Source organism: Triturus cristatus, chromosome 10, assembly GCF_964204655.1.
Source record: "Triturus cristatus chromosome 10, aTriCri1.1, whole genome shotgun sequence".
Lineage (NCBI taxonomy): Eukaryota > Metazoa > Chordata > Amphibia > Caudata > Salamandridae > Triturus > Triturus cristatus.
The window spans coordinates 499,310,010-500,463,442 of record NC_140593.1 but is presented as its reverse complement, the minus strand read 5'-3'; the positions used below and the strand labels follow the sequence as shown (position 1 = coordinate 500,463,442).

General features: G+C 46.0%; 2 protein-coding genes across 6 annotated transcripts in view; one reads left to right on the top strand and one right to left on the bottom strand.

The window, feature by feature from the left end:
- ESYT2 (extended synaptotagmin 2) overlaps positions 1 to 233,106 on the bottom strand; it is a 769,824-nt gene extending 536,718 nt beyond the window's left edge. The window contains exons 1-4 of one of the 3 annotated variants that reach the window (XM_085631951.1): positions 232,225 to 233,106; positions 84,431 to 84,472; positions 52,556 to 52,690; positions 11,585 to 11,661 (exon numbers count right to left, since the gene is read on the bottom strand). In XM_085631951.1, coding sequence (XP_085488077.1) covers positions 11,585 to 11,661; positions 52,556 to 52,690; positions 84,431 to 84,472; positions 232,225 to 232,581 — 611 coding nt within the window. In that variant the 5' untranslated portion in view covers positions 232,582 to 233,106. The remainder of the gene's footprint in view (positions 1 to 11,584; positions 11,662 to 52,555; positions 52,691 to 84,430; positions 84,473 to 232,224) is intronic. The other 2 variants (XM_085631950.1, XM_085631949.1) reach the window with 2 other exon arrangements.
- A 177,602-nt stretch (positions 233,107 to 410,708) lies between these two features.
- On the top strand, positions 410,709 to 921,413 carry DYNC2I1 (dynein 2 intermediate chain 1). 3 transcript variants are annotated; one of them, XM_085631946.1, is made up of 25 exons: positions 410,709 to 410,855; positions 477,805 to 477,858; positions 485,513 to 485,909; positions 499,446 to 499,519; positions 500,790 to 501,176; positions 554,774 to 554,841; positions 568,172 to 568,229; positions 587,301 to 587,366; positions 591,153 to 591,239; positions 635,411 to 635,588; positions 652,510 to 652,612; positions 672,821 to 672,950; positions 753,076 to 753,187; positions 769,765 to 769,859; positions 782,913 to 783,042; positions 784,923 to 785,095; positions 796,858 to 797,020; positions 805,836 to 805,949; positions 827,532 to 827,593; positions 862,747 to 862,798; positions 876,657 to 876,717; positions 889,900 to 889,999; positions 896,653 to 896,784; positions 905,053 to 905,276; positions 919,880 to 921,413. In XM_085631946.1, the coding sequence occupies exons 1-25, from the start codon at positions 410,841 to 410,843 to the stop codon at positions 920,049 to 920,051; spliced, it is 3,207 nt and encodes a 1,068-aa protein (XP_085488072.1). In that variant the 5' UTR covers positions 410,709 to 410,840; the 3' UTR covers positions 920,052 to 921,413. The 3 variants fall into 3 exon arrangements, with proteins under 3 accessions (XP_085488072.1, XP_085488074.1, XP_085488073.1); XM_085631947.1 differs by lacking the exon at positions 410,709 to 410,855 and adding an exon at positions 440,268 to 440,516; XM_085631948.1 differs by lacking the exon at positions 587,301 to 587,366 and having other exon boundaries at positions 410,718 to 410,855.
- The last annotated feature ends 232,020 nt before the right edge of the window (positions 921,414 to 1,153,433 follow it).

The window sequence follows — 1,153,433 nt, the reverse complement described above, 5'->3', positions numbered from 1 at the left end:
GTAGTCCTCCGGGTGCAGATGCCAAGAGTCAAACTCCCCTTGCTGACTCCTAATGCGCTGCGTCTCCCCCCATTGCAAGTATTCAGACTTGTCCATAAAACGTTTTTCCAATTATGACTCTCCTGTGCTGACATGTTGTGCTACACCAAAGCCGTGACTCTACTTCCGAAAGTGACAGCCCCATATTATGCACCAACCGATGCCCTGCATCAGTTACTGAATTTTTTTCCGCGGCTTACTGAGGCGTGCACAGAGGAACCAAGATTGCCACAACAGCACCAAATGCAGCACACAATACATATGGATACCCTGGGGTATTATTAATGAAGGCATCCTCAAGAAGGAATATATCCACCAGAAAAATCATTGTAGAAGGTAAGCGATTTTTTAAATCTCATGGCTATATCTTCCCACAGAAATCGCACCTTAAGAACAACTCCCAAAGCAGTACCTCCCTGGGAGGTGGGTTTGAACTGTACCGGTTATTCAAAGGAATAATGCAACTTAGCTCAGGCAAAGAACCCATCACTGCCTGCCTGAGATGCAAGGGGTAGTATATTGCAAAAGTATGGAAGGTGATCTCAAAAAGACCAGAAGTTGTCTGATCCTGCGAGCAGAAGTAATCACCACTAACAGAACTATTTTTACAGTCAGAAGCCAAGCCTTCAACTATACATTGGCTCAAATGGAGATGTTATCAAGAAAGTCAGAACAAGATTCAAATCCCACTGAGGCACTATCAACAGATTAGGATGGTACAAGTAAAGCAAACCTTTCAGAAAACATGCCACTAATGGTAACTTAAACACGGAAGGTTGATTAGCAACCTATATAAATGCATAGAGAGCTAGTAGAGGAGCCTCTAGATGTAGCCACTGCTAGACCCTGCTGTGGAAAGGTCAAATCAAACCGCAAGACACTGGACAAGGGAGATTTAAAAGGATCAATACCTTCTGACTTGCAAGCAAAAAACAGTTCCAGTAACCTCTGTAGAGGGATTTGGTGGCAGGCTGCTGGGCTGCCAGGATGGAGACTGCGGCCTCATCAGGAAGGCTAAGAGAGTCTAGCTGGCACCGCTCAATATCGTAACATGCAGCTACAGCGCGGCTGATAAAACCAGCCCAGTAGCACAGCAGCTTTTGTCTGGATGTCTCACTGACCAACTTCTGCTTACACAACCAGTTACTCCTATTGATAAGGTAAGCAAACCCTTACATTGCAATCAGGCTAATTTTGCCCTGTTTATTTACTATTCACTAACAAAATGTGCATGTTTACTTTCCAGAGTGTGACTGCAGAGGTTTCCACAATATGCCCTCGGCGGGACCCTCCCTCCCTCAACAAATAATCAACTACAATGAGCATTATGTGTGAGGCACTTTTACTTGGGAATTACACGTTTTTACTTTATCCACCAGGGTGTTGTTGTGAACCCAACTGGCATTATTCAACAAGCTACAGCTCAGTTGCAAGCTTATGGTGAGCAGTGATCATTCTAACTATATATGTTGTGTGTGAGACACCTGCAATTGCACCACTCACTCAGCCTAGTAAATGCATAGTATTATGGTAACTAGAGCGAAGGAAGGTACAGAATAGGGACAGACGTATTGCAAAAAGCCATAGACCTCATATGAGGCTTGATCCATGTGGCTCAAACATGTTGACCAGAGGAAATGAGGATCCTCTGTAGGCCCCACTTTGCGTTACTACTACCAAAGGTAACCAGAATAAAATAACTCACAGCTGACCTGTAAGTTATTTTAATCTTGTATGTTGTGGATCCCATGTCTATTTACACATAAATATACAAAACAAGATCTCCAAATAGGGCTTCTAGTTGACAAAGCCCACCTGTACTACCAGAAATGGAGTTCGGATTAGGCCCACCGCGGTGATGAAGCATGCCACCAATGTAGGTGGCTGAGGATTCACATTCTTTTAACAAAGATACTCAAAAAAGTATGATTTTGTCTCCTTTCCTTTTTCCAAATATTTCCAATACCTCTTTGAGGATTAAGTTCTTGTGATCTGGAGTGTCTTTTTGAACTTTGTAGCTTAAAGAAGGGAGGATACACTTCAGATTGCCCCACTCTCTGTCCTCACATTTTTCAGTGGAGAGGACAGCCTGACCATTCTGCTGCGAGAACAGTTCTGCGGTGAGCAGGAGGGGAAGAAGTGGTCAAAGAGGGGGAGCTTCTAGATCTGCCCAGCAACCAACTACCCCTACATGGATGTCTGCACGGAATCTTCATTAATATATATCCTTTTGTCTCCCGCTTTGTCTTAATTTGGGAACAGAATGGCCTCAGGGGGAAACCCCACTCAGGAAAACTGTATTTTTTTTTCTTTTTCTTCAGGGGTTTGAGGGGTGTTCTGCAGTTTTATGAACGTAACCAGAGGGCATTAGAGTGCTTTACCAGAAAATGTTAGACATTTTTACACACATGGGGAAATAAAGTGATTTTCCCAGAATTACAGGACTTTGAGCTGAGGGAGGGATTCAAAATGGTTTCCCCAGTTCCAAAGTCTGCAGCTCTGGCCATAACACCACACATCCTCCCATGGCAAGTCGGCTTTAAACCAGTGTTTCCTAAACTTTTTAGAATCACAACCCACTTTTTATAACAACAAACTTTCCCAACCCACCTAGCGTTAATGGATGCGTGGAGGGTGATTTTTTTAATGCATCTAAAGTATCATGTGGAAGCGCACTGTCATTTACAGAAATCACATTTTCCATTGAAATGGGCACTACATTTGCACAGGCATACAGTTTTACTGATAAAATTATATAACACACAAATAAAAATGTGTTGAAATCACTTTTCAATGAATATTTATCATCTGTGCGTCACAATGTAAAATGTCTTGATTTATTTTGATCCTATTACAATCTTTGCTTCCATCGCACTTGAGATTTACATAAAATGTGCTTAATTGTTGTTCTCCTAACTGCGGAATGTCTACAGTTCATTTACAGGTATTGTCATTTTGTTGTGTGTTACAAAAAAGACATCCCACAGTCTTTCTTTTCACACACTTTGTATCCCAGCAAGATTGTCACATAATTAGCTTTACTTTCTTTCTCTGACTGCAAGTGAAAGGAGTTTATAAACACCAATCCCCTTGTTAAAACAACATAAAAGCAGCAATTTGTCAGAAGACATAGCCTGACATTTGACCTCTGTCTTTGAAGCGCAGCAAATGTGACAAGATAAATACAGAATTTATTTTTTGCTTGGACTTTCATGACCCACCAAAAATCAGCTCGCATCCGACTCACAGTTTGGGAAACACTGGCTTAGCCCATTTGATATCTGTCCTTGTGCATTTAATATGTAGGGTTTGGGACGAGAGGACCTGCACTGATCGGTTCAAGTCTGGGATTTTGAACCTTACACGCCTTTTAAATGGCCATGGATCTCGTCTGTACCCCTGAACAATGCCCTGAAAAGTCTGTTTTGTGCTTGAGTGCATTTCATAAAGGTTCTGCAGTACTAGCACAGAGAGAGAGGTCTGACTAGAATTGTTTCCTACTACTGTGGCTTATTGTGAAAAGTGAGGGTCTCCTGTGTTGTAGAAGAGAGGAGGCGCATCTCCCTGAGAACAAGAGCAAGGATCAGCTGACTGAAGCCTCCATGAATGATGGTTTCAATGACCGGGCCTAACCTGTGTGACGGGTTCGAAGGACCTCATGATAGAGATAGGGAAAGTGACCCTCTATCTTTGTTGCAGAATCAGGACTGGCCCTTTAAGGAAGACGCGGACTCTGAGGAGGCGGGATTGACCCCCGTGACGTCGGCCTTTGTCGACCTATCCTTGGTCTCACCATCGTTGAAGAGGGACGAGCCGGAAGACGCCAGCGCGAAAGCCGTGGACGCCGAAGAAGAGTCGAGCGAGAAGCCGGAAGAGCGGAGGAGAAAGGTGCACGCCAGGGACGACGGAGCGGACACTGGGACCAGAGCGGGACCACCAGGAGAAGGGCCAGGAGGCCAAGTACACCGCGCATCGCCCGGCCGCACTTCAGGAGAAGTGTGGCTACCAGAGGTACGGAGGAGAATCCGGGGGTTTTTCTCATTGCAAGGGGGAAGCGGGTGAATTGCGGAAGGGACATCCCAGGGGGAACGAGGAGCATGACTACGTAGGTTCTCTCTCCTTAGGGAAACACGATAAAACCTGTCACAGTTGGTGGTGGTCTCTGGTGAACTCGCAATTCCCGCACTCCCGTCCCTAAACATTTATACAGACCCCGTGAGCATCCCCCTAAAGCCCTGTTCACTTTCTTTGTTTTATTTATGACCTCGCCTCCACTGCCGGCCGTGAGGAACATCGGAGAATACGAGCAGGCGGGAAGAGCGGAGGGAAATCGGCAAGAAAGAAAACCCGGATGGGAGCTGCCTGGACTGTTATATTCTGTTTACTCCTGCCTTAAATAAACCACCTTCGTAAAACTCGCCCTTGTATTGGCTCCTTCCCTTCTTGTCCGCTCTACTGGGTGACAAGTGGCGAGCCAGATAGGAGTACTCCGTAGGTCAAAATGGAGAACCTGTTAAATCAGATGAGGGAAGGACAAGCCAAACTGGAATGGGCTGTCGAACAGTCCACTAATCAAGCAGACCAAGACAGATTAACTTTCTCCACCGCCATCCAGACGCAAGCCGACAGCCTATCGAAATTGGCCGAAGCTCAGACCCAGTTGCTGGCCAACCTCAGCCAAACGAGGTCCGCCGCTCCCCCAGGCGCGGTGGTTCCGCTTCAGAAATACATCCCAGGGGACGACCCTTTAACCTTCTTTTTGAACTTCGAAAAAAACGCTAGGGCCAGCGCATGGCCTGGAGAGAGGTGGCCATTCTATTTAGCTCCCTTACTGACGGGCAAAGCCCAAGCTGCGTACCAACTTGCCAATAGAGATGGGACAGGCACCTATGGACACATTAAGCAGTTTGTGTTAGACAGGTTAGGGGTGGACGATGAAAGTCATAGATTGAGGTTCCGCCAGGAAAGGGGTACCCCAGGAGACACACCAAGAACTCTCTTCTTTAAACTCAAAGACGCGGCGGATAGGTGGTTGAAGCCTTCAGAGTCCACAATGGATTATGTTATGAACAAGGTCTATCTAGAGCAGTTCCTAGAGGCGCTGCCCTATGGAACCCAAAGGTGGCTCAGACAACATGCAGGACTGACTCTAGAACAAGCCATTGAGATGGCTAATTCCTATTCTCGAGCCCAATCCCGGTATACATCGAAAGAAGTAGATAAAACGAACAAACCCACCACTCTTCTGAAACCCGAGAAAAAGAGTTTTAAGGCCCCCCTTGACATTCCTACACGACTCAGAGCCCTGAAACCTGAGAGTCCAGTAGCTACGGGGCCGCAATGTTACGAATGTGGCGAGTGGGGACATATATCCCGATACTGCCGAAAAAGAAAAGAAAAAGGAGAGGAAGAACCAATGGATGTAGGATATGTACCCCGAACCATCCTCTATGCTCGCAAAACTGGACCCGCATTTTATGTAAGTCTTCTTCTAAATAACACTCCCATTAGGGCACCATTGGATTCAGGGTGTAGACATTCTGTGGTAAAAGAGGGTCAGGTCCATTCCTCTTCTCTATTGCCAGGGCGCACGGTTGGGATACGATGTGTACACGGGGACGTCAAAAGCTATCCTGTAGCCCGGGTAACCATCACTACCACCCAGGGGGATGAGGTACAGTGTGAATTAGGAGTTCTGACAGAACTGCCAGAGTCCCTTATTATAGGAACCGATAACCCCTGCTTTTCAAGTCTTATGACTAGGGCTCTCACGGAAGCAGGGCTTCCCAAGGCAGGATTCCTAATAACGGAACCATGGGCCACCGACACACACTTCAGAACTGCCCAGTTAAATGATGCCAATCTTGTTCCCGCTTGGCAGGACGCTCAGAAGAATAAACACGTAAGGGCACTGAGCTACCCTTGTTTTATTGAGAAAAAGGGTCTCCAGTATAGATTAGGAAGTGAAAAGGCACGCCCTCAACTGATAGTACCTACTGACTTCAGGGAGCAAATTATGTTTTTTGCTCATGCCCATCTATTGGCCGGCCATTCAGGTACAGAAAAAACCACTGAGTCCATTGTTCAAAATTTATTTTGGCCTGGGATATACGCACAAGTCAAGAAATATTGTCAGGAATGTAGTATTTGCCAAAAACAGAACCCATATCTACCACCCAAGGTTCCTTTGGTACCCATGCCCATTATTGGGAGACCGTTTGACAGGGTAGGAGTAGACATAGTGGGACCCCTCCCTAAATCAACAAGAGGGTACCAATATGTCATGGTGGTGGTGGACTGCGCTACTCGTTATCCAGAGGCGTTTCCATTAAAAGCCCCCACCTCGGCAGCAATAGCCCAACATCTAGTGGAACTTTTCGCCAGAATGGGGTTCCCAAGGGAATTGGTCACAGATCAAGGCACACCCTTTGTCTCACGATTGATGAAGCAAATCTGTGGATTGTTGCACATAAAACATCTTCGCACGTCGGTTTACCACCCTCAAACCGACGGGCTGGTAGAACGTTACAACGGTTCCATAAAAACAACTCTAAGGAAACTACTAACAGGGGACGGAAAGCAATGGGATCAACTCCTTCCCTTAGCGTTATTTGTACTACGAAGCCAGGTCCAGAGCAGTCTGGGTGCCTCCCCATTCGAGCTCCTGTTCGGTCGGAAACCCCGTACCCTCCTGGTAATCACGAGGGATAGTTGGGAAAAGGAAGGGGCTCAGGACGCCCAGGAATTGCTTAACTATTCTAACCAATTGAAAACCCGACTACACAAACTTAGGATTTTGTCACAGGAAACCCTAGAAAAGGCCCAACATAAGCAACATAAGCAAAAAAAATGGAGGTACCTAGACGTGGGTGATTGGGCCCTTGTTCTCCTACCCTCTTCGACTCATAAACTGAGAAAGGAGTGGCAAGGCCCATATCAAATAAAGCGGACTATCGGGAAAACCACTTATGAGGTACAGTTGACTCCTTCCAGATTGCAAATATACCACATTAATATCCTTAAAAAGTGGTTAGGTCCTCCTCCCTCCTCTACCCAGCCTGTAGCCACCGCCATTACTGTCCATGTCCCTAAGTCTCACACAGTAGGGACCACGGTTATCAATCCTGATCTCACGGAACCAATGAGGAAAGAATTGTTAACGGTCCTTCTGAACCACAGCATGATCTTTTCAGATCAGCCAGGTCGTACCAACTTGGCTGTCCATTCTATCCCCACGGTAGAAGGTAAAGGGATAAAGCAAAAACCATACCGAATACCCGAAGCCCGCCGTTTGACTATGAGAAAGGAAGTCGAACAGATGTTAAAGGCAGGTATCATAGTACCCTCGACAAGTAACTGGTCCTCTCCGGTTGTTCTAGTCCCAAAACCGGACGGCACAACCAGGTTTTGTATAGACTTTAGGGCAGTCAACAAGGTGTCAAAACAAGACGGGTACCCCCTTCCAAGGGTAGACGAGCTAATAGAACGCCTTGGTGAGGCTCGATACATCACGACAATCGACCTCACCAAGGGGTATTGGCAAGTGCCCCTTAATCCGAAAGATCAGGAAAAGACCGCCTTCATAACACCAGACGGTCTTTTTCAGTTTACCGTTCTACCATTCGGGTTGCATGGAGCCCCAGCAACCTTTCAGCGGCTCATGAATACAGTCCTGGCTCCACACCACGAATATGCCTCAGCATATCTAGATGATATTGTAATCTTTAGTCGTAGCTGGTCTGAACACCTACACCATCTAGAACAGGTCCTCACGGCCTTGCAGAACGCAAACCTGCACATAAATGCCAAGAAATCAAGAATGGCCTTTACTCAGGTGAAATACCTAGGATACGTTTTAGGCGTTGGTCACATAACCCCGCAACAAGAAAAAGTGAAAGCCATACAAGCCCAGCCCTTCCCCGCCACTAGAAGGGATCTAAGAGCCTTTTTGGGGTTGGTGAGGTACTATCGTCGGTTTATTCCCCATTCCGCCACTCTGTCCGCCCCCCTGACAGATCTCCTTAAGAAAAATGCTGCCACGTCCCATCGTCTGAAGACGCCACCTCCCGGGGCCTCCATCGCCTTCCAAGCCCTTAAAACTGCTATAACATCAGCCCCTGTGTTAATGACCCCGGATTTCACGAAACCTTTCTTTTTACAAACCGACGCCTCTGGGGTTGGCCTAGGGGCCGTCCTTTCCCAACTGGATGCTGACCATAGTGAACGGCCCCTGCTCTTCCTGAGCCGTAAATTGTATCCCAGGGAAACAGCCTACCCTACAATCGAAAAGGAATGCTTAGCGGTGAAGTGGGGCATTCAGAAACTTCGATATTATTTGGAGGGTCGACATTTCACACTGTTTACGGACCATGCTCCCCTCACGTGGTTACACCACAACAAAGGTCGGAACGATCGCATCTTGCGCTGGTTTCTGTCTCTCCAGCCGTACAATTTTTCGGTTCACCATCGGAAGGGTTCCGATCAGACCAATGCTGACTTCTTGTCTCGTTATCGTCTTTCTCCCGATCGGAGAAATCCTAGGGGGGAGATTTGTGACGGGTTGGAAGGACCTCATGATAGAGATAGGGAAAGTGACCCTCTATCTTTGTTGCAGAATCAGGACTGGCCCTTAAGGAAGACGCGGACTCTGAGGAGGCGGGATTGACCCCCGTGACGTCGGCCTTTGTCGACCTATCCTTGGTCTCACCATCGTTGAAGAGGGACGAGCCGGAAGACGTCAGCACGAAAGCCGTGGATGCCGAAGAAGAGTCGAGCGAGAAGCCGGAAGAGCGGAGGAGAAAGGTGCACGCCAGGGACGACGGAGCGGACACCGGGAACAGAGCGGGACCACCAGGAGAAGGGCCAGGAGGCCAAGTACACCGCGCATCGCCCAGCCGCACTTCAGGAGAAGTGTGGCTACCCGAGGTACGGAGGAGAATCCGGGGGTTTTTCTCATTGCAAGGGGGAAGCGGGTGAATTGCGGAAGGGACATCCCAGGGGGAACGAGGAGCATGACTACGTAGGTTCTCTCTCCTTAGGGAAACACGATAAAACCTGTCACAGTTGGTGGTGGTCTCTGGTGAACTCGCAAATCCCGCACTCCCGTCCCTAGACATTTATACAGACCCGTGAGCATCCCCCTAAAACCCTGTTCTCTTTCTTTGTTTTATTTATGACCTCGCCTCCACTGCCGGCCGTGAGGAACATCGGAGAATACGAGCAGGCGGGAAGATCGGAGGGAAATCGGCAAGAAAGAAAACCCGGATGGGAGCTGCCTGGACTGTTATATTCTGTTTACTCCTGCCTTAAATAAACCACCTTCGTAAAACTCGCCCTTGTATTGGCTCCTTCCCTTCTTGTCCACTCTACTGGGTGACAACCTGGAACCGCAGGACTTTGTAGAACAGGTGGGCAGATCTGCGCCCACAAAACCTCTGTGAGATGGGTACCATCTTAGGGCAGAGGACATTACTGGACGATACAAGGACTGTGCCTGGTGGTGAGCGGACAGTACCTCGACACCGTCCTGACTTTGTGTGAGCCTACCTCAGCTTGTTTCTTGCCTAAGAGTTACACACATTTTCAATTTCACCCTATCTCATTGGAATGTGTACTATTTGTGGAGACCAGTTGTCTTGACTTTGGAACCATTTCCACCATTCCGCATAGGTATTTGATTTTGAATATTTAATTGTTTGAATATGTATCCAACCATAATTTCTAGAGTTCCCCACTCAGCAGTGGAAACCAATGACCTATTGGAAGCCCCAGATTCTGAAGTTGTTGACGCCTAAACACTTGAACTACCGACTTATGATGTTATTCCCAGTAGCTTCACTGCTGGAAAGCTGGTGCTGGAGACCTGCTGAAGCCATTGACATGCTCTGCCTTGCCACAATAACAAAGGGAGGCCTAGGACAAAGGGCAGACATATCACAGTACACTTGATCAAACTGAAAACATCTTGTCTAATACCTGGTGCCATTGAAATACATTGCTCATAGCAAAGACCTGAGACTCAAATGGTTCTGGATATTTTCAAGGACTAGCAAAGCAATACCCACATAATAATATTGTACAAAGACACCAATGTTATTTCGAATATAGCGCCTTTCTCTCGAAGCACTATAATACTTGTGGTCGTATTTCAGCCCTAGAAGGTGCTTTCTGCGTTTAGCTGACTTCTAATTGCTCTTTGGAAACAAACTGCACATGAATTATTTTTAAAAGTAATATCTATGACTAGCCATTGAGTTTACAATCTAAGATTACTATGTCAGCTTATACATGAGTAACAAACTCACTATCTGCTTTTTATTTTATTTTTTACGGAGTTTTATATAGCGCGAACTTGACCCGAATCGGGTATCAGAGCGCCTTACATATCACCAGTTGCGTTACATGAGGACACATTTTTGTTAGGCACGTGGAGATTAAGTGATTTGCCCAGAATCACAGGATGTTCACCGTCATTGCAGAGACTCGAACCCGGTTCCCCAGAAGAGAGAAAAGACCAGAAATGTGGAATGTCTTAAAGTACTTCTGCAAATATAGGCTCCCGCCATCATAATGCGGTGGGAAGTCCCACCAACATCATAATCAGCCCCTTAGTTATCCACCTAGAGGGAAATAAACCCGAGGCCTTGAGACACCAACGGTATAAGGCAATACGCACAAAGAAACCTGTACAATAACCCCTGATATCAGTGAAAAAACCATGACACCTACTAATAACTGCTAAAAGCCTACAACACCACAAACAGTTGTACTATTTTCTATGCTCACTACGCTGCTCACAAATATCCTGCATTCAAAAGCCTTTTTTTTCCCTTTCTTTTCAAAGGCATTTAATTCTCCAAACCGTTTAAATTTCCTCAAAAGGAAAAGTATCTACAGAATATTCCTGCTGTGTCATTCTAGATCACTACCCTCGTCAGCCATCTTGGAACGCACAACTGATTCCAAATGTATCATCTCACCCAAGACATAGCAGTGATATTAAAGCAGAAGTGGTGTTCAGGCATACAATTTAGTACTCTTCTACTGTGCCAAATTCCAAGCTTACTCCCATAACATATTTAAAACTGCATTAAAGGTCTTTCGTGTGGCACTGCCATGCTACACACCCTGTTGAACATATTGGTCATGTTGGGTTAAAATCACAGTGACTACCGCTGGCTCTGGGCATGCTTTTTTCTATAATGTGATCTGCACCTGCCACTGGTGTGGCCTTATACCGCTGTGTATGATATCAACTCTATAATATTCTCTTCTAGTCCTTTACTGTTCAAGGGACATGAGGGTACTAGGACCACAAGAGAGTTGTAATGTTGGCAGCGGTTTTATATTCTTTTCCAACCAATCTGTATACACATCCCAAGCAGTGATAGCCAAAAGTTATCTCTGAGACACAAGAGCTTTAAAATAGTGGAAGCTTGAGAATAAAAGTATGCAACTGTTTAGGAATTCCACATCAGCAAACTGCAAAAGGTAGACATTTGTAATGAATATTACGCATTGCTTACTAAAGCGATTTCAAACGTACCTTATTTGCAGATCTAATATGATTTGCCTCTTGTCCACATTTTCAGTATACACCTTTACACCATTTATTCTCAGTGGCTGAAATAAAATAAAGAACTGTGAATATCCACTGCAAGGCTGAGTCAAAGATACGTCTTACTGGAAAAAGCAGAACTTTTTGCAGTCATACAGCGGTCACAGAAATGTAGGAGTACAGTTTGTATATTGCACATGTCCAACGACTATTAATAAAGTCAACAGGCCCAGCTTGCCTCTTCAGTTAGAAGACACACCTACTGGAATGACCAATTGGCATCTTTTGAAATTTGTTTTGATGAACGTGAGCCAATGCGTCTTACAGCAAAAAATAAACGACTGCTTTTTGTACACAAGGAATATATGAAATAAATAATTAACTCCATCAAAATGAGTGAGGACTGAAGGTACTATTGAGATGTAAAACAGGCTTGCATGCATTCCAAAGGGGACAATTCCTAGGAGGCAAAAGGACACGTCCAAGAAGCCCATCGCATAACAGGGAGATTAGAATCCTCCCTGGAATGATTGAAGATATGATGCCTGAAGCAAATTACTAAAAGGGGGCTCACTGAAGGAAGCCAATGGCTTAAAGTGGGCTGACACAAAACCCACTCTCTGAGGACAGGGTACTGTAGATGTGATTCAACGGACATAAAAAAACAAGCATTAGCAATGCAATGGGTTTCGCATTTACGAGAGTTTAAGCTATTGTCATTTACAATGGCAATAGCTCAAACTCTTGTAAATGCGAGACCTATTTCACTTCAAAGAAGCGGCCGCCATTGTCCGGGGTTGCTTGAAAGTGAAAGCGCGCATGTTGTGGAAAGTACGTCGTGCCTGCAGTAGGAGAAACTCATTAAAGAAAATAGTGCTTACAGACTAAATAAGACATACTGTGCCCCAACAAAAGTAAAAGGGCCAGTCGCCATGGTAGGTTACAAACGCAGACAAGGCGGTACCAAGTCGGGGACTAACACGCCTAATAAGACTTAGAAGCCAGCGTTTACAAAGGACAATGACACAAGCCTATTAAAAATATGGGTGGAGAGTGGCCGGGGCTTTAAAGCCATACTACACTACTGCATGCCTCGCAGCAGCGCATGCGCTGCCCAGGCTCGACCTAAAAACGAGTGTTGATAATGAGACTCTAAACTTTACTGGATCGTGATGCATGTTTGTTTTATATCAAGCTATATTCTACGATTTTGTGTCACAAGATTGTTTCATTTACACTTTTATAGTCAGATGAATAGTCTATATTTTTCCCCAAGTAAAATAGAACATTGAAATTACAGTTAGAAACAATATAATTCTATATTTAGCCTCAGAGAATGAGCAACATTCATACTTTTAGTTGCTTTGACGTTAAAAAACATATTTCAAGAAGATACTTGTGACTGTTTTATGGGAATCAGAAAATAAAACATCCTTTTGTGATGCCAACTTTTCAGGTAGGCATGTAGATAAAATATCAACAACAGAGAATAATTTGCTATTCAATTGTCAATCCTCCAATGTCAAATATAGTCATTCATTTGTGCTGCTTTTTTGCTTGTAACACAATAGCACTAACAGCTTCTAGGCCTCTCAGGGCTTCTTTATTATCAGCTGCTAAAGCTGAGGAGATGGTGTCCTCAGGTGTCCAACTCAGAATCTGATGAAAATTGTGCATATGTTTATTACTGCGCTATTCGATACCACTATGTAACGGGTGAGCAATGTGCACCCGGATTTTGTGGCCCCTTCGTAATCGAGCCCTGTGATTTATCAACTCACACAGCATACTCATGCAATACTCTTAATCACACCCTAATGATAGCTTAACCTGAAATTATTACTAATATTATCTTAACTTTACCTTTACCCCAAACGTACCTCTAATGGAAGTGCTGAACCTACTCCCTGTACCTAAATTAATGTTTACATGAATCTAAATTTTACCATAACTCTGTCCATAACCCTAGTATTAACCCTTACCCTAATCCTTTTTAGGCCTCGCCTAGCGTTGCAGCGCATGCGCTGCTCGCTCGGCGAGACAAATAGTGAGAGGAGATTACAGAAGGGGACTTGAAGCCCCGCCCATCATTTTCATTGGGTGGCATCAGCGTTTATTCTAAACACTGGCTTCTCATCGAAAATGATTTTTTTGGGCCATTGCCCTTTCTCCCTTTCATCCGGCCCATATGGACTGGATCGTCTGCTTCACGGCTGGCGTGAAGCACTTTCTTATCTTTAGGGAGGGCCATCTGTTTCTAATTAGCATGGCTTTAGCGTGGCCATGCTAATTAGAAACAGATGGCCCCCACCTAAAGATAAGAAAGTCTGCAGGCACTACCCTGCACACTGAGCCTCTCCTCACTTTAGCCCCCCACACCCCCACCTCGGAGCACACGTAACTTGTTTTCTCTGCCTCCCCTCCCCCTTGTACTTTCCGCACCTCCTTTGTTCGCCTGCACACTCGAGGGAGCTCCGACCTCATCAACAAATAGATAAAGCGACGCGTTACCCTGCTTCCCACTAACACCAGGGAGCAGGGCATCAGAGCGGGACCTCTGCACCCCCACACCCTCTCCGACTGCCTCCCTCACGCACCCCCCTCACCCCTGCACGCTCACAGCCTTCCACTGTCTGGGTCTCATCTGCCGCGCGGCTGGGCCGCCACCGAACGGAGAAGGTGTCTCGGGGTGAGGGGGTGCAGTGTGTGCAAAACAAAGGGGAAGCATCCGTTTACCCGAAGCCGCCTGTGGCTCGCGCTGCCCTGCACGGTCTCGGTGCAGTGCTGGGTGCGCGCGCAATTGCTATTCCAGGCACACACACACACACACAGGCACTGAACACTCGGGATATCACACGGGCGAGCCTAGCCTCCCCTCCCCACTTCAGTGTAATAAAACCTGCCCTCCAGGGTGCACTCCCACCCCCTCTGAAGAGACTTCATTGCACACAGCCCCCCTGGGACCGCTCTGCATCCCTGCGCAGCCCGGTGTGTTTGTGTGCGTAGCGTTGACACCCACTTCTCCCCTACCTCACATCTCCGTTTCGCGATTTCTTCGGTTCCAGTGTGTGATGGCCCCTCCTTCCGTCTGGGACTGTCCGAGGCTGGCGATGAAGAGCTCTTCCAATTGCCTCTAAACACTTCACTGTAAAGATACCTGCCAAGAGGCCCCATGTTATGTGCTTCCCCCTGTGGCAGACTCAGTCCTGACCTCCTCGCAAAGTGCGCATTCCTTTCTGTGACTTGAGACGTCAAAATTTCAATTTTAGAAAATGACCCATGATGGCATCGTCATGGCTCGGGACCACTTGGACGCAATGTTTCCAGTTATCAACACTCTTTTATAATAGGGAGAGCCAACGTACGTAACCACGAGTATATTTATATATTATTTTCAGCATGTACTTGTTTTCATGTTTCCTCGTATGAGCATGTCATTTATCATCTGGATGTTGGAATAAATTTGAACCCACTAATACGAGTTCCGAGCGTGAACAGGACATGCGTTAAATACTCCCACATGTGCCCTGCCATGTAGCTCTAATTATGTGCACCAGCCCCACCCCCAGAAATCAACCCGCAGCCACATGTAAACAATGCACACTATTTTCTGTCCAGCAAAAACGTATTTCTATTTTTTTTTCAAATACGAGTTCTAAGCGTGAACAGGACATGTGCAAAGTAATTCTCTCTAAATACTTCGAGGTAAACACACCCGTCAAGTGACCCATTGTTATGTACTTCACCATCGCTTTTTGAAAATTCAATGTTTGTTTATGTAGGCCCTTACTTTCAGGTTATTGAAGCAATCAGTTAAGGCTTGCTCTTGACAGTGGTGTCTAACGGAACAACTAGGAATCACTGAAGTAAATGTAATGAACAAGTAGTTTGATTCTTCTGTACATATACAACTTCACTTGAGTAAATATGTTTAGGAATGATAGGAAGCTGTAGCATGCTCTGGCAGCCACTCAGACATATACACACACTTGTACTCCTCGTGCTCACCTCTTGCTGAATTCTCATGTGTTCACATGCACTTGTTCTTACACTAGTCACTTTCTTACACAACTCTCGCTTCTCATACCCCTACATTCACACATCACTACCCACACCATCCTGACATGGAGTGGGGGTGCACCCCATTCTGCAGGGGCTGGCATCGTTTTGGTTACGTCACTGGACCAGGTGCTTCCTCTTGGGTTCCCGAGTCCCCATTGTTCACATCTACAAACTCAAGAAGCGTGTTAACGACATGGAAGGGATGGCAGGGCACGGACAGTGTCATATGTGGTTGAAGAGCCCCCTCACGTCATTCCCTGGATTAAAATCAATGTCCTCAGCGGCTAATACTAAATTACTCATCAGAATTTATCAGTATTCTACTAAGTCTATCATCCAACTCAGTGAATGTCTTGAAGGTATGCAATGTCGGATGGGAGATAAGTCCCTAAAATTTAAATCTGGTAACATGAGGGGTCTTGGTGGCCAGCAGGGCTATGGTCATTATCCAATGGCCATGAAAAAAGTGCCTTATCATTCTTACGATACAAAAAAAATCTTTGGGTGGTCTCTTATAAATCGCTCCCTTAATTGCCACGTGAATGCAGTATTAGTAGCCTGCTGCCTTTAAGTCTTTTACAGAAAACCTTCCTGTTCATTGAAAATTAAATTTAACTGTAACATGCATCTTGTTACATTTACCTGTATGCCTGCTACCACTGTCCAACCTGAAAAAGAATCAGCTGACTCAGAATTTGACCATCCGACTCACATGCAATTAAATACAATCATGTTACAAAAGGCTGGTCCCTCCTTGTGCAGGTGCCCAGATTCTCAATGGGTCTCAATAAAGGTCCTTTGTCTAATTCTTTGACTCCTTCAGTGGCAAAGGATTCGATTTATATGGGATATTTTCACCACCTATATGCCATCCAGACTCTTCTGTTCAGGCTCATATCTGCTTCTGTGAGTGCCTTGTTATAAAGGGTAAATTATAGCATTGATCATTGGCCAAAACTGAAATGCTTCTTTGTGGCAGCTGTGGTGATCCATGATCACCCGGCTGTCTCGAAATCTTTGAAAACCCATCCTTCTTATTACTATTTTCTGCTTCATTCACTCCTCTTGCCTTCTAGACCTCCATAATATCAAAAATATAGTAATTGTATATATAAAAATACACCAAACGACTTACTACACTTCAATAATCTTTATAATAGAGTAACTGTATCCAGACAAATCAATAAGGCAATTGTATTGGCCATACTATTTATCACGTCCAAAAAAAAGCAGCATTATCATCAGATTTATATTTTTACTCGAATCGGGAAAATGAACAGTATGTGAGCTAAGATCCTGTAAAGACAGTCCCGCAATTTGCAGTTTTTATCTTTAACTACAGTAGTTCACGTGTCAGTTACTTCCCCTCATCGAGAGTCCCAACCCATTCTAATTTTTGCACAGAAACGTCACACCCTGGAGTCTTATTAGCACTGTGATAAAAAAAAGTGTACCTTAGAAAGGGTGAAAAACATATTGATGTACAACGTTTAAGTTTAAAACCACGGGCCAAATCATACTTGTACTCAACTGTTGTGCGATATCTTTTAATTCCATTTTCATTTATATTTTTGAGCTGGTACACAATAGAAGTTCTGTTTTTGAGGATCTTCAGAATCTTCAGAGCAGAATGTAATGTAAATCTCATATTTAGCTTTCCTATCCTGGGTCAGAACTTGTGCAAAAATACTCAGCAGTTCTCGAAGTATCTGAATCAGACTAAACCAGTAACCTACAATCTGAACACATCTTTTAACAACCATACCGCTAAGACCCAGATCCAGTCACATACCCTTCGGTAAGGTTCCTTGCTTTAAGACTAGGCAAGACTTCCATAGATGCCCAACTTTAGAAAGGGCCAACAAAGCAATACCTGTTGTACATTTAAAGCATGGTGCACCTTTGCTGGTATCATGGCTGTATACTCCTTAGTAGGAATACCTAGTCAAGTTTTTTTATTGCTTTAAAACCCTAAACAGTCTCATGCCAATATAAGTGGTACTGTACACTTGTACAAGATTTGAAAGAACAATTATTTGTCAAAGCAATACCAAGGTATGGACATTTCTTCAAGGATTGGAATTTAATTACACTTAAACACCATCCCTGTGGGAAATGGTCCCACTTCTTCCAAACGTCATTGTTTTGGTTTTCGGTGGCTACAATCCAAGACTATTTGCAGATACATACTCTGCCAGTACAGCTAGTTATCTACTGAAAGCTCAACGGTATTTGTTGTAGCAAGACTATTATGTAAAATGCATACATAACAATTGAAGTAGGGGTACCACCCTGTGAGGTAGAAAATGTTGTAGCCCTGAACACATGTGCAGTGAGATCAGATATCTGTACAAAGAAAAACAGGTGTTAAACAACACATCCCTTTTTAGGTCAGCTGTTTGGTTTGCTAACGACATTCTGGGGACTTTCAGAAAGTTGAAATAGGAATGCATTGCACCCATTGATTACCATTGACTTTGTGGTTTCTAATTCACATTTTCGAGCATTCTATTTGCAGGCTTTTTTTGCTTTAGGCTCTCCAGGTTCAGTTCGTCTCCCCTATTGCCTAAACTGTGTTTACTGTATTCTTCCACAAACTCCCTTTCTGTAAACAGATCTTTAAATCTTGTTCTTATCTTGTCACATTTGCTGTGCATTCAAAGAACGAGGTCAAAGGTCAGTCGCTATCTTCCGAGGGCACTTGTTTGCTTTTCTTTCTCTGACTTCAAAGTGAGAGGATTTTGGGAAAATCTTGCTGGATACTGGGGGTAGGGAAGAACATTTAAATGAACTGTTTAAGTATTTCAGAATATATCTGAATTAGGAACACAAATGAAGCACATTTTTTGTTCATTTCTGAAGAGTTCTGGAAACAAATACTTTAATATGATCAAAACAAATCCTTACAGTAGATGATGCAATTTCCACACATTTTCGTTTGTGCACTGTAAAGTTTTGTTGGTAAACCTGTATGTCTGTGGAAGTGTAATGGTCATTTCAATAAAAAATGTGTTGTCTGTAAAAGCAGTGCGCTACCATGTCATGCATACTCCGCTCTACGGTACTATGCACCACTGCACTCTACTCTGCACCACTCGACACCACTGCACTCTACTCTGCACCACTCCACTTTACACCACTCCACGCCACTCTACACCACTCCACTGTATGCCAGTGCACTCTTTGCCACTTCAAACTACACCACTCTACTCTATGCCAATGCACTTGTTGCCTCTCTACTCTATACCACTCCAGTCAAGCCAGTGCACTCTATGCCAATGTACTTTACTCTGTAACACTCAACACTATGCCCCTTCACTCTACGCAAATCAGCTGTACGCCATTCTAATCAATTCTGCACCACTGCGCTCTACACCACTTTATGTCGTTACACGTTATGCCACTCTCCACAACTGCATTCTACCCTGCACCACTCCACTCTATGCCACTTCACTCTACTTTGAACGAATCAACTCTACGCCACTGCACACTACACTACTCCGCTCTGTGCCACCCTACTCTTAAGCACTGCACTCTGTCACTGCACTTCACTCTGCATCACTATACTCTTTGCCACTATACACCAGTGCACTCTATGGCACTAGACTATACTATGCACCACTCTATGCTGCACCACTCTAAACTACTGCACTCGATGCCACTCGAATCTACTCTGCACCCTACGCCACTGCGCTATAATGCTATTCAACTCTACTCTGCACTACTGCCCTCAGCATCACTCAACTCTATGCCGCCCCGCTCTGCATCACTCCTCTACACCACTCTATTCTACCCCACTGCACTCTGCGCCAACCACTTTGTACCACTTCAATCTGCGCCATTCTACTCAACTATGCACCACTCTAATCTATGCCACTGCATTCTACGTTGCTGCATTGTATGCCACTGAATTCAATGCTACAGCACTCTACACTACTAAACTCTGCAATACTCTAAGCCAATGCACTCCACTTCAGTCCACTCTACTCTATGCCCTCCAGTATGTGCCTCTCTATGCTACTCCACACTATGTCACTCCGAAACACAACACTTTAATCCAATCTTCGTCATTCCACTCTAAGACACTCCACACGACTCTCCTCTACACCACCAACATTTAGCCATGCTGAACAGCAGCCACACTTGTGTACAACATGGCTAAAACACTTTGACTAAGCCAATAGCTCTTGCATAGGCAAGACCTATTGGGTTTTTGCCAATGCTTGTTTAATCCATTGCTTACTGAGATCTTACTGGTGAGCTCGCTGCTGTACATCACCTGGGTCCAATTATTGGAATTCAATGCAATGTTTACATTCAGAAGTTCTGAAGGCTCCTTTTAGATTATTTCAAAACAGTAAAATTAAATACCAGTGTGGTAAAAATGTTACACATGTTTGAAGGTTTTGTAATGGAGCTACTCCGTGCCAATGCCTGTACCGAGGTTGCTGGGGGCCAATACTTTAGAAGTTTATGTGCGGGCGATTAATTCACACTGGAATACATCTTTAACAATGTCTGAATAATGGGTCTCAAAACACAGTGGTATGTTGCTAACAAATTAAGTTAAAAAAATTATATATATATATATATATATATATATATATATATATATATATATATATATATATATATATATATATATCCACAGTAACACCTCCGAAAAAGGAGCCCCCGACCCTTCAGGGCGGCCTCTCAAAGGCGGGCACGGAGAAGCCTGTCACTTCAACAACATGAGAACACAACAGAGGCCCATTTCTGAGGACAAAGCGCTTTATTCCAGGCAAATGCAGCACAAATTCTTCCAAACGTCCAACTAGTTTCGGCATTTGCCTTGATCACGGACTGGGAAGCGGGAAACCAAGTGCGTACGTGCCTGCATTTTATAGGTGTATTTAAGGTCACATGACTGTAAAGCATACAACTTCCAGAATGCCACGGGGGATACAGGTAAGTGCTGACATTAGAAGAATAGTTCTCATAATTCTGGCAATCGTTAATCCTTTGCTCATGGCAGCCATCCCGTGCATTACACATTAAATAAAACCAAGTGGAATACAGTCACGGCAGTTTGTATGTCAGAAGGGCTGAATATACAAATGTCCCGGTAAAAAAGCTCCCGTCCCCAGAACGATTGGTGCCGGAAGTCATCCACACCAAATCCCTTCCAGCGTTGCAGTAACTCTTCGCTCAGTGGCATTTTACCTTGATAGGTAGAAACTGCATCGAGTGGGTCATGCTCCTTGGTTAACATCCACAGTAACACCTCCGAAAAAGGAGCCTCCGAAAAAGGACATTTGTATATTCAGCACTTCTGACATACAAACTGCCGTGACTGTATTCCACTTGGTTTAATTTAATGTGTAATGCACGGGATGGCTGCCATGAGCAAAGGATTAACGATTGCCAGAATTATAACTATTCTTCTAATGTCAGCACTTACCTGTATCCCCCGTGGCATTCTGGAAGTTGTATGCTTTACAGTCATGTGACCTTAAATACACCTATAAAATGCAGGCACGTACGCACTTGGTTTCCCGCTTCCCAGTCCGTGATCAAGGCAAATGCCGAAACTAGTTGGACGTTTGGAAGAATTTGTGCTGCATTTGCCTGGAATAAAGCGCTTTGTCCTCAGAAATGGGCCTCTGTTGTGTATGTATATATATATATATATATATATATATATATATATATATATATATATATATATCTATCAAAACTGCGGGAAAACAACTATTGGCTTTAGGACTCTCCTTCTGTCCTGAAAGCTCATTCAACTATTCAAAATCTAGGACTGATGTATATAAAAGTGTCAGAAAACTGAAGCTTACAAAATATCATACACAATTGAAAAAAGCAATACATTCTGAAATATCTTCCATAACAAGTAATTTACCAACACAGTAAAAAGAGATGGACTCCAACATAAATCAGGAGTCACAAGAACTGAAAAATGCTCTCTATGACTTAGTACAAGAAGGCAATCAGGCAAGTGGAACCGTGGATGAATGCACAGAAAGCAATTCAACTATACCAGGAACAATATGTAAGACGCCCTTTAAACCACCATCTTCATTCTATCCACTGATGACAAAGGACACGATTGATATGTTCAAAGATCAAGTCATCACCGATCTAAAAAACTTGAACAAAACGACACATAAAGGGGCAATAAAAGGCAAGAAGCATATAAAAGAACTCCAATACCATCAATTAATGACCAAAATCAAAAACAACAAAGAAATAGTGGTGAGAAACGCGATAAAGGCGGGAACGTGGTACTGTGGAAAAGAGAAAACTACATTAAGGAGGCAATGAGCCACTTGGAGGATAAATCCTGCTATGGAAATAGCAATAAAATAACCTGGAATGCAATACAATCATCATTCCGAGTGAAACTAATGGCTTGGCGAGAAAAGGGCCTACTAACAACTGAGGAATATAAATATGTGTGGACAGCAAATCCAACAATCCCAATATTGTACTTTATACCAAAAGTACATAAGGACAAAACAAATCCACCAGGAATGCCAATTATATCAGCCAAAAACAGTATATTTGAAAATACTTCCAAATATGTGGACTTCTTTTTACAAGACATGTTCAAAACTTAGCCTCCTATATTAAGGACACATGAGACTTCTTGACAAAAATCAAAAATTTCCAATGGCATGATGATTACTGTTTAATCACTCTAGACGTAACCTCACTTTATACATCCATCAAGCACAATGATGGACTACGAGCCTTGAAGTACTACTTGGCAAAGACAGGAACCCCATATGCAGAACATAACAAAATGATTGTCAACATGGTTGAATTGCGTCTAATGAACAACATCTTTATGTTCCAAAATGTAATGTATCAACAATTGCGTGGGGTGGCGAAGGGGGCCAGCTTCTCCTCCAGCTACGCGTGTTTACACATGGGCTGGTGGGAGGAGCAGGTCCTCATGGCCAAATACACGGAAACACTAACAAATCATGTAAAATGTTGGTGGAGGTTCATTGATGACCTGTTTCTGGTGTGGCGAGGTACAGAAAAGGAAGCAAAAGAGTTTATTGATTCTCTTAACAAAAATGACTTAAATCTGTACTTCACCGCCAATATGAGTAAAACCAATGTAGTATTCTTGGACGTTGAGGTATACATAGATCATGGTATTGTGGAAACCAGGTTACATAGAAAACCTACGGCGGGAAATGCAATCTTACATGCCAGTGGTGCACATCCCAATCACTTAATACAAAGCATTCTTTATGGCGAACTACTGCGCATAAAACGCATATGCAGTAATAGTGAAGCCTTAAAGTTAGCTCAACAGGAATGTATCAGTAGGTTTAGAGCCCGAGGATACAGCAACAAATGTCTGGAAAAGGCTCTTACTAAATGTAATCTGACTGATATGGAAAAGACATTGGAAAAGAAATCAGAGCAAACCACCCCTAATGAAACTTCAAGTGATTTTAGATTTATTCTAGACTACAATCGACAGCAACTAGCAGTAAGAAAAATTATCAACAAAAATTGGTATCTCATAAAACAGGACCCCATTATAGGGAAATCGGTCCCCAAAAAACCAACTATAACATACAGGAGGGGAGCATCTATGAGAGATATGCTAGTTGACAATGACCCATGTGGTATGCCAACAAAGGGATCTTGGTTGGCGCAAAGACAAGGATTTCATAGATGTAAGATCTGTAAAGCCTGTCAACATGGGGTTTCCACCATCAACTACTCTACTCCTTTTGGTGGACCCAATAAAGAAATAACTAAGGCTTTAAACTGTAAAACAGATCATGTGGTGTATGTGTTGGAGTGCCCGTGTAAATTAAGATATATTGGAAGTACCATCTTACCGGGGCATAAACGGGTGCTCCAACACATACGAGCCATTAAAAACCATGATCAGGCATATCCAGTGGCGCGCCACTTTCCAGATAAACATAAAGGCAATCCCAAAGATCTTAAATATTTCCTCATCGATTCTGTTCCGAGGAATAAAAGAGGAGGTGATAGGGAAAAGTCCCTTAGATTATTAGAGATGCATTATACCCTAAATCTAGATAGTAAACACCCCAACGGACTGAACAGTTCGGAGGAACTACATGCAAGTTTGAAAGTCATGGCGAATGCCTTAATCCAAAATTGGTCAGTCAAGTTTTGTCCACCAGTAACTGTAAGAAAAAAGGAAAACAACTTTCAAAAAATAAAAGATCATGATAACAGCTTAGATCGCACATAAACGCATATAAGATCAAAAAGAATAAAATCCGCCTATAAGTATTTATACAGTATATAAAAGAAAGTTTCTCCCCCAAGTCTTTTTAAACTACCATATTTTTTAACCTGGCACAATTTGCACAATTTTTCCAAAAATTCCCCTCCCCCACCCCCTTTCCCCCTTTTCCCTCTCTCACTTTTTTATGTGTCTCGACAAACACTTTTCTGCACAAATACAATCATAATTAGAGATGATGACCAATGCCGGTCATAATTAGTTATAATGTAGATAATAAATTGACCGCATTAAACATAAAAGAAGGTACAAGGAATAATTGACAATAAATTGAATAGACAAACAAAGGCAATTTGATGATTATAGATGGGTCCAAATAAAAAGGCGATGTATCTAAGAACAAATTGTGGACAGATTTAATAGGGATTTATCCCAATAATCTCAATCAAGTGATATGGCCTTGGACTCGTTGCAATTATATATGATGAGGTGCAGATAGATTTAAAAAAAGCATTTTCATACTGCATGAAGCTATTTATTTGAGTATTTGTTCAAATGTTTATGGTGATTTTATAAACATTTATTTATCTCATATTTATTATATATAGATGTTTATTTATATATTTATAGACGTGTATATGTGTTTATACATATTTATATATATATTTGTGCACAGAAAGCATTGCCATTCAACAACACATATTGAGTATAAAGTAATAGTTTGGTCAATTATTGTGTCAAGTAAAAAACAAAGCCCGATTTTGGTTCTTATCAAATTGTATTTATACAATGTATTAGCAAGTGGTTTTAATACCTATCTCTGCCGTGGGAATTTTCCCGGTATAAAAGAGTAACCATGACAGAAATGTATGGATGCCGAACTGTATTTTTAAATGTGAATTAGTAGACACAGAGCACCTTTTGCACGATAATCACATGGTGTATTTTTGCCCAATCACAACGAACAACATAAAACGAAAAAAAGTGTAAACCTTTAAATTGAAATGCCATTGGTAGAACTGCGTCATGTGATCAAGTCCCCAAGGAGGGATGAAACGCGTTATGGCTGCCGTTTGTCTGTGAGATTCTCCTGAATAAAACAAACGGGTATTGAACAAGAATCCTGTGGTCCGTGCTCTTTCTGCTCCAGTTGTGGGAACCACGAGAAAGAAGAGTGCTCTCAGATATATAGATATATATACACACTTTAATTATTGTTTTCTGCGTACAGGCAATTACGTCACTTCACAGCAGGTCTATGCCAATGATAGCAGATATCAAATGTGACACTACCCACTGTTGAAAGCAGGAGGATAATACACACATACACAAGGATTAGTGTGCTGTTTTCAAGGAAAAAGTTACATGGGAACCAGCTTTACTGAAGCTGTCAGTTACGAAGTCAGTGGGGTCTCATTAGAGGTTGAGGGGGAGAGCAGGTGGTATTCCAGGTAGTCTGGGTGTTGGGGCTGTTTTCCATCCTCGCCCACTCACCTAGGCTACTGTTATGCAGACCTAAAGAGACCACATGTGATGCTTTCATACAGCCGGAGAAACTGGAGAGATGCATCAATATCTCTCCTCACCGGTCAGTGCCACCACTACACAGAATGGCATCAAGCTTTCGGAATGTGGAGATTTAAGCGGACACCTAAATCTCTATGCCAAGGTCTCTCCATGTCCCCTCCTCCTAGTAGTTGGGAGTATGTAGGCCCATGACAGTGCTCCCAAGCCTATGTGGTGATCTGAGTTTACAAAGGGAGGTCGTTTGACTTCTGAGTACATTTCTGAAAGGCCTCCTCCCAGGCAACCAGTGTCTTCTGGCCCAACCCCCTAGTCTAGGTCATGTCCAAGACAGCTATTTCCTCCTAAGCCCGCCCGATTACATCAGTGCCAGGTTGCTTGGGAGAGGACTTGCACAGCCCTCAACCCCATGGCAATACTCCATTCAATGGCCAGTTGGGAGAATGCACTGAGACAACCACAAGTTTACTAAAGTATTGATGCTAACAGTATCTAGCTACTATTATCAAATAAGCCCCGATAAGAACTGGCGACTGAGATGGGGTCCCTAAGACAAAATCTGTGGCTCTAGGTTTACTAATGAGAGTTGTCTCTAAGAAGATGCCATGAGCAGGTCTTTACCTTGTTTGAGGAGCATTACTAGCATTGCCTTCTTAGTGATGTGTGGCAGTATGCCTGTGGTCTTCACCTCATTATATAGCATCAGTAACTCGGGCATACTTGTGGTGCAAAACAATCATCAAATCCAAGAGTTTTGCGACCAGCCATACCACTTTTGACAGCCACTCTCTCTTGAAACGTAAGCAGTAGTTCCAGAGTTTCCATTATTTCTTGAGCTAACTTTAAGTATTGTCCCTTGAACAGCAGGGTATTCATCTATGAGTTCAGGTAAGTGACAGTGACATGTTGCATCACCTTCTATAAGAACATGACTGGTAAATGTTTGGGGGTATAAATACAGACCAACAGCGCTGAAAGGCCATCTAGTAACGACTTGAGTATTACATAACATTCCTCCAAGTCAATCATTGTCTGTACTATCACAGGTGGGACCCTCGGTTTTACCCAAATCAATATTCCTTCTGCGTAGGAGCCATAGGCAAAAAACATCCCTTCCACGTATTGTGTACTATACTTTCTTCCAGCTCACAGAAGTGGGTCTCTTGTTTGTAGAAATGCAACATGTACCACGCATAACTTTGGTTAGGAGAGCACTTAATCGTGCTTCTGGATAGATGCAATACCCCTGACATGACAGTTTATGAACTTGTGTCGTGATTGTAGTACCATGATCGCAGACGTGTTTCGTGGGTCGCCCCGTTCCATCCCACAGGTTTCTGCTAGCCTTGGTCTCGTATCCCCAGATGTGCATCTTCTTGTCCCTTGAGTTCATCCTTCGTCAGGAGTTTCTCTACCATGTCTGAGTGACCCCGGCTGAAGACCGCAACCTCCTGCTCGCCCTAGTTGGATAAAACCTGGGTCCGTTACGATAAGAACACAACAACCCTGAACCAATCATAATGATGAAACATCGCCCCTCCCAGGGCTGAGAAAGTTGACCTCCTGACCCACTGCTTTTATATAAATGACTACCATGTACAAGTAATTTATGGTTACAACAATCTGAAACAGTAGTCTTCAACAAATGCTATATTTTAATGCTACACTCTAGGAATAAACGGTGTTTTGCTGCTTTGCCGGAATGTTCTGTTCAATATCAATTGATTTTATTCAAAGTCTCACATCCTGTGACGCTTAATGAATGATGGGCCTACCAAGAACACGTATTCATCATCGGATCCGTTTGTGATGCTGCAAAGAAGGTAGGTCCGTCCCCGTGAACAGACAACAGCACCAGCTGAACAAACTTCAGTTATTTACGTTGCTTGAAAGGGGCACATTCATCTAAATAATGTGATGGCGTTGAACTCGACAGTTCCACGGTGTCAGCTAGATTTCATATTTCAGTCTGTGTACACAGGCGAGCAGTTGTCGGAAGGCGCTGATAATAGCAGAAAGAAACTAAGCACGGGGTCGATTTTGTTAGCATCAAATTCCATCTAGACCTTTTAAAAAGAGGTATGACAGAGTGTGCTGACGAATCACTCTCTCTTATGATTGACGAAGCAGAAACAGGCACTTTCAAAGACGTGTCCTGCTCTGTTCCTTGAAAGGGACAAACGGCTCGAGGAAATGAGAGACGAGAGAAAGAGAGAAGGGACACGAGAGAGACAGAAGAAAACTTTGAGTGAGAGAGAGAAGGTACAAGAGACAACAATGGAGAGAGAAGTGAGGACGAAAAAGAAAGGAGAAAGTCAAAGAGAGAGGGACTAATAGGGAAAGATAGCAAGAGTGTGAGCGACAGAGAGGCAACAATAAGAATGTAAACAAGCATTTGCAATGCAATAGGTCTCGCATTTGCGACAGTTTAAGCGATTGGAATTGTAAATGGCGATGCCTTTTATTTAGGTTGGAAAAACGAATACGTAAATAAAAAGGCATCGTCATTTACAATGCCAATTGCTCAAATTCTCGCAAATGCGAGACCTATTGTATTACAAATGCTTGTTTAGTTTGCTTGAGATCAATAAATCTCACGTAACCTGGCTTGCCCTCTCTCTTGCTCGATTAGTAAGATAGGTATATAGACTGACTGACTGACTGACAGACAGACAGACAGACAGACAGACAGACAGACAGACAGACAGACAGATAGATAGATAGATAGATAGATAGACACACACACACACGTATATCGCACCTTTATAAAAAAATATATATAGTTGGAAATGAAGAACCATACTGCCTTCTTTTGGAGATGTCATGAGCCCTGGGTGGCCCTGCAGCTTCCTCAGAGCGCTTGGTTGCCCCTCTCATTAAATGCACCAGAGCTTTGCTTATGTTTATAACCCAGGCAGACACGAGTGACCCAGTCCTGCACTCCAAGACCATCCTTGTATGACCCCTGGTTAGGAGTCTGGCAGGGGGGGTGGGGGGTGGGGGGGAACGGGTGAGGCCCTCTGCGCCCAGGGTCCGGCCTCCGTGGAATTGTTGTTGAAAAGTTTCTTGGTGACTGTGTTGGTGTATCAAGTGATTACATGGGTCCTGGGCACTGTGACAATGAAGCACTGAGAGCACACGCGCACACGTACATGCACACAGTTATTTTTACCTGTGTGAATGCAAATGTTGTAAATGACTCGCCTCAGATCCTAAAGGTGATATTAACTTTTTCTTTGCAGAAAAAGTACTCATTTGCGGGAACACTCGTTTTCTCTCTTGCCCGCTTCTTTGTACCCTAGCTAGTTCTATTGTTCGTCTGAACAAAATACAAATACATTAGGATAAAATAAATATGTATTTTATATAATCATTAATATGTAGAAGTTCATTCAGAATGAATAACCTTTAATAAATGTAGGTGCCTTACATTAGTTTTAATAAAATACACACAGTTGAGCTGGGTCACGGAGGTGGCAGCAGACACGATAGATGCCCCCTTTATTTAGCTCTCTATGTGGGGGTGCCCCTGTGCCCCCTCCACAGACAGGCACGCGCGCCCCTTCTGGCTTCTGCCCCTGTTCCCCGTCAGCCCCCTCCACAGGCAGGCTTGCACGCTCCTTCTCCTGACCATGCCTGAACCGACTCCGCTCCCGGGAAAGTGTCCAGTGATTTATTTGGTTGCATTTTCGATTTCTCTGGTCGGCTCTCCTTTCTTCTCCTTTCAGCAGAGATGTCAGCTGTTATTACTCGGCATCTATCTCTTTGCAAAGTGAGAAGTGAACTATAATTAATGTCAATTCCACTGGCTGGATCAATAGCCGGATCAAGAGCCGGAGGTATTTTAATCTGGATTTGCACAAAGTGCTAAATTAAAAAGATTCCACGTGCATGATGGAAGCTGGGGTTAGCCCAACCCCCTGCCACATTAGATGTGTCGCGGGGGCCCAGCCCGCGGCCTGTCTCGCTGCCTGAAGTCGGACCCCAGCTGTTCTGCTCTGAGGACCCGGCCGTCTTGGGCAGTCGGGTGGTGTCATGTGTGAAGTTCGACCTGATCCTGCCTTCTTCAAGAAGAGTCTGTGGGAGCCGTGGGATGATGCGATGGAGGGCAGTGGGTGTATTGCTGGCCTTGTGAGATTTTTAAAGTTTAGACCCCTGGTTAAGGCAGAACCCGTCCCATTGGGCGGGGGTGCTGAACTTAAAGGGTGTTAAACGTTTTACTTCAGTATGATTATCTTTGTGTCTCCGTTTCTCCACGCGGCTTCCTTTTTTGGCGATGTGTCTTTCCCCTGTGAGAGTGTCTGTTGCTGAGGGCTACGAAGTGACCAGTCCTGTCCCCGCCGCTTTTGTGGCTGGCATTTCTCCATCTCCCCGCGCTACTCACAGGCGTATATCTTACACTACTCCTGTGCTCTAAGCATAGTGCGCGCTTCACCATTCGTGCAGTGCACAGTATAGAGATTATGATATTTGCAATTTCGCCCAAGAATCTTACAAGGTCTCCATGTGACGTACGGAGGTGGCGAACGGTGATGTGTCCAGCTGCATCACGAATAAGACCGTGGAAACCTCCAACAGCGCCTAATAACAGAGCCTAACACGGCAGTGGTAAAACACGAGAAATACCGCTTCTAAAACCTGGCGGGGTGACTTGTCTAAACGACGTGAAGTGCAGGTCTGAGAGTGAAAAAGGAATAGCATCTGCAACAAAACTTGAAATAAAGCAGAAGCAATGTAATGAAGCCCTGAAAAAACATGCAGTGCGCAAGCAGAATCTCCAATCAGGGTGGACGGGGCCTAAAGGAGACAGGGCGGACACAAACCCCGCTTCCGGAGAACACAGACAGAAAAGTAACGACCATAGGTCTCGCCAAGGCGAGCAACGCATGCGTTGCAACGCAGGCGAGACCTAAAAACAAGAGCAGGACTAGGGCTAGATTACGAAGCCTTTTTGAGGTCGCAAACGGCCCGATTTGCAGAATAAGGCCGTTTGCAAACGCAAAATATCATTTTCATATGCAGAAACTCCAAACTGCAATTCAGTAATCTGTTACCGGATCGCAATTTGTGATTACGAATCGGTATTTGGAAGGCGCGTGTTCAGGGCGTCCCTTCCAAATACCGATTTGCATTGGTATGCACAAATGTTTTGCAACCGAAATGTGGTCACATAACATTCACACTTTACCACCACCTGTAAAGTTGGTGGTAACCTATTCTCCCTTGAGAATGGTTGAAAAAATATTTTTTAAGAGCAGGCAGTGGACCTACTCTTAAAAATTAAACTTAATCCCCAAAAATGATTGCTTTATTTAAAAGCAACCACAGACATGGAGGTCTGCTGTACCCACCAGGCCACCATCCCTGTGATGGCAGCCAATCATACAACTTACCTCATTCATATTTATGAGGTAGGTCTATTTGCAACCCACTATGAATCTCTAACCTAAACTCAATGAGTTTCATACATTAGGAATAGCGATTTCCTAATTGTGATTTGTAAAAAATCCCTAAGCCCTAAAAGGAATAGGATCACGGAGAGAGACTGGCTAATAGAGAGTGCTGCACAGCCTTAGTCTCAAGAGAGACTGAGGGGCCTAAGGACATGGAAAAAAGGAGAGAGAGCAAGACAGAGAGAATGAAAGAGACAGCGAGAGAGGAAGAGACGGAGAGACGAAGAGTCAGGGAGAGAGGAGGGCAGAGACAGAGAAAATTAAAGGAAAGAGTACTAAGAAGCAGAGAATAAGAGAGAGAGAGAGAGAGAGAGAGAGAGAGAGAGAGAGACTGATTAACAGAGATAGCTTGAGCTTGCGTCTTCGTTTATTGCATATTTTCACTTGTATCTCTGTGTGACATTCCAGACATAAACAATATGCAGCACACTGTTCAATATGGTGATTGTTCTGTTGCAAAATAGGGCCTTCTACTCCGGAGAATATGCTTCTGATTAGGAGCGGAATAGTGGCCTATATAGTCCACGATATCACCGACAAACAATGCCAAGGAGAGTGTAGGTTATAGCTCCGTATCTTGCTGCTGCCCATCACAGGTGAGCACCTTGTGGTATGAGCAGGAGAGGCAGTACTGGTGCCTGTAGTGGAGAACCCTTGGAATGTGGCATGCCTGCGATGCATGCTAACCGTTCACTGCCTCCCACCTGGAATTGTGCTAGAGATAACACAGTACCTCAGTTTGACATAGGAACAGCAAAACCAAACTGCTACAGAACAATCATGGAGTCATTTGATCTGGGGTATCAATGCCTTTACTGTGTGGACTAACCGGACAAGGACAATATCCATCACTGATGTAAAGAAGGGAAACCCTTTCGAGGTATGCATCTCATATGAGGTCTTAGGGAAACTCAAATTCTACCCCCAGTCCCATACACAAGTGGTCAATCGTGCAATCCATTCACTCCGGCCCTGGGACCTCACATTGACCATAAGACTATCATCACAAAAGTGGCAGAAGGTATAAGGCAAGAAATCACGTTCCACAAGAAATTCTTGTCTTCTATATTGAATCCAGAAGTCTGTGGCAGCATAGTCTTTATAGAGGGTTATTATGTTTAGTTACCTTCCAGAAACTGTCAATGGTAAAACATTAGGGTTATCTCACATTCCATTGCCACTTTGGGAAAAAGGACTGCTTCAATTTTTTCCGTTCAAGAGACAAAATAAATCAAATGTACCTACAAAGTCTGTGACTCACTCACCCTCGTGGATGAACGTATTGCCAATAACAAACTATTTCAAGGGTCAAGTGCTTGGAAGAGTTTAACTAGTGCCCCTGGAGATGAAATGAAATGGAGAAAAGTCTTTATCACCAAACAGACCACCAGCAGCTCCAGCGAGGACGCATCTGTGAACCCAGAAGCTGGGGGCAGTGGTGGGCTTAAGTAACAACCCATCAAAAGGTTGAAAGGGACAATTGGCGAGTGCAAATCCTGATAGTTAAAGGTTTGAACCCAAGCCTTATATGTTGGAACCACAATTTTTACAGCACCAGTGCAGGGCACTGATCCACAGTCAGGTGTGTGGCACCAACAGGATGCACAAGGTCATGAGGCCCGGCAGACATAAGATATGCAGGACTGGGATTCAGGTTTGAGTCAGAAGCATTGGAATCAGCTTACAAATATCGATATTCTGATAAGAAAAAGTCTTTGTGATGGTCATGTACAGCAGTTTTAGGCATGAACAGTAACAGCCAAGTCATGGAGGAAAGTCACTGAGTGCTGAGGGTGTTCCACAAGTGCCAGGGACTCTGCCATCACCAGCCAGTCATCCATGTATGGAAATACAGGATTCTTCACTGTCAGAGTGAACTGCCAGCACTTCTGATAATACACATGGTAGTGCAGTCATCGGACTGAATGGTAGGACCGTGAACTTACTGTGCTGAGACCCGGCTGTGAATATCGTGTAACACCTGTGGAGGGGAGGATTGGCAGATAGAAATATGATTCCTGGAGAATATGGCATAGGAATACAAAAAAAAAATGTTTTTTTATCTGTTACACTCCCTTGCCCCACACACCACAGTGCCATATTATAATTAGACCAATCAGGCATCCCCATGTATGTTCGAGTGTCCGACAGGCTTAGTGCCTCCATTGAGTAGCACTCCAGTGGTGTCCCAGTCTCAGAGAGAGTTTCAAACCTGCCTCACACCAAGTTCCCTTCTGTGTTTCTTCAGAGGCCCCACACTTTCTCAAATTTGCATGAGCATCTGCGAATTCAGTACACCACCTCCTCGGCTCACATACACCAATTTAGATTTGACTAGGAGTTGACCACTTTCAGGATCGTGGTCGCCCCTCCGTATCCAATTATGTTCCCCCCCAGATCTCCAGCACCACCAATTGATGGGTCAGGCTCAGTGTGTGGTTAACAAACTGGGATATCTCTTACCACCAATCTTCTCCCAGTAGTCACTCACCAGACAGAGGGCAATCCAACAGTGTGTGTAGCACAGTACCCCTTGTCTGGCACCCCTGAGGGACAGGTAGTCATTGGTTCTACCTATTTTAAATAGTTGTATCCTTGTAAAGTAGGCCCTATGGAGTGTTTCCAACTGTACCAACCGGAACCCCGCCCCTATGGCAACCTCCCTAGGGTACCAGGACGCCTCTCCCCATGCTTCATCTGCCAGGACTCCCAGGGCATGTTCCTATTTGCACCTGACTGTGTAGAGTGGAGGTAGTCTATTGACCAGGAGCATAGTGTAAATTTGGGATCCTCATTTTCTAAATTTCAGCAGTGTCTCCTCTGAGACCTCATGCAGTAGGTCACCATAGCCCTCCAGTATGTGTTTCACACAGATAGAGAAGAAATTGGCCCCCAGTCAGCTAAAATTGTTGCAGAAGCTATGCAAATGCTATCATTTCCCCCTCTCTCTTAGACGTCCCCCAGTTTTGTCATGAATTTAAGGTCCCATAGCCCATGTCCCTCATCTGCCCACAGTCTATTCAATGCATCGGATTCCCTGAGAGATGACTCTAGTGTAACATTCTCCTTCTATCCTAACGGGTCTGTCGCCGAATGCCAGATCTTTACCACTGTGGCTGTCAGGGTCGTTAATGTAATGGTCCCATCCGTCCTGTACAGTTGTCTCAGGTTGCTTCCCGGGTCCATGGCTCTTCTGTCTGCTAAAAGAGAAGGCTCCTGCTGAATCATGAAGACCCAGTCATACACTACCAGCGACTAGGCTGTCCAGTACTACAGTCACAGGTTGGGGAGGGTTGCACCACTGTCATTAGGCTTTCTAGTCAGAGAGGTTAAGGCTATTCTTGTGTCCTTCCGTACCAGAGCAGTAATCTTGCTACTGCTTCCATTTCTCAAAAGAAGTGGTCTGGCACCTCAAACTGAGTATTTCGATAGGGATACCTTGTCCCGTACTAACCCTGCCGAATGAACAGGTTAAAGAGACAAAGGTGGCAAATGGGTCTCAAACCACTGTCCTTTTCAAGGACCAAAATGTTAGGGGAATAAAACCCTGAACAACCTTGTTCTAGAGGCATGAACTCTATGGCCTCTTTATCCGATAGGGCGTGGACTTTTGCCTCTAAAATCGGGCAATGCACCAGTGAAATGCATCCAAGTGTGGCGGTGCCGCTGTGCCCATAGACTCAACCACAGTGTCCAAAGAATTCAGGCTGCACATCAGGATTTCTTTGGAGCCCTCCGCCGACCAAGTCACAAAATGGCTTTTTTGCGTTGCCTGGCAAATTGATCATCCTTACGTTTTAACTGTCCCAATGTGGCATGAGCACAGTGTCCATACGCAAGATGAGGCTGCCAGAGGTGAAAACGTTTCCTTCTATTGAGTTCAGCTAACTTGACACTCTCTAAGAAGGTGTTGTGGGAAAAGCATTTGGGTTCAGCGCTGAGGAAAAGCTTGGACTATCACACTTTCTTGCTAAGATTGCGACAACAGTAATTGTGAGTGAGCAAGTGTAGAGCTTTGTCATCTGATAATTTGTCTAGGGTTGCTGGGCCTGAAAAAGCTTTCTCATACACAGCAAGGCTAGATTCAAGAACAGCCTTATTGAAGGGAAGGTACAGCTGTAAATTTTAATAAAACAGCTGCCAGATTTTTATCAAAATATTAAGAGTTCTCATCCGCAAAATGCAGCAACAACCAGAAAGCGTCCACTATTTTTTGAGTCACAGTGGAGAATACAGAGATTTCTTCAGAATGAGAGCCAGAGTGGTAAGTGATGTCCCATTCTATTGAAGAATCCAGGCAACATGTGTTTTGTAAATTAAAAAATATAAGCCAATATCAGTATTATAAGGGGTAATTAGGTTATTAGCCTCTAGGTCATTATCTTTGGTGCAGTAGTAATTCATAATAGGGAAGGCAAAGGCCTGCAAGTCAGACCCTAATAGTTCTTTCATCCAGGCAAATCTTTGGGCCTTAGTAAGGGGCTATGACAAAGGCATATCATAAAAACATGTTTTCAGCTTTCCTCATTCTTTGAAGGTGCTGCCAAAGATGACCCAGAGGTCAGCCTCTGTCTCATTGTCGAATGTAAAGCCGACTGAATGGGTGAAACTTTGGTTTCTTCTGGACATAGGTCCGATGCCTGTGGAGGCGCAGAGTTGGGAGGCACCTGCAGAAGTCAAATAAGTCCAACAAGGATATTTTGTTGTGGCACCTGTGACAGGGTTTAAACCTTGAAGTCTAAGGAGGAGACATTCGACCTAGTTGCTTTTGAAATGCCAATGTATTTCTTCAATGAAGCCCTGAGAGAACTTCAAGCCCCAGCTTATGAGGTGCAGAAGAACAGAAACTGATGCCAGAACATCTGTGGGCACCGGATATACTCGGACAGAACTGTAGATGAAGCAGCAGGGTGGCATCCTGTGACTCTGGAGTGTGATTACTGGGGAAAGGTTTCCAGACCAGTCTGTTGCCTGTAGAGTTATTTATAGGTTGAGGAATCTGTAAGAAGATGCAGCTTTCATAACAGCAGGCAAAATTGCGAAATTCTCCCAAATATCTGCAAGGAGATGCCCAACTTCCTATGTGATGTTGAAACTGTGTCTATAAAGTAGTCCTTTTGTGGATGAGGACAGTGACCTTTTCAAGATCAACAAGCTTCTAGCTAGGTGTTGATTTCAACTCCAAAGTGGGGACAGGGAGTGGGGGTGTAGGAGTCTCAACAGAGCAATATACAAATTCCAGTCATGCAACAGCATGGTAGGCAAAACTCTTTCTATTATCCTATGTGATGAAATCTTGCATAGTGCCAACACCTCATTTCCCTCATTACCTTTAATCTTACAGAGGTGCGTTGACCTCACATGACCATTATCAAAATGGTCCCAAGAAAGGATAAACAAGCTTTGACAGGAAATGGATCTCATGGCCCAACTTCCACAGGGAATTAAAAATGCTGCCGTGCACATCAGCTTCGATACATCCACTAGAATAAGCAGCAGAACCATTAGCATAGCTCAGAGGTCTGCTCCATGCTGCAACAGTATTGTCTACTGACATCAATCCTTGCTGTGATATTGGCTTGATTCTCCAAACTCATCTGTTGTTTTAAGTCTAAGAGAAGGACTCCCATCCACGCCATTAGGTTAGTGCTCGCACTGAGCCACGCTAATGTAATCCACAATGTTGCTACTTTATGATACAAGATAAAGTCTCCATGGGTTGTTTTTTCAAGATTAATGAAAAATTGTAATACTTAATGTTGCATTTGGAGGACAGGATCAAAAGCATCTGGAGCCACTCAAGTGGGAAAGGAGTTCATTATTCCATGTAAAGCCCTTAGGTTACAACAACAGCAGGTAGGTCCTGTCAGGGTCATGTTCCTGGCTTGAGAGACTGGTCTTAAAGACATCCTACCTGATGTGGCAATCACTATCTTGAAATGTATACAAAAAACATATGAAGGTGTGGGATATTCTGCAGTTTTTAGGTCTCGCCTACGGAGCGCGCATGCGCTACATAGGAGACCTTTAGCCGTCGTGCAGCTCTTTTTTAAAGCACATACTCGTGCTTGTGGCGGCATACACCTTGTGGGAGTGCGCAGCAGCGCACCACAAGCACGAGTATGTGTTTTGAAAAAGAGCACACTGTGCGATCACTTTCACTTCCACGGCCGCAAAGCCGCGTCACTTTCACAGCCGCGTGGCCAATGCTTGTTTTCATTCCCCCCTCACTCTCTCTTTCTCTCGCACTCTCTCTTCTCTCTCTTTCGCTCGCTCGCTCTCTCGCACTCTCTCTCTCTCTTTCAACGTGGATTACTTTTTTAAAGAAAAAAGATATATATTATACATACAGATAAGGGATTTTTGCCGGACCGTTTGCCCACTGGTCTATTCACTTGTCAATCATACTTCACTTCTGCCCGCCCGAGCATGCAGCATGGGGCAACGATAACCCCACGTCAGCAACGGGGTCTCCACTGTGAGGGACAGCAGCTTGTTTCTGGGTTTGTGCCCTTCCAGCTACAAAGAGAGCACCTCAGAGCCCGGCTGCTGCTCTGTCCCACAGTTCCGTCTCCAGAAAGAACGACCTCGGACTGAAGCTAGTCACTGCCCGCTCCCGAGCTGCTCTTCGCTGCTGCTGCGGCTGTGTGCGCTTCCCTATCCCACACACTTGCTGCTCACCCACCCAGAGACACTTGGCTGTGTGCTGGAACCTCAGCGGCGCAGGACTCCTGGGGCCCAGCAGGTCTGCACCACTTTTGTCGCCATCTACCGCTGGTGCGTGCATGGGCCCCACCCGCTCCCGTATTGGTCACTTCCTAACCAGAGCTGGGCTGTTGTCAGAAGCGTGTATGCTCTACACAAGAACCAATGGGCCATAACCGTCCCATTTTGTGTCCTTCCCCACACCAATGGTATTTTCATATAGTTTTTGTTTGTTAAGAACCAGGTGGCTGCTGCAAAGATTTTGCGCGCTGCACAGGCCCCCTCTGGCCTCTCGCTTTCCTTTTTTCTCCCATGCCAGGGATGCTCAATTATTTATCTATTTGTTTTAATGTTTTCCGCTTCCAAAAACGAATAGACTTGGTGTGCAAATAACTGGGTGAACACTGACGTCACTGCACCAGCAGAGTAGGTTTCTTCCCATCAGTCGCAGGATCGTTGCAAGAGGCAGAGCCAAGCACACCTGAAGTCAACCTCGCTGCAGATTCTTCACCTTGCAGTATCCACAGGCAACAGACGGGGTCCGGGCGTTTCTTAGCTCTACAAATACCACCTCGCCACAGGAACAGACACAGCAAAGTCGTTACTGGCGCCTTAAAGAGCCCACTATAGCACACTCACGCGTCAGTCCCCTGTACATTTTTACCATGCACTTTGAGGCATTGAAGGGGGGGCATCCATAGTGGCAGGGTAGTGAATCAATCTAAACTAGGAGCTTTTCAATATGGCCCAGCCAACCCTTAAGAACAGAGAGGTGGGTAGGATTAGTGTGGAAACTGCAGGTAGACCGAGGATCCACCGGAAGGAAAATGTTACAATATAAGCATCTGATAATAGTGAAGTAGATTTACATGCTCTGCCCACTTCTGCTATCTAGTGTCCGGTTCTGATATCTGCAAGTTGTTTTCCTTCAAACAAATATTTCAGGTCACAGGATGCACTGCAACTCCTCCCTTATTGGGCAATGTGCTTTGACTGTTTTTTGCACACCCGCCGAGTATGGTGCACTATGTGTAATTCAAGTGTAAAATAGGTGCCACATGGTTTAAAAACAAATATTATTATGAGGGATACACATGCCCGAGTATGCCCCTCATTCCATTCATTGGCAAAGGAGTACCGCGCGGATTCGGTATTCAGTCCATGCAATGGTGGAGAGCTGCACAAGCCGTTGCACCACAACGCATGCAAAAGGATGCTACTAAGGGGATTCTTGAGGATATCCAGCTGTCCACAACCAAACAAACCATGTCTTCTCTCTTTCCTGCTTCCTGTCCCTGATCCATAAAACCTTTTAGGGCTTCTTTCCACCTGTTCTGATCTGGTATCTTTAGCAGTGCACAGGTTGTTGGGGCATCCATCACCGATCCACACACACATGCACTTTGCCTTGCCAGGCTCCATGAGGGCTGAGGCCACCCAGCGGCCTCCATGCTCTCCAGATTGGCAAAGGGATCTCTTCTGTTCTGGTTACCTGTTTGACCCAGACTTTGCAAGCCAACCTGGTTTATCGGGCACCTGTACTTGGTTCGCAATCCCGTGGAGCAGAGCTCACAGTTCTCTGCTACAGATGCAACTGTAAAAGCTGTGCTTAGCCCTCCTTACCAATGGGCCCTCCTTACCAATGGGTTGTTACTTCAGCTATACCTACAGCCTTGGCCAGGAGGTGTCACTGTGACGACCATAACATGGTTTCTTTCTCCATTTGATCAGCCGCTCACCCATGACTAGCAAGTGCCAGTGTAAGAATTGGATTTTTGTTTTTGTTATCCCAAGCACCCAATTGGTTTCTTTTATCTTTGTCTGATTCACGGGTTGTTCCACTCCTGCGAAAAACCCGGATAATTGTGTTGATCTTCACAGTGATTATGCCATACCTGGGCTAGTTTAACATCCTATGTATAGGATGTTTCAATACATTTCTTGACTTACTGTCTAGAGAGCCAAAAACACACAGCCCCACTCCCGTGCATCCTCTTTGACAGTGCCCGCACTGAAAACCACATCCAGTCTAAACAAGCATTGGCATAGCCAATAGGTCTCGCTTTTGGGACCTTATAAGTATTTAGTTATGCAGCACAATATCCTTGGTGCAACAACATCAACTGTTGCATGGCTAAACATTTATAAGGTCCCAAAGGCGAGACCTATTGGCTATGTCAATGCTTGTTTTACTAGGAGCTATCTTGCATACGGATCAAATGTATCTACACACAAAATGTAGGTGGTACGCTCAGATTTAGGTACAGCACAATTGTAAGTTTTTAATGGACTATCTTTAGAATGTAAATGTAAATACATACTAATTGGACTAGGTGAATTGCTGCTGCTAGGGCGGGATTCATAAGAGCTGCCACTCCGCCACTCCCGTGCTCTAGATATTGAAATAGCACAGCATATGCTCTTTTATTGTGAGTGCTTAAATGCAACCAGAGAACATTATCCCACTCAAACGTGTGAAAACAGAAAACAGACGGAGCATGTCAGGCACTGCGTCACTTAATAAAAAGCCATGACAGGATCATTTAAAAAAACATATGGTTTACTAATTTGCCAATATTTTTGCTCTTACTGAAGAAGCAACCATTAACTAAATGTTCTTTGCGTGTGTTTTAGATTTCCTTTAACGTTTATATGGTTTATTTTAAACATAAGCAAAGTAAATATTTAAACGCAAATCTGAACACTAACAGGCTGTCACGCATGGGCACACGTCACGTGTGGTGGAGGTACAAGGAGCCCCAAGCCTGCACAAACCACCCATTCTCAGCTATATATGCACACTGAGTATATGTTAACACGTCAAAGGAAAACCCAACAACGTGAGACAAAGTCAGTAAACTTTGTGGCCACACTGTGGGGTTGAGCCGGGACGGCCCCGAAAAAGGAAGCCAAAGAATAGGCCAGAAAATGCTGTAGGGAGCTGGACAAGCCTGTGGGTGGGTCAGTGAAACACCAGTAATACAACAGGCACACTTCACTGTAAAACCCTGTAAAGACTGGAATACCCTGTAAAGACTGGAAAACGCACTCAGCATTTCCTTCTGCCCCTTGGTGCATGGGGGAACTGGCCTTATCTAAATGAAGTTGTAACATCCTAAAAAGGAAGCGGAGATGTTCTTACAAATGTAGAAAAGCACTCCATAGGTGTAAACTATGCTCCTATAAAACATCCGTACAACACAGCTAGGCTAAGTATCGCTAGAGCTAATCAAATCAGCCAAGAACCCTAGAGTTCCATGTACAACTCTCTTGATCACGTGGCAGGGATTACCGCCCCTACAACCCCGTGCAAGAGCTTTGCTCTGAACTCTCTGAGTTCTTTCAAAACATGATTACACAACGTTTGCGTAGCTTTTCATCTGACAAGAACATACAACCTAGACATATTCCCTCTGCAACGCTGCCTGTCCCCTTCTCTCCCCCCGGATAACCTCTGCTCCAGTCAATCTAGATGACGTCATTTCCAAACTCAATCACATTTACACCTGCTCGCCTTTGGATCCCTGCCCAGTAAAAGATGTTAAGGGAGCTCAGTGCCTGACCTCTTTCGGTAATACGTCTTCGGCCTCAGTCACGGTACCAGCCTTGAAAGGGCCCTCACAATTCCTCTCTTAAAAGTCCAACATAGATCGCAACCGGGATTACAAGGCTGTCACTAAGAGCCAAAGACCAAGAGCAGCTGCGGTTGTGGCAATCGCCAAAGGACAATCATCAACCGAAGGAAAAGAGCCCAAACTGTCTAGGGTCAACTAGGCGGATCTGAAGGACCAATGGGCACAGATTAGTGGAGCGGTGCAAAGAGAACAACTGGTGTCCCTCTTCAACGAGTCCCAGGAGATTCTCCAGACAGGCTGAGGTCCATGGGAGACTAGCCTTGTCCTTTCCTGTAGAGTAACCCTATCTGACCTTGACCTCCCAGACATTAGATCTATAGGGCATTGAGCGGACAACAGCCCTAAACCCACTAAGCCCACCAAACCCATCAAACACAGATAACCAAACGAACAAAGCAACAAAAGTGGAACGAAACAAGTCAAGAACAGAACCAAATCAAAACACAACCAGAAAAGAACCAAAACACAAGAGCAACACAACACGCAGTGAACTGCTAAATCATTGTGTGATCATTGCTGCCAGGAGCAGGAACAGGCCCAACAAGGCCACGACACCAGCTGGGTACAAATTCTCCACCATGGCAGAGAGGGAGTCGAGGCTGCAACAGCAACAAAAAAAGATCAAGGGAGAACCGGTGTTATCTGACTCTCCACTCAAACAGAAACCAGATATCAACAGCACCCTTGACAAGATCCTTAAAAAACTAGCCGATGTGCACGACCTGGCAAAGACCACGAAGCACACTACAGACGCGATACAACTTGAGATCGCGGCGATCAGAGCGGACCTGAATACCGTGAATAACATGCTGGAAGTAGCAGAGCAAAGGATCAGTGGCGTTGACGACACCACCCACACCACAAGCCAAGAGCTGAAAGCGCTAGCCAAAATCACCACATCACTGCAGAAACAAGCAGCGGAGCTAGAAGACCGCAACTGACGGGGGAACATCCGGATATTGGAAGTCCCTGAGGGAGCAGAAGACTCAGCAGGCTCCTGCGCCGCCTTCTCTTGAGGACCTGATCCCCAAACTTACTAACCTAAAATTTGACAGGCAGTTCAAAATCGACAGAGCGCATAGAGTACCTTCGTTTAAACCTACTACAGCTAACCAAGCAGCCCGCCCTATCATCTGCAAACCATTGAGATCACACCACACGGATGCCATCTTTAGCCACGCACGCAAGAACCACCAGATTCCATGGAAAGGTCACAAGATCATCCTCACGCAAGACTACTCTAAGCCCACGGTCGACACCAGGAAGGATTTCCTTGCCTTAAGAAATAAAATCAAGAGCAAAAACATACTGTTCTCTTTCGTGGCTCCAGCCAAATACAGGATAACCAACAAAGGCAGACACCTCTATTTCACTGATCCCAAGGACCTCGCTGCTTACCTGCAAGGACCATCTACGCAGGGCATGGAAACAGCACAAGAAGACCGTCACCGGAACCGAACACTCTCTAAAGCTCTCTAAGGAACTACCTCACGACCAGGACAAACTAACCTTAAAGACTCGACAACACAACCATTATCTGCCTCACCTTCTACCATATTTGCACAGTATGAAGGGACTTGATCTACCACCACTACATACCTCACTAGCTCACGCATTTCCGCCCGTAGTGGCGGTGGCAGACAAAAAGACAATTGAACCGAACCATGCTGCTAGCCCTTTGTGTCCTTTGGAGACAGTTGTATCGCTTTTATACTCAGCTCCGCCAAATAATGTGTGGAGGGGGGGGGGATAGAGATAAGGTCCTAAAACATAGTGGGACTGCCTCCCTAGTAAGAATTCAATAAGGATTTCAACGAAGTAGTAACTAGTAAGGTATTCTCCGAGGGGCGGGACGATGATCCTGTCGTCGCACCTCCGACATACGAGTATTATCGCGCGCGGGGGGGGGGGGGGGGGGGGGGGGAATCCGCACTAGGGTTTACCGGTTCTTGGCTTCCTATATTCTCTTTCTTCCCTTTCCTTTTCACCTCTTCTTTACCTAGGAAAGGTACTCGACAGGCCATGATAGCCAATTCCCTTAGGCATCCTGAACGACAGGAGGGCCCAGTGGTGTCACTCACAATACACGCAGAACCCCTTGGGGGGAGCAAATGCACAGAACGCCGTGTACGGATTGGGGCGGGGGGGGGGGGGGGCCTTACAGTTCATCAGGTACAAAACCAGAGACAGCGTCCTTACGTTTCATGCACACAGAACAGAGGCTTTTAGCACATTACACCCAAATGTCAGCCCGCAATAACTCACCCACCCTCATTACCGACCATAACATAGTATCCCTTAATGTCAAAAGTCTCAACCACCCTATTAAGCACCGGAAAGTTATAGATTACCTTGCCAAAACCAAGGGCGATATAATCCTTCTACAGGAGACCAAACTATCCCTGGAGGATTCAAACCTAGTGAGGGGTAACTGGATCTCGCAGGTAGCTTGCTCACCCGCCGACAAAAAGAAACGAGGGGTCATGACACTCGTATCCAAAAGATCCAACATTACTTTAGAATCACAGTCCCAGGACAGCGAAGGTAGACTACTAGTGACAAATCTAAGAGGAGGGGAGGAGCTAATCCATGTTGCTAACATATACAGCCCCAACGCAGACGACCCATCCTTCTAGACGGAAGTGGCTAACACGGTAGAGAACTTCCCCAAAAACGATCTGATGGGGGTAGCAGGGGACTTCAACATCCCATTGGACCACATAACTGACAGACAATCCTCCTGTCAATATCACCCCACTAAATCGGACACAGTACTCCAAAATATCTGCTCTAAATATGCCTTAAAGGATGCATGGCGCCTTCAACACCCGGACACTAGAGACTACACTTTTTACTCCATCCCTCACAAGACCTTCACCAGGAAAGACTAAATCTTAATCTCTGGATCACACACACGCCTAATTGAACACTCAGACATGGCCCCAAGACTAGTATCAGACCACTCATGCATTAGCCTAAAACTGAGCGGGTGCCACAATGAAACCGTCCCACAGAGATGGCGCTTCAATAACGATGTGCTAGCGGACCCCGCAAACAAAAATTAGATCGAGGAGGCCATCATAGATTACCTCAAGCACAATGACATCCACGAAAACAACCCGGCCACACTCTGGGATGCACTGAAAGCAACCATTAGAGGCACAGTAATCGAAATTATTATAATTATTTTTTTTAACAATATGTTTATTGGTTTTATTGACAGCCATACAAAAATAGGTAGACAACATTTATCAAGTTAATCAGTACAGTACATATGCATACAGTGATTTAGGTGGATATCAAAGATTCCCAACCCTCTCCGCCTTCCTGCGCATCTCCAGTTCTTTCATAGGGGACACACAAATATCTCCACGATACTCATTCCACTTTGATCACTTCCGATCCCATTTTTGGGGGCACCCCCTAGCCACGAAGACTTCCGACTCCACCAACATGCACCTATCTAGCGCTTTAGCCCACACAATAGTGGATGGCAGGTACGCTCCCCCCCTCATCTTGCCAGTTCCCGTTTGACTAACGTGTACCCAGTGTTGTGAATTGCTGTTCCACTTCAGTGAGATCGGTTGCATCCCATATGTTCAGCAGTTCCAGTTGTAGCGTCAACACTATCTCCTTTCCCAAGGCCGTCTGCATGTGATCCGAGGCTCCCTCCCAGAGAATACGTAAGGCTGGGCAGCGCCACAGGATATGATAGAAGGTGGCTTGTTGTCCGCATCCTCTCAAACGAAGGTCATCAGGTCTAGATCCTACTTTCGCCAAGGTTTTCCCTGTCATTTATGATCTGTGAAGTATCCTCAGCTGGATACGTCTAAATTTAAGTGTGATAGCCGCCTCCCTGGGGGACATAAGAGCCAATTGCCATTCCTCATCACTTATCGGGCCTAGGTCATCCTGCCATCGCTCTCTAAGCTTTGGAAAGGCATCTGGCAGATTATTACTCAACTTTTTATATGTGAGAGATATCGCTTTAGAGAGTAGAGGCCCATCCAGCAAACGGTCCTCCAGTGGGGACGACTCCGGTAAGTCTTTAAGGGTCGGGAACGCAGCCTGAATTGCGTGTCTTATTTGCAAATATCTGTATATTTCTCCCTGGGCCAGGTGATATTGGCTCTGAAGGTCTCCAAATGTAAGTATCGAACCCTTTTTAACCAGGTCTTTTACTGCTGAGATACCTATCAGGTCCCATTTGTCAAACCCAGGCTGATAGCACAGCATGCCCAACTTCTGCGTATACCATAGCGGCGTTGCTTTAGAGAGGACACCCGCCCATCCCAAACGAGAATTTGCTATGCGCCATATTTCTAGTGTATGTTGGGTGGGCCCAAAGAGTTTATTTTTATTCTTCCTGTCCCTGGAGTATAGGGCCCCTAGGTAACCGGAGCGATCAATCTGATACCTATCTAAAGTGTATGCCGGGTCATCAGGGGGTGATATATCCAGTGATTGACAGTCACCAACTGAGCCGCCCAATAATAGAGTTGCAGCCTACAGTAATCGAAATTAAATCGAAAATAAATAAGAGCGTAAACCTGAGACTAAATCAGCTGGAACAGGAAATAAAAAGGTTAGAAATGGCACACACAAAGGCCCTGCACGACAGTAAGACCCTTGCGAACGTAACACAAACAAAGTATGAGTACTGAGCCAGAGGGCAGGTCTATGGATACATAAATACAAAGCCCTTAACCTCTACGAGGCCAATAAGGCAGGGAAACTACTTGCCTCCTACCTCAAACACAAACGCAACTAGACTGCCATCGCATCCATCGCTGACTCTAAGAACCAAACACACACAAGACACAAGGATATACTAAGAACTTTTCAAGAATTCTACCAAGAGTTTTACAAAAACGAACAGAACCTTAACATAGAGGAGTGCACAAAATACCTTGATAGACCAGGCCTACCAGAAATAAGCGCGGAGGACTCACTTAGGCTCGGACAGGAGTTTAACTGTTCCAAAATAGAAATGGCAGTTAAACCACTGAAAGATAATAAAGCCCCGGGGCCGGACGACTTTACGGCCGCTTTCTACAAGGCCTTCTTAGTTCAACTCAAGACTACCATGAAACAAGTTTTTAACCAATCAGCAGCTGGAGGGGCGGTATAAAAATTCAGGTCAGAAGCCAACATTATAGTCATCCCTAAGGAAGGGAAAGATCAAATGTCACAAAAAAACTACAGACCCATATTGCTCATTAATGTAGACTGCAAAATTTACGCCAAAATACTAGCAACCAGACTAAACTCCGTTCTTCCAAAACTCATAAGCAACTCCCAGGTCGGCTTCTCACGTACTAGAATGTCTAACAACAACATCCAACTCCTCTGCCACATATTGGAACACACGGCCACAAAAGCAGAACCGGCGGTAGCTATCACATTAGATGCGGAAAAGGCTTTCGACAGAGTCTCGTGGGCCTTTCTAGAACGATGCATACACACATTCAAGTTAGGGGCGGGATACATACGGATGGTTATGGCCCTATACGGGGAGCCGTCAGCCCGTATCGTGGTCAACGGCTCCCTTTCTGACCCATTTACACTACAACAAGGCACGAGACAGGGATGCCCCCTCTCCCCGTCCCTATTCCTACTTGCACTAGAACCCCTTATCCAAGATATCAAAATAAACACGAACATAATAGGGATCGATATCAAGGGCATTGAAGTAAAATTAGCTGCCTAAGCAGATGACATACTCATAGTCGCCGAACAGCCTAAGACATCAATCGAAGCCCTGATGGAGACGATTGCAGAATACTCCAGATTCTCAGGCTACAAGCTTAACAAAGACAAGTCAGAATGCAAACCACTAAACATTCACTGAACGAGAGACACCCTGGGAGGATCAGGGTTAGCCTGGCAAACAGGATATATCAAATACCTAGGGATACATTTAGGCAATGACTTAATAGACATGCTACATCGGAATGAGAAACTCCTATTAGAAAAGATTAAGAAACTCCTAGACTCCTGGTCCCCAAAATTCATAATGTGGTGGGGGAGAATCGAAACCTAACAGACTAGTTCCACCGCAAGACTGACATCCTGATCTCGAACTTCCTGTGGCGAGGGAAAAAGGCGCGTATAAGCATCAAGAAACTAAGATTGGACAAAAATCAAGGAAGGGTAAATCTCGCAGACTTCAGAATATTCCAGCTAGCATTTTTGGCCAAACAAGGCACTTACTGGATCTCACCGCAGCCGACTATACGCCGGTGTGGCTACAGGTAGAGAGGGTCGTCCTGAACAACCTAACAGCCCTGGCCCTATTAACTGCAAATAGATACCCCCACACAGCCAAATCTATTTTCAAGAACACAAAAATGGCACTACTAAAGTAGATAATCAATCAATCAATAAATTATTGAATTTATAGAGCGCGCTACTTACCCGTAAGTGTCTCAAGGCGCTGGGGGGAGGGGGTGCTGTTACTGCTCGAAGAGCTAGGTCTTGAGGAGTTTTCTGAAGGTGAGAAGGTCTTGGGTCTGCCGTAGGTGGGTGGGGAGGGTGTTCCAGGTCTTGCTGGCGAGGAAGGAGAAGGATCTGCCACCAGTGGTCGTTCGTTGGGTGCGGGGGACAGTGGCGAGGGCGAGGCTGGCTGGGTGGAGCTGGCGGGTGGGGGTGTAGAAGCTGAGTTTGTTGTTGAGGTAGGCTGGTCCGGTGTTGTGGAGGGCCTTGTGTGCGTGGGTGAGTAGCTTGAAGGGGATCCTCTTTTTGACGGGGAGTCAGTGTAGGTTTCTCAGATGGGGGGTGATGTGGCTGCGGCGTGGGATGTTGAGGATCAGTCTGGCGGAGGCATTTTGGATGCGTTGTAGTCGTCACAGGAGTTTGGCCGGGATCCCTGCGTAGAGTGCGTTGCCGTAGTCTAGTCTGCTGCCAACGAGGGCCTGGGTCACAGTTCTCCTTGTTTCAGTGGGGATCCACTTGTAGATCCTGCGGAGCATGAGGAGGGTGTTGTAGTTGGAAGAGGGGACTGAGTTGACCTGCTTTGACATGGAGAGGGAGGAGTCGAGAATGAATCCCAGGTTGCGTGCGTGGTCCGTGGGCGTCGGTGCTGTTCCTAGTGTGGTGGGCCACCAGAAGTCGTCCCAGGCAGAGGGGGTGGGCCCGAGGATGAGGACCTCCGCATTGTCTGAGTTCAGCTTCAGCCGGCTGCTCCTCATCCATTCGGCGACGGCCCTCATGCCTTCGTGGAGGTTGGTCTTGGCGGTGTGTGGGTCCTTGGTGAGGGAGAGGATTAGCTGGGTGTCGTCGGCGTAGGAGATGATGTTGACATCGTGTTGGCAGGCGACGTGGGCGAGGGGGGCCATGTAGATGTTGAACAGCGTCGGGCTGAGGAACGAACCCTGGGGTACGCCGCAGATGATGTTGGTTGCTTCGGAGCGGAAGGGGGGGGGAGGCGGACGCTCTGGGTTCTTCTGACGAGGTAGGATGTGGTCCAGTCCAGGGCCTTCTCCTGGATTCCGGAGAATAGCATAAAAGGATCGAAAATGGAATCACTATGGGCCAACAGCAAGTTCCTGTACAAAGGGAAAAGCCTTACCTTCGAGGTATGGATTGAGAAAGGTATTCATTTCCCCTACCAACTTGAAAACGGAGCGTATCCTATTACCTTCACAGACCTGAAAACAAGGTACAAACTAGAGGATTTTGAACTCTATAACTTCCTACAAATCAGAGCGGCCATCGCTAGAACCAAATTATCTGCCTCACAACCATCAATCTCCCAGTATGTTGCAAACATTAATAAATTGGGCCACCAGGTCTCTCTCACACCTATACAAACTCCTCCGCCCCAAATCCTCTAAGCTAAATGTTAAGACGGCCGCATACTGGGATGCACAAACAGACAACAAACATAGCGAACAACAGTGGGCCACTATATGGAGCTCGTCCTCTTGTAACAAATATCCCCAGTTCTCTCAAACAAAATTTTGGTTGCTCCATAAGGCCTTCTGGACCCCGGCACGGCTATTTCCACAAGGCATCAGGGAGGAAGCGTTATGGTGGAATTGCGACAGAGAAACCGGGGACCTAGCACACCTCATACTACACTGCCCAACACAACTCTTTCTGGGAGAAAATATTTGGGTTTATAAACAGTTTGTTTGAATGTACACTAACTAAAGAATTCTCCACACTGACCATGGGTTTCATGGACACAAACGTAAAAACCACACACGACAAAGACCTACTTGACTTGTTGCTAACTGCGGCAATTACAATGGCCCTAGCAAACTGGAAAGACACTAGCAAAACCACCTACAAAGGCTGGTTCAACTGGATCACGCATCTTAGAGGCGCGGACAACATTGCACTCCGGAACTCACCTTGGAAACCAACATCCAGGAAAATGTGGAACGCACTGCACACGTACCTGGACTCCTATGAACCCCCGTGAATATAATGTTCCATTTGCAAGCTTCCTGCATAGATGCCAATCACACCACAGAAAGCCATGTTGCACAGAAGCCACAGGGAATATTGAAGAAATGTAACTTTCGTTGCCTGTCTCCTATCTCCTCTCCCTCCCTTGTATCTATCCCCTTTCTGACCCCTTTCTTTTCCTCCTTCTCTCCTTCCTCATCTTCTCTATTAACCGCCAGGTGGGTTTAGCTAAACATTGGGGACTTGCACGTCCCTACATATCAAAGTATAAATTGTGCCTGTAACAATTTAGCTAACCCTGTAACAGAACCGCCAAAATGTTCATGTAATAAAAAAATTCTAATAAAATATGAGAAATTAAAAAAAACTTTTTTAAAAAGCCCAACATAGACTCTGCTGTAGTATGCAATTACCGACCACTTCTTCATTGCCACTGATCGCCACAACTGTGGAAAGCTGCGTTAACCAGCAGCTGTGCAAACATAGTGAGGAACATTCCCTTCTAAATGTTTATCAGTCAGGTTTTCGCCCTATTCCGATTACTGCAGCAATGGCACCAAAATGACCATAGACGCGGGGCGCTCCGCCACCCTCCTCTTATTAGACTTATCTGCAGCTTCCGATAGTTTCTCATGGCATCCTTTTCGACAGGCTCACTGGCACAGCTTAAATAGCTTTTGGTTGTTTTTTTTTTTTTTTACAAGGGAGCTGTTACACTGGAGAATTTTCGGTTCACTGACAAAAGCATCAATTGTGGGGTTCTACAGGACTCTTTGAGACCTAATTCCATAATCTCTATGTGGAACCACTTGCCGCTGTTATTGCATCTTGTGTTTTTCAGCTTTATGCCTATGCGGATGATACTTAAATCATCCTAAGGCCTGAGAGAGATCTTGTTATTCTTCCGAACCAGTTTAAAAATGGACTCAGCTCTGCATTGACCTGAACGAATGCCAGCGAACCCAAACTTAATACAGACGAAACCAAGGTCCTAATTTTTGGAAATCCTTCCATCTGGACCTCAATCTGTGGCCCGTTAATCTTGGTGCCTGTTCTGTTCCTTCTTCTAAAGCACGCAATATAGGTTTTTATTTTTTACTACAATTTTTTGGGATTCGCACGTACTAACAAACTCACCGCGACTTGCTTCTTTATGCTAAAAATAATTAGGAAGATCATCCCTTTGTCGCCCGCTGCCCCATGGGAAGCTCCTGTCTAAGCCCTTTCTCCAGGCTGGACTACTGCAGCTCTGTTTTCGTAGGGCTGCGGTCTTACCTCATTCGCAAACTACTACTAATACAGAATGTGGATGCTAGCCTTGTATTGGGCCTTCGCAGGAATAACTGCACCTCTACTCGTTTTTAGGTCGAGCCTGTGCAGAGCATTAGCTGCTCTGCGAGGCATGCTGTATTAGAGTATGGACTTGAATCTCCGCCCACTCTCCGCCCATATTTTTAATTGGCTTGTGCCATTGTCCTTTGTAAATGCTAGCTTCGGATTCGTTAGGATAGGCTTGTTAGTCCCTCTTTAGTACCGCCTTGTCATCATTTGTAACCTCCCATGAGGACTATCCCATGGTTTCATTACAGCTATGCGGTCTGAAACTAGATCAGTAATACACCAATTCTAATTTTGTTGTGAAACAGTATGGTAATAACTTTCTAAAATATCTTTCCTAGGAATATCCTTCCGTAGTACTGGATGATCTGTACGGCTATGAGTGGGTCTGGGTGAAGCATTATCCATCTACGTACAGGTGGGATGTGAACCCTTGTTGGAAGAGGCATATTACAATGGTGGATCGGGGGACCTTGCCCACCAATATTATAGCTTTGAGGGGCAGTGATGATGTAGGCAAGGACTGCAGGAATGGCCATTTTGATAGTGCTTTCTGGCAGTGTTTTGGTAGTCTCTGGGGAACAAATTTTGATCAAGGAGCACCTCTTCCCTTAGCAATAATATAACTCCCCAGTCCTTCTGTCCCTAGGACCAGATTACTGAGAACTGTTCTGTCCCTCTCTCTATTCGACCTGTATTTTTTGCGCAAGACTTTCAATAATTCCCAACTCATATTTTGCACAGTACTTATATCTTCTAAGTTAGATGTGCCCAATGACAATTTCAGCGGCAACATACACACAGGTATGGGGTCAGTAAGAAAGAACCACCACCTTAAGAGTAGAATGAAGGGGTACAATGAAGGCAACGTCAAAGACTCAGCATTGATTTTATAGGACGGTTGTCCCAGTGGTGTTAAGTTGAGGATTTCTATCTACATGGTATGGAAACTGATTTTTTTTATTGTGCCCCTGCACACAACAGCATTTAACATATTTATCAATTATGTAAAATTGTTCCACAAGCGTAGAGGACAAAACGTTTTTAATTTGCACTACAACATTTTTATTCTAAGGTACAGTCTTGTAACCCACTTTAGGCACTAGGCTATTGACCTGTATGGGCTCCTTATTATTGTTCCCTAAGATACGCAGTTATTTTCTAAAAGACAATGGATCACTGTTATAAAATTAATACTTTTACTGAAATTGTTCCTTAGTGTTTTAGCATTTTATGTTTTTCTAATGACTTCCAATTCTCTGTCACCCCTTCTTTATGGGGAATGACAACTTTCTCAATTAATTTGCACTTGAGTATTTACTCAAAATCCATGGCCTCAATGAAGCAAAAGCTTGAATAAATGGACTTGGTAATAGAGAACATTTGTGGCATTTACACAAACCATAATATTTTAACAGGTGAATTAAATATGTAATTGACAAAATCCCTTATAAAGATGTGCTATTAAGTTTTGCATTGTGTACAACATCTGTTTGAGTTACATTAAAACCACAAATCCTCTCAATTTTACAATGATTTAGGAGAAGTGTAAAGGCAGGTAGATATTTTGCTTTAGGAAACTGACCTGATGGCCCATGTCGATCTTCGTGAAATTGAATGTGCTAAGGTGGCTGGTTGCTCCTCTCACCGCTGGTTCAATTGTCTCCCGAAATAGTTTCTCTATGAACTTGCAGATGAAAGGCCACATATGCTTCACTGTCTTTAGAATAAAATAGAAAAAGTTCAACTATTAAACATGCAATCACATTGTACTATAGGCATCAAAAGGCATTATTGAAATTTACTTTAATTACATAGCAATTTTATAATGTATATGTGAATGTTCCCAAAACTAGCATTGCCAACAACCAAAGGCAAGAATTCAGCTTTATGGAGAATTGGAGGGATACGCTGAAGTCAATTTATGATCTTACACATCTCCCACAAATTCACAGCATTCTCCATATGATCCAATTGACTAAAATAGTTAGAATAGGGAGAGTTTCTAATCTTTTCATGCTCTCCCGGATCTCACTAAACTAATTAGTAACACAAACTAAATTTGCATATTTAAATGGGCATTCAATACTACCTGTATTTTCATCCAACCATTTTATAAGACTTTGCCTTGGAGAAAAATACATTCAGGATATATTTATACAGCAAGAGCATTATGAATATGTCCAAAACAAGGTAATATTTAATAGTCTAAATTCAAGCAAAAATGATGGTGAAGCTAAGCCCAGCTATTCCTGTACAATGGCAGAAGGAATGTACTGATGTCACGAGCCTACGTAAAACCAGAAACTAAACATGATCAAACAAGATCATTAATCAATTTATAATTCACACCTTCAGTGGTGTTTATAATTATTTTCGGTGCATCCACACCTTCCTGTCCCTGACCAAGAGATCTCTGCCCTCCCAGCCAACTCTGGTGCATCTCTCCTTGACTCGACCAGCATGTTCAACAATTAATGTATTTAGTCCCTTGCGTATCAACACATTTCTCCATTGTAAGAAACTGGCTCTATATATACTGCACCAAAGTGCTGACTACGAGGAGGAAGGACGGATTCATTGACGACGTGGAGGAATTACTTGTTTCCACTTAGTCGACATATGGGTCACGGTGCAATACACTGTACCCTCTAAGGACTTAGTATTGGGCCAACTCTTGCTTCTGCAAAGATTACTATAGAGTTGTATACCTGGTCGCAGACTTCTTCCTGTGTAATGTTCCTATCACGGTCGGATGGCTTCTTTCCAGATATCCAGTGGAAATATTTGCCTATCACAAACAGTACTTATCTGGTTACTGATTCTGTCACACGGGGTCGTTTTATCGCATTGGGACCCCCTCTTCCAGGAATTCCAGTGGGAGATGCTTTCCTGTTAAATACAGGTTTACATTGGAGTACACTGCTCCATGAGAAGAGACCGATTTCCGTACATCGACAATTTACTTTTTTGTCATTTTCATGCTTTTCGAAGGGTACGCTACACGTAACATATTGTTTGCCCTGAGGAAGTTCCCATTTTGGGAATGAAACGCGTTGGCTGGATTGTCTTAATTCAATGAATTTTTAAGGAATTTTTTTTTTTTTTTTTTTTTTGAAACCGTTTATTGCAGTTCGTAAAAGTTACAGGTATGGGCCTACAACCATCCGGCCGGCCGCTAGAATGACAAAAACATATTGCACACATACAGTGAAAGTCTCTAGGCAGTGCAGAGCAGTGAAACAGGAGTAATCAATGGTGCAGGCCACACAGCTCCAAGCCCACAGTACGGTTCCCTTTTCTTGAAACAAAACAACACCAAAAAACCACACCCGCAGGGCAACCCGTGATCCAAAATAACAGCACGTGCTCCATAAGTGGGGGATCCAAACCAGCAGCAGAACTCTGGAGAGGGGAATGGGAATAGATCAGGGACTGGGGGACCGCGCGCCCGCGGCTGAGGGAGGGGGGCCATCTAGGGAGACGGAGCAGGCGAGGCAGCCGGTAGCAGTGGTGGCTCACAAATACCCCCGCGGTAGGCGTTCCAGGGGCCCCAGAGTTTCACCCACGCCCCAGGCTTACCTCTCGCCACATACACCACCTTTTCACGAAACATACACCAATCCATATGCTCTTTCCAGGCCGACACCGCAGGGGGCCTCTGGGATCCCCACAATTGAGCAATGTCGCGCTTGGCTATCATGTATCCCAGAGTCACCCACCGCGTCTGCGGGACCGAATAGTCATTCGGTTCCCATACATTCAGCAAGCATCTCCTCGCTTCAGGCAGCAGCGCAACACGCGTCACCACACGCAGGACCTCATGCACACCACGCCAGAATCGCTCCACCTTCGGGCACTCCCACAGTATATGCATGAAAGTCGCCAACGCACCACAGCCACGCTTACACATTCCGTCACCAGCAAAACCCATACGCAGAAGCCTTGGCCCCGTCACGTAAACCCGGTGAAGGATCTTGAGCTGGACGAAACGAAGGCGAGCCGGGATGGCCACCTCTTTCGGAGAGGCCACCGCGGAAATCCAATCCTCATCGTCCAGCTCCAGCCCGTCGGCAACCCAAGCCTCGCGGAGACTAGTAAGCAGGCACGATCTATCGTTGATCAGTTTTTTGTATATGAGGGAGATCGTGCTGTCCGGGACATGGCCATCTAGGACTCTGTCCTCCAGGGGGGAAGACTCCGGAATGGATGCGACATCCGGGAAGACGGAGCCCAGCGCATGGCGGACCTGTAGGTACCGAAAGTACTCACTGCCCTGCAGCTGGAACTCCGCCTGCAGCGTCTCAAAAGTTTTGAATCCCCCCCTCGTCCAGAGATCTCCCACCGTGCTGATTCCGATCGTGTCCTACTTCTCGAAGCCCTTCGACGTCCACAGGGAGCCCAACCTCTCAGACGCATACAGCGGTGACGCCCGGGTCAAACGGTCCTTCCACCCCATAGCTGCATTAGCCGCGTGCCAGACACGCACCATGACACGCGTCGGCCCCGTCAAACGGGAGTCGGGCGCGCCAGCGTAGAGCGCTCGATTGTAATCGCCACCGGGCAGGAGCATCTTATCCATCTCAAATGCCGGGTTCAAGGCGGGCCCGTAAAGGCCATGATTAATTGCAGCTAGTTGGGAGGCCCAGTAATACCGTTTAATGTCAGGGAGGGCGACCCCCCCATCGTACCACGGGAGCGTCAATTTAGCCAGAGCAATGCGCGGCCTCCCGTCCCAGAACAGGCGCCGCTGGAGGCCCTCCACCTCACGGAAATAGCGTGCCGGGACCAAGTCCATAGTATTCTGGAGGGCGTAGAGGAAGCGTGGCAGGGACATCATTTTAAACAAGGCCGCTCGGCCGAGCGGCGAGAGCGGCAGACGCCGCCAGCGCACCACGTCCTCCCTCAAACGCCGGAGGGGGGGTAACAAATTCCGCTCATAGCGGGCCTCCGGGTCAAGAGTGATATAGATACCCAGGTACCGAAAACCTTGGGAGGCAATCTGGATCGGACAGTCCCGTGGTAGGGCCGGAGCCTCCCCGGAAAGCACATATACACAGGATTTCGCCCAGTTGATGACCAGGCCTGAGTTGCAACCGAATGAACGCAAAACATCAACCAGGACGATCAGTGATTTACGCGGGGAGGCGAGATACAGAAGGATATCGTCAGCATAGAGGGACACACGGTCCTCATGCTCGGGGGTCCAGCGGAGACCACGGATAGAAGGGTGCCACCGCAGCCACTCCGCCAGGGGCTCCAGGGCCAGGGCAAACAGGAGAGGCGACAGGGGGCAGCCCTGTCGCGTACCCCTCCCCAGCGCGAATGGGGCCGAGACTCGCCCATTCACTACCACCTGCGCCAATGGGCCCGAATATAGCAATTTGACCCAGCTAATGAAACCCGGGCCAAACCCGAATTTTGCCAGCATCGCCCAGATGTATGGCCATTCAAGCGTATCAAACGCCATGGTGGCGTCCAAGGACGCCAAGATGGCCGGCTCCCGCACAAATGGGACACGCGCGAGCACCCCGTGCAAGCGCCGCAGATTGAGCGCCGTGTTGCGGTGCGGTATAAAGCCAGATTGGTCTTGGTGGACCAAATCGCCCACCACGCCAACCAACCTGTTGGCCAAAACCTTGGCGAGGATTTTGGGCTCCGCGTTCAAAAGCGAAATCGGCCTATAGGATGTGACCCGTTCACGGGGCCTCCCCTCCTTGTGGATCACCACAATTGTGGCTAGACGCTGGTCCGGCGGGAGGGAACCCCGCGAGTGGGCCGCCAGGAACATCGCGCGCAGGTGGGGCGCCAACACATCCGGGCGTAGCTTGTAGAGCTCGATGGGAATACCATTGGGGCCCATGGCCTTGCCGGATGCAACCGAGCGAATAGCCAAGGCAATTTCGTCCGAGGTGGGAGGGGCGTCCAGCGAATCCCTGTCCTCCACCGTTAGGGAGGGCAGTGCGATGTCCCGAAGCAGGGCATGGGAGTCTGCCTCCGAGCAGGGGGAAACCGGGGAGTAGACTTCGCGGAAATAATCCGCGAAGCAGGAGACAATGGCTTCCGGCTCAGTGACACACGCACCATCAACACTCTCAATCAAAGGCACCACACGGCTCGCTCTCTCCCTCTTATCCAACCACGCAATCAATTTGCCAGCCTTATCACCCACATCATACAATCGCCCCTGCTGCTCTCTACTGAGGCCCCTGGCCGCCTCCGTGACGAGGGCCCGATAGGCCGCCTGCTTTAGGTGTAGAACATGCAACTTGTCGTCTGTTACCCCGCTTCCCAGGTCACCCTCCAGTTCTGCAATCTCGGCCTCTACCCGGGTCACCTCCTCCCGCTCGCGCCGCCGGGCATGGGAGATAAAGGAGAGGGCCTCCCCTCTAAGGACTACCTTGAAAGCCTCCCACAGGGAGATGGCCGAAGAGACCGACCCCACATTCTCATCGAAATATCGCTGTAGGGATTTGATCAAATCAGCACGAATGGTGGGGTCGCGCAAATACCATGCATTGATTGGGGCCACCCTGCCATCCCCCCTCGGGAAGACATCGAGATGCAACAACAATGGGGAGTGGTCTGAGATACCCCGCGCCAGATGGCGCACCTCCCCCACCCTCCCTGCGTGGGCCGCCGGGACAAGGATGTAATCAAGCCGCGAGAGGCTACCATGGGCACCCGAGTGGAAGGTGTACTGTCGCAATGCAGGATGCTTTAATCGCCAGCAATCCACCAGGCCCAGCGTGTCCAGAAGGCCGGGCAGCCACGCCTGTGCCCGGGGGAGGTCCCTAGGGGGATGGCGATCCATAGACCCAGAGGCTACCGCATTAAAATCCCCTCCAACCACCAGCAGGCCACTCGGAAGGTCCAGAAGGAGGCGCCCCAGGTCCGCAAATGTGGTGGCTTGTAACCCAGGCGGGACGTACACTGATATAAAGATAAACACTCTACCCTCCATTCTTCCCACCAGAACCGTGTAGCGTCCCCTCTCATCATGGCGCACCTCATCAATCTCCAACGGGAGCGAGTTCTTGATCATAATACCCACCCCCCGCGAGCCCGAGGTGAAGCCAGAATGGGCCGCCAAACGATATCCCCGCCGGTTCATTGCATGAAAGGAGTTACCTATAAGGTGCGTCTCCTGCAGGAAGACAACATCTGGTGAAATACGTTTTAAGTACTGCAGGACCACACCACGCTTAATCCTATCCCCCAGGCCGTTAACATTCCATGACAACACAGCCAAATCCCTACCCCCCATCATACGTCGAAACAATCGGTCGTCCCCCATCGAGCATCCTAAAAACAACAACATAGTAGCGGGTTTGCCCTGCGGTGCTAACAAACAACACACCCCCCCCACCCCCCGGTCCCAACAAAACTCCCCCCTCCCTGCACCCCTGCATGAGCCCAGACAGCCCCCCCAAAGTGCAGTGTGCCTGTCGCCCCATAGCTAAAATACTAACTAGTCCCCCAGAGGAGGAGGGAAGCCCCCAACAGACCCCGCACGACCTCCATAGGAGGGGAAAATACGCAATCAATAAATGGTGAAGGAACAACGTCCAGAGCAAGGCCTATGCAGTCACCCCTCAATTCTGCTCCGGCGGGCCCTCCTCGCCAGCCGCGCCCCCCCCGCCCCCCCGGCCCCGATCTCCAGGCAGAGTGTCCAGCCAGTCCCCAGCCGCCTCGGGCCGGTCAAAGAAGTGCGTGCGACCATCCACCTCTACCCTCAGCTTAGCTGGAAAGAGCATTGAGTACTTGAGGTTCAGGTCCCTAAGGCGACGTTTAACACCAAGAAAGCTCTGCCGCTGCTTCTGGACCGCCGGGGTAAAGTCTGGGTAGAAATGTACCTCCATGTTGTCAAGCTTGACCGGTCCCTGTTGTCTGGAGGTCTGGAGGATAGCATCTCTGTCCCGGAAATTAAAAATCCGGGCAATGAGAGGCCGCGGCGGGGCACCAGTCTTAGGTCTGCCCCCGGGGACCCGGTGAGCACGCTCCACCGCAAAAAGCTTACTCAGGCCCCGGGGCTGGAGGTGGGTCAGGATCAACTCTTCCACGAAAAGATCCGCCGCCTCTGCCTCTCGTCCCTCCGGCACCCCCACAATACGGACATTATTCCTCCGGGCCCGACCCTCGGAGTCCTCCAGTCGCCGGTCCATCAGGGCGCTCGCCTGGCCAAGCCGGCGCACCTCCTTCTGGAGGGCCACCACGTCTGTCGTGAGGCTCGTTGTGGTGTGGGCCAGGGAGTCGACTCGGTCGTTTGTTTTGGACAAGTCTGCCCTCACAAGGCTCACATCCACCAGGACCGAATCTATTTTTTGCGCTAAGGTGTCGAAACGCTGGTCCACCGAGGCCTTCATCTCTGCGATGGCGCCCATGACGTCCCGGAGGGTCAGATCCACCGGATGAGCGGATGCCTCCGTCGGGCCCACCGGGGATGCACGCGATGTCTCCGGAGAACCCTTCTGGAGCGTGTAGCGGTCCATACTGTTGGCCTGGTGCGCCGTGCCATGGCGGGTCGTCTTCACCTTCGCCCGGTCGCCATCTTGTTTGGTGGACATGCTGGCTCTGCCACCGTCGTGCCAAGCACCCCAAACGGGCCGCTATACCAAGTCACGGGTGCCAGGGGGGGGGCAGGGGCGACCACCGAACCGCGGGTCAACCCACCGCCGGCGGGTCAGCCGGGCTCCTGGACAAGGCCACACCACCACACCCCGCTCCGCAGTCCGACCCCGCTTGAGAGCTAGGAGGGCGCAAAAGCGAAAGTGAAAGTGCGGGGTACGCCAGTCGCCCAGCCCCGTTCGCCGCTGTTATTCACTTTGTCCCCGGATCGCCCCACTACTCCAATCCGGGGGGCCGGCGAGGAGAAGGCCACAACCTTCGATCGATGCTCCCACCGGCGTCCGGGGTCCGATTCGAGCCCAAAAAACGGGTGGCGCCTCAGCTCCGGTTCCCCAACACAGTCCCCTCAACAAGGACAGGATATCGCCAGGATTAATTCAGGAGGTCGCGGAGGTCCTCGGGAGCCTCGCACCTACGCGGCCATCTTGGTTGCGCGCTAGGCTCCTCCCCTTTAAGGAATTTTTTAAATAAAGAAGTTATTTTTCTACCTATATACTGACCTATTGGACTTTTTGAGCTGTGCACCCCCACTTGTCTCATTACTCGCTGATCTGGAGCACAGTGACGTCACTCAACGACTGGCGCAGGGGTAGTTTGCACAGCAACCATACATATAGGAACTGGCACGAGGTGCGGCATAGGAGGTCCGTCGTTGTTGCTTTGTGACATTTGTACAATGTGTATGGAGTCCAAGGGTCTCCAAAGGTTTGGCAGAGGATAAAGTTAAATAGAACCTTACTCTCTAAAGTGGTAGCTTGGTCGAGCAGTAAGGCAATATCAGAGGACAGTGTAAAGCATTTGATGTACACACTCAGTAAGCAAATGGTCTCACACACTCAAGTACTGAACTCTAGGCCAATTGTTTTGTATAACAAAATATACTGTTGTTTTATTTCTAGAACCAAGCAAGCCTGGTACAGGTACGCATATAAATAATTTGCAGTAGTAAATTACTTGTATGAACACAGTTCAAAATTGCAGTATGACTTGTACTGGTTTTGGTTACAGTTTTAAGTAAGCTGTTTGCAACACATTGCAGGTATAGTACATTCAAATTAATGGCCCTTTTAAGAAAAATGCAGTCAATTACTTTTCAGATTACTTTTGCTAACACAGGACTGGATCCTAGATTCAGCCCTTGGACATTTCCTGAAAACAGGTGAGTAAATGCATTATCGTTAAAGGTTCGATTTTTAAGGAATATTATTGCATTTCAAAAAGTTGACACTTAGAAACTTTTTCACATAGAATCACCAATGTTATCTTATGGGAGGAAATTCACTTAGCGGGTAAGTTACTTTTGCGTTACTTTTGTAATCCAGTGCTGGACTCCTAGATTCAGCACTGGGACATCTACTTAACACAGGTAAGTAATTACATTTTTGCAGTTTGTACGATTTTTAAGGAATATTCTTGTATTTCAAAAGTTGACACAAAAACTTTTTCACTAAGAACCCCCAATGTTATCCTATGGAAGGAAATTCAATTCACAGGTAAGTCACTTTTTAGTTACTTTTCTTACTCAGTGCTGGACACCTGGGTTCAGCACTGGGACCTTTCCTGCAAACAGTTGAGAAAATTTGGTTAGATTATTTGTGAGATTTTTAAGGAATATTCTTAGTTTTCAAAAGTCGACACAAAAACTTTTTGGGAGAAAAAGTGTCAATGTTATCCTATGAGGAAAAGTGAGTTATCGGTCTCGAGGTAAGTAATCGGTCTTTTGAGTTAGTGTTCTGGGGTTAGACTCCGGGGTCTCCCAGGGTCAGTGATGCACTGTTGTTGCACCCCCAGTGGCACTAGGGCGGCCGGGTGCAAAGTGTTGAGGCCCAATGTTATCCTATGGAGGATAGGGGGGCTCCGGTTGGTGGCAGCTGGCAAGCAGGCCACGGGGTTGTGGGAGCAAAGCTCCTAAGGTTAAGCTCAGGGCAAGTTGGGGACCAAGTTAGCACCAAAAGGGCACCCTCAGCAGAGCTAGGGCAGCCGGGTGCAGGGTGCTGTTTTGAGGTCGGGTGGCCTGTTGATTTCAATGGAGATTCTCCAGGATAAAGAAACACTGCAGGCTCGGGGACGAGGATCTTCCAGGAGTGACCACCACTTCAAGGGGTAAGTTGGGATGTAGAGGGATGGTTAGGCACCACTGGGTTGGGCACACAAGGCCGTGGGACGTCGTGTGCAGGGGTGCCTTTGGATGTCGGATTTTCTTACCCGCTCTGGTCGCGGTAGGGGGGTCCTCTGGATTGAGGCTGCAGGTGTCGTCTGGAGGCTTGAGGCAGGTCAGGGGTCGCCGGATCTCGGGTCAGGATCGCCGGGGGGACCTCCTCGTGGTGTTTGTTCACTCAAACACAGGCCGGGCTCAGCGGGTGCAGATTGTGCTGGATTCGCAGTTCCTGGCTAGCACCAGAAGCTGCAGTTTAAACACGTCCGGTGTTCTTGGGAGAAACAGCTTGGAGAGTGAAGGCAGGCAGGTCCTCCGGGGTTTTTGAGGTTGCTGGCCGCTGGACACGCCGGGGTTTCGCAGGAGCAGGTTCGAGGGGAGACAGGCCTGTAGGGCTGGGGCCAAGTCAGTGGGCGTCATCCTCTTGTTAGCTCTGCACGGCTTTTCGTCCTTCTTCTTTTCTTGTGGTTGCTGGATCTGAGGAAGGAAGGTTCAGGATGCCCCTAAATACTAAATGTAGGGGCGTTACAGGTAGGTAAAGGGCAGGGACCAATGGGTTCCTTCCCTGGGGTGGGTACACCCCCTATTCTGCTACTCTCCAGTGGGAGGGGGGCAGGAGCCTGTCCCTGCTTGGCTGGGTCCCCCCATCCTCAATATGGCGGGGACTCGAGGTTGTGCTTCACCTCGCCTTCCCCACCTTAGGGGTGGAGTTGGCAGAGGTGGGCACACCTCTCTTCCTCAATTGTTTTTCCCACCGGTTCTCCCGCCCAAAGTGGGGCGTAGAACCAGTGGGGACCAGTTGTTGAAAGCAGCAAATGGTCTGGAGAGGCTCACAAAGGCGGCATGCATTGAAGCTTCTCCTTCGTGAACCCTGCCCATCCTGGGGAAGGAGGCTTGGCACCTCGTCCCAGGATGTGCATTGTTTCAGGCCCCCCGAGAGCAGCAGGCTCACGACCCAGGGGTCCAGAAACATGTCTGGTGGTGGCAGCCTGCACAGCCACTCAGTCAGGTCACTGGTAGTTGGTTGTTTTTCAAAAGATGCCCTCTGTGGTGCATTTTACATTAAATCCCACATTGGCATCAGTGTGGGTTTAATGTGCTCGGAAGTTTGATACCAAACTTCCCAGTCTTCAGTGTAGCCATTATGGTGCTGTGGAGTTCGTAATGACAACCTCCCAGTACCATATACTCTTAATGGCAGCACTGCACTTACAGGGCCCAGGAATGGACCTGGGCACTGTAGGGGTACAGGGCTCATGCACCTGTACCCTCACTACTGGCATAGGGCACCCAGCTAGAGGGGTGACTGATGTATGCCAGGGCAGTGGTTTGTGGGCATGGCACACAGGGATGTGTGCCACGTCGACTCTTTGTTTTGTTCTGCACCCAGACACTCAGCCTGCAAAGGCAGTGGGTGTGTGTCAGGGTACAGGGCCTCTAAGGGGGGGAACAATAAGTGCTGCAGTCCTTAGGGGCCTTCTCTGGTCACAGTGCCCTGGGCACCTATGGTACCATTTACCAGGGGCTGACATGTGACCAGAGATGCCAATTAGGTGTTGTTTTGGGCAAAGAACACAGGCCCTGGGGTCCTGATTGGCAGGGCACCAGAGCACATCAAGTCAAAGAGCATCAGTAGTCTGGCAACAAAATAAGAGGGGGGGGGGGTTACTGCAACAGAAACCCACTTTCTCACATCCATTGACACAGAATGGGTAAAACTATTTGATACAGCAGGTCCATAGTCCTGCATACATTAGCCCCGCTCTGCACTTTCACCACCCTAAGTTCACAAGAAAGCCCCTTTCAGGGAATGAGGACCTGCATGCACACCCAAGCAGTGAGTGAAAGATATGCATCCTTGATCAATGTTGCCGCATTTTGTTTCAATTGATTTAGCTGCAGTTGTTAATTGGTTGAAATGTTTATACAGTGCATTATCTCACAGGAGCAAACAACAATACGTTTGGTCCAGTCATTGGCTGTTGTCAATTGTTCATACACAATAAGGAGCATAAGAGGGAATTATCAATCAGGTCGCCCACCACTCAATTAAATCACAATATACATAAGACCTGATTGTACTTGAACACCAACCATATTTAAGAATTCCAGGGGCCGTGTAATGATATCTCTGCTTAGATGCTGGCTTCTAAAGAATGGCAAAGAATGACACAAGCACTCTTTGTGCATTCTTTCAGATATCACTTCTGTCTCTTTATTTTTCTTCACCTCTCGAGCATTATTTTGACACTAATTTCATTTATTCACCACGGATGAAAACGTGAGCAAACTGGTGAGTACCAACCAGCAGCTGCCTTGGTGATGCTTACGTGAGGTACTTTCTGACCTTACACACATTTATTCTTCTTGATTACTTTAACAATAGGATTTGCATTGTGGTAGATTGACAAACAGTGAGAATTGCACACCCAGATCCGGATGCGATTGGCATTCTTTAGAAGCCAGCATCTGAGCAGAGATATTATTACACTGCCCCTGGGATCCTTAAATATGGTTGGTGTTCAAGTACAATCAGGTCTTCTATATATTGTGATGATGTCAATTGATGCCAATAATCTTAAAAGGTATTTGGTGTCAAAAGGCAGGCTTAACTTCACTATGTGAATGGTGTATTTAAGTTGTACAAAATATCAAAGTTATCACACAAACACTTAAGGATCTGACAAATGAAGCAAGAACTATGTTGCTGTATCAAGGAGCTGTTTAGTTCATAGAAAATGAAACCATCAAAAGTAAATCTGATAAGCAGTGATGGGGTAAACTGGGGAAATAAATGTGTTCATTGAGATTGTATTCTTATAGATTCCTTTCAGATTGCTGCTATTATTTGCAGTTTACAGCTATCCAGTTACAAATATTATATATTACTCACTTGGCAAACTATACTTAAACTTGTATCTCTTTTGGTGTCTAGCAAAACTCAGCTAAAATTAGAGCGTCCTGTTAAACTTTACTTGAGGCTTAGCATCTGTGCCTGGCCTGCTTTGTGAGTAGACGGTGTTGCAGTTTCAGAATAAAATCTTTCAGGTCATCCTAAGAGTGAATCATTGAACACACATTAATAGCATACCTCCCCACTGAGAGTAAAGCAGATCACAATCATTCATTGACATAATTTAACAGTGGAAGAAGCCAATTATCTCTGGAAAAATAGAGAAAATGAGACTCAAGAGTGACCTACATGTCCTAATTCCCGAGAGACCAAGGATTTAAATGGTTTGGAAGCTGATACACAGAGCTATATACAGGTCACCATTCCAGCGAGTGCAGTGATGTAATGAGCACAGAGACTAAAACCTCCCATCACCCATCAGAGGTAAATCTCCCATGTGAAGATCAAGGAATGAATTGGCTTTAACACTCTCCTACACGAAAGGGGATATCCTCCACGAAGAGGTCAAATCAAAACTTAACAGAATATGAGGTTTGCTCTACACCCCCCAAACCCCTTCCGCCCACTATACATTAATCCATTGTGGTACAGGAAGAGGCAAAACATATTCACTGGGCGTGAATCTTGCACCCACACCTGAGATTACAACATCTCAACCCTCAGAGAATAAATTTCAATCTTCGAGCGATGTCACTAGTCTCTAAGGACACAAAGTTAGTATGGTTGCAAATAGGTTAGTACGGCCACTTCACATGTCTCTGTACAACCTGCAGATCCCAAGATTTAACCTACGTGGAGCATCCATCTATCACCGTCATCTTCCCAAAAATTCCAAAAACCAAGAAATACCATTCAGATGGTGGCATATTGTTTTCCGTTCCAGCACCCTCCCTTGGGGACAGCTTTACCATGTAAGCTGAGAAAGACTGAAAACAAGACAACCTTGAGAAAAAAAGTGCTGAAAACCTTCCTCTTTCCTCTAAAGGAAAACAAATGGTGGACAAAATCTCAACAAATTAGGCAGGCGCTGGGCTACCATGACTCTTCAGCACCAATAATATATGCATTTTTATTGTCAATTACACCAAGAGGCCCTCAAGCATAGATGAGAGCTTAACATAAAATAACATAACGTAGTAATATCTGGAGAATCATGTTTGAAAATTTGGTGACCCCAAAAGCATTCACTGACGCTAATAAAGAATTATTGGGAACCGTATATCAAGATGATTGCCATCCCTAAATAAAAAAACTAAGTTTATATTCCAAGTAGCAGTATGTTTTTTTGAGAACCCAGAAGCCAATGATTTTGCACGCGTTACTAACCAACAAATTACCTGTTTGCAACGATGAATACATATAAAGGCACAACTTGGTATTCTCTTGCACAGTTAACACTCAGATTTTTTTTTTTTAGGTTTGTTGCATTTCTCGGTGTATTAGATTATAGCTCAATCATCAAAACGTTCGACAGCACAATTTTTGGTTAAGGTATAAGAAACAAGTTATTTTCAATGAGCTCTGGTTTTTAGGTTAAGCGTAAAGAAAGCCTTATCTGGATGGACTTCTTACAAGATGGAACACAAAGGCTTTGGATTGGAGCTCCAAAACAGTGTTTGCTAGAAGGGTCACTGACATTTTGGATCCAACCACAGGACCACCCATTTGTCGTTGGAAGTGTCGGTCATTATGTCAAAGTCAGCCAGAGGGAGACAAAGTAGCGCGTCACGTATTACTCTGCATACTGGAGTTATTTGTAGCCTAGATAGCAGCATGGACCTCACACATAGAGCATAACTCCAGCCTTATTTCAGGTGCCTGGCAATAGGAAAGCCTATGTGCTGCTCTCCGGCACAGAAGCCGCGCCAGGCTGTACCTGCACAACTGGCTGTCTTTGAAGAGCCTGGCACAGGAATCTGTCTCCAGCCACTGAACGGCAGCAGAATTGAGCGCTCTGCCTCTATCAAGCAAGTTTATTTGTGGCCTTGTTTACCAAATACTCTGCAACAAGTATTAGTCTTTAGGGATGGGTAGTTAGTGGTGTGACAAAAAAAATGACTTTGTTTGGGTTTAATGTTTGGTAATAGGTCACAATCAAGATAACTGTTTTTCCATCAGAATAACAAAAAAAGCAAATAGTACAGAATAATGTTGCATAGCACAAAGCCTTTAACCAATAAGCTGCTGTTTGTCGGAGTTGCATTTTCTATCTCCTCCCATTCATTTGAAGCACACCCTCTTTCACCATGGTCTAGTCGCATCAACCTTCATGAGGGGTGCCCAGCGTGCTAAGTTTATTTTGTCGCTATAGCTGCTGCTTAAAGCCAAAACAAGAACTGCACATCCTGGTAGTTCCAGAAGCGCCACAGCTGCGAGCTTTACTTACAAGCTGGAGCTGCACTGTCTCCGCATGTAGCATTCACCTTAGCGCAGTGGTCTTAACCTATGGTCCGAGGACCGCAGGCAGTACATGAAGCCTACTCTAGAGGTCCTTGGAAAACATAATAATATTAACAAATAAATAAAGGGCAAGATTCCCAAAAGGCCTCCGCGCTCATGACAGAGGGCACACACTCGTGGGGGGAGCGCACTCATAGGAGGACCTCCACACTACAGTGACTCATTGCCGAGGTCCCGCCACTAGTGTAAGGCCCTGCAACGGGTGTGGGCCCCTCCCGCCCCAAGTGTGGGCCCCCCTGGCATGAGTGCAGAGGCCTTTTGTGAATCAGCCCCATCGTGTATCAAGAAGCAAAATGTACTTCTGAAAATGTTAAAGCTTTTTCATCATCAATATGAAAGAATCTGATATTGGAAACTAAAAATTAAGGTAGTACACTCAGATTGATTCGTGGGAGCAGTGCAAGTGCATCAAAAATAATCTAGTATGGGCGATTAGTGGCAGTAATTTAATTTAGAAAAGCTCCTACCTTCCTATTAAAATTGTGATTGTTTTATATTTATATTTGATCATAAATTAAATAAAAGATCTAATCATTTGTGTATTTGTTTGATAAATGATTGTTTCTGTAGATATTGTGTATTTTGTGTATGGTTCAAATCATCAAAAAGGCTTTTGCGGGGTCCTCGGCTTCCGGAATGATTAAGTGGAGATCCCCAGATTCTGGATTCCAAAAATAATTCAGTGGGGGTGCCTGGATTCAAATAATGATTAAGTGATTGTGCACAGAAGTCAAAAAGATAAGAACTACTGCCTTAGCGTATGTGGCATCAACTCTTGAGCTTGAGAGGAAGAGCAGTATCCACTGAAAGGCCATCCATATAAGTTTTTAACCACACCACAGAGAAGAGGAACAAAAAGCAGAGCTATGTCTGAATAGCCTGAGTATGGGGCATGCTGGCCTCCTGATGGTTTTATGATTTTACAACGTATTCCGTTGCAACGCATGCCTTTACCACGCATGCGTTACAACGAGAATGCCATTAGTACGCATTACCTTTACCTCGAAAATGCCTTTACCACGCATGCTTTTACAACGTTTTTCGTTGTTAAACCATGCATATTAATTGCATTTTCTTGCTAAAGGTTATCTCCCATCCCTTCCCCTTTTCCATATACTGCTCCGATTTCCACCCACAAACGCTTTTTTTAAATACCCCTCCCTTTAACCCTAATATTTTATCCCTTCTCTACACATCCCCTTCATCCCTTTTTTTTTTTATTAATTACTAATATCCCCCTTAGGGGCCATGGATTTCTTAGACATCCCTGAGGAGGAAATACGTCCTCCTCATTCTCAGGTGAGACTTCACATTTCTCCTCCAAAAGTGCTGGAGGGCTGGATCCATCTGTTGTTTAAAACCTGGGCTCACTTCACAAAGGATGCATGGATTATGTAGATTGTGAAAGGATTCTGCCTGGAATGGTATGACACACCTCATCAAACCTCTAGAGAAACAAAGGTTTATATACCATGAAATGCTCTCCTTACTTCAAAAGAAAGAAGTTTACCTCACAGTACGCATCCCAACACAATTGTCAGCGATATTTTCATTGTAGACGAAAAGGCAGGAGGCTACAGGTTCGACATCTACCTCACAGACTTCAACACATATATACTTTACAGACACTTTGGAATTTGGAATGGAGGGTATCCATCTCTTTTAAGTTTTGGGACTCATGACATATTAGACGAAAACCCTTCTGACCCTGACCAATCAAATCAAACAAACCAATCAAGTTATTAGGGTTTCTCTTCAATCATGTCATTGCTTTCTCTTCTGGGTCAGAAGTTCAAAACATAAGAGAAAGAAATTCTCAGAGTTCTAGCGAAAGACAAAGTCGCCTTATGCTGGATTGCACGCCTTGTGGACTTACGGCCTTCATTCAAGCGATCTTCTCTGGGCCGTTACACTACACAGTCTTACAGCAGCTGAAGTTCGTTCACCTCCACAAGGGTCTTTCTTGTACTCAAGTAGTCCCGCTATCTCATGAGGTGAAACAAGAGTTCAATGGCAGATAGCCCACATGCAAGCTTGGAATGGTAGAGCCATCTTGGGGATATCTCGAGTTAGAGTGATTAAAACAGGGGCCTGCCATCTCAGCTGGGGCGCTAGATGAGGAGAAGATCCCTGTGGGAGGCTGATGGTCCCAAAAGGAAATGCAGCTACACATCAACTGCCTCGAACTTTTGGAGTGATAATTTGCACTCCGTTGGCTGACCCCCAAACATACTTCTTCAGATGGACAATGTTTCCTGGGTTCAATACATCAACCGCGTGGGTGTAACCAGATACACTGTAACAGAGTATGGGCAATTCTGTCTGACCACCAACATATTAGTACTGGTGGTTCACCTTCCTGGAAAGGACAATCAGATCGGTGATTGGAATTCTCGTTTCCTCCACGATTCAAACAAGTGGAAACTATATCCATCATAGAGTCTGATAAACAGAGAGGGGAGGCCTGCAAGGTAGGTCTTTTTGCCTCCAGATTGACTTACCAGATTTCCTTATTTTACAGCTGGAGGTCAGACCCTCTAGCCTTGAAAGCCAATGCCTTTCTCTAGGAGAAGTTAGGACAGAATTATGCCTTCTGTTCCATTGCCATGAGCCTCAGAATAACTTGTCAGATAAGAAGACAAGCAGCAGAAGTAATACTGATAATCCCTTATGGAGGACAGAACTTTGGTTCCCGATCCTGTTAGACCTGTTGTGCAAGTCTTATTTTCATCTTTCTCCTATTTCAAATCTCCTTATGGACCGTCTAAGCAAGCGAATCCCCTGTGGCTTCAGAACCAACTCCAGCTGGTAGCATGGCAGTCTTGTTGGCAAGTGCCATGACTTTTGTAGCCCTACTCTTTTTTTCATGGACAAAGTCTGGCAGACTCCATCAATGGAAGTTATCGATCAGAACGGGATAGAGAAGCACAATGGTGCTCTGAACTGAATCCTGATCCCATAGCGACAGAAGTGACTTTTGCAGTCAATTTTCTTGCGATGCTGGCAGCCTAAGGTCTTTCTTACAAAACAGTCAACTTCTACAGATTGGCCATTTCCGCAGGGTACACACCAGTGGCGGATCATACAGTAGGTGAACATCCTTTGGTTTCCAAACTTCTCATGGGAGCTTGTTTAGTTTCTCACACTACCCAGATAGGCATTAATATCTCCATCTTTGGAGTGCACTCTGGCAGAGGAGACAGGGCTTCTAAAGCCTTCTTCTCACTGGGCAAGTTTACCAGCTATATCATGTGCATGGCTGATTGATCATCAAAATCCACTTTCAAACAATTCTACTTTAAGCCTGTAGGCAATCATTTTTCGATAATTACTGAATAGTTTTTAACCATCAGTATTTGAAGTCTCCAGTCCTGCCACATAATTGATAATTTTCTAGCATTCCTCAAGAAACATTTTCAATTCTATGAAAAACACAGAGATACGGCTTATCCCATCCTACTATCGGTTATAAAGACATTCATAATGAAACTGTATCGTCATGTACATGTTTTATTGATTACAGTCTTTGCCGGCTGTTGTTTATGTAGATGACTAAGACAGCTTCCCCTTTCTTCAATTGCAGATCAAAAGCAGGAATGATCTCCCAGGGCATGTGATGGAGTCATTGCAGCAAGAAGAGGCGGATATACAGTTGTCATGAATGTTTACATATTTTATTGGACTGTGATTGGTGGATGGACTCCCACCTTGAGAGTGGTAGTTTTTCTACAAAGACCTATAGGCTGTGTAGTTTGTTTAATTTATTGTGGTTTAATGTTATTCATTTCTGCCTGCTGATAATAAAAAGCAGGAAAGAAACTGCATAACCCTCACGTCCATGCCCTTACTAGAATTTAAAATTCTTGTTCACAAATGTTAGAAAAGTTTTGATTTTAATGTACTCCACTCCAATCAGAGCCCCCCTTTCCCTTTAAATAATATTGCTATTGTAAATCAAACCTCCTAACTTTGGGGTGAAATTCACACACTTGTTTGTTATATGGTGTGTTTTTCTTGGTATTCTAAGTAGCATGTTAAAAGCATACCTGCTGGATATTGGATGGTGGTCTGGTTTGAGGGTAACAAAAAGGTGCATACAGAAAGGGTGATAAAATTTTTTAATTACAATATGAACCCTTTGCTCATGGTATCATATTAATTTTATGAATTATTGTGATTTTACTCAGAACAATTGCGATCGACTGTTGAGATGTGATGAACTATCTTTGAGAGAAAAAGATTTTCTCATGGAAATCTTGGTTAGTGGTCCAGAGGCTAAAAGGGAGGATAACATTTAAGTATCTTCCTCATCTACGTGAGAAAAAAGTCTGACATGATGAATAAAACCTGTACTACCAACAGCTGCAGCAGCAGTCAGTTGATTCCCCAGTGTTCTTCTTGCAGCTTCAGACTTCCAATGAACAACTAGAAAGCGAACATTCTACAAGGATGACAAAATGGACGCCATTTGCTGAAATAGGAGCTGCTTATTTTAAAGAGTTTCCTATGTAGCAGGTTGACGTATATGAGAATTGAGGGGCTGTTACTGCAGATATGAAATCAGCTGTTTCAAAAATATGCAAGGGGAAGTAAGGTTTCTTAGTCATTTATGGCATTATGTATTTTTAAAGAGCTAAAAACAGTTAATCAGAGAGAGCCCTACTTAATGCCAGCATCCCCTTTCCACATCTGTTCCCACAGGCTATCCATTATGTCTGTTGCTTAATACCGTCTTAATTTTAAAATACAATCACTGTGGTAGGGATCCAAAGTTTTTTCTTTTAATCTTCCATTTTAAAGCATGCGAATAGATTCAAAGGTATATTAAACTATTTTCAGAGAGAGCTGAGATTTCAAATTAACCAATCTGTTCTTCTCTGGATATAGAGACACTCTAAATGAGTTGCTTTTAAATTTCCTTTTTATTTCTCCAAATCCTTTTGTCAGCAGTTGCGTCTCCCTGGCTGAATGTGCAATGACTTTGAAATAATTATTATTGGGAGTTAAATATAATGAAATTATAAAATATATTTACAGATATACATTTATTGCCTAAAAAGATGTCTATTTACCTTGACAACTACATCCAAAGGTAATTATTGAAAATATTTTATAATAACTAACATTATAAATCAGTCCGAACAATGGGGCAACTATTTCACAAACAGTGAATATTGCCACTCCACAATTTTCACAGACAGGAAACATTTGAATATAAAACAAACATTTGAAAAGGAAGGCACCTTTATTTCAGAAACAGGAGGCTAACAGACCTGTTTCACGTCCATATTGAGCCTTTTGGTTGGGAAAGTGAATTATTCTAAAGCAGTTTTCTACAGAAAACATATCCCACCACAGGTACATTCTGTGAGCAAAGTAAGCATTTTACTTCTATAGTATTACTCAGAGATCTCCACGAGCTAGGCGTAGTGATATGTGGGTTGATACTTATACATGCCAACATTTTAGAAGAGGAAAGTGGGAGATGTTAGAAAAAGAATCGGGAGAATGTATTTCTCCCATAGGTTTCTCTTGAATCAGAGGCAATCGGGTTTATTGGCATGTATGTCAGATACTGCAATAAAGTTTGCCATACTATGCAGAAGCCAAGTCAGTCAACAGACAGACTTTCTTCCGCTTTACAGTATTTATTTATAGTTTTATATAGCGCGGACTTGACCCTAGTAGGGTATCAGAGCGCTTTACGATTGGTTGGGAAAGACAAAAATATGACAATCAAGCACCTACTTTTACAAAGCATGATTCAAGAACATGTATTGGCCGGACTCACTAAGAATTGTAACTGGTTTAAAATGCTTTTAAATAAAGTAAAATAAATACTGATCACACAATAGCTGTTTGTATGAAGCTATTTCTGTTTTTACCATCTCTATAAGGGTCATCAATGATTGGCTCTCCAAGTAATTATAGGCTAGGTGAAGGTAATTATAAGGAAGAACTGAAAACTAGAATTATGTCACATTAAGTCACACTATGAACAGTCACACCAGCTGTTTAGCAAATCACAAAATACCTGTGTAATTCTTTGAAGTCTGCTAAAGTGTTAGTTTCTGTGTCTAAAACATATTCTTGGGTGTTTCCCTTTTTGTTTCGCCAGTGTAGTTTTCAGTTTTAGTGTCTACACATCATTACGCGTCCAATCGTCTCCAGTACATCTTAATGTGCCTAGGCTCATCACCAATAGCCCTGGTCCAGGATGTGTTTATTTTGCCCAATTCCTGAGGACCCACATTTCTTCACAATAAGCACCTGCCCATCAGGGTGTTTCCTGCTCCTAGATGTGTGGCACTGTTCAACGCCAGGGCCTCACACAAATGGGAAGCTAGAAGGGAACAGGATGCACGACAATGCGACAGGAGCTTATTCTTGCTCACTTACTGGTCTGCCATTTAGAATTTTCTACCGCAAAATAGCAGCAGTAAAAATTATTTCATGCCACAAAACGTCTGTTTGTGTGCCATAAAATGTCATGATAAATGCTGCAATGCCTTAGGGTCTGCATGAAAGTCGCACTACAGGGCACCACTGAGGTAATCGTGTATGTCATTCCACAGGAAGACAGTTTTACTGTCAAAAACAACTTGTGTGACTTACTCTAACTTCAGCGACTGAAATTCGTACCAATTAGCTTAGTGAACTAACTTTAACTTGCGCCTTCTGTCATGCACTGCTTATGATCACACATAGTATATCAATCATGACATTTTAAATGACATCAATCATCGATGATATCATTCACATCTCAAATGACATCATTGATGACATTATGCCGCCATTATGACATTGTTCTTTTGGGGTTGTGGGCTTGAAGTAAAACAACAAGCTACACTTGTGCCTAATTTCTTATCACCAATCAAGTAATAGTGGACATCCGGTTTAACCACATGCTGGACACACAGAATACCTATTAATTCACCCGCATTTGGTGGATATTACCGTGAGTTAGAGATTTCTGAACTGCTAAAGTACGTGTATGGAGCGGTGTCCATGTACTCAATCACCCATGTTCAACTTTATGGAATAGCTTAAAACTCGGCTCTACCTGGTTTCATTTCCCTTGAGGGAGATGCAATTTCTGTTGATTTAATCTCTTCAGCACCAAGAAGCTAATGTAAAAGTAAACTTTCCAAACAAGCAATTACATAAAGATAGCACGATTCGGGATTCCACTCTTGATCACCACCCTAAAGGATAGAGGGATCACCAGCCCTGACATCTGTCAGCTCTCTCTGGTTTCTACTGATCAGGAACACACAGTGATCTATCTGTATGTAACACCCTTTGTGAATGTGCTCCTGCTAGGTGACGACAGCCAATTAGAGGTGGTACCTGACACTAGAAAGATAACCTATAGCTGCCTTTCTAATTTCAAATAACCTCCTATATAAACAAATCGCAACAGCTGTACCCACAATCACACAATCAACGAGTTAGAAAAAATGCGGCAAGTAAAACACACTTCACCTTTACACGAGATTACAACGCCCAGGGTTGCTATTAATAGGCTCAAAGACATATTAGCAAGGCGTGCACCTTCAGAAAATATTCAGCTGCACACACCATTATTAATCACTTATTGGCCTGAGTACTTTGTACAAAATTGCCAACCAATTGCCCTAGAACTAGTTATAGTCTACCTACACCAGAGTATGTTGGTTCAAGACCTCAAGTGTTAAGTTTTGCCCCCCCCCACCAATGTGAAGCCTTTATTTGACATTTGCACACGCTCACATTCAAAAATCAAAACAGTGTTCCTTTAACAATCGCTGTCCAAGAAAACTCTGGAACTTTTACCATAGCATTTTGGAATTACCGATACATAGATCCTGTACTTCTTTTGCATATTACTTCCAAGCAATGTCAAATGCGTCTTACATGTGTGTTTTACACATGCCATTTGCTGAAAAACAAGCTGTGCCGCAAATGGCACCATCGATTCTTTTGTTCTTTGACTATACTAGTACCAGGGCAACTGAGAAAAACCGAGACCACAACTACGTTCTAGTTCACATAAATATGAATTAGTGGTAGAGGTGGCCATAAGCTCAAGATTTTCATATTTAAAAAAACATGTTTTTAGCTCAAATGTATCAAAAGTTACTAAAAACCACTGCACAAGGAGAGCAATTGCAAAAACAACAAGGTGATGGATGGAATGCCACTGGCAACCGCTCGAGCCGCATCCCAATCCATCATTTTTGTGCCCACCATGCCACCTCAGTTTGGACCCAGCCATATGTAAATCAGTCTTGAACCTGCTCTTCATGGGACCAGTCCAGCCCGAACTGCCAACGTCCGTCCCTAAACCGAAACACAAGCAACCTAGGACCAGTTTAGCCCTAGTTAGGGATCTTCAGCCAGGTATAGCTTGGTTCCACTGGCAAAGTGAGCCCGTGACCTACGTCTGGGTATTTATGGCACACTTAGGGTGGCAAATCCAAAGACAACAAGGCGAAGGATGGAATGCTCAAATTAATCTCAGCCACTGGCAACCGCTCGGGCCGCATCCCCAATCCATATTTTTTTTGTATACTTAAGTGGAGCAGTGCCAAGCCTAACACTTTGCAAAAATTAACTAGCTACATGTGGGCAGTTTATTGCTCTATTCGAGTAGTTAATGAGATCACAAATTTGCCTAGATAGTGCAAACACCCAATTTTGATGGCCTAAGAAAGGGTTTTTGACTGCAGCAGGAAACAAACATAAAATATTTAAAAATGTGACTCAAACAGGGTAAAATAATGATCCCTTCTTTGCCACTAAATCATTTTTTTTACTAAGGGCGGCTCCTCCATTGGGAGGAGGAGCGTCTCACAGTGCGAGAAGCAGAAACATAAAATGGGATTATAAATACCATTTTATGTTTCTGCTTCTCGCACTGCGAGAAAGCAGAAGAAGGGTTTGGTTGGTTCAGTCCTGCTCAAGGGGAGGGGAGGAGTGGCTAGCGTAATGTTGCAGCCCTGACTGTCATGTGCACTCTCCATTTTCTCAATGTAGGCAGCCTTAATGGAGAAAATGGCCTCCCCATTGACACCTGTGCGGTCGGTGTCCCAGCCAATCACAACACTGCCACTGCAGCGTTGTTACTGGCTTAGGGAGGGAAGCTGCCTGCTTCCTGTTCCTGCGGAGGCAGGAAAGCAGGAGCAGACCCAGCAATGACAATGCGGGACCCGGGAAATGTACGTTTTTGTTTAATAATAATATTATTATTATTATTATTATTATTTAAACCCCCCCGTGTGACCCTCCTTCCCTCACGACCACTTGCCTGTACACGACCACTTGCCTGTACACCCCCACTCACCCGCACACCCTCCCTGCGCGACCCGACGCCAGCCCCCACCCCCCTCCCCACCCGTGAACCATGCCGACCTTGACTGTCTTTTACACTAGACATACAAATTCAGGTTTGTATCACAGGCAGCGTTTTCAAAAGTAGGTATTAGAAGAGAGAACTTAGATTTTAGAATTGAAAATCCTGTTTCTTAAATCCTATATTTGATGTATGCAAATATAGTATGTTGCTCCGCTGGGCGGTTTGTTAAAGGGAAGTCCTATACACTTCATCAACGCAAACAGGAATACATATTTTGAAAAGTAATTGGGATGCGCCTAATAAATGAAGCACACATTTTATTAAAAAAGAAATGTGTACATGTAGTCCTGTTTCTACTGGCTCAAACATTGCATCTATTTTACTCGGGGAGGTACTAGGGACGGTGTTTGTTCCTCTACTTTCCTACAAACAAAATTATTCTTGAATTTTTAAATAGGATCTGCAAAATTTGTATAGTTTCGTCCCAAGAAAACTATTTTAAAGCACTGGGAACTCTTTTAACTCGCCGAGTTAAAACTTAAAAGATCAATGTTCATCACTGTTTTACAGGTTTAAAATTTCTTTTTTTTGTTGGGGTGACCATATATAATTACAAACATTTCGTGAACAGATTAGGGTAATCTAGAAAACTATAAAAAGCCCTAACACTCAATTCAGGAAGGGGTCTCTTGTATAATTGGCCTTTAGAAACATGCCATTGTGATGTATAAGATGAACAGGGAAATAAGCCACTTTAAGAGCCACAAGGCAATACGAGCCCAGAAAGAGAAGAGAGGCAGGGCCGTTAAAGACAAACTACACACCATAAAGGCACTTAGGCAGATTTCTGGATAAAAGTCCTGGCTTCCTTTTTCAGGAGAGTAAGCTTTTTTTCCCTTTTTATGTTTTTGTACATCCCAGGCGTTTATTTTACAAAGAAAAACACACAGACTAACAGGTGTTTTTCTGTAACCCACCCCCCCCCCCCCCATCCATTCCCTGTATTCCTTAGTACAGAATGAATTTGACGGATGAGCCTCCCTGAGGGGATAAATGAATGCTACAAGGGTCGAAGCATTGCCATTTCTCCTAAGGGACTGAGGGCCCGAACCACGAAGGTAAACTTAGACCTGAAGCCTAACTGTAGACTTGAAGTCTAACTTTAGATTTCTGAAGTCGAAAGTTAGACTAAGTTTGTGGATTGGGCCCTGAATTTTTTGAATAACTAAATAGAAGATTAAGGGACAATTTTAGCTTTACGCACCCTCTCTATTTTTTCCGCCTTGGCATTACTTTACTGTAGTGTTCCTTTGACATCTACTCACCCCCTGCACACTTTCTTGTATGTACAAACATATTCCGTACCATTACACAACCCGCTAATACCAATGTATGAAGATATATATAATATAATTTAGCAGCAATACAAATGTTTTTGAACTGAAGTTTGTTTGTCATTGTGAGTTCTATACTGACTGAATGACGTTTTTACTTATATCTCGTACTGTGGGGTTAGAAGAAAAAGTGCATTCTCCAGGATAACATGCATATGAGATCGGTGTACCGTGTGCCATTGAAACTTAGATTTAAATACATATAAGTGAATTCTAAGGAACCATTATTCTTCATACTTAGAAGCAACTAATGTTCCCCTGGAATATGGGTCAGCTGTGTTATATGCTGTATAGAAATTCAGGATCAACACTGACAATGTAAGAAAATTCCCATTTAGAATCGATGTATATAGTTATCTTGAAAATATGGCACGGTTGTGGCCTTTGTTACCAAATAACAGCCTACTCTGCACAGAAACAGCTCATCTCTGGGATTGTGGCCTATAGCTCAACCAGGGAAAGGAAGTAAAAACGGGTGGGCTATATTTAATGTGGTCCAGCATACATGCCCTGGAATAATTAAGAAAGAAAGAGTATGCTGTTCCTCCTGGTCAGGGGAGGTTGTGTGAAGTGTACACTCTACCCCAAGATGAAGACAAAGTGAAAGATGATGTCTAGACAGCCTGAGGACTTAAAGCACGTGGTGGGTGGGGGAACCCACAAGGGGGGAACTAAAACCCTCACACACCCAGCAAGCTAGGTGTCATGCTTCATCATCTGGGTTTTGCTCCTCGTCGGGTCGGCGCTGCAATTCCCAACGGGCACCCAAAGATGGGGCTCTTTATCGGAGATCTTTTGTTCCTCGCCGAAAGTTGAGTGCAAGTGAGGGCCAGGTAAGTGTAGACGTTGGTGAGTGTATTTAAAACAGGGTTGGTTAGTCTGAATAACGAGTTTATTGGGTCAGTAAACCACCCTATTTAAAAACGATATGAGTGGCGGAAGTCTGGACACAGTGGGTCAAAGACTCGCTCCGCTCAACTCAGATGGTCAACATGTTTCTCGCCTAATGGTCAGGAGGATCCAACGGCAATTCATCAGGACCAATGTGGTGTAAACTATCTACAAACGTGAGGGTGTATAACAGGATATCAAATTTATGTGTTTGTGCCTGGACAAATCTACCCTATGAAAGTGTGGAAAAATCTAACACTTCCGCATAGGAGTGGCCTAAAGGAAAGGGAGAGAAAAACATAACAGGCCAACACGAAACATTAAAAAACACTTTGTCGTGTATATACATGGTAATATGGAGCCGAAGACTCCTCGTATGCATGCCCTATACATGAAGCAATTGCGCTCGAATATAGTGATCATGCATAAGTGGATGCAGTGTCAAACAACGTGTCAAGTGATCTAAAAGACTTCAATCCAGGGCACCCCGAATTATAGTAACAAGGTCTAAAACGCTCACCTAAAGATTGAGCTAGTACCGCTCCAGTCGGTGCGTGGCGAGCCTCTTGGGATGGCGTAGTAGCCTGCTGTAATGTGCATTAAAACAAGAGACTCAACTGAGTAGGTATATTAATACAATACACCTGCTGAGTGCTAGGTGCGGTCAAGGGAACAGGTAGGCACGATCCCCCAGACCCCCGGCAACCGGGAACCACTGCTCGAGGAGCGATCCACCCCTGAGCCTAATGCGCCGCCCACGGAAGTCGGCAGCCCATGTCAGCGCTAGGGTCGGTCAGTCACATGAACAGCGGTCACCCGTCTACCCGCGTCTAGGGATCCCAGACCGTTCGATCATTGTTACGTGATCCAGGCAGTTGTTTACTTACGATTCTGTTGCCCAAGGGTGGTTTATGAACCTACCCCGCTCCGCCGAAACCGGGAAGTGGTGTTCACTATCCAGTGCTCCAATAAGAACCGGTTGGGACAAGTGTAGGTGTACACTGATTGGGCGTCTAGTGTCATGTGACTCGTGTAGGAAGACCCACCCAAGTATTGTAACTATGAGCGCCATCTTGGAACGGGGTACTGAATCAGTATCAGGTCGCAGTTGGTATCTCTCAGGGGCTCAAAGAACCCCAGAAGGAGTAATAATACTCACTTCAGTAAGGTCCTGTGTAGTATAATTTATAGGGTATGGGTCAACTCGACAGAGTAGGTAATGTGGGTTGTATGCATCGTGGAAAAGACCATGTAATGCGAGTTGGACCAAGGTATCTCCGGAGTTATTGTTACACTGTTCACGCACCAGGGGAGTCCAATTATTGGTGCGGGACATTCGGAGGTCACTTCCGTGACAGTAAATAATTCGGTCCACCCATTATCTATCAGGGGCAGTACAGGGCTGTGGGGTCATTGACAATACTGTGGAAGAGTGTTGATATATCAGTGTGTTAGTGTACCCCACGGTATGTCGTCATTCAAACCTCTCCTATCAGATGAAAGTCTGTAAACCCATCTTTGTTCGAGTTTGAACAGTGCTTGTGCTGTAATTCTCGGATGTGACTCCAAAACGACCCATCTAAGGGAGTCCGGTGTATGGTGTAAACTCTTAAAGTGGGTATACAGTTTTGTGGTCTCCTTCAAGCATCTTATATTACTCTTATGCTCGGTGATGCGTGTTTTAATAGCTTGTGTCGTCATCTCTATGTAGATCAGTGCACAGGGGCATTGCAATAGGTAAATGCAGTTGGTGGAATCACAATTCGTGTGGCGTGTCAGTGACCAAGTGAGGGTGTCGGACAAGGTAACCTCCTTGGTAGTGATCGTCTGTTTACAGGACGTACAATTGCCACAGGGGAAGTGTCCAACAACTGGTGGAAGCCCCCATAGAGTGCCCTGGGGGTTCTGTATTTCTTTTCTGGCAGGACTTGTATGGATCAATATGTCTTTCAGATTCTGTGTCCTCTTAAAGGCGAATCTGGGTTGAGGTAAAGAAAGTTCACCAGAAGATAAGATACTCCAGTGTTTTTTGATCAACTTTTTCATTTTATTGGAAGAAGGGGTAAATGAGGTAACGCAGGTCAGGATGTCAGTTTGTTCCCTAGTCCTGGTCTCTAGCAGTGCTTCTCTGGGATTATTCCTAGCGCGTTTCATAGCTCTTGTAATTGTGTTAGTTGGATAACCTCTTTCTTTTAAATTGATTGCTAGGATATCCGCCTCTTTTTTGTAGTCCACTACTGAGCTACAGTTTCTCCTCAAACGGAGAAACTGACCGAAAGGTAAGTTATCCCTCAGTGCCTTGGGATGGTGACTGCTGTAAAGCAAGAGGCTATTCCTATCGGTTGGTTTTTTGTAAAGGCTGGTTGATAGAACCCCAGAAGCCAATCTGATGTCTAGGTCCAGAAATGCTATGTGAGTCGTGGAGATGTGATTAGTAAATTTCAAATAAGGGTTCTGCACATTAATCCATTGACAGAAATCATCACATAGTGTACACGGTCCTTTCCACAAGATGAGGATATCATCTATAAAGCGTCTCCACATGATCAAGTTGTCACCAAAAGGATTGGTGGGGCTCCGGATGATCTCCTCTTCGAATGCGGCCATGTATAGGCAGGCCAGGCTAGGGGCAAATGTACTACCCATTGAAGTACCCTGGCATTGGTGGAATAGCTCATTCCGGAATTCAAAAAAGTTCTCCGTCAATGCCAGGGACGCCAGGTCCATGATGAATGACACAGGTGTGGGTGATGTCCATTCCTCATTGCGTAGGGCCGCTTCAATCACTGTGAGGGTTGCCTGTTGTGGGATATTAGTGTACAAGGCCTCCACATCTAAAGTAACCAGGAGGCTAATCTCCCCATTAGGTTCAAACCCTTCAATAGTTCTGAGGATGTCACTGGTGTCTTTGATGTATGACGGTATTTTTTGGACCAGTGGTTGTAGGAAGTGGTCTACAAATCTGGACAAAGGCTCAAGAACAGAGCCTATCCCGGACACAATAGGTCTGCCCGGGATCGGTGAGGTTCCTTTGTGGACCTTGGGCAACGTGTAGAAATATGGTGTTACAGGATCACGAACATTGAGGTAATCTGCTTCTTTCTTAGTGATCCATCCATTAGTCTCTGCCTCAAGAGTTAGACTAGTGATGGCATTCTTCAATCTTGGCGTAGGATCTATTGTGATTGGTGTATAATACTTGCGATCACATAGTTGACGTCGACATTCTGTCTCGTAGTCAGAGGTGGACTGGATGACTGTAGCACCACCTTTATCTGCCTGTTTAATCGTGATCGATTGGTCGTCAGCCAGGGCCCTGGCTGCATCCATTTCCTGTTTAGAAAGGTTGTAAAAAGTCGACCTGTCTTGCCCCATAGCTAGATCTTTAAGAATGGCCTTTTCGAAAGTCAAGACTTCAGGGGGGACCATGCCCGCACTGGGGGTGAAGGTGGATGGTCTATGTAGACCAGTGTCTGTATTGTCTGAGTCTATAGGGGATTCGTTATGAAAGAAGGCCTTCAGGCGAATCTTTCTAAAGAAACTGTGAAGTTCGCATGCTTCTTTGAATTTGTCAACCCTGGGGGTGGGTACGAAACCCAGTCCCTTGCGAATCACTCGTAGCTCAGTACTATTGAGTGGTCTATCCGATAAATTGATAACTAAGTCCTTTTGCCCCTGCGTTGGCTCCGGGTCTCCATCGGGGGCTGAGGTTGGTCCTGCCACTGTACATGCTGTGTTCCTCGCCTTCGCCCTCTTCCTCTGCCCCAGCCTCTGCCTAAAAAAGGTTGGGGGTTAACCCCTGGGTAGAATTGGGGAGGGCACGGTGGGAACATAGGGTATTGCCAAAACTGGGGTTGTGGTGGACCAGGGAACATTGTTTCCCCTTGATTTTGGAATGTCCGGTTGTTCTTTCTTCTCTGGTTTGGGGTGTCCCAACTACCAGAGCTCGAGTTACTGTTATTGGAACCCCTCCTGCTGTTGTTACTTGACTCCTCATCACTTGAATAGCTATTCCTAATAGGTGCGAAATCAGGTTTCAGGTAGGGGAAGATCTTTTCTTTATCGAACCTCGAGATATCTTTCTGCAGTTTGGCAATCTTTTGTTTTAGAAGGTACTCTCTATTCTCTGCTATTTCTGAATTGAGCTCTGCCATCTTGGTTTTGAAGATATTGTTATGTACGGTAGATTTCATGGTTGCCTCAGCAGCCTGTATACGTGTTAACAGGGCATCAGCAAGTCTCTTGGCAGTATTGATTATCAAAACTAGGAGATCTCGGGTACACTTCCATGATACTGAGGACCAATCCTTCTTAAATGGGGGATCCTCCAGGAATAATCTGGGGAAAATATTGACAATCAGACCATTAGGGGCGATGTTAGCCCTGAGGTACTCAGTCATTAATGCTCCATGCATCGTTATTCTGAGCCATTCTTTCTTTAAGGAGACCAAGTTGGACCAGTCTTCCGAATAGGACACGGTTGCTGTATTCCCGTCTGCTCCTAGGAGTGACGGTGTTCTTAAAATGTCAGTGACTGCATCTTCGCCATAGCTAATTCCTAGTTCTCCATCCATCTTATGGAGTATAGGGATAGTGGCCACTAACCCAGGATTTCTGGTTAGTGTGTAGTAAGTGTGGGCCTACCAGTATCTATTAATACTGTAGGTAACCTCAATACGTTCCTGCGGTTGTCAGCCGCGCTATATATCTCAACCAGGGAAAGGAAGTAAAAACGGGTGGGCTATATTTAATGAGGTCCAGCATACATGCCCTGGAATAATTAAGAAAGAAAGAGTATGCTGTTCCTCCTGGTCAGGGGAGGTTGTGTGAAGTGTACACTCTACCCCAAGATGAAGACAAAGTGAAAGATGATGTCTAGACAGCCTGAGGACTTAAAGCACGTGGTGGGTGGGGGAACCCACAAGGGTGGAACTAAAACCCTCACACACCCAGCAAGCTAGGTGTCATGCTTCATCATCTGGGTTTTGCTCCTCGTCGGGTCGGCGCTGCATTTCCCAACGGGCACCCAAAGATGGGGCTCACCAACGTCTACACTTACCTGGCCCTCACTTGCACTCAACTTTCTGCGAGGAACAAAAGATCTCCGATAAAGAGCCCCATCTTTGGGTGCCCGTTGGGAATTGCAGCGCCGACCCGACGAGGAGCAAAACCCAGATGATGAAGCATGACACCTAGCTTGCTGGGTGTGTGAGGGTTTTAGTTCCACCCTTGTGGGTTCCCCCACCCACCACGTGCTTTAAGTCCTCAGGCTGTCTAGACATCATCTTTCACTTTGTCTTCATCTTGGGGTAGAGTGTACACTTCACACAACCTCCCCTGACCAGGAGGAACAGCATACTCTTTCTTTCTTAATTGTGGCCTATAGAAAATCAGCATTTTCCGGTTTGAGAAACCTCCACGTAATATTTACCTTTGGATCACACTATACCCTTTCGGCACCCACACAAGACTGGACAAAAGTAAAAAACGAATTTGACATTTTTAGCTTCAATAAACAGGATTAGCCCCATATCCTGGAGCGTCTTTCTCTTGGCACTGTGTTCTTGCACATCTGTATACAATTACTCACAGCCCGCACGTTGTACAAAGCAAACTTAAAATAATATTTACACTGCAAAAGACTCAAATATTCTACAGTAATATTTGGAGGAAGGTCTTACCTTGTTCAGCCATTCTGCCCTTTCTACGTCTGGAAAGTGAACCTGAAAAAAAAAGGCAGATCATCAATGAGATGTAGAACTATAGAGAAAACAGTTAAGCTCTATTTATTTCATTATATCTCACTTTATTTTCAATCACTAAAAACCCAAAATATACCTTCAGAAAATTGCAATAATGATGATGATTAGAATATTGTATGCTCACAAAATGCAGACAGCTTTAAACATAAAATATTTCTAAATTACAACAAAAAATAATGGTTTAATAAAATGTTAGCCTTCATATGTTTACAGACCAAATTATCTGTGCGGTGGAACGGAATGGGTTGTTTACTACACCCGGTAAATATCAATTCCCTATTGTGAGGTATTTTCATGGAGCAATAAAAATGCAGGTCAGAGCCGTACGGAAATCCAGACATGAGTTAGCCCTGAATGGCTAATTTAACTCATTGAGCTATTTTGGGGGAAAGGATTAGGTCAACAAAGCAGAGATTTGACCAGTACAGAGCATAGGGACTTGTCACTTTTCACATGGTGGCAAATCATACAACTTATTCCTACTGAGCAAATCATATTAGTCTATTTTTCCTTGAAATATTTTCTGATGTGAAAACGTCATAGATGGCCTGATTCCATATATGCCCTCAAGAAATTTTGGGTTACTCCCACTCTAAAAAATCGTAATCTGGAATCAATCATTCATCCTTTCAGGTTTGTCCGTCCCACCACTAACATTGCATGCCTGAAGAAAATTTTACATTTCTCAACTGCAATAATTTGTTTACAGTTAAAAGGGCCTCTTTCGTGATTTCTTTGTAATAAATACCCCATTATAATGGTACCTTTTATCAGAAACCAGGGACGTTAGACTGAAAAGTGGGTCCACTCATTCTTCAATAACCAAATTGCTAGAATCCAAAATAAAACCATCGCAGCTTTCTCACTGGTTCAAAAGGGATAACCTTTCTACTCTTGCTTTTAACACATATAACATCCTGTTGGCATTCCGGGTTTATTTTCACTTCTATGCCAACAAGACAACATTCCCTTGATTTTAGCAACAGACCTTTATTCCGCCTAGATAAATATTATCTCATGCACAGCAGAAAAGAAGGGCAAAGGCAGGCTGGCCGAGCCTAAATAACACAAAAATAGGGCTTCTCCTTCCAAGCTCAAAATAAATTTTTTTTAAAAAATACCTTTCTCCATAAGACTATTTTTTAAAAATATGTAGACTATTTATCAAACCATATATCACTTTAATTTTTGCCAGCTGTTTTTTCACTTGTTCACCAACATTACATTTACCGCAAATATTTGACACAGTGTATCACTTTGAAATTCAAACCTTGACTTTTCCTCCAGACAAAATGGGACAGGGAGAAATGTTAGGCTGACTTCGAGAATGAAGTTGAAGGCCACAGCAAAAGCCACTGGGTAAAAAACTATACTTTTTCATCGCGCAATTGTGGTGCGAGATTAGTGCTTTCTTAAAATAGTTTTTCTATTCTCATCCAAAGCCAGCTTTGCTTGTTTTTGCGTTGGTGGGAAGGAAGCCCTTTATTTTTGGGCGAAACACTAATGTCAAGTTCTGAGGTTGAAGGCATTTATTTGCCCGCAGGGCACTGTCACCTTAACTGGTAATGAGTGGCACACTGGCCGCCAGTCATTAAAGTAAACATTTTTAAAGATAAATCAATGGCACAGTCAATAGCTCTGACTTGTTGTAAGATGAAGAATTTAGGAACAACTGGAACATTTTGTGTGCATTCTACCCAAGCTATCCCAGCAAGAAAATACCTGGATGAAGCAACATTTTGGGCCAGAACAATATGGAATCTGGTAGTAGGGTCCATTTCCTTAACCGAGTGCATCAGCATACTCAAGTTGAAGAGTCATAAAAACATATTATCAAGTCAAATATGCATGTATAGAGCGCAAAAGACCCACTGATAACTATGCGATAAGAACCTTAAAAGAAACATCAAGTTCTACAAATAATAAAGACGTCAGCATCTTCCTAAAAGGTTGCGGCTGTTTTCTCAGGTTTACAGGTGAGTCGTTGCACAACAAGGAGTCAGAAGATTAACTTTGCACTGCAAGTGATGAAATTAAAAGGCATGGCTCTACACAGGCCTCAGCACACATACAAGCGTCGCTTTGGACACACGGAGGACTGCATGGACCGAGGACATAGGTAGGGACTTGACAGATAAAGAGTGTGCAAATGTGCTTGAACATCCAAGAAAAACATAGAGGAATGCGAAGTTTAAATTTATTCAGGCTATGGTGTTACATCGAGCTTACCTCACTCCGCATAAATTGGCACGCCTACTTCATATGCTATGGACTTGCCCGAAAGTGCGGGGGTACTGGGACACCGTTAGGCAAATAACAGGAGCAGCTGTACACCATGTAATATTGGACACAGTAGAGGTATGCATTTTAGGTCTGCATAAACAAGTGTCTAAATATAAAGTACAATTTCGCTTTATAGACCTGGCGCTTATTTCAGCTGTTCGGGCCATCACTATGCGATGGAAATTGCGAAAACCCCCAGCTATATTAACCTGGCACACAGAGATGCTGCGTTGGGGCAGTGCTGAAAGCTCCGCACTACGCAGGGAGGAACTTGGAGGCTTATGCAAGACCCCAATACCGTTGGAATGGGACATAATGCTTGAGGCCATGAAATCCACTGATATCGCTCAGGAACGTCCATGAGTCATGCAGCTGAATGCACATAAGAGACACCCATACCCTGAACGCAGAGCATAGACAGTGATTTTATCTATACATGTATAGACTCCTTATGAGTCCGCAACACCTAGTATGAACTACCTAAGATTTTTGTGTGTACACTTGAGACCAGGGAATAAGGGAGGGGGGCGTTGGGGATATGTTTATTGGAATGTTGTTATTAAGCATAGCCAAGAACTGAGATTGGTATCATAACACAAGGACTATGGACAGTTGTCACGCTACAAGAAGTATTGTGTATACCGCCATATTGGATGTAATGAGGTGATATCATGCTCATATTTAGCGTATCAAGTACTGGTTTTTCTCAGATGTGTCATTGGACGATGTGATATATAAACTGTGTAAAATCAATAAAAGTATGTTTAAAAAAATGAAATTAAAAGGCATACAAAACAAAATATTGCATACTAGACACTTTTGACAAACAGCAAATATTTTTGTTTGATCTTTAAAAAGTCAAAGTGTGCATCTGCCTTAGTTTTGTGATATACAAAACTATTAATTCAACAACAAGTAATCATGACAACAGAGTAGAACAAATGAAAGCACAAGGGTGATTACTGAATAGCACTGTGTATTTTGACATGAGGCCTCCAAACAGCAAACGTTTCCTAAACAAACAGAAGTCATAAACCAGCAATTAGTATGTTGATGTGTCAGCAAAGTAAATATATCAAAGCAGGAACACTGGCTTAACATAAGAACCACTTAAGACACATCACCAAAACCTACGAGGAACACAAATCGGATATGGTACCCAACCACAAAATGCCATCGCTGTGATGGATGGCCCTGCCAAATAAGTGCGAACCATGAAAAACATATAATAACCAATGACTGAAGGATGCTGGTACAAAGCACACTCTCCTCTGTAACTCTTGTATTTTTTTAAGAACTGATGATGGGAGTTCTTCTACATTTTCAAAGCTATTCTGCAGCCAGGCCTAAAAAGGCAGTCAGAACTAAACAACACTTTTAAAGAAAGATAAAACAATCACTTGGAAAGACACTATTTATATTTTGAAAATACATTCCGCAGAAAAGTAGTATTTCAATACAGATTATTTATCTAGTCACAGAAAAAATAATCCTAAAATAGTACTGCCTATTTCTTATAAAGATCTTTACCTTTTTATGTATTTTTTTTTTACAGATCAAAAGTAGTGTGAGAAGGTTTGCTGTTTGCCACTTATAAAAGTTCCCACTCTCAATGATTCAACGAAAAAAGAAGCCTACTGGCATCAAAGGGCACCTAAAATTAAATAAGTATTATTTTGGCACCTGCCTTCTTACAGAAACTGCCTTTTTATGTCTTGCTGGTGAAATTCATAGTGGTAGCAAAGCTATGTGCCATTTTGAGAAACTGCTGTGCCCGCATCATCACAACTGATCTTAACAATACAACATATAGTAGATGAATTTGTAGTCAACAGAAATTCTAGAAATGGATTTTTCTCAACATACCTGGCTTCACAGATGTGTAAGATTCGAGAAGGATTAGGTCCATCCAACTCAACATAATAAGATTGTGCATATGTGCTACATGAATATATTACAGGTCATAAGAGTGAGTAGTCTCTTGAACTTGAAAAAAACTCAAACTACAAAGAAATTAATACAAATATTATCATTGTTAATGATTTTAAATCACTGTCCTCTGCTTTGGAGAATTTTTACAAGATACTGAACTGCTGACTGGATGACTGAGTTCAACACTTGGGGTTGCAACAAACAGGGATCTGACAGTTAGGGGTTCCTAATCCAGGAGTCCAACTCAGCCTTCAATCCTTCCTAGGTTAGTAAATTATGTACCATTAAATAAGATCATCAGAACACCTGTTATTGAAAGTGCATAAAATTGCAGTACTAAGTTATTATTGTAATCCACAAGTCTTAAATGGGGTAGGGGCAAGTGGGGAGTCCAAAAAATTACACAACATTGATTCAAGAATTATTTTTCAGCATTAGCTCTATAAGTGATCCTCTTGTAAGAAGAATGTTGTGCTATCTGGAACAGTCAGAGCTAAAATCTGGGCTCCTCAAAGTTTCCACGGGTGAAAGAATACCATAAATTCAGAAGTCAGCCATTTATGGATGTGTTTGGAGAGCATTTGGAAATTGTGAAGTAGAGTCACATTGTGCTTCTCTGCTGAATACCTTCCCAACACTGAATTCTACGCAAACCTGCCTAAAAAAGCACGTTAAAAAAGTCGTGAACCGAAGCATATGACTTACATGGTCAGTAAAAGCCCAATACGTGGCCATATTAAGAATATTTGCAGATGACCAATGACAACAGCAAAAAAAAATAAAAAATCTCACATAGCAGTCATTTTAGTCTCACCTCTCAAATTACTTCTCTGCTTCTCTCCAGTACCTGCCAATTTATTTTACAACAGGGTGCACACCACAGCTTTTCCCATCCCTGTTTTAATTCATTGGGCCAGACATGGAGTATGCCGATTGCCTAACTGCTCAGCAAAGCAGCAAAACAGTTGCTCCAGATTCACCACAAGTGTATAAAAAGGCCACTTTATATTTCATTTTCAATGTCTTTTAAAGACACTCATGTAGATAAATGTATTTCCATCACTCAAAAAATAAAAACGAATTTTCTTGTGAAGCGATGGGATACAGGTAATTTTTTTCTCTGAAATGAAAAATGATACAGTATGCGTTACTTCACTTTTCTTATCCAGCCATTTTAATGGGAATACCACCAACCTGGAGTCAGAATGTTGACACAAATCATAAAACAAATAAAAATGTAAAACGTTTAAAATTATGATAGAATCAGCAACTAAAAAGATCATAACCACACTTAAAAATGATTCTACCAGATTTTAATTTTAAGAGATTAAACAATTGTAAAATACCTCAGACACATAGGGAACAGAAGAAAAAAAAGGAGCCTAGTTGGAGATAAGGTTATATTGTTCTTAGGATATTAAGTAGTCACCAAACGAAGAGGATCATTTTGAGAGGATATGGCCATTTCTTCAGTGTGGTGTTTCACAATACAACGCCAGAGTTATTCCTTTTCAAGGGGTAGCCAATTTTCTGTGTGACAAAGAAGCAGGCAGGAGTGCGGAGAGATAATCAGATTGAAATGCTAACTAGCAGATTTCTACAGTCAGTAGACATCAGAATCTTCATGCACAATTGTACTAGTAGCGGTTCCGAAGGTTTGCTCTTGGTCTAGCATGCTGCAATAAAAAGTTTTGGATATTTTCCAAAATTTGTATTATGTATAGTGACTCTGTTGCTTATGGCAGCATGGAAAAGTGCAGCTTGGCGAAGTATACATTTTAGGATTGGCAACTTGTTCTCTCCAAACGATAATGCATGCAAGCTTTCATATTGTCTCTTGCATTTCACCCAGATCAAAGCTGATGTGAAGTAGAGTTATCAATAATCTTAATGTACATAGTGATCAACAAAATGGGTCTGAAATTTTGACATCGCATTGATGTTGGCCGTTATCCGGTATTACTCTGGCTCTGTAAAATTCTGCTAATAAGGCAATCCTCTCTTCATCCTCTTGAAACACTATGGCGAGTCGAATAATTGAATGTATCGCAAAATTATAAATGCCTCTCTGTCCTATCTGCTAAATGTGACAGATATAAAAAAGAGATATTTGACTATTGTACCATATATTTTGTAGTGGTAAGTTTTAAATTAAGTAATTTTAGTGGTGAAACCACTCCTAAGTAGCAATATTCTTTCCTGTGCTATCTGCTGCTCCATTTGTGATGATAGCTGTGGTCCTGCTTTTTTTCCACTGAGCTTTAGCTAGTATGACACAGGAAAAATCTAAAAATATTAAAGCCATATTCAGCATTGCAGTGACTGATGCAGTATTTGGTGTCAGAGACCTTAAGAGGACATCGAACAGGCTTTCTCATCACATGTGCACAAATCTGTGTAAATTATTTTAACTAGAGGCTGCTTGTAAAAATATACTTCTGATGTAAGTGTTGGCTGCTGTCCATATCATCTGTGGTGAGAACAAATTCTTGTTCAGGTCTTGTGATTCTGATATGTGATTTCAGTTTATCCTTTTCTGATAATTTTACAAAGTTGCCAGCTTTTAAGAGCATTCCAGTCAACGCAGTTCCTAAAGATATAGTAGAGTTATCCATGATTCCTGCTTGCATAATGTCACGTCGCAATGACTGTAGACTTAGTGAATGTTAGTCTAGTCCAACAAAGATGTTTGTACACACCACCTGCAAGCATGTTCCCTTGCTACTGGGTACAAAATGTGCCTTTGTCCAGTTAAACCATGATGCAACATGATTTTGCATGATATCTCTGTGCTTACCTGGTCCTTAATCCCTGAAGGAGAAGGTGAAATGCTTTGCTCCAGTCTTCTGCCAGTATAGTCTGTGTTGAGAAGAGTAAATAATCCAGGCATTGAGCCATTTGCCAAAAAGACATACCCCAGTAATTTGCTTGCTTTCTGTAATCCCAGTTTTGAGAGACCTAATCAATCCTTCACCATCTATTGTGTCCAACTTTGGCAGTTCAGGATTTCATTAGTAGGGCAACAACACTGCAGTTGTTATTATTCTCACAACTGCTTTTCCCACCAAGTCTTTTTTCATTTTTCTGCATTTTGACCATTAGGTATTTTTCCTGAATTAACTTACAATTAGATTTGACATCAACATTTTTTTGTAAAATGTATCATTAAAAATAATGAATCTTTTACGGGAAGCAATACAAATTGTACATTATCCATACATCACAACTGGCAGAGCATATCTAAGATATCTCATACAATGCAAATAATCTTATCAGACGAGTACATTTTACCATTAAAAAGTATGTTTTATCACCTGAGTGGATAGGTATTGACATCAATAAGATTTACTCAATAAACCTTTCCAACGCTATAGAAAATACAATAGCAAGAAACTATTTCATCTAAATACAATCATGGATCTCATAAATCAGCTGAATTGTAAAACGTAAGGAAGCTTGCGCTTCGCATAAAAGCTTGTCCCTTAAACAAGGTACCCTGTATTATTCCTACATGCCCCATATTCCTGGTCTTCTTAGAGACAAAATTAAAGTGTTCCTTTTAATATGACAATAGGTGTCTGCTTAGGCAGTCATCTGTGACATTTTAACATAGGCTGTCTAGTGTAGAGGCAAAATTTGGTAGTAGGTTGATGCAAACGACTAGCTGTCTGGTAACCACCCCAAGGACGTAATGTTGAGTTGTCAAAGTACATACATCTATTGGACCTCTTATGGGGTTTCAATTGACTATTTATTAACTAACTAACTTAACTGACAAGAACAAGGAATGAGAGGAAGCTCATGGAATACTAGCAAACACCCACACATTTCTGAAAGCACTAGAGAAAAATGATGTTACTGAAAACACCTCTACTCAGCAACTAAACACTACGCGTATCACTTTATAATGTAATTATCTCTACAGGGCTGCCATATTTCTGAGTCCTGAGCTCCACAAGCGCAAAGGAATGAACAACTCTTCAGCAAAATATTGCAGATATGCAAGAGATAAGAGTGATAACTCAGGAAATTATAGAGAGTGCATATGGAAGATGGGCAAGAGCACAATGACCAAGACTGACAGTAGAGAGAATGAGGGACCACCAAGGTAATAGCGTTCAGGGAACAAGAGCGAGCACACATTAAAAGGAAATCAGCTTGCACATGTGGAATGGGAGAGAGACACCACCTACAGTGGGATTGAGACCACACAGGAAAATGCATAATTGAACAGAAAGCGTAACAGAATAGAAGAAAAGATACAAAAGTGTGTGTCCGAAATGAGGGCCATCACGGAGCTAATATCTTTGGCAAACAAAAGCGTCAAGTGGTTTACAATCAGCACAACTGTTATGTGCATGTTTCCTCAATTAGACGATGAACATAACAATTCCCGGCTCAATTAAAGTGAGGACACTTAATGAAGGAAAAAGCAATTTTCAGCTATTACCAGCTGGCGATAAGGTTATTTGAACCCATCACCCATATCACCCAACACATACATTGGAAGACGCCCACTGTCTTTAGCTACGCCATGTCCCTGCTTCATGCTCTCAGTGGATTTTTAACACAGGCAAGAATAGTTATTGTTTCTAAGCAGTCTGACTGACAGGGCCAATCGGAGCCTTCCACACAGAATGTTGCATTTAGTCCCATCCAATGAATACTTTTGTGAGTGAAATAGTGGATAGTTTCCATCAATATGATGAAGGATACATATAGTTTGTGGACCATTCCATGAGATGTTTTATGCTGTGTATGCTGCATACTTGTTCATAGCACTTTACTAAAACAAAGAAAGATATTTCTGTGGGACACACACTGTGCTTAATGTGTGCTGGTGGTTCCAGGCCGTGGAAACCTACAATGACTTTTGGTGACCGGGACAAATGTTACAGCATGTCTCTCTTGCCCTGGGTCAAAGAATAAAAGAGGGAGGAAGTGAAAGATAAGAAAAGAGTGAAAGAAGAAGAAAAGGGCAATGAAAAAGAACATGTGAGGGTGAGATAAAGAGACAGGAAGGGGAGGGTGTTTGAAGAACAGAATGAGGGGAAATGAAGACCAGCCAGCCTTGGTATTCGACAACCATGGAATTCATCAGCACTGACAGCGACTTTCTAAGAAAAGCATTGACCCCTGCACCCCCTCCTCTATATATGTCTTGATACATATAAATAAATGCTTATAGATTTTTTAACATACTAAGCACTGCTCACTACTGGAGCACTGTGCTTGTCAAAGATCTAGCCTCTCTTTGAAGCAGACTGTTATAGCAGAATTGCTTTTGACATATTAACTATTTATTTGAGAAAAACAGGAACCCTACAAAAAAATCTTTCGGGCAACAGTTACACGTCAGCCCATGCCTGTGTGATCCCAACGAATTGCTGTGAATATAACCCATCAAAGAATGTATGGGGAATATTTTACTGCACAAAAGTGACCTCACAGCGACGCAGAAGGTACTCCCGGTAATATACTATAAGCTCACAGAAACACACTGTAATGTATTTCTATAACAGTAACTCTTTTACCTAAGTGGCTCTAGCATTAATATCATATAGATCAGCTTATCGAATAAAGGTCCACAAGGGAAAGAGCCATGCCAGATTTCCAGGATAATCACTCACTATGTAAATGATTTCCATTTTTTAGCATATTTGTCTCATCAGGATACAGTAAAACTGAGACAGGGCCTTCAGACTTCCTGAACCAGATTTGGACCAATCACATGAAGTCTGGAGAAGTGAAGTGAAAGTCTGTTGTAAGAAAGTAATGTCAGCACTGACCGCATTAAAGCTAAGCAACTGCAGTTGTACCCTACCGCGGGGCTGATCCAGCCGCCACAGTTTTTACAGGTTGCCTTGCGTGGGAAGGCATCCTTTGAGGCAAAAAGAAGGATGACAAATACCTTCCATGCAGTTGTGAAAACAAAGAGACAGAAGGAGATGACAAATAGATAAAACCACCAGGGGGCTGAGCAACTGTTTTGAGAGTAGAGCTTAGACAACAAGGGCAGAAGGAGAAAGCCACCAGCAGGAGAGAGGCAAACACGAGACAAGTGGGCTAGAAAGCGTTGATGAATGGCAAGACGGAGGGAGCGGCAGGAGTGAAGACTAGGATGCTAACAAAGTCGAAGGGGATGTTTCCTTAAGATCTGGTTAAGAGAAGTACACATTACCTGATCTACTATCTGCAGCAACGAGGTGTAAACCCACGTTACTGGAGTTAAATTTCATTTTTCAGTGCAGCGCTCTGTGTGATCCAAACAAGTCTACAGGCTCCTCGAAAATAAAAGGATACATTAAAAAAAATTGTAAAAGTACTTTGTTAGGGATTCTTTCATTCAGGAAAAAAATGTGGGATCGAGTTCATTAAGGCCGTCATCTCCACGTACCGAAGTATCCTTTAGGAACAATATTTACTTATTTTGACCCCTCAAATAAACTATGTAAACTGCACTCCATATTAGAGGCCTTGTCTTGGAGTGCATGTGCATGTAGCTCTAAAGCGACCCTCTTTTAGAGGGTCAGAATCTCATTTCCCTAATTTGTCATAAAAAAGATCAGTTTCTGAAGAAAGACACAGTACTGCTACTCGGGGAGGGTCGCCCATTCCGCCAGAGGCTGTCATATAGCGATAGAAGTTTGTTGTTTTTTGTTTGTTTCTGTTTAAAAAAATGTAAGTTAAAAAAGTAGTAATGAGATCACAGAGCACAACTGAAAATAGACTATTGTGATGGTGAGATATTAAAGGTCCCCAGAAAATTGTACCAGAAGTATGGCCTCGGTTACATTGTAACTTCAATTCCTTTGCGGCACCTCCTAAGGCGAGCTGGGAACGGCGCCAAGCTACTGTTTACAGATGGGTAACGATATACTGATTGATATATTGATGCTTGTAATATGATGTTTGTACACTGATCCTCACATACATACTACCAATAAAAAAAAGTTTTAAAAAAAAATCAGTTTCCAGCTATTACTCCCCAAAATATTCATCCTGTCCAACACAGTCCCAAAAAAAGGTGCAGGTTGGTCCAACCTCCTCTCCGAGGACTGTTATTAATTACAATATGGACCAGTCGTGAGCAGTGTATGCCTATGTGCCATTCCCTTTGCATTTCTGGATCACTTGAATGCACCTTGGTTGGGGCCGTGACTTAATTCAGCCGCATTTTGAAGTAAAGCATGGAACTGAAGTCAAAGTTAACAAATGCAGAGATGAGAATTAGGGTCTTGTTTAGAGCTGGGAGGAAATGGAAGATCCTCAGATGAAAGGCAAAACTGCAAAATAAAAAGGAAACATGAGGTTCATTTGATTAAGAAAGTACCACAAGCCTTTTATAGTTCAGCATTTCCTCCGTATCACCACCGCACTGCATTTGATGACGTAGGAAAACAGAATAACCTAATGAGAAATATGTAACTGTCCCTTTTCTTTTACTCAGAAATGATGACTCTCAAAACCATAAAATAAACTGAGAAAGAAGACAGCTAGCATAAACATTCTAGGCACATCACCCTACTGCCCACTGCACAGCTGGAAAGCAGTGAATATGGAGTAATGGAACATTACAATATTTCGCCTCCAGATTGTGTACCGCAGTGACAGCATCTCCTGCCAGCCCAATCCATTAGAATGGGAGCGTGCTCAACACAAATGAGATCCACCTCCGGTGTCCAGTAGCACCGCAATGCTCTGCCGGATAGCAGATCCAAAAAAGACAGGGGCCAATCCAACTCAAACAGTGTCATCCTTTGGTTACTGTTATTCCCGGCAACAGAGGGTGTGGTGGGTGCGTGGAGCAGAAGGTCCCACTGAGATCCTCCTTGGGATGGAGGACATTTCATCTTTACCGTATGCAATAGGTCAGCCAATATTTACAGTTCAACGCTGAGCTAGGTGCACTGTAGCAAAACCCCACTACCATTTTGTGAGATAAACATGGTTCATTCCAATAAAAATATAAAATGATCATACAAAAGACACTCCATTGACTTATGGAGTTCAACAAGCCACTTCTACTTCTATTGTGATTTAGTGCACATAATACATTTATTTTTGATTTTCTATACCAGGATTGGGAGTTTACTACAGATATATTTACTCCAGAATGGTAATGTATGGGTTGAGTGTAAAGACCCACTATTCAAGTATGCTTCTCCACTTTTATTCCACAAATTATTTGGTTTTTCATTTGAATAATTTATAGTTGCCATTCTAGGGGTGACAAACTTTCTGGCGGCACAGACATTTTTCGCCAAATTCTTAAACGTATTCTTGGTCTCTGCAATATGACAATCCCATACATTTCTTGTTTTCCAATGTTGCTTACTTTACACATCAAAATATTCACAGTGAGGCTTTGTAAGTTTCAGTAAGGAGCATTTGATACTTGAATGCTTAATGTAGATCTACAACTTAACAGGGATTTAATTAGAGGGTACATTTTGTACTTTGGCAAGTAGTTTTACATTTTTAGAGGGCCTTGAGAATGAAGTCTGTGCACTTTCTTCAGCCTCTCTTAAGCTGAAGTAGAGGTCTACACCAACAGCTTTTCTCTTGTGTGTAGTCCAAACATACTGTATTAATCTTATCACGCCAGAATATAATTTTGGTTTCAGCAACAGCAAGTGGTACACAGCAAGCAGCTACATGTAACCAATTTTTAAATGTGGCCATCGGTTCTGCCATTTTATTTTCAGTTGGTATGGCTTTTCATTGAGGAGTAGGAGTTCTATAACATACCATAGAGTGCTGTGTGTCTGGTTTTCAGGTCTTAAACTGATGTCGTTTGTCCACGACTCAGCTGCAACCTGGTCAAACTTTAAGATTTATTTCCTCTTTCTTTCATGGCAAAAGACTACAGTTATGTTCAAACTAGGAAGAAATGTAGGATGGGTATTAAAAAAAGATGGAAAAATAATTTGAACTTCCATAACAACGGGCACATAACAGAAGTGAAACAAAGCACTAGCAAGAGGAAACAAAAATAGTTGAAGTGCCTGTTAGTGTGACAGTGGGTGTAACAGATCAAGCTTCACCTGATTTTAAGTTACTTTCCTTTAACAAAAAATTAAAGAGCCAATATCACAAATAATGGATTAGACCAGGGGTCTCCAACCTTTTCTGTGTTGAGAGCTACTTCTGCTCAAGGAAAGTCCTGTTGAGCTACTAGCATATGTATCACTGTAAAGTAGTGGCAACATGTGTTAACATTACACTATGACCACTCTAAGCAGGATTGTCAGTAGTAATCACCCAAGCATTCAAGACAAGGTTACCAGCAGAAATAGCAGGAAAGCATTTCTCACTATTAAATGCCACCCCCTCACTAATGAAGTTACATTAAAATTATCACATGCTCTGTGGCACAGAGGACAGAACTAGAGCAGCAAGTCTCCCCCAACTCTGCTTGAATTAGCATTCGGCTATCAACTTTAAATGTGTTTTAGAAATAAAATATTTTGTCTTCGTCAGCATATTAGTTATTGTAAATACGCATCTTTTTTTCTATCAAATACCACTTTACATTTTGGGCAAACAAACGCAGTTTCCAGTATAAAAATCTTTTCTAAAAAACATATTTGCCATTATAATATCAGTTTTCAATTTTAGAAAACACACAATCCACAAATATCAGTACTATCATGTAAACATGCCTCACATCCACAGATTCTGCTTCAAGTGCCCAGGTATTACAATCATAGGTAATGGATTTTCACCATAGCACCAAGTATGCTTTTGTTATGCGAATATGCCCACCGTTATACCAGGGCCAACGTACAAGGCTGGGCGCCATAACATCCAGGATGCCCAACGTATATCAGTTGTGGACATTTGTATACTAGAAACAGTCACCATTTTGTCAGAGGTGGCTAAACGTAGGCCAGTCAATATGTCAATGATGGCAGCTGGTATGGGAAAACTACACAAAAAAATACCCGTAATAGTCAAGGATGACCATTATTACAGCCATGCCTATTAGGCCATTAACGGAAACAATTGCACTAAAGATAAAACCCTTATGATGCAGGCCAGCATACACATTTGACGGTCCTTGACTCTAGAAGTAGCTTCCAGGAAACAACACTGTTTATTAGGGAGCGACACCTTGTCAGAGAGACGACACAAAAATAGATGCAGATGAGGCTATTATTTTTTATTTGCTTTGGATCCATACACTGCTCCTCTCAGCTCTTGGGTTGATCATGCTCCTAACAAATTTTCTCTCCGGCTCCTACAGTCCCACACTTTGGTGGGTCAGCACTGGTTACTACTGTCATTCTTTGATAGTGCATTGTTCACATATGTGCTGGGACTGAAAGAGCAGGGCGTATAACATGGCCAATCTCCTTGTGATTTAGAGTTAGAGTGGATACAGATGGTCATGTGGCAGACCCGTAATCCAACTCAGTTTGTGTTTGAGTGTTATTAAAAGGGTCTGCTATTGGTTTTGTTGGCTTTCAAGTGTTTTGAGATGAGCGGTGCTGCCTTCTTTAATATGCATAGACTCTCTGAGATTGTCTTGGCTGGTCTTCAACTCTGAGAGCTACTTTCAGGGTACTGGCGAGCTACCAGTAGCTCCTGAACTACTCGCTGGGAGACCCTGGATTAGACCAACATTCGAACTATTTATGTGCATACCTCAGGAATTAATATGCACATTTAAAAAATCCTGCACAACAACTGTCACCTGCTTAACACATATTGCTACTGTATTTGAGAGGCATGGGACACACTGATGGTTGCGTAAATGAAAATGGTTGCAAAAAAAGATGATACACTTTCTCAAGTTTGTACCCAAGAGAAATCATAAGGGCCACTACTGAGCTATAACAATTAAATCTGACAGTAAACACAAACAACACTGAGATACCTTTTTTTTTAAAATAAAAAAGACCTCTAGAATGGATAGTATTTAGATATTCCTCATTGAAATTACAGTGCAGGGTGGTTCCTATGTTATAGTTATCTAAATTTGGAGCACTAAAAAAGAAATAAAAGCTTACAAAGGATCAATTTGGTTATGTATATATATATTAATATAGGCAACTGTTCGTGAGCAACATCACATGGGATATACTGATATAAAATTGGTAAAAAAATATTGCAAAGAGTGAAGAAAACTAAGTATAAAAGTATTTAAATTGTTTTATACTTTACAGAATGATGTAACATAAAATCTTTGAAAGTTCGATATTAAGGCTGACTTTGTTTTGTCTTAAGTCAAAAATGTTTTGCTTTGAGAAGGCACATGGGCAGCCTCCCCGAGGCTTAATTTGTATTGGCATCAATTGTTTTTACTTTTATGCTTAGAGATGATTAATCTTTTCATGAGAAACATCCAGCAAAGTTTATTTTTAATTTACCCCAGGTCATCCATTATGCTAGTTGCGCTCGAAACTACAGACCAACTTTGGCCAGTAAAAGAATAACAGATGTCGGTCATTAGCTTGAAAGCAGGCCAGACTCAGAAGTCTGTACATGAGTGCTTGAGAGATCACCAAAGAGTATTTTACAACGTTGTTTGATCAAGTTAAATGTTACTTAATTTGGTCAACTTTCAGAAACCTGACCAACCTGACCAAGAGCGCACACACAGCAGATCATGATCAACAAAAGACGATATCCGAAATACAATTTCCTGTGTGACGAAATATCCGAGGAAAACATGTACAAGATTGCTTCAAACTATGTCATAAGTTTATTATAGCCTGATAGCCTGCTGTGGGGGGGTTATACAGGTTATTAAAGGCCCTGAACCAGAGTTATAGGCCCGAGCTGCAGGTGAGGGCCTTTAGTGAGAGACAGGGTCTTTAACTATCGTATTGGTCAAGGCAGAAGGGCAATAAGGTTATTACTACATACCACACCCACTGTGGGTAGACTGTTCTAAATTAAAAAGGGAGAAACAGAAAGCATTGGAATGTTGGAGCAGAAAGCTTTGCCAGCCATTAAAAGCCCAGAGTGTAGAGATGCAAAGACTTGCTCCTTACTTTTGGGATCCAGAATGATGTGTAAATTGCCCTGATCCCACCAGCCCAGCACAGAAAGACCTTTTTTGCAACATATAGTTTACAGTGTGACATCCTATATTTAAATTTGAATGTTAAAAACCTGAAACCAAGGATTTCAATTTTTCTTATTTTGTTTACAGACTTCTCTTTCCAAACCTTCTAATCAACAATGGTGTAGAGTGAACCTGAATCGGCAAAAATGCTTATACCCACTCCACCAATTGTCATCCAACATGCATCAATTGTCTTGCACGACTGACCATTTATATTTAATGTCAACTTTTCTATTACATCCCAACCATATTAAGTCTGTCACTATCAGAAGCCTGATCTGATTCATTCCTTTTAGCATCCCCAGACTACTCATACATGCATATAATCACAAAAGACATGGGTATTTGCTTTAGGATCTGCACATCCACAACAATAGTTTGCTCAACGGTGTCAACAATACCCACCCATCAGGGTATCAACGCATTTAGGACAAACCCAAATGCTACATGCACTTTACACATTTCTTCCTTTTACATACTTTCGCAGAGTAACTAACCCTTGATTCCGCAATTACTACATTTCTGGTTTAGTGCATGACAACTTTTGCTGTAAGCAAAGTATTCTCTGTTATCGCATCTATAACACTTGCTCTTGTCTTTTTCTCTAGGTTTGTCCTTGCTTCGCTCAGGATAGGGCTTTGCACTACCCCTTTTGAAAATCCTGTTACTGAAATGCCACTGTCATTTCTCCGTCATTTCTGCTTTCTGTACTATTGCTAATATGGTCTCAAGTGATGAGTCTCCATGTATCGAAAATCTCTCTTGTATCACGGGATTGAAAGCATGCACTACGACCTGATCCCTAATCAAGCCTTCTTGCAGGATACCAAATTTGTAAACAGCAGCTCATTTTTGTAGTTCTGCAACATACTTGTCTATTATTTTAATTCTGGTCTGCTTGCGTTGAAAGAATTTGTATCTAGTGATGCCCACACACACCTCAGGAGCAAAATGTTTATTTAATTCGACAGCAGCTAAAAAGACATTAATATCACCCACAACAGGCATTTTTGATAATCTGGTGTACATGTTTAATCCCCTGGAACCCAAAGAATGCAGTAAAAGTCTTTTGCTCTGCTGAAATTTCCTCACATTCATCAATGGCAGAAATGTAATGTATAAAATAATCCTTCCTTTCTGCCCATCTCAAGGGTGGTTCAGAACCCGCAGCCCAGAAAGGTTGAGGCAGGCGGATGCTGAAATTCTGGGCACTCATTCTTTTTTTAATAAAATGGGCTAGTTCAGTGAGAGTTACACTGTCCATTGTTCACTATTAAATGCTGTGACCGAACTTGATATAACAACATTTACTTCTGCGCAAGTTTACTTAAATCCATGTGCTGTGGTCATAAGAATCCTCTTCTTCACCTATACAATCGACCGACATCCGTCATTCACAAGTAGTTTGTGCGGCATTGCAAAAGTGATAAAAATGCCAAAACTACATGGCGACCACGTGGAGTCACGCACCAAGACCTTGTAACAGCACGGTGACGTGGCAGCTAGTACTTGCGCGTTGTAGAAGCTTGAGGCATCAGATCGTGGCCATGAAGCATCGGAATGAGCTTGTCAGTAGGTACGCGAGGTCAGCTCGCAACTAAGCAGCTTCAGCATGGGCTTGCGCAGCTACAACGGTAACGCTACAGTCACAGTAACGGTGGGCCAAATAATTAAAGCGGCGCATGCCTTAACTTTCCTCTACCTTAAAAATTTACAGTGTAACTTATGATGTTTCTTCGAATGCCACAACAGGATCCAATTGTTTCCAATAAGATGCCGCATAGACCCTTTCTTCTGTGGCTCTAGCATTCCTGTGTTCTCATTCATCAGAAGGGCTCCTCAACACAAGCTGGTCCACCTCTGTACTTTGAATAGCTCATTGTCACAATTTGTAGAGATGCAATCCACACAGGATACTTAGGTAACACTTTATTTCCAAAGTACAGAGCCACATCAATAACCGTCCTCACAGCTCTGTAGCCTTCCAACTGTCCCCCTTAGAACTTCCCTTACATCATTAGAATTCGAACATTAAAGAACAAGATAATACATACCACGAGCATACAACACTGAGCCACTTCAGTGCTTTCAAAAGAGCTCCCAAAATGCAGTGATCTAATTATTGAAATTCCCCAATAGCCATTGTTACCCTGTGCTTGATTTAGTGTGTGTTGTAATGGTTCGAAGGAATAATTACAAAAAAACAACAAACTGTTACCATTATAAATAACTATAAGGAAAATAAAGAAAAAAAAATATTATAAGCCACAGAAAAACATACAAGGTTAAAGAAATCATGAAAAGGTACCCATAATCAACTAAACACACTTGCGATTACAAAAAACACGTTTTTTTATTAAAGACACCAAGGTAAATACCGTCATCCATGTCAGTCCATTAAAGGTAGACATGAAATAACAGCACCCAAGTTGAGCTCAAGGATTAAACCAAGACTACAAAATTCTCGCTAAAATTCTAGCCACCCGTCTTTCATTATTAGTTGATACTATATTATGCCCTTTCCAAGCAGGCTTTGTTCCTAGTAGGTCCACGACGATCAATCTGCATACAGTATTCTCGGTGATGAACCAGATAGAGCCGACACTCCCGGCAGGAGTTGTGCTCCTAGATGCCGAGAAGGCATTTGATTCATTAGAATGGTCCTTCTTATATGCAGTAATGCAAAAGCTGGGTATACCCATGTTTTTTTTTTATTTGGTTTGCCTTCTATATTTCAATCCAATTGCCCGGCTGAGGGTGAACGGGATAATTACAACACAATTCTCTTTGTAACGAGGCACTCGACAGGGGTGCCCATTGTACCACCTCTTGTTCATTGTTGCTATGTACCCCCTTGCCCGCCACATACAGGAGCGTCATCTCCACAGGGGCTTGCAACTACATACTGGCCCACTCACTGCTTCCTTTTACGCGGATGACGTGCTGCTATTCGTTCGGCACCCAGATGACAACCTTCCCCCATTGCTGAGGGAGATAGTGCACTTTGGGGTATACTCCGGTTTGGTCATAATTTGGACAAAGTCGGAGATTTTTCCGGTAACTCCTGCAACTACCCAGGTAGATATAGAAATCCCCTTGCGTTGGTGTACCGATGCCCCTAAGTATCTTGGTATCTATCTGCATTGTAACACTGCAGAGGTCATCCGCCTTAGTTACGGGCCGGAGATTGACCAGCTTACAACTCAGGTCGATAGATGGACTAAATTCCCTCTGTCTATAGCTGGACGGATTGCCATAATTAAAATGGTTGTTTTACCGCGACTGCTATATTTATTTTTAAATATTCCAATTGTGGGGGGCGGAGCTTGCCGGCGCCGAAGATGGCTGCCTAAAGGAAGGGCTCCGCACTTACCCTACATGATCCTGCAAATATCCGGCATTAGCGTGGGGCAGAGGCTTCGCTGAACACAACCCCGCATTGTAGAGCAGAGCCGCTGGCTGCAGAGCCCTCCAACTCTCGTCTTGGAAGTGTGGAAGCGCAGCATACATTGAGCAGAAGCGGCGTGCTGACCAGGTCGCACATCCCCACAAAGCCGGCCGGAAGTGAGACCCGGCTGGGTGCACGTGCCAGCACGATCCGGGAAGTTGGAGCGACGCGGCTGCACTCGGACAACAGCAGCTGGCTGCGGAGAGTGAAGAGCACATAGCGGACAATTGTGCAGGTGCATAATACGATCGGCGGCATAGGAGGCTGGAGGCAGAAACGATAACGGGCGAGACACAATACTTGCTCCGGCGACCTATTGAAGGCAGCGATTGAGGAGCGGAGTACGTGAGGAGTGGACCCTACACACTGGCCTGGGCTCTGAGAACGCAAAATCCTGCAAAGCGGCCTCTCCCTTGGTGACCTGCATCGGGAGCCTGAGGAGGAGAGGGAGTGAGTGGTGCGCTCCCCCACCCCCTCGCATGTGGTACCTGAGTGTGCCAGCACAGCGGGGTCTAACTGACTTCAGTACTACCCATGGGACTAGTATGCACCAACATCACGTGCACTCTCAGCGCCTCACAGACACCTACAGCCCTGACCGCCTAGTTTCTGCGGTGTTCTCTCCTGGGAGATCGCTTAACCACCCTGGGTGTGCGTCGCCCAATGTGGAGGACTTAGTGGAGCGGACGGGGGTGCCCCCTGACACGTTGATACCACTTCTGGTCGATCTGGATCTCTGAGGGTGACAGCCCTAGCTGTACTGCTGCATCTGAGGGAAGCGAGTCTAGCAGTGCTGAAATTCACCCCTTACAAGGCCTATACCTGCCACGCTCCACATTGCAATCGGTGGGATCCGCGTTGGTCCACAGGTCTCTGGTGAGTGCAATAGCGGGCAACCACTATGGGCAGAACGGAGAAAACACAGCAAAAATTGTCATTCGAACAGCGCAAGCCCAGGGACCGTGCACTTTCAGCGGATGACATACTCAGGCAGGGAGAGGGAGCTGGGTCGGCAAGAAGGCGACATTAAGACCATGCTAGCCTCAATGGAGAAGGGCCTTCAAAGCTTGTTAACAGTCTTGGGTGCGAAGATCGATTCCCTCTCTTACCGTATGGATAGGACGTCGGAAAGAATAGACAAACATGCGGAGCGCATTGACATGGCTGAACGTCGCATCACGGAGGCGGAGGAGGTGCAGAAGGACATAGACACAGGCAGCAAAAGTATGGAGAAGACGCTTCAGTTGCTGCAGGACAAGGCTGAGGATTTAGAGGCAAGGTCCCGGAGAAGTAACCTGCGGATCACGGGCCTGCCGGAGTCAACACCTACTGGTAACATGGAACAGTTTGTAGAGAAATTGCTGGTCACGCTGCTGGGCAGCGATACTTTCTCGTCCATGTTTGTGGTCGAGAGGGCGCATTGTTCCTTGGGCCCAAGGCCGGCTCCGGGCGCTCCTCCACGGCCAATAATAGCAAAATTACTTAACTATCGCGACAGGGATGCGGCGTTGAGAGTCGCCAGGGAAAAGCAGACTCTGAACTACGAGGGATCTACGCTTGCCTTGTTTCCCGATTTCACCATGAAGGTTCAAGAGGCACGACGTCAGTTTGCCCCTCTAAAGAAGCAGTTAGAGGACATATACATTGACTATGCGATGCTGTACCCGGCTCGCCTCCGAGTCAACCGTCAAGGAAAGTTGCTTATTTTCACCGATCCCAAAACTCTGCAAAAAGCTATAAAGGACTGGTCCAGAGAACAGCGGCACAGGCCGGACAAGGGTGCTTGGTCCGGAGCAGTGGGAGGCTCATTGGAGGAGCAGGACTGAATGCCAGATCGTCCACGATTCAGATAAGACACGTGTGCTTGTGGGGGCTTATGATTAAGATATAGACTGCTGCCTTCCCCGGACATGGGCGGAATCTAGGGGCCTATTTTGGGTACCTATTTGCTTGTGCTGTACCACAGCTTCCTTGAGCATACCTCTTACCTCAGAGAGTTGGAAGAGCTAAGGCACGATAGTTGGGCTGGCAAAGCCATCTGTTTGATAATATAACTATGCCGACTGAATGATACGTATTCTTCATGCTAATGCATAATATTTTTTAGTTGTAGTGTGGAGGTGACCGTTTATTATTAACGGTTGGATTGATAACTCACTGTTGGCAACCTCTGCCTGCGAGTGAATCACACACTGGGGAGATTGTTATTGCTGCATTTTGGTGGGAGGGTCAGCGGGAGGAGGGTTTAATTTGATTTGAAGCAGTAGTATGAAAGTTTGGTTTTGTGGGACATGTTGGGTATTCTTCCGTCAGGTCCTGATTGGGGGGGGCCTTGATGTGGGTGGGGGGAGGTAGGGCATGGCTCTGGTGCGGATACACTTAGAACACTTACCTGGAATGTCCGAGGACTAAATGATCATAGAAAAATCCGCAAAGTCCTATCATATCTGCAGAAGAATTTCATTGATGTGGCATTCTTGCAAAAAACGCATCTGCCACTTAATTCCCCTATGTTGAGCTATAGAGGCCTACTTGGCAACATCCATGCTGCAGGCTTCACAACGCACGCGCGAGGGGTCCTCACATGGGTTAACCCCAAGTCAGCTCTAGCCTTCACTCCGCTGGCTACTGATGCTGACGGCAGGTATGTTCTTACTAAGTGCAGTGGGAAGGGCATGGATATACTTCTGTTCAATATATATGGCCCGAACTTTGACAACCCGAAATTTTTTTCTGTGCTGGCCCACAGAGTGAGCGGTCACTGTGGGGACCCACAACTATGGAGGGGGGACCTTAATTTGAGCCGAGACCCCAGTTTGGATAGATCGGGGGGCCCAGTGAGACGCACTACAGCAGCTGCTAGGGAGCTTGAAAGTTTGTAAGTTAGGTTTGATTTAAATGATATGTGGCGACGGACACACTCTCACCAGGGGGGCTATACACATTATTCTGCATATCATAATATACACACGCGTATAGATTATTTGCTTGCAACTAGTTCACTCTGTGATAGGGTCCGTGCATGCCAGGTGTTGCCTCGTACACTCTCTGATCACTCTCTGGTTCTCCTGGTGCTGGACATGCCTCACAGATGCGTTCCCCCATTCACCTGGCGGTTCCCTCCCTATTCTCTACTAGACGCAGTTTTCAAAGAAGAACTGGCTGAGGCTATAGAGACCTTTTTTGACAAAAATGTGGGCTCTGTCGATGACTATCAAATTGTTTGGGAATCCTTTAAAGTTTAAATTAGGGGGATCACCGTTTTGAAGCATTCGGTGGTACTTAGATCCATACGTAACCGACTGAAAGACTTAGAGGGGAAGATTAGGATCACTGAACGCCGGCTCCTGTCGGGCATGGATAGTATGGCAGAGAAGGAACTTGCAGAATTACTAGGAGAATATAATGCGGCAGCGGATGACGAAATTAAACATCTGGGCAAATGTGCCGCAGCTAGGGCGTACGGAGAGAGTGAGAGACCAGGCACGGTATTAGCACAGTTACTCAAAAAAAGGAGGGAAGCGATGCAAATGATGGGGATTCGGTCAGCTGAGAGCACGTGCTTAACGAATGACAAAGAGGTAGCGGATAGATTCCGGCATATTATTCAGAATTATATGCCACCCATGACACTGTTCCGGAAGAAGACATACTTGATTACTTGGCACATATCAAACTACCGTGGCTGTCCAACACTCACAGAGAATTCCTTATGAGACCTATAGAAAGAGATGAAATGCTTCTAGCCTTATCCAGCATGCACGCGGGGAGTGCTTCTGGCTCTGATGGCCTTACTGTCACGTTCTATAGGACATTTATTGATTTATTGCTCCCACAACTGGCTACGCTCTTTGATGATATGTGCGTCACCGGTACTATGCCGCCCACTATGTCAGAAGCTGTGATAGAAGCTCTACTTAAGCCCGGTAAGTCCCCGGAGGAATGCGCCTTGTATCGTCCTTTGTCCCTGCTTAATGTGGACACAAAGTTGTTTGATAAAATCCTTGCTAATAGACTGGTTCCACTTGTACCGATTTTGGTCGCACCGGAGCAGGCAGGGTATGTCCCCGGAAGGAATCTAACTTATAACATACGTACTGTTTTCTGGGTCCTGCAACATACTAAACCAGAAACACCAGCAGCTTCGGTCTTCCTAGACTTAGAGAAAGCATTTGACTCCGTCGAATGGCCGTTCATGTCGCAGGTACTGAATAGGATGGGAGTGGGACCTGTTTTCCTCCAGCTACTGGGCATTCTTTATAGTAAACCCACGGCCAGGAACATAGTCACAGACCCAATACGTATCTCCAGGGGCACACGACAAGGTTGCCCATTGTCACCATTACTTTATGCATTAGTGGCAGAGCCATTGGCTTGTGCGCTACGGGAATATCACTAAAACCGGGGAATATCCTTTCCGCGCTATAAAATTATAGTTTCCACATACGCGGATGATACACTTCTTTATATCAGGCATCCGGAAACCAACCTCTCTTCAGTACTCCGCGAGGTGGTACGTTTTCGAGTATTGTCTGGCCTGCACGTTAACTGGCTTAGTCCATCATCTTCCCACTTACACCATGCACTCCTCAGTTTGATCTAGATTACCCTCCCTTATGGTCCACAGAAGCAGTACAGTAGTTGGGCATCAAAGTACACTCTGATTCCGAAACATTATCAGGGAAAATTACGGGGTGGCCTTTAGCAAACTTGAAGATGATGTTGAAAGATGGATTAAACTCCCTCTATCCCTCCTAGGTAGAATATCCATTATGAAAATGGTGGTATTGCCACGCCTATTATTTTTATTTATCAATATTCCCATGGTGATCCCCGTGTCTTTTTCAACCGTCTCACGACATTGATGATTAGATTGGCATGGGCTGGTAAGCAACCGCGGGTCAAGTGGAAAATACTGGTTTTACCATATTCTATGGGTGGTCTGGGAGCACCAGATTTTGATTTGTATTACAGAACCGCACAATGCGCACACGCCCACTACTGGATACATGGTTTCTCTGACATACCACATCTTAGAATCGAATCGGAGGTTGCAGCACCGCTCCCATTGCCAGCTATGCTGTTTCAGACCGCAGACCGGAGAACATGTATTCTTGACTCTATCAATTCCACAACGCATGCATGGCAACACCTATTGCAGCAACAAGCTGGTGCAATTGTATATTCGCCAAAAGCCCAACTAGAATGGTGCACGTGGCTCGCACCTTGCAAAGAAAGAGGAGTCACACGCACACTTAACACTATGGGCGTACACACAGTTGGGGATCTGTTTGAAGGAGGGGTTGCCAAAAGATGGGAGGAACTTAACACAGCTGACTCAGCGCCAACCACCTTGACGCAATTCCAATTTTACAGAACGCGCACAGCACTGAGAAAATTACTAGGGGATGATTACCTTGAACCTCCAGGGGCTACTAGCTTTAACATACATTATACGTGCAACCTCCCCAAAGCGCATAGTATCCAAACTTAACAACATATCTATGTCACATAGATCGAATCACTATACAAAGGCCCGCTTGGCATGGCAGCGTGATTTGTCCATATAAATGGATGATGCTACGTGGACCTACTGTTGCACCAGCACCAAGCATGTTTCACTTAATGGTAGACACCGGCTGGTTCACTTTAAATATCTAAATCGGGTATATTACACTCCTGATAGGCTACATAGATACGGGTTAAGAGATAACGGGACCTGCGACCGTTGTCAAGGGCACACAGCCGACTTCCTCCACCTTTCGTGGGCTTGTCCTGGCAGTGCAGCATACTGGGAATCTGTATTTAAGGAATGAAGCCACATTACTAAGATAACTCTAGAGCCTGACCCTGCTCTGGCATTATTGGGTTATTCTAAGTTAATACCCAAAGGAGTTCAACGTTTGATCGATATGGGAATGTTTCTGGCTAAGCGCAGGGTGGTGATTAATTGGTCTCGAGGTCCATTACCCACGATCCAGCAGTGGAAAAGGGACATGACATATTGTAGCACGCAGACAGACCTCTACAGCGACCTTCTCCCTCCACGAAACAGGCCCAAAAACTTCTGGGAATTGTATAATACTTACCGTCATATTGCCTCAGACAACAACAATGATGCAACAGACTGATAACATGCAGACTGTGAAATAGAAATTCTGATTGCAGTACTTATACTTAGAATGTGTATATCATAATTAGCGTGTGGGGACGTCTCAGGGGGTCATGACCGACTGTAAAATTAACATGTGCGAAATGTGACCAGCAGTAGAATGGGTCTTCTAGGTGTTTGTAGCTGTAATCTGTATAGTTTGAGATTGTAATTACTGGCCGCCACTAACAAAGTGCATTAAGTGTATGTAACATTGCTCAGTTGTGTCTTGCAATTGACTGTTCTCAGAAATTCAATAAAATAAATTTACAAATATTCCAATTGCATTGACGGCGTGGTTCTTTGATACCCTACGCTCCACATTGACGCAACTGGTGTGGGCAGACAAACAACCCCGAATAAGCTAGAATACGCTTACAATGCCATATGAGCGGGGATTTCGGAGTTCCGGATCTTTATCTCTATTACCTGGTGGCGCAGGTTCATTTCACATATTATTGGTATCATCCCGACTCTCGCATACAATATCTCAGACCTGAGAGATCCCAGGTGCATCCGAACTCACTCTTGTAGATTCTGCCGCAGGGGCTCCCATGTTGCCCCGCTGACAGCATTACTGAGGTATGTCAAACCCATTAAGAGATGCATTAGGAGATTCTCTGCATTTGCTCTCCTCCTGGCAAAACGTCAAGTCTCCCTGCACAACTATAAGAGACTGGATTTGTGACCTTATTTATTGCAATACAGCTAGTGACACTTATGACACTACTACCTATGGCCTCTCGCCCTTGTGATATTTGGGTGCCACTTAAGGACTACCTGCAGCTTCATCCTGTAGACGAAACATTAGGGAGAACTGGGTACGTTCTGGTGTGATACACTGACTGGCCGTTTGAGCTGTTCAGTCAGATGACCAGAAACTAGATATATGTTTATTACATACATTGGAATGAACCTTATTTATCCATTGATAATATCTGGATTGCTACGACTCCACAAATGCACTGTACTCTATATTGTAATACTGTTCTAATATGCTCCTATGTTCTTGTGATTTTTGGTTTATAGCAGGAGAGTGACATGTCCTTCGGTGCAGTGTACCATGACTGTACAATTGGTCTTCTCTCTTTTTGTCTTATGTGTGCATTCTCTTCTGTTTGTTTTTTGTAAAAAATGCAATAAAAAAAGGTGAGCTCAAGGATTGCAGGTGCCTCCAGAGGGGATGAAGTGGCTATGTGAATGACTGAACTATCAACCAGACCCGGTAGAGCACTAGGTAAAATTAAAGACTGGATCAGACTTTGAATGAGAGTGCCACTGGGTCTGATACTTAGAGACCAACTGGACACTAAAGGGTTCCTAAATAACTGAAAATTGCATATTCATATTTACCCACAGCTCTCACAGAAAAGAAATTAAATCTTATTTGCACCTCTTGGAGTCCAGCTAAGGTAAGAAAGCACCACATGGGGCATGTGCTTCAGGCATGATTCACAGTGTAGGTCGAAGAGCCTAATTCACAAAAAAATATTCAAAGAATCATGACTAGTGGAATCAGAATCAACTTTAGTATTATATTGCCATCTGAAATCAGATCATGTTGTATTATTGCCATGTAAACAACCAGACCAAAATAAGTGGCATGTTCTTCCATCCATGACATTTATAGGCCACTGATTAATTCACAAATAAATCTCTCATAAAATATGACCAAAATTAATAGACACGGTAAACTGATTACTGAAACAAAGGTCAAAACAGCAGCTTGTTTATATGTTTGCAGACATGATATGTGGCTTAATCATCCATTCAGATGCGCATTCTAATGGCAGAAGTAAACTTACTGAACCCACACACACTGTTGTTTTTGAAAGAATCACAGAAACGCAGTGCTGTCAATCTTTTCCAAGACAGGAGCTAATATTAGGATTCAGTAAAAAATCATGTGAGGTGGTCTGTGCCTTTTCATAAATAGAGTAAAACCCACATACAAAACAAAGGGATTCAACAAATATTTCGGCTCATAAAAATACAGCATTGTTACCAAACCGAGCTCGTTGAACATGGACAAAAAAGGGCACACTTTGCACAAATTAAGTGTTGCTAATTTAGGACCTGGATATACACGATTCTTGTACAAACATTCTCAAAGTTTCATACTCCTAGTTCAGTGAGGCATGAAAACAAGAAGCTGAGCATTCACTTAACAGAAACAGATTTAGGAAATACTTCAGATTACTGCACAATAATTTGTAAAACTTAGTTAGCTCCCCTGATGCGGTCCAGAATTTGGGTATAGCGTGAACACCCTGGTTACCACAAGGTGACCTTGTTTCATGAGGAATATATGTTCACTGGTCGCTTAGGAACCCTAACATTACTGTTTGACACTGGCACTAAATGAAATCCATCTACAGTTTCTTCAGTGTTGTAACATCCCTACAGGTGTCATTAAAGATGGACTAGAGCAGTCACACATCTAGCTTCTCAGAAAACCAGATACACTTGACTACATCATCAGCGTAGAGGTCTTCCTGTGTCTTCTAATGAGGTGCCCAAAGCCAGCTCTAGGATCATGTGAAGCACAAAAGAAATGTGCACTGTCTGTGACAAGGGCACTGGCGAAAAGGCAGAAGGCTAAGACAACCTAACAAAGAATGAATGAGTGAGATTGAACAGTCTAAACAACATATTGAATCAACCCTAGGTGCTTGCTAGGAACATTTCAAAATGTTCATTTTGTGCAATTCTAAATAAATATATAGTTTGAATAGTATTATGAGGGGCAACTAATTTGAAGATTAAGAGGTAGAATATCTTACGTTTTGAGGCCTTACATAGAAAATCTACAGACTCCCCTTCTAGGTAATAAAACGGCTATTAGAATGGCAATTTAATTCCCTTGCAAACACAGCTGCTCTTTTATCTGCCATACAAAATAGCAGAACTGACGCATAGTTTACCACACCTTGTTAGTTTTGGCTCACACAGAGTAAGGAATTCACCGGTCTTAGGTTGAGTATGGGTTGGCAAGGCACAGTAACTTATGTGGCAGTCCAGGTATTTTATTTCAAATATTTGTCTGAGTGGTTTAGTTGCCAACTTTGTATTCTCAGAACCTAAATTGTAATCCTAACAGTTACATTTAACCAAAAATTATGAGGTTCAAGTTACACACACTATTCTTTTCAGCCACTCCTCATTGCCCGCCATGGCATTCAGAAAGCTGGCTTCCACTTGACCCACACATTCAAGATCTATGCACAGCATCTCGCGAGGTGCTTATGTTGCTTCGGTAACATGCCATATTACTCTTGGAAGGCAGAACAAAGCCGTATCAAACACTTAGTATAAAATAAATAAGAAATACTATAAGGATAAAAAGAGGCTGTTACCACAAGGCAATTTATGCATTCATCACATGCCCGAAAAAACAGTCTTGGCAGAAGCTATTAGATTAATATCCGTTCTTCAAATTGGAAGAAATAGATTCCCAAACATGGTCATTAAACAGGAGAAAGAGAGTGGAGTTTAAAATACCTTACACCCTTATCAAATATTAATTCAGCTAATCCCACCAATAAACATTGGAAGGAAGCAGCACACAAGGTCACCAGAGCATCCTTGTAGAACTAGACTGAAAGCAAGATTGCTCTTACCAGGTGATATTAAAAGTTGAAAGATTCAGTTTCACCTGTCTAGCTTTTAGTGGACCAATTGTCATAAAAAACGGTCAAGCATGTTTGGCTTCTCCATCAAGGTGGATATTTCATCAAAGCAAGAGAGTGTAGGTTAGCAATGCAAACTGTTTTTCTAGATATCAAATCGCCAAAAAAGTAACTTTCATGCAAACTATAAATGACTATATGAGGTCCATATGAAGTCAAAGGAAAGGTGCCCAGCAAGCAAAATGTATAGAGGTTCACAGGAAGACAGACAGGCTCATTACCCATCTCTTTATCTCAAAAGAAGGTAAAGAGGAAATAACAGACCACGCAAACAAAGGCAACTTCAATCTGAATATACACTGACCCCGGCTAAAGTTAGACTCTTGGCTCCACTAGGCAGACAGTAGAAAGGAGGAGTTTCTAAGTTTAAGTTCAGTGTCCCTCTCAACTATTGAAAGTGTGCACTGCCCTAAACATCTTTACTATGGTCTTTTGTGTGTTGCTGCACTTGATGGAAGGGGTGAGGAATGGTTTGTTAGTCCGGGTCTACCCATAGAGAAGGTGGTTAGACTAGAGTTTCTGTACAGTGGAATAGAAGAGAGCTGGGAAAATTACAGTTGCAAGAGCAGCTGAACTGGATAGTACGGTGTTATACTACTATAGTGCTGCCAAACTGTTTAGGGAGCAATACCAAAGGGAATGATGGACGGAGCGTTTGAGCAAATCAAATCAAGGTGGAGAAGTGTGGCTCAATGATTAGAGTGGCAGACCCTGATGCAGAGGTCTAGCCCGGGACCAGGGTTCAATTCCCCGCCTCGGCGGGTCTTGGGCTCAAAAAATTCCACGGACCTGATAATTCTCGCCTCGGTGCCTATTCCAATCATGGAGTCCCACTCTGCAACTCTGGGCAATAGCTTGCTTAATCTCCACAACGGCCCCCACAACGCTAAGGATGCCTGGCCTCCACCTTGGGGGTGCCCAGGAGTGGACGCCTCACAGGGAAAGCCAGGATGGGATCCACAGCGGTATTCGTACAAGCGCCTTGAGACCCTTGCGGGTGAGTAGTACGCTATACAAGTATCAATTTACAATTTACCCCCAGTCAACTGATCTGGGTTTAATCCATCATCATTCTTTAGCTCTCGCAACCACCCCAGTTCAGGAATGGCCATATGCAAATCAGTCTGACCCTGTGCCTCATGTTTAGGGAAGCATACAAGAAATGCTGCTGAAAATATAAACATTTCATATTAAAATATAAAAATACATGTCTGTTTTTACATACGGAAGGAAGTTGCAGGTATTAAAGTACCCATTTCAAAGGCAGCAGCAAGTGGTATGGGCCCATACAGGTCATAAAAAGGCCTCATGTAGATTTAAGTAATGTAACATAACATAAAAGAAAATGACAAAAATAGTATTCAAGAATAAACATCCATAACAACATTTACAGAGGACAGTCCTTTTATAAGAGTGAGAATACAATGCAGCACATTTCAGTGCTGCACGTATTAAAAAAATATACGAATTGTTCTATGAAAGTGCAAACTTTTCAAAGTAGAGGAGTGCGGTGGTTCATTGCTACGGCACATAATTCCTGTTCCCACAATCAGTGCATGCGCACAGATGTGAGGGTTTGCAGAGCAGCACGACAGAAACACAACAATTTTTAAGACAATTCCAAGCCCATGAAAACCTATCAGCAAGCACATTTGTGTGCAAATGGTCTTGTGTTTCACCTGGTATTTATGGGCGAGGCGGTCTAAACACTGATTTTTTCGTCGTAACAACTGGGCAACAGGATTGTGCTGAACTAATCCTCCATCCAACAAGCAGGGACAAGCAGAAAGGCTGCATTTTTAGCTCGAAATAATCCCACGTGGGCGTTGTTGGGAACCCACCAGCAAACTCAAAATGCGAAAGAGGCAAGAACTCCCAAGAAACTTATCAGGCGGACCAGAAAGATAATCACAGAGGTATTCAAACTATCCAAGCTTGAGGACAAGACAGAGGTTTATCAGACACTTCACCGGAAGAGCACACACATTCAAGTGAAAGCAACTAGGGACACGTACATATATTTGTGCTTAACTTGTCCTGCGGACCCCGCAGTCAGTGCGCTTACATTAGCTCTACCCCAAGGCACGCTGGCAACGCTGTACTCTCCGGTCGTGTGCATGGCCTGCAGCTTGTGTGGGAGGAGACAATGTGCAAGGACCCTTTGTAATAGAGTATACACCGAAACAGACTGAGTGAAAAAGCAATCAGCATGCAGTCATCATGCTTTGCATGAAGGCACAAGCAGGGGTGGGCTTTGTAAACAAGTCGGAGGTTGAGAGAATGGTGTGTGCAGAGTCAGAGTGCAAGGTCTGGCTGTGTTAGTACTGGCGCATATCAGTACAAGGACAGAATGGGTGTGCACACACATAGGTGCACAGACACAAACACAGGAACACAAAGGCACTGTTTACTCTTGAGGGGTGGACATCACAATTCTGCTGGGTTTACCATGTTTCACAAAAAGTTTAGCAAACTCAAGTTTTCAAGAGGAAACACTATAAGTATCAAATGCAAGAGAAATCAAGTAAAAATCCATAAAGTGTGAAACGCCAATAAGCTCGCTTTCACAATACCACATGCTGTGCACACTCATTAAAAGAAAAAAACAAAGTATTGTATGTCAGAACATCGTAGGCAGAAATATTATCTGACAAATATCGTATCCTAAAGTTTGTTTACCACAATATTGCCCCATTTGGTGTATCTTTTCTATCATTAACTCCAATTAGGTGACAGTTTTGTAAACTGTACTTAGGATGTGATATTTGTAGAGGCAATAGCCTGACAACAACATCCTAAATACAATATTCTGGTGCCACACCTTGCTAGAGAACTGCTCATGACAATATACATCGCATACCGCGACCCCATCTTCAGTGACATCTGATATAACAAGCCACACACCTTTTTAAATGACAATCATTTACATCAATGGTATGTGTGTCATCATTCACTCTTTCACAGCTGACGTCAGTGATGGTATCACCTACGCAATCACAAATGCCAACATGGCGGACATCTCCAAAGGACTCATCTGTGCCATGAGTAAAGCAACGCTGATGACAGAACTGGAGATATTGTTCGTTGCAATCATGTAACTGATGAAATAATGTAAGGTGCAAGTAATGATGGTGGTGGCCCTAGTGACTACAGGGTATGGGGCATTTAGCTAGGTTAGCTGAAATTGTAGCTACCTGAACAAAATATTAGCTATAAATGTCAGAAGTGGTGCTTCAATATATTAATGAGGTGAGTTAACGTACCTTAACACAGAATTCACATCATTTTAGAATTCGGTTGTATAAAAGTATTGCCTTTGTTACGTTTTCTTCCCTTTATACAATGGGACAAGATCACCACAACATTCTGCTGTGTGTTTGTTGTTGGGGCCTTATGTAAATGTTGAGGGTGCTGAGTAGAAGCACAGCAGAGACGCTTCGACTTGAACAGATTGGAGATGGAGACAGGGTAGTTCCTCATAAGTGCCCTTTTACAGTCTCCCAGTGGCTCAGAGCCATGGACATCCTTACAGAAAAAACACAAGCATTGGCATAGCCAATAGGTCTCGCCCTTGGGACCTTATAAGTACACTGTGAGACTGAGAGGATGGACAGAAGACACAGGTTTGGGAGAGGAGACCGGATAGGAAAGTTTAGAGTTAAAGCAGAAATGATTCAGTGTTAAAACACAAGAGAAAAGGGAAACAGAGCAGGAACAGGGAAAAAGGGATACGAACGTTAAGATACGGGGTCAGGAGGCGTGGAGCCCAGACTCGGCACATAGGACCATTGGAGCAGCCCCCGACAGAGCGCACCGGGAACGGCCGGCAGCAACCCCAGGTAGGCAGCCTGGCACCCTGCTGGGACCATGGAGCTGGGAGAACCGGGCACACGTGGGGAGGGGCACATGAGGTACACAGACAGAGGCTCGCAGGACATGGGCACATGGGACAAGCAAACGGAACAGAGGGACGGGGGGGGGACATGGGATGGGGGTACATGGGAGAGTCACACAGGATATGGGCATACGGGACAGACAAGTGGGGGAACAGGAGCACCAGAGGCTGAAACACCGGGACGGGGTCACGGGGACCGAACAACAGTCAACGGAGGCTAAGAGAACACATAGCACTGAGGCGGGGGGCACCTGCGCAGGGGCAAGAGGGACTGACACCCTCGGTTCGAGTCTACGGGAGGCTGAAGCATCCTGCGATTCTGGGCAAATAGCGTAATCCCCCCCCCCCCGCCTAAAAATAAATAATGTGCCCGTCTGTAATGCAACTGGTGCTTATATAAAGCGCTCTGACCCCTTCTGGTGTAGCTTACGCTATATAAAACTGCAAAGTAAAAATCACTCTAATTTACTGCTGAAAAATATTAAATAGCACCTTACCGTTGATAAATTCAAATAATGCCTACAATTTTTTACACAGTACGACCAATACACCTAACAAGCTTAAAAAAGAAATGCGCACCCCAGAGATGCATATACAATCTGTGTTCACAGATAGCTGCCATGTGCATCATCCAGGTACTGTCAACATGGCTCGGCTGCAGATAGCATAATCAGGGCTGACGAGTAGCCCCGTCACACCTGTTTGAAAGTAGATTACCGGGCTGGATGAGGCAACGAGAAAAAAATACAATGAAAACACCAGCGAGTAACAGGCAAGATTAGAATGAACCTGGCACCGCATTGTGTCGCTGCAGAAACATGTTAATAAACATGCTAACCGTGTCCCACGGCTCACGGTATTAAACATGCTAACCGAGTCCCACGGCTCACTGAACAAGCGCTGTTTACAGAAAACCGTGCCCGGTTGCGCAGCTGCAGGCACAAAGTGAACGCGACGCAAAGCCTTTGAAATACGATACCGAACAGATGGCGCAGAGCGCGCACATGTTCGTAACCGCTTGCTTAGGCCGTGGGCGGATACATGCTGACGCCTTTGACCAATTGCGTGATGTCTTTTTTTTAGAAAGACACACGCAAAGACCAATGAAAATAAAACACAGGCACGAGCGTCTGGAAAGCCCAGAGCGATTTCAAGAAGTCGTTTTCCTAAAGCAGCGCATGCGCGCTGCACTAGGCTTGACCTAAAAAAACTACTGAAAGTGGAAGTCAGGCAAGGGCTCTCAATACCTTTCAGTTGAAACACATCTTTACAGAGAACACTAATCTGCCAAGCGCATTCACAATCAGATAATAAGTGAATCTGAATGAAAGATAAAAAGGAGTGAGACAAAAAACACCCAATGAATAGTCAGTCAGCTGGAGAGCAATCCCCAAATTCCTACTCCTCCTTTATGATGGGCGCCTGTGTGCAGTCATTCTTTCTAGAACGTTCCTATTTAAAAACATGTGGTACCAGAGGCTAATTTGTGAGGGTTTGCAAATTACAAAATATTACGTGCAGCTAATTGCAGAGTATATTTGAGCAAGTATGAGTTACCTTAAATTCAATATTTGCACATAATTACACACTAATGAAAACAATTTTAATTAGAGATAAAAAATGTTGCTTCCTAATTGTCCCTCGTGTGTTAATTTCACATGAACCACAAAAAGTATTTTCTCCTGTATCACGTCCCGGACTGCAACTCGCTCAGGGGTAACAACATTCAACAGCCATTAAATTTCAACACACAAACTCAGCAGAACAGGAAAGGGGCACACGCCGACAAACACACACTACTCTCTGCTCCTTAGCTTGTTTGAACTCAATACACAATATGCACCGGCAAAGCCAATAGCTTTGACTTTAATGTGCAAAGCCATGCAAACTGCATTTGTTCATACCTGTGTTCAAAGACATGAGCACTTGAAACTGAGACACATTTCCTCTGCAGATGCTTGCTTTAGCTATGAGCGTCTTTCATTTACACTCATACTAACTTAAAGGGCTGCAGTCTCATTTCCAGCTAGGCTCTCTCGTGTGAACAAGTGGAGGTTATGGATCTGGTGCTCTATATGTACTAACGCCCAAGAACCTCCTGGGAATGGTGAAGGGTGCCAACTGACGCCAGCAAACTCCTGCACTCGTGCCCATGTCACCAGCTTCGCTGTTCTGTGGGCCTTAAAGAGCCCGTAACTGTCAATGATTGTACTGAAATGTCCACCTAACGGGAAAAAATGTAAACCTGTACTCCCCTAATTGTGTATTTCACGAGCGTGTACTCCCCTAATTGTGTATTTCACGAGCGGTGGATGGAGTGTGTGGTCGGTAATGCAAATAGGCCAGGGTATATCTCTGTTCCTTTGCCTGCATTGCACTTTCCCTTTCAGAAACCCTGCACTGGATCAAGATTCCCAGAAGCTAAATGGATGTGGGCCAAATGCAGATTCAAGCACATCGCTCTGTGAATGAAAGATGAGCTGGATTCAGACGACCTTAGACAGGTCTCTTACTGCAGAAAGTGAGGGCGGAGTGGGGTTTGATGTGTGTCCATAAGGGACTTTGCGCACCACAGTTCCCAATTTGCGCAGGTACAAATTCTCTCTAGGTGGCACAGATCTGGAAAAAGGGTTTGAGAATCAGGATGCAAGTTTAGTTTATCTGGTCAAAGCTCTATGAAAAGGGAACGATTCATGTAATTAATGGAAGATTGGGATTTCAATAGAGCTGTGCTGGACATCCCGCTTTTCTTTTGCGTCAATCTATGGTCCGCATAATAAAGGGGGCGTGAAATTCAAACAGATCAAGCCCACTCTTTTTGACCTTCACTAGCTTCAAGGGTTTTTCGGAACACAATATAAACTTGAACTTCAAGGCACCAGTGATGCAACAACTGGTTTTGTAAGCTTGTAAAGTCCATTTCTGGTGGTTCCATTATTAATCGGACACAGACTCTTTTCAGGGTGAGACAAATTTTCATACCAAACATCATCTGTACCCCTGACCTATCTCTAATACTCTCAACTGCTTGGGGATAGCCAGCTTCTGACAAACTGAAAGGTCTTTTCATATAACGTTGAAAAATATCAATTCACTTCAAACATATCCACATTATAGTGTTTTGGGAATTAATAAGCTTAATGATGCATGCTACTTCCCTGACAATTATATTTCACAGTGAATTTGCCTTAGTTTTTTTTACTAATAGTTCAAATGAGCTGTCAAGTTTGATATTTAGAGATCACATTTTATAAATCTAAAAAATAAGTACATGTATGTATTTCTGCACCACACAAGTTGTCTTTCGACATATAATTTTGTTATGTGGGCTGTATTCTAGATACCCTTTTCAGAGCAAGAGTACAAAGGAATCACAAAATGCCAATGATAAAACATATGCATGTGCGATCTAAAACTAGTGAATACCAAAATGTATGGGCTATCGTTTGAGATCCAAATAGACACTCTGCTGATCTCATTCTGTGCCTTCGGTTATCGCAAGTTATTCAAAGGTGGGTTACTCTCATCTAGGTAGTCAATCAGCTAAGATACGAAAGTCAATGTCATTGCAAAACTCAATTTAATGCTGAAAGAGAGTTCTAATTTTTTTAAATAAGGGTAGTAATAAACCCTTCATGTGCATACAGATAATCATGGATTCTTTTCATGTACACTTGATTTTTTGCAACATTTTACGGTTATGCTTGTCAGGTTAAAATGTGTTTTCAGATTTATTTTGATCTTACTTGCAATTGATTTAATATTCTAAAATATAGAAGAGGGATTTTGAAGGTTGATCTGACTAAGCATTTGTCAATCAGTTGTTGGCCCTGTAGGTGAATATACTGGAGAACATACAAGTAATAAAGGAGCATGACATGATAAATAAATGGAGGGAGGGGTGACTGATAAGGCGGGAACATTTTCTGGTTGGTTTAAATTGGTGAATTTGAATTTGTTTTAAAATACTGCCATTCTGGTCATGGCTGTTAAAAGAAATTGTCCCACATCAGTGTAATACATATCACAAAAACTCTGAGAGTCTGCATTTCACTCTAGCGTTAATTGATGTACTCCAGATTCTGTCCCAACAGGGTGTTTGGCTGTGTCAAAGGCGTGCGAAACTTCTTTAAAGTAGAAGCAGGAGCTTCCTTAAAGGAAAATGGGATGCATTTAAAAAGAAAAAAATGAAACGTTTAAGTTTCATTTTTGAAGAGCAGGCATTAGTTTCTTGGACCACTGCTTGCTCTTAAAAATATTTTTTCAACAATTCTCAAAAGGGCACCCCTTCCTATTTGCGAATGAGTTACCACCAATTTGCTAATGTTTTGCGACCGCATTTCGGTTGCAAAACATTCATACATACCAATACGAATCGGTATTTGGAAGGGATGCCCTAAACATGCCCCTTTCAAATACCGATTTTAAAACCACAAATTGCGATTTGGTAACAGGTTAGCGAATTGCAATCAGGGCTTTGTACATTTATTTTTATTAAACATTCATCGACATAAAGTATACAATACAGAGGAATCAAGTACATTTCAATCAGTGAAGGCAATAATAGACAGACTTTTGCATCAGTGCACTGTAAGTACAGTTTACGGGGGGGGGGGGATCGTCCGAATCAATGCTATGTGGCGGGTTGCAATTATACCCTCGGTAGGAGTTCCAGGGGTGCCATATTTTGGACCATTTTTTAGGGCAGCCCGGGCTGTATAAACAGTCTTTTCTCTATACATACACCAGTCTAGGTCTTCTTTCCAGGCCTCTACTTTAGGCGTTTGCGACGCTCCCCACAATTGTGCAATGTTCCGCTTTGCCAACATTAATCCCAATGTGACCCACTGCGTGTGAGGACTATTAGATCTGTAGGTTCCCATATGTTCAAGAGGCATCTACGTGCTTCCGGGTGGAGAACAAGCGTGAGCACTTCACATAGAATGTTGTGGATTTTGCGCCAATATGATTGTATGTAGTCGCATTCCCATAATATGTGTATAAATGTGCCTTCTTGACCGCATTTTTGCCTACAATCTCCTCTTTCAGGGCTTTGTACATTTGAAAACGCCTTTTTGCCTTTGCAAAGGGCCCGATTCTGCAAATAGGGCTGTTAGCAACCACAAAAAGGCTCTGTAGATATAGCCCATGGTCAGCAATCAGTACTACTAAAATCCAATAAATGCCTGGGTTTCTCACCCTATGGGTTATGGTTGTTTACTTCAATCAGGGCACAAGTCCTAAAAAAAGAAGTGGGGGACGCTGATGTCACGACAGGAAGTGACGTCACGAAAGGTGGCTTGCACCATTAGACTCATTGCCTCCCCTCGCTCATCCCTTAGATGCGATTGCATCAGAGAAGCCAGCGCGAGAGCAGCGTTCTGATTGAGCTCCGATCTCGCCCCAGAGAGGCCAAAGAGTGAATGCGTGGCTCCAGTTATCGAGCTCCGGGTAAAATAAGTGGGGGGGGGACGTCCACCCACGTGGTACCCCGACTGAGCCCTGACTTCAATGCTACCCAGAATTCCTGTTTACTTTTCAGAGTATCATTCATAGAATATCGTCCTTCCTCCCACTGGCATCTGTCACATCTTCATCCTTCACTCATTTCCCCAAGACCCCCATCACACCACCTTTATAAACAGGTTACATAAAAGTCGGACCCCCATCTGTTTCCTTTGCAACATCAGTAGGATAATGACGTTATCAGGCCTGTCGCAATAATACTTGGTTTCATCAATAAAGTGCAGACTAATTTAAAAGCCATTGCCTTCTTCCATACTGCAGCAGACACCGTGAAACCTACCGAAATCAAATTATGTTATATTATCATATGTATATATAGATCTTTCTACCTTGCGCCGATTTACACAAATTGAGCATTATAAAAAAAAATACAAGTCTTGCCAACCGTCGGCAAGAATATCCACGTGACCGCGACATACTTAGCAGCAGCTCCGCAGGCTCCCTGAAAAGCGAGCATGATTACAGTAAATGTCAGACATGTGACGGGTTGCTTCGTAACATCTCTGCATTACAATGGCTCCGGGATGAGGAAAATAAATTGCACCAGCGGTCGCCTTTCCCTGGAGGCTCCGCAGTGCCATGTGCCGGGCTGCGCTGGGAAATCAACAGCAAATGACACACATAATGTGCCATTATTTTGCTGGGCCGCTCCGGCACGGAGTAATGTGACAGGCCGCGGCGCTGCTGCGTCTGTGGCGCGCGGCCTGTGTCAGCGCTTCTGCGCCATCGATCACTGAGGCTTCCAGAGTCAGCTGCGCCAGCTGCACGCGCACCCACCGCGAGACCACCGTGACAAGGAGCCCTGCGGTGCAAAGGTCCAGGGAAGGACCACATATCCCCGATCGGCTATGAGCACAACTAGGGCTTTAAGTAGGATGAAAATAAGTGAGGAGTCCCCGAAAGTGGTGGGGGCCTATATAATTAAGTGGCTTAAGCTAACCATACCCACACATTTGAACAGAATCACAACTGCAAGTGACCAGGGCGGTTTGCAGAGAGGCCAAGAAAAGGATGGCCACCTGTTCTGAACACCTTTTGCCCACTGGCACAGAAAGTAACTCAAACTGCCTTCTGCCACAACTCAATTGTGCCCAGTTATAAACACCTGGATGCGAGCCAATTAAAATTATTCACTAGGTGAGAGTAATATGCTGCGTGAACAAAAACCCTAACACCACACCCTAGAAAATGCAAACACTCATAGGTCATGCAAGATTAAGTAAACTCAGCCGACTTCTTAAACTGGTCACCAGTGGCAACTACGGACAGTGTCCAGCAGCGCCAGCTTCTCACTATCGAACCCTCCACTAACTTTCATACCAGCAGCCGCTGCGCTGCCTCCTTGCTTGTCACACTACCCAGTAATTCCAATGCCTCACAATGACAACCAGTGCAAGTGCCTCGTATGACTAACCATTCAGTGCCTCACACTGTTTACTAATAGTTCCCGCACACTGTTCACCAAGACGGGCTTCTCACACCGCCAACTTATTTTTCAGCACCTCAGTAGCACCTCCATTCATTGTGTTGAAGTGCTGTCTCCTCACACTACATGTCTGAGTACCTTAGCCACTGTCCCAGCCTCATCTAGTCTGGAGGGTAAAGAGCCCCTTTCCACAGCTTGAAACTCACAGTGGTTATAGAGGACCAGAGTCTTTGTTCCTTAGGTCCACATGCAGCAGATCGGAGAAATCTACATTCTCAACAAATAGGGAGAAGTAAAAACAAAAAAAAAACGATCCAGCAAATTAACTGCTTCAGACACTGAGTAACAGTGTAGCAAGCGTCTCCAATCAGAGCCCAATAAAGTCGACCAAAAAGTCCAAGCTAAACCACACAGGGCCGAAACCGTGGCGCCGAAACCAGAAGTTCACCTCCAAGAAGCTAGTTCTCAAATCAGTGATTCGCTCTAATACATCTGAGACAAAACATTCACAAAGCACATAAACAAGCACAGAAGTGACTTCGAAGCACACTCACACATCACACTAGGATTTAACAGGCACAAGCCAAACAAAACAGTCACTTAGGGAGTGTGGAGGATCACACAGTGCCAGCCAATCTGCACCCTTCACTAAACCATCCACGGAGAAAATCACTTCTCATTACATTCTTGTACTTGTTTGACAGATCCTGTCCTACAGGGCACTAAACTTGAAAAAAAAAGAAAAACGTTACATTGCATGTCACAAAACACATTCGGTTTTACGTTAACAATTTCATTTTTCAGTATGGTTAAAAACATGCATGCATCTTCAGGTAGAATAGTGGAAAGGTATTAAAAAAAAGTTATCACAAGAAGAGGACTTTGCTAAATGATAAGAAGATCTGAAATCTATTTCGCATATCAAGCAGCCACACATGTAGCACTTCTTCCCACCAGTTAGCGTGACTGTTTATAGCAACCACATTATACAATGGTGCAAACTGTAATTATAATTATATAGCGCTTACTACCCCTGATGAGGCATCTAAGCGCTTTTTCAGCGAGTAGCATGCTACTCTGGAACGCATAAATGATTAGTGGTGAATTAGTATAGTGAAATATGAAAGTAATTTGAGTGGTGGATATGTTAGTCAGTTATTTGGATTGAGAAGGATGGTGGAGGGATAGAAGAGGAAACAAGGTTTGCATTTATACAGCACTTGATACCCATGTTGGGGTGTTGAAGCGCTTTTTCAGAGAGTAGCACGCTACTTACTGCGGAACCCATAAAGGATTAGTGGTGGATTAGTGTAGTGAAATATGAAAATAATATGAGTGGTGGATATGTTAGTCAGTTATTTGGATTGAGAAGGATAGTGAATGTGCATATTGCAGTATCACCTTACACCTACAGACCTGGTGGTCAACTGATTAAATATATCAGCAATAGACTGGCCTACTATTTGATTTTTAATTGCTCAGTTTGCCTTCGTCAGCTTCCATTTGTTGCAGCAAGGCTAACACCAGATCTAGAATGTGGCAGTGGGGCTGGCATAAAGGACACAAGATGGCATCGGAAGCAGCCATCTCAGCTGAGCCCAGTCATGAGTCTGTTGAAGAGTACCTTAGAAGAGGTAGGTTCAAAGGAGTATTTTGCCTGGGGTGTAGCGCGAGAGAGTTGTTTGACTCCTCTGCAAGGCGTCCACAGACATCGGCTTCAGCCGGTCAGTGACTGCACCCACATGCAAGTGGATGTCGGGGTGGTCCATAGGACCCCCTTTCTCCCCTCCAGAGGGCTGCTCTCACGGGGCGCACTGTGAGTGCGCACCCTGAGAGTTTCTTTGCCTCTGCGCCTGCAATACGGCGCGGACGCAGAGGCACAGGAATTCCCTCCTTTGCATAGGGCATGCCCCTAAAAAAATGAAAGAACACCCCTGCTGAAGGTTGCGCTGATGCTCTAAGAGCGCTAGCGCGGTCAGTATTACTGAAGGACACACACAAGCGTCTGAAACCCCCTTCTGTAATCACAAAGTGCCCCGGGGGCACGCAAAGCAGGCGCAAAACGTCCGTTGCACCCTCGTGGCACTTACTGTAATACGGCCCAAGATGTTAAAAAAATTCCACTGCCTTCCTTCTGATCTGTCTTTTGCCGGTTGGTGCTTTAACAAGGTCCTCCAACCGCTGGTTGCCAACATAAGAACCAGAAATGTCTGCTGCATCATCTACTTAGACAACACTCTTTTTTATACATCAATCTCTCTTTCTTGTCAACTAGGATTGACAATCCCCATTTGCCAGAATCTGGCTTTATTGATCAACTTCAAGAAGTCCTCTTGCACTCCCCTCCAAGAACAGACTTCCTGGGCTTCACCATGGACATGATCTTTTGCACATTCAAATATCCATACAAAAAATGTAGCCTTTTCAGATGGGAATTTAGGTTTGCCTTATCAATCCCTGCCTCCTCCCCCCTCTGTGATCCCTAGTACTCTTTAATGGTCTCCTCGCAGCCTTTATTTAAGTTTAAGTAATGTGTTCAGCCTCACTGCAATAGTGGGCCATTAATTGTAGGAAAACTCACCAACTCCATCAGGGCCTTTCCTACTCAAGACCAAACACAATAAGGAGCTCTAGGGGCAGAGAACAGGTCATCCCGCACTCAAATACTTATACACAACAAAGGACCTGTTCACAGGGTGATTATAATACTCGAATCCCTAATTCACTTGTTGTCATACATTTAGACAAATCTATTAAACCAGAGGTTATATATATACCATCTGTACTGGTAGGGATTGCATCACCAAATTTTAGAAGCATTAAAATCTGTCTGTTGAGTTGGTAACCCGTGTCTCCCGACTTCCCTTCGTGTAGTGAGCTATAACTAAAACACAAAGAAGCGTGAGAAAAATGTGAGAAAGGATTGGTGGTGCCTCATGGTAGTAACACCAAGGGGGTGAGCAGGAAGGTACTCGCCTGCTACCTCAGGTTCTCATCATCAGCTACCTACTCAAACCGGGTCACCCTAGACAACCAGTCTTGTTTGGCTCCAATGGTGACTCCTAAATTTAGGAGACTTGATGGCAAAGCCATCTTCGTTTTTTCCCCAGATTTGATTCATTCCAATCAGAGCAGGTTTTGTTGGGGCACCGCCCCTGGGCCCGTAGCTACTGTAGGTCTTTGGTTCCCGGCCGAAAGGAATCTTTACATCAACGCCCTACAACTACTCTCAGAAACCTCTGCCATAAGGAGCCTCACTAAAAACCGATTCCACTGTTGTATTGTGCTCCGCATGGACAATATTTCAGCAATAAGATACGTCAACAAGCAGGGTGACACAAAGGCGAAGACCTAAATGGACCGCTCACAAGATTAATGGGGACACTGTGCTCACTTCTCAGTGATCGTGGAGCATCTTCCTGGTCTTTCCAATTCTGCTGTGGACTAGTTCTCCAAACATCCCAGAGTTCAGCTATTGGATGTTGGACCCCGCCATTGTTCACTCCCTGTCCAATATCTGATATCTGGGGGCTCCTAAAAATAAATATTTGTGCCTATTTTACTACCTCATTGTAATGGAATACAAATGCATGGGAACCATCTCCTTTGTGTCAATTCAACTTCTATTTAGCATATTTTTAGGGGAATAATGTATAATGCAACTGTACAGCTGTGTGTCATCCAGCGATTGCTGTGCTTAACATTAGGATTGTCAGAGGCTCAACGTACAATTTGAAGAGTGTGGAGTTGATTAAAGATTTCTAAAGAACTACATAAGGTATTGAAAAAAGGTTGAATCAGGAGTCCACCATTTTGATAGGCTGGAGTAGTGATGCTGGAATGACATGTTTGCCCATGGATGCCTTTGCCTTGATCATGAGGACAGGCTGGTCGATTGCGAAAGGCTGAGAGGTCAAGTTGAACATGGAGACACGTGACACTGAGCATTACACTGAGCATGTCATTGACAACCTGCAGCAGGTATGCTTCTATGTTTGAACAGGGGTAAAGGTCAACCGGCTATTTCACAATCATTCTTTTACTGGAAATGTGCTTACACCAGCCCTTGCTATACTGAGTGCGTGTGGTGAGTACGTTCAAATGTCTCTGCTCCTCAGCCTTGCCTTCCAGGGATCTTCCTTGTATCCACTTTGGTCCAACCAGCCCTGCTCAGAGGAGACATATGTTTCAAAAATTTTTGCTTGGAACAGTAGGTTTATGGTAAGGACTTGAATGGTCAACATTGGATGGGTCTATTGAAGGGTTGTGAGCAATTAGTTACCCAGTCCACCTTAAGGCTGAATGGGAAGACTTCCTAAGAGAGTGATAGATTCATCATGTTAAGCCAAACCGATAAGAATGAAAGAATGGCAGAGAGTAGCATTATTTGGATATAAATAGTCGAAGATAGCATCTAGAAAGCAGTTTTTTTTTTGTAGGTCAACTTCTAATATCATGGCTCCAATACAGTGATCATCTATGCCAGAGCCAGAAGCCCCACACAATAACAAATGAAAGATTAACCTATTAAGATGGTGGTACCCCATGAGCAATATATAGCTTAATGGAAGGAAGATTTTATAGGCTGTGCTGTTTAGAAGAACAAGTTACTTACCTTTTGTAACACCTTTTCTCGTAGATACTTGGTGATGCACAAATGACAGTCACTGAAATCCGATTTCGATACATTATCTTTTGTGTGCATTATAAAGTTGTATCAGTAAAACTGTGTCTGTGCACATTTAGTGGCCATTTCAATGGAAAATGTGTTGTCCGTAAATGTCAGTGCGCTACCACACGATGCTTTAGTTCCAGTAAAAAAAATCCCACATCATATTCAGTAAAGCTAGATGACTTGCAAAAGTTTGTTCTAAAAATTGGGTGGTAGTTCTTAAACATTTGGGAAGCACTGTTCTAAGGTAAGGAATCTGTGGTTAGAAGTCTCTTCCAGAAAGAAAATTCCAAAAAAGTGGCAGTATACACCAGCCAGAAAAGAATAAGCATTAGCAAAGCCTATAGGTCTTGTCTATGCAAGAGCTGTTGGCTTTGCCAATTTGATTTAGCCATATTGTACACCAGCATGGCTACTGTTCAGCACGGCTAAAAGTTTGTGGTGTAGAGGAGAGTGGCATGGAGTGGAGTCGTGTAGACTGGAGTAAAGTGTTGGAGAGAGGAGTGTCGTAGAGTGAAGTTTCCTGAATTGAAGTGGAGTGTCATGGAGTAGAGGGGCATAGAATGAGGGAGTAGAGAGGAAAGGCATAGAGTGGAAGGGCATAGAGTCGAGTGGAAGGGTGTAGAGAGGAGTGGCGTGTTATAGAGTGGCACAGAGTGAAGTAACGTAGATTGGAGGGGTGCAGAGTGGCATAACATAGATGGAGTTAAGTTCAGAGTGAAGTGACGCTGTGTAAAGTGGAGTAAAGCGTCACAGAGTCAAGTGGTGTACAGTGATGTCACGTACAGTGGTATAGAGTGTCGTGGAGTGTCAAGAGTGCGGTGCATAGAGTAGAGTGGCGTGGAGTAGAGTGTTGTGGATTGCAGGATCGTGGAATGTAGAGTCGTGTAGTAGAGTGACAAAGTGAAGAGGCGTAGCGTAGAGTAGAATGTCGTAGAGTTAAATTGAGTGGGGTACAGTGGAATGGGGTGGAGTGTCGTGGACTACAGTAGAGTGTCAGAGTAGAGCGGCGTGGCCAAGAATGCAGTGGTATAGAGTGGCATAGCAAGGCGTGGAGTTGAGTAGAGTGGCATAGAGTGGAGTGGGTGGCATGGAGTTTGTGACATGGAGGCGAGTGGCATGGAATACATTAGAGTGTCATGTCGTAGAGTGGAGGAGCGCAGAGTAGTGTAGAGTAGAGTAGAGTACAGGGAAGTGGAGTGTCGTGGAGTGACAGAATGGAGGGCCGTAGCGTGGCATAGTATAGAGTGGAGTAAAGTGTTGCAGAGTGTAATAAAATGGAGTGGCATGGAGTATTGTAAAGTGGAGTGTCGTAGTGTTGAGTGTCGTGGAGTGTCATAAAGTGGATTGGCCCAGAGTAAAGTGTCACAGAGTGGAGTGGGGTGAAGTGGTGTAGAGTGGAGTGGCGTAGTGTGGAGTAGAGTGGAATGGAGTAGAATGTCAGAGTGGAGTATTGTGGAGTGGAGTGACGCAAAGTGGAGTGGCGTGACGCAAAGTGGAGTGGCGTGATGCAAAGTGGAGTGGCGTAGAGTAGAGTGGTGTAGAATGTTGTATCATAGACTGGAGGGGCATAGAGTGCCGTGAAGTGTCGGTATAGAGTGATGTAGAGAGAAGTGGCATATAGTGTAGTAAAATGGCATACAGTGGATTGATGAAGAGTAGAGTGGCAAAGGACAGAGTGGAGTAAAGTGTCAGAGGGGAGTAGAGTTTCTTAGAGTGGAATGGCGCAGCATAGAGTGGAATATCGTAGAGTGGAGTAAAGTGCCAAAGTGGAGGAGCGTAGCATGAAGTGGCGTAGCATGAAGCGGCATAGCATGGAGTGGCACAGAAGTGGCATAGCATGGAGTGGCACACAGTTGAATAAAGTGTCGTAGAGTGGAGTTGAAAAAAGTGGCGGAGTTGAATGGCGTGGAGTGGTGTAGAATGAAGTGGACTGGAGTGGCATAGAGTAGAGTGTGAGTGTGGAGTGGAGTTGAGTGGAGTGTTGTAGTTTGGAGTGGTGTAAAGTGGAAAGGAGTAGAGTGGCCTAGTGTCATGGAGTGGAGTGGCATATAGTGGAGTAAAGTAGAATAGCGTAGAGTATCGCGGAGTGGTATGGAGTAGAGTAAAGTAGAATGGCGTAGAGTAGAGTGTCAGAGTGGAGTAGAGTAGAGTGGCATGGAGTAGAGTGTAGTAAAGTGTCAGAGTGGAAAGTCGCAGAGTGGCATAGAATAGGGTGAAATGGGGTGGAGTAGCGTAGAGTGGAGTAGAGTGGACTGAAGTGCAGTAGCGCAGTGAGGACTAGAGTGTTGTAGTGTGGAGTATGCATGGTGTGGAAGCGCACTGTCATAATAGACAACACATTTTCAAATTAAATGACCATTGTATTTGCACAGACATACAGTTTTATTGATAAAACTATACAGAGCTCAAACAATATTGTGTGTAAAAGGCATCACCAGGTGTTGTGATTTATTTTACCGTATTAAAATATTTGTTTACACCTCACTTAAGAATTACAAAAATGTGCTTCACTTGTGCTTTCCTAATTCTGAAATACTTGCACAGTTCCTTTACAGACATTTAAATGTTGTTGTGTTCTAGAAAAAACAACATCCGTTCCTCTGACATGGGTACCCAGCAGGATTGTCATATAAATCTTCTCAATTTGGAGTCAGAGAATGAAAACTAAACACCAAGCTCCCTTGGAAGATAAAGCCTGACATTTGATCTCGGGCTTTAAATTTACAGCAAATAGGACACGATAAGAACGAAATTTAAAGCGAGCACTTGTGGAGGAATACACGGAGCGATCGTGAACAGGCTTTTCTTCACGTGAGAAACAAAGATATGCTGGGCAGCCTAAAACAAAGCCAGCAAAGAGAAAGCCAGGAAACTGAGCTACAAACCATAAAACAAATGGCAAGCAATGGGCGAAATGAAAACGTTTGTTGGAGGTATTTGTGATGTTGTGCGACACCAGTTAGTATTTCTGCTGGGCACATCAGTGTACTAATCTGTGTATTGCTAGCTAGCAGGAAGCAGAAATTCCTCTCCGTCTTAAAATGTTCAAGGTACCAAGCCATTAAAGCTAATTTCAAAACCGCTTAAAACCAACATTATGAATTAGTAGGGACCTCCTATTATGAGCAAGCGGCGCTCGTGCAGTGTAAATCAAAAGCTTTGCCCTTTTCCTCCACGGTAATTATTAAAAGAAAATTCAAAATACTTCCAGACTTTGAAATCACTTGCTGATAATCCCTAAACTAATATGATTCGAAAGATTAAAGTATAACCTGTTATAATCTTTAATTATAGAGAACCGATCCTTGGTAATGCCATGAATATGTAAATGGAGCTTTGCTTGCAATAGGGAGCTTTAACGTCACTTACATTTAATCTCCCTGCATTTAGTAGTTCACACATTGGAAATTAATGTGCCAGCTTCATAGACGCAGGATTTCAGGCCAGACCAAAATTTCAACAAAGGATGTTTAATCATTTTTATTTCCAATAAATAATTTGAAAAACAGAAGCAATGTTCTAAGACTTTTCTATTTCACTGGAAATTTAAACAAGCATTTACAATGCAATGGTCTCGGCAATATTATAGGTAGAGCTATTGGTATTGCTCATTATTTTTTTATCATTATTGTATCCCTAAATAAATGGCATTGTCATTTCTATTGGCATTAGATTTTTTTTTTTGCATATGTGATACCTATTGCATTAGCAGAGAGAGAGTGAGGTAGTGAGATAGAGAGAGTGAGGTATTGAAATAGAGAGTGAGGTAGTGAGAGAGAGTGTGAGGTAGATAGAGAGTGAGGTAGTGAGATAGAGAGTGAGGTAGATAGAGAGTCGAAAAAGAAACAGCATAGTTGGGAGTTCTCTTTAATAATACGAATCGATTTCTAGCCAAATTAACCCTTTTTGCAACATTAATCAATGTTCTAATAATGTATACTTTGCAGTGTGTATGCAGTTCTGGGATGAAAGTTAATAGCTCACCATTCTATATTAGGACTTTAAGTTATAAATGGTAAGTAACAGAAGGATGTCTCTTTTGAAAGCAGTAATCTGTTTACATCATATGCACCCTGTAATCTACTTAGTACACGTTCTATTAACCCTCTGCACTAACTTCATATGAGTCAAAACCTCAACTATACAAAATGCTGCTCGCTCTCCTGGAAGATAATTAATCACACGAGTTTTCTCGACATTTATGTGAGGCCTGGTAAATGCCGGCGGAAAGAAACGCTGCAGCAGGTGCTCTTGGGGCTGTCTAGTCTCGTGGACGGGCCATGCGCCTTGTTCCAGAGCCCAGCGTTCCGTGCTCAGCCATTACGGAGAGACGGTTTCCCTGATGTGCTGGTCGGGTTTGCTCCAGCTCCTATCTTGAATAAACGTATCCCGATAACTGCACCGACATCGGCTTCATTATTTATTTCATTTTGGCGACAATTGTTATCAATGGAGCAACCCGCCAGCAAGTGAACCCACGCCACGCAAGAGAGGATCGACCCCTGCTTACCAGGATGTATGTATGTATAGCAGCTGTCAACTCGGGCAAGGTACGTGACGAGTTCCCGCTACGCAAATATCCTGCTTCTACTGCTTACTTCCGTGCAAAGCCTTTCTAATGTCTGGGCGGTGATTAGCAGAAACCCGCTTCGCTTAAAGCGGCAAGGGGCACTTTGACTTAAAGTTAACGGGGCGATCCCAAGTCTTCCGGGGGAACATTGATATTGGCATTACTGATTTGAATTAGCACTTCACACAACAAGCGCATACCTCCTTGCAGAGCTATTTGTTGCTACGAGAAAACTATAGCTCATCCACTTAAAGTGGCAACAGTTTCTGGGTCCCACCTTCAACGACCCTTAAAGTAACTGTTTCAGTTAAAGCAGCAACGGCAATTCTGGGCACCACTTTCAACTCCTTAATATTGAAAACTGCTGGGGAGCCTCAGTTAGGCTACACTGGCACGGACACCTTAGGATCCTATGCGGCTCGGGCAGGGGGGACGAGACCAGAGCAGCAGCCAACACGGGAGCCAAAAGCAGGGGGAGAGGACGCCATGAACACCGCCGCCTTTCTCCGAGGCAAAGCAGAAATGCCTCGGAGAAACGCAGCGGCGTTTTCAGATTCGGGGGCGTGTTTCTTTTTCTCTCCTCTTGCCATTGGCTGGAGGAGAGAAAAACACGCCTGAGAAAGGGCGTGGCTAAAAAGTGGAAAGAACTACACGGAACACGCCCCCGAATCTGAAAAAGACGGAGCCTATTTGGAGGGACGGCTCTCTCCTCCAATGGCTGGCCTCCGTTTAGGAAGCCAGCCAATGGAGGAGAGCCAAAAAGAGAGGCGGGCTAAAGAGCCACTCTCAGAAACATTAAATCTCCGACTTCTGGTTCTGCCTTCGGCAGACCGGACGGTCCTCGACCTAAAAAGTAAACCCACTGAAAGCCAAAATTTGAGTTGTCATATTGTCATATGCAAATAAAGTAGCAATGGTTCGGGATGAAAGGATCAAAAACAGTTTCCCAGTTCGAGAAACCTGATGCAAGCCTGCAAGAAGAACGCGTTGAAATGTGCATGCTATGGCTATTACTAAGTCTCAAGAGAAAAAGTATATATTCTTGCTTTACCACCCTACAAAATCCTACCACTTATCTATAACTCCTAAGAGGCTGTGCAGATACTGCCAGAATGTGAGCAAGCCATATCTGCATCCGTTTTAGCACTAGCAAATGTGAGCTAGCCATATTTACATCCATTTCAGCACTAGCAAATGTGAGCTAGCCATATCTGCATCCGTTTCAGCACTAGCAAATGTGAGCTAGCCATATCCGCATCGGTTTCAGCACTAGCAAATGTGATCTAACCATATTTGCATCCGTTTCAGCACTAGCAAATGTGAGCTAACCATATTTGCATCCGTTTCAGCACTAGCAAACGTGAGCTAGCCATATTTGCATCCGTTTCAGCACTAGCAAATGTGAGCTAGCCATATCTGCATCCCTTTCAGCACTATCAAATGTGAGCTAGCCATATTTGCATCCGTTTCAGCACTAGCAAATGTGAGCTAGCCATATCTGCATCCCTTTCAGCACTATCAAATGTGAGCTAGCCATATTTGCATCCGCTTCAGCACTTGTTTAAAGCTGCACTCTTATCGCTCATGCTTACCACTAAAGGCCGCAAATCTGCAAAAGAAAATACTAAACACTACAAGCAAAACAGGTGAAAATACTGTTTGTGCCCACTACACCCCATTTGTGTACGCATGTGTTAACTGGGCTGCACAAATGTAATTGGTGAAAAGGGAAATTTGGCACCCAGTGTTATGAATGCACAAGTCTACATTGTCTCATTAGTGTAAAAAACGCGGTTATTAAAAATGCATCTTCCTCATCTGCATGACGCAGGTCTTATCTCTTTCCAAATATGTAACATGGAATTAGATACTTAAATCTTTTGTTTAACCTTTTTTAGGTCTGCCGTTAGCCCCAACCTTTTGCTTTTACTAAAATTATATGTATAATATACTTAGAATAGCTATCAGCCAGCACTCCTCATCCCCTGATCTGTTTTTGTGTCAGTCACTTTTTGTTCTGCCCACTGCAGTATCCAAAAAGAACAGATGATGGATGGATGGAAAGCTGAACAATCCTTTCACCCCCAGTCACAGATCTAGGTTTAATCCAGTGTTTTTTGCTCAGCACGCGACCCCTGTTTGGACTCAGACATATGCAAATCAGTCTTGACGCTGCTCCCCATGGGAATAATCCAGCCTGAACAGCCAGGCCAGGTCCTCCATGGACCGCAAACAAGCATCCTTGGACCGGTTTCGAGGTATGACTGCTCATCATCCAGGCTAGCTTTAATCCAGTGGTACAGTGAGCATGGGACCCACATCTGGGCATACCCTTCCAATTTAGGGCGACAAAAGCAAAAGACGAGATGATGGATGGAATGTTAAACAAACCAAAAATTCATACCCCAGTCACAGATCTGGGTTTAATCCATTGGTTTTTTTTTGCTCACCACGCCAATCCAGTTTGGAACTAGCCATATGCAAATCAGTCTTGCCCCTGCTCCCCACAGGAACAGTCCAGCCTGAACTGCTAGGCCAGGTCTGCCTGGACCGGAAACAACCATCCAGCATGAAGTATTGAGTGTGGAAACGGGTCAGCCCACTTCAGCAATTCGCTAACTTCACTGGGAGTAACAGCATTCTGCTCTTCCATATGGAGCACATCCAACTTCATTGCCAGAGACTACTATGGCAACATGTGCTTTTTTAGATCAAAAATATTTCTGCTTTCAGACAACTTTTTAAAATATTAGAGAGTGCACAGCAACTCCACCAACAATAAAGTTTTACAAAGATCATGACAAAACAAAATAAGCATTGGCAAAGCAAAAAGGCTGGCAGCCAATGCTAGACCTATTGGCTTTGCCAATGTTTCTGTACTGTATTGCATTATTCTCTTTTTCTTGTTATATTATTCTTTAATTAAGTTTGTATCATATATCCAGGAAGGTAGCAAGGCCTCTACTGCCTTGCACGTATGTCCTATCAGTTGTGGCATGATTTTGGAGATTGCCGAATTCCAGGGAAAATGGCTGATCGATTGAATGGGTTTCTCATGGCCCGTCTTCTGAGTAGATGTGAAATACAGTGTACTTCAGCTGGTTTCGTTGTTGCAAAGCCCCTCCACAATATGAAATAATTGAATGGTTATTACTTAATTCACCCAGAAGCCCCAGCCTTTTTATCAATTTAGTTTTTCTGCTTTACCCTTCAAACCATTTGTCAAGTCCAATACATTTGATCCTAATTTAAGGCTGGGCCAACATTTCAATGCACCATGACACTCAGCTGAGGTCGAACAAATTTGCAGCTGTCCACTCCTCCGCACCATACACAATACTGATGTTTGCATTGATTTCTAAATTTCATTTATAGTAAAGTAGTATTTTTGTGATCTATTCTACTTTTCCACAGAAGAAGATAGTCCATAGTTGCATCACCGCGGATGAATGCTGGATTAGAATGCATGTCTGTGCATTTGACAATCTGGCCCACCTGAAATAAAACAGAGAATTCTCCTGTATGGATAACAAACTAAAGAGATGACGGTGGCGTTTCTTTCTCACATGTCCACATTTCTGTTAATTTTCCTCTCAATTGTGAAATGCCAAACACTTTCTGAAAATCAGAGTAAAATGTTGGAAAGGGTTGGCCTTAGCTTCGGGATTAATGGTCTTGTATTATTTTACACTCTCTGGAACAAGGTTTGAAGATCATACTGGAGGCTTGATGAGTAGAAAAAAACTGACAGGCATTTTTGCTGAGGGACTCTGCACTAACCTGTGCCTGCCTGTGTCCGCCTTGTCTCCCTCCCGCCGCCGCATCCTACAATTTCGCAGCCGCCGTGGGGAGGGGGACTTCAATCCCCAGGCTCCCTAGCACCGGAAGCCGGCACTGCATCATCCGCGCCTGGAGGCGCTTTAAATATCATCACGGCCCCGGTGGAGCGGGCGCCGTAATCAGTCTGTGGCATTTTTGCTGAGGGACTCTGCACTAACCTGTGCCTGCCTGTGTCCGCCTTGTCTCCCTCCCGCCGCCGCATCCTACAATTTCGCAGCCGCCGTGTGGAGGGGGACTTCAATCCCCAGGCTCCCTAGCACCGGAAGCCGGCACTGCATCATCCGCGCCTGGAGGCGCTTTAAATATCATCACGGCCCCGGTGGAGCGGGCGCCGTAATCAGTCTGTGGCATTTTTGCTGAGGGACTCTGCACTAACCTGTGCCTGCCTGTGTCCGCCTTGTCTCCCTCCCGCCGCCGCATCCTACAATTTCGCAGCCGCCGTGTGGAGGGGGACTTCAATCCCCAGGCTCCCTAGCACCGGAAGCCGGCACTGCATCATCCGCGCCTGGAGGCGCTTTAAATATCATCACGGCCCCGGTGGAGCGGGCGCCGTAATCAGTCTGTGGCATTTTTGCTGAGGGACTCTGCACTAACCTGTGCCTGCCTGTGTCCGCCTTGTCTCCCTCCCGCCGCCGCATCCTACAATTTCGCAGCCGCCGTGTGGAGGGGGACTTCAATCCCCAGGCTCCCTAGCACCGGAAGCCGGCACTGCATCATCCGCGCCTGGAGGCGCTTTAAATATCATCACGGCCCCGGTGGAGCGGGCGCCGTAATCAGTCTGTGGCATTTTTGCTGAGGGACTCTGCACTAACCTGTGCCTGCCTGTGTCCGCCTTGTCTCCCTCCCGCCGCCGCATCCTACAATTTCGCAGCCGCCGTGTGGAGGGGGACTTCAATCCCCAGGCTCCCTAGCACCGGAAGCCGGCACTGCATCATCCGCGCCTGGAGGCGCTTTAAATATCATCACGGCCCCGGTGGAGCGGGCGCCGTAATCAGTCTGTGGCATTTTTGCTGAGGGACTCTGCACTAACCTGTGCCTGCCTGTGTCCGCCTTGTCTCCCTCCCGCCGCCGCATCCTACAATTTCGCAGCCGCCGTGTGGAGGGGGACTTCAATCCCCAGGCTCCCTAGCACCGGAAGCCGGCACTGCATCATCCGCGCCTGGAGGCGCTTTAAATATCATCACGGCCCCCGCGTCGCGGGACAGCGCGCGGGCAGCGCCGGGCTAAGCCCGGGCAAAGGGCGGGCCCTCTGTGGCCCTCCGAGGCCCGAAGAGACTGGACTGGGCCAGGTACTTTGCAGCTGTGTTCCGTACAACAATTATAACTCATAGCTGTGTATTATTACATGTTCTGGTAGTCTATTTGAGGGGGTTATTTATCCCACTATATTTGTGGGCTTAGCGGGCTTGCCTTGGGTGCAGTTCCTCTCTTCTCTTGCCTGATTGTAATGACCGACGTCGGCAAATTACCTGCCCTGATGACTAAGGGCAAAGACGAGAGGCATTTGCACACCACAGGCCCTATGGATAGCTATCTTATTAAAAAAGTAAGTCAGATTAACACTGATAGGAGGGCCTCCTTGGGCAAGGTGAGTCCCATTAGACTTCTTGAAGACATAACCCCTCCCTTACTGTCTCCGACTATCATGACTAGTAATATCTCTTGTGGAGCAAATAAGAGTACCACGATTACCGCTCAGGTGCATAACGCTAGGCATTCTAGTGCTACTTCGCAGCTCCCATTGCCACCTGCTAAAACGGCTAGAAAACATACAAAGGTAAAACGCAGACATAGGGGGAAGCATGCACAACAAAGTTCAGCAACCCTTAAACAAAAAGTTTGCTCCCTAATACAGTCTCCCTTGGATAAAAACCCTGCCTCAGGGCATTTGGATGCAGTGCCATTTTCTACGCTCCAACCAAATAATTCTCCTTTATTTCCTACTTCACCTCGTAAATCTGCTGTTGAAGATCTTACAGGGTCAGGCGTGGTTAATTGTTCTGTAACTGATTCCCCCTTAAACACGCCCATCAATGCCTCTGCATCTCTGCTGAGCTTTTGCTCTAGCAGTGTTGATGAAGGCTCTCCAAATTTGCTCTGCTTTTCTCCTGTCTCACCCCCTATATTAACTAATGGGGAATCTGAAGGGACTAATTGTGACAATGGTTCTGAAGATTCAACTTTAAAATGGCTATCCGAGAACCTGAAGAAAATTATCACCCCAATTTTGATGGCCACGATGGCCCAAGTGTCTGTTCTTAATCAGCCTCTAAAGACCAATTATGGTTGCACGACTGCGACCGACACTTTGGCCAAAATCGACCAAGTGATGAAATCCCTAATACAGCCCCTTCTGGATAATATTTTACTATTAAACACTCGCTTGGATTCTATAGAGAAAAAGCTGGCAGATAATACTCTTGCTATTTCGGGCTGCGTGTCAGGTTTAAAAAACATCACTTCTTTTTATACACCCGCTAAAGCCTTGACAAATACTAGCTCTGGACCTCCAAGCCATCCTACTATTTTACCATCTACTCAGAAGGGTTACTTGCCATCTCATCCTCTTTCCCCTATAATACCCACACTAACGAATAACATTGCACACAGTAAAACATCTGATAATTCAAAGGTTAATCCAAGTCTAGACTCAAAATCAGTCCCACCACAAAGTCTTGATAACCCAGCCACTAAAAACTTTGGGATTGGAAGTGACCTTAATAAAGACTGGCAAAATAGCGCAATAGTGGACCTTCCTCCTGAAGCTGCCCCGTACGTAATCATTTTAGCTGGCGTTCCCGAGCTCCCTAGTGGGACTAGGGAAGATTTTCAAGGTCTTCGGAACAAAGTTGTTTACTGGTTGCGTAAAAACAGATCCTTGCCTGCTTATATTAATGGGGAAATATTGCACGTGAGGCGTTGTGAATGGGTGGGGGTGCGTCCCAAAGACAAAAAAGGGGACGTAATTATTGTGAATTTTAAAGATCATAGGGCAGTTAGGCACATTGGGGACTGGTATGTCCACAGTAGTAGTGATGTTATCTCTACACATTACTTGAATTATTTTTATCCATATGTGCCAACTCCATCCCCTATGAACCAGGCGGATAGATGGCAGACAGTCACTAGGTCTGCTCGTATTCATCATGGTCATAGCCGGACTCCCTTTGTACAACCTCGTGGTCCATACAATCACCATCAGTACTTCAGACACCCTTACCCCTTGCATAGAGGCCCGAATAATTATACATGGGACGGGAATGACATTGCCCCGTCCATTTATAATTTGCCTACTCAAAACCATTTTGATGTTTTTTCAGGTTTGGAATTTGTGGATTGACATAGGAAAACTGTATGTGACAATTCTTCCATTAGGCTAGGGCCTAAACTCGATAATGTCCCGTTGATCCCCAAAATTCAGGCCCCCTTACCTCTCACTGAGGACGCTACCCCGGTACAAATTACCCAGACTTTGATTAATGACAACATAAGCGAGGTTAGCTGTAGTAACACTCACAAGGCTCTCTTCTTACTCGAATCAAACGTTGAGGGACCTATTGGTGCCTCTACTTGTATTCAACCTGAGGAAACAAAGGTATCTTCCTCCCAAAGTAATCAAGGTACTAAAGTAATCAGGAAAGCCTGTACATTCTTATTCTGGAATGTGGCCGGTTTAAGGGAGAAAATCAACAATCCATCATGGGGCTCCATTATTGAGGGCCATGATATCCTGGCTTTCCAGGAAACCTGGTCCTTGGATCCGGTAAATATTAATGGATACAGAAGTTTTTTCACCCCGGCTGTGGGGAGCACCCATGGAAGAGCTAAGGGGGGTCTATTAACCTTAGTTTCCAATCAGCTTAAATACGAGGTTATCCGGTTTTCTCCTAAATCTAGTTTTTATCATTTAATAATTTTAAGGAATAGCAAGGGACTAAATGTTGCTGTAATTAATTTCTATAATAATATACCAAGGAAAGAAATCCCCAGCGTTCTATCCACGCTGAGGGATGATATACATTATGAAATAGACAAAACCGATAGAGAAGTTATGTTTGTTTGGGGGGGGGATTTTAACTGTAAACTCTGCACTAAAGGTAAACAGGGTTTATGCGGTTTAACTATCGAACAGGAAACAAATTCAACTCATTTTGAACATTCTCTGATTGGGGATTTACTAAATGACATATTGTTTATGTATGATTTAGGTTTTGTAAATGAAATTGCTCAAATGCCCTCTATCTTTGTGCCAACTTTTGTCGGTAGAGGAGCACTGTCTATTATTGATTTTATTATTGCCTCTAATAGCTGTCGCCACAATATTATTAAGTTCAACATTATAGACCAGCCAGTGAGTGACCATCTGCCTCAGATTATGGAAATTGAAAATCTTTTTTTGGACCAACAAACGGACGCGCCTTTGCTTCATGTAGTTTCGGACGTGGTCCTTGGTAGACAAAACGGGTATAGCTTAAAATGGAATAAGGTGGTCCCGGAAAGGTTTTTAGATAAATTACTGGGTATCTGCTCTACCAGTTTTGCCACATGCTTGGACGATAATTCTAGTCCTGATTCTATAATTGAACATTTTAACTTAATAGCTCTCACTATTAAGGAAGATTTATGGGTTGTGGCAAATGAGAGGGCAAAGGGTAAAAGGAGCTGGTTTGACAACGCTTGCACCAGCTCCTTAACCTCCCTGAAAAGAGCTATCCACCAAGTACCACGTAATACTACTGAAATAAGAATCCGCAGGAAAGCATATAATGAAGCCCTAACAAATAGGAAAATGGTTATAAAAAAGGAGGCCCTGGAAGCGCTATGCGAAGCGTCACAACAGAAGGACGCGTCTGCCTTCTGGAAGGCTGTTAATACCCCTCTTCTTTATGATAACACCAAGGCGCGTATAGAAAATGCCATCACTGAGGAGGATTGGGTTATGCATTTTTCTTGTCTTTATACACCGCATGACAATCTTCATATTACTGATATTTCTCCCGGGGTCCATATAGCGCACAAGGCAGTTAAACTGGTTGTAAATTTGGAGGAAGTCAACTTGGCTTTGAATGCAACGAAGGGTGGCAAGGCTGCAGGGCCTGATGGTATCCCTGCTGACCTGTTTAAAGATAATGTTGAGCTCTGGGGCCCCATGCTTGTGCAATTATTTAATGCAGCTCTGGCTTGGGGCCTAAATCCGTCCTGGTTCACCTCCGTGATTGTACCTATCTATAAGAAGGGCGACAGGCAATCCTGCGCCTGCTACAGACCAATTTCTCTATTAGATTCGTCCGTTAAGATTCTTGGGAGAATCATTTTGGTCAGACTGCAAACCTGGGCAGAAGAAAATAAAATAATGAGCGATTTACAATATGGTTTCCAAAAGGGTATTGGAACTCAAGAACAGTGCCTAAACTTAATGATTATACAATCAAAATACCTGAGGATCAAGGGGGAGCGCCTCTATTTCACATTCGTCGACCTTTCATCGGCGTTTGACTGCGTCTCCCATGCTAAATTATGGACCATTTTAAGAGAGATAGGCGTGGAAGATTCCATTGTTTGTTTTTTGAAGGATCTTTATTCAGGTGCCTCAGCTTCGGTCCGCTACGGCCGTGAGGGCCAATGCACAAGGTCATTCCAGGTTGGCCGGGGCGTTCGCCAGGGCTGCGTCCTGGCACCCTTTTTATTTTTGTTGTATATTAATGGCCTTGAGCGTCATCTTCTGCGTGATCGCGGGGATATACCTAGGGTTGGGGGGAGGTTTATCCCCGCACTCCTGTATGCGGATGACGCAGTTTTAATGGCCCGCACACCCGTGGCTTTACAAAATTTGATAAAATCTTTTGAGTGCTATATGTCTAGTCTAGACTTAAAAGTTAATTGCACTAAAACTTTTTCAATGAACTGTGGCACTAAATCTGGTAATCATGCAAAAAGAATGTTTTTAAATAACGTTCCATTGGAATCTACCTCTATCTTCCCTTACCTTGGCGTACTGTTCCATGAAACTGGGGCATGGTCTCACGCGGTAAAGGCAAGAACTCTCCTGTTTCAAAAAACTACAATGGCCCTAATGAATTTTATTAAAAAACTGGGAAAGAAACCAATTAAGGAAATTTTAACTATTTATAAAGCTACATGTACCTCGGTTGCTATGTATGGCTCGGGACTCTGGGGCCACACTAACATTGATCTACTTCAGAAAGCTGAGAATAGGTTTCTGAGACATGTTTTGAGAGTCCCCCAAAGTGTCGCGACCTATATTTGTCATTCTGAACTTGGTCTAAACTATATATCTGATTTGATCAGAATTCAACCTATTCTTCTGTGGCACAGGGTTTGGACAACTGATGAGTGCTCCCTGAATCGAGCCATCCTTCAGGATGTTATAAAACTGGAAAACGTGGACCGTTTAGATTGGCTAAACTACATCAAATCATTTTTTGCCAAAATTGGTCGCCAACACCATTTTGCAGATCCATCCTCAATGGAAGGTTTATCCAGGAATCTTCTGTCCAAACTATCCCTGGACTACCTTATAGAAAATAGAAGCCAAGAGGAATTGAAGAAAAAAACTGTGTCTCTGCATTTTTCCCTTCTAACGAGCAGTAGCCTGCAGCCTTACTTAACATTGCCGATGTCTAATTATGAACGTTTTATTCTGACTCGTTTTAGATTGTCTATTGTTTTTAGATTATTGTCTTTTCCAGTTATGAATTCTTGGCCATCGAGCCTACCATTATGTCCGTGTGATGACTTTTCATCCCAGTCAGATATTCATATTCTGTTTTTCTGCACTTTTTATACCTTACCTCGTAAGACATATATTATTCCACTCCTCAAAGAATGGAAAATTAACAAATGTCGCTTGGCTTTCTTAGAGCTTCAGAGAATGGACACTGTTCTTACTGTTACCGCAGTTTTAACTTATTTAAAAAACGTTTTTAAACTTAGGAAATCACTGAGTCTAGATGTATTTTAAGTTTACCTTTCTCCCTTTTATATCTTCTTGTGTCTGTATTTAAATTGTAATTTAATGCTGTAACTTTCATGGTTTTTTGTCTTTAAAACCGAATAAAGTATTCTTGACTTGACAGGCTAATTGGAGATGACCAAGGATAAGATGTGGCAGCTTTGATAATCTATGAAGAAGGAAACAGTTGTCTAAAACAGGTGTCAAGAAATGTTATTCATACTCAAGATAACCAAGAAACTGGGAGCTATGACAGCACCTAGAACCTAGATTTCCTGTGTCATACATATGCAAACTTCCTACAAGAGTCATTCACTTGATGTCAAAGGCTCGGGTGTGATGCAATCTGCAGCCCTCCTCTCCGGCTCAACACAACTCAATGAGGTGTAAATTGACAACTATAGGTAGGACCGCTGCTAGACTGCAGGCACAATAAACCAAGAAGAGGATTGCCACATATTCTTAGCACATATGGCCTCCTCTTTACACTATGACAGCCAGAAGAGAAGACTCCTCTGTTCCACTGCTAGATGATGTACATTTGGATACTTGAGCATTGGACAAGGACAGTCCTGAATAAAACTCCCATAACCTTTGAAAGCTCATCTCAGCTCCTGTAATTCTGCCCTTCACTGGTCCACTTCTGAATTCATGCAGAGAAAATCACTTTGTGGCCTTTTAGATTTTTAACATGCTGGTGTGCTTCCAAGTTTACAGCTCAATGTAGCTAAAACAGAGTTGTTATTCCAAGAGAAAGTGCAGTGAAGTATAAAAAGATAAATGTTTATTCAGTAAAGATGTGGGTTTAAAAGGAAGCTGCTTAGCCAGTTAAACAAGACCTACCTATGAAGAGTTATCTCGTCTCCACTTTTTTATAGTGAGGACACTTACCACTTTTTCTCAAAGCTAAACAAGCCAAAATAGACTGTCCTATGTGCATCCTCTATTAAACGATTTACATGAGATGTGTAGATTTGGCAGAGAGGATATCTTAAAAACCAAGCATGGATATGGCCACCCTGGATGTAGGTAAACACCTGTATTTGAAACCAAAACACATACTGTAATACAACACAGCAAGTGACTACTCCTCTCAACAAAAACAGGACAACAAGAACCTAGAACCCAATATGAAAGCCGTACTAGTGTAGACTTTTGAAGAAGATTACTCATAAAATATACTGAGGTCATGGAAAAAAAAGATGTTCACTTCATCCATCAAATTCTTTCTATTGACAAGCACTATGAGAAATATATGCTATGTTGTGCTTTATCTGGCAGACAAATCGACTTGTACAGGCGCCATGAATGATTGAATACTGTCACAATGTCTTCCCATGATAAGTTTAAACTTTCAACTAGTGTTATGATAAGGGGGAGTACAGAAGATGTGAAGAATTGACCAGGGCGCAGTTCATCATCATAGCATGTAATGCTAAACAAATCAGATTGTCATCCATCGGACAGTGGTAATTATGGAGGCTGCCAAATCAACTGCCTCAACTACTTCAATAGCAAACAACTATCAAACCTTTTAACAAGCATTGGCATAGCCAATAGGTCTCGCCTTTGGAACCTTATAAGTATTTAGTTATGCAGTACAATATCCTTGGTGCAACAACAACATCAACTGCTGCATGTCTAAACACTTATAAGGTCCCAAAAGTGAGAACTATTGGCTATGCCAATGCTTGTTATTCTTCTCATCTGTTTTTCTAAAATAAACAATAAGTAAAAATGGGACATTTATGGCAAGATGTTTACTTTCTGCAAGCTATAAGGTACTACAGAAACAATCAATCTCTCTGTATGTTTCTAGATATTCTGAGCTACAGCGTTTTTGTTTCTTAACCTGGCTAAAATAATATTGAACACAGAAAAGGTGAAGGGAGGAATGCTTGCATTAAGAGTAACCATTGGCAAGCTTGTGGAGGGCACCATCCAGAGGCAGACAACCAAAGCACTGGTGCGATGTTAATTCAAAATGAAATCCTTTAATTCAAATAAAACATTTCAATTCTTTAATTAGCTGGAATTCATTAAGAAAATAATAGAACACAATTGATCTTTTCAATAAAAATGAAAATATAACCGATCTAAAAATATTTTCCCCTTCTGTCTAATGATCTTTCTATATGGTTTTATTCACTCGCATTTTAAAAAACAATAGCAAACCATTCAATGAATAATCTTACTTTTAGGGATAATCAATGCTAACAATATAAATTCGATGAAAATATGTTGGTACAAATAAAATGGCAATATTTGCTAACTTCCTATAATTTCCAGCAAATCTTTGGATTTTTTGCATTCAAAACGCGCCTGTCTTTTAATTTACGTGAAAATGATAAACTCACAGACTGGCTACCATGGACATGCGGTTTGAAAGGTTTCTGCTCCATTCATGCATACAATGACTGCCTTCTAAACAAACATTTTCATAAATTACAGACGAGAAAGAAATAGAGGAAACAGAGGGATTGTGGTACGAAGTTTTCTTCTCTTTCCCTGGGAGGAATTAATACACCAGTGCTCACCTCACCGCAAAAATAGAGCCATATACCAAACTAGTATTGTAAACCTCACACTTGAAATCCCTAAATTGAAATACACAAAATATTGGGCAAGTTTACTCATCAGCTCCCAAAATATGGAACATGCCACCAGACTATCCAAAATTATCCAAAATCGCCCAACAAATTGAGAACGAATCTGGACAAAGAATCTGCTATTCAATACATGCTTTGTGACAATATCGATATCATTTCACGAGTACACAATACATAAACCAGTCTCTAATCACAAAATTATTGAAGGCATAGGGAAATTACAGGTCCACAACCACACCTCTCCAAAAAAGAATTTCCTCCTACCTATTCCTAGAAACAAGACCAGCCACTAGAGGTAACGTACAGATTTATAAAATATACGAAGCGTTTATTGAAAACTAGAAATGTATCTTTTATATTTCCACAAACTGAAGAAAAATAATTCCTTCCCAAAAAGTAAAATATCTAATGTAAATGAAATTGTACCCCAATTCAACAGGTCTTCGGGTACTGTATCTTAATGCAACTATACCGATTGACTACTAATAGAACATAAACAACTCCTATAAGCACTCACTACAGGCATTCTCCTATAAGTCTTTGCCGTTGCACACGCCCATCTGGATTTCAGCCTAAGGAGTTCCAGCTCATCTGGTTGGCGACAGAAGCCCTTTCTCCTTTCCAAAAGGCTGACTTTGTTGACAAGACACGCTTAAAGTGAGAGCATTTAGTAGGCAAAATGCACTTTTAATTTCCGAACGGTTAAATGAAAGTAAAAATAAGACAAAAAAACGGAACACGTGGTTAGTGTCCGTCAACCACTGGGAGCATGACAGATGTGAAAAAAAATATACATTCCTCAAGCTTTCAAAATGAATAAAGTTGTTGAAACCGCACCACTGAACGTACAAATAAATATCCGAGTTTAAAGGGAAAGTTACACCAGTGCGATCCAGCGTACGTGAGACTATCATGGAGCCATTTTCTACGTGAAACCTGGTATGAAATGTCCCCGGGAGACCAATAACTAATATTACCCACCAAAAAAACACCACAAACGAATGGTAAATTACAATTTAATTGCATTTTCTAATTACAGTTCACGCTGGGGCATATGGCTTAATAGGTCTGCTACTCTGAAGGGCATGTATGGGGTTTAAACCAGTGAGCGTGGCTGAGAGGGCGCCTCCTGTGATCGCCACACGAGATGAGTGCAGGCAGCATGTGTTGTGAGTGCGTGCGCTGCTGGCGGGGATGGTGCCGCAAGAGGAGGGGGGAGGGGTGATTGCCGCCACAGCCTCTCGCCGCCAGCCCTGTCTCCCGGTGGGAGAGGAGCTGCTGCTCCACAAGGGGCCCCGCCGCCTATGGTCATGTGACCCTTTAACGCAACTGGACGGGAGGGGAGCAGCAGCACCGGCAGTAGCCGCCAACCGCAGTTAGCCGCGAGCACCGGACATATGGCAGTATGGAGACCCGAGGAGTGATACGAACACCCTACGCCCCCCAGGTAAGAAGCAAATAATCTCTGGGGGTGAGGTGGCGGCACGTGCCGCGGCCCCGGTACCGAGACGCTCAACCCCCTCGACGCCTTGTCCTCCGGTGGTGGTATAGGAGCCTCGCTGCCTGGTGCGGGGAGCGTCTGAGACCTGTGGTAAGGGGAAGTGGGGGCTTCGAGAGATTTTGGGACAAGATTGGTGAAGTAGCGGGTGAAAACAGACTACAAAACAAGACGCAAAGTAAAACAAGATGCGTGGCCGCGAGACACACTCTGTGGTGGGGGAGGAGCATTGAAGCGCAAGCAAGACGGAGAGGCGGAGCGAGGCACGCGTGCTTGGGATAGCAGTCTGCTCTCCCAAGCGAGAGGAAAGTCAGATGGCGCCTGTGCGCGTAACTATGCGCGTAACCGCACGCTCTAGGCCACACAAAATGCGTGTGGTCGGATTTTTTAAGCCCACTTACTTTAAGTCTCGCCAGAGCAGCTCATGCGCTGGCTCAGGCGAGACCTAAAAAGGGCAGACCTTCCTCCAGAACTTCACTCGTGAAGGGTCTATGATGTCCCCTTTCTGCAATGACTTGTTGTCTAGGAAAGGAAAACCTCTACAACCAAGTGCTGATGTATACGGAGTGCCACCTCTTAGCTAATCATGCACAAGCATCATCAATAGGACACTGGAGCTTTTCCAATATGCTATTCTGGGAAGCAATGCACATACAATAAATAGGTTTGCACATTTCTTAGCTTAGAAGAAATGTTATTATCAATGCTCACTGGTTTTTAGATTGGTGCTCTCGTACTCAGAGCAGGTTCCAACAATGCCCTAAAAGAAGATCACAATGCAAAACAGCTCACCTGCCACAGAACCACTGTCAAAAGTATATTTTTAATACACTATAGTAAAAATAAAAAAATACATGATTCACATCAATCACACCTACTATTCAATTCCAAATGTTCCATTGTAAAGGAACGGAAATAAATGCATGATGCAAGCAATGGGTCCACTGAACATGCACTATGACGTATGAATAAATATATATGGCAAATATCTAAAAGCAAGTTCAGCTGTGTTTTGTATTGATTTAACCTCTTCAGTGCCCATGACGAGATAGTCTCGTCATGGAGCACGGTCGCGCTGTGCCCATGACGAGACTATCTCGTCATGAACCCCACCCACTAATGTAACGCCCGGCACAGGAGGGGGAAAGGGCGTGGCACAGAAGGGGTTAAAGGGGAAAACCAATATTATCAAAGGATTCTCTTGTTGGTAGAACATATTAATTGAGCAAGTTCAGCAGAAGCAAATACCAGCGGAAGACAATCTCTAGTATGTTCAAGAGAGAACGATGGCAACTCCCTCTTATATGAAGTATGGCTCATCTCAAGTCAACTTTTCCAGTGGTAGGGCTAGTATCTAGAGTGAGTAAATACAACCCTATTACTCCTGTCCTGATCACCTTAGATAAAAATAAACAAATGTATTGTTTAATAAATAAAAGCACTACAAATAGATTAACATACCACAAAAACATTCTCATAACAATCGTATTAAGACTTCAAACATGTATTTTTTGCTATAGTAAAAAGTATGTTACTCCTCTTAAAAGCATGCTTTGCTAAGCTGATTGATTGTAACGTCTATATATTTCACTAAACTGCAGACAGGTTATTTTAACACCTGTCTCTTGGAAAAACATGCTTTTTTCTTATGAGATTGCCCTGATATTCATAGACTATATACAGGCCAGAATAATATTAGCTTTTAAAAAAGAAAACTAGGGCAAGAGCATCATAAATATGATAATAGTTTCTAGATTGTATCCACAGAATCTGCAGCTCCTTTCTAAAGGCCTTGTGTTAGACTACCAGTGTCCTTTAAATTCTGTTTGGGAATAACAAAAAGCTGAAAAGAAGCAATTTGGAGCTTATTATTGATTTTATGTTTGATTCCAGATAGTATTGCAGCTCTACATTTCCATAAGAAGTTGGTATGTATTTTGTTCACTTCTACTTTCTTTTGAGGTTATCCCCAAATGATTTTCGCTTCAGCTCTTCTTTTACTTTTGTTTTTAGTTCTAACAGACCTTTGTTGTTGGACCAAACTTCTATCACGTTGAATTGCATTATAATTCTATCAAGATTGTGTGCGCAAAGAGATTTCTTTCTTAAATACTGTGTATTGATCTCATCCCAATTATTATTATTATTTTTAAATTAAATTCATATATGGTGCACAGCTACCCGGAGGTTTCCCAGCGCCTACAGACACGCAGTTCAAGGAGGCAGGGACCACAGCTCTACTGATTAAAAAGCCAAGTTTTTATATCTTTGCGGAATTTAAGGTAACTCGTTTCGTAAATGAAATGGAAGAGAGTTCCACAGGGAGGGAGCTAGATAGGCAAAAGAGCGTCCGCCCATTCTAGCTCGTTTGATCCTGGGAACTTGGAATTTTAATTGATTAGAGGATCGTAGTAGGCGTGAGGGACGATAGTGGTGCACCAAAGCACCTAAATAGTGGGGAACAGAGCCCATGTTTATCCTATGCATGTAGTAGAGAGCTTTACATTTCGCGCGATTGTCTATTCTCAGCCAATGTAGTTCATGGAGTGAGCCTGTAGCGGAAGTCATTCTGGGGAGTTGGCAAAGCAGTCTAGCCGCAGAGTTCTGGACCACTTGCAGCTTGCAAAGCACTTCCCTACTAGCACCCAGATAAAGCATGTTTCCATAGTCTAATCTGGACACGATCAAGGCCTGGATGACAGTTTTTTGCGTTGAGGATGGAAGCATCTAGAGAATTTTTCTAAGCCACTTTAGAATAACAAAACAGGTAGAGGCTACCTTGACCACTTGCTGCTTCATAGACAATTGGTCATCAATAATCACGCCAAGGTTGCGGGCCGATTGTGACGGAAGGGGGAGATCGCCCATTTGCGAAGGCCAGTGTTGGGGGCCCCAGAGAGTTTTGTTTCCCCCAAAGATAAGTAGTTCAGTTTTCCCACCATTTAGTTTCAGTTTGTTTGCGTGCATCCAGTCGTCTATCTTCTTTAGTCCCGACTGGAGAGATGATCCCTTCAAAGTCTCTTTGGCGGAGAGAGAGAAAATGAGATGGGTGTCATCCGCATAAGAGTATATTGTAAGCGCTGCTTCCTCTGCTATCGTAGCCAAGGGGCTGACGTAGATGTTGAAAAGCAATGGGCTGAGTATGGAGCCCTGAGGGACTCCATATGGGGAAACATGAATCTGGGAGTTAGCAAATGAGGAAAAGACCAGAAAGGTCCTGTTAGACAAAAAACTGGACAGCCACTTGAGTGCTGGGCCACAGATGCCTCTCAATTGTAGGATTTTTAAAAGAGATGTATGGGAAACAAGTGATAGCTATTAAGGTATCTTTCTCTGCACTCCGTTATCGATGACAATCATTACCTTATTAAGTATTGATGATATAGATCATGTCAGGTTGGCCAAACTTTAGGTGTAATTGCGCTGGAGGGGGTCGAATTAGGCAGAGAAAAATATTTCTAAGTACTTTATTTATAATTGTTTTCCATACCAAGTAGTCTTGGAAGGTAGAAGTACCACAGGTCATTGCTGGACTTAACTAAAAAATCTGTAAGTAAAGAAACTCCTGAAGAAATGTTTAATTTATGATCTACACCTTTTAATTCAAAATGAGGTTTGGATGCTTTTACTATCAGGGCTTTAAACGAGTATTAACCCATGATCTATGGTCTTGCCACATTCCAAGTTATTAATAAGAATCTGTTATGGCTATTGGTAGGGATTGTTCATCTAGGTCTCTTGTTTTTCCCGTACATAACTTTTTGTTCTACTAATGTTTACTTTTAAATCATGTTATCATTATAATCCTTTAATACCTTCAGTGAAGTTTAAAGACCTTTTGTTGTTGAGTCTAGTATGACAGTGTCATCAACATATTTTAAAATGGCTATATGTAAAAAGATTTTTTTTGGGGTAGAAACCTTTTGATCATTTTAACTCTCTCAGGTCTGCAGTATATAGATTGAAAAGCAGACTGGCAAAAAACATCCTTGTTTGAGACCATGACTGGATTGAATTTTCTGTGTAATTCTTGATCCGTACCCAATTTTTATTCATACCCAAATATTCCTTGATGTAGATAAATGGCATATCAGGTATCCCCCACTTGGTTAATTTATGCCATAAAAGAGCTCTGTTCACTCTATCAAAAGCAGCACTATAGTCCATGCAGCAGACGTAAAGAGGTCTACTTTCCTGCATAGCTTTGTGAGCATGAATGTTTATTGACAAATTATTTGCCGAATGTCTCACATCCTTTTCTAAAATCCATCTGACACTTTAAATTAGATACCAATCAAGGCAAAAAGCCAGTTTAAAGTGATCTGCTTTACCTACAAAGCTAACCACATGATATTCCCAAACTATGTTGCCCACAAATTGTGCATCTCATGCAAACAGTGATCCCTGAGAAGCTTGGACACTTGTATTGGAAACACCATAAACAGCCTTTAAGAAAGAAACAAGCATTGGTAATGCCAACCGGTCTGGCTTTGTTAAAGTGTATGTAACTCATTTTAACACCGGATGTCTATTCATTCACCCACTGAATTGTTTTTGCATTAATCCACTTACAAAAGCACAATAAACTAACACGCGAACTCCACAACGTATGCAGGGTAAATTAAAAGAATAAAAGTAGAAATAGAAAACATGCTGCTACTTAAACATGGCAAATGCAAAAACAACAGTTGATGGACAGAATGCAGAACAATGTCATACATTCACCCCAATACAGAGATCTGGGCCTAAATCCATCGTTATTTTGCTCACCATGCCATTCCAGTTTGAACCCAGCCATATGCAAATCAGTCTTGACCCTGTGCCTCATGGGAACAGTCCAGCCCGAACTGCCAAGCCAGGTCCTCCCTGGACTGGAAACAAGCATCTGCATTCCATCCATCAATTGTGTGTCTTTTGCTTTCTCGCCCTAAGTGCGCCAGGCATCCCCGGACGTGGGCTCACTGTGCCACTGGAATTAAGCTATCCTGGCTGAAGAGGGGTGAAACTCCAAAACCTGTCCTAGGATGCTAGTTTCCGGTCCAAGGAGGACCTGGCTTGGCAGTTCGGGCTGGACTGTTCCCATGAGGCACAGGGTCAAGACTGATTTGCATATGGACAGGTCTAAACTGGGGTGGCATGGTGAGCAAAATAATGATGGATTTAACCCAGATCTCTTGACTGGGGTGAATGTTTTGATTTGTTCTGCATTCCGTCCATCAATTGTGTGTCTTTCACTTAAACATGGCAGGCATATGCCTGCAATAACAAAATCTAACATAGTAGAAAGTGGCAGTCTTGTATTAGTATTGTTCATGGTATTTTGTTGTTTTGAAGTTCCTTGCCTACAAAAGTGGTCTGTGAGATTTCATGTAACATAATACATCTGTAAATCTTAAAGTTTCACATGGTACAATAACAATCTATCCTTAAAGGCTTATTGGTCAAACTCTACATATGTGTGTAGGCCTATTGCCTACCATGGTAATCTGTGAGATTCAATATAACAAAATACCTGCGTACAGGCTTTGCCCACAGTGTAAAACCAATCCACTGTTAAAATCCTATTGCCATTAACACATTCTTTTCATGATAAGTAAGTCAGGTCTGCTACCTTTGTCATAATGTTTTTTTAATAAAGAGATCAGACATATAACTTTTATAGTAAACGAATCCGGCCTGTACCCTTTATCACTGGTTTGTCACCATAACCAACTCAGGACTACTGAAATGAGAGCAAGCATTCAACACAGCAACCATCAGGCATACACTCACAAAATTAGAAATCTAAACAACATTACAGTTGGCATAGGAAAACACTAGGGCTCCTAAGATGACCTAAGAAGGATTATCACAGTGCATGTCTTCTATCACCATGGTTTGTCAGAGGGAGTAAACCAACAGTGAAACCCTTGCCTGCTATTGTAAACTGTGGCTTTGCTTGATATCTTTATGCTGGTTAAAGCAGCTGGATAAACAAATGATCACAGCCGGTCGAAGGATAAGCACTTTGTCTGTGGAGGCACACAGCTGTCGACAGATCAATGTTGTGCTCAGAGGGACCAACATCTGGTGGGAGACACAGACTCCTCTATAGTACTTCTGAAAAATATTTTTGATCACATATGTCTGATGACAACTGCGCTATCAAAGCCAGACCTAAATAGTATAAAACAATAATTTTCAGGAAATGCCCCTAAGATCTAGAACTCCCTACTTTCTTCAAGCAAAACTCTCCTCAACTATGAATTATTCAAAGAGAAACTAAAGATTGTACCAAGTCTATTCTAAATTTAAGGACCCTTTGGCTGCTATAATGTGGAGGGACCCACAGAAAGTCTCAATGTCAACAGAGGGCTATATTGGATTCCCAAAGCACCAATCAGAAGATACTCATAATGCTTATGCTATCTTGGAAGGGGGCCTATACCAATCGTTTTGTCTAAAACTGATGCCACTGTAGTTCTTGCATCATGATAGTTAGACTTTCTCCAATGCTTATTTATGATGAAAGTTCTTTTATACACTAATTGTTTTAGACTGATGTTACCCTAGGTATGGAGCCTATTGAGTATTCAATCCGTCCGACATCTTGATAGGACTGGTTCATGCTATATAAAACTGCTAAACAAATAAACATAAAATAAGCACAATCACTATGTTGCTTACTAGACAACAGAGAGGACTAGTGGCATCATTAATATACATATAAAGAAGTAAGAACCATCTACAACCATTGAGAATTCAAAAGACAAAGAAAGACCTGACTTTTCCTGAAAACAGGGCCCACGTGATTTTAGGGCCACATTGTTTAACCTCTACCATGCTCATGACGTCTCCCGGCCGTCATGAGTCACGATGGGCGTGTGCGGACGACGGCCGGGAGACGTCATGACCACGCCCAGGAATGGAATGTCAGCACTGCGGCAGCGCTGCGGCGGAATTTGCGCCGCAGCGAAGAGGCTAACTATTATATGCTGATTGCGATCTTATCCTAAAATACCTTTGCTCACAAGACGTGTTAGATGTCGGTACATGCTACATCAGCAAATCTGGAGAAGGGGCTCGGTGGACTCAGGCACAACCACCAAAACTCAACACTCTTAAACATCCCTTCAACCAAACTCTTCTCCCATCCATGCTTCAATGATCTAGCACTCAACTCACCAGAATACTTAGAAAGTGATTTTAGAGCATTGACAAGAGTTTGGATATTGTTATAGAAGTGCTACAATGCTATACACATAAAATCTCTTTTAGGTTACACTGTATACTCTTTGTGTGGAAGGTTCCCACCTTTAGTATAGCCATGATCCCTACAGAAAGAACGGCATGTTCATAGACAGCCAATCGCTCCCAGTTGCAGATCAGACATAAGGGGAAGAACCGGTCCACTTGCTTTTGTCTAACAATTCACTTCCCAGGGAAGCAAATCACATGATGGCTGGAGCTGGTCTAAACGCTGCCGAATGACCATACAATATGTATCATGGTATCCCACCAAGGTCAAGATTTCATCATCACCACTTTGGCATGAATGAATATATGGGAAACATACATGGTAGCACCAAAGAAATCAGAAAAACATCTTAAACTCACAGTTGTTCCTCCTCTGAGAACCTCTACAGGCAACACCTTGCAATGGCACTGGTAATGAAGATAGCCATGGTCGTACATTTCAATTCCAAATCTCGCTTACATTACTTCAAACACACTTGAAGTTACCTAAATGACAGTCCGCCGAAAGAGGTGAACCTCAACATAAATATTCAACTTAGCACAGTGCACTGTTTATGAAGCAGAATCCCAAACTACAGCCACAATCTCCTTAGACGCAGGTGAACAATGGATATCCCCGGGCCTACTTATGTAAAAAAACTACTGTCATTTTGAACACACATTTTTTGAACGAAGGGAAAAGGGCCATGACAACTAAAACAAGCATTGGCATAGCCAATAGGTCTCGCCTTTGGGACCTTATAAGTGTTTAGCCATGCAACAGTTGCATCACTAAATACTTATAAGGTCCCAAAAGCGAGACCTATTGGCTATGCAAAGCGTCCGTGTGCGGCCGCGAAAGTGAAAGTAATCGCGGTAAAGTGCGACGCTCGCGCCCGCGCACATGCACTGTAACTCTAGGCTGGCCTGGAAGCACTTTTTGGAGCCCTTTCAATGAGTCTCGCCAGACCAGCGCATGTGCTGGGTCAGGCGAGACCTAAAAATTAACCATTAGCAAGAGCAGGCACTGAGAAATCAAAGCATGCTTCTAAATAAGCAGTTGCACCAACACAACCTAGACCTTCTTACTGGCAGCATCACATAGCAGTGTAGGGAAATGATGAAAAGCTTAAATCCACCCTTAAATGCCTATTGACTTTAACATATATTTTTCACAATTAATAAGTGAGGCCCACTGACTTCATTGTAACTTTTCATAATAAACACATCTAGCTGATACCATTGGTCATTGGCTTGCCACAATAACCACAAAGCCCTGCAGTTGTGAGCATAAGGTTTCACACACAGTAACCAGAGAAGAACAAACATCATAATTATGTAGGAGAAGTTGTGCAACAGCATCACAGTGGTATTTGTTTTAAATTAATTATTCTTACAATACTGCATGGAAATTAATGTGTTTTCTTTCTCCTCTCGCTCTTGTACTCTGCTCTCTCCTCACAATTCTGCACTCTCTGTGTAGCTTCCCAGCCCCTCCAAACCTGTCTTTTGCTTTCCTCGCCTCTCCCAGTCCCGCTAAGCTTTTCCTTAAACCACACCAAACTCTTTTGCAGCTCCCCCCCACAACCCTGTTCCGCGTTGCTTGCTCCGCTTGGCAGTATTTACTTCCCCCAGCTTACGTACCGCGACGGGGTACCGACGGATAGAGCGGGCCCCCTTCCCTGAGCTGCCGCCAGGTTGAGGTGAGGGTATATATCCCAAAAATTGGGTATATCCAGTATTACTGAAAAATACACTGGGTTACTGGTCTAGTATCCTTAAATTGATGTTCTTGCACATTTGTTTTTTCACTTTGACAGCAGCTTTGTAGTTTATCTCTATGGTCCTGACGAAAGCTCAGATACCTACTTAGATCATTGGGGCAGAAACATGTTGACCGTGTGTCATAATCCAGCAGTCTATTTCCATACTGCTGTTTGCACTGCTTTTTAACTCTGCCAGTGATAGCAAGCGAATAAAGTTGGATCATTTTTGCTTTCGCTACTTTTTTCTTGTTTTGCGCTGCAATTTTTCACTAAATCCTGATCACCATGGGACTTTAGGATCCCCGAGAGGGTAGCAGCTTCTACATAAAAACATCCCTGAACTCCTTCCTCACAGTGAGTAAGTAGTAGCCCTCAATGGAACTAGGCTTTCCACTGGGAGGAGATACCAAAATGATGAAGCATGTCACCTATGGTGAGTGAGGGTATTCGTCCTTAAAGGGATCTCTCCCCTAGTGAGAGTAGACATCTAAATGAAACCTGTTACAGGGATTAAATATTATTATTATAGACCCGAGGAGTTGTAGTGTTATAAATATTTGTAAGTAGGGGACTGTTCCCTGGCAGGTCTTTAAATAATTATTGTCCCTTGGACCCTCCATTATCTGGTTTTTCTTGTTACCAAGCTCTGGAACTCCCTGCTTTCTTCAAGCAAAAGTAGCGCCAGCTAGTTTTGTCACATCCTCCTGTCATGTTGTGCCCCATGGTGACAACCTGCGCTTCTACATGGCCCAATCTGGATTACAGAAATGTCTTTCCTTGCCTGTTCATCCCTCCCTTAGAGCATAGCTTATTTAACATCTTTTTGACCGGATAACCTGTATCTTTCCACAACTCCCCATCAGGGAACTACTGTTTTATTTTTCTTACAATACTGCATGGAAATGAATATGTTTTCTTTCTCCTCTCACTCTTGTACTCTGCTCTCTCCTCACAATTCTGCACTCTCTGTGTAGCTTCCCAGCCCCTGCAAGCCTGTCTGTTGCTTGCCCCGCCTCTCCCAGTCCCGCTAAGCTTCTCCTTAAACCCCACCTAACTCCTTTGCAGCTGCCCCCACCACCCTGTTCCGCGTTGCTTGCTCCGCTTAGCAGTATTTACTTCCCCCCTCTACTTCCCAGCACCACCACAGTTGCTGCCTCGCACCTCCCAGTCAGGATCGTTAAAAATAATAATAATAAAAATTGATAATTGTTTGTAGGGCCCTGCCATGTTTGAATCATAAATTTAAAAGAAAGAAAATGGCTGAGACAGTAATGATACATAAGTGTGCATGTGTGGTGATGTATGCATAAGTATATGTCATCACTCTAAGGCCGCCATGGCACATGCACATGCAACAGCAGTTTTCCTGTTTTTTAACCAATGTTATTCAGCATCTGGAACAAGCCAAAAGACAATTGAGAAACAGTAGTGGCGGAGCTTACAACGGTGTTGGGCTGGGAGGTAGAACTTACTCCTAAATTGCTCTTGTTGGGGATACTGGAGGCACGAGGGCGTACAGAGCCCTGCTTGGCACGGCCACCATGGTAGCCAAAAGGGACATAGCGGCTCATTGGAAATCAGCAACACCTCCGACAATCAATTGCGAAGAGGGGTGGACTGGTGCGCCCAACAGGCAAAGCCGGTATCTGAAGCTAGAGATTGCCCTGCCAGATATCAAAAGATTTGGAGTAAGTGGTGGGGGAAGTGGATATGGACTGGATGTTATAAAATTACTGAAGTCGTACCGGTTGACTGATCCCAAGACACTGTTCAGACATTGTGGTGAAACTGAGATCGGTTTACTCTATTCTACAATTGCATTCGATGGAAATGTGCTGATGGTTCTTTGTGCACTTGTTTATATCATGCAACTGTGAAACTAATAAAAAAAATTGGTTATAAAAAAAAGCCAAAGATCTAATGACTTTGCCAATGTTTGCAATACTAGATGATGTTCAGGAACCACGTGATAGTCCCACCTCATCCGGGTTAGGTGGAAAGACATCTACTGCTGCGTTCGGAGAAGCTGTGCGATTTATCCTCCAGCTGAATAAAGTAGGACTGCTCTAGACTTTCAGTCGCGTCACACTGTGAAGTGGAACAAATAGTGAGGTGTGAGGGATGCAGAGACTGGGTACTTGTAGCCACCTCACTCCCAAAGAGCTACCAGGCCCTACAAAAGGCCCCTCTACCACTCATAAGAATCTTTGTCTCGTCCTTCTTTTGTTCTCCTTGAACTTACTCCATCCTCAAGGCGTTTAAGGAGTTTCACAAATGTATTAAACACCACAGAAATAAACAAAAATGAAAAAAATGTTCAAGGAGGGAGTTCTAGAATCTTGAGTATCACTTTCCCTAGTTTTGCAGCTCCGAACTGGACTGATCGGTTGGGTCGCATATTTCTGGATGCTAATCGGGTATAAAGAAACCTTGACTTTACTCGGGTTTGTTGTAAAAATTACAAATTATAGAAATATAAAAAGTACAGTATAAAAACCTGGCGAAAAAACCTGGTCTGAACATATACAAGAATGTAAATAAGACATGTGATTTTGATGTATACACTGTGAAAGACTTAATAATGCAGGAAGCCGCGGAGAGCAGAAAAGGGGTTGGAGGACAAGGAATTTCAGCTATGGTGAAGGGAAAGAATTATAAGAACTATTACAGGGAATTTGGTAGACGGCCTGTAGGAGATACAGCATACAGGAGGGCAGAAAGAGTGCACTAAAGGGAGCAAACGCCCCAGCCATGTTTAAAGAGGAAGTCAAATAGAGAAAATAATGCTAGAAACAATCTGAGGGTTGTATGGCAGGATGCGTTACCTTGTCCTTGTGTATGCCAGTGCCTGCAATCTGCTGCCTAAAAGTATTAACGTGGAAAAAGAATAAGAGGGAAAGCACGAGATGGACAATTTTTTGTTTTACAACTCATCCTTCATTGTTACCGTGAAATAAAGAAAACCAAACGTTCAGTCCCAATATTTTCCAGGGCAACATTTACAGAAAATATAGTGAATTAGAAAAGGAATATTTAAGAGCAGGGCAATGTCACTCTAATAGCGATCCTCGGCCCCTGCCTTATTACTATTATGCCTAATTACTTATTACTGCCAGCACGAATCGTCAGACTGCAGTGCTGCTGGGTGTGCAGGCAGGGACTGACAGCCTCGAGTCCGAGCAGAGAGAGGTTGCTATGGATATCATGGTATCTTCTCCTACCCATTCTGAGCTGCTGTGGACCATTTTATTTTTTGAGCTAATGACGTAAAAGTGTGCTGAGATTTTGGGCTGCAGAGTTGTGAAAGGCCAGTCAGCTACTTCTGAGCTCAGCGGTCCATGTACTTTTATGTAATGTTCTTTTTTGTCCACTCTACAAGGGCATAATTTGGCCATTTACTTTGGGACCTCTATGATAATTTTTGTGAAATACTATGACAGTGATACTCGTTGGCTTTATTTCTCTGTTGTGTAACTTAACATTTTCTCTAAGGTGCGAGTGTTTAATTTGTAGAGATGGGAAGCAGCAGTTGTTTACTTTCCCTTAGCTTGGATTCCTGCTTTATGCAGGTGCTTCTCACCGTAGCAGTTAACTCTGGGGTAGCAAGATATCCCATTTCCCTTTCGGTAAATGCCTTTTTAGGTTTCGCCTGGGACAGGGGTGAAATATATTCTTAACACACACACAAAAAAGCTTACAATTGTTCATTGGTTGGCTTCTATGTCACTCTTGTTTTCTTGCTTCTGATTGCTCAGTGCCTTCTGCTCCTTCCGGCTTCTTACTTCCTCCTGAGACTTCAATGTTGTCCCTGCTGTGGAGAATAGAGCTAGTATAGCTTCCAGTCTGCTGCCAATGTCCTTCCACTGGTTGCAGGCTCCGGCAGGTACTTTTTAAAAACTTTGATGCGCACTGTAGTAGAGTGCATGTGTCTGCAGTCAGTCTCCCTGCCCCGCCCCTCCCTTTTTTTGCTTGTCCCCGCCCACCGCCCGTTATGTTGCTGCTCCCTCCCAAACACCTACTTTGTGTTGCTTGTCCCCCCCCCACCCCCACCCTCCTCTCATGGTCCATTGTTGCTGCTCCCTCCCTCCTCCCCTGCACCTCTCTTTTGTTGCTTGGCTTTACCCCTCACCCTCCTCCCACTGTCCACTGCTGGTGCTTCCCCGCAACACCCTTGTGTGGCTTGCCCCTATCGTGCTTTTTCTGACACATTTCACAGGAAAGCAATATGACTTAAAGAAAAAAAAGCACCCCCCATAAAAAATGTTAAAAAAGACAAAAACGACAATCACGGGGCATACACTGGCGTCGAGAGACTGTCAGTATTTGCCCTGCGGTGAAATGTCTGCCAATCTGTTTTACACATAAGGTACTGAATTGTGACACATAAGCACATTGTAAAGAGGGAAATGTCACACATAAGCAAAGCCAAAACTTGCCATGGCTCTTCTAGGCTACATGGACAATGACCCGCAAGTAGGTTTTTTTAAATATATTTTTTTAACGTGATGGCTTCACCGAAAGCCATACAGTCCCATACAAATGATAGCACATGCTATGCTTTTCCATAAAGCATAACTTCAAGAAGTCTCCATCTTGTCGGGAAATGTAGACACCATAACGTGAGCATTGATTGAGATCGGAGGTGGACCGATATTCTACCTGTGAAAAACGAACTTTTATTGTGAAAACGAACCTTTTAAAAAAATTGTGCTTTTAAAATTGTGTTACAGCTGATTTTAGTGTTGCATATTGGGGGGAACAGAGCTGTGTTCAATGCTCCGAAGCGCGCCTCTTTCCTCTACACTTACGCTTTGCTGAGTGCCAGGTCAGCATTCTAGTGGCTGTACCTGGGCGTCTCCTTCCTCCCCACTTTGCTTCAAAAGCGCGTGATGACGCGACCGCGCAGCGGGCGCGCCTAAGGCAAGCCCGTCTGCGCCCGTCCGCGCCCGACAGGGCCCCGGGCCGGAACTCCTGCTTCTTCCCCCTCTTGGCATTACCACTACTCTTCCTACCAGCTCAGACAGTTTAATAGAACCCCTGACACCCTCTGTATGCATTCCATTGCTCCCGAAGAGTTCCACGGACACTGTCCACATTGCCATCTCACCCTTACAACTGTCCGTTTTGAACCCCCTACTCGTTCTGACCACTTCAGAATTCTTTTATTAAACTGTAGATCCCTCCCTAAACACTCTACAGAGATCTGGATGCTCCTGACAGACTTCGATCCAGACGTTCTATTCCTGACGGAAACCTGGTTGAATACCAGCTCAGAACCTGATATCATTCAATCCCTCCCCCAAGGATTTGCCATTCAAAGAGCAGACCGTTTAATAGGCAGGGGTGGAGGGATAGCAGTTATCCATAAAGACATCTACACCTGCCGCCTGCTCGGTAATCCAGTCACTGACTGTGAGAAGGCCCATTTTATTATAGAATTTTCTGCCCTCATATCTTTTTTCCGGCATCCTTGTCTATCGTCCCCCTGGCCAACTAGGCTCCTTTCACCAATCTATTTTGGAGGTTGCATCCAATCTAGCAAGCTCTGCACCCAACATGACTGCACTCGGTGATTTCAACCTACACTTTGATGCGAAATCTACCGCTAACGCAACCGAGCTCACCAAGGACCTCACACTGCTCCAACTAACCCCCAGAATCACACTTACCACTCACGTGAAAGGCCACCTTCTAGACCAGGTATTCTCTAGTTTAGAAAACCTTCAGGGGTCAGATCCCTCTCCTCTCCCGTGGACAGACCACTTGCTGATTGACCTCTCCTGGTCCCCGCAAAATATTAAACCGCCCATACTTTCCTCCTGGACACTCGGTCGCCGCTGGTCTAAGCTTCCCCTAGAGGAATGGATCCAACCACTGGAACAAACTAAACCCAAACCCAATGCTTGCCCTCCTACAGCAAATGATGATTTTCATAACTGGATAGACCTATCATTGGACTTAGTCCTCCCCAAAACAAAACTCAAACAGACAGAAGGACCTCACAACTCTCCCTGGTTCACCCCTAAACTTCGTGTCCTAAAACAACAATGTAAAATCAAGGAAAGACAATGGAGGAAAGATTTCCTTCCGTCAAACAAAACTGAATATAGATCAGCCAGTCGCAAATATAAAGCTGAGATTAAAATAGCTCAATCATCTTACTACGAAGAAAGGATTCTAAAAGCTCAGAACTCGCCCAGGGAAACCTTTGTCGTAATTAAGAAACTTCTCAAACTTCCTGCTCCCCGTATAACACTAGACCCCACTGGACAACGCTGCAATAAATTAGCGCAATTCTTCAATGATAAGGTCAAAGCTATCGTTGAATCCCTTCCTCAGAGGAACACTGTCCCAAAGCTTCCTATCAAGTCGGCCCCATCTAACACTATGCCCATTCTTGAATCCTTCCCCCCCCCTGTCCCTGGAAACTCTTATGGCCCTGTTGGTCTCCATAAAGAGCGGATCTCCCAGGCACTCAGCCCCCCTGAATATTCTGAAGCAGGCTATCACTACCCTAGCCCCCAACATGCTCCAACTGATCAATACGTCGCTTAGTTCTGGAATAGTCCCCCCGAATTGGAAAAAGCTATGGTTAGGGCCCTTCTAAAAAAAACAAGCCTTGATCCTACCGACCTAGGCAACTACCGACCAATATCCCTCCTCCCTGGAATTAGCAAAGTGACAGAAAAATGTGTCAACCTTATTCTTTCTGATTTTCTCGAATCTAACAATCTCCTTCACCCTTCACAAACTGGATTTCGCCCCCATCAGAGCACAGAATCCGCTCTATTAGCAGTCACAGAGGAATGTAAAAAAATCCTTGACGTGGGAGGCTCCACAGCGATTATTCTCCTCGACCCAAGCGCGGCATTTGACACCGTAAACCATTCAACTCTTATCCAGCGCCTAAGGAAAGTTGGTGTTACGGGCACCGCCCTACTAGGGCTCCGCTCCTTCTTAGAAGTAAGAACTTTCCAGGTCTTTGAGGAAAATATTCTGTCCCATCCAGTTCTTCTACCTAGCGGGGTCCCACTGGGCTCCTCACTTAGCCCGACACTTTTTAATGTTTACATGTCCCCCCTGGCTGACATCGTAGCCCCCTCAGGAATCCGCATAGTGACCTATGCGGATGACACACAACTAGTGGTGGCCCTTAATCTTCTGGATCCCAAGAGTAATAAACTCCATTCTTGCCTGGAAGAAATCTCCAAATGGATGGATTTATCCCAGCTTAAACTAAATGGGGGAAAACGGAGATTATGGTATTAGGGAACCCACGCTGCTTCCAGTCCCACCTCATGTGGCCGTCCATCATGGGCCCCCCTCCCTCCCCTAAAACCGAGATCAAGAGTCTGGGTATTTGGTTAGACCAGGGCCTGAGCTTTAGGACTCAGGCCAGGAAGACTGCAGCTACTTGCTTCAGGTTGCTCAGAATGGCACGTAAAATCCTCCCCCTCCTGCCACCCCAGCAAAAAAGGTCATGGTACAGTCCCTCATTCTTTCAAGGCTGGACTATGGAAATGCTCTTTATCTGGGCGCCCCCGCATCTGTTATTTCCAAACTTAAACTAGTCCAGAACTGCGCAGCCAGATTACTTACAGGATCCTCGATTAGACAATCGGCCAAGCCCTCAATTCAATCTCTCCATTGGCTCCCCGTGTTGGAACGCATCAAGTTCAAATCTCTGTGTATTGCGCACAAAACGCTGCTCGGGATTGGCCCTCCCATTAATTCATCCCTCATCAGCCTCTATAAATCCAACAGGGAACTTAGATCTGACAATTTACATCTCGCAAAAGTCCCAAGAATAAAGAGGTCCAGAAGCAGTGGGCGGCTCTTCTCCTATAATGCCTCCAAACTCTGGAATTCCCTCCCACTCCAACTTCGCACAAATCCCAATCACATGGCCTTCCGCAAACAACTAAAGTCTCTGCTATTTCCTTAGTCCGCATCTGCTCTTGATCAATTCTATAGCGCTGGGACACTCCCGGGTAGCCATGCGCTCTACAAATGTCTTTTCATTCATTCACTTAACAGGAAGAACTAATGTTGGAAGAGATTACAACGACACTGATACCAAATCTCTGACTGCGATAAATGTATCAGATATTACATTGTAGAACGCTGTCGTAATGTAATATGTATAACTCCCATTGCCCTCGGAGTAGTGCAAGCTTTCCTGAAAATCAATAAAAACAATTTGGAAAAAAAACCAGGAAGAGCTAAAGTGACTTTATGAAATTCATGAGTCAACATTTGACTGCTGGAGGATTTTCGTGGTTACTTGACCCTTGATAGCAGTGCTGACACACTAAATAAATAAATTACAAAATGCTGACTGCTTTACAATAAAGCACGAATGGCAATTGGGCAATAATATTTTATTAAAGATATATTGCGTTTGCACGAAGCCGTAAAACAAATATGTTTTCACGACTGGAAAAAATGCAAGCTAATAATTATTGAATACTACTCGTGTCTTAGAATACTAATCAAATCGCGCTGTGGGGGTTTTGAGCAGAATAAGTGAAAACCCTCCCCCTACGATTTCATCACAGTGGTTCATCCCCTACCAGCGATTCGAACGGCCGGGATACACTCATGTACATCAAAAGGGGGGTCGTACTTGTAACCTGCAACATGACCAGGTACACCTAAAATAGCTGCAGCGATAACCTCGTAACCCAGCAAGCCCCAGAACATGTAATCGGCCCATGGGCTTCACATTACCCGCCTCATTTCTCTGTGAAAGCCTTCACAAGTACCTGAAATCAGTTTAACGGTGGTGTAAATGCTTTTAGAAACGTGTTTATTTTACTTCAAACATACAGTCATCGTTTCCGCGGAGGAAAAAAATGATGGGCCGCAAAATCTAATGCACCATAGAAACCATCTAAAAAAAGCCAAGGTCGACTGAGTAGACTTCTACATTTACATCACCGAGGGAGAGGCAGGGCTGAGATTTATAGCGTCTGCTTCCTCCAAACTGCTTTGTCAGGGTACACATTTCAACTGCAGCCGCCAGCACGTAGAGGGGAGAGCAGTCGGCGTCATGGGCTGCTGGAATGGTCATAAAAGGCAGCTGGCCCCAGGAGCAGCCGAGAGGCAAGAAGAAAACTCCTTTCTAGAAGAACTGCCTGTCAGATGTCCTGACTGAAACACGTTACCAATTTCTCCAAATGCATTTTTTAATGAATGTCTAAACCAAAAATTAAAAGTAATACCACACAAACATGAGGCACTTTGATGCATTAACTACTGCTATAAATTCGCAGATAACGGAGACTGGCGCAGCTAAGGGAAAGTGTGAGTAGAGTAAAGGGGAAAACTCGCGCCAAACGCCTTCACCGCCAGTCTGCTTGATGACGTCAGTAATCCGTCTGAAAACATATTCTTCCCACCTAACCTCTAATGCTCCTCAAGGCCCGCATAGCTCAGTGATAAGCCCCATCAACAGAGCCAACAAGAGACTTACACCTTTGACCTCTTGCCCTAGATAGCTTTACTTATAGCATTGTTTACATTCAGGGAAACCCACCATTTTCACAGATCCCCCACGGAGTCCACAAGAGCTAGGAAGGAAGCAGACCGAAAATGTTTATTCCTTTTAAATAAATAGCCATGATAATATAACTTGATAATTGTTCACTTTAATAACAAGAATACAGAAGCATATATGCACGTGTCCTGTAGATGTAACTTTATTATGAACCCCAGCTGCATGTACTCTTTTGCAATGCATGTCCATATGTAATCAAACGAACAATGATGGCCAGGGGAACATACTATAGCACAGACTCGTGTAGTTTAAGTCTTCAAAAGGACACCAAAACTAGTTTACAATTGCCCACCTCAGAGTATGGTTTGCCGCCAATAAAACACAAATATTAAGCATCAAACAGAAGGCTCTAAGAGGCAACATAAACAAGCAATCAGAGTATATACAGCACAAATGCCAAACACAAGCACTTTGAACGAGAGTAAGTCTTTGAGTTTTTGATCCTTTATTTCAAATGTTTGAGCAAAAAGCAAATACAGCCAACGCGTTTCACTCGTGGGAGAAGTCCTTAATGCGAACCAATCCAGGCAAGAGCAAACTTTATTGATAGATGTCAGTTTCAGTTTTTAACGTCTTTATTTCGAATATTCTTCATAAAAGACAAAATATTTACATACATATAAATAATAACAATATTACATAATCAATGATATTATATGAAAATTAAGCGTAAAGAACAATAGAACAAAAAGAATTAAGAATTGATTAAAACCTCAATTAAATTAAATATGTGCATAAAGACGACAAGAGAAGATTATTATTGAACAAATGCATATTAAAAGACACAACATCAATACTGGTCGGAGACACAATCTAGTAAAGTAACGTACTATATGGGTTTTTCATGACGGTATGTTACAAACTGTCTTAGACCTTAATAACCAAGCCCATCCAAGGAATTTGGCCAATCCAATGGAAAGACATTCAGAGGTGTTAGTTCTTAGAATGAGCAAGGCTTCACTGCTCGACCGGGTCTTTAATCTATAGCATATAGGCTTTAGCCACTTGTGGCGTGGTTCACGGTAAGCATTACAAACAAACAAGAAATGACCTATTGTTTCTTTATGGTCAGTACAACATGGACAAAGTGAAGTCGCCGGCTTCTGCCAACCACTGGTGAAGGCCCGTAATGGCAATGTACCTAGACGGAACTGAAAGTAAAGTTTCCTATCTAAGGTTTTGACAATTACATCCCAAAAGCACTCGGTATGAGGGACTATTTTATGTAGCAGGAACAGACCGGTCAGGTTCGGTTTCTCTGAAAGAGCAACGTGTTCATCTTTAACCATAGACCAGAAGAGAGATTTAAAATCTTTCTTAGAGGGAAAGATGTGAGAGCCCGGCTCAAACCACAACTGGGGGAGGCCCATTCCGATAAGAGTGTTTCTAATTGACTTAAACCATGGAATTTCACCTGCCCCCTGTTGTGATCTAACATCCTGAAGCTCTTGGGCAAACATGGCAAGTTCCGGTGTGGACCATATTCGTCTCCATAACGCCACCATCCTGTACTGGGCTTGATGTTTAATTGAATGGAACCCCATATCCATCAATAGTGGTAGAGCGGGTGTTGATGGAGGAAGACTGACTAGGTTTCGGAAAAATTTGTTCTGTATCCTATCAAGGACAGCCAGGTCCACACAACCCCATATATCAGCCCCGTATAATATGGCAGAGCTGATTTTTGCACTATATATTTTAAGAGCGGGCAATACCCTTTTGGTCAGAGAACTACGCTATGAACCCCAGCTGCATGTACTCTTTTGCAATGCATGTCCATATGTAATCAAACGAACAATGATGGCCAGGGGAACATACTATAGCACAGACTCGTGTAGTTTAAGTCTTCAAAAGGACACCAAAACTAGTTTACAATTGCCCACCTCAGAGTATGGTTTGCCGCCAATAAAACACAAATATTAAGCATCAAACAGAAGGCTCTAAGAGGCAACATAAACAAGCAATCAGAGTATATACAGCACAAATGCCAAACACAAGCACTTTGAACGAGAGTAAGTCTTTGAGTTTTTGATCCTTTATTTCAAATGTTTGAGCAAAAAGCAAATACAGCCAACGCGTTTCACTCGTGGGAGAAGTCCTTAATGCGAACCAATCCAGGCAAGAGCAAACTTTATTGATAGATGTATTCCCAATAAAGAACGTCGCGATAATGCAGCAATAATGGAAATTTTTCAGGCGGAGAGCCAGTTCTGGGTGAAGTACGGCCCAAACAGCATTAGAAGTGTGGAACCGTCCTCCACATCTTAGAGTACACCCGTCAAGATTTCGGGCATTACGACACGGCAGAGTCAATTAAAAAATATCAGCCATTACAGGCTCTCAGCTAGAAAAATGTGCATTATTGCAGCATTATTGCAACATTCTTTATTGGGAATACATCTATCAATAAAGTTTGCTCTTGCCTGGATTGGTTCACATTAAGGACTTCTCCTGGTATACACAGCCCTGAAGAAGCCCGCCATGGGTGAAACGCGTTGGCTGGATTTGCTTTTCACTCAAAGATTTGAAATAAAGGATCCAAAAACTCAAAGACATTCTGTCGTTCAAAGTGCTTGTGTTTAGCATTTGTGCTGTATATACTCGGAATGCTTGCTTATGTTGCCTCTTAGAGCCTTCTGTTTGATGCATGTCCATATGTGTATCAATACAGTTTGAAACGACCTCTGTATGTTGAAAATGTTTCAAAATGCTATAAAGATATTTAAACAAAAAAATGATAATACAACTAGATTTTTCTGTACCTTTTATTTTGGTGCAAATGGGACTAAAAATAGTTTTTGTTTTTTAATTTGTATAAGGGCATGTGCAGCAAACAGCAGGAACACTTTCCTTACTCAGTTTTTTCTTTACAAATGCATCCTATTCTTAGTTGAGATGCACCTGGCCCAGGCAGGATGGCTCAGCGAGTTATACTCTCAACACGGTCATATGAAGTTATCTGCAGGCCAGGAGAATAAATCGACACAGGTCGCCCATCACGGAACTCACAAGTGCGCCCGCCATATTAGTAAACAATCACAAAGTACATCAGAACACAAAAACAGTCTCTGGCCTGTGACAGACTCCCCAGACCTTTTGTGTGAAGGCACCTGAACCCGAAGTTGCTGCAAAGCCATACTAATGGCAATACAAAATTATAAATATCACTAATAAAAAACACTAAAAGAGTTTAGCGGGATTCGGTCTACAGTGGCATGGTGAGTGAAAAAAGATGGACTAGAATATAGGCCCAAATGATCACAAGTGACCGAGCTTAGTTCAAACATTCCATACTTTTACTTGTTTTTGTTGTAAAATATTAACTTGATCAGCAATTTAGGACTGCAGTAGGAAAGATGCCTTTGGCTGAACTCTTCAAAGGCACAATGTAACAATTTGTGTACTTGTGCTAGGATGGTATTTTCTGTGGCTACAAACTGCGTCAGAAGCTCTATGTCGCCAGTCACAGCTGAGGTCACTGTTTTAGTAAAACACAATGTTCAGCGAACTGAGCTTCCAACAGCTTTGTCGAATGACTTAATACCTGTCCTCATATAGGCCGCTGCCATTGAAGTTTATTTTTCCAGCAGCTGGAGACCTTTCAGTCACACCATCTTTAAGTGCTCCCCCTTAAAATAAGTACCATAGTAAACAAGCCTGGTCACTCTTTTTGAAGCTGCGCGTTTCCAAACGAAAGTTAAACAGTGAAATACTGCCCTACCACTCTACTTTTGAGTACATTTAGAAGGGAGGGTCTCGTTAAGCTGTTCATCACCTCTGACGCATAAACTATAACAAGTAGAGAAGAACAAGATTGCCGACGGTGAACGTAATCGTGAAATTAAAAACAAAAATGAGAATTAGCATTAAATTCTGAGCAACATTAATGCTTCCGTGATAGGTTTTATTGATGCCAAGTTACTCAGATTGTTGTATGTCCTCATTGATTTTGCTCTCTATAAAGAAAATAAAAATTTGTTTATCAAAAAAAAAATTCTGAGCAACATCTGTTTTTCATTGCATATCTTTTTGGGAGGTCCCCGAGTTGTGCTTTCTTATAACATCTCATTTTATTTAAGCTACTATAAATAGCATTGCTCGCAACAACAAAAACATCACGAAACGAATTCCACAATGACTCAACACAGTTTCTAAAAATGGTCAGTGAAGATAAATAGCCTCTTAAACCTAAAATCCGCATGCATTCGAGACAAAATCAAACATACATGCCCGAAGCTAAGTCCACCAGACTTTAAGTGCAGGAAAAAGGCAAAGTGCATCTGTTTGCACGGTTTTCACTAAACTTACTTGACATCACCTCAGTGCTTAGTTCGTAAAAAAATAAAAAGTATCAGTGCCCTCCTCAGGAGGTCACCGCAGTTTGCGCCACACATTACCACTGTATACTAACTGCTGCCGCACATTACCACTGTATACTAACTGCTAACCATCACCCTGCTACAAGTGTGACAATTCAGACTGCTTGAGGCCGCCAATGCTTTAAGAATGGCTTGAGCGGCAGGTATTAGTTACTTTTCAAAGTATATTGAAGTAGCAAACAACTCTTTTTCTGCTTTCCTTTTGCATTTCACAAACAGCGCCACTATGTGGCAGCGGTTATAAGTGCGGGTGCTGGCAATTAAGGAGCTCATTACGATGGCGACAGACAGGAGTCCGCCCGCCATCGTTGGGGTGTTTGGGACGGCCCGCCAGTCATGCGGCGGTCCCACCACTGTAATCACAATGCGCCCGCCAGTATCGCGGGCACATCCAGGGAGGGTGCTGCTGGCTGCAGCACCGTACGCAATGTCAAAATGTAATGCTGTGCATTTCCCTGCATTATGTGGCAGGTACCATGCGGTGCTTGCCACGCAGTGCAGGGAAATGCAGGGGGTACCATGGGTACCCCCCTCCAGTGCAGCAACACTCCCCCCACCCCCCACCCCCAAGACAAGGGGGGCCCCATCACGGGCCCCCAAACCCAATCCCCGCCAGCCTTTCCATGGCGACATGGCGGTGTTTCCATGGCGGCATGGCGGTGAAAGGCTGTCTCACGCCAGCATTGTAGTCTGTTCGCTCCGCCAGGCAATCCTAACGATTGACTGTGGCGGAAACGTGGCGGGCGGTCTTTGCAACGGCCACGCTTGCAGAACGATTCCCCCCTCCATCGTAATGTGGGGGGGCAAAATGGCAATCAAATGGCGGAGGGCCCACCACCGCACGGCTGGCGGTGGTAGGTCTTCCGACATTCTAATGACCCCCTAAGTGCGGGTGTCGAGCAAAGGAAACCACAGGCTAAAATTAAGCACTGCATCACCTGTATCCAAACCAACAAACGGTTAGGTTCGACATTTGCAAGTGAAAGACGGGACTTCACAGCCACAAAGCACAAATACAGCAAATGATCTAATTTTCGATATTTCCAGAATTGAAAAAAAGTGATATCCTTCCGCCTCGTGTCCTATGACCAGTTATTCTGAGCTGAAGTAAAACTAGTCTCCTCATATTTCTTGTGGCGCTCGTTATGGCGCGTGACATCAGAGTACAGCGCTCAGAAACACCGACATTATAAGACAGTACAGTGGAAAATTGTTGTATGAAGTGGCTCGAGGCAGAGAAATGTCACAGTCATCCTGTTACATACTAATAAAGGTTACATCATTTAAGAGAGATTCGACACCCAAGCGGAACACCAACCCGCTGCTGCGACGTGTTCTTCCTTCTGAGTCCTGTACCTCAACTTTTTGTTTGCTTTATGCATGGACTTAAATTTAGTTGGGTAACCTCACTGGAGATGCTCATCCCATCACCTTACATTAATATTAAAATTAAATGTAATTAAAATGAATATTAACATGTTAATATTGAATATTTTTAGGAGAGACAGTTTGTGAATGAATGAATGGATCAATCAGACATGTATGCCTAGAAAAAACACTTAGATGAATTTTTCCCAAAAATGAATGGTGGCAAGTATTTGTATAGGGAATACAACCATCGACTGTGGTGTGGTCAAATCATAATTTTGAAATCAATATGTGGTGGTAGTTTTAATTACTACTTTGCGGCTTAACAATGGTGGTTTGATACCAGTCTACTAACTGAGGTACTTTTCGCGTGCCCAAGTCGTGTTCTCTTCTTTCCAGCCTCATGCGCGCCTGAATTTGTACTTCAGGAGCACAGATGTGCTTTTGTGCATACCTGGAGCTATTAATCCGTCTACAGTTTGCAGGCACACGCCCACGTGGCAACCTTAAGCAAACGAATGAACAAGAATTTGGCAGCTTATACTCAACGAGCCACGACTATTACAAATTACATTTATACAACTCAAGCCAATGAAGAGTTTTGTTTGCGGAAAGTAAGGACAACCACAAAAAACGACTCATTTTTGTGTACAAAAGGATTTATTTTTACAGTTTGAAAATGTGCTGATGGCAGTCTGCAGAGTTCAAGAAAACCATGCAGAGGGAAACTGTACACCCATAAGAGAAGCCTGGGTTCTCCCACTTGTCTATTCTTGGACGTCCTCAACGTGAAGCATTCTATCTTTTGTAAAAAAACAGAATATGTATTTTCATCACAAATAAGTACAGAAGTTCACGGATGCTAAATTTGATTGCTAAGCTCATTAGCATTGGAACTGACTAGGCATCTGGGTAAACCATTCCTTTATATGTGTTGGCAGGCAGTACCCGCCACTAGGTGTAAAACGCACATTCGATTTCCCGGAATAAAAACAAAGCATGCATTCAAACATCTACTGAGTTACCACCACATCCTGTGAAGGGAAGTCCCAGCCTGCCATCACCACAGTAAAACAGGCACCCTGGTCTCCAGGTCCTCTCTCAGCTACTGACTGAAAGGACTTAAGATTGCAGTGAAATGCAACACACAGAGGGCAGACCTCAGTATACATGTGTTCTTCTGAGCTGTACTTTTCCTGAGATAGAAGTGAATGCTAAGAAAAACATCGCCCAATCCATGGAACGATTTTAGGTTCGACTAGGCGGTGACAAATCGCAAAGTAGTGATAAAGAAAGATGTGATTTTTAGCAGTGGTTCTTAACAGTGGCGGCTGTCAACTTCGGCGAGTGGCGAGGCGGGCAAATGGGGGTGGGTGGGTGGTTTTTAGGTCTCGCCTGATCAAGCGCATGTGCTGATCTGGCCGCGACATTTTGTATGCGGGATTTCCAAGTGCTGCCTGTGGCCTAAAGCTTGCGTGCACGTGAGCGTGCACGCCCGCAGCCGCCATGTGTCTTACTCCGCCGAGCGCTTGATCGCGTCCGCGATCACTTTCACGGGCCTCACGGCCGTGTCATTCTCACGGCCGCGCGGCCAAGGCTTGTTTGTTTTGCCTTTTGCCCTGCAAACTTTCCTTTATTTCTCTCTTCTCCTTTTTCCCGGCTTCTGCCTCTCTCCCTTCCTCTTTTGTCTGCTCTGTCTTTTATCTCTGTCCTTTTTCCTGGTATCATACTTTGCTGAACTTCTTTTATTGACATTTCACCCCAGATTCCTTTTTTTTTTCATCGTTCTCACTTCTTTTCCTTTCTTTCCCTTCTTGTAAGCTCACACTGTCCCCCTGCCTCTCTTGGCACCCATTCATTCCACACATAAACTATTCATCCCTTCTGAACCGTGTCATTTTCTGTTCTTCAGAGTGATCAGAAGTGTGGCATGCGGTTGTAGGTCAGAAGAGCAGTGGGTGAATGCCTTTGTTGTATCGCTGTACTTGGTTGTTTAGTTGGACCAGTTTCAACGCTGTACGGGGAACATCACACAGGCGTTCTCGCTTTGCAGGGCACATTGCAGGGAGCTGAAGGGGGGAATGTGATCAGAGTGACAGTGAAATAAGTCATACGTGCTAGGGCTGTTCTAATTAGCCTGTCAGTGCTTTCGAAAACTATCTGGGAAGTGTTTTATTTTGCCCTCAAACTTCCCTTTTCTTGTTTCCATAAAATGGACCTAGTACCCTTGGAGTTGTTTTTTCTTGAACCACGCGTTTTGTTTTCAATGGAAACCGCCGTGCTTGATCGCATCCGCGATCACTTTCACGTTCGCGGGTCGCGCGGCCGTGTCATTTTCACGGCCGCGCGGCCAATGCTTGTTACCTTTCCGAATATGGACAGTGCAGCCTGCTGCTTGATAACCGCTGATGTTGCGTTGCATAATGTTGTTAAGTCGTTTTTAATATAGAGCTATTGTGCAAGATAGGTTAGTTGGTTAATGCATGCAAGCAAGCGCTTTGACGCCTCGTCAGGGGTAGTAAGAGCTATATAAGTGCAATTACAATACAGCAATGTGTTTCAGGCGCTTGTGCAGTCTGGAGGTCCCGGGTTGGCTTCCAAGCAGGGCTGAGTTTGCTTTACCTCATTCTGAGATGGGTAAAATTGAGCTTATAAATAGCATTACAAGAGCGTGGCGCCGCAGAATATTCTGCTCCTGTGGCGCGCATAAAACGTTAAAAAATCTGTTTTCTTGCGGGTCAGTGGACATTATGTCTAATAAGCAGAAAATGGCATTTCATTCAAAGTTTTTAGAAGTCAGACTTTTCCTCACAGTTATACTTACTCTCCCTTGTGGTTTTACCTTCCTCAGACCTTGCTTCCCAAACTTTGTCTACGTGAAAGCAAATGTTTATACTGGGCGTCCTGGTTTGTACTTTCCCAAAATAGTCCAGCGCTGTTGCAGTAAACACTTGAAAACAGCTTCGGTTTTGGCTCTTGAATAACAAAGCCAACCCTTTCCAGCACACCTGGGGATTCTTTGAAAGAGTTACTGATATTCCAACTTTGTCACCAACCGTCCCTAGCAGTTGTAAAAAAAAAAACAAGCATTGGCATAGCCAATAGGTCTCGCACGTGAGAGTTTGAGCTATTGGCTTTGTAAATGGCAATGCCTTTTATTTATACATGTTGGTTTTTAAAACATAAATAAAAGGCATTGCCATTTACAATGCCAATAGCTTAAACTCTCACAAATGCGAGACCTATTGCATTGCAAATGCTTGTTTAAAATGAAAACAATGAAGTAAACAAGATAAAAATTTACTTAACGTGGGTGCTGCTGCTTCATCCTCGCTCAGTCTTCCCTCGTAACTGCCGAGATGCAGCTAACTCTCCTAACCAATCTTGGTACTGCTCTGACATCATCAGAGCAGCACCAGGATTGGTGGGAGCAGCCGCTATCAACGCTCACAAGAGCACTAAAGGTTTTTGCTTTCTCTAGCCCACTCTCTGTGAAGGAGGGTCAAAATTAAGTTGGTCTCCATAGCTTGATTAGTGCCAGCAGCACATGCGCAGTAGACAGAATTTAGTATGAACGATTGGAGGGCTCAACTGAAACACTGGTCTGTGTGGACAAAAAGAGAGCAAGCAATAGGAGCAAAAAAAGAAAATAATATGCCACGGTCTAGCAGATCGCTTTGTCTTTTGGAAAACACAATAAATATTGAAAAGCTCCACCTTCCCATTAAAATCTTAATTTTTGCATATTTTTTGTTTGTGAGGTAAATAAAATATTTCATAACTTGTGTATCTGCTTAATGCACACCTTTACTGCATTTTTGTGTGATGTTTGAGGTTAAAATTGTGGAAATTGCTCAGGCCGGGGTCCCGGATTCCAGTTGAGATTCATAGGTAGACCATAGAAGCCAACACGTTAAGAGCCACTAGTTTAGGAAGCATGAGCATTTAGTTTGTTGCTTAGTATTTCATTTAGAGCTAAAGGGAGAAATGCAGCTTGAAGAATACATTTCAAGCCTCAAAGTCAAGCACAGTCTTGATTCAATATTTGTATAAAATATTTACACAATAACTTTCAGATCAACACACATGTTGGCAAGTTGGACATCTCTTGACTCCAAATGGATTTGGAATCTGAGCAAGGCTTGTGCATTCATTTAAGGTCTCTACCAGTAGGGGCAGCACAGAGTACTGTATGCCGTGTGGGAGCTATAAATACACTTCTTGCTTGTGGGGTCGGGCTAAGGACCACACACACAATTTTTGCCTTTGGCACGGATCATCCTCGCACCGTTTCTGAACCCAAGAAGATGTTTACTATAGGTACACTTCTTCTGTAATAGGAGACCTCTGAGGGCAAGCCTCTCATTTGTAATAATAATAATTCCTATTTGTAAAGCGCGAACATATCACCCCCTTAAGGGTTTTAAGGCGCTGGGGACGTCGGCAAATTAAGTGAGCTATTGCCCAGCGTCACATGATACTGAGCTGAGCTGCAGTTGGCGATTGAACCGGGAGCCCCACGCTCCGGAGTCAGTCGGTTTGGCCGCTGCGCGACACCTCTCCCATTTCATTCTTTTTCTAACTGATTTTATGCTGACAAATGCAGTGAGATGTGGTCTGGGGCTTACTTATTTACCTTCGATCCCAAAGAGCTGGGATCTAATCCTGGTTGTTGTATTTCACCAGAAAACATTTATTACCGAGCAAATAATTTTCTCCTTCTGTACCTCAGGTCCTAAAAATATGTAATTCCTGGACAAGACATTTAGAGACGTTGGAAGACGATGACTGGAGGGAGGCAATACAGAGCCCAAGGGAGGTGACGATAAGGGCAAGATTTCGGTTGATACAGTTGCGCATACTGCACAGATCATACACCTCTACGGTGCTACTACACTGGATTGGGTGCAGTGATACTGACCAGTGTACATGGGAATGTTGGGAGGCGGGCACATTCTTTCATACAATATGGTCTTGCCCCAAGGTACAACAGTTTTGGAAGGATGCCATACAGGTCATGTCAGATCTAACTGAACAAGAAGTTCCATGTGAAGCCAAGTGGCATATTCTTTGTGCAACGGGCGAAGTACAAGGGCCAAAATACTCTAAAATATGGCTGACGACAGCAAGCATAGTTGCTAAACGTAACATAGCAACGGAATGGGTGTCGAGCCAACCGCCGAGCGTATTGAGATAGCAGGAAGATCTGGACTGGTGCTGCAACGATGAGAAGGTGGTGAACCAGGGGAGGCGGTGCCCAAAGAAATAGGACAAGATTTGGGGAGTCTGGGTACAATACAAATAATTCTAACTGTTGGCTAGCTAGCAGTGTATGGGAGAATCAGGGTCGACTAAGTACTGTAGTATATTGATATGTACTAGACCTCGCCTTGTTACAATGGTTCTGCAATGTATGTAATAGATGTTGATAAGCGATCTTTGTAACGATACAATTGTCCAGAGCGTACCTGTTGTCTGTCAAGCTGCCAGGTTTTGTTTACTTAATAAACAGATGTTTAAAATATATATATATATATATATATATTCCAAACGCAAAGGTTGCCCTCTAGGAGATGCCACACGCATCGGGGTATACACACAAATCACCGCAGGCAGTAGACAGGTAGCAGGCTGCAAGCGTTCCAATGCCATACGCGTTTCGAGCTCTTACAGCTCTTGATCACTGGCGACAATGAAGGATACAGCGGGATTGTATGAACAACTCATTTATTCAAGTAAGAGTCCCGCCACAGTGGGCGTCACCCAAATGGCATGCTGGTAATAGTAGTTCAACTTTAGCCAATGAGGACTCAATGTTCTTTAACCAAGTGGACTCCGCTGTTACCTCATATTAAAATAATGTTCCCTGTAGGGTGGAAAACGTTGACAGCATCGGCCATCCCTCTACCAATATATTCCTGTGGTTAAGGCCCCCTCTGCCCATGAAGCACTCGTGTTGTCAAGTGCTTCAGAACCGCTGCGACAGCGTCGGGGCACCTCCGCGGCCGGACCAGCCGCTCAAAATTCCAAACGCAAAGGTTGCCCTCTAGGAGATGCCACACACATCGGGGTATACACACAAATCACCGCAGGCAGTAGACAGGTAGCAGGCTGCAAGCGTTCCAATGCCATACGCGTTTCGAGCTCTTACAGCTCTTGATCACTGGCGGCAATGAAGGATACAGCGGGATTGTATGAACAACTCATTTATTCAAGTAAGAGTCCCGCCCCAGTGGGCGTCACCCATATATATATATATATGTAATTATGTGTGATGTACAAATATAATGCTTCTGTTATATACTCTCCCAATTACATTTTCCATGCCCCCTTCTCGATCACATCTTGGTTTTTAAAAAAAATCTACTTTCAACTGGGCCACTCACAACACTGCTCTATGTACAGAACCTACCGCTTGAAGGATCATGCCGCAATAAACAAATGCTCTCTGGCTCTGCAGCTTCCTGAAGCTTCTCTTACACCACATAAAATACAGAAAATAAAATTAAGAAACAATCACAAGCTCCATTCATTTTCATAGATCAAATAGGTTTAAACCGTCGCCTCGATTTACAGTGGAGAACACGCGTCTGTGTTTTACACCTTCACTTTCTCGCTTTACTGAATGTAAAGAGGTTTACCACACAATTTGTGAACTGGTTTTAGATTTGATTACGTGGCCACAAATCACAAAATAGGGACATGAAACCCAAAAAAAGCTAGATACCACAGGCCAGCTAGTTTCCTGCTTGAAGACCAAAGGAGAAAATGCAGCCTGAAGAATGCACTTCAGTTATCAAAGTTAAACATATTCTAGCTCCTCCTAAAAGTGAGTAAATATTTGTAGAGAGAATAGTTGGGCAAGAATTTTCAGGTCACACCCACACTCACCTATTGCATATATCTGGACTCCTGCAGGGTTTCCAAAAAAAACATTGTGTGATGTAAATGCTCAATCAGCAATGGCACCTTCACAAAAGAAAATGATAATAAATAAGCAGTCCTTTGGCATACCCATACATGCACAAAGAGGAGGAGTACAAGGACTATCGGCCCTAAAGGCAACATGTATTTTTGCCTGTAATGTGCTCTGCCCTCACAAAAGGCTGGGTTAAAATCCTCCAGCTGTAAAGCAGTGCTCTTAGCTACTCCCAATTGGCAGACCACAGGGAAGCAGCCGTGGCCCGTGCAGGCAAGAGTGGGGGGGGGGGGGGGGGGTATGGGAGATTCAACAGACCACGAGAGAAAATTAAATAAAGAATTAATTTTTCCTCATCCCCGGTCTTAGCTCCGCGGGCCGCGGCTGCAGGGCGGCTGCATTACCTCGGCTTGTGGACCAGTTGGCCCTCGACAAAAAGGGCGCTATGTCTTTACATGTAAACTACTAGGCCTCAAAGGGTTGAATATTTTACAGACTCCAACTTATTCCTTTCTAAAGGCGCCAAAGACTATTGTCCGTTCCATTCACAATTAAAACAAAAACAATATTTTAATTGCTTGGTATGGTTCCATTGCAAGCAAATCTATAAATGATAGGGTTTACAGTAAGCATGTCTCAAATATTGCCTGCTGTTTCTGCTGCTGGAAACCTAGTCACCTCTAGAAATTTAGCACATAATTTGAGCTCCTTAGTTATAGGTGGTGCATTTTCCTTGAGGTGGGTTCCCAGCAAGGAAGGCCTTAGCAATGTGCCTTAGGGAAACAACAATAGCTAGGCACTTGCTGCCTATGGTGTGCTTCTGGTGCTCAAAGGCGATGCCCAAGATGCACATACTAATATGGCAATCAGCTAAATTACAAAATAGATAGCATAAAACTATTCTGAAATTACAATTTAAGAATATGGGTGTCCAAACTGAATATGAAGAGGAGTTCTTGTTTGGGTCAAAGTGGTTTTATCCCATTAAATGTTAAGTTGCCATCTTGTTATAGTCCTGGAAGCAAAGAACTCCTGTCTTGTGAATTTGTATGAGATACACTTGAGATTTATTCAAGGACTGAAGTATATACTAGTCACCTACATTTCAAATATACTGTGTGGCTCCACGGGGAGCCAATGGAGATGCCAAGTACCAAAAAGAACAGGTTACTTTGTAAAGTTGTCTGCAGGCCTTTCAATCCCGATGAAGAGGTAGGTAGGATCTTTGCAGTTGTACACCACCTGCCTTTTCTGGTTTAGGCGACCCCGTCTGTACTATTTATAGGAGTGTCACTTGGAATTCAGCTACCCATCTTCTGTTTACAAGAAGTACTGAGCTCACATTTTCTACACAACACGGGGGGACATTTAATGCTAGGAGAGCTGCAACCTATCAATTAAAGTCAAGGAGGTAAGAAAAAAAAATATCAAATATAATGTGAGGCGTAGACATGACCACAGTGAAACCTCTACATTACACGTTCTCTTCCTATCCGTTTAGTGAACATGGCCACATGGATGGTACCCTGTAAACAGTACCATGATCTACCTTTGCAACCAATACTTTTTCTGCAATTGATTGCAAGGTCTAGGGCAGATGCAAGTAGACCAGTCGCCGTCCTAGACGCTAAGCATTTATAACAGATAAAAAAATCTATTTACTGATGGGCTGTGCACAGACCTTCATGAAGAACTGAGCAGAACTATATGACAAGAGCTGAAACTATGTCCATGCCTTGGCTGCTGTATTTGTATGCTTGGATATAAACCATATTCAGCATTTGAGCATTATTAATAATGCACTAAATATCACTAGAGCTTTTTACTATTTTATAACATACAGGCATATAACTGCCTCCACATACTCATTCTGCCATCTGTTACTGGAAATGCATCCTACTCCATTCGTTTGTTGTGCACTGAATAAAAAGGACTCAAATTCAGAGTTTGTCCATGTACCTTAGCACTAAATAAAGTGTTTAATAATTAGGTTGTTTGTCTTCTGTTAATTATTGTTAGAAATGGGGTTTCTGGTTGACTAGGGTATGCCCCTCAGCCAGGCAGAACCCACCACTCTAGTCAGGGCAAGGGAGTTGTTGCACACCAAAGATAACCTGTGCTCACCCTCTGGTAGCTTGGCACAGAGCAGTCAGGCTTAACTTAGAGGCAATGTGTAAAGCATTTGCACAACACACTCTCACAGAAATGCAATGAATACACCACAAAAGAGACACCACACATGAGTATATAAAAATATGTATAGTATATTGTACATAAATCAAGGCCAAAATGACATGCATCATAAATACTGTGCGTACTATGCAAATACTGAGATAGTACTCGTTACATACAAGAGTCAAAACAACATACACCTGTAAATGCTTTGCAAGTTATGCAGGTTATTTTTAGAGACACTCAGTTATTTTGTTGTAAGACACTATGAAGCAGTAAATACTGTGTGAATTATGCAGTAGTCAACATTGCCTACATATATCACTTTAAATTTAAGGAACGCCCAAAGACCTCCCCAGGTAGGCACTTTTAACGTAGAACTTCAGAGGTATCCACAAAACATGGTGCATAGGAGCACCTGCGTCCTATTATGACTTCTTTGGTACTTTCTGAGAGACTGGGATTAACCCGGAGGACTTCCCCCACTGGAGAAGGGAAAGAAAAATTCTCCCGGGTCCTTCAAGGGAAAACGTGTCGTTACCACAGAAGTTAAACTCCAGTCACCTACCCATGTAGAGCGGCTGCCATCAATTACTGTGCCCTACTCGGTGCCGAGTGGTTCCTTCGCCTGGGACACAGAGCCTTCCTTCAAGTGCGGCCGCACGATGTGGTGTACTGCTCCCTGGTGCCAGGTAGAGGCTGAGCTGATGCAAGTTCTCCTCATTGCATCAGCAATGTGTGTGGCACAAAGGCAGCTCGTTGGTTCGCACTCACACTGCCTAGGTGGCACAAGTCGGGACGATAAGGAAACGTTGTCACCTGGAAAGTCGTGATTGATCCGGCCTCCACCACTGAAGTTGCGCGAGTTGCCAGAGAGACACGTCAGTCCCACGGCAGCGCCTGACTCCTCCTTCCACAAAGCACTTTCCACAGTACAAGAGGCACTAAACATGAGCTTCTAGCAATCAGAGCAACACGCACTCCCACCAGCGCCGGAACAGACCTCAGCAAAAACGATATCATGTTGCAAAAAAAATGGAATCCTTTAGTTAGCTTGAATTCCAGACAAACGGGAGAGGGGAAGAAAGCCAACCAGCCCCTGGAGAACACTGAATAGCACAAAAGCAGGGAGGCAGGCAGCAGATCAGCACATGAGGCAGATTGCTAGGTGGCAGTCCCTCCAGCAGCCCTAACAGGCAACAGGCCAGCACAACAAGCAAGTGGTCCAAACGAGGGTTCCTCCTGGAAGCACAACAATCCTCTGGCAATGAGGAGGTTGTAGAGCTAGCAGCGTATAGTTGCAAGTCCCATGCAGCATCTAAAAACATGGGGTCAAAGACCCTGTACTTATACTCAAAAATTTCTTTGATGAAGGGCTGATTTCAAAGGCACCCTTAGAAGTGCGTAACAATCCCTTTCAAACCAGTAAAGGATCCAGATGATCAGTAGTGGGCAAACCAGCCCTTTGAGTGAGGGCAGAACACAACCTATACAAATGTAAAGTGTGAACAACCTCTCCCTCTCTCAAGCCCAGGAAGACCATCAGTATGCAGATGAATGCAACCCGTCACACCCAACCCTTCGTGTGTTGTGTCGGTCTCTAAAGTATGCGCCAAGTGTAGCTGTCACCCGGCCCTAGACGTGTATTGGAATCGGGTCTCAGAGCACAAAGAGACATAAGCACAGACAAAGGCCCACTTTCTAAAAGTGGCATTTCTAAAATAATAATGTAAAATACAACTACACCAGTAAGTAGGATTTATCACTACCATTGTAAACATACCAGACATGGCAATGCCACTTCTTTCTGATGAGGAATTACCCCTTAGAAGTATATAAGGGGATTCCCAATGCTAGCATATGAGAGGAGTAGGCCTCACAGCAGTGAGAAACAAAATAAGCTGTTTGCAGCTACCACGACATGCCACACATAAAGGCACACGTCCTACCTTTTACTTATACACCGTCCTGCCCATGGGGCTACCTAGAGCCTACCTTTGGGGTGACCTATGTGTAGTAAAAAGGGAGTTTAAGGCTTGGCAGGTAGTTTTAAATGTCACGTCAATGTGGCAGGGAACTGCGCACTCAAGCCCTGTGGTGGCAGGCCTGGGACAGGTTTAAAAGGCAACTTCTGTGGGTGGCACAAGCAGTACTGCAGGACCACTAGTAGCAATTGATTTACAGGCTCTGGGTATATGGGATACTACTTTATAAGGTACTTACAAGTAAATCAAATATGCCAAACCGGTGTAAATCAATCATACGTTGTTTAAAGGAAAGAGCACATGCACTTTAGCGCTGATTAGTAGTGGTAAAGTGCCCAGAGTCCGAAAGCCAACAAAAAGGTGGTCAGAAAAATATGTGGAGGAAGGCATAAAGTTTGGAGATAACCTTGCAAAGGGGCCAGGTCCAACAATTATGTAATTCTAAACATGCTCTCGACATAATTTGCTTTTAAATATACTTTTACTTTAAATATCACATTTTTCTTCATCTTTGTGCAATTAGTTCCTCTAGTGTTCCTCGGCTGAAATATGGGGAACATTTAAGCAAAACTGTGGTACCCAAGCAATTGCTATCTAAGCCTGCATTTAGCAATATAATTACTAGAGTTGTATGGCATAGCCCGAAGCTATCTTCATATGATGCGCATAGGTTCTGTATTTTCAACATCGTTTCTTCAATAATTTTATCTTTACAATGTACCCATTCAGCCCAATGATTGTAAGCATGTGAAAACAGCATGAGCAGCATTATCACATAGAAACACTCTACAGCTCTTCAAACCCACACCTACAACATAACACGCATACGTGGAGCACAAGTTCACCTTTCAGTATCTGTTGGAGCTATAGGACCGATAACATGCTTACTGTTGTCCAACTCAATGATACTCATTTCATCCACATGAGGAAGAGGAAAGGCTGAGTATACTGGTCTCAACTCAAGACTGCCCACTGGATTAAATCCACTGCAAATCCAAGCCGTGGATTCATCTGTTCACCAAGCCACCAGGCCTAGCAAGCACGATGGCGGTGGGCGCAACGGAAATGTGCAAAGCGGTTGCTGAAGCCCCATTTGTGTGCCAACCACTTGATGGTGCGCTTGCCTCTCAGTCATTGCTCAAAATAAATTGTTCATCTTGGGTTTCCTTCAGCCAGCTCATCACTTCAGGATATGACACTCAGCGCATTATGAATGTCACTAACTTGACAAACGACTTGCAAGTGTTGGCCAAAGAGCTATCCTGTTACCAGCCTGCTCACAATTGCTCATTGTGTTTCATGGGCACAGGGACAACTGTAACATTGTGCTTTTATGTTTGCAGATCAAACTTTAAGATTCCCTGTTTACATTCCTAGAATTCCCTAAATAGTTTGAATCCTAGAAGTTTTGCTGTCTAGAATGTTTGCAAAATAAAGACTAAAAGCTTGCCTTAGGCAATGTGATATTCATTGACGCGTTGTCTATCACTGGGTTTGGTCTCTTCCTTGTAAGCGAATGACTACTACCCAACTTAATGAGATAACGAGGCTAATTTGGGAGTGGGAATTAGGCGACCCAGGTCCTGATGATGATCCTAAATTGACAGGATCGAAACGCCGTCGATCACTATCCACCAGCCCAAATGTCTTTGGCGCATACAAACCTGGTTCATTGAAATAATGAAAAATACGTATTAGACCATTGAGTTAATTGTTATATGAACCTTTTATTGTATATATTGCTTCTTTTGCGCCTCTTGCTGTGGTTTTTTCACGTTGTCACTTGCGCCGTTGTTTCACTAGCACGAGCATTTTGTACACCTTCTCCACTAGGGTTGCCTGAGTATTTATACCCTGTTGTGCTCTTACTACTATTATTCGAAATTCTTTTTCTAAATATATGACGCCTATTGGCGCCTTGAAAGAACAACCTTAAGTCTCCTCTCTTTTGTTTTTTGTAATGTCTTGTACATACCATTTTAAATAATTCCAATATATCCTGCTGAGATATTGTCGAATTTACACAGTATTTACCCAATCTCAGTTGGGTCTACGGGTATTACTCCTGTGATTGTTCCTCATACCCCTGACAGGCATGGGCATCATTTAGGGGGTCGCAGCTACGACCCTTGGCTTGCCCCTCACGACCTCTGGTACTGCCTTTGCGGCCCCTGGCCTCAGAGGAGACAAAATGAGTGTCTGGAACACAGGGGCAGCTCGTGCTTATGGGCCACGTGGGGCTCCACTCTCCTTTTTTTCCCAGTCATTTTTTTTAATAACACTAACAGTTTATATTATCATATTGCTTACTATTAGCGTAATAAAATATTGATAGCTGGAATATGACCCTATCTGGCAGCTGAGGTAAGTAAAACATGCTTTGTAATGTATGATGTGAGCGTGCTGGCGGGTGAGAGCATGTTTATGTAAGAGAGTGGGTGGATGAGTGAATGTATGTGTGAGTGAAAGTAAAGGTCAAATGGCGTGTGATTTCACTTCCACTACCACTGGCATTTTGGTGAACTGACGCCCATACTGACAAGTCACAAAGTGCCTATTGGAAAACCTTCAGAGTTTTAAGTCTGCCCTTCTTTGCGTCAGCATAAACTAAAAATAAACAACTTTATAAATAAATAGCAGGTATTCCAATTTAATATAAAAAAATTATTAAACCAATTTAAACTGGATTTGTCATTAAAGAGAGAGGACTATTTTTACGTGGATGTGAACAATATGCGCAGGCTTTGCGTAGTCACTCAAAGTGTAAGGAGCCAATGGACAAAGTTAGTTGACCCACTGCCCTATCCTGTATGGTGGGGTGGGAGGGAGCAAAATGTGAATTACAATTAAACAGACCGATGGTTGATGGCCACTGAACCAAAAAGGCCCATATGTATGAACATTATGTATAACGTTTTGGGGAAACAATGGTCTAATAAAGCAGCAAAAGCGGTCTCAAAGGCCAGACTTGAAAACTGATAGAATTGTAGAATACACGTTTTAAATAAATAGCAGACAATCTCAGCAAGTAATGGGTTAACTCATGTTGAGCTTTAATGATCTATATATATATATGAATTCAGGCAAGACTGTCCATCCGGTTCCAAAAAAGTACAAACTAATGTTCCTAACCTCACTGATTACCCCCTATATCACTCTAAACCCGCTTATACCATTCTCATACCTGCCCTCCCCTCCCAGCTTTTCCAGCCTACCCCTGTCCTTTCTAGCTGGGTACATATTGTCACCAGCTGAGAAATCTCATACTCACACCCCACATGCCCCTAACATTATTGACTAAGATATCCCCTTGGGTATTATAGATTTGTAAAAGCGGGTGGCCTAGCTTTCGCTGTCGCAAATAGTCCACAATACTCTAATTACTTCGGCAATCTAAGATTTTACAGGGAAAACCTTGCCATGTAAATACAACTTCTTAAAGTTCTCTCCCTGGGGAAAGAATGTGGCTAACGGCTAGAGCTGCCGATTTTGGATTTGGGGAACCGGGTTCGAGTCTTGGCATTGGCTCAACATCCTGTAATTCTGGTCAAATTACTTAATCTCCCTGTGCCTATCAAAAACGAATGAGTCCATGTGAAATGTAACTGGTGCTCATGTAAAGTGCTCCAGTACCTTCGGGTCAAGTTTGCGCTATATAAAAACTGCAAAACAATTTTAAACAAGCATTTGCAATGCAATAGTTCTTGCATTTGCGAGAGTTTAAGCTATTGGCATTATAAATGACAATGCCTTTTACTTATCTGTTTTGCTAATTAACACATAAATAAATGGCCTGGTCGTTTACAATGCCAATAGCTCAAACTCTTGTAAATGTAAGACCTATTCAAAGAAGCGGCCGCCATTGTCCCGCCTGATTGGAAAGTGAAAGCATGGCGCTCTGAACGTTGCAGGAAAGCATGTCATGCCTGCAGTAGGAGAAACTCATTAAAGAAAATCGTGCTTACAGACTAAAAAAGACGTACCGTGTAACAACCGAAGTAAAAGGGCCAGTCCTCATGGGCGGTTACAAATGATGACAAGGTGGTACTAAGGAGGGACTTACAAGCCAATTAATGAATCAGAAGTCAGCATTTACGAAGGACAATGACACAAGCCAATAACAAATATGGGCGTGGAGTGGGCGGGGCTTCTATTCCAAACTCCAATACAGCATGCCGCAGAGCAGCGCATGCGCTGTCCAGGCTCGACCTAAAAATGAATATTTCTTTTAACTATTGAACAAAATGTGCAACAGTGAACGGGCTTAATGAAGAAATTCAATTATTTTCTAAAGACCACATTTATGACCACAGTACTATAAGAAGTCACCTTGAAGCTGCTTGGCAGTCACGATTTTATTGTTTTGAATTGAGTATTAGGTTTTAATTAAATAATACCCTAATTGGCCATCAATTTTACAAGAATCTGCTAACAGAAAGCTATGGCAACGTTGTTTGCATGATCAGTGGTTCAGGCGGAAATGTTATTACTTGCAGACCACACAGATTTATTATACAGTTCTGTCCAAGGATAAACAGTGGCAAATCCAGAGATTAAAGTTGGAATAAATTTGTCACAGACTTAAAGGACAGTTTCAGTAATGTAATATTTAATGCCAAAAAACTAAGCATAATGTCATATATACAGAAAAGGGGTATGCAAGTCTCTTCAGCTATCCTTAATTGAAAATACTTCGACTCGATTTAGAGCTGGGTTGTAATGGAAAATTCTCAGACTTCCAGGGGAACTGCTATATCTGGGAGGAGGAAAGGCGGTCAGAGATTCCTGCCCCAAAATATCCCTAAGGATGAGACATCCAATTGGTCGATTCTCCTCTGCATCTGCCACTACACTGACACACTGGAACAATTGCCTCTCCTGCTTATCTCTGAATAAGGCCTATGTACCACCTTCATTCACTGTCCTTCATGAACAAGTTTTAACCCAAATTCTCCGAATCTAGTCACCTCTACCTGGTCTCCTAGGAATCACTAGCAACAAAAAAGCAATTAATCACCAGACTTTCATTAGCTGGCACCTGGAGGCATCAGGACCACAAAGCTCTCCTGGATGCTTGTGTGTGTTTTTTTTAAACAAGTGGTTTTATTTCAGGCTTTCCCTGAGGAAATTCTTGGCGTGCGCTTGACAAACGCCTGTCAAAAGAAGGATGTGAAATCAATACATTATTCAAAACTCGACAATTCTTGCAAGGTAATATTGGGGGAAACTGGGACCCAGTCTGCACAAATGAGGACAGAAAGGTAACTGCTGTTTGTCTGGCTGAATGGAAATTGACGCAGACGAAAAATGGGATCTAGTAATTTAGGACGTTTCTCCATAAAGACAAGAATGAACACAAAAAAAAAAAAAAAATCAAGGTGCGTCGCAAAGAAAAGCACATTGCAGTTTTGGGGTCATGCAAGGACAGTGCATAGGCCAGAGGTACTCAGTTGGGTCTGTTTTCCATGCTTTCCAGTTGGGTCTGTTTTCCATGTGTGTCCCTTCAATTAAAATCGCAATGGATGACCCCAAAAGATCTCTTCTCACTCCCTGCCACCACCACAAATCGCTAAGGAACATCAAAGAGCAGAAAAATCACTCTCGCCCAACGAGTTCAGTCTTTGTGTGTTGCAAAGTCCGCTTCGTCGGACACAGTGATAGGAGGGATTTTCAGTTGGCACTAAACAAAGGCGGGCGCTATAGCAAACTGATATTTGTCCGCCCTATGAGGCGCCACTAGTGAGGAGGTGCCAGATCGCCCTAGTAACTGCAAAATATCGTCACATTGCCTCTTTTCACGGGGCTCTCAAAAACCTGGCAAGGTCCCCGTTGACAGCACTGGAAACAAGAAGAAATCAGGATTGTTGCCTTGCATGTATGCACGTATGACTTTGTAGTGCCACATTACCACCAGGGGGCTTTGGAACCATTCAATAAAAGAAGGCAGCTCAGGGCTTGCTTTACAACTGTAAACCTTTGTTCAGCAGATTTCTGTGGCTTTGGTTTGCTTAACGTCAAGCGAAGGAGAAATCCAGCAATAAGACCCATCCTCCTGACAGCAATCTGTTTCTAGAAACATGCCTTTCTTCTTAACTCCTTCATGTGGTATTCTGCCAGGCGTTTTCCTCGGGTAGGGCTCGATGCTACTAGCTTTGGATGATGTCATGTAGTTAGTCATCCACCAGGTGTGCATGATAGAGGGTTCACTCAACAGAGAAATCTGATTGGTGGTGTAGTCCTGCTGCACACGTTCTAGTGTTCCGCTTTGCATTACACCCACACTGTACAGCATGTGGGCCTAGGGCCCAACACACCACAGGTGGAAGGAGCTGAGAACATCCTGGCTCTCAGTCACCTTCTTTTACAGTGTTTCTGCTGAAGTACCATGCCAACTTGAAGAACAATCTCATGGTGTGAGGAGGGGCAGGGCCTTGAAGGGGGCGGGGCCTCGTGCTGCAAAGTACCTACGAGACACTTTTGAACCCTACCCTGCCCCCAAGCACCCTCCTCCCCACCAAATCAAGCTTTCTGAGGCTAGTTCCGATGTCCTGGGGTGTTTTCACACATCTTAATGGACGTCGGCAGTTAAAAGTCTCGTAAAACGAGCTGGAAAACCACTATTTACAGTAGTTTTCAGCTCGATTTCCTGGTCACTGAGTGATCCTCACCGGAAGACCGTGATGGGAGCCGATATAGTGCGTCACACGGTCGCACCGTGTGAGTTTGCAGGTATGCTACCTATTTGCAGAAGAGCAATGAACACTGAAGAAGACTGCTGTGTCCTGGTAGTTGGGTGAATGTGTGCAGTTGCGCTAAGTTACTGTGTCAATCCTTGGCGCTGGGTACCTGCCCTAACCAGATCCCTGATCTTCCATACCCATGCAGAGCTCACCTGCCATGCGGTAAAGCATGTGCCACCTCACTGGCAGTAGCCCTCCTACACACCCTAAAGAAGTGGCATTTCTGCAGGCCCAGAATGGAAGGATCAATGTCCTATTTTCAGGATAGATACCCACATCAGATGATTTAACATATCATGAACTTAATGGTATTAAATATATAGTGGTTACTGTCCCTGACAAGGTGTTGAAGCGCTTACATTACAGATGCATATATAATCAGTGGATATCCAGAAAATATGTTCCGGATTCAGCCCCCCTGGAACTACTTTGGACCCCGCTGCCCTAAAACGCACCATCTACCAACCTAGTCATCTACACTAGCACAGACAATTCAAAGACAATGACAATCATTATGCATAAACTAAAAACTAACATCACACATCAAGCATTCAAGTTAAATAAAAACATCTGTGCAAACTGAAGACTTTTTTCAGGTGCATTATGCTCTAGACTCAGATAGCCTTATGTACAAGTCAAGCAGTCACGTTGCTACTAGCCAGGGAAACAAAAAAAACGAGCATTCAAGGATACAGTAATTTGTTCCTTCGATTTTGCCTAGGATTAGTTCTAAATGAAGGATTCACGCAGCATAAAGTTTCCAATTTTTCCTGTTCGTGATCATTTTCACTTTAATGGCACTGAGCCACGATGCAAAATGTGTGCAGACTTTTCCCTCTGTATGCGGACTTTTTCTTTGAAAATGTTCTGTTTGAAGCGCGTCTTCCGCTCAATGTAAAATGTATGCAAAATTGTTTTTGTCAATATAAATTGTTGCAAAACTCACAACTATCACGCAAATGTGTGAATGCATAAAAGTCTGCAACTTTGGGAACTCTGCAAAGTAAAAACAGTCGACGTTTCCTAAATGCTTATTAGCACCACCCATATCCAATGGGGGCCTAGCTTTACCCAACTTGGCACTTTAAAGTAATTTAAAAACGCAACTCCGTTTCTTGACAGAATAGGGTACAAAGGTGACGACTGAAAACCATTGCTTAATTTGAGCGTGGTTACAGTCGGTGCCCACTAGCCCTCATTTTGGGAGACCTGACCGGATGGCAAAGAACCTGTAAGAATGAGAACAAGCATTGGCATAGCCAATAGGTCTCGCCTTTGGGATATTAGAAGTCTTTAGCCATGCAACAGTTGATGTTGCACCAAGGATATTGTGCTGCATGATTAAATACTTGTGAGGTCCCAAAGGCGAGATCTATTGGCTATGCCAATGCTTGTTCCTTGCTGTGCCTGCTGAAATGATAGAGGAATCTCATCCGGTCCACATGCAATCCCAGAGTGTTTTGAAAGTTCTGCCTATCTCCTGCCCCAGTCCTGCAGCAGCCTGCCCCTTCCCCCCGGGCAATACATCGCAGGTGCCATATGGCTTGGGAAGTAAGCAACATTTTACCTGCCCTCCTGCCATATGTGTTGGGGGTTATAGATGAACAGATGTGTAGGTGAGCACTGCATCACTGTCTTTAAAGGTTGGGACCAGCTTGTGACTGTCCTCGATTGAGGACTGCGGCGGCGACACTCAGTTCAGACTACAAACTGCACTGAGCCACCATGAATCTGTAAAAAAACAGAGGATCTGCGCCTGCCTATCAGCGTGCCACCAATTTCAGTGCATCAGTACTTAAAGAAGCAATAAAACAAGGCACTGCTAGAGACCACTATACCGGACCTGCAGCATTTCCCAGTTGGTAAGTGAGGATATGCATATCGGTCAGGGCTACGAACTTCAGAACTAGTGAGCCAGGCTCAAATCTCTGCGTCGACGCTAAACTCTGGGCTCTGTGACTCTGGGCAAATCACTTAATCTCCCCTTGCCTAAAATTGAAAAAAAATAATGCATACTTGTGTAGTATAACTTGTGCTCATATCAAGCACTCCAATACCTTTAAGTCAGCTTCATGCTATATAAAAGTGCAAAAAAAAGTGCCCAGTCAAGAAGGGTCAAACACTGCCAGAGAGTGAAGCCTGTTTGGAGCGGTTTAATGTGGTATGCGCAAGAAAGGTTTCACGTAGGGGTTTGAATTTAATGATAAGTGTAGTTCTGGTAAGGTGCATGTAGCCAAACATGGTCTGGAAATGTTACACCAGAGACAACAGTGTGGCCTGTCTGTGGTACAGCAAGTAGGTGCACTGGAGTGCACGTAAAAATATAGGATGTGACAGATCAGTAGGTCATTGTCCTAGATTTAAGGTGTTTTGCGTAGTTGCAGCATCTTTTTAAAGGCTCTCATTGCTCAAGGGGGGGGAGAAAGGCAATGCAAACTAAGGTGGGAGGGGGCAGGAAGAAAGTGAACACAGACAATGGGAGGGGCATGAAGAAAGGCAACACAAACTGCGGTGGAATAGGGGCAGCAATCCATAGTGCTTGGTCTGGAAAAACTCAGGATCTAAAACGAAACACGGCTGTTGGGGTTGACTAGACTAATAGGAATGTATTACTACCCAACGGAACCGTTTAAAACATTTTTTTATACCGATCTCAGAATAAGGTTGAGCAAAATAACAGGGATTTCCTAAACCTATGCCTTCTGGTTTCCCTGCAGCTCTCTGATGTTATCACCCCTGATAGCAAGGGGCTTTGCACCGTGATTCCAGAAATATATGCATGTGGCCGTTGTCTCAATTCAGGGTTATTTTACACATGAAAAGGAGGCAGAGGGGGGTAATTTCACGGAGTGTTTTTTCACAGAGTGTTATGCCAATAAGATGCGCAAAGCACCTCCTTGTCCCTTTACAATGTCCAGAGTCGAAGCATCGGCGGTGTCTGTATTTCCTGGTGTCGGTGGTGCAGACGCCGCAGGGCCTCTGAGGTAGTCAAGTACCTACGAACGGCCTGGTATTGTGAAGTCCAGTGCGCCACGGCGTGACGTACGAGGTGTTAATGTCCCAGGTGATGGTGCTGCTACACAGGAGGATGACCCCAAAGAACAAATAATTAAATAGGCCTTCCCATTTGCCTCTGTTTCATAGCTGCCAAGGTTTCAGATTGCAATGTGTGACATTTTCATAATTCCAGTGTAATTATGAGTGACATTTCAACACATTTGAGTGACACTATCTTGCGGGCAAAAATTGAGCAATGAAGATGAGAGGCACATATAAATATCCGAGATTCTACCCATTAACGCTCTGCTGGTTTTGCTGCAGAGGAGACTGGCCTCAGAGGACAACGATCTGCTCTCTAGGTCAGACCGGCTGCCTGGGACCAAAATTATGTTTGGGGGTGGGGCGCAGTCAGCACTTCGGTAATTGCGACGTAGGAGAAAAAACATCCTGCCAACCCCACTTAAGTTTAGTGGCAAGGACAGCCTAAGGCAGCTCGGTAAAAAGAACCAAACTGCCCATTTCCGTCTGGTCTGAACCTCATGAAACATGAAGCGCGGTGCCGTGAAGCGGAGAGGTTGCGAGAGAGAGGGGAAGCAGGAGGTGAGCCTGCGAGTGGTGCGCGCGCGCTTGGGGGAGCAGTCTTCACTTTTCAGCACTGCACTCGTGCTTGTGGCGCGCCGCTGCTCGCTCCCGCAAGGTGGATGCCGCCACAAGCACGAGTGCAGTGCTTGAAGAGTGAAGACCGATGGTTAAAGGTCCTCCTAGAGTAGTGCATGCGCGCTGCCTAGGCGAGACCTAAAAAGGGTCATGGAGTGTAATGGTGAATGAACGAGGCATGAGGTGGACTCAAGAATACACAGCCTTGGAAGTTCAGAGCCCACCCTTCAGCAGCTCCGGTGGCGGGCTTCTAAGCAAAATCTGGGCACCGGCACTTATTTATTTATATATATATATTTTTTTTTTACAAACTTAGCACTGCTGACAACGAGAGGAAAGTTGTCTCCCTGTGGTCCATACAATGGCTAAGCTCAGCCCAGAGGGGATGTGCACTCTACTCCTTCTTTGAAATGAGAGTAACCCTTCATGTGTGGGATAGGCTTAGCACCAACCCGGGCCTCAAATAGTTTCCCTTGTGGCTCACTCCACATGTGAAAACCCACACGCCACTCTGGATCTGGATAAGTCGGCAAACAAAATCTGTAGAAACGGAGGATAATGATAGGTCCCTCTTGTCCCATGCCGCTTTTAAATCCTTTGAAGAGGTAAAAAATAATGTTTGGCTTACAGGAAAATGAGAAGCTCCACTACATCCAAGTTCGACATTGGTTAAATTTAACCACATTGGTTATTATGTTATGGGGCAGCACCTGGCAATGTGATGTTTGAGGGTATGTGAGAGATAACACACACAAATTAGAATGTAAGGACTAAAAATACATAGGCTGCTACTGAGCACCAGCATGGCCATACGGGCAGCAGAACGCTCAGTGCCTGTACACCTAGAAAGGGGCTAATCAGAGAAGGCCGAATAATCCAAATGGCAACATGCAGCGGGCAGAGATGGTGTTGAACGAGTATAAGAATGTCAAAAGAGCAAGAACTAGAATTGGTGATTTGAGCAGTAGCCACGCACTTTCTAAAGACAAGGATGATGGCTACTGCTGAACAAATAAATCCCATGAACACGGTAGAAGAGGAGCAATAGCAGCAGACAATTAGACCAGACCCTACATCATTTTTTTTAAGTCCCTTAGTCCACCTACTCCCACTAGGTGCTTGGAAGCCAGGTTTTCAGCAGGGGTTGGCATCCCAAGTCTCTCTCAAGCTCCCAAAGGCAGGCAGGCACCTGTCGGGTGAACCCTAGTCGGATTGTAACGGAGACCCTATTCAGGTTAGCACCCTGCACGTGTGAGGGTGAGTGAGAAATCGCCTGGTTGAAATAGTGAAGAATTTATTAACGTTGAACTTGCATTCAGTGAAGCTTGTTTGAGGCACAGTCGTGGCATAACCCAAAATGATGGCACTGTCCTCTCCTGCAAAGAGCAATAAGACGTCTTTCAAGACCGTGGCATGTCAAAGACAACAAAAGATAACTCAGAAAGATTGGGCCCGCAACCTCGGCATCATCCTCGACACCGAACTCTCCGTGAAACGACAGGTCAACGCCGTCTCCCCAGCCTGCTTCCGCATGCTCCACAGAATCTTCAAGTGCTACCAACCTGCACCAGTAAAACAGTGACGCAGGCCCTCATCACCAGTCTGCTAGACTACGACAACACACTCTATGCAGGTACCACTGGTAAACTCAGGCGAAGACTCCAGACCATCCAGAACGCAGCAGCCAGGCTGATCCTCGACCAGCCCAAAAGAACCCACATCTCCCAGCACCTGAGAGACCTCCACTGGCTTCCCGTCCAAAAGAGATGCCACTTCAAGCTCCTGACCCACGCCTACAAAGCCATCCACGACTAACAAACAGCATACATGAACCACCGCCTGAACTTCCACCAACCATCTAGAAACCTGCGCTCGACTTACCTCGTCCTCGCTCAGGCACTGCGCATCCGCCGCATCGGAGGATGATCCCTCTCCCACTTTGCATCCAAATCCTGGAACACCCTTCCCTCCACCTGTGAACAACATCCTCTTTGGCTGACTTCAGGAAGGGACTTAAGACCTAACCCACGGCCCAGCACCTGGATAGCCTCACAGGTGATAAGCAGCGCTTTATAAGTTGTTTGGTTGATTGATCGAAAGATACATGCAAACTTTAGGATGACTAGGGTGCTCACTCAAGGGTGGGGAAACCCTTGTGTGCAGCAATTACAAGGGCCAGTGTTACAACCAAGGCACACTGATATCTACCTTGATGCGCCATGAGGGACTATAAGCTTTCTTGCTCTTCAATGGGGCATCCTAGCTCTAAAACCACAAATGAAATTTAACTCAAATAAATTAGAGGCATCCAGTTCATGGAATGCTACACAAGTAAACACCCACTAATATGTTATGAAGGCGTCACTCCATATCAATACCGACGTGCAAAGCAAAATAAGCTGACATGTGCTTCCTGCCTCTAATATGGCATGTCTTATTTTCAATGCCAAAGATGTGGTTAAGTCTGTTACCTTTGTTTTGCAAACTCAGTTTGTGCCAGTCCAAATAAAAGTGTATGTAGTACACAGAGTTCCATCCCAAGTCAATAATATAGGAAAGCTTTTAAAATGGTCCCAAAAATCTAGGCAAATGCTTTAATTGGCAAATTGCTATGCTTCTACCTGGCAACAAAACAATAACAAAGGTCAAGAAAGCTGATTCTTTAACATTGCTTTATTTTCTACTGGAGCAACAGATACATTTTGATGAAATATTTCTGCTAAATTCACAGCCATCACTTTTCTGTCATAACAATGATTGTTCACCACACATATAGTTTTATACACTGATGACATTCCGTTTTGCAGTTGCACATTCAAGAGACCATAAACCGTATAAACACACTGGGGAGATTCACAACGGAAAATTCAATCGTAAACCTAAATTTATGACCAAATTTACCTTACATATTTCTTCTAGGAATTCACAAAGAGATTCCTGGAGCGCGTAAGCCCATTTACGGGTGCGTTGATCAACACTACGAGTGCAGAGCTGTCCCCACCTGAAAACTTCAATTAATAAAGATTGTTTGAGAAGAGTAAATATACTTCCCCTTTGTTAGATTTCAGTGTAGTGTGATGCCACTTTAAGTAACGTCATTAAAGGGCAAAGGTCACTGCTGCTAAGTTTCTCATGAGATGGTGCAATTACCAATGCTATTTTAAGAAGTTGGACCAGTTTACTGTGTATAAGTTCCTCCAAAAAGAAAAGGGTATTTCATGTAAGTAAGCACAAAGATGTCAGTCGTTTGTACAGATCATTCTTTTTCTTAGCCAAAATGCTGCAATTGCTGATGCGTTTTGCTGATACATTTGGGGCTGGAAAATCAGGGTTGGTGTAGAGTAGCTTACTATTGTGATCTACATACAAACCTATAAAAAGCAATGGCAAAGCAGACAATTTCAAAAGAGTCCAAGTTGGTCTCCATGTTCTTTTTTTAAAAAATATTTCTTTAATCGTTATTTCAGTTGACTTGAACAAACAAAACCAACAACAGAATCATAAAACCAACAACAGAATCTTTACATAATCAAAATGTTTTGTTGTTGGGACTATACACAGAAAGAACAAAAGAGAACATGCCGGGAAAGGACAATGCACAATAGGTTCTGGTATGGAAGTACATTCCAGTATGGATAAGAAATGGTCTCGTCAGAAATACTAGAGTGTAAAGCGTATGGTCCATCAAATAGAGGGTCACATGAAGAGGTACCTGGACGAGAGGTGTAGGGTGTTTCTTGAGGTTTCAATCGTCAGGAGCAGGGATCTAGGGGACTGATACCCATGGTTTTAATGACAAAGCAGTTATCTTTCTCTTGGCCAATCAACAAAAGGTTCAGTTATAGGGTTAACTCCGCGAGATCAGTGGGACGGATGGAAGCGGTGGCAGTAGCTTGGGACTGGGGGTACGTTAACCATCAGAAGACATCAAGAAGCAGGTTTCAAATCCGATGCTTTTTTTCCACAGCTCTACAATGGCGCCCGATGCTTTCTATGCACCTACCAAACAGAACAAGCTGTCTAGTTGCAAAAAAACCTACTGTTAACTAATAGTTTGGTTAGAGCCAGTCGACTGCCTACCATTGCTTGGTATTGTCACTATCATTCGCTTGCCTTTTATTGATTGCCTACTGTGGGCTTGCCTCTCTCTTTTGTGCTTGTCCCTCCCCGGGAGCATAGCCTCTTTACTTGTGTCCTTCCACTGCTTGCTTTTCGGGGACATTTTAGTTTTTGGTTAAGTACTCCCTACGAGTGCATGTATTTTCAAGATGTCTCACTCGTGTACTTCTCTTACTACCTCCGCCAAGTTCCATGTTGCTCTTTCGCCCTTGTGATTCTCCCCGCCCCATGCATATTGCGGTGGCCATCATATGCTTCTCTCCCCCGTGTTTCTTTCTTCCTCATGTGCTTCTTCCACAAGAGTGCTTTTCCCCTCCTTCACCTGCTCCACGATGTGGCCCCCCCCCACTCCTTATTGCCGTCCCATGTCACCCTTCTGCTTTCTGTTGCTGCCTCTGTCCCCAACCAGTGGTCTTTCTGTTAAGAATTTATTATTTTTTTGTCAAAGGACAAGACTGCACATTGTTGCTGGCTAGTCTGCACTAAAAGCTCTTTTGCTCTACTTTTACTTCTTTTTTTTTTATTTACCGATCCATGTCAGATCGGCAAATAAGTACAAAAAAGAGTTGTCCGTTTCATTTTGTAGCAGAACAAAGGGATAGCTCTAGCAGGATAGCTATATTACATTTCAAAGGGAAGCCCACTAATTATTTGCAGCCTCGCTAGGACTGAAATTACCCTTTAAGAAGGATCCTCTGTGTTCAATCTCAAAATACAAACATTATAAGAGGCATTGGTGCGCTACATTCTGGAAAGACAATTACACCAAACTCCTGTTCACATAACCATGTTTACTTATTCAATGTTGCTTCTATACTTTACAAAAAACTTTCAAAGTTAATTGCTAATATATATCATAAGCAGTAAATGTCAAATAAAAACATTTAAATGCAGGTCAGCATTAGGACCGCGATGACAGACAATACACCATCATTAAAAGGCGACAAAGAATTGCCGTCTCTAGGTAAAAACACCAAATAATAATAGATCTGCTCAAATAGTGCACAAATCAATTACATACAACTATAACTCAATCGCAGGTCTACAACAAAATTTAAAATCTCAGTTGTTTCTTCGTGCTTGGTGTAGATCCTAGGGGGTGTGGGTTGATGTGTTTCGGCCTTATGATTAGTGGCCTCTTCAGGACTAAGCGGAACTAATCTCACCCAAACACTTTGGTTTGTACAACAAAGCGGGCAGAAGGGCTCTGTTGACGAGACATAGTCAGAAATTTGCCGTCAGCGCTCTTCAGGGGAAGCTGTGAAATCGTAATGTGCAATTAATGTCGTCCCTTCTTTAAAGTTCACAGCCTGCGTGACAAAATGTTAGGGAAGGTACCACAGGGGGCAGGCCAACTAATGAAACTGCCTAAATTGAACAGGCTTACTGATACTGGCCAGTCTGCACTAAAAGCTCTTTTGCTCTACTTCTATTTATTTTTTAAAATTTACCGATCCATGTCAAATCGGTGAATAAATTAAAAACAGTGGAGCATATTTCATTTTGTAGGCAAGCATGTATAATTGAACACTCATGCGCTTACAAAATGATGCATCTGTGTCACTTTTCATTGGTTTGCTCCATGCTACACATCATCTTGGTGAGGGAGTATACAGTATGGCTAAAGCACACTGGCAAAGTCAAACAGTCCCAAAGGTAAGACCTATTGGTTTTTCCAATGCTTGCTGAGCACTGGGTCTGATGTACTAATCTGGCACGACACAAACATTACATTTGCAAGGATTTGCAGAACCCCAGCCTCATTAATAGTTGTGAAGCAGGAGCCCCTCTAAGAATCCCTGCAGATGCCTGTGAATGCAGCGCTGGGGGCCTGCAAGGACATCACACCTTCATGCCATATTGAATCTGCAAAATGCAGTTATTTCATTGTCAGGGAATGACTTCGAAAGACATGTGGCACAATGTGAAGGGACCACTGTGAGAAGATGTCTCAATTCAAGAGGACTCCTGTTGACCATCACATATTGAAAACTGTTCCCTAAGGCCAGTTCCCACTTTAAGATAGGATGCAGATTCCTGAAAAGAGATGCTATCAATAGTTTGCAAAAGCAGAAGCGTTTGCAAACCACTGACATGTATGCTTGCAACTTGGAAGGAACGTAGAGCGGTGCTTTTTTCTTGTCCCCTTTTACTTCGGATTCACAAAGATTCGCAATGTGATATTGAGACTCACAAAGTAAATTCTACCTTTACTCTCTAGTGCACGATGTTTGGTTTTTTTTCCAGTTAGCAGTGTGGGCGTGTAAAATCTAGTAATATTTTTCACAAAAGTAAAAAAATAAAAAATATGGGTCATTGTGAGAATGGCACGAAATATTTTCTGGTATCTCTCGTGCAAGTTTCATGTGAGGGCATACCTTTCATAAAATAAAGTCACACTAGCTAGCAGCAGGAGACTGGTTAGAACATAAAATGGTTCTCAGTGAAACATTTTCTACTTATACCAGTCACAAGCTCACAAAAAAGCATGAAATTGCAAAATGCAAAACTTAGTAAGGGCATGCCTTGAGTTAAAAAGTCACAAGATACTGGCAGAATAAAGTCCGAGTAGAAAATATCTCTTGGCAAAACACTTTCTGCTCGTACCAGTCACTCTCTCACGTAAGAAATTACACACATTTGTAGAATGCAAAACTCAGTAAATTTCGCACAACAAGAAAATCACAAATTTCTCAAATTTGGAGAGCATAATTAACATTTCGCCATGGGTTATTATGCACTAACAAAGTCTATTAATTGGTTTTGAGAGTGCAAAAACGTTTAGTACATCTGGCCAAGATGCATTATGTCACTGGCCAAACACCACATGTTCTACAAATCACATTATACAGCACAGAAGTACATGATTTCGTTAGAAAAATTGTGATCAAAATCTTGACCTTTCACACTAGGCATCAAATTAGTAACGCCATTTTGCAGGAAACTCAAAGTGTATCTGCTTAAGTTGCATTGTCAATGCTAAACATTAGACTGTCCCTCCCTCCTTTTGACTCATCCGTTTACCCTTGCAATGTTATTGGTTTTGATATTCTGATGGGTTTGTGACTTATGTAAGTGCGCACAGAGAACAGTACTTTATCTGCTTCGAAAAACGCAGTCAATTTACAATTTTAAAAAAATCGATAGTGTAGTAAACATGTAATTAAGGTTCAAAGCTTCCGCATAAAGGCACATATGCTTCCTCGAATACACAGGGGCGCCATTAAAGATGGCGATATGCTTCTGCGTAAATGGAGCCCCGGAGATAAGGCAAGATTTTTATTATCTCATTTTCTTTCAACTGAAGCATATCTTCTTAATTAGAAATGGAAGTAAACTCGGCTTACAAGGACGGCTGTATTGTAAGTCACAGATAGAAAAGAAAAGGAGGGTCAACGCATAGACAATACACTTCTATCCACACGCGCACAGGGTAGCCAAGATATCCGAGTGGATAAGGGCTCCAGCGCCTCGGATTGGGTACCACGAGCTACTAACGCGCCATTATACAAAACTAAGGACGAGGTCATCTCTGACGTGCGGGTTACGCATTCTTGACATGATGCGTGGTCGTCACTACAACAAGACAAGTGTTGCCACGTGACTCAAAAGTACCAAACATATAATTGGGGCGCTTCAGAATTAGTTGTTTTCAGTAGGTGCATTCTGAGAGATGGGGTTACAAATATGAAACATATGCATAATACGTGACTAAACTTCAGCTAATGACCCTGCTAATGTACACAGAGGTCCCTCTAAGCGCGGAGAGGTGCGACCAATAAGAAACAATGTTAGGTTTACACTTCCTTCACTTGGACTAGGCTACGCCTCAAATAATACACTATATTTTGACTCTCTGGACGCAGCCATTTTGGGTGGCCTGGTCGAGCACATTTGGCCACAAACACTGTAAAAAGTGCTACGGCAACAAGAGAATATGATGAGAAAACAATAATGAGCTAAAACGGAGTTGAGTAGATTGATGTTATCAGTACACTTTCGAGTACATTTTATGGAAGCAAAACAAGGAGATCCTTTTTCCCTCAAAATCGATTAAATCACAGTAACAAACCGGTCCTCAGACTCCTCTGAGATCATTCTCAATTGCCATATACCTCAGCAGAATACTAAAACTCTTTAAGAACACATTCTGCTCCTAGAAAGTGTACGAAGCAGCACAATAAACCAGAAAAGACAACACATAACTTAATAATGATGGTTTCTCTTGAATGCTCCCTACAAATAATAGTGCGTAAAAAATATCAGCAATGCACTCTCATAACCGATCACCTTTTTGAAAGAGAATTATTGTATGTTATGAAGATGCTTTCTGATAGCAAATCGAACTGCTATCAAATTGTAGGATTTCCCTGAAAGTTCTAATGTCTAAACTTTCCATTGTATGTCTCTTCTCATATTCTTTAAATAAATTAAACACACTTCTAATACTGTGTTAAGGACATACAATCAATACTAGAGGCTGGAACCCTTTCTTACTTTGTTTTATGTTGATGCAAAAAACACCCTGTCAGAGTGCCTCCGAATCAGCCAACACCTACGGTCCCTACGCTGGCTCCCGGTCAAGAAGAGAATCACCTTCAAGCTTCTCACACATGCACACAGGCCCTCCACAACACCGGACCCACCAACCTTAACCACCACCTCAGGTTTACCGCTCCCCAGCGCTCTCTCCGCTCAGCCCAGCTCTCCCTCGCAACGGTACCTCCGATCAAGAAAAACAGATCAGGAGGGCGCTCCGTCTCCCTCCTCGCGGCCAAGGCATGGAACTCCCTCCCTCTCTACCTCCGACAGACTGCATCGCTCCCTAAGTTCCAAAAGGACCTCAAGACCTGGCTCTTCGATGGAACCGAGTGATCCTCCGGACACTGCAGTACTCCCACTCCCCCCAGCGCCTTGAGACCTGTTTCCGGGTGAGTAGCTTGCGCTTTAGAGACCCTGATTGATTGATAATACAATACATAACATATGATTTACAAATGGTGTCCTTGTTTCAATAGAAGTGGGAGGACAAAAGGGAAGCTTACAGTTTAATTGTACTCTATTTACAAAAGCTCATTAATGAATGAATATGCTTTAAGGGAATACAAATAGTTTGTATATTTCCAAGTATGTAGTTCAGCAGAAATGACATACAAGCTCAGATTGGATTATTAAGGATAATGTGGCCATTCAAAAAGAAAAAAACACTAAAATATCAAGTGCCATGCTATTTCTAGAGCAAGGGCATGGTCAGAGCGGAGATAGGTTGAAGTAGTTGAACATTCTCATTGAGAGAGGTAAAGAGATCAATAATTAAGGCACAAGTCCTGAGAATTATTACAAAATGGGATTGCACTGCAGTTTTTACATCACAGAATTGTAGAAAACGTTTTGCAGTTACAAAGTAATATGAGTTGGATAAATTATCCCGTCATCTAGATTTTTATTGTGGGCTTGAAAGTTGAGTTTCTTATCTAATCAGTTCAACAATTTTAGGCTGAAAGCCTGGAATCTGGAATCTGGATCATATTCATCCCATTTTTATTCAAGTGGAAGTCAGGGTTTGGTAAGAGGAAAATAAATTCTGTTTTAAGTTAATTCAGTTTAGTGCGTCTACTTTTCGTCTACTCTTGTATGTTGATTAAATAGGACAGGATTGAGTGCCAGGGTTTGGGTTCGCTTTAAAGTATACCTGGGTATCATCGGATATAGATGATACTGAATCCCTAGTTCTTCTAGGAGAGACCACTGGAGTTTAATAATGAAGACTGGTTTTAGTAGCAAGGTTTCGTAAGATCAGGTCGGACTTGCAGCTGGGGCAGTTTGGAGAATTCACTATGTGACTCTACTGTCACTTGTCTAACATGGATCCAAGTTTCTTAGCGATAGTGATGCCAGAGATATCTGAAGAAGAGTATAATTTCCATCTGACCAGACAGACTCCATTGAGGAAGAACTTGGCAAAGTGATCTTATCTTCGTGTCCTAATTTCAGGTGTAATCACTGGAGTCCAGCGGTGTAGAATTTAATAAAACATCCACTTGCCCATGGGACAGGTTGCTTCATAAATCTACTTGTCCTGTAAAAATATCTACTTGTCCCTTTGGTGCCATGTAGTCCGGCGACAAATTGTGACAGCAATATCATTATATAAGAGCTCTGATAATATTCTCTTCCTGACAATGCCAGGGTCATACTATGTAGGGTTTTAATACTAACAATTTCCTTATTTTGTCATCTTTCCACAGATCTATGTACTGGGGCTGGAGGTAGCGGTAGGCAATAGTTCCAGGGTTGGAATGCCCTTTTGAGTCTGAGCAAACATACTAACTTGCATGTTTTAGGGGTTTTCACAAGCTCCTATTTAATCTTTTACCCATACAGAGAAAAGTTGGAAATTCACTCCTGACAAGAGCAGAAGTAAAACTTCTTCCTGGGTTTTGGGATAGTGGTTGGGGAGAAAATGAACTTGCAAACACTCAACAGATTTTCGAATGAGCAAATTTACACATGCATATTTGCTCGTGCTAAAATGCAGTTCACAAATATATTCTAGGAGTACAATATCCTGGCCTACTTCCGTACATTTCTATGAATTCATGAAAGCTATATATCTGCCTTAACTCAAAGACATATCCCATGGATTCATTTTTGTAACTTTCTTTAAGAATTGGGCACCCTAATTAAGTCTGGTGTTAACCAAGACCTTTTGTTTTTATTAAAATTCTCTCTCCATCTATCACCTGGCTTTGCTGCTAGTGACAGCATTCTGCTTTTTCACAAAGAGCATATTGGCACACAAAGTAGTTTTGCTCAGTGCCAGGAACTATTGTGGCAATGTGTGCTTTTTGAGACCCAAAAATATTTTTACTTTATGCCAATGTTTGTTGTAATGGTTAAGGCCTGTCAACTCCCACAACAATACAGTTTTCCAAAAACCATGTTAAAACAAGACACAAATTGACAAAAACAAAAGACTGACCACCAATGTCGGACCGATTGGCTTCGCCAATGCTTGCTTATTTTCATGTTTCCCATAATCTTGACAAAACTGGTTACACTAATTTAATTTTCTATTATAACTATTTTTGGGAAATACAGGCATGCATCAACACATTTTACTAAAAGATGCTTCAAAGAAATGGTACCTAAAGTTTCACTGTAGTTTAGCAAAACATTTTCTTCCGAGTTACATTTTGTGTGAGCATTATAATTTGAAAGCACAGATTCATCAATCTTGCCTTCAACCTTCTGTAAATATTTGCATCTAATCAGAGAGCACTGTGGGAGCATTATATGTAGCATCATATTGGTAAACTTTGGAAACACAGGTACACATTTTTATACAGGAGCCACTGAGTAGTGCAATCTAAGCTTAAAACATTTCCTTAGAGCGCTCACCCTTATAATAAAGGCTTTGTATTAATGAACCATATATACAAGTTTGAAAAGCGTTAATATATGGATACAAATATTACCTTAACTGCAGACAATGCCCTTCCCTGGGCCATAATGTGATACTGTAAACTGGTAGCCAAAGGGTTGAGTTGGGCCTATTTTTCCAAGGACAACATAGACTTGAAAACATGTTGTCCTTCACCACAAACAACATGTCCTGGTCGTGGGGCTATAGGAATTCCACACCCCTGTGAGTGCATACGTTTTTCAGTATTTGTAACAGTTTCTTAGGACTGTGTGTCCCCTCATTCAGCTTGTTATTAAAGTAGCTAACATAGGCCAATGGAATATTTTTCTTGTATGCTGTTCCTTTAGGTATTAAGGTTTGTCTGTTTAAGGCAGCGGATGGTTTACTTCATTTCCTTCAGTGCCTTGAAGGGTTTTATCTTCCATTGTTAAGATTAGCAGAATACCCAACAGCAGTGTTTTTCATGCTATTTTCCAATGTAAGTGGATATCTTGTCAGGTACGAATAATGCAAGGTCACTTTATCAAGGAGAAAAGTGAGGAGGTGTGCTCATAAGACACATCTGCCACCTTTGGTTTGGCAGAAGTGATATCCTGTTACATCTGAATTGTCTCCAGTACATTATCCAGCCCTGTGATACTTTGACAAAGGACAACCTTTACATTGTCTGTGAGGTATACTTGACATGTGCAGTTAGCAGGATGAATGTTACCACAGGGCGATTGACCAGTACACTGCCATGGAGTCGGCGATAATAGGTTTTCCAGTGAGGATGACAAACATGCCTCTTTGCTGTACGTGGGATTTCCAGCAAGCTGTAAAAGTTCATGATTCTTCATGAAAGAGCTTACATTTTGGTTTGACAGTCGTTCAAGTTTAAAGTATCTGGGAAACAAAATGCTGCTTTTAATCAAATGTTGGCTTCTCATGTATTTTAGGCAATTAATCTTGCTTTATGACCTGATGGTTGATGAAAGATAAGGTCCTATTTGAGAGTGGACATCCATGTGCAAATCTTAAGAAGTATGAGGGGTTATTTTATTATTATTTTTTAATGGGGGGGGGGGGGGATAGAACTACTATTAAGAAGCGCACAGTATAATTTTCCACCATCGCCCTTTGTGAGTGCCTCTTGGGAGATTCTGACATGAGTTGGGTTTGGAATTTTAGTTTGTCTTGGCTACTTAAGACAAATTTTATACATCTGTGTGTAATGCCTTGTATAGATTTGCCCGACATATTTCCAGTGTCTACAGATTGGTGTGTCTTTTGTATTTTCAGGAACTTCTCCCCTCAGGCCACAGATGGTCATGAGTATTATGAAACTCAACAATTCCAAAAATATAAATAAAGCCCCTCTATACTGAATAATCAACTGACCTTCTCACGACCCAAACTGTTGAAGTCATCCATAAAGCAAAAATGACAGTCTAATTCCAGATCAGAAAGTGGTCAGTTCATCCCAACTTTACCTGGATCTACTCTGGTCATTCTTCTGTGCATCTTACCTTCAAAAGATTAAGAAATATTATCAGTTTACAACTTAGCTGGGCCAGCTCATTCTAAATCTCTTTGCGAGAAAACCAAATCCCCCATCTGAAGTGATTCCAAACATCACAGTCAGACTGGTGTCAGTTAAGAATTCCTGGGGCCCAAAATCCCTTCCTTGAAGTCACTCCTCTTACTCAGTTAACAGCCTGCTTCTATTAGTTCCCAAGTATCCCAAGAACAACATAAAACACTATCAGGGTCACTTAGAGATGGCTGGTAGGGCTAAAACTACCATAAAAAGGTGTTTGTGTCTATCTTGGCACTGGTGCCTATTAGGACACGAGTGCAAGTTGCACTTGCTCGGTTTAAACCGTGGCAATTATCACGATCTCCCTGGTGATGGTTACTAACTTCTTGTGCAAAAATTAAGAAAATGGGGTTGAAGACACACAAAACAGGGACAATTTAGATTTTCACGTTATGTCTCAGTTTTTTGACCACCAATGTGATAATCAGGTACAAACACACAATGAATGCCCAGCCAAAAAGTTATTCGCAAAAGGGTGTTTCTGTACCTACAATTAACATATTAATTTAGGTGAACCTATATATCTCTATGCATCCACTGCACTCATACAGCCAAAGGCTAGTCTTGTTCACAAAACCATGCTTCATCTTAAAACTATGGTGGGATTATAATAGTCCAGGGGGTTTGTAACACAAGCACAAACGCCTATCCCTTCTCTTTCCAAAAAGTCAATCAATCAATCTCCACCATCTCAAAACCTCTGTTCAAGTTCATGAGTCTAAATAACCCTGAAGGGACATTACAGCCATAACAAGCTATTTAATCAACTGCATATTTATGATACAAGACTCTAAGAACAATGACAGTAAGGGAACACAATGTGCGCAACTAACACATACAGTACCACCCAATTGAAAAATGTTAGATGCTCAACTTCCTGTGGTTCACTGTCATCAAAACCACAATCAATAAAACAAAGTACAGTTAGGAAGGAACATCAAAAAATAGAGTCCATGAAATCTTTCCTTCAGGTTTCAGTAACCTTTTATTTTTTTATTTTTTCAAATTTGCTGATTCTTCAACGAGTTGCTTCAATCGACAATATCACAGTTGCATTTTCTATAGATCAACAGTCTTTCTGCCTACGCGTTTCGTCCTACCCTTAGGACTTCATCAGGGCTTGTATTTTATAGAGAAGAATTCTCTTCTTTTTCTAAACATCGAATACTTTGTGTCATAAATTTGCGGCGCGCAACCAGATATCTTGAATTCCATCAATTCTTATTTCTCATAATTTCTTCAATACTCCTCTTTTCACTATGTCCAAAAGATAATCACTTGAAAATAATCAATTATTATTTTTCTGAAATCCTTCAGTCCTCCACCTTTCACTAAGTTCAAAATCTTTCACTCTATCAATCTTATTTCACAGCGATCCTCTCTCCTGCCGCGGGCCGCCGGCCGGAGAGAGGATCGCTGTGAAACACTAACTTAAAATGAAGACACAACAGCAAAGCCAATAGGTCTGGTTCATAGTTAGAATCCCGACTAAAATATTTAAAGAAAAGACCCGCTGTCTGGAAAGAACAAACCAAAAACTATTGTTTTCTGTATACAATGTATCTATGAAATAAAGAATGTATAGTGTGTGTTTCAGGGTAGTTTTGGGTGTAAACCAGATGCCTAAGTGTTGAATGTAATCACTTCATAGGATACGGAATGATACACAAAACAGTCACTGGTATGGGGTGAGAGGGATATACTCGTCTGTGCAGAGAAAAATACCACTGTATGTATAGGTAATACAGACACCCATAGTGTCAAGCCAGACCAAAAACGTGAACTTTGATCTCAACAGTAAAACGAGCATTTGCAACGAATAGGTCTCGCATTTACGAGACTTTGAGTTATTGGCACTGTAAGGGTCAATAGCATAAATTCTCACAAATGCAAGACCTATGGAATTGCAAATATTGTTTGTTTCCAAGCGCCCCATGCCACTCTTGCACTTAATAGAGGCCACGCCCCTTTCTTTAGACAAGCTGCGTCTAAAGAAAGGGGCGTGGCCTCTAGTAAGTGCAAGCGCAGCATGGGGGGCTTGGAAACAACCCACAAAAACAATATTTGTAAAGCAATAGGTGTCGCATTTGAGAGAGTTTAAGCTATTGTCATTTACAGTGCCAATAGCTCAAACTCTCCTAAATGCGAGACCTATGGCATTGCAAACAAGGCCGCCATTGTCCCAGCTGCTTGGAAATTGAAAGCGCACATAGTGCACTGAATATAAGAAATGCACGCCGGGCTTGCAGTAGCGCAAAACCCATTAAAGTAAATAGTGCTTACAGAGTAAATAACACAGACGGTGTAACAACCGACGTGAAAAGGCCAGTCCTCATGGGAGGATACAAATGAAGACAAGGCAGTACTAAGGAGTGATTAACAAGCCGATTACCGAATCAGAAGCCAGCATTTACAAAGGGCAAAGACACAAGCCAATGAAAAATATGGGTGGAGCTTCAAGTGCCTACTCCAATACAGCATGCCTTGCAGAGCAGCGCATACGTTGCCCAGGCTGGACCTAAAAAGTCACATCTTCACAGTAAATATGCTGTGCTTTGCACTCAGAATAATATCAGAAAACTAACCGCGGAAAATCCTTTATGGCGTTAGACACTAAAGTGTGGAACCAACTGTCAATGCGTCTTGGATTTATAAATTCGGAAGAGGCCTTTAAAAAGACTCTGAAGACGTGGCTTTTCCAAGCCCCCGATGTGCCATCTCACACCCTCAATCTAAATTGTTTCCATTCAGGCCTGACCAGAGTTCACACTTCTGCTTAGCAGAGCGCCATCAGCTCATTTCCGAGTGACAGTGCGCTTTAGAAATCCACCATTCATTCATTCATTCATATCCTGTCTGACCGGTTTTGGGATTTAAATTTCATGATTCTGGGCACTCAAACAAGTTGAACAGCTTACCGTTTGGACAGGAAAAGAAACATTTGCCAACAAACAGCCGCCTTTTCTTTCAATGTTGGCATTCAAGCTGGTGTTTTTGATCTTCAGTCAGAAAGCACCGATGCCCACAGTGCAGCAGCACGCCGCCTCCATGGAAGCACATGTCTCCGCATGTCTCCTGGGCTGAGCTGATCTCAGATGATGTCACCTAAACCATATTATTTTAAGACATTCTGTTCCCTCCTTTGAAGAGTGGCTGGAAAAAGGATAATTCCACAGTGATGCCCCGCTTGAAATTCACAGCAAATGTGAGGCACTGAAATGTCCTGCAGCTAGGCTGCTGACCAACTAGAACAGGGGTGTCCAATTAGGTCAATGCCATTTTTTTAGGATAACCATTGATTATGTAAACTGTATCCATTAACTCTATGTACATTTATTTTAGGTGTGTATGCTGAAAATTCAACATGGACCACGGCCGCTTAGACCCATGAGCAACACCCCTGAAGTAGAGAATGTAGTGCGGGTACACTGGGCAATGCACTTCTCCACTTCAGAATACTTTTCAAAATTAATGCACACATACCCACCAATCAGACTATGGCTGGCCTCACACAACTCCTCCGCCCCCTGCACATTCCTACCGGTTCGATGGGATATCCATGCATTCAAAAGACAACCCTCTGCAAAACCGGCCTACCGCCCCTTTCACTAGAAAATGGATTTTGAATAATTATGGAACAGCAATGAAGTAATCCCACTCTAAATATACGATCAATATAGATACACTGCACAGGAGCGTCGTCCCCTTTAGCAGCTGCAGCGGGGTGGGATTTTTGATGGGCCTCATCTGTCTGCAACTCAGCAGACTAAGGCTCATAATTAACACAAAAGGGTGGGAAGATGGATGGATCGGTGAGGGAAGAGGTGGATGGACAGATGCATGGATGAATGAATGAAAGGATAGATGTAAGGATGGATAAGTGAAAGGGAGGAAGGATGGATGAATAGATGGATCGATGAATGGCCAAATGTGTGAAAGGGTGGATGGATGGTGAGAGAAAGTATGGATGAATGAGTGAGTGAGTGAAAGGATGGTGATCAGTGAAAGGATGGATGGAAGGACGGAAGAGTGAAAGAATGGATGAATGAGTGAAATTGAGGATAGATGGATGGCTGGATAAAAGGGTAGATGGATCATTAAGTGAAAGGGGAAATGGATGGATGAATGAGTGAAAGGATGGATGGGTGAGTGAAAAGTGGATGATAGATGAAAGGTGAAAGGATGGATGAGTGAAGGGGAGGAAGGATGGATGGATAAGAGAATGGGTGAATGGATGGATGAATCAAAGGGTGTATGATGAGAGAAAGGATGAATGGATGGGTAAATGGATGGATCGATGAGTGAGTGAATGGATGGATAGACTGAGTGAAAGGGTGGATGAGTGAAAGGATGGATGAGTGAAAATATCGATATACGGATGGGTGGGTGAAGGAATGGATGGATGAGTGAAAGGGAGGTTAGATGGCTGGCGGAATTAAAGTATGGATGAGTGAAAAAGTGAAGGAATGGACAAATGAGTGAAAGGGTGGATGGATGGATGGATGGGTGAGCAGATGGATGGGTTGAAAGGTGGATGGATAAACAAAAGGAAGGATGGATGACTGAAAGAATGGATTAATCGATGTAAGGGGTGGATAAGAGAAAGTACGGATGTTTGATGGATAGATTTGAAGATAGGTGGTTTGGATATGGGTGGGAGGATTAATGGACAAAATGGTGACAGACTTAATTTGGATGAAAGACTGAATGGATGACAGAATGTGAAGGTGAATGGTGATTATCAGCGGTGGATATAAGGATGAAAAGATGAATGGATAGATGCTGGAATGAAAGAGACCAGCAAGCTCTTCTGGGGAGGGTTGCGATGACTTGGTGCGCTTGCTTGGTGCCATAAGTGCTTTGATTCAAAGTGGGGCAGGGATGTTTAAATTTTCTGGCTACTCCCTTGCCTCTGCATGTTGTTCTAAAGGTTACCTATGTTACCCACTGTTCTCTCTTCCCATTATAAGCTCAAAAGCTACTGTGATGCAGTATGAGCGGTATACAAAAACAGTCAATGCACCGATATAACTACTCTGCATCATCTTCAAAACTCATGCAGCATACACCACAAAATGCCTCCAGTCGAAATAAACCCTTTAGAGAATCCTGGGATCCAGCAAGACTAATCAATTGATTCAGACCAAACTCTACTGTTTTTTAAAAAAATATATTTTATTACATTTTTCATCAGTGCAGTGAAACCAACAACAGAAAAAAAATAAAGGACTCAATTCTCAATGTATATATCAGGAGAAATCCGTACTTCCCGAGTTTCCTCCCTAATGCCCCAACCCTCCGCCCTCTCTACCCCCACCCCCACCCCCCCTGCCAGTGTGCCCGCGTCAACCCCTCCTTCACTGCTGCCGGGAGGGACCCGGGGTCCAGGAAATCCGAGCCCAGGGCAATCAAACTAGCCTGTCCACTGTTCTCAAGAGACCGGAGACCCCCCTCCTCGCCCCCCATCCAGATCCCAGCCGCCCACCACCACTATTCGACAGTTACCAATACATTGTGCAAACGCTGAGTCCTCCACAGGTGTACCTAAATGGCCCTATTCAGGGAGGTCTCCCCAGTCGCCCCAGGGGGCCCCACCCCGGGTTCCACACTCCTATCCCTGTCCACAGGATCCCTATCCTCCTCATTCAACTCCTCCAAGGATCTAAGCCCTTCCACCAGAGCTCCCCACGCCCGTGCCGCCTCCAGCGCTTTGTCATTAGACGTGCGTCTGGCCATCTGCAGGCGCAGCGTCCCTTCGCTCCCCGCCCAGGACAAGAAGCTCGCCTTCCATCTCCGAAAGCTCGGCCCAGATCTAGCCTTCCAGTGCATAGTGAGCTCCCTCTTCGCCATTATCAATCCTAGATCGTAAAACTTGCTTGTAATTTTGGTTTTGGGGATGTGCGGAAACCACAACAACAGGCAAGTCCCCATCTCCGCCTCCAGCTCTCGCTCCGTCATTTGATTCAGGCACGCCACCACATCTACCCAATAAGAGCCCAGTCCCACACAGGACCAAAACATGTGACCAAAATCAGCACCCTCCACTCTGCACCGAGGACACGGCGATTGGGAGCCTCCGAAGTACTGCAGGAGTTTAACCGGAGTTAAGTAAGCCCTGTGTAAGGTATAGAATTGGACCAGTTGGAATCTGGCATTGCGCGTGCCCTTCCAGGCCCGCCGCACCAGCTGCGCCCACGTCATCTCAGGAATGGGCCTACCCAGATCCCCTTCCCCATTTACCCCTCAGGGCATCCCGAGGCGGCACTTTCTCCGTGGACAGCCGCCTGTATAGACAAGTGATAGCCTTGAACGTACCCGCCGCCATAGTGACATACTGACACCCCAAAGAAATCGGGGGCTCCGAAAGCCCCATCCTCCACTGTTTCTGGATCGCCGCCACCAAGGCGGTGTGCAGAAGATAATCCCCCCTCAGTAAATCATACGCCCCTTGCAAGTCCTGGAACGGCAACAATACGCCATCCCTATATAAATCCCCAATCATGTGCACCCCCCGCTCTTCCCAACCAGCCAACGCCGACCAATCCCCGCCACGAGGGAGGGCCGTACACATGCCCAGTGGAATCTCCGGGGCATACGGGGCTGGGAAGCCTGCTCGCTTCTGACTCCGAATCCAGCACAAGCGGAGTGTACGCTCCTCGAGGGTAAGCTGATCCAGCCGGAGGCTCTGCCGAAGCACAATAAAGGACAGCACATGCCGTGGAATGAGCCTACCCCCCGGGCCCTCCGGGCCCCGAAACTCGCGCGCCACGGCCTGTGTCAGCCACTGCAGCTGCGCCGCCAGATAGTACCATTCAAAGTCCGGGGCCGCCAGTCCCCCCTCTGCTTCATCAGGGTGGACAGGGCCACCCGCCGCCCCCCAGTTCCCCATATAAATCCTGTCAGCAAAGTCCGAAGCGTCTTAAAAAAGGTGATCGGGAACCAAACTCTACTGTTACACCCACTGTGGAAAGTTAATCACATTACGAGAGCGCAGCTCTGGAACACTCCGAGTCCTAATGTGAAAATTAACCTAAGTTGGCAACCTTAAAAGAGAGACTGGAAACCAACCTCTTCAAAGAAGCCACCCTAACCATCCAGGATGAAAGCAGAGCAACCCTCTTCAAGGAGGGACACCTTCACGTGCACTTCTATCTGAGCCGAAGTATGGGCTTCAATGTCTCACTGAATGAAGAAAGGACGAATAGTCTACAAAAACTGCATCCTTATTTATTTTATCTCAGTGCTACGAAGTGGAAGTTCGTCACAATCCAGCACTTTACAAAAACTGCCAAAAAAATGAATGAAAAACATACAAACTACATAAACCGGCAACTAAAACAGGACCACCGGCACCAAAATCCACAGGACCAAAGACGCTCCAAAGCAAGCGCTGTACCACTCCAACGAGGAACATCTTGTTTGTTTACATTTGCCTTTATATAGAGTGCATTATTGACTTCGGAAACACAGACTGCAGATGAGGACTGCCAGGAAAGGCCTGTCCGGATGTACACAGTGAGCCATAACTACAGAAACAATCAATAACTGTACCATTTCTCGACTCCTACCACACCTGAGAAAGGCTTTTAGCTTTGACTAAGAATGCCAAGGCAAAAATAGAGATTAAAGGGCCTTCGACTTGTTAATGTTGATTTTAATTTTTTATTCTAGTAATACCCAGCATGCGATTAAGCCTGAGCAGGTTGGTGAAACACCACCAAAAGATGGTGGCTCCTCTTATTGTGTTAAAAGTTAACTTGTAGATTTAACAGACCTGATTATCAATGATGTGATATGCATCGTATACGAATAAAACCCAATAAAGGGCAGTGAGAAATCTCAGCATGTTGTCTGGCTGCTGCTAAGACTAGTGCACCTGAAGCCTAGGGAAAGAGTACCAATGAGTTGGCCAATAAAAACACCTACTATTCAGGAGCAGATAGAGAATTCGATTTGCCGTTGATACTATACAAAACTATAATATTGGGTCCGATTCATGCATGTATGGGTACAACCCACTCTTTAAAATTCAGGCGCAAGTCAGAAGTTCCTCACGTTACACAGAGAAAAATCTTGGCAGAATTAGTTTATTATTTTGAGTAAAGTATTATGAGTGTAACCAATTTATAGTCCAAAAATAGCCACGTCTAGAAAACCCATGTACCATTGTGTGGTAAAATTCCATATTTTACTCATTTGCACCTTATGAGAGAGTTTAGTCACACTGATATATACGTGAAATGTTAAACGTCTTGCTCTCTTTCCATGATCAATACTTTTCTTTATTCATCTTTCCTCCTTAACCACATCATCGTTCTGTTTTTCTATACCCTGTTCAGACCACATGAATTGCTTATCCTTCTGCTTTAGAAAAAGGAATTACATTAAAATATAAGAAATTACTCCTCCTTTGTCACAAATTCAATTCTCCCATTTATGCTTTTAAATCTGTACTTCATTTGCGTCCCCACCAGACTCTACCATGTTAGTTCTGTTTTGAATACTTAGAAACACAACAAACATCCAACACAGATCTAAACACAATAAATTCAGTTAAACAACTCTTATCAGTGCATCCAGGAAGCTTTTACTTTCCTAATACACTAAAAACAACATAACAGGCCAAACGAAAACAAGCACCTTTGATGAATGCAGAACGAAAAAAGTTAAAACAACAAATTGCAAAGCTGCTAAGCAGCTGGCTCAAAAAAAAACAATCAAGACAAACATCACCTATACAAACTTAACAGAATATACAAGTCAACAATCAGAAAAATCTAAAAAAAAGGTACTATCCAGACTGAATTCAAAATGTAAAATGTGCAAATAAAGAATTTCATAAAAATCTCTCTGAATTTCATCAACCTAAATGCACCGAAGGAACCCATACCATTTCTCACGAATTTACTGACAAACTGGCAAATCAGCATACAACCAAAGCAGACCTACTGGCCTCCTATTTAAAACAACGGAAAACCACCAGCACCAACCCATTTCCAACAAACCCCTCTAAGAGTAGCCCAACCCAGCCTCGACATTCCTTCAAACAATTATCAGAAAGTGAATTTATAGATCTTGCCAAAGTAAGCAGGCCAGCCACCTGCCCTTCTGACCCTTGTTTACCACAAATCTTCAAGAACATTATTTTATTTTAACTACCTCTGCTGCCACACCAGTCAGAACAGAAATCAATAATTCTTTAACTACAGGAGTCTTTCCAGAAGACTTAAAAAAGACGTGCATACGGCCCTTATTAAAGAAACAAACCTGGACCTATATAACCCAAACAACTACAGACCAATCATAAATGGCCATTTGGTCTAAGTGATAGAAAGAGCAGCATTTACCCAGATGTCGCAAGTCATTGAAGATAACTGACCAAACAGGACTTCCTGTTCGACTTCGAAACAGTATTCCTTCCAAGAAGCGGCACATAATCTGCCCTCATCGCCAACTGGGATTACCTTAAAAGCACAGTAGCCTGTAACGGGGTCGCTGCACCACTTCTCTTGGATCTTTCAGCTGCCTTCAACACAGTTTATCATGACACTCTAATACAAAGGCTCAATGAAACCGGCATAAAGGGAATTGCTCTCGACTGGATCATATCCTACCTTCAAAAAGAATAAATGTCATTCATAACCCCCCACTTTCCCATCCAAACCGTACTTCACAAAAGCAGGGGTCCCTCAAGGCTCAATCATCTCCCCCATGCTTTTCAACATCTACATGAAGTAATTACCTACAATAATCAATTAATTTGAGCTCACATGCTAAAACTACACAGATCATTCACAAACACTTCTCAAACTGGAAAGCCTCAAAGACATTGTAAACTCGAAAATCTTCAGTTGCCTCTGAGCCATTGATCAGTGGATGACATGGAGTCATTTCAAACTGAATATATCCAATACTGAAATGCTCACCTGTGGCAACTGGAAAAGGCATGACCCACTCTGTGCGTGGCATGAACATTTGGGACCACCTCCTAAAGTATCCAAGGCAGTAAGAAACCTTAGAACTATCATACACTCCAAGCTATCAAAAAATGCACAAGTGGATAAGTTAGTAAAATCAAGTTTCATTACTATGAAAACTCTATAACTCATCTTCCCCAACCTAGGACTTCCACAAAAGGTCCAAGCCACTTTCTTTTGTGTACTGTCTAAACTTGATTACGCCAATGGCCTCTACCACGGATCACCTTTATCAACTATGAAAAGAGTATAACGAATTCACAACTTGGCTGCCAGACTACCGCCAAATGGAAAGGCACATGCACACATTTTCCCTGCCTTGAGGACCCTACATGTGTTAATGGGTGTCAGGAGATACACCTTCAAGCTGTTTTGTATCACCCACAAAGCAATACTTGGAGCACAACCAATTTTCATCAGTAAAAAAAAATCATCAAATACATACAACACAGAAACCTTGGCTCCGGATTAGCACCTCATCTCAAACCCCAACATACATGAAAAAAAACACAGGTGATATATCTTTCTCTGTTCAAGCAAACTATGAATTTCACTACCGCAAACAACAGATACACAGATAACTAACTTATCTTCAGAAGACTACTCAAGAGTTGGCTCTTTTCTCTCTCCTACCTCACGACAATACTCAAAACACAAATGTACAGCATATGCCTGTACATGTTAACATGTATATATATATATATATATATACATACACACACTACTTATAGTTTGAAATGCTATCGATGTTCTTATAGGACTCTTTACCAAATGTATATATTACTTCTTGTTAAAATATATATATTATTTTATGCTCAACATGTTAGCAGGTCACTACATAGTTTACATACAAGTTAATTATATGCTTATGGGTCTCTGTTTTGTTTTATTAATCACAATGTGCAAATATGATCATAGAAATTGTATCTATAAGTGCTCCACTATTGAAATATAGTAGAAAATATAAAAATTAAATAAAAATAAATAAATAAAAAACGAAAAGTTTAAAATATATACATACTAATAAAAATACATAAATTAGTTAACTTTATGTACAGGAACACTTGGAAGTCCGTTTTCTAGCTATTTACCCATAAATGTACATATGGGACTTTATATAATACAACTATATCTCTCTTTATTATTTTCCATAAACATGTATACCATTCTATGTAGTCATGTATCTATATATTTATTACTTTACTCCTATTGTAGAACAAAAAAACCTTCAACTCTCTCCAGTTCACCACTCTGTCTCATCCTATATCTCTTTCAATATATCCTCTACCTCCACTCTCTGGCTTATCCCCCAAACCTCATTGTACTACTACGATCTCCCTAATAACCCTTTCTAGAATATTCCTTCCTCCAACCCTCCTTTGACTAATCCCAACCCTAATTTTACTACTATGATCTCCCAAATAACGCTTTCTGGACTCTTTACTTCTCTATCCCTCCTTTGACACAACCCAAACCTCATTTTACTACAATGATCTCCCAAATAACACTTTCTAGGATCTTCCCTCACCTATCCCTCCTTTATCCTATTCAATCCAACAAACAAACTCCCATGTCCACTGCCTGAATTAACAAATTATATTTGCCTATACTAGTCCACCACTAATCCATTTTAGGTACCGGAGCAGCATGCTACTCGCCGAAATGCACTTCAACGCTTTGTCAAGGGTAGTAAGTGCTATATATATATACACAATCACCAAGACGATCCAGGGAGTGAAATTGAGGGGTGGGGTGCAATAATGAACTTCTGCTTGTTCTCATTTTGAACCTAGAAAGAAATCTCATTGTGATACCCAAGAGTGCTGCTTTTTGTGCACAACTATTTCCTCTTTCTACTTTGCCATTCCATAATAGAGATTGGTCCGCTTTCTCTGCAGTTGTGGAGTTTGGATGCACAAAGTAGCGTGCAACAAAAAGGAAGCCCCACCCACACTCCTCACCACCGCATCTCACTGCTGCAGTCGCTGGTCCGTGACTGCTGGGAGGCCGCAGCCTTACGCGGAGAGCCAGTACAGACTTGCCTTGAGAGCCATTACCCACTCCCTTTACTCGCCCACATTCAGAGCATCCAGAGCTTGACGTTTGGCTGCAGCGGGTGGCCAGGGACTTAGTGTTTCTAGCAGTAGCACCAAAACAGGTGTGGGGGGTGGAGTGAGTGAGGCACAATGGGCACTGGAGAGCGTGAATCAGCCCAGCAGGGAGTCCGTAGAGGGAGGCGTCCTGCCTCTTGTCCTGACCTCAAATAGTTTGGGCCAGGGTCTTCTCCACTAAATGGTAGGAGCAGGCAGGTGCTAGCAACCAGGGCCAGGGGGCGTGGGTGGGAACTAGTGCTCCCTCCTAAGGGTAGAGCCTGTGGGGGCGGAAGCGGCCTGGTTAGGACTGTGGTGCGACTTGCTCTCCAAAGTGTGCTCTCCTGCACCAGGCCAAACTATTCCAGCAATTAAGAGCAGCTCCCTAGCACTCACCAGCATCGCTTCAATGACCAACGTCAGGGATCGATCCAGGGACTGTACCAGTCCACAAATGATGGTAATAACTTTACCATAGCAGGTGACTTGGATGACCCTGAGAGTTCTTTGGGCAGAGCCTCTCCCTCGCACAGCTGGTGCGTGCTGTTGTAACGGACTGTAACCATCTGCCCACCGCCACTGCCCAGCACCCAATTACTAAACCATCCTCACCACTTAAAGTGTTCCGAGCAGCCAGCTGGGTGATCCATCCATCCAGCGTGGAAGGTCCTGTGAAGCCTTCCTGCGTGTAGCATGCTCCTGCCTCTCCTCTCAGTACAGTTGGTTGTCTGTAGGGCACGGTTGCTGATCGGGAAGTAAGGCGGCGCTGCTATCATTTTTCCTCACCAAGCTCACTCAAAACGTTTTAAATCAGCTTTCCAAGCCAAGCAATGTTTCCAGCAAAGATCCAGCATTATACCCAAAAGAAAAGCCTTGCCTCGGAAAAAAGCCAACACTCTCCTACTCCTTCACACGGTCACTGACATCTGCCCCCAGGAGACAGAGCTTTGTGCGTCATCCCTTAATACATTGGGAAACCAAGGGGAAGGAGATTAGCCAAGGAGATACACCCATGACCTCACTTATGGCCGCAACACCTGACTCGAATGTGTCTCATGGGCTGATCAGCAAACATTTTACAAGATCCCTTTCCAAGGAACTCAACCACCGTCCCTACTGGGTCCATGGGCATCCGACAAGCTTTCAACAACCCTACACAATGAAGGCTTAGAGGCACCACCTGCTGTTGGGCTGAAAACTTGCACATCACACTTCTGCCCAGAGCTACGCTGGGAGGACCAACGTAGCAAGGAGATAACTCTACTCTGTCCTCTACCAGGTGATAAGGAGATGCCAATTCAGGGATTTGCCCCTGAGAGATCAGCAATGGAGAGAGATAACCACCTCCCCGGCCCGTCCAGCGAAGACGCTTGCGAAATTGAAGATTCGGGTAGCAAACAGTGCTCGCGGGCAGTAACGGTGATTGTGCAAGTGAATGCAAGTGCGACTGTCTCTCGGCCTCGGAAAACACTAATGGAACAAGAGTCGGGAAAAAAAACACATCAGAGGTTAATTCCACTCAATTGCCCAAAAAGTAGCCTAGGAGGGAAGCATATCTATCAGGAAGGAACTGGGCAACTTATCGGACCGCTTTCTCGTTACACTAGAAAACCCAAATCGAAGCATCGCTAGCACAAACACCAGTAATTGGAATAAAGCTCCAATGTAGGCCCATAAGCCCCATACAGACAGGGTCACACGCACCTCCCTTTACTGGGCCTTGCAGCACCTATTTGCCCTCTCTGGCCTCTATTATCATCATGCAAGACACGATTGTCAGGGCGCTTTTATGGCAATCTCAAAACATTGGAACTTCAGATAGATTTCGTCCAATCCATCGCCTTGAGCTTAGTGGACCTGGGGCTTAGATTAAGCCAATTGGAAAATGTTATTGGCTGCGTGGGGGCAGACAAACCTTGCTCATGCTCTACATTGAACTAAGCAATTTGCCTGAAATACAATGGTCACTTTTGGAAAGCATCAAGAGCAAGTTCTGCTGACCTGGAACATTCCAGAGCCCAGGGAACCCTTGACACCGGCAATTACAAAAAGCAATTGCCTCTTTCCAAACTGAAGCATCAGCATTAAAATCTGATGCCATTCCCTATAAGTCAGGAAAAGGACAATCAACAGGCACCAGCTGGACACTTTCTCTTTAAAGTTCTTGGGCATATTGCTGCCCTTGAACAACTCCTATTGGGTAGGGGAGCGACAACCATAGCCTCCAGAGGCCATCAACAGACGAGTGTGCAGAGACATTTTGTGCATGCTCTTCCTAGGTTTACCAGTAGCCGACTTTAATCAGGTGTGGGCCCATCCGGAAGAGGAGTGGGCGTGCAGACTATGCAACTTCAAGCGGGAATCATGGTTGCGCCTCCTGTGCTGCCGTCCCACTCTTGACGCCATCAGGAGGACCCTGCTAAAACCAAATTATTTGATGCAGGCAGCTTGCACTTTCCTGGAGGCCTCATCACTATGCTTCTCCCAAACCGACGTAAGAACTCTATCGGGGTGCAGAAAATACATTAAGGAAATCAAGAGTTCAATTCGACTCCGAACCGTTGACCCCCTCCCCCAGTCTGCACCTTTACCAAAAAGCTAATAACGGACCACTACACGCAGAAACCTTAAAATGGAAAATCAGTGCGGCAAGGGGTTCTCAGTGTATGTATTGTATGAAGCACCTTTGTCATTATGGGGGGCAAACTGAGATAAGACTGCTAATTTTTATATTTCTCTTGTTCTTAGTCGTGGCTTTCAGGAGATAGCCCTGAGTGAAGCAATCCTATGTACCAGGTGACGCACTCCCCCCTTGACCCGACCCCATCTAAGCACTTTAGTCCAAGGGCCCTTTTCACAGAATGGGTGCGGGGGATGAAGGGTTTACCTTGATTTAAATAGCCCAGCACTGCTATAACCCAAGGGCACTCAACCCTAACCTGGTACTGTTCCTTGTAAATTAAGTTAACATCTTGCACTACGCACTTTAACCACTCAGGGCTTGGTTTTAACCCCTTCTCTTGTTCAAGGAATTTTAACTTATGAGTGTTTAGCTAAACAAATTTTATTCCCTCTATTGTCACAGAGTGGACTCAGAGTTTTAGAAATATTTTTCATGGGATAGTAAATTATGGATTTCTTAGCATTTTTTGAATCTGGATGGATGTCGTTACTCAATACCGTTTGTATGTAAATCCTTATGGTTTTTACTACCCAAACAATAAAATTGACATGGACATTGATACCAAGTGTTGCCATCAGATTCTGTAGTAAACATCTGTAGATGTTTTCATACACAACTGGAGTAAGTAGTCTCTTTTCTTCTTGTCACAAAAGTCAAAGTGGCCTTAATTAAGGCAAAAGTTTAAAGTACATTTGCCAATTTAAATTGTTTAAATTATGTTGAAAGCATCACTGCCACATTGCGCTTTAGAGCTTCTTTGGCATGACTTTGTTATAATCATAATAAGAAATAAAAAATGTATTTGACTTTTTTATTGAGCACTTCTTGCTTTTAAAATGATGGCCGTTTCCCAAAATCAATGTGAGGCATTTTGATAAAACACCAAAGTGGCACATTTGCATTTTTGCAGCAGTACATGTACTCAGTAGTGTACACAAACATACCGCCGCATGAAGAAAATTCAATTTAAGGTACCACAAACCTTAGCGGAATAGATGCAGTGCAGTTAAGATATAGGAAGACGAGGAACTGTGGTCTCCAGTAAGGAACAATATGTAGCAGAATTGTTTTTAAGGTGCTTTGGAGCTTCCCCCACCCCCTTACTTTCTATTACATTTTTTCTGGTTACCTAACAATGAAGGAAATAGTTAAAACCCAAGTAATATTTTTTTAAATATGTAAATCATTTTTATTGTTTTCAATTAAAAGGCACCCTCTCCATTTTCCATGTTATTGTTTAAAGAGCAAGTTAAGACATGCATAAGAGACAATGTGTGTTTTTAATTCATATCTCTCTCAGTTCCTGCATCAGCAAATTGAACAGAGGGACCACATTTCCCATTGGATCAAGGAGTGGGCAACTTAAGTGTCCTGCACTTTCTGACACACTAAAGTTGTTTAGGTATTTTTAAGATATTTTATGGGGTGTTAGCTGCATGGCCTGCAATGGCATATGATACTTCATCTTGAAGTCTGGCCTCTCAGACTCCACAGTGCCCCCCTCCCCACCTTAATGCATTATATATGCTGCATCCCATCCAACTCAAGCCCTGAAGAAACAGAATAACATCACTTATATCCTGATGGAAATCCACTTGTTCTCCTTGCCGGCCCACGCAGTCTTCAAAGCCCACGGCATCATTTACAACAAAGCCATCATGACTTGCACACCAGCCTATCTGATTGACAAGCTCGCCGTCTCCAGTGGCTCTCACGACACTGCAGCAAAGCCACCATCAGACTGGAGTCAAAGAATTGCCAAAAAGAAAACAACAAGGCAATGTGGTTTCTCAATCTATACATCCAGGATGCGGAACAACATCCCTGTATCCATCAGGACTGTCTCAACCCTGGTTTAATTCAGAAAAGAGCTAAAGAGTCCTCTCTTGAAAGACTACACCTCAATACAATAACAGTACACATCTGCTTACAGAAATCAGCTACCTCTTCAGTTACTCAATGGGCGGAGCTTTACCTTTCAGCCTGTACAGTGCTACGTTGCCTTTTGGATAGGTTTGCGCACTACATACCCCACATAAATACATATATATACAGAAAGACTTAATAAGTCATCTTCAGTCAAAGTGGCTCTTGATAACAGCAAGATTAATGGCACCAAAGAGCTAATTTCAGCTCCTGCGACACAAATGCATAGTTCGACCACTGCTTTACCATCTACCTTTATGGTCAATTACGATCCATCTAAAACTTGCCATGAAATACACCTTTATCCTTCTTGTGGGTGCAAAAACCCCTCGAAGTAGCTTCAAATGGAGCTGTTAGGTGCTATATAAGACAAATGAATAAGAATCCTATAGATATGGTTACCCGTGCTGAATTCTTGCATTTGTGTACAACATTCTGTATCGGAGAGGGACCTTTCGTCACGTTTAAAACGCTACCAAGGAACATCTGTATCGATAAGATTTGTGGTGCGCAAATTCTGCACTTTATTAGTCGCATGAAACGCGTAGCGCATTCGAATAATTCTACATGGAAGATAAAGCATTTCTGAAGATACATTTTTGTCCACATTTCTAGAAGGAAAAACCCCAAGCTCTGCTGCAACATCTCTGTTGGATTGCAACAATTAACATTTTACGTTTTAATTATGAGAAAATAGAAGTATTTCTTTTGAGAGCCCATATCGAGTATTTTATTAAAAAAGGGGGAAAGGGGCTAAGTACGATGCAAAGGCTAAGCACCAAGGCAATATTACAAGTTGATACACTAACATAAAATGAAGTGAGTGTTCAGTTTCAATTTAAGAAAGATTTGAGACTAGACCTAACAAAGGCCAACAAATTAATTTATACAATTCTACTTACAAGAGTTCTTTACGACAAAAATGCTAATTACATTTTAAATCATAAAATACTTAAGACTTTTCTAAGTTCAGAAGAACTGAAAATATTTAAAATCTGTACATGGATCTGTAGATGATACTCGTGGGCGTACATCATCAACTGCTGCTTATGCACTTGAAAAATGATTACTAAAATATATTCTGCATAAATATTTCCTCTGAGGTGACTTGAACATAAGACAAATGAGTAACAGTTGTGTGAGATCTGTTTTCTTTTGAAGTAGAGAGCCTGTCAGAATAGGGGATGTTAGTCCAACTACCTAAAAGTAATTGAACAGGTATTCCCTTAGCCCTTCAGTAAGATAAAATCTACAAACTTCATTAATAACTAAAACCTGCAGATATGATTGACACTGTAGTCAGGGATACCCTTAAGGCTCTTGTAATTCATCCGACAAGTCTTTCTACTGTACATGAGGCAAGTTAACTGCAGGTGCTGTTGTATCCGTTTTTGCGCGCATCTATACAGGATTAATGACTTACCAGTCATTCATCCACCTGTACATCATGGTAGAACTATACTGGTGGCTGTACGCATGTACACACAAACATCATCTTCGGTGCATTATCCGTGTGACCCATTCACCCAGGTAGATGCCTTTTTGTATTCTTCTAGTGTTTCTGGATAGCATTAATGCAGCCATGGCGGTGTTTCAGAGAGCACTTGGAGATGGGAGGGGGGTGCAGCTGCAAGGGAAAGTAGAGGTAAAGAGCCAGGAGTTTATGCTACGTTAAGTCTATTTGCTTTGAGGGCGTGGTGGTTCTATTGGTGTTTGGAAAACTTCGGAGGCCCTCCTCAAATCGAAGAAGTGAAGGTAAAGAATTCCAAGGGGCTGAACCTTGTGAACGAAGGGATCGCCCTCAAACCATGCGTAGGCTGAGCTTTGCGTGACAGGTGGTTCTCGGAGGGCTATGTTAAGTGTCTTGTTAGGAGGTATGACAGCAACAATTTGAAAAGGCGCTGTGGGATGTTGCTGGCCAAAGCCTTGTACACAAGGCAGGTTTTTTTTTTATTTAATTAGAATCTCTGCTTAACTTCCTGCCAGAGAAGCGACATTGGTAAAGACAAGGATCAGGTGGGCTATGCAGTTCTGTGATCCTTCAAGGTTGTTCATCGTTTTGAATTGAACCCTCTCAGATTCTGTTTCAATAATCAATGCAGAAGGCAACACCGAAGATTAAACTAATAAGTTGGTAAGCTGACAACAGAGAGGAGACAAAGATTCTGAAATAGGTTTTGTGCCAGGTCTAGAGTCAAAAGATAACCCACAGACATGAGAGTGAGGTTGAAGATGTTGAGACCACCGTAGGGTCGGTGGGCCTGGTGGCATGATCTTTGATTTTGTTCCATATAAACACATCGAGTTGGACCTACTCATTCTTGCATTTGTAAGAAACAGTGAGTAACAGCATTAGTTCTTTTTATTTTGAGAAGGATCTGGGTATCGATCGTTGGTCAACTTCCCATGTTACGACTGGCCTCTCTGAAAGACATATTGATGTCTCATAAGTGCGGATCTTGGGATGACCTTTATCTGATAAGAGTCTTCAAGGAATTATTTCCTGTAATACAAGATCAAATTATGGAGGTATTAATAATTCATTAAGATCTGGAGCTGTACCAACACAGGGTGGTTAGGCCCATCATAAAGAAGCCTGGTCTTAATAAGAACAATTTTTAAAATGCTAAGCCTATTATTCTAGCCCACCAAATGCTTAAGTTGGTGGAAATGTTCCTCGTGGCTTGTTTCCAAATTTGCTTGAGGAAAAATCCATTTTAAATAAATATGAACCAGTTTTTAGGCCCACTCAAGAAAACGAGATATTGCTAGTCACAGCCTTGGATCAATTAAGATTGTGGCACAGTGAAGGTATTTGCAGAGTGATTAATTTATTGGATCAATCCACAGCCTTAAATACAGTTAACCGTGACCTGCTAATCACAGGATTACGTTCCATCAAATTTAGATGGAAAGGTCATTTTCTGGTACTCCGTTCTGAAAGACATATCAGAGTCAGTGATCCTGTCTGCTTTTTTGATCGCAAAAAACTTTACGCTCCTGTGTGGTTCCTCAGGCCTCTGTGCTGTCACTGATTCGATGTAATATATATGTGCAACCTCTGTGGACACTTATACGATCTTATGGCTTTGAGTGCTAGTCATAGGCTGACACACTCCACATACGTTAAAATGTGATCAAAGGTCCACTAATTTTGATTGGCGAGCTGAAAGAATGTTTCCTAGGAAATCAAAATTGCATGCCAAGGAATTTTCTAAAACTAAAATGGAGAGAAGAGATGGTTGCTGAGTATAGATGACAACCATTGGCCTACTGGTTACTCAAATTAGGAGACCCCCCCCCCCCCAAAACACCTGGCCCCTCCCAAACCAGACACGAAAGTAAAGAACTTGGGGGAGATTTTTGATCAAAGCCTGACCTTCCTGACCCAAATCTCAAAGACATTCTTAAATCTTTAAAAATATGACAGTCCTTCCTCCTGGAAAAAAAGGTTTGGCCATGTAGTTCCCGCACATTTGTTACAGCAAAGCCATCTACATGGGCCTGCCCAGCACTGCCTTAACGAAACTTCAGAGATTAAAAAACATGGCCGTCAATATTGTGACAACATTGAAAAAATGCATCACATTTCAGCAGCGAGGCTAGGATGGCTGACAGTAAAAGTAGCTTGCCTGGCACATAGGATAAAGCGTAAAACCATATTTCTCACAGACCTGATATCCCCCTAGTTTCAAGGCAGCAACGTCCAATTCAGCAACTCACTGCTGTTGAAGGTCCCTCATTTTAAGAGGCAGCCAGCGGGAGGAACATCAATCTGGATGCTGGGCCCAAAGCCTGGAATCCCCTCAATATTTGATATATTCATAATATCAGAGCCTTTAAAATTGTGGTGCGAATCATTCTTCAAACTTAGCATTGTTTTTTTGACCTAGCCTTTAATTGCTTTCATGTACTTGCTCTCTTTTAAATTATATTTCTCCGCTATGTCAACTTTCTCCTATCTTACATCCTCTTTTGACTAATCCAATTTGGCTTCTAGTGTCAAGATGCTACGGTGAATGGCAGCTTAATAAATGTAATCATAATTTAGGTGACAGCCAATGTGATAACTAGGGATGGTTGTGAGGGGTGCCTTGCAGGCACTGAGTAGGGCTGGACGCAGTGAAGACACCTGAAGGACACCACAGCTCACTTTTGTGATTTCAGGGTAGAAAGCCCAGTTTCCCCTGCTGTTTCTGGCACTACTGGAACGCTGATCCTTCAAATCGCACAAGTGATCCCCAAAGGAAAGATGAAGATATGGTGGTCTATGGTGTGGAAAGGCTAAGAAAATAACAGGGAGGATTAAAACGCATTCTTCCCCCTGAGCTCTTGTACTGAGCCACTTTCTAGTGGCTCTTTATAGTCATCTTGGTCACCTGAAGAGCCTGAAAAGTACTGGAAATCAAGAGGGCTGCGTCGGATTCCAGGTCTGCAGTAGAAGTGACTACTGTTTCAAAACTCTTTGCGATGGCAGGTACCTTGGATAATGGCCTTTTCAAGAAATTTGATTCTAGACGAGTTTCTTTTAGTAGCAAGTTATGGTGACATGCTTTTGATTCTGCGGAATTGGACCAGAGACTCCCATCACTGATCTTCTCTGGACCACTTCACCAAATGAGGAGTGTGACTGGCATCCTCATTGTCTCCGAGAGACATGAAAGGTAGAGATGACCCTTACTTTGCCTCATATATATCGGTGAATGGATCAATGTACAGTCATGTATACACAGCCTACACAGTATTGCCGACTACATCGAGACACTAGGCCAGCTTGTTATATTTCAGTCTAGGACTGAACTGCAGTTCAACATTAAATATTTCCCAGACACCCATCCTCCAACTACACATGTATGAAGAGAGGATGGGTGTTTGGTGAAGGATTTGATGAAGGCATGCATGGGCGAATAATTGTTAGTTCAGTAGATACATTTGATAATTGGATGAATGTACGTATGAGCGAATAACTAATGTCAATTGACTAGATAGGTTTGATGGTTGAATGGAACAGAATGCAATACCGACAGATCCAGCGGCACTGCTGAAATGGCTGGTGGTTTATTTTGATATTTAGATCTTGCCCCCTGAGCACTGACCTCTACACATCAAATATAGGAAACTAGAGCTCATATGTTTTAAAAATTGCTGAGTTTACCCAAGAACAAAAGTAAACCATCAACTTAGTGGTAGAACAACATGAGAAACTAGCCGGCATGTGCATGCTGGGGGGCGTTTACACTTCATTCACAGAAGAGCTCGAGGATTCAAGGCAGTGGTCATTCCTGGTGAGAAGAGAGCACTTTGCCACTGGATTCAAGCAAGCCTGGCTGAAGACGGCTGAAATGCCAGAAACCGGTCCTAGGAAGCTTGTTTCCGGTCCAGGGAAGACATGGCTTGGCAGTTCGGGCTGGACTGTTCCCATGAGGCACAGGGTCAGACTGATTTGCATATGGCCATGTCTGAACTGGGGTGGCAGAGAGGGCTAAAGAACGGTGATGGATTAAACCCAGATCAGTTGACTGGGGGTGAGTGCTTGCAATGTTCAACACTCCGTCCATCATTCCCTTTGGTTTTGCTGAGAAGAGAGGACCCCCATAAGAAGTTGAAGATTTGGGTTTTTTACCAGTAGTCCTTGTAGGCCCTAGGTGTGCCTAGAATCACACCTGCTCAGCGCCAGGACACTCTCCCGGGTGACAGTGCGATCCACAAGACTGCATAACATAACTGCTGGAAGGGGAGGGTTGAACTCGTAATGAGCCTCGGAGGCAACACTCGTGGGCTTGCTTCCGTTTCTGCTTTTCCCTCCTTTTCTGAGCAGCCAGTATTGAACAGCTGGTTTCCATTTGCATGAACAAAGCATGATGTCAGTGGCTGCTTAAAGTTGCCAACCAAAGGGGGAAACATTAGTCAGCAAGAATCCGTTTGGTGAACGCAAACCTTTTTAGTTTAAGTTTCTTACAGGAAAAAGCACGGTGTGGTTGATAACGAACTTTTTTAACAAAGAACACGCTGTGTAAAGACACGTGTGTGCACACGGTCGGGCAGAACACCAAGGAACACATTATGCCATGCAGCTCCGGTATTTGCAGCTGTGGTGACTGACTCTAAACGTCGGCTGAAAGCGGAATTAAAGAAGCCTGGATTAACTGTGAATCATAAATACTAGACCAACAGTGGTTAAACCGGGCACAAGGGCCGCTCCTCATTAGACTGGTCTGAACTGAGAGAAGTGAGCAAGTCATTAGGGGGTTTTGGTTAAGAATTTTTTTTTAAAATGGCAGGCCAGGATTTGCTAACCTTGCATTCACTGCAGTGTGTTTAAAACATAACTTCTAGCTATGGGGCCTTATTAAAACCGCCCTCTGCCTCTGGTGGCCAGACTGGCACACACAAATTCAATTCGCAGGGCTGTTTTCCGTGTTGTTTTTAGATTTGAAAAACAATGAGCAAAAACATAAAGGTCTGGCATTTCTTCACCCATGTGATGACCCCCTTTTGTTTTATTTTAGGAGTAATTTACTACCGACGAAATGCAGGGCAGGAGTTATTAATGGATGGCATCTTATTCCAAACTTAATTAGCAATTATTTGTTTGCCTTGAAAGGGGAGGGGTCTGTGAGCCTGGTGTTTTTGTTTTCCCCGAGACACTGAACTGGCCAGCCTTTCATGAAGGAGGCAGAGTGTACAAATCGGACGGTGTGACTCAGCTCGACGTGGTACGTGAAGGCGTGGAAGGAATGTGGGCCGTGCAGGGAGTGGAAGTCCTGTGTAGGAATGTCGGGGAGTAGCCAGGGCCACACGTGAGAGCAAAGGGGAAGCCTGTGGGGGTGGGCGGAAGAAGTGTCTTAGGACGTGTGATCTGGGCACTGGATGAGAAGGTGGAGGGGCGCTGCACTGCAGGGTGGCGTGGGGATAGCATGGGAGGAGTTGGTAAAGGGATGGCACTGGGTAAGAGTGTAGGCGTGTGACTGCGACGGGCGTATGAGGGCGCATTAAACAGGACAGCAAGGAAACTTCAAGGCGGAGGGCGTTGATCATTCGAGGTGGGATACACGGGCTGATGATGGAGGTCAGAAATCGCAAGGAGACCAGGGCACCAAAGGAAAGTCAGCTAAGGTTATAAATATAGGGAGGCGAGGAAACTTGACGGATCATGACGAGGGCTAGGCATGGAGGTACATCATGGCCCAGGTTAAAATAACAGCATATAAGAGAACCAGTGGAATTTATTGTGAACGGAGTGTTTTTTAAATGCCGGCAAGGGCAGGTGGCAGTGGGCACTGTTGGGCATTGAGCCCAGGGGTGCAGTAATGAATTAGATGGGCAGTAAACCCAATGGAAGCAACAGCTGGAGAAACGGGTAATTAACTAACAGGCTTCGTGGTATCGGTTTAATTAATGCCCATTTCGCCCGCTTCTCAGTCCCACCTCATGTCAATACTCGTGTCACCTGCCCTGACATCACCGCGCGTGCAACAGCGGAACCAGAAATACCAGAGTCAGTACAAGTCTCGAACAGAGCAACAGGTTGGGCAGGCTGGGCGGCGGAGGTATCGACTTACCCAGGGGGGCAGCTCCGCCGTGGAGATGCTGAGCTTCACCGACTTCTCCTCGTCCTCCAGGAAGGCCAGGGCCCGCGAGAGCCGGGAGCCCTTGGCGAGCTTGTTCTTCCGGCACCAGAAGAAGACGGCCAGGGCGACCAGCAGCCAGCTGAAACTCAGCCCCAAGTAGCCCAGCATGTACACCGGCAAGATGAGCGCGAAGGTCTTGCCGAACTGGGTCGCAAGGCCCACGACGTCCACGCTGAGCAGAGACTTCTCGGGGTCGCCCTGCAGGTCAGGGGGGGTCCCCGGAACGTCTTGGGAGGCTGGGTCCGCGGGACGGCTCCCTTCTGTATCTTTGCCGTTTAGTGTTGCCATAATACCAAGTTTTGTTTTCTTAGTTTTAAAAAAAAAACAATACGTGAAGATATAAAGTCCAAAGCACACAATTCCGCAGAAACTTTACCTAAAAAATAAAAATAAACAAGGCGCTGAGGTACTCCAGCGATCCCGTTCGTTTCCCCAGCTCAGCTCCAACTATGAGGGCAGCGGAGACATTCCTCCGAGGGATCCTGTCTCCAGGCAGGGGGGAGAGTGGTGTGGGTCAGACCTGCATGTCCGATTGCAGTTTCCAGCATTGGGGCAGGGCTCAGCGGTCTCGTTCCACTGCCTGTCCCTATCGGCGCATGCTGTGAATCCGTGCCTGCTGCTGCGCGGGAGGAGGGGGCTCTGCGGCTGGTCAACCCCTCCCAGGCTCTGCCATCCACCGGCTGCCGCAGAGGAGTCTGCCCAGCCCTGCTGCAGTCTCTGCGCGCCCTCCCAGCCGCCGCTTCCCCGTGGCAGCCCGGAGCTCAGCCGATCGCCTCTGGGTTCAGGGTTCAGCCTGCACGACAGGAAACTGTCAGACAAGAATATAGGTCACGGACGAGGAGTTTCACGGGAGCAGCGCCCTCTGCTGGGATTACCGACCGCTGGCACTATTGGAGCAATGACTGGGCGGCTACTACTACCCGAAGCATCAAGGCCGCCCGGTAGATAGTAGTTTTGGAATGAGATACATACAGTACGCCACTGAACTGCAAGCACTCGTAACTAGCTCCATGAGAGGAGTACATATTATTTTGCAGGTTTTCATGTCCCGAGTGCATTATACTGCTTAATAGGAGACCTAGACGTTACACGTGTTTTTTTCATAAACACAGAGAGATTAACTATTTTGGACAGAATAATATGATGTTTAGCAGAGACTGGGTTTTGAACTAAACTCCCAAATTCCAAGGGTGGCAGCTTAGCCGCTAGGCCACATCATTGTAAGGGCCCAACATTTTTCTTAGCAGCCCGCACGGTGATATCACCGAAAACTGTGCTTGCCAAACACTAAGGCTGCCTCGTCTTCATTTGTTCTCATACCACTTTCTACACTCACTCTACACTTCCTGTCTCTTTCTCTCACTGTTGCAGGTTCTTTTTCGCCTCTTCCTTCTTATGTCGCTTTTTTCTGTCTTTATCCGTTTCAAATACTTTATTCGACAATTAAGTCGTAAAAGTGACATATGACAGTCGCATACAAAACAGAATAAATCAACACATAATATCAATACAAAATTACATTTATAAATCAGCATTATAAAATAGCATATAAATAAAATAATCAATACACAGGGATGCAACGATAGAACGACCCACAGAATATGACAAGCCTGCCAATGGCCTAATCGCAAGTCACTTTAGCATTGATCAATCTAGACCGAATTGCCCAGGCCCACTTTATGTATTTTGACACTGCAATTGAGATAATCGGACTTGGGTCAGTAGACAAGATTCTCATAGCCACCTCATACCTTCGGGTACCCATTAATCGGCAGACAGGTAGTACCCATTTCTTACGTGGGATGGTATAGAGCGGGCAAAAAAGAACAAAGTGACTCATAGATTCATTCTTGTCACAGCACCTTGGGCATCTATCTTCAGACCCTACTGCCCAATTGGATGTGAATGATCGTATCGGGAGTGTACCTATCCTAAACTGGAAAAAGAGTTTACGATCAGACGGTACTTCAATTAGGCCCCAATATGGTTCCAGTCTGGCATAAACCTTAAATTCCAGAAATCTGCCGGTTAAAAGGGATGAACACCCCTTGGTGAATAATTCCAAACCGTTCATCTCCCAATATCTGGTTTTCACAAAGTCTTTTGAAGGGAAAACCGCATTATAAGGATCATCCCATAGTTCTCTCAGCCCCATACGATAAAGTAACAATTTTACGGACCTCAGCCAATCTATCTTGTGGAAGGAATCCTTTTCTATGATTTCCTTTAGGCCCAGGGCATAATGACTAAGCTCATTGGTTGTCCATACCCTACACCAATACAGCAAAGGACGCAGATAAGCTACATCCTGTAAAGATTTCAAACCAAGATCCCAGAAGAGGGGTAGCAAGGGAGTACTTTGCGGGACGCCAACAGCTTTCCGGATGAACTCGTTCTCCATGGCATTCAATCGCTGTGGGTTTTTGCCATGCCCCCACAGCTCAGACCCATACAGAGACGAGCTACGAATCTTCATTGTATAGATCTCTAGAAATGGTTCCATTGGTTGAGACTGCGAGGTTTTAAATCGTTTCAATAAAATACCAGTCTGTTGTTGGTATTTCAATAATGAGAGATCTATATGGCTATTCCAGCGCATGTTTTTCTGTAAAGTTACTCCCAAATATGTAAATGCATCAACCTGTTCTAGTGAAGATCCATTCATAAGAATTACACCTTTGAACGGTCTATACATTTTATTGGGTCTAGGGCCATTGAGCACCATAAACTTGGTCTTTGCGACATTAATTTCTAGTCCACGCAATAGGCAAAACTCCTCGAAGCGCCACAAGGTAAGCTGGAGGCCACTCGGAGTTTTCGAAATCAGCAAAGTATCATCCGCAAACATGAGGACTGGAACGCGAGCTCCAGCCATAGCTGGAGCATCTGTGGGGACCCGGGAGAGGAACTCGGCCACCCCGTTAACGAAGAGCGAGAACAGGGTAGGTGCCAAGACACAACCCTGCCGCACTCCCCGCTCCACGGGGAAGGAGTCCGTAACCTTTCCCTGCCTACCCCAACGTACCCGAGCGAAATTGTCCTCATGTAAGCGAATGACAAGTGCCAACTACTCCGGTGCCATCCCCAGTCCCTGAAGTACTTGCCACAGTTTGCCACGCGGTACTAGATCGAATGCCGCCCGCAGGTCAACAAACACTGCGTACAGGACGCCTTTTTCTAATACCTCTGTCCTCCAATACAGTATCAAAAACCTAAAAACCTGGTCAATGGTGCTGGTCTTGGGACGAAAACCAGCCTGTAGAGGACTCAAGATATTACCATCTTCCATCCAGGACTGGATTTTGCCCAAGACCAGCCGTCCCATGACTTTTTGTATAGCATCTATTAGGCTGATGGGCCTGTAGTTGCTGGCCAAAGACTTGTCCCCTTTTTTGTATATCGGGACAATTTCAGCGCCTTTCCAAGATTGAGGAATGGCCATGCCCTGGGAAATAGCATTGGCCAAGTAAGTAATATAAAGGCGCCAGATCTGCCTGTCATATACAAACACATCTGCAGGAATTAAATCCATACCAGGTGCACGACCCGGGGTCACAGTGTCAAGCGCTCTGTCGACCTCCTTACTACTAAAAGGTGGCTCCTTATAGAAGCCCCATTCCTGGTAGGATGAACTGATATCCTCTGCATCCTTTGCATATTGGCATTTAAAAAACTCTATCCAAGAGTCCTGGGGAACACAGTTGTGTGGACTTTCAATTATTTCCCCCCTTTTCCACTTAAAAATATCCCAGAACTTCTTCTGGTTCTTTCCACTACATGCTACCTTAAGATCTTGCCACTCACTCTCTTCCCAATCCTTTTTAGCTTTCCACTGTACCTTCTTGTAATTATTACGAGCTAATTTTATTTTATTCAGATCCTTTAACTTAAGCGCGACTCCTAGCTCTTCCCGGGCTAGTTTACAGGTGGCATTAAACCAGTTCTCTAGCTTTCTTTTGTGAAACCGTTTTACTAAAGTTGGTCTGCAGAAATAAGTTTTAAGCTTAGCAAAAAATATATTATGTATATTCTCTACAGCTGAATAAGGTTGACTATTATTACAGACAGTCCTCATTGATATCAGCGCCTCATCGAGATTGCTTTTAATGCTGTCCACAAGGTCGGGGTGCTCTAAAACTTTTTCCCACTTAAGGTGACGTTCATCATTTGATAGCTGAGTAGTCAGGCCTTTCATAGCAGATGTCCCTTCCGATCCTTCCCCCATGCCCGATCTAAAATAGGCTACTAATGGGTTGTGATCGCTTTCAATTCGAGGTTTGACCATCATGTCCTCAAGACCATGCCACATCCCAAGATGGACCAAGATATAATCTATAGTGCTAGACCTAATGCCATTGTCATAGGATTTACACAGCGCCCTGTCAGAAGGGGTCCTGCCATTTGCCGCCCTCAATTGGTTGGTCAGGCAGAACCCCTTTAAATTCAGGGCAGCCTCTGTCCATTTGCTTGCTATCATTATCTCGAGCTGCGGAATGCCCCATCTTAGGTCCTCCTCCTCCGTTAAGAACAAGTCATGATGACCCAACGGTTCAAAGGTCGTGTTAAAATCACCTGCTACAAGTGGGAACGCATCGGTAGATCTTGACTCGACAAGGGAGTTTAATATTGATACCACCTCCGACTTTTTACCACCTGGTAAACCTCTAGCATAGACATTATAAATGTCTATGTACAAGTTTGATGGAAAATGTAGCCTAATTCCTAAGATGTCATTATTCTGATTTGGGATAGGTTGGATTTTGCACTTTATACATTGTTTAACCCATATAACCAAGCCTCCTACTGGCCGACCCTTTGGCCTTTTGACTGCAGGAGCATGAAAATTCAGATAGCCTAGCCTGAATACAGGCTCTACCGACCATGTCTCCTGGAAGAGGCAGATATCATGGTCGTCGATGAAATCTGACCATAGGGGTGACGCTAATTTAGATCCCATACCCGCCACATTCCAGGATAAAAACGTTGTGCAGCCCACAGTATTAGGAGTCCCTTTAGGTTGTCCTATGTTTACAGCCAAGGGTGTGATAGCAGATATTCTTTGTCCAGGCTCAAGGCAAGAGCCTTGCTCCACATCCCTAATAGTTTTTTTTGCGACAGACAGCGCATTTACAACGCTGTCGCCACCAGGGTTCGCTGTTATGGACATCCCACCCAGTTTTTTTCCTTTTTCTATCTCAGGGACTACATATTCCATTTCAAGGCTAGGGCATCCACTACTGCACTTCTGTCAATCACAGTCAGTCAATCCGGACAGTACATCAAATCGGTTAAAAGACCTAATGTCCCCCACTGGGTGACCCATTTGCATGACTCTCCCTCCAGGTATCCCAAACAAAGGCAAGGGGGCCGGTGCATAAAAGTAAGACAATGGTACAGTACTAATTAGAGATGGAAAATCAACATCCTGGGACCATCCACAGATATAATCAACACAATGTCTATCCCTAAAGTTGATGATGACACAATCCCCCTTGGTTGTCTTAGGTTTACTGCCCACCCAATTTACCCTCCTAGCAAACAAGATTTCGGCTCGCATATTGGCCGGCAGGGGACGTTTAGTATTGAGACAAAATATACATTTGTTTTTTAAGGCCCTATACGTTTCCCTAGTACCAGTTACCAGAGGTGGAACCCCGGTTAGAACAACCACATATGGGGCAGCCTCTGGGGGAAGATGTATATCGATCAGACCCGGAAGGGCCTGTCCCAGAGGTTGTGCCTGTGCGGGCTGTTCAACATTTCTTACTGCAACAGGCAAGATACTATTGGGTCCGCCACAGGCTGGATGATTTTTTCCGCTTTGCTGATTATCGTTCTTCCCTGTACCATGTTGCTCATGGGAACCTAAGGAACTGATATTTACAGCAGCGTTAACTTGGTGATTCGTGGTAGATTTGATCTTACTACATTGGGTTGCTCATTAGTGCATTCCAATTGGGAATTCAGTCCCCTTCCACCACCCCGTTGCTGTGCCGTGGCCAATGAAAGTTCCATACACACAAGTCTACTTTCAATAGACCCCAGCCTATCATAAATAGGAGCACATGCGTTTTTTAAGATACTATCCAGTTTTTTCCAAAACGCTTTGTCCCCCTGTTTCGCAAGGTCATCTCCCTCGGATAGTGGTAGATTTGCCCTTTCTTCGCTTATAATAGTTTGGGGGCATAAAACAACGTCTTTTCCTGAACCAATCACGGGATCAGGATTCACATTTTTACCCACCACGGTCTGCTGGCCGCCTCTACGTTTTTTTTTCCAGGTTAAGCCTGTGTGCTGTTTGACAGGACCCCCCTTGGTGCTACTAGCAGAACGGGTCTTAATAGTTGATAAAGGCTTAGATTGTAAGGCAATAGTACCAACTGACGACCGTTCTGCCGTTTCACCCAACATATCAGATAAAGGGGAGGTAGATAATGTAGCATCGTTATTACACACCTCCCTCAAGGAGGATTCCAGGCCTGTAGTTGCCTGCATGGCGGACTTGTGGCACGGTGGAGATCTAGAGTTGACAATAGTTCCCAAGGAAGACCTCTTGTCACATAAGATATCTAATGACAGCCTTTTTTCAGTTAATTCTATGTCCTTAGCTAAAACTGATTGGACACGCACAAGGAAATTATCAAGGGTTCCCATTAGGGCTCCTCCAGTTGACAACGAGGATGTCCCTTCTCTATTTCCAGGCTTATTCATTATTCAATGTGTGAAATTGGACTCAAGGGATTCAAGGGTCAACTGTTGAGCACGACTCGGGGTCCCTCCTGCAAGCTGGTCCTCACCATACAGACCTTACTCCGCAAATGTTAATAAGTGGGCCCGGCCCGGACTCTATCGGTCTCGGACGGGCTCAGACGGGCCCGCCCTTGGCCCGGGCTTCGCCCGGCGCGCGCCCGCGCGCGTCCCGCGGAGCGGGGGCCGTGAGTTATTTTGTAGCGTCTGGGCGTGGCGGGAAGAGAACACAGCTGATGGTGATTGCAGGGCTGCTGGTCCTCGCAGTCCCGTCGTTTATACCTTCCCAGCAATAGCGTGCAAAACCAATATTCTCCTGAGGCAAGTGGAAAGTTCTATAGCGTCAGCACCAGGACTCTTAGGTATTCACAAGTAAAAGGGTTCAGGCGCTCTGGCTCTCATTCACGAACGGCTCCCGCGGAGCGGGGGCCGTGAGTTGTTTTGTAGCATCTGGGCGTCTGGGCGTGGCGGGAAGAGAACACAGCTGATGGTGATTGCAGGGCTGCTGGTCCTCGCAGTCCCGTCGTTTATACCTTCCCAGCAATAGCGTGCAAAACCAATATTCTCCTGAGGCAAGTGGAAAGTTCTATAGCGTCAGCACCAGGACTCTTAGGTATTCACAAGTAAAAGGGTTCAGGCGCTCTGGCTCTCCTTTACGAACGGCACCAATTTACATTACTGCAACCTGCTAGAGCTAGCTAGTCGACAATAAGATTGCAACTGGCTGAATGCCTTGTTTACACACTCTATCATTCAGTGAGATTGTCGTTGTTGCGGCTAGCTGTGTATGGTCGACGCGTTTCTGAACCCTGTTTTCATTTAAGGGTTCTCTTCAGGACCAGGACTTGGCCGATCTCTTGTATATTTCGTCAAAGCCGATATTTCAATGAATTCCTATTGTCTATATTGTAAGCGTTGATCCAGATTCCTGTGTGGGAGCGGGTATGGTCGCATCAAACGCTGTGTATTTGCCTGAGTTGTTTTCACAGTTTTCCAATATTATCCCTCTCCGATTTCATACGTGTGGCATCTTGGTAATGCGCAAACATCCCCTTCTTCTTTCTCTCTTTTCTGTCTCCCCCTTCCCATGGACTTGCCTGTCCTGTGCGTTGACCACTGCATCAGGTTTCTTGGGGGAAACATAGGTTCCTTGTTCCTTTTTGTGTACACCCTGCAGCACTCACATCGACCCTTGTAGCGCCTTGCTTTTAATTTGAGGGCACGCCACCGAGCACCAGATTACACCATGGTATCATAATAAAATGCATGAATTGCGCATTAATCGCTTCATAATCAAAAGTTACACATGTTACGGGTAGTGACTGGTAACTGGGACCCCTCCGGCATTAATCACACACGGAGCGGCTGTATATTAGGACATTGGTGCCAGAAATAGGGGCACTTGTGGTGTTTCCAATTTGGATAACCGACTGAATCACAACACGTGATCTTTAAGTAGTATACACCTTGTGGATGTTTGACAAAAAGAGACCATTGTTTTCATTATACAGCTATGTGTGTCTTTTTCGTTTCGTTTGCAGAGTCTAGTGGCCTTAGGAAATCCCAGAAGGCCGCATAAGTAAAACCGTGAGTTTTAATGTTCATAACCCTCCACTGGTTAGGGTACACCGTAGCGAGCGTATACCTCCGTGGAGTGTCGGTCCTGATGAATGCTTAGCATAATTGCACTGAAAAGCAGAAACATGTCGACCACTTTTCACTTCTCTTACTAAACCGGACAGGTCTGGTTAACCTAATCAGCCTGCGCACGTCCGTCTCACTTGATTTTAACGATTGCTGGTTTTCCACCATTAAAATCACTTTTGGATAAAACCAGCCATCTTTTAATTCTGCACCACCCTTTGCACTCACATCCTTTCCCAAAAAAACCTGCTCCGCTGTAATTCAGGCGTCGAAGCACACCAGGGAGGCATTCGGCCTCTCTGGTGGGAACCCAATGATGAAGCATGTCACCAACTAGGTTGATGAGTGAGGGTTCTTTTAAACAAAGAGGTTTTTCCTCGTGCTGTCTTATTCCTTAGTGCCTCTTCCTTTGGAATTTTATAGTCACTCTCTTTTGTTGTTTTGAAAGGAAACATAGGTTCCGCAACAGTGCTAAAATGCACTGTTTTGAAAAATATACGCACAGAAAAAACACAGTTAAAAAAAATAAGTTCTATTTCTTCCCAAACATACAAAGCCACTGAAATTCGCCAGTTATGAGTGCCAACGCACACAACACACTCCAGACATTGTGCCACCTTCCATGTTCTCTTTATAGTTATTTTCTTCGTTTGAGTGCTGTAGCAAAATTAGTGTTTCGAGCATGGCAGTTGGAGTGATTTATGACTTGTGTTAGGGTGGCATGAAGTCTCCAAAGCCCTAGAAAAGTGTCTCATTCTATGCAAAAAAAATCAGCGTTCCATTAACAGCACCACCAGCAGGTTGATAGGCATATCAGGTGAGGTTAGTTCGAGTTCCAGTTGGCCTCCAAAGACAATGTGTAAACAAGGGTTTTACTAGTGGTGTGATCGGATTTAGCAATGTAAGAGGGTTATTGAGGACATCACTCTTTAGAGTCATTCATGAGATTTGAGGCACTAACTGGACTTAATGGGTTCCAATAGGAGCTGGAGAACTGGAAATCTATGTTTTAAATCCAGCAGTACTCGAACAACCTTCTGGAACCATGTTATTCCTTGGGCTCCTTGAAGATGCCAAAATGGCATTTCGTGTCTGTGGTTTTGTTTAGCTCAGTCGCTGACCCGTGCTTTAATTCTTGTAAGGCAAGTGTAGAACGCTCTAAAGAAATTCCCTATTTGATGGAAACCACTGAACCTATGTATTACCTTCAGGGACCCTCCATTTTACCTTTCCTGTCTAAACTGAAGCCCAAGAATAAGAGGAAAAACAACAGTTGATGGACAGAACGCAGAACAATGTCATACATTCACCACAGTAAAAAGATCTGGGCCTAAATCCATCGTTTGTTTGCTCCCCATGTAATTCCAGTTTGAACCCAGCCATATGCAAATCAGTATTGACCCTGTGCCTCATGGGAACAGTCCAGCCCGAACTGCCAAGCCAGGTCCTCTCTGGACTGGAAACAAGCATCCTAAGACCGGTTTCGGGGTTTCACCCCTCTTCAGCCAGGATAGCTTGATTCCAGTGGCATGCAGAGCACGGGACCCACGTCTGGGCATACCCGTACCACTCGGGGTGACAAATGCAAAAACAACAGTTGATGAATAGAATGCAGAACAATGTCATACATTCACCCCAGTACAGAGATCTGGGCATAACTTCATTGTTTTTTTGCTCACCATGCCATTCCAGTTTGAACACAGCCATCAGTCTTGACCCTGTGCCTCAATTGTGTGTCTTTTGCTTTCTCGCCCTAAGTGCGCCGCGTATGCCTAGACGTAGGTCCCGGGCTCACTGTGCCACTGGATTCAAGCTATCCTGGCTAAAGAGGGGTGAAACCCCGAATCCGGTCCTAGGATGCTTGTTTCTGGTCCAGGGAGGACCTGGCTTGGCAGTTCGGGCTGGACTGTTCCCATGAGGCACAGGGTCAAGACTGATTTGCATATGTCCATGTCTAAAGTGGGGTGGCATGGTGAGCAAAAGAATGATGGATTTAACCCAGATCTCTTGCCTGGGGGAGAATGTTTTGACTTTGTTCTCCATTCCGGCCATCAATTGTGTGTCTTTTGCTTTCTCGCCCTACGTGCGCCAGGTATGCCTAGACGTAGGTCCCGGGCTCACTGTGCCACTGGATTCAAGCTATCCTGGCTAAAGAGGGGTGAAACTCCGAAACCGGTCCTGGGATGCTTGTTTCCGGTCCAGGGAGGACCTGGCTTGGCAGTCCGGACTGGACTGTTCCCATGATGCACAGGGTCAAGACTGATTTGCATATGGCCAGGTCTAAACTGGGGTAGCATGGTGAGCAAAAGAATGATGGATTTAACCAAGATCTCTTGACTGGGGGAGAATGTTTTGATTTGTTCTGCATTCTGTCCATCAATTGTGTGTCTTTTGCTTTCTCGCCCTAAGAATAAGAGGAGTCAGGTTACAACAGTTTCCCAATCCAAGGTGGTAGGTGAAAGATCTCTAAGACTGCAATCCTGTCTGAGAAGTCTGTCACATTATTTTTGATGTTACTTCCTATTTCTACAGTATATAAGACAGCTAAATTCCCAGAGAAGCTCACCGCAAAATATCCTATAAAATTTTGTGTCCCATTCTTCACCATTTGTTCAAGATTTTTGTTACATTAGTTTTTCCTTTTTTACATTGTTTCCCTGAATTCAAGCATCTCCAGCAAGATTCCAGATCCTTCTCTAGTCAGTTCTGGGTAGTTTAGTGTACTACATTTTCCTCACAATTACCTTTGCATCCTTCTGATTTGGAATTCCGCTTCTCCTAATCACACCTGCACCATGACTTCTTTTTGGCCTATTGTTTTCTTTCCTTCTTTGCAACCTTTTTATGGAGGCTTCTGCTGACCACATATTACTCAGAACTGCGTAGGTGGCACCATGGCTACAGGAAGGAGTTGTCCAGTCATCTGGCAGTCCCGATATCTAAGGAAAGAGCAGTGGGTGGAGTCAAGATGGTGGCAAGGCGAGACACGTTTGTCTTTCCTCTGTCCAGGCCGGCCGAATATGCAATAACACAAAACCAGACATAGAGACCAGAAATAGCCAGTGGGAGCTGGGGCGCACTCTTCCAACAGTGGACCGAAATCTAATTCCGAAACAAGCAATGAAGCATGATGATTACAGGTCTGCGTGACCTTGGGAGCTAAACAAGAAAGAGCCCTAAGATGAGACCCATGCCTGATGTGCTTGACTCGGACTGATCAGGGCCCTGGGTATGGGGCAAACTGAACTAGTGTTGGGTCACCTGGTAGGCTGCGGTCTGAGAGAAGCAAGACCGTGGCAAACCCTCCATAGTAGAGGGTGTGGCATGGTGGATTGGCATGGTGGATTGGCGTGCCTGAAGCAGACCCCAACACAGAGCACAGACGGCTATGACACCCTTGATGGACAGCTCTAATGTAACCAGTCTTGGAGAGGCAGGGCAACAACTGCTCTGCAAATCAAGATGATTGCAAGGGCCAATCAAGACTGACAGAGGGAAGGATTAGAGAGTGGGCCAGCTACGGCAATGTGAGTTATACTGTAAGTGAAACCCAGGATAAAGAGGCCTGCCCTCTGATCCTGCAAGCGACCTGGGCTCCTAATTGGTGGTGGGGCCTAGAGCTAGAAGCAGAACAAGGGGAGCACTTAGATACATGCCTGGCAAAGCAACTGAGAGTTGAAACTGCTAACACACAGAGCCTTACTTTGCCTAAAGAGAGAGTCCTCCTTCTGAACACCTGTGAGACAGTGGGGCTGCTAAAATAGTGTGAGCTGGAGCCACTCTACCATACTCACCCTATTAGCAGCAAATTGGGGCTACGGGAACACAGGGGCCTCCAAATTTTGTGTCAACTTGGTGGCCCTTCACTGTTAATCATATCGCTGTTTCCCATACTGCACAGTGAACTGATGCCCTGTCGGTGAGATATTTTGCAATCACTCGTTGAGGATCACTTGACTAGCCGTAACCACTGTGATACACAACGTGTATAAGATAAGTCCATACATTCCAGATTTCACTGACCCTGACTAGGTGAGGTTAATATATGGGAGGAATTGCAGTGATGACACTGTGCACATTCTGCAATGTGCATGTAATGACACAGACTAAGAAAAATATGGTTCTCCTGTTGGTCAATGCAGAAAAGGCTTTCAACAGGGTGCACTTACTATATCTTGAGGAAACAGTGAATATGTTAGGACTTGGCCCCACATTTATATCTTGGGTGTTCAGCACATATAGAAACCCCTTTGCTAAAGTTAGGACTAACTGGATCTCCTTGGGGATTCGACATATATGGCAGGAGACAAGGCAAGGATGCCCCCATCACTTTTTCTGTTTGCTCTGTATAGGGAGCCAATGGCCCAAACAATACAAGGAAATACTGATATTAAAGGGGTAACAATCTGGGGAGATGTATAAAGTATGTTTTTTTTGCCAATGACATTTTATTGACCATGGCAGACTCCATATCCTTTCTCCCTAGTGCATTGATGGGATTGGGGCATTTTGGCCAAGTGTCTCATTTTAAAATAACTATCCATAAGCAACAAATTCACAACCTAATGGTGCCAAGAGAGCAGCACACACTGCTTCAAAGCAGACTCCCTCTACGCTGGGCTGAAGATAACATCCAATACCTGGAGCTCAAACTCAACAAGACACCAGATAAAGCAAGGCACATGAACTATACTGACCTTCTACATGCAATTGCAAAAACACTCATATGGGAGGTTTGGCATGGATGGGTAAACTGGCAACAATTAAAATGGCCACCCTACCGAAAATATTATATATAAGGCAAACTCTCCAGCTGCAGTCTCCCCAGAGCACCCTACAAAAACTTCAGAAGATGGTGGAATATTTTTTGTTGGAAGGGAAGAAAACTAGAAGAGCAGGATGAGTCGCCAACAGATCTCCAGAAAAGCGGGGTTTGAGAGTTCCCAGTATACCACACTGCTAGACAGCCGCCCAGATTAGATATAAATGGAAGTCGAGTATAATGGACTTGGAAACATATTTCTGCTTCACAGATCAAACAATTAAGGGCATACACATTTAGAAAGTACCATGGATCCAAAGGAAAAACAGTCTGGTGCCTATATTCATCCTCTATGAGTAGGGTCACCCTGACTGCTTGAGAAAAGGAGGCTAATGTGAACCGTCTGGCCACAATGCATGGCTTAAGGGCCAATAATAGCACAGAGGCCACTCTACTAGCTGTATCTGACAATATCAGATCTCTAGTTGATCAAGGCAGAGTCGTAGCACTGATCCTATTAGATCTTACGGCGGCTTTTGACACCGTATCACACACTAAACTACTTCAAATCCTACACAAAAAAGGATCTGTTCTAAAGCCCTGTCATGGTTCGCTTCTTTTCTGAAAGATCGAACCCAAACAATTCAAATGGGATCCTGCACCTCCACCTCAAAGAGCATTAAGTATGGAGTCCCACAGGGAGCTACCTTAAGTCCCACCATTTTCAATGCATATGTATCATCTCTGGTGGATATAAGTAGGAAGTGGGGTGTTATTCTTCCTGGATAGCTCTCTCTGTGTTCCTGTTTTCGTCGCGCTGCCTCCACCTACGGAAATCCATCCTCTTCGATTACACGCTGTCCTGAAAGAGAAAATAAAATAAAAGACAGAAAGCTGCATTACTGGCATGAAGGTAACAGCGCTTTGCACTGCCATTTATTTCTATTATTCTTGCCCCTGCATATACTTATCTGATCCAGTGTTCCTGACGCCGTGGGTATCCGTTCCTTCTCTCTCTGGGATTTAGTAACCTGTACAAGAAGAAAGAAAATACATTAGATTTATTACCTGAATATTAAGGCTATATTTATTTGGCAATTATACACATTTATTTTTTATGAGGAACATTACTCATACAGAAGTCTGGTGATTAAGGTGGGTTCTTGCTAAGGGCTTTTTTATTTAATTTCATTCCTTTTATTTATCTCCCTCTAACTAGTAGTGCTCTATTTTTTTTCTACCAGAACCAGACACGTGCCTGACAACCCTAGCTATTTGAATAACTAGAAGAAGGGAAACCTTAAGGTATGAAACAACCCATTAAAGATAGAGATACCCTACTACATACTTACCAGATTTGTTCTTCTGTCTTGTCTACAGTTGTTGTGCCTTGTCCTTGCCTTGTCCTGTTGCAGCCTGGGGTTAGACGTGAGACCCTTATCTCTCCTTGTTTTGTTTCCCCAGGTTACCGTTGTCACTTTTACCTAGTTGCAATAGGTGATTTGGCGAAGTAGTGGACCTTTCTTCATGTCCATGACGTTCCTGCAGAAACATAGGTGAGACCTGACAAGGTGGTCCAGAACGCCGCCGCAAAATGTATTTGCAATAGAAAAAAAATAGAGTTCAGCATCTCACTGCTTGAAGGAATTATACTGGCTTAACAAAGAAGAATCCTACAGCCGACTATTGTCGAGCACATCAAATCTTATAGTCCCATAAAATAGAAAAGTCCTGTGCCAAGCGTCTCCAGGGCCCGCTGCAGATAGGCCCTACTGAAAAACCCAGAAGTAAACTCTTGAAGAAAAGTGGAGGCGGCACCAGGGATGAAGTTACATATCCAGACAAAATCTTTTATTCTTTATTCATCTTCTTATAGTTGTAGGTATATACAGGACAATAGCCAACGCGTTTCGTTCCAATGAATGGAACTTCATCAGGGCTGGAAAATGACATAGGACAATATATAAAAATTGACAAAGATAACATATAAATAAGACAAAGACCGTACACATGTATACATAATTTAACTCCTGTAAGCTCACACAGAGATACAAAACAGCACCATATATAGAACACTTAATAGTAAAGACAAAAAACATAACATTCAATAAATATATGATAACACATATGACTCCAGACCGTCTAAAAACATGAAAATGACATGATTACAAAATTAGATCAATGCTATTGATCATTATGCCATATAAATGGTTAATTGAAAACCATTCGTATTAACCTTCACTATTAAGTGTTCTATATATGGTGCTGTTTTGTATCGCTGTGTAAGCTTACAGGAGTTAAATTATGTATATATGTGTATATATGTGTAAGGATTTTGTCTGGATATGTAACTTCATCCCTGGTGCTGCCTCCATTTTTCTTCAAGAATTATACTGGCTACCTGTTCGCCAGAGAGCCAGTTTCAAGCTCCTTTGTTTTGCACATAAAACCTTGCATAAAAAAGGACCACACATTTTGTAAGATAAGCTACAATTCCATGTCCCTTTGCGTAACCTGAGATCATGTCATTAAGCTCTCGCCTCAGTTAAACGTACATCCAAGGTCAGGATGGGCGACCGGTCCTTTTCCAAATTAGGTGCGGTCCTTTGGAACAACCTACCCCTTGATCTTCGCCTGACAGATGACTACTTGCTGTTCAGGAAAAAATTGAAAACCAGCCTGTTCCCTAGATACTGATCCTATCAAAGACCAACTCGCAATACACTAAATTTCGTCAGAGCGCCGTGATGTCCCCGGGGATGAATGATGCGCTTTATAAATACTTATAAATACAAATACAATGTTCTCACCACTCACGCCTTTTATAGGCAACCCAGATTCTTTACCCTCCTTAGCAGGAGACGCGTATAACAAGTAACATTCTACAGTGTGTTTTGTTTTTTGTTTACATTTTTTGTATTGGGATTTTGTATTTCATTACATCAATCTGAATATCAATAAGAAACATTGCATCGTGAATTACATTAACATATGTCTATTATCAATCAAGAGATCACTTTAAAAAGAACAGCATTCATCGCTCATTACATGTTCCGACAGTGCAGACATCATATAATAAACATTCTGAGTGTTATCCTGTGCCCGACCACTGATTTGATGATAATATATGTACTAGCCGTCGGTTGGGTATGTCAATATTAATTGGGGATCATTCAGTATTCCTTGCGTGTTCCTTTGTGGTGTGCTCTCGCTTGGCGTTGTACTTGTGTGTTCCCATTAAGATATCATTGGGTTCGGAACCACCGATGTAGGGGAAGAAAAAAAAAAAAAGAAAAAAAAACATTAACCTTAGGAGTGAACTGGGGAAACTGGTGCGGAGCTACTAGTGTAATATGGTTATGTGTTTGGTTGTGGTTGCAGTCTATGTTACGATATCAGATATATGGGGGGGGGGGTCCGTGGGGATTTGGCTCTATGTGTCATTCTGGTGTCTGAGGTCGTCCCATTGTGGTGTTCGTTCTAAGTGGCTGTGTCTGGTCGTATGTTATCTTCCGTCGGGCTCTGGGGGGGATAGAGGTGAAATCTGTAATTGAGTGGCTGTCTGTGATAATGGTTGGGTTGTTTCGTGGGTAAATCGGTGCATCAATTGTGCCCACTCTAGGGAGATTGGGTGCTTCCGTATTCCCCTCACTTCCTCATCCCATAGTACCTCTTCCTCTGCCGCGCCCCATTTCTTCATGGCTCCTATCCAGGCTGTCTCGGGGTGTCCTCCCAGGGCACGCCAGTGCATGGCTATACCTCTTTTTGCTCAGAGAATGGCTAAGGAGGCGAAGCGGTACTATACCTTCTCGGTTTTCCGCCTGCGAAAAATGCCGAGGGCACTGCCTTCCCATGAAGACATGGTCAGAATGTTAGTCTTCTCACGGAGTGTTTGGTGTATTCTGTCCCAGTATTGATGTACAACGGGGCAGTCCCAAAACATATGTTTAAAGTCCGCCTCGAGAGTCTTCCATCGAGGGCAGGCAAAGTGGGTATCAGGATAAAAACGGTGGAGGCGTTGTGGGGTGAGGTATGCCCTGTGGAGTATATTGAACTGAATGTTCCTAAAACGTGCGTTCCTGGAAACTTTTTTGGGGTACTCTAGGGCTTTTTCCCATTCTTTATCATTGAATACCCAACCCACTTCATCTTCCCACGTCTGTCGTAGTGAGTCCAATGGGCGGAGAATCAGTTCCCGAACAGCTTTGTATAGCCAGGTTACTAAATGTCTACCTACCCTCATATGCAATATAGTGTGTATTACCGGGTGTGTAGGGGGCTCCCCCACGTTTAGGTCCCAGTATGGACGGCTGCTGTCTAGTAGCTGCCGATGTAGTAGAAACTGACCTAGGGGAAGGTCATATTAGGCGATCAATTGGGTATATGTCATTAACTGTCCGTCCTCGAACAGGGACTCTATCTCCTTGATTGAGTGATCGGTCCATACTTGGAGGGTGCGGGTTGTATAATATTTGTCATTGCAGGGAAATCCCACTAGTGACAGTAGGGGTGAGTAGGGGGGTTTTCCCTTGGACATGCAATGTATTTTTAGCATGCACGTGCGTGCTATGGTCACTTGCAGAGGGTAAGTGCGGAGGGGTTTGGTACCTGGCATCAGCAGTCTCCAAATGGCTGGGAGGGGTATCCGCCCTTCTTCCGTGATTGTTTCTCCTATATAACGTTCCGCTGTCCAGTACGATAACCACTGGAGTTGCGCTGCCAGAAAGTATGCTTCAAATGACGGAGCTCCCAGCCCTCCTTGAGTTGTGGGTAAGTAAAGGGTGGTTAAGGCCACTCTGTCTTCCTCCTCCCCAAATCAAAGTGGTCAGGAGCGTGTCCAATTCTCGAAAAAAGGAATGTGGTGGTATCACTGGAAGGTTGGTGAAATGGTAAAGGAGCCTGGGGACCATTATCATCTTTGCGAGGGCTACTCGTCCGATGAGAGCAAGAGGTAATGTCTTCCAGAAGTTCACTGATGTACGTAATCCCGCTAATACCTTGCAGTGATTTCCTTCGTACAAATCTTTGGGGGAGTGAAACAGTCTCACCCCCAGGTATCTGGGTGCAGCCGTGCTCCAGGTGAGTGTGTGGGCTCCCACCGATATGTCGAGTGGGGCCAAGTGTGGGCTCAGTGGGAATATCGTGGATTTGGCCCAATTGACCTTGAGGACAGAGGCCATTGCAAAGTCGCTCAGCATCGTCCAGATGAGGGTGAAGTCACTTATGACATCCCTGGCATAGATCAGGAGATCATCTGCGTATAGTGATACGCAGTGCAGTGTGTCTGCAATCGGTATACCCCAAGCGTCACCCTCCTGTCATAACCTGATGGCTAGAGGTTCTACTGCTAGGGCGAATAGGAGGGGAGATAGGGGGCACCCCTGCCTAGTCCCTCTTTCAACCGGGAAGGGAGTGGAGATGCATTTACCTATCCTCACTCGTGACGTTAGGCCCTGGTAGAGAAGCTTTGTGTACTTTATCAGGATAGGTCCCACATTAAACCTATGAAGAACAGCGAATAAATACGGCCACAGCAGAGTATTGAAGGCTTTTTTAAGATCTAGTATTAGACCCGCCGCGTTAGGGAAATGTATTTTCGCCCTGTTTTGGACATGGAACATTCTGCGTATGTTCTGCGAGGTGTTACGCCTCGGAACGAATCCACTTTGGTCGGGTTGGACTAGCGGCACTAGAATCTGGGTGTATCGGTCCGCCAGGATTTTTCCTAATATTTTACAGTCTGCATTTAGCAGCGTTATTGGTCTGTACGAAGCAGGGAGGGTGGGGTCCCTATGGGGTTTGGGAAACGTAACCAGAATGGATTCTCGGAGTGAGCCTGGGAGTTCCCCTCTATCTAGCGCATCCTCATACATGGCTGCTGCCCTGGGGGTTAGGTGAGCACAGAATGTACTGTAATATTCAAGCGGGAATCTGTCCATTCCCGGGGCTTTGTTTCGCGCCAGCGCTCTGATAGCGTGGGTGACATCTGGGGTTTTGATCTTTGTCTCTCTTTTTTGTCGGCGTGTGGTATACGGGGAATTTGCAGCGGGCGAAGGAACTGAGTGATTACATGCTGATTTGTTTGTGCCGGGGCCCGGTAAATACTGGAGTAATAGTCGTGAAAAATATGCAGTATCTCTACTTGCGAATGTCGAGGGGTTCCCGTATTGTCGAGTAGTTCCGTGATCGGTTTAACGTCTATGTCCTGCTTTGCTAGCCACGCTAATAGTGTGCCTGCTCTGTTGCCCTCTCTATGTACTTTAGCGGCGTAAGCTCGGAAGTTGTATTTGCGTATGTCTTTCATTGCTTCCACATGGAAAGTTTTGGCAGCTGCTATATGGTCGGGGGTGGCACCGGCAGTATCCTTTTGTTTCGTGAGAGCTGCTAGCGCCATCTCCTAGTTTTGTAATATTCTTTTGAGTATCTTACGTACTCCCACTATTTGTTGTATGCAGTGTCCTCTAGCCGCAAGTTTAAATGCATCCCATTCCATTAGCCTAGATGGTGCCATACCGGAGTTGAGGGCGAAGTGTTCCTGAATATAATCCCCGTGTTCGTGATAAAACACATGGTCTGTGAGGCAGTCGCGTGGTAGTTTCCAGGTGGGTATTGGGGGGTGTGGGGGCCTCCACCTGAGAGTCAGTATGTGTGCTTCATGGTCTGAGAGGACCCTAGCCAGATAATCGGAATGTTGTAGTCCCGGGAGCATAGTTGTGGAGCAGAGGAATCTATCGAGGCATACTCGTAAGTTGTGTGGGATGGAGTGGAAGGAGTAAATTCTAGTGTCTGGGTTCCGTTCTCACCACGGGTCCGCCAATGTCCAGTGTTTCACCCATGTTTGATATTGGGCTGTCTGCTTGTGCGCTGGGGAGTGCATCGGTGAGGGATGGGACCTATCGAGATGAATGTCTAAAACGCAATTGTAATCACCCCCTAGGAGCCATAGGACTGAGGTGTGCCGAGTGAGTACTCCTGTGAGGCACTTCCAATACTGGTCCTGATCTACATTGGGAGCATATATGCTTCCTAAGAGAATAGACTGGCCCTCCAATATCCCCTCTATCAGGGAGTATTGGCCTTCTTTATCTACGGTACGTGCCTGTTCCTTAAAGGGGATCCCGGGCCTAATCCAGATTAGTGTGCCCCTGGCAAATGCTGAGTATGTGGTGGCACAGACGATACCCCGCCACTTCCTACATAGACGATCTACCTCAATCGGCGATAAGTGTGTCTCCTGTAGGAGAACTATCTGTACTTGTTGTCTTTTTATATATATGCGTAAACAGCGTAGCGCTTGTTAGCTGTCTGCATGCCCCTAACGTTTAACATAATGATTTTTATATCTGTGTTGGGGACTTTAGTGGTCATTGCGTTCGGTGACTATGGGCAATTTGTGTTTTTGTGTTGCCCCACCGCCCCTTCCCGGTCCCCTCCCCTACCAATTGTCGACTGCCCACTTGTGGCATGTTGTCTCATGAGTTTGCTCCGCTAAGGGTATTTGGGGAACCTGAAACAAGGGAAAATTAAACTTAAACAATAGGGAGTATTCCCAACAGAGGGGACATGTCGTATGGGACGATATGTCCAAACTGTACTCATGTACTGTTCTTCGTGGGGGGTGGTTGTGCGTCATCGCCCGTCTCTGGCGTCCCGGCTTCCCGCTTTGTGATGCCATAAGAGCCCCCTGTACCACTGATCGTATACCGCGACCCAGTTCAGTGTGTCATGTTAAGCCGCTCCTGAGTTCTGCGCTCGTTGCTCCATGTTCTTGCGACCTCCTTCATGGTTCAGAGGTTGATGTCGACATGTGCAGTATGTTCTTGTGATGACTTTGTGATCGATTGGGGTCTATATCAGCGTATCTGCCGTTTGTCAAGTGACTATTGGGGGTGTGACTGAGCCATCGCGGGAGGAGTGTGCATCGCTCACTTCTTCTTCTGAGGTGAACAGGTGGGGGGCTTAATCTGCATCCGAGCTGTCCTCCGTTGATCTGACTACTGCCGCCGCTTGCAGTGCTCTTCTGCGTTCCGCTATAATTTGCTCCAGGTCGGGGGAGTGCTGCGCGAGGGAATCCGGTCGTGGGCTCAACTGCGTGAGGGTAATTTTCTTGTGTTGACGTCGTTTGCGGCCAGCGGGTCGGTGGCTGTGTGTATTTCTGTGGTCGTCTGGCCCAGATAGTCACTGCTCCACCCACTCTCTTGCCTCCGTTGGGTTGGTGAAGAAGTGTGCAGTTCCATTATGTAAGATTTTAAAGCGGGCCGGGTAAAGGAGAGTATATTGTACGTTCCTTTGTCGTAGAGCTCGTTTGACTGCTAGAAAGATGGCCCTTTGTCGCTGGACGGCGCGGGAATGATCTGGGAACAGCATTACCTGTTTGTCTTCCACTTGAAGTGGTCCTTTCTGTCTGGCCACTCTAAGAATAGTGTCTCTGTCCTGGTAGTGGAGCAATTGTAGAAGGAATGGTCGAGGCGGAGAGCCCGGTGGTGGTCTACGGGCCGGTACTCGATGTGCCCTCTCTATGGAGAAATCTGGGGTCAGGTCTGTTGTTCGCGTGAATGTCTTGATCCATGTTTCAATGTATCGAATGGGGTTGGGTCCTTCCGATCCCTCCGGCAGGTTTAAAATGCGGATATTACTTCTTCGAGAGCGGCCCTCCAAATCATCCGTTTTGCTTTCTAGAGATTTTACTCTCAATTGGAGATCTTTTATGGCGTCTTGGTGTGTCTGTATTTTGTAGTTTGGAGTGTCTTCTCGCCCTGTTTGACTTTGTCCGCTAGTTTCCAATGGTCATCCCGAAGGTGGTTGAGGTCAGAGGCCAATTCTCCGAATTTGTTTTCCATGGTCACCCTGGAATGATCGATGGCCACAAGGACCATTGTCCAGCTTCGGGGCCTGGTGTCACCCCTGTCAATTCCTGCTAGGGTAGCAGGTCGCCACTGTGAGGAACCCTCCCATGAGCGTGAAGCTGCGGTGTAGGAAGTCGTTCCCTCAAGGTCCCTGGTTCCTTTAGGCCTCCCGCCAGGCCCAATGTCGCTCGGGGGGGGGGGGGTGTTTCCACCACACTGATGGCTAATGGCGAGTTCGGCGCTTTGCAGTGGGGGGTTGGAGATCGCTGTCAGCTGCTTTTCTCACTGCAGATTGCTGCTATGGCCTTATTGTCGCTGTGCACTTTCTTGTGGGCGCGAAGTTCCAGTGCCGGCAGGCACTTCACAGATGCCCCTGATACTCTGGAGCCTCCCGCCACGCGCCTTGAGACCCAGCGCCGAGCAGAGGGAGGGGGAGTTTCACTGTGGTATACTGTCGTATATTTATGCTTGATGTATGGTGGGCTGGTGATAGGTTTCTAGCTTTGATGGAGGGTTAGTATTCACCGTCCGGCGGGCCCTATGTGAGGGCCCTATGTGATGAATTGCCGTTAGTATTGGGCGGTTCAGCCGTACTGCCAGTGGGTGTCTTCTTGTGGGCGCGTATCTCTGAAGATGGCGGCTGCCCCTTTGACAGTTCGTCTGGGCCTCCCGCCGCGCGCTTCGAGATCCAGCGCCGAGCAGAGGAAGGTCACTGTTTTGGAACGTGGGCAGTTGGCGGATGCAGCTCCTTGCGGTGGAGGTTGGCAATCATTGATAGTTGGACTGCTTGTTTTAGGCCGGTGGCGAGCTTTCCGGCCTCACCCTCGCCGAGCGTCTTCCCATAACATTCTACAGTGTGTTATGTTAAACAATTTATAGAGAGTGGCGATTACCTCTGGGGGTGTCCTGGTATTGTACAGAGCAGATCTATACGACCAGTAAGAGAGCAAGAACTATGACCATTATAGAAGCAAGAAAAGGATAGATGTACCCTAAGCCTTGAAGAGTCTGGTTTTCAATGCCTTTCTAAACAAGAGCTAAAATAATTCGCAAAGCAGCAGGCAATTTATTCCAGAGATTTGCTGCTGTAATTTAGAAGCCTTTGCCCTCTGTGCAACTACTTTTGACCCTAGTTTGAACAAGCAGCCTCGACTCGACCAGGCCCTGCATTTAACTCTTCCCATGGGAGCCACCCCTCGGAGAGCAGCCAAACTCTCCACTGGGCACATCTATTGGCAGTGAGTGGCGTGGGGTTGGCTGCAGTAAGCCACTGCAGACACTCCGTTTCAGCCCTATTTTTTAAACTATATTTTTTAATCTTGCAAGGGTCCTGCTGGAGCCAGCAAAGCCCCTGCACGCCCGTGGAAATTCTGCGGAAATCCAGCGGGTCTTTCTAGCTCCAGCGGGATGCCCAAGGGATCACAGAAACCCCCCCCCCCCAAAAAATTATTTTTTAATTTGGGCACAATTCACTCTGGATATGGTTCAGTGAGTCAGGGTACCCCTACATTGATCCCCTTCGACTTGATTATTTAAAAATGCTCAGGATACATGGACCGAGTTTACGTGTCCTGAAATGGCGGCCATAACGCCCTCTGTCAAAATTGTTTTTCAGCTATTGCTGTTCAATTTTCCTGTAGCAGAATGAATGAGGAAATTATGTTTTGGTGACTCCTTTTTTTCATTTCCCCCGCTTGACCGATCACCCTGAAACTTTCCAAAAAGGAGAAGAGGTGGATGATCTTTTTTTGGAAAGTTTTGTGAAGATTTGTCAAATGGCACCAAAGTTATTAGTGAACTAAAAAGGTCACCACTCTGTAATTAATATATGTATAGGGGTGTATATAAATTGCAGTTTTATATAGCGGGGACACTGCTCAAGGAAGAGCTTTACATGAGCAGCAGATTACATTACATATAGTCATAGTCATTTTATTTTTACCACAAGTGATTTGCCCCGAGCCAACACTGCGACTCAAACCTGATTCTGCCATCTCTGGCCGTTAGGCTACATCCATATTTCTTAATTTATTTGTGTGGGGGGATTATTGTGTAAGATCATATATATTGAGCACATTTTCTGTGTAAATCCCTCTGTGAACCAAAAACACAGCAGCAAAAAATACTGGAAGGTTCACTTGCAGTCTTGCCTGGGAATACGTTGCAAGGGTTTGTTTTAAAACTGGACTTGGGGACATAATTCAGCACTTGAACTTGTAGTATCCTTTAGTAGATTACACTATGGGTCTTTGTTTTGAACAGTGCTTCTAATTACTTTATATGCAGATTCGCATGTTTTCTTCTGGCTATTGGCGAGTTAAAAAAAAAAAATAACTACAGATGAGTGCATACTTTATAATGGCATATCCACAACAAATCAGTCAACCATCCATGTTTCTGCTGATAACGGGCATACCAGCAACGCAATGGAAACAATTTGAGAATGGCTATTTGATAATTTGAGAATTATCTGATAGCCATGGATGGCAAAAACGTTGACAGAGAAGGAAGAAAAAAAACGATGAATTAACTGCCTGGGTATGGCAGGACAGTTTGTTTTCAACATCTTACATGAACTAGGCGCATGGGATGTATACAAAAGCAGTAGTGAGGCCTGAAAAATAATATGAAGAATAACCCAATGTTTTGTTAGAAAGGCATAACTGTGTAAAAAGAAAGCAACAGAAAGTTAAAGACTATATACATGAGCTTAAAATTTTAATTGCAAGTTTGATTATGGTGAACAAATGTATGTTTATTAACATGACCAGTATGTTTTTAACAGTTTTTCTAAAAAGAGAGAGTGCTGCATTGCGTCAGTCCACCTGTGAGTGAAGTCATAGACTTGGCCAAAGGTACTTAATGGTCAAGTGCCTCTGTAAAAGTTTTGGCAGCTAATGAGATGTCTGTGGCTGGTATGGGACTCAGTTATAGCAAACATATAACAAGAAAAGTAACCAATGTCTTTTTCTTTATAAGTGTACTTTAAGGGTAACACGAGCAGTGGCATAATTGTCCAAGAGTGGGTGCAACTTCATAATTCCGTGTACCATAATTATGTGGAACTGCACAAAAACTATGCAAGACTACGCAGAAATATGTGAGATACGTCTTGCAAACGTTGCATCAGAAAAATTAGGCAGTGACCGCATACGCGCTCAAAATAGTGTGAACAGCACCATTTTGTTTACTCCAGCCTGCTCCTGCTTAGCCATCTCCTATGTTTCCTGATCCATAGGCCCTATCCACCCAATTCTGCACCACACGTTATTCTTTTTAGGTCTTGCGCCTAGCGTTGCAGTGCGCAGCACGAGACCTCTTGTACGGGCTTCAGAAAGCTGACCACACGCTTGTGCGTGTGGTTTTGCTTTCGCAGCCTGCAATTGGCTTTAGCGTGCTTTTTAAAAAAATGCAGCACGCAATTGGGCAAAGGTGGGAGCATGTCCCGCCTTTGCTCCGCCCATTCCCACCAGTGTCTATAACGCGCATCAGCGTGGCACAGACAACAGGCTCCCTCAACCCCGCTCCTCTGTGGTGCGCGCGCACCACTGGTTTGTAGCCGAGTGTGGCGGTCCTACAGGTCCGGGAAGACGAATCTAGCTGTAAACATCAAAAGCACAAAGCCCTGCGCGGGCTCGAAGCATTGTGCTGGCTAGTGATCTCTGCCTGCGTCGATACTGTGCTCTAAAAAAATCAATCTTTAAAAATAATTTATTCTGTTAACTTGCCTCCTTCGGTCATAGAGTGTGTGTATTGGGAGCGGAGGTACTGCCCAGACACCACGTGCAAGGAGTACTGCTGCCCGGCGCCCCATATGGGGTGGCTCTGCCCAGGCACCATCTGTGCGTCTGGAGGTGAGAGGGATTACTGCCCCGGGGACAGTTTGTCAAGTGTGCTGCCTGTGGTAACGGAGCCACCCGGCCCGTTCCATCACGCTGAGCACGCACCCACGCACCCGGAGGGCGGGCACGCCCGAAGGCATAAATAAACGGGCGCGAGACCGCTCGTGGTCTTCGGCCCACTACAGTGACCCTGGCTGTTGTGTCCCTTTATTTGCTGCATAGTCCCCCATGCCCCTAGGCCTGCCCTGCCCCTCCAAACACTACATTGGCGACGAGAGCGGAGCCTACCCGCGCCTCGCCCCTCCCGCGCACCTGCTGTGCTGACTGGCGGTGTCCGGCGCTCTCCGCGGAGGTGGAACACAGCGGACTCGTCGAGCGCGCCCTCGCGCTGGCTGACTGGGCCGCGCGCGCGCCTTCCTGCTGCCCGGTGGGGAGTCCTGAGCCGTGCGCACTGCCGGTGAGCTCGTGTCGGGGGGAGGAGTCGGCCCTCGTGAGCCCGGCCCGTGCCTGTGCTGGGAAGTGAAGAGCTCGTCGTGGCTCTGGAGGTGAAGGCCCCGAGGGAGACGTGTAGCACGGGGCGTCCTCAGAAGTGCCTGCGGGGGAGATCGTGCCAATAAAGCCTGAACAACAAAAAAAAAAAAGAACAAGTGGTCTCGCCCACGCGCAGCACCAGCCAGGCGACCTGCCTGCGTCAAGGAGCTTAGCAGTTGGTCTCACCTGCGCGCAGCGCCAGGCAGGCGGCCTGCATCAGCCCGGAAAGGGGAAGGAGTGTGACGGTGGTCTCGCCTGGACAGCAGACCTGCAGCCACGGCCTGGCAGGTGAAGGTGAGGAGCGACAAGCATGACCACCCCTGTCACCAGCGGAGGAGGCGCAGCGCAGCCGCCACAGCCAGCAGCCGCCGCGCAGCCCGCGGCCGCCGCGCCTGGGCACAGTGCGGTAGCCCCGTTGCCGCCGTTCAGCGAACTGTCGGACCCCTCCACGGCGGCGGTGCGGTGGCGCTCATGGATCGGACGGCTGGAGCACTACTTTGTCGGGGTGCGGGAGACGGACAATACTGTCAAGAGGTCTCTCCTCATGTGCTACGGGGGCGAAGAACTGTACGACCTCTTCGAGACCCTACCAGATAGGGGGAACGCCAACGACTATGCGGGCGCCATCAGGGCCCTAAACCGCCATTTTGATCCCCAAACCAACCCCGACTTCGAGTGGTTCAAGCTCCGCCGGGCGCGACAAGAGGAAACAGAAAGCATCGACGTCTTCTATGCCCGCCTCCGAAAACTCTCGCTGTCCTGCGAGCTACCGGACCAGAGAGCAGAGATTCGGGCTCAGCTCATCCAGGGTTGCAGGTCGGTCCCGCTGAGGCGCCTTATCCTACGGCAGCCAGGCATCTCCCTAGATGACATCCTGATCCTGGGCCGGTCTCACGAGCTGTCCAACGCTCGGGCGGACGAGATGGAGGCGGCCCTCAACCGGCCAGCGACGGCCCCGAAACCGCCGGCAGTCAAGGATGAGAGGGTGGATGTGCTGCAGAGGCGACCGAACCAGCAGCGAGGAGCCGCGAGGGCTCCGCAGGGCGGCGCCTGTGGCAACTGCGGCCTAGGTCACCCGCCTGGCGGCCGGTGCGTCGCAATGGGACAAACATGTCTGAAGTGCGGACGGGCAAACCATTTCGCGAAGGTCTGCAGAGGCGGCAGAAGGGCGCGCGGCGGTGCCTCCGGCCCGCGAGGGGCAGCGGCGCGCGTGCACCAACTGACAGTGGTGGAATCCGCCGCCCTGCGCGAAAACACCAAGACAGAGTTCGATGAAGAGGTGGAGGAAGAAGAGGTATTCTTCGTTTCGTTCGTGGGCCGGGAAGGCACGAGGAGAAGACCGCCGCCCATGTGTGACATCATGGTGGCCGGGTCCCCGGTGAGCGCTCTCATCGACACGGGGGCGTCGGTGAACGTCATGGACAGCTGCCAGTATGAGAGACTGTCGCCACGACCACCCCTGAGGCCCTCCAAAGCCCAAATCTTCACATATGACAGTGACAAGCCACTGTCCCTGCGAGGGGTGATCGACGTTGAAGTCGTCAGTGACGGCAGGAAGCTGGCCACGACGTTCCACGTGGCGGAAGGCAAGAGGGGCACCCTGCTGAGCTGTCACACCGCCGAAGATCTGGCGCTGGTATTCTTCGCGAATCAGGTGCATGACCTGCATGCCAGGGAGATGTTGAAGGACTTTCCAATGCTGTTTCGAGGTCTAGGGTGCCTACGCGGGAAGCAGTTCAAACTACACGTGGACCCGACGGTCCGGCCCATGGCGCTGCGTCACAGGAGAATACCATTCCTCCTGAGACCACGAGTGGAGGAGGAGTTGAAGAAGTTGGAAGACCTGGGGGTGATCGAGAAGGTGTCGGGTCCCACCCCGTGGGTGTCCCCCCTAGTTGTGGCGCCCAAACCCAAGCAGCCGGGCGCCATCCCTTTGTGTGTGGATATGCGCCTCCCGAACAAGGCAGTCAAGCGCGAAAGACACCTCACGCCCACCATGGACGATATCGTAGCCGACCTCAACGGCGCGCAGTGGTTCACGAAACTGGATCTCAACGTGGGATACCATCAGCTAGAACTCCACCCAGACAGCCGCAACATCACCACCTTCTCCACCCATGTTGGCCTGAGGAGGTACAAGCGGTTGAGTTTCGGTATTTCGTCAGCGGCCGAAGTGTTCCAAAACGCCATACGGGAGACTCTCTCGGGACTCCAGGGAGTCATCAATTTGAGCGACGACATTTTGGTGTTCTCAAAGACTCTGGAAGAGCACCATCGGCATCTGCGAGACACGCTGCAGCGGCTGGCGGATAGCGGCCTCACCCTGCACGAGGCCAAGTGCTCCTTCTACCAGGAGTCGGTCGAGTTCTTCGGCTACATCTTTTCGAGGGACGGCCTGAGAGTGGATCCGAAGAAAGCGGAAGCGATCCGAGCTGCCCCGAGGCCCACCTCCGCCACCGAGGTCAGGAGTTTTCTAGGGATGGCAACCTACTGTGGACGGTTCATCCCCAACTTGGCGTCCCTGTCGGAGCCGCTCCGGCTTCTCACGAAGAGTGGTCAGCCATGGACCTGGGCGGCGAAGGAAGATCTGGCGTTCCAGGCAGTCAAGGACGCGCTGATCGACGACAAGGTCATGGCGTACTTTAGACCCCACCGGCGGACAGAGGTGGTGGTGGACGCGAGCCCCGTTGGGCTGGGCGCGGTCCTGATGCAGGAAACGGAGGCAAAGGAATGGGTCCCGACCGCATACGCCAGCCGGGCCTTGACGGCCACGGAGATGCGGTACGCGCAGATTGAGCGGGAGGCGCTGGCCATCAAGTGGGCCTGTCAGCATTTTCATCTCTACCTGTATGGTCACGACTTCCGGGTGGTCACCGACCACAAGCCCCTTGTCCCGCTTTTCGCCGGCACAGCGCGGCTAGGGCCCCCGAGGATCGAGAGATGGGCAGTCCAATTGCAAGCATACAGGTTTGAGGTCGTCTTCCGACCCGGTGCCAACAACCCGGCGGACTTCCTGTCCCGGCACCCAGGGCAGGCGCACCCAGATCAGTCGGATGAGCGAGGCACGGAAGAGTTCATCCGGTTGGTATCGCAAGCGGGGTGCCCGGTGGCACTCACGCTGGAAGACATCGGAAAGGCCACGGAGCTGGACGACTGCCTCGTCAAGGTGAAGCGCACGCTGGCAAACCGCCACTGGCGGAACTTCCTGGACGGGGTGCAAGCCCTCACTGAAGAGGAGAGAGTCTTTCGGCAGCAAATGTGGAATGCGCAGAGTGAACTCAGCGAGGGGCCGCATGGCGTGGTCTTGAGAGGAGCAACACTCGTCATTCCGAAGAGTCTCCAAGGAGAGGTGGTTAGGTTGGCACATCAAGGGCATCAAGGCGTCTCCAAGACCAAGGCCAGGCTGCGGAGCAAGGTGTGGTTCCCTCGGATGGATGCACTGGTTGAGGAAGTCATCCGCAACTGTCACTCGTGTAACATCACCGTGGGCGAGCCGGCACCTCATCCGGTGATTACGGAGGACCCATGTCTGGAACCCTGGTCCAAGTTGTGTGTGGACTTTGGATCTTTCCCGGATGGGCGACACACCTTAGTGGTGGTAGATTCGCACTCCAAGTTCCCGGTGGTGGAAGTGGTCTCCTCCACAGCATTCAGCCAGGTGCGAGCGGCGCTGGACCGCGTATTTGCCATGATGGGCCTACCTGAGGAAGTCCGGTCGGACAATGGGCCACCGTTCCAAGGACGAGAGTTCCAGGACTACTTAGCAGCCCGAGGGGTCAGGCACAGGAAGATCACCCCACAGTGGCCCCAGGCGAATGGAGAGGTAGAACGGTTTATGCGCACGATGAACCGGGCTCTGAGGATCGGAGTCGAGCAAGGGGAAGATGCGGAGCAATGCCTCTCACAGTTCCTAAGTGCGTACCGCCGGACACCTCACTGTACTACTCGGTGCGCGCCAGCGCACCTTCTGTTCAAGAAGGCCCCCAGAGACAATATCCCGGCGAGTCACGTGTGGCAGCCTCGGCCGCTGGACCAAGAGGCGGCTCAAGGGAGAAGGCGGACCTCCAACGAGAAGGCCAGTATAACGAGGAGAGCCCAGGAGAGGAGTCTCCAGGTGGGAGACGGGGTCATCCTGAAAGACCGTTACCCGAATTGGAAGTATCGCACCCCGTTTGAACCGGAAGTGTGGGAGGTGATCAGGGTGCAGGGCACCATGGTGTCAGCCCGGAGAGGAACACGGACAGTGACTCGAAATGCGTCCTGGTTCAAACGAATCACCTCAGTTTCCCCCGAGACTGACCCGCAGGATGAGGAGGTCGAGGCCAGAGAAGGGTGCAGCTCACCAGGAGGGCAGGCGAGCACATCGCAGAGCGCACCCTCACCGTCCGGCGCGGGAGATCGAGAGGACGGGCCCTCTGAAGAGGCGGGGCACCCAGTGACAGAGGAGCTTGCGGAACCGGACGAGGAGACGTCCCCCGGAGCCAGCCGTATGGCCTTCGGCCAAACCCAGCCCCAAGTAAGAGACTCAGAGACTTTGCGTGGTGTGCGCAAGAGCAGAACTGTTCCGTGATAAATGATCTCTGGATCTGAAAGATTGGAGGGATGTGGTAACGGAGCCACCCGGCCCGTTCCATCACGCTGAGCACGCACCCACGCACCCGGAGGGCGGGCACGCCCGAAGGCATAAATAAACGGGCGCGAGACCGCTCGTGGTCTTCGGCCCACTACAGTGACCCTGGCTGTTGTGTCCCTTTATTTGCTGCATAGTCCCCCATGCCCCTAGGCCTGCCCTGCCCCTCCAAACACTACACTGCCCTTCCAGTGCATGAGAAAAGCAATGGGACCGAGCAGCCGCGGTGGGTACTTTGCATTGGGTGCAACCTGCTTTTAGTTAGTGGACTAAAATTGTACCAGTCACGTGACCGCTAACAACATAGTACAGTACACAGTGTAATAACGAGACTAAATCGTGCAAATATCCACCTTTCATTCTAATTTGTCACTAAATGAATTGTTGGAACTTGCTGTAGCTCGGCCACGATATTGCCCCAGTGCTCGCTGAGTGAATCCTTCGTGCCTGCTTGTTGGAAGACGGCGTCCACTCCGAAGGCGTACACTGTTAGTAAGGGGCACTCTTGTCCCCTGCGCACTGTCATCCCGCTCCCTGCATCGACCATGCACCCCTGTGAGGCCGCTGCTGACAGTGTTCTGAGCCTCCTAGTCTGCACATGCAGGAATGTGACTGCCTGCAGCTCACCCGGCATGTCCCTTCGTCTCTATTAATCACCACAGGTTAAACGTGAGGCACAAGGTGGAAACATGCACGGCTGCCGCTGGGTGGAAGTGCGCACACGCCAACTAAACAGGGACGGAGAACAAGCATGTGCCGTCCAGAACTCCGGCCATGTCCGCTGCAAGCGCAAATGTGTGTGTAGAGCAGGCAGTTCTATGGACAATGTGCTTAATTTAAAGGCCAGGGCTGCACAGCGCATGGTGTGCGCGCAAAAGGCCTAAAACATTGTGCTATGTTCCCTTCCAGAAGCCTATGTGCCATCCTCACGCCCACTGGTATGTATGTGCCTTGCTTCGTTCCCTCACTCACAGATAGGCACAGGGCAGAGGTCCTAAGAACAAGCATTTGCAATGCAATAGGTCTCGTATTTACGCGAGTTTGAGCTATTGACTTTGCAAATAACAATGCCTTTTATTTTGGTTTGTGTATTAAAAACATAAATAAAAGGCATTGTCCTTTACAATGCCAATAGCTTAAACTTGTGTAACTGCGTTTTGTTAGAACGGGTGTTGATGATTAGACTATTTGTGGATTCAGGTGACAAGCAGCATTCGCTATCTATCCCCCGAGCCAACATGCAAGCCTAATTTCAGTACCAGGGCCCATTTTGGAATAGAAGTCCCTCCACAGGGACACCTAGTAACAGCCTGTGGTAGTGTGCCCTTTCCTTTGTTCGTGGATTTTATTTCAAAACTTATACGGCGGTGGGATATTATTTCACACAAAAACATTTATCATTTGCAACAATAATAGCTCTAAATTTTACTAATGCGAGACCTATAGCATTTCAAATGCTTGTTTAACTATATTGTCAATTTATTCCTTAGTTTTCTACTCTACCCTGTGTTTTATTTTAAATTTTTGTTCCCTGGTTTTGTCAATTTTTACTACACCCCACCAACCCAGTGTAGTATGCCACGTGCCTGTGGTGTGTCTCATGGCATGCTCGCTCTCTTCCTTGTGAGCTCTGCCTTAAGACACACCACCATAATATGTTTATGTTTATTGTGTATACCGCATCGCCCACGACGAGCAGCAACCAGTCAGCTGGGAGTGTGGAGTCAACTTTCAGCACAATAGAAGACCCACTAATCGGCTACCACCGCCACGAGCACAGTACACACCTATTCGAATCATATCAACATTAAACATAAAGATATTATGGTGGTGTGTCTCGAGGCTTAGCTGCCCGCATCTCCATTTCTTCACGTTGGCGCTTGGGGCTGCTCAACATATTTTGCGATCACTTCCAGAGGACCGCCCCATTGTCCCTGGCAGTTCCGCTGACTTCCCCTCATGTCAGCGGCGCTTTGAGCCAATCCGAATTGCGGGCATTTTCAGTCCGCCCTCAGCCAACGTCAGTGACAGCTCTTCAGTAGCTTGCAAAGCATACAGTTAAAGTGAGTTTTGAAGCAGGATCTGGATTAATACAGGTACTTTTGCTAATAATATATTTTCGCTTGGATGTTTCTTTACATTTAATGCTGTGACTAAAGTAACGTGTTTGAATGGCTGCCTCTCATCAAATTACACAGCCTCCACCTTTCTTGTCCTCACCTCGGAAACTATGTATAAAATGGGCACATTGGTTCCATTTATTTGAGAACCACTTGGTGGCTATTGAGGCGGGTGGTTATTCTCCAGAGCGTAAATTAGCACTTTTGTTTGGAAGTTTAGGTCTCGCTGCTCAACAAAGTTTTGATAATCTGCCTCCTGCAGCAAGACCCCATGGTCAATCTGGAGATAATCCTTGAAAATTGAATTGGAAGCTGTTGAAAGATTATGAAAACAATTCACTGAGGAACCAAGCATCATTTTAGAAAGGCATAACTTTGTGAAATGCAAACAACTTCCAGATGAAGGAATTGAGGAATATGTTTCATCACACAGAATTCTACCTGCCACATGCGATTTGGGTCAAACGTCGACACACACACATTCGTGATCAATTCATTTTCAACTGTGCTTCAAGGAAGATTCAAGAACGTCTCTCTCCTCAGTGGCAGAAATCCTGCATTGTATGCAGTCCTAGACCTAGCTAAAAGCATTGAAAATTCACTAATATATTCAAAAGCACTAATTTCTTCCCCATCAGTTAGTTCGATTTCATGTACATCGTCTAACATTGAAAATGACACTTTGTGCACAGTATACAACAAGGGTAGATTTAATATGCAAAGAGCTCCTACTAAGAAATCTCAATCATATTGCTACCGGTGTGGTTACACGAATCATATTAGCAGTCATCCTGCTTGCCCCGCCCTTGGGAAACGATGCACATCATGCAATAAACTAGGTCATTTTCAGGTGCTTTGCAAAAGAGGCAAGAACTCTCTACAAATTAACAACATAGATACAGAACTTGACACATGCACTGAATCAATCAGTAATGTTGTTTTAAATACTAACTGTATTTTGATGTACACTACTGTGAAGGGCCCCAGTTGTGAAATCTTTTGCAGGTCCATGACAGATTCCGGTTCACCCATCACCATCTTACGTGACACAACATTCTTTAAGTTGCAGGGCAACAATAAGACTCTGCATGCACCTGATGTTGATCCTTTGGCATTTTGTGAAAAACCTATTGACCTGCTAGGATTTTTCAATGCAAATGTACAATGTTTAAGTTGAGAAACACCTAATAAGGTTTATGTTGCCATAAAGGGTAAGAATATTGTTGGTTGGCAGAATTTTGCCAGGAGGGGTTTATACTTGGTACCTGGTTGAGACAATCCTATTAGAGTGGGAGATCTCCACACATAACTGTAAGTAACATTGAGAAACCATTGAATGTAATTTTAGATAGAGACAAAGTCCTTTTCTCAGATAGAGTTGCTATTGTCAAGGGTTTTGTCCATCAAATCAAACTTAAACCCAATGCCAAACTGTTATGGGCTAGGCTATGTAAGTGTTCACCTGGTCCTGTTGCTGGGTAGCACCATACTATTCCACTCGCTATCAATGACCACACAATGGTCTGCTTTGGCTTGGAGGGGCTAGTGAAGCCAAGTGGTAGTTGGAGCTGTGCTGCTGCAGAGGCTGGTGGTCTGTTTACTCTGGCTTGAATAAATACTTCAAGTGGACTTTCCTATGTCTGTTCCATTTATCTTATTACTGGCGACGAGTTGTATCTGCTGGGGGACAGGTATTCTAAGACCATCGTTTTCCCCATGGACCCACGAAGACTGCGGCAATTTTAAACTACCGACATTGATCTTCATCGTATTTGTGAAGATTCAGGTATTTTACGGAGTATGTTGAACTTGCGAGTGCTTGCCCATCGGTATGTTATTTCGATAATTTACTTAATTGGTGTACATTAGCACTCGACTTCAAGATTCTAATGGGCGCTATCTTTTAAATGGCTTGCTCGTGGTGTGCTGTGACTTTGTGACGTACCTGCTGAGGATCTCTATGGTCACGGTCATACTCACCACGCGCCTCTGGATTTGTTGGACAACGGAGCACTCAAGCTTTACCGTGTTCATGTGAGGCAGCTTCTCCAGGCGTCTCCGGAGATCAACGAGTATCCCGTCTAATTTCCAGATTTCCGGGTTGCCGAGTGTTCATGCTGAGTACCGGGTCAGGGTCTCAGTTCAAGCATATGTGGTGATGCGCGCACCTTTCAAGAGATTGGAGCTTATTTATTCTGAGGGTGCACAGTGAAGCGCTCACTTTTCTCCTGTTTTCGAGTCCAACTTTTGGTGATTCTTACGGAAATCCTTGTTTACAAAAGCAGCGCGGTGACGCGCATACCAAGAGGTACTGTATGCTACACAGGTACTTGTGTTTATGTCACGTTTTGAGCAGCTCTTTTTTCTACATTTTGCTTCAACTTTGTAACAAAAGCAGCGCGGTGACGCGCACACCAAGAAGTACTGTATTTAGCACAAATAATTGTGTCCTCCTTCTTTTCTCATGTAGTTTTTGTCCCAATTCGTTTTCATTATTTTTTTTTATATATATAACTCATTATAAGGTTATTATTGTACTATTATGGCATCATCCAGCATGTCTCAACCACCTCAATTTCTTTCTGACAAGGGGGACCCAATTTTGCCATGGAACAGATGGAAACCTGTATTTGATTCCTATTTACTTGTCATTGGTGGCAAAAAACCTTTTGCATTGAGGAAGCAAGCTGTGTTGTTACGTAATCTGGGTGTTGAAGGGAGGCATGTATATCAAAGCTTAGATTAAATAGTTTTGGGGCGTGGTGAAGGTGAACCTGACAATGGTTTTGATTTGTCTGCTATGATGCTGAAGAGACACTTTGGATCAAAAATTCATGTTGTGTTGGAGAGGCACAAGTTTTCTCAAGGGTATAGGGCAAACAAGAAAAAATTGGCAGTTATGTAGCAACTTTAAAAATGTTAGCACATACTTGTGAATTTGAACAACTCCCGGATTATCTTGTAAGAGATCAAATTGTCAGGTGCACAAATGATGTCAGGGTTCAGCAAAAACTCCTTGCAAAAAATCCTGATTTGACAGAGACCTTAGCTATTGTGGAGGGTATGGAGAACACCAATATGTGGGTGCGAGAAATGAGGGAGGATAAAAGCACTGACACTTCCATGGAGAAGGTTGTACATGAAATCAAGAAAGAGAGTGGAAAGGGGAGTGAGTTAAAGAAGCCAATTTATAGTGAAGTGGATAACAAATTGTTAGATAATGAACATGTGGGCACTAGAAGCAACAAATGGTTTTAAATGTTTCAGATGTGGCAGTGAAAGTCACTTGTCCAATAGCCCCAATTGTTTTGTGAGGTTTATCACGTGCAATAAGTGTGGCAAAAAGGGTCATTACGCACGTGTGTGTCATGGTGTTAAAGGGCAAGTTGTGCATAGTGTGGAAGAAGAGAAGAAGTACATGTTGAGTGTAAGAGAGGATGGCGTGGTTGATGGAGATAAATTGGAGATGTCAGAGTATGAAGTTTTGATTGATGGCAAACAGTTCTCAGTTCTTGCTGATTCTGGTTCACCTTATACTATGGTTGGTGACTGAATTGGGAGGTTGTGTTTGGTCAAGATAAGGTTGAATTATTCCCACCTGACATCAATCCTGTAGGTTATGGTGGTGTTAAGATTGATGTTTTGGGTTATGTTGTCAAGAGAATACAATTCAGAGACCGGGAAACTGTAGGGAAGGTATATGTGATAATGATCTTTCCTGTATGTCCCAGATTCGGCAAGGCTCCTCCTCTTGCTTGTGGAAACTTCGAGCTTTGAGGAAGTTCCTCCATTTCCTCCTGTTGGACTGTAGGAGGATGGTGGTTCATGCCTTGGTCACCTCTCGTCTGGATCACGCAAATGGTCTCTATTTGGGACTTCCAGAAAAACTGATCCGCAGACTGCAAATGATTCAGAACTGGGTGGCCAGACTGATCTGTAAGGTGCCCTACCGTCATTCCATTCCTCCCCACCTGAAAAGCCTCCACTGGCTGCCTGTCAGTAGGAGAATTGAACATAAGACACTCACCCTGGCTTACAGAGCCACTAGGGGTCGAGGTCTGGCATACCTGAGAACCAGACTACAACATGACGGGGCCATGAGATCGAACCATTTGAAGTTTCTCACTATTCCCTGCTTTTGTAAGGCTAGGGTAGGCGGCAGGGCATTCGCGGTAAGGACCGCAAAACTCTGGAATGCCATGCCTCTCTCTCTTTCTCTCTCTCTCTCCAATTGACGGAACCCGAATCAGCCTTCAGGCGAGTTCTAAAAACCTGGCTCTTCAATCGTTCCTAATCCTCTGAGTGCCGGTGTGTGATTCGACTGCCTTAACGCCGGGACACCTCTATGGGAGGTAGCTGTGCGCTTTATAAACTTCTAAAATAAATAAATGTGGCAAAAAGAGGTGATAACCTGCTAGGATGGAGACACCAAAGGGATATGGGGATCACCTTAAACCCCAATTCACTGGAAAAAGTTTTACTTTTGTCTAGTGGTCAACTGCCAGTGGATGTGTCCTCGAAGTTTCCAAAAGTCTTTAGTGATGATTTGGGATTGCTCAAAAATTTTGAGCATAAAATCATTTTGAAGCAAGGGGCTCAGCCTTTCATCAGCAAAGTGAGGAAGGTACCACACATGATGACGGAGCTTTTAAGTCATGAGTTAAAGAGGTTATTGGGAGCTGGCATCCTTGAAGAGATTGAGTGTTCGGAGTGGTTGGCCCCGATTGTTTTGGCATCCAAGGATGGGGGTAAAGGGATCCGCATGTGTGTGGACTTGCGTGGGTTTAACAAGCATTTTTGGGTCGATAGACAGCCTCTACCGAACATCTCAGAAACTCTTCCTCTTATCAAGGATGCAACATTTTTCAGTGGCATGGATTTGTCCTCCGCTTACCACCAGGTTTTTCTTCATCCAGATTCAAGACATTTAACATCGTTTATGACTCCTTTAGGTGCTTTCAGATTTATCTGTATGCCTCATGGGCTAGCATTTGCTGCTGCTTGTTTTCAAAGGGTAATGAACAAAGTACTGGATGGATTGCTTAAAGTTCCTATCTTTCAGGGCGATATCCTGGTCTATGGAAAGGACTAACAAGAAATAGCATGACAAGCAGTTATGGAAAGTCTTGCAGCGACTCCAGGATGCAGGATTGGTGATAAAGAAGGAAAAATGCAAATTCTGGGTATCGTCTGTGAATTATTTGGGTCACACGATTTCTGGGGAAGGGATTAGTCCAAGATTAGATTTGGGTGAAAGCATTGTGAAGGCACCTATACCTGTGAGCAGAGACCAAGTGCGATCCTTTTTGGGGTTAGCTGAGTTTTTCTCAAAGTTTGTTCCTAATTTTGCCAGCCTGTCTTTACCGCTAAGACTTGCTCAAGAATAGCGCTAAATTCCTGTGGTCTGATGAGTGTACTTTTGCCTTTAACAGCATCAAATAAGTTATTGGTGGTATACCTACTGTGGGACATTTGGATGCCTGTAAAAAGACAGTGTTGTCTATGGATGCTAGCATGCATGGGTTGGGAGCTGTGATCTCATAAACTGTGGCTGGTGAACCCAAAATTGTTGCTTTTGCTTCTCGTTCACTCAAGGGAGCTGAGGAACGTTACTCTGTGATTGAGCGAGAAGCACTGGCTGCCTACTGGTCTATTCATCATTTCAAGTTTTACCTTTGGGGCATACCTGTGGTGGTTAGATCTGATCACCGTCCACTCTGTCAGATCTTTACATGCACAGAGATTGAAAATGTGTCTCCAAGAATTAAACAATGGATGGAGGGATTAACTGAGTTCAATTTTAGGGTCGAATATGTGCCTGGCCCGAAGAATGTAGTTGCTGATTGCTTATCTGGGATGCCTTTAAACCAGTGTGGTGAGGAAGTTGAAAATTCTCTGGTGGCATGGATACATGAATCAGTGGTAAATCTGGAGGAATGGTCTTTGGCTTCTCAAGGTGACAAGGATTTGCAGATGATTAAGGAGTATACTGTGAAAGTATGGCCAGTGGACAAGGAAGTACCAGAATACTGGAAGGGTTTTCTAAATATGATGGATGATTTGTGTGATTGATCAGAAGTTGTTAAGAGGCTACCGGGTAATGCCTCCTGGTGGTTTGAGATATAAGCTTGTTAACTTGGCCCATGAAGGACATCCTGGGAGGAATTTAACTAAAGCTAGAGTTCGAGAATGGTACTGGTGGCCAACTATGTATCGGCAGATTGAGGAAGTGGTGAAGGATTGCTGGGAGTGTGCTAATAGTGACCAGAGCAAAAAGACACGCACCCTGTAATGATTGCGAATGTTCTGCAGGAACGCCTGGAACCTTGGAGAAAGTCCACAGTCGTCCCCCACGCTCCTCCGACTCTATCAAACACTAGAGTACGAAGGACACGCTGGGGAAAACAGGGAAACAAAACAAGGATAGGTGGGGGAAACACAGGCAGATCTTGAAGGATGATTCTGGCAGCCGAGACAGCAGGCAGGTGTTGTTCTTACAGGAAAGAAATTAACGAGCCTCTCCGCTGTAACACAAAGGCAGGTAAAATGAATACTACTACAACACCACCCTGGAGCTTTCTTTACCGCATTCCCCTCCCCACACCTACCGGATTTGAAGTCAGCCTCCTGGACTATGGCCTACAAGAATAAGTAGGTACACTTCTGCAGAACCCCCTTATGATCGGTTCTCAGAGGAAAAGTCAGATGTACACTGTGTAAGTCCCTTTATAGGCTGAGAACAATAAAGATAGACAATATAAAAGAGGCAAGGGTGTAATTCCTCATATGCGTATATAAGTGTAGGAAGGTTGCGTACCGTGACTTTAAAGTAGGTAGGTGGAAAACCTAAATCCCTGCTCAATGGTCCTCGCAACAAATCACCCTAGAATGCCTGATGCGGGCTAAAGAAAACATAAGGTAGGGACCAGTAAGGTATGCGCCAGGGAGGCTCTTGATGCTAGAAATGGGGGTGAGAGCACCGAGTAAGACTCCAACTACTGCACAGGACGTGGAGTCGCTCCAATAGGGGGCATAACCACAATACAAGCCTGAGACTGGAATAACAGGCTGACACACAACACGACACAACACAAGCCGGATAAGCAAGGGTAGGGCTTAACAGACTTACATATAACAACACACAACTTTAGCCGAAGGGAATCAACAAAGGGGTAATGCCGGCTAAAGGAAATAACAAACAGCCCACCTCGAACTCCGAGGTGAAGAGAGACAAGTGACGGGATAAAACCCCGCACTACTAATACACAGTTAGACCTTACTTGGGAAGGCTAAACAAGCATGGACGCCTTGGTGGAAGTTGCGCCCACGAGTTTGGCGGCTCAAAATGGAAGGAGCGCCTCTGCAATACGCCAGCGGGAATGGCTGTAGTGATCCCGGAGCCGGGACGCGTCTGAAGCGACTCGTCCACGGCTTCACTCTAGCAAGCAGGAAGTACAGGAAACCGGAAGTCAGGCAACAAAGAGAAAGACGGAACTGGGGCTCAGAGCTAGAACGCGAAGCGGCGTCTATACGCCCTTCGTCGTTTAAATACCCACTGCACCCAGGGGCTGGAACGCGGGGCATGACAGCACACTCCCCCCACAACGCCCTCCCTCCGGTTTGGGTTTATGGGGGCACCTGAGGTGAAACAGCCGCACCAATCGGGGAGCATGCACGTCAGAAGCTGATACCCAAGAGCGTTCCTCCACCCCGTATCCTTTCCAATGCACTAGATACTGGAGGGTCCTGCCCGATAAGCGAGAATCTATGACCTTCTCAACCTCATACTCGTCAGAATCTTGAACCGAGAGTGGAGCAGGCCTCTTGGGGACACGAGTACCAGGTTCAACAGGCTTAAGCAATGACACGTGAAATACCGGATGGATCTTAAGGGACGCAGGTAGTTCTAATTTCACTGCCACCGGGTTGACCAGCTTCACCACCTTGTAGGGTCCGATGTATTTGGGATTGAACTTGCGAGGACCACTGAGTTTAATGTATTTCGTGGAAAGCCACACCTTATCCCCTGGAGCGTATATAGGTTCCATCCTCCTGTGTAAATCAGCCCCCTCCTTGTATCTCACCTTGGCCAACTCTAGATCTGTCAATGACTGTTCATGTATGTCGTGTAACTTTTGCGCTAAATCAGTGGCAGCGGGAGTTGGGCTGTCAATAGGAATCCCTAGAGGTAAGAACCTGGGATGAAACCCTTGAGAGCAGAAAAAAGGGGTTAATTGGGTGGAAGAATGAGGGCTGTTGTTATACGACATTTCTGCCATCCATATCCACTCATCCCACTCAGCTGCAGATTGTAAAGCTTGAATCCTGACATATTGTTCGAAGCACTGATTAACCCTCTCAGTTTGGCCATCCGACTGAGGATGATGGCTGGAAGAGAGTCTAACATCAATCTGTAACATCCCACAGAGATCCTTCCAAAACCGAGACACAAATTGAGCCCCCCTATCAGAAATTAAGACCGAGGGAAGACCATGGAGACGGACAATATGTTGCAAGAAGACAGAGGCCAACACTGCTGCTGTGGGCAACCCCGTCAAAGGGATGAAATGAGCGTTTTTTGTGAAATGATCCACTACTACCAGCAAGGTGTTATTAAGCTGTTTGGTCAGTGGTAGTTCCACGATGAAGTCAAGGGACACTGTGTGCCAGGGGCCAGGTGGAGAGGCGAGAGGGAGCAGCAAACCCACTGGTTGTAGATGTGAGACCTTGGATTGTGCACAGACATGGCATGACTTCACATACTGTTCTATGTCCCTCACCATATTGGGCCACCAAAACCGCTCCCGTATGACCTTGGTGGTTTTCTTAATGCCTGGATGTCCCGACAAAGGGTGTGAATGATACCACTCCAATACCTGAGTCTGCAAGTCAGAAGTGGGCACCACTACTCCTCCCTGAACACATACCAGACCCTCAGTCTGAACCCACTCCTCCGCCCCCACAAAATCACCTATATCCACAGCGAGTTGACCCGCACGAAGCTTATCCCGAAAGACCTGCTCCGTGAGTATCCCCCCTACAAAGCACTTCTCAGGAAGGACCAGGGGCACAGCAGTGGGCACCTCAGGAAGCTGAAAACCCAACCGGGACAGTGCATCGGCTTTACCATTCCTTCTCCCTGGGCGGAATCTGATGGTGAAATCGTACTCACAAAAGAACTGAGTCCATCGGAGTTGCCTCATGGACAGGGCTCCAGTTGATTTCAGATATTGGAGGTTGCGATGGTCCGTGTACACCACAACCGGGAAACGAGCACCCAATAGATATTGCCGCCACTCATCAAAGGCTGTTTTGATCGCCAGGAGTTCCTTGTCTCCCACCGCATAGTTATATTCCGCAGGAGTGAATTTATGAGAAACATAGGCCACGGGATGGCATGCCCCCGTCTCCGGATCGGTTTGACTCAGGACCCCTCCCACTGCCACTTGGGAGGCGTCAACCTCAACCACATAAGGCAAGGCTGGATCCGGATGACGCAAGACTGGAGCGCGCGTGAAGGCCTCTTTCAGACTCCGAAAGGACGAGTCAGCAGCCGCCGACCATACATAAGGAACCCCCTTCCGCAATAAGGTAGTAAGAGGATGTGCCAACTCCGAGTACCCTTGAATAAAGCGCCGATAAAAATTGGCGAAACCCAAGAATTTCTGCAGGTCTTTAACGGTATTCGGTGCCGGCCAGGAAAGGACAGCCGCAACCTTAACTGGATCCATGCTAAGTCCCTGTGGGGAGACAATGAATCCCAAAAAAGGTACTTCACGCGTATGGAAGGTACATTTCTCTAGCTTGCAGAATAAGTTATGAGCCTGCAACCTTTCCAGTACTTGTCGAACGTGGTCAACATGTTCTTCCATAGACGCGGAGAAGATCAATAAATCGTCTATATAGGCGATGACATGGCGATCCAGCATATCCCAGAGTACTTCATTTATGAAGAACTGGAACGCTGCAGGAGCGTTACAAAGCCCAAAGGGCATTACTAAATACTCAAACAATCCGTATTTAGTACAGAAGGCAGTCTTCCATTCATCCCCCTCCTTGACACGCACTAGATGGTAGGCGCCTCGCAAGTCCAGTTTGGTGAAATATTTGGCATTGCGTACTCTGTCAAGGAGGGAGGCAATCAGAGGCAACGGGTATTTGTTCTTAATAGTTACCTCGTTCAATCTTCTATAATCGATGCAACACCTAAGACCCCCTTCACGCTTAGGAATAAAAAACAGTGAAGAGGATGCTGGAGATCTGGAAGGCCTGATAAACCCTTTCTCCAACATCATGTCTAAATATTCCCGGAGATATACATTCTCTTTCTCAGTGAGGGCGTACACTCTACTGCTAGGGATACGTGCACCTGCCTCCAGATCTATCCGGCAGTCATATACCCTATGCGGTGGAAGAATGTCTGCCTCCTTGGCATCAAAAACGGCACTCAAATCCCTGTAGCAGAAAGGCAACTCAGTTACGGGTTCCAGCTGCTCCCCCACTACGGTTGGGTGCGCAGAAGCAGCGGCAATCCTAGACTCAGAAAGTGCGAGTCGCCGGAACGTGAGAGTGGCGGCCTGCCAATCAATGATGGGGTTATGTGTCTGTAACCAGGGGATGCCCAAGAGCACTGGTATTTGGGGGGAATGGATCAGGTCGAATTCGAGAGTTTCCTGATGGTCGGGATCTATGTGCATATGGAGACAGACCGTCTTGTGGGTAACCGGACCAGAAACAAGAGAACGCCCATCTATCGTAAAAACCGTATTGGGAACCTCTTTCTTGATGTATGGAACTAGATTGTCCTTTGCCCATCTTTCATCCATAAAATTACCCGAGGCCCCAGAATCGATCATGATGGCTACATGTAGCCCTAGCTGTGCTACCGAGAGATAGGCTGACACGTAGAAATGATTAACAGGTCTGGGTTCAAGTTCGGAAGTGGAGACTGTTAATTCAGATTCGCCCAAGATTCCTGTCTCCATGCATCCTAGGCTTTCTAGTTTCCCGAACTCTTAGTTGACGTTGGTTTTACAGGGCAGGACCGCAAAAAGTGACCGGCCTTCCCGCAGTAAAGACAAAGCCTGTTGGTTCGTCTTCTTTGCCTTTCCTCTGCTGTTAATGGCCCTCTCACTATCCCTATTTGCATAGGTTCACTCTCATCCAGCCCTTTAACTGTTTCCACCACCTTGGTTTTAGTGGGAACATAGCGTGATTCTCCCTTCCCTTTTTCTTGCTTCCGCTCCTGAATACGGTGGTCTATTTTTACCACAAGATCTATCAATTCAGGACAGGCAGTGGGGAGGTCCACAATTTGCGAAAGGGCATCCTTTAACTCGTCACGCAACCCTCTATAAAATAGAGTACCTCGCTTTTCCTCAGGCCAATTAGACTCTACCACCAATCTCTGGAAAGTAGTGATGTAGGACACCAGGTCTTGAGTACCCTGTTTCAGAGCCAACAACTCAGAGTCTGCAGAGTGTGTATAAGTGTGTTTATCAAATAGTTTACGAAACTCCCTTTTGAAGGATTGGTAATCATACAGCAAAGGGTCATCACGGTCTACTAGAGGTATGGCCCAGTCGGCGGCCGCCCCACTAAGATAGGAAATCATGAAAGCGACCCGGGCTTGATCAGTGGGGAAGCAGGTGGCTTTACAGGAAAAATGTAACTGGCAGTGACTGAGAAAGGCAGCGCACCGAGATGTATCTCCTGAGAATCTTTCGGGCGGAGCCAATGGGATGGAAGTAGGAGTGGTAACCTGTATCACAGGGTTGGTGGCGTCTACTCTCCCTCCCGCGGCCCCCATGCCTGGACTGCGCTGGAGGGTATCTAGTCTAGCCGACAGGGCCTGGGTTTCTGCTTGTAAACTGCCGAGCATGCCGGCAACATCAGCAAGAGTAACCACTCCAAGTTCCATGACGCTCGGGCAGAATATACTATTAGGCTTCGCGTTCTGTAATGATTGCGAATGTTCTGCAGGAACGCCTGGAACCTTGGAGAAAGTCCACAGTCGTCCCCCACGCTCCTCCGACTCTATCAAACACTAGAGTACGAAGGACACGCTGGGGAAAACAGGGAAACAAAACAAGGATAGGTGGGGGAAACACAGGCAGATCTTGAAGGATGATTCTGGCAGCCGAGACAGCAGGCAGGTGTTGTTCTTACAGGAAAGGAATTAACGAGCCTCTCCGCTGTAACACAAAGGCAGGTAAAATGAATACTACTACAACACCACCCTGGAGCTTTCTTTACCGCATTCCCCTCCCCACACCTACCGGATTTGAAGTCAGCCTCCTGGACTATGGCCTACAAGAATAAGTAGGTACACTTCTGCAGAACCCCCTTATGATCGGTTCTCAGAGGAAAAGTCAGATGTACACTGTGTAAGTCCCTTTATAGGCTGAGAACAATAAAGATAGACAATATAAAAGAGGCAAGGGTGTAATTCCTCATATGCGTATATAAGTGTAGGAAGGTTGCGTACCGTGACTTTAAAGTAGGTAGGTGGAAAACCTAAATCCCTGCTCAATGGTCCTCGCAACAAATCACCCTAGAATGCCTGATGCGGGCTAAAGAAAACATAAGGTAGGGACCAGTAAGGTATGCGCCAGGGAGGCTCTTGATGCTAGAAATGGGGGTGAGAGCACCGAGTAAGACTCCAACTACTGCACAGGACGTGGAGTCGCTCCAATAGGGGGCATAACCACAATACAAGCCTGAGACTGGAATAACAGGCTGACACACAACACGACACAACACAAGCCGGATAAGCAAGGGTAGGGCTTAACAGACTTACATATAACAACACACAACTTTAGCCGAAGGGAATCAACAAAGGGGTAATGCCGGCTAAAGGAAATAACAAACAGCCCACCTCGAACTCCGAGGTGAAGAGAGACAAGTGACGGGATAAAACCCCGCACTACTAATACACAGTTAGACCTTACTTGGGAAGGCTAAACAAGCATGGACGCCTTCTTGGAAGTTGCGCCCACGAGTTTGGCGGCTCAAAATGGAAGGAGCGCCTCTGCAATACGCCAGCGGGAATGGCTGTAGTGATCCCGGAGCCGGGACGCGTCTGAAGCGACTCGTCCACGGCTTCACTCTAGCAAGCAGGAAGTACAGGAAACCGGAAGTCAGGCAACAAAGAGAAAGACGGAACTGGGGCTCAGAGCTAGAACGCGAAGCGGCGTCTATACGCCCTTCGTCGTTTAAATACCCACTGCACCCAGGGGCTGGAACGCGGGGCATGACACACCCTGGTCCAAGTTGGGGTCGGATATCGCTGGTCCTTTTGAACAGTTTGCACATGATGAGCGATGTGTTTTTGCTGTTGGTAGACTATACTTCCAAGTGGGTTGTGACCAAGCGCGTGCCTGCGGTCAATACTAAAACAGTGATTGAATTTCTTTGTGAGGAGTTTTCTAGAGAAGGCATTCCCAAGCATCTCATCACGGACAATGGAGTTCAGTTTGTCTCCCATGAAATTAGTTTTTTTTTAAGGAATTGTCCATTACACATTACAAGACAGCTTTGTATTCTCCACAAGCCAATGGTTTAGCCGAGAGCATGAATAAGTTGTTGAAAAGTTGTGCTCAAAGGGCTTTGCAAACGAAGTCCTCCCTGAAGAGTATGCTCAGAGAGACATGGTGGGTTCATCGTAACACACTCAACTGTTTGACTTTCGTTTCTCCTTTTACTGTTTTTAGGGGTAGGAAACCGCATGATAAGTTAAGTACTGCATGGTTAAGATTGGGTGTGGCAGAGGAAAAGAAGGCGTTTTTGGATGAGCAGCTTGTGTTAAAAAGGAAGTTTCACCAGGAGAAATATAAGGACAGGTTTGACAAAAGGAACTGTGCTCGAGGCATGATTTGGAGTGTGGGTGATGAGGTTTTTATCAAGAATCCTGGACTCTTGAAGAAGGGTCGTTCCAGATTTAGGGGCCCTTTTGTTATCATGGAAGTGAGGAAGAATGTTGTGGTTCTGAATTCTTGCGATGTGTGGAGTATGTCTAGGTTGGTCAAGTGGAATGGTGGTTCACAGGTTTCTGATGGTGCTGTTCCAAGTGAAATATCCTGTTTTAATTCAACCAATAGTAAGAATACTAGGAGGTTGCGTGTTACACACATAGGAATGCCCCGCTTAGTTCCCGACAGGTCTGGAGACAGAGACGTACCTGTAGGCGAGGGGGACTCTCCTCTGTTCACTCGCTGTGGGGATATGTGGTCTTGGCTAGCAGGGTGGTGGAATCAAGGTGGGGGCTCAGACACTGTGAACAATCCGGAGGCGGAAAGGCGCAGCAACGCGATCTGCGTTCTGCGCTGAGACGCTAAAACTACATCTCCCATGGAGCTTAGCGGAAGTATCCGCGATAGCCCAGATCACGTGGGAATACAACCGGAAGAGGAAGACCGGTTAAAGGCAGCTTCGGGCAAGGAACAAGCTGCTGGTTATTCTCTGGTTGAGCAGCACCTGCCGCGCTGTGGATTTTTGCTTCAAACTTGAGTAGGGAAAGGGTGCACATGCACCACCTCGATCGGGAGCTTCCCGGTGTTACCAATTCAGCGGATACTATTGTTAAGCAACTTGTGGGGGCATAACAAGTGCTTGTTACATTATGATTTAACCTTCGTGATTACCTAGATTCCCGCTACTAAGGCACCCATGTTTTCGTCTCATTGGCGTATGTTACGCTACATCGTTCTGACTACTACCACTGATTTAGGTATATAGGTTTCGTTGTGAAGGAAGTGGTTGTGCTTATACACATGACTATCAAAAGACTAATTACTCCATATTCAAAAGACGTTTTTTGAACATTATTGTTTGGTTTATCTTAACAGGGGGTTCAAGAGGCGGCCTTCTGCTCTTCCCCTGTGACGTGGAACCTTGTGTGTGTACTGGTGTGTATGTCTCTTTTGCGCATAGCAAAGCTAGCTACACTGCATGTATGTTTGGGCTCCATACTTTATGATTTCCTTTGTACCTCTATCCTTTTCATAGCGCACTAACCACCAATGCTGAACTAGATACAGAACTGTTTTTCCATGCTTACCCCTAATGGAAGGAATGTTATTATTTGTTTTACAGGTATGGGTTGCTCACTGGCTTAGATAAGAGATAACAGTATATCCATATGTTCGCTGATCTTTTGAGTATTTTGCCTTTCAGGTCTCCCTCCCTGCTGACCCCTTCCTTCCCTTTCCCTGCTTGATCATCCTATTCGCCTGTGCTATTATAGCATTAATGATTGGGACTGTCGAGAGGTGGGCCCCTTTTGGCATCGAACCGTTCCCGAGGAATCACCGAGCTGACATTGCAATTCAGACCTATATGGCATCATGATTATGATAGGTCTTGAAATGTTATAATGTTGTCCTTTACGGTGTTTTACATTTTTCTTCATATTTAGTTTTTTTTTAGGTACAGTGTCTCTATCATTATTGTTCACTTGTTTATGGTTCTGTTTTTCCTCTACTTATTATTTTTTATGGGTGGAAGATGTGTTATGGGCTAGGCTAAGTAAGTGTTCACCTGGTCCTGTTGCTGGGCTGCATCATACTGTTCCACTCGACATCAATGACCACACAATGGTCTGCTTTGGTTTGGAGGAGCTAGTGAAGCTAAGTGGCAGTTGGAGCTGTGCTGCTGCAGAGGCTGGTTGTCTGTTTACTCTGGCTTGAATAAAGACTTTCCTGTGTCTGTTCCATTTATCTTATTACAAACCTTTTGTGCACAATGTTCGCCAAGTTCCATTATCTGTCAGGGAAGAATTAAAACAACTTCTTAAGGACCTATGTGCTCAAGGTATCATAGAACCTCTTAAATCCTCTCCATGGGTTGCTCCAATTGTGGTAGCACGCAAAAAATCAGGTGAGATCTGCCTATGTGCCAACTTGAGGTGTCTTGATGCCAATTTTTTGTTTTTTCACAACTCAATGTTATTGTTGAAAGACAAAACAAATCCGATATCTCAAAGGACACCAGTAAAGGATAATTACAAGCGGCACTGATTTCAACATTTTCATAATACCATATCTGTGTTGATATAAAACACACAAGAAAAAAGAAAAAGAGCAATACAATTATAACAACAAACAATAGTGCCATAACTACATCGCTGGAGGCTTCCAACGATCTCGGACATGTATATCGATGCAATTTAGTACACATATAGATTAGGTCTACATCCAAAGCGTAGCAACATACCATTAAACCAGCAATTCTTCGACATTAGAGGCAGAAGGAGGGGTATCTAAGTCTAGTCCCCCGAAGTCTGCCCACCGCTTTCATATCTTATAATGATTCTGGTGGTTCCCTCTCCCTGTAAAGACCAGGATCTCTAGGCCCATACAAAAGTCAAGTCCTTTCTTCCAGGACGCAGTCAACGGCGGAGACTCACTCTTCCACATCCTAGCCACATTTCGCTTAGCCAGTGTGAGGCCGAGAAATGGTAAGTGGCGTTTATATCTTGCCACCTATTCCCTTAGTGATATGAAGCATAAATTATCGAGGCATGGGTTGAATATCCCAACCCAGGACTTCCGAAAGGCAAGCAGCAACCCCCCTCCAGAACCGCAACAAGGATGTGCACTGTCATATTGTATGAAAGAAGTTTCCCTCAATCGCCCCACATCTCAAGCACTCAGGAGACGCAATCAGCCCGCCTGCCACAGCTTATATCTGGTGAAGTACACCCGATGCAGGTACTTGAATTGGATCAGCCGCAGGCGTGCAGCTATTGCCGGATATCTGCATAACTATAAGCAGACGCGGGCCGGTCACATCCGGTCTGGTGAGGAAAAACAGAACGTTGTCCCCGTATAATGCGATGCGGTCAGACACCTCCCTTGACCACTCAAAGCTCTTGACCTGGGCATCTATCCTCACCCACGCCGCCAACAGTTCCATGGCCAAGGCAAAAAAGTAAGGGGGCAGCCCTGGCTAATACCCCGCGCAATAGCAAACCTGCCCGAGATGGAATCTGCTATCCGGACAGTCGCCAATAGGTCAGTGTATAACAGCCTAATGAGTGTTAGCAAGTGTGGGCCAATGTTTAAGTGATTAAGCAGGCCGAAGAGATAGACCCAACTAAGCGAGTCAAAAGCTTTGTCCATGTCGGCCAGAAGTAATGCCGCAGGCTTCCCCAGTATGTCCACCGTCGCTTTAGCATTGTGTGCTCTACAGATATTCTGGCGTGTAGCCCGGCTGGGCATACATCCCGCCTGATCATGATGTATAAGGTCTGAGATGTACGGAACAAGGCGATTTGCGATTACCTTGGCTAATAGCTTGGCTTCCACATTTAGAAGCGAGAGTGGACGATAGGACGAATGGAGTTCCGGCAGGCGACCTGGTTTGAGGAAGACTACTATTACTGCATGTCTCCAGTCTTGCGGGAGGCAACTGTCTCCAGCCGCTTCATTAGGGCCCACTAGGTAGGGTGCCAACAGCTGGGATTGGTTATATTTGAGAAGTTCACAGGGAAAGCCGTTAGGGCCTGGCGCCTTGCCCGAGTTCATGCTAACAAAGGCTGCCTGTACCTCATCTACCGACAGCGGGGCATCTAAAACGTCCCGTGCCATGTCCGAAAGGGACCGTGGGGGAAGATCAAGGAATTTACATACAATGTCTCCCGAGAAGCATACAAGGCGGCAAAATAGGAAGCAAAGCTAGATGCTATGTGCTGTGGATCCGTAAGGGTCACCCCTTCAGCATATGGTATCATTGAGGTGGCCAGGGGCTGCACCGATAGCTGACACAATCGATGCAGCATGGCACTCGACTTGTCACCCTACTGGTAAATCCGGCTACGCGTCGCAAGCCAGTAATGCCGTGCCTCATCTAGGAGCTCACTTGCATACGTTTGTTGAGCACTAAGCAGCTGTCTACGCGCAGCGCTCCCCCAAGACCCCCGACTACTATGTTCCAGATCAACTAGCCTGGCTTCGGCCTGAATTAATGTCTCTCGATGTTGTTTACGCCTACCTGCGCAAAAGGCTATGTCCATCCCTCTAAGCGTAGGCTTCATAGTCTCCCACAATGTCATAGGGGATATAACTGTCCCGGCATTGAGTGAAAAGTAGTGTGAGTGGTTCGGGATGACGACTCGGAACACGGCGTCTAGTAATTGAGGGTTTTATTCTCAGAGGTAAGTTTATGCTCTTTTTATCCAGGATGTGATGTCTCTTTCCCCAATTGTTCTGGTTCACAGCTCCCGTCGGTGTGGATTGACGAAGGGTCAGGTCCCGGGTGTGGAGGTCTGAGGACTCCCGATGGCGGCCACCCCAACACAGGAGAGAAAAACAACAGAGGCGGGGATCAATAAGATGCTTATAGTAAAGTAACGACCAGGGCCGGGGAAGTGAAGGAGACACTCCGGTGCTCTCATGTCAAACCTGCTACACTCTCTATGTGCCCGGTGTGCGCAGGGAAAGTAGTGAAGGTGCGAGGGGGGGTTAAACGGATTGGGTGAAGTGCTCTCAGGATTTACAAGTGAAACGGCGGGTGGCTTTTAGATTCTTTCTCTGCCTTCTCCCTCCTCCCTACCCAGCCCGTGAAACGTTCACGCACCTGGGTCAGCCGCGCTCCTCCGTGGGCGCGGCTCGGCGAAACGTGGGTGCGGAGTCCTCCCTTCTCCGACGTCTCCTTCGACGTAGTCTCTCCCGTCTCCGACCTCTCCTTCGCTGTAATCTCTCTCGTCTCCGACCTCTCCTTCGCTGTAATCTCTCTCGTCTCCGACCTCTCCTTCGCTGTAATCTCTCTCGTCTCTTCGGTACTCGACTCTCCTTCTCCCGCTCCGGTGTAGCCACACACCACGGCTCTATCGTCCTCCGATCTTATTGGGTGATCGATTTCCACGTCATTGTAGTGGGCGTGAGTACTAGGGAGCGGATTCCAGTTAAAGGGGAAGACGTCCGTGTATACGTCCTCCGTTGTGGTCGATTTCCACACGTCTTCCTGTATATCACAAAAGACACTGTCCGTGACCTCCTGAACCTCCCACCAGTCCGCCCAAGGTAGTTTGTCACCCCTGCTCTCCTCGTGACAGGTAGTCAGTAATATTTGTGTGGATTTGCAGCCGATACTGCTTTTCCTGGAGAAGCCAGGGTGAAAGCCGCCAACAGAAGAAAGACCGCCCCGGGCCCAAGTTCAACTGTATACATACAGGTGAGGGATCCAATAAACTGCGTGGCAATATCTTGGTGGATTTCAATCTATGGGAATAGATTTCTGATAGAAATAGATAATCAATGCGGGAGAATGACGCATGCACGCTGGAAAAATATGTGTATTCGTGGGCACTTGGGTGCATAGCCCACCAGGAGTCCATCCAACCCATGCCCTGAATTATGGGCAGCAATTTAGATTCTCGGGTCGATGGTGGCCTCCCTCCGCTACACCATCTATCAAGCGCCGGACACAGCACATCATTCCAATCGCCTCCCACTACCGTGAATCCCGACGGGATCTCGGTCCATCGTGCTGTCAATCTCTCTATCAAGTTCCATGCCAATGGGGGGGGCGTACACGCTACCAAGGGCCAGAGGTTCACCATATAGCGATCCAGAAACCACAATATATCTCCCCTGGGGGTCAGACCATGACTTACTGTGGACAAAGGGTACGCTTCGATGAATGAGGACCGCGACACCTCGGGAGCCCCTGGCAAACCCAGAATGAAATACCTGAACAAATCTGAAGCACGCCAAGCAGGGTGTCTTGGTGCCCAATAGGTGGGTTTCCTGCAGTAACAGGACATCTGCTCTGTATCATTTTGCTTGTCGCAGCACCACCCGCTTAATTTTGTCTAAGAGACCACGAATATTCTAGCTGACAATTCGGAGCTCGCGGCCCTCGGGCACTCCTCGATTACTTGACTCGCCTGACATGGGACTTGCACAGAAAGGTGAAGGCTATAGATGTGGTTGACCTGTCCAGGACCGTGCACCAGTGGAGTGAAATGGCACTAACCCAAAATAATAACAACAAAAACTCCCAAAACCTACCATCCCACCCCCCACCCCAATACATCATGAACATAGAAGTATCTATCGCGGCATGCAGTGCATCCGACCCCAAACGTTGGGTGGTAGCAACATGCAGCCAATGGATCCCCTGAAACGATCCCCTACACATCACAGGGGCATATGCATCAACATTGGCATTTGCGATTCCTTATTAGCGAAAAATAAGGATTCGCTAATAAGGAATAGCAAAAGGCTATGCATGTAGGAATCGCTATTCAAATAGCGATTCCTTAACTTTCCTTAATTGCTACTAGCAAATTGCGAGTAGCAATTAAGGAATGCCATCCCAATCATTCCTATGGGCCTCCAGGCCCATAGGAATGAATTGGAGATTGCATGAGCAAATAGCGAGTACCAGTAGGTTCTCGCAAATTGCTCATGCAATTTCAAGGGTGCAAGGGTGTCAAAATGACACCCTATTGCACCCCTGAAATTGATATGTGCACATATGTTGCACACACACATGCTCTAAGGGCATGTGTGTGCGCAACATGAAACTTTGAAAAATGCACAAAAGTGCATTTTTCAAACTTTTAGCAAATTACCATGCAGTTCATCTTCATGGTAATTTGCTCCCCCTATTAGCGAATTCGCTAATTTTTTAACTTTCATGCATTGCATTTAAGGAATCCCAAATTGAGATTCCTTAAATTAAGGAATCTCAATTTGGGATTCCTTAAATGCTATCGCTATTTAAGGAATCGCTATTTAAGGATTCCTTAAATAGCGATTTTTGCTTTTAGGTTGATGCATTGGGATTGGGTATTTTTAACTCAATACCGGGAGCTATTAGCGAATCGGTATTTTACCGACTGGATTTTGGCTTGATGCATGAGGCTGTTAGTGTCTTATAGCAGAGGAGTTCTAGTACGTAGTAGCCCAAATGTATGTGACATCCCATAATGAGAGCAGGTCGCAGTCATAGCAGATCACGACAGCATTCAGGATGCAGATGGCCAAGGTTGGTCTTCTGTCAGGCGCTGGCGAGACCGGCTACGGGTCCCGTATCGCTTCTTAGAGCGCAAGCCCCCAGAGGAAGAATCCGAGTCGAGTCTAGAGAGGGTGTTTGGCTTGAGTTTGATAGTCTCGTCGGTCCAGCGAAACACCTCTTCAGGTGTTTCAAAGAAGTGAGTCTTTGACTGGTAGATTACTCTAAGGCGGGCAGGGAAGAGCAGTGAGTATTGGATCTTGAGGCTGCGGAGACGCGCCTTCGCCTCCGTAAATGATTGCCTAAGCTGCTGCACCTGTATAATATAGTCCGGAAAGATCATAATGCGTTGGAAGTCAAAAACCAGACTCTCTTTTAGGTGAGCCTGTCGCAATATGTTATCTCGGTCTTTGTAGTTGAGAAGTCAGGATTATCGGCCGGGGACGTGCACCAGGCGGTGGTTTCTTCATTAGCGCTCGATGCGCACGCTCGATTATAAAACAGGGAGAGACCGTGCCCAGGGACAGCCACTCCAGCAGCCATTTGGTCAGGAAGTCCCTGATATTGCTGCCCTCGCATCCCTCCGGAAACCCAATGAAGCGGAGATTGTTGGGGCGAGCCCGCCCTTCCCCGTCCTCCACTCTTGTTGCCAGGCCTTTCGTAAGTGACTCGAGGGTATGAACTTTCTTTTGGAGGCCAGTCACTGTGTCCTCTACAGTGGAGATTCGGGACTCCATCTCTCTGATCCACTCCACAGAGTTTTGAAGGTCCTGCCGACGGCCCTGATCTTGGCCTCTAGGGTCTCCCAAGACTATGTGATGGCCGCCAATAACGCTGCATTATTATGCATAGCTGCGTCGGCACCCCACTGGCTCGGCCCCTGCGACACAGTCCCAGCGAACGTATCCATTGTACTTTGTTTGGACGCCATTCCAGTTGGTTTATCCTTAGCCATTCTGTGAGGAGAAGTGGGTCACAGTTTCCATGTGCCTGTGCTCAACACTGTCCACCCACAATACGATTTAAGGTGGGTCACAAGCTCCTCACAGCTTTTTTACCTGAGGGAGGCGGCTGGGGGGGGAGGGGCTCCATGTCCACAAGCCGATGGTTTAGCCGAGAGCATGAATAAGTTGTTGAAAAGTTGTGCTCAAAGGGCTTTGCAAACGAAGTCCTCCCTGAAGAGTATGCTCAGAGAGACATGGTGGGTTCATCGTAACACACTCAACTGTTTGACTTTCGTTTCTCCTTTTACTGTTTTTAGGGGTAGGAAACCGCATGATAAGTTAAGTACTGCATGGTTAAGATTGGGTGTGGCAGAGGAAAAGAAGGCGTTTTTGGATGAGCAGCTTGTGTTAAAAAGGAAGTTTCACCAGGAGAAATATAAGGACAGGTTTGACAAAAGGAACTGTGCTCGAGGCATGATTTGGAGTGTGGGTGATGAGGTTTTTATCAAGAATCCTGGACTCTTGAAGAAGGGTCGTTCCAGATTTAGGGGCCCTTTTGTTATCATGGAAGTGAGGAAGAATGTTGTGGTTCTGAATTCTTGCGATGTGTGGAGTATGTCTAGGTTGGTCAAGTGGAATGGTGGTTCACAGGTTTCTGATGGTGCTGTTCCAAGTGAAATATCCTGTTTTAATTCAACCAATAGTAAGAATACTAGGAGGTTGCGTGTTACACACATAGGAATGCCCCGCTTAGTTCCCGACAGGTCTGGAGACAGAGACGTACCTGTAGGCGAGGGGGACTCTCCTCTGTTCACTCGCTGTGGGGGTATGTGGTCTTGGCTAGCAGGGTGGTGGAATCAAGGTGGGGGCTCAGACACTGTGAACAATCCGGAGGCGGAAAGGCGCAGCAACGCGATCTGCGTTCTGCGCTGAGACGCTAAAACTACATCTCCCATGGAGCTTAGCGGAAGTATCCGCGATAGCCCAGATCACGTGGGAATACAACCGGAAGAGGAAGACCGGTTAAAGGCAGCTTCGGGCAAGGAACAAGCTGCTGGTTATTCTCTGGTTGAGCAGCACCTGCCGCGCTGTGGATTTTTGCTTCAAACTTGAGTAGGGAAAGGGTGCACATGCACCACCTCGATCGGGAGCTTCCCGGTGTTACCAATTCAGCGGATACTATTGTTAAGCAACTTGTGGGGGCATAACAAGTGCTTGTTACATTATGATTTAACCTTCGTGATTACCTAGATTCCCGCTACTAAGGCACCCATGTTTTCGTCTCATTGGCGTATGTTACGCTACATCGTTCTGACTACTACCACTGATTTAGGTATATAGGTTTCGTTGTGAAGGAAGTGGTTGTGCTTATACACATGACTATCAAAAGACTAATTACTCCATATTCAAAAGACGTTTTTTGAACATTATTGTTTGGTTTATCTTAACAGGGGGTTCAAGAGGCGGCCTTCTGCTCTTCCCCTGTGACGTGGAACCTTGTGTGTGTACTGGTGTGTATGTCTCTTTTGCGCATAGCAAAGCTAGCTACACTGCATGTATGTTTGGGCTCCATACTTTATGATTTCCTTTGTACCTCTATCCTTTTCATAGCGCACTAACCACCAATGCTGAACTAGATACAGAACTGTTTTTCCATGCTTACCCCTAATGGAAGGAATGTTATTATTTGTTTTACAGGTATGGGTTGCTCACTGGCTTAGATAAGAGATAACAGTATATCCATATGTTCGCTGATCTTTTGAGTATTTTGCCTTTCAGGTCTCCCTCCCTGCTGACCCCTTCCTTCCCTTTCCCTGCTTGATCATCCTATTCGCCTGTGCTATTATAGCATTAATGATTGGGACTGTCGAGAGGTGGGCCCCTTTTGGCATCGAACCGTTCCCGAGGAATCACCGAGCTGACATTGCAATTCAGACCTATATGGCATCATGATTATGATAGGTCTTGAAATGTTATAATGTTGTCCTTTACGGTGTTTTACATTTTTCTTCATATTTAGTTTTTTTTTAGGTACAGTGTCTCTATCATTATTGTTCACTTGTTTATGGTTCTGTTTTTCCTCTACTTATTATTTTTTATGGGTGGAAGATGTGTTATGGGCTAGGCTAAGTAAGTGTTCACCTGGTCCTGTTGCTGGGCTGCATCATACTGTTCCACTCGACATCAATGACCACACAATGGTCTGCTTTGGTTTGGAGGAGCTAGTGAAGCTAAGTGGCAGTTGGAGCTGTGCTGCTGCAGAGGCTGGTTGTCTGTTTACTCTGGCTTGAATAAAGACTTTCCTGTGTCTGTTCCATTTATCTTATTACAAACCTTTTGTGCACAATGTTCGCCAAGTTCCATTATCTGTCAGGGAAGAATTAAAACAACTTCTTAAGGACCTATGTGCTCAAGGTATCATAGAACCTCTTAAATCCTCTCCATGGGTTGCTCCAATTGTGGTAGCACGCAAAAAATCAGGTGAGATCTGCCTATGTGCCAACTTGAGGTGTCTTGATGCCAATTTTTTGTTTTTTCACAACTCAATGTTATTGTTGAAAGACAAAACAAATCCGATATCTCAAAGGACACCAGTAAAGGATAATTACAAGCGGCACTGATTTCAACATTTTCATAATACCATATCTGTGTTGATATAAAACACACAAGAAAAAAGAAAAAGAGCAATACAATTATAACAACAAACAATAGTGCCATAACTACATCGCTGGAGGCTTCCAACGATCTCGGACATGTATATCGATGCAATTTAGTACACATATAGATTAGGTCTACATCCAAAGCGTAGCAACATACCATTAAACCAGCAATTCTTCGACATTAGAGGCAGAAGGAGGGGTATCTAAGTCTAGTCCCCCGAAGTCTGCCCACCGCTTTCATATCTTATAATGATTCTGGTGGTTCCCTCTCCCTGTAAAGACCAGGATCTCTAGGCCCATACAAAAGTCAAGTCCTTTCTTCCAGGACGCAGTCAACGGCGGAGACTCACTCTTCCACATCCTAGCCACATTTCGCTTAGCCAGTGTGAGGCCGAGAAATGGTAAGTGGCGTTTATATCTTGCCACCTATTCCCTTAGTGATATGAAGCATAAATTATCGAGGCATGGGTTGAATATCCCAACCCAGGACTTCCGAAAGGCAAGCAGCAACCCCCCTCCAGAACCGCAACAAGGATGTGCACTGTCATATTGTATGAAAGAAGTTTCCCTCAATCGCCCCACATCTCAAGCACTCAGGAGACGCAATCAGCCCGCCTGCCACAGCTTATATCTGGTGAAGTACACCCGATGCAGGTACTTGAATTGGATCAGCCGCAGGCGTGCAGCTATTGCCGGATATCTGCATAACTATAAGCAGACGCGGGCCGGTCACATCCGGTCTGGTGAGGAAAAACAGAACGTTGTCCCCGTATAATGCGATGCGGTCAGACACCTCCCTTGACCACTCAAAGCTCTTGACCTGGGCATCTATCCTCACCCACGCCGCCAACAGTTCCATGGCCAAGGCAAAAAAGTAAGGGGGCAGCCCTGGCTAATACCCCGCGCAATAGCAAACCTGCCCGAGATGGAATCTGCTATCCGGACAGTCGCCAATAGGTCAGTGTATAACAGCCTAATGAGTGTTAGCAAGTGTGGGCCAATGTTTAAGTGATTAAGCAGGCCGAAGAGATAGACCCAACTAAGCGAGTCAAAAGCTTTGTCCATGTCGGCCAGAAGTAATGCCGCAGGCTTCCCCAGTATGTCCACCGTCGCTTTAGCATTGTGTGCTCTACAGATATTCTGGCGTGTAGCCCGGCTGGGCATACATCCCGCCTGATCATGATGTATAAGGTCTGAGATGTACGGAACAAGGCGATTTGCGATTACCTTGGCTAATAGCTTGGCTTCCACATTTAGAAGCGAGAGTGGACGATAGGACGAATGGAGTTCCGGCAGGCGACCTGGTTTGAGGAAGACTACTATTACTGCATGTCTCCAGTCTTGCGGGAGGCAACTGTCTCCAGCCGCATCATTAGGGCCCACTATGTAGGGTGCCAACAGCTGGGATTGGTTATATTTGAGAAGTTCGCAGGGAAAGCCGTTAGGGCCTGGCGCCTTGCCCGAGTTCATGCTAACAAAGGCTGCCTGTACCTCATCTACCGACAGCGGGGCATCTAAAACGTCCCGTGCCATGTCCGAAAGGGACCGTGGGGGAAGATCAAGGAATTTACATACAATGTCTCCCGAGAAGCATACAAGGCGGCAAAATAGGAAGCAAAGCTAGATGCTATGTGCTGTGGATCCGTAAGGGTCACCCCTTCAGCATATGGTATCATTGAGGTGGCCAGGGGCTGCACCGATAGCTGACACAATCGATGCAGCATGGCACTCGACTTGTCACCCTACTGGTAAATCCGGCTACGCGTCGCAAGCCAGTAATGCCGTGCCTCATCTAGGAGCTCACTTGCATACGTTTGTTGAGCACTAAGCAGCTGTCTACGCGCAGCGCTCCCCCAAGACCCCCGACTACTATGTTCCAGATCAACTAGCCTGGCTTCGGCCTGAATTAATGTCTCTCGATGTTGTTTACGCCTACCTGCGCAAAAGGCTATGTCCATCCCTCTAAGCGTAGGCTTCATAGTCTCCCACAATGTCATAGGGGATATAACTGTCCCGGCATTGAGTGAAAAGTAGTGTGAGTGGTTCGGGATGACGACTCGGAACACGGCGTCTAGTAATTGAGGGTTTTATTCTCAGAGGTAAGTTTATGCTCTTTTTATCCAGGATGTGATGTCTCTTTCCCCAATTGTTCTGGTTCACAGCTCCCGTCGGTGTGGATTGACGAAGGGTCAGGTCCCGGGTGTGGAGGTCTGAGGACTCCCGATGGCGGCCACCCCAACACAGGAGAGAAAAACAACAGAGGCGGGGATCAATAAGATGCTTATAGTAAAGTAACGACCAGGGCCGGGGAAGTGAAGGAGACACTCCGGTGCTCTCATGTCAAACCTGCTACACTCTCTATGTGCCCGGTGTGCGCAGGGAAAGTAGTGAAGGTGCGAGGGGGGGTTAAACGGATTGGGTGAAGTGCTCTCAGGATTTACAAGTGAAACGGCGGGTGGCTTTTAGATTCTTTCTCTGCCTTCTCCCTCCTCCCTACCCAGCCCGTGAAACGTTCACGCACCTGGGTCAGCCGCGCTCCTCCATGGGCGCGGCTCGGCGAAACGTGGGTGCGGAGTCCTCCCTTCTCCGACGTCTCCTTCGACGTAGTCTCTCCCGTCTCCGACCTCTCCTTCGCTGTAATCTCTCTCGTCTCCGACCTCTCCTTCGCTGTAATCTCTCTCGTCTCCGACCTCTCCTTCGCTGTAATCTCTCTCGTCTCTTCGGTACTCGACTCTCCTTCTCCCGCTCCGGTGTAGCCACACACCACGGCTCTATCGTCCTCCGATCTTATTGGGTGATCGATTTCCACGTCATTGTAGTGGGCGTGAGTACTAGGGAGCGGATTCCAGTTAAAGGGGAAGACGTCCGTGTATACGTCCTCCGTTGTGGTCGATTTCCACACGTCTTCCTGTATATCACAAAAGACACTGTCCGTGACCTCCTGAACCTCCCACCAGTCCGCCCAAGGTAGTTTGTCACCCCTGCTCTCCTCGTGACAGGTAGTCAGTAATATTTGTGTGGATTTGCAGCCGATACTGCTTTTCCTGGAGAAGCCAGGGTGAAAGCCGCCAACAGAAGAAAGACCGCCCCGGGCCCAAGTTCAACTGTATACATACAGGTGAGGGATCCAATAAACTGCGTGGCAATATCTTGGTGGATTTCAATCTATGGGAATAGATTTCTGATAGAAATAGATAATCAATGCGGGAGAATGACGCATGCACGCTGGAAAAATATGTGTATTCGTGGGCACTTGGGTGCATAGCCCACCAGGAGTCCATCCAACCCATGCCCTGAATTATGGGCAGCAATTTAGATTCTCGGGTCGATGGTGGCCTCCCTCCGCTACACCATCTATCAAGCGCCGGACACAGCACATCATTCCAATCGCCTCCCACTACCGTGAATCCCGACGGGATCTCGGTCCATCGTGCTGTCAATCTCTCTATCAAGTTCCATGCCAATGGGGGGGGCGTACACGCTACCAAGGGCCAGAGGTTCACCATATAGCGATCCAGAAACCACAATATATCTCCCCTGGGGGTCAGACCATGACTTACTGTGGACAAAGGGTACGCTTCGATGAATGAGGACCGCGACACCTCGGGAGCCCCTGGCAAACCCAGAATGAAATACCTGAACAAATCTGAAGCACGCCAAGCAGGGTGTCTTGGTGCCCAATAGGTGGGTTTCCTGCAGTAACAGGACATCTGCTCTGTATCATTTTGCTTGTCGCAGCACCACCCGCTTAATTTTGTCTAAGAGACCACGAATATTCTAGCTGACAATTCGGAGCTCGCGGCCCTCGGGCACTCCTCGATTACTTGACTCGCCTGACATGGGACTTGCACAGAAAGGTGAAGGCTATAGATGTGGTTGACCTGTCCAGGACCGTGCACCAGTGGAGTGAAATGGCACTAACCCAAAATAATAACAACAAAAACTCCCAAAACCTACCATCCCACCCCCCACCCCAATACATCATGAACATAGAAGTATCTATCGCGGCATGCAGTGCATCCGACCCCAAACGTTGGGTGGTAGCAACATGCAGCCAATGGATCCCCTGAAACGATCCCCTACACATCACAGGGGCATATGCATCAACATTGGCATTTGCGATTCCTTATTAGCGAAAAATAAGGATTCGCTAATAAGGAATAGCAAAAGGCTATGCATGTAGGAATCGCTATTCAAATAGCGATTCCTTAACTTTCCTTAATTGCTACTAGCAAATTGCGAGTAGCAATTAAGGAATGCCATCCCAATCATTCCTATGGGCCTCCAGGCCCATAGGAATGAATTGGAGATTGCATGAGCAAATAGCGAGTACCAGTAGGTTCTCGCAAATTGCTCATGCAATTTCAAGGGTGCAAGGGTGTCAAAATGACACCCTATTGCACCCCTGAAATTGATATGTGCACATATGTTGCACACACACATGCTCTAAGGGCATGTGTGTGCGCAACATGAAACTTTGAAAAATGCACAAAAGTGCATTTTTCAAACTTTTAGCAAATTACCATGCAGTTCATCTTCATGGTAATTTGCTCCCCCTATTAGCGAATTCGCTAATTTTTTAACTTTCATGCATTGCATTTAAGGAATCCCAAATTGAGATTCCTTAAATTAAGGAATCTCAATTTGGGATTCCTTAAATGCTATCGCTATTTAAGGAATCGCTATTTAAGGATTCCTTAAATAGCGATTTTTGCTTTTAGGTTGATGCATTGGGATTGGGTATTTTTAACTCAATACCGGGAGCTATTAGCGAATCGGTATTTTACCGACTGGATTTTGGCTTGATGCATGAGGCTGTTAGTGTCTTATAGCAGAGGAGTTCTAGTACGTAGTAGCCCAAATGTATGTGACATCCCATAATGAGAGCAGGTCGCAGTCATAGCAGATCACGACAGCATTCAGGATGCAGATGGCCAAGGTTGGTCTTCTGTCAGGCGCTGGCGAGACCGGCTACGGGTCCCGTATCGCTTCTTAGAGCGCAAGCCCCCAGAGGAAGAATCCGAGTCGAGTCTAGAGAGGGTGTTTGGCTTGAGTTTGATAGTCTCGTCGGTCCAGCGAAACACCTCTTCAGGTGTTTCAAAGAAGTGAGTCTTTGACTGGTAGATTACTCTAAGGCGGGCAGGGAAGAGCAGTGAGTATTGGATCTTGAGGCTGCGGAGACGCGCCTTCGCCTCCGTAAATGATTGCCTAAGCTGCTGCACCTGTATAATATAGTCCGGAAAGATCATAATGCGTTGGAAGTCAAAAACCAGACTCTCTTTTAGGTGAGCCTGTCGCAATATGTTATCTCGGTCTTTGTAGTTGAGAAGTCAGGATTATCGGCCGGGGACGTGCACCAGGCGGTGGTTTCTTCATTAGCGCTCGATGCGCACGCTCGATTATAAAACAGGGAGAGACCGTGCCCAGGGACAGCCACTCCAGCAGCCATTTGGTCAGGAAGTCCCTGATATTGCTGCCCTCGCATCCCTCCGGAAACCCAATGAAGCGGATATTGTTGGGGCGAGCCCGCCCTTCCCCGTCCTCCACTCTTGTTGCCAGGCCTTTCGTAAGTGACTCGAGGGTATGAACTTTCTTTTGGAGGCCAGTCACTGTGTCCTCTACAGTGGAGATTCGGGACTCCATCTCTCTGATCCACTCCACAGAGTTTTGAAGGTCCTGCCGACGGCCCTGATCTTGGCCTCTAGGGTCTCCCAAGACTATGTGATGGCCGCCAATAACGCTGCATTATTATGCATAGCTGCGTCGGCACCCCACTGGCTCGGCCCCTGCGACACAGTCCCAGCGAACGTATCCATTGTACTTTGTTTGGACGCCATTCCAGTTGGTTTATCCTTAGCCATTCTGTGAGGAGAAGTGGGTCACAGTTTCCATGTGCCTGTGCTCAACACTGTCCACCCACAATACGATTTAAGGTGGGTCACAAGCTCCTCACAGCTTTTTTACCTGAGGGAGGCGGCTGGGGGGGGAGGGGCTCCATGTCCACAAGCCGCACTGGGTCTCATCCAGCCGCTTCTGTGATCCGGACGCCCCATCCTCCTGTAGCGGGTGCCTTCTCCCTCACACAGACTCTGGCAGATACCTACTCAAGAGTTCAGGGGGGAGAACGACTGAGTGCAACTGGGCCCCTCGCGCCACCCCTCCTGGGGCTGTAGTTATCCCGCAGTCGCCCCGGTCAGCACGCCAATGTACGTGTTTATAGGTAGGTGGGGCACAGGACCAGTCCCCCCCATCCAAGGCTCACACAACGAAAAGTGTAGTAGGGTCCGGTGTCCCACCCCCTCCACAATATCCTATAGGAGAGAGGCCGGCATGTCAAGCAGGCCATGCAGGAAGATGCCCCCGGTTTCTATCTGCCTTTCAGCTGGGTATTTCACTGGGGCAAGCCCCACCCCAACTCGCAACCACTAGGAATATGAAAGGGGCCTCCCGCAGCCCACGGTGGCAGTAGTGCACCACCACAGCCCAGCCCAGCTCTGAGTGCGCCGGCAGCACCCGGGGCCACTCCAGTGCCCTTCCACCACTTCCAGCTGGTGGCACAATAAGCAATATCGTCCGGCCGTCCATCGCGGCCCAACCAGGCCACCGAATCACAAATTTAGCCGGCGAGCAGCAAGATCAGGGCCTCACACCACGCTCAGTCTTCCACGGGTCCTCAATAGAGAGCCATCCCACATGAAAAGAAAAAGGGGGAGGGCCGGCGCGCATGGTCCACCGCACCTTCCAGGACCCAGGGGACACCGGGGCCAACAGAAATCCCAGTATGTGAGGGTCCCACGACGCCCCCGCAGGCCGCCTCACCTGTATGAGCGCGGCTTCGGCCGCCACCCAGGAACTGCGCCCCAGTCTTCACTCGCCAGTATCGTAGCACGGGGAATCACCAGCCTCGCCGAGGAGGCCTTACACCACCGAGTCCCGCAGCGCCCGCCACAGACCCCGATCGGCGCTTCAATACCAGCAGCGAGTGTCGGTAAGGCGCCGCAGAGTTCGAGGGGAGATGTAGGATATTTAAAGGATTAATGTTGGGCTACAGGGAGCTCGGCTATGGCGCGTTCTCTATGTTAGACCGCCAAGCCATGCCCTCCTTAATGCCAACATTGTAATCGATTTTCACCCACTGCCAAGAATACATTAAATGTTGGCTCATTTAGGAGGTGCTAAATGGTTTTCAGTTATAGACGTAAGGTCTACGTACCACCAAATTGCTTTGGATCGCACGCCTCAAGAACTGACAGCTTTCGTCACGCCCTTTGGTGCTTACAAGTGCCTTAGATTACCTTTTGGGCTGGCGTCAGCTGCCGGTGTCTTCCAAAAATACATGAATGAATTTGCTGATATGCAAAGTGTACAAGCCTACCAAGATGACATTTTGTTTTTTGCAAATTCCTTGGAGGAGCACAATGTCATCTTGGACAAGGTGCTGACAATACTCATGCACAGAGGTATGACTCAGAGAGAGAAATGTAAATTTGCTACCCAGGAGTTAGAGTATTTAGGGCACACCATCTCTGGGTCTGAGATTAACCCCAAATTATCTTTGATTAGAGCCTTCAAGGACATGAGTCCACCCACAGAACGTGATGCACTTCGCTCATTTCTGGGACATGCAGAATATTACGCAAGATTTGTATCCGGTTATGCCCAAGCAGTTGAACCACTCAGAGTCTTGCTTAGTAAAGGCCAAAAGTTTGATTGTACTGATGAAGTTCAAAAGGCATTTATCAAAAAAAAAGTTTTAATTGTGCAAGCTTCTGCTTTATCGGTATTTAGAGAAAGTTGTTAATCTATAATCACAGTAGATGCCAGCATCCGAGGTCAAGGTGCAGTTTTGAGCCAAAAGGTAAATGGTAAAGAACAAACTGTTGCATTTGCATCTAAATCACTAAGAAACTTTGAGAAGCAATACAGCACGATTGATCGTGAGGCTCTAGCATGCATCTGGGCTGTGTAGAAGTTTAAAATGTATCTGTGGGGCAGGTGGTTTGAACTTCCCACAGATCACAAACCTTTAGTCTCTAATTTTACAGGAAGTGTCCACAGTAACATATCAGACATGTTTCCAAACTACATGAAAATACATTTACAATAAGTCATGTGTCAGGCGGAAGGAACTTTAGAGCTGATTGTCTTTCCCGCATGCCCCTGTCTGATTTTGATAATGAAAATGATGACATTGAATGTGTAGCAATTATAGATTACATTCTTTAAAAAAAAATATATATTTTTATTAAACATTCGTCAGTTGCAGTAAAGAGTGTAACAGGTGCATTATTAATACTCAGAATAATTTACATGTCAATTTTTCATTCCGCTATTGCATTATATATTCTGGGTAATATCCTAATTAATCATTTAGCGACAGTTAACATACCTTCTTCTAATATCATGCTGTTTGTACCCATTCTCCCTTTCCAGCCCCCTGCCCCTTAAATGTCCCTTAAATGTCCCTATATTCCAACCATCAGATCCATATTTATTCCCATTTCCGTGTGCAAACTCTACTCTCGTAAACCACCTTTTCCGTTGCACTACACCAATCTGAGTCGGACTTACATTGTCCTACCTTTGAGGGGAAACTTGTTACTGTAGATGACATTCTTGCTTTGCAAAATGAGGATGTTGTTTTCTCTGCTGAAGAATGGGAGACAGAGTATCAGGAAGGTGAAATATTGAAACAAGTTGGTACATACATCACTGTGGGTTGGCCTCTTGTTCGAGGTTTACACAATAAATTGAAAACTTTTCCACAGGTTTCCAGTGAACTTTCTGTGGTTGATGGTTTGATCATGAGAGGTCACATGCATGTTCCTCCTTCAAAAATTTGCCCTTTTATTATTACCAATGCACATAAAGGGCATCTTGGGGCAACCAACACATGCATGCGCATCAAAGAACACTATTGGTGGCCTTCTTTAGAAAATCAGGTAAAGCTCACTGTTGACAATCGTCCTGAATGTCTGGTATCAGATGAACACTGGAAATCGAGTAAAGTTATCTTACACACAGTTGCTCTTCCTTAGGCTCCTTTGGACAAATGAGGTCTTGACTTCTCAGGACCATATGTCAATTTACCTTGGAAGATGAAATATGTTATACTGCTAGTGAATTATTTTACGAAATGGTTGTATTTTTTTTCACAAACGCTGCTTCTTGTGACTCAGCTATCAAATTTTTAGATCAAGTTTTTTATATAGAAGGCTCTCCTGGGTCTTTTGTCACTGACAATGGGACGCACTTTCTATCTGATCAGATGAACCAATTTTTGGCTGAACAAGACATCAAACACTTCCGAGTAGCGTTATATTCACCTTCCTTCAATAGTCTTGTTGAGAGAGGAAGCAAGATGATTACAGAAGGTATACAAACGGCCATTTCAGCTAGTTTGGATGTGAAATCCTTCCTTAAAGAGAAATATGGGAATATAACTCTTCTACACATTGCACCAAAGGGCTTACTCCATTTCTTATGTTAACAGGAAGAAAACCTCATTCTGCATTGTTTCCTAATTGGTTAAAAGATCAACTGGGTCTCAATGTCAAGACCCCAATGAGTTGCAGTGTAACAGAGTCCTTAAGACAGGCAAGAAAAGTCAAATACCTTCAGGTTCAGCATTATCCTTGGTGGAGAAGAGGATATCTCTGCAATAAGCTATGGATCAGTTCATTACTTAAAAATGTTCAGAAGAGACATTGTGAGAATTTCAAGATGGCCGCCGAAATGGTTGGAGTGAGTAAAGAGCGGTCTAATTGTTCAAAACCATTCAAGTCGAAGTGCGCGCGTGTGCAGAGCACGGCGCACTTCAATCTAAATTTCTGAAGAGAGTGGTGGCGTTTCTCCAAAGCGCTTGTACTGAGGAGATTAGTGTCTTCCCAGCGCGTCAGTTTAAAAGTAAATAAGGCCCGAGTGTTATCGCTATCATTTATGGAGAGAGAGTAGCGTTCCAGAGTCTCCAAGTAAACGGCGAGTCAGGAGTAGTGTCTCTGACACAAACTGAACACAATCACAGAAGCGTTTATGTTAACAGCCGTCTTTTGAACTGTGTATCTTGACAAGCACCAAAAATAAAGTTATAAGCGTTCTGTAAATGACTATACCTGATGGTTACATTGAGTAAAAATTTACCAATAGAGACTTATTAAAGAAAATAAAAAAACTTGAAAGAATACCCTGGAAATAAGGAAATATATTAAGGAACAGACGAAAAGCAATACCATGGAAAACTTCTTACTGATAAATAATAAGAACAATTTGAAGTGTATATTAACAACCTGACAGCTAGAACAATAAGTTAAGGAATATGTGATGTTACATCGCAGTCTTCACACCGCAATACTTTTACAACGCAGGCATTACAACGCAAGTCGTTACAATGAATTGCGCTGGAGGGTGCTGGACTTAGTATTAGTATGATTTACTATTACAACTCCAGCCTACGTTACAGTAGGGAAGGCGTTGGAATAGTAAATCATACTATTCCTTAGCTTAGAGAGACATCCAGCGCAAGTCGATGTAACGAATTGCGTTGTAATGCCTGCGTTGTTAAGGTATTGCGGTGTGAAGACCGCGATGTAACGGATGTCTCCCTAACTTAAGAACAGGAGATATGAAGACATAGTTCTTACTCAACTACTATCAAAAAGAAAATACTTACAACTTATACTTAGAGAGAAGTACAACTTCAATAGTTAGCAAGTAAAAGAGTATGAATAGGTGAATAGAAATTATAGAGTTGAAATGCATTAAATCTTGAAGAGAAGTAAATCTGTATGTCCCTAGTAATTGTTCTCACCTGTTTTTTAGGGTAAACTCCAGTTGTCTGCAGAATAGCTGAAGCCTAATTGAGAAGGAGACCAGATCTATTGAGGAGCCTCTCTTTATCCCATTCCTCTTGCCCCCTCACTGGTATTGGAGATAGATATTCAAAAATCTTCTGTCTCTGATAGTTGTGGTGGTGACTGGGAATATCTCTTCTGCTCCTGTGCAATCAGTGCTTCGGATAGTGACAGATTGAAGTGCCACTCAAAAGGAGGGGCCCCTGATATATAGTAAAGGCAGGTAGAGCAGGGGAAATAAGAGAAACCAATAAAGAAAGCTACCTGCCAAGATAATTCAAAAAGGCCCTGTAAAGGGTCCGGGGATAAGGAACCACACACCGTGGACAGACCAAGACAAACTTCAAGTAAACAGCAATGTACTTGAATCACACTCAGCTTTATTGATTTATTTAGTGTGATCAAACTTTTTTACTCGAATTGATAAACAAACATTTCAGAATTCACAAAAGAGAAATAACTCGGTCCCACACATCTCATTCACAAACCACAATCATACTGACACACATTCCACATTGACATCATCGTTATGACAAAAACATGTAAAATATAGATTTTTTACACATAAATAAAAGCACATTAGGATCGTACGACTGCCATAAGGTGGTTAAATAGCAGTTTGATAGTTGACATCCACAAGATGTGGGTAGTGGCGTTTCAGCTACTCAGTGATCTAAGAAGCGCCAACGCGCGTTTCGGTGTCAAGCCCCAGCTGGGGCTACACCTTCATCAGGGCGAAGATAAAAAGGTAGTGTGGGACAAACACACCTAGGGGTTGTGTACTTTTACGAAGGTCGAACTACAACAATTCCACAGTCTATGTAGTATACTCCAAGGACAATCGAAAAGCCTGCCATGTACCAGCGTAAACCAATGAAAAATGTAATCTGTTTCCAGAATAGTGGCTGCGCATAAGCGTGATCTCATCAGGGAATAAGGTAAGCAGTTTATTCCGCCAATCAAGCGCTGTGGTTAAGATAGGTGCCTAAAAAAGCCCTTGATGTATATCCTTTAGAGCCTGAAAAGCTCGACCTTCAAGGTGCATCCTTAATCCAAGCATCTACCAAGGAATCCTCTCCAGCCTACATGAGGAGATACCGAATAGAAACGGAGGGGGGAGGTGGAACCACATGGAATGGACAACACAGGCAGGATCGGCTAAACGGAACACCAGGAAGACATCATATGAAAAGGACTGCAAAAAAAGCGGTACTCCTCACTTCAAGTGAGGAGTACCGCTTTTTTTGCAGTCGCTGCAAAGAGGAGTTTATAGAAGATTTCAAGCTTCGATGCTTAAAAGGTTCATTTGCAGTTTTTCTGGTGATTTTTCAAAGCAGGAGTTTCAGGAAGATCGTGTATATCGAAGGAATTCAGTTCTTATTATCCGCTATCCTTTTCATATGATGTCTTCCTGGTGTTCCGTTTAGCCGATCCTGCCTGTGTTGTCCATTCCATGTGGTTCCACCTCCCCCCTCCGTTTCTATTCGGTATCTCCTCATGTAGGCTGGAGAGGATTCCTTGGTAGATGCTTGGATTAAGGATGCACCTTGAAGGTCGAGCTTTTCAGGTTCTAAAGGATATACATCAAGGGCTTTTTTAGGCATCTATCTTAACCACAGCGCTTGATTGGCGGAATGAACTGCTTACCTTATTCCCTGATGAGATCACGCTTATGCGCAGCCACTATTCTGGTAACAGATTACATTTTTCATTGGTTTACGTTGGTACATGGCAGGCTTTTCGATCGTCCTTGGAGTATACTACATACACTGTGGAATTGTTGTAGTTCGACCTTCGTAAAAGTACACAACCCCTAGGTGTGTTTGTCCCACACTACCTTTTTATCTTGCCCTGATGAAGGTTTAGCCCCGGCTGGGGCTTGACACCGAAACGCGCGTTGGCGCTTCTTAGATCACTGGGTAGCTGAAACGCCACTACCCACATCTTGTGGATGTCAACTATCAAACTGCTATTTAACCACCTTATGGCAGTCCTACGATCCTAATGTGCTTTTTGTCATAACGATGATGTCAATGTGGAATGTGTGTCAGTATGATTGTGGTTTGTGAATGAGATGTGTGGGACCGAGTTATTTCTCTTTTGTGAATTTTGAAATGTTTGTTTATCAATTCGAGTAAAAAAGTTTGATCACACTAAATAAATCAATAAAGCTGAGTGTGATTCAAGGACATTGCTGTTTACTTGAAGTTTGTCTTGGTCTGTCCACGGTGTGTGGTTCCTTATCCCCGGACCCTTTACAGGGCCTTTTTGAATTATCTTGGCAGGTAGCTTTCCTTATTGGTTTCACAGATTGAAGTGCCACCCATAATTGGGAATACTATTCTACCCGAGCAGAATGGCAGAAGGATTAGATTTAAAAACCTTGACCACCATTTTAGAAGGCATGCAAAAACAATTAAATGAGATAGCAGAAGCAAACAAGGTTTTGAGGGACGAGTTGAGGAAATCAAGTCAAGAGTCCCATCAGATGAGACAAAAAACATGGAGTGAGTAAAGAGCGTTCTAGTTGTTCAAAACCATTCAAGGCAATGTGCGCGCGTGTGCCCTTCAAATGAATTTCTGAGGAGAGTGGTGGCGTTTCTCCAAGGCGCTTGTACTGAGGAGATTAGTGTCTTCCCAGCGCGTCGGTTTAGAAGTGAATTTCAAGAGAATAAGGCCCGAGTTGTTACCGCTATCATTGGTGGAGTTAGAGTAGTGTTCCAGAGTCTCCAAGTAAACGGCGAGTCAGGAGTAGTGTCTCTCACACAAACTGAACACAATCAGAGGAGCGTTTATGTCAACAGCCGTCTTTTGAACTGTGTATCTTGACCAGCACCAAAAATAAAGTTATAAGCATTCTGGAAATGACTATACCTGATGGTTACATTGAGTAAAAATGTACCAATAGAGACTTATTAAAGACTATTGAGGAGCCTCTCTTTATCCCATTCCCCTTTCCCCCGCACTGGTATTGGAGATAGATATTCAAAAATCTTCTGTCTCTGATAGTTGTGGTGGGGACTGGGAACATCTCTTCTGCTCCTGTGGAATTGGTGCTATGGATCTTGACAGTCAAGGAGCCAGATGTTAAGGGAACTGTCAAGGACAAAGTCTTACCAAGAGTTCAGATGAAACAAGTAAAAATGACTAGAAGCAAACACAATCCTTGTAATAATGTCAAGGGTCTCAAAATGGGAGATTTTTGTATTGATCAAAAAAACAGTAATGGTGAGAAAGGGAGATTCTATCTTTTCTTCTCCTACTAAAGTGTTCAAGGTTAGAAAAGGATCAGTGTTACTGCAAAACAAAGGTTGGTGGAATCTTAGGAATGTAGTCAGATTATCTCGCCAACAGGCTCAAGTAATTAACCAAAAGAAAGTTACAAGGTCTTCCTCAGATTGGATACAGTTGGTTCAACCTCATTTAGAAAAAGTAAGTATTGAAAGGAATGCTCACGCAAACGCAGACGTCATTATGACTCCTCGCACAGTTTCTAACATACTGCGTACCAGGTCTCGTGAAATCAGGAGACCAAATAGATTCAAAGATTTTGTAATGTGTTAGCATTATTGTTGCTTATGTTTTGTTGCTGCATTGCTTCCTATTTTGTTTGAGGGGGAAGGTGATGTATTATGCCACGTGCCCATGGTGTGTCTCGTGACATAGTCGCTCTCTTCCTTGTGAGCTCTGCCTCAAGACACACCAACATAATATGTTTATGTTTAATGTTGATATGATTTGAATATGTTTGTACTGTGCTCGTGGCGGCAGTAGCCGGTTAGCGGGTCTTCTGCTGTGCGGTCAGTTGACTCCACACTCCCAGCTGAATGGTTGCTGCTCATCGTTAGCGAAGCGATATATACACAATAAACCATTTCTTCTTACAACAAGTTTCCTTACCACACCCAGCTAGGGCAGAAGGAGGCAGCTTGGCCGTGATGTCCGGCACACCCTGTGGACGATAGCTGCATGAGAGGGTGGCACCCTGCTGTGTATTTTTTTTATTTAGGCGGAGGTGGCAACACTAATTTTTGTTGCACAACGCCACCTCCCCTGCATGCTGGCAGCAGGTTGAGCAAGGGCTACTGCCTGGCAGAGAGACTGCTGTCGTTGGGAGAGTGCAGCACTCCATACATTGCCACAGCATAGTCTCCCGCACACAGAAGCAGGTGACGCACTACTGGGCCAAATTCCTAGACCGGGAGCAAGGCCAGCTCCACTTGTTCAGTGCAAAAAGGAGGTGCTAGGTGAGAGATGTCATGAAAAATGTGTTTTAATATTTATATATATTTCTTACTTTTCAAGCAGCATGATATCACCAATAAGTTTACGTGATGTATATTATATATATATATAGATATATATCAAAATAATTGATAAATTATATAAATATAATTGTTTATTTTATAATGTATTTAAATATACTTTATAAAAATATACACACATATTCACAAAATGTATATAATAAATGTATATATATTACGCATACATATATTATCTATGCACACACTGATATATAAATAAATTATCATATTTAATTATATATATATATATATATTTTTTAAATCTGTTGTAATTTATTTATTCGACCACTGCTTTTCAACAAAGATTAGGGACCCAAGTGCTGTCTGGCGCATAAAAGACATTTATTTTATTTATATACGTGGTACGGTGGTTGCAGTGAACAGGCCAGAGGTTTTTTAATGTTGGTGTGTGCCACACACATAAACAAATGCACTTTTTTCATCAAAGAGGGCCAACATCCATTATCTTTGTTTCAAATCAGTGGGCACATAATATGTCAGGGTTTCTCTATACACTTTGGGGAGTTCATGTAATGCTGAGTAGTTTGGCATGTTGGCAGCCTAATAGGAAGGGTGTAGAACTGGAGGATTGGGAGTGGATGACAAGTGAATCATACTGCCCGAATATCATTTGTAGGTAGTAAACAATGTGCAGGACTGTCAGGATCACCAAAAACTCCGTCAAGAGCGAGATTCTCAGTGAGTGTAATTGCGCTGAGAAACAAGTCAAAGCGAAGGAAAGTTAAGCGTATGCCTGGCCTTCCCAAGATGGCTGTTTGTGAGGCAGCTGAAGAGAACTCTGTGGCGCGTTCTAGCTATTAATGCCATCGTTATCGTTCAGGTGTTTAGCTCGCGCTGAGGCGCACTTCACCTGAACCGTTGAGGAAGAAGACACGCAACTGAAGATTTCCGCCTTCATCCTGAGGAGTTTGTAGAGCGTATCAAAATTATCCCGGAGGGTCGCGTCAGGAAGCTGAATCTATTGAAGTCTGCAGTAAGACTGTTCCGTGATTTAGTTTCTTTGAGCGCATGAGGAAAAGACTAGCGTATCGTTCAAGAATGCGCATTTGTATATTTTGACTTAGTTAAAGGAAGAGTCAGCACAAGGGACTTTATATGCGCATGAGGAAAAGACGAAGAGTTTAGTCACCGAATATGCACATGAGTTCTTTGGGACAACAGTTCTAAAATAAAAGAGAGTCAGCACTAGTTACTTTTATACGCATGAAAAACGAAACGTAGAGTTTAGGTATTGAGTTTGCGCAGGAGTTCTTTTGAGGCAATAGTTTAAAATAAGAGAGTAGCACAAGTAAATTAGTATTAGAATTTAAGCCTATATTAAAGTTACTAAATAAATAGTATAGTGGAACTGTTAGAAACTAGTACAGAAGAAGGGTATCTTCAAGTACATTGGAAAGGTTCCAGATACAAAGTTCTTAGCGAAGAAAATTATTAGAGACCAGATATTTGGACACAGAGAGAATACTTACCATCAATAAGATAATGCAACAGCATAGACCTAATAAGGTAAGGAATCAGTGAGGAGCCCTGGGGAAAACAAATAAATACATAGATTAATTAAAGTATCAATTTAACATAGAAAGGTAATCATAAATATATTCATTTACAGAATTCAAGGTCAAAGATAACAAATTCAATACGAAGAGGAGTAAGTTCACACCACTACAGGGTAGATAGAGTTATAGAGGGCTAGTTGTTGGGAAGGTATCCTGAGTCTTCAGTTAACAATTCAATTTCTTGCAGCAACAACTACATGCCTGAAGAAGACGAGCAGCAGGCGTCTGAGGCTGAAGAAAGAGTCAGGCGGGTGTGAGCAGTCTCTTCTCTGTCCCATCCCCTTTCCCCCCTGTGGTTCCCTTGGCATTGTGTAATTTGAAGTTGCGTGTTGCTGAGGAACCTAGGTGGGGCATTGGGAGTTAGCGACATTCTGCTCCCGTGCAAGTGGATGCAAGCTACTGACAGAGTGAAGTGCCCACGTGATAGATTAGCACCTGAGCAGAATGGTGGAGGGTTTAGATTTCAAAAAGTTAGGGGAAGTTTTAGAGAGTATACAAAGGGAATTAATCTTGGTAAAAGAGGAAAACAGAGAGCTTAGGAAAGAAACTGCAGACCTGACGTTTAAAATGAGTAATCTTATGTCTGAGCCCAGTTTAAAATATTCGACCTCTCAAGAAGGAAACTCAAGTGAAACTTCTATCTCTCAGCCCAAAATAACTACTCAAGTAATTAATTCTTTATCACCTGTGATCCCATTAGCCCCACCTGAGCATTTTAATGGGGATCCACAAAAGGCTCAAGTCTTTCTGACACAGCGTACACCCCATTTCATGTGTCGCCCAGCACTTTTCCCCGATGCGCAGTCTCGAGTGGCATTTATCCTATCATACTTAAGCGGAGATGCCGCGTCATGGTCAATGCCAATGGTGACAAGAAATGATCCAATATTATACGATCTTGATGAATTCAAAAAGGAGTTTCTAAGAACTTTTGATAGACGAAAAGCAACACAGGCAACGGAAAATGAGCTACTGGAAATTAAACAGGGGTATCGTGATTTGATTTCTTATTTGGCTCAGTTTAATAAACTGGTAGTAGAGACAGAATGTCCAGAAAATAAGAGAGCAGGGGTGTTCTATCGAGGCTTAAAAGATGAATTAAAAGACGCACTGGCTCAAGTGCCAAATAGACCTTCGGAAATTTCGGCATTAATTGATTTAGTACTGGAAATAGACTTTCGTCAAAGTGAGAGAAGAGGTGAAAAGAAGAGGGAATTTCGTTCCAGTGTTCCGAGATTTGATCGAGTCAGGGTGGAGAATACTAAGGAAGCTGACACGGCCCAAAGAGGAGAACCAATGCAAATTGGAACAATTCGAGGCCCCCTCTCTAAGGAGGAAAAGGAACGAAGAAGAGTTAATAAACAATGTCTTTATTGTGGTGGCAGCGGACATTTTGTTCGTAATTGTCCAAAGAAACCTAAGCCATCACCGGCGGAAAACGCCTTGCACCACCAGTAAATGGAGTTGGACTGGTGGTTGCAAAAGTGGAAACAACTCCAGATACGCATACTTTGGCCAACACATTAGAGTCTGCATCCCCACATTTAGTAATGATGATGACATTGCGATTCAGAGAGGAAATTTTGACTCAAGTAACTGTGATGGTTGACTCAGGAGCTACCGGCAATTTTCGCGATTTGAGGTTTGCAGAGAAGATTGGGTTAAGAGCTATCAAGAAGGAATGAAGTGAAGCAGTTTGTGCGGTTGATGGCACCAACCTTTCATCTGGCCCCATTGTGAGACATACTGAACCCGTAGAGTTAGAGTCTGAAGAGGGACACCTGGAAACATTGCAGTTCAATTTAATTGATGCTCCGCAGTTTCAATTGATATTGGGTCTGCCATGACTCACCGAGCATAATCCGATAATTGATTGGGGCTCTAGAACTATAGCATTGAGATCGAAATATTGTAAGGAGAATTGCTATCAGAAATGTTCAAGAAATCATATGAAGTCACCAACGTTTCATAAAAGTGAAAGAGAGGCAACAGTTTGTGTGATAACGACTACTGAATTGCCTGAGGAGTACACAGAATTTCGAGATGTTTTCAGCGAAGTAGAAGCAGAAAGACTCCCTCCGCATAGAGATTTTGATTGTAAAATAGAATTGGAACCAGGTGCCAATCTTCCGTGCAGCAGAATTTATGCTCTAACGGAGAGTGAAGACACCCACTTGAAGGATTACTTGCAAAAATATCTTGAAAACGGGTTTATACGACCATCTCAATCCCAGTCTCTTCACCACTTTTTTTCATTCCAAAGAAAAATGGAGAATTGAGAATCTGTGTAGATTACAGAGGAATCAACCGGATCACTATTAAGAATAGATATCCTTTGCCTTTAATCTCTGTCCCTTTGGATCAGGTCAAAGGAGCACAAGTATATACCAAGTTGGATTTGAGGGGGGCATACCACTTTGTTCGGATATGAGAAGGTGATGAATGGAAAACCGCCTTCCGAACTAAGCATGGGCTTTTTGAATACCAAGAGATGCCCTATGGCTTATGTAATGCTCCTGCAGCATTCCAGCATTTTATAAATGATGTGTTGAAGGAGTTCATTGATCGAAATGCTATCGTGTATATAGACGATATACTGATTTATTCAAACACAGTGGAGGAGCATGAAGGACATGTAAAAAAGGTGTTACAAAGGTTATGTAAGAACAGTCTGTATGTAAAGTTGGAAAAGTGTGCATTTAACGTTTCCTCTGTAGAATTCCTAGGTTTTGTACTCTCTCCAGATGGAATCACAATGGATAAAGACAAGATAAAGGCAGTGATGGATTGGGAATCCCCTAAATCAGTGAAAGAAATTCAAATTTTTATCGGATTTGCAAACTTCTACAGGAGATTTATTCAAGATTTTTCTAAAAAATGTATTCCTTTGACCAGATTACTGAAGAAGGGGGTGAGCTTTGAATAGTCAAGAGAGGCAGAAGAGGCCTTCTCATTGTTAAAGAGAGACTTCACTTCAGCACCAATTTTACTTCATCCAGATCCCTCGGAGCCATTCTATGTGGAGACTGATGCCTCAAACTTCGCCTTAGGAGGAGGGTTATCTCAAAGACATAAAACCACAGGGCAATTGCATCCAGTGGCTTTCCGTTCACGAAAGTTAGCACCAGCTGAGATAAATTATACAAGAACTGAAAAGGAACTATTGGCCATTAAAGATGCTTTTAAAGAGTGGAGACACTACTTAATGGGAGCCAGGCATGTGGTCACAGTTTATACAGACCATCGAAATTTGAAGTTTCTAAAATCTGCTAAAACTTTAACCCCCAGGCAAATACGTTGGTCTATATATTTTGCAGACTATGATTTCATCATCACATATCGGCCAGGTTCACAAAATGGTAAGGCTGACGCTTTGTCTAGATTGGGTACAGAAGATATTTCGGAAAACATTGAGAGACAAGAAATCATCCCTGTAGAACGAGTAATTGGTGCAGTTTTAAAAGAGGCATTAGAAGGTGAAAATCAGAGTTCAATGACCCAAGAAGAATTTGTGAATTGGATAAAAGAAAATCCTAGACGAGAAGTTAAAGGGGGTTTACTGTATCACGAAGGAGCCCTCTACTTACCTACGTTGGAGATGCAACAAAAGGCCTTAAAGGAATGTCATGATAACATATTAGCAGGACATAAAGGAATCTTGAAAACTGAAGACCTGATTCGAAGACGTTTTTGGTGGCCAAGTATGATCAAGGATATACGCCAGTATGTAACCACATGTGAGACTTGCGCGAGGGGAAAACCTGAGAGACAAGCTCCCAATGGTCTTTTGCAGCCCATGCCCACTCCACCCTATCCTTGGCACACAGTCACTTTAGACTTAATTTTAGAACTCCCATCAAGTCAAGGGTTTGATACAATATTAGTTTGTGTAGATGCATTTTCCAAGATGACAGAGGACCACTAGGGAAAATTAATTAAATAATTAGTTTTCCCTTGTCGTCGTCTGTTAAAATCCTGCCCACCACTCTTACCTGCACGGGCCGCTGCTGCTCCACACCCATACCCATTTCTGCTGGTGCTACTGGGAATATGTACAATCAAATATTGGGGTTACTCTGTGTTCCTCAGCACCTGGGTCAAGTACAGTACATCACATAGTGGTTCTGTCAGAACAATTTACAAACAGACCTTTTTACTACTATAGGGAAGTGCAACTGATAGATCTGCCCTTTAGTTCAAACAAAGTACCAACGATTGACATATGCGCATAGGCAAACTGTTACATAAATAATCTATCTTCTCTCAACACAATCCATTGCACATTAACATTTGGGGAGAGGATGTGGTCTAACTGCTAGGGCGGTCGACCTCAAATCTGGGGAACCGGATTCAAGTCGCAGCAACGATGCTCAACATCCTGTGATTCTGGTCAAATCACTTAATTTCCCATTGTCTAACCAAAAAAATGAATGTGTCCTTATGTAATGCAACTGGTGATCATGTTTAGCGCTCTGATACCCGACACCTTCTGGTCAAGTTTGCGCTATATAAAACTCTGGGAAATAAAACCATAACAAGTGATAGGACAGGTGCTCCTTGTAAAGTGAATGTTAAGTGCTTGTGCAAATAGTGCTTGCGCTATTTACGAATAATACTGTACAAATAATTTGAAAATTATTAATTACACTATCCTTATCATGATTTCAGAACCGATTGTGGCTGTATATTTATAAAATCAAAAATAAATTACAGACGGTCTTAATGGTACAGCAAAGATATAGTTGTCAACGTTGTGACCCCAGACATCCAAGGTGTATCTGACCACATCCTCTGGGGTCTTCATCAGGACAACAAAGGAAAGTGAGCTATGTGGAGGCACCCTAAAGATTAGAAACCAGAATTACTCCTATGTACATCGGAAAACTGCTACGGACAACTCAATGCTCACATCAAATTATCAACTAGACATACAAGTGAGAGTCTTTAAAAACTGGGGTTCCGAGAGGTCACCAACGGCCAAATTGACCTTATACAAAACAAGAATTCAGCCCACAGCAGCCAAAGACAAATTTAGTATCAAAATGTAGCTACTTTGTTCCTCTATTGCATTTATCTCACAGAGACAAGAGGGAATACATTACACTGACCTTACTCACAAAAGTGGTGAAAATGCACTTCCATCCAAGGTAGTGGCTATGGGATGCATCTGTAAAGAGACGTCAATACAGAGAGTTTCACCACAAAGGGTCAATACAGGTTTCAGAAACAAATCGCCCAAAACACAAAAAATGCCTTAAAACTAATGCTCCCTGTTTTCCGTTTTTACTGACTTTTACAGATATACAGACAGAAAACCATTTATTTTCCTGTCTGTATTTCTTTTTAAATGTGGGTAAAAACGGAAATTGGATTCTTTTTTGAGAGATTTTAAATGCTGTCAGTCATGATTGCCAGGCTAATACCTGTCCGGAATGACATGGGGAGGTGTTTTACTCAGCCCTGACATTACCTGTTGGGGGAGCCGCTGGTGCCCTGGTGTCAACTGGTCCATTCACTGCTGGTGCAGTGCTGGTGCGTCTTCCCGCCGTAGCCGCCGTCAGACCTCTTCACGGCTCGGTGAGGGAAGACTACTGCTCCCAGGCGCCCTAGCGCGACAAGACGTCACAGAAGCGCCCGGAGGCGTTGAAAAGACGGTCGCTTCCTCCGCGTCGCGGGATCGCGCGCGGGTCGGCGCCGGGCTAAGCCCGGGCAAAGGGCGGGCCCTCTGAGGCCCTCAGAGGACTGAGGAGACTGGACTGGGCCACGGACATTGTATGTATTGCAGACAGTCACTGTGTAGTATTTATTTATAGTTGTGTAACGTGGGTTGAAGATATACTAGAGGGATATATAGTCCCTGGTAAAAAGAGAACAAAGCGCTTGGTTCCAAGGATTACTGCTAATATGCATAAGGCCAAGACGAATAAACCCACTAAGGGGGCTGGCACTATGGATAATTACCTGGTGCAAAAGGTGACCCAAATCAACAACACCCGTAGAGCGTCCCTTGGGCGAGGCAATGATGTTGCCGAACTATCGCCTCCCTTGATAGTGACAGCTCCCATAGATGGCCTGAACGGGGGAAGTGGGGCAGCTATAATTACTACAGCGCAAATACATATAGATCAGACTGTAGTTGACCCTGAAGGTGTACCTGAATTGATAGAATTAACTGAGGAAGATTCATCACCCTTATCTCCCCTCTCACCAAAGCAAAGACCGATAAGGATGTGCAGGAAGGTACAAGCTAAGCGCACGGGCAACCACTGCAAGAGTAAAACCGGTAGGGGCAATAGAGTCTATAACAGTGGGGGACAGCAAAAGAATCTAGGGGAGGGTAGTGGCATGGGCGGATTGAGCTCTAATATCGCCCCTGAATCATTAACTCTCCTATTTCACTCTCTGGAGGGAAAATTAGAGGAAAAAATTGTAGAGCTGTTGCAACCACTGCTAGATAAATTAGATACTATGGCCTTAGAAGTTGATAGATTAGGTGGCTTGTTAAAAACCCACTTGGCTGGTGTATCTGGTAAATCAGATGCAGCCATTAACAATCCACTTGTGGCTGACCCGGGATCATCAAAAAGTAGTGTATCTAATATCCCACCAATTAGGCAGATCAACACACAGAATAAAGTGGTTGCGGCCGACCCTGTCTTATCAGGTCCCATGACAATAACATTGCAGAATACCACTAATACGAGATCTCTTGAGGGAAATTTGATCCATACCCACTCAAAGAAAACTCGTCATGTAAACCTTCCTCCTGATTGTGCTCCCTATGTGGCTGTGCTTACGAATGTCCCTCCTATTCAGCCCCAAGCGCACCAGGTGTCTGAAGAAAATCACGACTCTCTAAAGAATAGGACAGTTTTCTGGCTTAACAAGAATTGTGGGTTTCCCGTTAAGTATGCAGACCAAATATTGACGACAAGAAGGGTCAGCTGGATTGGATCGTCCAGCAAGACAATAAATGGTGACTGCATTATTATTAATTTTAGGCATCCTCAGCATGCTGCTACAGTTCTACTTAGAGCTGCTGCACTAGCCAACACTCCCAGCAGTATTTGTATACGTCCTCTGGGGTTCTTTTATTCCCATTTTATTAGAAATCCACCAACCCCTGGCCCATTTAGAACACGTATACCCTCACAGTCTCTGCCCCTTAATGATGGGTTTGATTATAACGTGGGGCAACAGAGAGGTAATGTCTTCAACATTGCAACTCATAACAGATTTGATGCCCTTTCGGGATTAGAGCTATGTGACTGACAGGCGGTATCGGGCGGGCAGGAAATTCATGGCTCTAGGGATACGGAATGTTCGGAACGTAATTCGGCTGTCAATATCTCTAATAATATAATATCTTGGAACATTGCGGGTCTTGGTTCCAAAATGGAGGATTGCAATTGGATTGAGTATATTAAAAAGTACCAAATTATCTGTTTACAGGAAACTTGGTCAATCGATTGTAATTACTTCCTGGAAGGGTTTAAGGCCTACTACGTTCCGGCAGTAGCAACAAATAGGGGCAGAGCTAAGGGGGGCCTGGTTGTGTTTATATCTATAGCTATATGTTGTAAGGTTCGGAGAATTGCAACTAACCACACTGGTATTATTGGCTTAGTTTTAAATGGAGAAAACTGCACGGCCGGTCTGGTTAATTTTTATAATTCCACTACTTGTAGCACCAATTCTAGCCAGATAGTTACACTGCATTCTTTTATCAGTAACTCCATGAAGGGTTGTCTTCACAACCTCATGGTGGCTGGGGATTTTAATGTTCATCCCTGTGGAGACCCTCTTTTTAAATTGATCACAGAAATTAATTGTCCGGTCTGTGAGAATTTTCACTTTGAGCATACAACTGAGGGGGAACACTTGAATGATATGCTTAATGAATTAGAATTAACCCCTATGATGGCATTGATGGCCCCAAATAAGCGCTTTGATACCCCAACGTTTAAGGGGAATGACAGGGCAACTTTCATTGATTTTATTATGTTAACTTCTGCCATGCAGACTTTTGTAGGATCCTTCTCTATTGAAGTCAGTGAATTCAGCGACCACAATCCTCTCACTGCTCTTTTGAGGGGTCCACTGATAGCAAAAGAAAGAGTGGAATCTCTCATTGGTAGGGTGAATACCACTGATGGCAGACGCCGTCTGAGATGGTCCATGGTAACTCCTGACCAGTTGTACACCGAAATAAAAACTACCTGTGCTGACGAGATTTCGTTATGCACGCAAGTAGATGCACTCCCAAACATTGTTTTAAATGCCTTCAACCGGTTAGCTATGAAGGTATCTCAATTACTATCAGTTCCTATAAAAAACTCAGACTCCCTAAAAGGTCCAAAGTGGTTTAATAAGGACTGCACTCTAGCAGCCAAAAACCTAAGAGTAGCATTGTCATCTAAGCCTAGGATAAAAGCTGATGTCCAGCAATGTAGAAAGATTTATAAAAATACCATTGCAAGACATAAGGAACTTCTAAGGGAAGAGGCGTGGTTAGCGATCTTAGATCCTGCCACCCTTGGAAGTAGTACAGCTTTCTGGGCCCTGATGAGAAAACCATTTCTGACACAGGACCCGGGAAATGGTACTGAAAGTTATATATCCAAGGAGGAGTGGGAAGAGCACTTTAAAAAATTATATTGCTGTACAGAGGATAAGGATACTAGTACTGACTGTAGTAAAACTAGTGTGCAGATTGTTTTTAACAGAACCGAGGTCTTAGAGGGCATACAGGGAATCACAGGGGGAAAAGCTCCTGGTCCGGACGGGATCCCCCCTGATTTGTACAAATCTGATCCGAGTTTCTGGGCACCGATTTTAGAATCAGTTTTTAACGCAGCTGTAAAAGAAGGATGCCCACGATCTTGGGGTGTTTCCACAATCGTCCCAGTTTTTAAAAAGGGCGACAAGGGCAGCCCACACTGCTATCGCCCGATCTCTTTATTAGATTCTATGGTCAAGATTGTAGGAAGAATTGTACTGCAAAGACTGATTGAGTGGGTGGAGGAAAAGAACATTATGTCTCTTTCGCAGTACGGTTTTTGTAAAGGCCGATCTACAATTACCCAATGTCTTAATCTCTTCCTGATCTTAAGTAAATATACCATAATACAGAAAGGTACAATTCATCTTGCCTTTATGGACTTGTCTTCAGCGTTTGACTGTGTCAATCGGTGTAAGCTGTGGCAATCCATGAGGTCTAAAGGGGTTGATAGCGGTTTGGTTGATTTTTTGGTTGCCCTGCACTATAATACCAGTGCCAATGTAAGATACTCCTTGGATTTAAGTGTATCTAATAATTTTAGTATCGGAAAGGGTGTCCGGCAGGGCTGCATCCTGGCCCCCTTTCTTTTTAACTTTTACATTAACGATCTGGATGGGGTGCTTCAAGACGTTCATGCTGATTGTCCTAGAGTTGGCAGGCGAGGAATTCCAATACTTCTCTATGCAGATGATGCAGTACTTATATCTAGGACCGAGAGGGGTCTGCAATCATTATTAACAGCTTTTAATACATTTATGAGAGATAGAGACCTCTTGGTAAATAACTCTAAATCCTTTGTGTTACAAGTTGGTCAGCAACCAAGAAAACCCTTCCAATTTAGGATTGGCGGAGAAATAATACCTTCAACTAAAACATTTTGTTACCTAGGAGTTCTCTTTGATACAAAATTAAATTGGGAACCCCATCTTGTAAAGAAAAAAGGTGAAATGGTGAGGGTTAATGCATCAATATTTAATTTCGCAACTAAATTGGGAAAAAAGCCTATCTGTGCAATGTTGAAATTGTACAATGCTAAGTCTGTGGCGACTGTATCCTATGGTAGTGAACTTTGGGGGTATGTTAATGGAGAGCATTTACAGATTGTTGAAAATCGTTTTATGAAGCGTTTATTGTGTGTCCCATCTGGTACAGCTAATTTCGCCGTCCATGAGGAGTTGGGGTCCCAATATATATGCGACTTGCTTTCCTTACGCCCTTTGTTGTTTTGGCTTAAAATTTGGATAAATGAGAACATACCCCTAACACATTTAATCATTAAGGACTTTATGTCACTGGACAAGGCATTGAGTTCTCCTTGGTTAAGCTATTTAAAAACAAATTTGGACAAACTTGGTCGCCCTGATCTTTTTTCTAATCCACAATCAATTATCAGGGGAGATCTGGAGCAAATAAAACACTTATTTTTGTGTGATAAGAGGACTACAAGAGAAGACATAGAGCTACAGAAACCAAGTGTGAGAAAATTTGTTATGCTTAAGACTACCTTGGCCATCGAACCATATTTGGAAGGGTCTTTTTCTTCACATGAGAAATTTTTACTGACCAGATTTAGGTTTAACCAATTTCATCATCTGCTTATTAGACCCAAAGGTGACATTTTTAACAAATTGCCAGCGCCCTGCGGCTGCGACGGAAAGTCTCCGCAGGATATGCTGCATTTTATCTTTTTATGTAAATTTTATGAATTTCCTCGCAAATTATATTTAGTGACTCTTTTAAAAAAACTTGATTTTAAACAAATCAGACCGGCTCTTTTGTACTTGCAGCTTTTGCACAGTGACAGTGTTCTCCAAATGAAGGAATTTTTAAAACTATGTATTAGATTGAGAAACTGTTTGGACCAGTGAAACCATGCCCCTCGCTCTGTTTCTATATTTTAAATAGCAATATTTTTCTTGCACTAAAATGGTTGGTGTCTCTGTAATAATGAATTGTTTATTTTATGTATGTCTTTTATGGTTAGCAATAACCGAAATAAAGATTTGATTTGATTTGATTTGATTTGATTTGACAGGTAGGGGTTAAGAAAAATAATGGACTTTTAGGAAAGTGGCTTAAACACCATTGGATATGCACAACCTTGACACTAAAATGTTCATATTTTCATAGAAGTGCACTGATTTATCATCTGTGAGTGTTCCTATCGTTGGAGCCTAGCAGGCGCTCAAGCATATATGCACATTTATCAGTCACATAAATGAGGAAATATACTAGTTTCAACTTCATTTATTCATATAACTCAAAATAAATACGGATACATAAGATAACAATAGCAAAAAATAAATATGGATAAATACAGACGGAAACGTCTAAGAAATAAATACCATAAAACCGGAAGCTCTACGGTTAAAACTAACCTTAAAAATCCTTAGCGGTACAAAAGGAGTGCATTTTCTTATCAATATTTTGTCTCGCATCCACCCTGTTTCGGTCCTAAAACTGATCAAAAACAAAGAATTACCTGCATGGAAGCATCACAGGTCGTATGAGTTACATGTAACAATAACATTCACAACTAACTACTAGCCGCCTATGTCAAAACATGAAAGTTCGTACCTCTGCGCTCCCGTCTGGAAGAGAGGAACACACAAAGACAAGGCAGTGATGACTTGGAAGATATAGGTGTCTACGTGCACGGGGAGAGAACCTCTTCCAATATGGCGACCATCTGTATCTGTCTTGTTTCACACCCATGGGGGCCCGCAATAAAAACATATAAATGGCACAGATAAATCGCTATTTGCAGGAAACTTCTTACACAAATGAGGACCCTGTGATCAGATAGCTAATGAAGTGGTGTACAACAAGACTATATTACAGACCCTCTCAGGGATGATAACATATCAAAATAAAATATCTGATAGAAAGGGTGGAAAACTCACCACTAAAATGCGTGATAACAGAGGGTGAGGTCAGACCAAGGCGACCTTGCATTTTGCGGGTCGTAGTACAAATTGCATACACGTTCATTTACATTTTGTTCATAGAAAAATACTAATGAACATACATGATTAATATATATGTTGTATACACATCAGTATCTCTCGTGCCACATAAGCAGTAGTACATATGAATAATACATAAATATCATTTTTGCTCATGGATGAACATCAGAAGGACAATCAAACTGTTCTCCTAATCATCTTAAGAGGATATGCATGATTTGCAAGGGATCGTAGGCTGTAGAGACATTTAAATAATACATACATACAAATCTGAAGGAACGGTAGTAACCAAACATTATTGAGGTGTTGTTTTTGTAACTTTTATAACAAATGGTTACAGGTATTGAAATATGTGCGTTTTGTCTATATCTGGAATTACTTCAGACTCCTGAGAAGGAGGGCAGGGTAAGAGACCACTGTCCTGTATTGGCCTTTCCTTTCTCAATCACAACCACTGAGTTTGTTAAGGTATTCCTTTGTTTCTTCCAAACTAAGTTAGAAATCCTTTTACAAATTATCCATCCTCCTTTTTTCTAGTCTCATCCTCACTTCAATTTGTGTCCGGTGCCCACTCACCAACCACTTCCCCCATTCTTTGTGTCCCAGCCTGCCGAAAATTACAATTCCACCTTGACATGTGCCATATTTTACCCACAGTTTCTACCTAAGTGACTACTTTTCATGGCTTCCATTATTGTTCCAACTTCTACCTTCCATTAACCATGCAACTAAACCTACTAGTACACGAGTAGTCTGATACCCCACAAGTACAGAGCCAAACCTTTACCTAGGCCATGTCCCAAAATGTTTATAACTTACTCTCCCTAGCTCCATTGCAGAGGAAAAAGGTTTTTGTACAACATTATTCAGTGTGATGTGGGATTCAGTGTGAAACATGCTGCTCCACCGGTATTGCTTTAATAATGTTGCACATATATAGTTAAGTACATTGTATAGCATACATTTAATGTGCCATATCAATGGTCATATGTATTTATGCTTGGCAGCTAATTTATTTATTAACAGTCACCCACACTGTGTATTGCAACAGTAATCTTTTGAAATCATTTCAACATCTCATCATTTATTTTGATAACATAAAAATCTATTTTTGATTATTGTGGTGGTCATGGATTAATTCATACCACATAATTCTACAGCATTACATGAAGAACGTATTGGAAAAACTTTGACCCTGTGTCCAACAAACGCACAAAAAATGTTCAAAGGCCCTAGGTGGCTAGCAATGTTCTGCTTTTGTACAACTGTATATAAACAAGTGTTTTAATTGAGTACTACACTTTATGTTCTTTTCTCCTTTCTGTTTAATAGTAAAATATAGCAATATTTGGTGTTTAGACGAGTTATGAGATCTTTTGCACCTGATGCACCATTCACATCATGACCCTATCACCCATAAGTTAACTGCACTTGTGACTGCCTATTAGTAGTAAAATATTGCAATATTTGGTGTTTAGAGGTGTTCCTAGAGCTTTGGGCCCCGGTTGTACTGCAGCCGCTGCACCATTTGAATCATGACCCTATAGCCTGCAAGGTAACTGCACTCATGACTGCTTATTTAGTAGTTAAATATAGCAATATTTGGTGTTTAGAGGAGTTATGAAAACTTTTGACCCCAGTGCCACTGCACCCGCAGCACCATTGAAATCATGGCCCTAGTGCCTGTTAGATAATAGCACTTGTTACTGCCTGTTTAGTAGTACCATTTAGCAATCTTCTGTGTTTTGTGGGGTCCCTAGAGCTTTTGACCCCAGTGCCATAGCACGTGCTGCACCATTCGGATCAAGCCCCTTTTAACTGCAAGATAACTGCAATTGTGTCTGCCTGTATAGTAGAAACAATATAGCAATTTAGAGGAGTTCTGGGCCTGGTGCCACTGCCCCTGCTTCACCTGTCAGGGTCCCTCGGAGGCTTCTCAGGATCGGTTCGTTGCTCAATAGGGTCCACCTATTTACAACCTTAATTCCGAGTTGCCGTAAAGGCATGGAAGTTTAAGGGGGTCAATCGGGGGAAGGAAAGGAAGGGAACAGCGGGGAGGGAGATCTGTAAAGAAAAAAGGTTTGGTTAACACACTACACTGCAGAACACACTTACTGACCAGCTTGTTTATTCACCTTAAACTATCAGGTCTACCTGTAAACAAAAGAACCAATTCTGGCAGTTACCAGAAGAAGGGCGATTAATATTTTGTCAAAACCTCTTCTGGACCACCTAGTTTTCTCTATGGTGTAGAAGTTCTGTACGTAATGCTCAGCTTGTAGAACTGTAGATAAACAAACAACATATAAACACTAGCCCACACCATATGGTAACATACACTCTGCAGGGACGTATCACAGTTACCCACCCGAAAGGGTGTGTGCGTAGACTTCACTGGGGAAGATGGTTTTATGCTGCAGCCTAGCGACCACTCTACAATCCCCAGCTAGAAGACGAGACAAACACACACTTATCACACATGATTATGTTGGCATCATATGAAGCAGCTGGCATTATATTGATAACGTAAGTATAAGAAAAAGACAGTCCTGTCTCAGGAATCCACAATGCGGTATGAACAATATACCACCTGGTAATGTCACCCAAATTTGTGTTCACCACGCACAAAATCAGCAAAGATAATAACCAATCCTCAGGGAACCCACGTATTGGCAGCTGGCGCTGGGATTCAAAAGAGAACGCTAGCGAAGGAAATGCTAGCGTAAGCAAAACGAGTCTTGGCGGTGTCACTGACACCCTTACCACACTCTGGAAACACGGCAGTTGAATTCCCCCCACAAGGTTCTCCGGCAATCCAAAATAATCTGCGGGCATTCCCTCTCCGGCTCCGGCTTACGTAGCCGCCCGGACCTCGCGCCGCGTCACTTCCGGTGCGCGCGCATTTTCAGTTGCACAGGCCGCTGGGAGCTGTAGTTGCCTGGCTCCAGCGGCAGCCTTCCAAGTGTCCCGCATCTCGTGGAAAAGTATGGTGGCCTGTTTCCAGAGGCCGACCTCCGCTGCAGGGGCCAGGAAAAGTGCAGCGGTCGGGACCTCGGACATGACAGCACATCCCTCTCCCCGAGACCGCTGCCATGAGCCAGGTTTGTTGGGAAACCGGGCATGGAATGCCCTCACCAGTGGTGGCTGGTGACATTTGAAAGTGGTGGGGCGTAAAAAAAGGGTCTAAATGTGTTTTGTGTCATAGCGAGCCTGATTGACTAAAGGGGAACTGCAGGACCCTCACGCCAAGGAAATTTTGAAGAACAAAAAAAAAAGGCCCAAAGGATGCAGGTTAAACCACATTTCAGAAAGCAAGAATATTTATAAAAGTAGGTAGGATATGTAGACTTGAAATAATTAAACACATTTAAAACTGTCCCATATCGTGCTTCATTCCTGCTTGCACCCGTGCCATCCATTTAGCCTGACTGCATTATTTTAAAAGAAAAGGGAACATTGGCGTTAGCCGCCTGACCTTATTGCCAAAGAAAGATGAACTATATGTCACCTCAGGTCTCCATTAGGGCCAAAGATTGGGTGGCGAAAACAGTGACCAAGTCTCCATAACCACACTCTCTCAGATGCATTGAATTAGTTATATAGCGCCACTCATACCAGTGCAGGGTGTCTGAGCACTTTGCATCACATGCATATTACACACAGACATTCAATCATACATGTGTAAATCACTGTGTAGGAAATGTTACGTAAGCCAAAGGACTAAAAGTGTAGGAGTCACATCATGTCATCCATACTGGTAGGCAGCATAGTTTAAGAGTGCTTGGTGTGGAGAAGCACAAACTCAGAGTCGAAAAAGAAACAGCATAGTTGGGAGTTTTCTTTAATAATAAGAATCGATTTCTAGCCAAATTAACCCTTTTTGCAACATTGATCAATGTTCTGTACTTTGCAGCGTGTATGCAGTTCTAGGAAGAAAGTTAATACCTCACTATTCTATATTAGGACTAAGGACTTTAAATTATACATTGCAAGTAACCTGCTGATCTGTTTACATCTGTAATCTACATGGTACACGTTCTCTGCAGCAGGCATATTAACCCTCTGCACTAACTTCACCTAAGTGAAAACCACAACTATACAAAATGCTGATCTCTCTCTCCAGGAAGATAATTAATCACACGATATTCTCAGAGAAGAAAAGGTCTATTGGTGTGTGTATGAGGTGACGTAGACGCCTTCACGCGCGCACCGCTCCTCGGCTGCAGCCTTTTCCATCCGCCAATACAAGCGACACAACTTCCACACAGAGCTGAAATTCTGAGAAATGAACCTTTGTTTCCATCAGAAGAACGCGCCATCACTCTGGCAGTTTTTTCCAAAAAGCTTCCATTTACAATTCTTTGTTATCGAAACGGAATGGCTTGATGAGAATTAGAAGCAATGGCGGCACGAGTTATCTTGACATTTATGTGAGGCCTGGTAATTGCGGGGTGAAAGAAACGCTGCAGCAGGTGCTTCAAAGGCATAATAAACTTTCAAACACGGCGCCCCCAGGATTCCAGCACCCGGTGCGGTGGCACCGATCGCACCGCCCTAAAGCCGGCCCTGACTGGCATTGATACGGCACCGGAGGGTCTAAAATAGTAATGAATGTACATAACTATTTTAGGCCTAAGGAGGGCCTAAAATAGTTTTGTACATTCATAACTTCACAGTAACGGCCGGCATGATGGGGGTGGGGGTCGTCACGGGGGTGGAGGCGGGTGGGAAAGAATATTATAAAACTTACCATCCTCGTCCTGCAACATCTTCTGGATGCGTTCCAACTCCCGCTCCGTCCTGCAACACCGCAGCTTCTGGATGCGTCCAAACTGCCGCTCCCGCCGTCCTGAAGCTCTCGTCGTCATGTCGTCATGAATGAAAGGCAGCCTCCCTCCCTCCGCTCTGCCAATCACAACGCTGAGGCGCAGTAGAGAGCGCCCCAGCCGGGACCATTTTCGCTATGTAGAGTGGGCGCCGTGGGCGGTGCTGCTCGAGGGCATGGGGGGAGTGGCTTGCCCAGTGTTGTGCATACGGACTGTTTGATCGGCCCCAGGGCCGGCCAAACAGTCCCTATGCACAACACTGGGCAAGCCACTCCCCCCTGCCCTCAAGCAGGACCGCCCACCCCCGATCAGGCACTTCTGCTTTCTCGCAGTGCGAGAAGGCAGAAACATAAATGGTAGTTATTACCATTTATGTTTCTGCCTTCTCGCACTGCGAGAAAGCAGGGGGGCGGCGCCCAAACGCCCGTATGGAGGAGCCGCCACTGGCCCTCACACACCTGGGAGCATGCACTCCCTTGGCAGGCTCCCACGAGTTGTCCTCCATTCCGTACCCTTTCCAGGACACTAGGTACCAGAGTCTGGATCCCCTCATTTTGGAGTCGAGGATGGCCTGGACTTCGTACTCTGGTTCGTTGTTGACCCAGATAGGGGATGGCTTCTTTTTTATGGGTGTGTATGACGGTTTCAAAAGAGATACGTGAAACACCAGGTGGAATATTTGCGTCCTCGGAAGAGCCAGTAACATGGCCCGGGGAGAGACTACTCTCTTTATTTTGTAGGGCCGATGTATTTAGGGTTGAATACGCTGTATCTCCGGAATCGGATGTTCTTGGTAGACAACCATACCGCATCTCCTTTTGTATACGTAGGATTTGGCGTTCGGTGCTTATCCGGCATGGTTTTGTATGTTATTTTTGCTTTGTTCAAGTTCCTGTACGTGCTTCTCAGGGTTTGTTGTATGAGCTTGGTTCTGGCATGTACTTCTGGTACATTTTGAGTGACTGCTGGGTGGATCAGGAATGTGAAACAGGGATGGAACCCATAGTTACTGTAAAAGGGTGTGTATTGCGTGGATTGATGTTTGGCACTGTTGTAGGCCACTTCGGCCAGACTTAGCAAATCCACCCAGGTATCTGAATTGTCTTCCACATAGCACCTCAAACACTGTTTGAGGGTTTGGTTCAGTCGCTCTGTCTGTCTGTCGGACTGGGGGTTGAAGCTGGTGGATTTGGACGACTTCATATGTAATGCTTTACACCACTCCTTCCAGAATTTAGCAGTAAATTGAGGGTCTCTATCGGAAACGATATTAGCTGGAAGTCCATGTAGTCTAATCACGTGTACTAGGAGTAATCTGGCCAATTGCCCGGCTGTGGGTTCTTTGGCACATGCAATGAAATGCCCCATTTTGGTGAGGCTGTCCACCACTACTACGATCGAGGTACAGCCTTGATCCTGTGGAAGACCTACTATAAAGTCTAATGAAATGGTATCCCATGGTATCAACGGTGTTGGAAGGGGTTGTAAGAGCCCTGGGGGTTTTCCATGGTTTGTCTTGGCTTTTACACGTTTCACAGCGGTGAACCATGTTCGTGGTGTCTTCTACGACAGTAGGCCACTAAAATTGTCGATAGATTCTGTTGAGGGTCTTTCTGATGCCGTTGTGGCCAGCGCTGGGTGTATAGTGACACCATTGCCATACCTCCTTATGCAAGGCCTGGTTTGGCACAAGCAATTGTTTGCCTTTCATCGGGAGGCCTTTGTGGATTTTCCACTGGGGATGTTCTTTCAACCAATTCTTCCAATAACGGTTCTTTACTCCTAGGGCTACCTTTTGGAGGAAGGTATCCGTATGAAGCGTTCCTATGACCTTCTGAGGATCTAGGATAGAATGCTGCTGTTCTGTTTTGGTTTCCGCTGGGGTTTCCTGTCTAGACAGAGCGTCTGCTTTTCGGTTTTCTGTCGTAGGACGGTAGGTAACGATTTAGTGAAACTCTGAGAAGAATAACCTCCAGCGCAACTGTCTGGGAGACAGCATTCAGGTGGACCGCATGAACTGTAAGTTGCGATGGTCTGTATATACCGTGACCACATGTTTGGCTCCTAACAACCAATGTTTCCAATCACTGAAGGCTTCCTTTATGGCTAAGAGCTCTTTTTCCACTATGGTATACCGCGTTTCGGCCTAGTTCATTTTGCGGGACATATAGGCAATAGGATGGAGTTGGCCAGTGGCTTTATGTCGATGCGACAATATAGCTCCTATAGCTACATTGGAGGTGTCCGCCTCTACTATGTAGGGTCTTTTCGGGTCAGGGTGAGCCAGAATGGGAGCGGTAACAAAGGCTTCTTTAAACACTGGAAGGAGCACTCCGCTTCATTAGTTCAGTGGAACGGTTAATTTTTTCTCAATAGTTTGGTGATGGGAGCCACTACGGTAGAAAACTGATGAATAAACCTGCGATAAAAGTTCGCAAATCCATGAAAACATTGGATGTCTCTCACATTGGTAGGTTGTGGCCACTCTTTCACAGCTAAGATCTTCCTATCGGACATCTCTTGTCCAGTGGGTGTCAGCATAACCCCCAAGAACTCCACTTTATCCACGTGGAACTCACATTTACTGAGCTTGCAATACAGCCTGTTTCGCCTTAGAGCATCAAACACTTGACATACATGCGCACGATGTTCCTCTACTGATGAGGAGTAAATGAGGATGTCATCGATGTATGCCACCACGAACCTGTCCAAAAACGCCTGCAGCACCTCGTTTACGAAGTATTGAAATGCCGCGGGGGCATTGCACAGGCCGAAGGGCATCACTGTATACTCATATAGTCCATACCGTGTACGGAAGGCCATCTTCCATTCGTCCCCCTCTCGTACTCTTACTAGGTGATAAGCCCCTTTTAGGTCTAGATGAGTGTAAACTACTGCTGTTTTGACCTGTTCCAGTAAGACTGGTATCAGTGGCAAGGGATATCTATTTTTTATCGTTATGTTGTTCAAGGCCCGGTTATCTATGCATGCTCTTTTTTCGCTGTTAGCCTTAGGAATGAAAAAGAGAGGAGAGGCCGCTGGTGATCTTGAGGGGCGTATGAACCCATTCTCTAAATATTTATCTAAGTATTGTCTCAAATGCGTGTTCTCTGCCTCCGTTAACGCGTACAACCTTCCACAAGGTATCAACGCACCAGGTACCAGGTCTATCCGGCAATCATAATGCCTATGAGGAGGCAGTACGTCAGCTAGCTTTTCGCAAAAGACGTCCCGGTACTCTGTATACCATAAGTGAAGTTGAACATCAGTTTCGGCAGCAGTCGCTAGGTTATATGAGGAGAGTACACTAAACTCTTCTTTCAGGGGTTCTCCCACGCAATGGGCTTTACACCAAGAACCTCCAAACACCACTCTTTTTTCCCTCCAATCAATAACAGGGTTATGTAACCTTAGCCACGGAAGTCCCAGTATTACCTCGTATTGAGGAGCCTGAATGACACTGAAGTGTAATGTTTCGGTATGTTCTCTCACACATTTCATTTCCAAGTGGGTTGTGCGGAATTCAATGGGGCCTGTACTCAGTTTTTTTCCATCGACCGCCAAAACATCCTCTGGTTGGTCTTTGGCCAGCAGCACGAGGCATAAGCTCCTGGCCACGCCAAGGTCCATGAATAGCCCTGTGGCTCCTGAATCAATCATGGCGTCTATTTTCTGCCACCCTTTGGGGGTCTTTAGGTTAACTGAAAGAAAGAAATGTTGGGCAGACTGTTCGGTCTGGTTCCTTACTGAAGGGATACATACACCACTCAAGGATTCACCTTCTACCTTCCTTGAGTGAGTTAGTTTCCCTGGGGGTCCTCAGCCGTACGTCCTGAGGATCTTGTCACCCCAAATCCTGATCTGGGTTTGGCTAAACATTCCTTTCCGAAATGCCCCTTCTTTCCACAATACATGCAGAGGCCTGATTTTCTTCTAGTTTCTCTCTCTGCTTGGGTTAGCGGGGCTCGTACGGCACCTATATCCATAGGTTCTACGGAGAACCCCGAACCACCTCTTAAGCCTCTACCCTTATCAAAGCGCATTGGTTGTCTCTCTACCCTTTTTCAATCCCCCCGACGTTCTCCTATACGATAGTCTAATTGTAGCACTAGATTAATCAGATCAATACAAGTTGAGAGTTGAGGATCTATCTGGGCTATCACATCTTTCATGTCGTCCTTCAACCCCTGATAGAACAGGGCAGCCCTTTTTTCTTCGGGCCACTGGGTTTCAGCCACCAGCCTCTGAAAGGTATTGATGTACATTACCAAATCTTTGTTACCCTGTTTCAGTTCTAAAAGCTCTCTATCGGCCGTAAAAGAGGCCGCCCTGCGATCAAACACTGTCTCGAACTCCTTCCTGAACTCCTCCCAATCATACAATAATGGGTCATCTCGCCGTACGTAAGGTACAGCCCACTGAGCTGCCTCTCCAGTTAGGTAAGATATCATAATGGCCACTCTAGCCTGATTTGTAGGGAAGGCTTTAGGTTTGCATGTAAAATGTAGCAGCACCTGCGTCATAAAGACTTGAACCTTGGACGCATCTCCCTGGAAACGTTCAGGGGCCGCCAAGGGAATGGGTGTGGGCATTTCTACCGTTAACGGTGTAGGAGCCGAGGAAATCCCAAACTGAAACGGACTCCCGCTAGTACCACGCCCAAACTGAGCGTCAAAAGGGTTCCTCTGTAACCTATTTACTGTGTCCTGCAGGGTGGCTGTTTCAGCCCTAGAAGCCGCTATCTCTGCTCTGGAATCAGTGATCTCTTGTTGTAGGGTCACTAAGGTGGCTAATACGTCTTCCAGGGTGGCCATGGTAACAACGAACCGACCGGGAGAGGTATATTAATGTAGGGCAGATTATTCTGTCAGGGTCCCTCAGAGGCCTCTCAGGATCGGTTCGTTGCTCAATGGGGTCCACCTATTGATAACCTTAATTCCGAGTTGCCGTAAAGGCACGGATGTTTAAGGGGGTCAATCGGGGGGAAGGAAAGGAAGGGAACAGCAGGGAGGGTGATCTGTAAAGAAAAAAGGTTTGGTTAACACACTACACTGCAGAACACACTTACTGACCAGCTTGTTTATTCACCTTAAACTATCAGGTCTACCTGTAAACAAAAGAACCAATTCTGGCAGTTACCAGAAGAAGGGCGATTAATATTTTGTCAAAGCCTCTTCTGGGCCACCTAGTTTTCTCTATGGTGTAGAAGTTCTGTACGTAATGCTCAGCTTGTAGAACTGTAGATAAACAAACAACATATAAACACTAGCCCACACCATATGGTAACATACACTCTGCAGGGACGTATCACAGTTACCCACCCGAAAGGGTGTGTGCGTAGACTTCACTGGGGAAGATGGTTTTATGCTGCAGCCTAGCGACCACTCTACAATCCCCGGCTAGAAGACGAGACAAACACACACTTATCACACATGATTATGTTGGCATCATATGAAGCAGCTGGCATTTTATTGATAACGTAAGTATAAGAAAGAGACAGTCCTGTCTCAGGAATCCACAATGCGGTATGAACAATATACCACCTGGTAATGTCACCCAAATTCGTGTCCACCACGCACAAAATCAGCAACGATAATAACCAATCCACAGGGAACCCACGTATGGCAGCTGGCGCTGGGATTCAAAAGAGAACGCTAGCGAAGGAAATGCTAGCGTAAGCAAAACGAGTCTTGGCGGTGTCACCGACACCCTTACCACACTCTGGAAACACGGCAGTTGAATTCCCCCCACAAGGTTCTCCGGCAATCCAAAATAATCTGCGGGTATTTCCTCTCCGGCTCCGGCTTACGTAGACACCCGGACCTCGCGCCTCATCACTTCTGGTGCGCGCGCATCTTCAGTTGCACAGGCCGCTGGGAGCTGTAGTTGCCTGGCTCCAGCGGCAGCCTTCCAAGTGTCCCGCATCTCGTGGAAAAGTATGGCGGCCCGTTTCCAGAGGCCGACCTCCGCTGCAGGGGCCAGGGAAAGTGCAGCGGTCGGGACCTCCGACATGACATCACCATTCAAATCATGACTCTGTTGTGTGCAAGGTAGCTTCACTTGTGACTGCCTGTTTAGTGGTAAAATATGGCAATATTTGGTATTTAGTGGGGTGCCTAGAACGTTTGGTCCTGGTGCTACTGCACCTGCTGCACCATTCAAATCATGGCCCTATTGCCTGCTAGATAATTGCACTTGTGACTGCCTGTTTAGTAGTAACATTTAGCAATCTTCTGTGTTTAGTGGGGTCACTGGAGCTTTTGGCCCCAGTGCCACTGCACCTGCTGCACCATTCAAATCAAGTCCCTTTTAACTGCAAGGTTACTGCAATTTTGATTGCCTGTTTAGTAGTCAAGTATAACAATTTTATGTGTTTAGAGAGGTTCTGACAACTTTTGGGCCCTATGCTACTGCACGTGCTGCACCAATCATATTCTGACCCTGTTGTCTGCAAGGTAACTGCACTTGTGACTGCCTGTTAAGTTGTAAAATATAGTAATAATAGGTGTTTAGTGGGGTGCCAGGAGCTTTTGGTCCCGGTACCATTGCACCTGCCGCACTATTGAAATTATGACCTCAGTGCTTGCTAGATAATTGCACTTGTGACTTCCTGCTTAGTTGTAAAATGTAGCAATATTAGGTGTTTAGAGGAGTTATGATAACTTCTGGGCCTGGTGCCACTGCACCTGCTGCACCATTAAAATAATGACCCTGTTGCCTGCAAGATAACTGCACTTGTGACTGCCTGTTTAGTTGTAAAATATAGCAATATTTTGTGTTTAGTGGGGTGCCCAGTGCTGTTGGTCCTGGTGTCATTGCACCTCCTGCACCATTAAAATCATGACGCTGTTTGCAAGGTAAATGCACATGTGACTGCCTGTTTAGTTTTACATTTTGGCAATAATCTGGGTTTAGTGGGGTCCCTTGAGCTTTTGGCCCCAGTGCCACAGCACCTGCTGCACCATTCAAATCAAGTCCCTTTCAACTGCAATTGTGACTGCCTGTTTAGTAGTCAAATATATCAATATTATGTGTTGAGAGGAGTTCTGACAACTTTTGGGCCCAGTGCTACTGCACCTGCTGCACCATCCAATTCATGACCCTGTTGTCTGCAAGGTAACTGAACTTGTGGCTGCCTGTTTAGTAGTAAAATATAGCATAGCTCTTGTATATTAGCTTTATTTTTAATGCGCAATATTTATTACAACATTTATACTTTGATCTTAATGACCAAATTGAATAAGTTAAAAAAAATCAATCCGATGATGCCAACAAAGTGCAGAGAAAGGTACTGAGGCATGAATAAGAAATGCCACAAATGCTCTAAAGCTATACCATCTGCTTTATACAACTAAGTAATGAAAAGGAAGCATTCCTGTATACTGTTAGAAGGTGTCTGCCTTTTCCGGGGGAAGAGATCTTATCTTGACAGTGAATGGGGCTTAAACAGTGTGAATAGCTTTAGTAGAAGTATCGTAATGCGTGCAGCCAGGGGAGGTTAAAAAAAAGTTACACACAAAAGCAAATGAACACAGTAATTCAGCAATAGGAACTGATAAAAGCCCCATTGTAAGATATATTAAATACAAGAGATTTCACGAGCACAGCGCAAGCTCTGTGCAAGCGAAACCTAATGATACTTTATACAAATGGATGGTGCAGCTGCATTCTTCTGGTATTGTCTGTCTGGTGCAGGGCTAAACTGCAACGCTGGAGCACTATGGAGCATTCTTCTTACAGAGGATATGATCTGAGGAATGCAGAAATAAAATGTCAATATTGGAGAGTCAAGTTAGGCATGATGGTGCACAAGGAGCAAGAGGCCAGAGTGTTGTACTCTGTATGTGAAGACACTGGTAGCCATGTTGTAAGTTTCTAAGTTCTCTTTATTGGTTCCAGTTCCATATAATATCAGTCTTAGTTCAGCCATGTACCAGCTCCTACACCAACCCCACCAGGAGCAGCCTGCCTAGCTGCTCAGCCCATCTCCAACTGTCACCACTCATCCACACAGGCACCCAGGCATTCCATTCATCACAGTCACACCAACATTCCGTTGCCATCTCTCACTCTGGCTGAGCAACTAGGAAGACCTAGGTTAATTACAAGTAAATGTAATACTCAGGATATAACATTATCCCTTTCCTTTTAAAATGAAAACAAAGATTACAATACTAAAGCAGAGAACTATACACAAGATAAGCAGTAATGTTCATAACTCAAGGATGCAACTAAAAGTAAAACATCACAAAAGAGAGAACAATGCAAATAAAGAAAAGATGGGCAAAATACGACATATAATAAACATGCATCAAAAATTCCCCATCCTCCCTCATGAAGATTATTAAGTCATATTAAATCACAAACCATGTTAAAACGCAGAGAAACAGACTAACACTGCGTACTTTTGGGAAGGAATATAAATTGTCAATCAATTTAAATTACAAACAAGCAATAACCCCATCCTTCCCCATGAACATTTGAAAATCATGGGTGAAGACACCCCACGACAAACACCCGAGGCCAGAAACAGACAACAAGGGTGAACTAACACTACAGATACACGTGTACCACAATATGGAACACATAGAGGGTACACACAGTGAGGCGCAGGGCGACTTACACACGACCACATCTGAAGCGCGGGGCGACTTACACAGGAGAACACGTGATGCGCAGGGCGACTTACACACAACAACTGAAGCGCAGGGCGACTTACACAGGACAACATGTGAGGCGCAGGGCGACTTACACACAACATCTGAAGCGCAGGGCGACTTACACAGGACAACATGGGAGGCGCAGGGCGACTTACACACAACATCTGAAGTGCAGGGCGACTTACACAGGACTACATGTGAGGCGCTGGGCGACTTACACACAGACAAGACGTGCAGAGCAAGGCGACTTACCAACACATCAGACCAACGTGCAATGTAAAACGACTTACACACACAACACAAAGAAGATGGGAACCACCCACCAAGACCAGAACCACCCTCAAGTGGAGGATAACCTGTGATGTTCACCCACCAGGAGACTAGGACGTCCCAACCAATTAAACAGCATAAAACTGTGGGATCACAAAATAAAAATGCTGTAAAAGTTGAATGTCTAACTTAAACTTTAAACGAAGCAACTACATTGCTAATACAGAGTAAATAGATTATGTCATAGAACATTACGACACTACAGGAAAATCAAACACTGCAGAACACTAAGCTGCCATACTTGAGGTATCTTTGCTGTAATGTAACATGTAGAAGTCCACTAACAACACTTGCATTAGCTGCAAATAAGATACAGCGCTAGTGTCACACAAATCCACTGAAGTACGATGTAGAAGAGATTCCATTTTTATGGCACCAAGTATCTGCAAGATGTATAAGGTGACTGCCTCACGATTAGATTCCATTTTTATGGCACCAAGTATCTGCAAGATGTATAAGGTGACTGCCTCACGATTGTGCCCAATGTTCAGACTTAACCTCACAACTATGCCCAATGTTTTTTTGTTGTTACAGCAACATCCATCACCAAGATTAAAACTACAGTCGATATTGCCAACCCACACAATGAAACGGTTCAAAGCCAGGGGGTCATAGGGAAAGTTTTTAAGACCACACAGGGTTGGATCCCCAACCAAAGTACCCAAAAAACAGTGAGAACCCTGAGGTCTAAACAAACATGAATGAATTAGGTGAAGTATATAGCACGGACTAAGCCCAATTGACTAAGTCAAAGGGCAATCCCTTTTGAGGACGTAATCCCTCACTCACCCTAGGTGACATGCTTCATCATATGAGATTCTCCTCCCAGAGAAAAATCCTAGTTTCTCTGGGGGCTACAACCCCCTCTCTGAGAGGGAGGAGCTCAGGGATGTTTTATTGGTACACTGGAGGATGGACTAAATCCACATATGATGAGCTAATTGGTATGAGTGAGGGGTGCAGTGCTGTTAGATAAATAATACAGTGAAGAAAGTGTGTTAAAACTAGTCCAGGGACGACAACTGAAATATGAAGATGATTGCTGAATTTTTTTTTTATCTCTTCACACAGCCATATCTATCCCAGATTAAAATAGTGCACACCAACTGTCAGCAGTGTAGACTATGGTGAATCAACAACAAATGATGGTCAACATGTTTCAGCCACAGCGCCTAACAAGGCTAGGCTTTCATCAGGACCACATAAGCTACTGCACGAAAAGAAAGCTGTGTGACTCCTACTGTAACGCCCTGAACGTCTCAGGATCGTTTAACAGACACGATAATGAGAACGCAACCACTTGTGAAGGTTTAGTTATTTTAATGAAGGCAAAAATAATACAAGGAATAAACAAAGGTTATAGTCACTGGAATCCTCCAGGCTAAGTACGTTACCAGCCCACAGCACGGATGGTCCTAGCCGTCCTCTGCATATACGCCGATCCCGGCGTATGCCAACAGAAGGCAGAAATGAAATGGCCGACAATGCCAATCGGTAGGCTGTGAGGGGCACGAAGAGTGTTGGGGAGAATCGAGGAGTCAGGGAAACACCCAGCCGGGGTCTCTACCTGAAGGGAGCAGCCGCTCAACCTCTTCCTCAGACTGCACCGGGACGCGGAGTCACCTCCTGGTGATGCGTCACCGATACCCCAATCACAAGCAAAGAAGACTGAACCGAGAGCAGCCGCTCGATCGATCCTGTGGACTTCCGAGTCTGTAACGCGGCAAACACCTCCTGGTGTGCGTTACAGCTGGCAGTCCCTGTATCTCTGGTCGGGCTGGGAGTTACGACTCCAACCAGCAAAAGCGCCACTGCGCTTTGACTCAGCCGAGTCAAAAAGCGAAGCTCAATGGTAATCCGGTAGAGCTTCCGGGTCCTTCACAGGTGACGATGGGGCAAGACACGGCCCAGGGAGTAACGACTCGACCTACCTCCGTTCTTGCCTTACTGGAGCACCACTCCGGAACACTGCTCTTCACTAAGCAGGTACGTCGGTGTAAACACAATATCCGACAGCGTTGTACCTCCCGGTTCCTCCCTTTATAGGGCGTGTTTTCCTTGAGTTATGTAACAGCTCTCCTGTTTACATAAGGGCGTGTTTTCCTTGAGTTATGTAACAGCTCTCCTGTTTACATAAGGGCGTGTTTTCCTTGAGTTATGTAACAGCTCTCCTGTTTACATAACCTCTCAACCGCTAAGCATCCTGGGAGATGTAGTCCGTTTTCGCTGGTTACCGTTTTCCTCCCCTCGCATGACAGGAATTCTTGACAGTACATCCTCCCTCTCAGCGGCTCCCCACGGGTCCAGCGCTGGCAGGAAAACGCCGATGGAACAAGGAGACCAAGCGCGGAGCATGAACCCCTTCAGCCGGTTCCCATGACTGCTCCTCCGGGCCATAGCCTTTCCATGCAACCAGGTACCACAGCTTCCCCCCGCGCCATTTGGACGCCCGTATGCCCGACACTTCATACTCCACCTCCGACTCCACGCATACCGGCCTAGGTGTCCCAGACGGCTTGGAGGGCGCTGGTTTGAGCAATGATACATGAAAGACAGGGTGTATCCGCAATGACTGGGGCAAGCACACCTTCACGTTCACGGGACCCATACACTTGGTAATTCGATAGGGGCCCATGTACTTGGGATGGAACACACTGTTCTTTCGAAACCTCATGTTTCTTGTGGATATCCAGACGTAGTCTCCAGTGCGGTACAGTGGCCCGGGCCTTCTCTTCCTGTCTGCCGCAGCCTTGTATCTTCTCTTGGCCTCTATTAGGACAGCCCTTGAGCGCATCAACGTGTCTTTTATGTGTGCCACCCTGTCCGCTGTGGCGGGAATCCTGTCCTCTCTGAACGGATGTAGAAATGGCAAGAACCTGGGATGTTGGCCATAGTTGCTATAGAACGGAGATGCCTGTGTGGAGCTGTGAGTGGCGTTGTTATAGGCTATCTCTGCAACCCATAGCAAGTCGACCCATTCTTCCCTGCCCTGGTCCACAAAACATCGCAGATACTGTTTGAGCGTTTGGTTCAGGCGCTCGGTTTGGCCGTCCGTTTGAGGGTGGTAGCTGGTGGACAGGGCGGTCTTAACATGCAGCGCAGTGCACCAAGTCTTCCAGAATTGCGCAGTAAACTGCGACCCCCGGTCCGACACGATCACCCCAGGTAATCCATGCAGTCGTACCACATTCTTTAGGAGTAGTGACGCCAATTCCCCGGCCGTAGGGACTCTCTTGCAGGGGATGAAGTGCCCCATTTTCGTCAAGTAATCCACCACCACCAGTATTGCCGTCATCCCCTGGTCTACCGGTAGGCCCACCACGAAGTCCAGTGATATGCTATCCCATGGTCTATCCGGGGTCGGAAGTGGATGTAAGAGCCCTTGGGTTCGGCCATGGTCGGCCTTCATGGTAGCACACGTAGGACACTCCTGTCCCCACCTCCTGACATCCACTCTCATGGTTGGCCACCAGAAATGCCGTCCCATGCTAGCCACCGTTTTTTCAAAGCCCAAATGACCTGCGCATGGAGAGTCATGGCACCATATGAATGCTTGTTTCCTTAGCCTAGGCGTGGGTATCAATAGGCACCTGCCCTTCAGGGGTATCCCGTCCTTCAGCTGCCATTCTCTGTGACTGAGGAGCCACCTCCGCCATGCGAATGACCTGATCCCTCTCTTTATTCCCCTCAGGAAAGTATCCGGTTGGATAACCCCCAATACCATCCTCGGGGAAATGATGGAATGCTCGGTCGCAGGCAATGGTTCCTTAACTGCAGATTGACGGGACAGGGCGTCCGCCTTCCGGTTTTCCGTCCCCGGCCGATATGTGATGCGGAAGTTGAACCCCGCAAAGAAGATCATCCACCGCAGCTGTCTGGGAGAAAGGTGTCTTGTGGCCGTCATGAACTGTAGGTTCCGATGGTCCGTGTACACCGATACCACATGTCTTGCCCCCATCAACCAATGCCTCCATTCGGTGAAGGCGTCCTTGATTGCGAGAAGCTCCTTCTCCGCAATATGGTAGTTGCGTTCGGCGTCGTTGAGTTTGCGGGACATGTACGCAACGGGATGAAGCACCCCTGTGTCGTGGTTGCGTTGGGACAAGATAGCCCCCAGCGCCACATCCGATGCGTCCGCTTCCACCACGTAGGGGAGATCCGGATCGGGGTGAGCCAACACCGGCGCCTTACCAAAGGCGCTTTTCAGGGCCTCAAAGGCTTTGTTCGCTTCAGGGGACCAGACAAACTCCTTGGACTTCCTCAGTAGCTGTGTGATTGGGGCCACCAATCCTGAAAATCCATCTATAAACCGCCTGTAAAAGTTGGCGAAGCCAATGAAACTTTGGACGTCCTTCACGCTTTGGGGCACCGGCCATTCTTTCACTGCCTTGATCTTTCGTTCTGCCATCTCCTGTCCCTCTGGACTCAGCATCACTCCGAGGAATTCCACGGATGTGACGTGGAAGTCACACTTGCTGAGTTTACAAAACAGCATGTTTTCCCTCAGCTTTTGGAGCACAGCTTTGACGTGGTGTACGTGCTCCTCCACACTGGACGAATAGATGAGGATGTCGTCGATATATACGACCACGTAGATATCCAACTCCTCTCTGAATACCTCATTCAAAAAGTACTGAAAGGCTGCCGGGGCGTTGCACAGACCGAACGGCATGACGAGGTACTCAAAAAGGCCGAACCTGGTCTTAAAGGCGGTCTTCCACTCGTCTCCGTCCCTCATGCGCACCAGATGGTATGCCCCTTTCAAATCCAACTTGGTGTAGATACGAGCTTTCTTGACCTGTTCCAGAAGTACACTGATGAGAGGCAAGGGGTACCGATTCTTTACGGTTATCGCATTCAATGCCCTAAAGTCCACACAGGCTCTCAGCTCCCCATTAGCCTTCGGGATGAAGAAGAGTGGCGAGGCGGCCGGAGACTTGGACGGGCGGATGAATCCTAGCTTGAGGAGTTTATCCAGGTACCCCCGGAGATGCACGTTTTCAGGCTCCGTCAGGGCATACAGCCTGCCGCTGGGAACGCTGGCCCCTGGCACCAGGTCGATCTGGCAGTCAAACTGTCTATGTGGTGGTAGCACTTCCGCCTTCACCTCATCAAATACATCCTCAAAACTGTGATAAGCCTGGGGGAGAGCCACATCTTTTTCTGCCGCTGTAGCCACCGTCTGACTCCCGCTCTCATCTGCGTCAAGGGATTCCGTTCTTATTCCACAATGCAGGATGCAATACGGTGACGTCAGTTCGATGCGATGTGTTGGCCAATCCACAGAGGGGTTGTGTTTCTGTAGCCACGGCAATCCCAATATGACGCCATATTGGGGCGCTTGGATGATGTTAAAATCGATTTGTTCCAAATGGTTCCTCCCACATCTCATCGGAAGGACCCCCGTGTGCTGCCCGATGGGCCCCGTCACCAATCGCCTTCCGTCTACAGCATAGACGTCTTCGGGTACAGCTTTGGGAAGAAGCACTAGCCCTAGCCTGCATGCCTCGTTGTGGTCCATAAACATGCCAGTGGCCCCTGAATCCACCATGGCCACAACGGGTATCCACTGGTCATGCACTCCCACGTGCACCGTGAGAAACAGGTGTCGTTGTCCCTTAGTGACCGAGTTGGAAAGTGAAGGGATGGATGAGTGACTCCGAGATGCCCCTTCTTTGGTCTGGGAGTCCTCTAGTTTTCCGCCGGTACGTCCACCACGGCTGTTACCGACCGGTTGGCCCGATAACGTGACGTCTTCGGTTTGGCAGGGCATTCACGTACGTAGTGGCCTTTTTTGCCACAATATAGGCACAATCCTTGTTTACGGCGTGACTCTTTCTCCGTGGCTGTGAGGCTCGCTCGTATTGCGCCGATGTCCATGGGTTCTCCCTTGGATGCGGTGGAAGTTTCAGGACTTCCCACTGTCACATAGGATGGACGGGAGTTTCCTTTTCTCCCATGATCCCCCTTTCTTTCACTTAGCCTATGTTCCAGCCGTAATACCAGGTTGATAAGGCCCTCACATGTCTTGGGTTGTGGGTCAATATGAGCCACGGCGTCCTTGAGCTCATCGCACAGCCCGTGATGGAAGAGCGCCGTCTGTTTAGCAACAGGCCACTTGGTTTCCGCAACCAGCCTTCGGAACGCGTTGAGATACTGCACCAGGTCGTTGGATTCCTGTCTCAACTCAAGCATTTCACGGTCCGCCGTGTAGGAGTCAGCCCTTCTGTCGAAGACTTTCAGGAATTCCTCGCGAAAAGCACCCCAATCACATAAGATGGGGTCGTCCCTGCTCACCAGAGGTACGGCCCATTGTGCCGCGTTTCCAACCAAATAGGATATAAGGAAAGCCACACGAGCCTGACTCGTGGGGAACGCCCTTGGTTTGCACGATAAATGTAGCGCCACTTGTGTGAGGAATACCTGCACTGTGTTAGGATCCCCACTGTACCTCTCTGGTGTTGCCAAGGGGACGGCTACCGGCATTTCCACTACTACCGCAGGGGTCTGGTTCGTGAGGGAGGTGCTGGGCGTGAGCGGGTCCAATTGGATAGCATCCAATCTGGCTTTTACATCGGCTGTTTCTTGCCTGGAGGCAGCCAATTCAATTTGCACGGTCGCTAAAGCAGCCAGCACATCATCAAGTGTTGCCATGTCTGTTATCGACCGGGAGACAGTTAGTGTTATTAAGGTCGGATATTTTGTAACGCCCTGAACGTCTCAGGATCGTTTAACAGACACGATAATGAGAACGCAACCACTTGTGAAGGTTTAGTTATTTTAATGAAGGCAAAAATAATACAAGGAATAAACAAAGGTTATAGTCACTGGAATCCTCCAGGCTAAGTACGTTACCAGCCCACAGCACGGATGGTCCTAGCCGTCCTCTGCATATACGCCGATCCCGGCGTATGCCAACAGAGGGCAGAAATGAAATGGCCGACAATGCCAATCGGTAGGCTGTGAGGGGCACGAAGAGTGTTGGGGAGAATCGAGGAGTCAGGGAAACACCCAGCCGGGGTCTCTACCTGAAGGGAGCAGCCGCTCAACCTCTTCCTCAGACTGCACCGGGACGCGGAGTCACCTCCTGGTGATGCGTCACCGATACCCCAATCACAAGCAAAGAAGACTGAACCGAGAGCAGCCGCTCGATCGATCCTGTGGACTTCCGAGTCTGTAACGCGGTAAACACCTCCTGGTGTGCGTTACAGCTGGCAGTCCCTGTATCTCTGGTCGGGCTGGGAGTTACGACTCCAACCAGCAAAAGCGCCACTGCGCTTTGACTCAGCCGAGTCAAAAAGCGAAGCTCAATGGTAATCCGGTAGAGCTTCCGGGTCCTTCACAGGTGACGATGGGGCAAGACACGGCCCAGGGAGTAACGACTCGACCTACCTCCGTTCTTGCCTTACTGGAGCACCACTCCGGAACACTGCTCTTCACTAAGCAGGTACGTCGGTGTAAACACAATATCCGACAGCGTTGTACCTCCCGGTTCCTCCCTTTATAGGGCGTGTTTTCCTTGAGTTATGTAACAGCTCTCCTGTTTACATAAGGGCGTGTTTTCCTTGAGTTATGTAACAGCTCTCCTGTTTACATAAGGGCGTGTTTTCCTTGAGTTATGTAACAGCTCTCCTGTTTACATAACCTCTCAACCGCTAAGCATCCTGGGAGATGTAGTCCGTTTTCGCTGGTTACCGTTTTCCTCCCCTCGCATGACAGGAATTCTTGACACCTACACAGAAAAAGGATACTGCGAACACACACGGAATGCTTGATAGGTGTGCGTCAGCTTATTGTCTCAACTTCACCCGTGAAAACTGGGTGGGACCATAACCTCCACCTGGCAACCGCTCAGGAAGGGAACACCGCTCTGTCCGTCGGGGAACCGAAGCTTAAATGAGCCTGTAGCCGGAGAATCCCATATGATGAAGCATGTCACATAGGGGGAGTGAGGGATTACGTCCTCAAAAGGGATTGCCCTTTGACTTAGTCAATTGGGCTTAGTCCGTGCTATATACTTCACCTAATTCATTCATGTTTGTTTAGACCTCAGGGTTCTCACTGTTTTTTAGATATTGCCAACCCGACATCCCCTGACACCTTCAAATTGCAAAAAAAACAGAAATGCGCCCGAATGAAACAGTACGATGTTTCAGCTCCCATGTGTTTTGATTGAGATCGCTGAAAAGCTCCTCTGCGCCACTGACCTTTAAAAAACATTTCGCTACACTAGTTGCAGAAATGGAGACTCGTGTGTCGCAACTTCAGTCCTCCCCACAAAAGTCGATGCGTCCACAACGTACAACTCGCGCTGTCCCCAGACCGCATGACGTCATGTGGAAACTTTATTGAAACTCAATCAAAGCACAAACAGTGCAGCGTGGTTGGCAATTACAACCGGAAGATAACAATAATGTAGAATGTGCCAGCCCCAAGATGGCGGCACGCTTTTGGCATTGTGTCGGGTGGCTCACGGCATGCCTGTGCACTCAATACGAGTGAAGCCAGTACAAGGAGCAGAAGCAAACAAGACCGTCACTGCTGAATATTCCAAAATCGTGAATGCAAGACGACGTCACTGAAGAGTCAACACGCGGCACCCATGTAGGTAAGAGTGCTCGTGCAGCTCATGGCTTGTGCCTCTGATTTTAAATCACGCGCGTCAGTTAAACTGGCAAAGATGCGAGGAGGCCTCAATTGAAAATAAAAGACAAATAATGCCTCACCAGCTAGGACGTGTTGCTCCTGTTAACACTCCTTGGAAAATAAATGCATGCCAGTAACACACCAAGTGAGCAAGTCCCCAAGCTCTCCTCAGAAAGACTCTTCAAGTAGGGCTCTTCATGTCCAGGTCAGCTAAGTAATGGTAGAAATAGGACACTTCACAACACAAAGAAGTAAAATGGCACTTCTGTTCACGTGCCAATAGGCAAACATTGCGCAGACCCATAGATGAAGACATCTGTTGCAGCGCTTGTGGATTTCACGGGTCCGTTAGGTATTTCTTTGAAGAAAATAGATATCCAGGCACATTACTCCTACAGTGTTAAATGAGCATACTTGTACTTTCTATGTGCCAACAAACTCCAATGTCTGCAGAACCACACCGCTCCTCTGTGGTACATGTGAATACATTCACTGAGTTAGACCATAACTCATATCTTGAAAAACCACAATTCCTTTAGGCAGTGGATACATCCATACGGCAGATTCAAAAGGAAGTGGTAGGGTGAAAGTTAGTCCATTCATACCCTAACATACAGACCATACCTGTGGTCAAGTTCATGGAGCAAGATCAGGCAGGACACAGGTTGGGGTCGTCCGGTGACAGGACACTGGTGGGGCTGGCTTGCCTTTTACTCCATTCTGCTTCATGTATTTTTCTTTCTTTTTTCTTTGTAGTTGCGCTGGTTACAATGGTTTCTTTGTAGTCTCTGGGTTACTGTTCAGTCCTTAAGCACACTTGGGTCCAGGTCCGCTCGTCGCCAAAATTATGTTGTACTCTGTATGTGAAGACACTGGTAGCCATGTTGTAAGTTTCTAAGTTCTCTTTATTGGTTCCAGTTCCAAATAATATCAGTCTTAGTTCAGCCATGTACCAGCTCCTACACCAACCCCACCAGGAGCAGCCTGCCCAGCTGCCCAGACCATCTCCAACTGTCACCACTCATCCACACAGGCACCCAGGCATTCCATTCATCACAGTCACACCAACATTCCGTTGCCATCTCTCACTCTGGCTGAGTAGCTAGGAAGACCTAGGCTAATTACAAGTAAATGTAATACTCAGGATATAACACAGAGGATAGGCTAGTGCAGAGGTGTGCTACTAACAAAGAAAAGAGAAGAACCAATCTTGTAGTCCCACCAATCCCAGAAAGCTAGCTGCATGTACCTGGCTAATCATAATAAAAATATTTTGCTGCGTTTAGTCAAGCAAACCACACATCAAACAATTAGAGTTAGCCATTTGAGCCACTACTCTGTGTTTTCCAAATCAACACACCTCTCTCAAGTCTACAGAGGTAGGCCTCTTTAAGAACGGTTTCCCTTAGAAGAAGAGCTGTTGACAACGTTGCTTTGAAGATTTCACCCAAACTAGATATACCTTTAGTGCTGAGCAAGAAGATTAAAAGAATTTGAGGATTAGTTTAGTCTTGGTAGATAAAGTGACTGGCCCAGAAGAACCTAGAGATGATGGACTTAAGCAAACAAAAGGAAAATTAAAGTAAACATCCCAATAAAATTGAAAGGTAAGTAATGATGCAGAAGGATCCCCCCAAACATTGCATTCATTATCAAGTTAAGTTTACCAGACCCTTCCTAACAACGCAACATGAATCATATTACTTGGTATTACTCGCTGGTGCAAGAAGTTACCTGTTTAAAGTGAGGTTTCGATTTACCTATGTATTTGTCTTCTCCATGGAAGTGATACACAAGATAGGGCAGTCTTTTAAATCTTCACTGGCAGCCCAGGAAAGGAATGAAACAAAGGATAAGGATGAGGGACAATTTCTTGTTAGTTTTAGGAAATAGAGGCTTTCTATTACAGCAGACTGCCACCATTTGTTAAGTTCAAAGTTTACAGCTGAATGAAGGTTGAATTAGCCATGCTCAGCTCTCACCACTCCGCCAGCACTGGCCAAATAATTGCTGTGTACTCCTTGATTAACTGTTCAGCAGACCTGTCCACTCAATTTCAGTTTATTTTTGTACAATAGGGGGTGTAAGCCGCTCAAACTAAGGGGGTCATTTGGAAAATAATCACTGAGATATCAGAACAATTGCCTTCATCATCCTCAGTTGTGACAACTACACCAACTGCACTGAAAAAATGCTCTGAAGACTCATTGGTTGCCAGACATGCTAGATACTTTATTGCTAGCCCCCTGAGCTTTGGCCACCTTGCACTCTTTCCATACCAAAAGGTCAATGGGTTTTGATCCAGGATCATCATCTGACTTGACATTGCTGCTGCCACATGGGTTGCCTGTGCCTCTGTACTTTACCTAAATCTGAATGGAACTAACGGATTCCAGAGGTTGGCAGTGAACTTAAAGCAGTTGATGCTGTGGGTTTTGGAGTAGCTGGTAATGGTGTTGGCTGCTGCAGCAGAGACTGTGAGCCAATAGCACCACCCTCTCTGGAGGTTGAAGGCTTTACTTCAGAACTTTTGTCCTGGGCTCAAATTTGCAGTTGCTCTTCATGATCACTCACTTTACTGATGATACAAGTCTTGTCAACTAGGACATCTGTTTGTGTAAAAGGAAAGAAAGTGTCCATCACTTTTTTTGTACCGCGGATTGAGTATCGTGGCACAGCTATAGTGTTTGGCGGATATAATCTCTTTATGTAGGTTTGATTTACATTCAAATGAAGGATTAAACAAGCCACTAATGAAGCTGCCTCTTTACGCTGGTGAACATTTCCATTTTTTTCAAATGATCCTGTTGCAAATGCAACACAGGGATTGATTGGCTCATGGTAGTGACCTCTTTGCTGACTTCCTGTGTCATAATCTTGAAAGGAAGTAACATTTGTATCAGGAACTCCTCTAGCCATAATTTGTTCACCTCAGTTGCCCTAACGTTGGCAGTTGCATCCCTCTCCTATGAGTTATTTAATTGTTGGTAGACTAGTACTGCTGACAAAGGCGTTGCAGTGTCGCGGAAGCGTCAGCGTGTCAGCAGGATACACTACCCACTAACCTGAGCCAGCCAGCAGGAACGATGCTTGCGATGAGAATCCCCCCTCTTCTCCCCTTCGCTAACGCTCCCCCCAGAAAGGCCACCAGAGTAGGGAGAGAAAGCGGTTGGGAGAAGGGGGAGGGAACCAAAGATGACCACCGGAGGATTTGCAGGGCAACCTACTGTCCAGTAGGTGGGTCAGGTAGAAGTTCTATGAGGGTTCTTGCGTCGGAGACTATGGACAAGAAAACAGAGGACACGTAAGCCACTACCGTTACCATGAATATCCCCACCCCCTGTCCCACGTTCTAGAACTCACAGTTTTCAAGGAGGGTGGTCCTGTAACTGGTATCCGGTAATCGTCCTCTGGGAGTAATGGGTAGTCGGTTGTGGTTCAGCTTAAAACGTACAGAGTCTTCAGTGGAAAGGGTAGGTTCTGACTCTGTGTTCTGCGCGGTGAAAGTAGATATGGAGTGACTGTCTGAAGGGAGACAAGGGAGGGCTCGCTGACCCCCTACAATCCGGCGTCTTGTCTACCTTCCCTCCCAACGTCCTTGCGTAAAAGAATGAGTGCTCTCCACTGTTACGTCACAGCAGGGCACCCTGGTCATGAGGAGAGAAATCCCTTCTCCTTATGCTGGCACACGCTGTTGCGCTATCACGGCAGTCGTGCTCTGTTCTCTCGGAACCATAGAGCTCTGCCAGGTCTGATTGCTTCTCCGCGGTTCCGTCACCGCGGGAGCCGTCTCCGAAATTAGAGGCTTAGGGAATACTTACTCCGGTTCCTGTTGATCCGGTGAATCTAGCGGGACGCCGTAGTTCTCCCACACGGCTTCTGCGGTTGTCTGCTCGAGGGGTGGTTTCTCCGGTTTCGTGGTATCCGTGATGTCCAAGGGTTAGCGCGCACACGGCGCTCGTTGCGACGAAGGTCTCGGAACCAATACCGGAACTGGGGCGAGATTGTCAAGCGCCTCCTCTAGGGGGAGGTGGTCTTTTATTGCTGCGAAATATGCGACCCTGGCTGACGCGAGTTCTGTTCGCCAGCCCCAGGGTGTTCTGGGCAATGTAGTTCCTGGCCGGTGTTCGCGTAACCGCGACAGAACCCCCTCTCAAGGACCGCCGTCCCGGCGGACGTCCCGGCTTCCCCGGATGTGCTCTATGGAAGGAGTCCACCAGGTCGGGGCAATGGAGATTGTGCGCGGGTTCCCAGGTCCTGTCCTCCACTCCAAACCCTTTCCAATCCACTAAATATTGGACCCTTCCTCTTACTAAACGAGAGTCCAGTAGTTCCTGCACCTCATATTCTTCCTGACCATCGACCTCTATGGGTGGCGGTTTCTCTGGGAGTCTCGTACTGATAGGGCAGGGTCTTAATAACGACACATGGAACACGGGGTGTATATGCCAAGAGATGGGAAGGGACAGTCTCATGGCCACAGGGTTTACCACTCTCTCTATGCTGTAAGGTCCTATGTTCCGGGGCTTCAGTTTATCAACCCCTTTTAACTGGAGATTGCGTGTAGAGAGCCATACCTTGTCCCCCACTTGATACATTGGTTCCTCCTCCCTTCTCCTGTCGGCCCATTTTTTATGCGCTGCCTGAGCAGAAGTTAAACTGTTTTTTGCTTCGAGCAATACTGCTCGGAGGTGCGCATGGTGTTCCTGGATACTGGGAAGTTTGGATTGCACGGGCCATTCAAAAGGGAGCATGTTGGGATGGTGTCCGTAGAGGCAAAAGAAAGGGGAACAGCCCAACGTGGAATGCTCAGCGTTATTATACGCGAATTCCGCCATCCATAATAAGGGAAACCAGTGGATGGGATTCTGTAAGGTAAAACATCGCAAGTATTGCTCAAGGGTTTGGTTTAAGCGTTCTGTTTTTCCATCGGTTTGAGGATGGAAGCTCGTGGATGTTCGTGCGTCAATGGCGAGAGATGTACAGAGAGTTTTCCAAAACTTAGATGTGAACTGGGATCCCCTGTCCGTAATTAATACACTCGGAATTCCATGTGCCCTGACAATGTGCTGTAGAAAAACAAGAGCTAGTTCCGCAGAAGTGGGGAGTTTTTTCAAAGGAACGAAATGCCCCATCTTTGTTAGATGATCCACCAATACTAGTATTACTGTATATCCCTCACAGGGAGGCATTTCAACGATGAAATCCATCGAAATGGTGTGCCAAGGTCGAGGGGGAATAGGAATAGGTCGTAGGAACCCCGTAGGTCTTGTGTGACTCGCCTTACTTTGTGTACACACGGAACAGGTGCTCACATACTCGTGCGTGTCTTTTCTCAGCGTATCCCACCAGTAGGATCTCTCTAAACAGGAGATGGTCTTGTAAATACCCAAATGACCCCCTAAAGGAGTATCGTGCGCCCACGCAAGCACTTGTTTTCGCAAAAGAGGATCTGGAATGTACAGTACTTGGGAATGATACAGGAGACTGTCTTTCTCTGTTCTTTTTTCTGGGCATTCAGCTATCCATTCAGGAGCATCAATATCTGCCACAGCTACTCTCAGGTCTTCTAGGAAATCTTGCGAGATTGTTTGAGCTATGATTTTGACGGGATCCTTCTTAGCAGGGAGGATAAAAGGAGGTTCTTTCTCATCCGCTTCCACGTTCTCCTCAGTGTCCTCCACTCTAGACAGCGTGTCTGCCTTCCCATGCTGAGGTCCAGGGCGGTATTTAATCACAAAATCATACTCAGCAAAAAAAAGTGTCCATCGCAACTGTCGGGGCGTCAGAGCCTTCGCCGTTTTCAGGAAGAGGAGATTGCGATGGTCGGTGAAGATTTCGACAGTGTGTCGAGCACCCAAAAGGTAATGTCTCCATTCCTCACAAGCCCTTTTTATCGCCAACAACTCCTTATCAGTGACGGAATAATTGACCTCACAGGGGGATAGCTTTTTGGAATAATACGCCACTGGATGGAGTTGTCCTGTTGCGGGATGGCGTTGAGAGAGAACCCCTCCAACGGCATATTGTGAGGCATCCGTCTCAACGATAAACGGGAGTTGTGTATCCGGGTGCCGTAAGATGGGAGCTTGTGTGAACCTGTCTTTCAGGGCCTGGAATGCTTGTTCTGCTTCGGTTCCCATCGAAAAGGTGTGTTCTTTCTCAGCAAGGTGGAAAGAGGGGTGATTAGTCTTGAAAAGTCCTTAATGAATCGACGGTAATAATTTGCGAATCCAAGGAATCTTTGTACTGTCTTGACGTTGTGGGGTGCCTTCCATTCCGTGATTGCTTGAACCTTGCCCTGCTCCATCTGAAATCCACGGGAGTTAATTATGTACCCCAGAAAAGCCACCTCCTCTGCGTGAAACAAACATTTCTCCAATTTGGCATATAAGGAATGCTGTTGCAACCTGTCCAATACCGCTGTCACGTGCTGCACATGGTCCTCTAGCGTGGTGGAATATACCAAGATATCATCGATATATACCACGCAAAACGTCTCCAGGAACCCTCGAAGTACCTCGTCCATAAAATATTGGAAAGCTGCCGGGGCGTTACATAGCCCAAACGGCATCACCATGTACTCATATAAACCGAACTTGGTTCGGAAGGCGGTTTTCCACTCATCCCCCTTTTTGACACGGACCAGGTGGTAAGCTCCTCTTAAATCGAGTTTGGTGAACCATCTTGCTCCCTTGAGTTGGTCCAAGAGCACGGGTATTAGGGGCAGGGGGTAGCGGTTTTTTATGGTGACTCGGTTTATGGCACGGAAGTCTATGCATGGCCGGAGCTCATCGCAATCCTTCTTAGGTATGAAAAAAAGAGGGGAGGAAGCAGGTGAAGAAGAGTGCCTGATGAATCCGGAGGCCAGGTTGTCCGCAAGGTATTTTTGTAGGTACTTTGTTTCCGGCTCTGTGAGGGCGTACACCCTACTACATGGAATTGCGGCTCCAGGAACCAGGTCAATGCGACAATCATAAGTGCGATGCGGAGGGAGGCGTGTGGCTTTCTGTTTGTCGAACACTTGCAGGTACGGGTGATAGACTTCAGGTAAGGTAAGAGAACAGCAGTACTTTATTTCTTCACACCCGGAGGCCAGTAGGCTTGCTTGTGTCTTTTCTTCCCCTATCGGTGATAGGGGTTGGTGGTTGCAATGTTCTAAACAGTACGTGGAAGTCAAAGAAACGGTACGTGCCGCCCAATGTATGACGGGATCGTGCAAGGTTAACCAAGGCATACCCAATATAAGCCTGAAGTGCGGGGCATCGATGAGGTCAAACCGTATGTATTCGTAGTGGTCACTCCCCATGTTCATGAGCAGAGGAGAGGTGTGACTTATGACTGGCCCAGAGGACAGGGTAGTGCCGTCCACGGCCTTGACTTCTTCTGGATGTTTCTTCATCTCTTGGGGGACCCCTATGGTATGGGCATAGTTTAAGTCCATGTAATTTCCGGTTGCCCCTGAATCCAACATCGCGGATATGTCCACGGGGATGTCTGGTTTTATCCAAAGCGTAATCCCTACATTGATGTGGGCCACGGCTGGTTGGATGGTGTTTGCAACGGCGTGGGAGATCACTGTTTGTTTCTCACCCGGTTCAGGGATCTCCTCCTGACTCGGGTGTGCTAGTTTTCCGAGTTCTCGTCCTGGTGCACAGTGGAGATATGCAGTCTCGGGATGTTGGTTTTTTCTGGGAGTCGGGTACGTGCTCGGCATTCCCGTATAAAGTGCCCGCTCTTACCACAATAGAGGCACAGTCTCATCTTTCTTCTTCTTTCCCGTTCGTCGTTTGTTAACGGCCCCTTGACTCCTCCGATCTGCATCGGTTCCGTGGGATCTGCGGATTTCGGTGATTCCTCAAGGGTTTGGCGAGGTCTTACATAAGCCATGCGAGGGTCCCCTTTGCTTCTATCTCCCTTTCGTTCAAGAAGACGATGCTCCAACTGCACTGTGAGCGTGATGAATTCTTCGCAAGTGGGAGGGAGTTGTACCACCTGGGCAAGAACGTCCTTCAACTCTCCTCTCAACCCTTGATAGAAAAGGGAGGTGCGCTTCTCTTGAGGCCAATCAGTCTCCACCACCAAGCGATTGAAGGAAGTGATATATGTAAGGAGATCCTGAGATCCTTGCTTCAGGGTCATTAATTCTTTATCCAAGGTAAGCATGTGCGATTTTCTATCAAACAACTTCCTCATTTCAACGCAGAAGTTGGAGAAGTTATGTAGCACAGGATCGTCCCTTTCCATTAAAGGGATAGTCCAACTGGCCGCGTTCCCTCCCATGTAGGACATAGTGAACGCGGTTTTTGCAGCCTCGTCTTGGAATACCAATGGCTTACAGAGAAAATGTAACCTGCATTGGTTGAGGAAGGTCTCAAACTTTTTGGGCTCTCCGTAGAACCTCTCAGGGGGAGCCAGTGGTATCCCAGTGTTTTGCAACACATGTACAGTAGGAACAGAGTCTGTGACCGGAGTAGGGCCTGGGGGGGAAAAGACCCCTTTTGGGGGGTCTGGTCGATGCACCATACTAGGAGGAGGGAGAGTCCAGTCTCTTATGTAACCCCCCGCTTTTCTGGATTCGGGTTTGCCTTGACGAGATAAGCCCGCTACTTCCCTACGGAGGGTGCCTACTTCATTTTTCAGGTCTCGGTTTTCTGCGCGGGAGGCTTGCACCTCTACCTGTAACGCGTTGAGACTGTCAAGAAGCGTGGCCAGTACTACATTGGTGTCCATCGTTCGGGCTGGGGTACTATCTTGGGCTTGACAATCTGTCGCGGAAGCGTCAGCGTGTCAGCAGGATACACTACCCACTAACCTGAGCCAGCCAGCAGGAACGATGCTTGCGATGAGAATCCCCCCTCTTCTCCCCTTCGCTAACGCTCCCCCCAGAAAGGCCACCAGAGTAGGGAGAGAAAGCGGTTGGGAGAAGGGGGAGGGAACCAAAGATGACCACCGGAGGATTTGCAGGGCAACCTACTGTCCAGTAGGTGGGTCAGGTAGAAGTTCTATGAGGGTTCTTGCGTCGGAGACTATGGACAAGAAAACAGAGGACACGTAAGCCACTACCGTTACCATGAATATCCCCACCCCCTGTCCCACGTTCTAGAACTCACAGTTTTCAAGGAGGGTGGTCCTGTAACTGGTATCGGGTAATCGTCCTCTGGGAGTAATGGGTAGTCGGTTGTGGTTCAGCTTAAAACGTACAGAGTCTTCAGTGGAAAGGGTAGGTTCTGACTCTTTGTTCTGCGCGGTGAAAGTAGATATGGAGTGACTGTCTGAAGGGAGACAAGGGAGGGCTCGCTGACCCCCTACAATCCGGCGTCTTGTCTACCTTCCCTCCCAACGTCCTTGCGTAAAAGAATGAGTGCTCTCCACTGTTACGTCACAGCAGGGCACCCTGGTCATGAGGAGAGAAATCCCTTCTCCTTATGCTGGCACACGCTGTTGCGCTATCACGGCAGTCGTGCTCTGTTCTCTCGGAACCATAGAGCTCTGCCAGGTCTGATTGCTTCTCCGCGGTTCCGTCACCGCGGGAGCCGTCTCCGAAATTAGAGGCTTAGGGAATACTTACTCCGGTTCCTGTTGATCCGGTGAATCTAGCGGGACGCCGTAGTTCTCCCACACGGCTTCTGCGGTTGTCTGCTCGAGGGGTGGTTTCTCCGGTTTCGTGGTATCCGTGATGTCCAAGGGTTAGCGCGCACACGGCGCTCGTTGCGACGAAGGTCTCGGAACCAATACCGGAACTGGGGCGAGATTGTCAAGCGCCTCCTCTAGGGGGAGGCGGTCTTTTATTGCTGCGAAATATGCGACCCTGGCTGACGCGAGTTCTGTTCGCCAGCCCCAGGGTGTTCTGGGCAATGTAGTTCCTGGCCGGTGTTCGCGTAACCGCGACATGCAGCATGTAAGAGGTAGAGATCGAAGGTGTTGGCACCTCCTGTATTAGGGCTGTTACAGGTAATTTTTTAGCACGCTGAAAGATCCTCAACTGTTTCTGGGTTTTTATCGAATGACTGAAATTAGTGTGTATTCTTCAACAAATGACCAGGATGTTTCTCACTACATCTTCAGTTTTTTATGAAATCCCACACAATTAGGTTGATGCAATGCACTGGACATAGAACTCTGAAATATCCACCGTAAGTCATGTCTTTGACTATAAAAAAATGAAATTCATAGTGGCAACAAAATAAATTGTGAGACCTCTGGGTTTAAGCCATTTATAGACCTTGGCTTTAAACTCTCCCAAGATGTTGGCAGCTGTTTGTGATTTCTCTAAGGCAAATATCGCAACTGTTGCATGCGGCAGAATGTCCCCCCAAAAACATAATCAGTGGAGAGACCAGCATCTAGCCTTTGCCTAACTCCCTGGAAAGAGATCCAGCGTGCAGTGATGCACCTGTAATCTGTTGGTTGACAACTGGTGCGCCTTTCTGTGATGAAGTGGATAAACTGAACAGTGCCTTGCTTCGTAGTGTTGCCAACCAATTGCAGCACTTCATGATGCCACACTGGCACAGCAACTGTGGCAAAATAGGTCTGTTTGGGAACCTTCTATTTTGGGTAGAGGGCCTCTGCAAATTCCAGAAAGCCTACTCCTCCCACAAACAAAAAAGGGAGGAGGTTAAGCATTAACATATTAGCCAGCTTCCCATTGTAGAAACTGGCTTTTTCGTGGTCTTGGTGGTACAGTTACTCCTTGGTAAACGCATCCTTAATAGTAGGCTGTTTTTGTTGTGGTACTACTGCCACAAGTGACATAGGGTAATAGCAGCAGGTAGGCTGCTTGGGTGCTTTGGGGTGCAAGTCGCAGTATGCAGCTGTGCATAGTGCCATGCAGAATTTGCTGTGGGTGAGGATTGAACACCATGGGGGAGACGTACAAGGCTGCTTTGAGTAATGGTGAGGCCTCGAAAAATCATAAAAATGTCACTAGACATGCTGGTCCAGTATCTTGAACAATCTACTCGACCTACCTGTAATGCACTTGACCCGTTAAGTGGGCTCATATTGTGTGATCATTGGCAAATATTTGATTTTACAGAGTCGCCTTTTTCTTCATTCTCACATTTAAGTGCACCTTCAAATATGGGAATTCAGCATTTCTGCTGTACAAAACAAAACACTTTTGTTTGATTAAATAGACTGAACGTTTGCTCCATATGTAATAAGAATCCCCACATATAGGGTACACATGATCCCTGACTTGCCTCTCAGTTTACCAATAGCATTGACATCAGGGCAGGGGCAGGAGTGTTCCTCAGTTCATGTTTAAACACTCACTTTTAATAAATATATTACTAAAGCATGATGTGGTAGCACACTGTCATTTACAGACAGTACATTTCCAAAAAATTGCCAAAAACCTTACCACTACCATACAACTTTACTGATAAAAGGGTAGAGTATTAACAATAATCTGACAATTAGGTTTAAATATTCATATTTTGCACAAGTAAAGTGTTCTGATTTGTTTTTCATCCCATTAAAATATTTTTTTCATCACACAGAAGTACCAAGATGTGCTTTCACGACTACTGAAATATATTTTGAAATGTTTGTACAGTTGACTTATTAGCTATGTAAATGTGTTTTAAGAAAAACCTGAACCCTGCAGCCTTTCATTTGACACTTCATACAGCAGGTCAGACAGTTCACTTTTCAAAATCCTGGAACTCTGCAGTCAGTGAAGGAAAAGTAATTGTAAACTGACTTCTTACCTCTGTCTCTGAACAAAGAGAAAATGTGACAAGATAAAATTGTTTAAAGGCATCTTTATTGCTTCTTCACTTTCTGACTCAACAGAACAGATGCTCTTTGTCAACTCACCAGAACACTAGTAAGACCTAAAATATAGATCGACCTGATAAAATCTGACTCGCCATAGTAAGTGGACGAGTAGATTTTTCAAGGCCTGATGGTGTTGCTGGCATCCTCTTCTTCTATCTTACCAACTTTTTTCTATCACTTCAGCTGCTGTTTCTCTCTCTTGACCAGCAGCTATGTTTTTAAGATGCTCTTCCCACATGATTGGATGTTGTTTTTTCTAATGGGAGAGTTAGTCTCTGGCATTGTAGTGCCCACCTAGTTTACCAAGAAGAACGTTGTCTTGGCAAATGGAGCATATTGCGTTGTTATCCTCATGCTGGCTAAGTGTAAAGAAGTCCCGAGCCTGAGAAGAGAGCTTTTTTATTGTGCCAAAGCCTGAAAAATGTCTGGAAAAGCTATGTGGTTGTGCTGTTTGCCTTTCTGTAAGGCCTGTTGCAGCTGTCATAGTGTTAGTGGCTGCTTGTTCCTGGGGTCTTTAAAATATGAGAGCCAGTGATGTTGGTGGAACAACATGCCTCGGAGCAGGCTGAAAAGAGGTGAGCCATAACTCCTCTGTACCACTCTCCACACTCACAATCACTGGCTTGTCATCATCATCACCTTCCTCACTTGCAAGGCTTTCAGGAATCTTCCTTTTCCTTTGTCTCTCGAACCCAGCCGGAGTCCAATCAATATCATCAGAAGGGAAGCTTTGAGAAGATGAGGGAGTACTCTTTCTTTTCCTTGCTGGAAATCGTAAAGCTAATCGGGGAAGAGCAGTCTTCTCAACAATGTCTTGCTCAGCAGGACTCTCGACCTCCCGTTCTCTCCTACTGCCAGAAGATCTGTTGTTGACTGTGGCTCCCGTAATTGACTTTCTTGCGATGATTAGAGGATGTAGCCTTACGGCTAGAGCGGTCGACCTCGAAGCTGGAGAACCGGGTTCGAGTCTCAGCAACAACGCTCAACATAAGTGAGTGCAAGGGGAGGATGTTCCCATGTGAGTGTGCTGGAGCAGGGTTTTCTGTTGGAAATTTATTGGGTTTTAAGCTCCAGTTTTGTCTATGTGTCATAACTAAAATAATTAATTTGTAATCACTAATTATCGTTTTTTGTGACAAACTTTGACTAATCAACATTATTAATAAGAGAAACTACATGTGGGAATGCATATATGTTGCTCAATAATATGTGCGTTTAAATAAATGACGAGAGTGCTATTTGTTTTATATTCATGCTTTTTAATAACGTGTACTAATGCTTAAATATGTTGCAGATGGCTAGATAATTACATACACATAAGGGTATTAGTGGGAATTAACACTGTTTAATCATTGCGATGATGTAGTAACGTTGTTTGTGTTTCTTTCAATTAAGATGGTCCGTTTTGGCCTAAATGAAAATGGCTGCCATTTACAGCCTGCATTCAAGTGAATGAGATGTGACGAAAGGTTTTGCTGAACATGGTTGAAAGTCACCTGATCACAGCCTCTGCACAATTTGAAAAGCTTCTATGATGACAGCGATTCCAGGCAAGTTGTCCTTGGTTGAGAATGAAGCCACAATGAACTATTCACAATTGTGATGGCTTTGCTATGGTTCTGAGGAAGAGCTTCTATTAATGCAACATTTGCCAGATTGAGTTTCCTTCTTCCGTCTTTTTATTTTTGTGATTTTTCCTGAGCGGAGGTTTCTTAAATGTAGCGATGCTACATCTTTTCCTGCTCGCTCTGCTTAGCGGCTCAACGGATATTCAGAACTTATTTGTTGCTATCATTTTGCAAGTTTCATTATAAATATTGTTAGACTAGGGAGGGTCTAAGGCCACTTTTTCCTGAACCCATGCTGGTGAGGATCGATGCTGTGAGGACGGCGACTCGAGAGACTTTACTGAGAGACCTGTCCTGACCCATTTATGACATTTAGCTAGAATAGGTAAATATGAGAATAACGATTTGCCATTGATTGACTTTCACTTGAACTAATTTTTAGATAAAATTGCTTTATGTTTGAATTACAGTGTCGGGTGGTTATTTCTTTGTCAGTTATTGAATTCCTTATTGTGACTATTATTGTTTAAATCATGACTCAAGGCAATATCAATTTGGTCGCATTGGCCTCAGTGTAGATGCAGAGTGATCAAGGAGTTTCCTCTCAGGTTCAGTGCGGATAGAGTAATTGAGCGTATGTCAGTGTGATGGGCCCTAGTGAATGAAGAGTGTGTGTGCGTGTATCTGTGAAATTACTCTATCTGTGGAAGTAGGGAGAATTTATATGCTCTGATCTGCAGCAATTTCCTGGTAGCAGAGGATGGTTTTGATTATTGTTTTGATTTGATAGGTTGCTTGTACATAGGCTTTTGGTTTCATTAATTATTGATTGATGTTGATATATGTACTAATACTATATGTTGAAGTCGTTATGTTGAGTCTTATGTAGTGCTTCTGGAAACTTGGGAGCTGGTGACGGTTCCGTAGTAGGGCAGAGGGAAGTGTGTGCTGCTCTCGGGAAAGACGGGATTCTTGGAATTACCTGTACGTATGCAGGAAGAACGTGTGACAATTGAAGTTGCGCGTCACATTGTCTGGGTTCGGAATTAGTGACATCGTCGTGTGTTACTACTAGAGATATTTCTGTGTATAAGAGGAGTGTGTATGGTAGCAAAGGTTATCTGTGAAACTCTGGTCTTAAGTCCCAGGGATCCGTAAGGTTTGCCGTTAAAGCTTACCACTGGAGAAGTAATAGGTATACTCTGAGCTTGCTTGAAGGACTGGGCAGAGGTAAATGCTGCTTGGTTAATGTGTGTTATAATTCTGTAGCGGGACAGATTGTTCGCTGTTCTGGGAAAAAGCAGGATTCTGTGTAAGTATACTATAATTTCTTGTGTGAAAGTGCGTGTATCTGTGAAATTACTCTATCTGTGGAAGTAGGGAGAATTTATATGCTCTGATCTGCAGCAATTTCCTGGTAGCAGAGGATGGTTTCGATCCATCGACCTCTGGGTTATGGGCCCAGCACGCTTCCGCTGCTTGACGTGATTGTTTCTCACAGCATCGATCCTCACCAGCATGGGTTCAGGAAAAAGTGGCCTTAGACCCTCCCTAGTCTAACAATATTTATAATGAAACTTGCAAAATGATAGCAACAAATAAGTTCTGAATATCCGTTGAGCCGCTAAGCAGAGCGAGCAGGAAAAGATGTAGCATCGCTACATTTAAGAAACCTCCGCTCAGGAAAAATCACAAAAATAAAAAGACGGAAGAAGGAAACTCAATCTGGCAAATGTTGCATTAATAGAAGCTCTTCCTCAGAACCATAGCAAAGCCATCACAATTGTGAATAGTTCATTGTGGCTTCATTCTCAACCAAGGACAACTCAGCGGATTGGCAGCATGCCTGGAATCGCTGTCATCATAGAAGCTTTTCAAATTGTGCAGAGGCTGTGATCAGGTGACTTTCAACCATGTTCAGCAAAACCTTTCGTCACATCTCATTCACTTGAACGCAGGCTGTAAATGGCAGCCATTTTCATTTAGGCCAAAACGGACCATCTTAATTGAAAGAAACACAAACAACGTTACTACATCATCGCAATGATTAAACAGTGTTAATTCCCACTAATGCCCTTATGTGTATGTAATTATCTAGCCATCTGCAACATATTTAAGCATTAGTACACGTTATTAAAAAGCATGAATATAAAACAAATAGCACTCTCGTCATTTATTTAAACGCACATATTATTGAGCAACATATATGCATTCCCACATGTAGTTTCTCTTATTAATAATGTTGATTAGTCAAAGTTTGTCACAAAAAACGATAATTAGTGATTACAAATTAATTATTTTAGTTATGACACATAGACAAAACTGGAGCTTAAAACCCAATAAATTTCCAACAGAAAACCCTGCTCCAGCAATCCCCCCTTTGGTGATATTATCACCAAATCAAAACCCCCCAAAAAATGTTTTGTCCCAATTTAGGAGAAATTGAAATGTCTCTTTCTTTCTTCCGAACTTTACACACCGGACTCCCTTTCATCATCCCTTTTTGTCTCCAAGTAAACACTCTCTCTCAATCCTTCTAATTCTATTTCTTGTGGGTCTCTTCTTGACCTCTTTTGTTTCTTTTCAATATTAGCTCTAATTCTTTTCTTTTTCCCTCCTCTGCTTTTACAACACAAACACACCAATCTTATTATCAATAAGGCAACAATCACACATGTCAAAGGAAACAACACCTTACCTATAATAGTACTACCTATTTTAGCAATAAAACTCTTAACAGCTATCATCTTATTAGCTAATTTAATCCAGATACTTTCAGCTTCCAGTGGTACTAATTCCTCATGCAAATCAGTAATATTTTTGATGTAGACCTTCAGGTCTTTATTTTCGTCAGGAATGTAAGTGCAACAATGTTGGATTTTCAGCATTCCACAGACTCCACCCTCTTTGGCCAATAAAATATCAAGGGCAAGTCGATTTTGCATAGACATGGCACGTACAGCAACCATTTCCGTATTTATCAAATGAAACCCTCCAGCGGTACTTGTCGATAAGCGATCCACCACTGTTGACAGTTTCCGAATTCCATATGCATTTAGCGAAATTCCCACTGCTGGAATTAAAGCTCCAAAAATATCACCTACTATTTCTGACCAAGTCTCTCTCTTAAAACGTGTTAGTAAGTTAATATGTTCTACATCTTCTATCTTATCTATATGAAAAATCTTTGGGAAGACCAGACCAACATAACATGTGCCATACCAATGGTCAGGCAACCTGTAATAAGCCTTATTCCCACAAATATAATACACTCCCGGAAAAACTGGATCTTCTCCTCCTCTGAATCCCCATCCCGTTGCAATAAAGTATGTATCATGGCACTCACTAGTCCCTACAAAATAATTATCATATTGGGATTTCCTCCTGGTAATGCATAGTTTACCCTTCTGTGGTGCATCTAAAGCCAAAGTTGGACTAGCCCCATTCCTCAACTCCTTTCCCATTTCAATGTCCCAAATTGTCTCACTCACTTTATACTTCCCTGCCTTCTCATGCATGCTCATTCTTCTTTCCTCTACCATGTCCAGGAAAGCTTTCTCTTCTTCTTTCAAACTGCAAGTTAAATTGTTTCTAAAAATGTAATCTAATGTTAATTCTTCTTTCTCAATAAAAATCTCACCAAAAATGTTAGCTTCTTTAGCTGGATTCAGCTTTTTGTTCATAGGCAATTGCCCAAAAATGTTGTCTTTGTTAGACATCTCATAATCTATTTTCCCTAACAAATAAAAAACACTAATTAACACACTACATGAAATTCCATACGTAGCTGGTAAATGATGATAAGTAACACCTTCTGAAACGGATGCAGGTAATTGCATACATACGTAGCAATCCCTAACTTCCATTGTCTTTACGTATTCATACAACAACTTTGAAAAAACATTATTAGAAAAATCATTAATTGACCTATCTTTATGTATGTAAATGTTACTAATTCTAGTTGGAACTATTTTCTGTGAACTTTTCCCTACATTAGTCATATTCTCAGTATGTATTCCAAAAGTGTCTATTGTAACCCTAAAGGTAACTAATAAAGCAAGTACACACCATAATATTACTAATAAACCAGTACAGCAGCAGCACATTCTACACCATCTTTTCAAAAAGGCACATCTACTTTGATTATTCTCTGTGTTAGCCATTTTACTACTCTGGCAGTGTCTTTTGGCTTAGCCTCTTCTACTCCACTACTGAATTTAGAACTCTAAATTATCTCTAAACTGCTAATTTTCAAATTTTCTTCTTTTCACTTTCTCCAAGTGACTCCTTCAGTTCACTCAATTTGGATTTTCATCACTTTTCACTTCTTCTTCAGCAACATCGAATTGTATCAGATCTTCAACAATTTCCTGTGCATCCGACTCTTCTCCAATATCAGTCAGGATAACTTTTAAGATTCCAACAGACTTTTCCTCTCCCTCAACCACTTTTCTCAAGATCCCCTCCGGATTGTCTTGACTCTCCGCTTCTTCTTCTTCTCCTTCAGACAGTGCCACATAAGACCATTCCGGTGATCTGTACTTTTGGTTGGGTTGTCTAATTCTCTTGATTCTTCCTTGTTCCTTCGATTCTTCTTGTTTTCCACCCTTTGTTTGGTTTTGACTCGACACTTCGTTCACCTGTTCAGCTTTTGACGAATCCACTCGTGTCAGTCTGTACCTCAGCCTCTTTATCTTGTTAGGCCAAATATCTCCTCGTACAGCCTTTTTCGGTCTCACTTCTTTATTGTTTCTTTCTCCAATCCAAGTCCTTTTCCTCAGAACTCGACCCTCATGTTTCTCATTCTCACTTTCATCCGATTCTGTTTCATCTGCCTTTTGTCCCTCAGCAATTCTTTTTTGCTCCACAGACTTCTTTTTCACCACTCGAGATTTCCCTATTCCTGTCCCTCCTCGGGTCTCCAACACGCAATCTTCTTGCTGTCTACTTGTCCCTTCACCTAGCTCATTAGAATTGTTCCCTACACCTCCTCGGGAGTCTTCCGCAATCTGTCCCTCTCTATCTTCTTCTGACCCTGCTTCTTCAGGTGTAATCTCAAGTGGAATTTCAACCTCCTCATCTGATACAGGAGTTTTCCCTGTGGAATTGCTCTTTTCTTTTTTTTCTTCTCCACTGCTCGTTGGAACTTCAGGCACTCTTACAGAATCTGATCTCTCCTCTGAAACTCTCAATGCTTGCCTTGAAGCCTCTTTTGGAAGGAAAGAATCACCTGACTCTCTTTCTCCTTCAACTCTTTCAGGATTCTTTTCCCTTCTCACTGGCTCAGTTTCTTCATCATCACTCGAATCTGACTCTTCAAAATACTCTTTACCAGTCCCTTCTTTTGGATTTGGAACTCTCAGAGTATGACTTGCATGCACCCAGTTCTTCACACCGGCACACTTTACAGCAGTTGTCGTAGTCAGAATGACTTGCCTTGGTCTTCCCCACCTTGGAACCAAGCAATTTCTTCTCCTGTGCACCTTTATCCTCACCCAATCCCCTGGACTCAGATCATGGGCTTGCTTCCTTTCAAGTGTAGTGGCGTCTTCTCCAACCTGGTGAAACACAGAATGAACTGCGTCAGCCAGGCCTTTACAGTAATCCAAAATCATGTCATCAGTTATTGTCATCAACTTGTTGACAGGCACAAATGCATGTCTCATCGCACGTCCCATTAGGATTTCATGCGGACTCAAACCTGTAGTTCTATCTGGAGTAGACCTAATAGTCATCAACACTAGAGGCAAGACATCAGGCCATTTCATTCCAGTAGCTAAACACATCTTACCAATTCTGTTCTTGATTGTGCCATTTATCTGTTCAACAACTCCAGAAGCCTCTGGTCTGTAAGCACAATGTAACTTCTGCTGTATGCTTAGTGCTTCACAAATCAAACTCATGAGCTCATTATAGAAGTGTCCACCTCTATCAGACTCAATTGTTACTGGAAACCCGTACCTTGGAATCAGTTCTCTTAACAGTAACTTTGCCACTGTTATTCCATCATTTCTCCTAGTTGGATAAGCCTCCACCCATCTCGAGAACAAACAGACTACCACTAGAACATACCTCAATCTGTTCACTTGGGGCATTTCAATGAAATCTATTTGCATTCTGGTAAAAGGACCTCCTTCTCTACCTATTGTTCCTAGGCTCACCACTGTCTTCTTCCCAGTGTTGAATTGCTGACAAATCAAACATCTCTGACAGATACTTTCTGCAATTAGCCTGAACTTTGCATTATACCAGGTCTGCTTAAAAGACCTAATCATTGCATCCCTCCCCAGGTGTCCCTGGCCATGATACATTCTTGCCATTGTCGACAGCATACTATTTGGCATGACTGGTCTTCCATCTTTACAGACCCAAACATGATCTGATTCTCTCGGAGCACAACCTGCCTTAATCCAATCTTTCTTCTCTTCCTTTGCTGCCTCATCCTGCAACAGTTTCACTTCATCCCACGTTTCTAGGACATTAGTAAACATCACAGAGCAAAAAGACATTTCCTTTTCTCGTTCCCGATTAATCGATTGGTTATTCTTTGCACAACACTGTGCTATGTCATTAGCGAATCTATTACCAAGGGTAACAAAATCATCTCCTTGTCCATGAGCAGCACATTTTACAACTGCTAGTTCTTTAGGCAGCTGTATCGCCTCAAGCAACTTCCCAATCACTTCAGCATTCTTTATTGGAGTTCCACTCGACGTCAAGAAACCTCTCTGTAGCCACAATTGGCCAAAATCATGCACGACTCCAAAACCATACTGACTATCAGTCATCACAGTCACTCTTAGATTCTTTCCAATCTTGCAAGCTTTCGTCAACGCCACCAATTCAGCAACTTGAGCAGATCTTACTCCTTTCAAAGAAGATGCTTCCATCACTTCTGAAACTTTACATACTGCATATGCTGCACTCAGCACACCATCATCAGTCCTCAGACAAGATCCATCCACAAACAATACATGATCACTCACATGTAGAGGAAGATCTCTAATATCTGGTCTTGGTTTCGTACAGTAGTCAAGTACATTCAAACAATCATGATCAACTTCATCCTTCACACCCACATTTTCAGCATCAGGTAACAATGTCGCTGGATTCACATTCACACATCTTTCTAAAGTCACATTTGATGCTCCCAGAATGATTTTCTCATATTTAGTCAGGCGACTATGTGACATATATTGAGTTCTGCTTCTTGTCAAAAGAATCGCCACATTATGAGGTACAAATACCCTTACAGGATATCCCATGATAATACCCTCACTCTGTTCCAAACTCCTGCACGTAGCAGCTACTGATTTCAAGCAACCTGGTAAACCCACAGCTACAGGGTCAAGTGTCGATGAGAAGTACGCAATAGGCCTTCTCAGTTGTCCATGCTTTTGTATTAACACTGAAAGTGCACATCCATTTCTCTCACTGCAGTACAACTCAAACTCTTTCTCATAATCAGGCATTCCCAAAGCAGGGGCTTCACACATTCTGCTCTTTAACTCTTCAAATGCTGCCATTTGTTCTCCATCCAGCTCCAATGAGTCTCTCACCTCACTTTTGGTCAGCTTAATCAATGGCTTTGCTATCAGGGAAAAATTACTTATCCACTGACGACAATAACCCACCATCCCCAGAAACATCCTCACTTCTCTTTGGGTCTTCGGGGCTCTCATTCCTCTAATTATTCTGATTCTGTCATCAGTCACTTTTCTCAGACCTTTTTCAATATTGTGTCCAAGATAATGCACCTCTTTCTTGCAAAATTGTAATTTGGCTGGAGATACCTTCAACCCTCCATCTGCCAGATGATTCAGTAAAGCTATGGTATCTACTTCACAAGCTTCACGTGTCTTCGATGCCACAAGTTAGTCATCAATGTACTGCACTAGTACTGAGCTTTAAGGCATAATTAAACTCTCCAATGATTTCTTCAGCAACTGATTGAATATCGAAGGACTCTCTGTATACCCCTGTGGGATACGACACCATGCTAAAATACGCTGTCCAAACCTAAATGCAAAAATAGGCTGACTGTCATGATGCAATGGAATTGAAAAGAAAGCATGACATAAATCAATCACTGTGTACCATTCAGCATCATGTGGAATCTGATACAAAATCACTGACGGATTTGGCACAATGGGACAACATGCCACCACAATTTTGTTAACCTTTCTCAAATCCTGTACAATCCTGAACTTCCCATTAGGCTTCTTTAGCCCCATTATCGGTGAATTACACGGACTACTCAGTAATTCTCTCAAAACTCCTTGCTGGATCATTTTCTCAATTATAGGCGTTATTCCCTCAATTATTTCTGGTGTCATTTTGTACTGAGGAATATTAGGATAAGTAATTCCCTCTTTCACTGAAATTTTTACTGGATCTACATTATTCATCAATCCCACATCTTCTCCAGTAAAATCCCAAACTGCTGTTTTCACTGTGTCTCTTAATTCTTTAGGCAAGTCATCTGGATTAAAGACAGCATATGTACCCACAATTTCACTCTCTCTATTATCTAGAGTCATTCTGTACAAGACATCCTCATCCGGTGTCTCAAAAGCTATTCCATCTGGAGTACAAAAAATTGTACAATTCATCTTGCACAATAAATCCCTACCTAACAAGTTCACTGGACTGGTGTCACAGACCACAAATCTGTGCATGTCTGAAAATTTCCCTATTTTTACCCTCACTGGTTCAGTAAGACGAGTCTTAATCTGTGTGTTGGCTACACCCACTACTTGGATTGCTTCGTCCGACAGAGGAAGATTTCTCACATCTGCTGACCTGACAGTTGATCTCGTTGCACCTGTGTCTACTAAAAAAGTAACACTTTCTTCATTTATTTTCCCATCCACAAATGGTCCTGCCTGGTCTATTTCTAGAGTTGCACCAAGTATGCACTCTTCCTCCTCTCCTCGGCACCGTCAATAATCACCCTCAGACTCACTCCCTTCATTCTTTAACCAGTACTGCTGTACCGGGTTCGAACGTCTCTGTTTGTTTACCTGCTCATCATTGTAGAATCCCGAATCCTGGCTGTACTTTTGAGACCCTCTATTCTGCGGCAAGGGCGGTTTGGGCTCTTGACTCTGCTGCCTAACACCCTTCTGCTGTTGCTGCTGATGATTACACCCCTCGTTCTGCACCTGTTGATTTAAAGATTTATTCTCATTACTTACTAATGGTGGATTCGTACATTCGGATCTCCAATGTCCCAGTTGACCACAATTGTGGCAAGGGAACTTTTTCTTGGCCTCCTCCAAGCTTCCCTTTCCCTTTCCTGCATATCTGGGCCTATTTCCTTGATTATTTGCCTGTTCCACCAACTGTGCTTCTTGTCTCTCTGCAACTTTCACCTGTGCCCACATTGCCTTCTCTTTTAGCTTCCTTTGTTTTGCTTCAATTTCATCACTGAAATACTTAGCATGTCTCAGGATTTCATCAATTTTCTTACTCTGCCAATCAACTGTATGCTCACAAATTCTTTCACTAATCTCAGGTCTTAGGCCATATACAAATCTGTATACAAAATGACTCAAATCTTTGTCACCCAGGTGTTCATCTCCACTGAACTGTTTAAAAGCTAATATCAGCCTTTCATAGAAAGCATGAACTGATTCTTTTGCTTCCTGATGTGTTCGATCTATTTTAACCCAGTCTGTCTCTTTTGGAGGTACCTTTGTTTTCAGAAACACAATAACCTGATCGTATTTCCTCATAACTTCTGGATCTGGAGCTCCTGTCTTTTGATCTCTTGGGTATTCCTTAGCAGCCCAATCTATGACTATTTTACACTCAGCCCACAAGTCTGCCGGAACAATTATATCAAACAGACTGTTCAGGTCAATCCACAGCACTTTTGACAATTTCACAAACCTGTCTACCTGCCTATACCACTCGACGGGCTTTTCTCTCAGTCGAGGGAAATCATTTGTAAATGACAAAATATCCTGTCTAGTCCATGGAACATGTACATATCCTCCTCCAGGTATTTCTCTCATAGGATAAGCATCCACTGTTTTCTCCTTTTCTCTCACTGGAAATGCTGAATAAGTCCTGTCCACTGATTCTTGCCTTTCCTTGTACCACCTGTCCTTCCATCTTTCTACATCACCCCATTTCCGCAACAAGGAAATCATTTCCTTAATTTGCCCTGTTCTGCCAACATTATTCAAATTCTCTATGTCCTTTTCAGAAAAATCCACTCGATAAGGTTTCTGCAAAGCCTTCACTTTATCCATGTCAACTCCCAATTCACTCGCTATTCCTCTTAACCTATCATGTGTACTTTTAGCCCTCCAGGTGATACTCTTGCACATATATAACAATTCACCATCATGATGATCTCTCAGTATTTCCATAGAAACTGTTCCTGCAATAAGCTCCTCCAATTCTATGCGCAATCTGGCTACATCAATTGCTTGAGATTTTTTCTCCTTCTTTTGAAGAACTTTCAACCAATCATTCAAGTCCTCAGCTGTTATTTCCGTAGACCTTTTTACTGTGCTCACTGGTTCTGCCATCTTCTGTGGTTCCAATATTGGCATTCCTACACAACTGGTATTCAATCCTGAATTAGACTGTACATTTAACTCATCATCACCTATGGTATGCCTCAACTGATTTTCTCTCGTCCTCATTCCCGACTCTCCCGAAGAACCAGACAATCCATTCCCTATATATGGAACCGTTAAACCACTTTCACCCGTCCTCTGCTTATCAAAAACAGGCATAACCGGACCTATGGTTACAGGTACCGTAACAGCTTCTAGATTCTTTGTCAGCTCTCTGATCTTTTCAGTCAGCTCAGATGTTGTTCTGGCTAATTCTCTTGTTTTCTCATCACTAATTCGATCCTCTCTCTCTCACTCTTTCTCTCTTTCCCTTTCCATGAAAGAGCTACCACCTTTCAAATCAGGAGACACAACTTCTGTCTCAATGATACGCAAAGTATCTCTTATTGGAGTAGCCACTGCCGTGTTCTCTTCTGATTCTGGTCTATATGGAGGGGGTCTCTTGTAAATCATGTCATCCAGGACCTCATCCTCATAATCATTAGCCCCAAACCTTTTCACTTCTGTCCTCATAGGGTATAATCCCTCTGTCATACTCGCATCTCGCCATCTCCTCATTCGATCATGATGAGTTTCACGATCATATTTCCTCCCAAACATATACCTATATTGGCTCCCACTTCTCTGTTTCTCTCGAAACCGTTTATCCGTTGGTGATAATTTAGTATATTTATGTGATCTGCAGCAAGTGCACAAGGAGGGGTGTGCCTCTGTGAGTGAGTAGCGGTCTACCCAGGTGAGTGCAGGGTGAGAGGGGTGCCTATGTGAGGAGAGAGAGAGTGAAGTCAGTGTGTGTGTGCAGGGTGAGTGGTGTGCCTGTGTGAGTACTGGGTGAGTGGTGTGCCCACGTGTGTAAAGTGGGAGGCGTGCTCGCCTAAGTAGAGGGTGAGTCATGTGAATTCAGGGTGAGTGTGTGACTGTGTGAATGCAAGGTGAGAGGCATGTCTCTCTGAATGCATGGAAAGAGGAGGGGCTGGGTGAATGCAGAGTGAGAGACATACCTGTGTGTAATGGAGTAGCCAGAAAATTAAAATATCCTACCACTTCGAACCAAAGCTCTGATGGCACCAAACAAGCGCAGCAAGTGAGTCCAAAACACCCTAGAAGTGCTCCTCTGTCTCTTCCATCCAAGCATCTATTCATTCATCCTTTCACCCTCCTTTCACCCTCCAATCCACCTTCTGCTATCAATCATTTCACCTTTACATTCTGTCATCCATTCATTATTTCATCCAACTTTCAATCGTTCACCATTTAATCCATTGGTCATTTTATCCATCCGCTCTACCATCTTTTCACCCTTCCTCAGATTTCCATTTACTCTGCCATCCACCCATCCTCAAAAATTTCCCTTTACTCTGCCATCCATCCATCCTCTAAAATTTCCCTTTACTCTGTCATCCTTTCATCCACCCATGTATCTATCCTCTCACTTACTTATCCTCTCACATAACATATGTATTTGTAAAGCACACGTTCATGCAGAAGGGTATCTTGGCATTGAATAACAGATGTTTATTGTTACCCAACTCAATGGTATTCATTTTATCGACCCCAGAAAGATGAAAGTCTGAGTGGACCTGCCGGGATTTGAATCTGTGACTATGAGGTCAAACACAAGGCCCTACAGTTGACGCATTAGTTCACTGAGCTACCAGACCCATTCATTCACCTAACCTCTCACCGGTGACATAACAATAGCCCCCGCACAGCCAGTGGTGCAGGGGGGCCCAAGCTCCAGAGCATCCCCTCCAGCACTGTGCATGAGTGGCTGGCCCTTGGCCTGAGAGCTCTTGAATGGGTCCAGAGCGTGGGGGGCCCCTTGTACTTTGCAAGGGGGGCTCTCAAGTTTCGTTTCGCCACTGGCCCATGGGGCTGCCCTGGGCCTACCTTGGGGTGACTTACATGTAGTAAAAGGGAAGGTTAGGGCCTAGCAAGTGGGTGCACTTGCCAGGTTGATATGGCAGCTCAAAACACACAGGCATTGCAGTGGCAGGTCTGAGACATGTTTGCAGGGCTATTCATGTGGGTGGCATAATCCAACAGTGCTGCAGGCCCACTAGTTGCATTTGATTTACAGGCTCTAGGCCCATCTGGTGCACTTTACTAGGGACTTACTAGTATATCAAAATATGCCAATCATAGATAAAACAATCATAAATACAATTTACACATGGAGCACTTGCACTAAAGCACTGATCACCAGTGGTAAAAGGCCCAGAGTCCTAAAACCAGCAAAAACAAAATGCAGCACACAGTCAAACAAGCATTGGCATAGCCAATAGGTCTCGCTTTTGGGACCTTATAAGTATTTAGTAATGCAGCACAATATCCTTGGTGCAACAACATTAACTGTTGCATGGTTAAACATTTATAAGGCCCCAAAGGCGAGACCTATTGGCTAAGCCAATGCTTGGGGTTTAGAGGTAGAGAGAGAGGTGTGGAGAGAGAGAGAGAGAGAGGTGTGTGTAGAGAGAGAGAGGGGTGTGTAGAGAGAGAGGTGTGGAGAGAGAGAGAGAGAGGTGTGTGTAGAGAGAGAGAGAGTGAGAGGTGTGTAGAGAGAGAGAGAGAGGGGTAGAGAGAGAGGGGTAGAGAGAAAGGGGTAGAGAGAGGTGTGTAGAGGTAGAGAGAGATATAGAGGTAGAGAGAGAGGTATAGAGAGAGGTAGAGAGAGAGCGGTAGAGAGCGGTAGAGAGAGAGGTAGAGAGAGAGAGGTAGAGAGAGATTGGTAGAGCGGTAGAGAGGTTGAGGAAGGAGGTATGCAAAACAAACATGTCCACTGTCTGAATAGAAATCCCCTTTGTTATGCCTCTGACAAGAATGCATTACTGCAAGATATTTATTTCCATAACATTCCCAGCTGCGGACACAAAATAATTAATCTTTCTATTACCGGTTTCCTTTGTGCCTTTCATATTATGATAAAAATACAAAAATGCATTACTCGAAATATATTTTGAAATGCTTGCAAACAAAAAGATAAGTCTTTCTCAGCCGGTCTGCTTTGTTCTGTTCTAATAGAACGTAATAGCTGTCACAGTCTTACATAAAACAAACAGAAAAAACGGGCAAACAATGTTAAAAACATTCTAAAGTTCTAATTTGAGAATTGTCAAATGCATTTTCAGCGCTGAAAAAGTAAGCAATATAAGCGGACTCCTTGCATGTCAACAGCAACTTCATTTGAATCCTTCAAGATGGTGGAAAGTGACTGCACACAACAAATGCGTTAGAATTGAAGAAATTGGTTTGGCAGTTTTAAAAAAACGAAAACTGAAAATCAAGACATGACATACGAAACAGCAAATATTGTGCTGCAAATACACTGGGCAGCATAGATTCATCATAAAAGATGGAGCCTTACATGAGCGCTCCTCCCATACAAGGAAGAAGGCTCTGTAACTATGGGCAGAAAGGACAGCAGCACTGAAGTGAGAGCTTTCAGAGGAGCTATTGCAGGGAGTCCTTGAGAGAACAGAGGGGCAGAGAGTATGAGATTGGATGTCAAGAGTGTTGGATGAGAAAGGTCTCATTTATCCTTGGTGCCTTGGAGCGAACAATAACACCCACTGCAGTTGTAGGACATAAATGGAGAGGCCAACAGTCCTGCGCTGCATTGAAACAACCCCCACTGGCTCTGCAGGAAAGGGAAACAGAAGTGCAAACACATAAAAGAGAAATAAAGAAAAAAAAGAAAATGCTTACTTCAACACAGCCACAGAGCTGACTAAAGTCTTCGCTAGCTCAGGCGAGTCTTAAAAACAGGAGGTCAGAAGTAAAAAGACAGGGGAAATCATGCCAAAGATGCCAGGTCTAACAATGTTGGTCCAGTGTCGGCAATGTGCCACATGTGAAACCATCCAGCCTTTCAGCCTACCCGGTGAGGAAAGTGCCAGTGGGTGGAGAGGGCCAGAGCAGAGCATCAGTAACACTGGCGGCGCCTGGGCACAGTCAGCCCACCAGCATTCACCAGGAGAAGAGCCCTGTCACCTCCCACTGAATTCCCGCTGCACTAGATAGCATCCGCCAAAGGGGGTACTGTGCAAAACGTCTCCACCAAGCATGAAGAAACCCCGGGCCTGCAAGCACTACCATGAGGCCCCTCCGTGCTTGTGCAGCAGCGCTGTGATGAGTTTGTTCCCCCGCCTGCCTGTCCACACTCACTGATGAATGAGGAGAGGTTAAAAATGTATTTGCAGTGAGGTGAGAGGACAGATAGCACTCAGCAGGCACACATAAACAAGCATTGGCATAGCCAATAGGTCTCGCTTTTGGGACCTTCTAAGTATTTAGTTATGCAGCACAATATCCTTGGTGCAACAACATCAACTGTTGCATTGCTAAACACTTATAATGTCCCAGGACCTATTGTTTTTTTGTGGAACTTGTTGGAAGCACAGTAATTTGTACTATGCAATACATTTTACTTGGTTTGCCTTGATTAAAGTATCATTTGAATAAAAACATGTTTATAGAGGTTAGCAAAATATGCGCAGACAGCATGAAATAGCTGAACCCTGGCCTTTGTGTGTGTGTTTTTTTTGTGTTTTGTTTAAATTGTCTATCAGAGCATTCATAAAATAGTTAAACTGGGTATACATGTTATGGGTTAACCATTCTTGTCTCAAATGTCATTAAATCCCCACTACCCATTTCCAAGCACCTAGTGTACGTGTATTTTGCCATCCACCGATTCAATTGATAAATATGATAAGTGTGAGAGAGACAGCAGTGTGTGTCCCCTAGAGAGAGCATGGTGTGTAAGAGAGACAGCAGTATGAGAGAGACAGCAATGTAAGAGAGGCAGCAGTGTGAGTATTTTGCACTCTGTGCATGTTTTACTTGTGTGTAAATATACAATTTACATTTATAGTACACGGACTGCAGGCCAAAACATAGTACTTTTATTTACAATCAAATATGAAATCAATGAACCCCTAAACGCTGTCATATTTGCATGTATAAAATAACGCTTTATGTGTACTATTTTAATAAACCTAGGCAAGGGGACTTTTGTGCGCAGATATTAAGAGTAAGGCCGGCCTTGCACGCACTCACACACAAGCACATGCTATGAAATGTTTCCGTACCAGTCGGATATGAAAGTGAAAAGTGAACCCGAGAAGAGTAGCCCCAAAACGTCTTTAGTCATTTATAGAAATAAAAACACATTCTAGAGGGCTCTTTACATCAAAGTCGTCTCTAGCGATAACATGATTATTGCATCACTAACTGCTTACTATGTATGTATTTGAGAATATGCTGTGTGGTTCGCACCTGAGTGCATGGACGTCCAGTAAAGATCGCGAGTGTGTAAAAGGGGTGTAAGCTACTTACACCAGGAGAGACGCATTCACTGCGATTGTCTTCGAAGGGAAGTCGTTTGCTGTGTGTGTATTTATATATATATTTTATATAGCGCAAACTCGACCCGAATATACGCGAGCGCTTTACATTAGCACCGATTACGTTATACAAGAACACATTGGCATGGACATATCGTTATGTTTACGACTACTCACAAGTGTGTACACGCAGGCGGGTACGCGCACACATGCACACGCCCCTACTGTGTTCCCTTCACAGACAATGAGTGTGTGGTTGCAGGGCTCGCACCCCCCCCCCCAGCAGTGAGCAGCCTCTGAAGTGCTGTGAAGCACTTTGCAGTGCGCAAAGGGCCTGCTCGGGACGCAGTGCAAACAGGAACTCCTAAAGGCAGGGCCCCCAACACCTTCTGCTCCCTGGATTATTTTCTGGAGCAGACTTTGTTGGCTTCAACTTCCATGCCCTGGGCTGCGGCCAACATCCCTGTGCTTCGAGCAGGGTGGGGGAGCAGGAAGCGCCCCACACAAGTGCTTGTGTTTGGGCACATGGCACACAGAATTCAAGCCATCATCTTCACAGCACAGACATGAGGCTGGGGTGTCGCCGGTGAAGCAATTAGAGGGCCAGTGTGAATGCCCCGCCCCCCCCCCCCGCTGCACTGGGCTTCCCCGATGGGCAGAGACTGCAGGGGGTCTCCCCAGACCCCCTCTCCTTTGCTAACAGGTCTGTTGTGGATTTGTGTGGTGTGAGTAGACCAGCCTGTTGGTGCTCGGTCGTGAGTCGGGGCACTTTACTAACAAGCACAGAACATTCATAAATAAGCGCCCTGCTGGAGGCCTCACCCCTCCTTATCGGACCAGAGCTCTGTTCTGGGGAGAGGAGAGGGTGGGGGGTCTGTCCGTGGAAGGGGGAGGGGAAAGTGCATCAACTGAGCAACTTTAACACAGCTTGTGGAGAGCATTTGACGGCCTTTCACGAAATCTATTTTCAACAAAATATGCGTGTAGTTTATCGGCAGCCCTGAATAAATGATTACACAAATGTAATTTTATAGATTAAATTTACAACCCCAGTCCTCCAAATTTGGAGTATTCTGTAACTTCAAGACGTGTTTAGCAAACAGTGAACCACGTTTTCTATGAAAGCACTGCCGTTGTTATTGTTGTCTAAACACACAGGTGTTTTTATGTTACACACTCTCCTTTCAGAACAAGGAGAGAAGGAATGACAGGAAAAAAAAGAGCGAAAGGCTCACATGAAAAGCTTTGTGTGCCAAATGCATAACATGTAAATGTAGCTGTTGGCTGAAGTCCCCCTACTCTTCCGAGCGCTGTGTGAAGGAGAACAACAATGATAACAAGCGGCCGTGAAAGTGAAAGTGATCGCAAGTGATCGCAATGGCGATCACACTTTAAAGCGCGGCTGTGTGACAGGCGAAAGTGAAAGAAAACGAGTGCTTTCAGGCCTCCAAATGGTGCGCGCGACCGGCACACATGCACTGTATTTGGAGGCCTGAAAGCACTCGTTTGCACTTCCAAAACTCGCTTACTATAAGTCTCGCCAGGGCAGCGCTAAAGCGCTGTCTCAGGCGAGACCTAAAAAGTAAGGCCAAAACAAGGGCAGTGGGTGCTGCGTGCCCCCCTAGTGGCAGTCTGCAACTACCACGGGAAGAGAGAAGGCTGTTTTGTCTTCTGCAGCAACCACTCAGCACCAGTTTTGCTTCACCCCAGCAGGAGAGAGGAGACATGCATGCAGTGCAAAGAGTGCTGCACTAGCATTTTACAGGGGGAACAGCACAGCAGGGCAGAAGCCGGGATGGATACACAGAGCACTATTTGCCACTTTTTGATGGCCTGATGCCACTGGAAGCAGTGGCGGCTCGCAGAGGGAGTGCTATGGGGCGGTTGGGAGGGGTGGGGTGGAGGGGTGGGGTGGGGCGGTGGAGGGGCAGGATGGGGGGGTAGTGGAGTCATGTAGACAAAGGAGGGACTGATGGGCTTTTATTTAAGGAGGTCCAGCATACATGCCCAGTAAGTTATATAGGAAGGAAGAAGTATGCAGTTCCTCAAAAAGGAGGGGGAGTGTAAAAGAAAAGAAAAGAAAAGAAAAGGAGAGACCGTAAGGAAGAGGAATTCCTCTTTTCGGAACTAGGGTCCTCACACACCCAGCAAGCTAGGTGTCATGCTTCATCATATGGACCTGCTCCTCGTCGGGCCGGCGCTGCAATGCCCGACGGGCACCCTAAAAAGGGGCTCTTTGGCGAAGTTCTTCAGTTCCTGGCCGTATGATGCAGTGTGTGTGAGAGGGACCTAGTGGTGTAGATGTGAGTGCAGGTAAGTGAATTAAAACAAGTTAGAGAGTCCAAAAATATAATTTTATTGGGGATGGCTCTCTACCTGAATAAAAAGCGAAAACAGAATGGCAGCTAGCTGATATTATGATTCAGCTTGGCTAAGCTCATCTGTACTGGTCGACATGTTTCTTGCCTATTGGTCCTAGTGATCCGTGGCAATTCCTCAGGACCTATTTAGAGCTGTCAATAATCTACACAAAGCGGTAAGTACAGCTGTTACCTACCACCTGTTATATGGGAACGGTCTCGCCATATGCCTAGGGGAACCTATTATGGTGTAGTACCCTGCTCCTATCCGTGGCCGTGGCGCCACCTGGACACCAAGATCCTGGTGTCTCGAAGGTTGTTGCCGGAATGGGCTATCAACCTACCCTCGCGCCACTCGACCCGGGAATGCTGAGTCAGACATACGACGGCCTGGAGTAAATAAGTAAATAAATAAATAAAACTATTTACCTTGCGCTCGCTGCATCGCCGAATTGGCTGCCACTGCCATCGCACCTGAGCTACGCTGAGCTATCAACTGTTCCCTCGACACAGCCACATTCCCCGTTAACTGGAAGTGTGCCGACAGCGACCCCCTCCTAAAGAAGCCCTCCGCAGACCTGATGGACCTCAAGAAATTCAGGTCCTTCTCACTGCCTCCCTTTGCTACTAAAGACATTGAAAAGGCCGTAAACACCCAGCTAGCACACTTCATAGAAACCAACAGCATCCTAGACCCTCTCAATCCAGATTCCGCACAACCACAGCTTCGAGACCGCCCTCTTCGCCGCCACCGACGACATCCGCGCCCTCCTTGACCAACGCCACATGGCAGGCCTCATCTCCTGGACCTATCAGCAGCCTTCAACACTGTCTCCCACCGTACACTAGCCACCAGACTCCACGACGCTGGCATCCAAGGAAAGGCCCTAGACTGGATAAACTCATTCATCACAGGCAGGAAACAGAGAATAAGACTCCCGCCCTTCCTCCCAGAACCAACAGAGATCAGATGCTGAGTACCCCAGGAAACCTCCCTCAGCCCCACACTCTTCAACATCTACATGGCCCCCCTCACAACCATCGTAAGATTCCATGGGCTCAACATCGTCTCCTACGCCGATTACACCCAGCTCATCCTCTCCCTCACCAAGGAACCCAACAATCTCAGGCACAACTTCCAAGAAAGGATGAAAGCTGTCCCGACCTGGATCAGCAACGGCTGTCTGAAGCTCAACTCGGAGAAGACAGAAGTCCTCATCCTCGGTTCCACCCACTCCGCATGAGACAACACCTGGTGGCCCCTGCCCTTGGAAACCCACTCCCCCAACAGACCATGCACACAACCTCTGCATCATACTCGACTCTTCACTCACCATGAACCGCCAGACCACTGCCGTATCCTCCGCATGCTTCATCACCTTCCGCATACTTCGCAAGACATTCAAGTGGATCTCCCCGACTCCAGAAAAATGTCACCCACACACTCATCACCAACAGACTGGACTACGGCAACACCCTCTACGCCGGAATCAACAAAAAACTCCTCCGCAAACTCACTGTCCAGAACGCTGCAGCCAGACTTATCCTCGATATCCCACGACACAACCACATCACCCAACACCTCTGCGACCTCCACTGGCTACCTGTTGAAAGAAGAATAACTTTCAAGCTGCGCACACACGCCTATAAAGCCCTCCACAACACCAGACCCCAATACTTCAACGACCGAATCTTCTTCCACGCCCCTAAGAGAAACCTCCATTCAGCTGACCTCGCCCTAGCCACCGTCCCTCGTTCCTACAGGAACAGAGCTGGTGGAAGATCCTTCTCCTATCTCGCAGCCAAGACCTGGAACGAACTCCCCCTTCACCTCCGACTGAGCTCGACACCAATTCAGAAAGGACGTAAAGACCTGGCTCTTCTAATGACCCCAACAGTGCTGCTCAACCCCCCTGCCCTCCTCCAGCACCTTGAGACCCTCACAGGTGAGTAGTGCACTCTACAAAACACTGATTGATTGAACCCCTTCATGCCTGCCCCTGTCTAGTGCGTAATCACTAACACACATGGAGTATTGAACAACCAGAGTAGAGTCCAACACCGTCATCATGCCTACAGGCAAGAAGCTCCAATGATCATCAGTCAACAAGCCTACCTGCTCCCCCTCGCCTGCATCCTGATCTTGGTAGCGAGCGCATGTTTTGACCAGGACCCATCTAGCTTTGAGGTTAGGCAGGGGCTCCTCAGCGGTCTTGCAGTGGCCGAGACATAGCACATATATTGCCCCAGCGCAGACCACTCGCAGGCCTGGGGCAAACCATCCAAAGGGCCTCCACAACCACGAGAGATGGACCTGACACTGCCCCACCAATGGATACCAGGAGGTGGCATGGCTTTGCAGCGAGGACCTAAACAGTTTGAGCACAACAAGACTGTCTTCAGCGAGCCAAGCAACATCACCAAAGTATGCTTTGTGACTGATTATTTGCATTTCTTATTATTTTTGCAGATTTATATAGCGCTAACTCGACCCGAAGGTATTTAAGCGCTTTACATGAGCACCAGTTACATCACACAAGGACACATTCATGTTTTTGGTAGGCACGGGGAAATTAAGTGATTTGCCCAGAATCACAGGATGTGAAGTCGACTCCGATGCTCGAACCTTGGTTTCTCAGCTCCAAAGTCGGCAGTCTACCCGTAAGACGACATCCTCACCCCTAATTGGAGTCTGACAATGCTCCTGACGCACCCTGTTATGAATTGTTGGCCTCAACCACCAACCATCCTGTGCATCAACAAAGTGGAACAACTCCACACAATACATGACTCCAGCCAGCTTCATCGGTCCATGTGTCCACTGCTGTCCTGCTGATTAACTCTAGAGACTGATGGACTATGTGGTATCCAGTTTGTGATTTGTTTCTACAGGCTGGACTTGTTTTTTTTGGGAGAAATTAGTTGTTCTGCAGGACACGCCATGCAGCAGCCCGGTCCTAGGGTAGTCCTACCACTCATCCAACATAGTCGTCACCGGTCATGTGACCTTGTTAAGAAAAGGGCCTGAGTGAAAGTGCTTGTAACCAGTTTTTAACCCACCACAATAGTGTCTGTGTCCTTACTTTACTCATGTCTTCTCCTTCATCAAGTGCTGCATCCGGTCTTCCACTGCACGCACTAAAGCGGCATATACACTTAAAGAGCTGTGCAACTGTTTTCACACTCCTTCTAGGCCATTACACTACACTAAACTGGGTCATTTTTTAGTGTCCCACATTATAAGAATTAAAGAGTCACTCACAGATTCACCCAATAAGAATTACAATGTCACAGATAAGGACACTGAAAACATGGGCATGCCACACACTAATAAGATGAAAACTTGGCAGCTTTGTATCTGTGTGATGTGTCCTGTATAATAAATAAATGGACTAAAATGCAAAAAGGGATGGAGTGGAGCGACCCTGGAAGCTGACTGCCCTCCCCCTGGGGCAATATTTTCAATTTCTACCGCGACACATAACATCGCGAAATAACAACAATCCACTCTCCGTTATTGTCTTAGCAGAAAAGGTCACTTTTATTAAGACAGGTAAAACAAATATTTTCCTTATGCAAAAACTATAAACAATCATTGTCATATCAACCCCTTTTTGCATTATGCTTCAACAAAACCCCAAAACCTTTTATCATAATAAACCCAAATAGTTCCAACAAAACTTGCAGAAATACACCCCATGTAATGCAAACAATCCCATAATTTCCTTTCCCCTCCTTTGCTTATTGACCTTTCCCCCCCCTGCCCCCACCCCAGAGGGATGGATATGCCCGCTCCAGACAATCCAAACCCCCCACAAAACGCCTACTAGCAAATAAACTTTTAAAAGGAAAAAACTGTTACCTGTCCTATAGTGACGTATAACTCTTTTTTTTGTGTGTATATATATATATATATATATTCACTGAAAAAACCAAAGGTTTCAGTGGCGTTATAGTTAGGATTTGGCATTTAAAAAACCTTAGAAATTCACTGAAAAAAACATAGGTTTTAGGGGCGTTATAGTTAACTGGACATTTCCCTCGTACAAAACCCAAGAAATTCCCCTGTTATAGTTAGTTCAGCTAACTATAACTCGCGCCCCCGCAATGCACTGCTGATGACGTCACATATTACATCACTCATGACATGGTCAGTGACATCACTGATGACATCTCAAATGACATCACTGATGACATCATCCAGTGAGTATGTGTTTCTGTACAGTTTTAATATGTTTAATATATATAGGGAAAGGCCTGTTGAAGAATGAGTGGGTGTACAAGTGTGTGAATGGATGATTTTCTAGGTGCGTAACTGACTCTATAAGTGAGTCATTCAATGTATCTTACTGCAGACTAGAGACTAAACTGTGTGAATGTCTGTATGTGTCTGTGTGTTGGTGTATAAGGGGCTGCATGGTTTTGTGAATAGCTATATGAGTATCAATATGGGTTATTGATTGGTTGTCTGAGTATCTGTATGGGTGCCTGTGTGTTTGTGTGGGTAGGATGTGTGTGACTCTGTGCATAGATGTGTGAGTGGGTGATTCTATGGGTGCATGGTTTTAAGAGTGCAACTGTGATGGATTGTATGGTTGGGTGAGTGTATGTATGGGTGTGTTAGTGATTGAATGTATATCTCAGTTGTACATGTGTCAGTAACTACATATGTGAAACGCAGTGTATATGTGTGTAAGAGTATATAACGATCTATATGTGAGAGTGTGTGATTGCGGGAGTGGCTGTATGGATGAGTGTGTGCTTGTATTAGTAATTGTATAAGAGCGTCAGAATTTGTTAGTATTTTTATGAGTAAGTGAACTTGAGTGTGTTTAACTGTATAGGTGAGTAAATTGGACTGTGTTTAATTATTTGCATGACTGACTAGGTGAGTCAGTACCTCAATGGATGATTGGCAGTGTGTGAGTGTCTATATAGGTGTAGAAATGCATATGATAGTCTTGTACGGAGTGACTGTAAGTATGAGTGACTGTACAGGTGAGTGAGTGGAGATGTATGTAGACCTAAGAGTCAATGAGTGGGTATGTAGTTATTGGTATTGGAGTATCAATGGTTTTCAAAATGGCCGTCTGAAATTTTGAGTCGGTGTATCAAAGGTTATATTAGGGTGTGAGAAGGTGCACTAATTTATCACATGGATGACGTCATCAGTGATGTCATATGAGATGTCATCGTTGATGTCATCAGTGATGTCATCAGTGATGTCACTGACCATGTCATGAGTGATGTAATATGTGACGTCATCAGCAGTGCATTGCGGGGGCGCGAGTTATAGTTAGCTGAACTAACTATAACAGGGGAATTTCTAGGGTTTTGTACGAGCGAAATGTCCAGCTAACTATAACGCGCCTGAAACCTATGGTTTTTTCAGTGCATTTCTAAGGTTTTTTAAATGCCAATTCCTAACTATAACGTGCATGAAACCTATGTTTTTTTCAGTGAATTTCAAAGGTTTTTTAAATGCTAATTCCTATCTATAACTTATCTCTAAAAATATCATGTTTAATAATTTTCACTGGATTTCTATATTTTTCAAATTCAGTGTGTCAATTTCATTAATTATGTTATTTTTAAAAATACTTTTTTATCACCATTTTTTAAACTTATTTTTTCAATTAATTCTTTTAAAAATTAAAAAATATTATTTGTTTTTATTGGTTTTTTCAAACATATCTTTTTAACTATATGTTCAAAAGTTTATTTTATATATATTTTTTCCATGTTTTTGGATCCGCGCTCCCTATGCGCACCGTTCTCGATCCCTACGCGTTAGCATCCGCGCATGGTATGCATTGGGTACGTGTTTAGTGCGCCCGGTACGCGACTCCAAAGCCTATACGTGTAGCACTCACACGTACTCTCACCCGCAAACAGGCCCATCATCATACAACCATAGGGTCCGTTTCCGCGTTTCCTCGACGTCAGGGCCTCCAAAACTACAACTCCCTACAGGCACTGGGGCGCATCAAGAGGCCTGCACTACATAAGCACTTCAGCTGGAGGCGGAAGGTGCTTGTCAATCAGAGACCACTCGGATTTTCAGGGCGGAAGGTGCTCCCCGCCGGACTCCAGCGAGAAGCATTTCCGCATCCTTTCCAGAGTCGGGCCGAGTCCCGAGTTCCAAGAGGATCAAGCCTTTCCTAAGTCGGATGAGAAGCGCCACTGAAACGGGAAGTCTGTGGCACAGGTATTCTGGGGGCGAAGAGCGTGTGTGCCTGTTTTTGTTCTCAACACAACTTTATCGAGACTGCTCAGGGCAGACAAAGTCCCGGTGGGCCTTTTTCCCATTCCCCCGTATAACTTTATTAAGACTGCTCGAGGCATACAAGTCCCGGTGTGCCTTCCTGCCTAGTCTGTAATTTCTCCACGCAACGCCCGAAGAGAGGATACCCCTTTGTTTAGATGCACCGCGACCTCGGTGATTACTCGGTCGCGGGTGCTCCCATTTTTGGTTCCTTTCATCTGGCCTCTGAATGAGCTGGTGTGAGGAGTATATCACATCACGAAGACGCCAGTATCAGTGCAACTCACGCTACACCCCAAGGGCTATGGTTCGGAACAGTAACCACACACTTCTGTGGAAATAACAGGAACATTGTGTCAGACCTTGGTCGGGGTATTTTGTACTTGGGGCAGTCAAAGTAGCTAAAAGGGTAACAAGAGCGCAAGGCGAGGGATTTGAGGTAAAGTCCCAGGATACAGCTGCCTGTTTCATTTAGATAGAAAGGAGTTATTTATCCTCGCCAGGAAAGAGACAATTGGACTGGGGATGGTTTTCTACTACCCACACCTGGCGGGAATAAACGTGGCTCCTCTATAATACAGCACTGGTGGGTAGAAATAAGGTGTATGTTATTCTCTAACGAAAGGAGAGAATTCCCATTCTCATCCGCTGTCTCTCTCCTCCTTGTTCTGCAGGCATCCGTTTTCCGAGAAGATTACTTCCCCGCCTCATACCCTGAAGAGCCCCTAACACTGGCCTCATCTTTTTATGTTCTCCACTCCCCTTTTTTCCCCCAGGCCTGATCTCACGCAGCTAGGTTGTCTTCCTCTGCTGGGGATTAGGCTCTCGGGAATCAGGGACTTACTCATCTATCCTCGCCTCTGCTGGAATCTCGGATACAGGTTAGTGGCGTTGTATTATGACATGTCTGCTGCTGACAACCTGGCATTTCTGGCAGATTGACAAGCCCACGTTTACGCCCAGCCCAGACGATGGATACTAGTGTAGTTCTCGCCTAGCTGTTGGAAAGCCTGATGGCTCTGTAGCAGGAGGTTCAGACGTCCCGACAAGAAAATCAGAACATACAGAGAGAGGTGAGCTCCTTGCGGAGGGAGGTAGCGGGTCTTTCTCGCAAGGGTCTGGGGGAGAGTTCCTACATCAGGCCAGCAACCTTACCCCCTCCTGTGTCTACTCCACCTCTCCCTACTCCTGGAGGGGGGTTTTTCGCCACCCCTTATTCCCCTGCACCAACAGACACAATTCCTACGGTTCACGTGTTACAGAACGTCAGTATTCCTCTAGCCCCCCCTGAACGCTTTTATGGGGATCCCAAGAAATTTGAAACATTCTTAAATCAGTGTAGGCTTAATTTCCTATGCAAACCAACAGTATTTCAGGGAGACGCCGCAAAAACGACGTTTATGATGTCGTATATGGGGGGCAACGCCGCCAGCTGGACCATCCCATTGATGGAAAGAAACGATCCTGTCCTCCACAATTTCCCGGAATTCTGCCTTGCCTTAAGGAAATTGTTCGATAGAAAATCCCATATGGTGACGTTGGATCGGGAATTGCTCACATTACGACAAGGATCCCAAGACTTGCTAACCTATATAACGACTTTTAATCGGTTGGTGGTGGAGACAGAGTGGCTCCCTGAAAAAAAGAATAACCCTGTTTTATCAAGGACTTAGGGGGGAGCTCAAAGATGTACTCACCCAAGTCGTGCAACTGCCAAAAACATGCGAAGAAATGATAGACTTAACCGTCCAGTTGGATCATCGCCTCCTGGAGCGAAAAGGAGACAGGAACAGAGGAGATAACCGGTTTTCCTATACTCGGCCAAAGTGCTCCATGGACGAACCACCGAAGACCTTAGAGGGAGCGGAACCAATGCAACTAGGAGGACTCCGAGGCCCCCTTACCCTGAAGAGAGAGAGAAACGACGGAAAATGAAACTGTGCCTATACTGCAGCAAGGGTGGCCACTTCATTAGAGAGTGCCGTGCTAGGACTCCGATCAGCGGCAGGACTCCTGTTTCTCGAGTACAGGCCACTACGAAACAAGACGACCCGATGGAAAACTAAAACGTCCAAATCAGGTTGAGGTCTCTGATTTGGGCGTACCACGTGTCACGATCTCATCGGTGCTAGCTAATACTCTGCAACCGGCCGTAGCTCATCTGAACATTGGGGTGTCCCTATGGCTCACTCCCAAGAACGTGTTAGAAGTGGACGCGCTGCTGGATTCTGGAGCCACGGGAAACTACATAGACCAAGAGTATGCCCTAAGACTGGGGATCTCCAGCAAAAAGAAAGACATCCCAGAGCACGTAAAAGCAGTAGATGGAACTACCCTCTCTTCGGGTCTAGTGAAATACCGGACGCGGCCCCTTCGGATGACAGTGGGCCCAGACCATCACGAGTATATACAATTCGACCTCATAGATGCCCCTCAGTTTCGTCTTATCCTAGGAATGCCGTGGTTGACGTTACATGACCCTGTAATCAGTTGGGTAGAACGCACCGTTAGTTTGGCTTCGGTTTATTGCCAAGAACATTGTAGACGCCAAGACGGAGGGAGTATAGAGGGAGAAGAAACACCAGCCACGTATTTAGCGACCGCCTGCACACAAGAACGATACTGTTGTTCCACTACCCTGCCTGACGACTACCGCCAGTATCGCGATCTGTTCGATAAACAAAAGGCAACTAACCTACCTCCCCATCAGGAGTATGATTGCCGTATTGAACTGATACCTGGATCACACATTCCATGCAGCCGAGTGTACTCATTGACGGAACCCGAAACACTCTATCTCAAGACATACCTCGAAGACAATCTAGCATACGGATTCATCAGACCCTCCTCCTCTCCCGCATCCTCTCCACTTTTCTTCATACCGAAGAAAGATTGCGAAGAATTGAGGATGTGTATCGACTACCGTGCCCTAAATCGGATAACCATAAAGAACAGGTACCCACTTCCTCTCATACCGGTAATGTTGGACCAGTTAAAAGGGGCGAGATATTTCACCAAGCTTGACCTCCGCGGAGCCTATCACCTCGTCAGAGTCCGCCAGGGCGATGAGTGGAAGACCGCCTTCAGGACCAAGTTCGGTCTCTTCGAGTACAGGGTGATGCCTTTCGGGCTCTGCAACTCCCCGGCAGCCTTCCAGTTTTTTATGGAAGAGGTGCTACGGGGTTACCTGGACACCTTCTGTGTGGTATACATAGATGACATTTTAATCTATTCAGCAACCTACCAGGAACACATAGTCCACGTTAAGGCAGTATTAGAGCGGTTACAACATCATTCCTTATATGCTAAGCTGGAGAAATGCCTCTTTCATGTTCAGGAGGTAGCATTTTTGGGATACATCATCAACGCCCGAGGTTTTCAAATGGAGGAAAGCAAAGTGGAAGCTATCACTCAATGGCAAACCCCACAGAATGTCAAGGCCGTGCAGAGCTTCCTCGGCTTTGCCAACTTTTATCGGCGCTTTATTCAAGACTTTTCAAAGGTGATACGCCCCATCTCCAGCTTGCTACGAAAAAATGTTCCTTTCGCTTGGGGAGAAGAGGCAGCACGATCCTTCCAGGAGTTGAAGGATAAATTCACGCACGCCCCCATCCTGCGACATCCTGATCCACAGCTCCCTTTCATTCTTGAAACGGATGCGTCACAATACACTGTGGGAGGGGTGCTATCCCAGCGTCATCCTGAAACTGGACAATTACACCCTGTCGCGTTTTATTCCCGAAAACTCACTCCCTGTGAAGTCAATTATGCCATCTCGGACAAGGAATTGCTAGCAATAAAGAGAGCTTGTGAGGAATGGCGACACTACCTCGTGGGGGCGCGACACACGGTGGAAATTTACACCGATCATAGAAACCTGCTGTTTCTGAAGACTGCAAGAGCGCTGACCGCCCGCCAGTTACGGTGGACCTTGTTCTTTTCGGACTACGATTTTGTTATAAAATACCGTCCTGGGCCCCAAAATGGGAAAGCGGATGCTCTTTCCCGACTGGGTGAAGCGGACAACCACACGTCACAAAACCCCGATCCTCCACCGTGTATACTCACTGAGAACAGTCCTCCCAGACACACTATAGCACTACTCACCTCATCGGACTTCCTTGAAGACGTGAGGGTTTCCTTAGCGGAAGTGGACGTGCAAGCCTGGATTCAAGAAGAACTAGAACACAGGTCAGAAGTGGAGGAGTTGGCATATCACTATCATGCGCTGTATATTCCTCACCCAACTCAGCAGCAACAGGTCTTACAATGGGCCCACGACTCCGTTTTGGCCGGACACCTCGGAACATACAAGACAATCGCTTGTGTGGAACGGTCATTTTGGTGGCCCGGACTGCGAAAAGACGTCCATGAATATACCAAGAATTGTGCTATCTGTGTGCAAGGAAAAGCCAGACATGTAAAACCAGTAGGCCTACTCCGGTCATTGCCGATTCCCCCACGGCCTTGGCACACCATATCAATGGACTTTATAGTTGAAATGCCCCCCTGCGAAGGGAAGACCGTAATACTGGTGTTGATCGACCATTTAACGAAGATGGGTCACTTCATTGCCCTGGTACGGTTGCCCACGTCAAAGGAACTAGCTTTGGTTTTTCTCCAGCATGTCGTCCGTGCTCATGGGATCCCGAACGTCCTGATTACTGATAGGGGGACTCAGTTCACCTCGCGCGTCTGGAAAGCTCTCTGTAAAACATTGGACATTGATGCACGACTCTCCTCTAGTTACCACCCCCAAACAGATGGCAAAACCGAACGCCTAAATCAAACCATGGAACAATATCTCCGCTGCTTTTCTATGCAAAATTCTATACATTGGCCCACCTTGTTATGGATGGCTGAGTTTGCATATAACAACGCTACACATTCCATACTAGGTTGTTCCCCGTTTTTTTGTGTTTATGGTCATCACCCCAACATGCTCCCGTTTGAATGGCCAGTCCAATCCTCATTTTTAATTTTTAAACAAACAAGATCTTTATTAGTATCGCGGGCAATACAACTCATCCACTGCCTACATCCCGTCGGGCCGGCAGGGCTAAAGTACCAGTGCTGGGTGGTATGTGGGAGGAGGTAGAATACACAGCAAGCCGCCTACAACCCCATGAGGGGCCCAGTCCAATCCTCATTACCCAGCATACACGAACATCATGCACACCTTAGGGCAGTGTTAACAGAAGTCAAACACAACCTAGCCAATTCCCAGGCCACTCAAAAGACCTATGCAGATAGGAAGAGAACAAGAGAACCCGAGTATCAAGTGGGGAACAAGGTATGGCTCTCTACAAAGAACCTACATTTAAGGGGAGTGAATAAGTTCAAACCAAGATTTGTAGGGCCATATAGCATAGAGGAAATCATAAACCCTGTAGCCATGCGGCTGTCATTACCTAGCGCCTGGAAGCTCCACCCGGTCTTCCATGTATCCCTACTTCAACCATGCCTAACCAGTACCAGATTGCCAGAAAGTCCTCAACCCATTGAGATAGAGGGTCAAGAAGAGTATGAGGTGCAAGACATTCTCGATTCCAGGTTAGTCCGAGGGAGGGTTAGGTATCTAGTGGACTGGAAAGGATTCAGGGTGGAAGATAGAACTTGGGAACCCGAGGAGCATTTACATTGCCCAGAGCTGGTAGAACGGTTTCATGAGGAAAACCCAGGTAAACCCGGTCGACCGCCGAGTCGTCGGTCCTTGAGAAGGGGTACTGTAGCACTCACACGTACTCTCACCCACAAACAGGCCCGTCATCATACAACCATACGGTCCGTTTCCGCGTTTCCTCGACGTCAGGGGCTCCAAAACTACAACTCCCTACAGGCACTGGGGCGCATCAAGAGGCCTGCACTACATAAGCACTTCCGATGGAGGCGGAAGGTGCTTGTCAATCAGAGACCACTCGGATTTTCAGGGCGGAAGGTGCTCCCCGCCGGACTCCAGCGAGAAGCATTTCCACATCCTTTCCAGAGTCGGGCCGAGTCCCGAGTTCCAAGAGGATCAAGCCTTTCCTATGTCGGATGAGAAGCGCCACTGAAACGGGAAGTCTGTGGCACAGGTATTCCGGGGGCGAAGAGCGTGTGTGCCTGTTTTTGTTCTCAACACAACTTTATCGAGACTGCTCAAGGCAGACAAAGTCCCGGTGGGCCTTTTTCCCATTCCCCCGTATAACTTTATTAAGACTGCTCGAGGCATACAAGTCCCGGTGTGCCTTCCTGCCTAGTCTGTAATTTCTCCACGCAACGCCCGAAGAGAGGATACCCCTTTGTTTAGATGCACCGCGACCTCGGTGGTTACTCGGTCGCGGGTGCTCCCAGTTTTGGTTCCTTTCATCTGGCCTCTGAATGAGCTGGTGTGAGGAGTATATCACATCACGAAGACGCCAGTATCAGTGCAACTCACGCTACACCCCAAGGGCTATGGTTCGGAACAGTAACCACACACTTCTGTGGAAATAACAGGAACATTGTGTCAGACCTTGGTCGGGGTATTTTGTACTTGGGGCAGTCAAAGTAGCTAAAAGGGTAACAAGAGCGCAAGGCGAGGGATTTGAGGTAAAGTCCCAGGATACAGCTGCCTGTTTCATTTAGATAGAAAGGAGTTATTTATCCTGGCCAGGAAAGAGACAATTGGACTGGGGATGGTTTTCTACTACCCACACCTGGCGGGAATAAACGTGGCTCCTCTATAATACAGCACTGGTGGGTAGAAATAAGGTGTATGTTATTCTCTAACGAAAGGAGAGAATTCCCATTCTCATCCGCTGTCTCTCTCCTCCTTGTTCTGCAGGCATCCGTTTTCCGAGAAGATTACTTCCCCGCCTCATACCCTGAAGAGCCCCTAACACTGGCCTCATCTTTTTTATGTTCTCCACTCCCCTTTTTCCCCCCAGGCCTGATCTCACGCAGCTAGGTTGTCTTCCTCTGCTGGGGATTAGGCTCTCGGGAATCAGAGACTTACTCATCTATCCTCGTCTCTGCTGGAATCTCGGATACAGGTTAGTGGCGTTGTATTATGAAATGTGTGCTGCTGACAACCTGGCATATCTGACAGATTGACAAGCCCACGTTTACACCCAGCCCAGACGATGGATACTAGTGTAGTTCTCGCCTCGCTGTTGGAAAGCCTGACGGCTCTGCAGCAGGAGGTTCAGACCTCCAGACAAGAAAATCAGAACATACAGAGAGAGGTGAGCTCCTTGCGGAGGGAGGTAGCGGGTCTTTCTCGCAAGGGTCAGGGGGAGAGTTCCTACATCAGGCCGGCAACCTTACCCCCTCCTGTGTCTACTCCACCTCTCCCTACTCCTGAAGGGGGGTTTTTCGCCACCCCTTATTCCCCTGCACCGACAGACACGGTTCCTACGGTTCACGTGTTACAGAACGTCAATATTCCTCTAGCCCCCCCTGAACGCTTTTATGGGGATCCCAAGAAATTTGAAACATTCTTAAATCAGTGTAGGCTTCATTTCCTATGCAAACCAACAGTATTTCAGGGAGACGCCGCAAAAACGGCGTTTATGATGTCGTATATGGGGGGGCAACGCCGCCAGCTGGACCATCCCATTGATGGAAAGAAACGATTCTGTCCTCGACAATTTCCCGGAATTCTGCCTTGCCTTAAGGAAATTGTTCGATAGAAAATCCCATATGCTGACGTTGGATCAGGAATTGCTCACATTACGACAAGGATCCCAAGACTTGCTAACCTATATAACGACTTTTAATCGGTTGGTGGTGGAGACAGAGTGGCTCCCTGAAAAAAGAATAACCTTGTTTTATCAAGGACTTAGGGGGGAGCTCAAAGATGTACTCGCCCAAGTCGTGCAACTGCCAAAAACATGCGAAGAAATGATAGACTTAACCGTCCAGTTGGATCATCGCCTCCTGGAGCGAAAAGGGGACAGGAACAGAGGAGAGTACCGGTTTTCCTATACTCGGCCAAAGTGCTCCACGGACGAACCACCGAAGACCTTAGAGGGAGCGGAACCAATGCAACTAGGAGGACTCCGAGGCCCCCTTACCCTGGAAGAGAGAGAGAAACGACGGAAAATGAAACTGTGCATTTACTGCGGCAAGGGTGGCCACTTCATTAGAGAGTGCCGTGCTAGGACTCCGATCAGCGGCAGGACTCCTGTTTCTCGAGTACAGGCCACTACGAAACAAGACGACCCGACGGAAAACTAAAACGTCCAAATCAGGTTGAGGTCTCTGATTTGGGCGTACCACGTGTCACGATCTCATCGGTGCTAGCTAATACTCTGCAACCGGCCGTAGCTCATCTGAACATTGGGGTGTCCCTATGGCTCACTCCCAAGAACGTGTTAGAAGTGGACGCGCTGCTGGATTCTGGAGCCACGGGAAACTACATAGACCAAGAGTATGCCCTAAGACTGGGGATCTCCAGCAAAAAGAAAGACATCCCAGAGCACGTAAAAGCAGTAGATGGAACTACCCTCTCTTCGGGTCTAGTGAAATACCGGACGCGGCCCCTTCGGATGACAGTGGGCCCAGACCATCACGAGTACATACAATTCGACCTCATAGATGCCCCTCAGTTTCGTCTTATCCTAGGAATGCCGTGGTTGACGTTACATGACCCTGTAATCAGTTGGGCAGAACGCACCGTTAGTTTGGCTTCGGTTTATTGCCAAGAACATTGTAGACGCCAAGACGGAGGGAGTATAGAGGGAGAAGAAACACCAGCCACGTATTTAGCGACCGCCTGCACACAAGAACGATACTGTTGTTCCACTACCCTGCCTGACGACTACCGCCAGTATCACGATCTGTTCGATAAACAAAAGGCAACTAACCTACCTCCCCATCGGGAGTATGATTGCCGTATTGAACTGATACCTGGATCACACATTCCATGCAGCCGAGTGTACTCATTGACGGAACCCGAAACACTCTATCTCAAGACATACCTCGAAGACAATCTAGCATACGGATTCATCAGACCCTCCTCCTCTCCCGCATCCTCTCCACTTTTCTTCATACCGAAGAAAGATTGCGAAGAATTGAGGACGTGTATCGACTACCGTGCCCTAAATCGGATAACCATAAAGAACAGGTACCCACTTCCTCTCATACCGGTATTGTTGGACCAGTTAAAAGGGGCGAGATATTTCACCAAGCTTGACCTCCGCGGAGCCTATCACCTCGTCAGAGTCCGCCAGGGCGATGAGTGGAAGACCGCCTTCAGGACCAAGTTCGGTCTCTTCGAGTACAGGGTGATGCCTTTCAGGCTCTGCAACGCCCCGGCAGCCTTCCAGTTTTTTATGGACGAGGTGCTACGGGGTTACCTGGACACCTTCTGTGTGGTATACATAGATGACATTTTAATCTATTCAGCAACCTACCAGGAACACATAGTCCACGTTAAGGCAGTATTAGAGCGGTTACAACATCATTCCTTATATGCTAAGCTGGAGAATTGCCTCTTTCATGTTCAGGAGGTAGCATTTTTGGGATACATCATCAACGCCCGAGGTTTTCAAATGGAGGAAAGCAAAGTGGAAGCTATCACTCAATGGCAAACCCCACAGAATGTCAAGGCCGTGCAGAGCTTCCTCGGCTTTGCCAACTTTTATCGGCGCTTTATTCAAGACTTTTCAAAGGTGATACGCCCCATCTCCAGCTTGCTATGAAAAAATTTTCCTTTCGCTTGGGGAGAAGAGGCAGCACGATCCTTCCAGGAGTTGAAGGATAAATTCACGCACGCCCCCATCCTGCGACATCCTGATCCACAGCTCCCTTTCATTCTTGAAATGGATGCGTCACAATACGCTGTGGGAGGGGTGCTATCCCAGCGTCATCCTGAAACTGGACAATTACACCCTGTCGCGTTTTATTCCCGAAAGCTCACTCCCTGTGAAGTCAATTATGCCATCTCGGACAAGGAATTGCTAGCAATAAAGAGAGCTTGTGAGGAATGGTGACACTACCTCATGGGGGCGCGACATTACGGTGGAAATTTACACCGATCATAGAAACCTGCTGTTTCTGAAGACTGCAAGAGCGCTGACCCCCCGCCAGTTACGGTGGACCTTGTTCTTTTCGGACTACGATTTTGTTATAAAATACCGTCCTGGGCCCCAAAATGGGAAAGCAGATGCCCTTTCCCGACTGGGTGAAGCGGACAACACCACCTCACAAAACCCCGATCCTCCACCGTGTAAACTCACTGAGAACAGTCCTCCCAGACACACTATAGCACTACTCACCTCATCGGACTTCCTTGAAGACGTGAGGGTTTCCTTAGCGGAAGTGGACGTGCAAGCCTGGATTCAAGAAGAACCAGAACACAGGTCAGAAGTGGAGGAGTTGGCATATCACTATCATGCGCTGTATATTCCTCACCCAACTCAGCAGCAACAGGTCTTACAATGGGCCCACGACTCCGTTTTGGGCGGACACCTCGGAACATACAAGACAATCGCTTGTGTGGAACGGTCATTTTGGTGGCCCGGACTGCGAAAAGACGTCCATGAATATACCAAGAATTGTGCTATCTGTGTGCAAGGAAAAGCCAGACATGTAAAACCAGTAGGCCTACTCCGGTCATTGCCGATTCCCCCACGGCCTTGGCACACCATATCAATGGACTTTATAGTTGAAATGCCCCCCTGCGGAGGGAAGACCGTAATACTGGTGTTGATCGACCATTTAACGAAGATGGGTCACTTCATTGCCCTGGTACGGTTGCCCACGTCAAGGAACTAGCTTTGGTTTTTCTCCAGCATGTCGTCCGTGCTCATGGGATCCCGAACGTCCTGATTACTGATAGGGGGACTCAGTTCACCTCGCGCTTCTGGAAAGCTCTCTGTAAAACATTGGACATTGATGCACGACTCTCCTCTAGTTACCACCCCCAAACAGATGGCAAAACCGAACGCCTAAATCAAACCATGGAACAATATCTCCGCTGCTTTTCTATGCAAAATTCTATACATTGGCCCACCTTGTTATGGATGGCTGAGTTTGCATATAACAACAATACACATTCCATACTAGGTTGTTCCCCGTTTTTTTGTGTTTATGGTCATCACCCCAACATGCTCCCGTTTGAATGGCCAGTCCAATCCTCATTACCCAGCATACACGAACATCATGCACACCTTAGGGCAGTGTTAACAGAAGTCAAACAGAACCTAGCCAATTCCCAGGCCACTCAAAAGACCTATGCAGATAGGAAGAGAACAAGAGAACCCGAGTATCAAGTGGGGGACAAGGTATGGCTCTCTACAAAGAACCTACATTTAAGGGGAGTGAATAAGTTCAAACCAAGATTTGTAGGGCCATATAGCATAGAGGAAATCATAAACCCTGTAGCCATGCGGCTGTCATTACCTAGCGCCTGGAAGCTCCATCCGGTCTTCCATGTATCCCTACTTCAACCATGCCTAACCAGTACCAGATTGCCAGAAAGTCCTCAACCCATTGAGATAGAGGGTCAAGAAGAGTATGAGGTGCAAGACATTCTCGATTCCAGGTTAGTCCGAGGGAGGGTTAGGTATCTAGTGGACTGGAAAGGATTCAGGGTGGAAGATAGAACTTGGGAACCCGAGGAGCATTTACATTGCCCAGAGCTGGTAGAACGGTTTCATGAGGAAAACCCAGGTAAACCCGGTCGACCGCCGAGTCGTCGGTCCTTGAGAAGGGGTACTGTAGCACTCAGACGTACTCTCACCCACAAACAGGCCCGTCATCATACAACCATAGGGTCCGTTTCCGCGTTTCCTCGACGTCAGGGCCTCCAAAACTACAACTCCCTACAGGCACTGGGGCGCATCAAGAGGCCTGCACTACATAAGCACTTCCGCTGGAGGCGGAAGGTGCTTGTCAATCAGAGACCACTCGGATTTTCAGGGCGGAAGGTGCTCCCCGCCGGACTCCAGCGAGAAGCATTTCCACATCCTTTCCAGAGTCGGGCCGAGTCCCGAGTTCCAAGAGGATCAAGCCTTTCCTAAGTCAGATGAGAAGCGCAACTGAAACGGGAAGTCTGTGGCACAGGTATTCCGGGGGCGAAGAGCGTGTGTGCCTGTTTTTGTTCTCAACACAACTTTATCGAGACTGCTCAAGGCAGACAAAGTCCCGGTGGGCCTTTTTCCCATTCCCCCGTATAACTTTATTAAGACTGCTCGAGGCATACCTGTCCCGGTGTGCCTTCCCGCCTAGTCTGTAATTTCTCCACGCAACGCCCGAAGAGAGGATACCCCTTTGTTTAGAAGCACCGCAACCTCGGTGGTTACTCGGTCGCGGGTGCTCCCATTTTTGGTTCCTTTAATCTGGCCTCTGAATGAGCTGGTGTGAGGAGTATATCACATCACGAAGACGCCAGTATCAGTGCAACTCACGCTACACCCCAAGGGCTATGGTTCGGAACAGTAACCACACACTTCTGTGGAAATAACAGGAACATTGTGTCAGACCTTGGTCGGGGTATTTTGTACTTGGGGCAGTCAAAGTAGCTAAAAGGGTAACAAGAGCGCAAGGCGAGGGATTTGAGGTAAAGTCCCAGGATACAGCTGCCTGTTTCATTTAGATAGAAAGGAGTTATTTATCCTGGCCAGGAAAGAGACAATTGGACCGGGGATGGTTTTCTACTACCCACACCTGGCGGGAATAAACGTGGCTCCTCTATAATACAGCACTGGTGGGTAGAAATAAGGTGTATGTTATTCTCTAACGAAAGGAGAGAATTCCCATTCTCATCCGCTGTCTCTCTCCTCCTTGTTCTGTAGGCATCCGTTTTCCGAGAAGATTACTTCCCCGCCTCATACCCTGAAGAGCCCCTAACACTGGCCTCATCTTTTTTATGTTCTCCACTCCCCTTTTTCCCCCAGGCCTGATCTCACGCAGCTAGGTTGTCTTCTTCTGCTGGGGATTAGGCTCTCGGGAATCAGGGACTTACTCATCTATCCTCGTCTCTGCTGGAATCTCGGATACAGGTTAGTGGCGTTGTATTATGACATGTGTGCTGCTGACAACCTGGCATATCTGACAATACGCGACACGTTCGATGTACGTAACGCGACGTTTACACGCTTCCGCGATGCGTCATCTGCGTCTATGACGCGGTAGGTGCGCGGATCCCGCAAAATATTTAACATTTAAAAAAACATATATATGTATTTCATGTGAATATTAATTGAAGACAAACGCTAATCTAGTCTTAAAAGTAATATATTTTTACATGTAATCCTATATTTTTTTAATTCAATTTTGCGGATGCGCGCTGGGTGCGTGATGCGTAAGCGCAGGGTGCGCGGATCCCATGTGACCTGCAAAAAAAGAGATTTGATTGGAAAGACCCCACCCAATTCAATCATTCTTCTTTCACCTTCTTTGGAGGAGCATCTCTTTGCAGAGAAGAAGATTTTTTAGACTTAGTTTACACTTAGCTCTAACTTTTTTCAACTAAAAATGGCTTCAGGGCAGCAGGCATCACCTGCATCTCCTCATCCGAGGATTAATTTTTGGAGGAGGCACCACCCACACCACGTTTTTCATCTGTGGTGTGGAAATTTTTTACGTATCCTGAGGGTCAAACTAAAAACAATGCCACCTTGGTCACGTGCAAGATTTGCAAAAGACTGCTGTTGCGAGGGGATCCTAACAAGAAATACTCGTGCGGCACGGCAAGTATGATGAAGCACCTAAGAACTCCTCACCCACCTACCTAGTAGGTGGCATGCTTCATCATCGGGGCCCAACTGGATTGTCTAGCACAATCCAGTTGTGCTACAACGCCTGAGATACAGCGGAGCAGGGTTATGAGCAGTGAGTGAAGTGCTATATGTGAAGTGATTAAGAGTTAAAAAAGTCTCTGGGAAATGCCCTATGAAAAAACTTTAATTAAAAGGGGTCCCAGGACTAATGTAAAAAAAGGTAGGGGGGATATAAAAAGGAATGTTATTTTCCTTGTATCCCTAGAAACTAAGGTCAACTAGTTTCAGCCTTCAACATAGTTCTAGAGGCTTTCGTCAGGACCAGCCAAAATTGAAGAAAAAATAATTTTGGTGAATGGCCGTAAAAATAATATATAGGCCAAGTGTAAGTATCAGCACACACCCTAAAGTGTGCTGTGAGTGTTGTGATGAGGTACTCACAGTAACTCCGTTTTTGATTACTTGAGTAGAGAGGTAGTTAATCCTCTGGATTTAGAACGCCGTGTGGTTCTCCGCTTGCAGTTTGAAAGGGAGATCAGGTCCGAAATACCTAGGGCGGCGATCGGTTCCGCTTGTTCAGTCCTTCCTTTCACGTTGTTTTCAACAATCTCAGCGAAAAAGTCTGCTTTGAGTCATGAAACTTGTCCATTTTGTTTGATCATATTGTTCTGGGGAAGAGGACAAGTTTTTCTTTTCCTCGCTCTCTTGTTGTTCTTATTTGCACCTAAGAACTCTTCATCCGAAAAATCTTGCACGAGAAGAGTGCAAACGGATGAGAAACACTCCTGCTAAATATGTTGCAAATCTATGCTTCTCTCTGCACGGCTGCTTAAACTGCAGCCATGTGGTGACACAGGCACCCTTGCACCATAGTGCAAGAATATCTGTGTCATAGGCTGCTTGTTTTTCTGCAGGAAGACACACCTTCCTGCACAAAAACAATGAGAAAATGCATTTTTCTCCTTCAATGTATGCTGAACATTTCAGCATGCATTGAAGATATAAAAATGTGGAGAAATGAAAACAATTCTCCTTGTTGTGCTTTCCTACACCAATTTTAGAATGGTGCAGCATTCACACACATATCGAGATTTATGATTTCTGATAAATCTAGACATGTGTCTTGTTCTATGAGTATTCAGTACAATCATGCACAACAACACTTATAGAACACCCTTTCAACGCAAAGTGGTGTGCATAATGAGTTTGTATTTACATGGAGTATAAAAAGTGCACAGAGTGCCTTTTCCTCTCTTTGTAAATATGAAAGAGTGTCTTGCGCAATAATTATGTTACAAAAAGTGACATATTTCCGGTTTTCAAATTCCTTGCGAATGATAGAAGGTAAGCACAGAGTTTTGTCTACAAAGATGTTCAAAGAAGAATGATTGAAATGATTGCGGTCCTTCAATAGGTACAATGGGAAATATGATGAACCCCTCAAATCTCTTTTTTTGCAGGTCACATGATATCTGATTATGGTCAGATTTCAAAACTACATAGGTATAAACAGAGTGTTTTTAGAAACATGTTTAAACTTTGTAGCTTCTTGCAGACCTCCTCATTCTGCATATTGAGACTTAGTTAAACTTACCTTCACAATAATAGGAATAAAAAATGGTATACATTTTTTTCAGATTTTCATTGCAATCTAAATTCATATAAATTGCTTATTTTAAAATTTGGATCTGTGAAAGAAAAGAAAAAAAATTATAACATGTAATAATACATTTTTTACAACACAGCATAATTTCCACAAAGTAATTTGTTTGCCTTTTTTGCTGTTCTCAGAATATATTGAATTTTACTAGAAATAGTGATTTTAATCGTACTCATCACTTAACAGCGGGCCAAAAAAAAACAATCAGAAAGATTGTTAAAAAAAAAACACCATGCTATTCTTAGTAAAATACCACAAGATACAAATCACACATATATAAAATGCTTATGGCTAACAAAATTTTATAAGTTTAACTTACAAAAACTGTAAATGTTGCCGCTTTAAAATATTCACCGAATCTAAGGATGAATTTTTGGAGGAGGCACCACGCCCACAACGTTTTTCTTCAGTGGTGTGGACATTTTTTACTTTTCCCGAGGGGCAAACAAAGACCAATGCCACCTTGGTCACATGCAAGATTTGCAAAAGAGAGTGCTGTCGCCAGGGGATCCTAACAAGAAATACTCGTGCAGCACGGCAAGTATGATGAAGCACCTAAGGACCCTTCATCCGAACAATCTTCCACGAGAAGAGTGCAAACGGATGAGAAACACTCCTGCTCCTGCGCCTTTCTGAGTTTCTTTTCTTTTTCTTTTTTTTCTGCCATGATTTCTCTATTTTAACGTTGAAAAACAGTATCTGTAAAAAAGAATCACAAATAAATGTGTATTAATAACTTTCAAATTTATACTATTCCATTACTGTACAAACACATTTTATATAAAAACTGACTAAGAAACTATAGCCCTGAACCACAAGTGTGACGATGGTTAAAACACTACATGCATAGTGCATACTACTTTGAAGCAGTTCATGCCCTAAAGCCTACCTCACTAAGGGCCTCATGTAGGTGGCATACACTTTACCGATTCTAAAATACCGAATCATACCGAATCGGTATTTAAGAATCGGTAAAGTGTATGTAGGTAAAAATTCGGTAAATGTTACCGAATCGGAGTGAGTCGGTAATTACCGAATCGGTATTTAACGATTCGGTAATGAGGCATACCTTCCCATTGATGGGAAGGTATGCCTCATTACCGAATCGGTAAATACCGATTCGGTAATGGGGGGAACACATGCAAGGGTGGCAGGGTGTCACAATGACACCCTGTTGCACCCCTGAAACGGCCATGTGTGCACATGTGGCACACATACATGCCCTAAGGGCATGTATGTCTGCCACATTGCACACTTGTAGGCGCCTTGAAATGCATTTCTACATCCATTCTTCATTTACCACCAACTATTAGTTGGTGGTAAATACCGACTCTAAACATCACCCACACACTCCCCCTACATCTCATTTCTGTATTCGGAATTTACCGAATCGGTAAAATTACCGAATCGGTAATTTTACCGATTCGGTAAATTCCGAATACAGAAATTGTCCCCCTACATACCAAAAGCCTAAATACCGGTCGGTAACGGTATAATTACCGAAAATCGGCCGTTACCGACCGGTATTTGGCTACCTACATGAGGCCCTAAAAGACTACATGCTAACCAACTGAATGATTACAGTACTATAAGGAGACACACTGGGTGAGTAACAGGGTGTTTGCTAGAAGTGTATGAATACTGACTGGGGAATTGAAGGTGTGAAAGACAACTGTGTAGGTGGTTAAGAGGACTGCATACATAGTGGATAGGCATTTGAAGCAATCCATGTGCTAAGGCCTGGCTCTCTGCATGAGTACTTGGGTACTGACTGAATGATTAGAGTACAGCAAGGAGAGTGCCTGGGTGAATTTATAAGTGGTTGGCTTTTGGCACTGTGAATGGATTAGTACTTGGTACTGAATGGGTCACTAGAGGAGTGCAAAGGGAGTGACAGGATGTATGCTGGACTGTATGGATACTGACTAGGTAATTGAAGGTGTGAAAGACAAGTGTATAGTATGTTAGAAGACTGCATGCATACTGCATAGACCTTTGAAGCAGTCTATGTGGTAATGTATGGTTCACAACATGAGTACTTGGAAACTGACTAACTCATCAGACTACTGCTAGGACAGTGCCTGGGTAAAACTTTTAAATGTTCAGTTCTGGCGCAGTGAAGAGAATAGTACATGGTACTGCACTTTAGTGTCAAACCCTGACTCATTTTATCAATGCAGAAGCAAAGTCTAGCTTCTACTGCTACTAAAACTTGACAGCATGACCAGTTTTAAAACAGTTATCTGTCAGCAAATACACGATGTTACCAAATGCTTCTCTCACAATCCTTACCCAAATGCACACATACTCACAGTGTGATTTTAGACAAGCAACACTATCCTAGGAGTTTACCAAAACTCATTCACTAGTCTAGAAGAGGTAAGGGTACTGCACACAATCTACATATTTAAGTACTGCACTTTAGTGTCAAAGCCTGACTCATTTTATCAATGCATAAGCAAAGACTGGCTTCTAATGCTACTAAAACTTGACAACATGACAGGTTTTAAAACAGTTATCTGTCAGCAAATACACGATGTTACCAAATGCTTCTCTCACAGTGGTTACCAAATGCACACAGACTCACAGTGTGATTCTAGACAAGCACCACTATCCCTAGGAGTTTACCAAAACTCATTCACTACAGTGGAAGTGGTAAGGGAACTGCACACAATCTACATATTTCAGGACTGCACTTTTGTGTCAAAGCCTGACTCATTTACTCAAACCATAAGCAAAAACTGCCTTCTAATGCTACTAAAACTTGACAACAAGACAGGTTTTAAAACAGTTATCTCTCAGCAAATACACAATGTTATCAAATGCTTCTCTCACAGTGGTTCCCACATGCACACAGACTCACAGTGTGATTCTAGACAAGCAACACTATCCCTAGCAGCTTACCAAAACTCATTCACTACTGTGCAAGGGGTAAGGAGACTACACACAATCTACATATTAAAGTACAGCACATTAGTGTCAAAGCATGACTCATTTTATCAATGCATAAGCAAAGACTGGCTTTTAATGCTACTAAAACTTGACAACATGACAGGTTTTAAAACAGTTATCTATCAGCAAATACACGATGTTACCAAATGCTTCTCTCACAGTGGTTCCCAAATGCACACAGACTCACAGTGTGATTCTAGACAACAACCACTACCCCTAGGAGTTTACCAAAACTCATTCACTACTGTGGAAGTGGTAAGGGAACTGCACACAATTAACATATTTCAGGACTGCACTTTTGTGTCAAAGCCTAACTCATTTAATCAAAGCATAAGCAAAAACTGCCTTCTAATGCTACTAAAACTTGACAACAAGACAGGTTTTAAAACAGTTATCTGTCAGCAAATACACAATGTTACCAAATGCTTCTCTCACAGTGGTTCCCAAATACACACAGACTCACAGTGTGATTCTAGAAAAGCAACACTATCCCTAGCAGCTTACCAAAACTTATTCACTACTGTGCAAGGGGTAAGGAGACTACACACAATCTACATATTAAAGTACAGCACATTAGTGTCAAAGCATGACTCATTTTATCAATGCATAAGCAAAGACTGGCTTCTAATGTTACTAAAACTTGACAACATGACAGGTTTTAAAAAACAGTTATCTGTCAGCAAATACACGATGTTACCAAATGCTTCTCTCACAGTGGTTCCCAAATGCACACAGACTCACAGTGTGATTCTAGACAACAACCACTATCCCTAGGAGTTTACCAAAACTCATTCACTACTGTGGAAGTGGTAAGGGAACTGCACACAATCTACATATTTCAGTACTGCACTTTTGTGTCAAAGCCTAACTCATTTAATCAACGCATAAGCAAAGACTGGCTTCTAATGCTACTAAAACTTGACAACATGACAGGTTTTAAAAGAGTTATCTGTCAGAAAATACATGATGTTACCAAATGCTTCTCTCACCGTGGTTCCCAAATGCACACACACTCACAGTGTGATTCTAGACAAGCACCACTATCCCTAGGAGTTTACCAAAACTCATTCACTACAGTGGAAGTGGTAAGAGAACTGCACACAATCTACATATTTCGGGACTGCACTTTTGTGTCAGAGCCTGACTCATTTAATCAAAGCATAAGCAAAAACTGCCTTCTAATGCTACTAAAACTTGACAAGACAGGTTTTAAAACAGTTATCTGTCAGCAAATACACGATGTTACCAAATGCTTCTCTCACAGTGGTTCCCAAATGCACACAGACTCACAGTGTGATTCTAGACAAGCAACACTATCCCTAGCAGCTTACCAAAACTCATTCACTACCGTGCAAGGGGTGAGTAGACTACACACAATCTACATATTAAAGTACAGCACATTAGTGTCAAAGCATGACTCATTTTATCAATGCATAAGCAAAGACTGGCTTCTAATGCTACTAAAACTTGACAACATGAGAGGTTTTAAAACAGTTATCTGTCAGCAAATACACGATGTTACCAAATGCTTCTCTCACAGTGGTTCTCAAATGCACACAGACTCACTGTGTGATTCTAGACAAACAACACTATCCCTTGCACTATACCAAAACACATTTCTTCATCTAGAAGGAGTACTACATTTTAGTGTAGAAACATAACTAATTTCACAAATTCATAAACAATGACTGGTTTCTAATTCTACCAAAATATAAAAACAGCACAGTAATCTGTCTGCAAACACATGAAAAACACAAATGCTTATCACGGAATGGTTTCTACATGCACACACACTGTCAACAAGATTGCAGAGAAAAAAAGTACTCCCTACACTTTAGCAGGAGAAATACATTAGTCTGATTAAAATCAAAATAGTCCCCTCACAATTAAATAACTCACCTTTCAAGTTGTTTTGTAGATTAAGAAGTATATCAGGCACACACCAGATATCAGTCACACACCAGTTTTTCTTATACAGAATCTCTGCACTGTGCACCTGTCAGCAGAACCAAAGAATGGCAAAGTTTCCCTCTCATTTCCCACACATATACATGTAACCATCAAATCACATTCCTTCCCACATAAATTCAAAGGCAAACACACATTTCTATTGGTTAAACATTTCAACCCTTTCCAAATGACATAAATTTGAACCCTTCCCCCAATCTGCCTTCTGCCCGTTACCATAGAAACAGGTCATGGCACACTGTACTGAGCACACAGGTCACAAGTTCAGCACACAATGTTGCTAATCAAGACAGCAAGTGTGCTTGATTTTTCAACATATCAGCTTATCATATATAATGTTCCTTACAATCAGTTTTTGTTAACCAATAAGAATCATGCGTTTAAAAAATAGAAATATACACCCTACCTTTCAGTGTAGAAGGTTGTCAAACAACCAATGATTTCTTGTCTTTTTTCAAAACTGCATCTTAGCCACCATTTTAGAAACATCTTACTTTCCAAACTGCCATTTCATTTACAGAGACCATCTGAGTGCATCCAGACCTCCTTTCAAGATGCTTTGAGTGTGGATTGTGGGACACAGCTATATTTTCTGGAGCCAAAGGTATGCAGAAAACAAAGGCATTCACAAAGACCTAGGTTTGCCAAATGTAGACATTAAATGGATTGGACAGAGAGGGTTAAAGTGGCACCAATTGATGCCATTGGTGAAATCCTTCATGCATATCCAACACCCTGACCTCATAATAGTGCACTGTGGTGGCAATGACCTAGGCACTTTGACTGGGGTAGGTCTGGAAATCCTTATGAAGGACACCTTTGCAGAACTGATTTCACTTTCCCCCAAAACTGCCTTTGTGTATTCTAACATATGCCAAAGGCAGAAATGGAACTGGTCCGATCATTTTCGTCCACAAATTGAGAAAGCTAGGAAACATGTTAATAAATCTGTTTCTGCTTTTCTCCGACACTATAGAATGGGGTCCATTTACAATAACAATCTGCGCTTTCATATGCAAGAGATGTATAGGAGAGATGGAGTACACTTTACTGATGAAGGAAACAGAGTCTTCCTCAACAACTTTAGACTCTGTATAGGTACTTACTTATAAATACCAAAAACTCTCAATGAACACAATGGCTCTTTTTAGAGCCACTCAAGAACAAAACACTTAAGCTTGATCTTTATCTCCCAAAAATTTCATTTTTTTTTTCCTTGGATCCGTGCACCCAATGCGAGAGAATCCGTGCACCCAACGCGCATTTCGCCTTCTGGGACCCCCTAAGCACCTCTAGAGGGTCAGAGTATTTCCACTCTGCCCCCTTTATATGTTTTACACACTATTCCCCTTGCTTCTTCAGCCTCGCTTCTACCGAGACAGAAAATGGCCACCAACAGTTCCTGGTTTCGAATGTAGACAGACACTCGACAGCCAATTAGCATTCAGCGCGCGATCGGGAGGGTGCACGCTCGGTTCGGGGAGGGTGCGCTTACGGTGTGGGTAGGGTATGCGGATCCTCCCCAGCCATAGATATCACTAACTTTTTTACCCTAAATTTCTCAGGAACTACTGAACAGATTCACACCATTTATGCAAAAGGCACGAGTCTGAACTGAGGACTACCTTTTTGCCAAATTTGGTGTCATTCCGTTCAGCGGTTCAGGCTGTAGCTGCGACAACAGATCCTATGGGAAATTGCATGGGGAAAACGTGTTTTTGGACACCCCTTTTTTCTCGGCCCCTGCTTGACGAATCACCACGAAACTTGCAGGGTAGGAGCGGAGCGGAGCTGGCCAAAAGTTTGGAAAATTTCGCGAAGATTCGTCAACCGGCGCCAGACTTATTGGGAATAGAATGTTGCGGATTTCCTATGGAAAATAGGTCCTAACTATAACTATCTACTGGCGACCACCAGTAGATAATATATATATATATATATATATATATATATATATATATATATATATATATATAAAGGGTGGGTGGGTCAACAAAAGCTATCACCGTTACCTAACCACAAAGAGTGTCCTCCCGCCAAAAGCACACCTATTTAATACCTACCTACAAGTCCCGCCCCCCAACCTACCTGCACCTATCGCGCCGCGTGGATTGTTCGACCGCGTGAAAAACCCTAGGAGGACAGTGGCTCACGCTATGCTCCCCCTGGGTCCCCATCGCGCAATAACAACAATCCACTCTCCGTTATTGTCTTAGCAGGAAAGGTCACTTTTATTAAGACAGGTAAAACAAATATTTTCCTTATGCAAAAACTATAAACAATCATTGTCATATCAACCCCTTTTTGCATTATTCTTCAACCAAACCCAAAAACCTTTTATCATAATAAACCCAAATAGTTCCAACAAAACTTGCAGAAATACACCCCATGTAATGCAAACAATCCCATAATTTCCTTTCCCCTCCTTTGCTTATTGACCTTTTCCCCCCCGCCCTCACCCCAGAGGGATGGATAAGCCCACTCCAGACTATCCAAACACCCCCAAAAAATGCCACCCAGGAAAACCACAAAGTTTTCCTGACCCCACCCAAAAGGCTTGCTGAAAGAGAAATTTATAAAACACTTTTATTGCACCATAGATTTTCGTTCCAAAAATTTGCCAGCAAATCCCTCATCTCCAATAAATAATACGCTTGACCCAGCTGTAATAAATGAACACCATCCTCTCTGAAAAGACGATCTTCAGCAACTGTGATATTGTCGTGTGATAAAACTTTAATACCCATAGCCTGGCAAAAAACTTTCATCGCCGGTTAAGCTTCCTTCTTGCCTTTTCAATCGCAGCGTGATTACGTGCCCCCCACCAATGTTGTCGGTAAATAAACTCTGTCCACACCAAACATGAGCCCGCCCAATTGTTCTTTAGTACTGCAAGGTCCAACTTCATCTACTTAATAAGGGATAAACCCGACAAAGGCACTTAGTCATTTTCACCTAAATGTATAATTAACATGTCAGGAAAGCCTTGTTCAGAAGACAGCTCCTTTAACATGGGAAACAAACCCGCCCACCTCATACCACCTTTTCCTTTCCAGAAAACTTTGTGCCCTTTGCTTGGAAGTCTGAGTGCTCTGCCATATATGCGTTGTTCAGCAAAGACGGCTGCCCATTTAGTGAAAGAGTGTCCCACTATCCAGGTGTGCATTTTTGTTGACAGTGAACCCTTCACGCAACCTAGACGGAAAAACAAAATTAGAAGGAAGCAAATATACAAATAACAAACTTCAGTTCCTGACATAGCAAGTACAACAGACTGATTTCCAACTCCCAATCCTCTTGATATCCTCCCAATCCCAACCCAACCTGGCCGCTTCAGTAGCCGCCCCAATACGAAAAGAGTGTGTCCCAAACAATAAAGTGTCTTTGCCAAGTTTAACCAAGGCCTTCCTTAACACAGCCAATAGATGGGCACTAGAAATCTTAGTCCCATTCAAATGAGAAAATATGACACCAGGCCGGAAACTAGTAGATTTAGAGAACGACTCCCACTCCATCAAAGGACAGCAATACATTACCCTGCTGCTGTTTAGATGAACCCACATGCCTTTACCCAGTTGATCGGTTTTTGACCTCCTCAACCAGATCCTCAGTTTGTTACTGTGTAACTGAACCTCGCTACTCTGAATGCCCACCTGATCCATTAAGCCCAATATTTCGGAAACCCTGAAAGCACCAAAGAATAACCAGATCATGCATAATCTAAAACGAGAAACCTCCCGATCATCACAACAGCAAACTGGTAATTGTGACAACAACTGTTGCAATGGAGCAAAAGTAACTGACTCCCGTAATGGCAAAGAATAAGTATGTTCTCTGCTAAAACCTTTCAACATTCTTAACAAAACATCCTCCACTGGGTCCTGACCCCACCATAATTGGCCATAAAAAGAAATCCCAGCCAATTTCCCGGAAATGGTCGTGTGTGACAAGCCCTTGTTAATCAAATGTAACACAAACTGTAGAATGAAACGTTTGTTACCATCTCAGTTCCCACCAAAACTTTGAGAGTTTGCATAACTTAAAAATTTGCTCCAAGCCTGTTGATAGTTTCGTCTGGTGGAAGGAGGTATAGATTTTTCCACGAATTTGACGATCCTCAATCCCCCAGTACCCAGGTGCTCTGCTAAATCGGAGTTTTGAAGCTGTCTACCCCTGGCGCCAAGCTGCGGATTTTCTTCCAATTAAAGCGAGACAAAGCGTCTACTATAGAATTGTTAATGCCCGAAATGTGCCGTGCTCTGAACACTATATTTAATTTAAGGCTCTGTAAAATGAAAACCCGCAACAGGCGTAACACACGTAGATCTTTAGCTCTTTGATTATTAATAAGATCTACCACATACATATTGTCGACGTGAAAAAGCACACATCTATCCCGAAATCCTCCCCCCAAACCAGCAAAGCGACAATCAGAGGGAATAATTCCAGGAAGGCAATACTGCGACCTTGCTGAAGCCAATGAGGTGGCCACTTTTCTGCACACCAGCAACCCTCCCAAAACAAACCGAACCCATCTGAAAAGAGTTGGATCTGCCAAATGGTATTGTCCTCCACAAAAAAGAGGGAAACTCCATTCAAATCTTCCAAAAGCTTTAGCCAAATGAAAAGGTCTTCCTTGATGGCCTAAGAAATTCTAATCCTGTGGTGAGGAAGGTACGCTCCATGTCCAAACATCTGCAAAAAGTCCTACCTGCCCTGACCACCCAACAGGCAAAGTTTAGATAGCCCAGTAAGCGCTGAACCTGCCAGAGATTAATCTTGTCTTAGAAGATTACACCCAACAAAAAGGACCTGATTTCCTGGACCTTTTCAGATGGCAAACGAGCCATCATATTCTGTGTGTCGATTTCTATACCCAGAAAAGTGAGTTTAGTGCTAGGACCCTCAGTCTTTTCTGGAGCCAGTGGGACACCCAACTCTTTGGCCATGTCCTGAAAAATGCCTAGAGCCCTGCAACACTGATCTCAATGTGCGGCTCCAATGAACATAAAGTCATCCAGATAATGGCAAACATATTGATGACAGCTTCTCTTGGTAAAGCACCATTGCAAAAAGTACTAAACATCTCAAAAAGAGCACAGGACACTGAGCCACCCATAGGGAGAACTCTGTCTACGTAACATGCCCAAAAGTTCAAAATCTGATGGATGTATTGGTATTAAGCGAAAAGCTGACTGAATATCGCTCTTCGCTAATTCAGATCCAGTCCCAACCATCCTTACCAATTTTAATGCATCATCTACTGAGGCATAAGACACTTTAGAATCAGCAGGAGAAATGAAATCATTAATGGATTGACCCTCTGGCCAAGATAGATGGAGAATTAAATGAAATTCCCCAGCCACTTTATTGGGTACTAATCCCAAAGGCGATACAATCAAGTTTACCAAGGGGCACTGCCAGAATGGACCCGCTATTCTGCCTGCTTTCAATTCCGCATCCAATTTCTTGTGCACAATCTGTGGTGACTCCTTGGCAGATTTCAGTTTATCAGCCTATCGATTATACCTTGGCCCCTGATAACCAATCTTGAAACCGGCCCTGAATCCCCAATAAAGTTTGGAAGCAACTTCTTAATCTGGGTACTCAGTCAGCCATGATTCAAGAATCTACAGCCTAATTGGGGTATGAGCCCTTTAGCATAGGTTGAAAAACAGAGCCCCGTCCCCTTTGAAATCTCCCTTGTTCCCCAAACCTTTGATTGGTGAAACATTGTGTAATGGCATGTTTCCCTCCACATTGGAAACATTCATGTTTAAATCTACAAAAATGTTGGGTGCAGAGCCCCCGGTTAAAATTCCAACAGGCTCCGGATACTGGAAACTGTCCCCTACCGAACCAACCCGCCCCGATTTGGGGGGGGGGGGGGGGGGGGGCGAGGCTGAAAGGGCCAGTATGTAATTGGTATACCGCTTGCTGTATGCGTCGTTGCGGGCGGTTGGGTAGAGGACTACCACTGAAGCCAAAGCTCCGCATCAACGTCACCCCAAGGTTTATCATGGAATATACTGACCCTGGCTCTAAATTCCTCGTCGTAGCTGAGCCACGCAAAACCACCAAAGTGCATTTGGGCCTTACGAATAATGTCCATGTATTTGAACATTGCAACTGCCCTATCTTGATGTATTTCGCAATATACACTCGCGTATATCAAGAATGCTGACGTCCAATTCTCGATGTTCTTGGGGACCCTGGGACGTTTAGCAAGCTCCCATTCCTCTTCTTTGGACCCTTCTTTAGCCTGAATGTCCCTATGAAGTAGTTTAAACACATCAACAAACTTGTGCTGCCAAATCCTGTTTTTTGTCTTATCTGAAAGATGCATCCCCAATGGCATAGCTATTCCCATATAAGGGAGCTTCTTATGAATATTATTAGTAACTTCCCCCACCTGCACATTACTGGAATTAATTTCACCATCAACCTTTTTATCTTGACTTGTATCCTTGTTTACCATAGCAACGCTACTAACAGTTGGAGACTGTGCAGCCACATTCACCACAACCTGCCCAGTAGTCACCCCCAAAGCATCAGACAATGAGAAATCACCCACACCCACACAACGTGTATTGCGCTTTCCACCCAAGGGTTGTGACCAAGAAGCCCACCAATGTGGCTTACCTGTTGATAACTGAGCGGAGCGTTTCTGAAATTCTTTGGGATCATCACGCTAACGATGACCATGTTGCTGTTCCTGTTCCGTTGCGCTCTCCGCTCCTGACTTCTGCAACACACTATTAACATTGGTTGCTCCTGACCCACACTTTGAAAACACATTATCCTGCATTATCAAATGTACATTACCATCCACAATTCCTTCCCCAAATCCCCTTCTTCGAGATCATCATAATCATCCCCATAATCCAATTGTTCCTCATGTATTTCCAGATCAGTGTTACTACTTCTAGGCAGTTCCCCATCCCCCACACCCCATCATACAACCTCCAATTGGTCACAGGCATCCGCTCCGAATGCCCGGCCGTACAGTGAAAATCCGTACGTGATCCGCCTTGTGTGCCTGATTTTTTACCAAAAGCCGCAAAATGCTCCGTGCTCAAAAGACTGGAGACTCCAGTCGCTGTCTGTGATCCTGCTGATGCTGACACATTCAAGCGCTCCTGCCTGAAAGCGCTGAGAACTCCAAACTGTTCCCCCCAGCCCCCCGTTCAGAGCTGCCACCCATATCCAGCGGGGCGTTAGAATGCTCCACCCACACCATTGCCCAGTCTGAGACCCAAAAGATTAATCAAAATTAAAGTGAGGCTGACCTGGAGGAGAGCGAGAGGCAGGAAAAATAAACTCACACCCAGAAGAACCCCCTAACTGTTCAGGCGTTGAAGCAGCATGCTCACTGTGAGGAACAAACTCAACAACCTCAAACTCCTCATGAACAGCATCATGCACTGATGACTCTGTGTGCTCAAAATGTCCTGTTGCAAGTGAAACCCCACTTGACAACTGAGATTTACCACCAGGAGGGCCTCTGGGCACAGGGGACTGCACAACAACAGAATTGTCCCCCACCAACACTGTCCCAGGTACCTTGAAACTCCTGCATGATTGCTTATTTTCCACTTGTTTGAGTGCAGAGAACAATACCTGATCCCCTAAAACATTTTCCCCACTGTCGCTTGAATAGTCCACTAAGGAAGCAGAGCGCTTGCCTAAAACCACTTGAGGCGCTATATCAATTGGAGCGCCTCCCATATTAAAATATGAGCCCCTCGTGAGAACATGAACTTTCCCTTTGGCCCGTAATGTAGGTGAGGGGCTCGAAGGCAAAGAGAGAGAAATTACGTCCCTTCCATTGAAACCCCGCCCCGCTCCCTCCCTCCCCGAAGGAGAGAAGCAGAATGTGTCCGAGGGGCAACCCCACCCCTCAGCGAGGCTCTTTTTCTAGCCAGGCCCACACAAGGGGCGGAGACTGCCCCCACCTGACCTGCCGCCCCAGCAGAAGCCGAGGAACACCGCGACGCTGCCAGCCTGTTTCTGCTGCTCCGCCGGTAAGGACAAAGCAATACCAAAGGGGATGATGGACAAAGCGTTTGAGCAAATCAAACACTCAACCTCAGTCAACTGATCTGGGTTTAATCCATCATCATTCTTTAGCTCACTCCACCACCCCAGTTCAGACATGGCCATATGCAAATCAGTCTGACCTTGTGCCTCATAGGAACAGTCCAGCCCGAACTGCCAAGCCATTTCTTCCCTGGACCGGAAACAAGCATCCTGGGACCGGTTTCGGGTTCATAACCCTCATCAGCCAGGCTATCTTGAATCCAGTGGCAAAGTGAGCAAGGGACCCACGTCTGGGCATACCCTGCCAACTTAGGGCGAGCAAAGCGATACCAAAGGGGATGATGGACGAAGCGCCATGAGGCACAGGGTCAGACTGATTTGCATGTGGCCATGTCTGAACTGGGGTGGTGTAGTGAGCTAAAGTATGATGATGGATTAAACCCAGATCAGTTGACTGGGGGTGAGTGTTTGATTTGCTCAAACGCTCCGTCCATCATCCTCTTTGGTATCTGTTAGATCTGGCACCATTGGCATGGGTCTCCCTTCCATTTGTTTATGTTGCCTTGTGTGTTTTTGCTGGTGTTAGATGCTTTGGGCACAGTGCTCCCTACTGTAAATGAATGTATTAATTGGTGACTCCGTGATTGACTGTTTGGTTTACTTGTCAGACTCTAGTACAGTGCATGAGTGTGCCCAGGGCGTGTAAATCCAAATGCTGCTGGTGGGCTTGCAGCACTGGTTGTGCCACCCACAGAAGCAGCCTGTAAAAGTGCGTCTAAGGTCTGCCATTGCAGAGCCTGCGTGCAGTCTGGTACTGTCATGCTGAATGGGCAAGTGCACCCATGCACCCACTTGCCAGTCCCTAAACTTTCCCTTTTCTTCATATCAGACACCCCTATGGTAGGCCCAAGGGCAGGGTGCATTGTAAGGATAAGGTAGGACATGCCCTGGTGTGTGTGGCATGTTCTAATAGTAAATTACGGCCATTTTCGTTTTTCACTATTGCAAAACTACCTGTTCTCCAGAGGCCAGAATGGGCAGTTTGGTTATTACATTTTATAATCCTAACTGACTCAGGGAACATGGTAGAAATTCGAATTTAGTATGCCTGAACTCAGAATGATAAAATACATATTTTAGTAAAGTTGTTTTTAACATTCTGTGTTTGAAAATACCACTTTTAGAAAGTAGGTATTTTCTTGTCTAACCATTCAAACCTGCTGTGTATTCCCTGTCTGGAGTTTTGAGTGACAGGGCTGGGGAATTCCAGGAGACAGGGTGAGGTGTCCCAGTGGTGAATAGAGAGATCTGCATCTAGATGGGTGGGAGGAGTAGCACCTGGGACCTGAATAGGGCTGTGCCTTCCCTCCACAATGCTGGCTCCAGCTCCTGTGGTGCGTCTAATGTCTCTGCCCTGCACTCTGAAAGGAAGGAAGGAGTCATGTCAACAAAGTGCTCTAAGACTGACCAGAACTGGTTTGAACAAGGCAAAGGCCCCTCTGCCCTCAGAGGACAAAGGATTTGGGGGTATAAATATTGGGACCCTGATCCCAAGAAATTAGATCACTTTTGGACTACAAGAAGAAACCTCTGCTGAGGAGAGGAAACTGAAGAAACTGAGGAGAGACTATTCCTAAGCTGAAGTACTGCTTAGGGGATTGGCCTGCAGTGGATGTCTGACTGCCAAAGAGAGGAGAAATAACTTTGTGTGCTTTACTTTCAACTTGTGAAGGATCTCCAAGGGCTTGGAAAAGAGCTTGCCTCCTGCTGAAGTCTCAGGGACAACAGACATCAACCCCCAGCTCCCCAGAGTCCTTTTGGAAGTGTCTGCTGCTGTTGTGGGCCTTCTGAGGGACTGCGTGTCGCAAGGAGTTGGAAGCGCGACTCAACGAAGAAGAAGCGTGTCGCCGTCACTGCTGCTGCCGTCGCATCTCTGAACAAGGGTGTCGCCGCAGGAGCTGTCGCACTGCACCGCATCGAGAGAAGCGTCTCGCAACGAGGAAGAAGCGTGTCGCCGTCGCTGCTGCTGCCATCGCATCTCTGAACAAGGGTGTCACCACTGGAACTGTCGCACTGCACCGCATCGAGAGAAGCGACTTGCAACGAGGAAGAAGCGTGTCGCCGTCGCTGTTGCTACCGACGCACTTCTGAACAAGGGTGTCGCCGCTGGAACTGTCGCATTGCACCGCATCGAGGAAAGCGCCTCGCATCCCAAGAGAAGTGATGAAACCCAGATCAGTTGACCTGGGGTGAGTGTTTGATTTGCTCAAACGCTCCGTCCATCATCCCCTTTGGTATCGCTTTGTTCGCCATAAGTTGGCAGGGTATGCCCAGACGTGGGTCCCTTGCTCACTTTGCCACTGGATCCAAGATAGCCTGGCTGATGAGGATTATGAACCCGAAACCGGTCCCAGGATACTTGTTTCTGGTCCAGGGAAGACATGGCTTGGCAGTTCGGGCTGGACTGTTCCCATGAGGCACAGGGTCAGACTGATTTGCATGTGGCCATGTCTGAACTGGGGTGGGGGAGTGAGCTAAAGAATGATGATGGATTAAACCCAGATCAGTTGACTGGGGGTGAGTGTTTGATTTGCTCAAACGCCGGTAAGGACGGCCACGGCTCCGCTTCAACGCCGCCTCGCGTTCTCCATTCACCGGCGTCAGCGGAGCTCGGCCGTGCGACAGAAAACATGCTGCTACCGCCTCCAAAACTCCTCTCGCCGCCTTCCTTCTTGGGCATCCCGCGCCCAGAACCACAGCAGCAGATACCCCGGGCCTCAAAAGGTCCTCACGACCCGCAGCGCAAAGAACGCGCAGCGCGTCACTCACTGCCTCACCCTCCGCCATATTATAGTCCTAAAATTACCAAAACTAATCCACACCAAAGGTGACAAACTCTCTGACTAGAAATGAACCTGTCAACAGAAACTATCACCGTTACCTAACCTCAGAGTGCCCTCCCGCCAAAAGCACACCTATTTAATACCTACCTACGAGTCCCGCCCCCAATCTACCTGCACCTATCGCGCCGCGTGGATTGGTCCACCGCGCGAAAAACCCCAGGGGGACACCGGCTCACGCCATGCTCCCCCTGGGTCCCCATATAAACACGAAATTAATCGACACCTGAATAATGCAATATCATCGCCATCTTAGAAATAACTTGTTTTCTGGAATTTTAGTAAACCAAATAAACAAATCATTAATAAACACGTACGTTTTTTCAAATTCCTGCTCTTTTGCGAGCATAATTGCCACCGTAATATTCTTCTTTAGTATAAACATTATATACCTATAATTTTCACTAAAAATATCTCTTTCCGTTCATATTTACTTAACATGTGGTAGTTCGTTTCGTTTTAATGTTGCCGACACTCTAATCTCGATAGAAAATCGACTCAATCAACCTAAATTCGTGGTTTTCCAATTTTCACCACTACCATTCCGAGCCACAGTGGTGCCACATTCCCGTGATCTAGACTGCGTCTCGATCGCTCTAGAATCGGCATATTGCCCTTGTTGCTAGGACTGTTCTGACGCTTTGAGCTACACGAGCTCTAGTAACGCGCATGCGCTATTTCGCGGATTCTGGTGTCATGGCGGCCGGTGACAGCAACAGAGAGGTGGATTACGCCTGGTAACAGCAAGCAGCGATCGCTAATCCCATACAACTGCGAAAGGGTACCCCGAAGTCATGCAGTCTGATAAGGTAGCGGACAAAAGACTGGGTCCTGTGTTTGGGTACATTAAAAGTATGAGTTAAGTCGCGCACGATAACATATATTGACACTCAATATATGCTATCCCAAAAGAAGGAGATTGTCCTAAAGAATGATAGTTCTGTTTGTTCGTTGAGTGGCGTTGAATTCGATTGTATTTAAAGAGTAAAGAATTGTTCAACCTTTTTAATAAAAGAAAAGGTTTCAGCGTTAATGCTTCTGCCATTTTTGGTATCTCCGTGTAGCAGGTTTACCTAGTTTCCCGATGGATTACTGTGATGGCTTGTTGCGTTTGAATGTTCAATATAATTCTATGAGGGTGACTGACACCCTACAAATAATAACTAGTTGAGCGTTGTTGTTTACATTGGGGTCCCACGTGTCGTTTTTAAGTACTTGCTGCAATCTTTTTTTACAAAACTCCGCCATAGCTGCAGAGTGAACACATACTTTACAACGATGCAGGAAAAACCGCAAGCCCTAAAATACTACATACTATTAGCTAAAAAGCCACGATGGGCTGAAACTGTTACTCGGGACTTGCGGGGCAACTGATAATACCGTTTTCATTTAGCTCGTCATATGTGATTTTATTGCCTATTCTAAATGTCAACATTTCAACAAATTACCCCTTAAAAGAGCCCTTTAAGGCTGCGACATCATTGGGAATAGGGCAGAGTAGGAGACCTGCCTGCTTTTGAGTGCTTGTACTATCAAATCGAGGGTTGTTGTAGAGGTGGGAAAGCCAAAAGATTAACAAGAACAGCCATGCCAGAGCCGAGTCAAGGGACTGGCTTGGCTCTAAGAATCCGTGCGCGAGTCGAGCCTTGAATATAATATTTCACATGTAAATCACGCAACACACATCATGTGAAAATATGATAACGCTTCTTCATAATTCAAAACATTGTATTTCTTTACCATGCGGTGCGTTTCATTTTAGTACATCAGATTTTATCACTGCATTGAGAGCTATTTTTTTTAAAAGAAATTGTTTTTAAACATGAACGTAGAAACATTCCTGTATCTTTCCCTGATGACAGTTCCTTTAATGAACTGAGAGGAAAGTCAGTTGTCACGTCTGCCCTATATGTTGCCTAGATTCTTGTTACAGATGGAGCAACATTATGATCTAGTAAACATGAGGGTTTTGTCTTGCGCACATCTTGAATTCACATATTTAAAGATGCACTTATGTGTGCTCATGAACGAAAAGGAGGCTCAGTGAAATAAAATATTTGGCTAGAATCACACAGTTTTGTCAAGTGGGGAAGCCGGGATTTATCTCAGGTTTTCTCCTTTCTCATTATACAATTCAGCCACCAGATTGGTATTAAATTCTCTATCCTTTTTATAACAAAAGGTAATGCTACTCCTTTAATTCTTGGCATAGGAGGCCAGAGTGCGCGTGGCAAGAAGAAGCCACATGAAAGCTTGTTTCATTTTGGCCTTAGAGGACTTCGAGTAGGTTTCGCCAGTGTGATTTATAATAAGCTGTTTTTGGTTGTAGTTGTACAATATACGTTGCAGAAAGTCTGTTAAAGTCTTATGACTTGTTTATGTACAAAAAGACAATATATTGTGCTACTAGTGGTATAGAGCGGGTAAAACATTTTGAAAAAATAAATAAAAGAGGAATATAATAGAATTAATTGATGTAATAGCAATATTATGAGTTTTGAGGAGTTCTGACAACTTTTGGACCCGGTGCCACTACATCTGCTGCACCATTCATATTGTGCCGCTATTGCCTGCAAGATAACTCTATTTGTGACTGCCTGTTTAATAGTAAAATATTGCAACATTTGGTGTTTAGAGGGGCTCCTAGAGCTTTTGGCCCCAGTGCCACTGCAGCTGCAGCACCATTGAAATCATAGCACTAGTGCCTGCTAGATAACTGCTCTTGTGACTGCCTGTTTAGTGTAAAATTTAGCAATATTCTGCGATTAGTGGGGTCCCCAGAGCTTTTGGCCCCGATGCTACTGCACCTGCTGTACCGTTCAAATCAAACCCTGTTTAACTGCAATATAACTGCAATTGTGCCTCCCTATTTAATAGTAAATTATAGCAATATTTGGTGTTTTGTGGAGTTATGACAACTTTTGGCCCCAGTGCCACTGCACCTGCTGCACCATTCACATTATGACCCTAGTGCCTGAAAGATAACTGCACTTGTGACTGTCTGTTTAGTTGTAAAATATAGCAATAATAGGTGTTTAGTGGGGTGTGTAGAGCTTTTGGCCCCGGTGCCACTGCACCATTTAAATCAAGCCCCATGTAACTGCAATGTAACTGCGATTGCGACTGCCTTTATAGTAGTAAAATATAGAAATATTATGTGTTTAGAGGAGAACTGATAACTTTTGGGTCTGTTGCCGCTGCACATTTCAAATCATGACCCTGTTGTCTGCAAGCTAACTGTACTTGTGACTGCCTGTTGAGTTTTACCTTTTAGCAATAATCTGAGTTTAGTGGTGTCCCTAGAGCTTTTGGCCCTGTTGCCACTGCGCCTGCTGCACTAATCAAATCAAGTCCCTTTTAAATGCAAGGAACTGCATTTGTGACTGCTTGTTTAATAGTAAAATATAGCAATATTATGCCTTTAGAGGAACTCATAGAACTTTTGGGCCCGGTGGTACTGCACCTGCTGCACCATTCAAATCATTACCCTGTTGTCTGCAAGGTAACTGCACTTGTGGCTGCCTGTTTAGTAGTAAAATATAGAATAGTTTTCGTATATTAACTTTATTTTTAACATGCAATGTTTATTACAACATTTAGAATTGGATCATAATCGCGGAATATATTAAGTTGAAAAAATCGATCCGATAATGCCTAAAAAGTGCAAAGAAAGGTACTGAGGCATGAATAGGAAATGCCACAAACGTTCTTAAGCTAAAGCATCTGCTTTACATAACCAAGTAATAAAAAGCAAGCATTGCCGCATACTGTTAGAAGCTGTCTGCCTTTTCCGTGGGAAGAGATCTTATCTTGACAATGAATGGGGCTTAAACAGTGTGAACAGCTTCAGTAGTATTGTAAATGCATGCAGCCAAGGAACGGTAACAAAAAAAAGTACCACACAAAAGTGAATGAGCATAGCAATTCGGCAATGGGAACTGATAAGAGCCCCCTGTAAGATATACTAAATACAAGAGATTTCACAAGCACAGCTCAAGAGCTGTGCAGGCAAAACCAAAAAAACGAAGTAGGGGACTCACCAAGTTAGGCAGAATGGGTGTGACATCGCCGCATGTGACATCGCCCTGTGTGACATCACAAGAAGTGAAATCATGGCGCATCACAAGAAGTGAAATCATGGCGCGTGACATTGCATGTGGCATCACAAGAAGTGGCATCACAACCCATGACCTCACAGGAAGTGACATCAGATCTTACGACCCCACATATGTTTAGCAGGTCTATCATGAGTACATTTGGGTGCATTACAATATTAATAAAAATAGATTTTGCTTTGGGATTGTGCCAAAATATTGACGCAACTCCGATGCAAAATCTGGGCCTCAACGTGTATATATATTTTTTTAAACCCTTCTAAAAATAAATTGGCTACAAGGAGAAAGGTGGCAGGAAATCTGTTCTTCTTCATCGGTTGCAATGTCTGTATTTTAAAATATCCTATGGGGTTATGGCACCTGCTGCAGAGATCTTTGTGTGCCAGCTGAATCTCAGGGAATAATAATAATGGTAAGATAACCCTGGAGGATAACCTATTTGCTGAAGAGATCTGTGCTTTGTCTAGTCCTAGTTTTGAATCTAAGTAGCATAGATGATTAAATATGTCTCCTGCAAACCACCTTATGTAACACGCAGATGACATATTTTTATTCTATGTAAATAGGTAAGTGGGTTACTTCTTTTAAGAAAGAGATCCTTTTGTTACTTGCATTTCATACATTGTATTCCTTCTAATATAGCACAGTGAGGTATAAACACATTGTAATCCTCACTGTGTTATGTAACACATCCTTTGTATTGATATTCACACATATGTGGTACTGTAAATATATAGTCTGTATGTGTGATGTAAAGCATTCTGACGCCCTGCATTTGGATGAGTAATACTAAAGTGCAATAAAAGAAATAAAAGAAAATAGTGGTATTTACATTTTTTGTGTAAATAATGGGGCAAGCAACCCATCTGACAATCTTATAGTGTATGCATATCTCTTATATACAGGGACTGAACAATGTCAAAAGCATTTCTATCTTAAATACCTGTGAAGTGATAAGATGTGAGCCTTTGTTTCCCGTCCATTACATCTAGGTCTGAGGCTCCCGATTGTTCCCAGCCAGGATACTAAAAAATAAAACCCAAGCATTGGCTTAGCCAATAGGTCTTGCCTTTGGGACCTTTTAAGTGTTTAGCCATGCAACAGTTGATGTTGTTGCACCAAGGATATTGTGCTGCATAACTATATACTTATAAGGTCCCAAAAGCGAGACCTATTGGCTATGCCAATGCTTGTTGTGGTAAATTCTATGGTGGGGCAGAGCTATGGCGGACAGCGAGGACATTCGTAATGCTATTAGAATCCTCTGTGAAGTAGGGAGGGAGGATTTACTTAAGCCGGAGGTGCCAGATGAAGCTTGGGTGGGTCTTGAAAGGCCTAAAAGAAAAGCAGCGAAGGGCGTCACGGCTGCGGTAAAAGCTTGCTTGACGTCAAAAGATAAAACTAAGAATGCGCCAGCGTGTGATAAAACTTCCAGTATTGTACCTGTGACAGGGAATGTCTCGGTATAGCCCGCTGTGTGTTGCGCTATGCCTCTGGTCTCCAGTTTGTCTTTGCGGTCCGTGGGAGGTATTGAGCAGTTACCGCAAGTCCTGGCAGACTCCCGCAGTGCGAGCGAGCTGGGTGGTTCGAAGAAGAAAAGCGGTGTCAGCGGGGCGGAACAGTCAACTGCGGCACCACGTGGGAGGGGAAGGCGGGCCAAGAGCGCGGCCGCAAGTGTTCATACACCCAGGCTGCCAGTTGAGGAGGGCACCTCCCCTGCAGGGCGGTGCTCTGTATTTGTTGTTGACAGTAAGGGGGAAGTTTTGAACGCACCCGGTCAACATTATGTTTTGAAGCCTGAACTTGATGATACGTGCGCATGTTTTTTCTTTAAACACAATTTTAATGTCGGTCCTGGAAGAGGGGAACAATTTAGCTAACAAAGTTATTTCAGCCCTGAAGGAGTGTTTTATGATGCACCCTTCACGCAGTGGGGAATTTATTTTGCAAAGCCAGTTTGGGGAAAGTGTCACGTTGTCAAAAGTACCTATTTTGGCTGAAGCAGCAGCAGTGGTTACAGTTAATTCAGGCAAGGCAGCTGACCCGCAGTTGCTGACAAGGCGAGGCTTGCGGCCTTATAGTGCACCGGTAGTTAACAAACACGTTAAGTACTTCAGGGTTTGAGGGCCCATCAGAGCAGCTTTATTCAGGCTCTGTTTTTAGGGCTGGCGGAATGCAGGTTCCACAATAGACGATCTGAACCTTGGGGTCCCTGAAAAAGAGCAAGGGGGGCTGGGTGGACATTGGGTTTGAGTGGAAAACACAAATACGGCAGCGTCAGAAAGTATGAATAACATGCTGACTAAAGAAAGGGTTTATGGTTTAGTGGAACAGTTAGGGCTGGGCGGCTTGAAACGGACGGCGTTGTCATTTAAGTCATCTAAAATGGCAGATGAGTCCGGATTGTCAATGAGCACGAAGCGGCTCTAGCATGTTGGCCCGATGAACAAGAGACCCCCAGAGGCAACCCGGCATCTGGAAGCACACGAGTGGTGCGCGTGCAGCAGTAATCACGCCATATGGCGCCTCTGCTCAAGCGGGTGCCCGCGCTCATGCACTGCAAGCTGTGGCCGGCGGTAGCATTTTTTGAACCCCTTACTTAAAGTCTCGCCAGATCAGCTCAAGCGCTGGGTCAGGCGAGACCTAAAAAAGATGCCTAATGGCCCCATAACTCCGGCTTTTCTTATGGGCGAAGCTGGAATCTGATAAGCCTCTTCCCTGCCTGCATGTTGCTGCTCGGAACAAAAGCAGACAACATGCAGGCACTACTGAACGTGTCCCGTGTCAGAAAACGAGACCGGGACGAGTTCAGCATATTTCTCTGAAGTCCGGGAGAATGTGGCACTAGGCTCAAAGTGGCCAGCTTTACAGCAGGGTAGACGGCGTCTACCCGCTGAAAATAGTGTGAAGACGGCGCCTACCCTCTACTCGAGCCCTGCCTTTAGATAATTGTAGGGCTCTGGGATGAGGCCAGTCAGTGCCGGTGCAAGGCCAGAGTTGTTGCTGAAAAAGGAAATATTCATTTTTTTTTTTTGTTTTAAAAAAAATATATTTTAAATATTATTTGACAAGCAAAAAACAAACATCAGCAGTTACATGGTCATATGGGAGGGGCAGACCAATGGGCATCAGCGGTGCAGAAGGCAATACACAAAATACAATCGAGCATGGTGGAATGTCTAAGGCAAAGGGGGGATCGTCACATGCAGGGGTTAAGGGGGGCTGACAGATATCTCCTCTATAGGAGTTCCACATGCCCCACACACGAGACCTTTTTTGGGGAGATCCACGTGACACATATACAGTCTTCTCTCTGAACATTGCCCAATCCATGTCTTTCTCCCAATCCCGTGCCGTGGGCGGATCCGAAGCCCCCCACCGCTGAGCAATATTCCTCTTGGCAAACATTAGCCCCAGAGTCACCTACTGTGTCAAGCAAACATTCAGGTCAGTCGGCTCCCAGATGTTCAGGAGACATCTACGGGCCTCCACTCGGAGCTGCGCTGACAGAACAGTGTTGATAATGTCATGAATGGCATGCCAGTAGCATTGGATCTGCGTACATTCCCAAAGTATATGGAAAAAGGTCCCCTGCTGGCCACAACCGCGCCTGCAGGCGCCCTCTTCCACCCTTCCCATTCGTACCAGTTGGGGCCCTGTTACATAGACACGGTGGAGGATTTTTAATTGAATGAGACGGAGGCGAGCTGAAATTGCCACAACCCTGGGAGAGGAGACTGCCTCCTGCCATTCCTCATCATCCATTTCTATGCCATCCCTGGTCCACTTTTCTCGGAGAGCCAGGAGGGGATCCGGAACGTTATTTACCAGTTTCTTATATATTAGAGAGATAGTGCTGTCAGGGAGATGGCCATCTAGTACCCTATCTTCCAGTGAGGAGGATTCAGGCGGCGTGGTGCTGGGCAATAAGTGTGTGCGAAGCGCATGTCAAACCTGTGTGTATCGGAAGCGCTCAGATTCGGCCAGGCAATATTGCTGCTGTAGCGATGCAAAAAACTTAATATCAGATTTATCCCACAGATCCCCTATGTTTGCAATACCTATGAGATCCCATTTGGCAAATCCCTTACTCTTCCATAGATCACCCAGTTGCTCGGAATCCCATAGCGGCGTTGCAAGCGTCAACTTCCTTCTCCAGCCTAAGCGATTGGTGGCCGCATGCCAAACGTGTACTGAATGGTTAGTGGGGCCTGTAAGAGGATAGCGCCGAGGCCTAGAATAAAGGGCTCTACTAAAGGTCCCTCCCGGGAGGAGCCACCTATCCATGTTATATCCCGGGTCCCATGGCTGACCAAATGTGCAGTGGTTAATGGCGGACAAATGTGACGCCCAATGATACAATCGTATGTCTGGGAGGCTGATGCCACCGTCATACCAATTTAGGGAAAGTTTACCGAGAGCGATGCGCGGTTTACCGTTCCAGAGCAGATCTCGTTGGAGGCTCTCGACCTCTCGGAAATATGACGGGGGTATCAGATCCATGGAGTTCTGAAGGGCATAGAGGAATCGGGGTTGAGACATCGTATTAAAAAGAGCATCTTTACCTAACAAAGAGATGGGGAGCGCCTTCCACCTGGCGATGTCTTTGCGCAGCTGAAGCAGGGGGGGCTGAAGGTTTCGGGAATAACGAAGAGAGAAGTCTAAACTGAGGAAGACACCTAGGTAAGTAAACTCCTCGGTACAGATTCGCAGTGGGCACCCAGACGGTGGAATCGGGGGCTCACCCGCCACCACAAACAGGAGGGACTTGTTCTAATTTATGGAGTAGCCAGAGTACCGTCCAAAGGTCGTGAAAATATCCAAGACCGCTATCAGTGAGTTCCTTGGGGAGGACAAGTACAAGAGAATGTCGTCCGCATAGAGAGAAATCCGGTCCTCCCAGTCTGGGGACCAGCGCATACCCCTTACACACAGGTCCTGACGTATCCACGCTGCCAACGGTTCCAGAGCTAGGGCAAACAGCAGTGGGGACAGGGGGCAGCCCTGACGGGTCCCTCTGCCAAGCTCGAAGGCAGTCGACTTCTTGTTATTAACCACCACTTGGGCCATTTGTTGGGAATATAGTAAGTGCACCCACTGTATGAATTTGGGGCCGAACCCAAATTTCTCCCACACCGCCCAAAGGTAGTTCCATTCGATGATGTCAAAGGCCATGGCTGCGTCTAGGGATACTATCACCGCCGGCTCCGATATTGTGGCCGCCCTGCCCAGTACCCCGTGGACCCTGCACAGGTTCAGCGCCGTGTTACGGTGCGGTATGAACCCTGATTGGTCAGGGTGAACCAGAAATCCAATCGCTGTCAAGAGCCGGGTAGCCAGAAGCTGAGCCAAGATCTTGGGTTCAGCGTTCAACAGAGATATCGGTCTGTATGAACCACATTCATTTTTGGGTTTCTCCTCTTTGTGAATAGTGATGATTGTGGCAGTACGTTGGTCTAATGGTAGTATTCCCGCGTGCCTCGCGTCCTCATACATGGCCCTCAGGTATGGGGCTAACTTGTCTGGTTTGAGCTTGTACAGCTCAACCGGTAGCTCGTTTGGGCAGGTGGCTTTACCAGGCTTGAGCGATTGTATGACAGCCGCTATTTCGTCGTTGGCCAAGTCCCTTTCCATGAAATCATGGTCGACCGCCGACAGCCTGGTTAAGGTGATGTCAGTGAGCACCTGGCGGGAGTCCTCAATAGGGTAAGGGGCTGTAGAAGTATAGACAGCCTGGTAGTGGGTCGCGAAGCAGCCCGCAATTGCTTGCGGGTCCGACAGGGAAGTACCCTCCCGTCCTCGAAGCTCAGGCACCAGTCGGCTGGCCCACTCTTTCTTGTCCAACCAGGCCAAAAGTTTCCCGGCCTTGTTGCCCACCTCATACAAACGCCCCTGAACCGCTCTCCCCATGGCCTTAGCCTGATCCGTCGCAAGCACCCTGTATTCCTGCTGCTTGAGTCCGAGTACGTGGAGCTTGTCTGGTGTGACCGCTACGTTTAAATCTGAATCCAATTTTCCCACCTCTACCTCCAGCGCTATCTTTGCGTTGTTCCTTCTTCTTCCCAGATATTAAGGAAAGGGCCTGACCCCGTAGCACTGCCTTAAATGCCTCCCAGAGCATCTGCGGGGATCCCACCGAGCGTACATTCTCGCTGAAATAGTTATCCATGGTCCCACCGAGCTCTCGGCGGACACGGGGATCGCGAAAATACCATGGATTGATGGGGGCGACACAACCCTGTTGTTGGTGACCTAGCACCACCTGGAGCCAGACTGGTGAGTGATCCGAAATGCCCCTTGCCAAATGCCTCACTTCTCGATGTGTTGCCGACCAAATGTGTTTCTTGTAGCAGAACAATGTCAGGGGCGTGACGCTTAATACTCTGAAGAACGACACTATGCTTGATTTTGTCCCCCAGCCCGTTGACATTCCAACTCAACAGTTTAACCCCTCTGTCCTCCACTGGTGCCATATCGATATATATATCAAAACTAACTGCGGTCACCCCCACTTTCCGGAGCATTGTATCACTAGCAGTTGCTGATGTAAACAAAAACTTCAAGCCAAACATAAAACACTCCCACCCAACTACCCCCCACCCCGCTGCCCTGCCCTCTGGGCTTAGAACTGCCCATGAAAAACCTGTCGCCCTAACAACTGTTCAAAAGAGAAAGAAAAAAAGCCCCAGAGGGGGGAGGATGTGGACCGCCCCTACCCAGCCCAGCAAATCTACTGTATACCCATCTTACTAAAATCATAACGGCCCATGTGAGTCCACGTACCAAAAGGCAGAAGCACCAGATGTCCCCTCCCACCCCCCACCCACCCAATACTGCCAGAGGTAAGAGCCCGACCCCCGGACAGTTCTTGTCTCAGGCCGATGAGCTATTATCAATGTCCCCCCCCCCCCCCCCCCCCCTCGGTGAGTCAGACTCCTCGCACCTCTACTCTCAATCCAATCGGGCAGCTGCCTCGGGATGGTCGAAAAACCACACTCGTCCCTCCACCTCAACCCGAAGACGGGCAGGGAACAGCATGGAATACTTCATTCCCCAATCCCTGAGGACACGCTTGATCGACACGAAGGATCGTCTTTTTCGCTGCACCCGTTGGGTAAAATCTGGAAAGAAGGATATGTCTGAGTTCTCAAACCGCGGGGGGGCTCCGGCTCTGGAGTTCTGAAGGATAACATCTCTGTCTCGAAAGTTCAGGGCCCGCGCCAACATGGGCCGCGGGGGAGCGCCCGGCTTGGGACAGCCGCCCGGGATCCTGTGGGCACGCTCGACAACAAAGAACTTACTGAGGCCTTTGGGTTTCAAGTGGTTGAGAATTAGGTCCTCAACAAAAAGGTCCGGCGTTTGTCCCTCCGAGTTTTCCGGAACCCCAAGAATGCGTATGTTATTGCGACGCAAGCGGCCTTCATAATCGTCCAGCTTGAGGGCGGCATAGGTGCGGAAGTCCTGAAGTTCCTTGACCGCCCCTTGGAGTTGTGAGACATCGTCCACTAAGCTAGCTGTCGTAATTTCCACTTGCTCAACCTTTTCATTTAGTTTACCCATATCCGCCCTAATGAGGTTAACATCTATAGCCACCGTGTCCAGAGAAGTCTTGACCCCAGTGATGGCAGCCATAACATCTTTGAGAGAGATTTCTTGCTCCTCCTCACCCGGTCCTCCGGAGCCTGAATCTCTGGGCTCATGGGTCTGTTCTGCATCTTTGGGGACAGTATAGCGATCCAGTTTGTTTGATTGCGTGCTCTTGGATCCACGCGGTCCCGTGGTCTTGACGCGATCCATTGCGGCCCGCCCCAGCTCACACCAACCAGCCAATTCCAGAGGGGCGGCGAGGACTCACCGGAGATGGTGCAAAGCTGTTCAACACGGGTATGCAGGGGCGGCAGAGGCGAGAGAAGCTGAGGATATACACCACCGCTGAGAATACGCCACCACCAATGACCACCTCACGGCCCGTGCACCCTCCTGGCAAGCTGCTCTGCGTTCCACCACTCCTCCAGCACGCCCCAGCCGGGCTCAGTTCCCCTCCCTGCCTCCGGCCCCGCCGATCCCGGACGCCGAAGTCCACTGCTCCGTAGTGTATTCACCAGTGGGGGCACTAGAGCGCGCTCCCGTCTATGCACTGGGCCCGGGACCGCCGCCGGCCCGGGCCGGAAGGAAGCAGATTCAGCAAGTCACACCCCACAACCCGGGCAGTTTTGCGCACCTTCTGGATGAGAGGGGGGGGGAGGAGCCCCCAACACAAGCCCCACACTTTTCACCGGCCCCAGTCCAACTGAGCCCGCTCCACTCCGAAACCCCAGTGCGACCAGTACCACAAGTCTTGCTGGCAGTGCATGTTCAGCTCCCCAGGGCCTGCCCGGCTGCACCAATGTCGTGGCTCCTCTTACATCCATGGCCCCGGACCAACAGGCCAGAACAGGAAGGGGGGGGAGTGGACCTTCCAATCAGGGTGTGTCCAGGGTCATAGCGTTGCCGATCTAGAGCTCCGCAGCCCAGCGGTCATGGTGTTGAGAACCCAGCTGTGCGCTGAGTCCGTGCTTTGCCCCCGCAATGGAGGATCACCCCCACCAGCAACTCACCTGGGGGTGCAGGCAGCAGGGGGCGTGTGTCAGAAAAGTGCAAGCGGACCCCAGAACTCCCGGGGGCAGACAGGTCAACCTCCGTAGCAAAGATCGCGGGAGGCAGTGAAGATCAGGGACGCGCTGCCGCCATCTTGCGTGTCTCGGCCAGCGTGCCCTGCATCACCGCTGCAGCTTGTCTCTCCCCTCTTCTAGAGCTCCGCCAAGGCTCTGAGTGCTCCTCCGCCACAGCCTCCTTACACAAATGAAATAGCCTCCTAGGCGGCCGCCACCTCGGGCGCCCCCGCGCCCGCTTCCAAGTCGCTGGGTCACCACCGAATTGCAGAGGGCCGGGCGGAGCCCCACAGTCGGCCGGGCCCAGTACTGTGGGTCGTGGCTGCAGGCCCTGCCGCGGTCCGTTCTTCCGGTGGCGATTCCTCCGCTGCTGGGCACCCCACGATCACCGGAGCCAGCGGGGTGGGCTCCGCTCACGTTCCGATTCTAGAAATCTTTAACGGGCAAGTCGGATCATTAATCAGGATAGTCGTTGGCCGGGTAGGATGACGGAGCTCCCTCACAGCACAGCCATCTTCAGCCCGTGCTTGGCCACGCCCCAATTATTTGTTTTAAAAAAAATCTATTTTTATTATTATATTTTCATTTGAATCCCAGTCAAATAGGGTAACTTGGATCTAAAGGCAATTACATGGTAGGAGGGAAAAAAAAGAAAAACAAGGGAGAGTTGAGGGGAGACAATAGATCCTTACTGCAGCAATTCAACTGGAGTATTAAAGAATATTTTTTTATCTAAACAAATATACTAGCAATTCAAAGTTTTGACTAGAAAAATGGTCTCTTTGTGGGTGAAAGTTTATTAAAGGAGAAGACAGTAAATCTACTGAGTCATGATACAAGGTGGCAACTCAAAGTGAATAATGATGTAGCTTCTTCAAGAACGGGCCCCAAATATGGTTGAACAAATCTTGTTGATCCGTCAGTCAGTTTGTCGACCACATTTTTCAGATTGGTTGTGTGTGACCACTGCATGTTTTCATTTTACTTACAAGTGACATACTAGTGCCAAATGTGTGATACTTTGATTGACACTTTGCCCCACATAAAACCACCAATGAAGCCCACTTAAAAGATAAATATCAGGAAAAAAACATCATTTTGTCAATGAGAATCTCTGGAAAGATCTTGAAACCGCTGCAAACCTCTGAAATGTAGGGTCAATAACCTACTTGGGACCTCTGTACAATCAGCCCCGTTAGTTGCGATGTGTGCTGTAACCGCTGTTATTCTACATATTGCAGTTGTAGCTTTTATGATAAATATCGGCAGGTCAAGCCTGCAGATATTTCTCAGGGTGAATATGCCTGGTATTTACCAGAACATGAAGATTTTGGTGTAGTAAGTACGAAAACCTTCATGTTATTCACCAAAAACTCGTTATTAAGAACAGGCATATCAAGAGGTTGAAAGTTTGTTGCATTATCTGCAAATCATTTATTTCCTCCACCCTCCATCCCTGATTGATGCCATAATAGCAATAGTTTAAATTATATCTGAAACCCCACTCGACAACCGTGGATAACATCTTGAGTACTGGGAATGCATCCTGCAATCAGACACCTCTCCCATCTTTCTCACTGCTCATCTTTCACTTTCAAGCTGAGGCTGCACTCACAACTATCACATAGCACTTACACTGCTCACAATGCACTCATGCCATTCACCTTCCTCTTTCATTGCATTCACACGATCACACCGCTCACCCTACACTTACATGGCACTCCACTTACTTGTCATTCTCACCGTAGTCCCTTCACTCGCCCTGCGCTCACAGGGATCACACTGTACTTATACCTCTCACCATGCTCTCATGCAGTTCTCTCTGTTCTAATGGCTTTCAGCCTCCTTTTACTCTGCACTTTTCGAGCTCACTGCTCACTCTGCATGAACATGACACTCCACTTATCTGTCACTCTCACCGTTCACTCTGCAGTCTCACTGATCACTCTGCAGTCTCACTGATCACACAGTACTTACACTGCTCACCATACACTTACACTGTTCACTCTCCACTTACTCCATTTACCCTCCTCTTACCATGCACTCACATGAGCACACCACTCACCCTGCATTCACATGACACTCCACTCACCTCTCATTTTTACTGCTCACCCTGTAGTTTCACCACTCACCCTGCACTCAATCTTAAATAAGCATGTCACTGACCATACATTCTTTCTTCACATTCTGCACTTTCACCTGCACCCAAACTCAAATGAGCACATCACTCACCCTGCACTCACTCCTCTTACCCTGTTCTCACATGGACACATCACTCACCTTGCACTCAGATAGGCACTCAGACAGTTCACCCTGCACTCACACGGGTACAATGCTCAGTCTGCACTCACACATGCACTCCATTCGCTTTATTCACTCATCACTCATGCAGCTCACCCTGCTTGCACACAGGCACAATAGTCTGCCAGAACTCACTGGGACACCCTACTCACAGTGCACTAACTCTTCTCACCAAGCGTTCACCAGTCACTCCCGCAGCTCACCTGTCTCTTTCGCTGCTCACCCTGCACTCACATAGGCACATTGGTCCCTCTGTTTTTTTACATTGTAAGTTGGGGCTGAAAATCCCAACATGCAAAGTGTTACTGGATAAAAAAAACATGTTCGCCAAAGGAGTCAAGCATTTCATAAGATCAGTTGAATACTGTGATATTCGTTTTTAGGTCTCGGCTAGCGAAGACTGCGCTTGCGCAGTCTCGCTCGTGAGATTTTATGTTTTAGAAATGGGGCTTTAACCCGCCCCTCTTCTTCCCTCTTCTCCATTGGCTGGCCTCTTAAATGCTGGTCAGCCATTGGAGAAGAGCTTTTTATCTCTCCAAAGAAGCCCTGTCTTTTTCGGATTCGGGGCGTGTTTTTTAGTTTCTTTCTCTCCTCTGGATTGTAAACATTCCAGCCAAATGGCAAGAGGAGAGAAAGAAAAACACGCCCCGAATCCGAAAACGACGCTGCGTTTCTCTGAGGCATTTCTGCTTGACCTCCGACAAAGGCGGTGGTGTGCTCGTCCTCTCCCCCTGCTCACTGCTCCCTCGGTGCTCCTGTGTCTGGCTGCTGCTCTGGTCTCCTCCCCCTGTCCTCTCCGGCTGGCTGCTGTAGATCAGCTTGTAACAGCTCACAGGTGGCACTATCTACAAGGGCAGTCCTCTGTTCCCTCGTGTGCCCCTTCCCAGGGCAGCTCCAGAGGCCCCGCCATTAAAATCAACAAAACGAATTACAGTGCACAGGGCTGGTGGGCAGGAGGCCGTCTGAGAGGTGAGGAGACATGTTCAGCTGCAGTACAGGAGTGTGAGGGGCATAGTGTTTTTCAGGAAACTTTGTTTCCGTTTCCTTTTTAGTCACTCTCCGTTGCTTGTTTTCTTTCTTTACCAAGGCTCCGGCCGTCGCACTTCATGTTTGCCATTAATCACCTCATCTCCCCGTGGCATCCCCCACCACCTCCTGCATGTCGCTGCTGTTCCGACAAAAGAAATCAGATTGTATGTGCTCCATTTGAATCCTGAATCACGTACAGAAAATACAACGGTGAAGGTTTTTGTAAATTGGTCCCTTTTGGAAGTGCTGCTGCAGAAGGAAACAGGCAGAGACCATTGTAAAATGCATATTTGCAGGCCCTGTTTAAACGTCATTTCACTTTTAATTTTCAGCCCCACTTCATCACAGTATGGCGGACGCTTCAATAGGCTGAGCACCTTTCTGTTTTTTCTGCACAGCGCCTGCTGCTAAACTATAGCAGGCTGCCTACACTGGCTTCCCCGGCTGCCAGCAAGGAAACAGGCGCTTTCACTTCGCATTTTTAGCCGTATTTCATCACAGCATAGCAGCTGCTTAGGGAGGTCGCATACCTTTCTTTGGTGGTTACAAAGTCGGCGAGCTCCTGCGGGGTCCTGGGGTCCATAATATGAAAAATCAATAAAAAGTGTTCTTAAAGTGGCCAGATTGGTTTTATTCAAACCCCAAAAACATTAGCTTCACTTTACTGAGTTTTGCAGTGAAGCGCTGTTCGGGGACGGGCGGGGAGCAGAGAAGGAAAAGGTCTCCCCGTCTCTTGCTTCCTGCCCGGACGAGACAAGGAATTTGTCCGCTTCTGCCGCTGGCAGCTGCCCCCCCCACTCTTTCTTACTCTTATTCCCTCTCTAACTCCTCCTCACTTACCGAAAACCATGACTCAAGAAATGGTTCTCACCCTCTCTTTCTTCCTGTCATTCATTTGTTCCCCTGTGAAATGGATGCAAAAAAGAAAACTTTTGCTGGAAATGCAGTTTGTACATTTTTCTATTGCAAAGTGCAGCCACAGAAATAAAAGGTTCATAATATGAAAAATCAATAAAAAAAACAAGACGGAGTGTTCTTAAAGTGGCCAGGTTGGTTTTATTCAAACCCCAAAAACATTAGCGTCACTTTACTGAGTTTGCAGTGAAGCGCTGTTGTTTCCCTGGTGGGGAAGTGCGCCAAACCTGGAGGTACTGCAATACCTGGTTGATGGGTGGATTGGAAAACAAAATGTATACGGCGGCTTTGTGTTCACAAATGTGGTCTTTTTAAACCATACTGCTTACTTTTTGTAAGCATATAAGCAGTGGACATTGAAATGGGTCCTTACTGGGCCCTGTAGTTTTCAGGCAAAAATACTCGTTGATTTCTGCATTATGACTGTAAAAGCGTTAAGTTCACCATGTTGTTTCTGCTTACATTTTACATGCTTTATTTAATCTTTCATTCCCTATGAGTGTTTGCTTTTTCCAGGATGTTGTTTCTTTTTCTTTTAGACAGCATATTGCTCTTGCCTAGTGCATAATTTGAATTGAGCCGCATCCGGTTGTTTATAGCAGTTCAAATTTTGCCCAAAACAAATATTTCTGCTAATTCGACCGGAATACTTCCACGTTAGAATACTGATAGCGGCCATCTTGGATTGGAGCATTTTTATAGTTAAGGCCGTACCTGCACCCATTTTTTGGAATTGTAACATTCTCTCAATTAGTCTGGCATTTCTTTCTATGCTGTCAGTATCGCATAGAGGTTGATGGACAATATCTCAAGCAGAGAATGACCACACAACGTGTGCTTGCTTCCCTGATGGCCAGACTCAGCAACGTGAGGTCTTACCAATGTGCTTTGCTATTAGCTGCTTTTGCTGATCTGCCCTATGGCAAACGAAAAGGGCAGGAATGCACTATATCTATCAGATACGACGCATTCCTGTCCTTTTCCCCTGCACTGGCGCATGATGGGCTGCCGTGTGCCAACACAGGTACCTTTGTACCATGGTACAAGGGTGCCTGCGTTGAGGGGATGATTATTTTTGTGCAGGAAGGAAACCTGCACAAAAATAGGTCTCGCATTTGAGAGAGATTAAGCTATTGACATTTTGTAAATAACAATGCCGTTTCTTTAACCCCTTCCATGCTGCGCAAATTCCGCCGCTGTGCTGACGGAATCTTGCGCGGGCGTGGTCATGACTGAACGGTTCCGTCATGAGCACAGCTCAACCGTGGCTCATGACGGAACCGTTCCGTCATGAGCACCGAAGGGGTTAACCTCTTCAGCGCTGCGCGGATTCCCGCGCAGTGCTGAAAGATCTGAGCACGGGCGGGGCCATGACGGAACGGTTCCGTCATAAGCACAGCCCAACCGGCGTGCATGACGGAACCGTTCCGTCATCGGCATCGAAGAGGTTAAATGTTTTAAAAACAAAAACATAAACAAAAATAAGGTCATGAGCAATGCCAATAGCTCTAACTTTAACAATGCCGAGACCATTGCATTGTAAATGCTTGTTAAAAAGTGGATTGATTAAGAGTTTCTTCTTGATTCACTTGTGAAACTAAATATAAACCCATTACAGCTATTTTAAGGAAGTGCACTTTTTCATTCACATCATACTTGTAACAAGCATTGACAAGATCATAAGTTATGATTTCTGAATAGTGTATGGAGAACATGTTTTACTAATTTTCACTAAAAGGCAAGACACAAATAGCCAGGGCAGCAACAATGCAAGCCTTTCAAACGCAATACAAGCAGATTTTAGTAATGGGAGTGTGAGCGGCAGCATGTGTTGTCTGTGAGTATAACAGAGCACAAATGTACAAAAGAGTGCAAGAGATATAATGAGAATGAGTATGAGTGTGTAAAACGGAGTGTGTGAACGAAGAGTGTCTGTGAGAGAATGTGTATGTGTATGAGTGCATGTTTGTGTGTGAGTGTATGCTACAGGGATTTGTAAAGCGCACAAATACCCGGAGATGTCTAGGCTCTGCCCTTGATAAAGCGTTCCGAAGCCCAAATAGTTGTTTAAAAACCAAGTTTTTATAACCTTCCTAAAAGACAGAAGATCAGGCATGGATTTGATGTGCACAGGAGGGTGTTCTACAGTTTAGAAGCACACACCACAAAACATCTCCCGCCCCATGAGGAGCATTTGAATTTGGGGACAACAATGTTTTTGGCAGCACTTGAGCCTAGACGCATGTCGGGATAATACCACTTAAAATTGTCTTTGAGATATTTCGGGCCTATATCATGCAGTGCTTTGTACATGATGCACAAGGCTTTAAAGCAAATTCTTTGTTTAATAGGTAGCCAATGAAACTTCCACCAAGCAGGATTTGCTGATTGAAATTTAGGTATCCCCAGCAGCAACCTTGTTGCTGCATTTTGAAGGAATCGGAGCTTGTTTGCAAACTGCAGTTGCATATTCAAATAAAGCCCATAGCAGTAGTCTAATTTTGACAAGACTAGAGCGTCACAACAGTTTTTGTTACAGGACTGACAGAATATAATGGAGCATTCTCTTCAATATCTTCAGTGTGTATAAGGAGGAAGAGATCGTGGCATTCACTTGATCCCCAAAGGCGAGCTTGTTGCACTTTAAGACATCTACATTTTTTACCTTCCTGGCTGGCAAGGGGGGAGTTCCTAGTTCTTGAGGTCACCAAGCTGGTGACCAAAAGGAGAAATCCTTCCCGAATTGGAGGGCCCCAGTCTTCCCAGAGTTTAACTTCAAGCTGTTTTTATTCATGTAATCACTGACTGCTAACATACAGTTATAGAATTTGTTACTGTGGTTGTCATCATTACTTGAAAGGGAGACTTCGATCTCAGTGTCATCTGCATAGGATGTAAGTGGGAAAATAAATGATTTGCTCAAGCCGGGTCAGTGCCGTTACATATACGTTAAATAATGTCGGGCTCAGCGAAGACCCCTGAGGGACTCTGCAAGGCAGGGAAAAGGGTTCTGATTCAAACTCCTTTAAAGATACTGTTTGCGCTCTCTCACTGAGAAAGGATCTCAGAAGGGCCAGTGATGGGATGAGAGCTGCTCTCTCACCCTTATCAAGAGTAGCTGTGATTTCCTCAGTGGCCACTATCAGCACCGTTTCCGTACTATGGCCGCTCCTAAATCCAAATTGAGTAGGATCTGGGAGCTGATGCTTCTGTGTGTTGTGCTCACAAGTGTACTGTCAGTCTTGCCTTATGGATGAGGGCACTAACTGCATACAAATGGGAAGTGTTACCCATGGCATAATGCAGGCCTGACATGGTGTACATAATTATTAGCTTATGGTTCTAGTGGCAAAATTCGGAACCCTGTATACCAGAGGTAATTTTTGTAGGTACCCATGACTATGTAGACCCGTGTAAGTTTGCTCAGCTGTTAGCCCTGTGAACGCCGATCCTGGCTGCTAATTATTTTGCTTTTTGCACATTTGTTTGTACTGTAGAAACAAACTGAAATGATGCCTTTTAAAAATAATCTTTTGGGTGTCGCGATGCTTTAACCTGATTTTTAAAATTTTTTAAACCTGCAATTGAAATATAGAGTACGGGGGGAATCGAACAGTGATTGGAGGGAACAGGAAGTGAGGATTTTCTTTTGTTGAGACCCGCCATTTTGGTTAAGGCGCGGTCTAGCTTACTAAACCTGGAGGAGATGAAACGGGACGCTGCGCGCAGCGGGCGCGCCCAAGGCAAGCCCGTCTGCGCCCGTCCGCGCCTCGGACGCGCTGGACTATCATGGTATTAGCAATAGAGGTAAGATGCCTATCAGCGCATATAATCCTCGGATTAGTTATAACACTGGGGATCTTAAAGATCTAAATATTGGTGCGAAATGTTGTCCCCACTCTCTCTCGGTGGGCTCCATGAAAGCATGGAGTTGTGAAACATGCCATTGGACCCTCCCCCGGCCACCGCTGATATATCCTTTCCAGGGGAACGCATGCTTGATCAACTCATTTTTTCCAATCAGCGAGTAAGCAATGACTTAAAATTGATGCTCTTGAATACTCGCTCTATGAAACAGCACGAACATCAAATTTTCGACCTTCTTTCTGAATCTAAGCCTGATGTGCTGTTCCTTACTGAAACATGGCGTCATGAAGGGTCTAACCCTACTATCGCCAATGCCATTCCACCTAATTATCTTACCATAAGGAAAGATCGTGTAGAGGGACGTGGTGGAGGAGTGGCGATTATTTATAAAAATACGTTCACTTGTATTACCCTCCCCTATTTTGTTTTAGAGAATACTGAAAGCTTGAGTTTCCTCTTAAAAATATCTCCCCATCATTCTATAGCAGGGGCTTTAGTCTATCGGCCTCCCGGTCAGGCTAAAAGCTTCCTGGAAGGTTTGAATTTCGCTATTTCCCCCTTGGTTGCTAAATATGAACAGTGTTTAATTTTAGGTGATTTTAACATTCATATGGATCTTCCACATAATTTGGACTCAACGAAACTGTATGAATCATTAAATATGCTTAATTTTCTTCCATATGTCACCCATCCCACCCAGGAAAAGGGTCATATATTAGACCAAGTTTTCTCAACTAAACTAATTGAAATGGCCTTACCTTTCCCCCTGGTCTGGTCAGATCACTATTTATTAACTTTTAGCATTAAGAAAACTTTGGCCCTACCCTCCAAGTCTTATGCACTACGGACTAACAGTTTTAAGTCGTTTAAATCAATGACCTTGGCAGCCGTAGGAGCTTTTCTGGAAGCACATCCTGTTTCGTTTATAGATAGTCTTGCTCCGGATGTATCTTCCTTAGAAAGTTGGCTCGAAACTTGTGTGAATAACATTGCCCCTCTCAAAACCCGGGTAGCTAATAGAGGTAGACATTCTGCTCCCTGGTTTACGGAAGATCTCAGGAAGAGCAAGAGCCTCTGTAAATGTTTAGACAGGAAATGGAGACAGGATTATGACATACGGGCCAAGCAAACCTACAAGACTTCACTAAAAGCTTACTATAATAAAGTTCCCCTGGGAAAAATGAACTTTCTCAGCGAAAAAATTGAGAAAGCAGGAAATAAAAGTGAAGAACTTTTTTAAGTTGTAAAAGATTTTACGGCCCCTAATGCCATAAAAAATCCTTTTACTCCAACAAAAACTTGGACTGACAGCATTGCTCAATTTCTTTTCACTAAAATCGACTCTTTACAGGATACTTTCGTAGCAGCAGGCCCCGACTGTCATGGGAATCTGGATAGGCTTTTCCTACAGCTACCTCCGTCTGTGAACTGAGTACTACATATTCCTGAACTTTCATTAGAAAAATCCTTACATCTTCTTCGCTCTCTCAAGTCAGGATCTCCAGTAGATCCTTGTCCGGCAAAGATTCTGGCCTCGATAGCTGAGGTAATCAACCCGGCAGTTAATCGGGTGCTGAACCTTTCATTATCTATGGGGACAGTACCGGATAACTGGAAAGATGGGAAAATTCTTCCTCTTTTAAAAAAACCCTCTGCTGATCCTTGGACAGCTGGCAATTACAGGCCCATTTCACTGCTCCCTGCCTTATCCAAGATGCTGGAGAAATATGTAAATCAGGTTCTCGAAGAGTTTGTAGAATCCAACGGTGTCCTCCATGCTAGCCAGTCAGGCTTTTGTGCCAACTATAGCACCAAAACAGCTCTCCTCGAGATATCGGAGTCTGTAAAAGTCACCTTGGATAAAGGTGGGAGAGCAGTATTGGTATTGCTGGATCTATCTGCGGCCTTCGATACCGTACCCCATGACCTTCTTTTCGATCATCTTTGGAGGTGCGGCATTGGGGGCAATGCCCTACAATGGTTCCGGTCTTACCTAACCAATCGCCAGCAAGCTGTTTGGCCCCCCCCCCTTTTGAGGCCCCCATTCAATCTATGAATGTGGGAGTTCCCCAGGGTTCCATCCTGAGCCCCACATTGTTTAATGTGTATGTGTCTCCCCTGGCAATGCTGGTTGAACCTTTTGGTGCTAGAATCGTCTCTTATGCGGACGATACGCAACTACTGTTCACATGTGCCAAGGGTGAAGCATTGGATGGGAAGATGATTAACCTATGCCTCTCGGCGGTGTTTAACTGGTTTAATGTAAACCATCTTCGATGTAATTCTGAAAAATCAGAAATGATTTTTTTCGGTTGTTCACCGGACGATGAATGGCATCTAATATGTCTCCTCCAGCTGTTCTGGCCACTACGGTTAAGAACCTGGGGGTTAAACTGGACAGTAATCTTTCCATGAGTGCCCAGGTTCAATCAGTGGTGGGCACTTGTTTTGGACTACTTAGGATGATGTGAAACTTCTTACCACTACTCTCTATATCCCATAGGAAGGTAGTCGTGCAAGCCTTGATACTTTCTCGGCTTGATTCTGTGAATGTTCTTTACTTCGGCCTCCCTGAGTATCTGTTTAATCGGCTTCAGGTCGCTCAGAATGCTGCCGCCCGAGCAATTTTTTTAGCTGATCGTCGTACTCCCACGACCCCTCTCCTTAGAACACTCCACTGGCTCCCAGTCCGTAAGAGGGTATCCTTTAAAGCACTGGTATTGGCCTTTAAGGCCTTCCATAACGTCGGTGCTCCTTACTTAAGGGCTAGATGCCAGCAGTATGTACCCGCACGCAATCTACGGTCCTCATCCTCCTGTTTGCTACTTACCCCTAGGTTCTATCGTGCTTGGCTGGGAGGTCGATCTTTTCAGGTACTGGTATCTGCACTTTGGAATAACTTACCTACTGAGTTGCGCTGGGAAAATTACCTTTTGCGCTTTCGTCACAAACTAAAAACGCTGCTGTTCTCACGATCGGTGTCCTAGGTGTCTGATCGTTGAGGGTTTTTTGTTGCGGGTTCCATGTTAGCGCCCGGACACTCTTGGGAGTAGCTGTGCGCTCTATAAATACCCAGTAACATTAACATTAACATTAACATATTGGGTAGAGTATACATGGAAAAATTCTAAAACTCGCTTGTATGTAATCCTTGGCATAAGGGGCCAACCTACAAAAGAATGCAGACCGTGGCATAGTCAAAGTCATTTTTGACTTATGCCAATTTAAGAAATGGGATCTACTCCTTGGGAGGCCAGGCTTCTCGCACAAACTTTGAAAGTACTGGCATATTTCATGAATCCCCATTCAGGGTCTGTGGTGTTCTAGCAAATGTGACCCCAATTTTGTTTTTATTCTTTTGGGAGAAGCCCTTCCTCCCCAAAACCACCTACAAGAAGTATTTTTACTCCTTTTGCTTGCTGGACTTCATGGGAAGTATCACCCACCCCCACCACTTACATAGATCTTTAGCCCACACTAGTGAGCAGAATTGGCCGGGTGCAGAGGATGCAGTTTAAAAGTAGAGTGAACACCGTGTCTGCTGAAAGGACAGCAGTAGAGATTTGGCAATTAAATAACCGCATTTTCTAAAAGTAAATTGGATATATTTGCTTACATTTACAAAGTGGCTAAGCTTGCTGCTCTCTTAACCTACGTGTATTTCTTCCTGATTTATAGTCAAAATTGAGCCATGTGGTCTGACCTACCCTAAGAACTCACTGAATCTGCCTCCCATGGCTGAGGGAGCTGGCCAGGCTGCTGCAGTTGGGGAGAGCCAACTGAGACAGTGGGTTGGTGCAGGAGAAAGGATCGACATGAGCCTGCTGAGGCTGCTGCAACTGGTGTGTTTCTCTGAGTACTAGGATGGGAGGGCAGAACAAACTGTGTATTCAGCATGACACAAACGTAAACGTAGAAGAAAACAAACTTGCACAGATACTTTTGCAGCATTACGGTGGTTGCCACACCCATTTTGAAAGCATGACCATCCTTATTAAGAAGATCTATTTGCCAATATGATTAGCATATCAATACAAACATGGTCCACACTGTAATTAATATACACATTGAGCATGTCATCACACTTTAGCAATATTATTAGCCAGTACAACAGCGTGGTAGATGAGTCTTCCCATTGTCAACTTCCACATCGTTACATTCTTTTAGGTGACCAAACTCCCTTCAGGAGCCAACAGGAATACGACAACCACTGTTTCTCAGTGGCAGCACACACCTTTTGCCCAATGAAATACTGTACCCAAGGTAACCAATATGTGAGCAAGGACAAAGCACCACTCTCAGGTGTGCTTCTTAAAGATCCCTTTTGTTTGATCACATAAGGTCAGGTGACTGTTGCAATGTGAAGTCGGACTTAAAAAGTAAATCTCTGAATCTCAGAAATTCTATAACACATCTATTAATTATGGTGCTTGAAATAAAACTTGTCACAGTGCTATACAAGTATCTTAACGTTTTCAGACTGCCTCATCGATTTACATCATGGTTTGCCATGAAATAACTCATTACCCAGAAGCAGTGCAGTGGTTTCATAACACTCTCAGTTTTTTTTAAAAACCCATTGTGCCTTTGACTTCCATTGAAATCTTAGTATGTGAGTGACAGTGACTACATGAGCTAGATAGTGCACAGTGCACACTTGTCCTGTTGGAATATATATCCTTTCTAGTAGGGAGCGTATTCATGCAACATTATATTCTTGCTAATTTAATATGGACTTTATTTATGGTTTGTTCACTCCGGACATGTTTAGTAGACTCCGTTAAATGTGTTATTGCATGGATAATAAACTGATGTATATTTGTGTCTCAATCTAATCATTAATGTATAATCACTAAACTCAATATATATTCTTTCCAATAATTGCCAATGTCTATACAGCGCACATCTACAGGAATGGGCCCTGCTCAACCTTTATATGCTGAGCAGCAGGATGTATCATTTTCTTTTCTTATGAAGAACTACAGGAGTAGGTAGCAGGGAAAGATGGCTGGAGCAAGGTACCCAACGCCAGCCTTACTTCAGAGGAACCTGCCCTATGTCGTGGAGAGTTGAATTTCGGCTGTAGAGCAGACCGTACTGAACATGAGACAGGAGATCGGAACAGGGAGAGCTGATGATGGGCTTCAAGAGCACAAGAACAGACCGGATAGATGAGTTCACATGAAAAAGGGTCCTCTAATCATAGTACCTGAAGTGGCAGTACCTTAGGACATCCTGAAGCCTTGGCAGCACAGTCAAAGGCACACCTGCATTACTTCCAACCCTCCAAATGATTTTAGACCCCTTGCTTCCATCTCTGTTGCTCAACCATTGCTCAATCCCAATTCCAGTTGTGCTGTGCAATTTACTAGAGAACACATCATGAAAACAATCACAGTTGCTTACCTTTAGCCTTGTGAACACAGGACCTCAAGTCTGCAAAAGTTTGTAGGCCACCACAATCACCGGCAGATCCATGTCCCGCTCATATATGCATGAATATACTCTGACACCTCTGCATCTATTCCAGTCAGAGGTATCAACAACTCTTTGGATAAAGTGTCTTCTCAAAAGTGCTCCCTTAAACAAAGAGGGCTTCAAACAAGGGCTCTTTCTAACTTTCGGCCAATAACCAACTATTTCTATACAAAAGGATTGAAAGATCGATGTCAAAACAAATACCTACATTCATCGAAGAACATAACCTTCTCTTAGATTACCAAAAATGATTCTGGTATGGCTGTGGCACAAAAGCAGCACCGACTTTCACAATTGGGTAAACTAAATTGGACCTTCTGTCATTAATGGGAAGGGTGCCTTTTTCTGGACTTGCAGTGATGAATAAGCAAATTGTCCTGCCACAGAAGGGATCAGTGAATTGACAAAAAGGATGTTGTGTTGAAATACGTTTGCAATAACTTTTCTTATGTGTTTTGGATTAAAAATTTTAAATGCAGTTTTTTCGTTTTCAATGTACTCTACCTGCTTTTTAAAGATTTCTGTAAGTTGCTTAGGAACAGTGTCAAATCTACAAAAACATGTTCGTTATAATTACAGGTTTGTCTAATATGTTTAAATTGCAAGGTTTGTCACCTCTTTTCTTATATTAGCTATGAGGATAGATCCGATCCCATTTTTGGAAATGCTTGTTCTGCCCCATTGCTGGAAGTGTTTCCCCCCCTGAAATTTAGGTCTAGTTGCACCCCTGAAAAGCCGGTGTCTCCTAAATTTCGGGTTATTATATCTATTTTGTATACTCCTGTAGGATTCACCTGGTTTCCATTACTGTATATATTTGGTGACTAGGCCACTTAAAAATGAGGGCACCTTAGACCTAAAGAATTCCCCAAACTTGCTTAGCCTAATTATTAGGGCAGAAACATGTTGGCTTAGAGAGACGGTTTGAGCCATTGTTCTTAAAATACCATCTTGCTTCGTTTTTTAAACGTACATGAGGTCTCCAATATTAAAGATGATACACCGGGGAACCGCAAGGTATTTTTAGTTTTGATGGATCCTGCAATTGTCCAGTAGATTTTATCTAAGAACTATCTACTTCGTCCAAGTCCATCAGGAGGTTGAGTCCGTACCAGAGTGTGGAGTGATTGCCAATGATGAAGCATGACACAAACTGTGTTTGAGGCTTCCTCTTTCTTAAGAATGGTCTTCCTACATATCCCAACAGTAGTTCTGGGACGTCCCGAATGTACTCCTAAATAGGGAAACAGTCAATCTCTCTTCTATGGCTTCCAGTGAAAAAACGAATACTGTTTAAAGCCATGTGTGTCGTGCACAGGTCACTTCAAGGCAAGGGGCCTACCTACTTTTTTTTTTTTTTTAATATTGAAGTTTTTTAATACCACCAGGAAAACCCAGAGATGCCATCACATGTACAGCTGGGAGCAATTCTGTGTAACAAATCAATAAAAAGCATCAAAGTTTTACAAACTCTACTTCTCCATTGATAACTCTTTTTTTTTTTTTTTAAACCTTTATTGTGCCATCAAAGTGTACACTGCTGTTCAGCCAACAACCCGGAGGCAGGCAGCTTGTGTTCGCAGCATCCCGCCGCTAGCTCGGATCTAAGTCGTACTCTTGAGCAAAGTTCCATCAGCATTAATGTCTTGGTTTTTTTTTGTGGTTTTTTTTTTCACTTTTTTTTTTCCCCTTTTATAGAAAATCAACTAAACAAACTACAACAGCGGCTGCAAACGAGATATGTAGGAGAGCGAACAAGCACCTGGACAACGTCTCCTACAGTTAACACCCAGCGACCATGTAGTAACATAGCTGCGCGGTCACGAGAGCACGCGCACACACAAATCTCATTCTATCCGTCAAGACAATCACATCCCTTCCCCCCCACCCCACCCATCAGCTCCTGCAACTTCACGCGGGGGGGTCCACAGTGGCCTCCCCTCCCGCCAGCCCTACATTGCGGCCTCAAGCCAGCCCTGCTACAGTGCCACACATCCAGCAAACCCACTCAGTCACTGTCGGTCACCTCTGCCTCCGCCAACCAGGCTACAAGCGGCTGCCAAATGTCCGCAGGCCTCGAACGCTGCGGCATCTGATCCCAGTAGGCAGTCAATTGCTCTTTACAATACACCGCTGATCCCACCCACCCCGAAACTTTCGGCGGAGCTTTCATCTTCCAGTGTAATGCTATTTGTCGCTTAGCAAGCAATAAGAGAAGGGCCACTAACCTACGCGATGCACTGGGCACGTTCATCACAAAACCCAGGAGGGCCACGAGCGGGTCCGGGACAATCACTTGTCCCACTATCCTCCCTATGGTGGTGAAGACTGCCTCCCAAAAGCCATATATCGGCCCACACACCCAGACTAGGTGGTGGAATGTAGCCTCTTTTTCGCCACATCTCCAACAATTCGCATCAGCCTGTAAGCCCATTTTAAAGAGTTGCATGGGTGTACGATACGTCCTATGAAGATAATTAAAGTGTATAAGTCGCAATCTATAATTAGGGGACAGGTTTTCAAGTTGGGTGCAGCAGAACTCCCACTGTTTCTCCGTGATTTGAATGTCTGCCTCCTTCTCCCACAGGGCCCTCGAATCCGCGTGTGCAATAGGTGTTGCGTTTTGCGTAGCCCTATAAATACGCGTTATCAGCTTGCGCGGGGAGGCGTTCGAGAGTATGTCTTCTAGTGCTGCCAGCGCCGGCGGGGCCTCTGGGAATCCGGGGTACCTGTGCTTGCACGCCGCCCTCAGCTGGTAGTATAGTAGCAGTTCTGATGCCGTCGGCTCAGACGCCACGGCCATGGCCTGCACGGTTAGAAACGTATCGTCTGGGTATAAATCACCCGCTAATTTCAGGCCGCAGCTCCGAGCCCGTTGCACCACCGCCGCTTCAGTCAGCGGTCCCAGCAGCGGATTGCCCTCCAATGGCATACTCGGGGCATACAGGTCAGACATGCCCGCTCGCTTCGCAATGTTCGACCAAGCCCAACGTACCATCTCCACTGTGTCAATGTCGTCCTGGGACCTCTTGTATCTCTGGTACACCGCCGTCTTGAGGGGGCAGGGTAATGCCACATCCAGCCACGTGGGGCTGGAAGGGGATCGGATGATGCCAGTAGTGTAGATATTGGGCTTGAGCACTGTAAGCATACAGCTCCATGTCCGGGGCTGCCAGACCCCCTTGATGGAAGGGAAGTGTAAGGAGGTTCCAGGCCACCCTGGGCTGCCTGCCCGCCCAAACCAGCTCTATCATGGCAGAGCGTAGTCGGCGGAAGAACGCCTTCGTCAGCGGCAGGGGGATGTTCACAAATCGATAGAGAAACTTAGGCACCACAACCATTTTTAGGGCTCGCGAGCCAAAGGCTCAAGAGACATTTTATATCTGGGCTTTTTCAAAGTGCTGCCGTGGCCTAAAGCTACAGTGCACGTGAACGTGCACGCGCGCAGCGCCATGTGTCTTTCCTCCGTAGATCGTAATCACGATCACTTTCACTTTCGCGGGCTCCTCTGTTGCTGGCATTCCCCCCTCCCTTCTCGTTTGTTTATTTTCTCTGGCTGCACGCATAGAAACAACTGTGTTACATTCCTGATATTTTCATCATGACGCCATTGAGGACTATTCATTTGATCTCACTCTACATTTTATGTGGGCTTAAATTCTTGAACGATTTTATAACTTTGTTTTCGGCAGTTATATTAGAGTGCCTGCTCGAGCCGTGTGACGATTTTACTTCACTCTCTCCCCATATTGGAAGACCTGGACAACACTGCCATCTACTGGTTATTTTTTTAATTGAATATAAGAATTGCTCTTGTTTCTACCTGACACTTTCTTGCCTCTTGCCAACGACTCACAAATGGCTTTCAGTCATAGGCGCAGCAAGGGTGCCATGGGCCAATCGTGTGAGCAACGACAATGGCCCCGCCTCACCTCTGCTTGGAAAGTTAGATTCTTTAATAGTCAGGCTACAGTGAACATCTAAGGCCTCTGGGCCCCTGGTGCAATCGTACCTGCTGCAGCATTGGTAGCGACGCCCCAGCCTTGGTAAGAGCAGCCCCTTCGAGGACCGAACTGCAAGGACCTGCGTTTCTGCAGCCACACTCGTGCTCGAGGTAATAATTAACCACGCAATTAACTCATGCCTGTTCCCACCTTCAATGAGCAATGGGTCGTTTTAAATTTAGTGCTGAACAGGTGTAATCCTTTTCCTGGTGTCTGCAAAGCAATGTATTTTTCTTGAGGAATAATTCTTTACTCCCTAGGTCTCGTGCCTAGTTCGCCCCGTTTCTCAGCCATTCCCCCTCCCCCACGGGTATTGCTGTTCCAAACATGCATCTTCCCCCTACCCGGCGCCCCCTCAACGGCTCCTGTCAGACTCGTGCCCCCTTCTCTAGCTTTCCCCCTCCCTTCCCCCCTCCAGGTGTCTGCCTCTCTGTGGTGAAACGTCCTCGAGTTTTCTTTGCCCGTGCAGCTCCTTTTACATGATTCCTTCTAATCTTTTATGTGCTTTTTTGGCACACACTGCATGGAGTCACAGAGAGCAAACTATCCTGTCCGATCGTTTTTACGAGCGAGTGATAAAAACGACAAGCTGTGTAGCTGCAATAAGTGTTGAATCTTTACACCTCTCTAGTGAAGACTAAAATGAAAGCATGTGCCTGCGTGGCCCTTCAGAGTTGTATTTCTCAATTCATAGACTTTTTATTGTATTTTCTTTTTTTCTTTTTGTTGTACGAGGCCCATCACACCCCACACAATTTTTTTCCAACCAGTTTAATTTTCCTGACTTGAAACTCTGCTTGCAAGGTACCATTTGAGCTTTTAATTGCTGCTTGTATTTTGTGTTTGTTTTTCAATAGCACAGCAAGTGGCTTTGATTGCCCTTGAGAGGCAGGAAGGCTGCTCTTAGCGTTCTTTCTGAAAGAGAAGCATGGCCTGCAGTGTTTGTTTTGGAGAAGGTGGACCTTTGATTGGTGACCAGTGTCTGGTGTAACTGCCGGTGATTGATTGTTTGGGCGCATTAGTGGTGCCTCTGTGTATTCTCTTACTGCTTAGGAAGCCAAACGAAGAGTGTGCTGAAAGTGAACTGTCTGCTGGGATTTGACTTTCAAACGCGTTGTGTCTGGAAGGAAAACAAGCATTGGCCAATAAGTCTCGCCTTTGGGACCTTATACGTGTTTAACCATGCAACAGTTGATGTTGTTGCACCAAGGATATTGTGCTGCATAACTAAATACTTATAAGGTCCCAAAAGCGAGACCTATTGGCTATGCCAATGCTTGTTTAAGCATGAAATGCGTCCTTGCGTCTAAGTGATGCGACGATGCATTCATTTCATTCTAAAATATGGGATAAATGATGGGGGAAGCCCCACAAGAGGTAATTTTGTGCACTGTGGAGTCAGTCGTGATCCTGAAGCAAGGAGTGAGTTTTTTTACAGGAACAGGCTCTAAAATGGTGGAGCTCAGTTCCTCTGCAGTAAGGCGAGTGTGGTTACTTAGCAACGCTGAAAAAAGTACAGTTCTTTGTAAAGGAATTGGGCTGTTTACTGAGCAGACGTTATGGATGTTTTCTATTTTGCCCGGTCTGTTATATTAATTATTACTTTATCAGTATTGCTAAGCAACGCTCTTTTTAAGAGTTCGAATCCCGAGATTGCTGAGCAGTTGTCACTTTTTTCTTGAGCAGAAATACCCCCAACAGTTGCTCCCTAATGCTAAAGTTCGGATGGGCCTTTTGTCTGCTGGAAGCTCCCTCTTCAACTCTCCATCCATCGCTGTGCTTGTCAGCCCTCTGAATACTAGGTGCATTATCACCAGGGCCACTAGGTTTATGCGGCAGAAGAGCACCAAATTAGTCGATAGGATTGACTAAATTATGCGGTGAGACTCCAAATTATGCAGTCCATTTTTTTAAATAGTTTTAGTTTACTAATTGGTAATGTTTACACATGGTAATACTGTCTCGGCAAATATTTCAATTTATTAGTGTCAGGTGCACAACTAAATATAGAAATAAGCAAATGACCAGCTAACCTTTGCAAAGGCCTTCTACTGTGTGTGAACACATGTCCTTGCCTCTTTAGTAACCCATGATCCGTTTGAGCTAGAAACTAGATTTTATTTGTTTTAATCTGCAGATCATGCAGCAGATAACGGATTATGTGGCAAATACAACATTATGTGAAAAAAGCAGAGGCAGCAAAATGACATTATTCCAGTGACCTTGCTTATCACTTAATTGTAGGACTGGTGTGTGGCCTCCCAGAGGCGCAACTAGAGCCAAATTTCGGGGGGGGGCTAAGAAAAAATTTCGGGGGGGGGGCTGAAACTTTAAGCAATCGGTAGAGTGGAGCTGCAGGGGCTCTTAGAAGGGGTGAAACAACAGCGAGGCCTCATTAACATGCAAATGGTCTTTTAAGGACCTGTGGCTGTCTCAGCCCGGGCTGCCACACACGAGGGGGGGGGGGGGGCTGAAGCCCCTTGAGTCCAATGGGTGTTGCGCGCCTGTGGCCTCCACAAGTTCGGAAGCACACTCCCGCCTCTGGTCCCAGTGGTGGTGTCTAACCTCTGTAGAAAGATGGGTGGGGTGGGGAATCTGAATGGGGTGTGTGTGTGGGGGGGGGGGGGGTTGTGCCATTTCTCTACTCTTCCCTCCCGAATTCTAGAAGTACTGTCAGTTCACTGCAAATGTGGGTACCTTTTACCTCGCAGCTCTTGAGCAGGCATTGCTGTGCAGGTTGGGAGTGTTTCTACCCTTATAGATGTGGTATCTCTCCCTTAGAAGCCGAGGACACCCTTTCAGCGCTCAGTCGTTATCAAGCTAGAGGCTGCTAACTTCAACATCCCCCCCTCCCCCCCTTCTGAAAGTGGTCACTATCATCCCCAAACGGCAAGCCCCCATTGGAGATGCCTTCCACATCATAGAGCTTTAGTCAGTCCGCTGCAGATTGTAATATGCTCACTACCTCTTCTAGAGTGGTGTTCCTATCCAAGTAGAGACTGGCCCCTGACCCCCAGCTCCCACCCCAGCCCCCTTTCTGGGGTCTAGAGCTGCTTCTTGTACCCAGCAGTCTGAAAGCACCTTCGAAGATTTGACTTAAGTCCTCTTTCTCCTTTCTAGTTTTGCAGTTTGCAAAGTGGAAACCGCACCCACCATCAAGGACGGGTACTGATGATGAACGATCCATGCCATATGCAGGGAGACACTTGAAACAAGCATTGAAAATACAATAGGTTTCGCCTTTGATTAAGTTAAAGCCATTTGCTTTGCTAATGGTATTGTATAGCAAAGCAAATGGCTTTAACTTAATCAAATGCGAGACCTATTGCATGTTTAATGCTTGTTATAATGGCTATGCGGCCCGTCAAAGATAAGGGCAGCATTTTCCATCTCTTTACTTTACTTTCGAACCATTCCATGGCCACACCAAAATTAGCCAGTCCTATCTCATGAGTAGTGCGGCTTATAGTTATGCCTAAGTACTTGACCTCGTCTGCAACCCAATGTATTGGGAATTCAGTGTGGCAAACGGCCGTGCCATCCGTCAGAGGCAACATTACCGATTTAGACCAGTCTATGTCTATGCCAGTTAGGCCGCCGTAGCGTACCATTTCTCGCATCAGCGGGTCAAAATTGTCCGATGGATTTATCATGTAGATGGTGATGTCGTCAGCGTACATGGAGATGAGTAGCCCACGCGACGTAAAGCCAATGCCACGCTGAGCATGGTGCTGTCTCATGCGGGCCGCTAGTGGTTCCGTCGCGATGGCAAATAATAACGGTGACAGTGGGCACCCCTGCCTGGTCCCTCTCGTTATGGGTATTGGAGCAGATGTCTGACCATTCACCCGTACCCGGGCCGACGGAGCGTTATAGAGTATGCCAATACTCCTGGAAAAAAGCGGGCTGAAACCCATGCGGGTGAAAAGCGTCAAAAGGAATTTCCACTCCAGTGAGTCGAATGCCTTGGTCGCATCCAACAATGCAGCTGCAGCCTGTACCTTTGGATCGAGGTAGTGCAGGAGCCCAAACAGTACATGCAAATTATGCGAAGTGGATCTCCCCATAACGAAACCCGACTGGTCAGATAGCGCTATTTGCGGCATCATGTATTTTAAACGGTCCGCAAGTAGCTTAGCATAAATTTTGGCATCGAGATTAATTAATGAAAGTGGGCGATATGCGTCAGGGCAAGTGGGGTCCTTCCCTGGTTTCAGCAGGGCAATTATCATTGCTTCCCGCATCGACGGAGGGAGGACACCTGTTTCTACTGCCTCCTTGTACACCCTGTGTAGTTTCGGGACCAGGATATCCGCATATTCTTTATAGAAGGCCGCCGACAGGCCATCAGGGCCCGGCGCTTTGCTCAACAGCATACTCGCTATTGCGGCCCGTATGTCGTCTTGCGTGAACGGTAAGTCCATATACTGTCTGTCTCTATCATTGAACCACGCTAGAGCTATAGTGTCCAGGTATTCGTTGAGCACCTGGTCCTCCGGTGTCACCCTAGTTGTATATAGCTCGCTATAGTAGTCTGTCATGGTTTGAAGTATGGCCTGTGGCTCCCTGACCATCTCACCCTCTTTGCCCTTCAGTTCCAGTATGTAGTCCGACCCTCTTAGCGCTCTCAACATAGCTGCTAGTGTGCGTCCGGCGCGATCCCCCTCTCCGTAACGTCTAGCCCGACTGTCTTTAGACAGATATGCTACTTCTCTGTCTGCCTCCTCCTGATACTGATTAAGTTTCATCCGAAAGTCTGAACGTAGTCTGTCTGTTGGCGCAGCCAACAGTGCAGATTCAAGCTCGGCAAGGTCAATTTCCAGTTTGCCCAATGAGTCTCGTATGGTTCTTAGCACCCCTGTTTTTAGCGACATGCAGTATCCCCTAATCACCACCTTACAGGCCTCCCAAAGCGTGCCCGGCGAGTCCACCGTGCCCTCATTAAGTTCAAAGTACTCCTCTAGCTTTTCGCGCAGCGCCTGCTGAAAGACTTGGCCACGCAGCGCCCGGGAGGGGAATCTCCAACTAAACGGTTGAATGTACTGTGACGGAGTGGACAATGTCAAGCATACCGGGGCGTGATCAGACAAGGACCGCGGCAGGTGCGCCACCTCCAACACCATAGAGTGTAAATCCCGTGAAAGCAGCCAGTAGTCCAGCCTGGACCACGCCGCTCTATGCATTGTGAGGCAGGTGCCAGCGCGAGTCTCGGGGTGTAATCTCCTCCAGGAGTCCACCAATTCCGCCTCACGCATGATGTCACCCAACGCCTCTGATGCTCTAGGGTGGTGCACTCTAGCCACGCCCAGCCTATCCATATTATCCGAAAGTACCACATTGTAATCTCCCCCCCACATAATCGCGGCCGGGCCGCAGGCCTGCACCTTATGCCATAGATCGCAGTAGAATTCGGGGCTATCGTCATTCGGGCCATAAACGTTCACCAACACCATTCTCATACCGCACAGCGTGCCCACCAGCATTATGTATCTACCTCCAGTATCCTTGATTTCCTCATGCGTTGTCCATTGCAGACCCCTTCTGATCAGTACCGCCACCCCTCTAGAGTAGGTAGAGTAAGCGGAATGCACTATCTCACCCCACCTGCTATGACGGAGCAATTGTACGGCTTTATCAGTCAAATGGGTTTCCTGCAGGAGGCAGATGTCTATGTCTTTTCTAAGCAAAAAGGCCTGCACCAGTCTGGCTTTACGTCTGTCATTCATGCCACGCACATTCCAGGTAAGACATTTAATTTGCTTCACGGCAGCAGTGACAGTATCATACCCTGAACCAGCAGCGCGCCAGTATCTCGCCACAAATCACGCCCCCAACCACACACACACCGCGCGCCATGTCGTGTCAGCACAACGTGTCTCTGCGCATAGAAATTGCCATGACGATGTGAACAATGACCTAGGCGTCCTCGTAGTGCATATCGTACAGTATGCGATGCATCGCAGTTCCTCTCTACATCCAACCTCTCGCGGCCAGCCGAGCAATCAACTACAGAACCCCCCAAACATAAAGTATGAACCCCTCCTGCTCCAACCCCCCAATTAGGTTGTGCATTCTCCCCCCAGGTCACCCTCCCAGTCTCTACGACTTCAACTAAACACATGAGTGGTAACCAATGATTGGGAATCATCCCTTGGGGAACGCAGGTCAGCCACCAAATACCCCGTACTCTTGACAGGGTGATCGAGCGCCGGCCTAGCATGTCAGCTCAAGGACCACCCGTACCCCAGCACTCGCATATTCAAATCAACCCCACCTCCGCAATCAGTTAACCCCCATTGAAGCAAGCAGGCAGACCACCCCGACCCAGCAAGGGAAAAAATCACCACAGCGCAATGACAAGACCTTAACCCCTGCGATCACTCAATATCGCTCAGTCTGTCCTGGAGTTCCGGGCCCTCTGCATGCGGTCAGTTCTTTTGATCTTTTCCCAGTTGCTTAGCATACTGCAGGGCCGCTTTGGCATCGAGAAAGAAAGTCGGTTTCCCTGGGCCCTGCACTCTTAGCTTCGCGGGGTAGATTAGAGAATATTTTGTGCCCGTTTGTTGGAAGACTTTTTTCGCTGGCAGAAATTCTCTTCGAGCGGCCTGAACCTGCATGGTGAAGTCCGGGTATATGGCGACGTGGTTGCCTTTATACTGCACGTCTTGCATTTCTCGCGCCATGCGCAGTTTCGTGTCTCGATCTCTGTAATTTAAGACGCGCGTAATAATGGGCCTAGGCGGAGCCCCGGGCTTAGGCCTCGGCCCCAATGTCCTATGCGCCCGTTCAACGAGGAACATCTGCGATAGCCCCGTCCCAAAGAGGTCTCTCAGCATCTGCTCAACATATTGCTCCATGTTCGTCATGCCCGTAGTTTCGGCCACACCCGTGACGCGGACGTTGTTGCGCCTCGAGCGCGCTTCCAAGTCCTCATTTTTTTGTTGAATGAGCGCCAGAACCTTGTCCATGCCACGCATTTTTTTGTCCAGGTCCGAGTGGCATTCTTCGGTGTCAGTTACTCGCGTTTCCAGCGCGCCCACTCTACTGTCTTGCTTATCCATTCGAGCTGTGAGGCTGTCCATGCGGGCCGCAGTTGCGTCCATTTTGTTATCTATGCCCTGCAAACTCACTTTTAGTTCTTGGAACATTGATTTAATGTCCGCCTCGTGAGCCGCCCTGCGCCACCACTGTTGCGTCCGCATCTCGGTGTTCCTGCTCCGTCTGCTTCTGTTTGGATTTATCAAAGGTGAGCCTCGGCTGCCTCGTGTCCGGTTTACCCATCGCTGCCCACCAGCACAGACTCAATTGAGGGCAGCAGCAGCCAAGGGTCCCCCCGCGTCGCTGGGCCTCACTCACCGGGTGCCCACCGCAGGTGTTAACAAACGACTCACTCAGCCAGTGGCCCCAGAATAGCCGTAGCCCGGTGGAGCCGCGCGGCAACAGGCGACCCCCAACGGATCGGGTCAGCCGCAGTGTAAATTACTGGGTACGGGCCGTCTTCTCCGCAGCAGCACCACTGTCACCCCATGCAGAGTAGCGCAGCCTCCCAGCACGCCCGCGACGGCACTCACGGCCCAGGGCCCTCAGATCCGGCAAGAGTCAAGATGGCAGTGCGCGCCTCGTGACCCAGGCGCCGCTAGTGGGTTATTCTCTCCAACGCGATCTACTTAGACGCGGTACCAAGTCGGCAATCCGTTGCAGCGGCTGCACACTGTCCCAAGCTTCCGCTGCGGGGCCCCCTCAGCGTAGCCAGCAATCCACCCACTAGCTCGATCAATATGGCCTCCCTTCGTCCACTTTCGCCAGGCCCGGCCCAAGCTGCGCCGACCACTATGGGCCACGTGTATCTCGCGGGGTCAGGGCCGCAGGCCTCCCAGGGGGCTCGGGCACCTCTCGCCCGTGCAGCACTCACCGGACGCCAGACCAGGCCCACACCGCTCGTCACCAGTGGATCTTCCAGGCGCTCGGAGCTCCGCACCGCGCCGAGACCGCTAGGCACTCCGACTCTTTCTGGGCAGCAGTCCCCCGTGGCACCGGTCCCGTCTCCACTGCTCGTAGGTTCCTCCGGCGCGGGGAGTCCAGCGATCAGGCCGCGCCCCACGGGCGAGGTATATCGTCAGTCCGCCACTCAGCCTAACAGCACTCTCCCGGGCCCGGCCCTACGCAAGCCCCCGGCTTCCACGGGTGAGGCAGGCCGCCTCGCTACTGCCTGCACGTCTGCTGGAATTGTACGGCAACTTCAGCCGCAGTTCAGGGGGGTGTCGTCGGGTAGCACGAAGGTTCCGTACTTAGTGCGGGGGACGAGTGGACGGAGTCAAGACGCCAGGTATGCTGATAATTGCCGGATTAATGTGCTCGATCGGCGGAGCTGCTGTTTCAGGCAGCCATTCCGCTTCACAGCCAAGCCACGCCCCCCCGGGGCCTACCTACTTGACTAAGCACATTCGGTGGTATGCGCCCAGAAGAATGTTACGTTCCTCTGAGGCAAAATTGGCCTCAATCCCTTTGGTAAAAAAAGCTAATTGGGGAGGACGAAGCTTTTTAGTTGGAGCAACTAAGGCTTGGAATACTCTGCCACGATACCTCAGAGACACTTCAAATCACCTGAGTTTTAGGAAGGTACTGAAAACCTGGCTATTTGCGCTCTAGTGGCAATGTTCATATCCAACTCAACCTAAGGAGGGACTTCCTACTATAGCTCCAGGACACCTGCGGGTAACAGCTGCGCTCTATACATTTTATAACATAACATAACATTGGCACTATCTTACCCACTTGTGATTTAGTGTCTGACTAGGATGGACATACAGTGGCCTGACCTTCCCTCCTCCACTCATGCATTAAAAGTGATACATATCTCTCTAATTATTGAGCCGCTCACTATGAAGGCCTTGGTGATTAATGCACTTACTGGATAAATCTGTATGCCACAGGTTTCGTTGATAAAACATGCAGCTCACAGATTTGTATTTTAGGTAGACTGCTCAGTGGATTACTGCTTTACTGCAAAGATTATTATATTGCGCTCAGGTCACAATTTATAGTTATTGTAATTGCTCATCGAGTTATGAACAGCATCAGGAGCTGCACACAAACTGCAAGTCATAGGTGTAAAACTTTACCTTTGCTAAAAAGAGTTATATATATGTGATCAAGCCACTCCGGTGGCGAAACGCGTCATGACAGAAGGGAGACTCTTATACTTTTTCAAATAAAGAGTGTTCACCGACGAAGAGGAGTTCGTGTATTCTTGTTTGTGGAGAAAACTGATGAATACTTCGTGCCTATATATATATATATATATATATATATATATGACTGCTCCAGGTGCCCCTCTCATAGAAATGCACTCGAAAAAGTTGGTGTTGCAATCCTTTATAAGGCAAACATCTCACAGCGCTGATGGCATTACACGTGGCGGGCTATTTACCTGTCCTCATGTGTGGGAGTCTGTTGATGGCGCAGGATGCATCTTCGCACTGGGGCCCATCTGTGGGCTTTGATTATGGACAGCAATGAAATAGTGATGCGCCCATATTGGGTGTAATTTGATGGACGCACTACAGGGCCCATAATGCTTTGCCCTATGTGGGGCGTGGGATGAAATTTAAAACTGTGGGTGTGTCCTCTTGCATTTGTCAAGCCTCTGAGGAAGAAGCAATCTAGCTTTGAAACGCGTCAGGCTTTTTGACATGCTGTAATGCCATCAGCGCTGTGAGATGTTTGCCTTATAAAGGATTGCAACACCAACTTTTTCGAGTGCATTTCTATGAGAGGGGCACCTGGAGCAGTCGTCGAATACGCGGCAGCCCTCGCCGCGGGGAATGCACCCTCCTGATAACTAGGAGCTACGGGGCGGGGTATTTACCCGGCCTCATGTGTCGAGTGCATTTCTAAGAGAGGGGCACTTGGAGCAATAATATATATATATATATATATATATATATATATATATATATATATATATATATATATAACATCATCTATTTGAACATCCTCTGTTTATTTGTAATATTACAATCAGATTTTTCTTTTTACAATTAAAATGAAAAAGTTAAAATGACTTTGGTTGTGTCCCCTTTACAACAACTGTATGTTTAGGTCTCGCCTGACCCAGCGCATGCGCTGGTCTGGCGAGACTTTTTGTGAGGGCTCAAAAAAGTGCTACCACTGTAGCCTAGAGCTACAGTGCATGTGCGCGGGCGTGCGCGCCTCACTTTCGTGGCCACACGGCCGCTCTGATGTTAGATCGCGATCACTTTCACTTTCGCGGCCGCACTGCCGCTTTGATCTCCGTGAGCCAGTTTTTTTTCTTCCTGTTTATTACTTCTATGTAGTAATGGTGGCACCCGTGCGCTGCCATTACTGCAGAGAAGTTATAAACAGAAACAAGCATTGGCATAGCCAATAGGTCTCGCTTTTGGGACCTTATAAGTATTTAGTTATGCAACTGTTGCATGGCTAAACACTTATAAGGTCCCAAAAGCGAGACCGATTGGCTATGTTAATGCTTGTTTTAATTGGTGGTGGGGAAAGGATTGTGATTTTCCTTAAAATTGACACTCTATGACCCAATAGAAGGCTCCGGCCGAAACGCATAGGTCAGTTTTGGTTGCTATGCACCTCTGCACTTTGCTTGCTATGGCTCCATGAGGTGTGGTTGCTTACAGAACTTCAAATAAAGCACCTCGTCACTAAGGATTTTTTTGTGTCGTTCTTCTGTTCGCCCTTGGAAAGTGGTGTGCATTACAGGGCAATTCTTTACAGAGGTTGGAATATATATATATATATATATATATCTTCAGTCGGCTGTCAAAGTTACCTTGGTATAGCCAGCTATTGACTCAGTGCTGACTGGGTCGTATGGCGCTGGTAACTTGGCTCTGAACCTCTATGGGAGCTTTACAGCTGCTGCACTTGGACCCAGTTGACGACGGGCTCAGTCTCTGACTGTCAGTCAATACCCTTCACTGCCAGTACCCACAGTCGCAGACAGGCTGGTCAGTTGAGCTGCACATTTTAAATCAGTGCAGGGCTCGCATGATGTACCATACAGATGTGTCTCCAGGTCCGATGCCCTGAACAGACATGGAGGCCAGCAGTTTTTTCTAGCGTATACCCTGACAGCAATGGAGCTGAGTGGTGGAGAGGGAGGGAGTGGAGGGGGGAAGGGCAGCGGGACAAAGCAAGCATCCTGCCTGGGTGCCAGAGCATTTGAAAGTGGCACAGAGGTATCGCATGGATGAGAAAATGCACAGGTATGGCAAGGGAAACCAAAGCTGTTGCCCACCTCCCAAGATGCCAATCACTATGTGTCTTTGATCACAGTGGGATGGTGCCTTGCCTCAAAACAACAACAGGCAAGGTGTGCCCACAGATCTACGTGCGGGTGCACTGCCGGCTCCTGATAGGATTTTTATAAAGCCATGTGCTGGCTCCAGGACCACATGGTAAAATTGCTGAAGCAAGAAGCATGTCTCAGGCTGAAGCACCAGCCCGGCCGTGGCACCAAAATAAACTACAATAGTTCTGTTGTCGCTGGCCTCTGAATAATCAATATTATTACGCCACAGTGTATATTAGACAGCATCCACAGGTGGTAAAGAGCAGCACAGCGCGCTATCTTTAAATAAATGCAGCTCCATGTTGTTTAGCGCCTCGCACAGTATTGTCTCCCAGAGCGCTATAATTGAGGGATTGTTGGAAATGGGCCTTCCTCCAGGGTCACCCTCCCAAACGTTTTGCCTTAGTCCTCCCATTTTTGCTGAATTTGTTTTTGTTAGCGTTAGGACTCTGTGCACTTTACCACTGCTAACCCTTGCTAAAGTGCTTGTGCTCTCTCTCTAAAACATGGTATAATTGGTTTACACCTGTTTGGCATTTAAAAAAAAAAAATCTCTTTATTCACAAGTTGCAAATAATATGGTACACACAACAGGATAAAATAGAACCATCAGGGTAATGCCCGGAGTCAGACCAAAAAACAATCAAACAGATCTGCAACATAGTAGTATTTCGTCTCCGTGGGGGAAGGTGGGTGTTGGACTGTCGTCTAATATGGGTACTCCACCTACGCTGAAGTGGAAGGAGGGGGAGGCGGGAAGACGGGGAAGCGACATAATATCACGCACACAAAATTACTGACACACCGTGTCCAACCGTCTGCAGGATCACAGGGTGGTGAGGGGGGTGCTCAGCAGCGCTGTATCATGCAACCATCGCATGTATTAAACACATCACTCACCCACCCAGCCACTAGAATCCTCCGGCCTCACTAAAGGGTTGCTACAGCCAAAACCCTCATTGAGCTCGGGGCAGAGACACCATCCACTGCTTACTGTCTTCTCCCAGAAGATCTACCAATGCGCTTCAGATCTCTAGGTCCCTTTACTCATCATCTGAGTGGACCTTCTGGAGTGGAAACTCTGCAGATACGACCCTCTCCAATAGATCAGACCTCCATTTACTCCTTGTCGGTGGTACTGGGCTTGCCCAATGAATTACAGTACATCATCTGGCAAGTACCAGTTCCAGCTGGGCAAATCTGTATCTCATCTTGCTACCTTTTTGTGGAGTGGCAACAGTCCCAGTAGGCAATGTGAAGTTGTTAGTTCAGCTTTTCTCCTGTCGCTCTCTGCACCTCAATCTCATCCTAAAGAGTTCTCACTACATGGCATGTCCAAAGACAGCCAGGGTCATGCTGCACCTCATGCACCTCATGCACCCAGCAGAGAATGATAAATCCTATGCAGACTCTGTGGTGTCAGATATGCTCTATGTAAGTAGTAAAATTGTGTCAACTTAAAGCTGGCATTTATTTATTTATTTAAAGATTTTATATAGCGCTGGCTAGACCCAGGGGTATCGGAGCGCTTTACAAGACTATGAATATAGTACAGAAATAGCACAATTGTTCATAACATGGAAATCAAACAGGGCTAGATTAAAAAGGGCAAATAGAATAAATACAATGTACATATGTCAGAAGGCTATCTACATAAAAGAAATGGATACAGGTAAATATATTTTGTACAGTAACACGAGAAGGAGGTAAGCAGAATGGCGGGAGGAGTAGAACAAGTGGGAAATGGAAAGGATTATGGACCCCAATATTTGGTGAGCAGGTGCAGTTTGAGGTCTTTTTTAAAGCTGATGTAGGAGGGGTTACAACGCAGGTCTTTTGGGAGGGCATTCCAGATGTTAGGGGCTTTTCCGGAGAAGGAGCGAGATTGTGTGTTTTTCTTTTTTGACAGAGGTGGGATAAGGATGAGAGCATTGGTGCTTCTCGGAGGTCTGGAGCAGCCCCCTTTGTTAAGTTTATTAGTGAGATCCAACGGAGCATTTTGATGAAGGGCTTTGTGCGTAATGCATGCATTCTTGTAGGAGGATCTGCCTTCGATCGGAAGCCATTTAAGGGCTTTAAGGGCTGGGGAGATGTGGTAAAAACGTTTGCAGTCGGAGATTAGTCTGGCCGCATGGTTGAGCACAGATTTGAGTGGTGCTAGGTGAACTTTAGGAGTTCCGGAGACAATAGCGTTACCATAGTCAATTCTTGAGAGGACGAGAGATTGGACAACCGATTTAAAGTCGTCAGCTGGAAGGAAGGGTTTAATTTTCTTAAGATGGCAGAGAGTGAAGAGTGCTCCTTTGGCCGAGTTTTTGATGTGGACATTAAGAGTTAGGCAATTGTCAATGGAGAAACCAAGGTATTTTACAGAGTTGGATAAGGAGAGCGGACAATTGAGGGCATTAAGGTCAGAGCTCCATGTTTGGATAGGTAGAGGATTGTTTTTTGGAGAGAAGAGAATAATTTCAGTTTTTTTAGGGTTAAGTTTGAGATGATTGGAGTGGAATCAGGATTGGATCTTAGACAGGGTGTTGTTAAGATGCAGAACATCAGAGTGGGATTTAATCTTGTAATAAAGTTGTGTGTCATCTGCATAGAGGTGGTAGTTGATTCCTTCTTGTTTTAGAATGAGGGTGAGGGGTTCCATAAAGAGGTTAAAGAGAGAGGGAGAAAGAATAGATCCCTGGGGGAAACCTAGGGAGACAGGTGTAGGGTTAGTGAGGCAGTTGTAGATTTTGATTTGTTTTGTTCTGTTTCGGAGGTAGGGGGATAACCATTTGAGGACAGGACCATTTAGGCCAAAGCAAACTTTGAGTGCGTTAAGTAGGGCAGGATGGTTAATTGTGTCAAACGCGGCTGAGAGATCGAGGAGAATAAGTAGGCAGGTCTCGCCATTGTCAAGGGAGTGGTGGATGTCATCAACTATATTTAGTATGGCAGTTTCTGTACTGCAGCCTTTTCGGAAGCCAGATTGTTGGGAGTACAGTAGATCAAAAGTTTCAATGTGTTAGTCCAGTTGGAGTAGGGCACATTTTTCAAGGGCATTAGAAAGCAGGGGGAGGTTGGAGATAGGGCGGAGAGTGTTCAGGTCATTAGGGTCGGCATTGGGGTTTTTAAGAATGGGAGTGATTTGACTGAGTTGGAGGGAGACAGGGACACATCCTGAGGAAAAGGAGGAGTTGATGATAGTAGTCTAATAAGGGGTAATGATGTGCTTTAGCTCATAGACAAGGTTATAAGGGAGGGGGTCTTTAGTGTGCGAGGAAGGTTTGAGTTTAGAAATGATTTTAGAGACTTCAAGCTCAGTTACGGGGTGGAACTTATGCCAGGAGGCATTGTTTTTAAGTTGTGAATTTGAGAGGCAGGATTCTGGAGGGGTAGTGGCAAGAAGGTGAGAGAAGGAGTCGGGGTGGGGGAGAGTTAATAGGGAGGGTGATTTAGAGGTAGAGTCAGCTGTAGGAAGGGAGTTGGGAAGGATCTTAGTTACAAGGAAGTATTGATCAATGTTGGCGATTTTATCAGAGAAGAAGTTTACAATTTCGTCACATCTTTCAGTTGAGGCCATCAATTTAGGGGGGGCAGAAGAAGTTTGATTTCGAACAATGTTGAACAGCTCTCTGGGTTTGTTTTTGGCCCGATCGAGTTGTGTGCGGAAGAAGGAGGCTTTCTTAGAGAAAATGTGTTTCTTGTAAGAGGATCGAGTGGATCTGAGGAGGTCAAGATGGACAGGAAATGGGTATTGTCTCCAAGTTCTTTAAGTTAGTCTAAGAGCGGTCTTTCTTTGTTGAGATTAGAATTGAACCACGATTTGGAAGGACTATTTCTTAGAGTTTTTAGTTTGAATGGAGCAATTTGGTCTAAGACATCAAAGACAGTTTTATTCTAATGCTCGGTGAGTTCATTTGCATTTTGGGAGAGAGGGGTGAGAAGAAGTTGTGCTTGGAGTTTAGACTCCAGTTCACCGGGGGGAATACGATTAAGATTTCTGGTCCATTTCTTGGATTTGATGTTTTTGGTGGGGGGTTGTGGGGGGGGGGGGCTGGAGCCGTGGAGGTGATAGAGAACAGAATGAGGTGATGGTCAGACCAGTCGATGGGGATGATGTTGGAGAGGGAGGCCAAGTCATTATTGGCAATGATGGCATTGAGACTGGCCCCTTTGGTGTGAGTTGGAGAATGGAAGAGTTGTTTGAGGTCACTGATCTCAAGAAGATCATTGAAGAGGAGTTAGTGAGTGAGGATTGAGTAGGAAGGTTGGATAATTCCTCAGAGAAAGGAAGTGGGTCACCAGGAGGATGGTGTATATTATGTAGTCGAATTGGGGGAGAACCATGAAACTTGAGTTCAGCTTCAAGGTATTCAAAGGTTGAGCGGTCAGAGTTCTTAACAAGGGAAAGTTGAAGCTCATTTTTTAAGACTATACTAATCCACCCCCTATTCTCTCAGTTCTGTCCTTTCTGATGATAGAGTAATTGGTGGGTGAGAGTAAGTCAAGACAGGACGTTGAGTGGTCATTGAGCCAGGTTTCCGTGAGTAAGGCGATGTCAATAGCTTCGCTAAGGATAGTTTAAGAAATTTCGATAGCATATCGGACAGCTGACCGGCAGTTCACAAGCATGCAGGCAAGGGGTTTAGGAATGTCATTTGGGATGGAGCTCGAATGGATGGTGGTAAGTTCGGGTGGGGGTCTGGGGGGAGAGGTGAGAAGAGGGGATTCTGCTTGCCCCCAGAATACCGGTAATGCTAGAATGAGGAGGGGGAGGATCATTAATGGAGGAATTAGGAAGGTAAGAGTTGCAGAGGTCAAGAAGGTCGGTAGAGGAGAAATGACGCGAAGGGCGGAGGGGCCTATGAGTACGGCGGCGGAAGGGAGTAGTACTCCAAGGTTTAGGATTAGAGATGCATGGTAGTCAAGAACTGGGGGTTGTAGAACGAAAAATTAGGGATCTGGAGATGAGGGAGTTGAAATCTTCTCTAAGTTGTGAGATTTCGGTCGTCAGGGTTGAGAGATTGCGTTCTATGTTGGACAGTGTCTGGGTAAAAAGAAAGAAATGAGAAGCTGATAGCGTTGCTGTCAGCTTCCTGCACTTGCTCCCGGGCACTGTCTCCACTCTTCTTCCGATAGGGGGAACTCCCTATCTCCATTCCATTTATCTCACGCAGACGTTACATCTGTCTTCCTTTCATTCTTTAGGGCAGTATATAACTGGAGATTATAACCCTGGCAGACTCGGGGTCTAACCTCACTCTCAGAACGTGTGATTCACTGGGTTCGTCTGGGAAGGTCGTCCACAGCTCCCGTGCTGTGCGGGATACACTTGCGTATTGCAGAAATTGCACCAGACCTATGCCGAACGGTATCCCTGCCTCAGAAACAGATCTCCCACTCTCTCACATCCACCCTCTACCCGACATGAAGCATCCAAGGAGTTTCGTATGCGTGTGAATGGACGCAACCACCATATGGGGAGAAGCTTAGAATATGGCGCTTGCCTCAGAACTTGAGTAACCGCTTTTCCCATGCTTGTTTGACCTGCAAAACTATAAAGGGGAGAACGACTGGCAGTCTGCAGCCTCGCATGAGTAACTTGGGGAGGTCGTCCGCAGCAGCCGATCCCTTCAGTAACATCTTTTCCCTATTGGGACTGTCTTCGCACTACAAAGCTGCACATTGGAGCAAACCAGACAAATTATAGCTTAAGGTCTGGGAGGCCTAGTCTGCTCTCTGCGTGGTCTAATTTTAAGACCCCCAGACGGACCCTGCTTCATTTCCCTGCCCACACCAGGGACACCAATAACCCATCAAGGCGCCGAAAATAAGGAGTTCGGCAGTACATAGAACAAGTTCTGCATAGCCTAGAGACACCAGGGCAGCACGACCATTTTGTTTCCAGGCCTCGGCTGGTAGTGTGGGGACATTTTAGAGGGCGATGAGTTGCTAAACATCCTGTTATAAGAGCCGCAAAAGCCATTCATTGAGCATCCCAGCACTAAAAGCTCAGTCAGGATCAAAACTGTGAACTTTGAGTAAGGGGCACCCGTTGCTGCTCTGGTGGGGTTCAGGAGAACCACAGGCCCCAGAGTCCGTTGCGCAAAGCCGCTGCCCACTTTGCTGCTTTGCGCCTGGAGGCGCATTCATCTGCTGGTTGGGGCTCTCTCTGCGCGGGATGCCCGTTGCTGCTCTGCACAGGTGGGGGGCAGGGCCCGGCTGTGGCCGACAAAGGCCGGGCTGGCCCACATCTCTTGGTTCCTCCACAGGACTAAGATACTGTTTTCCTCTTTTTATTAAATCCTGTGGCGCTCTGAAGGTGGCTTCTTGTAGGCTATACAAGTGTTTTGCCCTCCCTTGTTTTTCTTAAGAGCATTATATATCCTGATGTCTGGGTGGGCCAAACAGCCGATCTAAGGCAACAAGCCCCACAGCGTGGTGTAATACACGTCTTTTCTCCGTGATGCCCTATCCACTATCAAACCTGCGCAAAGCTTGCAGTAATGGGCAAAAGGAAAATGACCTCCAGCGAGACACTGTGACCACTATAGGCTCTTTCCTAGCTAGTGTTATCTCTAAAGAGATAGCCCTGATCGAGAGGAGGCTTTCTCTTGAAATGGAGAAATGTACTCTGGATTCTATTCCCTTGGACAATCGTGAGGCAGCAGGGGAAGCAGCTGGTTCCTGGTCCCAAGTAATATCATCAGCTCTGAATGACAAGGCTGGGGAGTTAACAACAGAAGATGACATTGCTCCATCAGAACCCCCGGGCAAAAGGAAGAAGGCTGGGGGAATAAGAGCAACTCAGACCTAATCACAGAACAAGGCTTCCACATCAGCCAATATTGACTTGGAGCAATTTTCGGACAATTTATTTCCTAGGTTCGAATGCCTGTTTAAAGCCCTGTTTGCTCCCATTTTGTTACGGCTCGAAGGTATAGAGGCCAAGCTCAGTTCTTTTCCCCTGCTTGCCCCCTGGTGCTTCAATTTATGGTACGAAGCCTGTGGGGAATAGTCGTGCGGCCGGGCTCACTTCCACAGAATCACTTAGCTTAGGGAGGCCATTACAGGAGCCCAGCCGTCCAAACCAGGAGAGTCAAATCAGTACATTACCCACTCGGGCAGGGCCAAGGGACAGGGGTCACCCCTGTCACCGAGATCCCGGGAACCAGCATTCAGGTGGATCCCCTACAAGGGGCTCAATCAACAAATGTGAGTAAAACTCATACATCCAATTCGATCAGACCCCTTACGGCCCAAGCGGGAACTCCGACCTATTTGGAGCTTCCCACAGAATCAGCTCCTCTAGTGGCCAATGCTATTCCACTGTCCAGCCGGTTAAGGGAAAGAATCAATGGTGGGGGACTTTTGTGTTTGAGTAACTAAGCCAGCATTCGTCCCTGCTGGTCTCCCTCCCTGTCTAGCCACTGTCTATAATTTCTCCACACATGACAATCTAATCTGTCCTAGGTGGTTGTGACCTGCCTGTGTGCCCCTGTCAGCTCTGCATCTCCAGTTGCCTGCCCTACCGCCCGACGATGTAGTCAAGTAAGGATTTCCTCCCTCTCCTTCAGCTGCTGCTTAGTCTCTTTGTAGTGCCATAGGTTTTACTGAGGCTCTCACCCCTAACAACTACCTTTAAAGATCCCCACTCCATTCCGTATGACCCAGAAGTGTTACAGTTGGTGTAGAAGTATCTCTGCAGTGTCTGTTGCATGTCCACCTTATATTCCAGGTCCCCCAGTGACTCCGGCTGCAACCTCCACAGTGGAATGTCTGATCTGCAGTCCCCTCAACCCTCACTTCAATAACAGAGGGGCATTGTCCGTAAAAAAAGCACTTGATACTTAGCCTCCTGGACATTTAATGTGCCATCGTTTGTTAATAAGAAGCGGTCCAGCCGCCTATGAACCCTGTGCGTGGGCTGATATCAAGAAAATTCCCTTGCTGTGGGGTGGAGGTCCCACCAGGCATATTTAATTTACTTGTAAGTCCCCGTGTAGAGTGGTATACCATATACCCAGGGCCTGTAAATTAAATGCTACCAGTGGACCTGCAGCACCTATTGTGCCACCAACTTACGTTGCACTCTAGAACTTGTCCTAGGCCTGCCATTGCAACCTGAATGCAGTGTCACACCGCCATGTCGACTTGGCATTTCAAAACCCATGCCAAGCCTTAAACTCTCCTTTTACATAAAGTCATCCCTAAGGTAGGCTCTAGATAGCCCATAGGGCAGGGTGCTGTGTAAGTAAAAAAAGTAAGACATGTACTTTTAAGTTTTACATGTCCTGGTACTGAAACACTCACATATTCGTATTTTCACTACTGTGAGGCCTAGCCCTCTCATAGGACAACATTGGGGATTCCTTATTACATTTTATAAACTGTAATTCCTAATTGAGAGGAGGTGAATCTGTCATGTTTGGTACCTATGGAATTGTAATGATAAATCCTCCTCAATGGCAAAGTCACATTTTTCATTACAATTGTAAAAATCCCACTTTAAGAAAGTTGCAATTTTTCTGCTGTCAGGCCTGTGTGCCTGCAGCCTGTCTCTGATATATGTCTGGGGAGGGTGACCACTGGGCTTAGTGTATTCCTTCTAGACAACCACACACAATGGGAGCTTAAGTGTGACTTGATGGGCCTCCCCGGGAGGATGAGAGGGAGGATCTGGGCATAGCCTCACGCACACACCTGAATAGGCTGTGTTCTGTCCCCACACAAAGGGCTGCCTACCACCCTGTAGGGAGTTTGGAGCCAGCAGCCAGGGCAGGAAGGGAGGACCTCTTTTCACTTCAAAGTCATTTCTTTGGAGTCTCCTCCACTTCAAAGGTGCCACTGAGTATAAGAACTGGACCTCTGACCCTACCACTTCAGTGCACTTTTGGACCTGTGGATACTCTGCCAGGAAGAAAGACTGCTGTGCTGTTGAAGGACTACCACTCTGCTGGACCGCTGATCTGGAAGAATTGCTTTCTTGCTGTGCTAACCTGCTGCCTGCTACCCTCCTAATTTGGTTGAGAAGGACTGGACCTGCATCACTTGACCCCCAGAACCTAGAGTGACTCCAAGGCCCAGTTGGCTGGCCTCCAGATCTGAAGTCTCAGGGACATAAAAGACTTCCAACTATCCTGCTTCTGCACCTGGACTCTGCCATCTGTGAGTCTACCCTGCCAATTAGTGCCACCCCAGTCGTGGACACTTGGAAGTAGACCTAAGGTGCTTGCTTAGTAGAACCAATGCATCGCTGCAGAGACCAGAACCAGCGCATTATCAGCACTGCGTGGGTCAGCACTGATGCATGGTTGCTACTGTGCAGATCGGAACCGGCGCATTGCCCCTGTTGCGTGGGCCAGAACCGTCACATTGATGCTGTTGTGTGGCTCAGAGACACCCCTCCAACTTCGAAACCACCACTGCCCGTCACTCTTCTAAAGCAGAGTCCTCGCCTCTCCATCGACAACAGCCTCGACGACGACGTTGGAACTCGGCATCGCAGCAACCCAGTCATCGGAGCCGATTCATCTTCACTGTAGCGCGACCAGGAACAGAGCATCGCTATGGACCTGGACACCGACGTATCACCGTCTCTGCTCCCTGCATCCTTACCATCGACAGGATCCTCAGTGTTGATGTAACCCGGACTAAGATACTTTTGCTCAGTGGGGCTGTCTGGGTCCCTGTAGCTGGCCCGCTCTCCATCGTGGTCAGCCTTTGAACGTTTGAATTTGACCTGCTCCAGCACAACCAGATACCCATTGTTGGCACTTTGTGCTTTTTGGCTCTAGTTATTGGATTTTTGTCATTTTGGAGTTTTATTTATCAAATTAAGTCCTGTTTTTATGACCTGATGTGGAATCTTTTTGTATGCTGTTTTCACTGCTTCACTGTTTGAAGTGTTGCACAAATACTTTACACGTTGTTGGGAAGGTAATAATAACCCCAAAGGTTTATGTGAATTATGCAAAGATGGCCAACAAGATTTGCTTTACGTTTTACTAATATGTCCCAATGTGAGTATAATAGCGGCTCGACTATGTTATATTACCCAAATTCAATTAAAGTATGATGCATTCTCGGCCCAAGATTTAATTACATTGTGTACCTCTCCTGTTAATGAATTTATTTGCCATAACTTGTTTAAGTTTTTAAATAGCTGTTTGAAGCTGTGTTAGGTTATAAGCACAATCCGAAGATTTTATCTTATCTTATTCTTATCGAATGTTGTATGGGTAGGTGGTAGAATATTGCTATTGTACCATCTTATAGTGAGTCTAAAAAGCAAAAGTTTTTTATCTAATCATTTTTATGAGTATTAATAATAATTTTAATTCTGTATTTGTTGATCTCAGTTGAGGTCTGGATCAAATAAAAATGTACCGATTACTGATTTACTTTACACGTTGCCTTCAAGTTAAGCATGACTGCTCTGTCCCAAGCTATCAGGGGTTGAGCACAGGTTAATTTGGGGATTGCTGGTGTGTTACCCTGACTAGGATTCTGGTTACTGCTTGACCAGGGCTCACACCCCAGTCAACCAGGAACCCAATTTCTAATAGTGATTTTTGCATTTTAGTGCGATGATGCGAACACCAGTATTAAATGTGTTAGTCTAACCCCTGATGTGTGGTACTTGGTAGGGCTGAGGCCATTATTTCATTGAGGATGCAACCAATGTGTCCTTTATCCAATCATCATTTGTGTGTCTTTGGGGGGCATAAAGGGCTTCCTCTTTTTCATTATGCACTTCTTTGCCGCAGCCTGTGAGGTATCTAGTCCTCTTTTCCAGTGGTTCATTACACCCACTAGTTTGGTGGTGTCATGAAGTATGGGTAACAATGAGAAATAGGTTATGTTTGTCCCATCCACTTCTACAATGGGCCCATCAAATCTGGTAAGTTTGGCACCAGGGTTTTGTAAAACTGGGAGATTCCACCTTTCCTCTTATGGCCCATAAGCAGGCGGCCCTCACGTGGGCTATATTCGGGGATGTCCTCCAGCTCTCCTTTGTATTCCAGGAGTGCATGTCGAAGTTGTAGATAGAGATAAAACTGTGATGCAGACTTGTGGAATTTTGCATGGAGGTCCTGAAATGACCTAAGATGATCGCGCTTCCAAACGTCTCTCAAGCAAGAAATCCCTACACAGTCTGATCTCTAGAAGCCTTCCTAGGACGATACCTGTGCCAGCCAGTGCCCTCCCACAAAGGGGGTCTGGAGTGTGAGTTTATGGTCCCAACCCATCCATCTCGGTGCCGCCCTCCATGCCCAGAAGACCACTTGAGACATTTCTGGACGAGAAGATGGACTGGGTGGCCCGTAAAGGATCCCCACCACCTGGTTTAGGTCATGTAGGGACAGTTCTCCCTGGTATGTTGAGACCCACCACAATGAGATGCGGTCCTCCGTTGCCAAACCCAATCGAACCCCTAAACCTGCACTTCACAGCGGACCCAGGGGCTCACTCGCAAGTGCGAAAAGGAGAGGGAAAAGAGGACAGCCCTGCCTAGTGCCCTGCCTGATGGGAAATCTGAAGGACAGAACTCTGTTGACATGCACCTGCGCCTGCATGGTAGCATACAGAATTTTAACATAGGTTTGAAACTTGGACCCTAGCCCCATTTTGATAAGTGGTTCCCCTATGACCGGCCAACTTAAGGTATTAATTATCTTTTCTAAATATACCAATAAAAAGGCTGCTGTGCCCCCATGGATTTACTCTGACTTAACGCCAAGTATGCCTTACGGACAAATTGCCTTGCACTGCAACGAGGGATAAATCCGCATTGGTCTGAGTGGACTACTGAGGCAACACGTGTAAAAGGCAGTTGGCCCGGAGTTTCCATACAGTTTAACATCCGTGTTAATAAGGGATATGGGGATATATTGAGCACAAAGGGACTGCAATGGTTCTTGTTTAGGCAGGACGACTAGGGTGGCAAAATCGATGTTGTGTGGTAAGTGGCCTCTGGTGCTATTTTCATTAAAAAGGTCCAAGTGATGGGGGGGTTAAGGTGAGGGGGAGATATCATGTCTTAACTTCCGGTAGTATTCCACTGGATAGCCATCTGGCCCTGGTGTTTTCCTGGCTTTTAGGTCCGCTAGAGCTTTCCTTACTTCCTCAAGTGTAAGTGCCTGATCCAGGCTCTGTTGGTACTGTTCAGGCTGGGCAGCAAAAGATCTGGCACCAGGGTGTTGGTGGTTTCCTGCGCGGGTTGAGCCTGGTGTGCATTCTGCGCAGCATGATATGTGGCTAAGACCACGGTGGCAATCCACATGGAGTCTCCACCATCCGACCCGACCCGAGCCGTCTGTTATGTGGGGTATTACCGTGGATTTCACCTCCTTCGTTGCTAGGTAGTGCAGGATTTTGCTTGACTGATCCCCCCATTCATACACCCTCCGAGCGGAGGTCATCCAGCATTTACGTGCTTCCTTCATACACAGCTGACGTAGGGTAGTCCTGTCAATCGACATTTGGCACAGTGCGGAAACCGACTGTTGGCTCTGGTTCAATTGTTCACGGTTTAGGATAGACACCTCTAGGTTGTGAATGTGTTTCTGCTTCTCACGGTCCCTCCCTCTAAATTAGGATCAGGCGATCCCTATTATTGATGCTTTTCATGCCCCCACAACACTCTTGCCGACTCCAAAGATACCCTTATTATTAGTAAGGATTGCTTTCAATTCCCAGAGTAGATGGTCAGTGAACTGTCCGTCAGTTAGGAGCCAGGCATTGAGTTTCCATACAGAGCAAGCTCCAGCTGTTGGAGTCCCAAAACAAGTTATTACCAGTGATCCAATATGTCTCAGGATAAAATATGGGACCCTATGGTGTGCAGGAGGGTTGATGCTGGCAAAAAGAAATAATCAACCTGGGCTCTTGAGCCATGTCCTGCAGATGTGTGGGCGTATTCCCGTTTCCAAGGATTTCAAATGTGCCATGAGTAATTCGACCCCAACGCCAGCCCCCTGCCCAGTCTGCCAGGCCCTTCCTTAATCTCGGGGGTCCGTCTATCAGTTTGTGTCAGGTGTGTGCTTTCATAACGCCATTGAAATCCTCACCTATGATTGTGACACCGTGGGGTGAGGCACTGACCAGGTCCCTAAGGGCCGACAATGTGGAGTGGTGGAAGGCTGATGAAACATACACGCTAAGTAAATTATAGGAGACATCCTCCATACTGCCAAAAAAACTACGTATATACTCAGGGCATCCCTTATGACCTTTGTGACCACCAGGGGCGCAGACTTACGCAGGAGGATGGACTTCCCCTGTGAACCTCGAGTGTACCCTACATGTTATATTCTGTCATAGCCCCTCCTTGCTAGGAACGGGCAGTTGTGACCCCGCAGATGTGTCTCTTGGAGCAACAGAATGGCCATATTGTGTCTAATTCCGAATTGTAGGACAGCTCCCCTTTTAATCCAGTCCGACAGCCCGTTAACGTTCCACGTCATTACCGAGTGGACCCTCATGTTAACTGTATGAGTTTGGTGCTAGGCATCATCTCCTGCAGTGAGGGTCCCGCATCATGAGAAGGGCCCAGTGGGACCCATGGAGGCCGTGCTACGGAGGAGCAGGTGAGGGGCGAACTTTGTAACCACTCATGGTGAGCGACCAACCCAAACAATTAACCCAAAAAACGCAATAAAACAACTGAATGCACAACCCCCTCAATTCCCTCCACCCTGTACTTCCCATCCTGAAAAGCATATCTCGCCCATGCCTAACTTAATACAGAACTAACTTGGGGATGGTGTTAGCTAATGGTTTGGATGGTGCGTCCAACAGCTTTCTCGGAAGACTCATGTCTGCTAAAATCCCCTACAAGGATACAGTGACGCTGGTGTGATAAAAGGAGAAAAGAATGAAAATCCCCCTATTCCCAGGTGGTCATGGAGAAGTGCAAGGCGTTATGCGGGCCCGGGACCACACCTTCTCCCTTATTATTCGCCTACCAGCTTTGGACGGGGTAGCCAATTGACACTGTGGAGGTTGGTTCACAGTCAGGGGGTGTTGCACGGTAAGCCAAGTCCAAGCCCTTTCCGGGCTATAAAAAAAGATGCATTTGGAGTTGTGGATTATGCACAGCCTTGCAGGGTAGTGGAGCATGTACTTTATCTGCATAGCTTGCAGTTTTTTGCTTCACTCGTTCGTAGGATTTATGTCTTGTCTGGACCTGTCGGGTGTAGTCAGAGAAAACCAGGATGCGGCCTGAAGTGCCGAATGACTGCCCCTTTAATCGTGTACCCCCTCAGTACTGCGTCTCTGTCTCAGTAATTCCAGAATTTTGTTATCATCGGCCTGGGGGATAAGCTAGGGGCAATTTAAAGGCCAACGATCTGTGTCCTTTCAAGGAAACGAGAAGGGTACAGCGTAGTGATCAGACATAATATGGTAATTGGGCAATCTGCCCTAAGACCCTTAGGGTTAGAAAAAGGGGGTCCAGCGGATGTACAGCACTACACCTTGGGGCATCATTAATCAAGTGAAGGTTAAGAGTTCTGAAGTCCTCTATCAGGGAGGATGCAAAGCCAAAAGTAGCATCCTCAAAGTGAATATTCAAATCTCCTCGAACATTAAAATTAGCATACTTAAGGATAAGGGGGGAGATTTTGAAAACAATAGCTAATCATTGCTTCAATGTATTATATCATAATCTAGGAGCACTCCAGGAACATTATACATTTCCACAAATTGTTAAATTTTACAAACATTTTTCTTTTATATTGGAACCACTGTCTGCAATGCAAACTAATGCAAGCTGAGTTAACAGGTAAATGCATTTTCTTAGTGTGTTCACCCGAATAGTAAATACTTTCCCCTAATGACCATAGAAACAACTTCATACATCTCATATATATTGGTGCAGACATTCTTTTTTCACACAACCATACTGTTGTACTGGAAAAATTATTTGTGCTGCAGGGGTTGGTCCTACTTATCCAATGTACAATATAAACATGAACATTTGTTGACCTAGACCGCGAACAATACGTCCTGAGCCCATGTCTGAATACCAATCCAAGCCCTGAACTCACCCTGACACCTCAAGGTGACTTTATTTGCACTATATGTTATAAAAGACTCATATGGAGCATGAAAATCAAAGTTACAGAAACATAACATCTGGGGAAAGGAAATAATTACATATGTCATGGAACATGAAGTAAAGGATGTGAAATGTTAACAGAAAAATCATTTCTGACTTGGACTACCTTAAATGCTCTTACTCTCTTTATCAGGAAAAAGATGGGTAAATTTAAGGACATGAAAGTGTGGCCCAATAGGAAGATGTTTCAACGTCAGATGTTTAGGTCTCGCCTAGGCAGCACTTGGACTGTCTCTGCGAGACATGCTGGATTCAGGATGTGGGCATTCATAGCTCCTCCCATTTTCAAGGACTGCCCTTGTTACATGTGTTGTTACTCAGTTTGTGAGCACTAGTTTCTTCGCTAAGTTGGAGCACTCGAGACCAGTGCTCATGGTTTACAGAGCTCTGTTGTAAACAAGGCTGTAAATCTTGCTGTTATCTACCTTTATTTATTTATTAACAGCGCCCATGTGATTTACTTTTTCCTTTGCTTGCCTGCAAATAATACTCCTCCCAAACAGCATCGAGCAGCAATCGCCGTGGCCTTTATTTATTCATATAATATGGCGCCCATCTTGCCTTGCCTCAAAACCACCCCCTCCCATCTCCATCACAGCATCCAGCAGCGCTTTCCATGCGCCTTTATTTATTTATTAACACCACATGTATGATTTCTTTTTTCTTGCCTTGCCTGCAAAAAACACCCCTCCCACCTCCCAAATAGCATCGAGCATCTCTCACCGTGCAACTTTATTCATTTATTTAATTAATTAACGGAGCCCGCATGCTTTTTTTTATTGCCTTGTTTTGGTAGAGCTGCTATTTCAGTCTGAGGTGGATTTCTGTATGTCAGCCTCCCAGCCAGAGTCCTATGTTCATGGAGTGCAATCTACAAGACCTAGGCGGGCAAGCCAGCAAATTCAGAGAGCGAGCCAATATCAAGTTTGGCTTGTCTTTAAAGCCAAAACACGAGCCTAGCTATCGAAAGATTTTCGGCATGTTGAACTTTTAAACAATTGTGAAGTTAAAATATACTTCTTTTTTCTCTATTAATTCACTTTTGTAACAATGGCGTGCCGCCATTACTACAAAAGTCAATGAATAAAAAATAGTTTTAAAAAACGTTGCTTGCCCACCTTATTGATTTTCAATTTGCGAAGCCAGTAGCTCTGCATTTAAATAATGCAAGACCTATTGCATTGCAAATGCTTCTTTTACTGCAGGTGCTAAGCACTAGATAGACCTGTCCCACTGAAAACCTTGATTACAAGTCACATGCAAGTCACATGCTTATTTGTATGCTTTCGTGTGGAAGGTCTTTCGGTTGCACCCTGCTGTACCAGTCCTTATATTTTGTAATGAGGACTTCCTGATGAAATGTGCCATGCTATCTACACGGAAATAAAGGGACTGTCCTCTTTAGGAAGCCTACAATGTTAGTTCATCTTATTGTTTGGCAAGTCCTACAGATTTGTTTGCGGTTACATCGTACTTTGACTGGGTTTTAAAGTGATTTAACTGGGTATTGTGTCTCTATTGCAATATAATTGTAATCCCCAATCGTGACAGCCATTGGATTCGGAGTTACATCTTAAGTCTCTGTAGAATTGTGCGCGGTACATTCACATTTTATCCTCATATTTTTCCATTTTTATTTAGGATTTTGTACACAACCTTGGTGTATATCTATCTAATAAATTCAGTTTAGTGCTGATTGAGACTTCTCGTGTTTGTCTGTATCACTCCTTATGATGTAACCGCAAACAAATCTGGAACATTAACTAGAAGAATTATATATCCCCCAATGCATCATGGTGTGCGAATATGGGCCAGGACTATAAATAAAGAAACGAAGGATGGACTCACATTTACCGTGAACAAGACCCGGAAGGGTTGAAACGTGTAGGTGGTGGTTGTGGTGGTTAATTTGCACACTTGAAAATAAAAGCTTAATGAAGATTCTCTTGGTGTGCGGTGAAATCCTTTGGTGGATATTTGGTGAGAAATAATTTATGAAGAGCAGTTCGCCCTCGATACCGGCAACCTCTGTGTGAAGAGCGCGTCACCACGAACAAATTGGTGGAAGTTTTGTTAATTTGGGTGACAACGCCCGATGTCGACAACGAGGATTCATGTGAACTGTGATAGCCAAGGAAACTGAGGAGCTGGATGCTCTCACTGCCACACGAGATAGAGGAGAGAAGTGTGGCTGACTGATCGGTTCGCAGAAGATTGCTCCGGCCGCAAGATGTGCATGATTCCTTGCCGCGGGGTTTGAAACTGCCCGTGTACACGAAGCACCAAACAGAGCTTTTCCAACGCCGAACTAGGGACGTGCCAGTTGAGCGGGGTCAGAGGACGCCACAAGACTGACACTGAAGGGAGGTAAGCAGTAGGCGGGAAGTGCTTCGTGGGTACTAACTGATGAGAAACGACTTCGCAGTATAGCGACTTAACTGACAAAGTTAAGAATACCGCTTGGGGAATTTTAAACGTGTGCAGACCACAGACAAAAACATTGCACCACCGTATGTGAGGAGTTCAACAGAAATTTTTGTTATAAAGGTTACAAAAGTAATACTGAGAGTGAGAACAGTGATACAAAATGGAAGCAAGGGCTGCCAAACGTATGCAGAAAGCCGAAAGTATGTTTCAAAAGGCAGCCCCATCTCTAAGTAAGGAAGAACAAGGAGCCAACACTAATTTGGGCAACAAAAGTATGAAACAACTATTCTTGCAGCTTGAAAAATGATTGAAAAAAAGAAATTGGTAAGAGTTGGGAAATCATAACGCTAGAGAAATACATTGAACTTGACCGAATCCCAAGAGGCCTAAGGATTTTAACTTTGCTGAATCATCAGGACACTAGATCCGAAATGTTGGAGGACTGGGGTCGGAATAGCATGCAATGTTCAAAAAATATGGTATTAATAATCATAAAGTATGCAAAGAAAGATATAGAGGAATTACATACTGCCATTGGAGAGATTGAGACTCAAATTAACGAGATGATACAAGAAGAAGTGGTAAAACAACTAACAAAGGAAATGGAAAAAAATCTTGATAAACACGAAACAGAGGTTGAACAAAGGAAACAAAGACAGTTTAAAAGGGACGAAAGAGATTATGAAACCGGAGCAATACTAACCTTTGCCAAGAGATTTGATTTGTGAAAAGCAACAAATACACTCAGGGAAAATGACAATGGGACCCACAATGACTGCAGTAACTGCTGGCACAAGTGAATTTGAATCTGACATGAGTGAGGAAGAAAGAAATGTGCGAGGAGGAGGACACCCAACTACTGTTTTAGAGGAGATGAAATTAACGTACATCGATCAGAGAAATCCAAAAATCCAAGGAAGAGGACGGGCGCGAGGCAGAGCAATTGGCAGAAACTTTCAGTCAAGTTCAAGAAGTGAAGAAAAACCCGAAGAGGGAGTGGAAAAAACAAGGATTATCCCCTACTAAATCGTTTACAAAAATAAGTAACAGCAAAACTGATATAAGAAAACAAAATTTAATAATCAAGTTATCAGATTATGTACTGAATCGAGATGAGAAAAATGTACTAAATAAAGGACTGTCTTTTTGCCTGGAGAGATATTCTGATCATGTCGACACAAGAGTTGACATATATAAATTTATAAGAAAACTGAAACTCGCCAAATTCTTTGCCAAATCTGAGCATCACTGTAAAAAAGAGAAAATGAGAAACCAACAAGAGAAACCAGTGGCAACAGGTCTCGCAATATTGGATATACCGATTTTAAGAACTTCACATGATCTCATGCAGAATGAAAATGACAATGTAATGACAGACTCACAAATACTGGAAGAAATGGACATTAGGAGGGATAAGATCAACAGTAAATTTGAACCTAAATCAAAGTTTTGTCTAGTTCTGAGTCCCGGAAACAAAATAGATATATTTCATGACCTAGTGGTGTCGGATTTAGAGAAAATGGAAAAAACAATGAATGAAAACAAAAAAGAAAATCTGACTAAAGCAGAAAGACAAGCAATAGAACATCTAATGAATAATGAAGATCTGATAATAAAGCCTGCAGACAAGGGTGGAAATATTGTGCTGCTAAACAAAGCCGACTACATCAAAGAAGCCATGAGACAATTGGACAACAGGAACAATTATACTAAAGTGATGAGAAATCCACTAAATGATCTGACTCTGGAGTTGAAAGCCAAAATAGAGACGTGGTAGCGAGAGGGACTATTATCTGAAGACGAAAAATTGTTTCTAATAAATGAAAGTCCTGTAATGCCTATGATGTACTTCCTACCTGGTCGATAAGACCCTAAGGAATCCCACAGGAAGGCCAATAATTTCCAGCTGCAACTCACTGTTTGAACATCTATCGGAGTACGTGGACTTTTACTTGGCACCAATGGTAATGAATTTAAGCTCCTACATTAAAGATACTGGAGACTTCCTGCAATTACTGACAGACACAGAATGGCATAAAGGATACCACTTGGTAACCATAGATATGGTGTCTCTCTACACCTCAATCATCCATGAGGTAGGCCTGAATGCCATAAGCTACTTCTTAAAACAGAGGAACATACAGGAACTAAAGCACACAAGGATGTTCACGGAGATGATTGAGTTATGCCTCAGAAATAATATCTTTCTGTTTAACAATCAAATTTACTCCCAAACGTGCAGAACCGTAATGGGAATTTCCTTCTCTCCAAGCTATGCAAACCGTACAATGGGTTGGTGGGAGAAAAACATAGCTTGGAGAGAGGAAAATGAGAAACACACATCCACGATTGGAGTATAGGTTTGATTCACAGACGATCTGTTACTGATCTGGAATGGCAGCAAGGTAGAATTCAGGGAATACATGGGTATCCTGAATGACAATACTGTGGGCCTACAGTTTACATATAACATCAGCGGCAAAGAAATACAATTCTTAGATGTTATAGTGTATATCGAAAACAACCAAATTGAAACCAAGATATAAAGGAAACCTACTGCAACAAACAGTATCCTGCACGGGGAAAGCTTCCATCCACAACAGCTGAAGAGAAGCATCCCCTACGGAGAATGCATAAGAATGCAAAGAAACTGCTCAAACCATCAGGAAATGGAAAAAACTTTCTAGGAAACCGAAACCAGATTTCTCCAAAGGGGATACAAATATAGATATGTGAAGCAAGGGAAGGAAAAGGCTAAACAACTGTCTAGGCGGTCTCTACTTATGGGTAATAAAGAAAACAATCAAGATAGTGAAGACAAAACCATCCGATTAATATTGACATACAGTAAGGAACATCACAAAATAATAGAAATTCTGATTAGACATTGGAGCATTCCTGAAAAAGATCTGGCCTTTGGCAATACATTTGGAGAAAGACCAAGCATAATATACAGGAAAGTTCCATCACTAAGTGACAAATTAGTGAAAAGTTACTTTGCTGCCAATGTGAAGAAGAACTGGTTAACTAATCAACAGAACGGCTTTGTACACTGCACCAAGTACAAGGCCTGTAAGATAGGCAAAAATGTCAAAGAAATGTTGGACTTCAGAGGCAATATTTTCAAGATTGATGAGAGAATAACATGCGACTCAACGTATGTGGTATATGTGATCGAATGAACTGCGGAATGAGATATATAGGCAGCACAATTTGCCCCCTAAGAAAGCGAATTTTGGAACACTTGCGAGCCATTCAAAATGGGGACCTATCTTATGCAATTGCCAAGCACATGACAAATCACAACAATGAAGACCGAAAGAACATCAGGTACTTTGGATTGTCTACTATTCCAAAACATGAGAGGGGGTAACGGGACCCTCAAACTGAGAAGATTAGAGTCAAGGATGATTATTAGATTCAGGACAAAGACCCCGTACGGATTGAATGGGGATGAAGAACTGTACGTGCACTTAAATCTGAGGGACCAATGGGAATTAAACTACAAATAAGAAAATAGCAGAAAGAAACAAAGTGTAGAATAGAGATATAACAGAACGAAATGCTTAAGAAATCAAAACAGAAATCACAGGAGTATCCTCTAAAGATGAAGATATCACAGAAACAGAAACGTTTCTCAAAGGGATGTACAATCAACTGATCAAAAAATATGTATCAATTGGGGCACCAGGCACTTAGCCATAAGGAGTGATACAGAGAAACACGACAAGTTCCAATCAGTACTATACTGAATTTATTGGATAGATCTATACCAAGGATGTGTACAAAATCTTAAATAAATATGAGGATAACATTTGAATGTACCACGCACAATCCTACGGAGACTTAAGATTGTAACTCCGAATCCAATGGCTGACACGAATAGGGATTACAATTATATTGCAATAGAGACATGATACCCAGTTAAATCACTTTGAAACCCAGTCAAAGTACGATGTAACCGCAAACAAATCTGGAACATTAACTAGAATAACTATATATCCCATAATGCATCATGGTGTGCATATATTGGCCAGGACTATAAATAAAGAAATGAAGGATGGACTCACATTTACCGTGAGCAAGACCCGGATGGGTTGTAACACATAGGTAGTGGTTGTTGGTTAATTTGCATGCTTGAAAATAAATGTTTAATGAAGATTCCCTTGGTGTGAGGTGAAATCCTTTGGTGGATATTCGCTGAGAAGTAATTTACGAGGTGAGGAGCAGTTCGCCCTCGATACCGACACGCTCTGTGTGAAGAGCGCCGCACCATGAACAAATTGGTGGAAGATATATATAATATTTACATGCATATAAATACATCCTTAGGGTCTCTACATTTTTCAAATGCCTGAGGTTGGCGGACTTCCCTGGATGCCATCTGACACCAGGCCCACATATTGCAGACAGCCCTTATGAAAGATGATCCAGTATATGAGTTCCACATTTCTGCTGTGCAAAAAAACCTATTTGGTTTGATTTAGTAGACTAAACGTTTGTTGCATGCATAATAATAATCCAGCCCTCATATAGGGTACACATGACCCCTGACTTGCTTCTTAGTTCTCTAATAGCATTGCCATCAGGGCAAGGGCTGGAATGTTTCTTCATTCATGTTTAAAAACTCACTTTTAATAAATATATTACTAAAGCATGAGGTGGTAGTGCACTGTCATTTGGAGATCGCACATTTTCTATTGAAATGGCCAAACATGTTCCCTCTAAAATGCAGTTCTACTGATAAAACTATATAGTTTATGAACAATAATCCGTGGAAATTAGGTTTCAACAATAATATTTAGCATTTGTTCTGATTTGTTTTCATCCAATTAAATTATTTTTTCATCACACAATTACAAAGCAAGGGCTTTTCGTAGCTACTAAAATGTATTTTGAAATGGTTGTACAGTTCATTTTTTAGCTATTTATATGTGTTAGAATAAAACATGACATCCTACAGCCTTTCATTTCACACTTTTTGTACATGTTTGTCAGACAGTTCAGGTGACATAATCCTCCATCTTTCCAGTCAGAGAAAGAAAAGAAACTGTAGATGTAAATTGACGTTTGACCTCTGTACACAGAATAAATATGACAAGTTAAACAAGATTTAAAGGCATCTTTAACACTCCTTCTTTTTGTGAGCAAACAGAACACCTGTTCACAGCTCACCAGAAGGGGCGAGTAGGGCCTAAATATAGCTTACCCTGATCAAATCTGCCGTGCCATAGTGAGTGGGCTAGTAGAAGTGTAGAGGCCTGCCCATTCAGGAGACCCGGATAAGCACAGGTGGGGTTCAAGCCTTGCAAGGGACATGTTACTGCACAAGTGAGGGTGAAGGGAGACACTAAGAAATCTAATAAATGTAATGTTCTGTGTGTTCTACTGTAGTGTAGTTCCTATTTCCCTAATAAGCTCTGCGCATTGGAATAATATACACTATAGTTTTGGCATAGGACTGAGGTCAGTATGCCCCTATCGACTATATTAAACTTAATTACTTTGTGTGCCAGCTAACTCAGAGGCCATTAGAAACTCCTTGTATAACAAGAAGGGAGTAGTTTCTGGCAACCGCATAAACATGACAACTTTGTTTCCCTTTACTCATACGATGCATTCTGTACCTAGTTCTACCCCAGTGTACTTAAGTGTAGGACAAGGTAAGAAGTAGGTGCTGTATTCTAGAGTATGGTATGCTATAGTTTGTATGCCAAGAGTCCCTCTAGGTTCTTGTCAGCTCCATACCTTAGAATGAGTGAGATGGGAATCTGTATCCGGTTTCCGAACTCTAACACCCCGCAAAGGGAGTCTGAACACTGGAAGCTGGATTCTATGCGAGCAGGGATGACAGCGATCTTGTCAGTGCATCAGGCCGGGACACGGGCTCCTCTAAGTCGAGGTCTCCTCCTTGCTTGCTGTCGTGTCGAGCAGTATCAAGTCTTGCAGCCGAGCCGTGGTTTCCCATGGTGCGGGAAGGTATATTTATACCTGGAATGTGTTTAGGAATGTTTGCATTGACGTGAAGTCGGGCAGAGGAAGACGTCATGAATGAACCCTTAGGGTATAGCGGTTCATGCATAAAAATGAGTTCTTGGAGAAATCAATAATCCTGTGCTAGGGAAACTCCCAACAGCTTAAGGGTCTGTTTTCTAAGAACTCGTTGTGACGTTGGGGTGGACAGATGTAGGTGACCATGCCTGTATTTGGATAGCATGGCTAATGCCTAAATAAGGACTGGGATCCTATGCCTATATAAGGGCAATGCCAATTGTGCCTATATAAGGACATGTATCAGGAAAACCTATATACGGACACCTAAAGCGGAATACAATACTGCTTGTCAGACTGCCAGGACAATAGAGGTCAGGTTTGCAACAATAGATCCCTTAGATCATGCAGAATTTCATTATAGTCCTAGGTTTGATATGTCAACAGAAGAACAGAGCACCAAAACAGTGATTCTGCCACAATTTAGTGATATGTGCTAATATTGGATAACTGATTACTTGGATTAAATTCCTTAGGAAAACCTACACGTTTTTGATATTGTCAGTTTTCAGACATTCATGACAATATTTCCTTGGTTAGGGTTACGGAATTTATGATTTTCCTTGAGATTACAATAAAATATTGTTCAAATTTCATTAAAAATGAGGAGATGTATATATATTTTTAATTGTATCTTCAGGGTGCAAGGTGAAATTGATTTGGTATTTACACCAATGCAAAGGCCTGAATGGGCAGGAAAAACAGCATATAGTTTGTTTGGCTGCAGAAAGAGGCCAAAGAGGTACATAAGTTTTAATAGCCTAACCCCTATTTTTATTAAAAAGCTGCCACGAAAAACTGTGGAAACACTACAGCAGTGAAAGGGTTAAACATGGTGCCTTCTAGACAGATCTTCAGTGCTGTGGAGAGAGCAACAGCTGCTGCGGTGGACCCTTTCACAGCACAGAGATCATTGTGAAGCATGCAGTTTCTATAAACCGGGTTGGGTTGACCAGGTCTCCCACTTGTGGATCTGGGACTGCCTCTTTGGTCTTGTAGCCTACCCAAAGTATGTCCGGCAGCCAAACTGAGGGCTGCACCACCATAATTGTCAGTTCCCTCTGTATAGCCTAAAACACATTCATTTTCCAGTAGCAATGCCTATTCCTCAAGCTATGTCAGCCTCTGCTTCTGCGAATTTGCTGTTGACATATCTGATTTTTGAGTCCCCAAGCAATCCTGCCATTGTACCTTCTTTTGTCACTTCCCCATCCTTTTCTTTCGTATGTAGGTTTACACCTCTCTTTATCTCTACCCTGTGACTGTCCACACCCAAGTACACCAAAGATCCATAGTTTAGCTGCTGTTCTCAAATGCTTCATCTTATTCAGTCTCACTCAGCGTCTTTAATGGATTCTACTGCATAATTCTGATACTCTTGTAGCCTTTAATTTATCAATCCTATTTCAGTGTCCTGCACTGTAACTCTTCAGAACCTTCATATGTGCCCCTGCCACTTTAAAGCTCGTCACCTCCATTTTCTTCTTCAAACCTGTCGTTTTGGTATTTAAGGTGTTCTCACTTTCAATAGAGGGCCTTGAAAAAAGCTAAGATCTCCCCCCCCCCCTCCCAATTATTGAGTACAAACAGCTCTTCTTTTCTTGAAGGGTAAGTTAGTGAATAGTGATTCTGTTGTAGTGGAACTTCAAGGTGTGAAAAAGTATTTCCTTCTCAATAATTGGGGCTTCCTTTTTGTGAAAGGTCTATTCTTTTTCATTCTTCAAACAAGCTCTGCTGCATGTCCTTTGCTGGACTGTGGTAGCACTTTAATTATGTGGCATCAGGAGTTCCATTTCTGCCACAAGAAGTACCCTCACATGCTTTACCTGCCTGAATCTGTGAGGGTACTGGTCTCATGTTGGAGCATAGTCACACCTCCACCTTGCTCCCCACCATGCAGACTTCAGCCTTCACAGCCGGTTCATGGTGTTGCTGTTATGCATATGCCCTACACCTGCTACAGCTCCACCCTCACAATCCTGTTATCACACTCGTCTTGCTCCCGTATCAAGATCGAAGATGATCCGCCGCTCGACTCTTAGCTTGTTTTTCCTGCCATCCTGGTTGTGTGTTCAAAGCATCAATTCTCTGCTGTGAGCCAGGGATGATCTCTAATGACGGTTCTTTATGCTTTCTGTCTGTTAAAACTTTAGCCTGCAGGAGCCCTAGCACTGTTTTTTTGATTATCTGCCTTATATGGCATAGAGACCGACCAATAAGTGGGCATTCCCCATGAAGCACTGAAAAAGAGGACATTTTCTGGCCTGTTCACTTCTCCTCTACCACTCCAGACAGATTTAATAAATTGAAGGTATTATTTGAATGTAACTATGCAACATTGTACTTAAGGTAAGGAGATGTCTCATTTGTGTGATCCTAAATGCACCTTTAAACTGTGAGCCTTTTACTAGGTTGACCTCCGTGTCCTATTATGTGTCTAAATTGTGGTCTTTTCTTTTTTCAGAAAAAATCCAAGGAAGATACATGGACAACAGAGGAGCTTAAAAAACATGTAATGGTAGGTTTTGCTTTTTTCTTTCACATTGACAATCAAAGGCTAGATTCAGCAGGTAAAAAGCATTTATTAATACTCTGTTGATGTCAGTGGGTTGGCTTGTACTTTCTTCACATTGCACTTACTCGGAGGGGTTATTTCTGAATCCTTTTCAAATCTTCTGCTGTATGATGTTATATAGAAAGTACAGCCTACTTCAACATTTGCTATACTGTAGGTTTCAGGTGCCAACAATTATTCTCTGTTGGGTTTTGAAGAGATTATTGGAGCTCGGGGTTTTGTTCCTGTTATTTCACACATACAAGATCCAGTATGAGCTTGGTCAGGGGATTAGAAACAAAAAAATGTATTACTGACAAAAGCACACTTTTTGTGGTGGAGGATTTTTTATTTGGGGGGCTAGATTAATGAACAAGTGTGGTAGAAATTTGAGCATTTATAGATGGCTTCAAGTAATAATTAGAAACATTGGAAAGTGATATACAGGACATCCTTGGGGTGATGAATAAACAGGATTTGGACTATATGTGAGATCCAGGAGGAAACTGGGACAGAGAGAAGCTTGGATGACAGATGGAATGATTTCTGAGAAAGGACAGTGAAATGGGAGGACACGCTGATGTTAGTGGGGGAAAATGTGACACTGAAAGCTGGAGGAAGATAGAAAACATGGGGCCTTGGATCAGACAACGTAGCTCTCGAATGAGATGAGAATTTCACTTCAAGATATGTAAGGAAAGGAAGAGTCAAACAACACACATAAGGTGCTGGAGAGCTGAAAAAAATAGGGGAATTAAGTGAACTCTTACACTGTTGCTAATATGAAGATAAGCTTATTGTAATTGAAGTCAGTTATTTGTGAAATATTGTGAAAGAATTAGAGACACCCAAGTAGGTCTATTGAAAACCACCCTAAGAATGGTTTGGAGACTTGCAGTGAGGGATGAGGCAGATGGGTAGAGGCCAAAAGGGGGAGACATAGTTTTGTTAAAGTTGAGTAAAAGAGTGCCTCCTTGTTTTTAGAAAGTAATTGCAGACACAAACTAAATGCAACACTATAGTGAACTTTAAGTATAGCTAAGTCCTGAAAAACAGATGTACGAGTATTAAGGCTGCGCCCAGAAACATAAAAGGGTACAGGCTAACAGTCAACATTATTATTGTGATGATGTTGCAGATGTATTTAATGTCTAATTCTCCGCGAGTTATATATTCTTATCTAACAATCCATTGTTTCATAAAATGCGTCTGTGTACCCAAGGTAATGATCATTACACATGACATTTCTCTAATACACATTGTACCATGTATGAGCTCAATTAAAGAAAATGCAACTAAATATTACTAGAAAAAAAGAAGTAGGGTGAAGGGAAGCACATCACATAAATTATAGAAGGGTGAAACTGTTAAAGGAAAGGTGGTGTAACCAGAGTAATTGAACTCAGACTGTGGAAAGTGCATTAGTACTGAATAAAGGTCATGATGGGGTGGTCCACTGGGAGTGGAGAGACAGTGTGATGAGAAAGGCCCCCACTTTGACCCATTTTTCTGTTCTGCTAAACATATGTTACTACCATCACAGAGCGAGTAGTAGAGGAAAGGTGGTTGAAAAGAACGCTTAACCCTTATCATGTACGATGGGCGCTTAAAAGCTTTACGAGAACAAACACAACTTTTTTCTGGAATACAAAAATGTATGTCTTAATGTTTAATAATGACCCTGAACTTATGCAGATGATGGTTGAGGCTAATTGTGAGTGAATGCATCTTTTAAACCATTTGCCAGAAACTCACGTAAATCGGTCCTCACTGCTCACACATCATAAGGTTGAAGTTTCCAGATTGATGGACTGCTTTAGGTTGCTCTCAATAAATCAGAAGGTGCCTGTCAGCAGAATCAAACCTTGAGCGATATGTTTTGCATTTGCCCTCAAGTGCAGTTCTGGTAAGCTGTATTTCATAATAAAAATATTAAGGGGTACAGAAAATTAAACTAAAGCCTATTTTTTATTTCACAACACTGTGGCTGGTACTGTCATGGCTAAGTATCCAAAGATTGAACAGCGAAGAAGACGCTTTCCCTGTGATAACAGACAGATTGTAAGAGCACAGTGCTGCCTATTGTGTAATGAAAGAATTTTGCTTGGAACCTTGGTACCAGCGAAAGCTGTGATTATACAGATTTTCATGGAGAGACACGCTAATAGCCTTCAAGAGGAGGAGCATTTTTATAAGAAATGCCGAACAGCGTAACATAGATCATTCTCAGCATTTGATGAATTCGCATATAAAGAAGATAATAGGTATGGTAGCTGGTGAATGATCACAAAACCCAAAACTACATATGATGTACTATATTTACAGTAGGGTAAGGGCTAGGCGGTTGTCAACCATTGTTATTTTCTTGAAGTAGGCTGTGTGCTTTAGAATAGGCTTAAATTCAGCCTTGAATGTTTGAAGAAAGGAGTTTACACATAGAGCTGCAACCATTTAATGCTTGTTGAGCATGGTGTCTTTGTTTTGGCTTTATGCAGGTGCCGAAAAGAAGATTAGATTACGTCCGCAGCAATTTGCAGCTTAGTTAGGCAAACTGACTGAGAGCTGGAAAGACGTGCAACACCAGATCGCGTAATTCATCCGACTGGCCTAAATCCTCTAAATCTAATGTTAGAAATAATCCACTACCTTCATGACTCTTGACACAATTAAGGCCACCACCTGATTCATAAGGACTTCCACTTGACTGAGACGCCCTTCGCGCTCGCAGATATTCGTGAAAATCTGCGTTTGGGCTGTTTACCCATACCCATTGTCCTGAGGAAGACCCGCCGTGACGCTTATTAAATTTTGCGCAGTACACGGGGTCGAAACTAAAATTAAAAGTTCAATTTTATCCCTGAGGGTGTGGTCAACATGTTTCTGCCTTTATGAGTGGTAATCAGGCTTTCATCAGGACCTAGAGTGTGATGTTGAATTTTAGTTCTTTATCCCTCACTTTATTTATTTTACTCATGTCTGATTGGCAAAACTAATAAAGTATTTTTTTGACACAATCTGGACATTTTTAAGTTTCACTACTCACACTTCACGTAACATCAATTGAAGCTCCGCAGTAAACTGGCGTCGCAGCACACTAGGGTGGCATTCGGCCACTCCTGGTGGGGCCCAATGATGAAGCATGTCACCAACCAGGTTGGTGAGTGAGGGCTTTTCTAAAAAACCTAGCCGGTTTTCCTTTACAGTAGATTATTACTGTGATTGTTTACATGCTTGCTCTTCTTCATCTGTTTCTTTTTCCCAATTTTGGCACACTCCTTTGTTGATTGGTTGATTTAATTCGAGGGGAGTAGGAGTGTTCCTGCTTTGTTCCCTTCCTCTCCTGTTGATTTCAGTATGAGTAGAAACAAATAGCGCCAGCCAGGGCTATCTGCTCGCTCTTGACAGGGTCAAATCCAAAGGTTTAGGCTGACCATAATGATTTGCCGGTCGTATACATGGGCCAGCCATGACCCACTGAACACTGCCTTGGATGTGTCGATGTCCAGGGCGTTGCGGGGAGCAAACAAGGCGATGCATCATCGTCGATCTTGCCGATGAAAGCAATGCATCGGCTCCGAGCTGCACACTTTTCAGGTTGCGAAGAACATTGGGGAAATGTGTCATCATCGAACCGCTGGGCTGTAATCGATGAAAGAAGCAGGAAGTGATGCTTTGATGCCAAGCTGCGCAAAGTAGGAGTCGAAACTGGAGATGATGCATTGTGCAGTTGGTGATGTGGCGTCCACGGTCTGTGCAGCAGCAGTGTTGCTTCGGAGTCAAGGGAAATCCGCCTGTTTTGACTGACACAATGTCAACTTTTTTTTTTTTAAAGATGCAGCACTTTAAACTCACTTCCAAGGGCCCAGGAGTGAATTGGCACCACTTGACAAGGCAGGACTTACAGCAGACAAAGATGCTGTTTGCAGGTTACAGAGAGAAGTCTTTGATATCCCTGAGACTTAAAACAGGAGGAAAGCCAACAAGCCCTTGGAGATACTTAGGCTCTGGGATGTAGAGAGCAGGTTAAGTCCTTCTCACTCCCAATGCAAAAGGTTAGCAGGCCAACACAACAAAGCACAACAAAGCAGTTGAGCAAAGTGGCAGTCCCACCAACAACACAGCAGTCCTGCCTCCTTGGAGAATGCCCCCAGTGTCAGAAGTGTTCTGGGTTGGTGGCGTCAGAAGTCCAGTACTTATACCCTTTTGGGCCTTTTAAGTGGAAGAGACTTTAAAGAGATGCTTTTGAAGTCCACAAGTCCCTTTCTTTCCTGCTATGGCTCCAGACCACTACAGGGGGGTATGCAGCCCTTTGTGTGGGGACAGGACATAGCCCTTTCAGGTGTGTCAGCTCCTCCCTCCCATTTTGCCCAGGATGACCCATCAGGATGTGGATGTCCCATCAGTTAGACCTAAGCTCCCTTTGTGTGTCTCTCTCTAGAGGAAATGCACAAAGCCAGCTGTCACCCACCCCAGGTGTGTATTCCAGAGACAGGCAGAAGGCATCAAATGGTTACAGTGAGACAATAGCAAACACAAGGAGATGATGGACGGAGCGCTGAAACTTTTCAGACACTCACCCCCAGTCACAGATCTGGGTTGAATCCATCATCGTTTTTTAGCTCACTTCGCCACAGTGAGAAAATGCCAACTTTCTAAAAGTGAAATTTCGAGAATTGCAATTTAAAATCCAACTTCATCATAAGTTGTGTTTTTAAATTGTAAATCCAGAGACACCAAAGTCGGGGTCCCATTTCTTCTCAACTGGAAATTACACTTATAAAATGTAATAAGGCAATCCCAATGTTATCCTATCAGAGAGATGGGCCTTGCAGTAGTGAGGAACGAATGTATGAGTATTTCACTACCAGGACATGTAAAACTTGAAAATAAAAGTCCTACTTTTTATATACGCTGCTCTCTGCCCAGGGGCTGCCCAGGGCCTACCTTAGGGGTGACCTATATGTATTAAAAAGGAAGGTTTGGGCCTGGCAAGTAGGTTAACTTGCCAGGTCAACATGGCAGTTTACAACTGCAGACCCAGGCTCTGAAGTGGCAGGCCCAAGTCCTGTTTAAAAGGCTACTTAAGTGGGTGTTCAGTGCTGCAGGCCCTCTAGTAATATTTAATTTACAGGCCCTTGGCACGTGTAGTGCACTTTACTAGGGATTTATATGTAAATTAATTATGCCAATTGTGCCTGAGCCAACATTACCATGTTTGACGTATAGAGCACATGCACTTTAGAACTGGTTAGCGATGATAAACACTCTACCCGTGGAAATAAGAACAGAACCAGTTGAAATGACCTTTCGCAGAAGACTAAAGACCTGGCTCTTTCCACCTGCCAGCCTCTAGACCTTCCCGCAACCTTTTGTCTACAGGTGAGAGGCAGAGCTCTGTCTCTCCCTGTCTCTATCCCTCACGGTTCGGATCTCTGTTTGGCTACTAGCGCGGGGACACACCGGTGGTGTAATTAGGCGCTCTAAAAATGGCAAATAATAATAATAATAACAACAATAAAGTGCCCAGATTCCCGATTCCTGAAGTCAGCGAAAATAAAGGCAGCAACAACAGTAAAAACAGTAGGTCTGAAGGCAAAAAGTCAGGGGAAACCATGCCAAGGATGCCAGGTTCAACAGTAGACAAGTCATATGACCTCTCTACCTCACAATTTAAACCTACCTTTTTGAAGGCTTGCATTTCTGCAGCCTTTCTGAGGTCAATTAAATGTCAATTCTTCAAATCCCAATTTGCTAAACCAAAACTCAACACACACTAAGCAAAACATCTGCTTCTTGGAAACATGATGATGCCTGTTTTAGGAGGTGTCCAACCTCAATACTCTAAAGGCAGCTCTCGCCAAATGCTAGATAGCAACGTTTGTCTTTCATTAAAATAAATCTTCATGTCCTCTAGAATTTTCAAAGCCATCAACCAACTGCATTATTGTTGAAAAATCCCTTATCTTGGCTGTGTAAGAACTACTGCCCACATATCTTAAGAACTTCGCTCCAATCTAAAAAACTTGTTCTTGGACAAGGTACTTAACAAACAATTCTTGTGGATTGTACCACTGTGGTAAAAGGTGTTTGTCTATTGATTTTAAACTTTAATTTTCATCAGGTAAAAAGCATATGAAAATGGCCCATTTATGCACTGCCCCAGTTTGTATCCCAGTATCCTTATGCTGCATCTGAGGAGATTGCTCTGTGGAGAAAACATGCTATCCCACTCTCAAGCAAATTACTTTCAAGCCTTTCTTCATAACACTAGTCCTAAAGAGGCTTTCAATGAACTCAGTCACAACTGGGACCTTTTGAAGAGTTGGAAGGGCTATTGCAGAGTAAAATTCAGTGCTTTTAATCAGGTTATGTTTCTTTGCCACAATGTTCTGATTAGTTTGCCATCTGCAGTGGCTGACACAGCTTACTCTTTACAGACACTATGCATTCCTCACTAAATATGCTACAAAATATATGTTCATCTGAGCATAATGACATAGACCAGCTCTGTGACTAAAATGCTTTCTTTTTACTTCACCAGCTCAAACGGCTCCTCCCATTCAACCCTAAATACCTGCACCCCTCTGTGGTTGGTTCTCTCAATTCAAAACTGACAACGTTTTCTATATTGATCTACCAGAATACCTATTGACCAGAATGCAGTGTCTTTAAAATGTAGTTGCTAGATGGATTACTATGGATCTCTGCCTTCCCATCCCAGAGCCTCCATTGGCTACCTGCCTGAACTAGAGTTTGTCTCCCTCCCCTAAAAGTTCCTGGTCAGTCTCGCATTCACATACCTTTCCATAAAGATGATCCCACTAACACCTGCTCCTCCTTGCGTTCCTCCAATGACCTGTTCCTGTCTTTTTCCATCTCAGATTTTGCTAGAAGAATAGTTTATTACTTATTTATTTATTTATTTATTTATTTTAGGGGTTTTATATAGCGCTGGCTGGACGCAAAGGTATCAGAGGGCTTTGTTGCGTTGATGCTATGTAAACTGTTTACCCTTCTCATAATAGTTCTGACTGAGAATCAGAAAGATTCACAAAGAGTGTGAAAATGTATCATATACTGGAAAATATGTTCCTCTGTTTTGCCTATTTCTGTTATGGTTGTGCTTGGAGACTGTTAGCTTTGAAGTATGTGTGCTATGAGTTTTCACAAACAAGTAGATAAATGAACTGTTTTGACTTGTATTAACCCTTATTCTTCTTGACCTCCTTACTTAAACCCGTTACGCTACCATGGCCAGCTCAACCGCGGTCATGCTGTTATATATGATTAATGAGAAACTAAGTGTGTGAGGTATCCAAGAAATGCCAGCTGAATTTGGGATTGGATGTTTGTTTATTACAATGAATGTCAGAGTATCATTCCATTGATAAGGCACATTTTAGATTTTGACTCTATATGCAAGTAACTTAGTGGCAGAAATAACTCATTATGTTGGCACTTGAAAAGATCCTAATGAGCGTAAGTGGCAATTCGAGCTGCAAAACTGGCCCAGAATTTGTATATAGTAAAGGCTGAGAACAGACGCCACTCAGATAACAAATGAATTATATACTGCTTTAACACTCATTTATTTTCATTTTTGCATACATTTGTATAGGCTGGAAAATCAAATGCTCATCTTGAAGACAAGAGGTTGAAAGAAAGAAGACATGGCCGGGAAGGCAGTTCTAGCAGGAAAAAAGCTGACCGAGATAAGAGAGAAGAAAAAGTTATTCATAAAACTACTGACAGTGACAATGAGAGACAAAGAGAGAAATATAAAGAGAAGGATAAGGATGGTCAAAGAGAGAGAGATAGAAGAAAGGAAAAAGATGGGGAAAGGGTGAGAGACCTCAATCGAGAAAAAGGTCCAGCGCAGGAGAAACAAATGGAGAATGAAGCAGAAAAGAAATCAAAGCAAAGGGATATGTATGCAGAGTATGAACACAGTGCAAAGATTTATGGCTACAGAGATGAAGAAGTACTTCGTTCAAGACAAATCAGGGAAGCATCAGGTACAGTAAAGCCTACTACATTCACCAAAATATGTTACTAAGACCTGGCAGTATTTACTAAGATTTTCCATCAGTTCCCATGTAAGGTAACAGTTACCATAGAGTTTCATCAACATCATCAAAAAATTGTCAGCAATGAGCAGTATGGCATGCTTCAAAACCCTTGTTTTTGAAATGCAGGTATCTCGGAAAAAAGAGAATTCTGTTGGATAAGGTGAGAGATTACACTCCTTTGTAGACTTTTGTGTCTCCATGACAAAATAGACATTAGATTTTGTTGACCTTCTTGACTTTTATAAAACAACTCTCCCCCATTTAACCTATCAAATACATGATGTTAATGACTACCGAAACATGTTTGCCTAGAGTTTTCATGAAAATGATAAAGTGCCTAGTGTTTAGTTTCATATTTTCTCATTGCATTCATGCGTGTCTTGCATCCTGTCCTTTTAAGACTCCTGGATCTTTGAAGGGACAGTTTTTTTTGTTTAGTTTTACTCTTATGATTTTATAATCTGAGCCCATCAGGCTACATATATCTACATTACTTAGATGTGTAGGCAGCAGTTTGTGTTACAGAGGTTGTAATGTAGGTTTGGGAAGGGTGTTTTTTGAACTACAAAGAAACAGAATTCAGAAAATATTACATGCAATAGGCTTTTGAAGGGCACTCTGCAACATACGGACCTTTTGGACTCTTTTCCCTTTCTACTGATTCATGAAGTTATGTATTGATATAAGTGCTCATTGTGTGTTGTGTAGGAATGATACAATATGATAATGTGTGTTGGAACGGGAATATCTCATTGTCTCCTGCATGGTATACAGGTGTGTACCCGCGCCCTGAGAGCACATTTGCACATGAAACTGGTTTCCTGACATTTTTTTTTGCCCTCCCTTTACACTAATTTAGCTTGTGCACAGAGGCCTAGACCTGTCCCTGGGAATGCGAGGTCCAGAATCTATTTCTTTGACCTGAAGAGTCGCACCAGGTATGCCCTCATAGTGGGTCCACACCCTTCGTAAGTCACACAAAGAGGTGGTGGCAGCATACATTTTTTTTGTAAGTCTTTCGTATGACCAGACCATTTCTGTGTGAGGTCTACTGACCGCACCAGTATAAAGTTTGGCTTTAGTCGGAACACAGACTGTGTGTTGACATTCCATTTTGTGTGTGTGTGTGTGTGTGTGTTGAGTGCATGTATTTGCAGGGAATGTGTAGCACATGGTTGTTTGTAAGTCTCTGTGAGTGGTGAGTGTCTGAGTACTAGGACAAGTGGGATCCATTTTTGATATCCTCTTGTCTAGCAATGCACAAAGATGAAGGGCAGAGACAGTTTCCCCAGAGAATTGACGTTTATTGACTGCATTCCAGTTGCTGGATTGTGGAGACCCTGGCACTGAAATGTGGAAGGGTGGAGCAGGGCTACACTTATAAATTAATTAATTCAATGAGACCCTTGTTAGTAAAGGGATACTGTTTTGTTTTTCATGGAGCACTGCACTTTGAAAGATAATAGGGCTGAGGTCTGGGGCTGCAGTTGCCGTTCAAAGAGAGATGGTGTTTTGGCAGGGCCAGCCCCTTAGCCTGTCCTTTATTAGTGCTTCAGGAAGGCCGATGACAGCTAGGTTCAGAGATTTCACAGTCAATTGTGCCCTTGTTTTGGATACTCCTACTTGGAACCAGCATCAGTGCCACCCGCTATGAGAACCATCACTTTGCAGATAGACTCTGTGTGAGGAGCAGCCAGAAAACATTTTCAAGAGAACCAACCCAAAGCTGTTCTGGAGCTTTAGACAGTGGATCCCCATCCCCTGTCTAGAACATTAGATTAAAAAAAAGACTGAACCAAGCAACCCTACTTTGTTTCAGTTTCACGTTCTTCTTGTCCAAGGATGGGAGTGCCACACAGAGTACTCATAGGTCTGCTGTGTGACCAGGGCTGGTGTCTACATGATAGCAAGTCTCCCAGAGGCCAGGGGACATTACCTGAAGTCTCCAACTTGTGCATAAATCTCAGGTGCTGCCTAGAGCCTAGAATGAGGGACTCAAAGAGGAGAAGCATGGAAACACCCAAAAGTATCTGCAGCCCTCAGGGAGTTAAGCCATTGTTGATCCGAATAGGGAGGGTTCCCCAATCCACCAGTATATTTCCAAACTGCATGAAGATGTTGATAAACTAGAAGTCATCATGCTGCTCAGCTATTCTGTTTCAGGCCGCCAAAGATCTGGTGCTGCTTCACCTGTGTGGAGCTTCTTCATCGGCCTGGAGGCTGCAACTGCTGAAGATGAGCGAAAGACTACATCAGCTCCCTGGACCAGTAACAAGCATCCTGGGACCTGTTTCGGGGTAACACCCCTCATTGGCCAGGCTAGCTTGAATCTGGCGGTGTAGCGTGCAGGGAACCCACGTCTGAGCATACCCTTCTCACTTAGGGCGACAAATGGCAAAAGAGTAGATGATGGACAGAATGCTGAATTAATCAAACATTCACCCCTAGTCAAAGATCTGGGTTGAATCCATCGTTTTTTGGGATGCCCGCCTCACCAGTTTAGACCCAGCCATATGCAAATCAGTCTTGATCATGTTCCCCGGGAGAACAGTCCAGCCTGAACTACCAGGCCAGGTCCTCTCTGTACCAGAAACAAGCATCCTGGGACTGGTTTCGGGTAACACCCCTCATCAGCCAGACTAGCTTGAATCTGGTGGCGTTTCGAGCATGGGTCCCACGTCTGGGCATACCCTTCCCAATTATGGCTACAAATGCAAAAAGAATAGATGATGGACGAAAGATAAATTAATGAAACATTCACCCCCAGTCACAGATCTGAGTTAAATCCATCATTCTTTTGCTCACCATGCCACCCCAGTTTAGACCCAGCCATATGCAAATCAGTCTTGACCCTGTTCCTCACGGATATAGTCCAGCCCGAACTGCCAAGCCAGGTCCTCCCTGGACTGGAAACAAGCATCCTGGGACCTCATTGGGTGAGCAAAAGAACAATGGATTGAACCCTGATCTCTTGACTTGGGGTGAATGTTTGATTTGCTCTGCATCTTTTGCTTTCTCACCCTAGGTGCATTGGGTATGCCCAGACATGGGTCCCGGGCTCACTGTCACTGGATTCAAGCTAGCCTGGCTGATGAGGAATGATGCCCAGAAACCGGTCCAAGGATGCTTGTCTCCAGTCCAAGGAGGGCCAGGCTTGGCAGTTCGGGCTGGACTGTTCCCATGAGGAACAGGGTCAAGACTGATTTGTAAATGGCTGGGTACAAACCAAGGTGGCATGGTGAGCAAAAGAACAATGAAGTTAACCCAGATGCCTTGCCTGAGGATCAATGTTTGATTTGCTTTGCATTCTGTCCATCATCTGTGTGTCTTTTGCTCTAGATTTATGTGGTCCTATGGTAAAACTAGGAGAACAATTCCATTTTTGCCTCTGCTCAGGGAGAGTGGGTATTGGGCTTTCCCAAATGTTAAATTCTACCTGTTGGCCGCTGTTCTTCAGCATATGAGAACTCTCATGGGAAACAACGATGAAATGTATGAGTTGATACAGGGTGTACTTTCAATTTATGAGGTATTAATGGGACCTGTGGCTAAAGGATGTCTGGTACTGTTGGTGGAACTCAGCTACTACAAAAAAGTTTGTTTAGGGTGCTGGGGGTGGCTTATAAAAACTGGGTGGTCGTCCGAAAGAAAGTAGGCTTAAAGAGTTTGAACTGGTATACTCCAGTACAGAGAAACCCTTTATTGCCAGAGATATTCCAGGATACATGCCTGTTAAGATGGGAGGGGCACGGTTTGTCAAAACATGTTTTTTACCCAGGATCAGAAACTGGCATAATTCAAGGAGCTTCAGGTAGGTTTGATCGGATTTATAGGGATTTTTTTGACTGGTGGTGAGATTCGAAAGGGTTCCACTTTTGGGGTTGCTGTTAGGGGAGGGGGAATATTCTATAAGTTCCATGAATGCTAAGTTGTCTGATGTTGTGTCGGATGATTTAGAGAAACATAATATCAAATGGCAGCAAAGATTTAAATTTGACAATCTTAGTTTTTACAAATCTTTGGAACTAAGTCGCACTCTACTTTGTTTCTACAGGGCAACAGGCACAACATTACAAAACAATGTTGATTTATATTTTAATCCAGCTAAGATTGCAAAGTGTGGGGGTGTACGGATGGGTTTAAATGTCCTCGATGCCGGGCCCCCTCAACGGATTTGATTCCTATGTTTTGCACATGCCCACCGTTAGATATACTTAGGTCACAGATCTCCAAATTTTTGGGAGATATACTTAATACTAGTTTGGTTTTAACTCCTCTCGAATTACGCCATTAGGGGTAGATGGGACTTTGGATTTTTCTGCGAGATAGCCCTTAATATTTATTGCGATGGCCGTATGTTGACTCTATATTGCCTCCTCATGGCTGGATCCACAGGCATCATCCTTTCAACAGTGGCAAGGAAGATTTTTCCTAATGTTTAATCTAGAGATGGTCTTATAGGAAAACAAAGGAAAGAGAGCCAGTCTGAAGGGGAGCAAGATCTGGGGGGCCTCTGGTAGAATGGTTACGCTCTCGGCAGAAGGCAGTTTATCAAATGGGTGATCAATTGAAGGGTTCTGAAGCTTTGCTGTTGGGAGGCTTTTAAAGGAGGTATTGGTCCAGGTAAATGTACTTTATTGTTATCGCATTAGCACTTTCTTCAGTAGCAGGAGTACACCAATATGAATTTTGCATATCCTCTGTCTTTTATCTATATTGTGGCTTTTTATGATGATGAAGTATTATTGATTGTAACATCTTTTATCACAGTGTCTGTTTTTCTCTTTTCTCTGTAAAACCTTCCCTGATTTTGTAAGTATGAAATATTTAAAAGCATCAATTAAAATATTTAAAAAGAAGGGAGGAGAAGGTGCTATAGAGGGTAATTACACTTCTTGGAGCTCGTGGGTGAGATCGCAGCGCTTTAATTGAACCATCTTTGGACTGTGTAACCTGGGCTGGACAATATGTTATTGTGTCTGTTGTTTATCGGTTGAGTTTCTGAGGTCTTGCCACCCTTCACCTCTCTGAGAAGGCTTTGACTGCTAACCCTTGTTTACTTGATTGTGTGAAAAGGCTGTACTTGGCTGAGTTAAAATAAGATGAAACCCAGTACTACACCAGTAGCAAATGAACTCACCACAATGGTTTTGGCACAGTAGCCCATGTCTGCCCTGTGGCCTTGTGAACAATCTGACAGTGCATTGCTGGTTGTAACGGTGAAAATAAGCAAAAACATCCCTTCCGGGGAGGGAGAGGCTGATAAAACCACACCACAGATTTTTGTGGGTTAAAGAGTGGTACACTTGAAATTATGTTTTCTATTTTCTGTGACAGAATTCAGCAGTAGCCAAGGTAAGCATTTTTTTTATATACCTCAGGTTTACTTAACTTGATTCCGGATTATCAGGGTGGGGTTAAGTGCTGTCTGTGGCTATCAATATAGTAAGTCTTCTATCCTGGTCTGTACAAGCCATGTCCTGGCCTGTAATTGCAGCTGTGCTCTTGACCACCATAAGGAAATGGGATTTGCCGTGAGAGGTCCGTCCTCCTTATGTGGGTCAAAAACACAACGAGACTGCCTAGTACAGGACCTCTGTGCTCTGCAGGTCCTAGAAAATATCAAACCTCATTTTGCCATCAGTCCCCCATATAACCTTTAGCAGACCTTTGGTAACTTTAGCAGGCTCGCAAACTGTTAATCACCCTTAAAATGTGGGTAATTTGAAGGTTAAACCAAATTTGAGCACTTAATAGTACTCAAAGACAACATCTTCAAATAGTGAATACATTCTCTCACAGCCTCTTTTGGGCTTTACCATCTATTCCATAAGTTCCAAAGTGAATCAGTGCCATATGTGTATCGCAATCTGGCATATACTATACAAGAGAATTTTTCATGTTTCTCTGGCACACCAAATCAAGCTGCTTGCCAAGTTGGATATTCTTTTCCAGATGCATTAGACACTACTTTCTTGTAACCTACTGTTAACCAGCTTGTTAAACCTTTGACAACTGAATTCTTTACCCAACCATGTGACATTCTTTAGGGACACTAGAACATTTTCCTTTTACAGTAGTTATTCTTCAAGGAGGATCATCTTGTTAGTTCATCTGTTGGTTGATCCCTTATTTGTTATATTTTTGTGAGGTGTTTAATATTGAGTGGACTTTCCACTGATCAGCAGCGGACCATTAAAAAGTAAACTTTTATTGTAGAAGGATTTTCTCATACAAGAGGTGTTTTACATAGAAAGTATGGTGCTTGGGGTGAATTTTAAACAAGATCACCGAAATCATTAAGATGTGAGCTGAAAAGAGGGGAGAACGTTTGATTGCGGCATTACCCTGAATAGTATGTTTTCCATTTTTTACATTACACATATTTACACTTTGAGGTATTGAGAGTTCAAGTGATTTGTTCATACCATACATGTTTGGTCAAGTGCCAGAGGCGGAATTAAATCTGTGTCGAAAGGTTCCACTATATAATTCAGCCAGTAGCTCTTAATTTTCCTTGATGCATTATTCTTTGCCCCTTTCCTATTACATTGAGCAAAATACGTTTTTAGTACTGTAATATGCATATTTCTTGGTTAGCGCCAAACCTCAGTTCTTGCTAGGCTACAGATGTGCACAATACAATTATCTTCTAAACCTTTGATAAAGACCGACAAGGTGTTTAAAATGCCTCTGCCTGCTTGTTGGTCTTCTGACTGCACACTGAGAGTGCAGTTACTTTCTTTCTGGATTTTTGGGAAAATGTTCACTTAATGTTGCTTCTGCGGATCTGACTATGATAGAGCACTGGTTATTGCTACACAAGTTTCCCCTTGCTTCGAACACTGGTGAACCATTGGTATTTTGGGCTTTGTTATACGCTGTCCGAGTTTATTTTTTAATTATGGAAGAGACCGACTGAGTGCTTGCTTATCCTTGAAGCTGAAAGGACTGTGTGATGCTACTTTAACAGAAGCGATAATTTCAGACAAGGCAGTTTTTGTAAATAATGGCTACAGGGTGCAAAAGAACCGTTACTTTATTTCAGTAGTTTTTATTAATTTTTCAGGTTCAGAAAAGTACATATGCCACAAGACTTACTCCTGAGAATTCATCGTATGCCATAGTTTCTTCCCCATACAGTTCCTCATGACCTGTGAATTTGGAGTGTTATATGTGCTTCCTGTGAATTTGACCTCACTCAACACGCATGGACCAATAAGAGTTTGAAGTTTGTCCATTCTGAAAGAATTCAGTTGAACCCATACTGGTCATAAAACCTAGGAGGATAATATAATCTTTCCAAAGCTATGAGAACAACGAGAGGAAACTCCCAAGGATGGTTGAAGGAAGGTCAGAGGGTTATTCAACGTTTAGGATATTTTTTATGTATTCTCTCACCTCAAGCCAAAAAGGGTTAAGAAAGGGGCAATGTATAATCATATGCCTGATGTCTCCTGTTTCATTAAAGGGCTCCAGCATTTTTCGTTGTCAGTAATGCCTTGTTTGTGGAGTTTTGAGGGAGTCTAGAAATGTTATGGGCTGACCAGACTCTGTAGGAAATATGTAGATGAGGAGAGGACCTTGAACATTTCCGGCCATGGAATATTAGATAGTGGTGTTTTGTTAGAAGGGTTAAAAGGGCCTGCAATTTGTCTTGTAATTTGACACTAATTTTCAATACTTTAGGAGGTAGAAGCTCGTATATCTGAACTGGACTATGCTTTCCCCAGAGGAGTTACAGTGCTAGAGTGGGGTCAGGTTTGTGTGGAGATTGAGTTTGAGAGAATGTGACTTTGTATTTCAAGAAATTGTATAGCTCATAGTAATCTAAATTGTGTTTTGCCTGGATGAATCAGAAAGTAAACGGGATCTCTTTAGAAAAATACTATCCCTTCTGTAGCCCAGTCTTTATGTTTTCCTTGCAGCTTTATTTCTTTGTTTTGCCATAGAAAAGTGAATGTTTCATTTTGTCTTAGAACTTATTATCCAGAATGTGTGAGCATTAAATATAACTGCTGATTATTTATTTATTTATATAGCGCCTGAATCGACCCCCGAAGGGGTATCTCTGCGCTTCGGACGGGAAACGGGAAAAGCTAAGCTTCTACAACATAATCAGAGACAGAAAAGAATAGTCTCAACCTGCTTTCTGAATTGTAAGTGGTTGGGCATTGTCTCAGATGCAGAGGTAGCTTATTCCAATAGAGAGGGCCCATGTGGGAGAGAGCCTTCCCACCCAGCCTGGCTTTCCTGACTTGGGGGACCACAAGAAGAGACTTAGATCCATAACGAAGGGACCTAGATGGGCAGGTATGGTGTAAATTTCTCGGAAAGATAGGCGGGCCGAGATTGAAGAGAGGCTTATGAATGGTTCAGCAAACTTTGAACTTAACCCGTTCACGTATTGGGAGCCAGTGAAGCTGACAAAGGAGAGGGCAGGAGGCAGTCCTGGAAGGAGCATTGAGGACCAATCGCGCCCCGGTGTTCTGGACTACCTGCAGTCTGCTGAGCGAGGACTCATTCGCAGAGACTAGAAGGCCATTGGCAGTAGTCCAGACGGCTTAATATGAGTGCCTGAGTCAGGGTCTTCCTAGTTGAATCGGGAAGCAAGGTAAAGACTCGGCGTAGTAAGCCCAGCATATGGAAACAGGAGCCAGCTGTCTGAGCAGTGTGCTCCTTAAGAGTAAGATCATGGTCCAGGCGAATGCCCAAGTTCTTAACAAGGGACTTTGGGGCAGGGGGAGTACCAAGGTCCGTCGGCCACCTTTCGGGGGTTCATAATAGGGGGGGCATCTCCCAAGAGCAAGATCTCGGTCTTCCCAACATTACATTGGAGGAAGTTACTCCTCATCCAATTTGAGTTAACTCTCATACCACAGGAGAAGGCCGACTGTACCGATGGAGTAAATTTATCAAAAGGAAAAAGCATCTGTGTATCATCGGCGTAAGAAATGGGGATAAACGCACAAGTCCTAAGAAGGTTGGCCAAGGGAGCAACTTAGATATTAAACAAAATGGGGCTCAAACAGGAGCCCTGGGGCACACCCTTGGTCAGTTCCATAGACGCTGAACGATAAGGGCCAAGATTGACGGTCTGAGAGCGAGAAGATAGAAAACTCGTCATCCACTGGAAAGCAGAGTCTCTAAGTCTGATCTCCTTCAATCCCCTGAGCAATATCTGATGTGAGACCGTGTCGAACGCGGCAGAGAGGTCCAACAGCACCAGAATCGTAGATTGGCCACTGTCTAGGGTCATCCTGATGTTATCTGTGACCACTAGCAGGGCTGATTCTGTGCTGTATTTGGGCCTAAAGCCTGACTGGGAAGGATCTAAGCTACCAGTGAGTTTGGTGTGTAGTGTTCCATTTTAGTGTGTTCCATTGTGTTGGTTGATAGTAAACTCAGAGGGTGGACCAAGTTTTGTCAAATCGAGTGTCAGGTGGGGGTACTACGATTGTTATTCACTAACCACTGGGTGCCTTGTCTCACCGGAAAGCTATATGAGTCAGCCATATGCCATCATGCTGAAACTGCTACACTTATAGTGTTTTCTCAATCAATCAATCATTGGACTTATAAAGAGCACAGCTACTCAGAGAGTGTCTCGTGCTAACTAGGTCTGTAGACAAATCATACACAAACAGGTTATCTAAATGCTTTGTCAAACAGCCAAGTTTTCAAATGACGTTTGAAGGAAAATTTGTCCTCAATTGAGCCGAGCTGCAGATGAAGAAAGTTCCAAGTGGTTGCTGGAGGGAACGAAAAGGATGAACCGCCCCACATTTCTCTCTTGGGGCCTCATGTAGGTAGCCCAATACCGGTCGGTAACGGACGATTTTCGGTAATTATACCGTTACCGACCGGTATTTAGGCTTTTGCAATGTAGGGGGCACATTACAGGATTCGGTAATTTACCGAATCGGTAAAATTACCGAATCGGTAATTTTACCGATTCGGTAAATACCGAATCCTGTAATGATATGTAGGGGGAGTGTGTGGGTGTCGTGTGGAATCGGTATTTACCGATTCGGTAATGAGGCATACCTTCCCATTGATTCAATCAATGGGAAGGTATGCCTCATTACCGAATCGGTAAATACCGATTCGGTAATTACCGAATTTCTACGATTCGGTAATTTTTACCGAATGAATACCTACATAGCATTTACCACTTCATAAATACCGAATCGGTATGATTCGGTATTTATGAAGTGGTAAATGCCAGGCCACCTACATAAGGCCCTTGGTCCTTGGGACCACGGCCAACAGTGCATCAAAAGAGGGCAGAAGTCAGGCCAGCTGATAAGGCTTAATCTTTTCCATAAGGTACCGAGACCCAGAGTGGTAGAAGGCTCTGTGAGTCAGGACAATACCCATAAACCCTACTATATCTTTGATGAGAAACAAGCGTAACTCCTTAAGATACTGCTGCATGTGGCTTCTTTTAGCCACTTTTAAAAGATGCCAAGCTGCTGTATTCTGGACGGCCTGCAGGCTTTTTAGTTGGTATGCTGATAGTAGGCCCCAGTAAAGTTTATTTTTAAAGTTACTTCACAATAGTAGCTTTGCCATTTATCTGCTCTGCACCACTAACACAAACATCAAACATGGCCATCAGTAAAGAGCAATAATTAAGCCAGCAGATTAGTTGACTCAGTTGCAGGAAAGGGGGACAGACAGATGATTCGGTGGCATCTGTGGGCAGATCTGAGACAGCATGGGTCGCTGGACGAAGCCTTGGTATTAAATGATAACATGAACACAATCCTGTCAGGTATACACTTCAAACCAGAATAGTGTCTCTACAGTTAAATATTCAGGCACAAGTCCAGTTCAGGCATCGGTCTCTAGCAGGTCCATGCTCAGTCTGCCGCTGCCATGTTGATCAGTGTGCATACTGAGATGCTCTAACTCCAAGGCAGAGAAACTCCGATGTTGCTCATCAGAGGGGTCAGGACAATGGGCCTAATTGTTGAGGGGTTCAGAGAGGCACCCTGTCACTTTCGAATCTGTAGAATACCACTAGAAAGAAAAAGCCCAGTGAAATATGGAGGTGGGGTGCGAAGCTCCACTACAGTGGTAATTTTCTCAGGTTGGGAGTCATCCATTCTTCCCCAAAAGGAACAGTTTTTAAAAAAGTGTCCACATCATTAGCTTCTGTAATAAACAAAGGAAGCTAAATCCTCCTTGTTCACTTTATCACTTGCTTCACAAGAGGAAAACGGCCACTGGCATACTCCGAAGGGACGGGGGGTGGGTGTTGACTGTATCCAACTTTCATGCTGGAGTACTGAGACCCTTAGCATGTTTACAGGATATCCACATAAAATAAATTTACCTGCAGCGATGGGGATCTTTTACTTTGTGAGTTTCCTGTAAAATCTGGCTTAATAGTGGTCATCAAGAAATGTACTTGAATATAACCTTGTGCTGAAATGTGCATGAGTCTTTAACTAGAATGGCTTGATAAAACAGTGATGCCAGTAGACTGGGAATGTACAACAATGTGCAGTTGTCTTCCAAAGCCTTGTCTGTCCCTCATCTGGTGATAAACTCTAAGATTCTTTATTTCCCACTAAGGGCCTGATTCTGATGCGGTTAGGAAAGCATTCCCACCTAGTGCCTGATTTTGATGCGGTTAGGAAGGCCTCCTAATGGCATTTGCTCCTTCCAAATCGGATCAGGAAAGTGTTTTCCCGACCGAGGGCCCAATTATGATGCGGTTAGGAACATATTCTCCCATTGAAGTCAATGGGAGTCCAACCAAATCGAATCTGGAAGCATCCGGATGCATCGTACTCCGCCGGTCGGACTCTCCCGATCCGAGTGGGTCGGAAACTATTTCCCATCAGATTTTGTCGGAAAGCTTTTCCAACCCGCATCAGAATCGGGCCCTAAATGAGTTGACCCTCTCTTTTCTTGTTTATTTACTTATGTCTTTGTTGGGGAAAGAATGCTCCATAATTTCGATGTTCAGAGATTTACTGCCCTAATTAATCAAGGATGAAATAATACAACATCTAGGCAGGTAGATGTAGTATTTGTACAAAATTGTTTAGTCCACGTTATTTTGAAAAAAACGGTACCCATACTTTTGTTTAGAGAATTAACATTCAGAAATGTATAGAAGTTTATCAAATTAAAAGACTCGTTTATCAAAATACTAGAAGAAATAGGGGCAGCATTCACGTGTCCGGACTTGTGTACAGGGCCTGATTGACTCGGCAAGTCGAGTAAGGTGCAACGTGAAGGGCTCTTTTGACCCCTGAAAAATTGCACAGCGGATCAGGACATGCACAGAAATGGGAAGTGAGCATGCTGGCATCATGTGGTCAATAGAGATGGGGTGGGTCAAACAGCCATTAAAAGTATATTGAGAAGAGCGGTCATAGCCTCATTAAAAACCACAACATAAAAAAACAACAAAAATGATTGAACACATTTCTCCAGTTAACCAGTGTAAAAATTTTATTTTCGGGCAATAATGATTTACCCAAATAGTTTTTTTACCAGTAAAAACACATAGATCAAATCGTACTTATGCAGATTAACTTTACACAGCATTGGTTTGTTTATAGTGGAAGAGCATTTTCTAGAAAGTTAGTGAAATGTTTGAAACAACATATACGTTATCTTTATACCATTGTTCTAATACATTGCTAATCTTCTACTGTAAATTATCCCTATGACAGGGGGACATTGCCATGGCATGTAAATTATTGTTGCAGCTCGGTAGAATTTTATTTTGCCTATTTTAAAATTGATCTATTTTATGAGCATCAGAAACGAAAAATGCAAGTGATTAATACTTTAGCTACAAAGTTTTCCATTTAACACATCTGATCTTGTGTGTCCACTCCAAAATTAGTATGATTGAGCTATCTGGCATCTCATATCTGTCATATTATGTTGTAATTTCTATAATAAATGTTTAACAAAAGAATCGGCGCAAAAACCAAAGGAAATGATGGACGGAGTGTTGAACATTGCAAGCACTCACCCCCAGTCAACTGATCTGGGTTTAATCCATCACCGTTCTTTAGCCCACTCTGCTTGGCAGTTCGGGCTGGACTGTTCCCATGAGGCACAGGGTCAGACTGATTTGCATATGGCCATGTCTGAACTGGGGTGGCAGAGAGGGCTAAAGAACGGTGATGGATTAAACCCAGATCAGTTGACTGGGGGTGAGTGCTTGCAATTTTCAACACTCCGTCCATCATTTCCTTTGGTTTTTGCTAACAAAAGAATCAGATCATATAATGTTCTCGCTTATTAGTGAATATTGCCCAAATCTTATTTGACCCCATTGGAGTTCTGCCAGTAGACTGGTTTGCATAAATTGCAATTCAGTATTCCTTTAACTGTTTCTACATTCATTAAGTGGAAAAAGAAGAAATTAAACATGAATTTCATTATTTGCCTGGTAAGGATGGAGAAATTTAATGTAAATTATTCTCTTTATTAATATTTTAACTTCAGCACGAAAACAACGAGTTGATGACCGAGAGAAACGACACCATGAAAGAAAAGAAAAAGATGAAATCTATAGAGAGGTAGGTTTTTTCGGACTTTAAGTTTAAATGTCTTTATAATGATCACACTTTGCTTGTTATAATTTTATAAGAACTGGCTTTGTTGTAAAATATATTTGAGAGAATAGGCTAGACAAAAATGTACTTAAAAAATGATTTAACTTTGTTTACTCAGCCGCCTTTTCTTAAAGACTCTTATGACGCTCTTTCTGCAGTGATTGAGTTTACAAATGTTTTTGTTGCATATAAAAATAATTAAAGGGGAGCCCATTGATGAATGTGGCAGCCAAACTCATTCCCTTGTGTGCCCACTGATACCCAGTTGCTTTATTCCGCTCAGTGGAGTAGCTGTTTCCCAATACTGCATATGGCGTTCTAAACGTAGTTCACAAAGTCACCTCTCTTAATCGTTTTCATATTTTTTCTGGTGCCACATGCCTCCTTGTGTAGTTGTTGGGTAATCTCTCTGTACATCCAGTCTCTTTTACTTCTTTTATATTTAATTAACAACAAAAAAGAAAGTAGACTTTTAATTAAAATTTCCTTTTTGTTTCTCCATTACTGTTGGCAACTCATTTTACTTGTGTTCTGCTTTTGGCCATAACTCAAATAATCCTAGACACAAGTTATTGTCCTCAGAAGAATAAAAGTACTTTATCTCCCTTTTTGTTTCTTTTTGTAACAGTGTATGCCAATAGTTTAGTTTCTGGCTCCCTTGTCTTATATAGCCATATCATCTCTCCCCACCGCTCGCCATGTCTCCTTTCCTGATCCCCGCTACTTATCTTATGGTTCAGTCATCTTTCCAGCCTTGTGTGCAGCTGTTCCCACACAGCCCCTTCCCTCCTACATATGTCGGACCTTCCCATTGACTGCTAAGCAGCTACAATGCCTGTAGCCACGCCTTCTCGCTACAGAGGGTATTTCCAGCCTTCACTCTCACTTTACTGTTCAGCCATGCCCCACACCCTTACCCACAAGTACAGGTGTGCTTCTGTTCATTGTTTCCTTTTGCAGGTATCCAGTCTTTATTCTCCTACCTCAACTCCTCTATGGTTCTGCTCCTCTTTAAGTACATACAATTAAGGCCTTATTCCCTATAACCATTGAACAGAAAGCAACATATCTCTGAAATCTCTTTTCTTTACAAAGCCATAGTATTTTAGATAGGCTGTGTCCCTTGTACTAACATTGTGGTTATGAGAGGCATGATGATTATAAATAGAACGTTGAAAAAAGTAGCGTTTTTTTATTGAAACACATTGAGAAATGCTAATGTTTTGTCCCACAGAACAGTGGAAATAAGGACAAGTACAGAAGATCTTCGGAGTATAAGGATGAAACACGTGAAATGAGGCGCAGAAGTATGACAGAGCAAGATTTGATCTTAGCAAGTAAAGAACGGGAAAAGAGGCACAGAGAAAGGAAAGATCAGGAAAATGCAGATAAAGACAGAAAGCAAAGACACAGAAATGAGGACAAGGAGCGTCATGGTGAGAAAAAATCAATGGTTTTCAAAGATGCACCCCTGAACCTAACTGACAATTTGAAAGAAAAAAACAAGGAAAGAAAACATGGAGATAAAACCTCACTCGATGTAGGCAGAGAAAGAAGACAAAGGGAAGACAGAGAAAAGATTTCTAAAGAAGAATATAGACGGAGTAAAGACCAAGCTGGGGTATGTACTTTGGAAAACAAGGGTCAGTTATGTTTAACCAACATTCAGCTTAAATTGCAGAATGAATTGTTCACATTTGGTGTAAAAATATTGTATTTTCTGAATTTCCTGGTAAAGTATCCTTGAGGACAGGTTGAATTTGTTTTTCGAATACTACTCTGCACCGCATTCCAGTGCTGTCGATGGTACCTCTGTGCAAAAGGAAATACTTTTTCACTTGTACTTGTTGAAAATCAGATTCCAGTGTGCTTCAAATGTTTTAACTTTGTCAATTCTTTTGTGTTTTAAAGAACAGGATAGTTGAAGAAAAGACAAGGGGAGATCACCTTAAAAAAGAGTTTAATCTTTTCTCCACACACATACTTTAATCACTGCAACCTTTGTAAAACCTCTTGAGGACCCATCCACCGGAAGTGATAATCACTGGCATTTGCTATGAACTGTTGTTGGCAGCTACCATTAGGCTTTGTTAGGTGCGCCTATTAATCTGTGGTGCCTCTATTTGAATTCCTCCAACCTCCTTGTATACTTTCTCACCCAGGGAGGCATAGCCTGAGTAGCATCGACCGTGCCCACCATATTATTTGAATGCTTTTTTATATAGGCGAGTATTAGGTGGAGCACATCCAGTACTCAACAAATCAGTCATTAAGGAGACATTAGCAAGTGTGCCTGTGGGAGCTTGAATGCGACTGTGAGCTTGATTCGGCAGCAGCTGGTATTGCATTACTCTTGCATAAATGGGGCTTGGTGCAGACCGGTGTAGTATGCCTTCCAGTTTGCTTTGCCATTTGGAAAGGGTCATATGCATCAGGGTTTTTGGATGCAATCGTGGCACACTGATCCTCTTGAAGGCAGACTGATTTTTGCCTTTCTGTGATTGTCTGGATTCCTTCTGTGAAATAGGTATTTGTCTTCAAAGAGTGAGTTTTCTTGAAGTCTATACATACAGCCAACATACAGCCATTCACCTACAAGAAAATGCAATATTAATGGAAACAAACTAGCTGAAAATCCTCTTGGTTTTTCCTATTTGTTTAATTATTAAGATCATAATGTGAAAGCTTTTATATTTTTGGCTCTCTTCTGTAAATGTATGTTGAAAAAAAATACAAATACTTTAAGTATAGGAATCCACCTATGGCACCAGTGTGTAATGCTGATTCACTTTTACAATGCTATATGAGGGAATAGTGATCTGAAAGGTCTGTCGGAACCCCGAGCAAGCTATAATGGAAAAAGTATGTGTAACTGAAATTGTACTCACTGTCAAATAATGAAATAGAAAATAAAATGTAATTCAGTGAAAAACTTTCTGTTGACATGATTAAATGGGGGGGAAGATGGTAGGCGTTAAACTGCGGCCGTACGGACCCTCCTTCCCGCCTGCTCCTTTGGGAATGTGCATCAGCATGGAACTGCGGCATCTCCTGCTGCAAGCAGTGCTCATGGGCCGTGCAATGTCCAGTTGCTGCAGATGCTGCGGGCCGAAGTTCGTGGGGATACTACGATTCTTGAGAACCGCTTTTGGAGCATACTATATGTGTGTGGCTGGACAGAGGTCACAGAGGACTTTGTCGCTTATTGATGCAAGGATGGGACCTAAGCCAGCAGGGGCCCCGAAGACCCGGGTGGCCAACTCCAATAGCAGTGCGGCAGGGCGAGGCAAGCCCCTCCCCAAGCGGGAGCTAATGGGAAGGTAGCCCTGGAGAAGGCCGGCCCTGGGGATATGGGTTCTGCCAGGACAGTGGCGGATTTTTTCAGGAAAGCGGACCGAGGGCTGGGACATGCGGTAACCAGCAGAGACTCTACTCAGCCAACTCCAGTAAACTGAGGTACTGCCAGATTAACGGCAACAAGTGTATGGTGGCATGAATCAAAACACGGTCGGCACAAAGGAAGAACTAAGCGGCATAGAGACTGCAGCCTTGACAAACGTGAGTACTGCAGCACAAGTCTGCACGTGCGCTTTCCCAAACCGGTATCAAGGCTATCAATATAGGCATGGGGGCTCAAGATAGTCCTATTCTGTCACTGGTAGCTACTGTGACAACAAACAAGGGGTCGGATCTCAGAGAACTAATAGGGGATATGCACAGGTTATCTGCGGGAGTGCAGGATGTACCCCTCTGGTTGCGAACGCCTAGCCAGGCATCAGGACAACCTACTTCTGGGTAGGCCTGTGAGTGCAAGAGAAGAGTGCCAAGCAGAAGTAAACATCAGTCAACGCAGGTGTAGCGGCTGACAAGGTAGAAAATGTTTTCTCACTTTCAGACCAGTCTGATTGGACTGAGGATTACTCGGATGGGGGGTTGAGAGGAGGCTCGAGAGGCAGTGTTGAAAGTTGCACCAGTAATCCAAGTGAAGGAAGGGATGGCTCGGGAATAAAAGACTCCTGGCAAACTATCAAAAAGGCAATTTCATTAAATGAGGAATTGGAAATTACAGCTGGATTTAAATGGGACTGCTCAGCATTGCCAAGCCTGGAAGGAAACACTTGAACTGCGCAAAGGAAGGGATGTGGGGGGGGGATGGGGTGCCAACTCAACGTGATCTGGCAATACTAGAGGCTATACACCAGGGGATTATTGCCCATTGTGAGGGAACCATACCAGACAGCTGTAGGGCACAGGCTGCTAATCGGAAGCTACAGGATGCCATGCAAAAAGTGGCAAAGGTCTGTTTAGAGTTTTCTAACAAAATGTCTGAGATGGAGAATAGAGTTACCACCTTAGAGACTGATGTGGTTGCAAACACGAAACTAGGAACAGAGCATGAAGCACGCCTTACTGATGCCCAGTGGAAATACGAGGCGTTTCAAAATAGACTAAGGCGCAATAATCTCAGGGTCTTGGGGTTCAGGGAAGGAGTTGAAAAAGATGACACCCGATAGTTTATTATTGGCTTATTTAAGAATGTGTTCCCAGTGTTGACGGAATGGAACTGGGATCTGGGGATACAGAGAGCACACAGATTCCCTTTTAGGCAACATCAGTGCTAGGGACAAGATGGGGGCAAGCCAAGAGCCACTCTAGTATTCTTTGTCAATTTTCTTCTGCGACAGGCCATCTTTGAAAAAGCTTGCCCTAATTCAAAGCGGATGGCTGATGGCTGCATGTTTTTTGTGAGGACAGACTTTTGCCACATTACAGTCGAAAGACGATGGCGCTTGAGGCAGATGATACAGCCTCTACAGTCAACGGAAGCACAAGCATTTTTGCTAAACCTGGCAAAGCTGAAAGTTATCTTTCAAGATGAAACATATTTTATTCTTCCGAGGTTAAAGCAAAAATATTCCTGGATAATCTAGGGTAGCATGGGGCTTTAGACTCCAAGGTTTATTGCTTCTGGTGTTGTGCTGATGATGCTAGGGGATGGATCTGCTTCTTTAATCTGAAGGGGGATGAGAAATGTTTGCTGCACTGTGGTTGGTGATTACTGAATCTGCTTTCTCAGCTTGTGAGGGGGACGAGAAATGCTTTGCTGCATAGGGTGTGCTGGAAATTGTTTGTGGTTACTTGGTTGGGCTTTTTTTCTTGACGGTGTTGTTTCTATGATATGTCCACATAAATTGCCAGGATGATGGTGTGTAGGCGCACATGTTAAAAGGTTTTTGAGATTAAGTGGGAGTTTTCATTTTTTAAGGGAGCATGTCTGGGGGGAGAGGCGCACCTCCATCTACCGACCATGGTTGATCCATTTGCCCCATCGGGTGTGAGTTTGGGTAGGGGTAGGGGTGGGCAGGCAGAGGACTGGGATGGAGGGGGGAGATTTGGGGTAGAGAATTTGAGAGGGAGGGTGGTGGTGACAATGGTATGGGCTAAGGAGGTTTTAAACTGCAGAAGAAGGTGCTAAAGATAGGGCAAACCATGTCTAGGTGAGTGTCAGGTGATGGCTCTAAAGGATACGTATGAAAGATTAAGAGAGATAATGAATTTAACTCAAGGTTAAGTCAGATTAAAGAATTACAGAATAATCTACGTTTCTGCATGATAAATGCGTGTGGCGTGAATTATAGACTCAAAAGGGGTAGAATGGGACTAGGTTTTAGGGCAATGAAACCCGATATTGTCTGTATTCAGGAGACCCATATCCCGTGGGGGTTAATGAAATGCTGGCAAATATGGTGTAGTCGCTACTCTGTACAATGCAGGGGATGACTTTTAGGGGATAGCTACTGTTGCCAGCAAGGCTGCTGGCACAGTAGTCAGGAGCCAGCCTTATAAAATGGGGAGGTGGGTCATAGTGGATCTTTGTACTGTTATGGTAAGGTTCACCTTGTGGTTGGTATATGGCCCTAACCTGGACGACCTGGCTGTTATTATTCATTTCAATCTAGACATTTCAACCTGGACAGCCTCCCTTATTCTTTTTGGGGTCCTTAATTTGAATATGGCTGTGGGAAGGAAAGTCAGGGGCTGTTGCCCATATACCGGCAGGAAACCGCTGAGCAGTTCAACAATCAGTCAAAGATCATGGGCTGATTGATGTGTGGGATAGATTAAAAAAAATCCTGACCCTGGATATACATTCTTCTCCCACAATAAATTGGTGCGCTGTATTATTTCTTTGCATCTGCATCTCTTGCAGGGCAGGTGGGAATTGAACGTTTTCCTAGGGTACTGTTGGATCTTAATCCATTAGTGCTTAAATGTGCAATTACTGGTTTTGTGAGGCCATTTGGGATCTGGACGTTCGATAGGAAACTTCTGCTAGAAGAGGAATATAAAGACCACATGCGTAAATGGCTGAAGGAGTTTCTTATAGTAAACAAGGGCACTACTGTCTTCAAGATGGTCTAGGATTCCCTTTAGCCAGGGATGGGGGAGGACTTAGTTTTAGCCTTTTTAAACAGAGGCAGAAACGCAGCTAAATACAGGGGCTGTGTATGGTGATCTCTCCTATCAAGAGGCAGAATTGGCTAGGCTTATAATGGAAGTGCGGGGTTGTGGTGAGACTGCACAGAATATCGTGGCACTCAAAACCAGAATTAACCAGTACTACAGCAAGGAGGTGGCTACCAAATTTCACAGTTTTAAGACCGAGTGCTATGAATATGGGGAAAATACAGGCAGGCTATGAGCACACAATATTGGACAAAGGGAGGCAGAAAGAAGGGTTGAGACTATTATAAATAAGCAGGGCAGAAGACTGAAATTCCTTCAGAGATCATCAGGGTATTTAAAAACTATTATGAAGGACTCTGTTCGGAAGACATTTTTCCTTGGCCAGATGGCTATGGAAACTCCCATAGTACAGTAAATGGGAACACCCTGAGTGATGGAGAAAGGGCTTCACTTGAACTGGCAATCTCCCCTGAGGAGGTGGCTGAGGCAGGGAGTTCCCTGGCTATGGGGAAAGCCACAGGATCAGACAAGATTCCTTTGGAATTCTATAGGACTTTTCTCCCTGAGCTCCTGGAAGTCATGACCACTACTCTTCTATGCACTCAGATAGAAGGAGAGACAGCCACTTCGTGGGAGTATACCAAGATTGTGGTATTCAGGAAAAACGGCAAGCCTCCTTTAAACCTGGGGTCTTACAGGCCCATATATCAGATAAATGCAGAAGCTAAAATTTAGACAAAGATATTTGCTTAAAGGCTTGAGAAGGTAGTTGCTAACTTGGTGTTCCCCTGGCAGCATGGTTTCATCCAGGAACGGGGAATGATCGATCATGTGCGTAGGGTAATCACTCTTTTAGACATTGCTGAGGTAATAAAGTTACTTATTGGATTAATATTGCTGGATTCAGAGAAGGCCTTTGAGTCTCATGGGAATATCTATGGGAAGTTTTAAGGTGGAAGAGACTCGGTCTAGGCTTTATCAAAGCCATCAGGCTTTTTTTCAAGCTCCCAAGGCCAGACTTCAGATCATGGGTAAGGGGTCGGAGTAGATTTTATTACCAAAGGAACAAGACAGAGGTATCCGCGCTCACCCCAATTATGTGCCTCAAATATAGACCCCTTTATTGCAGGATTGGAGAATAACAACAGGATCTCGTCTGTTTCGATGATAAGGCAGAGGGATTATAAAGTATTGGCTAATGCAGATGATATAGGAGAAGTCACACCCGATCCCTGCAATGCTCTGACTGCGATTGAAAATGAGAATAGCATTTTGACGCCATTGCAGGATGCCACCTTAACGAAGGTAAGACGCAGGTAGTTTGCATCAAAGAAATGAATTCTGGGGATCAGCATTGGGTGAAGGATGCACCTTATTTGGGAATGAGTATAAAACCTACCCTTGAAAAAGTAGTGTAGTTAAATCTAGCACCTTCTTACCATGAAGATCCAACAGCATCTAGATCGAATTAACAGTCAGCCCTTATTGCTGGTGGGGCGATTTAATGTGTTAAAAATACTTATCTTCCTGAAAGTGTTATATATTTTAGGAGCCATCCCACTGGAGGTCAATAAGAGCTGGCTGAGCATGCTAGAAATATTGTGTTTTATTTCTTTTATGGTAGTTTAAAAAAACAAGAAGGGCGTCAAGATTTATGATTCTTCCTAGAAGACGGGGGATGGGCGGTCCCAAGTTTTGTGTTGTACTATTGGTCTTGCATGCTGCAGCATTTGGGTATTCTGATCAAGGACAGTACGCACAGTATCAACCCTGCTGAGACACGATCTATATATCGGCTCGCACTGGGGTCTGGCGCCAAGAGTTTCTTCTTGAGAAACCTGGAAAGGAGCTACTATAAAAAGACCAGGTTTAAGACAGTGGATGGGGCATTCAGTGTCTTGCGGCTGGTAAAAAGAAGGAATAATATCACTAAATGTAACCACTACACACACGTGGGGCTCTCCTGCCTTGCTGTGCATATTTCATGATGGCAGGGGTAAAAAGTTTGAGATAAGCCATATTTCAATAATAGGGGATTTTTATGATGGTGACCAATTGTGCTCCTTTGGTGAGATAGAGGACCAGCTTGGTTTGACAAAGGAGAAGTTTTTCAAACATCTCAACATCTGAGATTTTATTAGCAAACTGAATAAGAAGCAAATCTACGTGTAAAGTACCCAGTTATAGAAGCTGTAGAGCGGGGAAGCAGAATTGGGCAAATCGATGATTTACTAATACAGGGTCTCCCGGGTGATTTAGAACCCCAGAATGCTGGATGGGAATCGAGATTGGGGGTATAAGGGCCACTACTCAAATGCTCCCTGGAGATCTCTACAGAGACTCTTTTGACTGCTGGATTGAAAAGCCAGCACTTTAAAACAGTGTTTGACATGGGTTATACGCCCAATAGGATTTTTTAATAGGGTAAAAGAACAGACTCAAAATGTCATCGGTGTGGAGCAGAGCAATATTTTCAGTGCATGTCCTGGTCTATCTAGCTATCTCCAAGAGGTCGGGACCTTCATTGGCATGATCTTTAAGAAACAGATCATGGTTACCCCTCAAGTAATATTGCTAGGGTTTGGTGAGGATCATGAGCTCTCCAAAGGCGAAACATATCTGATCTTTGTGGCTATGGCAGTGGCCTGCTTGTGCAAAACCTCAGGACGGATAAGTCCTGATCCTCCTAAATTTGTAGAATGGAGGTCATGCTTTTTAGCTGTGCACAATATGGAAAAAGGTCTATACGAGTGAGGCCAGAGGGCTTGGAGACAGGCGATTTAATCTGGTCAATCAGGGACTGTATAATATGTTTTTCTTGGGGCCTGTTATAAAAGGCGGGTAGTGGTGGGGTACCTTAGGGTAGTTGAGGGATCTGATCCACTATGTACAAGTTCTGATGACGCACGTATGCACTTTAATATCTGGGATGTCCTTGTTTGACCCTGTCTTTGAACTGTACAGAATTGTTTAGCTAATTTGAGAAGCTATATGTATTGTTTTTTTATACCTCACTGGGTAGTATACTATTCTATTCTATCATTATGTACTGTATTTCTTTTATTATTCTGTTGCTAAGGTCATTTGGATCTAAAGTCACTGCTGTAACTACCAATCTGCGGAATCTGATCATGTATTGTTTCCCATATCTTAAAAATAAAAAAAAGGTTCTGTCAAAACTACATGGGATTTAAATGTAACCCATCTCTCCTTGAAGGGCGAAGTCAAAACCACTGCTCACCGGCACCCAGCACTTCTACTCTCAAATACATCTCCTGTGTTTTAGGGGTGAAGGTATCAGTGTAGCAGGTGCAGAGTTACCTGGGTCTAAGTGCCCACTGTACCCAAATAATGGTTTTCATTACTGCCTAACCTGATGTTGGCTTGCCCATTTTAGTGCCTTAGCTTAGGGCCCATGACGTTCCTGCTGCAACATTTAGTAATGGACAGAGAAGAGTAAAGTTCCATCCTTGGAGGTTTAAATAATATAATGGTAGCATTTCACATGCCTTAAGACAGGCAAACTTCTGAGCATCCATTATGTTATTTTGTTAAAACTTGTAAAGTGCATGGCTACCCCAAGGGGGCGTCCCATCACTGCAGTGGCCCAGTGCCAGCGTGAATGGTAATTTAAATTTACATCTCTTTTAGTTTGCAAATTTAAATAAGTGTTTGAATGGTTCCAAGAAAGATACCGAAATGAAAAAGCAGGCTGTCTCATAAGGGAAACGACCTTTAGGACGAAGCTGGATTCACGCTGTGCCTTCATAGCGCCGGCAACAGAACGAATGGGCCTTTAGCACGCAGTCGTTCTGCGTGCAAGTAGGTACAACTACTTGCTTTAGGGGGCGCAATGGTGGAGCAGTTTTGGAATTAAAGTCCAACACATTCCCTACTGTTGTGCAGACTGGAGTTGGAATAGTAAATTAAACTATTCCAATATCCAGCGCCCCCCTAAGGCAAGTCATTAAAACAACTTGCGTGCAGAACAAATGCATGCTAAAGACACATTGGTTCAAATGAAGGAGTTCCTAAGGCATGCGTGAAAAACGCATGCGGAATTCCGTCATATATTCGCCTCATAGACGTGGAGCTACACACTTCCATGCTTTCATTAAAATTCTTTGGAAACCTAATCATGTAGTACATATCAGTCTTTTGGCGGATGTTCATAAGGGAGAAACATGAGGCATTTCTGTTCAAGAGATTTTCTTGGTGCCCGCACATAATCTAGTACTAAAGATAAAATATTACATTTTCACTTTTGAAGCACGTAAGACTTAGAACAACCAGTATTGTTGGATATAGGTTAGATATTGAGAATAGGAATACAAATGTGGTGTCCGTGACGTAGGACGGGATGATGGAGTTGGACGGGAACATACATTTACACGTTAACGAGCTCAAGAAAATGTAAGGGGTTGGGAGAGTGGTAGATTGTGTAATGAATATGGATAAATACGCAGAAAGGATGGAATAGGTTATCAATATACTGACATCTTCAAGCATATGAAGGGAAACTATAGGTTGCAGGATTGGAAAAGGTAGGAAAACATGGCGCCTGAAGCTGTTCACGGGACCATAGAGCAGAGACTGTCATTAGCCTTGCCCCAGGTGTGGGCGCAGAACCAGCCTTCATTTGGTGGGATCTGTACCAGATGAAGGACTGTGACACGTGACTGACATGAAGTGCGGGAACTTTTTAATTTAAAATCAAACTATGCCTGTTTTGCTTGAGTGCATGTGCGGGTGGATCAGAGCACCAGAGTTGTTTGTTTCAACCCTCAAATAGAAGGGAGCACTGTGTGTGTTTGTAGTACGATTGAGTGGAACCGTGATGGGAGATGGAAAATTGCTATTTTAAATTAAATAATGTCCATTGTGCTTGGGTGCATGTGCAGGGAGATCACAGCACCGGAGTAGGGTGCCTCTCCCCACTAATAGAAAGGAGCTCTGTGTGTGTATAGTACGATCGAGTGGAACCATGAAGAGGGATGGAAAAAGAGTAGCTCTGAATGTATTGGGAGCAAAAAAAAAAAACCATGACAACAACGCAAGTGTAATAAGGTTTTGATTTAGGGATTATAGTGGGATATCCATTGATTGAATACATGCCTGGGGATGATTATACAAGTTACCTCCTGTCATGGCAGCAAAGATTGAGGATTAGTAGGAAACATCTTCTCCGGATAATAAGGACAGTGTGCTAAGAAGAATAGTTTGTTAATAAGCTTGATCTGCTTGTATATATATGTTGGAACAATACTTCTTTTATATTCCTATCAGCAGTGTTTTTAATGGATACAATTGATGAGAACCGAAAGGATGACATTACAAACAATTAGTTATAAAAAGTTTTTTTGTAAGTAATGGATTGGTCCTCCGCTATACCATATTTACTTGGATATACATCACAGTGGGAAAGGAATATAAGCACCTATTTTGTAACTGCCAAGATCACAAGGGAACGATTGGGTTAGGATGTGTATGTAATTCGGCACACCAAAATTTGTAAGGCATTCAGGTTGAACATGTAAAACTGGGAAAATTCGGATTAAGGCTCCAGGCAGGTGTACAAGACATGCCTGTGATATATTTTATATAAAATTTGAAAAGTTTAAAACAATTAAAAAAAAGCTAAAGGTTTGTAAAAAGAAGAAACTCAACAATATCGTTAACATGATTTTAGCACTGATTATGTGTATATGTAATTGTTTTAGGCCCTGATGAAATCCCTATAAGGGATGAAATGCGTTTACTAGGTCTGCCAAAAAATGATTGAAAACTGGTTAGTAATAAAGAACATTTTGAAAAAATTCCAATTCTTGGAGAATAATTCCCAACAGAAGGAAAGAATTTGATTATGAACTTTTGATCTAAAGTGAATACAGCAACATACAAACAAATCATGGATCTATAAATGAACTAACAGAATTTTTTTTGCCTTCCTATTAAAAAGAGTTTTTGATTTATTGTTGAGTTTTGCGGGCAGTCGAAACTCTAGCAGTAGGCACAAGATACATAGGAATTTTGGGATATTGGCCAGTGCAGTTTGGAGCATCACTACTGCCATTGTTTTGAATTTCTAGTTATAACAGATTATGCTACCCACTACCCCGCAGCCACCCCCCTCATTCAAACAACTGCTGGCTAAATAGCTACTGGTGTCATAGAAGTGTTTTCCGAATTGGGTTTCTGAAAGAGATACTTACTGACCAGGGTAGTTATTTCATATTTAAATTGATGAGGGAAGTCTGCTGTGAATGGGCATTAAGCAGTCGAGAGTATAGGTGTATCATCCACAAACTGATATTCTTGTTAAACAATACAATGCTACTTTAAAGATAATTTTGAAGAAAAGTTGTGAGCTCGAAGGGCGAGACTTGGATACAATTCTTCCCTTAGCTCTCTTTGCTATTGGGCGTCAGCAACAGTCTAGTCTAGGGTATTAATCATTCGAACTATGGTTAGTCTGAAAACCCCAGACACTTCAAGAATCGACTAAGGTTGCCTGGTAGAATAAGCTAGAAAAGACAAGACCTTAATAGAGTTTGCTTTTCAATTAAGAAATAGACTGGCAAAACGTAAAGAGCTAGCTGCAGTTAATTTGGTGAAGGCAAAAAGTATTTAGCAACACTACCTTGATTGCAACACCAATTTCCAGAGAGTTTATGGTAGGGTATTGGGGGTTACTTCTTGTACCCTCCAGTGGTCAAAGATTTGTAGCACATTGGCTGGGACCATAAAAAATGTGCAAAAGAGTTAATAAAGTAAACTATCAGGTGGAGATCCTAGGTAAAAGAATATCAAATAAATGTTTTCAAACAAATGCTATAATTTACGTTCCTTCTGATGGCCTAACTAGACGGCAAATGTAACCTTACTGAGGGTGAAAGATTGGCTTTAGAGAACACCTTACAACTTTTTTTATTGAAACATCTCAAACACCTTCAGTAAGACTCAAATAACATAATTTTATCCACACAGAACCAGGTTGAGTTATCAAACAGGAACTATTGGCCTGATTAGGATGTCGGTCGGACTTGCGTCTGAACTCCATCCAATCGGCAGTGGGACCGCCCGACTAGCTGTCTGTGGTCCCGCAACCGGTACCACGATGAGACCGCCTTCAAGGCCTTCGCAATGTGAATATTTTGTATTACGCCATGTGTTGTAGATTGCAGCACCCACCGCAGTTCAAAATATACACTCTGTACATATCCCTGCACTATTTGGCAGGCACCATGCTGTGCCTGCCACATGGTGCAGGAATATGTAGAGGGTCACCCCTAGGGCCCATGTCGGAGGGCCGGGGGAAAGGGCGTCCCGCTATGGGCCCCCAGTGTCCCTTTCCGCCTGCCTATTCATGGTGGGTAAACTGCCATGAAATGGCCGTCGGGAAGGAACATCGTAATCCCTATGGCGGTGCCTGGCAGGCACCACCACCATTGTAGGGATGGCGGTCCCTCTGATCCGTGGCGGTTGGTCTCTCCGACCACAAATCATCCGCCCGCCATCATAATGCGGCAGGCGGTAATGCAGGGTCTGATGGCGGTGGGACTGCCACCGACGGGCTGATGGTAGCTATCCCACCGCCATCGTAATGGGGCCCTAAGTTGATAAGACAAGGAATTGAGGAAGAATTTGAGAAAAAGTTAAATTTAAAGTTATCAAGCCCTTCAGTAGCAATTGGAGTTCACCTATTGTCTGAGTACCAAAGCCAGATGGAATAATCGATTTCTGAAAAAATCCATCAAATCTCAAACTTTGATGTGTTTTCCATTCAAAGAATTGCCGAACTTATTGAGGAATTAGGGGAAGCTAAATACAACACTACCCTTGAGTTGGCAAAGGGCTATGGCCAAATAAAATGAGTCTGATTAAGAGAAAGCAGCTTTCTCCACTTCAAAAGGATTATATCAGATCACTTTCTTACCCTTCGGATTGCATGGAGCCTCCACAACATTTCAATGATTAATAAATTGGTTGCTTAACAAACATCAATTCTATATCTTTGCATACCATGATGATATTGATATTTTCAGTAAGGCCTGGCTGGAACATCTAAAACACATCAAAGCAATTCTTACGGAATTGAAAGATGTAGGGCCCAACATTAACCCAGAGAAGAGTAGAATTGCTGGGTGATCTCTTATGGAATGGAGAGATCAGACCACAAGAGGAAAAGGTTGCAGCCTTACACGCCGAACCAGTACAAAAAAGAAGCTTTGGCAACACCTATAGATGCATATGGTATGGTATGATATGGTCTGTCTTTGCATGGTATGGTATAGCTTGTCACTGTATGGAATAGTATCACTTGTCATTGTATAGTAAGGCCTGCCATTGTATGGTATAGTATGGCCTGTGATTCTATAGCATGGTATGGTATTGTATGACCTGTCAGTGTATAGTATAGTATGGTATGGTATGGCCTGTGATTATATGGTATGGCATGGTATGCTATGGCCTGTAATTGTATAGTATGGTATTGTCTGTCATTGTACATTATGGTATGGCCTATCATTCAAAATAATTTCCCTTTTGTAATGTTGATTGCTCCTATGGTGAGAATATGTAAGTACTACAGAGAACCAAAGAAAAGGAAATATTCACCCAATTTATTTTTTAAATAATTTTTTCTACTAAATTAGGCAACACGTGATCTGAATATATATTCTTGTTTCATTAATTATACCTTTGTAAAAAAGATTTTCTTCAATGTAGTATCCGTTTAAAAACACTTTACATTACAAATCATTGTGTACATTATATGAACAAACATTTGAAGATAATATCTTCTACTATAATTCTTTGTACAGTTAATAGCATTAATCCCAATGAATTTTTCATAAAGCTCACAACAAATCATTCATATGAAAAACAAATAATTGTAAAACAAATTCCCTGTGTCCACTTGTCGACGCGTTTCGGTGTATCTTGTGATGAAAACACCTTCTTCAGGACCACAACATAAAAACAAAATGCTCTTAAAATCAAATCAATAGATCTAAAAGTAAAAAATACATACAGTTGGGTACCAAACGTGTGCCAGAAAAAGAATATAATATAATTTCTTTGGTTCAATGTAATTCCTATTAATAAGAATATGACAAATAATGCACCTCAAAACTATTGAACCAGTGCATTAATTCAATCATCAGAGGTAAAGTTACATCTAGCAGTTTATGGTACAGAAATTACCAATGGCTGCCCTTCATAAGGAATTTAAGAAAAAATATACTAAAGTGATGCAATCCTGTACTGTAGTGCTATTATATTATTCTGATTCCACAACCATCTCGGGTTACTGTAATAAATCTATCACCAAGAGAATGGTGTCCTATACCGATTATGGTTCAGAAAATAAAATTGATGACTGGTCCTCATAGGGCTTCAAGAGAGAGTATAGTAAAATATTGTGGTACTATACTATGAATCATATTGTATGTTATTTTAAATTCTGAGAGAATCAATAAATTTTCTAATTAAAGTACAGTGCATAATATATATAGGGTACACAATGGTTTTACTGTACTTACATCCATTATATTGCTTCAAATACTTGAATTTTAGAAGGTACCAAGGTGTATAGATTTACTTCTTCCTATTTGGTCAAACAATACATAAGCATATTTAAGATTTTTTTTTTAAAGTAATTAGTCCACATAAAGCTTATATCTAGATTCTTAGTTTGGTATATCACTCACCCATGGAAGGCCAATACAGTCCGTGAAGTTTCTAGTTTGTTATCTTTATCTTAATTAAAAGTGTATGTTAGGAACGGATGGGGGAGTACCGATTTCCTTCACCCTATTAAATCAATGAATGTACAATTTAGAAAGTTGTCTCGTATTTCAATTGATGTTTATCTATAAATTCAGGATTTGGAAGATTACACTTACCCGAAAAAACTCCGATTTTGTCAAATTATTTTTATATTTATTTTTTTACATCCGGTGCGATATCCCTCTTTGGAAGGTACTAATGCCTTTATTCAATTGATCCAGAAGTAGATTCCTAGAATTAAGATGAAAGTCAAATAAGTAATTTCAATTAATGAATGAGTCCCTGTTTAATGAACCGGGCTTCCCTCAGATGTTCATACAGCTAATACGAGTCTTTTCAACCCGCAATTTCTAAATAGTACAAAGAGTTAAAATTACCTCCTCAAGGTTAAATTCAAGATTGATACCGGTTTAAAGTTTACAACCTAGCTTTTGCCAATAGATAGAATCATTTATTTCTCACATCTTACATTAGCAAATTAAATTAAATAGGTCATCCCGGTGCAATTATAATTTAAATGACCCTTTTGTCTCTAATATAGTGACAATGATGATTTTATTGCGTTTTTTTTGTAAAACCGTTACATTGATAAATGGAATCATTTATTTCTCGCATCTTTGACATTAGTAAATTGTAAAGGGCATCCTAATACAGTTATGATTTGAATACCCCTTTTCTCTCAAACATATCGACAAACATGATATTATTACGTTTCTTCTATATTATAAAGAACATTGCATCTATAGGCCTTTTGTCTAGTTACTATCTACAAATCATTCTCATCATGGTAATACCCACGTAACTAGACTATATTAAGTTACGGTTAGAATTGCGAGAAGGTCAGTTTATAACTAACAGATGGCCGGCATTATACGAGCTATCAGGTCGATAATACTCCACATTTACTTTAGTTGCCGCCTTTAGATCATTACTAAAAGTTCTCCATTGTTACATCAAAGGAAATGTATATTTAATTAACTAGCGCCTTCGTATCGACAGCCCAATCAACTACCTGAGAACTACTCGATCTCCTTACCGTGATTAACGCTCAGCGTCTCTGCTCCCGGGGTTCCATTTGAGTAATCAAAAACATCCCCGCCATATTGCTCATATTTAAAGGCTTTTCCTCTACGTTCGCCTACGTATAAACGTTATGTGCCGCCATTTTCGTAGTTTCAATTCATGAGGAGTCAAACATCACTCTTAAAACTTTATTTAGCCAGATAGAACGCATACAACTACAATGTATTTGCGTATATAGAACGTTATATGTAGCCATTTTAGTAGTTTACTTTAATATACGTTTAAAGAAAAACGCTAAATAAACTTTGTTGAGATCGAAAAATAATCGCACGACAAGCATCTTACTTTCATTGATGATTTTACAAAATTACTAAAACTCGTGTGATTATGACTAAGGACACAATATTCTTTGAGCAATTAAATTTGTATCAAAATATCTAATTTTGCCACCCACAAAGTTATGGCGCAATTTCCAATTGCATTCAAGGACATTAACGTATTAGCCATTTTAGTTAGCGATTACACTTTTCAAACCGATATTTTGGTTATATCTCTCTTAATATTGTAACAGCGTCTATCATTGTTACATCCTAACTAAAGAAGCCAAATATTGTCCATCAATTATATGCCTCAACTACCCTTGACATTTCTATAATTGATATTATTATATCTCGTATTATGTTTAATGTCTAACCTGAATGGTAATATGTAATCGATCTCTTATAATTTTCATTAATTCATTCACCAGAACTTCAAAGTTGAAATAACACATCAACCACCCTTGACATTCCGGTAGTTACTTTTATTTTTACCATATCTGTCGGTCATAGTCCCATTCCTCAGAATTATCAACTGTTAATACATAATCAGACAACTCTTCTAATATTATATATTTATTTTATAACTATCTCTCGCTTAGCTCACATACTGTTATTGATTTTTTATTTATAATGTTCTATTAGAATAAACCATTATTAGGAGTTTGTTTATGACCAACAGTACAACTGTCGATTTAATCTAATGGCAATAAAAATGTTGATGTTCCGTGGGAATTCACGTCCATAACGTCAGTATTAATGTATTCATCTAATGAGTCTTTCCCATTCCTCTCTATTATTGAGACCTTGGTGATAAGTTTTAAATTTTGACATAAAGAACTGTTCTCTTTGTTTCCTTTTCTTGTCAATATCACCACTCATACTGATACTTTCATTTTTTCCAAGATGAACCGCTTAAAATCTTCTTCTTTGTGGTTCATCTCAAGCCAATGTTCCACAAGTGGAAAATTTTTCTCATTATTTTTCAATGCAGACCTGTGTTCACTGGCCTATCATTGTACTGTATGATATGGTATGTCCTGCCATTGTATAGTATGGTATGGTATAGTATGATATGGTATGGCCTGTCACTGCATAGTATGGTATGGTTGTACCTGTCATTGTATGGTGTGGCCTGTCATTGTAAAGTATGGTATTGTATAGTTTGGGCTGTCATGGTATGGTGTGGTTTGGCCTGTTGTTGTATAGTATAATATGGCCTGCCATTCTATAGGTCTGTCATTGTACATTATGGTATGGTCTGGCCTGTCTTTGCACAGTATGGTATGGCCTGGCCTGTCATAGTATAGAATAGTATAGTATGGTATGGTATGTTATGGCCTGTCATTCCATGGTATGGTATGGTATGTCACTTTAAAGTATGGCAGGGTATTGCCTGTCATCATACAGTATGGTATGGTATGGACTGTCATGGTATGATATGGTATGATATGGTCTGTCATTGTAAAGTGTGTTATAGCAAGACCTGTCATTGTATGGTACTGTATGGCATGGTCTGTCATTGTATGGTATGGTATGGCCTGTCATTGTATAGTATGGTATGGTTTGAGATGTCATTGAGCTATAGCTGCAGAGGTAGTCTGGGCACTGTTTGTATGGTGGATATTAGAAGCTAAACGCTAACCAATGAAAGAAGCCTCAAACTACAGTAGTTATTGGTAGTAGTTGTGACATGTCAGTGGCTGGAAGATAATTAGTACTTGCAATGTCAGTGGCTGGTGACAGCGCTCTAATTTTATGAGATTAGCTGCAGTGTAAGCCTCTACACTTCTGGAGAGCTGTGCTCACGCTCTTGTCCCGCTCTATCTTGACCTTCTGGGTGAGGCTCCTCTGGATCCTCTTGCTGAAACAGGATTTTTCCTGCAGCACAACAACCGTGTTCTCCTACTTCCACCCAGAGTCAGCAAATCTGCCCTGCTTCAGACCAGGGAGGGTAGGGTGGTTGGAGACCTGCAGAAAACACCTCTGTTTCATTGCTGCTATCCTTAGCCAACAGGTAGAAAATCCATTAATATTTCAACTTGACTCAGCATGAGCCGCATCTGCAAGTTGAGATGGACGCAGAACTGAATTGCATGCCCATGAGATGATTGGGAGGCAAATCTGTGCAGTGGTTCTCCAGTGCAGAATTCTTCCTTTGCTGCTGCTTGGTTATTGCAAACATTTGCTTACAATCAGTACTGAGCAGTGCTGCAATGTCAGTACTCCATTGAAACACTGATGTCCATAGACATGCAGCTTGAGAACCTTTCAAGCATTGGTCCAACCAGCCGTAGACACTAAAGAGGTTCTAGCTGTGCCAACACTACTTTACGTTCCAAGTGCTGTTATTCTCCAATCACAGCACGCGGTGTATGACTACAGAAGCTCAAAGACCTTTTGTATAAATGTCCTGCAATGTTTTTATTCTGTTTGTTTTACCAAAATATTGTTTTTATCTCCTGTTAAACATGTGGGTTTAAGTATGATACAAAGTTGCTGAATCCGAGCAGCGGAAGGATGGTAATAGAGCCATGTGTATGGTGGTGGGTGTGTTGGTGGTCAGGGTGTTTTGTAGGGTGGTGGCATACTGGTGATAGTAGGGTGGCGGTAGTAGGAGGGTAGTTGGTTGGGTGGTGGTGGTTAGGGTGGTGGTATGGTGTTCGTGATGGTAGGATCTGTCAGAGAAGCGGAAGGGTGGTGGTTAGGGTGGTTCAGGAGAGTGGTGGTGGTAAGTTAAGGTGTTCATGGTGGTGGGAGTTAGGGGGTTCATGGTGGGGTAGTGGTGGTGGGAGTTAGTCGTCGATCTGGTGGTAGAGAGGTAGATAGAGTGGTAGGGGTAGGGTGAAGTGGTTAGAGTGGTAGGGAAGGATGTGGTGCTGTTAGGGAAGGGTGGTGCTTGGTGGTTAGGGTGGTAGTGTTTAGCATGGTGAGCAGGGCGGTGGTTAGGGTGGTGTGAAGGGTGGATAGGCCAGTTGGTAGAGTCGTGTGGGGGTTAGGGTGGTAGTAGTGGGTAGGGTGGAGGTGGTCTGGTGGTTAGGGTAGGGTGGTGGCTAAGGTGATATGATAGGGTGGTGGGGTTGAGTGCTGGGTAGGGTAGTGGTGCGTGTGGTGGTAGGTTGGGTGGTGGTGGCAGGATGACTAGGGTGGTTGTGCTGGTTAGGGTGATATTTCGGGCGATCGTTAGCTTGTTTGAAAGTAGGCTGGTGGTGGGTACTGTGGTGTCTATGGTAGTGGTGTTGGGTACGGTGGGAGTGGGTAGGGTGCTGGTGGGTAGGTTGGTGGTGGGTAGGGCGCTGGTGGTAGATAGGGCGGTGGTGAGTAAAGCAGGAAGTTCCAGAAGCCAGCATAATACGATGATATTAAGGCATCAGCGGCAGGGACAGTACATTCTGTACAGATCTACAAAATGAAGGTGTTTTTCATACACGCCTCATGGGTTGTCCATTACAGTTTTGCTGTGTCTATTGTCTCTGCCAGATAATTGGTGAAATTGTGTCTGCGGGTGTCCCTGCGCTGTATTTTGTTGTCTCTTTAGAAAGAGTATAATTTGATGCTTTAAGATACACTGAAACACCAGCATCTGTAGCTTAATGTTGGTTCTTCTGTATCTATTTGTGGTCTTCTGCTCTGTAACATACCCACCTCGGAGCACTTGAGGGTTGCGGAAAAAGATAAGCGCTTACACAATTGTAATACACTTGGCCACTAAAATGGTGTGCCAATTTCTTGTTTGTTGTAAGGTTCTTAGCAAACGTCTAATGAAGACCTCTACTGCCTCGCTGGGTTTCGGCAACTGGCAAACCTAGATGAGAGTCGGGTAAACTTCAGATAGATCTTGGCCTACCAAAAGGCAGCACTTCTGTTGCACAGTGTGAGACGGGCTGTGACAGATTCCAGAAGGTGGGGTCTCAGTTGTGCAAGCACTGGCCACCATGGTTTGGATCCAGGTGGGTGTCTGACCTTCATGTCCCGATAAGTCACCTAGCGCCTCACGGACAGTACTTTTATAGGATTGATATAAGCTGAGTGTGGCATGACTCTGCATTTTTGGGGGCTTTTGGCGAGATCTGTGGATATTGGATTATAAAAGGAGAGTCAAGAGGGGACTGCAGTGAACAGCAGCAGGATTTTGTGCTTGAATTGCAAGAGATGACTCAGAGGAGTAAGGAAGAGTGACCTAGCAAGCAACAACGACGACAACAGGGAATATAAGCAATGACGACAGCTGAAACGATCCAAAACAAAAGTACCTCAGTCCAACAGAGAGAAGCAGAAAAAAACAATAAAGTAATCAAAGTCTGCCTGGGACTAGCTGACCAATAAGATGCAAGGAAATGAAGAGGATCTTTAAGTCTGCCAATGATAAGTCACTGGCGGGCTCTAATCCCCTTTCTATCTTTTTAAACAAACAATAGACTTGCAGCGACAGAGCATGTGCTGTTTCAGGCAAGATCTAATAAGAGCCTTCTCAGGGTTCTTCGGGTACTACAGGTGTTTTGTATCACACAGTTTTCTCAGATTACAGCCCCCCTTTAAGACCTATTAAAACAAGCATTTGCGATGTAATATGTCTCGTTTTTGTTAAAGTTAGAGCTGTTGGCATTAAAAATGAAAATGTATTTTACTTTTATACCAATGCAAATGTGAGTCCTATTGCATTGCAAATGGTTCTTTACGTAGACATGTTTCAGGGTGCAGTACGATATGTGGCCAAAAGAGGTCGAATGGGACGTCTTTTGGCCACATATGGTACTGTCCCATGGAACACGGCTAGGTAAAGAAGCATTTACAATGCAATAGGTCTCGCATTTGTTAAAGTTAGAGCTGTTGGTGTTGAAAATGACAATGTTTTTTACTTTTGTTTGTGTATTTGCAGTTGAGTAATTATATTTGCGTGGTGCTATTGCCATTGGTATAAAAAGCAAAAGTAAAAAACATCGCAATTTTTAACGCCAACAGCTCAAACTTTACCAAATGCGAGATGCAAATGCTTGTTCTTTCTTGTGCCTCTGCTCTAACAGGCAACACCAGTTCTTCATTACATACACTTTATCTAATGACCTCTCTTCTGAAAGCCAATTCTCATATGGGCTGTCACAACTGGCTCTTTGACTTTGTAGCATATTGCAAAGGCCACATATCGGCTTCGTATAACTCAATACAGGACTAACTTAGTTTTTCCCAAATATGTCTTCTTCCACCAGAGTGTACCTAGACTCTAATTCAACTAATACACCCACCAAATCTCCAACCAAGCATAATTTCAAATAGTGTCACAGAATCTGTGAACTTCCAATACTAAAATATTGATTGAATTGCATATCTCTTGCATAAACTGCACGCATCCTGTGCCATTCCTATTACACACTCAGAAGAAATACCCATCTTACCATGTTTAATGAAACAACTCCATCCACGCACCACAGATAAAACTGCTGGCTAACTCTCACGGAGCCTAAAAGTGATACCCTTGGTTACAGGGGCTGAAAAACTGCCCCAATAATTAATGAGGAGCTCTCGCCATTTTGTCTTCTAGATATTGCCTATGGGATTAAAACTTGCAATAATAAGTAAGACACAATCACTCTAGGTGTATAATATAATAAGTCGCATGTTGGGCCTATCACTGATAATGCCATTCACTCTTGGACTCCAGAAGCGTCACCGAGGACTTTCCAATAAATAGACAACCACAGCCGCCATTCAAGTAAAAGCGTGGTGTGGGGCACTTTTACAAAAAAAAATTGTTTGTTCAAACAAATGCTTTTTTTTTTTATAAAACCGCCCTATGCCCCGCTTTCACTTTAATGACGGCTGCGCCCCTTTCTTTAGACGATCCGCGTTTAAAAGAAAGGGGCGTGGCCGGCATTAAAGCGAATGCTCGGCATGGGGCGCTTTTACAAAAAGAAGCATTCTGAAAGAAAAAAAAAGTTTTACTTACATGATGGCCCACTTCTTCTGAGCATTTAGAAGCGGTGAAAAAAGGCTGGTTTAAAAAAAAAAAAAAAAAATGGTTTTGTGAGAGCATGTCCTGCCTGCAAAAGCTGGTAGGAGAAAGTCCTTTGAGAAAATAGTGCTCACAGTCTGTAATTAAAACATCCCGAATAACAACACAAGTAAAAAGGCCAGTCCTTATGGGAGTTTACAAAAGTAGAAAAGGCGATACTTAGGAGGGACTACTAAGCCTATTGGCAAATCAAAACCAACCATTTAGAAAGGACAGTAACAGGAACCAATTGAAAAGATGGGCCAAAAATTGTCGGAGCTTCAAGTCCAAACCTGAATACAGATTGTCTCGAAGAGACAGCGTAAGCCCTGCCTAGGTGAGACCTATAGAAGATCCCACAAAGTTTTGTAAAGCTAAAAGTAAGTTTTCAGACTCTTAAAACATATTATTTAATCGAAACCAGTCTACAATTCTCCAACTTTTCAATATCCTTCATCCTACAAACCGATGCTTCTGATTTCAGAATAGCCATTGTTCTCTCGCAAACCACTTTAGAGGGAGGTATGAGACCTAGTCTTTTTATTAGTTGGAAACTCTTTGAAATAGTGAGTACTATCCCACTATTGTGAAGGATTGCCTTGCTACTAAGTGGGTTATGATTATTATCTTGATAATAGAAATTTTATTTGCTTTACTGATCACTGTAATTTAACTTTGTTGGCCACAACAGAGGAAATCATTTTCGGGTACGTTACTTGTTCCTTTCACTACAACCGTATCACTTTCAGGTTACACTTAGAAAGGTAAAAACAAAGGAAATGTAGACTTCTTCCCAAGATTTCCATACAGTCTTTCCGAGCCGAAGAATTTAAGGGGAGAGGTTTGGAAAAAGAAATTACCTGACAGGGTGACAGCATGAAGGCAGCCAACCATGTACATGCTACTGCAATCTTGAGAGTAAAAGGAAACAAAAACATTAGTAAAGGAAGAAAGGCTAGATCAATAAGACAGCGACATATAACAAGGACAGGAAAGAATACACATGAAAGGAGGACACAGTATTCATGTATGCACGGTCTTTTAAAAACAGGATCCTGAAGTGAAGAAGAGGGCAGCAGAGAGGAGCAAATAGGGGGGAAGAGAACACCAGAGAGCATGCTGGAGCCTGCTTGGAGAGGTGCAAAAAATGCAAAAACTGCAGCGATGTAACAATACTATCCACCAGGGCCCATAAACGTATTTGGGGGTATAATGTAAATATATATTTCTTCTTACACACCCTCTTTGTTTCAGAAAATAATTACATTCTCTACTTGAGTTGTACCATGTGTATTTGTCAAAGAACAAAGTTTGCTAGTCATGAAATTTAACACACTTGTGTCTCCATTTACTATATATATATATATATATATATATATATATATATATATATATATATATATATATATATATATATATATATATATATATATATATATATATATATATATATATAAAAGGGTGCCCCCAGGCGAAGTGCACTCACGCAGGTTGAAAGATTTTTATTGGCAAAACCAGCTCCGATTAATACACACCACAAGGCAGTTCCATGTCTGACACGTTTTGGACTTGACGTCCTTTCTCGAAGGTGGCACGTGAAATACTGCAACTTTGTTACCAATATATCCCCATGATTCCACATCAGTCTCAGGTGAGCACATACTTAGTTCCAATGCAATGTGGGAATGGGAGTCCAAATATTACCCTCATGGGTTTGCAGCCAAAACACATGCCAAAATAAATTTCTTACTGCCAATGTAAATTAAATCAAATAGATTTAAATTCTACCACAACTTGGTTCCGTAATTGCTGCTTAAATAAACATGACACGGACCCGCTATTCTTTTCACAATGGTTCAACTTCATGGCCGGCCGTATTGTATCCAGAAAAGGGTGCCCCCAGGTGAAGCGCACTCACGCAGGTTGAAAGATTTTTATTGGCAAACCAGCTCTGATTAATACACACCACAAGGTAGTTCCATGCCTGACTCATTTAGGACCTGACGTCCTTTCTCGAAGACGGCAAGTGAAATACTGCATCTTCGATCCCAATATATCCTCATGATTTCACATCAGTCTCAGTTGAGCACATAATTAGTTCCAAAGCAATGTGGGATTGGTAGTCCAAATATTACCCTTGTGAGTTTGCAGCCAAAACACATGCCAAAATAAATTTCTTACTGCCTGAGGCTGATGTGGAATCATGAGTGATGTAATATGTGAGGTCATGAACAGTGCATTGCGGAGTCGCAAGTTATACGGCTGAATTTCTCTGGTTTTGTACAAGTGAAATGTCAGCCTAGCTATAACGTCCCTGAAACCTTTGTTTTTTTCCGTTAATATCTAAGGTTTTTTTAAATGCTAATTTCTAACTATAACGTCCCTGGAACCTGTGGTTTCTTTAGTGAATTTCTAAGGTTCTTTAAATGCTAGTTTCCAACTATAACGTCCCTGAAACCTGTGTTTTTTTTCAGTGAATTTCTATGGTTTTTTAACTAGCACTAACGTTTGCAGAGTGGTGGAGAAAAGGGGCTGAGCCTCCAGCCAGCCCTCAGGAATCCTGCTGCGTAGGACTTACAGGAGGGTTTCTTGGCCCCAAGGTGCCGCAGGAGCAAAGTGGACTTCATCCCCCAACCAGGAGTCGCGTTCGCAGAGGGGTGGAGAAAGGGGGGCATGGGCTCCGAAAACAGCTTAGCAAGCCCACTTTGTGGGACTTACTGGAGGGACCGGGAGATGTAGTTGGCCACCAAGGACGTCCTTGGGGTCAACTACCCCTCATATTACCTTCAGTAAGTCCCACACAGCAGAAGTGTGGGGTTATGATACCAAGCCACGCCTCCTTTGTCCACCACTCTGCTAATGGCTCTCCTGATGCTCTCTTGGTTGGGGAATAAAGTTACCTTCGTTGCTGGGGTCCTTAGGGGCCAACTAGCCTACCTGTTACGTCCAGTAAGCCCCACACAGTGGGATTGCTGAGAGGTGTTCACAGGCCACGCCCCCTTTTCCCACCACTCTGCAGACGCGCCTCCTGGGGAGCTCTTGATTGGAGGATGAAGTCCCCTTGCCTCTTGAGGGTCCCTGGGGGCTCACTAGCCTTCCTGTTATCTCCAGTAAGCCCCACACAACTGGGTGGCTGAAAGGTGGTCAGAGGCCACACCCCCTTTTTATACCACTCCGCAATTACACCTCCTGGTGCACTGCTGCTTGCCCATATTTCAATATCTGAGAAATATTTGAATTTCAGAGGGAAATACTGAACTGATTACACCATTTAACAAAAAGAGTGCTTTCTGAACCAAGAGCTACCTTTTTGCCAAATTTTGTGTAATTCCGTTCAGCAGTTCCGGCTGTAGCTGTGTGTGTAGGTTTTTATAATGTTAATTAGCATGGAGAAAAAACGTTTTGGGACACCTCCTTTTTCCTTGGCCCCCGCTTGACGAATCACTCCGACACTTTTAACACAACAGCTGACCTGACCGCCCCATTTATTTTAAAAATTTCGCAAAGATTCGTCAAACGGCGCCAAATATATTGGCAAAAGAAAAAACGTGTTTCCTGTGGAATCTAGGTCCTAACTATAACTATCTACTGCGACCACCAGTAGGTAATGTATGTGTGTGAGCTTGACCGCATTTGATAAAGTCATTGACGAAACGCGTCATGCAAAGGTCACAATAAAAAGCAGCCTTTTGGGAGACCCGTGTGTGCTCTACTTTCTTGTATCCCAAGGGAGTGTGGAGTGAATGTTTAGGTGCGGCCACAAGCACCAAGGAGTACCCACCCCCAAAGCAGTTCGGCGGTGTTCTGTGGCAAATTGTTGGAAACTCTAAAAGTACTTTAGAAACGCCGAACCGCCGCTTACCTGTGACTGTGCCCTGCCATCGCTGAATGGATTGCGACTTCGCAGGGGGTCGCCTCTTACTGAAGTGGTGCCTACGGGTGAGAACCGGGATTGTTGCGGTGGCGTGAGGGTCCCAGAGAGCTGCTTGCCGCCACATTGACATCTTGACCGGCATGGTGAGAGGAGCGGACACGGCCCACTGGGGGCAGTACTCACGTGAGTTGTCCGCTCCCACTCGAACTTGGATTTCCGAGTCCGGGTCTTCCCAAGCAACAGGCAGCTGTGCTCCGGCCAATCGTAGAGGGGCATGGTATTTTTAAAGTGTGGACTGGTGAATTAATCGTGAGCTGACCGCATTTGATAAAGTCATTGAAGACGAAACGTGTCATGCAAAGGTCACAATAAAAAGCAGCCTTTTGGGAGACCTGTGTGTGCTCTACTTTCTTGTATCCCAAGGGAGTGTGGAGTGAATGTTTAGGTGCGGCCACAAGCACCAAGGAGTACCCACCCCCAAAGCAGTTCGGCGGTGTTCTGTGGCAAATTGTTGGAAACTCTAAAAGTACTTTGGAAACGCCGAACCGCCGCTTACCTGTGACTGTGCCCTGCCATCGCTGAATGGATTGCAACTTCGCAGGGGGTCGCCTCTTACTGAAGTGGTGCCTACGGGTGAGAACCGGGATTGTTGCGGTGGGGTGAGGGTCCCAGAGAGCTGCTTGCCGCCACATTGACATCTTGACCGGCATGGTGAGAGGAGCGGACACTGCCCACTGGGGGCAGTACTCACGTGAGTTGTCCGCTCCCACTCGAACATGGATTTCCGAGTCCGGGTCTTCCCAAGCAACAAGCAGCTGTGCTCCGGCCAATCGTAGAGGGGCATGGTATTTTTAAAGTGTGGACTGGTGAATTAATCGTGAGCTGACCGCATTTAATAAAGTCATTGAAGACGAAACGCGTCATGCAAAGGTCACTATAAAAAGCAGCCTTTTGGGAGACCCGTGTGTGCCCTACTTTCTTGTATCCCAAGGGAGTGTTGAGTGAATATACATATATATATATATATATATATATATCAGAAACACTTTCCCAACTCTTCCCGCTTCCCATCCGGCAAACTGCGAAGAGAGAGTCACGGACACCAGTTTTCTGGGGCAAAGTCAGGTCTTTATTTTAAGTTTGCAGCTTTCGACGCGTTTCGGATATCACAGTATCCTTGTTCACATGCGGAAGTGCAGTCCGCCAACAGTTTTTATACCCGTATAGCTTTTTTTTGTGTGTGTAGGTGTGCGTGCAAAGTCACGTGATGATAGACATAGACAACATCCTCGATAGCGCTACTCCATTATCATTTGGTTTGTGCAATATGTGAATATAAATTCAAATACACATTGTTATGACAGTGAAAAATTACAATTACAAGTTGCATACATTATTGCTATATGATTGCATAAATGCTGTGTATGTTCCTCTATATATTCTTTTCTCATTAAAATATCTGAAAACAGGATAAATCCTATATCTTGCGAGAAAAGCCCATTTAGGCCATCAATGCATTGATTATAACAGCATAAATGCTGATTCTCAAACAATAGCATATGAGGATGACTTGTATAAATATAGTTCATAAAATGAAGACATGGGCAAAAAACACTTGTCGTCTGTCAAAATTGTGCAAAATTACGCATATATGTAAACCACTAGAAGCTCCCATATTATCTAGGGTATGCTGAAAAAGTGCATAAGCGCTAAGTCATATAAGGTGCTGGAAGTGTAGTGCAAATAGTGCAATTATTTATAAAATCATTACATTATAGGTTCCTAAAAAAAAGGGGAAATTTAAAAGCTGGGGGGGGATGGATATGTGTATTAGCAGCTGGGGATATGTATGTGCAAAAAGGCGTAAGTGAATGTAATATAAAAATCATCTATAAAGACCCTCCATAACAAACTCTCATAAAAAGAATTATCATAAAAGGTCAATACAAAAAAATCTTCATATAAAAACATCATGCCAAGAGATTTATAAAAACTTATGGAGATCTTCAGTGTTGTTGAGCCCATTTGGATGTTTTGTATCAAGTTCAACAATCAGTCTTGATTCTAATTGCCGCAGCAATCTTTCCCGATTCCCCCCTCTTGGTAGGTTTGGGATAGCAGCAATTACAAAATATTTCAAACATTTAAGATCATTTCCGTGTGCTGCTTTAAAATGCCGGGCGACTGGGTATGCTGCGTCGTTGTTGACAATGGCACGTAAGTGTTGTAAGATCCTGACATGCACCTGTAGTTTTGTGCTGCCTACATATTTGAGGCCACAGGTGCATGTCAGAATGTACACTGCATACTCGGTTTTACAGTTATAGCTGCCTTTGATCTTGTATTCAATGGGACTAAAGGGGGTCATCTATTTGGTAGTTGTTTCACCAAATCTACAGGCTCGACACGAGGTACATTTATAAAAGCCTTGTCTAGGTTGTAGCCAGGTAGATTTTTTGGCTATAGTCTCAGGACTTTTTCTGACCAACTGGCACCTCATAGACATACCTCTCCTATACGTGATAGTGGGATTATTGGGAAGGTCAGGAGATAGGACGGCATCAGTCAAAACTATGGGCCAATTACGTTTGATTATAGATCTTATTTGGCGTTCCTGCTGATTGAAGGTTAAGATTAGTCTGGGAGTGTTGGAGTCTGATGTTTGCTCACATCCACTGCTGGTACTTTCTAACAGCGATTCTCTAGACCTTAGGGCTACCTTAGTTCCTGCTTGTTTGAGAGTGTGCGCATTTCTGTTGGATACATCTGCCAGTGGATTCCTCACCTTGTGAATATCCCCTGCGCCAGCATTCCACGGAACTTTTCTTCCCCAGCATTCCACGTCGACGTGGGCGACGTCACAATACATCGGCTCCGCACGCGACTCCGTACGACGTCATCGGAGCCATAAGAAGCCCACGTCGGCGTGATGACGTCAGTTCCCTTTTTTCCGCGCCGTCGACGCGCAACGGTTTTTTCCCAGTGCTCTCTAGATACTTTGTAATCTAGTGGTGTATTTTTGTTAAAATCGGTATGTCTTCGACGAGGAAGTCGGGCTTTAAGCCCTGTAGGGAGTGCGGAGGCCTGATGTCCATGACGGATCCGCATCAGAACTGTTTATGGTGTCTCTCCTCTGATCATGACGTGGATGAGTGCGGGTGCTGTAGGAGCATGAATCCTAAAGCGCTGAAGGAGAGGAAGACCAAACTCTTCATGAAGAAGATCGGTGAGGAGAAGAGAGGGAGGAAAAAGGAGAAGTCCAGGCGGGAGTCTTCGACTTCGAGGTCGTCGAAGTCGAAGAAGCACCATAAGAAGAGGAAGCATTCTTCTCGGCGTCGGTCCTCGAAGTCTAAGAGGTCGAGGTCGGCTTCGCCTCGTCGACGTCAGAGCAAGGTCTTGTCTCCTTCTCCTGATAAGTCTTCGAAGTCTCCCTCTCCGAAGCGGACTCCAGCTCGTTCCCCGACGCCGTCGCCGGCGCCGTCCAAGGCTTCGACTCCGGGTCGGGTGGAATCTGATGTGGAGCAGGAGCAGGAAGAGTCTGTTCCGGTGCCTGGTGACTCCGCGGCTCCGGTGGAGGATTCTGAGGAGCCGACGCCGGTGACTCCACAGGAGGATACAGGGGCAGTTCCTTATCCCCAATTCCCGGCTCCAGGTACGGATCCTTCGGGATTTCTGAATGCCATGTATGGCATTTTTCAGAGAGCATCCTTCCCATCCGGAGCACCAGCAGGTCCCGTGGGTCCGATGGCGTTTTCTCTGGGAGTGCCGCAGCAATACGCTCAGGCTCCTTTTCTGCCTTTTATGCCGATGGCGCCTTCTTGGCAGTTTCCGGCGCCGGTTGGGAATCCGGCTCGACCTCGGATGGATCATCAATCTTCGGAGCCTTCTCTGACGCCGAGGCCGACTCCATCGACGCCGCATCCGGCGCCGCCGACTCCACCTGTGGCGCCTTCGACGCCGCGCACGACGTCGTCGACGCCGGCTCCCCGGATCCGATCGAGGCGGGAGGCCCAAAGGGTTTTGGAGGAGGATAGATATCGGGCTGAGGTGGAGGAGGGTGAGTGAGCTTCAAGCTCTTAGTTCCAAACCTCCTTTTCTTACCTTACATGCTGAAAGGATGGTTCTCAGGACCAGGGCTGCTTTCCTGCCAAAAGTTGTTACTCCTTTCCATTTGGGGCAGTCTATTACCCTCCCTGTTTTTTATCCACCCCCTCATCCTTCCAAAGAAGAAGAAAGACTCCATCGCCTTGACCCGAAGAGGGCTATGAGTTTTTATTTGGACAGGACCAAGGACTTTCGTATTGATGACCAGCTTTTTATTGGCTACGTTGGTCGTTCTAAAGGTAAAGCGGTGCACAAGCGCACGCTGTCAAGATGGATTATACTGACCATCAAGATCTGCTACGCCCTGGCTGGTAAGACTCCTCCTGAGGGTATTCGTGCTCACTCTACTAGAGCTAAGTCTTCAACATCTGCTCTGGCCCGGGGTGTTCCTGTGGCAGATATTTGTAAGGCCGCGACTTGGGCCTCCCTCCATACTTTCGCAAAGCATTATTGCTTGGACTCTGAGATGAGGAGGGAGGGCCACTTCGCGCGTTCTGTCTTGCAAGACTTTCTGGTATAGAAAGGTGGACACCCTCCTCCGGGAGTGGGGACTGCTGTGGGAATCTATTCACAAGGTGAGGAATCCACTGGCAGATGTATCCATCAGAAGAACAAGTTACTTACCTTCGGTAACGCTTTTTCTGGTGGATACAGTATCTGCCTGTGGATTCCTCACTGACCCACCCGCCTCCCCGTTGTCCACCTTTGTATACCATGGAATAGGTCTTGTTTGAAATGTTTGTATATTCTCTTGTACATTGGTAGGAAATGCTTGTTTGATTAGCATTCCTTTGTTTTTGTATGCTATGTATATGTATTGGTATTCTGTATACTGTGTATACTTGGAGTTGTCGTTGGTTCACCTGTTCGCCTCGAAGGCACGGAAAAAATGGGTGGAACTGACGTCATCACGCCGACGTGGGCTTCTTATGGCTCCGATGACGTCGTACGGAGTCGCGTGCGGAGCCGATGTATTGTGACGTCGCCCACGTCGACGTGGAATGCTGGGGAAGAAAAGTTCCGTGGAATGCTGGCGCAGGGGATATTCACAAGGTGAGGAATCCACAGGCAGATACTGTATCCACCAGAAAAAGCGTTACCGAAGGTAAGTAACTTGTTCTGTAGCCTCTTTGTTTAAACCTTGTAAGTGCCTCATTGGTACATTTCTCCTGTTGTTCCGTAGAGCTACAGATTCTTTTTAACCTGAGAAGTTCCCCATAGGGGATGCTTTGTATCAAGTGTCTTGGGTGGGCGCTTGACGCATGCAGCGTTGAGTTCCCTGCCGTTTCCTTTCTGTGTAGGGTGGTGTTAATTATGCCCTCATTGATAAACAGTTTCACATCAAGAAAGTCAATTTCCTTTTCACTGATATGAGAGGTAAATTTAAGGTTCACTTCATTATTATTGATGTTATTAATAAATGAAATGGCTTCCTCTTCACTACCTTGCCAAATGACAAATACGTTGTCAATATATCTGAACCAATACTTGACGTAACTATTATATTGTTCAGCCCAAATTTTCTTGAGGACCTGCTCCTCCCACCAGCCTACCATCAAACAGGCATAGCTGGGGGAGAAGCAGGATCCCATCGCCACACCTCTTGTTTGTCTGTACATTTGTGACCCAAACATAAAATAATTGTTGTTAAGACACCAGCGAATACACTTTAAAATGATCTTATTGTGTTCATAGTATTCTACAGATCTTGTGTCCAAAAAATGCTCGGTCGCCACTAGCCCAATATCATGCTCAATGCATGTATAAAGGGACTCAATGTCCAGGGTGATGAACCTCATATTTGTTTCCCATTGTATGTCTTTGATTTTGTTGAGAAAGTCACCTGTATCTTTCACAAACGTTGGTAGATTCCTGACCAAATCCTTCAGAAAATAATCAACATATTGTGAAATGTTTTCACCCATACTATTGATGGCGGAGATGATCGGTCGTCCGGGAATTGGGTTTATATTCTTGTGCGTTTTTGGTATGAAATAAATAGATGGAATGACTGGATATTCTATCCACAGAAATTTAAATTCCTCTGTCGAAATCATGCTGTCACGCTTGAATTGATGAAGCAATTTGGTTAACGACTCTTTAGCTTTGTTATAGTCATTGATGCTGGTTTGTTGGTAACATTGTACATCCGATAGTTGACGTTGTGCCTCCTTGATGTAGTCACTTTGGGGCCATAATACGATGTTGCCACCCTTGTCAGATTGTTTGATTATTATTTCATGGTTTCTGCTCAATTTGTTGATCAACTCATTGTACTCCACCTCCTTGGTAGATTTTTTCCGTCGTCTGTGTTTGACCTGATGATATAACTTCTAGATATCTTCCGCCACTCTTTCATGAAAAATATCAATTGCGTCTTTCGGCATTTGGGGGATAAAGGTTGATTTCTGTTTGCAGGGGCTGCTGCCTGCCCCTCGTTGACCAATGTCCGCTTGCGCCAGCAGCTCCTGCGTTGATGCAGTGGCGTGGGAAATGCTGTTATTTTCATCATTAGATTCACGAAGAATGGATTGTGCGGCCAAAACTACAGCAACATCCAAAACTTGTAACGTATTGGTTTGTAATTGTTTTGATTTGGATGTAATTGCCGGATTACTAGCATTGCCATTTTTGATGGTGTAGAATTTCATGAGTTTGAGTTTCCGAATGTAGTTAAATACATCGATCCTAGCTTGAGGATAGTCGAAATCATTTGGCGGACAGAAGGAAAGTCCCAACATGAGCACTTGCTTTTCTTTTTCAGTTAGCTTCATGGTGGATAAATTGATGATGGTTTTATTCTCATTCAAGTTTATTTTCATTTGCGCCAATACCTTCTTTTTGGCTTTGAATTTCCTCTTTTTGCGTCTTTCTCGCCTTTTTGCATTTCTGTGTTTCCTTGAGGCTGTGTTTGTGTCCGCGGTCTCAAGGTGTTGCGCCGGTCCTCGACTAAAAAATCGATCTCTTCTCCAAGATCTAGCCTCCTTTCTTCTCTGATATTGTCAGCACTTGAGTTGCTGTAATCCGAACCTGTATCGCTGGTAAGCGAACCTTCTTCCGATATCGGTTCCGTAGGAGGGACTGCCTGTTGTTGACTTGTGCTGGCAACTGTGGGTTTGAATTTGAGTTTTTTCGCTGTTGCATACTTTCTGGCAAACGTGTAAATTTGGCCTTGTTCATAGTCTGCCCGATCTCGTGCAAATTTGAATATTTTTCGTTGTTTAATCTTTTCTTCATGTTTGCATAAACGTTCTTGTATTTCTTTTCTTGTTTTGGTTATGTATTCGTCTGGTTCCCGTTTCGCCAGGGTCTCATTAATCTCATCAATCTCTTTCATGATTTTCACCCGGTCCGTCTCAGCATATTTGATAAGAATGCGAACTAAGTTCATCGAGGCGTCTAAGTTGCTTTTGCCCCATTCTTTCAACATTGCCGGGTCCGGACTTTCGTAGCTAGGGGCCAGGAGTATTCTAAGCCCCCGGGGTACTCGCCCTGCTTCTTCGTATTTTGTAAGTAACTTATTTTCCCACCATTTGGTTATCTCTGTGTGTATGTATATTTATGTATGCATGTATACATACACACAAACGTGTTAAAGTTCATTTCTAGCAAACTACGTTCTTTGACAAATACACATCGACCCTCTCAAGTAGAGTATGTAATTAGTTTCTGAAATAAAGAAGTTGGTGTGTGAGAATGAGCAATCCCGGAGTTTCAAACTATGCAACATTGCCTGAAATACTGTAGCACTGGGGATTTGAGGGACCCTATGTACATGGCTGCTTCTAATTCTTTTATGTGGCTCAATGGAAACTGTGTTCTCATGCTAATCTGAACAGATTCTGTCCTCCTGTACCCTCAATTTGTTCTTACTATTTGAAGTTGCTATGCTTATTCCTTAACATCCTGAAATCTGTATAGACACTCTGTGGGCTATTAGCCAAAATAATATGGCATTCTGGTACTTGTAGTTCTATGTAGGAAACACTTGTGTTTCTGCACCTCACCATGCAAAGTGCTGTTGATTTGAAATCCAGAATTGGTTGATGATGGCACACTACATGGACCCTTGCAGGGGTAATTCATAAAACCTTCCAACGTGTATGATGATGCTGAGATAGAGAATAGTTAGACTTCTAAATTGACCAATTTGTAAATATGTGTTTGCTTCCTCCCAGCACTTATTTGTTTAATCACTGTGAAGCTGTAGACCTTCACATGCTCCTGCTGCCTCTCCTCTGTGATGCCCAACATCTCCTCACCTGAAAGGAGATTACGGATTGTGAGTGTTGAGGAGTGCAGTGCACTCTGGGTCTCCACTCAGGTGTGCAGGTGGTGAGCAGAATGTTTTATGACCTATAAGATCTGTTTCCTAATGGCGGAAAGAATGTACTGCTGTTATTGAGCTTTACATCTTTGAGGGAGAGGAGTTTGCACTGCTGTTTCTGTGCTGTACCTTTTCTCTGATGCCAGATGGTACCTATTCTTTGTGTACAAGGAAAGCTTGTACTGCAGCTGTTCCCTGTGTATGAAGGAAGTTTGCACTGCTGAATTCTGTGTGGTGATAGTTTTGTTTATGCAAGAGATGCTTGCACGGCTGATTCTCATCTGTCTTAAAAATGCATGAGAAAACCTTTTGACTCTGTTGGAGTCTAAACGAATGGCATTGTCAAAGCTTGTTGTTCGGTTTTGGATCTGCATGCAAAGATCTGAAGCTATCCTCCTCTGTTATTCTGAGTAGATAGCTTTGGTTGGCTATGTCACAGGTGATTTCTATGGCAGAGGTTCTCCTTGGTTTTTTGGTCCATGGTAGGATTACCAGGCATGTACCAGCCTTCTGGGTCGAGGGTGACTAGTTGGCTTCCCTAAATAAAAGCAGTGGACACGTTTTGCTGCTCACTCCTAACACTTCACGAATCTGCAAGTTCAGAAGTGCAGTACATTTGCTTTGTTGTCTCTGTTATGAAGTGGCGTACTGTTTGTTAGGTCTTGATGATTAAGTATTGGGAAGAGGAAATGCTATGACATAGTTATGTCTAAATTACCTATAGGAAATCCTGACTACACTGCATCATACGCTTCTTCATCCCAGTTCTGCTCCTCCGTTTCTCACTTTAGATTGGAGATTTATTTATTTATTTATTTATTTTAACAACTTATAAAGCACACAATTACCCGGAGGTGTCTCGTGCTATTGCTCATCTTTTGCTCATGTTTATTATTTGCCACAGAATTTGGTTTAGTTGGTTGTTCGCGTTATACCCAATGCCATTGAGTAGTACAGTTTTTAAAAATGTTTCAGATCAGGCAACTCTTGGAGACGACGGAGCACCCTCATGGGTAAGAAGTGAAAAAGGAACAGAAGGGCTTAGCGTATCTCGAGTTGTACGTAACGTGTATGTCGCTGTTGTGTACATTAGCTCCCAATTGAAGGAAGATGCACCTTCAAGACAGCTTGTATCGTTCACAAAGCCCTTCATACAAAAAACCTCAAATACCTTGAAGCCAAGCTATTGAGAGCAGGAAGAGGCTCGACACTGAGAAGCTTCAACTCACTTCTTCTCATACCTTCAAAGCTGAAGAAAAAATCATCGCAGGTGCGCTCTTTCTCAGGGAATGCTCCTAGAATTTGGAACTCCCTACCTAAGGACCTACACTGCATCCCCTCCTTAATGGATGGATTGCTTGAATTGATGTATGCCTCTGGTAATTACTTGGGGGTGCATCTCAATCCATTCTTATTTTGCACACCATGACTCCTCAGTTTGACACAGCTATATGTAAATCAGTCTTGACCGTGCTCCAGTAGGAACAGTCCAGTCCGAACTGCCAAGCCAGGCCCTCCCTGAACCGGAACACAAGCAATCCAGGCATGAATTCACCCTAGTTATGGGCTCATCAGCCTGGTACTGCTTGGTTCCACTGATGCATTATGCACGGGACCCAAACCTGTACATACCCGATCCCCCTTAGGGTGACACATCAAAGTTTACAAAAAAGTAATGGATGGAATGCTTGAATCAGTCTCAGCCACTGTTAGTTACTCATGCCGCATCCTAATCCATTGTTATTTTGCACACCTTGCCATCTCGGTTTGGACCCGGCTATAAGCAAATCAGTCTTGACCCTGTTCCAGTGGAAATAGCCCTGTCCAAACTGCCCAGTCAGATCCTCCCTAAACCAGAACACAAGCAACCCAGGACTGTTTTTGCCCTAGTTATGGGCTCATCAGCCGGGTACAGCTTGGTTCCTGTGACAGTGCGCATGGCATTCATGTCTGGGCATACCCGTACCACTTAGGGCGACACATCAACGTATACAAAAAAGCGATGGATAAAATGCTTGAATTAATCTCAGCCACTGATAAGTACTCAGGTCGCTTCCTAATCTGTGGTTATTTTACAAACCATCCCACCTCAGTCTGGACACAGCTATCTGCAAATCAGTGTTGTCCCTGCTCCTATGGGAACAGCCCATCCTGAACTGCCAAGCCAAGTCCTCCCTGAACCGGAACACAAGCATCCCAGGGCCGAGCTCCAACTAAGTAGAAACTGGTCCTGGGTTGCCTTTATTCTGGTTCATGGAGGACCTGGCTTGGCAGTTCGGGCTGGTCTGTCCCAATTGGAGCCGGGTCATGACCTATTTGCATATAGCTGGGTCCAAACTGAGTGGCATGGTGCGCAATATATCGATGGATTGGGATGCGGCCCGAGTAATTACCAGTATCTGAGACTAATTTATGCATTCCAGCCATCATTTTTTTGTATACCTAATTTTCATCTTTGGCGTGGCTGACATTTGTTATTGCTATTCAGAATAGCTTCTACTTTTTTCTAGCCGTTATGTCAGCTTCGTGGGTGTGGAACATTCCACACCATGTTATTTTAACACTCCTATTATATTTTGTTTTTCAGGACCTATTATTGAAAATCTTTTGTATGTCTTATAGAATCATGGGCCAGTTGTACACGCTCAAAATAGCGCCTCGCAAATTGCGAGTCTTTTGCGACTCGCAATTTGTGAGACGCTATTATGCATGTACAACGGTGTTATTACACTGTTTTGCGTTTCCCAATGGGGGTCGCAAATTTCGAGGCTCATTAATAATAATGAGTCTCTCGCAATTTGCGAGCCCACTGGAAATGCCAACCCTCCCAGGGATTGTGGCCTGCTGGGCTCAGCAGACTACCATTTCTGGGACTGCTTTTCAATAAAGCAGCATTTTTTAAAAAATGCAGCCCGTTTTCCTTAAAGGAAAACGAGATGCATTTAAAAAACTTCAAAGATGAAACGTTTTCGTTTCATTTTTTGAGGGCAGGCAGTGGTCCCTGGGACATCTGCCTGCCCGTAAAAAATATTTTCCCCTGCATTTGCAAAGGTGAGGGGGTCCCCCTGGGACCCCTTTCCTTTTGCAACCCCATTACCACCCTCTTGAAGAGGGTGGTAATTTGTGACTGCAATTGCGGTCGCAAAACATTTGTATGCCCCTTCCTAATAACGACTCGCAATTCCAAAATAGAGAGTCGCAAATAAATTGCGACTCACTATTTTGGAATGGTACATACCCCTATTGGTATTTGCATGCGCAAACGGGTTTGCATACCCGTTTGCGCATGCAAAAACCATCGTACATCTGGCCCCATGTTCTTTAAAAAAAAAAAAATAATAATCCTTTATTGATAATCACAGTTAGAAAGGAGAAATAGGTATTCAAATTCTTCAGGACAATTTCATCATTATAGATAAAAGAAAATAGAAAGGAATACACAATAGTATAAATACCCATACCTGGCGAAGTCTAATTCTGAACCCTGTTCCTATCTATGACCTTCGCTTAAAACCTAGCACAGTAGAATCATGTTCATTATTTTTTATTTTCTAATTTCTGTTTTCCAGCAAGTAGCTCACTGAAAACTGTCAGTGTGACCTGAGTCTTTGAGATTTGCTATACTGTTATAATTACAATTTTATTAGCTTTTACTCTTTCCACTGCCTTATACAGTTCCTTTTTTGCATTTAGTACTTCAGCAGTCTGGTATAGGCAACTGTTGGAGTCCTTCCAAATGGTTTTTACTTTAGTCTTCAGAAATGTGCTAATTGTATATGTCACAGAGTAGCCAAAGGTTGATCAGTCGTATTTGCTCCAAACTCTGCAAACCTATCTTGTATAGAAACTTATTTGATTGATTTCTGTGTCATTTGTTACCTTTTTATGTCTTCAATACCCATGGTAACTCGTCCTAGGGGTTTAACTTTCTGTTCTATACAGGGTTTTTTTAAATAATGTACATCCAATAGGAAGGGTTGCTTACCTGCACTTTTTGTTTTCCCTTATTTATATCATGATTAAATGTATAATGACTTGAGCTGGTGGAGGAGCAAGATGGCGGACTGACATCGTCTGAGGAGAGGCAGCACACGGAGGAACTCCTGGGTACCCGCACCTAATCCACTGCAAAATTAAAATGCTATAGCTCCTTGCTTTTCGAGGAGGTGAGCGGGGAGCCAACGCGGTAACACGGCAAGAAATGCAGGCTTAGAACTACAACTTGGGAGAGAAAAGAATACCTTTTCGAGGGCTTCACAAGTGCTGCTTTGAAAACTCCAGGAACGCGACGGCGGCTAATGCAGTATATACAGGCAAACATTTAATGCTGTATATTTTGTGGAGTGTACTGGCTTGAGCTACAATTTGGGGTGGAAAGAACATACCTCCACGAGTGCTGCGAGTGCTACGGTGAAGACTCCTGGAGCTCGGCGGTGGTGGCTTATGCAGTGTATGCAGGCAACATTCAGTGCTGGCCGGCGTCTGCCTGCACATTCTTTGGAGCGTCCGCTGGGGGGCTGGATATTACTCGGCAATCAGCTGGCTGAAATTCTCGAACCGAGAAACCAGTATGGCTCCTCCCAAGAGTATACGAGCGGTGCGAGCAGGTCGGGTGCCGGTATGTGGAGGTACTAACACGCATGAGGACTCTACGGATGAGTCAAAAGGGGGAAACACCGGTAAGGGCAATTCGAAAATTGGAAAGCCTTTGCTTCGCTTCTTGCAATCAGGCAAGGTAACGGAAGTCTTAGAAGCAAGTGTGCCTATAGATGATTCCCTTGCTTGCAACAATATATCCAGTGTACTTTGTGAGGCTATTCCAGTAATACACTGTAGCACTAAAGAGACAGTTGTTAGTCCTGAGTCTCTCTGTCGTATCTTAAGCCCGAATAGCTGGAATAGTACATCTGAAGCAGAACAATTAGAGCAAACAAAAGACGCTGAGAGCGAGGCACATCATATAAATGAAGACCCAGAAGATATAAGACCAAAGGAATCAGTATTAAAATGTATATTGCCAATTTCATTGGAATCGACGGCATCTACAGAAATAGAAGAAAGCCCATCGGATATTTGTGAAGGAGAGCGAGAAGTGACTGAGGGCCAGCTCGGTGAGGGGGAAATCAATGCTAAAGATTCTGCTACTATATTCTTAGAGGTATCCCCACCTCTTGCTCTGCGTAATGAGAACTTGCTAATGGAAGAAGAGGGGCGAATGGTTCAACAACAACTGCCGCTGAGAGACTGTGCGATAAATGGTGCAGTAATTATTAAAGCTCAAAAAGGGCAAATGAATCAAACCAATCAAGCTATCTTACAGGTGCGTAAGAAAACTACTGCAAAAAAGACAGCCCAGCAGTCAATCTTTCTAACAAAAGTAAGATTACTAGAGCCAAAACACTGAGGGAGTTAAAAAATCCAATATTGGCCAAGATAATCTTAATTCTTTGCGAGTCAGAGACAGTCCTCTTCGTCGCTGGGTTCAAGTTAAAGGCGGGGTCAAGTCTATAATTTCAAGGTTATCGGAGGCTAGTTCCCCCGACGTTCTAGGGGATGATGAAATTACAGAAATAGGTACGGATACCTCAGATACAGAGTCCCCTGCTTCATGTTCAGGTACGCCCCAACAAGTGATACATCAGCAAAAAGAGAAGGATCAGTCGGAGAAGACTCAGGACTTGGAGCAAGTATCGCTTTCTTCGATCTTTCAAGCTCTGCAAGATCAACGTACAGAAGTACAGGAGTACTATGTTCAAGCTAGAGCTGATAATCAAAATATTCAACAGTCACTGAAGGAGGTGAATGTGAGGATTGGGACACTTACTAATGATATAGTGGAATTACAACAGAGGGTGGCGACCACTGAAGAATCCAGTGCTCAAGCTACTGTCTCACTGCAAAAACACTAGGAATGTATTTCTGCCTTGCAGCTTAAGGTAGAAGATTTGGAGAACCGCCAGCGGCGTCACAATTTAAGACTATTTGGGGTCCCAGTGGATGAAGAAGGGTCAGACCCGAGAGCATTCATAGTCCAGCTCCTACAGACCGCCTTCCCCGATCTCGGGGACTGGGATTGGGACTGTCAAATACAAAGAGCACATAGACTGCCAATGGTAAAATCCAAACAGGGATCACGGTATCCTAGGCCATTTCTGATTTTTTTGGGAAATTTTTTGTTACGTCAGGCTGTATCTTTAAAAGCTCGTCCTAGCTCTCCACTATCTGCTGGCGCTTATACTATCTTTGTTCGGTCTGATCTATGTAAGGTATCAATGAACAGACGCTGGAAGCTGCGCCAACTGATTAATACACTAAAGGCCAATGGAGCACAGGTTTTCTTGCAGGAGCCTGCCCGTCTAAAAGTTATACGGGAGGGTCAATCATATTTTTTTTATCCGAACAGGAGGCAAAAGAAGCAATCCATCGATGGCAAAAAAAAAACCTCAGATTAAATTTAGGTATGTATGTGCTATCAAGGATTAAGAATTTGGGGGAATGGGGAATGAAGGGGAGTGGAGGAATAAGGACTTTAGGACTGTTGTTTGGATAGTATGATCATAATCAATTATAACGTTTTGATTCCTCCCCATTCTACCCCCTTTCTTCCATGGACCTCCTGCTCTCTATAGGACATTGTTGGGTTTCAGATACTTACTTATAATCTAACTATCTATTGCTGAGGGTGTGGGTGCAACTAGGGTAACACCGCGGGGTGCTGCCTCCCGTAGCTGCCATTTCAGCGGCAGCATGTGAGAGGGGATAATTCCTCCTCTACAATACAGGGTGGGCGAGGGGTCTCCTCAGGAAGGGTAGAGAGGGTGGGGTGGGTTTAAAAGACAAGAAAAAGTCAACAAAGGGGAATTTGGGAAAATTAGAAATTATGTAGAAGAAAACGAATTGATTATAAGAGCAGAGGGGCAAGAGAAATTGGGCAGTATGATAATAAAAATGAATCACACTTATTATGGATCGGATTAGGTGCCTTGTTTAGAATGTTGCTGGTCTTAATAGTAGAATGAAACGCCAATTGGTTCATGAAGAAGTAAAAATGTATAAACCCCAGGTGGTGTTGTTAACAGAGACACATCTTGGATATAAAGACCGTGGTCTTTTTTAAGCAGTTGGGTTATGAGACAATAGTTTGTACAACACAGGCTATTTCAACAAGGGTACTGCTATATTAAAGGACAGACAATTTAATTGTACAGTATGTAGGACTTTGGCTGATCAGAGGGGTAGATGGGCCTTGGCACATTTAGAAATTAGGGGAAAGAAATGTGTCTTCTGTTCATTCTATGGCTCGAATTTTGATGATCCTATGGTTATTGATACTTTAAATATGGAATTGCTAGATTGGGAGGGGGAGCGGATGGTAATGGGCGATTTTAATTGTGTTATGGACTATAATATAGATACTACCAGACAAGGGGCTGCTCAGCAAATGCGGAAGACTCGCGCAGCAATTGTAGAACTGGTACGGCTGCAATCCATCAGAGATCTCTCGAGGTACCTAAATCCAACTATCCCAGGGTATACGTACTACTCTGCTCCGCATAAATTGTACTCCAGAATTGATATGGTATGGATAGCAGATTACATTTTAACATTACTACCAGATATAGAAATATGCCCACGGGTCACCTCTGATCATAATCCTTTATTATTGTCGTTTGAGCTGGAGCATGAAGGCCGGACACCTAGACCTTTTGTGTTCCCTAGATATGTCTTAACAGATAAAGAATATTTGGATAATATTAGAAATCAGCTCAAATTATTTCTCATAGAGAATGTAGGCTTGGCCTCCCCATCTATGTTTTGGGATACTATGAAAGCTTTTTTAAGAGGTATAACCCAAAAGTTTATATTGCAACAGAATAAATCAAGAGCGAAGGCAAACAAAGATGCTGTCCAGGTAGTCCGAAGAGCTGAGTAATTACATTCTACAGAGATTAATCTTGGATCTAATGACCGAGATCAGATGCTAATGGCATTGACAGATTCTAGGTTAAATATAAGGAAGACACTCGGGGAGAAAAACGTTGCTGAATACTATAAGCAAAGGGTGATACAGTATGAATATGGGGAACAAATAGGCAAAATCTTGGCTTATGAAGTAGCAGAGGATCGGGCCAAAACTCAAATAAAGAGTACAAAGGGAACTAATAATATACAATACTCTAAGCCTATAGAGATATTAGAACAATTCTCTCTGTTTTATAAGGAGCTATATACGCGAACTATAGACCTTGGAGAAGAGGAGATGCGGCATTATTTTCAGGATAAAACCTTCCCAATAGTAACTGTCAATCAGTAACTGAAGAAACATCAGATTTATTAGAGAGAGATATTATAGTGGAGGAAATAGATCTGGCATTATCCTCTCTTCCAACTGGAAAAGCAACAAGAGAAGATTCTATACCTATAGATATTTAAAGATATTCTGAATCCATTGTGTAGAATGATCATACAAAGAATAGGGGTAACCGGGAAGGTACCAGAATCCTGGCGTTTGACACAAATTGTGTTTTTTTATAGAAAAGGGCAAGCCGGCTGATGAATGTGGCTCATACCGGCCCATCTCATTAATTAACGTAGATGCCAAGATGTTTGCTAAAATCTTAGCAAACCGTCTTTCTTCATCCATGCCTGGGCTAGTCTCACCTCATCAACATGGGTTCATTCAAGGTAGGGACACTACAGCCCATGTTAATACGGCAGTTGGCGCATTTGATCTGGCAAAGAGACTGACAATCCCCTTAGGTATGATTCTTTTAGATGCCGAGAAGGCTTTTGACAGCGTGAGATGGGACTTTTGGTGGGCTATACTCGACAAATTCGGGTTTAAAGGCCAATTTAAGCGTTGGATACAAGCCCTATATGATAAGCCCCAACCAAAATGATCATACTTAGGCACCCAGTCAAAAGCCTTCCTGATTTATTCTGGCACTAGACAGGGATGTCCCCTCTCTCCCTTATTATTCACATTATATATAGAGCCGTTAATTTGTTCCTTGCAATCACAAATCCATATTACTCCCTTAGTATCCAGTGGTGTACCCCTCAAGGGCATCGCTTATGCAGATGATATAGCGTTTTTTACAACTGATCCAATTAAAGCTATTCCGATTAATGAAGAAGAAGCTGCAATGTTTGGTAGTATTTCAGAATATAAATTGAACATAAAAAAAACCAAATACCACTTAATTTTAAACCTATAAGAACAATTCCCGGGGTCTGCATGGTAGCCACTTATCTGGGGGTTAGGTTATCAGCGCAGATAGACAAGATATTTTCATTGAACTATGAATTTTTATTGAAAGACACAATTAATAATCTTAAGAAATTGCATAAACATCCGATTGGTATAATAGGACGCTCTAATACTATTAAGATGAAGATTCTGCCCAAATGTTTGTATTTATTTATATCTATCCCTATGCGGGTTCCAAATTTATTTTTCAAGAAATTAGAGGGAGCTCTGAGTAGTTTTATACGGGGGTATGAAAAAAGCTAGGCGAGCTATTGCTTTGTTAAAATTACCGTTTGAACAAGGAGGACTTGACTTTCCTGATTTCAAAGATTATTTTTGGTCTGATTTTGTAGCCCGTTTTCGTAGCCTCTTAATGCCTGAATACCATTTTTTTCCATCAGTTTATACTTGGTAAGGACAGTAACATGTACATATATAGGATTAATGACCCAAACTATTTTAAGAAAGTCAAGTTTAAGACTATATAAGGGACCGCACATTCGTCTGGCGCACTATGTCCACTAGATATTTCATTTTACCACGATAAACTCCCCTTATAGGAAAACCCGATATTTCTAGAGATCTTCCTTGAATCTGTTAGTAAACGGTGTATTAGATATGGGGTGACTTGTTTGGGAGATCTCTATGATTACAATGGATTTGTCTCTTTCAATAGCTTACAGAGGGTGCATAAACAGCCTGACTACATGTTTTTAAAATATTTACATATTAGGGAATACTTGGTTAGACACTTAAATCTGACCAAAATAACTAGCTCTAAGGTTTGGGAATGTCTATATAGCGGGAAAATGAAGTCTGTGATAAGCGAAATGTATAAATGTTTACAAAACTTAAGGAAAAATGACTCTGAAAGACTAGCGGGGCGATGGAGTATAGTCTTGGGGTCAGAAATTACACCAAATGCAATAGAACAAGCGCTGAATATTATAGCTTGCTCTGTGCATTCTGTAAATCTGCGAGTTCAGCAATTTCGCACTATATATCTGCTATATTATACACTGGAAACAATTTCTAAATGGGTTAGGCCAGGCTCGGCTAGTGATAGGACAAAATGCCCCAGATGTGATTTATACACAGCGAATATCACTCACATGTTTGCAACCTGTCCTGAATTAGCAACATATTGGCAGCAGATAGGCCAAATATGCTCACAGAGGCTGGGGGTACTGACATCAATTTACGGTTATAGAAATCTTGTTAGGATGTAAGATAGTAGATGGCAGACTTTCGCGATTAGTTTTGATACTGCTGGTTGCTGCTAGGCTAGCAATCACCCGGGTATGGATCTCTTCTAAACCACCTTCTGTAAATTATTGGTGGCAGCTGGTTAAAGATGCGTACGAAATGGAAAAGGCCTTGGCTAAGGCAAGGGATATACGTTCTATGATAAAGCTAGAAACTATATGGGGGCCGCTGTTTTAAGCTACGACATAAGGTGTTTGTTTTTTTGGAGGAATATATCATCTGTACTGTTTTCTTTTTTGTGGGCTGGTATTGTTTCTTTTATGTATGAAAATTGATGTAATGTCTATACCCCATTGGTTGACAATAAAAAAAAAAATATATTACAATAAATAAATAAATAAATGTATAATGAGTTCCCCTTCCTCCTGAAATGCTGAAATAGTAATAGGGATCTTATATCTTGCAGGTCAAAATAAACGTATTCTGCGTGTAACCATACTGCATTCTATAATGCTGTGTCAGCCTGCTTCCCTTCAGTGCAAGTTTTCAACTCTCTCTTTACTGAAGCTACTTCCTAACAGTCCATCATTTCTTCTGAGTTCTTTTGAAATCGATCGTATTAAAAGGGTTTTTAAACCAGAAAATGTTTTTTTCTGTTATAAATTCTAATTGCTGTTCTACAGACACTAAGGGATAACCTCTTTTTAGTTAGGCTGTGTAACATTATTTCATTTTAAAGCACGTTTCTGTTCTAATTAATTATTTGTGATATCTCACTCAGAGGAGAACTAGAATTACAGATCGATTATTTTCTCAGTCGACCTCCTTCCAATCACTTTAAGGAACATTTTATTGCGTTATTTTTTGCTGAAGCAGTGACCAGTTCACATCTTGATCTCTGGTGCGAAGAGCAACATGTATTGGCTGGTATTTTTACCAGCTGGAAGTGTTAAACGGTAGCGGCAGTTTCAGTCGATAACCTTTCAAGTATTGCCCGGCGGTAATCGCCTCTTATACCATTCGATAATTTACCAATGAAAGAGGCAGGCGCCGGAGACTGGAAGGCAGGAAACAAAGTTTTGTTCCGTCGGAGCAGAACACATCAGATCAGACAGCAAGGTATCGTCACGAGGTGCTCTAACTGCATCTCTGAGACCTGGTCTCTTATACACACGTTTATGACTTTATTGCAGGGTTATCATACATGGCACATTCTTGAGATCACTTTGATGTATGAAAGAACATCCTCGGAATCCCCACTTCGAGCTCGTTCCCACACATATCTACAGTGGAAGTCCCCACCCCACCCACAGTAGGAGATGGCTATCACACAGCTGGACATTCCGCCAATTCCCGGGGGTGTGTGCAACCGGTCGGGTCTCAGGGGGTGAGGGCCTTGATCTGCTGTAATCCCTCTGATGTGGGGTGTTTTCCTTACAGCAGGGGCAATAAACTGCATCCGTAGGGCTAGGTGATGGCCTGGGATCGGTTCGGATAATCGGGCGCGGAGGATGGGGGTTATCAGGAAGGATGTATGACCATGTATGGGATGAAAGGAGGTGTTGGTCAGGCACGGGGTGTGATTCCATGGCAGGGTCGCGCAGAAGGAGAGGGTTTATGGCCCGTGTATGAGAGAGCGGGGGTGGCCGGCGCGGGGGATGCTTGCAGCGCCAGGGGAACGCGCTGGCGATCGACAATGAGCCAATGAGCGGGGGAGAGAGTGGGGTGCCTAAAATGGCGGCCGTGCGTTCGCTGTGCGTGGCGCTGGGGAGAGGCAAGATGGCACAGATAATGTTCAGTTACAAGCTAAATTTCCACAGTCCTCCCTTTTAACATAACTCGCCAGCTTGCCTGGCCGACATTCACCTTTGTTAACCCTTTAGCTATAACACCGTGAATGTTTTTCATGCATTCCTTAAAGGTACAGAGTTTTTAGGACAGGCAGGAGTAATCTGACACATTTGTACATAGTTACATACAGTTGATAAAGTAGGCGAGGAGGTAGTACATACAAAATTACATCAGCTGTGCCGCATGTCAGGCCCAGGGATAGGAGGAGGAGAGCTTGTTTGAGCACAAACATGATACTGTAAAGCAAAAAAATGTTTCTGGCAAAACAAGGGATATTTCGTACATTACTTAAGGCCCAGACTTCGTGTGGATCAAAAATAGTCAGTATAGTCGTGTGCATGGCTGGTGTTGTATGAATGTCATTATAAAAAGTTAGATTTTCCTAACTTCTCAGTGTACAGTCGGAAGTGACTGACGCAACATCATGAAAACTCGATAGTAAGATAGTTAATATAAAAAGGTGGTTGGGAGAGGAATTCAACTTAACATGAGTTACAGTCGTGGGAGGGAGTTCTTCTTTCCAGTGTCCTATTATAGAGAGCCATCACTGGTAAGCTCTTATTGTTCTTCTTCTTGTGTTGGCACTGTTAAGCACCGGCGGTGGAGCTAAGGTCCAGCTCAAATCCAAGTTTTCACGTAGCAGGGTGTGACCATTCGTTGTTCTCGGATCACAGTCCTGTTCCCTAACACATTTTATCACAGGTACCTTGTGACGGGGTACCCGCATTTTGTTCTTTTGTAGTTCAAGTCAAATTCAAAATCCATGTAGAAGAGAGAGAGAGAGAGAGAGGTGGCGTGCTTTGGGAGGCCGAGGGAAGAGGGGGTGGAGTGGGATCGGATCAAAAAGCGGACCGAGGAGAGCAGAATCTTTCAGCATTGGGCCCATCAATCGGGCCCGACGGGTTGGGACTTCAGGCACGAGCTGATCAGCGAGCAGGGGGCTTCGGGATAGCCTTTCGTTTTATTGCTTTCCATGCTGAGAATGGTGCCTCGTCCCGCATCCTTTTTGCTTCGTGGCTCCTCCTTGGTCGATGCCATAGATGTTCCATGGTCCGTAGCCAGGCTGTGCGTCACGTCCGACCCCTCTCTTCCGATGACCGCATGTTATCTTTGAATGAGCACAAGAAAAAACAAAATCTTAGAGAGCTGGTAGGGAAGACATTTACGCACTTCATTCTCTCTCCCAACCACCAAGTAGTCGGGGAAATGCTTTTATCGCTGTATGATTGATGTCTATTAACTCTTACGTCAGTGTGTGTTACTAATTTATTAATCACTGCTGTGGTGCATGTTTCTGTGGGTGTTCCTGCAAATTTCCATCGTCTGGTCTGTTAGGTGCCGATTCCTGTACCTTGTAATCGCGGCAGGAGGCCTGACATCTGTCAACTTTCTGGTCTATCAAAATTCGAACCGGCTTCTTCGGTAGAGACTCGTCCTTCTTAACACAAGTTCTGTTAATACACATTTTCCTCCGAGGACTGCTAAGTTTATGAAAAAAGTGCGAGGTGCTACTGTCATGGGTTCACAGGTATCTATTTCGGGGAGGGACATAAGCTAAACATTTTTCTTGCTGGAGACAATAGGTAACCCTTATCAGCTTAGGCAATGTATCTTTAGAGAACAAAGTCATCAGTTGTTTTGCTCGAAATACTCTGGGACGGCTAGTACAGAGCTGGGGTGATTCTGGGAGGACGGGTGCTTGGACATTCTAGTTCGGGACAATCGGGCGGGGGCAGTTCTGGGCGGTGGAGATGGTGTCGTTAAAGCTCTAAGAACGCAAACCACTGACATATAGTCCCCGTGATGAGGGCCAGATTGGGAGACATCAGTCGTCTTACCTGTCCTTTCTTTCTCAGTCAATTAAATTCAACATTTTGCAGAAAGGAGAGGTAGTAACGTGGTAAAGTACGGTCATTTTTGTTTCTGTCAATTTGTTCGAACACCGCCGTGTTTCAGGCCAATTATACACAGACTGAGGAGGTATGTGTCGTGTAATTTATTCAAAAAGGAAGAGGGCAAGGAAGCCTTCAGTGAGGGAGGGAGAGAGAGTAAGAGAGAGAGAGTAAGAGAGAGAGAGAGAGTAAGAGAGAGAGAGAGGGAGAGGGAGAGGGAGAGGGAGAGGGAGAGGGAGAGGGAGAGGGACGTGCGCATCAAGTAGGCTATTTGGCATACGTACGACACAAAACGAGAGAGAGAGAGAGACATGTGTATTATAATAGGCTACTTGGTGCACACACAACATGGAGTAGCATGGGTCAGTTCTATGTAAGAAAACACAAGCGGGGGAAAGACATAAATTCGGTGATCACGCACACACAAATACCGGATAGGGTGTGACAGTACATGCATCAAGCGCAGAAACTTAAGACGGAGATACAGGGTTACGTTGAGTATGGGGGCCTTTCCTTTCTTGTCCTCTTTCCTATGCATGCTGCGTATTTTCAGTATTTTGTAGTCTATCTTGAGGGGGGGGGGCGTCGGACTTTTTACTCTCCTCCCTTTGATTGATAGACAAGCACTTCAATCATACGATGACGCTCTCTTCAAGCGACCCAAGCATGAAATGCATACATATTCATGCCGCATAATCATAGCACACACGCACAAGCATATCATACAGTTCATCATGTTCCCAATGGTGGTCTGCACTTTGCGCATTTATCCCACAACGTTTGTCTATGTTTTTCCCTATATTGAACACGGTGCGGTCCATGTCCACTCCCTTCTTCAGTCGGAACTTCGTCGTGACCTATAGAGAGGGAAAAGAGGGGAGGGGATGTGCAGTATTCAAAGTACCTTAGCGCGCGTAGACACGAAAAAGTTCTACTTACCACGTACCAGGCTAGCCGCAGGAGTGGGTAATACCACAGACCTATTATTCTTTTCTTCCGGGGAAAAGATGCTCTATTTCATTCATCTCCTAAATTCGGGTTCCCTGGTCGTACATGTATTTCTCAATCGGTCGTATATTATGGTGCAAGATACCATACCTTGCATTCGGCATATACCTTAAGCTATAGTCGACCATTTTCTAACAACTCTTGGAAAAAGACAGGTGTGACGGGTACAAATTCCGTTAATCAAAAAGATTCAGGTAAATGGGGTCTGCATTATCTGTTTTCTATTGATTGGGAGTAACAATCATTTATTAAAAAAAAAACCTTTACCAACCTAGATGATTTGTCATGACACTGATTCCGTAATTCCTTTAAGAAGCCCTTTATTTAAAACAATGTCAGTATACAAATACGGGCCTACAACCGCTATAGGCCGGCCACGGCGTGAGAGGCGTCGAGTATCATGAGCAACTCTACTTTAGCATAAAATCGGTACCCTCCCCGTCCCCCCGACCATCATGTGTGGAAACATCGCATACATATCTCTTTTTTAACATAAATGTCAAGTAATCGGGACGCCATAAGGAGCTGCAGGCCCCTCCTACATTGGCGCCATTTTGGGGCGAGGTCGGGTGGGTCCAGTGCACAGTCTATGTCTTTCCACTAACTAGCTGCTGGACCAGAATCCCTTTCGGTAGTTCGAGAACTTTTGTTAGCGCCAGCTTGCGTCAGCATGACGTCACCACGATCTCGCAGCGATGCCGTGATCCATCCTCAGGGCGGGACAGCAGGCAGGTCTCGCTGTCGCCGCCTTGAATCAGTCTCTTTCATAGCATCCGGCGGAGGCAAGGTGGTTGTCGCCCGGGGCAAAGAACAATGGCGGCGGCTTGCCCTCACCGGAAGTCTGCGGGAGTCGAGTGCCAATGACTCCTGCAGACTCTGCAAAGCTGAGGGGGCGTTTTGTCAAGGGTGGGGCCCACGCCCAAGCAGACAAGCTTCCGAGTCCAGAACCGTCCTTTTAGCGGGCCGGGCCTGAATCCGGAGAACCAACCGCCATCTCGGGAGTCCAGTTGCAGCGACAGCAGCAGTTCGATGGTATCGCCACCGGGGTGGGTCCCCCGATCACTCGGCTGCGGGGGCCAATTCCTCGAGTCAAACGCTAATAGCAATCTTAGTGACCCTGCGCCTGAGTGGTTGCCCAGCAGGCAAGATGGCCGATGAATGCAGGGCGCCAACCCCGCTGGACGGCGAGTAAAACGGCAGGGTGCAACTCAGCAGACCGATGAAAGAGACGGCTGGGGTGCCCTCATCTGCTGGCGAGCCTCCACCTGGGGAGGTGGGGGAGGTCCGTCCGCGTCGCTTCCCCCCGCCAGGGCACCCTTCGTTATTGAAGGAAGAAGAAGAAAATGGGAAGATCCGCACGACGTGGCAGACCCACCTCGGCGTTGCCAGGGTCTTGGCGCCGCGTGTGGCTTCCGGACTATTCGCACAGTTGTCCGCCACTGATGTCAATGGATTTTTGCATGGCTTTTATAGCCCAAGGCCGACTAAAAGGACCGCCCAAAACAGACCAATGTTGCAACTTCGAGGAAGGAGAGGCGAGGACGGTGTCACGTGGACGTAAATGCTTTGGGATGCAGGTCGCAGCAGACTGTCATGTAAATAGTTGTTTAAAACGTGTTTTAACCTGTTCACCTCGTCGGAATGTTGTTATACCTATAAGTTATTAAAATGTTTAATCATACTACTTTGTTGGAGTGTTGTACATATTTGCAATCTAGTTACAGTGTAATCGGAAAATGGCATAGTCCAATTGTGCGTGATCCTAGTCAAGTTCGGTGACGTCGATGGTGGGTATCAACAGGCTTCCGGTTGTGTGGGATTTCGGTCGTGTTTACTGGGCGGGGTGGGTGGTAGGGCAGACATGTTTAGGCAGCGAGAGCGATGGAGCCGGGCTACCTCGTGGCCGTCTTGACCGTGAGCTTGGCTCCTTCCCTTAGTTCCATATATCCCACAAAGGGCTATTTCCTAGCGTTTTTTTAGTTATGTAGGGTCCAAAAGGGATCCCACAAGTGGCCACTGACTCTCGGGGTCCCCCTTTGTATATTTTATGCCATAGCTTGCTACAAACTACGGCGATTAGTTCGTATTTAGTGAACATGTCCTTATTAGGGGTGCCTTCCAGAGGAGCCGGATGGTTCACCTCTAATAAGCGGTCCGGGCAGAACCAACTACCAATCAGTGGGGAGAAGATAGGCATGACGGGTTTCAACGGGGACAAAAGTCAGCACTACCTATCTTTTCACTGCTTGCAAAGACTAGACAGAATATCTCTATTCCTCGTTATTTGTAAGCAGAGAATACCTCCAAAGAACCAATATCGAACAGCTAGTGTTCGGACAATCAATCAATCAATGGGGAGATAAAGATAGGCACGACGGGTTATATGGGGACAAAAGTCTGCGTTACCTACCCTTCACTATTTGCAAAGACTAGACAGAATATTTCTATTCTACGTTATTTGCAAACAGAGAATATCTCAAAGAGCACTATTCTTCAAAACAATCAATGTTCGGACAATCAATCAGTGGGGAGATAAAGATAGGCACGACGGGTTACAACGGGGACAAAAGTCTGCGTTACCTACCCTTCACTATCTGCAAAGGGAGAGAGAGAGAGCGAGAGAGAGAGTATTTCTACTCCTCCCCGTTTGTAGACAGCGAATATCTCAAAGAGAACAATCAATAAGCAATACTAGTATTTCAATCAATCAATCAATCGTTTCGCAATTTGTCGTGTTTCACGACCTTACCCGGACCGCGTGGACAGTTTCTCGTCTTCCGCCTCCAGCGCCCGATCGTCCTCTACTCTCCGTATTTGCCGCGGCACTCCTGATGGTTCCCAGTCAGGACCATAGATCACTCGAGAGAGGTCTGCTCGGAACCAGTGAAGTTCGGATGATCGGCTGCCAGACGAGGGTCTATCGGGCAGGAGCTCTCCCGATCGTTGCAGTCGTTCACTCTGTCGTCGGGACCTCTCCCACTGGATCCACGTGTCGCTGATGGGCCCCACGCTTGGGACGCCAATTGTTAAACGGTAGCGGCAGTTTCAGTCGATAACCTTTCAAGTATTGCCCGGCGGTAATCGCCTCTTATACCATTCGATAATTTACCAATGAAAGAGGCAGGCGCCGGAGACTGGAAGGCAGGAAACAAAGTTTTATTCCGTCGGAGCAGAACACATCAGATCAGACAGCAAGGTATCGTCACGAGGTGCTCTAACTGCATCTCTGAGACCTGGTCTCTTATACACACGTTTATGACTTTATTGCAGGGTTATCATACATGGCACATTCTTGAGATCACTTTGATGTATGAAAGAACATCCTCGGAATCCCCACTTCGAGCTCGTTCCCACACATATCTACAGTGGAAGTCCCCACCCCACCCACAGTAGGAGATGGCTATCACACAGCTGGACATTCCGCCAATTCCCGGGGGTGTGTGCAACCGGTCGGGTCTCAGGGGGTGAGGGCCTTGATCTGCTGTAATCCCTCTGATGTGGGGTGTTTTCCTTACAGCAGGGGCAATAAACTGCATCCGTAGGGCTAGGTGATGGCCTGGGATCGTTTCGGATAATCGGGCGCGGAGGATGGGGGTTATCAGGAAGGATGTATGACCATGTATGGGATGAAAGGAGGTGTTGGTCAGGCACGGGGTGTGATTCCATGGCAGGGTCGCGCAGAAAGAGAGGGTTTATGGCCCGTGTATTAGAGAGCGGGGGTGGCCGGCGCGCGGGGGATGCTTGCAGCGCCAGGGGAACGCGCTGGCGATCGACAATGAGCGGGGGAGAGAGTGGGGTGCCTAAAATGGCGGCCGTGCGTTCGCTGTGCGTGGCGCTGGGGAGAGGCAAGATGGCGCAGATAATGTTCAGTTACAAGCTAAATTTCCACAGAAGAGGAACACCAGCATTTTGGTACAGTAGCGTCTGACTTGTTTTTTAAAGTTTGAGACAAAAAGAGAATATCCAAATATTTTGCTATCTGTGTGTTCAAGCCCGATAACACTGCTATTAGAATGGAAGCACCTGAATGTATCGGTACTATTTTTGAAATTCTATATTTGGTGTCAAGAAGTTTTAAAAAAAAAAGCTTAACATTTGAGTATATTTCTAACTCTTTCAGGAAATTAAGCACAGAAATGTTGAGAAACGTGCCGGTCAAGATGCAGATTCTGGTGCTTACATTGCAAGGTATGCAATTGTTCTCTAATTTGTGATGTACAACTAATTGAATGACTAATGTCATATAACCTCAATATTCGTAGAGATTTATCTTTCATTGCATTAATTGTGGAACACACCAGCAGAATTAGAACGAAACCTAAAATTGTATGCCACATAATACTCATTATCAATGAAAACACAGTCTCACTGTTGCATTTTGGGACCTACAGAAACTGCTTACATCTATGCATACAATCTGTATACCACATTTTCATGCATAATACCAAAAAGAACAAGTCAGTTATGGAGTCATTTATATTTTTTTGCACAGATGCAAAAAATTAATTGTCAATCAATTTGTCAGAAAATCTGGTAGGCAGATCATTTTTAATTAGCCACCCTCCCACATATGAAGTGTTTTCTCTAAAACTTTGGAACATATATTTTGTTATTTCTTTTGAATCAAAATGAAATTGCAGCAGTTTACCATCTTAGGCATGGTCCCAATAAGCTGAGAAGCATGTAATAAAAATTAATTTAGGTTTAGTACTTTTCTATCAGTTATAGCACTTAGAAGTAAATGTAGGTTCAATAATTTTCGCCAGTTGCATTACTTCAATTCATTTATGTTAAATCAGTTATAAATAATGAACATAAGGTAAGGGCTTTCTCGATAATTAATGTTTAAGTAGGTTCCTCCACTATGATGAGTTTTCAGTGAGCTATGTAACTAACCGTATATCTCGCTGAATAAGGACTTTGCAGACAGGGAGATGTTTTGTTCAAATAATGCTCGCCCATGTTGCTTGGGGGGGGTGGGAATGCAAAGTTCAGATGGGGTCAGATGGTCGCCAGGAGTTTATTAAGGCGTGTTGGTATTGTTGTGTCCACCGGAGCTTCAACGCCGTGTGGCCATGTCGGTTGGCGGTTTGGCCACACCCCCTTAAAATACATTTGTTCATTATAACAATCAGTGTTGCATAAAAAGCAACACATTTTGTATATACTGAATGCAATATTTGTCTATTTTGGGGGGTTAGGCAGTTGAATAACCATTATTAAAAACTGATTTCAAAATGTTACACAATGAAAACTCCACTGAAATCCACAAAAATAATTACTGAAATGAGGAAACCATAATTATAACATTGTATATCATTTGTACTATATTACAAAAGTGTTGCCCACGGTGCAACAAGGAATATAAATGTTGATATATTTATTTAATACTACCACAATATAGGAACATACATGAATTCACACATACGATTACAATATCAATTTTAGCTAGCAAAGGTGCTACTATTAAATTGTGAGGTGGCTGTGCCGTGCTTGTGGGTTACAAAAGTGAAGATGGTAAATAAAAGAAATAGAAAACAGAAAGGTAGCAGTTTCCAAAATGGTGACAACATGCTTAGTCTACTGTTGACATCTAAAAAGAGTCTGGTGATAATCTGGTTTACCAGGAAGACAATGTAGCGATTATGGTCAATTTGAGACTTGTGAAACATAACAGACAGAGTAACTGATATAGGAGGTTCGATGTAGGACCTTGAAAACCAGATATCTGTGTTGCTAGTGCAAGTGGAATAAATGCTAGAAAGTACTGTTGAGGTTGCAGCAGAGAGCTAAAGTTGACAGGGGCTGGTCAAACAGGTACAACACACACTAAGGGCCTGATTATGAGTTTGGCGGATGGGATACTCTGTCACAAACTTGACGGATATCCTGTCCACTGTATTATAAGTTCCATAGGATATAATGGAATTGTAATTTGGCGAACAGGTTATCCTTCATATTATTGAAAGAGTAAACCTATCTGCCAAACTCGTATTCAGGCCCTTAGCTTCTTCAGTAATCAGATTCCTAAAATTGAACTGTTCCTGGGGTAATTTCTTATGAGCTACCAAGGGATGTTTCTGTTTGCTTCTCAGTAAAAGAAGCTCAAAAAGCCTTGGTACTCAGATCTCTGCTGGATGCTCCCACAAAGGTGGTCAGAGCAGGACTTGAACTTTCACTGAAGGGATGCAATCTGTCAGGTCCCAGGTAGAAAGTCGACAATCCCTTATGGAGGCCTAGAACATTGTTTAATGAGGTTAAACAAAATCTCAGAATTGTAAAGTTTTATTCTAGGCTTATCACTATATATTGCTGTTTGGTCATCATTTGGCCAGGTTGGTGACCTATTTGACACATGAAGAGTGGTAACGAATGAGAGTGTTATATACATTGTTCAAGATGATCTCATTGGAAGTGGATGAGATGCCTAAGGAGTTTGTTGGAAAGATAGGGCACCATTGGAGAAAGTTGAAGTTTTGTTAAATGTAGTAGCAAAATGTAATTCGTACATTGGGTTTGCAATAATGGAGCTTGCCTGCTAAAGAGCATAGCAAATCTGTGACAGTGAGGCATGAGGATGGGGTGCACCTGAATGGCCTCCGGGAGACGTGATGTATGGTTGAGAAGCAGTCATGGGATTAAATGTGAATCATTGCACAGATGTATACTATAGTTGGAGGATATTTAATGTAATTTCATAGAATGTTACTGGTTTTCTCAATGTTCCTTATAAAAGTCACTGGGTTATCATACTTGAAGAAGCCCAATGTTAGCATGTCCCTCTTGCAAGAGACTCCGTTTAGCTCAGATGAGCATGGTAAATTGGCTACGAGGTGATGCAGACAGGTTTTTCAGTCATACTGACATGTTTGAAGACGTGGAGGTGTGAATTAAGTAGGGATCTTTTAGAAATGATGTCACAGATGATAATATGGTCTGCCTCCTGAGCATGTGTTGTTACTGTGGTTATGCCAGACATCTTCCCTGTGAGACGAATATCTTATGTCCCTCTGACATGAAAGGGCCATTCTTTTTCACTGTTTGTATAATTAATCTGGCCTGTTGGTTTCACCGGAAGCATGTGATGATCTGCCTCATCCGTAGTTAGATGGCAGGTGGCATTGCTGTATTATGTGAGCCCCATTAGAACTCCAGTGGATGATTAAATTTGAGGTTGGTTATGGTCATGGCTGGCAGAAAACTTGCGAGGAACCCCATGAAGTCATCCCCCTCCATCTTTTCCTGGACTCCAGAAGTCCAGAAGTTGTTGCAGCGTGACTGGTCCTTCAATTTCACGAGTTTCTTTTGGAGGTACCAGTGGTCCTGTTCCCAGTCTATTGAGGCCTATAGCTGATTGTCATTCTGAATGAGTCTAGATTCAGCAGTGAACAATCTAGTACTGAAGGATGCAATGTCGTGATGGATGCTCTGTGTGTCCGCGGAGGTTTTGGAAGTGGTTTCGGCTTACTCAGAGAGTGTGATCTTGAGCGTCCCAAGTTCCCTCAGGGTGACATCCCATACTGAGTCTTTTTTGCTGGTCAGCTTCTTCGCATTTCTTAGTCTGCTTCCCTGTCACCACCTCCATGAATGAGAGCTATTGTGAGGTTATAGACATGTTGGGAGTGACTTAAAGTCAGGAGCAGTGAGACCAGGATTTGAAAATTGTCTATCACAGCTGTGGGCCAAGGATTTGAAGACTGAAAGCTGTGGATCCCGGGTCCCTTAAGTTCCCTTCCACAGTGGAAATCCAAAACCACCACCTCGGTAGGGTATCAAAGGTAGAAGGAGTAACCCACAATTCAAGTTGCAGGGTGCTGTTTCCACAGTGGTGTATAGCTTGAAGCTAGCCCTTGCTGCATCCCCACTCTGGGGTCTGCCATGTCCAATCATCTGCTCGGGGGGGGGGGGGAGGGGGTGGGTGGGTCTTTCATCCTTATGAGAGGCCCTTAGGGGTGTTTGTCCAGAGTGGTGTGCCTCCCGCAGATCTGTAGGCCATGGGTGATCTGCACCCAGCTGTGAAGGTAGGGGAGAGGCAAAGCTCAGGCCAGTACCTGCTCTGGTGAGGCAGGCATACAAGCTCCTATCAGGACCTTTGGATCCTGTATCTGTCTGGAGGTTCTGTAGGCCGTAGTATTGTGTGGTTAGACCTCGTATCTCTCTTCAGGAGTACTCTCTGTAATGTTGGGCCCATACTCCGGAGGCACCGCTGATCCGTCGGGTGTCGCAGCCTTTCGGTCAGCGAGGCAGATAGCAGGAGTGGTAGCAGGTGAAGCCTCCGGCAGCAGGAATGTATGTATGCTGTATGTCGTTGGCGCCTCCTGCTGCTGTCGCAGTGGGCACGGACCCGCTCACTGGAGGTGCCCCAGATTGCTCCCATCAGGCTGTGTATCAGGTGGATGTTCCCGCACTAGTGGACAGCAGCCCTGGTAGCTCTGGTAGGCAGCTGAGTGACTTGTTCGGCTGTACTGTGGCAGACTGATTGCAGGGAGGGCTCTGAGGGTAGCCCTGAAGGGGGGTGTGGGGTCTCTGAGGTGTTCTGGCCCTGCTGCAGCCTTCGGAGGTGCTGGGCCTAGCCCTGCTTAGCAAGAACGCCACAGTCGTTTTTTTACAACTCCCCATAGTAGATGCAGATCTTAGGGCACTTTACCCTCCATTTGTAGGCAGTGGCACCCCTCCAATAGAACAGGAGAGAGCCCGGGACTCACACGCCGGCAAGAGCACTTCTAAAGGGCTATCATTTTAGTCAGGCATTAGGCTCTATCCCACCAGCAGTATCTTAAGAGGGCGGTCCTTCATTGACATCGGGATGTGTCTAACTGCAGGTGACAGAAACACTTTGCCGCGAACCGTATCATAGACCATGGTACAGAAGCCATAAGGAGGCTCGCTGATTGTGCACCACAGAGAGACAGCGCGCATTCAGTGCACCTCCTGAGGGCAACCCTTTGGAGGAGAGAAAGGAGGGGCAATGTACCACCCCAGGCATCCTCCAGCAGGCAGGTGCTGTGAGTGAGTGGGGATCTCTGGCCCTAATTTGAAGAGCAGGTGAATAAGAGACAGAGTAACAATAAGCCGCTTTCCCGGTCTCTATTACAAATAGGGCGCACTGTCCATTGTTGCTCAGCAGGGAACCTTCAGATTGGTCCACTGGGCGCAACCACAGACAGTGCTTCCGAATACAGTCTGCCCAGGGCAGACACAAAATCGCACAGTGAGACCAGCACAGTGAGCAGGCATTGCCTCTCTCTGTTTGCAGCTTGAGAAAATCTGAGTTATATGTTGGAAGTTTTAACCTCCCATGCATAAAAACTGATGCCCAGCCCATCATGATACAACACCAGGTAGCTAGGGCTGCATTTAGTGTATGCTCTTTTTTAAGAATACAGGTTTTAAATGTTCTTTGAAAATGTTGTTTATTCAAAAGGTTTCCACACAAGCCGTATAGGTTTTCATGCAATACTGCATTCCTTTCACTTACATGATTCTACTTTCTGATAACAGCTATATAACATGAATTGGGGGCATATGTATCAAACTCCCCTTTAGCGAATCCTAATTTGCGAGATTTTGCGATTCGCAAATTCAGATTCGCTAAACGGGATGTATAAAATAAATCGCTAATCATTTGCGATTCCTTAAAAATCGCAAATAATTCGCAGAATCCCGTATAGCGATTTCTTAATAGCGAAATTCGCTAATTAAGAAATCGCAAAAACGGGAATCTGCAAGCCTGGTGCAGGCTGATGACATCACAAACAGGAAACTGTAGTGATTGTCTGCACCTGCTCACCTGAGCCACACCCAGAGGCTGCTTGTGGAGTGTGAGGAGGCTTTCCTGGAGACAGCAACCAGCAATGGATCCCAAACAAAACCAGCAGGGCAAAGATGCAGAAAAAAGAAAGAGAAAACACAAGTTTTCAGAAAAGGAGCAGGAGGTCCTCATTGAGGAGATGGTCTGCAGCCATGAGCTCCTGTTTGGGAAGAAGGCACTCAAAGTCCCAGAGGCCAGGAAGAGGAAAATCTGGCTGGAAATACAGAGCAAGGTGAATGCTGTTGGAGTCACCACACGCACCATCGAGGAGCTGCGTAAGCGGTGGTATGATATGCGCCAGAGGTCCAAGGAGAGGGTGGCAGCCAGACTCAAGGATGCCAATCAGACTGGAGGAGGACCATCCACTGCAGAGCAGCCAACCCCCCATGAGGAGCTCATGGAGTCTACCCTCCTGCCTGAGAGCGTTGGTGGTTTGGCGGCAATAGACCGCTCTGACCCCTCATCCAGCAGACAAGGTAAGATGCATGCCAAATCACCCTGCACTCCTCCCCATCCCTTGCACACTCCCCCAAATGCGCATAGTAAACTCCCAACATGCCAATCCAGCCCAGCTCTTACAGCACACCCAGCAATGCATCATGGGACTCGTAGTACTGTGTCTGACTGTGTGTCCATGACACCATCACAATTAAATGCAACATATGTGTTTTGGGGATCAATGAATGGAAATGTGTCAGAGGTTAGCCGTCAAAGAATTGTAACTTTATTGAGTGCCACATGCAGACAGTAACACAAACTCATGTAGTCCCCTTTACATCCACAGCACACGGCATGCCACAAGAAGACAGCGCAGGGGGAGAGGAGCCTGCAGACCCTGCGGACTCCAGCGATGAGACAGAGCACCAGCCAATTCAGCGCAGGAAGCGCGCACATGTGCCCCCACTGCCTCCATTTGAGGATGAAGTCCCAGCAACAGGCGATGATACCGACAGGAGAGAGGGGAGTCAGGGTGTGACAGACATGCCCCGTCATGACGCACCAACACCAAGGCAAAGGGAACAAGCCATATCCAGGTCAAGGCCCAGGAGCAGCACTGCAACAGAAGGAGAAGGCACCGTGTTCTCCGGCTTGGAACAGTGCATGCTGCAGAGACAGCGCCTGCAAAGCAAGGCAATGCGGTCAATAAATCGCCAGCTAGGCCGCATACATCAGGACAATCGCAACATGGTAGCGGCAATACATGAGCTCTGTGCCACTTTGAGGGACACCCAAGCTGCCAATGACAGGGCTGGACGACGTGCCAATGCACGGCTACACAATTATACCAAGGCAGTCAACCGCCTCTGCACCACCACCAGCGCACTCACACGCAGAAGCGTAACCATGCAGGTGGACATGGCACATTGCTGCCAGGACATTGCACGAGGGCTAGAGCAGGTAACCACTGCTGTGGATCAGCTGCAGACAGCCAATGCTGGTGGCAGCGCACTAATGGCCTCTGCTGAGAGTGAGGACACATCGAGTCGCAGCAGCATCACTCCAACCTTGCCAGGTGAAAGACGCCGCAGTGGCAGACAGGTAGCAGGCCAAGGGCGCACCATGGGGGGCACTCACCCTGGACGGCACCGACGGAGGTGATCATCTGCGGGGACACTGACTGCAACACGGGTGCATTTACCCGAAAAGGCTGTTTGCCCTATTACTTGTGCCTTCTCTGCACTGTGTGTACAACATGTGCTGGGGACAATTACAATTTCTTTCATGTGAAGTGTGATTAAACACTTGACACATCATCAGGCTTTGTAGTCTCATTTCCTCAATACTCACCTAAAAGTAGTTTCGTGTGATCTCAGTCCCTCTCTGGCGTCCAGCAGCTGCCCCAACTCCTGGTGCTGGTCTGGCAGGGGGAGCAGGGCGCTCGTCATCCGATGTGTCTGTATCGGTCACATCAATTGTGGTGCCTTTCCTCATTGCCATGTTATGTAGCATTGCACAGCTTGCCACGATTTTACAGCAGGTCTCAGGGCTGTATTGCAGTGCGCCTCCACTTTTATGCAGGCACCTGAAGCGGCACTTCAGGATTCCGAAGGTTCGCTCAATGACACAGCGTGTAGATCTGTGTGCCCTGTTGTAGCTCCTCTCACTTGCATTTGCAGGATCCAGGTATGGGGTCAGGATGAAGTCGCGCACTGCATAGGCACTGTCACCTGCATGGAAAAAAACACAATAGGTGAGTCAATGTCCCCCCCCCCCTCAAGTGATGTAGTGGATGTATTGATGTGTGAAATGTATTTACCGAGCAGGTACCCCTCCCCAAACTCTCCAGCACTCAGACGTTCGTGTATTCCACTGTGTCGGAAGATGAAGGAGTCATGTGTGCTGCCGGGGTATTTGGCTACGATGTCTGTGATGTGATACTTAGCGTTGCACACAATCTGTATGTTGAGGGAATGGTAGCATTTCCGATTCCTGTAGACATATTCAGTTTCTGCTGGGGGTGTGATGGCCACATGGGTCCCGTCAATGCAGCCAATGACGTGGGGGAAACGTGCAATCTGGTAGAAGTCCAGTATCGTTTGCTGTAATGCCTGTTGGGTGGTGGGGAAGTAAATGTGATGTGAGAGCCTCAGTAGCATTGCATCTAGGAAGGCATGGAAGAAGCGCGAAAGTGCACTCTGTGACACCCCACCAACCTCCGCTATGACCCGTTGAAAACTCCCTGACGCCAGGAGGTGCAGGGAGCACAGGACCTGCACATGTGTGGGAATTGTTTGTGTCCTGCGAGTAGGGTGCTCCAAGTGGGGTTTCAGCTCCTCAATCAGGTCCATTATGGTCTGTGGGTGCAGTCTGTACTTGTCATAGATCTCCTCTCCAGTGTTCTGGAACAGGGTGATGCGCAGCCTGGAGATACGTTCCTGTCTCATTCTCCTGTGTGCAAGGGCCCGAATACGCAGCCTCCTGGCTATCACGTACATTGCAGCCATTGTGGGTGTGTTTGTTGCATTGTGGGCTGGTTTTTGTACCTTGCACCAGTTTACCACCTGCAAGCAATTGGTGTTAATTGCGATTTCTTAAATTGCGAATTTTGTGAAATCGCAATTTGCGACAATTTCATACATGTGTTTGCGATTTCTTAGCTAGCGATTTCTTGTTAGCGATATTCGCAACGCTAAGGAATCGCAAATTGAGTATTCGCTAGGAAATTCGCTGTTTTCTTGTTTCGCAGCCTAAGAAATCGCTAATTTAGCGATTTCTTATTTTTCTGTTTGGAAGTGTGTCATACATATGAAATAGCGAAAAATCAGTCGCAAACGCTGTTTTTTGCGATTCGCAGCGTTTGCGACTAATTTTTCCTTTCATACATATGCCCCTTGGTAACTTTGTTGTATCCATTTGTTGGAAAGTAGGATCTGCTTCTATGGATACAATAGATGATGACCATCTCAAAACTGGCTGCAACGAATCCTATCATGTTTGGTATCAAAGTTGTTGAAATCATACCCCCACACCGTAAACGGTGTAGGAGTATGATTCCAAGCACTGGAAGAGCCCTCCGTTAAGCTCTCAGTGTTCCTGGTGCCAACCTTCTAGACCCGGACAGCACAAAATGGTTGCTACCGACCAGAGACACATTTCTGCCCTCCTACTGCTGAGCCAAGATCGAGCAGGGGAAGGCAGAACAATAGGCATCCTGTCACAGGGAGGCGTGACCGCCTCCCAGACATGATTTAGTGTATTGCGACCCGGTGGGTGCTCTTGCCAGTTCCACTAAGTCTGCATGAGGGGCACATTTGGTGCACCCGTGCTTAGTCCAGTTCAGACTAGTCCTGGGAGCCGTTGACTCCCGCTCTGGCGCAAATCTGGACAAAGGACATGGGAGTAACCTCCCCCCTGTCCAGACCCTCTCCTGGGAGGATCCCCTGAATGGTAACCAACCTTTTCCTTAGGGTACTTGAGAGCTTACCTCGGTGTAGGTCCCTAGATTCGTCATGGGACAAGATTCAGATCAGACACCACTTCTTCTTCTACCGTCTAGGCACCCTGGACTTCGCTGGACTTCGTTTGGGCTCGACTTCCAGTCTACTGCATCGTCTGTGCCTGTGCACCATACAGGAACCTTCCAAGGCCTGTGGGCATCAAAGACACCTGAAGGAATCTCCCTTGGAGTGAAGGAGTCACTCCCCTGCATTTGCAGGCACCGCAACTAAGTCGACCGGTCTGCTGATCTTGAGCTCCTCCGGACTCTGAAAGGTTTCTGCAACACAGGTGTGCCCTGCCCTCTCAAAAAGTTTGAGGCAAGTATCCCTGGTGGGGGCTGCAATTACCGAACCCCTGTGCACCGTGTCACCTTGCAGTTGAAAAGGATTGTTGGCTATCTTCTAAGAAGATCTTCGGGCTCCAAGTAGCCCCAACCTCAAACACCTCCAGTGACCAGAATCTTCAGCCACACCGCATTGTGTGCACCTTGGTCTGCATCCTCTGGTGAGCTGCTTGAGGTCCTCTCACGACTCCAGTGCCTCCGGCCTGTGGGTCCTTTTGAGGGTCACCTTTGTTTCTTTTGGGCTCCCTTGATTGCTCGGGCCTGCCCTGACAACCCTGCTCATAGTGAGTCCCCTGGACTTTGCTGGTCCCGACGTTGCTCCTTCTTCAATTTCTGTGTTGGTTGCATTTGCCAAGGCTTGTTTGTGCTAACCCCGAACACCGACCCCTCAGCATTCGACATCCTTCGTGGGACAGCTCGTGCACAGCTCCTGATCTTCCTCAGCGTCGCCTGGTCCTCACAGCTGTAGAGTCAAGGTTATCGTCATCTCTCCTGCAACACCCGACATCAAAGGGCATTCGTCTTCCAAGTCTCCTGGTCACTCCTGAGTGACATAGACTCTGTCCCCTCTGCTTGCAGGTACCTCTCATTTATAATCCACCTTCGGATTCCACCAGACACTTTCCCCTTCTCTAGCAGCGGCACTTTCCTGAAGTCCTCCATTGGGTTCGACAGCGGTTCCCGACACCACTTCACACGTATGCACCCTGCTTCCCTGGTGTAGGTAATGTGGGTACTAGGGTATCCACGGGTGGGGTGGCTCTCCAACCTTCTGTCTTACGCAGGGTTTCCTCAGGTTCTGCTGAGAAGAGTCCTTAATTTTTAAAAATCCAACCTCGACTTACGGTAAAAATCCTTTACAATGACTGTGTTACAACGCAGTCCATTACCTCGCATTCTTTGCTCTGCAAAATCTTTTACAACTCAGGGCTTTATACCACAAACCATTACAACGCATTCCTCAGTACAACACCCCCAGTGGAGTTAGAATAGTAAATTGCGTTGTAATGGACAGTGCGTTGTAATGGATTGTGTTGTAAAGCCCTGCGTTGTAAAAGATTTTGCGGAGTAAAAAATGCGGGGTAATGGCAAACATTGTAAACGCGTGCGGAGTAAAGTGTCATATTCGCGGCTGATGCGTAGACTTGTACGGAGCACGTGGTTGTGTTCTGATGGCTACATCTGCCAGTGGATTCCTCACCTTGTGAATATCCCCTGCGCCAGCAACATTCGGAAACTTTTGTAGCAGTCCACGCCGATGAGGTCGAAGACGACGTCACAGAGACACGGCTCTGCTCGCGACTCCGCTGACGTCACCGGCTCCATAAGAAGACCTCGTCGGCGTGATGACGTCAGTTCCCTTTTTTCCGCGCCGTCGACACCAACGGATTTCGGTACTCTCTCTGTAGCTGTACTTATTACTTTGTTTTCTGCTGGTTTCTCTCTCTCTTCTTCAGTTGAAATGTCGACGAAGAAGTCTGGTTTTAAACCTTGTCGAGAGTGTGGAAAGCACATGTCGATAACGGATCCGCATGAAGACTGCGTGTGATGCCTATCATCAGACCACGATGTTGAAGGATGTTCTTGCTGTCGCAAGATGAGCTCCAAGGCTCTTAAGGAGAGGGAAGCAAAATTGTTCATAGCCAAGATGAAGAAGGAAAAAAGAGGCCGGAGAAGATCGAGGTCAAGATCGAGGTCGAGGTCGGCGTCGAAGTCGACTTTGGGGCATGCTTCTAAGTCCAAGAAGCACAAGAAAAACAAGAGGCATGGATCTCGACATCACTCAGATGCTTAGACACTGAGGTGAGGAGGGACGGTCGTTCCGTCCTTCAGGACTTTCTGGTATAGAAGGGTGGACACCCTCCTCCGGGAGTGGGACTGCTGTGGGAATCTTTTCACAAGGTGAGGAATCCACTGGCAGATGTATCCATCAGAAGAACAATGCTTTTTCTGGTGGATACAGTATCTGCCTGTGGATTCCTCACTGACCCACCCGCCTCCCCGTTGTCCACCCTTGTATACCTACAATTTTAATGATGGTGGTTCAAAATGTATTTGTTACTGTCATAGGCATTGTGTTATTTCTTTTGCCTTCCTATTTATTCTCCACACTGTGTGTGTTGCTTTGTATATTATGTACTGTGTATACTGTGTATATATTGCTGTCAGTCCGTCCGTGTGCCTTGAAGGCACGGAAAAAAGGGCGAAACTGACGTCATCACGCCGATGAGGTCTTCTTATGGAGCCGGTGATGTCAGCGGAGTCGCGAGCGGAGCCGTGTCTCTGTGACGTCGTCTTCGACGTCATCGGCGTGGACTGCTACAAAAGTTTCCGAATGTTGCTGGCGCAGGGGATATTCACAAGGTGAGGAATCCACAGGCAGATACTGTATCCACCAGAAAAAGCGTTACCGAAGGGAAGTAACTTCCCACACTGCATACGCTCTCTGTGGGGTTCCTAGTCATTCACCTTGGGTGGTTCCTTGGGTCCCCAGCACTTCTACATCCTCTCGACATCGACTTGACCCGAGTCATTCTTATACCAATTTCTTAGTATATGGTTTGGTCCCCCCCTGGGGTCCACTGTGTATTTTGTACTATTTACTGTATTTCTATGCAAAGTATTGTGTGCATTGTGTTTATCTCCGTGTAGGAGATCTAAACGTATTAGAGAGTATTATATAATAAATTCATATTTTTATAAATACCTTGTGTGGTTCTTTTTTGCTTAATCTATACTATAAGATTGCATTCTGGTAAAACAAGCTGCTTTACATTTCTTCTGGACTAAGCCTGAAGGCTGCTCTCCACAGATACCACTTAAAGAGCTTTCTAAGGTTGTCTAAGACCTCTTAAATCACCATAAGGGTTTTTTGGACTGGTGCAAGGTGCCCACTTACATTAGTGGACATCATATACCAGGCCAGCCTCTCACACCATCTGAGCCAGTAATTCGGAGCCATATCATTGGATTTTTTTCTGTCTTACCACAGAGGAGTTATTGCTCTACCTTTCATTGACTCTATGCAATCTTCATCTAAAATACGTCGTATGTCACTCAATAAGATCATTGTTGGAAGTTAGCATTGCACTCTAAAGTGTTGTTACTTCAATTCTAATACTGCTGTTATATTTTATGCGTTGCTAATTTGTGTTATGCAGTTGCTTTCCCTTTCTCCTAAATGATATATTCTGCCGGAAATACATGTTCTTAATGTGTAGAAAGTTTCAAAAGAATGTATTGATATATTGAATCATGGAGTAGGCTGAAATGATGAGTAACTGATTGCACTGTTGTACATTTAGAAGATATGATACGCAAAATACCACATATTTTTATTTTGAATCTAGAGCATATTGTTCTCTAAATCATGTACAATGTTTATCCTTATTTTTGCCTGAAACTTGACTGTATGTTCTTTGTAGGCATGGAGAAGGCGAACAAAAGAGTCATTCCAAACTAAAAGAGGGCAGACAAAATGCGGTAAGGAGTTTTGCTTAGGGAAGAACATAGCTCATTTTCTGAGAGCTCAAATAATGTTAAAATGTATTGCTTGCTAAGTTTTACAGTTTATAACCAAATTTTATTGAATTTCAAGAGCAGGTATCATTCAGTGTGACACAATCATCAATAAGTTTCACATTTTAAGGTAGTTGGTGCGGTTGAGGCTAAAATGATCAATGAACTTAGTCAATCAGTTGCTGTCTGTGAATAATCTCAGAAATGAGATAAACTGGAAGCAGTGTACATTGGGAGTTGGAAATGGAGTTAAGCTGTGGAGTATGTTTAGAGTCTGCTCACATTTCTGGACTTGGACAAGAGATTGTTCCATTAATATTTTCCGGCAGAAGTGTATTTTTCCAATAGTTTGAGCATAGTGGGTTGAGGGTCTTAGGAGTCATACACAAATTTCCAGAAAGGATCGAAGTTTTGAATGGCCTCTGATTTACGGCCAAATGGAAGTGTTTTCGAAGTATGCTGCGCCTCAACATGGGACTGGGCTGCCAAATTACCTGGCTGAGGCTTGTGCCTCCCAACCTTCTCAACTGCACGGCTCATGTTGGCATAGTGGGATATGAGCCATCACGTGCCAACTTAACACTTTTAAAAAGGGTTCTTTGCGTTATAGTAAGGAGGAACTGACTATTGGGATGGCCAGGTGCATAGACTGAGAAAAAGGTTATCAGATGCCGATTCCGTGGTGCCTGGTCTTTTCCATATCCAAGGAAAGTGTACCCATTTCTAGAAGAGACTATAATATAACTTCAGTGTTGAGGAGTAGAATCTCTGTTGCAGACAACTTAGTCATTATTTTTATTTCAAGTTATGAGCACCAAGAATTATGTGATTATTTGTAACATCAGTGGACTTTGTGTCAACAAGTTCTCAGGTGAGTTGTACATGATGTAAATATGTATGTGGGGAAAAATTGTGAACCCATTTTCTCTAAGGCAAGGAGCCAAGACTGAAGTGCAAACCCTCTCTGAACTTAAGTATTATGGGCCAGATGTACATGTCGCTAATGGCCCGATTCACAGAAATGCAAAAAAGCATTGTTTTATGTGCAAAGCCCTATTTTGCGATTAGGTAACCTAGTATAAGTCTTAATTCTTGATCTAGTATTCACCTCTTCTGAGCGCTCTTTAAGTTGTGGTTCATATTCTTTCAACAATTTTGAAAACTAGTCTATCTTCTGAAGTTGCATTAAAGGTTGAATGTAAAGAGTATGCAAGTTTGATTCAGAATTAAATAAAAAATCAGTGCCGTTTTCAGAATAACTAGATTTTAGCCAAATCTTCACAACAGAATTTTGTTACTTATGAATATATCATGCATTTTGAAAGTGAAAGTTCTAAAACAAATTCCATCTAATTGTGTTTTCTGTTGACCCAGTGTTGAATCCCTGAAGTTTACCACAACACTCACTGTAATGGACTTGCTTCTGGTAGTACAGCTCAGTTTTGAATTAGACCACCTCCATTTCCAGCATAGTTTGAAGATTCTCTTGTTTCTTCAACTCCTTTCCACATATGAGCAGGGAATCTATATTCTTTAGACTCCTACCCCCTCACCGCATTTTACATCACCCGTTTCTTATACCTAACGCTGCATCAAACGTCATCACATCTGGTCAGGCACCTCACACCAACTTCACCACCCACTCTCAAGCAGGCACAATAGTAACACCAGTGGGCCTCCCAAGATGTTTTCATCAGCTCGCACACCAAGAGTCATTGTACCAATTAACAGTCACCGCTCCATACTAACACTATGTTGCACTTGAGGATGTACTTTTTCACCAAAACACATTGCTGACATTTTCAATCACCATACTCTCGGTCATGAAGGCAGACAAATGTCATATGCACTTCTTTTCAAAAAGATGAAAATAAGTAGGTAAATGTGATTGAATTATTAAGCAGCATTACTTGCACACAAGAGGTACATTGAGGAGCCTCAGATCCGTGTCTGGCTGACCGATGAACCTGGTTACTAAATCAGTCAAGCAAATATTACTGCCAGTCACATACATCTCTTTTTAAAGGTGACCATCTTATGTCTAAGCTGATCAAAGATGGAGATTCTAGTGGTAAGAGAAATAAGCAAAGATTCACTACTTTTGCCTTGCTCCATTACATCACTTTTGTTTTAAAAAGCAAGAAACCTATTCACAGGGCCGATCTCCAGATGGTTATGACACAAACCTCAACCTGAGCACACGCCTATGGCTAGCCAAAGGGGAGGGTAGAGAGAGACAGGGGTGGCATGGGGGAGGGTGGTTGAGAGGCTGTTAGATTTTGTAGATGTTGGGGATGGGCAGACAATGTATGTTATAAGAGTTATGTACGGTGGGGATGCTGGTGTATGTTCTTCCTCTTAGGGTGATCATTATTATTATGATGATCTTTCTCACTTGAATGGATAGAAATCAATTGATAAATTGTTTTTAAAAAAGCAAGAATCATTAGGGTGTTTTTCTAATAGTCTTTCATTCACTTTTGTCATGGGAGCAACTAAACACTTCCACCATTAGATTGTGCTCAATAGATTAGTGACATTTATACTGGACTACAATAATACTGTGTGCAAAGACCTACCCAAAACTCCTATGGAAAAGCTGCAGAAGGTGTCCAAAACAGGAAGCATCATTCTGCTTGAATTTGAAGCCGACTGGCCATCTTCAGGACCACAATTATAGATCCCCATCTACTGTATTTAGTAATCAAACACTCTGTGTAGTAGGTATCTGATAGAGAAGTCTAGTCGCAGATTCTTTAACTTAGAATATCCCCAGGCATCAGACTGGATCCGGAAAACTTTCCACAGCAGCACCTCTGCGCGCCGGGGGGCGGCGCCGCCCGGCTCCGCCCTGACGTCGTCCATGGACATGACGTCAGCGGAGCCATATATGCCCATCCTGGCGCGCTGACGTCAGTTTTCTTCTTTTCCGCATCTGAGCGCGATTCCTGGAAAACAGCAGTTCCTTGGCCTGGTTTTTGGGCCTTCTCGACATCCTCAGGTGTCGTGGGAACAGTGTGCAATGCCTTCCGGCTTTAAGGCTTGTGAAGCCTGTGCGCGTCAGATGTCTGGCACTGACCCGCAACTCATCTGTATGTGGTGCCTCGGCGTGCACGATGACTCCAAGGACTGTGACGCCTGCAGAGGATTAAACTGAAGTCCTTGAGGGAGCGTCGCATGAAATTGATGGCCGCGCGGATGTCTGGTCCGGCTCGCTTCGCTTACAGAGATCATCATCCAATGTCTGTGCCACTGCCGCCCATTCCTCTCGCACTGTGCCGGGTAAGGGCGCACGGCAGCCTCATCCTCAGTATCCTCTCTTTCAGGGTGTTGGGGCAACGCATGCCCAAATGGAGGCTTATTCAAAGGTACTACAGGCTTGTTTTGAGTCGCCCCCTCTCCCTGGTGCGCCTTCGGGTCCCACAGAGGTAGCAGGCACTAATGCCTGGTCTTCGTCTGCGGATGTTTCCTGGCACCCGCTGTGTGCGTCGATTCCGGAGCCGACGCGACATCACCGAGCCAGGACCCAGAGCACAGCCCTCCCTGTCTGTCAGCGCATAGCCCTGGGCGGCTTCCTGCGTAGACGTCGGCGACACCGGGGTCGACGAATTGTACTACCCCAGGCTCGACGCCGGCCCCGGCACCTTGTGCTTTCTCCAGGCAGGTTGCACTAGGATCGTCGTCGGTCGGCGTCCCGGTCGCGTCCTCTGTGGAGGTCGTCGACGTCCAGGCGACTCCGATGCAGCATCGATCGACGTCAGTACCGACGTCGATTCCGCTTCCTTTGATGGTTGCTCCCCCCGACTCCTCAGGCGGCGATAGGTCTCCAACGCGGCGTCCGTTGACGCCGGTATTACCATTTACAACTCCTCATTTAGAACCTGATGCTTCCCTGGGCTCCCCAGATCAAGGAGCCAGGGTGCAAGTGCCCTGTGTTGCCTGGCCTTCAGGTCAGTCTCCGGCCCCTCCACTCCTAATGTCTAGTGGCAGGATTAGCCTTCACCCGTCTCCTACTGACGGTTTGTATTCACCTACATGGATGGCAACTGAATCTAGTGCTGCCTTCGCGCGCGCTATTCATGTGGCGGCTGCTGTACTTGGCTTTCAGCCTCCTGTGGTGCCTCTACTTTCTGATCCTTTATTGGATCTGCTCCATTTGGAGCCTATAGAAGTAGAACCTTTGGTGCCCTTCGGGGACTCTCTGCTTGACATCCTGCATGGCACATGGTCAAGACCCTCTTCTGGTGACCCTGTTGATTGGGCTATTGCTCGTAGGCACAGCCCTGCTCCGGGTGATCCTCTTTGTCTGTCTCTTCACCCCGCAGCTCAGGGCCTAGTTGTTCAGGCGGCTTTTGATTTACAGTCTTCACCCTCTTTGCCATTGTTACCTCCCACCAGGGAGTCTAGGTGGCTGGATGATTGCGGTCGCGCCGGTTTTTCGCCTCTGCCAGCGCAAGCGTCCGGGCCTTAAATACGCCCTGTGTGTTTGCACGTGCATCCTCCGCTTTTTGGGACTCAGTTGCGAACCTTCTCCCTTCTGTTTCAGAAGGGCTACGGGCAGAATTACTTCGTCTTCTGCTACATGGCAGGAGCATGGCACAATTCTCCCTTCAGTCTTCCCTTGATGCAACTGACTCTATGGGACAGGTCCTTGCTCGCTCTGTGGCTTTACACTGCCATGCATGGCTGCGCGACAGTCGCTTCCCTGTTCATATTCGGGATGCCCTCAGAGATCTGTCGTTCGATGGGGTGGATCTTTTTGACCGCCACGCGGATTCGGCTGTCTCTCATCTTGTCTGGACTGCAGTAAATTTTGGTGTCCGTTTATGGCACCCAACCTACTGTACCGGTTAGTTATAGTGCTGGTTACTGTTCCTGGCTGGTTAGCCATTTCTATGTTCGTTCAGTACAGCCGTTCGGCTGCTTATTTTGTTTTTCAGTACTCTGACTGTGCTTAGCTCAAGAAGACACCCCTACCGGGGATTAGCCTTAACCTATGTGGGGTATTTGCTGGCATCGCTTCTTGGGGTACAGGACCTTTACATTTGTCTTCACTTTTTACACTGTTGTGCCTAGTTTGTTCCCCCCTACTCTGTCTTGCAGGGGTCTGTTGTTCCTCTCGGGCAAGGGGCATGGGTTACTTACTGCTTTGGACATTGTCCTACTCAGTTTCCACATGGCTACGAGTAGTTTCAGCATGCTCTAGACTCTTGTGGGGTCACATTTTCATGGTTTTAATGTTTTTCCTCCTGCTCTATATCTGCCCTGTGTTCTTACCAGGCGGATCCGTGCAGGCTCTTTTATTCATGCGGTGTACGTGGTTCTTGGCCCGGCTTGTTCTCCCAGCTCTTACGTAGTGTCCGGCTTGTTTGGTGCCCCTTTTTGGGACCGTTGCCTTCTTGCTATTGGGCGCTTCTGGGCTGCTCACGCTCCGCATCAGGAAGTCCTTGCTTACTTCGTGTGGTTCCAGCATCCACACGGTATGCTTAGCTACCTTCTGGTAGGCTTAGGTGCCTTCCGGGCTACGCTCTTGTTCGTTAAAGCTTGACTGCTTGTCATCTGTACTTTTTACAAGTTGTGACACAACACCTAAGTCCTGGCGTGTCTTGGGCCTTCGTACTACCGGCTCCTTATGGCCGCAGATTGACATCCTGCCACTGCTGTCACATGTGTCTTGCTGGTGTAGGTTTCAACAGGGCTCCTTTTCGCGGTTGTACATATTAGACCGGTGTGCTATGTCTGTCATACCGGTTACCGTCACAAGGTTTTGCTGCCGGCCACACGTTGCTTCGGCAGTTCTCTCTCAAACCCTTGGTTCAGCTCCACTTCTTGCAAAGTCATGATCTTCCTTTTTCCTCCAGCATATCTAGTATATGTTTTCTTCCATGCTGGCACTGCTGGATAAGGGTCAGCCTCTTGCCACTGCTGCCCCACGTGTCTTTGCAGGTGCAGGCTCTACAGTGCCCTTTTTTTACTATTCTGCTTGGTCGACCGGTAATTGCTTTTGCTTTCTGTCGCCACCTCGGGTTCTGTGGATCCCTCAAACCCTTATTCAAAGTTATATTCATGTCACCTTGCCACGGGCATCCTGGCTCTGTACTTTCCTCCCTTCAACCCAGGAATATACAAAGGGGTTTGTGTGCTGTTCTTAACGCTTCTGGTGCCTTTGCCTCCCAGTGTTTTTTGCTCTCTTTAGAGCTTCATGGTCTGGTTGTTAACTGCGCTACATTACTGTCCTCACTATGGTTCGTCCCAAAGGTTGACGGTGCTGTTTTACTCACCTTATGGACGACTAAGTTCTCTCGGGAACTTGGTGGGGTTCAGTCGCAGACCCACCTCCTCCATGGTATGGCTTTGATATCTATTCTAAGTTAAGGAATCTGTAGGTAGACATCTCTATCAGATGAACGAGTTACTTACCTTCGGTAATGATGTATCTGGTAGTCATAGTCTAGCCGTAGATTCCCTAACGCCCGCCCGTCCTCCCCGTTCTACGAGGACCTTTTCAGATTGGGGCTTTCTATACTCACCTCCCTTTGGGTGGCTTGCCCTTTTGCAAAGTGATATTCTCTCACTCCAACACAGACTGCTTCGTTCTGTTTCTCTGCTCCATTCTGCACATTCTCAAGATTAGGCGGTATGTTGATAGATCCTGTGTTCTTTCCAGCCCACGGCCTGAATTGTAAGGTTTGAAATCTATCCACGCTTTTTCCCACCATCCCGCTCTCCCTTTCTCCATTGCCTTGTGGTCTTTGCCACCCCTGCAGCCTTTTACTTCAGATCTATTGGCTCTGTACATTTATGGGTCTTGTATTGGGGTTGCGACGTCTCTTTCTGGTGACATCTTGTGGTAACCTGGCCTTAATCTTGTGTTCCGGACTTGTTCTCCTTCATGGTTTTACTTTCTGGATGTGGGCTTTCTATCCTCTGCCAGGCTGTTTTATCACATCTTTGTCTCCCTTTAAGGTTGATTGAGCCTTCGCTCTTGCGGGGGGGCTCTTCAGAGCACTGCTGTGTCTCACCTGTCAATTTCTTGTATTTTTTCATCATTTTTGCACACTGTTCCCATATTCTCACAGTTTTTTGGTGATGGCTCCGCGGTCTGATGCAGAAAAGTTTCTCCGATGAAAACTGATGTCAGCGCGCCGGGAGGGGCATATATGGCTCCGCTGACGTCATGTCCGTGGACGACATTAGGGCGGCCAAAGGACACCCTGTTGCACCCCTGAAATGTGCCTGTGTGCACATGTGGCGCACATGCATGCCCTAAGGGCATGGATGTGTGCCACATGACACTTAAAAAAAATTCAAAAGTGAATTTTTTAAGGAATTAGTTAATTACCACCAACTTGAAGTTGGTGGTAATTAACGAATTATTAAAGCACATCAGCACTCTTTTATGTGCTTTCTACATTGCATTTACCGATTCGGTAAATACAGATTTGGTAAATACCGAATCATCACCTACATTAGGAATGGCTAAATACCGGTCGGTAACCCTGAAATTTACCGAATTTCGGGGTTACCGACCGGTATTTAGCCACCTACATCGGGCTCTATGTCTCTACCAGATACATCATTACCGAAGGTAAGTAACTCGTTCATTAGTTGGTATTGTTCATGCTACATTTATATTGCATGCCTTACAAACCATATATGGGGCATTGCCTCATTGAAAAATCTGCAATAAAAATGGAAAGAGAAACTTATAACTGGAAATGTTTCTTTCTTTCTTATGTCAGTGTCTTATTTGGGAAATTCACTGCACTTCTAGAGTTAAGGTGAGATCTATACACACGTGAACATGCTTAGACACAATTTGATGTGACACAACTGTGCTATGCACGTTGCCTTCATGCTATAGTGAGAAACGTAAAATACACACAAAAATGGTGGAATCGTTGTATTCAAACAAATGCAGTTTTCATTAAAGCATATGACCATACTTTTTTTTTTAGTAAGTTCTATCTAGAGCTTCATACGGTCTTGAAGGTGGGCAGAACCTGTAGTCATACTCTGTAAAACAAGGTGAGAACTTACATGTAAAACAACTGCTTATCGCGTTTTCCCCTTCACTGTATGTTCAATAAGCTCACAATGGTTTAACCAACAAACTGCGAACGAACGGGTCCATAGAAGAAAGGCCCCTGGTCCTTTCTTCTATGGACCGTGTTCTTGTGGTAGTTTGTTGAGCCTTTGAGGCTCTAGAACTTGCTAAATAAAAGTACAGTTGTATGTTTCAGTTAAAACTGCATGTGATTGAACACAAGTGTACCATTTTTGTGTGTATTTCACGTTTCTCACTATGGCATTAGAGCAAGGTATATAGCTCAGTTGTGTCGTATCAGATTGTGTCTCAGCATGTTTTTTCCTTGTTTAAATTTGTTTATTGAATTTCAACATTTTTGATGTTATTAAACCAGTATCAGCACTATTTACATATTTGGGCATACAAAACAAATAGACAAATAGCATAGGCAATCTACATATTAAGAGCATATATGCTTTACTTGTTTGTGCGTCGCATGGGATGTATCTTGTGTGCTAATGTTTTAAGAAACAGGGAATGCATCAACTTGGACAGAGTTGCGTTGTACCACTTAGGCCCATGAGATAGCACCAGCCCAGCTCGGTATTCCTTTGTTTACCCTGCTATGCGCGCTGTGATTATAGAAGCGTCTCGTCTGCCTGCTGTGGGTACGAGATTCTGATGTACCTGGTTGTGTACGTGAGATGCATAGCCATTGGAGCAACCCGACTCCTTATTCTGCGAGGTGCCGAGCAGCGCCTGACATAGCATGCGTGGACCACTGGGCCATGCCAACTATCCACGTTACAAGGAGGTACCGGATGACTCCAGGTTATCTCACCACCAGCTCCTGAAATCTAGTAGTATTGTGTCCCATGCTGCCTCCAGTGGGAGCGTCCGTAAACACAGTGCGTCCTCCTAGCGCAGCGCCATGCTCTCCGCCTGTGCACAGCATGTCAGTGATTGCTGCCAGGCTTTTATATCCGGTGATTCTGGAGACTTCCAGCACCTAGTGATTAGGCGTTTGGATACAATAAGCTCAAGATCTATGAATCTGGACGTAACTTTATGCTTCTTGGCTCTTCGGTTCAGGCCCAGTAGCAAACTTCCCATGAGTACTCAACCGCGCGCCCCGTGCAGTCGGCTAAATACGTGTGACCGCTCTCCAATGGGGGGTGAGGGTTGTGCAGCCCCACAACATGTGCAGCAGATCTGCATCTATTAATTTACATCTCGGGCACCCGGCATGTGTTCGATTAAAGTATCTGTTGATCTTGGCTGGCGAAATATATGCCCTCTGAAGGATGTAGTATTGTATTAAATGGAATCGGGTGTTCCTTGTGATATGCGTAGATCCTTCCAAGATGCCTGACCACTCATGGTCAGTGCATTGTCTCTGTGGGTCTGCGTCCTAGCGCTGCCTGAGCGGCGCCAGCGACTTTGCCGAGTGTGTCCGCAGGGACTCAGCAAACCATTTGGTAAGGTTTCTGCCAGTGCCCAACTCTTGAAGATATTGAACAGTGAGATTAGCCGTGGGGTCACAAGCCATGTCTCCCACCAGGACTCGCAGCGCCCGCATCAGTGCTGCGTATAACATGAATTGGCTCTGCGGCAGGCCACTGTCTTCGGCTAGCATGTGCAATGGCACTAATTGCTGGTCTTGATACAGGTCTCTGAGGGTCTGCAGCCCCGCGACTTCCCAGGTGGCAAGCTCTGCAGCTGAGACTGCACGACGGTGGCTTGGTGTGCCAAGTATGGGCATGGAGGGGGCATATGGAATAGTCCCTTTTGTAAGCTTTAGGCTCAGACGAAAGCATTTATTTGCAAATGCTGCCAGGAGCTGGATCGGGGCTGCACCCCTCCTGCCAGGGTGGAATAGGCTGTAATTTGGGGCTGTGTGTAGCCGGGGTCCACCAGCTGCATGCCACCAATCCAATGAGCCACTGATTGGAGTTGCAATGCCAAATAATAGTGCTCCATGTTGGGGATGGCTAATCCACCTCAATCAACGGGCATATAAAGATTTGATAGCGCTACTCTACTACGAGTGCCATGCCAAATGAACTGCCGCAGGTCTTGCTCTAAAGTGTGAAAAAATGAGGGTTTGGTGTATATTGGCAGGTTTATGAAGTGGTAGAGCAGCCACGGGAGCACCACCATCTTCAGGAGTGCCATGCGGCTGATGGTGGCCAGTGGGAGGGTGCGCCAGAAGCACATCTGCGATCGTACTGCCGGCACAGCCCACGCAATGTTGCCTTCCAGAAGGTCTTCTGGTTGGCGATAGACTGACTCCCAAGTAAAGGAATGCCGAATTCTGCCAAGTCATAGGAGTATCCCCCAGTACCAAACCTGGGTCAGGGGTAGTCCCGGCAATCGGGTACAGGCATGACTTCCCCCAGTTTACCCACAGCCCTCACATCGAAGTAAACATCAACAATGCCCTCTCCACCGCTGAGCATGACCCACAGACATCCTACAGGTATATCAGCAGATCGTCAGCATACAGAGAAACCGCGTGTGTTCCATCACCCAGAAGGATGCCCCACTCTGCGCCAGTTTGGCGGAGAGACACGGCCAGCGGCTCGATGGCCAGCGAGAATAGCAGCGGGGAGAGCAGACATCCCTGTCGGGTGCCACGCTCGATTGTGACCGCTAGAGACACATAGGGACCTGTCTTGATTTTGGTTATGGGCTGCGTATATAACAGTTTAACCAGTGCCAGGAAGTTTTCCCCCAGTCCTTACTTGTTAAGGGCAGCAAATAAATAGCCCCACTCCAGGGTGTCAAACGCCTCCTCCAGGTCGAGGACCAGGCAACCCGAGCACGTCCAACACTCCTTGGAATAATGGGCCACACGGAAGAAGCGCCGTATATTCAGTGATGTGCAACAGGAAGGTACAAAGCCATTTTGGTCTGGCCAAAACCTTGTAGTCTGTGTTCAACAGTGCCAGTGGTCGGTAGGAGCCTAGCAGCTCCGGATCCCTATCTTGCTTGGGTAGCGAGACCAGCAGCGACTTACGACAGACGACTCCTGCGCTCTATGGTACATTGACAGAAGGCGCGGATCCAGAGTTGGCTGAAACGCTTTGTAGTATTCAGCGGGGAAGCCATCCAGGCCAGGCACCCTGTCAGTTGCCAGCGCCTATATGGCTCCCTGCACCTCCAGGAGTGTGATCAGCTCCTCTAGTGCTGCCCTCTGGTCTCCTGACACCGCCAGCAGTGGCAGTGAGAGCAGGTAGGTGTCCAGACCCACAAGCGTCACCTGAAGGGCTGATCTGTACAGTTCAGCATAATGGGCTCTGAACTCATGATGTATGTCCTCTTGGCACGTTAACAGATGACCTGCCGCCGATCGCAGTGCAAGAACCGGAGACTGTGAATGCTGTTGTCTGAAAAATCTCGCAAGCAACCTCCCTGCTCTATCTGTTGCCGCATGAGTGCGTGCTGCATGTGCGGTATAATTTATGCACTGCAACCATTCCATGACTCTTGCATGGTCATGATTCAGTTCATCTAGCGCATGTTGGGCACTAGTTACATTTACAACCTCTGTCTCTAAGTGGATGAGGGCTTCCTCGATGCCTATTGCGTCTTGTTCTAGTTGTCGGCACATGCTCCAGCTAAGCCCCATGCACCGACCCCGGGTAACCTATTTGCATGCATCCCACACAATGTCAGCATCCGGATCCGAGTCCGCGTTTGTTTTGTAATAATTTTTAATAGAAGCGCCCAATGAGGTTCTGAAGTGGGGGGGGGGGTGTCCTCCAGCGCCGTGGCCTGTACCCTCCACAAGCGGGTGACCTGCGCAGCATCCTCGCCGAACATTTGTATTATGTGAGGATTGTGGGCCGAGTGTGTGCGACCTAAATATGCACGAGCACACTCAGTGATGAGTGAACACTTCCCACAAATCAGTCAATACGCACATGTAGCATGTGTGGATGAGAGTAATATGAGTGTAGACACTCCTGTGGATGCAGTGGCCTCCACACGTCCGCGAGACCCCTATGTGGGTGGTGTGGTGTTTTTATGTAACCCTTTTTTCTCTTACCTGCGCAGTGGTGTATGTATCCCTCTAACGTTCCAGGTAATCAGGGTGGTAGGCGGCATGATATGTTAGTGTGGAGTGTAAGCAAGCACGAAGGACGCAGCACTTGAGGATCAAGACATGGGTAGCTCGTTGGGGAGGAGCCAAGATGGCGACCGGAGCAGACGCTTGAGCGCCCGGCTCCGTCGGTCCGTGGCCTCGGACTACTATCCTGATGCCCATCCTCGCCGATTCTCGAGGTGCACCGTGTGCGAAGACGCGCTGACCGCGCTGCTGCTTTCCCGGAGTCTTAACCCGCCCGGATGCCCGAGTTCTGGGTGCTTTTGTCCGCGGCACTGGAACCCTGCGCCCTTACGGCCTTTGCCTGCCTCCTGGAAGCTCTGCAGTTACCGGACCAGCTAGCGCTAACCTGAGCCCCGCGGTCCCGATCTCGCCTCGCACCATGGATCGTTGCCTGAGGAGCCCGGGGAGAGACGGCCGGACACCTTCTGCACCCTGTGCCTGACGGGCTGGAGCTGTGGGGTGGGCCCCGGTGCGGTGAGTCTCCTGCCCCGCTCTGAGGACCGAGCTGTGGGGGGCTGCTGCCCCCTTTGCCTATTGCCTAGCCAGCGGCGAGGGGGACCGGCGAGAAGATAAGCGACTGTCGGCCTTTCCTGTTGCGGCGTAGACCTGAGGGGCATTGACCCCTTGCCACGACCCCCCCCCCTGGCCATTGCACCGTATAGCGGCAAAACATGGTGTTGAGTGCCTGCTCGCGGCTGGGGGGTGACACTCCGGTCTCGCCCGCTGCTCACTTCGCCCTCCCTCTTCCGGACACCAGCTCCACAGTGCCGTCCCGGATTGCTGCCGATGTTGGGGCCCGGCTTCCGCTGACATGCGGCTCCGTTCTGGCTGTCCTGCGGGACTTTCAACTACAGATGTGCGCTGGCCTGCAGGCGCTGAGTGAGAGGTTGGACCCCATACTGTCGGCTGCGGGCCGTGGGCGCACTGTTTGTCATCCACAGGGCGTGGGTCCTCCGGTGCTCTTGTCCTCTTGCGGGGAAGCAGCGGCGGTGTATGACTGTGCTACACTGGTGCCCTCATCTAGCGCTCCCGGCGCCCAGGGTCCACCGCTCTCCACCTCAACCGCGGATATTTTGTCCCCCTGGTCATGGCTGCCTGCTTTATTGTTCCCTGCCTCACCGCTTCCGCGAGGCTATCCTGCTGAGCGATACCTAACGGCTTCGAGGGACCGTCCGCGGTGGCCCACTGCTGCCTTTTTGTGGAACTCCTGTACCTTACTTGCCAGGTTTGGATTTTATGTGGTGCAACGAGGGACCTCAATCGATGGTCGGCGGCCATTTCGTGATCCTACTTCACCATCCTCTCACAAGCGGCCATCTTGTCTTTGTCTGCTCGGGACACGGGGCCTTCACGCAGGAGCTGGTTTAATCCCAAGCCCGCGATCGGGCCAGGGCTAGACTGACTTCTATCGCTATGGTTTATGGACGGGCTGGCCTGGGACTGGGACTGTATGTATGTTTTGCGCGCACTCGTCGCGACTTGTTTCCCTTGCTTAAACTGTGGTGCCATGGTATCTTTGCATGCCGTTTTTTGGCGTAGAGGGCTCTCAGTGTGTGGGGGCCATAACTGGCTGATGGTTCGGGGCGCTCTTGTGTCCAGTGGGCTCCTCCCCACCTTCTTTTTTGTTTTCTTCCCTTCTTTACTCTGTTCCTACTTTCTCTCTTCTCTATATTTCGGGTTCCTTGGGCGACAGGCACTATGCTGGGGGGGGGGTAGGCCGTAGCCTCCGCATTGGTGTAGGGTGGGGGGGTAATACTCTGTTCTCAATTAGTTCTATGGGCCTTTTTTCTTTTATGTCTCTGTGCTCTACTTTCTTCGATTCGGGGTCCGGGTGTGGGGTGGATCGAGTGGGGGCGGCTCTGGAGGGGTGCGTACTTGCTCATGTGACTATCCTGATATATCTCTGCACCGCCTCACTGATTGAGATTTTACTCCCATTGTTGTTCTTACTGATGTTGCTGCTCGCCCGTGTGGTGATGCTATCTTGCGGACTCGAATCTACTTTGCTCTTATCCTTCATTGACTTTTTTTCTCTGATAAAATTATCAAAAAACTTAAAATTAACCTTCACCTCTCCTTCCCCGGGTTTCAAAGATATCTCCAGTATGTGACTCATAACCGGTTGTTAATCCTGACCGTTGATGCACGGGGGCTGTAATGTGGGTATCAGTGCTTTACTGTATCGTGGCCGGCCTGACGGTTGTAGGCCCGTATTTGTTCTTTTAAGATGCGCGAATAAAGGTTTTTTAAAAAAAAAAAAAAAAAAAAAAAAAGACATGGGTAGCTCGCATGCGTAACGGGCAGGTGGCGTGCCTTTAGTGGCTTCTGCGGTACAACAACAGCCTGTGTGTCAACTAACAGGGAGATAAGCATTTCGCTTTGTAACTTAAAACGAGCAGAGAGACAATGTATGTCTGCCGAAACTATGAACTGTGCCAAATGGCAAGTGTCAGCTGTGTGTGCCGTGCTGCTAAACAGAGGGTGGGCTGAGGTGGTTTGAGAAGGTAGTACCTGCATGTTCCTGGGCCCTATTTCAACGCGTGTGTGGGCCTACTCTACAACAAGCATCTTTTGATATGTTGCGTGTATATCAATTGCGGCTGAGGCCTACGGCTGCCGTTGTATAGGGGCAGTGTTGCAAGTATCGCCATGCTGTGTGTGTGTTTTTTGTGACTGTCAGTGGCGTGTATATTTACATATGTGCCTCTATCAGATATCATAATAGGTCATCACCAGTTTGTGGAGTCACTATAGGGAGTCTCTGTGAGTCTTCACCAGACGGCCACACTGCAGACAAGCTGTCCTCACTAAGGGAGTGCACCGAAGAGGCATCCAAACCTCCAGTGCCTCCAGGATTCTGCATCGTGGCTGCTGTCCGTAGGGCCGCACGCCTCTCCTGCATCACCTGTTCTAGGTCCGGGACTGGGTGCCGTCATGAGGGCGATTTTTCACCCCACCCGCGGTTCCACCTTCGATTGCCCTGGATGTTTGGGACAGACTTGCTTGCGCCGTTGAGCCTGCTCGGCCATGTGTCAAGTCCCGCTGTTTCCAGCCAGTTCCAGGCCTCGTCAGCGGTGCCGAAAAAGTGGGTGGATCCTTCTGCAATCACCCGCAGATGCGCCAGGAAGAGAGTGGAATTATGGATATCAAGTTCTCGCATCCGCCTCTTCACCACCAGGAAAGTAGCTCGTTGTACACCCAGGGCATAGTCTGGGAAGAAGAGGAATGTTGCGTTATCTACTTTGATTGACTCTAGCTTGCGCACTCCCCGCAGCACTGTGCCCCGATCCTTGAAATTAAGTAGTCAGAATAGGAAGGGTCGCTGGCCAGCGCCCGGTGGTGGACGGCCTGAGGGCACTCTATGGGCCGTTTCCTCTGCAAAAAAAGGGGAGAGCGCATCCACCAGCGCCAGGGTTCTAAGCCACTGCTCTGTGTACGCTACCGCGTCACGACCCTCCACTCCTTCCAGCAGTCGAAATATTGTTGTTGCAGGAGTGGCCTTCTGAGTCATCCATTCTGCGCTCCAGTGCTCGCACCTGCTCGGCAAGATCTCGTACTTTGGCTGATGTGATTTTGAGGGCTGGGAGGGCTTCCTCCAGTTCTGTCTCCATATCGGTGACCTTCCCCAGTTTGCCGCGGTCGGCATGTAGCAATGTATAGTCAGACGTGATCTTATCGATACGGCCCTCCAGGGATGAGCGGGACTGTGATAGCGAAGTCCCAATCTGCTCCACAGCCTTGAGCACTGTGTCAATTTTGGATTCCAGTGTTGAGGGCCCGGTGTAATTTGTTCCCTCTTGGTCCTGGTCAGGCTGCTTGGCGACCTCGGTTGGCTGCATGACTGGTGCGCCCTGCCCATCTTGCTGCTCGTCTGCTGAGTCTGGCCCTGTGCGAGCTGAGGCCTGTTGAATCAGTTGGGATCACTGATGCCGAACCCCCAGTACCCAAGTGCCTCGGAGCCGGGAGATCGGCGTTGCAGTTTCACTTGCCGCCCAAAGGGGGGTTCCTGCTACAGCCCCCGATTGCTGGTTTCAGATGCGTGCAGGTTAACTGGGTCTGCGAGATTCAATGCTCCGCGCCTGCTAAGCTGTTCCACGTGGCAGGGCTTGCAGGATTAACTAACAGGGGCTGTGGCAGGTACGCGCACCCGAGTGTTTCAGCCACCGATCAGCCTCTTCGTCTCTCCTGCAGATTCTGTACTTTTTGGGGTGTAGCCCTCTCACCTTCTGCAACCAGGCCTGGGCACGGCATAACCCCCAGGCCTAGCCATGTGCCAACACTATCCGATCAATGCGGATGCAGGACCACACCTCACAGGCCACTCCCGGGATACTCCAGTCCCTGCAATGCACCTCTGGGGGCGATCGATCGGTGCGTGAGCTCTTGTCGCGGCATCTGTCTGGTCGCACTGTGTAATGGCATTTGATGAGTGCGCCTGCAAGGGCAGTCGCCAGCTCGTGTTTACGGGCGGTGCAGCCCCCGACCAGCCTCCTCGTCACTCCTCAGGCATTAAGCATGGTGCTCCAACTGGCATCCAAGCGCGAGCCTACTCTCTAAGACGCAGCTCCCGCACCTCCCATGGCTAAACCTGGGTACGACACAACCCTCATGTCCAGTCGGGTGCCTATACATTCCGAACAGCACAGGTTCAGGCACCCACCAACTGCTCCCGGGGCCCTACCGCCTCAGATGTGCGCCTTGAGGGGCGACGGACTGGTGTGTCTATTTTCGCCGCCGACACTGCTTAGCTGCCCGTCTCCTTCCTGGAGCGCTAGTCAGCTCGCATTTTAACGGGGCTGCAGTGTCTCACGAGTTGAGCAACAACTAACGTTCTTGCTCATGTGCTTGCTCATCTCCTGTCGAGTGCTACTTCTCGCCTACGCCCGCGCAGCAGGGGATTGTGGTTGATGGGCAGGCAGGTCAGGGCTCGATACAGCCCCCGAGCCTCACCGCAGTCACAACTGGGAGGGCCCCAACTTGCCCATCGGGTCAATGCCAGGCGCAGAATCTTTGCTTGTGGCGGCTGCCCAGGATGCTGCAACCAGGACACGGTTTGGCAGCGGAGGGCAGGGGAGGGGACCTAAATGCCGGAGGAAGCCAGAATCTTTTTCTCCCCCCCCCCCCCCCCTGCTCCTCACCTCTGGACCTGCATCTGCAGTCGCCTTTCGTCTATTGCCTGCAGTCTGCTTCCCTCAATGACTGCAGTTCCGCGGCCGTGATGGGGGTCTCGGGCCGATCGTGCTGAGATCTCCGCCCACCTCTTCAAAATGGCTGCTGGTCACGCTGTCCGTCGCTCCAGTCTCAGCAGCCTGCAAGACCCCGGCTGCGATGTTTCTTGTGTTCGGCCATGCAGGCAGTGTGCGCTGCTGTCTGCTACACCATGGGCGCACTCACGAAGGGAGTTGAAGCTGGAATATGGATGATTCTGGCGGATTAATGGGCCCCAATCACAGAGCTACTTCAGGGTACGCCCGCCATCTTGGCTGGCAAGCCACGCCCCCCCATCGTGTCTCGGCATGTTTATGTGTGCATAGATCTCACCTTAATTCTAGAAGTGCAGTGAATTGCACACAAAGAAAACTGGAATAAGAAAGAAAGAAACATATCCAGTTATAATCAAGTATCTCTTTCCGTTTGTTATTGCAGGTTTTCCAATGAGGTATTTTCCCATATATGGTTTGTAAGGCATGCAATATGAATGTCGCATGAACAATTTTCACTGATAACTAATACACAAAAAATGTCTGATTACAAAACACAGTAGATGGGGATCTATAATCCGGAAGCAAGCCAGTCGACCCTATTGTTGGGTGATTTATTGTGGCTGAAACATGTAGACTTCTTTGATGTGGGAGCACTTTGCCAAGTATTTCCATAAATATTAAACTTCCCAAGGATTTAGCATATCTGCAGGCAATTTAAATATACATTTCTCAGAAAAAAACTTACAAAGAGCTCCTCTGTAAAAAGTGTTTAGCCCATCCTGAAGCATTAGGTATTATGGATGAGAACCCGAGGGTAAAGCATGCTACTGGTGTAACTGATTGGTGAGGGTCCTTTTTAAAAATAATTGTTCTCCCCCACACCCATATTAGAATTTGAGTCACTGGGAGGCTATGTATAAAAAAACCACAGGTTCTCTCTCTTTTGGTCTGAATATACTTTCAGAATTTACCAACCTTTTGAACACCTCCCAGGAATCTCAGATACTGTCACTACTCTATTGTTGCTCCCACCACAGTCAAAAACTGAAATGTGTTGTCAGATCCACTAAGGTAGAAGAGGGTCCCTAACTCCTTTGGAATTCATTTAATATAGCACTGAGATCACAGTCGAATTTCAGGAACCTCAGTAAGGTAACTTACACAAATGTAGACCTAAATAGTCATATTTTTCTTGACCTCCTTAGGTATCGTACATTAAATTTAAAAGCATACGGTATCTGACGGACTACATTAGCTCATATAAAGGGGATGATATATGCTCAGCCAAATCCGACCATCCCTTTGGAAGCTAGATATCCGTTATGTAACCCTGAAGCAACCGAGCGTCCAATATACCCTCTGCCACAGTCTAAAAAGACAGTTTTAAGCTTAAGTACCCGTGAAATGGCGGTGCACACTTTGTCAGCAATGACTGCTGTGAAGTTAAGGCCCAGCATAATATTTTAGCAGTCTTCAAGAGTGTCTGTAGATTTCACTATTAAATAAATAATTGTGTACATCATATATCCAAAGAAATACATGTGACAGAATTTTAAAAAGTCCCCATTTAACTCATAAGATGTAAGGTCTTCTTTTTAGTATGATTTGAAATGTTTTCATGTGTTAACATATTCTTACATTTTTGCAAGCCTTTTTAAAGACAGTTTTTGTGTTCAATTTTGATTTGTTAGCAAAATGGTGATCATACCCAATCAGCATGGACATCAGTTCACAAACAAACAAGTGATGAAGAAGAGGTAAGAAGAGCACTTTTTTTAATCCACATTCTCTTGCAGGCTAGTAGCATGGTTTGTTAAACGCTATGGAAAAATGTCTGGCACCCACAGTTTAATGTTAAGCCCTTTCTTTGATAAATATTTGACAAATCCTTGGAAACAGGAATAAAGTTGTCTTTAAAAGGACCACATCCTCTGCAGTGTTTTTCTAAACCACACAAATACCCTACCTATTTCAAGCCATAACAGGCTGTGTGCAGTTCGCTGCCTTCATTTGAAGCTGTGCTAAGTGTCGCCTTTTTTGGCTGGCCCCCACAGACTGGCTACTCATTCCTTCAGCTTCCTCCTTGCATGACCTCAAAATAACAGTTGTGCTTGAAACCCAAAGAAGTGTTCTTTTTCTAGCCATAGGAGGCTGCATCCAATTCTGTACATTCATTTGAGTATTCACCAGGCTTCCTTCCCTTCACTATGTGAAAAGCGCAGTGAAGCTGGCTTCTTGTTCCTACATGTTCTTCCTTGCCTATCTTCCCCTATATGCCCTACAAATTGGGGCTGCTCTGAAAGTTTAAGGATAGCTGTATCCATTCCATCTCCCCATCAATAAGTGCATCTCCAGAGGTATAAAGTCTGAGAGGTCCCGCAGGTGGTCGGCATGACATCCTAGGGCGTTATGTGCTTGAAAATATTTTGGAACTGGGTTTGAGAGAGAGCGAATTGAGTTTGAAAGTCGGCGAGTGAATGCATGGTGGAATCATGCCACTCATCCCCCAGAACGGAAATACCTATGAGATCCCAGCAGTGGAAGCCCTCAAGGCACGCTACCTGAGCCAACCAACGTCCTCTCCAAAGGGCAGACTGCCCAGTTAAGCGTCTACCTCAGCCTGTAAAATGTGATGCCCCCTCCACATAAAAAATATCACTCTAGTAACCTGTGGGAGAGTTTTGGGATCAGTCTGCCGTACAAATAGTGCATTATCCTGTCAAGATCAAGGCCACTCAATTCCAGCTGGTGTATGTGGTCACCCCAGTCACCCGTTAGCCAGTCCTTTATGACCAACAAGTGGGATACCCAATAATAAGGACGGACATCCACCGTTCCTATACCTCCATCATTGGCCAACCGGCAGAATTTAGCCTGGGCTATGCGGGGAGGACGACCCTTCCAGAGAAAATGATGCTACTTTTTGACTAGTTTGTGCCTGAAAGGTATTGGGGTGATCCTTCAAGTGGGGGCTGAGAAAAAAGGGGGGTCTGAAAACACAAAATCCCCTTTCATTTTCCATTTTTTTTGTCAAAAGCGTTTTCATAAAAACTGCTGAATGGAAATACACCACATTTGGCAGGAAGGCAGATCTTGGTTCTCAGATTGTACTTTTTGTGATTTGGTGTAAATCTGCTCAGTGGTTTTGGAGAAATTAAGCTCCAGAAATATTTATATATCTAGACGGTTGGGTTTGAGGGACCCTTGTGAGAGTCCCACGAAAAATAGAGTGTTCTGTTTGGCCCGAGGAGCTTTTTACCCTTGGGCCACTTTGCTCCTACGGGAGACACGCTTCAGAGGAAATGAGCACTCTGATTGACTTCCAGAAACATGAGAAAAATGTTGCTGGCAGCCATTACAGGACTCATGGACTTAGTCCCCTGTCCTGAAGTTAAATAAAAAAAATACAGAAGGGGGCTCGTTTGGGATGCCCTGCCCCCCCTTAGGCCTGTTAGTGATAACTCACCGGGTACTCCCTAAAAAAAAAGCCAGCAATTTTTTCCCCCTATTCAGCGTTAATCTCATGGAATCACGGCAAAAAAAAAAATGGTGGTTGACATTTTTTATATACATGGGAAGGGGAGTGTGAGCAGGGCCCCCAAGCTTATTTTAGGTCAGGGGGCCCCATCCCCCGGGTCGGGTATATTAGTGAAGGGGAAGAGGGTGTGTGACCCCTTTCCCTGACCTGTTTTTGTCCACCTGAACCCCATATCCCTTCCCCCATGGTACAATGTATTGATCAAGGGGAAGGGGCACACAGCACTCCTTCCTGAGCATGTGGAGGCCTGGGGATCCCATCCCTCTAGCCACTTTAAAAAATAAAGGGGAGGGAGGGGCCCATGTGGCCCCCTTCCTTGATAAAACGTCCCCGGGGACTCCATCCCCAGGGCCGTTACTTTAATTAAAAGAGACACGTGTGACCCCCCTCCCTCAGCCTTTAATGGCCCGAGACTCCCATCCCCGGGGCCAGTCTACTTACTCCGGGACACAGTTCTTTCCCTGCCCGCACTAGCATGGGCAGAAAAATATGTGTTTGCTTCCATCTGGCGGGAGTATTTTTAAGTCTGCCTCCAGTCCGGAGATTTAAAAATGCTCCCGCCCGCTGAGAGCAGACTTTTGTTTTATTTCTCTCCCCGCACTGGTGTCGGCAGGGAAATGAAAACCATATTGCTCCTGCCCGGAGGGAGCAGCATAAATAGCTGTTTCCTCCGGGTGGGGACCATGCCGCTTCCAGCACCATGCAGGGAGCCGTTTGGAGTGGTGGGGGCCCTGGGGTTCCTCATTGTCCCTAAACATGTGCTTGGTGAGTGCCCTGGTTGGGCTTCAGTGCACCTACCTGTTTATAATGTAGGTCCTGGGGGATGGGGTTCCTGGGGCCAAAATAGGCTCGGGCATGGGGGGCCGCATGGGTTCCCCAGGGCCTGAGAAAGCTCGGGGATGGGTCCATCCATGGCTGGCCCAATAGATGGGGCCCAATAAGGCTTGGGGATGGGAGCTGAGCAGCCCCCATCTCCTTTTTTTCAATTATATTTGGTCCTGGGGGCGGAGTCCCCGAAGCCTATTAGGGCTCGGGAGTGGGGCTATGTGGCCACCCTCTCCTTTTTTATTGTATTTGACCCTAGGGGATGGGCTCCCTGGGGCCTATTAAGGCTCGAGGTAAAGGGGCTACATGCCCCTCGCCCCTTAAATTTTGACCTCGGGATCGGGTCTCCAGGCCCCCAGAAGGCTCAGGGAGGGTGCTGCACGCCCCCTCTCCTGTTTAATTGTATTTGGTCCCATGGAATGGGGTCCCCGGGCCTATTAAGGCTTGAGGAGGGAGGATTCACACCACCCCCTTAGATTTTAACCCCAGGTGGTGGGGTCCCTGGGGCCCAGGAAGTGCATTAAGCCCGGTGCATGGGGTCCATGGGTCCTATTAAAGCTCGGGGAGGGGAGCTGCATTCCCCTTTCCTTAATATATAAGTTTTGGCCCCGGGGGATGGGATCCTCAGGGTTTGGTTTACGTATGGTAATAAAACATTACATATATTACAAATAAAATGTATGGCGCAACTGAAAGGATTTTTTGTTAAACATAAACCAGTGAAACCACCACATCAGTGAATGTTTTTTTTAAAACTTAACATTTGTATTGCAAGCATATGGTGGCTGCCTTTAAGTTGGTGAAATGCTTTCTTTTTTTTTCTTTTTTTGTGACATCGGCTTGCAATAAAGAAAAGTAGCCATCACACTTTCTTGCCAAAGCCAGACCTATAACTTTGCTTGCTCACTTTTTGTGTCTCTAGTGCTCAGCCTCAGCATCCAAAGCTCTGACAATGACATTGTAAATCAGAAAAACCTTTTTTTACAGTACATTGAGTAGAAACCATTTCTGAATCTAAATATGAGAGGGTAATTATCTTTGTACTTCTAGGTTTATTTCGACTTAGACCTAAAATATTCCACTACCAATTATATTGTGTAAAAAAATATTGCAAAGTGCACTCCCATTTTATTGCTTTCTGCATTTCACAGTAGTTTGTTTTCATGTATTTCTCTCCCAGGAAATAGAAAAAGAATGTAATGATGGCCACATTTATCGTGATGCAGAATATGAAGAGTCATCCATAAACTATGAAGAGGATTTTGAAGTACGTACATAAATAACATAAATTGAGATGCTTGAATGTGTGTGTGTGTGTGTATGTATTTACATTGACATTTTTTGTGATCATCACACTAATAACTGTAATCAACTTTGATAATAATGAAAACCTACATATTGATTGGTGATGATTAGCAGCTATTTGCACTTAAGCATACTTTATGCACTTTATGCTCGAGATGTAAACTCAGCTAAGCACTTGCACTTATATATTTATGATGATAATAGCATCTATACGGTACTCCTCAGACTGATTTATCAGCTATGATTTTAATAACTGGTTGCTAATGAGGAATTGATTATTTAATCATGAATTAATGTTTTAGCATTTTTCTCTGATTATTTGCACATATTCTTTTGTTCTATTCAATAATTTTTGATTTTTAATGTATTTGGATAACTATAGTATTTTTTCTATCTCTATGCATTTAGAAAAAAACAAATATGTTTTACCAGTTTTTTTCACTTAGATGAGTATTTATTGCGGATTGGCCCTTGGGGCGTCATGTGATCAAGACAGCATCCTGCTGTCGAAACGCGTCATGCTGGGCACTTGCTATACGAAATGTAGCTGATTGTGGATGCAATAAACATGCACTTTAAAGCTTTAAAAGCAGGTTGTGGTCCGTACCTGTTTGATGCTGGAAAGAAGCATGTCAGGATCGTGAATTTCCATATCTATTTGGACGAAGCACGGCTGTCTTCGCCCACACGGACACTCCCATTTGTTTTTGGCTGGCCGGGACGCAGCCGACATCGTGGACGCGATTCATTCGAAAACCCGGAAGGAGTATTTGCCACGCTAGCCCCCCGCTAGCGTAATTTGAGGAGAAAGTAAACACTCAGCGGTCCCGCGGAACTGTCGACAGCGGAGAGGAGTCGGAGGACGCCGATCAGCTGTGACCATTCTGTATGGGTAAGCGGGAGTGATTCCACCTCATTGTAGCAGTTGCGGGTATTTGGGATTGTGCCATAAGTAGTTTATGCCGACTTCAAGAAGTTATTGCAAAAACTCGGCAAACTAAGTGCTCAAGTACAACATGCATCCAGCAGCAGAATGTCAAGATCGGCAGACGTGCTACGGGCTCGAGAAGCCGTAGCAGATGCTTTATTTTTAAATGTACCGGATAACAAAGCCATGACTAATGAATTAAATGCAACTACAAGCACGAATCATGATTTAAAGAGTATGCTGAAAAGTTTGGAAAAGCTACTCCGGACTGAATTAACTAAATGGTGGGAAAAGAAAAGTTTAGAAAAATATAAGGAAGTAGGTAGGGTACCCCGGGGGCTCAGAGTATTAATTGCCCCATCATTTGAAAAACCCAACCCACTAATGTTAAAGGAATGGGCGAACAACAACCTAGAAGCTTCTATGAACATGGTATCCAACCTGATTAAGTATGCCGAAATTGACAGAGTGGAGATTGTAAAAGAAATGGATAAAATCAATGCAATGTTAGATGTTCATGACCAAAAGGATTTTATCAAGAAGAGCCGAGAAGATATCGATATAAGGCTCAAGAAATACGAGGAAACCATTAAGGCCCGTAAAATCTGGAAATTTGCCCGTGATAAAAACGACTATGAGACTGGCAGAGTATTTACTTTCTCAAGAAAGTTTGACAATGCTAAAAGACAAGCCTTGGTCCCAAAATCAGCAGCTAATAATATCACAATTCAAACCAACAATGATCCATCTAGCTCAGAGGTTAGTTCCATAAGTAGTAACTATGAGTCTGATGACAGCAGTAACAACCAACTAACTAAATTGCCCACCGACTTTACACCTTCAGAGGAGTTGGGTTTTCTCATAGAGGACCGCAGTCGAACACTACGTTCTTACGATCCAGAGAAGAAAAACGGTGACGTAAAAACATTCGTAGAAAGCAAAGGCGGAAAATCCAGAGATGCAGGCAGAGGCAGGAAGTGGCCCCAAAAATAAGAGAAACTGTCATCTCCGATAAAACAGTGATGAATTTATCAGATATTGAACTATCAATTGCTGAACTTCAATTACTTTCATTAGGTCTCTCATATTGTCCGGGTAATAATTTCAAATATGCACAGTCACAACTGGATATCTTTAAATTCATCCGGAAACTCAAACTTTCAAAACATTTCAAGCTGAATAAAAAAGATACGACCAATATCAACAAACCCACCAGCATATCTGGAAATAATTTGCAAGTATCAGACATCCAATTGCTCAGATCTATGCATACACTTGCTCAAGAAGATGAAAGTACTACCAATTCGACCCAGGATGACCTTTCAGAATTGAGTATACAGAGCAATGCAACTAGTTTAACCCATTTTCGTCCACCATCTGTATTTATACCATTGATGCCCAAAGAGGCTATCGACATCTTTAGTGACCGTGTTGTAGAAGTCCTGAAACAACTGAACAAAAGTGTTCTACACAAAGACAAGCAAAGAAAATATAAAGAAATTCAATATTCTGCTCTTATGCGTAAATTACAAAACAATGGTAATTTCATCATAAACAAATCAGACAAAGGGGGAAATATAGTTCTCTGGCCCCGAGAAATGTATATGCAAGAAGCAGACAAGCACCTTAATGATAAAACCTGTTACAGAAAAGCAACAATGATTTAAAGAACATAAAAGAATCCACCTATAAAGAACTATCTCAATGGAAAAGAACAGGACTCCTGAGTAAAAACAAATTTGGTTTCCTTAAAAATGACTATCCTATCACTACTGTGTTATACTTTATTCCAAAGGTACACAAGAACACAACGCCAGTACCTGGAAGTCCCATTATATCTGCCCAGAAAGGATTACTAGAACCCATGTCTAAATATGTGGATTTTTTTCTACATGAATTTGTAGAAACATTACCATCATATATACGGGACACTGGTCATTTTTTATCAAAAATTCAGGGAATCAGGTGGAAACAGGATTATGTTCTGATTGTTATGGACATATGTTCATTATACACGAGCATACATCACACTGATGGAATAACAGCGGTTAAATATTTTTTATCTAAACGTAACACGGAATTTTATCATCATAATGAAATGCTGTTGAATATGATCAAACTCTGTTTAAACAATAATTACTTCCTGTTTAACAAAGAAGTGTATTAACAGTTACGTGGAGTGACGATGGGGGCGTGCTTTTCTCCCAGCGATGCGTGTCTCCACGTTGGCTGGTGGGAGGAGCACGTCCTCAGAAACACCCATAAGGTACTGTATGACACACATGTTAAACACTGGTGGCGTTTTATTGACGATGTTTGTGTTATATGGGAGGGATCAATGGAATCTGCATATGAATTTGTCAATGAAATCAATATCGATGACTTAAATTTGAATTTTTCTGCTACAGTCAGCAATGAAACTGTGCAATTCCTTGATGTGGAGATTTACATCAAACAAGACATCATTCACACAAAATTGCACAGAAAAAGTACTGCAGGAAATGCAGTACTTCATGCCAGCAGTTTGCATCCTAACCATTTGATAAAAAGTATCCCTTATGGGGAGTTTTTAAGAATAAAACGTATCTGTAATTCAGAGTATGATCGTACACTCTGTCAAAATGAAGCATTCCAAAGATTTAAGATTCGTGGATACAAGGTTAAAGATTTAAAATTGCCCATGAACAAAGCAAATGGTCAGATGAATGAGGAGGGAGCACTTGGCACTTTGAATTCCAACATCCCCAATAAGAATAATACTGACCAACCTAGATGTGATAATATGGTGAGACTTATTACTACATTTAGCTGCCAGGAAAAACAGTTCAGGAAAATAATATACAAAAATTGGCCCATTATCAAAACTGATTTGACTATGTCCCAACTGGTGCCAGATTTACCTGCACTTACTTTCAGACGTGCACCCTCTATGAGGGACGCACTAGTGAGATCAAGCCCTGAGGTCACTGTTTCTTCCAATTGGTTAAGTAAAAGAACAGGCTTTTTCAAGTGTAGCTCGTGTCGAGCTTGTAAGTTTGGGAAAAATACTCATGAAATAGTTACAGCATTTGAGTCTAAACCTCTAAAAATTAAAACTTTGCTAACCTGCCGGACAGAGTACGCTGTCTACGTGTTGGAATGCTCCTGTAAATTTAAATACGTAGGCAGCACCAAGCTACAAGTATTCAATCGCATATTACAACATTTACAAGCCATCGTGAATTCAGACCCTAGCTACCCAGTGGCCAGACATTTTAAATATGTCCATAGTAATGATCTCAAGGATTTGAGTTACTATGTAATCGATTCTGTGCCAAAATCACTTAGGGGTGGCAATAGAGAGAAAAGGCTTAGGCAGTTGGAGTCCCACTATATACTAACACTAGATACGAAAATGCCGAACGGTCTAAATACAGGGGAGGACCTGCACAATTTTTTATAACTGAAAGATGTAATATGATTGTACGGATTGTTTTCCTCTTACTCTTTCATCTAGCGTTTAATGATTTGTTTTCAGAATTGAATTAACTCTGAATTGTTGTCTCATATTTATTCCTGATTTTATAGTCTTGTTTTAGCTTGGTTTTACTACTGGTTTTATCTGGGTTTCCCGGCTTTTTCCTGTGGTTTTACTTGGCTTTTACTGGGCTTGGTTGGGAGTAGTTTTATGAGCAGTTTTAGAGTTTCTTCTTTTAAAGCCACCTTGATCCTTTCAATTGCTCTTCGCTTTCCATACCATTTAGTTATTGATTGCATTATTTTAATGTCATGTTTATGCACTTGCACTTTATATTGACATTTTTTGTGATCATCACACTAATAACTGTAATCAACTTTGATACAGTTGTGGGGGCCTCATTCACTCACTGCCTGGGGCCGGATTGAATCGTACCTTTAATCGGCTGACATCCTTCCTGCTGGGGCCCTGACGCTGTGTGTTCTCCCCCGCCGCCGTTGCTGGTATCATCGCATGGCCGCCGTGGGGGGAGACTACAGCTCCCAGCCTGCACAGCGCCCAGTACCGCCCACTCACTGCCTGAGCGCGCCCGGAGGCGCTTAAACATCAGCTGCTCCCTCGGTGGAGCGGGGGCCTCATTCACTCACTGCCTGGGGCCGGATTGAATCGTACCTTTAAGCGGCTGACATCCTTCCTGCTGGGGCCCTGACGCTGCGTGTTCTCCCCCGCCGCCGTTGCTGGTATCATCGCACGGCCGCCGTGGGGGGAGACTACAGCTCCCAGCCTGCACAGCGCCCAGTACCACCCACTCACTGCCTGAGCACGCCCCGAGGCGCTTAAACATCAGCTGCTCCCTCCGCGTCGCGGACGCGCGCGGGCGGCGCCCGGGCAAAGGGCGGGCAGTCTGTGGCAGTCGTGGGCAGGAGGAGGCAGGGCTGGGCCAGCCCCCTGAGATCTCACTATGGGTAAGCGAAAACACACTGTAAACATTGATGTGGGAGCCAAGAAGGCTAAGGTGCCAAGACAGTCTGAGTCCATTATTTCGTACCTCTCTTCGGCGGTGGGTGTGCTTACTAAAGAAATAGCAAATGCTGGATTGGAGTTGGGACTACCCTCTACCCCATTGTTACCACCCGCTCATACCATCGATGCCGTGTTACATACCCCCTCTGAGTCGGAGGATCCGGAGGCACGTATCCTACAGCCCAACCTAACGGCGACACTTACCTCAACCACGGTGCCCCTCCCATCCGATGACACCCAGGTTCCTGCCTTACATGAGACCTTACAGCTACGAGCTGACACTAACAAAATTCCGAGAAGGAAAGCAGAGGGTACCTTACCAACAGCCCGTGTGCAGGAGGCTACTCTCGGAGACCAGTTAGTCATTGTTTACAGCTCGCATCGAGCCCTTATTGCTGGGTATTGCAAAGGACATCGTTGAGACATTGAACACCTGTCTTGCCGGCCTATTAACAAAATGTTCTGTTATTGATAAAATGGCTAAAGATTTCTCTATTATTTCCTCCCAATTGGTAGGGGGTAGCGCGCTACGGGACCCAAGGTCTAGTAATATTGGAGAAACACCTGATCCTAGTTTACCCAGTGGCGGGAGGGCCCCAGATTTGGAGGGGGTGCGAAATTTAACTATTCACAGCACTGATCCAAGCCCAGTGCCAGGAGGGACTAAGCCAAGACCTCAACTTAGGGGTGGTAACCAAAGAAGGACTGTAGCAGTTAGGGGGCTAAAGGGTTGCAATGTAAACATCGATTTGCCCCCGGAAGCAGCGCCCTTAGTTGCACTCTTTATTGGCGTACCCCCTCTGGCAGAAGGATCGGGTGAATCGGCCTCTGCTTTAATCATTAAGGCAAAGTTATGGTGCGTGGAGGCAAGCAGTGGTGGGCCAGAAATTGCCAACAATGTGATATTTGCTAGAAGGGTAGGGTGGATTGGGAAAAGAACTAAGAATGTGCAGGGTGATTGTGTTATTGTCAATTTCGATCGCCCAGATTTGTCTGATAGATTATTTTGGGATGGGTCGGATATCTCAGGGATTAATTGTTTGAGACCTATTCCCCTGGGATATTTCTACCCCCCATTACTGCCTGCAGCCGGCTTTTGGGACAATTGCTCAGGGCGAGCCAGAGGGTGCATGAACTATGTAGCGGGCAGCGCAGGTCCAGCGCCACTGACCCAACATACATCTGTGAGGGACCCTGGTATCCGGGCAGTTATGACTAGTCACCCTATGCCTAAAGTTCAGGAAAGGGAGGGATTGGTTTTGACCAATAGATTTCTTCCACTTTCTGACATTGAGGAAATCGATTGACAGCTAGTTCCAGCACAAGTTATTAGCCCCAGATCCCCTACTCTTAATAAGCCTGAAGTATGTAAATTGATCAGTTGGAATATCGCAGGGGCTAGATCTAAGAGGGGAGATGTAGACTGGACCGATTTTATCAGTGCCCATGACATCATAGCGTGCCAGGAAACCTGGGACACCTCTTCCAATTTCTGGGTAGATGGCTTTACTACCTTTGCTATCCCAGCTGTCCCTAGCAAGTCTGGAAGGGCTAAGGGTGGCCTTATGTCCCTCTTTTCCTTGAATCTGAAAGGTACACTTAGGCAGGTTCAAAGTGGTTCATTGGCATCACTCCACCAGGAACGCTTTGCAAAAGTAAGGGTTACAAAAGAGGGAAGATGCACCAGCCATTTCAAATCGGACAGAGGGGTGCGGCAGGGCTGCATCTTGGCCCCCCTCCTTTTTACCGTCTACATAAACGGCCTTGGCAAACATCTCGAGGCCGCGGAGGGGGACGTGCCGCGTGTAGGAGAGATAAGAATACCCGCTCTCCTATACGCGGACGATGCAGTCCTGTTAGCACGTACCGAGGTGGCCCTCCAGCGTTTGTTGGACTCTTTTGGGGCTTTCATGGACCAGCTAGATTTGAAAATTAATGCCAATAAGTCCCATACCATGGTGGCGACTCGCCATGGTAAGAAGGCTAAAAACATCTCCTTTTTTTGTAAGGGTGAGGCAGTGTCCAGGGTTGCATCTTTTCCCTATCTGGGGGTAACATTCGACGAGAGGGGTACCTGGGGATCCCAGATTAAGGTAAAGAATCTCTCAATGGCGAGAGCTACATCGGCCCTTCTGGGGTTTGCAAATAGGCTGGGGGCTAGGCCTATGGAGGCCCTTTTAAAAATATATAATGCTAAGTGCATCTCCATAGCTATATATGGTTCATCACTATGGGGGTATGTTGCTCAGGAAACTCTACAACGTGTGGAAAATAAGTTCTTAAGACATCTTCTTTCTGTTCCTCAGTCTACCCCTACCTTCTCGATTCACAGGGAGTTGGGTCTAGACTACGTAACAGATAAACTTGGTTTGGCACCCCTAATATGTTGGTTGAAGACATGGCTAAACCACGAACTATCTCTTAACCACGCTATCCTGCATGATGTCATGTCCTTGGATCACATGAATAAAATTCCGTGGTTGGAGTATGTGAGAATTACTTTTGCCAAATTAGGTCGCCCCAATCTATTCATTTTGCCGTCTTCTATCAGGAAAGAGGATATTAATTGGATTAAAAAGCACTTTATGGATAAGGCGAGATTGGCTCGCGAGGAATATGAACTGACAAAAACAGTCAGATCACACTATATGTTGTTATCTTCTCCGTCCTTGGAGCCTTATCTCACCCTTGTAACAAAGCCCTTCCATAGACATCTGTTAATTAAATTTAGATTCAATTTAATCCCCTATATCCTAGGCTGTTATCAGACGTGGAGCAAACCGGAAAGGGGTCCGCCATGTAAATGTGACGATTTTTCCACTCAGGACACTATGCACTTTATGATGTTTTGTAGTTTTTATAGGGTCCCCAGGAATAAATACCTGTTACCTATTTTAAAAGAAGCTGGCTTTGTTCAAGTCAGGCCAGCGCTAGTTTTTCTGCAGTTTCTTGGCAGTACTCGTACTATATTTTCTGTGGCTAGTTTTTTGGTAGCAGCGCAGAGAATTAAAAAAAATAGGGTTTTGCCTGCTATTGAGGTGGTATGAACTGGGAAAACTGGGAAGTGCGACCATATCATTTTGCCTTGCCTTGCACTGTCCACTTGCATCTTTGCACTCGTATTTCTGTATATTTTTGTATATGATGATTGCGTTTTGACCTGTTAAATCATGAGCTAGCTATTTATTTTTTAAATGTATATATTGTTGTTTTATGGCTTTTATGATTTTAAAAATTGAATAAAGTGTATTTTGACTGACAACTGTAATCAACTTTGATAATAATGAAAACCTACATATTGATTGGTGATGATTAGCAGCTATTTGCATTTAAGCATACTTTATGCACTTTATGCTTGAGATGTAAACTCAGCTAAGCACTTGCACTTATATATTTATGATGATAATAGCATCTATACGGTACTTCTCAGACTGATTTATCAGCTATGATTTTAATAACTGGTTGCTAATGAGGAATTAATTAATTAATCATGAATTAATGTATTAGCATTTTTCTCTGATCATTTGCACATATTCTTTTGTTCTATTCAATAATTTTTGATTTTGAATGTATTTGGATAACTATAGTATTTTTTCTATCTCTATGCATTTAGAAAAAACGAATATGTTTTACCAGTTTTTTTCACTTAGATGAGTATTTATTGTGGATTGGCCCTTGGGGCGGCATGTGATCAAGACAGCGTCCTGCTGTCGAAACGCGTCATGCTGGGCACTTGCTATATGAAATGTAGCTGATTGTGGATGCAATAAACCTGCACTTTAAAGCATTAAAAGCACGTTGTGGTCCGTACCTGTTTGATGCTGGAAAGAAGCATGTCAGGATCGTGAATTTCCATATATATATATGTGTATATATATCTACAGAGCTTCACCATTAAAGATCGTCACTCGCATGCAGTGTCCGGTGAAATTTATTACTGCAAACAGCAGATGTCTTGCGTCTACGCGTTTCAGCTGCAGACCAGCATTGGTCACAAATCTAATATTGATCTGTTTAATTAGCAATCTTCAAGTTATTTCTGTTCGGTTTCAGGTTTCTTCGATGTATACTTTCTTCTATTCCAAACTCCAGTTTTATAGCCTTATATTTTCAATTACTAATTTTTCTGAGCTAGGGCACAGCCGGCTATAGACATGAGAATAATAAGTGTTACCAAAGTAGTCTAACCAAACTTTCACAGAAAAATAAAAGCTAGACACAGCCATGTTTGAATAAGAAATTCAAATTTCTCAATCACGAATTCCTTCTTTGAACAATCTGGTACTGCAAGACTATCTCTTAAACCTTTTATGCTCTAGTTAATGTAGCAACCTACGGACTCTGTAGTAAAACCAGCATTTTTTGTTTTCCAAAATAATTGTGCTTTTCAGCTGAATTGAAATATAGCATGCATGTCCATAGTAAGAGAATGTTGGCCTTCCAGAGATCACTGCCTACAGCAATCAACCAAGAAGTTCTTTTAAGCTCATTGCAACCTGAAACAATATTTTGTGCTTCCTGGGTGCCAGGCGCATGGAAATTGATTGTATTGTAGTCACATACTGAAGAAGTTGAAATACCATTGTTCACCTCTAGTGTTGTATTGCTGGGAGTTTGCAACTCCCAAAACTCTCTGGTCGGAAGTCAATTCGTAGAATGCACGGAATAATGTCTGACTCATTATGATAAACTATTACGTCAATGGATAATTTGGGCTGCTTCACATAAATTGTCATCACTATTGAAGCTTTTTATATGCTGGTGTCATTCTTGATGAATGACTACAGTCTATTTTTTTAAGTTTGGTTTGATTGTGCTGATGAGCTTGCAGAAGTATTTGTCACTCTTTTTTTCGATTTTAGAACAGTACTAGGTTATTTCTATTGCAGGGTCACTGCTTAAATTCAACACATGGTATCTTTGCAACAGTTTTGTGGCACAATTGTCTCCTTACTTCACCACATCATCACTTAATGGGAATAAAATTTGCTTACCTTGAATTAAAGCTTCCTTATGCTATACGGTTGTGTAATTTTACAGGTAATAACAATCCGATGTATCAGGATCGAGTATGCTCCACCTCTACACTCATGTGATTTTTAATCTCCTTTTAAAGTTCAAGAGGTTATTAATGCTATAAATAGGAGTATAGTAGGTAAGGCTCCAGGCCCAGACGGGGTGCAAGCAGACTTTTTTTTAGATCAAAACTCTCTTTATGGGCCCCTTTACTTACAAATGTTTAGATCTTTAGTGCACAGGCCGATTCCTGTTTCCTGGAAGTCCGCTATCATAGTCCCTATTTTTAAAAATGGAGACCGGTCCCAGACGACTTGCTACCATTCGATCTCTCTGATCGACTCCAGTGCCAAGATTTTAGGCTGAATGTTATTGTCACAACTCAAAGACTGAGCTCTTGCAATTAACATCTTGTCAGAGACTCAATTTGGTCTTAGAAGCGGTGTCGGGACAATTGAGCAATCCCTAAATCTCTATTTAATTTAAGGGAAGTATGTGAAGGCTAAGAAAAGCTCTTTGCATCTTACTTTTATAGACTTATCCAGTCCCTTCGATCTCGTGAACCACACACAGTTGTGGGATTTAATGGGCAAAATGGGAGTGAAACACAACTGATTGACACTTATTATAAGTTTACATCATGATCTTATTGTTAGTGTCCGTTATGGCCCTTCAGGTGAATGCTCCCCCCCCACATAAGATCGACTAGGGACATTAGGCATGGATGTAGCTTAATATATATTAATGGTATTAGTAACTACTTAGTAGAATATTGCAAAGATGGACTTCGTATGGGCCAAAAATTATTTCCCATTTTATTATAAGCGGATGATACAGTTCTAATTGCGCATACCGCAAATAGTCTTCAGTCCCTTTTAGAACTGTTTTCAGTGGAGATGGAGGAGCCGGATCTTAAAGTAAATTTCTCGAAGTCTTATGTGATTACATGCACCTGCCCCAGTACCAACTCAAAGTCATTTAATATGGGGGACTTTGTCTTATCAAAGGTGAAAAAGGTTAATTATCTAGGGATTTTGTTTAACCAGTCACTAAGCTGGACTCCGCTTTTAACACTTAGGTGCCACACTTTTAACAGTAACATTGAAGCCATCTTTAGGTTTCCCCGTAAGCTCCAAAACAAACCAATCCCAGAAATGTTGAAACTCTATAGGAACAAGTGCATCTCAGCAGGGGTATATGATGATGGCCTTTGGGGGTATAATAAGGCAGATATTTTACAGCGTGCAGAGTTTTCTGTTTTGCGTAGCCTCCTTTCAGTCCCAGGGGGCAAAGCTACCTTAATATGCCTTGATTAGCTTGGGATGTCTTATCTGGAAGATCAGATTGGATTAGAACCCTCATTATTGTGGGTCAAAATATTGACTTTGTCTGCGTACTGCTTCGGTGCCTAGCACAGAACATCAGGCTGTATTTAATATTGTGACTACGCATCCGGAGCTTAACACGCAGGAAGTCGTTCCACAGGTCTTGCACTTTTTTTAGTATAGTCGCGGTATATGTGAATGTCCTGGCCTTCAAATCTAGGCGGGCCGTTGGCACGGAAGTGCTGGAAGATCATGTCCCGGTCTCTGAAATTGAACATCTGGGCAATCAAGGCTCTAGGCGGGGATCCCGGGTTCGGTGGCGGCCCCAGTGATCTATGTGCCCTTTCCACCACAAACTTTTGGATAGCCTAAGGTGGGGGAACGCTCTGCCAATCCAGTCCTCCAAAAATAGGTCTGCTGGCGGCCCCTCCGCCTTTTCAGGGAATCCCAAATGCGGAGATTGTTCCGTCTAGAGCATCCTTCCGCGTCTTCTGCCCTGTCCTCCGGCCGGGTCGTATGGTCCTGGAGTGCCGTCACCGTCTCCCGCAGCTGCCTTACCTCCGTCTGCAGAGCGTTCAGTTCTCCTTCCGTAATGGTTACCCTGTCTGCCACCTTCCTGAGATCCAAGCGCAGGTGAATAATGTCAATGGCCATCCCATCCATTTTTGTTTCTAATGCCACCCTGGAGTCTCGAATCGCTGCCAATATGTCTGCTTTATCCCGAGCGGCCGAGTCCTGGTGGGCCCCCTGCTCCATGTCCGCACGAAAGCGGTCCGTCGCCGTCGGCCCCGGGACCGTGTATTGCACAATTTTATTCATTTGGGCGCCTCTCAGGGGTCGGGGGCGGCCCCTCCATCCAGAGACTAGTATTGCCGCAAACGATCCAGGGAAGGGGTTCCCTCCGACAGTCCACCTCCCCACAGGGGCTTCAGCATTGTCAATGCCAAGCAGGCCTCCCGTCCGCCGCTCGGAGCAGGTACCTGGCCTTCTGTCACTGTTCTCCAGCCTCGCCGGACTGGTCTGGTGAAGTACCCTTGTGAGCCCGGCCTTCCGCCGAGTCGCGGAACGAACTCCTCCGGCCCACTTCCACACTCCAGGGGGTAACGCTAATCGGAGGGGGGCCCCTCACCTCACCACCTGGGGTACAACCCCCGGCCTCCGGCACTGTGCACCACTGTCTAGCCCCCAAACAGTCGTCAAGTCTCGCTCCCGACTCACCAGCTGAAGTGCAAGTAGGCCTCACCTCACCCCCTCCGCCTCTGTTAAGGCCTATCTCCAGCCTCCTGTTCCATTAGTGCCAGGCTACAGGAGAGCAAGTCCTTCACTGGGCGCGTGGGACAGCGCACCACCGCAACTGGGCTCCAGATGCATGCCTCAGGCACCACAGGCCCGTGACCGGGCCCCCAGACGGTCTCTGCGTGGTCTTCAAGCATGGCCCGCCAAATGACATGCAGGCCGCTGACAGGACCCCACAAGTCTTACCTGGTTCACTCGTGGAGTTATCTCGCAGGGACGACGTGAACAACCTCCACCATTCCCCTCCCTACCTGATCAAGGTTAAAAGACAGACCCAGGCAAGGATGGGATCAGGGGAAGGGGCCTAATGGTGTCGGGAAAGGACGTTGTTGGTGAAGACCAGGTGAGGAATCTCACTAGCCTGGGGCCGCTCTCCTGGGTATCGCCAGCTGGCACATGAGGATCAAGCTCCAATAGAAGGTCACTCAGAAAGAGGGCTGTATCTGGACTCCCGACGTCTTGTGTTAAGAAGGTGAAGGAATGTCACGCATACGTGCATGATGGCAATAGACAGTGAGGCAAAACAAGGGCACTCCTGCGCGATGATAACCAAACAAGGAAAGCCATGAGCACGCTTCCCTGTGCGTGTCACGGATAACAAGATGTACAGGCGCTCCTGCGCCGAGAGAGAACAAGAACCAACCGTGAACACGCTTCCCTGTGCGTGTCACGGACAACAACATGTATAGGCGCTCCTGCGCCAAGAAAGATATTAAGAAAGAATCGTGACCACGCTTACCTTTGCGTGTCACGAAGGGCAAGGTGTATAGGCGCCCTGCGCCGATGAAGAAACAAAAAATATCCGTGACCACGCTTCCCTTTGCGTGTCACGGGAGATCAGGGGTGTAGGCGCTCCTGCGCCGAGAAAGAAACAAAAAATATCCGTGACCTCGCTTCCCTTTGCGTGTCACGGGAGATCAGGGGTGTAGGCGCTCCTGCGCCGAGAAAGAACAGGAGTAAATCGCGACCACGCTTACCCAAGCGTGTCGTGGAAGTGCAAGTGTTAGCGCTCCAGCACCGTAGGTAAAGTGGCAAAAAGCTGCGACAACGCTCTGTAAGGCGTGTTGCGATTCAAACCTGCAGTAAGGCTCCTGGGGGAGTCTGTCTGGTGGGTCGGAGCATCCGCACATCTTTGCTGGCCACAGCTACAGGAGGAGCCGGCGGCGAAGGTCTGAGGTGCAGGATGGCGGCAGGCAGCAGCTATGATTCAATACTGGAAACACTGACGGGAATGAGAGCCGCGGCTATAAGTGGTCTCACCCGGAAGTGCTTCTTTGTGTTTCGAGCACTAGACCGCTGACCTGTAGGCGTTGTTGTGCTCCAGATGCCGGAACCCACCATACACATACGAGTACGCCCAGCTGGGACCATGACAGTTCCTCCTCCCAAGACAACTCCTTCCTCTACACAGGGGTGGCAGGGCGAAGCTTGCATTGGTACCGTGCGTGGAAGGCGCGCACTAGCAGGGGAGCATGGCGTACATGTGACAAGGGTTCCAAGGAACGCTCTTCAGGCCCATACCCCTTCCAGTCCACTACGTAATAGAGCCGCCCCCTGGTCCTATGGGAACTTACTGTGCGTTATACCGCTGGAGAGCGAGAGTTACAGCAGGTGAAAGAGCTAAAAGGTTCTCCTGTGCCACAAGGGAATTCTCACCCTTCCTGCGTATATATCCCTAGCATGCACATTGCTCTCCCTCTCCAGTGCATCCTTACCCTGGAATGCTTCATTTTGATATTAGCCTTTCCTTTCTATTTTTAATAACCCTTTCCCTCCTCTCTTTTTTCTTCTACCCCCTTCTTTTTCCCCCCCCTTCCTTCCCTACCTACCCAGGCATACTTTCCCAGGCATTTCATCAATCGGTTAGTCCTGAAGAGATCCCACCATACTTTGGGGATCGAAACGTCGTCGACTCACATCTCTAATCTCCTAATAATACATTGTAAATCTTATTTGAGTACGAGATGTTGTTCAATTGTGACTTTCAATAACCTTTATTTTCACAAACACAAAAAGTCACATTTTAAGTCACTTGCCTGCGGCTAGGAAATCGGCTGATTTCCTTTTACAACTCACGGGCTGCTCACTTATTTCACCACATGTATTTTGGTTCGTAGCAACTGTACTATATCTGAATCATTTTTTGAATAAAACATATAATCCAATTTTTGATTGGAAAATTGTGAGATTATACCTATCTTTAAATTGAATGGGACCTTGTTTCTTAAAAATAACTTCCTACCCTTGGTCCCTTCTGATCAATAGGGTTTCCTTGTTTCTATTTTTGTTGTTGTATGCGTATTCGACCATCCAGAGCACCTCTGACCATTCTTGTTCTAGGGACAACAGCAAGCAACGAAGGTATTGTTCCATGGGTTGGTTTGTTCGTTCCGCCTGTCCGTCCGTTTGTGGATGATACGCCGTGGAAAGACTGGTTTCCATGCTCATGTTTTTGCATACCTCCCCCCAGAATCTGGATATGAATTGGGAGCCCCTGTCCGTGATCAGCACGGAGGGTACCCCATGCAATCGGATTACGTTATGTGCAAAGATCAAGGCCAAGTCGAGTGCTGATGGTAGTTTTTTCAAGGGAACAAAGTGTGCCATTTTAGCTAAGTGACCCACTATGGTGAGGACAGTGGTAAAGCCAGTCTTTGTCCTTGGTAGCTCAACCACGAAGTCCATGGACACCGTATGCCAGGGGTAAGGAGGGACAGGAATCGGGTTCAAGAGTCCTATCGGGGGACTGGAATGGATCTTCCCGTGTGTACAAACGGTACAACGAGCAATGTAGGAACGAACTGCGGTGTCCATGGAAGGCCACCAGAAATGCCTGTGTAAGAGGTCCATGGTTTTGTGGAATCCCGGATGGATGGATAGCTGATGGTCATGGCACATGTACAAGGCCTGTTGTTGATGGCTTTCCAACGGTAGGAAATACTGTTCTCTATTGAACAAAAAACCATCACTTGCAGTGATCCCGACTAGGTCCCCGATCCATTCTTCTGCTTCTTTCTGCTTTAGATCGTTGTGTAACTGGTTGAAGAAGAAAGAGGAGAGGACCACCCCTTGGAAGCATTGCTCAGGAAGGATGAACACCGGTTCGGTCTTCAGTACATTTTCTCGGTTTCATCCAGTCTGGACAAGACGTCTGCCTTGGTGTTTTTCTTTCTGGGCGATAGGTGATCCGGAATTCGTATTCGTTGAAGAACAGGGTCCACCTTAATTGCCTGGAGGTAAGGGCTCTGGATGATCGAAGGAACTTTAGATTCCGGTGGTCTGTGTATATGGTACTAGGTGTTGTGCGTCTTTGAGGTAATGGCTCCATTCCTCAAAGGCAGCCTTGATGGCGAGTAACTCACGGTCTGAAACGGTGTAGTTGTGTTCTGCAGGCAGTAATTTTCGGGAGTAAAAGGCCACAGGATGCAGCAGTCCGGTTTCAGCGTTGCGTTGTGACAGTACTCCTCCCAGGGTGTTTTTGTGATGCATCCGCTTCCACTATGAAGTGCTGTCCAGGGCCAGGATGCCGTAGGACGGGAGTGCTGGAAAACCTTCTCTTCAGGTCCTGGAATGCCTCCTCGGCTTCGAAGTCCCAGGAAAACGTCACCACTTTACGCAGCAAGCTGGTGATGGGTGTGACGATACCAGAGAATCCTGTGATGAAGCGCCGCTAGTAGTTGGCAAACCCTAGGAATCTCTGGACCTGTTTGACGGAACAAGGCGATGGCCATTGTAGAACTGCTTCGACTTTTCTGGTGTCCATTCTGACCCCATCAGGGGTTAGGATGTGTCCCAGAAACTCGACCATGGTGGTGTGGAACACGCTCTTCTCCAGTTTAACGTAAAGACCGTGCAACTGTATTTGTTTCAGAACAGCTCGGACGTGGTTAATGTGCTCAGGTACATTGTTGGAGAATATCAAGATGTCGTCGATGTAGACGACACAGAAGCGATCAAGGTACTCACTCACTACTTCGTCTATGAAGTACTGGAAGGCTGCCGGATCGATGCAGAGCCCGAAGGGCATGACTCGGTATTCGAATAAGCCGTATTTTGTCCGGAACGCAGTCTTCCATTCATCGCCCTCTCGGACCCTGAAGAGATGGTAAGCTCCTTGTATGTCAAGTTTGGTATAAATAGAGGCGTCCTTCACTTGATCCAAAAGGTTAGAGATGAGCGGTAGAAGATACTGGTTTTTGATGGTTATGGTGTTTATGGCTTTAAAGTCGATACAGGCCCGTAGATCTCCTTCCTTCTTGGCCACGAAAAAGAGAGAGGAAGAGACGGGTGATTTGGAGTGGCGTATGAAGTCGTTTTGCAGGAACTCGTCCAGATAGACGCGTAGATGATGGTTTTCTTTTTCTGTGAGCGAGTAGACACGACTACAGGGAAGGGTTGAACCTGGTATGAGGTCTATCCTGCAATCGAAGGAGCAGTGAGGAGGCAAAGTATTAGCCCCTTTCTTATCGAATACAGAGGCCAGGTCTACATACCCCTCGGGTACGTTTTCTTGGGTGACCAAAACCATCCCTATCAATGGCACCGAGCGAGCTTGTACTGTGAGGTCACTTGACACGGTCTCCTGCGGATAGCAGATAGTAGTGCAATGAGAGGAGTTCAGAGGCATGATCCGGGTCTCCTAATCAATGTGAGGGTTGTGTGTCACCAACCAAGGAAGCCCCAAAATAAGTTTGAACTGGGGTGCGTCAATTATGGCAAAAGAGATGTTCTGCTGTGCCCATTTGTGCACGTCATTCTCATGGCTTCTGTTTGATATTATATAAGCCCAGAGGTCAGGTCGGTGCCGTCCAGAGCTTTCACGCTTTCTGGTTTACTCTTAGTTACGGTTGGTATGCCCAGTCTCTCCATGTAACGAGTGTCAATGAAATTTCCTGTAGCACCAGAATCAATGAGAGCAGTGACTGTCCATTTCTGGCCTGTTAAGGATTGCAAAGTTACCGACATACCCATGTGTTTGACGTTGGCAAGAGAGTTGGAAAAGGGGGTCCGCATGGAGGAAGAACCCAGTAGACCAACCCCTTTGCCTACTGGGTTTCGTCATTCCCGCTTCATCCCTGCAGGTCACGGAAAGAGCATAAGGTTTGTTGGTTTTTGTTTTGGCTAGTTTAACAGGGCACTCCCTAACTAAATGTCCGCTTTTGCCGCAATACAGGCATAAGTTCTGTTTTCGTCGTTTTTCTTTCTCGTCCCGGGTTAGGGAACCACAGACTCCGCCGATCTGCATTGGTTCGGGTGCTTCATGGATTTTCCCAGGTTCGCTCCTGTTTTTTTCTCGGAACGTCATGAATCGAGACTCTGTGCCTTTGTTTTTTTTGTTTTTTCGCTCCTGTAGTCTGAAGTTCAACCTAACCACCAGGTCAATGAAGGATCCAATATCCTCCGGGGGTTCGGATTGTTGCGAGAGAAGGTCTTTGACTTCATCCCGCAATCCTCTATAAAACACGGACACCTGCTTGGAGTCCGGCCACCTTGCTTCAATAACCAGTCTATTGAATGTGGTAATATAATGCAGCAGGTCGGAAGAGCCTTGTTTCAGGTTCAGGAGCTCATTATCCGCGGCTTGCACGAACATGTGGCGGGCGAACATTCGCCGTAGTGTTTCCATGAAGACGGGGAGACTATATAGCATAGGATCGTCTTTTTCGACCAAGGCCATGGACCACAGGGCAGCGTCACCTCCGAGATAGGACAAGATGAATGCGACTTTGGAGGTGTCGTCTGGGAAGGCGGAAGCACGTGCCATGAAGTGCAACTGGCATTGATTCCGAAAAATGCTATACTTGGTGCTATCGCCATAAAAGCGTTCTGGGGGTGCTAGCTGGACAGGATGAGGGGTTATCACCTGTTTGGGCGGGTTATGACCTTGCTGATCGGGTACCAACCCCCCGGGATTGAACACAGGAGGGCGTAACATACCCCCCTGCTTGGCTCTGACTGCAGGGTCTGGGCCCCAGACCCCTGTCTGTCCTACTGCTACCTGACCCAGTAGCATCGTAATGTCTTGGCATAGACTCAGGTTGTCTGCCTGTATACAGGTCAGCATAGCTGCGATGTCCTGCAGGGTAATGTCGGGGTTGCTCATGGTGTCCAGGCGAGATATAAAACATGGGCTTCCAGTTCTGTCAGGAGCCTACAAGTCTTACCTGGTTCACTCGTGGAGTTATCTCGCAGGGACGACGTGAACAACCTCCACCGTTCCCCTCCCTACCTGATTAAGGTTAAAAGACAGACCCAGGCAAGGATGGGATCAGGGGACGGTGCCTAATGGTGTCGGGAAAGGACGTCGTTGGTGAAGACCAGGTGAGGAATCTCACTAGACCGGGGCTGCTCTCCTGGGTATCGCCAGCTGGCACATGAGGATCAAGCTCCAATAGAAGGTCACTCAGGAAGAGGGCTGTATCTGGACTTCCGACGTCTTGTGTTAAGAAGGTGAAGGAATGTCACGCATACGTGCAAGACGGCAATAGACAGTGAGGCAAAACAAGGGCGCTCCTGCGCGATGATAACCAAACAAGGAAAGCCATGAGCACGCTTCCCTGTGCGTGTCACGGATAACAAGATGTACAGGCGCTCCTGCACCGAGAGAGATCAAGAACCAACCGTGAACAAGCTTCCCTGTGCGTGTCACGGACAACAACATGTTTAGGCGCTCCTGCGCCAAGAAAAATAATAAGAAAGAATCGTGACCACGCTTCCCTTTGCGTGTCACGAAAGACAAGGTGTTTAGGCGCTCCTGCGCCGGTGAAGAAACAAAAAATATCCGTGACCACGCTTCCCTTTGCGTGTCACGGGATATCAGGGGTGTAGGCGCTCCTGCGCCGAGAAACAAACAAGAAATATCCGTGACCACGCTTCCTTTTGCGTGTCAAGGGAGATCAGGGGTGTAGGCGCTCCTGCGCCGAGAAAGAACAGGAGTAAATCGCGACCACGCTTCCCCAAGCGTGTCGCGGAAGTGCAAGTATTAGCGCTCCAGTGCCGTAGGTAAAGTGGCAAAAAGTCGCGACAATGCTCTCTAAGGCGTGTCGTGGTTCAAACCTGCAGTAAAGCTCCTGCGGGAGTCTGTCTGGTGGGTCGGAGCTTCCGCACGTCTTTGCTGGCCACAGCTTCAGGAGGAGCCGGCGGCGAAGGTATGATGTGCAGGATGGTGGCAGGCAGCAGCTGGGATTCAGTACTGGAGGCACTGACGGGAATGAGTGCCGCGGCTATAAGCGGTCTCACCCAGAAGTGCTTGTTTGTGTTTCGAGCACTAGACCGCTGACCTCTTAGCGGTGTCGTGCTCCAGATGCCGGAACCCACCATACACATACGAGTACCCCCGGCTGGGGCCATGACAGCCGCACCGCCGCGGCCTCGCGTAGATCTCTCCGCCCGGCCTGCGAGGTCCTGTCAGCTGCCTCCTCCCTCTTGTGGTCTGTTCTCCCTCTCCTGGTGCCTTACTGTTGGCACAGTCGCACAGCCGGACTCACCGAGGTCACGGGGGCTCCTCCGCTATCCCCCGATGCCCGCCTCCCAGCGCCACCAGGAGGCCTCCGACACAGGGCTCAGGAGTCTGTCAAGGCTGTCGCGGCCCCCTGCACGGAGGTAGGCCTCACCGCATCGGCCTCTCTTAACACTTTCCACCCAGTCCGTGGAGACCCGCCTGCCGGTCTCAGACTTCGGTCGCCATCTTCCCACGGTTTGTCCCCCCTCCTGCTGGGATCTGAGCTCTGTGTCTGCCTCGCGTCGGGACTCCCCGGGGTCATGGGCTACCACCACTGCCCTCCGATTTCCCCCGCTCAGAGTCAGATGACGGCCGCCATTACGGGGATCAGGATTTGCTGCAGCCTGTATCGCCGGTCCCCTACTGCAGGCTGCTACCACCAGGAACCGCCGAGTCAGGGGAGGTTTCCACTGCTAGCATCCGTTATGAGGGTCACCATAACTCCAGAATTCTGTAGGATAAACACTATTGGGGGCAGGAGCACCACTGAGACACGTCTAGCCGCCACGTTACCAGGCCACGCCCCCGAAAGAAGCCATGGTTATACCCCGGAAAGGAGTTATGGAAAGAGTGCCTCACTCTCAGGTGGGGAAAGGTTTTTATTCTCATTTATTTCTGATAAGAAAGAAGTCAGGGGAGTGGAGGCCAATTCTAGACCTAAGAAAATTTGGTCTGCTAGGGTGGTTTTGGCAGGGTTGATTGTAAACCCATAAGACCCCAGGGAGGTGATGACATTGTGAAGGTGTTCTAGGTGTTGTGGCCAGCTATCACTATATATGACAATATCATCTAGATAAGCGCCCGCATACAGGGTGTGGGGCCGTAATATGTGGTTCATTGCTCTTTGAAACGTAGCAGGGGCGCCGTGAAGGCCGAACGGGAGAACGAGGAATTGGTACAACCCCTCAGGGTTAGAAAACGCTGTTTTCTTTCTGTCCTCTTCTCTGAGGGGTATCTGCCAATATCCCTTACAGAGTTCTAGCTTGGAGATGAACTGAGCCTTCCCTATGCGTTCGACCATCTCGTCGACGCGAGGCAAAGGATAGGTGTCAAAGGAGGATATCTTATTGACTTCCCAGAAGTCAATGCAGAACCTGACAGACCCGTCAGGCTTGGGTACAAGAACTATCGGAGAGTTCCAGTCGCTCACCGAGGGTTCTATTATACCCATCTTTAACATTTGTTCCGTTTTCCTCTGTATAACTGCCCGGCGGGCTTCAGGGACTCTATAAGGTCTTTGGCGGACCACCTTTCCAGGTTCCGTTCGTATGGCGTGTTCTGTGATGGTAGTACGGCCGGGTGAAGACGAAAACACCTGGCGTAACGGATGTAAACAATTCTGAAGTTCCTGGCACTGTTGTGGGTTTAGTCCTGGATCTATGCAGGGGGAAAAGGAAAGGGAAGCAAGAATAACAGAGCTGGATAGGATGGGACGAGGGCCCTCCCATTACTTCAAAAGGTTTACGTGATATATCTGGGTAACACCACGGGTGGGATCTAGATCTAACTCGTAGGTGACAGGGGTTACCTGTCGAAGGATGGCATAAGGGCCCTGCCACTGCCCTAGGAGTTTTTGATCTGAGGATGGCATCATTAACAGAACCAGATCCCTCACGGAGTAGACCCGATTTTTCGTACCCCTGTCGTACTGCTCTTTTTGTTTGTTCTGTGCGTTCTCCAGGTTCTGGTGTACGATGTCCCTTATCATAGACAAGTGGGTCTTGAGGTTATCCATATACTCTGGGAGGGGACGAGTACGGTCCGGGTCTGTTTCCCAAGCTTCCTGGGCCATGTCCAGGAGGGTACGAGGGGGTCGGCCATACAGTAATTCATAGGGCGAATATCCGGTGCTACTCTGTCTCGTACATCAAATAGCGTGGCGTTATATCTCTCCACTAACCCATCGGTTTGCGGATGATATGCCGAGGTCCGGATCTGTTTGATCCCCAGTTGGGAGCAGACCTGTCTCATAAGAGACGATATAAAAGGGGTGCCCTGATCGGTTAGGATCTCTCGGGGAAACCCTACTCTAGAGAACACTGAGATGAGGGCTTTGGCGACGTTCTGGGTAGTGGGCTGACGTAGTGGTAGGGCTTCAGGGAAGCGCGTGGCGTAGTCCACGATAACTAGGGCGTATTGATAGCCGCTTCGAGAGGGTAACATGGGCCCTATAATGTCCATCCCTACTCTACTGAACGGGACGTCAATAACAGGAAGGGGCTGTAGGGGTACCCTGGGAGGTCGATATCTGCTATGTTTTTGACACACCGGGCACTCTCTGCAATATGTTTTGATGTGTTGGTGTACCCCGGGCCAGTAAAATCTGTCTAAGACAGTTTGGCTGTTTTTTTCATCGCTAAAATGACCCCCCAGGAGATGACTGTGGGCAAGAAACAGGACCTTATCTCGGAAGGGGCCCAGGATCAGAAGTTGGGGCTTTTGTTGGGTCCCTCCCTTACGGTATTACAACCCATGTTTCTTGAAGAAGTAAGGACCTACGGTAAGGGGATCCTCGTGGTCTAGCGCCTTTGCCCATGCTTCCTGCAGGTTGGGATCTTCTTGTTGGGTTGCCCTGAACTCCCTGTCGGTCTGCCAGGGGTGTTCGTCTGGGACTACAGGGAAAACACTGACGTGTTCTCTCTTCTTCTTTTTCTTTTGTGTTTTGGTTTTCGGGGTTCGGGGTTCAAGCACAGGGCAGGATGGCCCCTGAGGGAAAGGGGCTTCTTCCCACCATCGGGTCAGGGAATCGGTTGTGTCCTGTAGCAGTCCTGGAAGGCCGGAGTAATCACTCCCCAATATGGCCTGTTCCGGAAGGGCTGGTACAAGCCCTACGGTGAGGGTGGTTCCTGGATCCTTAGGGTGTTGGACTTGTACTTGTGTGGTCGGGTAACTTTTCGTGTCGCCGTGAACACACTGAATGGCGACCATCCCAGACGGGGGGTTGACAGGGTTAGGCAAGTCCTGAGGCCTGAGAACGCTCTGTCGACACCCGGTGTCTGCCAGAGCCATGAGCGGTTGTCCGTCGATTTGTACTGGACAAAGGAACGGTGTTGGGGCAGTACCCGGAACAGAGCATACATAATTTCGGGCAAGGCCAACCTCCATCGGCTCCTCCTTATGGGGGCATACCCGAGCGATGTGCCCAAAACCCCCACAACCATAGCATTGGGGTCCGGGGTTGATAGGTCGTGGCAGCATAGGGGCCGGAAACAGGGGGTAGGCTCCGGTCTTCATGGGAGAGGAGGGCGAGGAGCTCGGGGGCCGGTGGAGGGATGTGGTTTACGTAGATGTTCCTCCTTGCCTCGTTGCATCTCCTGTGCCCGACTGTAGGCGCTTGCTATTTCCACTGCGGTCTCGAAGGAAAGACGGGCGTGTTGTCTTACCCACCTTTGCGTGCCGGGATGTAAAGACAACAAAAACTGTTCGAGGTATACTTTCTCGAGGATCTCTTCTTTGGTGGCGGTATCTGGTCTCAACCATCAATTGGTTAGGTCTTTGATTCTAAACGAAAGGGCTCTGGGAGTTTCTTGTGGTCCTTCCCTGGCCTGACGTAACCTCACACGGTAGGTTTCTTCATTGATGCCCAAACGTTCCAAGATGCATTTCTTGATATCCGCGTAAGGGGTATCGCCCTGAATGTTTGCCTGTTGATACGCGGCCTGTAAGTCCCCAGTCAACAAAGGTCCCAGGTAGTGGCCCCAACGGTCGATAGGCCACGAGGCCGCCTGGGCTAACCGCTCGAAATTAGTGAAAAAGTAGTCCGGGTCCTCCCCTGGTACGAACTTTTGGAGAACCACAGAGGGCAGGGAGGTTGTTGGTCTCTGATGCTCCAGAACGGTGGTCAGTTTCCCCATGGCTTGCTCGTGGGAGTCCCCGTGACCTTTCAACACATCATGGAGCTGACCTCAGTCGTCTTCGGCGGCCTTCAGGAATCGCTCCATGAGTGTCCCCAATTGCTCTTGGGAGTCGGCCATCCTCTTCATCACGGCCTCCATGCCTCCAGGGAATCCCACTTCTGACACCACCTGTGAACGTGGGGGTATGGCGGGCTGGAAAAGCAGGCGAGGAGGTCGGATATATTGGGCAATTGTGGCCTTTTATTGTACACAAGCCAGGTCTCACAGCCAAGACTTAAAAGGGTCCCTGATATTTCTCAGGGATGGAGAAGGAAAATAAACTGCACAGTCTTCTTCTGCCGCTGTCGTCTGGGTTGGGGCTCCTGGGGCTTCGGGTCTCGGCGGTAGCCGTCTGTAGAAGGTAGGGGCAGCTCCTCGGAGGGCAGCAAGAGAAAGAAAAACGGAGCCGTTAGTCCTGCTGGGGCTCGATGTCCCATACCATAACCACAACCAGGGGTGATAAAGGCGTAGCAGATCGTGAGGGAAAAGGGTAGAGAAGGGGAAAGGACCAAACTTGGGAAAGATGGAGGGGTGCTCGAAAAGGGGGCGGTAGTTACACAGTGCACGGTGCTGTACTTTATTTACAGGGTGTCTATCTGATTGGTGTGGCGTGCCTACAATAGAGGGAATATTTACAGAGGCGTCGTACTATTTATACAGAGCACCTAGCGTGCTTTCAAGAGGACAGCTGGTACTCACGCGCTCCGCCGTAACTCTCCTCCGAGTTACGGCCGCTCTTCAGCCCCCTCCGGGGGATTCCACCAGTCTTCGGACCACTCCTCGGGTTCTCCGCTCACGTCCTCTCCTTCCTTCACACCGCCAGTCGAAATCTCCTGCCACGATACTCCGACGCCGTCTGTGTCCCGTTCTCCGTCTTTTCCCTGTCTGGCCGTCAGCATGGAGGAGGGATTTCCGGGGTCAAGGGGCAGTCCTTCCGGTCCGTCGTTTCTCCGGATTGGCTCCTGGAACAGAGAGAGGGGCGGGGTCTCCGTTGTCACGTACGCTTTGGTGTTTCTTCCAGATTGCGTGCCTTGGAAGGGAGAGCATCGGAGGGGTGATAATCCTGGCGGGGTGAGTACGGGTCTTGTGACCCTGGGTGCTCTATCACACCTTTGCCTTACTAACGACTACGTTCTCCTCAGAACGAATCCTGCATTTATTCCAAAGGTACCATCAACTTTCCATCTTAATGAGCCGGTTATTCTACGATCATTCTTTCCTGATCCTAATTCCCCTGCTGAGAAGACACTTCATACACTGGATATAAAGAGATGCCTCAAATTTTATCTTTCACATACTAAGACCATACGAACATCTGATCAACTGCTTGTATCCTATTGTGCATAAAAGCCAGGTACGGCAGTGACTAAAGCAACAATTGCAAGATGGATTACAGCGGCTGTTCATTTTTGCCATACTAAAGCAGGCAGTCCGCTTTCTGTCATACCTAAGGCTCATTCCATGCCATTGGATAAAAGTTGCTGTGCCGCAACATCGAAGAATGTGCATACATGTACACGGTATTACTGCTTGGATTTGGCTACAGAGGTGGAAGCAGCTGTAGGACAAGCAGTCTTACTTAATCTTTTCCAATAAGGTAAGCCTCTGTTTTGGAGGTGATTAATTATTAAATGCTAAATTCAATGTATTTGCTTCACAAGTAATTGATGGTTTATGTTCTCTATATGCATAAATGCTTTTTTTTTAATATTGGCATACATATTTAGTGGATATGTACATGTATATCTATTTATGAGGATATCTATTTGCCATTCATATGATACCCGCCATTCTCTAACATTAAAATTGTATAACTGCTAGCTATTCTGATTCATGCATGTGAATCTATAAAAGATCTAATACTGGATAAGACTTTGCCGTCACTGAACAGTGTGCGATGCCTTTGGGCTTTAAGGCGTGTGAGACCTGTGCGCGCCAGATGTCTTTCATGGACCCACATGCCGTCTGTATATTGTGCCTGGGAGTGCACCACAACTACAAAGAGTGTGACGCCTGTCAACAAATGAAACCCAAGTCCTTGAGGGAGCGTTGTATGAAATTGCTGGCCGCACGGCTGTCCGGCCCGGCACCATCGCGACAACGTTCTCCCTGTCGGGATCGGGCCCGCTCCTGAGGTCGTTCCCGTCGATGTCGTTCTGAGGTGGGTAAGCACAAGCGTGAGTTGCGGAGATCTTCCGCCCATACGCGTGACGCTGGGGCCCGTTCCTCTCGCTCCTTGCCAGACACGGGCGTCCGGCAGTTGTCTCCTACATACCCTCCCTTTCCGGGAGTTGGAACGACAAGGACCCAAATGGAGGCTTATTCAAAGGCCCTCCAATCTTTCTTTGGGTCACCCCCTCTCCCTGGTGCGCCTTCGGGTCCCAAAGGGGTAGAAGGCACTCATGTTGGATTCTCGCTGGTGGATTCGTCCTCGGCGCCGACTGTGTGCGTCGACTCCGGTTCCGGAGCTGACACGACGCTGACGGGACACGGCCCAGAGGGCCAATCCCAGTCGGCCATCCAGCACACCCACCCGGTCACCGCATAGCCCTTTGCGGATTCCTGCGCTGACGTTGGAGGCGGCGTTGGGCTTGACGCCCTCTCGGCATCGTTCCTCTCCGCCTGTTACGGTGGGATCACCTTCGGACGGCCCCCTGGCCGAGTCCCCTCTGGAGGTCGTCAACGTCGGTTCGACTCCCACTCGGCGTCGGTTGACACCGGTACCGATGTCGACGCCTTCGCCTTTGTATGAGGATAATCCTCTGGACTCCTTGGACATAGATGCGACTCCCACGCGGCATCGGTCGACGCCGGTGCCGGCGCCTATGCCTCCACATTTGCAAGAGGTTGACGTCCCATTGGACTCCCCGGGTCCGAGGTCGTCTCTGTGCCCCATGGTGCATGTACCTAGTGTTGTGTGGCCTTCAGACCTACCTCAGGCTCCTCCACTTCTACTGTCTAGTGGTCGGGTTAGTCTCCAACCCTCTCCTACTGACGATTTGATGTCTCCTCCCAGAATGGCAACTGAGGCTAGTGCTGCCTACGCACGAGCTATTCACAGGGCGGCAGCTATTCTTCGCTTTCAGCCCCGGTGGTTTCCTTGCCTTCTGATCCTTTACTGGATCTTCTCCACATGGAGCCTATTGAGGTGGAGCCTTTGATACCCCTTGGGGGTTCTTTATTTGACATCCTGCTTGGCACGTGGGCGAGGCCCTCCACTGGTGACCCTGTTGATCGGGCCATTGCTCGCAGACACCGTCCTGCCCCGGGTGATCCACTCTGCCTGTCCCTTCACCCTAGGGCTCAGGGTCTGGTTGTTCAGGCGACTTTTGACTTGCAGTCTTCCTCCGCTTTGCCGTTGTTACCTCCCACCAGGGAGTCTAGGTGGTTGGACACATGTGGTTGCCAGCTTTTTGCCTCTGCCAGTGCGAATTGAATACTTCTTGCTTGTTCGCACAGGCTTCCTTTGCCCTTTAGGGCTGGTCGAGACCCTTCTGCCTTCTCTTTCTGAAGGACAACGGCCAGAATGACATTGTCTTCTTCATGATTGCAGGGGAATGGCGCAGTTTTCCCTAAGGTCTTCCCTTGATGCCACTGACTCTATGGGTAGAGCTCTTGCTCGGTCTGTCTCTTAGAGATCTACCATTCAATGGCGTGGAACTTTTCGACAGCCACGCAGATTCAGCGGTGTCCCGCCTCATGTCGGGACTACCGTAACTATCAACTTTCTGTCATTATAGTATCCTTATCTTCTGCATAAGCGATGTTTCCTTGTTGTTTTGGTTTTCAAATATGTTCCGGGTTCTATGCATAGTACCCCGATAATGTAGGCGGTTGTTATGCCATTTCAGTATGTCTTCAGTACGGCCGGACTGCTGGTTCTGTCTTCATTTCAGTCCTCTGAATGTGTACTTTGCCCAAGAGGGCTCCTCTCGCAGGGGTTAACATTTACCCTATGTGGGGTACTTGCTGGCTATTCAGTAGTTACCTTAGCCTTGGTACGCTCCTATGGAGTCTTCCTCACAGGCATCCTTCTCTGAGACAAGCTGTCCATCTTCACGGCTGTTCTGCAATCCTAACGTTAGTATCGCTCAATTGCACTTTCGGCTACAGTAGGCTCCAGTCGCCCGTAGTATTTCTATACATCAGTATGGGTTCGTTACCATGCGGCCTATGCTTCGCCTGCCTTAACAAGGTCTCCTTTTTTAAGCATCATAGAGCTCCTTTTGTCCGTGATGGCTGCTTTCTTTTGCTGACCACTGCCTCTTGGGGCCCTTGTTCTGTTCAGTTCAAAAACAGTTCTTTCACAGATGACACACTGTCATCGTTTTGTGCCGAGAAAAATCCGCTGGGCAGCACGTTTATTGGTGCTGGCACCAATTTGGAGTACACCCTGGTATGTCTACTGTTATAGGGTGTTTGCGTTATTGCTTCTATACTCAGCGCTTACTGGGCTTGTCTTTGAAGGTGGCGGCTTTGCTCCGTACGTTTTTGCTGTACACTGCCTTATGCCCTCCTTGTCTGGGCACTTTCCATATGGGAATTGTTCTACATTCCCTGTCGCTTCCGCATTGGTGTTTTCCACACTTCGACATTGGGTTCCTGCTGTAACACTCTCAAGGGGAGTGTTCTCTTCAGGATACTAATTTCTTGGGTCCATGAGCCATTAGGTTGGTCCTCTCTATTTCCACTATTGTGTCTGGCTCCATCTCCTCATCTGTGTAGCGGGGAACCATGGCTCCTCCCAGGCAGGTGGCTGATGTTGCTTGCGACTCTGGACATCGTCCTGTCCACTTCTGCTTCCATATGACTGTTAGTACTTTTCACGTACTGTAGTATTTAATCAGGTAAAACATTGTTTTACACGCATATTTTCTTAATCTGTATCTGCTCTGTGCTCTTCACGCAGCAGAGTCGCGCACGCAACGTTCCTTCCTGTGGTGTCCGTGGTCTCCGCCCCGGTCTGCTCATCCTATGAGCTCTTCTGCGGGTGTCCAGCTTGCCTGATACCCCCTTCTTACCAGTTGTCTACCTGCTAATGCATCCTTCACCTATGGGCTGCTCTCGCTACCCTACAGGAGTTTATTTTCTATACTTCGTGTGGTTCTTCCATCCACGCAGTATGCTTATGTGTGTTCCTGTCTTCCACATGACTATCATTCTTACTTTAGTCTTGTTTTGGGTACTTATGATTGTTGCCGTCCGCCCTCTCACATGTCTTGTGAAGGAGCGACTGCGTGCTTGAGTGTCTTGTGTTTCTGGTACTACCGGCACTTCCTGGACAGGGGTCGGCATCCTGCCAATGCTGCCCCACGTATCTTGGCTGGTGCGGGTTCGCAAGTGCTTTGTTCCACTGTCGTGCATACTGGACCAGTATGCACTGCATCTGTCATACCAGTTATTCATTCTCTGGGTTTTACTTCAGTCCACACATCGGATCCTGCTGATCCATTGGACCCTTGGCTCAGTCCTCTTCTTTACGAAGCCATGAACTCTCACTTCCGCACCGACATTTCTAGCTTTATGCTTTCTTTCTCTCAACCCGGTATACATACGGGGGTTTTTGAGCTGTTCTTTAACGGCTTGTGGTGCCTTTGCCTCACATTGTTTTCCGCTCTTTTCAGAGCTTCATGGGCGGGTGTGACTGCACTGGCTTGCAGTCCCCAATGTGTTTCGTCACCTTGCTGACGGCTAAGTTCTCTCGGGAACTCGGTGGGGTTAGGTCGCAGACCCGCCTCCTCTATGGGTATGGCTTTGGTATCTATTCTAAGTTAAGGAATCTGTGGCTAGATGTCTCTATCAGATGGACAAGTTACTTACCTTCGGTAACAATGTATCTGGTAGAGACACAGTCCATCTGCAGATTCCTTAACGCCCATCCGTCCTCCCCGTTATGCGAGGACCTTTTCAGGTTGAGCTTCCTGCATTCACCTCCCTCCAGGTGGCTTTGTCTTTCTGCGGGGTGACATCTTTCACTTCACTCCTACACGGAATGCTTCATTCTGTTTTGCTTGCGTTACTCCGCCCATTCTCGTAATTGGGCGGTATGCTCATGTGTCATGTGCCTTTGGCATCCCTACGGGCTGTGTTGTCCAGTGTGGGATCTACTCATGTTTCCCCACCCCCTGCTATCCGCTTCTCAATCGCCTTGGGGTCTCTTACCTCCCCTGCAGTCCATTGGTTTCAAGTCTGTTGGCTCTGCCTCTGTCCATGGGTCTATTACTGGGGATGCCACGTCCCCTTCTAGTGCCGTCCTGGGGTAGATTGTCCTTGCTTTTGTGTTCCGGACTTGTTGTCCTTCAAGATTATGTATTGTGGTTGCAGACTTTCTTTCATCTGCCATGATGTTTTTTCACATCATCTTCTACCTCCGGGGGAGGTTTAGCCTTTGTTTTTGCGTTGTTGCTTCTCAGAGCGGTGCTCTGCACTTTCCCTTCACTAGTTTTCAATATACAGTGCCTGGCACTGTCCTTTATGGTGCTATTTTTCACCATTCGAATTCTTTTGCTTTTTCATCTTTTTCGCACACTGTTCCCATAATCTCACAGTTTTTAGTGGTGGCTCCGCGTTGTGGCGAGGAAAAGTTTCTCCAACGAAAACTGACGTCAGCGCACTGGGAGGGGCATATATGGCTCCGTTGACGTCACGTCCGTTAACGACGTCAGGGCGGAGCCGTGCGGCGCCGCCCACCGGCGCGCAGATGTGCTGCTGTGGAAATTTTCCGGATCCAGTCTGATGCCTGGGGATATTCTGAGTTAAGGAATCTGCGGCTAGACTGTGTCTCTACCAGATACATCGTTACCTCAAGGTAAGTAACTTGTCCATTTTTACCATGAGACTCCCATCTCGATGGCGGGGCTGATTCAAGCATGTGAATCAACAAAAGATACCAATACTGGATAACTGAAGTTACTGGTAAGTAACTCGTTTTCGTCTGTGGGATGCCAATTTATCCACACATCACAAAGTCCCATAGAATCAGCCCAAACTGATAGCTAGCAGGAGCATGCCTGACGCCCTGGCATTAGGGAGCCGAGGACATCCATCTCTGTTAGGAACAGCATTGAAATCCTCTCCCACTACAGTGACGCCTTGCTGGAGTGTTAATAAGAGGGACCCTAGGGGATTTGGTGTGCCAGAATGCTGCTGTTGTGGGACGTAGACTGATTGAAAGTTTTATTGTCTACCTTGCAGCTGACCTTCTACCCCAGTGTGTCTCGCTTCAGGGTCTGCATGTGAGTTGGACACCACCAATGGAAAACCTTTATGCAGTAAAATGGCTACCCCCGGGTGATCCTGCGTGATAGACTCTTTCATAGCCATGGCGGCGAAGGAAAGGGCTGTGATCTCCCAGTAATAGGGTTTCTTGAAACATAAGAACCGCAGGCTGAAATCGTTTTACATACCGAAAGATGACAGAACTTTTAATGCGATCCAACATGCTGTTCACAATACAAGACATTCATTTAACTGCCTCCATAAGGGCTGGGAATCAAACTGCCCTGGCTCAGGCGGTGGGAACGTTTTTTTGGGCCTGGTGTTGCAATAATGACTCGCCTTGTGCAGGAATCTGCTATCTCAGTAAGAGTGCATCTTAGTGTGACTGTCGTGGTAAGTGAATTGTGTGTTCAGACAACCTGTAACATATATAACTCCCCTTTCCTCCAACTCCCCCCCACCCCGTACTTCTACACTGGAAGCATCTGTTGCCCTAAAACTGGTCATAACTTGGACTTAGGCAAACCCTTAGGCCAAAAGCCTAAAGTTGAGCCTCCTCTATTATAGGATTCCTGTGCCTGCCAACTACTATAGTCTCATTTGTGTTCAGTAGTATCATTCTCCCCATCTGGAGAAATTGTCACCAAGACAGACTTGCCAGCCTGCATATTTCTTCATTGGAGGGCACCAGGACCTTTATCCTGATATCCGAAGAGTTTGGGTGTGTCCATCAACATGTCTTCCTGACCGATCCCTCCCAGTACCAGATTCTCTATTTCTGAACCATAGGCGTCCCGGCATCCACGGCGACGTAATTAGTTTTTATGTGATCGTGCTCACTTCCTCCTATGTGGTTTGGGGGGAGGACGGGGAGAGCTCCCTATCACTCCATGCTCGGGCTCCCTAGTTCCATTAGTCAGAAGGAGCTCTCTACTCTCTGCTGCCCACTTCCAAGCCTGCTCCAGTGTGTCAAAGAAATTCGTTTTGGAGTTAAAGATCACCTTCAATTTCACAGGAAAGAAGAGCGTGTACTTCAGATTGAGGGCACCAAGCTTTTGTTTAACGTCCTCAAAAGAGTGCCTGCACTGCTGAACTGCAGCACACAGTGGTTAAGAATCCAAGCGATCACCAGGTGGGCCAAAGCCTCAGATGAGGGTCGCTGTGCTAGGGACCTATGTGTGCATTCCACCACAAACCATGGCAACAGCTAATCGTCTGGGTCTCATGACTGCATCCAATACTCCAAGGAGCATTCCGCTTCAGAGGCTGTGGCTACGTTGGGCAACACAACAAACAGTAGGTTGTTCCTGCGCGATCTATTTTCAACATCTTCGGCAGGTTCCTCGAGGACTACCACTGTGGAAGCAACTTGGAGACCCGAGTTTTAAGAGTGGCTATTTTGTTTTCCACAGAGGAACCCGGCTTGCCACCTCCATCGTGCAGCAGTGAGACACCCACTTTGACTTCTCCCACCTTAGTCTCCACGGCTTCTCTTGAGTCCTGAATTGCCTTAAGGTTGCATTGTGCAGAGTGCCTCAGCGATACTTGGGGGTTGCAAGTGGCCCCTGTGGCACTCTAGGATGGTGTTGTATACTAGTCAATCTTAGTCTGGGCCAGGGCACTGGTTGGGTGTTTGCCTTTTCCCATATTGTCCAACACACTTTTGGGTCCAGTGCACAGTGGCCAATCTCCGTGACACTTGGCACGCTTACCTCCTCGGAACAGCACAGGCAGCCAGGGCTAATTCCTTCTTCGTATAAGTTTTGTGCGCAGCTAGACCCAACAAGCCAGTTGGAGGTGGCAGGGCAGGTCATAAGTAGAGATGCCCCAGTCAGCAAACCCCCGCCCCAGGCATCTCTCACTACAGCAGAGCAGGCCCAAGACAGAAGTCATAAGTGATATCCAGGAACACATAGAGAAAGGGCTCGATGCTGCAGGAGTACTCTCTAGTTGACTACTGGACTGGAGGATGCTGGTTCCCCTGTCCAGCCACACAGTGAGCAACCTGCACCCATACGTCCGAGGTGACTATCCTAAAGGCTTATGTGACACTGCACTTGACACAGTGTTGAGATCAGCAGGAGTACATAAAACTGATGGGGGCAATGGCTGTCAAAGTACTGAGCCAAAGGTTCAAAGTCATTCCAATGTCCATGGGAAGCCAAGTCCCAAGATGTATTCTTACCCAAGGGGTGCACTCCCAAGCTCACACTCATCATCACAGTTTGTGCAAGGCCTCTTTGACTCATATCTCACAGAATGAGCTTTACTGGCACCAAAGGCCTGTCCCTCACGCTCTTGAGTGGGCTCCACGGTTGTCTGAAATTCCCTGCTCCTCCTGCCTCGGTCACTGCTCTCCGTCCAGTCCGTGGACTGAGGCGTCCCCTGGTATTCACCTAAACTGCTGGAGCTTAAACAAAACTGCAAAAGACTAGAGAGAGCTTGGAGCAAAGAATACAATGCCCCCCAAAAAAACAGATATACAGAGAGTCTATTAAAACCTATCAATCAGAAATAAAGAGAGCACAAGCACAGTACTTTGGGGAAAAAATTACATTGGCTGCAACCGCTCCCAGGGAAATCTTCTAAACAGCAAAAAAGCTTACAAACCGCCCTGCACCCGAGCTACCTTTAGACTCTTCTCAGTTACGCTGTAACAAACTCGCGGAGTTCTTCAAAAAAAAAATCCCAGACATATTTAATACTTTCCCTCAGGCCACCTATGTAGACAATTCGGGCCAGGAAGTGGACACTCCAAGGGGTAGCACCCCTCGATTAGAGGACCTTCCAACCTTATCACAACTTTTTGCCCAGGTCAAATCCGGCTCCCCTCTTGATCCTGCCCCTATCCATAAACTCCGCAAGGTAGAGGAAGCCGTACTCCCTGTTCTTCTGGAGGTGCTAAATTCCTCTATATCCATCTGTCAGGTGCCCTTGTCATGGAAACATGCCATGATAAGAGCACGCTTAAAAAAAACAACCTTGACCCTGAGTTATGGGGTAACTACCGTCCAGTCTCACTCCTCCCTGGGACCAGAAAAATACTGGAGAAATATGTCAAGAAAATTCTCTCGGAGTACTTAGAAACCCACTCTTTACTGCATACCTCTTAGACAGGCTTCCGTCCAAACCATGGCACGGAAACAGCTCTGTTAGCAGTAGTGGAGGAATCAAGGAAAATCCTTGACCAGGGAGGTGTAGTGGCTGTCATCCTACTTGACTAGAGCTCCGCATTCGATACTGTCACCTCCAACATCTTATTTGACAGACTTAGAACGGTGGGATTCTCAGACAAGGTTTTGGCATGGATCAAGTCTTTCCTGAAGGATAGATCGTTTCAAGTATTCGAGGGTAACTGCACCTCCAAGCGTGTGCCACTCCTGTGTGGAGCCCCTCAGGGTTCATCATTAAGCCCCACTCTATTTAACGTCTATCTAAAACCTCTTGCTGACCAAGTCCTCCCATATGGGATCCAGATCACTACCTATGCGAACGACACGCAGCTAGTGGTAGCGTTAAAACACCTGAAGAATATGCCAGTCAATCTAGAATCCTGTATAAAAACTGTGGCCACGTGGATGGACCGGTCATGTCTTAAGCTCAATGGAGACAAGACCGAGCTATTGATCTTGGGTAACTACCCCATCGGCACAGCTGGATTGAACTGGCCTAACTGTCTTGGCCCTTTGCCAGCCCCCAAAGACAAGCTCAAAAGCTTGGGAGTTTGGTTGGATAAGTCTCCAAAATTCGACTGCCAAGCAGTCAAGTTAGCCACCTCCTGTTTTGGTATCATTAGAATGCTACGACAAATTCTCCCACTTCTCCCTACACCTGATCGAAGAGTCATGGTCCAGGGATGGTGCTCTCACGTCTGGACTACGGGAACTCCCTCTACCTTGACACCCCAAAGTCTACTACAAGGAAATTGCAGGTTGTGCAGAATTGTGCAGCCAGGCTGCTTCATTACACCCCCAATTTGCATTCGACCAAGCCGGCGCTAAAAAAACTGCACTGGCTCCCAGTAAATGAATGAATAATGTTTACATCACTATGCATAGCACATAAAACGCTCTGGGGGATCGGTCCAAAAATAAATCATTCTCTGATGGCCTTCCATCGCCCTTCAAGATGCCTCCGGTCAGCCAGCCTGTTTTTGGCAGCGGTACCTAAAATTAAGAGAGCCTGTTCAGGGGGCCGCGCCTTTTCTTACAACGCCGCCAGACTATGGAACACTCTTCCCCATCCAGCTGCGCTCAGCGCCCCACCACCTCTCCTTCTGGAAGCAGCTGAAGACTTGGCTCTTCCAGAATCTGCCTTAACCAACCAGCCTTCATTTGCTTGTTGCTGCTAGCGTGGGGATGCCTAAGGGTAGCCATGCGCTTAACAAATGCTAATTAATAACAAGGGCCCCCGTTGAGTCTTTCTACCTGGCCTCCAGAACCACACGTCACCTAGCCCAGAAGTGCCAGCGTCACAGGAGAATTCGGGTGCAGCCCCTACATGTCCAAGGCTGACCGAGCCTGAAGCTCAGCGTTGCCGCGTGGCATGGTGTCGGTCAGTTCCTGCTCACCTGTCTGCCTTTGCTGGGGCCCTTTCCCACAGCTCACTTAGTCCCTCTGTCCCCAGGGCAGTCACCTTGCTCCTCAGCTCTCCTCCAAAAGCTGGCCCAAGGCCTCACATGCTCACGTCAGATTTGTCACAGGTACAGGCCGCCGTCTTGGAAGAGGCCAATTGGCAGCCTGGGGTTCTCTCTGAGTCCATGGACATGGGACGGCTGAATCCTTAATCTGTCAGAGTTGTCCACATCCTGGGACCTTGGTGTTGCTAAAGGGGGGATTGCAGTGTTCTGGCCCCGGATGTTGACGGATTGCAGGGACTCTGGGAGCAGCCATAAAATGCGACCACCATCTTGGCGGCCTTTGCCATGCCACTCAGATTTCTTGATTTTATCGTTGTGTTTCTTGAGGATGATATTGGTGTACTAAGTGAATCTGAGCAGCTTAGCATTGGTTGAAAGTTGGCCTCCGAATCCGTCCAGGTTCATGCCATTGCGCCAGGTTTGTATTAGTTCTGTGTTCTTCGTCACAAACAGTATGAATTCTCTTTTGGTGGGGTTAAATTTATATAAGTGCTGGAAATCCAGGTCTGGATTAGGTTCAGGCAGTCTATGAGGAGTTAAAAGTCTTGAGCAAATGAGACTTTCAAGTATAGTTTTGTGTCATTGATGTATCTGTGAATGTTGATATTAAATATGATTAGTGTGCCACGGGGCTGCAAGAATAGGTTGACATTGAAAAGGTCAAGATGGAACCTTGGGAATTTCCACAGGTGATGGAGATATTCTGGGAACTGAAGGTGCCCTTATAAACTGACTGTAGTTGGTTAGATTGGTAGAAGGAGAACCAGTGAAGGATGCTTCTAATGAATTTCATTCAAGACTTAAGGGTATGGATGAGTATGGGGTGATCAATGGTGTCAAAGGCATTTGAGAGGTCCAATAGTTTTAGAAAGCAGAGTTCATCTTTATCTTGTGTTCAGCATGCTGTCATCTATGGTTTGTAAAGTAACTGTCTCCGTGATTCCGCATGATCTGACCCTGGATTGATAAATGAGCAGATAAGGGTTGACAATGATGTGCTCTTGATGTTGTGAATAGATAACTTTTTCAGTGACCTTGCTCATGAAGGAGAAAGAGTGATATGCCAGTAGATAGAAAGGTTGTCATTGTGTATTGATGGTCCCTTCAGGTGTTGGAGAACCTACCCTATTTTGAGAGCTTTAGGTAAGACGCCTTAAGTGAGGAAAGTGCTAAACATCCAGCAGTGGGGAAACAATGTCTATCTTACTCACCAAAACTTGAGCGTCCAAAATGATAGTCATCAGTAAGATGTATGTACACTGTGAGGCTTGGGTAACAAGGGTGGTACTTGACTAATTAGGTGAGTCCGGTGGGGTACAAAGTTGCCAATTTGAGTGTGCAATGTACACAGCACTTTTTAGAAGTGTTGGTCGTTTTCCACATGGAACCATGGGGGATAGTTTCATGTTATAGTTAGAAAGTGGTGGGAAAAGCATATATAGACTATTTACAGTTATAGTCTCCAGTTGTAAATAGAACAAATGCAGTTGCATTCAGGCTTCATTCTGGAACTTGAATAGGGCCATAACCTGTGCACTAAATCTGACTTTCACCATGTCATTGTGATTACATGTGCCTACACATGACTTATAAGGTCAATATTTCAGTAACATATTTGCTACAGGAGCACTGTGCTTCCTGCATCATTATTTCTTCTGTGAAGGCATTATCTGCTGATTGGAAAAATGTGAAGCCCTAAACATTGCTCTGTATGGTGATGTTACCATTGATTAAACTTTGCTTAACACTTATCAAGAAGTGCCAAAAGCTTACCGCCACAGTTGTTGTACTGAGAATAGCACTGGTCAAGCACTTACTAGCCTTGCAATGGAAGTATCATTCAGTCCCTACCCGAGTGAAATGAGTGAAACCTTTTGAAAAATGGTGTTCCCTCCAGAAGAAGGTGTCACATGATGAAAGTAACTTTATTATCTGGGACTCTTTTTGGATGACTCCAATGCTCTTTAGATATGATGCCTCTCTGATTGATGCAGTGTAGTCTGTTCTTAGAATGTAACTTCACTGAAAATTTATTTTTTAGTGCTTATTGTCAGTGGATCACTTCCCCATTTATCAGAAATAGAATGTTGGGGAATGGCTTTCTGAAAGATTGAAGTATTAGGTTATGTTCAGCTATTTTCTTGTATTGCAAAGCTTTCGAAACAAATACAAAAACTTAAGAAATTCACTGAAGAAACTTTACTAGAAGTAAAGAGTTGGTCCATCCCTAAACAACACCGATATCCTCAATTATAATCTCATCCAATGTACTCTTCACAGCTTCACACACATTGTCAAAGATTACTTTACATGTTATATCACTGATAATATTACTGGGCCCCATTATTGCCGGCAGTCTTTTTATTATTTCAAGGATATAGAGGAATAGGGAGACTGCATACCAGATCTTGAGTACTCCGATCCACAGATACGTATTAGGCCACCTTAACTGTAAAAGGTGGCCCAAGATTTATATATTTTCTACAGAGGGTCAACCGGCAGCACATTCATTCTTATCTTTTCTTTTGCAAACAAGCATTGACGAAGCCAATAGGTCTTGCCAATGTGAGATCTCATTTCTTTGTCAATGTTGTTGTTTTTTAAGCCACGTTGTGCAGCTGCAGTGCAGCATAGCTGTAAGTAAAAAAAGTACCATGACAAGGTCAGCGCTGGCTGATTTTTAGCTCATTTTTTCTTTTTACTTCCAACCATGCTGTGTAGCAGCAACATTGACAAGAACAAATAGCTCAACCAGAAGCCAATGTCACATTGTAAGCAATATTTTTCAAATGAGTACTTTTTTTCAGTTATCGTGGTACCGAAACACGATGAGATGTTAATTGTGAAATTCTAGAGCATTTTTATGCTTCTAGTGGACGCCAAGAATGAAGGATTCGGAAGAAACCGGATATGGAGGTACAAAGTGTGAGGGTGCAAGCAAAAAGATGCGTGCACAGAGGGTAGAGATGGGAACAACAAACTTAAACAACAATTCCTTACAGAAGAGAAAAAAATCTGTGACCAAAAAGAATGTGGCCATAGAGGAAAAGGAGAGAGTTAAAGATTAGAATGATAGAGCACGGGGGAAACAATAGTTTAATGAAGGAATCGGCATGAAGGGGGCCAATGGTGGAATGATAGCTGTGACCAAGACAGAGCCCTGGCGGAGGGAAATCCAAAACATGAAGGATGCAGCCATTCCTGAGAGAGTTGTGAATCTGAAAATGGAAACTCAATGCAAGCAAAGGTTTTTCTAATGTATCCAATTTATCTTACCTTGGTAGAAAAACCGGATGTTCCCACATTTTAATTACGTGTACTTTTTCTTCAAGGGAACAAAGTTTATTAAAAAAGTAAGTTACCGTGGCACGTAAACAAAATAAAAATGTGAGTAGCGAGCACAGCATCTTAAAACACCCCTTTTTCTGGTAGACATCATTATTGTAACATGAGATATTTTCTCTTTCATGCGGCAGTAAGAAAAAGCTGGTGAAGTATATTCCCAATCGCAGTTTGCTGCAGTGGAAGGACACTAATCAAGATGAAGCAAAGTACTTGGTCCATGCTCATGGCAAAAGAAGAGAAAGTGAAACTGAGATGTGCTGCCTAATTAGAAGGCTTCGAATGGCAGTGACAATGAAGTCAACATTCGGGCTCCAAACCTCTTCTACTAAAAAAATATCTATCGTAAGCAATAGTACATGCGCTGTCACAGGTGACACCTAAAAAGAGCATTGTCCCCCCTTCCCCCCCCCTCCTTTCTAGGTATATCTAGGCCTGGAGTTGTCTGAATCCTTCACCATTGTGATCTGGCAATTTTTGTTTTCAGCAACCAGGACCTCCAACCTGTGTTGCGGCCTAAAGTACCCTAATGTCAAACATGTGCAGGCTTTACCTTACGCTAATGATGCAGTTTTGCTATGACAAACACCTAATGGTCTACAGGGCCTTTTTGATGCTTTTCTTAGATACATGGTGATCTAGATTTAGAGGTTAACATATCCAAACACACTACATGGTGTGTGGTAAGCCCCAGAGTAAACCCGGACCCATGGTGATAAAGGGCCAAATGATTAGCTAGGTTAATGAGTTTTCTTATCTAGGGGTAACCTTTGATTCTAGGGGTAGCTGGTTACCTTGTATTTCAAAGGCCTGTTCCTGCTTCACTACCTCTATGGGGGCTTTTCTTGGGCTTGCATTTAGAATCGGTAATAAACCGATTTTGCCCTTACTGGAAGTGTACAAACTAAAGTGTCTACCTGTTATAACTTTTGGGTCTTCTTTATGGGGGTATCAGGACTGCCACAGGATACAGGAGGAAGAGAACTGCTTGGGGTAGGGCCCGGTAGTCCCCATTTCTTTTGCATGAAGAATTGGGTCTAAACTTTGTGGAAGACTGTGTGAAGGTTGCACCTCTTCTCCTCTGGATCACGGTCTGGGGGAATATGTATACTGCATTTAATAGGGAGATCATTTATGACTGTTTGGCATGTGATTTAGATCTTAAAATCCCCTAGTTAAATTATAATAGGTACACTGCCAACCGTTTGGGAAGGCCTGAGTTGCTTTTATTACCACACTTATTAAATAAAAGGGACGCCGGCTGTCCCAAGGAGTTTTTTGAGACTTGCATCTGCTGCCAGAAAAGTGAAGAAACCATCTGTGAGAGTCTACATTATGTACAAGACATGTCAATGCACTGAACCCTATCTTTTCCAAGTTAATAATGTTTGGGAAAGATCATTCTTGACCAGGTTTCGGCTGGGTTATATCAGGTGCAATCTCTGTTTCCCCTTGGGACAGTTTGACTCCAAATGCATACTTGTGCGCCCTTGTGATGGTACCTTCCTTCAGACAGTGATGCACTTCACCCTATTCTGTACACATTATGAACCTTTTAGATGCAGATTTTTATTACCTATTTTAAAAACCTTGGGCTTTTGTCAGTTTAGAGCTGCATTTCACAACCTTTGTATGGTAGCAGAAACTGCCGTATTTGTTTCTGTGGGAGCATTTTTTCAAATATGTTGGCGTAATTCTGTGAATTTTTGATATTATTATCTGTAATTGTTATACTTATTTATCTGATGTCTGTTCTACATTTTATGTGATCACTGTTCTTTTATGATTACTTTTAATAATCAACTTAAGAGAATGTATTGATTGATTGATACCCTAATGGTGTTATATATATCTTAGAGCAGACAATCCGAGTTTGTGCTCAAATTCAATATTGAGTCCCAAGGCACCACTCTTTCACACTTTGTCGACTTCTTATTCTTTATACACTTTTTGGGGGATTTTGTTTATTATCCCACGGTCGGTTTTGTTTTGTGAAATAACTTTTCTGTAGCCATCAACAGTGTGTAAAGAATGAAATGAGTACCATAGAATTCGGTAACAATAAACATGTTATTCAGCACCAAGATACCCTTCTACCCAAATGTGCGCTTTAAAAATACATGTTATATAAGCTATCAGCAAAATAAAACTATATAAATGGAGAGTGCCGGCACTTCTCTGCTGCAAGGAGATACTCTTGAATAGTAATACTTTATATTTATATATTAAGCCCTGGCCTTGTGCTAACTTGGGCCCAGTTATACTAACATTAGGAATACCGATTTCGCAAATAGACCTATCTCATGCACATTAATGTGGTAGATCGCAATTTGCGATCCATTAGGAATCATAGCTATCATAGGGATGTTGACCTATTGAGATCAGCACACCAGCATGTCTCTGATTGCTTTTTCATAAAGCTAGTTTTTTTTTTATGCAAACGGGGGATGCGTTTAAAAAGAAAAAATGAAACTTTTCAGAAACTTGTGTTCCATTCTCAAAGGGGAAGGGGTCCCTGTGAATTGATTACCACCTCCTTAAAGGAGTCGTTAAAATATGAATGTTTTGGGACCTTAATTCGGTTGCAAAACATTCACACATCTCGTTCAGATTCAGTATTTGGAAGGGACTGCATGAACAGGCTCCTTCCAAATCCAAATTCCAAACACAAATTGCGATTTCATAACATGTTACTGAATCGCAATTTGTGTTTTGAGCATATGTGAAAGCATTTTTCGGGTCCGAAGTGGGTCGATCGGCTGTTTCCGACTACAAAAATGCATACATGTGGCCCATAGTTACAGTTAGATTGCAGTTACCTTGGGAAATTGTGAGCCCTTTTTTGGGGCTTTAATTTGATTAGGCTTCTGGAATAAATATGTTTACAAATGTTAAGTGTAGAGAGCATTCTTGTAATAAAATGTGCTGTAAGAGACTATATTGAAAATGCAGTTTTGGATCATATTTGTAACATAGGCTCCTCCTACACCTTTCAGGGCATAGTGAACTGAAGAGTCAACATCAAATTCAGCATTTGAAATGTTGCACACCTTAAAAATGGTCAATTTTGGTGCTGGCTTTTTCTAGATAAAACATTATAAAACCCATCTTGATTCATAAATGATGTTGCCATGTCCAGTCAGTTTAGGGTAAACATGACATGATCTGTTCCAAAAAAGCCATTGCAGATTAATATTTAGACTCTGTCAAATCATTACAGGTGGATTAAAGAGAAAGGCCAGTATGCACTACCTTATGTTAATAAAACACAACATTAGGCAACAATAAACATCCTCATTCATATAAATTAATGCATATTTGACCTTCCGATGCATAGAACTAAAATAAAACCTTTATGAAGCTATATTGTTCAGTGCTATTGGTCTGTATGAGCCATTAATGCAATGTGCTAAATGCATTGTGCTAAAGAATCGCTTCCCACCACCAAGACATGCGTAGTACCAGGACGAACAAATGCCTTGACATGCACCTTAGCACTAACAAATAAAATAATGTATTGGGGGATTTACAAATTCACATTACACACTTTCTGACTATTGCTCACACAAAAAAGAAGAGAAAAGAAAAAAGAATAAATCAATGAAAGAAAACAACTTTTCAAAGGGTGCTAAGTGCTGACCGTAACAATCTAAAAATAGTCTCAGCAGTAGGGAAATGCTAATGATAAGGTGCAGTTTTAAAAAGTTACTGGAAGTCTCAAATATTATAACATGCCAAATTCATTATGCCACTCTAATGCTCCAAACTCACCATTAAGAATCAGCATTATGGGACAACATCCTTAATAACACAATGTATTATTGATGGTGAGTTACCAATGTATTTGCTTGCTATGGATAATAATAGAGCCTTTTCTGACTCTCCAGCTCTAATACAACCCATTGACATCAGCATTTCATAACATTTGAGACATGAGAACTTTTTCTAAATGCACATCAATGTTTACTTAGACTTCATCTTTTAAAAAGGTTTTTATAAATGCATTGATATTCTTTTCAAGATATCAATTCAGAAGTGGGAGGTGAAAGAGATTGTAAATGTTACAGATGATTAACTTTCATGCATCTTTGTAAAATTGGAAAGACAGGATTTATTTACTTTGATAAAATATATTATTTCTCCGTATTTTGTTTCTTTCACAGATTGCAGTGTTTTAATATCCTTAATTATGAGCTGCTATATTTCAGCTATTCAAGTTGCTAAAGTACATAATGTTTATCTCTGTAACTTGATGTGACAGAACTTTCACCAGTACTTGATGATATACAACAGAGAAATGCCTTTACCCAGTATAAGTTAAAATATCTGCATTGGTATATCTCTTCCATTTATTGTATGTGTAAGACAACACTGCTTACTCATTCATTCATGAAATGCTATCATAATATCTTAACCATCTTCAATTCAACTGTTTTTCTATTTGTTCCTTTAAGCACATTTACAAGTTATTAAACATTTGAATGTTTCTTAGGCATATGATGACGATTTCGAAGATGAAGAGGAGGAATTTGAGCCGGCAGAGGAAGTAGTAGTGTCCAGAAACCCAGAAGTTGAAGAAATACAAAGGGCTATCAGTGCAGAAAATGATAGGGTTGCTACAGTTTCATCAAGGCACAGTCTAAAAGGATATGAGGAAGAGCAAGGAAAAGGTTTGAAATATGTAGTTATATTTTAATGGCCAAGAATTGTTGATCACCTATCGGGTTTTTCCCTCAAGAAGTCAAATGTGCATTAATGATCTTTTATTGCACATTTGAAACATTTTTAACTCACATTGGCTTAGGTCAGCTTAACAGCCTTTGTAGTTCTTGGTGACAGCAGTCTTTCTAGACCTATTGTTTCCAATACTTAATAGATACTTAGTGAGAGCTTTGGGTCAATCATTTGCTCATGATTGAATGACATTGTTGTCGATTTGAGGTCTCTACTCTTGATTCAGTGGCTCTCCTCCATATTCTTTTGTTTGTCCTGCCCAGGAGCATTTAAATTTCGATTTCTCAAAGTTTTGGTTGAATGAGTTGTATCCTTCCACTGCTGACATAATGCATTTGGTGCTGTATTTTGTACAAAATGTGTCCTGGTGTCCACTTTGAACATGATGTTGCGCATTTTGCAAAAGCACAGAAGAACAACAGCTGTTCCCACTCTGTCATTCATGTTGTGCATGTGTGTTTGTTAACAGCGCATTCAATACAAATTTTTTACCACAAACTGTATGAAATACATGGTGGTGTAATTACGTAATTTTGTGAATTTGACATAACAAGCATAACACTAAATTACACTAATTATGCCGGCATAATGCAAATTTCGCCTAGGCCTACTAAAAAGAGGTCACGATTAACTTCAGTTTCAAACAAATCATTGCATGAGGATTGGTGGCAAGCAGTCACAATAACCTTGTAATGAGCTGTTTATTTGCCTTATCTATTTTCCTGTTTAAGTCTCCAAACACTACTGTATCCCCATTGAGAAGGTTTGGCTGTCAGGGGCGGCTGGTGACATTTGAAAGTGGCGGGACGTAAAATGATTGCAAAGGAAGTAAACGAACGTGTGAGCAGTCGCGGGGGGTGGGCTCACGCGCGGGGGTGGGGGGGGTCGCACGGGAGAATAAGCAAAGGAACGTGTGAGCAGTCGCGAGGGGGGGGGGGTCACGCGGGGGGGGTCGCCCGGGAGAATACAATGAAAATTAAAAGGAAAACTTACCTGACCGCCTCTGCTCCTGGTCCGCATTGGCGCCTCTGCCCCCTTCAAACCGGAACACCACGTCAGCACTGGAGTGGCAACCCCTCAGCCAATCCTGGCGCTGCTGCAGCGCCAGGATTGGCTGAAGGCACAGCTTACGCTACGCCCGCCGCCTGCCCATTAGGAGACCGAGGGGCTCCTAATGGGCATGCGCAAGGCAGTAAAAACACAAGTACGCATGACTGGGCACGGGCTAAAAATTACTCTCCATGCCCACTCATGCGCACTTGTGCTGCAGTGCTGCCTTTCCCTGGCTTGTCTGACAATGCATGTCAGTCAACATGACGCCGGACCGCCCACGGTCCGACGTCATGCTGACTGATATGCATTGTCAGTTCTCCCCACCCTCGGCATCTCTGAACTTAAGTAAACTAAGTTCAGAGACACCGAGGGAGCTGCGGGCGCGGGCGGGTGCGCGGGGGGGCAACGCCCCCACGCCCCAATGGACGCACCGCGCCTGTTGGCTGTACCTTGCTTTTAAAGGCAGTTAGCAACTCACCTATTTAGTTCAAATCTTATAAGTGTTTGAATAGGCTCAAACCTGTAGTGACACGTGGATATCTCATTAATAAAATATACAACATAATTCATAAAAATGAGTGTTGTTTTATCTCTCTGAGATGTCTACTGATGTGCTATTGGACTCCCAGGCTCTCTTCAGCTTAGTTCCTTGCAAATTTGCTTGACTACCTATTATATAAGAACACATTCTGGGCCACTTGACCATGGAGCCTTGACTGAAAAAACAATATGCCCCAGTGTAAACTTATTATTGATACTTTACCCCTTTCGATGTAATCTGCCCTACTGAGAACAGATTTTTCAAGCCCATTAAATCTTTTTCTTTTCTGCAGTCTCTTGATTGGGGGAGGGCGATCGAGGTTGTGATTTTGCCTCCTTTAAATTGTACTCTTGAAGGCATAAAAGTCATTGTACTAATCCCAACAAATTCTTGTGCAAGGACGGAAGAATTAACTCTGGAATCACACTGAATCACATTAAATATGTCTGCTACAGAAAACATAGAAGGGGGGTTCTGCTGGACTGTACTTTTTAAGGGTCATCCTAGTCCTTAGTCTGACCATAACCATCTATATTAGCACATACTGGAATGTTCTCTCAAAGGTTTCTAGATCTGTTGACATAGTATAAGTATCAATTTCATTGACTGCCTATATCAAGTTACCCTCCATGAAAAACACAAAAGCCTGCAAAGAAATGCATATAGAGTAGGATTACAGAAAGTGACCCGGGGCTCAATGGGCATTTGTGTGCTGTTTTTGCACTACCGCACCTTGTTTTTATAGATGGGGTTACAGACACTCCTTCTCTTTCTGCAATATGGATCGCACCAATGCACATTTTGCAGCATTGTGTTTTTAGTTGGGCATTCCTTTGTCTGCATGGGAGTATGGATCCATGTAGATAAGGGGACTCCCTTTGCAGCGCACTCACATTACAGAAGTCAATACTGGGGCAAGTAGTCCATCAGGAGGCACACTAATTGTGCACTACGTGGGAAATGGCACAGTCAGTAAGCTCTCTGAGGCGGCAGGCTATTTAAACGTCTCATGGAGCCCTCAAGTTTCCCCTTGGAAGAGGGTACTGTCACACACTGCATTCGCCAGTTGGATTAGGGCGATCTCTGCCCGATTACTCAACATGCTTCTGATGCCTGTACATGAAAAGGCAAAGCAGCAGTTTGAATGGCAGGAGCACCATTCATTGATGTGCTGTCCTGGGAGAGTGCGCTTTTTATACCTGGCACAATGCGCCTGCCTGTGCCATGCATGCCCATCGCAGACAGAGGTATGCATAATTTTACCTAATATGACTTCTGGCTCTGATGGATGCCTCTGTTGACATTGCGGCAAGCCAAACAGATCGCTCGGTCCCAAGTGACCGAGGTGGTCCTCTGGGACCGAAGCGGCTGACCGAGAATAAATGCAAATCAGAACACTCTATTACTTTTTTAACTTGCAGTACCGCGTGAGTCTCAGTCCAGATATCACTAATTTATGAGCCTTAATTTCCCCAAAACATCTGACTGAATATACACCAAACAACAAGAAAAAGTTCTGAGTAAAGCTGTTGCTTCTACCGATATTTGGTAAAATTCTGTTCAGCTCCCCACCCTTGTTTTGTGCCCACTTGATGGATAACCCTAAAACTCACAACGAGGAATGCAAAAAAGTGATGGGTGGAATGCTTGAATTGATCTTAGCTGTGATCTGTCTACAGTGGCATGGAGGTGAACATTTATGGACTGGAATTCGGCCCAAGCGATTGCCAATGGTGTTGTGATTAATTCAGTCATTCCATACATCACTGTCTTTGTTGTTTTAGTTAACACCCTACATGCGACTGATATGCCTAGATGTGGGTCCTGTGCTTACTGTGTCATAGGACTCAAGTTGTACCAACTTGAAGAGGCCCAAATTAGGCTAAACTGGTCTGAAGTTGCTTTGTGTTCTCTTCTGGAGAGGGCTTTTACTAGCAGTTTTGGATTGGCAGTTCCTATGGGGAGCAGGGTCCATACAGATTTGCCTAAGACGGGCTGCTGTCTAAATGGCATTGTGGGCAAACAAACACAATGCACTGGAATGCAGCCTGAGCAATCACCAGTGGCTGCGATTAATTCAAGTGCTCTATGCATCATCTTGTTTTTGTAGTGACTAAGATTAATTCAAGTGCTCCATTCATTATCTTGTTTTTTGTAGTGACTGCTGGCAGGCTGATCCCACCCACCGATCCCCATGATTGACCGCCACAACGTGTGAACAATTGGTTGTGTTTTTACTTTTAAAAAGAAGGCATACTTGCATTTATATACAACTTTATTCTAAACATCATATCACAAATATACACAATAAAAACAAGACCTTTCTATCCCCTTGTGAAATGAAGATCTGTGTAAGACAGTACCTCAGATTAAAGCATTGTGAGTCCCCTACTTATGATTGACACAGAATTCAAAATGTTAAACCCTTTGCTACCTCTTTCTTCAGACAGTTCACATTTGACATAGGGTTCCACCATGCATAGCCCCTTCCGACTAATAATTTTTAATTTCACTAAGGTAGCACATGTATGCCGAAAATCAGCTTCACAGGGCATACGTGAAACAAGAAAAAATTAATAAGCAATGAACAAAATTAAGTCACAGCAGGACAATACATCATGAAATAAAGCCAAATGCAGATTCAAGTTTATTAAAGGTCATGAACAGCAGATTAAGAAATTTGTTCCCAAACATAATCTTTCAGTGATGGCTTCAAAGAAGTTAAGATTGAAGTCTTACAAAATTTGGGAGGTAAAGCATTACATTGGCCAATTCCTGCACACTTCACAATGTTCCACCAAATTTTCTGTTTAGTAAGAACCAGTTTAGAGTTGGAAGCAGAGCGCAACTCCCATCCTGTTAAAAAATAAATTTTCCGACATAGAGGATTGTCGCCCTGAACAGCGTTCCATATGAGAACCAACACTCTGAAATTAATCATCTCGTTAATAAGCAACTTAGAGACTTTTTATGCCCAGAAAAAGGATTCTGATTTGTTGAGGCACACACTATTACGTTGGCACTATTTTGCATAGTTTATTGAGTTTATACTAGATTATATTCAGCAGATATGGACAGCCGTCTAGACAAAATCCACCTGAATTATTAAATTAAATTAGGTTTTTAGCATAGATGATACTTTTGATACATGATAATCATATTGTGTGATCTTAGTTACCAACAAAGTGTCATCCTTGTTAAAGTATATTGATGCATTGAGTACAACACCACATATTTTAACAAAACAAGCTGGTCTCTGCATGTCACCAAGCTCATGAGACCAAAACTTTGAGTCTGAAAGTAAAATTTCTGTCCTGCTGATATTAAGACAGAGTTCCTTGTTTTATCGCGCTGATATCTCCCTTATCTCACTGATCTCTCCCACGCAAGATGTCCTGATTCAAGCTGTGGGGATTTTTGCATGTAAGTCAACGAAGGTCTGCACTTCATCTGCATGCGTTTGATATCAAACACCATTGGCTGTTAAGAGGAATGCAAATGGAATCATAGATATTAAACAGCAGGGGCGAGACATCAGAGCCCTAGGGCACTCCACTAATGAGATCCCTAGCAGGGGAGTAGAAATGGCAGATCTGGACGCATTATACTTGATCCGATTAAAAAAGAGCGAGAGAGAGAAACCGCTTGAAAGATCTTCCTCTTACCCCCCACAATTGACTCCAACCTTTCTCATGTCAGCCTCTGGACTGCTGCTTCTCGGGCAGCAAATTGGTCAAATAAAAATAAACCCCCCAAATGACCATGGTAACAACATTTATATTTTGGCAAGCACAGGTCATTCAGCCTCTCAGCAAGGGCAAAAGCCTGACTGAAAACCAGAGAAAGGTAATATATACATATATATATATATATATTTTTTTTTTACTACGTGAGGCTTCTAAGAAACCTTGGCCCGGCCTCAAAAGCAGGATAGGATCTCTTACAAAAATGTTTTTATTAAGTTATTTATCTCCTTGACCAGTAGATCAGTCTTGTAGCCTGATAGTTTAATTGAACCTACTTTTTGTCTCCCATCTTTTTAAGAGTCAAGATAGAAATTTCTGTTTTATTTATTTCATGAGGCTGCCGAGATATCTTGGCCCGGCCTGAAATGCAGGATAAGACCCCTGTTGCAAGAATGCTTTAATTAAATTCATAATCTCCTTAGTTAGGAGAACAGTCTTGAAGACTGATGGCGTAATTGTCTTCCATCTTTTGAAGAGTTGAGATAGAAATTTCTAAATCCCTGTTATGGAGTACTAGATGATTAGGTAATTCAGCAAGTGGACTTTCTTCTTCAGCTGGGATTTTTGCCCTTAATTCTATAATTTTTGTTGAAAATAAAGACTTGTCACAAAGTTATTGAATCAGGAAGTATGGTACTTTCTTGAGGGACTGAATATATCCTTTTTAAAAGTTCCTGAGTGGAAAACCTTACTGCATCAGTACACCCATCGTGTAATAATTGTGGGAAATGAGAACAAATGCTTTTTCATACGCAAATTAATGATTTTTACTTGCTGATCTACATCATCCATGCTGGACTTACGCCAAAGTTTTTCGAGGCAACTCCTCTGTTAATGCTATTTCTATAGATCATTGGAATACCACCAATTATTTTCTCTACTGTGCTGAACTGATTATATTTTTACTGGAGCTAAAATATTATTTGACACTTAGGGCCTGACTACAAGTTAGGAGTAAACATATGCGGGGACCTTCCTAGTGGATGGAATTACCGGTATTTCCTCACATTTACTCTTATTAAGAGTTAACCCCCACAGAATGAAGATTAAATGTGCGCACCTTGATTTAACAGCTAAAAACCGCACAGAATCCCCAATTCTGTGGGGTTTGCTGCTCTCATTTACCTCCTGCTCAAAGCAGTTGGTAAATGGGAACTCTTCTGTAGGGGGCTGGAGGGAGAGGGCTTGAGAGAGTATGGGAGTGAGGGGGAAAATTAGTTCTAATGGAGGACGCATTGGATGCTCTCACATTTCTGGAGAAAATAGTTGGAGTGGAGCAGGAGATTTTGCTTAGTGGCTGCAGCGATTTTTCTGGTAAAATTGGGTCTGGTGTTCCCACACCTGGGAAATTTGAATGTGGGAACACCGGGCTAATTGTGATCAGCCATCACGGTATCCCACTTAGGAATACCTCTCTGCTTGACTTGTAATCAGGACCTTAGCATAGAAACTCTCTAAAATAGTGGAGAGACTAGTTTTGAAATCAAGAGTGTTGCTGACTACTGAATATACCTGGCCTAACCCATCAATAGATATGGCCTTAGTGTTTCTAGTTGTTTTTGTTTTGTATTTTGACACATTGTCTGTGTTAGCAATGTCTGTATCAGTTATGATAAATAGAAATTCATATGCTGGCTATTACAAATGGTGCCCAATCAAATTCCTGTCAATAAGATGATCAAAAAGTGGTGGAGCCAAAAATCCTTCTCTGCACTACTTTCCTTAACACTTTTTTGGTGATTATGTGAGCACTGGATGGCAGCTAAAGCTGTCAAGCCAGACTATAAATATCTAATTTGCACTGTCACAACTTATTACATTTTTTAGATGAATTGAAACTTGACAGTGTGATTAAAATGGCTGACCCTTTAGGATTCATGTGAGTTTTTCTTTTTTATTGCAAGGTTAGCCAGGTTAATTTTGGTAATACGGTACTATGACCACTGAAAACAGAGCATTCATACTGATGATTGTTTAGCAGAATGGCCCTCTCTTGCAAACTGCAGGTTTAGACCTTGAGTGTTACTGTGTATTTCCTCAAAAGAAAGGTTGCTTGTGCCATAAGACCGTATTCCTCTATCTGAAAGAAACACGTTAGTTAGATTCCTTACCTTAGCATATCCCCAGGCGTCAGGCTGGATCCGGAAAGATTTTTCGTAAGGAATACCCTTGCGCATCGGTAGGCGTCGTCTGCGGCTCCGCGTCCGTCGTCGGCGTCATGATCGCCGGGATGAGGTCGTCAGAGTACTTAGACGCCAACCTCGCGCACTGACGTCAGTTCTTCTTTTTTTCCGCGCCAGAAAGCGCAGATCCAGGGAAGAGCATACCCTTAGTCATTTTTTGACTAACTTTTTGGCCATTTTTGTCTATCTTTTTCGAGTTGACTTCAACTCCTGGTGCTGATAGGGATGCCCGGGTTCAAGCTGTGTGACGTCTGTCACCGACTGATGTCGGTTACGAACCCCCACCATCGGTGTCTCTACTGCCTTGGGGCCGACCACGATGACAAGTCGTGCGCCGCTCGAGGTCCCGGTCGAGGTGAAGGTCGAGGGACCGGTCGCGGAGCCGAAGTCATCACCGCTCATCGGGATCCAAGTCCTCGCATTCAGGTAAGTCGAGGCATAGTAAAAAGTCGAAGAAGCGACATCGCTCTTCTGACTCCCCTCGCCGGTAGCGCGACTCGGCCGAGGGTTCGGGTGGCACCACCCGTGCGGCTCCACCGGAGCCGCAGGAGTCGCATCCGGCCCCATACTCTCCGGTCCCTGGGCCTCATGTGACTCCGGGCGAGATCCGAGACTTCCTCGTGGCCATGAGGAGTCTTGCTCCGCCGTCGAGGCCTGCCGGCACGCCTCCGGGCCCCGCATGTCGGACTGGGGGTCCTAGCGAGCCGGCGGCTTCGGCCCCGGCGCCGTCGTCAACTTCGGTCCCGACACCGCAGGTCCCCGTGGGATCCAGGCCTGGATCCCGGTTCACGCCGGTTGACCTCACGACTCCTCCGCCGGCGCCGACCCCCATGGTGTCGCTCCCGGCGCTGTCCTCGGACGACGCCGTCCCTAGTTTCAGCCCCGGTCCGGGTCCGGCTTCGGAGCGGCACCGCTCGGCGCCGTCTCCGGCGTCGATGGGTGAGCATTTCATCTATGACCCGGCTCCGTCCTTTCAGCCTGTTTACCAGGAGATGGATGAAGGGGAGGACTGGGAGGGGTCTGAGGACCCTCTGGCACAGCAGTGCCAGTTAAGTCAGGACTGGGCAGACGAGCTGGGGGATGCCAGTGGTCTAGACACTTCGCCTGACACTGGTTTCATCTCTCCTCCTTCCATGGCTACGAAGGAGGGTGCGACTTATCCTGTGGTGCTGCGCTGGGCGGCCCAGGCCTTACACCTGAAACTCCCTGCAGCGACCGTGAGGACTAACCTCCTCACTGAGGTGCTTCAACCGCCGGTAAGCTCTTCGGAGCCTCTACTGCAGTTCAATGAGGCCCTCACCGACGTTTAGATGGGCACTTGGTCCAAGCCCTCCACAATCTCTCCTGTGGATCGGAACATGGCCCGGCACCACCGCCCAGCTCCGGGCGACCCCAGCTTTCTGTCCGTACACCCCACCCCTGAGAGTCTGGTCATCCAGGCCTCAACGTCCCAAACTGTCTTCCCGTCCGCAACTCTGGATCGGGAATCTAAAAGGTTGGAGCAGTTTGGCAAGAAACTGTTCTCCTCCCTCAGTCTGGGGTTGCGGTCTATTAATACCGCGTGCCTTTTGGACCGTTACACCCACTCTCTGTGGGATACGGTGGCAGACGTGCTGCCTCAGTGTCCGGAGGAGGCCAGGACACGGCTCGCCCAGGCTCTTGCTGAGGGGCGTGATGCAGCACGGTACTCCATTCGTTGTGGACTTGACACCACGGACTCGCTGGGTAGAGCGATTTCAACGATGGTGGCGATTCGCCGTCTCGCCTGGCTGAGGTCCACGAACTTTTTAGGGGATGTCCAGAGCACCCTCATAGACGACTGGTTGTTGAAGGCGGGCTCCCTCCGGACAGTCGTCTCCCACCTCCAGACTACGGCCGACCTCCTGCATTCGCTGGGGTTCTCCATGAACGTGCCGAAGTCACGTCTGTGTCCCTCCCAGCAGCTCCTCTTCATCGGAGCGGTTCTGGACTCGGCGCAGTTTTGGGTCTATTCTCCCGAACAGCGGGTTCGGGATATTCAGGCTCTGATTCCGATCTTTCAACCTTTATCCCGAGTTTCGGTCAGGTTGACCTTACGGCTGCGGGTCTGATGGCCTCCTGCATCCTGCTGGTACATCACGCCAGGTGGCGGATGTGGGCTCTGCAGTGGGACCTGAAGTTCCGGTGGGCGCAACATCAGGGCAACCTGTCTGACCACGTCCTGATCTCGGAGGGCACTGCAAGACAGTTGCAGTGGTGGCTCACGGACCGGGATTGGGTCAGTGGCTGATCCCTCTCCCTACCCCAACCGGAGCGTCCCTCCTGGGATGGGGGGCCACATGGGAGAGGCGGAGATCAGAGGCCTCTGGTCTCCGGCGGAGTCCCGGCTCCATATCAACCTGTTGGAGCTGCGGGCGATCCGGCTTGCACTGAAGGCATTCCTTCCCTCTGTCCGGGGAAGTGTAGTGCAGGTGTTCACGGACAACACCACCGCCATGTGGTATTGCAACAAACAGGGCGGGGTGGGGTCGTGGATCCTTTGTCAGGAGGCTTTGCGCCTCTGGACATGGCTGGAACATCAGGGCATCACCCTGGTGGTTCAACACCTTGCAGGCTCTCTGAACGCCAGGGCGGACAAACTCAGCCGCCGGTGCATGATGGATCACGAATGGCGTCTGAACTCGGACGTGGCGCAAGGCCTCTTTCGGCAATGGGGAGATCCTTGGTTAGATCTATTCGCCACCGAAGAAAACGCGCAATGTCATCAGTTATGCGCGTTGGAATTTCCAAGGCAGCACTCGCTCGGAGACGCTTTTTGTCGCGAGTGGAGTTGCGGTCTGTTATACGCCTTTTCGCCTATACCACTTCTGCCCAGAGTGCTGAAGAAGATCAGGCGCGACCGGGCCCAAGTCATCCTTGTGGCTCCGAATTGGGCACGAAGATACTGGTACCCCGAGCTGCTCAGTCTGTCAATCGATCCCCCGATTCGACTGCCTCTTCAGGAGGACCTTCTGTCACAGCAGCAGGTGACGGTCCTCCACCCGAACCTGTCCAGCCTCCACCTCCATGCGTGGAGATTGAGCGGCGGCAGTTGATGCCATTTGACTTCTGTAGCCTCCTGAAGTCTGTGATGTCATTCTGGCAGCCAGGCGTCCCGCCACTAAAACGGTATACGCCTGCAGGTGGAACAAATTTGTGGCATGGTGCACAGCAAAGGCTGTGGATCCCCTTTCCGCCCCTCTTTCTAAGGTTCTCCTCTTTCTTCTTTCCCTGGCCCAGCAGGGCTCTGCTCTGGGCACCATCAAGGGATATCTTTCAGCTGTTTCTGCCTTCTTAAGGCTTCCTGATCAGCCTTCTCTTTTCAAGTCCCCTGTTGTAAATAGATTCTTAAAAGGCATTACTCACATGTTTCCTCCTGTCCCCTTTGTGATGCCTCAGTGGGACTTGAATCTGGTGGTAACTTACCTGATGTGCGCTCCCTTTGAGCCACTTCATAACTGTCCTCTTCGTCTTCTGACTCTCAAGACTGCTTTCCTGGTTGCCATCACCTCTGCCAGAAGAGTGAGTGAGCTCCAGGCCCATTCATCTAAACCTCCTTTCCTTTCTGTCCATCCGGACATGGTTGTTCTGAGGACTCGTCCTTCTTTTCTTCCTAAGGTGGTTACTGTATTTCACATCGGGCAGTCCATTACCTTGCCCACCTTCTTTCTGCCTCCGCATCCCTCGAAAGAAGAAGTGAGGCTCCACCGTCTGGACCCAAAAGGTGTGCTCTCCTTCTATCTGGACCGCACAAAACAGTTCCGGGTGGACGACCAACTCTTTGTTGGCTACGTGGGCGTTAAGAAGGGGTGGGCAGTGCACAAGCAATCCATCTCTCGGTGGGTCGTTTTGTGCATTAAGGCCTGTTATTCCTTGGCTAAGAAGGATCCTCCTATGGGGCTGAGGGCCCATTCCACTCGGGCCACAGCGGCTACTACTGCCCTGGGACGGGGAGTCCCTCTGCAGGACATTTGTCAGGCAGCAATGTGGGCCTCGCTGCACACGTTTGCCAAGCATTACTGCCTGGACAGCCAAGTCCGGAGAGACGGCTTCTTCGGCCGTTCCATTCTCCAGGACTTCCTGGTGTGATCTTGGTTCGCAGACCCACCACCGGGGTTGGTATTGCTGGGGTATCTATTCTAAGGTAAGGAATCTAACTAACGTGTCTCTTTCAGATGAACAAGTTACTTACCTTCGGAAACAATATATCTGTAAGAAACATTAGTTAGTTAGATTCCTTACCACCCCACCCATCCTCCCCGTTCTGTGAACCGATATCTAGGGTTAAGGTCATCCCTTTCAGGGCCCTAGTTTCATGGCACCAGTGTCGGTTTCTTGCATGGCTGTGCATTCCTGGCGCCGAAAGCTATGTACAGAACTGACGTCAGCACGCGAGGGCGGCGTCTAAGTACTCCGACAACGTCATCCCAGCGATCACGACACCGACGACGGACACGGAGTCGCAGACGACGCCTACCGACGCGCAAGGGTATTGCTGATGAAAAATCTTTCCGGATCCAGCCTGACGCCTGGGGATATTCTAAGGTAAGGAATCTAGCTAACTAATGTTTCTTACAGATATATCGTTACCGAAGGTAAGTAACTTGTTCATTAACTTATGTGCTGCCATTGGCTAGCTTTTAGTAACTTTTTTTTAAAACATCTTTTTGTTAAACAGGCTCATGATATCTCATACATTGCATTACAAGCACACACAATTGACCGTTTTGATAAATTGCTACCTATAAAGTTTCATCTTCGCCAGCACAACATTGAAAGTACAACCCAGTTCTGTCAGGTTATCGCGTCATTAACATTGGTCTAATCAAACAGTCTAAGAGTCTGGCTCGCCTTTATTCACAAGTCTCGCCTGTTCCCCCTGACTCTCATACTGGCAAAATCTCCCCAATGTTTCTATATGTCTCCCAGGGGGACCATATTCTGTCACATTTTTTCTTACATCCCCTGCTATCATATATAACCTTTTCCGTTTGGTAGCACCAGTCAAGATCAGTCTCCCATTCAGTCACAGTTGGGGAGATGCATGACCCCCACCTACGCGCTATGTTACGCTTTGCCACTCCAGCGGCGGGGGCAAGCCAGATTCTAGTATGACTAGGCCAATCTTCCTCTCCCTTGATCATCAGTAGGAGACCCTTGGCCTCCAGAGGTATCTCTACTCCCGTTACCCTGGACATTGTCGCCACCACTTCCTGCCAATAGCGCGCGACCACTGGGCATTCCCAAAGTATATGGAGGAATGATCCCTCAGCTTGGCATCCTCTTATGCAGTGTGCTGACTGTACTTTGCCCCATTTGTATAGTAATGTGCGGGGGTAGTATGAGCGGTGCTGAATTCTAAGCTGTATCAGCCTAAATCTAGACCTGGTCGCTATTTCTCTAGGCCCTTGTAACGCATAGGTCCACTCTTCATCTTCAAGAGTGCCCAAGTCAGTCTGTCAGGAGATCTGGCGTGTTGCAAATTAATTTTTTATATATTGTCGAAATCGCCTAGTCTAGTATGGGATCCGCTAGCAAACGGTCCTCTAGGGGGGATTATTCAGGCATGTCTATATGTCTGTGTAGTGCGTGCGTAAGCCGCACATAGGGAAAGGCCTGGGCAGGCGTAAGCTGAAATTCGGTTTGTATGTCCTCAAAAGGTAGTGCTGCTGTTCCCCCTCCATATGTCGCCCAGATGATCAATACCTAAGGCTCTCCATCCTGCAAAGTCCACCAAGCCGGCCACCTCCCTCAGCAGGTCAGCCACCCACAGTGGCGTCATCGCTGTCAGACGGCGATGCCACCCTAAATATTTGTTAGCTGCAAACCAGCACTGCATTACCGTCGCTGTATGGGCCGTAAGAGCCTGTGGGATCCTCTGGGCATAAAGCAGGGCCTCGTGATTCCCATTAGGCATAGCCTCCCTATCCATTCGATAGGCTGGTTCCTCTCTTCCAGTAAATATCCATTCATTGATAAACATAAGCAGTGATGCCCAGTAGTATAGCCTGGCGTCGTGGACCGCGAGACCACCGTCGTAGACTCCTCTCTATAGCTTGTTCAACGCTATCCTAGGTGTCCCCCCTCCCTGCCAGATTAAGTTGAGGAGTTCCTGAACTATCTGTTTGAAGAAGACGGCTGGAACTGGGTAGGGTGTGTTTTGCAACACATAAAGAAGGCGCGTGTTCTGCTTGGGTTGTTGGATCAGATAGAACCCGCTCAACAGAGCCTCTCTAACCCAGCCAGAACGTTACCCCCTCCCTAGGGCCTATTCACAATAAGTAACCACATATATATATACCACCTAAGGACAGGGAATTCCTACTATATATACCAAGACCTCTTATAATACAAGTGGCGGCCTCGCGATCCCAGACGGACCCAGGACTTCCTACCCAGACGGCAGCCTTAGCCTCGCGGTCCCAAACGGACCCAGGACTTCCTACCCAGACGGCAGCCTTAGCCTCGCGGTCCCAAACGGACCCAGGACTTCCTACCCAGACGGCAGCCTTAGCCTCGCGGTCCCAAACGGACCCAGGACTTCCTACCCAGACGGCAGCCTTAGCCTCGCGGTCCCAAACGGACCCAGGACTTCCTACCCAGACGGCAGCCTTAGCCTCGCGGTCCCAAACGGACCCAGGACTTCCTACCCAGACGGCAGCCTCAGCCTCGCGGTCCCAAACGGACCCAGGACTTCCTACCCAGACGGCAGCCTCAGCCTCGCGGTCCCAAACGGACCCAGGACTTCCTACCCAGACGGCAGCCTCAGCCTCGCGGTCCCAAACGGACCCAGGACTTCCTACCCAGACGGCAGCCTCAGCCTCGCGGTCCCAAACGGACCCAGGACTTCCTACCCAGACGGCAGCCTTAGCCTCGCGGTCCCAAACGGACCCAGGACTTCCTACCCAGACGGCAGCCTTAGTACGAGTTCATCCTATGATCACCGTAATACACGACAGGGGAATCAGGGTTACCATATATCAGATCACACAAAGACCACTAGTTGAGCACAACCTGTTCTTCAGTTCGAGGGGCTCCTTCCTCCCTCATTCAGTTACCACTTACCTGATCAGGATTAACATCTGTTCATGTCAAGTCACATCTGACTAGAAGAATAGGCTACCCTCCTATACAAGAACACACAGCACAGGTTGACTCACTACAAACTAAATACTTTATTTAGTTACTACATACACGCTCACAGAATACATCACATATAACCTGACTAAATACTTTATTTAGTTACTACATACACGCTCACAGAATACATCACATATAACCTGCAAGGAAAGTGAAAGATTAAGTTGTACACTCTAATAAAAAGGGGTCGACATCACCTTGGTCGTATGTAGCCTGCACTCAATGGTCATCCAGGTTCCCTTCCCGTCTGCGCCTCGGCTTCGCCTGGAAGTCACACCTCTGCAGTCACAGATCTACTCCCTTCTCTTTTCTCCGAGTCACTGGGACCTCTTCCTCATTGGCTACTCTCTTCTCTTTGGCTGCTGTGTTAGAAGAATATCTGTCTCTCGGTTTTTCTCCACCTTCAAGTTTATCATCTGTCTTCCCTGGAATAAATAGTAGCTTTACTGCTAACGGCCAGGTGCCGCCTACGGACTAAAAGCAAGTGCCAGTGTCTGCCTCAGACTTTCACTAATATAGATGTGCATTTTCTCATGGAAAATTCCAGCACGTAACCTGCCGCCCACCAAATTCCTGTACCTCCCCGTGCCAAGGACACGTTCCCAGCCGGCCGGCCTGATGTAGTGTCTTCGGCATGAAGAAGAATACAATCCTTCGATAAGGGCCGGCCTGAACCGGTTCTCTCCAAGCGAATAACACCTCCTAACTAAAACACTGCCTATGACCTAGAAGCTTCCCAAGCTGCCAGAGCAGGAGGAAAGATGGAGTCTCTCCCGTTTAAGGCCTACCAGGCCTGAATTCAGCACGGCTCCATGAAATACCCTCACTACAGAACAGATTACCCCTAATGCTAACGAATCTATCCCCTAGGATATGTATGCAAACCCTGATCTATGGGGAAGAACACAGGATCATGTCGAAGTGCCTAATAAATAGGCTCTATACACTACTCTAACCCTTAGACTTGAATGGAAAGAGACTGAAGTCACATTAGGCCCCTTTTAACACAGAAAGGCCGGGGAAATCGAGCAATACAGCGCGGTAGGGTCATCATTTTTTATAGCGCTGCTCTTCCGATCAACGTTAGGGGGAGTGTGCGCCAGTGCCGCGCATCTGCCCGAAATCCCTGCAGTAGTGGGTAGAGATTTTCTTGTAAAAATGACTGAGGGTCTCGAAATATGTACAGTCCAAGATACTTAAACCCTTCTTCTACTACCTTGGCCCCACAGATGAACGGCAGCCTCGAAGGGAGTCCAGACAGGGGCATAACTATAGATTTAGTCCAATTTATAACAAAGCCCAAGTAACTGCCAAACAGTTCAAAGATGTGCAGCACCTGGGAGATGGAAAAATAGGGTCAAGATAGATATAGAAGTATATCATCGGCATAGAGAGATATGCGCTCTTCCCAGTTTATATCTAAGTGTAGAAGAGAGTTTATGTTTTGTCTCATGCTTTTTTTACTTAAAGAGGGGGGTCGAAATTCTAGTGTTTTCTCAATTGGAAACATTGTTCTGGGTCATACTGTGATCTGAACAGTCTTACTTGCTTATTTTCGGCATTTCAATATGTATGTTATTATTTAACAGCCAGTGTAATAAATGTTCTCTTGGATGTGTTACATCCATCGCTAGCATGGAGTATGCAAGTGTCCTCTATGATTTAATACAGATTGCATCATGGAGTCACTGTGCTTCTCTTCCCTTATTGTGTGAAAACCCCTCTCAAGTCACTGCGTAGAAAGGTTTCCTAGGCGTTCAAAGCCACATTTACCATCACATAGAGGGATGCAAGTTTGGAAGTCTTGTCATCTTAAAGAGAAATACAGCAGGAAAGATGCAATTTTTCAGATCTTAACATACAACAATATTTTTGTGTACAGTACATAAATAATTTCGACATGAATAAGATAATAAAGAATGCATGGGCTAGATTGAGCGTTAAAGGATAGCAGCTGTCATGACTGCTGCCAATAGATGCCACATTAAAAGTATGCAAATATTATATGATTGTTTTGTGTGGACAAGTACTCATTTTTACATATCTTCTTCACTGCCAGTTTTTCAAATGAGTAGATATGACCAGGTTTACACAAATGTGTATTATATGTATAAATACTACTATTTATTTCATGGCAATGATTTATACTGAACTAAACACTTTATATTTCATATAGAAATCTCAGATGTTCAAAAAAAGGGATCTCATCGAGGAGTGTTCATCGATTTTATATCTGCCAAGCAACGACAAATCTGTCGAAAAATGGCTAATAAACAGAAGTAGGTGCCATTTCTTTATATTTTGAATCCAGTTTATCTGTTTTTCCCATTAGTATGCACCCCGTTTGGTTGTTAATTTTTGTTTCAGAAAGTAATCCAACAAATGTTCCTCCTCTAAATTTTTTCTCTCACGTACAGACCTAAATTGCTACTAATTTATTTTCGTTCACAGAACATTTATTTTCTGCTGTTCCTTACTTATATTAATTCTCACAATCTTGGCATTTGATAGTTTGCGTTTTGTCTATACCGTGATTTGTCGCTTTTCAACCATATACCTCTTTTTGTACCAGATTTGCTATCTTCATTCATGGGTTTAACTCACTCCTGTCAAAATCAGAAAGGAGGGGTTCTGCAACTTCTTCTACATGTTTGTATAGGTTCAAGCTTTTAAGACTATCCACTGCTAAGATATATAGCTTAACGCATTTTGGAAATGCATAGTCCTTTCACGCCAACACTGCAAGTACTACTGTAGCCATCTCATGCCCATCTGGTGAAGTATTGAGTTCTAGTGAAGACTTCCATCAAACCGATATGTTATATGTTGTCCATTTCAAACTTACCATTCATATCCAAGTCCTTAGGTCATGTAGTGACATAATAGATTCAAGATTATATGAACAAAGGCCTGTTCAATGACAGTCATTCAGTCTTTTGCTCTCTAAATTTTATGAAATAACTATTATGAACATGGTGGGGCCACTGCTTTAAACCCTGGATGTTTGTAATATGACGACCTTGGTGCTGTTAATGAGTCATAAACCCTAACACAGTGTGGCAATCAAAGAAATGCTTATGTTTTGGGTGTTTTTACTTTCTCAGCATTTATTGCTGGAAGTTACACAAAGAGCTCTGTCGACCTGGTTTTGCTAGGGTTAAATACTTGAGCTGTTTTCCATCCTAAAGGCAGAATGCGCATTATGACTGCATCTTATAACATAATTAATTATTGATTTTTTTTGAGGTGTAACAATCAAATAAAGGCAGTTTCACTTTTCAGGTCAGTGGAAGAGAGAACAAATACAAACATCATATTGCATTTCACAGATGATCACAGTTCTCCACAATAGACAGCAGAGCCCTCATAATGTACAAACAACATCAATATTTGAAATAACCACAAAGTTTAAGTAGAAGAATGCTTTCCACAGTGTTAGCAATCATTTAATGAAGTACCACCTCTACAGTGGCATGAGATCAAATGGATAATATCACCAAAACATCTCCAATATGTTGAGCCCTCTTTAAGTTTTAATTTACTCACATGTGGTTTTGTTCTATGCCACTAATCCACCCTTGGTGGCATGTCATGTCGTCACCTGTTTACTATGCACTGCATCATCGCAAGCACCGGTGCTGTCACTTTCTTTCTAGTTTTGTATCCTTTTGATTCAGCGAAAATTCCCAATTGGCAATTTTGGGGGGGTTGCGGTGTGTCACAGACCCCAGGACCACTCTTAGACTTTCAGTGACAGTCCTTCAGCGTTTGTTATTCTTCAGACTTCTTCATGTCAGGTGAAAGAATGAGCCTATGTAGCCCCATATTCTGTTAGACAAGTTAGCTTAGCTGCCTAAACTTCTTCTCTCTATTATCTGCACATCACTGCCCTCTTCTCCACTGGCTTCCCACAACCTCCCCCTGTCCCATTCTACCTCCTTGGGTCATTGGTTTCCTTTTCTGCATCTTCTCCATTAGATGCTAATAGCATCATGCTTTTCTCTTCCTCTGTTCCTTGCCTCCCCTACTTCCTCTCCCAAACCTCCATACCTTTCTCTGTTGCTTCCTGTCTTCATTATCCTTCTCACCTCCACATATAAGCCATACTGTTATCTTATCTTCGACCCCACATTCCTTTGTTCACATGTCAGACTCTGCCCCTTACAAATTCCACTTGTCAGGCCTTTCTCATTTACCATTCCCCACGCTTTTAAATATGTAGCTGGTGTTCCAGGTGACAACAAACCCCAGCCACAGGTGTATGCAGTGAATGGGGGAACCTTACGCGTTTAGAACACAATAGTTCATTTGATTTTCACCCAATCAGTACCTTTCAGATGTGTCATCAAGCCTAACATTGGGTACAAGCCCAGTGTAATTTGCCATTGTAATGCTAGACTGCCTTAATTTGCTGCAGCAGTTCTATATATGGTCACTGCGTCCAGTCCAGCATGCAGCGGTTAACAACAGACACAAATATGGCTTCCACCAGCTACTGCCTAGATCACCACCTCACATCATGGTTGCACAAGCTAGGGTAAGATTGCATTCTGCGTAAATTGCCTACAAAAATGACCCTGAGAATTTCAGGATGAAGGGATTTAAGTATGCCGAAAAACACCAGTAGAAGTTCAATGTACAGGATGCTGAGGCCTCTACTCCATCATTTGTCAAAGGCCATCCAAGTAACTCAGGTTTCACCTAGCATGGTTGGGATTTTCAAAAGGTTCTGTATCATTTTGATGTGTTTGGGTATAGAGCAGAGCACTTCATACTGCACTTCTGCTGATGCTAATCACCGTAAATGATTGTGTACCATAAGACAGTTTAATGGTTCACAATACACTGACTGTAGGCCTAGTTGTCATGATGCCTTAGTATACTGCTCTTTATAATTATTGCAACATAGACTTAGTCGACATTGATGGGATTCAAGCTTATAACCTTTCAATGGCCTCATGTTTCAGCTTCAGTCTTCAACTCTTTCAGCCATCCTGCCTGCTTAATACAAAAGAATCCATAGAGAAAACATTCTGTTCACTGTATACTTGTCTCATACATTGGTAGAGAATTTAAAAGTCTCCTTAAGTTTAAAGAAAGTGGACTTCTTAGGAGAATAATGAGGAGGCATTGGACCTTGATCTGCCTTTCTTCTCCTAGCTGAGGTCTTTAATACCTGTTTGCCAGACATTTTGAAATTTAAATTGGCTACTGAGGACTTTGAGAAGTCTAGCCTCTCCACTGTAGCGGCTACGAAGATGGTCATCAAGATTCTTATCCCTCTGAATGAGTCACCATATGCTGCCTCCAATCCCTTTTGGCTAATGGCCATCTCCAGTGTGGTGTTTAAGAAGATGGACAAAAGTTGTTGGCCACTTTGGATGAGTTGATTATCCTCTTCAGTGTGAAACTGTTGGTGATTCTCTCCAAATCTTCTATCGTACCTGCTCCAGCTTGTGAAAGTTGTATGGGTATGTATCAGTAGTGATGCTGAGAAGCCATTCCCAGCACTTGAGGGGCATGACTTGGTACTCTAAGGATTCTACAGGACCATGAATGAACCTGATGATAAAATCCATCCCGGCTGTTCCTTTAGCTCACTGCCATTTGTTGTCCTATATTATCACACACTTTCATATTGCCCTGTGGGTGGACCAGGAGAACGATCTTTATCCATTGCCATGGAGGTTCTGAAAGCATTGGATTGGTTTTCTTACCAGCAACTCTTATGGTCAATGTTTCATTTCTACAACAGTCGCGAATATATTAATGACATCAGTAGACTGAGCCTGAGGACTGTTGGGGGGGGGGGGGGGGTTCAACTACATGCTGCTGATATCCACACCGTGTGGTTTGCCTTGAACAGAGCCATCCACATAAGTAGGTGAATGCATCCACCAGTACCTTGAGACTTTATTTCCCTTGGTGGGGAGATAGGAGATTCTGTCACCTTTATCACCACATGAATATGAAGGGTGCATCAAGTGAATATGTAGGCTGCGTCCAGCCACAGATTGCACAATACCTATAGAGTTACTTCACCTATTCTTCGTTATACACTTTCCCACTCATTCAAGCAACAGTAGCCAAACCTTTAATTCTTTTTTTACTTGAGAACCATAGCCATTCTCTCTGCGGGTACCCCAAACACACACAAACTAAGCTGGGCAGGCAGATGATTAATCTCTAGAGTGGGAGCTTCACACAGAAATTGTGATGCTTTCCCCTGTGTGTTCCAGAGGAGAGCTCTTTTGTGGTGAAAGTCTCACGAAGTGTGAGGCCTTTTTTATCTTGAGGGTGAAAGACCAGTTTAAGACATGCACTACTCTGGCATTCGGCCTGGTTCCTGTGTGCTTTTCTACTTTCTCACTCATCTTGTAGGTGCTCATTTTTCAGAAGACCTAGAAGCACTGGTAACTCCAAACTGATTCAATCTAGTTGAGTTGATTGATATTCTGGATTTGACTTGAGGTGCTCCTCAGCTTCTCCTGCCTGCAGTGTTCAGATCCACTATGACAGCAAGAGAGTCAGATGTTGCACTCTTCCTAAGGAATCCTAAACTTGGAAGTATGGTACCTAAGATGCAGCTAGGTCTTTCTGATTAAAATGATTACATTCAAGTTTATCAGGATAGTTAACAGGGTAGCATTAAGTAAAAGGCAAATTGAGATACTTTAAAATATTTGAGATAAATTCCCCTCACAGCCCTTCTTGCTCAATGAACAGGAATGTTTTTCGTTATTTAAACTGTTTTGTTTCAGTAAGATTGATGGTAAATTGTGTAAATCTTTCCTGGCAGTCCAGCGAAGATTGGTGGAGGGGGGATTGATTTTGAGTTGGGAGCGAAAGATATTGTCCTTCAAAGGGTATGTACAAATTGTTGAGTTTTAGTACAGTTTATGTCATGCTCCCCTTCTTCCCTTAAGTTTGCATTTTAGCTGGACTAAAAAATGGATACCTGTGGCAGGTTGAACTTTAACATTTTATTGAAGGCTGTGTTGCAAACATTTAACAGGTAAACTTAAGATGTGCTGAATTGTCCATCATTTGGGTCCCTTAAAAGCTACTTCTCAGTGCGCTATGATTTAGATCATGTCCGCCATCTAGACATAAAGCAACTGTGGAGAATCTCTTTTTTTCTCAGCCATAGGGCTGATACAGTTTTACTTAAAGGCATCCCTAGGGGCAAAATGACATCCCTTTTAAAATGTTAAATCTTAAGGTCTTCTCCTGGCGTAGAGGTTCTTGGTATAACATTTCAAAGGCACACTACATTTGTTATTTATGCCAGCGTGGTATCCAGTGAAAGTTACTTGTACTATTCTCCAGCTTTAAGTGTGTTGTATTTCATTTTGCTATTACCTATATTAGCAGTTCTTAACCTATTTCTTTCTGTAGACCCTCACTGAATCACCACAGCAAGCAGGGAACACCGGCCTATACAAATCCTCTGTTTTGAAAGTCAAAATAATACACAAAACTGCAGTAACAAGAATACATAAACAGATACACAAGTTATGAAATATTTTAGTTAATTCACACACAAAAATATTTAAAGATCGACATTTTAATTTAAAAGGAAGTTTAGAGTTTTTAAAAATGTTATTTTGTTTCAGAGAGATGAAGCAATATTTAACTCGCAAATAAAAAAGTGTAGACATTTTAATTTAATGGGAAGGTTGGAACTTTTCAAAATGTGGCTTTATTTCAAAGAGAAGCGATATGCTAGACTCTAGTCAATGACTTTTTCTTTTCTTTTTTTTTTGCTCTGTTTGCATGCTGTCTATGTATACCAGTGCCTCAGCTCAGGATACCATGTGTCTATCAGGGATTTAGTTCACTTTTCAATTTAGCTTTTTTATGTATCTATCCTTTATTAATCTGCTTAAATTATTTAATTACTAAACAGTTGCAGACCCCTTAGTAGGCATCGTGGACCCCAGGTTACGAACTGCTGACCTATAAATTAAACTGATGTTTCTCAGCAGGAGAAAACGACCTATCTAATGCTCTGTAATACTGTAATTGTGTTTGTTAATGTTTTTATGTTGATCTACCTAGCCTCTGTGAGCAGCAACGGTCAATAAAATGTGATTTTGTTCAGCAGCGCAAAATACACCTACCTAGAATGTAATGGTAAATTACCATCTAGAAGACATTACTGTGCACAGTCTTCGCTAACATAAACAGGAAACTAAGGGCATAATTTGGGGTTTGGCGCTTTGGAAGTGCCAACGTAAACTAGTGTGTCACCTTTCTTATCTAGAAGGGGCGGAGATCTATGTTTTCTGGGCAGAGCTTCAGCTCGCTCAACTGTCAGAAGCATTTGACCATTAGCCTGTTAATCACAGTGCGGCTGGTAGGGCCAGTGCTAGGCGTGGGCAGCTGCCCAAGGCCATCTGCTCAGCCCACCAACACGGGGCCTTGTGCCAGTTTTCCCCCTTGTCCTCAGCCTCGCACCTGTGGTACACCACTATGAGGCCAAGGGGAGTGGCACCTCTCTCCTGGGCCTCACAGGCAAGAAGAGCACTGCAAGGGATAGGGAAAGGGATCCACCTCCTCGCAGCCCCTTCAGTAGCGGCTGGCATCTACACGGAAGTTGGGGGCATGCTGGCAAAAGAAAATAAACATAAATAAAACTTACTTGAACGCGACGTCCTCCAATGCGGTCCTCTTCTCTCCACAGGAACTGGATGCAGCAACTCAATTGACAAATCCTGGCACTGCTCTCATGCTGTTAACCAGCAGTATGAGAGTAGTGTCCTGATTGGAGGGAGCAGCCTAACTCAGTGCTCCACAGCACCCTGGAGGCGAGCACTTTCTCTAACCCAGCTGTCTTAAGAGAGCTGGGTTAGAGATGTTTAAAGTGTGCATGTGTGGCTGGCCTTCGTAAGACGCCAGGCTAAAACTACATGCACACTTTAAATGGTGCATAAACAGCCCACCCTCCTCCCTGCAGATGTCATTCAGCAGCTGCCCGCCCACATCCTGATGCTGTGTTCAGGTCGGGGGATGTAAAATAAAATGGTAATAAATTACAATTTTACTTTTCATTTCTGGGGTTTTGGGGGATTTTAAGTGGGGCGACGCTCCTCTACTCCAATGGAGGAGCCGCCATGGGCCCCTTCTGCCATGAGCCTCGCAGACCCACACCATAGCTACGAGGCCTGTACACATTTGACATCATTGTCCTACAATTGGTGATCCTGTTCCATGCCACTCAAAGGCACTATGTAATTGACTCTCCTTGTCCTGCATTTGGGTGCCCCAGTCACAGGTCAGGGTTATTCTCACTCTTTCAGGCTTGTATGAGCTGTGAAAGAGATGAGGCAGGCAGGGAGGTGTTGCCGCTCAGGAGGGGTCCTGCACCGTACAGGTTCAGGAGCACACTTAGCTATTGAAATGCAAACAGCCTTGAATGAGTTAATAAAACCACGTTTTAAAAACATGTTTTGCAGTTTTATGTAGCTCGAGCTCAACCTGAAGAGTGCTTTGCAAATTTAGTGGTTGCATTACACAAGAACATATTCGTATTTAGGCACTGGGAGAATTTAATTGATTTGCCCAGAAATACAGGATGTCGACCTGAAGCCGAGACTTGAACCTGGTTTCTGAGTTCCAAGTCGGCAGCTGTGGCAGTAACACCACATCCTTTCCCCTCCTGTACCCATGCTGAGGACCGGTTTGTGGAGTATGCCCTTGGTGCCTAATTCTTAAATTAAGCCTGTTTCAAAGTGCTGCCATATTGTCTGCACAGTGATAGTAATATTTGCCCAGGATCAAACAGTTGGTTAAATTAGTGGATCCAGGATTGCAGTGTAATGCTACCTGTTGTGAAGGCTATATATTTACCACTGTATTGCTGACTGACCACCTCTCTTCTCCAAGGTAATATTCAGTCCATTTTTGAAATCATGCTGACCAGAAGTTTTTACACTGAATCAAAGTGATCCCAATCTTGCCAAAAAGTGACAGTAGAGCATTAAGTTGAGAAAAGTGATTGCCCATGAGCACACATTTTGGTTTATGGGATTAAGTGATTCTGATGGTAAAGCGAAGGGATGCCCTTTCCAGGGAACTGTCACACTGTTATGGGCCCTGCCCACCTTCAGAACACAGTGTTAATTTCCACCATAAAGCTGAGATTAGATGTCAAATATGTATGTTCTATGGCTAAAAGGTACCCACCGCACCAGGTCCTGTGGCAGTTGGTACTTACTGGACAGTATGCTTGGTAGATACTGATATTTACAACTGGTGTTTCAAAGCTTAAGACTATTTCATTCTATTTGGATACCAGAGTTCATTTTCCTAACTTTTCGCTCAAAATTTGCAATAGGAAGCAGCCAAGGCTTACTCCAGGAGGTGTTAAAGCGATTAGAACTCCATTATAGCATGAAGAGTAATTGCCTTCGATAAACTCAATCTCCAGCTGAGTTATGTTTAACATCTCCTTATAATGAAACCCCCAAAATCTGCTGTGGGATTCATTGTCCCCCCTGCAAACATCTTCTGAAGTCTCTGCACACGCAATGTGTATTCACATGTGCAGTGTGACACCAAAGGTACAAACTGTCCTGTGAAGTGATAATGGAAATGGCCTCCCCATTTGTCCCTTGCAGTGATGGTTGCAGACCTTGGCTGTGAGGCCCATTGAAAGGGACTTTCCTCACCTGGACCTTGCAGCACGGACCATGGATGTGATGCCATGGGGCCACATCTCCTTGGCCTTGCAACATAGCTGTGAGGCCCATCGGATGTGACCACACTTCCCTAGCAGGACTTGCGAAATCTACTTGCCCACTTGCTTTGGCGATTCAGATTTTATCAGGGTGAGCTGTTTTAGGGCCTAGTGGCATGATCTAGTGAGCTGATAAAGAACAGGTGTTCTGTTGTCTCAGAAAGTGAATGAACAATAAAGATGCCTTTAAATCTTGTTTTTATCTTGTCACATTTGCTCTGCATTGAGAGACAAAGGTCAAATGCCCGCTTATGTTTTATTATTTGCTGTCAGAGAAAATAAAGTAAACACAACCTCCAGGATAAAAGAAGCACACCATTTACATAGCTTGCAAATGCACTGTACAACACTTCAAAATACATATCTGATAGAGACTGTTAGTTGCAGATGCCTTACCTTAGAATTTCCGCCAGGCGTCAGTCTGAATCTGGAGATTTTTTTCTTCAGCATTACCCCTGCACATTGGTAGGTGGCATATGTCGACTCCGTCGTCGGTGTCATGGTCACCGGGATGACGTCGTGGTGACTACTTAGATTCCGCCCCTGCGCGCTAACGTCAGTTCTGTCTTTTCCCGTGCCAGCCTAGCACGGATGCAGAGAGAGCTAATACTTAACGGTTCTTGGGCTAGCTTTTTGCAACTTTTGTCAACATCTTTTTTGAGTCTTGGACTCCTGGTGTGTGAGGGATTTCTCAACTTTGGACTGGCTTCAAGCCCCACAGTTCCTTTCACAAGATGATATCTGTGACGGACCCGCGCCTTGTGTGCTTGTGGTGTTTGGAGCGCGACCACGACCCGAAGTCATGCTCCGACTGCTGGAGCATGCACCCAAAGGCTTTGCGGGAGCGGTCCTGAAAGTTGTTGGAGGTCCGGTGGTCGACTCCGCTTCGCTCCTGGTCTTGTTCGAGAGGAAGGTCATAAGACCGTTTGCGGAGCCCCCACTCCTCATCGCACTCCAAGCCGTCGAGGTCCTCGGGTAAGTCAAAGCACAAGAAGAAGGTGAAGAAGCACAAGTGCCCTGCTCCTTCTCCCCGTCGGTTGGCTGACACGACACAGGACTTGGAGCGTTGTCGCTAGAAGGCTGTGTCTCCGGTGCCTGTCCAAAGTCGTCCCCATCCTCATCCCGAGGTGGACACGGAGCCGGACCGACATTGGAACCAATGCCGGAAGGTACTTTTGTTCCACTGTTCATCCCTGGTGTTCCCTATTGACCAGAGGGTGGTGATGAGGACTGGGAGGGGTCGCTGGACCCTTTAACTGACCAGCTGGAAGAACCGGACTGGCGAGAGGTCCTGGACGATTCCAGTGGTCTGGACACCTCGCCAGACTCTAGTTTGCTTTCTCCCCCTACTGTGGCCACGGAGGTGGGAACATCCTATGCTGTGGTAGTGAGAAGGGCGGCCGAGGTCTTGGGCCTTGAGCGCCCTTCAGTGGCAATCAGGACTAACCTCCTGACAGAGGTGCTTCAGCCTGTGGCTTCTTCCTCTGAACCCGTACTGCCATTCAGTGAAGGCCTTACTGATGTTCTCCTGGGCACTTGGTCCAAGCCCAGACTGTGGAGAGGACAATTGCCCTCCGCCACCGCCCAGCCCCGGGCGACCCAGTGTTCTTGACCCAACACCCTTCCCCTGAGAGCTTGGTGGTCCAGGCCTCTTCTTTTTACGGTGCATTCCCTTCTGCTCCTCCAGATAGGGAACCCAAGAAGCTGGACCATCTTGGGAAGCAAATGTTTTCTTCCTCCAGCTTGGCACTGCGGTCAGTGATCACCGCATCCCTTTTGGGCCACTACTCCCATACCATCTGGGATATGGTCACTCAGGTGCTGCCTCAGTTCCTGGAGGAGGCCCGGGCCGTTCTCTCCTAGGCAGTTGCGCATAGGAGAGACGCAGCCATATTCGCCATCCGATGTGGACTGGATACCACCGACTCACTGGGCAGAACGATTGCCACGTCTGTAACCCTTAGACGCTACGCCTGGCCTGGTTGAGGACATCTGGATTTTCGAGGGATGTCCAGTCAACCTTGATGGACATGCCCTTTGATGGCTGTCATCTTTTTTGCGACAAAGCTGACTCTGCGCTTGAGCACGTTAAAGACTATAGAGCTACGGACAGATCTTTGGGCCACAATGCGCCTTCAGTCTGCTTTTCGTCCCTTTCGTGGCTACTAAAGGGAGGCCAACCACGTCCGGCCCAGCCTATCCACCGGTTCATTCAAGCTTCCTAGCCTCTGCATTGCCACAGATGTGGGCCCCAGCGTCCTCGTGGGTCTGGGACCAAACAGGCGGGCAATTCCACCCTTTCCCCCTCCCCTGCAGCAGCCTCCAAAACTTCCTACTCTGACATTTCAGGCCCATTAACAGCCAGTTGGAGGCAGGATTCCCTATCACCTCCTCCACTGGCAATCCATCACGTCGTAAAGGTGAGTTTTGCAAATCGACCGAAGGGGCTACTCCCTCCCCTTCGAGACTACTCCTCCCTTCATACCACCGTCTTTACGATCGCATTATGGAAGATCATTTGACTTCTCCGCCGGGAAGTCTCAGCTCTTTTGGCCAAGGGACTTGTAGAGAGGGTCCCTGCACCAGCAGTAGGTTGTGGTTTCTATTCCTGCTATTTTCTGGCCTGCGTCCTATTCTAGACCTACGGGCCCTCAAATGCTTCCTCCTGAAGGAGAAGTTCAGAATGCTCACGTTAGCTCAGGTCCTGTCTGCCCTCGACCCTGGAGACTTAATGGTGGCGTTGAACTTGCAGGACTCTTATTTCCATATTCCTGTCCTGCCAGCCCACAGACGGTGGGCTATGATCACTTTCAATTCACTGTACTCCCCTTTGGTCTTACCAGTGCCCCTCAGGTGTTCACAACAGTGATGGCGGTGGTCGCAGCTCATCTGTGCAGATAGGGGATTTCAGTCTTCCCCTATCTCGACGACTGGCTGTTGAAGGCAGGCTCGTCCCAGTCTGTCGTCTTCCACCTCCAGACTATGGCGGACCTCCTGCATTGGCTGGGGTTCACTATAAACGTGCCGAAGTCACACTTGACTCCTTGTCAGATGTACCTTTTCATCTGGGCCGTTGTGGCCCGGGATATTCGGGCTAAGATACCGATGTTTCAGCCTCTATACCGAATTTCATTGAGAATGACTGAGGCTGCTGGGTCTCTTGGCCTCCTGCATCCTACTGATGGATCATGCCAGGTGGCTTATGCAAGCTCTTCAGTGGGACCTGAAGTTCCACTGAGCGCAGCATCAGGGGTAACTTTCCGACTACGTTCAGATCTCAGAGGGAACTGCACAACAACTGCAGTGGTGGCTAACGACCCAACCAGAACTAATGGTGGTGACAGATGCTTCACTCGTGGGAAAGGACGGCCATCTGGGAGAGGCAGAGAGTGTTCGGTGGAGTCCGGACTCCGTATCAACCTGCTGGAACTCCTGGTGATCCGACAGGCACTGAAGGCATTCCTTCCCTCTCTCAAAGGGAAAGTGGTGCAGGTGTTCACAGACAACACCACGGCCATGTGCTACTGCAACAAACAGGGTGGAGTGAGGTCGTGGATCCTATGTCAGGAGGCTCTTCGCCTCTTGACATGACAGGAACATCAGAGCATGACCCTAGCAGGTTCTCTGAATGCCAGGGCGGGCAAAATCAGCCATCAGTGCTTGGTCCGTCATGAATGGTGTCTTCATTCGGAGGTGGTGCAAGGTCTCTTTCAGCGATGGGGAGAGCCTTGGTTAGATCTGTTTGCGACAGAAGAGAACGTGCAATGCCAGTAGTATTGTGCTTTGGAGTTTCCAGGGAGGCACTTGCTCAGCGACACTTCTCGTCACAAGTGGAACTGCGGCCTCCTGTACGCCTCTCCGCCTCTACCACTTCTGCCCTGAGTGCTCAAGAAGATCAACCGTGACCAGCACCCAAGTTATTCTTGTGGCTCTGGACTGGGCACGAAGAGTCTGGTACCCCGAGCTTCTGAGCATGGCCATCGATCCTCTGATCAGACTGCCCGTTCGGGGGGATCTTCTCTCGCAGCAGCAGGGGACGGTTCTCTACCCGAACCTGTCCAGTCTCTACCTCCATGCCTGGAGATTGAGCGGCGACAGTTGACAGCTTTTGACCTTCTGCCCGAGGTCTGTAAATTCATCTTGGCAGCCAGGCGTCCGCCACTAAATCGGTATGCGCCTGTAGATAGAACAAGTTTGTGGTATGGTGCACAGCAAAGGCTGTGGATCCCCTTTCTGCTCCTCTTTCTGAGGTCATTTTGTATATACTTTCTTTAGCCCAGCAGGGCTCTGCTCTGGGCACTCTCAAAGGTTATCTTGCAGCTATCTCTGCTTTTCTTCAGCTGCCAGATCAGCCAGCCTTGTTCAAGTCACCTATTGCTAATAGGTTCTTCAAGAGCATTACTAATCTGTTTCCTTGAACTCACTTCATAATGCCCCTGTATTACTTGAAACTTGTTCTCATCTATCTTATGTGTGCTCCCTTCGAACCTCTTCATAACTATTCTTTCAGACTCCTCACTCTCAAGACTGCCTTCCTTTTTGTCATCACCTCTGCTTGCAGCCTGAGTGAGCTTCATGCTCTATCTTCCAAGCCTCCTTTCTTCTCTGTGCATCCAGACAAAGTGGTGCTTGGAACGAGGTCTTTGTTCCTTCCTAAAGTTGTTACACCATTTCATGTAGGACAATCTATCACTTTGCCCACCTTTTTCCCTCCTCCGCACCCTTCCAAGGAGGAGGAGAGACTCCACCGTCTGGACTCTAAACATGCATTGTCATTCTATCTTAACCCACAAAAAACTTCCGGGTGGATAATCAGCTCTTCATTGGCTATGTGGGTGCCAACAAAGGCCGGGCTGTTAAAAAAATGTACCATCTCTCGATGGGTTGCCATTTTCATTAAGATCTGCTATGCTTTAGTGAAGAAGGATCCTCCAGCTGGTTGCGTGCTCACTCCACTAGGGCTACAGCAGCAACCACTGCGTTGGCACGTGGGGTCGCATTCCTTGATATCTGCCAGGCAGCAACGTGGGCCTCTCTGCACACGTTTACCAGACACTACTGCCTGGACAGCCAAGTCCGAAAGGACGGATATTTTGGCTGTTCGGTCCTCCATGACTTTAACATGTGAACTTGGTTCGCAGAACCTCCTCTGGGGATGGTATTGCCTGGGTATCTATTTTAAGGTAAGGAATCTACAACTAACAGTCTCTATCAGACGAACAAGTTACTTACCTTTGGTAACGATGTATCTTGTAGAGACATATGTTAGTTGTAAATTCCTTACCGCCCCACCCCACCCTCGCTGCTCTGCGAACTGATTTCTAGGGACAGGGTCTCCCATACAGGGCCCTAGTTGTGGCGCACCTGTGGTCAGTGTCAGAACTGACGGCAGCGCTCAGGGGAGGTGTCCAAGTAGGCCCCGCAAGGTCATCCCGGCAACCACAACGCTGACGATGGACGCAGAGTCGACCGATGCAACCTACTGACATGCAGGGGTACTGTGGAAGAAAAAATCTCCGGATCCAGACTGCCTCATGGGGGAAATTCTAAGGTAAGGAATCTACAACTAACATATGTCTCTACCAGATACATCATTACGGAAGGTAAGTAACTTGTTCTTTTGAAGTTGTGAAAGCACTTTGTGTGATGAAAAAATTTGTGTTAATAGGATGAAAACAAATTGGAACACTTTTCTTGTTGATGTGCAAATAATGAACATTTTTGCTGAACCCCAATTTCCACAGATAATTGTTTATACACTAAATAGTTTTATAAGTAAAAACTGCATGTTAGTGGGAAAGCTTGTGGCCATTACAATTGAAAATATGCTGTTTGTAAATGTCAGTGCTCTAGCAAATCATGTTTTATTAATACATTTATTAAAAGTGAGATTTTAAACATGAACAGAAAAACATTCTTGCCCCTGCCCTGATGACAATGCTATTAGTGAACTAAGAGGCAGGTCTGTGGTTATGTGTACCCTATATGTGGGCTAGGTTCTTATTATACATCGAGCAAAAGTTTAGTCTATTAAATTAAACAAAATAGTGTTTTGTACAGCAGATATGCTGAACTTGCATATTTGAAGATCCTGTCATATGTGATAATGAAGAAAAAGGTATCTCTGTAAAATAAAATATTTGCTAGGATCACACAATTTGAGACCAGGTTACGTGTCAAGTACACTACAGTTAGGTCAAGTACAACATTCAAGTCAATAGACCTGCAGGTCTAGTAACATATTTATGATTTCTCAAGGCCTGCCTAGTCCTCGCAGATCTGGTTCATGGTGAATGGTCCAGGAGAGGGATTACCCTTCACCCTGGTCTTGCAGTGCTACACCATTGTTGCGTGGCCCATGGAATAGGGCTCCCCACTTCAGGTTCCTCTCTCCTGGGCCTACCATGGCTATACCATAGTTCCAAGGCCTAGGGGAGTGGAGGCCCCCTACCCTAGGACTCGGGAAGTGCCCCATCATCCCTGGACCTCTTAGCCATGGTTTAGTTTTGTGAGGTCTGTGGATAGTGGGCTCCCTCCCCTAATTCTCTCAGCGCTACTCCAAAAAAGAGAGCCACAGGAGGGGCTCACATGGCCCCATCTCCTGTGCCCAATTAAGATTGTGTCACAGCTCTGTTCCATAGCTCTGTGCATAGGTTCATGTCTGGGGAATAGCCATCAGTAGTGCAGCAGCTGTAGAAGCACTGGGCTCAAAGATATTAGGTGCCCATGTTCCCAAATTATGGCTTTATTTTACTGTGCAGCCAGTGCACGAGGATGAGGGGACGCTTTTACTTTGCACCAGGACCCATGGCAGCATTCCTGTGCTACTTGCTTCTCTTTCATGGGCCTCACAGCCATGTTCCAGAGCTTTGAGACCCATGAGAGGCCCTCCCTCCCCTGGCCCTCGCAGACATAGTTGGACACTCCTAGGAGGCACCATCTTGTGAGCTTAGCAGCGCTGGACCATGGCTGTGAGGTTCATTAGAGACCTCTTTCAGGGGTGTAGCAATCAGTTTTGACCAGTGCTCATGGATGTTAGGGACCCAATGTAACCAAATTATGGCTGTGATTGGCTGTCCAGCATCATTCTTTTGCATGGTAGCTCATGGCTACATTACATGTCCACTGGGCCCTTCTTCTGTGTACAGCACATCTATGATCCAGAGCTGTGAAGTCCAGGAAAGGCCCATCTCCACTAGGCTTTACAGCCATGGTCCAGTGCTGAGAGGCCCCAAGGGATGGAGCCTGCTGCCATGGGTCTTCTAGCACTGGTCCATGATTGCAGTTCCCAGGAGATGATACCCCTATAAAGGGCACTCAATAGTGGGACCTTGGCCTTGTGGGGTATGGGTCTAGTACAATGACACTGGAGCCCAGAGGTGTTATGGGCCAAATTCACCCACATTTTGGTGTATTTTAAGTTCAGTCAGAGGACCAGAGAGAGAGAGAGGCCCATTTACCTTGCTCCACAAGGGCCCATGGCACCATTGCTACACCACTGGCACCTCGCACCTGCACCACACAGCCAGGGTCCAGTGCTCTGAAGCCTATCAAAGTAGGGTGGCAGGGTGCAGGATTGTACTCCATGTTAGATGTTTGTACTGCCTTCTGCAGCAAGTTCCTGCAGGATGCCAAATATCCAACTTTTTTTGCTTGCTAAGGGGCTGATGCAGGCAATCAGTCTAATCAGTTGGAGGTATAAAACACACAGTTTATCTGGGAAGCCTGGGGCAGCCCAGGCCAGTGGATGCCCCAACAAGAACTCTGTGAACAACCTCTGTGCGGAGGTGCGAGGGGGGCAGCATTTGCAAACATGCTAATTGGGTGAGAGGACTTGTCCCACTGGAAGTGACCTCTTGAGGTCACTTTATCAAATATTTACTATTAAGGGTGCTAAAAGGAGGAATGTAGAAAGAGAATGAAATAGCCCTGAACGATGAGTAACCAGCCTAAAATCTGTACTTTGAGATTATGGCCCGTCAGCCCATGAGATGATGACAGACAAGAAGACAAAGGTCCAGGAAGAAATGATTTGCCCACGTTCAAACAATTTGGTCAAGAAGGAGAACTAAAATTGCAATACAGGGCTGCTTGTTTCAAGACACATATATTTCTCAGTATATCACATACTTTTCCTGTTAATGAGAATAGTGGTCTGATGTAGGACAGGGTGCAATTGGATGAAAACCCCAAAATGAACTCAGTGATTTTTGATAACCTCTATATAAACTTTTTCTTGGTAAAAAACAAATACAGTAAGTGTCCTGCTATGTAATAATGGAACCGTAGTTCTGTGATGGGGAGGGAGCCATAGGGAAAGGTGGGTGATAGGCCTGAATCTAGGAATTGATTCTTGTCATCAAGGACTACCAGCCTAGGCGCACTGCTGTGAGGTCCAAGGGAGGAAAGACCCCCCCCTGTCCCCATGCCTCGCAGCACTGGACCACAGTTGGAATGGCCCTCTCTCCCTGGGACCTCACAGACATGGTCAAGTGCTGCAAGACTCTAGGAAGGGATCATCCCTGGCCTTGAAGTGCTGGCCCATGGGTGGGTGACCTGGGAGGGCCCTTGTCCCTTGGTCTTCGCAGTCCTGGTCAAGCCCTATGAGGCCCAGCGAAATTTGCCTTAGATTACTTCAGAAGCTCAAGTAATATTTTTCCCCCAGTTACTTTCTTGTCTGCAAACTGACTTTAATGTCCCCAGGTCCCAGTTTACCTATGAAATGGCTAAATAAATGGATGGCCCTTAATAGAATGGGTCACTGTCAATGTTTTCTTTCACTAAAAGTACAGCTCTGTTTTAATAAGCATGATGTTCGTCTCTGTCACTCACCTTGTGGCATAATATATGTTTCTCCTAGTCAGGGCCCCCTGAGATCATTTGTAGCCCACCAAGGGGGGCCATCCCTAATTTGCTGACCTCTTCTCTACACCATTTGTCTTTATGTTTTACGCACTTCCAATTTGAGAAATTTTATATTGTTGACGAGGCAAGAATTTTTTGTTGTATATTGTTATATCCCAAGGCAGTCTGTTGAAATATTTGCTGTTTTGCTCTGGTTTAGACATGAAAAGTCTGTTCATGGCGGTAAAGTACAGACCAGATGTAATTCTAGAGGCATGACCACCCTCCCCTGGGGCTTGCAGCCACAGTCTGCCTTTTGGTTAGGATTACACTGTAGAAATACCACATGAATGCCACCCCTGCCTACTTGGACGAAGATATTGCTACTACATTTGGCTCTCCACACACCTGCAGCAAGGACACCTTTCAGACGGAAGAAGAAGTGCTAAAAAGTAAATAAACAAGCAAAAGGCCTTTCCCTTCTATGCACCAACGATCTGGAATGGTATCCCCATATCCATCCAAACCGCCCGAACCCAGCTCCAATTTAGTAAATACATAGAAGTATATTATTAGGGTTCATATTTATGTGTTTATTGTTTTACCGATATCCGCACCTAGAAAGTTACTTCTTGCAAAGTCGCTTCAAAAATAGTCAATTGATAGCACTTTCTGTAATTTAATTCCCTGTGTTTTCACGTTCTGTGCAAATAAGAAGGGCCTCACATTTTCCCTTTCTGCCCAAGTCCCCAGAAGTCCTAGAACCGACACTGATAGCTGGTAAATGTTTGTTGGAAGGACCACTTTATTTAGGGCAATCCTGTTCACATGCATATTTTATGTTAGGAACTGCCTGGTAAAGCTTTGTGGTCTCAAACAGGAAACAATACATGTGACCCACCATGTGCTGGACGAAATCTTCCACCACCTAAGGGCCAATTTTTTTTTTTTTAGAATTAAACGCCTGTTTTGTGTGTTTTCGACTGGGAAAAAACGTTTGACAAGAGGAGCTAAAACAACATGACACCTTCTCTGCCGATTCTTTTGCCTTCAGTTCAACTGCCACCCTGGCAGTGTCGCATTAGTGCTGTCGGTCCTCTGCCAGGGAAGCAGTGGCCATAGGTTCTGCTGTTCTGGTGGGCTGGGGGCCTCCTGCCAGGCTACTATTGAACCTTTAAGACCTATTTCTGTCCCTTTGAGATACAATTGCATGACCATGCCTACTAAGGAAAGCAAATACTTCCATTGAGCAGTTAAAATGAGGTATACAAACAGCAATCTGCGGACAAAACCGCCCCTATCCAATGCGCTGTGGAAAGACATGGATGCACTCAATCCCATGTGGCACTTCAAGTAACCTTTCCTGAATACCACAACAGGTAGACAAGCACACATGAATGTCTACAGCTGTGCTTACTTGTGCCATACTGGCCAACAGTTGCACACACCTTGATATCCAAAAGTAATACTGATGACAATTTATTAACTGCAAAAGTTAAGTCTGAGTCAACTTACAGCTGGGATGTTACTCACAACTACGCCGCACAGCATACTCCTTATGCCACCGTGGTTGCTGCAAAACTCACAAAACACAGACATTTTTAACTCCAGTACGGTAACAAATACAATTAATGATGTGCAAGAACCGTGTTCTACTAGATGTGTGCCGCACAGCCACAGATGAGACAATACGTATTAATAGTTACTTCATCTGTAATTGCTTATACACTTTCCCACTCATGCAAGCAACAGTGGCCACTCCCTGAAGACATGGTTGTGATACACTGTCACAGTATATCTACAGTGATCAAAAAAAATACAGCCACGCGCATGTTTGCACAATGTTCACAATATATGCTGTTGGGTGCCGTACAGAGATATATGTACTATGCTCTGGGTCGGTTGGAACTTGCTAGACTCACTAAGATATGTCTCCCTGAGAGTCCACCATATGGCAACGTGATTCTCAGTTAATGATTATCATTCCTAGATGGTCATGGGCACTCTTCACCAGTCCCAGTGCGACCACACTAGCGCCGGCGGCATGCAAAGGGGTATGGAGTCACTGACACATAGACAGATATACACTACCCAGGCACCTAAGATGTGTAATTGCAGTGCAGGGATCACTCATAACCCTAGTGAGTCTCCCAGCTACTGCTACCAGAGGTAACATCCCACCTGTGCCTCTTCCCACCAACTTGATACTCCACACAATCCCAATGAATCTACTCTTAGTCGCTGCTGATTGAGATGAGTACAGCAGGCGCAGTACTGCTTAGACTACAGGTCAATGCACAATCACAGCTGCCAATGCCTTGGGGTGCTATTTACCCTGGATCTTATTTATAGGCATATCCTTAAAGAGTTTTGCAAGAACAGTCTTGGGGTGGTGGGAGAGGGGAGGGGAGGGGAGGGGATGGACAGACCCATCAGTAGAGTGACCAGTACTTGTATAACCTCCATCACTATCAGGGTGTCTGTCCCCCGATAAAGTGACAGCCCATTCTTATATGTCTCCCTGGAGGCCTTTGCCCAATATACTGCTAAGGCATAGCATAATACTTTTTCCACAACACATCCGAACTTTCCTGTTGCACTGCCAAAGCAGTACGCCATTTGCATAATGACGTCCCCTGTCTTAATGATGCCTCACAGTGTCATTCACAGGTAAATCAATTTAAGCAGGTAACTATACAGAATCTGTGAGGAAGGCAAGCATCCTTTAGAACCATTGTCGCCGAGTGCAAGTAACTTTTTCTTTTGTTTAAGCTCCACTCCTGCTTTTATTTCCTAATGTAGATGCCACCTTTAACCTTAATCGTTTTCAGGTCATTTGTATTGAGAGCTGAGTTGTTTCCTTCAAATATTACATTTGATCCTCTATTTTTGTTTTACTAAGGAAACGCAGTACAGAACTTCTTCGACTAATTGACTTGGACTTCTCAATCACCTTCTCCCTACTCGATCTGTCACCAGTAAATGAGTATGATATGTACATCAGGAGCTTTGGCAAAACCAACACCAAACAGGTCAGTACCAAATACAGACTTAATGCAGGTACATTAGAAGTAACAAACTAAGTATCCAAGGCTGTTGAAATATAAATGAAAAGCAATAGTAAATGTTTTGCAACTTTATAATTAATTTGTTTCATTTTTTTAATGAGTACCTGTGAGCAATCGCTGTCTTTAAAATACTAAAGCCAAACTATTTCTGCCTTACTATTTCTGCTTTGTTTAGTCCTCATTTAAGATCAATACCCATTGGTTTACTTGGAAAGAAGTTGTTTCAAGATAGTCAGTCTGGTTTTGTTTACATGCAAAGTTGTAAATTATTAAAGGGATCTTAACACTCTTTTTATTTTAAAAACCAGGTTATTGCTTTGTGTGAATGGTTTCCCATGCTCAATTTACCAAAATATTCTTGTCACTGATCCGTTTAACCTTTTTGTTTTTATTTTATTTAAAAAAAATATTTTTATTGAATTAAACAACAACACGTCACGTATTATCCTGGTGTATTATCACGACTCCTTTCTATCCGTTGCATCTCCAGTTCTATTGTTGGGGACACACATATTTCTCCTTGATGAGTATTCCATTTGCCTCACTTCCTATCCATTTCTTCGGGCACCCCCTAGATTTAGACACCTCCTTTTCCGCAATCATACAGTTGTCATACTCTCTGACCCACATCCGGAGCCAAGGCCTATCTGCCACTCCCCACTTCCTTGCTATCTCCCTCTTGACCAATGTGTAGCCTAGTGTCATAAACTGTTGCTCGATTTCCATGAGGTCGGTTGGCTCACATATATTGAGGAGACCTAGCCGAGCTGTAAGGGTGTGTTGTTTTCCCAAGGCCTCTTTGATGTGTTCTGTGGCACCCTCCCATATGGGTCGCACCCCCGGGCAGTCCCATATCATGTGGTAAAAAGATGCGTCTTGCTGGCATCCCCTAAGACAATGTGCACTGGTCCTCGAGCCTATCTTTGCAAGGGTTATACCAGTTAAGTAAAATCTACGTACATTTTTTAGCTGGATGAGGCGGTAGCGAAGCGTTATGGCTGCCGCACAAGGGGAAATCAATGCCGCCTGCCAGTCATCTTCGTCAATGGGTCCTAAGTCCAACTGCCATCTCTCCCGGAGTTTATGAAAGGTGTCTGGGAGATTATTACACAGTTTTTTATATGTAAGGGAAATGGCCTTGGTGAGCAATGGTCCATCAAGAAGCCTGTCCTCTAGCGGGGAAGAGTCTGGGATGTCCATCATGTCTGGGATAGCTGCAGTGAGGGCGTGTCTGATTTGTAGATATCGAAACACCTCCCCTTGGGCCAGATCATATGTCTTCTGTAAGTCATCGAATTTGAGAAGAGCACCCTTCTTAACCAAGTCCCCAATCGTCGAGATTCCTAGTACGTCCCATTTGTCGAACCCTGAATACCTGCCAAGAAGCTCTAATCTCTGGGTACACCACAGGGGTGTAGCCTTAGTGAGGGTCTGCGCCCAACCCAGACGGGAGTTCGCCAGGTGCCATATCGTCACCGTGGGAGCTGTGGGGCCAACATAACGGCCCCTTCGAACCTTAGAATACAATGCCTCCAGGTACCCCCCCCCCCCCCCCCCCCCCCATCTGATATCTGTCCAGCATGTATGCTGGGTCCAACGGGGATCTATATATCCAGTCGTTCACCACCACCAACTGTGATGCCCAATAATACAGACGGATATTCGGGAGGGCAATGCCGCCATCATACCACCCTTTAGTTAACTTTTTCATGGCTATTCGAGGGAATCCCCCATCCCATAGCAGTGTTCTAATTTCGCTCTCCACCCCGGAGAAATAGGCGTCTGGGACCCTGTGGGGGCAGTTTTTAATGATATACAGAAACCTAGGGGGGCCAACATCTTAAAAAGTGCTGCTCGCCCGATCAGGGACAGAGGCAGGGAACGCCAGTGTTTAACACCAGCCCGTAGTCTAGTCAGAGGGGCTGCGAGATTGCGGTCGTAAAAAAGATGGGGGTCCGGAGTTACAAAGATCCCCAAATAACGGAAGCCTTCCAATGTGACCTTCCCCGAACATCCCGAGGGCAATCGGGGAGCCTGACCCCTCAAAACGCACAACACGGATTTACTCCAGTTTATGGCGTACCCCGAATATTTCCCGAAATTTGTGAAAACATTTAACACCCCATGAAGGGATCTGTAAGGGGATGCCAGGTAGAGCAATATATCATCTGCATATAATGATATTCTATCCTCATGGTATTCCGCCCATTTCAAACCCTTCACCATAACATCTTGTCTGACCCATGCAGCCAGCGGCTCCAGCATTAGAGAAAGGAGCAGTGGGGAGAGGGGGCAACCCTGTCTAGTTCCCCGTTTTATTGGGAAGGATCTTGAGGTGTAGTTATTTACCCGGGCCTGTCCCCACATATCCGTGTATAACAACCTCACCCAGCCATGAATTTGGGCCCAAAGCCCATACAGCTCAATACTTCAAATAAGTAAGGCCATTCGATGGAATCAAACGCCATCGAGGCGTCTAGTGAGAGGACAACAGCGTCCTCCTCGAGAAACTCACGACACGCTATAACATTGTGGAGGCATCTGATGTTTAGCGCCGTGTTCCTCCCGGGCATGAATCCCGATTGGTCTGGGTGGACCAGTGAGGAAATGACCACTATCAGGCGCAGGGCAAGGACTTTTACTAGGACCTTTGCTTCCGCGTTTATTAGGGAAATGGGATGGTAGGAGCTTCAGGCATCCGCGGGTTTACCCGGTTTCCTAATTACTACTATGGACGCCAGACGCTGGTCCTCCGGTAGGAGACCTGTTTCGTAGCTTTCTTCAAACATGGCCCGCATATGGGGAACCACCTGGGTGGCCGCCACTTTTAGAAATTCTATGGGGATCCCATTGGGTCCCATCGCCTTGCCTGACTGAATCTTAGTTATTGCTTGCTGGATTTCTAGATCCGTCAAGTCCCGGTCCAGTGCCTCTCTGTCGCTATCAGACAATTTTAGTATGTCGCTATCCGCAAGGAGTTGACGGGAGTCTTCCGTTGTGTATGTAGTGGATGGAGTGTATACACTTTCCAAGTGGTCAGCGGATGCATTTGCGATGTCCCTCGGATGAGTGACCTGCACCCCGTCCTCCAGAGTTAACTGGGGCACCCATTTCTCCCCCTGCTCCCTCCTTTCCAGCCACGCCAATAATTTCCCAGCCCTGTCTCCTAGTTCATATAGTTTATGAGTCGTGTGCCGGAGCTCGGCCTGTATTTGTTCCCTAACAAGGATCTTATAATCCTCTTGTTTGAGCCCCGGGCGGTGCCTGGTGTCCTCTGAGGGGGCCATGTTGTAATCGGCCTCCAATTTATGGAGGTCGTCCTCAACCTGGACAATATGGAGTTGCCGCTTCTTGGTGTAACCCACCTTGAGGGCCAGGGTCTGACCCTTCATCACTGCCTTGAATGCCTCCCATACCTTTTGCGCCGACTCCACTGAGCCTACATTTTCTAGAAAATAATTAGTGCTGTGTTCAAACAGTTCCTCTTTTATGTCGGAAATTGTCAGCAACCAGGGACTAATAGTCAGTACGGTGCGTGGTTGATGCTCAAAAAGTATGAAGTCCACTGTCACTGGGGAGTGGTACGAAATACCTCTCGGGAGTGCCTGGGGTTTTGGAAGTGGCCGATGGACTCCGACTGTGTTAAGAAGTAATCTATGCGAGAGAAGCTCTTGTGGGCGTTGGAATAGTAGGTGTACTAGACACCGTCCGGTTGGAATGTACGCCATACGTCCACTAGACCCAGGGCCACGGCAAACTCCTCCATATGTGTGTGTGGTCGTGTCAACTGTCTGGGTAGATGTCTATCCCTGCTATCATCCATAGTCATATTAAAATCCCCACCCAATATTAGCGTGCCAATGGGAAGATCCGTTAATATTCTCCCGAGATCTACCATCGCTTCTCTACCCATCGCCGAGGGGAGGTACACTGAAACCACATTTAGTATGCTCCCCTCCCATTGCACCTCTGCCACTGCAAACCTGCCTCGCGGATCTGCCCATGTAGTCCTCACCATGAGTCCACACTCTTTTTGATCAAGATACCCGTGCCGCTAGAACCTGAGGTGAAGTCCGCATGCACCAACAGCTTGTAACCCCATCTATTGAGGGCTTTGCATTTATTACCCACCATGTGTGTCTCCTGGAGGAATACCAGGTCAGGGGCCTGCCGTTTTAGGTATTGCTGCACAATCCCCCGCTTAATTTTGTCTCCCATGCCATTCACATTCCACGTCATCACTAGGTGTGATTTGACCCTATTAGTCCCTGCCATCAGATGTCACTAGACCCAAACTTGAATGCACCCATGTATCCAGGAGCGAGTTGCTGCGTCTCGGAGGCAAATCTCCTATCTCTGCCTTTCCTGAATTGTACAGAAAGTTAAACCTAGTTTACAGCCATCTCATCTACCAAGTGACTGTCTCGAGAGATCCTGGAACCTCCTCTCAGTGTGTCTGTGACTTGTGAACTCAGACCCCCAAAACATCTCAACCCCTCTCCCAAAAACTGCCCCCCTCCCTGCCTCCCTGCCTGTGGATCTCGAACTACCCACTCCCAAACTAGGCAGAGTGCATCTTCCCCCCCCCCCCAAAAGTACTCATGGGTGTTGGCTAGCAGCTCACACTCCCTCGCCTTGTCGTAGTGTTCGTGTGTTTTAAGTAAATGTTCACCGCCTGCTTTGTGATACATCACCGTCTCTACCGTCCAGCCACCCAATGTCCATGACTCCTGCAGCCACTTATCTGTGAGCTGGTCCGCTTCAATCCACGTCAAGGTTCAGGCTATACCGCTGCACAACGTCCCTCCTTTTGCCGCCGAGGAAGTGCCTTCTTCTTGCTCTCTGCCGTGTGTAGAATTGGGTGGACGGGGTCCTCCAATCTGACCCCTTCGTGGACCCTTGAATCTCCGCCACCCTTCCACCCAGTCCCAGGCTTCCTCCGGTGTGAAGAAGAACCACGTCTTCCCCTCCGATTCTATTTGCAGTTTTGCAGGAAATAGCATTGCGTATTTCACTTCAAGCTGTCTGAGTTTCTGTTTGACAGCCATAAAACTGCGCCGTTGGGCCTGGACCTTCGCTGTATAGTCAGGAAAAAATTTAACCACACTGTTGTCAATTTTAAGCGGTGGATTAGCTCTGGCTGTCTGCAGGATTGCATCTCTATCTCTGAAATTGGAAACCCTCGCTATTAGCGGACGCGGAAGGGCCCCAGGCTTGGGTCGACCCCCCGGCACCTTGTGGGCCCTTTCAATGGAGAAGTAGCCAGACAGTCTTTTGGGCTGGAGATGTTTAGTGATTAACTCTTCAATGTAGAGGTCTGCGGCAGGCCCTTCTGCGCTTTCCGGAACCCCCAAAATTCAAATGTTATTTCTGCGTGCCCGCCCTTCGTAGTCGTCCAGCTGTTTGTCCATTGCGGCTTGTTGGGTTTGCAATTCGTTGACTTGCTGTTGGAGCTGGGAGGTGTCCACCTGCAATGCTGCCGTTGTGTCCTCCAGGCTTCTAACTTTATCGTCCATTTTGAGAAAGTCTGCCCTGAGGAGGGACACCTCCACGTTCACTGAGTCTATGCGAGCTTCCAGAGAGTTACGTACCCCTGAGATGGCCTCCATTATATCATGAAGTGTGAGGTCCGCCTGGGACGATGGGCCGCGCTTTCCCTCAGGGGCTTCTGTGAGCTCTTTCTCGCGCTCCTCCTCTGCCTTCGTCCACGCAAATTTGGCAAGCTTAGCTTGGGCTGCGGCTTTAGGTCCCTTCCCACTTGCCATTCTGGTCCGGCAACTGTCCCTCACCCGTGGCCAACCCTGGTAGTCCCCGCCGCCTGCCCGGTGAGAAATCAGAGCCCCGGCGGCTTGTCGGGTTTCCCAGGGGACGTCCTTCTCGGGGTGCCCGGGATTTATCAGCCGGCTGGAGCCCTCAGTTCGGCACAGGCCACTAGATTGCCACGGCCCCCTCCGGCGCAGGACAAGCCGTTTCAACGGGCCCCTTGTCGGCTGTAAGTCGTCGAAGTAGCACTCTTCACCTCCTGGGCTCCCTGCCTGACCCACTTCCGCACCTGCTGCACTGGACGCCACAGAGACCCTGTTCAGAGCACCCACATACTCCTGCGGCTCTCCGCTAAACCCCACAGCACTGGGTATTAGGAATGCGCTACACAGGGGGGGGGGGGCAGGGATTGCACCCCCTTCGGTCCTCCTGTGGGTTGTCCGGTTTGGCCGCAGAGATCGCCGAAGGCACAAGGGGAAGGGGGGCGCCCAGCACGCTGATGAGGCCTCGCTCCCGGCTCCCGCCGGGGCCGCGATTTGCAGATTGGCCGGCCGGGTCTCCAGGCGCCACGCTCCCTCCCCGCACTCTCTCTGCGTCGGAGCTGTCGCTGCTGGTAATGCCCACCGCGGCGTCAGCTTGAGCTCCGGACCATCAGAAGACTTTCAGTCCGCGCCAGTGAGCTGTATCATCCAGACGCTTCGGATCGCGCTGGGACTTCGGGACACGGCCGGCTGATTATGGTGCCACCGCCATCTTGCTCCCTCTCTCAGCTACAGGTCACGTCTCCTTTCCGCCGTATGGGCACTGCGAAGCCCCGTTATACCTCCTGCTAGGTCTTGAGTGCAGGCACTCGTTCCCCCTTAGAGCACTAAGTCGGGCACACGATACTTTCAGGATAAATAGCAGATTTTCCACGAGGGCTGAGGCGCCATTTGCCTCGGCTGCTGGCCACGCCCCGTTTAACCCTTTGTAAGTATCTTTCTCTACATAATCTGTCCCCAGTTTTCTAAATTACTTTAATTAAGCCTTTGAAGCAATTTGTTAAAACTTGGGGGGGGGGGGGGGTTGAAATGTAGGCTGGGGATCTGTCATTGCACCAACAATGCAAGAAACAAGCATTTGCAATGCAATAGGTCTCGCATTTATGCGAGTTTAAGCTATTGGCATTGTAAATGACAATGCGTTTTATTTATGTTTCAAAAAACCAAAACATAAATGAAAGGCATTGTCATTTACAATGCCAATAGCTCAAACTCGCAGAAATGTGAGACCTGTTGCATTGCAAATGTTTTTTTTAATTAGAAACGTTGGAAAAACTGTCTGCCAGTCACCCGCTGTGACAGCAGAATACAAAGTTCAAGAACATGCTCAGTTGGATCACTAAATTCAGTCCTTCCAAAGAAACCTACAATTCCATGTAATTCTTGCTCTGTCATATTCTGCTTTCTATTTGGATGGAACAAATGTGCCTACTGTTAGCAGATGTGTGTACAAAGAATCTTTGAAATGTAACTCTTTGCTGTGCCCCCGACATGAAGAGAGGGGTTGGCCTAGCGGCTAGGGCGGTCGACCGCGAATCTGGGGAACCAGGTCGCGGCAACGACGCTGAACATCCTGTGATTCTGGGCAAATCACCTAATCTCCCCGTGCCTAACAGAAAAATTAATGTGTCCTCATGTAACGCAACTGGTGTTATGTAAGGCGCTCCGATACCGGATCAAGTTCGCACTATATAAAACTCCGTTAAAAAAAAAATTAGTCACTACACACTTATCTGCTTTTGCCAAATATGCGCTCGCAGGGCAGGTAATCTGACGGACATGTTGTATATTTCAGAATTATGGAATACAAATTGTTTTGATCGTTGTCCATAACAATACACTTCTGAAATAGATGCCTGCTACACAAATGAAGGCCTGTAGTGTTTGCCCCTGGAGAAAAAACATTTATTTCATTCTCTACAGAGTCATCGCTAAGCATGCGGGGACGTTTAAAAATATAAATACACGTACAGGTATACAAGACATGGGTTAGGCCTGTCGACTAAAAATTCAAGGCTAAAAACCACACAAGCCATGGCGATTGGTCTGCAGAACCAAGTATTAAAAATACTTTGTAAATGCCACGGACAAACTGTTTTCAATAAAGGTCATACTTTCACAGTGAGAGTAACTGGAAAGCTATGCTTAAAAAATATTACACCGAACTGAAAACATGCTAGATGCATTTTTAAGACTGTCAAACTTTAAACTGTTTGTTGAAAAGACGTTGCGATGTTAGTCTATTAACACTAATCAGCTACATGTTGTAGAGGGATCAGACAGACCCAGAAGCACTCTGTCAATTTCACTAAGGAAAGTGGAGAGTGGCCTGAGTAGAGAAAGGTTGTTTGCTGATCTCATTCCTAAAATTCCTTACCTCTAAAACGGCCTTCGACTTACTGCTCGCTAAACAAGCAGGAAGTGGGATAAGGGAGGGGCTGGCATATGGTGAGCACTTTCGCGGGCGCTTTGATGTTCTCAGTGGCCGCGCAGCTCACTGAGAACATCAAAGCGCCCGCGAAATGTACACGCAGGCTGCCAAATGGTGCGTGCGCCCGGCGCACATGCACTGTAGTTGGGGGCCTGAAAAGCACTCGTTTGCACGTCCAAATCCCCGTTCTCTATAGCTCTCGCCAGAGCAGCGCTAAAGCGCTGGCTCAGGCGAGACCTAAAAAACTGAATTTTCTATTATTTACTACCATCTGTCTGCCTACTGATATGCTTTTCGCTGCACTTTTAGCTAACTTCCTGTTCGTGTGATTAGATGCAGCTTAATTGAGGACAGCCTTTTTGAAATCAAAACTTAACAAACATTGGCAAACTCAATAGTCGTGGAGTTGGCTGCCACTTTTTGGACTTTGTCAATGCTCGTTTTGTCATGCTGGAGAGAAGGTGCGACACGGGCCCTTGTCAATACGAAAAGTAATTTCATTTGCCTAAAAGCATTTTTGAGTCTCAAAACGCTCAAATTGTCATACAAGCGATGCAGTAAAAGAGAAGTTCTTTGTATGGGGATATCCTCCTTGTGAAAGAGCAAAATACTGTCACTCACCGTGAAATTAGCCAATGGCTCAAGTTGGTGAACCAAGTGCCGCATTTTGTATGTTGTAGTCCGTGGAGCAAAAATGTGTCTGACACATCTACATACCAGTAAATGAAGAGGGAAGGCTGGAAGCCGCTAGAACTAAGTATATTGTATATATACTTTAGTAAAATCAAAAGGTGTTGGCTTATGGCTGACCTAAAAAGAAATTAAAAATAATATGGAAGGAAATTGTTTGAAGCCAATAGAAGCTGAAATATTAATATTAAGGGATAGCATACTTTAACTGTCGATAAAAGTGTGATCCCTTTAAGTGATCTTATTGTTTGGTCTATCCAAGTTCAGTATTGGTGCTTGGCCTGTTACCCCTTTTAAATTATTATTTTTTTTTAAATACAATCCACCTGGTTTTTGTGTAGTACACGTTCACCAAAGCTCTTGATGCTCAATAGTCCAAAGCTTCTTAACACATAATGGTGAAGATGGCGGCCAAGCAGTGCTTTATTTGAGCCTTTCGTGGCTGTTGGAGGTCACTGCACTTTTTTTGCGGCATCGGACATTAATCAAGAGCAAGCAGAAAACAGGAGCCTGCAAGAATGAGATACAGGGGGAAGGAGTATCAGATAGTGAATTTAAAAAGCATGAGGTGGCTTCAGTACACAACCATGGTATTCCGCGCGCCAGTGTTTATTTGCACCGGCTGTTGGCTTCGGAGCGGAGCTTCGTGCACCAGCACTCTTTCTTTTAGAAAGTAAGCACTGCAGCCAAGCAAAATGACACACTAAAATGGAACAAGAATGTGTTTAATATCAGAAATGTAAGTTTAGAATCGTTATCTGACAGGCCCAAAGACTGAAGATTTTGAGTGTTATTGCACTTCCGAAGGATTGCGTTTCAATTCTTCACTCTGGCACAGCTCTGTCGCTGGCCTAATATTTGTGTTTTGAGACCTATGATATTTGTCTTGATCACATCAAGTGAAAGGAGCAAATCAGCTTCAATATCTGTGCCAAGAGCACATCTAGAATTTCCAGATCTGAGTGCTGCTCTCAAGAAGTTCATTACCATGTACAGGAAGAAAATGTTGTGGATATGAAACCCTGAGTTGTTACTCATTAAGCATGGCATGAAGTGCTGTAAATGGTGATTGTGGATTCCTGATTCATATCCTCAATTCGAATTGTCATTGAAACAATACTAATTCATTTAAATACATTATTTTTTGGATGAAAACCTTTCGAATAGTGTACCCTTGTATGATGAGCTACTGAGTGTCCCATAATAGACATTGAGGCTGATTTAGAGTTTGAATGACAAGGTACTCTTGCAAACGAAGCAGAGCACCCTGTCTGTCAAACCCCCAGCTTTCCATCAACTTAGCACAATTTGGCCCTGTCAACAGAAAGCTTACTGTGACAGCCTGGAGTAGGAGGGGCCATTAGAGGAAGGACATGTCTGTTTTTCTGTCCTTCACCACCTTACAGTGAGAGACAGAAAAAAGGGGAAAGATCCTAGGGTGTGGTGGTTATTAGTGTTTTGTTTTTCAGAATCAAATTCACAATTTGTGAATTTGTTTCTGAAAAATAACAAGTTTGTAAAAGTTTGCTAAACGGCCTTCAGAACTGATAGTTGCCATCCACCAAACATTTTGTACATTGAAAGGAACCACTGTGCCAGTGGTTCTTTTCAGTCTACATAGATAAATGCTGGTGGTAATCTTTACATTTGGCTGACAATAGTCCTTCATGGTGGGGGACATAATGTCCACTGCCACACTGACGGACAGAGTACCATCCTCAATATTTTAAATAAGGCCTATTGTTTCCTATTGGAAAAAAGATAATTAACATGCAATTAAAAAAAGGTTATGCTGCTCAAGTTATATGAACTATATTCAAGAATTAAATAATGTTTTTTGATGCATTTCTATTTTGCTGCACATATTATTGACTGACCTTGTATCAGTTAAAGTCCTTTCGCATTAATTCTTGCATTGTGATTGAGACAGGAATGCGATGCAGAATCATTTTAATTAAACCGGAATTAAAAATTCCTTAGCTATCGTAAAGGAAAGTTTCAATTCTATTAAGGAAGCTGAGGCGAGGATTAGGCTTTATCGTTCCACACTTTATTCTCCAGCAGCCTTCAGTAGTTATAAAAAACACAACAAAACTACATTTCCCAAGATGCGGGGGGAAATGACAAAAGGAAACTTTATCAACAATGCCCAGTCACAGAGCAGGGACCTCTGATGACTTACCCTGAGGACGCTCTACTCTCCTCTTTTTTTTCTGCGCCCACATCCAGCTAGTCTTCGTATTACTCCTTTTTATTTGTGTCCGTACAAAGAATAAAGAGAGCGTTGTAACTCCGGAATACAGAAAAGCACACATTCATGCCAACATCAACCAAAGAGAACCTCAATAACAGTGCCAAAATTGTTAATAAAGTAGCCAGCAACAATCGGAGAAACGATAGCTAGGACATATTTCATTCTATGTCAGGACCGGAGGCTTCGGATTAGGTTAGTTTAAAGCTTGTCCACCACCGAAGATGCCAGCGATATCACTGGCTTGAAATAAAATCTTCTGAAGGTGGAATCTGATGACCAGTCTGTGTCATTTAGGATATCGTCCAGCCACACCCCCAGAGAGAAGGCATTCAATGCCATTGACCCGTGGGCAGAATGAGCCCCGAAATGTGAGATATCTATTCCCGCCGCCTGCATAGCCCAGCGGACCCATCTCCCAATCGTGGAAACTACTGTGTGGGTTTAGTGAGAGCTATGAATAGTTGTCCAACGCCCTGTGAACGTATATCTACTGTCACCACTTCATAGGCCTTGAGTGCTCTGACCACACACAACTTCGGGACATCAGGGAAGGCTGGGTAGGATACCGATCTCGAGTTACACTTTGTTCTGCTAGATATATGAAATGTGGCTCCCTCCGGAGTGAACACTCTGCCTGTGCGGTCTGAGGCCCTCACGTCGGAAACCCTGCAGCAGGATATCAAGCACAGAGGCATTGCTAACTTTGCTGACATTTGTTTCCTGGAAAGGTACTTATTAGATGGGCAAGAGTGAAACAAATTTAAAACCTTGTTAACGTCCCATAGGGAGGAATACTGAGGTTTCAGGGGCACAGATAGCCTTATCCCCCTTAGCAACTTGCACACCAATGGATGCTCCCCATTTGGATGACCATCTACTGGGATGTGGCTGGCCGATATTGCCGATCTGAACGTGTTGATTGACCTGTAAGCCAACCCCTCCGTCACCAAGGCAGGTAAGAAATTAAGGCCCCCATCGATCCATCTGTTGTTGAAGACACCAACTCTCCCATCTAGACCATGCGGAGCGGTACCTCTTGTTGGTGCTCTCTGCCCAGGACTTTGCAAGTAGTGAGGCAGCGTCTGCCGAAAGGCCTGGCACTTTCCAACATTGCCTGTAACCCGCCAGGCCATCGGGTGAAGACAGCCCGTGAGGAGGAGGTGATGGGGACTCCCTTGAGGATCTAGGAGACCCTGAAATTAAGGTAGACGGATTGGAGAATCCTAAGAAAGTTCCATCAGAACTGGAAACTAGGCTTACGACCTCCAGATTGGGGTGATCACTACCAGATCATCCCGCTGCCTTCGTACCTGGGTGGACACTCTCATTATCATCACGAAGGAGGGAAATGCATAACCATCCTCTGCACTCCAGTCCTGAAGGAATGCATCCACCGCTATCGCTTACGGATCCGGGCACTAACTGTAGTACCTCTCCAGTTGAGCATCCAGCCGGGAGGGAAAGAGGTTGATCGAGAAGGGGCCCCAACGGGACTGGAGTTCCTGGAATACCCTGGTATGTAATTTCCATAGACTGGTGTCCTTCCAATGGCGGAAACACCAGCCCGCAACCAGATTGGACACTCCCGAAGGGGCTCTGCTGATAGCAATATCTGGTTGGCCAAACAGTATTCCCAAAGGTCTCGTGCCAGATCTGATAGGGTATTGGATCTCGTCCCCCCTAGGTGATTTATTTATCGGATCGCTGCCACGTTGTCCATCTTTAGGAGAACACAACACTGGGCCTTCTCCTTGGTCCAACATTTCCCCACGGAGGGGCCTGCCATTAATTCCAGGCAATTATGTGAGGATCCCGTTCTGTGGACGACCACTTTGCTCCTGTAGAGATAGCTCCACACCAGGCACCCCAGCCTGAAGCACTGGCATCAGATTCTATCACTAGACCGGGTTGGGATCCGAAGATGGCCCGACCATTCCATGCCTCCATGTGGGAAATCCACCACTGTAGTTCGGTCATGGCTTCCTCTGAAAGGTGCATGACCTGGGAGTACGTGAGGCCCCTGCGAAGGTGTGAACATTTGAGGCGTTGCAGGGCCCTGTAGTGGAGGGAACGTGGAAATATGGCCTGTATTGATGACGAGAGGAGGCCAACCACCCTGGCTAGATGGCGAAGAGATATTGTGGGCTTGGCCAGTGTACGTCTCAGTTCGTGTCAGACCTTAGACAGTTTGCGAGGGGAAAGGCTCAGAGTCGCGTTGACTGAGTCTACCACGAAACCCAAGAATTGCATCTTCTGAGAGGGAGTAAGGTCTGACTTGGACTCATTGACCTCAAACCCCAGGGATTCCAACAGGTCTACAGTTTGTTGCAGCTGGGTGAGCAAGCGTCGACGGCACTGGTTCATTATGAGATATCATCTAGGTATACTATCAGCCTGATCTCCGATCTGAGGCGCTCCACCACTGGCTTCATCACCTTGGTGAAGCACCATGGAGCGAGGATAGACCGAAAGGGAGGGAGGAGAATTCAAATATCTGGGCGTTCCACTGGAATTGAAGGAAAAGTCTGTGAGGGGGGGGGGGGAAATTGGGATCATCAGATACGCGTCTCTGAGATCCAGGTGGACCATCCAGTCTTGGCTCTGTAGAAGGCCCCTGAGGAGGTTGATACCCTCCATTTTGAAGTGGCGGTAGGTGAGCCACTCGTTGAACTCCTTGAGGTTTATCACTGGGCGATAACCCCCGTCCCTCTCCTCAAACTAGGAAGATATTGCTGAGGAATCCCCATGGGTGGAGGGTTGAGGGTACAATGGCCCTTTTTCTCAGGAGGTCTGAAACCTCCCTGTCTATTAACTCCTTATGTTCCCTTTGAAAGGAAAGTTATTTCGTATGAACCAAGTGGGTAGGATACACAAAAAATTCCATTTGGAAGCCTTGCACTGTCTGTAATACCCAGGTGTCCGATGTTAGAGAGGCCGAATTGTGGCTAAAAACTTGCAGTCTGTCCCCTATTTGTATCTCCCCCGAGTTCTGAACTCTCACCTTGATGATTATTGTAGGAACCGTTTCCTCTTTCTCTGCAGCCCCTGTGGTGCGGATATGATCTAGTAGGGTAGAAGTTTCCAAACTTGTTAGGGTCCTGCCATTGTCCTCTGCGTGGGTCAGCGGACTTGTAGGAGGCTTGATTGTAGGGACGGCGGGTCGAGCGCCCCCTGCCAAGACCGGTTGAGCAAAAAACATGCGGGGTGAAGATGCGCTTAATCGATGTTTGGGCTTTGTCAAGGAAGTTGAATGTATTGCCAAATTTACCTAGTTCTTCACAAAGGGGTCCCGAAAGACATTACCCTCCGTCACCGGTCTAGCTTCGTAGGTGGCCAGCTCCCCTAAATTAGGATCTATTTTGATCAGCAACGAACTGCGTAGTTCAGTGGAAATTGCTATATTTGCATTTCCTAGAAATATGACCGCTTTCTGCGCCCAACTGGAGAGGGCCTCTGGGGATATGAGCGTGCCCAAGGACTTAGCGTCCTCGGCCATGTCTAGAATTTTTGCCAGGGGATCCGCCGTGTCCAGGAATATGTCCTGTCACTTCCTCCAGAAACGGTCTATACCTTTCTTTGGATCATGGATAAACTTGGCCAGAAACGTGGCCATCTTGGGTGTTCACCTCCAGCGTAAGGAAGACTTTTCCCTCCAGAGCCGGTCGAGGGCATTCCGCTCGGAAGCAGCTTCTGGCCTCTTTGTCAAGAGGTTTACGAAGCCTGGCAGCCATATATGCTGCTACCTTAGGGGCTGGAATCTATTCACTTGACCTTGGGTGGAGAAGGTCACCGGGGTTCAGCATATCCCTCCCTGCATCGGGTTCTAGAGTTTGGGCTGCCTTCGCTGGGCCCCATGTCCTACCCTAGTCACCATCCCCGTCTGAGGTCTGCGGGAAGTCATCCGGATCCCTCGTCGGTAGAGCATCAGGGTATCCTGAGGGTCCTGCCAGGTCCTCAGAGGGGGGAATGGGGGTTAAAGGGGATTGGGCGTGCATAAACACTTTCTTTAAGCGGGCGAATGTGTTGGTGTCTACTCCAGCCTCATCGACTCATTTACGTTTGGTGTCTAAGGCGGCGGTGGAAGGCTGCCCTGGGTGTGGGGGGGTCCTGAGCCCCAGAAAGGTCTTACCTCTGTATGAGGGGTTGGTGGACCTGGGCCTGAAGCTGATTTATTTTCCTCTCCAAGGGTGCTACCACCTGAGAGACCGCCTTGAGGATGGAGGTGTCCATAACGTGGCCAAAATGGTCATCTATAGGAAGGTAAGTAACTTCTTCCTCCTCCTCATAATAGTCCTCAAAAGTCTTCCATAGTTCCTTAAGATTGAGGACTACGGGTAGATAGTGGTTTATACAGGGGGGTTACCCTGCACTGTACTGAATTATGGACCCTTAAGGTGTTAATATGTAAGGCCTGTGGCCAGGAACCACTGCTCCCTTCTGATATTGAGGGTAGTAATTCTCCCTGGACTGGTCCCTTACTAAAGTAAAGAGGCAGTCCTACCTGTGTCACGGGTGTCAAGTTCTAGACAGGGCTCCCGCTTAGGCTTTTAGCCAAACAGATGATAAGCGCTGACAAAAGTAGATCAATTCTCTTCCCCTGCGTGAAAGCTGCACAGATTAACGGCCATGCGAGTCTCTCCGCGTCACTGTCAAGCGGAAGAACGACTCGCCGGCCGCTGGGGGTAGTGAAAGGCGCTCAAGTTCGAAGATCAAATCAAGCACGGTCCCTTAGTGGCGGGAGGGTCGCACTGCGCAGTGAGCCAGTCACAGAGGCAGCAGCCGCAAAGGAAATGAGCGACGTTCCCCCGGCCGCCAACAAAAACCATAAAACGTGTCCCATTACACATGCAGGAGATTCAAGCGCGTGTCCACAGAATTACTCGCGTGTGACAGAAAAACAAGATTTAAAACACTTTTCACCGTTACCACAGCGAATACGAACAGAGAAAACCAGGCACTTATCTTGATGCTGCTGGAGCAGCGAAGAAAGAGGAGGGTAGAGTGTCCTCGGGGGAAGTCATCGAAGGCCCCTGCTCCTTGATTGGACATTGTTGATAAAGTTTTCTTTTGTGATTTCCCCGAGCATCGTGGGAAATGTAGTTTTGTTGTATTTTTTATAACTACTGATGGCTGCTGGAGAATAAAGTGTGGAAAGATAAAGCCTAATCCGAAGCCTCCGGCCCTGACATAGAATTAATTGTTGTTAAATGATATTTTCATGCTTATGGATATCCATGTTTAGGTCTCGCTCGCTGCTCGCTCCGCGAGGCTTTTTGTAATCGAGGAGATTTCAGAAGTGGGCTTGAAGCCCCGCCCATCATTATCATTGGTTGGTGTCATCATTTATGCTAAAGGGTGGCCTCCGATTGAAAATGAGGCCTCTTTGTAACCGCCCTGTCTCCTTTTTAGACGGTCCCTCCGGACTGGATTGTTTGCTTGTGGCGTTACACTGTCCTCGATAGGTAGGCGGTAAGCACTATTTTTTTCATTTGCACACTGCTCAGCAGCGGCGCTGCTTTCCACATTGGTGAACAGACACGCACGCTGGCCGGAGGTGCGCTCACTGTTGTTCCATTAGCAAAGTTACACTTTGTTAACCACATCAGTGGCCACCCATGCACGCTGGCCGGTTATTAGCGAAGTTACAGTGTTAAACATTGCAGCAGTCTCAGCAGTAATGGTATTGTTTTGTAGCTTACTGGCCAGAGGTGCACTCAGTGTTGTTATTATTAGCGTTTCAGCCGCACACTGCTCAGCAGCGGCGCTGCTTCCCACACCGGTGGCCAGACACGCACCCTGGCTGGAGGTGCGCTTATTGTTGTTCCATTAGCGAAGTTACAGTTTGTGGTTTGTTAACCAAATTGTGGCCAGACACGCACGCTGGCCGGAGGTGCGCTCGTTGTTGTTCTTAGTCGCTTGAGGTGCTCTCTGTGTTGTTATTATCAGCATTTCAGCCGCACACAGCTCAGCGCTGCTTCCCACACCGGTGGCCAGACACGCACGCTGGCTGGAGGTGTGCTCGTTGTTGTTCTTAGTGGCCGGAGGTGCGCTCAGTGTTATTTTCAGCCGCACACAGCTCAGCAGCGGCGCTGCTTCCCACACCGGAGGCCAGACACGCACGCTGGCTGGAGGTGCGCTCGTTGTTGTTCTTATTAGTGAAGTTACAACTCATCTTGTTAGCGCTATATATAAATGCAATTACAATTACAGTGCACCACTTCCAGCCACAACACTCAAAACAAATACACATGGGTAAAAGACATTGCCATTTACAACGCTAATGGCTCTGAGTCTCGTAAATGCGAGACCTATTGCATTGCAAATGCTTGTTTGAAAAGGTTTACTAGCAATTTCATACCCTAGATTGGGTGATGGTGGTAGCGCATTTCTTTCATAAGGCAACTAGTTAGCAAGCCTATTTCCAGAATCTGTTTAATTGTGAGGATTATTGGTGAGAGAGCGCTCATGATTCATCTGAGGTGTGGGTGAGCTCTCTCAAAGTCGAAACAATTAAGGACCTTAGTGTTTGTTTGTCTGGGAGGCCTGCCATAAAATGCTATGTATCTGATAGAGACATTTAGCCGCAGATCCTTTTAACTAATAGGTGTCAGGCTGGATCAAGAAGATTTTTCTTAGCAGTACCCCAGCGCGCCCCTAGGTGGCATCGGTCGACTCCGCATGACGTTGTCGTTGTGACATCTGCGTCGTCAATATATCCGCCACTCCAGCGCACTGACGTCTGTTCTTTTCTTTCCGTACCAGCCACGACGGGCCGTTAAAGAGACCTCCCCCAGTCAATTTTTGACAGACTTTTTTCGACCCTTTTGTCGACTTTGTTGGTGTGTTTAAGCATGTCGAGGAAAGCTTCGGGGTTCAAGTCGTGTGGCGCCTGTCACCGCGCCATGTTGGTCATGGACCCCCAATCTGAAAGAAACACGTTAGTTAGATTCCTCTCCTTAGAATATCCCCAGGCGTCAGGCTGGATCCAGAAGATTTTTCGTCAGCAATACCCTTGCGCATTGCTAGGCGTCGTCTGCGGCTCCGCGTCCGTCATCGGCGTCGTGCACCGGGAGGACTTCGTCGGAGTACTTAGACGCCGCCCTCGCGCACTGATGTCAGTTCTTCCTTTTTCCGTGCCAGACAGTGCCGATCCGGGAGGAAGCATACCCTTTAGTCATTTTTTGACTAAACTTTTTTGACTCTTTTGGTCACTCTGTCGGCTCGAATCTGGTGCCGGTAGGATGCCTGGTTTCAAACCCTGTGACTCCTGTCACCGACTGATGTCGGTTACGGACCACCACCGCCGGTGCCTTTACTGCCTTGGGGCCGACCACGATTCCGAGCCGGGCCCTGACTTTGAAGGCTAGGCGGGAGCGGTCCCGCAAGCTACTGGAGTTCCGGCAGTCGGCTCCGCGCCGTTCACGGTCCCGTTCGAGGAGGAGGTTGAGGGACCGGTCGCGGAGCCGCAGTCACCACCACCACTCGTCTGGTTCGAAGTCTTCGGGTAAGTCGAAGCACAGTAAGAAGTCCAAGAGGCGACATCGCTCTTCGGACTCCCCTCGCCAGTCGCGCGACACGGCTGAGGGTCCGGGTGGTGCCACCCACACGGCTCCGTCAGAGCCGCAGGAGTCCCGTCCGTCCCCATACCCGCCGGTCCCTGGGAAGACGCGACTCCGGCGGAGATCAGTGCTTTCCTCTCGGCCATGAGGGGCCTGGCTCCGCCGTCGACGCTTGTCGGCGCGCCTTCGGGCCCCGCGGGCTCGACTGGGGGGCCTAGCGAGCCGGCGCCTCCGGCCCCGGTGCCGTCGCCGACTTCGGTCCCGACGCCGCTGGTCCCTGCGGGATCCAGGCCTGGATCCCTGTCGGCGCCGGTCGAGCTCATGACCCCTCCGCCGGCGCCGACTCCAGTACCACCTCCGGCGCCGCCTTCGGACGACGCCGTTCCCCGGTTTAGTCCGGGCCCGGCGTCGGAGCGGCGCGGCACGGCGCCGCGTCCGACGCCGATGGGTGGCAATTTCATCTTCCGCCCGGCTCCGATCATTCCACCTGTATACCAGGAATCGAATAACGGTGACGACTGGGAGGGGTCTGAAGACCCTCTGGTCCAGCAGGGCCAGTTATCACAGGACTGGGCAGATGAGTTGGGGGATGCCAGTGGTCTTGATACCTCCCCTGACACTGGCTTCATCTCTCCTCCGACCGTGGCTTCGGAGGAAGGTGCTGCTTTTTCTGTGGTGCTGCGCAAGGCAGCCAAAGCCCTTGGGCTAGAGCTGCCTGCTGTGGCTGTGAGGACTAACCTCCTCACCGAGGTGCTCCAACCGACAGCAAGCTCCTCGGAGCCTCTGCTGCAGTTTAGCACTACTGGACGTTCTCAAGGGCAGCTGGTCCACGTCCTCCACAGTACCTCCTGTGGACCGGAACGTAGCCCGGCGCCACCGCCCTGCACCGGGCGACCCCAGCTTTCTGTCCCTCCACCCCACGCCTGAGAGTCTGGTTATCCAGGCCTCGACTTCCCAGACCTCCTTCCCGTCCGCTCCCCCGGAACGGGAATCCAAGAGACTTGAGCAGTTGGTAAGAAGCTGTTCTCCTCCCTTAGTTTGGGACTGCGGTCTGTTAACACCGCTTGTCTCTTGGACCGTTACTCCCACTCCCTGTGGGATACGGTGGAGAACGTGCTGCCCCTGTGTCCGGAGGAGGCTCGGACACGGCTCGCCCAGGCTCTCGCCGACGGGCGGGATACAGCGTGGCACGGTATCAGATATGGACTAGACACTACGGACTCGCTAGGTAGGGCGATGTTGACCACAGTGGCGCTCCGCCGCCAAGCCTGGCTGCGGTCCACGAGTTTTTCGGGGTATGTCCAGAGCACCCTCATGGACATGCCCTTCGATGGCAGTCGCCTTTTTGGCGACAAGGCGGATAGTGCGCTGGTGCGCTTTAAGGACTCCTGGGCTACGGCCAAGTCCTTGGGCCTCTCGGCCCCGTGCCCGCAAACTTCCGCTTTTCGCCCCTTTCGTGGCCAAGGAAGGGGCGCCCCCTCACGCCCGTCTAGCCACAGGCCGCAGACTCACCTTCCACGCGGTCGCGGACGTGGATTCTGCCGAGGCGGTACAGGGGGACAACGTGCAGGTCAGTCCACATCTACCCCGGCAGCATCTGCCTCAAAGCCTTCCTAGTCTGTGCTTTCAGGCCCATTCAACGCCAGTGGGGGGCAGAGTTCGCCATCACCTGCTCCACTGGCGTTCCATCACATCGGACAGGTGGGTGCTGCAAATCGTCCGAAGGGGCTACTCCCTCCCCTTCGAGGCGCCCCCTCCAGCCATGCCACCGCAGTACCACCGCATGTAGGGGCATCACTTGAAACTTCTACAGGAGGAAGTTACGGCCCTCTTAGCCAAGGGGGCCATCGAGCTCGTTCCTGGTCCAGAAGTAGGTCGTGGTTTTTATTCCCACTACTTTCTGGTTCCCAAGAAGGGCTAAGGGGCCTACGCCCTATCTTGGACCTCAGGACCGTCAACGCCTTCCTCCGGAAGAAGAAGTTCAAGATGCTCACCTTAGCTCAGGTTCTGGCTGTCCTAGACCCTGGAGACTGGATGGTAGCGTTGGCCTTGCAGGACGCTTATTTCCACATCCCCGTCCTGCCGGCCCACTGGCGTTACCTGCGGTTCACGGTGGGCCAGGAGCATTTTCAGTTTACCGTGCTCCCCTTCGGCCTCACCAGTGTCCCTCGGGTGTTCACAAAAGAGATGGCGGTGGTCGCAGCTCATATGCGCAGATTGGGAGTTCCAGTCTTCCCCTATCTCGACGACTGTTTGTTGAAGGCGGGCTCGCCCCAAGCAGTCGTCTCGCACCTCCAGACTATGGCCGACCTCCTGCATTTGCTGGGGTTTTCCATCAATGTGCCGAAGTCGCATCTGAGTCCCTCCCAGAAGCTCCTCTTTATCGGAGCGGTTCTGGACTCGGCGCAGTTCCAGGCCTATCCTCCGGAACATCGGGTCCGGGATATTCAGGCTCTGATTCCCATCTTTTGGCCTCTATCCCGGGTTTCGGTCAGGTTGGTCCTGCGGCTTCTGGGTCTGACGGCCTCCTGCATCCTGCTGGTGCATCACGCCAGATGGCGTATGCGGGCTCTGCCGTGGGACCTGAAGTTTCAGTGGGCCCAGCATCGGGGCAACCTGTTCGACCACGTCTTGATCTCAGAGGGCACTGCACGACAGTTGCAGTGGTGGCTCACGAACCGCGATTGGGTCAGCGGCAGATCCCTCTCCCTACCCCAACCAGAGCATGTAGTGGTGACGGATGCGTCCCTCCTGGGATGGGGGGGCCACATGGGAGAGGCGGAGATCAGAGGCCTCTGGTCTCCGGCGGAGTCCCGGCTCCATATCAACCTTCTGGAACTGAGGGCGATCCGACTTGCACTGAAGGCATTCCTTCCCTCTGTCCGGGGAAGTGTGGTGCAGGTGTTCACGGACAACACCACCACCATGTGGTACTGCAACAAACAGGGCGGGGTGGGGTCGTGGACCCTTTGTCAGGAGACTCTGCGCCTCTGGACATGGCTGAAACATCAGGGCATCACCCTGGTGGTTCAACATCTGGCGGGCTCTCTGAACGCCAGAGCAAACAAACTCAGCCGCCGGTGCATGATAATCACAAATGGCGTCTACACTCGGACGTGGCGCAAGGCCTCTTTCGGCAGTGGGGAGAGCCTTGGTTAGATCTATTCGCCACCGAAGAGAACGCGCAATGTCAGCAGTTCTGCGCATTGGAGTTTCCAAGGCGGCACTCGGGGACGCCTTTCGTCGCAGGTGGAGTTGCGGTCTGTTGTACGCCTTTCCGCCTATACCACTTCTGCCCAGAGTGCTGAAGAAGATCAGGCACAACCGGGCCCAAGTCATCTTAGTGGCTCAGGATTGGGCACGAAGGTACTGGTATCCCGAGCTACTCAGTCTGTCAATCGATCCCCCGATACGACTGCCTCTTCAGGAGGACCTTCTTTCGCAGCAGCAGGGGATGGTCCTCCACCCGAACCTGTCCAGTCTCCACCTCCATGCGTGGAGATTGAGCGGCGACAGTTGAGGCCATTTGACTTGCCTCCTGAAGTCTGTGATGTGATTCTGGCAGCCAGGCGTCCCTCCACAAAAACGGTATACGGCTGCAGGTGGAACAAATTTGTGGCATGGTGCACAGCAAAGGCTGTGGATCCCCTTTCCGCCCCTCTTGCTGAGGTTCTCCTCTTTCTTCTTTCTTTGACCCACCAGGGCTCTGCTTTGGGCACCCTCAAAGGTTATCTCTCTGCTATTTCCGCTTTCTTACGGCTTCCTGATCAGCCTTCTCTCTTCAAATCCCCTGTTGTTTCTCGCTTCTTGAAGGGCATTACTCACATGTTTCCTCCTGTCCCTTTCGTAATGCCTCAGTGGGATTTGAATCTGGTCTTGACGTTTCTGATGTGCGCTCCCTTTGAGCCACTTCATATTTGTCCCCTTCGTCTCTTGACGCTTAAGACTGCTTTCCTGGTTGCCATCACCCCTGCTAGAAGGGTGAGTGAGCTCCAGGCCCTCTCTTCTCAGCCTCCTTTTCTTTCTGCCCATCCGGACAAAGTTGTTCTCAGAACTCGCCCTTCCTTTCTCCCTAAGGTGGTAACTGCCTTTCACATCGGGCAGTCTGTTACGTTGCCCACCTTCTTTCCGCCTCCGCACCCTTCGAAAGAGGAAGAGAGGCTCCACCGTCTGGACCCAAAACGGGCGCTGTCCTTTTATTTGGACCGCACCAAGCAGTTCCGGGTGGACGACCAACTCTTTGTTGGCTACGTGGGCGCTAAGAAGGGACGGACGGTACACAAGCGGACCATCTCTCAGTGGGTCGTTTTGTGTATCAAAGCCTGTTACTCCTTGGCTTAAAAGGAGCCTCCTGTAGGGCTGAGGGCCCATTCCACTCGGGCCACTGCGGCGACTACTGCCCTGGGCCGGGGAGTTCCCTTGCAGGACATCTGTCAGGCGGCAACGTGGGCCTAACTGCACACGTTTGCTAAACATTATTGCCTAAACAGCCAAGTCCGGAGAGACGGCTTCTTTGGCCGTTCTGTTCTCCAGGACTTTCTGGTGTGATCTTGGTACGCAGACCCACCACCGGGGTTGGTAGTGCTGGGGTATCTATTCTAAGGTGAGGAATCTAACTAACGTGTTTCTTTCAGATGAACAAGTTACTTACCTTCAGTAACGATATATCTGTAAGAAACATTAGTTAGTTAGATTCCTCACCGACCCACCCATCCTCCCCGTTCTGCGAACCGATATCTAGGGTTGAGGTTATCCCTTTCAGGGCCCTAGAAATTTTTGGCACCAGTGTCGGTCTCTTGCATGGCTCTGCGTTCCTGGCGCGGAAAGCTATGTACAAGAACTGACGTCAGCACGCGAGGGTGGCGTCTAAGTTCTCCGCCGACGTCATCCCGGCGCACGACGACGGACGCGGAGCCGCAGACGACGCCTAGCGATGCGTAAGGGTATTGCTGATGAAAAATCTTCCATATCCAGCCTGATGCTTGGGGATATTCCAAGGTGAGGAATCTAACTAACTAATGTTTCTTACAGATATATCGTTACCGAAGGTAAGTAACTTGTTCTTTAGTTTGTCTCTGGTGCCTGGAGGGAAGTGGTTCCTAAAGCTACTTGCAGCCCGGCATCCGGCACCGCAGAGGTAACCTCGTCAGTCTTGATCCCGATCCAGGTCCAGGTCTCGGTCGAGAGGAAGGTCCAAGCACCGTTCTGGTGAATCGAAGTCATATTCATCAGGTAAGAGGCACCACAAAAAGGACAAGAAGTCGAAGTGTGCATCTACTTTGCCCCACCCTCTCACTACATGGCGGAGGGGGTGCCTGGGTTGGCTCCTTGTTTCCCTGTCTTTCCGGGTTCGGGAGCGACACCCGCCCAGATGAGGAGTTCTATGACGCCATGTGCACCATATGTGGGCGGCCTGACCATGCCAGCGCACCTTCGGGCCCTGCAGGCTCAGAGGATGGAGGGTCCCTGGGGTTCCCACGCCTTAGGCTCTGGCCCTGGTGCTACGGCCTCCGATTGGACTTGTTCCTGGGTCTGGACCGATGCCGGTCGCACCACTACAGCGACCTTCTCCGTCGTCGCCCACCGGCGGCGCCTCCCCAATCCTCATTCCGGACAACACAGAGCCTGTCGGGTGTTCCCAACACCGAGACTGGCGCCGTACGGCTCCATGCCGTTCACCCTGATCTATTCTGAAGGGTTAGGGATGGAGGAAGAGGATTGGGAGGGGGAGCCGGATCCCTTGGAAATCCTGCACCAACAAGACGTGGACTGGTACGAGGAGTTTGGTGATGCCAGTTGTTTAGGCACCTCCCCAGATTATGGCATGCTTTCCCCTCTTACCCTAGCTACGGAGGAGGGAGCATCATTTGCCATGGTGGTGCGTAGGGCTCAAGAGGTCCTGGACCTGTAGCTTCCTACAGTGGCTGTCAAGACTAATGTCTTGATAGAGGTCCCGCAGCCTGGGGTTGCCAGCTCAGAATCCCTACTGCCCTTTAAAAAAGCCTTAACAGATGTCCTTCTGTGTACCTGGTCCAACCGAGCACCGGGGCTCCTGTGTGAATAGGACGATCGCCCGCGGCCATCACCCTACACCGTGCAAACCACTTCCTCAACACCCACCCCACAAAGCTTGGTGAGCTTTGGAAATAACTTTTTTTCTTCCGCCAGTCTGGCATTGCGGTTGGTGAACACCTCAAGCCTTTTGGGCCGCTATTCCCATTGATATGGGATACGGTTGCGCAAGTGCTGCCAGGAGTCTCGGAGGAGGACCCGGCTTTACTGTCCCAAGCTATTGCAGACGGGAGAGACGCAGCTAAGTTCGCAATCAGATGTGGCTTTGACACGATGGACTCGCTGGGCAGAGCGATTTCCACGACGGTGGCCGTTCGCCTCCACACCTGGCTGAGAACATGTTTTTTAATGGTATATCCATACGTACCTTATAGACATGCCCTTTGATGGCTCCCATCTCTTCGGAGACAAATCAGATGCTGCCCTTGAGCATTTCAAAGACTCGCGGGCCACAGCCAAGTCTTTGGGCCTCACCGCAACCCACAGGGCTTCATCTGCTTTTCTCTCCTTTTGTGGCTACGGAAGGGGCTATCAACGGCGCCAACCCTACTCCGGCCAGTGGGCCCCGCAAGTTCAGAAACCTCTGCAGGGCCGTGGATGCGGTTTACGCCGGCCCCATGGGTCGGGAAAACAGAAGTCGAGCCAAGCCACAATCCCCTCCTCCACTGCAAAACCTTCCAAGTCCGATCCCCCAGGATCACCCTCAACTGGTCGGTGGCAGAGTACGCCATCATCTCCACCGCTGGCGAAACATCACATCGGACAAGGGGGTATTGCAAATAGTCCGAAGGTCCTATTCCCTCCTTCAAGACTAGTGTGCGATCGGCTGACAGTGGATCACCTTGCCTTGCCTTGCTCTGCGAGGAAGTCAAGACTCTCTTGGCCCAGGGAGCTTTAGAGAGTGTTCCCGGGCCAGAAGTAGGCAGTGGTTGTTATTCCCGCTACTTTCTGATCCCAAAGAAAGACAAAGGTCTTTGTCCTATCCTCGACCTCAGAGCCCTCAATTACTTCCGCAGAAAGGAGAAGTTCCAGATGCTCACCCTAGCTCAAGTCCTGTCTGCCCTGGACCCGGGAGACTGGATGGTAGCGCTGGACTTGCAACATACTTATTTTCATATACCCATCCTGCCTGCCCATTGTCGCTACCTGCTGTTTACGGTGGGCCATTAGCACTTTCAGTTTACAGTGCTTCCCTTCGGCCTCACCAGCCACACTCGGGGGTTCTCAAAGGTGACTGCGGTGGTCGCAGCCCATCTGCGGAGATTAGGGGTTCCAGTCTTCTCCTATCTCGACGACTGGTTGTTGAAGGCAGGCTCGCCCCAAACAGTTGTCTTCCATCTCCAGACTACGGCGAACCTCCTGTATTCACTGTGGTTCACTATGAACGTGTCAAAGTCACATCTGACCCCCTCTCAGACGTTCCCTTTTATTGGAGCGATTCTGGACATGGTGCAGTTTCGGGCCTATCCTACTGAACAGTGAGTCCAGGATTTTCAGTTTATGATACCGATGTTTCAGCCTCTATCCTGGATTTTGGTGAGAATGACTCTGAGGCTGTTGGGCCTCATAGCCTCCTGCTAGTGAACCATGCATGGTGGCACATGTGGGCTCTGCAGTGGGACCTGAAGTTCCATTGGGCACAGCATCAAGGAAGGCTCACCGAGCTAGTTCAGGTTTCAGAGGGCACTGCGAGAGACCTGCAGTGGTGGCTAACAGAATGTGGTTGGTTAAAGGACAGACCCCTCTCCCTTTCCCACCCAGATCTCACAGTTGTGACGGATGCGTCCCTTCTGGGATGGGGTGGCTGTCTGGGGGAGGTGGAGATCAGAGGACTCTGTTCTCCGGCGGAAGCCAGACCTCATATCAATCTGTTGGAGGTTTGGACGATCCGACTTGCACTGAAAATGTTTATGCCTTCGCAGGTCTTCACGGTAAACACCACTACCATGTGGTACTGCAACAAACAGGGTGGAGTGGGGTCGTGGACTCTCTGTCAAGAGGCCCTGCTTCTCTGGACTTGGCTGTAACAACTGGGCATTTCCTGGTGGTTCAACACCTGGCCGGTTCTCTGAACACCAGGGCAGACAAGCTCAGCTGAAGATGCCTTGTGGATCACGAGTGGCGTCTCTATCCGGAGGTGGCACAAGGTCTCTTTCAGCGATGGGGAGAGCCTTGGTCAGATCTGTTCGCCTCCAATGAGAACGTGCAATGTCCGCAGTTCTGCGCATTGGAGTTTCCAAGACGGCTCTCGCTCGGCGACGCTTTTTGTCGTGAGTGGAGCTCAGGCCTCCTGTATGCCTTTCCACCCATACCACTCCTGCTCAGAGTGCTCAAGAAGATCAGGAGCGATGGGGCACAAGTCATTCTTGTTTCTTCGGACTCGACACAGAGAGTTTGGTATCCTGAGCTTCTAGACATGAGCATCGATCCTTCGGTCAGGTTGCTCCTTTGGGAGGATCTTCTGTCTCAGCAGCAGGGGAGGGTCCTCCGCCCAAACCTGTCTACTCTCCGCCTCCTTCCGTGGAGATTGAGCGGCGACAGTTGACCGATTTCGACCTCCCTCCGGAAGTCTGTGAGGTTATTTTGACAGCCAGGCATCCCTCCACTAAATCGGTATATGCCTGCCGATGGACCAAATTTTGTAAATATTGTACGGACTGGTCTATTGCCCCTCTATCTGGATCTTTATCTGATGTCCTCCTGTTTATACTTTCCCTGGCCCGGCAGGGCTCTGCTCTGAGCACCTTTAAAGTTTATCTTTTGGCCCTTTCCTCTTTTCTTCGGCTGCCTGGTCAGTCTTTTCTTTTCACATCCCCTCTGGTGCAGAGATTCTTGAAGAGGTTAACACACTTGTTCCCCCTTCACCTCTATTTTGCCACAGTGAGACCTTAATTTGGTCCTCTCTTTTTTGATGTTTACGCCATTTGAGCTGCTGCACAACTGCCCTCTATGGCTGCCCACTAACAAAACAGTCTCCTTGGTAGCATTAACATCTGCCAGGATGGTGGGCGAACTGCAGGCACTGTCATCACAGCCTCCTTACCTGACAGTCTTCCCGTACAAAGTAGTGCTCTGTACAAGGGCATCTTTTCTCCCTAAGGTGGTGACACCCTTTTACATGGGACAGTCGGTTGCTCTTCCCACCTTCTATACACCACTGCACCCTTTCAAGGAAGAGGAGCAGCTCCATCGTCTGGACCCAAAAAGAGCTATATTGTTCTATCTTGATCGAACTAAAGAGTTCCGGGTGGATGACCAGCTCTTTATAGGGTACGTGGGTGCAAAGAAAGGGCGTGCTGTCCAAAAGAGGACAATATCTCGCTGGGTTATCCTTTGTATAAAATTTGCTATGACTTAGTAAAGAAAGATCCCCCTGAAGGGCTTAGGGCCCATTCCACCAGGGCAAAAGCTGCCACCACTGCTCTCCAGTGTGGTGTTCATGTTTCTGATATCTGCCAAGCAGCCACATGGGCATCGCTGCACACGTTCGCCAGACACTACTGCATGGATTTCCAGGTTTGCAGAGAAGGACTGTTTGGTCACTCTGTTTTGCAGAATCGGTAAGGAATCTGCGGCTAGATGTCACTATCAGATGGACAAGTTACTTACCTTTGGTAACGCCTTATCTGGTAGAGACATGATCTAGCTGCAGATTCCTTACTGACTCACCCAACCATTCCCACACTGCAGAATTGTTTTTAGTGTCAGGGATGTTCCCCTTCAGGGCCCTAGCTGTTCAATTTTTAAAACACCATGGTGTGTCACTTCATGGCTTTGCTCTTCTGGTGTGGAAAGTCGTGAAAAGTACTGACGTCAGCGCGCAGGAGTGGCGGTTATATTGATGATGCGGACGTCATTCCGCCGACGAACACTCCGCCGACGATGTTACACGGAGTCGACCGACGCCACCTACCAGCGCGCAGGGAAAAATCTTCCGGATCCATCCTGACACCTGGAAGTTCAAAGGTAAGGAATCTGAGGCTAGATTGGGCATTACCGAAGGTAAGTAACTTGTCCTTCTGTGAGGCATCTTAAGCTTACCTTTAGTAGCTTGGCACAAGTAGCAAGGTCTTCCTCATAGAAAATCCACATTGTTATGAAACTACAACACTAAAGCAGCATTGCATTTAGAAAATAAAAAAAGATAAGATTACCAATTTAGTTTACAAAAAAGAACATTAAGAGGCTTATTACGATGGCGACCGGGCCGGCAGTGGCGATCCGCCCGCCATCGTAATGAGATTTACCCCCGCCATCATAACGATGGCGGTGGGTACTGCAGAGGAGGGAAAGTCTGTCTGTCGCTTTTCCGCCGGTAGCAATCGTCACAATTATGATGCTGGCGGTAGCCTGCATTTCTGTGGCGGTTAAACTGGCATTGAAAGGCTGGCAGAGAATGTCTTCCCTTGTGTTGGAGGGAGGGGTGGGTGCACTAGGGGGGTACCCATGGTACCCCCCTACATTTCACTGCACTAAGTGGCAGGCACAGTGTAGTGCCTGCCACATAGTGCAGTGAATGGCACAGTATGCTTCTTTCTACATCGCGGCGGTGCTGCTGTCAGCAGCCACCGCCGCAATGTTAAAGGTGCGAAATCCGACCGCTGCGGTGGCGGTCCCATCATAATTGAATAGGCGGGACTGCCGCACACATGGCGGTTGGACCTAATCACCACTACAGTGGCGGGCGGAAAAAATCTGCCTGCCATCATAATGAGCCCCTAAATGTTTAAAATGGAATACAGATGAAGTAAACCTGATTAAGTGATCAAGGGTATATTTTAAAAAGTCGTCTTTGCAAGCTAAAATGTGAACTTACTAACGGATTGACTGTGGTCCTTAAAAAACAGCCACACAACGTTAATAGTGCATTCCTGATTCGCATTGTGCACAGAGAATGGTTTTAAAAGAGAACAACGTTTAGGTGGAAAACGTTTTACTTTATAAAAAATATTGTCATTCACTAATAGCAGCAAATGCATTTGTTTGAATACCTGTAGTTTCCAGTTGCAGGGACTCCTGACAGTTGGTACCCAGGGGCATCAAAAGGCCCCAAACATTAAAGGAAGGCCTTCTGGGCATGACACCATGGCATCAAGTGGAAAATACTTTCCTCCACATATAGTCAGGACCCAAGGTAAAAGTCCTGTCACCACTGGTCTTGCTGGTTTTTCATCAGAACCACTGCAGTTGTTGCTTCTGTTCAGTTGAGCTTCACCACTCTAACAGAATGGTGTCTACAACAAGCAATTTTTGTCGAGTCAAATCCAGGACCCTTTTCTTCTTGTGGAAAAGCAAGAGACACACTTTGGACTTCAAAGGAGCTTTTTCTAGGGGACAGATTCAAGGCAAAACAAAGGGCTCCTCTTCTCAGACCTCACCAGATAATTCTTCCAAAAACATTGGTGAATTTCTCTAAGCAATTCCAACTAGAACCGCCACATGTTCTCCTTCTGTTTTTAATTTAGAATGAACCATTCAGTCTTTGCCAGAGCTGGCTTGCTATTTGGCATGGTCAGTGACAGAACTGAACCCGGTCTACATCTCTCTCTCTGTCTCAACTGAGCTGGACAGTCATTACTGAGTTCTATTGTGTGATTGTTGAGTTCTTAGTCAACCTCCTGTAGAAGCCTTGACTTTTTCACCTTGCTATCCTAAGAGTCAAGTGCTGAAAGGTTGTGTTTGATGGCCATGTTTCAGTAGCCAGAGTAGGTCAGAACTGGGACTTCAGTGGTAAAAGGCTTCACCTTGCTTGGTTGTGTCCCAGTAACCCTTGCATTTCTTGGGACATCAACACAATTGTGCCACATATTGATATACATGCAACTCTCTATATAAAGTCTTTCTCCAAGTGGTCCATGATATGCACATAATAATTACATTAATAGCAAATATTGCCATTATAGTCAGTATTACTATTATCGTTATAGGTGTTATTAATTTTTTTCTTATATGATGCCACATATAATATTCATATCCACCTCCCCCCCCCACCTCCCCCCCCCCACACACACACACACACACACACACACACACACACACACACACACACACACACACACACACACACACACACACACACACACACACACACACACACGTGTTACCATCCTTGTGGGGACTATGTGTGAATACCTGCCTTGTGGGGACTAACCTTTCCCAATGTTTTTATAACACACTAATAACAGAAAAATGTTAAGAAAAAATTACCGATACAGGATCCTGCTTCAAATTTGCAAATGTATTGTTATTTAATCATGCACACAGCACCATCCTTGTGGGGACCTAGTCGGTAACACTATTTGTGATTAAATACAGTCGAAGGCACATGGCTAAATGTTCATTTTATAAACAATATACACAAACAACTTTTTAATCTATTCATTTAAGAATTGCTGCATATACACTAGAGGTATACATTAAACACAGATTATGTTAATGTGCCAGAAAATATCTGTTAGATGGCGACCTCAGAGGAGCCTGGAAGGGGTTCTGACTACCCTGAGACCCACCCTCGAAGTATCGTAGCCGGGCACTGGCGGGAGACTCCCCAGGGGGAAGGATCTCGTATCTAGGATCGTACTTCTGGCACCACACGACACAGAGTGACCACACCGGGTATTCTTAGAAATCAATCTTTATCAAGTAGGTTATCACTGCAAATATGTACAAGGGGAGCACGGGCTCAATGAGTCTCGGAAGGGGTAGGGGGTAGCGGGACAGTCTCTGGTAAAGGTTCCAGGCAGGGACGTATCCGGCGCACAGCTCACAATCCTCGAGCTGGGGGATACGTTGTTGTAGTCGGGGTCCGGCGGGACCATGAGAGTCTGTTGGAGCCGCGAGTCACTCAGCGGGCTCCGGTACAGGTTCGGAGGTTTTACGAGCTTCAAGGAGCCGCGAGTCACTCAACAGGCTCAGGTACAAGTTCGGAGGTCTTACGATCTTCAGGGAGCCGCGAGTCACTCAGCAGGCTCAGGTACAAGTTCGGAGGTCTTATGATCTTCAGGGAGCCGCGAGTCACTCAGCAGGCTCAGGTACAAGTTCGGAGGTCTTACGATCTTCAGGGAGCCGCGAGTCACTCAGCAGGGCTCAGGAGGGTCCAAGTTTCAGGAGCCGCGACCACGTCGGCAGGCTCTTGTTGTTCCAGCGTCGAATCTGCGGACAGACCCAGAGCACCCCTTATTATAGGTCGACCCCTCTTTGATGTCCGGAGTCTGTGCAGGCAGGGGTCTTGTCACCTGGGGGTCGCTTGTCGGGATTTCCTGCTATTGTCTTTTGATCCTTTCAGGGCCGGGTCGGGAGGAGTCCCAGACACCCAGCAGGCACGGAGCCAGCCCTCAGGGAGGCCGGAGGGCCGATCGAAACCCATCGTCCCAGGGGAGTTCAGAGGTGCGATAGAAACTGCTCCTCCCTCTCTCATCCCCTGGAAGCGTGATGTCCTCCAGCCGGAGTGGCGCCTCTAGGCCCGGGTCGCGCTGGGGCCGGGCGGCCATCTTGGTGCATGAAGTGGGCACGCGGGCCCGGGGTGGCCGAAAGGGGAGAGGCCATGGACGGGGATGTCCGGGTCGGTGCGTGTGTCCTGGTGGGGAGGGTCGGCTGGGCCGTGTGCTTGGGGCTGCAGGTACCAGGTTTCGGTGGTGCGGGGGCACGTCGGGCCATTCTACGAGGCCGGGTCCAACAATATCATATCATGCTTAAAGAAAGACACTTAAAGCTGTATTTAACCTAAGTATTAGTGCTTAAAATCTCAGGAGATGAGGGAACTAACACACAAAGACATTAACAAATAGAACCAAGGAATATGGTCAATTGGAACCCGGAGCTTGATTAGCTGCTTACATTTTTACCAAAATAGATGTTCAAGTCCCCACAGAGATAGTGGGTGAAGATCATTGTGTTTAAGTCTCCATAGAAATAGTGTGCACATTCAAAGCTTAAATCCCATTATAAAGAGTGTGAAGGTAATGATGTACAAGTCCCCACAGAGGTTGTGTGTAACTATAGGAATGCTCAAGTCCCCACAGAGATGGCATGTTATTATAGCGATGTTTAAGTCCCCACAGAGATAGTGTGTTATTATAGTGATGTTCAAGCCCCCACAGGGATGGTGTGTTATTATAGTGATGTTCAAGTCCTCACAAAGATAGTGTGTTATTACAGTGTAGTTCAAAGCCCCACAAATAGAGTGTGTTATTATAGCGATGTTTAAGTCCCCACAGAGAGAGTGCATGAAGGTGATTGTGTTTAAGTCCTCATTAAAATAAGGCCCAATTCACAAAGGTAAACTTAGACAAAAAGTTTAACTTGACTACTTTTCAGTATTCACAAAGGTAAATTCAGAACAAAAGTCTAACTTTACTACTTTTCAATATTCACAAAGTCCCATACAGAGAATGTGAAGCTGACAATGTTCAAGTCGACGCAAACACAAGGAGATGATGGACAGAGTGCTGAAACCTTTCAGTCACCAGTCACTCACCCCCAGTCACAGATCTGGGTTGAATCCATTGTTGTTCTATAGCTCACTTCGCCACCCCAGTTCAGACCCAGCTATATGCAAATCAGTCTTGACCTTGTGCCTCATGGGAACAGTCCAGCCCGAACTGCCAAGCCAGGTCTTCCCTGGACCTGAAACAAGCATGCTGGGACCGGTTTCGGGGTAACACCCCCTCATCAGCCAAGCTAGCTCGAATCCAGTGGCAAAGTGAGCAAGGGGTCCACATCTGGGCATACCCTGCCAACTTAGGGCGAACAAAGAAAACACAAGGAGATGATGGATGGAGTGCTGAAACTTTTCAAACCCTCACCCCAGTCACAGATCTGGGTTGAATCCATCATAATTCTTTGGCTCACTTTGCCACCCCAGTTCAGACCCAGCTATATGCAAATCAGTCTTGACCCTGTGCCTCATGGCATCCCCCGGTGCTTCAAGTCGAAACAGCGCTTGCGTTTAATTACAGGAATGCTCAAGTCCCCACAGAGATGGTATGTTTTTATAGTGATGTTCAAGTCCCCACAAAGATAGTGTTTTATTATCATTTTTTTCAAGCCCCCACAAAGATCGTGTGTTATTACAGCAATGTTTAAGTACCCACAGAGATAGTGCATGAAGATGATTGTGTTTAAGTCCTCATTAAAATAGGGCCCGATTCACAAAGGTAAACTTAGAGACAAAAATCTAACTTTTCTACTTTTCAGTTTCACAAATTTAAACTTAGACCAAAAGTCTAACTTTACTACTTTTCAGTATTCACAAAGCCCCATACAGAGAATGCAAAGCTGATGATGCTCAAGCCAAAACAGAGCTTGCGTGTAATTACAGAAATGCTCAAGTCTCCACAGAGATGGTGTGTGACTATAGTATTACCACGGTCGACAAAGGGAATGTGTGTGATTATAGACCTGTCCAAGTCCCCACAGAGATGGTGTGTGATTCTTTTTAAGGTCCTCTTGATTACCTTTAGGGCTTTTCACCATCGAGGCCCTAAATATCTAAGCCAGGGTTTTAGACGATATAATCCGGTACGTTGTCTAAGATCTGTGGGCCAGAACCTGTTGGTTATCCCTAAATTCAGGCTGACAACCAAAGGTGGCAAATCTCTTTTCGTGTTGGGTGCTAAAGCCTGGAACAAGCTCCCCTTTTCCTTACGTTCCATGTCGGATGAAACCCAATACAGGAAAGCATTAAAAACTTGGGTATACTCTATGTTCGATTGAGCTTGTATAGCAATGGTTTGAGATGTAGTGTCTTGCGCGAATCTGTGTCTACTCCCCCCCCCCCCCTTCTCGTACATCTGAGCTGGGTGAGCGCCAAGATACTCCTTGGAGTGATAGTAGCGCTATAGAAGTAGACTTTACATTACATTACATTACATTATAGTATTACCAGGGTTGCCAAAGAGAATGTGTGTTATTATAGACATGACCAGGTCCCCACAGAGATAGTGTGTGATTGTAGACATGCCCAGGTCCCCACAGAAATAGTGTGTGATTATAGAGATGTCGAGGTCCCCACAGAGATAGTGTGTGATTATAGACATGCCCAGGTCCCCACAGAGATAGTGTGTGATTATAGACATAGCATGGGTATTTGAATGGTAAGGGATATTTTAGGGTTTAGGGTGGGTATAGGTTTTGAGTTGTAAGGGATTTTTTAGGGTTTAGTGTGGGTATGGGTTTTTTGAGTTGTAAGGATTTTTTAGGGTTTAGGGTGGGTATGGGTTTTTGGTGGTAAGGTATTTTTTAGGGTTTAGTGTGAATATAGGGTTTAGGTGATAGGAGCTTTTTAGGGTTTAGGGTGGGTATGGGTTTTTGGGTGGCACAGAAATTTTTAGGGTTTATCGTGTGTAAGGGTTTATGGGTGGCAAGGGAATTTACAGGGTTTAGGGTGGGTATAGGTTTTTGGTTGGTAAGGAATTTTTGAAGTTTTAGGGTGTTTATGTTTTTTTTTAAGTGGTGTGGCTTTTTTTAGGGTTTAGGGTTTGTACGGATTTTTGGGTGGCAAGGGAATTTCTAGGGTTTAGGATGGGTATGGGTTTTTGGATGGTAAGGTATTTTTTAGTGTTTAGGGTGAGTATGGGTTTTTGGGAGGCAAGGGAATTTTCAGTGTTTAGGGTGAGTATGGGTTTTTGGGAGGCAAGGGAATTTTTAGGGTTCAGGGTGGGTATGGATTTTTGGGTGGCAAGGGGTTTTTAGGTTTTAGGGCGGGTATGGATTTTTGGGTGGCAAAATAATTTTTAAGGTTTAGAGTGAGTGTGGGTTTTTGGGGGCAAGGGAAATTGTATGGTTTAGGTTGGGTATGGATTTTTCAGTGAGAAGGAATTTTTAGGGTTTACGGTGGTTATGTGTTTTTGGGTTGTGAGGTTTGTCTTAGGGTTTAGGGTGGGTATGGGTTTTTGGGCGGCACAGGAATTTCAAGGGTTTAGGGCGGGTATGGGATTTTGGGTGGTAAGGGATTTTTTAGGTTTTAGGCTGGGTATGGGTTATTAGGTGAGATGGGCTTTTTTTAGGTTTTAGGGTGCGTATGGGTTTTTGGGTGGCAACTGAATTTTTTATATTTAGGGTGGGTATGGGTATTTTAGTGTAAATTGATTTACAGGGTTTAGGGTGGTGGGTATAGGTTTTTGGGTAATAAGAGGTTTTTTTAGGGTTTTGGGTGGGTTTGATTTTTGGGTGGCATGTGAAATTTTAGGGTTTCGGTGGGTGTAGGTTTTTGTGTGGTTAGGGATTTTTTAGGGTTTAGGGTGGGTATGGGTATCATGGGTGGCAAGGGCCTTTTTATCATTTAATTTCGGTGTGGCATTTTTGGTGGCAAAGGATTTTGTAGGATTTAAGGTTGGTATGGGTTTTTGGGTGGCAAGGGAATTTTTAAGGTTTTGGGTGGGTGTAGGTTTTTGTGGGGCTAGGCAAATTTTATGGTTTAGGGTGGGTATGGGTTTTGTGTGATAAGGAACTTTTACGGGTTTAGAGTGGGTATGGGCTTTGGGTGGTACGGGAACCTTTAGGGTTTAGGTTGCGTATGGCTTTTTGGGCGATGATTCTATTAGGGTTTAGCATTTGTATGGGTTTTTGGGTGGCAAGGGATTTTTTAAGGTTTAGCATTTGTGTGGGTTTTTGGCTGGCAAGAGAATTTTTAGGGTTTTGGTGGTAATGGGTTTTTGAGTGGTAAGGGATTTTTTTAGGGTTTAGGGTGGGTATGTGTCCTTTGGTGGCAAGGGAACTCTTATGGATTTGGATGGGTATGGGATTTTGGATGGCTACTGACTTTTTTTAGATTAGGAGTGGGTATGGGTATTTGGGTGGAAAGGGGCTTTTAGGTTTAATGTAGCCAATGGTTTTGGGTGGTAAAAGAACCTTTAGTGTTTATGGTGGGTATGGGTTTTTGGGTCGTGATGAATCTTTTGGGGTTTTGTGTTTGTATGTGTTTTTGGTGGCAGGGGATTATTTAGGGTTTATGGGAGTATGGGTTTTTGCGTGGCAAGGTTTTTTTTTTACGGTTGAGGGTGGGTATAGGTTTCTCGGTGGTAAGTGGATTTTTAAGGGTTAGGGTGCGTGTATGTTTTCGAGTGGATCAGGGATGTTTTAGGGTTTAGGAAGTATATGGGTTTAATGGGTGGCAAGGGAATTTTTAGCTTTTAGGGTGGGTGTAGGATGTTTGGTGGCAAGGTATTTTGTAGGGTTGAAGGTGTGGATAGGTTTATGGGTGGCAAGGGATTTTTTAGGTTTTAAGTTAGGTATGGGTTTTTAGGTGATAAGGGCTTTTTAGGTTTTCGGGTGCATATGGGTTTTTGGGTGGAAGGGGATTTTTTAGGTTTAGGGTGGGTATGTATTTTGGGTGGCAATGGAACCTTTAGGGTTTGGGGTGAGTATTGGTATTTGGGTAGTAATTTTTTTTAGGTTTTAGCATTTGTATGTGTTTATGGGTGGCAAAGGATTTTTTGTGGTTTAGGGTGGGTATGGTATTTTGGGTGGGGTGGGAATAGGTTTTTGGGTGGGAATGGATTTTTTTGAATTTAGGGTGGGTATGGGTATTTGGGTGGTGTGGGATTTGTTAGGGTTTAGCATTTGTATTTGTTTTTGGGTGGCAAGGGATTTTTAGGGTTTAGGGTATATATGTGTTTTTGGGTGGCATTGGATTTTTTAGGGTTTAGAGTGGGTCTGGGTGTTTATGTGGTAAGGGATTTCTTAGGGTTTAGGGAGGGTATGGGTTTTTGGGTGGCAATGGAATATTTAGAGTTTAAGTGGGGGTGGGTATTTGGGTGGTAAGGGATGGTTTAGGGTCAGTATGTGTTTTTGGGTGGCAAGTGAATTTTTAGGGTTTATGGTGGGTATAGGTTTTTGGGTGGTAAGGGCTTTTTTAAGGATTAGGACGGGTGTGGGTTTTTGGATGGGAAGGGAATTTTTAAGGTTTATGGTGGGTGCGGATTTTTGAGGGGCAAGGGAAATTTTATGGTTTCGGATGGTTATGGATTTTTGGGTGATATGGGAATTTTTAGGAATTCGGGTGGGTGCGTGGTTTTGGATGGTAAGGTATTTTTCGGGTTTAGGTTGGGTATGGGTTTTTGGGTGGCCGGTGAGTTTTTATGGGGTTAGGGTGGGTTTGGGTTTTTGGGTGGCAAGGGACTTTTTAAGGTTCTGGTGGGTATGGGTTTTTCGGTAAAAGGGAATTTGTGTGTTTTAAGGTGGCAAGGAATTTGTAGGGTTTAGCGTGGGTATCGTTCTTCGAGTGGAAAGGGAATTTTTAGGGTTTTGTGTGGGTATGGGTCTTCGGGTGGCAAGGGATTTGTTAGGGTTTAGGGTGGCAAGGGAATTTTTAGGGTTTAGGGTATGTATGGTTTTTTGATTAGCATGGGAATTTTTATGGTTTAGGGCGGGTATGGGTTTCTGGGTGGCAAGGGAATTTTTAAGGTTAAGGGTGGGTGTTGATTTTTTGGGGCAAGGAAAATGTTATGGCTTTAGTAAGTATCGGTTTTAGATGATAATGGAATTTTCAGGGTTTACGGTCGCTGTGTGTTTTTGAGTGGTAAGGTATTTTTTGGGTTTAGGTTGGGTGTGATTTTTTGGGTTCAGTGACTAAATATCGAGGGACTTAATATAGAATGCCCAAAATATCGAATCCAAAATGTAGAAGTACAGAATATAGAATCCCTATCTACAAACAGGTAAGTACTAAAATATTGATTCCAATATATAGAATGTTAAAATATAGTTAGCTAAACAACAGTAGGGAAAGCGTTGGATAGCGGGAGGGTAAAAATTACTATTCCCACTCCAAAGAGTGCAACAGTAGGGAAAGCGTTGGATAGCGGGAGGGTAAAAATTACTATTCCCACTCCAGAGAGTGCAACAGTAGGGAAAGCGTTGGATAGCAGGAAGGGAAAAATTACTATTCCTACTCCAGTGAGTACAACAGTAGGGAAAGCGTTGGATAGCGTCGGGGTAAAAATTACTATTCCCACTCCAGAGAGTGCAACAGTAGGGAAAGCGTTGGATAAGGGGGAAGGAAAAATTACTATTCCCACTCCAGTAAGTGCAACAGTAGGGAAAGCGTTGGATAGCGTAGGGGTAAAAATTACTATTCCCACTCCAGTGAGTGCAACAGTAGGGAAAACGTTGGATAGCGTAGGGGTAAAAATTACTACTCCCACTCCAAAGAGTGCAACAGTAGGGAAAGCGTTGGATAGCGGGAAGGGAAAAATTACTATTCCCACTCCAGTGAGTGCAACAGTAAGGAAAGCGTTGGATAGCGTAGGGGTAAAAATTACTATTCCCACTCCAAAGAGTGCAACAGTATGGAAAGCGTTGGATAGCGGGAGGGTAAAAATTACTATTCCCACTCCAGTGAGTGCAACAGTAGGGAAAACGGTGGATACCGTAGGGGTAAAAATTACTATTCCCACTCCAGTGAGTGCAACAGTAGGGAAAGCGTTGGATAGCGGGATGATAAAAAATACTATTCCCACTCCTGAGAGTGCAACAGTAGGGAAAGTAATGATTTAATATTAAAATAAGATTAAATTAATTATCAATACCAATAAAAATGTAATAAAAAATAATTACCAATTCATAAAAATTAATTACCAGTGAAAAAAACTTTAATTACCAATAATAAAAATTAATTACCAATTAATACAAATTAATTTCCAATTAATAGTTAATTATCAATTAATTATCAATACACATAAATAAAAATGTATATTTCCTTTATTACAATTAAATTAATTCCCACCCAATTCCCCTATAAATCCACAACCCGCTCCTAATAATAAAAATATATTTAACATAATTATCAATTAATAAAAACTAATTACCAATGAATAAAAATTAAATACCAATTAATAAAAAGTTATTACCAATTAATAATTAATTATCAATCAATTAATTATCAAAACATATCAATCAAAATTAATATTTAATTTACTATAATTAAATTACTTCCCACCCTATTCCCCTATAAACCCACAACCCGCTACGGAATTAAATTACGCAAAAATTAAATTACATAACATTCATTACTTTAAAAAAATTAAACAAATTACAAAAAGAATACATAATTTTAACACATATACTACCATACATAACACTAAAAAAAATGTACAAATCGATATTATGGAAATCTATATTTCATACTCCAATTCCGATATTTTGGTCGTTTGCCGTTTTTTTGGGTGGAAATTTAGTTTTTCAGGTTTTTGGTGGTTATGGGTTTTTGGGTGGCATGTGAATTTTTTGTGTTTAGCCTGGGTATCTGTGTTTGGGTGGCAAGGGATTTCTTGAAGTTTAGGATGGGTATGGGATTTGGGTAGTTAGGGATTTGTTTGAGGTTAGGGTGGAAAAGGAGTTTTTAGGGTTTAGCGTGGGTATGGGTTTTTTATGGTGCCAAGTGAATTTTTAGGGATTAGGGTGGGTACGGGTTTTTTATTAGCATGGGAATTTTTATAGTTTAGGGCGGGTATGGGCTTTTGGGTGGCAAGGGAATTGTTAAGGTTAAGGGAGGGTGTTGATTTTTTGGGGCAAGGAAAATGTTATGGTTATGGTAAGTATCGGTTTTATATGATGGAATTTTCAGGGTTTACGGTCGCTGTGTGTTTTTGAGTGGTACGGTATTTTTCGGGTTTAGGTTGCATGTGGTTTTTTGGGTGGAAATTGAGTTTTTTAGGTTTATGGTGGTTATGGGTTTTTGGGTGATAAGGTATGTTTTAGGGTTTAGGGTGGTATGCGTTTTTGGGTGGCATGTGAATTTTTAGTGTTTAGCACAGGTATCAGTTTTTGGGTGGCAAGGGGTTTCTTTAAGTTTAGGGTGGGTATGGGATTTGGGTGGTAAGGGATTTGTTTTGGGTTAGGGTGGAAAAGGAGTTTTTAGGGTTTAGTGTGGGTATGGGTTTTTCGGTGGCAAGTGAATTATTAGGGTTTAGGGTGGGTATTGTTTTTTGATTGGCATGGGAATTTTTAGGAGTTAGGGTGGGTATGGGTTATTGGTGGCAATAAAATTCTTAGTATTTTTTGACTTGCCCATTTCTTTTGCGCCGGTTGATGAATCTTCACAAAATGTTCCCAAAAAAGTGTGCCGATGGTTCTAGCTGTGCATGGAAAGTTTTGGGGGCATAGAAAAAGGTAAAGGTAAAAAAAAGTGTATTTCCATGGTAATTATCCAAAGTCTTTAGACACTCCTGCAACCCAACCGCTGGAAGGAATTATAAAAAAATTGGGAGAAAATTAGATTCTGTTCTGGAGATCGCGCCTGTTATTATTGGTGTAAATCGTTCAGTAGTTACTGCGATATATTAGGAAACTAAATTTGTATATCTGGGCATATGTGGTACTTTTGTTGTTTCTTTGTATTTATGTTTAAAGCTCATAAACTTTCAGAAAACACTAACAATCACTAGATGATGTCAACAGTAATGTCATTTAAGATGTCATCTGTGGTGTCATGAGAAATGTCACTGACCATGTCTTAAGTGATCTAATATGTGAGGTCATAAGAAGTGCATTGTGGGGGCATAAATTATATTTAGGTCAGGTAATTATAACTGCTGATTTTCACTGGTTTTGTACGAGTGAAGTCTGAGCCTAACTATAACGTTCCTGTAACCTTTGGCTTTTTCAGTGAATTTCTAAGGGTTTTTTAATTCTGTTTCCTAAGTATAATGACCCTGTAGCCTTTGTTTTTTTCAGTGAATTTCTAGGGTTTTTTTTACTGTTAAGTAAGATGCCCATCACAATGCACAGTGGGGGGTTAAACACAGGGTCTGACATGGCATTGTGTTGCCCCCCCCAGCCAAGCTTGCTGCTCCTGCTCACCCCCCTCCTTGCCATCCATTGTCCAAGTCCATGCCCCTGCTCCCTCATTACAGCCATTTGTGGCTATTGTTCTGCCACTGCCTATCCTGCCCCATCACCCTCCTCCCTACCCTCTTTTGTCTGAGTCTATGCACGAGCCCCCTCGCTCCTGCCCTGCATGGTCTGATGTGCTGCCACTGCTCTCCATCAAGCTTGATGTCCCTGCCCACTCTTCCTGCCTTCCGTGGCCCAATTCTATGCCTCAACATGACCTCATCTTTAACCTATCATCAATAAGGGTTGTTTGGACTGGTGCAAGGTGCCCACTATACTAGTGGACAGCATATGCCAGGCCAACTTCTCACATTATCCGTTTGATTATAGACCTCAGCCCAGGACAGGCCCGGAGAACTGTGATCCAGGCATTAGTGGTCTCACGATAGGACTACAGTAACTCCCTGTATCTAGGGGCACCCAAATACGTAGACAACAGGCTACAAGTTGTCCCAAACACTGCAGCCAGGATGCTCCTAAAGATACCTAAGCAGGAGTCAGAGAGATCCTCACTGAAAAAGCTCCACTGGCTACCTATTCAATCCAGGGTCAGATTTAAAGCCCTTTGCCTAGCACATAAAGTTATGCATGGCACGGGTCCAGCTCTGTTAAAGTCCCTCATCTCCCCATGTGTCCCCAACAGATCCCTCAGGTCCTCATCTGACTTTCTCATGAACACACTAAGGATAAAGAGATCTAGATGGGGAGGAAGATCTTTTTATCACTTGGTCCCAAAACTCTGGAACTCAATGACCACTGAATTAAGACTTTCAAAGGACGAATGTAGTTTCAGGAAAAGACTCAAGACCTGACTCTTCCCATGAGGGTTCCTCCATACCTCCTTGCCTCCTCTCTGCAGCCCTGGGAAGCCCTTGGGCAGCCAAGCACTTTATAAATCCCCTAAACCTAAACCTCTAGGCTGCTGTAGACATCATTCTTCTCTTTCTACCCAACATTCTTACCTGTAGCTCAATATTTTTTTCTTTTCTGTGCACCTTCCTTCTCTGACTATTTCTCTTCTTTTTTCCACCTTTTACACTTTATCTATGTCCTCCAAATTTCTATCTCATTGTTCCTGTAGCCCCGCTTTCTTTCACTAACAATTTTGTTTCTTGCCTTTCTGTTCTTACCCTTGTTCACTCCTCTCTCCAACATATTCTGTTATCTCTCCTTGTGTGCTCTTTTCTGTATGCGTCCTTATCTGGTTTCTTTCTCTCTTTTGCCTTATTTCTTCACATCCCATCACTTTCCTCATTCCTTTTCCATCTTTCTCTATCTACCTCTATATATCATTTCTATGTACATTTAACTCTTTCTTCTGTCACCCTCCTCTGTCTCTCGTCCGATTTTTTTTTTCTTTCTCCCCAGTGTCCTGTACCTCTTTTCGTTCAATCGCCTCCATTTTCTAGGCTAGTAATTTGAATATACCTTATAGCAGTGCTCTTCGAATCCCTAATTTTCAATGTTCAGCAGTACACCAGAAAAGAACGACTTTACCATGCACATTTTTTTTAATGCGCTTTATCGGATATATTTCAATTCTTATGAAACATTTTCCTTTTTTTTTGGTCCAGCTTTAGCCAACACCTTTTGATTTTACTAAAATGTACACATGGAATACTTACTTGTAGGGGCTTTCAGACATCTCTCTTCATCCATTGTTCTGTTTCATTCTCATTTCTTCCTCTCACTATAGCAGTGATACTCAAAGTACGGCCCGGCGGCTGCTTGCAGCCCTCCTGACCTATACATGTGGCCCCGTGGGAAGCAGCAGCACTGAGCTGCTGTTTACTTGACTCGGCACTAACATGATCTTTTTTTAAATATACAACAAGCACTTATTTAAAGTTTAATAGCAGTTAGGGAACGGAAGTAACCAGGCCCTTAACTTTAGGAACACCTTCATTTTTAACAACAGCAAACGTGTAAATATACAATAGTCTTTTCAAAATACAAAAAGTGTATTCCATTGACCTGTAGAACCATTTCAATTTAGTAAATAAAATTATAGCAGTGAATTCAGAAGTATTTTTCTTAAAGCAATGGTTTTCAAACATGAATTTAGAAACGTTCATGCTTCCCCCCCTCCCATCCTGACAACAATGCCATTAGTGATTAGATCCAAGCATAGGAAATGGTTTTGAACAGTATGCATCCTGAAGTTGTGTATTTTGACTTCCTCTTATATGTGATAATGAAGAAAATGTGGTTAATTGAATTAAACATTTGCCTAGGGTCACACAATTTGGTCACGGGGAGAAGCCGGGATTCATCCCATGTTTTCTGGTTTCACATTACGCAGTGGAGTTTAGCCATTACATATACATTCTTTGCTTCCAATATACTGACTTTACACCCCCTGCTGACAGCAGTGCAGCCCTCGGTCACTTTCATGGTCAGGGCTCTTGGGTTCTTCCAGAGGTAGGTGGCATAGTTAATATCAATTCAATGATAGGGGGTCTATGTGTACCATTGCAGTTGGTAAGGAGGCACAATGATAACATTTTGAGATTTGGCACTTCCAGGCTTGCATCATGGTCATGCCACTTCCTAGTCAGGGTTCCTGGGTGATGTGACTTCTCGGAAACATGCAGAACAAGCATTTGCAATGCAAGAAGTCTCGCATTTACGAGAGGTTGAACTATTGGCATTGTAAATGACAATGGCTTTTATTTCTGTGTTTTTAAAACAGATAAATAAAAGGCATTGTCATTTACAATGTCAATAGCTAAAACTGTCAGGAACATAACCGCCCCCTCACCCAAAGACACAAAAACCCTTCCGTTTAGCGCCGTACGACATAGAGACTACATCTCCCAGGAACATTAGCGTTTCCGGCATGCGCGCGCCGACGCGGAAAGGCTTCAAAGAGTGCTTCCGTGCTGGCGGCGTTGCCGATTATTCTGTTTACAGAGAAGACGCAGCGTGTTTAGGTTGCAGAGTTCTTCCTCCGGTTGTTTCCTCAAGCAGTCTTTTGGATTTTTGGGGATCTTTATGAACATTGGCTCCTGGGATTTGGTTCTTGGTTTTTGTTCCAAGAAGCCTGGTGACAGCGGGCGACGTAGGCAGCAGCCTGGTCACAGCGAACAGTGTGTAAGCAGCCTGGTGGCAGCGGGCGACGCAGGCAGTAGTCTGGAACCGCGAACATTGTGTGCAGCAGCCTGGTGGCAGCGGGCGACGCATACGGACCTCTTCATTCCAGTTGGGTATCGGTAAGGGTGCTGTGCACCGCCTCGTAGTTGAGCACCTACATTTGTTTTGGTCACATTTGTAGCGATCCGTGGATACGCTGTTAACGGAACTAAGCTAAGCCTTGAGGGGGTTATTCACACCAGGTGTTCCTCCTTGTTGGAGGGCCACACGTTTGTAGGCTATTGCGAGTTGTAGGAATACCGGTGCAGTATCCCCCATTTCTTCCACGAACAGTTAGCTTTGGTGGACCAGATATCAAGACCGTGTGGTGTTAACACGGAACTTTGTCACGTTTATTCGCCACACTGGAGTGTGGAATGATTTTATTTGCTTGAGTTGTTTAACACTGTATAGTAGTTCATTGCACCACTGTTTCTATTGTGTTTCCTTAATAGGGGTATGTGGATGACATGTGAAGAGCTCATACTACCCCTGTGAAGCACAGCATCTATAACACAAGGGTATGTAGAGGACTAGAGCAAAAAAGTAGCGAATACCCGAAAAGAGTGGCAGGGGCGTTTAACCCATTCTGTGCTCTCTCTTTTGTAGTGGGACCTCTTTAATATTATTTGTACCAAACGGGCCAACCGGACTCTCGAGCTGAGGGTAAAAGACTGAAGGCTCCATTTGCTGAACATTATTTTCCTTTTCAGGTAGTGTGGATAGTGAGGGAACTACATGCACATACGACCTAGTGGTGGAGAGAGAAGAGGGAGGATCAGTGTTTAAACGTGTTGTTCTTCTATCGTTACAGATCTCCTTCCCCGCTGTCCCCTCCCTTTCCTTCCCTCACTCGACCACTTCGATAATCTGGGCTGTAATAGCTATCAGAATTGAAGCTGTCGAGGGGTGGACATAACAAGCATCGTTCCGGTCCTGAGGAGCTGAGTAACCCTGACAGAATAATCGGCCCAAGGTGTTAGCTCCTCCTGATCGAAACCTCTGCTTTAATATGGCTACCCTGGACGAAGTGGTGGCCGCCCTACAATCAGTGCAACAGGAATTAGCGGCCTCCAGACTAGAGACGGCTAATTTACAGGCTAAGGTAGACCGTTTACAGAAAAATCCGTTCGACGCGGGGGGTTTTTCCATGTCTCATCCTTCCCCCATTACAGTAGAAGTCCCCACGCCGATACCCTTATCACCCCCGGAGAGATATTATGGAGACGCCAATAAAATCCAGGTCTTCTTGACACAAATCATGCTGCATTTTAATTGTAAAGCGAAAGCATTCACCACCAATCAAGCTAGAGTAGCTTTCCTTATCTCTTACTTAGCTGGAGATGCGGCCTTGTGGGCCGTTCCATTAGTACAACGGGACGACCCTCTTCTTTACGATTGGGAGGGCTTTAAAGAGGAATTCGAGAACATCTTTGATCGTAGGTCGCATACCCTCTCAGCAGACCGTGAACTTTTAGAATTACGCCAAGGCAATAAGGAACTGGTGGTCTACCTTACTACATTCAGGCGTTTGGTAGCGGAAGCTAATTGGCCTGAAGAGAAGCAGTTCGCTATTTACTATCAAGGGTTTATCAAGGGTTAAGAGATGAACTCAAAGACATAATTGCGCAAATCGATCCCCAACCAACAACTTGTACGGATCTTATCAACTTAACCCTGCGATTAGAACATAGGTTGGGTGACAGAAAGAGTGACGTTCGGAGGAAGGAACGCATTCCCCTTCGTCCTGACAGAGTCCGCTCCAGAGATACACCACCGAACCCAGTCGAACCAATGGAGATCGGAACAGTGAGAGCTCCTTTGACTAGCGAAGAGAAAACCTTGAGACGGAAAAATGGTCTATGTCTCTATTGCGGTAAAAAAGGACACTTTGTCAGAGATTGCCTACAGAGACCCCAGAACTCTAGGGGAAACATTGGAAAAGGAACAAACCCTTCAAAAGAGGCGGAAAACTAGAACGCTCGAGTGAATTAAGAGGGAAACCCTCGAGCGCTACCTATTTGCCCTCTTTGAACGCGGCGGAGGTGAAAAGGTTTTTTTACATCAACATCGAAGTTAAAATCGGCAAAGAATGGAAAGAGGCACAAGCACTGGTGGATTCCGGTGCAACCGGCACGTTCATGGATGAGGAAGTGGCAGTACAGTTGGGAGTCGGTCTATTGAAGAAAGCGATACCAGAAGTCGTGGTAGCGGTCGACGGAAGGGTACTAGAATCTGGCCCTATCCGCTTTGTAACGAACAGGATTGAAGTTCGATGCAATCGCCTACATGAAGAAGACTTGGAGTTCAGCATCATACGGTCCCCCCAACATGGTATTATCTTGGGGCTTCCCTGGCTCCAAAAGCACGACCCTCATATAGGCTGGATTACGAAAACCATTAGGTTTGATTCCGAATATTGCAGCCAACATTGTTTCAAGGCATTGGAAACTTCATCACAAGCTCTTTCAGAGCGACAGTGGATCGCAACTGCTGCAGAAAAAGACATCACCTTGCCCGCTAGTTACACAGCGTTTCAGGATGTATTCAACGAAATCCAAGCAGAAACCCTACCCCCGCATCGACAATATGATTGTCAAATTGATTTGATACCAGGAGCAGTAGTCCCTTGTGGTCGCATATACGCCTTAACGGAGAAGGAGAATGAACACCTACGACAATACTTAGACAAATATTTGGAATTGGGATTCATCCGCCCGTCCAAATCACCCGCGGCCTCGCCCTTGTTTTTCATTCCCAAGGCGAACGGAGAGCTTCGCACATGCATTGACTACCGAGCATTGAATGACATCACTATCAAAAATCGCTATCCCCTTCCTTTGATCCCGGTTCTCCTAGAGCAGGTGAAGACCGCGACCATTTACACCAAATTGGATCTCAAGGGAGCTTACCACCTGGTTAGGATGCGATCTGGGGATGAATGGAAAACCGCGTTTAAAACGCGATATGGCCTATACGAATATAGGGTAATGCCTTTCGGCCTTTGCAACGCCCCAGCGGCATTCCAATTTTTCCTGAATGAAGTGTTACGCGACTTCATGGATAAATTTGTAGTCGTTTACATCGACGATATACTGATTTACTCTGCATCAGAAGAACAACATGTCCACCATGTGAGCTCAGTGTTACAAGCCTTAAGGGAGAACCACTTGTACTGTAAACTACGAAAATGTGAGTTCCATGTGGACAATGTGGAATTTTTGGGAGTAATGCTTACTCCGAGGGGGCAAGTGATGGCGGAACGAAAAGTGCAAGCGGTGAAGTCCTGGCCGGAGCCACAAACAGTTCGCGATGTGCAATGTTTTTTGGGCTTCGCCAACTTTTACAGGCGCTTTATTCATCATTTCTCAAAAACCGTAACGCCCATAACGAAGTTACTCAGAAAAGGAACGCCATTCAAATGGTCAACCGAAGCTCAAACAGCCTTCGAGGAGTTAAAAACAGCGTTTATCACAGCCCCAGTTTTGGCACATCCCAACCCGGAAAAACCATACATTGTGGAAGCCGACGCCTCCGAAGCTGCCATAGGAGCGGTCCTATCACAGAGAAACGACACAACAGGACAATTACATCCCATCGCATATATGTCCCAGAAATTAAACGAGGCGGAAAGAAACTATACAATCGCCGAGAAAGAGCTGTTAGCGATCAAAAAGGCCTTTTCAGAATGGCGACACTTCCTCCTAGGAGCCAAAGAAAAAGTAACAGTATACACCGATCATCGGAATTTACAATTCATGCGCTCAGCAAGGCACCTGACACCCAGGCAACTACGTTGGATGCTTTTCTTTGAAGAGTTCGACTTCGTGGTGACTTTCAGACCCGGGAAGGATAACAAGAAAGCGGACGCACTCACCAGGCAAGAATCTCTTCGAGACGAAGACATATTGATTGAACACGCTATCATTCCTCCTCACAAAGTGGTGGGTGCTATTCAAACCCATGATTTTCTACAGAAAGTAGCAGAAGGCAGTAGGACGTGTCAATGGAGATCTTGGTTCAGGACCCATCCAGAATGGAAAGAAAGACAGGGCCTATTCATGAAGGAACAAGTAATGCTGATACCCACCAAGAAACTGCAGAAACAGGTGTTCCAATGGTGCCATGATATACCCAGCGCAGGTCACAACGGTGCATTCAAAACCTTGGAGCGTGTTGGGAGACAATTTTGGTGGCCCAGCATGCGCAAGGATGTGACATCATGGGTTAATAGATGTGACATTTGCGCACGCATGAAGACCGATCACTTGAAACCACAGGGGTTGCTTCAACCCTTACCCACGCCCTCAACACCCTGGAAGTACATATCCATTGACTTTATCACCGGACTTCCCAAAGATCAGGGCTGTGATACTATCATGGTCGTAGTCGATTACCTAACGAAATTAGGACATTTTGTTGCTTGTCCTCAGATACCCACAGCTGGGCAACTTGCCAAATTGTTGCTAACCCATGTTGTGCGACTACATGGTTTGCCTCATCGCATAGTGTCTGATAGGGGGACCCAATTTACTGCTAGATTTTGGAAGGTTTGGTGTGAGGCCCTACACATTCAAGTAGCCTTGTCCACGAGTTTCCATCCCCAGACGGATGGACAGACAGAAAGGGTAAACCAAACTCTCAAACAATATCTAAGATGTTATGTAGACTCCACGACAGAAACATGGGTGGATCAATTGTGGGTTGCAGAGGTAGCATATAACAGCGCTGTACATAGCTCCACAAAAGCGACCCCGTTTTATAACACTTATGGGTTTCATCCACGGTTTCTTCCCTTTGTGCATCCCGAGACTGGAAACAACATCCCTGAGGTACACACTAGAGTCAAACACATCAGAAACACACTAAAAAGAACCCAAAATCAGTTACAGACCGCCAAAATGCGCTATAAAAAAGAAGCAGACAAACACCGGCGCAGTGGTCCCCAGTATAAAAAGGGTGACATGGTGTGGTTGTCTACGAAAAACATCCACTTCAAAAAGAGGTCCATCTTCAACCCCAGATACATAGGGCCATATAGGATATTAAGGGTTTTAAGTCCTATTACAGTAAAACTTGCCTTGCCTTTGTCTCTTCGCATTCATCCCGTTTTCCATGTATCCCTCCTCAAACCGTCCGTAGCCCCAGTAAAGAAAAAACCCACTCCTATTTGGATAAATAGTGAACCCGAATACGAAATAGCTAAAATTCTCGACACAAAGACACGAGGAAGGAATAGATGGTACTTGATAGCTTGGAAGGGATATGGGCCTGAAGACAATTCCTGGGAACCCGCAAAGGCCATACACGCACCCCGTTTACTTGCAGCCTTCCACAGAAAACACCCGTTACCAAAGACCCGTTAGGAAGGTGCCTAAGAGGGGTGTACTGTCAGGAACATAACCGCCCCCTCACCCAAAGACACAAAAACCCTTCCGTTTAGCGCCGTACGACATAGAGACTACATCTCCCAGGAACATTAGCGTTTCCGGCATGCGCGCGCCGACGCGGAAAGGCTTCAAAGAGTGCTTCCGTGCTGGCGGCGTTGCCGATTATTCTGTTTACAGAGAAGACGCAGCGTGTTTAGGTTGCAGAGTTCTTCCTCCGGTTGTTTCCTCAAGCAGTCTTTTGGATTTTTGGGGATCTTTATGAACATTGGCTCCTGGGATTTGGTTCTTGGTTTTTGTTCCAAGAAGCCTGGTGACAGCGGGCGACGTAGGCAGCAGCCTGGTCACAGCGAACAGTGTGTAAGCAGCCTGGTGGCAGCGGGCGACGCAGGCAGTAGTCTGGAACCGCGAACATTGTGTGCAGCAGCCTGGTGGCAGCGGGCGACGCATACGGACCTCTTCATTCCAGTTGGGTATCGGTAAGGGTGCTGTGCACCGCCTCGTAGTTGAGCACCTACATTTGTTTTGGTCACATTTGTAGCGATCCGTGGATACGCTGTTAACGGAACTAAGCTAAGCCTTGAGGGGGTTATTCACACCAGGTGTTCCTCCTTGTTGGAGGGCCACACGTTTGTAGGCTATTGCGAGTTGTAGGAATACCGGTGCAGTATCCCCCATTTCTTCCACGAACAGTTAGCTTTGGTGGACCAGATATCAAGACCGTGTGGTGTTAACACGGAACTTTGTCACGTTTATTCGCCACACTGGAGTGTGGAATGATTTTATTTGCTTGAGTTGTTTAACACTGTATAGTAGTTCATTGCACCACTGTTTCTATTGTGTTTCCTTAATAGGGGTATGTGGATGACATGTGAAGAGCTCATACTACCCCTGTGAAGCACAGCATCTATAACACAAGGGTATGTAGAGGACTAGAGCAAAAAAGTAGCGAATACCCGAAAAGAGTGGCAGGGGCGTTTAACCCATTCTGTGCTCTCTCTTTTGTAGTGGGACCTCTTTAATATTATTTGTACCAAACGGGCCAACCGGACTCTCGAGCTGAGGGTAAAAGACTGAAGGCTCCATTTGCTGAACATTATTTTCCTTTTCAGGTAGTGTGGATAGTGAGGGAACTACATGCACATACGACCTAGTGGTGGAGAGAGAAGAGGGAGGATCAGTGTTTAAACGTGTTGTTCTTCTATCGTTACAGATCTCCTTCCCCGCTGTCCCCTCCCTTTCCTTCCCTCACTCGACCACTTCGATAATCTGGGCTGTAATAGCTATCAGAATTGAAGCTGTCGAGGGGTGGACATAACAAGCATCGTTCCGGTCCTGAGGAGCTGAGTAACCCTGACAAAAACTCTCGCAAATGAGAGACCTATTGCATCGCAGATGACAGTGCCTAAGCTATAGAAATAAAAAAAAGCATTTGTAATGCAATAGGTCTCGCATTTATGAGAGTTTGATCTATTGGCATTGTGAATTACAATGCCTTTTATTTATGTGTTGTTTTTAAAATAGATGAATAAAAGGAATTGTCATTTACAATGCCAATAACAAACTCTCGCAAAAACCTAAAAATTGTTGGTGATCACAATATTTTACGGTTGCAAAGAGTTGGCATACAGGGAAGTATCAAACTGCATCCGCTCTTAATTCCAAGGCAGACATAGCATTCATTGTCAACTATCTGTTAATATCAAGTCCTTTGACTGCACACTGAAGCATCCCAAAGCTGCATCGTCCAAGCACTCCTGTTCAACTTTAAGTGTATGCCCCTACTAGACCAGATCACATCCTTCAACTTTACCTGTTAAAATGTCACTGACGACATACAGACCATGGTAAACCTAGAAAAACCAAAGAGCCCAAAATCATCAGGACTTGACCATAGTATGCATGCCACAGATGAATGGATGCTGTGTAACCATCTTAAACAGTTCCTCCAAAAATGAGATTTTAACCTGTGGGCAACGGGGAAACTTCCAACTTACAACCATAAGCGCCAAGAAATTGAAGACCGCATCATCAAATGAAGAAAGTAATTTCTGAATAACCACGCATGCCAACCTTTCCCTGATGCCTCTACAAAATCAAGTGACAAGAAGCAACTGCACAATGTGTGCAAAGCAACGCATTGCCCCACACCTAGGCTAGCTGCAGAAACCACAGGCCACTTTCACCCTTGTTATGTTGTGAGAAGACAATGCAAATTAACTGTACCGAGCAACTCAAAGGTGCTCAAGAGAATTACACAAGACAAAATCCTTTGAGCGGGTGCCCAGCCCGCTTCTACGTTTATTTTAACTCTCGAGGGAGCCTACCCCTCTTGCCGCCGAGAAGTAATCACCGCCGCGGCCCTGTTTGGCAAAATCGGAAGTCAGGCGCCCTTGCCTGGGACGTGGGCGGGGCCTGCTCCGGCAGGAAGAGAAACCGGCGTGCAGTGCTAACGCAGGGCTCCCATGCTGAAGGGAGAGCCCCGCGGTGGCGGCCGGAGTGGAGAAAAGCCCCAGGTCCCAGGAGGGGGCCCGGGTGAATAGTGCGGGTGGCTGAGGCTGCCCACGGCAGCGCGGGGCTCCCAGGAGTGCAGGGAAGCCCCGCAAGAGAAGTGCTGTCGCCGCGAGGAGGAGCCCCCACCAGAAGAGAGCAGCCCGGTGAGTGAAGAAGGGCTGGGGGGGCTCCGTGTGGGCTATTGTTGGTGCCTGATCGAGGCACAGTGTCCTTTTCGCATTCTGAGTGGCCCGTCTTGCAGCGGGCCGCTCCAACGAGGATGGCATGTGGTCGGAAGGGGGACAGGAGATGTGCACATCGCGTGTGTGGACGTGCGTGTTCACGTGCACGTACACAGGCGCCGATCGCCCCGCGCGTGCCCATCTCCTGTCCCACGTCCGAGGCAAGTCAGCAACAATAGATCTCGCTGGCGACAGCGCTTTCTCGCTGCGTTCGACAGGCGAGACCTAAAAACAGCTCTTGTGGACGATTTTAAAATACTCAGAGCTTCCCGAAAGTTCAGTGTGCCCAATTGCTGACAAATGGACTTAATCCATTTCGTTGTGTGGGAAGCGTGACGCAACTCCAGCAATCTTCCTTTCACATGGGGCAAGCCCCATGTGAAAGGGCCTGCATCATACTTACGCCCGCCATGAGGCAGGCGTAAGATATTGACGCATTGGTATCCTAGAAGTGGCGCAGTGAAATCTTTTATATTTCACTGTGCCACTCCTATGACCCTTTCTTGCGGGGGAACGCACACCCTACATACATTATACCTGACACAGGTATAATGTAGTGTGCATCTGCTTAGATGCATCACTTCGTAAATATGGCACAACATGGCGCATTATTTACACCGCTGCTGCATCACAAAAAGTGACGCAACAGCATCGCAAAAGTGATGCTGGGGCTCCTAAATAAGCCGCTGTGTCTCTGCAAATTTAATTAACATTTCAATAGAAAATGTGCTGTCTGTAAAGTGCGCTACGACCCAATGCTTTAGTTACATAAAAAAAATCACCTGGCCTCATATCCATTAATGTTTGGTCTGTCGCGAAAATTTGTCATTCTGAAAATTGGGTTATGGTTCTTATATGTTTGGGAAGCACCGCCTTACATCTCCAATGTGTTTCTATTTTGTAGTGAATAAGCTTGAACTGCTGCAACAAGTGTTGCACGTTTTTTTTCTGAGGAAAACGTGCACTGCTGCTGTTTGTGCTTAATCTGAATGTGGGTTAGGAAAGATTGCACTTCTGCTTAGCATGATGTAATTGATGGGTGTGGGATGCTTACAGGGCTGCTGCATGCTCTCTGCCTTATCTGTGTGTATTAGGGAAGTTTGTACTCTTTCCGCTGGAGGAAGAATGTCCTAGTTCTGGTGTGTATTCTGTGTACATTCAAGCTTTCACTACTTATGTCCCTGCTGTACGTGCTCTATGTGTGAAAGGAAGTTGGTACTACTATTGCCCGTATTTTACCTGTTGCATAACTGAGTGACTCTCCCATCACTGCTGCGATGGTTTACCTGTTCGATGTGTGTGTGATAAGTTAGAGAAAACCTTTTCAATATATAAACTCCAAAGCTATTTGGTTGGTCCATTATTGTACCATATATATATATATATATAAACTGCAACAAAGAAAAGTTGGCACTGTAAGACCGAGCCTTGTGTGTATTGTCACAAAGTACGTGTGAGGTATAAATGCACCTTTATGGCAACTTGCCTTTCAGAAAATTGATTATCCACTATTCCCCCAGAGCGAAGGGCGTTTTAATGATAATATTTAATATAAGTATTTATTTACATACAGCACATAATAAACCTAGCAAGTCCTGTGATAAGTGCAATCATTACACTATGAATTAACACGTGCACCATTGACCTCAGAGGCATGAAAAGCTCTAACGGCAGGTCTCAGGGAAGCGCATTAACCTATTGTACCACTCTACCAGGGAAATGCAACCTTCGTTTAACATGGAATGCTTTAAGTGCAAATTAGCCTTTAGTATTCGTTTGTGCTATATAATTTGAAAAAATACCTATATTTCAACTTGCTTCTTTCCCAATATGTGCTTTTGAGGCATTGAATCACTATTGTACCATTTAAAGAGTTTACCACATTCCAACCATTTTTTCCAGATCTTTTAAAATGAATCTCTTACTTAAAGGGTTAACAAGTGGTTCATCAATGCGCCAATCACATTCTTCACAAATCATTTTAATAGTGCATGAAAACATGTCCCTCTATCACAGCAGTGAAATAGTGGTCTTTTTGAAGTAGCTCAAACTTGACTGTGCTGAGGGGTCGTAAATAGGGCCCAGTCTGCATGCACCTTGCCCTGTACTAAGCAAAATAGATTTTAAAGAGTTAATGTTGCGGTTAGGTCTTACTACACAGTTAAAGATACAACTGGCATTTTACTTGTTATCCATGAAAGAAAGTCGTTTCCACCTCCTTTCTAGTAAATGTAAAGAAAATAAAAGAAAATACATTGCGGCTGCTCGCATTTCTTATGTTTCCCTCATCACCATTACAACAAGGACAGGAAATCAGACTTTGCATTTCGCGCAGAGTAAAGACAAGACCCTGCAAAGAAGTTGCTCTCAAATGTTGGAATGAAGGCCTCCACCCTTCTCTGAGCAGCAGCGCAGACAGCACTGGATTAACAACACAATGGTTACCAGGGCTCCTACCTGAAGAGGTGTTAACGAATGCAAATCACGGCTTTTGTTTCCCCTTTCTGAGGCTGGAAACAGGTCAAAGTCAAAGGTGGAGGCCTGCACTGAAGGAACACTGCTCCCTTCCCCCAGCCAGCCCCTAGAAACACGCTTGGGCTGCAATTTCGACATTTGGAAAGGCAAAGAGCTGAAAGCGATCATTAGTAAAATGCAAGCTGGGAATTTGAAAACGAACGAGTTGAGTTACTTTTAAATAAAAGCCTTACTTTGATGCTTGTGCAGCAGTCAGAATGCAAGAACTAGATAAGGCATGTTATTTAATAGTGTAAGGTGTGCGTTTCATTCTAACCTATAAAGCAATGCATAAAATGATTTACAATATCCGATGCCACTAATTCATCTGGAGGTCCTTTTTCACCTTAAGTTTATCATTTTTTATTAAACCGTTTCTTTTTGTAATTATCATTTGTAAAAGAAATACAAACTAAACAGAACTGGTTAAACCAAATATTATTTTCAGAATATGTTCCACAAATGCCAAGAAGCAGTTCTCAAGTACATAAAACACACTCCTGGGACATTTTGACCTATGCACCACTGAAAAAATGACCGCATATGCAAATATTGACGTTTAAGCAATAGCACTGATTAGTTAAAAATTCGATGGCTCATCCGTTAGCACTGGAAAGTACCCCCAGGTTTTACTGAGTGGTTTATATTTCTTCTATTTAAGGAGCAAGCACTAATATTATGTGCAAAGTGAATGTCAAAACCTGTTTGAGCGTGTTACTTCCTATTGGAAGCAGATAAAAATTGGCTGCAAATAAAAACAAGCATTGACAAAGCCAATATGTCTCACCTCTGAGACATATTGGCTAGGAGAATGAGTTTCAGCCATGCTGCATGGCTGCAAATAATGTAAGAAAGTGCAATGATGCCACTGTTGCTTCATTTTGTACTCTTTGTAGAAATTGGGAGCCTTATTGTATAAAAGCCAAGTTGGTGGAAGACCAAGAGAGAATGCAAAAGGCTATGTAAAAGAAGGAAAGGTGAACCTAGAACAGCTACCCAAGTAGAGAAGCCAATCAAAAGGCAGCTATCCCCAATATCAACCTAGAACTGGGCCTGGCAGGATGGACCAGGCACACACAGAACAATTTCTCTCCAAATAAATCAGGAGGAAGGACTGGACACAAGGGGTTACCAAGGCTTAAAAGACCACTTTGTGGTCTGTGGCAGTCTCCAAATACCGTCAAAAAGATTTCAAGCCCGGCCCTAATCAATCAATCAATCAGGGGAATTATAAGCGCGCTACTCACCCGTGAGGGTCTCAAGGTACTGGGGGGGGTGAGCAACTCCACTCAGTCGAAGAGCCAGGTCTTGAGTGCCTTCCTGAAAAGGTTTAGTGAGGGGGCGCGTTTGATGTTGAGCTTGTTCCAGGTCTTGGCTGCGATGTGGGAGAAGGCTCTTCCACCAGTTCTGTCTCTGGGGATGCGCGGGGTTTCAACGAGGGTGAGGTTGGCAGATCGGAGGTTTCTATTGAGTACGTAGAAGGAGAATCTCTCGTTGAGGTATTGGGGTCCGGTGTTGTGGAGGCATTTGTAGGCATGGGTGAGTATCTTGAAAGTGACTCTCTGCTCGACGAGGAGCCAGGGGAGGTTCCGCAGGTGTTGGGTGATGTGTTCGTGTTGTGTTGAGGGATGCAGAGGACCAGTCTGGCTGCAGTGTTCTGTATGGTTTGGAGTTTGAAAGCAGGGACTTGTTGATCCCGGAGTAGAGGGCGTTTCTGTAGAAGAGGTGTGGTGCAGCGGCCAGGGCGACTGACTCCGGAACCCGGGGCTCACGGTTCGATCCCCGGTACCAGCGTCAGATCAGCCCAGCACCATGTGACTCTGGGCAATAGCTCGCTTAATCTGCCCAACGGCCCCCAGCGCCTTGACACCTTCGGGTAATTGTTCGCGCATTACAAATACTGGACACATACTGGACGTCCAGCCTGTTGGTTATGAGTGCGTGGGTGACGGTCTTTCTTGATTTGTGGGGGGATCCATTTGAAGGTCTTCCGGAGGATTTGGAGGGTGTTGAAAAAGCTAGCAGTGACGGCGTTGACCTGTTGGGCCATGCAGAGGGAGGAGTCGAGAACGATGCTGAGGTTTTGGGCTTGGTCCATGGGGGTTGGAGGGCTGCCGAGGACGGTGGGCGACCAGGTGTTGTCCCATGCAGAGAAGGAGGGTCCGAGGACAAGGACCTCTGTCTTCGCCGAGTTGAGTATCAGGGAGCTGCTGTTCATCCAGGATGCGACGTCCTTCATACCTTCCTGGAAGCAGAGTCTGGTGGTGAGGGAGAGGATGAGCTGAGTGTCGTTGCCATAGGATACAATGCTGAGTCCGTGCTGTCTGACGGTGGTGGTGAGGGGGGCCATGTAGATGTTGAAGAGTGTGGGACTTAGCGACGATCCTTGGTGTAGACCGTAGGTCATTTCTGTGAGTTCTGAGGGTATGGGTGGCAGTGTGACTCATTGGGTTCTGCTATTGCGGAAGGAGCGGATCCAGTCAAGGGCACTTCCATGTATGCCGGTGAATGGAGTCTGGCGGTGAGTGTGCGGTGGGAGACTGTCTCGAATGCTGGCGAGAGGTTGAGTTGGATCAGGGCTGCTGTGTGTCCTTGGCCGAGGAGGGTAAGGATTTAATCTTTGGCGGCTAGTAGGGCGGTCTCAGTGCTGTGGTTGCTGCGGAATCCAGATTGGAAGGGGTCAAGGATGGAGTTTTCTTTGATGAATTTTGTTAGCTGGGCGTTAGCGGTCTTCTCTATGACTTTGGCCACAAAAGGGAGAAGGGGGATGGGTCAGTAGTTCTTGAGGTTCGTGGATCTGCTGAGGGCGTCTTGAGCAGGGGTCTGACTTCTACGTGTTTCCAGTTGTCGGGGAAGAAAGATACCGGTCTTGAACGTGGCGTTGATGGTGTGTCATAGTTCTGGCGCGATGGCAGCTCGGTGGAAGATGTTCAGCAGGCAGGGGTTCATGGGGGCTCCTGAGTGTACGCCTCTCATGGTTGAGGTAGTGTCTTTGGTGGTGACTGGGGTCCAGGAGGAGATGGTGGGCTGGCTGGTGTTTCTGGCGAGGGAAGTTGTTTCGGAGTCAGGTCTCTGGTCATTGAAATGGTCGTAGAGGCCCTTGATTTTCAGATGTATGTAGGATCCGAGCTTTTTGCAGACGTCCTTGGAGGGGGTGATGTCCGTGGTTTCACTGGGGGGCTTGGTTAATTCCTGGATGATGCTGAGGAGTTCCTTGGAGTTGCTGGAGCTGGCGAGGATCTTGCTCTGGATGAAGGTCCTTTTGGTGGATCTGATGCGTTGGTGATATTCTGTCATGGTGTCCTTGTAGGTGGTGCGATCATGACGTTTTGCTGTTCCTCCAGTTCTTACGAGAAGTCTGCAGGTGCATCTTGATTCTTGGAGGTCAGTGGTAAACCAGATGGCCTTTCTGGGACGCTTTCTGTCGGAGTTGCGCAGGGGTGCAAGCTTTTCTGCACAGTTGGAGATCTATCAGTGGAGTTCTTTGGCTGTGAGGTTGGCATCAGTGGAGGTGGTTGAGGGTGAAGTCTGTGATTTTGCTCCAGTTCCTTCGTGGAGGGCACGTAGCAGGTTTAAGTGGCTTGGGTATGTCGACATGGAAGTATACACAGTGGTGGTCCGTCCATGGGGGTTGTGTGATGTGGCTGAAGTGGATGTTGTTGCCTCCAGCAAAGATGGGGTTGAGGTTATGTCCTGCCTTTTGTGGGTGGGCGTGGTGATGAGTTGTCTCAGTCCTATGTTGGCGAGGTTGTCCAGGAGGTTGGTGTATTTGGGGTCACTGTGGTTGTCGAGGTGGAAGCTCAGGTTTCCGATGAGTATGTAGTCCATGGAGGCGATGGCGTGGGACGTGATGAGGTCTGCGATGGTAGTGGAGAATGTGCCTTGAGGTCCTGGGGGTCTGTAGGCGAGGGTGCCATGAAGCGTGGTTCTAGGGCTGGTCTGGATCTGGAAATGGAGGTGTTCGTGGTGGAGAAAAGGTCATTTGTAGTGGAGGTGGAGAGTTGGAGGGAGCTATTGTCTATGATGGCGAGTCCTCCTCCTGAGCGGTTGAGGCGGTCCTTCCTCTGTATCTTTTATGTGTTAAGGATGGTGGTGGCGATATTGGGGGCGGAGGAGGTGTTGCTCCATGTTTCTGTGAAGAAGGCAACATCTGTTGAGAGGGTGTCAAGGAGGTCCCAGATCTCTACGGCATGTATGTGTAGGGAGCGCATGTTGAGGAGGATGCACTTCAGTTCTTCGGAGGTGTTGGTGTTTGGGGCGGGGACGGGGGCGGTGGCCATGGCCGTGGGGGTGCAGACGGTGGTGAAGGTTCTGCGGCATTGGCGGCAGGAGAACTGTCCGTGGGTAGTGCTCGGTGTGGACATCTGGCAGTTGTTCCTCCTTCCGGGGTTGAGTGCGAGGAGGGTGGTTGAGTCGTAGCGGTGGATGGTCGTGATCCAGGGTTCCTGATGCTGGTCGTGGTCAGGTCGCGGATGGGCACAGACGGGCTTGACTTTGGTGCACCTTCGGCGCGCCAGCAGCTCGGCCGCCATTATATGGGGGGGGAGGGAGGCACAGCTGGGAGGCGGGCGTGAGAATCGGCAGGGGTAAGTCCAGTCAGACTTTTTATTTACACTCCAAAGTAAACATTGCCCTATTACAGTTGTAGTATTTACTTTCATCCCGTGTGGTATAGACACAAACTGTGGGGCAGGAGACAATTAGTTCTTCATTTTCACCTTATACTCTAAGCAGATTGAATGTTTCCAACAGAACTCACTGCTTTCTTTATTATATAGAATAAAAAAGATATATATATATATATATATATATATATATATATATATATATATATATATATATATATATATATATATATATATATATATATATATATATATATACGAAAAAACAGGCAGTTCATCCTATTAGTAGGTGTAGTACCGATGTGTGAGAGGCTGCAGCTACTTCTTAACAGACCTAGAGACACGAGCAGTAGACTATTGCATCCTGGCCAGTAGCTGATCTAGCATTAGTAGAATTGAACTACACAAAAGTTCTCATGGTGAAGCAACAGAGGCCACTTCTCAAGTACTTCTGCGAATGCCTCGTTCCCATCTTTGCTGTGCTTGTGTCGCTCCATATTGGAACAATGTACATGAGCACCAGTTAGATCACATTAATTTTTGGAGGCCCAAGGAGATTAAGTGAGGTGTCCCGAATCACAGGATGAGTTCTAATTTCCAAGTCTGCAGCTATCGCATAACACATTCTTTCCACACTTCCAGCTTGAAAACGATCTCACTTATAAGTAAGGCTTCCAGTTTTCAATTTTTACTGATAAATACAGAAACAAAACAATCTATTATCTGTCTGTATTTATTTTTAAAAATGGAAAAGTACAGAAAATTGTGGTTCTTGTGACACTCCATGTTGTCCTCGCTAAACAGATGGAAACCATGTGATTCCCTTAGATACAGGCATATGTTAACATATATTTGTGTATAATATTTACCTGTCGGTGTAGTGATATGTTATATGTGGGGGCTTAATTTGCTGAACCGCGACAGACATCAAAGTATGAGTGAATGTTTATCTGCTAAATAAACGTGGAAATAAACATTTTACTACTCTATTTATTCTCAAAACATAAAATAAATATGGATAAATACCAATAAAGTGGTCAAAAAATAAATGAGGATAAATACAGACAGAAATGTTAAAAAAAGAACAAAACACCATAAAACCGGGAGCCCTACTTATAAGGCAAGTGGTTGAGCAAATCCTATGCTACTTCACAATGTTGTAGCTCAACTGATAAAGTCTAAGAAGACAAACTATGTTTAAAATACTCAGGAAGGGCATATTGATGTGGACACCAACAGGAGGTGGGCTGTTTTATAGCAGAACTTCACACCTCAGCTGAAGAGCCAAGACCCAATAGTAATAAGTGTGGGTACCAAAGCAGTAGCAAGGGCATCATGGGCCTTAATGCAACGTAGGAATGTGGGTTCCTACCCACCTCCCCTCTTTGGGCTTTAAAAAACATACCCACTAATTAGGATGAACTTGGAGCTGGTGTCTCTGCTATATATTGCAGCTTTTTTGTGGTTCAAGGAATTGAACAGATTCCGGCCCGCCTCGGAGTGCAACGCCTGAACCCTGGACTGCTGCGTGGTGCAGCTTGTCCTTGACAAGGAGACAGGTTCACTGCAACTCTGCCTCACGGTCCGGACGGCACGCGCATAACGAGGCTGGAGCGTTGAAGGGGACCGGAGGAAGATCAGTGTTAATTTTATAGCAAACACTCACAAGTTGAACACTCCTCACCATTCCAGTACGTCACCCTATACTTATAGGGGTTATTATATTTAGCCACCACCAAGCAACACTCACCCGGTTCTACAGCATTCTGGGTGCTGTAGTTGTGGCAGAACTACAGTGGATGTGCAAACATGTGACCTATGGTCAGCGGATTCCCGCCAATGGTAGTGACTCTGGACATTCATAGGTGGGGGTGGAGTTACTCTTTGCAAACAGCACCATCTGAGGAAGGCCGTAAGGCTGAAATGCATTATTCTTATGCTGTCACGAAATAAAGATCTTCCTACGTTTTCCCCCAAGTGGCCTCTACCTGTTCTCATCGTGAGTGGGATATATATATATATATATATTACCTACTGGCGGTCGCCAGTAGGTAGTTATAGTTAGGACCACGTTTCCATAGGAAATCCGCAACATTCTATTTTGAATAACTTTGGCGCCGGTCGACGAATCCTCGCGAATATTTCAAAATAGGTGGGGCGCTATGCTCCGCTCCTACCCTGAAAGTCTCGGGGGGGATTCGTCAAGCGGGGGCTGAGATAAAAGGGGGGTCCCAAAACGCGTTTTTCCCATGCATTTTTCCATAGGACCTTTAGACACAGCTACAGCCCGAACGGCTGAACAGAATTACTAGAAATTTGGCAGAGAGGTAGTCCTCAGGTCAAGGAAGTGCCTTTTGTAGGTTTGGTGTAAATCTGTTCAGTAGATTCTGAGAAAATAGCCTTTAAATCAATATATACATCTGAGCCAGCTTACGGTGCGCTTACGGTACGCTTACCGTACGCGTACGGTGGCGTGCGCGAGCGCGATTCTGATTGGCCGAAACCAGGAAGCGGCGGCCGCCATTTTCTCTCTCGCACTGAGAGTGTGGAATAAAATACAAAGCAGAAAAACATGTAAAGGGACTGTTTGGACAGCTCCAAAACACCTAGCCTTATTGTGGGAGTCCCCAATGATCCCCCAAGGCCAAAAACCGAATTTTTATTTTTTCGCTAATTTCGCCGATTACGCTTACCGTACGCGTACGGTAAAAAAATATTTAAAAAAAAAAATTATCCACACTCTCCCCACCCCGTGTGCAAATGGTGCACGAAGGGCACCATTTGTGCATGGCTTATAAGAGGTGTGAAAAATTTTAATATTACCTTTCAAAACGAAGTGCATCATATGTCCTCAATGTGCGCACGGTGCGTGAAGCGCATCGTGCGTACATGGCCCATCTAGCGTAACGTGGGCACGCGGTGCGCGTAGCGCACCGCGTGCCCACCGTGCGTGCACGGCACTAACTGCGTAAAGTGGGCGCGCGGTGCGCGAAGCGCACCGCGTGCTCACTGTGCGCGCACGGTGCGCGCACGGAACGAACTGCGTTAAGTGGGCGCGCACGCCACGAATGGCGTAAAGTAACTTAGCATTTAAAAAACCGTACAAATTCACTGAAAAAACCATAGGTTTCACACACGTTATAGTTAGCGGAAATTTTACTGATAAAAAACCAATGAAATTCCCCCGTTATAGTTAGTGCAGGCAACTATAACTCACGCGACCGCAATCTTCTGCTGATGACATATGTGTCTTTATGAAAAAAAAATATTTGTAATATATGTATAGCTAAAAATTTATGGAAGAAGACATGGGCAAATAAGTGTCTAAATACAGTATTAGCATCAGCAGAGGATTGCGGTCGCGTGAGTTATAGTTGACTGCACTAACTATAACGGGGGAATATATATATATATATATATTTGTTTTGCCAAAATTCCGATACAGGTAGAGGCTGTCAGATAGGGCGGTCCTCACTCAGGGTACCGGAAACCCTGCAACATGAAAACACAGTTTTCCGACGTCCCAGAAAAAACGAACGGACACCTTGAGAGTTGCAGTGTGTGACTTCTAATGACTGCACCAGCAACGCGTTTCAGCTTACGCCTTGATCACGCTAAAGGCTAAGCAGTAACAGCACATTGTTTATGCATAACAGACATAGTGAAAGGACAATTAAATAAACCAAAGCGAACATATGCAAACCCATGGCGGCCATCTTAACACTGTTATTCAATGTGTTAAAAAGTACTCAATTTCAAAATAAATTCATTATAATTCATTCAATACTTTAAGCAGCACATAAGGCATCTGGAGAAACATCATATCAACGTATAAGAGATTTGACAAGTAAATATAAATTACCATAAATGCATATTGAATAAATATGAACAATATAACTAATGTGGTAAACGTCAGTCAATAGTCCTGATACCGGATGAAACCAATAACCAATTATATATATATGTCAGCATTTTACAATTGAATAAAGCCAAAGAGGCTCTGACAACTGCATTATATACTATGATCAGCAGTAGCCGCATCAGTGCATTTTCTCTTCCTCACCCTCTCCGTTGTTAGTGTTGACCCCTCACATGATGACATGCAATAAAAATAAAAGTGTCATGATGCGGTTAGCTCTGCCTGCGTCATTTTGCTTTTTAAATTTTTTTTAAGTCAATTTCATACATGCAACAGTGTTCAACATTACAAAACAAACTTTGACAAACCCAGTAGCACTCCCGTAGGTGACACCTATTGGCTTTACCAATGTATGTTATATGACCGTTCTTCAGCCACCTTTGGGAATGACAACAAGCTGTTTAAATTTGTAAAGGTTTGTGAACAGTTTTAAAATTCATCAATTCAAACAATTTAAATGTAATTACATATTATGGCAATATTTGAATGTATCTTCTAAGAACATCACTAATTCACTAAGAACATGCCTTTTCCGCTAAAATGAAACTTCATATGCTGTGGGCATAACATTGCTGCAGTTCGGTGTCTGGTAAAACATAGCCTTAGTGTTGGACTTGGCCCTTTTTGGCAGGTTCACCCCTAAACTTTTTGCCGTAAGCTCTGACATGGTGTTGGTGGTTTTAGGCCTCTGGGCACTTTAGCACTGTGGTCCAGTGTAAAGTGTGTGCGCTCTCTGTGTTACATTGGTGAGATTGGCCTGCCCTCCCATAGGAATGCATTGGGGATTCCCTGAAAAGTGTGTGTCAGAGGTAATTCCTGGTATGCGAGGAGCAGGGTGGTCAAGTCTGGTATGTATGAAATAGTGAGAATAAATGCTGCGCAATTGTGTGCGCAGATTTATTATGCCACTTTTAGGAGTTGGCATTTCTGTGTGCTATGTGTCTGCCTGTCTGATGTGAATTGCATGTCTGGCTTGTGAGAGACAGGGGCTGGGAGGTGTGTGTGGCTCCAGGAGAGGAGGGTGAGTCAGCGCTGGGCTGAATAGGACATCTGTGCTGGGAGTATGGGAGGAGTAATCCCGCCTGAATAGGACTGTGCATGCCCTGTACAATGCTGGCTCTGCCCCCTGTGGTGTGTCTGATCACCTAGCCCCCACCTGACAAAGGGGAAGAGGAGCTTACAAAACAAAGTGCTCCAATTCACCCCTGAACCAGTTGCATCTGGCTCCCCCATGCCCTGCACTAAAGACGGAGGAAATGTTTATATAGATATAGGGGCTGTGACCCCATGATGTTGTTCAGTTCTTGTTCCTGAATCCTGCCGGGGCATGCTGCTGCTGGGGCCCAGGGGGGGCTGCCATGAGGGCTTGCCTCCCTGAGCCCTGCATTGCCCCATCATCTCTAAGGACTTACTCTTTTTCAAGCAGGACTCTTCCATCTAGCGCCTGGGAGCGCTAATATTTTATAATTGGCCTAACAGGAAAAGGAGTGTGGGCTGCGCAGCACGGAGCTGCCGCCCTTTCAGAGGGAATCCCGACATATGGATTCCCCCTCATTGCCGTGGTAATTGGCGGGTGCCCACCCCGCGTTTGTGCCTCTTACAAGCGGGAGCCTTCCCCGCTTTATGGATTTTGATGGCGGGTGCCCACCCCGCATTTAGAGTTGATGGCGGGTGCCTACCCCACTTGCTGAGTATTTCATTAGCGGGAGTCCACCTCGCATTGCCGGCGCGACCCGAGAGAGGAGTGCCGAAAACAGGAAGTCAGGCAACCTTGCGTGGGCGGGGCCTCACCCCAGGGAGCAGGAACTGAGGCGTGGTATTGATGGCCCGAGCAGGGCTCCCGTGAGCTGGTGGGAGCCCCGGTGCGCAGAGAGGAAGTGGAAAGGAGTTTGCAGGCTCCCCCAGAACCCAGCAGGAAGCCGAGCTTTCCCCGCATTGGTCCTGGAAGAGTCCCAGGCGGAGAGGCCCGACCGGAGCCTCGAGGGCTCCCAGTGTTGAAGTTACCACAGCGGGAAGGAGACGGAGCCTGCTTTTGCATCAATGCCAGAGAAGCCGAGGGGGCCCAGGTGAAGAGAGGAGAGGCGGCCGGTCCCGCAGAGAAGGGTAGAGCAGAGTCCCCACAGGAGCCGGTGAGTGAGGGCTCCAGGAGGGTTGTGGCCACCGAGGCACAGTATCAGTCCCTTCACCTTGATTATCTCAGCTGCCCCACTTGCAGAGGGCAGCTGCACCGAGGGGGTAATTTCATTTGGAGAGCCCCAGTGAGGCCCAAAGGGCACAGTGGTGCCAGGGCCTATTTGCTTGTCCTCAGCTGCGCCGCACCAGCGCGGGCAGCTGCCACGTTTTGCCTATTTGTCCACCCAAAGGGCACCGGGAGTGTCTAGGCCTCATTTGATATTCACAGCTGTGCAGCAATTAGTGCCAGCTGCTACGTTAAGGCCACAGTTCTTTGGGGGCATTATTGTGAATGAGATAGGAGTGAGATGCACTCCTCTGCCCCAGCGCAATTACGCTCTTTTGGATATTGTTGCATTGGCTTCGCGCCCTGACACTTGGGACATAGGGCATTTGAGCCCCTTTGAGAAGGCCAGTTGGCCAGGGGGACTGTGAGGTTTGTAGGGCGCCAGGCCCTAATGTGATTTATGTGGTGCTAGGAAATGTGATTCATGTACTATGATCCCTGTTTTCCGTTTTTACTAATTTTTACAGATAAATACAGACAGAAAAAATTTATTTTCTTGTCTGTATTTATTTTTAAAGGTGGATAAAAACTGACATTGTTTTGCTTTTGAGTAATTCTAAATACTGTCTGCCATGACTGCCAGGCCAATAGCTGTGTGGATTGATAGGTAAGGGGGCTAACAAAGAAAGGAATTTTAGTAAAGAGGCTTTAACAGCAGTAGATAAGCACAAGGTTGATACTGAAATTTGCATTTTTTCTTATAAGTGCATTGATTTATTTTCTGCGTGTGTTACAGCATTGAAACCTAGTAGGCATTCAATCATGACAGCATATTTACCAGTTAAATAAATGTGGAAATATACTAATTTCAGCTTCAGTTTTCCACAAAACCCAAAACAAATACGGATAAATACAGATAAATTCAGCAAAAAATAAATATGGATAAATACAGACGGAAATGTCAAAAAATATATATCTCATAGATTTCCCTGCGATTCTTCTATGACCTATTTTTAATAATTTGCGAGTCGCAATTAAGGAATGCGTAGGAATCGCAATTTTAATTGCAAAACATACATACATTGCATTTTGCGAGTCCTTAATAGCAAATCGGTATAATTCGCTATTAAGGATTCGCAAAATACAATGTTGATACATCTGCCCCTGAATTCCTAATACAAGCATCAAAATGGAACAATAGACATTGATGCCTATAGGGTATTTGCAAAAAACAATCAAATCCCTTTATATTGTAGTGTGGCACCATCATTCTTTGATTGCAGATAATAATAAAACTGCAATAGTGAAGTATTCTGGGATTTTAAACAGACCCAAATTGATTTTAGCAAAGTTTATAAAACCACAGATAATTTTCAGAAACAAATGGTCTAAATTCAACGGCTGCATGTAAATAAAGCTTTTCTTTAATAGATAGAACAAAGGTTAATTTGCATTAAAAATATTTTTAACATGAGGATATGCAGATTTTCCTTTGATGTGTCTGAGCTTTCTGCTGCTAGCATGTGTTTCTAGTGAGCAAAGTGTGTTTAAATGCAAAGTGTGTTTAAGACTGCAGTACCGCCTCCTGTCTACAGGGGCAGAGCTGAGCAGAAATTTAAACACACTTTACAAAACACAGGTCCCCACAAGGCAATTTTTTTTTAACCCCTTCAGTGCCCATGACGAGCTGGACTCGTCATGGGCCACGGTGGCGCTGTGCCCATGACGAGTCCAGCTCGTCATAGACCCCGCCCGCTAATGCAACGGCCGGCACTGGGCGGGGAAAGGGGCGGGCACTGAAGGGGTTAAAGTTGTAAAAATTGACACTTATGTTCCTGAAGTCATTTTTTATCATTTAGAAGACATTGCCTTGTGGGGACTTGGGTTCAGGTCCTTATTAGGAATGAATTTGCTCTATGGTTTGCATGCTTACCATGTCGCTACAACAACCCGTAGCTCAGAAAATATGCTATTATGAAAAATGTTATGGTCTCAAAGACAGTTAAGAAACTACTCACGCTTCTTTAATACCACACAAAAATTAAGTGCGGGCCTGAACGCACACTACCTGGTGATAAATAAATTGATCTAATAGATTGCAGTGCAACCAGTTACACACAGTCCTGTATGTGTATGTAAGGCTGCAGCCCTGCAGCATTACCAAAACAACCAGTAACAGAAAAGAAGCTACATGGCAAAAAAATATTTGTCCAGCGACAGTGAGCATGCTTTTCTTCTTACATCCTTGCTTCTCAAAAGGCATTTGCACAGCTCAAGAGGTGCCTACAGACAAGATGTTCCCTAGCAAAATCCAGATGTACAGCTGTTCTTATAGCTGTATTCCAGAAGCAAAATGACACAAGTGAATATCATAAAGGACCTTTGTGGCAATTTTTCCACATCCATTTCACACTGTTGAAGGAGATTCAAACACAGGGCAACACTCCATGTAAGCACATGGCCCTGTCCACTCCACCTGGTACCTTTATTAAAAATGTTTAAAGAGTAATACAATTGCAGTTATGCCATACACTAATCTAAGAATGTGTTCTTACGGATACTGTTAACTGCAAATTGCTCATAATGTGAAATTCTCCAGGTGCTGGACTGGATCTGAAACTCGTGCATGTTGGCAGATGGCATAATATGCCACTGTAATGTTTTCTTTCCACCTTTGGACATAACACAGCTACATATTGGTGCCACCTCTGCATACTTCTTTTTCTGCATTCTTTGACACAGGTCTATAGCTCCACTGCTAACGTTCTGTGCTTCTTTTTTTTGCAGATATTTCTTAAAAACCTTATTTGTCTGTATGCAGGATGTCGTTCCTCCCTAAAATGACAGGGTTTAAACTGTGCAGCATGTGCCTCAAACTGATGCCAATGAAAGGCCTGCATAATGTCGAGCTTTGGTAACTGGGCACCAGACATGACTCTAAGTCTTGTTACAAATGTTCCCTAGTTCATCTGAGGGCTATTAGGAGGCAGCAGCCAAACAATACGTTGCTGAGCATAAGAAACGGAGCCTGTCCCACGCCAAATCACAAAGTTAATTCCTGTCCCATTCGCCTCTTCAAGTAATACCAAAACAAAGTTGGGTGACAAGTCAAAGGGAAAATAGAAAATGTCCAAGTGAAGCTCTTTGGCTTCTCGATGATCCAGGGAGAAATTGCATAGTTGGTCTTCTCAAGGACCTTATCAGACTTTCAACATCCAATTCTTGTTCTGGGGTCAAGATCCCTTGGCCATCCTTGGCTCTGTAGCAAATTGCAACTTCCAAGGAGGCCATGCTGCAGCTTGTTAAGATTTTCCAGATCCCTCCATTGTGCCTCCAGCCCCATGAATCTATAGGGGCCTCCTGTCAAATTTCTGCCAGCAGGTCCTCCCTTGAAGCCAACTGACACTGGACAAACTCAGTCTGCTGCACGTTTGGCACCAAGCTGTGCCTCAACTCCTTAGAAGAAGGCTCTGCCAGTTGTTCCTGTGTCAAAGCCACCCCAGCTCCAAAGTAACCTGATGGCACTCCGATTCTGATTACAGATTTGGAACTGGCTTCCCATATTGGGAACAGCATCCCATATTGCGCTGCAACATCAGCAAATCCCAGATGAATTTCAGGAGGAATCTCCTCCTTTGGCTCTGATTTTGATGCACTGCAATGCCTGAAGCATATTCCTCATAGTAAAGAATATGATGAGGAGGTGGACGACTTGCTTTCTCCTCATTATACTGATCCTGACCCAGCTGATTCTCTCCTTCACTGACAAACCCACAGCCACCAAGAACAACTTCCACAGCAGAATGAAGGCCGTAGACACCTGGATGAAGAACAGCTGCCTCAAGCTCAACTCAGACCAGACCGAAGTCCTCATCCTGGGCCACACCCCCTCTGCCTGGGGGGACTCCTGGAGGCCCACTGCGCTCTGAACCCCCCCCCCCCCCCCCCCCCACGGACCACACACAAAACCTCAGCATCTGAATCGCCAGATCAATGCCATCTCGTCCTCCTGCTTCCACACTTTCTGCCTGCTCCAGAAAATCTTCAAGTGGATCCCCACAGAGTCTAGGAAAATGGTCATCCAGACACTCGTCAGTAGCAGACTCGACTATGGCAACGCACTCCACGCTGGCACCATACAAAAAACTCCAAAAGGAGCTGCAAAACATACAAAACACCTCCGCCAGACTCATCCTAAACATCCCCCACCGGAGCCACATCACTGGCCACCTGAGACCTCCACTGGCTCCCAGTCAACAAAAGGATCATCTACAAACTACTCACACATGCCTACAAAGCCATCCTCAACGCTGGACCTAATACCTCAACCACCATCTCCTCTTCCACACTCCCACCAGACATCTCCGCTTCACCCTTCAGGTCCTGACCACCATCCCACAGATCCGCAGGAGCACTGCTGGAAGAAGATCCTTCTACTACCTTGCTGCAAAGACCTGGAACTCCATACCTCTGCATCGCAGACAATCTCCATCTGTGCCACAATTCAGGAAGGACCTCAAGACCTGGCTCTTTGACTGAACAGCAGATCCTCCCCACCCCCAGCACCTTGAGACCCTTAAGTGTGAGTAGCCGCGCTTAACTAGAACACTGATTGATTGATCGATGCTGGCTTGCATCTTGATTTCCAAAATGTCAGTCGCTTGGATGCTTCACCAGATACAGAAGTAAATTTACTCTTATGGCCCTGAATAGAAGAGTGGAGACTAAGGCCAGCCTCCTGACCGAACGTTTGCAGCCCAGGCGTTTAACTTTGGAGCCTTTACAGCCTTGTAACAAAGCCATAGCTGAGACTTTCATGGTGGCCTGGTCTAATCCTTGTTCGACCCCTGATTACTGTGAATTTCTAATTTACAAAATAACACTGACCTTCACCAGGTGATACAACTTTTTTGGCACAGCCTCCTACTCCTGAGAGCTTTATAGTATGAGTTTCAGCAAGAAACGTCAATCCAAACTCTGTGTCTGTTGCACCACCAGACATAGAATCGAAAGAAATGGATACTATGAGCAAGATAATCGCTCCATCAGTTAGCCTAAAGCTTTAGTCCTTGAATACAGTTTGTCTCCTGTGTTGCTGCACTCTTGCACTTTGTGACATAGTGGGTGAAGTTTTGCCCCCTTAGCCTGAAGACACATGATACTCTTTTACCCAGACAGTACAGGATGGCCAGGATATGGTGAAATATATTTTATGGTCTAGCCTGGATACCATTGTTTTTGTTGCTTGGGTTATGAGCATTCGTGTTTGCATTGGACGGTACACTTGGATATGTGCACTGGGTTTTCCTCTCAAACATTCACTGTGATGAGACTAGATTGCTTGGTGAAAAGGCATATACCAAATTCTAATTCTTTAAGGCCAGCAGAGGTACAATATGTTCCTTGGGGTTGCTTTCTCCCTCCAGTCAAGTCCATCAGTAGTATCAGAAGATTTGGGCATATTTGAGGGGCCATGCCTATTACCCGTGATGATCCTCACAGCCTATCCATTGGGTTAGAGGTTACCAAATGCAGCAGCAATCTTCCTTCTCCTTCATTATAGGTGTCACTCTCATCAAGATTATTTACCTTTCCATCCATCAGCAGTTCAGACCTGTATCCAATACTATGTTCCCCACTGGTGCTCTATTACATCAGACCAGTGAGTACTTTAAATTGGTCAGCAAGGTTATGCCTCTCTTTTTCTGATAACTACCCCATGTTCCTCCAATTACTGTTCAAATGTCATTGAATCATGCCACTATTCTTTTCAAAGAAGTGAATAGAGCGCTCAAACTCACACATGACCATGAGAGGTTCATGGGTTACTACTCAAAGTATGGTCCCCCAAAAAGATGGGGACCTGAGACCTGTTCTCTACCTCATAGTGTAGAACATGTTCCATCATAAGGGAACATCGTAAAACGGCAGTGCTTGGTTAGGTCCTGCTGGCCTTGGACCTGTAGGACATTTACTTTCATGTGCCAATCCTGCAGTCCAACAGGAAGAATCTACGGTTTGTCGTGTAATTGAACCATTTCCAATTCACTGTCCTGTCCTTTGGCCTGATATGGCCCCTCAGGTTTTTGCAAAGGTCAGGTAGCGGCCTATTTTCCCAAGTCGCTGATCTGGATTTTCATCTACCTCAATGACCTGCTGTTGAAAGTAAGCTCATTTCTTCCTGTCATGGACCACCTTAACAGGGCGGTACTGTTGCTGTCTACTCTGATGTTTCAGCCAATGTGCCCTAGTCCCATCCTCGATCTTCTCAGAGGCTACCCTTTTTTGGGACAAATCTGGATACTTCACCCTGAAAGAGAGTCCAAGACATTTGGGCTGTGATCCTGATATTTCAAGCGAGAGCTACTGACCAGCTTTAACAGTTGTGAAACTACTTGGCCTTCTGGTATTTTGCATTATTCTGGTGCCTCAGTCGTAGGCATGTGCAAATCCTTCAATGGAACCTTTGTCTGCATTGGATCAAGGATTTGTAATGGTGAGAATTCACAACTCACGCCAAGGAAGGCAAAAACCTTCAGTGTGGTGGGTGTCATTTAACATTCTGACATGTGGCAGACTATGCTCCCTTGTCCTCTGATTGTCTCAGTGGTGACCAATGTACTTACTTTAGGTTGAGGAGACCACATGGAGTATGTGGAGCTCAGAGAACTCTTGTCTGCCATGTAGCAGCACCATCAGATTAACCTTTTGGAGCTGTGTATTATTAATCTGCCCCTCGGGGCCTTTGGGCCTTCCATCAAGTGCAGACCGCTCCAGGTACTGGTGAACAACATGACCGTCATATGGTCCTGCAACAAGCAGGTTGGAGTGCCCACTTTCTAGAGGCTCAGAGGCTGTGGCAGTTGCTGAAACTTCATGGGATGTCCCTGATGTTCAGTCACCTGACTGGAGGCCTCCACATCAAGATAGATGAACTCATCATGCACCATTTCGATAATCAGGAGTGACGTTTACATCTGAAAGTAGCACAGGGTGTCTTTGCCTGGTGGAGGTTCCCTGAGTAGCTGTATTAACTACCTTCGTAAACAATCTCTGTCTGACCTTCAGCCCTCTAGACTATCCTACTCAAGGTCTTTATGAGAAAGTTTCCGAATTCGGCTTACAATAGGCATGTTCGCTACTGCAGCTGATCCCACAAGTCCTGAATAAAGGTAAGGCAGGACCAACCTCAGATGCTTCTGATGGCCTGTAAAGGAGCAAGGAGGATCTTGTACTCCATCCTTCAGTTCCTAGGTATCTGGAATCCTATTTGGTTTCTGTTTGTGAGGATCTGATGTCTCAGCAGCAGGGCAGAGCACTGCCTCTGCACCTCCAGAATCTTCATTTCCATGTGTGCAGATTAAGTAGAACCAGCTGAGCAGTTTCTATCTGCTGTCTGAGGGTGTGGATTACATTTTAGCTATTGTCCACCCTTCTGCTGTCTGAGGTCATGGATGTCATTTTAGCTACTCTCCACCCTTTCTCAAATTCGATCTATTCAGACTGTTGGTCCAAGTTCATTGCCTATTGCGTGGGAAAGCAGGTTTATCCTCTCCAGCCTAAGTTATGTAATGTCCTTTTGTTTGTGTTATCCTTGGCCCGGCAAGGCTATGCTGTGGGCATGTTGCCATTTCTTTGTATGATCAGTTTCCCTTATTTGAATTACTCATTGCAATGTGTTTCTCATGTGTTTCTCTCAGCTCCCTTCATTATACCCTGGTGGAACCTCAATTTAGTCATCACTTTCCCATTGTGTGCTCCATTTGATCTTCTGCACAGGGAGTCTCTTAACACTGAAACTATGTTTCTCATTGCAAGCACTTCAGCATATCATATCATTGAGCTACAGACTTAGTTTATTAAAATATCTTTATTTGGCGTTTTTACACAACATAACATGGCAGTGGTGATGGTTGCATTTACAGTGAATTGTGAGCAAAGCAGGAGCCTTATTTATTTATTTAGGGCCAGATGTAGGTAAATTCAAATTTGCGAGTCCTTAATAGCGATTTTTACCGAATCGCTATTAAGGACTCGCAAAATTGAATGTAGGTAGGAATCGCAAAAATATTTGCGATTCCTTATGATTCCTTAATTGCGAATCGCAAATTGAGATTGGCAATTAAGGAATCCCATCCCATTCATTCCTATGGGCCACGAGGCCCATAGGAATGAATAGGATTTGCGCCCGCAATTTGCGAGTCACCAAGAGGCACTCGCAAATTGCGGGCGCAATTTCAAGGGTGCAAGTGTTCCAAAAGGACACCCTGTTGCACCCCTGAAATGTGCATGTGTGCACATGTGGCAAACATACATGCCCTAAGGGCATGTATGTGTGCCACATGGCACTTTGTAAAAAGCCAAAAAGTGCTTTATGAAATGAAATCGCAAAATACCACCAACTTCAAGTTGGTGGTATTTTGCGATTCCTTAAGGCAAAATCGCAATTTGCAATGCCTACCCGCATAGCATTTAGGGAATTGCAAATTGTGATTCTTTAAATGCTTGAGCAGAATAAGGAATCGCAATTTTGCGATTCCTTATTTTGCGAGTAGGTTTAAACTTACCTACATTGCAAGTACCCAAATAGCGATCGCAAACACTGAAATTCTGCAAATTTCAGCATTTGCGCTCGCTATTGGGCTGCCTACATCTGGCCCTTAGTGTTTTATAGAGCGCGAACTTGACCCGTTAGGGTATCAGAGCGCTTTACAGGAGTCATAGCAATGTAAAAAAAAAAGGCTTGGAATCACAGGAATAAACAATCGATTAAGAGGCGGGGGTGCTGGGTACATAGGGGGATAGAAGGGCACATGTGTTCAGTATACAGTTACAATTTCTCAAGACAGGGCCCCATTGCAGGCTACATGAGGGATAGAGGGACACGTATGTATATTTTACTATTACAAATACTCAAGACAAGGCCCCAGGTATCTTGTTGGGGTGACTGGGTAATCTGAGGAAGGCAATAGTCGGAAGTAGATCAGGGTCTCAAAGGTGTTTGGAGGCAGAATTTAAAGGAGGAATTTGCCCATGAGAAAGGTTTTGGCATTCTTTTTGAACGAGCAAAAGAAGGGATTCTTCTGATGGCGGATGGGAGAGAGTTCCATATTCTTGGAGCGGCCCCAGTGAAGGCCCGATTGTAGGTTTTTATTTCCGAAAACGTGCAGGCTGGAGCAATACCGAGAGTTTCTGGTACCTCCCGAAACCACAAGTTTCTGTGCAAGATATGCGGGGGAGTTTGAGTATAAAGCCTTGTGTGTAATGCATGCTAGTTTAAGCTGTATTCTTGCCTCGAGAGGAAGCCAGTTCAGAGCTTTCAGGTGTGGAGAAATGTGGTTGAATTTCCTTGTGCCGGTAAGCAGTCCGGCGGCCGCGTTGAGGAAGGCTTTTAATGGTGCCAGGGAGATCTTGGGTAAACCCGAGAGGGTAGAGCAGCCATATTCCAGTCTAGAGATGACTAGCGCTTGGACTGCCATTTTAAGGTCAGGAGCATCGAGAAAGGGTTTCAGTTTCCTTAGGTAACTCAGGTGGAATCTAGCTGCTTTGGCCATCGAGTTGATGTGGTCCCGCATGTTCAGGTTGCTGTCAAGGGTAATACCCAGGGATTTGGCAAGTCCACGATGGTTGGTGGGCAATTTAAGGCTGTGAAAGCCTTAATCCATATTTGGATCTCTGGGTTGGTTTTTGGATGGGAAATGAGGAGAAATTTGGTTTTCTTTGCGTTAAGTTTGAGTTGATTGGAGGTGAGCCATTGTACAGTCAGTTTCAGGGCTTCGTTCAGGGAGAGGATCTCCTCGAGCGATGAAGTTTTGAAGAAGATCTGAGTGTCATCAGCATACATATGGTAGGAGATATTCGCAGTGCGCAGAATTTCGGTAAGCGATTCAAGGAAAAGGTTGAAGAGGATGGGGGGGCAGGGTTGATCCTTGGGGGACTCCATCTGTGACTGGAGAGGGAGCAGATAGGTTGCCGTTGATTAGGAATCTCTGTGATCGGTTTTGGAGGAAGGACCTGAATCATTTTTGCATTTGTCACCCCGAGTGGGACGGGTATGCTCAGACGTGAGTCCCGTGCTCTCCATGCCACTGGAATCAAGCTATCCTGGCTGAAGAGGGGTGAAACCCCGAAACCGGTCCTAGGATGCTTGGTTCCAGTCCAGGGAGGACCTGGCTTGGCAGTTCGGGCTGGACAGTTCCCATGAGGTACAGGGTCAAGACTGATTTGCATTTGGCTGGTTTCAAACTGGAATGGCATGGTGAGCAAACAAACTATGGATTTAGGCCCAGATCTCTGTACTGGGGTGAATGTATGACATTGTTCTGCATTCTGTCCATCAACTGTTGTTTTTCCATTCTAGCACAGAGCCATCCAAACCCATCCTGAGTTTGAGGCGTTCGAGTAAGTTTTCATGGTTGCCGTGTCGAAGGCCGAGTATAGGTCAAGGAGGATTAGGAGACAGGTTTTGCCTTGGTCAAGGGCTTGGAGGGCATCATCAACGATGTGGAGCATGGTGGTTTCAGTGCTGTGCACAGGTCTGAACCCGGATTGGAGGTCGTCGAGTAGGTGGAAGGTGTTGATATGTTGACTTAGCTGCTGTTGTACACACTTCTCCAGCACTTTGGCTAATAGGGGGATGTTGGAGATAGGCCCGAAGTTGTCAGGGGAAGCTGGATCCATCTACGGCTTTTTCAAGATGGGGAGGACTTGCCCGGCTTTCAGAGAGTCAGGAATCGATCCCTGCCATATGGAGGGATTCATTATTGCCGTCCAGCTAGGAATAATGGTTCAAGCGGCGGCAGCTAGGCAGTTGGAGGGGAGCAGGTCATTAAAATGGTTGTTTGGGTTTAAAGTAGATAGGATTTTAGAGACGGAATCTTCGTCATAGAGTTTGAAGTCGGTCCAGTGAGCTTGATTTTTAGGTGAAGCCTGTGGGGACAGCGCGGAGGGTGGAGGCAGGTCAGGAAGGGGTTGCGAGTATGTGGCGGAACTGATTTCCTTACCTAAGGCTGTGATTTTGTCAGCGAAGAAAGCGGAGAATTCCTCGGATGATATTTGAGTCTTTGGGGTTTCTTTCGCTGATTTGGCCAGTTTATTAGATTGCTGTTTGACCAGCTCGAAGAGCTTGCAGGGTCTGTTCTTTGCATTCCCCAGTTCTGGCCTGGCGAAGAAGTTTTAGATGTGCGGCAGAGGGGTGCTGTCGCCAGATTCTATCAGATAGTCATGGGGATCTCCTCTCGTTTTTGAGGGGTCCAGTGAACCATGGGTTTCTGTCTTTGATTTGGGTTCTTTTCAGTTTTAGTGGGGCTAGGTCATCCAGAATGATCGATATGGTCGCAGAGTAGTGAACGTTGAGGTCACTGACCATTGTGCTATGCGAGGGGTGGGGAGGTCAGATTTGCAGCGCGCCTCCAGTTCCCTATGGTCCAGGTTCTTTGTGTCTCCGATCCAGCGTTTAGGAATCACCAGTTGCGGTGCCCTTGACTTGTGGGTGCCAGGTAGTAGGAAGGAAATGGCGTGATGGTCAGACCAGTCACAAGGGTCTATAGAGATAAGCTTGACTGTTGATTCTTTGGAGATGATTCAGTCAAGGGTGGCCCCTTTCGAGTGAGTTGGGAGTCTGCTCATATTCCTACAGCAGGTGGGCATATACACATTCAGTATCAGCAGGATGTGAAGCAATCACTCCTTTCTATGATACAAACACTCAGAGCTACATACATAGTTAATCCTCAAACAACCCTCTTCCCTGCAAAGCTGGTACTTAGGACTCAGTCAGTCAAACAACTTTATTCGGTCAATCGACCATAAAGCCGCAAAATAAATCACTAAAACACAGGGTCAAAAGGCATCTTATTGCAATAAATACTATAACACATCAGAATTGCTGTACTCCCCTATTACAAAATACAGAAAATAAAAAGTTGTGGCCAATAAAAAAGGATTTTTTTTATAAAACTCATCATAAAACGCTCTATCACAAAGTATACTTCAATATTAAAAAATAACAGCACTCAAATTACACTGCATATTTTCTTCCCATTTTAATTGTTTGTGTGATAAAATTCAAAATTGAATAACACATGACCAGAGTCTCAATGCGCTGAAGTAAAAGTAAGCCCTCCTAATGATTATTAAAAGATCTCCCACTTAATATAATGAATCAATATAGAGAGCAAAACAGCATAAAATGCTTGGTAGACTGAGGGGATCTCCCATCACTGGGACAACATGGATACCTTAGAAACCAGGTACCGGGCACAGGAAAATCCACTAAAAAGTGGATCTTGTTCACTTGGAGCCGAGTGAGCTAAAGCCTGAGCTTCGATTCCTTTACCCATGTCAGGTAAAGCTCCATCCCTTCTGTAGTTAGTAATGAAACACATGATTGAACCATAACAGAGCCTAGCATATTTACAAGTATAGTCTCCTACTTGTTTGCAATAAACGTTTCCTTTACTTGGCTCTTTGAAAGAGGGGGAATTTTTACAGGATCCATGAAGTAGTCAGTCAATCCTATGTCACACAGAGTATTTTTGATATATCTGAGCCAAGGGATCACTAACATGTTATTCCGCACAACGCAATTCTTAACTATACTTTGAGTAAAACCTAACTCTTCAGTAGACCAAATCTTTGTCCATAATTGAATGGGGGTAAGCCCTACCCTGTCTTCCGGGAATCCTACCCCAAGTTCATTATGAGTAATGAAACTCGTTGTAGCTAATGGGGTCCCTAGTTGCCTCTTCAGAAATGTTTTCTCTACTCTCTGCAGGGCCGGCCTTATTTGCAGTGTACCTCCAGACTCCAGCTCCATATTAGTGCCCACGCTGAGAGCTTTACGTTTGTACAGCATGACCATTTCTGCAACAGGCTTATGTCCTACCTTACTTGCAAAACTAGAAGTTGTAGCGCAAGAAGCCTCCATCCCCTGTTTCCTCTGGGTAATTAATATTTCCCAATACAAATTCTCGTTAAACATAAACCTAAATAATTTAAATCTTTAGTCTTTTCCATTCCCTCAATAACAACATTTCTTTGTGCGGGTATTCTTTGGGCTGCAGGTCATTACATAGGATTTCTTATGGTTCACCCTGAGCTTCTGCTCTTGCATGAATTGGTTTAAACAATTTAAAAGTGATAGTAGCCCATTTGCAGTTCATGCGGTTAATAACGTGTCATCGGCATACAATAAAACAGGAACTAAACTAAAATGCAACCTTGCTTGACATCTCGTTTACCTGAATATTGAACCCTCATTTGGATATCTTGATGTAAGCACTTTAGAATGTGCAATAATACGGGTTCAACCCCTCTCCGACCCAGAATATCCCATAGGATATCCCTGTCCACTCAGTCGAAGGCACAGGAGAGATCCATAAACGCCAATGAAGGGCTCCTTTCCTGGCCTTGACATTATACTTAGGGCTCATGAATTCTGTGGTCTGAAAGTGGTGTAACCCTTCCTTATGCGGCACTCTGTCATGCTCCCATGTACTTCTCTCTGCCAAATCCCTCTAAGAAGAAGAGGCTACTTCGGTTGGATCCACTGCTGGCCTTTAGTTTCCGCATTAACAGGACTAACGAAGGGAGATGATTAGCTCTTCATTAGAATTTTTGGTGACAAGAATGAAAAGGCAGTTCAAAAACAGACATAGTAACAATGGATTGTCCGTTGCATCAAACCCTTCTTTGGATAAAAAGATCCTCCTGCGTGCCGGAGACCACCTTCCACCTATTCAACAGCCACAGTTATCGCTTGGGTTCGAGATGTTTCCGTTTTTTTGACATTTGGCAGGCAGACGTGAATATATGCCCGTGCTTTCCGCAGGCTCTACTCTATTGAATGTCAGGTCTGCTGGGAGGGTATTTTTGTCAGTTCTATCTATTGTACTTGATCTCTATAGTTCTAATGAATAGAATGGTGTGGTTCATAATAATTGTATCTGTTTCAGGCATATGTTCAATGCAATGACGATTCAGTCGAACAAGACATTCAAACGGAAAAGATAGAGACTGAAGAAAAATGGACCCAGTACCCCGGAGAGGGGGCTAGAGTATCTGGAGGTGAGTAACCATTTTCTTCATCATCTATATTGATGACAAGTGCCATATTAAAAAAAAAAAAAGCTGAAGAGCTCTTAAATAGGAATTTCGTTTCAATCAAATAGAAGTACTGCAAAAATGTACAATTTAAGTAATTGCTATATTTTTAATAATGGCAGCTGAAAGGCTTGACCATTATTGAACAACAGCAAAGTTAAAATACACGTCAGTCATCATGCAGCCTTAAGAGCATGGATGGTATTCTGAGAGAGATTGAACATGCTGTGTTGAATGCAGTAAGCAGAAAGGACTGTTGAATTCTGAAAGAGCTGAGGGTTAATGGTGAAGATTAGCAGGTTGTGACTGCGTAGACGCTTGTGATAAATAAAGTATTTCAGATAAGCTGTGTATGTCCAGACAATATGTGTGAACACTACTAATTTGGAAATTAACATGTCAAAGAAAATCATGGAAGTGTAACTAAACTCAGTTTATAATAACAAGCACACATTTTATGTGCATGTCCTATAAAATAACAATTTAATTTTACAAATATTAAAGCTAATCCTGTGTTGCTTTATCATCTCGGTTTTATCCAAGGTATTCTAAGTTATCGTAGCAATTATTGGAATTCTGGACAATCTCCTTTTAAAAATATCCTTAAATTGTTACAGATTGATAGACTATGCATCCGCGAAAATAAGAATGTAAGTAGACCAAATGTAGATCTAACACTCAAAATCTAAATTAATAAGATATTAATAAACGCTATGTGAAAAGCTAGAAGCAAAAGGAAATTAGAAAGGGCTTGCTTGGCAACAACAATTAACACAGTATGGAGCTGCTTTGGTCTTGTCAGGGATAGTCTCCCTGTGATGGATATTTTCTTGATTTGATGTGATGGTTGTTAAAAATATGTAATTTGCAGATACACCGACACGGCATGTCCCTGCTGCTGCAAAATTGCCTTTTGGTTTATGAGTAAAATTAATAAATACAATTTTTAAAAAACGCAATGTAAAAACACATAAACTAAATAACACCTTCGAAAGCTGTTGTCTTTTTCTAAACTTTAAGATTTTTCACTAACAGAGTGTTAAAGTTATCAGTTCGTGTCTTTAAATACCTTACTTAGAACTGATGTGGTAATGTTTTAAATCTGTACACAGCACATAATGTATTTTACTTTATTGCTTGATGCCTGGAAAAAACAAAGTTTTGAAAAGGGCGAGTATAAACTATAACAACCATTCTAAACTTGTAAACGGTCATAATGTAATACTGTGTGTTTTAAACATGTATAATATGTTTTACAAAAATGAGAAATGTAGTGATATTTTGTATCTTTGTATGGCTCCTTCTGGAAGCAAAATTACCTAATGAATCTTGCATGTGGCAATGGTTTTAATACTACTATTTATTATAAGGTTTTCTAAAATTATAATAAAAGAAAACAAATATTCTTACTTGCATTCTGCATGATTTTTGCTTGCTATTAATCTCAAGTGACATTAATTTGTCCCTCGTCCATTGCTGTCATCACAATAAAATTTTGAGCCATGCATACATAGATACATGTAACAGCTATGAGTATTTTACCAAAGTTAAGTTCATTCATTGGGTTTGTGAAGAATTGTTTTCGGTCCTCAATTTCAGTATTATATAGCCAGTAGTAATAACCTAATATAGACTTATAGCCCCCCCGCCTTAGTGGGCTATACTGGCCATTAAATGCCCGCTTCAGCTCTGGCCTTTAACAAGATAGCAGGACTTTAGTGCTGGTATAGCCCAGCTACGGATCATCTGTTTGATCGACTCTGCCATATCTTTAGAGAAGTTTATCTCAGGGTCTTGTGTAATTTTCAGGCTTAAGTATTTAATCTCATTCCTTCTCTGGACATCACCCATTGAAACATTCCAAGCCATTATCTCCATTTTTTAAAGTTTTACTGAGTAACCAGACACAGTTCTGAACTCTGTTGTCAGTCACTCATTAATTTGAAGGGCGGCCTGCAGATCTGAAGTATAAATCATGAGGTAATCTGCATATAATGAAACTTTTATGCACCAGCCATTACAAATGAAGGACACAATTGCCGGCTATTGCCTGATCTTACAAGCCAAAGGTTCAGTATATAAATTGGAAAGGAGCAGAGATAGAGCACAACCTCTAGTTACCAAGAATGGCAAGGTCAGATTGCCGTTTATCAGTATTCTGGCTCTGGGAGCTTGATATATCAGGTCTTCAAAAATCTTCTCCCAAATTGCACTGCTTTAACACTGTTTGTAAATAACCCCTGCTCAAATTATTGAAGGATTTAGCTGTGTCTAGAGTTAATACTGCTAATGGAATCTTAAAAGTGGTAGCCATATCAATTGCTCTGATCAGGGCATGTGTTAATTCATAAAGGAATCTATTCCTTAGGAAGCCCCTTTGATCCCCCTGATTCGACCGTCAAGTGAGTACATTGGCTAAGATTTTATAACCACTATTTAGTAGTGATCTAGATTAAATGATTCACAACACACTGGGTTCTTCTCTGGCCTAAGGATTAGGGTGACAGTGGCTTCATTCCAGGTTGATGGAAAAAGCATGCCCTTTCTCAAAAATCCCCCAAAATAAATCTGTCATTATTGGTAATATGATGTCCTCCAATATGTTGTATATTTCCATTGGAAGCCCATCTGGGCCAGCTGCCTTCCCTTTCTTACTAGTCCTTATTGACAAGCTAAGATTGCGTGATATCGATATTCGAGTCCCCCTTTTTGTCCTCACTAAGTTTACTTAGTAGCCTAACGCCACCCCATTCATTAATCAGCTCCTGAGTTATTACCTTATCTTCTGTATATAGATCACTCACAAAACTGAGGAAGTCCTTTTTAATATCATCTTTGCTGTTCAGAGTGGGGGTAAACACACTCTCTTTAATTTCCCTGATTGTGTTTCGGACTGAATCAGTTTTGATTTTCCAGGCCAGCAAATCCCACGATTCTCCCCATACTCACTCACTGCCTCACACGTTTCCCACCCTTTCTTTACTCTGGCCTCCAAAATAAAGTTGAGCTTCTCCCTCAGTTCTAGACACCTTCATTCTAGGACTAATTTCTCATTGCTCTGAGTGGGATATGTTAAACATAAGTCTTGTACTTCTGATAATTCTGTTTCAAGTGCTTTAACCTCCCCTCTATGCTGTCTATTTTTAAAGGAAGATATGCTAGCAAGTTTCCCCATTAAAACACCATAAACGAGTCCCATACCATATGTGGAGGGGCAGTTCCTATATCATATTTAACAAACCCTTTGGCCTCTGCCCGAATATATGTTTACTACATCTTGATCCAACAAGAGAGAACAATCCGGGGTCCATCTCATCACTTTGGGCTTGTGTTGTAATAATATTGTGGAATGGTCTAAAAGATGTGCGGGTATATGCTTAACTTCCAGGACCTAGTCCATTATGGTCTGATCTATTAGAAAAAAATCTATCCTGGAATGGTGACCACATTTTTTATTATGAAAGGTGTAGCCGCGACCAGTCCTGGCCCTTTCTCTCCCATACACCGCGTAGGCTTAACTTGCCCATTATATTCTTAATATAAGCCTGCCTTTTGGGGGCAGTTATGGATCTGCTCCCAACTAATCTATCTAAAGTAATGTCCATTATAGTATTTAAATCCCCAGCCATTATAATAGGGGAAGAACATTCTAAAAGATTTTAAAAGATTTTTGTGAGGGGCTCAACCTCATCTATATTTAGTCTATAGAACCCACTTGTGTATATTGCTGATCATCTATTTGCAAGGTCGTAATTATCCATATACCCAGTTTATCAGAGAAATTGTCTTTAATTGATATGCTTGCCTCTTTCTTAATTAAAATTGCTCCACCTTTAATGTAGAAATTTCGATCTGTAAAAACATCTGCTTAATCCATTTTTGTGTCTTATTGGTGCCCTCGCATTCTTGTTTATTCAGATGGGTATCCTGTAGAATAACTACTTGAGCCTGCACCTCTCTTACATACTGCAATATCTTATTAAGTTATTAAAACAATTGACATAATCCATAACCTATTTATTCAATTAACAGCTAAAATAATTTATATTTTTTTAACTCATTTATTAAATAATGTATAAATCAAATAATTTTCAAATTACACAATTAAAAATTCTAAAATAATCTATGTATAAACTATTAAAAAAATATATATTAAAATCACTTCCTGTCCTACACCCCTAAAACCCAACAATCTACTAATACATAAATACATTCAAATAAAATAAGAAAATCTTTAAATATACTACCAGAGCAAATATAAAAATAAATCTTACTAAAAAATAATTAAACATATTTAAGATTAAAATAAGCATAACACAAAAAGTAAAAAACATAAAATATTTTAAAAAGTTAAAAAATATACAAATGTATTAATAACAATATTAAACACTTAAACACCTTATTTTTTATATGCAGTAATCTGTCCCATGACATTCTTGACATAAAAGTATTATGGACCTACAATATTTTTGGAATGATATTAAGCTTGTGCATGTCTAGTGACAGGAAACGTTTTTATTTTAATGTAACTTTATTGGCATGTATGATATCACACAGACATCCGGGACAATCAAATATTTTCTGTCAGAAGTCTTTACCCCCCGGCCTCCCGCTTTGTGATCCATGGAGAATAGAATAACACAGTTTCACAATGGGAAGAGCTCATCTTCAAATTCAAGGAGAACTGACATGGAAAAAACCACCATCCGGCTCGTTGACCCATTCCATAATATCTCATGCACTTAATATACATCTCCTGATGTCTATATGGAGCATGCCAAATTCACCTTTTTAACCACCCCACCCATCCCTCCCTGTTCCCATCTCCCATATGAACCACTATATCAATGTTCTATGTACATAGTTGTTATACATCAATCACCATTTCTTAGCATTAGCACATGCCATCTGCCTGTCATGATCCCTCCTCTCCGTGGCAGCCCCCATCTCACTTCCTGATTCCTGAATTCCTGAGCCTTGCTCCTCACTGAGGTCCGCTAACATCTGAGACCATGTCTCTTGAAATTTTTCATCCGTACGCACTAGTTTCATACGCACTCTTTCTGCAGTTGCCTACTCGTTCATGTCTCTCTTCCATTCCCCCACCTGTGGTGGCCGGGGTCTAAGCCACTTAAAAGCTATGCGCCTTTTTGCCGTCACTAGACCCAATGTTAGAAAGCGTCTGCTCAGCTTTTTGTTTTTGGGGGTGGGGAGTACACCAAGCAGCACCTGTCAGATCGTTTTGGGGATTATCCAGCCCTTCTCACTTTGTAAGTGTGTGACTGTCGAGTCTCAATAAGGGCACAGCTGTAAACACGACCAGCCCATATGAAGGAAGTCTGCCGCTTGTGTTTTACATCTCAGACATTCATCGCTACGAGTAGGGTAAATTGTACGCAGCGTGTTCGGGGTGAGGTATACTTGGTATACGATGTTGAATTGTAGGAGCCTAAAGCAGGCATTAGAGCTGACTGTGCCTACTCCCTCCTGAACTTTTTCCGATTCCCTATCCGATAGCGGCTCCTCCACCATGACGTCCCATTTACGCTTTACCGGTAATGTCGTGCCTGGCAGGTCATCTCTTAAAGCTCGTTGTGCATACACTTCCTCAAGATGGTCCACTAGCACCTCCACGATTGCAGTCTGTGAGAATACCACCTTCCCTTGTCTGTCCCTAATTTGTACAGTGGGGTTCGCATTTACCTCTTGCTTAATCAAACGTGCTAGTAGGGCACCAGTTTTATCACCTTCCATATGCAATATCTGTCTTCGCGCAATGTTTTTCTAATCTATGCAAGTCCTGGAGCATCGCTTCTCATGCTACCTGACATTCTTTCAGCTTGTTTGGGGCTTCTGGAATGATCTTCTCTTATTCCCCCAGTACTATTTCCTGTTTAGAAATATCTTTTTGCAATTGTTGTCTGACCCCATACGATGTTTTAGTGCTTCTGAGATCACTGCCACATATGGAGGGTCCGAAAGGGCCTCAGTCCTGAGTCTATAGAGGGGTATGGCCGACGGGGGTTGTGAACCGTGTAGGCTAAGCAGGACAGGTGAGTGGTCGGAAAGAAACCTGGACCCATCAGGCCCCATTTCAGCCGAAAGTAGCCAGTAATCTAATCTACTAAAGGTACCAGCGGCAGGGGTATAACAAAAGAACTGTCGCAATGTTGGATGTCGTTGGGGCCACACATCCAGCAGCTGTACTCCTGCCATACAGTCATGGAAGGTATCCGTCATTCATGGCTTAGTATGGGATCTCGGAGGCTCACGGTCCATAGTTCCATCAAGGTCGCAGTTAACATCCCCTGTCGGCAGTGTACATGTCCCCAAATACAGGGCTTCCACTTTTATCACATTGGAAAAAAAGGAGGGGCAGTCAGCATTTGGAGCATATACATTGATGATACACAGCTCCCTCCCATGTAAGATAATGTACCATCTCTCAAGGTCTGTTATATGGTGTTAGTGCAGAAAAGGGAGCCCAGGAGCTACTCATGTGAGGACCCCTCTAGCAAACCCAGAGTACGAAGTGGCATATAAATGCCCTCCATCGTTTTTTGAGACAGGGCAGGGAATCGCCCCCAGACAGGTGTCTCCTGTAAGCCCACTATAGCCACTCCATACTGTTTCATATAATCATATACTCTCCTGCGCTTATCGGGAGCAGCTAGACCACGGACATTCCACGTGATCAACTTTTTTACGGGGGCCGCCATACCACATTCAGTTCATTATCATCCATTCCATGCCCCCAGGTAGCGCTGTACTGGATGTGATGTTTCATAGCTTGTATCAATGACCTATATTTAGTGGTTTCCATAAGGAGTGGAAAAAACAACCCTACCTCATCCCCAGTGGAACCAAACGCCCTCCTCCCCATGGGCTGTGTGGCACCCCCTCCCGATCGCCGTAAAGACAAGGAATGAATCTGCACACGCCACCTCACTCATGAATCGTGTCTGATGCCTGTAGTGTGCCATCTGGGCATTCCCGGATTCTGCCGGTGCTGCACATGTTGCTGTCGTGGGTCCTTGTACTCTGCGACCCCCTGTTCTGCGGTGGACGGTGTGAACTTTTACTCCTAGGTGAGTCTGCGGAGAGGGCCCCGCCTCTTCCAGTGTGTCCCCGTGCATCCATCCATTCGCTAGCTTCCGCAGCTGAAAAAAATAACAATGCCTTTCTGTGTTTTCAACCCTCAGCTTGACTGGGAAAAGGAGGCTGTATTTAAGGTTTAGGTCTCTGAGGCATCGCTTCACCACAAAGAAGGATTTCCTTTTGTCGTGGACTCGTTTCGTGTAGTCTGGATAAATTGGGATCTGGTGTCCCTTGAACATGAGCGGGCCCGAGTGTAGGTGATGTGCAGAATTGCATCCCAATCCCAGTAATTAAAAAGTCTGGCTATCATTGCTCTTGGTGGGGCGCCTGGTTTAGGTGAAGATACCAGGACCCTATGTGCTCTTTCAATGGTGAAAAATGTGGATAGTTTCTTGGGGGCTACCGTGGATGTGAGCCAATCTTCCCAAAAGAGTTTAGCAGACAGCCTTTCTGCTTTTTCTGGAAATCCGACAAATTGTCAATTATTCCTGCGCGATCTTCCTTCCGCATCTTCAGCACTGTCATCCAGTCTGACCACTTTATTCTTGAATTCTTCCACTGTGTCCCGCAGAGTCTGGACCTCCTCTTGTAGAGTGTGCACCGTTTTTTCGGTCGTGGTTACTCTGTCCGACACTTTGCAGAGATCACAGTTGAGCAGATTAACCTCAATTGCGACTGTGTCGATTTTATGTACCATTTCGTCGCGCGTAGTGTGAATGGCCAACCGAACATCTGCAATAGATGGAGCTGGGTCCACTGCTGTTTGCGGCATCCCCGTTTGCTCTGTCGGGGGTATTGTCTGCACCTCATGCCTAGTGAGGAGAAGATGAGCATAGTTCGAGAATTTGTTTGCACCACACAGTTCCCTTTTTCTTTCACCATGGCACCAAGTATTGTAGCTTAGGGAGTCCCTCCCCGCTATGACACCAGTTGTAACTGGGTGTCCCCTAGGTCTGTATGGGGGTCTCGTCCTCTCACGTCTAGCACCTCGTGTTTCCACCCTTTGTAGTGCTACAATACCTTTTCACAGCTGCTGCCCTGTAAGTCAGGGAACCAACACAGACCCCACTCTATCGCTCCTTGATGATTTGCTGCACCAGTGCTAGGTCTTCAGCCCTCCTCAGTGTGAGTTTACTTTCCAGGGCTTCTTCCCTCAGTTTTCTAGTCTGCACCGCGACAGCCCGCCTTCCCTCCAAACTTTGGATGTGTGCCTCACCACCCCCAAGTCTTGCAAAAGCTTACCCGTTGTGCTCTCTACTTGTTGTCTAGAAATGCATAATTTCCTCCTGTCATGATAAGGAATGGTTTCCAGACTTGCTTTGCACACTCTCTTTTATGTTGTAGGATCTGACTCTTCGAAACAGGAATGAACTGCTGAGGCAGGGCCCCGCAGGCCTCCGGAGCTCCTCTTCAGTGCAGGCAGCCTCGGGTCATGCAGCTATGCCGATTGCGTCTTCTCGGCAGGCCCGCTCGACTCCGAATGCAGTCGCCAGACATCCACTGGGGGGCGGCGCGGGCCGCTCCACAGCCCAGGCGAGACCAGCCCCCAGGGACATCCGCACCCAGCCTCGGACAGGTCACCGGATCCACCGTTCTTTCCTAATGTCCTGCGGTGGCACAGTTGAGAACACTGCTTCTGAAACTAGGCCCCTGACGCGCAGCTCCAACCCGCGCTAGTCCGTTGGTTGTCTGGGCCCTTCTGATTTTCTGCGTCTTCCCCACAGCTCACTTCCTTGCGGGGGACGTGGGGGGTTTCCACTTCAATCAGGCATATATTACTTTGCCTTCTGCTGGACCAGACCCTGAAACTGACGCCTCCCCGCCGAGATCGATCCCAGCTAGGAACGAGTGAAGATGGCGGGCAGCATCCAGTGCTCCTCCGCTGTCGTTTTTCACGGCTCTAATCCACCACACAGGTCAGTGTGCAGTCGCTGGGGGCTCTGTCAGAGTTTGTTCATATAGCAGGGGGATAGGCTGCGGCCATGATTATTCGGATTCAGGTAGATCGGCGGTAGAGATCGTAGAAGCGTCTGCTCCGCCATTTTGGCAGGCCACGCCCCCATCCCAGAAAACGTATTGTTATGTGCGAGAGTTTGCTACTTTATCCCTGTGGCAACAAGTTCACATTACAAATCTTCACCACCAGCAGTTTCACATTATTACCTTAAAGGCATGCCGGTATTTCTTTTCCACATGTTGAATTCTCGGTAGGCAGTCATAGATTCCCCTTCAAAACAAAACATCACTATAGGCATAACATTTAACTTTTGTTGCAATCAGTGGTGTGCCCATGCAGCAAGATCAGGTTCAAGCATTTAGTTTCAATTAGATAATCATTAAATTGGCCCAGCACTTTCAAATCTTAAACAAAGGGTGATTAAATGAATGGACTATTTTACACACAATTAGATAATCATTAAATTGGCCCAGCACTTTCAAATCTTAAACAAAGGGTGATTAAATGAATGGACTATTTTACACACAATTCCAGAGATGAATTATGTGACAATCAGATACCCTTGTATACAAACCCTCAATTGTAGGAATTACATTTGTGCCACTTTCCCTACTTAGAAAGTGTTGTGACTCAGAGCCTTATTACGAGTACGGTGGTCCATAGCAACTAAGGGGGACCTAATATGGCCCCCTGCCACCTCTGGGCCTGGGCACATGTAGTGTTCCCCTGGATTTTCACTCCCAGTTCCTGCACGGTGTGGCATGATTGTCACACCATGCAGGAAGGTGCAGGAGGCACTCTGACGACTGTGGTCTTCTATGAGCCTACCAGGCTGCCGCCGTCAGACCGCTGCAGCACCGCCCACCAAACGAGGATATAACTCTTAATCTGGCGGGCGCACCACCCGCTGTAGGACTGACTAAATTGTAATAAGGCCCTCAGTCATTTGACTACTGGCAATAGTCTGTTTATAGCCAATCCAAAAGGCAATAACTAGTTGAAACAAAGATTTTGATTTAGATGCTCTTCACCGGTACTGAGGAGTAGATGAAGTAACAATCAGAAGGTTCATGATGCTGAGACTAAAAGCGGGCAGATTCAATATTATGAAATCTTCAAAATTGGAGGAGTGATTCAGCCAGTCAATAAAAGAATCCCATTCGTGCCTCCGAAAGCCAAACCACCTTTCTGTATTATTTTTTACTGTTGGCTCCCCCGGCTCCACCATCTGGTCTGCCATGGTGTGGTGGCAACTCTCATAAAAGGCTGCCATGAAAAGCTTGTTATGTTTTCTCTGTGCTGGAGAGTCCCACAGCAAACTAGATGTGTGTGGTACTGACATTGCTACCCCCATTGCTGGGATACAGTTTCAGTGCACATATTGGGTGGTGAAAATTCTACCATCTGCCACAGACATGGGTGGAATTTCCACTGGAGTTTACATCGTTAAAGTGGATTCTTCTGTGGTAGAAATAGTCACTTTTTTGGAAACCCCTGCCACTATAGTGAAGCATGAATAATTTCCTAGCTGGTGTGAAGAAAAGTTTCAATTCTATAAAGGACTCATAGGTGAGGATCATGCTTATCTTTCTTCATTTCATTGCTCAGCAGCCATGTCAGTTTAAACATAAACACCAGAACAAACTTCCTTTTCCATAAACCCTTGGGAGGCAATGTCGTCGCAACAGATAAACATCCAATCAGGTGTCATTGTAGGTATAATCCTCCTAGTCCCCTGTCAGTTGCCCTCTTTCTTCCTGCAATCAAGCCGCCTGTGGAAGTTGTTCACTCCTGTTTCGAAGAGTCAGATCCTACAACATAAAAGAGAGTGTGCAAAGCAATTCAGGAAACCATTCCATATCATGACAGGAGGAAATGATGGTCAGCCTAAGTCATGGTTGTGCATGAATATAACCTTTAATACAAAATAACATGGGAAAACGCTTTACTTACTCTTATACGCCTGTTCCTCAAACCGGGTTGGGTAGCAATTATAAGAGGGTGGGTTAATCCTCGCCTCCGAGTCTTTAATAGAATTGAAACTTTCCTTCACTCCATGAAGGAAATCTTTCATTCTGTGTCAGGACCCAGAGGCGAGGATTTTGCTAGTTCAAAGCTTTTCCACTACCAATGCTGCAATGTAGGAGACTGGTTTGAAATAAAACCTCTTAAAGGTCGAATCTGAGGACCAGTCTACTGCATTCAGACTATCCTCCAAGGAGGCATCTAATGTAAAAGCTTTGGAGGCCATTGCACCCCTCGTGGAGTGTGTACCAAAAACTTTAGTGTTGATGCCTTCCTCCTGCATGATCCATCTCACCCATCATAGTGATGATTGGTGAAGAGATAGCTCAAAAGGGTTTCCTTAATGCAAAGAAAAGTTGCTTCTCCCCGTGCGGTTGTAACTCTGCCGCCATCGCCTCGTATGCCTTGATACACCGTAACACGCACAGCTTGGGAACCCCTGGAAAGGACAGATGGGAAATCACCCGGGACTGAGTGTTAGTCTGTCTGGAAACATGGAAGGTATTCCTTTCCAGAGTAAAAGACCGCCCGTAAAACCCAGGGCTCTAACATCCGAGACTCTCCTGCATGAGATCAAGCACAGCAGAATGGATAGTTTGGCAGATAACTGTTTCAGAGAGAGATATTGATTGCTTGGCCACGCAGATAAGAACACGTGTCCAGGGATGGCTAACGCGACACTCATTTTCACTTTAAACTTTGGCATAGGCGTACTCGCCGACGCTACTTCATGGACCACAATGCTTTGGGGTAACACGCTGGTAGGACGAGCAGAGTGCGGCCAATCGGACTTTTGCTTGGCCACGCAGATAAGAGTTCCCTGGTTCTGGGGGTAAGGATGACCTGACTCCCCAGAGCAACTTTCTGACCAGTGGTTTTCCCCCTACCGGGGAACCCCCAATCGCTCCATTGCCCGCAGAAATCACGGATCTAAAAGTATTGACCGATCTGTAAGCCAATTCCTCCGCTGCTAAGGAGACTAAGAAATCTCGGAAGTGCACAACGTCGGGCCCACAGGATCCAGACTCCATTGCAGACACCAAGCCACCCATCAAAACTAGGCTGAGCGATATCTCTTGACGGTGCTATCAACCCTGGCTCGAGAGAGGAGGGCCGCAGCTTGTCTCGATAGGCCAGGCACCTGCCATTGTATCCTGTAATCCTCCAAACCATTACCTGGAGGTTGTCGTTCGTCAGTAGATGATGAGGGTTCCCCGCCGGATCGCGCAGGAGATGAGGAAACTGGGGTAGACAGGTTGGAGAAGCCCAAGAAAGTTCCATCAGAACTGGAAACCATGCTTGTGACTTCCAGATCGGGGTGATTAGCACTATGTCCACCTTCTGCCTGCGCACCTGAGCCGCCAGACGCATGATCATCACAAACGGGGGAAAGGCATAACCCTGGTCCAAGGTCCAATCGTGCAAGAACGCGTCGGTCGTGACTGCCCTCGGATCCGGCCTCCAACTGAAATTCCGGGGAAGCTGGTGGTCCAGGCGGAATGCCGATAGGTCGACAGAAAACGGTTCCCAGAAAGAGGATAGACTCTGTAAGACCGCCGAGCAACACTTCCATAGTCTCGCATCTCAGAGGTGACGAGAGTGCCAATCCACCACTTGATTGGCCGATCCCGGGAGGTGCTCTGCCGTCACCAAAACATGGTGGTCGAGGCAGTACTCCTAAAAGTTCTTGGCCAGATACGAGAGGGCTTTGGAATGTGTTCCCCCTCAAGTGGTTGATATAGTGGACTGCCGCCACGTTGTCCATCTTCAGCAGTATGCAGGACTGGGCGTTGTCCCTTGTCTAGCACCGCAAAAGAGCCTGCCATCAATTCCAGGCAGTTGATGTGTAAGGGCTGCTCTGCAGTGGATCACACGCCACTTGTGGCGAATTGACCATCGGACCCGATCACCAAAACTGGGAGAGACCTGAAGATGGCGTACCTGTTCCACACCTCCATGTGGGAGAGCCACAACTGGAGCTCCTCCCTGGCCTCGTCCGAGAGGGTGACGCATTGGGAGTACCTGAGGCTGTGACGCAGGTAGGAAATACCGGGGAAAATGGCCTGGATTGAAGAGGACAGCTGGCCCAATACTCTTGTAATTTGATGGAGAGAGGTCCTCTCCTTCGCCAACATTTTCCGCATCTCGTGTCGGATCTTGGCTATCTTCCTCGATGGAAGGCTCAGTGTGGCTGCCCTCGAATCAATCACAAACACCAAGAAGATGGTTGCACGTGAAGGGCTTAAACTCGACTTTGCTTGATTGATTACGGAGCCCAGGGACTGCAAGAGATGGACCGCCAGCTGGAGGTGGCGTGATAGGCCCTGGGGCACTGATCCATCAAGAGAATTTCATCTAGGTAGACTACCATCCGTATCCCTGATGCCCTCATGCGCTCTATCACCGGTTTCAGAACCTTGGTGACGCACCAAAGGGCCAACGACAGGCCAAAGGGTAGAGAGGTGAACTCGAAAGTCTGGCCCTGCCATTGCAATTGGAAGAAACTGCGATGTGGGGGATAAATCGGAAATGTGAGATACACATCTTTTAGGTCCAACCGGACCGTCCAGCCGTCGGGTCGGAGAAGGTCGCGAAGTAGATGAATGCCCTCAATCTTGAAGTGGCGGTAAACCAGATACTTGTTGAACTTGCGGAAATTGATCACCGGTCGCTGACCACCATCCTGTTTCTGGACCAGGAACAGTTTGCTCAAAAACCCTGTGGGGTGGGGTGGACAAACCGCCTCTTTCGCCAAAAGCTCCTGAATCTCCTGGTGAATCAAGGGTGCCTTCCGCCCGGAGAAGGGGATGAGAGGGGGGGGGGTCAGTTGGAAGGGGAGGCGATAGAACTCTGTGTGGAACCCCAGAATGGTTTGGAGCACCGAGGCGTCTGACGTAAGCACGCGCCAATTGCGACTCATGCCAGGCAACCACCCAATTGAGTACAAGAAGTAAAGAAAGACTCAACCTGAGCATTAGAGGTCCATTGCGGTGGCCTCTGGGGTGCGATTGCCCTTTGGTGGGGTAAAATCCACAGAAGCAGGAGGTGTCCTGCCACTATCCACGCCGTTAAGGCTGTCCTCTTCTGGAGGAGTACTGGGAACGGCCAACCAAGTGCCCCTTACCACAGCCGGCCCTGGAGAAAAAACGTGCGTTGAAAATGTGCTTAACCGTTGACTGAGCTTTATCCAACGAGTTAAAGGTAGAAACAAATTTACTCAGCTCCTTAACAAACGAGTGACCAAAGAGCCGTCCCTGTGCTACCTGACCTGCTTCTGAGGTTTCTAGCTCCCCCACATTGGTGCCTATCTTAATGAGCAGGGACCTGCGCCTTTCAGTGGAAATATGATTGACCGCTGGGCCCAGCTTGGAGCAAGTCGGGGGCAATTAGGGCTCTAGAGGCCTTAGCGTCCTGTACCATATCAAAGATTTTCACTAGCGGACCAGTGATATCCAGGAGTTTAGCCTGGCATGATCGCCAGGAGTGATCTATGCCCTTTTTGGTTCCTTTATATATTTGGCTAGGAATGTGGCCATCCATGCATCAATATCTGGTGGGAAGGCCACCTTCCCATCCAACGCAGGGCAACGGCATTCCGCAGGAAGGCGGCTCCGTACCTCCTGGTCCAGAGGCTTCCTCAGTCTGCTGGCTTTGTACTTGGCCACTTTGTCACAGGGTGTCCACTCCGAGGAGCGGGCTGCATTAGCTCTTCAGGGTCTAAGAGGTCCGACTGAGGGTCCGAAGGTACTCCAGTATTAGACAATGGGTCAGGAGGGAGGTTGGAAGGTCTCCAAGACTGGTCCCCTCCGATGTCGTAGGGGACTCATCCAGAGGTGGGGGAGGGGACGACCTGGGGCCTGACCCATTGGGTTGCGGAGGTTTGACAGCATTGGGCAACTCTATAGGGGCAGGGGTGTTCGCAGCCAGAAAAGCCTTCTTTAGTCTAGCGTCCAAGCCCACCCCTGCATCGTTGGGACGCTTGCACGTTGTGTCAGTGGCTGGAGAAGGGGCCGTCTCTAGAGGTTCTGAGGCCGACGGCCCAGTATGGTCCTCCATCGGTGTGAGGGGTTGTAGGCATCTCTGTGCCAATTCCTTCAGTTTCTTCTCTAGAGGAGCCACTGCATCAGATACTGCTTTAACAATAGAGGCATCAACCGCGTCACAGAACTCATCCGTGACCGGGAAGTACTCTACACCTTCCTCCTCCTCGTAATAGTCCCCATATTCCTCCATAGGGGAGAAAATGGGCTGTGCAGCAGTACCAGAAATAGCCAGCAGTTGACACCCAGAAGGTAAGAGGGAGGTCTGGCTAAAGTGAAGTAACCACTGCTACTCACCGAGCCTGAGGGTACCGTATAGGGCCCTTCAGAAGGGGACAAATCCCTGCAAAGTTTGCTGGGAAGCAGGCTACCAGCTGTGAAGGTCTGCCTCATAGCGCATAAAAATGGGGTTGAAATTTGATTCCCCTTAGGCCCTCCTCAGTGGGAGGGAAGCCAGCAGACAAATCGCCCTTACACTAACAATCGGGCTTTCAAAATGCAGCCTGGGCGGTCTGCCCGATAACAGGAGTCTCTCCTCCCGCAAAAGTCTTACCCAGAGAATTGTTATGTCTCCAGGCTGGCAGGCTGGAATTTAAATCAAGTGCCGTGGGAGGAGGCGCTCAGTGGGCCATAGTTCTCAACTCGACACTGATGCGAATGCGATCTCCGATCCGCGAGCGTATAAAGCAGGTAAAGCGTCTATCTAGAGACATGTAGGCAGCGCGCGCCCTCTCGCGGTCGGAGGCCCGCCGCACACTCAGGCCCCATGACCATCTGATGAGGGCTACAATCACCCGCACACGGGAGCGGCGGCGAAAGGAGCGTCGGAGTGTTCCAGCGGCCGCTAAGAAGGAAGAGGTGTGGCCTAGCTATGAAAGGAAAAAAGAATTAGTGCAAACGCGTACCATCAGACACGCAATTAAATAAATGAAGAAAAAAACCGAAGTCCCATACTCAACTTTCACAGCTGCGAGCAGCGAAGAAAGAGGACAACTGACAGGGGACTAGGAGGAGTTTACCCCACGCTGACACCTGATTGGATGTGGACTGTTCATCTGTTGTATTGGATGTGGACTGTTCATCTGTTGTAACTTAATTGCTTCCCAAGGGTTTATGGGAAATGAAGTTTGTTCTGGTGTTAATGTTTACACTGACATGAGCAATAAAATGAAGAAAGATGAGCTTAATCCTCGCCTCCAGGTCCTGACATAGAATTTAAAATATGGCCATGGAGATATGTCCACAACACTAGCAGATGTAAATTCTTCTAGAAGAATTCTTGAAGGTAGGTTGTGTGACTATAGAATTCCTTCTGAGCTATAATTTCTTACAATGCGATACACTTTTTAAAATTGCAAATGGGACTGTTTTAACTTATTTTGTTCACACTGTTTTCTGACAAAATATCTCATATTTTATAGGCCCCACTAATACTGATGGTGAGTTTTCTGATGCTGTTTCAATACCGAAAGTTGACTCTCAGAAGTTAGCAAACTTTCTACGTTCTGCTTGTCAGGTACATTTTTAAGATTCATTTAATTGTGTATTTTTTGTGTTCATATTATGTTTGCCAAAATTAAGCAACAGGTAACATTTCCTACATTGTGGTATGAAACATTAAGGAATTGCTTCATTTAGTGTGGTTTGTTAGGAAGTACGTTATTTATTTCAGTGTGAAAATGTTGTATTGACATTCAGTTTAGTGGGCAGCCTTTGCATGCAGGTTATTACAACACAGCCACATTCGTTTTAAATGTCCAAAGCTGAACATTTATCAGTAATAAAATAGCATCAGACCACACTTGTTGGAGGCAGGAAGTCTTTATTGGTGTGATTGTTATTTATGTTATGACTTTTGGTATTTCAGAGGCTATTCAATTGTTATTCTTAAAATTGAGAACATTTAGCACCAAAATAACCAGGACCCCTGTTAATGGTAAATCCAGGGGAGAGAAATAATGTAGGTTTGTACAGGTTGTCCAGAAGAGGAACTTGGTCCTTTTAAAAAAGACCAGATACTGATAACATATATGTTCATGTTAGGTTAGCTTGATGGGAAAGAGTTGAGAGGGGGAGCTAGACCCCATTTGTTGGGTGTCTCCCAGGAGCCAATAAAAGGCCTGTAGCATCTCATAATAATGCCTAAAGAGTTGACCATTGGTAATGATTTGGAAAAAAAAGGAAGACAATGGATATAGAATATAATCCTAGGGTAAAGTGCAATCTTTTTGTAACAAAGCACTGCACATGCATAAGATGCATCCAAGGTATGCCTCAATGCAAAACTAAAGATTCTAATAGGTACCATTAACTTTTCATCATTGGTCTGGCTGATTGGTGGCTGTAAAGTCTATTTTTTGTTCTCTCCATGTGGGTATTGAGAACCATACCTTCAATGTTCAAAGGAGGACATGAATACTTGGCTGTGTCATTTGTTACATGTAGTTCTATGGGAAAGATGGACACAAAATGGATTCTGGGTGCAGCAGAGGAATTGTTAGCCAGAGACAAAATGTTCAGTACCACCATGCAGAGTTCCGACTAAATCATTCAAACATGAATAACTGTATAATGCCCAAGACCTGGTCTGAGAAATATGTGAATTTCAAGAGTTGCCTGTACAGGGGCATTCATCGACATTGCCCAAACGTTCAACTATCTTAGTGGACAACAGCAAAGGGGAAAGTTTGAACATCTTGGCAAGCATAAAGTCCTGATAGCTCTCAATGAATTGGTCTGCGGTTACTGCACTAATTGCACTAATTGTGTTAACCTGGGCAAGGGTGGTGAAATTAGGGCTTATATTGATACCAACATGGGGCTACAACAAGGTTATTCTCACGCCGCAGTCTCCAGGAGAGACAGTCCAAGTACCAGATAAGACTCTCCACAATTTAACAGACATAAATACTTGTGCACACTTTTCAGTGCAGATGATAAAGCACAATTCCTCTTCTGCCTGAAGTTCTGTGGAAACAGCCAGTTAGGACAATGGACTATTTTATCCAGATTTAATTACTCTTGAAGTTGTCAAAAAAGATGTGTTGGTAGAAAGCATTAAGCCAAAGTGATGCTGAGATTTTGACTGTTAAATATTAAACTAGTCTTGGTTTGGTCTTTAAGTTATATGTGAAGTAGACCTCCTACATGTAAATTCAATTAAAGATGGCTTTGTCCAACATGAAGGCCTACTCTGATTTTGCAGTAAGTATAGTGACTGTATCCCGGTGTATTTGATAGCAAAGTATTGTGCTGAGCTGCTCTGAAGTTTTGAGTGTCATCCCATTTTTGATGCTTGGAAGTGTTAGTTAGTTAAAAGCTTTATTCGGTAAGGCAATTTCAAACCATAAAAGCATTTGCATGTAAAAAACAATGATATTGTTACAATTAATAACATTTCAATATAAGGAAACGGAAAACGTTTAAGAAGGGAAAGGAATAAAGGAATGATTTTTTCCTAGGAAGTAAAAAAATGGCAAACTTGCAATCAAAAGTGCCTATTAGCTGCGTATACTGTTATCTATGTGTAGATTGTATGAGCAGAAGCCTTGACAAAAACAATCCCCCCAGAAGCAGTATTAGGATGCCGAGGGGGGTAATCTCTATATCATAGGGTATGTTATGTGTTATTTTTAAAAGGACAAAAACCGTCAGTTTAGGCATAATAAATTTATGTTACTGTATGGGACATATACTTTCGGTTTGAAAGAATTCAATTTAAAGGTTTGTTCTGTGCCGCACGCAAAATTTTAAAAACTTTGTCATATTTGCTACCACTAAATCTGTCTCTAACATCTGAAGAGCCATCAGAGCAGGTCGACACTGTTTGAGGGCCAACAGTTTCTTTTTTTTTTGTTTTTTTTTTTTTTGTTTTTTTTTATAAGTTTTTATTGAACAATAATTCAATTACAAGCACGGGCCTACAACCACCAGGGCCGGCCGCTAAGTACAGAATGAAATATACATTTATCAAAGCTGCAGTCGGTTCCCGGGGGTCGACCCCGTAGTGAGTCCGGATAGTGCTAGAGGCACAGGAGACTTAGATCAAACAAACACAGAAAACTAAAAGAAAAACAAAAGGCGAGGCATAAAGACAAACGGCGCAGGTCAGGCTTCCTCCGGGGAACTCCAGGTCAGACCATTAAGCAGCACACGAAAGGAAGGAGTACCGGGAGGCTGGGGACGGGGGGGGGGGGCCAAGGGAACTGAACGTCCATATGTAGTCATTCCAAAAGGTGCCCGGAACCGTCAAGGGTCAGGGGGACATGGCGATATCAGTGTCCACCAGGGGGGGCGAACAGATACCCCCGCGATAAGCATTCCATTGCCCCCAGATTCTGCCGCCAACAGTTTCAATAGGGGTATCAAATACAGATTTCTTGGTACGATATAGAAGTTCAAAACATAATTGCGTGCAAAGTCGACTGGGAAGAAAGACCGTCACAGGGACACAAATTCAAATTAGTAGCCCAGTCGTTTGTCACCGGGAAGGTGATCAGTCTATGAAACATGTTGAAACGGAATCTTGTTAGTAAGAATTTTTCATAGTTACTTAGACTTAGATTCAGGTAGGGCTCCATTTTATCTGTAGTTTGGATAGAGAGAGAATGCTGAACGGAGGGTTTAGTCGTTTCAAGAGCCAGGCGTAGCTCTGCTAAATGGGTTAGGCATGCATCTCGTAAGTTCTTTGTTGAGATTGAAATCAAATTTTGGGGCTTAAAATAAAAGTGAGCGAATCCCATGTCTGAAAAAGATTTTTTGACGTTTGATAACCAAGTGATTTTAGACTCGTGGTCCAGGTTCATGCAGTCAGTGATAAGTGCCTGTGTTAGTTTTAATTCTGTTGTAGTCCAAATACGGTGCCAGAGAAGAATTGGCTGCATCCGTATCACGTCTGTGATGTGTGGGAGACCCACTTCGCTGTGAATGTTAAAAGTTGAGGTAGACGAGGGGACGGCCAATAAAAATTTCAGAAAGGTGTTCTCTACCTTTTGGATCGGGTCTACTCTTACGTTGCCCCATATTCCTGCCCCGTAAATTGCCGTGCTGACACATCTTGAATGATAAATGTCAAGCATTTCCTTTGATGTTCTCTTACCCAGATTTCTTGCGAACTTGGTCAATGCTGTTGTGGCCTTTTGAAATTGCAATTTTCTATTCTCTATTGAACTTTTCCAGGTGCCTTTACTGTCTATTACTACTCCCAAATATGGATAGGTGGTAGTGTTCTCTACTTGTATGTTATTTAGGTAGATATTTTTTTTCCCTTTTTGAAATTGGTTACCTGAAATCATTATAAATGTCTTTTTGACATTGATGTTTAAGTTCAAATGATGCATAAAATTTTTATATCTGTCCAGTGCGCGTTGTAGTGCAAGGGGAGTGCGAGCGATTATAACTGCGTCATCCGCATAGAGGAGGGCGGGGATCGGGCGAGTTTGAACATATGGCTGGTCCTGGCTACCCTTCAACAAGGCTGCTTCCAGACCGTTTGTGTACAAATTAAAAAGGAAGGGGCCCAGGACACAGCCTTGCCTGACTCCCCGCTCGACCCCAAAAGATGACGTTAGTTGTCCCCCTATACCGTATCTTACTCTTGTGGTCGCGTTGGAGTAGATTTCCCTAATATAATTGACCAATTTAATATCAACTCCCATTTCAATCATTATGCTCCACAACTTATTATGGGCCACGCAGTCGAAAGCTGCGGAGAGGTCTACGTATGCCAAGCAGAGGCTGCCACCCTTTGCCTGGACATACTTCCCTCTCAGGAGTGTGAGATTTAAAACCTGTTCGATGGTACCTCTCCCCTCTCTGAAGCCGAATTGGAGATCGGATAATATGTCGTTTGTTTCCGCCCAGTCTTGCAGCCGTGCCAAGAGAATTCTCCCTACTATTTTTCCTAGGGAATCCAGTAGGGATATGGGTCTATAGAACGTTGGGCTATTTCGGTTACCTTTTTTAAAGATAGGGACTAAGATCGAGCCCGACCAGGAAGCGGGTAGTCCTACCTTTCCTATTGCCACTAGGACTTTAAGTAACAGGGGGGCCCAAAGGTCGGTGTTTGATTTGTAGAGGTCCATAGGGACCCCGTCAGGGCCCGGGGCCTTCCCTGGTCTGCTTATATTCAGTGCCCGATTGACCTCAGAGAGGTTAAAGTCCAGGTCTAACGGGTCCGTCAGGTCGGTTGGAAAAATATAGGTCTGCCTGCTTATTCCCTCAGGGTTTGCAAATATTTCTGAAAAGTGGTTTATCCACTCTTGTTCGGTTATGGTTGTTTCGATTAGTCCACGATCTTTAGGGCCTGATAAAAATGGGGAATTAACGATCTCCCAAAAGGTGGCCGTGTCGTTGTTAATACAGCTATCATGAAGGGCGATCCAATGTGCCTCTTTTAATTCTTTCTTCCTGGATGTTAATATTGTGTTGTATGCTCTCCTAGCTTGTAAGACCTCTCTGGCGTCTCTTGGGGATTTGTGTAGGTTTTTTTGAAATATTTTGTGTGCTGTAGTACACGCTGAGTTAAACCACCTGAACTTAGGGTTCTTTTTTTTGTACGTCTTCCCACTGGACTTCACACTCAGGGCATCATTAACTTCCGATATTATTTTGCTGTAATTTGTAATGATCTCTTGTGGGGATGAAGTATCCGTTAAGCATACTAGGAAGGCTGGGCGTGCTGCTTTAAGTATAGTTTCTAGAGTGACTATGGGGTCAATATGAGACCATTTAAGTGCATAGCCATTTGGACGGGGCATTGAGATAGTGTCTGCATGGTAGAGTGTTTGTGCCTTCTTTTTTGGGGCAGTGGTTCGGATGGTAATAGATAGTGGGAAGTGGTCACTGAACGCGCAGTCGTGGGTATTGACTGCTCTGATCGATTCGGAGGGATTATTTCCCACCAAGATGAAATCAATACACGAAGATAGTCCTCTGCCATTGAAGGTTGGAGCGAAAGCGGCTGTGGGGTCGAGCAATTCGTTTGCAAAAGCTAATTGAAGGAGAATCATGGTCTCGTTCAAAAGCGCCCCTTTTTGGGAATGGGGAAAATGAGTAATATTGTTGTTTAAGTGATCTGTGTAGCCGCAATTGCCTTTGTGTCTGTTCTTACACAGTGTGAGGTTAAAATCACCTCCCCATATTAGTATTGGTTCTTTTCCTTTGTTTTGGATGATTTGTTCGGATAAGAAATGACGTATTTCTTTTATAATCTCCGTGAACTTTGCGTCTGCAAGATTATTATATAGATTGACTAGCAAAGTGGGTGACATTTTTGTTATGGTTACTCGTAGAATTTGATAGTGTGTCTCATTTTTAAGGGCTTGAACTTTTAGGGTAGAAATTAAGTTTGAAACGTAGGTCACTAGGCCGCCCTTTGCTCTACCAGAGGTTGAGGCCAGGGCTGGACTGAAGAAAGTTTTATAACCATTAATATGGATAGGTGTAATTACCCATGTCTCCTGAAGGGAGATGATGTCGCTTTCTTTTACAAAGTTTATCCACCCCTCGTTATTGACCTTTGACCTCAGGCCTGAAACATTCCAGAAGGTTATGTTTAGGTTTTGGTCCGACAGAAGATTGTTATGTAAGTTGTTAAGAGTTGTCGGGGCATTTGTTTTAGCTTCGGAAGAGGCCTTGGGTGGAATTGTATTAGCCCAGTTATGTTGTCCTTCTATGGTGGAGGGTATATTATTGGGCACACTGTTAGATTTTGAAGTAGGGGGGTCCCCTGTTAAGGTGGTAAAGGCAAGGATCCTGGCTTAAATTTATGCTAGGATGAATATTAGCGATGGTGGGCTTCTGAATTGAAATCATGGGAGTAGGATTGTCTGACGATGTTGGTAGTCAATCCAGTTCCTCTAATGATGCACGTTGTTCAAACCTATTTTGTAACAGGATACACCCATTCCTTGAGTAGTCACTTCTTGGTTGTATGTAGTAGAAGAAGTCGAGCGGCTCCATTTTAATTACTGTGTTTTCGTGTGTTGTTCCCCTATTAATCCTAAGAAGAGATCTCACGAGACCGGGTGATTTAAAGTTTATGACTATACAGTCTCCGGTAGTGCTTTTGTGAGAGTCACCTATCCAACCCACCCTCCTGACCATCAGTATCTGGTTAATGTGATTTGGATGGAAATAGGTGTGTTTAAAAAGCCAGTCCGAAACCTTGTTTCTGAGTGAAACCCATGACTCGTTTGAACCTTTATGTAGAGGTGGGACGCCTGTTAGAACTAAAACATAGGGGGAAGCAGCCGGTGGTAAATTTAAACATTCTTTGTTTGGCATTGGAGGGAATTTTGTGATATTAGGTTTATCTTGATTGGGTGTTTTGTGGGAGTTAGTTACTTGTTCCACTATAACTTTTGGTCTGTTGTCTCCCGTTATACGTTGATTATTTGCCAGTGTGCCTGTAGTGTTGGGAGTAGGGTTTTTTTCAATAGGGTTATTGGGAATTTCTTCTGTGGGAGATGAGGAATGTACCTCCTGAGAGATGGATTGACTGTTATTACCCTGTATGCGATACGAGTTTGGTCGTGATCTGCCCTCGAGTACAATTTTCTCTAATTGGGCAAATTTGTCTTCGAAAACCGCGAAGAGTGTGGAAATCATTTAGCTCATTTTCTCCTCTATTGCTTGGTTCACTATTTTTTGAATGGACTTAATGTTTGTTTAGATGTTGTCGCTATCGTTTCATTTAAGGTTTCTAATTTGGCGTAGGGATTTTGGTTGCTTTCCTCAGTCTGTGTGCCTATATTCCGGGAGACAGGATGAAGTAATTTCTTGCCCCCTTTGTTGGGGCGTCCTTTTGGGTTAGCCCCTCTACCGGCTGACTGTTTTGTTTTAGCTTTCCCCCGGGTTTGGGGTCCTTTGGTTTGTAAAGGAGTGGGTTTTGGCACTGCCTCTATACACTCCAGGGATTTTAAGGGGGTAGAGACTGGAGAGTCAGGAGTAAATAACAAGGTGGGTGAATTACTCATTGGGGAGACACTAGGAACGTCAGGGGGTCTGGGTACTCTGTTTGTTGGGTCTAGCGAGAGCCTCCTTTCGGTGGATTGTATTTCCTGGTCAAGTAGGCATTCTGCTCTCAATAGATAGGCATCTAACGTGCCCACAGCGCATTTGCGTTGTTCCATGCTTAACCGGACAAAGATCACAATATATACAAATTAATCAGTCCTGCACTATAATGTTGGTAACAGGGTAACATAAACTAGGGAATGGTCGCAACCAGTCCGTGAGAAGCTGGTGGGTGTACGAAGTCCGGTCACTGGAGTGTGACGTACCTTAGCTTCACGATGTCCTTGTTTGCTGGCGGAAAGGGGGGTGGCCCAGCCCAGCCTCTGTCTGCCCCTGACGGCCACAGACGGCCCGCCCTTTGCCCGGGCTTCGCCCGCGCGCGTCCCGCGACGCGGGGGGTGTGATCCGTTTAAATGCGCCTCAGTGCGCAGAAACAGCGTGGGCGGCTTTCCGGCCGCTAGGGATCCTGGGATGTGAAGTCCCCACCTCCACTCCGCGGCCGCGATGGAAGTAGTTGCGGCGGCGGGAGGCAGGAGGCAGGAACCAGCCAGGAAATCAGAGGTGCGGGAAGGAGACTGGATGTTCCACGTCAGGTACAAGCCCTCAAATTGGTGTCAGAACGCCCGCTCTGCCGGTGGTGTAATCCGTTTAAATGCGCCTCAGTGCGCAGAAACAGCGTGGGCGGCTTTCCGGCCGCTAGGGATCCTGGGATGTGAAGTCCCCACCTCCACTCCGCGGCCGCGATGGAAGGAGTTGCGGCGGCGGGAGGCAGGAACCAGCCAGGAAATCAGAGGTGCGGGAAGGAGACGGATGTTCCACGTCAGGTACAAGCCCTCAAATTGGTGTCAGAACACCAGTAGTGAAACTCGGTTCCCTAACTTCGCTCTTGTGTAGGAGAGGCTGGTGATCGTGCGTTTCCGCTTGGAAGTGTTATTGAAGACATTTCTGGCACAATCTTGGAGTCCACTAGTAAATTACCAATCATAGCCCTTCAGGTCGAGTTAGGGTTAGAATTCCTGCAGTTAAAGATTGAGTTAGTCCCCAATATGGGCCTAGTTAAGGTACAGTGTACTAAGTTAATATTAATTTACATAATATAGCTTTAAAATGGCAAACCATGCTTAGTTAACACGGTATACTTTGCTTAAACACTCATTCTCAGTTTTGGGGGGGGGCTAGGGTGCCCCAAAGTGTTGCGGGCAAGGACTAACTAAAGGTTTAATCAAAACCTTGAAATATACAGACAAGAATCTGAGGCCTAATTTAAAATGGAGATTAGGGATCTAAAATGTCTTTATTGTCTTTGTATAACATGTGGATGACCCTATTTGGGATGTCTCTGTATTTGGACCACATTAGTTCTCCAGAGAGGCATTAAAACCTTCGGTATTTAAGGCATAACACACCACTGTGGGTAGAACAAATACAAAGGAAGCCTATGCAAAGGCTGTAACTGTGAACTTGTGGTATTGATTGTGTGATGCACTTAATTCTGCTCTGTAGACCTGATGTTGCAACCAGACATTGACTTATTGAACTACAATTGAAGAACTTCAAGATCAACTCTCTCTGGATTGCAATTGATTTTCTTGGGTTTGGCTAGAATAGAGAGGCTATATATGAATCAAGACCGTTTGTTAGAGAAGCACTGTTGTGTTGTTTTTATGCAGTAAATTGACATGCATAAGAGATGTTGTGCCTGTAAAATATGTTACATGATTATCTATATTTCAAAGTATGCCATGATTTTTTTATTGATGATTTTCCTACTTTTGCTATAAATTTGTATATTTTTCAATGGAGCACTCCGAGTAAAAAAGGTACCTTCTCAAGTGTGTTCCCAATCATGCCTCACCATGGTGAATCTCACAGATATTTACAGTGGGCAAGATGATTTTTGCATCCAGCTCTTTGATGTTTATGCTTCAAATAATTTTGCAAGACCTTTCTGCAACCAAACGAAAGTAAGAACCATTGTAGGTTAAACATGGGAATGAAAAGGCAAAAGTGAGATTTAACAAGTGGGAAAGCATAAAGTGAGAAAATACATAGTAAAAAAAATAAATAGTGAAAAAAAGTTCAAAGTAATAGATATTGGATAGGAGCGATTTAAGGGTAGAGTTAGAATTGGTAATAGGGTAAGGAAAAATCATTTAGATAGATGTAGAGTAGTAGTAGGCTAGTTTTAGGGTTAGAATTGAGTTTTAGAATAGGGTTAAGCATAGAGATAGTGTAAAGGAAAAGTGTGTGAAAGGGTTAAGAATTGAATTAGGGGTAGGTACATATTTAGGGTTTGGGAAAAGAAATATTAAAATCCACTAAGCTAGGCTTAGGGTAAGGAATAGTTTGAAGTTTAGGGTTAGATTAGGGTAGCACCATGGTTTACGTCTCTCAGTTGGCAGCTAAATTTATCACTTAGGGGAAAATAAGAAAGTTAATTAGTGTTTCTTTACTCTTGTCTTTCACTTTCTTCCATTCTTACTTTTGGATTTCTCATAAAAGCAACCCAATTTCTTAGTTCAAGGTTCTCACTTTAGGTTTTTCACTGAAGGTTGTATCACATTTTTAACTTTCAACCAGGATTTGTAGGTTGTATGTATCTATATTGAAAGATTCAAGAAAACTCACCTTTCAGCTGCTCAGTCTTCAGCAGTCAAAGGCAATATTCTTAGGTGCCTGATGAAACAGAAGTGGGTGCAATGAAGGTATAGTGTTGGAGTGTCATAGCTATCTGCATTTAATTGGAAGACTAACCTTGCTCAAATCAGTTCTACAGATAGGTTTCCAAAAGACTTCTGTCCACCACAAAAACAAGACCTGACGAGTATTTAGAGTACCTACTGTTTAAAACTAAAATTCTTTATTGAAATGGTATTTATTGATACAGGGACAAAGTTAATAGATTCAGGGACTTATGTGGCTGTAAAGGCTGTATCCTATGCCTTTTGGACTCCTACAATATTCGGCCAATGGATTGATTAATTGCTATGTGGGTCCACTTCAGGTGCTCTATATTTACGACTGTTTGCCACTAGAACATAAGAATTCCCAGATTCATAGTTGGCTGCAAACCTTAATTTCGGGCTATGGGAAACACGCAGTAAATCTCTGTACAAAATGGTTCTTGCCCTTTTGGTTACCTTTGTCCATCTGGTTGACGCAAGTCTGTTTATGGCTGTCTGTATGGTATTGCCTGAGTGACCCCACCCTATTGGTGACTGATATACTGGAGCAGTATAGCTCCACATCATGCCACATATTGTCTGCTCTATAACTGTACATGATCTTCTCCATTGTCTTTGTTTTGTACTGGGCCTTGCCCAACAACCAAGAGAGTTTGGTTGAGGTAGTTTAATTTCATATTGTCAATCGATAGCCTGCCAGTTGAATTCAGCCCCTTCCCTGCCTTACTGGAAGCCTGAGAATATGCTATCTTCAATATTTGAAGGAGAGACTGAAATTTGATAAAAGTGTAAGCTTCCTGTCTTTGCCCACAGAATAAGATACATGTGACCCCTATGCATCTGAACAGTTGTACTTTGTCTCGATTTTGGGGAGCATAAGGCATTATTCCAGAATCCCATCACAAATAGCACTGGGCCTTTCACAATTTCCCTCAAGGCCAGGAATTTGACTAGAACTCTGAAAGGCCAGCTACCTTCACCTGCCTAGAAGAAGAGGTTGGGTTGATGTACTTCATAGAAAGGAATAGACCTCTCACTTCAAGGACAAGTAAAATTACTAACCAACTAAAGCAGTATTGCTTGTCTGGAGGAAGTGAGCTTCCCACAATCCACGAGTACCTAGCTGGAGAGAACTAGTGTAATGTCATATTGAATGGCAAATTGCTGACCTATCATCACTGAATACCATTCAACACACACAAACACACACCCACACACTTAATCACTGTCACTCCATCTCCATCGAAGAAAGTGGGATAGTAAAGACCCCAGTTATTGGAGACTGCAAAGAGTTTACAGGGGAGGTCTTACAGTCTGCTTCCCCACCTGGTGTACTGGCAAATTGACTGTACAGGTAAATTGGCCTATGCCTTGAAATATAGTTAGCTGCCTCTAACCATCAGTTTGCGTACAGCCCTATTTAAAGGGGCAAAGTTGCCATCAACTATAGATGTTGATACATGTAGGCCAGCAGATCCATGTACTATGCTGGGCAAAGTAATCAAAAACATGGCAGAGAGCTTTAGGTCTCTCATTTAGAAGACCATACACACATTCTACAAGCCCTCGTCTGATCGGGAAATGAGGTGTCCCTCACAATGTAGCAATGTCCCTCAAAATGTCATTTGGTGTACCACAGGCTCCTCAAAATTCACCACCACAGTTGGTCTTCATTTGCCTGGCCTTCTATAGTATGACTTAGGAATGCGGGTCCCCATGACCTGTGTTAATGAAGGTAAAGACTTCGGTAGTCCTTAACAATGACTCGTGTGTCTAATTTCATATAGGACCAACCCAGTTTTTGGACGTGTGTGCAAACACACATTTTCAACTAAAGTAAACGATTCAATGAAGCAAGACAAAGAGGGAGTCGTACTGGGGACACATCTATCTATCTGTGAATTTCCAGGTGCAAGCACATATTTATTTTTCTGTGAAGAATTCGCAGAGCCAAACCAGCAGATCAGCATCTCAAAAGACGAATCTCCACACATGTAGATCATTTTGCTGAACTCCAATACCAGGTTTTCACAACTTGGTATATATAGATGCAGATTTGCACTTATATATGGAGTCATTTCAGCTGTAGTTGGAGGGGGATTACGCAGTAGTAAATAATATCAGCAAAACGTAAAATTGTAAGGTTTCCTTGGTCTACTTTATGTTACGGTTCAGCATAAAATGCTTGTTGGGTTGCTCTTGGGTTGAAGGGATCTTCTTGCAAATTTGATTGCCTTTCTAGAATGATGCTGATTTGGATTAATTTCCTATCCAGTCTAAGTGGTTGATGGTTTGGAATTTCTAAGGAAATCCTTTCCTGATTCTTTGTCAAAATTCCAGCCTTGTTTATTTTACCGTTTGGATGATATATAATCTTTCCCTTAATTGGTAGTGATGAATAGAGCTAGTAATTGTAGAAGACACCAGAGAGTTCATAAAATGCAAAAACTCATCATGAAATCTGGAATATGGCTTTGACGTGGGTAATTTAGGTAAACACCTCTGCAGAGCCAAATCAGGAAAAATAGAAGCCTCATTTATTCCTTTTAATGCAGGAATTATTGAGTATTTAGAAATCCCACTGAGCAGCTTAAGCTCTTAGATATCAAACTTGATAACTGCTCAAACCATTTGCCCCTTTGAAACGTCAGCATTACGTATGACTCTAAAACTCTACATGTACATTTTTTTGTTTGATTCATATTATGTTTTATTATTAATGTTATTTGTGTGCATTTGGGTATTCATCATTTCCCTTAAACAAATCTAAAACACATATGATATAAAATTATGTATGTTTACTTTAGTGCTTGAGCGTATACTCATTATATATTTTTTCATAAATATTGTAATCCTACTTTTTAAAGGTGGTTGCTGTGTTGCTGGAAGAAAATCAAGCTGAGAAACAATCAAGTTGGAAACTTCGATCTCAAGAAGCTAGTCTTTATATTAGCGATGGTTGCTTTCAGTTAAACACGAACCTGCCATTCTTGCATGGTAAACCGACTTTTCTTCCTGCCTTGATAATTAACAATTTAAGAACACATGGATTTTAAGATCAGATTTGATTAAAATTACATATTTTGTTTCCTGGCCATGTTATTCTTTTTGTGAATGGTCTTAATGGCTGTGACCCCAAAATAAGAATTTTTCCTAAATTATAGTATTCCTTTTGGGGAAAATATATAGGGCCTAATTACAATGTCGGTCGGAAAGCCTCTGACCGACATTTTAGGTTTAAACTCCGACCGACGTATTCCAATGATGGTGGTTCGAGTTTAAGCCAGCTGGGAAATCCGACTTGGTTCCGACAAGTGCAAGGAGCCCGTCGGCCAGTCGCAAAGGCCTCATAATCCCTTGAGGATGGCATTTCCTCCATTGGGATTATGATGGCACTTTCCGACAGCAGTTCCATGTTGGACTTTCCAACATGGGACTACTGTCATAAAGTGTCTTTGGGGGGTCCTACCAGGGCCCCCTTCCCCACTGGCCCTCCACATGTGGCCCTAGGGGAGCACCGCACCTCCTGCACCATGTGGCAGGCACTAGGAAGTGCCTGCCACACGGTGCAGGGATCTGTAAAAACTTAATATTTTCATAGGAGCTTGTGCTGCGGGCGGTTTTGGCCAGATGCACAAGCTCCCATTGAAAAATTTAAGTTTGAGACCGCACTATGTGCGGTCGCTTCCAAATTGCGGTGTCGGAACCACTGACCTGAGGGCTGTCGGTTCCCCATCCGCAGCGATGTCGGTCCGAATGACATCGTAATCAGGGCCATAATGTTTAAATGTTAACGTTTATTGAAAGATAAATTATTGGTGAAATGATAGTATTTTTTGGGAAAAAGATATATAATGTTTAAATGTTAGCAATTATTGAAAGATACATTCCTGATGACATGATAGGTCAAATACTGTGATTGTGTTCTGACATTTGTTTTAGGGGGTTTTAATTAATAATTATTCAAAATATTATTTATGGTCTTATATAGAATTTAAAGGATGTGAGACATTTGCCAGAAAGCAGCAGATATCAAGTCTGCCGTACATAGAGTGCTTAGCGTTCCTTAAGACACTAAATTGGGAGTACAAGGACATTCACCACTTTTGGAAGATGTCTCTCAGATGCCAAACACTGGTTTTACCTTCTGCTTTTTGTCAAAACACTTAGGGCCTGATTACGAGTTTGGTGGTCCGTCTCTTCGCCGCTCTGCCTAACCTATGGTCGGGTCGCCCGCCAGATTATGAGTGATTCTCTTGGCTGGTGGGCTTTTTTTTTACCTTCCCATGGCGGTGCCCTAAAAATGGGCACCGCATTGGGAACGCCAAAAACAGTTCCTGCACCACATGGATTGTTAAGTCCATGCAGTGCAGGAACATGTTTTGGCCCCCTGCATGCACCTCATGGCGCAGAGGCACACTGGGGCCCTACAGAACCCCCTTTCTTTCTTCTCCACCACAGTTTTCATGGAGGAGGAACCACCATGAAAACTGTGGCGGAGAGGAAACTTGTAATATGCTTGGCAGGACTGCAGTGGTCCTGCCAAGCATATTGCTGCCTCCAGACTTCCGCAACACCGCCAGGGAACGGCGGTTACTTGGCGACTGCGGCGGGTCAATGGCGGTCTGACCACCCAAATTGTAATAGGGCAGTTGGAAGACCGCCATCGCCGCCCCATCACTAGTTTGGTGGTCCGTGGATCGTCACACTCTTAATTAGGCCCTTAGATTTCAGTATGTTTATTAATGAAGGGTATTGTATTTCTAGTTTGAATCTCTTGTGGATGAATAGCATCTGTATCAAAATGGTTAGAAATTGTGTTTATTTTTTTAGGATAAAAATTCATAAATAATAATTGTATTTTTATTTTCTATTAGATCGAAAAGTATGTTGCTTACACTTTTCTCAAGTTCAAAGGCATATATTGATATCAGTACATGGGTTGCCTGCAAATCCAGGTGCTGTTAGACTGGATTACAAATACATCATCTGTGTATGGAATATCTGGGAGCCATCAACACCACTCAAGCTTTTAGTTTGTGAATCAGAGGTATTGTTTTCAAATTTGTTCTTTTGGTGACTGTAGATTTTTTTCATATATTAGTATTTTAAAATTGCAGATTTCCGTTAAGTGTAAATTAAGTACAAGTATAAGTATGACTAAAGGTTATTCAAGTACTGTGAAAGTGTCAGACCCTATTGCAGGGCTACTGAGTCCCAACCTTGATGATTTGGGTTGTTTGCCTGTAGTGTCATGCGGTCTGTCATACTATGTCTCTGTCAACTGAGTTAAGCTCAACTGTTTCTGCACTTGACTATCAGGTTAGTGAGGGCAAGCAGTCATAGGCTTCTCAGGGAGGCAATGGGAGACACAAACTTATAACTCAACAATGAACCAACTGACACAATAACTTCAATGTCCAGCTCAGTGCTTGTCTGTTTAGAAAAGAAAGTACTTTTTAGTCTCACAGCAGTATGAAATACTTCACATGTCAAGTGATAGTAGTCCCAGTTCTCACTGGAGGTGCTTCACCGCTGATTTCCCTATTTGCTATCTTCCTCCCAGGTGACCCTTGATAAGTCCCCCCCGCCCCTTTACACCACCCAAAAAAAAAACTATGGTACAACAATGAGTATGGCTTTGGTGCAGATTCTGGTGCCCAACATTTCATATGCACAATCAGTTCACACATTGTATGAATTCTTACCCCTAGAGGTGTATTTGGTAGGGAGTTAGTCTCTGTGTCCAATGCAGTCGACTAGCGCAGACTCAGCAGCTTGGTTTCCACCAGAGACGGAGGCTTGTGGTAATCGAAGGCAGTTCCTTTTAAACCACCACAGAGCTGAGCGCTTCTTCACATGCAGCCACCTCGACAAGTCTAGTGTTGATCACTGGGTTTATTGTGGAGGTGTGGGCTTGGCTCCTGGCGGTACTGTCTGACCGGTGAGGCAGACAAATCCTCATTTGCAGAGCTGACTGTACACTTTTTGAGTTTCCTTCCAGGAACCACTGAGAGGCTAGGCAACTCTTTCAGCATGTGTCAGTCCTGGCTTCGCTCTCAGGCAGACATCTTTCTCTTGGTGTGCATCTGAATAGGAACAAGCTGTACTTCTCCAGGACATTCGTTTTTTCATGCAGGGCCAAGCAGGCTTCTCTCTCTCAGCAGACAGGAAGATCCTTAGCTCTTCTAGCAGAACGTGTAGTCTTCAGGTGATGTCCTCTCATCCCTGGGAAACTGGCCTTCAGGCTGACACTAGCCATGACCACACAGCAGTCTTTTGAATATTCTGCAGATCACCCCTTCTTTGGGTGTGAACGACTTTGAACTAGACCAAAGTGGGGTGGTTTGGGACTGACTAATTTTTTTTTAAAACACATTTTATTACGTTCTATGTTTAACAGTTTATATCCATTAGAGAACCATACATTTGACATAGAGTTCTCAGGCTTCTCAAAGCAGCCGGGTACATGAAGGCCATTTTTGGTTCCACGTCCGAACATAATGTATTTCGTACAACAGTATGCAATCCTGTCGATCAGTTCTGTTAAACAACATTTTATCCACAATCATCAAATTGACTATGTAAATGATAATGTAGAAACACATGAAGAACTGAGGAAGAGAATAATTGGAGTGGAGCAAATAAACTAAACCCCCCCCCCCCTCCCCTACCCCCAACTTATCTGGCCCTACCCGTCACTCCCTCTGGACGACACGCTCCCCCTGATGCTCCCTCTGTCTCTGAATGGAGTGAGTTCTGATTATGAACTTTGAATATAATTAAATGACCAGGCTGTGCGCGGGGCTATATTGTATGCGCTGGGGGGCCTGGGTTTAAAGGGGCTCCTGCTGATCGATCACTACAGGGACTGGTGCCGGTGCAAGTGCCTTGAAAGCTTCCAGAATAACATCCCAGTCCATGGAGATTACATTCTTACGCAGACTGCGGGCTTCTTCACGTCTAATTGCTGCGCTTTCTGCCCCACCCCACCGCACTACCTCCCCATGCCATGTGTGGAGCAGTGGGGGCTTGGCTGACTTCCACTGCATGCTGATGGAGCGTTTGGCCATCAAGAGGGCCAGATCAACAGAGCGCAGCTGTACTTTCTGAGGTTTGGAACGCCGGGTCAGACCTAGCAGACAGCTACTTGCGGTACTAGGCACAGGGAGGGCCATCGCCGAGTTGACTCTAGCGAGCACTTCTGACCAGTATTCAGCAATCACCGGGCATAGCCATAGCATGCGCATCAGATCCGCTTCCTCTAATTTACATCTGGGGCAGTGGTGTTGCGTAGCCGGGAACATGTGTTGTAAACGATGTGGGTTGAGATATGCCCTGTGTAACACCATGTATTGGAGGAATTTGAATTTGGCGTTCCGCAGGATTTTTTGGGGGTATTCTATAATCCTATCCCATTCCTTGTCAGTGAGCTCTTTGTCAAGATCCATGGACCATTTATCGCGTAAGTCCGTCAGGGGGATTCCAGTGTGTGCTTTAATGCTTTTATATAACCATTTAGTGAGGTAGGTCATGTGCACTAGCTCGTGCTGGGCAGGTGCTGCCCTGTGTGGGGCCCAATGTTTTTTCACTGAGATATTTAAACGTGTGTGAGGCAACCGACAGGGATAACTGCCCGAACGTAATCGCCTCTGGACGTTCCCCGGGGTGGAAAAAAAAGGCGTGCGACTTAGACTCGTTTATGGTGAGTCCTGAAAGTTGTGCAAATTGAACAAAAATTTCCGGCATCGGTGTGATGTCTGTGAGTAGATTGTTCGCATATAGTATGATGTCGTCTGCATAAGCAGACATTACATGCGTTCTGTTACCCAGGCGTATGCCTTTCTGTTCTGCAGACAACCGTAACTTGAGGGCTAGAGGTTCTAAAGCTAGTACAAATAGTAAAGGAGATAAGGGGCAACCCTGTCGGGTGCCCCTACCAATCCTATATTCGCACAAGATGTGTCTACCGGTGCGAGCCCTCGCAGTGGGGGCAGAGTATAATGATTGAACCCATTACAGATAATCTGGGGGTATGCCAAATTGTCCAAGTACCTGCAGCATGCAGTCCCATTGAAGAGTATCAAATGCTTGCCGCAGGTCCGTGGTAAGACATCCTGCATTGTGGCTGTCCGGTGGGGTCGATTCCATGACGTGGTATAATGTCCTAATATTGAGCGAGGTGCATCGCGCAGGTACAAAGCCGCATTGGTCTGGGTGGATTAGTTTATGCAAATACGGGAGTAAACGGTGTGAGAGGACTCTACTTAGTATTTTATACTCAGTTGTGAGCAGGGACAGAGCCCTGTATCCCGAGATGTCAGTCGCCAAGCGCCCCGGGTTTGGGAAGGGACACTACTAGAGCCTTCAGTCTGGTGTGAGGCAACGTTCCTGTGTCTATTGCAGATTTGTATAAACGCTCTAACAGCGGCACTAGGGCATCTGAAAATGTAGCAAAGAATTCAGCCGGTAGGCCATCAAGACCAGGGGCTTTATTCCGGGGAGGTCTCGGATGGCCTCCTTGATTTCTGCCTGGGTGATGGGGCCAGAGAGATCGTCCTGTGCTGTTTTGTTTAGTTAGGTGAACGGTAGGTCAGCTAGAAATGTGTGTAGTGAGTCTTCCCCCATCCATGGGGGCGATTGATAAAGTGTTTGGTAGTATTTTCAGAAGGCTTCATTGATTTCTCGCTGTGTGTCCACAGTGACCCCGCCCATCATAATTACCTCATGTACTGGGGTGTGTGGGGGGTCGTACCTCAGTATGCATGCCAAAAGTGGGGCAGCCTTGTCAGCTTCAGCATATTTTGTGTGTCTGTATGCAGTATAATCAATTTGCCTCACCGTTTCTAGAAGTTTTGCATGTTTTATACGGGTTTCCTGTAAGAGGGTACTCTTAGTAGGATCTACTGCAGCTGCCTGTTACAATTCGTTCAAGGAGTTTTCAACATCCTTGAGGTGGTTGTGCGTTTCATGCCTAGCCCCTGCTGTGGTGCTAATGGCTATCCCCCTGATTACCGTCTTAAAAGCGTCCCACTCCACCAGCGGTGTGGATGCGGTGTCAGTGTTTTCTGCGAAGCAATTGATAATTCCAGCTCAGAGTGCACTACGGAAGACCGAGTCCTCAAGCATTTGAGGCCACAATTTCCAGGTAGGGACTGGGGTGTGTATTCTGCCCCAGGCATGGTGATCTCCAAGGGATTGTGGTTTGAGAATGTCTTGCCAAGGTATGTAGCATGCGTTATCTGAGTGGTGGTGTGAGCAGTGCAAAGAATCCTATCTATTCTGGTATGTAGCTGGTGTGGGTGCGAAAAGAAGGAGTATTCTCTACTGTTTGGGTTCCTCAATCGCCAGGCATCCCCCAGTGACCAGCTTTCCGCCCAGTTGCATAGTGCCTCAGCCTGCCGTACCGTACCAGCACCTTGTAGGGGGGATGTGATCTTTCCTGACTTACATCCATTACTGTATTGTAGTCCCTGCCTAGTATCCTTGGGTATGCCGCCCAGTTCGTTAGTATCGGATTGAGGCTCATAAGAAATGTGTCGATAGTGCCCTAGTGCCTCTCACCAGAATATATCTCCCTAGAGGGTCCACGCGTTGCTCCAGCATTTTGAAGGGGACCCCATTCCTGATCCAAATGGTCGCAATGGTTGCACCTCGGGCGAAAGCGGAGTATAAAAGCGGAGTATAAAATGGTGTAAACCTGCCCTCTCCATTTCTTGCGTAATTTGACTGACTCTGCTGCGGTGAGGTGAGATTCCTATAGGAAAACTATATGTGCATGTCTCCTATTTAACTGTGCATGGATTCTATGCCTTTTATGTCAGGCCCCGCACATTCCAGGTGATTATGTTGTAGCTATCCTGCTTCTGCGTGTGAGCCATAACAGAACCGTGTCCCTGTCGAATAGGAGAGGGCCGGTGGCGTGTGGGTAGTTTCGTGGGTGGGCCAGACTATTAAGAACTCTTGAACTATAACATGCAATACTCGGTCCAGCAGTAAAACTGAGCTGGTCCAAACCATGTAAACAAAGGTACTAACATTTAACAGTGTATTCGTTGCATTCGCCTTAGGGGGGGGTGCATGTTGGTAGGCTAACTAGTGAGGTGAGAACACAGTGCAAGCTCAACACAGCCCGGACCAAACATATCATTGATCATAGCAAAATCGGGACATCGGTAAGGATTACGCGCTGTGGATACAGCAATATAAAATTACAGCACAACCTATCTAGAGTTCGTGACATCTCACTACGGACTGAGCATTATCCTAGGAAGCCTTCCGCAGTTTGAGGCGTGATAGAACTAAATAATGCCATGCTATTCTCTGAGTCTGAGTGAACTGTTTTGTCCTCAGAAGAGTCCGATGAGATGTGTTGGGCTCTTTCCTGGAACATCCTTGCAGCTGCCAGTGCCTCCGTACGACCCTGCTGGGCCTGCTCCATTGTTGGGTTCTTAGTCTGGGATCTGGTGCCATGCGCATGGTGCCGGGACCGCCGGCTCCGCCGGCTCCGCTTAGGTTTCGGAGATCCCATGACGCTTTGTGAAGAAGGTCCGGACCCCGATGGAGGGAACATGATTTCGAGCCATTCTTTCACCTCCTCAGGGGTTCAAAAAACTGCAGTTTTTGGTCGTGGATAACTTTCAATCTGGCTGGGAATAGTAGTGCATACTTGATGCTCAGTGCCCTGAGTTTTTTCTTTGCGTCCTGGTATACGGAACGTTTACGTTGTACCAGTATGGTGTAATCTGGGTATAACAAGACACGCTGATTTTAGTACTGGATTTGGGACAGCTCCCTTGCCTTCTGTAGCAGCACATCCCTGTCTCTGTAATTCAAGATTTTTACGATCAGGGGACGGGGCTGGGCCCCCGCCACCGGTCTGCCGGTAGGTATTCTGTGCGCTCTTTCTATACAGAGAAAATCTGAGAGGCCCTCTGGTGCCACATGTTCCCTGAACCATTGTTCCGTAAATTTGGTGGCCTGTGGCCCCTTGCATCGTTCTGACAGGCCTATGACTCGGATGTTATTGTGTCGGGCTCTCCCTTCTGCATCGTCCACTCTGTCCTGGAGCCCAGTTACTTGTTGTTGAAGTTGTGCAATTTGTTCCCCATGATCTTTGTGCTGTGGTAATATTTCCGCTAGTGCAAGGGTATTGTCCTTAACGGTGGCAGCACGTTTAGCGTGATCAGCCTTTAGAAGGATAAACCCTGTTGTCAGGGATCCGATTTGTTGCTCGATGGACTTACGTGAGTCCCGCACTTCCTTTAGAATGAGATCCAATTTATCTGGTGTAGACTCCACATTTGTAGGCGGGATACTGTTCGGCAGTTGTGTGGAGGAGTCCTTGTCCTCTGTGGGGTGGTTATCCATGGTGTTAGTGTCTGGTGTCTTGCCTTTGGGTCGCCCCATTCTCTAGAGTGGTCTTGCGCAGTCCGATTGGTAGGATCTCAATGTGCACTAAGTTGTGGCGCCAGCGGCGACCCCGCGCCAGCTCGTCCAGGCCCAGTGGGAGAGGCCCGGGCAGGATCGGCGATGGGGGCAGCGCCCGTCCACTGCAGGTGACGCGTTGCTTGCGGCGGCGGTGGGGGCAGGCCCGGCCGCAGCCCCACCGGTGTGAGTGGAGGGAACCCCTCGCGGTCCCTGCAGTAACTGACCAGCACTTGCAAGTGTGTCAGGTGGTATGGCTAGGTCCAACCCAGCGGTAATGGGTCTCAGTGCAGATCCCCCTCTCTCCAGCAGCGTCGCGGCGTCCCCAGGTGGAGACTCAAAGCGCGCAGGGACCCAAGCAAACGGGCAGAGCTCAATGGGCTTCACGTCATCTAGCTGCCCAACGCTGTAGAGTCTAGCCGTTCCGGTGTGCCCCTCCAATGACCGCATCAATACCACCACCGGCGTACTCCGATCCCGCCAGGTTCATGCCCACTCACAGTCAGCCACAGCCCCACACCGCTGCACACGGGGCACACGTCACTAGGCGCCCCAGCATGCCACGGGGCATCCGATATGGCAGGATCTCCACTGAGGTCAAACAGGTCCGCTGTCATATGTATATGGTGTCTCCGCCCCTGCAGCGCTCTTCCGCTTCTCACCTTGTGTGGGTGTTCTCCACAGTTCTGTCCCGATTCTTCAGCAGTCCAGAGCGGGCCCCCTCCAACCACCAGTGACAGCTCGCAGCGAGCACCAGCCGGGGACAAAGGGCGTACCAGTGGCGTAGTTGAGGGGGAAGAGGCCAAACCGCAGGGCCGGCCAGCCGGTCCCGCCCAGCAGGACAGAGTCCGGGCCGCCGCCGTCTACTGTACCAGCCCAGACAGGCCAGCTCCACGCAGCCTCCAGCAGACAATCGCGGAGTGCGCAGCCGGGAGCCCCAATCAACGCCCCATGGTGCAGCTGCCAGTATTGGGTAGGTGGGCACCTCTGGATACCGCTCTCCCCACCCGCAGCAGGCGTCACGGCCCCCACGGCGTCCAGGCACGCTCTTTTCTCCAGTTACGGGGCACTCAATCAGGGCAGCAGGCAGGCCTTGGCGAGGTGCCACCCGCCCAGCGAGAGTCAGGCCGCTGGTGGGATCTGTGGCGTACGTCCCGCAGCACTGGCCCCGGACAGTCGCCGCTCGCAGCCTCACCTCACCCCCGAGGGTCCGCACCAGTCAGTCGCTAGTGTGTACAGCTGCAAGCGACTGTAGGGGGGAACCTCCAGTGTTGCGGTGTTCAACGCTGCTCTGCTGGCATGTGATAGTCGCAGCCCTCTGCTCACAGTTCTCTCAGATCGGGCCTCGGCCCACGCGGCCTCCATAGCCCTCACAGTTCCCCTCACCAAGCAATCTGACCAGTCTGGCTTCGGCGGCAAAAGCACAGCCAGTCAGTTCAGAGCCCCCCTGCAGGGTCCCCGCAAGGGCAGCTGATCGGGTGCGATTTAATCAGGATTTCTGTGGTCCGGGTGCGGAGCTCACTCACAATGCGACCTCCATGATTGGTGGTTAGTCACGCCCCCTGGGTCTGACTCATATACACATTTTCTAGAAAGAGGATGTGGATTTACTGTCTCAAACTTCAAAACTGGTTTGGATTACTGTATTTTTTAGTGCTTTTCTCTTGCTGCTCTGCAGACACTGACTTTTTGTGAAATGATGCTCCTCACAGCAGTGAGCTCTGGGGCCGTCTACGAACTGCAGCACCGACTACATATGCACAATTAAGTGTGAGGTTTCTGCATCGGGCTGTCCTCAGCCTCTCTGAAGAAGTAATCAGGATAGATAAAAGGACAGATCTGACTTAGAAACTTCCTCACCTCGCACAACAGAAACTGCAGTCCTATGCCTCAGCGCTACCATCAACCAAGTGGCAGGACTCTTGAAGAACTAATCAGCAGCTCCTTGGTAGCATAGCCATCATGACATTTCTGTATATAACCCTCTCATCTCCTCCTCCTCACTTCAGTATCTGTATCTCCACACTCCAGCCATAGGAATGCACAAAATACAATTCCACTGCACATGGAAGCTGTTCTCATACTCCATCCTGCACCATGTCAAACCAGGGGCATCCACAGTGTAATCCACTGGCTTCGGCACTCAGACTTATTCACACAGGGTCAAACTACTACAGATGTGCTATATGCACACTGCACATGTACCCTCACTCTACATACACATAGGATGTCCACACAAGGTTCTGGGTATTCACATAAAAGCAGAACTTTACATAAGATGGGCCTCTAGGCCACTCTCTCTGTAATACAGATAAAAAGGTCTGGTCAACACATCAGTCTCAAAGCATGGTATGGTGGCGCTACATGTACTGTAATACTGTAATCCTGTGTACATTATGAGAATATGCTTTGTGCACCTCTCCAAGTCACAGGCCAGGTCCTGGACCGTGTATTTTTTGGGACAGGACTAGTCCTCTGCACACTCACTTAGATTAGAGTGACGCCAGGGCCAAAATAAAAACCAGGATACCAGATGCATACATAGACGGGCCCTCAGGCCAGGGGGACATACATGTGTACCATGTAGGGGACATTCTGTTGCACTAAATTTCCAAATGTTCTTTTAGCACAAATAGTGTGCATAGTCTATTTAGATGCCCAGGAGCACAAGGATGTGAAAAAATATAACATAAAACAGTTGTCTATTTTGCTTGAAAATCAGAAACTGATTTTATAAAATATTCAAGTGCTTTCTAAGAGCAATCCTATCCTAATGTAAGAAGGTAAATTGCTCTACAACTGATGTAACATGAATTTCTTGGCCAACAGACATTATATGAGTATTTCTGATTATGATGTTAGTATTCTGCTTCTTCTTCTTATACTTGAAGGTTGACATGAATGTATGGCAGTCCTACCTTTCTCTTTCTGCTTAGGAGGAGGATGGTTCATTAGGGAGGTTTGTTTTTCAGGCTTTGTAAACAGTATATATACAAAACATTTTGAAGAAGATAACTGGTTTTTTTTTAGGCAAAATATTTTTCTTTAAACTAATTCTCATGTTTAGACTGCATCTAAACCTTGTTACTCATTTCTGTATCGCTGAAACTTTAATGGAAAGCTCCCTTTTAGTGATAGATCTTGAGTAGGCCTGATTGTGATCTTTGCATTTGGGATACTCCGTCACAAACGTGATGGATATCCCATCTGCCGTGTTACAAATTCCATAGAATATATTGGAATTTTAACTTGGCAGATGGGCTAGCCCTCATGTTTGCAATGGAGTAACCCTGTCGGCTAAGATCGTAATTATGCCCTAAGTCCCAGATCCAACAATCATATTCCCCGTTCTGTCTGTTTTCGGTTTTAGCAAGTTCTGCTATATCCACATGTAAGGGTTGAGCTGAAAGGAGGAGGGGCAGGTAAAGGTTAATGGCCTGATTTAGAGTTGGTGCTTGGCAAGATAGGGCTAAAACCGGAGTATCCGGGCTTGATATGATTACTGTATATGGACCTCTTGCGAACGGGAGGACTGGACAGACTATTTCTGAGTGCTTCAGCATCAAAGAGGCACTAGACAGGGTTTCCCCCTACCCCATTATTTTACCTCTGTCGATGGAGTCTCTGGCATATAGGTTGTGTCAAAGGGATCCAGAATAGGGTTTTAGAGCAAAAGGTAATTTGCACATAATATTGGTATATACAGATGATGCCCTTGTGTATCGCTGTAGGCCCCTGGAATCCCTACTGGTGCTTATGCGCAAGTCAAATGAATATGGTCTTAGTATACTTGGCAAACTCATCCCACACAAATAGGGCACAACCAGTCTGCAGCTGTGGTTGCCTCCCTCCAAGTGTGAATGGAGAGATGGCACTTTTCAAATTCTGTAGTTCAATTTCTATCTTGCGGAAGAGGATTCATTACATGGCAACTTGGGTAGAGTGCTCATGGCGCCGCGCCAGTCTTTATCTTTCCGGTGTACTCTCCCACTGTCCCCAATGGGCCGGGTGGCGATAGCTAAGATGCTGGCTTGGCTCTGTACTTGTTTTCAGTACTGCTTGTGATACTCAAGAAGTCATTATTTAGTGAACTGTACGCCTTGCTTTCATATCTTATTTTGGGCGGGGTAGGAAGAGAATCACCTTGTATAAGAGGCAGATGCTGTTATTGGGCATTGGTCTGGCTGCTCCTAATCATGAATGGTATTATGCAGTGGCACAGCTTCAGTGGCCAATGGGGTGGTTGGGCGGAGAGGATAGCCTAGAAAAGGTGGGCTGGAAAACCTTTTGGGCCATATATCAATCCTTGAGTGGTTGCTGGCTTTTTTTACGGGCGCTGTCCAAGCTTAATAGACTGGCTAAAGTAGTGAAGTTTTGCTGGCATAGGCATGTGCAACTGAAAGGGTAGCCACTGCCCTACTTCCTCACATCTGCTGCATTTGGTATTGCCAGACCTGAAGGTATTGCTGTGACACACAATAGGAGACCATGGAATGAGGCAGGGGTGCACACCCTGAGGGATACATATGACTAGGGCAAGCCTAATATATTTCTGGAGATTATGTGAAAATTCGGGTTTAGGCAGGATCAATTCGTAGCACATAATGTAGTTATGGTCATTTGAACACCTGTATTGTTGGAACAGATATTTTTAACTCTGCCTCAGTGGTTGCATAGATCATCCATGTGATACTGGAAATGTATATGTCACATGTAAAATCTAATAAAAATATTTTTTAGAAGGCTTGATTTAGAGTCTGGAGTTCTGGATACTGCATCACAAAAGTAATGGATATTCTGTCTGCTTTATTACAAGTGCCGTAGAATATAATGCTAAACTCTAAATCCGGCCCCAAGACAGGAAGGGCATACATTCCTACCTTGAAGTGTTTGCTGCAAAAGAGACAACCTCAACATCCCGGTGGTGCTTTCGAAATATTTATCCCAGCACTGAAGAAAAGAAAACAATGAGCCAAGTAGTGTATCTTACAGGACAGTTTCTCTATGAAACTGACCAAAACACCATTGTTTCAGAGAGATTTCTGAAAGTAGACTCTAGGAATATTTCAAAGACTTCCTGATTTGCCAAGAGGATGCAAGAGTTCTCCTTTTAAGAAACCTTTTGGAAAGGGAAACCAATCCACCAAAACAATGTATTTTAAAGAACCTTTTTACCAAATAAATTAGGTACAAAGCATATGTGTATTATGCAGTTCCGAAAAGTAATTAATGAACCATACAATGTATTAGATACCTAATTCATTGAATAGATTAGTACTCTCAATCGTTTTCAACTTTTTAGATCGATAACTTATTAAATAAGTCAAAAGACACATGCGTCTTATCAGTTTGATGTTAAATAGTTTTCTTTTTGAAACATTTTAGGTCAAATGTTGCTGTTTTAGTCCTGGCAAAGCAACACTCGTATTTGCAGGAACAACGGATGGCTCAGTAGTGGTGTGGGATCTCAGAGAAGACTCTAACATGCATCATTCTATGATGATTGGTGACTGTAATTGGGTATTTAGATCTGCAACGTTTTCAACAGGTTAGCATGTTAATCTAATAACAACATTGTTATATTTTCACTTTTCAAGTGTTGTGGTTGGTAATATAATGAAGCTTGTGGATTTAGTACATTTTTTATCTAATCTCTAAAATCTAATACAACATTGTATACATTTTGCTTTTATAATTTGTGATTTTAAAATGTAATTGTGCTTACTGTAGATGTTTTACCTTTTGTAAATGGCATTAACTTTTCACCAAAAGATGAATGTATAACACTTATTGGTCAGTTACAAGTGCTTCGGTAATCCAGAGGGGGCGAATTACATTATTTGCTTTAAATCCACAGAGCCTGTGCATTTCACAAGGAGGCTTTGGGTGCTTATAGCAACTGATTGTCTGGGTGAAATAACAAAGAGTAATGAGAAATAAACATGGGAATCAGGATCAGCATTACTGTGACTCCGCTCCATACCCCCAGAAATACCTCATTATGAGGGGTCACTCAACGTCTCACTTAACCTTTCCCCCTGGAGCTAGTGATGCAACATTATTGGCAGAGGCCGACTTAACAAGGCCGGCACCAGGGCACTCGTTATGAGGCACTTTGTCTCCAGACCCCCCAAAAATAGATAGCACAAGAGGATTTCAGATGAAGTGTCCAATACTGTATTTGAACAGAGGCCTCTGAAGTTAGGAAATGTTCCTTGTCTCATTCATTTTGATGGCTGGATCCGTACAAGATGTTCAAGAAAGCCACACGCTATATAAATTTGTTCCACTCATGTTTTAATTCATGTATTAAAAATGATGGCACTGCTGAGATCATCAACTAAAATTAGGTAAAAAGCAAACAGCATCATACAATGGCAGAAATCCAATAAAAGGGCTGCACACTGTCAGACCAGATATTTCAGCCAGAAAGAGACACTTCATCCAAGTCTTCCTAAGCTGACCCACCAAGGTGCGGGAGTGTACAAAGTGTGTCGAGGTCTTAATGTCCGAATGTCCCAGAGAGCGCACTCACCTGTACTCCTCAGAGGCTTGCCTTCCCAATACCCTGCACTAGCAGGAACTGCTGCTGTAATATAGGGAATTTAATGAACACGCTATAAGTAATTGACGTGGGCAGTAGAGATAAGTAGCTCTCAAAACAAGGAATCAGCTTCCACTCATTAATAGGCTAGGACTTGAATTGTAATGAGTGCACACTTTCTAATATATGTGCAAAGCTACTGGGATTATGGGACTCAGTAAGCACACCTTTCTTGCCCATTGTTTCTTCCTCCAGAGACAATTTTTGTTGTTGTTGAAATGCCCCATTTGTAGACTGGTACATTGGAAAACATTTTACTCGCTATCCATTTTTTGCAACATGGGTAGGTGTGGATTTTGGGCCCCTAACTCAGGCAGCACCTCGGGAAACTTAGCAAACCCTCACATTTTTTACTAGACAAATAGGGAAGTGCAGGGAGGTATTCTGTGTGAGGATCCCATGAGGTTTTTATACCCACAATGCCATGCAAACCTCAAACTGTGCCTGAAATCACACATTTTACTTACATTTCTATGATGGAAACTTCAGGAATCCACAAAATTGTGAATCCTATTGAGTTTGGTTTGATCCGTTCCTGTTGTTGGCACTAGGCAAGTGGTGCAGCATTTTTATTGGCACAAGTGATGCAATGCTGGGTGTTAGGACTTTTGTGGATTCCTGCGGATTCTGGATGCCCGTCCCTGTATTACTAAACAATTTTTAGAAAAATTGTGTCTGTTGGGCTTTCGGCCCCCCTGGGAGGGGGTCAGAGTGGGGGAAGTGACCCATCTGCCCCCTGGGGGGTAGTTACAAGGACTAAAATATTAAATTTGACAAGTGGGAGCACAAGCCCTTGCCCAAGGGGCCACTCCCCCTTTACCTGGTGGCTAGTGGGTGGATCAATGCTTGGGGATTGCCCTCCTGTGGCGATCTCCAAGCAGGAATCCACTGGGCAGGGGTAACTTTTGAAAGGGTAGATTCTCCCCTTTACAACAATGCCTCTCCTGTGAGAATCAGTGCTTTGGGGGTTGAGATATGCCCCCGACCACTGATTCAGTTAAAGTAAAATGAGCCCATCAGCTCGTTTTACTTTTACTTTTACTGCAATTATGTCATTGCAGTAAAAAGAAAAGCAATCCAGGCTGCTCGCGAAGCTCTTCCTGAGCACCCTATTGTAAAAACCCACAAAACTCTTTTAAAGGCCAACTGCTTGATTTCTAATTTGTTTGTTGTGAGAAATTGGGTTGTTGGTTTACCGGAGTGTGAGCCCTGGTCAAGCAGCAACTACAATCCTCGTTAGGGTGAGGCATAAGCCAACCCCAAAATAACCGGTGCTCAACCGTCTGGGTGCTTGGCACAGAGCCATCAGGTTTAACTTAGAGGCAATGTAAAGTATTTGTGCAGCACTTCAAACAGTAATGAAGTGAAGACACCACTCAAAAAGGAACCCACACCAAGTTAGAAAAATAGATTAATTTTAATAAATAAAACAAGACCAAAACGACAAAAGTCACAATTAGTAGAACCAGAGATAGTCAATTTTAAAGGTTTTTGTGAAAATAGCTCCAAAAAGCATGAAGCTCCAACTGTGGCTATCAGATCACGCTGGACCTGGACAAAGTCACAAGCTCAGGCCAGCCTCAATGGAACGTGGGCCAGCTACAGGGACCATGTTTCTCCTGCTGCGAAAAAATCCTGGTTTGCGAACCACTGCGAGGGTCCGCTTGAAAGATGTGTCACACGGGTGAAGCAGTGCGTCGGTTTTGAGATAGGGTGAGGCTGCGATACGAGCGCCTGCGCTGGCGCCGAGGATCCCTATGAGGGCTTGCGATTCGCAGTCCGGCGTCAAGGATGCGTCACGCAGTCGGGGTGATGCATCTGTTTCGAGGAACTGAAAGCCTGCTATGCGGAGTCCGCCTTTGAGGCTGCCGTCAACGAGGGATGCGGAGGCCTGCGCCAAGATGTGATGTGCAGTGGCGGTTCTGAAGAGACTACGAAGGCAATGTGGGTCTTTGTGGCAGGGAAGATCTGGGCAGCAGCGATGATGTCGCTTCTGCTCGATGTGGCACCACCCAGCAGGGGAGATGCCTTTGTTTCTGCTGGGCCCAATAGAGGCTGGCAGAGCACCTTATGCCCACTTCCAGTGGTCCAGGACTTCGGTGCCACCACTTGTCAAGGTAGGACTCGCAGATGGCAGGGTCCAGGAGCTGTGGGTGAGGTTATTGGAACCTTCTGTCCATGAAGCTCAAGTCAGGAGGTCAGCCAGCTAGCCCTTGGAATCACTCTGGTGGTCCTGAGTTTAACAGATGCAGGTCCAGACCTTCTCACTCAAGCACAAGGGCAGCACAGCAGGGCAGCAGTTCAGCAGAGTGGCATTCCTTTCAGCACTCAGCAGTCCTTTTTCCTACGAGAGTATTCACAGGTCCAGAAGTTTACTGAATAGTTGGTGTCTAAGGTCCAATATTTATACCTGGGACTTCCTTTGACTTGGGAGAAGGTTCTAGAAGTTTCTCTTTATCGTCCCCAGGCATCTTGCCTTCCCTGCCCTGGCTCCAGACTAACTACAGTTGGTATGCTGCCATTTGTGTAGCGGCAGGACATAGCCTATTCAAGTATAAGTAGGACTATGCCCAGCTCCGCCCTCCCATCCTGCCAGTGATGGCCCTTCCTGGTACACCTACGCTTTCTATTGTGTGGCTGTCTAGGAGCAATAGACAAATCCCAACTGCCAACTACACCCAGTCATGTGACCCATAGACAAGCCACTAAAAAGGAAGGTTTGGGCCTTACAAAAAATATATTTTATCAGGTCAACTCGGCAGTTTAAAAACTGTACATACAGGCTGTGATGGCAGACTTGAGACATGTTTAAAGGGCTACTCAAGTGGGTGGCACAATCAGTGCTGCAGGCTCACTAGTAGCATTTATTTTACAGGCCCTGGGTACAGGTAGTGGCACTTTACTAGGGACTTACAAGTACATCAAATATACCAATTGGGTATAAGCCAATTCTATCTTGTTTTAAGGAGAGAGCATAATCACTTTAGCTCTGGTCAGCAGTGGTAAAATGCTCAAAGTCCTAAAACCAGCAAAAACGAAGTCAGCAAAGAGGAGGGTTCAAGGCAATAAGTTAGAGAAAAACCACACAGAGGATGCCAGGTTGAACACTTGTCTTCCTAGTTTCTTCCTTCATGTTTTTAAAATGCAAAAGATGTATGAATGTAAATAGACCATGTATTTATATTTAATTTATCAATAAAGAATTGCGACACAAAATGTGCATAAATAAAAATCCAATCATGGTCAATTGTTTTCTGTGTGCTGAGACCACTGATGTAGTGGGACGCTCAATATAAATAACTTTAATTATCTTCCCATTAGCCAAAAACAGAATTGATGACTATTGTGGGTTAAACAGAGTCACTTGCTGAACAAAGATGTTCTCTATATTCATAGAAAAACGGGTCATGTACTGTAGACCATTGGATAATTACTTTCATGTACTCTTCCATTTCATCAAATGGTTCCTAGTGTGCATTTTATAATTCAACTAACTTTAATACATTTGAGTTCAGGTGAAAACCAGTAGGGCTTGCCAGAATCACCATCATCACATCATAAATACTTTTATTTTAGACAGTAGTCCTTAAATTAGTGCATATAAAATACTCTACAGTTAAAATCGTCAACATAACTTTTGCGTCCATTTTATAACTTAGTACTTCAAATCCATAGTAAAATAACATTCATTATGAAACGCGAACAAAATTAATTTGGGTACAGCAAATGTAGATCTGCCTAAAACTCCATTTCCACTTATACCTAATAGTAAGTTTCCTAAACCCATATTTATCAATACCCCATTACAGTCTTTACTATATCTTCCTACTTGCTAAAAACAAAACACCTATTGCACAAGCCACATGTAAAAATTTAATATGTGAAAAAAAATTGAAAACTTCCGAACAGTTCAATATTCCATATTTTTTTAAAACGGGCTTTACAAAGTTCCTAAACTCACCTCTACAAAACAAATACTTGAGTAACAAATCCTCATTATTAAATTTCATTTGTATTCCACAATCACATAATCCTTCATTTATTTTTAGTCTCTTTGCCGTCACAGTCCTCAAATACATAGGGCTAACCCCAAATCAAAACCTTGAATGTTTTTGCCTCATAACAGGATTTGCAAGTGCTGATAAATACAGAAATACCATATTATTTTGCTACGAGTCCCAAAAGAGACCTGTGGATTTTTTGTAAGGATATACTAAAGACCACTCCTTCTTGATGTTTCTTCCATCCTGCTCCATAGTTCTTAATTCAAAATTAGGAGTGATGGTGAGTAGTACTTTTTTTAATAATGACAGAATCTTCCTTGGGTTCGCAGCCCAGTTTCTCTCACTCCTTAATCTCATTTTGCACAACTGGGATATCTTGCGCTTGCTCGGTTCTAACAACTTATTCCAGAAACTCAAGACAGTCCACTCCAAACATCGAGACCAGGAAGTCATTCCTAATTCCCACCTTAGTACCTGTACCATTACCAAATTGGGCATATTCAGAACCCTTTTCCAGCACTGCCCTTCATTTCCATCCCAACAATACATCCCACTCAGGAATAATATTTTGGCATTGTACAACTATTTTGTCTGCACCATATCCTTAAAGGCAATTATCATTGGTGTCAAATCAGGCCCACCATACTACTCCTTATTTTTTTTAATGAATTTTAAAGGTCAAAGTCCTTAAACACATCAACAAAATTTAAACCAAAGCAAACACAGCAGCCACTGTTTAACAACCGCGATCCGGCCTCCTCCCCCTCTTCATATCTATAGATTATTGCCATATAGTTATGGCCTATGACCTTGCCCCCCCAGAGTGTCAATGGTACATCCCATAGTCTTACATTGGTGTAGAATGCATACTCCTTACTAAATTTGTTTATCTCCATTATGGTAGGCATAGCATTTGTTTTAACCATCTCACAATGTGTTTTATTTTAAATTGAATGAGAACAGCATGCCCAAATAACGGTATGTTTCCACCTCTTCTATCCACGTCCTCTCCATTTAGTGGAGTGGAGTGGAGAGGTGTGGTGCAGCGGCCAGGGCAGCTGACTTCGGAGCACAGGGTTCACGGTTTGATCCCCGGCTCCGGTGGCAGCTCAGCTCAGCTCCATGTGACTCTGGGCAATAGCTCACTTAATATCCACGATGGCCCCCAGGGCCTTGAGACCTGTGAGGGGGAGTAGTTCGTGCTTTACAAATACGGATATATTTTATTTTTTATTAATTTATTTAGACTCTTTCTTCTTCTAACCAAATATTATTTTTTAGTTTTTTTCCATATTGACCACGTTTCTTTGACTTGCAGTACCTTTGAAAGGCATGCAGCTTCTGCTGGAGTCCGATTTGGGTCATATCCATAATGACTAAGTCTTCACGTAAAGCAGACACGATATATGGTGCACTCCTATCTAGGAGGATAATGAGGTGGATCCCTTTAACATTTCTGGAAGGTCTCTTAAATATATTGCCAATAGGGTCGGGGCCAACACAGACCCCTGCCGTAGACTGTTCTGTATCTCAATCTTATTCAATAAAAAACCATCCTTATCTAATTCCACCTGCACCCAATTTCCCTGGAGGAGTTCCTTAAGTACACTCAACAGGCCACTGGGAATCCCTCACTTATCCAGGTCAGCCAAAGAATCTTGTTTTTCACCAGATCAAAGGCCGCTTGCAAGTCTACAAAGTACCAAAAGAGATTACATTTCAGACTGATTGACTTTCTCACAGTGGCCCATAAGCTAAAACAATGGTTTATGGTAGAATAGCCGGCTTTAAAGACAACTTGTTCCATTGGTATTAGGCTTTCGTTATCTGTCCACTCTTTTAATCTTTTTTAAATTAGTTTACAAAAGACGTTCTCCCCCACATCCATAAGACTTATCAATCTATAATTTTCAAGATATAAATCGGGGCCCTTTTTATGTATAGGTTTAATAATAACACCCTTCTAGCTTTCTGGTACCGAGTCTGTCATTGTTATTACTGTAAACAATATTGCTAGAATCTCCCTCCATCAATCTACATTAATTTTTATCATAAGAGCCGATAGATTATATGTTCCTGCTTCTCTTGATTGGAATAGTGTTTTAATTACACCCTTTATAATTGGAACTGTTATGCTATTCAGTGCCTCATTATCTACCACTTATTCCCCTGTTCACAGTTAAAAATTGCTCTTTCCATGTATGTCCTCCAGATATTTCCTCCATGCTTCTTCTGGGACCATACATTCTAACGTCAGTTGTTTATTTCCTAAACCCACATGCACCAACCTCCAAAATGTTCTCATGTCTTTTGAGGAGATTACTTTCAGCATCTCACCCCAGTTTTCCCTAAAGAATACCCTTTTTTTTCTTTGATTGTTTCCTTATATTTTTGCTGAACCTGACATACCTTCCCTAGTATTTTACCATCTTTCCTTTTCCTCCAAATCTGTTGTAACTTTCTTAATTGACTTCAATTTCTGGCATTCTGCATCAAACCACATATTCTGATTGGGGAATTGCTTCACACTTAAGGTACCCATCTTCCTACTTGTATATTTTTTCCACTTTTATGCACTGGATAACTTTACTCACTATCTCGGAGTACCAATTTAATTCCGCAGAATATTCTGGCATTTTGGGAATTTCAGTGGAATCTGGTTGAATTTTCTTCAGCATGGCCATCTCCTTCTCCTCCAGGCAGTAGCATGACTGAAACCACATCTTACCTGATAAAGCTAAGTTATCTATTTTTCATCCTACCCTTGAGATAATTGTCTCTCCAACGCTCCCTTAAATAGGTGCTCCTCGTGTTGCACCTTATCCTAAAATTGAGATTTATTTAGTCAGAAAAGGACCTATGGTCTTTGAAAAGCTAACTTCCTAAACTAATATTTCATATACTATAATTTAGTGGCATCTCGGTGCAGGAAGACATTTATTGAGTTGTCTGTAGTGTCTCCGTCTGAAGTCAGAGAACTCTCAAAAGGATTTCTCTTGTTTTCAGAAATGTAAGAAGACTCACACCTACTTGGAACTACATTTCATTATTAGCACCTATGCTGGGGAGGTTTCACATTTTCAACATTTGGTAAATACTCTTAGTTTCTTCACAGTAGCCTTTATCTCATCTAAAAAGGTTTTCTAGCCCAGACATTTCCATATTTCTTAAGACTAACACACAGTTTACAGTAAATGTGTTACCGGGTACTAATGTAACTTGGTTTTAGTCATGGGATTGACTGAAAGAATGAATAAAAACCTCAAAAATTCTATATTGTCAGGATTCTAGGCAGGTTATCGTCTTTTTGATCAAAATATTCATCTCAGATGTGGATGGTTCTCCTTGAGAGAATATGTACAGGTTGTGTAGGTGTATATGAATTCCAAAATAAGAAGGTGCAATATATTTGCTTGTCTTTCATATATTGTTAATGACTTTGTAACATACCATGCCGAGTAGAAATAAACTCTGCTTTTGAAGAGTTGATGGAAGGGTAACATGAGGAACAGCATCTCTAACATTTCCATTTTAATTTTACTTTCAATAGCATCTATTCTTTTGGGAAAATAATGATCAGCTCAATCGTAACAGACTCCTCTGTCGATTTGTTAGACGTATACAGTTTGTCTTTTAATGTGGCAGTAATCATACTAATGCTCATTTTTTAGTCAGTCATTTAAATGATCATTGATCATCTCAGAGGGGTGTTAAAAACTAAAACTGCTTTCTGTTTTTTAATATTCCTATTACAGATGGAGTGTTGACCTCAGTTAATCATGTGTGTCCTGTACTGGCCATAGAACCTATTTCCACAACAATATTCAAAGAAAAGAACCATGGCCTAACCCCTCTTACATCAGAAGAAGGTATACACAATATACTACAATGAATTAATTTTGTTTATTTAAAGTGCAACATAGTCCTGTTTTGCTGCCAATCAATGCATTAGGAATGGGAAGCAAGACATGATTAAATGGTTTGCACCTAGTCTGTGTGTCCATGATAATGTTTATCACAACCACTTTGTATGTCAAAATGATGGTGAAGGAGTTCATCAATTACACAGGAAAGCATAATGCTGAGTAGTATAGATGAGAATGGGCCGGTCTATCTTCTAGTCAAGTTTAGAGCAGAAAATGTGCAAGGGTCTCACTTATATCTGGTGATTTGATCTCAGGTCATTCCAGAAAGTAGGATGTAGGACCCAAGGGACACTACTCCCTCAAAATATCTTTTTTCACCTAGTTGGTCAATTGGCTAGTAGCTTTTACGTGTCAGTTCCCATGTACATGGCTGGCAGACAGAGCTCTAAACCCTCAACTTGTATGCAGTGGTTGATATACTTGTGAGCTAGTTACATATTCTTGAATTGTGTTCTCTCATTTATTGGGTACCCATATACAAGGCTGGACTGGAAACCAAGCTCAGCCCTGACAAACATTTTCAAACCAACTTGATGCTGCAGAAAGCCACATCTAAAATGGGGCCATTGGGGTATGGTTAGCGTCAGTTAGCTTCAAATGCAGCCCCCCTAGTTTACAGCCTTACAGAAAAATGTCAGAGTGGCACAATGGACAGTCCAGCCCTGCCCATATAGGCAAGATTCTTTAGAAATCAAAATAATCCTTTTAGCAGTCCTCTGTAAAAGGAATTGTAAAGAATGAAGACAGTTTGCTTGGTGTGATACACTGAAGGCGGGCAGCAATGGCAGTATTTCTTATTTACCTGTTCCTTTTTTGAGTCTTGCCAACACAGCTTTAGATGTATTTGACAATAGACCTATTGTATTGAATTGACTTAGAGTGGGCTTTGTGTTCACATATTGCACATTATATAATGGCTTTCTTGTCTGTCACAATTCCTTGCTCCTCATTTGAAGGCTTTCTTCCCTGTTATTTTCTTTTTCCTACCCCAGAAGTATTTCTATCTAACAGTGCTGCAATTAGATGAGTTGTACCCTTCCGTTGCTGATTCTAGGATCTTGTATTGCAGTGAATGAGGGGCTGCTTTCTCTCCCTTGCTCTGCTGCATCTTCTTCCCCACCACTCTGTTGAAAACATTAGTCCTCACAGTGCCTACTTGATCCTCCAGCCCCTTCGGGCTCCATCTGCCACTGTATTGGTGGCTAGTGTTCTATAAATGGGCTTGAACCCGTTCCAAGATGGTTGATCATGCGTGTGCATGTACATACACCTTGGAAATGCTTCAAACCGCAGTGCTATTGGCAAAACCATGTGCAGTTTTGGAATGAAAGTTCTTAAAACAAAAGAAAAACTATTCGAAGATGACCTCCAAACATTTGTGTGCATGCAGGTCAGCCATTTTTTAATGATTTTTCATTTGCTTGAAGAAAAGTCTTTCCAATTTAGCCTCCGTACATGCGTGCACACCCACAAAAGCCGTCTTGCGGTGCTTTTTTATTAATGCAAAAGAAAAAACATTTAAAAATGGCCACCGTGCTTGCACACATTCATGGCAGCCATCTTGTTAATAAAAGAAAAAGAATTGCAGAATGGCTAAAAATTTATCTACAAGCACAGAGTGGCCATCTTGCTTTGATTTTTCTTTTATAAGAAACATGCCTTTTGAGATGGTTGCCATGCTTACAGATGCACAGCAGCCCTCTAGGCGGAATCAAAGCATAGGCAGTTGTTTTGGAATTTGTTTGTTTGGAAAGCATAGGCAGTTGTAGTAGGTGTGAGTTCTGGTGTCATGGCGAAGACCTATTGGCCTTGAGAATGCTTGTTAGTTGAATTCTTCCGTACAGTATTGAGAAAGTCAGTCTCATGGACTTTGCAACTGTGATGTTTCATGTGCTAATTAGATAATCATTACAAGAGGCCAGGACTGGTACTGTCTGGGGGCATACAGCTCTTGGCCTTTGTAACATTCCTAGTTTTTCCTACGCCAGAAATACCGGATCCACAATCTCCGGACCAAATAATTTGGGCACCGAAAACAGGAGGCCATAACTTCTGAGTGGAACTGTAGTGTAGTGAAGCCTCACCCGGCACAGTAATGGTTCACCTCCACTAACTTCTTTGACATCGCCCGTCACAAGTGGGTCACCTTTGTTGATTTCAGTGCAATTGCTTCTCAATGGGCCACCTTAGAAATAAGTTATTCTCAGGATCTCATTGGACTCAAACTTCCAGTTTATCCTTTCACCAGTGGTTACCTCTATTGACCCCAGTGGCACCATACTGCAGCATCACTCTCTCAACAGTGTTTCACTTCAGTTGAATTAAATGGTCTCAGACTGCTCTTTTAGCCCATCCATGTTTCATCTACATGGACTATCATAGCATCTTTTTCTCACAAACCTACCTCTTATTTTGTTAACTGCCTCTGACTTCAATGGTATTACTCTCCTAACAATGGTTTACTAGCCTTGACTTTAATGGTGTTGGGCCCTAGCAGGCCTGCTCAGCCATTCCAGCAATGGATCACCTCCATTGAGGTTAATAACATTATACTGCAGCATCAAGCCCCCAAAAGTGGTTCACCTCAATTAATTTCAGCACTGTCAAATAATCTCATTACCCTGAACTGTTTAATCTCCCTTGACTTCACTTAAAGTTGCTGCTTTATTGATAGTCATAAACCTCAGAATAATTCCCCGTTGTGTACACAGACTCCAGAACACCTTCCATAGATGTATTGTGCTTTGAGATGTCACAAGGGTGTCAGTGCCCATCCGTCCTTATGAGGAGAAGCACCCTGTAATAGCTTGTCGGAGTCTAAATGTTTTCTTTAAATTAAACTGATGTACTCCCAATGATCAGTCTCAAGTCTGTATTGCAGCATTCGATGTTCACAAAAGGGTTCAAAGAGTATGAAAATGTAGAAAATAAAGAACCCAATAGGCTTACATTGAAAAGTGAGAGAAAAAGTGTAAAATACTCCCGGAACTTCCTCTGCTTACGATGCACTCTAATGGCAGTTGGTACAACGAGTCAGCTCTTCATTCTGGATCATTTGAGTGGGATATTGGAGCACATGTGAGGTTTCACCCCTTCTTTTTCATTAAAATTACAACACTTTATATTTTCATTTTCACTTAGTATCTTTAACATCTTTTTATTGAGTGAAGTCATTTTTGGCTGTTTTCTGACAGGATTTCTCCTCAGAAAGGCCTTCTCTTTTTGAGAAGTGTACCTCTTTTGTGAAGAAAAAGGCTGCCTCAGACTCTGACTCCCACAAGGTCTGTGTGGTGTCCCTACCTGTCTCACATTTAGTCAAACATCTGTTAAAAAAAAGTTTGAAAGGACTTTGGAAAACCGAGAGGGTATAAGACCCAGAGGAATGGTACATGCCATGAGAGCAAAGGAAGAAAAGGCTGGAGAAGTCTTTGTCTCGTTCCTACTCTAGATGGCAGCCTGCTCCTGAAAAGTACTCCCAAGGGCAGAAAGGGGGTCTGCAGGAAAAGTAAGATATCAACATCTTTGTCAACACTGTTAAATGTTGGATTCTATGTTAATAGCATCAACATCATCGGCCCAATCTGCTGTCTCTCAAGCTGGTTTATCCTCTATTTCCCATCAACATCATGGAGAGCATGCCAAACACCTGCCGCCGATGTCAATGACAACCACCAATTAACATTCACAAAACTGCCTCGTTATTGATGTCTAAATCAGCTTCACTGTCAATGTGGGTAAGTCTCTCACCACTGATGTTGAATCTAGAGCACAAAATCAACATCACATCTCCACGGTCAAAAAGGAGACTTCATAGAACTACACCAAATTCTTCATCACCATTGACATTAAAAATAACAAGACTGTCACTATCACCTACGACATTGACACCTGTAATGGCTACTTCATTGCCTTCTATTGTGTTAATTTCCTTAACATCACCACTGAATTCTTCGCAACCTCAGCACCTCATCACATGTTTGTTTTCTGAGAGTGTGTGCCTAAATCCCCTCAAGCTATGCATCATCCTGTTAAACCAGATTTGCATCCACCACCTTTCGGATCATAAAAGCCAACAATCTTTTATGAGGACCCAGTTCAGGTTCATTTACAGCTATTTCCTCTCAGGATGCTATTGAGACCAACATCAATGTTTCCACTATGGAAAAGAAGTCCAACTCCTGTCTGCTCACAGTGCTCCAGCATCTTCCCATTGTATTCCGGAGAGGAGAAAAAGACACAGGTCTCCTTCCATATTGAGGTCTCCAATTTCCAACAGATGATACACTTTCATCTTATACAACAACATCACCAGCTGCATCTCTTTCTCTTGACTCTCCTATCAAAGGTATTGCAACCTTTCATGGGGTCCTGGCCTGGGGAGTGGAAAAAGGGAACATTCTTCTAGAAGCTCCACTATGACTGTTTTGGGGATCTTAGAAGCTTTACAGCCAAGAGCAGCTCTAAAATACATGATGTCTTTAGTACCTAGCCTAATTGACATCACAGAGGGAAAGTCCCTTACCCCGGCCACTGTAAAAGCAGCACTTCTTTTAAAAACAAATAGCACTGCAAAAGGATCCCCATTTTTTTTTTTTAAACTGGACCAAAATCCGTTTCGGGTGTATTGCGTTAAGTGGGATGGAGGCATGCCTCAGCTCCGGAATCTACTGCCGTGTCAGAGCAGAAAAGCAAACAACTGAGTGCCTATGGTAGGAAGGAATATGCTACAGCAGCTACTCATCTAAAAATGCCAGTGCAAACGCTCGCCATTGAATCGATCAGTGAGAAATCTGTGAGGGCATGCAAAGTTTTATTGATGATCTTCCGAACATTCACAGCAAGATTACACAGAAATGCTGCATGAAATGTTGCTGGTCCTAAACTAGGCCATAAGTGCAACATTTGATGAGGTGGAATTGGCAGCTGTTGGATACTGTCATGGGGTATCTATCTGCAGATCTTCCTGGTTCTGTCTTACCACCTTAAAGCTGGAGGCACAGCTGAAAATAATGAACTTCCTGTTTTCACAGTTCATCCTGTTTGAACAACACATGAAGGAAGAGATGCTAAAGAATTATGTGGAAAATCTGAAGGCAGTAGGCCTTGAAGAGAGGAAAAGGTCTACAGATGCCGATTGACGGCTAAAGATCTGTGGCAGCGGTTCTTAACCTGGGGTCTGTTGACTTCTGGGGACTCACGATGCAGACTTGGGGTCTGCAACTGTTAAATAATATTAGCAGATATTAAATTATTGCAGATAAATGCATGTACATAAATAAAGCAACATTGAAACTTTTATATGCTCAGAAAATGTGAAGAAATTTACCTTGGCTTCTTTCTTTAGGGGGTAAAAATTAAGTTTGCGTCCTTATCTTGAGTTGTGGGAGCAGTGCAAATACAGCAAATAGAATCTAATATGAACGATTGGTAGCCTCAACTCATACACTAGTATACGCCGACAAAAACAACATGCATTGGGAGAAAAAAAACAAAGTTATGTAGTTGAGTCTAGGATATTTTTTAGTCTTTTAGAAATAAAACAACATTTTTTAAAAGTTCCAAGCTTTCCATTAACATTAAAAAATGTATTTTTGCGGGAATTAAATAAAATATTTCATACATTTTGTATTTGTTTCATGCATAACTGTTTCTGTATTTTGTGTATTGTTTTGAGGTTCAAAGCGTAAAAATTGCTTAGGCGGGGCTCCCCGGCATCCAAAAGTGATCCAATGGGGGTACACAGAAGTCGAAAGGTTAAGAAACACATATGTAAGGTATCTCCAACGCAGTGTTCTATTCACTTGTTGGCCTTTTCAACCTCAACAGCAGAATCTGCAATGACAAAGATACCCTTAGCAGAGAAGGTTGTTGAACTCTAAATCATCGTCGACAAAGCTTTCCATGTCCAGAGAAAGGCATTCCTCTGGTAACAGCCATTGATGACCTCATACCCCGCTCTATTTCTCACTTCACTAAAGAGTGGTATCCTTGCTTCATGCAGTGGTCTTCAATTACTAGAGATTAATAAGTACTAAATATTGTATGTCGTGGATACTTTCTGCATTTTAAGGCCATCCCACCACCAATTCCTCTTGTACCAACATTAAAGCTTTAGATTTTCAGATTGCCATCATCATGAAAGAAACAAAGATACTATTAAGGAAACTTGTGATTGAGTCAGCTCAACACATCAGAAAAGCCAGAAATTTTCTAGTTCATAAAAAAAGCCCAAGAGAGGAAAACACATTGAAATTATTCCTACAGTTTCTCGCCTTGCATCAGATCTGTCCACATCACGGGGCAAGGATTGAATGTTTGCAATAGATTGGAATATGGGTATTTTGACATGCCAGTAGCAAAGCAACAAAGAAGATTGCTCAGATTCATTGTAGAGAACAATTACTATCAATACACAATTTTGCTTTTGCCTTTTGGCCCCAAATTTGCTACCTCAGACATTCTCAATATGTATGGCAGTAGTAGCACCCTGTGGAGAAAAGGAATTTTCCTCTGTCTCAGTACGATTAGTTGCTAAAGACTGACAGTCAGGCAAAAGTGAAGCGGTACTTTGTAACCACTTAGTAACTTTGACACAGTCTACGTATTCATATCAACCATCAAAAAAACGATCTAAAAAATGCAGAGGGTTTGCGTCCAGGTTACATTAACCTGGACCTCTAGGAAATATCCTTTTGATCAGTTGGTCAAAGCCATTTCTTTACACTTTTCCGCTGATCCCACATATCCCTTCAGTACTGCTGAAACTGCAGAGAAGTCCAGCAAAAATTATATTAATAGTGCCGGATTGGCCGAGTCAGTTGTGGTGCCCAGACTTTTTGCAAATGTCCCTGGAACCACTCAGGAGACTACTGTGCACGCTGGATCAATTCACATCAATAAAAGTTTATCTGGCTACTGTTGCAGCCTGCAGAAAAACTCCAATTCAAAAATCATTTTTGAAAGTGTTTTTGGGAAGAAATTAGAAAGTGTTCCCTCCAGTTGGTCCTCCTTTTCCACCATGAGAACTGAACCTTTTTTTGTCAGAGCTTTTAGGCACTTTTGAGCCATTACACAAGGCTACATTGCAGTATCTCTCCTAGTTCTGATCACTTCGCTCAGAGAGTGGGTGGGTTGCAAACGTTGTCGGCACATGAGCCCTACACTTTTTCTCACTTTAATAGATGGGTATTGAGACATTTGAAGAGTACTTTGCTTCTACCAAGACAAAACAAAGGAGCTGAGAAAAACAAAGTAGCTGTTTGTTAACTATGGCCAAATCAGGCAAGGTCTACCCTCATCTAAACAACCTGTTGCTACCAATTAGCGAACAAACCTCTGTCTAAGGTTCACTCAACCAGAGGCAAAGTAGCTTCAACCATTGGATTTGAAATATAACAATTACTGACATTTGCATAGCAGCAACATGGAAATCCATCCACACGTTCACAGGAAACTATTGTTTAGATCAGACACGCAGGCTGGTGCTAAAATAGTCCTGGAAACTCTGAGAAATCTCTTTAAATAGAGACACAAGTCAAACTACACCCTGTACACCTACGACTGATGCCTTTTCTGTTTCTTCATGCTGCCCTACAGCCACCTTCTGCTGGTTAAACTAGCTTGCTGCTCTATTCCAGCTTTTATGACTATCAATAAAGATCCTATGATGTAGAACAAAAGGATACTTACTTGTAGTTCTAGTTGTGCATTGTAGGAACTGTTATTGAAGTGATAAACGATCCACCTGCCTTCCCAGTTGGGTTAGGGTTGGCATTGGAAAATAAATATCACATATTTCACCATTTAAAATAAAAATGACTTTGTTAGGCAGCTACCTATAGAGTTCATCATGGGTAGGGGCTGCTTGTGTAGTCTTCAAGAAACAGGGCAATTTTCCACGCCTTTCAATGTAAGCCTATCAGGCTACATTTTTTCTTCATTTTAAAACACTTCTACTCCTTTCTTGTTCATCAGATATTGCAATGCAGACTTGAAACAGTTCATTAGGAGTTCATCAGTTTATTTCAAGAAATGTTTTTGTCTCAGATAGGCTATTAAAAGAAGTCGCTCATCATAAGGGCAGGTGAACACTAGCACATTGTGACATTTCAGTGGACAATACATCCATGGAAAGTGCTCTGGGATCTATGCACACAGCAGGGAATATTTCTAATGTTTATGAATTCAATGAAGATTCCTATGATACAGAGCTAAGACTACAAGAAAATGGCCATCTCTTCTTCCAAAAACTCCATCTCCCTCCCAGCAGTTGTTCAGTTCCATTGACATCAATGGCATTACCCTTCGATGGACCAACACAGCCTTCCTAGCTATGGCTCGCCTCCATGACCTAAGATCGAACTTCTGTAGCACCCTTTAACAGTGGTTCAGATTCTTTTTGACAGTGTCATTAATGGAAATAAACATTTGTGGGTTTGGTATGAAAGGTGCAAAGAGCAGTTTTGGGATTTACCTTACATGTGTGCGGTGCTATTAATGGGAAAATAATGTAGGTGTTAACTCTTAAATGGCAATGCGAGCTACTGATCCAGGATGGCTATCATGCATGGGCAAAATAAAATCCTGTTTGTAGCATGTGTTGCTGTAGATGCATATACTGTGCACACTACTGTCATTTAGTATTGGGTTCGGACATTTCCAAGGTTTTTTTCTTCGAAGAAGTCTTTGAACTTGTGATATGGTGTGACTCCTCCTTTAGCTGGCAAAGCACCAGAACAAAGACTCCACCTCAAATTGTTTTTTCCCACCATCTTGTTCAGGTGTTTCAGCATGAGCACCTGACCATTAATGAGTTCTCAGTTCCTTTCGACTACAGTCATCAGGAATCATGATCCATCTTTGGAATAATCAGTTACTGCAACAATGGTGACTGCATCTCTTTAGTTGTGAACTACACCAGAGTGCCACTCTGCCAAGACTCGGGTTGTATTGAGAAAGACTGTTGGACAAGGATGGTATGGAGAAAAGGCTATTTCAGTTTTGCCCAAGGTGTAATGCCTAATGCCCGTGCTCGTATCACCACCAGGTATGTAAACTCTGGCTGGCTGTAGAGCACAAGGAGTTGCCTTGCACGGTTTGCAAGTCGTTTACAAAATAAAAAGATGCTAAGATGCAGCCGATAGAACCATAGGGCTCATTACAGCATGCAGTGTTGAGACTCCAGCAACATACAGTACAATGTCTACCAGATCCATCATCGTTGCTACCCGTTCATTTGAACCCTGTTATCATTGATGACCTTGTACTATACGGCCGGACCTGAGACGCTCCTTACCTTCATCCGCGTTAGCCATGATTACGAAGATTAATCTGTGGGTTATCTAAACGTACGGCTCTCGCCCATGGTGGGCCCCGTTCCCTGGGTTATCTACCCCCGACGTTCCAAAAAAATCTTTTTGCGAGTAGCCCTACATCGGCTGTCGTCTATGATCGCAACTTATTGAACCTGTTTTTTTCTGGAATTGATGTGCCTATTTATTTGATGTATAAGCTTTGTCTCTTCAATATCACTTAGAAGAGCCTATCCTTAACAGCATCCTGCATTGAAAGGTTTTGCCTGTGTTGTCCCACGTGCCTTTTTATCACCGTTGCCCTGATGAAGGTGTAGCCATGTATGGGCAAACACCGAAACGTGCGTTGGCTCCTACCTTCTCGTGCCCACCAGAAGATTCCACATGCCCCTATGAACTGGGAATGCACGAGCTTGTTTCTTGTCCAATCCACATATTGCGGATGTTAATTTTAAACCTAACTGGAAATCAATATGTATTATTGATGCATATATGTTTGTCTTGTCTGATTTATGAGTATGATGTTTGATTGAGTCGTCCATGTGTGTCCTTTGTGTGGGATTTTCTGTCCAGGTGCAAAAATTGGATTGTATGTAATTTTGTCTATTTCCTATGCAAATATTATCATCTTGATTATTGTCACTGAAATAAATTCTGATTTGTTATATCTCTTTGTTCTCGAGTCTGTGTTGGCCCAGTGTTCTTTCCTATAAATCTGACCCATCAGTGGGCGTAGTGTAGATCAATTTAGTGTAGACAGTGGGTTTTGTTCTCTCCTTTTGGCGTCTATATAGGCACCACAAACCTCATTACCGGCGAGGACAACACCAACGACGCCACGTGAAGCCAAACGATGCAACCTACTGGCAGGCAGGGGTACCGCTCACAAAATATTTCCTAATCTGACGCATGGGCAATATTCTAAGGCAAGGTATCTGCGGCAAGATAGAGTCTCTACCAGCTAAAGTATTACTGAAGGTAAGTCTTGTTCATCTGGTAGAGACTCTTATCTAGCTGCAGATTTCTTACTGTCCCACCCATATTCCCTGCTCTGCGAACAGATTTCTAGGTACAGGGCTTTTCCCTTTTATGGCCATAGTTCCACACACCAGTGATCAGTGTTCTTCGTGGCTCCCCGATTCTGGCATGGAAAGTCGCATAGAGAAACTGACGTCTGTGTGCTGGGGTTGCGCCAAATAGGCACCACACACGTCACTTTCAGTGTGGCCTTCACCACGTGGAGCGAACATCACCACCTACTGACCCGCAGGTGTACTGCCCACTAACATTTTTTAGATCCAGTGTGACGCCTAGGGATAATTTTGAGGTAAGGAGTCTGCAGGTAGATAGTCTACCAGATAAGGCATCACTCAGTCTCTTTGCAGAGAAGAAAGAGAGCTGCTTGTGAGTTTATGAAAGATACCAACACTAAGAACTGTAGTTAAATGAACATCTTTTGTTTTCTTTTCTAGTAATGGATCTTTTATAGATTTACAGAATTGCAAGCAGTATGACATATTAATAAATTTTTCATAAGGTGGTATAAAGATAGGAGGGCACGCCTTATTATAGGATGATGAATCACTGCTTGTTCCACTGCTGTAGATCTCTCTGCTGCTCTATTCAAACAGTGAACTGCATGAATAAATACATTATAACAAGCTCATAGTGAGGTATACAGTAAAAGAAAGGACCAAAGTAGAAGCAACTGAAATTCCACTCAATATCGGTAGCATGCTCCTGTTTGTGATCTATAGTAACATATCATGGCCCAATAATATAAAAATAATTCCACCAAGGTTCCCAAATATTATTGTGTTTCTAAGGACATCCTCTGGCTCTGTATACTGCCTCCTGTACACGAGGGCAGTTATGCATGTGTTGAATCTAATCCGTATAGGGGATAAACTCCCTGATCTCCTCCATCACTCATTATCTCCATTGGTCAGGAGAAAGCAATTCACCATCAATATACAAAAGCCAAGCAGACCACCCATGTCCTCCAAGATTCCTAGGATTGGTGATTTTGTTATGAGATTAACTGGCTAACCAGTAACATTGAAAGTCCATTTTCAACATTTAACCAATATGTTCAGATCATTGGACACTCCCATAATTCATGGAGGAAAATCCCCACCGCATATTGACATCTTAGAAAGCTCGGGTTGGACTTCTACCTATCTTCCATAGTCTCTCCATGGTGCAGTATATTTAATGGCTTTTCATTTTCCTTTATTACCTTGACAAATTGCTTTGTTTTTTTGTTTGAACTGCTTTATTGACTTTTTGAGAGATTATGCAAATTACAGACTTAAGTGGTTCTCAAGAGAACATAACTACACCAAGAAACATTTTATATGTGTCATTTTAGTTATTGGTTAACAAATAGCATGCATACAAACGTGTCTGCTCTGCAATTGAACATTATAGTGAATACATCTAGTACAATAATCTTGTCATGTAACAATGACAACAGACCATTATATTTGTGCAGAAGTTGCCAGTCTGAACCTGCGTGTGTTTGGTTCGGGCGCTCTTATAAAACCACGCATCTGTGTTGTGCCTCCGGTGGCCATTGACCAAACAACTATGTCATAACTAAGCATGTAAAACACAGAAAATAGGGGGGGAGTGGGTGGGCCTAACTGATGGTGGGGGTGTGTACAGTGGGGACAGTGGTTTGGAGCGTGCTTCGTTGGGATTGTCTATGGTAACCCCTGGGGCTAATTCTAGTTGGAGTGTCGTTAATATTACATTCCAGATGCTGAGATTGGGTATTTGTGTAATCCTAGGGTATCTTCCCTGTGGAGGGCAGTTCCCTCCACTTTAGCCCAGTTCATTATGGATTGAGACCAGTCTTGTAGAGTCGGGGGGCGACCTCTGCTTTCCAGCGCCTTGTGATAAGCCTCTTGTCCACTACAAGTCCTAGATACAAAAATCTGGTAGTGGCTCTATGCTTTTTGTCCCGATCAAATACTCCTGTAATACAGGCCTCCCATGTATCAGGGAGTTCTCTGTTGGTACATATGGACAAGAGCTGTATCACTCTCACCCAATAAATGCATAGTTTGGGGCACAACCAGAGCATGTGTAAGAAGCCTGCATCAATTAACTTACAGCGCGGGCAGCATGCGTCTGTTCTGAGGAAGTACCTGTTAATTTTGTCTGGGGAGAGGTATGCTCGGTGCTCTATATATAACTGAATCAGGCAGAACCTGGTAGTCCTGCAGATGGATCTAGGACTTTCCAACATCGTAATCCATTCTTTAGGTGTGCGTGGCCAGGCCTACTTCCCAATGGCTCCGCAACTGTGCCAGATCTATTGCAGAGTGTACACGAAGCGCCTCCCCAAACCATTTAGTGAGATGCCGTCCTGTTCCCATCACGTGTATGTATTCCATCAATAAATGTGTTTGTTGCTCTTGCATAATGTCACCCCGGTGGCATCTCAGCGTGCCCACCCATGAGGCATGACTGAAAAAGAGTCCTGATGGGACTCCCACCATGTTAATCAAATCCTCAAATGTCCGTAGCGCGCCGTCATTGTAAAGATCTCCTAATGTGTGTTTCCCTGCCCCATGCCAGGCTGCAAGCTCTGCTGTTCTAGCCCTTCCACCCCCTTGACATAACCATTATTGGAAGCGCTGGTGCATATGGCGTGATGTGCTTGGTTAGATATTAGGCCCGACGAAAACATTTCTGGGTCACCTTCACCAGGAGAGGGAGGGACCTATGTGGCCTTGTGCAGGGGTAATAAATGTGCTAGAGCATATCTATGGTATATAGGGGTCCATTCCCCGACGTGTGTTCTAGGTGTAGTTCCATCATCCAACCCGCTATCCATTGTATCTGGGATTCTAGATAGTAATGTTCCATGTTTGGTAAGGCCAGCACCCCCTGAGTCCGGGGTAGATATAATTTAGCAAGCGCTACCATGCAGAGTGTTTTGTGCCATATGAGGTCTCGAAGTGTGCCCTCCAACGAGCGGAAAAAGGACGTTGATAAGTAAAGCAGGAGGTTAATAAAGTGATACAAAAGACGTGGAAGCACCACCATTTTAATGAGTGCTACCCTTCCAGCCACTGAGAGACTAAGGGATTTCCAGAACTCTGTCTGTGCCGTCAGGGCAGTGACCGCTCTAGTGAGGTTGCCGTCTAAAATGTCCTGGTCTGTATGGTATTTCTGTATTCCAAAATACCAGAACATGTCTGGCTGCCACATCACTGGCATGCCATCAACAACCAGTGGGCGGGCTGCTGTGCTGGGAAGAAGGGGAAAAGGCATGATTTCCCCCAGTTAACACTTAGCCCTGATAGTCTTGCTGAGAGTTTAAGGGTATCGGGTATTACTGGTGGTACTGCTTTGATATCCCTGATATATAACAAGATGTCATCTGCAGAAACCAATATGGCATGCATCTCCATGCCCAATTGGAAACCCCAGTGCCCAGCGGATTGCCACATGGCCATTGCTAGTGGTTCAATAGCCAGGAAGAAGATTAGGGTTGAGAGGGGACATCCCTACCTGGTGCCTCTGTAGATCTTTATGGCTCGTGAAAACATGGAGCCCATGCAAACCCGTACTGTTGGTGCACCATATAGTAGTTTGCAAAAGACACACAATTGATGGATGGAATGCAGAACCAATCAAAACATTCACCCCCAGTCAAGAGATCTGGGTTAAATCCATCATTCTTTTTCTCACCATGCCACCCCAGTTTAGACCTGGCCATTTGCAAATGGCCCTGTGCCTCATGGGAACAGTCCAGCCCGAACTTCCAAGCCAGGTCCTCCCTGGACCGGAAACAAGCATCCTAGGACCGGTTTCTGGGTTTCACCCCTCTTCAGCCAGGATAGCTTGAATCCAGTGGCACAGTGAGCCCGGAACCCACGTCTGGGCATACCCGGCGCACTTAGGGTGAGAAAGCAAAAGACGGGTATGCCCAGACGTGGGTCCCGTGCTCTCCATGCCGCTGGAATCAAGCTATCCTGGCTGAAGTGGGGTGAATCCCCGAAAACGGTCCTAGGATGCTTGTTTCCAGTCCAGGGAGGACCTGGCTTGGCAGTTCGGGCTGGACTGTTCCCATGAGGCACAGGGTAAAGACTGATTTCCATATGGCTGGGTTCAAACTGGAATGGCATGGTGAGCAAAAAAACGATGGATTTAGGCCCAGATCTCTGTACTGGGGTGAATGTATGACATTGTTCTGCATTCTGTCCATTAACTGTTGTTTTCCATATAGTAGTTTGACCAGACTTAGAAAGTATGGTCCAAATCTGTGTCGCTGGAGTACCGCAAACATATATGGCCACTCAACGGTGTCAAAGGCTTTTCCTAGGTCTAACACTAGACAGCCCGCCTCTGGGCAGTCACCTGTAGCGTACCTCACTACCCGAAACAGCCTGCGTATGTTGAGAGAAGCGTTATGCGCAGAGACTAACCCATTCTTGTCCACATGTATGAGGTGCGGTGGTGCTAACCGTCCTGCCAGGACTCCCGCCAGTATTTTATAGTCTACGTTCAGTAACACCAGATAGCGGTATGCTACTGTGTGTGGGGTCTCTCTCTGGCTTCGGTAGGGTGATTAGCGTGGCTTCTGTGAGACTGGAAGGTTCGTAAATTGCAATGCCTCTGCATTCATTCGATGTAGCTGTGGTGCCAAGAGATTAGCATATGTTTTGTAGAACTCTGGTGGAAAGCGATCTGGGCCCAGAACTTTCTCAGAGACTAAGGCATACATTGCGCCACGTATTTCATCTGGTGTGATTAGGGCTTCTAGTTCCATGTGTTGTTCAGGTGTGAGACTGGAGAAGTCAAGGCTGTCTAGGAAGGAGCGTATGTCTGTCTCTGATGCCTCCAGTGTTGACTGGTATAGCTGTTTAAAGTGCATGGTCAGCTCATTGTGTATTTCGTATTGTGTATATTTCAACCCTCCATCATGAGAGCTAAGCGCTGTGATAGGGCCTGACGGTTGGTCTTGTTTGATTAGCTAGGCAAGGAGAAGCCCAGAGTGGTTGGCCTTTTCATGAATTTTTGCTGAGTGTGCCGCGTAGTTCAGGCATCTCAGACGTTCTAATAGTACTGAATGTTTTTTGCACACTTCCAACAATTGGGTGGAGAAAGGGGATACTGTTATTGCACGTGTCTCAAACGTAAGGAGGTCCTTTTCTACTTCCAGCAGTTCTGACTCTATTTGTCACCGCATGCTTAACCCCATTCCCAGGCATGTCCCGCGCAACGTAACTTTTAGAGCATGCCATTCCACCAGCACTGATGAGGCAGGGCCTGTGTTGTGTTCAAAGCACTTCCTGATGGCTTTGCCAAGTGCTTCTCGGAATGCGGAATATTCCAGCATTGCTGGCTGTAGCCTCCATGTGGGAATCTGGGGGGGTCCTATTTTCCCAAGTAATTGTAATATATTGTGGGTTGTGATCTGAATATGTGCGACCTAGGTATTCTGTTTCTGCTACATAGGGAAGCATGGAGGGCGTGCTCAAGAATCTGTCTAACCGTACGTGCAGGATGTGTGGTGCAGAGTAAAAGGGGTATATCCGTAACTCAAATTCCAGCTGCGCACCCAATCGCTCAGCACGGTTGCATTCGCAGATGCCGTAGTGCATCGCGGGGGGGGGGAATCTTTCTAAATCTGTATCCATGACACTATTAAAAACTCCTCCTATCAGCCATGGTATGTCACACCATTTACATAAAGTCTGCGATAGTGAACTCAGGAAAACTCCCTTATCTGGTTTTTGGGCATATATATTGTCCATTAGGAGATGGCGCCCATTTAGCCTACCCTTTAGAAGAACATATCTGCCTTCTTTGTCCAGTATAACTTCCTCCTCTTGGAAAGTGATACCTGGGTGGATCTAGATCAGAGCCCCACGGGCATATGAGGAAAAATCTGTGGCAAACACTCAGCCCCTCCATTTCCACTGCAATCTAGCAGTCTCAATCAGATTTAGGTGTGTTTCCTGTAAAAAAGCAATACCCACATTGTGCCTCTAGAGATAGGAGTACCCCGCATACCGGCGGGAAGGTATGCGAAGGCCACGCACATTCCAAGTGAGAATCTTGTGGTCTGTCATGGCACTGCTATGGGGGGCAGATGGGAGCGCTTCCAGGTCAAGGCATGCGGATATATGTGTATATTGGTTACTCCAGACATCCCCAGACACCCCACCCCCCAAATGCTCAAATAACTAGGTTTAAAACTAAAGAGCCAACTTGGCAATATAGAAATGCCAAAAGAGTGCTCACCTTGAACAGAAGGAGCTACCCAAACCTGAGCGGGTAAGGAACCTTCCCATACAACCAATTAGTCCCCTGTGTGAGAAAGAGAGAGAAGGGGTATGGGACATTGCAGGTTTGTCGTGTTACAATCCCCTAAGTTCAGTGCAGTGTGTCACGTTTGTGCACTTGGAGTGAAGGTGAGACCTCGGGTGAGCTGAGCGATACCTATACATTATCTGAATCTTTTACCCCTTTGGAGTTTCCAGTGTAGCATGTATTGGGGTATAGAACACCAAAAAGCCTGTAAGCCTGGAGCAACAGCATGTGTGTCAAATAATAACATCTGAAGTCTGTGGTGTTACATCCGGCATATTTAGTGAGGCAATGTCTGATGGGCCTGCCACTGATGAGCCCTCGTCACCAGAGGAAGGAATTGGTGTTACGCCTTTGCCAGTCACTTCAGGGAACACAGCTATGCGCTCAGCTTCGCTTACGGCCTTCTGCCGCTCCTTCATGATTTGTTCCAGATCTGGCATTGCTGCATGGCTGGATGGGCGTTTCTTGTTACGTCGGCTGCGAGTCCTGGTTCCAGCTGCTGTGTCGTACCGAGTTCTGGATATACTGGACGTACGGGATCCCGAAAATTGGCCTGTGGTTTCCAGCCAGTCCCTTGTCTCTTGTGGTATGTCGAAGAATCTTGCCATACCATCTGCCACCACGCGAAGCCTTGCTGGGTATAACAGTGAATATTAAATGTCCAGTTGCTGGAGCCTCTGTTTTACTTGTAAAAAGGAGCCTCTTTGGCGCTGCACTCTCTGTCTATAATCCGGGGAAAACAGAGCTCTCGTATTCTCTATTTTAATTTCTGAGAGTTTCCTCGTTTCACGTTATATCATATCCCTGTCTCTATAGTGCAGCACCTTGAAGATGAGTGGGCGGGCCCCTATGCCTGGCGCTGGTTTTCTAGAGGAGATGCGATACGCCCATTCTATCATGAAGAATGAGGACAGAGATGTAGAGGGTAGCAGATCTTTAATCTATTGTTCGATGAATGCAACCATGTCCTGGCCCTCTGTCCCCTCCGGCAGACCAATCAAGTGGATATTGTTCCATCTAGAGTGGCCCTCCGCATCTGCCACCCTATCCTCAAGGTAGCGTATTCTGGCCTCATGCACGTTTTGTTGTTTTTCGATGAAGTCTGTGGTCGGCTGGAGGTCAGCTAGCTCCTGCTCCACGTAGGTGAATCGGTCTTTCAGCTTCCTATGGTCAACGTCTGCTGCTACTTTATCAATTTTTGATTCTAATGATACTCTGGATCTCTCAATGGCGTTCAGCATTGCATCCAGTCTGTCTTCCGGGGGGTGATGCTGAGTTGCGTGTTGTGTTTTTCCATGTCAGCGGTGCTTGAAGTTTGCGAGGAGGTTCAGGGACCGGCACCTTTCGTGCGGTTTATCTTTGTAGTCATGTTATCAAGCAGCCCTGGCAGTCACGGGCCACCTCACAGGTCCATTCATTGCGGCAGTGGATGGGGCGAGCGCAGACCGCATAGGAATTTAGCGCACCCTGTGGCACTACACTGACAGTGGCAGTTTCGCAAGGAAGAGCCTGTGTCCTAGCCTACCCAGGGTCCGGCGCTATCGCCTCTCACCGATGGTCTCAATGGGATGGCCCGAAATTCCTTGCTAGTGATTCCACTGGGCCCTGATGATATATTACTGATTCTGTGCAGCACTGATCTTTAGCTATCCAGTGCCCTCGTTGTAACTTGGCGCCTGGAGGCACCAGTTTGATGCAGAGGGCCCGGTTTCAAGCGTTCCGTGGGCATCAGTCGTGCGCCGCGGGCCCAGCGCACACCTGGCAGGGGGCACAATGCTGTGTGTCGAGCCCCAGCATACAGCTACGATGCTTTCGTACAGCAACGATCCTTGCTGTCTGTTAAATCCGGTGTTGCCCCTCCATCAGTGTCCGATATGGTCCCTGCTCACCGGGTCTAGAGCCGCAACTTCCAGGTCAGATTACAATTGCTCTTCTCCCAGTGCACTAGAAGTCTCGCTCCTCCCGCGCCTTGTGCTCAGGGTGAGGAATGTTCGCGTTCTCAGTGAGCTGAGCACCATTCTCTACCTTTCAGGGGCCCATCCACTGTGTCCCAAGTCTGGTCTCACTCGCCCGCCTCCAGTCCCGGGCTCAGGCCCCCATCGGCGCACGTCCGACACCAATGCCTATGCCGCAACGCAGTACCTCAGTTCTCCGCTGCGGCGCCTTCCGCAACTCACCGGTTGCCTTCTGCGCCGTGCCACTACTTTAAAGTACAGTCTTTTCGACTCCTGCAGCTCTTCTACCCGGGCTCAGCTCAGCTGCCGTGGCGTCCTCGCTCAGCTCTTCGTCGCAGTTCTGCGCGCCCGCCGTCTGGTGAGGGCTTCTCCAGGCCTGGGTGTAGCCTCGGGCCGGTTGTATGACGTTACAATGCATTCCGTTGCAACGCATGCCTTTACCACGCATGCGTTACAACGCGAATGCCTTCTCCACGTATATCCTTTACCGCGAAAATGCCTTTAACACGCACAATTTTTGTTGTTAAACTTTGCATGTTTATGGCATTTTTATGTTAAAGGATATCTCCGATCACTATTTATTAACCCTAAAAATTAACCCTTATAATTTACCCTTGCGCAACACCACCCCCTCATCCCCCCTTACCTCTCCACGTCCTCTCCACTCCATGCACATCCGAGGTGACGTTTCACGTCGTTAAGAGCAAACGGAAGGGTCTTTCCATTTCCTCTAACGACGCCGATTGGCTCCACATTTTTTTTCTTCAGATTCCTAAATTGACTGAATCAGGTGAGTTTTTTTTTTTTTTGGGGGTGGGGAGACCCCCCCAATCCCCCTTTTTAAACCCATGTTTTTTTTTTTAAGGGGGGGGAGACCCTCCAAGCCCCCCTTTTTTTTCTTCATCTTTAGCACACTTGCCTTTACTACGTATCTCGTAGTAAAGGTATGCTTGGTAAAGGCTATTCGTTGTAACCATGCATGCGTTGTAATGCATGCGTGGTTATGGTTACGCGTGGAAACGGCTTCATTGCAGTGGCCGTTTCCCCCTCGGGCCTTATCCAGCCTTCGCGCCCACAGGACGGGTCCCCCGGGGTGAACAGAGATCTTTGCCAGGGCGTCTCTCAATTAATGCTGTTGCAGCAGCGTGGAAATGTACCAGATTATTGGGATATGTGGCGGAGCGGGATTAGAGCACACCCGCCATGTTGCCCTTGCAGGCCACCTTGACAAATTGTTTTGTTATGGCAAAACAGTTTCCACTTCTCTGGCAAAGGTCAGGTTTATTACACAAGATACATGGAAACCTAGGTACACCTTGTAAAAGTATTGTTCAAACTGATACTCTGGAATAGGGTTGTGAACTTTGTAAATATTAGTCACAGACCCTACTTAAAACAGTTTTTGTAACAAGGTATTTATTTTTAGTTTTCCACATGTTTTGCTTTTTTGCTTTATTTTCCACTCTCATTACTGGTTGTGGTATTGCATATTACTCCATTCTAATGTTATTAAGTTTGAGAAAGGTGCCCTCAAGGAGGAGAAAATTTTGCTAACCTATGATCGTAACTCTCTCTTATGGATATAAACATCTGTCTATCCAGAACACTCTGATTCTCTTTTGCTGTCTGGAAATAATTTGTATCCAACTGCTATTCTCCAAATTAAAATTGAGATGACAGCCAGGGAAAATGACATTCTGGTGACTCTCTAGCATTCAGCCTTAAAGGTGGAGGGTTACTATTGTTGTGAAAGTGTTCCACGGTGCGGCCCTTCAACAGTCTTCACTTGAAGGGTAGAAGTAATAATTAAGATGGTCTGATACTGTTACATCGCAAAGTTACATCTGTTACATTAGAAGTCATTTCACTGCAGGTACGTTTTCCAGTCTTTTATATGGCAGGTCTGTAATCCTCAGGTAAGTTAGTTTGAAGTGTTCTGACTTTAAAAATAGATAGAGAGAATACATAACACGTAACTGTGTAATATGGTCCAATATTGCTATTATCAATTTTTTTAACATCATAAAACACTCCACCAAAGGCAGATTGGTTTGTAAATGTCACTAGAACCCCGATATGGCAATATATAAACATATTATACACAATACCTGTTGTGTATTTTGTTATATTAAATGTCTATTTTAGGGCATTTAGCTTGAAAAAGCTCATCTCCAGATACGATACATGCCACTGGAAGGATATGGAAGAGCTGTTGAATCACCTACCAGAGACCCACCAGGACAAAAGACAAGAGTTGGAAGCTGTGGACAAAAATATTAGCAGCACTAATATCAGATGTGCCCCCGATGCAGCCGACACTGAAGCGAGCAGCATCAATACAAGCATCCTTCTTCACAGACTTGCCTGGCTAAGGGTGCCAGAGTTTAGGTCTGAGGTGCAAGTGCACCTATTAAGCACACTCTTAAATGGCAAGCATCTATTTAGCCCTCTAGTGGATCAGATGCTCAAGAAAATAAAGAAGAATATGGTCATAGCTAAGTTAAAGGAAACCTGCATTGGTGATATGTTTTGGTGTTGTAGGGTCATCTGCAATTGATAATTTTAATACTCATTTTAATATCTGAATTTAAAATCCTCAAACTGTATGATATTTGCCTTTTAATAAAATCATGATTTTTCTACCCAGCGTGCTCTACATTCTGAGCAGCTGCTAACGGGTGCTAGGTGACTGGATTCTTGGAGAGGGAACCATCTTCTATGTTTTACCTTAAATTTTGTGATGACTAAATATTAACTACATATTTGCAACTACCATATGGTGTCTATATGCCAACGGGGAATTGTTTCATGTTCTGTGTAATATTTTGAACATTAGAACCTGGCAAAGCCTGTAGTTTTGTTTCATTTGCTACTCATGTTTTTGTAAATTGGAACAGAAAGTAAAATACTGTTTTTTTTAAACCTAGAAATGGCTGGCCTTTCATTCCAAATGGCATCATTAGATGAAAATGGACATCTAAATCTATGGGTGAGTATGTAAATATTTAATGGTAGAACTCCTTTAAAACAGGTGGCCGTTCAACATATACATCAGTTTATTATCAAGGATCCTAATCACGCATACACCATGCCTCTCTCTCTCCTCTGCCACGACCATTCTTTTCAAAAGCAAAGCAAACCCGCTCCTGCAAGCTATCTTAATTTGGATAACATATATTCTGAGTGTAACTCTTCACCAGTTTAGGTTTTTTGTTGGAGAGTTCTGCATAGCCAGAGCAATGACATAAATGCTCCTGTAGATAACCTACATCTTCACCTTCAACAGACAAGAGGCTTGTGTTCATACTAGGCGTGAACAGGTGAAAGTTCACTTTTTCATCCACCTATTGTACTTCAAGCTTCACATACAACAGGAAGCACAGTAAATGTAATCTGGAATCTACACGGGCATACTTTAGAAATAGGATTATGTGGTTCCTTGGAAGTTTTGCATAATAATTGGACAGCACCTTGCTCATAACCTATGGCTTGGGGAGGGGAACACGATTCATGTTAGCACAAAATGAAAATTGTCTTAATGTCAGTACCAAGAACAAATGTGTTGTTCCAGGGGATTCTCATCAATAGTCATAAGCACTGAACAGTCCTGCCCACTTGCAGTGATCCCGGAGAACTTTAAAAAGTATACATATATGTAAACAAGAATTTGTTCTCTAGTACTTTATATTTATATTTGTAGCTTGAAGAAGGCTAAAAATGGTCAGATTTCATTTAACTTTTATTTTAAAAAGAAGCAAATTTTATAGACATGCATCACTATGAAAAAGAGGATTATGGAAAATCTTTCACAAATCTTTTTAAACAGAAAAAGAAAGGGAATATGAGACATTGTTAGTGGGCTTAAATACAAATCATAGAATAGAAAACTGGCACTGTGCCTTTAAGAACCTCACAGTAGCCCCTGTTAGGTCAGTTCATTTTTCCGGCTCCTGGAGACAGGATCCTGGGGCACTGAGCTTTACCTTGTTGGTTAATAATATTGGAAAATCTTTCTAAAACCTTCCCGTTTCACATTCAGTTGATGTTTTTCAGCACCAAGAGTGCACATAGATAAAATAGTTTATTTTCTTATCAAAATGCCTTTACTTTTTGTGGAGTATCATTCTTGGAAGAAAGAGAAGGCCCAGACAGACCCTCTCTTTCTGTCTTCAGTGTTTGTCTTCCAGAAATCCATCAACCTGAGACATGTAGCTACTGTCAGATGTTTTCCAGGGGAACTCTGGAGGACTGAGCCCTCCTCTTGCTCCAAGGATTCTCACATAGGTAGATCCAGAGAGAAACAACTCCAAAAAAGAGGAGATGCTCCTGGTTGACGTCGGAGTATGACATTGAGGACAGAACGACTACCGTTATGACAAAACAAGTACACTGTTGAAACTGCTGTCCAGTAACCACTTGACGTCAAAGCACCCTCTCGGTTTGTTTGCAAAGTCACATCACTCTTCCTGTCGAAGCATATTTTAGCATCAAGGTCACCGTCGACGCATGTATCGACGTCGAAACTGTAGGAAGGTGGATATCTGACTATGGTTACCCCCAACTTTTTGCCTAGTGTCTAGCTGGTTTTTCGACTTAGTTGGCCTGAGATCCTGCCATTCAGGGTCTCAGGCTGTCTGCTCTCTCTTAAAAATGGACTCCATGTACCCTAGGTACATACACAATTGGTAAGGATCACCTTATTGGACCCTGTACAGTGTACCCTAGGTACCCAGGGCATAGGTGTACCCTAGGCCTCCCAGGGGCTGCAGCATGTATCATGCCACCCCTGGTCTGGCCTTCCAATCAGACACAACTGGCTGATCACTCAGCTGGGGCAAGGTCGTGTAATCACCCTTTGCTTAGATATAGTATACCTATATCTACCTTATATATAGACACATGTGTACCTATCAGCCACTCCTATGGCAGGCCTTAACAATCCTGGAGGCAGAGTGCTTGGTAACATGTGAGATGGTGCTCTAGCATGAGCGGAGCCTGTCTGCAGCTTTCGGAACCATGTCCTTATAGCTGTTCTATGATATAGCCTACCATATACTCTTAAAGTGCCTTATAATCTTAAACGGTTATGGTAACTATGGTTTGGCTTTATCAAAACATGTCGTGTAAGGTGTCTAACACTTTGGAATAATACCCCCATACCATTTCTGGTGATGAGGATATTATTCCTCCCTTCTAGAGGGAGAGACATGTTAAAATCCTACTTTGCTGTTTAACTCTAACCAAAGCCTCAGCCTCACAAAATGGATGCTGCTGCCACAGACACGAGTCTGACCTCCTGCTGCTGGGAGTGATCCCGGCAAGGGAGGCTTGGACAATAGGTTTCCTGCTTGGGGAGGTGCTAGCACCTCCCCAGACAGACTTTAGTGTATTGGGGCAGGAAGGGCTGAAAGGAATGAGACATGCCTGGGGCACACAAGGTGTCCCATGCATAGTCCAGTTCAAACCGGTGCTGGGGCACTCCAGCCCCAGTCCTGGCGTGAAACTGGACAAAGGGAAGGGGGTGTAACCACCCCCTCCCAGGTCCCACCCATAAGGCGTGACCTAGCAGGTAACCCAGCCCCCCAGATTTGGATAAGAGTGGTAGCTGGGCCCCAGGAGATTAGATTATCCTGAACCTGCAACTTGAACAGAAACTCTGGACCTTCGACATTCGACGAAAGAAGAAGACTGAAGAATCTCCCTTGTGGCCAAGGAGTGGCTACCCTGTGCAAACAGGCACCATCAAGAGACTACCCTTTGCTTTGCTAAAGTTCTACGAGGGACCGACTGCAGAGCCCGACCAGAGCCTTGACTTCCAGACTTTTCCGACCCTGATCCACATCCAGAGCCGAGCTGAGATCCGTGGAGGCGACGAGAGACGTGGGACCGGCTACCTGGGAAAAGTGGCGAGTATCTTCCAGCGCAGCTTCTGAGGCACCCTCGAAGTTGTGCACCGGGGACTGAGAAGCCCCAACCCCAAGCACCATCTGCACCGAAGATCAGCCCCCCACACTCCACGAGTCCTGCGTGGGGCCCTTCTGCATTTTCCTGCTTGCCGCGCCTGTCCGGTTGCTTGCCCGTTGGCTAGTGGCCTTTGTGACGACGCATCCAGAAATCTTCACTGCTGGTTTGGCTCCTCCAGACTGGCTCCCGCTTCCTTGCAAAAGAGAAGCACCCCGGACCTTCCTGGTCTGCACCAGAAGCAAGTCCTCCGTTCTTCGTGGGTTCCGCTTGCCAAGGCTTGGTGAGTCCTAGTCCAACTTCGACGCCGCCGACAGCAAGAGCCTTCCTCGACGTTCCCTAGTCCTCGTGGCTGCAGCGACAAGCTTCACCTTCACCTGCAATCTTCACGACATCACCTGGTTCCTTCCTGGTTCCACGTGGTCACTGGCTAGTGACCTTGACTCTGTCCCTTCTGCTTGCAGATCTCCTCTCTTCTTGATCCCAGCCTTGGGATCCACCGGACACTCTTCACTGACTGCCTGTGAGCAACTTTCCTTCAGGCATCCATAGAAGTCCACGACGAAACCCGACGCAAGTTCACACCTATGCACCCGCAGTCCGTGGGCTAGGTAACTTGGGTACTTCGGTGCTCACAAGGGTAGTGAGTATCCTAGGGTCTAGTTTCCGAGTCTCGACTCTCTAGCTGCTTCAGAAGTGTCCTTAAACTGTTCATTTCTAACTACTATTTCTATCGACTTTTACGCATTACGCGTGAGTGTTTCCACTCTGCACCTGAATCCCGTGGGCCTCCCACTTCCTAACTGTTGCTAGTGTAGTGTAGCCCCAGCGATTCCCTAGGCCTAGGCCTATCCTATTTCCGTGACAGTGGTCCTTATACCACTTACTTAGTATATGGTTTGCGTGGCCCCTAGGGCCTAACTGTATTACTTACCTGTGTGACTTAATGTATGTTTAAATAAGACTGTGTTGTACTTACCTCTAATCTCATAAAGAGTGCTGAGGGTTTGACTAGAATAAATACACTTTATTTTATATATATATCTGTTGTGGTGTCCTTTCATTTGGTATTCAAGGGATTATATATGGTATCACAGCTGGCTTCACATGCCATTCAGAGTTTAGCCTAAGACTGCTCTTGTCCATGCTACCACTAGGATAGCTGGTCTATAAGGTTGACTTTACAACCAATCACCATAAGGGTTGTTTGGACTGATATAAGGTGTACACTAGAACTAGTGACATCATACATCAGGCCAACTTCTCACAGAAACCACTACTGAATTCACCTTCGACCTCTAGAGAACCCCAATCGATGTTTATACAACAGACACAGTTTTTACCAGTGAATTCACCACCTGGTACTCATTCTAGGCCTCACTGCACATGAAGAGCCAGATCTCAGTCGATCTTGAATGTATCTCCAAGTTGGCTTCAGAGTTTACCTCCTAGACTTGTACCGCACACGTCTGACTCTGAATATTCTTGGACTTGCTCTCCTTCGAGGCTCAAACCTGAGATCCCAGATACTTAATCTCCCAGGAGATCTCCATCACCTCATATTTCACCAGGCACACCATCTGCTCCCCCTGCTGCTCCTACAGGGCTTCTAAGTAGTCCTAATCTTCCGACTTCTCCTCGTATGTCTCCGCAAAAATCAAAATCTCTATGTCATCAATCCAGATATAGATCTAGGAGATCTTCAAGGACCATATCTACTTCCAACAGAAGATCCAGATCTTGGCACAGAAGAAGATGATCTCTATCTTGGTCAACCACCACTAGCTCACCATTCAGCAGTAATTCACCAACTCTGACAGATACACCTCCACAAAGAGTTTCTCCAATAGATCTTCTTACTTTTAACAAGGTCTTAGAGTAGCAACAAAGTTGAATATCAATATACCTATCCCTACAACGTAATCTTTTGTATTATTTGAGACTTTACATCAAAGAAGAACAGCACAGCCTTTACTCCCTCTGGTTCCTGACTAGTTAGATCCTGCTATGCAATTGTTTCTTACAACTGCATCCGTGAAGTCTGCTCCATCTTGACTGCTCAAAAAATATAAGCCACCTGACGAAGACCCACTTATCCTTACAGCAGATCCTCCTCCAGATTCCGTCATTGGAGCGGCAGCAATGAAGTCTCACTCTGTTGCCCCTTCATCATCTGAACTACCAGATAAAGAAAATAAGCAAATAAATGCTCTTGGAAGAACGCGGTGTGGAACATCAGCATCGACATTGAAGGTTCCCAGTGCTTTCGCATTGTTGGGGAGATATGACAGATCTCTATGGGATTCATTTCATAGAGTTACAGAAAAACTTCCCAAAGAAGACAGACAAGATTTTCAAGAAATCTTGAATGATGGTGGCTTAGTGACAAATCAGATCATAGGTGCAACATCTGACACGTCCAATCTGGGTGCTCATAGATATTTTTTTATTCATTCATTAATTCTTTATTTCGGCAATATTTCAGCCATAAAAGGAACATAAAAATTCATGATTACATAAAAACATAAAGCAAGGGAACAGTAACTGCAGTTACACAAACTGTTGCAAACCAGTTATTCTAGACTCTATTTGAAATTATAAAACACCTTTTGATCCAAAAAGCATACAGATACTTAGAGAGGGCAAACACAATATGACCTGTAGTGTCAGATTTAAAGATTCTGAGTGCATCTGAGCATTTCCGGAAGCCCAAATTCCTACAGATCGGTACTATCCAGTATTTCCGGGCTCTACTGTACAGTGGGCAGAAGAATAAAATATGACATTCATTTTCTTTGTCAGCGCCACAACCTGCACATTGAGAGACCCCGGACCTAGACCATTTGCTGGTAAGGCTCGCTAGTGGGAGGGAACCAAACCTCCATTGGATGTAAAGCTTCCTGGCCAGTACAGGATAAATCACATTCATATAATCTTCAAATGAGTATGCAGTTTTAATCTCTATGAAAGATCTAACCAGAGTGCCATTCTGCGAGTCATGCAGCCATACACTGCTACATCGTGATCTATAGCACTCAGTGAATAATTTCCCGGGAATCTCATTACAAGCAGTTGCCGGTTTGTGCCACATATTCACAAGGCCCATTGTAGACAGTTCTTGTTTAACATATAAGAGCCAGGGAATATGCACAGCCTTGCTTGAACTCAATATTTCCTGTAATTCATTTCTGTACTGCAACAGTTCAGGAGTTAACCATAACCTCCTCCAGAACCTAAGGGGTTTAATAGATAGTTCCTCTTGTATAGGGAATAGACCCAGGTCTAGCCTTAATGGTAGAAGAGATGTACTTTGGGGAAGCAGTAACAACTGCCTCAAGAATCTGTTCTCTGCTTTAGTCATTTCGGGTCTAGCAACGTGGCCCCATAATTCCCCACCATACAAAGCCGCAGCTCTTGCCCTGGATTTATAAATTTCAAGCCCTGGGCTTATGGGCCTGAAGGTTGAGGCATTAGTCATTTTTAGTATCCCCCCCGCTATTTGGGTCAATTTAAGTTGGGACTTGGCAATGTGAGGACCCCAGGAAAGATTTTCACTTAGTGTAACACCTAGATATTGGAATGTCTGGACTCTCTCTAGTTGAACTGAATCCAGAATAGGTGGAGGTCTGGTGTGCGATGAGGGATTAAATATCATATATTTGGTTTTGTCTACGTTGATCTGTAAACCATGTTCGCAGCAGTAGTTGTTAAAGCAGTTCAGTATGCGCTGTATCCCCATGGGTGACTTGGATAGTAGCAGAGTATCGTCGGCAAACATTATAGCCGCGACTTTCTTGCCTGCCAACCTAGGTGCGTCATTGTTTGGCACTGCATCCAAGTAGGATATCATCCCATTTACATACAAGCAGAACAGAGTAGGGGCAAGGACGCACCCTTGCCTAACACCCTTGTTTACCGGGAACATCGCAGACAATACTCCTCCTCTCGCACACCTAACCTGTGCGAAGTTCTGTGTGTGCAACCTCACTAATATGCACTGGGGACTCCCATTTCCCGGAGGACAGCCCATAGTTTCCCCCTGGGCACAGTATCAAAAGCTGATCGAAGATCTACAAACACCATGTAGAGGCTGCCACCCTCTATTATCACAGTCTTCCAATACAGCATAACTAAACGGAAGATCTGATCCATGGTGGATGTTTTGCTCCTGAAACCGGCCTGATAAGGGGAGAGGATTTCATTCTCATTAATCCACTCCTGCAAACGATCTAAAATTAGTCGTGCAAATATTTTTTGGGGGACATCAATAAGGCTAATGGGCCTGTAATTTGCTGGGAGCAAGGGAGAACGCTTTTTAAAGATTGGTATAATCTCTGCTCCCAGCCACGTGCCCGGAACCTGTGCACCACACAGTATGGTATTAAATAGTGCACACAAGTACGGCGCCCATATCTTTGGTTGTTCTTTAAACATATCTCCGGGGAGTTTGTCAATACCTGGTGCTTTACCACTCTTCAGTTTTCCCAGGACAGTGTAAACATCCTCAATAGAGAACTCCAGAACCTCAGCATCCCCAGATATAGATGTAGGTGTATGCAGGGGCAAAAGATCTAATTCAGAGGTTACTGCGTAAAGGGATTTAAAATGGGATTCCCACACCCCCGCATCTAGATTTACTTCAATCGCGTTACGCGGAACGGCACACCCTGTATTCACGATGGCCCAGAATCTCCGCGAATCCTTATTAGCAAGTGCAGAGGCTAGGTTCTGCCATCTCTCCCAGTCCCAGGCTGTTCTTGCCTGTTTCATTGCTTCTTTGTAGGAGTACCTGAGAGCATGAATAGTCGTCCTGTCAGTGCCATTTTTAATGGCATTTATTAGATCAGTTTTTGACCTCCTACAGGTGGCATTATACCAAGAAGAGTGGCGGGACACACTGGTTATGTTAGAAGGGACAATTGGGTTGAAAATACCTGCTAGGGTGTCCACCAAATCTTGGTGAACAGTAAGCATGTTCCCAGATACACCTTTAAGCATCCCATGAGCCCAAATATCATTTGCCAAAATGAGGAAGGGAAGAATAAGTGTGTATAAACTAGAAAGAGCATCCCTCCTCTCACGCAAGTTCCCCCATTTGACCCGCCTCCTATTGTTGGCAATAACAAGGCCAGGGTCGTCACAGACTTCCGTATAGCTTTTTGGAGTGAGGGGGGATTCCATCTTCATCATCAGGGCATTATGATCACTATCCGTTCTAAGTAGTACCTCCAGGTCCACTATCTTAGGCCAAAGCCTAGTCTCAACCATGACATAGTCTAAGTGAGATTCATGATCTTTTTTGTTATAGGTACACTTAGAGGGGATATCAGATGGCTTCCTACCGTTAACCGCCCTGACCGAATTATGAAGAGTTAGGGTCATTATCTGCATGGCCAATGGTGACCATGCCTTTGCTGGAGCAGAGTTGCAGGGAGGAATTCCCCAAAACTCGTCCTCTCCCATCAGTGCCCCCTCATTCAGCCCTTGAAGGGTCTCATAATGGCAATTGAAATCACCTGCGATCACAAACTGAATGTCCCGGTTTAGGGAATCGAGAAATACTGATAATTCCCCGATAGTGCTGGATTCCTTTGCCAATACGGTTGGACGAGAGTATACATTAATTACTGCTAATTTATACGAGGAGGGCCATGTCATAAGGACGCACAGAATGTCGTCCGAATTAGTCTGGATCATTTCCGCCTTGCAGCCCAAGTGTATACCCACCCACGTTGTCAGGCCACCAGAAGGGCGTCCTTTGCCTCCCCAACGGGCCATGATGTTGAAGGCCACAAATCCCACTCTGTGTACTTCCTCCCTGGCCCAAGTCTCTTGAAATAGAATCACATCAGAGGTGTCAACAAAGGAGCCCCATTCTGGACACTCTAACTTACTATTCAGACCCGCCACATTCCATGATGTAATAATCATGTGCACTGCATGGCTCGGAATTGCTGGCAGAGAGTCTGATGAGTGGGATGGGCAACCCTGTTGATGTGTTTCAATAGAATGCAAGGAGAGGATACTAGTACTATCTAGATTTGCTGGGGGGAACTGCTCACTGGAGGTACAGCTATTACTCTCTAAGAGGGGAGCAGTACTAATCCCTGCAGAGTTAGGGGAAGACTCCTTTTTACGGGAGTACATATTACTTTCTCTTGTTGCCTCACTTAGCTGTTGGGCCATAATCTCACTCTCAAAATTCTCCTGAGTTTCTTTGTTAGCCCTGGCCAGCCAATCAACCTGGTCAAGGTAGCTAAATCTATTTGAACAGGGGATATAGGGCCGTGTCAGAGTGTAGGCATAACGCCTTGACTTCTCGCCCCCTCCCCAGCGTGAATATGGTACATGGGTCCAGCCATTTTCCTGTAACATCGGAGATTCACTGGGGTAGAAAGAATTAAGTGAACATACTCCTATTGTTGTAACTGAGCTGGAAAATCCCCACTTACAGATATAATCTACTGTCCTAGGATCCCTGAAGTTGACTATGACGCAATCGCCATTAAAAGTTTTAGGAGTGCGTCCTACCCAGCCCACCCTTCTAACCATAATAATCTCGCTTCTAACGTGGGGGGGCAAGGGCCTATGGATACTAAGCCATTGTATAGTCTTATTCTTCAGGGAAGTAAAATCCTCACTACTAGCATCGCTGATTTCTGGTACCCCTGTGAGAACAGCCACGTATGGGCTTGCTTCCGGGGGCAGATCGAGTCTCGGGATGGGGCTAAATGCCTCTCCCTTTCCTCCCCTCGGTTCCACCCTTCCGTTACCACTAACTTTTGCCGGTTGGGCCATTCCTGGAGTGTTGGAAGCTGCATGCTGATTGTCAGTAGGTCTAACTTCATGTTGTAATAAAGAAGGATTAAGTGAATTGGCGGGGGCTACCTGCGATACAACATGTGAATTAGTAGGTGGCTGGGAATTTGAACAGGATATAGGAGCATCTGTCGCTAGCCCCTCTGTCCTATTTTTAGATGTACAATTACAGGAACATAGTAATTGTGCTTTGTTTATAGCATTACCAGAGATGCCCTTAATTTGTGATTCAAGCTTTAAGAGGTGGGTCACTATGGTGTCTAGCCTTTTTTCAAGGGGGCCTAGAAGGGTGCGTAGCAATGTATCTAATTGCAGAGTTGATGTAGCCTCATCTGCTTGATGCGAAGGGGAGTGAGGGACATATACCTGGTCTGAAGGTACCCCGGAAGGCTTTAAGTGAGTGGTCTCTGGGTACAGAGTATAAGTGCCAGAACCTTCAGCGGCGATAATAGGGGCTTCAGTAGTTATGTTATTTCGACTTCGGCTTTTTGCTTGTTTAGCTCCCCCAGGTTTCATTCTGGTTGTACTGGGAGCTTTGGGCTTTGTTTTAGGGACCGTCCCTGATACACTACCCTTTTTGTTTCGCAGGGACGGTCCATTTCTCAGGGCTGGAGGCGATAACACTCTCGGAGTAACTGGCATGTCATCACAGCTCAGAAGATCGCTGTGAGATGTATCATCTATAAATTGGGTGAGGGGCAATGTGGATGTTTTAGTACCAGCGCAAATAGGAGTTCCCTCTATAGCTCTGGGGGTGCGGGCAGTTGCGAAAAGGCCTAGTGATGAACGCCTAGCCAGGGCGAGGTCCTGTGAGACTCTACGTTCCATAAGGACAATGCCCTGGTCGATCACAGAATTTGCTCTTACTATAAAATGATCTAAGGTACCCGTAAGATTAGCAGTAGGAGCATGATTCCTGCCCTCTTTGGTTGCCATTACACTCGTGAACGGGAATACAAAATATATTATTTGCACAGCTACAGTTACTCCAAACGACCTATATATACTATATCCAACCTGCAATATAGGCAGTATAATGGCAATTTAAGGTGCACATACAGTTCGGACCGCAGATGTAAGAGGGGGGGCCCGGTCCGGTCTCTCTCGGTCTCGAACGGGCTACAACGGGCCCGCCCTTGGCCCGGGCTTCACCCCGGTCGCGTCCCGCTGTCGCGGGATCAGGCTGGGCTATATAAAAGAAAAGAGGAGGAGCCGGGAAGAGGCACCAGGTGCGCTGCCCTAGAGCTTGCAAGGCAGCCTGGGCCTCGCAGTCCCGGCTTCAGGGATGAATTGCGCTGTCTTCCAGAGTTCGTCCTGGTAGTAAAAGAAGTTAAAAGTTCTCCTCCAACACTCCTCCGGATAATCAGGCGGCAATTTTCCCCGTTTCCACAACCTCGTCAGCGAGCGGCTCCCGCGAAGCGGGGGCCGCGAGTTGTTTTTAAGGCACAGGCAATAGAAGGGAGGAGCCGGGAAGAGGCACCAGGTGCGCTGCCCTAGAGCTTGCAAGGCAGCCTGGGCCTCGCAGTCCCGGCTTCAGGGATGAGTTGCGCTGTCTTCCAGAGTTCGTCCTGGTAGTAAAAGAAATTGAAAGTTCTCCTCCAACACTCCTCCGGATAATCAGGCGGCGATTTTCCCCATTTCCACAACCTCGTCAGCGAGCGGCTCCCACGAAGCGGGGGCCGCTAGTTGTGTTTAAGGCACAGGCAATAGAAGAGAGGAGCCGGGAAGAGGCACCAGGTGCGCTGCCCTAGAGCTTGCAAGGCAGCCTGGACCTCGCAGTCCCGGCTTCAGGGAAGAATTGCGCTGTCTTCCAGAGTTCGTCCTGGTAGTAAAAGAAGTTAAAAGTTCTCCTCCAACACTCCTCCGGATAATCAGGCGGCGATTTTCCCCGTTTCCACAACCTCGTCAGCGAGCGGCATCTTTATTAGAACTGGATGGATGTCTCAGTCCTTGTCTTAAGATTTAGTGGCTGAGGGGCTCCGTCGTATTCTGAGAGCACGTCAAAGTCCTCCTCTAGAGCGAATGACTGGAAGACTAATTGTATTTGATTCTGCTCTTCAGCATTCAATGTCCATGTGCAGTTAGCGTAGTTTGGGTATCCGTATGGAAATCCTGGGCTCTCTACAGTTCCATTTGGACCTTGTAAACTAAAGCTTCAGTTCTGGCCCTGAGGCCTGGACCGTCTTCTCTGCTCCAACTCTCCTGCCTCCGACTCAGACCGTTGATTGATTGAGGTCGCCGTAGGGGTTCTCGAAGCACAGCGCCAAAGTTCGCAGAGATCTACAGCTCCCACAGCGTAGTTCCGTGTTCCCACCGTCTGGATCTTGGAGCTACGGGAATAAAATGGCGAGGACTGCTCAGGTCAGAAGCTGGTACTGGCCGGACGCTCCACAACAACGCCTTCGCTGCGACCTTCCTCTGGTTCCTGACTAGTTAGATCCTGCGAAGCAATTGTTTCTTACAACTGCATCCGTGAAGTCTGCTCCATCTTGACTGCTCAAAAAATATAAGCCACCTGACGAAGACCCACTTATCCTTACAGCAGATCCTCCTCCAGATTCCGTCATTGGAGCGGCAGCAATGAAGTCTCACTATGTTGCTCCTTCATCATCTGAACTACCAGATAAAGAAAATAAGCAAATAAATGCTCTTGGAAGAACGCGGTGTGGAACATCAGCATCGACATTGAAGGTTCCCAGTGCTTTCGCATTGTTGGGGAGATATGACAGATCTCTATGGGATTCGTTTCATAGAGTTACAGAAAAACTTCCCAAAGAAGACAGACAAGATTTTCAAGAAATCTTGAATGATGGTGGCTTAGTGACAAATCAGATCATAGGTGCAACATCTGACACGTCCAATCTGGGTGCTCATAGATATTACGATGTGATCTGTGCACGTAGATCATGCTTGCTCAGACCACCTGTCTCAAACCAGAAGTGCAAAATCGTATTTTGAATTTGCCATTTTCAGGGGACACATTCTTCGAGGCTCGTGCAGATGACAAGATGTTTTCACGAATGAAAACTGAGATACACCTTGAAAGCTGTTGGCCTAGAAAAGCAGAGAGAATATTGTAGGAGGTAGGAACCCACACTAGGAGATATTTTTCTCAGAGGCAGTCACATGTCTTCCGGCAGCATCTGTAAATGTGGCCCCGTTTGGTAAAAGGGTTCATTTTAAGTATCAAGATCCATACCCCACGGGAGTTGGAGCTGTAGAAAGAGAAAAATCAACCATCACCCCATATCAACGCGAATATACAGATGGTCCTGGAGGAGAGATGTGTTTCCTGCACTTTGATGCCATGTTGTGCTAAATAAGAGAGTACTTGCTTCCCCTTGCAGTGATTGTTGAGCACTCTAACCTAATTTTCTATATCATACAAGTAAGCTCTACCACCTGACTAACTCTAGCCTATGCCCCCATCTTCAGAGGCTGTAGTAGGTCCTATCCCCAAATGTGTATTCAGAAATGATGCAGTGTAGCCTGACATCAGATAATTAAAAGAACAACAACCAAACATGCAAATAACACCACACACACCAGATTGTAGAACATCTGGCGAATCCCAAAATAACTTTAACAAAACCCCAGTTGCAAGTGATGTGGTATACACCTGAGAGGTGGACAACACCACAGCAGGTGGTGCTCGTATGAAAGGTGTTACCTGTACAAAAGGTGATATCGTTTTTCAACATTAGAATTGCTCATGGTCTCATCAAGGGCCGGCCAGGGTGGGCTTACCCTCACAAAGCCCGAATGGCCAACATGCAGTAAGAGATGCATGAATCAGAACATCTACAGGCAGCTCGTGCTCAGTCAGAAGGTGGATGGACCGTATCTGCAGCTGTAGCAAAGGGGCAGGGATCTGCAGTGGTGCGGTGGGATGTACCTTTCCCCCCGTCAAGTTGTTTGCAAATTCTACTGCCTCTGCAGTGGTGGTAAAGTTCTGGGTCCTCCCATTTGTCTCAGCTGTGCTGGGTACAGCATTCCATATTTTACTCCCTGCCAACGGAGGGGGTTTTTGATGTCTGCAAACTTACGCTGCGCCTCCTGAACGGCTACCATGAAGTTGGGGAATAGAGGTATGGCAGACCTCTGAAACTGCAAGGGGCCCGCTCCTGGCCGAGGCGTAGTGCTGTTCCCTGTTGCTGTAATTGAGTAAGTAGGTTATGAGTGGATGCGAGGTGGTGGGTGTGGGGCCTGCGATCTGTAGGCTCTCTCTACAAAAAATGTGTCTGTGAAGGCCAGTCCGCCAAAGAGGTCCGAAAGAAGACGTTCAACAAAAAGATCAGGTCTCCCCATATCTGTCGATTCCACCACTACCATGATCTGTATGTTATTTTGGTGAGAGTGCACCTCAATATCTTTGTTCTTAGCCGCAAAGGCTTTAAGCATCTTCTCTACTTTCTCCAGGCCCTTCTCAATTGATGTGGCTTCGTCTTCTAGTTCTGAGATGCCCTTTTCTGCGCCATCTAATCTCATAGTGTGATGATACAGCCTTTCCCCATACGATTCAGCCTGCTTGTAAGAGAATAGAAGGGGCCATCTATGGATCTAAATCCAGCTCAAAGCTCTGCCTGTTGCCACCAGCAGGCCCTGCCGCAGCGTCTCCGGCTGAGCCCTTCTCAGTATCTGAGAGGGATTGCTGTCACCATACGTTTTTTGGGAGGGCAACATGAGTATACACTGTTTAGGATCCACCCGCCCCTTTGAGGTACCTGGAAGGGTGTGGGGGGTGGGGGCCTAAGCTGGAGACTTATAGGCAGGCAGTGGCAGCTGACTTGTATGACGGACACAATGCAGCAAGTCCTTTGGCTGGGGGAGACAGTACCATATATTGCACAGAGTGGCTATGTGCCCCATCAGCAGCATAGACAGTCCGTAGGATTACTGTGGGGGTTGGCGGGACACCGCGGGTCCCTACAGTGCCGCTACAGCCATGCGGCTGGATGAGGATGGGAAGGTGGTGGGTGGACAGGTAGAGAGCGGAGTGTGTCGGCTCAAGAGTTTTAAAAAAAATGCAGCTCACCCACATGAAGCGTCGAGTTTTGCTCCTCGGTAGCCCTCACGTGGGGTGTGTGCCAAAGAATAAGTCCACGAGGGCTGGAGGTTGGCCACCTCTAAAGATAGGCTGGCTGTTGCAGGATTCCCCCTCAATCCCTGTCTCAAACAGTCTTGTAGATGGGTCCAACAGCAGGCCCCCAGGACGCCCTCAGGCCTCAGGGAGCAACCATGCAGGGAACAAAAGTCTCAGCCACCTGTGGCGATAATGATTAGTGGGGTAAGTGGGCAGGCACATGGGGCACGCAACCGACCCTCTTCATGCAGAGAGCAGGTTTCGCAGACTCACCAGTAGGCCGTATAGGAGCGGTAACAGCTATTCCTTGCTCGCCACGACTGTCGCCGTCTCAGTCTCAGGGGTGCCAGCAGCCGTGCCGGACAGCATCACGGCGATGTAGCCCCAGCTCGATTTTCAAAAGAGGAGGGGCGCCAGCTGGGTGACCCAGCAAGGCTCTGTAGCTTCGACCTCAGGCTCACCCGTGGTCCCTGTCACCGCAGAGTCTCCGAGGTCCATGATGTTTCAGGCAGTTCTGCAGGATCTCTTCGCAGCCGGGATCGCAAGTGTTCAAGGCACACACGCGATGAGCCCGGATGCAGATGGGTGAGGCAACCCAGCGCTGGAGCTTCACAGCCAAGCGACTTTCTTGGTCGCCGGCGAGGCCACGCCCCCAGCTTAATGAATATTAACTGGGCCATTGCGATTATGGGGCACTGGCCAAGCTGCCGAGGAAAAGAAGTGGCAGCTGATGTGGAGAAGAAGCCTTTGATATTGAGGGGTTCCTGGCTTTGTCCAGGATTTTGCATCCAGCAATCGATATCCTTGAGGACGCGCGAAGGAGTTTCCAGGCAAACCGTGAGGGGAACGGTTCTATCCTGTGCTGCTGCCCTTGTTCCTTGGCTATCCGTGCTGGTGTCTAAGGGGTCACGAAGGAAACAGCTTTGGCCGGCTGCACCATCCTGCCTACAACCCCCAGAAGGCCTAGCGCCGCAGCGCGATCGTGAACAGCTGAGGGGAATCCCTCATAAACCCAGGACGCTCACCGCAGCGCGGGACGCGCAAAGGAGTTTCCAGGCAAACCGTGAGGGGAACGGTTCTATCCTGTGCTGCTGCCCTTGTTCCTTGGCTATCCGTGCTGGTGTCTAAGGGGTCACGAAGGAAACAGCTTTGGCCGGCTGCACCATCCTGCCTACAACCCCCAGAAGGCCTAGCGCCGCAGCGCGATCGTGAACAGCTGAGGGGAATCCCTCATAAACCCAGGACGCTCACCGCAGCGCGGGACGCGCGAAGGAGTTTCCAGGCAAACCGTGAGGGGAACGGTTCTATCCTGTGCTGCTGCCCTTGTTCCTTGGCTATCCGTGCTGGTGTCTAAGGGGTCACGAAGGAAACAGCTTTGGCCGGCTGCACCATCCTGCCTACAACCCCCAGAAGGCCTAGCGCCGCAGCGCGATCGTGAACAGCTGAGGGGAATCACTCATAAACCCAGGACGCTCACCGCAGCGCGGGACGCGCGAAGGAGTTTCCAGGCAAACCGTGAGGGGAACGGTTCTATCCTGTGCTGCTGCCCTTGTTCCTTGGCTATCCGTGCTGGTGTCTAAGGGGTCACGAAGGAAACAGCTTTGGCCGGCTGCACCATCCTGCCTACAACCCCCAGAAGGCCTAGCGCCGCAGCGCGATCGTGAACAGCTGAGGGGAATCCCTCATAAACCCAGGACGCTCACCGCAGCGCGGGACGCGCGAAGGAGTTTCCAGGCAAACCGTGAGGGGAACGGTTCTATCCTGTGCTGCTGCCCTTGTTCCTTGGCTATCCGTGCTGGTGTCTAAGGGGTCACGAAGGAAACAGCTTTGGCCGGCTGCACCATCCTGCCTACAACCCCCAGAAGGCCTAGCGCCGCAGCGCGATCGTGAACAGCTGAGGGGAATCCCTCATAAACCCAGGACGCTCACCGCAGCGCGGGACGCGCGAAGGAGTTTCCAGGCAAACCGTGAGGGGAACGGTTCTATCCTGTGCTGCTGCCCTTGTTCCTTGGCTATCCGTGCTGGTGTCTAAGGGGTCACGAAGGAAACAGCTTTGGCCGGCTGCACCATCCTGCCTACAACCCCCAGAAGGCCTAGCGCCGCAGCGCGATCGTGAACAGCTGAGGGGAATCCCTCATAAACCCAGGACGCTCACCGCAGCGCGGGACGCGCGCGGGCAGCGCCCGGGCGAAGCCCGGGCCAAGGGCGGGCCCGTCCTTGCCCATCAAAGCCCGGATAAGGCTGGGCTGGGCCCACCCCCTAACTTATGTGGTAGGACCCTGCACAGCCACAGTGCCTCTCGACGCTGCTGTGAGGGGTTTGGCGTCTGGGTGGCTCAATTCAAGAAACTGTGAGTTGTCAGAGTGACTTGTTGCCTTTCTTTTAGTTGTGTACCATAATAGCTGCTGTGTTATTCCAAGGGAAGGCGGGGTGCTTGCAAAGAAGCTTGGCACTTTTCGCAATCGTAGTATGTCTAAAAAGAGGGCTGGTGATAAGCCGGGGGGGACACTTGACGATTATTTAATAAGAGCAGAGTCAGCACTGAACCTTGAGATTCTAGCGGTGGAACGTAGACTCTCCCTAGATCCTACCAACTCCTCCCTCCCATGTGCCCAGAGACAGACTGGTTTGCCTGCCTCTGTTCATTCCAGCCCAATTGATGGTAACATTTCTCCTCCAGTACTCATTCCCCCTGTGCAGGAGTCTTCGGTTCCTGCTCAGGGTTATGTTTCCATACAGAGCCCTTCTAGGGTTACAACAAGAGGGAGGTTGGCCCATAAAGACAAAGGTATTAAAAAAAAAGAAGTCAATAAAAAACAACCGAGAGGTCAAGGGAAGAGCAATCCTACTGTTGAGCCGCCTCCTTCCAAATCTAGTGGGCCCTCTGTTGAAGGGTGTCACTTGAACTTCAATACCATCCTCTCTAGTCAGGCCCAGTTACAACCTCTTCTGGATTTACTTCTTGTTGGCCTCAAAGATCATCTAACCTGTCTCCTCATCCCTGTACACCAAAAATTAGACCTTGTAGCCAACAGGTTGGACCAATTGGAAGCCAGACTTCCAGGCAATAAGATCTTAGTCCCAGGGCCCCCTACGCTGCTGAGCGGGATGACGTCAGGGGAGGTGTCTAAAGAGGCTGGCAGTACTAGATCACCAAGGCCAGTGGGGGCTATGCCTTCGCTACCATCTATAGGGGAAGAGAATAACACCGTCTTAGGCCATGAAGTTGTTGCTGACAGGGGTACAAATATTCATCATGACCTGCAAAGACGCCCTTCTCTAGTTAACAGGGGTGACAGTGTAGGGGTGGGTGCAGGGCTCTTCTCACCGCCCACTAGTTTACATCTTCCTCCCCAAGCCACCCCTTATACGATTATCTTGGCAAATGTTCCACCCCTCCCGGAAGGATCTTACGAACACTGGTCCAACCTCAAGAACAAATCCCTTCATTTTTTGAGCTCCAAGATTAGAAATAGCAAGGCCCTATTTGACGATTTTAACATGGTTAGGCGCACTAATTGGATTGGTCTGTCCCATAAGTCTATCCCTGGGGATTGTGTTGTGTTAAGCTTTAAGTCTCCAGCTTTAGTTAAATACATACTGGAAGTAGCTCATCACCTTCCCCCAGCCTCTAACTCAATTAAGATCCTCCCATTGGGCTTTTTTTATAGGCCAGGCCTTATACAACCTTTTCGGGATAACTGTAATTTTTCTACAACTCCCGTCAGGTCTGTTATGCCTATTCCGACTCGTAATCGCTTTGAAATTCTCTCTTCATTGGAGGATAATGATTGACATATGGATGGCTTCCTACATAGCCCAGCGCTTGCTTCAGGGTTGATAGGTCCTAGTTGTGATCTGAGCCATGATATTACCATTATGACACCCCCTCCTAAAGATCGTTCCTGTTTGATTAATTCTTTTGGTTATAATTTGTTACCATCTGTCGAAAAGATCGACCCCCATTTTGTCTTAGGTCAAGCAGTTGAAACCAGGGTCGAAAAGTCTACACTAAAGTTGGGCTCTTGGAACATTGCTGGGCTGGGGTCAAGGCTTGAGATTCCTGATTGGGCAGACTTCGTTGATGAGTTTGAAATATGGGCATTTCAGGAGACCTGGGCATTGCTTCCCCACTTTCGTACAGGCTTCCTGAACTTCCACAAACCCGCTGTTAAGAGTCATAGAGGCAGACCTATGGGGGGCTTAACCACCTGGATCTGTCAATGTGAAGGTGTCACCGTGACAGAGGTTCCAATTGATAGTTCTGATATTTTGATCACTAGGGTCAAATCCCGTAGCGGCCTCAACCTTCTTATAATCAATACCTATGTAAGAGGTCTCCCGGGAGGCAAATGCTCCCCCACTTGTCTTCTATTGGAGAATTATCTAGAGACCGCTCCTATGCCCACTAATAAGATTGTGGCTGGTGATTTTAATGTTTGTTTTGAGCCCTTGGGGGCCGATTGTGGGGACTTCACTGAGGAAGAAGACTCAACTTGGGGTGTTCCCATGCTGGAGTTGGAACCAGTAAGTAAATGGTCTCATGCTGCCCTTTTTATGAAGGGTTTATGTTTAAATCAGGGCATGAGAGCAGTTAATGGGCGAACTAAATCTGATAGGATGGGGAAGATGACATTTGACAATGGTAGATCAGGGAGCCGAATTGACTATATATTAGTCAGTTTGGAGTTGTGGCCGCTCATAGATGACATGGTAGTAGTAAGTAGAATCGAGAGCGACCACAATCCCCTGGCACTGAGCATCAAGGATAATAGCTTTGCAGCCTCCCCCACCCTCTTAGATGGCTGTTCCCCCATAGACGTCATACTTACTAATGATCTCAGAAGGGTGAGATGGCCGAAAATCGCCACTTGCGAATCCTCACGTGTGGCCATCAGAAAACTAATTAATAGTACCCTTGCCTCACTTAATCAAATGGAATCTCAAAATTCGATCAAGGATAATTTCCGGGACACCCATAACAAACTCTTTGCCGAGCTCAAATCCTTTTTTGTGAAAAGTCTACCCGCCACTGGCAGGGGTAAAGAGTTGAGACCATGTACGTGGTTCAACAAGGATTGTAGAGTGGCCCTAAGTGCTTTGAAAGTGGCCATTAAATCCGGCTCTCTTTCCACCATCCAAAAATGTAGACTTGATTATAAAACGGCCCAATCTAAGGCCAAGCAAAACTGGGATGAAGATCGTTGGAGGGATCTATATCAGGCTTGCCACGATCGTAACATGATCCAATTTTGGCATCTCCTCAAATGGGGTAATGCCCCCTCTGATATCCGCCCCTCTAACCAAGTAGAACCACAACAGTGGGTAGCGTATTTTGAGGAACAGTTTAAGGTTGGCACTTCGACGGACAAGCAGTTCTCTTGTCCTCCAGGTGTTGAAAACACACTAAACTTCTCCTCGGGTGAAGTTAAGTTAGTCTTACGATCGATCAAGAGTGGCAAGGCCCCAGGACCTGACTGTATTCCTGCCGATTTATTTATTCAGGAGCAAGATGCATGGATTCCATACCTGACCCTGCTGGCTAATGCCCTTGCGGGTGGTGCTGCTGTCCCTGACTCATGGCTCGGGGCAGAGATAATACCGATCTATAAGAAAGGCGATCGCTCTGCCCCGGGCAATTATAGACCTATTAGCTTAATAGACGCAGTACAAAAAATTATTGCCCGCCTTGTTCTGGGTCGTATCCAAATTTGGATGTCTGACTCTGATGTGTTGTCTCCCCTTCAGGCAGGGTTTCGATCACACACTGGGACCCTGGACCAAGTATTTAGGGTAGTACTTCTGTACTGGAAGGTCGTTTTTCTGGGGGGAGGCAAGTTGTATGCGGCCTTCGTAGACCTAAGGTCTGCGTTTGACCTTGTGCCGAGGGACAAGCTATGGAAAGTACTCTCGGATATAGGCATGCCAAAAGAACTGGTCTCTTTTTTGGTCACCATTCATGAAAACACGTACGCCCGTGTCCGATGGGGTAAACCCGGGGAGCTGACTGATAGATTCAAAGTATCTAAAGGTGTACGACAGGGGTGTGTACTCGCTCCCACCTTGTTTTCACTTTTTATCAATGGGGTTGTAAATTATTTCTCAAATAGCCCTACTGATGCACCCACCCTGGCAGGAATGAAAATTCCCCAGCTCATGTTCGCGGATGACACCCTTTTGATCTCGAAGACGAGGCAGGGTTTACAGCTGGCCCTGTCTCGCATCGAGATCTTCTGTTGCGAGCATGAGTTGGAGATAAACGTTGGGAAGACCAAGTTCATGGTTTTTCGCGGCCCCCGGCGGGTTAAGGCGGAGGTGTGTCTGGGTGGTGTCAACTTATCCCAAACGGCAGTGTTTACCTATCTTGGGGTCACCTTTAGCGAGACATGCAGCTGGTCCCACCAGCTGGATCTTCTCGCTCTTAAACATGCTCAATTGGGAGGAGCTTTGCTGAAAGAGCATAAGCACTCTTTAACAAGACCAATAGCTCCACTTATGAAGATCTATGGCTCCAAGATTTTACCTGCAATTTTATATGGAGCTGAGATCTGGGGTTTTAACAACTTGTCTAAATTGATGACCGCCCAGAATAAATTCCTCCGGTCAGCTATCGGGCTCCCCCAATCCACCCCGCGTATCCCCCTATTGTATGACCTGGGAATTCGGCCTATAGAGGACTGGGCAGGGTACAGCCCCCTGGCGTTTTGGCGTCGTTTGTGGACGACTCCTGAACTAATTAACTATGCAAAAGCCCTCCTGGAGATCAAAGGAATGGAGGGGTCGTATAGGATTCCCTGGTTGCCTAGCATCAAAACCTTGTTGTTTGATCTTGGGATGCGTGATTTATGGACTAATCCTGATACAGTAGTCTTCCCGGCAAAAAAGGTCCTTAAGGATACGTACTGAAGTTATTTTAAGAATAGGAGATGTGCTTCCCTTATAGGTTCCACGATGACTGTTACTTTCCTAGCTTATAAGGACGATTCTGTCTACGAAAGCTACTGGGATACCATTTTGAAAGTTCTTGATCGTAAACTGTATCACCAGTTTAGAGTGGGCGCTCTACCACTGCGAGGACTCACCAAAAGTTGGAGTCCTCTTGGTAGTGACAAATGCCCCTTTTGTGTAGACATGACTGAAACTATGTATCACTTCCTTTTTTGTTACCCAATTTACCAACTCCCTAGACGTATCTGGCTTCGACCTGTTTGCAGATTAATGAGCACCCGTTCTGCACAGGTTGCTAGTAGAATCCTGAAAACAGATACCTCAAAACCTATAGTAATTGGTGTTGCTAAATTTATCAGTTGGGCATGGATCCTTAGGGCTAGGAAACTCAAGTCGTGATCTGTGCTATTAAGCTGTCAAAAATTAGCATTCATTTTGGTCCTTGGGCCAAATGGCGCGTCCCTAATTGCACTTTATTGTATTTTTTAATATCCTGCGATTATTTTTAATTTACCATTTTATGTAACATTTTAAAGGTTTTACAGTCTGTTTTGTTTTGTATATGAATTCAATTTTAGTCGAATTGCCTAATATGTGTAGTATGTCTTTTATGATGCGAATCGAATAAAGACTTTTTTGACTGACTGACTGACTGAACTGGGCAGGTCACAATTAGTGACTCCCTGTGATTGGCTGCAAACATAGGGATAGTGGCCAGCAAAGGACTACAGAACAGCATCCCTGTGTCTTCATTCTCAAAACGAAGACTTTTCTTTTTAAAGCAGTCCGAATTCCTTAAACGAATTGTTATTGCTTGGAGAGAATAAAAAGGATCCTCTTTTGGAAAACATCAGGGAGAGCTTACAGTTGTCCTGTCCACAAGACCACGGCATGCTCCTCTTGAGACTCGATTCCCAAAAGTGAAGGAGTCCCAAGGGGACACTTCCTCCATGCAAATTGGTTACTTCCTCCTTTGATGAGTTGGTAACTGTTGCTTAATGATCAGAACTGTTATTGCAAACCATTGAAATATACCATACTAAATTGCGTTTGAAGGGACCCCCCCCCCATCCAAATTACGATTCGGTATGGATCGCAAAACAGATTTTGTGAGTCACAGAAGCTTTTCTCACTCACAAAATTCGTTTTCTACATTGAAACTTTCAGCGGTTGCAATCTCAACGTTGGTTAGTACATTAGGCCTTAAATACCCCGTGTGAGAAAAGGTCAGGAGAAAGACCTTTCTTATGCCACAGGGCTCCTCAGATAGTGGTGGGTACATGTTGTGTGTGCCTTCTCATGTTCAGTGAGCCGCTGCAAGATAGGGCCTGATTAGGAGGTAACTATTAAGGAGTTACTTTCCTGGGCCCAGGCAGGGAAGCTCTCCCATTTGCACCACTGGACAAATGCTGTGACGTTTTGGACTCCAGAACTGACACTGCTCTTTCCCCTTTGAAACTCTCTGCTGCATTTCACACTGTCACTCATCTCATCTTTGTGTGCGGTCTCCATGAAATTGCGGTGTGAGTTGGGTACTGTTCTAAACCAATGCTTTTTTGTTGGACTGGTACGTAGCAGTGGCTCTCCATGCTTGTATCTCTGATTCATGTTTTTCTTTGCCTACATTTCCTAAATTCAGATTATTGCCTGGTTTGACAGCAAACCTCAATATCATTTGATTGAAGGTGTGTAAGGTCTGTTGAGCAGCTTGAATAACAACGAATTCCTTAAATCTCAATTCCAATAAAAACAGAGGTTCCTCTAAAGGGTCGCTCCCCAGTCGGTGTGGTGCTTTTCCATGATGGCCTCCCTCACCAGATCACGCAGAGTTTGGATGCCCAGCTTGGTCTCGACCTTACTTGCTGAGTCCACATCTACAGTCATTGTGTGATGCCCGATTGACTCCTACCGGTGAAGTCTATCATGTTTAAATAATAATATGTAGATTTATAGAGCTCCTGGTTACACCACGCCGGTGTGTCCCTGCTCCAACACCAGGTGGCAGAAGCCCAGCAGAAGCGACACAGAACCCAGGTGGGCAATTATATGAAACTAAAGAGCCAAGTTTTTAACATTCCTAAACCGAGTCTCCGAAGGTTCGGCTCTTAATGGTAAAAATCTCTATGAATTGTGTTTCTTGCCATACATTTTAAATCTCTGCATTATTTCAGACTCACTTTAAACCTCATGTGGCTTCTTCTTCTCATTGAATCTCATATTATGCTCTTCTTTTTTCCCAAATATTTGTTATGCTTGGTGGCAAGACTTTTACCTCATTCCTCAGTCCCAAAGTCGGCAGCTCTTGAGGTTACACCACAGCCTCTCTGCTGCTGGGCATAGGCATCAGTGTCTTTCGCTGCAACTTTTTTTTGGTTGCAGATTTATATAGCTCGAACTCGACCCAAAGGTATTGGAGCGCTTTACGCGAGCACCGGTTACGTTACACAAGGACACATTCATTTAAAAAAAAAAAAAATAATAATAATAATTGGTAGGCACGAGGAGATTAAGTGATTTTCCAGAATCACAGGACGTGGACGCGACCCCGAGGCTCCAACCTTAGTTTCCCAAAGTTGGCAGCTCTAATGGTCAGACCACATCCTCTCCCGTAATAACTTTCGGAATTTATTTTTCCTCGCTTGTTTTTCTCTCTAGGATGTAACTTTAGAATAGCGTCATTTCCGGCTCAAACAAACATAGCTCACTGTAAATAAAGTTCTATTGGACAAAACGTTGTCGTAGCATTCATCTACTGGTCTCGTAGCATGGATCGTAGGTGAGTTGCTGTCACTTTAATACGTTTCTCCATCGTTGAAGGATGTGCGACACCCAGTGGCCGTTGCTAACAGTGCTTCAATTTATGGAATGTCAGTTTATTAAACACCGCGCCTTGATATTATTGAAAATAAACCTTTTCTTATACTGTCATGTTGATCATGGCATTACAATAATATTGTTGGAAAAGAATACTGAGGACATGGTTCTGTCAATGAGATATCTGGTGTCCGGACAGAATGCCAAGCATACATTTTTCGTGGTAGCAGCACCCCCGGGGCACAAGTTCTCAGTCATGCCAAGGCTGCAGTGAGTCCCTGAGAAGCTCCACGCTGGTACCGTGCCCCGGTATGCAGGAGTTTATTGAAAGCAATGGGCGTGCCTTCTCCGTGGAGCCTGACCAGTGACAAGACTGTTGTACAATACATGGTTTGTGCGGCTGCCCGCGGCTAATGCAGTGGGCCACCTGAAAGGGCGGCAACCTTAGTGCCACCTAGGCACACCAACACCCCTCTAGTCGATGGGACCCTGGGGAGCGTCATTTCAGGCGCACAGAGGGTTGGGGCGAGGTATTTATACCTGCCCCCGCCCTTCTGGCGCCCTCTTTTGATCTTGACCCGCCATACTTTTGTATGGAATAAATCTGCAGCAAACTTTTCCCAACAAAGTTTGTGTTGTGTGATTTATTTATTCCAATGTGCATGCTAAGTTCTGCAAAGGTGGGGAGGGTTGCCTAAATAGGCACTATCCTCTCTGCATGCGCACTCTAGTGTTCACACTCTCTCCCTGTGCACCTCGTGTCTGTGGTACTTGGCAGACTCTGCCTCGGGGTGTGTGGTATGGTGGCTTATCTCCCCCCCCCCCAATGATCCTCCTTTGTCTTTGCCCATGCTGTCTGTGGTTACTCGTGGCCTCTACTAGTGTGCCTTCTTAGCGCCTCTCATCTTTTGCTCTGTCTCGTGCCAGTAGCTATGTTGAAATAGGCCATGGGTTTTCTGCTGTGTACTGTTAACTCATTCCACTTCATGCTCATCCTTTCGCTTGCCATTGCCTGTGTCTGCTCAGCCAGTTGCTGCTCTTAAACACCCCTTCCCACCTTGGTGGCCTATGCTTTCGTTCTCTGCTGTGTAACTCTTGCCTGCTTGTTGAGCCTCTGGGTCTCTTACTGCCCTCCACACCCTTTATCTCCCATCTCTGCCTGGCTCCCCATGGTTGCTTCTTTAGCTATTTCTCTGGACTTGCGCTGCTGAGTACTTCAGCCTGCATTCAACTCTGACCTTTCACGCAAATGTGGCTCTCTGTGTCGCCTCATTGCCTCCCCAGGGCTTCTAGCAGCACCAATTGTGCACAATGACTACAGTCACCAATATTCAAATGTCGGTCGGTGCAAACTATTTGATAATATGACATAAATGCAAATCAATTTCAGATTGAAAATATCTTTCAACAAGACCACAATATTTAATATAAGGCAAGTATGTTACAGTAGGCTAGATTTATTTGATAGTAAATTGTTGTGTTGCTGTATTTATATACAGCACTTCACACTCATGTTGAGGTTGTAAAGCACTTTGGTGATGAAAGGGTAACTGTAAAGACCTTCTTAAGTGCCTCGTTAGAAGGGTCTGATCTCTTTGGGAAGTGCTGGGTGCAGATTGTGAGGGTGACAGTCATGCGTCAAACATGTATCCCCTTTTAATCATGTGGAAAGGTGTGGGAAATGGTGTGGTCATCTTAACTGGTACATATCTTTCTTTTAGGATTCACCCTTCTCATAAGCATCATGTGATTGAAAAATCTCAGGATGTTAGAACTCTCCATAAGATAGATCCTGGTTTGCGTCTAGCCTAGAGAGAAAACGTTTTACCTGTCTGGCCACCCACATGCTATCAATAAAAATCATAACTAGAAATATGTACATAGATAAATATATAGATGGGCTTAAGATTGTCTCTTCATTCACTGGTCTGTGACATTGGCAATCACATTTTGCTTCCACATACCTCTGCATAAAGCATTGAGCAATGAGTCAGCCTGCTTCAGCCATTGGCTTTCCTGCACCATGAGTCACACCATTTTACCTGATTACAAGTGAGCAGTAGTGCACTTTAGTATCAGGGCTTTAGGACTAATCTCTACTTTAATTGTGTTACTATTTTTTCTGTACTTTTATACTTTTATTTTCTTGTGCATAACTTTGCAAAAACTGCATGTTTGCTAATGCTTGTTTTTAACCCAGTCATTTCAAAATAACATGTTCAAAATACAGGTATCCTTTTGTCAGAGAACTTTCTCTAATACATGCAAAAGGATACAATTATAAACACTGTTTTCGTAAAGCTTGTGCATCTTTTTTTTTACTATAATTTGGTATAGTGTGCACTTTTTATCTACATGATCACTCCACTGCAAACAAAATTAATATGTAAAAGACATTGTCATTTACAACGCCAATAGCTCTAACTTTCACAAATGCGAGACTCATTGCATTGCTAATGGTTGTTTTGGCTTTTTGTGGACCACTTTTTTTAATTTTTTAAAATCTTTTCATTAAACAGACATCGGTTCAAATATACAGTACAGAGGGTCAGTCAGTTTGTACATTGCAATAAGCACGGGAGGAAAAGTATTCAGTCATTACATAAGAGAGGAACGTCACGGGGTGGGTGGATCATTTTGTTCATTACATCGAGGCGGCGCACAGATCTCTCCTCGGTAGGCATTCCACGGGCCCCATATCCGGGACCACTTTTTGGGGCATCCCCTTGCCAAATACACTTGTCTTCTCTCTAAACATGCACCAATCAAGGTTCCTTTCCCAGGCTTCTAGTGTGGGTGAGAGAGCTGCCCCCCATAGTTGGGCAATATTTCTTTTCGCCAGCATCAACCCAAGCGTGACCCACTGTGTCTGGTGAGTGTTTAGGTCTGAGGGTTCCCAAATATTTAGGAGGCATCGCCTCGCCTCCGGGCGGAGACAGACATGTAATACCACGTTGATTGTGTTGTGTATCTTGAGCCAGAAAGAGCTGATATGTTTACATTCCCAGATAATGTGCATGAACGTTCCCATAAGGCCACAGCGCGGTTTGCATTCCCCATTGTCTGACCACCCCATGTGTACTAATTGGGGCCCTGTGATGTATATCCTATGGAGGATCTTAAGCTGTACCAACCGCAGGCGCGCTGGAATGGCAACAACTCTGGGGGAGGACACTGCTATTTGCCAGTCCTCATCATCTATTTCGACCCCATCTTGCACCCACTTATCCCGCAGTTATTGGAGGGGATCCGCCATGTGGTTGATTATTTTCTTATAAATTAAGGAAATAGTTTTTTCGGGAAGGTGGCCGTGTAAAATAATGTCTTTCAGGGGAGAAGCCTCTGGAGGAACAGTCCCCTTAGATAGAGAAGACTGGAGAGAGTGTAGGACCTGTGCATTGCGGAAGTGTTCTGTGTCTGCCAGCTCGTATTCCGTCTGAATCGTGTTGAAGGACTTCATCCCTCCGTCTCCCCAGACGTCTTTAATATATGAGATGCCAATAAGGTCCCACCTGTCGAACCCCTTCATCTTCCACAAATCACCCAGTTTTTCAGAGTTCCAAAGTGGGGTGACTAATGTCAATCTTTGTCTCCATCCAAGAGACTTAGTGGCGTCATGTCAAATTTGAACGGAGTGTTTAGTGGGGCCAGTTAAAGTATATCGTTTAGGACGGGAATACAATGCTCTATTGTAGTTGCCACCTGGAAGAAGCCATCTATCCATGGCGTAGCCGGGATCGTCAGCGCGACCATACGTGCCATGGCTGACGACTGCTAGATGGGATGCCCAATAGTATTTCTGGATATCTGGGAGGCTAATGCCTCCGTCATACCAGTTTAGCGTCAACTTACTCAGGGCGATTAAAGGTTTACCATCCCACAGCAGGTCCTTCTGCAGGCCTTTAATCTCCTTAAAATATTTATTGAGTTTTATATAGCCCTGGCTAGACCCGGAGGTATCAGAGCGCTTTACATGAGGATTAAACAATGTTACAGCATTAAATCACTTACAGTTACATTCGTTACTAGTGCATTGATGAAATAGAAAAATTAAAAACTGATGGAGTAAGGAAGCGTGCTGGAACTGGGTCAAGGGTGTTCTGTAGGGCATAGAGGAACCTAGGCAAGGACATCATTTTGAACAGGGCGGCCCTGCCTAAGAGGGAGTGGGGGAGTGACTTCCAACTGACAATATAATTTTTGAGTTTGCGGAGAGGGGGAATGAGGTTTTGGGCATAACGGACCGAGGGATCAAGTGAGATTAAAATCCCCAGATATTTAAAGCCAACAGTATTGATTTGTATTGGGCAATTTCTTGGAGGGACGGGTGGATCTGCCCTCAAAACAAATAACAGGGACTTTTCCCAATTGACGGTAAGTGGACCACTTTTTAAATAAATTCTTTCTCCTGTTCTGACAGGATGTACCCCAAGAAAGCATCTGGTTTCAAACCATGTGGCACCTGTCACAGGCAGATGTCTGTGATAGACCCCACTTGGTCTGTCTATGGTGCCTCGAGTAAGACCATGACTCGAAGGCCTGTGAGGATTGCTGCACCAAGCCCCCAAAGGGGTTGAAGGAGTGCTCCCTCAAGATCCTCACCACCTGACGTCTAATGACCCCGCAACAATCAAGATACCAGTTGCGTGGAAGGTGGTGGCACCACCCGCGGACCAGCGCCCGACAGTCGTTGTCGAAGTCGTCCATCCAAATCATCGAATGAGGTGAGGAAACGTCTGTACTGCAGCCCGCACCCCTGCGGAGCCACAACTAGAGTGGGCTCTGTGCTTCCCTGGTTTTCCTGGAGCTAGAACGACCCACACCCAACTGAGAGAAATTTATGAGGCCATACACCTCATTTTTGGACCGCTCGACCCATCTGGAACTCCTTCTGACCCCATGCATTTGGGAGGGACCCCCTACCGGATTCCTGCTGGAGGGTGCGTCCTCTGCACTATTTGGGCCCCTTGAATCCAGTGCTGGATCTGGAGTGGTACCTCTAGTGAGACTGAGACCTTCTCCGATGCCCCTTCCTGAACCAACGCCCATCGACGATATCACACCCATCGTCCTCGACTCGGACACGGATCAGATCCGACGCTGTACGGAGCGATGCCTTCTAGTTTGCAACCAGGGCCTTTTGCCCTTGACAGGCCTGGTACAGTGAACAAATGGGAGGGGTATGGCAATCTTGATGAATATTCCCACCCATTGGATGATATCGAGGATACCTGGAATGAGGATCTGGTAGATTCCTCACCCCACACTGGCTTTGTCTCTGCTTCTACTGTGGCTATGGAGGAGGGGGCCTGTTTTGCTGTGGTGGTGCGTAGGGTGGATGAGGTATTGGACCTTTGGCTGCCCTCAGTGGAAGTCAAGACAAAAGTCTTGACAGTGGTGCTTCAACCGGAGACTGCTCCCTCTGAACCCTTGCTCCCCTTTTAGAAAGTCCTCCTCTGGACCTGGTCCAAGCTGTGCACAGTGGCTCCTGTGCACAGGATGATTGCCCGCTGCATTCTCCCTGCTCTAGGTAGCCTCAGTTTCCTCACTCAGCACCCCACCCTGGAGAGCTTGGTGGTCCAGGTCTTCACTTCCAAATCAACCTTGGTGCATTCCCTTCCACACCACCAAATAGGAAATCCAAGAGGCTAGATACCTTTGTAAAGAGAATGTTCTCTTTTGCCAGCCTAGTACTGCGGTTGGTGAACACCGCGTGTCTTTTGGGCAGTTACTCCAACACAATCTAGGACTCGGTTGCACAGGTGCTTCCTATGGTTTCGGAGGAAGCCCAAGCCATATTCTTTCAGGCTGTTGCCTATAGGAGGGATGCAGCAGAAGTTCACCATTCGTTGTGGGCTGGACATGACCGACTCACTGGGCAGAGCTATTTCTTCGTCGGTGGCCCTTCGGCGCCAGGCCTGGCTGAGGACTACTGTTTTTTCTACGGATGTCCAAACATTGGCTATGGTTATACCCTTTGATGGCTCCCGTCTCTTCGGAGAGATGGCACACTCAGCGCTGGAACACTTTAAGGACTGCAGGGGGACAAACAAGTCCTTTGGTCTATCTATGGCCCCTCGTTACCCCCAGTCCGCCTTCCACCCCTTTTGTGACCATGGTAGGGGTATCCAACTGTGTCAATACCCTCCCAGCTACCATGGCCAGCAAGCTTCCATGCCCTTTCCTGGCTGAGGATGCGGTTCCCGCAGAACATGTGGGAGAGGTAGCCATAAGTTGGGCCAGTCTACTGCTCCTTGGCAGCCTTCAAGCCCCTTTAGTTTGTGCTCTTACCTTCAAGAGCTCTACTGGAGGTTAATAACTTCGGACCATTGGGTACTACAAATCGTACAAAGGGGCTACTCCATCCCTTTAGTGGCAACCCACTTACGAACGGTTGACAGAGGACCATCTTTCCTTACATCTGCAAGCTGTGGGCAGACATCAGAAGTAGGTCATGGTTACTGTTCCCGCTACTTTCTGGTTCCAAGAAAGGATGGAGGCCTTCGTCCTATACTTGACCTGCGCCTTCTCATCCTCAAACAGGAGAATTTTAACATGCTCATGCTCGCTCAAGTTCCGTCTGCCCTGGATACGGGAGTCTGGATGGTGCTGTTGGATTTGCAGGATTCTTATTTTCACATTTCCATCCTGCCCACCCACAGACGTTACCTGTGTTTCATAGTGGGCTAGGAACACTTTCAATTTGCCGTTCTCCCCATTGGCTTCACCAGCGCACCTCAGGTGTTCACCAAGGGGATGACACTGGTTGCAGAACATCTGCGGAGGTCTGGTGTTCCAGTCTTCCCCTACCTCAGTGACTGGCTATTGAATGCTGGCTCACCACAGGCAGTCGCCTCCCACTTCCAGACTACAGTGAACCTCCTGAACTCACTGGAATTCACTATCAACATGCCTAAGTCACAGCTGACTCCTTCTCAGATAGTCCCTTTCACCTGAGCTGTTTTGTACACACTACAGTTTCAGGCTTATCCTCCTGCATGGCGAGTCCAGGATATTTAGGCTAAAATACCGATGTTTCAGCCTCTATCCTAGGTTTTGATGAGACAGACCCAGAGGCTGTTGGGCCTCATAGCCTCCTGCATCCTGCTAGTCACGCATGCCCACTGGTATAGGCAGGCTGTGCAGTGGGGCTTGAAGTTCCAATGTGCGCAGCATTAGGGCAATCTCACCAACAGGATCCAGATCTTAGAGGAAACCAAAAGATTTGGAGTGTTAGCTGACGAAACGTGATTGTGTCAACAGCAGACTATTCTCCCTTGCCCAGCCAGATCTGACTGTGTCCGGACTCCACACAAACTTGTTGGAGCTTCAGGTGATTTGCTTGCCATCGAGACCTTCCAGCCCTCCATCAACCGAAGGCTTTTGCAGGTGTTCACAGACAACACCACCACCATGTTGTCCTGCAGCAAGCAGGGCCGGGTGGGGTCGTGGACTGTTTGTCAGGAGGCTCTATATTTCTGGACATGGTTGGATCACCAGGGCATCTCCCTGGTGATCCAACACCTGGCAGTCTCTCTGAATGCCAGGGCAGACAAACTCAGACATCGATGTCTAGTGGATCACGAATGGCGTCTTCATCGAGAGGTGGTGAAAGGCCTTTTTCAGGAGTGGGGAGAGCCTTGAATAGATGTATTTGCACTACAGGGAACGCGCAATGTCAGCAGTTCTGCGCACTTGATTTTCCCAAGGCAGCTCTCGCTCTGAGACTCTTTCATCTCGAGCGGAGCTCAGGCCTCCTGTACACCTTTCTGCCAATACTGCTCCTGCCCAGAGTTCTCAAGAAGATCAGGAACAACTGGGCCTAAGTTAATCTTGTGGCTCCGGATTGTGCACGGAGAGTCTGGTATCCCGAGCTAATGAGCATGAGTATCAGTCCTCAGGTCAAGCTGCCTCTTCAGGAGGATCTTCTGTCGAAGCAGCAGGGTAGGATCCTGTACCCAAACCTGCACAGCCATGACAGTTGACAGCCTTCAACCTTCCTTCTGAAGTCTGTGATGTTATTCTGGCATCCAAATGTCCCTCCACCAAAATGGTGTACGCCTGCTGCTATGGCAGAGTGTGTATCCAGAAACATTGATCCCCTCTCTGCTCTTCTTTCTCAAATCCTATTATTTGTTCTTTATTTGGCCCTAAAGGGCTCTTCTCTGGGCACAGTTAAGGGCTCTCTTTCAGCCATTTCTGCATTTTTGCAATTGCCGGACCAACCTTTCTTATTTAAGTCACTTATTGTAATGAGATTTCTCAGCGGCTTGCAGCACGTTTTCCCCCCAGACCATTCTTTATTCCCCAGTGGGATTTGAACCTTGTCCTCACTTTCATGATGTGCACACCTTTTGAGCCATTGAACAACTGCCCTTTTCGGTTATTGACCATCAAGACTGCTTTTCTAGTGGTCATTACATTGGCCAGGAGGGTCAGCGAATTGCAAGTGTTCTCATTGCATCCTCCCTATACTACCAATACCCCTGACAAGCTGGTTCGCCAAGCATGTGCCTACTTCCTTCCAAAGGTTGTCACTCATTTTCATCTAGGCTACACCATCACTCTGCCTACCTTTTTTGATGCACCTCATCCTTCTAACGAAGAGGAGAGACTCAACCGTCTGGACCCAAAAAGAGCATTGTTGTTCTTTCTTGACCGCACAAAAGACTTCAGGGTGTATGATCAACTGTGTGTAGGGTACAGCGTGGTCAAGAAAGGGAGGGCTGTGCAGAAACAAGCAATCTCTGGATGGTTAGAGCTCTGCATAAAGATCTGCTTCACATTGGTGAAGAGCCAATGACCTGAGGGCTTGCACGCTCATTCTGCCAGAGCATTGCGTTAGTTCGCAGATTTCCAGTACTGGACTTCTGTCATGCTGCAACGCGGGCTTCCTTTCACACATTTACTAAGCACTACAGCCCAGACAGTCAGGTCCGTAGAGAAGGGCATTTTGCCCTTTCGGTCCTACAGGACTTTCCGATCTAAATTGGGTTTGCAGACCAGCCTTCCAGGATGCATTGCTCGGGTATCTATTCTACGGTAAGGAATTTGCAACTAGAAGTTCTATCAGATAAGAAGGTTACTTACCTTCGGTAACGCTTTATCTGGTAGAGACTCTATCTAGGCGCAGAATTCTTACTGACCCGACCATCTTCCCCGCTCTTCACCCTGATTAAAGGATGTGGGCTTCCCCTTGAAAAGGGCCCTAGAAATTCCCACCAGTGGTCAGTATTCATCGTGGCTCCCTGCTCCTGGTGTGAAAAGTTGTGAAAAGGAACAGAAGTCAGCGTGTCAAGGTATTGTGTACATCGCTTATGGTGTTGGTGCCGCTGACGTGGAGCCAAGCAAAGTCTCCTACTGGCATGCAGGGGTCCTGCTCGAAAATTACTAAGGTAAGGAATGTGCTAATCCTATGCCTAAAAAGTTTGTTAGAAAGCAGACGTTTGAGGTCAGCAGATTCAGAGTGTCGCTGGTTTAGTAGGGTGCTCTATACAGGAGCTGCTCTCCCCCTAAACGCAGGAACTACCCAGAGTTCTCTGCTTCTCTTTCGCATAATTTATGTGGCACTCTAACTCTGAAAGGGTTTTGTTTTGACATATACTGGGTGCTCCCTTGTGTCTTGTCAAAGCTAAACCACTCTGTTGATCCATAATGATAGCGAAACGTGTCATGGGTTGCTTTTATTCATTCCAGGTTTGCTTGGATGGTATTTTACCAATCCAGAGCTATAATACTGTGCCTGAAGTGGTAAAAGGCTTTTGTCATTTTACACCTCGGCCTGGATGGCACCATGCTAATCCTATGCTTAAAGATTTTGTTGTAGAAATGGCAAAAGACTTTGTCCTTTTCCAGCTTGGCGTGGATAGCACTGTGCTAATCCTTGCATTAGGTTGTGATCCTTGAGAATGTTTTTGAGGGTGGACGCCTGTTAGTCTTCCTCGTTGTTCCACTGGAGGTTGAAATCCCATAAGAAGATGGCATTTGGGTGAAGGAGGGAGTGTACTGTGATGGTGTCTATTTTTATTTCTAGGAAGATCTGCTTATAATCTGGTGGGTGGTAGATAAGTTATCGTTTTGCTACAAATCTTGTTGACAGGATCTTGGCTCCCATGTATTTGCAAGAGGACAAATTACCCACAGTGAATGGAATTGTATTCAGATTATTGGAAATTATACGTTAGCATTTGGATTATGTTGAACGATTTAACATAGATTCTGAAATGAAATGTATTTAGGATGAAATTCATAACAAAAGTAGATTTGGTATGAACTCACAATGTATTTATTACAGGTTCCACCGGTTTTTGTGATGTGGTTTCCCTGTGGTATGCATGCGGCGTAATATGGATTTGCTTTTTATTACTGCTGTAAAAACAATTAAATATATCTTTAGAACCCAGCACATACACACTGTTCCTCCTGCAAATTAGCGCAAGCCTTAGCCCAGATGCAGGACCTTAAAGTGCCTTATTATTGTGATCTTTTGTAAAGATTAACAATATAATTTCTTTCAGGTAGTAATGGAGATGCAGAAGTTAGACCTCGCTGGGTCACAAAGCGATTTAGGTAAGTTTAACAAAAACTTGTAAGAAATAACATGGTTTTATCTTGAAACAACCATTGTTAGTAGTAGCCAAACTCCACAATGCATTACGTTTGTTGCCATGAAAAACATATTGAAGTTTATACATATAAAAGTATTGGTTCTGCTAATGTTTTTAAATAACCCCTAGATACTCTGTTTATGTTCCATACGTATGACTTGCGAATTCTCTGGTGCACGGGGGCACTAGGTGGCGCCAGACCAAGATGGCCGCACCGCTGTGAGGCTCTGGCTGCCTGGCCCAGTAATCCTTCATTAATTCGCACTTTCGCGCGTTCCCCGTGTGGTCTGCTGCCTGGATTGTTGGGCGGAGAGCGGCGACTGACATCGGTGCAAGTTTCAGCCCGCTCCAGGGCGAGACGGAGGCGCGGCGACCTCGACAAGCTGTCGGGGAGGTCGACTGCGGACGGCGCTGGAGCTCTGGGGCGGACACTGCCGTCAGGCGAGCCCGGCGCGGCCACGAGGCAGAGGCCGCGGACCGCTAGCGGAGCTGCTGAGAGTGGAGCGCGGGGCCGCTTGGGGCTCGGCTTGATGCTGCGGCCGAGTCGCGCCTGAGAACGTTGCACCATTGCTGGGAGACACTGCGTGAGCCGCGGAGAGCGCCACTGAACTCTGCTGCCCTACTTTGGCGGGCGCCCTGATACGGCCGTGCCTCCCACGCTGACGGGCTGATCGCCGGAGCGACTGCAGGTGCTGTTGGCGGTGGTGCGGAGCGTTGGCGGAGCTCGCGTCCTCGCTTCAGGCGGTGGGGGCCGCTTGCCTCTGTGGGGCCCACCCTGCGCATCTCGGCGCTGCGGAGGACGGAACACCCATCCTGTGACCCTGGCTGGCTGGATACGGCACCTCCCTGCCCGCGGATGAGACGCTGCTGCCCGTGATAAGGCCGGAGTCGGACTGGGGGCGCGCTGTGGGACCCCTCACCTGGGCGGCCGCTGCACGGATCTGGCCCGGGGGGTCCATTGTGGCGCTGCTGGCTGCGCTGTGGGCCTATAGGAGACCATCCTACGGACTGCTTGAGCTCCTCGGCTGCCCCCTCGCCCTGTGTGAACTTGCGGGGGAGATTGTGGAACGGAGCGGGGACAGCTGGACCTTCGCCTTCCGGGAGGAGGCCCGTGGGGCTCGATCGGCGGTGAGTGAGGAGCTTGCCCCGGGGCTCGCCAACTGGTGGCGGAGAGCTGCCCCGTTTTCCCCCCCACTTGGATATTGGCGTGCTTGTTTCCTCTTGGAGGAGCGGGTAAGTGGGGTCCTTCGAGGTGTGGCACGAGGCCGTGCAGGCGGGGGCACTGGGATCGCAGCTGCCGGCTGTAGTCTCGGAGTGAACGGACCCACTGATAACGTGTGGACGCCCCCGCCGTATAAAGCGCCATTGAGGACAACGCTGGGCCTGCCGAGATGGGAAAATCGGATGGGCGACAGCAGAGGCTCCACTTTGAGTCCAAGAAGATGGGCACTCGCTCGGGGACGGAGGAGCCCCCTGGGCAGGAGCGGGAATCGCCACCTGGTCCGGTGGCGAGCCCACAAAATGAGGTCAAGGAAATGCTGCAGCTGCTCCAGCAGAGTGTCAACGGGCTGTCGGGGAAGATGGACACCATGAACACCAGGCTCGACTTTCTCGTTCTGAAGGTGGATAAGCATGAGGAACAGCTGAAGGAAATGGAGCAGCGTATTTCAGACAATGAGGATCGCACGGGCACCATGGATAAGCAGCTGACGCAGATGGATCGCCTCCTGAAGGTAATAGCGGCGAAGAACGAGGATTTGGAGGCCCGCAGCCGCAGGAATAACATTCGCCTCACGGGGATTCCGGAGAGTACCAATATCGGACGGATGGAGGATTACGTTGAGAGACTTCTCCTAACGACCTTTGGGGCTGAAGCATTCGCGTCTCATCTGATAGTGGAGCGGGCCCACAGATCGCTGGGGCCTCGGCCGCCGCCGGGAGGTCCGCCTCGACCCATCGTGGCACGAATCCTTAACTATAGAGACCGGGATGTGGCCTTGCGGCGGGCAAGAGAACAGCAAAATTTGCAGTTTGAGGGTGCAGCGTTCTCCATATTCCCGGATTTCACGGTGACTGTGCAGGAGGCGAGACGCAAATTTGTGGCTGTTAAGCAAAAACTGCGCGCGGCCGGCGTGGAATACGCTCTTCTGTATCCAGCGAAATTGCGCCTCCAGCATCAGGGTCGCACGGTCCTTTGTGTGACCCCACAACAAGCGGAAGAGTTCCTTAAGACGCTGCGACGTCGCTCGCCCGACCTGTCGATGGGAGACGGGGGGTCGCGACCCTCTTCGCCTGCCCTTGCGGAGCGGGGGGGAGAATGAGCATCTCCGGACCCGGACATTGGCTTGGACTCCGCAGCTGGACTGACTGTACCATGGCGGCTGGAGGTGAGAGATTTATTCTGGGGTGGCAGTGCAAACTCCTAAACGTGTGCTGCATGGGATTGTCTCTCTTGAGGGGATGCGGCCTGGGGGGATGTATAAGGCATGATTACACTTGATACTGGCAATGGTTGATCCCGTAGCGCTCACCTGCTTGCGATTTTGCTGAGTAAGGGGACACGTGCGAATCTTGATGTATAGCCAGGCTCCCTCCCAATGCTCCCTCTCTAGGCTCCTGCCTACTGGGAGGTAGTCGACCACCAAGGGAGAGAGGGGCACGGGAGGGTTCTCTGGGTCCACAGGCGCCCCCATCATGGGAAGTCCCCCACGGGGTAGAAATGTTATTGTATTTCTGTTGACCCGCCTGTTGAGGTCGCTAGTGGGATGGGTGGGGAAGGGTTGTAGGGATACCGGCACGTTTGGGGTGCTGTTCTGGGTGGGACTGGGCGCAGCAGTGGGTTGGTTGGGGTTTTTCGGGGGTGGGTGGAGGGGACGGAAGGCATCGGCAATCGATTTGGCAACTACGAACGTGGGAGGTCATCATATTTCGGGCACACATCCACATAGAGGGAGGAAGGCACTGGAAGGGTGGACAACACACAGTCATTCGCTGGGTATGGCTTATACGGTACGCACGCACAACCTGCTCTAACCAAATTGAAACTCCTGTCCTGGAATGTTCGAGGGCTAGGGGACCCCCGTAAGCGGCGTCAGATCCTCACATACCTTGATAGGCATCATATCAGTATAGCGCTCCTCCAGGAAACACACATGGCCCCCGGGGAGGACTCGACGTTTGGGTGTAAGTGGGCTTCTGTACGAGTATTTTCGTCCTTTTCTACGTATGCCAGAGGCACCGTTATCCTTGTGAAACGGGGTACTCCGTTTGTATGTGCAGGACAGAAGAGGAGTAGGGATGGGAGGAGTTGTATGCTGTGGGGCTCGCTGGGCACGCAGGCTGTTGTGCTTGTAAATTGCTATGGGCCGAATGTTGATGACCCAGATTTCCTGCACTCCCTCTGGGGACAGATAGCGGGGGTAGGAGCCACACACGTCTTATGGGCTGGGGACTTTAACACAGTCAGTGACCCCCGGGCAGATAGATCAGAGGCACTCCTGCACCACTACACCCGTAGTCAGGCGGCGATGGCCGGGCTCCTCACACATGAGGGGCTTACTGACCTTTGGCGATATACGCACCCAACCGACAGAGAGGGTACATACTATTCGATGGGACAGGCGACCTGGTCGCGGCTGGATTATTGGCTGGGGTCTCGGGGGTTATGCCACTGGGTCTGCGCGGTGGAGCACCTTGCCCGCACTTTCTCTGATCATTCGCCTGTGTGCCTCACGCTTGAGATACCGAACCTTATTGCCACTCCTCGCAGCTGGAGGCTGGTCCCTGGGGCCCTTCTGGACGAAGTGTTTAAAAAGGAACTAGAGGAAGAGATAGTGGATTTCTTTGCCCGCAATAGGGGGTCGGTGGCGCGGGTGGGTACGGTGTGGGAGGCCTTGAAGGTCACCATTCGGGGCACCTGCATGGCGAAAAGCTATGGTGTGTTGCGGGACTTGCGCCGGTGCCTTTGCCTGCTCGAGGGCCAACTAAAGGTACTTGAGGGGGATTTGTGGCGCGGAGACTCTGGGGAGGGCTAAAATGCGAGACATCATCACCGACTACACCTCCACGGCGGAGTGGGAAGCCCGGTTTCGGGGGAAATATATTACTGCCCGACGCTATGGCGAGGGCGGCAGGCCGGGGCGCGCTCTGGCTCGCGACATTAGTAAACCACGGTACACGAACTACGTGCTTGAAATCGGGGATGCCAATGGGGATAGACACAGGGATGGCTTAGAGATTCTGAATACCTTCACCGGCTTCTACGAATCACTATATTCCTCCAAAGGGGTAAACTCTAATGACTTTGCTGCCTTCTTTGGCGACATTACATTGGGATATCTAAGTGGGAGGCAAAGGGAGTTCCTTGCTACCCCGTTTACGCTTGAGGAGATTCGGGACGCTATTGCCCAGCTGAAAAGTCACTGAAAAAACCATAGGTTTCATACATGTTATAGTTAGCTGTACATTTCACTCGTAAAAAACCAATGAAATTCCCCTGTTATAGTTAGTGCAGGCAACTATAACTCACGCGACCGCAATCCTCTGCTGATGCTAATACTGTATTTAGACACTTATTTGCCCCTGTCTTCTTCCATTAAATTTTAGCTATACATATATTACAAATATTTTTTTTTCATAAAGACACATATGTCATCAGCAGAAGATTGCGGTCGCGTGAGTTATAGTTGCCTGCACTAACTATAACGGGGGAATTTCATTGGTTTTTTACGAGTGAAATGTACAGCTAACTATAACATGTATGAAACCTATGGTTTTTTCAGTGACTTTGCAAGTTTTTTTAAATGCTAATTCCTAACTATAACGTGTGTGAAACCTATGGTTTTTTCAGTGAATTTGTACGTTTTTTAAAATGCTAGGTTACTTTACGCCATTCGTGGCGTGCGCGCCCAGTTAACGCAGTTCGTTTAAGTTATATGCGGAACACCTCACGCCAGTGCTGTTGGAGGTATACTCAGAGGCGCTGGAAGTGCAGGTATTGCCTGCCACGATGAGGGAAGCCCTTATTATCTCCCTGTTGAAACCTGGGAAACCCTCCGATAAGTGTGATTCCTATAGGCCTCTCTCGTTAATCAACGTGGATATCAAAATTTTTACTAAAATGATAGCTAACAGATTAAATCTCCTCATAGATAAGCTGGTGTTGCCAGACCAGGCGGGATTTATCCCTGGGAGAGCGACGTCTCATAATTTGCGCACTCTCTTCTCCATCATGCATCAGGTGGCCCCGCACCTCCCATTGGCCGCTGTCTTCTTGGACGCCACTAAGGCGTTTGACTCTATCGAGTGGGAATATCTTCACGCGGTCTTGTGCAACATGGGGTTCCCGGTAGGCTTCTCGGCTATGATACGGCTGCTATACACTGCACCAGTGGCTAGGGTGATGGTAAATGGCCACACCTCTGCCGCCGTGGCACTTTCCCGGTGTACCAGACAGGGGTGCCCGTTATCGCCTCTATTATTCGCGTTGGCAGTGGAACCCTTGGCGGCTCGGGTGCGGCAATATCACCGGGAAAAGGCGCTTATCTGCCCTTTACGCCCTATCCTTATTTCGCTTTACGCGGACGACATCACCCTTTATGTCAAGGATCCGGAGACAAATTTAAATCCATTATTGAGGGAGTTTGTGCGTTTCGGGGGGCTCTCGGGTATCCACATTAATTGGGCTAAATCCCAGATATTCCCCCTTACTGCAGCAGTGTCGCGTTTTCGGGCTGACTTTCTGTTGGAGTGGTGCGCCTCTACGGTGCGGTATCTGGGGGTGCATGTATCGGCAGACCGTGAGGAACTCATGAGAGACAACTATGGGCGAGCGCTTGATGCACTGAAAGACTCTATCACATGATGGATTGCCCTGCCGCTGTCCCTTGCAGACAGAGCGTGTCTGATAAAAATGTTTGTTCTCCCGAAAATGCTTTACTATTTCATGAATATTCCCTATCATCCGGGCAGAGTGTTCTTTGCCGCCCTGCGCACTGATCTCTTGCGGCTAGTGTGGTGAGGGAAGCAGGCCCGTATTAAGTGGGATGTGTTGGCTCGACCGTACGCGGCAGGGGGCTTGGATCTGCCAAATTTTGAACTGTATTATCAGTGCGCCCAGGCCCATTATGCGCACTACTGGACGAGCGGCCCGCGGTACACGGCGCATGTTGCCACGGAGCATTGGCTTGCTGATCCCGTGCCGTTAGGTGGGGCATTGTGGAGGCCCACCTCCCGCCGAGAACGCAGTCCCGATACTGTGGAGTGTACGAATCGTGCTTGGGAGTGGATCATGCAGCGGACGGGGCTGCCTTTGTTGTACTCCCCGCTGCTCCCGCTTGTGTACCATCCTCGCATACCACTGTTGCAGGAGGGAATTTTCAATAAACAAAGGCAGCACAGGGGGCTCCGTACCTGGGGTGATTTATACAGAGACGGCAGGTTCATTACTTTACAGCAGCTTTGTGCTGACCCTACCCCCACCGTCATGGAAACCTTCCTGTACATTCGGCTCCGAGCCGGGGTTCAGGCTGTCACATCTGACTATCCGGCAGAACCGGAGACTTCGCCCCAGCTGCATGCGGTGCTACGGGCTACTACTGCCTCTCATATGGTATTGATACTTTACCGTTCCATATACTCTGGGTCGGAATATGCGCAATGTGCTGCACGGGGCAAGTGGGAGGAAGAGTTAGGGCAGCCATTGACTGACCGTGACTGGCTATTTAGTTGCAGGCAGACAGAGCAGGTTGCGGCTAATAGCAGGCTTCGGGTCACGCACTACAAATTCGTTCAGCGATACTATTACACCCCCATGAAGTTGCATCGGTTTGGGCTGAGGGAGGATACCAGGTGCGATCGGTGCGGGGCCGAGGGGGCGGACATGCTCCACCTGGCATGGGCCTGCCCCTCTGTGCATGCGTTCTGGCTGCTGGTGTTTGATGCGGTGGGGAAGATGATTGCGGCCCCCTTGCCGCCGTCCCCACTAATGGGTGTTTTAGGTTGTACGGAGGGCATACCGGCTCCTCACAGGAAGTTCGGCTCATTTTGCCTTCTCCTTGCCAAGCGTAAGGTGGCCTGCAGATGGGGGAGAGGACGGGCCCCCAAGTTCAAGAACTGGCTGGAGGACCTGATTAGATGGCAGGATCAATTGACTCTGTATGCGGACCTCCTGCCGACTGCTTCCAAGCCCAGGGACATCTGGGACCCCTTGAGGGGGTACCTGCTTCAGTACCCTCAGGCGCATGTTAGTACAGACGCTATCACTTCCTGAGCTGGCTGCGCACTGGGGGCGAATGGGGTACATTGGGGGAGTTAGGAGACTCTGGTGCCGGATCTCTCCTATAGGGGTGGGCTGTCTGGTCCCGGGGGCCTCTTAGTGCCGTATTGTGCAGAGGGTGGCGGGCGGGGATGTGGTGAGGCCGTGTGGCATTCCTGCGGGTATGCTGCGTGTGGGGTAGTGACGCCTGGCCTATCGGGGGGGGTCCTCTTTGAATGCGTGCTGGTGGGGGTTGTGCGGTATGAAACATATGCTAGCCTACCACCTCCTTATTGCTTCCCTACTATTTATTTTGTCCTTTAATGCTGAGATGCCATAAATCGTTCTGGACTGCCTCTCGGGTTGCCTGGTGTTAACTGAACTATATGTTTTTTGGTACGCGGCCGGCCCTGTTGGGTTGTAGGCGGCATGCTGTGTTAATTTTGCACAATGTGTAACTTCATGATGTTCCTATGCTGCTGCCGGCCCGACGGGGTTGTAGGCGGAAGACAGCTGTGTCAAACTGTGGGGTTTTTTTTGGTGTTCAATAAAGGTCTTTAATAAAAAAAAAATAAAAAAAAAATTCTCTGGTGCACAATCTCCTATCATGTCCTGTTCTTTTAGTCTGTGACATTAATGAAGATTCAAGGAGGTCGGTTTACTATTTTAGTGCATTAGAATTCCAGTTGTTGATGTCTTGACATCTGACCCTAGTTTCAATTGGATATTTCCTGCTGCAAAATTTCGAAATCTCAGTCCCATAAACAAAATGCACATTAGCTGAAAGAAGTACCCAAATATGCATTACCATATATTTGCAGTCAGGGGTACTAAAGGATAAGTCAGACTCTTCACAGGAATGTAGGGAGTGTGTAATCAGCATGTTCCGGGGCTTGACCCTGAAATAAAGGTAGCAAATAAAGATAGCACTAGTGACCAACATAACATTTTCTCATAGCTCCCTCGAGATACAGAGGGGCAATCTGACGCAGCTACTAGTACAGCACATAGAGCTTAATAAGCACTGTATAATATAATCTTCTATTCTGAACCCAAAAAACTAATGGCTTTACATTTAGTAAGAAAAAGACACAATTATTTGACCAAAACCTGATCTTTTTGAGAAATCTATTACTTCAGTATCCCGTTAGGTGTCATTGTTTCCGTATTATATTAACTATGGTACTGCACTATGGTAGTTGATCCCTGTGGTATCTGCATGAATGTTTTGTAGTACCATGCCGCTAGTTGTGAAGACCGTGTATTTATTCCAAAAGAGTATTCCTGGATAGGGAAGATGTTTGTTCCCTGTTGGTTCTATTTAGATTGGGTGGCATGTTTTTAGAGGTTTTTTAATAGTGTGCGTAATTTGACAATGTGCTGAGCATTAGCATTGTCCATTCTTAAAAGAATGTTTGCATGATTAAGGGAGGCACAGAGAAACATATTGGTTGGAGCAAACTGATATTTCTGACTATATGTAGATAGTGGTTCGGTTTCTGTAGCATTTTTTAAAGGAATTTATTTTATCGCCTAAACAAGTTGCACTGGAAGAATGGCACGAGGATGTTACGTAGGGTTTTGCTAAATGAAGAATCAAGTAGCCATGTTATTATTTGTTTTTTTTAAGGCATTTTGGGTGCCTCTGAACAGGTGAGGAGAAGAATTCCAATTGTGACTTTCAAATTGTCAAATTCTAAATTGAATGGTTGCAGCAGGTACAGGATGCTGCGGACTAACAGGGCCTTCAGGTTTAAAAGTATATTAGTGTTTCACCTGTAAATGCAGCACTGGCTGTCAGTAGACAAAAGGGTTGTTTTGAAAACCTTATGCATTATTTACAAATTACTAGCTGATATTGCCCCATGATACCCAAGGGAAAAGTACACCCACTCTAATCCCAATAGAGTTCTTTACTCAAATAATTGTGGGTTGCTGATTGTCCCAGATAAATGCCTAAAATGGAGGAAAAACAGGAGGTCCTTCTAGTATTATTTTATTTATTATTCCGTACACTAACTAGAAACTATTTTTTGGATGGATGCTTCCACCTACAGATTCATAACCTGTTGAATAATCAGACTGGATCCAGAAAACTCCAAAGCTTTATTTGTCAGTGAGGTAAGACCATGACTCTAAATCTTACAAGTATTGACTCAGCATGGACCCCAAGACGATTAAGGAATAAACTTATCATGGCTCGTGTTCACAATGAAAAGAAAGCTTGATGTTGCTCACTGACATGCTCCAGGCCACTGTCCTCTGACTCATTCTGTGAAAAGAAGAGACATTAGAAGTGCAAGAAACATTCCAAAATGTAAGTCTCCTGGGTGTCTTATGACTTCCACAGGATCTTCATGTTCAGAGCCAAAGTTAATAGTGGTGGAGCTGTCAGACCTGCCACCTGACTCTCCCTCCCACCCCCCCCCAAGCTGCGACCAGAGAGTGCCCTCGAGCCACCAGGCCCTCCATTGGAACTGATACCGAGTTACCTAGGTACTCTGGTGCGGGGGTTTGATCCTGCAGCATTTCTATGTACAGTATCTTTGTATGCCAAATCACTTGGATTCACCCTGGACACCAAGCTCTCCCTCAAGGTACACACTGCCAAAAAACAGAGATGGCCTAGAACCAGCTCCCTTTTCTGAAGAAAGTCACACAATTTCTTCCAGAAAGCGACCTCAGAACTGCTATTCAATCCCTTGTACTCTGGGTGATGCTAATGCCTTACTCTATTGCCTCCCAGACTCCGCATTTGCATCCTAGGATCACCCGTCTGAATTTGCTGGCATCTCCTTAGCCAGTGGTCCCCAGAACCGGACAGAGATCGTACACAGCTGTCGTCTTATAGGCCCATTGCTTTGGAGCGGTCTAAAACATTGTGGGGAAGATCCTTGTCGATAGATATGCCCGAATCCTCCTGGAACTTATACAAGAATGGGTTTGTCTTAGGGCGAAGTACCTCCCAGAGCATCCATGGTATTTTCCATTTACAAGACTAACCAGGGAGGGTTCCCGCGTGCAGCCTGTCTGTTATTTTGATCTGGAGAAGGCTTTAAACCTGTTGACATGGTGCTATCTCTTTTCTGTGCTATCCCGCTTGGGATTTGGGCTGTGACTACTTGCCTATACCCGGTTACTCTATACCAAGCCTACCTCTCTGATACATCTGGGCTTCCTTGTTTCTTTCCCCTTCCCGGTAGACCGAGGGACCAGTCAGGAGTGCCCACTTCCCCCCTGCTCTTCGCTCTCGCAATGAAGCCCCTGGCTATATGCCTGCGAAAGGAAGGTGAAGAGAGGGGTTTACTGCTTGAGGACAGAACGCATGCAGTACCCCTATATGGGGTTGACCTACTACTGTATCTCCGAGACGTTATGTCTGACCTCTCACTGCTGAACACACTAACTGCATATGCTACAGCCGCAGGGCTTTATGTTAACTGGGAGAAGTCGGCCATCTATCCGCTCTGTTCCGACCAAGCACCACAACTCAAATACCTGGATAAGACTCCCCTCCATTGGCACGAGGCAGGAGTCTGCTATCTGGAGATCTGCCTTTACCACAAGTGCTACACGACAGGGAATGGGAACAAACATTAGAATTCCCCCAACAGGTCTACTGCAACTCCCTTTTTAAAAACATTCAATTTTTTATACTCCACAGAGCGTACCTTACCCTGGACCAATTGAAACGCTACTTCCCTGATGCGCAGGTAGACTGCTCGCGTTGCCACACCCCTGACGCAGACCTTACCCGCATGCTATGGTCCTGCCCATCTCTACACTGTTACTGGAGGTCTGTGCACAATACCCTGCAGGAGGTCACTGTCCTCCCAGATATACACACCTGGGAGGCGTGCTCCTTGGGCATTTTCAAATGTCGCAAACAACACAAGGTAGGTGCCTTCCTTGCATCCCTGATTCTCCTCCTTGACAAGCATGTGCTCACTTTCCAATTGCGCTGTCCAGTGCCAACACCGGTGGCAGCATGGCACGGGCTGTACGCAAATGGGGCGCTGTTGAGGTAGATGTCCTCCACTATGAAGCTGTTTGACACCTGCTCAAATGACCTATTGCTTCTCAGTGGGCTACCCTCCTTTTGCAGTTCCTACAAAGGGTGGGGAATAAAGACCATCCCCCATGACTTCAACACGCCACCCTGTGATCCACCACCTCCAAGATGGGGATCCCCGCGCTTGCTTGCTGTTTCTACCCCCTCAAGCACCGAGTCGCCACTGCACCACCAGCCTCTCTGCCCATCCACATCCATTTCTCCACTGTACAGACATGACCTGCCACTGCCTCCTAGATCATCGGCCTACCCCTGTCACAGTTCATGGTTATATCCCCAGATCACACTATTGTGGCAGTACCCTTCCAGCATTTATAGTGGCCCATTGGCTGAGTTTACCTGTTCATTGCTGTTCTGCGTGCAAATGCTCATTTCCTGTTCTGTGGCTTCTTAGACAAAGTAATTCCCATGCTATATACTGCTGTGTTTTTCATTTTTATGGACTCTGCCAATTGCAACTGTTGTTTATAAAGAAAACCCCAATAAATATATATTTTAAAAAATAAAATAGATTTCCTGTTAGGGCCTCTATCCCCAGAAGACTTGCCCTTCCACACAGTAGTGATGAAAGCCGTGGAGGTGCTAGACTTGCCTGTTTCCGTGGACATCAAGGCTAATGTCCTTTAGCTCCCTCAATCTCAGTGCTATTATAGACAACTTCATCACTTTTGAGGCTTTCCCAGAGGGTTCAGCTTTCAGAAATGCCAGTACACTCAGACACAGGCACAATAGCTTCAAAAACATCTGGTTTTTACAATACAGAGTCAGGGCCAGAATTAAGGGCCTTGGATCCATCCATCCAGCTACCTCCTCCTTCTTATCAGGACTGTAAGGGAAAGCTGGCTTAGTTTACTTCAGCAGCCCATCAGGAGCCTTTGGTAGGTCAGATGTCCTCCTTTCTACCTACCTGGAATGCTCCGGACTAGTGATTCAGATAATAGAAAGGGGTTATACCCTAATCTTCCTACAGGCTCCTTCTTCCATTCCTCCTCCACACTGTCCGAAGACCATCTTTCAATCTTGTATCAAGAAGTGGCAGCGCTGCTTCTGAAAAGAGTAGTGGAGTTTGTGAAAGAGCATGAGATTGGGCAAGGATATTATTCACTGTACTTTATTGTTCCCGAAAAGGATGTCGGTCTGCATCCAACCCTACGCTTCAAGGTCCTGAACCTTCACTCAGCAAGGAGAAGTTTAAGATACTGACTATAGCCCAGGTCCTGTTGGCACTGGAATCAGGGAACTGGCCGATGTCACTCACTTGCAGGATGCATACTTAACATCCCGATTAACAGTAATTTTGTGGTGCAGTACTCCTGTATGGTTTGTCATCGGCTTCTCAAGTCTTTACCAAGGTGATGGTGGTGGTTGCAGCTCATCTGAGATGCTCAGGTATTTCAATTTTCTGATACATGGAAGACTGGCTGCTGACCTGGACTTGTCAGTAAACATACCCAAATCTCATGTGGAGTCTTACCAACGTCTCCTGTTCATAGGGCTGGGTATGTACACTATCCTTCTTTGTGCCTTTCTTCTTCCTGAGAGTATCCATGACATCAAAAAGATTGTTCCATACTTATGGAAGGTGCAAGAGTTCCGGTGATGAAAGTCTTACGACTGTTAGGTCTGCTAACTTCCTCTCTGCAGTGGTTCTAACACTGGGGAGATCTGTCTGAAACCATTGTTTCCGGAAAAGTTACTGCTTGGGAATCTATTCAACAGGTAAGGAATCTGCAGAGAGAAGTAACCATCAAAGGAAAAGTTGCCAATGTCTTTGCGCCTAATTTAAGCGCTATATGGCTTCTGTGGTGCTGTCCGATGTCACTCCCGGAGTCGATACAAAGCCAGCTCTCATTTCCCAGCATCATAAAGCTTTGAAGTTTTTCATCAGTATCTTTTTCAAATGGCCTAAGGGTTTGGCATTAGAGATTATTCTTGCAGCACCGTTTTGGGAAACTTTATGCAGATTAGATAAATAGATGCCTTAGAGGAGCACATTTCAGTGGTCCAGTTTGGTGTAATTAGATTTAACCAGAGGTTGCTGGATTTAATGTGAGTCCATTTGCGAAGGTAGTGCCTCAAGTGAGTCAGGCCACTGGAAAGAAAGTGAGCAGGATGTGATATACCTAAATGGATAATTTGTCTTCTTCCAATTCAGTGATAAGCTGTAATGGGCCAACCACCCCTTATTACATTGAGGCAGGAATCAATCAAATCTGAAGGTGATGGGATGTATTGTCAACACTTGAACTACTCCATTTTTAACAAATGACTAGTTTGTTACTCACCAATGTTAGGATGCTGAGACTGAAAAGCATGACAAAGAACAAAGTTCGCTTTGTAGCTCGTGGTAATTTGTTTTTAAACTTATCAAATTGACAGCTTTCAATTTCTTAACTGTCATCTATTTTCTCCTTGAGTACTCATTAGACAGTATTTTTTTCTAGTATTGTCACTGTTCGTATTTTCCATTTTGACACATGTATTGCTTTTCAGGTTTAATTCCTGGCGGAAAAGTGAAGATGGTACATAGCACCACCATAAATTTGCTTGACAGGTAAGAGTTGCCTATACCCATCTAGCATCGTAATTTGTAGCAGTCCGGCTGTGAGACATTGATAAGCTGATCAGTTAATGTTTCAAAATGACAATTGTATACAACCAAGGGCTCAGAGGTACATGATTTTCCAACCATAGGTCGGAAAATGTATTTTGGACTGTCTCCTAGGAAATTCAAAATCTGGCCTGCTTTCAGCAGACCTTAAGCAGTGATGTTTTTTGCAGTGATGCTTTCTTAGGTCGCACTGTTACCTATTTGCAAAGATCCATGACTTTATCCACTAGCAGACTTTGGTACAGAAGAATGCCGTATGTAGTAAGTACATTATCACAGTTTAACGAAGATGTATTACAATTTGTTTACAGACAATTAGAATTTTAAATAGTTTTAAAGAGTTTCCTATTGTACAAACCACAGCCTAGGGTATCTTAGCACTGCACAGCAACTACAACATGCTTTTTGAGGCTACATGTTATACTTTTTTCATTGAAAGTCAACAGAAACAATTTTAATCACCTAGCAGAGAGAAGAGGTGTCTTAGGTGAACTGTCCAGACATATTTTTCTCATCGTGTCATGATTAAGTAGTGGTGTCCCTGCACTGCAGTACTTCCAAATATTTTCATGTTGTACACAAAATGTGAGCTCAATTGTCTCTAAACCCATTGGACCTAATTACAGAAAAGATGATAGAGTGCTGGGTGGTAATCGCAGTTAATGACCAGCTACTTTACAGAAAGGCTGACACTATGGATAGGAGTGTTCTGCTCTTGGTAAAATGACCCTTGGTGGGGGACTTCACCAGGTCAACATATACCGAAGACAGGTTTCATTTGCATAGGTGAATTATTTATGGAAATGTGGTCCACACACTTCCACTGCCAGCAGTATGATACCTTTGGGTGTTCCACTGCTATACTCTTGGGAAGCTGTGTGACATGCAACAGTGAAACATGGCCATCTGCTCTTGGTAAAATGACCCTTGGTGTGGGACTTCACCAGGTCAACATATACCGAAGACAGGTTTCATTTGCATAGGTGAATTATTCATGGAAATGTGGTCCACACACTTCCACTGCCGGCAGTATGATACCTTTGGGTGTTCCACTGCTATACTCTTGGGAAGCTGTGTGACATGCAACAGTGAAACATGGCCATATTAAGACTGGAAATTTCCAACTCTTATTTTGAGGCAGTCGCAGAGACCCTGCCGCCCTCAGTGGAGGAGCGAAAGTAGCTTCCTTCCCATGGAGACCCATCAACTCTTCTCCACGTGGTGGTAATTGACTGAGCACTCCACTGGAACGCTGGCCAGAAAAGTTGGGCAAGTTGCACTGTTCATCCATTTTTAGCCCCCACCTGAGTAGTGAGATTTCTATACGTAAGCACTTTCTGTTTGAGAATTATTTTCTAGCGCTGGATATGAGTGCCCACCTTGGTGAACTATAAATGCTCTGTAAAGACTGCCATAGTCTTTAGTTCTCATAAACTGTTGCGGATTGAAGGTATTGGAAACTAGATACATTCTTGAAAATGAATACACATTGCCCTCCATCACTGCTCCACTGGTAAAATGGTTCACTTGTGGCATATGAGCTGTTACACAAGCCACACAAACATGCTATCTAAATTCATAAATGACTTCATTCAAGAAGAATCCTCTTAAAACATCGACCTTTGAGACTCGGGTTCTCAGGATATCAATCTGACATGTTATGTAAGCAAGATTTATAAAGTGCCTGACTACCCCAATTGGGGCTTACCAGTGCTTCAGAGTTTGGCTGCAGTGAGACCTGCTTTAGAAAAGTAGTCTTAAGCTGTTTCTGAAGATGTCCTTCATCTGGGCTGTGATGTAGATGCGGCGGCAGGTGTTCCAAAGACTGAATTCCAGTAGATTAAAGAGCACCCACTTTGTCTTACTCGTTTATTCATAGGAACATGTGCAAACGTAAGATTAGTTCGCCGTAGGCGCACTAGATGGAAAATAGGGCTGGATAAGATGCCTCGGGTAGCACGGCACTGTATTTGCCAAAGCACAGTAAGCAAAGCAGACAGTCTTAAATTGAATGCATGCGCCCACCAGCAGGCTGTATCTGAAAGAAACACGTAATGATAGATTCCTTACCTTAGAATTACCCCCAGGTGTCAGACTGGATCCGAAAAGTTTTCGTCAGTGGTACCCCTGCACGTCGGAAGGTGGCGTTGTGCGGCTCCGTGTCCGTTGTTGGCGTCGTGGTCGACAAGATGACGTCTCAGCAGCTACTTAGACACCGCCCTCGCACGCTGATGTCAGTTCTTTCTTTTTCCGCGCCAGCAAGTGCAGATCTGGAGAGAACGGTACCACCAGTCACTTTTTGACTGAGATTTTCGAGCCTTTTTGTCTACGTTTTTTCGAGTCGATCGACTCCTGTTGGCGTAGGGATGCCCGGTTTCAAGCCCTGTGGGGACTGTCATCGTATGATGTCGGTGACGGACCTGCACCGCGTGTGTCTCTACTGCCTGGGGCACGACCATGACCCCAAGTCGTGCTCCGACTGCCGTGCCATGGCGCTGAAGACTTTGCGTGAGTGGTTCCAAAAGTTGATGGAAGTCTGGCAGTCGGCTCCGTGCCGTTCAAGGTCCCGGTCCCATGGGAGGTTGAGGGACCGGTCGCGGAGCCATCAACATCGATCGTCGGGATCAAAGTCTTCTCACTCGGGGTCAGGTAAGACGAAGCACAAGAAGTCGAAGAAGTACTATCGCTCTCTGACTTCCCCTCGCCCGTCATGCGACGCGGCTGAGGGCGCGGATGGTGCCACCCCCGCGGCTCCGGTGGAGCCTACGCAGTCGCCCTACCCGCCCTGCCCGGGTCCGTCGGTGACTCCAGCCCAGCTGCAGGAATTTCTGTGAGCCATGACCCGCCTCTTTGGGCCGTCGGGCCCCGCGGGCCCGACTGGGGGCCCTCGCTCTGCATTGTCGGTGGCTCCGGCCCAGGCATGGCTGTCGGCTCTGGCGTCGCAGGCCCCCCAAGGATCCAGGCCTGGATCTCAGTTGACGCCTGTTAACCTAGTGACACCTCCACTGGCGTCGACCCCACCGGCACCACTTCCGATGTCGCCCGTGCCCCTGGACGACATCGGCCCCGGTTTCACCCCAATGTGGACACGGCGCCGGAACGTCGTCGCTTGACTCCGATGCCGATGGGGCCTTTCTACCCCTATGTCCAGCCTCCTTATTTTCGGCCTGTTCATCAGCCTTCGGAGGAAGGAGAGGACTGGGAGGGGTATGAGGACCCTTTCATTGCGTAGTGTGAGTATGACCCGGACTGGGCAGAAGAATTGGGGGATACCAGTGGTCTTGACACCTCTCCTGACCTTGGCATACTATCTCCTCCTACCATGGCTAAGGAGGAGGGTGCAAGCTACGCTGTGGTGTTGCGTGGGAGGCTCTCCAACTCCCTACAGTGGCCGTCATGACTAACCTCCTGACAGAAGTGCTTCAGCTGGCGGCTACCTCTGCGGAGCCACTGCTGCCTTTTAATGATGCATTTTCTGACATTCTTTTGGGCACCTGGTCCAGGCCCAACACACGTTCCTATCCTGTGGCTAGGAACGTGGCCCGATGCCCTCGCGCAGCCCCGGGTGACCCCCCTTTTCATCTCCCAACACCCCTTCCCTGAGAGCTTGGTTGTCCAAGCCTCCATGTCCCAAAGCGCATTCCCTACCGCACCCCCAGATCTGGCACATTTGCTTCAGAGCCACAGGCCTGCGCAGCAACAGTCTCAGTGCGGAAGTGGGACCCGCCGAGGTGGGTCAGGGCGCCAGCGGACCGGTCAGTCCACCTCCACCTCGGCCACCACTGCCTCCAAACCTTCCTAGTCTGGTCTTTCAGGCCCATCAAATGCCTGTGGGCGGCAGGATTCACCATCACCACCCCCACTGGCACACCATCACTACGGACAGGTGGGTTTTACAAATAGTCCGAAGGGGCTACTCCCTCCCCTTCGAGACTACCCCTCCAGCCTGCTACCCCAGTACCACCGCATGTCGGGGGATCACTTGGTACTTCTTCAACAGGAAGTTGTGGCCCTCTTGGCCAAGGGGGCCATTGAGCGCGTTCCAGCGCCAGAAGTAGGACGTGGTTGTTACTCCCACTACTTTCTGGTGCCCAAGAAGGACAAGGGCCTGCGTCCTACCTTAGACCTCCGGAACGTCAATCGCTTCCTCCGGAAGGAGAAGTTCAAGATGCTAACTCTGGCTCTGGTCTTGTCGGCCCTCAACCCTGGAGACTAGTGGTAGCGTTGGATCTGCAGGACGCATATTTCCATATTCCCGCCCTGCCGGCCCACCGGTGTTACCTGCTGTTTACGGTAGGCCACGAGCACTTTCAGTTTACCGTGCTCCTCTTTGGCCTTACCAGCGCCCCCCGGGTGTTTACGAAGGTGATGGCGGTGGTCGCAGCTCATTTGGGTCGATCAGGGTTTTCAGTCTTCCCCCTATCTCGACGACTGGTTATTGAAGGCAGGATCGCCCCAGGCAGTCGTCTCCCACCTTCAGACTACGGCCGACCTCCTGCATTTGCTGGGGTTCTCCATTAATGTGCCGAAGTCGCACCTGGTTCCCTCTCAGAAGCTCCTCTTCATCGGAGCGGTTCTGGATACGACACTCTTTCGGGTCTATCCTCCCAAACGGCGAGTCCAGGATATTCAGGCTCTTATTCCGATCTTTCGGCCTCTAACCTGGTTTTCAGTCAGACTGACCCTGAGGCTGCTGGGCCTCATGGCCTCCTGCATCCTGCTGGTCGATCATGCCAGATGGCATATGCGAGCTCTGCAGTGGGACCTGAAGTTTCAGTGGACGCAGCATCAGGGGAACCTGTCAAGGGGAGAGTAGTGCAGGTGTTTACAGACAACACCACTGCATGTGGTACTGCAACAAACAGGGCGGCGTGGGGTCGTGGACCCTATGTCAGGAGGCTCTGCGCCTCTGGACATGGCTGGAACATCAGGGCATTTCCATGGTGGTTTCATAACCTGGCAGGTTCACTGAACGCCAGGGCGGACGAACTCAGCCGCAAGTGCATGATGGATCACGAATGGCGCAAGGTCTCTTTCAACAGTGGGGAGAGCCTTGGTTAGATCTATTCACCACTGAAAAGAACGCGCAATGTCAGCAGTTCTGCGCATTGGAATTTCCAAGGCGGCACTCGCTCAGCAACGTTTTCGTCGCGAGTGGAGTTGCGGTCTGTTGTACGCCTTTCCGCCTATACCACTTCTGCCCAGAGTGCTGAAGAAGATCAGGCGCGACTGGGCCCAAGTCATTCCTGTGGCTTCGGACTGGGCTCGAAGAGTTTGGTATTCTGAGTTACTCAGTATGACCATCGATCCCCCGATCCAACTGCGTCTTCGGCAGGATCTTCTGTCGCAGCAGCAGGGGACAGTCCTCCACCTGAACCTGTCCAATCTCCACCTCCTTGCGTGGAGATTGAGCGGCGGCAGTTGATTCCTTTCGACTTGCCTCCTAAAGTTTGTGATGTCATTCTGCCAGCCAGGCTACCCTCCACTAAGTTGGTATACACCTGCAGGTGGAACAAATTTGTGGCATGGTGCACAGCAAAGGCTGTGGATCCCCTTTCTACCCCTCTTTCAGAGGTTCTATTGTTCCTTCTTTCTCTGGCCCAGCAGGGCTCTGCTGTGGGCACTATCAAGGGTTACCTTTCTGCTATTTCTGCCTGTCTCAGGCTACCTGATCAGCCCTCTCTTTTCAAGTCCCCTGTTGTACATAGGTTCCTCAAAGGCATTACTCACCTTTTCCCTCCTATTCCTTTTGTGATGCCACAGTGGGACTTGAATTTGGTTCATATTTGATGTGAGCTCCCTTTGAGCCTCTTCACAACTGTCCTCTACGTCTATTGACCTTGAAGACTGCTTTCCTGGTTGCCATCACCTCCTCTAGGAGAGTGAGTGAGCTCCAGGCTCTTTCTTGTAAACCTCCTTTTCTGTCTGGCCATCTGGACAAGGTTGTGCACAGAACCCGTCCATCCTTTTTGCCAAAAGTTGTCACTGCTTTTCACATCGGGCAAACCATCACTTTGCCCACCTTCTTTCCGGAAGAGAGGCTCCACCGTCTGGACCCAGAATGTGCGCTCTCGTTCTACTTGAACCGCACACAACAGTTCCGGGTGGATGACCAGCTCTTAGTTGGCTACGTTGGCGCCAAGAAAGGTCGGGCCGTACACAAGCGGACTATCTCTCGATGGGCTGGCTTGTATATTAAAGCCTGTTATTCTCTGGCTAAGAAGGAGCCTCCTGTCAGAGGCAATATTTGCGATCCGCCTGGGGTTGAGTCGATGTTTAACATCACCGAATAAGATTCCAGGCCGGGGGGATGGGATGTTTCTTCTCAATTCACACCACTGTAGCGCTCGGGGGGAGGAAGGAAATAGTAAGGAACAACATGTAAAGGTACTCAATATGTTTACGATTGATTGTAATGCCATGCACTATTTTATGCCAAAGTATACAGTAATATGTACCAATTATTGAAAATGTTAATAAAAATGTTTTATAAAAAAAAGAAGGAGCCTCCGGTGGGGCTGCGCGCCCATTCCACCAGGACGACGGCAGCTACTACAGCATTGGGACGTGGTGTCCCCCTGCAAGACATCTGTCAGGCAGATACGTGGGCCTCGCTTCCCACTTTTACTAAGCACTATTGCCTGGACAGCCAAGTCTGGAGAGACAGCTTCTTTGGCCGTTCTGTTCTCCGTGACTTCCTGGTGTGATCTTTCGCAGACCCACCACCGGGGTTGGTATTGCTTGGGTATCTATTCTAAGGTAAGAAATCTATCACTATGTGTTTCTTTCAGATGAACAAGTTACTTACCTTCAGTAACGATATATCTGTAAGAAACATTAGTAGTGATAGATTCCTTACCACCCCACCCATCCTCCCAGTTCTGAGAACTGATTTCTAGGGTTAAGGTCATCCCTTTCAGGGCCCTAGTTTCAAGGCACCAGTGGTCAGTATGTTGCATAGCTCTGCGTTCCTGGTGCGGAAAGTCGTGTTCAGAACTGACGTCAGCGCGCGAGGGCGGTGTCTAAGTAGCTGCCGCGACGTCATCTCGGTGACCACGACGTCAACGACGGATGCGGAGCCGCACAACGCCACCATCCGACGCGCAGGGGTACTGCTGATGAAAACTTTCCGGATCCAGTCTGACGCCTGGGGGTAATTCTAAGGTAAGGAATCTATCACTACTAATGTTTCTTACAGATATATCATTACCGAAGGTAAGTAACTTGTTCTTTGTGCACACCTTGTGAGAAATTGGGTTGTTAGTTGATGAAACCATACTCAAGCAATAGCCACAATCCCTGTCAAGGTGAACACAAACAAAATCACTAAATTAACCTTTGCTTGACCCTCTGGTAGCTTGGCACCAAAGCAGTCTGGCTTAACTTGGAGGCAATGTGTAAAGTATGTATTCAGCACTTAAGCAGTAATAAAGTGAAAACACAGCAGAAGAAAAACCCCACACCAACTTAGAAAATAATGTTAAACATTTTTTTGACTCCAAAATGACAAAAATCCAATCAATAAATCCAGAGTTATGATTTTTTAAAGTGCTAAGTGAGAAACAGCACATAAAAGATCAAAGTCCCAACCATGGATATCTAGTCGCATAAGACAGGGGCAAAGTCGAACGTTATAGCTAAAGCCTAACCAACGAAGCCTGCCTATAGCAGCAGACAGACACTTTGAGATTAAGACCTTACCTCATTAATCTCGCCAAGAGTCACGGTTGCTTCTACAACGTCATTTCTGTGAAGCGTCATGAGACACCGTACACCCTACTATGTTAACATATATTATGAAGGACAATGTGCTCTTTTCCGAAGATACTCTGCGATGCGTCCTGACTCACTGTACATATTACTGTGTAAATTTATCTTACGCGTGACAATGATGTAAAGCTCTCTGATACCCTCGGGTCTAGCTAGCACTATGTAAAACTGTTAAATAAATAAATATTGCCAACTACGATGGAGTGCGGTTTCGGATACATGAAGTAGATTGACCCAGTCTCTATTTATCTTCGGACTTAGAAGAATTTTTCTAGAAAAATGTCTGAGAAGGCAAAGTTCAGTGAGGCAAGGCAGCCGGCGTTGTCCAAGGAGGAAGCATTGTTATTGGGGAGCCGATGGATGAAGTCCCAGGTAATATTTCTACTTTTTTGGAAGTCGAAAATCTCCAGTGAGACAAAGTTGCGGGCTGTAGCTGTCAAGGGCTTCAGGTGGCCGAATTCCCCTTCTGAGAAAAGCTGCTGAACAGGATTTGATGCTGCGGAGAAGAGTATAGTGGGAGCTGCCGCAAACTCAGGCCGAACGGCAATGCACCTTGGGCTGATCGGCAAGCAGGTAAGTCCCGGTCTACTCTTGGTTCTCAGAACACTTTTTGGCAGAATTTTCCATGCCCCAAGTTTCGGATTTGGGCACCTTTAGCACCACATCCAAGGGTCCAGGAGTAGAGAGGCACCACTTGGGGGGCGAGAACTCACTTAGGTTGGATCCAGGTGGGCTTCAAGATGGTTGGAGCCTTTTCGGTCCAAGAGGCTCTGATCAGGAGGCCAACCAACTAGACCTTGATGTCACTCTGGAAGACCTGGGTTCAAGCAGAAAAGCAGGTCTCAAGCAGGAGGGCAGTCATCTTGGTGCAGCAGGGAGTCCTCTGAGCTACACAGCAGGTCAGAGACAGCAGGGCAGTCCTCTGAGAGTCCTTCCGCAGGTCCAGGAGTGACTGGAAGAGTTGCTCTAAGGGTCCTATTTTTATACTTGATGCCAGCTTTGAAATGGAAGAAACGTCTAGAGTTACCTACCCAAACATAAGTGTCTGGCATTTCCTGCCTCCCTGCCGAGGTCTCAGTCTTTCTTCAGTCGCAATAGGCTAGTGTGAAGTCCTTTGTGTGTGAGCTGGGGCAGTGTTTTTGAAGGTCAAATAGGACTATGTGCAGCTCTGTTTGTCTCTCCTTTCATCCTGCTTTAGATGGCCCACCCTCCTAACACCCAGTCCCTCTATTGTGCGGCTGTCTGGGAGGAATACACAAAGGCCAGCTGCCACCTACACCTAGTCAAAAGACCCAGGAAACAGGCTGCAGGCACCAAACAGTTGGGACAAAAAAAATGCCAACTTTCTAAAAGTGGAATTTTCTGAATTGTGACTTATAATCCAAGTTTACCATCAAATAGGACTTTCAATTCCATACACACCAAACATGATATTTCTACCTTTTCCCAAACAAAAGTTATAACGTATTAAATGCCATAAGGTAAGCCAATGTTATCTAATGGGAGAGATCAGCCCCACAGTAGTGAAACATGAATTTAGGAGTTTTTCACTACCCCAGGACATGCAAAACTTAAAAGTACATGTCCCTCATTTTTAATACAATGCTCCCTGCCCTGTGGGATGTTTAGGGCCTACCTGATAGGTAACTTATTTGTAATAAAAAGGCCTGGCAAAGGGTTTAGTTTGCCAAGTCGAATTGGTAGCTTAAAACAGCAAACAGGCTGCACATGGAAGGCCTGACACATGTTTAAAAGGCTGCTTAAGGTGGGTGGTGCAATAAGTGCTGCAGGTCCACTAGTAGCATTTAATTTACCACCCTGGGTATATGGTGTACCACTTTACTAGGGACTTATAAATAAATATACGAATCATGTGTAAGACGATTTTAGAATGTTTTAGGGAGTGAGCACAAACACTTTAGCACTTGTTAGCAATAGAACCCACTTGGAGTTTAAGTCATGCAGGTATACAGATCAAGCCTCAATAGTCAACATTTTTACCTTGCTCATATAGTCCGTATGCAGAGGTGGCTTGGCTGTCCTTGGTGCTGAACGAGGAGCAGCAAGAGCTGTCAAAAACACATTTGTGGCACTCAGTCACTTGCAGGTTGAGTTCAGGGGAGCCCTTTGGAGGTTAAGCTTGGAGGGGCCCAGGACCATGGATCACCAGGCAGAACAGCTCTACCTAGCTCGGGCGTCTCGGGTTCAGGGAGTGTACCTATCTATTTGTGCTGCTGAGTGGGAGCTGCAGGGACTGACTTTACCAGGCATGCCAACACAGACAGGTTTGTGATGCAAGTACTCGACAACTTCACCACAGAACTTGATGGTCATTGAGGCAGGATGTGTCCGTCCTCTTGAAGTTGAGTAAAGCAGTCAGTAGTCAGCCAGACCACCAACAAACCTTGGCCACGACAAATGTAGCGATGATGCAAATCTTCTTACAGAAGTCCTAGGAATACTGTAGAGGGGTGAGACTCGGTGAGGGTCAGGACTATGCATCCCTGAAGGAATCTGACTGGTTACTTTTGGGCTGGTCCTTGACTTAGCCCGGCAGACAGTTCTTCTTTTGGTCTTGAAAGTGTGGTTTGTGCCTGCCGACTATAGGGTACTAATAACTGTAGTCATAGGGAGCCCGGGTGAAGTCTTTCGGTTGCAGAGGAGTTCACCTTCCTTTTGGAACTGGTCTCTGGTCCGTGACGAGTCATAGTCCAGCGGGTGTAAGGTGGGGGGCTGCCACAGGTGCAGAGCTTTGCGCCTTATCTTTGTGGAGTCCTGCCTTGTGTAGTCATGTGTCTCTTCTTTGTCCTTCTTCAGAGCAGATCTGGAGTTCTGGGGCCAGGGGTGCCCCTTAAATCATGGATTTAGGGGGTGTTTAGCGGTGTGAAGGTTGGTAGCCAGTGGGCTACTGATCCTGCGGCTAATCCGACACCCCTGAGGTGACCACTTACGAAGGGACTATGTCACTGAACTACCCAGAACCCACTATTTTTGGGACTTTTCAAGTTGGCACTAGCCATCTTTGGCTAAATGAACGAAAGGAAATTAATTACGTGGGTGGATCCCCCACTTTCGGTGCATGCATCGGCTCGGTCATGTGGAGCAATCTCAGATAGCAGGGACATGTCAGTTCTCTAAATTCCTGGAAAAGGAGTGCTATATATGGTTGCCACAAATCCCTGTAGGAGTCCCCCTGCGTTGTTGGTGTGAGTTTCCCCAGTCCCAGTATATGCCAAATGCAGTGGAGCCATCCTAGATGTGTCAGCAGCCTCTCCGTCCCCCAGTGCGCCATAGTCGTCTGGTGTGGCACCTAAAGTGCCAATCTAATGTGACGTCCCAGGCGTGACGTGTGTGGATGTCTAAGTGTGTTGGGAAGTCCCAGAATGTATAGGCCAGAAAACTGGGTATTTGAGTTTGAAAATGTGTATCAATGTCTATCTAAATCTCGTCCCAGAAGTGAGTCAGCTTGGGACAATCCCACAGGATATCAAAAAGGGGGCCAGGGGCGGCACAGCACTGCCAGCAGTCAGCATTGTGGGCCGGATAGCCTCTGTGCAGCCAAGTAGGGGTCAGATACCAGTAGGTTACGTGGCAGTCTTAATGCTTAAAATATTGCGTGCTGAATGTCGCGCTCTGTAATATATATCCTGCCACTCTTTATGGGTTAACTGTCAACCCAAATCCACCTCCCAGTGAAGTTGTGCCGGGGACTTCAGCCCAGGTATAGTAGGTAGTAGCATAATGTACAAGTCAGTGATGAGGGGTTTATCCGTTTGTTTGGTGAGAAGCCATTTTTCGAACCTTGTCAAGTGTCTCTGTGCTGCTATCCTGACCGAGGGCTGCGCAATCCATGTCTGATTTGAAGATAATGTGCCTCTCGCTTTCAGGTATTGCAAGGTCTTCTCGGAGTCTACCAAAAGGTATGGGGCCCTCCTCGTCAAAACAATGCCCAATAGACTGACATCTAGCCTCCTTCAGATCCTGGAACACCACCCGATCAAGCCCTGTTGTAAAATCCGGGTTCCCTACTACAGGGGCTAGGGGGGAGGTGAACAAGGAGAGATTCCTACTTATCACCTGTCTATCCCATACCGTCAGGATCAAGCCAGTTATCGGGGACAGATAGAGGCCCGCCAGCCTGTGGGCACGAGGCAAAACTGGATCCTCCTTAGCGGGTTCCTGGCTACTGCCCGGTCGATAAATAACCAGGGCTTCTCTGACTGCTCTGGACCACTCGACCAGGTAGCAAAGCTGAGTTACATGATAGTAATGGAGTAAGATCGGGATACCTAGGCCCCCTAGGAGGACACCAGCTGAACTCTTGTTTCATACGAGGGCATCCGTCGGCCCAAACAAAGCGCTGTATTAGCCCTTGTAAGGATGATATCATCCCAGGTGGAGGTTGTAGAGTCTGGAAGAGGAAAAGAATCATAGGAAGAACCGTCTTTTTTAGAGCCGCCACACAACCCAGCAAAGACAGAGGATAAGGTTTCCATCGAGCCAAATCGGCCTTCCCCCACCGAAGAAGGCCCTGGTAATTAAGAGTTTTAACCTCCTCCAATGCCAGTGCCTGCTGGATACCCATGTAGGAAACCAGCCGCCCATTGTAGCGAGTGTCTCTGGGACAGGTAAGCCACTGTCTCGGGCTGAACAGAGATTTTAAGGGCCTGTGAGTTATAGAAGTTTATTCGAAAGCCTGAGGGCCTCTCCAAACTCCCTCATCTCCACTAAAAAGATCGGTAGTGTGTCACAGAGATTATCTGATGCCGCAATAACTTAAGTTTATAAGCTATTGACATGCTCCTCCCCACCGAAGCGTACACCGGTGATAGCCGGGTGATCCCTCACCCTTTGTGCGAATAGTTCCTTTTCATATTTTTAAACCTTTATCCTGGTCAAATATTGTTTTTAGATTGCAGCAGATGTTGGCTTTCTACAGAGGTGTATGTTTGTTTCAGCCTAAAATTCCAAAATCCAGTCACAAAAGACACAGTACATTTTTGGTTAAAGTTTGACGTAAACCTAAATTGGATATTTTGTTAGTATTTCACTGTTGTCTTCCATACTAACTAATCTTTAAGCTTTCCTCAACTTCTGTTGCTTTATACCAATTGGATGGGATTGTATAATGTGCTGGAAGACTTGTTCGGTGTAAAAGACTCAGTACCTGCCATCTAACTGTCATATTCTGTGTTTTTGTAGAACCCTCACTTGAGGACACCACATACCAATGCTGAGAGATGCAGACTATTTACCTGCTAATGCATTTCATGAGTGTGCGTGTTGCCTATGTTACTTCAAAGGTTTAATAGGTGCTGTATTATAAGATTGCACATGTTTTTTCTTTATCTGCAGTTTTTTCTCCAAAGATATAACTTACCAAGGGATTCCACAAACATTGAATATTAAGATTCTGCCTTCGGATTCCAATCATTTCATCATCGGAACGGATATTGTGAGTTGATTTGCATTCTTTTCTGAGATCTGATAGTAAAATATATACGTCTGGTAGTCTGTGAAGAGAAGTGCAAAATCTAATTCTTCATGATCTAATTTTTTATCTTGTGAAAGACAACAAAGATATATATATATATATATGGATATTAGATCATGAAGAATTAGATTTTGCACTTCTCTTCACAGACTACCAGATTTGATGTAATAGCCCAGTCAAATTGCAATGAACCGAGCAAACTCACATACTGTTCTGAACCTTCAGTTATCAGGGTACTTCCTATATAGGTATCCTTTGTAATTGCACCCCTAATTTTCTGTTTGTCTTGCATTAGTCTAAAAGCCACAACATTTTTGTATTGCTTATAAATGATAGTCATCGTAGGTCCAGAAGGGATGTATCTATTTCCAAATTTTTCAGATAACCGTGGCAATTGTAAATGAGTATTACTTGCACATATATATGTAAGCATATTATGTGAATATGCTGAAAAATTGTGGAATCGATTCCACCCATCTGGACCAACCCGGGACATGTCTTGTTTACAGAGAAATGGTGTGTCCTAAGCCATGTCCAGTATATGCAGATGTGCTATTTCCTTTCTATTCCAGTCTCCAAAGAGAAAAACCCCATAAAAAGACCCTGTCTTTCTCACAGTAGCAAGTCTTTTTGACTTCTACAAGTTCGGCTTTGGCACGCAGTCACTAGGTGCACTTATCTCATTGCAAATAGCACATTTAAATCTTCTGGGAGTGATAAACATTATGGTACAATTCAGATTTTTCCAACTGTCGTAGGAAAATCTGAATATTGTTAAAGAGGCTGACTTGGGTGTTCTACACCTCACTTTCCTTTGAAAACAGATTTAGGACACATAACACTCCCTTTCCTTTGTCTCTAGTCTACTAATTGAACCATTACTGTGCCACATTGATATAGCCTGTACCCTCACTTTTGTGTCTTCTTTATAGTACCCAATTCAAGGTCTTCTCTCAACTTTGAATTTCATCTATGAACTCACTGAGAACATTTCACAATTCGACCTCTTAATCTTGTCCTTGTTCTGCGTCTAGAAGCTGCTGCGTAGTGTGCAAAATCACAATATGTGCCATTCTGGTGCACGCCACCTATGATGGTCCCGTTCAAAGTAGAGGATGCATCAGGTAGTGTCAGGTAGTGTTCTGGAGCTCTGAAAACATGATCTCACAAGCCTCAAACATTACATTGTTTTTTTAGAATGAATGTTGTACAGTATTACCTCTTGGGAACTAATCATGCCTTTTTTGTAAAAAGGCATCTAAAATCTCTTCACGAGAATTGAATTAAATTGCATTCTCTGGTGCATTTGTGGCAGCATATTCATAGTTGTCAAGGGATATTCTGTCAATGTGATACCTTTTTCCTGGGAAACATATTTTAGACCCTCTGGTCCAATTGCTTCATCTGGCTTACCCATCTCCAAAATTGTATGCCCCTCCCCCATGTTTTTGCTTAATTGATTTGTTACCTTCAGTCTTAGAGTTTCTTCTTCCTCCATCAAGGAGGCGCCAGCTAGACAATTTGCCTTGTGTAAAGAAGGTGCCCAAACTGATGCCACATTTTTGCTCTTCTCGACTTCATGCGTTTTACAAATATGGATGCTGAAACTGTTTAAATATTGACCCATGTTAGGGTTAGCTTAAGTAGCACAGAAAGTAAGTTTTCTTGCCATCACAATGGTTTCCATTGCCTGTAAATCCTTTCACAGCTTCCATATGAAACTGGCGATTAGACAGTTACCTTGGGGAACACATAACAAGATTGTGGTGGGAGAGAAACAAATTACCTTGTGAGGATATGTCCACGTCTAAAACTGTATCTCTCAAATTTGTATAGTTTTCACCAATCCTTCGTCTTTCTCCCATCTCTCCTGTGTCCGAAAAGAACAGTGTTAGAGAGCCTCTCATGTCCTTTCTACCAGTGGTCCTCAGCAGAGCTTCATGAACTCTATGCCCATCTTAGCTTGCTATAATCATCTAAGCCTTCTAGAGAATGGGTACAAATTGAGCTTTATAGAAAAAAGAAGACACTTACTGAGGGTTTGGGGGTGTCTGTCTGTCTGGATACAATTAAACATCTGTAATTGTCTGTCTGGAACCAATTAAAAATTCGTACTTTGATTTATCCAAAATCCTGTTAAGGAGATTTTGCCATTTTAAATTGTGTATTCCTTCCTGGAAGAGGCAGTGCATGACTGGAGATAATGCATTCCTTAGGTTTTTAGTTTTAACTCTAAATATACTGCGATATATATTTTTGTTTCACCTAATGTTAACACATCCTTGCTGGAACACTCTCTCTCACAGGAGAAAGGAAGTGCTGCTCCCCGAGTATGTAGTCATGTGCATTTCATGCTTATACCTAAAACGCCATCGCCCACTATTTTACTGATAGGAATGCCTGAGCCAAGGAGATATTTTTGACAATACTAAGACTCTTATTAATATAAATTTACTGTGGCTGAGATTAGAAAGCTGGCATATCCTCGTGGTCACACTGGGCAACTTGGAAACTAGTATTGTCATCATAACTGCACCCTGCGGGATTAGTCTGGTCCCTGAAAATTCAAAACCATCCTGAGCATAATCCTAACCTTTTGTCAGCCCAGTCTGGTACTATGAATAGACACTGCCACAATACACATCCTGCACTTAAAGAAGCCCTGGCCTACTTGATCTGGCATCCAACAGGCTGGCAAATTAACAGTAATTGAACATGGCCTATTTGAGTAGCGTCCAGTGTTCTCTACTGCATGCACAGTGTTCTTATGAGCCAAGTTGCATGTGTGATTGGGGCTGTCATGGATCCTGAAGTATTGGACTATTTCATGAGTTACGTATGAGATCTTATATGATTTTATCTAACTCTTTTCTGGAAATATGTTGTAGAGTGCTGTTTTAGCCCCTGTCTGTTTCTAAAGTTTTAGGAATTTGGGTGGCAAAATCCACCAGCAAAGTGCAATGTGTCTTGCCAAACCTGGAATTCCTTTAAAATATTTCATACTTTTTTCATGAATTTCAGTTTAGAAATCCCGTTTCCACTTTTGATGTCTACGTTAACTACTAAAGGAAATTAGGCTGGAAAAATCTGTAATTTCTTGTGGGTAGATTGTCCAGAACCCTCTCAGGAGAGAAATCACTCCCTATGCCCACTTCACTTGTGTGCAAGGAGCGGTTTGTGGAAGGGGTTGACTTTCACCTTTTTGAAACTTCAATAGTCCTCACTGGGAAATTAGTTGCTGTTATTGCCTGCAGCAGAGGGCTTACAATGAGTGCTGACTCAACGAGTTGTTAACTTATCGGGTAAGAGGTATATTTATTTTTTGTTTCTTAATGGGGCAGACCCCACGCTTACCCTTTCTCTTCTTGCATTGTACACTCTCCAACCACATCCTTTGTGGGGTCTCCGCCTCTTGTTACCTTTTGTGATGGATACCTCTAACTGCACATTTTCCACCTGTTGAATATCTTCAGACAGATTACTTTTCCAAAACCCACTTGTGCCAGTAGGGGGTGCTGGCTCCATCTCAGTGTCTGAAACGACATCAGGGTTACATCTCTGAAGCCTTATACAACCCACCCCAGGTATCGGTATGGACGCTGACACCAGTGCTGCCTATTCAGCCAGCTGCATCAAAGTTTAAATCCATCTTGATGAAGTCCAGGAGGGAGGTCCACAGGATAGTGGAGTAGGACAGAGGCAGTCAAGAACTCCAATAATACACCTACTTGCACTATCACTATTGGTAAATGATGGAAGAGATTTTTGGCCCTCATTCAGGCCAAGTATAAATGCTAGAGATGGTACCTCATGTTATGGGCGACAGCAGTGGAGAGGCTATCTCCTTCTCCTTCTTCTGATACAGCAGACTATCTAGCTCTGCAGATTGCACGTGGTCTGGACACATCCCTCGAAACCGAAAATAGGTCTCATTTATAGCCAGCCTCCCAGGAGGTGGCCTCTTTTCACTCTATCATCTGATAGGCAGCTGACATGCCTTTACCAACTGTGTGGTCTAAAGAAAACATTCTTACAGCAGTCCTCCAGCCATCTGCAACTTCATTGGAGCCTCTGCTGTCCTAAAATGAGGCACTCAAGGAGTCTATAAAGGCTCTTTAAAGGAAGTCCACTACAGCCCCAATTCAAATTTGATGTCATACTATCAGCCCGTTGTCTCTCCACAATGTCTGCTCTGGGAGGTGGAACAGATTGGTTGCTTAGTGTGCAGAGCAGAATGTAGACCATTTGAAGCGTCATCTTTCTGAATTCCAACTCAGTCCGTGGCTCAATAGGACTCTGCAGTTGGTTCCTTCAAAGGATACCCTGTCCTTTCCTCTTTATATTAGCCACCATTAGGAGAGTAGTACACCCAAGGAGCACTACAAACCTTAGAGCCACTTTTTTCAGTGGATGTCGAGCTTCCTGTCCTCCCGTTCCCAGACTGTCAATCTGGGCCCTTTTCGGTCGAAGGCAGTGGAACTGACCAAGGGAGTTCCCCAGGGCTCATGTTTGAGCCCATCTCTGTTTAACATCTATATTGCTCCCTTGGCCAACCTTCTCAGATCCTGCGGCTTTACACCCATTTCATATGCTGATGACACCCAGCTCCACCTCTAATTTAACAGATCTAATATGTTGATTCAGTCCACATTCTCTGCGGGTATGACAGCCATTGCAAATTGGATGACAAGCAATTTTCTCCAACTCAACACAGGTAGGACGGAGATCATGCTCTTCGGAGATGCACCATTGCTGTGGAATCCACACTGGTGGCCGGTTGGCCTCCCCCCCCCCCCCCCCCCCCCCCCCCGGCCCTAAGGCCTTTGTTAAAAACGTGGGCATTCGCCTTGACCGTGCCCTGTCCGTGAAGGAACACGCTGCTCACACTGCCGGATCATGTTTTTATGTGCTGGGCATGTTACGACGAGTTTTCCCTCTCCTCCCGGATTCCACTCGTAAAACCCTCACTCAGACTATGGTTATGAGCCGGCTAGACTACTGCAACGCTGTTCTGTTCTCAGTTAATGAGTCCGCGCTCAGCAGATTGCAGGTGGTCCAGAATACAGCAGCTTGCCTTGTCTTCAACACCTCCACTCGCTCCCAATCCGTGCGTTAAATTCAAAGTTTGCTGCATCGTCCACAAGGCGTTGCATAACAAAGGTCGTCTCTTCGAAATTTAAGCCTTACGTCCCTTCTAAGACCCTCAGGTCAGGAAACAAATAGCTTCTCTCAGTCCCCCGGGTCAGGAAAACAAGGCTAAGTGGGAAATCTTTTTCCTACCTTGCCCCCTTCTATCGGAACCAGCTCTCTATTTACCTGAGACAATGCCCTGACTATCTGCGCTTCAGGAAACTTCTCAAGACCGCTCTATTTTAATTAATGCCGTCAGCCTGTCTAGCAGCACAGTCCTAAAGCACAGAGATACCCCTTCGGGGGTGATTCAGGTGCTATATAAAACCTACAAATAAAATAAATAAATACATTGTTTAGGTGTCTGGCAATCCACGTGTTCTGCTGTAGCCCAGCTTAGGGATTGTTAGATAATATGTTCTACTGTCTGGTTGCATTTCATGTAATGAGCTGGCGTTTAAATATTCAGCTTTAGGATTGGAACTTGATTAGCTCTGATTCTTCTAAATCATTACTTTAGGTGCAGGCACTTGTCCCTCACGGTATCCCTTATTTGGAACTGACCGTGGTTGGTGCTGTGTCCAGTTGGATTCCTCCCCTTCTCCCCTTTATAGTCAAAGTGTGGAGACTGCACAACCACCCTCAGCCTGGGGCTACCCTTCCACCATGTTTTGCATCCAGAGAATTCCCATCTTTATTCCCTCACTTAAGTGGATGGGGAGAAAACACATATTCCACATTCTTATTCAGCCATGGAAGTCTCCCGTGTCAAAGTTTGAGTATCCTGGAAAACCATGGAAATTTATTTTTCCAACTCTTCATCTATATATGCAACTGTGTACACATATCTGATAGGGTGACCTAGAAGAGGAGCTGTGTACCAGAGTTGGCTCCGATTACATCCTGCGTAGTTTCCAGCATTCTGTAGCTGGAACTCAGTTTCTAAAATACTTCTTGTAACCCTTCTGTCATCAGACCATTAGAACATGTAATGGAATATTCTTCGTCCGACCCCAGCAATTTAACAGTGACACTTCCACCTTTTACCTCTATGCCCCACCCCATCATATGTGATGACTTCATATTTATCTAAGCACTATGTAATAGCACGAAGGCAGTGGTCCTCCATACTACTGCTTAACATCAGTCTCGCCATCATTCACACATAAGAAATACAATTGTGTAGCATAGAACTTACATTTTGCCATATTTATTCAAATGGCATTACTTCTTGCATGTCATACATAATACAAGCACATTGTCATAGTTTTGAAGGGAAGTCCAAGTGGGCTGTTTATCAATTACTTAATTTTCCAACCAAATATAGGGATTTTTCCATTGATTAGACATTACAGAGGCTACTAAGAAAGTTGAAATAGGTACGTTCTCAGTTTGAAGTTGTCAATTTCCATGTTTTTTCATTCATCTTAGGCATTAAGTTAGAAGAATGTTTTCATCCATCTTAATTGATTATATTTTTACAGGGTCTAGTATTTCATGGCACTCGACATGGTAGCAGAGTGCCTCCGAAGCTCTATAGACCTCATCAAAGGGGAACCAGACCAAGTAAAGTTACTGCTGTTGATTTCTCTCCATTTGGAGAACCTATATTTTTGGTAAGAAATATGTTTCTGTTCAATTGATGTTTTGTGTACATGTTAAAATGTAGTTTGAATTGTAAAGAAATTGTTTTAATATTTTTATTGCTATTAGTCAAGTGCTGACCTTTTAAGTCTGTCAATGGCGTAAGACTATCAGACACACAGCTGTGTAAGCAGTCATAGGTGAAAGTTGATGAGGTCAATGACTAAAGAGGTATGATTGTTCATCAGCTGTTTGGTTTTAAATGTATTATACGAAACTGGTTCTCTCTTGGAAGGACTTGCTTCCGGTTTTCTCCTTATAAGCACAACCCTGGCCATGTGTCCAAATATGGATGTATATACTCAACCAATGTAAGTGACTGACTATCACCAATCAGAGATCAGGGCTGCACTGTTTTTGGAGGCCACCCCTGCAGCCATATAAGAAAGGACATTAACTGAGGTACCTTTAAAAAGGTTCCTTGGAAGTGACGCCTTTCAGTTTGGCCCTTTTGATGCCTGAAATGGCCATATCCCCCGTGCCCAGTGGCCTTGCATACCTGTTTGGCACTTCCAACTTGTGACTTATTCAATGAATAACACAGATTAACACCAGTCGGACCCTAAGGCAGACTCTATTTCCAGAATCAGTAGAATAATCTTGAAGTGATTATAGCTTTGCTTTTCTCCACCTTTCTAACCACCTCTACTGAGTTATGTGCTCATCCCACTGCCCCCAAGTTAAACACTTAAGGCACACTGGTCAAGTTGGCACAGTCTCCATCATGAGGAAATGTTGGTAATCTGCCTTTCATTTCCCGGCCCTTCTCTGAAAGTAGATGTAATGTTAGGTAAGAAATTGAGAAATTATATTGTATTATGACCCACTGTATAAATAGCAGCGGATGGACACTTCTTATTGCAGATTTCTCACCTGTAGAATATCCCTCTTCCACCAGAACGGATCGTGTGAATTTTTCAGCAGTTCTTCTGCACTGTGATAGGTGTTTTGGTATGCAGATCTGAAACAACTCCATTCCATATAAGCACTACCGCTGCATGCTGACTTCAGCTCCTTTCTGCACTGTCAGATGCATAGCTTGATCTCTAATCAATATTTGAGTTTTCTTCTACATTTCCAAATAGTTTTTCAAATAGTGTGTTTGAGAATATGTCCCCTCCAAAGACTATAGGTTTTAAGCTGCGCTGAGACAGTTACAAGCAGATGTCAGATATGGACCCTCAAAAGGTGTTTCTTTGGTTCCAGGGCTCCGGTCACTGTGTCAAGCTGTGTGACTAATGGACCATTATGCACCTGAGGGGGATACAGGACTGGGAGTTGAAGCTTTACATTGCAGAGCATATGAAAACGTGGACATCACACAGGTCCTGTTGCCGATCCAAGTTGAGGACCCACTCCCTGTCCTAGTCATGAGGACGTTTCGGAGACTGGTCTACTTCCTGCTCAAAATCTTCGGGTGAACCAAAGTAAGAGTCCAGCTGCAAACATAAGAAAGGCAAGTGGTACCCAGCACCATCTAGCCACTCCGGTTGCTAAGAGAAGACACAGTGCATCAAGAACTGAGCTGTACTCCTTCAAGATAACCAGCCACAGAGTGATATCCCAGCTGATCCAGATGCCCTGAGTTCACTGGGTTATTTTCTATCTCCACAGATGGAGACCATGCTGCGAATATTCAGAGGGCTTCCGACTCCCTCTGATGTGCCTTTGGGTCCCATTGAGCTACAGGGGTCTCCAGGTTACCACCAATGGGGTTCTCCCCTAACACAGTCTGCCCCCTTAGGAGCCTTTCTGGGCACACACTGACTCTGCTATAAGCTTCCACTCTGACTTTCAACACTTCTACTGCAACTCCACTCTCAACAGTGGCTCCACTACATTTTTTACTCTGATCCTATACCAGAACAGCAAGTATTGCAAGAAACTGATGAAGTTGGGGAGAGGGTAGGCTTACATATCCCTCAATATACTGATAATGCCTCATGACCTGCCATGCAAAATGCCAGGGGGCTTGCCACCCCCCTTGAAACACAGCTTGACTCTCCACATGGGCTAACAAAGGATAAAAGTGCTTCATTTGCAGAGGTGGTTATGTGGGCAACCAAGATACTAGAGTTGCAGTTGCCTTCCATTGAGATTAAGACAAATGTTCCGATGGAGATTCTCCAATCTTTGGGGTGCAACATGGAATCCCTTACTACTATTCAGTTGTGCCTTCATAGGTACCTTGATCGCTACATGATCGAAATCATGCTAATATCTGCCTGTTAGCCTGGCAACACAGGCCTGCGACTGGGGATCCAGACTTTCTCATCAAGCACCCTATTGCAGAAAATCTTGTTGTGAAGGTTTTGACCACTAAGGTTAATCCTAACTCTTTTCCAGCAATTCCCCACTTATAGAATCCAAATGGATTGATGCTTTAGACAAGCGTATGTTTTCTTCTGCCTGCTTGCCACTACGATCCATAAGTGCAGTATGTCTTTAAGGCCGCTACGCGCTTGCCTTATGGGACATGGCCAGCAAGATCTTGCCTGGAGTCCTACAGGACCTTAGGCCTCCCTGGCTCAGACTATCCATGAAAGGCAGATGGTGATGAAATATGTCAACACTGCAGGCCTAGATACCACAGATTGCACTGGCAGAGTTGTTAATACCAGTGTTGTGCTTCACAGGCATACCAGGACAGCAGGGAAATCAGTTCTCCAACTCCTTATCCCCTGTCACGACAGCCACCAAGTCACTTTAGTTTGTTCTTACCAACTCAAAACCAAATGGTATGGGTTAGGATTTGTTATTTCCTTCCAGGTTTATGGTCCTTCACATTCGACCAATGGGTCTTACAGATTGCTTAAAGGGACTAAGCCCTGCCTTCTAATTCCGCCCTACCCCAATTTACTGCCGCACCAGAACAAAATTTGGAGGAACATCTGTCCTTCCTATTGTAGGAAGTACATCTCATACTCTCCAAGTGTGCTATCGAGCAGGTTCCAGACTCTGAGAGAGAAATAGAGTCGAGGACTGGTATTCATACCACTTCATTCCGAAAAAGAATGAGGACCTCAGTCCAATTCTGGACCGTCGGGTTCTAAATGCTTTCCTGATGAAAAACAAATTCAGAATTCTCACGTTTTCTCAGATTTCATCTGCCGCGGACACAGGAGGTTGGATGGTGTCCCTGGACTTGCAAAGCACATATTTTTATATACCCCACCTACAGTCCCACAGGCATTTTCTGTATTTCAAGGTGGGCGAGAAACACTTTCAATTTGCCATGCTAGCCTGCGACCTCACCTTGGCTCCTCTGGTGTTCATGAAAGTGATGGCAGATGTCCCTACTCATCTTCAGAGGAGTTGCTGTATTTCCATACCTTGATGACTGCCAGGCTTGCCACAGTCAGTTATAGGCCAATTTCGGATGGTAGTGAACGCATAACATCTTTGGGTTTCACCACAAACGAGACGAAGACCCACCTGATTCCCTCACATAGGATCCCATACATTAGAGCAATTCTGGATACGGTGGGCTCAAAGCATTTCCTCCACTGCATCCAGCCTGGGACATGGGGGCTAAGATCCGAATGTATTCATTTCAGTACACTATCTCGGTGAGGTTGGCTATGAGACTTTTTGACCTTTGGCCTTGTGCATCCTCCTTTGCAACGGTTCAGTCTTGTATCTCAGTGAGGTTGGCTAAGAGGCTTCTTAGAATGTTGCTGTGTGCATCTTACTTGTCATCAATGCCATTTCACACTTGTGGGCCCTGCAATGGAACTTGAAATCCAATGGGCCCAGCATCGAGGCTGCCTCTGACACTGCTCAGGTCCCAAAGGAGACGGCCCAATATCTGCACTGGTAGTTTACCATCCCCAATTGGTCCTGTGCCAGACGGTTCTCCCTTCCCCACCTAGTGCTCAGAGTGATGACGGATGCATCGCTCCTAGGTTGAGGGGGTCATCTAGGGGAGGTGGAAATGAGAGGCCTCTGTTCTCTAACAAAGAGCCAGTTCCACATAAGCCTATTAGAACTGCAAGCCATTAATTTGACCCTGAAGGGTTTTCTGCCATTCATCTGTGCGAGCCTGGGGTAGGTTCTCATAAACAACACCACTGCCATGCGGTACTGCAACAAGCAAGGCAGACCAGGTCCTGGGCCCTGTGCCAAGAGGCTTCGCTTCCCTGGAGATGGCTGGAGCCGCAGAATATCTCTCAAGTAGCCAACAACTTGGCATGGTCCTTCAATGTCAGAGTGGACAAATTGAATAGACGTTGCATAGCGGATCAATGGCATCTGCATCCCGAGGTCAGCAGGGTGTATTTGATCAGTGGGGAGAGCCCTGGCTAGACCTATTCACCACTGTTGAGTACCCGCAATGTTAACTATTTTGCGCATTGGAGTTACCACCAGGTCACTTATTAGGAAACTCATTCCGACTAGAATGGAATGGAATGAGGGACTCCTGGATGTCTTTCCACCACTAAATCTTCTGTCCTGAGTTCTGAGGAAGATCAAGAACAATAGGGCTAGGATTTACAGTAGTGAAGAGGGACGGGGCCAGGATGTGTAGGCAGCTACAAAAATCATGTGGCAGGAAGGCATGAATAGATGCATGGAAGTGGAAAGGGTGGTGTATGAGGGATGGGGATGCCACCAGAAATGTAATCAAGTCTAGGGGAAATGGCAAGCTTACCACAAATATAATGAGGACACAGGTGTATTACACCGGGGAGGAGCATCGAGTGTGCAGGATCAAGTGGACTTTAGGACCCCCTCACCACATCCAGATATGAAAACAGAGAGGGCAACATTTGGGGTAGGGTGCTTAGTTTGGAACTGTATGTAACCTTGTATAAAAATGTTGTGTGCACTGTTTTGTGCCAAGAACAACAATACAAAAAAGAGAACCACAGGTCCCAAGTCATCCTTATTGCCCTGTACTGGGCCAGGAGAATGTTGTACTTGGAACTCCTGAGTATGAACATATGCACTCCGATCAGTCTACCACTTTGGGAGGACCGCATGTCTCTGCAACAGGGCAGGGTCCTTCATCCAAAGCTCCGCAACTTACACCTCTGTGCTTGGAAATTGAGCTGCAGCAATTGACTGCATTTCAATTACCTTCTGATCCACAAAATCTTTTTTTGCTTGCTGCTGTGACAAGTCTGCTGCATGGTGTGGTTCCCAATACCCTGTTAACTGCTAATACTTTCAGAGCAATCACTCTATGCCACCTTCTTTCCAGACAAATTAGTGCTGAGTACTCAGTCTTTTTACTGAAGGATGTGACTCCCTTCTGCTTTGAGCAATCGATCACCAACATTCTTTGCTTCCCCTCACACTTCGAAAGTGGAGGACAGGTTACATCAGTTGGACCCCAAAAGAGTTATGAGTTTTTATATATATCGTACCAAGGCCCATTGAATGGACGATGAACTCTTTGTGGGGTTTTCTGAAGTGAAAAGTGGGAAGTCTGTACAGCATAGGACCTTCTTGAGATTTATAGCTCTCTGCATCAAAATGTGCTATTCACTGGCCAAGAAAAAGCCCTCTGAGGATCTGAAAGCCCTTTCTACTATGTCCATTACTTTTACAACTGTGCGAGGGGTGCCTGTCCTTGACATATACCAGGCTGTGAGGTCTGTCAATGCATACGTTGACGCAGCACTTCTGCCTTGACAGCCAGGTGTAGCTGGAAGAGCACGTCACCTGTTTCGTTCTGCTGGACTTTTTGCTTTGAGTTCATACCAGAGACCTTCCACCTTTGGAGGTACTGCTTTGGTATCTATTAAAAAGTGAGTAATCCGTGGTTAGAGCAAGCTAATTATCTCCCGTAATGCTTTTTCTGGTAAGTATTCTGTCTAACCGATTCCACATTGCCCTCCCATTTCTCCATTCCTAGACTGCTCTTTATTTAACATCTTAAAAATCCAAAGTTGGAGAGCAATAAACTGTCGCCAACAATTGTTTTATGCTCCGCATCTGCCTTCATGGGAGCAGAAAAGACAAAACAATTGTGGCGCTTATATGTGGCACTACTCCGTCACTTATTGAGCCAGCACGTAGCACGTCGCGACTTCACCTGCCAACACAAGTGAGCACTGCTTAAACAAAACAAGGAAAACAAAACCTATCTCTGGATCCTGTCGGGCTTGTGTGGCATATTCAAAAGTTGAGAAATCTTTGGTTAGCTAAGAGTATCTACCAGAAAGAGTGCTACAAAGTTTAGCAACTTTTTATTCACAATCAGTAGTCTCAAGTGGAGAACTCATTTCAGAACAAATTATGAATTTTGTAGACAGTTATAAAGCAACTTTCATGTTGGCGAAATTGGTCCAACTTCTTACAAGGTATTCCCTTTCCTCAGGATCTTCCCTCAGTCACTATTATGAACACATCACTAATGGGATCAAGTGCACCTCTGGGAAACTTTGACAGTCCAAGGAGTGTGGTTGAGGGAGACTGTATCGTACCAGTCTCCTAGAACTCATATCAGTCCCTCAGTTTCTCATTGCCTTTCTAGCATCTCTGATACCAAACATTCCTGATAAATACTGACAAAACTACAACATGTTATTTAAATAATCAAAGAGGCAACAGGTCCAGTACTCAGTTTAAGCTCCTTTGTTTGTAAATGCTTTCTAGGGATAGTGCTCTACAATGAGAGTTTATTTTCTAGGACAGTGGTTCTTAACCTGTGGTCTGGGGGCTCCTGGGTTCCGCTAAACCTACTCAATGGGTCTGCTATTGCTTAGAAAATCAAATAATATTAGTTAGTATCCTCAGATTGATTCATGGGAGCAGTGCAGGTGCATCATACAGAAGATAACATATACCATGAGCGGCCTCAATTGAATTTAGATAAGCTCCAGCCTTCCAATTAAAAGTAAAATTGTATTTTGTATATGGTTTTGTGAATTAAATAAAATATTTCCTAATTTGTGTATTTGTTTGATTGAATGCTTTTTTTGTGTATTTTTTGTGTGTATTTTTTTAGGGTTCAAATCATTGAAAAAATTTAGGCTGGCATCCCTTTCTTCCAGTAATGACTCAGTAATGGTCCCTGGATTGCAAAAAAGATTCAGTGGGTGGTCCTTGGGTTCCAATAATGATTAAGTGGGGGTCTACAGAAGTCAAAAGTTCAAGAACCAATGTTCTACGGATTCCGAAGACACGAGTAGGTCTTCTATTATGGCATTCTGCATTACATCTTCTCTGAATGGGGTTTTCATCAAATATTTATTTTTGCCACTTACCAGAATGCAAAATGTCCAGATTCCACAAACCAGACCGGATAGGCAGTACCCCATTGATGAATTGGCCAGCCAAATGCATGTACACGTTTCTACCAGTTTCCAGATTCCTTTAATACATCTAAAGTTGAAACATGGCGATAAGAACAAGAGACTTCTGTGCAGCATACCAAACCTGAGGTCCAGTATCCAGGGTAAAGTATTCTATTCCAGAGAGACATTAATGAATCTGGTGTAAAGGCTTCAGAAAGTATGTGTAGTATGGTCACTTTACTCTTGCCGTAGTCCTGTATGATATCTTACGTGAAGCCAAAAAACATTACAATCAAAATTGGACAATGTTTCACCAGATAGGCCTTTATTTTTCTATCTACAATTTAAAATTCCAGATTGTTGCTATATAAAAATATATTTTTAAGTTTAAAAAAGTGTTAATGGGTCTCCCACACAGGCAGGAATATTCTAGCCTTTTTGACTTCAATGAAGAGACCTAGGAAGCAGAACTACTCCTTACTGACCATTCTGTACGTATGTGTTGATCCACCCATGCTGGTATACCCAGCACCTAAAATGCTACTTTCAACTGTGCTTGACCCAAATTATCCCCATTATCACATTCCAAATATTATACACTGAAGAGGAAAACAAGAAATTCATAATTGTCTGCATGTCAGTGGACCAATTCCCCCATGACTTCCATACCACCCTAGCCCAGTTCTCCTTCACAATAGTGAAAGCTGCCTTCTCTCCTCTTTTGTTTGCTGTATCCCTGCCAGTTGTGCTTATGAAGCTCTGGCATCCCTAGCCTGCTTAAGGGTGTCTGTAATCCTTGTACTGAGGTACAATGAAGATTTCCTGCTGTGTATTGTACATAACATAGTTATAGCAATCAAGCACCATCATAAGTCTCCTAAATGAATACATATTACACATGGTCATCATGAATGTCTGATACAGCGTGGTTGGCAATTGGTAACATTCTATCTAAGTAAGGGTTTGCTAAACCATTTTCTGTTTCTTGTATGTTAGGTTGGTTGTTCAGATGGAAGCATTCGATTGCATCTAATGTCTAATGAGTTGCCCATTGTGCACTGGAACGATTGTACAAATGGTCATCCAATTATTGCCGTGCAGTGGTCGCTGACCAAGCCCAGTGTGTTCTTTGTTCTTGATGCTGCATCAACCATCTATATTTGGGATTTGCTTGAAAGTGATTTTCACCCTGTCGCCAAAGATAGCGTTAAATCAGATAGGTGAGTACACACCAGTTCACGTGGAACACTGATCTATTTATATTGAGCTGAATGTAAGCGTTTGAGCTTGTATTTTATTTATTTCAGAACATTACCTTCTATGGTCGAAGCATGGTTTGTCCCATTTCAGATTATATTATTGTGAGATATTATTAAACTATTTGAGTTAAATTGTGTTTTTGAGCCCAATAACTCACAAAAAGGTTAATTTGCTGCTGACTCAGTGCTCCGATCGTGACAATATCTGTATCTATTTTTGTGCATTGTAACGCTGATCGCTAAAGATAATTTAAGGTTTTAATAATTTTCGTTGTGGGTCAACAAGTGTGCATATTCCCTATAAAATATTTTAAATGTCTTTAAATAATGCTGAACCTCATTTGCTGCGAGTTGTTTTTAAATGATTTGGGATTATCAGAAAATTCTAAAGCTGATGGCTTCTAGCAGTATTATTTGAAGTGCCTGTGGACTAGATTGTTCTAGTCATTGCATATTGTTCTAAAGTTTACTTATTTAAATCCTTGAAGCTTAAAGTTGTAATTGTCCCTATGGTTTTACAAATAACAGAAATGGACTTCAGTGAATGGACCAGGTGCCAGCAGGGAGAGCATAGTTAAGTGTAGAATGCAAACACATAAACCTTTATACAGGGTAGCTTGGATGCAATACCTCCAAGGAAATGGTTTTCTGCAGCAAAAGATCACCATCAGATGTTAAACCTTTTAAGAACACTGGCTGCTTGGCCGACTTCGGAATCAAGTATTTTTTTCCAAAAGTATGTGGTAATAATAGGCAATTGTGAGATACAGCAGTAAATAATGTTTCCTGTCTTACTCCACCCCACCATACAAATAAGAATACTACCCCTTTTCAGCCCCCCTCCCTACCTTTCAGCAGTCTTTTTCCTCTTTATGCTCATTGTCTAATGGCTGTGTGGGATAGCACATTCCTTGCCCCTTAGTGTCAGTGTTCTGTGAGAAGAGGCCCAACGCCCTCCATTTTGGTGGAAGTGCAAGTGTTGGGGAAACTCACGTCAAATATTTGAACAGCACATTCTAGTGACCTTCAAAGACATGACCTCCAAGTTGCTAATTAATCTTTCCATAGGAAGGATCGACCACAGTCTTTGATAGCATTTGGAGGGAGCTGGGGTGGATTAGGTTTTCTGACTCCCAGTTGTTGCAGCACTGCTTGGCACTCTGACTTTGAAAAGTGGTCATATCCCGTCGACCAACAACGAAACTTCTGGGTATAAAAATTGGGGAACACCCACTGCCTCTAGTATTGCTGTTTCCACCCCCATTTCAAAACATAAGGCGGTTAGGACAGTTCCACCAGATAAACCCCCACCTGCCGCAACCTCTCCAGCATAAATGGGATGCTGGTGGAAAAATACTGTGAATATTTACTGGGTGCAATACCAATCATATAGGATTTTAAGATGAGCCTGCTGATTCTTCAGACATATACGCTTTTAGGTACATCTCTAATAGTCCCTAATTAAACATACTTGGTACAATATTCATACTTGAAAACATTAATTAGCATTTAGTCTGCAATGAGTTCAGGAAAAGAAGGTTGGTTGTGAACTTTTGGAGTATACCTCAGCTGGAGAATTATTGTTTCGTTCTCCATTAAGGAATCTTCCCCAAATGCATGAACTTTAAAATGATTTAATTGGACCACTATGGAAATCCACAAGGAATCATCTTACAAAAAACATTCTAGTAATACAGAAACGTTTTTTCAGGCATGCATGACCAACCTTAGTACCAGCCTTAGAATCAGAATATAAACAGAAGTGGCAGCCAGAGGTGGCTAGTGATGTTTTAAAGTGGTGAGACATTATTCCTCAGAGTAAAACGAGTGAGCCTGTTTTCCTGTGCTAGATGTTTGGGAAGAGAGTGGAGTTTTTCCACTGAGAAAATATTGGAAACATTGAATCAAATAGTGCTTATTAAATCACAATAATGTTCACATACATTTGTTAAGAAGTAATAGGCTCTGAATGAGTACTCATGTAATGTTCAGGTACTTTCATGGTGTGTCAATGAAGCCGACACTCCCCAGGAGTTCACCCAGTTTTTTTCAAAATGTGAAATAGGTGCCCCCAATATGTCCCCCCACCAATATGTTAACACTTTCCACCAGTGTGGCAGGACCACCATTTTGACAACTCTGCCTCCCCCTGGACCTTATATGCAACGGTTGTACACCCGAATGGCAAGAATTACCTTCAAAATGACAGCCCTAACATTAACCAAGAATTAACAACAGTGTGCCTGGGCCTGCAACAACTCACAAGCAAAACACAGGCATACTTTCTCAAACTCATTCACTCACACCCACTTAGATTCAGTTGTGCTCACTCACTTTCACTCACCGACACTCTCTCAATCACTCACACTCGCTCTTTCACACTAGCTCATACTCACTCTCAGCAACTGTCACTTATTCATTCTTGCTTACTCCGTCACCCCACCTAACAGTCTTTCATTCTTATTTAGTTTCACATTCACTAACTCACTCACTCATTGTCACCCATTCTCACTCATAGCCATTCACACAGTCATTTATTTTCATTCACTCTGCCTTTCCCTGTTTCTCACCCACTAATTCTCACTCATGTTCCGTGTCATCCACTCATGCAGACTCCCATTTATTCTCAGCCTCCCCAGACACTGACACACATACACACACTCTCTCTCTCTCTCTCTCTCTCTCTCTCTCTCTCTCTCTCTCTCTCTCTCTCTCTCTCTCTCTCTCTCTCTCTCTCTCTCTCAAATGCGTAGAGCAGCACTGGGTTTGATTTACTTACTTAGCTTGATTGCTCATGAAACTTTCATTCTCAACGATAAGGCAGGAATTGGCCCAAGAAAAAGGAACCAGCAGGACATACTTTCTGCATTGCAACAAGAAGACGGCCAGCATTATTGAGAGACCTCCCTCAAGCCCTGTCCCTGCTTCTGATGGGGCTAGAGGACCAACCCATTGAAAGTCTGGAACGAGGCTTGTGATAATGCCCCTGCTACTCTATGTAGATTCTACTTGGACAAAGGGATGCAATGTATGATACCCTGACTGTCGTATTTTAGTATGTGTGCTGTCCTGCAAGTGTCATGCATAGCTTAACTTCTAAATAATATAGATTGTGCCTGTTTGAGGAGATGAGGTACAGATGGCACATTGGGGTACACTAAGGAGCCTGTGTAGAATACAGGGTATACCACCTCAGAGGGGAGAGATTAGAAGTCTTATGGGGAGTTGACTTACCTTTCAAGTTATTGCTATGTCTCAAAAACAGAGTCAACCCACTTATAATGAAATCTTTCTGGCTTGACCAAAAAGGCGAATTTTTGTTTTCGTAATGGAACTCTCAAAAAATAGGGTTACTAGTTGCATGCTTCATCATCGAGCTCCCTCGATACTTGATGTATCTGAGTGTGCTTCTACCTTGAAATTAAAGAGAGCAATGATAAAGATTGTGGGTATCTTAGATTAGAATTGGCTACACAGTATTCATAGCCAATGTTTGACATAGGGGTCCCTTTGGCAAGATTAAAAACAAAAGGCGATGATACTGAGTCTTAATCACTCCATCATCTGCAGTCTACATGTTTCAGCCACCTATAATGCCAAAAAATTGTCTTGTGGCTTTCCTCAGGATTAGACCAAGGTTCCTTTTATTACTAATTCCTATATAATTTCATATTATTTGTAGCAAATGTTGCTTTTCATTCTTGTGCCATACCTAATCATACGATCTGATCCGAGATAGTTTCTCGACTTATGATCGGTAAATCTTGTATGCCCCTTACGGTACTGGAATCGAACGTGCCTTGTAGTCAAACATTTGTAAAAGGCCCCGCCTTCTGGTCTACCTATATTTGGTCTCCAGATTTTGCAATGGTACTAATGGTAGTCATGATGATCAACCACATTGACATAGTTTTATGGTGTTACTTTTATAGTCATGAGGTTACATTGCCACTACATTCTTGACTAGAAACAGGTTTCCTATTTGGTTAGTGATAGTTGAAAGATTTGTACGGTTGAAAGATTCGTTATTTATTTATTTATTTTATTTTTGTTTAGATTTCTTTTATTGAGTTTCAAGACATGGAGTCAACAAACAAGCCTGCATGCTCTGCATTCATCGGAATGCAAACCGGCAACGGCGTTATTACATTTGGCAAAAAATACAATAACAACAGTGAAACAGGAAATCCCCTCCCACCCCCCTCCTCTCCCCGGGCGTTGAATGTGTCTCTATGAACTGGGAGTGCAAATATAGTTGAATGCGTTAGATAGCAGGAGTGTTCGGATCTGCCTGTTTAGGAGGGTCCGCGAGACGCAAGAGCCTCAGGTACCTGGGGCAAGTGAGTGCTGTGAACTCTGACATCAGCAGGGTGAGGAAAGGCTACCACAGGTCGTGAAAGGAGGCCCCGGGACGTGTCAGTAAAAGAGAGATCCTCTCCATCCCCAATATGTTCCCCTGTCGATGGAGCCATCACAGTCTGGTTATGACCGTCTTAGTGCCCCAGTGGGTAAGTATGTTTTGTACCGCTGCCCCCAGGGCTAACGCCATCTGTTTGCCCCTCCGAGATTTAAGGGGGAACGTAATGGCATTGGGGAGGCTCAGTAGAACATATAACGGGGGATCTGGGTATCGAAGTGGGAATCCATGTCATCTAAGATCTGCTGCCAATATGCCCCTAGAGAAGGACATTCCCATGGCAAATGAGTAAGGGTACCCGGCTAGCCACAGGCTCTCCAACATTGAGGGCTACGGGAAGGATTGCCCCTATGGAGGCGAACGGGGTTTAGGTACTAATAGGTAGCCACCTTTGTGGCTTTCTCTGTGGAGGCCACGTTGCGGGCCGTGTGTTGAGCCCTGTAGAAGATATCATGCCATTCTTTCTGCATCATGGTCCTGCCTAGCTCCCCCTCCCAGCATAGCTGGCCCGGAGACTTCCCAACATCCGGGATGCGTTTAACAAACTTATATAAGTCCGAGGTCAAATGGGCGTCGTTGTGGCATGTGAGCAACCATTTTTCAAACGATGTGAGGTGTCTTTCGGTGCCTCCCTGTACGTCCCCACCCAGCACCCAGTGTTGGACCTGAAGATAGTGATAACGCTCCGCTTCCGGCATGCACTGCTTTCTGCGGAGATCAGTAAAAGATCGGGGTCCCGAGAGATGGAAGAGGTGACCGATCGACGGGCAAACCTCCTTAGTCCAGTGACTGAAGTCTGGGTTATGGACTATTGGCGTAATCGGGGACAGGAAGGTTGTGAGTCCTCTAGAGGCAGCGACCCCATCCCAGACCAGCAGAGAAGGGTGAGTCACTTTAGAGAGATATAGATTCCGAGGTTTTCTTGCGCGTGTGAGAAAGGGAACCCCCCACAAAGGTCGGCCAGCGAAAGACCTATCTATAAATAACCAATGCATCTCGGATTCCGAGCGTGACCACTCCACTAGCGCTCTCAGCTGGGCCGCCCGCCAGTAAGCCTGTAAGTCTGGGACTCCAGGCCCCCGCGACAGGATCTCTGTTGGTAAGCTCCCTGTGGAGCCGAGCCCGTTGGTCTCACCAGATAAAACATTCTATGTCCCTTTGCAGTGAACGTATGATTCCTTTCGGGGGTACCAGCGGAAGTGTATGGAAAAAATAGAGAATTTGGGGTAGTATCACCATCTTTACCACTGCTATGCGGCCGAGCCAAGAGAGCGAATGTGGCTCCATTTCCTGAGGGAGTCTCGGACCCGCCGCAGTATTGCTGCATAGTTCGACTCGTTGGTGGCTTGTATTGTGGCTGAGACTCTGAAACCTAAATAAGGAATTGAGTCACGGGCTCCCTGAACTGGATAGGATCGCTGTAGGAGCCCCAATGTCTCAGGCTCTAAGGAAAGGTCTAGGGCTTGTGACTTATACATGTTAATTTTAAAGCCTGATGCTTGTGCAAACCTGTCCAGCTCAGTCAGAAGTGCGGGCAGAGACTCCCGAGGATGTTCTAGCGTGGCCACCTTTTCATCTGCGTATAGGAAGAGTTTGTGCTCCGTCCCCCCGAAGCGTGGCCCCTAATGCTAGGGTCGTCCTGAACTCTTTAGGCCATGGGCTCCATATACAGGGCGAACAGGAGCGGTGACTGGGGGCAACCCTGCCTCATCCACCTGCATATGAGAAGGGCCGACAAGGCAATCCCATTTACCCGTACCGTGGCGATAGGGTTCGCATAGCTACCAAAGACCCAGTTGATGAAACGGCTAGAGAGACCAAAGTGGAGCAGAGTCGCCTTTAGGTACGGCCAGTGGACCCTGTCGAACGCCTTCTCTGCGTCGACAGAGAAGATCATCCATTCTGCTGGGAAGCGCTCAGATTGGTCCACCAGGTGCAGGAGCCGTTTGGAGTTGTCAAAGCATTGCCGTCCGGGAACAAACCCAGATTGATCTTGGTCTATTAATCCAGGGAGGTGGCCAGAGAGTCTTCGCGCCAAGATCCCAGTAAAGACTTTTAAATCTACGTTATGAAGAGATATAGGGCGAAAAGAGCCACACAAGCGCCTATCCTTCCCCGGCTACGGTTCTACCAAAATCAGCACCTCCAGCATAGATGAGGGGAGGGAGGTGTCAGGGGCAGCCCGATCGAGTTATAAACCCGCACCAGCAGCGGGGCCAGGACCGCGCAGAACTTTTTATAGAAGACGGAGGAGAATCCATCCGGGCCTGGAGATTTATGGAGTTTTAAGTGGGAAATGGCAGAAATAACCTCCTCCAGCCGGATGGGAGCTTCAAGCTCCTCTGCATGGCTCGGGAGAAGTTTAGCCGTGGGGACTCCTTGCAAGTATTGGGCCAGGCTATCTGCGGGTAGGGTCTAAGCCGCATACAGAGTCTCGTAGTATTGCCGGAACACGTCCACAATTTCGTGGTAAGTGTCACATGCTCGTCCCTTTTAATCCAGGATCCCAGTGATGTGAGACGCCTGTTTCTGTGCCCGTAACCTGTTAGCAAGGAGCTTCCCGGACCTATCCCCACTACATAAAATGCATGTTTAAGGCGGAGGGCAGAGTATTCAGCCCGGTCCATGTCTAGTCCCGCCAGCTGTGCCCTGCCTGCCTTAAGTTGCCTCCAGACTCTGAATGCCCCCGTCCGTTGATGGATTCACTCCAATTCGACAACTTCCCCAGATAGACGCTCCCTCTTCTCCCTTCTGTCCTTATTGTCTGCCCCCGCAATGCCCAAAAATTCCCCCCTGACCACTACTTTAAGGGCCTCCCAAAGAGTTGTCGTAGAGATGGTGGGGTAATCGTTAAGGTCCAGATAGTTGGTAATACATGTATGGATTTGCTGTACCACCGAGGGGCGCTGTAGCATGGGCTCATGCAGGCACCAAAACCTACGGGAAGGTTGGCGGTGGAGCAAAGACAGGGATATCCGTACAGCTGAGTGGTCAGATAAGGGGCAGGGTAGAATCTCCACCTCTTGCGTCTGCTGCTCCAGCGAGTCAGAGGTTAGCATGTAGTAAATCCTGGCATATGTCTTATGGGGGTGTGAGTAAAAGGTGTATTCCCTGGACCCTGGATGACGCAGTCGCCAGATGTCTGTGAGCCCAGCCTCCGCCAGTAGTCACCTCCCATCTTCAGAGAGGGCCCCAGCCTGCCTCACCGCTGCCCAATCGGTCCACTGCGCCATCGAAGGCCAAGTTGAAATCGCCCCCCAGCAGTAAGGCCCTATCTGGAAGGCCAGTCAGCTCATGCACCACATCCCGAATGAACCCCTCTTGGCCCTCATTGGGAACATATACTGTGGCTACTCTAAGGGTATGTGTACCCAAGGTGAAGGTGTGTGCCAGGAGCCTACCTTTGATCTTGGCCCGTTTGCTGTCCACCTGCCCCAGGAACTTAGCAGAGACCAGTATCGCCACCCCCGCTGTCTTGGTGGTGCGAGAAGAGAATAGCTGATGCGGGAAGGCCCTGGACCTCAATCTATGTGTGTCAGTTGGCAGAAGTTGCGTTTCCTGGAGCCGGCAAATGTGAGCCCCCGAGTGTTCAAGGAAGAACAGGACAGCTCGCCTTTTGATAGGGTTATTAAGCCCCTTAACGCTAAGGGATAGGATTTTAATGTCGGCCGTCATAAGAGGGGACCCCAGCGTGTGCTAAGAACAACAGCCCCAAAGCTTGCGAAGCAAATATAAAGGCACAAAAATGCTAAGGCGGTCAACCCTTCATGTCCGGAGGAAGGAGGAGTGAACCCAAGAACCCCTAACAAAGAACATACAAATGAAAAATTAAACTTACAAAGTCCACAGAAGTCCTGGCAGTGCGCCCCATGGAGAGTCGTGAGACGGATAGCAGGAATACCCGCCGCCCCCACCCCGTACAGGGCCCCGCCAATTAAAGCAATACGGATCCCATATGGAGTGCAGCTGTTGTTACCAGAGCCGATCTGCTTCAATCTGCAGCAGTTGAGTCTCTTGACATGGAATTCAGCACTGCCGTGCGTCCTTTAGCCGTTGACTCCGGGTATGGGCGAAGCCGCAGTGGAGACTTCCCAACTCGTTGCCATCTTGCGGGGCTGTCGTGGTGGTCATTGGAGGCTGCCTTCTCTGGAGTGTCCCGGTCTCCATCCGGCAGGTGAAGAAGCGACGAGGCCTCTTCGAGGGATCGCACTTGTCGGAGCTTGCCTTCCCAATTGAAGATGAGCCAGAACGGATGGTCCCAGGAGTAAGAGATGTCTTTAGAGCGCACGAACGCCGTGACGGGCCGAAACTCCCATCGTTTTTGCAAGGTCGCCAAGTCTTGGTATAAGAGCGGCCTGCAAGAGCAGAAGTCTATGGGGTGTTTGGCCCGCGCCTTCCGCAAAATGTGTTCCTTGAGTTGGAAGTCATGCACGCATGTCAGGCTGTCTGGAGGTGGGGCAGTCGCCTGCCTTTTGGGGCCCACACGATGCGTCCGGTCCAGTTTGATCCGTTGCTCCGCGGACTCTCCTAGTATATGATGGAACAGTTCCATGACAAAGGCCTCGATATCTTGTCCCTCTGACTCCTGAGGCACTGCCCGGATCCGAATATTGTTTCGGCGGGAACGGTTCTCCAGATACTCCGTGTGGGCCTGGAGATCCAAGTGCTGGTCCCGGAGTCGCAGGAACTCTTGTTGAAGCTGCGCCACCTCCTCGTTTGCACCTGCAGGTCATCTACTCTCTCTCCCACCGAGTCAATGTCCCTGCGTGTCTCCCGGATCTCAGCAGTCAAGTATTTTTTCATAGTAAGGAATTCTTTTGTGAGGGCGGCAAAGAGAGATTCAAGGACGCTGCGGATGACCGGTCCGTTCAGTTCGTCCTGTCCATGTCCCACCTGCGCTCTCAGTGCTTCGGCCCCTCCAGCCCCAGGCCTAAGGAGAAGGTCTTTAACGGAGCGGTCTTTTCTGTATTTGTTGGTGGCCATCGTAAGGCGGCAGGCTCCCCTCCACCGGCGATGTGAGAGCGGCGCCAAGTAGAGTGAGAAAGGGGTAAAGCACTAGGGATCAGGTAGCCTCCTTCCCAAGCTGCCCAGGTTGTCGCCACTACCAGTTGGGCTTCTAGTGGGCCAAAAATTGATGGTGCACTGTGTAGGCCCTCAATGCGCTGCTTCTCGGCTCAGCCCTTCACCCGGGCTACCCCACGACTCCGGCGTGGCACTCCTCCTCTATCCGCACACTGTGGACCGCAAGACGCGCCTCTCCAGAGTCCTCCTCTGGCCCCAGGTCCGTAGCTGCGGCAGCGTCGCAGCACGGGCCAGTCGGCGCCGCTTCTCAGCCATCGCAGCCGCTCCGCTAGCTCCAGCACTCGGTGGGAAGGGGGAGTGTCTCATGTCCTCCCTTATGATGTTGCGCAGGGACTCGGCAGGGCGATCAGCAGAACACCCCCACCAACCGGGGGAGGGTGTCTCCGGGGGGGGGGTCAGATGTGCGGTCAGGTCGCAGCGGCCCCGGGGCTACCGCATTGCGTGTGTGGGCCCGGGCCCAAGACCACCCGGCTCCCACAACTCCCAAGGATCGCAGGGGGAGGGGGGAGAGGGGATGTAATGGAGCAGCAGTCCGGAGGTTCCCAGGGTCCCTCAGCCGTAAGGGCGGTCTCACCTCTTTTCCCGCTGACTACGTAGCTTCTTCCAGCGGCCCGAGTTGGAGGGCCGTGCCCCCCCGGCCGTACGTCAGCTAAGTGCGCACTGGGACACACTCACACCTCCCGCAGCCAGCGGGGCTCCCGCATCACCTCCTCGGGTCAGTCAGCACCGCCCGGGTCCGTCCAGCGGGGGGAGGATCTCCACCAGGCCCCGTCTCCAGCGCACGGCAGTCCACGTGCTTCACCTGCCGTAGCCTCCAAACGGAGCGTTGTCTGTCCGCGTGAGACACCGGAGCCGCTTCACTCCCAGGGGTCAGACTCTGCAGACTTGCAGCTGGCGTGGGCAGAGTCCAGAGCGCTATTGTGCGATCCTTCACAAGCTGCTATGCGGCTAGGGCCCAAACCAGAGAAGTGTGGCTCAATGAGTGGAGAAGTGTGGCTCAATGATTAAGAGCGGCAGACCCTGATGCAGAGGTCTAGCCCGGGACCAGGGTTCAATTCCCCGCCTCGGCGGATCTTGGGCTCAAAAATTCCACGGACCTGATAATTCTCGCCTCGGTGCCATTCCAATCATGGAGTCCCACTCTGCAACTCTGGGCAGTAGCTTGCTTAATCTCCACAACGGCCCCCACAACGCTAAGGATGCCTGGCCTCCACCTTGGGGGTGCCCAGGAGTGGATGCCTCACAGGGAAAGCCAGGATGGGTTCTACAGCGGTATTTGTACAAACGCCTTGAGACCCTTGCGGGTGAGTAGTGCGCTATACAAGTATCAATTTACAATTTACATTTACCAGGGGTCATAGCGACGGGTAGGCACGTCCTACTCAGTCACCATATTGGCCACGCCCCCCTATTTTTATTTATTTTTTAAATTTTATTCGATCAATAGCATGATCATACACTTACATAAAATCACATAGCAAAGTATATTTAATAAAAATGTTAAAAACACAAGAGCTTGAAATAGCACTAACTTCGTAATCCTATACATCATTCAGAAAGAGGTTGTAAGATTATGACTTACATGTTATAATTAAAAAGATTTCTGTTTTTACCATAAAATCAGAGCTGTAAATTTAAAAACACCAGCCATAAAAAAAAGTTCAACCCCGTCATTTCCCTGCTCTCCCACTGAGTGGCCATAGCGCTGGCTTACTCTACATATTCGGTGGACCCACGTCAAGATATTGTTTTACCACTTTAGACCTCTGCCACCAAGCTGTAAAGGAGATATCTTGATATTGTGAAAGTAAGCCACCTTGTCGTGCATGACCTAAATATGCGTAAAGCATCAGAGAAGCGTGAAAAAGAGAGCAGTCGACAGGCCAGAATAATCCATGTTTTTCTTAGGTTTGCATAGGCGGAACAGAAGAAAATAAAATGTTCTATGCAACTGCATTAATGCAACACTTTTCACTTGCTTCACGCTCAGGAGAGAGTTTTATCCAGGAATCATTTGTGTATCTCAGTAAATGACAAATTGCTATAGCTCTACCTGTTCACAACCCTGTATGGTACACCTACATGATCCATTGTTAACCTAGAATAACACACTGGGAGTGTGCATGCTATTTCTAACACATTAAATAACATAAACAGTACCACATTTGGGATTAGGGAGTGTCCAGTTTCAATTTCATCTCAAATATATGTGTAATTTGGCTATACTGTATGAAAATTCAGTCTGACTTTAATGTCAAAAGAATTTCAACTTCCTAGTTACAAGTCTGGCCCTTCTAATTCATGATGCCTCCTTTCAAACTTTAGTCTATATCCAGAATGGTTTGTAAGTTGTACAGCCATAACATTAATTATTTCTGTGATTTCTAACAACGTTCCTAAAAAGCATTACATCTGTTTCTTGCATGCCTAAAATCAAACTTTTTAAGGCAGAGTTTCCTTGATAGTAGCAAGCAGAGAGCCTATCTGTGCCAACACTCATTTAGTAGTAGATGGAAAAATGTAAGCAGTTAGATTGATTGAGTATTTTTTTAACATTAGCAACATTGTAAGTATCACACTATGATTTGTTAGTGTAGGTCCGGGTGTGTTAGCGTTAGTGAACAATGGTGCTCCAGTTTGGCTCTATATTTATTCTGTGAAATCCACCGGTGATGCAGCCACTGATAAGATGGCATAGGGGTCAGGAGCTCGCTACCGGAGATCCATGCAGATGTTTTTAGAAATGCATGGAACCCTTCTGCTATTTGTCCTGCAACATCTTACATACTAGGACACCGTACTGTCTTCAGAAGATCACTGGTAGGCCACCCGTGCCTTGATCCTTCCACCTGCCTCCATAATCAATCACAGGCTACCTCCCCTGATACATGGGCTTGTCCTATAGGGGGCTTGGCGGTGCCGATCTGCAATCTGGTGTGCCTGCCGCACAGTTTATACCTGGGGTCCTGGCAATCCATCCTTCATCATCTCCTGTGTGGTGGTAGTGACAGCTCTCATAAATGAATGGCTCCTACTGTGATTCAGAGTTGTCAGGTAGATCATGGATTGTGTGCTTGGACCTTGGATGGTGGTGGGAAATGCTGCTGGTGTGGAGAATAATACATCTCAGCCAGCACCACTGGGGGACGTTGACTGCTCCTGTGTCTTTCACCCAGCAAAATAATCAATAAATGCAAAATAGACTCTGGAGCATTTGAACTTGATGTTCTGCCGCAAGTACAACAAATAAATCTTTCTTGTCTATTATTTGAATCAATCTGTAGGATTGAACACCATTTGGGTACTTTTGTTTTCCCGATCCACCCTTTTTTTCAGGTAATGGAGAATCATTTTTCTTTCACTGAACAAACATTGTGCTTAGGCCCCAATTTTACTTGTTGTCCTGAAGACCCAATAATGACTCTTGGTTCGCAAATACCTTGATTACCCCAGCTACTAAGACCTAGAAAAACATTAATCAGTGTAAGCTTTGTGGTTAGGACTCCAAGAAGGGCCTCGCAAAATACTTTGTACTCCTCCTACCACACTGTATGATAATTATTTATTGTTGCGCTGGGTGATCACTTTTCACAAAACATGTATCACTTTGTAAACATTTCCTTGCTTGTATTTGTATTTTGTATTTATTGAGTTTTATATAGCGCTGGCTAGACCCGGAGGTATCAGAGCGCTTTACATAAGGAACCAACATAGCGAGTTACAAGGTGCAATAATTTAAACATTTTTCACAGCAATTTACAAAGAAATGACAAGTAATAAGAAGCAGAGAAGGGAAAGGGGGACAGGGATAGGAGTCTGGGAATAGCTGAGAGGGGAGAAAGGCACCTGAGGGGGGATGGGGTAAGGGCTTCCAGCAAAAAAAGAGAAAAAACGTTCGAGGGTCATCAGAAGGAGTCAGGAGGGAGGAAGAAAGGGAGGGACAGGGGTCATACAAAATAGCGGGTCCGGATCAAGGGAATCGACGGAGACCATCTCCACAAAGAAATAGAGGGATGTACATAAGTCACAAGAGTCAGGGTATCAGTGCGTTATTACATAAGAAGAACAAGTAGCGAGTTATAGGTACGATTAATTAAACAATTAGTTGCACAATCATAACAGAGTGAGTGGAAAAATCGGGGGGGGGGAGAAGGTAGAGGGGGACAAGAGTAGTGTTGTGAGAGAGGGTGAGGAGAGAGGAGGGAACCAGAGGAGGGGTGGGGTTTAGGCAGACCAGAAAGAAGGAGAAAAACGATGGAGGTTCGTCAGGGGGAGATCAGAGGGAAGGGGGAAAGGACTGCGTCAGGCAAGGTGGCGGGTCCGAGTCGTGTGTATCAACCGAGTCCAACAACAAAATGGCGGCATGTCCAAAACTCAAAATTTCACAAGGAAGACCCAGAGCGCAGGATTTAAGTGCGGAGAGTCAGAGGGGGGACGCAGCCACGAAACCAAAGGTGGACGGCAGGCTGTAGAAGGCATGCAGAGGCTCTGGACCACGGGGGCATCGATGTTCAAGAGTCCGCACACAAATCCGATCCCAGCTCACATTCGTTCTATGACGAAAACCACAATCACGGCAGGGTAGCTGACAGCAAAACAGTCTGTCACAGAAAAAAAAAATTATGCTGTTTATTATCATTTTATTTTTCTGTGACTGACTCTGACGAATGGGGCAACGCTCCTCCGCCATTACGGAGGTGCCGCCTCTGCATAACAGCCTGGGCAAAGGAAATATTAACAGTAAATCACAGAGAGCATGTTTGTTTACACTTGAGGTGTAACAGTTCAATCACTTATATATTTTTTCTGCTGAAAACTTTACTGCTACATAAGCCAGGCCATGCAAATGCATCCACATTCCATATTGAAATGGCTAATAAAAGAGACCACAGTCACTAGGATCTATCTGTATATCCAGAGAGATGCAATAATGGTTCTTGCTTCCTCTGTTAGCCATATCCTTTTTAACGTGAATAGACTCTATATGCAAGCGGGCTTTACAAATTGCCATAAATAAATACAATTGTACGTCTCTCCATTAAAGATGAACATCTTCTTTTTTCAGAGTGATTACTATGGCTGTCCTCGGCGAACCTGAAAAAAACAATGGCCTTTCAGGACTAGCATTGGCCAAAGACTCTGGAGCACTGGACATTCAGTACATAAAGAGAAAATGGGCAATATCATCTCCTGAGGAGCCAAATCAACTGCATCTGCTTTTGCATGAAGCCTTGTAAATACTACAAAGTTTTCTTTACAAAAACACATTTTATACCATGTTTGTTAAATATATATATATTTATAAATATGTTGTTTATATTTATATAAAAAATGTAAAATAAAAGATGTATAATTGATGATTTTTTTCGGAGAAAATTTCCTTATTTTTTACCTATTGCTGTAGAAAAAATGCCACGATTTAGTTTTAGTTTACATAATTCTATTTAAATGAAACAAAAATTGTAATCATTTGTAATATGTATCTGTTGAATGATGGATCTAAATTTTTTTCTTCATGAGATTATCTAGTCTTGCATTATCCTTACACAATTTTAGAGCATTTATGTGTGTGACCATTTCAACAGTATTGTTCGAAAGGGACCTGGTTTTGTTGTTATTACATTTCATATCGTGCAGTAGACCATATGTGGTGTTACCATGCTTGATGAGCATATTCTGATTTACATTTCGTGCATTAACATACGAATAGTTAAACAGTGTTGGAGTTACTGGATTGATTTTTGTCTAGAGCACACTTTTCTCCAAGAATAGAGGAGAAAGGGACGGACAAAGTGAGTTTAGGGCCCAAGGCATAAGCTAAAATTCCTCCAGTTCATCGTCCAACACACTTCCAAAAGTAAGCAAATAAGAGTGAGTAAACTGCTGATAATAGTGAGGAATTTCTCACTTAGTTCAGCAAAGCATTTGCCTCAGTCCCAAAAATGTTGCTTCTCCAAACAGACATTTTGCTAAAATATCAAGCCATATGGCTCATTTTCCAAAAGCACAGGTCTTCAGACAATGTGTTTTGGAAACAGAAGCACTAGGATTCTATTTTGGGCTACCCCCAGTTTGTTTGCCATAAATATTTGTTTCCCTTTTCGCAACGGTCTCAGCCGCTCTGACTTAAACTTTCAGTTGACCAGTTGCAGATGTTTTCTGCCCGATCTGTTTTGCGTCGCATTTTGGAACTGGTGATATGGTGTACATTTTATTGGTTTAGCTGATAGACTATTTTTAACCGGTAGAAATGTTTCTGTGTCTAAAAACCCATAGGCCGACTTTAGCTCTAGAACTACTCATTTGAGGCCAATCACCTGAAATCACCACCAGAAAACTATTCCTGAAAAATATCTTCCTGTACAGCGTCAGTGGTAAGCATTTGGTATAACACTAGCATATGTACATCTGAATAAAAAAATAGTTCGGCTCCCGAGGCTGTGCGAATCTACAGAGTCGGTTTTACTGCATAATTCAATGTTTCTCATTTATCTGTAATGTTTGTTTGTTTTGTTGGCATTAGAAATGTATATTTTCTTACACTGTTCTAAATTTTTTACTTGTTTGTAAATAAATAAATATTTTTCTTTGATATTTTATTCTTGTAGCATCCCTGTTTTTTTTGTTCCGCTGTGGGTCTGCTTTATATTGAAATAGTACATTCAGCTGCTCAGTGGGAAGTCACTCAGATCTTCTACTATCATCAAGAGGCAGGTTTTAGAGATTTTTTGTTTTTCCAGATTAATTTAATGATTAAGGTTCCACTTGGCCTGACTGACCACACACTCACACTGCGATATGACATCATCCTCACCTTGTAATTAGCTTTTTGTGGGGAAGAAGCAAGTTGTCTGATCTGTGCCAGCCCCAAGACCCAGGGTGTAACAAGCAGCTGAAATGATGATAAGGAGAGCAGGTATGCATGAGCCCTGTGCCGGCTACTCAGAACTTTAAAAAAATCTGCGCCAAGACCCAGACGGTGTAGTCAAGCATTGCTGTCTGTGTGTGGATCCGCTGGCTTGTTTCCGCTGACTCTCCCTGACAGTGGAGAGGAGGCTGGAGTGTGAGCGAGCCTTGTGGCAATGCCCATGCCTGCCAGTCTTTTGTTTAGTCCTGTGGATACTTAATCCCCTGCAGTTGAATGAATGAATGAATGAATAAGAATTTATATCGCGCAACTAAGCCCAAAGGCATCAAGGCGCCTAACAAAAGGATCAAACAGACCAAAGCTTCTCCTGCGGATAGGCCTTGGCAAAGAGCCACGTCTTTAATGCCTTTCGGAACATAGGGAGATTCTGCTGGGATTTGATTTCAATAGGGCATGCGTTCCATAGTTTAGGAGCTAGTGACGAAAAGGCTCTCCCTCCCCATTTCTCCTTTTGAAAGCGGGGAACTGAGAGTAGATTCCTTCCCTGGGAACGCAAGTTCCTGCTAGGGACATAGGGCGCTAACAAATCCTTCACTCCTTCTGCCCCGCTGCCAGTCAGGGCCACAAAGGTCATGCAAAGGATCTTAAAAACAACCCTATCTTGGATAGGTAGCCAATGAAGGCTCTTTTTAGCAGCTGTGGCTGAAGCAGTCCTCGGGGCGTCCAACACAAATTTTGCTGCCGCATTTTGGGCTATTTGTAAGCGCCGCACAAGGCTCTTATTGATGCCAGAGTAGAGGGCGTTGCAGTAGTCCAGCCGTGAGGCGACCAGTGCAACCACGATCTGCTTACGGGCCTGCGGCGCCAAATAGTGTCTAATCTTCTTAAGAGTTCTGATAATGCCCCAGCAGGTGGAAACCGTCCTGTTAACCTGTTGAGACATGGATAACACAGGATCAATCAACACTCCTAGATTACGGGCCAGGACAGTGGGTGTGGGACAAACTCCCAAGGAGGGGGGCCACCACTCCGAGGACCAGATGTCCCTATTCCTACCGAAGATGAGGACCTCGGTTTTTTCCCCGTTAAGTTTTAGTGAATTATGTATCATCCACTGAGAGACTGCCTCCATGCAGTTCCTGAATCTAAGAACAGGGGAGCTGACCGAGTGGGAAAGGGACACCATGATCTGGGTATCATCTGCATATGACACCACTTCCAGCCCAAATGATCTTATTAACCTGGCAAGAGGGGTCACATAGATGTTAAAAAGGGTAGGGCTTAAAGCCGACCCCTGCGGGACCCCACATTGCACAGGTAGGGGTGTAGATAGAAATTCCCCCAATTTGACCCTCTGTACCCTCTGATTTAAGAAGGAGGCCAAGAGGTTCAAGGCCAGTCCTTCCACCCCAATCTCCCTAAGGCGAGATATCAAAACCGAGGGAGATAGGGTGTCGAAGGCAGCTGTCAAATCCAACAGGACCAGAAGTTTGGTATGGCCAGAATCAACCACCGTGTGGATGTTATTGAGCACTACAGTAAGGGCTGATTCCGTGCTATGATGTGTCTGGAAGCCATGTTGGGACTGATCAAGACAGCCCGTGCTGTCTAAGAAAGCCGTAAGATGTTCATTAAGATGAGTTTCAAGCATCTTCGCCGGAGCGGGAAGCAAGGAGATAGGGCGAAAATTCTTGAAAATTCCCGGATCTAAAGAGGGCTTCTTAAGAAGGGGCTTCACAACAGCACTTTTCCACAGAGCAGGGAAAATACCCTCCTGTATTGCTTTATTCATAATGGTCAGAAGCGGAGGCAGAAGCGTTTGCCGACATTCCTTAAAGATTTTAAGAGGGCAGGGATCCAAAGGGGATCCTGACCTGGTCTTACTCAACAGCCCATCAAGCTGTTGCAGAGAGAGCGGAGGGAAATGGAACAAGTGCGCAGACGGAACTCTGCCACCCTCTCCCCCGGCAGGAACAACCGACGGGGGCGGGCTCAGCACTGCTCTCTGCAAGGCAAGGGCCAAGTAAATATCGGCTATTTTGGCATGAAAGAATTGTGCTATATTATCACAGAGAGCCTGAGAGATAGAAATAGGATCAGGCATTTGCAGGGTGCAAAGAGAGTCTGCAATTTTAAAAAGATCTCTGGGGGAGGTGAGAGCAGAAGTCAGTTTAGAAAAATACTCCTGTTTTTCTTTAATCACCTGAGCCTTATATCCCTTAAGGAGGAGTCTATGTTTTTCCCTCTCTTTGTAGTCACCACTTGCCCTCCACAATCTTTCCTGCCTCCTACAACCCTGTCTTAGCACTCTCAAAGACTGTGAAAACCATGGGGCTGAGGGTGTCTTTCTTGCAGAGTAGCGGAGAGAAACCGGAGCCAATCGATCCACCGCCATAGCTATCGAGTCAGTGAGCTCACATGCCGCCAGGCTAACATCCTTTACTGTGGCAGCGGATATATTAGGAATGAAAGGAACCAATGTATCGTTAGTGATATTCCTAAAATTACGCTTTGGTTCCCTCCTACCAGGACCTCCAATTTTAGAATATGGGGGAGAGGTCTGAAGCCTCAAGGGGACCGCTAGGTGATCGGACCAGACCAGCGGAATAGGAATCTCTGTCTTCAGCCTCTCATCGTTGGAGAACACCCCATCAAGAATGTGACCTGCCCGATGGGTGGGATTGATAACTACTTGCTGAAGACCAAATGCCGACAGAGATTCCACCAGTGCGGACGTCTCTCTGGAGTCCACATTGTCCAGATGGAAATGTTTGTCTCCCAGAACCGTAAGCTGGGCACAGCCAAAATAGGGCTCTAGGAGATTAAGCAGGATATTCCCAAAGTCCGCTCTCGGGCCTGGAGGTCTGTAAATCAATATACCAGAAAAGGGAGCAGCGGAAGGAGAGGTTATCGTGAAATATAGAGCCTGGAAGGGGTCTGCGGGGGCGGATAAAGTAGAGATCCGGCAGGTGTGGGAACTCTTATATAGAATCCCCAGACCTCCTCCCCTACGACCCACCCGGTCCAACCTGACTAGCGCATAGCCCTCAGGAATAGCATCCACCAGATCAGGCCCAGAGGAGTCAGTGGCCCAGGTTTCCGTGATAAAAACCCACAACGGGTTTCTCACGGCCACAAATTCATGAAAGGCTATATTGTTCTTTACCAGTGATCTGGCATTAATAAGAAAGCCAGTCTCACTCGATGATACGAAGGAGGAAGCCAGATCATTGGGCGGGTTGATGTTAGCGACAGACTCTATTGACGGGAAAGGATACTTGGGCAGACAACAGCAAACAGATGTATCACAAAGGTCCTCCGGGGGGCACGTAAATTGACATGGTACCCAAGGAGGTCGATAAGCTATCATCTCCCGATAGGCATACACAAACCTACCCCTTCTACAGCCACCTTCTCCCACACAGGTCGGGTCCAGTCCAGTCCCAAGCCTGTCCTTAGCGCGGACGGGCGAAGACGGGCTGGACTCTGGCGTGACTCCAGCGCGATTACGGCGCTTCCGCTGTGCGTCAACTGCGCGTGTACATGATGGAGTTTATGTAGAGCGCTAGCGCGTCAGCCGGACGACTAGAGCGCTAACCAAAATGGTGCCCGCAAAGCGTCCCTTCAAGCCCCTGAGTATTCCTAAATTGCCGGTAAACCGCCCTGATGGAGACCGCTGAAACCGCGGTGCGTGAAATCACAATTTATGTGCAGGTATGAGGTAATGGGCTAAGACATGAGGGAGGCTAACACAACAAAATAAACAATTTTTTTAATATAACAAGCAGATTTAAAATGCACCAAAGGTGCTGAAGCAAAACGCTTGAAATGAGCAAGGTATTAAAGTGAAAAAATGCCAGGCGCTGAGCGCAGTAGAAAGTAGCCTTGTCTAGGCTGACCCACCGCCTTTCCTGCCCTTAAATACAATCCAGCGCGGCAGCCGGACGACTAGAGCGCTAACCAAAATGGCGCCCGCAAAGCGTCCCTTCAAGCCCCTGAGTATTCCTAAATCGCTGGTAAACCGCCCTGATGGAGACCGCTGAAACCGCGTTGCGTGAAATCACAATTTATGTGCAGGTATGAGGTAATGGGCTAAGACATGAGGGAGGCTAACACAACAAAATAAACAATTTTTTAATATAACAAGCAGATTTAAAATGCACCAAAGGTGCTGAAGCAAAACGCTTGAAATGAGCAAGGTATTAAAGGGAAAAAATGCCAGGCGCTGAGCGCAGTAGAAAGTAGCCATGTCTAGCCAGTGATTCTCAGCTGCTTTGTATACTAACCAGTTGAGAAGGGCTGCCTAACCTGAGCCTGCTGAGACCCTGCTAACACACCCCGGTGGTCCTTGTATGGCATGCCTGGCCTTTGTTTTTGATCTTCCTCCTGCGAATCTGGTGGAGAGAGGAGACTGGCCTCTGGAGCTTTGCTAATGCTGAGAGTTGCTATACCTCCTTGAAACTCTTTATGTAGGACAATCAGCACTGGAACTTTACCATGTCTTTTGGAAATGCCTTAGAACCATAGTTCGAAGTGTTACCTTTTCTTCTGTTGATGGGTTGCACTGTGTTATTTCACACGTCACAGTACATTTTCAGCTATGCTGCCCAGGCTTGTCTTGCAACTGAATAGGGGACCCCTCGACTCAGTGTACTTGACGGTCTTCACTTACAAGTGGAAAGGTGAGGGTAGATACAAACGAGGGATAGCTTCAGCAGTTCTACTTTGCAAGTGCTCATTTACCCAAAGAATCTTCAATGACAGCTACTTTTTGCACACGTGGTTTCATGCAGGCCAAAAAATGACCGAGGTGCTCCAGACGCACCAGTCATAGCTGGGATCATCATAGGAATGCTCCTGGGGAAACTCGCTCCCATTAAAGTTGTACATTGTACAGAGAACACCAATACAGAAATAAGATATATTCATTCTGCCATTTCAGCGTTTCAATCAAAGGTAGATTTGACGGAATGCCATCTAACTGCAACAGAAGACCAATTCGAACATCTCAGTAGGATGCCACAATTCGGCCTGGAACTGTGGGGGCTCCTCGGAAGGCGGTAGAAATTTTGAGGGCAGAAGTAGGTGGGGCAGTGTCAAGATTTCAGGTGCCCCAGAAAGCACAGAGGACACAGATTTTATGGCCTTCCTTCCCACGTTGTTGGTTGAATCTTTCTCACCACCTTTGAACTTTCGGCGAGCCTACAGAGTGTGTACAAAGAGTTTGCTTAAGCCAAGTACTCCAACAACCATTCCGGCCTGACTATTCAAGCAGCAACAAGCATGTCAAATCATAATGGCTGCCAAGTGGAAATACTGACCCATTCTTTATGAGAACCACAATATCTTCATCTTAGTGGACTTGTCTCATGAGACAAAATTTGAAAAGGAAGTCATTCCTAACCCTTAGCTTTGCAAACATGACATTAGATGGGGCTTTCTAGATCCTGCTACCATTTTGATTACAGTGCCCAGCAGAAGTAAGGATATTTATAAGATGAGGGACCTGGAGTTATTCTTTAATCTCTTGAGGCCCCAAGGGTACATCACAACCTGCAGATGCCGACCTATGCGAGGCTGGCCTGTCAAATCGTCAGATAGCTAAGAGATGATGCTTAAGCCAATACACTGGTACTGAAAACTGAGAAGCTGGAATCGGTCATGAAAAGGGGGCCTGCCTAAGGAATAGCACTCTGAGGAACCGGCAATGAGACACAAGTCCTTGTCCCACCACAAACCTTTAGCGTCCTTCAGATAAAGGAGGTGAGCATGTTGGTTTGATGCGAGTTGGATATTTCACCTGCACTGGATTGGGTTATGTAAGTCAGTTGACTGGTCTTCACCACCCCTCTTCCAGTGTGATTAATTGAGCTGCTCAATGGGCTTTGCTACTTCCTCTGCCTAGTTTGATAACCCTACGATCCATGTACTATGACATGGGATCTTGCTGTTTTGTGAGGTATGGCACAAACACATCCTCAGGTGTGAAGGCTGCATGGCACCTTCGAACTTGTTGAAAACCCAGTGGTTGAACTTGCTACTGTTTATTGAATGATTACCTTTTCTACCTCCTGCTCCATAATCGTTATTTGCTTCATGTATGTGTATTATATCCTTTTGTGTCCCCTTCTCTTCCACCTCTTTCTAATCTTTATATTGCCCACTACTCCATGTTATCCATACGCTTCTCTCGGTGGAAGACAGAGAGGCAGTGTCTAAGTGTATAACTTGCCTATTTAAAGAAAGACGGATTCACATTGGTGTGCCTACTTGTTCAAATTGACACTTGTTTGTAGAGTGCTCTTCCTCTTATGGTACAAACCACATTGTTGCCAGCCCCTTCAACTGGGTGTTAGCCCTCCCTTCCCATATCTCTCACCTTTGCTTTTTCTCCTCCACAACATACAATCATCCTAAGAGTCATACTGCCTGTCTGAGTCTCCACAATTTGCTCTTTTCTCAGAGAGTCAATTTTAGGTCTCGGCTAGACAGCACATGCACAGTCTCAAAGAGATGTGTTGTGTTCAATCTGTGGGCTTCACCCTGCCCATAGGCTTACCATTTGCTTGCTCCATCGTTGCTCTCATATCCTTTGTCCCCGTTTGTCCATGGCATGCAAATGTCATGCCTCCTCTTGTGTTTAGCCCCCCCCAGAGCATGGACCAAGTACTTGTGTCCATCCACTGCTCCTGTTTTAGGAGCTACTTTTTTCTTTGAGTTTCAGCACTCCACATGAGTGCTTTGTGTTTTCACTCGCTCCATCCTTCCTCTCCTATTAACTCTTTCCCCCTCCCAACTGCCCAATCCCAGCCCCAGTCATTTCGCCATCCCCCTTGCCTAGCCTTCACTCCCTGTACCTGCTGGAGTCCTGACCGACTCTCTCTGTGGCAGACTGGCATTTGTGCCCCGGCCCTGGAATCAGCCCTTTCAAGCTTCCAGAGCAAAGTATACTGGTCCTGGCCAGGGGGTATCCGGGGTGAAACCTGCCCCGTGCCGTTCGCTTCTAGGGGGTACCATGTCAACCTCGCTCGTGTATTATGCAGCACTGATTTAAAGCCTCTAATGGATCACACGCAGTCTCAGCATCTTTGACTGACTGCTAGATTTATTTTCCTGTCACCAGTACAAGTGATCAGCGCTTATCAGCACATGAATTACTACAGGAGCAGAGGAACACTCTGGGCATCAGTCTCAAGGAGACTAAGTAAGGCCATACTCAGCTCCAGGCACTGCCTGCATGCACTTATTCAAGGTGTCACACCTAACCTGCACTTTGACTTGGGTAGCAATAATTAACAAAATATTAAAAACTGCACAAGTGCCTATCACATTATCAAAGAAGTTATTTCATAAACCATCCTTAAACTGTTATTCAAGTGCTTTGAATCACAAATGTGACTCTTCAAGCTCAGTGACACAGATGTTATGGACTATGAAAAGATGAAAAGCTGCATCTGGTGCATTAGCAACATGCTAAGTTATCTCAGTATTTCACAGATTCGCCGCACCGAGAGCAGGGAACAAGTCCTAAAAAAATGAAAGGGGGGAATCACCAACTTAGGCAGGATGCAAGTGACATCACAGTGCATGACATGGCATCACAAACCATGACTTTACAAGAAGTGACATCAGATCTTAAGACCTCACACATATGTTTAGCAGGTCTATCATGAGTACATTTGAGCGCATTACGAATATACAGGCAAGTACTCCTCATTTAGTCAGAAGACTGGCTTTTGCAAGCTACACATAAAAAAAACAATGTTGTCTTCTGTCAGGGTACATTTTCCTTTACTCAAGGATTGAACAAACGGACTCCACCGCCAACCTACTCCACCTGGCATAATATTCCATATGCTGCACATTTCCATGTAGATGTGATTGCTTTAGCTGTCTGCGGTAACTATAGAGATGTGACCGCTCTCATATGCGAAGTATGCTTACTCAGCCCTACCCACAACTTAATGTGTCTGTGATGGTAATCTGCACTCATTTTAGGAGATTGGGGCTCATTTTTCACCAATAGATAACGACCCAGTCAGAAATGGAAGAAGGAGAAAGAGAGGAAAACTATCATGAAGCCAAAAAAGGGATGAAAAAGAAACTGCAATAATTAATAAGTGTTCAGTGTAGGAAGCTGGCTGTTTATATAGTGGACCAATATGAGGTACACTGTGTAGAGAGTACAGGCAACCCTTATTGGTTTACACAGGTAAAAATTACAACACTCAATGCTCTTTTTTGTGGCAGTGCGAGTAGTTTAGGCTTATCATACGGTAGTGCTAAGCATTTGTTGTACTCTCAAAGGCAATAAATACGACAGACCCTCAAAGAATAAATATCAGACTAATTTAGAAAAATGACTTCTATTTTTTTATAAATTTAGATATCAAGAACTTCATAAGCAATTGAGTACTTTTTAAAATATCGACTTTCACAGATAAGTAAAATGTTCACTTAAATGTGTCTTTACGCGTAATGCTTTCCTATGGGAGAAAAAGACATATGTTATACAGTTACTTGCACTTCAGGACTTAAGGTGGTTGGGAGTAAGGTCCAAAGTCCTACCAGCAGTTAGCGTTTACCTGCCCGGGGGCATCTGGGTGCAGAGGTGCTGGTCAGGTTGATAGCCTTACGCACTACACCAAAAGAGAGGAGGGTCACCTACAAACAGGCTGCAGAGGGGGACTTGGGGACAAGTCAAAGAGTTCCCAACCGGGGGTTTGGTTCACAAGGGTCTTGGGAGCAGGGCAGCACAGTTGGTCCTCGAGAACTCGGACTGGGGCGATAGGGTGCAGAGTGGTTAGGCCAGCTGGGCTGGTGCATCGTTGGACCTTGCAGTTGTTGGTCTTGCTGGTTGAGGGTGCTAAAAGCAGGACAGCTGGGCCACTCTGGAAGCGGATCTCTCCGGTGCTGACATCCCTCGATAGTTGCTCAGTCTCGGTGGAGTCCGGATTGGACTTAGCCAGGCTTTGGTTGCTGTAAGGGGTCCAATACTCAGGATATTGGTGCTGTGTGGCTTCAGTTGGTCATCGCATCTTCTGGTTGGGAGACTGATCTGACCTTTCGGAGCATGTTGACCTCTTTCTGGGCGGCTGCTCCGTCGGTATGACCGAGGAGCGGCAGCATGGAAAACCAGACTCTGCTGTTTTGGTGCCTGAGGACTGCAGGGGAGTACCTCCTATACTCCAAGGGAGATTGCTGGCTATTTGCTAAGTGCTGGCATTCTACCGGGGTTCTTGGTAGAGTTTCAGCTACAGGAGAAGTCAGTTTCTTCACGATTGTCGAGCCTGGTGCAGGCAGGCAGAGTTTGGCACCCAAAAGTCCACAGTCAGTCTTCAGTTCTCATTTTAGTTGCTCTTCTTTGTACTCTTCTTCTGGGTCCGTCGAGTCTGAGTTCCTGGCATCAGAGGTGCCACCTACATACTCAATTTAGGGGCGTGAAGGGGAGTTGACAGGTGGTAGCCAATGGGCTACTCACCTTTAGGGTGACTACTCCCCCTATATGACCACTTCCTGTTGGAAGTGGGCATAACCCTGACCCAGTGAACCTAATTTCAGCAAAAACTAACATTATGAAATTCTAGTTTTTGTGTTCACATCAGGAAGCCCACTTTAGTCGTGCAACTGGACTGATAGTGAACATGCCTGCTAACTAATTTTCCCGCCTGTCCGGCTGCCAAATGAGCCTGGGGAAGGGGTGGCATTTCCCCGAACTGGGGGAAGCCTGGGTTGCACACCAAAGGTGGCAGAGGCCATTGAAGTCTCCTGCCTTAATATGCTGATTATTAGCCATCCTGCTTGGAAGAGGTGACAACACCTAAGGCATTGTTTTTGCCCGCAGAAAGCATGGGCTCTCACCTGCAGGGAGGTCAGAAACCTGTCTGTGGTGGCAGTCTGGTCTACACCGGTCAGCCAGTACACTAGTGGTTGTCAGGTTTTCTGGGGGTTACCTCCAAGGTACCCTCTGGGTGCATGTATTAATAAATCCATCACTGGAATCGGTGTGGGTTTATTCATACCCAGCATCTTTGGTTTCAGCAAAGCCATCATGTAGCTGAGGAACTCTTATTCACAAGTGCCCAGTACATATACTCTAGATTGCTTCCCTGCTCACTGGCAGTTCCAAGAATCCACTTGGGCATCCAAGGGTCATATCTGCTCATGCAGATATGTCCTCATCTGTAATATAATACTCCCTGCCTTAGGCGTGTAAGGCCTGCTGTAGGGGTGACTTAAATATATTACATGCAGTGTCTGCGGGCATGGAACACAGGAGGTGTGCCATGTCATGTCTTCACTTTTGTCTGCACCTTGTCACGCACCCTGCACTGTCAGTTTGCATGTGGTGAGGGTTCCCTTAGGGTGGTCCAATACATGCTTCAAGCCTTAGGGATCCTTTTTAGCATCCATGCCCTGGGTACCAGGGGTACCACCTTCTAGGGACTTAGAGGGGTGCTAAAGATATTTCCAATTGGGGGAACAGTTGTACAGTTTTATGGAAAGAGGTCTGGCATTGGGGACTTGGATAGCAGAAACACAGTGCGCTTCTGTCAAAATTGTATCATTTTACCAGGTAAAAAGTGGGGATGACCATATCAAAAGGGGCACTTTCCTACACACAGTAGTGAAAGAAAAAGGTTATGGGAACCTTGGCATTCAGCAATAGGACCCTAAGAAAAAGTTTGGTCTCTGCATTTATGTTTTTACAAATCACACACTGCCCCCAAAAAGTCACTTCCACATTTAGCAGCAGGCATCTCTGATGTTCTTATTGTTGGCATATCTGAGTAGCTGGCTTAGTATATGGTGCTCACTTATGTAAGTGTAGCACCCTGCACTAATCCAGACACCCCTCATGGTGATTGTAGTGGTCTTAGACAACCGTAGAAAGCTCTCTAAAGTGTAGCTGTGGAGAGCAGCCTTCAGGCTTAGTCTAGAAGGAGTGTAAAGCAGCTTGTTTTACCAGTACTTAATCTTATGGTATAGGTTAAGTGAAGAAGAAACACACAGTGTAGTTATAAAATATGTATTTATTATTAACACTCACTTATAAAATGTATTATCTCCTACCCGGAGATACAACACAATCCACACAATACTTTGTCAATAGAATACGTAAATAGCACAGAATACACAGTGGTCTCCAGGGAGAGACCAAACCATATACTAAAATAGTGGACTGCGAACCACGACCTAAGTAGATAATGGACCCAGAAAATGTAGAAGAACCGGGGACTCAAGGAACCAATCCAGATGAGTATTTAGGACCCCAAGGAGGTTGTGTGCAGAGTGAGAACACGACCGCGTGCTCAATGTTAGTCAATAGGTACGTCGCAGTTGCAATTTTAAAGAAGAAGGACCCTTCCCAGCGGACCCTGAAGAAACCCTGTGGAGGGCAGAAGGTTGGAGAGCTACCCTACCCGTGGATACCCCAGGAACCAGGATACCTACACCAGGGAAGCCGCGTGCATAGGTGCGAAGTGGTGTCAGAAACCACCGTATACCACAAGGGAGGACTTCCGGAAAGATGCAGCTGATGAAGAAGGTGAAAGTGTCCAGTGGACCCCAAAGGTGGATTCAGGATGAGAGGTACCTGTAAGCAGAGGGGACAGAGTCTATGCTACTCAGACGTGACCAGGAGGCATGGGAGACGAATGCCCCCCAATGTCAGAGATAAGACGAATGCCCACCGATGTCAGAGATGCAGGAGAGTTTGACGGTGCCCTTGAAGTTGCAGCTGTGCGGACCAGGCAGTGCTGTAGAAGACCAAGAGCCATTCACGAGCTGTCCCATGTCGGACTTTGAGAGCCAGTGGGTCAGTGTCCGGCAGGGACACCAACAAGCTTTGGCAGCGGCAAACAACTTAGTCGACGAAAACGGTGCAGTGTCGGGACCAGCAAGGTCCAAGTGACTCACCACAAGCAGGTAAGTCAGAGTAGGCCCCGAGCAAGCAGGAGAGCCCACACGAATCGAAGAGGATCCTCAAGAGGACCCACAGGCGGGAGGCACAGGAGTCAAAAGAGGACCTCAAACAGCTCAACAAAGGATGAAGGCCCGCGGTGCAAAGGATGCGGTGCAGGTGAGGATCTTGAGGCTGGAGCTTCATGTAGCCCGAAGATCTCTGGAGGCAAGAGTCAACAAGCCTTGGTAACGGCAAGTCAACGCGGTGCACAGGGGTTCTGTTCCAGCGGTTCCGACAAAGAATACTGGCCTCAAACTCGATGAGAAGACAGTGCATGCCTCGAGGGATTTGCAAAATCACCACCTGTTTTGCTGAGCCTTTCGGAGTCCATGGGAGCCCAGGATCAGCAAATCGGTCAGCTGTGTTGCAGTGCATGCAGATGCCGGGGAGTGGCTCCTTCAGTCCAACGGAGATTCCTTCAGATGTCCACAGGTCCTGTGAAGAAGCCATATGGAGCACAGGCGTTGCAGCAGACTTGCAGGACGACGAGACCAGGAACAGCAGGAGTCTCCCAGTTGCAGTCTCCGTTCCCAGCGCAAAGTCCAGTGAGGTCCAGAGTGCCCAGACGGTTGAAGTTGAAGTGGTATGTGATCTGAATCTTGTCTCACAACGAATCTTGAGACCCACCCACAGGTAAGCCCTAAGGAAAGGGTTGGAACGATTCAGGGGTCCCTCCCAGAGGAGGGGCTGGACAGTGAGGAGGATACTCCCATGACCTTTGTCCAGTTTTGCGCCAGAGTGAGAGCCTATGGCTCCCTGAACTGGAGTATGCAAGGAGGACACCAAATGTGCCCTTCAAGAAGTCTGAGTGGGGCTGGCAAGTACCCCGACCCTGTCATAATACACTAAGTCCTGTCTGGGAGGTGGTCACACCTTTTTTTTTTTTTTTTACAGAGTTTTATATAGCGCGAACTTGACCTGAATCAGGTATCAGAGCGCTTTACATAGCACCAGTTGCATTACATGAGGACCCACTTTAAGATTCAGGGAGTCACTCTTCATAAAGTGATACTAAATGTTTAACATTGTTCTAAATTCTGACTTCCCTCGTCAGATAATTTCTTCCTCGGGAAGGAACTATTGTGAACATGAATTTCAATAAGCAGTCAAACAAAACCTTCTCACAAAAGGGAATAAACACGTGTTTCCATGCTCAGTTATGTTTAAACTTCTGGGGTAATGTTCTACTGTGGATATATAGGTCCTTCCCTCGGCACGGGATCTTTACCCCCATGTGGCCTGAATTCTGACATCATAAATGCAGCGAGCAACGGGTGGAAGGCGACCGATGTCAGGGGCTGGGTTGCATTTTTTATGTACAGCGTTTTAGTAACTTTGATTTGTTGAAGCTAGAAACATATTTTGTTGAAATGTGAAATTGTGCAGCAGATGGCAGATTATGCAGCAAATATGGTAAATACATAATTATGCAGAAAATACTGCAGTCCCTGAATCACAGATTTCTACTGACCCTGGCTGTACTTTTTCTGGCCTGCTAGAAGAAGCACCCTCCACACTTCTTCGAAGCAAGACGCTTCAAGGAGGTGGTTTTGAACTCATTTGGCTATGAATGTGCCATAAGTGTCCCAAAAATCACCAACAAGCAACACCGTCGTTCAGCAAATATAAAAGATTGTAAAAACAATTGTAGTTTGGTTTAATTCCATGTTAATGAATACATTTTTAGGGTGTGCATCTCTCGGCGTGAGTGCGGCTAAATGCACGCCGGTGCTCCAAGGTGGGAGGTCAGTTTGTTCAACAGGAAGAGGTGTGCCTTCTGGAAGGTCCTAAGAGGCTGAGTGAACTGGTAACTGAAGGTTGGCGGTCAGTTGGTTCAGCAGGAAGAGGTGTCCCTCTGGCTAACCACTTATAAGGTCTCAAAGGCGAGACCTATTGGCTATGCCAATGCTTGTTTTGTTGTGCAATTCAGCCATTAGATGTATATGCTCCACTTCACCTATACCCACCTTATTGCCAAACCCCACCCCTTCGACCGCCACTGCAGACGTAAATGCGGCCCTAGGTCACATCCCATACCAACTTTAGGGCCCTTCGGAAAATGTTTGCGACTACCCATGCTGTGGAGAAACATGTTGGATTCTCAAGCTGGTGAGAGGTCTTCGAGGGTCGGACCACCTACATCTCACACCATCGGTCTACTTTTTGAGTCCCCCCTTCGCCTTCAACTCATCTTACCATTAAAGGATCCTCAAGGGGACTTCATTTTTACGTCTCGCCAATTTGTAGCACTGATTTAAAGCCATTCATGGATCACACGCAGTCAATCCCAGCATCTGCGACTGTCACTGACTGCTAGATTTATCGTCGTGTCACCAGTAGAAGTAATCGATGCTTGACCGCTGGCAGGTCTTCTCAGAGGAAAGGATGCTGATGGACTAAAATTGAATTGTGCTAAAACTAAACTGTAATTCCTGCTTCTCGCCCCTGGATTCCACTCTCGGATCTCATCCCAGATCCTTTCACTCCCCCCACTCCCCAGCCCCCCCCCATCCCTTCCCAAGCTTTTCAGCATATGAATTACGACAGAAGTGAGGGCATTGGTCTAAAGGAAACAAAGCCATACTCAGCTCCAGGCACTGCCTACATGCACTTATTCAAGGTGTCACATCTATCCTGTACTGTGATTTGGGTAGCTGAAATTAACAAAATTTTACAAGCATTTGCAATGCAATAGGTCTCGCATTTACGTGAGTTTAACCTATTGGCATTGTAAATAACAATTATGAGAAGAAAAGGAACCAAGAGCTTTTTTACGAGGTCCTGCACAAAGCTCCAAAAGTATACTAAAGGCAGAAGGAGTGCAGTTCCTCAGGGGGAAGGGAAGGAAAAGGGGGGGGGAGAGACAAGTCTCTTATTGAATGCCCTCACACACCTAGCAAGGTGTCATGATTCATCATTGGGCTGTGCTCCTCGTCGGGCCGGCGCTGCAATGCCCGACGGGCTCTCGCGTAGGGGCTCTTTTTCGGAGATCTTTTAAGAGACAGCCGTATAGGTGTGTGGGGGTAAGTGGAACAAGTGTAGTGAGTAGGTGTGTAGTGGTTTAAAATAGGTTTGGTATCACCAATGGAGATTGAGTTTATTTTAGTGGTGTACCAACCTAATTAAAATAAGTGAGCCCTGTCTGGATAATAATGATCTACAGGGACTGATGTGTATATAGGTCGACATGTTTCTTGCCTAATACCCCTAACGGGTCGCTTGGCAATTCTTCAGGACCGTGGTGAAGAGGAAGTGCTCAGAATTATCTCTACTACAGTAGTCAGTGAAAGTAAAAATAATACGTCACCAGTTGGGGTATAGGAGGTCCTAAGACGGTGGGGGGACCCACGGTTGCGAGACCTGAAAGGGAAGAGAAACGGACACAGAACACAAAACAAAAAACACATGGGCGCATCATTATAACATGATTCATGGTAGTCATGTGAGAGAGCGAATCCAAAAGGTGTCATGCTGAGCATGCATCAAGGGCTCTGCGTACGATGTGCATCTCTGGTAGGATTCCCAGTGGGAAGTAAAATATCTACAAAAACACACACAGTGTCCGGAGCTGGGAAACTGACTAGATCGCGGGGCCCAGGTGGTGAATATGTGGCTCGCTGTGAAAGTAAAATTGTTACGATCACGAGTGCAGTGCCGAGCCCCTCAAAGGTAGAATGGACGTGCATAACTCGCATAATGGCTGCCGCCCCCAGTCATAGGGTCGCGGTAATCCAAAGTGGTAAAAGAGATTGCCGCAGTGGGGGTCGTCATGCTAATGCTGCGGACACCAATGTGTAACGTCTGAGGAACGTGCACGGTCAAGTTTGTGCGCAGAGTCAACTCACCCCCAGTTGTGGGGTCGTGGCTGTACGGGTTCGCCAAAAGAGCAATTTGTTGCTCGCCCTAGCAAACAGGAAAGGGAACAAGAGAGGGTATTAATAGTGTCTCTAAAATCGCCGTACTGGAAGTTATGCAGTCTTACCGGTGGAATGGCGGTCGCTCGGAATGTATACTCACAACAATGGGAGCCACAAAAGCCGCCTGCAAAAGGGCACGAAACACCAATAGGGAGGTGCTACTTACACCCAAAGAAGAAACTAAAACCGACCAAATAACATGCGTGACAACCTATACGCCAGAGTCCAACACAATTCAAAAGATCATAAGATCATAAAAAAACATTGGAACTTGTTGTCCGTAGGAGACTCTCAAATATCACAACCCAGATTTGCCTTCAGAAGAACAAATAACCTAAAAAACCTCTTAATCAGAACCAGACCAAGGTATGAACCACCTGCCAACCAGCGACTTTGGGACCTACCACCAGTCATGGGCCATTATCCATGTGGGCAATGCATTGTATGTCCGCTGACAAAAGTGAGTAAAAACATCAAACTCACAGAGCACCTAACCTGGGAACAAAAAACCCATACAAATTGCAACACACGCAATTGCATTTACCTAATCCTTTGTCCCTGCCACCTCATGTATGTAGGGATGACAACGCGACCGGCTAAGATCCGAATCTCTGAACACCGCAGCAACATTAGGTGCAGAAAGGTGAATACAAAAATGTGCACGCATTTCCTCGAAATGAACCACACGGCCAATGACATAAGCTGTACAATACTGGAATCTTTTTCCACGATCAGCAAAGATGCCCTTTTTAGGAAAGAACACAAATGGATTTTGAAAATCTCAAGCCACATCAATGGCCTGAATGACGATATACCCTGGGCTACATTGAATAATACTTAATCCACCATTGGCTTTCTTCCTCCATCTCTCCTGATGACACCAGCGGGCTAAACCTCATTTATTGTTGGTTCCACGCTATTCCCATGCAAACTGCATGAAACCAGCACTTTGCAATAATTTTACGACATTTTAGACTGTAACGACTTATGTCCACATTAAATTGCATTGGACATCCCCACATCACGACCCACGGCGCCCCTTGTGGCCATTACATAGCTTACTCTGCACAACTCCCGATCAGTCCGGCACCACAGAAGCACGCCTGGAATCCCAGCGCTTTAGCCTCCTCATCACCTTTGTTGCTCATTTTTAATTTTTAATTTTCCATACCGGCTCAATCTCAACAAAGTTTTTTCATTGATCTCCACCATACTTGGGTAGTAAGTACTCCCAAGATGGCCGAAACCTAAGGCGTTCTAGCCTCCCAGCATGCCCCAGATCGCACCTCCGTATTTTAACCACACGCTGTCTCCGCTTCCACACGGGAGCCAGAGCAAGGGTAGGAGCACTGCTAGTCGCACGCCCCCCTGTTGTGAGTATACATTCCGAGCGACCGCCATTCCACCGGTAAGACTACATAACTTCCAGTACGGCGATTTTAGAGACACTATTAATACCCTCTCTAGTTCCCTTTCCTGTTTGCTGGGGCGAGCAACAAATTGCTCTTTTGGCGAACCGGTACAGCCACGACCCCACAACTGGGGGTGAGTTGACTCTGCGCACAAACTTGACCGTGCGCGTTCCTCAGACGTTACACATTGGTGTCCGCAGCTTTAGCATGACGACCCCCACTGCGGCAATCACTTTTACCACTTTGGCTTACCGCGACCCTATGACTGGGGGCGGCAGCCATTATGCGAGTTATGCATGTCCATTCTACCTTCGAGGGGCTCTGCACTGCACTCGCGATCGTAACAATTTTACTTTCACAGCGAGCCACATATTCACCACCTGGGCCCCGCGATCTAGTCAGTTTCCCAGCTCCGGACACTGTGTGTGTTTTTGTAGATATTTTACTTCCCACCGGGAATCCTACCAGAGATGCACATCGTACGCAGAGCCCCTGATGTATGCTCAGCATGACACCTTTTGGATTCGCTCTCTCACATGACTACCATGAATCATGTTATAATGATGCGCCCATGTGTTTTCTTGTTTTTTGTGTTGTGGTCTGTGTCCGTTTTTCTTCCCTTTCAGGTCTCGCAACCGTGGGTCCCCCCACCATCTTGGGACCTCCTATACCCCAACTGGTGACGTACTATTTTTACTTTCACTGGCTACTGTAGTAGAGATCATTCTGAGCACTTCCTCATCACCACGGTTCTGAAGAATTGCCAAGCGACCCGTTAGGGGCATTAGGCAAGAAACATGTCGACCTATTGACACATTAGTCCCTGTGGATCATTATTATCCAGACAGGGCTCACTTATTTTAATTAGGTTGGTACACCACTAGAATAAACTCAATCTCCATTGGTGATACCAAACCTATTTTAAACCACTACACACCTACTCACTACACTTGTTCCACTTACCCCCACGCACCTATACGGGTGTTTCTTAAAAGAGCTCAGAAAAAGAGCCCCTACGCGGGAGCCCGTCGGGCATTGCAGCGCCGGCCCGACGAGGAGCACAGACCAATGATTAAGCATGACACCTTGCTAGGTGTGTGAGGGCATTCAATAAGAGACTTGTCTCCCCCCCCCCCCCCCTTTTCCTTCTCTCCCCCCTGAGGAACTGCACTCCTTCTGCCTATTGTAAATACCAATGCATTTTATTTATGTTTTAAAAATGGAAACAAAAATAAAAGGCATTGTCATTTACAATGTCAATAGCTCAAACTCACGTAAATGCGAGACCTATTGCATTGCAAATGCTGGTTTCGATTGTGTTGTGAAGCGTTGACGCGCTTAGATGGAAAAGATTAGTACACCATCTTTTTCAAGACCGTATCTGTGACGCTCTTAGTTAAATATTTTTCTGAAGAAACTCGAATTTACTCTAGACAGAGACCAGCCAGAAGCGAAGCAGTCTTGATCCCGCTTCCAAAGGATCAGCCCATCTGAACTGCCACACCAGTGCCCCTGGTGTGGCAATTCCACATTTTTTGACTAAATAATAGAACACACTATGCATGAACTGATACATTTTAAGAATCTGTAAAATGCAGCCACAGATGGCTTGAACTGTGTGCACCAAATGGATATAATGCTCATACATAACATTAAATATACTAACTTGGGTGTCAGTTATACAAAATTTTTAACAAATATGAACGTCAAATACCACAAAACAAGTTAAACAATTGTTGTGCTCAGCACCGTAAAACACCGGCTCAAATGAGGAACTGGTGGGGGGTAAATAGTTAACGTGTCTTACTGGAAGTCTAAAATGGATACATGCTTTTAACATATCCATGTGTGCAAGTGTAAAAGGTGGGTATATGTCATGCTGAAGAAAAAGACCTACAGCTATATTTAAAAGAACAAGACCTGTGCCTCTTAAAACTGTCTCAACTGTGAAATCACGTAATGAACACTAAAAAGGGTCTGTCAGCTGGAATAAACACTTAGCACAGTCAGCAGTTTTATCCCAGACCCTATTATGGGAAGAGCATGAGTTCTTTTTGCTTTCTCTCCGCTGTTCATCTCAACAAATAAACTGACTTGACCTCGACATGTTACTTCGTGCAGTTTGCCTGTCACCTCAGACTGGACCCCTATTTCTCTCCCTCCGAGTCCGAGGAGGCTTTCCGGAGCAGGGATATATAGCGCTGCCCTGGACCGGGAGGTGGCCGCTTTATTATGGCGTGACATTTCCTCGCACAATAAAGGGGGCGCAGACACATTTAGTGCTAATGGACAGTGGAAGGGCTCCATTTTTCAGCATTTGAGTATTGACAAATTTCACAACCGAGAGTGGCCCTTTGTGCGGCATGAATCAGTCCTATGCGCCAGAAAAAAAAACAGACATTGGCAAATACAAAACCAGGTGCGGCTGCACTGGCCGCACCGCCTTAGAGCCGGCCTTACAAACAAATACATCTACTACAACCTCAAAGTTAGAAGAGGCGCCATAATGCAGTATTTGAGCTGAGCAGGGTCCGATGGTGCATAAAATTTAGACTGTGCGTGTGGGAGCGGTTTGGTTCAGGTGTAGGGAATTGGAAGCCTCAAGTGCTGTGGGGGCTGGGGCCGCAACAGACGCTGTGATATAAAACGCCGGGTTTGCTCAACTCGGCAGTTCCTGCCTCCATCTCCGAGATCTCGCAAGCCTCCTGGAGCTCAGCAGAGAAAGGTACCGGTTATAACCACGTTTCTAGATTTCCGTTCAAGCACTTGCCAAGGGCCTCATTAGCCTTAAGGATTACCGGGGCTGTCTGTACACCGAGCCGACACACAGCCAGTGGCGTGCTCTAGTCGCATTGCGCGCTCCAAGCCAAGGTACTCGCTCCAAGTCCACGCGCTGCCCACTTCTACTACGTTACTTCCTTCGGCCCCTCGCGTGAAATGTCCAGGCACACAAAGATATTCACAGTGTCTCCAAAGCTCTCGAGTTCACCCATGACGAATTTGAGCAGCTCGCTCAGTCCTTGTGCTTTTTATGTTTTTGATCTCTGGTTTGTTTAGTCGTGTTGTTAAATGACATAAAACACTATGCTCTGTATATTTTTATCAGTAAAAGCAGCGGCCGAATGCATTTAAAAAAACGCCAGCGAGTGGTGCGCGCGCGCGCCACTGGTGAAGCATATGTTTTCAATTATCGCGCCCGTGTCTGGGCACGATAATTGAAAACATATGGGCTTTGGTGTGCGTAACAGTCACCAATAGGCCATGGGCGGAGCAATGCGTCCGCCTTTGGCCTATTGCGTGCTCTGTTAACAAAATACACGCACTCAAAGCCCAATCACAGAAGAGCAGACAAAAAAATCACGCACTAGCGTGTGCGATTCCAGGGTCCATTTCTGAACCCCGGACAAAAGGACTCTCGCCTGCGCGAGCACTGCTGCGCAGTGCAACGCAGGTCACGAGACCTAAAAAACTGCACAAGTGCCTATCACATAATCAAAGAAGTTATTTCATATACCATCCTTAAACTGTTATTCAAGTGCTTTGAATCACAAATGTGACTCTTCGAGCTCAGTGGCACTGATGTTATGGTTTGTGAAAGGATAAAAGGCTGCACCCTTTTCAGGTTACACATAGACTTGACAGCTGGTACATTAACACGCTGCGTTATCTCAGTATTTCACTGTTTCACCACCGAGAGCATGAATGTGGGGCCTGTATAGAAACATGATGGATTATCAACCAAACTATTGGTCCTCGGGGGTCGGCCCTCCTACATCTCCCACGTGCAATGCCTACTTTCTTGAGTCCATTTCCATTTAAAAACTTTATTTAGGCATTCGTGCCATAAAGGTTTACACATCATCAGTGACAAAGCAGCAAGGACAAAACAAGCATTTGCAATGCAATAGGTCTCACAATTGCGAGACTTTGAGCTACTGGCATTATAAATGACAAACCTTTTATCTATGTGTTGGTTTTGTCATTTACAATGCCAATAGCTTAAAATGTTGCCGAAAAGTTGCCGAATTCCAGCCAGTTTTGGAGCTACCAATACAAGGGGGTCTGATTTCTGGCGAGCTATAAAATAATTACAGCCACATTCCTAGGGGCCTTTGATATCCCCAACCTGCCCAGGAGGCTTCAAAGGTTCCTACAATACAGCATCTGGAGACTCGGTCTAAACACAGACAACATTCAGGCACACAAACACATATGGGACAACGGAAAGATAGCGTGTCACCTGCAGTGGCTTCATGAGCAATAGCTTGGACCCTGGCACTTTAATATTTACAAATTAAGCACTGAATTACCAATACGTTGTGGGTGAAGTGGGATCTAGGAGGAATACAAACAGTAACTCTAGTGCCTTTTTTAGTACAACACTTTGCAGTACTTTTCTGCCTATTTCTGCATATTAAATACATGGTGCTACTCTTAGTCGCTATAATTGCCCCCAATGTACTGACCCTTATATGTATAGAAGGCTGGACTGACTTTGCGGCGATCTGAACCTGTAATTCTCAGATCTACGTTAATATTAAAATTACTGAGCAATCGCGCTAGCTACATTTCTGGAAGTGCAACCATAATTGGTCTGTTCCACCACTATTAGCCACAGCCCCCCTTACCAAATGAAGGTACCTTCCTCTGACCGCCCCCCCGAAAAAAATCTATAAAACCTTTAAAAAATAAATAAAGGTAACACACTAAGCATGTGCCTCCAAGTCAAAGGATACCTCCTTGCAACCCCTAGCTTCCATTTGCCCACCAATGCAATCTGTGTACTTTAATCCCGTTTCAGATGAGTACAAGCAACAGAAGCTTCTTTTTTTTTATTTTTAAAGGATGGCTGAAACCTTGACCTCCAAGTGCTAATACGGACAACTATTATGGTCAAATAATAATGCAGGATGCTGCTTTTTGGTAGGCAGCCACCTCTGCACTGTAGAATATAAACAGGAAAGGCATGTGTGCACCAGACAGTGTACATAATGATAAAAATAGTCACTACGCAGCCACATGCTGCCTTGAAAACACCACTGACTACTATTGTTATAAAATGGGCGAAGGTTCATAGAAAGATATTTGAGCACTGAGACAAATGTAAACAAAGTATTCGTACATTCAGAAGGGGGTCTGTCCAGAGTGCTCAGTGCTGGACAAATGCTGCTTTTCCCAAACTGCGACTCTTTTGGCAAGAAAGCATACAGATAGTCAGTGACGGCCCGTGTAGGGCGTTTTACCGGGGCGGTGATGTGGCGCAGAGGAGGGGCAGGGTGGGGGGTTGCAAAATGCGGCAAACCCTACTTTGTGTCTTCCATCTGGATGATATATTTGTTCATTGTCCATATGATCTCTGTGATGGAACCGCGCCATCTTGATTGTTTTATATTAATTGACTTGTTTTGAATGATTGTGGGTATGAGTGTGTTTAATCTGGAGTGGGACATGTTGCTATTTTGAATGTATCAACACTGTATATTGTATTTCTTATTTTGCTGAATTTCACTTATTTATTCGTATTAAAAAAAAAGACTAAAAAACATTCGATTGTATAAAGTTTGTACCATATACTAAAAAGAAAGAAAGAATTAAATAAATCAGAAATGTATTTACTTTTTGCATCTAGCTTTATTATATTATTTGTTGTATGGTCTAACACTAAGTATCATTTTGTTTGTACTTTCAGCCCAAATTTAGTGCCTTTTTGACTCAGGGACCTATGCCTTAGGCCCATCTATATACATGAAGGGGTGGGTTTTGTTTCTCACTGCTCAGTGATCTCTATACCCCGTGTTTCCCACCCCCTATTTGTACGTCGGGGTCCCCCTTGCTTAAATCGGACCGAGCCAACCAGCTCTGGGAACAGCAGGCACTGAGAGAGAGAGGCGCAGGGGAACTTTGAGAAAGGGCGCACAATAGTCTGGAAGAACATGAAAAGCAAGAGGCAACTGTAATTATTATTAGAGAAAAAATAAAAATGCAATACAAAATCAAATGTTTTATAAAAAGGATGATCACTACTGTATATTTAGATTGATGCACGGTGACAGAAAACAAGCTAAGTCTAGGTCATTTGTCTACCAGAATTAACAAAGCGGTACAAAAGGTGGTGGTGATGGACGGAGCATCAGAACCAATCAAACACTCACACCCAGTCAACAGATCTGGGTTTGATCCATCACCGTTCTTTAGCCCACTCTGCCACCCCAGTTCAGACATGGCCATATGCAAATCAGTCTGACCCTGTGCCTCACTGGAACAGTCCAGCCCGAACTGCCAAGCCATGCCTTCCCTGGACCGGAAACAAGCTTCCTAGGACCGGTTTCTGGCATTTCAGCCGTATTCAGCCAGGCTTGCTTGAATCCAGTGGCAAAGTGAGCAAGGGACTCACGTCTGAGCATACCCTGCCAACTTATGGCGAACAAAGCGTTACAAAAGGGGTTGGTGATAGACGGAGCATCAGAACCAATCAAACACTCACACCCAGTCAACAGATCTGGGTTTGATCCATCACCGTTCTTTAGCCCACTCTGCCACCCCAGTTCAGACATGGCCATATGCAAAATGTAAAGCGCAGCGCCAGGGAGGAAACAATGAAAATAAAATAAGCGTCCATGCATATTTAATGTAGAGTGAAGACCCCAGTTACAGGAAGGGTGAGGCTGCTGCATAGCTTACACTTACAAGAAATAATTAACAAAGAGTTCGCCAAAGAAAAATTAGGCTGTGTAAGCGTAACAAGACTGTAGTTAGGTGGTGCTGCTTCCGGAATAAACGGAAGTTAGTGTCGGATCAACAGCCAATGAATAAGCAGCTAAGAAGAGCAATGCCACAGCTAAACTAATGGCAAGCAGCAGGACAATTTTCCCAGCAATGGGCGGAGTTTCGCCCAACATACAGATTACTTGATGTCTCGGAGAGACAGCGCATGCGCTGCCTAGGCGAGACTTAAAAAGAGAAATAAATAAAACATATGCTGTATTCAAAGCGCATCAGATTGTCACAGTCACAGTTATTTGGATTTATCAGTGCAGGACAATAAGAGCAAATCTAAAAAAGCAGCTATAATAGGAAACAAAATGAGTGTAAAACTACCAGCTGGGAGATAAAAGCCATACATTTATAGTAATCAATTATAAGATAAAATTAATACATTAAGACAATTGAGTTTTCCTTCTAATGCCCCACATGTACCCTAAGAATTTGGCAACAGCACATGCAAATAAGGGTTTAGCTTCTAATCTTAAGATTCGCAAGGCTATTTCATAATTGTGTGATTCCAACTGTCGAAAAATTGGTTTAATACACTTGACTTATCAGGGGCGTTTTTGCTGGGCATACAAACTCTACATGGGCAACAGATTCAATAACAGCATTACAGCCATAACATGACCGAGTTGGCAACAACTTGTGATGCCAACTACTGGTAAAGGTGTTCAAAGGAAGCATGCCAATCTAAATTGAAAGTAAACTTTTCTATAATTTGGTACCTGGATTATATCTAGATAATTATCCAGGGGACTGGCTGATTTAAAGTCCAGAAACTCGTTTGTGAGGCTTCCACAAGCCTTACAAGTGAGTTTCTGGAGCCATTCCTAATACCGCATTTTCACAAGATCTTTAGAGGGTAAAGAAGCCAGAACAGTATAATCCCAGATTTCCCGCATCCCAATATCAGACAGCAGTCTCTTCACATTACTTATCCAAGCTATCCTATTGGATTTATACAGAATGCTAACTTCCGTTAGGGCACTGGCATAAGGAAGAATTCTGGTGTAGACCTAATTCGCTACCAAAATAGCAGTGGACGTAACTTTGCCTTGTCAGCAATAGATTTCCTGCCCCTGTCCAGCTTTAGGGGAAAGAGTGGAGTACTCAGGGGCAAAAGCACCAGGCTCCTCAAAAACTTGTGTTCGGATCTGAAGAGGTCATCTACTTTAGCAAACCACCCCAATTTGGCCCCATAAAGGGCAGTACTTACAGCTTTAGAATCATAAATCTGTAGGGCAGCTTCAACTGGTTTGCTGGGTGATGTGCGATGTTCCTTCATGAGTGCACCTACAAATTGTTTTGGCATCTTTGACATGTGTGGTTTCCATGACAGGCGGTCTGATAATTTTATGCCCAAATAGTCAAAGGTGTTTTCCCTCTCAAGCCAAACCCCACCTAGGGTAGGCCGCCCCCTATAGAACTTATGGGGGTTTATTGCCATATATTTAGTTTTGGACGTGTGGATCTCAAGGCCTCGCAAATCGTAAAAATCCTTAAACTGATTTAATAACAACTGAAGACCCCCTGGAGTTTTGGACCCTAGCAAGGTATCATCTGCAAATAAGAGACACACTCCCCCCCCCCCCCCCCCCCCCCCCCCCCCTGCAAGGGGGCATCTGTAGGGTGGATGGCCAAAAAGTGAACTACATTGTTCAAATAGATGGAAAAAAAGAGTAGGTCCCAGTACAATTAGGCTTCTGAGCTCCACACACACCCTTGTGCCATAATGCGATGGTGTCTGTGTGAGCCTTGCATAAGTTTTGTACTGGATACCCTTCCAGTACAAAATACTATGCTTTGACTAATTTTAAAACTTTTCTACTTTGGATGTGTGCCATAGAGTGTAGTACACATGTGAAATGGGAAAAGTTAACACCTGCTTTCACGTGGCGTTTATTTATTTTTTGGTGCAAAACACTTTCTAGTATTGTTAGTAGATAGGGTTTTGGATCAAAAACCATGGGTCATTTCATGGTAACACTGATGTACCACCCATGGAATGACCCCTTGACGCAGAGCAACATAAAGTAGCATTTTGCATTACTTTCAGGCAACGTTTCTGAGGATAACAGATTTTGCGCTGGAAAGTACATTAAAAATCATTTTGCGCGGGGGCGTGGCTTAACAAGCCAGCATGGCGGACGGCTTCTAGATAAGCTCCGTCCAGCCCGCTACTTATCCTGCCATTATTCTGCTCCCCTGGCCGAGATACTTCCCGCCGGCCACACCTGGAGGTTGGGCGCCGTGGTGTCGCTGTTTCGCGCGGCCTGGGGTCCGGAGCGGCAACCGGTGGCAGAGACGGGTCTGGATCGGTGCTGAGGCCTGGGGGCGGCGTTGAAGCCGCGGCCTCGGGTACAGCCCGGCTGGTGGATCCTGCGGCGGAGCGACAGCTGCGGAGAGGCTGAAACCCCCCCCCCCCGCCTGGGGCGCTGCGTGAGATATCCTGCTGCCGGGGGCATACTTTCCCGTTTGGCGGCCCCCCCCGGCGATCGACGGTCAGTCGGACCGAGGGGGTAGAGAGCTGTGGAGCGCGGCGGCGCTGGAAGACGCCATTTTGGGCCCGCGGCTGGAGAGCTCCTGGCCCGAGCGGGGCCCGATACGTGCTGGCGGAGGATCACCCACCCGGGTGCATCGCTGGTCTGGCCCTGGTGGGGCTGGGGCCTGGTGCGGGGCCCGGGAGGCGGAAGCGGGGTGAGTGAGCCCGCTCCCTGTGGCTGGGCCTGGTTTTCCCCTCCCCCCCCCCGTTGATCCGAGTCCACCAAGGAGGTTTGGCGGTGCTGTCGGACCGCATGGGGGTGCCGGGGTGAGGCCTGTGACGCCCACAGTGCTCCATGGATGGCTTGGAGGCGCATCCTGTCTGTTCCCTGGGGCATGCCCGAGGTCCGGTGCAGGCACCATTGAAGTCTCAGGCCCGGGGAGCGCAGCGACATTGGGGCCTGGGCGGCTATTCTGAGATGCCCCGGTGGGGCTCCCGTCGCCTGTGGTCTTGGAGGGACACTGACATCCGTCCGCTGGGTGGTTTGGAGTGGTGCTGCCTGACCAGCGTGGGCCGGGGTCGCTCGGCAGGGGCTCCGAGACGGCCGCATCAGCAGTTAGATCGAGCTGCACGGCCCGGGATCGGACTGCAGTATCGCCCTGCGCTGCGCACGGAACCCCGGCGGGGTGCACGGGGACGGCGCCTTCTTGAGGGAAGGAGGATCGCGAGGGTCTGCCTGCCCCATCATGACGAGGGACAAAACCAGCGGAGGGCCTTCCAAGCAGAGCACATTAAATACGTTTGCGGGCCCGGGGGGCTCCGCCGGGGCGGTAGGTGGGGCCCCGGGTGCGGTGCCTGACAATGCTGCCCTCCTGGCGGCTATCACACAGTCCAGGGACGCCCTTGATGCAAAAATAGGGGCAGTGGGCTCCGATGTTATGTTGCTGCGCCAGGACCTGCGCAATGCGGTGGCACGCATCACGGAAACCGAAACTCGGATCTCCGGGGTAGAGGATGTGGTGACTACCCTGCAGCAACGAGTGGCGTCTCTGGAGACTACCCAGCGGGGCTTGGCATCCAGGGCCGAAGAGGCGGAGGGTAGGGCCCGACGCAACAACCTCCGCTTTGTTGGTTTTCCAGAGGGATGCGAGTCGGGGAATATGGAGGAGTTTCTCATTCGGTGGCTAGAGAGTTGGCTACCTACCGATTCCCTTTACAAATGCTTTGTGGTGGAGAGGGCACATAGAGCCCTGATGCAGAAGCCCCCCCCCCGGGGCCAGGCCGCGGCCAGTGATTGCAAAACTACTTAATTATCATGATCGGGATGTGATCCTTAAGCAGGCGAGAGCCCACAAACCTTTGCAGTTTAACAACGCCCGTATCCTCATATTCCCGGACTATACTAAACAGACTCAGCAATTGAGGCAATCGTTTCTTGCAGCTAAGGCTGCGGTAGCTTAAGTTTCCCTACGCACTGCTTTATCCGGCCCGGCTATGGGTCGTCTACCGCTCCCGCATGTACTTCTTTGACTCTCCGGAGGAGGTTTTCAGTTGGACGGATGAGACAGTGCGGATGCGCCCTCATTCTCCGCAGGGGAAGGAATCTGACTCTTCCTCGGGCGCGGTGACCCGGGGCGGCCCTGGTGGCCGGGTGAAAAGGTCTCGCCACTCCAGGTCCAGGAGGCGATCCATGTCCGGGGGATGTGCCGGCGGGCGGGGGGCCAGCGTTGGATCAGACGGCACCGGCAGACTGATTTCTCCCTCTCTATGTGCATTCATGACTCTTGGCTATGTTTATGGTGGTCAGGGGAGCTGTATATGGGCTGCCATCCCGGTTGGTTATACCAGGGGATGATGGGTTGTAGTTTGGGGATCCATTGGTGGGTGTGGGGTGGTACCCCCTGTTGGGGTCTGTTGACACTGCCTGCCGTGACAGGTACTTCTTTGTTCTCGAGGTACGGGGTGAGGGGTGGGGGTTGCTGGGGTTGTGTTGGGAACTGTTGTTGTTTTCTTATCGCACTGTCCAATCGCGGGTTGGGGTCGCACTGCGTGGCATGTCCTGGGCAGATGGGGCTCGTCTGGTTTCTGATGCTCTGTTATGGCTGCCAATACAGGTAGATTGCTGGGTTCCTCGGGGTCCCTGCGCATTTTGAGCTGGAATATCAGAGGGGCGATAGATAAGATCAAGCGTGGCGCTATCCTTAAGCAGGCTAAACGCGCCGGTGCAGATATCCTGATGCTCCATGAGACACACCTTATGGGGACGAAAGCGCTGTGCTTTCAATGCTTTGGCTATGTCCAGGTGTTCCATGCAGGCTTCGTGCGAGGGTCACGGGGTGTGGCAGTTTTAGTTCACAGACGAGTTCCCTACATTCATGTTCGAGCGTGGAGTGATGCACAGGGCAGATATCTCTTTCTACAGGGTGAGTTGTGGGGTGAGCCTGTGACTTTGGGGAGCGTGTACGCCCCGCCGCCGCTGTCCTGGGGTTTTGATGAGAAGCTGGTGACCGTGTGGGCAGATATCCCAAAGGGCCTAGCGGTGGTTGGTGGGGATTGGAACGATGTGCTGGATCTGGCTCTTGACAGACGGAGGCCCGATGGGGCCCCGGCTGGTGGCAATTCCACCATGATTCATTCCCTCATGATGGGCCAGGAGTGGCATGACCCATGGCGTCGGTTGCATGGCAGGAATCCGGGATTCACATACCTCTCGGCGGTCCACGACTCCCTCTCTCGTATTGATTGTATCTTTGTGGGTGATGCGGGCAGGGTGGCGGAGGCCGATATTCTCCCCCGGGGGCTGTCTGATCACTCGCCGGTCGCCATTACGTTGCGTGCCGGCCCGGTGCGAGGACCATTCCGGTGGCGTCTTTCCGTGTGGAACCTCCAGCAGGCGAAATACAGGGAACACATGGGAGACGCCATAGATCATTATTTGCTGCGCAATGTGGGGGCGGTGGCGGTGGCGGCGGCGGCGGCGGCGTCTCTGTGGGAGGCGATGAAGCCCACGCTCTATGGGATTGATATCTCCTTCTGTGCCGCCACGCGCAGGGCCCGCAGGGACTCTCTGGTGCGGGCTGAGGTGAAGATCTTGGACCTAGAGGCGCGCAGTGGTAGTGGGGGGGGGGACGGCAGGTCCGCCACCAGTTGTTGCTGAGCAGCAGGAACTCTCTTCCCTCTTACTGGATGATGCCTGTCAGGCGTGGCTGGCAACCCGCAGCAGGATCTACCAGTGGGGGGACAAATCGAGCAAACTCCTACATAGACTGTGTCAAGGGGCGACGAGGTCCCTAGTTCTCCCGGGTGTGGCTGGACCTGATGGAGTACCGATTTCAGACCCGTCGGCCATCGCCGAAAGCTTCGCGGCCTATTATGCAGACCTCTATGCGCCCGAGAATGTTTGCCGGCAGAGGTTATTGCCCGATTTTTAGATGACCTTCCGCCAAAGACCCTGACCGATGAAGTGAGCGCGGATCTTGATCGTCCTTTTTCGGTGGATGAACTGAATTCCGCTCTTCAAGAGCTACAGCCTGGTAAAGCGCCGGGTCCCAACAGATTCCCGAACGAATTCTTTAAGCGCTACTCCCAGCAGCTCGGCCCTCATTATTGCTGGGTGGTGGAAGAGGCCAGGGAGGTTGGTAGTTTGCCCAGAGACTGGCGGCATGCTGAAGTGGTGGTATTTCACAAACCCGGCCGACCTCCTGAACACCACGCATCCTATCGTCCCATTTCCCTTCTTAACGTAGAGGCTAAGGTCTTGGCCAAGGCGCTTGCTAATCGTCTCCGTCCTCACATCTCATCTCTTGTGCACCCCGACCAGGCCGGGTTTATGCCCCAGCGGGCGACCCGTCATAATAAACGCAGGGCGCATGCGGCTATTGCGGCAGCTGGAAGCCTGGGGGTGCCTGCAGCCCTGTTGCTTGCGGATATGGATCGAGCTTTCAACTCCTTGAGCTGGGAATATCTATTTGCCCTCTTACGCCGATTGAATCTAGGACCTCGCTTTCTCTCTTATCTGACGTTACTTTACACTGACATAACAGCATCTGTGCGGGTGGCGGGCTCTGTCTCGTCGGTCTTCCCCATTGGTCGAGGTACCAGGCAGGGGTGCCCTCTGTCGCCCTACCTGTTTGCCCTAGCAATGGAGCCCCTGGCTGCGTGGGTGCGTATCGATGCGCAAGTATCGGAGCTCGAATGGGCCGATGGCCTGTCAGATCGAATTGCCCTATATGCGGACGACGTGCTATTCTTTCTTACGCAGCTGGATAGGACTGGCCCGAGGCTGTTGCGTATCATGCAGGTGTTTGGGGTCGACTACCGGCTTGTATATGAACGAGCGTAAGTCTACCCTACCCTGGGAGGTGGGGCTGACCCTGGTGCATGGGCCTCCGCGGTGCAAGTGGCGCGTGGGGGGCTGAAATATTTGGGAGTGTTCCTTTCGGACGCTCGGTCGACCTCTTGGGAACAGAACCTGGTGCCGGTATGGAACAGGGTGCGTGACGATCTTCAAACATGGTCCCACATGCCCCTTTCTATATATGGCCGCTCAACCATCTTCAAGATGGTTGCCCTTCCTCGCATGCTATATCAGCTGCAAAATCATCCATATCCTATATCCTCGGGTTGGTTCCGCCAGGTGAATGCAACACTGGGTCAGTTTCTCTGGGGCAGAGGGGTGGTGAGGGTGGCTCTCCGCACGTGTTTTAAATCCACGTATTGCGGGTGCTCCTGCATGTGATGGACGATATCTGGAGCAATGTCTATAAGCGTCATCTGATGCTCCTGGGCTTTACTCTTGCCAAGCGGGATATAGCGAGGGCTTGGAAGGTGACGACCGCAACCCCAGTATCAGTTTGGAAGGCCGAGCTGGATTTCTGCATGGGTCTAGAGGCCCCCATTTTTGTGGCGCGGGGCTGTCCGCGAAAACATTATTTGGAAGCGGTGGGCAGATTATAGGGGACTGGAATTGGAACCCATTCCAGTGGAATAATTGTGTGGGTGGCTGACTCTCTCTTCCTTGTCTTTGGGGGACATGCAACATTCGTATACTGGGCGCAGCAGTGTTATATGGACATGGTTCATAGTGAGGACAGAATTGTAGCTGCGAACAGATTTGCTGCCTCGACTGGATTGGTGGTGCGATGGGGGGGGGGTGGGGTGGGGTGGGAGGGGGCTGTTCTACGTTCCGTTGATTGGGGGGTTGCCCTTTTTATGCAAGTCTCTTATGTATTTTTTTTCGGTATTTCATGAGAAAAATGTCAAAGCCGGTATGTTGTTTCTCGATGCTCCGGAAGTCTCTGGGGTACAGAGCTTCGCTAAATGTGTATTTGACAAATAAAATTTGTTTACAAAAAAAAAAAAATCATTTTGCGCAGGTTTGCGTCACTTTTGTGAGGCAAACTCAGTGCACATTATGTGTTAATCTAGTTCTCAATGTGAGATGAAGTGAGCATGAGTGAGGCAAAGATTGAAAAAAATGGAGTGAATTAATGGGTGTTTGTTAGAAATGGGGGTCTCTAGTTGGCAGTGGTAGGTACCGTTGACCAAGTAGGGGCCCTTGCTTCTTGTCAGGGAAAGGGGGGTACCCTCCTAGATAACCCCTGCTCACCCCCTTGGTAGCTTGGCACAAACAGACAGGCTTATCTCAGAGGCAGTGTGTAAAGCATTTGTGAATACATACCGTAATACAGTGAAAACACTACAAATGGACACTACACCAGTTTAGAAAAATAAGTAATCTTTACTAGACTTAACACAAGACCAAACGACAACAATCCACAATACTGTAATCAGAATAAGTCTTTAAAATGGTAAAAAATAGCTTAGTTCAATGTAGATGGTAGATGCAACACTTTACTCTCAAAGTACCTGGGATGCGTCACGCGATACAAACATAAGGGTTGCAGGGAAGTTGATGCACCGTTCCTTACACTCACGGAAGTGGATGTGTTGGTTCCTTACTGCAATGCAGGGGAGGTGATGCGTCGCTTCCTTACTGTGTGGGGAGTTGATGCGTCATTTCTTACTGCGGCCCGGTGATAATGCGACAAGATGGGGCCTCGATGCGATGTGACGATCCGACACACTTCATCGGTGATGCGACGGTGAACAGCTGCGGTGGCGGTGGTGACACGCTTCGGCGATTCGACGGCAACTGCTGCGACGGCGACACGCTTCTTCCTAGTTGTGTCACACTTCCAGCTCCCAGCAACACGCAGTCTTCTCAGAGGGCCCAAACAACAGTAAGCACCTCTCTGCAGGTAGAATTCCCAGCAAGAAAATTCAGGGGAGCTGGTGGTGAAGTCTTCCCTGAGACTTCAAGCAGGAGGCAAGCACACTTCAAACCATTGGAGATTCTTCTTCAAGATGATGAAAGTTCACAAAGTTCCTTTTCTCCTTTCCTACTGCAGGCCAACCCCAGAAATAGCACAGCACAGGGGCAGTCTCCTCCTTCAGCTTCTTTGGTTCTTCTCGTTGGCAAAGGTTTGTCTTGATTCCCAGAAGTGATCTAAAGTTCTGGGGTCTTGGTCCAAAAACGTATACTGCAAAATCCTTTGTCCTCTGAAGGCAGAGGGTGTCTGTGCCCAGCCAAAACCAGTTCTGTCCTCCTGGGTGCAGCTTCCTGGCAGGAGGTGGAGACAGCATTGTTTGAGAGCAGACCTGGCCCAGGTACCTGAAAGGAAATCTCCTCCCCCTACTCTCTATTCTATGAGGGCTCAGGTCAGTGAAAGGAAGTCTCCGCCCCCTATTCTCTATTCAATGCAGGTCCTATTCAGCCCAGCCCTGGCCCATCAGACTGCTGGAGCCAAGGCCCTCTCCAGCCCCCTGTCACTCACAAACCAGACATGGAATACACAAACCTAGCAGAGACATGCCGGATGGTTAGGCAAGAAAATACCTACTTTCTAACAGTGGTATTTTCAAACACAGAATGTAAAAATCACCCACACTAAAAGATGTATTTTAACATTCTGAGTTCAGGCATACTAAACTCGAATTTCTACCTTGTTCCTTGGGTCAGTTAGGAGTATAAGATTTCATAATCAAACTGCCCATTCCAGCCTATGGGAACAGGTAGCCTTGCAATAGTGAAAAAACGAAATTGGCTATAATTCACTCTCAGGACATGCCACACACATCAGGGCATGTCCTACCTTTTACATACAATGCACCCTGCCCTTGGGCCTACCTTAGGGGTGACCAATATGTAGAAGAGCGAAGGTTTAGGGACTGGCAAGTGGGTGCACTTGCCAAGTCGACATGGCAGTCCCAGACTGCACACAGGCTCTGCAATGGCAGGCCTGAGCCACACTTTACAAGCTGCTTCTGTGGGTGGCATAACCAGTGCTGCAAGCCCACCAACAACATTTGATTTACAGGCCCTGGGCACTCATGGTGCACTGTACTAGGGTCTGACAAGTAAATCAAATAAGCCAATCATGGAGTCACTAATCCAAGACAACAATTTACAATAGGGAGCACTTGCAGTTTGGCACTGAATAGCAGTGGCAAAGTGCCCAAAGCATCTAGACCAGTAAAAACACATAGCAAAAATACAGGAGGCAACAGCAAAAAATGGAAGGGAGACCCACGCCAATAGTGCCAGATCTAACAGTGTTATTACACTTCACCACTTTGAAAGATCACCAGCCACCACTGACATTAATACTAACTGATGAGTTGTGGCCTGACGGATAGAACTGCCAACTTAGGAACTGGGGAATGATGCTTAATACCAGCGTCAACTCAACATTCTGCGATCCTGGGAAAATCCTTTAATCTACTGGGGCCTAAAAAAAGTGATTTTGTGTAATATAATGTGGTGCTCATGTAAATCACCCTGATGCCTCTAGGCCGGGTTTGCTCTATATAAAACTGCACAAATAAAAAATGACAGGCAGCCAGGATCATTTTACCTAAAGGATCGGGACTGCTACCCACTAACCATCTTTGCTATCCACCCACCCCAGCCCTATTTTCCCAACATCATTTTTCAAGTTGTGATGTTTTTAATCAGTACTTGGCAGTTTTAGAACCACAACCCCCAAAAATGAAAGATGCTATTGGCAGAACCGTTTGAACTGCCCAATGGTCACTGCATTTAAAAAACTCTTTCTTCCCTTGTTTACATTTATTTAGCGCTTATTACCCCTCAGGAGCAGTAAGCACTATATAAAATCAATTGCGAGTCAAGACAACTTGCTAGTTCTGTCTTGTTTGCTTGGACTCATAGGAAGATGCCAGAGATTTTCTTTGAAGTGCATGCAGATGCTGTCCCACATACCAGCATTAATGGGCAAGCATTGTCTCCCTTTTAAAAAATCATATTCACGAAAATGACGGACGCGCGCAGAAACACAGAGTTGCTGAAACCTGTTACTAGCTCTGTATTTAAATTTGTTCTCTGCCTCTGTAAAAATTGCATGTAGATCGCTACCATTCTTTTAATAGTTATTCTTGCACTATTTTGCACGTACATTTACATCGATTAAATTGCTATTTGCACAGACACGCTTCTGCAAGTATAGCGTTTTTAATTGTAATTGAAATGTTTTTACCATATCGGTAGGGCTGGTTGCTCCTCCCCGTTCCACCGCGGGTGTAGTCCCGATTGTTGTGGAGGGAGTATTGCAACTTCTGGTGTTCTGGGTTGGCGCTCTAGTTGTCACGCCTTCCCTTCCATAAAATAGATGCCCTGGCTAACGCGCAGCGGACGCGCGCCAAAGGCAAGCCCGTCTGCGCCCGTCCGCGACCAGACTGCGGCCGGGCATGCTGTCAGGTAGGGGATTTCAGAGGTAAGGATCGTGTGGTCGCGAGAAGACTTGTGGGCGCTCAACACGGATGCTGTGTGTTGCGCACACAGGATAGACCTACGGTCTGATACCCTCCCTCAGACATGTGGAGCTTGTGGGAAATCTCTGGGTGTGAGGGGCGATGGGAGGGAGGAGGTGTATACCAGGCCCAGGCCGCTCACTAGCAGAGGTTTTAGAGCTGGCCTCCTAAATTGTAGATCCCTACCAAAGCATACAGACGACATCTGGCTGCTACTTGAAGGTCATGAGTGGGACGCTCTGTTTTTAACAGAAACCTGGCTTAATGAGGACAATGTGACCGCCATTGCACTGGCGGTACCTCCAGGTTATAAAATGTGTTTTTCTAACAGGGCAGGCGCTAGAAGAGGTGGGGGGGGGGGGGTGGCTGCTATATTCAAGGAGCAGTTTATAATAACTTCCTCTGCCCCAACCCTGATTCCGGGACTGGAGGGACTGCATTTTTGCCTTCAGGTGGGACCTCAGCTATCACTAGCGGGACTAGTTATATACCGTCCTCCTGGTGGGGATGAGCCCAACCTGATAGCTTTGTTGGATATGATTGTGCAGAGTTCCCTCCTTCACCCTCACTTCCTCATAGTAGGGGATTTTAACATCCATGTGGATAAGGAGGGTTGCGCCCCGGCAGAGACATTGAGGGCCACATTGAATGCAGCGAATTTGAGACTAATCAATGATGGCCCCACACATAGAGCTGGTCATACGCTTGATCTAATTCTTTCCAACATTAAAAATGTGACGGTGGAGGCGGCACTGCCGTTGGTTTGGTCAGACCATTCACTCATTCCATTTAAAATAAATCTAGCGGTGGATAAACCTGCGACAAGCAAGTGTTCCTTTATGAGGAGACAATGGAAGAAGCTAATTCCTGCCAATATGGGCCAAGTGCTTGCTCAGAATAAACCAACGCTAACTTCGGATGCTAACACTGATGCTCAGCAGTTTAATGACTGGATTGAAAACATGGTGTCATCTATTGCGCCAGCAAAACGTACAATGTCCAAGAGGGAATCCCCGTCCGCTCCCTGGTTTTCGCAGGACCTTAGAGTAGAGAAGGCAGCCTGCACGAAGCTAGAGAGGCTCTGGAGGGTAAATTACGGGACTCTGGAAAAAGCCCGTTACAAGGAAGCCTCCAAAAAATTGCAGAAGGCTGTTAGAAAGGCTAAAAAACAGTTTTTTGCGGCATCGATTCAGCAGGCAGAACACTCTAGCACGGAAATTTTCAAAGTGGTTCAGTCCTTTTTTAAACCTAGATGTATTGAGAGGGAGGTACCTCCGTCGGTCACATTGTGCGATAGCATTTCTGATTTCTTTGACCAAAAAATTAAGCGAGTTTATGAGTCCTTCGGCCCTGAGAGGAGGACGGTGAAGTCAGATCTGGCTGTCAAAGAGGTGACTGGTGTTTCTCTGGCTCAATTTCAGCCTATAGCTCTGACTTCGGTCATGCAGGAATTAAGACGTTGTAAGTCAGGGTCACCTGACGATCCCTGTCCACCTAAGCTTTGGAGCAAAATGGCTGACTTTGTAGCTCCCACTATACAGCATATCTGGAATTCGTCCATTTCCTCCGGGGTGTTTCCGGAGATTTGGAAACATGCCACCCTCCTCCCATTAAAGAAAACAACAAATGGGGACCCCACGGACCTCAGTAGCCTTCGTCCTATTTCTCTGCTGGCTGCACCGGGCAAAATGCTTGAGAAAGTAATTCAGCGGCAGCTAAGTAAATTTACGGAGGAAAATGGGATACTGCATGAAACGCAGTCAGGTTTTAGACCCGGTTTCAGCACCGAGACTGCTCTGATTGAGGTGGCAGAATCAGTGAGGTGGTCGATGGATTCGGGAGACTCAGCCATGCTGGTGCTCCTGGATCTATCGGCAGCTTTTGATACGGTTGACCACGCAAGGCTGTTGAAGCGACTGGTAGAGGTAGGCCTCCAGGGCCAGGCGCTGGGTTGGATACAGTCGTATCTGACTCAGAGAACCCAAAAGGTAGCACTGGGGACCGTTTCCTCCACACCTAAGGTTCTTGGGTGTGGTGTCCCTCAGGGTTCGGCACTTAGCCCATTATTATTTAATATCTACCTTGCTCCGCTTTTTACATTGATTGCCAATTGGGGAGTCAAGGCAATCTCATATGCTGATGACACCCAACTGGTGTTTCCATATTCGGTGGTGTCGGAGGCGGCCTTTTCAAGCTTTAAGGGCTGTCTTCAAGACGTCGCATGTTGGATGAACACCAATAAATTAAAACTTAATGCGGACAAGACGGAAGTGATTTTCTTTGGAAAAGGTTCCCCTCCCCCTTCTGAGCTTTGGTGGCCGGCAGTGATGGGACCGGCCCCTTCGCCTAGTCAAACGGCAAAAAATCTGGGGGTGCGTTGGGACAATAATCTGTCTTTTGCCTCGCATATCCAACAGGTAGCTGGATGCTGTCTAGGCAAGCTGAGGAACCTACGGAAGATTCTGCAACTTCTTCCTGAGAGCTGCCGAAAAACAGTAATCCATGCCACAGTAACGTCAAGACTAGATTACGCTAACGGCCTCTATCTGGGCTTGCCAAAGTACCTAATCCAGCGACTGCAATTGGTCCAGAATGCGGCTGCGAGACTGCTAATGCGTATTCCATTTAAGCATTCAGTCTCTCCGCACCTTCATTCTCTTCACTGGCTACCTCTAGCCAGTAGGATCAAATTTAAAGCACTCACGCTGGCTTTTAGATCACTGTATGGCACTTGCCCAAATTACTTGAGAGCTCGGCTGCCGAGATATACTCAGTCCCGCTCCCTTCGTTCCAACTGCCGTGTTCAGCTTGCAGTTCCACGAATAAAAAGGGCCCGGCTAGGAGGAAGAACCTTCTCGGCCAAGGTGGCGGCGCTATGGAATTCTCTACCTCCTGCGCTTCAGCAGCCCCCCTCTGAAGCCTGTTTTAAGCAGCTGCTGAAGACTTGGCTCTTTTCCCAACAGCGCTAGTTGCATAAAATTGGTCTCTGTATTTATGCCGCTCCAGCGCCGGGACACCTCCTGTTCGCGCGCAAGGGAACATGTCCTCCCCTAAGAATGTAGAATTTAAACATTGTCAGTATTGTCACAAGCAGATGTTGACTACTGATTCCCTTGAGGTGTGCCTCTGGTGTTTAGGTTTTGTGCAGGACTCCAGGGACTGCAACAACTACACTTGAATAGATCCAAAAGCCATCCGAGTACATGAAGCGAAGTTCTATGTGGCAAAACATTATAAGACTCCACTCAGGTTCTGCACCAGATTGAAGTCGAGAGTGTGGACCCACTCCTGAAGTCGTTCACACGGCCGATTTTCTTCTCTGTCGAAGGCTTCAGGTAAGTCCAAGATGAAACATAAAAAGTCAAAGTGGGACTCAGCTCCTTCCTGCCACTCTTGTTCTCCAGAGAAGATGTGAGGGCATCACCATGTCTCCAGCTATCACTTAGATTCCAACGAGGAGCCAATTCCAGTTTAGGTCACGATGCACCAGAGTTTTCTGGCCAATAAGTGATGCTGCAGTAGGTCAAAGCCTTTCAAGAAGCCATGCTGTGCATCTTTGGCACGCTTCAAGGCTCTTCTGCACGCCTTTGGGTCCCAAGGATCCGCAGGAGCCTTCAGTCAGGCTACCTAAGTCGAATTCATCTCAACCTCGACTAAGGCCACGTCCAAATCCTGCTTTGGTGCAGCCGATACTCAGATTAAAATACTATTCCAAGTTTTTAACTCAGACTCTGACCATAGCCAGCCATATGGAGATGACAATGGAGGCGATAGGAAAGCGTTTTTCCCAACTCATGATGAAGACAATAGATATATGGATCTACAAGATGCCAGTGGGGTGGACAACTCACCTGATACTGAGTTAGTCTCCCCCCCCCAGACAAACAACAGAAGAAAGTACATCTTTTTGCCACTGTCATTAGGAGGGCTGCTGAACTCCACCTTCTGACTATGGAGGTAAAAACCAATGTGCTTACTGAGGTACTGACTAAACTTCATCTACCTTTCAATGAGGCCCTCAGTGATTCACTCATGAGCACATGAGCAAAGCAATGTTCTGGCCCTCCGGTCAGTTGTACGTCGACACAGACCAGCTCCTGATGTAGCGCAAATAAATATATTAAATTAACATGTTTATTTTAAATGTGGAACAAAATAAAAAAGCCACATCACTATATAACTTCATTATTAATTAAATATTTAATTAATTTTAAAATTAAATAATTAATTTAAAAACATGAAATTAAATAAAAATTCATTTTCAAAGTTTTTTTTGTTTTTAAATCCAACATAAAGTAAAATGTTTGTATTTACTTATTATGTATGATACATTACAGTAAGTTATGTATAAAATGAATTGAAATTAATGTATTTTTTTAAATTAAAGTTCTATTTATTTTAAAATAAAAATATGTTATCATTAAATAATATTTGTTTTTAAAAAATATGATTTTGTAGCATTCAATTTAATGTATATATTTTTAAAAGTCAAAATAAATTATTTTAATGTAATATTATTTCCTATGTTCTATTTTAATTTCCTGCTGTCATAATTTTCTATGGGAGGGTGCTGAAGTATCGGTGGTGGGCTTGACTGACGACTGCTCCTTTTCAGGGACTTGATTCATGTAAGCCTACACTTTTTACACTCGTAAATGGTAAATAGCCAAAAGTATTAAAGGTACTCAAAAGTGTAAGAAACAAACACTGTAGATTTACTTTTATGAATTTTACCTTTGTGATAAGCCCCAAAGTGTTTATTACAATTTCTCAAATTCAAACAAACAACAGTACTAGACTTATCTTTTTTTATTCAAGCAACTAGTTAATGGAACTTTGCCCAAGAATTTACGAGTGATCGAGAACCATCACTCCTTTTAGATAATTCTGAGATCTGACAGTTCTCCCCGGCGGCCTAGCTGCACCTCTCAAGAATAATGTGTCTAGTAGGATTAAGGAGACTTAGGGCAGATGTGCACCATATAAGAATGTGTAACTTTAAAATAACTAAAACATTCCTTTATATATTCAGTCAACCACTTTAATCTCAACACCCATGTAATGTATTAATTTCAACAGTAATGCATTCAGCTGACATGTTGCTATGGAAACTGGGCGATGTGAAAATGTGTTCTCTACTACATCTGTCCACTGCCACATGTAGATGGCTGACTATATGTATGGAAACCGAGGATAATAAATTAAATATATATTCATATCTGCTTCACAGAGTGTGCATTATCTCCCATCACCATTTCGATATTCACAGATCTGGGCGATCTAAGGTGGCATGGTTGCCATTGCTCGATTCACGGCTTGTAGGCACCATTTTGGAATTTACTTGGCTCTAGACACGCCATACAAACCATAACTCGCTCACCTAATGCACTGCTCATGACCCCACACTTGATGTATACAGAGGCTAGCATAAATGACATAAACCATTTAAAAAGGAGATAAAGAAAATACATGCCGCATTACAATTAACGTTAAGACTGATATAACTATATAATCAACATTAACACTGAAATAATTATGAAGATAGCATTATTTACTGGTGTGGGTGCAAAGTGTTATTTAGTGATGCGCTGTTAGATGTTGTTAGGTTTTTAGTACGTTAGCTACTTGGTGCCATATATATAGCTAAGCAGCCACACAGTGCAGCGCAGCAAGTCACCTTTCTGCGGTGCGCTGCATGACTGGGAAAGGGCAGGAATGAGCCGTATTTAAGTAATTACGGCGCATTTCTGCCTTGTCCGGGGTGCTGGCGCCCTTTTGGCCGCCTAGTGCCAACACAGGCCACCTTACACCATGGAACAAGGGTGCCTGCGCTGTATAGAGTATTGTTTTTGTGCAAGAAGGGGCACCTTCCTGCACAAAACGATCCTGTGAGGCTTTTTCTTCTTTCTATATGTGCTGCAGATTATCGTTACACCTCACCAGGAGAGGCGTAGGTATTTGGTACATTCTCAGACCTACTATTTCTGTTAAATCTGGGAATGTGTCAAACTCCATTGATGTTGCATGGGAACACCCACACAACGCCCATGGAAATGCCTCCGTGGCACAGAGTAATGCAAAGCAGCGATGTGTCCTGCTTTGCATTACTTGAGATTTATAAAGACACTCAGGGTCTCGCAAGTTGGCCTTGTAAATCTCATTTTTAACTTGCGTCGATCTTGCACTACCTTAAGTGGTGCCAGAGCGACGCAAATAGGCTCGTAAATATGCCCCTTTGTGTGGTCAAAAGCATTGTATTTGGTGTGCAAGTTATGGTTTGTATCTCAGTTCTTTGAGTTCTAGTGTATGGAGCTGATGATAGTGGGGAATTTCTGTTTTTTTTTAACATATATTATTTCGTAACTGTAACTGTGTTCAGTTAATTTGTTTAAATATATGTTATTTCTTAAGGGTAAAATAAACCATAAGCCATAAACTCACTTAACTCATTGAGTGAATTTCTGAAGCTTGTTTGATGATATACTGCATAGCTATTTGTGATTCCCACATCACTTAGGCGCTGCTTGATGATCTCACAAAACTCTCCAAACATATAACATTGGTGGCTAAGTTATATTATGTCAAGTTTTGTAAAGATCCCTCCAAGAAGGGAAGAACATTTCAGAGAGGAGGCGGGAGGGAGTTAAAAAATGGGAGCTTTTTCCATGTTACCTCCTATAGAAAACTTTTCTCTCCAGTACTGCACAAACTGCTAAACAGAATTACAGCAAACTGTATATAAAGCTAGAACTTTACTCAGAGGTGTCCATTTTATTGGCTTGATGTAAATCTGTTCAAGTGCCAGGTAGGCTTTGGAGGGTTGATATTGGTGCTAACTGTACTGTAACTGTGAACATCCTCTGTGGATTTGCAAATATGTGGAAAACTGGGAAATCCATTAAAAAAATTAAGAAACCAATTGGACGATAGGCCCTTTTTTGTAGTCGTCCATTGCAGATTCACAGATGTGGAGCTGAATCAACATATTTACATGCTCTGATTGTCTGGCCATCCCAAACAAAGTCTGTTGTGTCATAATGTGGTACGTTGAACATACCCTTAATACCCGCCTCACATGGGTACTCTAACGGTACCCCCAACATTATAATGAAGTTTCAAAAAGTGTATTTTGACAAAGGATTGGCAAATGCTGTAGTGGATTTGTGCTCCTGGACACTCACTGGATTCCACAGATCCACCTGGATGCTGACCTCAGCATCAGTGTACTGGGGACATGATCGACCCAATCTGGAAAAAACATTTCAAGAGTAGTATATCTTAGCTAAGCTGGGTCTATGGTTGGGCACAGCTGAGATTGGCAGCGTGCAAGGGTTGCGCACATAGCCTTTCAGACCCAGTTAAGGGGGAAGCACAGGGCAAACAGGGGCTACTGGGCCCCAATCTCATGGGTGAAGTCCTTTGTCACTGCTGCTGTGGTCCTGGCCAGCCTCCACAACCTACTCCCAATCCCAATCCCAATCCCAACCCTGAACCCTAAAACAACCCTCTTCAGCACTGTTAAAGGACAGTGGCGACAACTTCTTTCGAGTCACAGCAGATGAGCAGCATGGCAGGCCTGCTTGGTGGGATGCGGCCTGGCAGATGGCCCTCCGGGCTGGAATCCGACAGTTGTTCTTTGCAACCAGGTAAAGCCACTGGGCTGGGATTATGCGGTGAGCGATCTGGTCAATGTAACCTGTGTGTGTGTGTGGGGGGAAGTTGTGCTTTCTGGGAGTCTGCGTTGTGGGTGACTGCAGCTTCCCTACTGGATTAGCATGTAGTTGAGCAGCCCCAGCACCAGGCTTCTGGGTGTTGCAGGGGCGACTGACAGCATTTGGGTACATCTAGGTCTTGAATTCTGATGCATGAGCAGGGATGGGATTTCCCTCACAACGCAGGTTATCCCTGGCTTTTTCCCGAAGGGCCATCACTAACTTCTCCATCGCGCAGTCCCTCTTCCTACAGTGTCATATACTCTTCTTCTCTCTTTGAACAGACAGGCTTATAGGCAATAGGCAGACCTTCAGGTTCTCCAACATGTTGTGTAGACTTCCCATAATGTCCACTCACGTCTGCAAGGCCAGCTGCCAAACAGACACTAGACAAACAGCAGCTCTTCCAGTACTTTTCAGAGTGCTCCCTTCCTTGGTCAAGAAGAATGTGAAATTGGAACAAATTGGGGCATTTTGGATTCCACTTTAAAACACCTTTTTTTATGAATGTGGATCCAGTGTCAAAACTGGTTTGGGTGGCTCTATTTCAAATGTCAGTTTCTGGTTGTTCCTCAGACACAGCCTTTGTGCAAGGTGATGGCTGTCAGAGCAGGTAGCAATGGAGCTGGGTCCAAGCAGGAGTATCCAGCACAAGGACACAGTGAAATATGAGATCTCTGCACCTGATTGTCATCAGCCTTCCTCAAGCAGTAATTAGGTACAGACAAAAGTACAGGCCCTGCCAAAAATTTGAACAACAGAAACTGCAGTCACAGACCTCACCCCTCCCATCTACAAATGGCCGTGCTCAGGAAGCATACATCAGCAGCCTTTTGCTAGCAGGATCCTCATTGAATTTCTGAAAGCATCTCTGTTTATATCCTCTCTCACTTCAGTGTCTGGATCTCCACCTCCATTCACAGTAATGCAGTCAATACACTTCCACTGTCTGGGGAATTTGAATAATTCTTCTTCTTGTATCATGAGACACCAGGGCCAACTGGTCCTAGTACCCAGACTCGCCACACAGAGTCCTACTAGCATACATGTGCTACGCACTCCCTGCATGTACAGAACATGCCCACAAAATATCTCAAGGTTCTGGGACTCCAGTTATTGCAGATTTTCACATGTGAGAGGTTGATGCACTCTTCCTTCGCTGAGAAAATGTCTATTCAGACTACTGATTCACAAAAACTAGGTATGCTGCCATCACCACTTTACATAATCACACAGGGCTTGGACAGTAGTCCTACACCCATTATGAAGATATGCTTTGTGCGCCACCCCACATTGCAGAACAGATATTAGACATGGCTTTACTAGGGTCATACATAGGCCTTTGAGCATGTACTAGATTAGTGTAATGCCAGGGCCAAAATAAAAAGTCAGGATAACAGTTTTACAGTCGGGCACTGTGAGAAAGTGCCCTCTTTCTGCATGGTATGCCCCCACTTTTTGCTGAATTGCTGATGTTCTTTGACTGAGTGTGTCCTGGGCTCCTACTAATCAGGTACCCAGGGCCTAAGTTCCTTCCCTAAAATTGGATTGAAGCCTAAACCCAATTGGCATATCTGGCTACTTGCCAGCCCCTGGTAAATGGTACCACAGGTACCCAGGACACTGTGACCAGAGAAGGCCTCCAAGGGCTGCAGCATTTATTGGGCCACCCTTAGAGGTCCTGTACCCTGACACTCACACACTGCCTTTGCAAGCTGCGTGTCTTGGTGCAGAACAAAGTGAAGAGTCAACATGGCACACATCCCTGTGTACCAGGCCCACAAACCACTGCCCTGGCATAGATCAGTCACCCCTCTAGCTGGGTGCACTATGCCAGTGGTGAGGGTACAGGTGCATGAGGCCTGTACCCCTACAGTGCTCAAGTCCATTCCTGGGCACTGTAAGTGCAGTGCTGCTATTAAGAGTATATGGTGCTGGGAGTTTGTCATTACGAACTCCACAGCACCATAATGGCTACACTGAAAACTGGGACGTTTAGTATCAAACTTCACAGCACATTAAACCCACACTGATGCCAGTGTGGGATTTAATGTAAAATGCATGACAGAGGGCATCTTAGAGATGCCTCCTGAAACTCGACCAACTTCTAGTGACCCTACTGAGTGGCTGCTTAGGCTGCCCCCAACAGACATGTTTCTGGACCCCTGGGTCGAGAGCTTGCTGCTCTTGGGGGCCTGAAACAATGCACATCCTGGGACGAGGTGCCATGCCTCCTCCCCCAGGATGGGCAGGGTTCACGAAGGGGAAGCTTCAAAGCCATGCCGCCTTTGTGAGCCTCCCCAGACCATTTGCTGCTTTCAGCAACTGGTCCCCACTGGTTCTACCCACCACTTTGGGCGGGAGAGCCGGCGCGAAAAAACAAGTGAGGAAAAGAGGTGTGCCCACCTCTGCCAACTCCACCCCTCAGGTGGGGGAGGCGAGGTGAAGCACAACTCTGAGTCCCCGTCATCTTGAGGATGGGGGAACCCAAGCAACCAGGGACATGCTCCTGCCCCCCTACCGCTGAAGGGTGGCACAATAGGGGGTGTACCCACCCCAGGGAAGGGACCCATTGGTCCCTGCCCTTTACCTACCTGTAACGCCTCTAAATCAAGTATTTAGGGGGCACCCTGAACCTTGCTTCCTCAGATCCAGAAACGACAAGAAGAAAAGTAGAAGAAGGACCGAACAACCGTGCAACCAGCTAACAAGAGGAAGACGCCCACTGACTTGGCCCCAGCCCTACAGGCCTGTCTCCCCTCGAACCTGCTCCTGCGAATTCCCGGTGTGTCCTGCAGCCAGCAACCTCGAAAACCCTGGAGGACCTGCCTGCATTCACATCCAAAGACTGCTTCTCCCGTGAACACCGGATTTGTTCAAACAGCAACCGCTGGTAGCAGCCAGAAACCGCGAATCCAGCCCACTCTGCACCCGCCGAGCCCGGCCTGAGCTCAAGTGGAAAAACACCACGAGGAGGTCACCCCAGCGATTGTGACCCGAGATCTGGCGACCCCTGACCTGCCTCAAGCCTCCAGCCGACGCCTGCAGTCTAAGTCCAGAAGGCCCCCCTACCCGCGACCAGGAGCTGGTCGAAGATCCAACCCCAAAGGCACCGCTGCACCCAACGTCCTTTGTCTCCCTGCCTGCAGTGCTTTTGCAAACCGGAGGTTCTCCATTGAAAACAACAGGGCGCCCTACGTTGAAACAGCACTCTGCACCCGGCCGCCTCAGTGCCGTTGAGGGTGCACCTTATGTGCTACTTTGTTTCCCCATTTGCTCTGACCTAATCCCTAGGAGCTTTGCTCCCACAACCCAGTGGCCTGCTTGCCAGCAGCCACCAACAGGAGGCCCCCTATCCCATATTGGATAACATTGGGCCTCAACACTCTGTACCAGGCCGCCCTAGTGCCGCTGAGGGTGTAACAAGAGTGCATCACTGACCCTGGGGGACCCCTGAGTCTAACCCCAGAACCATAACTCCCACAGTCGATAAATTACCTGTGAACCGATAACCTGTTTTTCCTCTATAGGATAACATTGACAATTTTCTTCCAAAAGGTGTGGAGTTTTGAAATCTAACAATATTCTTTAGAAATCGCACAAATAACCAAAACGTATTTACTTACCTGTTTGCAGGAAGTGTCCCAGTGCTGAATCTAGGTATCCAGCACTGAGTTAGAAAAGTAATGTAAAAAGTAACTTACCTGTAATTTACTGAAAAAGCCTATTCATTTCAATGTACTGTATTTGCTAAGTGTTGCAACCTACTACATCCCCTGTAAATCAAACAAAGTACAATTCTTATTGCATTTTCAAACTGTTCTACAATCAGCAACTTATTACTGTAAAGTATTTAATGCTTACCTGTGCCAAGCTTGCTTGGTTCTAAAAATAAAACAACAGTATATTTTTTATACAAAAACAAGTGGTCTAGAGTTCAGTCCTTGAGTGTGTGAATTCATTTGCTGACTGAGTGTGCACATCAAATGCTTAACACTGTCCTCTGATACTGCCTTACTGCTCGACCACTCTACCACAAATAGAGAGTAAGGTTCTATCTATGAATCTATACACACTATACCTCATTTTAGTGTAGTATATATAGAGCCAGTTTCCTACAGGCACTCAAGGCGAGGGAAGATGCATTTCCATCTCAACACTGTCTGAAGGCTAGGATCTGTACCAAAATCCCTCTGCTCATGTCGAGTGGGCTTGTGCATCTGCGTCCTGGGCGCGTGTGGGATTTGGGTGCAGGGACAATGGCTATGCATAGCTGGGACTGGTCTCAAGGAGCTTGGTGTAAGACCGAGCCCTTTGTCTAACCCCTTCTGTTCATGGCCAAAGGCTGTGCATAGCGAGTGTTGAGCGTGCATGGGATTGGGCATGCACTGGTATTGGGGACAACTAACAGGTATGTTATGTTACTTAATTTGTAAAGTGCATGGTTGCCCCAGCAACGGGGTGTCCCAGCGCTAGTACCAGAGACAGATTGCAGAAGAGAAAGGGGGTCAGCGGGTTAAACCGGAAAGAGACAAGTCCTTACGACCTTTCTAAAGGCCCCGTGGTTCTGAATATTCCTGATGGACACCGGGAGGGTGTTTCAAAGGGCCGTTGCCACCGCCTGGGACCAGCGCCCTCCAGCTCTTGCTCTTCTGAATGCAGGCCAGGTGAAGGTCCAAAGAACGCAATTTAGGCCTTGGAACATACGGAAATAGTAGGTTGGACAGAATAAGGGGCGCTTGGGAGGTAAGAATTTTGTGGGTGATACCCAAAGTCTTGAAGTGGATTCTCTTGTCCACTGGAAGCCAGTGAAATTTGGGAATGAATTTTGAAACTGAACAGAATTTAGGGAGTGCAAAAAGAGTGCGAACTGCAGCATTTTGAACCCTCTGCAGTCATTGTATTCCAGATTTAATTGCGCCCAGATACAGAGAGCTGCAATAATCCAATCTGTAAAGAGTGGTAGACTGGATGATGCTCTGGCGTGATTGTGGATCGAAGAACCGTAGCAGAGGCTTAAGTCCTTGCAGGAGCCCAAAACAAACCGCTGCCACTGCTTTTGTCTGTGCTTCATAAGACAAAGTGCTGTCGACCCAAACACCCAGATCTTTTACAGCCTCCTAGGGCAGGGAAAGCTGACCCAAGTGCAGTGGGCCACCACTGCTCGCCCCATATGTGAGTGTCTTTTGCTAGCAGGAGGATTTCAGATTTGTTGGCGTTAAGCTGCAGACAATTAGCCAACATCCATTCTGCAACGGCCAGCATATCATTGTGAAATTTTATCAGATTCTGGTTAGAGTTGTTGGAAAAAGAGATCACTAGCTGAGTGTCATCAGCATAGAATACTAATGACAGCCCTCTATCTTTCGCTACCACTGCAAGGGGTTGTATATAGATATTAAAAAGCGTAGGGCTCAGCGTAGATCCTTGGGGTTCTCCATGACGAACGGCAAACTCCTGAGAGCATTACGGGGAGCAATAACCTGAAATGAGCTGCCAACCAGAAATGACGTGATCCAGGCTAGTACAGCACCTCTGATACCTATCCCATGTAAGCGCCGCAACAGGATCTCATGAGACACTGTGTCAAATGCAGCGCGTAGGTTCAGGGCTGAGGTGTTTCCCTCATCTAAGGAGCCCCGTAAATGTTCAATGACTGCCAACAGGGCGGATTCGGTGCTGTGATATGATCTAAAACCATTCTGGGATGAGTCCAGAATTTCGTTGGACTGCATGTATTTGGTTAGAATTGAATTTACATAAGCGTCAGTGGCTTTAGCCAGGAAAGGGAGCAAAGAAATGGTTTGGTAATTTGCAGGTTTAGATATATCCAGAGAAGGTTTTTTCAGCAGCAGGATAACTTTGGCACGCTTCCATGGGGCAGGTACTGTTGCCAGGCAGGTCAATCAGCTCACAGCACACCAGTAAAAGGTATTCCTGAAATTTCTGAAACTGGTCAGGTTTGAGTGGGTCGGCTGGAGAGCCTGATTTGATTTTACTGCTAAGGGTACATGCCTCAGCCTGAGAGAATAAAGGGAAAGAGAGTAGAGAAGGGCACGGGGGAATGAAGTATATCATCTGAAAGCCTCAAAATTCACTGCAAAAAACACAGTAAAGGAGAAGCAATGAGGCTTCTACCCCTAGTATACTAACCTATGTTTAAAAAATAAAACCTTAAAATTCAGTTAAAAAGCCACAGGTTAAGTACAGTTATGTTTATGAATCATGTTACATTTGTTGTGCGAATTATGGTATGCATGACTGGTGTGTGAGGCATGTATGGTGAAGTTTACCATAATTAGGCAATTTCTATGTTTTTTTGTTTTCAAAGTGCCGCAACAGTCCCATCGTGTGGGGCATTTGACTTATTGGAAAGGGGATTCTTGACCCTTGCAGACTGCCCTGAAGCAAGGGGACTCCATCGCCCATCGCGTCAGTAGGCGCACCTGCTAACACCCGCGAGGAAGGAGGCATGGCCTGATTGTGCTAAATTCGAAAAGGCAGTTAAAGCGGATTTCTGGGGGTTTCATGACTAACTTACTCTATCAGAATTCTAGAACGGCTAGGCTGGCTGAGCAAATTGTATTATTTAAACTCACCCCACACTTTGAATACTTTTTGGACGAAGTTCAACCCAAATTGGCCAAATCACTTTATCTAAAATTCTGTTATGACACTCTTCAAACTCGAGAGTACACATCTAGATGGACAACTGATAATAGAGATTTGGTGGACGTAAACTGCGAATTGTGTAATTTGCACATTAAAGAAAACACAGCGCATATATTGTTCCTCTGTGCAACCTATGGAAACCGAGGAGGAAATAGATCCGTCCTATATGCTATAATTTGGGATTTAGGAAGTACCAAGATGCAGTAAGGATCCTTAAAACTGATACTTCTCCATGCAAAGTTTAAGTGTAAGCCATTATTTGCTTGCAGTTGGGTTTGTTCAGAAAAAGAAAAGCATGAACCTCCAGTGGCGGCTCCACCACTAAGGCAGAGGTGCGTTGCCTCACTGCTTTTCAGCAGTGTAAATAAAGGAAAAATAAAATGATAATAACTCGATGATAATAACTCATTTTATGTTTTCCTACTGTGGCAGCTTTGCAGGGCGGGAGTGCTACTCTGCTCATAGAGCAGGGGAGGAGTGGTGAATTTCGTTGCGCGCGCTGCATCGCCAAATGCGATGCAGCGCGCGCAGCGAAATTCGTTTTATTAATTTTTTTCGTAACTTACCTGAAATCGGCCGTTTGCCGCATTTTGCAACCCCCCACCCTGCCCCTCCTCTGCGCCACGTCACCGCCCCGGTAAAACGCCCTACACGGGCCGTCACTGGCCTGGGTAGAGAACATGACTAGGCTCCCAGCCCCTTTCTGAGCGCTGAACCACAGTGCTCAGACCAATCACAACGCTGCATTGCAGCATTGTGATTGGATTAGGGGAGCCTTTGTGCTTCCTGTTCCGGCCCGACACGGAAGAGAGATGGAGGAGAGACATGGCGTTAAGGTACATTTATTTTTCTTTTATTTACACCCCTTGTCAGCCTCACCCCCAATCCGTGCCGGCCGCCACTGTGAACCTCTAAGGTAGATTCCACCTGAAATGACCGCTGTAAAAGCTATTCTATTACGATTGGCATAAAAAGGGGATCTTGGCACTTTCATTGATGAACATCGACGTTCTATGCAAGTTTGGTTATATTTTTTAGCCGATAATGATTTTTAAATTAATTGTCACATGCTAAGGTGATGGAGCAGGGTTTTTTCTTTAAAACCGAATACCTGTTTCATTTTCGCATGTTATAATTAAAAGTACTACTGATTAATGAATAACTACTAAAAGATTGTCGAGTTTGGATTAATCAATCTTACTAACAGAAGAATTACACGTGGGAATGCTATTGCATGGCTTAAATAATAAGTGAACTAAGTTGGGGAGCAAACTGACAGAAATAGATGTTGCTTATGTGATGTTATTGTGTTTTGCGCTTATAATTAATATGCATTTATGGCTTTTGATGTCGCAAATGGCTAGATAAATACACACACATAAGGGTATTAGCAGGGGAATAACACTGTTTAATCATTTCCGTGCAGTAATTATGTTTTGTGTCTCCTTTTAATTAAGTTGACCATTGTGGCCTGTGAAAACATGGCTACCATCCGCAGCCTGCTTTGCGTAGATGGAAATTTTGCAAGGAAGCTTCACGTTGCCTGTGACCTTGCCCACTCGGCAGAAAATGAAAAGTCATGAACATGACGACAAACCTAGGACGGATGCCAAAGAGCCCCTGAACATGAAAATGATACAAATACGAATGCTGAACTTATGAACCAATGATTCCACCACTGAGATACAAATTATCTAACATCCGTAGAAGTGTCGAATTAGTCATGAACATTCAATTTTCCTATTCATTATTTGGGACAATCTAAGTGTGAGAAAATTTCGTATTGTAACAAGAGGACATTATTTCCGCCATTTCATCCGTTCTGAATAGTAAAATGTAACATTACAGAATGCAAATTTAGTATAAATACTAGTAGACTAGAGAGGTCTAGCGCCACTTCTTCCCGAACTGATGATACGAGGTCCCTACGCTGACGGAGAGGACGGTGACTTTGCATGATGGCTAGAGACTCTGATGGAATTACTGAAGACCGGTTCTGACTTAGGATCTGACATTTAGACAGAATAGGTAAATATGAGAGAATTAAATTTGCATTTAATTGGCTTTTCTTACAATTTTAGATAAAGAAATATTCTGTTTGAATCTCTGTGTCGGGTGGTTATTTTCTCGTCATGATTATTGAATTTATTTGCATAATGTGTGAAATGTTTTCGCTAGATTTATAAGCAACTAGTAGATGCCATTGACCTCAGGATATATGCAGATTGGTTAGGTGTCAGAAAGTATTTTCCCCTTGTACATGGCACGGATAGGGTGGTAGGATGAATGTTGGTGTAACGGGCCCCACCAGCGTGTGATGTGTGTGTGCGTGTGTGACTGTGAGATCACTCCGTCCGTGGAAGTAGAGGGGATTCGGAAGCTCCAATCTGCACCAAAGGAACCATGGGAATGATTTTAAAGGGTTTATAAGTGTTCTCAGATAATACGATCATGTGTTGTTTGTTTGTATAAGATGCTTACTTGTGCCTATTAAGGTTTGTAACTGTAATCAAGCTATGTTACTACTACTGTCTGGTTTAAAAAATACCAGTCATAAATTGTAACCGTATTTTTGTGACCAGATCTTCGTACATCTGGCACTTGCTTATATCGGATGGTTTTATGTCAACACTAGGGTGTACTTACCAGTATCAATGTCAAACGAAGATCGGGAGCTGTACCGTATGCAAATGACCTACATCGGTTCCTTCTGAGTACATGTAGGGATTGGTGCAACTAGAGAAGCAAGCTAAAATACCCTGTATTGTGTATAGGATCAGCGCTATGGGCTACTCAGAAATGAATCTTCGAACGCGATATCTGGAAAAAAAAACACTCCAATAGAAAGAGTGCATCGAGACTGGATTTGAATTTGGTAGGTATCCAGGATAAAGCAAGTTTAGCTTTAGTAGGACGAGGGATCAGAGTGTTCAGAGGGTTTTAGGAAGTAGAGGGTCGAATTTAATTACTACTTTTTAAGAATGATAGTTTTGAAAACTACATATTTCATCATTATATTGACTTTAGTGTTAAAATCTCTAGCAACGAATGAAGTAATAACATTGAAGTTGCCAAGGAGAGGTGCACTGAAAGATATTTAAAATATCGAAGGAAATAACTTTACAGATGATCTGTCTTTTTATTTATTTATTTTTTTGTTGCATATTTATGTAGCGCAAACTCGACCCGAAGGAATTGGAGCGCTTTACATGAGCACCGTATTTACATTACATTCAGGCACGGGGAGATTTAGGGGCATATCAGCAAGGGCCGGCGATAATTATCGCTAAGCGCACTTAGCGCTAGGATAATTATCGCCGGCTAGCGTGGAATTTTATCGCTGAGATAGCGTGCTATCAGCAACGCTTATCTCAAAAGCGATAAAATTCCTCGCGCTAACAGCCAAAAGTGAGATTATCACTGGAAATCCAGCGATAATCTCACTCATTTTGGCGTTAGCTTGCTGATAAGGCAGGGCATACTTAGCCATTATATCCACCTTACATTGGATATAATGGCTAAGTCAGGGTGAAAGCAGGCGTAAGGAAAGTAGCGTTAACTGTGGTTAACGCTACTTTTCTTATCGCTATGCCTGTTAGCGATTCCCTTGATAATTGGAGAAATGTCGCTTAGCGACATTTCTCCAGTTATTTTGGGACGGAACGCCCACTTTGCATCTCATTAGAGATGCAAAGGTGGGCGTTATGGGACCTTGCTGATTAAGCGATAAAATTATCTCCGCTTTTCGTCCGAAAATGGACGCTAATGCGGCGATAATTTTTCATCGCCAGCTTGCTGATATGCCCTAAGTGATTTGCCCAGAATCACAGGATGTGGACGCGACCCCGAGGATCGAACTCCGGTTTCTAGCACCAAAGTCGGCAGTTTAGCCGACGGACCACAGTCTCTCTATGGTTTATTGGAAACCAAGTCTCGCTGAGGCAGTAAACTCTGTATATGAATTTAAAATGCAGTTATTATTAGGCGTTTCTTTCTGAATGCAGCTGCGAGAGGATCCAAACTGGAAGAAAATATGGGTCACTCTTGGAAAATACAAAGGACATGCTGGATAATTGGTTTGTATTGTGAGGAGCTGCAGCATAATAAGCAGGTCATTTTAATCTGTTCAGTCCTAAAATTAGTTTGTCTCTTTGGAAAATATATTTTAAATTCCTGCTCTAAAATAACATCGGAGGCGCCGAATCTAATCTATTCAAACCAAGCCATTTAAATCAATGTTTTACTATTTAAAAAGTTGTTTAATCAAAGCTCTTTAGACGTCTAAAGTTTATGGATTTAAGAACTTGTGATATAAGTATTTTATTGATTGTTAGCTATTTGTATGTTGTGTTTCCTTTTGTTACAAGCTCGAGCAAAATTAATACAATGTATGAATATGTTTATAGAGCATAATATTGATTATAGTTCGAGCAGTGAAGAGATCTGACCAGAAGAGGGCAGGATTGCCTTTTGTAAAATGTGTGCTGATTTCGTTCGGTAGTTTGAACGTACGCAGCACAGCGAAAGTGGTCATGTATGCCACAGGTTGACGGTGTCCACTTTCCAATCTAGAAACGGGGAATCCCTTATATTGTTTAAGATTGCTAGCCGAGGTCACCAGATCAATATCTAAAGAGGCAGAAATAACAATCAGATAAATATTTAATTGGGATGTGTTTCAAGAAACGGGCTGGTTTCAAAGCATGTGGCGCCTGTCACAGGCAGATGTCTGTGACAGATCCCCCACTTGCTCTGTCTATGGTGCCTCGAGAAAGATAATGCCTCAATTCATTTCAATTAAATTCTTTATTGAGGTTTGGAATTCAAAATGAGGTCCACTTAAAAATTTCAAGATACTCACAAGATACATTTTTACATTATGCAAATAAAAAACCTTTAGCACTAAACTTTAGAGCAATAAAAATGAAGCAGCATTTCAGGAAAATACAATTTCGTACAGTTAAAGTCACAGCCATGAGATCAACAGAGGAAATAACTTGAAGAGAAAATCAAGAGCACATATAGTTATAACGGAAACTTCCTTCGACCTAGCAGCAATAATTGAGTGCAAAATTCTGCAGATAATATAGAGATACTAAAAGAAGCAACATTAAAGAAGAAGAGGACAAATATCACAATGAAATTGGATTTTAAAATACAGTTATAATTCCTTTACCACAGCAAATAATTAGAATTAGTTATGTACACATTTTCATAGAAATACAAGAAGAAGGAGAGTGACAGAGAGTCAAATTAGTCAAGCCCGCAAATTGAAGACTTCATTCAATCTAGCAGCAACAGTTGAGTGCAAAGTTCTATGAATGATTTAGGGATGCTAAGGAAACATTAAGGGGAAATAAAGACCAATAATACAATGAAGTTCCATACAGTTACAACTCCTTTACCGCAACAAATAAACAGAATTATTTAAGTACACAATTTCATTAAATACAAGAAGAAAAATGAATGGCATACAATCAATTAATCGAACCCGCAGGTAGGTGTAAGTATGACTAAAGGCTAGAGCCCAGACCCCCTGTCTAGGGCAAAAGATTAAATAAGAAAAAATTTGAGATTGGGATATTATATAAAAAATGAATGGTCTATCTCCTACCGAGAGATCCTCCTATGGGGGGGGGGGGGGAGTTAATATAAATACATTTACAGTACTATAATGATGCTGATGCTCCGGACTTTATTTACATTCTTATATTAAAATAAAAAACTAAACCAGATTTAAAAACACCTTAAAAAACTTGAAGATTTTCAAACAAACTAATTGATTCTTTGGGAAAAGGAGAAACTCACGAGCTGTAGCTACAGTTTGGATATTATTCTGTATAGGACGTAACAAATGTAGGCGATGAGGTAGTAGGGCTGGGCATACAAACAGAATATGATCAATGTTCTGGATGCCCAGATTAAAAAGATTACAGTATATCCCTGTGTTCAAGGGGGGAGAGGACCATTTGCCCTTAATTAATTTAAAGGTAAAAGGTTCAAACGGAATAAAATCAACAAACGGCGAACCCCATGATCTAGATTCCAGGATAAACATTTCTGGGCAGCTCTCGGGTTACAGGAGTTAACTATTGTCTTCAATCTTTCCTTCAGTCAGCAATACTTGAGATCTCTTTGATAACTGATAGCACAGTTAGTGCTTTTTATGAATTCTTTGAGTTCCATGGGTCAAAGAGAGAGCACTAGCTCCTCTTGTGTGCAAAAGAGATTTATTGCTAAAGTGAAGTCACGTGAAAACGAGTATTTGTCAGTCTTTGCACCAAAGATCTCTCGACTTAGGAAGCCCCTTATTGCATGCGATTCACTATTCTTTAGCGGATATCCCCACCAGATCGCTCTAGCTAAGCCTTGAATGAATGAACGTATTAAACCAAATTCCAGGTGAATGGCTGGAGTCGGGACCTGAGTATTAAAGTTGTTTAGTTTACATAAAATTTGGCCCTCTATTTTATCAAGGAAGCTCCAATCTTCAATTTGAATAGATTCAATACTATACAGGATAGTTGGCGGGACCTTTGTTTTAAAGACAGACAACATGAGCAAAACGTGCCTACGGCCCATTTCATTATAGAATCTGTGTAAGCCATTAGTGTGTGACGTTGCTTTATTAGAGCAGAAATCAATGTAGGATTTGTTCTTAGAGTTGCCAGCTATCATTTTACCCAAATAAAAATTGTACTCCACAGTCTCGAGTTTCTCTGATCCTATGCTCCAGACAAAGTTGCAAGCTTTCCTATTCTTCCTATTTTTTTAGAATCAAAATTTTACTTTTCGAGGTGTTTATCTTCAAGTATTGAGACATCGTATATTTCTGTAGAGCCTTCAGCTTCTTACTAAACCCTATAGGAGTCAGATCCATAATTAATATATCGTCTACATACATTAGAAACGGAAAAGGGTGGCTACCTATCTTTGCTGCGTCGCCCTCTTGGGAAGAAAAACAATCTGGAAGATCAGCCACATAAAGGGAGAAGAGGCAGCCTTGCTTCAGGCCATTTTTTGTAGGAATTGTGGCTGAAAGAACTTGATTTCCTCCTAGAAGAACCTGAGACCACATATTCGAGAACAGAGTAAAACACCAATTGGATATTTTTCTACTCCTTAACTCAGATAGACCGGATATGCTACTCATCACTGAAACCTGGCTAACCCAAGACTCTTTACCGGATGTCCTAGCAGCTCTCCCGGCAGATTATTACACACTGTCAGTGAATAGAGAATCAGGAAAGCAAGGGAGTGGCGTTGCCGCCATCATCCACAAAGATCATAAGTTCACCACTTTACCTTCCTTGGACCTACCGGACACCGAAAACCTTCTAATCAAATCTGACACAGACAAGGGAACCATGGTACTGGCATTGATCTATCGACCTCCCAAGGTCATGCCCACCTTTCCGGTCTCCTTGAGCGAGCAATTTGCTGGCTTAGTTGTCAACTACGACAAGGTAATGCTGATCGGGGATTTAAACTACTGGTTTAACGACCCAGCGGCAGGGCCCAGGCCATTGAACTCTCTGAGCTCCTTCTCCATCTGAATTTCTCTCAATCAGTCCTGGCCCCTACTCACGAAAAAGGACACATTCTGGACCAGATTTGGTCTCATAATGTCCCGCTGTCTATCCCGACGGCAACCCCCTGCATTTGGTCAGATCACCATCTACTCCAATTTTCCTGCACTCTTCACGGCCATTCGAAGGCCCCCATTCCTGTCGGAGGGGTAGTAAGGAAATGGAGATCACTAAACAATCACGACTTTTTGTCTTCCCTGTCAAACTCAATCCCAGCACCCACACATGATATTAATCTTATGGAAAAAAATCTTACTAATTGGCTCTTGGCAGCCTGCAATGAGCATGTTCCGCTCTCCAAATTTTCTCTTGCTCGTCGCATGGATGGCCATAGGTGGTTCACAGCAGATTTAAAAAAACAAAAATTGGAATTGCGCCAATTTGAGAGGAAATGGAGATATGGGTACTCAGATGAGGACAGAGTGTCATATACGACTGCCCGTAGGAATTATAAGAACTCTATTCTAACTACCAAGGCAGCATTCTTCTCCGACAAAATTTTGAATGCACATAATCTAGAGAAATTTTTAGGGTGGTGAACGATCTCTGCAATGATGTAAGAACCTCCCGGCAGATTATTACACACTGTCAGTGAATAGAGAATCAGGAAAGCAAGGGAGTGGCGTTGCCGCCATCATCCACAAAGATCATAAGTTCACCACTTTACCTTCCTTGGACCTACCGGACACCGAAAACCTTCTAATCAAATCTGACACAGACAAGGGAACCATGGTACTGGCATTGATCTATCGACCTCCCAAGGTCATGCCCACCTTTCCGGTCTCCTTGAGCGAGCAATTGGCTGGCTTAGTTGTCAACTACGACAAGGTAATGCTGATCGGGGATTTAAACTACTGGTTTAACGACCCAGCGGCAGGGTCCAGGCCATTGAACTCTCTGAGCTCCTTCTCCATCTGAATTTCTCTCAATCAGTCCTGGCCCCTACTCACGAAAAAGGACACATTCTGGACCAGATTTGGTCTCATAATGTCCCGCTGTCTATCCCGACGGCAACCCCCTGCATTTGGTCAGATCACCATCTACTCCAATTTTCCTGCACTCTTCACGGCCATTCGAAGGCCCCCATTCCTGTCGGAGGGGTAGTAAGGAAATGGAGATCACTAAACAATCACGACTTTTTGTCTTCCCTGTCAAACTCAATCCCAGCACCCACACATGATATTAATCTTATGGAAAAAAATCTTACTGATTGGCTCTTGGCAGCCTGCAATGAGCATGTTCCGCTCTCCAAATTTTCTCTTGCTCGTCGCATGGATGGCCATAGGTGGTTCACAGCAGATTTAAAAAAACAAAAATTGGAATTGCGCCAATTTGAGAGGAAATGGAGATATGGGTACTCAGATGAGGACAGAGTGTCATATACGACTGCCCGTAGGAATTATAAGAACTCTATTCTAACTACCAAGGCAGCATTCTTCTCCGACAAAATTTTGAATGCACATAATCTAGAGAAATTTTTAGGGTGGTGAACGATCTCTGCAATGATGTAAGAACCTCCCCCCCCAAGCCCCCACGCAAGAGCTTTGCAATCAGCTCAATAATTTCTTCATGGATAAGATAGCCACCATAAAAGAAAGCATCCCGGAAAGGCCTAGCATGGTGGCCACCGAGGACATCTGCAGAAATCCATCTGAATTTGAGGTTTTCCCCCCGATGGATCAATCTAGGTTAGGGGAACTGATGAATCGTGTGAAGTCCGGCTCACCTAATGATTGCTGCCCCCCGTACGTCCTGAGGGACGTCTATTCAGCCCTCCCGCTAGGCATACTCCCCCTCTTGAATGAGTCCCTAGCTCAGGGAATAGTCCCCATCTCGTTTAAAAACGCAACGCTGGTCCCGCTAATTAAAAAACCGGGTGCCGAACCGACTAATCTCTCTAACTACCGGCCCATATCCCTCCTCCCATTTGGAGCAAAGATTCTGGAAGCCCACGTGGCTGGCTGCATCTCCAATTTCATCGAAACATCGGAGTATCTGGAGCCTAACCAAGCCGGCTTTCGCCAGGCGCACTCAACCGAAGCAGTGATCCTCGCAGTTCTGGACACAATGAGATCCAATGCCGACAGGGGTATACATCAGGCCTTGGTGCTTCTGGACCTGTCGGCAGCGTTCGACACGGTGGACCATACCATCTTATTACACCGTGTCGAACAAGCTGGTCTGCGAGGATCGGCCCTCGGTTGGGTGAAGTCATTCCTGAGCAACCGGACCCAGGCAGTTAAACTCGGGAACTTTACAGCCCCCAAATTATCTACCACCTGCGGTGTCCCGCAAGGTTCGTCATTGTCCCCCCTTCTATTTAACCTATATCTCAAACCCCTTTTACATTCCTTAAAAAACAGGAGGGTTACGATTTATAACTATGCTGACGACCTGCAGCTAATTTTCCCACTGGACTCAACTGACTCCGCCGTGGAATTCCAGGCAACCATGTTACACATCCAACGGTGGATGGAGTTGAATCATTTAAAACTTAATCCCGGGAAGACCGAGCTGGTACTCCCGGGCAAAAGCTCGATCAGCTGGGGCCCTCATTTCTGGCCGTCAACAATGGGATCCCCTCCTTCCCCCTCTTCCTCGGTGAAAAGCCTCGGGATTACCATTAACTCTGATCTCTCCCTGAATAGCCAGGTAGGAGCGGTGATCTCGTCCAGCTTCCATCAATTGCGCAAAATCAGAAAAATTGCTCATCTACTCACTCATTCTGCCCTCATTCATGTGGTACTTGCCTTGGTCCTGTCCCGATTAGACTTTTCTAATTCTATTTATTTAGGCCTCCCCCTGTTCTTGTTTAAACGCTTGTAAACTGTGCAAAATCAAGTGGCCAGATTAATTTTCAAGAACCGTGGTGGGAGTTCGGTGAAACCATTGCTGGCCACTCTTCACTGGCTACCCATAGCCCAACGGGTAATATTTAAAGTAGGATGTTTGGCCTTTAAGGCTCTTCACGGGAAAAGTCCCATGTTCATTAACAACCTAATAATCAAACATGTGCCTACCCGCAATCTTCGTTCTGCTCATCAGTCCCTTCTCACTTTACCCTCCTTCAAACGGAAGCATCAAGGGGGGTGTTGATTTGCTTTTCTTGCCCCAAAGGTGTGGAATTCATTCCCACTGTCGCTCAGGAAATGTACCAATCTTATGGAGTTCCGGGGAGCCTTGAAGACCTGGCTATTCAAGCAAGCTTCGGGATAGGTTAACTGTTTTTCATTCTTTCCTCACTATCAGCGCCATGAAACCTCTGGGTGCCCGTGCGCTTAATAAATTCAGAATAACATAACATAACAATGACAGATAAAAGTGTGGGTGGGGAATCCCATTTTTTGTAGTTTTTTTCCAGAGTAATTGGCAATCTATCTTTTTGAAGGCTGTTGTAAAATCTATAAAAGCAACAAATATGTGTGAGTTGCGAAATTGAGTGTACTTCTCTTCAACTAATTTCAACATACAAATATTATCTATGGTACAATGATCTTTCCTAAATCTAGCTTGTTCTAAGGGGAGAATTTTCTCTTCAGACACCCAATCATTAAGATGATCCAGTATGCTACGCGCAAAAAATTTCCCAACTGAGTCTAATAAGGCTATTTGCAGGTAGTTGCCCGGGAGGTGCCTAAGCCCCTCTTAAAGCCCCTTTTAAAGAGTGGAATTAAAATACTACCAGACCAGGAGGGGTAATCTTTCCTAGCTGGGAGCAATATCTAAAGACAGGGGCAAGGAGTGTGGCCTGTGGCAGGGGCTCTTTCTTGATCAAAGACATGGGAATTTCGTCGGGCCCATAGCTCCTGAGGACCTCATTCTTTTAATGAGATATACAACCTCACACCTTGATGGAGCGAATCTTGATGCCAACAGACTAGATGGATTACTTGAAGGGGTAGGGCTTCCCAAAGAATTTGGGTTAGCGGAGTACAAATCTGTTAGATACAGTTTCCAGTCTTCCTCTCTTATGGGGATAGGGCAAGATTTTTCCCTTGAGCCACAGCAATCAGATATTATTTGCCAGTACGTTTTGGCATTGTTGTTTGAGGTCGTCTCCTTAAGGGGGGCCCAATGGGAGTCTTCCTTTTCTTTCTTTTTTGAGGGAGAGTTTTTCCCTAAAGCTTTTCCTCTTAAGGTTTAAATCTTTTTACTGATTTGAAAGACAAAACAAGATTCATCAAGCAATAAAGCCCAGATCGTGGGCCATAAGCAGTCGTAGTGCTACACAGAGCATCAGAAATAAACAAGAAAAACGTCCTGACCGCCCCACCTCCTGCCCATCCTGCCCCTTCCTCTCCCTCCCCCTCCCTCCTTCCTCGATGGCCACCGAAAAGAAAACTAAGCATGGCGTGGGGCAAACAGTGGGTCTGAGGTTGGGTAAGATCCTGTGACAGCGCGGGAAGGTACAGCACCCGCATATACGTAGGGCAGGTGAGCTAGCGGAATTCAGAGCACAACAAGGCAATAAAGGGGCGCCACAAATCTGCGAAAGAGGCCCTGTCCCCCTGGAGCGAGAAAGAGATACACTCCAGGCAGAGCACATACCACAACCTGTGTAGCCACCCCTACCTCATAGGGGTTCTGTCCGTGCCCCAGTGAGACAGTATATTCTGTAGTGCCGCCCCTAAAGCTATTCTCATTTGCCTGCCTTTACGGGACTTGAGGGGAAATGTGAGTCTGTCTGAGACACCAAGAATGACATATTCCGGAAAGAGTATGATATTGGTGTCAAAGTGTTGGTTAATCTCGTCCAGAACCTGTGTCCAGTAGGCTTTAAGAGTGGGGCATTCCCATAATAAGTGAAGCAGTGTGCCCTCATGCCCACATCCCCTCCGGCTGCTCAGGGAGCAGCTGGGGTTGCTCTTATGCAGTCTGTGTGGGGGGGGGGGTGAGGTTTCCAGTACGTCATTATCTTAGTAGCAGATTCTACACTAGAAATATTACCCGCTGAGTGTTGGGCCCTGCAGTGAATGTCACCCCATTCTTTTTGAGTCAATGTCAACCCCACCTCCGTTTCCCACCATTTTTGGCCTGCAGATTTGGTCACTTGTTCTAGGGGGCGTAGGATGTGGTACAGTTCTGTGATAAGTCGTTTAATGGACAGCTTAGAAAGCAGCCACCGCTCACATGGGGTAAGCGGTCTCTCAGCTCCCTGGCATATCTGGGGTTGCATCACGCAGTGTCGTATCTGTTGATAGTGGTACCGCTCAGCTTCGGGCATTGCAAAGTCAGATCGGAAGTCTTCAAAAGACATGGGGCCCTCCACATTAAAAAAATGCCCTATGGATCTGTGGCCTCCCTTCTCCCAGTGACCAAAAGCTGCCTGATCAAGACCCGGGGTGAAGTCAGGATTGTTGGTGATAGGGGTAAGGGGCGATGGGAATTTGGTAAGACCATTGCATGTAGCAGTAGCGTCCCATGCGTTTAAGGTGGCCCGCACTATTGGCGAACCATAGAGACCAGGGGGTCTGGAGGCTCTGCAAAGGAAGGGAATCTGCCACAGGGTCTGGCTGGCTAGTGCTCGCTCCATGAAACGCCAGTGCTTCTCAGATTCCGGTTGAGACAATTCTAGCAGGGATCGGATCTGCGTAGCCTTATAGCATTCGTTCCCAAACTGTGCGCCGCGGCACCCCGGTGCGCCGTTATGAGTAGCCAGGGGCGCCGCGGCACGATGTGGGAAATTGTAGCCACAACGCAACTTACGGGGGAGAAATGCCACCTGCATGATCAGGCAACATGGTTTGGCCCAAGCACTGCCGCCATACGTGCGTGCGTATGTACGTGCTTTCACAGGCGTAGTCTCTGCATTACGCATATGCAGCTCTGATCGTTTAAGGCGCGTTATTGCTGCCCGCCGTGCTCTGCTGTGCTTCGGGGGACCCGCTTCACATAGGACAGGTAAGTTCAGACCAGAGGCGCAACTAGAGCCAAATTTCGGGAGGGGGGGCTAACCAAAAATTTCGGGGGGGGGGGCTAAATCTTTAAACAGTAGGCAGAGTGGCGCTGATTTCGGGGGTGGGGGGGCTGAATCTAGGCAGAGTGGTGCTGCAAGGGCTCTTAGAAGGGGTGAAACAACAGCGAGGCCTCATTAACATACAAATGGTCTTTTTAAAGACCTGTGAAGTGCTCGGGCGCGGCTTTGTGTCTGCCCGGGAAGCGGTCTCATCCCGGGCTGCCACACACGACGGGGGGGACTCTCCATGTCTTCCTTCGGTGTCTTGGGGCTCTGGGATCCTTTCCTTTTACATCCGACTCCACTACATCTTCCTATTTGAAGCCCCGGCATAAAACCCCAGAAGCCAGAGTGAAGGCCTTTGCTTTTATGATTTCTTTAACGAGCTCCGTGGAGCCTGCCTTTTTACTGTAAAGATAATGCTGGTGATACTACTATTAATCAAATGCCATGCCGATCTTCTGTCCAAAATCAGTTTTTTACTAACTAAAACTAGATTTTGAATACTGACAAGATCGTGTAAAAAACAGTACTGGTGTAAAATCTAGTTCAAGAAAAAACTGAGGTTGGGCAGAAGATCGGCATGGCATTTGATTAATAGTAGTATCACCAGCATCATTTTTACACCAAAAAGGCGGGCTCCATGGGGCTCGTTAAGGAAATCATAAGGCAGCCTTACACAGCCTCCGTCAGCGCCGGCAGGGGCAGGGGCAGCCTGGGCCATTCGATACCTGTGAGTGGATATTTGTGCTCCTTCCTAATTCCTCTGATAATTACAGGGCTGGGAGGGAGGGGACCGGCCAGGGTGAGAGAAACATGGCGCCCACCCTCCCCCAGGGTCAGGGACACGACAGAGTCTAGAGAACCTTCTCGGGTACACCTGAGCCCCTGGACGTCACACCCTTCCCTGTTTTAGAAACTGCGTTATTCTGTCAGGAAGTGAAAGGAAAACAAAGTTCACCAAACCTTACCCTAGTTACCTAACAAGGCCCCAGAATTCCTTTCCATCACCTTCGCAGCTGCCCTGCGTCTAGCTCGGGCAGCTTGCACTCCAGCGTTGGCGGGCTGCAGGGCCCAGTGCTCAATTTTAAATATGAGTCCGGCACTCTTGGGTGTCGACATGCTCAACGCCAAGGCTGCCACGGTTTGATTCCACCTCATGTCTCTCATCCACCAGACACTATTTGCCTCTTCATCTCACTCCTGCAGGCTCTGTTTTTCATCTCGCTTTCTTCCTCGCTGTTTCGCTTTTCTCTTCCTCTTGGTTTTCCCATTTTGTTTTTTTTCTCTCTCTTGCTCTGGGTCATGTATGATGAGGGAAAATAAGTGCCGCACCCCAACATGAGTGCCTGTGTGCCCCACATACAATCACCGGCTCAAATAAGCACTAGCTTCACCTGATGTGGAAATCCGTTTTACACATAATAAGGCTTATCACGATCATGGTGTGTATGTATTTTCAGCATTTGTATGCGTTTATGTGTGAATGGTAGTGTATGTATGTGTTCTCTCTTGTGTTTGCTTCGATGAAATGTGCTCTGCTGCATTTGCTACTTGGATGCGTGTGTACTCAGCATTTGCAGAAATTATTCGTGCTTTGCTGCATTTGCAGCTACAGCTTGTCTCTGGTCTGCTGTATTTGCAGCATTGGTGCATGCAGGCATGTATGAGCTCTGTTATGCATGCTGTATTGGCATGTTTGTGCTCCGTTTAAATTTGCTGCATTCATTAATATCCTCCTCTTTGCGGTACAATATGCTTAAGCCCCCGGCAAAAATGATGATTCTATTACCGATTTTTACCCTGTTTCCAAATTAAGAAAGTAAAACATATTAATTAGCCAACAATTTGAAAAATGAAATACAATCAACAGGAAGTACTCCCGCGGTCGGGCATACATCCCCACCCGCCCACCGGTAAAAAATATAGTGGGGAGCCACGGCCAACTGACAATTAGGTCAAGGGAGCCATAGGTCAAAAAAGTTTGGGAACCACTGCCTTATAGTAACGGTCAAGGTTGGGGATTTCCAAGCCCCCTCTCCAGGAAGCCTAAAGCTCATATCCCTGCTCATCCGTGGTTTCTTGCCCGCCCAAACAAAGGAGGAGAATTCGGTCTGAAGCAGTTTGAACATACCCGGTGGCGGTTCCACAGGTAGGGTCTGAAAAAGGTATAAGATTTTAGGGATTATGCTCATCTTAAGGGCTGCCACTCGGCCCAGCCATGAAAGGCCAAACAGCCTCCAGTGCCGCAGGTCCCACCGTGTCTGTGCCAATAAGTGAGTGTCGTTTAAGGAAACTGTCTCAGAAGTGGATACTGGTAGTGTTATGCCCAGATAAGGAATGGTTCTCTGATCCCAACGGATGGGACACGCCTGGTTAAGGGCGGCAATAGTTGGCGGCTGTAAGGAAAAACCTAGGGCCTGCGACTTGGCCACATTGACTCGAATGCCTGAGGCAGCGGAAAACTCCTCCAGTTCGGCAAGGAAAGCCGGAACAGACGTCTCAGGGGTCTCGAGCGTGGCGATGACATCGTCCGCATACAAGCTGATGGTGTGCTGCTCTACCCCAAGGAGAACCCCTCTAGTATGCTGATTCTCCAAGACCCTCTGAGCTAGCGGCTCCATGTAAAGAGCCAACAGCAGTGGGGAGAGCGGGCAGCCCTGGGAAGGGATCCGACGTACAGCTGTTCACCTGGACAGTGGCCCGAGGGGTGGTTATATCCACTGAGCACCCAGCTGCGAAATCGTCTCCCTACTCCAAACTGCTCCGGAGTGGTCTTAAGGAAGGGCCAGTGTACTCTGTTGAACGCATTTTCGGTGTCGACAGATAGCACTACTCATTCCTCTGACTGGCGGTGCGCCTTGTCCAGGAGGTGAAGCAGTCTCCTAGTGTTGTCACTGCATTGTCTGGTCGCAACAAATCTGGCCTGGTCTGGCTCTAACAATCCCGGCATTAGCGGGCCCAGCCTGGCCGCTAGTATCTCGGTGAAGATCTTAAGATCGATGTTCAACAGGGAGATAGGCCTGTACGAGGCGCAATGCCTGCCATCCTTTCCAGGCTAGGGAAAGACTGCTACTGACGCCCTGAGCAGTGTGGGTGGTATGTCTGAAGTGTCTCCGATCACGTTGAAGAGTTAAGTCAATATTGGGGCTAGAATCGAGCAGAAAGTTTTATAAAAGATGACGGTAAACCCATCTGGACCTGGCAATTTAAGGAGCTTGAGCTGAGCAATTGCCGAAATAAACTCTTTAACCCGAATCGGGCTATCTAAGGAGGTGGCCTGATGTAATGTCAGGCAGGAATGCGTTATGCCCTGATAATACACGGAGGGATTTTGTTTTGGTATTTGCAGCGCAGAGTATAGTTCTGCATAAAAGTTCCTAAATGCGCTGGATATATCTGCCTCTCTTGTAAGTTCGGCTCCCCCGGCGTCAAAAATCATTGGGACCGCTGCAGCTTGAGCGTGCAGTTTGTGAGCCAACAGGCCTCCACATTGGTCCCCTACTGTATAAAACATATGTTTCAAGCAGAGAGCAGCGTATTCAGCTCTATCCAGGTCCAGGCTAGCTAGTTGAGCTCGTGCTGTCTTTAACTGCCTCCATACCCTGGGGGCTCCCGTTCGTTTGTGGATCCCTTCTAATTCTGAAACCTGCTTGGAAAGTTCTTCCCTTTTCCCCCTGCGTAGCTTGTTGTCTGCTGAGGACGTAGCTATAAAGTCACCCCTAGCTACTAGTTTAAGTGTTTCCCACAGGGATACTATGGAGGTTTCTTGGGTGTCATTACAGCGATGAATACCTCGAGCGTCTTAGTGAGGTGCGCTATGACTTCAGTGCGGTGAAGGAGTGTATCTCTAAGCCTCCAGGAGTATTATGGTTGAGTGTTGGGGGAAGTAGTAGAGTTGTGGTCAAGGCCGCATGATCCGATAAAGTAATTCCTAAAAAAACGCACCAAGGCAGTCTGCATCGCCCATTTCACTGCCCCCAAACTAAAAACTACGTGCGGGTCTCACAGGGCTCCTCACTCTCCCCCCACCTCTTCAACCTTTACCTCCACCCACTGATAAGATCCCTGAAAGAAAGAAGAGTGACCACTTTTAACTACGCAGACGACCTTCAACTTATGTTTAAGATTGACAACTCTCCCCAGTCAATATCTGACTTTCAATCTACCATGACATTCATTCGTCAATGGATGGACCACAACCATCTAAAGCTGAACCCCAGCCAAACAGAACTGATACTGACGGGCGAAGCACACAGACAGTGGGGCCCACATTATTGGCCTAGTGACCTGGGCTCCACCTCTATTCCCTCCATCTCAGTAAAAAGTCTAGGGGTTACCATTGGTAACAACCCTTCCTCGCAGCCCACATTCATTGATAACCGCATCTCCCGCTACTTTCCCACACGCAACCTCCGCTCAGCCCAACTCCACCTCCTTACAATGCTGACTTTCAAGCTGAAGCGCCAAGGGGGGATGCAGGTTTGTGACCCTGGCCCCTCGACTATGGAATTCCATCCCCCTGGAAATCATACTTAGCACGAATCTACTCAGCGTCAGAAAATCTCTCAAAACATGGTTATTCACACTAGCTTTTAAATGATCTGTTCGGGTTGGCCACCACCTAGTCTCTCCAGCGCCAAGAATCCAACCGGTGAACGAGTGCTTTACAAATCATTGCTAACATAACATAACATAGCGCCTGTGGCTCTATAATTGAGTCGTGCATGAAAGAAAGAAGGGACCGGGACCCCAAGAAATAGTCTAACTGGGCATAAGTCCCGGCGGCATGGGAGTAGAAGGTGTAGTCCATTAAATGGGGGTGAAAGTGGCACCACACTTCAACTAACTCCAAGTCAGGAACCACTGTCGGCCGCAGTCAGATAAAGCACCAGTCTGTCCCTGCCTCTGAGCTGAACGGTCCAGGTGGCCATCGAACACAATGTTCAGGTCGCCCACCAGGAGTATTTGCCGGTCCCTGGAAGATGTCAAGTCTGCCACAGCTTCACGGACAAATGTCTCCTGGCCCTTGTTAGGAATGATAGAGATCAGGGTATCTAAAATATGCCCACTACCACAGATAGAGTAATCACACAGTTACACGCACATACATTCATCATACGCTAGGGCCCATTTCACTAACACACGCTCAAATACTCTACCAGCAATAAACCTGTGGAAAGAAAACACCTAAACACCCTGCATCAATATCAGGTCGATTAGATCTGGTTTTGTGACTGTCCTAATCAATAACATAATCTACACAACACATACAATAGTGATCAGAAATATAAACCCAATAATTGACAAGAAAGAAAATTCAACACCATGTTTAAAATTATATTGCTTTATCTAAAATTAGTCAAAGTAAATCAATCAGAATAAATCATTTCTCATAGTTACCTATTCTAACTAAATGTCAGAACGGGTCAGGACAAGTCTCTCAGTAAGGTCTTTCAAGACGAAGTCCTCAGCATCGATCCTCAGCAACGCAAACTCACGCAGCAAAGGTAAAATGGCAAGTGGCAAAAGGGTGGCAAGAACCCTCTCTAAGCTAACAGTTTTTATAGTAAAATTACAATGGAAACACACATTAAGTTTGCAAAATACACTGAATCACTGAGCAGAGCGAGAAGGAAAGGATGCAACATTGCAACATTTGTGAACCTCCGCTCAGGAAAAATACACATAGCGAAAACTACGGAACAGGAACCAAGAAAATAAAACATGTATCACAATAATCCGGCTTCTCCTCGGCCATCGAGCCACAGTTCAGAGTTTCCCTCTAAGGCCCCTTTGTTTTTCAAGATTGCCAAGGACACTTTCACTTCTCTTGGAGAACTCCCAAAAACTGCTGCTGTCCTCATGGAAAGTTTCATTCAAGGACCATGGTCAGTCAACTTCAAGACCATTTCCAGCAGGGGTCTCCCTCGTCACGTCTTTCACATATTCACTCGAGGCCAGGCTCACAAAATCAGCCATCATGGACTAGGCCTCCATAGGCCACAATAGACCATCTCAATTAAAAGAAATAAAAACAACGTTACTACAGCATAATGATTAAACAGTGTTAACCCCACTAACACCCTAATGTGTATGCATTTATCTAGCTCTTGCGACATAAAAAAGCATTAATTCGAACAGCGTTTTGTGCTCAAAATAAACAGCACACAGCAACGTTTAAACATGAAAACTTGCACGTTATTTTTTAGAAAACAGAAACAGCACACGCATGCTAACCCTTGTGTAACTTTCTCTTATGTTAAGACAAACGGATTGATTAATAAAAAACACACTTGCACAAGACAAATAATTAATTGTTATTTATTAATAATTAATAAAACGCATAAACATACTAGAGCTTCAAAAACCCCTGAATTTTCTAAATGAAAACTCTGCTCCAGCAATCCCCCCTTTGGTGATTTTATCACCAAATAAACCCCCCAAAAAAAAATTAGTGAAAATTTAGTCCCATTTTAGGAGAAATCAGAAATGTCTTTTCCCCTTACACAACATTAAACACCAGTCACTCTTTCATCATCTCTCTTTGTCTCTAAGTAAACACTCTCCCTCAATTCTTCTAGTTCAATTTCTTGAGGTTCTCTTTTCAACTTCTTATTTTTCTTTTCCTTATTCAATTTCTTTTTCCCTCCCCTGTTTTTACAACACACACACACCAATCTTATTATTAATAAAGCCACAATTATACAAGACAAAGGAAACAATATTCTACCTATAATTGTACTACCTATTTTTGCAATAAAATCCTTAACAGCTATCATTTTATTAGCTATTTTAGTCCACAAACTCCCAGCTTCAAGTGGTACTAATTCTTCATGCAAATCAGTAATATTTCTAATATAGACCTTCAGGTCTTTACTTTCGTCAGGAATGTAAGTACAACAATGTTGAACTTTCAATATTCCACAGACTCCACCCTCCTTGGCCAATAGAATATCAAGGGCAAGTCGATTTTGCATAGACATGGCACGTACGGCACTTAATTCCGTATTCACCAAAAGAAACCCTCCAGCGGTATTTGTCGATAAGCGATCAACCACTGTGGACAGTTTCCGAATTCCATAAGCATTTAAAGAAATTCCCACTGCTGGAATCAAAACCCCAAAAATATCACCCACAATTTCAGACCAAGTTTCTCTCTTAAAACGTGTTAATAAGTTAATATCTTCTACATCTCTTATTTTATCTGTATGAAAAATCTTAGGAAAAACCAGGCCCACATAACATGTGCCATACCAATGGTCAGGCAACTTGTAATAAGCCTTGTTCCCACAAACATAGTACACTCCTGGAAAAATTGTATCTTCTCCACCTCTGAAACCCCAACCTGTCGCAATGAAGTATGTATCATGGCACTCACTAGTCCCCACAAAATATGTATCATATTGGGATTTCCTTCTGGTAATACAAAGTTTACCCTTCTGCGGTGCATCTAGAGCTAAAGTTGCACTAGCCCCATTTCTCAATTCTTTTCCCATCTCAATGTCCCAAATTGTCTCACTCACTTCATATTTTCCCCCTTTCTCATGCATGTTCACTCTCCTTTCTTCTACCATATCCAGGAAAGCTCTCTCCTCTTCTTTCAAACGGCAAGTTAAATTATTCTTAAAAATGTAATCTAATGTTAATCCTTTTTCTTCAATAAAAATCTCACCAAAAGTGTTAGCTTCTTTAGCTGGATTCAGCTCTTTATTCATTGGCAAGTGCCCAAAAAATACCATCTCTGTTAGACATCTTATAATCTATTTTCCCTAACAAATAAAAAACACTACTTAAAATACTACAGGAAATATCATATGTAGCTGGTAAATGGTGATAAGTAACACCCTCTGAGACGGATGCAGGTAATTGCATACAGACGTAGCAATCCCTTACTTCCATTGTCTTCACATAGTTTAGAAAAAACATTACTAGAGAAATGATTAATTGACCTATCTTTGTGTATGTAACTACTACTTCTAATTGGAACTACTTTTTGTGAATTCTTCTCTACATTTGTCACATTTTCTATATTCATTCCAAACTCTACTCTAAAAGTAACTAATAAAACTAAAACACCCCATAGAAGCATTAATAATCCAGTACAACAGCAGCACATTCTACACCACCTCTTAAAGAAGGCACATCTATTTCTATTATCCTCTATGTTAGCCATTTTAGTTTAGCCTCTACTACTCCACTACTGTTTGAACTTCTTCAATTCTTCAGCAATTCTTCAGCTTTCAGTTTATCCAAATGATCCCTTCGTTCACTTGATCCAAGTGAATCCTTCTTTCACTCAGTTTGGATACTTGTCATTCTTTACTTCAATTTCTTCAACATCAAATTGTATCAGATCTCCAACGTCAAGATCTTCAGTACTCAACTCTTCTCCAATGTCAGTCAAGAGTACTTTCAGAATTTCACCAGTATCTTCCTCAACCACTTCTCTCAAGACCACTTCCGGATTATCTCGAGTCACTGTTTCTTCTTCTCCTCCTTCAGACAGTGCCACATAAGACCATTCCGGTGATCTGTACTTTTGGTTGGGTCTTCTTACTCTTTTTATTTCCACTGGTTCGTTTGACTCCTTTGATTCTTCTCCTTCAGCTTTTGAACTTTGACTCGAAACTTCATTCACTTGTTCAGCTTTCGATGAATTTGCTCTTATTACTCTGTATCTCAGCCTCTTAACTCTATTGTTAGGCCAACGATCTCCTCTTAACACCTTTTTCGGCTTTATTTCTTTATTACTCCTTTCTCCAATCCAAGTTCTCTTTCTTAGAACTCGACCCTCTGTTTGTTCATCCTCATCATCTGTTTCAAGTGCCTCTTGTTTCCGTTTTCCAGCAGCTTTCTTCTTCTCCACAGATTTTTTCACCACTGTTTGAGACTTCCCTACTCCTGTCTCTCCTCGGGTCTCCGACACGCAATCTTCTTGCTGTCTACTTGTCCCTTCACCTGACTCATCAAGAATGTTCCCTACACCTCCTCGGGGGTCTTCCGCAATCTGTCCCTCTCTATCTTCTTCTGACCCTACTTCTTCAAGTATAATCTCAAGTGGTTCTTCAATCTCCTCCTCTTCTGATTCAGGAGTAGTCTCTGTGTGATTTCTTTTTTCCTTTCTTTTTCCTTCACTGCTGTTTGAAACTTCAGGCTCTCTTACAGAATCTGATCTTCTCTCTGATACTCGCAGTGATTCTCTTGAAGCTCTCTCTGCTTCTTTTCTCACTGATTCCGTATCTTCAGTATCTTCATCATCACTGGAATCTGACTCTTCAAAATACTCTTTACCAGTCCCTTCTTTTGGATTTGGAACTCTCAGAGTATGACTTGCATGTACCCAGTGCTTCACTCCAGCACACTTTACTGCAGTCGTCGTAGTCAGAATAACTTGTCTCGGCCTTCCCCACCTTGGAATCAAGCAATTTCTTCTTCTGTGCACCTTAATCCTCACCCAGTCTCCTGGACTCAGATCATGGGCTTGCTTCTTCTCAAGTGTGGTAGCTTCTTCTCCAACCTGGTGAAACACAGAATGAACTGCGTCAGCCAGGCCTTTACAGTAATCCAAAATCATGTCATCAGTTATTGTCACCAACTTATTGACAGGCACGAATGCATGGCGCATAGCACGTCCCATGATTATCTCGTGCGGACTCAAACCAGTAGTTCTATCTGGAGTAGATCTCATTGTCATCAGAACTAGAGGCAAAACATCTGGCCATTTCATGCCAGTGGCTAAGCACATTTTTCCAATCCTATTCTTGATCGTGCCATTAATCTGCTCAACCACACCAGAAGCCTCTGGTCGGTATGCACAATGTAGCTTCTGCTGTATTTTCAATGCTTCACAAATCAAACCCATGAGCTCATTCTGAAAGTGTCTACCTCTATCAGACTCAACTGTAACTGGAAACCCGTACCTAGGAATCAACTCCCTCAACAGTAACTTTGCCACTGTTAATCCATCATTTCTTCTAGTCGGGTAAGCTTCCACCCACCTTGAAAACAAACAGACTACCACTAGAACATACCTCAGTCTATTCACTTGGGGCATTTCAATGAAATCAATCTGCATTCTTGTAAAAGGACCTCCTTCTCTGCCTATTGTTCCCAGACTCACCACTGTCTTTTTCCCAGTGTTAAATTGCTGACAAACTAAACACCTTTGACAGATGCTCTCTGCAATTGTCCTGAACTTTGCATTGTACCAGGTCTGTTTAAACGACCTAACCATCGCGTCTCTCCCCAAATGTCCCTGGCCATGATACATCCTTGCCATTGACGACAAGATTGAGTTAGGCATCACTGGTCTGCCATCTCTGTAGACCCAAACATGGCCTGTTTCTCTTGGAGCACATCCTGCCTTAATCCAATCTTGTTTCTCTTCATCTCCTGCCTCATCTTGTAACTGCTTCACTTCATCCCAGGTCTCTAGGACATTAGTAAACATCACAGAAAGAAAAGACATTTCCCCTTCTCTGTCCCTGTTAATGGACTGATTTGTCTTGGCACAGTACTGCGCAACATCATTGGCGTACCTGTTTCCAATCGTTGTAAAATCCTCCCCCTGACCATGGGCAGCACATTTTACAACTGCTAACTCTTTAGGCAGCTGTATTGCCTCAAGCAATTTTCAAATCATTTCAGCATTCTTTATTGGAGTTCCACTCGATGTCAAGAAACCTCTTTGTAGCCAAAGTTGACCAAAATCATGCACCACTCCAAATCCATACTGACTATCAGTCAACACAGTCGTCCTCAAATCTTTCCCAATTTCGCAAGCTTTTGCCAATGCTATTAATTCAGCAACTTGCGCAGATTTCACTCCTTTCAATGGTGATGCTTCCATGACCTCTGAAACTTTGCACACCGCATATGCTGCACATAGCACACCATCATCATTCCTCAAGCATGATCCATCCACAAACAACACATGGTCATTCTCAGGTAAGGGAATATCCCTTATGTCTGGTCTCGGTTTCGTACAGTACTCAAGCACATCCAAACAATCATGATCATCTTCCATCTTTATACCCACATTTTCAATATCCGGCAATAGTGTCGCTGGATTCACATTCACACATCTCTCAAGAGTCACATTTGATGCTCCCAGAATCACTTTTTCATACTTAGTCAACCGACTATGTGACATGTACTGAGTTCTGCTTCTTGTCAAAAGAATTGCCACATTGTGAGGTACGAATACCCTTACAGGATATCCCATTATGATTCCCTCACTCTGTTCCAGGCTTCTGCATGTTGCAGCCACAGATTTCAGACAACCTGGTAAACCCACAGCTACAGGGTCAAGTGTTGATGAGAAGTACGCAATAGGCCTTCTCAATTGTCCATGTTTCTGGATTAACACTGAAAGTGCACATCCATTTCTCTCACTGCAGTACAGCTCGAATTCTTTTTCATAGTCAGGCATACCCAAAGCTGGAGCCTCACACATTTTACTTTTGAGCTCTTCAAATGCTGCCATTTGTTCTGCATCCAGATCCAATGGATCTGTCATTTCACTTTTTGTCAATTTAATCAGTGGCTTTGCTATCAGAGAAAAATTAATTATCCACTGACGACAATAACCCACCATACCCAGGAACATTCTCACTTCTCTCTGGGTCTTTGGAGCTTTCATTTCTCTGATTATTCTGATCCTGTCAGTAGTCACTTTTCTCAGACCTTTTTCAATATTGTGTCCAAGATAATGAACCTCTTTCTTACAAAATTGCAATTTGGCTGGAGATACCTTTAACCCTCCATCTGCCAGATGATTCAGTAAAGCTATGGTATCCACTTCACAAGCTTCACGTGTCTTTGATGCCACCAGTAGGTCATCAATGTACTGCACTAACACTGAGTTTTCGGGCATGATCAAACTTTCCAACGATTTCTTCAATAACTGATTGAATATCGAAGGACTCTCCGTATACCCCTGTGGGATTCGACACCATGCTAAAATACGCTGGCCAAACCTAAATGCAAAAATCGGCTGGCTGTCATGATGCAATGGAATTGAAAAGAACGCATGACACAAATCAATCACTGTATACCACTCAGCATCATGTGGAATTTGATACAGAATCACTGATGGATTTGGCACAATAGGACAACATGCCACCACAATTTGATTAACTTTTCTCAGATCTTGCACAATCCTAAATTTGCCATTAGGCTTTTTCAGTCCCATTATCGGTGAATTACACGGACTACTCAATAGTTCTCTCAGAACTCCCTGCTGAATCATTTTCTCAATTATAGGAGTTATCCCTTCAATTATTTCTGGTGTCATTTTGTACTGAGGAATGTTAGGATATGTAATTCCCTCTTTCACTGCAATTTTCACTGGATCTACATTATTCATCAATCCCACATCCTCTCCTGTAAAATCCCAAACTGCTCTTTTCACTGTGTCTCTCAGCTCTTGAGGCAAATCCTCCGGATTAAACACAGCAAATGCACCAATTAACTCACTTTCTCTATTTTCTAGAGTCATTCGGTAGAAAACATCATCATCTGGTGTTTCAAAAGCTATTCCATCTGGTGTACTTAAGATTGTGCAGTTCATCTTACACAATAAATCCCTACCTAACAGGTTCACTGGACTCGTGTCACAGACAATAAATCTGTGCATGTCTGAAAATTTCCCTATCTGTACTCTTACTGGTTCAGTAAGACGTGTTCTGATTTGTGTATTAGCTACACCAACTACTTGGATTGCTTCATCCGAGAGAGGAAGATTTCTAACATCTGTTGACCTGACAGTTGATCTTGTCGCACCTGTGTCTACCAAAAAAGTAACACTCTCCTCATTTATTTTCCCATCCACAAATGGTCCTGCCTGGTCTATTTCTAGAGTTGCACCAAGTATGCACTCTTCCTCCTCTCTTCGGCACCGTCAATAATCACCCTCAGACTCACTCCCTTCACTTTTTAACAAGTACTGTTGTACCTTGTTAGAACGTCTTGGTTTGTTTACCTGCTCATCATTGTAGAATCCTGAATCCTGATTATACTTTTGTACCCCTCTATTCTGCGGCAAGGGCGGTTTTGGCTCTTGACTCTGCTGTCTCACAACTTTCTGTTGTTGCTGTTGATTATTCCCTTCGTTCTGGTTCTGCACCTGTTGATTTAAAGGTTTACTCTCATTACTCACTAATGGTGGATTAGGACATTCAGATCTCCAATGTCCCAGTTGGCCACAGTTGTGACAAGGGAACTTTTTCTTCGCTTCCTCAAGACTTCCTTTTCCTTTTCCTGCATATCTGGGTCTATTTCCTGCATTATTTCCTGGATTATTCGCCTGTTCCACTAACTGTGCTTCCTGTCTTTCTGCAACTTTCACTTGTGCCCACATTGCTTTCTCTTTCAGCTTTCTTTGTTTTGCTTCAATTTCATCACTAAAGTATTTTGCATGTCTCAGGATCTCATCTACTTTTTTACTCTGCCAATCCACTGTGTGCTCACGAATTCTCTCACCAATTTCAGGTCTTAGACCATATACAAATCTGTATACAAAGTGACTCAAATCTTTGTCACCCAGGTGTTCATCTCCACTGAATTGTTTAAAAGCCAGTATCAGCCTCTCGTAAAAAGCATGAACTGATTCTTTTGCTTCCTGTTGTGTTCGATCTATCTTAACCCAGTCTGTCTCTTTTGGAGGAACTTTACTCTTCAGGTATACCATCACCTGATCATACTTCCTCATTACTTCTGGATCTGGTGCCCCTGTTCTTGAATCTCTTGGATATTCCTCAGTAGGCCAACTCACAACTATTTTACACTCAGTCCACAAGTCTGCTGGAACAATTATATCAAACAGACTATTCAGGTCAACCCACAGCACTTTTGACAATTTCACAAACCTATCTACCTGCCTATACCACTCGACGGGCTTTTCTCTTAATCGAGGGAAATCATTCGTAAATGATAAAATATCCTGTCTGGTCCATGGAACATGTACATATCCTCCTCCAGGTATTTCTCTCATAGGATAATTATCCACTGGTTTCTCCTTTTCTCTTACTGGAAATGCTGAATAAGTTGTTCTATCTACAGATTCCTCTCTTTTCTTATACCACCTATCCTTCCACTTTTCAACATCACCCCATCTTCGCAATAATGCCACCATTTCTTTAATCTGTCCTGTTCTACCAGAAGCATTCAAATTTTCAATGTCCTTCTCTGTAAAATCCATCCTGTAAGTTCTCTGTAAAGCTTTCACTTTATCAATGTCAACTCCTTGTTCATTTGCTATTGCTCTTAGCCTGTCATGTGTATTCCTTGCTCTCCAGGTAACACTTTTGCACATAAACAACAGCTCACCATCATGATGACTCTTCAGGATTTCTATTGGAACTGTTCCTGTCACAAGCTCTTCTAATTCTATACGTAACCTGCGCTATATAAAAGAATAAATAACATAACATAACATAACATAACATAACATACATCAATAACAATCATTCAAATCATCAACTGTTATTTCAGCAGTTTTTCTCACTGGAATCACTCTTTTCTGCGGTTCTAAAATTGGCATCCCTGAACAACTAGGTTCACTAGCATCCAGTAGTTCACTACATGTGTCATGTCTCGTTTGTCTCAGGTCACTTCTTTCTGCTCTTTTATCTGAATCTCCTGAAGGACCAACTGAATTTGTCAGATTATTCCCAACATATGGAATCACTAGTCCATTCTCACCTGCTCTCTGTTTGTCAAACACAGGCATAACCGGACCTATAGTTACAGGCACCGTAACAGCTTCCAGATTCTTCGTTAACTCCTTAATTTTCTCAGTCAGTTCTGTTGTCGTTTTTGCTAATTTTCTGGCATTTTCCTCACTACTTCGATTCTCTCTCTCCCTGAAAGAACTACTACTTCTTGATTCAGGTGTCACTTTTTCTTTCTCAATAATACAGACTGTATCTCTTATCAGAGAAACAACTGGTGTACTCTCATCTGGTTCTGGTCTATATGGAGGTGGTCTCTTGTAAATCATGTCATTTAAGACCTCATCATCATACTCATTAACTCCAACTGCTCCTTCTTCAATTGTTCTCATAGGATATAATACCTCTGACATATTAACATCTCGCCACCTTTTCATCCGATCATGATGTGTTTCACGATCATGTCTCCTCCCAAACATATTCCTGTAATACCCTCCAGATCTTTGCTTTTCTCGCTCATGAACTTCCTCTTCCCATTCCACTAAAGCCTCGAACTGCGTAGGTCTCGGCTTCGGGTCCAGACGTACCATCTTTTCCCGTAAATTTCTCAACACGGCCAAATTAAATGAACCATGTTCTGGAAATGCTAAAACACCATCTTCTTTAGTATACCTAACCCAATTCTGCAACCATATACAGGTATGTAATCCATATTTCGCAACCATGAAGGATGCAGGTGTTTTCGCTGGAGGTAGCAACTCACCCTCTCTCGTTTTAACCTCTTTATCCTTGCTAAACCACTTTTTAACTTTCCCAAAGAATGTTTTTTTCTTTTTCTCCTCTTGGTAATACATTTTAGCGCTTACCAAACTCTCTACTCTCTCCGTATTATAAATATACAATACGAGCTTCTCAACCAATAGCAGCGCGACTCACACTAACGCACCAATCCTGGAGCGTTTACGTCACTAAACAGCTCTTCCAATCCCTGCGCGACTCACACTAACGCACCAATCCTAGCGCGAACCCTATTCTGATCCACTATCCAATCAGAGCGCGGACTTTCTGACGTCAACAGTCGCTGCAGTCGCTTGTCTCCTGTCTTCTGTCACTCGTCTACCCCTCCTTTACAAAATCTCTCAGTAGACTTCGTGTCAAGATTTCTACAAAATCTATTAGTTACAACATAAAAAACATCTCCATTGTCTGCTTCGCTAACCACAGAATAGTAAAAGAGAGTCTATTTTCAAGAGTCAACAAACTTTCATACATCTCATAACTGTTTCCTCTAGGACTTATCCAAAGAGTCTTACAATCAATAAATGTATATACATTCACGCACATTCATGCAAGAAAAATATAGTACATGCACACAGAATCCTGTTCTCGGGATGCAGCGCACAATCTGTCCCACTACAGAATTATAACATACATTAACTAAGCAACTTCGCCCAGTTCCTCAAACAAGCTCAGAGAATACCTATTACTCCTCCCGCGATAAGCTTTAACGTAAATCCTTTACGGATCCCTGGGACTTAAGACCAGAGTTTCACAGATAACCTTTACTATGATACACACTCCTTATATACCAGAAATATATTCTAATAGTAACATACGACAATGTCACTGATTCCGAACCCAGACAATGTGAACGGGCAACTTCAATTGTCACACGTTATTCCTTACAATCCCGTCTTTCCCGAGAGCAGCATATACTTCCCTCTGCCCTACTACGGAACTGCTACAACAGCTTCCAAGTTCCAGAAGTACTACATATAACTCAACATGACGACTTCAACATATAATATTAGTACATATACCAATATCGATAAAATAAAATCAATAATCAATAAGCTAATGTACAAGCAATCTTATCAGATCAAGACAACCATCAAAACCATCCTATCTCTGTTATGTTATGTTGTTATGTTAAATGAACTTCTAGAGCGCACGTACACCAAAGGTTTCATGGCGCTATTGCAATATCGTACTAGATCGAGAGGTTACTGGTAGGCTTGAACGAATAAGAGAGTTTTGAGGAGAGATCTAAAGTGAGGATAGGATATTTCAAGTCTGAGTTCAGTAGGAAGGGAATTCCATGTGTGTGGTGCTAAGTAAGAGAAACTAAGCCCGCCGTGTTTTTTCCGGTTAAAGCGGGAGGGGGTGAGGAGGTTGGCCTGAGACGAGCGGAGAGCACGCGAGGGGAGGTAGCGAGTGATTAGAGAAGAAATGAAAACAGGCCCGCTACCAGTTAGGGCTTTAAAGATGGTACAGCCCAATTTGAACAAGCAGCGTTTGGCAACTGGGAGCCAATGAAGAAGTTTCAACAAGGGGCGGACGTGTTGAGTACGAGATTGGTGAGTAATAAGACGTGCAGCCTGATTCTGAACTAACTGAAGACGGTGAAGTTGATAGATAGGAATGCCAACATAAAGCGAGTTGGCATAGTCAATCCGAGAGATGACTAAGGCCATAAGTATCACAGTAAGGGCCTCGGTGGTAAAAAATCTAGCAATCTTCCGGATTCTACGCAGATGGAAAAAACAAGAGGAAGTAACTGCACCAATCTGGGGCTTCAAAGACAGATCATTACTGATCACTACCCCAAGGCTCTTAACCGATTTGGAGGGTGTAGGAGAGGTTCCTAACGAAGGGGGCCAAAAGTTGTCATTCCAGGGATTCGAGGGGCCGGTCAACACCAGCTCGGTCTTATCAGGGTTGAGTTTTAGTTGGCTGGTGTTCATCCAATCCCTGATAAAACACAAAGTGGCCTGGAAGCTGGAAACAGACGCAGTGGTGGGGTTGATGTTAAACACGAGTTGAAGGTCGTCTGCATAATTGAAGCAGACTACTTCAAAATTACGAAGTGAGTAGATTAAGGGAGCCATATATAGATTAAATAATAAAGGAGATAAAGAAGAGCCCTGTGGGACGCCACAGGTTAGAGTGGTTTTTTTGGCTGAGAAGGTAGCAAGGCGAACGGCCTGCGAGCGGTCCCCCAAAAATGAGGAGATCCATTTTAGAGCAGTGCCCTGAATGCCAGCATCTCTGACACGGTCGATCAAAAGTTTGTGATCGACCGTGTCAAAGGCTGCCGAGAGGTCCAAAAGGACGAGGGCCTGGGAGAGATTGTTATCAGCTCCCCTGCGAAGTTCATCCATCACAGCGAGGATGACCAACTCTGTAGAGTGCGCAGGCCTAAAACCGGCCTGGTGAGGGTCAAGAAAAGAGGAATGTTCAATAAAAGAACTGAGGCATTGTGTCACATGGGCTTCCAAGATTTTGCTCAGGTAGGGAAGGAGAGAGATGGGGCGGTAGTTAGTGAGATTGGTAGGATCAGCTTGGGGTTTCTTCAGGATGGGAATAATTTCAGCAGCTTTAAAGGAAGTGGGGACAACTCCTGTTTGTAATGAGTTATTAAGAAACGCAAGCGGGGGATCGGGATAAGAGAGAAAGGCATCTTGGAGGAAGGGGGGAGGGCAAGGGTCTGAAGGGGAGCCCGAGCTGACCTTTTTAAGAAGTGTAAAGAACTCTTCTTTGGAGATCAGGGGAATAGAATCAAGGAACTGAGTATTTTGGGTGAGGTCCCCAAAACTGATTGGGGGATGGACGGAGGGATACTCTTCTTGATGGTAGAGATTTTCTGGATGAAAAAGTTATTAAGAGCATCACAGAAATCCTGGGTCGGTGCTGATTTAATAGTGACTCTATCAGGAAGAGATAATTCGTTAACAATGGAAAAAATATCTTTGGTCGTAGTAGATGAATTAGTGATTTTTTGTGAAAAGTACAAGGATTTGGCTGTTAGAATGGCTTTTTTGTAGGCAGTTAGCAGTTTAGTGAAGGTATCTTTTGTGTTAGTAGAGTAGCTACGTCTCCACCTACGCTCTGCTTGTCTGAGGAGAAGCTTTTTTTGTTTAAGATCCTCTGTAAACCACCTCTGGGCGTCGTGAGGCCGCCTAACGATGGAGAATTTGCAGGGGGCAACGGTATTACTGGCCGCACATAGCCAGTTATGGATAGCCGTTTCTTGAGTGTTAAGGCAACTAGTATCCATGGGCAAGGAGGCGGAGAGTAAGGAGCAAAACTCCTCTTTACTTGCTCGGCTCCAGTTTCTGGTTAACAGTTTTTCCAAGATTGGGAGTTTAACTGGTCGAGGTAGATCCAAGGAGAATTGGATAGAGTAGTGGTCAGACCAGGAGCAGGGGGAAATAGATAAAGAGGAGATGGACAGATTAGCTGTCCATAACTGATCAAGGATGTGTCCTTTAATATGAGTAGCAGTGCAAACATGTTGGGTGCAATTGAGACCCAAAAGAAGATCTGTAAATTCACGGGAGAGATGAGATTCATTGGGATCAGAAGGCCAGAAGTTAAAGTCGCCAATTATCATTAATCTAGGATTATTTATTATAAGTTGAGAGATAAGATCACCAGCTAACTGAGGAAAAGAGGGCATAGAGTATGGAGGCCGATAAAACAAAGCACAAGTAAAAGAGGTTAGAGAAGACTCAAGCTTGATAATAAGGGTCTCAACAGAGGGAATGGTAATGGCAGTAAGAACAGAAAACTGTAGCTGACAATGGATTATGGCTGCTACACCGCCTCCTACTTGCCCAGCGGGTCGATTGGTTTGTAAGATGTAATATCCTGTGGGAATGGCGGCCAGGATGTCTGGGAGGGAGTCATCCGTAAGCCAGGTTTCGGAGAGGAAAAGAACATCGGGTTTGAGGGTGTCGAGGAGGTAAAAAATTTCTAGTTGGTGTTTTGAGAGTGACCGTGTGTTCAAATAATAAAAATCCAGTGATTTTTTGGAGGGGTAAGGAAGATTGGAAGTATTTGGAGGGGGAACAGATAGGTCTTTCCTAATCAATGGAGTGGGAGGGACACAAGGAAGAGGATCGAGGGACAATCTACCACAAGGGGAAAGAATTCCACAAGAGGAAAGTTTCTGTTTAAGTCGGGGCATGATGGGCCAAGAGTAGCGGAGAGAGCGTAACTCGCTGGAGGAATATTTTAACTGTTGGGCTGCGCGACCTGCCCCTTGTCCCGGTCGGTCGCGGACGGGCGCAGACGGGCTTGCCTTTAGCGCGCCTTCGGCGCGCTGCCGGCGCGCCCGCTGCGCGCGTCCGCTGCGCGCTTGCGCAGGCATGCTCAATTTGTAGCCAGAAGGTCGCGGTGACTAGAGCGCCTCTTAACCCCTCACCCAAGATGGCGGCCCCGCTGGTGACTGTCAAGTCCTCCGGCCGCGAAAACGCGGCGATTAGAAGCACAGAAGACAGAAACGATAGCGAGGCGGGCCCTAGGATGCAGGTAAGGAGCTGGCAGAGCGGATGTATTTAAAATCAAGGCAAACAAAATTTAAACGAAACAAGATGCGTGGTCACAGAATATTTTTAAAATAATACACCTCCCGGCTTCCGCCTCAGGAAGTACGAATTATGCTGCGCGCTTGCGCAGGCATGCTCAATTTGTAGCCAGAAGGTCGCGGTGACTAGAGCGCCTCTTAACCCCTCACCCAAGATGGCGGCCCCGCTGGTGACTGTCAAGTCCTCCGGCCGCGAAAACGCGGCGATTAGAAGCACAGAAGACAGAAACGATAGCGAGGCGGGCCCTAGGATGCAGGTAAGGAGCTGGCAGAGCGGATGTATTTAAAATCAAGGCAAACAAAATTTAAACGAAACAAGATGCGTGGTCACAGAATATTTTTAAAATAATACACCTCCCGGCTTCCGCCTCAGGAAGTACGAATTATGCTGCGCGCTTGCGCAGGCATGCTCAATTTGTAGCCAGAAGGTCGCGGTGACTAGAGCGCCTCTTAACCCCTCACCCAAGATGGCGGCCCCGCTGGTGACTGTCAAGTCCTCCGGCCGCGAAAACGCGGCGATTAGAAGCACAGAAGACAGAAACGATAGCGAGGCGGGCCCTAGGATGCAGGTAAGGAGCTGGCAGAGCGGATGTATTTAAAATCAAGGCAAACAAAATTTAAACGAAACAAGATGCGTGGTCACAGAATATTTTTAAAATAATACACCTCCCGGCTTCCGCCTCAGGAAGTACGAATTATGCTGCGCGCTTGCGCAGGCATGCTCAATTTGTAGCCAGAAGGTCGCGGTGACTAGAGCGCCTCTTAACCCCTCACCCAAGATGGCGGCCCCGCTGGTGACTGTCAAGTCCTCCGGCCGCGAAAACGCGGCGATTAGAAGCACAGAAGACAGAAACGATAGCGAGGCGGGCCCTAGGATGCAGGTAAGGAGCTGGCAGAGCGGATGTATTTAAAATCAAGGCAAACAAAATTTAAACGAAACAAGATGCGTGGTCACAGAATATTTTTAAAATAATACACCTCCCGGCTTCCGCCTCAGGAAGTACGAATTATGCTGCGCGCTTGCGCAGGCATGCTCAATTTGTAGCCAGAAGGTCGCGGTGACTAGAGCGCCTCTTAACCCCTCACCCAAGATGGCGGCCCCGCTGGTGACTGTCAAGTCCTCCGGCCGCGAAAACGCGGCGATTAGAAGCACAGAAGACAGAAACGATAGCGAGGCGGGCCCTAGGATGCAGGTAAGGAGCTGGCAGAGCGGATGTATTTAAAATCAAGGCAAACAAAATTTAAACGAAACAAGATGCGTGGTCACAGAATATTTTTAAAATAATACACCTCCCGGCTTCCGCCTCAGGAAGTACGAATTATGCTGCGCGCTTGCGCAGGCATGCTCAATTTGTAGCCAGAAGGTCGCGGTGACTAGAGCGCCTCTTAACCCCTCACCCAAGATGGCGGCCCCGCTGGTGACTGTCAAGTCCTCCGGCCGCGAAAACGCGGCGATTAGAAGCACAGAAGACAGAAACGATAGCGAGGCGGGCCCTAGGATGCAGGTAAGGAGCTGGCAGAGCGGATGTATTTAAAATCAAGGCAAACAAAATTTAAACGAAACAAGATGCGTGGTCACAGAATATTTTTAAAATAATACACCTCCCGGCTTCCGCCTCAGGAAGTACGAATTATGCTGCGCGCTTGCGCAGGCATGCTCAATTTGTAGCCAGAAGGTCGCGGTGACTAGAGCGCCTCTTAACCCCTCACCCAAGATGGCGGCCCCGCTGGTGACTGTCAAGTCCTCCGGCCGCGAAAACGCGGCGATTAGAAGCACAGAAGACAGAAACGATAGCGAGGCGGGCCCTAGGATGCAGGTAAGGAGCTGGCAGAGCGGATGTATTTAAAATCAAGGCAAACAAAATTTAAACGAAACAAGATGCGTGGTCACAGAATATTTTTAAAATAATACACCTCCCGGCTTCCGCCTCAGGAAGTACGAATTATGCTGCGCGCTTGCGCAGGCATGCTCAATTTGTAGCCAGAAGGTCGCGGTGACTAGAGCGCCTCTTAACCCCTCACCCAAGATGGCGGCCCCGCTGGTGACTGTCAAGTCCTCCGGCCGCGAAAACGCGGCGATTAGAAGCACAGAAGACAGAAACGATAGCGAGGCGGGCCCTAGGATGCAGGTAAGGAGCTGGCAGAGCGGATGTATTTAAAATCAAGGCAAACAAAATTTAAACGAAACAAGATGCGTGGTCACAGAATATTTTTAAAATAATACACCTCCCGGCTTCCGCCTCAGGAAGTACGAATTATGCTGCGCGCTTGCGCAGGCATGCTCAATTTGTAGCCAGAAGGTCGCGGTGACTAGAGCGCCTCTTAACCCCTCACCCAAGATGGCGGCCCCGCTGGTGACTGTCAAGTCCTCCGGCCGCGAAAACGCGGCGATTAGAAGCACAGAAGACAGAAACGATAGCGAGGCGGGCCCTAGGATGCAGGTAAGGAGCTGGCAGAGCGGATGTATTTAAAATCAAGGCAAACAAAATTTAAACGAAACAAGATGCGTGGTCACAGAATATTTTTAAAATAATACACCTCCCGGCTTCCGCCTCAGGAAGTACGAATTATGCTGCGCGCTTGCGCAGGCATGCTCAATTTGTAGCCAGAAGGTCGCGGTGACTAGAGCGCCTCTTAACCCCTCACCCAAGATGGCGGCCCCGCTGGTGACTGTCAAGTCCTCCGGCCGCGAAAACGCGGCGATTAGAAGCACAGAAGACAGAAACGATAGCGAGGCGGGCCCTAGGATGCAGGTAAGGAGCTGGCAGAGCGGATGTATTTAAAATCAAGGCAAACAAAATTTAAACGAAACAAGATGCGTGGTCACAGAATATTTTTAAAATAATACACCTCCCGGCTTCCGCCTCAGGAAGTACGAATTATGCTGCGCGCTTGCGCAGGCATGCTCAATTTGTAGCCAGAAGGTCGCGGTGACTAGAGCGCCTCTTAACCCCTCACCCAAGATGGCGGCCCCGCTGGTGACTGTCAAGTCCTCCGGCCGCGAAAACGCGGCGATTAGAAGCACAGAAGACAGAAACGATAGCGAGGCGGGCCCTAGGATGCAGGTAAGGAGCTGGCAGAGCGGATGTATTTAAAATCAAGGCAAACAAAATTTAAACGAAACAAGATGCGTGGTCACAGAATATTTTTAAAATAATACACCTCCCGGCTTCCGCCTCAGGAAGTACGAATTATGCTGCGCGCTTGCGCAGGCATGCTCAATTTGTAGCCAGAAGGTCGCGGTGACTAGAGCGCCTCTTAACCCCTCACCCAAGATGGCGGCCCCGCTGGTGACTGTCAAGTCCTCCGGCCGCGAAAACGCGGCGATTAGAAGCACAGAAGACAGAAACGATAGCGAGGCGGGCCCTAGGATGCAGGTAAGGAGCTGGCAGAGCGGATGTATTTAAAATCAAGGCAAACAAAATTTAAACGAAACAAGATGCGTGGTCACAGAATATTTTTAAAATAATACACCTCCCGGCTTCCGCCTCAGGAAGTACGAATTATGCTGCGCGCTTGCGCAGGCATGCTCAATTTGTAGCCAGAAGGTCGCGGTGACTAGAGCGCCTCTTAACCCCTCACCCAAGATGGCGGCCCCGCTGGTGACTGTCAAGTCCTCCGGCCGCGAAAACGCGGCGATTAGAAGCACAGAAGACAGAAACGATAGCGAGGCGGGCCCTAGGATGCAGGTAAGGAGCTGGCAGAGCGGATGTATTTAAAATCAAGGCAAACAAAATTTAAACGAAACAAGATGCGTGGTCACAGAATATTTTTAAAATAATACACCTCCCGGCTTCCGCCTCAGGAAGTACGAATTATGCTGCGCGCTTGCGCAGGCATGCTCAATTTGTAGCCAGAAGGTCGCGGTGACTAGAGCGCCTCTTAACCCCTCACCCAAGATGGCGGCCCCGCTGGTGACTGTCAAGTCCTCCGGCCGCGAAAACGCGGCGATTAGAAGCACAGAAGACAGAAACGATAGCGAGGCGGGCCCTAGGATGCAGGTAAGGAGCTGGCAGAGCGGATGTATTTAAAATCAAGGCAAACAAAATTTAAACGAAACAAGATGCGTGGTCACAGAATATTTTTAAAATAATACACCTCCCGGCTTCCGCCTCAGGAAGTACGAATCTCTGCTACCAGGAAATTGATAGAGATCAGGGTATCTAAAATATGCCCACTACCACAGATAGAGTAATCACACAGTTACACGCACATACATTCATCATACGCTAGGGCCCATTTCACTAACACACGCTCAAATACTCTACCAGCAATAAACCTGTGGAAAGAAAACACCTAAACACCCTGCATCAATATCAGGTCGATTAGATCTGGTTTTGTGACTGTCCTAATCAATAACATAATCTACACAACACATACAATAGTGATCAGAAATATAAACCCAATAATTGACAAGAAAGAAAATTCAACACCATGTTTAAAATTATATTGCTTTATCTAAAATTAGTCAAAGTAAATCAATCAGAATAAATCATTTCTCATAGTTACCTATTCTAACTAAATGTCAGAACGGGTCAGGACAAGTCTCTCAGTAAGGTCTTTCAAGACGAAGTCCTCAGCATCGATCCTCAGCAACGCAAACTCACGCAGCAAAGGTAAAATGGCAAGTGGCAAAAGGGTGGCAAGAACCCTCTCTAAGCTAACAGTTTTTATAGTAAAATTACAATGGAAACACACATTAAGTTTGCAAAATACACTGAATCACTGAGCAGAGCGAGAAGGAAAGGATGCAACATTGCAACATTTGTGAACCTCCGCTCAGGAAAAATACACATAGCGAAAACTACGGAACAGGAACCAAGAAAATAAAACATGTATCACAATAATCCGGCTTCTCCTCGGCCATCGAGCCACAGTTCAGAGTTTCCCTCTAAGGCCCCTTTGTTTTTCAAGATTGCCAAGGACACTTTCACTTCTCTTGGAGAACTCCCAAAAACTGCTGCTGTCCTCATGGAAAGTTTCATTCAAGGACCATGGTCAGTCAACTTCAAGACCATTTCCAGCAGGGGTCTCCCTCGTCACGTCTTTCACATATTCACTCGAGGCCAGGCTCACAAAATCAGCCATCATGGACTAGGCCTCCATAGGCCACAATAGACCATCTCAATTAAAAGAAATAAAAACAACGTTACTACAGCATAATGATTAAACAGTGTTAACCCCACTAATACCCTAATGTGTATGCATTTATCTAGCTCTTGCGACATAAAAAAGCATTAATTCGAACAGCGTTTTGTGCTCAAAATAAACAGCACACAGCAACGTTTAAACATGAAAACTTGCACGTTATTTTTTAGAAAACAGAAACAGCACACGCATGCTAACCCTCGTGTAACTTTCTCTTATGTTAAGACAAACGGATTGATTAATAAAAAACACACTTGCACAAGACAAATAATTAATTGTTATTTATTAATAATTAATAAAACGCATAAACATACTAGAGTCCCCACAGTCACGGAGAGCGCCAAAAGCCTCCATTTGATCTCTGATACCTTTGCCCACACCACCCCTGGAAAAGTGCAGGATATATGGATAGCAACCTCCGCCCTCTTAGTGGGGAGAGAAGAGAAGTATTGCTTTGGAAAGGTCTTAGATCGCAATCTGTGCGTGTCGCTGCGCAATAGGTGGATCTCTTGCAATAAACAAATATGGGCTTTGGAGTTCCCAAATAGGACAGGATAGCCCTGTGTTTGATAGGGTTATTAAGCCCTTTCACATTTAGGGTGTGAATTTTAACACTCATCTAGGAGGACAGTGGGGGCAGAATGCATGGCAGATGTGAGGAGGTAGATCACGCCCACCCCGCATAGGGCCACATGGGATCGCAGACCAGGAGGCCTGGCTAGGCAGGCGTCGCGCACATGTGAGGAAAGCAAAAGAAGCGCAGAAAGGGGGAGAGAGTACCCACTAAATAAAATAGCAAAACCCCAACACAGCAAAAACATTAGTGTGGTGAAGAATAACAAACAGTCAATGTCCTGAGTGTGCAGCTCCCTGGAGTAAGAGTAAAAGGTACCTGTGGCCTGCGGCTCCCCGGTCCCTCCCAGGCAAAGCTGATGCAAATGTCTAGAGTATTTCCAAAGACAGGCATGGTTGCTAGCGACAAACCGTCAGATCTCTGCCTGGGCAACTCCATCCTCACTCTGAGGATGCTCCTGTGAGAGACGCCAGAACCGCCTGTCGCTCTCTGGCCATAGTGTCCGGAGCGGGTGCGTTGACAGACTAGGGGGCTTGATGGTGATCCAGCCATGACCACTTCGGCGTCTGTGAGTATGGTTGTTCTGGCGCGGCTTGTCCGCTGCAGGATCCTCGATGACCAGAAGATTGTAGGCGACAGAGAGGGAGCGGATTTGTCTGAGTTCCCCCTTGAAGTAAAAAATCAGCCTAAAGGAGTGCCCCAGGAGTACTTGATGCCAGCATCTCGAAGATAAGACGTGATCAGATGGAAGGATTTGTGCTTGAGTAAGGTGGAGGCTCCTGGAATAGCGCAGGCTTTTGACCTGTGTAGGTAAAGTCCCTGCAATGCCGGGACTCGCGGAGGATCCGCTCCTTTAGCTGGTAGTCATGCACACACGTCAAGATGTCAACTGGGGGAGCCAGAGCCGCCCTCCTAGGGCCCACCCTGCGGGTGCGATCCAGTTTGATGGAGAATTTAGGGGATTTGCCCAGGATGGAGCGGAAGAGGTCTACCACCAGTGCCTCGATGTCGCCTTCTCCCTCGCCCCATGCCATGCCACGGGTGCGGATATTGTTCTCCAGGTTCTCCGTGTGGGCCTGGAGGTCCAGGTTCTGTTCCTGCAGCTTAAAGACTTCCTGTTGGAGGCTCTCGAGTTCTTCGCCTTGCTCCACCAAGTGCTCTTCTAAGGTGTTGATCTGTTCCCCCAGGGAGACCACATCTCGGCGAATCTCCCGCATAACTGCAGACAGCTCACGCTTCATGGTGGACAAATCCTCACGGAGGGAGGAAAACAGAGACTCCAGGAAGGTTCGGCCTACCGGGGCCTCAAGACCCTCACCGCCTTCAGCCTCGTCCGAGTGCTTCACTGTGGACTGGCCCTCCACCTGCTGTGACGTCGATTTGAGCAGCAGGTCCTTCACCGATCTGTCTTTCTTGCTTTTTGAGGCCACCATTGCGCCGCAGCATTAGTGACTTCCAGGGCGGATGCGGGCCTGATGTGAAAGACTCTGTAGGTGGGAGGGTGCAGCGCGAGGAGATGCGAGGTGTTACTTGAGCTGTCGCTGTTACAGTAGTAGTGCCCCCCACAATGTACCTCTGTAACATTGGGCTCTCCCCTCGTACCTCGCATTAATTGCCAGTTGGGGGAGCTTCGCATTCACCCGGGGCTCAACGCCGAGACCCCTCTGTCATGGTGTTGTCCTGGCCTCATCTCACCGCTGCTCTCACCTCCTGGTGAAGCCCGTACTCGGACTACAGTATCCTCGGAGCCACTGCAGTGATGTAGGAGGCAGTCTTGAGGCTAGTGGTCAAGCCAGCTCAGCCAAGTTTCCCCAACCTGGGATGCTCGTGCCTCTGAATGTGCTGCTGCCGCCAGGGGGTACCGCTGTGCAGCTTGGATCGTTAAGGCCTCATTACAGGCCTCACCGCCAGCGTGGCCCTGTGGACGGTGCGTGCGCCTCCTCCAGGACTCGAAAGGTTGCCTATCGCCCTCCCGGAGGTGCCTTTCCTGCCCGTTGCTCAGGGGGAGGTCTTAGCTAAAGAAGCAGCAGCGCAGGGTCTCTGCGCAGCCGACAGCTCCGTTGTCCAAGGGCACTAGTGAAGAGGCCCACTCAGGCCCACAGAGCCGGGGCCTTGCGTAGTACACATGGCCCGGGCCCGCCGCTGCCAACACCGATGTGGACCCACTCTGCGTGCGGCCGAAATTGTCGCTCGAGTTACAGTGCTGGGGCTGTCCCCCTGGCAGTAACGGGGACCGCTGGAGATCATGCCCAGGCACCCCCCGCTTCAAGCCTCTGGCAGCAACCTCCAGCCGGCCGCTGTCATGCCCCGGGCTGCTCACGTCTGCTCAGGAGCTGCCTCTGTGGCCGGGATTTGGCCCTCCGCGGTTTCCCGGAGTGTAGCACTGCCCCTCGAGAAAGTCCAGGCAGACTCCGGTGCCCCTCCCACCACCAAAAGTGCGAAAAGAAGCCTGGTGGAGAGCGACACAACTGCATCCTACCAGGACGCCATCTTCATCTTTTCCTCTTAAGTAGGAAGATTAGTTTGCGGCAATCAGGGGGAGAATTCAAGAACTGGGCCCTCACTAGGCCATTTACTTCCCTATTTAAGGAAAGTACAGGCTTATCCAAGGGCCTTCACCGAGGAGGTTCAGAGTTGACCTTACAAGTTACAGCCTGGGTGGAGAACATGCCCAAGCTCCCAGTCCCCATCTGAGCGCTGAACCACGGCACTCAGACCAATTGTGATTGGCTTAGGAGAGCCCCTGTGCTTCCTGTTCCGGCCCAACATGGAGGAGAGATGGAGGAGAGACGCAGCAATAATGTACATTCCGCCCCCACCCCCCCTTAACCCCCCTGCTCCGCCACCCCCTATTCGTGCTGGCCACCACTGTGAACCTCTAAGGTAGACTCCACCTTCAATGACCAGCCGTAAAAGCTGTTCTATTACTATTGACATCAAAATGTGATCTTGGAATTTTCATTGATGAACACTGATGTTCTATGTAAGTTTTTTTGTATTTCTTATCCGATAATGATTTTTAACTTAATTGTCACACGCTAAGGAACCATGGGAATGTTTATAGCCCCTTCCATGCGTCGGTCGGCCTCCGACTGTCCGACGTCACAGGGGGCGTATGCGGCCGTCCGAACCCCACCCACTTAATAAATAACCAGCATTCCGCCGCGGTCAAGGTGTGAAAGGATTTTAAGTGCTCTCAGATAATACAATCATGTATTGTTTGTTTATATGAGATGCTTACTTGTTCTTTTTAAGGTTTGTAACTGTAATAAAGCTGTGTTACTACTATGACTGGTTTCAGAAATTCCAGTCTCAAATTGTAAGTGTATTTTTGTGACCTGATCTTCGTACATCTGGCACTTGCTTATCTGAGATGGTTTAATGTCAACACTAGGATGTACTTACCAGTATCAATATCAAACAAAATTGACCTAAATCGCTTCCTTTTAAGTACATTTAGGGGATTGGTGTAACCATAGAGGTAAGCGAAAACACCCTATATTTTGTATAGGATCAGTACTATGCCCTACTCAGATAATTAGAAATGAATCAATCGAATATGATAAATGGAAAAAAAACCTCTTCATTGATATTCTTTATTATTCTGGACTTGAGTCTAGTAGGGATCCAGGCTAAAGCCTAAAGCAGATTTAGCTTTAGAAGGACGATGGTTCAGATTGTCCAGCGGGATTCAGGAAGTAGTGCGTCAAATGTAATCACTACTTTTAAAGAAGGATAGTTTTGAAAACTACAGATTTGATAATTATGTTGACTTGAGCGTTAAAATCTCTAGCAGTTAGAAATAACATTGAAGTTGCCAAGGAGAGGTGCACTGAAAGATATTTAAAATATCAAAGGAAATATATATAGCTTTACAGATGATCTGTCTTGTTATTGAAAACCAAGGGCCTTATTTATGAAGGCCTGCGTCATATTTACGCCATCGTTGCGTCACTTTTTGGGATGCTGTGGTGGCGTAAATAATGCACCATGTTGCGCCATATTTATGAAGTGACGCATCTAGGCAGATGCGTCACTTCCTAAACCCCTGCGCTACATTATACCTGCGTCAGGTATAATGTATGCAGGGTGGGCGTTCCCCCGCAAGAAAGTGGAAGTGTCGCAGTGAAATATATAAGATTTCACTACTCCACTTCTAGGACGCCAATGCGTCACAACCTTACACCTGCCTCATGGCAGGCGTAAGGGTGACGCAGGCCCTTTCACATGGGGCTGTATATGAGTTTACAATGCAGTTATTCTCAGAAAAACTAAATCATCTGGAGATTAGGCATTTCTTTCTGAATGCAGCTGCGAGAGGATCCAATTGGAAGAAAATATGGGTCACTCTTGGAAAATACAAAGGACATGCTGGATAAGTGGTTTGTATTGTGAGGAGCTGCAGCATAATAAGCAGGCAATTTTAATCTGGTCAGTCCTAAAATTAGTTTGTTTCTTCAGAAAATATATTTTAAATTCCTGCTGTAAAATAACATCAGAGACGTCGAATCTAATCTATTCAAACCAAGCCATTTAAATCAATGTTTTACTATTTAAAAGTTGTTTAATCAAAGCTTTTTAGACTTCTACAGTTTATGGATTTACGAACTTGTGCTAAGTATTGCTTGTTAACTATTTGTATGTTGTGTTTCCGTTTGTTACAAGCTCGAGCAAAATTAATTAATATGAACATAGAGCTTCATATTGACTGTAGTGCGAACAGTGAAGAGATCTGCCCAGGAGAGGGCAGGATTGCCTTTTGTAAAATGTGCTCGGAGTTCTTTAGGTAGTTTGAACGTATGCAGCACACCTAAAGTGGTCATGTATGCCACAGCTTGATGTCTACTTTCCAATCTAGAAAACGGGAATCCTTTATAAGGTCTCGCCTGGCGTTAGCAGCGCGCATGCGCTGCCCTCGCCATACGAAGGCCTTTTGAGATCGATTCAGCCAAAGCTGAACATGCACACGTACGGATGGACAAACATGGCTGCTCTCACCATTGACACAAAGCAAAACATGCACGCGTACGTACGGACAGTGGACAGTCCGACGCCATCTTGGTTTGCTTGTGCCAATAGCTTTCACGCGCGCATGATGGCGTGCTTTTAATTAGTGTGGCCTTAGCGTGTTATTGTGCATCTCTAGACAAGAAATATCACCACTGCGAAGCACACTGTTTACCCTGAACTGTCGGTCTCTCCTTTAGATGGCGTCCCCTCGCCTTCACACACGCCCCTCTCTCTCCAGCAGTCTCAATCACCACAGGTGCCTAGAGTTGGATTGGCTCACTGCGCCTGCTCCCTGACCCAGCCTACCCTGCAACCTGTCTCATGCACCGTCAGTATAATCTGCTGTATCTCTGCTCTCTAGCCTATGGCATGCCTTCTGTGCAGTCTCTTTCTACCGATCCCCTCTGTACAACTACCATGCCTTCGTCGCAGTCCCTTTCTACTAATCCTCTGTAATCTACCATGCCTTCGGTGCCGTTTCTTTCTACTGATCCTCTCTGTGTACTCTACCATGCATTTGGTGCCGTCTCTTTTTATCCTTCTACCCCTCAGTATACCTTCCGTGCAGTCTCTTTCTACTAATCTCACTTTACAATCTGCCTCCCTTGCAGTTTCGGTCTCCCCAGAATACGCTATCTCCCCGGCCCCACCCTGGCCAATGAAGTCTCGGCCCCACCCACGCCCCTGAAGTCTCGGCCCCGGCCAAGCTGAGCTCCTGCAGTGATGCTTCGAGGCGTGCCCCCACCACACCTTTCTGCCCAGCGGCTGTTCCTATCCAGGTCCTGTACTGTCGTCTGCCCCACCCCGCATGTCTCGCTATCCCACAGTATTACCCCCTCCTCCCCCACGCGCTGTTCTGCAGTCTCTTTCCCCTCCATTTCGCCTGCCATCTCTACCTTATAGTAGTCTGTCTCCCTCACTAGTTTTCTAAACTGGCATCAGTCTGCTCAAGCCTGTATCAGTAGTGCGGCAGGTGCAGCGGCACCGGGAGTCTGAGCAGCACTGCGCGGCCAGTGCTGTGCCACCGCTGCCAGTGCGCTCTGTACCGTGCGCTCTCCCAGGACATCGGTGCACCCTGCACGTCTCTCCTCCTGCCTGTCGGTCGCTCTGCCGCCGTCTCTACCCCCCCTTGCAGTCCGCATGGAGAGGTGCCTCACTCCCGGCTCCGAGGAGCGCCTCTCCCATGCACCTGTTACCAGCACTTTCAAGGTGGACCAGGAGTAGTGCCCCCATGTGGTACTCCAGGCGCTTCTGAGAGGTACGGTGTGCTACTCTAACGGCCCGCCCACAGGCAGCACCTATAGGCTATAGGGAGTCCACTACACCCATGACGTCACAGCTTTCAAAAAATGCAGAGGGGCGTGGAAGGGATAAGAGGAAAGGGGGACGTTTGTGACAGGGCGAGAGAGACAGGCTGGAGGGGTCAGGCAGAGAGCAGGAGGCTGGTGAGGGAGAAATGCATGTGAGAAAGGCCATGGAGTGGGAGTGAGAGAGGCAGGAGGGTAAAGATGGAGGAGATGTGCGATGAGGAAGAGGCATCAGAGGAACGAATAAGAGTGAGGGGATAGGGTAGGAGGCTGATAGTGTGAAATGAGACGGAGGGAAATAGAGAGCGAGATAGAAGGATGAGAGGCGAAGAATGAAGGTGGAGAGGGGAAGGGAAGCAGATGGAGAGAGGAAGACAAAAGATAGGGTGAGAGAAGAAACAAGCATTGAACATGCAATAGGTCTCGCATTTTATTAAGTTAAAGCCATATGCTTTGCTATACACTACCATTAGGAAAGCAAATGGCTTTAACTTAATAAAAGGCGAGACCTATTGCATTTTCAATGCTTGTTTTTACTTGAGTTGGCTAAGGACTGACTTAGCGCCAGCACTGGTCTGCAGTTCTTGGTGGTCTCAAGAGACCACCCACCGATGATGCTCAGCAGCATCAAATTTGAAAGCAGCCACAGGGTGAGCTTGGACTCAGAAAGCAGCGCTGGCCCCACCCTGTGAGGTGTTAGGGAAGGACGGGGTTAAGGGTGACCAACCGTCCGTAAATTTCATGGACCGTCCAGTATTTTAGTATGATGTCTGTAAGGCGTCCGTAATTTGGGGTCCCCAAATTACGGACGCCTTACAGACATCATACTAAAATCACATTGGGGAATTTCAGGAAGGTATGCTGTTCTGCTGCATGAGGCCACTTTAATCTCTAGGTTGAGACTGCCTGCAGCAGCCCCTCCCGAACCTCCCAAAGACTGTGGACTGGCCCATTGTCATTCTGAGAGTGCAGACGATTATCACAGATAGAATGACAATGGGCCCTATTATAGTGACAGCATGTGGTGTGCCTTCTCCTCCACAAATCTTTATTGCAGCAAAGGCCTAATGTCGCCTTGCAAAGCTGCGCGCATACTGAGCAAGCATTGGCATAGCCAATAGGTCTCGCCTTTGGGACCTTATAAATATTTCGTTATGCAGCACAATATTCTTAGGTGCAACAACATAAACTGTTGCATGGGTAAACACTTATAAGGTCCCAAAGGCGGGACCTATTGGCTATGCCAATGCTTGTATTGTTTGGGATTGCTACACAAGGTAACCAAATCAATATCTAAAGAGGCAGAAATAATAATCAGATACAAATTTAAATGGGTTGTGTCTCAAGAAACAGGCTGGTTTCAAACCATGTGGTGCCTGTCACAGACAGATGTCTGTGACAGACCAGCCACTTGCCCTGTCTCTGGTGCCTCGAGAAAGATAATGCCTTGAAGGCCTGCGAGGATTGCCACATCATGCACCTGAAAGCCCCCCCTACAAAGTACATGGAGGGGCCCACTTTCCCCCTGCCCCAGTGCTTAATTTGTAAAATATTACGTGTAGGTGCTCACATTTTTTAAGGAGGCCACACCCATACCCCCTGGCTCCACCCACTCACTCCACTGACTACACCCACTTCCTCTATTGGCTCCACCTACCCACATCCAGAACTAGTATTGCTGAACGTGCCATAACAAGGCTTAGAACTAAAATCTCCAGGTTGAAAGGTCAGGAAATGAGCCATGTGCATGGCCATAAGGATGCACGACAGGACAGTCTATACCCTGTACTGTGCACCTGTGGCTGAGTGTCAGTCACTTGCCGCGTGTCATCGAAGCACAGATGGGCCAAGCTGTGGCACAGAAAGATCCTGAGGAGGTGCTTGTCACCCACAGGGGTGTAAATCTGAAAACACCACACATCCACCCAGAGAGGTGGAAGAGTGAGCACCACACACCCATGACATCTCACCTCCACACCCCGGCCCACAGGAAGCCCATCAAGGCCCCATTAGCTCCTGTATACACAGGCTGTCAGGGTCAGACTTGCAGAACCAATGCAGGAGCCCGGCAGTGGGTAGAGAGCCATGCAAAGGTTAGAGCTCCTGTCTGGAGTCCAGTGCTGGCAGCAAGCGGACCCGGGTAAACTCTGACATTAAAGCCCTGCTGTTCCTTTCTGATGATGCTTTTTCTCGAATGTCACTAACTCACACCTGACTGCCTCACCCCTTCTCCCTAGCTGCAGCCGGCTCGCAGTCGCAATATCCGATCATAACTTAGTGTCTCGCAACCCCTGCTCCCTAAATACAGCAGCAGCCTCGGCCCCACCACAGAGAACAAGATGTGATTCTTTGTGATATTATATATAATATTTATACAATCTATGATTTTTAGGTGAGCCGCACCAATACTTCATAGACAAAAGTTGCAGTTTAGATCTTTTTAAAATTGCTGCTCATATTTAATTTCCTGCTTAATAAGGTCCTCTAAGATGTTCATCGTCACGCAATGTCCGGTTTTGTTTAGCATTGCTCCATATGGACATAAACAAAACATTCCAAAACAGTGCTAATTCATCCCTTTGCCAAACGATGAAGTGGCCAGGCAGCCGGAAGATAGTTGTGAGTGCCCTGATGTGAATTACGTGAAAGGGGCACAAAGTGTGCGCGAAAAATGTGCATGCAAGAGTGATAGTGGTATTTTTTTATTGGGTCAAAACACAAATAATATAGCGTGCATTGTTTACATTCTGCTGTTTAAATTAGTTTGAAGCTCAAAAGAACAACATTTCAATGTGAAACTACTCCTTGTTTTGGGAAAAAGTAAATCTCATTTTAACTCCATCAGTCGCCATGAGCCTTGGAGCCAGGAGGTTCTCCAATCAGCTTGCCTAAAGAGTGTAGTATTCATTTGATGTTGCCTTGTGTTGGCAGGGAAGCAGTGCAGATTGAAACTGCCCTGTGAAACGTGACACAGTCAGGGCTTTTGAATTAAAATATCTGAGTGTTCACACACAAGGCCTGTTTGATAATCATTCAACTGCTTGATTTACATCTAAGGTTACTACAGGAATGGGGATGCTAGTGCCAAGGGTCCTACAGTGGACCAATTTGCGCTAGAAACACAAACATAGATAACCTACAGGAACTTCTGTCCTTACGTGAGTCACTGGGTTCTGCCTAAAACTTGTGCTGTGGCTGCAGGCAAGTGCTGTAACCTGCACTTTTTTCATTTGCAGATTCTGCAAAAAGAAAAACATGCCGGTTTACATATGCGGAAAAGCACTGGCACTGGCAATTTACTCTGGGAACCCATACATTGGGAGGTCAGGTGTGGCAGAGGAAAGAGGCCGTGGAGTAACGAGGCACTGAGCTCGAAAAAGCAGAGTTGACAGTTAACTTATACATTTATTTGCTGCAAAGAAATTGGTGAAGAAGGTACACAATAGTAAATCTGTTCCAGATTACTTAATAGCGACCTGTACTACCTACTACTCTCTTACCTGTGACCTGCAGCATCCTTGGCACTGGCTCTATTAAATCACTGGCAAATAATGTGTTTTGGGGGGCCCCCAGCCCAGGCCAAGAGCACCAGCATGCAGTGCAAACGACAAATCAAAAGGAATAATTTATGGCCTGCTTCTGCTGGGTTTTTATTTCAGTGTGTCCAAGTTTTTAAAAGAAAGCAGCTACGCACTTTTTAATTACTTCAACGTTGTCGCATTAAGTTTATTGCCGAGACCGGAACTTTCCAGGACCCACCCTGCCTTTCCCGCAGCTCACCCATCAGTCCGCCCTCAACCGTAATAATTTACTAATGCGAAAGAAAATGCTCCTTGAAAGGCAGGCGTGCACTATTGACATCACTAATGTAATGCAGTCATCATGCCTGGACCTCGGTGGGCCATCCTTTGAAGACATACCAGACAAGACATGAATCTGAACAGAAGGAGGAGGACACAGGACAGGTAGGTACATTTCTTTTTAATAATTATTGGGCTCATCTCACTGGGGCGAAAATTTCAATAGCCCTGTTAAAAAAATGCCGGTGCTAAGTACCTGAATGCTCTGGAACAAATTAAGCACTGCGTGGCCTGCCCACTATCTACCCCTTTAGTCCTAGACCCACTGTACTGTACTGTGCCCCCTGGTGTCTGCCCCCCCCTCGCACCGCAGGGGATGTGGGGGCTAATGTTATGCCACTGCCGCCAGCCTAGCACTATGATTGGTGAACCCCGCATGCCTCTTGGGCCGTTACTCCCACACAATCTAAAACTCGGTTGCGCAAATGCTGCCAATGGTCTTGGAGGAGGCCCGAGCCATACTCAGGCTATTGCTGATGAGAAGGATCCAGCAAAGCTTGCCAATCGTTGTGGTTTGGACTCAGACGGCTCGCTGCGTGTTGCAGAGTGTACCATTAACAGATTTTAATTGTTTTTAATGTTTTCCTGTGCTGTGGTCACCACTGCGTGCTGCAGGGTGTCTTTTAAAATTACTTAAGCGCGCCTACGGCTAACTGAGCTTAAAGGCCCTGAATTAAGGCAATCCCGACTGCACCCGTCCACGTCCGGAACACGGCCCGCACCAGCCATGCTGCCCCAATGGACAGGGTGATCACTTGGACGTGCGATAGCCTTATGACTGGCTTTGACGCAGGACATTGCTGCACGAAATGTAATTTTATCCTCAAGCTGTGACCGGAAACTAAGACAAAAGCAGGAGCCTATGCCACTCCCCGCCCGGCGAGGCTATTAGACATAGATTTGAAAGCCTTCCTGATTAACTGCAGATCATTACCTAAGCATGCAGAGGAAATCTACATTTCCCTCTCTGATAATAAGTGGGATTTTATTTTTCTGACTGAAACCTGGCTCAGGGAAGGAATCAACCCAGAGCCAAGGTTGGTTGGTCTTAGCCCTACCTTATTCAATGTATATGTCACCCCCCTTGTCAATCTTATTCGTAGTTTTGGCTTGGCAGTATTTTCCTATGTGGATGATACACAGACTGTGGTATCAATCTCATCAGAGCTGAAAAAGGAGGCAGATAGCTTTTGCAGATGCTTGACCCAGGTTGTGGACTGGATGCAAAAGAATTGTCTTAGGCTGAAATCTGATAAAAAGGAGGTTCTGCTCTTTGGAAAGGACTCCTCCTTCTGGGATGCATCCTGGTGGCCCTCGGAGTTGGGTGCCCTACCAAGACTAGTGTCAAAGACAAGAAACCTGGGTGTCATCTTTGACACTAAATTATGTTTTTCGGAACAAATCAATGCTGTGACGTCAGCAGGGTTTTTTATGCTAAGAGACTAACGAAAATTCTCCTATTCTTTCCTTTTGATCGACAAAAGATGGTGATGATAGCACTCATTGTCTGGAAGATAGATTACTGCAATGCCCTGTATTTGGGAACTTCCAAATACATAATAAAGAAGCTCCAGTCTCTGCAAAATGCAGCAGCAAGAGCTCTGCTGAAGGTCCCCAAATTTGGACCTATCTCACATTTAATGCAGGGCCTGAACTGGCTGCCAGTGGAAAAGAGGATTTCATTTAAGGCCCTCTGCATTATCCACAGGGCCCTTCACAGAACCTGGACGGCCTTTTCCCAGGACCGGTTTACCTGGTATACCCATTGCAGGAACCTGAGGTCTAGCTTGGCACACATGATCACTGTCCCAAGAATAAGCAAAGCACAATGGGGTGGAAGAATGCTCTTGTACCGCGGGGGGAAACTATGGAACTCCTTGCCCCTAACCCTTCGCTCGCAACTCAGCCTGCAGCTGTTTATGAAGGAGCTAAAGACCTGGCTGTTCTCCTAATAGGTCATCTGCTATATTCTTGAGGTAGGGCCCCAGGTGGCCTCTATCCTGGGTTTTTTTCTGTTCCGCACAGCGCTAAGACACCTTCGGGTATTGCACGCTTTATAAAATTATCTCATCATACCTCATCATGTGGCCCTCAGGATACCCCCTGGCTTTCAAATGGCCTCCGCCAACAGGGAGGGTGGCAGGTTGGGGGGGGGGGTGTCCATTATTTGCAAGGACTTATGGGAAATTTTCTCCTCTAAACTGAGCCTTGTCGGCAACATTGAAGTCACCGGACTACTCACACAGCCACACTTTGGAGCTGGTCGACATCATTGCCCAAATGTCCCTACGTTATGCTCATATTATGGCAAGGCACGAAGGCCAATATTATGCATGTATCTCTTTAATTGTCAACTCACAGCAGCAACTACACAACAATGTAAAGAACAAAGAACTTAGAATAGGAATCTATTAGTGTTCCAAAGGTTATTTAATTTCCTGTGTGGCAGCCATCTTCCTTCTTTGTTGCTGCTCACAGCTACAGATAAGTCACACTTTTTCTGGTCCTCAATTTGGGGCTGAATGACGTAGTGTTTGTACATGTGTGATGGAAATGAGGTATAAATGAGACTAGCTTGCATGGGGTATTCTGATTAACTTCACTGGCGCTTTCTTTTGCTACTGGGCTTATTCCTTTTTGCTCAGGGTCAGGTCGTGGCTCGGGACCATGATAAGGTGCTGCGCAGGTAGAGAAACCGCCAACTGGCTTTCAGTCAGATCCGAAGCATGTGTTTTATGAGGGGGATTATTTATTGGCCTTGTTCGTCTCGAGAGGCGGAGCGAGGACTCCGGTCCGCTCAAGCCGTTAGCCACAGTCAGGTCCCTGCAGAGACTCGAACAGTGTCAACAGTTGGTGCATGCATACTCAGCCGTAATCGGCACCGGGGAGCAGCGCGCCTGATCTTGACGCAATTTGGTGCACGCGAGGAATGCCGTAATCGGCACTGGGGAGCAGCGTGCCTGATTTTGACGGTATTTGGTAATGACGACATTGCAACCAGCAAATGAGTCTCACGTGCAACAAAAGCCCTATTTAACTTCAAGAAACGACTTCACATACACGGCTAGAGTACTTGACAATTATTTTTAAAAATGAGAAGTACTTACACGCACTCATCGGTGCCTCCACCCTCACGTCTATCCAGACAATCACTTAGAGTTGTTTTAACCTTGGGAGCCACCACATTAGCGTCAGGTGACGCAGTGGCCATCTGGGATTGGGCTCATATAGGGAATTATAGTTTAGAAATAGATGGCCATCTTTTGGGATGTCAAGAGAGGCTGTGAACCATTATTTTCTCTGTGTCAGTTACATTTGAGACCTAGGGTAAGCCGGTTCCAGTGAGTTTAGGAGGTTCACTATTGTAACAATCTGGTTGTTTTTGACAGGGGAAAGGAAGGTTTTTATTGTGTGGTAGCATAATTTAGAGGATATGGAGAAGGGTAGAGCTTTTGAGGGAAACGTTGAAGAGAGAGTTCAGGAGTGTGTTGATAAGGCAGTCTCAGTGTTGGCAAAGCAGTTAGTGAAAAAATTGGATGACTTCATGAATAGGTTGGAAGGTAGGTTAGGAAGGAAGGCAGAGCAGGAACAGTTTTGATCGGTAGAAGAGGAGTCCATGGTAAGTGGTATTGGCAAGAAAGCCAGCCAAAAGAGGAAACACCTCTCTAAGGAAAAACTCAGCAAGGAGAAAGGAACCTTTAACCAGAAAGGCAAACACAGGGCATACCCAAAAGAGGAATATGGTAAGGCTATAAAGGTCGCAAAAGGGGATCACAGGGCTATCATTGTGATGAATCCTCCAGCAGTGGGAATATCATAATCTCCTGCTCTTTTGAGTTTGATACCTCAGACGATGAGGGCGTTGAAACAAAGAGAATCAAAAAAGAGAGGAGAGAAAAGGAAGGCATGGAGCAGGTCAAAGGCTTAGGGGAACTCATGTTTGACCCTAAAACGATTCAGCATCCACTATCCCCTCAAGGGGTCCCTATAAAGCATGTGGCTGAGTATGTGGAGTTCTGGATAAGGAGGGACATGCCTAAGGAGATCTGGAATAGGCTCTGCTCCGAATGCCTGAGGCCTTCCCTAGAGAATAGGGTGGCTCATACCCCTGAATTGGATGCTAAGATGCTGACATTTCTTAATAAGTTGGGATGAGACCCAAGACAGGGGATCGACAAAGGTTTAAAGGGCTGTCAGGATCGCTTTCTATACGTTTTTGGTCCTCTAACAAACAATTTTGATCTTTGCGAGGAGGCTTAGCTTCAAGTATGTTCGGTTGATTGTTTTAGAGCGGAGACAGTGGCTGCAGAGTGCGGTTTGTTTATTGGGAAATGCAAACTCTTCTCTGTGCTCTGAACATAGGAAAAGCCTGCTTAGGAAAATCGACCCCAAATTGGCAGAATTGTCAAGGAAGGAACCAGGTCAGGAGGCAAAGGGTCTCCTTTTTGGGGAAGAGTTTGTGAAGGAAATGGCTAGGTATGCAGGGGCCTTTAACTCGATACAAAAGGTGCAGAAAGATATCAAGAAGGTTTTTGGAAAGGCTGGCAGAATGCGGGGTCGATTCGCCGGCCGGGGTTTTGGAGTTACATGGAGTTCCTTCTCGCGTGGCTGTAGACCCGGTGGCTTCCAATCCTCAGGATACGTTTCACCTAGCTTCTACCACCAGAGGCAAAGAGGAAGAGGACGCTTTAGAGGAGACAGTAGGCCAAGACAAGGTATGTTTGGAAAGCGACCATTTGTCTATTCAGGGAAAATTAGGGGGCAGACTCGCCCATTTTTTAGACAGATGGTGAGAGATAACATACGACCCTTGGGTAATACAAACTGTAAGTGGATACAAGATTGATTTTGTGGAAACTCCAGTACAGATAAGAAGACCAACCACTTTAAGGTTCTCCAAAAAAAAGGAGGAAAAATAGTAGAGAAAGAGGTTCAAGATTTAGCAGAGAAGGGAGCAATAGAGAAGTCAGACGATTCCTCTGCCGGATTTGTGAGCAATCTGTTTCTATTAGAAAAGAAAGACAAGGGCATGAGACCTGTGATAAATCTCAAAGAATTAAATGAATGGGTGGAATAAAATAATTTCAAGATGGAAGAAATTCACATGTTGAGGGACATCCTAAGAAAAGGAGATTGGTTAACCCGTCTGGATCAAAAAGATGCTTACCTGACGGTTCCTGTTTGTCTGAGTCACAGACAATCATGAGTTGGTTCTGCAGGGTCATTTAAGACTGATGGCGTGGTTGATTTTGGGAGAGTCTAGCAGGTGTCAGGATTATCACTGGAGGCTTCAAAACTCATTCAGCAGACGTGGTCTCCAGGAACATCAAAGGCGCACAGGCTGGCCTGGGGGAGATCGTTTCGTTGGTGTACTTCGAGGAGTTTGGATCCCATATCAGCTCCTCTGGTAGAGGTGGTGAATGTTTTGATGGAAATTTTCCTCGAGGGTAGGTCCTATAGTACAGTTAATGTTGGTAGATCAGCGATTTTTGCAGGGCATAAATTGATAGATAGCTTACCTGTGGGTCAACATGATGTTGTGAAAAGACTATTGACAAGTTGTCAGGGGTCACGGCGGCTCCGTACGCGCTGGCAGGCGCTAGGGCGGGGAAAACTATGTTTCCCGGCAGCCTCGGCACGCCGCGTGACGTCAGATGCCGATCACCACGACCCACGGGATGCAGAAGCGGTGAAATGGCGAGGCTGCAGAAGGAAACGCTGCCAATTATTCCGCCGGAGTTGTGGTCTTTGCTGGACGTCTTCTGACCCTGAAGGTCGGGTAAGGGTGCCATTGGCACCACTCATTCCATTTAAGGAGTGTTCTTTGGATGCGGTGAGTTTGGTTGCAGCCGTGTATCTACGCGGGGAATACTTGTAAGCGCGCTGCGCTTCCCCTGCCTTTCCTGATTAAGAGTTGCACGCAAATTATCATAAGCCTTTCTGTTGCTTCTGGAACGCTCGCCCTGTTGGTAACGGTGATACGACACCGAACTACTTTGATATTGTGGTGTGCTTTTCCCTACGTTGGCGAACTCTTACCTGTACATGATTGCAGAGTTCATGCGAGGGAAATAACCACTACACCCTTTTCTAAGGAGGGGACGCCCTCAGTACACAGCCATTTATTTGTGACATTGCACTATGTATGAGTGACGTAACTCTATTGGGAGTGTACCAGTTTCTATGCCCACAGTCCACAGCCATTTATTTGTGACATTGCACTATGTATGAGTGACATAACTCTATTGGGAGTGTACCAGTTTCTATGCCCGCAGTCCACAGCCATTTATTTGTGACATTGCCCTATGTATGAGTGACGTAACTCTTTTGGGAGTGTATCAGCTTCTACCAGAGAAGGTTGGCAAACCTCTGCAGCTAATCGTTGGGTGCATCGCAGTACTGTGTACCTCCTTCTGATTCCATCAGCCCTAATATCATCGTTATTTTCCTTTTCAGGTTAGTGGAAGTATGGGTCCTAGAGAACAATAGGGTGAGGGAGAAGAGGAGTAAGGTTCTTGTAATAACCCTTGTTAATCTTTGTGTTTTATACAGGTCTCCCTCCCTGCTGTCCCCATCCTTTCCTTCCCCCGCTTAACCACCCTTTAGTCTGCGTATTATTTGTATCCAGACTTGGGGCTGTTGAGAGGTGGACCACTAGAGCATCGATTCGATCCTGAGGATACGTTCAGGCCTGGGACACAAGTATAAGGATTAATGTACCCCAGGGTCCTAGGTATTCATCCATGTGGGATGTGGATCTTGTTCTTAGAGAATTAGCTATTTGGACTGAGAATGAATTCTTGAACCTTAAGCAACTTTCTTTGAAGTTGGTTATGCTGTTGTGTCTAGTATCTTTTAGAAGGGTATCAGACGTCAGGGCTCTTGATATTTACAGACGTAGGTTTGTACTGGAAGGGGTGTGCTTTTATGTCACAAGGAGAACTAAAACCATGTCTAGGCCAATATTTTACCCTAATTTCGTTGACTGTAGGAAACTGTGTGTAGTGAGATGCTTACGTGAGTTTGAGAAAAGGACTGACAACCTCAGAAGCAGCTCAAATCCCTACACTAACTCGTTGGGTCCAAGAAGTTATGGGGAAAGCAGGAATAGATTTGACTAATGAGAGGGGCGGTGGCTTTAAAAGCACTTTTATCAGGGGGTGGGCTAAATGGAATTTTGGCTGCAGCAGATTGGTAATCAGATTCAGTATTCAATTATTTTTATTTTAAACCTGTGGAGTCTTCAGTAAGGAATATTATGGCAAGGCTTTAAACATGCATAATATTGGCCTCCGTGCCTTGCCATAAAATTCAGATTTTCCACAGCTGGGGTGGGTAGAAAAAACATGATTTTATTAAAAACATAGAGGCTGATATTATCCCTCCCTTTGATTCCCCACCCTATAACTTGTCTATACTTTTATTTCAGGAGGAGACTATGGTCCAGATGTACGACCATGTCATTTAGCGACTCGCAAATTGCGCTCAATTGTGAGTCGCAATTTGCGAGTCGCTAAATGCTATGTACAACAGTGTCTGAGACACTGTTAGCGATTCATAATGAAGTCGCAAATTGCATTCCTCATGCATATTAATGAGGCACTCGCAATTTGCAACCCCATTAGGAATGGCTGTCCCTCCCAGGTATAGTGGCCTTCTGGTCTCAGCAGACCTCCATTTCTGGGACTGCTTTTAAATAAGCAGGCGCTCCGGATTTGGACGGACTCCCACCCATTTCTGATTGGCACGGAAAAGATATACTGTGAAATCACACGAAAAAAATATTCCTCGCACTTAAACAATCTGGCGGACAGATATTTTGAAGACTATCTGCACTAACGCAAAACATCCAGATCATGATTTTAAACAAACATCGTGATACTGCTAAAAGATTCAGAAAGAGTCTTTTGTTATGCAATAATTGTCCTGAAGATGGTCTGACGGATTGACACCACCCAAGACCGAAACGTCGACTATATCATCTATTTCTCAGATTATTCATTATGTACATTTGATTATGCTCTCAATAACGAGACTGGTCTCTGTCCTTATCATGATGGAATAGATGTTTTATGAAGATATGTGGATATGATTGAACCCTCTTGCTCGTGAAATATTGCTCAAATTATTATTGTACTTGTACTCCTTTCTATTTTTTGATTAATATACATAAAAGACTTGTGTTTAATACACAAAACAGAATTCCCGTGTTTGTTGTTCATATCTGATGATTAGATCAATTGATTAATTTCTTTTTTGGTGTTAATTTACTCACATACACCTACCAATTAAGTTTTTGAGAAACATATGGAAATAGTTTGTCTCAAACAAAACCCCTTGTTGGCATCCTTTACCTTTCCAATTTATCTGCCCAAGCCCTCAAGGGTATATTGCAGGGGTTCCCAATCTGTGCGCCACGGCACCCTGGTGCGCCTTTAAAAGTAAACAGGGGCGCCACGAACAGATGCTGTAAATATTAATAATGTGCGTCCTCTCAGTCAAAGTCTCGGGCAAACTTTAAGCTCAAATTACAGTTCCCATCATCCCGGGCGCGCTGAGATGCCAACAAATGCAACAGTGTGAAAGGCTGTTTGAACTCTGAGGCAGAAGCTGCAGCACATTGGTAAGGAGTATTTCAGTATTTCACTGCAAAATACACGTTAAGTTTTTTTACCTCGCAACATGAAACCAATTGCCTTGAATAGACACCAATAGAATGTAGGTTGCATTACTCACACGCACAGATTACTGCTGCTGTTTGTTAGTCATTTTAACTCCAGCTGCACCCAAATTCCTGATTTTTGTTGATGGCTGAGTGAAATTGTTTCCGTCAGTAGAGGGCTGTGTCTTACAGGAGCCAATCGAGCTACAGATGTTGCAGCAGGCCTCGTGGACCAAGGGGGGCGTTTGAAGGCCTGGGTTGGGGTGGATGGGAGATTCCAGCAAACGTCTCAGCATGTATCACAAATTCGGGGTGTGATGCACGTACTATGAAACGCACCAATTATTTTATCTTAACATCAGAGTCAAGTCATTCCCACCATAGATGGTATCAGTGTTTTATTTGGTAGCTGTGCATGTTGAGGGGGATTTGGGTATGATACACTGCACAAAAGAACAGACACTTCCCTGCTAAGCTCCTAATTGTCTCAAGGATTGTATATGAACAGCAGGGCCTGGAGCTGTGTAGTGGACTGGACAGAAGGCGGTTTGCCAAAACGAGTTTCATCTGGTGTGAAATTTAGCAGCATTGGTCCAGCGAGCCTAAAGCTACAGCTCTTTAGGTGGATGCTAGTAACTCTGAGTGAGCAGTCTGTACAGCACACTCACGGAACTGAGTTACTTCTTGGCACTATGTGAACTTTGGTGTGGGTTTTGTATCTTTAAAAAAATGCTTTGTTCAGAGCCAATGGAAATAAACACCCCGTAAAGTTAATAGCTTTTTGAGAGGCAAATGCTCTTTTGCTCAGTCTCTTACCCTCTCTTCTGAGTGTGCCAAGTTTTGCCACTTTTGCTTTTGTGCACTGCACACAGACCACCAAGTACTGTACCACTTCTGACCGATTTAGATGAATAGTGACCTGTGTCCAAATTGAACTATCAACCCAAAGGGGTCAGATGCAGTTACTTTCTCCAGGAACAAGTGATTCGATCTTTCTCCCAGTATCTGTAACACACGCTGGCATTTGTACTTTGACTTGATAGCACTCAATTTATTTCTGACCCATATGTAGCTCGGTGAAAAATTTACTTTGTGGATTCTCTTTCTTGGCCCAGTCTGTCTGCAGACACTGAGCTTCCACCTCCATCATGCAGTTTGTCCATAAAGCGCCCCATCGGAAATGTAGGTCATGCGCCGGTTGTGTAAGTGGTGTCCTGAACTGCAGCACAACACACATTTAGGCACCTTTACTTAACAATTTTCTGATGAAAATTTTGGAGTGTGATCTTTTTCTTACAACACAACATTTCATCATTACTAACATAGTGCTAGTTTGGGACCTTCAGTGCGCTTGAGGCATTGCACAAAGGTGTCATTTCGTGTCTTGGCTCTGCCCAGTGGAGTGTTCATCCATTGGCTTTTTGGGTATATTTATTCATGTCCACTTGAGTGCTTGCATTGAACTGGATGACAAATAATTTGCTGACTAACTACTCTACATTCACTCTACTGCTGCTGGCATGCTGCATTGGCAGATTAACGCAATCTTGCGAAAGGTGTAAATGAGAAATATTTAAGTCGTCCTCCACCCTTGGCTCCCTGGAATGAGCCCCTTTAGAGGCAATTTTTTTAAACGAAAGTTAGTTTTTAGAAATTTCATATGCAGACCTCAGATTAATGTTTCTGGCTTACTTAACCAATTCAAGTTTTTCATTAAACAGCTGTCATATTTTTAATTTGTTACATCTATGATTTATAATGCCTTCATCTGCTTCATCCCAATTATTTTCAGGGTGAAAAACGGAAGTAGCCCCAAAGCTGGGCTTACATCCCTTCACCCACAAAAAAAGTAAAATAATGGGGAGCCGTGGCCAACGGCCAATAGGTCAAGGGAGCCGTGGGTCGAAAAAGTTTGGGAACCACTGGTATATTGGGTTCGCCCTTCTTTTACTTTTGCTTTTAAATAAAGCATTTTTTTAAAAGCAGCCCGTTTTCCTTGAAGAAAAACGGGCTGCATTTAAAAAAAGAAAAATTAAACATTTTCGTTTCATTTTTTAAGGGCAGGTAGTGGTCCCTGACACTACCGCCTACCCCTAAAAAATATTTTCCCCTGCATTCGCAAAGGGGAATGGGTCCCCTAGGGACCACTTCCTATTTGCGAGTGCTTTACCACCCTCTTAAAGTGGGCGGTAAATTGTAAGTGTTTTGCGACTGCAATTGCGGTTGCAAAACTTTCTTACATAGGCTTTTGACTCACTATTAGGAAGGGACGCCCTTGGAACGCCCCTTCCTAATACAACTCGCAATTCCTATTTAACGATTCTCAAAAAAATTGTGACTCACTAAACAGGGATTGTACATGGCCCTATTAGATTTTGCATGCGCTGCACAAACAGTTCGCAAACCTGTTTGTGCATGCAAAATAGGGTCATACATCTGGCCCTGTAAGAAGTAATTGGGGGGAAAATGGAAGAAGAAGAATTCTCTGGAGTTGTCGTTCTACAAGATGCTTGTTGGATTTTTGTTTTTTTCCACGCATTTGAAATATCGAAGTTCTTCGCATCAAAAAGAAGGAAGATGGCTGCCACACAGGGAATTAAGTATCGTTTGGAAAACTAATAGATTAGTGTTCTAAGTTCTTTACATTGTTCTGTAGTTGCTACTGTGAGTTGGCAACTAAAGAGATACATGCATAATAACAACCTCTGTGTCTTTAATAAAATCATGAGTTTCTACCCACCCTAGCTGTGGAAAATCTGAATTTCACAGTGCTAGGGGACCGTAATCTTCATTCTGATGATGCTCACTGCCGCCAGGCAGCATATTTTCTATCGGCTCTTAATGACTGTGATTTAACGCAGCGGGTCGCAGCACCCCACAAAGCGGGACATGTGTTGGATCTCGTTTGCTCTAAACTGGAGGACTTGAGTTTGGAAGAGACACTACCCCTGATCTGGACGGACCACTTTGTGGTCCCTTTCAGGCTTAGTGTTAAGTCTAAAAGTGCACCTGACACTAAAATCTCTGTAATGAAAAGGAACTGGAGCAGGGCGACCACTAAGGCCATGAGCCCGATCCTTGAAGAAACAATACCCCACTTAACATGCTCCCCCGATAGCAACACTGATTGTTTTCACTTCTGGTTGTTATCGGCTCTGGACAAGGTGGCTCCGCTTAAATCTTTTTCCCCAGTCAGAGCTACCCCGTCTGCTTTATGCTTCTCAGATGAACTCAGACTGGAGAAAAGCCTCTGCAAAAGAAAGGAACGTGAATGGAGAAAATCCTATCTACCTGAGGCTAAAAGCAACACAGAGAGGCACTGAATAAGTTCCATAAGCTCTTAAGACATAAGAGGACGGAACATCTTAACAAATGCATTGAGAATGCGGAAAACACACCCAAAGAAATTTTCTGGATTGTTAAATCCTTTACCGAGCCTACGGCTTTGGAGGGCAATTTCCGACCATCTCATAATATGTGTGTCAACTTATCTGGCTTCTTTGAGGACAAAATACTAAAAGCCGGTGGTAGACTGTTTGAACAGCAGGGACTACTCTTCACTGTACAACAGACCTCAGGTCTTCACGGAATTCCTCCTGGTGCCTCCTGAGAAGACACTTACAAAACTCCTGAAGTGTAAATCGGGTTCTCCTGGCGATCCCTGCCCAGCGGGATTGTTCAGGACCCTGGCCGCACAGCTGATGTGTATATATATATATATATATAAATACTGGAGTAAGACTGTCCGTGGATGGCGGCTCGGCTGCCATGCTGGTGCTACTGGATCTTTTGGTGACCTTCGACTGGGTGTCCCACCCACTCCTACTGGAAAGACTGGCACACGTGGGGATTCGGGGAATGGCACTAAACTAGATCAGGTCTTATATTGAAAACCGCGGTCAACATGTCGTTCTACAGCCTTTTTCTTCTCCAGTCAAACATTTCACCTGCGGAGTGCCCCAGGGCTCACCTCTAAGCTCACTGCTATTCAATATTTATTTTGCCCTGCTGGCGGACCTCATCTCCTCAAGAGGGATGAAAACAATATCCTATACGGATGACACCCAGCTGAATCCTGTACTTAATCAAATTTGGAACTGGTCATGAAAGACAGGAATTTTCATGGCTGCATGGAAACAAGCATATCGTTTTTTTATCACTGCTAAAAAAGCCCAAAGTGAACCTTGAAGATCTGAGCAATTTTAGACCCATCTACCTCCTGGCTGCTCCGGCCAAAATAATGGAGAAACTGGCCCAGCAACGACAAGCTGATTTTATAGAAGCAAACAGACTTCTACATGACTCACAGTCTGGTTTCCGGTTGGGATATAGTACGGAGACAGCATTGGTTGAAGTAGAAGACGCAATAAGACTGTCCGTGGATAGCGGCTCGGCTGCCATGCTGTGCTATTGGATCTTTCGGTGTCCCACTCAATCCTACTGGAAAGATTGGTACACGTGGGGATTCAGGAAATGGCACTCAACTGGATCAGATCTTATCTTGAAAACCACAGTGAACGTGTCGTTCTATAGCCTTTTTCTTCTCCAGTCAAACATCTCACCTGCGGAGTGCCCCAGGGCTCAGCTCTAAGCCCACTGCTATTCAATATTTATCTTGCCCTGCTGGCGGACCTCATTTCCTCAAGAGGGGTGAAAACTATGTCCTACGCGGATAACACCCAGCTGGTGTTCTCCTTTAGGAAACACTCCGCAGCAGCCTTTGACAGTTTTAAGGAATGCCTAATGGACATTGAGGTCGGATGGACAAAAGTTGCCTCAAGCTAAATGCAGACAAAACCAAGGTCCTATTCTTTAACTCTGGATCCCCTCCGCCACCGTGCCTCTGGTGGCCAGGGGAGCTGGGATCCCCCCACCCAGCCCTAACGATTTGGTTAAAAACCAGGGAGTAAGATGGGAGAAGGAGCTCACCCTGATGGCAGATGTCAGACACATTTCAGCGGCATGCTTCCAAAAAATGAGAACTATAAGGAAATTCTTACATTTCCTCCATGAAGAAAGCCGAAGGATTATGATCCATGCCTTGGTTACATCCCAACTAGATTACGCCAACTGTCTTTATCTGGGGCTGCCAGCTCATCTAACCCCCATTACAGATGGTTCAGAACGCTGCTGCTAGGTTAATACATAGGGTCCCTTTTTGACAACATATTTCGCTACACTTGAGACAGCTACACTGGCTTCTAGTGTCCAAGAGGGTTGAGTTCAAGGCACTAACCCTGGCTTTCTGAGCCTATCATGGTAAAGGACTGGGCTATCTTAGGGCAAGACTCCTTCTCTAGCACCAGACGCAGACTTTAAGATCGAATCAACAGCACCTGCTCACTGTCCCCCGTTTAGCTAAAATGAGACAAGGAGGCAGATCTTTCACAGTCAGGATGTCCAATATGTGGAACTCCTTGCCCAGCCACCTGCGTGGGCTGGAGATGGAGCAGTATTTTGGAAAGGCTCTAAAAACCTGGCTCTTTAGGCTGGGGCACTAGCAACTGGTTTCCGAGTCTGGCTTGTGTGCAAGCGCCGGGACACCTCTCCTGAGGTAGCTGAGTGCTTTATAAGCTGTCATTCATTAATTTATGCCTAGCTGAGGAATACTGGCATTTTCGGGGATGTCCAAGCATTACTTATGGGCATGCCCTTTGATGGCTTCCGTCTCTTTGGAGAGAAGGCGGACTCGGCGCTAGAGTGCTTTAAGGGCTACATCCAGGTGGTTGGGCCTCTATATGGCCCCTTGCCACCCCCAGTCCACCTTTTGCCTCTTTTGTGGCCACAAAAGTCTTCAACCATTCCAGTACTCCCCAACCACCATGGCCAATATGCTTCCACACCTTTTTGCGGCCAAAGACGCGGTACCCACAGACCAAGTGGGACAGGTAGCCTGAGGTCAGTCCAGTCCACCACTCGCCCGGCAGCCACAGTCTCCAAGCCCCTTCAGTATGCCCCCTACCATCATGGGCAACCAGTGGGGGGCAAGATACGCCATCACATGCCCCACTGGAGGTCAATACCATCAGATCGTTGGATATTACAGATGTACAAAGCCACTACTCCATTCCCTTTGTGGCTGCCCCTCCACCCATGCCACACACTTACGACCAGTTGATGGAGGACCATCTTTCCTTACTCCACCAGGAAGTGCTATCTGTCTTAACCAAGGGAGCTTTAAAGGGTCTGTTGCTATTCCCGCTTCTTTCTGGTGCCCAAGAAGGATGAAGACCTTCTTCAAACAGGAGAAATTCTAAATGCTCACACTCGCTCATGGTCTGTCTGCCCTAGACCTGGTTCACTGGATGGTAGTGTTGGATTTGTTGCCCCATATTTTCACATCCACGTCCTGCCTGCCCACAGATGTTACCTACTGTTTGTGGTGAGACAAAATCACTTTCAGTTTCCCGTGCTTCCCTTTGGCATTACCAGTGCCCCTCAGGGGTTCACCAATGGTTACAGCAGGTCTGGGGTTCCAGTCTTCCCCTACCTCAATGATTGGCTATTGAAGGTGGGCTTGCCAGTGGCGGTTGTCTCCCACCTCTAGACTGCGGCAAACCTCCTGCACTCGCTGGGGTTCACTGTCAATGTGCCGAAGTCACACCTGACTTCCTCTCAGATGCTCCCTTTCATCGGAGCAGTTCTGGACACAGTGCAGTTTTGGGCTAATCCTCCTGAAAGGTGAGTTCAGGATATTCAGGCTATGATACCAATGTTTTAACCTCTAGCATGGATTTCGGTGAGACAGACTCTTAGACTGCTTGGCCTCGTAGCCTCCTGCATCCTGCTGATAACACATGCCCATTGCCATATGTGGGCTCTGCAGTCGGACTTGAAGTTCAATTAGGTGCAGCATTAGAGGAATCCCTTCAACATGGCCCAGATCTCAGAGGGAACTGCAAAAGACCTGAAGTGGTGGCTAACAAACCCTGATCGGGTCAGTGGCAAACCCCTCTCCCTTCCCCAACCAGAGCTTATTGTAGTGATAGATGCGTCACTCCTGTGCTGGGGCAGCCATCTGTAAGAGGTGGAGATCCGATAACTCTGGTCTCCGGCAAAGTCTGGGGATCACTGACAAAATATCGAGAAGGAGAATATCGAACTACCAAAATATAGAAGGAAAAACATAGAATGCCAAAATATCGAATGCCTATCTCCAAACAGGTAAGTACAAAAATATCGAATCCAAAATATCGTTGTAAAAAATGTAGTTAGTCAAAAATTTTAAAATGTCTTAAAAGTAATAGTAGTAGTGTGGTTGTTTGGGGATGGGTGGGAGGTCAAGAGCAGGAAAAAAAATAAATAAAAACAATAAGTAATGTAAAATTAATGAAATATTACATATAATTAACTGAAACATAGTTAAAAATACTTAAATAACTTCAACATTAATAAATAATTAGGTGCCGATTAGGATCCTGGAGAAACCGGGTACGAACCGTCGGACGGAGGCTTTTCTCCGTCCGACTCGTACCCGGTTGTAAAACTTTACAAACATGCAAGTACGATTCGCACGGAAACACCATTTCCGTACGATTCGTACAAAACACCAACCGAGGAAAATAAACATACAAATGACATCGGGAAAAGCGCCGACATGACGTCGGGACGTATGCAGCCTGCGTTCCACGAACCAGGAAGTACGATTCGCACCGACGTCATCCCACACGGAGAATATTTTCCGGCAGCCAAAAACTGCCGGGAAATCAGGATGACGCGCACAAGGAGCACCTGTACGCGACGGACAGACATGGACCCGAACCTACGTGTCATCCCGGCCTTCATAGCAGTCGACCTCCTCTACAGGTACCGACGCAGACGCCGCAGAAGGTCAGAACAACACCCAGGGGCAAAGGGGGGGGCAGGGGCAGGACGCAAAACCCCCACCCAAGTCACACAGCACACATGCCCTGGACATACCTGACCTCCAGGCCCTGGTCACTTCGAGGGGGTGGGGGCGTGTCCAGCAACGCCAGCGTCCGCCACAACGGAAGTGGGCGACGACGTGAACCGGCACCACAACAATACAGGTACGTACTGTTGGGGTGGGGGTACGCTCCATACATACGCGGGTGGGGGTACGCTCCATACATACGCGGGTGTGGGTACGGTCCGTACATACACTGTTGGGGTGGGGGTACGCTCCATACATACGCGGGTGGGGGTACGGTCCGTACATACACTGTTGGGGTGGGGGTACGCTCCATACATACGCGGGTGGGGGTACGCTCCATACATACGCGTGTGGGGGTACGGTCCGTACATACACTGTTGGGGTTGGGGTACGCTCCATACATACGCGGGTGAGGGTACAGTCCGTACGTACCCGTGCCCACGCTGTGGAATGGTTGTGCGGCCCGTACCCAGGCCTTTGGCACATGGGTACGGGCCGTACCGCCATTGTTGGGGTGACGTGGGTGTGGGCGTGGTACGACTCGTACCGACGACTCGTACCGACGAGTCGTACCACGCCCACACCCACGTCACCCCAACAATGGCGGTACGGCCCGTACCCATGTGCCAAAGGCCTGGGTACGGGCCGCACAACCATTCCACAGCGTGGGCACGGGTACGTACGGACCGTACCCTCACCCGCGTATGTATGGAGCGTACCCCAACAGTGTATGTACGGACCGTACCCCCACACGCGTATGTATGGAGCGTACCCCCACCCGCGTATGTATGGAGCGTACCCCCACCCCAACAGTGTATGTACGGACCGTACCCCCACCCGCGTATGTATGGAGCGTACCCCCACCCCAACAGTGTATGTACGGACCGTACCCACACCCGCGTATGTATGGAGCGTACCCCCACCCGCGTATGTATGGAGCGTACCCCCACCCCAACAGTGTATGTATGGACCGTACCCCCACCCGCGTATGTATGGAGCGTACCCCCACCCCAACAGTGTATGTACGGACCGTACCCACACCCGCGTATGTATGGAGCATACCCCCACCCGCGTATGTATGGAGCGTACCCCCACCCGCGTATGTATGGAGCGTACCCCCACCCCAACAGTGTATGTACGGACCGTACCCCCACCCGTGTATGTACACCAGTGTATGTACGGACCGTACCCACACCCGCGTATGTATGGAGCGTACCCCCACCCCAACAGTGTATGTACGGAATGTACCCACACCCGCGTATGTATGGAGTGTACCCCCACCCCAACAGTGTATGTACGGACCGTACCCACACCCGCGTATGTATGGAGCGTACCCCCACCCCAACAGTGTATGTACGGACCGTACCCACACCCGCGTATGTATGGAGCATACCCCCACCCTCGTATGTATGGAGCATACCCCCACCCGCGTATGTATGGAGCGTACCCCCACCCGCGTATGTATGGAGCGTACCCCCACCCCAACAGTGTATGTACGGACCGTACCCCCACCCGTGTATATACACCAGTGTATGTACGGACCGTACCCTCACCCGCGTATGTATGGAGCATACCCCCACCCCAACAGTGTATGTATGGAGCGTACATGCCCAGACGCAGGAGGGGTGGGTGTAGAGTCCTCCCAGCAGTGCCCAGACACAGGAGGGGTGGGTGCCTATCACTCCCAGCAGTGCCCAGACACAGGAGGGGTGGGTGCAGAGTCCTCCCAGCAGTGCCCAGACGCAGGAGGGGTGGGTGTAGAGTCCCCCCAGCAGTGCCCAGACACAGGAGGGGTGGGTGCCTATCACTCCGAGCAGTGCCCAGACGCAGGAGGGGTGGGTGTAGAGTCCTCCCAGCAGTGCCCAGACACAGGAGGGGTGGGTGTAGAGTCCTCCCAGCAGTGCCCAGACACAGGAGGGGTGGGTGCCTATCACTCCCAGCAGTGCCCAGACACAGGAGGGGTGGGTGTAGAGTCCTCCCAGCAGTGCCCAGACACAGGAGGGGTGGGTGCCTATCACTCCCAGCAGTGCCCAGATGCAGGAGGGGTGGGTGCCTATTGTTGGACAGGCCACACGAAGGGCTTGCTCCCTCCCCGCACGACAGGGCCCGAGCTCCGGCCCACCAGGCATAACCCACGAAAAGCACCCGTACCCCGTCTCCCGACGGATCTTCTGCCCTCGGACCTCTACTCATCACGGGGCCCAGCCCCACCGGCTCCCCCGGCCGGTTCAAGCCGCCATCTTGGGCCCTGCACCACGAGGCCGCGTGGCCTCGCCCCGACTCTAACCCCGGGCCTGACCGGCCCCGACATCCCGGCACCACCATCCACCCAGGAGGTGAGCGGACCACTTGGCAGGTCAATGGGAGGACGAAGTGTCAAGAGCTCTTCCCCCGCCAGGTGCCGATCGCCCCCAGCTCCCCCAGGCGCTGGCTCCACCCCCTGCTGGGTGTCTGGACACCTTCATCCCGGGCCCTCCGACCTCCAAGTGCGAGGGTCCGGACATCAAAGAGCGCCTGCCCTATAACTGGGGCAACTCCGGAGCAGGAAGGCAGTTGTATCCTGGAGTCGAGAGACACCGAGAGAACTCAGCCTTGACGGACTACTGGCGCTGCCGTAGCCCGCTCTTGTGAACCATCGTCCTGCCTGCTGGCGCTGCCGCGGCCTTCTACAACATCCATCCTCGTCGGGACCTGCTGGCGCTGCCGCGGCCCGTTGTAACGACCATCCTCACCGGGACCTGCTGGCGCTGCCGCGGACCGTACATCGACCATCTTTCCGGGACCTGCTGGCGCTGCCGCGGCCCGTTGTAACGACCATCCTCACCGGGACCTGCTGGCGCTGCCGCGGACCGTACATCGACCATCTTTCCGGGACCTGCTGGCGCTGCCGCGGCCCGTTGTAACGACCAACCTCACCGGGACCTGCTGGCGCTGCCGCGGACCGTACATCGACCATCTTTCCGGGACCTGCTGGCACTGCCGCGGCCCGCACCAACTAAGCTCGAGGATTGTGAGCTAATCATCATCTCATCCAAACTACCTGACGGGTAGACAGACTGTCCCGCTACCCCTTACCCTGCTTTGAGAGACTTGAATCGAGGGGACCCCTGAGTCCAGACCTCCTTGTACCATTCAACCGTACCTTAAGAAGTGCTTATAAAGAACACTGAACCTTATCCGTGTGGGGTATCTGTCTGTGGGGGGGGAAGTTACTTATCTGTACGATCGCTGGAGACGGCTCTCCCCGGAGACCTCTCCTCCTGACCCCGGCCGACCCTCCCGGTCCGTCTATCCTTTCTAACATTGGTGGCCAGCGGCGCGATCCGAATCAACGCGTAATCGTACAGAGAGTAGCTCACCCCACGACAACAACACGATGTCAGCCAAAGATAGCAACTCCACCGAGAAATTCCAAATGGATAAATTAGAAGAATACAACCACCGCGAACTGAGACAATTCTGCATAGAACTTGGCATTGCTACCACCGGCCTGAGTACCAAAGAGGATCTAAAGCACGCTCTAGAGTCGTGGGCAGAAACTGGGGTCGCCGGACCCTCCGACCAAAGCAGCATCACACCAGAGGGGAACGCCACGGCTCCCGAGGAGCGGGGAACGGGCCTCTCGCAGGAGGAGATCCGAGAAAGAGAAAGAACCAGATTGCACGAGTTGGAAATGGCACGACTCAAGATGGATGGGGAACTCAAGTTAGCTGAACAGAAACTCAACCTCGAGCACATGCGGCTCCGAGATGAACGAGAAGAGAAGCAGAGACAGAGAGAGCTGGAGGAGAAAAAAATAACGCTCGAGCACGAGCGCAAACTGGCAGAAATAGAACTTCGGAAACAGAATAAAGAACTGGGGGTGCCTGAGCGACCACACACCCCGGGGCCAATCGAGAAAAAAGTCCACATCCCCAAGGATGTTGTCCGCGAGTATGTCCGAGAAGACGACATACAACAGTGGTTTAAAGCCTACGAGATCGCCATGACCTCCCACCGGATCGACCGGAGTGATTGGGGAGCCGGACTCTGGGGGAGGTTTATCAACGAGGGGCGCGATGCCCTACTGCAGCTCCCAGATCACCAAATGTCGTCCTACGACCACATGAAGGCTGCCCTCCTCACCCGCTACGGCCTCACACCCGAGATGTACCGCCAGAGGTTCAGAGATTGCACCCGGATCCCAGGTACAACTTGGGTAGAATACGTGAACTATTTCAGCCGTGCCTTCGAGGGTTGGATAAAGGGGAGCCAGGTCACCACCTACGAACAACTCTTTAACCTGATGGTATGGGAGCACCTGTCGAACAACTGCTTCGTCGAGCTCAGGCAGCACCTCCTCGACAGTAAGCTGACTGACCCCCGGCAGCTCGCCGCCGAAGCTGACCGATGGGAAAGCACCCGAGTGGGCCGGAGGGGGCCACACGAACAGAACAGAAATAACCAAGGCCAGCACCGTCCTCGGGGAGGAGGAGGGGGCCAGGGGCGAGGGAGAGACGCCTTGCCCGCAACACCCGTGGCCAGCACCCCGGCTCCGGCCGGTCGGGGCAACCCCCCGTGGCGTCCTGGGGTCCGAGCCAACGTCACGTGCCACCGATGCCAGCGAGTCGGCCACTACGCCAATGACCCGAGCTGCCCGCAGAACCAAACACCCAAGCCCCGCCAGGTAGCTGCCGCCGCCCTGGGGGAAGAGCGATCATTGGAGGAACCAGAGGAGTATGAGCCGGCCCAGCAAGAGTGGGAACCGGCCGCCATGGTCCTGGCGTGCTTAGGGGGAAGAGACATGGTCCCGCGGGCTCCCCTACCCACTAACACCAGGAAATACGGTCAGTGGGTGACCATTAATGGACAGCGAGCCGAGGCCTTGCGTGACACAGGCGCCAGTGTGACGGCCGTCCGCTGTCACCTGGTGAAGCCCGAGCAGATCCTGCCGAACATTCTCTGCCCCGTCCGCTCGGCAGACAACTCTGAAAGTATGTGTCAAATGGCCTGCGTTCCGTTCGAATGGGGAGGGGTCTCCGGCCTGTTGAAGGTGACGGTCCGGGACGATGCCCCCGTGGACTGCCTCCTGGGGAATGACCTCGAGAGTTCCCCGTGGGCCACCGCTGAGAGAAGAGAGCACCTGGGGATGCTGGGCCTCCCGGACTGGGCCTGCATAACCACCCGGTCCATGGCCGCCCGTGCCGTCCCTCGATCAGAAGAACCAGAATGGCCAGCACCTCCGCCCCCAGTCGCCCCAGTAGAAGACAACGACGAGGCCAGCCTCCCAGACCCGACGGCCGAAGGGGACGCGCAACCCCAGGACCTTCCTGACCTGGCTCAGTGGCGTCAAGAGGGGGGGCCCACCCAAGCACAGTTCCGCCAGGAACAAAAGACCTGTCCCTCCCTCGAGGGACTCCGCCAACAAGCCAGCGCCCAGAACGCAGGGGACTCCCCCGGAACTCACTGGGTCTACTGGGATAACGACCTGCTATACAGCGAGCAAAGAATCGCCGAGCTGGGGGCCGGTCGAGTACTGGTGGTACCTCTCCGCTTCAGAGACTTTCTGCTCAACCTGGCCCACGATGTCCCCCTGGCTGGACACCTGGGCCAAGATAAAACGTACAGCCGCCTAGTGACCCACTTTTTCTGGCCGAAGATGAGGAATGACGTCCTGAACCACTGCCGATCTTGCCCCACATGCCAAGCCAGCGGGAAGAGTGGTCGGAAGCTGAAAGCCCCTCTGCAACCCTTCCCTGTGGTCACCACCCCGTTCGAGAGGGTGGGGATAGACATCGTGGGGCCTCTGGACCCCCGCACGGCACAAGGACACAGGTTCATCTTAGTACTGGTGGACCATGCCACCCGCTACCCCGAGGCAGTGCCCCTACGGACCGTGACCGCTCCGGTGGTTGGCCGGGCCCTAATGGGGATCTTCTCCCGGGTAGGCTTCCCCCGAGAAGTCGTCAGCGACCGAGGCACGAACTTTATATCCAAATACATGAAGTCCCTCTGGCAACAATGCGGGGTCACCTACAGATTCACGACCCCCTATCACCCCCAAGGGAACGGACTAGTGGAGCGTTTTAACCGCACCCTCAAGGGGATGATTGGGGGATTGGAAGAGCCCCTCCGTCGCCAGTGGGATGTACTACTCCCGTGCCTCCTCTTCGCCTACCGCGAAGTTCCCCAGAAGTCCCTCGGTTTTAGCCCTTTCGAACTCCTGTACGGGCACCCTGTGCGAGGGCCCCTCAGCCTAGTAAAAGAAGGTTGGGAGATGGCCCCCCTAAAGACCCCTCCAGACGTCTTCAAATACCTCCTGGCCCTACGCAATCAGACCCGGCGCTTCAGAGAGATGGCCAAGGCGAACCTCGAGGCCAGCCAGGAGGACATGAAGAGGTGGTATGATCACAATGCCTCCTCCGTTGAGTTCGAGCCTGGACAACAAGTATGGGTGATGTCCCCCACCGAACCATGTGCCTTGCAAGATAAGTGGACGGGGCCCTTCAAAGTGGTCGAGCGCAAAAGCCCCGTCACTTACCTCATCGACCTGGGGACCTCCCGGAACCCCCTTCGGGTCCTCCACACCAACCGACTCAAACCACACTTTGTGCGCTCAGAACTCAGCCTCCTGATGGCTACGGACAGTGGGGCAGAGGAAGACTCCGAACCCCTCCCGGATCTTCTGAAGACTCAGGAGAATGACGGCTCCGTGGACGGGGTCCGGCTCTCTGACACCCTCACTTCGGAGCAACGCCAGGGCTGCCGGAACCTCCTGCTGCAGTTCGCTACCCTGTTCTCCCTCACCCCCGGGGTCACCCCTTGGTGTTTGCACGACGTGGACACCGGGGACCGTCCCCCTGTCCGACACCGGGCCTACCGCGTACCAGATCGGGTACGGGCCTGCATACAGGAGGAGGTGGCCAAGATGCTCACAATCGGGGTCATCGAGCCCTCGGACAGTCCCTGGGCCAGTCCGGTTGTATTGGTCCCCAAAGCCGCTGCCCCCGGCACCGCACCTGAACTGAGATTCTGCGTCGACTACCGGGGCTTGAACGCTGTCACCCGGACCGACGCTCATCCGATCCCCCGAGCAGACGAGCTGATCGACCGGCTGGGGGCCGCCCGCTACCTCAGTATCTTCGACCTAACAGCGGGCTACTGGCAGATCGGCCTCACACCCAGGGCTCAGGAACGGTCAGCCTTCTCTACCCCCGATGGCCACTACCAATTCAAGGTCATGCCCTTCGGCATGAAGAATGCCCCCGCCACGTTTCAACGCCTCGTGAACCAGGTCTTGGCGGGGCTCGAAGAGTTCAGCGCTGCCTACCTGGACGATATCGCTGTATACAGCCACCACTGGGCCGACCACCTCCGTCACCTCCAAGAGGTCCTACAGGCCCTCCAGCGGGCCGGCCTCACAATTAAGGCCGGCAAGTGCCAAATTGGCCAAGGGTCTGTGACCTACCTTGGGCACCAAGTGGGAAGCGGGCTGGTGGCCCCGCTACAACTTAAGATTGCTGCCATCCAGTCCTGGCAGCCCCCCGTCACCCAGACCGAGGTCCGAGCCTTCTTGGGGCTCACCGGCTACTACCGGCGGTTCGTGAAGGACTACGGCAGCATCGTGGGGCCCCTCACGGGTCTCACGTCCAAGAACCAGCCGAAGCGGATTAGCTGGACCCCCGATTGTCAAGCGGCCTTCGAGAAGCTGAAGGCCGCTCTATGCACCGCCCCTGTGCTCCAGGCCCCCGATTACAGTCGGGAATTCATGGTACAGACCGACGCCTCCGACCACGGCATCGGAGCCGTCCTTTCTCAGTTAAACCCCGAAGGTCATGACCAGCCGGTGGCCTTCATCAGTCGACGTCTCCTGGCCCGAGAACAGCGCTGGAGCACCATCGAGAGGGAGGCCTTCGCAGTGGTGTGGGCCCTCAAAAAGCTCCGGCCCTATCTCTTCGGTACCCACTTCCGGGTACAAACCGACCATCGACCCCTGCAGTGGCTGATGCAGATGCGGGGGGAGAACCCAAAACTCTTGCGCTGGTCCATTTCCCTGCAGGGAATGGACTTCACTGTGGAGCACCGACCAGGCCAAGACCACGCCAACGCGGATGGCCTGTCCCGCTTTTTCCGCCTCGACGAAGAGAGTCCCCAAGGAGATGGGTGACTCTCCCCGCCTTCAGCTGGGGGGGACGCATGTTGGACAGGCCACACGAAGGGCTTGCTCCCTCCCCGCACGACAGGGCCCGAGCTCCGGCCCACCAGGCATAACCCACGAAAAGCACCCGTACCCCGTCTCCCGACGGATCTTCTGCCCTCGGACCTCTACTCATCACGGGGCCCAGCCCCACCGGCTCCCCCGGCCGGTTCAAGCCGCCATCTTGGGCCCTGCACCACGAGGCCACGTGGCCTCGCCCCGACTCTAACCCCGGGCCTGACCGGCCCCGACATCCCGGCACCACCATCCACCCAGGAGGTGAGCGGACCACTTGGCAGGTCAATGGGAGGACGAAGTGTCAAGAGCTCTTCCCCCGCCAGGTGCCGATCGCCCCCAGCTCCCCCAGGCGCTGGCTCCACCCCCTGCTGGGTGTCTGGACACCTTCATCCCGGGCCCTCCGACCTCCAAGTGCGAGGGTCCGGACATCAAAGAGCGCCTGCCCTATAACTGGGGCAACTCCGGAGCAGGAAGGCAGTTGTATCCTGGAGTCGAGAGACACCGAGAGAACTCAGCCTTGACGGACTACTGGCGCTGCCGTAGCCCGCTCTTGTGAACCATCGTCCTGCCTGCTGGCGCTGCCGCGGCCTTCTACAACATCCATCCTCGTCGGGACCTGCTGGCGCTGCCGCGGCCCGTTGTAACGACCATCCTCACCGGGACCTGCTGGCGCTGCCGCGGACCGTACATCGACCATCTTTCCGGGACCTGCTGGCGCTGCCGCGGCCCGTTGTAACGACCATCCTCACCGGGACCTGCTGGCGCTGCCGCGGACCGTACATCGACCATCTTTCCGGGACCTGCTGGCGCTGCCGCGGCCCGTTGTAACGACCAACCTCACCGGGACCTGCTGGCGCTGCCGCGGACCGTACATCGACCATCTTTCCGGGACCTGCTGGCACTGCCGCGGCCCGCACCAACTAAGCTCGAGGATTGTGAGCTAATCATCATCTCATCCAAACTACCTGACGGGTAGACAGACTGTCCCGCTACCCCTTACCCTGCTTTGAGAGACTTGAATCGAGGGGACCCCTGAGTCCAGACCTCCTTGTACCATTCAACCGTACCTTAAGAAGTGCTTATAAAGAACACTGAACCTTATCCGTGTGGGGTATCTGTCTGTGGGGGGGGAAGTTACTTATCTGTACGATCGCTGGAGACGGCTCTCCCCGGAGACCTCTCCTCCTGACCCCGGCCGACCCTCCCGGTCCGTCTATCCTTTCTAACACCTATCACTCCCAGCAGTGCCCAGACACAGGAGGGGTGGGTGCAGAGTCCTCTCAGCAGTGCCCAGACACAGGAGGGGTGGGTGCAGAGTCCTCCCAGCAGTGCCCAGACACAGGAGGGGTGGGTGCAGAGTCCTCCCAGCAGTGCCCAGACACAGGAGGGGTGGGTGCAGAGTCCTCCCAGCAGTGCCCAGACACAGGAGAGGTGGGTGGCTATCACTCCCAGCAGTGCCCAGACGCAGGAGGGGTGGGTGCAGAGTCCTCCCAGCAGTGCCCAGACACAGGAGGGGTGGGTGCAGAGTCCTCCCAGCAGTGCCCAGACGCAGGAGGGGTGGGTGTAGAGTCCCCCCAGCAGTGCCCAGACACAGGAGGGGTGGGTGCCTATCACTCCCAGCAGTGCCCAGACGCAGGAGGGTTGGGTGCAGAGTCCTCCCAGCAGTGCCCAGACACAGGAGGGGTGGGTGCCTATCACTCCCAGCAGTGCCCAGACGCAGGAGGGGTGGGTGCCTATCACTCCCAGCAGTGCCCAGACACAGGAGGGTGGGTGTAGAGTCCTCCCAGCAGTGCCCAGACACAGGAGGGGTGGGTGCCTATCACTCCCAGCAGTGCCCAGACACAGGAGGGGTGGGTGCCTATCACTCCCAGCAGTGCCCAGACACAGGAGGGGTGGGTGCAGAGTCCTCCCAGCAGTGCCCAGACACAGGAGGGGTGGGTGCAGAGTCCTCCCAGCAGTGCCCAGACACAGGAGGGGTGGGTGCAGAGTCCTCCCAGCAGTGCCCAGACGCAGGAGGGATGGGTGTAGAGTCCCCCCAGCAGTGCCCAGACACAGGAGGGGTGGGTGCCTATCACTCCCAGCAGTGCCCAGACGCAGGAGGGGTGGGTGCAGAGTCCTCCCAGCAGTGCCCAGACACAGGAGGGGTGGGTGCAGAGTCCTCCCAGCAGTGCCCAGACGCAGGAGGGGTGGGTGTAGAGTCCCCCCAGCAGTGCCCAGACACAGGAGGGGTGGGTGCCTATCACTCCCAGCAGTGCCCAGAAGCAGGAGTGGTGGGTGCAGGGTCCTCCCAGCAGTGCCCAGACACAGGAGGGGTGGGTGCAGAGTCCTCCCAGCAGTGCCCAGACACAGGAGGGGTGGGTGCAGAGTCCTCCCAGCAGTGCCCATGGAACGCAAAGGGTGGAGTAGCCACAGATACAATGCCCACAAATGTCAGTCAGGTGCACAAAGACCCTGCAGTACATGTACCACATGTGTGCGAGGCTGGGAGTACACACATGCATAGCGCCTAACAGAGAACATGTCCACATGAAGTCATGTCAACAGTCTACATACACAAGTATAGTGACCACCAAGGATGCCACGAATGATGCAGGTGGAGACATCGCTCAGCATGCATGTGCAAAGTTGAAGGAGTCCGTCACACACCCAGCTGATGTAGACACAGCTCAGCACCACATAGTGGAAACACCCTGCAGGGAAGATGTCAGGTTACACAGAGGAAGGAACACACCTTGGGACGATGTCACCATGCAGTAACTGCTTACATGAACAAAGTAATTTAGACAACAGCTTGTGATGGCACACAGATACCAGGGTCCACCCTATGACCAGCACAAGACTACATTTCCCACACACCCAACACATTATCACCACCCAGAATCATGGAGCTGGTCCACCAACAGCAATACCAGTGAAACAGTAGTGTTCCAAGGAAAAAACAAATTGCTTTATTCAGCAGGATGTAAGTAATAATCATCATAAATGTCAATATATACAAGGCCCATAGGGCAGTCCATGACTCAAATCCGGATGGGGACACAGTGGTACGTGTGTCCCCTAGCTTGCCTGCACAGTCAGACTCCTTTGTCTTCCACAGGGGGGGGGGGGCATCATGTTGGGGGGAAGGACCAGGCACCGCAGGGACAGGAGGGGCAAGGGGAGGTGTTGTGGGTGCAGGGATGGGCGACTCCAACACAGGGGGTGGGGCAGCGCCAAAGGTGGATTCGAGCACGGCGCTGCACACTACTGCCAGGTCGGCCAGCGTCTCCCCTGCACCCGAAGGAACCACAGGCCCCAAGGAGGGGGGGGGTGTTGGAGGGATGGGTCGCAGCGCTACTGGGGGGGGTGTGGACAGGGGGGGGACTCAACTCCCCTGCCGGTGTCCTGCCTCCACCGCTTGCGGGGTGGTGCCACACTGGGGCTGATGGACAGACTGGGCAGGACTGACCCTGTGTCCGACTCTTGGCCAGGAGAGCTGAGGGGAGTGGATTTGGAGGGTGGTGGTCGTGAGGAATGTGGACTCCCACTCTGGCTGTGTGTCTTCCGTTTCCCCCCCGACCCAGTGGGTGTGCCTACTTCACCCTGTGTGTGCGTGCCAGGAGGTGTGCGCTTTGCCTTCCCTGCTGGTGTGGTGCCTGTGTCTGGTGGGGTGTGTGCATGCTGACGTCTGGGTGTACGTGGGACAGGCATGGGAGTGGGAAGTGTGGATGGGGCATGGGTAGGGGGTGGGACGAAGTGCTGCAGGAGATCCACTGCTGCAGTCAGTGTCGAGTCAATAGACCGCAGCAAGTTGCGTTGGTCAGCCTGCGATGCTGAAATGCCCTCCAAGTATGCCTCCATGTTGTTGAGCACTCGGCTGTGGCCATGGAGGACATTAAGCATCGCAGCCTGACCAACCTGCAACTGCCGCAGGATGTCCACAGACTCGGCATTGGCAGCAGCAGTGGAGACAGGGTCAGGGGGTGCGGTGCCTGGCAGGAAGGAGACACGTGGTGACCTAGCACGCCAGGAAGGGACACGAGCAAGTGGGAGGCCGGTGATGGCAAGGGAGGGGGCGGGGAGAGATGTTGTGCTGCTGTCAGCTGTTGGAGCAGCCTCCGCCCCCTCGGAGAGCTCAGCCTCGGACCCGTCAGCTTCATATTCTGTGGTGGCAGTGGACAGGTCCTCCGGCTCACTCCCCTCGGCCTCAGTTCCACTCGATGTGCCAGCTAAGATGTCACTGCTGGCACTGGTGCCCGGTCCCTCTGCACGGTCCGTGCCGGTGTCTCCATCCGTGTCCCCCGACGATGCTGTGGGCAAGGTGAATAAACAGGAATTAATCAGACACCTGTATACATATGTCACATGAGTCAAATCTACATAGGTTACAGTGCATAGCCTGAAATGAAAGATGAGTAACATCTACAATACAAGGTACATATATAGGCCCTGCAACACACAGTTGGTTCACCCACCATGCCACTGAGAAACTATGGAGAGCATGACACATTTGCAAATGACATGATATGGATTTGGACAGAGGAGCCAGGCTCTGGGGACAATCCAGCACTGCATCTGCACCACACAGCGTTGCCGTAACTAGGGATGAGCAGGGACCATCTCCATGAACTTGAGGCACATGCTGCAAAGGTAATACTTAAAAACATGTCCAACATGAATGGGACACTGCACCTTGAGTGTATGTCCAGACAAACATCACACACTGGCCAGACCGAGCAATGAGATTTCAGGTGTCGACATGTAGGCCTTGCCCGCACCAACCACCCCTACATGCGACAATTTGATGAGACACAGGAAGCACTTGCATCTCTTAGTCTGGGAGAAATACACATGGGCTGCCAGAAACCCATATTGGACCCAAAATACCCCATGTGCACCTGTACAACGATCTCATTTACAAATGGCCATCATCAGATAATTGTAACAAGACACACAGGCACTGGCCACCGTGAGTATGAACGAGGAAAATTAGGTCAGGCTGTACAGTGGACACTTGTAGAACACGTTACGGAAATATACATGGTGCCAGGGGACAATGGCACAGAGTACATCCTATGCTGTAGACACTGAGAGTGTCCACATATTGTGATGACACACATGATACCTAGCAAAATATGCCCCAGGGGACAGTAGTGGCCACAATATTCCATGGTCCTGAATGGTAATGACTGTAACACAGGCCACCATCCCTGCACTCTACGTATCGCACACTCATGCACATCATGTCACAGGCCACAACATAGGACATGCTTGCTGTAAGGCATTACACTTCAGAGACATACTCCTATGTCTGGACTCAGCATCAGTGCCAATTGACATGGACCCCACAAGTACTGAACTGGACAGGGCACAGGCAAGGTCCCAAAACCTGTTACACACCACCCCCACACATGATGCTGCAAGCATTGGTCACGTGGATAAACTGCCAGCCCAGATGACCTTGTGAAAGAGTGACTACACACAGACCAGGGAACACATGGCAAGGAGGGGAAGGGAGGAAGGACAGCACCGCTATACTGTGGGTGACAGGACCTGCACCGCACATTTAAACACTGCCAGTGTATCCATGCAACTGCGCACTTACAAATGCTGGTGACACACAACAAACACACATGGACCTACCCCCTTCCTGCTGCTGCTTCTCCCGTAAGCGCCTGTCCATGTCTGGAAAGACCACCGCCAGCACACGCTTGTGGATGTGGGTCAGATGGCGACGCCCATGGTTCTTAGGGCCCACAGGTGAGTCCCCCAGCTGGACCCGTGCGATCCTCCGCGTCCAGCACCGGATATCCTGCCAGCGTTTTCTCACCTGGGCCAGGCGCCGCTTGCGACCCTCCGTCCTCCTCACGGCACTGACGGCGTCCCTCCAGATCTGCTCCTTGGCAGAGGCGCCTACCTGTGGGGTTGAAAAAGTGAGACTACATCAATACACCTGCCACATGTCACAGAGACACACATTAGAACTATTTTTCTGGTTTCAACAAGGCATAGTATGCAGCCAAAGCATTGCACCTTTGTCATAGGGACTTTTTCTCTGTGTAAGGGCAAATGCACCACGTACCATTGAAAGTACACAGGTGGCATGAGGGGTACGACACAATAAAGGATCCAGACTCACACTGTGCATCAGAAGGTACACCAGGATTATGTGCAGCACCTCAAAGCAGTCACATGCCACAGGCCACTGACGCTACCTCAGCAGAGTACACAGACACACACAGGCACAGGACATACACCTGCCATTGCCAAATGCTGCTACAAACCTCACTCTGCACATGTGCCACTAGACTGGGGAGGCTCACAGGTGTGGGGCTGGCTCTGCACGTCAGACACACAGCACTGCTCCCTGCTCGCATCAGATGGGCAGGGTATATCCATCCCTCATGCAGCTGGGGTGCTACACTCCACATATGCACCCACCCACATGACAGGGGACTTACACACACACCGATGTCCAGGGTACGCCCACATCATGTGGACACTCTCAGCACAGGTACACTGAACTAACACACATCTGTGGGTACAGTCACCTGTCACACTGGGGTGACCACAGAATCACATGAGGACTGTAGAAGCAACATTCCCAGGAGGATTAGTCAGGCAGAATGTGGCATGCACCATGCAGTGATTGTCACAGTAAACACAATGCAAGTGAGGACGGCAGACATGCACCACAGCATGCTCTGGCTGGGAGACATCAGGCATTCCCCCCCCCTGGGACCCACTCTACAGTACAATGCATGTGTGTCACACCTGGACACAATGCCAGAAGTCCCAGTCACAAAAAAGGGACACAGTCTGTGCTAGTGGACTCTGCACTCACCTGAAACCCTGGTCGCCCATACAGCATGGGGTACTGTGGGAGGATCACTTCCAGCAATGCCAGATTCTCCTCCAGGGTGAAAGGCTGGGCCCTCTCCACAGACCTTGACATGGTGCCAGGGAATCACGACCAGCAGCAGTGTTGTAGAATCAAAAGATGTGCAGGCAAGTGCTCTCTCATGGGACCTGGCTGCCTTATATCTGCCTTGCTGGCCTGTTTCATGCACAGGAGTACAGAGTGATTGGTCACTCACATTTGCATCCTATGTTTCCTCCAATCCCTTTAAACCTAGCGCAGTCAGTGGCTTTGCTTTTTTTTTTCATGAGCATGATGTCAACTCCACAACCACTTTGCAACAAAGTAGATTCTTTCAAACCGACTTTTGCTGGGCACCTGATGAAAAAAATTCAAACTTTAAACTTGGTCTCCATGACAACCAGCATGCATGTAGGGCTTTATACATGTCCCTCATGTGTCCCCTATGTAATTTGTAGATTCATACACAGGTACGGTGCGTTCCGGGGCCCTAGGGCACCCCAAATGCATAGCAACGGGCCGTACAGGCATGTGTACGGTCCGTATCACTATGGGTACGCATACGCGAGCAAACCCATAGTGATACGGACCGTACACACGACTGTACGCTCACTATCACTATGGGTGTGCTCGCGTATGCTTACCCATAGTGATACAGACCGTACACACGCCTGTACGCTCACTATCACTATGGGTGTGCTCGCGTATGCGTACCCATAGTGATACGGACCGTACACACGCGTGTACGCTCACTATCACTATGGGTGTGCTCGCGTATGCGTACCCACAGTGATACGGACCGTACACACGCGTGTACGCTCACTATCACTATGGGTGTGCTCGCGTATGCGTACCCACAGTGATACGGACCGTACACACGCGTGTACGCTCACTATCACTATGGGTGTGCTCGCGTATGCGTACCCACAGTGATACGGACCGTACACACGTGTGTACGCTCACTATCACTATGGGTGTTCTCGCGTATGCGTACCCATAGTGATACGGACCGTACACACGCGTGTACGCTCACTATCACTATGGGTAGGCCTACGGCAGCACTCCCATAGTGATAGGGAACGTACACACGCCCTCAGAGCGAATGTACGGTGCCTTTCACACATAACAGTGGTGACAGGCAGCACACAGAAAGGAATAGAGCTGACATACTTGTCCATGGATGGACATCAAGGCATTGTCTGGGCAGCACTACATGTGTGGGGCACATGTGTGAAAGGCTGTGATGTGGCACATTACTCCTGAGTTGTGAAGGCAATAGATGTATGATGAGATGTGTACAGATGTTATGTGTGATGGTGCACTATGTGCCAGACATGCCCTTCACTCCTTTGACATGTGTGCATGTCGTACAGAACACTTGAGATGAGCGTCACTGGCATGGCACAGTCAACAACGCACGCAAGTGTCCCCTTATGCCCGCTACAGGGGTTACCACACCTGACATGTGACTACCCACGTTGCACGATGTGACTATGTCATGTATGTGTGGTGTGTTCCCATTAGCTTGATGTTGGTGTTCCCTCAAATGCATCTGCAGTTGCTGCAACCAACATGTGTCTGTGTGTAGATGGCCATGGCACACTGTTACGCACACCAGGCCACATGTGGTATCGGATGTAAGGTGTGTATGTATGCATGGGACACGGAGTAGCGTAACAAGGACCTGTCTGCATCCTCTCAATGTATGTGTGGTCAGTCATGACATGTACACCTTCATGGCAAGGTGTGTGGGCTGTCCTAGTGTAATGGTCTAAATACAGAAGTATGCTGTTCCTCAAGAGGGCTTTTAATGATTTAAGAAATGTATGAGTCCACAAGATCAGGAGGAGATTCCTCCTTAAGGAAAAAGACCCTCACACATCCGGCAGACTAGCTGTCATATATCGTCAGCATGTGGCCCAGATGTCAGGTTTCATCATTAGGTCTGCTCCGAATCGGGGCGGCGCTGCAATCCCCGATCGGCGACCTCAGTGGCGCCTTTTAGTGGAGATCTTTATTCCTTTAACTGCCGGTAGGTGAGTGCAGGTGAGGGCCCTAAAGTGAAAGTGTGTGGTGGAAATAGTGTGTTAAAAGTAAGTAGTGGGGATCCTAAGTAACAAGGTTTATTTAATGAAAGAGGTCCCACTCTTAATTAAAAACAATAACATGCGTAATACTACAGTTAAGATGTCTGTTTTACGCTATAGTGATGAATGGTCAACATGTTTCTTGCATGGGTTTAGTATAACCGCAATTCTTCAGGACCAAAGAATTCACACACTTATTGGTAGTGGTAGCAACTAATAAGGCACTTACCACTCCTTCGTTTTGATGAGCTAATCGGCTCTCCTATTTGATTGGCTCCTCGTCCCCGTGTATCCATCCCGCCATATCCAGGTAGTGACGTGGGACGCTCTCTGACATAGTAGCGTTGCTACGCTGATTCCAGAGTTCGCGTGACCGGAAGGTTACTCCGCGCACCACTCCCCATTTTTCGATGAGCTAATTGGCTCTCACATCTGATTGGCTCCTTGCACCTATGTATTCCACCCGCCATATCCTGGAAGTGTCCCCCGAGTCGGCGCGGACACAGGGTAGGATTGAAGGCGTCCCGCACTGCGGACCAGTGTAAGTTACCCCTTGATCTTTGATGTTCATTCTTGTGCATTCCACGGGATGCATACCTTGTCCATATAGTCTTTGGTAACCGTTTTTTTCACATGAGACCCTTGCGATTGCAATGTTCCCTCTTCCCCGCCTTTCTTACTTACAGGACACTGTACTAGTCAGTGTCGGTATCCAGCGCCATCTCGTTGGAACCCTTAGCCCTGCGCCTCAGGGTGAGTTGAATATTCTAAACAGCTTTTTCTTTCATAGTTCTGTTGTCACTGTGTGTCTCTAATACTAAGACACTTGTGGATACTGCAATAACGCCCGTCACACCAGGGGGACTATCCCCTTGAGACACCAATAAGGGTGTTTTGACATACCTTCATCACGAAAATGAACACCACATTGTTATTAATACTGCATGACACTAGTTGGTTGCAGTTTATTAGGCGATTTTACCAAGATTGTGTTAATAAGATGTTTTTTTGACATGTATGTTTGTCCCCCTGTATTTCTTTTTCAGGCGTTTTACCTCACCTCCATAAGTAACCACTTATTAGGGTGCTGTATTAGTGGTAAGTGCCTTATTAGTTGCTACCACTACCAATAAGTGTGTGAATTCTTTGGTCCTGAAGAATTGCGGTTATACTAAACCCGTGCAAGAAACATGTTGACCATTCATCACTATAGCGTAAAACAGACATCTTAACTGTAGTATTACGCATGTTATTGTTTTTAATTAAGAGTGGGACCTCTTTCATTAAATAAACCTTGTTACTTAGGATCCCCACTACTTACTTTTAACACACTATTTCCACCACACACTTTCACTTTAGGGCCCTCACCTGCACTCACCTACCGGCAGTTAAAGGAATAAAGATCTCCACTAAAAGGCGCCACTGAGGTCGCCGATCGGGGATTGCAGCACCGCCCCGATTCGTAGCAGTCCTAATGATGAAACCTGACATCTGGGCCACATGCTGACGATATATGACAGCTAGTCTGCCGGATGTGTGAGGGTCTTTTTCCTTAAGGAGGAATCTCCTCCTGATCTTGTGGACTCATACATTTCTTAAATCATTAAAAGCCCTCTAGAGGAACAGCATACTTCTGTATTTAGACTTCTGCCCGGGCTACGTATGCTGGACCTATTTTAAACAGCCCTTGTTCCTTCCTTCTTTGGATTATATTCAGCACGGGGTTGCCTCGTAGGAACTAGATAGGATACCAAGGACACTCACAATTGTGAAGCCTTGGCCCATGTATATCACATAAGGCTCGAGACCTTATTTTTCTTTGGTGTAGATTTTTCTTTGGTGTATCTTTTTGTTCCCATCCTCACACTGACCCAAGACTCGACCATGGATGACTGCCAAGGTTTGAGTTTTGGTGATGATATCGCTGCAGAAATTTTACAAACACCGTCCCTTTTGGGGCCAGATAACAGCTCCACTTCTGGAGCCCAATCAGACGACCTGATGACCCTCACTGCCCTGAAGCGGGAGTGGCTTAAGATCACATTACACAGGGCCATGATGACTGAGTATCTTAGGGCTAACATCGCCCCTAACGGGCTAATTGTCAAAAAATGTCCCCGCCTTTTCCTTGAAGACATGATCTTCAAGAAGGAATGGTCCCTGGTGTCTTGGAAATGCACCAGGAATTGGTTGATACTTATCATTAATACAGCCAAGAGATTAGCGGATGCACTCTTGATTAGAATTCAGAGTGCTGAGGGTGCTATTAAAGTCTCCCTCACTACCGCCATATTTAAAACCAAATTGTCTGAAATTAACAATGAAATAGCGGAGAATAAAGAATTCTTAATGAAACAAAAAATAACTAAATTGCAAAAAGACATAAAGAAATTTGAAAAGGAGAAGGTCTACCCATACCTTAAGGCAGATTATACATCAGCGCTTAACAGCTATTCCTCAGATGAGGAGTCTAATAGCTCCAGACGCAACTCTAATACGAGTAGCGATTCTAGCGAGGATGGCTTCTCTAATAACCGGAATAGACAAAGACAACAGAACTATCCCACCTATCCAATGGGTCCCTTTCAGGGACAATATCAACCGACCCCGCCTCTTTGGCATTTTCCAAATTTCCAACCTGGTCCCCCTCCACCCCCTTTTCTTCAACAAGGCCCCCCTTTTTTAGGCAGAGGCTGGGGCAGAGGAAGAGGGCGGAGAGGAGGAGACGACAAGAGAGTACACTGGCAGGACCAACCCTCAACATCAATGGAGACCAGGAGCCAAACCAAGAACAAGAGACGTTAATTGTTAACCTCTCTCCTCGCACCCTAGATGAGACAGAGAGACGAGTACTCCAGAAAGGCTTAGGCTTTGTACCTACACCCAAGATCGATTCTTTCAAAGAAATGTGTGAAATCCATGCCTTTTTCCGTAAAGTACGTCTTAAGGCATATTTTCACGACGAACCAGGGGTTTCTTGCGAAGACTCTGGCCTTCACAAACCATCCACGTTCACACCACACAGCGGGATGGTCCCTAATGAGGTGTTAACCTTTGAACAGGCAGTTCTTAAGGATTGGAAACAGATCAGACCTGCTACTGTCTTCCACAATATCACCAATGAGGAAGAAGCAGCATTACGGTCACTTAAAAATGACCCCCTCATCACCATTAAACAAGCCGACAAGGGGGGCGCGACGGTAATCATGTCAACCACTAATTACCGCACTGAATGTGAGCACCAACTCAGTGACAGGAAATACTATACTCCTATCAGAGAGGACCCTACCAATCGGCTGAGTACATTGATTACGACTATGGCTTTCCATGCAGAGACCCATGGCTGGATCACGAATAAAGAGGCAACCTTTTTAGTCACTAGTGAACCAAGAATCCCGTACTTCTACTGCCTTCCTAAAATACATAAGGGAACCAATCCGGTTCCTGGGAGACCGATTGTCTCCGGAATTGGATCCCTGCTTGAGCCCCTCTCCCAGTTTGTTGATTACTTTCTCAAACCGTTGGTCCAAGGAACTCCCTCATTTCTGAGAGACACCACTGATGTCCTCAGGCTTCTAGAGGGTACTCAACACCAGGGAGAAGTGGACTTTCTCATCACCCTGGGTGTTGAGGCCCTCTATACAAATATTCCACAGAGGGCAACCCTTGATGTTATAGAGGATGTGTTGAGTGGGTTAGATTGAGTATCACCCACTCCCCGCCCTTTTATCTTTGAGTGTGCAGCTCTAGCTTTAACAGAGAATTTTTTCGAGTTCGAGGGCCAACTCTTCCACCAGATACAGGGCACCTCGATGGGGAGCACCTTCGCCCCGAGTGTGGCCTGTCTCTATATGGCAGCCTTTGAGGAACGAGCCATTTACAATTAATCGAATCCCTACAGAGCTAATATCCTACTGTGGAAGAGATTCATTGATGACATTCTGATCCTCTGGAAGGGTGACCAGGCCCACTGTGATGAGTTTTGTAAATGGATCAACACCTTAAATCCGTACTTAAGATTTACCAGCACGATTTCAGACCAACAACTCCCCTTTTTGGACCTCTTGATCCTATTAAACGATCATAAAATGAGTACTACACTCCATCGGAATTCCACTGATAGGAATAGTCTATTACATTTCGATAGCTACCACCCCGTGGCCCTCAAACAAAATCTACCCTTTGGCCAATTCCTCCGAATCAGGAGGAACTGTAGCTCTGTAACTGATTTTATAAAGGAATCCAGGGTCCTTACCAATAATCTCCTCCAGAGGGGTTACCAGAGTCAGGATGTCAAGAGGTCATACAAGCGTGCCCGCAATAATAACAGGGAAGGGTTACTTGAACCAAGGGAGAAGAAAACTGATGACTGCCTCACATGTGTGACCACTTACACCCCTAACTCATCCCAACTAAAGAAAATCATCAAAAAACACTGGGGCATCCTACACACCGGGGAACTTTCAATGATGAACCCCCGGTTTGCTTTCAAACGCACCACCAATCTCAAGGAGAGACTTATACACACGAGACCCAAACAATCCAAGAGCACCACACAGTCCACTTTATGGAACCTTCCTCCTATAATGGGTCATTACCCCTGTGGTTCCTGTGTGGTCTGCCCATTAACTAAAGTAACAAAGAGCATCGAATTCTCCAACGGGCTCACGTGGGAGTGCAGGACACACACCAACTGCAACACCCCTTATTGCATTTATTTAATATCTTGCCCATGCAATCTCCCCTATATAGGGATGACGACGAGACCAGTGAAAACCAGAATCATTGAACATAGGAGTAATTTCCGGTGTAAGAAAGTGAATACGAAGATGTCAAAACATTTCTTTGAGAAAAAACATTCCCCTGATTCTTTACAGTGGACAGTTCTCCAATCCTTTAAAAACATCAGTAAAGCCAAATTATTCACATTAGAACAAAGGTGGGTAATGAGACTGTCCTCCCACCTTGAAGGGCTGAACGAAGATATCCCCTGGGGTAGCCTTGTTAATATCTGAAATAGTGGACTGGATAATCACGCCTTGATACATCCCAATAGTTCACTCATAGTGAATGTTCTGGGTTAGATATCTGCCTACCACCACTGGGGATTACACAGTAGGTTATCAGCCTTCTCACACCTCGAACTTTTCTGTCGGAACAAATTTTGCATTTAATTTTTGCTCTATCACATTACAGCTTTATCTCTGAGTAATTACACTACTTGTCACATTATGTGGTTAATATACGGCTGCTACGAGATCAGTGCATACACTTCTCCGTGACTTTCTAAATCAGTTTTTATACCAGCTTCGCACCGTTTCTTTAGTCGTCAAGAAGGAGTGACGTGGTACGCTCTCTGACATAGTAGCGTTGCTACGACTACACCAGAGCTTGCACAACCGGAAGGTAACTACGCGCACCACTCCTTCGTTTTGATGAGCTAATCGGCTCTCCTATTTGATTGGCTCCTCGTCCCCGTGTATCCATCCCGCCATATCCAGGTAGTGACGTGGGACGCTCTCTGACATAGTAGCGTTGCTACGCTGATTCCAGAGTTCGCGCGACCGGAGGGTTACTCCGCGCACCACTCCCCATTTTTCGATGAGCTAATTGGCTCTCACATCTGATTGGCTCCTTGCCCCTATGTATTCCACCCGCCTTTTCCTGGAAGTGTCCCCCGAGTCGGCGCGGACACAGGGTAGGATTGAAGGCATCCCGAACTGCGGACCAGTGTAAGTTACCCCTTGATCTTTGACGTTCTTTCTTGTGCATTCCACGGGATGCATACATTGTCCATATAGTCTTTGGTAACCGTTTTTTTCACATGAGACCCTTGCGATTGCAATGTTCCCTCTTCCCCGCCTTTCTTACTTACAGGACACTGTACTAGTCAGTGTCGGTATCCAGCGCCATCTCGTTGGAACCCTTAGCCCTGCGCCTCAGGGTGAGTTGAATATTCTAAACAGCTTTTTCTTTCACAGTTCTGTTGTCACTGTGTGTCTCTAATACTAAGACACTTGTGGATACTGCAATAACGCCCGTCACACCAGGGGGACTATCCCCTTGAGCCACCAATAAGGGTGTTTTGACATACCTCCATCACGAAAATGAATACCACATTGTTATTAATACTGCATGACACTAGTTGGTTGCAGTTTATAAGGCGATTTTACCAAGATTGTGTTAATAAGATGTTTTTTTGACATGTATGTTTGTCCCCCTGTATTTCTTTTTCAGGCGTTTTACCTCACCTCCATAAGTAACCACTTATTAGGGTGCTGTATTAGTGGTAAGTGCCTTATTAGTTGCTACCACTACCAATAAGTGTGTGAATTATTTGGTCCTGAAGAATTGCGGTTATACTAAACCCATGCAAGAAACATGTTGACCATTCATCACTATAGCGTAAAACAGACATCTTAACTGTAGTATTACGCATGTTATTGTTTTTAATTAAGAGTGGGACCTCTTTCATTAAATAAACCTTGTTACTTAGGATCCCCACTACTTACTTTTAACACACTATTTCCACCACACACTTTCACTTTAGGGCCCTCACCTGCACTCACCTACCGGCAGTTAAAGGAATAAAGATCTCCACTAAAAGGCGCCACTGAGGTCGCCGATCGGGGATTGCAGCGCCGCCCCGATTCGGAGCAGACCTAATGATGAAACCTGACATCTGGGCCACATGCTGACGATATATGACAGCTAGTCTGCCGGATGTGTGAGGGTCTTTTTTCCTTAAGGAGGAATCTCCTCCTGATCTTGTGGACTCATACATTTCTTAAATCATTAAAAGCCCTCTTGAGGAACAGCATACTTCTGTATTTAGACTTCTGCCCGGGCTACGTATGCTGGACCTATTCTAAACAGCCCTTGTTCCTTCCTTCTTTGGATTATATTCAGCATGGGGTTGCCTCGTAGGAACTAGATAGGATACCAAGGACACTCACAATTGTGAAGCCTTGGCCCATGTATATCACATAAGGCTCGAGACCTTGCTTACCTTATTTTTCTTTGGTGTAGATTTTTCTTTGGTGTATCTTTTTGTTCCCGTCCTCACACTGACCCAAGACTCGACCATGGATGACTGCCAAGGTTTGAGTTTTGGTGATGATATCGCTGCAGAAATTTTACGAACACCGTCCCTTTTGGGGCCAGATAACAGCTCCACTTCTGGAGCCCAATCAGACGACCTGATGACCCTCACTGCCCTGAAGCGGGAGTGGCTTAAGGTCACATTACACGGGGCCATGATGACTGAGTATCTTAGGGCTAACATCACCCCTAACGGGCTAATTGTCAAAAATGTTCCCCGCCTTTTTCTTGAAGACATGATCTTCAAGAAGAAATGGTCCCTGGTGTCTTGGAAATGCACCAGGGATTGGTTGATACTTATCATTAATACAGCCAAGAGATTAGCGGATGCACTCTTGATTAGAATTCAGAGTGCTGAGGGTGCTATTAAAGTCTCCCTCACTACCGCCATATTTAAAACCAAATTGTCTGAAATTAACAATGAAATAGCGGAGAATAAAGAATTCTTAATGAAACAAAAAATAACTAAATTGCAGAAAGACATAAAGAAATTTGATAAGGAGAAGGTCTACCCATACCTTAAGGCAGATTATACATCAGCGCTTAACAGCTATTCCTCAGATGAGGAGTCTAATAGCTCCAGACGCAACTCTAATACGAGTAGCGATTCTAGTGGGGGTGGCTTCTCTAATAACCGGAATAGACAAAGACAACAGAACTATCCCACCTATCCAATGGGTCCCTTTCAGGGACAATATCAACCGACCCCGCCTTTTTGGCATTTTCCAAATTTCCAACCTGGTCCCCCTCCACCCCCTTTTTTTCAACAAGGCCCCCCTTTTTTAGGCAGAGGCTGGGGCAGAGGAAGAGGGCGGAGAGGAGGAGACGACAAGAGAGTACACTGGCAGGACCAACCCTCAACATCAATGGAGACCAGGAGCCAAACCAAGAACAAGAGACGTTAATTGTTTTTTTTTTTTTTTTTTGAAAAACCTTTATTGATGTTTCAATCATTTACACGTATGGGCCTACAACCCCCCGGGGCCGGCCGCTAAGTAACCAGGATAATAATAGCAAATGTCAACACAGGCGGCACCTCGGAGAGCAAAGTCTTCAATCCAATATAGTCCGGCCAATGAGCCGCGCAGGTAGGACACAAGGAGAGAAAGGGTTTTCCATTTTATGATAAGACAAAACAGTAGGATCAGGTGCCAAACAATTTCCAAACAGCGAGAAGGGGCAAGGATAAGAGACGTAACCAATAAGCAGCACTACATTAAATCAATGGCGCAGGCGCGGGAAAGTACGGATGAGGAGAAATATCAAAGATAGTTGCGCCTACAGGTCCCCATACCTCAAGCCCAGCGAACCCCCCGGAAACTGTGGCACACATGAAGAGCAAACGATTCACAATCAGGGTGGTGTATCGCACTGATCCCAGAAAAAGAAAGCAAAAAGAAACAGAAAAGAAAACGGAGGCCATGGAAAAGGAGATAAAGACTAAAGCGTCCCCTCCCCCATCCCCCCACCCTGCACCTCTGCGAATGAGTATGGCCCCACCCCCCAGCAGTGTGCCTGTCGCCCTGGAACTAGACCCGAAATATAGAAGAGACAGGGAAAAAGAGAGTGAGAAAGAGCCCCCCCAGACGGGGGGGCGGAAAGGATATAATAAACTGGAGGAGGGCCTTAAAAACATACCCCCGGCTTCTCCCTCCCGCACGGTGAAGTCTCCCCCCAGCAAACGATTAGCAGCACCAAATCGACCATATCAAAAAAAAAAAAAAAAAAAAAAAAAAGGGGGGGGGGGAATGGGGAGCATTATACACCAACCATGCGAATAACCACGAGAGCGCGCAACCATGAGTCCGCCTGTCTACTAGGTGACCACCCCCGAAGGATCAGCCTCAGCCTTGACCGCTTTTTGCGATTCTGCCCATGTCTGTCCCTCGACCCAGCACCATGTCCGATGTCCCAAGGTACAGGAGTGTCCAAAAACAGTCGGGAAGCGCCGCACACAGATGGGGTGGAAGTCTCTGAGCATCCGCACAGACCGCTTCATGGAGGGGCGTCTTTTCCAGTGTCGCCCCAGGATCTGCACTGCACACAAGGTCCAGACAGGCTGAATCAGCCAAATGAGACACACGTTGCTGGAATTGTCCCTGGGCCGCCGGAGACCGCACACGGGACAAGGCCACCCACTTCCGCTCAGGTCCGATACCTCCGGAGCAAATCAAGTCCACAGTTAGCCGATCACACGGTAGCATATTGTCCGGAGTGTACGGCTGTACACTAATCGCGGGGGGGGCCGCAACATCTTCCTCTTGTGTGCAGTGTGGAAAGCCACTGTGTACCTGTGGACCAGCATGCCGCCACTGTCCCAACGCTGTTACCACAACATCTAGCTTCCCCTCCAGGACCCCGGCGCCATGAGTCAAGGAGTAATGAAGGGCACCAAGGGCCTCCAGGAGGTCGCCGTATCCCAGAGCAGCTCCCTCCGATCGCTCCGCCACACTCCCGAAAGTCACACACCCCCAGTCTCGTTGCGTCCCAGCGGACAGGATGGTAGGCTGCATCGCGACAAAATGGCCGCTGGGAAGGCCCGACTCGTAGTTGGGCCAGGACCCCGGGAACAACTCCTCAAGGTCCACGTCGCTGAAGACAGGGATCCTGGGGCAGGCACAGATTCAGCCGTTGCGCGGTCACGGGCAAAAGTCGTCTCCGCCACGGACCAGCTCCCGCGAAAAGCCGGGAGCAGCCCGCAAGGATCAGGGCGAGCCAGGGACGGCGTCTGGGCAGCTCACCATCAAAGGCAGGGGCAAGCGCCACGGAGTCCGAGAATTGCACACCCGGGCATGTCCTCAGTCCGCAACGTTCAGCAGGGGGGAGCGGCCGCAGCAAAATGCAGGCCGAAGGGAGCTCCACTTCGGTGGACCGACTCCACCCAGTCACCACAGGCCGCTGTTGTTCAACTGCCACCCGGCCAAGGCGTCCACTCGAGGTCCCGGCTTCGGGACCGCACGGGCCGCAAAGTTCAACCGCTGATTTCTCCGGTCGTACGGCAGTCAGAGACCTCGGAGTCACACAATCGGTTGCCACTTTCGTTCACGAACACGATCTCGTAGCGCAGAATAAGGATCTCATGCAGGATATCCGTGCGGGATGCGGAGGTTCACGGAGCCGGGAATCTACGCTGCCGTCCCGGTCGCCATCTTGGCTCCTCCTCCAAGAGAGACGTTAATTGTTAACCTCTCTCCTCGCACCCTAGATGAGACAGAGAGACGAGTACTCCAGAAAGGCTTAGGCTTTGTACCTACACCCAAGATCGATTCTTTCAAAGAAATGTGTGAAATCCAGGCCTTTTTCCGTAAAGTACGTCTTAAGGCATATTTTCACGACGAACCAGGGGTTCCTTGCGAAGACTCTGGCCTTCACAAACCATCCACGTTCACACCACACAGCGGGATGGTCCCTAATGAGGTGTTAACCTTTGAACAGGCAGTTCTTAAGGATTGGAAACAGATCAGACCTGCTACTGTCTTCCACAATATCACCAATGAGGAAGAAGCAGCATTACGGTCACTTAACAATGACCCCCTCATCACCATTAAACAAGCAGACAAGGGGGGCGCGACGGTAATCATGTCAACCACTGATTACCGCACTGAATGTGAGCACCAACTCAGTGACAGGAAATACTATACTCCTATCAGAGAGGACCCTACCAATCGGCTGAGTACATTGATTACGACTATCGCTTTCCATGCAGAGACCCAGGGCTGGATCACGAATAAAGAGGCGACCTTTTTAGTCACTAGTGAACCAAGAATCCCGTACTTCTACTGCCTTCCTAAAATACATAAGAGAACCAATCCGGTTCCTGGGAGACCGATTGTCTCCGGAATTGGATCCCTGCTTGAACCCCTCTCCCAGTTTGTTGATTACTTCCTCAAACCGTTGGTCCAAGGAACTCCCTCATTTCTGAGAGACACCACTGATGTCCTCAGGCTTCTAGAGGGTACTCAACAGCAGGGAGAAGTGGACTTTCTCATCACCCTGGATGTTGAGGCCCTCTATACAAATATTCCACAGAGGGCAACCCTTGATGTTATAGAGGATGTGTTGAGTGGGTTAGATTGGGTATCACCCACCCCCGCCCTTTTATCCTTGAGTGTGCAGCTCTAGCTTTAACAGAGAATTTTTTCGAGTTCGAGGGCCAACTCTTCCACCAGATACAGGGCACCTCGATGGGGAGCACCTTCGCCCTGAGTGTGGCCTGTCTCTATATCGCAGCCTTTGAGGAACGAGCCATTTACAATTAATCGAATCCCTACAGAGCTAATATCCTACTGTGGAAGAGATTCATTGACGACATTCTGATCCTCTGGAAGGGTGACCAGGCCCACTGTGATGAGTTTTGTAAATGGATCAACACCTTAAATCCGTACTTAAGATTTACCAGCACGATTTCAGACCAACAACTCCCCTTTTTGGACCTCTTGATCCTATTAAACGATCATAAAATGAGTACTACACTCCACCAGAAGTCCACTGATAGGAATAGTCTATTACATTTCGATAGCTACCACCCCGTGGCCCTCAAACAAAATCTACCCTTTGGCCAATTCCTCCGAATCAGGAGGAACTGTAGCTCTGTAACTGATTTTATAAAGGAATCCAGGGTCCTTACCAATAATCTCCTCCAGAGGGGTTACCAGAGTCAGGATGTCAAGAGGTCATACAAGCGTGCCCACAATAATAACAGGGAAGGGTTACTTGAACCAAGGGAGAAGAAAACTGATGACTGCCTCACATGTGTGACCACTTACACCCCTAACTCATCCCAACTAAAGAAAATCATCAAAAACACTGGGGCATCCTACACACCGGGGAACTTTCAATGATGAACCCCCGGTTTGCTTTCAAACGCACCACCAATCTGAAGGAGAGACTTATACACACGAGACCCAAACAATCCAAGAGCACCACACAGTCCACTTTATGGAACCTTCCTCCTATAATGGGTCATTACCCCTGTGGTTCCTGTGTGGTCTGCCCATTAACTAAAGTAACAAAGAGCATTGAATTCTCCAACGGGCTCACGTGGGAGTGCAGGACACACACCAACTGCAACACCCCTTATTGCATTTATTTAATATCTTGCCCATGCAATCTCCCCTATATAGGGATGACGACGAGACCAGTGAAAACCAGAATCATTGAACATCGGAGTAATTTCCGGTGTAAGAAAGTGAATACGAAGATGTCAAAACATTTCTTTGAGAAAAAACATTCCCCTGATTCTTTACAGTGGACAGTTCTCCAATCCTTTAAAAACATCAGTAAAGCCAAATTATTCACATTAGAACAAAGGTGGGTAATGAGATTGTCCTCCCACCTTGAAGGGCTGAACGAAGATATCCCCTGGGGTAGCCTTGTTAATATCTGAAATAGTGGACTGGATAATCACGCCTTGATACATCCCAATAGTTCACTCATAGTGAATGTTCTGGGTTAGATATCTGCCTACCACCACTGGGGATTACACAGTAGGTTATCAGCCTTCTCACACCTGGAACTTTTCTGTCGGAACAAATTTTGCATTTAATTTTTGCTCTATCACATTACAGCTTTATCTCTGAGTAATTACACTACTTGTCACATTATGTGGTTAATATACGGCTGCTATGAGATCAGTGCATACACTTCTCCGTGACTTTCTAAATCAGTTTTTATACCAGCTTCGTACCGTTTCTTTAGTCGTCAAGAAGGAGTGACGTGGGACGCTCTCTGACATAGTAGCGTTGCTACGACTACACCAGAGCTTGCACAACCGGAAGGTAACTATGCGCACCACTCCTTCGTTTTGATGAACTAATCGGCTCTCCTATTTGATTGGCTCCTCGTCCCCGTGTATCCATCCCGCCATATCCAGGTAGTGACGTGGGACGCTCTCTGACATAGTAGCGTTGCTACGCTGATTCCAGAGTTCGCGCGACCGGAAGGTTACTCCGCGCACCACTCCCCATTTTTCGATGAGCTAATTGGCTCTCACATCTGATTGGCTCCTTGCCCCTATGTATTCCACCCGCCATATCCTGGAAGTGTCCCCCGAGTCGGCGCGGACACAGGGTAGGATTGAAGGCGTCCCGCACTGCGGACCAGTGTAAGTTACCCCTTGATCTTTGACGTTCATTCTTGTGCATTCCACGGGATGCATACCTTGTCCATATAGTCTTTGGTAACCGTTTTTTTCACATGAGACCCTTGCGATTGCAATGTTCCCTCTTCCCCGCCTTTTTTACTTACAGGACACTGTACTAGTCAGTGCCGGTATCCAGCACCATCTCGTTGGAACCCTTAGCCCTGCGCCTCAGGGTGAGTTGAATATTCTAAACAGCTTTTTCTTTCATAGTTCTGTTGTCACTGTGTGTCTCCAATACTAAGACACTTGTGGATACTGCAATAACGCCCGTCACACCAGGGGGACTATCCCCTTGAGCCACCAATAAGGGTGTTTTGACATACCTTCATCACGAAAATGAACACCACATTGTTATTAATACTGCATGACACTAGTTGGTTGCAGTTTATAAGGCGATTTTACCAAGATTGTGTTAATAAGATGTTTTTTTGACATGTATGTTTGTCCCCCTGTATTTCTTTTTCAGGCGTTTTACCTCACCTCCATAAGTAACCACTTATTAGGGTGCTGTATTAGTGGTAAGTGCCTTATTAGTTGCTACCACTACCAATAAGTGTGTGAATTCTTTGGTCCTGAAGAATTGCGGTTATACTAAACCCATGCAAGAAACATGTTGACCATTCATCACTATAGCGTAAAACAGACATCTTAACTGTAGTATTACGCATGTTATTGTTTTTAATTAAGAGTGGGACCTCTTTCATTAAATAAACCTTGTTACTTAGGATCCCCACTACTTACTTTTAACACACTATTTCCACCACACACTTTCACTTTAGGGCCCTCACCTGCACTCACCTACCGGCAGTTAAAGGAATAAAGATCTCCATTAAAAGGCGCCACTGAGGTCGCCGATCGGGGATTGCAGCGCCGCCCCGATTCACAGCAGACCTAATGATGAAACCTGACATCTGGGCCACATGCTGACGATATATGACAGCTAGTCTGCCGGATGTGTGAGGGTCTTTTTCCTTAAGGAGGAATCTCCTCCTGATCTTGTGGACTCATACATTTCTTAAATCATTAAAAGCCCTCTTGAGGAACAGCATACTTCTGTATTTAGACTTCTGCCCGGGCTACGTATGCTGAACCTCTTCTAAACAGCCCTTGTTCCTTCCTTCTTTGGATTTTACTGTCCTAGTGTAATGTCATGTGACCTGTGGCTCTAGTGTTCCGCTACCTGTCTCTGCAATCAACATCATACTTCTGCTGATATGTTGATGTATGTCACTCCTGTATTGCGTCTGGCTGTTCACTTACACTGGGACACAGCTAGTCCCATGCCATGGGATGTGGAGGTTCACAATCCCCGTGTGTAGCTGGCTCTTGGTAGGAGTGTCACCTGGCAGCCATACGTGTCCAGGGCATGTAGCACATACCTGACTCCGTATGTAGCATATGTGTATTGACAGATTAACATGTGCTCAGTACATATAAATTGTTGTTGTGGTGCACTCACTCTTCCTTGTCACTTCCAAATTACTGCAGAGCGCCGCCTCTTCCCCGACCAATTCCGGACTTGGCTGACATGCGGGAGAATGACTGTATACGCTGCTACCGCTTCCCCCAACCGTTGATTGAGGAGTTGACGGCAAGGCTGGCACCACACCTGCAACCGCTGCACAGGTATCCTACGGCACTGACACCCAAGCTGAAGGTAATGGCAGCCCTACATTTTTTTGCCACGGGTACCTTTCAATATACCATAGCTCATGTTGGTGGCATGTCCCAGAGCATGTTCAGCCGTGTGCTGCATGATTTTTTAGAGGCCATGTTGCTTCACCTGGATGAGTTCATCCATTTCCCAACTCCTGAACAGTTGACAGGCGTCAAGCGTAGATTCTATGTCCTGGGAGGGATGCCCCATGTCATTGGGTCCATAGATGGGACACATGTGGCTTTGGTACCACCACAGGCACAGGAGGTAGCGTACAGGAATCGCAAGCACTACCACTCCATCAATGCCCTTGTGGTGTGTCTGTCCAACATGGTGATTTCACATGCCTGTGCTCGTTTTCCAGGATCAGCACACGATGCCTACATCATAAGGTGTAGCAGGGTGCCTGAAATGATGATGCAGCTGCGCAACGAACGAGCATGTGTTGTTGGTGGGTACACTCTGTCTGTCCCGTATTTTGCGTAGACTTCCAGCCCGACTGCTTCTCCTGTCCTACTTATGTCCATGTGGTTTCCATGTAGGGGACGCTGGCTATCCCAACATGCCATGGCTGATCACACCTCTACGCAACACCAGCACGCCGGCCCAGCTCCGCTACAACACCGCCCATGGCCGGACAAGGCGAGTGATAGAGAGGACATTTGGCCTCCTGAAGAGCCGATTCAGGTGCCTACACAAGACCGGCGGCGCCCTCCCATATGCCCCGGCGAAGGTCTGCAAAATCTTCATGGTCTGCTGCATGCTGCACAACATGGCAGTTGAGAAAGCTGTGCCACTCATCCTGGATCAAGATGATCAGGACCATCCACCCGTGGAGGACGAAGGGCTTGGCAATGGGGCTAGTGATGTGGAGGATGTGGTTCCGCAAGAGGACATCCGGAGTCGGCTCATACGCGACTTCTTTGCTTAGTGGTGAGTACCAGTGTCTGAGTGTGCACGCATTGGTCCTTGTGTGGCATGTGTTGCAATGTGTGTGTCCATCTGCATGTATGCCACGTGAGTCAGAGGTGTGTGTGGATGTGTCACTCGAGTGATGGTGCCAGTGAAGAGTGTATTTCCACAGTCATAATTGTGACCTAGCATGTTGTCATCCTTACATGTGTCGAGTACATGCACATGCAAGTGGATGTGCTTTTTGTGGCTGACTTCTTGTGTGTCTCTCATCCCCAGGTACTTGCGCATGCCGTCTGCTGGTTGCATTGTTGTGGCACTGCTATTCCTCATGGACACGTCATCGTGTGCTGACTCAGCGTTACACGCACGGACAAGTTTGGAAGTCTCCTTAGGGTAAGGGATGCATCAGGGGTGTATTGGGTGTGGCAGTTGTTTACGATGTGTGCACACTGCCCCTGTCGATGTTTGGTTCCTCTGCAGACATGTCGCATCACCATGGGACACATGACATGTAGCTGGATACACCTGAATAGATGGTCAGACTTGTTGACAGTCATCTGTAATGGGATAGTGGATTGTGATGATGGCATCAATGTGTGTAACACTGCCCTCGGACACATACGGTTTGCATTGGCTTGACATGGTGTGGGACTTCCACATCAGAGGATCAATGGTGTATGGCTGCCTCTCCGTGAGCAGCAGGGGGTGTTTAGCTGTTACCCGACACTTGTGTGCCAGTTCCATGGATATCAAGCATTTGTGGTGCAGAAGGGGGGTGCCAGTGTTGGACCCACATGTTACTCCACATGACCTGTGTATGTGTACTCCGAGTTGCCTCTGCATTCCGGAATACATGACTAATAAAGGTGTCCCTATGCCTCCAAGGTGCCTCTTCTCAGTCAATGCTGGTGTGTTGCCACGGTGCATACGGCATGTCTGGCATGGTTTTCAGTGATAGTGGCTATGTGTCTATGTGTAGAGTAGCAAGATGCAAGCTGTTTGTCTGGGATTAGACTCTGTATTGTGCATGATGTCCATGACTGTGTGGGAATTGTGACATGTGCCACCCCCCTGCATCCAATGTTGGCCAGGCCACCATTCTCTGCATCCACCTGACTCAAGCTTGCAGGACATGGTTCTGCCACCTGTCTACACATACTTGGGTGCCCCCCAGGACACTCCACATGATCCCTGACCTCTGCGCATGACTGTTGCTGTACTCAATATGTCTGTCGGCACGGTTGTGCGGCCACCCCCTCAGCTGGTTGGGCCCATCACGGGTGTTTATGGTGCTCCATGTCTGTCTTGCCTAATACATTGTGACCCATGTGTGTCCTGTGCCAGACTCAGGCCCCAGGGTATGGATGGTTGAAGTCATATGAGAACTCAGGCATGGTTAGACTTTACAAGACACATGTAAGGTAATAATGCAAAATGTAGGCATCATCTCTTGATCGTGTAAGTTTTTATTTGTGTTGGGGTACGTGTTGGGGGGGGGGGGGGTATGACAAGAGGGGCTTTACGGGTGTGTGGAATCCAAAGTTCACTGGGGGAGTTGGTATCCTTGCCATTGGAAATCATCAGAGTCCATGCCACAGTCTTTGTCAACATTGGTCAGACAGTGACCAGCAAGTCCATGTGGCAGAGAATGTCATTTGCTGATGTGCTGCTGTTGGGCCAGTGGGCCAGGTGCCAGGCCAGGTGTCCTGGGAGATGGTGCTGTTGCGCCGACCCTCACGGTCTTTTCCGTGGACGACCCGCCCTCCTGCGGGAACGCTCAGAAACAGGCCGTGACGATGTTTGGGATGCTCCGTCGGATGTATTCTCCTCCTCCTGATCCCTCCCTGTGGGTGGTGATGTTCTTCACCTGGTGGCACAGGGAGGGTTGCCCATGTTGTCGGCTATCCGACGGAGTGAACGGTTAATTCCCGTGAGCACCGTCACGAGCTCAGCCTGTCTGTCCTCCATCCTCCATTGGTGTTGCAGTAGACAGGCATGTTGCTCCGCATGTTGCTGGGCCTGCTGGGTCTTGATCCCCTCGAGGATGGACACAACCTGGGCCATGCCCGTGGTGTCCTGCCGGTATGTGTCCAGGATGTTTTGGACATGGGAATATACCGGTTCCCCAGCCAACTGGTCAGACTGGCGCCTCCGCCGTCCTCCACTCCCACCACCCCTGCCCACTTGCACCTGGCCTGCCCTTGTGGGCACATCGGGTCTCCGGGACCCCTGAGGGGTGGCATTGGCGTTGTCGCCTGCCTCCTCCTGGGTGCCCGGGACACCATGTCCCTCCTGGCCAGCCTGGCTGCATTGTGGTGGTGGGGCAGGGATCCTGGGTGTCTCCTTGGATGTGGCAGGAGTGGGGGTGGTGGTTGGCCCAGTTGTACCTGACGAAGGTGCTGCAGGTCATTGGACACCAGAGGGGCCAGGTTGGTCAGGGTCGGGTTCCTCCACAGAGTGGTGAGAGTCGTCGCTGCCGGTGGGTCCGTCATCCCGCCGAGCCGGGTCCTGTGAGTCTTCCCCCCCAGTGTTGGGGGGTGATCCACGACGTTGACCTGTGTGTGAGAGAGACAATGTTAATTTTGGTCCATGCAACATCCATGTTTCATTCGTTTCTAAGTTGGCACATTTCCTCTGGGAAGTTGGATATGTCTTGCATTCCACTCACAGTGCACTTGTGCATGGGTATGTCCCTTGGCCACAGCTTTTGAGACTTTACCTATGTGTGACACAGTCTTACTTGCTGCGTCAATTGTGACTGCAGTCAGCAGTGGAGTGAGCAGGTGTGGCGAGCCATGCATTGGCGCCTTCCGTGTTGCACTGTACGTGGGCACATGGAGTTTTTCCACACACTTATATAATGCAGGTAGCTGGCGTGCTTGTGCACAGGTTGACACATGGCCCAGTGTTTTGCCATGGAGAAGAGGGAGGATTCAGGCACTGGCCACCCTTGTCTACATGCACGAAGTCCACCTGCTGACGAGCAGACATTCCCACACCCCCCATGGCTGAATTGGTCTCCCTGTGTGTCCCTTTCTCACTCCCTCTCTGTACCACTCTCCCTCCCTCCCTGTGTCAGCCTCCTCCCTCTGTCCGTCTCCCTGTGTCTCCCTCTCTCTCCCCCTCTCCCTCCCTCTGTGTGTCACCCTCTGTCACCTCAGCCCAGCATCCTAGGCACACACTTTTTGCAGATCTTTGAATGGCCCTTGGCTTGTTCATGTGAGTTTGTTTCTGATCTCCAGGCACCCATTGGGTGTAGTGTCTGTGTCTGCGCTGCTGCTGTGGTGGTGTGTGCTGCCACTCTTTCACAGTGTTGGCTGTTCATTAGCTGCTGTCATGTGCAAAAAGTGCCTTCACCCCCATGTCTTCATGCAAGGCATCCGCCATTTGCAGGCAAGTCTTTCCTGTGTGGGGACACACTGTTTGTCTGGCTGTGACCTAGGCCATATGGGCAGAGGGCATTGTTGTCTGCTTCTGAGTTGCACTATGTGATTTTTGAGGCCCACACTCCCGCCATCCGGGTTACCGTGTCTTGTGTTGGTGTTTTCTGTGGCCTGTGACTTGGCATTGTCTAGCTGGGTGCATGGGGCATGGTGGCGCTAGTGGCATGTGCGTGTTTATGGAGTGTGGTTGAGTCATGCGATAGCTTTGGGGTGGTTGCGTGCATGATTGTGAGTTTGGTTGTGGATGACGTTCCCCCAATGTGAGGTGAGTTGTTTGTGTACTCACAAGGCTCTCGGAGTCCTTCTACTTCCTCCACTCCCACCAGCGGCAGTATGGCCATCACCTTCTCCTCCCAGGGATGGTATTGTACGTGTCTGCGGGGCGGCCCTCCTCCAGTGATGTTGGCCTGGTTGTGGTCGTCGGTCATTTTTCTCTTGACCGTCCTCCGCAGATCATACCACCTGGCTTGGCATTCATGCCTGGTCCTTCTGGTGGACGCAACAGCATTCACAGCATCGACAATCGTCTGCCACATGGCTGTTTTTTCGGAAATGCTGGTCTGTCTGACCAATGTTCCAAAGAGGTGTGGCTCGACTCTGATTATTTCGTCGACAAGGACCTCCAACTCTTGGCTAGTGAACTTTTGATTCTTGTTAGTGGGCATGGTGAGGGGTGTGGGTGTGGATGGTTGTGGGGGGTGTGGGTGTGGATGGTTGTGGGTGTGTGGGTGTGGTTGTGCAGGTGTGTGTGTGAATGTGATGAGGGGGTGTTTGTGAAGGTGGTTGTGTGAAGGTGTGCAGGTGTAAGGTGTAGTGGAGGTTGTAGTTTGCTGCAGTTGTTTCTCTGTGTGGTCTGGCAGCAGTGGGTCCGTTGCAAAGGATCATGGTTTGTGTGTGTTGGGCCTTTTTATTGGTCCATTGGTGGGTGTGGCTGTGTTTGAACTTTGGGTGGGTGTGTTATAAGGAGTGGTTGTGTTTTGGGCCTCTGTTTGGGAGTTTGGCAGTTGCAGGTCAGTGAATAGGTTGTATTTGTGCTTGTTGGACATGTTTTGTGGCTTTGTGCGATTCGAATGGAGTCTTCTTGTGTTGTTTTGCTTTGTCCTGGTTGTGTACGTGTGTTTTTAGCGTCTGTACGGTGCGTACATCGGCCATTTTGTTGTACAGTGCTGTCCTTGTCTCTGGCGTGGTACGACTCGTACATGCGCGATGTTGGGTGAGGGTGCTGGTGTTGGGGCCTGGGGTGCGCTCCGTACATAGACTGGTGGGGTGTGTGTTCGCTCCGTACATACACGGGTGGGGGTACGGTCCGTACATACACTGTTGGGGTGGAGGTACGCTCCATACATACGCGGGTGAGGGTACGGTCCGTACATACACTGTTGGGGTGGGGGTATGCTCCATACATACGCGGGTGAGGGTACGGTCCGTACATACACTGTTGGGGTGGGGGTGCGCTCCATACATACGTGGGTGGGGGTACGGTCCGTACATTCACTGTTGGGGTGGGGGTACGCTCCATACATATGCGGGTGAGGGTACGGTCCGTACATTCACTGTTGGGGTGGGGGTACGCTCCATACATACGCGGGTGAGGGTACGGTCCGTACATACACTGTTGGGGTGGGGGTACGCTCCATACATACGCGGGTGGGGGTATGGTTCGTACATACACTGGTGTACATACGCGGGTGAGGGTACGGTCCGTACATACACTGTTGGGGTGGGGGTATGCTCCATACATACGCGGGTGGGGGTATGGTTCGTACATACACTGGTGTACATACGCGGGTGAGGGTACGGTCCGTACATACACTGTTGGGGTGGGGGTATGCTCCATACATACGCGGGTGAGGGTACGGTCCGTACATACACTGTTGGGGTGGGGGTACGCTCCATACATACGCGGGTGGGGGTACGGTCCGTACATCCACTGTTGGGGTAGGGGTACGCTCCATACATACACGGGTGGGGGTACGGGCCATACGTACACGGGTGTATATACACGGGTGGGTGTACGGTCCGTACGTACGGAGGTGTACATGCACGGGTGGGGGTTCGGAGCGTACATACGAGGGCTGGGGGGGTGGTTGGGCACGTACATACGGGGGCTGGGGGGGGTGTTTGGCGCGTAAGCGGGCACATGTCTCCATGGTTGCTATGGGAGTTCGGTGCGGACGGTGTTTTTTCCATACGGTTGTAACATCGGACGCACGGGATGGATCGTACTTGCGCGGTCGGACTTCACTTTTCACATTTGTATGGTAAATCGTCCGGGGACGTGTCGGACACATTTTCCGACCCGAGGACGTGTGGGGAATTATTCCCCATGCGATTCGTATGGACTTTTTCCCATGCGAATCGTACTTGGCAGTTTGTACGGCACTTGTACGATTCGTACGGTAAAAAGACCGGATACGAGTCGTACGGGGAAATTTTTTCCAGGATCCTAATCGGCACCTTAATGTAAGTAAAAAAAAAAAAATTAATACATATATTAACATAATATTAATTACAAATATTCAATATTTTTTGCGTAGGATAGCGGGCGGGTTAAATTTACTATTACCACTCCAGTAAGTGCAATAGTAGGGAAAGCGTTGGATAGCGGGAGGGTAAAAATTACTATTCCCACTCCAGAGAGTGCAACAGTAGGGAAAGTGTTGGTTAGCGGGAGGGTAAAAATTACTATTCTCACTCCAGAGAGTGCAATAATAGGGAAAGGATTGGATAGCGTAGGGGTAAAAATTACTAGTCCCACTCCCGAGAGTGCAACAGTAGGGAAAGCATTGGATACCGGGAGGGTAAAATTTACTATTCCCACTCCAGTGAGTGAAACAGTAGGGAAAGCGTTGGATAGCGTAGGGGTAAAAATTACTATGCCCACTCCAAAGAGTGCAACAGTAGGGAACGCGTTGGATAGCGTAGGGGTAAAAATTACTATTCCCACTCCAGAGAGTGCAACAGTAGGGAAAGTGTTGGATAGCGGGAGGGTAAAATGTACTATTCCCACTCCAGTGAGTGCAACTGTAGGGAAAGCGTTGGATAGCATAGGGGTAAAAATTACTATTCCCACTCCAGTGAGTGCAATAGTAGTGAAAGCGTTGGATAGCGTAGGGGTAAAAATTACTATTCCCACTCCAGTGAGTGCAATAGTAGGGAAAGCGTTGGATAGCATAGGGGTAAACATTACTATTCCCACTCCAAAGAGTGCAACAGTAGGGAAAGCGTTGGATAGCGTAGGGGTAAAAATGACTATTCCCACTCCAAAGAGTGCAACAGTAGGGAAAGCGTTGGATAGCGTAGGGGTAAAAATTAATATTCCCACTCCAGTGAGTGCAATAGTAGGGAAAGCGTTGGATAGCGTAGGGGTAAAAATTACTATTCCCACTCCAGTGAGTGCAATAGATGGGGAAATAATAGTTTAATATTGTATTAATAATAAATTAATTATTAATACCAGAAAAAGTAGTAAAATTAATTACCAATTACACAATATTTAATAATTAATTTATTATAAATACACATAATCTTTTTTATTAATTACCTATTAATAATTAATTAACAACCAATTAATTTTCAATACCAAAAATATATAAATACAATTAATAACAATTAATAATTAATTAATAATAAATTAATTATCAATATACAAAAATTATTTCTATAATTAATTATTTACAATTAAATTACTTCCCACCATATTCCCCTATAAACCCACAACCCGCTACAAATAATAAATTAATACAATTAACATAATTATCAATTAAACAATTAATACAAATTAATTACAATTAATACAAATAATTTAACAATTAATAATTAATCAACAACCAATTAATTTTCAATACCAATTAATAATTACCTCATAATAATTACATTACTTCCTGCCCTATTCCCCTATAAACCCACAACCCGCTACAGAAGTAAAATGCCAAATTACATTAAAAATAATTAATAATTCCTAAAAATTAGTATTTTATGTACTATAATTAAATTACTTCCCACCCTATTCCCCTATAAACCCCCAACCCGCTACGGAATTAAATTACACTAAAATTAAATAATACTTTTAACACATATACTAACACTTAAAACACTATAAAAAAATTCAATATTTTTAACAACTATATTATTACTGTCGCTATTACTTACTTCAATATTATTTAAATCGATATTTCTTACCTGATTTTCGATATTCTTCACCACTATATTTTGACAATTCGATATTCTGTCCATTCTATATTAAAAATTCGATATTCTGTCCTGTCGATATTTTTAATTCGATATTATGTCTGTTTACCAAGTCTGGACCCCACATTAACTTGTTTCAGCTTCGGGGGATTCACTTGGCATTGAAATCCTTTCTGCCCTCCACCAAGGGAAGACTAGTGCAGGTGTTCCCGGACAACACCACCCTCATGTGGTACTGCAACAAGCAGGTTGGGTGGAGTTGTGGACCCTTTGTCAAGAGACCTTGCGTCTCTGGATATGGCTGGAACGCCAGGGCATTCCTCTGATGTTTCAACACCTGGCAGTTTTTCTGAATGCTAGGGTGGACAAACTCAGCCATTGATGCCTTGCGGAATATGAATGGCATCTCCATCCGGAGGCAGTGCAAGGCCTCTTCCACGTGTGAGTAAAGCCTTTGTTAGAACTATTTGTCACTGCCAAAAACACACAGGTGCCGATCACGATCCTGTAAAAATTTTCCCCGTACGACTCGTATCCGGTCTTTTTACCGTACGAATCGTACAAGTGCCGTACAAACTGCCAATTACAATTTGCATGGGAAAAAGACCATACGAATCGCATTCGGAATAATTCCCCACACGTCCTCGGGTCGGAAAATGTGTCCGACACGTCCTTGGACGATTTACCGTACAAATGTGAAAAGTGAAGTACGACCGCGGAATCACGATCCATCCCGTGCGTCCGTTGTTATAACCGTATGGAAAAAACACCATCCGCACCGAATTCCCATAGCAACCATGGAGACATGTGCCCGCATACGCGCCCAACACTCCCCCCAGCCCCCGTACGTTCGAGTCGTACCCCCCGTGTATGTACACCCCCACCCGTGTACGTTCACCCGTGTACGTGTCGTACCCCCGTGTACGTTCGTGTCATACCCCCCCCGTATTTACACCCGTGCACGTTCGTGTCGTCCCCCCGGGTATGGACAGCCGTGTATGTGTCATACCCCCTGTGTATGTACACCCGTGTACGTGTCGTACCCCCTGTGTATGTACACCCGTGTACGTGTCGTACCCCCCCTGTATGTACACCCGTGTACGTGTCATACCCCCCGTGTACGTTCATGTCGTACCCCCCCCGTATTTACACCCGTGTTTGTTCGTGTCATACCCCGTGCATGTACACCCGTGTACGTGTCGTACCCCCCCGTGTATGTACACCCGTGTACGTGTCGTACCCCCCCTGTATGTACACCCGTGTACGTGTCGTACCCCCCGTGTATGTACACCCGTGTACGTGTCGTACCCCCCGTGTATGTACACCCGTGTACGTGTCATACCCCCGTGTATGTACACCCGTGTACGTGTCGTACCCCCCCTGTATGTACACCCGTGTACGTGTCCTACCCCCGTGTATGTACACCCGTGTACGTGTCATACCCCCGTGTATGTACATCCGTGTACGTGTCGTACCCCCGTGTATGTACACCCGTGTACGTGTCCTACCCCCCTGTATGTACACCCGTGTACGTGTCGTACCCCCCGTGTATGTACACCCGTGTACATGTCCTACCCCCCTCTACGTTCGTGTCGTACCCCCGTGTATCTACACCCGTGTACGTTAGAGTCATACCCCCACCCGCGTATGCATGGAGCGTACCCCCACCACAACATTCTAAGTACGGAGCGCACCCCAGGCCCCAACATCACAACCGCATGTACGAGTCGTACCAAGCCACACACAAGGACAGCACTGTACAACAAAATGGCCCATGTACACACCGTACACACGCAAAAAACGCACGTACACAACCAGGACAAACCAAAACGACACAAGAATACACCATTCGAATGGCACAAAGCCACAAAACATGTCCAACAACCACTAAAACAACACATTCACTGACCTGCAACTGCCAAAAACAAACAGAGGCCCAAAACACAACCACTCCTTATAACACACCCACCCAAAGTTCAAACACAGCCACACCCACCAATGGACCAATAAAAAGGGCCCACACACACAAACCATGAGCCTTTGCAACAGACTCACTGCTGCCAGACCCCACAGACAACCTACAGCACCATACTAGAAGCTTTACCACACCTTACACTTGCACACCTTCACACACACACCTTCACAAACACCCCCTCATCACATTCACACACACACCTGCACAACCACACCCACACACACACAACAATCCACACACACCCCCCCCACCATCCACACCCACACCCCTCACCATGCCCACTAACAAGAATCCAAAGTTCACTAGCCGAGAGTTGGAGGTCCTTGTCGATGAAATCCTCAGAGTCGAGCCACACCTCTTTGGAACATTGGTCAGACAGACCAGCACTTCAGCAAAAACAGCCATGTGGCAGACCATCGTTGATGCTGTGAATGCTGTTGCGGACACCAGAACGAACAAGCAGGAATGCCAAGCCAGGTGGTACGATCTGCGGAGGAGGGTCCGAGCCAAGATGACGGATGAACACAACCAGGCCAACGTCACTGGAGGAGGGCCGTCCCGCAGACCCGTACACTACCATCCCTGGGAGGAGAGGGTGATGGCCATACTGCCGGTGGAGGCAGTGGACGGATTAGAAGGACTCCGAGACCCGGGTGAGTACACAAACAACTCACCTCACATGGGGGGAACGTCATCCACAACCAAACTCACAAACAGGCACGCAACCACCCCAAGCTATCGCATGACTCAACCACACTCCATGAACACGCACATGCCACTGGCGCCACCATGCCCCATGCACCCAGCTGGACAATGTCAAGTCACAGGCCACAGAAGACACCAACACATGACACGGTAGGCCGGATGGCGGGAGGGTGGGCCCCAAAAATCACATAGTGCAACTCAGAAGCAGACAACAATGCCCCCTGCCCATATGGCCTAGGTCACAGCCAGACAAACAGTGTGTCCCAACACAGGAATGACTTGCCAGCAAATGGCGGACGCCTTGCATCAACACATGGGGGTGACGGCACGTTCTTGCACATGACAGCAGCTAATGAACAGCCAACACTGTGAAAGAGTGGCAGCACACACCACCACAGCAGCAGTGCAGACACAGACACTACACCCAATGGGTGCCTGGAGATCAGAAACAAACTCACATCAACAATCCAAGGGCCATTCAAAGATCTGCTAATAGTGTGTGCACAGTAAGCTGGGCTGAGGTGACAGAGGGTGACACACAGAGGGAGGGAGAGGGGGACAGAAAGGGAGGGAGACACAGGGAGACGGACAGAGGGAGGAGGCTGACACACAGAGGGAGGGAGAGGGGGACAGAGAGGGAGGGAGACACAGGAAGACGGACAGAGGGAGGAGGCCGACACACAGAGGGAGAGAGAGGGGGACAGAGAGGGAGGGAGACACAGGGAGACGGACAGAGGGAGGAGGCCGACACACAGAGGGAGGGAGAGGGGGACAGAGAGGGAGGGAGACACAGGAAGACGGACAGAGGGAGGAGGCTGACACACAGAGGGAGGGAGAGGGGGACAGAGAGGGAGGGAGACACAGGAAGACGGACAGAGGGAGGAGGCCGACACACAGAGGGAGGGAGAGGGGGACAGAGAGGGAGGGAGACACAGGGAGACGGACAGAGGGAGGAGGCCGACACACAGAGGGAGGGAGAGGGGGACAGAGAGAGAGGGAGACACAGGGAGAGCAAATCAGCCTTGTGGTGTGTGGGAATGTCTGCTCGTCAGCAGGTGGACTGCGTGCATGTAGACAAGGGTGGCCAGTGCCAGCACCCCCCCTCTCCTCCATGGCAAAACACAGGGCCATGTCACAACCTGTGCACGAGCACAACGACAGCTACCTGTATCATATAAGTGTGTGGAACAACTTCATGTGCCCATGTACAGTGCTACACGGAAGGCGCCAATGCACGGCTCGCCACACCTGCCCACTCCACTGCTGACTGCAGTCACACTTGACGCAGCAAGTAAGACTGTGCCACACATAGGTAAAGTCGCCAAAGCTGTGCCCAAGGGACATACCCATGCACAAGTGCACTGTGAGTGGAATGCAAGACATATCCAAATTCCCAGAGGAAATGTTCCAACTTTGAAACTAATGAAACATGGATGTTGCATGGAACAAAATTAACATTGTCTCTCTCACACACAGGTCAACGTCGTGGATCACCCCCCAACACTGGGGGGGAAGACTCACAGGACCCGGCTCGGCAGGATGAAGAAGCCACCGGCAGCGACGACTCTCACCACTCTGTGGACCAACCCGACCCCGACCAACCTGGCCCCTCTGGTGTCCAACGACCTGCAGCACCTGCGTCAGGTACAACGGGGCCAACCACCACCCCCACTCCTGCCACATCCCAGGAGACACCCAGGATCCCTGCCCCACCACCACAAAGCAGCCAGGCTGGCCAGGAGGGACACGGTGTCCCGGGCACCCAGGAGGAGGCAGGCGACAACGCCAACGCCACCCCTCAGGGGTCCCGGAGACCCGATGTGCCCACAAGGGCAGGCCAGGTGCAAGTGGGCAGGGGTGGTGGGAGTGGAGGACGGCGGAGGCGCGAGCCTGACACCACGGGCCTGGCCCAGGTTGTGTCCGTCCTCGAGGGGATCAAGACCCAGCAGGCCCAGCAACATGCGGAGCTACATGCCTGTCTACTGCAACACCAACGGAGGATGGAGGATGGACAGGCTGAGCTCGTGACGGCGTACACGGGAATTCACGATACACTCCGTCGGATGGCCGACAACATGGCCAACCCTCCCTGTGCCAGAAGGCGTAGAACATCACCACCCACAGGGAGGGATCAGGAGGAGGAGGAGGAAACATCCGATGGAACTTCCCAGACGTCGTCACGGCCTGCTTCTGAGGGTCCCCGCAGGAGGGCGGGTCGTCCACGGAAAAGACCGTGAGGGTCGGCGCTACAGCACCATCTCCCAGGACACCTGGCCTGGCACCTGGCCCACTGGAGCAACAGCAGCACAGCATCAAAAGACATTCTCTGCCACATGGCCTTGCTGGTCACTGTCTGACCAATGTTGACAAAGACTGTGGCATGGACTCTGAGGATTTCAAATAGCAAGGACACCAACTCCCCTACTGAACTTTGGATTCCAAACACCCGGAAAGCCCCTCATGTCATACCCCCCCCACTAAAATAAAAAGTCACACCATGAAGAGGAGATGCCTGCTGGTTGCATTATTACCTTGCATGTGTCTTGTAAAGTCTAACCATGCCTGAGTTCTCATTTGACTTCAACCATCCACACCCTGGGGCCTGAGTCTGGCACAGGACACACGGGTCACAGTGTACTAGGCAAGACAGACATGGAGCACCATACACACCCGTGATGGGCCCAACCAGCTGAGGGGGTGGCCGCACAACCGTGCTGACAGACATATTGAGTACAGCAACAGTCATGCGCAGAGGTCAGGGATCATGTTGAGTGTCCTGGGGGACACCCAGGTATGTGTAGACAGGTGGCAGAACCATATCCTGCAAGCTTGAGTCCGGTGGATGCACATAATGGGGGCCTGGCCAACGTTGGATGCATGGGGATGGCACATGTCACAATACCCACACAGTCATGGACATCATGCACAATACACAGTCTCATCCCACACACACAGCTTGCATCTTGCTACTCGACACATAGACACATAGCCACTATCAGGGAAAACCATGCCAGACATGCTGGATGCACCGTGGCAACACACCAGCATTGACTGAGAAGAGGCACCTTGGAGGCATAGGGACACCTTTATTAGTCATGTTTTCGGGATTGCAGAGGCAACTTGAAGTACACATGAACACTTCATGTGGAGTAACATGTGGGTCCAACACTGGCACCCCCCTTCTGCAGCACAAATGCGTGATAGCCATGGAACTGGCACACAAGCGTCGGCTAACAGCTAAACACCCACAGCTGCTCACGGAGAGCCTGCCATACACCATTGATCCGCTGATGCCATCATCACAATCCACTATCCCATCACTGATGACTGGCAACAAGTCTGACCATCTATTCAGGTGTACCCAGCTGCATGTCATGTGTTCCATGGTGATGCTACATGGCTGCAGAGGAACCAAACATCGACAGGGGCAGTGTGCATACATCGTGAACAACTGCCACACCCAATACACCCCTGATGCAAGAACAAAGGTACCCAAGCACACGCAGAAATAAAGTTTACATAGATTATTACGTCAAGTAAAACATGTAACACAATGAGTGAATCTCCGTTTCTTTCTTGTCACTTTCTTCAATTTAATACACCCCTGATGCATCCCTTACCCTAAGGAGACTTCCAAACGTGTCCGTGCCTATAACGCTGAGTCAGCACACGATGACGTGTCCATGAGGAATAGCAGTGCCACAACAATGCAAGCAGCAGACGGCATGCGCAAGTACCTGGGGAAGAGAGACACACAAGAAGTCAGCCACAAAAAGCACCGCCACTTGCATGTGCATTTACTCGACACATGTATGGATGACAACATGCTAGGTCACAATTATGACTGGGGAAATACAACCATCACTGGCACCATCACTCCAGTGACACAGCCACACACACCTCTGACTCACGTGCCATACATGCAGGTGGAGACACACATCACAACACATGCCACATGGGGACCAATGCGTGCACACTCAGACACCGGTACTCACCACTAAGCAAAGAAGTCGCAAATGAGCCGAGTCCGGATGTCCTCTTGCGGCTCCACATCCTCCACATCACTAGCCCCATTGCCAAGCCCTTCGTCCTCCACGGGTGGATGGTCCTCGTCATCTTGATCCAGGATGAGTGGCACAGCTTTCTCAACTGCCATGTTGTGCAGCATGCAGCAGACCATGAAGATTTTGCAGACCTTCGCCGGGGCATATGGGAGGGCGCCGCCGGTCTTGTGTAGGCACCTGAATCGGCTTTTCAGCAGGCCAAACGTCCTCTCTATCACTCGCCTTGTCCGGCCATGGGCGGTGTTGTAGCAGAGCTGGGCCGGCGTGATGGGGTTGCGGAGAGGTGTGATCAGCCATGGCATGTTGGGATAGCCAGCGTCCCCTACATGGGAAGCACATGGACATCGTTAGAACAGGAGAAGCGGTCGTGCTGGAAGTCTACGCAAAATACAGGACAGACAGACTTTACCCACCAACAACACATGCTCGTTCGTTGCGCAGCTGCGTCATCATTTCAGGCATCCTGCTACGCCTCATGATGTAGGCATCGTGTGCTGATCCTGGGAAACAAGCACAGACATGTGAAATCACCATGTTGGACAGACACACCACAAGGGCATTGATGGAGTGGTAGTGCTTGCGATTGCGGTACGCTACCTCCTGTGCGTGTGGTGGTACCAAAGCAACATGTGTCCCATCTATGGACCCAATGACATGGGGCATCCCTCCCAGGGCATAGAATCCACGCTTGACCCCAGTCAACATTTCAGGGGTAGGAAAATGTATGAAGTCATCCAGGTGAATCAACATGGCCTCTAAGAAATCATGCAGCACACAGCAGAACATGCTCTGGGACATGCCACCAACATGAGCTATGGTATTTTGAAAGGTACCCGTGGCTAGAAAATGTAGGGCTGCCATTACCTTCAGCTTGGGTGTCAGTGCCGTAGGATACCTGTGCAGCGGTTGCAGGTGTGGTGCCAGTCTCGCCGTCAAATCCAGAATCAACCGTTGGGGGAAGCGGTAGCACCGGATACAATCATTCTCCCGCATGGCAGCCAAGTCCGGAATTGGTCGGGGAAGAGGCGGCGCTCTGCAGTAATTTGGAAGTGACAAGGAAGAGTGAGTGCACCACAACAACAAATAATTTGCCATGAGCACATGGTAATCTGTCTATACACATATGCGACATACGGAGTCAGGTATGTGCCACATGCCCTGGACACGTATGGCTGGCAGGTGACACTCCTACCAAGACCCAGCTACACACGCAGATTGAGAACCTCCACATGCCATGGCATGGGATTAGCTGTGTCCCAGTGCAAGTGAACAGCCAGACGCAAGACAGGAGTGACATACACCCACACATCAGCAGAAGTAGGATGTCGATTGCAGAGACTGGTAGCGGAACACTAGAGCCACAGGTCACATGACATTACACTAGGACAGCCCACACACCTTGCCATGAAGGTGCACATGTCATGACTCACCACACATTCATAGAGAGGATGCAGACATGTCCTTGTTACGCTACTCCGAGTCCCATGCATACATACGCACCTCACATCCGATACCACATGTGGCATGGTGTGCAGAACAGTGTGCCATGGCTATCTACACACAGACACATGTTGGTTGCTGCAACGGCTGCAGCTTTTGAGGGAGCTCAAACATCTACCTAATGTGAACCCCCCACACATACATGACATAGTCACATCGTGCACCGTGGGTAGTGACATGTCAGGTGTGGTAACCCCTGTACCGGGCCTCAGGGGACACTTGCGAGTGACGCTCATGCCAAGTGTGCAGTACGACATGCACACATGTCAAAGGAGTCAAGGGCATGCCTGGCACACATTGCACCGTCACACATTACATATGTACACATCTCATCATACATCTGGTGCCTTCTCCACTCAGGAGTATTGTGCCACATCACAGCCTTTCACACCTGTGCCCCACACATGTAGTACTGTCCAGACAATGCCTTGATGTCCATCCATGGACAAGTATGTCAGCCCTATTCCTTCCTGTGTGCTGCCTGTCACCACTGTGATGGGTGAAAAACACCGTACTTCTGCTAAGAGGGCCTGTGTACCTTCCCGTATCACTATGGGAGTGCTGCCGTATGTGTACCCATCGTGATGGTGAGCGTACAGGCGTGTGTACGGTCCGTACCACTACGAGTACGCATACGCAAGGACACCCATAGTGATAGGGAGCGTACAGGCGTGTGTACGGGCCGTACCACTACGAGTACGCATACGTGAGGACACCCATAGTGATAGGGAGCGTACAGGCGTGTGTACGGGCCATTGCTATGCATTTGGGGTGCCCTAGGGCCCCGGAACGCACCGTACCTGTGTGTGAAGCTCCAAATTACATAGGGGACACATGAGGGACAAGTATTGGTGGGTGTGGCTGTGTTTGAACTTTGGGTGGGTGTGTTATAAGGAGTGGTTGTGTTTTGGGCCTCTGTTTGGGAGTTTGGCAGTTGCAGGTCAGTGAATAGGTTGTATTTGTGCTTGTTGGACATGTTTGTTGCTTTGTGCGATTCGAATGGAGTCTTCTTGTGTTGTTTTGCTTTGTCCTGGTTGTGTACGTGTGTTTTTAGCGTCTGTACGGTGCGTACATCGGCCATTTTGTTGTACAGTGCTGTCCTTGTCTCTGGCATGGTACGACTCGTACATGCGCGATGTTGGGTGAGGGTGCTGGTGTTGGGGCCTGGGGTGCGCTCCGTACTTAGACTGGTGGGGTGTGTGTTCGCTCTGTACATACACGGGTGGGGGTACGGTCCGTACATATACTGTTGGGGTGGGGGTACGCTCCATACATACGCGGGTGAGGGTACAGTCCGTACATACACTGTTGGGGTGGGGGTATGCTCCATACATACGCGGGTGAGGGTACGGTCCGTACATACACTGTTGGGGTGGGGGTGCGCTCCATACATACGTGGGTGGGGGTACGGTCCGTACATTCACTGTTGGGGTGGGGGTACGCTCCATACATACGCGGGTGAGGGTACGGTCTGTACATACACTGTTGGGGTGGGGGTACGCTCCATACATACGCGGGTGGGGGTATGGTTCGTACATACACTGGTGTACATACGCGGGTGAGGGTACGGTCCGTACATACACTGTTGGGGTGGGGGTATGCTCCATACATACGCGGGTGGGGGTATGGTTCGTACATACACTGGTGTACATACGCGGGTGAGGGTACGGTCCGTACATACACTGTTGGGGTGGGGGTACGCTCCATACATACGCGGGTGAGGGTACGGTCCGTACATACACTGTTGGGGTGGGGGTACGCTCCATACATACGCGGGTGGGGGTACGGTCCGTACATCCACTGTTGGGGTAGGGGTATGCTCCATACATACACGGGTGGGGGTACGGGCCATACGTACACGGGTGTATATACACGGCTGGGTGTACGGTCCGTACGTACAGAGGTATACATGCACGGGTGGGGGTTTGGAGCATACATACGAGGGCTGGGGGGGTGGTTGGGCGCGTACATATGGGGGCTGTGGGGGGTGTTCGGCGCGTATGCAGGCACATGTCTCCATGGTTGCTATGGGAGTTCGGTGCGGACGGTGTTTTTTCCATACGGTTGTAACATCGAACGCACGGGATGGATCGTACTTGCGCGGTCGGACTTCACTTTTCACATTTGTATGGTAAATCGTCCGGGGACGTGTCGGACACATTTTCCGACCCGAGGACGTGTGGGGAATTATTCCCCATGCGATTCGTATGGACTTTTTCCCATGCGAATCGTACTTGTCAGTTTGTACGGCACTTGTACGATTCGTACGGTAAAAAGACCGGATACGAGTCGTACGGGGACATTTTTTCCAGGATCCTAATCGGCACCTTAATGTAAGTAAAAAAAAAAAAATTAATACATATATTAACGTAATATTAATTACAAATATTCAATATTTTTGCGTAGGATAGCGGGCGGGTTAAATTTACTATTACCACTCCAGTAAGTGCAATAGTAGGGAAAGCGTTGGATAGCGGGAGGGTAAAAATTACTATTCCCACTCCAGAGAGTGCAACAGTAGGGAAAGTGTTGGTTAGCGGGAGGGTAAAAATTACTATTCCCACTCCAGAGAGTGCAATAATAGGGAAAGCATTGGATAGCGAAGGGGTAAAAATTACTAGTCCCACTCCCGAGAGTGCAACAGTAGGGAAAGCATTGGATACCGGGAGGGTAAAATTTACTATTCCCACTCCAGTGAGTGAAACAGTAGGGAAAGCGTTGGATAGCGTAGGGGTAAAAATTACTATGCCCACTCCAAAGAGTGCAACAGTAGGGAACACGTTGGATAGCGTAGGGGTAAAAATTACTATTCCCACTCCAGAGAGTGCAACAGTAGGGAAAGTGTTGGATAGCGGAAGGGTAACATTTACTATTCCCACTCCAGTGAGTGCAACTGTAGGGAAAGCGTTGGATAGCATAGGGGTAAAAATTACTATTCCCACTCCAAAGAGCGCAACAGTAGGGAAAGCGTTGGATAGCGTAGGGGTCAAAATTATTATTCCCACTCCAGTGAGTGCAATAGTAGTGAAAGCGTTGGATAGCGTAGGGGTAAAAATTACTATTCCCACTCCAGTGAGTGCAATAGTAGGGAAAGCGTTGGATAGCGTAGGGGTAAACATTACTATTCCCACTCCAAAGAGTGCAACAGTAGGGAAAGCGTTTGATAGCGTAGGGGTAAAAATGACTATTCCCACTCCAAACAGTGCAACAGTAGGGAAAGCGTTGGATAGCGTAGGGGTAAAAATTAATATTCCCACTCCAGTGAGTGCAATAGTAGGGAAAGCGTTGGATAGCGTAGGGGTAAAAATTACTATTCCCACTCCAGTGAGTGCAATAGATGGGGAAATAATAGTTTAATATTGTATTAATAAGAAATTAATTATTAATACCAAAAAAAGTAGTAAAATTAATTACCAATTACACAATATTTAATAATTAATTTATTATAAATACACATAATCTTTTTTTATTAATTACCTATTAATAATTAATTAACAACCAATTAATTATCAATACCAAAAATTTATAAATACAATTAATAACAATTAATAATTAATTAATAATAAATTAATTATCAATATACACAAATTATTTCTATAATTAATTATTTACAATTAAATTACTTCCCACCATATTCCCCTATAAACCCACAACCCGCTACAAATAATAAATTAATACAATTAACATAATTATCAATTAAACAATTAATACAAATTAATTACAATTAATACAAATAATTTAACAATTAATAATTAATCAACAACCAATTAATTTTCAATACCAATTAATAATTACCTCATAATAATTACATTACTTCCCACCCTATTCCCCTATAAACCCACAACCCGCTACAGAAGTAAAACGCCAAATTACATTAAAAATAATTAATAATTCCTAAAAATTAGTATTTTATGTACTATAATTAAATTACTTCCCACCCTGTTCCCCTATAAACCCCCAACCCGCTACGGAATTAAATTACACTAAAATTAAATAATACTTTTAACACATATACTAACACTTAAAACACTATAAAAAAATTCAATATTTTTAACAACTATATTAATCCTGTCGCTATTACTTACTTCGATATTATTTAAATCGATATTTCTTACCTGATTTTCGATATTCTTCACCACTATATTTTGACAATTCGATATTCTGTCCATTCTATATTAAAAATTCAATATTCTGTCCTGTCGATATTTTTAATTCGATATTATGTCTGTTTACCAAGTCTGGACCCCACATTAACTTGTTTCAGCTTCGGGGGATTCACTTGGCATTGAAATCCTTTCTGCCCTCCACCAAGGGAAGACTAGTGCAGGTGTTCCCGGACAACACCACCCTCATGTGGTACTGCAACAAGCAGGTTGGGTGGAGTTGTGGACCCTTTGTCAAGAGACACTGCGTCTCTGGATATGGCTGGAACGCCAAGGCATTCCTCTGGTGTTTCAACACCTGGCAGTTTTTCTGAATGCTAGGGTGGACAAACTCAGCCATTGATGCCTTGCGGATTATGAATGGCATCTCCATCCGGAGGCAGTGCAAGGCCTCTTCCACGTGTGGGTAAAGCCTTTGTTAGAACTATTTGTCACTGCCAAAAACACACAGGTGCCGATCACGATCCTGTAAAAATTTTCCCCGTACGACTCGTATCCGGTCTTTTTACCGTACGAATCGTACAAGTGCCGTACAAACTGCCAATTACAATTTGCATGGGAAAAAGACCATACGAATCGCATTCGGAATAATTCCCCACACGTCCTCGGGTCGGAAAATGTGTCCGACACGTCCTTGGACGATTTACCGTACAAATGTGAAAAGTGGAGTCCGACCGCGGAATCACGATCCATCCCGTGCGTCCGAGGTTACAACCGTATGGAAAAAACACCGTCCGCACCGAACTCCCATAGCAACCATGGAGACATGTGCCCGCATACGCGCCCAACACTCCCCCCAGCCCCCGTACGTTCGAGTCGTACCCCCCGTGTATGTACACCCCCACCCATGTATGTACACCCGTGTACGTGTCGTACCCCCCCGTGTACGTTCGTGTCATACCCCCCCCCGTATTTACACCCGTGTACATTCGTGTCGTCCCCCCGGGTATGGACAGCCGTGTATGTGTCGTACCCCCTGTGTATGTACACCCGTGTACGTGTCGTACCCCCCCCTGTATGTACACCCGTGTACGTGTCGTACCCCCCCTGTATGTACACCCGTGTACGTGTCGTACCCCCCGTGTACGTTCGTGTCGTACCCCCCCGTATTTACACCCGTGTACGTTCGTGTCGTACCCCCGTGTATGTACACCCGTGTACGTGTCGTACCCCCGTGTATGTACACCCGTGTACGTGTCGTACCCCCGGGTGTCGTACCCCCGTGTATGTACACCCGTGTACATGTCGTACCCCCCGTGTATGTACACCCGTGTACGTGTCGTACCCCCCCTGTATGTACACCCGTGTACGTGTCCTACCCCCCGTGTATGTACACCTGTGTACGTGTCGTACCCCCATGTATGTACACCCATGTACGTGTCGTACCCCCGTGTATGTACACCCGTGTACGTGTTGTACCCCCCGTGTATGTACACCCGTGTACATGTCCTACCCCCTCTACGTTCGTGTCGTACCCCCGTGTATCTACACCCGTGTACGTTAGAGTCGTACCCCCACCCACGTATGCATGGAGCGTACCCCCACCACAACATTCTAAGTACGGAGCGCACCCCAGGCCCCAACATCACAACCGCATGTACGAGTCGTACCAAGCCACACACAAGGACAGCACTGTACAACAAAATGGCCCATGTACACACCGTACACACGCAAAAAACGCACGTACACAACCAGGACAAACCAAAACGACACAAGAATACACCATTCGAATGGCACAAAGCCACAAAACATGTCCAACAACCACTAAAACAACACATTCACTGACCTGCAACTGCCAAAAACAAACAGAGGCCCAAAACACAACCACTCCTTATAACACACCCACCCAAAGTTCAAACACAGCCACACCCACCAATGGACCGATAAAAAGGGCCCACACACACAAACCATGAGCCTTTGCAACAGACTCACTGCTGCCAGACCCCACAGACAACCTACAGCACCATACTAGAAGCTTTACCACACCTTACACTTGCACACCTTCACACACACACCTTCACAAACACCCCCTCATCACATTCACACACACACCTGCACAACCACACCCACACACCCACAACCATCCACACACCCCCCCCCCCCACCATCCACACCCACACCCCTCACCATGCCCACTAACAAGAATCCAAAGTTCACTAGCCGAGAGTTGGAGGTCCTTGTCGATGAAATCCTCAGAGTCGAGCCACACCTCTTTGGAACATTGGTCAGACAGACCAGCACTTCAGCAAAAACAGCCATGTGGCAGACCATCGTCGATGCTGTGAATGCTGTTGCGGACACCAGAAGGAACAAGCAGGAATGCCAAGCCAGGTGGTACGATCTGCGGAGGAGGGTCCGAGCCAAGATGACGGATGAACACAACCAGGCCAACGTCACTGGAGGAGGGCCGTCCCGCAGACCCGTACACTACCATCCCTGGGAGGAGAGGGGGATGGCCATACTGCCGGTGGAGGCAGTGGACGGATTAGAAGGACTCCGAGACCCGGGTGAGTACACAAACAACTCACCTCACATGGGGGGAACGTCATCCACAACCAAACTCACAAACAGGCACGCAACCACCCCAAGCTATCGCATGACTCAACCACACTCCATGAACACGCACATGCCACTGGCGCAACCATGCCCCATGCACCCAGCTGGACAATGTCAAGTCACAGGCCACAGAAGACACCAACACATGACACGGTAGGCCGGATGGCGGGAGGGTGGGCCACAAAAATCACATAGTGCAACTCAGAAGCAGACAACAATGCCCCGTGCCCATATGGCCTAGGTCACAGCCAGACAAACAGTGTGTCCCAACACAGGAATGACTTGCCAGCAAATGGCGGACGCCTTGCATCAACACATGGGGGTGACGGCACGTTCTTGCACATGACAGCAGCTAATGAACAGCCAACACTGTGAAAGAGTGGCAGCACACACCACCACAGCAGCAGTGCAGACACAGACACTACACCCAATGGGTGCCTGGAGATCAGAAACAAACTCACATCAACAATCCAAGGGCCATTCAAAGATCTGCTAACAGTGTGTGCACAGTAAGCTGGGCTGAGGTGACAGAGGGTGACACACAGAGGGAGGGAGAGGGGGACAGAGAGGGAGGGAGACACAGGGAGACGGACAGAGGGAGGAGGCTGACACACAGAGGGAGGGAGAGGGGGACAGAGAGGGAGGGAGACACAGGAAGACGGACAGAGGGAGGAGGCCGACACACAGAGGGAGGGAAAGGGGGACAGAGAGGGAGGGAGACACAGGGAGACGGACAGAGGGAGGAGGCCGACACACAGAGGGAGGGAGACACAGGAAGACGGACAGAGGGAGGAGGCTGACACACAGAGGGAGGGAGAGGGGGACAGAGAGGGAGGGAGACACAGGAAGACGGACAGAGGGAGGAGGCCGACACACAGAGGGAGGGAGAGGGGGACAGAGAGGGAGGGAGACACAGGGAGACGGACAGAGGGAGGAGGCCGACACACAGAGGGAGGCAGAGGGGGACAGAGAGGATGGGAGACACAGGGAGAGCAAATCAGCCTTGTGGTGTGTGGGAATGTCTGCTCGTCAGCAGGTGGACTGCGTGCATGTAGACAAGGGTGGCCAGTGCCAGCACCCCCCCTCTCCTCCATGGCAAAACACAGGGCCATGTCACAACCTGTGCACGAGCACAATGACAGCTACCTGCATCATGTAAGTGTGTGGAACAACTTCATGTGCCCACGTACAGTGCTACACGGAAGGCGCCAATGCACGGCTCGCCACACCTACCCACTCCACTGCTGACTGCAGTCACACTTGACGCAGCAAGTAAGACTGTGCCACACATAGGTAAAGTCGCCAAAGCTGTGCCCAAGGGACATACCCATGCACAAGTGCACTGTGAGTGGAATGCAAGACATATCCAAATTCCCAGAGGAAATGTTCCAACTTTGAAACTAATGAAACATGGATGTTGCATGGAACAAAATTAACATTGTCTCTCTCACACACAGGTCAACGTCGTGGATCACCCCCCAACACTGGGGGGGAAGACTCACAGGACCCGGCTCGGCGGGATGAAGAAGCCACCGGCAGCGACGACTCTCACCACTCTGTGGACCAACCCGACCCCGACCAACCTGGCCCCTCCGGTGTCCAACGACCTGCAGCACCTGCGTCAGGTACAACGAGGCCAACCACCACCCCCACTCCTGCCACATCCCAGGAGACACCCAGGATCCCTGCCCCACCACCACAAAGCAGCCAGGCTGGCCAGGAGGGACACGGTGTCCCGGGCACCCAGGAGGAGGCAGGCGACAACGCCAATGCCACCCCTCAGGGGTCCCGGAGACCCGATGTGCCCACAAGGGCAGGCCAGGTGCAAGTGGGCAGGGGTGGTGGGAGTGGAGGACGGCGGAGGCGCCAGCCTGACCAGTTGGCTGGGGAACCGGTATATTCCCATGTCCGAAACATCCTGGACACATACCGGCAGGACACCATGGGCATGGCCCAGGTTGTGTCCATCCTCGAGGGGATCAAGACCCAGCAGGCCCAGCAACATGCGGAGCAACATGCCTGTCTACTGCAACACCAACGGAGGATGGAGGACAGACAGGCTGAGCTTGTGACGGTGTTCACGGGAATTCACAGTACACTCCGTTGGATGGCCGACAACATGGGCAACCCTCCCTGTGCCAGAAGGCGTAGAACATCACCACCCACAGGGAGGGATCAGGAGGAGGAGGAGGAAACATCCGATGGAGCATCCCAAACATCGTCACGGCCTGCTTCTGAGGGTCCCCGCAGGAGTGCGGGTCGTCCACGTAAAAGACCGTGAGGGTCGGCGCTACAGCACCATCTCCCAGGACACCTGGCCTGGCACCTGGCCCACTGGAGCAACAGCAGCACAGCATCAAAAGACATTCTCTGCCACATGGCCTTGCTGGTCACTGTCTGACCAATGTTGACAAAGACTGTGGCATGGACTCTGAGGATTTCTAATGGCAAGGACACCAACTCCCCTAGTGAACTTTGGATTCCACACACCGGAAAGCCCCTCATGTCAACCCCCCCCCCCACTAAAATAAAAAGTCACACCATTAAGAGAAGATGCCTGCTGGTTGCATTATTACCTTACATGTGTCTTGTAAAGTCTAAACATGCCTGAGTTCTCATTTGACTTCAACCATCCACACCCTGGGGCCTGAGTCTGGCACAGGACACACGGGTCACAGGGTATTAGGCAAGACAGACATGGAGCACCATACACACCCGTGATGGGCCCAACCAGCTGAGGGGGTGGCCGCACAACCGTGCCGACAGACATATTGAGTACAGCAACAGTCATGCGCAGAGGTCAGGGATCATGTCGAGTGTCCTGGGGGGCACCCAGGTATGTGTAGACAGGTGGCAGAACCATGTCCTGGAAGCTTGAGTCAGGTGGATGCAGAGAATGGTGGCCTGGCCAACGTTGGATGCATGGGGATGGCACATGTCACAATACCCACACAGTCATGGACATCATGCACAATACACAGTCTCATCCCACACACACAGCTTGCATCTTGCTACTCGACACATAGACACATAGCCACTATCAGGGAAAACCATGCCAGACATGCTGGATGCACCGTGGCAACACACCAGCATTGACTGAGAAGAGGCACCTTGGAGGCATAGGGACACCTTTATTAGTCATGTATTTGGGATTGCAGAGGTAAGTCGGAGTACACATGAACGGGTCATGTGGAGTAACATGTGGGTCCAACACTGGCACCCCCCTTCTGCACCACAAATGCGTGATATCCATGGAACTGGCACACAAGTGTCGGCTAACAGCTAAACAACCCCTGCAGCTCACGGAGAGCCTGCCATACACCATTGATCCGCTGATGTGGAAGTCCCACACCATGTCAAGCCAATGCAAACCGTATGTGTCCGAGGGCAGTGTTACACACATTGATGCCATCATCACATTCCACAATCCCATCACTGATGACTGTCAACAAGTCTGACCATCTATTCAGGTGTACCCATCTGCATGTCATGTGTACCATGGTGATGCAACATGTCTGCAGAGGAAACAAACATCGACAGGGGCAGTGTGCATACATCGTGAACTACTGCCACACCCAATACACCCCTGATGCATCCCTTACCCTAAGGAGACTTCCAAACTTGTCCGAGCGTGTAACGCTGAGTCAGCACACGATGACGTGTCCATGAGGAATAGCAGTGCCACAACAATGCAAGCAGCACATGGCATGCGCAAGTACCTGGGGAAGAGAGACACACAAGAAGTCAGCCACAAAAAGCACAGCCACTTGCATGTGCATGTACTCGACACATGTATGGATGACAACATGCTAGGTCACAATTATGACTGGGGAAATACACTCATCACTGGCACCATCATTCCAGTGACACATCCACACACACCTCTGACTCACGTGCCATACATGCAGATGGAGACACACATCGCAACACATGCCACACGGGGACCAATGCGTGCACACTCAGACACTGGTACTCACCACTAAGCAAAGAAGTCGCGTATGAGCCGAGTCCGGATGTCCTCTTGCGGCTCCACATCCTCCACATCACTAGCCCCATTGCCAAGCCCTTCGTCCTCCACGGGTGGATGGTCCTGGTCATCTTGATCCAGGATGAGTGGCACAGCTTTCTCAACTGCCATGTTGTGCAGCATGCAGCAGACCATGAAGATTTTGCAGACCTTCGCCGGGGCATATGGGTCTTGTGGAGGCATCGGAATCGGCTCTTCTGGAGGCCAAACGTCCTCTCTATCACTCGCCTTGTCCGGCCATGGGCGGTGTTGTAGCGGAGCTGGGCCGGCGTGATGGGGTTGCGGAGAGGTGTGATCAGCCATGGCATGTTGGGATAGCCAGCGTCCCCTACATGGAAAGCACATGGACATAAGTAGGACAGAAGAAGCGGTCGTGCTGGAAGTCTACGCAAAATACAGGACAGACAGACTGTACCCACCAACAACACATGCTCATTCGTTGCGCAGCTGCGTCATCATTTCAGTCACCCTGCTACGCCTCATGATGTAGGCATCGTGTGCTGATCCTGGAAAACGAGCACAGACATGTGAAATCACCATGTTGGACAGACACACCACAAGGGCATTGATGGAGTGGTAGTGCTTGCGATTCCTGTATGCTACCTCCTGTGCCTGTGGTGGTACCAAAGCCACATGTGTCCCATCTATGGACCCAATGACATGGGGCATCCCTCCCAGGGCATAGAATCCACGCTTGACCCCAGTCAACATTTCAGGGGTTGGGAAATGGATGAAGTCATCCAGGTGAATCAACATGGCCTCTAAGAAATCATGCAGCACACGGCAGAACATGCTCTGGGACATGCCACCAACATGAGCTATGGTATTTTGAAAGGTACCCGTGGCTAGAAAATGTAGGGCTGCCATTACCTTCAGCTTGGGTGTCAGTGCCGTAGGATACCTGTGCAGCGGTTGCAGGTGTGGTGCCAGTCTCGCCGTCAACTCCAGAATCAACCGTTGGGGGGAAGCGGTAGCACCGGATACAGTCATTCTCCCGCATGGCAGCCAAGTCCGGAATTGGTCGGGGAAGAGGCGGCGCTCTGCAGTAATTTGGAAGTGACAAGGAAGAGTGAGTGCACCACAACAACAATTTATTTGTACTGAGCACATGTTAATCTGTCTATACACATATGCTACATACGGAGTCAGGTATGTGCCACATGCCCTGGATACGTATGGCTGCCAGGTGACACTCCTACCAAGACCCAGCTACACACGGAGATTGTGAACCTCCACATGCCATGGCATGGGATTAGCTGTGTCCCAGTGTAAGTGAACAGCCAGACGCAAGACAGGAGTGACATACATCCACACATCAGCAGAAGTAGGATGTCGATTTCAGAGACTGGTAGCGGAACACTAGAGCCACAGGTCACATGACATTACACTAGGACAGCCCACACACCTTGCCATTAAGGTGTACATGTGATGACTCACCACACATTCATAGAGAGGATGCAGACATGTCCCTGTTACGCTACTCCGTGTCCCATGCATACATACGCACCTCACATCCGATACCACATGTGGCATGGTGTGCGGAACAGTGTGCAATGTCAATCTACACACAGACACATGTTGGTTGCTGCAACAGCTGCCGCTTTTGAGGGAGCTCCAACATCAAGCTAATGCGAATCCCCCACACATACATGACATAGTCACATCGTGCACCGTGGGTAGTGACATGTCAGGTGTGGTAACCCCTGTACCGGGCCTCAGGGGACACTTCCGTGTGTTGGTGTCCGTGCCATGCCAGTGACGCTCATCCCAAGTGTGCAGTACGACATGCACACATGTCAAAGGAGTCAAGGGCATGCCTGGCACACATTGCACCGTCACACATTACATGTGTACACATCTCCTCATACATCTGGTGCCTTCTCGACTCAGGAGTAATGTGCCACATCACAGCCTTTCACACCTGTGACCCACACATGTAGTACTGGCCAGACAATGCCTTGATGTCCATCCATGGACAAGTATGTCAGCCCTATTCCTTCCTGTGTGCTGCCTGTCACCACTGTGATGTGTGAAAACCACCGTACTTTTGCTAAGAGGGCCTGTGTACGTTCCCGTATCACTATGGGAGTGCTGCCATATGTGTACCCATAGTGATGGTGTGCGTACAGGCGTGTGTACGCTCGCTATCACTATGGGTACGCATACGCGAGCACACCCATAGTGGTACGGACCGTACACGCGTGCGTACATTCACTATCACTATGGGAGTGCTGCCGTATGCGTACCCATAGTGATAGTGAGTGTACAGGCGTGTGTACGGTCCGTACCACCATGAGTACACATACGCGAGCACACCCATAGTGGTACGGACCGTACACGCGTGCGTACGTTCACTATCACTATGGGTGTTCTCGCGTATGCGTACTCATAGTGATAGTGAGCGTACAGGTGTGTGTACGCTCCGTACCACCATGAGTACGCATACGCAAGAACACCCATAGTGGTACGGACTGTACATGCGTGCGTACGTTCACTATCACTATGGGTGTCCTCGCGTATGTGTACTCATAGTGATAGTGAGCGTACAGGCGTGTGTACGCTCCGTACCACCATGAGTACGCATACACGAGAACACCCATAGAGGTACGGACCGTACACGCATGCGTACGTTCACTATCACTATGGGTGTACTCGCGTATGCATACCCATAGTGATACGGACCGTACACACGCCTGTACGCTCACTATCACTATGGGTACGCATACGCGAGCACACCCATAGTGGTACGGAGCATACAAACGCCTGTACGGGAAGTTGCTATGCATTTGGGGTGCCCCAGGGCCCCGGAACGCACCGTACCTGTGTGTGAAGCTCAAAATTACATAGGGGACACATGAGGGACAAGTATAAAGGCCTACATGCATGCTGGTTGTCATGGAGACCAAGTTTAAAGTTTGAATTTGTTCTGGAAGGTGCACAGCAGAAGTCAGTTGGAATGAATCTACTTTGTTGCAATGTGTTTGTGGGGTTGACATCATGCTGAAGAAAAAAACACAATAAGAACCCACTGACTGTGCTAGGTTTGAAGGGATTGGAGGAAACATAGGATGCAAATGTGAGTGACCAATCACTCCGTACTCCTGTGCATGTAACAGGCCAGCAAGGCAGATATAAGGCAGCCAGGTCCCATGAGGGAGCACTTGCCTGCACATCTTTGTATTCCACGACCCAGCTGCTGCTACTGATTCCCTGGAACCATGTCAAGGTCTGTGGAGAGGTCACAGCCCTTCACCCTGGAGGAGAACCTGGCTTTGCTGGATGTGATCCTCCCACAGTACCCCATGCTGTATGGCCGACCAGGGTATCAGGTGAGTGCAGAGTCTACCAGCACAGACTGTGTCCCTTTTTTGTGAGTGTGACTTCTGGCATTGTGTCCAGGTGTGGCACACATGCTATGTACTGTAGGGGGGGTCCCGGGGGGAATGCCTGATGTCTCCCAGCCAATGCATGCTGTGGTGCATGTCTGCCGTCCTCACTTGCATTGTGTGTACTGTGACAATCACTGCATGCTGCATGCCACATTCTGCCTGTCTCGTCCTCCTGGGAATGTAGCCTCTACAGTCCTCTTGTGACTCTGTGCTCACACCAGTGTGACAGGTGACTGTACCCACAGATGTGTGTTAGTTCTGTGTACCTGTGCTGAGAGTGTCCACATGATGTGTTCGTACCCTGGACATCGGTGTGTGTGTAAGTCCCCTGTCATGTGGGTGGGTGCATATGTGGAGTGGAGCACCCCAGCTGCATGAGGGATGGATATACCCTGGCCATGTGATGTGAGCAGGGAGCAGTGCTGTGTGTCTGACGTGCAGAGCCAGCCCCACACCTGTGAGCCCCCCCCAGTCTAGTGGCACATGTGCAGAGTGAGGTATGTCGCTGCATTTGGCAATGGCAGGTGAATGTCCTGTGCCTGTGTGTGTCTGTGTACTCTGCTGCGGTAGCGTCAGTGGCCTGTGACTGCTTAGAGGTGCTGCACATTATCCTGGTGTAGCTTGTGATGCACAGTGTGAGCCTGGATCATTGATTGTGTAGTTGCCCTCATTCCACCTGTGTCCTTTCAATGGCACGTACTGCTTTTGCCCTACCACAGAGGATCATGTCCCTATGATAAAGGTGCAATGCGTTGGATGCATACTATGCCTTGTTGTAAACAGCAGATGTGTTCTAATATGTGTCCCTGTGACATGTGCCAGGTGTATTGATGTAGTGTCACTTGTTCATCCTCACAGGTAGGCACCTCTGCCAAGGAGCAGATATGGCTGACCGCCGTCAGCGCCGTGAGGAGTGCGGATGGTCGGAAGCGGCGCCTGTCCCAGGTGAGGAAACGCTGGCAGGATATCCGGTGCTGGACGCGGAGGATCGCACGGGTCCTGCTGGGGGACTCACCTGAGAGCCATAAGAACCGCGGGCGCCGCCGACTGACCCACATCCACAAGCGTGTGCTGCCGGTGGTATTCCCAGACTTGGAGAGGCGCTTACAGGAGAAGCAGCAGCAGGAAGGGGGTAGGTACATGTGTGCTTGTTGTGTTTCACCAGCATTTGTAAGTGCACAGTTGCATGGATACACTGCCAGGGTTTAAAGGTGCTGTGCAGATCCAGTTACCCACAGTATAGCTGTGCTCTCCTGCCTCCCTTCCCCTCCTTGCAATGTGTTCCCTGGTCTGTGTGTAGTCACTCCTTCACAAGGTAATGTAGGCTGGCGCTTTCTCCACGTGAACTATGCCTGTAGCATCATGTGTGGGGGTGGTGTGTAACAGGTTTTGGGGCCTTGGCTGTGCCCAGTTCAGTACTTGCGGGTTCCATGTCAGTTGGCACTGATGCTGAGTCCAGACATGGGAGTTAGTCTCTCAAGTGTCATGCCTTACAGCACGCATGTCCTATGTTGTGGCCTGTGACATGATGTGCATGAGTGTGCGATACTCATAGTGCAGGGATGGTGGCGTGTGTTGCAGTCATTCCCATTCAGGACCATGGAGTTGTGTTGCCACTACTGTCCCCTGGGGCATATTTTCCTAGGTGTCATGTGTGTCATCACAAAACGTGGACACTCTCAGTGTCTACAGCATAGGTTGTGCTCTGTGCCATTGTCCCCTGGCACCATGTATATTGACGTGAAATGTAGTACAAGTGTCCACTGTACGGCCTGACCTGATTTTCCTTGTTCATAGTCACAGTGGCCAGTGCCTGTGTGTCTTGTTACAATCATCTGATGATGGCCATTTGTACATGATTATGTGGACAGGCGCACCTTGGGTATTTGGCGTCAAATCTTGCATTTATGCATCCCCTGTGTATTTCACCCAGACTAAGAGATGTAAGTGCCACCTGTGTCTCAACAAATTGTCTCATGTAGGGGGTGGTTGGTGCGGTCCAAGCCTACATGTCAAAACCAGAATTCTCCTTGCTAGGTCTGGCCAGTGTGTGATGTTTGTCTGGACATACACTCAAGGTGCAGTGAGCCAGTCATGTTGGGCATGTTTTCAGTTTTACCTATGCAGCATGTGCCTCAAGCTCATGGATTTGGTCCCTCCTCATCCCTATTGTCGGCAACGCTGTGTGGTGCAGATGCAGTGCTGGATTGTCCCCAGGGCCTGGCTCCTATGTCAAACTCCATTTCATGTCATTTGCTATTGTGTCATGCTCTCCATGGATTTTCTGTGGCATGGTGGGTCAACCAACTGTGTGTTGCATGCCCTACATCTGCACCTTGTTTTGTAGATGTTACTGATCTTTCTTTGCAGGCTATGCACTGTGACCTATGTAGATTGGACTCATGTGACATATGTATACAGGTGTGTGATTAATTCCTGTCTGTTCACCTTGCCCACAGCATCGTCGGGGGACACGGAGGGAGACATGAGCACAGACGGAGCGGAGGGACCGAGCACCAGTGCCAGCGTTGACATCGTGGCTGGCACATTGAGTGGTACAGAGGCGGAGGAGAGTGAGGCCGAGGACCTGTCCACTGGCACCACCGAATATGAAGCCGACGGGTCCGAGGATGATCTCTCCGAGTGGGCGGAGGCTGCACCAGCAGCTGACAGCAGAACAACATCGCACCCCACCCCCTCCATTGCCATCAGCCGCCTCCCACTTGCTCGTGTCCCTTCCCAACGTCCACGGTCACCACATGTCTCCTTCCTGCCAGGCAACGCACCCCCTGCCCCTGTCTCCACTGCTGCCGCCAATGCCGAGTCTGTGGACATCCAGCGGCAGTTGCAGGTTGGTCAGGCTGCGATCCTTAATGTCCTCCATGGCCACAGCCAAGTGCTGCGCAACATGGAGGCATACTTGGAGGGCATTTTTTCGTCGCAGGCTGACCAACGCCAGTTGCTGGGGTCCATAGACTCGACACTGACTGCAGCAGTGGGTCTCCTGCAGCGCTACGTCCCACCCCCTACCCCTGCCCCATCCACACTTCCCACTCCCATGCCTGTCCCACGTACACCCAGACGTATGCATGCACACACCACAACAGACACAGGCACCACACCAGCAGGGAAGGTCATACGCACACCTCCTGGCACGCACACACAGGGTGAGGTAGGCACACCCACTGGGTCGGGGGGCAAACGTAAGACACGCAGCCAGAGTGGGAGTCCACATTCCACCCAATCCACTCCCTCCAAATCCCCTCCCCTCAGCTCTCCTGGCCACATATCAGGCAAGGACTCCTTCATGGCCGCTCTGTCCCTGAGCCCCACTGTGACACCACCCTGCAAGCGGTCAAGGGAGTCCCCGGTCAGGGTGGTTGAGTTTCCCCCCTGTCCACACCCTCCCCCAGTGGCGCTGCGACCCATCCCTCCGCCCCCCCCCCTCCTTGGGGCCTGTGGTTCCATCGGGTGCAGGGGAGACGCTGGAGGACCTTGCTAAGGTGTGCAGCGAGATCCTGGCCTCCGCCTTTAGCCCTGCCCCACCCCCTGTGGTGGAGTCCTCCATCCCTGCACCCACGACGCCTACCCTTCGCCCTCCTGTCCCTGCGGTGCCTGGTCCTTCCCCCCAACATGATGCCCTCCCCGCTGTGGAAGACGAAGGAGTCTGACTGTGCAGGCAAGCTAGGGGACACGCGTCCCACTGTGTCCCCCGTCCAGCTGTGACTCATGGACTGCCATATGGGCTTTGTAAATATTGAACTTTCTATGAACACACTATTTAAGATCATGCTGATTAAAGCCATTTTTGTTTCCTTTGAACACTACAGCTTTTCTGATGTTGCTGTTGGTGGGGCTGCTACATGAGTTTGGGTGTTAATCATGTGTTGGGTGTGTGAGAAATGTAGTAGTGTGCTGGTCATAGGGGGGACCCTGGTATCTGTGTGCCATCACACGGTGTTGGCTAGGTTTCTCTGTTCATGTAAGCAGTTACTGCATGGTGAAATTGTCCCAAGGTGTATTCCTTCCTCAGTGTACCCTGACATCTTCCCTGCAGGGTGTTCCCAATATTGAGCGCTGAGCTGTGTGTACATTAGCTGGGTGTGTGACGGACTCCTTCAACTTTGCACATGCATGCTGAGCGATGTCTCCACCTGCATCATTCGTGGCATCCTTGGTAGTCATTGTACTTGTGTATGTGGACTATTGACATGACTTCATGTGGACATGTTTTCTTTTCGGCGCTATGCATGCGTATACTCCCAGCCTCCCACACATGTGGTACATGTACTGCAGGGTCTTTGTGCACCTGACTGACATTTGTGGGCATGGTATCTGTGGCTACTCCACCCTTTGCGTTCCATGGGCACTGCTGGGAGTGTTAGGCACACACCCCTCCTGTCTCTGGGCACTGCTGGGAGTGATAGGCACACACCCCTCCTGTCTCTGGGCACTGCTGGGAGTGATAGGCACACACCCCTCCTGTCTCTGGGCACTGCTGGGAGTGATAGGCAAACACCCCTCCTGTCTCTGGGCACTGCTGGGAGGACTCTGCACCCACCCCTCCTGTCTCTGGGCACTGTTGGGAGGACTCTGCACACACCCCTCCTGTCTCTGGGCACTGCTGGGAGTGATAGGCACACACCCCTCCTGTCTCTGGGCACTGCTGGGAGTGATAGGCACACACCCCTCCTGTGTCTGGGCACTGCTAGGAGGACTCTGCACACACCCCTCCTATTTAACAATATGTACGCTTAGAACATACACGTGTGTGGGTTTGCTCCATGCATACGAGGTGGGGGTACGGGTCGTACTTACACTGTTGGGGTGGGGGTACGCTCCATACATCCGCGGGTGAGGGTACGGGTCGTACTTACACTGTTGGGGTGGGGGTACGCTCCATACGTCCGCGGGTGAGGGTACGGGTCATACTTACACTGTTGGGGTGGGGGTACGCTCCATACGTCCGCGGGTGAGGGTACGGGTCGTACTTACACTGTTGGGTTGGGGGTACGCACCATACGTCCGCGGGTGAGGGTACGGGTCGTACTTACACTGTTGGGGTGGGGGTACGCACCATACGTCCGCGGGTGAGGGTACGGGTCGTACTTACACTGTTGGGGTGGGGGTACGCACCATACGTCCGCGGGTGAGGGTACGGGTTGTACTTACACTGTTGGGGTGGGGGTACGCACCATACGTCCGCAGGTGAGGGTACGGGTCGTACTTACACTGTTGGGGTGGGGGTACGCTCCATGCATAGGGGGGGTGGGGGTAGGGTCCGTACATATCCGTCCCCGCGCTATGTGATGCTTGTGCGGGCCGTACCCAGGCCTTTGCCACATGGGTACAGCCTTCCCGCCATTGTTGGGGTGACGTAGGTGTGGGCGGTGTACGGCTCGTACCCACGCTCTTAAGGCATGGGTACGGGACGTACCTGTATTGTTGTGTTGCCGGTTCGCGTCGTCCAGCACTTCCGTTGTGGCGGACGCTGGCTTTGCTGAACACGCCCCCACCCCCTCGTAGTGACCAGGGCCTGGGGGTCAGGTATGTCCAGGGCATGTGTGCTGTGTGACTTTGGTGGGGGTTTTGTGGCCTGCCCCTGGTCCTGCCCCCCCCTCTCCCCATCCCTTTGTTGTTCTGACCTTCTGCTGCGTCTGCGTCCGAACCTGTAGAGGAGGTCGACTGCTATGAGGGCCGGGATGACACGTAGGTTCGGGTCCATGTCTGTCCGTCGCGTGCAGGTACTCCTTGTTCGCGTCGTCCTGATTTCCCGGCAGTTTTTGGCAGTCGGAAAATATTCACCGTGCGGGATGACGTCGGTGCGAATCGTAATTCCTGGTTCGTGAATGGCAGGCTGCGTGCGTCCCGACGTCACGTCGGCGCTTTCCCGGATCGCATTTGTATGTTTATTTTCGTCGGTCGGGGTTTTGTACGATTCGTACGGAAATGGAGTTTCCGTGCGAATCGTAATTCCATGTTTGTAAGTTTTGACGACCGGGTACGCGTCGGACGGAGCATATGCTCCGTCCGACGGTTCGTACCCGGTTTTTACAGGATCGTGATCGGCACCTAAGTGTCAGCAGTTCTGCGCGCTGGAGTTTCAAAGGAGGCTCTTGCTCGGAGATGCTTTTCATCTTGAGTGGAGCTTCAGCCTACTGTACGCTTTTCCACTAATACCACTCCTGCCCTGAGTTACCAAGATCAGGAACAACCGGGCCCAAGTCATTCTTGTGGCTCTGGACCACACAGGGAGAGTCTGATATGGTACAAGTTTTAAACTGCTTTTAGAAACATTGCTTTTTACTGTGGAAATTGTGATTTTGTATTGTGGCACAATACACTGACCTGTTGTGCCTTGGAGCTGCCCTGCACCCCGGTCCGTCGCGGCAAGTGCCGATCGCATGGAGGTTGGACCTTGGGCTTGACTCCTCCCCCTCTCCCCCTCACTTCCGAGGCATCGAGGTTAAAAGTAATGTCAGGGCAAACGCGCAGCGGACTTAGATGATTGCTGCTAGCTGTGCGGATCGCATCAGAAGTAACCTTAAGATCGCATTTTTTGCACAAGTTTTAAACTGCTTTTAGAAACATTGCTTTTTACTGTGGAAATTGTGATTTTGTATTGTGGCGCAATACACTGACCTGTTGTGCCTTGGAGCTGCCCTCCACCCCGGTCCGTCGCGGCAAGTGCCGATCGCACGGAGGGTGGACCTTGGGCTTGACTCCTCCCCCTCTCCCCCTCACTTACGGGGCATCGAGGTTAAAAGTAATGTCAGGGCGAACACGCAGCGGACTTAGATGATTGCTGCTAGCTGTGCGGATCGCATCAGAAGTAACCTTAAGATCGCATTTTTTGCACAAGTTTTAAACTGCTTTTAGAAACATTGCTTTTTACTGTGGAAATTGTGATTTTGTATTGTGGCGCAATACACTGACCTGTTGTGCCTTGAAGCTGCCCTGCACCCCGGTCCGTCGCGGCAAGTGCCGATCGCACGGAGGGTGGACCTTGGGCTTGACTCCTCCCCCTCTCCCCCTCACTTCCGCGGCATCGAGGTTAAAAGTAATGTCAGGGCGAACGCACAGCAGACGCGCGCAGGGGGCGCGCCGGCGGCGCGCCAAAGGCAAGCCCGTCTGCGCCCGTCCGTGCCAGACCGTCGCCAGGAGCCATAAACCCTGTTTCATCCACCGCCCAGTTGAGCACTCATCCCACTAAGCGCATTATATACTCAAGTTTAGAGCTAAAATACCTAAAAAATCATATACCCCCCACGCTCATCACTTACAAACCCATTTGTGTACTCAAAAATTCCCTGCGGCCATCGAAGGCCCCATTGCATGCCTACCCGGCGGCTTTCAAAGCACTCCACCTTCTCCTACTACCGACCTGCCAACAATGCATAACCCTGATAACACAAGGGAAGCAAGAACTAGCTGGAACTGCTTTCTAGCCAATGTACGCTCACTGCCCAAACACGCAATCAACATCTGGGACCATATTTCTTCCACCCTCCCGACATAGGATTCATTACTGAAACATGGTTAAAACCCTCTTCCACCCCTGCCATTGCCATCGCAATACCTGATGGATACCGTCTGCTCAAAGTTGACAGACCTCATAAAACAGGTGGTGGCATAGCCATCATATACAAAGATCCGATAAAAGCAACCATGCTTGACCAGTATACTAGTGATAAAATCGAAATTCTAACCTTTAGAATTGATATCCATTCTCGGCTAAGTTGGAAAGGAGCACTAGTATACCGTCCTCCTAGACCCATTTCTGATTCAATCCACCACCTCCTCAATACAATTGCTTCACATGTGATATCCTCCAGCAGATTTCTTCTTCTGGGTGACTTCAATGTCCATAGTGAGATCCCTAATGATCCAGAGGCGGTTACTCTTTTGACCGAACTATCAACGCTAGGACTTACTAAAATCAATACTGCTCCTACACATAGCAGAGGCCATACTTTAGACTTAGGTATTCAATGTGTGGTGTATTAGAAAGAACTATCAACTAATCCACTGACCTGGCCTGATCACTCCTCTATAGAATTTAATTTATTAGGCCCTGCAGACCAAATAACCATAAATAAACCATTATCACGAGAATACAGACAATGGCACAAATTAACCCCCACACAATTCCGTGACACATTCATCCCTCCTCAATATTCTGCCTCTGATTCACTAGACACATGTATAACCACTCTTCAAAACTCAATTAAATCCACCATAGATGCCCTAATCCCCCTGAAACATTCTACGACCACCATCAAACGCACTCAGGCCCCCTGGTACCCCGAAAACCTCCGTGCAGAAAAAAGCCATTGTAAAAAAATAGAACGTCTATGGCGCAGAACTAAGGACCCTTTGGATAAAGGCAAATACAAATCAGCATTGGACTCCTATCATAAAAACATAAAAGCTGCTCAGAAAAGCCACATAGCCAATCTATTAGAGGCTACAGATAATACACCCAAAGTCCTTTTTCAAGTACTCAACACCCTCATTAACCCCAAAGCCTGTAACCCAGAAGATGAACCCACTCAGGCACTTTGTGACAACATAGCCAATCATTTTTCACAGAAAATAAATGATATATATAATAAAAAAACTTCCACTACTACGTTCCAGAACCTGCACATTACAGTAGCCTCCCCTCCTCCCACCGCACTTATCCTTCAAAAATTCCCTCTGCTCACGACTCAAGAAACTGAATCACTCTTGAGATCTGCCAAGTCAGGTTCCCCCAAGGCCCTTATTCCAGCCAAAATCTCGAAAAGTTTAGCAGGGGAACTTGCTACACCCCTTTGTCATATCCTCAACAAATCTATCGAGGAAGGCAAGCTACCCGATGACTGGAAAGCAGCACAGATCATGCCTATAAAAAAGAACACTAAATTATCCCCAGATGTGATATCCAACTATCGCCCAATCTCATTACTCCCCTTACACAGCAAACTGCTAGAAAAACATATCAACACCCACCTGTCCGCATTCATTGAATCTTCCGGCTGCCTTGACCATTCACAATCAGGATTTCGCCCTCGACACAGCACAGAATCAGCTTTAGTCAATGTTATTGATAACATTCGAGTACAGACGGATGCTGGCCGAGCAGTAATTCTCATACTGCTCGACCTGTCCGCTGCATTCAACACCATTTCACACCAGATTTTACTGGAAAGACTACAAACTATAGGAATACAGGACACGGCTCTAGACTGGCTAAGGAACTTTCTCATAGGAAGAACCCAAACAGTAAACCTGGGTCCTTTCAGTTCCAAGACCACGTCGGTCACAAAGGGAGTTCCTCAAGGTTCTTGCCTCAGCCCCTCCCTTTTTAATGTGTACGTCGCTCCTCTGGCCACTCTCCTGAGAAACATTGGATTCACTCCACTCTCTTACGCTGACGATACTCAACTTCTTCTCTCTTTTCATAAAGACTCCCCCAACACCAAAAATATTTTTTCAGAAGGCATGAAAACTATAACATCATGGATGAGCAATAACTTCCTACAGCTCAATGCAGGAAAAACAGAAACAATGCTATTCAAGGATGCAGTTACTAGCTGGGCACCGAGCTGGTGGCCCAAAGAACTAGGCCCGCCCCCCTCCCCTAAACCAGTGATTAAAAACCTAGGGGTTCTAATTGACAGCAAACTCAATCTGGATGAACACATAAATTCAAATAAACGTGCATGCTTCCATGCCCTTGGCCTACTCCGTAGAGTATTCCATTTTCTCCCTCCTTCCACTCGGAAAACATTGATACATGCTCTAGTACTCAGCCGTCTGGACTTTAGCAATGCTCTACTTATCGCCGCAAAGGAGTCCTCCCTGAACAGCTTACAGGTGGTCCAGAACACGGCAGCTCGTCTGATAGCCAGTGCACCCTACCGCACACCTTCTCTTCCCCTACTCCGTAAACTACACTGGTTACCTATATGCAAGAGGATCCAGTTTAAAATCTGCTGTTTGGTGTTCAAAGGCCTCAATCATATGGGACCGACATACTTGGCGGACAAACTAGTTTGGTATTCCCCTTCACGTACCCTCCGTTCCCAAGGGAAAGGTCTCCTTACCATTCCAAGGATAAAACAAACCAGATTGGGAGGCAAGTCATTTTCCTACCTTGCCCCCCAACTTTGGAACCAGTTACCTTTGGACATCCGGCTCTGTAACAACTACCTGTCTTTTAGAAAAAAACTTAAAACAACACTCTTCTAAACTCATTCAGCCTTCACCCTTTTCATCCTCAGCGCGGAGATACCCCACCCGGGGTGATTCAAGCGCTTTACAAATGACATAAATAAATAAATAAATAAATAAATAAATAAATAAATAAATAAATATCCTGAGCTGTTGAGCATAAGCATCGGTCCTCTGGTCAAGCTGCCTCTTTGGAAGGATCTTCTTTTGCAGCACCTGGAGAGGGTTCTGCACCTGAACCCGCACACTCGCCGCCTTCATGCATGGAGATTGAGTAATTACAGTTGATAGCTTTCGACCTTCCTTCAGAAGTCTGTGATTTTATTCTGGCAACTAGGTGTCCCACCACCATTTCGGTATACACCTGCTGATGGGACAAATTTGTGGCATGGTGTGTATCAAAAAGCATTGATCCTCCATCTGCTTCACTTTCTCAAGTCCTATTTGTTCTTTCTTTGGCCAGCAGGGCTCCACTCTGGGCATAGTTAAGGGCTATCTTTCAGCAATGTCTGTGTTTTTATGGTTGCCGGGCCAATGTTCCTTACTGAAGTCACCCGTTTTGATGAGATTCCTCAAAGGTCAGCAACATATGTTTCCCCCCAGGTAATTCCTCATGGCCAGTGGGACTTGAACCTGGTCCTTACATTTCTGATGTGTGGTCCTTTTGAGCAATTACACAATTGCCCGTTTTGGTTATTAACCATCAAAAACGCTTTTCCGATGGCCATTACATGTGCCAGGAGGGCCAGGGAATTGCAGGCTCTCTTGGTGCACAAGCCTTGTGCTACTTTTTATCCTGACAAACAGTGCTCTAGACATGTGCTTCCTTCCTCTCGAAGGTAGTCAACCCTTTCCACGTAGGCTGGATGATCACTTTGCTTACCTTTTTTGCCCCACCTCATCCTTCTTAGGAAGAGGAGAGACTCCAAGGTCTGGATGCAAAAAGAGAGTTGTCAATTCTACCTTGACCTCACAAAATAATTCCTGGTGGATGACTAGGGTATGTCGGGGCCAAGTAAGGGAAGGCTGGGCAGTAATGAACCATCTCCTGGTGGATTGTGCTCTGCATGAATATTTGCTACGCTTTGGCAAAAAAACAATCACCTGAGGTCTTGTGTGCTCATTCTACCAGATCCAAAGCTGCGACCACTACATTAGCTTGCAGAACTCTAGTCCTGGACATCTATCAGACTACAATGTCGGCTTCACTGCACACATTCACGAAGCACTACTGCCTGGACAGTCAGGTCTGTCGGGATGGGTATTTTGTCCATTCAGTCCTGCAGGACTTTCTGGCCTAAGTTGGGTTTGCAGACCTGCACCTGGGGAACCATGGCTTGAGTATCTATTCTAAGGTAAGGAATCTGCGGTGAGGAGTCTGTATCAGATGAACAAGTTACTTACCTTTGGTAACGCCTTATCTGGTATAGACTGTAACTAGCCGCAGATTCCTCATCAACCCTCCCAACCTTTCCGTTCTGTGACCTGATTAACGAATGAGGGCTTCCCCTTAAAAAGAGCCCTAGCATCTCACACCAGTAGGCAGTCTTCATCGTAGCTCCTCGCATGGAAATTGGTGAAAATTAACTGATGTCAGTGTGTCGAGGTGGAGCCAATATAGGTACTGCATATGTCATTTCTGATGTGAACGAGGCTGATGTGGAGCCGAAGGACGCCACCTACAGGCACGCATGAGTACTGCTCAAAAAATTCTGGATCTAGTCTGACGGCAAGAAAAATTCTAAGGTAAGAAATCTGCGGCTAGATAGAGTCTCTATCAGATAAAGCGTTACTGAAGGTAAGTAACTTGTTCATTACACAAATTTCACACACCCCTAACAAAGACACTGTACTGCTGATGGACTTTAACCTTTTGGGGTCCTTTCTTCGCCCCAACTTGAAAGGTCTGAACAATGAACCCAGCTGCAGCTATTAGAAATGGTGTAAGTATGGTAGGATATGCCATATTAAAAACAAGCACTGGAAATTCAGTAGGTCTAGCTGGTTTATAAGTAAAAATGATTGATGATTGATTCATTATTTTGTGGGTGTGATTGTTTGGATGGATGAATGGGTAAATGTGATAATTGGCTAATGGTTGGATCAAAGAGTCAGAGAATGGATGGATGATCATGTAAAGGAGTGAATGCATGGAGAAGTATAGGAAAAGTGAGTTCCTAGATAGATGAAAGGTTGAATAAGTCAATGCATAGATGGTTGAATTGTGATCACATGAATAGATAAATGAGTGAGAGTATGGATGGATGAAGGCAGGCTACATCACTACGGGCTGAGGCCTCAAATAGCAATAGTAAAATGGTTATATCAATTCCATTAATTACCCTTTAAATTAAGTCAGTGCAAGCAAAACACCCGGACCAAGCAAAATAGTACAGGAATGCACACAATTTCTAACAAGAATTAGCAAGTTTATGCTAGTGCAAGCATTACACCAATGGTGGCAAGAGTGTATCAAGAATGTCTATAATTTGCCAGAAATTACTGCGATTAAGGCAGTTCATGCATTAGACAGGAGTAAGCTCCATTATGCCAATAATGGCCACCATAATTCAAGAATTACCACAATTAAGCATGCTCAGATGTGCCCCATAACTCAGTATGGCATGTTAAGGTTTTCAATCAATCAATTAAAAGATGAGGAACCGGTAGCAGTTAAAGATCCAGCACCCATGCTCCCTTCTTGGAATATATATACAAGCGGAGGGTGACTGCTCCTAAGGAGAAGAGAGGTACATTGTGGTTGGAAAGTATATTAAGTGGGGAAACTTCTGTATTGGTAGATATAGCTCTCACACACCCAAATGGGTGTCATGCTTCATCATCGAACTTAGCTCCTCGTGGAGACGGCGCTGCAATGCCCTATGGCCCCGCTGGAGGGCTCTTTGGCAGAGATCTTCTCTTTCAGCTGTGATGATGAGTGCTGGTATGTGGGGATGGGATATTTGGTGTAGTGAAGGGTGTCTTAAAACTATTTGAATGGTACTATTAAGTTTTAATCAGTGGTCCCCTTGGCAGGTTTAAAAACAGGTGGGTGTAGATTGTCTGTCAAAGGGTTGTTATGAACCATGACAATCTCACAGTGTGTGATCAAAAGGTCGACATGTTTCACACCTGCGTGGTCCATGAGGGATCCATGGCGTTTCTTCAGGACCAACTAATTAAAATATCCCTACACTGCACCAGAGGGGGATGTGTGACTTGATTATAAAAATATTATTTATAATGATCTCTAGGGATGCTTAAGGTCCTTTGTACCTACATTTAGATTCACTACTTGGATCTCAATGTTCAACCTGGAAAAGAGGAGAGAAATGGTGTGGATAGAACAGTTACATGTATGCCATTTTACATGGTGGATACCCTCTTAAGATATATAGATAGATACTCCTAATCATTTTTCGTATGCTGGAATTGTATGACAAAACCTGCTGGGAGTGCAATAGTAGCTCCTTCTTGACTGGTGACACACACATCAAAACAGGTGAGTGACATAATGGTGGTAGCAGGTAGTACTACTGCAAGACAGACAAACACATAAAAACAGGCAACCATGCACCCACATAGTTTCTTTTCCCACCTCAGGGTTGGGATTTCTCTTACCCTGCTACTGTATTAATAGGTGTGCCTTAGATCAAGGCAGAGAACTGCGTGTTAACTGTGGCTTCAACTGTAAACTACAAATAAAGTTAAAGCGGGTAAAACAGGGCGATTGCACCAGGAAAACACGGGGTGTAGCGTCATAGTTTTGAAACTCACATGGCCCGACGCAGAGATTAGCGCGTGAGCAGCCACCGCCACCGCAGCCACCGCCATCACCACCACCACCACCACATTAAAGCGCTATGAAAAGAATTATATTTAATTATTAATAATTTAGCTTTTATATACATTTTAAAAAAAAGATTACGAAAATGCTGCCGTTCATCCATTCTCACTTTCCTAACTTAAAGCAACAGGAAACCGAGAATAAGGTAAGTACAGAGTTGTGATGCATTTTATATTCTAGTACAAACTATATTTCCTGCAAGTGCCGTCCTCCCCAGTTAATAGCCTCTTGTTTAAAGCTCTGTGACGAGGTGGGCAATGCTTTCAACTGGGCCCTAGGTCACAAGGATCACTTTCACCTAGCCTGTATTTATAGTCAACAACTCTATGAAGTCTGGGAATTGTATTTTTGTGTTCCTCCTTATATGGATGGTCCTACAAATCAAAGCAGAGCGAGTGGTGTAGAATCAAATCATTGGACTTTCTGAAGTTAAGGCAGATTGAGTGTGCAACTCTTGCTTAATAAAGGTGAACTAGAGATGTGACATTATTCCCTACGGAGTAGCAGGTAGAGATGGGCGAAAAAATAAATGAACAGAGAGCAGAGGCAGTGCCGAGCCAATGGTCTGGCTTGTGTCTAAGAGCCCGTGCACGAGCCGAGCCCTGAAAATATTTGGCATGTAACTCATGCAACAAACATCAGGTAAAAATACAATAATATGGGGGGGCGGAGCTTGCTCGTGACCAAGATGGCTGTTGTGCCTTGAGCTCCGTAGCATTGTTGCACTCTTCATCAGGAATCCAGCAGTTTCCCAGTGCCCTATACTGCCAAAGCCGAGATCTGAGCGTCGGAATGGGCCGGGAACCGGATGATTGGAATCCGGTTCTGATCCGATTGCCACAAGAAGAGATAGCCGATCCAGACATCACACGCCTCGTTAGGCCAGGATCCCCGAGCTGTGGTGCGTTGCAACGGCTGGGGCGGGTACACGACGAGCGGCTGTGCAGTAGTGCACTGGATTGCCGTCTCACCCTCCTGGGAAGTATCCGTGACTTGAGCCCCCCCACTTTGAGCCTGTCATCAGCGCGATGCTGCCGAGGAGCATCTTGTCACTCAAGAAGAGTAAGGAGTGAGGCGGGGGGAGGAACGCAATGCCGGGACTGGCCGTCCGATCCCCGGCGGGAAGCAGCAGGCGCCGCGCGCGCTTCACCTGGGAGTTACCGCTTTCTCCTCCCTCGGAGCCCACGCGGTGCCTCAAAGCCAATGGAGTGTGCAGCCTTTGGCGGGAGCCCTGAGCAGAATAAGGTGCGGACTTGAGAGGTTGGGAGATTCTCCCCCCCCCTCTCCCCAGTAACTGCTAGCCTGCTGTCCATGTGTGTCTCGAGTACAGTGCTCCGGCAGTGCGCTGCTGCAAGCGGCAGACGGGACTCGTAAATACCGGCCCAAAGAGTGGATGTCTGAGTGGACCCCCGACTAGGAAAAGTCAGGCACTGTGAGGACAGCGGGTCTTGCCACGGAGGCTCTGCGAGGATCTGACTGCCCAGGAGTGGTTGCGCTGGTGTATGGGCCATGCGCTGGTGTGCTGGGGCTGAGGGCTGAGTGCCTCACAGAAGTTAGAGGTGGCAGTCATACACCGCTTCTGCTCCTGGGTTTGGTCCATAGTGGTCCATTGTAGCCTTCTGCAGTGTGGAGGCCTGCTGTGGAGAGAAGGTCAGCTGCGCAGCCTGAACTACCGCAGCGCCAAACTGGATGGTAGCAGCTGTATTAGTTGCTGGTGGCTGGGACACTTACAGATTGTTTGTCAACTGCTGCCCGGGATCGAGGAGCGGCTTTGTGCCCTGTAATACTGACGCGCAGGTTGACGGCCACAGAGGGACGCAAGAAACCAGTATCACTCTGCAGGGGGCACCTTCGGACTATGCCCACCTGTGAAACGGCTTGGTGGATTTGGTGGAGTCCTTCAGCCACGACTGGCACCTGGATTGAGAGATCTTGGGCCTGTTGTGTTGTGGAGCCCTGCTTGGTGAGTCCCACTGAGAGTCAGCATGGGTAAAGTGGACAGAGCTCAGCCCAAGCTCTCTTTCGAACAGAAACGGTTGAAATCGCACGACGTCTCTACGGATGGGGCGGAGCGAATGCAGAATGACCCCACGCTGGAAGACCCCAGTCCAGATATACGCGAGATGCTGGTGGCAATGGAGAAAAGCTTGCAAAGCGGAATCAACTCTTTGGGCACTAAGATGGATGCCCTATCCTACCGCATGGACAGAATGGCGGAGCGCTTAGACAAACATGCGGAACGATTGGACATGTCCGAGCGGAGACTAACGGAGGTGGAGGAAGCGCATACCACATTAGACACAGAGCATAAGCAACTGGGGAGAGTCCTACGAATTCTCCAAGACAAAACAGAGGATTTGGAAGAGCATTCCCGTTGCTGTGACCTCAGAATCACTGGTCTGCCGGAGTCCACACCCACTGGAAACATGGAATACTTTGTTGAAAAGCTGCTAATCACGCTGCTGGGTGAAGGGGTTTTCTCTGCCATGTTCGTGGTAGAGAGAGCGCACCGCTCCCTAGGACCACGCCCATCACCGGGAGCACCGCCTCATTCGATCATCGCAAAACTACTCAACTACCGGGACAGGGATACAGCTTTGAGATTGGCGAGGGAGATACGATCTTTGCAGTACAAACTTAAGACAGACTTAAGACAGGCTTAAGACAGACTTAAGACAAACTTAAGACAGAATCCTAACTTTACTTCTACTAAATGCCTTACTAATATATATAAATTAGCAATGTCCCATAGAGCGCACCAGTTCACTAGTTCTCGGTTGGCCTGGCAACAGGATTTGCAACAAACTATTGATAACGCCACTTGAACTTACTGTTGCACCAGCACTCTACGTATTTCCCTGCACGGCAGACATAGATTAATCCACTTCAAGTTTGTTAATAGAGTGTACTACACCCCAGAGAGATTACAAAGATGGGTTAAGCGATACCTCGGCTTGTGAGAGATGTAGAACGCAACCGACGGATTTTATGCCCGAGGGTGTACAAATTCTGGGAGTCTTTTTTTCGGGAATTGGGGAAAATAGTAGAGATAGTGCTAACTCCAGATCCGATCCTGGCTCTGTTAGGGTATTCTAAACAACTGCCTAAGCCAATACGTAGATTAGTGGATATGGGACTTCTCATAGCTAAGCGGCGTGTTGCAATGTGTTGGTCGAGAGGCCCCTTACCCACAATGGCACAATGGTCGCACGACATGCTTTATTGTAGCACACAAACAGAGACTTTTAGTGAACTACTTCCTCCCAGGAGTAGACCCAAGAATTTCTGGGGACTTTACACGTCATTTCTGCTTGCCAGAGATGAGGACACCAATACTGAATCTCCCGTGGACTTGGAAGGCAATGTGAATACTGCGGCTGTCTAACCTACGGTGGTGGCAACAACTGACGGAGATAGGTCAAGGGCCGAGGTGGTAGTGAGCTTCGGTTCCTCTCCCCCTTTCCCCCTAGGGTCAACGTGGTGTTTGTACGCAGGGGACGCGGGTCTTGCCATTACATGCTAGATAGGTTATGTCTACCACCGTACACTGATGTCTAACCGACCTTCCACAGCTTTATGTATAATGGGTCGACATTTTAGCGACGCAAGCTGAGTATGTTTTGTTTGTTCTTTTGGGTAGCCTTCTAAGTTTCCTTTACGCATAATGTACCTTTTAGTTATTGGTCCACGATCGCTGCCTGCCCTCGGGGTTGTTGGCTTAATAGCTGTGTATTACTGTCCATAAAGATATGCTGCCGGCCCCAGGGTTGTAGGCAAGAGCCTGTGTTTGATTGTGCAGTATGCAATAAAAAAGAAAAAAAAGAAAAAAAAAAGAATACGATAATGTCTCTTCAAAATTAAAACAAAAACATGTATTTCTTCAAAGTATTGGAAGCATTTCAGCTCGGTACATCAGACTACATCAGTTTATTGAGAGGTTTTTCTGTAAAATTATAGCTGTTAAGCATTAACTTCGAAATATTCCTGCTTCCCCCTGCAGCGGCATTAGTAAACAAGGAGGCAATTCAGCTGTCATGTGTAACCTAAATGTGGCATTGCATTTAACGTCAGATGGAGCAACATATTCAATGAAAGAAAACACAAGAGGTTTTTGTACAGCCCATGTCTTCAAAGTGCATATTTCAAGGCACTCTCGTATGAGATAATGAACAAAAAGGAGGCTTGGTGAAATAAAATATTTGCCTTGGCTTACACAATTTGGTCCAACAGGGAAGTCGAGATTTCTTCTTTCATATTGTGCCACTAGATCGGTATATCTTTCTCTCACCCGTTTTACATCAGAGCAGTGCTTAATTTATAAAATAATTAATGCCAGGGCCTTGACCAGGAGACCACAGCAGCTTGCATCACCCATTGCCCCATCATCGCTGCCAATGATGGTACCAAAACAAATACTAACCATCTCTCTCGCCTGCAAGTGCGACAGTTTAGATTATTCCAGGTCCCCAAAGCTAAAGGAATGGCTGGGGAGGCAGGGATTCATTTTTTAAAAAAATGTATATTGTATTAATAAACAACCGTTGCTATGCCCATCTCTAAATTAGACGAGCAGCGCCACCATGTGGCAGAGTGTCTTAAGTGTGGTAATGACAATTAAATGTAGGTGCCGAGCACAGGAAACCACCGCCTCAAATTAAGCACTGCATCAAAGGATACGGCTTTGCCTTTAATTTAATTCTTGTCACATGAAGTTATGTCCTCAGTGGCAGGTAGAAGCTGCATAAAACCTCAGCTTCTTTTGGGCTAGAGTATTCAAAAGAATGTAGCACTGAGCCAGAGCTAGGCATCTGACTCCAGCGTGGCTTGAGGTTTCAGTGGCTTGCCCACCTGTAGAAGCATGATAGGTGATGGGAATTCTGTCCCTGCAGGACATACATTATCTGTGCTGAACACCACTACCCTCAGGCCCCTGTGCTACAGGGCTGAGAGATCTACTAATATAATCCAATGTTAGAGTTCCTTTTCCCTATTTTCAGTAGACCCTGAAGTTCGGTGCAAGGTACACAGGTGTGAACCTATTTGGCATGGTTCACACAACACGTGTACTGATGACATGCATAAAGTCTATCTGTGCATGGTCATAACCTACATCTATATGGCTAATTTACAAAAAGATCCAATTAAAGAGTGTACAACTTTTGTATCCCATGTTTACTGATTTTAAGTTTGTGAAAATCATTAAAACATGTATGTCACGCCTGATTTCCTAAACCTGCTTTGTGTTTGCTTTATGTTATGTAGACTACACATTCATGGTGTTAGTGCATTAAAATATGTCCTGAAATATGTTTGGAGGTCTTTTTCCTTATTAATTGTAATAATTTTCTCCAACATATCTTTCTTTCCTAGAAGCTCGAAAATTGTGGTACTTGGTAGAGCTGTGAAAAGTTTTAAACTTCACTGTTGAGGCTGGGCATAGCAGACAAACTTTGAATTTTATGGAGTTTGCATTTTCCTTGACTAACTAACTTGACCTGTATGAGAAGTTTTATGTAAAAAAAAGTGTCAGAATATTTTCACGGTAGGAGAATGCCTCTTTTTGCATGGTCATCGCCATTTTTGTTGACTGGTGCTGCTGCTTTTTTGTCTCTGCACTGGGACCCTACTAACCAGGCCCAAGAGCATGTGCTCTGAGTTCTAAAACATGTTGAGCTGGGTGTACTCCTAATTGGCACATTTCCTTAGTATACGGTACAAAGGTAGCCAGAGTCTGTGTGTAACATGTTTACTAGTGTACTTCAGCACCCATTGTGCCACCCATCACAGGCACAGTACAACCATGACTGCGGCCAACCACTGTAGCCTGTCTGTGCAGTTTTAAAACTGCAAAGTCAGCCTGTCAAAAAATCTCATTTTGACAGGCCTAAAACCTCCTTTTAAATATTAATAAGTCTCCCTTAAGTAGGCCTTAATTCCCGTGAAGCAGAGTTCAGGGTATTTAAAAGTAGGACCTGTAAAAGTTCAATGGTAAATGTCCTTAGAGTGAAAATGGCTCAAAAGCTATCTTAGCAGGTTAGCTGGTCCATTGGAAAGCACTGGTATACAATATTAAACTTAATAAGGTTATCTCTATCTATGAAACAGCTGCAAAGTTCATTCTTGGGCTTTTCAAAAGATTTATCACAAAGCCAATTTATTGATGAAGTCAGATTTGTAATAAATATTTTGGAATGGGTACTTTTAAAAAGTTACCTTTCCCCTGCCTAAAGCCTCGAGAACCCCATTTGCATGAGCTTCCACTTGTCACCAGGAGCTGATTAGCCCCTTTGATGAGGTTTGAACTTGTTCCCAGAGCTGAAACACAGGCCTTCGGTGAGGAGAGATGTTCTGTTCTTTAGAAAGGATGACCATCTAGGTTGTGCCCAGAAACGTAATGAAACTCAAAGCGGCCTACACTGTCACAACGGCAGATGCAGTGAACAGCTGGGCCTGCCCACTTCTTTGTCCCTCTAGTCTGCCAGGCTTCTGTCCCAGTGGGAGAGGAAAAGCCCCCAAATTGGATTTTGAGTGACCACAGAGAAGGGGTCTCTCACCTCTAGAATGGGCACAGGAGCATTGCATAATGGAAGAAAGGTTCTGCCATCTTGGTTTTAGTTAGAGAGGGTCACTGTGGGATTGTTAGCCGTAGGGCACACAGGAATTGCTGCAAACGTGGATACGGTTATCCTCGGAGACTTTTTTCCTATTGGTTAGGCAGAACTCAGGAGTCACTCCCACCCACGGGTTAGTGCCAGGCATAACTGTGACACCCCTGGGCACCCTCTTTAGAACACTACTAGACCTACAGAAGAACAGAAGAAGGATAGCATTTGCTTTTGAGACCTGTGAGGAGACCTGAAAGCCTGGATCTGCTCCCAAAGGTACCCAGAACAAAGAAGTGAACTAGAAGGGTCAGTTGGCTGACCTACTGTTAAGCTACATGAGTAGAATAATCTTCTAGACCAATTTTCCTGAAGTTCCCAGCTGAGCAGTTCCAACTGGATTTGTCCTGGACCCTGCCGGTGGCTTTTTCTAGAGTGAGGCTTGAACCGCAATTACTGTTCCTCACGTTGTAGGACAGTTGGCTGTCTCCAAATGTACTCCTCCTAACATCCTAATAAACCTGGGATTTAGAATCGTTTTGGTTCCAAAGACTCTGGAGTATGGGGACAAACCTGCCAACTCTATCCAATCAAGGCGCAATGTCAACGGACCAAAGATTCAGTGTGCTTGCGCTCTGAGCTTTTCCGCAGCAACAAATCTGTTTCAGCAGGATGCCATGGAGAAGGTATTCAGCCTCTTGGAGCCCTGTTCAGCTACAGTATGCAGCCTGCAGCCTTGCCCTGCTGGAGAAATCTGAGCTCCAAAACGGTGACTAAGTCTGGGCATAGAAATTTCCACCAGGGGAAGGTGCCAATAGTATCCACCAGCGAAGGACCTTCCTTGGTTGTATATTTTGAATATCTTCCGCCCTGACATTTTACACCAAAAACAACCGCTATCTGGCTTCGTGGAGCCTTTCTCTGCCACAGGTTCCTGCTTAGCCCAACCAATGATTTTTGACTTAGTTTAGAAGTTACAACTTCTGACCAGGATGAACCTGATTTCTGTATCCACTCCATCATGGTTGGTCTTAAATTGTGCATAGGTCCCGGTCAGGCACCACCAGATGTTTGTTTGCTGACCCATCTTCTCACATGCCAATAATGGGAGCTTTAGTTGTAGACTTGGGGCCAGATTTATTAAGGGCTTGCATTGCCCTTGTGTCACTCAATGCGATGCAAGCCCTTAAATCAAATTTACTATGTCACACAGATCCACCTTGCATGGCTCTGCCCCAAATAGTAAATCCGGAGCAACACAATGCAGCACAAGTCCCTGCCTTGTGTTACTCCGCCCGGGGAAAATAATTCATGGCAGAATGTGGGTGTTTTCATGCATCCACCCATGGTTATTAGCACATTTCCAGTTTACGAACATTGGTAAACCTGCGAATGCTTCAAAATGTTATGCCTTCTCAGGTGAGATGTCACAAGGAGAAATATCTTTATTTCTCCTCGTTATTTCTTCTTTCCACGTGTGCTGCATTCTGCAGCACACATAGGAAAAGGAAAAAGCATTGGAGACTTGTTTGTGTGCAAGAAGGTGTCCCTTCCTGCACAAAACAGTTCTGCCTGTAATACAAGCACCTGTGTTGGTGTTAGGCTGCACTCAGTGCACCAGTGCAGAGGTAGGGCAGAAATGCCCTAAATCTGAGTAGATATTGTGCTTTCCTGGCCTCTCCATTTGACACAGCGCAAGTTGTCTGGTTGCATTGATTTGTGTCAAATCTTTGTAAATCTGCCCCTAAATTTCCATATTTTATGCATGATGTGAGTAAACTGTGCAGTCTTATACAATGATTTAATATCTTTGATAGGCCTGACACACTCTTACCCACCCACTAATATCCGTGTTGTATTTTTGTTATAAGTTGTCATGGGAAAGCAATATTCTCTTCTGAGGGTAGGTTCAACTACTCCTCCCAGTAAGCTAAATTCCACTATATAGAGCTGGGGTCTCCAACGTTCTCAGAAATGAGAGCTACTTATGTTCAATGGTAATCATCCAGAGCTACTAATATTATCAGTGTTATACACATTAGACAGGATTACATTAGTGATCACCCAAGGCAAGATTATCTACAGTGATCAACTCAGTTCAGCATTGCTAGCATTAATGTAACAAGTATTTTCTATGCAATAGGTCTCGCATTTACGAGAGTTGGAGCTATTGGCAGTGCAATAGCTTAAACTCTTGCAAATGCGAGACCTATTGCATTGGAAATATTTGTTTACTAGCGCCCATGTGGCGCTTTCACATTCATAGAGGCCGCGCTCCTTTCTTTAGACAAGCCGTGAATTAAGAAAGGGGCGTGGCCGAAATTAAAGTGAAACCGTGGCATGCAGTGCTTTAACAAAAAAAAGCATCTGTTTGTCAAGGTGACAAACAGATGTTTTTTATTTTCTAAAAGCGCCCATGCCGTGCACCTTTCTTCAGTCGCCGCTTGTCTAAAGAAAGGGGGGCGGCCTCCATGAATGTGAAAGCGTCGAATGCGGGATGGTACAAAAAATAAATAGAAATAAATAATAAGTAAGCACGGCCGCTATAGTTAAAGCGGACCGCCATTAGTATATAAAATCAGGCGGTGTGCTGCGACGTAGTGGGTGGAATAGGGGCAAATCATTAAACAAAATAGTGCTCACAGCCAAGATAAAGCAGACCGTGTAACAAGACAAGTAAAAGGTCCAGTCTTTATGGGAGGTAACACATGCAGACAAGGCGGTACCAAGGAGAGACTTACAAGCCTAATAACGACCCGGAAGCCAGCGTTTACGAAGGACAATGATACAAGCCAATTAAAAATATGGGTGGAGAGTGGGCTGGGCTTTAATGCCATACTCCAATACTGCATGCCTCGCAACAGCGCATGCATTGCCCAGGCTCGACCTAAAAAGGCTTTGCTGTTTTAGAATGTTTTTACAAGGGTAATACAGAACAGCCACATCTGATATGGCCCTGGCACCAAGGTAATAATACCAAGGTAATACTACCAATAAGTCTCTAAATGCTGCATGATTTATCCTTCAAATATCAGCTTTACATATGTTTTGGAAACTTAGGTTCTGAAAATCTGCACATTTTTATCTTGATTACACACTTTTCAATTTTGGTATACATATATTAATTTAACCAAGCAAACATTTCTAATTTAGTAGGTGGGACTGCACACAGGAGAGCTACTCACAAGTCACTGGAGAGCTTCCAGTAGCTCACGAGCTACTCGTTGGAGAAGCGTGATATGGAGTGTGTATTTCCCAGAATATATAAACATGCATATTATTCTTATGGATAGAAGTTGTAACAGATCTGTTAAAAGTAGTAAAACATGTGGTTTAGATATTAGACAAAATAGATCTGCATTTTGAATATTGTCCATCAAACATATCTATTTTCACATTGATTCAGGTGCAGCCACACGTGTTTCGCCCCTTTCTGGCTTGCAAACCCGGATCGTGCTCAAGACTTTGTCCTCCTGGTACTGTAAACTCTTCTTACTGTATGTCTCTTGAGAGACGGGATTCCATGAAAGGACCGCAGAGACTGGTCATTGTGCCTGAGATCGATTATAGACAGGACAGACAGCTTTCGGTACTACAGAGATATACAGCAAGATATATCCTCCGGATGCAATGAGGATTGGATAATCATATCTGTGAACTGCTGAAATTGACATATTGAGACGTTGTATAACCATAATCAAGGCACTCTCCTGCAAAGTATGGAAAATAAACATGTTTGATGGACAGTACTCAAAATGAAGATTTCATGTGTCTAATATCTAAAGCACATGTTTAACTACTTACAACTGTGCTATAACAACTTTTATCCATAAGGATAATATAAATGTGTATACATTCTGGGAAACAAACACTCTAAATAGTAGAACATACAGTGTTTTAAATGGAAAACAAAAAGTGCAGGTGCTCACTAACCTTTGCTAATGAGAAGTGCTGGTACTTTCCCATTAAAAGTATTGCACAAGTGCTGAGAAGTGCTGGTACTATGCCTTTCAAATGACAGAAGTACAGGTACCCAGTAACTAGGTACATGCCCATTTAAAGCACTGATCATATATTACATGCGTGTGCAACAGTGAAACACTTTGTTACTTATGTAAATAATGGGGACATGAGTTACAGTTTTTTTCCCAGTGGATTGGGCATGCATCATTTTAAATACTTTCTCCAGAGCTGGGCTGACTATTTATGGCACAGGCGAGCTGATGACAAGGATTGCTCTTAGGGTTTGATGGTCTGAGGGATGCATGGACCGTTCAGAACTGAAAGCCGCCCTGGGAGAGTGAGTGCATCATGTTTTGTAGTGGAGAAAAACGCCTGTTAAGACCGTTCCCAAATGCAATAATATGGCAATTTTCCCATTTCTCTACAAAACTAAATGGAAAGTCAATGGCTTTTTAGCCACTATGGGGTAAATATGGTGCAAAATAAATCATTTAGTCGCATTTTCAAAAAATAATTATTGGGGGCAGAACCCCACCATCCCCTGGAATGTGGGTTAAATGTTTTCTTTGTATAATTAAACAATAAAAGGATGGCATGTCAGCAGGCAGCAGCCTTCCCCATCCACTCAAATATAGGCCGAACCTGCTTGTGAACAGTAATTCAGTACTCACCCCAGTTCACTGAGAGCCAGTGAGTGCACCCACATGGTGACATGCAGCAGGGAATGCACTTTTCATCATCCCCTTGCATCAAGGACGTAGTGTGAGGAGGTCACAGGGGCTTCCTGCTAGCAAACACACTGTACATGCCAAAAGGTGCAGAAGATACAGAAAAGTGAGGAGCCGTCATGCAGCGCTCAAGAAGCAAATATTGAAGGCAACTATACATTAACTCTGAGTTGGGAGAACACAGGATGGATTAAAAGTGAAAAAATTAATGCCTAAGTCATGTTTCCACCGCCTCAGATTGGTAGCCGAATCCACTTGGGTAAGGTGCCCTACTGAGCTGGGGACATTCTTTCTTACAAGGGGAAGCCAGAAAAAGAATATACCCCACTATGACCTATATCCAGAATGACACTGAGTGAGCGAATGAGGCAAACAAGCTTGCCTCTTAATCAGGAGGTTGCCCCCTAAAGGAGTCTGAAAGTAATGTAGGCAAATGTCCATTTTACACCTCAATTCTCACAGAATTTGGTCCCAAAAGTTGAGCTTGTCCAGGAAGTCCAGTATGGCGTTTTATGAAATAATCAAACTCATCAATGGCTGTCTTCTGTGGCTGAACCTCCTCAGAGATGTTAAATGTGTTGCTACTTCGCAAGGATTTTCTTTAAATCAGCCACATGGTAGAATTATCCGATATGAAAGGAGAATTAACACTAATGCAAAATGATATTATACAACTTCGTTTTGATGATTGCTCCCAGGAACATGGGGCAGTCATATTGTTCCTAATACACACACCTGAAGAAGGGGACTGCAGGGCTGGACGGACCTTTTATTCCACCAAGCATTTCCCTGGTAGGCTGGAGTCCCTCAAGAACGGTTTTTAGGGAAGGGTATTCCTGGTGTCTGTGTCACTTTCTCCCGAGGTAATTTGCAGCAGGCACGTTGAGAAGGCTTAAAGAGAGAGAAAAAGAGACAGAGGGAGGTGAAAAGTAGAGAGAGAAAGCAATCAGAACGGGGGAAGGTAGATAGGAAGAGAGAGAGAGAGAGGGCACAAGTCCTAAAAAAAGAAGTGAGGGGCGCTCACCAACTTAGTCAGTATGCAAGTGACATCAGGGTGTGTGACATTGCACGTGGTGTCATATTCATAGCTAAATGGGTCAGGACAGGTCTCTCAGTAAAGTCTCCCGAGTCGCCGTCCTCTCAATCAGCGTTGATCCTCTCGAGCATAGGTTCAGGAAGAAGTGGCCTCAATCGCAACAGACCCTTTCTAGTCTAGTAATATTTATAGGGAAAATAACAATCTGAAAGTAACAAACAATCTCTAAACGTCCGTTGAGCCATTGAGCAGAGCGAGCAGGAAAGGATGTTGATTTGCAACATTTAGAAAACCTCCGCTCAGAAAAATCACAAAAATAAAAACACGGAAGAAGGAAATTCAAACAAAAAAATGATACAAATGATACATCCATGAATGCTCTTCCTCAGAACCATAGTGAAGCCACCACAAGTTTATCAGAGTTCATTGTGGCTTTATTCTTTCCAAGGGCAATTGGCAGTGAGCCTGGAGCTGCTGTCCTCACGGAAACTTTTAATACCGACAGAGGCTGTGGTCAGGTGACTTCCAACCATGTTCAGCGAGGCCTCTTGTCAAATTTCAATCACTCGAGTGCAGGCTGTAAATAGCGGCCATCTTGGATTAGGCCAAAACGGACCATCTTAATTTAAAGAAATACAAAACAACGTTAATACATTGTAATGATTATACAGTGTTAATACCCACTAATACCCTTATGTGTATGCAATTATCTAGCCTTCTGCGACACAAAGAAGCATTAAAGCACGTTATTTTAAAGCGCAAACACAAAACAAATAGCACTTTTGCGACACTTATTTATTAATTTGCTCACCAACTTAGTTCACGTATTAATAAAGCAACATAAATGCATTCCCGCGTGTAATTCTTTCATTAGTAATATTGATTAGTCAGAAACTTTAACAAAATTAGTAATTAATAATTAATTATCAGCAAATTTTAATTATGACATATAAACATAAAACTGGAGTTTAAATCTCAATAAATTTTCAATAGAAAACCCTGCTCCAGCAATCCCCCCTTTGGTGATATATATCACCACAAAAACCAACCCCAAAAAAAAATGTTGTCCCCATTTTTAGGAGAAATTGAAATGTCTTTTACAACACTACACACCAGACTCTCTTTCATCATCCCTCTTCGACTCCAAGTAAACACTCTCCCTCAATTCTTCTAATTCTATCTCTTGTGGGTCTCTCTTTGACCTCTTTTGTTTCTTTTCAGTATTCTGTCTTATTATTTTCTTTTTCCCTCCCCTGTTTTTACAACACAAACACCCTAATCTAAGTATCAATAAAGCAACAATTACGCATGTCAAAGGAAATAATATTTTACCAATAATGGTACTACCTATTTTAGCAATAACACTCTTAACAGCAACTATCTTATTAGCTAATTTAGTCCAGACACTTTCAGCTTCCAGTGGTACTAATTCTTCATGCAAATCAGTAATATTTTTGATATAGACCTTTAGATCTTTGCTTTCGTCAGGAATGTAAGTGCAACAATGTTGAACTTTCAGCATTCCACAGACTCCACCCTCTTTGGCCAATAGAATATCAAGGGCAAGTCGATTTTGCATTGACATGGCACGTACGGCAATCATCTCCGTATTTACCAAAAGAAACCCTCCAGCGGTACTTGTCGATAAGCGATCCACCACTGTTGACAGTTTCCGAATTCCATATGCATTTAGTGAAATTCCCACTGCTGGAATTAAAGCTCCAAAAATATCACCTACAATTTCTGACCAAGTTTCTCTCTTAAAACGTGTTAGTAGATTAATGTGCTCTACATCTTCTATCCTATCTATATGGAAAATCTTTGGAAAGACCAGGCCAACATAACACGTGCCATACCAATGGTCAGGCAACCTGTAATAAGCCTTATTCCCACAAATATAATACACTCCCGGGAAAACTGGATCCTCTCCTCCCTTGAATCCCCATCCGGTTGCAATAAAGTATGTATCATGGCACTCACTAGTCCCAACAAAATAGCTATCATATTAAGACTTCTTTCTGGTAATGCATAGTTTACCCTTCTGTGGTGCATCTAAAGCCAAAGTTGGACTGGCCCCATTCCTCAACTCCTTTCCCATCTCAATATCCCATATTGTCTCACTCATTTTAAATTTCCCTGCCTTTTCATGCATGCTCACTCTCCTTTTCTCTACTCTTAACAGTAACTTTGCCACTGTTATTCCATCATTTCTCCTAGTCGGATAGGCCTCCACCCATCTTGAGAACAAACAGACTACCACTAGAACATACCTCAATCTATTCACTTGGGGCATTTCAATGAAATCTATTTGCATTTTGGTAAAAGGACCTCCTTCTCTGCCTATTGTTCCTAGGCTCACCACTGTCTTCTTTCCAGTATTGAACTGCTGACAAATCAAACATCTTTGACAGAAGCTCTCTGCAATCAGCCTGAACTTTGCATTGTACCAGGTTTGCTTAAAGGACCTAATCATTGCATCCCTCCCCAGATGTCCCTGGCCATGATACATCCTTGCCATTGTTGACAACATGCTATTTGGCATGACTGGTCTTCCATCTCTATAGATCCAAACATGATCTGTCTCTCTTGGGGCACAACCTGCCTTAATCCAATCTCTCATTTCCTCATCTCCTGCTTCATCCTGCAACTGTTTTACTTCATCCCACATTTCCAGGACATTAGCAAACATCACAGAACAAAAAGACATTTCCCTCTCTCGTCCCCTGTTAATCGAATGATTGTTCTTTGCACAATACTGTGCTATGTCATTGGCAAAACGATTACCAAGAGTAACAAAATCATCTCCTTGTCCATGAGCAGCACATTTTGCAACCGCTAGTTCTTTAGGCAGCTGTATCGCCTCAAGCAACTTCCCAATCACTTCAGCATTCTTTAATGGAGTTCCACTCGACGTCAAGAAACCTCTCTGTAGCCAAAGTTGGCCAAAATCATGAACCACTCCAAATCCATACTGACTATCAGTCATCACAGTCACTCTCAAATTCTTCCCAATCTTGCAAGCTTTCGTCAATGCCACCAATTCAGCCACTTGAGCAGATCTTACTCCTTTCAAAGACGAAGCTTCCATAACTTCTGAAACCTTGCACACCGCATATGCTGCACTCAGTACACCATCATCAGTTCTCAGACATGATCCATCCACAAACAACACATGATCACTCTCAGATAGTGGCAGATCCCTTATGTCTGGTCTGGGTTTTGTGCAGTAATCAAGCACATCCAAACAATCATGATCAACATCATCTCCCACATTCACATTTTCAGCATCTGGCAACAGAGTTGCTGGATTCACATTTACACATCTCTCCAGAGTCACATTTGATGCTCCCAGAATGATTTTCTCATATTTAGTCAGCCGACTATGTGACATATATTGAGTCCTGCTTCTTGTCAAAAGAATCGCAACATCATGAGGTACAAATACCCGTACAGGATATCCCATTATTATACCCTCACTCTGTTCCAAGCTTCTGCATGTAGCAGCTACTGCTTTCAAGCAACCTGGCAAACCCACAGCTACGGGATCAAGTGTTGATGAGAAGTACGCAATTGGCCTTCTCAGTTGTCCATGTTTCTGGATTAATACTGAAAGTGCACAACCATTTCTCTCACTGCAATACAACTCAAATTCTTTCTCATAGTCTGGCATTCCCAAAGCAGGGGCTTCACACATTCTGCTCTTCAACTCTTCAAATGCTGCCATTTGTTCTGCATTCAGTTCCAATGGGTCTCTCACCTCACTTTTAGTCAATTTAATCAGTGGCTTTGCTATCAGGGAGAAATTACTTATCCACTGACGACAATAACCCACCATCCCCAGAAACATCCTCACTTCTCTCTGGGTCATTGGGGCTCTCATTCCTCTGATAATCTTGATCCTGTCATCAGTCACCTTTCTCAGACCCTTTTCAATATTGTGTCCAAGATAAGGCACCTCTTTCTTGCAAAATTGCAATTTGGCTGGAGATACCTTTAACCCTCCATCTGCCAGATGATTCAGTAAAGCTATGGTATCTACTTCACAAGCTTCACGTGTCTTCGATGCCACCAGTAGGTCATCGATGTACTGCACTAGTACCGAGCTTTCAGGCATGATCAAACTCTCCAATGATTTCTTCAATAACTGATTGAATATCGATGGACTCTCTGTAAACCCCTGTGGGATACGACACCATGCTAAAATACGCTGTCCAAACCGAAATGCAAAAATCGGCTGGCTGTCATGATGCAATGGAATTGAAAAGAAAGCATGACACAAATCAATCACCGTGTACCATTCAGCATCATGTGGAATCTGATACAAAATCACTGACGGATTTGGCACAATGGGACAACATGCCACCACAATTTTGTTAACCTTTCTCATATCTTGTACAATCCTGAACTTTCCATTAGGTTTCTTTAGCCCCATTATCGGTGAATTACACGGGCTACTCAGTAACTCTCTCAAAACACCCTGTTGAATCATCTTGTCAATTATAGGGGTTATTCCCTCAATTATTTCTGGTGTCAATCTGTATTGTGGGATATTAGGATAAACAATTCCCTCTTTCACTGAAATCTTCACTGGATCTACATTATTCATCAATCCCACATCTTCTCCAGTAAAATCCCAAACCGCTGTTTTCACTGTGTGTCTCAACTCTTGAGGCAAATCATCTGGATTAAACACAGCATATGTACCAACAATCTCACTCTCTCTATTATCCAGAGTCATCCTGTACAAAACATCCTCATCTGGTGTTTCAAAAGCTATTCCATCCGGAGTACAGAAAATTGTGCAGTTCATCTTACACAATAAGTCCCTACCTAACAAGTTCACTGGACTGGTGTCACAGACTACAAATCTGTGCATGTCTGAAAATTTCCCTATTCTTACCCTTACTGGTCCAGTAAGACGAGTTTTAATTTGTGTATTAGCTACACCAACCACTTGGATTGCTTCGTCCGAGAGAGGAAGATTTCTTATATCTGCTGACCTGACAGTTGATCTCGTCGCTCCTGTGTCTACCAAAAAAGTAACACTCTCCCCATTTATTTTCCCATCTACAAATGGTCCTGCCTGGTCTATTTCTAGAGTTGCACCAAGTATGCACTCTTCCTCCTCTCTTCGGCACCGTCAATAGTCCCCTTCAGACTCACTCCCCTCATTCTTTAACCAGTACTGCTGTACCGGGTTTGAACGTCTCGGTTTGTTTACCTGCTCATCATTGTAGAATCCTGAGTCCTGGTTATACTTTTGAGACCCTCTATTCTGCGGCAAGGGCGGTTTTGGCTCTTGACTCTGCTGTCTGACAACCTTCTGTTGTTGCTGCTGATGATTACACCCCTCGTTCTGCACCTGTTGATTCAATGATTTATTCTCATTACTCACTAATGGTGGATTGGTACACTCGGATCTCCAATGCCCCAATTGTCCACAGTTGTGACATGGGAACTTCTTCTTGGCTTCTTCTAGATTCCCCTTTCCCTTTCCTGTGCCATATCTGGGCCTATTTCCTGGATTGTTTGCTTGTTCCACCATCTGTGCTTCTTGTCTTTCTGCAACTTTCACCTGTGCCCACATTGCTTTCTCTTTCAGCTTTCTCTGCTTTGCCTCAATCTCATCACTGAAGTACTTTGCATGTCTCAAGATTTCATCAATCTTTTTACTCTGCCAGTCAACTGTGTGTTCATGAATCCTTTCACTGATTTCAGGTCTCAAGCCATATACAAACCTGTATACAAAATGACTCATATCCTTATCACCCAGGTGTTCATCTCCACTAAACTGTTTAAAAGCCAGTATCAGTCTTTCATAAAAAGCATGAACTGATTCTTTCGCTTCCTGATGTGTTCGATCTATTTTAACCCAGTCTGTCTCTTTAGGGGGTACCTTATTTTTCAGGAACACAATAACCTGCTCATACTTCTTCATCACCTCTGGGTCTGGTGCTCCTGTTTTTGGGTCTCTTGGTGTCAAGAATTCCTGTCATACGAGGGGAGGAAAACGGTAACCAGCGAACACGGACTACATCTCCCAGGATGCTTAGCGGTTGAGAGGTTATGTAAACAGGAGAGCTGTTACATAACTCAAGGGAAACACGCCCTTATGTAAACAGGAGAGCTGTTACATAACTCAAGGGAAACACGCCCTTCTGTAAACAGGAGAGCTGTTACATAACTCAAGGAAAACACGCCCTTATGTAAACAGGAGAGCTGTTACATAACTCAAGGAAAACACGCCCTATAAAGGGAGGAACCGGGAGGCACAACGCTGTCGGATATTGTGTTTACACCGACGTACCTGCTTCGTGAAGAGCAGTGTTCCGGAGTGGTGCTCCAGTAAGGCAAGAACGGAGGTAGGTAGAGTCGTTACTCCCTGGGCCGTGTCTTGCCCCATCGTCACCTGTGAAGGACCCGGAAGCTCTACCGGTCAACCATTGAGCTTAGCTTTTTGACTCGGCTGAGTCCAAGCGCAGTGGCGCTTTTGCTGGTTGGAGTCGTAACTCCCAGCCCGACCAGAGACACAGGGACTGCCAGCTGTAACGCACACCAGGAGGTGTTTGCCGCGTTACAGACTCGGAAGTCCACAGGATCGATCGAGCGGCTGCTCTCGGTTCAGTCTTCTTGCTTTTGATTGGGGTATCGGTGACGCATCACCAGGAGGTGACTCCGCGTCCCGGTGCAGTCTGAGGAAGAGGTTGAGCGGCTGCTCCCTTCAGGTAGAGACCCCGGCTGGGTGTTTCCCTGACTCCTCGATTCTCCCCAACACTCTTCGTGCCCCTCACAGCCTACCGATTGGCATTGTCGGCCATTTCATTTCTGCCCTCTGTTGGCATACGCCGGGATCGGCGTATATGCAGAGGACGGTTAGGACCATCCGTGCTGTGGGCTGGTAACGTACTTAGCCTGGAGGATTCCAGTGACTATAACTTTTGTTTATTCCTTGTATTATATTTGCCTTCATTAAAATAACTAACCCTTCACAAGTGGTTGCGTCCTCATTGTCGTGTCTGTTAAACGATCCTGAGACGTTCAGGGCGTTACAAAATATCCGACCATAATAACACTAACTGTCTCCCGGTCGATAACAGACATGGCAACACTTGATGATGTGCTGGCTGCTTTAGCGGCCATGCAAGTTGAAGTGGCTGCCTCTAGGCAAGAAACAGCCGATGTAAAAGCCAGACTGGATGCTATCCAATTGGACCCGCTCACGCCCAGCACCTCCCTCACGAACCAGACCCCTGCGGTAGTAGTGGAAATGCCGGTAGCCATCCCCTTGGCGACACCAGAGAGGTACAGTGGGGATCCTAACACAGTGCAGGTATTCCTCACACAAGTGGCGCTACATTTATCGTGCAAACCAAAGGCGTTCCCCACGAGTCAGGCTCGTGTGGCTTTCCTTATATCCTATTTGGCTGGAAACGCGGCACAATGGGCCGTACCTCTGGTGAGCAGGGACGACCCCATCTTATGTGATTGGGGTGCTTTTCGCGAGGAATTCCTGAAGGTATTCGACAGAAGGGCTGACTCGTACACGGCGGACCGTGAAATGCTTGAGTTGAGACAGGGATCCAACGACCTGGTGCAGTATCTCAACGCGTTCCGAAGGCTGGTTGCGGAAACCAAGTGGCCTGTTGCTAAACAGACGGCGCTCTTCCATCAAGGGCTGTGCGATGAGCTCAAGGACGCCGTGGCTCATATTGACCCTCAACCCAAGACATGTGAGGGCCTTATCAACCTGGTATTACGGCTGGAACATAGGCTAAGTGAAAGAAAGGGGGATCATGGGAGAAAAGGAAAATCCCTTCCCTCCTATGTGACGGTGGGAAGTCCTGAAACTTCCACCGCATCCAAGGGAGAACCCATGGACATCGGCGCAATACGAGTGAGCCTCACAGCCACGGAGAAAGAGTCACGCCGTAAACAAGGATTGTGCCTATATTGTGGCAAAAAAGGCCACTACGTACGTGAATGCCCTGCCAAACCGAAGACGTCACGTTATCGGGCCAACCGGTCGGTAACAGCCGTGGTGGACATACCGTCGGAAAACTAGAGGACTCCCAGACCAAAGAAGGGGCATCTCGGAGTCACTCATCCATCCCTTCACTTTCCAACTCGGTCACTAAGGGACAACGACACCTGTTTCTCACGGTGCACGTGGGAGTGCATGACCAGTGGATACCCGTTGTGGCCATGGTGGATTCAGGGGCCACTGGCATGTTTATGGACCACAACGAGGCATGCAGGCTAGGGCTAGTGCTTCTTCCCAAAGCTGTACCCGAAGATGTCTATGCTGTAGACGGAAGGCGATTGGTGACGGGGCCCATCGGGCAGCACACGGGGGTCCTTCCGATGAGATATGGGAGGAACCATTTGGAACAAATCGATTTTAACATCATCCGAGCGCCCCAATATGGCGTCATATTGGGATTGCCGTGGCTACAGAAACACAACCCCTTTGTGGATTGGCCAACACATCGCATCGAAATGACATCACCGTATTGCATCCTGCATTGTGGAATAAGAACGGAATCCCTTGACGCAGATGAGAGCGGGAGTCAGACGGTGGCTACAGCGGCAGAAAAAGATGTGGCTCACCCCCAGGCTTATCACAGTTTTGAGGATGTATTTGATGAGGTGAAGGCGGAAGTGCTACCACCACATAGACAGTTTGACTGCCAGATCGACCTGGTGCCAGGGGCCAGCGTTCCCAGCGGCAGGCTGTATGCCCTGACGGAGCCTGAAAACGTGCATCTCCGGGGGTACCTGGATAAAATCCTCAAGCTAGGATTCATCCGCCCGTCCAAGTCTCCGGCCGCCTCGCCACTCTTCTTCATCCCGAAGGCTAATGGGGAGCTGAGAGCCTGTGTGGACTTTAGGGCATTGAATGCGATAACCATAAAAAATCGGTACCCCTTGCCTCTCATCAGTGTACTTCTGGAACAGGTCAAGAAAGCTCGTATCTACACCAAGTTGGATTTGAAAGGGGCATACCATCTGGTGCGCATGAGGGACGGAGACGAGTGGAAGACCGCCTTTAAGACCAGGTTCGGCCTTTTTGAGTACCTCGTCATGCCGTTCGGTCTGTGCAACGCCCCGGCAGCCTTTCAGTACTTTTTGAATGAGGTATTCAGAGAGGAGTTGGATATCTACGTGGTCGTATATATCGACGACATCCTCATCTATTCGTCCAGTGTGGAGGAGCACGTACACCACGTCAAAGCTGTGCTCCAAAAGCTGAGGGAAAACATGCTGTTTTGTAAACTCAGCAAGTGTGACTTCCACGTCACATCCGTGGAATTCCTCGGAGTGATGCTGAGTCCAGAGGGACAGGAGATGGCAGAACGAAAGATCAAGGCGGTGAAAGAATGGCTGGTGCCCCAAAGCGTGAAGGACGTCCAAAGTTTCATTGGCTTCGCCAACTTTTACAGGCGGTTTATAGATGGATTTTCAGGAGTGGTGGCCCCAATCACACAGCTACTGAGGAAGTCCAAGGAGTTTGTCTGGTCCCCTGAAGCAAACAAAGCCTTTGAGGCCCTGAAAAGCGCCTTTGGTAAGGCGCCGGTGTTGGCTCACCCCGATCCGGATCTCCCCTACGTGGTGGAAGCGGACGCGTCGGATGTGCCGCTGGGGGCTATCTTGTCCCAACGCAACCACGACACAGGGGTGCTTCATCCCGTTGCGTACATGTCCCGCAAACTCAACGACGCCGAACGCAACTACCATATTGCGGAGAAGGAGCTTCTCGCAATCAAGGACGCCTTCACCAAATGGAGGCATTGGTTGATGGGGGCAAGACATGTGGTATCGGTGTACACGGACCATCGGAACCTACAGTTCATGACGGCCACTAGACACCTTTCTCCCAGGCAGCTGCGGTGGATGATCTTCTTTGCGGGGTTCAACTTCCGCATCACATATCGGCCGGGGACGGAAAACCGGAAGGCGGACGCCCTGTCCCGTCAATCTGCAGTTAAGGAACCGTTGCCTGCGACCGAGCGTTCCATCATTTCCCCGAGGATGGTATTGGGGGTTATCCAACCGGATACTTTCCTGAGGGGAATAAAGAGAGGGATCAGGTCATTCGCATGGCGGAGGTGGCTCCTCAGTCACAGAGAATGGCAGCTGAAGGACGGGATACCCCTGAAGGGCAGGTGCCTATTGATACCCACGCCTAGGCTAAGGAAACAAGCATTCATCTGGTGCCATGACTCTCCATGCGCAGGTCATTTGGGCTTTGAAAAAACGGTGGCTAGCATGGGACGGCATTTCTGGTGGCCAACCATGAGAGTGGATGTCAGGAGGTGGGGACAGGAGTGTCCTACGTGTGCTACCATGAAGGCCGACCATGGCCGAACCCAAGGGCTCTTACATCCACTTCCGACCCCGGATAGACCATGGGATAGCATATCACTGGACTTCGTGGTGGGCCTACCGGTAGACCAGGGGATGACGGCAATACTGGTGGTGGTGGATTACTTGACGAAAATGGGGCACTTCATCCCCTGCAAGAGAGTCCCTACGGCCGGGGAATTGGCGTCACTACTCCTAAAGAATGTGGTACGACTGCATGGATTACCTGGGGTGATCGTGTCGGACCGGGGGTCGCAGTTTACTGCGCAATTCTGGAAGACTTGGTGCACTGCGCTGCATGTTAAGACCGCCCTGTCCACCAGCTACCACCCTCAAACGGACGGCCAATCCGAGCGCCTGAACCAAACGCTCAAACAGTATCTGCGATGTTTTGTGGACCAGGGCAGGGAAGAATGGGTCGACTTGCTATGGGTTGCAGAGATAGCCTATAACAACGCCACTCACAGCTCCACACAGTCATCGCCGTTCTATAGCAACTATGGCCAACATCCCAGGTTCTTGCCATTTCTACATCCGTTCAGAGAGGACAGGATTCCCGCCACAGCGGACAGGGTGGCACACATAAAAGACACGTTGATGCGCTCAAGGGCTGTCCTAATAGAGGCCAAGAGAAGATACAAGGCTGCGGCAGATAGGAAGAGAAGGCCCGGGCCACTGTACCGCACTGGAGACTACGTCTGGATATCCACAAGAAACATGAGGTTTCGAAAGAACAGTGTGTTCCATCCCAAGTACATGGGCCCCTATCGAATTACCAAGTGTATGGGTCCCGTGAACGTGAAGGTGTGCTTGCCCCAGTCATTGCGGATACACCCTGTCTTTCATGTATCATTGCTCAAACCAGCACCCTCCAAGCCGTCTGGGACACCTAGGCCGGTATGCGTGGAGTCGGAGGTGGAGTATGAAGTGTCAGGCATACGGGCGTCCAAATGGCGCAGGGGGAAGCTGTGGTACCTGGTTGCGTGGAAAGGCTATGGCCCGGAGGAGCATTCATGGGAACCGGCTGAAGGGGTTCATGCTCCGCGCTTGGTCTCCTTGTTCCATCGGCGTTTTCCTGCCAGCGCTGGACCCGTGGGGAGCCGCTGAGAGGGAGGATGTACTGTCAAGAATTCCTGTCATACGAGGGGAGGAAAACGGTAACCAGCGAACACGGACCACATCTCCCAGGATGCTTAGCGGTTGAGAGGTTATGTAAACAGGAGAGCTGTTACATAACTCAAGGGAAACACGCCCTTATGTAAACAGGAGAGCTGTTACATAACTCAAGGGAAACACGCCCTTCTGTAAACAGGAGAGCTGTTACATAACTCAAGGAAAACACGCCCTTATGTAAACAGGAGAGCTGTTACATAACTCAAGGAAAACACGCCCTATAAAGGGAGGAACCGGGAGGCACAACGCTGTCGGATATTGTGTTTACACCGACGTACCTGCTTCGTGAAGAGCAGTGTTCCGGAGTGGTGCTCCAGTAAGGCAAGAACGGAGGTAGGTAGAGTCGTTACTCCCTGGGCCGTGTCTTGCCCCATCGTCACCTGTGAAGGACCCGGAAGCTCTACCGGTCAACCATTGAGCTTCGCTTTTTGACTCGGCTGAGTCCAAGCGCAGTGGCGCTTTTGCTGATTGGAGTCGTAACTCCCAGCCCGACCAGAGACACAGGGACTGCCAGCCGTAACGCACACCAGGAGGTGTTTGCCGCGTTACAGACTCGGAAGTCCACAGGATCGATCGAGCGGCTGCTCTCGGTTCAGTCTTCTTGCTTTTGATTGGGGTATCGGTGACGCATCACCAGGAGGTGACTCCGCGTCCCGGTGCAGTCTGAGGAAGAGGTTGAGCGGCTGCTCCCTTCAGGTAGAGACCCCGGCTGGGTGTTTCCCTGACTCCTCGATTCTCCCCAACACTCTTCGTGCCCCTCACAGCCTACCGATTGGCATTGTCGGCCATTTCATTTCTGCCCTCTGTTGGCCTACGCCGGGATCGGCGTATATGCAGAGGACGGTTAGGACCATCCGTGCTGTGGGCTGGTAACGTACTTAGCCTGGAGGATTCCAGTGACTATAACTTTTGTTTATTCCTTGTATTATATTTGCCTTCATTAAAATAACTAACCCTTCACAAGTGGTTGCGTCCTCATTGTCGTGTCTGTTAAACGATCCTGAGACGTTCAGGGCGTTACACTTGGGTACTCCTTAGCAGGCCAATCTACAACTATTTTACACTCTGCCCACAAGTCTGCTGGAACAATTATATCAAACAGGCTATTCAGGTCAGTCCACAGCACTTTTGACAATTTCACAAACCTGTCTACCTGCCTATACCACTCGACGGGCTTTTCTCTCAGTCGAGGAAAATCATTCGTAAATGACAAAATATCCTGTCTAGTCCATGGGACATGTACATATCCTCCTCCAGGAACCTCTCTCATAGGATAAGCATCCACTGTTTTCTCTTTTTCTCTCATAGGAAAAGCTGAGTAAGTCCTGTCCACTGAATCTTCCCTTTTCTTGTACCACCTATCCTTCCATTTTTCCACATCACCCCATTTTCGCAATAAGGCAATCATTTCCTTAATCTGCCCTGTTCTGCCAACACCATTTAGATTTTCAATATCCTTATCCGAGAAATCCATCCTGTAAGACTTCTGCAAAGCTTTCACCTTATCCATGTCAACTCCCAGTTCACTCGCTATTGCTTTTAATCTGTCATGTGTACTCTTAGCCCTCCAGGTGATACTCTTGCACATGAATAACAACTCTCCATCATGATGGGTTTTCAATATTTCTGTAGGAATTGTTCCTGCAATAAGCTCCTCTAATTCTATGCGCAACCTGGCTACATCAATTGCCTGTGAATCTTTATCCTTCTTTTGAAGAACTTTCAACCAATCATTCAAATCCTCAGCTGTTATTTCTGTAGATTTTTTCACTGCACCCACTTGTTCTGTCATCCTCTGTGGTTCCAATATTGATCCTCCTAAACAACCAATATTCAATCCTGAATTAGGCTGTACATCTGATCCTCCACTACATGTGTCATGTCTCAGTTGCCTCAAATTATTTTCTCCCGTCCTCATTCCTGATTCCTCCGAAGAACAAGAACCAACCAAACCATTTCCTACATAGGGAACTGTCAAACCATTTTCACCCATTCTTTGTTTATCAAAAATAGGCACAACCGGACCTATGGTTACAGGCACTGTAACAGCTTCTAGATTTTTCGTCAGCTCTCTAATTTTCTCGGTCAGCTCAGATGTCGTTCTCGCTAATTCTCTTGTTTTCTCATCACTGATCTGATTCTCTCTCTCTCGCTCTCTCTCTCTTTCCCTTTCCATGAAAGAGCTACCACTTTTCAGATCAGGTGTCACAACCTCAGTTTTAACAATTTGCAAAGTATCTCTTATAGGAGTAGCAACTGGCGTTCTCTCTTCTGGTTCTGGTCTATACGGAGGTGGTCTCTTGTAAATCATGTCATCCAAGACCTCATCTTCATAATCATTTGTCCCATACCTTCTCACTTCTGCATCAGGCACCTTTTCCGTACCCTTCCTCCCTTCCGCTTCTTCAACAGTTCTCATAGGATATAATCCCTCTGACATACTAGCATCTCGCCATCTCCTCATTCGATCATGATGAGTTTCACGATCATATTTTCTCCCGAAAATATACCTATAATTGCCTCCACTCCTCTGCTTTTCTCGCTCATGCACCTCATCTTCCCATTCTACCAAAGCCTCGAACTGTGTCGGCCTTGGTCTAGGCTCTAGACACATCATTTTCTCCCGTAAATTTCTCAACACGGCCAAATTAAATGAACCATGTTACGGGAACGCTAAAACACCATCCTCCTTAGTGTACTTAGCCCAATTGTCTAACCATATACAGGTATTTCGCAACCATGAAGGATGCAGGAGTTCTTGTCGGAGGTAGCAATTCACCTTCTCTAGTTATTATGTTCTTATCCTTGTCAAACCACCTTTTAATTTTACCGAACAAGGATTTCTTTTTCTTTTCCTCCGTTTGGTAATACATTTTAGCGTTTACCACTATTCTTTAGTCCCTTCCGCAACTGTACGAACTTTTATCCAATAACAGCGCGACTCACACTAACGCACCAATCCTGGAGCGTCTACGTCACCCTGTACTCCTTCCAATCCCTGCGCGGCTCACACCAACGCACCAATCCCAGCGCGAGCACTGTTCCAATCCACTGTCCAATCACAGCGCGGTCTGTCTCTGACTCCCTGACGTCAGTAGTCGCTGCAGACGCTTCTGCTCCTGTCTCCTGTCACTCATCTACCCCTCCTTTACAAAGCCTTCTCAGTAGACTTCGTTTCAGATTCTACAAAATCTGTTAGTTACAACATATAAACATCTCCATTGTCTGCTTCGCTAACCATAGAATAGTAAAGAAAGGTCTTTCTTACAAGAATTCCGCTTCTCTCTAGAACAGCGCTTACCTCTGCTCTACTACGGAATTATTACTTTCGTTGACACAGTAGCACATCCCTCTACTCTGCCCTTCTATCATGCATCCATTAACTGTTTCCTCTAGGAATGCTCCAAAGAGTCTCACAATCAACTAAATGCTCATACATTCACACACTTTCACACCAGGAAAATGTAGTACATCCACACAGAATCCTGCCTTTCCCGAGAACAGCGAACAGTCTGTCCCACTACAGAATTATAACACACGTTAACCAAACAGCGCTTTCCTCTGCCCAGTCCTTCAGACAAGCTCAGAGAATACCTATTACTTCTCCAGCAGTAAGCTTTAACTGCAAACCTTACGGATCCCTGGGACTTAAGACCAGAGTTTCACAGATAACCTTCGCTACCATACGCACTCCTTTTATACTGAAAATATGTCCCTAATAGTAACACACGACGATGTCACTGATTCCGAACCCAGACAATATGACGCGCAACTTCAATTGTCACACGTTTTTCCTGCATACAAACAGGTGATTCCAACAATCCCATTTTTCCCGAGAGCAGCACTCACTTCCCTCTGCCCTACTACGGAACTGTCACCAGCTCCCCACGTTCCAGAAGCCGTACACACTACATAGAACTCAATACGACGACCTCAACATATAGTATTAGTACATATATCAACATCAATCAATAAATCAATGAATCCAAAAGCCTATTTACAAGCAATCTATCAGATCAAGACAATAATCAAACCATCATACTGCTACCAGGAAACTGCTGCAGATCGGAGCGTATAAATTCTCCCTACTTCCACGGACAGAGTAATTCCACAGTCACACGCACATACACTCATCATACGCTAGGGCCCATCACACTGACATTCATTCTATTACTCTATCCGCACTGAATATACGAGAGAAATCCTAAACAATCTGCATCTAAGGCGAGGTCAATGCAACCTAAAGAAATTGTCTCGAGTCATGATTTAAAACATAGGAATTACTTTCAAACTCAATAAATGACAAAGAAATAATCACCCGACACTGTAATTCAAACAAAATAGTTGTTTATCTAAATTAGTTCATAGGAAAGTCAATCAATAGCGAAATCATTATTCTCATAGTTACCTATTCTAGCTAAATGGGTCAGGACAGGTCTCTCAGTAAAGTCTCCCGAGTCGCCGTCCTCTCAATCAGCGTCGATCCTCTCGAGCATAGGTTCAGGAAGAAGTGGCCTCAATCGCAACAGACCCTTTCTAGTCTAGTAATATTTATAGGGAAAATAACAATCTGAAAGTAACAAACAATCTCTAAACGTCCGTTGAGCCATTGAGCAGAGCGAGCAGGAAAGGATGTTGATTTGCAACATTTAGAAAAACCTCCGCTCAGAAAAATCACAAAAATAAAAACACGGAAGAAGGAAATTCAAACTAAAAAAAGATACAAATGATACATCCATGAATGCTCTTCCTCGGAACCATAGTGAAGCCACCACAAGTTTATAAGAGTTCATTGTGGCTTTATTCTTTCCAAGGGCAATTGGCAGTGAGCCTGGAGCTGCTGTCCTCACGGAAACTTTTAATACCGACAGAGGCTGTGGTCAGGTGACTTCCAACCATGTTCAGCGAGGCCTCTTGTCAAATTTCAATCACTCGAGTGCAGGCTGTAAATAGCGGCCATCTTGGATTAGGCCAAAACGGACCATCTTAATTTAAAGAAATACAAAACAACGTTAATACATTGTAATGATTATACAGTGTTAATACCCACTAATACCCTTATGTGTATGCAATTATCTAGCCTTCTGCGACACAAAGAAGCATTAAAGCACGTTATTTTAAAGCGCAAACACAAAACAAATAGCACTTTTGCGACACTTATTTATTAATTTGCTCACCAACTTAGTTCACGTATTAATAAAGCAACATAAATGCATTCCCGCGTGTAATTCTTTCATTAGTAATATTGATTAGTCAGAAACTTTAACAAAATTAGTAATTAATAATTAATTATCAGTAATTTTAATTATGACATATAAACATAAAACTGGAGTTTAAATCTCAATAAATTTTCAATAGAAAACCCTGCTCCAGCAACATCACAGGAAGTGACATCACTGGAAGTGGCTTCACAACCCATGCCTTTACAAGAAGTGACATCGGATCTTAAGACCTCGCGCATATGTTTAGCAGGTCTATCATGAATGCATTTAAGAGCAATAGAATATACAGGCAAGTACTCCTGATTTATTCAGAAAAACTCATGCTTTTGTAAGCTACACATCAAAAAAACAATGTTGTCTTTAATCAGCGTAAATCTTCCTTTACTCAAGGATTTAACAAACTAACTCCACCGCCAGCCTACTCCACCGGGCATAATATTCCATATGCAGCACATTTCCATGAAGATGTGATTGCTTTAACCTCTTGAACTCTCTACAGAGGTGAGACCACTCCCATATGCAATGTATGCTTACTCAGCCTTACCCACAACTTAATGTGTCGGTGGTGGGAACCTGCACTCATTTTAGGAGATTGGGGCTCATTTTTCACCAACAGACCATGACCCGAAGCAAGATAGAAAGTCAGAAATGGAAGATGGAAAAAGATAGGAAAGCCATTATGTAGGCAGAGAAGGAGATGAAAAAAGAACCTGCAAGAATAAGCAAGCATACAGTAGTGAAAATCAAAGGTTATGGCAACCTTGGTATTCAGCAGTAAGACCATAAGAAAATGTTTGGGGTTTTGCATTTATGTTTTTACAAATAACGCGCTGCCACCCAAAAAGTCACTTCCACATTTAGCAGCAGTCATTTCTGCTGTTCTTATTGTTGGCATAACTATATCTAAACCACATTCACATTCACCAGTGCAAACTCACAGCTCACCCTGAAATCAGTACAACCAGAATACCCACACAAAGAATGGAGAATACATTTCATAGTAAAAGGTATCAGCTCCACATCACAGTAAGTGCCAGCAACCCAGTATCAAAGGATGAGAAGGAAATGGTGATAAAGGTAACTCACAAGAAAAAGGCACATGCAATTCCAGTCCCAAATAGCACTTTCAAGAAAATATTGGCCTTGAAAAGGAAATAGTGCTAATTTGCATAGATAAACTACCCAAGTGGTGTAGGAACATCGAGACACACCACAAACTATTATCAGTAATAAGAATCAACACCAGACTATGTTCGCTATTTGAAACTTTGCATATTCTAGACATGTTACACTGCCAACATAGTGACAGCTTACTTGACCTACTTGTTTACAACAACACTCACCTCTGGGCTCACATATTCACTGTAACCACATCCTGAAGGAACCAGCCCTAAGTAAGCAAACATGATCTTTCATTTCATATATAGCATAACTGAATTACATCAGTCTCCCAGACATAAGAGCATCATAACACGAAGATACCCAGTGTTATTGTGTTATAATACAGTACATTGCACACTTTGCAGCATAGCTGCAGTAGGTAGGTGTGAGAAGGGCAAAAACAGGACCATCCATACCCTGGCAGGATAACAGCTTGGCAACATTTATTAGGGCCATATCCAGCACTCTCAAATTTCTCCAATAAAGCAACTTGTTTTCCTTTTATGGAAAACAGCTCTTCAACATTTAGTGATTGGAACTCGTAAATAAAGCACATGATTGCAAATGTTTGGAAATAATTTTCTATTGTGGTGTGACAGATTTAGATACTTTCATTCAAAACTGAATTATTTAGGTCATGTAGGAGCAATCAGGATTATGCAAGGCAGTCCTTATTTGAAGTGAAAAATGCACAGTTGCAGCATCTGCCTGCCACACACACTCCAACCTCACGTGCCAAGAATGAAAGATAAAGCATTAACCTTTGATGCAAAACAGGAGTCACAGGAGCAATAAAGAGATGTCCATCTAATGGCTGAAATGAACAATTGGAAGCAGAAAACCTGGGACCAATTTTGGCTTCTACACTTGATCAAATTGTGTGATCCTAGGCAAATCTCTCTCTTGTGTTTGATTTAATAGGCTGTAATGGTGCACCATGTATAAGAAGAATCTAGGCCACATATAGGATGCACTTGGCTTTCATGTAGCTTCTGCCTGCCCGCCACACTCTAATCTCATGCGCCAAGAATTAAACACAAAACATTAACCCTTGATGTGAAATAAGGAGTTGCCCATTTAGTGGCTGAATTGCACAAAGTGAATGCATAAAACCTGTGTGGTGCCTGTGACCTCTATATGCCAGGTCGGGTTTGTGGTGATGATTGAGGGCTGTTGCCCCGGTGCATTGCTTTATTAAGAAGAGGGCCATCACCCTGTGCAATGATGTGCCTTGAAGGGACCTTTTCCCTGTGTGTGCTGTTATGAACCCCGTATGCCAGGAGGGGGCCATGGTGAAGTGAGAGGGCTATCACCCTGGGGCAGCGTGCCACTGTGAAGGAGAAGCAAGCAATTACCTGTGGAGGAAGAGCATCAATTAAAATACCCAACAATCCAGGAGGACCCAAGACCTGCCTGAATTCAGGTGGGCTAATAGCGTAGGCAGAGGAGCGTGTGGATGCCTGCTACCTCTACCGTAGCGTCGAGACTTCTGCTAACCGCCGGGCCACAGACGTGTGCCAGGGAACTCCGAACCTCCACTCCAGCGAGACCGAGTAAGACTGAATACTCAGCTGCCAGGCCAACTTGCTGTGACTGACATGCTATGACGTGAAGCACTTTGAATCACCTTGCTCTGACTGATTTGCTACATTTGTTTATTTTTGCAAAGCCACACAAATGGGATTGTGTGGCACTGTACATCCCAAAATAGATTTTGAGTCAGAGTTGTGCGCAACCCCAATACAAAATCTGAGCCTCAACATATACACATTTTTTTTCAAAACCTCCGTCACAAAGAAATTGACAGCAAGGAGAAATGTAATAGTGAATATGTTCTACTTAATTGGTTGCAAAGCCTGAATTTTAAAAGATCTTAAGGGGTTGAGGCACCTGCTGCAGATATCTTTGTGTTCCCAGTAAATTCGAGAGGATAATATTAATGGTGAAATAACTCTGGTGGTTAACGCATTTGCTGGAAAGATCTGTGTGTTGTTTAGTACCAGTTTTGACTCAAAGTAGCATAGAGGGTTGTTGTGCCTCCTGCAAAGCACATCATTTAACATGCATGTGCCAGATTTTTATTTTATGTAGGTGGATACGTGGGTTACTGCTTTTAACACAGAGATCATTTTGTTACATGCAGTGGCGTAATCCTGATATTGCACAGTGAGCTGTAAAGGATGATATGTGACTCCTGCACCTTGTGACCCTCACTGTCTTATGTAAGACATCCTGCATAATGATTTACAAACTTGTATAATTTATTGTCAATGTAGTGTGTACCTGTGATGTAAATCGCTCTGACACCCTGCACTGGAAGGAGTAGCGCTATAAAAGAAATAAAAAATAGTGGTATTTAAAGTGTTATTTTCTGTAAATGCTGAGACAGATCAACACACCTGACATTCGTACAGTGCATTCATGTCTCTTATATACAGGGCTGAAAAAATGTCAAAAGCATGCCTCTCTGCATGAAGTGCTAACAAGTTGTGTCCCTTTTTCTACTCCATCAATAAATGGTGGCTCGCGGTTTGCGGGTCACTGTGAGTTGCACAGCTTCATACACACTGGTCCTCCAATTAATAGACCATCAACCATAGTATTTCCATTTGTAATCCAATTTATTCAAGAAGTTTTCTCCAATTTCAATCCATCACGTTAAAGGTACAGGATTCAATGAATTTTATGCATTTTAATGACTCCAGAATTGCCCATCCGGGCCTATTCATAGGCAATAAACGAACCCTGAATCCTCCGAATATATCCCAATGAACATATCGCCCAATGCATTTCGGTCAATGATGACCTTCGTCAGGGGTATCTGCAATTTACTAAAAATATATGTCAGTGACACTCTTACCAAATGAAATTGTGAAGCGTTATCTAATCAGTTTCCCTCCCTTACATCAAGTAGTGATAAATGATCAAAAACATAATCATACTCACAAAATGAAACATTACTCGTGTTACCCCTCCTCCATGTGCATCAATCTTTTACAAAAAAGAGAATACTGTGTGTTTAATCGGTGTCAACTAAATAAACACTTTTTCGAGTGAAACTTTTTCACAAAACATTTCAAATTAAAAAGCGGTAATCTGTACTGTGCTGTGCGTATACAATCCCCCATTTTAACTGTCACTCCTCGAGTTGCACCAGGCTCACTAGCTCTTAAAAGAAACCACATTGATGCTCCACGCGTACCTCATATGTTATTTTCACGAATGAAACCTCCTAGTGTGGGTTTCCACGGCTGCTTCATCTGAATTGTGCACCCATCTGAATTTAAACTGTTTGCACCTCACCTGTGAGCACGTTACTATTAAAGAACACGTGTCTATGTGCCCCCACCCACTTTCAAGCCAATGCATACTATCACTTAAAGGTAAACACATAAAAATGCAGTGAAAGCTATATTTAACACAGCAACGTAATAGCTGCGTCCACATAACGTAAATATAAATTATAAAAACATGTCCTTTGTGAAATACTATCCGAACGTGTGAATGGCATGTATTCTATAGTTCTTCCGTATCGGCAACATTTTCTGCACTTCCTTTGACGTGAACGGGATGTGATGGACTATTTTTTCTTTGCTTCTTCTCGATGGGGTGCTGACAGGGTTGGAACGGCACAGTACAATTGTCACTGGCAAAGACCTGTAGCACACCCGTATTTTAAACGGTACGAGTTCCTATTGCTTTTTTTATCCAATTTAGCGTGCAGCACTCAAATGTGCCCCATTCCATATGCGCATGATATGAAAACATCAATAAATGGTGGCTTGCAGTTTGCGGGTCACTGCGAGTTGCACAGCTTCATACACACTGGTCCTCCAATTAATAGACCATCAACCATAGTATTTCCATTTGCAATCCAATTTATTCAAGACGTTTTCTCCAATTTTAATCCATCACATGAAAGGGACAGGATTCAATTAATTTTATGCATTTTAATGACTCCAGAATTGCCCATCCGGGCCTATTCATAGGCAATAAACGAACCCTGAATCCTCCGAATATATCCCAATAAACATATCGCCCAATGCATTTTGGTCAATGATGACCTTCGTCAGGGGTATCTGCAATTTACCTTTTTCTACTCCACCAGCCTTGCCAAGTACCACCCATCAGGCCTTAGACTAATGCATTTCAGTGTGGTGGTCAGCATCATCACATTGAAATGCATTGTCACGCATTTATAGCGCCTCAGCTAACTGCGGCAGCGCTGCTATTTAGCGCCTCCAAAGCTCTTACCTGGCAACTTGCATCAGGCTGGGGCATGGCTCACCTCACGACTGGCTACAATGTTACATCATACACTGCGGAATCACTGACAACAGGTCACAAGGCTTCAGTCTGATTATTTAATTGGCCAATCACAATAGACAGGACTGGCCACCCGTGGTTTGAACGGGCATGGCATAGGGTAATGTTGTTTGGCAGCTCGTACAGCGTGGCCCGGCCGGTGTAAGGATTTGGACTGGACTGCAGCCGGAGAGTGGTGGTGCGTGACTGCCTTAGCAGCAGCCCTGCAGTCCAGTGCTGCCAATGCTGCACGAGTTGGTCAGAGTGTCCGACCTGGACCTCATTCGGTGCCCTGGGGAGTCATCGCGGTTGGTCCGTACCATCAATGGTACTCGTGGCTGACACACAGTAATTCAAGTGTTACTCACTTTACTAATCTTCTTCTACTTGGCTTCCTAATTTAATCTACTTTTAGGGGCGCTTCATTTGTTTATTTTTTTGCCGCAAGCGTAGTGCAGATTACGGTCCTTTAAAAAAAAAGAAAAACTATTGTAATCTCCGATCAGTGTAGACCTCTCTGAGCCATGTGTGTCCGACGTCCTAACGTCATTAAAAATAAACAACAAACAACAACGCTGCACCTGGCTTCTCCCATGTATTCTTCTGGGGGAATGAGCTCTGCTGCATTTAAATGGCCCAATCAAGAAGCAGCTCGGATGTTTGTTCCGGTGCTGCTCGTTCACTGAGACAAAGTGTAATCTGGATTCGTAACTCCTCACAATGTAATGTGCTGACCAACCAAAGGAGTGGGAAAAGGCAGTGTAGCAGGAACACTGGGGGAGGGCTGTAGTAAATAAATGATGGTCCAATTCCATGTAGTTTCTCCAAGTAGATTTATTCAGGATAAGATGGTAAGATGTCAAGCAGAGCCCCACCAGGAGCTGCCTTCCTACTGCTCAGCCCATCCACCAACTGACTCACACACTCAGCAGCATTCCACTCACCAACATTCTGTCACCACAGTCACACTGGCTGAGCAGCAGGTAAAACACATCTCCTTTCTTTATATTGATTACAAACAAACTATAAATGGAATGACAATGAAGTCTGATGCAAGCAAAAGATGACATAGGAACAATAGCATGCAACAGAGGGCATTATCTTACTTGGCTCTCTCCCCACTGCTCGGCCCTTAATTGTCACATCAATATTGACAAGAGCACCGCCGCACATTATTGTGTCAACAACTTTGATGACAATGCCTCTGGGCATGGATATGGGTTGACTCCTGTGCCTCCTGTGGACACACACATTAAAAGTGAAAACCTATAGCCCACATGACACCGGTCAAGCTTATAGCTGATTGATGGTCCGACAGGCTGTGAGACTGCCAGAGACCTCAGGGAGCAGCCTAGCACAGTGCAAGTGCTGGAACCAGGCTAGTCCGCTGGGCCTCTGTGAGCACCATAGATTGCAGCCACCTACCCTACAGGTCCCCCACTGGCCCTCTGTTACCTAAGAACCTAGCCAAAAACAATTCCAGCTCAGTTTGGCACTGCAGTGAGGAGAACTTCAGGTAGCACAGATGAGACTCCAGCAGAGCACTGAAGTACAGTGGTGGTGATGCCCGAGTATGGGAGTGGGGTCAAAAACATTATCGCTTAAAGGGAAAAATACTCTGTAACTATTTTGGTCTTTGATGTTCATTTAATAACATGGTGACACAATTGTTTTATAGTAGGATCACCTTAGAAAGTGGTAGCAGGTTAGTGACTTTGCAATTCAAGTGTTTTGAAGCAGTTTCAAGATCTTTTTAGAGCTTCTCATTGCTCAAAAGGGTATAATTGCTGATATTTCTGTTCACTTAATTTCTTGTTTTTTTCACAAGAAAGTGTCACTCTAAGTGTCACACATTTCATCATTGATTGTCATTCATAAATACACTGAAACCATGGAAATGTCACACATAAGCATGCTGAAAACTTGTCCGCTGTGCTCCACTACATTTGCATCCAGGTGTGAGGTTCCAGAGAACTCCCACCCAGAATGACCTGAAGGCCCTTAAAACAGCCCTCTGTTATGGGCCCAACTGGAGTCTGAATTAGGAAAGACCCCTTGCTGCCAGCACATTGTTGCTGGGATGGAAAGCAGACAGCGTGCAGGGCTGTTGAATGTGTCCCGGTGTTTGAAAATTACACCAGCAGGCGTTCAGCACATTTTACAGTGCGGCCCAACCTCTTGGCAGGCGTGACTGCGTCCACCTGTGAAAGAAGGTAGTGGACTCTGTCCACTCGCATGCACTCTCGACTTGTGTCCAGTGGCGGCTGGCACACGTAAGTGCAGTGGGGTGGTTCAGGGCGTGGCGGGGGAAGCCGACAGATGACCGAATAGGTGTTATTTATTTATTTAATTATACCTATTTGGTCGTCTGTCAGCTTCCCCCTGCCATGCCCTGCCATGCCCCGCCTCACCACGCTTATCTGTGCCAGCTGCCGCTGCTTGTGCCCTGGAGAGAGATAGCTAGAGAGAGATTGCACAAAGAGATGAAGGGAGCGGGGCTGGTTTGCGCATTTTCGTCTGGGCCGCTTTTGGTTACCCAGGCTAGCCCTGCGGGAATGGATTGGTGGATGGCAATTGTAATGTCAGTATGCGAAGAGAGGACTACCCTAGGAAATGGCAAAAAAATATGGATCAATGAGAAGAGATGTGACATGGCTTAACCATTTGCGGTCACAAGTTACACTTGACAGGGGTTCCCTGATTAAATATCAATGTAAAAAATATAGGCCATATTCACAAGGATCTATCACCGGGTTAACGGCACTTTATCGCAGCCAAAGTTGCAATAAACCTATCGCTCCAATCACAAGCTGGTGTTAAAGGTCCACAGCACCAGTATACCCACGATAGCAGCCGCAAAAAACATCACCACAGTTGACCCCCGCAACGATCGCTAATGAGATGCAGAGTAGACGTTCCCGTGCGAAAAGCCGCAACAACCCCACACCTCAACATTCTCAACGACCAGCCAGATCGGTGATAAGAACACAAAACAGGCGATAAGGCGCATGAGCACCCGTAAACTAACACCTGCTCAGACCTGGTGCAAAGTCGGACGACAGTCTGCACCACAAAAGGGAGTCTAGCCCACAGCCACATCGGAAGGGCAACAGATGCCATGGAGCCACTGGTCATGCAGCCCGGACACCCAAGAGGGCCACTACACCCACCGCCACCCCCCCAGGACCCCAACCCCCACCCAGAACCCCCCCGGACCACCACAGAGGCAGCGCAGACAAATACAGTGGACCCCCAGGAAACACACCAGCCTCACAGACCCAACACCTGACAATGTCATTGCCCACTACAGGCTCAAAAGGACAACCATCCTACGCATCCTGACCATCATCGCCCAACAGGCCGATAGCACCAACACAGCGGACAACCAACATCCCACCCCACAAAAGCTGCTGGCTGTGCTGCACTTGTTGGCCCTGGTACCCCCCAACCAACACCCGCCAGAGTCGGAGGAGTCTCACAGCCAGCCACATCCAAGTCTGATGAATACAGGCCCCAGCTAGGCCCGCAGAATACAAGGGTTCGCTCTCCTGTAACGGAAACTAGAAGGAAGTTGGCACGGAAACTGCAAAGTACAAAGACAGAGTTTATTAACCCTTAAGGGTGGTCCTACAACCTACACAACACTCTTCAGTATTGCATAGAGTAGCACACAGAACTTGCGTACACGGTCCCCTTTTATACACAAGAGAGGGGCTCATAAGTGGGTGGACACAACATGAAGCAGAATTCATTACCTTTTATGGTCATTTTCGATACAGAATCAATATGTGGGCGGAGTTAACACACTCCTTAAGCCCGCGAAAACATGGTCAAGCAAAGACTAACTGATAACAGATGTGGTCAAGTCTGGGCATGCGCCAGACGGACAAAGGAGCTATTTATAGACTGTTACTGGGCAGATTGTGAGAGCAACTGATACGGAGATAGGACTCTTCTCGCGCTGAGCACGTGGAGACAAATACAAAATGGAGTCCAAACATTAGTCAACATAAGGAGAGAAACTTGGTCCACGAAAAGGGGATTCATGTCTATAGTGAATGCTTAATCACATCGCTGTTTCAATTTTCAACAAGTCCCTCACACCTGTCCTGGACATCACCATCAGCCTCGTACCCCAGTCCCTATACATCCAACACAATATGCAGGATCCGCTGGAGACCAAGCAAGGACCATACGCCATGCACGCACGTGTTGGGGCAATCCACAGCACACATGTCCTACCTGTGCCCCCTGGTGACACAGCACACAATCACCGCAACAGAAAGCACACGTCTCACATCAATGTGAGGGCAACATCCAATCACCGTGGAACCTCCACCAATGTCGCCTCCAAATACCCAGC

Excerpts from the sequence above, each read along its gene's own strand:
- DYNC2I1 (XM_085631946.1), top strand. Across the intron at positions 652,613-672,820 it reads AAAATGGCTAATAAACAGAA|GAAACGCAGTACAGAACTTC; the intron begins GTAGGTGCCATT and ends TGTTTTACTAAG. Across the intron at positions 672,951-753,075 it reads GCAAAACCAACACCAAACAG|GCATATGTTCAATGCAATGA; the intron begins GTCAGTACCAAA and ends TATCTGTTTCAG.